This window comes from Heterocephalus glaber, unplaced genomic scaffold (assembly GCF_053883595.1).
Source record: "Heterocephalus glaber isolate CG9 unplaced genomic scaffold, H.glaber_assembly_v1.0 deba00001600, whole genome shotgun sequence".
In the NCBI taxonomy this organism is placed as follows: domain Eukaryota; kingdom Metazoa; phylum Chordata; class Mammalia; order Rodentia; family Bathyergidae; genus Heterocephalus; species Heterocephalus glaber.
Window position 1 is genome coordinate 17498315 of NW_028258372.1, and position 1139434 is coordinate 18637748.

At 41.0% G+C, this 1139434-nt stretch overlaps 5 protein-coding genes, 3 long non-coding RNA genes, 1 other non-coding gene and 3 pseudogenes across 27 annotated transcripts; 6 read left to right on the top strand and 6 right to left on the bottom strand.

The window, feature by feature from the left end:
* Nucleotides 1-618: 618 nt before the first annotated feature.
* Nucleotides 619-134532, bottom strand: LOC106010086 (uncharacterized). 8 transcript variants are annotated; one of them, XR_015444550.1, is made up of 7 exons: nt 133741-134522; nt 77231-77386; nt 76623-76704; nt 23374-23444; nt 5284-5405; nt 3636-3788; nt 619-3234 (listed from the first exon to the last, which is right to left on the bottom strand). It is a non-coding gene; the product is annotated as an uncharacterized LOC106010086 (long non-coding RNA). The 8 variants fall into 8 exon arrangements; XR_001184036.3 differs by having other exon boundaries at nt 619-3788; nt 133741-134519; XR_015444551.1 differs by lacking the exons at nt 619-3234; nt 3636-3788 and adding an exon at nt 6312-8376 and having other exon boundaries at nt 3795-5405; nt 133741-134532.
* On the top strand, nt 39315-48772 carry LOC147823118 (uncharacterized). The gene is made up of 3 exons (XR_015444557.1): nt 39315-39503; nt 43173-44523; nt 45141-48772. It is a non-coding gene; the product is annotated as an uncharacterized LOC147823118 (long non-coding RNA).
* Nucleotides 134533-165117: 30585 nt separating the features above from the next.
* Znf648 (zinc finger protein 648) lies at nt 165118-166879 on the top strand. Its single transcript, XM_087194222.1, is given in 6 exon segments — nt 165118-165605; nt 165607-165702; nt 165704-166182; nt 166185-166313; nt 166316-166409; nt 166411-166879. Coding segments are annotated over 6 exon segments (1635 nt in total). The 3' UTR covers nt 166760-166879.
* A 102757-nt stretch (nt 166880-269636) lies between these two features.
* On the bottom strand, nt 269637-270251 carry LOC101702217 (splicing factor 3A subunit 1 pseudogene; annotated as a pseudogene).
* Nucleotides 270252-346899: 76648 nt separating this feature from the next.
* Nucleotides 346900-353982, bottom strand: LOC147823119 (uncharacterized). The gene is given in 2 exon segments (XM_087194387.1): nt 346900-348224; nt 348539-353982. Coding segments are annotated over 2 exon segments (4539 nt in total). The 5' UTR covers nt 353060-353982; the 3' UTR covers nt 346900-348206.
* Nucleotides 353983-359621: 5639 nt separating this feature from the next.
* Nucleotides 359622-369527, top strand: LOC110350960 (uncharacterized). Of its 4 annotated transcripts, none has more exons than XM_087194389.1 (5): nt 359622-360233; nt 360627-360865; nt 366873-366923; nt 367775-367917; nt 368386-369527. In XM_087194389.1, exons 2-5 carry the CDS (start codon nt 360728-360730, stop codon nt 368405-368407), a joined length of 354 nt encoding a protein of 117 aa, XP_087050515.1. In that variant the 5' UTR covers nt 359622-360233; nt 360627-360727; the 3' UTR covers nt 368408-369527. The 4 variants fall into 4 exon arrangements, 2 of the variants coding, with proteins under 2 accessions (XP_087050515.1, XP_087050514.1); XM_087194388.1 differs by having other exon boundaries at nt 360648-360865; XR_015444558.1 differs by having other exon boundaries at nt 359623-360233; nt 360648-360882.
* Nucleotides 369528-414760: 45233 nt separating this feature from the next.
* On the bottom strand, nt 414761-900087 carry Cacna1e (calcium voltage-gated channel subunit alpha1 E). 9 transcript variants are annotated; one of them, XM_087194390.1, is made up of 49 exons: nt 899455-900087; nt 786812-787244; nt 723277-723543; nt 697717-697822; nt 696768-696907; nt 633463-633566; nt 632194-632346; nt 630912-631093; nt 560155-560258; nt 503824-503939; nt 499513-499566; nt 498805-498894; nt 497324-497533; nt 496470-496582; nt 494781-494893; nt 494309-494440; nt 493777-493849; nt 492805-492922; nt 490508-490575; nt 488891-488988; nt 484782-484838; nt 482958-483611; nt 482336-482649; nt 480009-480168; nt 478753-478882; nt 477943-478002; nt 477257-477363; nt 464468-464564; nt 461469-461629; nt 460837-460974; nt 459833-460034; nt 458583-458747; nt 457951-458061; nt 454100-454183; nt 453230-453355; nt 450236-450301; nt 445753-445844; nt 444993-445158; nt 440331-440458; nt 435063-435159; nt 432901-433006; nt 431920-432027; nt 431270-431370; nt 430901-431007; nt 425694-425805; nt 422791-422919; nt 421534-421714; nt 419576-419766; nt 414761-418066 (listed from the first exon to the last, which is right to left on the bottom strand). In XM_087194390.1, exons 1-49 carry the CDS (start codon nt 899465-899467, stop codon nt 417524-417526), a joined length of 7380 nt encoding a protein of 2459 aa, XP_087050516.1. In that variant the 5' UTR covers nt 899468-900087; the 3' UTR covers nt 414761-417523. The 9 variants fall into 9 exon arrangements, with proteins under 9 accessions (XP_087050516.1, XP_087050517.1, XP_087050518.1 ...); XM_087194391.1 differs by lacking the exon at nt 435063-435159 and adding an exon at nt 437111-437207; XM_087194392.1 differs by lacking the exon at nt 899455-900087 and adding an exon at nt 898952-899394.
* On the top strand, nt 518800-518917 carry LOC147823120 (U2 spliceosomal RNA; annotated as a pseudogene).
* On the top strand, nt 579206-627742 carry LOC147823121 (uncharacterized). Its single transcript, XR_015444560.1, has 3 exons — nt 579206-579448; nt 612811-612957; nt 618718-627742. It is a non-coding gene; the product is annotated as an uncharacterized LOC147823121 (long non-coding RNA).
* A 33011-nt stretch (nt 900088-933098) lies between the features above and the next one.
* Nucleotides 933099-935687, top strand: LOC101723137 (transcription factor Sp1 pseudogene; annotated as a pseudogene).
* Nucleotides 935688-1097709: 162022 nt separating this feature from the next.
* Nucleotides 1097710-1097834, bottom strand: LOC147823122 (U6atac minor spliceosomal RNA). Its single transcript, XR_015444601.1, has one exon. It is a non-coding gene; the product is annotated as a U6atac minor spliceosomal RNA (small nuclear RNA).
* A 26828-nt stretch (nt 1097835-1124662) lies between these two features.
* Nucleotides 1124663-1126786, bottom strand: Ier5 (immediate early response 5). The gene has a single exon (XM_004853348.3). It carries the CDS (start codon nt 1126557-1126559, stop codon nt 1125639-1125641), a length of 921 nt encoding a protein of 306 aa, XP_004853405.1. The 5' UTR covers nt 1126560-1126786; the 3' UTR covers nt 1124663-1125638.
* Between the last annotated feature and the right edge of the window lie 12648 nt (nt 1126787-1139434).

Consider the following 1139434-nt stretch of genomic DNA (forward strand, 5'->3'; position numbering starts at 1 on the left):
TTTAAAAGTTCTGTAGGAGTACAAAAGACCTAGAAAAGTAAAAAGAAAAAGAAAAAAACCAAAAACACAGTGTTGGAAGACGTTTAGTACCTAATTTTAAGACTTCTTCTAAAGCTACAGTAATCAAGGCAGTGTTGGTGTAAGGAAAGACATATAGATCATTGGAATAAAACAGAGAATCTAGAAATAGAACCACACATATATGGTCCACTGAGTTTTGAAAGATTATTTAACATTAGCATTTTATAGAATATAAACTCAATTCAAGAGCCGAAGAAAAGATAATGTTTTCAGCAAATGGCACTAGAACACCTGGTATCCGTATATAAAAAATTAACCTCAATCCTTTATTTCCATACATGAAAATAACTTGAAAAGATCTATGAACCTAAATAAGAAAGCCTAAAAGCATAAAACTTTAAGAAGAAATTATAAGGGAAAATGTTTATGAATTTAGGGTAGGCAAGAATTTCCTAGGATACAAAAAACATGATGCATAAAAGAAAAAAATTGATACATGAGATTCCATCAAAATTTAGAACTTTAAATGACATCATTAAAATGAAAAGCAGTCCTTAAACAGACCATATTTACAATGCATATCACCTATGACCAAAATATATAAAGAACTCTTACAGCTCATTAATAGACAACCCAATTAAAATGTAGACACAAGAAGCTGATAAATAGCCAGTACAGCACAAGGAAAGGTGTGCAACTCTAGAATCAGAAAAATACTAATCAGTAGAATAACAAGATTGAATTGTACACTCATTAGGGAGATGAAGTTAAAAGTTTTAAAAGCCTTGTCATGACTTTTTCTTTTTGTTGGATTCTCCCCCGTTGTGTTTAATTTGTCACGCCCAATGGATTCATTCTGCTGGGTTTCCTGGGGTTGTGATCCTCATTGTCTTTTCCTAGGATATTGTCTCCTTCTTGCATGGATATGTGAAGGGGGCACAGAGGTAAAAGAAGCAAGGTAATTTCAGATGGTGATAAATTCTACAAAGATGATACGTGGGGAAATGTGATAGACAATATAAGGAACTAAGCTTTGTCAGTATTAGAATTTCTGTAGGCTTCTTTTCCCCAAAAAACTAACTATTTCCACTTCTTCCATAATTTTTTTTTTTCAGTACTGGGGATTGAACTCAGGACCTTGCACTTGTGAGGTAGGCGGTGGCACACCACTCAGCTAAATACCTGGCTTCCATATTTTTTTAATGTGATATGTTTTCTGATTCCAAGATAGAATACTTAGACCTCACTGGGGAGAGTTTCTTTTATTTGTTAAATATCTGAATAATTTGATTGTTCGAAGTAGACACATGACTCCAAATGTGAGTTACAGATACAGTGAGGATATGTTCTTCCTTAATTTGGAAGTCATACACCTGTGACTGCAGTCAAAGTCTGCAGAGACCCTTTGGCAGGCCTTGTACTTGTTGATTCTGTGTTTGTTGTGAGTTAATATCTCTGAGGTCCTTTCCAAGTGAATATTAAAAGTCAAACTTCTCACATCTTGTACTAGTCTAAATGATTTTTGAAAGCAAGAAATTTACAGAGATAATTCATCAAATTTTGTTTCAAGAGTTTTGCCTTGGTAGATACTTCTGCCAGTTGAGTCTGCCATCTAACATATTAGGTACCTCTCCCAGCTTCAGGTCATCTGCGAGTGTGACAACATGAACTCTCAAACCAAATTTCCCTTTCAAGTATTGAAAAGTACAAAAAACGGAGGCGCACACACCTCACCTTCAGAGTAACATCATCCACTTAAGTCACTTGGCCTTGGTTGCTTAGTAAGTTAGGAAATCACCTTTCATTTCTCCATGTTGCCCTTGAGAATATCAGATTCTGGCAAAAAGTTTTGCCAAGATCAAGCCACTACATTACCTGCTTGGTAATTCCATCAAAAAAGCAAATTAGTTTTATGGGACCTGTTCTTAATGCTTTCAAGTTGGCTTCCATCATTTGTACATCGTCTGCCTCAAATAGACATCTTTTTTCTTGTTTCTCCTGCCCTAAACACAACTAAAACAGTAATTATTGTCCTCAGGATTTTTGCATGTCTCAGCTTTTCCTGCAACTGCTATTTTGGGGATCTTTTGTCAAATTTTTTTGTGCTAATTCTTTTAAAACCTAAGTATACTGAAAAACCATGCAGGTAATTTCTCTGTTTTATTTTCTGCGTGTCCACACATACACAAGCTTGGATTGTTTCTGGCTATGGTAATACAAATGTTAATTTTTTATAATCTTTCAAATCCCTTAAGATGCCTTGCTTTTTGGAGTTACTGGTCACAGAATTATTCTTTCTTTTCTTTTTATTTTATAAAATCCTATTTTTTCCTTTCTCTTTCTTCTTTTGTGTGTGTTATGTTAGGGGGTGGGTACTGGGGCCTTGTGCATGCTAGGCAAACATTCTTCCACTGAGTTACATCCCCAGCCCTGAAATCTACTTTTCTAAAGTTTACCATGTGTGCTGATTTTTTTTAGAATTCTCTTTCTGAACTATGTTATAGGACTTTATTTCCTTTCTTTTTGGTACCGGGGATTGAACTCAGGATCTTTTGCTTTAGAGGCAGGTGCCAGAACCACTGAGCTAAATCCTCGGCCTGTTATAGGACTTTAAAACAGCGTGGTTTCCCTTCATTAATCTTAAGACCCTGGGTTAACAAATGGTCTTTGGAGTCAGATAGATGTAGGTTGGGCTTTCAAGTTCTTTATTACTAGCTTTGTACCTTGTACTAGTTAACCTTTGTAACCCTTAGTTTCTTCTGTAAAATGGGAATGAGCTCAGAAGCCTGTGAGAGGATTAAAGCAAGTAATTCCCAGCAGGTAGTCAGCACTCAATAGATGTTAATTTTTGTAATTATTTCAAGTATGTATTATGAGATTAAACATGTTATATGCTCAATAAGTATATGCTATTATCATTTTTATTATCCTTGTACATTCAAATTATTATCTCTGTACATTAGGATTGAATCATGTTTTGTGCAATGAAGGTATCTTTTCCTCAAGCTTCTTCTGTTATCTTTAAGTAGGAAAGAATTTACTAGATTTATTTTCTTTCAGAGTGTCAGTCTTTCTGGTATTCAAAATTTTATTTTGGCTCATGGTTTCAGGTGTCTCAGTACATATTCACTTACTCCATCACATTGGGCCTGTGATGAGGCAGAATATTATGGGAGTTGGTGCATAGTGGAGCAGAGCTGTCAACTCACAGAGCTGGGGAAACAGAAAGAGCAAGGAGAGGCCATTGTCCCAACGTCCGCTTTATGTGAAAGCCGCAGTGACATGACTTCCTCCAGTTAGACCCCTCCTCCTAAACTTTCCCTTGCCACTCAATAGTGCCATCAGCCACAAAGCCTTCAACATAATGAGATTTGGGAGGATATTTAATATTCAAATCACGACACATAGTTAAACCATATCTGAAATCATAGTTTGCCACCAAAACTTTCTCATTTTCTTCTAAGACCAGCTGGGGATATTCACCATCATTATTCTTTTTAACACCTGATGTTTTCCATCACAATATCATACCTAGTTATTGTTTTGTCTGAATCATTTGCTCTCTCATCAAATGGTAATGTAAAGTGCTTTTAATCAGTTAATGAATCTCTTACCGCATTGTTCTTTTCCTGTTCTGCCTTTTGCCAAGAGCCTGTTGCTCTTTATTATTGTAAGCCCCAGTCCAGGAAAATCAAATGTGTTTTTCACAGGAAGCTAACATTTCCTTTCCAGCATCTCCTTTTCATTTCCAAGGTCATTACTTTAAACTGGAATATGAGATAAAATGAATCTTCAGTGTGTGGTCATTGGTACTATGTTCATGATTTCACAGCCCTCTGAGGAGCACACCCCAGATTGCTGCGAGTGGCTTTGTCCCTCTCCACGAAGCTCAGTAGCAGTGGGTAGTGTTACCAGCCTTAAGAACTCTTGGCAGACTCTTACATTTCAAGTACGTAGTTAAAAAACTAACAAATCAAATTGATTACAACAATTGTGAACATTGTTTTGTCCAATCTTTAAAAACTAGATATAGTTGAATGTGTGTTTTTACATCACGAAACATGTTTGAAGTGATACTGGATATAGAATTTGGAATATTGCTTAATACTATAGAAAAGGTGTTTTCCCCCTTTTTTTTTTGATGGCCTGCATGTTCTGAGAATAATATTATCCTGCTTTTTTGCTCTTAGTAAGGAAGAACCTAACCAAACTGTAACTAAATCCTAACCACTAACTACTCTCCTAAACTAGGACTTCTTCCTCTTGGGTCTTGGGATGATGTGAGATGGCATTAAAGCTTCATTTTGTTTCATCCTCTAGGAAACTTCTTCAAGATCAAATTTTTAATGGTTCTATTATACTTCACCACTTAGATTGCAATTTGCTACTCCCATTTCCTTAATAATACCTTATAATTTTATTCTAGGTAGCCCTTTATTATATCAGAAGGAAGATTGTTGAATTATACATAACAAACATTTTTAAGGCTTTGTTGTTTATTGCTGTCCTTCTTTTCAAAAGATTATATAGATCATATAGATTTATACTTCTATGATCAGTGTATGAGACTGTTTCCCCTCACATTTTACAAGCTGCACATTTCCCTTCTAAGATACTTTTTTTCTAAGTAATCTTTGTTACAAATCATGTCAACTAGAAATTAGATTGTTTGTCCCAGTCCTGACCTTTATCACCTTATGTATACAGTACACACTTCACCTAACAAGAAGGCTCATACACAGCAGTAGAAACAAGAAAAGTTCATTTGTTTGATTTTCAAAATAAAAATGCTGAGGTGTATAATTAATGCAATGGTAATTTTATTCAAATTTATTAGATTATCCTAGAGAAAGAAAACCAAGACAAAATTCTATCTGAAGCAGTTATCACATTGGTAAATTTTAGCATTCAATATACAGATTTACTTGTACAATATGTGATTCTTTGTAAAAGGGACACAGCTGATATTTTACATCTTTTAAATAATCGAAGATTCTGAGGGCAGGAATGATTCTTCTGTGCCTTTTATAGGCAGAGAACCACAGAGCATTAGAGCTGAAAGCAGCCTCAATATTTCCCTAGTTCAGCACTCTTTTTCTGCAGATGAGGAAATGGAGTCCTGGAATTATGGAAGGACTTGCCCAAGGATAACAGCTAACTAAGGGCCAGTAGATATTACACCCCATCTACCCTTCTCCTCTTTCAGTGCTCCTACCAGTGCCTGCCCTCAAAGGTCAATCTAGTAAGAAAAGAGAGTACCACCTGTCTTATTTAGTGCAGGTTCATTTGAAATGGCTCTCCAAAGCACATATGATCAGACTTCTCATCCCAACTTTCCATTGGCTGGTTTATTTTTACAGCCCATCATCCAAAGCAGATACACACTATGAGATATAAGAAAAGTATATTTAGTTTAATTTGTTTGTATTGTCTTTATTTCTAATAAATTTATATGAAATATAAAACATTCAGGTTAACAAATAAGGATTTAAATATGGACATAAAATTAAAAAAGAGAAACCCAGTTTCCATGTACCATCAGAGTTAGAGCAATGGCTGGGATTGAATGTAAAATTTGGTCATGACTTTATGCAGCCTGAGGTGAGGGATAAGGAAGGGAAAAGTAGAAAGAAGAAAGGAAAAGAGGGAGAAAGAGAAGGATATGGGATAATTCTTATTAGCTAACAGGATGTTCTTTCCTTATCTGCAGTCTGCTTTCTGTAGTTTCAGTTACACTTGGTCAACTGAGGTCCAAAAATAATAAGTGGGAATTGCAGAAATAATTCATAAGTTTTGGGGGCTGTCTGAGTATGTTGTCATTCTGTCACTGAATACCATGAGTCATCCTTTGTCCAGAGTATCCATACTGTTTAGGCTATATGCCTATGTTACTTAGTAGTTGTCTAGGTTACTGGATATGCTGTGTTAAAGGTTCAAGTAATCATTATTTTTAATTCATAATGGCCCCTTTAGGACAAGAGCAGTGATGCTGGCAACTCAAATGTGCCAAAGAGAAGTTGTAAAGTGCTTTCTTTAAGTGAAAATATGAAAATTCTTGACTTAATAAGGAAAGAAAAGTTATGCCAAAATTTCTAAATTCTAGGACAGAACAAATCTATCCTTGAAATGGAGAAGGAAACAGACATTTGTGGTAGTTTTGCTGTTGCACTTCAAGCTGTAAGATTTCCTGCCATAGTGTGGGATGAGTACTTAGTTAAGATGGGAAAGGTTTTATATTTATGAGTATAAGTATAAGAAATAACACATTACTGTATAGATGTTGGTACTACCTGTAGTTTAGGACATCCATTGAGGGTCTTGGGACATATTCTCTGTGGATAAGGGGGAATTATTGTATTAAGTGATATAAGGTTCTTAATACCCATCTCATTGTGAATAATGAATTGGAATTTATAAAGCTTATTCTTGTGACATTTTTTGACAAAATAGAACAAAGATAAAGTAGCATAAAAATATTTTCTTGGGATGATAAGATAATGAGGTTCAAGTTCATAGAGTTTTGGTGGTCCAGGCTAAGATGGGAATAAAAACGATAATATTTACAGATATCATGTCTCTCAGACTCTCTTAACTGAATGCTTAATAAATACAATAACTCTTAGCTGGATTTTTAATAGTTGTTGATAGTTGAGATCAGATTTTCAAGAGGGTGTTCTGTTCTGCTAATTAAAGACAGATGTATATATTTTGCAAACCAGATGAATGGGTGAAAGGTCAACATTTGTTATAGTAATAGAGAAGTCTATTAATAATCTTACGTGAAAGGAAGGCAGGTCTCTGCCAAGCATGGAAGATCCCTTAGAATTTGTACATAATGGATATTTCACAATTCCCTGGGATGGAATGGCATGAATATTTCAAATTGAACCATCACAGCCAGAGAAAAACCTCTGTTAGATCTGAGAGTCATATCTACTTCTCAGTAGCATGTCTTCCTTGTGGGTCACTGGAATAAATTAGCCACAAAAAAAGCATTCAGGAAACTATATGATTTAACCACCACAAGGAGTTATAGGACATTAGCAAATTCAGTCGTGGAGTCTGTCACACATAAGGACATTTGTTTTTGTTTTGTTGTAGTCAGTGTTCATTGCCTTTTCCTGGTCAGTCTAATAAAATCATTCTGTCTACATATACACTAGGGCTGTTTCGTGATTGTGACTGATATATCTAGAAACTATTTGTGTCTTGCTAATTTTAGCAGTGGAGTTAGAATGCAGATTTCTCAGCTTTATCCAAGGATCTACATGGAATTCTTCTACAGCTTAGTGAATGAGAGGGATTTACTCTTCCTATTAACTACACTAATAACATATTTTAAAGGATGTTTTTGATTGCCTGATTGCCTGATGGTGTTATTGGATGGCTTCTTGTTAGAAACACATGGTCCTGAGGGATGGTTTGTAACATAAAAGATCAGTATGAATCACAAAAGGTCAATATTCAATCAAAAGTTTTTCACGTATTCCCATAACTCAGATGAAACCTGAAGTCCTCAACATGGTCCCTTAGTCATGTGTAACCTACCTTCACCTTCAACTCAAGGCATCATCTTAGCCCTCTATACTCTCTCTTCATCTTTCCCATCAAAGGACTTTCACCACTGCTATTCTTGCTGCCCAGAATGCTTGATATCTGGCTTATTCTTTCTTGTCTTCAAGGTCTCAGGGCATATGTACCTTTATAATCCTTTCTCATCCCAAATTAGATTCCCTAGTTACACTCTCTCATGCTGTCCTATACTTTCCTTTGTAGCCTTTACCACAGTTTTGAATTATTGCATTTATTTGAGTAACTATAGGTTACAAGTGGATGATAAGTTCCAGAAGGCTCCATACCTGTTTGTTTTGCTCAGATATGAATGCTCAGGTCACAGGAATGGATGGAAATTTATAGCTTCCATGATTGTAGTTCCATTTGGCATTGAGCTTTGAATATTCATTTTTTATAGAGTTCTTATCACTTAAAATGAAAAGATAAGCATACATTCTTTCCTTCCTAGCATTCCCTTTATCATGTGGTGCAGGCTGGTTATAAGGAAATTTCTTCTATGGACAGTGGGAGAAAGAGGTGCTCATTCTCTGAGGAGGGAGCTGATGAAAGCCCAGTGTGGAAACCATGCAGCCTCCTAGCTGTATTCCTAGCTCAGTAGAAAGGCTTGGGTACCTTGAAAGATGAGGGAGGATGTTGGTGCCCAACTAGTAGGGACTATCTTCATTCAGGTGTCACCTAGACTGGAGGAGTTCACAGCAGCCCAGTGTTCACCCCTCAAGATAGCAGCCAAGGTGTGCCTAGATCCTAGATCCTCTAGGCCACCCTCAGGAGAAGTGCACGCTGAAGGGAAGAAATGACTAAATGGCACAGAAGCTTGGTAACATAGAATATAATCAATTATTTCTCTAAAAAGAGAAAAATAAGCTTCATTTTAAGCTATAATTTTCCTGTTTCTTTGTCTATCAAGTATGGATTTCTCAAAAAGTAAATTTTATTTTCTTAGGGATATAAACTGACTTAGAAGGAAAGAGAACCCAAAGTAATATATCCTGGTGGAGAGATGTTGCATGCCAAGAAGGGCTTGGTTAATTTAGAGCCACTGGGTGGAATCCTAAAATCACAGGGCCAAGAGTCGGGAGACTGGGTTTGCATCCTTGTCTCAGCCCTGCTCAGCTCATCACTTCCTTTTATGGAGTTCCTCAGTTTCCCCACTATGAAATGGAGGGCTTGGTTGAGATTATAACTAAGATCACAGGTGTTTTCATGCAATATGATTCTAAATGAGAAGAGAAAAGCAAGGGAGAGAGGAAAAAAGGAAGAAAGATTGGTTAACTTTTAATATTGGACCTACGGTAGTTGAGTAGAATCAGTTCAACTCTTAATGACAGAAAACTGAAAATAATAGTGACTTAAACAAGTCTGAGGGGTATTTTTTTCTCAAGTAAAAGTCTAGATATTGGGTATCTATGACTAGAATGGAGAGTCAGGGGCCCAGGTTCCTTCCATCTTGTCCTATGCCAAGGTCATATTATGATCCAGGCTGGCAGCCAGTCATTGCCTACACTCCACTGATGAGAGCTTAATCTTATGGCCATATCTACCTGCAAGGGGATCCTATCGTATGCACCTTGAGACCATAATGTTAAGTGAAGTACATCAGGCACACAAACTTAAATATCACATGGTTTCTCTTATATGAGAAACCCAAAGTACAAATAAAGAGGAAAATAAAAGATAGATAATAGGAAATAGGGAGATCGATCCTTCTCAGAGAGGAAGGGGATCGAGAGATGGAAGGAGGGCAGAAGAGAGGAGAGGAAGGGGATTAAAAATAATTAAGATGTTATGTAAGTGTATCAACTCCCTATGAAGAATGTAATTATTATGTACTGCAAACATGTACTAATAAAAAATAAAAGTTAAAACAGGGATATATCATATATAGTTTTATTCTGGATGGCCCTGAAGACTACTGCTGCTGAGGAGTACCATAAGAGAAGAACAGATATTACAGGATAAGTAACAGGTTCTGCTAGAGCAGGATTCCCAAGAAAGGTTAATTAGGAAGAGATACAAAAATTGTAGAACAGACTGTTAGTATTGAAAATGGAACCCAGATTATTAAGTCTGCTTATTTTGTAATTTGGCAAAAATACAATAGAGCAATCGGCTTTTAGCTTCTCAGGAAAGGCAGAAACTTTGGTTTGGTATGAAAATGCAAAGCCACGATCAACAAAGGAAGAGAAAACAGACTTTTGGGACCATGTGTAGACTTAGGAAGTAGGACAAGATAGAAGAATATGCTAGGAAAACAGTGAACTCTAGCCACATGTTAGGGAGAATTCAGAGCCAAGAAAATTTAAACAAGACAGAGGGGAAATCAAAGTTGTCAAAATTAGCACTCCAGCGAAGTTAAATGTCTATAATTTGCTTTCTTGTTTGTAGCTTATACCCTGAGATTTCTCATATTATCATTTCTGTGTGAGATTGCCAGTGAATCATAAAAGGTAAGAGAGATGGAAGAGGATAGAAAATCAAGGCCTTTACTTTCATATTTGTAGCCCAAAGAAGGTATCCAGATCTTTCTTCACCTTCCATAAACTATGGAGAGGGCAGAAGAGCCGGTATCCCTAGAAAGCTAGGAGATGAAAAGTGAAATTTGCTGCAAGGCATAGAAGGACCGAGACTTATTCAGTTGCTCATCTGTTACAAAGCTTTGAACCTGGCCACCCTACCCATACCTTTGCCTTAGGAATGAGGACACTCTAGGCGAACATCTCAGGTAAAAGAAAGAGATGAAATTAATTTAAGAGAGGGTTTTCACTTGCCCAACAATCTCTTTACACTATGCTCACATTCTCATCCCCTTCTTGTGAGTCCTTTATCACCCCAGAGATTGAAGAGTAGAGAAAGAAAAAAGAGAGTAAGACATTAGTAGGGAAACTCATTAGCTAAGATATGTGAGTTGCCGTAACAACTTAACATAGTAAAAATTTGTTTCTATTTCATCTGATAGGCTAACAATTGAGAGGGATAGGGTGGGGAGTCAGGGAGCCATGGACCCTGTCATCATCAGTTTATGGCTGCCAGCATTGCCCTGAACATCAACCTCCAGCATGCAGATGGGGAGACAGAGTGGGAGACTGAAAAAGGGAGGCTTTTATTGCATTCCTGGAAGCAGCAAATGTCACTTCTGCTCATATTCCATTGATTATGATTCAGGCTGTGTCTGCATTTAACTCACAAGAAACTGACAATGTAGACTCTATGTTTGTCCAAGAAGGAAAAGGAATGGGGTTGTGATAAGTCAGCACCTGGGCCATGGTGGACATGAGAAGCCATTCTGCAATGGTCTGAACCATTATGGTAGTGAGAGCACAAAGCTAATATTGCCCAGAAAAGGATTTTACACTACAGACTAGGAGATTAAAGAAAAGGTTAGCATGATTAATCTTCCTGCTGGAGCAACTCTTTGATTTGTTTCTTTTAGTCCTACTATATTATGACTCAATGTTCCAATCGGATCTACTCATCTCAGGGAGTTATTACATACTACATGCCCACAGGATTAGGCTTGCTAGAACCCTACATCAGTCACATTTAAAAGATTCTTCAAAACCTTTATATAGTTCCACCCAACTGCTTGAATATCTTCTATGCTGGGGAACTTTTAATCTTAGAAATAGCCCAAGTCATTAACTTATTAATTAAATATAGTTTGAATACATTCCCTCTTCTAATCACTAGAATACAAGGTGCCAAAAATATAGGCCCAATTCTTAAGAATTTCATAGCTTTTAGCATAGTTTGTGTTTGTGACATTGGGCCACATACTTTGTGTCTGTTGATAATATTTGCCATTCCTCTCCCTCATATAGGTTGTCCAGGCATCTGGGTAAGTTGAAAGTATAATACTGTCATCCTCTCTCAGAGTCTGCTGGGATGTGAATGATTTTTGCCACCTGCAAATTACATGTGGTGAAAATCTAATCCCAATGGCAACAGTGTGGGTGACAGTATGAGGTTATGAGGGCTCAGGCCTCATGAATGGACTAATGCCACTGTAAAACAGGCTTGTAGGAGTGGGTTCTCTCTCTTCTGCTCTTCTGACATATAAGGGACAATGCTCCTAGACTATGGAGGATGTAGAATTCAAGATGCCATCTTGGAAGCAGAGATTGGGTCACTCCAAACACCAAACCTGCCAGCACTTTGATCTTGGACTTCTTAGCCTCCAAAACAGTGAGAAATAAATGTCTATTCTTTATAAATTATTTAGTCAGCTCCACTGGGCTAAGACAAACCCTAATCAATCTCATCCTAATTAGCTCTAAAAATGTCAATCCTAACTCGCACAGGACATTTGGAAGCTGCCCACACATTTTCAAAACTCTATTTTACCCAGAGGACACTTGGGAGTTAGTCACTTGTCCAGTTGCAAAATTGCTTTTCCTCTGCCTTTCCATTTTAGGTTTCTAAATTCTGCCCCTGGGTCCATTTCAAGCCCATAATTGGATCATTCAGGGGCTGAGCTGACTGTGCCCTTATCCGTATTCATCTTGGGAAAAAACAGAAACCATAGCTCACTTTTCATTGCAAAACTTGCCTATGCTCTTTATTTCAAAACCACTGCATGTGTTGCATCTGAAAAATGGTCACCCATATCAAAGTTACCTCACCCCTTGTGTTGCCAATTCAAAATATAATTTGTGATTTATCCCACTATAAATTTATACACACATATATAAACTATTCTATTATCTATCTATCTATCTATCTATCTATCTATCTATCTTTGTGCTTACAAAGTAGGGTGCTTTCAAAACTGTGTTGGAAATTCATTCTAGAAGGTCATTTAAAAATCCTCCAGATCATATTCCCTGACTGCTCTTCTCCTCCCTCTACACACACATCAACTCTCTCACTTCAGAGAGTTCTAATTCAGCCTGCAGATAATCTTCCCAATCTTTGCTGTTGGTCCTGCCGGTCAAAATTCTTCCATGATCCAAAGCTGGCATTTGGGGGTTGGTAAACAAAGTTATTCCTAAATGTCCTTATTTCATCATCTATGAAAAGCTCATTATGTTTTAAAGCTCTGCTCATTTCCTCCTACTGGGCTTTCCCTGTTCTAACCAGCCCTGGAATGTCTTAATGATGTGAGGAAACCAGCAGGAGCCCCAAGTCACGGGGGCTCCCTGGGGACCTGATGCACATTATCCTATTTATTCCTCTCCACCACTGTTCCCATCTGCTTCTATTATCCCAATGTTGCACATGAGGAAATGAAGCAGAACCAGGTCAGCCACTTGCCTCAGATCCCGAAGGTGGCAGGTGGAATTCAAATTCACATAGATCTAACTTCAAAGACAAAGCTTTCTACTGCTCCAACAAATTAATATCCTTATTGAAGTTTGGAACTAGTAAAGCCTTGAACAGCCTATTAACCTGCTTTGAATGTTGGGTTCCTTATCAAATGAAAAAGAAGGGCTAGGTAAGCACCAAGATTTTCTAGCTATAATATTCTTTCTGTTCTTATTGCTCTTGGGCAGAGGAGGAATGTGCAACAGCAACAGGCCTGAGGTCAACAACACTCATTCATCAAGTGCCTGCTCCAATAAGAGATGGATTATAACTTTATTCATTTTAATCACTCTAATAAGTCTACGAAGGTGTGATTATTATCCCCTTTTTAAAAGATGAGGAGACTGAGGCTCAGAGAAGTTCAGAAATATACCCTAACTCACACAGCTAAAAAGAAGCAAACCTAGAAGTACCTTATTTCTAAGTCTATGCCCATGTGTCCATCATGTTACATTTCTGGGGAAAGAAGAGGAGTGGGTGGAGGTGGATATTGTAAGAAATGGCCATGTAGGGTCATATCAAAAGTCATATGGCACCCCATTACTAGGTACAATTTTCATGTTTTTATGTATCGGTTAAAATAAATTTAATTAATAGTATAAGTGAATAAAATCAGAGCAAAAAAAGAGAAAGAAATGGTCATTTAGGGGCAGATAAATCTGTACATATGTCAGAATGGGCAGAGGTTAGGCAATTGGGATAAGAAAGGGTGCTGGGAAGGAACAGGTAATTAATTATAAGCCCCGTCTTAGTGTCCCCAACTTCATTCCTTACTCCAGGCAGATGTGGTACTTGTTTCCACACGTGGTGTCCTGCCCTGGAAGGACCTTTGCCTGGAAGAGCTTGGCTAGGCAACCAGTCTTATTTATGGAAACTCCTTTGACCTCAGGTCATTTATATCCCCCATCTCATCATCAGGTCCATACTTCCAGATACTTTTCTGACTTCTCTAAACTTTAGCCTGGATGGTTTACAGAAACTGCCAAACTCCCAGCCCAAGTTTTATTATGCCCAGTGCTTTTCTGGGGCTACCCAAGTCTTGGTGTATAGTAGAGAAGGCTTGGTGGAGTATGAACTTATCAATAGCTATGATGGGGCCCATGCTCTACCGAGGTCCTGAGTCGCAGAGAACACGCCGAATCAGCCTGCTGCAGACAAGCAGGTCTGTGCACGCCCTGCCGAGGTCCTGAGTCGCGCAGAAGACACCGAATCACCCCGTTGCAGACAGGCAGCCACCTGGTTCCACATTACAAAGATGCAGAGGACACCAGACCACCAGACCAAGGTACTGAGTCCCGCTGTTCCCGGCCCAGAAGTAGGGGCTTCTGAGCCGTGGTCCCACTGCTCCCAGCTCAGAGGAAAGGGCTTTTGGGCCACCTTCTGTCCCACTGCTCCTGGCCCAGAGGAAGGGGCTTCCAGGCCACCATCCCTTCCACCGCTCCTGGCCCAGAGGAAGGGGCTTCCCAGCCACCATCCCTCCCGCTGCTCCCAGCCCACAGGAAAGGGCTTTTGGGTCACCATGCCTACCACTGCTCGCGGCCTCTGGCCCACCTCACCCAGCTCAGAGGAGGTAATCTGTGCAGGCGCTAATAGCTCCCTGCCCCAGTCGAAATGAGAAAACACGTAAATAAGTCTCAAAACCAGACTTCCAGATCACCTACAGCAACCACAAAGGGAAATGAGTTGGAACACTCTGATCCTCAACCACCTGGACCCACTGAACTGGCAACAAAAGGGGATCTGGAAAAAATGAAATCAGAAATAATTTCTCAGATAACAGGAGAAATTGTGCCCCTAGTGCAAGACATCATTAATAAATCTAGAGAGGAGCTCAGGAACATGATGGAATCCCAACATAAGAAACAAATGGAATCCATAAAACAGATGCAAATAGATTTCCAGGACATGAAAAACTCCATTGAAAGTCTACACAGCAGAATGAGCCAATGTGAGGACAGAATTTCAGATATAGAAGATAAGATTGCAATTAATGACCAGAAAAAGAAAAATTGCTTCAAAATTATAAGGGAACATGAGAAATCAATCCAGCAGCTGCTAGATGATGCAAAGAAGAATAACATAAGACTGATTGGGCTCAATGAAGAAACAGGAGAGAGTGCAGATGACATAAAAAACCTCTTCACAGAAATAATGGCAGAAAACTTCCCAAGCAGGGGAAAAGAGCTTGATATACAGATAAGTGAGGCATATAGGACTCCAAATAGCCTTGATCAAAAAAAAATCTACACATAGGCATATAATTGTTAAGATTCCAGAAATACAACAGAAGAACAAAGTTCTCCAAGCAGTCAGAGAAAAGAAACAAATCACATACAAAGGAAAGCCCATCAGAATCACAGCAGACTTCTCAACACAAACCATCAAGGCAAGAAGAGCTCGGAGTGACATATTCCAACCCCTAAAAGAAAACAGCCTCCAATCCAGATTGATGTACCCTGCAAAACTATCTTTCAAAATGGATGGAGAAATAAGATACTTTCATGACAAAGAGCACCTTAGGAACTTTGTGAATACCAAACCAGCACTCCAAAGAATTTTACACAATATCCTAGGAACAGACATTGAGGATCACAACCCAGGAAGCAAAGCAGAATGAACCTATCTGGCATGACAAGAAATTAAATGTAAAGGGGGAGAACACAACAAAAAGAAAAAGACATGGCAATGACAAGTCAATACATTTCAGTTATAACAATAGCTATGATGGAAAAGGACAATCAATGAGAGAGAATAAGCAGGAGTCTAGCATGGGTTACTGTGAGTTCAAGTAGATGTGAGTTTGGATAATACTTGGCTTCTGACTTCAACTATAGCCTTCTCCCTTTTCTGACTTCAACTTACAGCTTCAGTTGGTAAAATGGGAATGACTGGAACATTGTATGGTGGCTATAAACACTAGGGAAAAATATGTATGGTGCCTTAAGCACACTGGAGAGACAGGAGGCAGGTCCTGTTATCATTATTATTGAGGAAATAGCATGAGACCTTTTCTTGCCATGATTATTCAAGCAAGCAGCACCATTTCCATGCTGGTTTTTTTCCACGGTGTTTTGATTGTCCAAAAACTGGGGTGTGACAATTGGTGAGTCAAAGCTGACAATACTCACTGGAAACTAATGTTCAGAATGAAGCAACTCTGGAGTTGAAAACCAGCTCCCAAAGCTGCCAGAGTACACCACTCAGAGCCTTAATGGAAGACTTATACAGCTTCTTACAGGGGAAGTTTTCTAAATCTGCCTTTTCCTACTTTGAAATAGATATGAAATTATTGCCCATATTTGACTGATACACAAGAAAATGAAGGAAAAATAACCCAACATTAGTAAAGGGAAAAAGCAAACCGGTAGTAGCGAAAATAAAGTCATCTGTGAAGCAGGGCAGACTGTGGAAGGTGGGCATGACACTCAGTATGATAAAGGGGCCCACTGGTCATGCAGGTGGCCCTGTGATCTGGTTAATGGCTTTATTTATGAACTTTTGTTAGTGTCTTTGCAGTGATCAGAGATAGCCCGGTGTGAATAAAAAAAACTTAGTCATACGGAATATAGAATGTCACTCACATTTATATGGGGGTGGGCAAGATATGCTATTTGAGCTTCAGAGCCCTCAATAATTCTACACAGAGGGACTCTTTTAGGAAGGAACTTCCCAAACTTTGCTCTTTGAACCTGTACACTTTTCCTCATATTCTTACTAAGCCCCTTTGATTATTTTTTAGGCTTATCTGCCAGCTAATGCAATGAAAGAGGAGTTGAAGAAGGAAATAGGAGAGTGCAGGCATGAGGCAGGGCGGTAGGGTAAGCCTGAAGAATCATAGAATCTTCAGTTGGTGATGTGATGCCATGAAATCAAGTGCGGATGTGGATTGAATAACTGTGCTTGTACGCTGCAGCTCTGTGTCTTTCTGGAAGGCCAAAGTATTGTGTAGAAACCGGATACCATTAGTCAGTGGCCTGGGTTGGCCTGAGTCAGTGTCTCCTTGCTTTACTTTTTGCATATTCTCATGTTCTGGGCTTCCTGGAAGGGATCCTAAGGAGGTCAGTTTCAGGCCTTTGTGAGGCTGGAACATTGAGTGTTTGGTGTCTATCCAAGACCCACTGGAAGTGAGTGATTGTGTGTGTGTGTGTGTGTGTGTGTGTGCACGCATCTGACCCAGGATATGCACAAAAGCAGCCTCCTTCACAGCCCCACCCTCCCTGCAGGCCCCCTGTGGCTGTTTCAGAGCTCCAGGGTAGCTTGATCTGAGGTCTGTCCATCTGTCCCCTCCTTGTTTACCGGAACATTGGGTCACTGAGTGCAGCTGGAATGCAAGCTCTGGGCAGTTCAGTGAGGATGAGGCGGGCCCTGCAAGACATTTTGTCATTGCAGTGTTTTTCCTTCCCTCCCACTGACTTTCTTGCAGTTCTGAGCCAGGCTCAGTGTGTATCTCCAGCAATGCATTCCAGATTCCTAGCTGCTTGTAACACAGCAAGTCTCATGCCTCTCCCTTTAAAATCCAGGTGCCCTGAAAGTTAGAGATGAAAACACTTGCACATAGGCAGAGATGGTGTGAAGTACAGCATAATCCCAGGAATGGGGCATCCAAGGTTCTTGTGGTTTGTGGCTTCCTACTGTCTCATGAAGTTCAGCCATTGTTTCACCTCTTAAAAAGCAAAGAGGAAAACAATCCTTGTGATGCCTTTGTGACACAGTTAAAAAGAAGCAAGAGCAAATTTGCATCTAGCTAGTGAATCAGGAAACTGAAGGTGGCCATGTTACTTGTTTTCTCCCTGAGCACAGGTCTGCATGATGCTCTACCACCTTGAGCTCTGGGGATCTTGCTCACTTCTACTCCTCTCTCTCTCTCTCTGAAATGAACCCAGGCCCTTACTAGGCAAGTGTTCTACCACTGAGCTACATCCCAAGCCCTACTCCTACTTTCTTTCCAGTCTTCCTGTTCCCTTATTTTTTCCCTTCAGTTTTTTCTGTCTTCATCATGATTACTTCATTCCTTCCCTGAACTAGATGAAATATTGAGGTGTCAAGGAGAAAGGGCCAAACATATCAACTATTTAAAACTCTTACTTATCTCATGAAGAGTGAAAAAGATGCCTGTGCCTTTTCTTAGATTTGTTCTTGCTATTGAATAATTTATGGATAATTTAGGGATGTGTCTTGGTTCTCAAAGTGTGGTCCTCTGACCTTTAGCATCAGCATGCTTGGAACTTGTTAGAAATGCACATTCTCTCCCAACTACCCCCTCCAGATCTATCAAATCAAAAACACTTGGGGCACAACCACCTGAATTTTAACAAGCCATACAGGTGATTCTGATACATGCAAAATTTGAGAGGCCTTAGGGTGGAGGGTTCTCTGTGGGACTGGAGTGAAAGGAGATGTTCAGATTTTTTTGTGCCCTCTAGATAGGATGACAGAGTGTGTGCTACTCTGGTGATGTCTGGCACACACACCTTGCCTTTCAAGCTGGGGCAAGGGTGAGTGTGAACAGAGCAACTGGGAGGTGATGGCGGCCCTTGCAAAGTTCTTAATGGGCTGACTTCACAGACCACCCTCTGGTCAGGGGTCTAGAGTTTTCTGATCTTCACATTGTGCCCAGCGCCATTCTAAGAGCAGGAGGCTCGTGGTACATGTTATGTAATTATGTAGAATTCATCACTCTGTTTCTCTTTTGCCATAGGCAACTAAGCTTACTACTAGTCGTAGATGCAAATGGTGTAGTCTATTCCTTTTATTGTTTTCCTTTCTTGGATTAAATCAAGCAGATAACTAAAAACGTACTCATCATCTTGGAAATACTTTTCTTTCCATTGTTTGAAAGGCTCACAAAAAGAGGCCCCCAAATTATTGAGAGAGTTGGGATATAATAATTTAGATTTGTCATATTTAACTTGGTAACTACTAGTCACATGTGGCTATTGAGCAACTACAATGCAGGCATCAGAACTGAAACTGTAGTGTAAAGTATATACAAGATTGTAAAGGCTTAGTTAAAAAAGAAATTATGTCATTAATAATTTTGTATAGATTTCATGTTGAAATGATAACCCTGGGTTAGGTTAAATATACAGTAGTACCTCGGTTCACTAATTTAATTCGTTCTGCGATTCTGGAAAAGATGGCCATAGTTGTGTTTGTCACCCAATGCAGAGTTTGCAAATAAAAATCAAATTTTGCCAACTACTTCTGTTTGTGAACTAAATTATTCCCAAACAAAAGCATTTGTGAACCAAGGTATCACTGTATTACTAAAATTAATTTCATCATTTGTTTTTACCTTTAAAAATGTGGCCCCTGAAAAATGAAAAATATAAATGTGCCTCACATTATATTTCCGTTAGACAGTGCTGGTCTGCTTAATCTGGGGCTCTAGTCAAACCCTGGAAATCCCAGGATTTGGGAAGAGACTAGTAATTGTGTCAGAAACAAATTCAAGGGAGCAGGTATAAACAATACATCATGAGCCTTTAGCTGAGGGTACATAGCACAAACCATGGTAGTTAATCTTCTGGCCTTTGGAGCTAGACGTACTAGGGTTGAATCTGGATGCTACCACTAATTTGGGCAAGTAACTTAACCTTTCTCAACTTCAATTTGTAAAATGGGGTTGTCTTAGTTTCAAACTCAAAGAGTTTTCATGATTATCATTAAGAGAATGAATATAAAAAACTTACTACTATTCCTGGCTGATATTATGTACCCAATAAATACCAACTCTCCACAAGTAAGAAGATGTTATTAGGTACTGACTGTGAAATATTTATTTCTCAGGGTCATTCCTTTCTGATGGATGCTCCTCTACTTGATTTGTATGCCATCCTTCCCCAAAGTATTAGATGCTTACAATAGCTTTTCAATGCTTCTTCAGCTGGAAATCCACAGCTGGCTATGGGCCCTTCCATGGCACCACATAGCATGTCCAGAAGATCTTCACATACTTCCATTTTCTTACCTAGTATGCAGTGTAAAATCCTTCTCTCAGCAAAATTAATCTTCCACCCTTACTACCCCATGGATATGGACTACTGTAGAGGTACTCTGTTGGACTTTTATGTCCAACATGGCCCATGCCACTGGCTGATTCCAAGCCAATGGGCTTCTTCCTAGGGGTACAGAGAGTACACATCTTCAGGTGCCTGTGAGTTAAATGTAGTAACAGCCTGAATTTTTGTTTTCAAAGTAGGAAAAATTTATTGAGAGGAAGAAAGCTTCTGTCTAAGAGAGACAGAAGGGGGACCTGAAAGTGGGTTGCCCACTCACCTAACTTCTCAAAGGTGTTTTATGGGATAAAGCCATGAGATGAGGTGGGTTCAAGGTGGGACAAAACTGTAGTCAACTAGAAACACTACAAGTACAGTCACTTAGGTAATATTGATCCAATGAGAAATCACAAGGTGGACAAAACTATGAACAACCAATAAGATTATGACAAGTATAGTTGCTTAGGTAATATTGATTAAATGGGGATCCAATGGGGAAACAAGTCACATAGCAAGTGTACAAAGAATGAGCAAGTATTTTCGGTGGTAAGGGGTGGGTCAGGGATCTTTCCTGGTAGATCTTGGTCCCCCACCCAGGTGATTGATACCTATTTAGAATATCAGTCACTGCTATTTATCCTACATGGGTATGGTGTTTCTCTTCTTTTACAATGCTGGCTTTTAGTGAATGTGTCTTGATTGTCCTCCATGTTGGCTCATTATGGGCTGGCCTTGTCTAACTGCCTATAAGATATCTAATTAACTTACTTATCTGTAATATTTCCCCCTCTGAAGAACTACTCCTAACTGCTGTGAGGGAGCAAAGGGCAAAGACTGTTCTGGCTACTTCCAGATGAAGGGGGTTGTAGTTGTGATCAGCAGTCAGAGTTACTCTACAGAGGGTCTATCTAAAGGCCTTCAATAGATGCCAGACATTGTCATCTTGGTAGCTATATAGCTTTCAGTCTGGAGGAAACAAAGCCAAAGAAACAGTTAAGAATACATTGGCCAGGGGCCAGGGATTTAGCTCAATGGTTCCACTGCCTGCCTCGCAAGCGCAAGGATCCAAGTTCGATCCCTGGTACCAAAAAAAAAAAAAAAAAAGTAAAAGAATACATTGGCCAAATTATAAGGTCAGCAGGATTGCTATGAATATAGCCAACAAGCACTTTGCAGCCTGAATTTTAACCAATAGAATATGAGAAGAATGGCATGCACTACTTCCAGTCTCATAGTAATGATACGGAAAAGTTTTAGATACCTTAATAGGTTGAATATTAAGTTAGTTGTAGAAGCAAAATAAGTAATGTGTTATTTTAAGATTTGCTTTTCCCGTAACTCCTTGTTTAAGATGAGGATTATCTGACTAACCAGTAACTTCATTAACCTAACAAAGTTAGCAAGCCAGGGTGAATTTACAATGTATATGGCCTACCTTGTGTCTGTGACTTATAAATAGGAACTGGAATTGTATTTACATATCAAAGACCACTAGGGGTGAGATAATGGCTAAAAAGGATATAAAAAGGGAAATGCTGAACAAAGGGGGGCGGATACTGACCAGACTGGTTTCTGGCTTTCCTGCCCACTCAGGAGAAGAAATTTTATTATTTTATCCAAATTCTCTGTCTCTGTGTATTTCTTTCTGAGATTTCTGCAACAGTAACAGTCTCCTGCTTGTAGTTTTCCAGCTCTGTCTCAGTCTGCATCCTGGAGGCCAGTGCTCAGGGCACAGCTAGCAGCTATAAATTATAGATTGCAGACCTTGTAGCTTCCTGGCTCCTCCTGTCTCTCCCACTTTATGCCTGGCTCCATTTTGAAGGATGTTGAGTGTAGTGTCCAAATAGCATATCTCCATTTGTGATGTTTCTGATGTCCTAAAATGCTGATACCATGATACAACTTTAACAGTTTATTAACCACTGCCAAAAAAATTCTGTTTTCCTCTATGGCTACTGCTTAAAACAACTACAGGAATGAAGAAGCAGAGATTATGTAAAGGATTTCTAATCAAGATTGGGTGTTGCAAGTATTGGTTCTGGGCAGTATTCAGCACTGAGTAAAGAATAAGCAAAGTATAGAGATGACATAGTTGGCCGAGGAAGGGATTAAAGATTCTTGGTCTTTCTCAGAATTGTAGCACTTAATTAATCATCAGCATTGTCATCATGATCATCATTATCATCATCAAAACAGATACTTTTATTCAGTACTTCCTACATGCCAGAAACTTTGCTAAGTGTTTTTCATGGTTGATCTCATTTAATTCTCTTGACAGCTATGAGGTAAGTGCTATTATTACACCATTTTTACAGATGAAGAAACTGAAGCATAGCAATATTAAATAACTTGTTCAAAGTTAACACCCTTGCTGATGACTTTGCTGAAACTTTCATGCTCGGACATAAATTGAGACTGCCTTATTAAAGATCATAAAGGGAATCCCTAGATCAGAAGTTATTAACCCTATGTCAACTCAAAGGTCTCTTTTTGCAAGCAATATTTCACAACACCACATTTATTATCCTGAAATGAAATTCACAGATTATATAATCTATCTAAACATAGGGTTTGACAGGGATTTAGCTCAGTGGTTCTGGCACCTGCCTCGCAAGCGCAAAGTCCCAAGTTTGATCCGCAGTACCAAAAAAAAAAAAAAAAGATTACAGGCAAATGCCACCTGTAAACATAGGGTTTGAAAATCATTATTTTGGTATAAAAACATGAAGTTGATATATTTTATAAGGATTATATATTTTAATGAGTAAACATTCAAGCATAACAAGATCATCAGATACTTGCGAATTGCCATGAAAATCACATTTACAAATGCTTACTACAAAAATACTTTAAGTTGTGGTGACAGCTATGATGTGGCTATTTGAAAAGGAAGGCAATTCTTAGTGAAGTTTTAAACAGAACAAAATATGATTTTCATATATTTATTACATATTTTATTTCATATATTTATTATATATTAATATATTTTCATATAATTATTTCATATATTTATTCTGAGAAAATTCAGTGTATAGTAACTAAAATCATGCCAAAATAATTTGTGTTTATATGTAAGGTAGAAAGAACTTCCAGAACACATAAGTTCCTCAAGTATATCAGTATCCAATAAGACCTTCAAAAATAAGACAATTTTTTGTGTGACAGAAGTGTCCCAAGCATAAGACAGCATTATAACAACATCTTCCTCAAATCTCTGTCCCCTCAAATGCCAATAATATATCTATATCAATAATTGGGATATCAGCAATATTTAGCAAATTTGCCAAAAATTTTAGGACAAAAGTCCTCACACTTGGTTACATATTAAAATGATCTGAGAAACTTTATTAACTCAAGTAGTAATTGTTGCTATCTGCAAAGGCTTTGATGTAATTGGTTAGTGCTACTGCTTGGTCATCAGCTGCTCTGTGGAGTCTGTTCAGTAGCCCTAACTGAATCAGAACATCAAACCACTGACCTGGTAAGCTTGCTTGCTTTCTCCATCATGGACTTGTTTCTTGGTCAGAAAGAGTCCAGGGTCTCCTTAACCTAAGGAATAACATCTCAGATGTCAAAATCCATTTTTTAAAAATCCCATGAGTTCAGGATTAATACTTTACTTCCAGACCAGACCAACTTAGTTGGGGGAGCAGAGGTGTGGACCAGAGCAGCGTGGCTGTAAGCAGATCCCAGCCAGAGCTCTGCCCCGACCCCAGAGGCTGGGGCACACCAGCCCAAGCCAAGGGCCTGCCTGGAAAAGAGCTGCACAGGCACACAAGCAATAGCCAGAGGTTTGCCCCAATACCATCATTAAGTGGACAAGACCCTAGCCAGACACTTGCTCACACAACAGGAACTGGGGTGCACAGCCCCCAGCTAAAGACCCTCCCAGACAACATCTACATAGGGGCTCTAGCCAGTGGCACACCTAGATATCCCAAGTGTGCACAGGCCCCAGCCAGAAGCCCACCCAGGCAACAGGCAGTTGAGGGATCCAGAAGGCCACCTTTCTGAACCCAGCAATTAGTGTACTGGTGATCAGCAGAGGAAAGACCTCTTCATGACTTGCTGAGAATTGAAGACCACTGGGTGAGCAAAAAGTTGCCTCAACAAAGGCACAGCAAGTTGCATTTGTTGAAATGAGAAGACATGTAAACAAGCCTCAAAACAAGACTTCCAGATCACCTAAGGCAACCCTAAAGGGAAATAAGATGGAACAATCTGATACTCAATCAACCACCTGGACTCCCTGAACTGGCAACAAAAGAGGATCTGGAAAAAAATGAAATCAGAAAGAATTTCTCAGATAACAGCAGAGATTGTGCTAGTAGTGTAAGACATGATTAATAAATCTAGAGGGAAACACAGATAAAAAATAGAGGAGATGAGGAACATGATGGAATCCCAACATAGGAAACAAATGGAATCCATAAAACAAATGCAAACAGATTTCCAGGAGATTAAAAACTCCACTGAAAGTTTATGCAGCAGAATGAGCCAATGTGAGGACAGAATTGCAGATATAGAAGATAAGATTGCTACTAGTGACCAGGAAAAGAAAAATTTCTTTAAAATAGTAAGGGACCATGAGAAATCAATCCAGCAGCTACTAGACAATGCAAAGAAGAATAACATAAGAATGATCAGAGTCAATGAAGACACAGGAGAGACTGCAGATGACATTAAAAAACTGTTCACAGAAGTGATGGCAGAAAACTTCCCCAGCAGGGGAAAAGAACTTGACATACAGATAAGGGAGGCACACAGGACTCCAAATAGCCTTGATCAAAAAAAAAAATCTACACATATGCATATAATTGTTAAGATTCCAGAAATCCAACAGAAGAACAAAATTCTACAAGTAGTGAGAGAAAAGAAACAAATCACATACAAAGGAAAGCCCATCAGAATCACAGCAGACTTCTCAGTGCAAACCCTCAAGGCAAGAAGAGCTTGGTGTGATGTATTCCAAGGCCTAAAGGAAAACAGCCTCCAATTGAGATTGATATACCCTGCAAAACTATCTTTCAAAATTGATGGAGAAATAAGATACTTTCATGACAAAGAGCACCTTAGGAACTTCATGAATACCAAACCAGCACTCCAAAAAATTTTAGACAATGTCCTAGGAAAAGACAATGAGGATCACAACCCCAGGAAGCCAAGCAGAATAAATCCATCAGGCACAACAACAAATTAAACACAAAGGGGGAGAATCTAACAGAAAGAAAGTCATGACAATGATAAGTCAATACGTATCAGTTATAACCATCAAAGTTAATGGTCTCAATTCACCAATCAAAAGAAATAAACTGGCAGAATGGGTCAAGAAGCAAGATCCAATAATATGCTGCATACAAGAAACACACTTAATTTAAAAAGAAACTCATAAATAGGACACACATGTGTAAATACCAAATAGTTTCTCTAGTGTGAGAAACTGAAAGTGTAAATAAGGATTAAAATTATTAAAATGAGGGCCGGGGATTTAGCTCAGTGGTTCTGCTGCCTGCCTCACAAATACAAGGACCCAAGTTTGATCCCTGGTACCAAAAAAAAAAAAAAAAAAAAAGATTAAAATGAATAATTGACAATTTGAAATAGGAAAAGGTCCAAAGGTGTAGGGGTGGTAGGAGGGGAAGGGGAAAGGAAAGAAGGGAAAGGAAAAATTATGAGAAAAGAAAAAAAGTGGAAATGAAATCTATGTAAATAGGGAAGGGTGGAAGGGGTGAAGGGTGCACAAGTAATGGGGAAAAAAATAAGAACCAAGATACATCATGTACAGGTACAAGCACCTAATGACAAATGCAAGTGTATTGTATACCTAAAATGTACCAATAAAAGAATTAAAAAAAAAACCTCATAGGCTGAAAGTTAAAGGGTGGAAAACAATACTGCATGCAACAGGAACCTGAAAAAAAAGCAGGAGTAGCTATCTTCTTTGCAGATCCAGTGGATTTCAACCCAAAATCTGAAACACTCTGGTCCCAAGAATTTCAGATAAGGGACAGTCAACCTGTATGTACAAATCTATTGTGAACATGTGTTTTCATTTCTCTTCAGTAAACATTTAACAGAACCATTGGTTCTTAACTGTAATACAAGAAATTTCTATATATTTTTCCAAAATGGTTTTATCATTTTACATTCACATTAGCAGTATTAGAAAGTTATAACTGGGTCACACCTCAGCTGACATTTGTTCTTTTAAAAACTTTAACTTAATCTCCCTAATGAGCATATAATACGATCTTGTTATTGTACTGATTAGTATTTTTCTGATTCTAGTGTAGCACATCTTTCCTTGTGCTGTACTGGCTATTTATCCTCTTCTCATGTCTACTTTTTAATTGGGTTGTCTATTAATGAGCTGTAAGAGTTCTTTACATATTCTGGTCATAGGTTATATGTATTATAAATATGTCTGGTTAAGGACTACTTTTCATTTTCTTAATGATGTCTTTTAAAGTTCTAAATTTTGATAGGATCTCATTTATCAATTTTTTTATACATTACGTTTTTTGTATCCTAGGAAATTCTTGTCTACCCTAAGTTCATGAACATTTTCCCTTATAATTTCTTCTTAAATTTTATAGATTTAGTCTTTCATGGACAGATGAAGAGTAGGCATATCTGCCCTTGTTCCTCACCTTAGGGAGAAAGCATTGTATCTTTTCCGTTCATATAAGGTGTTTTTGCTGGAACTATGCAGTACATGTCTTTTATCTGTTGTGAAGTTTCTGTTCTACTTCTAGTCTCTTGATAGCTTTTACAGTGAACAACTGTAGAATTTAGTCCAATACTTTTTCTGCAACTAATGACAGGATCATATGGCTTTTTCCTTTCTTCTGTTAAAATGATGAGTTATGGGCGTGGGTCTTCCAATGCTGAACCAACACTGCAATCCCTAAAATAAAACCACTTGATAAATACTGCCAGATCTGACTTCTAATAGTTTGTTTTGTTAAACAAATTTTTATTTATGTTCATACTTTTCTCTTCTATTATCTATCAAGTTTTAGTATTAGCACAATGTTGATTTCCTAAAATGAAGGGAGCCATGTTCCTTCTTTTTTCTGCTTTAAATGTTTGATATAATTCATCAGTTAAAATGTATATGAGCCTGTTGTTGTCATATAGGTAGGTTTTCAAGCTAGGAATATACTTTCTTTAATAGGTGCTATTCAAATTTTATATTTCTTCCAGAATCAGTTTCATTAATTTGTCTTCCAAGGTACTTCATAGAAGTTGTCAAATTTATTTCAAAACAAGATTTTTGTAATATGCTTTCTATACCCTTTTAAATTCTGTAAACCCTGTGGTAATGTCCTCTAAATCTTGATAGTGTAATTTAAAAAAATGTATAATTGCTATTGTGTAATAGAAAGAAAAGGTCTAAAGGAGTGGGGGAAGTGGGAGGGGTAGGGGAAAGAAAGAAAGGAAAAGAAAAAATACAAGAAAAGAAAAAAAATGGAAACAAAGTTTTTGTAAATAGGGAAAAGTGGACGGGGTGAAGGGAGGGCAGGGGAATGGTCAGAGGGGAAAGAACCAAGATAAGTCATGTAAAGGTACAAGATCCCAATGATATATGTAACTGTATTTTATACTTAAAATATATCAATAAACTTAATGAAAAAAATACTTTACTTCCAAATATAGAACAAATAGAAGAACTGTGTTACAATTTTTTTAAAAAAATCAACTAGTGACTGATTATTTAGGAAACAAACATGTACTATGGCCTGGCTAAGCCCCTTCTAAAACCCCTAGTGAACTGTCCTTAGGCTGGATTTTAGCCTTTAGTCTTGCAGGAAAAATAAACCTACACTCACTCTTCTGGTTTGGAGGGGATGTGCACTGAATTCTTAAGTCAGGAACTCAGATGCATTTTTATTTCCAGTGCCAAACTTAATAGACCAGATGTGACTGTATGAAGAGAGATTCAAAGCCCAGTCCAGGGTAACTGAAGAGTGCTAAGGTACAGTAAGTTGGTTAGTGATACCAGTAATAAGCACCCAATAGTGGGAAGGCAGAGAAATACCCCTATTTCACTCTTATACTTCCCATTCCTCCCTGAGACTTTAAGATTATTATGGGAGCTGGAGCCTATAATCCCAGCCCTCGGGGGGCAGAGGCAGGAAGATCACCACCAGTTTGAGGCCAGCCTGGGGCTACCTAGTGGGTTCAAGGCCAGCCTGAACTTCATAATGAGACTATCCAACAACAACAAAAGAAAGATTATTATGGGGAAGGAGGCATATTTCTCAAAAATAACAAGCTAGCTGTCTAGTCCTGAAATCTGGAAACTGATTGAATTTTATCATCATCATTTTCATCATCATTATCATCCAGTGATAGTTTCCATTTATTGATATCCAGTTATGTGCCTTGCACTTTACATTTATTAGCTCATTATTCTTTACAATAACTTTATAAGGTAGAAAATTTCATTAGAGTCTGAGATCCCACAGCTGATGGAAGGAGTCAGTTTTTAAATCTGGGCCTGCTTGACTCTGCAGTCCCATAGTACAATAATATGGAGTGAAATGTGGTCTCTGACCATTCTCCAAAGCACTAATATTCTTTGTCCTTTATCCAAACTCTTGGATTCTTGCTCAAATGGCATGAGATTGAAAAGAGACCAAATGAAAGACTTATTGGATACATTTTTTTCCCCTGTGGTACTGGAGATTAAACCAGGACCTTCCAACTGAGTTACATCCTCTTTTATTTTGAGACAGGAGCTCATGAAGTTGCTAAATTGTCCAGGTTGGTCTTGAACCTGTGCTCCTCCTGCCTCATCCTAACAGAGTGTGGGGATTATAGGCATGCACCATCACACCTAACTGTGCACATTGTTATTGCTCAGTATTTCCTATTATTTTCTGGTATTGGGTCCTGTCTATAAGTTTAAATGGAAAAAAATATAATAGAGATAGTCTAATTAATATAATTTTCTATGCTTTATGTTATTCCTTATGGTAAATCTTTCTAAAATGTTCATTTTCTTGTCTTAATCCATTATAATAAAAGGAATCTAATTTGTTGCCATAATGCAGGACCTAGACGGATGCTGGAACATCATAGGTTAACATAATAAGTAAACAATAAGTTTATCAATATAATTGACATTTTAAAGGAGTAGTTTTCAATTTTGATGAAGTCCAGTTGATTAATTTTGCCTTTTATGATCTTTTTGTGTTGAATAAAAGAAATCTTGGGCTAATTCAAGGTCACAAAGATTTTCTTATATATTTTCTTCTACGAGTTTTATAGTGTAGTATTGACTCTTAGATTTAGATCTATGATATATTTAATTACCATTATTTTTTATTAGGATACTTGTAGATCTTAAGGTTTGCTTTCTAAAGACACTTCATCTGCTTTACAGATCCATGTATAGATACAATTATTCTTAGTTTGAAATATGGTCTAAAAGTTGTTTTTCCAGAAAAAAATCTCTCATGAGATTGACTCTCATGAGGAAAGCATGCCTTTCTTTTTGTTTTCCCAACTCTGTCTCTCTTTTAAAATCTCAAGAAACAGAAAACTCTAGTCTGGCTAATGTTATTGTCTGACATGTTTCTTTTTTGATTATTTTTATTAGTACATTTTTCATAATGATTACATAATGATTACAATCATCATAGGGAGTTGATACATGTATATACTGCATCTTAATTCTTTCTATTTTTCCCCTCCCCTCCCTATACTGAACATTTTATTGTTTTATTAGTACCCGTTTGCAGTACATAATGTTTACATTCCTTATGGAGAGTACATAACAAACCTTAATTCCTTTTTTCTTCCCCTGCCCCTCCTCTCCTTCTCCCCTCCTTCCATCTCTCTGTCTCTTTTTTTTTTCCAGAACCAGGAATCAAACTCAAGACCTTGCGTTTGCCAGGCAGGTGTGGCACCACTGAGCTAAATTCCTGGCCCCCTCCCTCCATTTCTCGATGCCCTTCCAATTGAGAAAGATTAATCTCCCTACTTCCTGTTATTTATCTTTTATTTTGGTCTTTATATTTTCAGATTCTCATATAAGAGAAACCATGCAATATTTAAGCTTATATATCTGATTTATTTCACATAACATTATGGTCTCAAGGAGCATCCACTTTCCTACAAATCACTCAAGTTTATCTTTCTGTATGGCAGAGTAGTACTCCAGTGACTATAAATACATTTTCTTTATCCATTTATCTGTTGATAAACATAACAGCTGGCTTACAATATTAGGTATTATGAGTTGGGCTGCTATAAACATGGATATGCATATATCACTGTGGTATGATGCTTTTAACTTTTAAAAAAATTTTTAAATTAATTTTATTGGTATATTTTAGGTGTACAATATAATGAGATTCATCATTGGGAATTTGCACCTTTACATACACTACCTTGGTGATGTTTTTAACTCTTTCAGAAAGATACCTAGAAGGGGAATAGTGGGGTCAAATGGAATTTCTAGCTTTAGTTTTTGAGGAATCTCCATACTGATTTCCATAGTGGTTGTACATTCCCACCAACAATGTAGAAGTATTTTTTCTTGGTACTGGGGATCAAACTCAGATTTCGAGGCATGTGGCAGGACCATTGAGCTAAATCCCTGGCCCTAGAAGGGTTTCTTTTTCTCCCACAGCCTCACCAGCATTTGTTATTCTTTTGGTACTGAGGATTGAACTCAGGACCTTGTTCTTGCCAGGCAGGTGCTATGCCACTGAGCTAAATCCTTTTGGCCCTATTATTTGATTTCTTGATGATGGTTATTCCTTCTGGTATAAGATGGAATCTCAGAATAAAAGACCCATCAAAAAATGAGCAACAGAAATGAATAGACATTTTACAGAAGAAGTGCAAATGACAATAAATACATGAAAAAATCCTCAACATCGATGATATATTTCTATTTCAGAATAATTTTGTCCAAAAAAGGAGGCATTGCTCAATACTTTCTACTTTCTACCCACAGATTACAGCCCTGAGCACCATTCTCAAAAGTAATCCCAATATCGTCTGTAAAATAATCTTCAACCAGGGCTGAAAGAGGGCTATGGGTAGGAGCTGTAATTCAGAGGCCAAGGACTATTCTGGTTAGAGTCTAGTTACTCCCGTATATGCTGTGAATACTTCCTGAGAAAGACCTTGTGTTGAGGAACTTTTTTTAGGAAGTTGGGGGAGAAAGATGTGATTGGAAGAATTTGTCTGAATTCATACAGTTCTGGAGAGACTTGATTTCAGAGCTAGAATTAAAACCAAAGTTTCTGTCTGCTCACAATTCCAATTGAAAATTTATAACATTATGTCTGATTTTTTGACACTCTGGGAAGGACAGAGGCAAATCAAATGACCTTTGTTCAATTTTCACCTCCACAGCTGGACTTGTGTCCTTTAACTGTTGGCTTCACATACTCTTGCTCACAATCATTCTTCCAGCAGGTAGGACCACCCCCTACCCCTTCAAGTACTGCCTCCTCACTGACAAGAACCAACCCAGGTATTTCTCCGTTAATTTGATGACTCAGACATTTTCAGCGATTTCTTTTTCCTTGTCTAAAAACAACAACAAAAAATCACTGATATACTCGAAAGAGCAGGAGCTAGGTGAGATGTTGCAGAATATAGAAGAATAAAACACAATCCACACCTGCTAGAGAGCTTCCAGTTTGATAACGGGATCAGATGCACCAATAACTTATTATAACCAGGGCTGTGATAAGAGATGCACATTGAGCACAATGTGACCTTGAAAGCTGGACGTGTAATACAGATCAATCTAGGCTGGGGAATACTGTGGAATCAGGTAAGATTTTATAGAGGAAGGGATTGCTTTTGTTGAGTTTTGAGATTAGCTTGTTACAGAATACCAGTGGGGTGGTCCCAGGAAAACGTGTAAAACACACAGAGGCATGAGGGAGCATGAGTGATCCAGGGGGGCATGACCAGCCCACTGTGAGCTGTCTCATAATTAGGTGTTCCTTTTAACTGATTTCGTTTAGAGGAGAAGCTAGGTGTTGCAGTGGTACATAGGAGGGCTCTCTGATGACAGCAGGCAGTGGTTCTCAGTTTTCCCAAGGAGGGCAATTCCATGGGGCAGTCAGACAATGTTCTGCAGTTAGGTTGACCCACTCTCCTTACAAAGAGTTCAGGAATGATTTGCTGTCACTCAAGCATGTCCACAAGGGCATCACTTTTTACCCTTAGCAGTTTATTACAGGATCACACCTCAGGTCCTCTCCCTGAGGAGTTTGGACACTTCCATCCTGTTCCTTGCTAGGTTTTGAGTGATGTGAAGGAACACCTTAGAGACTGGCTCCCTGGATGATGTATCCTTTAGTCAGGTCCTAGAATGCTTGAAACATGGAATATAAGAGAGAAATAGTAAGAGATGTGACTAAGCAGGCTCTGGATGTGCAAGTGGATTGCAAAGATCTTTGAAAGTCAAATTAGGGAGCATTGGCTCACTTCTGTGGGCAGAGGAATCCAAAAGAATGTTGCACTCTTGACATTTAGACTGAGCTACACAGATGAAGACTTATCACTGATTGTTTTCAGGTGCAGATTGGTCTCTGGCACTGAATTATACATACAAATTCTATTGAAAAAAATCCTACTTCTGAATTATACATAATTTTTTTTTTTTGAGACAGAGTCTTACTATTGGCCTTGCACTCACTATATAGCCCAGGCTGGCCTAGAATTTGTGGCAATCCTCCTGCCTCAGCCTCCTAAGTGCTGGTATTACAGGCATGGGCCACCACTCCCAGATATACATATGTATTTTGAGGGACAAAACCTCCCTAATATTTCCTTGGCATCCTCTGTGATTCCGGAGCATGTAAAAAATGATAACATATTTTGGCTGGTAAGTTTGAATGGACTATCAAAGGGAGGCTGTATAGATCTTTAGAAAGAGATCTTATATGTTTCTGTATAAAGTCAGATCCTTAAAAAGCAGGGAAGAGTAAAGTCTGTATTTTAATCTAGTGACCAAGATCCTCTCCAATTGTTCCAACTTCTAAATGGTTATTTCTCTCAATTTTCCTATCTTTTCCACTAGGAGGCAGCATCATTCATTCCCTTTGCCTTCCAGGACAGTTACCTTAAGTAAACAAATACATAATGTACACATAAATATGTATCACCACAATATGAACAAGTGTTTTAAGAGCTCTGTCTGTAATTGATTAGGAAAATCTTGCCCAAAGTTTTTACTAATCAACTTAAAGCTCAAGACAGAGGGTTCTAGATCATACGATTCTCTGACCAACTATCCTAAAGGAGCTGCCCCATTTACCAATAAAAACTACTTACTGTGAAGTATCTTTATAGTAGATTGATTTTGCAAGTAGTAACTGGCAATTTCAAAGATTACAGAACCCTGTAGTGAGGAAAGGGTGTTTAGAGGGTGTTATGTTTTCTTTTCCTGTTGAATTTTATGCAACCTTGGGCCCCTAGGGAGTTTCCACAGAAAGTCAGTTCAGGGTGTACTGGTGGTAGCTTGCTGTTTATTCCACAGGGTTTGCAGCATGTTGTCTTAAGCAAACAGCTTTAAGCCTAGTTCAAAGCCTAAAGCCTCTCGCTGCACTAGAAATGCACTGCCAACACAAGTGGCCACTATTTTCCTCAGGGATTCAGTTTTCCATATTACTTCTACCAATGTGACAGGAAAACCCAAGAGAAGCTATTTAATTTAATCATTGTCAATGTGCTTATTGTACACTGTTTGGACATTTTAGGCTGTCTTGGGAGAGATCTGTCAATCAGTTGGGTAGATTTCCTAATGCTTGTCATGTCAGAGGAGTTCAGGTTGTTTCTGAATCACAAGAAGGAACAGTTAAGGGCAATATGGTTAGCCTCACTTAGACATACGTCTTCTGTCAAAATAACACCTTGGGCTGGCCTCCTGCTTATGCCTTTTAAAGAAAGACTTGCTTTGATGGGTGACTGAGGTTGAGTGGAAGATTAGAAGCTACTACATGTGTGGACAGGGCAGAGACCATGCAATACCTTAGGAGTGGTCAGAGTTCATTTTTTCTTCAACAAACCTCTTTGATTCTAATCCCTAAATCAGGGACTCTGGAATAAGCTTTTTTTTTTTTTTAATGATGTTTGAGTTTCAAAAAGGGATCAAACTATTCTTAAAAGTGCAAAATGAGACAATGGTTCAGGATGAAGACAGACAGCTCACTGTCTTTACAGGATTTTCTGGCCCTTTCCTAAATATACTCTCCCTTCCTACAGCTTTCTGCTTTTGTTCATGGATTCCCCTTTCTTGGAATGTTTGCTCAACTTTCTCTTTCAAGTTTAGCTCAATTCCATTGCTTCCCAAAAGCCTTTTATTTCCAAAAAATGACTTATTTTCTTTCTCTACAATTCCATGTATTCTTTCATAATACATTCTACATTTGTAACTGACCCCTGTTCAACCCCACCCAAGCCTCACACACATACATGCACACACAGAATTGTAGCTTCTTGAAATGGGGCTGTAACTCAGCAGTACAGTGCTTGTCTAGTATGCACAAGGCCCTGAGTTCAGTCCTCAGTACTGAAAAAAATGTAGCTTCTAGGAGACAGTTATTATTCTTTACTGATGTCCCAACTGCAATATGTGCTGAGTACAGTAAAAGTTCATGCATTTGCAGATTTTAGTAAAACCATTGTTCTTTCTCCAGATAGGACTATTTGATGCTTTATAAACTATCATATAAACAGAGAAAATAACTCTATAATATAACTGTTTTTCACCAATTCATTCAAAACATTTTGAAATTTCTCCTGTAACCCAGGCACTGTTATAAACATAGAGACACTGTGTACCCTGTGTAACTATCACAGGTCACCAAATAGGACAGTGCAAGCCACCTAACAGAGTGTCCCTACTAAGTGCCAGGCCCAGTGTAGATGACTCACATGCTCTGAGAATCAAGCCAAGGCTCAGCTTTCCAGAGCTTGTTCCTTTTCAGGGAAGTGTAGCTGCTCAACATCTGGGGAGCCAGAGCACTCACACGGTCATGTTTGTTCACTCACAAGGACTGTTAGGAACAGGCTGTTTGTGTTTCTTTGGCTTGGATCTGGATCTCTATGTTCCCATACTATTATTCATGATGTAACTTAGAATCTATTTTATAGAACTGAATTCAATTCAGTTTTGAAATTGTGTAAACTATCTACATCACCCATTTTCTTTCCATTAAAAAGCAAGAGAGGTGTGTGGGAACAATTATTAAGGGTCCCTGGTGTGAATCACAGCCCAGTTTTTCACCATTTCCTTACAACTTACTGAGAAGAGTGGGGGAGAATAGGAAAGGGGAGGCTTGTCCTTTCCTGCCTGATTGGTCAACTCACAGGGATCTCCCATCTCAAGAGAACCATTCTCCTCCCACAAGGGGAGCAACATTCAGTCAGCCCAGGACCAGTTCTGGCTGTCAGGCTGTGATGAACATCCAGATTGGGTGGTGGAATTTGGCCAACAACAGGGAAGGCATGACAGGGAAAGAGGTAACAATTGTTAGAACATGATACTTTGAGAATAGGATTTAATACATCCCCAGCACCAAAACAGTGACTTGCCTTAGTAACTTCTCTGTAATGTTTAAATAAATATGAAATGAATAAGCAGATGAATTAGTGGATGTCGTATTCTTGTTTTCTTCTCCAAGAACTATTTATAAGAACATCTCATTGTATGTTTCCTATGTAAATCAGGAGTTGGAATTTGGTGAAGCTTTCAGTCCATCATCCCAGGGTTCTCAGGTAAGAAAAGTCCACATTAGTGAGAGGACAGTAAAATAGGGTCTTTCTGAAACCTTGCAAATAGGCTAGAACCTCATTTCTCTGTATGATTAGTTTCAGGCCTCTGTTCACAATCAGAGATGAGCAGTATGTAGCAGGAATATGCACTATATAACAATGATTTAATGAGTTCTAAGGGATACAATCCTGGGTTCTACAGCTATGGGGAAATCAAATAACTATCCTAACATAGAAATATCAAGTTCCATCTTTTGAAGAACCATCATCCTTCAGTAGTCTCAAAAAGCCCATAGTCACGAACACCCTTAGTCTGGCGGTCATCAGAAATGAGATGTTTTTCAGTTTTGCATCTTTTGCCTGTACACAAGTGGCCCTCTCTGCAGTTTCCATTTCTCTTTTTAGGTGCCATCTGTGTCACCAAGATAAATGTCACTAGGCTGGGTCTGAGGGTCCCCAAGCTGAAATAAGGAACTTAACCCACTCTCTTTAAATCAGTTTGCTGGTTCACTGACTCCTGTCATAGAGAAAGAATTTCCAAGATGTGTCCATAAAAGAGACATGAGAAGGATTTCTTAGAGGGAGACAGGATACACTCAAGAGAGGAGTGTGGATGCTCAGAGAAATTAGGTGCCATAGAATGTACTTATACATGGTGGTATAGGTCAGTAACTTGACATGGCCTCTTGATGCAACGAGGAGATATGAGACACATGAGATGCATGTAGCTGCTGCTGAGAAAAGGTAACATACCATTTTACAGTAAACTTGAAAAAGTAAGTTAGAAGGAGTACACTCAAGTAATGGTAGAAGTATAGTATAGTAAATAGATAAACCAGTAACATAGTTCTTTATTATCAAGTTACATGTACTATAAACAATTATTTGTGCTGTATTATTACACAACTGGCAGCACAATAGGTCTTTTCACACCAACATCACCATAAGCACACGAGTAATGCATTGTGCTATGACAGATGGACAGCTACAAGTTCAGGAGTGATAGCATTTTTCACTTCTATGATAATCTTATGGCACCATCATTGTATTTGCCATCCCGTGTTGATAGAAACATCATTATATAGTGTATGTGCATGCATGTGTGTGTTTGTGTATGTGTATGTATAATTTCTTACAGGAATTGAGCTTAGATGATCATGGAAGCTGAGAAGTCATCTGCAGTCTGGAAAACCAATAAAGCCAGTATGATTTAATTCACAGCCAAAGGGCTGAGAAAGGGAGGACATAAGGGCATAGGATCAGTCTCTGCCCAACAAATCAGGTTAGAAGACTTAAGAGCCAGAAGCACTGATGTCCGGGGGCAGGTGACAACAGCTGTTCCAGCTCAAACAGAAAGGGAGCATTCCCCCTTCCTCTACTTTTTAGTACTATTTGGGCCCTCAGCAGAGTGGGTGATACCTGCCCACACTGGGAGACTTTATTCAGTCTCCCAATTTAAACATTAATCTCTTCTGAAAACACCCTCAGGCAAACCTAGAAATAATATTTGATCACTTCTCTAAGTATCACTTCTCCCAGTCAGCTCTACACATAAAATCAACAATCACAACACTTTTACTAACAGATGGTAACTGTGGCAGGCAGTGTAATAGCCCTCAAAGATGTCCCTCTGAATCTGTGAATATATTCCCTTATGTGGTAGATGGGCCTTTGTAGATATGGTTAAGGATCTTGAGATGGGAAGATTGTCCTGAATTATCCAATTGGGCCAAAACAATCATAAGACTCTTTAAAAGATGGACGATGAATGTAGAAGGGTTAGAGGAAGAGATAGGAAGATGAAAACAGGCTGTGTGAAGCAGCCCCCAGCTAAGGAATGAGGACAGCCTTTAAAAAACTAGGAAAGTCAAGCATAGGCTCTCCCTTTAAAGCCTGCAAAAGGAATGTAACTCTGCAGACACCTTGATTTTAGCCTATAAACCCCATTTCAGACTTCTGATGTCAAGAACTATAGGATAATAGGTTTGTGTTGTTTTAAGCCACTACGTTTGTGATAATTTGTTGTAGCAACAAGAGGAAACTAACACATTTATTTTTAAAATTTTAGTCATCAAAGAATATATCACATACAAATGACTTTAATTTATACTGATTTACCTAGTAATATTAAGCATCTTTTAAAAGCCATTCATCTATTTCTATTTGTGAGATGTAAATAGTAAAGCATTTTAATTTTATTATTTTATTATTTTTTATTTTTAGTTTTTTGAAACAAGATCTTCCTTTTAGTCTAGGCCTTGAACTCACTAGGTAGCCCAGTCTGGCCTCGAACTCACAGTGATCCTCCTGTCTCAGCCTCCTGAGTGCTGGGATTATAGGCATGTGCCACCACGCCTGGCCATTTTTATTCATTTTTAATTATATTGTCTCATCATTTATTTGCAAGGGTTCTTTATATCTTTTGGATACAAGTCCTTTGTTAATATGCGAATTGAGGTTATTTTACCCAAGTTTTGCTTGCCTTTTCATTTTCTCGATGTCTTTCAAAGGGCAGAAATTTTTTATTTTTGTGAAAACCAATTTTTCAAAAAGTTTTTATTTTTATGCTTCATGAGTTGTGAATCATCTAAGAAAATTTTGCCTATCCAAAAATGGCAAGAATTTGGCCATATGTTTTATTTTACAAGTTCTACAGTTTCATTCTTTTTTTTTTCTTTTTTGAGATGCTAGGAATCAAACCCAGAGTCTCATTTATAGTGAGCAAGTGTTCTATCACTGAGCTACATGTCTAGCCCTTCTTGATCTTTTGTTTTGTTTATTTTCCTTCTTTTTTGTTTCACATCTTTTAAAAAAAAAAACTGGTGCATATTTGTTATACAGATTAATAGGTTTCATTTTGGCAGACTTGTATGTGTTCATAACATACTTTGATCATTCTCACCACCACCCCCCCATTCACCCTCCCTTGGCCTCTTTGAGCCTTTTAACATGTGTTAAGATGCTCTGTGCAAAGCAAGAGGCTTTGTTGATATTCAGAGAATCTTTCCAGGCAGTCTTAGAACTTCATTTATCTCTACCTCTAGGTAACAGATGCAAAAGCCATTATTCCAATGATTGAGAGAGAAAAAGGCTCAAGAGAAAATATCTCTTCTTGTCTATTTGTCTCCTTGATTACATGCTAAGAGGAAACAAATTGGAACATAAACTAGAACTTACTGCATTGTAATGCCCTGCCTGACACTCTTGTATACTCAGTCTGTTACAAAGATGAAGAAGTTGTGATTCATGGAGTTTAATTGCCCACTCTAATCACACAAGTATAGTCAGTCCTGAAATTTAAGTTCCTGCCTCATAGATATGTTTTTGAATTTTCCCATCTGATGGTATGGCTTCTCATTCTTTTAATGCACTGCTCTTTTTCTTCATGGGAAATATTGTTTCTCACTAAAGCCAAAATACATTAACCATACAGAATTAGGGCTTTTTCTTCTCAAGCTCCTGTCAGACTATGAAAAGAGTAATATTATGGTTCACTTGTCTCCCATTGAAGCCAGAGATTTGGGGCACTATTTGCATCTCCATTGTCCCGTGTCACTTTTGGGAAGAACAAAGGCAATTGATGGATAAATAGAGCAAAATACAAAAGAATGTATGGAGGCTTCCTTGGAAGTTGTCAGCTTCAGACAATCTAGGGGTGAATGATCAGAGACTGATTTTATCTGCTGTGTTTCTGAAAAGCAAGTGCGCGCGCGCACACACACACACACACACACACGCACACGACTCTAGGGAATAGAGACCATTGCACCAAGCCACTGAGGGCTATGCTCACTGGAGGAAGGATGGCTGAAGATTCTGACGGTGACCTTCTGGGAGCTTCAGGAGTTGTAGGTCAGTTCCCTAATGGTGATTGCTCTTACCAGGTGGTGTTCTGCTTCTTAGCAACCAACTGTAATTTTCAGGCTAACTTCTTAATTCTCAGTACCTCAATTTTCTATTATAATAGCAAACAATGTTGTTGGGTACTAAACCAAGAGTTTCCAAATTGCTACTCCAACATCTGCTACCTCTACGCTTTTGGTCAAGTTGTTTAATTCCTTTGTATTTAATTTTTTACCTATAAAACAGGGCAATTAAAGTAGGAAGAATATGTTTTAATTATAGAAAAGAATATTAAATAACAATTAGAAGCTTTCCTCAAAAATGCTTTCCATTTCATTGCCCAGTGTTATAGTGTTAAGTCTCCAAGATATTACACAAGACCTTTTTCTTTTCCTGTCCAGATCTGATTATTATAGGTTAAGGCGGGGAGGAATGAATAATAATTGGGAGGTGTGGGAGGAGAGCTAAGATCTTTGGTTACCTTGCCTAACACACTTGGGTTATCATACTTGTCAGTGGTTGAGCTGAGCCTTTAAGTCAAGTTTGCCTGATTTGTGCATACACGTTCAGCTGCTTAGACTTCGCAGTGCCACATGCTGTCAGGGACCCTCTCTTAACTGTGAGATAATTGTGAGTTTACAGAATATGGAAGGATGTGGAATTCTGGCAGAGGGGTCAGGGGCCACCTACCTGCATAGTTACCATTTAGTCGTATGGATGTTATTCATCTGGCCAACCTATTCCTTCTGTGTCACTGAAGAAACTCTTCAGCCTGGTATAGTTGCTTTTTTTTTTTTGGTACCGGGGATCGAACTCGGGTCCTTGCGCTTGCACAGCAGGTGGCGAAACCACTGAGCTAAATACCCAGCCCTCAGCCTGGTATATTCTACCAGAGAAAACCTTGGTTGTCTCCTAAGGAAGCTGATCACAGAGTCCAGTTTGTCTGGTGTTGCTCAACTTTGCACCTGTTTTCCCCTTGTAATTGCTAATAGTGCTTCCTTTCATTCTCCAAAGTGCTCTAGTTTGGACAATAAAGGATAAGCCCTCCTCTCTGCCTTAATCAAACAAAACTTCATGGAAGATTGAATTCTGCAGGCAGATAATAATTGTCAATATCACTATTATTTTAAAATAAGCAAAATTTCTATTTTAACCAAAGCAATCTATTTAGTGTGTTTAAAAAGGCAAATAGAATTATAAGACTTGTAACAAAAAATCAGTTTCCCTGCCTGTTTTCTGTACTTTTTGTTATCTGCTCTTTGCCATCTCTTCTGCCTCTTAGCTATTTTTCCTATATTTACCAACATTTTACTGAATAATATGTTATTTCTTAATTTTACCAATTTTATCTTCTATTGATTTCTATTGTGCACTGAATTATGTTCCTTAAAATTTATATGTAGAAGCCTCAGCTTCCAATGTGACTATATTTGGAGGTAGGGTCTTGGAAAAAAGCAATTAAGGTTAAATGAGGCTGCCAGGCTAGGGCTCTAATCAGATAGATGTGGCACCTTTATAAGAAGAGGAAGCCACCCAGGGAACTCTCAGAGAGCACTGAGGAAAGTCCACATGAGGACACAGTGAGAAGGCAGCCATCTGAGAGCAGGAAGTGAGCCCTCACCAGGAACCCAATTGGCCACCACCTTGATCTGGGGCTTCCATCAACCAGAACTGTGAGAAGTACATTTCTATTGGTTAAGTCACAGTGTGTGGTATTTTATTATGATAGCTGAGCTGACTAATACATTTCTCTGCTGTGAAGAGACCTTAGCTCTTTCCTACACACACACACACACACGCACACACACATACACACACGCATGCACACACACACACACTCACACACCCCTCATTTCCTTCTTTTCCCGATTACAATGTTTGTTACCCAGTGATGCCTCCTGTCTCATTTTATCATCCTTGGAGTTTATGTGTAATTATGCATTTATTGTAAAATCTTTTCCTGGACTTATTGGTGGCATTCGAAATAGTGACCATGTGTTCCACTCCACCACACTTAGCTCCTGCTGTGTATCACATCTGCCCTGTCACTCCCTCACACCCACTCCATGCTCCTTCACTGAGAAACGGCCCTGGGGACATGCTTGTGCCACTACCTTCCCTCTGTGAAAGGCTTGATGATCATCACCTGGCTGCTTTGGTCATGATATTTTCAGGACTTGAACTTTGGCCAATTTTTTTGTCTGTTTAGATTTTCCTTCAGGACCCCAAAGGTCAATTGTTATAAATAAAATATCTTTATCAGTAGGGTTCACTCCCCTTTTACTCCAACAATACTTTTAGAGAGGTATGTGAGAGTGAGTTGTAAAATTGTGTGGGCTCTGTTCAAAGAAAAAATTATCATTGTTATCAATGCAGCAAAATAGAAAATGCAAACACTTTAACATTATATCATACTACTCACCACCTTTATTCTTTCTTTCTTTCTTTCTTTCTTTCTTTCTTTCTTTCTTTCTTTCTTTCTTTCTTTCTTTCTTTCTTTCTTTCTTTCTTTCTTTCTTTCTTTCTTTCTTTTTTCTTTTTTCTTTGTACCAGGGATCAAATTCAGGTCCTTGCACTTGTGAGGCAGGCGGCAGAACCACTGAGCTAAATCCCTGGCCCTCACCACCTTTTTTCATTGGACTTCAGACTGTATTTCCAACACTATACAGCATGGTTTTGGTTTCCAGGATACAATCCAGAGCCGATTTATTCCAGGCTTTAAATGAATCAGCAAAGCCACTTAAGGCCCCTGACTCCTAGTAGCCTACCTTTCTCAAGGTGGAGTGGCCAAAAACAATTATGAATGGTAACAGGTTTTACATACACACACACACACACACACACACACACACACACACACACACACACAGAGGCTGCCAAAATATTGTATATGCACTTTAGTAGTTTGCCATACTAATTTCTGGAAGCTAATGGCCACCATTTTGAGTACCTCTTGTAGTTAGAGGCCACAGGTAACTTGTATTAATTTCATGATGACTCAATAAATTTATTTATTTATTTATTTATTTATTTATTTATTATTTATTTATTTTTTTTGAGACAAGGTCTCTCCATGTAGTTTAGGCTGGGCTTGAACTCACTATGTAGCCCAGGCTGACCTCCAAATCACAGCGATCCTCCTGCCTTAGCCTCCCAAGTGCTAGGATTACAGGTATGCACCACAGCACCCAGCCTCAATAAATTTAGCTTGAAAATATTTATACAAGTTTTTCTTTTCTTGGTGTATACCTTTTTTGGTGGAGTCTGCTTGTATGTATGTAGACACATGTGTATATGGATACACACACACACATATATATATATGTATAATCTCCTTATATTTCAGTGGGGACATCAGGCTTCTTTTCAAATGAAGAAGTGGAATGTTTCACAAATTTAGAATAATCCCACCTTGAGAAATTTTCAGCAGGAGTGGCATTGCAGAATACTATTTTGCTAAACTGTATCAGTGCTACATGGGTCAAAAGACTTTTCTATTAAATTCACTATTCAGAAAATTTTATTCACTACCTCCTACATTCCAGACATAAGATAAGTGGATGAAAGTAATAATTAACATTTATAGACTTCTTATTGTATTCTTTATATTTTTATAAATTAACTCATTTAATTCTCATAATGATTATGACAGCTATTATTATAATTCCCATTTTACAGATGAGAAACCGAGGCACAGAGATAAATAACCTCGTTAGTCTATGCCAGCAGCTTTTCAACCAGGGAACATTTGAGGATGTCTGGAGAAATTTTTAGTTTATATGACTGGTGATAGTGGTGTGTTATAAAGCCTAGGAATGCTGCCAAACATTCTGCAATGCACAGAACAGCCCCTACAACAAAAAATAATCCAGTCCAGATGATCGATGCTGCTGCTATTGATACCAAACAACTCAGAATTCTTCTGACAACTGTTACTGGGCCTGGGATGGGCTTTTGACTTACTCTGATTCAATCATACTAAACAAGAGGGCTTTGGGGTGGTCATTTTCATTCATTCTTTTCTATTAGCTATGGACAAGAAAAATGCCACCGGATATCCAATGGCAGCTGTCTTGAGACTCAGAGAACCAGTCTGCTCATGGTGTTAATGCTGAGGACAGCAGAACACAAGGACCAAAATAACCTATGTCCTTGATGACATTACTGAATAGCACTGAACCACATCTTTCCTGGAACCCAAGAGGTTTCTGGACTTCACTTATGTAAGACAATACATTGATATTATTGAAGGCTGTTTGAGGCAGGGGTTCTGTTTTCAGACAACTGAAAGTATCACACTGATCACGCCTTGTTCAACACAGGAGATTGCTTGGAAAATTCAGCAAAGTCTCTCACATTATCAGATTCCTCTTCAGAAATTTACTTTATCCTTCTGGATGAACTTGTCTTATGAGGATATTAGAAGATACCTTCCTCAGCTTTGTTCTCCTGTGTGAAGTAGACTTTGTACTCAGTCAACAGGGGAGGAGAGTACAATTCTATGTGCCAGAGAATCAGGAAGGAAGGCCAAAGAAGGAAGTTGCAACATATACAGAGATGTGGAATATTATCCACATGGAAAAAACAGAGAAATGAACCACTGGACTCTGTAGTAAGGACATTGTTTATTGGAATGAAGAAAATGGAAAGTGTGAGTTACTTGAGGACTTATTTGGAGAAGATGAGCTTGGAAGTGAAGGCCATTCCCAGGTATCTCATATGACTTGGGATATGTTGAGAGAATTGAAAAAGGTAATCTTTAAAATTGCTCCAGCCTAACACCCTACCATTCAAAACAAAAGGAGATGGTGACTTGAATGCTTTGGCATCCTTGTGATACCCTTTGGACCCCAGTGGTGGCAATTTCCATTATTTATTCTGGAAGCCACAATCCTGTTTTCCTCGGTGACTGCCTGAGGTAGAACAGAGGGGCCCACCCCCTTCTATGTCATTAGGCACATCTGTGAAAGGTGAGAAGAGAACACCGATAGAAGCTTGCCTTAAGCAGCTAGAGAATGTCTTAAACAAGGTATGTTGGTCGCATGACTTTCATCATCATCCGTATTACATTAAGGGAGTGTTCTGGAGCCTTCACAGATGGGAATCATTTTGTTTTGAAACTGAATTTTTAGTTTGGTTTCTGAGCACTGGAAAATGTAATCATTTTGACAAGATCTGCCAGAAATAATAGGTGTTTTTATGGTGCCTGGTACTTGTCATGTGTGCTTTCCTGCATGATCTCAGATTGTCCGTTCATCTCAGCATGGGTTTGGCCACTAGCAGGGTGAGCACACACTCCCCTGGGGGCTGTCTTCCTTCAGACTTCTCTGATGTGAACAGAAAAAGAAATCCCAGAGAAATCAGACAAAAATTTTTAATGGTCTGTTTCCCAGTTCCCTAGATAACATAGCAAGAAAAGTGGACTTTGAGGCAGGATGGGTAATGGGGTGTGGGGAGGCTCTGGAAAGTACAGGTAACACCACTTGTACTTGCAACCATTTCCTAACTTAATTTCTCTCTGTGAAACTGTCACAAAGTTTAATGGACTCCTCTCCTTATTGAAATGTTTAGTAAGACCCCAGAGTTACCTGTTTTTGCCTTTTCTCTGGTCACTCAAATTAGATTTCACTTTATAATTCTTTACAGTGGCATTCAAGAAGGGTGAATTTTGCTGACATCCATACTCAACATTCCTGATGAAGCACAGACAGATGATCTACACCTCTCCTACTGAGCCTTGCCCAGGGCTGGCAGCTCATATATACTGTTTTGTGATCCATCCCTGTGTGGCCACATCAGCCTTTTTCTTTGACACTGAAGAGAAACTGACTTGCCTGAGGATTTTTCTCACTTGCAGGAACCTCACCTGTGATTAGTCCTCTAGAACTTGCAATTTGGTCTTAACCAATGGCCAGGGCAGCAGGCACACTGCAATATTTTTCAAACATATTATAGGTTCTTGAAACAAATTTAGTGGATTACAACCAGAATTTCAAAGTGAAATAGAGTAGAACAGAACTGAGGAGAGAAAGAATTAAAATATCACAGGGGCTTGCTTGTAATAGGGGCAAATATTATTTGGTAAAACTTCAGCATTTGCTTCAGTTACATGAATTTATCAATAGAAATGCACACATTATTATTATATCATGATGTCAAATCTAGTTCTTACTATGAGTTATAATCAAAATAATTTGAAACCTACTGAATTGGTAAATTGGAATTTTCTATTATCTTTCAAACTGTTGTTGGAAAGTGCATTTAATTACTTACTGCATAAACTCATTGTATTATTCCACTTTCCCACTGCTGGAACAAAATACCTGCCACATACCACCCACAGCTTAAAGAAGCGAAGATTTATTTTGGCTCACAGTTTCAGAAGATTTTTACTGGCTCCAGGGTAGAAACATCATTGTGGAAGGGCATGGTGAAACAAAACTACTCAATGCATGTCAGCCAAGAAATGGAGCATAAAAGAGTGTCAGAGGGGCTCAGGGATTAGATATGGTCTCCAAGGTCAAGCTCCCATAATCCATCTCCAGCAAGGCCCCACCTCCTACTAGCCTATTCAGCTATGAACTCATCAATGAGTTCACCCATTGATAACATTAGTGCTTTCACTCTCCAACTTCTGCAGGAGTCCCTTAATCCAGTCAAGTTGGCAATCATGATTAACCAACACAATGAAATCAATCAATAACAAATTCTGGTGGGGCTGTGGGGAAAGTGGAACACTGCTCCACTGCTGGTGGGAGTGTAGACTGGTGCAACCACTATGGAAATCAGTATGGAGATACCTCAAAGAACTAGGACTGGAAGTCTCATTTGACCCAGCTATTCCCCTGCTGGGTATCTTCCTCAAAGAATTAAAAGAATCATACCACAGTGATACATGTGCACCCGTGTTCATAGCAGCACAATTTGTAATAGCTAAAACTTGGAAGCAGCCCAATTGCCCATCAACTGGAAACTGGATAAAGAAAATGTGGCTTTTTTATAAAATGGAGTACTACTCAGCCATAAAAAATGAGAAATTAGAGACATTTATAGCTAAGTGGATGCACATTGAGGTGATACTCTAAAGTGAAATAAATAGGACACACATGTATAAATACCGAATAGTGTCTCTGGTGTGAGAAATTGAAAGTGTAAATAAGGACTAAATGTATAATAGGTAATGTGAAATAGGAAGAAAAGGGGCAAAGGGGAAGGAAGTGGGAGGGCTAGGGGAAAGGATAGTGGAATAGCGGGGTCAAATGGGACTTACAGTCCTAGTTCTTTGAGGTATCTCCATACTGATTGCCACAGTGCTTGCACCAGACTACACTCCCACCAGCAGTGGAGCAGGGTTCCTCTTTCCCCACAGCCCCGCCAGCATTTGTTATTGGTTGATTTCATGATAGCAGCCATTCTTTCTGGAGTGAAGTGGAATCTCAGCATTGTTTTCATTTGCATCTCTTGAATGACCAGTGATGTTGAACATTTTTTTCATGTATTTATTTGCTATTTCTACTTCTTTGTCTGAGAAATGTCTGTTCATTTCAGATGCCCATTTTCAGATTGGGTGTTTAAATTTGGGAGGTCTGATCTTTTTAAGTTCTTTATAGATTCGAGATAGTAGACCTTTGTCTGAGGAAGAGCAGGTGAAGATTTTTTCCCACATTGTGGGTTATCTCTTCACACTGCTGGTGGTTTCTCTTGCTGTGCAGAAGCCTTTTAATAAGAAGAGATCCTACTTGTTGATTGTTTGTGCTAGTTCACGGGCAACGGAGGTTTTGTTCATAAAATCTTTTCCTACACCGATGTCTTCAAGGGTTCTACCTAACCTCTGTTCCAACTGGTTCAGAGTTTCTATTTTAATATTTAGATCTTTAATCCATTTTGATTTCAGTTTAGTGCATGGTGAGAGATATAGGTCTAGTTTTAATCTTTGGCAAGTTGAAGCCCAACTTTTCCAGCACCATTTATTAAAGAGGCTATTTTTCCGCCAGTGAGGGTGTTTGGCTCCTTTATTGAAGACGAGATGGCTGAGTGTGTCTGACATTGTTTCTGCCTCTTCTAATCTGTTCCACTGGTCCTCAAGTCTGTTTCTTTGCCAGTACCATGCTGTTTTTATCACAGTAGGTTTGTAGCATAGTTGCAGATTGGGGATTGTGATACCCCCTGCCATGTCTCTGTTACCTAGAATTGCTTTTGCTATTCTGGGTCTCTTCTTCTTCCAAATGAATTTTTGGATTGTTTTCTCAAGGTCCATGAAGTATGCTGCTGGGATTTCAATTGGAATTGCATTAAATCTATACAGCAGTTTTGGAAGTATGGCCATTTTCACTATATTAATCCTTCCTACCCAGGAGCAGGGGATGTCTGTCCATTTTCTGATATCATCTTCAATGTCTCTTTTCAGAGTGCCATAGTTTTCAGAGAAGAGGTCTTTGATTTCTTCCGTTAGGTTGATTTTTTTTGGATGCTATTGTGAAAGGAATTATTTGCCCTATTTCTCTCTCAGTGAGTCTGTCATTGGTGTAGAGGAAAGCTATTGATTTTGGTGTGTTGACCTTGTAACTAGCTACTTGACTGAATTTGGTTATTAAGTCTAGAAGACTTTTGGTGGAGTTCTTGGGGTCTTCTATATAGAGTATCATGTCATCTGCAAATAATGACAATTTGACTTCTTCATTTCCTATCTTTATTCCTTTTATTTCTTTCTCTTGTCTAATTGCCATGGCTAATGTTTCCAGAACTATATTGAACAAGAGTGGTGATAGTGGACATCCTTATCTTGTTCCTGATTTTAGTGTGAAGGATCTGTTTTTGACCATTTAGTATGATATTGGCTGTTGGTTTTTCATAGATGGCTTCTATCAGTTTGAGGTAGAGACCATCTATTCCAATATTTTGTAGGGTTTTTCCATAAATGCATGTTGAATTTTGTCAAATGCTTTTTCTGCATCTATGGAGATAATCATATGGTTTTTGTCCTTGGCTCTATTGATATAGTGTATTACATTGATTGATTTGCATATATTGAACCATCCTTGCATCCCTGGGATGAATCCCACTTGATCAGGGTGTATGATCATCTTGATGATCTTTTGCATTCTATTTGGCATTATCTTATTAAGGATTTTTGCATCTATGTTCATTAGTGAGATTGGCCTATAGTTCTCTTTTTCAGTTGGGTCTTTCTCTGCTTTGGGGATCAAGGTGATGCTTGCTTCCAGGAATGAATTTGGGAGTATTGCTTCCCTTTCAATTTCATTGAAGAGTTTAAACAGTAGTGGCAGTAGTTCCTCTCTAAATGTCTTGTAGAATTCAGCAGTGAAGCCATCAGGGCCCGGGCTTTTCTTAGTTGATAAGTTTTTAATTACATTTTCAATTTCATTGGTTGATATTGGGTTGTTCAGAATTTTTAGGTCTTCTTCGTTCAACTTTGGTAATTCATATGTATCTAGGCATCTGTCCATTTCTTCTGTGTTGTCCATCTTATTGGCATATAGGTTCTGGAAGTAGGTATTGATGATCCTCTGGATTTCTGCTGGGTCTGTTGTCATTTCACCCTTTTCATTCCTAATTGCATGGATTTGGGCCTTTTCTTTCCTTTTTCTGATAAGGTTCACTAAGGTTTTGTCAATTTTGTTGATTCTTTCGAAGAACCAACTCTTGGCTTCATTGATTTTTTTGTATCATTCTCTTAGTCTCCATTGCATTGATTTCTTCTCTGATCTTTATAATTTCCTCCCTTGTATGAGCTTTGGGGTTGTCCTGTTCTTTTTTTTCTAGAAGCTTGAGGTTCAGCATCAGGTTGTTTAATTGGGCTCGTTCTGTTTTCCTAATATGCGTATTCACTGCTATGAATTTCCCTCGTAAGACTGCTTTCATTGTGTCCCACAGATTCCGATATGTTGTATTGTCATTGTCATTTAATTGAAGGAACTGTCTGATTTCTTCTTTAATTTCCTCTGTGACCCATTGGTTATTCAGAAGTGTGTTGTTCAATTTCCAAGTGTTTATGAAATTTTTTGAGTTTCTTTTGCTATGGATCTTCAATTTCATTGCACTATGGTCTGGTAATATACAGGGGATAAGTTCAATTCCTTTGCACTTACTTAAACATGTTCTATGTGTGAGTATGTGGTCTATTTTTGAGAATGACCCATGTGCAGCTGAGAAGAATGTTATTCTGATTTTGTGGGGTGGAAGACTCTGCAAATATCTGTTAATTTCATTTGTTCAAGAGTTTGATTGAGTTCTAGTATTTCATTACTTATTTTTTTGTCTAGTTGATCTATCTATTTGTGACAGTGGGGTGTTGAGGTCCCCCACCACAATTGTATTAGTGCATATATGACTTTTCATGTCTGTTAGTATTTGTTTTATATAGTTGGGTGCACTAGTGTTTGGTGGATAGATATTTATGATTGTCATCTCTTCCTCTTGGATTGTTCCCTTTACAAGGATGTAGTGTCCTTCTTCGTCTCTCTTAATCAGTGTTGGTTTGAAATCTACTTGATCTGCCAAGAGGATAGCTACTCCTGCTTTTTTTCGGGTTCCTGTCACATGGAGTATTGTTTTCCACCCTTTAACTTTCAGTCTATGAGTTTCCTTTTGAATTAAGTGTGTTTCTTGTATTCAGCATATTGTTGGATTTGGCTTGTTGACCCATTCTGCCAGTTTATTTCTTTTGATTGGTGAATTGAGACCATTAACATTGATGGTTATAACTGAAACGTATTGACTTGTCATTGCCATGACTTTTTCTTTTTGTTAGTTTCTCCCCCTTTACATTTAATTTCTTGTCATGCCAGATGGGTTCATTCTGCTTTGCTTCCTGGGGCTGTGATCCTCAATATCTGTTCCTAAGATATTGTGTAAAATTCTTTGGAGTGCTGGTTTGGTATTCATGAAGTCCCTAAGGTGCTCTTTGTCATGAAAGTATCTTATTTCTCCATCAATTTTGCAAGATAATTTTGCAGCGTACATCAATCTGGGTTGGAGGCTGTTTTCTTTTAAGGGTTGGAATATGTCACTCCAAGCTCTTCTTGCCTTGATGGTTTGTGTTGAGAAGTCTGCTGTGATTCTGATGGGCTTTCCTTTGTATGCGATTTGTTTCTTTTCTCTCACTGCTTGTAGAACTTTGTTCTTTTGTTGAGTTTCTGGAATCTTAACAATTATATCCCTAGGTGCAGATTTTTTTTTGATCAAGGCTATTTGGAGTCCTATATGCCTCACTTATCTGTATATCAAGCTCTTTTCCCCTGCTTGGGAAGTTTTCTGTGAAGAGATTTTTTATGTCACCTGCACTCTCTCCTGTGTCTTCATTGACTCCAATCAGTCTTATGTTATTCCTCTTTGCATCACCTAGCAGCTGCTGGATTGATTTCTCATGTTCCCTTATAATTTTGAAGCAATTTTTCTTTTCCTGGTCACTAATTGCAATCTTATCTTCTATATCTGAAATTCTGTCCTCACATTAGCTTATTCTGCTGTGTAGACTTTCAATGGAGTTTTTCATGTCCTGGAAATCTATTTGCATCTGTTTTATGGATTCCATTTGTTTCTTATGTTGGGATTCCATCATGTTCCTGAGCTCCTCTCTAGATCTGTTAATGATGTCTTGCACTAGGGGCACAATTTCTCCTGTTATCTGAGAAATTATTTCTGATTTCATTTTTTCCAGATCCCCTTTTGTTGCCAGTTCAGTGGGTCCAAGTGGTTGAGTATCAGAGTGTTCCATCTCATTTCCCTTTGGGGTTGCTGTAGGTGGTCTGGAAGTCTGGTTTTGAGACTTACGTGTTTTCTCATTTCGACTGGGGGGCAGGGGGCGGAGCTGCCTGCATGGATTACCTCCTCTGAGCTGGGAGAGGTGGGACAGGGGCCAGGAGCAGCAGTACGGATGATGGCCCAAAAGCCCTTTCCTCTGGCCTGGGAGCAGCGGGAGGGATGGTGGCTGGGAAGCCCCTTCCTGTGGTTCAGGAGCAGTGGGATGGCGGCTCGGAAGCCCCTACCTCTGGGCCTGGAGCCGCAGGACTCAGTACTGTGGTCTGGTGGTCCGGTGTCCTCTGCATTTTTGTAGTGTGGAACCAGGTGGCTGTACAGAGGAGCAGGGGAAGGGGGTCCAGTGGTTTGTTGTCGCGGCACGGGCTGATTCGGCGTGTTCCATACCACTCGGGACCTTGGTAGGCCATGTGCAGACCTGCCTGTCTGCAGCGGGCTGATTAGGCCGTGTTCTGTGCAACTCGGGACCTTGGTAGGGTTTCCGCAGACCTGCCTGTCTGCAGCAGGTTGATTTGGCATGTTCCATGTGACTCGGGACCTTGGTAGGGCATGGGCAGACCTGCCTGTCTGCAGCGGGCTGATTTGGCATGTTCCAGGTGACTCAGGACCTCGGTAGGGCATCGAGGCCATACTCTTAAGTGAAATGAATAGGACACACATGTGTAAATACCAAATAGTTTCTCTAGTGTGACAAACTGAAAGTGTAAATAAGGACTAAAAGGTATAACAGATAATGTGAAATAGGAAGAAAAGGGGCAAAGGGGAAGGGGAAGTGGGAGGGGTAGGGGAAAGGAAAGAAGGGAATGGAATTAAGATGAGAAAAAGAAAAACTGGAAACAAAGTCTTTGTAAATAGTGAAGGATGGAGGGATTGAAGGGAGGGCAGGGGAATGGGGGAAAAATAAGAACCAAGGAAGATTATGTAAAGGTGCAAATTTCCAATGATGATTGTCATTGTACTGTATAGCTAAAATGTACCAATAAAATTAATTTTAAAAAAGATTAACCAATAGATGTCTTTGAGAACCCATAGATCACTAAGGATGTCAGCTCTGTATGCTTTCCAGGAAAATGTGCTATATTTGAGCCATTTCCTTGTCCTTTATTTCTCTCTATCTCACTGTGGGACCCTCAAATGGAGCAGGCATTGAGTCACTGAGACTCATGAAGCAAATGAAAAATCAGTAAGTAGATTCCATATTCCTATGCTGAAATTCTCTGAGAAACATTTACTTCATATTCTGTCTATAGGTTGAAAAGGGCAACCATCAAACAATACAACTAGACCAGAGCAGCTTGTTCAAAGAGGGATCAGAAAATTCACTGCTTGGATATTCTTTTTCTTGACACTTTAGATATTTTTTAATCACACATAACACAAACTTTACCATTTTAACTATTTTTATCAGTTGTGAGCAGTTTAATTTCACAACAAAAGGTACACAAACCCCAGTATATTGTTTATTCCAAACACTCACAAACTTCTATTACTTCACCACCATAATGACTATTCTGAAAATTATGTCAATGTGTAGGTAAAGGAGAGATACAGGTGAACGGTAAAATTTCTATTCACAAAAACATAGACTACTCTAAAACACTTTTTTTTAATGTGTGGAAAGGAAAAACTATTGCCATATTAACCAGTTTAATATCCACACTGCTGAGCAACCATCAACATCATCAATATCTAGGACTTCTTTATCTTCTCCAACGCAAACTGAACTCATTGAAAAATAGGTCCATTTCCCTTCTCCCAGTTCCTGGCATCTTTTCATTTTCTGTTTCTGAGAGTTTGACCCTGCTAGTACTTCATATAAATTGAATCAAACAGTATTTGTCTTTTTGAGACCGGGTTATTTACTCAGTGTAGTGGTGTTAAGATTTATCCATGCTGTAGCACATGTCAGAAGGTCATTCCATTTTTAGGCTAAATAATATTCCCTGTAAATGTATAATACTAATTTTGGACCAACAGAAGAAGGAAGAATGTTAAGAACCTACTATTTCCCCCAAAACGTGGAAGCAATGGATCAAAGATCCCACAGCCAAAGCAATCTGTAGGCTAGCTTCTCTGACTCTTTTACTGATTCTGGAAGTTTTAAAAGGAAGTTTTAGTCTTGAAATGAGAAGATTGTTTTTCTTGTCAGGATTCCAAATCCCAGCAAATAAAATCTGCTGGGATCTTTAGTCTTCACCCCTGAAGTGGCACCTAGCATACCTCTGAAAGCAAACTGACACTCTTGAAAGTGTAAATAAGGATTAAAATGATGAAAATAATAATTGATAATTTGAAATAGGAAGAAAAGGTCCGAAAGGGTAGGTGAAGTGGGAGGGGAAAGGAAAAGGAAAGAAGGGAAAAGGAAAGAAGGGAAAAGAAAAATTATGAGAAAAGAAAAAAATGGAAAGAAAGTCTATGCGGATAGGGAAAGGTGGAGGGGGTGAAGGGCGCACAGGGAATGGGGAAAAAATAAGAACCAAGATACATCATGTACAGGTACAAGCACCCAATGATAAATGTAAACATATTGTATACCTAAAATGTACCAATAAAAGAATTTAAGAAAAAAAAAAACTGACACTCTCTCAGGGCTGTATTTCAGCATCTGTTGGTGGGAAAGAGAAAAGAGTGTGCCTGTTTTGGTGCCTTTGTTTCTCTCATTCGAACTGTTCTACACACGAGTTTTCTGTATTGTAAATTCACTATGAGTTCTAGGAAAGCTATTTTGGTATGTGCTGTTCTTCTCTTTCCCTTACTACTTTGGTTCTAGACAACTGTAGTGCTTGGTAAGAAATGAGGTAGACATTGGTACAGAGTGGAATTGTTAGAAACAAGACTTGAATATCCAAAGATTCACAGAAAATCTCAGGTATAGAAAGCCACATAGGTAGATGACATAGACATGGTCCACATTCCCAGAGGTAGAGCCCTATCTGAGTGTATCTATAGGGCTATGAGCCATTATGGTCACTATTTAATAATGTAATCATAGTCACATTTTTGGGCAATACTATTTCTTAAGTGCTTCATGTGCATTCCTTTATTTAGTTCTCACAATAACCCTATGAAAGCTTGTATTGTGATCCCCATTTTATAGATTAGAACAGGGCGAATAATTTCTATGAAGTCACACAGCTAATAAAAAATAGAGCTGGGATTCCAGCTCATGTGGTGGGGGTCTGGAACTTGCTCTTCAGCACTCTTCCATCTGGTCTTGCTTAATTCTCGAACTCAGAAGCTGGAAGCTGAAGAAAGCCAACCAGTGACCCACCTCATCTTGAAGATACCTCTAGAGGATCTTATATGGCCAGTCTCTCTGGGGAGTTATCAAAGTGGCAATCACATGGGGATACTCTGAGGAAACAATACAGGTCTCTTTTTCATCTCACCCCAGGGACAATATCTGGTAAACTGAGCCTGAAGAGCGCATTGAGGGATTAAAACTATCAAAATTCTGGGGCCGGGGATTTAGCTCAGTGGTTTTGCTGCATGCTGCGCAACCACAAGGACCCGAGTTCGATCCCCAGTACCACACACGCACAAAAATAATAAAATAAAATAAAAAATAAATAAAACTATCAAAATTCCTTTTTAAAAATCAATCACCACTTAACATTAACTGAATACCTAAATGTCCAGCACCATGCTGGAAATTATGACAGAAAATAAGAAATATGACATGATTCTTCCTTCTCTAAAACCAGCCCCTCTGAACCTATACAGAGTCATATGAAAGTAAGTGTTTGGTTTTTGAACACACGGGCCTTGAGCAGTGGCTGGTGATCCATTCAGAGGATCTCTGCGCTAACTCTGATATGTGAAGGCTGCGCATTTTGTCCAGAAATCATCATTCAACATTGTCTCTAGCACAGAGATCCAGTCACTTCCCATGTCCTCCTCAATGTGTGCTGCTGCTCAATTCCTTTAAGGATTAAAATAGTCCTTTACAACTTCCTTACTTTCTTTGCCTATTATAGGGTAGCCAAGATCAGTTGAAGTTGAAAGAGAAAAACATTCACTGCACATAAAATTAACCCCACTTAAAACTAACCAATACCAAGGGGGAGACCAATGTCAAACACAAACATTTCCTCTGTGTCCAAGATGAGAAACATTTCTCCCAGCTTTTTGGTCATGCTCATTACTGTTAATTTTCTGGTTCATTTCATGAGACTTTCCCTGGGTCTTATTTGGGTTGCTAGAATCAGAAACGACAACTGGTGAACCTACTGTAAGTCAAGCATTGTGTGAACTCTGTTGTTCCTAGTCATCCTGGAGCCACCCTGGAGGAAGGAATGTAGCACACACTTCACCAGGAAGAAAACTAGAACCTCCTTTTGAAAAGTTTTGGTATCAGCTGAAAGATATTGAAAGGGACTTAGCAGGTTCAAAGGTCTGAAGAATAACACACCCTTGGCTTTTCCAAGCCAAGGACACAGAAGGACATTTTCTCCAATGTATCCGTCACCCAGCCCTCACCTGGCAGCATCCTTAGAAATCATTTGTCCTGTGGCCTTAGCTATATTCTAGCTTAGGTGGTACCCAGTATTTTATTAGTGTGTTCAACATCCAGCTGAACCTGCATAAACTAGGGTTCTTATGAAAAAATGCATGTTTTATAACTCCACTTAAGGCTTAATAGCTTCAAGTCTTGGAGAATGGGGCCCAGGAACAATGTTCTTTAACATTCCCAGGGTGTCTTTCCCTTACTCTTAGTCTGTCAACCCTTGAAAGGGCAGAGGGACTTCAGCCAGTGTGGATTTGGGTGAGGGGCTATTAATCCACTTGGGAATAGTAGGCTGGCAGAACATGTCTTCAGCAGAGGAGAATGATGACCAGGGGAGAGCCAGGAGGGAGAAGTGACCAGGAGCCTTTGGCTCTGAAAGAACTTTGGGGAAATTCCAGAACTGTAAGGAACCGTAGGCTTAAAAAACAAAACAAAACAAAACAAAACAGACCTCCCTCAACCTGATTTTATATTTGCCTAAGGATCAACCAACTTTTAATCTCAGACATGAAAAACAGATTTCTTGTTCCTATTTCTCAATATCCCCTTCAATACCTCAATACCCGCTTCAATCTCTTTCCAAGTACCTCTTGCCCAACCTGTACTTTATCCAAAATGTAGGTTGGATCCAAATGGAAAGTTTATTAGCAGAAAAGAAGAGGATGTGAAGCTGCTGGGGATCTATTGGTTGCTATGGGAACCTTGCTGCTACAGGGTTTGAATGGCTTTCTGTTCTCTGACGTCCAGTTTTTTAGGACAAGCCCTGGCATTGGCAGGGACTGGCACCATATCCTCTGTGTCTCCTACTTCCGGCATCCGGCCCAGTGGCACACACCCCAACAGATCTTCTGGTAGCAGGCAGGGTGTCCGGGATTGAATGCTTCCTCCTGACCTCTTGCTCTGCTGCTGCTGCCCTCCCCAGCTGGGAAATGAAGGGAAGCAGAGGGTGTTTCCCAACTGATTGAAGAGAAAGTCCTTGTTTTCCTCTTCATTTTAGTATCTCTTTCCTTGTCATCCAAACATGAATTGTTGGCCATTTGCCTGCCTCCTGCTGGCCAGCTGACCTTGCTGTTCTCAATTCTGAATTTCTATTTACATTGTAGGAACTGCATGATTTGTTTTCACTCAGCTCAGTACACTGGGTGAGTTGCTGTCTCCAGGGTGTCCTTTTACATTTTGCTTCTGAAGCTTTTTAGAATGTGGAAATGACCACCATCCAAATGACTAGTGCCACAATAGATAAGAGTTAGCCTACTTGCAAGATCCCCATGCTGGGGATGGGGAAGGTTCCCAGGGAGCTAGCTCATGCTGTGTATGGACTACATACCACTACATTGGAGGTCACCATCTCATCTACCAATTCCTCCAGCTGCCAAAGCCTTGCTATTTTCGCAGGTCTGGACCTTTACAAGTCTATTCTCCTGCTTGAAAAGTCCTTGCCACCCATTTTTACTTTTGCCCATCAGGGCTGGAATGCACTGGACCTTGCTTTTCTCTCTAACAGCATAGCATACCCTCTCCTTTTCTTACTCACCTGGCTCTAGACACACACAACTCTTTTGGAGTTCTTAAAACAGGCCTAAAGCAGCAATTTTCTGCTTTAGCATCTTTTCACATCCAGATTCCCATATCTGAAACACTCTGCTGTTGTTTAGCTGTAGTTTGGGTATTGGTCAAAGGCCCATGTGTTGAAGGCTTGGTCCCTGAGTGGTGGTACCGGAAAGTAGCAGAACCTTTAAGAGGTGGGACCTAGTGTAGGTTCTTAGGTCACTGAGGGTATGAGATAGTTTGCACCTGACCCCTTGAGTTCTTGCAACAGAATTGCTATGAAAGGAGCAAGTTGGCCCCTCTCACTCTCCCTGCCTGTAGCTCAGTTCAGAGATCCTACTACCGCAAGCATGCCTGGCATTGCTATCTGCCAGGAGGTGATGCAGCCTAAGTGAGCCCTTGCCACAGAGCCTGTGCTGTGCCTTTTGGACTTTGAGCCTCCCAAACCCCTTCCTTATAAAGTTAGCCTGTCTCAGGTATTTCCTTATGGTAATGAAAAGCTGACAAATATACCCTCTTACCCAGCTTTACACATGGTTGGCTCTCTCTTACCCTTCACATCATGTCGAACAACAGTACCTCAGCAAGGCCTTTCTTGATCATTTTAGTTTATGTGCTGCTGAAGCGAGCACTCTTGATCATTTCAATAGGTGCCCTCATTGTTATCTATCTCAGTATCCTTCCTGTTTCTTTTTTCCTTTTCTTTTTCTTTTTCTTTTTGGTATCAGGGATCAAACTCAGGACCTTGCGCTTGTGAGGCAGGTGGTGGCACCACTGAGCTAAATCCCAGCCACCTCTTTTTTTCTTTTTCCTTTTTTTTCCCTTCCTGTTTCTTTCTAGCCTTTTACACTTCATAAATGTTTGTGTACCTGTTTATTGTCTGGTTCACTTGAACTATAATGGTCAATGAATGAATCAGGGAATTTTTCTCTTTCCCTCAATTCTGTGCTTAGAACACTTTATCACAGTGATTAGTGCATAGGGTACTCATTAAATATTTATTGAATAAATGAAAGAGTGTAATTTCTATTCATCTTTTCCAGTTTCATCCTGTTGCTTACTTGAGTAAATCTTTCCTGACTACCTTTCCAATAAACTCACCATTGATGTCTAGATTGTATGTACCCTCTGGATTCTTGCTTGGACCCTAGGTATACCTCCCCATGCCTTTTCTCAAGGCAGATAATGGTAAGCTCTGTAAAGGCAGGGTTTCAACTTTCATTTCCATATCCCAGGATCTAGAAAAATACCTCACATATAGAAGTTACTTGACTTGACTAATGTTGGTTAAATGAATGAGTGAATGACTGTCAAATGATATTTCAGAGATGCACAGAGAAGTGTACAGCTACTATTTCATTCAAAAAGAGTCAGAATAAGTTTTAGGTTCTCAAGTTTCCCAGTCCTTTGTTTTCTCTGATGACATTTTGGTAGTATAGATAAGCAAGGATCTGGTAGAGGACTTAAAGATAAATTAAACCAAGGAAAACCAACTCCTTTACAAGCAAAATGATCCCATCATTACAAGGTTTTATAATATCCATTTTTCAAACTTGAAACACTTAGATGTAAGTTGTTTTAGATACTTCTTTGGGCTTTAGTTCTCTCATAAGTAATGAGAAGGATAAGATCATTTCTAAAGTAAGTCCTAGTGCTATCATTTTATGAATTTTAAAAAATCAAGGTAATTAACATTGACCTTTGAATGCCTTGAAAAATTCTCAGTGGCTTTAATGCTCACTAGGGACAATCCAGGACAGAAGGGAATCCTGTCTGGGAACCTAACCTTTGAGCATCTCAAAGGTTTTATGCTCTTCCTTGAGTTTTCTGGTCTTCCACATGAAATGGACCTATGCTTAAAAGATTATGGGGAAAAAAGAGAATTGAGATCAAACTGATGAAGAGGGGAAGAGAGATTCACAAGACATGACTGTGACTCTATTGTTCTAGCAAGTAGCAATAGTGACGGGGCCAGAGGCAAGCATGGCTGTTCAGACAGCCCATGAGTATGGCTGAGAGGTAAAGAGAGAGCTGAAGGGTGGAGGAAAGTGAACCAAGCAGAATAAATATTGAGGTGGATAAAGGATGAAGAAGATAAGAATAATACACAATCAATAAATACAGTGGAAAGGTGACAAGTCTAGCAATCAGATGACTTTGTATTTAGCTCAGGTTGGCCACTAGCTCTGGTGAAATACTAGAGGTTATTGACTTACAAAGAAAAAATTTTTATTTTGCCTCATGATTCTGGAGGCTCTAGTCCAAGATCAGGTGGTTCCATTTCTTTTGAGCCTCTGGAATGGCAGAACATAATAGTGAGAGTGTTTGGTGCAGCAGTTTATAACTTGATCCAGAAAGCAGGGAGGACTGAAAGACTAGAGTTCCACAGTCCCCTTCAAGAGCATGCTCCTAGTGACCTGAGGACCTGAGGACCTCCTAATGTGTCCCCTCTAGAAGGTTCCACCATCTTTCTATTTTGGAGGGGTGGGTTTTTTTCCACCATCTTTCAATAGTGGCACCACAAGGACCAAGTCTTTAATACACAGACCTTTGTGAGACACTGTTCATACTCAAATCACAGCATTTACAATAACATCTAAGAATAAAATACACCTGTAATCCCAGTACTCAAATGGATAAGGTACGAAGATCACTGTGAGTTTAAGGCCAGTCTGGGCTATATAATGAGTTTGACGCCAGTCTGAACTACATAGCAAGACCTCTTTTCAAAAAAATACAAACAAATATACAAAAAAGAAAAGAAGAAACTACTTAAGGATTAATGTAACCAAAGTGGTAAACTTATACATTAAAACTATAAACATTTCTTAAAAAAATAAAGAAGACATAGGTAAATGAAACACAGCTCATGTTCATGTATAAGAAAGCTTCATTGTATTTTATACCTAAAATGTACCAATAAACTTAATGGAAAAAAAAGAAGGCTTCATATTGTTTAGATGTCAATACTACCCAAAGCAACTACAGACTCAGTGTAATTCTTATCCAGATTCCAAAGATGTTTCTGCAGAAATAGACAAGCTCATCCTAAGTTTGTAAGGAATCTCAGAGGACCCTCAATAGCCAAAACAGAAAAAGAAGGATAGGGTTGGGGATTTAGCTCAGTGGTACTGTCACCTGCCTCGCAAGTGCAAGTTCCCAAGTTCGATCCCTGGTACCAAAAACAAAAAATAAAATAAAAAGAGAGAGAGAGAAAGAAATAGTTTGGTACAAACACCCAATGATAAATGTAAATGAATTGTATACCTAAAATGTACCAATAAAAGAACTTAGAAAAAAAAAGAAGGATAAATCTGGAGGACTCACATTTCCTTATTTCAAAACTATACTAATCAAAACAGTGTGGCACTGGCATAAAGACAGACATATAGACTAATTAGAGAACCCAAAAATACATGGTCAAATGATTGATGACAAGAGTAACAAAACCACTCAATGGAAAAGGACAATATTTCAACCTGTGCTATTGGGGAAGCAATATCCACATGCAAAAGATGAAGTTGACTCTTACCTAACACCATATGCTAAAATTAACTTATAATGGATCAAATACCTAAATGCAAGACTTGAGTCTATAAAACTTTTATAAGAAAACATAGGCCAAAACTTCATAACATTACATTTGTCAGTCATTTCTTGGATATGATGCCAAAGGTACAGGCAATAAAAGAAAAAATGGACAAATTGAACTTAATGAAAATTTAAGTTTTGTGCATCAGAAGATTCTATTAGTAGAATAAAAGGGCAACCCATAGAATGGGAGCTAATAGTCACAAATCATGTATCTGATAAGGATTGATATCCGGAATATATAGAGAACTCCTAAAAGACAATACCAACATTGAACAACTTGATTTAAAAATTGGCAAAATACTTAAATAGAAATTACTCTAAAGAAGAGATACAAACAGTCAATAAGTACCTGAAAAGCTACTCACCATCACTAATCTCTAGAGAAACATAACTCAAACTACAATGAGATACCACCTCACACCCTTTAGCATGACTACTATCAAGAAAACAGAGAAAGTATTAAGTATCGGCAAGGATGTGGAGAAATGTAAATCCTTGTACACTGTTGGTGGGAATGTGAAAAGGTAAAACTGTTGTGAAAAACAGTACAGCAATGCCTCAAAACATCAAAAATCGAACTAATATATGATGCACCAATTCCATTTTGAGGTGTATACCCCCTAAAATTAATAGCAAGATTTGAAAGAGGTATTTTCCCATTTTCATAGCAGTAATATTCACAATAGCTAAAAAAGGGAAGCAACCCAAGTGCCCAGTAACAGATGACAGGATAAGCAACACACACACACACACACACACACACACACACACATACACAAACACACAATGGCATATTATCCAGTTTTTAAAAAGAAGTAGAATTCTGACATATGCAACAACATGGATGAAACTTGAAAGCATTATGCTAAATGAAACAAGTCAGTTACATTTTTCTTTTTGGTACCAGGGATCTAACTCGGGTCCTTGCTCTTGCGCAGCAGGCGGAGAAACCACTGAGCTCTATCCCTGGCCCAAGTCAGTTACTTTTAAAAGACTATATATTACTCTACTTATATTAATTCAGTGGGTTAACTCCATTTATTGAGAGTAGTCAGGATCACGTACACAGAAAGTAGCAATAGAATGGTGGTTCTCAGGGATTAAATTTAGGGGGTTTAGGGAATTATTGGATACAGATTCAGGGTTTTTTTTTTGCCATATTGAATCAATATTTATTTCAGGACATGCCATGTCAAAATAAAACAAAAGAGTCAATCCTTGCTTTTAACAATAATATTGAAATTTTTTCTTTTTCTTTTTCTTTTTTTCTTTTTTTTTTTGTTCTGGGGATCGAATTCAGGACCTTGCACTTGCTAGGTAGGCGGTGGAACCACTGAGCTAAATCCCTGGCCCTACAGTTTCAATTTTACAAGACAAAGAGTTATGAAGGTGGACAGCAGTGATGCTTGTACATTACAAATGTATTTAATAGTACTCAACTACAGTGTATAGTTAAGATGATTAAACATACATTTTTGCTATATATACTTTACCACAGTAAAAATAATTTTTAAAAATTACTATGCTACAGAATTGGTCAATAAACTTGCAAAAAAAATTACCTAAGGGGGAAAAACAATTTTCAAGACCTCTCAAGTGTTTTAGAAAGGCACCCTTGGGTTTTGACAGTGGAGTCACTAATTAATGTTCACTGTGAGAATTTAAAATAATCATTCTTCTAGGACTGGAAGTCCCATTTGACCCAGCTATTCCCCTGCTGGGTATCTTCCCCAAAGAATTAAAAGAATCATACCATAGTGATATATGTGCACCCATGTTCATAGCAGCACAATTTGTAATAGCTAAAACTTGGAAGCAGCCCAAATGCCCATCAACTGGAAACTGGATAAAGAAAATGTGGGGTTTTAAAAAATAAAATGGAGTACTACTCAGCCATAAAAAATGAGAAATTAAAGACATTTATAGCTAAATGAATGCACATTGAGGAGATACTCTTAAGTGAAATAAATAGGACACACATGTGTAAATACCAAAAAGTTTCTCTAGTGTGAGAAACTGAAAGTGTAACTATGTACTAAAAGGTATAATAGGTAATGTGAAATAGGAAGAAAAGGGGCAAAGGGGAAGGGGAAGTAGGAGGGGTAGGGGAAAGGAAAGAAGGGAATGGAATTAATATGAGAAAAAGAAAAACTGAAAACAAAGTCTTTGTATATAGGGAGGGATGGAGGGGTTGAAGGGAGGGCAGGGGGAGGGGGAAAAATAAGAACCAAGAGAGACTATGTAAAGGTGCAAATTTCCAATGATGAATGTCATTGTATTGTATATCTAAAATGTACCAATAAAATAACATTTTAAAAAATAAAATAAAATAATCAAATCATATACTGGAACAGAAAACTAAAATCTGAATAAAATAAAAGTTTAGTTAATAGTAATGTACCTATGCTGGCTTCTTAGTTTCAGCAAATAAACCATATGATATGATGGTAACTTTGAAAAAATCTTAGTGAAAGGTTAAAAAAATGAATGAAATAGGGCTCAGAGCAGAAAGACAAATGGAATAATACAGCAAAAGAAAATGCTGTCACATTAAAGAAATACTACCAGGAATTTATGGCTCACAAGGAAATAGGTCAAAGAGATCAGGAAAAAAATTTTTTGTAGTCATGTTTTCCCAATTGTTTAAAAGAAAAAATTAATAAATGTTATCTAAATGTTATCTTTATTTTGCCCAAAGGTAACTTATGGGATCTGGAAGGGTTTGGCCAGGATAATGGGTTGATGGATGAAAATATGCCTTTGATGGAATTAAATCCTAGTTAATTAAAGTCCTGGAAAGATTCACTGCACCCAGGGGCATAGGCTAGCCTATCCTTCAACCACTCACATACTCAGCCTGAACGACAGAAAAAACAACCATACAATTCAGAATCTGGAGTTTAAGATAGCAGATGATTAGGTGGAGGGCCATGATGTCAATGAATGGACTTTGAAAGAGATTAATAAAGCTCATCACCATGTAAAAACAGATATTTAAAGACAAAATAATGACAAATAAGAGCAAGTAGCTGCTGTCACTTTTATTCACTATAGTTAAGGCTCAGATCCAAACTCCTTACACAAGTAAATGTGCCAGACTTTTAAGTTAACCAAGCACTTCCTTAGGGCCCCTTCTCCCATAGGTTGCCATCTTCAACCTGGGTCCTTCTTTACTCTCCTGTCATGTAGGATGTCCTTGTGTGGCATTAAACTGTGGTGTTGGAATTGCCTGCCTTGCCCTTTTGCTGTGGCATCTCCATCAGTATTCCATGTCACTGCTGAGCCCTCAACCTCTACTCTATAGACCTCTGCCTCTTTCAGTTGAGGTTATCCACATAGCCATACAGTAGCCAAGCCTTGCTTATATGCTCATGATAGAGAGCCAGAGGGAACCAGCCCTCCAGGGTCACCTCTTAGTCTTCTCTGTGGACCTCTAGAGCAGGTGTCTAGTGACTATGGACTTTTTCTCTTAACAAACCAGATAATAAATACAATATTTGAATTATATACATACATATGTATATATATGTATGTATATATGATGCTGTTGTGCAAAAGCAGTCATAGACAATATCTAACAGAATAGCATGGGTGTATTCCAATGAAACTTTATTTAATGAACATGAAGTTTAAATTTCTTATAATTATCATATCAGAATAATATTTTAATATTATCCTTTTAATCCTTTCCCAGTAATATAAAAAGGTAAAAACTGTACCAATGGAACATACAAAAACAGATCAGATTTGGTTCATGGGCCAGTTTACAGATCCACACTCCATTTCAGCACTGTCTAGTACAGTAGCCATTAGTCGAAGGTGACGACAGAGCACTTGAGAGGTGGATTGTCTGGATCAAGATGTGTTGAAAGTATAAAGTAGACTCCATATTTCCACTAGGTAGTACTAAAATATTAATGAATTTTATGTTGGTCACATGCTGAAATGATAGTATTTCGAATATATTGGGTTCAGATATGTCATTAATTCTAATCATTTTCTTTTAGTTTTTGAAATGTGACTACTAGAAATATGTGGCTGCCATTCTGTTCCTGTTGGACAGTGATGCCCTAAAGACAGTGCCTCAGTTTTTGTGGAATGAATTCATGGGCTGATAGCACACCCTTGCAGATCAGCAGACCTAGCTCAAGAAATGAAGTTTGGTCCCCAAATCTCACAACTGCTTGGACAACAACACTGATGTGCTTATGCTATCAGACTGTGCCACTTCCATCCCAATGCTTTGGTCCAAGTATGGGGGTGTGGCAGTGGGCAAAGGGGAGGTCAAGTCCTGAACTGACTCCACGCCTCCCAGAAGGTAAACATCACTCTGTCCTGGCAGACCTGGATGTTGGGATTACTCCTCACAATCTTTCTTTTTTACCATTTCAATTTTTTCCCCTCAAAATCTAGACCCAGAGCCACTGATCAGAATATAGATGGACTTGTTAAAAAAATACTATAGATCATCAACCTCACTCCCAAAGACAGTGAATCAGGGGCTGGCTTGAGTCTGCATCTGGACAAGAAGCCTGTGAGGCAATGATGTCCAACCTGTGGCACGCACGCTGGCTGCATTAGGCTGTTTGTATCATTAAGAACTCTAAAAGGTTTGCTATCACTCCCCAAGGTGTATCATTTGTACATTCATCTTTGACTTCTGCTGCTTCTGGGATGGTTTTGGAATCCTGATCTATATGGTACTGAGCCAATTTCTTTAATATGGTGGGAAAATAAAGATCATAATAGGTGGAAAGCCTTTATTCTGTGAAGAATTCAAATAGATAACATAATATGATTGCAGCAGTAACTATTGGGTAATCATGATTTATCTTCCTTCTTTATATATCCTCAGACTCTCTATAAAAGAGCAGTGTTAGATTTGAGAGTAGCTCTTAGGTCTTTGAATTTCTTGCAGATTGTGTCATTCGTATTTGGTACAACACCAGCTGCATGTGGGGGCACAATATACTTTAAATAATGTTAGTCAAAATATTCCTAGTGTGTGTGCAAGGAATGAAGGTTTAGCCAATACTCTTCACAAATGATGCCATGGTTTGTGGCTCTGCATTGTAACATGGACCAGAAGTCTGGGTCAACTCATGGTCAGACTTTAAACACTGGGGAAATAAATTAAAAGCTGTTTCTTTTGCCACGTTTGAGATTTTGCTGGTAGTAATGATACATGAAACAAATGACATCTCTCTAAGATACATAACTTCAAAGAATGCCCAGTACAATCTTTATACTGAGCATAAGAATATTTTTGGTTAAAGTTAAGCAAAGTAATACAATTATGAGAGAAGCAGTAATATTCTGCTTCAAGATGACAAATACAGAGTCCCAAGTTATGATCTAGGGAAGGGTTCCACCTTTCCAAGAAGACCTCAATGTGCTACTGCAATTTTGAGCAGAGAATTAATTAAATGTCAGAGAGACATTTAAATCCACAAAGATTTTCATATGCAAACTATAAAATAGTGCCTAGTCTTGAATTACTTCACAGTGATCTATCACTTGGAATGTTTCTAGCAAGTAGTTATTTCACTTTGGTGAAGAAATGGAAATACTCCAGGAAAGAAGGCAAGCATGACTATTTACTTATACATTCCTTTCATCAATATGTGAGAAACTAATGTGAGCCACTAGGAAATATATATAGACTATGCTCTCAAGTAGCCATAATCTAGGCAAAATAAGAAATATTTAGTGTAACCAAAATCCAACAGAGAAAGTGATGCTCCCCATTTGAAGGCTAAAGTGATAATCTCCATTTGAGTGTAGTCTCCTGGTATTGTTTCACATGAGGGTCATCAAAAAAGACTTCAAGGAATGGATGAGCTTTGAGCCAGTCACGTGGTGCAGAATTGGGCTGTGAGGATATGAGGAACTGGTGGAGGAAAGGAAAGGGCATTTCTCTGTGAAGGTTGGTGGGAAACTGAAAGTTTATACAGGGAACATTCTGAACCTGTTGGTGCCCCTGGGGCTTTGGGTCAGAAAGGGAGGTGTGAAACAATTGCCTCATAAAAACAATGCTTTTGTGGGTGGAGGGGATGAAGGGAGGGCAGGGGAATGGGGAAAAAAATAAGGACCAAGATAGATTACATAAAGGTGCAAATTCCCAATGATGAATGTCACTATATCGTATACCTAAAATGTACCAATAAAATTAATTTTTAAAAAAACAATGCCTTTGATCACGACATAACAAGTCTAAACAGAAGGAAAAGTTTATCTTAGGGGAAATTAGAATTTACTAATCTTGCAGTACTAAAACTAAGGACTACACTTTAATGATTGAAGACAGGAGCAATAGCTCAAATAAGGAGAAGCATAGAGTACTTACTAATCTAATGGAAACCATTTACTTAATGTATTAGAATTTAATTATTTTAAAGATAACAAGCCTGTTAGGTTTTAAAGAGAACTAAACAGTGTTTTGGGAAGCCTAATCCCAATCTCAGTGATCAGGTCTTTGCAGAGAGCATGATTTTCTCTGAAAATGCCTTATTCTCAGAGTGTTATCCACTTAAAGCTTGGGTTCAGGCTTCAGGCAGATCTGGGTTCAAGTCCTGTTCTGTAGTATGTAAGATATGTGACATTGGGCAAGTTATTTTATCTAAGTTCCAAATTGATCTGTAAAATGGTGATTATGACCTTTATCCCATAGGACTGTTTTGAGAAAATGCTGGAGAAGTGCTTAGCAGATGACCAGGGCTGTGTTGGTTGTTGCTGCTTGAGTTGAATGGACTATAGGCCCCATTGGTGGTGACATTTCCTTTGGTCTTAATTTAGGGTTTCAAAGGAATAAATAAATATGGTAGAGCTTGCCTGCACAAGGGACCTAACAAGTGTGTGTGTTGCCTGTAACATCCTCAGCAGTGTACTCAAAGGCTACGACTTTGTGCACTTGTAGTACTGAGCGTCCTGGTTACAAGAGAATTTTAAGTATCTAAAGTCTTCACTTATAAATTTCAAAAATGTATGTAAGACTAATTCTGTCTTGTCCCCAGGGCTGAACTGAGGGTTTTGTGGGTGAGAGCTACCTTTAGGCTAGGAGAGAACATGGCCTTGGTGTGATGTTGAACTGGGACTGAAGAAACAGAACCATGGCTGGTCTGAGAAAAAAGACCATGGAAATCTCTTATTGGAGAAAAAAACCCACCAAAATTTACAGGTTTTAGAAGTCAAGGAAACAAGGAGAGTAATGGTCCATTTCTAGAGACATGGCTCAATCCCAAGGCCACAATAATCCTATCTAGGAAAGGTTGAATTCTATAATCATTTATTCCAAGTGGGGCTATGAGGACCAGTCCTAAGAATCTGAAAGAAATGCAGAGGGCAGACAGTGAGGCTGTTAACTCAGGTGACTCAGTAGGGCTTGCATAAGGTTCCCTTTCCCTTCTCAGAATGCTTTACCATGGGTTAGATGTCCTCTCAGGAAGTCCACTGTAGTGGAGCAACAAGATCTCCATGACATTGTGAAGTTGGGACTTTGCAGGACTCTACCAGGCACTCCATGAGCTCATTTCTCAGGGCCACTCCCTCTTTCCTGGTGAGGTTTCTCATGAGACTTTCTGTCACCCATCCTTTGGGAGCACCTCTTGAGATGCTCCCATCAAAGAGAGCTCTCCTCTTCTCTAAAACCTCATTCAAAGCCTGTTCCACTGGCTTCCTCCTGAAGCTTCCCCTGAGCTTACATATTTCAACTATTTTGAAAAGAAACACCAACAGTCAAAAACAGTCAAGCCTTAATTCAGAGTCAGCAAGAACTGTGACCTTGGATAGAGACAACAATAACCAAAACCTTCAATAATTTCAAATATTAAATCTTGGGCCTCTAGAGCCCTCACCAAAGCCACAGCACCATGACATGGGTCTTACTGTCCATCCCAGCAACCCAGCAGTATAAGAGGAGATGTGCAAGAATTTTCTAACTTTTGTGTTTCTTTACTGCATCCTTAATTTTTCTTCCACCCTTGCTTCTTGTCTCTGTGCATCTCCCTACAACCAGCTCTCCACCTTCAGAGCTTTCCCTAGTAACCAGAGAATGTCCAGAATGAAGTAGGAAAAGAAAGGGGTGAGATGAGATAAGAAGATCTTCCCAGAGCTGGAATATCCTAGGTGTTCAATAAAATAAATTCTGAGTTTGGAAAACTTCAAAAAAAAAAAAAAGTGCTTTGGATCACTGGCACTAAAAATAAAATCCCAAACCATTCCTTTTCTTTAGCATTTCTACTGCTCCTCTGTGTCAAACATTTGATGACTGATTCTGGGTCAGCAACTATAATGTGCTGGGCACTATTCTAAATTCTAGTGAGATAGAGGTAAGTCAGATAAAATCCTTGCTTAAAGAACTTACAGCCAAAGAAACTTCTAGTTATTTTTAACATTTATTTATGGGTGTCTTACACACCAATTATGTGCTCATTTCGGGGTTCTCAAACAGTGTAGAGGCGTAACAGAGATGGCTTTGCTGGTAGAAGGAGGCAAGAAAGGCTGCAGCTGAAGGGCAATACCATTAATGAGATGAGGGACAGAAGGAAGGAAGGAAGGAAGGAAGGAAGGAAGGAAGGAAGGAAGGAAGGAAGGAAGGGAGTGGGGCAGGGATCAGTTCCAGGCGGTGGGGGGCAAGGGGGGGCTGTGGCTGCTTTCTGGGCCGTGGGGGCATTCATAGCCCCTGCATGTACCGTCAAAAACACCCATGCCTAGGCTCCTTTGGTCACTATCTGGGTTTTCAGGTAAGGCTGGGCCCGCAGGAATCTATAAGGGGCAGAGCATCCCACCCTGGTCCCCTGCTCTAAGGCCAAGGCTCTTGGGCAGTCTGGAACCTCACATTATATTGTAGCTCCCACTGAGGCAGAGAAGCTTGGAAGGCAGGCCTTAGGCATTGAGAACACACCTGAATTTCAGTCTCAAGAATTAATGATACAATCTTTTTTTCCCCTTAAATTCTTTTATTGGTATAGTTTAGGTATACAATATATTTACATTTATCATTGGGATATGATGTATCTTGGTTCTTATTTTTTCCCCATTCCCTGTCCTCCCTTCACCCCCTCCACCCTTCCCTATTACAAAGACTTTGGTATAATCTTAAGTCACTGGCTCACTCTGAACCTCAGTTTTTCTCAGCTGTGCAATGAGTGCCTAAGCCATGTGGTTATTATGAGAATTGAACAATTAAATCCTGCATAGCTCATAGCTCATGCTCAGCAAGGGGTGGCTGGCATCTTCCCCAGGGACTTGCGATGTGTCTTCAGTAACCCAAGATTTAACCAAACTCTGGTATTGAAAGATACTGTCATTATCAGATTACATGGTCCCAAACTCATCTGAATAACTTGTTAAAAAAATGATTTTTAAAAATGTAGCGATTCCTCACTAACTGGGATCTCATCTTATTAAAAAGCTTCTACACAGAAAGAGAAACCACCAACAGTGTGAAGAGACAGCCTATAATGTGGGAAAAAAATTTTACCAGCTGTTCCTCTGACAAAGGTCTACTATCTAGACTATATAAAGAACTTAAAAAAATTAGACCTTCCAAATTTAAAGACCCAATCCAAAAATGGGCACTGGAAATGAACAGACATTTCTCACACAAGGAAGTATAAATAGCAAATAAACATATGAAAAAATGTTCAACATCATTGGTCATTCCAGAGATGAAAATGAAAACAATGCTGAGATTCCACCTCACACCAGAAAGAATGGCTGCTATCAAGAAATCAACCAATAACAAATGCTGGCAGGGCTGTGGGGAGAGAGGAACCCTGCTCCACTGCTGGTGGGAGTGTAGACTGGTGCAACCACTGTGGAAATCAGTGTGGAGATTCCTTAAAGAACTAGAATTAGAGGTCCCATTTGACCCAGCTACTCCCCTGCTGGGTAGCTCCTCAAAAGATTTAAAAGCATCACACCACAATGATATATGCGCACCCATGTTTATAGTGGCACAGATTGTAATAGCTAAATCTTGGAAATAATCCAAATGCCCAGCAACTGGTGACTGGATAAAGAAAAATTTTTTTTTAAAAAATACAAAATAGAGTACTATTTAGCCATAAATAATGATAAACTAGAGGTATTTATAGCTAAATGGATGCACATTGAGGTGATACTATTAAGTGAAATAAATAGGACACACATATGTAAATACCAAATAGTTTCTCTGGTGTGAGAAACTGAAAGAGTAAACGAGGACCAAAATGTATAATAAATAATGTAAAATAGGAATGAAAGGTACAAAAGAGAAGGGGAAGTAGGAAGGGATGTGGGGGAAAGGAAAGAAGGGAAGGAAAAAATATGAGGAAAAAAAACAGAAACAAAGTTTTTGTAAATAGGGAGGGTTGGAGGGGTAGAAGGGAAGGAAGGGGAATTAGGAAAAACAAGAACCTAGATATATCATGTACAGGTACAAATTCCCAATCAAGAATGTGATTGGGAATAATAACATATACCTAAAATGTACCAATGAATGTAATGGAATAAAAAATGGTGTAGATACAAAAAAATATACAGTGATTCTTGAATAATGAAATGTAATGTCTTTTTTTTTTTAAACCAGCATGCAGCTGTCAGTTGATGAGGCACCTGTTTTCCTTTACTTTCCAAACATTACCAGCACACTCACACATTCCAGGACTAGATGCTAGAGATGACTTATTAAAAAAGGAGTCTTTTGGCAAAAGCTGCTTTCATCATTTAGGTTACGAATTAACTCTCAATAACCAGTCTCACTGAGAAAAACAGTTCTTAAATTTTTTATTACCACGTGTTTGTAGTAAATAATGTTTACTTTCCTTGTGTAAAATTGATAATACATCTTACTCTTTTTTACATCCCCTTTCTCCTTTCTCCCTTCTCTCCATCCATCCTTTAATGCCCTTCCTTTATTTCACACAGGTTTGCAGTACATGATGTTTACATCCCAAATCTGACTCTATATTCTAGTGAGTAGGAATTTTAAATCTATGAATGTTATTAATTATAATGCTACGACTGCAAATTACTATTATGGCTAACACTGGAAGCTTACTAAGTGCCGGGTACTGTCATGTTTTGCATGTAATAGCTCATTTTTCATCAGAGACAAGTCTGTGATTAGTGCTATTATTAGCTAGCTCTATTTTACAAACAAGGAGCTAAGGCATACAGATATTGAGAAACTGACCCATGGCCACACAGCTGCTGAGCAGGAAGCTTGTATTCAGACACGGGCCGTGTGGCTCCTGTGAGTAACTGACCCTCATAGACATAGCTCCTTACTGTCCTCTTAATCTTAGTACACTGAGCCATGTCTTTCTTTTTTGTCATGGAAAGGTGATAAAATTTCATCTTTCTCATCGAAGAATTTATTCATAATTTTAAAAGATTTATTGTAAGGTATTAATGATCTGTTTTATGACTTCTTGTATTTATTTCATTATTTTTATACAGTATTTACTTTTTACTTACTAAAATGATAGCAATTTTTTACTAAAATGAAGCTATAACATTTACTTCTGAAGTATACTGATTTAAATTAAAAAATACGCTTGAAGGAAAGTGATGAAATACTAAATATGACCAAGAGTTCACATAGGTGTCGTCAAAATGGCAAGTGGCTATGATCCGGGGCATGCTGATCACTGCAGAGCCAAACCACTATCTCTGGTCGGTCAGCTGGTGTTTGCCTGGAAGACTAAGCAGCAGATGACTCAAAGGTCATTGGCCAAACTGGCAGAAAGTCTAAATGATAGAAAAAATGGAAGATTGGAGGATCAGGGGCAACAAAGAGAAGGTATATAGAAAAGAAGGAAGTTTGGCAGTGTTTTACCACCCTATACATAGCTGTGTGCTCTCAGACTTCCTCCGCCCTTACCTAGGCCAGTCCCACTTCAAAATGGTAATTATACCAGTGGAGTGGGGTTTTTTTTGTTTTTTCATTTCAGAAAACTCGATTTTCAGACTGACCTTGCAGAAATCCCATGTCTTTTATTTGACACATTATTAATTCTCTGCTGTGCCTTGCAGCCAGTGGTTTCTTAGAATACAGAAAACACAGCTTTAGATACAAAAGTGGATGCACTAGAATGAATGGTTTTGAATGTGGTGATGAACATACAAATGATTGACTCAACCATTGCCTTAAAATCCTGACCTATAAAAAAATGAGCTCTTTCTTTCAACCCTGATTTGCTTTTGGTCAGACACTAGTATAGAGTCAAGCAGGAACCAGACTCAGCTCTTCTGATTCCAGGTTCAAAAAACTTTCCCTACTTCCTCCAAATTTATCTCAGAGGACTGCAAAGAGTATGATAATGACTTCCCTAGCATACTGGGGCAAGGAGTCTAAGATCAAAGGTGTAGGCCAAAGGCAAAACAAGTATTAGAAACCGAAGGAGTCTACTGCATGGCAGATGCAGTGTGTGCTATTCAGCCAAAGAGACTCCAGAGGGACCGAGGGCTGCCTCCTGTCCCTGACATGGAGACTGCTTGGCCCACCTGGGAGAAGAGCAGGCACCATAGTAATCCCAACAGTTCTGCTGTCCTTCCTCTTCCTGTCTCTTCACTCTGAATTCTTAGGATAGTTCCCACGACACACTCCAAGTGAGCTCTGCCAGATGCAGGTCCCGGGCAAGAGCTTTATGCAGATTCCCACATCTGGCAGAGGGCCCACTTGGGTTATCCTGAGCAACAGTTGGTCACACAGAACAGGCCTTTCTTCTATCAGTAGCAATGGAACCCTCTAGCAGGACCCAAGGAAAAGGTTCCTTTCCAAGATCTGCTATGGAAACTTAAATGAGATACATCATCTCTCAGGCTTTGGTTTCCCCATCTACCAAATGAGGCTGCTATTAGGTCATTTCAAAGTCCACTTTGTGACTACTGTGATTTTTTTTTCCTTGAGTAACACAAAATATGAATAGCTGGTTTCAGGCCCTTTCCTGAAGGCAAGTTTTAATACTAGAGAAGATGAAAGGGATGCAGGTCCTGAAAGGAAGAGGTAAAGTCACCACTGTGAGGTGAAGAGAGAGGTGACAATTCAATATATAGCAGCAAAGCAAGAATAAAACATTTAAAGAGATCTGGCCAGAACCAGTCTGCACAAATTTCCCATTTGGACTTCTTCCTCCACTCTGCCTGGCTCCCAGGCATGGCCCCTACGCAGCAGTACCCTGTGCCCTGCAGCAAACATGCCTGCAGCCCACTCTGCTGCAAGAGGCACTGCAGGCCCTGTGCCTCCACCGGCTCTGCTCTCAGCCCTGCATACTGAAGCCAGAGCACATGTGGTTCAAGGAAGGGCGGGGAGGGAGAGGAAGACAGCTCAGCTGGCTGGCTCAGCTCCTGAAGAAAACAAGCTGAAGCAGGGCAGAAAACATACTGTTCCCTGCAATCTGATCACCTCTGTGCAAGCCGCTGGGCTGCACACCCCGGGACGCCAGCCTGCCAAGGCCCAGAGGCCAAGCTGATTAGAGCAGTCAGGAAAGCAGAACTGGGGATGGTTCCCGGGCAGATTAGAAACACATTGTGAGACAGGGGGGCATGCAAGGGTATGCTTGGCAGCAAAGCTACAGGCTGGGCATGGGGCTGGAGCTGCTTCAAGAGGGAGAGAAGAACTGTGCGTGTTGCTGTTTGTGCTTTGAGATTCCAGCTCCCGGGGTGGCCCCTGGCAGCTGTTGAGGCCTCCCAGTGAGAAATCTGGGACATCAAAAGCAGTGGGACAAAAAGGTCTCTGGCCAGAGGGGTGTCTGCCGGCTTGAGGGCCAAGAGCTTCACCTCTGATGGGCACAAGGAGCAGCTATGGGGCTGAGAGGAAGGAAGTTTACTGAGGAAGAGAACTGATGTAGACTAGGCACTTGCTGGGGGTCAGGCACTATGCTAGGTTCTTAAATACTTCATCAGGTTTGGGGTGCCAGTATGACATTCTTACTGAATTGGAAAATGAGAAGCAAATAGCCCCCATCCCCCTCCGTAGGTCAGTGACACCCAGAGTTGCCCAATATCACACCAGTACCATTTGTTTGAAAAGTTAACCAGAGGCCAGCAGGGAATTTTGTCACCAGCAAAAACGTAGAGCATGCACTTTAGCTTCTAGCCCAGACAAGGACGTTCAGGGGTGGGAGGACCAAAGTACTCTTTATGCTTTGGGCCACCACCAATACACCTGGGGGACCCTCTGCCCTTTCAAACGCTCTCCCTGGTGGGCTCCTGGTGGCCTCTACTTTAGCACCACCTGGTGGTCCTGGCTGCTAATTCATGCTGACTTGGCTGGAAATCTCTGGGTTGACCCCAGCTAGTCAAATCACCCCACCTAGCATTCTGAAGGCCACCTGTGCCTTTGCTAACACTGACCTCCACATCACCATCACTCTTTCCATGTTTCCACAATCTTGGTTAGTTCTAGGCTGCTTCAGCTCACTAATTCACCTCCCGTGTTATTTTTAACCCCTTCCCCCATCTTCCTTTGCTTCTTATAGTGCTTTCAGTGCTTCTTCCAGGGAGAAGAAGGTCCTTCTCCCTTCATCCTCCAAGGATTTGGGACATATTTCCGAGGACTTGGTTTGACTCTTTGTGAGTGTCACAATGTTGTACTGTACCCCATTGGAATTTGTGCCTCCTTCCAATACTCAGTGTCCATGTCCAAGGACTGGCTCTGGGCATACCAGCTCAGTCCAGTTACAAGACAAGTTGATTGCCCACCTGCAAGCCCTCCCTGAGAACAAAGCTGCTATGGTTTTCATTAGGATGCTCAGTCCTGGTATCTTATTCTCACCCATGGGACCTTACCAAGGATGGACAGAAAGTTGGCCTTAGGCCCAATGGAGATGGAGGCCAAGTTTGTTTGTTTGTTTTGAGATGGTCTCACTGCACAGTTCAGGCTGGCCTTGAACTCACTGTGTAGCTAAATCTAGCCTTGAACTCACAGTGATCCTCTGGCTCAGCCTTCTGAGTTCTAGGATCACAGACGTGCACCACCATGCCTGGCTTAATGGCCAAGTTTGAGTGAGAAGAGAATTTGCTCATAATGTAAGCTGCAAATGCATTCAGATGAATAAATGTTCATTGCAAAGCAGGAGGAGCCACAATGGGAATTAAGAGGCAGGGTCAGGCCAAGGACATGGGGGAGAACAAGAGGGCAGAAAAAGGAGAAGAGATCTTGTCTTAGAGGTTAATAATAGCTGGTTAATTAAATGCTTTTGATCACTTTCCACTGTAGAGTTTCTGTCAGAATCCTGATGCACAAGGTAGAGAGGCAAACGGAAGTGGACTCAGCAAACATCAGCCACAGCAATGATTCTATGTACCAAAAGTGTACCTAAGTCAAAAAGCACATAGCACTTTTATTGTCATGAAACGTAGCCATAAATTCAACATACACAAGGTAGATTTTCCTCTGTTCAGAATAATTAAAGTAGGTGTCAGTTTGGATGAAAAATACAGCAATCCAAGAAGACAGAACCTGTGGGATTTCTTATTCAGTAAGACCATCTTGAGTTCCGGGTATCTGTGTCTTTTAGATAGAGATGCTGATAAAGAACTGGACAAGATAATTCTCAAAGGCCTCTTTAGTTCTGTTTTGTCTAGGAAGGATGGGTCAAATTAATTCAAACCATGGCTCAAAGTGAAAAGTAATGGTACCGAGGAGGGGGAAATTAGCAAGAAATTAAGAACACACATACACACACACACACACACACACACAAAGAACTCACAAAAGTGACTTGAATTCTGATCCTGGGCCCATCTAAGCAGTCCAGTCACAGAGTCCTCCTTAGTCAGCTCCCAGCTGCTGTCCTTATTAAAAAAAATAAGGAGAAGTAGGTGTTTATTTGATTTCTAATTTTTCAGTCCAGTATACATGGAATTGATCTAGGTAAGTCAGCAATGCAGCAAAATCAACAACATAGGCCAACACAGTAAGAGGAAATCTTCCAGTCTCTTTGGCTGATCTCCAAAATTCTACTCCAGGCTTTCAAAAGCCAAACTTTTTGTTTGAAGGTGAGCCAGCACAAGGATAACCACACACTAATTCCTTGAGCTCAAGCTGGTAAACAGCTAGGTCCAGACCATGCCACGTGGTGATCTCACCCAGCCCTACGTCACAGGTGTCTGGTGAACAGCAGCTGCAGGTAGCATTTCTACCTTGGAGGATTTTTCCAGGCCCCACTTCCTGAGATCTGCTATGATCCATTTCCTCTGTGTGCTGTTTTCCCCCATTCTCATTGCTAGAATCTCCTTGCCCAATCCTCTGCTTTGATGTAGACTCTTTGGAAATTTCTCCTGAATTTAACCTTTTTTCCCCCTGGAGCTCCTCTCTCACCTCCATGTACTGCAGCCCACGTTAGCTGGTTTCTTGGACACAGTGCCCAGTCTGTTTGCAGCTCCCAGGGCTCCTGCTCATTTAGAAAGGAGGCTAAGGGTTGGATTCCACAGTCTGAACAAGAACTTGATGTTTCCATCCACAGCAGCATAGGACCTGAGAGCCAAAGAAGAAAGACCAAATTACAAGTTAGGAGTAGATGAGAAAGGAAATGCATCCTGGGAGTAGATGAGAAAGGAAATGCATCCTGGGTGATAGTAGCCTTTACCAGTTGGAGTATTCAGCTTCTCTCCCCTGACCAGTAGGCCTGAATGTCTTCAACTAAGTTAAAGGGCTATAAAACAAGGAAGATTAATGGTTCTCAATGCTGGTTAAACATCGGAATCACCAGAAGAACTTTTAAAGAAAAACACCAGTGCTCCAACTCCATCACAGGGCAATTAAGTCAGTTTCTCCTGTGCTGGCCCCAATATCTTTTTAAAACATTCTCAGAGACTCTAATCCCGGACAGATTTGAATCCACTGAGATAATGAGAGAATCAGATCCCTTTCTTGGGTCTTCAGTGTCTGTTGCCTCCGTCTTTCTCAGCTGCAGGTGGCCAGATTCTTCTAGAAACAATTTGACAGGTAGAGACAGCTAAGGTTTTTGAGCCATATATGAGTTTGGATCTTGGCCATATCACTTAGAAATTGTGATCTTGGGTCAGTCTTAATGTCTCTGAAGGTATCTGGAGAATGCAAGAGATGGGGTATTTAAGCACCATGCATCTGACAAATTTAGAACATATGTCTGTTCTCTTTCCCGTCACCACTCCAAAAGGGGCCTATTTCTTGATCAGCTCTTCCTAGGAGCCAGTGTCCCAGGATCTGGATGCCTAAGCTACTTTTAAATTATTTTAACTTCCCTTGGCCTCCCTGTACTCCCACATATTGTCCCAGTTTTCATGCTTGGGTTTTGACCTGAGATAATTGCTGAATTTGCTCTAGTCATCGCTTTCTCTAGGGAGACCAATCTTGAGCATCTAACCTGGTACCTCACTTAACCTCTGCCATTATTCCTCCCCAAGACCAGCATCTGGTGTTCACATTTCAGCCATGGTTGTTTCTAGCCTATTGGCAGAGCTTCCAGTACCAACTTCTGCCTACCCAACCCCCTCAGTTCCTGGATTTGACTTACACCTGTACTTACCCTGTTCCTGGATCACTCAGCTGCCCTACCCAGGACTGGATCCAAAGCTGCATGGGTCATTCCAGCTTTTCCCTTACTTCAAAGGGACCCCTCCTCTTTCCCCACCTTGAACTCACCATTTTCCATTCTGAATTATTTCTAGCCACACTGTTCATGAATTGTAAATACTTAGTGACAAACTGTGTTTGCCATAGAGTTTGGAGATAAAAGGAACAACAGTTGCTCTAAGATGGAACAATCTGCCCAGAAGAGCTCCTCATCATTCTTTGTACAGAATGATGAAGTGTCTTTAATGTGTTATAGGAAATACCTACTAATACACTCATCTAATATTTCCTGAAATCCAGATCAACTCTAATTCTTCAACCATGCCTCTAGCTTCTGCATTAATTAAATCAATCCATATATGTGGATGGTGTAGCACAGGGGCATAGCATCATTCTGCAATTTTCTCCTCAAAGTCATTCATTATAGTCATTCAGTATAGACATTAAATTCATACTGACAGCTTTTATGGGTGGTTTGAATGACTTCTGTAGTTTTTCCACACCAACAAAATGACCAATGTGGGTCAGCTTGGGAAAGTAGGCTAGAAGTAGTCTTCTAATATACAAAGTCCAAGTAAAGATGCTAGAATACAACCTATGGTGGCAAGTCAGCGTGCACATTACTTATGTTGAATCAGAAACCAAGGCTGCAGCTGAGATGACTTCACTAGGGTATAACATTGCAAGGACAGCAATTAGTCTCGTTTCATGACCAATTCTAATCAACCTACAGTAGCTTCTTAGAGCACTGTACTAAAAGAATTTGGGGGGCCCAGCCCAGGTTGCATGAATGAGAGTGTATTGACCAGTAATGACATCTGCTCTGGGTCTGACAGCTCAGTAGCCAAGAGCATGGATGCTGTAGTCGGATGAAAGTTCAAGTCTTCTTTCTACTACTTAGTAGCACAGTGATATTGAGCAAGGTGCTAACCAATTTCAGGCTTGTTTTTCAGCAGTAAACTGCAGGCAGATCACAGCACCCCAGAATTACTGTGAGGATTAATCAAGATATTTCATGTCAAGTGCTTAGCATTGTATCTGGCACAGACTGCTCAATAAATATTAGCTATTACTATCATAAAGAGTAACACCTGGGCCCAGATGTAAGGCAGCTTGTGGTCAGCATACCTGCCATTTCAGGTGCAGGCTTATGAGTCTTTGAAGAGATTTGTGATTAGGACTCCTTTCAAAGGCACTGGTAGAGATAGTTGAAATTTCCTACTTTCTAGGATATTAGCAAAATATTTTCAGTTGGTACTGTTAAGTTTTATTCTATAGACATGTTTATTTCCTTCATGAAAAGCAAATACTATCTCAGGGTCATCTAGCACCACAGACCTTCATTATAGGTAAATTCAGATCTTATTTGACCTTATAAATGGATCCTAATTGTTTATAGAACAAAAATAAATTCCCTGGCCTCCTCCGCCTTACTTTCTAGCCTCATCTTCTGACCTTCCTATATAGCTCCTAAGCCCCAGTTGTACTGCACAATTCATTCCTCCAAATCACTGTACTCTTTTCTACCTTTGTGTCCCTACACATGCTGTTTCTGCCTAGGATACCTTTCCCTCACAGTGCCTGTTTATACATTATATCTAGATAGTTTGTGTAAGATTGAAGTTATTTATCCCTTGACTATTTGGCTGAACTTTCCAGTGAAGCAATCTTTGACTAGGATTTTCTTTGTAGAAAGGTTTTTTAATTACAGACTTAATTTATTTATTGGTTAAAGATTGCTCAGATTTTATATATACTCTTGAAGCTTCAATGTATAAATTATAGTTTTATTTTCTTTTTACAAAATGAATCATCAACCTTGCCATTTGTCATGATCACAATATTTGTGAAAGTTTTTAATAAGTTATAAAATTATATATATAATAAAAACATGCACTTAATTTAGAAACCTCCAGAAAAATGATAATTATTTAAGTATCTAACTATATAATTTTAAGTGCCACACATTGACTAGTTCAGGAAATCTCAAGATTTGTAAAAAAATTCAGCTTGTTGAGATTCTGTACTTGGAAGACTATTTTTTCCCATCAATAATAGAAATGGGATTTTAACAGAACAATTTTTCATCTAGCAGAAGACTACTTGTCTTGCCCTTAGAGGAATTATTTGGGTGTGCACCTCCTCATAAACTTTTCCTTTTCACTGACTGAGAGACTGTGAAAAATGCATAACTTTCTTTGGATCCTATGACAGGACCCACATGTTGAAACATCTCAGAGCCATCCTCTGATCCTAGACTACTTAGTTCAGGATGAATACATAGAAAAAAAAGTTATCATTATCTTATTTAAGCCATTGCACTGTTGAAACGCATTTTGCTACAACTGAATCTATCCCTAGCTAATGCACTTAATAATGGGTAGACTGCAAATAATACTTTAGTGCTGATCTCTTATATCCACTAGGATTTAGGTCTAACTCAACTGAGATAGGTCAAAGGGCAATTGTATCTGGTAGAATTTTTTTTATTGTATAAAGCTTAGTTTTATCTTTTTTTCCTTAGAATAGAAGGTACATTTTTATTTTTCAAGAAAATTAATGTGGCAGGCCCTGTGGCACATACATGTAATCTTAGGTACTCAGGAGCATGAGGCAGAAGGACTCAAATTCAAGGCTAGTCTGGGAAACTTAGCAAGACTCTACCTCAAAATTGAAAAAAAAAACCCTTTTAAAAGAGAGAATTAAGGTGATGGCTGCATAGTTACCTATTTTAAGATAGGAAGCCACTACATTTTTATTCTAGGAAACACTTAGTTCTGTTTTCCTGTGGTTTCTCCATCTGTGGAGACATTGGCATGCCTTTTCTTAAGGGGGAAGTTCAGATACAACCTAGAACAGTGCTTTTCAGATTATCTGTAGTTAAGGACAATTAAAAAAATTATAATGCACTATTTTATAGAATACAATAAAAGCATGAAATGAATTATTAGAAACAAATACATTTAAACCAGACATTTATAATGGAGGAAAATTTTTTTATTAAGTTGAAGACACAAAAATTAGTCTGTCAAAGGTCCATAAAAGTTTCTAACCACTCTCAAGTCCTGCACTTAATTGTTTCAGACAGTAACAAACAGTTCAGGGACAGGAACCCATGCCTGAGTAGATGTGGCAGGGAGTAATTACTGAGTTTTCAGTTTCAAGTTAGGTGCCTTGGGTCCATGGAAAGAAATTTACCTTAGCCAGGATTTATTGAGAGATTAAGGGTTTTCTAAATTCCCCCAAATTTTCTTTCATTTGTCAAAAATACAGCTCAGGAGTACAACACCAGAGAGTTACTCTAAGGCATGGTATTTTGGCAAGCAAGATATGACTTGGGATTCCTATCCCTAAAAAGGAAGAAAATTTCTCCTTGTTATTGAAGAGTAGGACAGAGAAAACATAGTAGAGGTTCTGATATGAAGGATTTTTTTTTGTCCTGTAGTTTAAATCCTCTTGGATTTAAGGAAATATATATTTGAGGAACCCAAGAATTCTTGCCTCGGGTCTAGCTTGGAAAAGTTAGGTTTCTGGAATCACAACATCATGCTCTAAAACGGCACAGAAACAGAAGCCTATCATGCTGGAGAGAGTGTCTTGAAAAATAGTTCCAGCTGATCAATCCCAGATTCCAGGCTTGTACACATGGCATCAGCAGGCCCAGGAGGTCTGATTCATTGCTGTGGGGGTACATGGAAGTAGAGGGTTTTGTTGGATGGAAAGAGGCCCAGAGTCTGAGGGAGAAGAGGGTCCCAGGCCTTAATTTGTAGCAGAGTCTACACCACCTTGAGAGGAAGGTTGCATTCAGTTTTATTATCAATAAGAATTATCTGAAAATAGACTCATTGCTTGTGAAAGTCTAGTTCCAATTGATTTATTATTTTTTTTATATATATATATTTTAGATATTTATTTTGGATATTGGGATATATATTGCAAATATTTTCTCCCATTCTGGCGATGTTCTTTTCACATTTTGTTGGTGATGTCATTTGAAGCATAAAAGTTTTAATTTTGATGAAGTCCAAATCATGTTTTTCTTTTGTCATTTATGCATTTGGTTTCATATCTAAGAAAGCATTGCATAATCTGAGCAAATAGCTCACACTTATGCTTTCTTCTGCATTTGGTTCTTACATGTGCATCTATAATGTGTTTTAATTTTTGCATATGATGTCAGTTAGGGGCCCAACTTCATTCTTTTGCCTGTCGCTGTCCAGTTGTCCCAGGACCACTTGTGGAATAGACTGTACAATCAGTGAAGGGTTTTATGTCTGGACTCTCAGTTCCATTCCAGAGATCCATAGGTATAGCCTCTTGCCAGAACCACACTGTCTTGATTACAGTAGCTTTGCAGTAAGTTTTTAAGTCAATGAGTGTAAATCATCTTATTTGTTTCCTCTATTTTAAGATTGTTTTGTTTATTCTGGGGCCCATATATTTCCATAAGAACTTGAGGATTGGCTTGTCAATTTACTTATGATCTCCAGCAAGCACAAACAGGGCCACAACTCAGCTCCAGTCCAGCGACTCATGCCCCTGATTTATTATTTTTTAGTAAAGAAAAATACCTTATCCAATAAACAAGCCCCTTGTTATGTCAGAGGAATCAGTCAAGGGCTGTCCATTGATTGACAGTACCTTCCTGAGGCCCAAACACTCTTCTAGCCATTTCCCCAAGCCCAAGTTTACTATTCCTGAGTTATTACCATAGAAACTCCTGGCCTGTAACTGCATTGCTCCAAATCACCCACTGTCAGCCTAGACTGTAGGTCAGTGAATCTTCATTAGGAATGGACCTGATATGTTTGAAATTAAGGTGCCTCAAATGTCAGTCCTTATTTAGGAATTATCATGTAGAGGGCTGGGGATTTACCTCAGTGGACCCTGCACCTGCCTCACAGATGCAAGGTCCTGAGTTCAAAATTGAGTTCAACTTCAAGCTAAACTATTGAAAAGAAATGAGTACACAAATAAGAAAAGTGAAGTATCACCACTCCCAGTGCAGAGGAAGGGGCTTCTGGGCCACTGAACCACCATTCCCAGCCCAGAGGAGGTGAGCTGCGCAGGCACCAACAGCAACCCCCCTGCCGTCGAAATGAGAAGACACATAAACAAGTCTCAAAACCAGACTTCCAGATCACCTACAGCAACCCCAAAGGGAAATGTGATGAAACACTGATACTTAACCACCTAGACTCCCTGAAATGGCAACAAAAGAGGATCTGGAAAAAATGAAATCAGAAATAATTTCACAGATAACAGCAGAGATTGTGCTAGTAGTGTAAGACGTGATTAATTAATCTAGAGAGGAACTGAGGAACATGATGGAATCCCAACATAGGAAACAAATGGAATCCACAAAACAGATACAAACAGATTTCCAAGGATTAAAAACTCCATTGAAAGTCTACACACCAGAATGAGCCAATGTGAGGACAGAATTTCAGATATAGAAGATAAGATTGCAATTAGTGACCAGGAAAAGAAAAATTGCCTCAAAATTGTAAGGGACCATGAGAAATCAATCCAGCAGCTGCTAGACAGTGCAGAGAATAACATAAGACTGATCGGAGTCAACAAAGAAATAGGAGAGAGTGCAGATGGCATAAAAAATCTGTTCACAGAAGTAATGGCAGAAAACTTCACAAGCAGAGAAAAAGAACTTGACATACAGATAAGTGAGGCATATAGGACTCTAACTAGCCTTGATCAAAAAAAATCTACACATAGGCATATAATTGTTAAGATTCCAGAAACCCAGGCCAGGGATTTAGCTCAGTGGTTTTGATGCCTGCTGCACAAGTGCAAGGACCCGAGTTCGATCCCCAGTACCAAACAAAAACAAAAACAAAAAAAACCAAACAAACAAGATTCCAGAAACCCAACAGAAGAACAAAGTTCTATAAGCAGTGAGAGAAAAGGAACAAATCACATACAAAGGAAAGCCCATCAGAATCACAACAGACTTCTCAACACAAACCATCAAGGCAAGAAGAGCTTGTAGTGACATATTCCAAGCCCTAAAGGAAAACAGCCTCCAACCCAGATTGATGTACCCTGCAAAACTATCTTTCAAAATGGATGGAGAAATAAGATACGTTCATAACAAACAGCACCTTAGGAACTTCATGAATACCAAAGCAGCACTACAAAAAATTTTAGACAATGTCCTAGGAAAAGATAATGAGGAACACAATCCCAATAAGCACACACAGCAGAATGAATCCATTGGGAGCAACAAGAAATTAAAAGTAAAGGGGGAGAATCCAACAAAAAGAAAAAGTCATGACATTGAAAAGTCAATACATATCAGTTATAACCATAAATGGTAAAGGTCTCAACTCACCAATCAAAAGAAACAGACTGGCAGAATGGGTCAAGAAGCAAAATACAACAATATGCTGCACACAAGAAACACATTTAATTCAAAAAGAAACTAATAGACTGAAAGTTAAAGGGTGGAAAACAATACTCCATGTGACAGGAACCTGAAAAAAAGCAACAGTAGCTATCCTCTTTGAAGACCAAGTGGATTTCACACCAAAACTGATTAAGAGAGAAAGACACTACATCCTTGTAAAGGGAACAATCCAACAGAAAGAGATGACAATCATAAATATCTATGCACCATACACTACTGTGCCCAACTATATAAAAAAATATTAGCAGACATGAAAAGTTGTATATGCACTAATACAATAGTAGTGGGGGACCTCAATACCCCCCTGGCACAAATGGATAGATCAACTAGAAAAAAAAAGTAATGAAATACTAGAACTCAATCAAACTCTTGAACAAATGAACTTAACAGATGTTTACAGAGTGTTCCAGCCCACAAAATCAGAATAAACATTCGTTTCAGCTGCACATGGGTTGTTCTCCAAAATAGACCACATACTCACTCATAGAACATGTTTAAGTAAGGGCAAACGAATTGAAGTTATCCCCTGTATATTATCAGACCATAGTGCGATGAAATTGGAGATCATTAGCAAAAGGAATTGCAAAAATTTCACAAACACATGGAAATTGAACAACACACTACTGAATAACCAATGGGTCACAGATGAAATCCAAGAAGAAATCAGATAGTTTCTTCAATTAAATGACAATGACAATACAACATGTCGGAATCTATGGGACACAATGGATGCAGTCTTATGAGGGAAATTCATAGCAGTGAGTACGCATATTAGGAAAAGAGAGCGAGCCCAATTAAACAACCTGATGCTGAACCTCAAGCTTCTAGAAAAAGAAGAGCAGGACAACCCCAAAGCTCATAAAAGGGAGGAAATTATAAAGATCAGAGCAGAAATCAATGCAATGGAGACAAAGAGAATGATACAAAATATCAATGAAGCCGAGAGTTTGTTCTTTGAAAAAATAAATAAAATTAACAAACTTTTAGCTAAACTTATCGGAAAAAGGAAAGAAAAGGCTCAAATCCATGCAATTAGGAATGAAAAGGGCGAAATTACAACAGACCCAGCAGAAATACAGAGGATTGTCAATACCTACTTCAAGAACCTAAATGCAAATAAGATGGAAAACACAGAAGAAACAGGCAGATTCCTAGATACATAAGAATTACCAAAGTTGAATGAACAAGACATAAAAATTCTAAATAACCCAATATCAATGAAATTGAAAACATAATTAAAAACTTACCACCTAAGAAAAGCCCAGGTCCTGATGGTTTCACTGCTGAATTCTATAAGACATTTAGAGGGAAACTACTGCCACTACTGTTTAAACTCTTCAATGAAATTGAAAGGGAAGTAATACTCCCGAATTTATTCCTGCAAGCAAGCATCACCTTGATCCCCAAAGCAGAGAAAGACCCAACTGAAAAAGAGAACTATAGGCCAATCTCACTAGTGAACATAGATGCAAAAATCCTTAATAATATAATGGCAAATAGAATGCAAAAGATCATCAAGAAGATCATACACCCTGATCAAGTGGGATTCATCCCAGGGATGCAGGGATGGTTCAACATATGAAAATCAATCAATGTAATACACTATATCAATAGAGCCAAGGACAAAAATCATATGATTATCTCCATAGATGCAGAAAAAGCATTTGACAAAATTCAACATGGATTTATGGAAAAACCCTACAAAATATTGGAATAGATGGTCTCTACCTCAAACTGATAGAAGCCATCTATGAAAAACCAACAGCCAATATCATACTAAATGGTCAAAAAAAAATCCTTCACACTAAAATCAGGAACAAGACAAGGATGTCCACTATCACCACTCTTGTTCAATATAGTTCTGGAAACATTAGCCATGGCAATTAGACAAGAGAAAGAAATAAAAGGAATAAAGATAGGAAATGAAGAAGTCAAACTGTCATTATTTGCAGATGACATGATACCCTGTATAGAAAACCCTAAGAACCCCACCAAAAGTCTTCTAGACTAAATAACCAAATTCAGTAAAGTAGCTGGATACAAGGTCAACACACAAAAATCAATAGCCTTCCTCTACATGAACAACAGACTCACTGAGAGAGAAATAGGGCAAACAATTTCCTTCACAATAGCATCCAAAAAACTGAAATACCTAGGAATCAACCTAATGAAAAAAATCAAAGACCTCTTCTCTGAAAACTATAGCACTCTAAAAAGACACTATGAAGATGATATCAGAAAATGGACAGACATCCCCTGCTCCTGGGTAGGAAGGATTAATATAGTGAAAATGGCCATACTTCCAAAATTGCTATATAGATTCAATGCAATCCCAATTGAAATCCCAGCAGCATACTTCATGGGCCTGGAGAAAACAATCCAAAAATTCTTTTGAAACAAGAAGAGACCCTGAATAACAAAAGCAATTCTAGGTAACAGAGACAAGGCAAGGGGTATCACAACCCCCAACTTGAAACTATACTGCAAGGCCACTGTGATAAAAACAGCATGGTACTGGCATAGAAACAGACTTGAGGACCAGTGGAACAGATTAGAAGATGCAGAAACAACGCCAGACACACTCACCCACCTCATCTTTGATAATGAAGCCAAACACCCTCACTGGCGGAAAGATAGCGTCTTTAATAAATGGTGCTGGAAAAATTGGGCTTCAACTTGCCAAAGATTAAAACTAGACCTATATCTCTCACCATGCACTAAACTGAAATCAAAATGGATTAAAGATCTAAATATTAAAATAGAAACACTGAATCGGCTGAAACAGAGGTAAGGTAGAACTCTTGAAGACATTGGTGTAGGAAAACATTTTATGAACAAAACCTCAGCTGCCTGTGAACTAGCACAATCAACAAGTGGGATCTCTTCTTATTAAAAGGCTTCTGCATAGCAAGAGAAACCACCAGCAGTGTGAAGAGACCGCCCACAATGTGGGAAAAAATCTTCACCTGCTCTTCTTCAGACAAAGTTCTACTATCTAGAATCTATAAAGAACTTAAAAAAATCAGACCTCAGAAATTTAAAGATCCAATCCAAAAATGGGCAGCTGAAATGAACAGACATTTCTCACACAAAGAAGTAGAAATGGCAAAAAAAAATATGAAAAAATGTTCAACATCACTGATCATTCAAGAGATGCAAATGAAAACAACACTGAGATTCCACCTCACCCTAGAAAGAATGGCTGCTATCATGAAATCAACCAACAACAAATGCTGGCTGGGCTGTGGGGAATGAGGAACCCTGCTCCACTGCTGGTGGGAGTGTAGACTGGTGCAACCACTATGGAAATCAGTATGGAGATACCTCAAAGAACTAGGACTGGAAGTCCCATTTGACCCAGCTATTCCCCTGCTGGGTATCTTCTCCAAAGAATTAAGAGAATCATACCACAGTGATATATGTGCACCCATGTTCATAGCAACACAATTTGTAATAGCTAAAACTTGGGAGCAGCCCAAATGCCCATCAATTTGAGACTGGATCAAGAAAATGTGTTTTTTTTAAAAATAAAATGGAGTACTACTCAGCCATAAAAAATGAGAAATTAGAGACATTTATTGCAAAATGGATGCACATTGAGGTGATACTCTTAAGTGAAATAAATAGGACACATGTGTAAATACCGAATAGTTTCTCTGGTGTGAGAAACTAAAAGTGTAAATAAGGATTAAAAGGTATAATAGATAATGTGAAATAGGAAGAAAAGGGGCAAGGGGGAGGGGAAGTAGGAGAGGTCGGGGAAAGGAAAGAAGGAAATGTAATTAATATGGTAAAATGAAAAAGTGGAAACAAAGTCTTTGTAAATAGGGAGGGATGGAAGGGTTGAAGGGAGGGCAGGGGAAGGGAGATAAATAAGAACCAAGAGAGATTATGTAAAGGTGCAGATTTCCAATGATGAATGTCATTATATTGTATACCTAAAATGTACTGATAAAATAAAATTTAAAAAAAAAGAAAAGTGAGTAAATCAATTGCTAAGTTTTATAGGAAGTAGGCAACAGTTTGGAAACATGATACCATGGCTAAGTATGGGGATAACATCAGGCCTCTCCCTGGGTTACCAGGAAAGCCGTTGTTTTTTTTCTTGCCAGATGGGAGAGCCATAACAGAGGACAGAAGATTGGCAGCGTTCTGAAGCAGACTGAGTAGGCTAAGTCTTTCTCTAAGAGCTCTCCATGTTTCCTTGTAACTTAGTGTGAAATCACCCGGGTATGGCAACACTAAAATTTCAATACTAAAACCAACCTCAGAGATCCTTAGAGCTCATGTGCTGTTACCAGACAGAATAATTAAGGTTTACAGAAGGGTTTTGACCAAAGGCAGACAGCTATTGAATTGCAGGTCTAGGAAAGCCTAGAACAGCTGTCCACTCTCAGTTAATGTGTTTTTTTCTAGTACACAGTTTGATTCCTAATACTGTATGTGGCTTCTTGAAATTCCTATTTTCTAATGGCACCATTTTTGCTGTGTACTTTTGTAACAAATCCCATTTATAGTTAATAGCAGTGGTGTTAACAGTCCTTCTGGTTGTAAGAACTGTCTTACCAGTTTTTAATTTTCTTACTGGATACTGACCACAGGAGATTAAAATATACATACCTTTTCATTTCCTGTTTAGTAAAAAAAATATTCCTAATGTAGTCCTGCATTCTGAAGCCACCGCTGGAGTAGAAAGGTAACATTCAGGATATTTATTAAATGTCAACAAGAAAATAGCTTTCTTGTACTGAAAAGGCATTAATTACTAGCCCAGGAGTAAAAATTGGCCCAAGCAGAAGCAGTGACTCTATGAGACAGGGTAGAGTTGTGAGGTAAAATGATCAGCTCTGTGAAGTTCCTGGAGAACAGACTGGTGAGAGCTGAAGGTGACCAGGGAAGGCTTCATGTGGGAGGCGGTACGTGTGTTACTCTTTACATCTGATGAATGGGAACCCTATGCCAAGGGAAGGAAGCAAGCAGAGTGAGGCCAGAGATGTGGTGATGAGCAGAACATCTTCATAAAGGGATTGTTAAACTGCAATAGAAGAGAGTAGGGCAGAAAGGGAATAGTGCTGGATGATATAATTCTTGATAATTCAGAGAGAGAATTACAAAGGACACACCATAAGAAATAGGAGCCACAGAGATTTTAGGCAAAGAAGTGATATGAAAGTAGTTGTAAAGGATGATGGATTTGTTTTGGCATGTAGGATATATAGACTAGAATCCTGTGAACCAGGAATTTCATTTGTATTGCAAGATAAGGCATAAATCATCAAAGGCCTAACCAAGGTGCCCCAATATAAAGAAAATACTATATGTGCCATATGTTCATGTTGTCCTAAAATACCTTTGTTCATTCTTCTAACTCCACATGATGAAACACCAAATAGTTTCATTTATGGAATATTGTGTAATACATCCCCCCCAACCACATATATATTTCTTGATTTTCCAAATGTTTAATTTAGATGACATTTGCAATTTTGGATGCCTTTTGTAGAGTGGAATTACCATTTACAGCTTTCTAATGCCATTTCAAATACTTTTGAAATCTTTGATTGCTCTGAATTTCTCAACAAGTATTATATTAATCAGGCTCTGTTGGGCTACAAGAGCGAGCCACACCCAGATTATGCTAAGTGGTGGAGGCTGATTGCTGGAATTCACAGGGAAGTAAGGTGATGGACCAAGTGCTCAGCAGTTTCATGCACTCTGGGTTCCACATCCGAGTCTGGGGTTTTCAGAGTGGGTTGAAAGGAAGCTTAGGTTGGCCCTAGGAAGCAATGGACTCTTTTGACACGGTTCAGGTTACTACAAAGCCTTCTGTGACCCTCCTTCTTTGGGAGCACCTTGCATGCTCCTGGCAGAGATGTGATTGCATTGTCACAGTCCCACATGGAGGATTACACCTACAGAAAGTTTTTCCCAAGGCAACACAGAAGGCAGTGTACTCTACACTCATCCTATTTTCAATTGCCTTGACTGGGCTTAATTTCTGTTGTAATTTGTTGTGCCAGTGTTGATGATATAAACTAGCAATTCAGACAGAAAGAAAAGTCTGGGGCCACTTTTTTTAGTAGGAGTGTATGGCAGACCCTCCAAGCTTCTGGTTTAGTTTAGCTGATAAACACTGGTAGAGATGTGTATACAGAGACAGGATGAAAAATTATCATTACTATACAGAAGCATGCAATAACTTCCTGAGTGTCAACCTTAGGAGAACAATTGGGTCAAGAAAGTAAATATTCCTGTATAATTTGAGATTCTCACCAGCTTCTATTTACACCAAAAATTAAAATTTTCTTTCTTCTTTTCCATTGATGAGATAGGAAATGTAGTCACCTAGGGAATGTGACAAACTGTTGTTTTACTGTGGTTGTTATTGGAGAATAGATGCAAAAGAAGGTCAGTTGCCCTTTTTTTCTCCTCATCATCAAGGATTTGTCTAAACTAACTTGCCTGAGGTTACAACCAACAACTGGCCAATGAAGATTTAGTGAACTATTTCCTCTAGTCATAAGATCCAAGGTGACATTTCCTATACTTGCTCTGACATACTGAAGTGGGTCCTCTTATGTTTTGGTTTGAGAAGTGGACTAAAGAGAAAAAAAATGCTTACATTTATTAGTGACATCTTCATGAGTACAGGAGAAAGGAAGCATACCATGCACATGGTCCTTGTCAATCTTATGCTAACTTTATACCCCTTAAATAATTGTCAATAGGAACATTCTTCCTCACCCCCAGCCCAAAACATTAGAACTAGGACTTGGAGATTTTTTAAAAATTAATTTTATTGATTCATTTTAGGTATACAATATAATGACATTCATCATTGGAAATTTGCACCTTTACATAATCTCTCTTGGTTCTTATTTTTTCCCCATTCCCCTGCCCTCTCTTTAATCCCTCCATCCCTCCCTATTTACAAAGACTTTGTTTCCATTTTTTCATATTAATTCCATTCCCCTTTCCTTTCTCCTCCGCCTCCCCCTTCCTCTTCCCCTTTGCCCCTTTTCTTCCTATTTCACATTATCTATTATACCTTTTAGTCCTTAGACTTTGTTTCTCACACTAGAGAAACTATTTGGTATTTACACATGTGTGTGCTATTTATTTCACTTAAGAGTATCACCTCAATGTGCATGCATTTTTCAATAAATGTCTCTAATTTCTCATTTTTTATGGCTAAGTAGTACTTCATTTTATTAAAAAAAACACATTTTCTTTATCCAGTTTCCAATTGATGGTCAGTTGGGCTGCTTCCAAGTTTTAGCTATTACAAATTGTGCTGCTATGAAGATGGGTGCATGTATATCACTGTGGTATGATTCTTTTAACTCTTTGGGGAAGATCCCCAGCAGTGCAATAGTGGGGTCAAATGCGACTTCCAGTCCTAGTTCTTTGAGGTATCTCCATACTGATTTCCACAGTGGTTGTACCAGTCTACACTCCTACCAGCAGTGGAGCCCAGCCCAGCCAGCATTTGTTGTTGGTTGATTCCATGATTGCAGCCATTCTTTCTGGGGTGAGGTAGAATCTCAGCATTGTTTTCATTTCCATCTCTGGAATGACCAGTGATAGTGAACATTTTTTCATATGTTTCTTTGCTATTTCTACTTCTTTGTCTGAGAAATGTCTGTTCATTTCAGCTGCCCATTTTTGGATTGGGTCTTTAAATTTGGGAGGTTTGATTTTTTAAAATTCTTTATAGATTCCAGATAGTAGACCTTTATCTGAGGAACAACAGGTGAAGATTTTTTCCCACATTGTGGGTTGTCTCTTCACACTGTTGGTGGTTTCTTTTGCTGTGCAGAAGCTTTATTATTTTTATTATTATTTTTATTTTTAGAAGCTTTTTAATAAGAAGAGATCCCACTTGTTGATTGTTTGTGTTAGTTCATGAGCAACTGAGGTTTTGTTCATAAAATCTTTTCCTACACCAATGTCTTCCAGAGTTCTACCTAACCTCTATTCTAGCTGGTTGAGTGTTTCTGTTTTTTTTTTTTTTGGTACCGGGGATCGAACTCAGATCCTTCTGCTTGCAAGGCAGGCGGTGGAACCACTGAGCTAAATCCCCTGCCCCGAGTGTTTCTGTTTTAATATTTAAATCTTTAATCCACTTTGATTTTAGTTTAGTGCATGGTGAGAGATATAGATCTAGTTTTAATCTTTGGCAAGTTGAAACACAATGTGCCTGATGGATTCATTCTGCTGGACTTCCTGGGGTTGTGATCCTCATTGTCTTTTCCTAGGATATTGTCTAAAATTTTTTGGAGTGCTGGTTTGGTAATCATATCTTGCACTATGGGCACAATCTCTGCTGTTATATGAGAAATTATTTCTGATTTCATTTTTTCCAGATCCTTTTGTTGCCAGTTCAGGGAGTCCAAGTGGTTGAGTATCAGATTGTTCCATCTCCTTGTTTCCCTTTGGAGTTGTTTTAGGTGATCTGGAAGTCTGGTTTTGAGACTTGTTTATGTGTCTTCTCATTTCAACGGGGTTGGGGGGGTGGGGGGGTGCGTGGTGTGCTTTTTGAAATCTATCTCCCTTTCCATTCCTCTACACTAAGCCTGGTTGAAGCCAAACCTTACACTATCAAAGAAGATGTTGTCATTTAAAAGTAATGTAGTCTCAGGGAAGTTAATTGGATGCCCAGAAACAGTCTTACAAATTAACAGATCTTTGGGAATCTCATCATATTGAGTTTTGGTCCTCTCAGTGCCCCAAATTGGACTCAGAGGGAAATGTTCATATGAATCAAAATCATAAGAGACTGATGTATAAAATATTATAGTTTAAAAATGTACAATATTCCTTTGTTTATATGCTCCTGAACAGCACTGGAACTGCTTCATTCAGTTCTAAGTAGTGGCCTGTTACTATTGAATGTTGATTTGATTAGCTGAACCCACTCTTCTGCCTGTGTGGTCCATAGACTAGCTGTTTGGTTAGCCTTACCACTTCCAGATTTCACTAATTTATTTACCTAAAATTTCATTAATTTATTTACCTAAAATTTCATTAATTTATTTCCTCACATTTGATAGGCCTCTAGTGTACAAAGCCCTTCCTAGACAGCATCTCATGAAGTGTCCCAGTGGGTTTGGGATCTAGTAAAGCATGTATCATTACCCCCATTTTATATCCTTCAAGGGAGCTAAAGCTCAGAACTTTATCCAAGCTCCTGTAGTGAGGCTGCTCCTTGCCTCCTGACTTGGCAGTTCATGTTTTCTCTACTATCTTCTCCCTTCCCGTTCCCTTTTCTTCACTAAAAATGCTGATAAAAGTTCCCAATCTCTTCCCAGAGTAAAGTGAACTTCATAATGACAGGTCTTCAGGCTGTCACCCAGAATTTTTATTCTGCTCAGTCATGCAGAGTCTGTTCCCATTCCCACTTGCCTCACTCTTCAGTCCCTGCTTTGGCAGAGAATGCACAGAGAGAAAATAAGTTCAGAATGTGCTTCTGGATCCTATTTGAGTGCCTTTCCCCAATCAACACAGGGTATCAGTTTGGCAGGTCACCTTCTGTTGGCACTGGGCTCAAGGACCTTGAGATGCAAGGGGAGGAGGAAGGACAATTGACTGAGGACTGAGCATTTTCAATGCATGTTCAATTCTCATTTCTATTCAGAGCTCCTCATTAGGCACAGATGCACTGGCCTGTTTCTCCTCTTGAGTTGGCAGAGCCCAAAGCCCCATTAGCAGCAGTGTGCATCAGGGAACTCTGGGGAGAGGAAAAAGGCTGAAAGGATTGGAGTTTCTGGTCCAGTTTTTAAAGAAAAGAAGAGAATGAAAGGCCTGTAAAATTCAGAAAACCTTCCCTTGCTCATTCACATGGAAATGCAAGCCTGATGACCATGGACAAGGAAGTGATAGCCCCAGGGTGACCTCTAGCTACTCAGCTCCAGCCCCAGCGCCAGCCCCAGAAGGGCTCACTCCCTGGGCCACCAGCACCAAATTACAAGGATTTACTGTCCTGTCTTTGGACACTTGGCAGAAAGAGCCACACGTGATCCAAATATTGAAATAATAAGCACTTAAGACCCAGAAGAGTCTTTCCCAGCCCATGTACGTATAAGTCTTGGGTGCTGGGAAAATTTCCCATCAAGCACAAGAAACCACTTGATTGTTGTATTCACATATGGAGCAGAACAAGTGCAGCAGGAACATTGTCAGTGGCTGTGGAGATTCTTCTGGGGGCTGTGTATGTGCCAGGTAGGGTGAGCCCAAGGCCTGGTGGGTGCCAGGGTCAATGCTGAAGAAGGAAGCTGTAGGGCTGGTTTCTTGAAACTTGAAGCAAGTACTGAAATGAGATCCTTGCCTTGCAACCTGGTTTCTTGATGATAGATATAGAGACAGCAGCACCACCTTTGATATGATCACTCTGCTTGTTACCTGACATGTGAACACATTGACCCAAACAAAGCATTACAGACGGTGGATAGAGACATGTTAACCTGGTTCTGGTGGCACAATTTTGGCCTTCAACTGCTGGATCCTCAGCTCATCCTCACTGCCACCCAAGCAGGCAGGTCTAGTGTTATTAACCTTCCCATCTTACAAATGAGTTTCTGCACTTAAGTAATGTGCCAATTACTACCAAAGTTGACTGTGAAATCCACATTTATGACCAACTGGCATCTTCTTCCCAAGATTTTACCTTCTAGAAAGATCTCAACCTAACCAATATGTTAAGATTGAGAAGGGACATCAAATTTACAACTATGAGTAACTCTTGAAATGCAGACAAGTTTTGGACACCTGGGCTTGCCAAAGAACCACTAATTACCAGGCCCCTTTTTTTCCTCAATGCTGGGAATTGAATCCTTGACTTTTATACTGAGCTACATCCCAAGCCCTTTTCTTTATTATTTATTTTGAGACAGGTCACAAAGTTCCTGAGGCTGGGCTTGAATTTTCAGACCTCCTACCTTAGCCTCTCGGAGTGCTGGGATTACAGGTGGGTGCCACCATGCCTAATTTATCAGACTTTTTTTTTTTTTTCACAAGACCTAAACTGAGGCTCTCATTTTAAGAGACAGCCTGATATCATTATCATCAAAACAGAGATACTGTATCTTCCAGATTATGAAGTTGACTTCCCAGACATGGCTTGGTGTTCTCCTTTCCAGTGGCATCTGAACTTCACATTGCCCCTTGTCACTTCTCTGTTTCTCCTTCTACATGTGCTGATCTTTTTCTTTTCTTTCCCTTTTTACTGTGATTCTCACTGCCTTCTGCACCATACTATTCAGGGAAATTTGTTGATGGAAGTCAGAAATTTTTATTTTGGCATCTGTGTGCAATGGGGGAAAGAAAACTATTCAATGGAAAGCTATTCAATGAAAAGCTGCAAACATGATGGCTTCCTACAAACACCAGAGCCCTCATCACCACTCGCCATGTAATTGGTTGTCCTTATGCATCAGTGGGGGTAGTGCTGTAGAATGGTACCAACTGGTGTATGACCTCAGGCTCCTAGAGCTCTCTGCCTGGGGAATGGATGGGTTTGGAAGACAGAGACACTCTCCTTTGACAAGTGGGAAGTGATTTCCCCAAAGTTACATAGCTAGTCAATGGCAAAACAGAGGCTCATTTCTTTATGTGTGAGCCCCATTTTTCCTATAATTTGAACATTTTAAGGTCTGAGAGAAATATACAGCACCTTTTTAGATGGGAAAATAAATCATTCAGGTATTCGTTACTAAAGGAATAGGGAGAGAGTGTGGAATTGCAAGAGGAAATTGCCCTGCTATGACTGGTGTGAGAAAACAACAGCACATAGAGCATGCAATTGACACCATTGGTTTCCCTGAACTCCCTAAGTTGCCCTTCCTGCATTTATTTTTCCCTTCTATGTTGATCTTCACTAGAGAACAGAAATTATAGATGGGTCAGGAATTCCATGTGATTTGTCCTGAGTTCCCTGACCCATGGCCCCCACCCCTGGGTCTTCAAGGCTGGCTGAGATATGGATTAATAAACAAAGGAAGGGAGGGGTGACAAAACATGAGAGAGATATGACCATAGTCCTTGGGAATTGGCATGGGTATAAGTGACTAGAGTACATTCCCTTTGTTAAGATTAAATAAATATCATTGGTTTCTTCACCATTCCTTGGCTATCAAGCTTATGAGCATAATGACTTCCTGAAATGACATGGGTTATATTCCATATTCCTCAAAGCTTTTTTGTTTTGTTTTTTCCCCAACATGTTCAACAATGGCAGTTTACTACTAGTGCCTAAATCACAGGCAGTTACAATGTTTGTTTGGTCTTTTAATATTCCAAAATTTCTGATACTAAGTGTCTAACTAGACAATAAACCAAACCAAACAAAAAAATTAATCAATTTTATCATCCTAATCTAAGTGAATTGAATCTATGAAAAATGGTCATTTTCATATTAGTTTCTTGGGGCTACTTTTAGCAGTTTTGGTTTCGTACTACAGCTCCTTTCTTCCACAAAGGAGTCTTGCTAAAGGACTCTGCCTTCAGTCACTCAATTTGGCTACTGGTGAGAACTACCACTGGATGCAGCCAACCCTCCACCTGTTCTACGGCAGAGCCGGACAGCAGCCTTCTCCACTTGCCTCTTCCAAACTGGAGTTATATTACATTTCCATCATAGGGCTTGCCCCAGGGAGGGGGCTTCTTTCCAGAACATTCTTTCCTATAGTCCTGGATGTCTTTGTGACTTGTGCACCACTCTCTTTGCCAAGAATCTTCTTATCACTAGCCTAGGCAAATACTGTTGGAATGTTTCAAAGTACCACTAATCAAATTGCAAGGCAGTCCAAATCACCTTCAGGGTTTAAACACTCCTCCAGTCCTGGCATTGACAAGCCCTTGAAGGAGGTCAACAATTTCAGCAAGAATAAACGTCAGACAAGGTAGAAAGTTTTGTCTCCTTTGTTCTCTAATATATTCCCTAGATATATCTGAAATGCTATTATAACAGTATCCAAATGGGTGTCAAGGATGTATAGGTACTCAATAAATGATTTTTAATTTTTTTGCAGTTTATTGCATATATTTAAAGTTTTTGGGCTGGGGATTTAGCTCAGTGGCACCATGCCTGACTCTCAAGCACAGGGTCCTGAGTTCAATCCCTGGTATCAAAAAAAAGAAAGAAATATATTTAAAGTTTTTGTGTATTTCTTTGTGGTGTTGGGGATCAATCCCAGGGCCTCATACATAGAAGGCAAGTGCTCTACCACTGACCACAGCCCCCACCTCAACATCATGATTTGATATACATAGTGAAATGGTTACTACAGTCAAGTAAATTAACATACCCATCATCTCACATAACTACCCAGTTTTTTTGTGTGTGGCAAGAGCATTTAAAATCAACTCTTTTAGTAAAACTCTTAAATACAATATTATTAACTATAGTCTTCATGTATGTTAGATCTCTAGACTTATTAATCCTATGTATCTGATACTTTACATCCTTTGCCCTACATTTTCCCATTTTTCCTCCCTTCCCCCATCCTGGTCCTGGAAACCATTGTTTTATTCTCTATCTTTGTGTATTTGACTATTTTTTATTAGATTGTACATATGAGATTATGTGGTATTTTTCTTTCTGGGTCTGTCTTATTTCACTTGGTATAATGTCCTCCAGGTTCAACCGAATCATTGCAAGTGGCAGGTCTTCTTCATTAAGGTTGAGTAATATTTGTGTGTGTGCATGCACATATCATGATTTCTTTACCTCTTTGTTCATTGATGGGTCTTTATGTGTAGGTTGTTTCCATATTTTAGTTACTGTGATAATACTACAAAGGATATAAAAGTGAAGATATCTTTATAAGGTAGTGATTTGATTTCATTTGGGTGTAAACCTGTAAGAGAGATTGTTGTATCACATGGTAGTTCTATTTTTAATTTTTTAAGGAACCTCTGTATTTATATTCCCACAATGGCTGCTTCTCATCAACACTGTGCAAGAGTTCCCTTTCCTAGATATGCTTTCCAACACTTGTTATTACTTATCTTTTTGATAATAAGCATCCTAACAGGCCTGTGATAATATCTCATTGTAGTTGTAATTTATTAGTCATCATAGATGATTAGTGATATTGAGCACCTTTTTCATATATCTACTGGGCATTTTGATGTCTTCTCTGGAGAAATATCTATTCAAGTCCTTTGCTATTTTACTTTCATTGAATTGTGTGAGTTCTTTACATATATTAGATATTAACCCCTTATCAGATATATTGTTCACAAATATATTTTCCCGACATGTAGAGAAAAGTTCATTTTAAATTTGTTGTTTGTTTTCTTTTTGTCGGTACCAGGAATCAAACTCAGGACCTTGTGCTTACAAGACAGGCGCAGTGCCACTGAGCTAAATCCCCGGCCCTGTTTGTTTTCTTTGTTGGGAAGATTTTACACTTGATGTAGTTTTGTTTATGTGTTCTTGCTGTTACAGCCTTAACTTTTGATGTTATATACAAAAAACTTAAGGGCCAGTGGTATAGCTCAGTGCCAGTGGACCTGTCTGACAAGCACAAGGTCCTGAATTCAATCCACAGTACCCGCCCCACCAAAAAAATTAAAGACCAACGTCAAGGAGCTTTTCCGCCAATATTTTCTTCCAGGAGTCTGATGGTTTCAGTTCTTATTGTTTAGATCTTTTGTCCATTTTGAATTATCATTTTTATTTTTTGTGTGTGGCCTAAGGGTCCAATTTCAATCTTATGCATGTGAAACCCAATTTTCCTAACACCATTAATTGAAGAGATTGCCTTTTCCCCATTGCATCTTTTTGGTGTTTTTGTTGAAAATTAGTTGCCCATATAAGATTAGGTTTACTTCTCAGATCTCTATTCTTTTTTATTGGTTTATGTCCCTGATTTTATGACAACGTCATGGTGTTTTTTATTATTATAACTTTATAATATTTTAAATAAGTAGTCTGATGCCTCTGGCTTTGTTTTTTCTTTTTCAGAATTGTCTTGGCTATTTGGAGTCTTCCATGGTTCTGTATGAATTTTAGAATTGTTTTTTACTCTTTCTGTGAAGAATTCCATTGGAATCTTGATAGGAACATAAGTTCCTCTGACATAATCTGAGAGGAAAATTCTGAAATATAAAATCTAAGAAATGGCAAAAAATCACACAAAAGTAAGCACCTAAATTTTTCCAGTCCTAATATTGTTTGTCTCTAGAATCCCATGGAAGTATATCTGGGCTGCTCTGCAGTAAAACCTATCCATAATTTCCACCTAGTGAACAGATGGTATTGTTTTCACATGAGAGCAGATGAAGTTTATGTATCAAACACTGGAAGCTTAAGAAACACATAGAGCTTGCATAGTAATTATAATGGGGAAATGGCATGATATGTCAACAGAGAGCCCAACTATATACAAAGCCAGAATCCAATGGGAGCTCTGTCCAGTTATCTGGACTCTGGAATGGAATCCCAGTTACCTGGGATGTGGAAAAGTGGTTGTAGGGAGATGATACACTGATGTGGTCCTGACACAGGTGCTGGGCTCAGCCTGGGTTTCATTGACAAGCACAACCAAATTGTTCTCACTAGATGTGCTTGGCCCCAAGAATACAGAGATGAAAAGCCCAGTTCCTGCCTCAGGGGGTTGCAGCATGGTGGCAGAGACTGACTCGACTTGTAAGAGTTCCACAAGGAAATAAGAACAGAGAGTGGGGGCTCCTAACCCAGCCTGGAGGGACCGGAGGAGGCTTCTGAGAAGGTAATCTCTGGTCTTGTGAGGTGCTAAGAGCTGGACAAGAGAGGGGAGGGAATGAAGCAAAGTAACAGATAAGGTTAAGGGCACTCCAGACTGGAGGGGCAGTGCAAGCAAGGCCACAGTGAAGTAAATGCAGGACAGTCATACAAGCAGTTCAGCATAGCTGCATAGGGCAGGAGGAGCAAAAAACTGAGGCCAGAGATGCAGGCTGAGGATTAGAAAATATCTGCACATAGAGGAATGTTTGAGCACAACATTACACAAGTTCACACATGCCACTTACAAAACAAGGTGTATCCTATCACTAAACCTGTTCATAGAGCTACAAGAATGGGCATATTTAGCAACAGAAACACACTGCCAAGATCAACAGTTTACATGCAGTAAGAATTTTGTTGATTTAATTTAAATTCATATAGAGAGTAAGCACTGAGTGCTAGGCACTGGAAGCCCCTTGGTGAGCACAATAGTGTTCCAGGTGAACCCTCTGTAGTTAACTGTTGAATGAACAAGTAAATGATCAATTTGAGCTCCTGTTGAAGGAGCGTATAGTCTAGTGAGAAACTCAGAGAGTAGGTGGGTTATTATAATCTTGAATGGTTATCATTAGGATGAAAAAGAGAATTCATTCTAAAAATGCCTGCAAGAGCCAGGAAAGTGGAATAAATACATGAAGACATCTTCAGGTGTAAGACAATCAGAGTCGTAGAGACTACAACAAGTGTATCCATTCTAAGGGAAGGAACAACTGCTAGTCAACTGTAAGCAAATCAGGCTCAAAAAAGAAGCTGGAAATGTGTACTTTGCATGAAGTAAAAATGTCACTGTCTAAATGCATTGCTGTCATATCCCCAAGACTTCAGCATGCATGATCAGCCTGGCACCAACACAGAAGGCATGGCATAGAGGGTACATTTTTTGCTAAACCACAAGGCCTGAAAAGCTTCCTTTTAGAGTGAACACGGCATGGGACTCAGTGACCTCTATAATCAAAGGGGACAGCACAGCCCTCCTAGATAAGAAGGCAAACAGTATCAGGTGCTGCCAGCAGCCAGAACCCTACCTCCCAGCAGCAGGCCTCTGTCCACCTTTAGGCTAATTTCTGGCCCTTTTAGGTCTGGATCAGGCTCCAGGGCAGCTCCTCCCTCAGACTGCCACGACCTGACCTGTGTGGCTGTTGCTAATTCCCTGGCCACAGGAATCTGTTGAGGGCTGTTTGTCCTGCAGAAGGAAACAGAAGGCTGCAGTGTGTTGGAATCCCACCCCTCCTCCCGCACCGGTACCTCCCCCACTGAATGAAAGCTGCTGAGCAAACAGAGAAATCAAAGATGATTATGTACGGCTGGCAGCCCGCGTGCTTCCGCCTGGCCACGGCTCCCTGCCAAACTGTTATGTAAGCCATAGCCCCATCAGGACCAGGCCCAAACAGAGATGCCATTGACAGCCTTTCTGCAACCTGCTCATTACCTGCAGCTTTCCTGAAACTCTGCCTCACCTGGAACAGACCTGCTGTGGAGGGCTGCATGCAGCCAACAGCTGCTTTTCCATTAGTTGTGGGATTTCTCTCTCTCCATTCCTTTTCAGCAGAGATATGGGTGGGTCAGTACCAGGAGTTTACTTTGGTTGGATTCCAAGTGACTTAGGCATTTAATGCTGAAAAACTCCATTTGACAATCCAGGGGAGATAGTTGTTTTTCACCCTAAGTGAATAATTCACTTCAGCTGTTTAGATACCAGAGCTGAACAAGTAATTCCTGGAGCCCCAGGTGACCTCCTGGCCAGGAAGGGCCTTCCCATACTGCTCTATTAACCAATACTTATTTCTGTTTAGGATTCTGGGCATGTCCCTTAGCTCTAAAACTATCTCAGACTTATAAGTGCTTTTCTTCTGGTGTGTTAGGGATTTGGGTAAATGAGCTGGATTCTGAGGGCTTTAGTTTTTCTTTTGGCATCACAGGGGTAGGAATGCACAGTGGCTCCTACAACAGGTGCCCTAGAGGGTTCAGATTTTAATACCATCATTTTGCCACTCTTAGGACTACATTTGAGGTGAGGTCTGGGCTTTCTAGTGTTGACAATGCTCAGAAGTTTACGTGTGCACATATAATCAACACTGGGTTTCCAATACTCCTTTTGCAGTCTTCACTGGGGATACTCTTGTTGAGGGTCTCAGATTTCAAGTGGCAGTGGCCTGAATCTAGCAGTCAGATGAAACCTGAATTGTAACTATAGCTTATACACCATGTGATCTTGTGCAGTAGGAACCTTGCAAAGTCCTTGAAACCTCCTGATCTTCCTACATCACTTTAGATATATAAAAAAAGCCTTGAGAATGTCTGGCCATCTCCACCTTTCTTTTGTTCCATCTTGGAAAGTGTGAGCATGAAACCCTTCCCTGGTTGGTAAGATTGCCCAGGAATGAGGAGTTTAATTTAAATCTCAGAACTCATGCCCTCCCCTGATCTTTACTTTTTCCCATTAACAAAGGAGAGGGGTCCTCACAAGCCAAGACATTTGGGCGGTTGTTGAATTTTTTTCTCACTTTTTGTTTTTTGATACTGGGGATCGAACTCAGGACCTTGTACTTTCAAGGCACGCAGCAGTGCCACTGAGCTAAATCTCTGGCCCCTTTTTCGCATTCTTGAGGACCAAAGTGCCAAAACTTGTAACTGATGCAGACACATTCGCCTGGATAGATGTCTGCAAGTTCACATTCTTTGTACAGGCATTATGAAAAAGCAAAAAGGGAAGTGCCTCTTCTAGATTCTAATATATGGAATAACTGACCAAGAGGCCCCTACATCAAGATAAGAAAAGCAACATGGCAGAGAAAGAGAACAAACTCTCCATACCCTGTGAACTATTTTTACTGAGTGCTGTATGCACTGTAACCACTTCATAGAAGCAAGAGATTGCCCTCCATGGTCTGCATCTAGCCTGGAGAACTACCCTCAAGCCCCAACCCCCTTCTGTTTCAAGGAAAGTTTGCTTCCCATTATGCTTCAAAGTGACCTTTGGCTGGGAAACAAAATGTAGAGCTGAATTCGGTAAAACTTGGGTTCTTTGATTCTTCCTAGCACTCCGGGTATAGAGGGATAAAAATTCCAGCTCCTGGATTTCAGTAGCCTCTGTGAGGAAGCTCAACTAGCTCCTGCTAGCTTTCTGGATAATAATACCACTCGTGGACCGGGGATTTAGCTCAGTGGTTCTGCTGTCTGCCTCACAAGGGCAACGTCCCAAGTTTGATCCCTGATAACAACAACAACAACAACAATAATAATAACAATAATACCACTCATACTGATCAGCCTTTCTACACTGGTATCTAAAAAAGAGGAATGATTGGGATGGGACCCTGGAAATCAAATCTTTTTGAGCATGTTTCCCCTCTGCCTTTTAAGGGTCTCTGGCCTCCTGCCTGGCTATACAGCCTCAGACATGGGTCTCCCTTCTTGGGTCTCAGGCCTCCTGGAGAAAGCAGATGAGAGTAAAATGAAGTTGAGTAATTTTAATTAAAGGAAGTGGATCCTTCATGAAGCATGTTCCCATTAATCTGGGTGGTGGAGGGCAAGTTGGAGCAGGCAGATAACAGGAAAAAGTAGCCCAGTTAAAATACAGAGGCTACACTGACTCCCAGTATAGGACATAACTAGAATGGGAAGTTTCACATCAGAAAACACTTTCACATGCCTGAGAATGAAGGAGAAAAGGACTGGCCACCTATCAGCCTGAATTCATGACATCACCCTTTTTCAACTCCAGGCATTACTGCAATTCAACAACTCTTTAGAGGGACAGAGGACACAAAATTTTTGTCAATTATGCATTATGTGTAAAATTTAAAAATAAGCATACTGAGTTATGTGTCTATATCTGTATATCTTAATATTCAGAGATAGTCAAACATTCCAGCATACAGCTTTGGAACCTCTATACTAGCTTTAATCATTAGTACAAGTTGTATCTCGGTGATCCACTGCTTTGAAACTCGTCCGATTTCTTACCTGATGCATTGTGATGCAAAAATTTGTCCTGGTACTCATTGTTTTTGGTAGTCATCCCACCTCTCAGAACCAATTAATGACAAATTCTGAGCTACCACTGCAATTACTGCTCAATTTAACCTAGATTATCATCATATGCATACTAAATGGTTTCTGGAAGTCTTTAAAAATAAATTCTCGAGTATGTTTGTGGCTTTGTAGAATGAATTTTAAAAATAAAACTTACTTTTTATAAGAGCTTTAGATTTATGGAAACATCGCAAAGACTATATAGAGCTCCATTTATCAATCATGTCTTGCACTAGGAGCACAATCTCTCCTGTTATCTGAGAAATTATTTCTGATTTCATTTTTTCCAGATCCCCTTTTGTTGCCAGTTCAGTGGGTCCAGGTGGTTGAGTATCAGAGTGTTCCATCTCATTTCCCTTTGGGGTTGCTGTAGGTGATCTGGAAGTCTGGTTTTGAGACTTATTAACGTGTTTTCTCATTTCGACTGGGGGGGTGGGGGGGTGCTGTTGGCGCCCTCGAGGATCACCTCCTCTGAGCTGAGAGAGGTGGGACAGGGGCTGGGAGCGGCGGTGGGGATGATGGCCCAGAAGCCCCTTCCTCTGGGCCGGGGGCGGCGGGACAGAAGGCTGCCCAAAAGCCCTTTTCTCTGGGCTGGGGGCAGTGGGAGGGATGGTGGCCAGGAAGCCCCTTCCTCTGGACTAGGAGCAGTAGGATGGCGATAGAGCTCCATTTATCTCCTGCTTGATTTTCCTATCTGTAACATCTTGGATGAGTATAGTTGCATTTCTTACAATTAACAAATCATTTTTGATGGTTTATGATTAACTTAAATCCATACCTTAGTTAATGGGGATCTTACAGAAAAAAATGACATTAAAATTCCTTGGAGATATCTGAATTCATGCTCTCATGTGGCAGAGGCCTTTGCTGTCTCTAGATCTCCTTTGGAACACTCCCTAGATGCTGTTCTCCTGGGCTGCTTCTGACCTAAAATCTTGCTTGTCCATTGTGAAGCAGCTCCCATTACACTATACACATCTTTACTGAAAAAGCAGTGCAGTGAACTGCCTAGGAATAAAGATTTTGGAGTCAAATAGAATCCCAGTTCTGCTTATAAACTGTTACTTCTGGGCCCCATTTTGTCATCTGTAAGATGGAAATAATAATAATAGGAATAAGAATACCTTCCTCACCAATTTGCTGTGAGGATTGAAAAATAGTTTCAAAAAGCACTTAGCACAGTTCTGGCATATAATTGTTCGATAATGGTAGCTATCATTCAGCTTAAGTGCTGAGGCTCTTGTGAGAAGCAGTCATGCTCAACAGGCTAGTCAATGAGTATCTAGATCAATTTGGTGAGAAAATAGCTTTTTCAACAAATATCAGTTTCAAAGGTCAGAATGGAGAGAATACTTGTATAAGCATAAACTTAATTGCCTGAAGTATTCTCTTCAAATTAGAAAAACAAGGCAATTATAGAGACTACTGATGTGAAAACCTTAAAGGAATCACTCGCAGGCTATTCCTACTTTACCATTCTACATAAAGGATTAAAATCCCAGTGAATGAGCAGCAGCTATCTCCACTGAAGGCTTTGTTGAGGAAGAAGTGATGTAGAAAGGCTAATTGGGAATATTATGGAGATCTGCCCTATGATCTGCCTTTTTTGCACCTCCCATCTCATTACATCTTCCAATACTGCAGGCATGAGGACCTACTATAGTGTGTCAGACATGCAAGATTGTTTGGATGGAGGAAGCTCCCCGCCTCCATCCCAGGCTCCTAGAGCAGAGAAGGTGAGCCAGTCCCAGCATCTGGAAGGAAGCTCCCCTGCCACCATCCCAAGCTCCTAGGGCAGAGAAGCTGAGCTGGTCCCAGATCCTGGAAGGAAGCTCCTCCACTGCCATCCCAACTCTTAGGGCAGAGAAGGTGAGCCGCATGGGTGCCAGAAGCAGCCCCCCCCCCCCCCGTGGAAATGAGAAAACATATAAACAAGCCTCAAAAACAGAGTTCCAGTTCACCTACAGCAACCACAAAGGGAAACGAGATGGAACAATCTGATACTCAACCACCTGGACTCTCTGAACTGGCAACAAAAGAGGATCTGGGAAAAATGAAATCAGAAATAATTACTCAGATAACCGCAAAGATTTTGCTCAAGGTGCAAGACATGATTAATAAATCTAGAGAGGACAGAGATTTAAAAAAATAGAGGATCTGAGGAACATGATGGAATCCCAACATAGGAAACAAATGGAATCCATAAAACAGATAAAACAGATTTGCAAGAGATTAAAAACTCCATCAAAAGTCTGCACAGCAGAATGAACCAATGTGAGGATAGAATTTTACATATAGAAGATAAGATTGCAATTAGTGGCCAGGAAAAGAAAAATTGCTTTAAAATTGTAAGGGAATGTGAGAAATCAATTCAGCAGCTGCTAGATGATGCAAAGAAGAATAACATAAGACTGATTGGAGTCAATGAAGGAAGAGGAGAGAGTACAGATGACATAAAAAAACTGTTCACAGAAGTGATGGCAGAAAACTTCCCAAGCAGAGGAAAAGAACTTGACATACAGATAAGTGAGGCATATAGGACTCCAGCTAGCCTTGATCAAAAAAAATCTACACATAGGCATTTAATAGTTAGGATTCCAGAAATCCAACAGAAGAACAAAATTCTACAAGCAGTGAGAGAAAAGAAACAAATCACATACAAAGGTAAGCCCATCAGAATCACAGCAGACTTCTCAATGCAAACCCTCAAGGCAAGAAGAGCTTGGAGTGATGTATTTCAAGCCCTAAAGGAAAACAGCCTCCAACCCAGATTGAGGTACCCTGCAAAACTATCTTTCAAAATTGATGGAGAAATAAGATACTTTCATGATAAAGAGCACCTCAGAAACTTAATGAATACCAAACCGGCACTCCAAAAAATTTTAGACAATACCCTAGGAAAAGACAATGAGGATCACAACCCCAGAAAACTCAGCAGAATGAATCCACTGGGCGTGACAAATTAAATGCAAAGGAGGAGAATCCAACAAAAAGAAAAAGTCATGACAAGGCTTTTAAAACTTTTAACTTCATCTCCCTAATGAGTCTATAATTCAATCTTATTATTGTACTGGTTAGTATTTTTCTGATTCTAGAGTTGCACACCATTCCTTGTGCTATACTGGCTATTTATCATCTTCTTATGTCTACATTTTAATTGGGTTGTCTATTAATGAGCTCTAAGAATTCTTTATATATTCTACTCATAGGTTATATGCATTGTAAATATGGTCTGTTTAAGGACTACTTTTCATTTTAAAGATTGTTTGGATGGCCATGCCCTCTCACGTGCCACCCCTGCCTGGGTGCACTCCTGCACCTTCAACCGGCTGACACAGTCCCCAAGATAGAGTTCAGGCATAACCACCTCTGGAAAACCCTTTCCATCGCTGCTATTCCAGTATTCATCCTCGTAGCATAAACCCACTTTATCACCTCTCTCCTTCATTGTGTTTTGAGTACTATTGGTTCACAGGTCTAGCATGGGCCCCAGAACTTGAGTATACAAAAAATGTTAGTGCCAATTCTCTGATCATCCATAAGCCCTAAGGATGTGTACCCTAAAACAGAAGTACACAGATTTAGTGAAAGCTGCATATCTATACCTAAAGCATAAAGGAGAAAATTTTAAAGAATTTAAATAAAGCCAGTGTTTGATTAAAAAGTAACAAATTATTTGGGGCAGTGCATTGAAACAATGTTTTTCAGTTGTGAAGTTTTTACAAGTCAATGAGAATTCTTTTTTAAAATGTGCTACTTGTCCCATGAATATGCTTTATGCTGTGAGCATAGTCCCCAGGCTGAGAATGGTCTCAGAGGGTGGTTCCCTGCAGCCTGCTGCCTTCAACTCACCTAGGACAGATCCCCTATCTGCTCTTCCTAAAAATTGAGGCTATTCTGATTAGTACAGATAAGGAAACACAAGTAAAGCACTTTCTTTGAGTTACACAGCTACTCTGTTTTGAAGGTAGGAACAAGGCCATCTATCTGATTCTAGAGTATCTAACCACTACATTTTTCAGAAACTGGCACCTATTCATGTTGTAGTCTTGGTGCTGGGAAGGATGGAATCTTCTGGTATGAGGCTAAGCAAGCAATTCAGGTCTATTTTATAGGTACACATATCCAAGCCTGGAGCTCATCAGTGCCCTGTTATAACTCAGAAAGTAGTTTATATTATCTTATTGTTTTCCCTCTTTATCCTCTGAATCTTTCTGATGCTGGGTAGGAAGACAGAATTCCAGGGTCTATAAAGAAGGATCTTTATACCTTATCATAGTATAATTTACCCCATAGCAGGACCCATTCTGTATGGAGGATTACAGTAGAATTCCCAGTGGTAGGAATAGTGCCACAGGTACTATAATTCTACAATGGACTTCAAAATCTCTTCAAATAGATAAGTTGGACAAGAGCTTTGTATCTCTTTAAGTAGATAAGTAGGTCATTTCTGGTGTTTGAAAGTTATTTTTAATACATAAGGTTATTTGGTATAATTTTGTTGTTTTCCTGGTATGAAATATAGTCTTGTAGAAAACATTCACTATAGGACACTTACAACTAAGAATGCTCTAGGCATAGTTCTACACCCAGCCCTGGGCAGTGGTTTCCTGCCCCTGGCAACAGCTAAGCCATCTGGCTGCAATGAGAAAGGTGCTCCAGGATTCTCCTGAGCATCTGCACTAGGGAAGACATTATTTTTCTCACAGTAATCATCTTGACTGACAACATTCTTTCCCTTCAAAGTGGTGCACCAGCACTGAAGTCAAATATGAGCTGATTCACAAATAAAAGCCCATCCAGCAGAGATGGAAATAGAAGCAGAAGGCAGATCTATGCATATCCCCACCCCTCACCCCCGTCTTCTACAGTTTTCACCCCAGAGCAAGTATAGCTTTGCCATTCCCTCCTAGGGAGATTTTTCTGTGGCTTTGGCACAAGACAACAACCTAGGAGGGAGAGCAAAGTCTTATGGATATGGTTGCCTTTTCTCCTCTAAGCCAACTAGTGCCTTGTTTTTCTGTGAGCTGCCACTGTGGGAAAATTGCGGGAGTGTAAAGTTTCCCTCTTTGTCCCCGGCGCACTTCATTTACCAGCAAGCCAAGCTGGGAACAGAGCCGGCTCTCATACAGCTCGTGAATGACTCCATTTTCTCAGGGCAGCTCTGCCTGCCATTGTTTGATTGTCATGGCCTCTTGTGTAGGTGTTCCCTGCAGCCCTGGCTGTTATGTAACGCCTGGGCAGGGAACATTGCGTGAGAGCAAGAGAGATCAGAGAGAGGAAAAACCCAGAGGGTAACCAAGACCCAGAAGTCTTCCTGGAGAAGAGAAAAAATGCTCGCCATTTGTCAGCTCTTTCCCCCTCGCTGCTTTGCCTGAGTGATACACTTTGATTGCTGGCATGCAAAGACCTGAGGCTGCCTTAAGTGAACACTTCTGTTTACATCCTTCAGATAGGACATGCTGTACCCTCCTGTCAGTGCAGCTGCCTTCAGGTCCTCCCTAAAGACTTACAAGAAATCCTCTCCTCGCCTAAGGCTTAGGTAGAAAGGACCATCCCCCTCCTTCATCCCCACTCCCTCTTCCTCTCTCCTGCTACCTCATGGGCTCAGTGAGTCTCTCAATCCTGCTTAGAACAGTATACTCATCCCTTGGGCTAGCCTATGGCAATTTCCAGGTTGCCTTGACTCTCCTTCGAGTTCATGGTTGAGAGGTATTGATGAATGGAAGCACTGTGCTACACACCTGTTTCTCCTGGATGCTGTGTTCTGAGGTTAAGTGTTTCCCATCATCTCCTTTGGTCACATTGCCAATATTGTGAAATGAAGGGAAGTGAGGTGATACCTATTGTCTGTCTCTGCCCCAGTGTTTCTCCCAAAACTTTTCTGCAGAGTGCTAGCCCTGGTGCCATACAATGAAACTTTATGATAAGTAAAACAGTATTCCGTGGCCAGATATTTGGGGAGAATGCTGTATACTGTACTCTACTCTTAAAAAGTCATCAGGCATGTCACACGATGAAACTCTGAAATGTCTGCAGTAAAGAAAGCAGTATCACTTTTGTGTGACACTTCTCGACTTACTTGATGGTTGCTCCTCAAGCTTCATGAAAACAATTTGCCTGCATTTTTCATGATTTAATTTGCCATTCACAGCCCTATTTGGGTGGTCAATAAATATGTTAGATTAAATTGAAGTGAATTTAATTGACTCTTCTTTCTAAATCATACGTATTAAACCTGCAGAACTAACATTCCCCAGAACGTACTTTGGCAAAAGCTGGTTTGTACCAATCATTAATTCTATCAATGAAAAGAGAGGAACATTAGCACAAGGAGATCTTAGGATCTTAGAAGACTTTCTAATCCTTACATAAAAACAGAATGTAGGAACTGGCTCAGACTCAGCCCAATAAATGTGTCCAAGCCCACTCATCAGCCATCCACAGGAAAGATGGTATTTGACTATCCCTGGGACTCACACAGACCACTTTTGACCATGCCCCACCCACTCTGCTTTGCTCACCTGATTCTTTGATTACTTGGCTTTGGGCTGTTTCCTAATAGTTTCTTCTGACACTCCTTGCTATAAAAATTTCTTTTGAAAAGCCCAAACAAATAAAGCAATACAAAAAAAATCTTATGACTAGGGATAAGGTATCTGAAAAACTGGTTTGGATCCAAATTCTGCTATTTTCTGACTGTGAGATTTTTAGAAATTTCTTATACCTATCAGAACCTCGTGTTCTACTCTGCAAAATGAGGATGGTAACGCTTGCGTTATAGAGTCACTGTGGGAATCTAATGAGTGTGTAAAGCCTTATTTAGCACAGTGTCTGGTGTTTGGCCGATGCCTGGTATGTGGCTGCTGTCATTACAGTTGCCTCTCTCCCTTGGGCTCTCAGCCTCGGGCATGATGTTGGTTGGGGCACCTGCCCACTTCTAGGTGAGCTTCTTTTCTCCCTCTACTGCATCAGCCCCATGAGACATTTCCTCTGCCTCTGGGACCTTCTCTCCTCTTTTCACCTGTGCTCTCTTTGCAGCACCTTCAGCAGCCCCTTGAGTTCACCTCTTCACCACTTCATATGTCTCCTTGGGGCCCCACAAAAGAGAGTAACCCTTCATCATAGAATGCTTTGTAGTTTACATAGTTTTTTCTAATATATCATTTATTTTAATTCTTACGACAAGGCTCTGAAAAGTGAGTTATCTTTCTAATGATAGGCTGTGAGGGGGTCACCTTGTGACTAGTTTGATGTAGCACAATCAAGGTCCAGGGCTGGATTTGAACTCAGGTCTGGCTCCAGATGCAGCACTCTCCTCACCACAGCTGCCAACTAGGTAACTGTGAAGGAAATGGGGGGAAGAAATCTATCTTCTGGGCCTCTTGGGTCCTGCCATTGCCATTCTTTTCTATCTCAACTTATGATTCTACACAGCAATAAGAGGTCTAGAGAGAAAGAGCATAGGGGAAACCAGGAGATGGAGTAAGAAAGAGGAAGGAAGACCCACACATCCTCCAGCTGCATGTCTCAGACTCTTGTCCTACTTCCTGACTCAAGGGTTCCCAGAGCCTCCCTTCCAGGACAGTGGATGATGGAAAGTCTCTGTCTATGTCCAGTAACCGCAAACAAAGATGTCAATGAAACATGCAGAAGAAAATTTTGATGGGCTGGGTATTTAGCTCAGTGGCACCCTGCCTGCCTCACAAGTGCAAGGTCCTGAATTTGATCCCTGGCACCAAAAAAAGAAAAGTTTGATTATCATACTTGAAAATATAGTGTAAGAAATATGCTACATTTTCAGTGCCTCCAAACCCTTAAAGAAGGCTTGTTGAGTCCTTGTTCTATTAGGAATGAACACATAGCCACACACTCACACACACGAAACAGATATACCACACACCGATACACACACAGGTATCCCTTTGGCACTGAAGTAAAGAAGTAACCAATGGTGGTCTTCCTTTCTAGAACATTTCTTTATATCACATCCTACAACACATGTATGAAAACCAGTGACAAATTCTAAATCATATAAGGATCAAGGATGTTTTTGTCTTTCTAAATCACAGAGGTTATAGATGTGAGTTACTGTGAAGGAATAAAACATGGACCAGAGCAGGAGGTATTCAAAAAGCACAGTAATCCTAGGGCAGTACCATGGACAGTCACCTACTTGTCTCCTGATGGCTCAGGCCTACTCTTTCTCCGTGGAAAGAATCATGCACTATGAAAAGTTTTCACTTTCTTCTGTTGGGTAATGAACATATTTTTTTGGATAATCAGTAATAGTAACCCCTTGTGCTCTTGTATAGTGGTACCAGTCATAGCTTGTCATATGCTTCTCTTGCTTTTGGTGACCTTATTCTTCATTTTTTTCTTTTTCTAGGCTCCCAAGAGACCTGAAAAAGTATATTTCCTGTGTTATTTTCACACAAGAGCCTTACTACAGGTTGAAATTCCCCAAACTTGCCATTTTACTCTGCCATCCAAAGGCACATCTAGAATCTCAAATTTCCTTTTTTATTTTTATTTTTCCATTTTCAGAAAAGGTCTCAGCAGGTGTCATCAGCTGGAGCTGCCCTGAAGCTACATGACAGGTATAACAGTGAAAGAGTCTTCAGAGGATTTGAGTTCCCAGCCTTTGTCTGTTAGTTGGGTGGCAAAATGAAAAATTAGGGATGGAAATCTCCACATGGCCTTTCCAGCATGCAGCTTCAGGGTAGATGAACTTCTTACAGAAGAGCTCAGTGTTTGCAAAGTGTGGATTGCCTCTTACAAACTCTCAGAGCTACTCTTGTCATTTCCATCACATTATACCCACCTAGGCAGTCACAAGGCTAACTCAAGTTTAAGGGCAGGGGCAATGGACTTTACTTCTTGTGGAGGTGTGATAAGGTTCTAGAACAACATATGAGATTACAAACATAGCTATAGAGATTCTCTGAACATTTAATCTGCCACAAGCAATAAATCAATGGAGAAGATTCAGTGTGTCTGGCTACTAGTTTCTGATCACTCAGACACTGGGCTTTTCTGCTGCCTTTTGAGGGTTATAAATTGTAAGAGAATAAGGCAAGAAAAACAAATAGAGGCCAGATCAATTGTAAAAATCATTCACTCCCTTCTTTCCTATGTTGATTCTTCAAACTACTGGTGACATACTGAAACAGGCACTGCCATTTTTGCCAGTCAGAAAGCCAAAGGAAGGTTGAAGTTCTAGATCAAAGGTAAGAAAGTTGAAAATGATCTTGAAGATTGATAAGAAGATCCTGACTTTCTATTGTTCCAACAACTACAAGATCTAAATTTTTCATTTCTGCTGTGGGAAGTTTTACTCTGAGGAACCAAGGGCATAGTTCATAGTTCCATGAATCTGTAGGAATTCATTAGCTTGTTTGATAATAGAAAGCATAAAACTATATAGGCTCCAATTTCAATAGCAAGGAAGGGAATGCATTATTAAAGGTAACATATTGATATATGGAGCACTGTGATATGGGGCACAGTAAAGAAATAGAAGTCTCTTTAGACTGAATGAGAAGATTAAAAAAACATTAAAATATGTGAGGTCTCTAAAAAGTGAAAACAAGAGCTGAATGTCAATATGTCTCTCTGGTTGTATTAAAAATCAGCATTTATTAAGGACTAAAAGGTATAATAGATAATGTGAAATAGGAAGAAAAGGAACAAAGGGGAAGGGGAAGTGAGGGGTAGGGGAAAAGAAAGAAGGGAAGGGAATTAATATGAGAAAATGAAAAAATGGAAACAAAGTCTTTGCAAATAGGGAGGAATGGAGGGGTTGAAGGGAGGGCAGGGGAATGGGGAAAAAAATAAGAAACAAGAGAGATTATGTAAAGGTGCAAATTTCCAATGCTGAATGTCATTATATTGTATGCCTAAAATATACCAATAAATTAATTTTAAATCAGCATTTATTTATTTATTTATTTATTTATTTATTTATTTATTTATTTATACAGGATCTAGCTATGTAGTCCAGGCTGGCCTCAAACTCACTGAGATCCTCCTGCTCCAGCCTCCTGAGTGCTGAGATTACAGCATGCTTCACCAGGCCCAGCAAAATCAGCTTTTAAAATAATATGATAAACATATTTATAAGTTGGAAAATATAAAAACTCTTAAAACACAATATTCATAGATATAGATTTTACTAAGAATTGAGACAAACATAAAACTCAAGTATCAGGAGCAATGCTACATAATTTTAGGGAAAAATCATTTGGTTAGCCTAGTTCTCCTGCCTACAGCCCAGCTATGGAATTCCGAGACATAGTTTCATTTTGGCCTCCGGTCACAACTGAGACCTCAGTGATCCCTTGATGCTGTGATGCACTAGGGCAAGACCACATCTGTGGGAGACACCCTGGGAGGAACCAAATCTTCATCTGCATAGTTCCTCATTGTTCTTAGATTTCCACGCCCCCACCCCAGTCTTTTGTTACACCTTGTTTATCCCAATGTGAAGTACTGAACTCTGCATTTCACTTGTTACATCTGTTTCCCCATGTACTGATTAAAGATGCTGCAAGATAGGGGATCTTTGTCTTTGCTGCCCAGAGCAGCACTGATCAGACTCAAAGCTCAGCTTCTTCTCAAAGTCTCATTTTTCTACCTTTCCTGTAATTCTCCGTGTGCTGCCGTGGCTTGCAGGAGACTAAGACTTACTGCAGAGGTTCTAGTAATGTCCCCTTTCCCTGTTCCCTACACTCAAGGAGCAACAAAACAAATTGAAATGACCAAGACACCTAGATAATATATATTGTAATTTTGATTCATTTTACAAATTACTATTCAATTCAGTTTTGCAACTATTATTGAGAGCTTATTAAATGCTGCCACTAAACTGGAGTGCTTTCAATGAAGATGACAGACATAAAAGCATCATTTCAATATGATGATGAAGTATGTGTTTTGACTGAGCTTTGCTATGGAAGAACATTGAGGGATCAAATGGACCAGACTGAGGAGCTGGGGAAGATGATTCTTGGAAAGTAAATAAGTTAAACAAGTGAAGAACTGAGGCCTGAAAGAGTCATGCAGAGGTAGAACAAGAATGCTTGGAAATATAATATGTTTGGTATTTTAGACCATAAAACTCACAAAAGAGAACAGTGGGAAATGAGGTTTAAGGGGTAGGTAAGGACCAGATTATGGAGAGTTTTACAAATTGACAAATAGCCCCGCCTGTCAATGGGTGATAGGAAAACACTAAAGGGCTTTAAACAATGCTGTGTCAATGTTTGTTCACTTCATGGAGAATGTTTAGAGAGAAGGGAGATGAGACCAGTTAGGAGGCCAGCACTGAACTCTAGGTTCCTGGAGATTAGAGACCATTAGAACTGACAGAGTGGAGGCAGAGACAAACATGAGAAATATTTAGTAGGCAGAATCCTCAAAGTCGGTAATTTGGGGTAGGGCACAATAAAAAATGACCCCTAGGATTCTGGTATAGGCAAGTAGGGGACGTAGTGGCATCAAATGAGGCAGAAAACCCAGAGAAGGGAAGAAACTTATTAAGGAAAGGGGAGATGCTGGCTCCAGTTTGAAGCATGTTGAAGCTAGATTGACTGTAAGCAGATCCATGTAGTATTTTGTTTCAGACCACCACCTGACAGTTTTCCATAGCCCTAGAGAATCCTAGAAAGAAACTAGACCTGTTTTGAACTTGTGAATCTCTTATGATATTTGGGAGAGGAAAGCTAAGCCTGAAGGCCCTAGTTTATTAATATGTTCCACTCGTACCATTAAAAAAATTGTATCTTGTAAAGGACATTTGAACAGGGAAGATACTCTGTAATATATTAGATGGGAACTTTTTAGGTGGAGAAATGTAATCCATAAGAAATTTTCTTCATTGGAATTTGTGTATTTCATCCTTCTACCTATTCTTTGTTTCACTTAACAAATACTATCTAAACAATTACTGTGCGAGGTACTCAGGATATAAAGGTGAATGAGACAAGGATAATATCCTTAAGGAACTCAAAATTCAAATATTAAATTACTTTGACTTTGGTAGTAGCTAACGATGGAAAACTGGTTCAACTTTAAAAGACCATTTTTTTTCAATTAGGGGAAAAGACATTTTACTGTGAAATAAAAGAGAATATGTTTATCTGAGTTATTCTAGATGTTTTCATAGGTTAATTAGTTGACTATCATTCATGTTTGAAAAAAAGCAAACTAGGTAATTCAAAACAATTTTCTTATTTCAGATAACTAGATAATTAGGAATGCTATTCTTTTAAATGCTAGATAATAAGATAGTGAAGCATTACTGACCTGGTTTGGAGGCTCAAAGAAGTAAACTGGAAGGTAAGACTTCTTTACTCTGGGTTCATTTGGGAGTTCATGAGGGGTTGAAAGAAGTTAAGAGGTTGAATTAAAGGAATGGACTGTAGTCCAGGGCCTTCCAAGGTAAAGAAGATTATTTGTAAATCCTCCCATTTTGAGTTGAAATGCTGAAGAAATAATAATATACTAGAACTAGATAAGGCCTCCCAGAACTAGAACAATCGCAACTATTTGGCAAGAGAAAACATAAATCCTGTATAAATAAAGAATACATTTCCAAAAACAAATTTGCCCATATAATTATTAACACATAATTCAAAAACAGTCACATGAAACAAGAAATTATAAACAACAGTAGACTGAAAAGACAGTAGAAATAGATCCATATCTAACTATTCAAATGATCAAAAATATTCTCTAATATAAACATATCAGTCAGGTTTCCAACCAGAAACAGATGGCACCACCAAATTATTATAACATGGGGGAGAATTTATAAACGAATAATTTACAAAAGTGTGAGTAGTAAAAGGGGAGAATGACCCAGAACTTTGGAGCTACCAACAAGAAGGAGCCTTTGCAAACTCTGGGGCCTGAAAAGTCCAGGGGAGGATGGAGATCAGAAGTATCAGAACACAGAGGCACAGAGTCTCCATAAGGGAATATGCCCAGCCCACAGTGCCCCACACTCAGAGAGAGAACAGGTAAATCAGCACCAAATCTCATTCTCTGGTCCTGTTGGCCAAATACCTACCATTAGTCAAACACAGCTAGAAGCCGGAGGATAGGAAAGTCCATTGACATAGTCCATGCAAAGCAGAGCAGAGTCCTGGGTAAAAAGTAGGATAGAGGAGAGTGAAGATACATCTAGAGAGGCAAACAGAAGGCATATAATGTATGCAGTTATATTTTCATTGAAATAAAAGAAATAACTGAGGGCTTAGGCAGAGAACTGGAAACTGCATGAGATACAAAAAGAAATTCTAGAATTATAAAAAAAGCAATCAAAATTAAGATCGCAATAAATAACTTCACCAACTTTGAGATCCAACTGAAGACAAAATTTGTAAAGTGGAATATAGGTCACAAAACAATATATAAAATGAAGTATGGAAAGAATAGAAAATACCCAAGAACTATAAGGAGACATAGAAGATACAGTAAAAAATCCTAACATACTTATATTTAGAATATCAGAAAGAGAATAAAAAGAAGTGAGAAAAGAAGTGATATCTGAAGAACTCATGGCTGAAAATTTTGTAGACCCACTGAAAGACAGCCAGAGAATAACAGTATCCTCAAAAGAGCAATAGCAAGACTTATAGCATACTTATAACAAAAACAGGGGAAGCCAGGGAACAGTGGAATGACATCTTTAAGAAGCTGAAAGAAAACAATTGTTCATCTGGAATACTATGTACAGAAAAAAATTTAATCAGAAACAAAGGTTTAAAAAAAAGAAATTTTCAGAAAAACTAAATACAAACAAAAAACAAGAGAATTGTTACCAGCAGGCTCCCAATTGAAGGAAATATTAAAAAGTGTTCATCAGACAAAATGAGTAGGATTTCATATGGAAAGTGGAAGGACCAGGAAAGAACAAAAAGCTAAAGAATAAATATATTATTGAATCTAAATAAATATCAGTCATATAAAACAATAGCAAAGTGTAAGGTATTTCAAATATGCAGAAAATTAAAATTCCCAACAACATTGTAGGAATCAATAAAATTAACATTTAAAAGAATTAGTAAAAACATGTAATTTCCAACTGAATAATTAGAGAATTATCATAAAGCTACAGTAATAAACATTATGAAATTGGTTCAATTGCTTCTCAGCCTTTTGGCTAAGATCAAATGTAGTATGAAACTGGACCAAAGATAGACAAACAAATCAGTGACATAGGAGGAAAAGCCAATACGGACACCTCATTTATTATGAAGGTGACAGTACTGAATAGTGAGAAAGGATGACCTTTTGAACAAATGTACTAAGACATTTCTATGTTGAAAAAAAAGAAAAGAAAGCAATTTAACCTTTACCTCACACCATCATAAAAATTAATTTCTGGTATAAGTTGGATCTGACTGTCAAAGGTAAAACAGCAAATCTTCTAAAACATAATTACAGGAGAACACCACTATGAACTTGGAATAAAGAAAATACTTTTTAAATAGGACACAAATAACTGTAATCACAAAAGAAAACATGATAAATTGAACCACATTAAAATTAATAACTTCTGTTCACTAAAAAACATTATTAAGCGTGAAAAGTCACAAAATATAAGATATTTGTAGTATATATAACTGATCATCTGTTTGTAACCAACACAACAAATTACCATAAATCAGAAAAAATCCAACCTAATGTAAAAGTGGGACAGTCACATCACGGAATTATACAAAGGGCAAGTAAACATTAAAATTCCATTACACATCCACAGAGTGGACAAAATTTAAAAGATTGAGAATATTAAATATTGATGAGAATGTGGAGAAACAGAAACCCATCATGGTTGATAGGATTATAACTACATAAGAACATTGTTTGGCATTATCTACTGAAGTATCTCATGATCTAGGAATTCCACTCCTGGGTACAAACCCGCAGAAATGTGGACACATGGACACAAAAAGACATGTATAAAAATATTCATTATAGAATTGTTTATAAGAACTCCAAACTGGAAATGACTTGAAAATCCACAGAAAATAGAATGTATTAAAAATAGATTCTATTTATATGACGAAGTACCACAAAGAAATGTACTACTATACCCACAAATCATAACATGAATAAAATATATGAACATAATTTTAAGCAATACACAAAAAAAACACACATCCTATGTAATTCCACCTATAATGTTTATTTAAAGATAAAACTAAACAGTAGTATTTAGGGATTAATGTATAAATGGTAGAGCTTCAAAGAAAAGAAAGTAAGTGTTTTCTACGAAGTTAGAACAATTTTTCCTTTGAAGGAAAAGGAGGAGAAAATAATTAAAAAGGGATCATAAGGTCCTTTCTGGGATTCTGGCAATGTCTGTTTTTTTATTTTACATGGACATTTGCTTTGTAATAAATAAGTGAGCTGAATTTTTTGTTTGTGCACACTTCAGTAGGTGAGTTACAGTTCACAATATAAAAAGGTTTTATACACATTCATTTTACATAAGACATATATTAAGCATCCATCCTCATGCCTGCCACACAATAGGTGCTTAAAGAACATGAGATTGTTCCGCCCCCCCCAATTCTTTCTTTCTTTCAAGCAGAGAGGAAAGAGAAAGAATATTCATAAACATCTCACTTTCCAAGTACAGGCATGATCTTTTTCACTGTCTCACAGTGCTCTCATTGCCATGACAACTGAGATCAAAGGTAGAGCCTGTGGAGAGAAGGAGGGAGGTGGGTATGACTGCCTGAACTTGATTACCTCCTTACCTAAGGAAAGCCTCACTAATAACTGAGCAAGCCTAAAATGCCCATTAACAGATAACATATTAGTTTTATATTTTATTTTCCCTTCCATAAAAACAAAGCAACGCCTTTGTTTAAAGTCTTCCTTTTGCTGTAGGTTGCAGTTAATCCTATAATCACTGGGTGAATATTTACCAAGCCAGACATTCTTTGTGCATCACAGAAGCGAGAAGCTGGCAGTGGAGGCATTGTCCTGTAAACCATGGCACTGAGAGGACGATGGGGCTGGGTGGCGGGGCAGAGTGGGCTGTGGGATGCAGGAGCTGCCCCTCTGCTCCAGCAGCCGTGTTCTGGCCTGCACCCTGGCCCTGGTGTCTGTATGGACTCTCATGCTTCAGCTCCTTATACCCAGCCACTGGACATGTTTAGAACTGGGAGAAAAGCTAATGCTACTTGTGGAAAATAGTTCAACTCTTTCAGATGAGAAATCAAAGATGTCTAAGAATACAGTGCCAAAGACCACTTCAAAATATCTCTCCCAAATAAGAACCAAGATATATCATGTATACATATTTTCTTTTAAAATATATCATATAAAATATATATATCATGTATTTTTTTTCTTTGAAGTTTTACCATTTCCCAATAATGAATGTCATCATATTGTAGACCTAAAATGTACCAATAAACTTAATGAATAAAAAAAATATATCTCCCAGCACACTCATCCCTCACAACCTTCAACCCCCACATAACCAATTTACCTAAGAAATATCAACCTGGGAAAGAGATGAAAAATAGAGATTTCTAGGACTGCAAATGAATAACAAGTCCAAAAGGCCAAAAACTGACATCACAAAGGATCTCAGGGGCTGAGCTTTTAGCTGATGTTGAAATTCCTCCTGTGACCACAAAGGAAATTCCTCCTTTAGCAGAAAATTTGTTCAGCAAGAGGTTTGAGACTAGGATTTTTATGGTCTGGCAAGGAGGTGGGAAAGGGAATGGGAGTCAGGAAGTGACATCAGAACCCCACTTTCTTGAACCTGTAGAATTAAGCAAGAAACATTCTGCTGGTTTGGTAGAAATGGGAATCTCTACAACCTAGATTGTTCACTGAATAGCTCAGCACAGAATGGTTGAGGACCTACAGTACATATGCTTTCTTAGATGCAGGAGTTAGGAAAAGCAGAGAAGTTATGCCCCTCCTCCAACAAAGCCTAAGGACAGAGGGCAATGGGACACAAAGCATGCTCCGACTGGGCCAGAGAAATGCAGACCAGGACATCTCCAGAGTCTCCATTTCTAGTGCAGAAATACGACAGGAGGGGCAGAAGGTGGAAAAACAGGGGAAAAGGTTGCCACAGAACCCCTCTATCTACACAGATTCTACCTGTATATGGTCAAAATGGGCAAGGGAAAAGAGGAAACTAGAAATAGAGTTGGAAATATTGGTCACCTACAAAAAAGAAAATATCTCAAGAACATGGGAGATTACCTAAATGCTAGAGGAAAGCTTTGTAAAACTGAAATTGTTAGAGTAACACCACATACAACTATCTGAGCATCTTCTTCCAGAAAGTACAGAACTAGAAGGAGCAGAAAATCAGATGCTTGGCTAATGACCCAGAGGGTACCAAAGAAAGGCCTACACTGCCAGTCTGCGCATGGGTGGAGACCTGAAGGCATGAGGCCACCATCCATCTGGGGCAGGAATGAGCCTTGCCTGCTGATCAGGTCACAGTAGGATTTCCAGAATGGACTGATGTGAAGGCAGCAGAGAGACAGCACTCTGTAGTTCTGATTCTGCATGCCCCTCAGTGGGTTTCTTTAATCAACAATCTCCTCATTTGCAAAAAATTGCAGCAATTCCAGTTTTGTTTCCTTCCTCATGCTCACTGCCAAAATCAAATATAACATCAATGCGTCCTCTGGAATTTTCCTATAGAATATCATCTCAAGTGTTTATAAAGTATTTTCCAGATACAGCATTGACACAGGAAGAACTGTACTTTAACATCAAGAAGAAGCAAGACGTGGCCATTTCCTTTCATGAGTCAAAGTCATGGCCCCTGCATAGGTTCTTACAGATGGCCCAAGGGCGCCTTGGGCAGGATCCCAGCCAGCTTGGAGAGCCTAGCAAAGTGAGTTTTTCTTACCACTCATTCCTGGAAAGACTAGTATACAGATGTGCCCTGCTGAGCAGTGAGATAATACATAAGTCTTTTCTCCACCCTGGATTGTAGGATCATCAAGGACAGCATCTTATCATTATTCCTCTTTATTTCTCCCTTGGTACCTAGAACTAATGCCGGCTGTTTGTAAAATTCTTGTCCATTAAACAACATACCCAACAGACATCCACCAAGTGTCTACTAGATGGTTCTTACAGGATAGGCTAAAATAAACAGATGTTGTTTTTAAAGGTCCAGGAACTTTCCAAATAGGTACTATTACAACATTGTTGTCAACTGCTTTTAAAAAATGGCCCAATTTGATCAATGTTTATGCCTGAATAGTTGGCAGTCTTGAAGTGACAAGGCAGGGAGCATCCTTTTCTGCCTTCATACAGGCCAGCTCCAGCCCAATGAGGAATGCAGGCTGGGCTAGTCTTTGTCCAAGTGATCTGTGATCTGCTGCTAAGCTGGACAGCCCAGAAGGAAGTTCCTGTTAAAAGATGTATGGACCAGAAGGGCCCCAACATCACTACATCACTCAAAAGACAGACCCCATTTCCACAAATTACTGTGAATTGAATTGCTTTCTGGAATTCTGATAATGGAAATCTAAGAGAAAAAGTGCACTGGAGATAGGGATGTTAGGAAAACAGGTACGGATTGTAAAGCAAAGGGAGTACTTCAAAGTGACAATGCAACCATGTCAAGTGTCTTCTTGCCTGGTTGCAAAAGTGAGAGCAGCATTTACAAACATCAATCTTTGATAAAATGGAACCGAAAATCTGAGTGCTCTTATCTTATCAAGTCTATCCTTAGGAAACAAGCCTAGAATTACTCCATGATGACCAGCCTGATTCTTGCTCTTCAGCCAAAGTGCAGACCCAGCCAGGTGTAATGCAGGCAGAACAGTCTTCTGTACTTTCTTCCCAGGAAACCAGGAATGCAGGGACAGAACAGAGTGTCCTCTGAACCTTCATCAACATTCTGTAAAGCTGAGGCCAGTCCGGGTTCTTAACATACAGACTCACACATTTCACTGAAAAGTGTTGTCCTGCCTGCAGGATGCCTGCAGCACAGTGCTGGGACTAGTTCCCCTCTAGCCTCCTAGTTCTCTCTTTTTATCTATATCCCAGGGTAGAGTGGCCATAAAGTTGAAAGTTATGAGACATTCATTATTTGCTATTACCCTTTTTTGCCCAGCCTGCCAATCTGCTGTCAGACTTCCGTGAGAATTCAGACCTGCTATGAAGCAGAATGAGTTGTGGCCTTGGCACTAAGTGGAATCTCTATGGTCCAAAGGCAAGAAGACAAAGGTCTTATGGGATAGTGTCCATGGATCCTTGAATTAGAATAGCTCTAGAGAGATCCAGGACCAAAGACCCTGCCAGGGAAGGATGTGAAGAGGCATCCCCATCCCAGCCCCTGTGAAGAGGTACAGCCAGGGATAACTTCTTACCCAATGGATAGAGGAGAGATTAGAAGATTCTTCCTTGACCTCTCTGATGCCTAAGAAGGTGACCATCTTATCTTTAGTCATAATCTACATGTAGCAAAGGGGGCCATACTTATTCTCAGGCATTTCCTAGGGCTATTTACCTTAAAAAAGACTGCTCCTAGATACAAGTTAGCCCTGTAACATCAAGGATGAGGAAACATCATTTATTCCCTTCTGAGTAAAAGAATCATGTTTCTCTGTTCTCTGGGTCACACATTCTCAGATACACTAATCAATCTTCATAAGACATGACACCCAACATGCTATGTGGTCGGCCAGGGTCTGGCTATACAAAGATGACTCAGACAAAATAATCTCATAGAGAAATGAATACAGTACCCTGGGTGCTCTACAGAGCCATGTGCCAAGTGCTGTGGTAAAGGCACAGTCTGCAGCAGTAAGAGGATTCTCTGGGTCCTGACGTCGAAGTTGGGTGCTGAAAGAGACAAATGAAGTGCACTGGGAAGACAAACAGGATGTGGGGCATTCTAGGCAAGGAGCTAGTTCAGGTTCATTTATTACCTCATTCATTCAGCTAATATTTATTGGGTATCTGTCTCGTGGTAAAATATGTTCTAAATAGGAAATATGTCCATGGTGTGGAGCCATTGCCAGGAGTGGCTTTCCAGCAGGATCTATACTTTCCAGTATCACTTAGGACTGTGGAGTCTCATCGTTGAGTTCAGGAGTAACCAAAAAAGCCTTCCTGATCATACCTCATCTCCATTTGTGGCCACATGACTACAGTCCAGCTGATTTTGGAAGGGCTATTGAATGTGGTAGTGTGTCGGCCAGCCAGGATGCCTCAGGGATACTTTCCCGAGTTGCATTTTGCAAGAGTAAGAAGTAAACTTCTGCTGAATCATGCAGAAGATGCCTAATCACCCCACTGCAGACAGGCAGGTCTGCCCATGCCCTACAGAGGTCCTGAGTCTCACAGAACACGCCGAATCAGCCCACTGCAGACAGGCAGGTCTGCCCACACCCTACCGAGGTCCCCAGTCGCACTGAACACATGTGAATCAGCCCGCTGCAGACAGGCAGGTCTGTGCACGCCCTACCGAGGTCCTGGGTCGTGCAGAAGACACCGAATCACCCCGCTGCAGACAGGCAGCCACCTGATTCCACAATAAAAAGATGCAGAGGACACCAGACCACCAGACCAAGGTATTGAGTCCCACTGTTCCCGGCCCAGACTTAGGGGCTTCTGAGCCGTCATCCCACTGCTACCGATCCAGAGGAAGGGGCTTCAAAGTCACCATCCCTCCCGCTGCTCCCAGCCCAGAGGAAAGGGCTTTTGGGCCACCTTCTGTCCCACTGCTCCCGGCCCAGAGGAAGGGGCTTCTGAGCCACCATCCCACTGCTCCTGGTCCAGAGGAAGGGGTTTCCCGGCCACCATCCTTCCGGCTGCTCCCAGCCCACAGGAAAGGGTTTTTGTGTCACCATCCCTACCGCTGCTTGCGGCCCCTGTCCCACCTCACCCAACTCAGAGGAGGTAATCCGTGCAGGCGCTAACAGACCCCCACCCCAGTCGAAATGAGAAAACACATAAATAAGCCTCAAAACCAGACCTCCAGATCACTTACAGCAACCCCAAAGGGAAATAAGATGGAACACTCTGATACTCAACCACCTGGACCCACTGAACTGGCAACAAAAGGGGATCTGGAAAAAATGAAATCAGAAATAATTTCTCAGATAACAGGAGAAATTGTGCCCCTAGTGCAAGACATCATTAATAAATCTAGAGAGGAGCTGAGGAACATGATGGAATCCCAACATAAGAAACAAATGGAATCCATAAAACAGATGCAAATAGATTTCCAGGACATGAAAAACTCCATTGAAAGTCTACACAGCAGAATGAGCCAATGTGAGGACAGAATTTCAGATATAGAAGATAAGATTGCAATTAGTGACCAGGAAAAGAAAAATTGCTTCAAAATTATAAGGGAACATGAGAAATCAATCCAGCAGCTGCTAGATGATGCAAAGAAGAATAACATAAGACTGATTGGGCTCAATGAAGAAACAGGAGAGAGTGCAGATGACATAAAAAACCTCTTCACAGAAATAATGGCAGAAAACTTCCCAGGCAGGGGAAAAGAGCTTGATATACAGATAAGTATGAGGCATATAGGACTCCAAATAGCCTTGATCAAAAAAAATCTACACATAGGCATATAATTGTTAAGATTCCAGAAATACAACAGAAGAACAAAGTTCTCCAAGCAGTCAGAGAAAAGAAACAAATCACATACAAAGGAAAGCCCATCAGAATCACAGCAGACTTCTCAACACAAACCATCAAGGCAAGAAGAGCTTGGAGTGACATATTCCAACCCCTAAAAGAAAACAGCCTCCAACCCAGATTGATGTACCCTGCAAAACTATCTTTCAAAATGGATGGAGAAATAAGATACTTTCATGACAAAGAGCACCTCAGGAACTTTGTGAATACCAAACCAGCACTCCAAAGAATTTTACACAATATCCTAGGAACAGACATTGAGGATCACAACCCCAGGAAGCAAAGCAGAAGGTACCCATCTGGCATGACAAGAAATTAAATGTAAAGGGGGAGGACCCAACAAAAAGAAAAAGTCATGGCAATGACAAGTCAATACGTTTCAGTTATAACCATCAATGTTAATGGTCTCAATTCACCAATCAAAAGAAATAGACTGGCAGAATGGGTCAACAAGCCAAATTTAACAATATGCTGCATACAAGAAACACACTTCATTCAAAAGGAAACTCATAGACTGAAAGTTAAAGGGTGGAAAACAATACTCCATGCAACAGGAACCCGAAAAAAAGCAGGAGTAGCTATCCTCTTGGCAGATCAAGTAGATTTCAAACCAACACTGATTAAGAGAGACGAAGAAGGACATTACATCCTTGTAAAGGGAACAATCCAAGAGGAAGAGATGACAATCATAAATATCTATGCACCAAACACTAGTGCACACTACTATATAAAACAAATACTAACAGACATGAAAAGTCATATATACACTAACACAATTGTAGTGGGGGACCTCAACACCCCACTGTCACAAATAGATAGATCAACTAGACTAAAAATAAGTAATGAAATACTAGAACTCAATTGAACTCTTGAACAAATGAACTTAACAGATGTTTACAGAGTCTTCCACCCCACAAAATCAGAATACACATTCTTCTCAGCTGCACATGGGTCATTCTCCAAAATAGACCACATACTCACACATAGAACATGTTTAAGTAAGTGCAAAGGAATTGAAGTTATGCCCTGTACATTATCAGACCATAGTGCAATGAAATTGGAGATCCATAGCAAAAGAAAGTCAAAAAATTTCATAAAGATGTGGAAATTGAACAACACACTTCTGAATAACCAATGGGTCACAGAGGAAATTAAAGAAGAAATCAGACAGTTCCTTCAATTAAATGACAATGACAATACAACATATCGGAATCTATGGAACACAATGAAAGCTGTCTTACGAGGGAAATTTATAGCAGTGAATATGCATATTAGGAAAACAGAACGATCCCAATTAAACAACCTGATGCTGAACCTCAAGCTTCTAGAAAAAGAAGAGCAGGACAACCCCAAAGCTCATACAAGGGAGGAAATTATAAGGATCAGAGCAGAAATCAATGCAATGGAGACTAAGAGAATGATACAAAAAAGTCAATGAAGCCAAGAGTTGGTTCTTCTAAAGAATCAACAAAATTGACAAACCTTTAGCCAACCTTCTCAGAAAAAGGAAAGAAAAGGCCCAAATCTATGCAATTAGGAATGAAAAGGGTGAAATGACAACAGACCCAGCAGAAATCCAGAGGATCATCAATACCTACTTCCAGAACCTATACGCCAATAAGATGGACAACACAGAAGAAATGGACAGATTCCTAGATACATATGAATTACCAAAGTTGAACGAAGAAGACCTAAAAATTCTGAACAACCCAATATCAACAAATGAAATTGAAAATGTAATTAAAAACTTATCAACGAAGAAAAGCCCGGGTCCTGAAGGCTTCACTGCTGAATTCTACAAGACATTTAGAGAGGAACTGCTGCCACTACTGTTTAAACTCTTCAATGAAATTGAAAGGGAAGCAATACTCCCAAATTCATTCCTGGAAGCAAGCATCACCTTGATCCCCAAAGCAGAGAAAGACCCAACTGAAAAAGAGAACTATAGGCCAATCTCACTAATGAACATAGATGCAAAAATCCTTAATAAGACACTGACAAATAGAATGCAGAAGATCGTCAAGAAGATCATACACCCTGATCAAGTGGGATTCACCCCAGGGATGCAGGGATGGTTCAATATATGAAAATCAGTTAATGTAATACACTATATCAGTAGAGCCAAGGACAAAAACCATATGATTATCTCCATAGAGGCAGAAAAAGCATTTGACAAAATCCAACATGCATTTATGATAAAAACCCTACAAAAAATTGGAATAGATGGTCTCTACCTCAAACTGATAGAAGCCATCTATGAAAAACCAACAGCCAATATCATACTAAATGGTCAAAAACTGAAATCCTTCACACTAAAATAAGGAACAAGACAAGGATGTCCACTATCACCACTCCTGTTCAATATAGTTCTGGAAACATTAGCCATGGCAATTAGACAAGAGAAAGAAATAAAAGGAATAAAGATAGGAAATGAAGAAGTCAAATTGTCATTATTTGCAGATGACATGATACTCTATATAGGAGACCCCAGGAACTCCACCAAAAGTCTTCTAGACTTAATAACCAAATTCAGTCAAGTAGCTGGTTACAAGGTTAGCACACAAAAATCAATAGCATTCCTCTACACCAATGACAGACTCACTGAGAGAGAAATAAGGCAAATAATTCCTTTCACAATAGCATCCAAAAAACTGAAATACCTAGGAATCATCCTAATGAAAGAAATCAAAGACCTCTTCTCTGAAAACTATGGCATTCTGAAAAGAGAGATTGAAGATGATATCAGAAAATAGACATCCCCTGCTCCTGGGTAGGAAGGATTAATATAGTGAAAATGGCCATACTTCCAAAACTGCTGTATAGATTTAATGGAATTCCAATGGAGATCCCAGTAGCATACTTCATAGACCTCAAGAAAACAATCCAAAAATTCATTTGGAGCAAGAAGAGACCCAGAATAGCAAAAGCAATTCTAGGTAACAGAGACATGGCAGGGGGTATCACAATCCCCAACCTGCAACTATACTACAAAGCTACTGTGATAAAAACAGCATGGTACTGGCAAAGAAATAGACTTGAGGACCAGTGGAACAGATTAGAAGAGGCAGAAACAATGCCAGACACACTCAGCCATCTCATCTTCGACAAAGGAGCCAAACACCCTCACTGTAGGAAAGATAGCCTCTTTAGTAAATGGTGCTGGAAAAATTGGGCTTCAACTTGCCAAAGATTAAAACTAGACCTATATCTCTCACCATGCACTAAACTGAAATCAAAATGGATTAAAGATCTAAATATTAAAATAAAAACTCTGAACCAGTTGGAACAGAGGTTAGGTAGAACCCTTGAAGACATCGGTGTAGGAAAAGATTTTATGAACAAAACCTCCGTTGCCCGTGAACTAGCACAAACAATCAACAAATGGGATCTTTTCTTATTTAAAAGCTTCTGCACAGCAAGAGAAACCACCAGCACTGTGAAGAGATAACCCACAATGTGGGAAAAAATCTTCACCTGCTCTTCCTCAGACAAAGGTTTACTATCTTGAATCTATAAAGAACTTAAAAAGATCAGACCTCCCAAATTTAAAGACCCAGTCCAAAAATGGGCATCTGAAATGAACAGACATTTCTCACACAAACAAGTAGAAATAGCAAATAAATATATGAAAAAATGTTCAACATCACTGGTCATTCGAGAGATGCAAATGAAAACAATGCTGAGATTCCACTTCACTCCAGAAAGAATGGCTGCTATCATGAAATCAACCAACAACCAATGCTGGCTGGGCTGTGGGGAAAGAGGAACCCTGCTCCACTGCTGGTGCGAGTGTAGACTGGTGCAACAACTGTGGAAATCAGTATGGAGATACCTCAAAGAACTAGGACTGGAAGTCCCATTTGACCCTGCTAGTCCACTGCTGGGGATCTTCTCCAAAGCATTAAAAGAATCATACCACAGTGATATGTGTGCACCCATTTTCATAGCAGCACAGTTTGTAATAGCTAAAATTTGGAAACAGCCCAAATACCCATCAACTGGAGACTGGATAAAGAAAATGTGGTTTTTTTATAAAATGGAGTACTACTCAGCCATAATAAATGAGAAATTAGAGACATTTATAGCTAAGTGGATGCACATTGAGGCGATACTCTTAAGTGAAATAAATAGGACACACATGTGTAAATACTGAATAGTGTCTCTGGTGTGAGGAACTGATAGTGTAAATAAGGACTAAATGTATAATAGGTAATGTGAAATAGGAAGAAAAGGGGCAAAGGGGAAGGAAGTGGGAGGGCTAGGGGAAAGGATAGAAGGGAATGGGATTAATATGAGAAAATGGAAAAATAGGAACAAAATCTTTGTAAATAGGGAGGAATGGAGGGGTTGAAGGGAGGGCTTGGCAAGGGTGAAAAAATAAGAACCAAGAGAGACTATGTAAAGGTGCAAATTTCCAATGATGAATGTCATTATATTGTATACCTAAAATGTACCAATGATTAGAATGAATAATCAATAATGTAAAATAGGAAGAAAAGGTCCAAAGGGGTAGGGGTAGTGGGAGGGGCAGGGGAAAGGAAAGAAGGGAAAGGAAAAATGCTGAGAAATGGAACAAATGGAAATAAAGTCTTTGTAAATAGGGAAGGGTGGAGGGCGTGAAGGGAGGGCTAGGCATGGGGAAAAAATAAGAACCAAGATGCATTATGTAAAGGTACAATTCCCAATGAGAAATGTAATTGTGTTGTATACCTACAATGTACCAATAAAAGAATTTAATACAAAAAAAAAAGAAGTAAACTTCTATTGTGTGAAGCCATTGAGAATTGAGAATTTGCTTATTACAATAGCCAGGATAACCTAACTAATACAAACCACATGTAACTTCTTCCATGACCCTATTGAACTCTTCTCTCTGGAGAAGTGCATTCAGCAAAGCTTTCTCCTTCAACCATCATGAGCTGTCAGGAAAGGGGCACATTTTCCCAATAGCCTCACTGTTCCCACATCATAAGCAATTTTTGATCCAATGAGATCCACCTTACAGTTTTCCTCATCATACTTTCTGCCTTTGAAGGTGAGGAGATTACTAGCAAACAAAGAAGAAAGGTAGAGGCAGCTCTCTATGGAGCTGGGCTGGTAAAGGAGCCAACTGGATCCTGTTAGGAGGGACAGGAAAGTCAGGCAGAAGGGCTGAGGGAGGGGACTAGTGTTTGGCTTCCTGTGGGAAAACCTGGAACAGGCACAAGGCTGTGTGAGAAACTTTTCATTCTCCCCTCAGAGCCAAGCCAAGAAGCAGGTGCTGGTCCATTTTGCATCTGAGGCAGCAAGGAGGTCTGGCTACCGGGCCAGTGAATTGCACTTTGTGTACCTTTATGCCACAGTGACACATGTCACTGTGGACAGATGGGCAAATAAAGGCAGATCCTGATGGGAGGCTGGAAGTAAAAACTGGCTGGCTGGACTCCTCAGTCATAGAAACTGCTCCTGAGAAGGCCCAGTTTGGGTGTGCTGCACCTTTCCAGCAGAAGGAAATCACAGCTAGGTGCTTCCTAGGCCGGGTGGTGTGGCCTGGGGCCCTGCAGAAGCCCAGAGAACCTATTGGTGGCTTGGCATTGTTTTTCTTTTCTGCATAACTTGAGAACTAAGCAATCAGTTTGCCTCATTTGGAAATAATACTAAATATAAAAAATAACTGATATTAACAACAATAATAAATACTTAAGGAGCATTTATGGCCAGCAACTATTCTATGTGCTTTACACAAATTAACTCAGTTAATTCCAAACTCTCTGAGGTGGCCATTCTTCTAATTCCATTTCACAAATGAGGAAAACTGAGTTCCACAGAGGTTACATTTCTTGTCTGAAATCACACAGGTAGTCTGTGGCAGTGCATAGGATTTAAACCCAACTGACTTCTGAGTCCATGTTTTTAGCCATTAGGCTGCCAGAGATTAGTGGCTGGTTAGTGCTTGCCAAGCTGGTCACCAGGAGGGACAACATATAGTAGGCTCCTGCACCTTGCTCTTCTCCTCTGCTTGGCCCCCCATGGGGACTCAAAGAAGTTAAAGAGCACTCTTTCAGGTTTGGAAGGAGGCAGGCTTTGTGTGGTGGCAAAACACTGAGTTAAGAATGTATGTCTTAGTTATCTTTGTGATCTTGGGCAAGTGGCTCAGCTTTCATTCCTGCACTTTTATAAAAATGCACCCCTCTGCAGATGAGAGCAGCTCTGGGTCTCCACCTCACCCCAGAGGGAATGACTGCTATCGGGAAATCAACCAATAATAAATGTTGGCGGGGCTGTGGGGAGAAGGGGACCCTTCTCCATTGTTGGTGGGGGTGCGGACTGGTGCAACCACTGTGGAAGTCAATGTGGAGATACCTCAAAGAACTAGAATTGGAGGTCCCATTTGACCCAGCTGTCCCTCTGCTGGGGATCTTTCTGAAAGAATTGGGAGAATCGTACTGCAGTGATGTATGCGCACCCATGTTTATGGCGGCACAGTTTGTGATAGCTGGAACTTGGAGGCATCCCAAATGCCTGTCAACTGGAGACTGCATACAGAGGATGTGGTTTTATTTGTAAAATGGAGCACTACTCAGCCATAAAGAATGAGAAGCTGGCAATGTTTATAGCTGTATGGATGCACATTGAGGCCATACTCTTGAGTGGGATAGATGGGATACACATGTGTAAATACCAAATAGTTTCTCTGATGTGAAAGACTGAAAGTGTAAATAAGGTTCAAATGGTATAATTGATAATGGGAAATAGGAAGTAAAGGTCTAAAGGAGTGGGGGAAGTGGGAAGGGTAGGGGAAAGGAAAGAAAGGAAAAGAAAAAAATATGAGAAAAGGAAAAAAGGTCTCTGTAACTAAGGAAGGGTGGTGGAGGTGAAGGAAGAGCAGGGAAATGGGGAAAAAATAAGAACTAAGATATACCATGTAAAGGTACAAGATCCCAGGCCGGGGATCTAGCTCAGTGGTTCTGCCGCCTGACTCGAAAATGCAAGGACCCAAGTTCGATCCCCAATACCCAAAAAAAAAAGGTACAAGATCCCAATGAGGTATGTAATTGTATTTTATACCTAAAATGTACCAATAAACTACGTAAAAAAAAATGCACCCCTGGTCAGGCAGTAATGAGGCATACCCAAGGAGATCTATTCCCACTCCTATCACCTAGGGACACTTTGGTGAGTAAGGAGGGTGTGAAACTGGCCCAGGATTCAATTCCAGTGGATAAGGCACTGTGGAACACACACTGTGCTAATGTTGATTTCAGTGTCGGATCCACACAGGCCAGTGTGCTTCATCTCCAGTCCAGAGAAATAAAACTTTTACCATTTCTGAGCAGCTGCAAGCAAGGCCATAAAAATAATCAGTGGGGTACAGACTCACCAAATAGAACCAGTCCTCACCTTCTCAACTGGGGGCTCAGGACAAGCCTGTTCCTCAGAAGGTGATTCTGAATCTGCAGGGACTTCCTCAAGTGCACATAGTTGAGTCAGTGAGTAATTATTGCCACATGACTGAACCTAGCCCTCAAGCTGCTCTTCCTACCCTGGCTACTCCCCAGGGTCCAGAGTCAAATGCCTAATTTAGAGCTGAATCACTTTCTCTCTCTCTCTCTCTCTCTCTCTCTCTCTCTCTCTCTCTCTCTCTCACTGAGGATTAAACCCAGGGCCTTCTCATTGAGTTATATCTCCAGATCTTTTAAAACATTTTTTATTTTGAGACAGGGTTTCACTAAGTTGCTAAATTGCCCAGGCTGGGCTCAAACTTGCAATCTTTCTTCCTCCTCCTCCCAAAGTGCTGAAGTGCACCAATAGGCCTAGCTTTTTCTTCTTCTTTTTCCTTTTTTTTTTTTCTGCAATTGGCAATACTTCTGTTATTTGCTACGAGGAACTGGACCACAGGCCCTGGCCTGGACCTCTGGAGACAGAAGTCTAGTTAATCACGGGGCCTCTATGTGGAGTTTCCTCAGAGTCCATGCTCACATGTCTGTTCAGTGTCTAAGGGTGACTTGTCCCTAGTCCTACCAACATCCACCCCACCTCAGGGTCCTTACTCTCTGCCCATAGTTCATGCTCTGCAGGGCCCTGCTCCCTGCTCTCTGGTTCATCTGTGCTGCAGTTTACACCAAGGGTAGCAAAGATCTCAGGGCTTTGAGGAGGAGCCATGTCCTTGGCAAGTGTGGAGTCTGTGACAAATGTAGATGTTTCAGTCAATTTAACCAGTGCTCATTTACATAAACACCAGGAGCAGATGGAGCAGTGTGTTAATTTTTGGCTACCTGAGGTAGGCTACTTGGGAAGAAGAAAGTTTATTTAGCTCACAGTATGGAAGGCCAAGGTCATGGTGCATGCACAGCTCTGGTGAGGGCCCTCTTGGCTGTGTCCCATCATGGTGTACAGCAATGGCAGGAGCAAAAGATTACATCTTGATATCAGAAGCCAGAGAGCTGCGTGGGGTTGGGCTTGCTCTCTTTATAGAAACCTTCTCTCCAGCACTAACTCAGAATCCCACTTGAATCACTCTAAGCCCTGCCACAACAACCTAAGGATCTCTTAAACCATGAAAGCATGAAACCATGAGCCCCTGTGGTTGATGTGAACACTTCCTCCTTCCCTCCTTCCCTCCTTCCTTTCTTCCTTCCTTCCTTCCTCCTTCCTTCCTTCCTTTCCTGAGGATCAAACCCACGTATATTCATACCACTGACCTATATCCCCAATCCCCAGCCCTTTTTTATTTTTTTATTTGAGCAGGATCATTTTAAGTTGCCCACTCTGGCCTTAAATTTGTGATTCTTTTACCTCACCCTGAGTATCTAAGATTACAGGTTTGCCCAGTTTAATTTTTTTCCATGCTGGGGATTGAACCCAGAAACTTGCACATGCTATTCAAATGCTCCACCACTAAGCTACATTCTAAGCCTGATTTCCTCTTTCTTTCCATGGGTCTGTCCTTGAGTCAGTGGTGGTTCCTGCTGCTTCAGCTGGATTATAAGATGCAAGTTCAGAATTTAGAATGTGCTGAGCCAGCGCCTTCTCTGAGAGAGGGGAGGAAGGAAGAAGAGGCATTTATCTTACATATGACCTGAGATGGTGCTGGTCTAGCTAGGTGGCTTGGTGAAAGAAAGTTAGGGAGAGGACAGTAGGATAATATTCCAGGCACTGTAGGGATTGAATATGAGAAGCCAGCTCATTTGTTTTTTCCTAAGAATTTCTCAAGCCTTCTAAAAAATAGAAATTCCCTTTTCTCCACCCATCAGAACATCTTACAAATTTTGTATCTGTGCTAAAAGCTTGCCGTGCTGAAGGAAACCAGGGAACCATCCCAGGCTCTTGGGTAGATGTTGGGAGGGAGTGAGGAGGAGGATCCATCCTAGGGGCTCCTGTCCCAGGGATGTGTAGGAAAGTTGCCGGTCAGCACACTGCACAAGCAGCTGCTTCACAGCAAATCTGGATAGCAATGGGACATAGACCGAGGCACAGGCACTCCATCTAACAGACATTTTCTGGGTACCTCGGATAAAATTCAAAGCTAAATAAGACCTGGACTTGCTATTGTGGAGGCACAAGTCAGAGGAGGAAGCAGGTACCTAAGTAGATGTGAAGACATTGACTTGTTCACCCCACCCGGCAGGCAGGACGCATGCCTGGGGAAGGGCTGTTATTCTTTTTAAGGTCAACAGCTCAGCAGAGGCCACCTTCTGCTACCATGATCACAGTGTCTTTGTCTTCAATAGGCCACATAAGTCTCCAAATGAAGTCTGTAGCTGCTCTACGCTCCCACAACACTGTAATTCTTTTGGAGACCGTTCATTCATTCATTCATTCAAATTCACTCACTCAAATGATGTTCACGGAGTGCCCACCAGATGGCAGGCAGCACACTGCATGTCAGAGCTGGGGACTGCAAGTCTCCAAGGTGGGGAGAACAGTCCCATAAACAAACTTCATGCCTTAAAAGAAAGAACCAAATCAGTGATGTGTATTCAGAGGCAGAGCAGAACACTGCTGGGTTGTGCACATGTGTGACGAGCCAGGAGAGAAGAGCTGTGGGTTGTTTACCAAAAAGGACTGATGGGTTCAACATCTTCCTTGGGAATTCACCAGCACCATTCTGACCACAAGGGCATCAGAAGGTGCTGACGTCAGGAATGGGGAGTAGGCTGTAGCTAAGCTTCCTGATGCCCCTCCCGATGTTCCTGCCGCAGCTTCCTCCTGCTACCCTGGGACAGGTCTGGCTTTGGTGGACCTCAAGTAGTGTCCCAGCTATGCCCTGGGCTGGAGCCACCACCTGGAACAACAAAGCTGGTTGTTCCCCTGTGATTGCCCTCTGATTACCTGAGTGACTCACAGGAGGTAGTAGACAGCCTTGGGCTCTGATTCAGGGCTACTCCAGATGTTCAGATCCTGCTAGTGCAAGGAGGGAGGAGCTGCTCCCACAGTGTTAGGACTGTTCTGTTTATCTGACAAAGGCCACAGAAAGGCCATCAAGGAGGAGGAAAGGAAAAGCAGGAGAGATACATATTTTTGGGCAGGTCTCCATTAGATAGTTGATAAAGAGCACATTCTCCTTGGGGAAAGCAAGGTACATTCTCTCCTTAAGGTGCCATTTTTCCCAGACAGCAGGGGGAGCCCAGATAAACATGGAGGGCTGAACACAGGCTATGTGATGAGCCTGCCACCCCTACCATGTCCCCATGCACATATGCCCATGCTCAAGGGGTCAACAAGAATGGCCAAGAGGGGAATCCTGATTGAACTTTTCCTTGACTTTGGCAAATTCAGAAGTGTGGGGAGTGGGGAGTGCACTCAGGGAGGGGTTGGAAAAGGTAGGCACAAGGTTTTTATGCCCCCTGTGACCCCCTTTTTGTTCTGCACTACCTGGTAACTTCTCCCACTGCCCTTACCCCCTCCTTGAAAAAGATCTAAAGTTTTTTCTGTGAAGGCTTGTTATAACCCTAGCGTCCAGAGATAACATTAATCTCAAGGGCAGGGGAGGAGAAAGGAGGGAAGTTCACAAGAGTGCAAAGTTTTCAAACTCCCACCCAGGGGTCCCACCTGTCAGGTGGTCCCTTGTTGATGTGAGGGGGTCACTTTCCTGTGCTGGTGTGGGGCATCAACGCCAGAGCAACACTGCCTCAGGCACAAGCATTAACTTGGGGTTCTGTGTCCTTTCTGAAAGGATTTCTGCCTCTAGCCCTCTGCCTTTGTGTTTTGTGGCCCTTTTTGCTGTGAACCAGGCCTGGACAAAAGCACAGGCCTTGCTACCTATGTCCTCCCCACCACCTAGGAGTTCCACACACACCAGGAAGTTGTCTTGGGATTTACCAGGAGCATCAGCAAGATTGACTATGGATGACAGTTGGCCTGCCACACTCATGGATCCTTTCAGTCCACCCAGAAAACCCCAGAACCACTTACAGCACTTCTTGCTTGAGAAGTTCTTACTAACACATCATTGACTTTCCCCCTAATCGTGGAATCCATCCTTCAGGGCGCAGATCAATTCCTCCCTCCATAATGAAACCTTCTCTGTTAACCCCCACTTACCATCATCTTCTCCCTCCCCCAATATGTTCACAGTAGTTAATGAACCTTGTCTGTGACTTCCTGCATGCCCCTCATCATGCTCTCACCAGAGGCTGGCAGTGGGGAGCATAACACAGCACCTTCTATCCCTCAGAGTTGCCTCTAGTGCAGTCGAGAAGACCTACGTATATACACAAATGGATTCACATATGGTTCCCTGAGAGACTAAAAATAAGTAGTCGGGGCTGGAGGAGAAAACACTGCATTTACCCTAAGGGGGTCATAGGGAAAGCCCTAGATGGCATCCTGAAAATGACTTCCTTAAATGCACAAAAATTGGATGGTGGGGGGTTAGGAGGCCGCTGTAGAAAACGACTGGCATGGAGATGGAAATGGTGGATGGATGTGCAGAGAACTCCAGGAGCTGGCACCACCAGGGCGTGTCCCCTGTGTGGGACACAACTTTGAGTTGGTGCTATGGACACCTGCGCTTCCCTGCTCCCAGCTCTTCTGGCTTTGGCAGCTGTCCGCCCAGGGCCATCTGTAGATGATAGCCTGGGGAGGGCACAAGACGTAGATGCGGAGATGTAATCACCCGTTACTAAGCCAAAAGTCAGCCACCCTAGATTTCCCATGCACAGGTGGCCCTGTCACCTTGTGCCCAGCTCAACACCAAGATGTCTTGTGTGAACCTTAGTCTCACGAGGAACTCCTGGAAATACTGTCTGCCTGACAGGTGACAGAGCTGTTTTCCTCTGCAAACTCATCAAAGAGGTGGGTGAAAGCTCAGCCTAGAGAAAAACATCAGGAGGTGGAGTTGCATGTCAGGGATGCCACCCAGCAAGGCTGAAAAGAAGATAAAAGAAGAGAGAGGGGAGTGTCTCCTGGGACCTTGGGTGGTGCCCAAGAAGGCTCTATTGATCTTTTCAGCCAGCACCTCTCCTGCTACACTCCAAGAGAGCCTACTCAGCCTCCCAGAAGAGGGCTGTGGCTTGTGCTTGGGTTTCCTATGAATACACAATGTGGTTTAGGGATTGCAAGGTAGGGCCTTCGAACACTTATCACACAGAGGAGTTTTGCCTGCCTTTTGGGATTCCCATGATGATTCTGATTCAGGGGTTCCAGGTTAAGAACTGTGAATTTGCTTTTTTCCTCTTTCCTCTCCCTTATCTTCTTCCTTCAAGAAGCATAAAACACCCCTAAAAGGTTTGAAGTAAGAAAAACATTGGAACCATAAACGGTTATATTCCAGTTATATTGGTTATTTCCCTATATTCTGTGCCAGGCAGCTGGCATCCTGGACTAGTCTGGGCCTCACATCACACTGAGACTGGCTTGGAGAAGGCCTCCTGTTGGCTGCCTCCCAGGGCAGGAAAGGTCTCCAATGCTTCTTCCTGCCTAAGGGAGTCCCTCATCCAGAGGCCAATGCTGCCACCTGCTGATTAGTCTTAGAAACATCCCAGGTTCTTTCAACACGTGTTAGAAATAGAGGTCTGGAGTTAGGAGGCCTGTCTCTGCCTTTTCCCTTCCTCCCCTCTCCTGCTCTTTCCTCTTATGTCTTCCCCTAATCTTCCCTGGTCTCTCCTTCCTACTCTTCTTCTTCCTCCATCTTCTTTTTCAACACTGGGGATTGAGGCTAGGGGCTTCACACTGAACTACATCCTCAGTCCTTTTTTATTTTTTATTTTGAGACAGGGCTTCACTGTCACTAAATAGCTCAGGCTGGGCTCAAACTTGCAACTCCTACCTCAGCTCCCAAGAGTGCTGGGATTACATGTGTGCACCACCATGCCTCTCTTGCTCTGCCTTTGAATGTCCTATTCTGAGTGATACAGTGTCTCCTTAATCACGGGCCTCTTTTGCCACCTCTCACTGGAGCCTGTATTTCTTGGGCAGCCACCAGTCAACAGGTAGATCTTGCTTACCCATCACCTTGGCTTGAACTTGGTTCAGTTCAGCATGCATCTGTAGAGCACCTGATAGGAAGTAGCAAGGGCTGCTGATACAATAATGCAAGGCCCTACTTCTGCAGAAGAGAGTGAGACAAGAGAATGATTCATGAATATGGATAATTTCTATCTGAGGTGTTGTCCGAGCTGAGTCCTACAGGGTAATCCAGAGTCAGCCAGCTGATTAATGAGAAAGAAGATGCAAGGTAAAAGATCTAGTCTCATAAGGTTCTGGCTGTTGGTTTTAAACTTCATTGCTTTATTTATAATCCACTCCTTAGATGCCCCCAAAGGATGTAATACAAATGTTTCTTCTCAATTTCTGGGCAGACAAAAAGATTAAGAGAAAGGGAAACACATTTTTCTATTGCTTTAGGTTCTGAATTTTAGGGGTCTTGCAGTTCTACTGTGAAAAAGCCAGAAGGATGTCTGGGTCGAGGGGAGAAGCAGTGTGATTTGGGGAATCAAGAGGAAGAGAAGGCCTGCCCCCAGTAGAGAGTTCTGTGGAGCCATTATAGGGAGAATATTCTAGGCCACTGCCACCACACTACTCCCTGTGGCACTCCAGAGAAGTATCAGGGTCCCCAAAGAAGTGGCTGCATAATGCCAGGATGCTCTGGAGACCCAGCCTGACAATGAATTTCCAGGTCCCAAAGATGGCAGAGATATCCTGGGGCCAACAGACCTGCCAACCACTGTGCCAAGAGAGCCCAGATATCACCCAACCACCTCATATGGACAGATGCCCAAGGACAAGATGCCTTGGCTCTATGAAGAATTCAGGAACCTTGGCTTATCCCCAGAAGTAGAGGAATTCAAGTTCAAATCATGACAACAAAATATAGGAACTCAATGTCCTTGCACATGAGGATTTGAAGTACATTTGTGTAGTTCATGGATATAAAGGTCAAGGCAGGGCCCCTGTTCTTGAGACAATTCCAGTGAGAGCAATAAGTTCCTGAGGTGACCTGGGTGAATCACTTGCCTTCTGGACTTCAGTCTAGTCTTGGTGATAGGATGATGAAGGTGAGCTGTATAATCTGTAAGTCAGTAGGAATACAGACAAGTGCTATAGGAGTCCTAAGAGAGACACCTGGGGCTATTGGAGTGAACAGAAAAACCTTCTGGAGAGTGATTTTCAAATGTAGAAAAAAAGCAAAGGAGTGATATGATAAAGGCAAAAGATTTTCGGTGGCAGGAATAGTGCAGCAGGGTTCTAGGGTAGAGGTGGGCAAGGTATGCCTAGAACACAGAGCAGACCTGCCTGGCTAGGCCAGGCCCAGGATAGAGGAACAGCAGGGGCAAGGCAGGTGGGTGGTGCAGGCAGAGCTCCATTTTTATGGAGGAAAAAGGTAACAGCAGAGTTCCCGGGGAAGGGAATAGGAAAGATTGCCCCTGAGAGTCACAAGTGTGTTTCCAGGGAGTATCACCTCGAGTCACACACACTCCCCACAGGTCCTCTTAAACAACGCTTCAATGCAAGTGTTTCCAGTGCTGAATGGCAGGGACATGTAACATGTGATAAGTGTGTTTTCAGTGACAGTATGTGCATATGCCCCCAGGAAAGCAAAGGAAGGGACTCATAGCTATGTGGTACTATGTGCTGTGGGTTGTGAAGCCTTTGCTAGTGGACAAAAAAACATTTCCTCAGACCTCAGCTGACCAGGCCAATGGAAGCCAAAGGTAGGCAGCTAGCCATCTGCATCCCACCACCTGCAGAGCTTTGCTCCAGAGGCCCCTGGTCTGGTCAGGAACAAGTGTCCTAGCAGTGAAACTCTGCGGTCAGTGGTGTGTCCTATGTGAAATACACTTCACATCTTCCCAATTTGAACCTGACTCAATCTAACTCTGACAACTCAGACAGTACCACACTTAGAGATGGTAAAAGTATTGGTTAGACCATGGGCTTTGGAATCAGTTGACATGGGTTCCACTTTCTGCTCTGCCACTTATTAGCTTTGTGGCAAAGGGAAATTACTTAATTTTCTGTGCCTGTTTCCTCTTGTATGAAATGGAGATGAAAGCTAGGACCTCTTTGTACTGCAATGCAAGTCTAGCACTTGGAAAGCACCCAATAAATGTAAGTAACATTCACCTGGAAAAGCCTAAAAGTACTATTCTGTGGGGTAAAATCAGAGAGGAAATACGAAAGCCCATTGTCTGGGACAGGACTGAGAAAGTGTTGTAATAATTCCAGTCAGTTATTTTCTTGTTAGTTGACTCTTCGGCACTAGAATAAAAGCGGAGGTGTACCAATTGCAAAGCTGTTTAATGACACTGACCTGGTGGTGGGTGGGAAGCCAGTGGTCCAGGACATTCTGTAGCTCTGCTTGTTCCAGGATCCCGGCCAAAGTCCCAACCTCCATGCCACACCAGACAGCATTAGGCCTTGTTTTGTGCCCCAGAAGGCTGTGGGCATCAGGGGCCAAACCTAAAATGGGAGAAATTTAAATAATGTTCTGCTTCTGTTCATAAATCTTCAGCAGAGTTATGCACTTTCTACAAATGGGAAACCATTCTTCAAGGGCTCCTACAGTCCTCAGGACAGAGCCCAAATCCCTTAGTGTGTCCCATAAATCCTGCCTTAGCACTGCCAATAGAGCATCATCCCCTGGGTCCCCCACTTTCCAACCTCCCAGAGGGGCTTGTGGCTCCCTGCCTGCTCCTGCACCTCAACCACCATCACGGCTCTTTTATGAGTTTCTCCTGTGCACTCCCACATGCTCTGGCTGTTTTTCCACAAGGCCCTTAGCACACTCTCAAACTACCTGCTTACCTCTTCATTTGCTTACCAGACTGTGAGATACTTGAGGGCAGATAGTTTGTGCAGATTACTATTGCTGCTGTTAGCACCACACATAGCACTCTGATTTAAGGAGGTGTTTAGCAAGAGGAAACAACACTCAGAAGACCAAAAGGATAGGTTTAGGGAAGAGGTGCAATTACAAGAAAGGAAAGAACGTGGCAACATACACAAAGGTCCTGGGGTTGGAAAGAACTTGGCATTTCCAAGGAATATGCTAAGGAACATGTTGCTGGAATATAGAAAGGTGGCAAGCAGGTGGCATAGATTTGGTTTGATGGTTCAAAGCATGGTGGGAAGTAATTGAAACATGTTCAGCTGGACAGAAACATCCTATATGTTCCACATAGTTTCTTTCCCTTTTTTTCTTTCATTGATCTTGGCTTTCTTCTATAGCCTTCTCAAGTGGTGACTTCCTTTTCTCTTCCACATCCTTCCTCCCATTATCAGGGCAGGTGTCTTCCTCACCCCTCCATGCTGTTTCAGACTATTCTTCCTCTTCCCTAAACTGCCCAGATTTGAATATCAAGTTATCGGCTGGCAGCACCCACCACCCCTCAGTGTAGCCTCCCACAAACCCCAGATTACTTCCCTTCATTCCTTACATGGATTTCAGCATCTGGATCACCACCTGCTATTTATGGAACAATTGTCCCCCAAAAGCCCATGTGCTCAAGGATTGGGGTGGTGGGGAGCCTTAAGAGCTGGGTCCCACTGGGACAAAGTTAGGTCATTGGGACTGTGCTACTGAAAGGGATATTGGTGCCCCAGCCCCTTCCTCTCTCTTTTTTGCTTCCTGGCTGTCATGAAGTGAGTAGGCTCCTTTGCCATGTGCTCCCTACCATGATGTGCTGGCTCACCATAGGCCCAAAGCAATGCACCAAATAGCCAAGGACTAAAACTTTCAAAACTGTGAGCCAAAAATAAACCTTCCTTCTAAGTTATCTCCAGCTTCTATCACAGTGATACAAAGCTAATACACCACCACTCTTACCAGCCCCACCTTGCCACCATGCTTGGAATGGCAACTGCATACAGCTGGCTTCTCAGCACCTCTCCTCCAATGATCTTGTCTACCACACATCAAATACTCAATTGGCCGAAGTATAAAGGCTGTTTCCATAACAACTGCATCCCCTCCCTAATCTCAGTTTCCATCTCTTTCTTTAACCAGTACCTCCTAACTACCCCTCACTGCCTCTGAAGTCCCACCACTACCACTCCTTCAGCCCAGGAGTATCCCTTACTCTCCTCCTTTTAACTCATTCTATTCCCCACATGTTTTCTCTCCTTATCAGAGTGGGCCTATATTCTGTGGTTTATCACTTTAATCACTTCTTTCTCATACACCATCATCTTCAGCATTATTCTTTAGCTTCCTTGTGTTTGTTTGGCAAAACTCTGTCCCTGGTCAATCCAGTTCTGTGTGTCCTCCATGCTTGTGCCCACACACCAATGCTAGAGTGGCTGGAGGCAAGAGTGTGCTATTCCAAGCTTCTCCATCCTTAACTTATCCCTAACCTCCAGTGGGCCTTTAAGCTGCCTGGCAGTTTGGGGCCCATTTACTCTCCTACATGAAATTTCACATCTTTTTTCTCTTCAGACCTCCCACACCTCCTCCCACACCCTCCATCTCAGATGGTGACCTCAGCAGCCCTAGCAAGAGAACTTCCTCAAGCTCTCTCTCTACTGTTGCCTACACACTTACACCTGTGTGCATGTCCTTGCATTGTCTTCTGTTGCTGTGGGTGGACTGCTTCACAGCAGCCACCACGTTGCTCAGGTTGGATCCCACCCTATCTAACTTCCTCAAGGACACCATCTCATTTCTGTTTGTCTTTACAGTAAAACTCCTTGAGTCATTTGTTTATATGCATTGCCTACAATTTCTCTTCTCCCTTAATTAAATCTGCTCCAATTGGGCTTTGATCCCCATGTGGCCTAATCAAATGGTCAATTCTTAATCTTCATTAGCAAAACTCTCCACAGGATTTAACATGATGGTCCACTCCCTTCTCCCTGAACCATTTTCTTCCATTCCTTGATCTCCCCAACACCATGTCTTTCTCAGACCCTTTTTCCTCCATTAATTTTATTGGTACATTTTAGGTATACAATACAGTTACATTCATCATTGGGATCTTATGCCTTTACATGACTATCTTGATTCTTATTTTTTCCCCATTTGCTTGCCCTCCCTACAACCCCTCCATCCCTCTCTATTTACAAAGACTTTGTTTCCATTTTTTTCCTTTTCTCATAATTTTTCTTTTTCCTTCTTTCCTTTCCTCTATCCCTCCCATTGCCCCTACCCCTTTAGAACTTTTCTTCCTATTTCACAATATCAATTATACATTTTGATCCTTATTTACATTTTTAGTTTTTCACCCCAGAGAAACTATTCATTATTTACACATGTGTGTCCTATTTATTTCATTTAAGAGTATATCCTCAATGTGCATCCACTTAACTATAAATGTCGCCAGTTTCTCATTCTTTATGGCTGAGTAGTACTCCATTTTATAAAAAACCACATCTTCTTTATCCAGTCTCCAGCTGATGGGCAATTGGGCTGCTTCCCAGTTTTAGCTATTACAAACTGTGCTGCTATAAACATGGGTGCACATATATTGCTGTGGTATGATTCTTTTAATTCTTTTGGGAAGCTACCCAGCAGAGGAATACCTGGGTCAAATGGGACTTCTAATCCTAGCTTTTTTGAGGTATCTCCATATTGACTTCCACAGTGGTGGAAGTCTGCACTCCCATCAACAATGGGGAAGGGTTCCTTTCTCCCCACAACCCCACCAGCATTTGTTGTTGGTTGATTTCTTGATAGCAACCACTCTTTCTGGGGTGAGGTAGAATCTCAGTGTTGTTTTCATCTTCATCTCTCGAATGACCAGTGATGTTGAACATTTTTTCTGTTTATTTGCTGCTTTTACTTCTTTGTCTGAGAAATGTCTGTTCATTTCAGATGCCCATTTTTGAATTGGGTCTTTATATTTGGGGGTATGATGTTTTGAGTTCTTTATATATTTTAGATAGTAGACCTTTGTCTGAGGAACAGCAGGTAAAATTTTTTTCCCACATTGTAGGTTGTATCTTAGCTCTGTTGGTGGTTTCTCTTGCAGTGCAGAAGCTTTTTAATAAGATGAAATACCAGTTGTTGATTCTTTCTGCTACTTCCCATGCTACTGAGTATTTGTTCATAAAGTCTTTTCCTATGCCAATGTCTTTGAGAGTTCTACCTAACTTATCTTCCAGCAAGTTTAGTGTTTCTGTTTTAATATTTAGATATTTAATTCACTTTGATTTTAGTTTAGTGCACGGTGAAAGATAGGGGTCTAGTTTTACTCTTTGTCAAATGGAAATTCAGTTTTTCCAACACCATTTATTAAAGAAGCTATCTTTTCTCCAATGAGGATGGTTGGCTCCTTTGTTGAAGATGAGATGGCTGAGTGTGTCTGGAATTGTTTCTGCATCTTCTAATCTATTCCACTGATCCTCAGGTCTGTTTCTTTGCCAGTACCATGCTGTTTTTATCACAGTGGCTTTGTAGTATAGTTTCAAGTAGGGGATTGTGATACCCCCTACCATGTCTCTATTGCCTAGAATTGCTTTTGTTATTCTAGGTCTCTTCTCTCAGACCCTTTTGAACTCGTTTGTTTACTTCTTTTCACCACTTTTCCTGGCCATTTCTCATCTGCACTAACATGATGAGAGAGTCAGAGACTCATTTTTCAGTTGGGTGCGTGGAAGAAAGGTGACATCAACTAAATAAAAAACTAAAACATAAAGGAGGTGACAGTGACCAGCTTGGCCAGGCAGGTGAACAGGTCCCTGGCCACCTGGAGCCCTGCTCCATCAAACCCGCACCATCCCTACCAGTGACCAGCTGGATGGTAAGGACCCCTTGCCATGCCCACAGCAACCAGCTTAGCCATTCGAGTGCCTGCAGCACTCCCCCCCTCCCCCACCTCTGGCCTCCTGGCTGTGCTGCTACGTGGTTCCACACTACAAAGACACAGGGGGCCATAAAGGCCATTGTCCTGATCTCCAAAAGATAGAGCAAAAGTGAACAACAGATAGAGGGCCTCAATCAGGCTCCTTGATGAAAACTGAAGCCCACTGGAAAAGTGAAGAGAATTTCTGCAATAAAGGCACAACAGACCACTGTACTTGTTAAGTTGGAGGGGTCATCACCTCCCATCAGGACCTGGACTATCTTCAGGGGAAGGGCAGCTGGAACCTGCAGTAGAGCCTTGTAGAGTTCAACCCTATAGGAGGCCAGGGAGCTCAACTTGGCAATTGCAAGCCTCTGCTTGCTTCATGGGTTAATTTCTCCAGCTTTTGGGGTGACCTTATATTGGGGTGGTCTTCAAGGCTCTGCTTTTGCTGGAATCTGAGGTAACTGCAGGCTTAGGACAATGATTGGAGGCCTCTAGATATCGCTCCAGGGGGTCAGGAATTGCACATTGTACAGGCTGGCAGGTGGGCATCCCTGCAAATCCTGAAAATTAGTTATTCTAATCTTGATGTCTCCAGTCTTGAAGGAGAATGAGATACAATAGATAAATTTATGGCTAATAAACCTAGTATAATAGATACTCCTTAAATGACTAACACATCTACATGCAGAACAGAGCAAGGGATCTGACACAAAGATTGAAGGTAATAAATGAGATATATACAAAAAATTGAAGTCAGAGATGTCAAGCTTTATCCTGTTTTTAATTACTCACTGGGCATCCACAGGTGCAGTCTTTAGGTCCCCAACACAGAACAAATATATTGTATGTTAACATCTTTAAAAATAGAGGAACTATATTAGATAATTTTTAAGATTTCCTTATTTAAATTCTGAGATCTGATCTTCCCCTTTTATTCAATTTCCTACAGTTTCAGCACGCCTCAGGGCTCTGGTAATCTTCAGTTAAAGGAATTCCTACTGATACAGGACAACAAGAGGGTTCTGTTTCAATTTGTTCATTAATTTAAAAATATACAGCATCTGGTGGTAGTAGAAGATACTAGAGGGATATGATATTTGTGTGACAATCTTCATGTGACCCTGAAGATTGACCCTGTGGAGGAGAAGAATTTCTGGGAAGAGTGTATCCAGAGGTAACAATTACGATAGGAACCTTCTATTTAGGAGCAATATGAAGGTCAAGGTGCTGCACTGGTAGAATGTTGGGAATGGGATAGGTAAATTCACTTCTTAGAGACCTTGTAGGACAAACAAGAAATCTTGATTTAACCTTTATAGGAAAGAGCTGGAGGAGATTTTGAAGTATTAGAAGACATTGTCACATTGCTCTTTTATGAGGATCGCTGTACAATGTATAGAATATAGGAGAATGTACTCATGATGGGCCAAGAATGAGATGGCTTTAGGAAGGAAAAAAGTGCCAATTTCCTGGATTAAAGCAAGTACTAAAAAAGAGGAGGAGAAGAAAAGCTACGAAAGACTTTCCTATGATTTATTATATGTGAACCAGAGTAGAAATTCCTAGATTTCTAATTCAGACAAATGGATGAATGTTCCTTGTAATTGTTAATTGCTAAATGTCAAAGTTCTGGGTGTGAATGGTTGATATGAGACCCAAAATTGAGGAGGGAAGACCCATCTTGGATGTAGGTGGCAACACCAACAGGCTTGTATCCTGGATGGAATAAAAAAGAAAAGTGTTTCTCTTTCTTTGGAGGGGCTGCCTCTTGGACACTGCCTTTGAATGTTAGTCTCTAGTTCCCTCAGGCTTCCAGCTCAGACTCTTCAGCCTTCCAGCATAGACCTTTCAGCTACCAATGGGACTCTTCAGTGAGCTCCAGGTCTTCTACCTTTGACTGGATCATTTGGCTCTCCAATGCCCAGACAGCCCTATTGCACTCTTCCATACCTGATCCTGCAGGTGGCCACTGTAAACCTACCTTGTATATTGTATGTATACAAGGTTAAATAACTCATCTACTGTCAGGGAGCAACAAGTGGAAGAAACAAGATCAACCCAGTTGCCCGATTCCACAAGAGTGATCACATGAGTGATCATGCTGCTGTGTAGCCTTCACCAGGGGCATGGACTATTGAGTTAGTGAAAGAAAGACCTTCCACCCGGCAATGTTCTGCATGAGGTGCAGAAAGTACTGACATGTGGAGTTGTCACATGTCCTGCAATCATGTATAGAGCATGAAGGCTCCCATCCCTGTCATTTATTGCCACCTATCCCAAGTGTAGCACACTATGAAGAGCTCAGGTTTATGACATCACTGCTCTGGAAACATTACTAGCCATTGGTTGGAATGTTTGGTGCAAGGAGAGAAGAATCAGTACCAGAGGAATGGCATCCTTCTGGAAGTAGAGTCATGAAGAGGAAGCATTCTGGAGGAGCAGGGAAGAGGTAAAGACATCAGCAAGCTCACACTAGCTCTAGGATAGAAAAGTATAAATTCTGACTTATTGAAAAACCACTACAAGCTAACACTAAGCTAAGTGCTTTAAAATATGGCTTCAGGCTCTGAAACCTGCCATGAAAGCATTCTTATTCCTGTTTTACAGCTGGGGAAACTAGGGCTCAGAGAAATTAAGTAAACTGAACAAGACCAAGATAAAAGAAGAACTAGGATTTACAGCTAGATTTAACTCAAAATTGTGTAAGACCTATTCCACTTACCATTTTGCCATATACTCTTACTCAACAAAGTTAAATGTCTGAGAGAAACACATGATTTAGAGTCTCCACTATGAGTGAGCCGCTGAAGTGAATCATCCACAAGGATGATGAAGGGCCAAGCAAACAGCAGATGATATGGTACCTTTCCAAATGTTTCCGAGTTTTGAAAGCAGCTCAGTCAGGACCCTGTTCTGACTGCTGGTAGCAGAGAAGGGCAGGTGGGATTCCTGGCCTCAGAGTCTTACTGACAAAACTCAGAAACTTCTTAAGTTCCCTCAGAATCCAAATCCAACCCAATGTTCAGATATAATCATGGTTCACTCAGCAAGGAGCCCAAGGCATCCATCAGGACGGAGTGCCAGTGTGGCCCATTTTCTACCATGTCACTCAGATCTACCCATCCAGCCTCTGTGGTTGACCCGCACCACTGGGCTCTAGGACTTTGCCTAACAGGAGGTCAATCCCACCACTCCTGCCTTGTGCTTCTCCATCAATATCTCCCCCTTCCCCTTACCAGATAGGCAGACCTTTGTTTTCATCACTGCCATCCAGGTTAGAGGAAATGACAGTTTTCAAAGGCAGACATGGATATAATGAATAAACTAAAGCAAAACCTCCCTTGTTTCCATACCTAAGGGATGGAACCAAAGGATTCAGACTTCAAAAGTTCTTTAAAGAAGGAAAAAGATGTGGCATAGGAAAAGGCCCTTGAGCTCTCCATGTTGGTGGTCTTTACAGTGACTGATGCAAATATTAAATGAGACTGTGAATATGCATGTGTTGTCAAAAGTGAAAAGGACCCAGAAAATGAAAGAGATTCCAAGATTTAGTTCTAAGACCCTCTGTGTGCAACTCATTAGCATGGTGAAGAATTATTGCAAGAAAAGGAGTCCTAAGAGCCATGTCATCTTTCAAAATGGTATTTTAATGATGGTTCTGGGAGGCATACTCAGGGAGGGGCTCATAGTACTTCTCCATGTAGGCTGCATCCAGGCCATTCCAGATCCCATTCACCACAAGGTGGCCTATCCCACACCAGTGTAATACTAACAACAGCATGTCTGGAAAACCAAGCTGGAGTCATGTCAACAGTTTAACATGGAGGCCCCATAGCATATGGTAATTAGTCAGTGGTTACAGTTTCCAGAAAACAAAAAGGATGCTGAACAAATGGTTGTCAAGGCTAATGAGAATGGACAGGATTTTTGAGAACTATCTCTTGGGCAGCTGAGCTGAGGAACAAGAATGTCTTCCAGGATAGTGCCTGCCAGGACCACATATGAACAGTCACTTAGCCTTGGGTGGAGGGATTAAGGATTTCCATGAAGGAATGAGGGTAGAATGAGGCAAAAGCCAAACCTCCAGGCTCCAAAGGGACAGTGTTTAGGAATCTTGACAATTGTGATTAAGAGTACAGACTCTGATATCTTAGATTTGAGTCATATTTCCTCTCCATAGTAATTCTATGTTTGTGACCTTGGATAAGGTGCTTGAGTGGTCTAGGCCTCAGTATCCTCCACTAAAATGGGGGCTAATACTGGTAGTGGCCACTCCATCAGAATGGAGTAATAATTGAGACATTGCGGGGGTGTATTAGCATAGTATTGGCGCTAGTTAGTGCTTGATAAATGTAAACCATTGCTGAAGCTGCAGTGCAGAGGAATACACACACACACACACACACACACACACACTCATTAGCTACAGCTTTCACCTTCAAAAGCCCCTTTACCAATCAGCAAGAAATTAGGTATATTTTCGATAAAGGCGTATGAAGCCCAAAGCTTCTATGATATGGCCACGTGAAGCATTTTGAAACAGTGTTAGGATATGGGTTGGCAACAACCCCATACATTGCTATAGGGGATATTTTAATTATGTACCTACTTTCTTCATCTCACATCTTACCCCAATGTCAGTAGTTCTTAACCCTTTTTTTTGGATCATGCATGCTAAAGATCCCAAACAGTACAAATCTACCTATCTACTGTGTTCTGCACTTTACTTCAGGGATTTTGTGAACATCATGATTTGAATCCTATTCCTGATATCTAGACCTAGTTGAGATCTAGTAGCATGTCTGCTACATGCCTTCTCCCTCTGTCATATCTGCAAAAATACTAAGGGGCAGAGCAAATCTGTTTCTCTGGATCACACCTGGAGAACTGCTGTTCAAAACAATGTGTTGGAGGTCAGTATTCTTATTAGAGTTGTGGCCCTAACAAGTCCATGGGGATATAAAAGGAGCCATGTTATCCACCCCCCCCCAAAAAAAACCCCCTGAGCATAATAATAGCAATGAAGCCAGCTATCTTTTTCTGGACACTATATTCTAGGCACTGTGCTAAGTTCTTTATATGCAGCATCTTATTTAATTTTCCCAAGACCTCCAACATGGTGATATTACACCAATCTGCATTTTGAAGACGAGGACCTAAGGCACACACAGGTTAAGTAACTTGCTCAAAGTTACACAGCTAGTAAGTGGTTGAGATCCAAATCCAGACCCAGAACTGTGCTGTCAATCACTATATCTTTAGTCACCTAATAACATAACAGGTAACTATCTCCTATGTTAACATCCCAAGTATTACCCCTAAGAAATACATATTATATTTGAGTGGGCATAAATTTTAAACATTTTGAGTATCTTGTGTCAACCCTTCTCTTCCAAATGAACTTGTATGAAAACAGTGCTGAGAGGAGGCTTCCGGGCCAATGTACCATTGCTCCCAGTGCAGAGGAGGAGGCTTCTGGGTTGATGTGCTATAGCTCCCAGTGCAGAGGAGGAGGCTTCGGGGTAGAAGTGCCACCATTTCCAGAGCAGAGGAGGAAGCTTCTGGGTTGATGTGCCACTGTTCCCAGCGCAGAGGAAGAGGCTTCCAGGTCATTGTGCTAGCACTCCAGCACAGAGGAGGAGGCTTCCAGGCCAATGTACCACCACTCCCAGCACAGAGGAGGTGAGCCGTGTGGGTGTCAGTGGCAGGCCACCAACCAGTCAAAGTGAGAAAACATGTAAACAAGCCTCAAAACCAGACTTCCAGATCACTTACAGCAACCCCAAAGGTAAATAAGATGGAACACTCTGATACTGAATCACCTAGACTCCCTGAACTAGCAACGAAAGAGAATCTGGAAAAAATGAAATCACAAATAATTTCTCAGATAACAGCAGAGATTGTGCCCATAGTGCAAGACATGATTAATAAATCTAGAGAGGATACACATAAAAAAATAGAGGATCTGAGGAACATGATGGAATCCCAACATAGGAAACAAATGGAATCCATAAAACAGATGCAAACAGAATTCCAGGAGATTAAAAACTCCACTGAAAGTCTACACATCAGAATGAGCCAATGTGAGGAAAGAATTTCAGAAATAGAAGATAAGATTGCAATTAGTGGCCGGTCCCAGCACCCGGAAGGAAGCTCCCTGCCTCCATCCCAGGCTCCTAGGGCAGTGAAGCTCAGCTGGTCCCAGCACCTGGAAGGAAGCTCCTCCGCTGCCATCCCAGGCTCCTAGAGCCAAGAAGGTGAGCTGGTCCCAGCACCTGGAAGGAAGCGCCCCGCCTCCATCCCAGGCTCCTAGGGCAGTGAAGCTCAGCCAGTCCCAGCCCCTGGAAGGAAGCTCCTCTGCTGCCATCCCAGGCTCCTAGAGCCAAGAATGTGAGCTGGTCCCAGCACCTGGAAGGAAGCACCCCACCTCCATCCCAGGCTCCTAGGGCAGTGAAGCTCAGCGGGTCCCAGCACCTGGAAGGAAGCTCCCCGCCTCCATCCCAGGCTCCTAGGGCAGTGAATCTCAGCCAGTCCCAGCACCCAGAAGGAAGCTCCCCCGCTGCCATCCCAGGCTCCTAGGGCCAAGAAGGTGAGCCAGTCCCAGCACCTGGAAGGAAGCTCCCCTGTCTCCATCCCAGGCTCCTGGGGCAGTGAAGCTCAGCCAGTCCCAGCACCTGGAAGGAAGCACCCCGCCTCCATCCCAGGCTCCTAGGACAGTGAAGCTCAGCCAGTCCCAGCACCCAGAAGGAAGCTCCCCTGCTGCCATCCTAAGCTCCTAGGGCACAGAAGGTGACCCGCATGGGTGCCAGAAGCACAACCCACCCCCCCGTGGAAATGAGAAGACACATAAACAAGCCTCAAAAACAGACTTCCAGATCACCTACAGCAACCACAAAGGGAAATGAGATGGAACACTCTGATACTCAACCACCTGGACTCTCTGAACTGGCAACAAAGGAGGATCTAGGAAAAATGAAATCAGAAATAACTACTCCGATAACCGCAAAGATTTTGCTCAAGGTGCAAGACATGATTAATAAATCTAGAGAGGACACAGATAAAAAAATAGAGGATCTGAGGAGCATGATGGAATCCCAACATAGGAAACAAATGGAATCCATAAAACAGATACAAACAGATTTCCAAGAGATTAAAAACTCCATCGAAAGTCTGCACAGCAGAATGAACCAATGTGAGGATAGAATTTCACATATAGAAGATAAGATTGCAATTAGTGAGGAGGAAAAGAAAAAGTGCTTTAAAATTGTAAGGGAACATGAGAAATCAATTCAGCAGCTGCTAGACGATGCAAAGAATAACATAAGACTGATGGGAGTCAATGAAGAAAGAGGAGAGACTGCAGATGACATAAAAAAATCTCTTCACAGGAGTGATGGCAGAAAACTTCCCAAGCAGAGGAAAAGAACTTGACATACAGAGAAGTGAGGCATATAGGACTCCAGCTAACCTTAATCAAAAAAACCCTACACATAGGCATTTAATAGTTAGGATTCCAGAAATCCAACAGAAGAGTAAAATTCTACAAGCAGTGAGAGAAAAGAAACAAATCACATACAAAGGAAAGCCCATCAGAATCACAGCAGACTTCTCAATGCAAACCCTCAAGGCAAGAAGAGCTTGGAGTGATGTATTTCAAGCCCTAAAGGAAAACAGCCTCCAACTCAGATTGATGTACCCTGCAAAACTATCTTTCAAACTTGATGGAGAAATAAGATGCTTTCCTGATAAAGAGCACCTCAGGAACTTCATGAATACCAAATCTGCACTCCAAAAAATTTTAGACAATACCCTAGGAAAAGACAATGAGGATCACAACCCAAGGAAACCCAGCAGAATGAATCCATTGGGCGTGACAAATTAAACGCAAAGGGGGAGAATCCAACAAAAAGAAAAAGTCATCACAAGGCTTTTAAAATTTTTAACTTCATCTCCCTAATGAGGGTATAATTCAATCTTATTATTGTACTGATTAGTATTTTTCTGATTCTAGAGTTGCACACCTTTCCTTGTGCTCTACTGGCTATTTATCATCTTCTTATGTCTACATTTTAATTGGGTTGTCTATTAATGAGCTCTAAGAATTCTTTATATATTCTGCTCATAGGTTATATGCATTGTAAATATGATCTGTTTAAGGAATACTTTTCATTTTAATGATGTCATTTAAAGTTCTAAATTTTGATGGAATCTCATCAATTATTTTTCTTTTATACATCATGGTTTTTGTATCCTAGGTAGTTCTTGCCTACCCTGAATTCATAAATATTTTCCCTTATAATTTCTTCTTAAAGTTTTATACTTTTAGGCTTTCTTATTTAGGTTCATAGATCCCTTCAAGTTATTTTCATGTATGGAAATAAAGGGTTGAGGTTAATTTTTTATATATGGATACCAGGTGTCCTAGTGCCGTTTGCTGAAGACACTATCTTGTCCTCGGCTCTTGAATCGAGTTTATATTCTATAAAATGCTAATGTTAAATGATCTTTCAAAACTCAATGGATCATATATGTGTGGTTCTATTTCTAGATTCTCTGTTTTATTCCAATGATCTATATGTCTTTCCTTACACCAACACTGCCTTGATTACTGTAGCTTTAGAAGAAGTCTTAAAATTGGGTGCTAAACGTCTTCCAACACTATTTTTGTTTTTGTTTTTGGCTTTTCTGGGTCCTTTGTACTCCTACGTAACTTTAAAATTTCAATATCTAGTTCTTCATTTATAGCAAGTATACACAGACCTGAATTTTTATATATACCTTGTGTTTTCTAATCCTGCTAAATTCAAGTACAAGTTGTAGGGGCTCCTAGAGATTTCTTAGTATTTTCTCTGTAGATGATCATTTCATCTACATATAAAGATTTTGTTTCTGCCATGCCAATCCTATCCTAGTTGTGTCATTTTATTGCCAGACTATTTTGGTTTAGACCTGTGTTCCAAAGTCTAAAGGACAGATGAAGAGTAGGCATATCTGCCCTTGTTCCCTACTTTAGGGGGAAAGCATTGTATCGTCTCCATTCATAGAAGGAGTTTTTGTTGGAAGTATGGAGTACATGTCTTTGATCTGTTGAGAAGTTTCTGTTCTATTCCTAGTCTCCTGATAGCTTTTACCATGAACAGCTGTAGAATTTAGTCCAATACTCTTTCTCCAACTAGTGACAGGATCATAAGGCTTTCTTCTTTCCTCAGTTAAAATGATGACTTTTGGGGGTGGATCTTCCAATGCTGAACCAACACTGCCATCCCTATAACAAAACCACTTTCACTGCCAGATCTGACTTCTAAGAGTTTGTTTTGTCAAACAAATTTCTATGTTCATACTTTTTTCTTCTATTATCTTTATCCAGTTTTAGGATTAGCACAATATTGATTTCATAAAATGAGAGGAGAAGTGTTCCTTCTTTTTTCTGCTTTAAATGTTTGATATAATTTATCAGTTAAAATGTTTATGAGCCTGCTGTTGTCATATAGGTAGGTTTTCAAGCTAGGAATATACTTTCTTTAATAGGTGCTATTCAAATTTTATATTTCCTCCAGAGTTAGTTTCATTAATTTGTCTTCTAAGTTACTTCTTAGAAGTTGTCAAATTTATTTCAAAACAGATTTTTGAAATATGCTTTCTATATCCTTTTAAATTCTGTAAAATCTGTGGTAATGTCTCCTAGATCTTAATATTGTAATTTAAAAAATGTATAACTGATATTGTGTAACAGGAAGAAAAGGTCTAAAAGAGCAGGGGAATTGGGAGGGGTAGGGGAAGGGAAAAAAGGGAAAGGAAAAAATATGAGAAGAGGAAAAAAATGGAAACAAGGTCTTTGCAAATAGGGAAGGGTGGAGGGGGTGGAGGGAGGGCAAGGGAAGGGGAAAAAATACGAGAACCAAGAGACTCATGTAATGGTACAAGATCCCAATGATGAATGTAACTGTATTGTATACCTAAAATGTACCAATAAAGTTATGGGGGGGGGAAGATTGCAATTAGTGACCAGGAAAAGAAAAATTGCTTTAAAATTGTAAGGGAATGTGAGAAATCAATTCAGCAGCTGCTAGATGATGCAAAGAAGAATAACATAAGACTGATTGGAGTCAATGAAGGAAGAGGAGAGAGTACAGATGACATAAAAAAACTGTTCACAGAAGTGATGGCAGAAAACTTCCCAAGCAGGGGAAAAGAACTTGACATACAGATAAGTGAGGCATATAGGACTCCAGCTAGCCTTGATCAAAAAAAATCTACACATAGGCATTTAATAGTTAGGATTCCAGAAATCCAACAGAAGAACAAAATTCTACTAGCAGTGAGAGAAAAGAAACAAATCACATACAAAGGAAAGCCCATCAGAATCACAGCAGACTTCTCAATGCAAACCCTCAAGGCAAGAAGAGCTTTGAGTGACTCCTTCCAAGCCCTAAAGGAAAACAGCCTCCAACCCAGATTGATGTACCTTGAAAAGCTATCTAACAAAATTGATGATGAAACAAGATACTTTCATTGACAAAGAGCACCTTAGGAACTTCATGAAAACCAAACCAGCACTCCAAAAATTTTAGACAATATCCTAGGAAAAGACAATGAGGATCACAACCCCAGGAAGCCCAGCAGAATGAATTCATCAGGCACAACAAGAAATTAAACACAAAGGGGGAGAATCCAACAGAAAGAAAAACTCATGACAATGATAACTATTGACTTATAACCATCAATGTTAACAGTCTCAATTCATCAATCAAAAGAAATAGACTGGCAGAATGGGTCAAGAAGCAAGATCCAACAATATGCTGCATATGAGAAACACACTTAATTCAAAATGAAACTCAGACTGAAAGATAAAGGGTGGAAAACAATACTCCATGTGACAGGAACCCCCCAAAAAAGCAGGAGTAGCTATCCTCTTTATAGATCAAGTGGATTTCACACCAACACTGATTAAGAGAGACAAAGAAGGACACTACTGCCTTGGAAAGCGAACAATCCAAGAGGAAGAGATGACAATCATAAATATATATCCACCAAACACTATGCGCCCAACTATATAAAACAAATACTAATGGATATGAAAAAATCAAATAAGCACTAACACAATAGTAATGAGGGACCTCAATACCCCATTGTCACAAATAGATAGATCAACTAGATGAAAAACAAAAAAACACAATACTAGAACTCAATCAAATTCTTGAACAAATGACCTTAACAGATGTTTACAGAGTGATCCACCCCATAAAATCAAAATAAACATTCTTTTCAGATATATATGGGTCGTTCTCCAAAATAGACCACATACTCACTCATAGAACATATTTAAGTAAGTGCAAAGGAACTGAGGTTCTCCCCTGTATATTATCAGACCATAGTGCAATGAAATTGGAAATAATTAGCAAAAGGAACTGCAAAAATTTCATAAACACATGGAAATTGAATAATACACTTCTGAATAACCAATGGGTCACAGAGGAAATTAAAGAAGAAATCAGACAGTTCTTTCAATTAAATGACAATGACAATAGAACATATCAGAATCTATGGGACACAATGAAGGCAGTCTTACAAGGGAAATTCATAGTGGTAAATAGCAGTAAATGTTAGAAAAACAGAGTGAGTCCTATTAAACGACCTGATGCTGAACCTCAAGCTTCTAGAAAAAGAAGAGCAGGATAAACCCAAAGCTCATACAGGGGAGGAAATTATGAAGATCAGAGCAGAAATCAATGCAATGGAGACTAAAAGAATGATACAAAAAAATCAATGAAGCAAAGAGTTGGTTGTTTGAAAGAATAAAAGAAATATACAAATCTTTAGCCAACCTTTTCAGAAAAAGGAAAGAAAAGGTCCAAATCCATGCAATTAGGAATGACAAGGATGAAACTGCAACAGACCCAGCAGAAATCCAGAGGATCATCAATACGTACTTTGAGAAACTTTACACCAAAAAGATGGAAAACACAGAAGATATGGACAGATTCCTAGACACATATGAATTACCAAAGTTGAATGAAGAAGACCTAAAAGTTCTAAACAATCCAATATCAATCAATGAAATTGAAAACATAATTAAAAACTTACCTGCTAAGGAAAGCCTGGGTCCTAATGGCCTCACCGCTGAATTCTACAAGACATTTAGAAAGGAACTACTGCCACTACTGTTTAAACTCTTCAGTGAAATTGAAAGGGAAGCAATATTCCTGAATTCATTCCTGCAGGCAAGCATCACCTTGATCCCCAAAGCAGAGAAAGACCCAATCAAAAAAGAGGACTATAGGCCAATCTCACTAATGAACATAGATACAAAAATCCTTAATAAGATAATGGCAAACAGAATGCAGAAGATCATTAAGAATATCATACACCCTAACCAAGTGGGATTCATCCCAGAGATGCAGGGATGGTTCAGCATACACAAATCAATCAATGTAATACACTATATCAATAGAACCAAGGACAAAAACCATATGATCATCTCCATAGATGCAGAAAAAGCATTTGACAAAATCCATTTATGATAAAAACCCTACAAAAAATTTGAATAGATGGTCTCTAAGTCAATCTGATAAAAGCCATCTATGAAAAACCAACAGCCAATATCATATTAAGTGGTCAAAAACTGAAATCCTTCACACTAAAATCAGAAAAAAGATAAGGATATCCACTATCACCACTCCTGTTCAATATAGTTTTGGAAACATTAGCCGCAGCAATTACACAAGAGAGAAAGAAATAAAAAGAATAAAGACAGGAAATGAAGAAGTCAATTTGTCATTATTTGCACATGACATGATACTCTATATAGAAGACTCCAAAAATGCCACCAAAAGTCTTCTAGCCTTAATAACCAAATTCAGTAGAGTAGCTGGATACAAGGTCAACACACAAAAATCATTCGCCTTCCTCTACATGAACAACAGACTCCCTGAGAGAGAAATAGGGAAAACAATTCCTTTCACAATAGCATCCCCAAAACTGAAATACCTAGGAATCAACCTAACAAAAGAAATCAAAGACCTCTTCTCTGAAAACTATAGCACTCTGAAAAGACACATTGAAGATGATATCAGAAAATGGAAAGACATCCCTTGTTCCTAGGTAGGAAGGATCAACATAGTGAAAATGACCATACTTCCAAAACTGCTATATAGATTCAATGGAATCCCAATTAAAATCCCAGCAGCATACTTCACAGACCTTGAGAAAACAATCCAAAAATTCATTTGGAACATTCTAGAAGAGAGCCAGAATAGCAAAAGCAATTCTAGGCAACAGAGACATGGTAGGGGGTATCACAACCCCAAACTTGAAACTATACTACAAAGCTACTGTGATAAAAACAGCATGGTACTGGCAAAGAAACAGACTTGAGGACCAGTGGAACAGATTAGAATATGCAGAAACAACTCCAGACACACTCAGCTACCTCATCTTGGACAAAGGAGCCAAACACCTTCACCAGAGAAATGATAGCCTCTTTAATAAATGGTGCTGGAAAAATTGGGCTTCAACTTGCCAAAGATTAAAACTAGACCTATATCTCTCACCATGCAGTAAACTAAAATCAGAATGGATTAAAGATCTAAAAACAGAAATGCTGAACTGGCTGGAACAGAGGTTAGGTAGCACTCTTGAAGACATTGGTGTAGGAAAAGATTTTATGAACAAAACCTCAGTTGTCTGTGAACTAGCACAAACATTCAACTAGTAGGATCTCATCTTACTAAAAAGCTTCTGCACAGCAAGAGAAATCACCAGCAGTGTGAAGAGACAACCCACAATGTGGGAAAAAATTTTCACCTGCTTTTCCTCAGACAAAGTTCTACTATCTAGAATCTATGAAGAACTTTAAAAAATTAGACCTCAGAAATTTAAAGACCCAATCCAAAAATGGGCATCTGAAATGAACAGACATTTCTCACACAAACAAGTAGAAATAGCAAATGAACATATGAAAAAATGTTCAACATCACTGGTCATTTGAGAGATGCAAATGAAAACCACACTGAGATTCCACCTCAACCCAGAAAGAATGGCTGCTTTCATGAAATCAACCAACAACAAATGCTGGTGGGGCTGTGGGGAAAGAGGAACCCTGCTCCACTGCTGGTGGGAGTGTAAACTGGTGCAACCACTGTGGAAATCAGTATAGAGATACCTCAAAGAACTAGGACTGGAAGTCCCATTTGACCCAGTTACTCCCCTACTGGGTATCTTCCCCAACGAAATAAAAGATTCATACCACAGTGATATATGCACCCATGTTCATAGTAGTACAGTTCATAATAGCTAAAACTTGGAAACAGCCCAAGTGCCCATCAACTGGAGACTGGGTAAAGAAAATGTGTTTTTTAAAATATAAAATGGAGTACTACTCAGCCATAAAAAATGAGAAATTAGAGACATTTATAGCTAAATGGACACACATTGAGGCCATACTCTTAAATGAAATAAATAGTACACACATGTGTAAATACTGGTTTCTCTAGTGTGAGAAACTGAAAGTGCAAATAAGGACTAAAAGGTATAACAGATGATGTGAAATAGGAAGAAAAGGGGCAAAGGGGAAGGGGAAGTGGAAGGAGTATGGGAAAGAAAAGAAGGAAAGGGAATTAATATGAGATAATGAAAAACGCAAACAAAGTCTTTGTAAATAGGGAGGGATGGAGGGGTTCAAGGGAGGACAGGGGAATGGGGAAAAGTTGAACCAAGAGAGATTATGTAAAGGTGCAAATTTCCAATGATGGATGTCATTATATTATATACCTAAAATGTACCAATAAAATAAAATTGAAAAAAAAAAGAAAATAGTGCTGAAAGAGAGAGTGGTCCCAGATAGGCCACTGTATACAAATATCTATACTAGGGCTGGGGATTTAGCTCAGTGGTTCCACCACCTACCTCACAAGGGCAAGGTTCCCAGTTCAATCCCTGGCCAAAAAAAAAAAAAAACCAACTATATGAGTAAGGGACAGAAAATGATCTCCCTGTATACCAGCCACAGCCACCTGGCCATGGGGTTATTCCTGAACTGCTGCAAAGAATTTTGGGATTCCCCCACTCCTGCCCACCCCACAGCACTGCAGAAGGTGGGTTCTAGGTCAGGAAGGTAGGATTTTGACCCCCAATACCCTGTTCTGACACCCAGGGAGGGAAAAGTATGCTCCCCAGGAAGCTGATATGTGAGGAGTGGCCCAGCAGGACACCAGGGTGGGAGTTAAGGATGTCGCTTGTTCTGTGGGAGGAATGAGTGAAAGTGAACAGGAAGCATAGAGCCCCCTGTAGGAGGACTGGCCAACCTCTGAGGGAGGGAGGAGGAAGGAGGAAAGCCAGCTGTGGCTGAGAGGAAGACGGGGGCAGGTAGTGAGAGGACAGTCCCCCTCTATTTCCCAGGCTGCTCTCTGGGATGCAGGCAGGAAGCTCGAGTGAATTACACTGGCCACACCTCCCAAGGCCCTCTCTGCAGCTGCTGGACTGGAAACCAAACCGTGAGAGACAGAGTCACTGTCTTTACTAATCTGCACCTCACTCTGATTCCCCTTACTGAGAGGCCACATGTGACAAAAGCCAGGGCAAGGAGCTCCATGCTGCTGTCTGCATTTTCCAGGTAAGCAACTGCTTGCTCCCTTCACCTCCAAGGCAGAAGTAAAGGTCAAGGCCTGAAGGCAGTGGACAGAAGAAAGGGTGGGAGGTGGTGATCCTGGGGTGGACTTAGCACAGTCTGGATGAATGAAGAGTGCCAGGGGTCAGGAGTTGGAACATTTTGCAGAAGGACAGTGTTCACATATGAAGTGGAGGAGCTGGAGGCTGCGCTGGGTCCACTGCTGGCTGGCAAATGTGGGCAAAGTTCCAGCAAAGCGCTGTGCTTCAGTGGTGTGGGGCAACACATCTGGAGAGCAGTGGAACAGGCACACCATGACCAGGTATATTTGTACAGACTTTGCCAGAAAATCCCACTCTGCCCTCCTCCGGGTCTTCTTGATGGTTGAGAGAGAGCCTTTGGCAGCTACAGAGGGAGAAAGCAGGACAGATATCCCTTGGGATATGGCTTCAGTCAGAGCAACCCTTATCTGAAAGGCAGTCTCCTGAGAAGGCCTCAGCTAGCAGGAGGCTGTATGCTGCCCCGAGGAGGCTCACCTGTGGCCCAGGCAGGGAACAAGAGACAGGCTGAAGAGAAGGGTGCATGTGCTGAATGCGGAGTGGGGAGAGGGTGAAATAAGCCATCTGGAGAACAGTTCTACAACAATATGCACAATGTCTTGTCACAGAAAAAGGAAGAGACCTCAAATCTGTTTCATATAAATCTAGCATCCTATTGCTGTGGTCAGTGGGGACCACAGCCCTGATCAAGCATAAGTTCTGAGTAAGTACTGACATGTGCAGTAAGTCAGGAAATTTGTCAGTTGTGGGCCCCCCGCCCAACACCCAGACAGACACATATCTGCTCTGACTGGAAATGTGTCAACCTTGATTTCCTGTTGGAAGGAATGCCAGCTACACTCTGACATGTCACAGGGATGAAGCATCAAGTAAAAGGAGTGGTCCTTCAGCTTCAGGACTCAAAGGAACATGAGATGCTAAACCCAGTCAGGACTGCAACATGTCCTCCTTCCATCTACAGCTTCTGTAGCCAGAGTAGAAAATGAGGGCTCCTTCCCACTGCCCCTCCCTCCACACACACGGTAACTGGGTGATGAACCTGTGGGGGGCGGCCAGTGTGATGAGATGGGGATGCTAACAGGACATACCAAGTACAAAGAGGCACTTCTTATCCCCGCAGAAACAGCAGTGGAAAGTGTTGAAGACAGAGAGAGGGAGCTTGCAGAAGGGAACTATTACTCAGTGACTCATACTCCTGACCATTCGGGTAGCAGTGTCTGTAGCATGTGTCCTGGCTCTGACAGTTGGCCCTGGGCTCTTTCTCACCAAGGACAATCTGGGTCAATGACAGCAGGGAGGAGCCCAGTGGTAAGGTTCCTTGGTACAGAAAACATAAGGGGCTTTGATGCCTGCAGAGAGCAGTGGCTCTTCCCCCCAGAATGCTGTGTCTGCTCTTGGCCCAAGCCCAGGGCAGGCCTCAGTCTGGAGGCCAGAGCTGGAAGGTAGTATGTAGGGCTGGGCTCAGGAGCTTTGAAATTAGATATCCTAGGGCTGTGAGAGCTGTGTGGCCTTGGGCAGGCAAGTAACCTCTTTAGGCTTCAGTGTTCTAATCTATGAAATGGAAAGAATAATATAATAATAGTAGCTTCTATTGTAAAGGTTGCTGGAAGGAATAAATCAAAGTATATTTGTGATGTGTTGACCATAATGCCTGGTTTACAATATGTGCCTAGAAAGATAGGAACTATTAAGATCCCCTCTGGATTCTCAGATGGTTCCCTCCAGAACACAGCCAACTCTGCCCTGAGAGGCTCTCAGCAGTCTGCCTCTCAGTACAGCAACTCCTATAAAATGTGTCACTCACACAAACAATCCCTATTATCAAATTTCTGTAGGCTCTCTGTGTCTTCAAGCCTAAATAAAATCAGCTTGAAAATAAACCCCGGGTTGGTCCTGTGTCTTGTGCCTTGCTACAAAACCTCAAGTCTGTGCTCCTCAAGTTAGGGAAGATGCCCCGCTGTGGACATGTGGGGGTATGCCAGGAGTACATGATGCCAGGGGGTACACAGGGCACACTTAGGGCAAAGATGAAATATTTCAAACAAAAGTAACTTACCCTATATTTTTACTCAAACAAACATAGTGTGGATGATAAATTCTTGTGGATGTTTAACATGAAGCTTTATTTCAAAGGCAACTCAAACGCCCAGTGGGCATCCCCTTCTCTGGGGTGCCTGTGTGCACCCTCCCTGGCAGTTATGGGCCCTTCCCTGCCAAGACCTGAGAAGCCCTGCATAGGCAGTGAGAGGCAGCTGGGATCTTCTTGAGAACCCACCAAGTGTCTTCCTCACTCACCCCCATACTCCCAGGGGCTCTCTTTGTCTTTGGAAGAAGGGGCCTACACTGCCTGGGAGGCAGGCCCAGCTGATGTCACTATGGCACTCACTCTGTGGGCACAGAAGCCTGTTTCCAGCTTTCTGACCAGAGGACACAGTGAGAGTGCCTAGGCAGACCAGAGCTTGCTGCCTGCTGTCTCCTCTAGTCTCCTGCATGCTAACAGAAGACCTCTCTGGAAAGCATTTGGGGTGTGAGCACCCTAGACAGGGCAGGGAACAGCTGGCACTCAGAAAAGTCCCTCATTCCCGGCTATCCTAGACAGCATGGTCTTCTGGGGCTTCTGCCAAATGGGATCTTCAAAGGAAATAAGGATAACTGTGGAATTTTCAGCCAGGCCCAGCTCCTTCTCCCCATGAGGCTCAACAGTATACCTGGCACAGATACCAGTTTTGGAAACAAGGCTGTAGTGAGAACTGGTTTCTCTGATAATTTAAGTGATGAAGTACATCCTTTGTGATTTCCTCCTCACACCTCCCCTTTTGCAGGTATCCTGAGCCAAGGCCAAAGTTCTTCCTAAAACAATACCAGGCAACAGAAAGGCCTGCACATCATGGCATAAGTGAACTTCCACAACAGGCAGGGCAAAGTGCCTCTCGGCAGCTTGACTCAGGACACCCAGATGTTGAGCAGGGATTTAGAGAGAGAGGATGAGGATGGTGGGGAAGCAAGGAATAAAGGGGACACTGGGGAGCTGTGCCACTCACCAGGAACTCATAACAATCCTGACTTGCAGGGGCAGCCTCCGTCCTGTAAGAAGGAAGAGAAATTCTCTGACTGCTTTACCGCTCAAGGCGTGGGGCAGAAACCTATGGAGATGTCTGGGAAGAAGCCCAGCTGAGAGAGGGAGGACTGTGATATCACTCGGGCTCAGGACTCCCTGGAAGCAGGCATGGCTCTGGATATCTTTCCAGGCGGCCTCTCACACAAGTTGGTAGATTACACACAATCTCCTAGGAACTCACTACCTGCAGGTGATGATGGAGACGCCAAAGCAAACCAGGACACAGCCTTGAATGCCCCATGGGGCTTCCTGGGCCCTAGAGTGTCTCTGCATGCAGAAAGGTGCAGCCACATCTCCAGACAGCTCCTCCCTGGAGTGCTTCCCCAAGTCAGGGCGCAGTTGGGACCTCCCCACGTGGGACACACACGCTGGCTCAGGATTCGGCCGCCCCAGCCAGTCTGGCAGCAGCTGTTTTTACAAAAACGCTTAACAGCGGAAAAAGGGGAGAGCCTGGCCGGTGCCCGAAACGGGGAGCAGACCAAGGCGTGCATACAGGTGCCTGCGGGGCGGGGCGGGGCGGGGCGGGGCGGGGGGGGGGGCTTCTAAAAGGCCGGCAGGCTGCTGGGCCCTGCGGAGAGCGGGTTGCCAAGCCCTACGCTTGCGAGCTGTGCCGGAAGGCCTACTCCCACCGCGGCACGCTGCAACAGCATCGGCACCTGCACACGGGCGAGCGGCTCCACCCGTGCCCCTTCTAAGACAAGGCCTATACCTGGTCCTCTGATCACCGAAAGCACATCCACACCCACACCGGCCAGAAGGCCTAACTCGTGCGATCCTCCGACCTGCACAAACACCAGAGCAACATGCGTAGCAGCGACAAACCCTTCCCGTGCGCCACTGCGGCCTGATCTTCAACAAGCCGCTGTCGCTGCTGCGCCACCAGCGCACACATCTAGGCGCGAATCCCTTTCACTGCCCGGCCTGGGACTGCGAGTTCTCAGTGGCTAGTTGCACGGTGGAGCACCAGCGCACTCAGGCGAGCGGCCTTTCCCCTGCTCCACCTGCTGCAAATGCTTCACCAAATCCTCTAACCTGTACGAGCACCAGATGCTGCACACAGGCCGACTGCGGAGTGACCTTCGCGCTGCCCTCGCGCCTCGTGCGCCACCAATGTATCCACATGGGTGAGGGGCCCTTTCCTTGCACACAGTGTGGCCAGGCCTTTGCCCGCTCCTCCGCCCTGAAGCGGCACCAATAGATCCACTCAGGAGAGAAGGGCTTCCTCTGTGCCGAGTGTGGCAGGGCATTCCACATTGCCTCCGAGCTGACCCAACACATCCGGATATACAACGGGGAGAGACCCTACCAGAGCGAGGACTGCGGGCAGGCCGTCACCAGGTCCAGTCACCTCTAGCGACACCGCGCCAAGCACGACGCCTTTAAGCAGCTCTTCCCTTCCTCCTCTGACTAGTGAGGGCCTGGTCGGCGGACTCCTAGGGGAGAAAGACACCCTCAACCTCATTGGTTGGATCCCCGCCCACGGACCCACTTGCGTGCTGTTGCCAGCCAGCCTCTCTGATTAGCCACTCCTTCCAGCGATTCCCTCCATAGGGTAGTCCATCTGCTTTACATATTTGATCTGTTGTTAACAGAAACAAGCACAAGGATAGTACTCAGGTGCGTGATTTCAGCCCAGTCAGCTGTAACTCCTGGTCGTATGCAATTGGAAAAGAGTAAGATAAAGGAGTAGGAGTTTGTGGATAGTTGAGTTTCTTGGGTCAGGGTACCCTAATCAACCAGAAATTATTTATAAAATTATATTCTGGTTCTAGGGGTCCTGTGGGGGAAAGGCTGTCCTGTTCTGCCTTCAAAGCCATGTGCAAATACTGAGAAGATATTAGAGAAAGGTGTTTGGTTTTTACATAAAGGAATTTCCAGAAATGGTCCCTGGGATGGGCTCCTCCAAAGAACAAAGTCTACCCGGGGGTAAATCCAACCCAGCGAAACACATCACCATCATTTCACTTGCATGCTGAAGTGATTTCTTGCCCTTGGATTTAATGCCCTTGGAGAACTGTCTCTATGAGGCTTGGGTTTGAAGTTGAGAAGGCCTTCACCTTAAAGAAAGGAGGAGGGGGCATTTGTCCTATATTTAGAAACCAGCTATTTCAGAAGTTCAAAACAGCCTCAGCATCTGAAAAAGAGGCCCAGTGGAACTTGGTAACTGTATCTCAGCTTAAGCGCAGGACCAACGACCTCTGTTTGGAACAGAAGAATCCTCTGCAATTGTTGATGAACTGCATTTTAAGAGTGGGTGGTTATAAATACAAGAGCTGGTAAAAGCTGTAACAGTGTGGCAGAAATCAGGGTATAATCAGAGGGAAAGATCCTGCAAGTTACTTAAGAATGAGTCGAGGTGGAGAACCAGAGTTGGCAGCTATTAATCATTCATTCCTGGGTAGACCTATTAATAAACTGGCCAGCAAGAAGGGATTGGAGCCAAAGGAGTTGATTGTTCCTTGAAGGCCCATCATTTTTTTCACTTGTTGGCTGAAGAAGTATTCTGTGCCCCTGCTGTCCACAAATACATCAGCAATGAATCTTGGAACCAAACATTTACACACATAATCTCAGTACATGCACATTGAAATGCTCTATTACCCTGAACAAAATTGATCACCAAGGAGTTCCAACTAGACCTTATAAAAACCTTGCTTATATGGGAATTTTGTGTAAAGCATCAGTTTAATTGCAAGAATGCTCAACTCCATATCATTGCTAAACTCAGAATGAGAATATGAATTACAAATTTAATGATCCATGAAAATGTTGCCAAAGATGCAGTGACTCACTGTGTCATCAGACCAGGAAAGGGGCCTGTTTGAAGGTGACAGGGAAGATTATTTTTAACATTTTAAAAATTTTAATTAATTTTATTGGTACATTTTAGGTATACAGTATAATGACATTCATCATTGGAAATTTGCAGCTTTACATAATCTCTCTTGGTTCTTATTTTTTCCCCCTTCCCCTGCCCTCCCTTCAACCCCTTCAACCCTCTCTATTTACAAAGACTTTGTTTCCATTTTCTCATATTAATTCCATTCCCTTCTTTCCTTTCCCCCTCCCTTCCCACTTCCCCTTCCCCTTTGCCCCTTTTCTCTCTATTTCACAATATCTGTTATAACTTTTAGACCTTATTTACACTTTCAATTTCTCACAATACAGAAACTGGTATTTGCACATGTGTCCTATTTATTTCACTTAAGAATATGGCCTCAGTGTGAGTCCATTTAGCTACAAATGTCTCTAGTTTCTCATTTTTTATGGTCGAGTAGTATTTCATTTTATTAAAAAACCACATTTTCTTTATCCAGTCTCCAGGTTTTTTTTTTGCATGTGTGTCCTATTTATTTCACTTAATAGTATCACCTTTTAGTCCTTATTTACACTTTTAGCTTCTCACACTAGAGAAACTATTCGGTATTTACACATATGTGTCCTATTTATTTCACTTAAGAGTATCACCTCAATGTGCATCCATTTAGCTATAAAAGTCTCTAATTTCTCATTTTTATGGCTGAGTAGTACTCCATTTTATAAAAAATAAAACCACATTTTCTTTATCCAGTCTCCAGTTGATGGGCAATTGGGCTGTTTCCAAGTTTTAGCTATTACAAACTGTGCTGCTATGAACATGGGTGCACATATATTACTGTGGTAAGATTCTTTTAATTCTTTTGGGAAGATACCCAGCAGGGGAATAGCGGGTCAAATGGGACTTCCAGTCCTAGTTCTTTGAGGTATCTCCATACTGATTTCCATAGTCATTGCACCAGTCAACACTCCCACCAGCAGTGGGGCAGGGTTCCTCTTTCCCCACAGCCCCGCCAGCATTTGTTATTGGTTGATTTTATGATAGCAACATCACTGGTTGTTCAAGAGATGCAGATGAAAACAACACTGAAATTGCACCTCACCCCAGAAAGAATGGCTACTACCAAGAAATCAACAAATAACAAATGCTGGCGGGGTTGTAGGGAGAAAGGAACCCTTCTCCATTGTTGGTGGGAGCGCAGACTGGTGCAACCACTCTGGAAGTCAGTATGGAGATACCTCAAAGAACTAGGACTAGAGGTCCCATTTGACCCAGCTATTCCCCTGCTGGGGATCTTCCCAAAAGAATTAAAAGAATCATATCACAGTGATATATGTGCACCCATGTTCATAGCAGCACAGTTTGTAATAGCTAAAGCTTGGAAGCAGCCCAAGTGCCCATCAACAGGAAATTGGATAAAGAAAATGTGGTTTTTTTTATAAAATGGAGTACTGCTCAGCCATAAAGAACGAAAAACTAGAGTCATTTATACTAAATGGATGCATATCGAGGCCATACTCTAAAGTGAAATAAATAGGACACACATGTGTAAATACCGAATAGTTTCTCTAGTGTGAGAAACTGGTAGTGTAAACAAGGGTTAAAATGATTAAAATGAATAATTGATAATTTGAAATAGGAAAAAAGGTCCAAAGATGAAGGAGTGAAGGGAGGAGAAGGGGAAAGGAAAAGAGGGAAAGGAAAAACTATGAGAAAAGAAAAAAATAAAATGGAAATGAAATCTATGTAAATAGGGAAGGGCTGAGAGGGTGAAGGGTGCACAGGTAATGGGGGGGAAAAAAGAACCAAGATACATCATGTACAGGTACAAGCACCCAATGATAAATGTAAATGAATTTCATACCTAAAATGTACCAATAAAAGAACTAAAAAAAAAAAATTTAGAGGTAAGACTAAAGCAATTTGGTGAAAACTCAAATAAATCTCCCAAGTATTCTAAAAAAAAAAAAAAGAAATTCAAATGTCCTTAAAGATATACATATATATTATATATGGATATCATTCACAAAAATTTGCAAACAATCTAAATGTGTATCAATAAAAGAATAAGTTGTGTTTTATTTATATGATGAGATACTAAACACCACTTAAAAATAAATGAAATAGAGCCATCAGTATCTACATGGCTAGATTTAGAAAATGTTGAGTAAAAAAACCAAGTGCAGAACAATTAACATGTTCACATACATTATTTCTGTCAGTTCAGCCTTCTCTAAAAAAGTACCATAGCCTGGGTGGCTTATAAGCAAACGGAAGTCATGTTTCAAAGTTCAAAATCAGGGTACCAGCATGTTCAGGTTCTGGTGAGGGCTCACATCCAGGCTGTGGCCTGCTGACTCACACTCTCACATGACAGAGACAGCAAGAAAGTTATTCTATGGCCTCTTCTTATAAAAGCCACTAATCTCAATCTCAAGGATTTCACTTTCATGATGTAATTACTTCCCATAGGTCCCACCAACAAACATATCAGGATTAGGGTTTCGACATACAAATTTCAGGATCAATACATTCAGTCCATTTCATAAATTTCCGCTTGGAGAGAAACATGCACAGAGGGAACACAATGTGAAGAGATACATAGAGGAGACAACCATCTGCAAGCCAAGGAAAGAAGCCTCAAACAGATTTTGTACATCTATCAGAATGAAGCAACCCTGGTAACACCTGGATCTCAGACTTCTGGCCTCCAGAAACAACTTCAAGACAATAAATTGTTGAAGTCATTAGTTGTAGTTCATATGGCACCCCTGATACAATACTTATAATTTGAAAGACAACTCTGTTATTTTTTAAAAGGTATGTTTTCAACAAAGAAAAAGAAAAACTTTGCTCAAAAATGTAAGCCAAGAAGCTGATATGCTATTTAATAGGATGTCCTTTCTTATCTTAACAGTACGGTTTAATTTTTTGACCTGGCACTAAGAGACTTTTGTTTAATAAACCTAGTAGGTCAGTCTTACTGAGCAAAGGAAAACAATTCCCATGTCCTCAGAATTGTGTTCTATGACTTCCTAATTAAGGCTGAGAAAGAGAATCCCCAAATTTCCTTCAGAGAAGATAAACATAATTAACTCTAAGATGTTTAATAATAAATCACCAGATCTCATGGGCATAATAAGTATAACTAGGGAATTATTTTAATACAGACTCAGTGAATAAACACAAATTCAACTCCAGAGCTGGATGAATTGCAAATATACTACAGATACATTAAATTTTTTAAAATTAATTTTATTGGTACATTTAAGGTATACAATATAATGACATTCATCATTGGAAATTTGCACCTTTACATAATCCATGTTGGTTCTTATGAGAAGTCAAATTTTAAAGTTTAATTTCTTAGCATAGATCTCGGAGCATGCTAAGTTTAAGGTCATTTGTTATTGGAAAGATAGGGGCACAATAATATATAATTTTAGCTGTTTTAAGATCATGTCAGTAAGGATAATGATGCTTTGCTATAAATTCTTTATGATACCTTGCTAAAGAAAAATATAAAGTTGAATAAAGCATAGAATATGAATGTGTCCCAAGAAAGAACTTCTTTAAGACCACCTGTATAATTCTGCAATTACATACGTAGGTTTTCTTGTTAGCAAAAGGCTGTTCCTTTGTAACCTTCTCTGAGATTGTGAGCATTTTGAAGCTCTTGTTTTAAATGTACAAAGTGGTGCCTGGGATATGATTAACTGATAAATGAGACAAGTTGCTGTGAGTCCACCTTTATTGGATCTCATAAATCCAGAGCAAGCTTATTGGCAGTTAGAAGCACATCTATCAATTATGAATTCTTGATTCTGACATCCAATCTGATATAATGGATGTATATACAACTGGCTGGATAAATGAAAATCTGAATTAAAGTAGTCAGGTTTAAATATCTCCAAGTCAAAACTTTGGTAAAAGGTCACTTAATTCTTTGTTAGGCCACATATTCTTAAAATTAGATGAAAAAACTTGGAAATCATCTTCTCCAATCATAAACTGGATGTGAGAAACACATACAGATGGCCACCTAACCTGTTCCTTTATACCTGAAGCGATTTGATCAAAGTCTCATGTACTCATTAGGCATTCTATTACACCATCTTACTGCTCTAGTTATTAAAAATGCTTTCCCTAAAGTTAGTGTCAATCTGTCCTGTAGGTGCATCTATTTATAAGTCTCAACTTGTCTTTAGGAAATATCAGAAAGAAATTCATCTTAGAAATGACAGCTCTTCAGTACCTAAAGAAAAATATCTCCAACTGAATTTACTTATTTCTAATCACAAAATAAACATATTTTTATAGTTCAATAAATGCCAGGGATATTGTTAATTTACAATCACAGAGATGAAAATAAATAGAGGTTGGGGCAATGATTTAATTATCAAGCAAGTTCTATAAAAGGATTTTTGACCCTTCACTGAAGGCCTGTGATAACTTGTCTACTAACTTGTGTCTGAACTAATTTTTGCATATAGCAAGACCAAGGAATATCACTACAGGAAGCCAAGAAAGTACTGTACCCAGAGAAGAAGAGGCAAACCAATTATGGTGAAAGGAACTGTTACGGTTTAGATCTGGACTATCCCTCAAAGGTCCACATATTAAAGGGTTGGTCTCCAGCCCATGGCACTGTTGGAAGGTGGTAGAAACTTTCAAGAGGTGGGTGTAGTTAGAAGTCTTTTAGTCATAGGCAGGTGTGCCTTTGAAGGGTACATTGGGATCTTTGCTCCTCCTCTTTCTGTTTGCTTCCTGGATGCCAGCCGGTGAGCACCTGCTTTTACAATATCCTCTCACCTTGATGTACTGCTTTACCACAGGCCCAAACGCAATGGGGTCGACAGACTATGGAATAAAACCTCTGAAACTATGAGTCAAAATAAGCACTTTCTCTTATTAAGATGTTCTACCAAGTTGATTCATTTTAGGTACTTGCCGTAGTAATGTAAAGCTGACTAAAACAGGAAACTTAAGAGAACATATAGAAAGCTCTTCAATGATTTTACAGATTGTTTAGAACCATTCTTGATTCTTATTCCGCAGAAGGGAGATCAGGCTGAAACATTAGTAAAGCCACAATGAAGTGAGATACTTTAATTCAATCATATTTCCTTCACTGTAAAATAAGCAAGATTTATACATTACCCAGCAATTCTAATCTACTCATACTTGTTTTCATTGAAGCTTCCTGGGAAAATAGTATGCATATGAGTTTTCATTATTTGCTAATTCTATAAATTCTGATCTCAATTTTTACAGTTTTTCTGTTCAAATCTTGAAAAATAAATGTCACAAGACTAGACTGGTATTTGAAGGTGAATTTAATAGGTAGGTAATAGGTAATCATTTTTCACTGTTCTAATTTCCAAAAATAGCAATCTCTTCCTATATACACACAATATGATTCAATCTTAAGTCTCCATGTTTTAGGTATGAAAATTTTACATTCATATTATAAACTAAAGATATAAACAGAATGCTATTCTGTACATTTCTTTTTTTCACAGCATGGGTACATATTATCTTTGATTGCTAGAGGCCATATTCCAGGAGACATTTATCTTTAAATATGTCCATATTTATTCCTTTATATACTCACTGGCCCAGCTCATCTACTGATGCTGTTTCTGCTAATTTCTCCAGTCTGTCACATGTGTATAGCTACAAAGAATACATCACACTTTCTTCTATTTGCAGTTATCTTATTTTACTTTTCAGTCTCAACCAGTCTAAACCAACATAATTGTGTTGTAATTACCATCATAAAAATATATCCCAATATAATCAATGTCCTTTTAGTACATGAAATTGCCAGGGTTACAATTATGTGGCAACAATGATGATACTGCTTGATATGGTAGAGATATTCATTCTAATGGAGGGTTACTACAGAAACAAAATTATTCAAATGCCTAGGGCAAATAAAGAAAAATAAAAGCCTATAAAATCTTAAATTATCAGATGGTAAAATGTTTTAGATTTAAAAACCAATCCCTGATAAATTGTATCATTCCTAAAGCCTAAAGAGTCTAAACATGGCATATCAAGGTGAGTTCTAAGTACTTACATCTCTTTTTATATCATAAAGTTCATATACTTCAGAGTAAAGCTACATGCAACATTTAGAAGCACATAAATTTATGGGTTGAAAATAGTAAACACTTTATGGGGTGATTATTATGCTCTGTATATTGCTAGAGATTTGGGTTGTAAAAGATTAGGTGTTCAGCAAAACTTACTGAATGGTACACATAAGATATATGCATGATGTATAATTTTAACCTCAAAAGGAAATATTGCCAGTAAATATTTAACTCTAGTTAATGATGTGCATGCTGAAGAGTATATATTTTGGGTATAAATTGTGCTGATGTCTGCAATGTGTACTATTCAGGATTATAGCACTCTGTAAGACTGAGGGCCTTACCAAACGCTCCGAGGAGCTGACTACAGCGACGATCACCCGGGAAGGAACACACCGGACAAGTTGGAAAGTAAAACAGACCTTTATTAGTCTGGCCAGATGGCACTCCCAAAGCAAAGTAGCTAAGAGAGGCAACTGGCTCAGAGTCCGAGGCTGTTTTTATAGGGGGTTGAGGGGGAGGTTAACATGGAGATTTACGGAAAAAAAAGGAACAAAGGTTGGTGGTCGACTGTCACGTACTAACGGTCAGCAGACACACAGTAATGGTCACGACCATATGGTCACGACCGTCACGTACTGATGATCAGCAGACACAGTGATGGATTGTTCTACTGATAGTGGGTCCGGGAATTTTCGTTCTCCGGACAAACAAGGGGTTGAATGATTTACTTAGGAACTTTGCTTTGTTACAGATTTTATCTACTACTTCAAGACTAACAAGCACATTCTAACCATTAAATTTTAAAACATAACAGAGGCTAGGGGAATAAATGAATTTTGAATCATACAGTCCCACAACTCCAAGACATATTCTTCTCATAGGAATGATAAAAGCCTTAAAAAAAGCTAAATTATGAAGACTTAATGTCTGCATTTATGACATTATTGCAGATAGGTAACTTAATTAGATATCTTGTAGGCAGTCAGACAGGGCCAGCTCAAGAGGAACCAATGTGGACAGTCAAGGAGACAACATGGAGAACAATCAAGACACATTCATTGAAGGCCAGAATTGTAAAAGCAGAAAAACTACCTACCCTTGTGCTTCCCCTGGGGATAAATAGCAGTGATTGATATTCCAAACAGGTATCAATCACCTGGGTGGGGGGCCAATGTCTTAACCTAGCCTCTCCAGGAAATATCCCTGACCCACTCTTACTGAAAATCCTTGAATGCTTGCTATGTGACTTGCTCCCCCATTTGACCCCCATTTAATCAGTATTACCTTGGTGACTGTACTTATAATCTTATTGGTTGGTCATGGTTTTGTCCCACCTCATGCCCACCTTGTAAATTTCCATTGGGTCTTAGAGTTTTGTCCCACTTTGTACCTGCCTCACCACATGGCTTTTCTGTATAAAACATCTTTGAAAAGTGGGGTGGGCAGGCAACCTACTTTCCGGCCCCCTTTCTATCTCTCTTAGGCAGAAGCTTTCTTTCTCCCAATAAATTTTACCTACTCTTAACCTCCATTGTTCCTAGAATTCATTCTTCAATTTTAGAGAACACGAACTTGTGTTTTGTATATCTAACAGGTTTGGGAGTTACATCTTTTCCCCCTATATCAACATGACCATCTACAATCCATGGGCCAGGAAATATAGGGCCAAGACCAAAGTCAATAAATAAGTCACAGATGAATACTCTCCTTATTGTACTGGCAGAAACTGTAAATGCATTTTGCAGAGAGAAGAAGAAAAGGAGTAAGAAATTGGGAACAATAATCCAATATACTATACTGGCCTGTGTAACTATAAGGATATCATATAGTTTCTTTAAATTTCTGTGTTTTTTAATGTGCAAAATGAGAAGAATTTCAAGTAACCTTGGAAAATTATTATGAAAATCAAATGAGATTGTGTACGCACAAGATTTACATGTTTTATAGGGCCAGGGATTTAGCTTAGTGGTACTGCTGCCTACCTCGCAAGTGGAAGGACTGGCGTTTGATCCCCGGTTTCCCCCCCAAAAAAAGATTTACATGTTTTATAAAACTCTATACATTTCCTAATTTCAAAAGTTTTATCCTCCATCAATCTCTTTGAGCTCATATCAAAATTATCTCGTGTTTCCCATCCAGAATTATCACTTAGACTCGCTCTTCAAACAAATTTCATTCCTATTCACTCCCCAACTCAACTTCCACACAAATAAGCAGAAAGCCATTAGCCTGAGGCTTTCTTGTTAGAGTTCCCATGGAACAAACTGCAACCTAACATAGTACATAAGCAAACCAACACCTAACTTAGGATATATATTTGTAACAAATGGCTGCCTTCAGCAATCACAAAAAGCCAAGCTTCAGGGAATTCCAGATAGTGAACTCATTAGACCAGGCCCAAATAAAGCAAATGCCTCACTGTACCAGTCAGGTGAATTCTCTACTCTGTTTCCATGTTCAGCCTTTGAAAGTTCACTGCTCACAATACTGCATCATCTAGCAGCTGCTGGATTGATTTCTCATGGTCCCTTATAATTTTAAAGTAATTTTTCTTTTCCTGTTCACTAATTGCAATCTTATCTTCTATACCTGAAATTCTGTCCTCACATTGGCTCATTCTGCTGTGTAGACTTTCAGTGGAGTTTTTAATGTCCTGGAAGTCTGTTTGCATCTGTTTTATGGATTCCATTTGTTTCTTATGTTGGGATTCCATCATGTTCCTGAGCTTCTCTCTAGATTTATTAATCATGTCTTGCACTATGAGCACAATCTCTGCTGTTATCTCAGAAATTATTTGTGATTTCATTTTTTCCAGATCCTCTTTTGCTGCCAATTCAGGGAGTCCAGGTGGTTGAGCACCAGAGTGTTCCATCTTGTTTCCCTTTGGGGTTGCTGTAGGTGACCTGGAAGTCTGGTTTTGAGACTTGTTTACATGTCTTCTCATTTTGATGGGTGCATGTGTGTGTGTGTGTGTGTGCGTGCGTGCGTGCGCACGCTGCTGGTGCCCACGCAGCTTGCCTCCTCTGCACTGGGAGTGGTGGTACTGCAGCCTGAAGGCCTCCTCTGCACTGGGAGCTGTGGTATGGTGGCCCAGAAGCCTCTTCTGCACTGGGAGCAGTCTGCTCACAATACTGCACAGAACTCTGAACTTCATCTGGTTTTGAGTGCTGCCTGATTAATAATTGTCTTTTGCTCAAATAAACTCTGCCAAGTTTACTTCGTCTGAAGTTATTCTTTTAACACATGTAAGGCATTATTACAGAAGATTTGTTACTATTAAGGTGGTTGTTTTCTGTGCATAAGCACAGAAGTCTGTTAGTTTAGTTGATGACAACATTTTAGACAACTTTCAAGAAAAATCACATGGATGAGAATTTCTTTATAGTGTTTACTATAATTATTAACTTTTAAAATAATATTTCCACTATGTAGGGAACAGGGAAAGGGAATGTTAGTAGAACCTCTGCAGTAAGTCCTAGTCTCCTGCGAGCCATGACGGTACAAGGGGAATTAACTTATTATATAGGAAAGATTGAAAAAATGAGATTTAGAGAAGAAGGTGAGCTTCTGGGCCTGATCAATGCTGCTCTGGGCGGCAAAGACAAAAGCCCCCAAGCTTGTCACATCTCTATTCAGTACAACAGGAGAAACAAATGTAACAGATGACTCAGGGCAGAGAGTTCAGTACACCCGGAGGGTAACAAATGTAAAGGTCACTCAGAGGACAGCAGTAGCAGTGGAAGCCCCTATGAAAATCCTAGAACAATGAGGAACTATGCAGATGAATATTTTGTTCCTCCCAGGATATCTTCAGCTGGTATAATCTTGTCCTGGAGCATCACAGCATCACTGGACCATTGAGGTCTTAGCTGTGACCGGAGGCCAAAATGGAGTTAAGTCTCCACTTGTTGGAGGCCTGTAGGGAGGAGAACTAGGCCTAATCAAAGGATTTTTCCCCAAAATTATGTAAACTTGCTGCTGACACCACTAGAGATTAAGAAATAAATGGAGACTAAGAGGGAAACATTAGCATTTTGCATCTTAAATATGAACAATATCAAACCAACATTATCTTCTCCTTGCAAAGTGGCATTTATTAACATTAGTACAGGTTTTGTCCATATTTTTCCAAAAGAAAACCACTTCCAAATATCCCTCATCCCTTTCCATCACCTTCCGTGAGCTCATATCAAGATTTTTTCCCAACATGCATCTTCATTAAGATGCACTCATCAAATAAACTTTATTTCCATTACTCACTTTTCCAACCTTGAGTCCAAACATCCATCTATTAATATGCCCTCCCACTTATATGTCTCTCTTTCTAGTTATCTCCTTAACCACATGTTTATTCATCCATCATCTATCCACACAGCCAACATTTACAGAATATGTATTGGTACTGAACTAGAAATAAGAGCACTGAGATAAAGACACTACACCAATTCTTGGTACAGAAACAAGTAAACCCCCCAAAAATGTATTAATATTGAAAGTGCTACCAAAGTTAAACAACACAGAGCACTGTGGTAGTACAAGGGAAAGACCTATACTTGGAAAAAAGATTTAGTTTTGAAGGAAAAATATAAGGTATAGGAATAGCAGACACAAGACAAACAGATATAAAAAAGCAAAATGTGTCTGGAGAAACTGTAACTTAACCTGATTAGAAGGTAGAATGAATAATCAGATCATTCTGAAGAGGTGAACAAAGACGAGGTGACAGATGGTTTTTCCTATAGTTCTGGTTTCAACTCCTATGAAGAGGGCCACTCAATTTCTATTCACTTACATACTTTAAATTATTCTAGTTACATGTACTTTTCTCAAAGTATGCTCTATTCCTTCTGCTTTCTCCAACTTTCAACTGTGGATGTGATGACTTCTCAGATTTATTTTGAGGATTTAAAATAATTTTTAAAAGCTTCCTAAGTAGGGCTGCAGGTTTAGCTCAGTGGCGCCAGCGCCTGCCTGGCAAGCGCAAGGTCCTGCGTTTGATCCCCGGTTCTGCAACAACAACAACAAAAAAAGCTTCCTAAGTAAAATATTCAAGGCAAAAAGAGGCAGGGATCGTTAGTTACTTCAAAGAAAAAAGAATACTAGGTAAATTGTCAGGTACATATCCAAATCTTTCTCCAGCTTTTGCTCTTACATACTATGAATTTAGTAGTAACTATTCGTGCCTCTGCAAAGGGGAAAAAGTCTCTAGTTCGAACTCTTCGTGAGGAAATTAGAAGCTCAGCTGTGGTCTATCATTCTCTGGCACTAGTAGAAGGCTTCTAAGTTGTTTAGGAGGCTACTATCATTTGAGTAAGTCAAGACAGTGAGAGCTGCAGCTGAGGTGGAAGGAGGGAAAAGATAAGTAAAATTACCAATAAACAATGAGAAAAAAAAAAAGTTAAGGGCAAACATGGCGCCTTGGCTTCTGAAAGGATTTATTCTCCCCGCTTATGTACCCTTCCTCCTATCCCTGCACTGACTCCACTAAGTTTGCTACTCAAGGAGCATCCTACCTGGTCCCTGCCTGAAAATGCCTGCAACACCGCTAGGTCAAGTAGGGAACATAATGTAACCTAAAAATCCAGGGCAGAAGCAGGCTGCGCTTTGTGATCTGTGTGGAATATTCTGACCACCTTCCGGATCTTGCCAGGAATGATCTCGCGCCTGGCTTTCTCAGGGCGGTGTCCCACTCTCTTCCAGGGCTGCCTGCGGATACCCACGGCGACGCCTGAGCCACCAGCGGAGAGCGCTACCTGCTCATGCTTCAGAGGCAGCGCAGGCTTCCACCCAGCAGCGCAGTCTCAGAGGCTTTGCAGCGATGCCTAGCAACCGTCTTATTCTGCCCACCCCCTCACGGAAAGCAGGGACACCACACACACACACACACACACACACACACACACACCCTCCCCGTCCTGACAGATCAGCTTCCCGGCCAACCAGGAAAGGAGGGAACACACACACACACACACACACACACACACACACACACACACACACACACACACACACACACACACACACACACACACACACACACACACACACACACACACACACACACACACACACACACACACACACACACACACACACACACACACACACACACACACACACACACACACACGCGCCCCCTCTCCTCGTCCTGACAGATCAGCTTCCCGGCCAACCAGACTTCGAACCTTCCTTACATCTTGCTCTCTAGCCCCTCCCCTGCATTGATACTCAATGCATTCCAGGTGCCTCCTCTAACCCTTTTCAAAGGAAAGTGAGCTAGTTCCAGGAGCTTAAACTAACTGCACGTTCTTCGTCCTTCTTACACCGAATGCCTGTTGATGTCTAGCACTAGGAGTCAAACCGTGAGCACAAGCATAAAGACAAACTGGTCCCTGCGATTCCCAATTTCAGTTCAGCAACAGAGAATAAGTAAACTAGGGTGTGTGTTACATAAGGAAAAGTACTCTTACTGAAGGCCCTACTTATAGTACGGAGCAAGCAATCTAACTTGACTAGCAGATCTGCAGATGTTTCATGGAGGAACTTGACGCCAGAAAAATGAGGAAATTAGCTGGGTGGGGTGGGTGCTGAGGGTAGGATGTGGAGTTCCAATAAGAGACACTAGTATAGTTGAAGGGGCGGGGAGAGGTTCACACTTAAGGTTTTAAAAGGAGGAAAGTGGCATAATCAGATCTAAATTTTATAGAGATCACTCTGAAGTCATTTCAGAGTACATTGAATGAAAGCAAAACAGGAGTTAGAAAATTTACTATTTTGCCATTAGTGATTCTCATTTGTGTGAAGACTTTATCGCCATTCCAGATTATAGGTTATTTGAAGATAAGGAAAATATCGTCAGGCTTTGTCTTGCTTACTTTGTGCCACAGATTATTTCACCCTCTGTTGGATGATCAAATGAACAGCAACCCCAAAGTTTGGAGCCTAAAAATGAGAAAAAATCAAAATTGTCAGAGAGTGCCTAATCTATAGGTATAGTTGATATAGGGCACCAAGTAATCAAAATAATGAAAAATAATTCAAACAAAGGAAATATTATATCTCCCAACATGCTAGAAATCCAAAATGCAAGTTCTGTTCTCTAAAATTGAAGAATGAATTCTAGGAACAATGGAGGATTAGAATGAGGAGTATTTATTAAAGGAAAGACAGCTCTTGCCTGATAGGGACAGGAGGGTACACCCTGAAAGTGGGTTGCCTGGGCCCCTGTTTTCCAGGGGATTTTTATGGACCAAAGCCAGGAGGTGAGGCAGGTACAAAGTGGGACAAAACTATAGCCAACTAATAAGATCCAATGGGAAATCACAAGGTGGGCATAAGTACAGTCACCCAGGTAATATTTATTAAATGGGGATCAAATGGGAAAACCAGTCACATAGCAAGCAATGAACAAGGAATTTCTGGAAAAAAAAATGGACTAGGGAGAGTGATAGCTATTTAGACTATGAATCACTGCTATTTATCCCCAGGGGAGGTATGTGACAGTAGTACTTTTTCTTTTTATAATGCTACTTTAAGTGAATGTGTCTCTGTTGTCTTTCACTTTGGCTCCTGGAGGGTTAATCCTGTCTTACAGCCCACAAGATATCTAATTAATTTAGCTGTCTACAATACAATGTACTTAAAATTCTGACAATCAGTGGGCTTGTGCCTAAGAAAAGCATTAGTCAATGTCTGTACTTTGAGAATCATCACATTGGGCTAGTTCAGTCACACTAAAACTTCCTCAAAGTAGTTCACTTTGTGGACTTCAAAAATGTGGGTTGGAGACAAATATGAAGAGTCAACAAATGCCAAACCAAAGTAGTAAAGGAAGTTTTGGAAGAAAATAGCAATATCTGAGATAGTGGTCAATGGCTTCAAAAAGAAAATGTGTTTAGTGAACTTTTTCTGCAACACACCAGATAGTACATATTTACTGGCCATATGGTCTCTGTTATAACTATTTAATTCTGTCATGGTAATGCAAAATTAGTTATAGACAAGATATAAACAAATAAGCATGATTATCTTTCCAAAAAACTTACTTTACAAACAGAGATAGTGGGTCAGAATTGGTCCATTGGTCATAGTTTTCTATGATTTCTAGATTTGCGTGGTACTTGGGATGGGAGGAGGTTGGTCTTGGAGTATAGACTATCTCAGAAACTGAGGAAGTGGCTTTACACCCATCTATACCTCTGTAATGCCAAGATCTAATAAGGGTTAAGTAAATATTGAATCAAGGTCATCCATGAATAAAACATTAAACATCCCAGTAAGACCTCTCCACCAAAAGTTCTTGACATAATTCACAGGGAATCAAATAATGATGACCAAAATATCATTTTGTTTGACTGACTTTTATTCCTTTTCATTTTCGTCATTTCCTTGTGTCAATATTGTGCTAGTCGTTTTTGCAGAAGCCCTGCAAGAAAGATGCTTTTATTCTCACCTAAAGGATGAAGATATTGAATGCTGTAGGTTGAACTGTATCCCACCAAAAATGATATGTTGAAGTCATAACCCTCAGTACCTCAAAATGTGACCTTACTTGGAAACAGGGTTATTGTAGATGTAGTTATTTAAAATAAGATGAAGTCCTTCTGGAGTAGGGTGGACTCCAATATGACTGGTGTTTTTAATCACAAGACAGCCATGTGAAGACACAGACATAGGAAGAATGCCATATAAAAATAGAGCCACCTGGGGCTACCAGAAGTTAGGAGAAAGCCATGGAAACAGGTCTACCCAAGAGTGTTCAGGAGAGCTTTCCATTGACATCATCTTGATTTTGGATTCTGGCCTCCAGAATTGTGAAACCACAAATTTCTGTTATTTTAAGTGACTGAGTTTTTGACACTTCATTATGGCAACTCTAGGAAATGAATATACTGGGACTCAAGGAATTTGTTACTTGTCCAAGACCACCCAACTACTTTGAGACAGAGCTAGTATTTCAACCCAGGACTGTGGGACTGTGTGATTCAAAAGTTAATTACTCCCCTAGGTTCTGTTGTAAATTTGATGGTTGGAGTGTGTTTGCCTCGGGACAATGGACAATCAGTAATAGGGCGAGATTACTCAGCCATCTGTTTGCCCTAAATCCAAATGTCCTGGGGGGCCCAGTATCTATAGGACAATCTGTAAACAGGGTGGTCATAACTGTCAATCAGGATGTCTGCTGACCATCAGCATGTGACAGTGAGCCACTAACCTTTGTTCTTTTTTTTCCGTGAATCCACATGTTAAACCCCCCCTTAACCCCCTATAAAACAACCTCCGACTCTGAGCCAGGTGCCTCTCTGAGCTATTTTGCTTCGGGAGTGCCGTCTGGCCAGACTAATAAAGGTCTGTTTTCCCAACATGGCCGGTGTGTTCCTTCCCGGGTGGTCCTCGCTGTAGTCAGCTCCTCGGAGCGTTTGGTAAGGCCTTGGTCTTACATTCTGAAGGCACCGCTGGGATCCCTGGGTGTGCTTCACTATAGTCAGCTCCTTGGAGCATTTGGTAAGGCCCTCGGTCTTACAGACCACCTGGGTCCCAGATCCACGCTCTTTAGATAATGCTGGTGTGAATCAGTCTTTCATTCTACTTTACTGTGAGAAAGTGATGTAAAAACAAACTGACTCACATGAGAAAAGTGATTCTCCCTTTTCTTTTCTCACTCTGCAATATTTTCCCTGTGAACATTTTTCTCCTTCTTTAGAAGAACTCTTTACTGATACAGTGTTCAAAGATATTTCTAATGTTTTCTCATGCTGTCTTATATAGTCATAGGCTGTAAGTTCTTTTTACTCCTTCTTGAGAAATCTTATTTTATTCATTATTTTTTACTGTTTTTTTAAGTAAAGGAAACAATCTATATACATGGCACACTTCTTTCACAAATTCCTCTTAATACACAATTTAATGAAGATCTCTTCGGTATAATCAATAAATGCCTCTAGGTGATATTTCCTGGAAGTGAGAGAAGGTATGGTAAAAAAAAATTGCGTTTTACGCTGTATAAAGTAGGTTATCTCCAATACTCACCCTCAACCCAGTGATGCAAGCAATATTTGCCCTATTTTTAGAAGAAACTCAGGTTCAGAAAAGGTTAAGCAACCTGCTTGAGATCCACCCTTGTATGTGGATTCCAAATATCCTCCTCTCCCAGGTTTATGTGGCTCGAAAGACTACTTTCCTCAGTTTGCCTTAATTATACTGTTACTTTCTCTTCTGTAACCTTCTTCATGGTATTATTACCAAATTAACACTACCTTTTTCTGTTTCCTTCCCAAGTAATCAGTTGGAATTGTCATTTTCATATTCACATGTATCACTAAATCTTTATATCTCTGTATCAGTTAAAGTTTACTAGAGGAACAGATTTAATATAGAAAAAAATATATATACTATATAAAGGATTTACTAAAAAGGCTTACAATAGGCACGTGTGCATTCAAAGGTAGAAGAATGCAAAATGGTTGTTTACACTCCAGAGAGTTGGAGGATCTAGTTGAAAGTCAAAGGACTGAAGCTAACTATAGAGCCCTGAGTCCTTGCTGGAAAGCCAAAAAGTCTGTGTTGGAAGGCTGAAGAGTGTGCTGGAAGCCGGAAGGAACTGGAGATGACTGTCCAAAGGCAATGGTAAAGACTAAAGCGCCTCTGAAGATTTCCTTCTTATTTCCTTTTCCATCCAGGCTGCAACCCTATTGGTTGGTGCCACCCACATCCAGGATGGACCTTCCCTCCTCAGTTTTTGGCTTACCTGTCAATCATCCAAACCCAGAACTGTTCTCTTCTAATTTACTAGGCATTTCTTAATCTATTCAAGTTGATCTCAGGATTAACTGTTCCAGTTCTTTCCCAAAATTGGCTACATGTAAAATTATGAAATATATAGAAATCCTCTCAGACATGCTTTTATTTTTGATCATTTGGCAAATTTTAACAAGGCCTTTTGCAATCCCTTGGACACTGACAATCATACCTAACCTGTCTCTTCCTACATTCTTAAAGGTTGAGATGTCCCTCGTATACGAGATCTATCTACCCTTTCCTTTCATCTGGGCCCTTGCATCCCATCCTTGCCAGTCTCTTTGGAGACCTTTCTCTGTTTTAGATCTGTAATCTTTCATCCTTTCTGCCTCCTCCGTTGCCTCCTCTCTGCTTTTTAAAATTTATTTTAAAAAATTCTTTAATCTACTCCTCATGTCACTACCCATTGACCTTCTTTCCATCTTTTTGCCTCTGAGCTGTGGAGAGGAATGTCACCAAAGAATTATTATTTGTCACCAAATACACTGCAGTCAGATTTTGCCCTCATTTTTCACTGAAACTGCTCTAAGATTATACAAATGGTACTTAGATAAAAATCATTGTTAGTTAGAATGTGAAATCAGATGACATCAAAGCCAATGCTGCCTTTGAAGTCAACATTCTACTCCATTGCTCTGCTACATTTGACAGTTTATATGATTATATTCTGCTTAACAGTCTCTCTTTCCTTTGGCTTCTGGAGGATTCTATTTATGCTTCTCTTTTTCTTCCCTCTGCTTTCCAGTGTGGCCCACTGCTTGTTTCTTACTTTATGCTGTCCTGAGAATTCTTCTACTAGCTTTAACCAGTACATTTATGCATATCTGTGTACCTATACCACATGTGTATACCTAGTCTTCCCGGCACCTTTCTCCAATATGTATTTTGGGGACATTTGTCATTGGCTGTAGATGTGTGGGTTTGTATCTGAGTTCTTTATTCTGTTCCATTGGTCTTTGTGGTTCTTTTTTTTCATGCCAATACCATATTGTTTTGGTTACTGTGACTCTGCCCTATGTTTTGAAATCAAGTATTGTGATGTTTTTTACATTGCTCCTTTTGCTCAAGACTGCATTGGGTATTCTTAAGAATTTTAGGATATTCTTTTCTAGTTCTATTAAGAATGTCACAGGCATTTTAATGAGCAATGCATTGAATATGTAGTTGCTTTGGGTTGTATGGACAATTTAACAATAATAATTCTTTAAGCCCCTGGATATGGAAGCTTTTTCTTCTTTTTAGTATCTTTATTTTTTTCATCAGTGTTTTTTAATATTCATTGTTGAGGTCTTTCAGTTAAGTTTATTTCTATGTCTTTCTTTTGTAGCTATTGTGAATAAGATTGTTTTCACAATTTCTTTCTCAGCAAATCATTATTGGTTTATAGAAAAGCTATTGGTTTTTGTATATTGATTTCATATCCTGCTACTTTATTGATTTTCTTTATCAGTTTAGTCTTTTGATGGAGTCTTTAGGTTCTTCTCTACATAGAAACCTATCATCTGTGAACAGGGATAATTTGACGTTGGGTCCTTTCTTATTTGTGAGCTTTATATTCCTTTCTCTTGCCTAATTGTTCTGGCTAAAGTTTCTACTGCATACTGTATGGAATAAGACAGAAGAGAGCAGACACTCTCATCTTGTTCCTGTTCTTAGAAGAAATGCTTTCAGTTTCTCCACACTCAGTGTAATAGGGTGTGAGATCTTCATATGTAGCCTTTGTTATGTTGGAGTATGATCAGTCCATGCCTAATTTATTCAGGGGTTTACTCATGAAGAGAATGTTGAATTTTATCCAGTGCTTTCTCTGCATCTATTGAAATGATCATGATATGATTTTTTGTCTTTGATTTTGTCATGTGATTCATTCTGTTTATTGACTTGAATATGTTGACCCACTCTTATATTCCTTGATTGTGGCACATGATCTTGTTGATGTGATGTTGAATTTGATTTGTTACCTTTTCTATTTTTTTCTAATTTTTAAAAAAATTTATTAAGTTTATTGGTAGATTTTAGGTATACAATATGATGACATTCATCACTGGGAATTTGTCCCTGTACACGATATATCTTGGTTCTTATTTTTACCTCATTCCCCTGCCCTCCCTTTCTTTGCCCCTCCCCATTTACAAAGACTGTTTTCATTTTTTGATTGGCTACCTTTCTTCAGGATTTTTGTGTCCACATTTATCAGGAATATATTCTTATGTCTGTCAAATTTTGGTAACAGGTTAATGCTGGCCTCACGCACTGAGTTTGGAAGAGTTCTCTCAATTCTGTGCAGTAGTCTGAGAAGAATTGTCATAAGTTCTTGTTTAAAATTTGGTAAAATTCAGTACAGAAGCCATCTGATCCTGGGCTTTTATTTGCTGGGAGATTTTTATTACTGATTCAATCACAACACTTGTTATTGGTCTATTCAGGTGTTTCATTTCCTTGTAGTTCAATTTTGGCATATCATAGTGCTCAGAAATTTGTCCATTCTAGATTTTTCAGGATGTTAGCATATCATTTTTTCAAAATAATCCCTATTAACCTTGTGTCATTTTCTCTGATGTCAGTTGTAACATCTCCTTTTTCAACTCTTAATTTTGTTTATTTGGGTATTCTTTCCCTTTTATTTATAATTAGACTAGGTAAATATTTAGCAGTTTTATTTATCTTTGTTTTACTGATTTTTATACCCTATTTCATTTATTTTTGCTCTGATCTTTGTTATTTCTTCCCTTATATTAATTTTTGGTTTGGATTTTTTTAAATTGTTTCCCCTTCGACTAATTGTGGGTAGTTTTGTCCTTGAGGTGCATCACTGATTGTTTATTTGAAATCCTTTTTTTTCATGTAGGTACACCTTGCTATAATATTACCTCTTAGTACTGTTTTTGCTGTATCTCATAAGTTTTTAGTATATTGTTTCAGCAATTTCATTTCTTTCAAGAAATTCAAAAAATTCTGAGTTTCTCAATGTCTCACTCTTCACAATGTTCACAGCAGATTTTTTTTTAGTCTCTATGGATTTGTGTGTTTGTGTGTGTGTGTGTGTTTAATACTGGAGTTTGATTTCAAGGTCTTTGTACTGGGCTACATCTCCATCCCTCTGACTACTTGTTTTCATTTTTTAATATAAGGTCTCACTATGTAGTTTAGGCTGGCCTTGAGCTGACTATGTAGTCTAGGGTGGCCCCGAACTCACTCAATCTTCCTGCCTTAGCCTCCCAAGTGCTGGGATTAAAGACGTGCACTACTGCATCCAGCTACTACATTTTATTTTGAGACAGAATCTTGCTAAGTCATCAGATTGCCCAAGCTGGTCTTGAACTTGGAGTTCTCCTGTCTTAGCCACCCATAATGCTGGGATTACAGGCATGCAGCAACATACTCAGCTATATAATTTCTAAAGCTTTTCTTGCTATTGATAATTAATTCCATTCCATTGTGGGCAGAAAAAATACAGGAAATGGTTTCAATATTTTGAATTTGTTAAGATATGTTTTCTGACTTAAGATGATCTAAAGAAAATTCCTTGTGCTTATGAAAAGATTGTATACTTGCAGCTCTTACATGAAATGTTCGGTGAAAGTCTAAGTTCATTTGATCTATAGTGTAATTTAAATCTCATGTTTCTGTGTTAATTTTTTTGTCTGTATGATTAATGCATTGGTGAAAGTGGAGTATTGAAATTCCCCACTATTAATTTTTTGGAGCCTATACCTCACATTAGGTTTAATAGTGTTTGTTTTATAAAATTGAATGCTTGAAATGGAATATTCTATAAAATTAGTATGCACAATAAAATATACAGATTGAAAAAAGATTCCTGATTAATCAAATATTCAGATTTTATTACTTTTATGGTTTTTTTCATATTAAATTCTTTTATTGGTACATTGTAGGTATACAACACAATTACATTTCTCATTGGGAATTGTACCTTTACATAATGCATCTTGGTTCTTAATTTTTTCCTCATTCCTAGCCCTCCCTGCATGCCCTCCATGCTTCCCTATTTACAAAGACTTTATTTCCATTTTTTCCATTTCTCATCATTTTTCCTTTCCCTTCTTTCCTTTCGCCCACCCCTCCCACTACCCCTACCCCTTTGGACCTTTTCTTCCTATTTTACATTATTGATTATTCATTCTAATCATTGGTACATTTTAGGTATACAATGTAATGACATTCATCATTGGAAATTTGCACCTTTACATAGTCTCTCTTGGTTCTTATTTTTCACCCTTGCCCAGCCCTCCCTTCAACCCCTCCATTCCTCCCTATTTACAAAGATTTTGTTCCTATTATTCCATTTTCTCATATTAATCCCATTCTCTTCTATCTTTTCCTCTAGTCCTCCTACTTCCTTCCCCTTTGCCCCTTTTCTTCCTATTTCACATTACCTATTATACATTTAGTCCTTATTTACACTTTCAGTTTCTCACTCCAGAGAAACTATTCGGAATTTATTCATGTGTGTCCTATTTATTTCACTTAAGAATATTGCCTCAATGTGCATCCACTTAGATATAAATGTCTTTAATCTCTCATTTTTTATGGCTGAGTAGTACTCCATTTTATTTAAAAAAAAACACATTTTCTTTATCCAGTCTCCAGTTGATGGGCATTTGGGGTGTTTCCAAGTTTTAGCTATCACAAACTGTCCTGCTATGAACATGGGTGCACATATATCACTGTGGTATGATTCTTTTAATTCTTTGCGGAAGATCCCCAGCAGTGGAATAGTGGGGTCAAATGGGACTTCCAGTCCTAGTTCTTTGAGATATCTCCATACTGATTTCCACAGTGGTTGCACCAATCTACACTCCCACCAACAATGGAGCAGGGTTCCTCTTTTCCCACAGCCCTGCAAGCATTTGTTATTGGTTGATTTCATGATAGCAGCCATTCTTTCTGGAGTGAAGTGGAATCTCAGCATTGTTTTCATTTGCATCTCTCGAATGACCAGTGATGTTGAACATTTTTTCATGTATTTATTTGTTATTTCTGCTTCTTTGTCTGAGAAATGTCTGTTCATTTCAGATGCCCATTTTCGGATTGGGTCTTAAAATTTGGGAGGTATGATCTTTTTAAGTTCTTTATAGATTCGAGATAGTAGACCTTTGTCTGAGGAAGAGCAGGTGAAGATTTTTTCCGACATTGTGGGCTGTCTCTTCACACTGCTGGTGGTTTCTCTTGCTGTGCAGAAGCCTTTTAATAAGAAGAGATCCTACTTGTTGATTGTTTGTGCTAGTTCACGGGCAACTGAGGTTTTGTTCATAAAATCTTTTCCTATACCAATGTCTTCAAGGGGCCTACCTAACCTCTGTTCCAACTGGTTCAGAGTTTCTATTTTAATATTTAGATCTTTAATACATTTTGATTTTAGTTTAGTGTATGGTGAGAGATACAGGTCTAATTTTAACCTTTGGCAAGTTGAAGCCCAGTATTTCCAGCACCATTTATTAAAGAGGCTATCTTTCCTACAGTGAGGGTGTTTGGCTCCTTTATCAAAGATATGATGGCTGAGTGTGTCTGGTGTTGTTTCTGCATCTTCTAATCTGTTCCACTGGTCCTCAAGTCTATTTCTTTGCCAGTACCATGCTGTTTTTATCACAGTAGCTTTGTAGTATAGTTGCAGGTTGGGGATTGTGATACCCCCTGCCATGTCTCTGTTACCTAGAATTGCTTTTGCTATTCTGGCTCTCTTCTAGAATATTACAAATGAATTTTTGGATTGTTTTCTCAAGGTCTATGAAGTATGCTGCTGGGATCTCCATTGGAATTCCATTAAATCTATATAGCAGTTTTGGAAGTATGGCCATTTTCACTATATTAATCTTTCCTACACAGGAGCAGGGATGTCTGTCCATTTTCTGATATCATCTTCAATCTCTCTTTTCAGAATGCCATAGTTTTCAGAGAAGAGGTCTTTGATTTCTTTCATTAGGTTGATTCCTAGGTATTTCAGTTTTTTGGATGCTATTGTGAAAGGAATTATTTGCCTTATTTCTCTCTCAGTGAGTCTGTCATTGGTGTAGAGGAATGCTATTGATTTTTGTGTGCTAACCTTGTAACCAGCTACTTGACTGAATTTGGTTATTAAGTCTAGAAGACTTTTGGTGGAGTTCTTGGGGTCTTCTATATAGAGTATCATGTCATCTGCAAATAATGACAATTTGACTTCTTCATTACCTATCTTTATTCCTTTTATTTCTTTCTCTTGTCTAATTGCCGTGGCTAATGTTTCCAGAACTATATTGAACAAGAGTGGTGATAGTGGACATCCTTGTCTTGTTCCTGATTTTAGTGTGAAGGATTTCAGGTTTTGGTCATTTAGTCTGATATTGGCTGTTGGTTTTTCATAGATGGCTTCTATCAGTTTGAGGTAGAGACCATCTATTCCAATTTTTTGTAGGGTTTTTATCATAAATGCATGTTGAATTTTGTCAAATGCTTTTTCTGCCTCTATGGAGATAATCATATGGTTTTTGTCCTTGGCTCTATTGATATAGTGTATTACATTGATTGATTTGTGTATATTGAACCATCCCTGCATCCCTGGGATGAATCCCACTTGATCAAGGTGTATGATCTTCTTGATGATCTTCTGCATTCCATTTGCCAGTATCTTATTAAGGATTTTTGCATCTATGTTCATTATTGAGATTGGCCTGTAGTTCTCCTTTTTGGTTTAGTCTTTCTCTGATTTGGGGATCAAGGTGATGCTTGCTTCCAGGAATGAATTTGGGAGTATTGCTTCCCTTTCAATTTCGCTGAAGAGTTTAAACAGTAGTGGCAGCAGTTTCTCTCTAAATGTCTTGTAGAATTCAGCAGTGAATCCATCAGGGCCCGGGCTTTTCTTAGTTGATAAGTTTTTAATTACATTTTCAATTTCATTGGTTGATATTGGGTTGTTCAGAATTTTTAGGTCTTCTTCATTCAACTTTGGTAATTCCTATGTATCTAGGAATCTGTCCATTTCTTCTGTGTTGTGCATCTTACTGGCGTATAGGTTCTGGAAGTAGGTATTGATGATCCTCTGGATTTCTGCTGGGTCTGTTGTCATTTCACCCTTTTCATTCCTAATTGCATGGATTTGGGCCTTTTCTTTCCTTTTTCTGAGAAGGTTGGCTAAAGGTTTGTCAATTTTGTTGATTCTTTTGAAGAACCAACTCTTGGCTTCATTGATTTTTTTGTATCATTCTCTTAGTCTCCATTGCATTGATTTCTCCTCTGATCTTTATAATTTCCTCCCTTGTATGAGCTTTGGGGTTGTTCTGCTCTTCTTTTTCTAGAAGCTTGAGGTTCAGCATCAGGTTGTTTAATTGGGCTCGTTCTGTTTTCCTAATATGCGTATTCACTGCTATGAATTTCCCTCGTAAGACTGCTTTCATTGTGTCCCACAGATTCCGATATGTTGTATTGTCATTGTCATTTAATTGAAGGAACTGTCTGATTTCTTCTTTAATTTCCTCTGTGACCCATTGGTTATTCAGAAGTGTGTTGTTCAATTTCCACATGTTTATGAAATTTTTTGAGTTTCTTTTGCTATGGATCTCCAATTTCATCACACTATGGTCTGATAATATACAGGGGATAAGTTCAATTCCTTTGCACTTACTTAAACATGTTCTATGTGTGAGTATGTGGTCTATTTTGGAGAATGACCCATGTGCAGCTGAGAAGAATGTGTATTCTGATTTTGTGGCGTGGAAGACTCTGTAAACATTTGTGAAGTTCATTTGTTCAAGAGTTTGATTGAGTTCTAGTATTTCATTACTTATTTTTTGTCTAGTTGATCTATCTATTTGTGACAGTGGTGTGTTGAGGTCCCCCACTACAATTGTATTAGTACATATATGACTTTTCATGTCTCTTAGTATTTGTTTTATGTAGTTGGGTGCACTAGTGTTTGGTGCATAGATATTTATGATTGTCATCTCTTCCTCTTGGATTCTTCCCTTTACAAGGATGTAGTGTCCTTCTTCGTCTCTCTTAATCAGTGTTGGTTTGAAATCTACTTGATCTGCCAAGAGGATAGCTACTCCTGCTTTTTTTCAGGTTCCTGTCGCATGGAGTACTGTTTTCCACCCTTTAACTTTCAGTCTATGGGTTTCCTTTTGAATGAAGTGTGTTTCTTGTATGCAGCATATTGTTGGATTTGGCTTGTTGACCCATTCTGCCAGTCTATTTCTTTTGATTGGTGAATTGAGACCATTAACATTGATGGTTATAACTGAAACGTATTGACTTGTCATTGCCATGACTTTTTCTTTTTGTTGGGTCCTCCCCCTTTACATTTAATTTCTTGTCATGCCAAATGGGTTCATTTTGCTTTGCTTCCTGGGGTTGTGATCCTCAATGTCTGTTCCTAGGATATTGTGTAAAATTCTTTGGAGTGCTGGTTTGGTATTCACGAAGTTCCTAAGGTGCTCTTTGTCATGAAAGTATCTTATTTCTCCATCCATTTTGAAAGATAGTTTTGCAGGGTACATCAATCTGGGTTGGAGGCTGTTTTCTCTTAGGGCTTGGAATATGTCACTCCAAGCTCTTCTTGCCTTGATGGTTTGTGTTGAGAAGTCTGCTGTGATTCTGATGGGCTTTCCTTTTTATGTGATTTGTTTCTTTTCTCTGACTGCTTGGAGAACTTTGTTCTTCTGTTGTATTTCTGGAATTTTAACAATTATATGCCTATGTGTAGATTTTTTTTGATCAAGGCTATTTGGAGTCCTATATGCCTCATAGTTATCTGTATGTCAAGCTCTTTTCCCCTGCTTGGGAAGTTTTCTGCCATTATTTCTGTGAAGAAATTTTTTATGTCATCTGCACTCTCTCCTGTTTCTTCATTGAGCCCAATCAGTCTTATGTTATTCTTCTTTGCATCATCTAGCAGCTGCTGGATTGATTTCTCATGTTCCCTTATAATTTTGAAGCAATTTTTCTTTTCCTGGTCACTAATTGCAATCTTATCTTCTATATCTGAAATTCTGTCCTCACATTGGCTCATTCTGCTGTGTAGACTTTCAATGGAGTTTTTCATGTCCTGGAAATCTATTTGCATCTGTTTTATGGATTCCATTTGTTTCTTATGTTGGGATTCCATCATGTTCCTCAGCTCCTCTCTAGATTTATTAATGATGTCTTGCACTAGGGGCACAATTTCTCCTGTTATCTGAGAAATTATTTCTGATTTCATTCTTTCCAGATCCCCTTTTGTTGCCAGTTCAGTGGGTCTAGGTGGTTGAGTATCAGAGTTTTCCATCTCGTTTCCCTTTGGGGTTGCTGTAGGTGATCTGGAAGTCTGGTTTGGAGACTTATTTATGTGTTTTCTCATTTCAACTGGGGCGGGGGGCTGTTAGCGCCTGCACAGATTACCTCCTCTGAGCTGGGAGAGTTGGGACAGGGGCCGGGAGCAGCAGTAGGGATGGTGACCCAAAAGCCCTTTCCTGTGGGCTGGGAGCAGCGAGATGGATGGTGGCCAGGAAGCCCCTTCCTCTGGACCAGGAGCAGTGGGATGGCAGCTCAGAAGCCCCTACCTCTGGGCCGGGAGCGGTGGGAGAGATGGTGGCCCGGAAGCCACTTCCTCTGGGCCAGGAGCAGCGGGACAGAAGGTGGCCCAAAAAGCCTTTTCCTCTGGGCTGGGAGCAGCGGGAGGGATGGTGACCGAGAAGCCCCTTCCTCTGGACCAGGAGCAGTGGGATGGCAGCTCAGAAGCCCCTGCCTCTGGGCCGGGAGCAGCGGGACTCAGTACCTTGATCTGGTGGTCTGGTGACCTCTGCGTCTCTGTAGTGTGGAACCAGGTGGCTGCCTGTCTGCAGCGGGGTGATTCGACGTCTTCCGCGCAACCTACTTTTATGTTTTTAGAAAACATACATCAGTACGCATTCTAAAACATCCCAAGCATTCTAAAATTTGTGCTCATTTCTTGACTTGCTCTTCAAGTGTAGTTGAAATATTAATTTTCACTTCAATGTTCTAAAAATTTCAGAAATATTGACTAGGCCCAGCCACATTGCCTTCGTGAAGTTAGTGAAGAGTTTAAACAGAGGGAAGAAAGTAATGCAAAAAGGTTAGTGTTAGTTGTTTTTTTTAAGCACCCCACTTTTCTGCTAAGTGCATCCAGTACTTCTTGGGAACTATTTTGTTTCCCTTACTAACTCTGCCATGGTGGGTAAATTATGTAAATTAAATCATTCAGGACACTTGGAGAATTTTCAAATAGAAATTTAGAAAAGAGATTCTCTCTTCTCTAGAATTGAAGCCAAAAGATGTTACTGCCCATGATTCCTGCCTTATGAGGCATGCTTGTTTGAGAGAAAGAAGGGTAGGGAAAGCAAAGGCAAAAGAGCCCAGAAAGCAAATTAATCCAGTTTTAGTCAATCCAAAGAGTAGGTATATTCCTGCCTTTTCCTTAGCTTTATTATATAAGCCAATAAATCTCTCCCCTTTGCCACCCCATTAATGTAGTTTCCACTGGATTTTCTCACTTCCATCTGATAGTCCTGATTAAATAGTCATATATCTTTAGTGCAGTGCCCTGGTAAACCTCAGTAGTTACATGCAGCTTAATCTACAGATCATTTCGTATCTGTTTTTAGGATGGTGCCACTTTTCATTCAGTGGCATGTCATTGGGGACCAAGCCAAGGTTTTGTTTCAGTGGATGGATGAGGAAGCCAGAAGTAGTGTAAGATGGTAGGGAATATTTTGAAAGGGAAAGTTCTAATCTAAATCAACAGCCCACTTAGGTAAAAAGGGGAAGATATGGAAGAGACAGAACAAAGTGTCCAGCTAACTGTGGGGAAACAGTTCCTTGGCTGTAAAGAAACAGGAAACAGAAGAGAAAGAGAGTAGACTCCAGGCCTGACCCATGGAGACAGATTGTCTTCAGTTTTCTCACCCATCTATACGGCATGGAGATGTAGAAGCAACAACCATTAGGAAATGTGGTCCAGTCAGTGATCTGTAACCCACCTGGATTAGCAATTCCTAGTCCTTTGAGAAAAGGAGAAGTGGTGGTAGAGAGGAGAGGAGAATATAGATTGAAGCAAAAATTGCATTCCTTCTAGCCACATGCGGTTGAAAAATTGCTAAATAACAGCAATTGCTTGCTTTGTGACTCTGTATGATACATATTTTAAAATATTTGTGCTCAGTTTTCAGAAGCAGACTGTCTGAAAAGTGTTATGGGTACATTTACTTTTCTTCAGCATACATGTGCGAATGCATATGAATCACTGCTGGTTTATGGAACTGTTGAAAGATGTAAGAAACAATAAATTTAATGATCTTATGTTTTCTGCCATGAATGTTGGCTGAGTAATAGAAGAGTTATACAAAGATTTACTATACTTTCAACTCCAATATTTTTAAACAAAAAGAATGTTTGCCAAATATTCATTCATCAAAGAAAAAATGACCATGTGTTGTCTATGATTTCTCAAAGATAACACACCTTATTACATAGATAACTAAATTTGAAGCTCTAAAGAAAAGAGAAACTTGCATAACACTTAGCTAGTCAGGTATTTCTGTTGAAATTGATGCTTCTCATAATAAAAATAATGACGATTTCTACACTTTTCCCTACATGAATCAAGATGCGAAATTGTATGTGATTGGCAGTGTTATATAAATTAACTGCCCTGTTATATAAATTATCTGCAAATGCTACTGGAAAAATTTTGAAAACAGTTTGTTAATATTTATAAATTTGGAGTTAATCTTTATAAAATGCCCTTTAAATGGGATGCAAATATACAAGAGTTAGTGAATTTACTAAACTTGATAAACATCATTCTGAATATGAAATGCATTTACTTCAAAGTGAAAGCAATTTTTTTAAGAAACATATGGAAAAAGGCATATTTTATTATTATATAATGAGCTCTTAGAAATCAATAAAGACAAATGGTAAAAAGGCCACTAGCAAAAAACAATGGGTCAGCTGCCTTTATATAGAAAAGTATATGCAAGTGTGTATTTGTGAATCATACACTTGCACTTGTATGTGGATAGACTTCTGAAATGATAGGTGAAAGTTAATCAAGGTTATCTATGGGAACTGGAAACAATGATCAGACAAATTTTACTTTTTATACTGCCTTTTTCCATGTTGTTTCTTTTAAAAATCAAGAGTATGCATTGCTTTTATAATTCAAAAGTAAAACCTAACACAAACACAATTCTGAAGGAACACACCAGTAATATGCTGTTTGGACCCATGCGTGTTCATTTCTGTGGTTTCTTCTCATCTCTCTGACAGTATTACATTTGAATTCTCTTACAAAGATACTGCTTTTCTACCCACAGCAGTTTTTCTTCCAGGAAAATGGACTCCCCCGCCCCGCCCCAAAATGGTTGACATCCTCTGTGGCCATCTGCCAAGGTGGTCATTCTCTGTGTTTGATGAAATTACAGGAGTGTGAGGGTTCTGTGGACTGATGAAGAAAAGTATTCTGTGGTCCTGGTTTCTGGTATGTATTTACTTGGCCCTTGAGTGTCTAATTTCTAAAGATCTTGTCTGTAAACCACAAAGCCTTCAATATATCCTTCACACATGTAGAAATTGTGGTTTCCAATGTTCATCTTTGCTGCTTCCCATTTTTGAGTGCCTTTCCTGGAGTGTGCATGCCCTTCTCTGATGGGAGCCTGGTTGGCTGAAGTCAGGAGGAGCTGGAAGCAATTCTTCTAAAAGAATGAACCAGTTTAGTTAATGTGTGTGCAAATTTTAAAAGAATATATTTTATCCATTATTGGAAAATTTCAAGTATGTTTGGGACAATTTGGGTATGTAAATTATTTTTTCAATTGTAAATTTTATTAATTTAACTACTAATCAAGTATATGTAGTGAAAATTTAGTATCTGCATTGTGGTATACTACAAGTATATAGCACACACCAGATTTCAAAGACAGTGTAACAAAGGGAATGAAAATATTGCCTTAATTTTTATATTGATGACATAATAATAGCATTTCAACTTGACAGCACTGGTCTAGAATGTAAGGCATGTGAATGACTGACTCACTGATGGACTGCCAGCTCTTGAGGATCGAGACCACGTCTTGCTTAGTTTTGCTTTTCCTTCAGCACTTACTTAGTTTTTATGCCAGTAATTAGCCAATAAATGTTTGCTAAATTAATTTTATTTGAAACATTACTTTCTGTCATAAGAAACTATTCTCATCTTACAGATTTTAAACTATTACCACCAATGACTATTAAACATTTTATTTTTCAACCACAGGGATATAATATACTTCCCACTCCTCTATCATCTCTTAGATGCCATTTGGGGGAACATTTTTATTTCCTTCTGAGTTTACCATAGTGCCAAATATTTGAGGGCACTAAATAATTGAGTTATTTCTATACTGATTACTACTGTCAGAACTGAGATAGAAATGCAAAGCTAAAATATCAAGATGAATCCTGAGGGAAAAGAGAAGTGGGATGGTAAGCAGAGAAGAGATATCTTAAAAATAGAAGTAGATGAAAATCTAGTTTGTGAAGCAGGAAATGAAACTGAGAGTCTAGACATAAATACAAGGTATTTTAAAGAAGAAAAACTTCCAACAGAACAAGGTAAATACAAAGTGATTGCAAAGATCAATCACTGCTTCAGTAATGAATAAGAGGGCTGGAGGCATAGCTCAGCCATAGAGCTCTTGTCTAGCCTGTGAGAGGGCCTGGACTCTATGCAGAATGACCAAGTTGAAGGGAAGCAGGTTGTATATATTTCTGAAGACCTGGATTGAGAATGTACCAGGAATTTTTTTCCACCCTGAATGAGCCTAGGATAGAACACTGTTTCTGAATTATTCAAGTTCTTTTGAATTCTGCTTGATGGAAGACGGTATATCAGAGTTGTAACAAGTCTTACACAATCTTCTATCACTTTACTCAAGGAAGCACAATGAACAAAATAGAGTTACCAGTAGGTGATTCCTTCTCCTGACTGATTCTGGTTCATTGACAGAAAGAAAAGAGTTAGGATGAACTTTTAGTTACTTTCTTTATTGCTGAGACACAATACCTGACACTTATAACATAGGGAAGTAGAGTTTTAATTTGGCTCACAAGTTTTAGAAGTTTCAGTCCATAGTAGGCTGGCTCAGAGGCAAGACAGCATGGCAGAGGAGAAAGAGCTCATGGAATGGTGGCAAGGAAAGAGAGATCAAGGGATGAGGTGAGGGGTGGAGAGACACCCTTCTAGGCCACACCCCTAGTGACCCACCTCCTCCAACCAGGTTTCACCTCCCAGTATCACATTTAGTTATAAACTTATCCGTGGACAAATCCACTGATGAATATCACACATCCACAATCAAATCATCTCCCCAAATCAAAAGCCATTCCCAATCAAATCCCCACCTAGGAGTGCATGAGGCTTTAGGGGGACATCTAGATATAAACCATAACAGATGGGTTCCTGTGAGTCTTTCAGAATTTGAAGAATGTGTGAAATATGTTTCACTGCAATGTGGGACAGTGAATACCAACACCTAGAAAGCTATCGCAGTCAAAATGAAAACATCTTGCTTATAGGCGTTCACAATGTGTAACTGTAATCATCCGTTTATCTTTTTGCTTCTTTAGATGATAAAGTTTCTGTCTATTGGGTAAAATATATGAAATTTATAGCTTTATGATATCAGGAGATTCCTTGTTTTATTTAATGTTCTGGGAAATTTTGGTCCGATGGTCTTAGATAAGAGAAAAGGAGTACATCAAGTGTTATTAGAACTATCACTGTAAGCAAAGATGTCCCTGAGTGCTTGTGGAAGATCTTAACTGAATCAAGACCAGTGTTAGCATATGTCACCCTCCCTTCAGAAGGCTAAAGGAAGAACAGGAGGAAGAGTATATGCCAGGTATTTTACCCATGTTATCTTATTGAATCCTCACAACAACCTATGAAGTAGGCATTGCCATCTTCATTTTACAGATTTAGTAGTCAAAGCTCAAAAAGCAAGAGGTATAGCTAAAATATTGCAGAGCTGGGAGTCTAATCTAGTATCTTTCTCCATCGCACATTCCCTACACTGTTCTATCTTAGCACAAGATCTAAGAAGGAAGTTTGTGGAGGGGCAACTCTCAGCTGACAGTTTTGCTTTCTTCCATATTAAACTGTGCGGCATTTTTCAAAGCCTCTTTTGGAAATTGTCAGTAAGCATCTACTGGAACCCAAATGGCTAACATAGAAGATGATTGTGTAGTAATGTATAGAAAAAACATTCTACTAGTCAGAAAGATGTACATGGAAACAGTGATGAGATTTTAAATACTCTCCTGGACCTTCAAGTCAACTGTGCATACTCTAGTTGATAAGGATGAGCCATTGATTCCACCCTGAGTTCAAGGGAATTACCTAGGGGTTCACAGCCCCATTTTTCCTGACCTTCTGGTACTCTAATTCAGGTTCAACTCTCTAGTTAGTGACTTTAACCTCAATTTTGTCTCTGAGGTCCTGGAAGTATATATGCTACAGTACTTGAAAATTTGGTCCTAGTTTGACTATTTGAACCTCCTCTAATTTATATCTTTGGCTCCCAACTTCCTCCTATGATGCCCATAAAAGCTTCCCACCCTAGGCTCAGTCAAGAAGAATTGAATATGGCCACAGCCATTCAGTTGACTATATTGGCAGTCAGAAGTTGGGGTGAGAAGGCCAGCAGGTTTAAAATCTATAGCTGTGAAGGGACTCTGCCAGCTCTTATGGTAAAATGAATTTATCCACTGGCATACCCCACTTACAGTTTATGGAAAGTGGGATCATGTGGATGTACAAATCAGGGCTCTTCAGAGAAAGAGAACCAGTGGGAGATATAGCCCACTGATACAGCTAGGCTAGAGAGCTCTATCTCTATATCTCTGAGATTAATTAGAAGGAATTAGCTCACATGATTATGGCAGTAAGAAGTCCCAATATTTGCAGTTGGAAAGCTGGAGATAGGAGAGCCAATGGAGTAAGTTCCAGTTTGAAAATCAACAGGCTTCAGACTCAAGGGGAGCTGAGTTTTCAGTTCCAATCTAACAGAAGGAAAGACTGATATAACAACTCACAGACAGGAGGACTTCCCTCACCTTTTTGTTATATTCAGGTTTTTGATTGATTAGATGAGACCCACCCACATTAAAGAGGGGACAGGGAGGACAATCTGTTTTACTCATTCTACCATTAAGATGTTAATCTCAACCAGAAACACCCCTAGAGACATATCCAGAGAATATTTGGTCAAATTGTCTGTACATCATGGTCCACTCAAGTTGACACCTAAAATTAGCCATCAAAATGAGAAAGCATAGTGCTCCATAAATAGCTTCCCATGCCAATGGTTCAATTACCAAAGGTTAATATTATTAACCAAAAGTGTTAATATTGACTAGAGGTTTATGAAGTCTTTGCTTGGCCTGCCACTTTCCCTCTCTGGTATATCAAACGAGTGTGCCACTTCCCAGGAAATTATTTTGATCTGGAAAATGGAAGATTGGCCTCACAGACCAAAAATATGACAGAGCTACTGACTTGATGCCAAGAGCCTTTGCCACCCTCAAAAAAAAAAAGCCCATTTACTTTCTGAAGCTGTGGCTATTCCCTTCACAACCATACCACATGAATTTCCAAGAGATTTACTAGGTCTACAGCCTTCCTCTGAGAAATTAAAGTATCTTCATCCTAAGAGTGAATGTGACCAAAGATAAGGGACTTAGCTTCCCTGTGCCATAGTTTTTACATCAGTAAAATGAGGATATTAATAGTGTTTACTTTTCAGGGCTGTGAGACTTTGCATATACTTTGGAATGTACCTGGCACATTGTAAGCCCTTAGCCTACTCCTGCAGGAATAAACAGTAAAGGTCCTTTGCCTATTAACATTTCTCAACAGGATGATCCTGTAAAGTCAGTTTCTGCTCTTGTTTTTCCATGTAGTTTATTCTAATGAGCCATGAAACATGGTATATTCACATTCTCATTGTAGTTTTTTAGTAATCTTTATAAAGATACTGATGTTTGGTAAAATTGTATGTCAGTGAACCCAAAGTGGATTCCCCCCAAAGAAAGAAACTAGGTTTTTGCCTACTGATCAGAGACATATGCATGCTTCCAGGAAAACTGCATGCTTGCAGAGAGAGGAGGTTAGCATGTTATGATTATAAAATCTGCTGGGTAGCTCAAGATATGTAGTGTCTTATAGGAAAAAGAAACCTACTGGCAGGCTTTAGACATAATTCTGCCCTAAGATACAAAAAAATAACCTTTTCTATGCTTTTAAAAGTAATTTTTCCAATTTAGACATTAAATAGTTGAACTTCAAAGTCTTTCAGGTCTAACATCCTGAATTATGTAATTCATGAGTCACAAGGATTTAGAAAAACATAAAAAAATAGTTGTCTCTTCTTATGGGGTCCAGATTCATAATTCCTGAACAATATTATTAAACAGAAAAAATATAACAGGCCATAAGGTTTTTAGCAGAACTTCATGAGACATTTTGTTAAGTGACCTTACTGTAGTTCTGTAACTTTAAGTTCAAGAAAGTTCTCTGATCAAGTTGTGTTACACTTGGAGAAGGTGTGCGGTGGTTGGAAGAGAAAAGTGAACACTGTGTACTCATCTCTGAAGTCACATTGTACCTTGTTGGGGCCAGAGATTGATGAGATGCTCCTGACTCAGATGAGGACATTCTCAGCGAACATCTTGATTAGCCCATGAATAGAGTTGCTGAAGGGGGTTAATTAAGCTTTTCATGTGACCTTCTTACACTAGGTCTTAGTAGCATCTGTGCATCCCCCAGATAAGTATGGAGGCAGGAGTGTCGAGAAGCTTGGCCTGAGTTCGTTTGTTCTTTCTTTCTTTCTTTCTTCCTTCCTTCCTTTCTTTCTTCCTTTCTTTCTTTCCTTTTTTTTTTTGGTACCAGGGATCGAACTCAGGTCCTTGTGCTTGTGAGGCAGGCGGCAGAACCACTGAGCTAAATCCCCTGCCCAATGTGTTCTTTCTTTTGAACACTTTAGATAATTAAACCTTGTGTGAAAAACCCAATGAAGTCTGTGTTATATCTTTCCAACAATCTGAAACTTGAATTGAATTGAATGAAGTCAGTCAAATAATCTATTCTGGGACTAGTACAGAAACAAAGCAAATATCAAAGCAACCAAAACTTGGACAGCAAATGAAGTATTGGAATTTCCTGTGAGAATCCATACCAAATGGTATTGAACTTGGTCTCTAGATATTTACCTTAAGCACATCAAGAAATAATTAACAGTAGAGCCCACATCCTCAGAAGAGGGATGGAGGCAAATCTACTTGTCTAAGGAAAATATTTATCCTACACTAGATCTGCTATTGTATTTCTTTACGAAATTAATCTACTTTATGGGTCTTTCTACTTTGCACTCATTTTTGAAGCACATTGTCACTGCATATAATATTTTACAAGCAAAGTTTTTTTTTAAACCAGGTTTTTAAAAATTATTTTATTTTAATTTTTTTTTGGTACCGGGGATTGAACTTGGGTCCTTGCGCTTGCACAGCAGGCAACGAAACCACTGAGCTAAATCCCCCGCCGATAAGCAAAGTTTTGTATGAATCTTTTCCAGCACTTTACACGTTATTCCCTTATGGACAGCCTTCACTATTTCTGATGAGAGTTATCATTCTTATTGTTTCCTTTTATGCATTGTGACCATATTTTTCATGATTCCTATAAAAGATGTTCTGTTGTTCGCTTTAAAAAAAATTGACCTTTAATCGTTTCTTAAGGTTAAAATTCTTGAACCTTGAATTGATTTTGTTTTCAGTGATTTAGAAAATTTTTACTGTTATTCCTTCAAATTTGCCTTTCTATCCCATTCTATTTCTTCTCTTTTATCTTCTTCAACTATGTGTACATATTGCTTTATATTTTCCCATTTCTCTGTTTATTTTATTGATATTTTTTCTCTCTGTAATTTAGTTTGTATAGTTTCCATTTACCTGTTTCAATAACTGATTCTTTCATTTGTGGTGTCCAATCTGTTATAAGCCTTTCAAGTACATTTTTCCATTCAGACAAGGTACTTTTAATTCTATAATTTCCATTTGTTTCTTTATATTTTTTCCATTCTCTGTTAAGATTTCCCCATCTGTGCACTCATTATGTCTATGGTTTTCTTGAAATCCTTGGGTATAATAGTTGCCTTAAAATCTTTATCTGCTAACTTAAACATCTATGTGATCTGTGGATCTATTTTTAGTGTATTGTGGGGGGGGCATTTTTTTTTTCTCTCCTCATGTCTAGTAATTTTTTAAAAATTAGATGTAGCAAATTCTGTATTGAAGAAAGTTATTCTACTATCTCTTTTTAAAGGTGTTGAATTTTATTCTAATAAGCAGCTAATGTACTACTACATCACCATCTTACCTTAATGTTGTGGAGACTTGGTTTCAGGCTTTATAAGAGCAGTTCTCACTTCATTTGGAAAGTGTGGCCTTTCTGGTGTTCACTTGAAGGTGTTCAGTGAAGTTTTTGCTCTTCAGCCTGCAGGAATTCCAACATTTTCTGGTATCATGCAAATTTTTACATTTTCATTCAGCTTGCAGACTCCCTAAGCCATTCTGTGCCATGCCCATGTAGAATTTTTTCCCACATACATGAAACTTAGTTTTCACCCTCAAAGAACAAGGAGACCTCTGCATGTGCTTCTTGGACTTCTTGTCTACATAGTACCTGCTTCGCTAATACCGTAAATTCCAACTAACCCATCCTCCCAACCTCTAATCCTTGTTTTATTTCATCCAGCATAGCCATTACCTTTTATATATGTGCCTCCTTTTCTGTGTAGCTTCCAGGCAGAGTATAGAGTGAATATTGAGCTTATCTCATGTGTTTTCTCTTTTTCAAGAGTCATAGCTTTATGAACCACTTCTAAAACTTGTTGCTTCATGAAACATGTATATTTTTAGAGTTAGTTATGAGAGAAAAATAAATCCAAAGTTCATTTTATATCATGGCTATAATCATATTATTAGTCTTTCTATATCTAAATCATTTATGCTTTTTTCTTCTCTCCTAAAGCACTTAGCTTTGATACTAGACTTAGTCCTAATAAAAAACTGTCCTCACTATATAGAAGCCTGGAAAAAATTTCTTTTTCTCCTTTCATCTCTGATTCTTACTTCTAATTTTTGTTTACATATAAATATATAAAGTAATCACATTTTTACTTTCACATATTTTAAATGTGAAATTCATTATGCTGATTCTCAATGACTTCACCAAAGGTTTTGTGTTGCTTTGCTTTGCTTGTTTTGTCTTGGAACTTTATATGAGGATGTTACTGAAATAAATAAATCATGACCAAGGACTTGAAAAACATTTTTCCAGGCTGTTCCACTGCTCCCAGGCCAGAGGTAGGGGGTTCTGGGCCGCCTTTCCACTGCTCTGAGCTCAGAGGAGGTGAGCCGCAGGGGCGCCAACAGCACTCCCTCCTCTCGAAATGAGAAGACATGTAAAAAAGTCTCAAAACCAAACTTCCAGTTTACCTACAGCAACCCGAAAGGGAAATGAGATGGAACACTCTGACATTCAACCACCTGGACTCCCTGAACTGGCAACAAAAGAGGATCTGGAAAAAATGAAATTAGAAATAATTTCTCACATAACAGCAGAGATTGTACTAGTAGTGCAAGACATGATTAATAAATCTAGAGAGGACCTGAGGAACATGATGGAATCCCAACATAGGAAACAAATGGAATCCATAAAACACATGCAAACAGATTTCTAGGAGATCACAAACTCCATTGAAAGTCTACAGCAGAATGAGCCAATGTGAGGACAGAATTTCAAATATAAAAGATAAGATTGCAATTAGTGACCAGGGAAAGAAAAATTGCTTCAAAATTGTAAGGGACCACAAGAAATCAATCAGGTGGCTGCTAGACAATGCAAAGAAGGATAACATAAGACTGATTGGAGTCAACAAAGAAACAGGAGAGAGTGCAGATGACACAAAAAACTGTTCACAGAAGTGATGGCAGAAAACTTCCCAAGCAGGGGAAAAGAACTTGACATACAGATAAGCGAGCCATACAGGATGCCAACTAGACTTGATTAAAAAAAGAAAAAGATCTACATATAAGCATGTAATAGTTACCACAGTTTGTGATAGCTAAAACTTGGAAACAGCCCAAATGCCCATCAACTGGAAACTGGATAAAGAAAATGTGGTTTTTTTTAAATAAAATGGAGTACTACTCAGCCATAAAAAATGAGAAATTAGAGACATTTATAGCTAAGTGGATGCACATCGAGGTGATACTCTTAAGTGAAATAAATAGGATGCACATGTATAAATACCGAATAGTTTCTCTGGTGTGAGAAACTGAAAGTGTAAATAAGGACTAAAATGTATAATAGGTAATGTGAAATAGGAAGAAAAGGGGCAAAGGGGAAGGAAGTGAGAGGGCTAGGGGAAAGGATAGAAGGGAATGGGATTAATATGAGAAAATGGAAAAATAGGAACAAAATCTTTGTAAATAGGGAGGACTGGAGTGGTTGAAGGGAGGGCTGGGCAAGGGTGAAAAATAAGAACCAAGAGAGATTATATAAAGGTGCAAATTTCCAATGATGACTGTCAGTATATTGTATGCCTAAAATGTACCAATGATTAAAATGAATAATTGATAATGCAAAATGGGAAGTAAAGGTTCAAAGGGGTAGGGGAAGTGGGAGGGGTAGGGGAAAGGAAAGAAGGGAAAAGAAAAATTATGAGAAATGGCAAAAATGGAAACAAAGTCTTTGTAAACAGGGAAGAGTGGAGTGGGTGAAGGGAGGGCTGGGAATGGGGAAAAAATAATAACCGAGATACATCATGTAAAGGTACAAGTTCCCAATGAGAAATGTAAATATAGTGTATACCTAAAATGTACCAATAAAAGAATTTAAGGGAAAAAAAAGAAAAACATTTTGCTAGTGTTCAATAGAATGAAAATTGATCTGGAGTATTTTAAAAATTATTGTATTTGCCACCTGAATTAACATTTTAATTTTCAATCCTCACTGTATGTAATTTTCAAAAAAGAAAACTTTCTTTCCTGGAGCCAAACAAAATGTGAGAAAAAACTTCATAGGTTCAAAATTATGACTCAAAGTACAATTCAATGAACTGTTAAAATGACTTACAAAATTTTACTTACACCTAATGTAAAAAGATCTTCAAGAAAGTTGAGATTTAAATCACCAAGGCATAACACAGGAGTAATGGCCCTAAACCACAAAAAATTACACAGTTTTAACCCAATAGCAAAATGCATGAGAAACTTGAACAGGCACTTCACAGAAGTGAATACTAAATATCCAGTAAACATATGAAAAGGGGCTCTAAATCACTCACCAGAAAATGAAAATCACAATAAGATACCACTGTACATCTATCAAAATGAGTATAATGGAATGCAATAGGGAGAATATGGACCATCTGAAATTTTGATACCCTGTGTTTGGGAGTATAACTACTTAGAAAACAAACAATGTTTATTAAAATTAAATGAGACATACTCTGTGCCTAGCAACTCCACTCCTATGTATAGCCAACAGAAATGTGCACATATGTTGATAAAACAGCATGAAAATGTTCATAGCACATTGTTCATTATAGTTCCAAATTGGAAACAATACAAATTCCTATCAACAACAGCGTGAGTAATCAAATGAATGGTATATTCATATGACTCAATGTTATCAAGCAGTGACAGAACAATCTACTGCCATATGCAATAATATGAATCAATGCTACAAACATGATATTGGTCAAAAGAAGTTACAAAAGCATGCATACTGTGATTCCATTCCTATGAAATCTTAAAAATGCAAAAGCTAGTCTATGATATCATGCATCAGTATAGTAGTTATCTTTGGAAAAGGAGGTAAAGATTAGTAGGGGGTTTGAGGGAGGCTTTTTTCAGAACAATAATACCTTTAAAGAATTCAAAATAGTCTATGTTTTGAACTGTGAGGTAGTTACATGGATATGAGCACTTTGAAAGAATTCATCAAATTGTGCACTTAAAATAGGTAGGTTTGATAACACATTAAGGAACATATTGAAGTTGGAGTTTCATCATAGCAAATGATAAGATACATTGAAGAAATGGAATGCTTACAATTGCCCATAAATGTTCCTAAAATTCGATTTGCAAAAGATTTTTACATTCTCTGAAACTAAAGTAATAGAAAAGATTTGTTCAGAATTCAGAGAGACCAGTGCAAGTAGAAGAGTATGAAAAAAGCATACAAGTCATGTTCAGTGACTAGTGAGAGGTAGAGTAGCATGGGAAAGGTGTCCGTGAAGAGAATTAGGGTCCACACTATGGAAAGTTTTGAATACTAGACAGGATTTGTTCTTAATCTGAAAGGCTATTGAAAGCCAATAAGAGGTTTGAACAGAGTAGTAGTATTCCCTTCCCCAGTTCTTTCTACTTCTAATAGGGTCAGGTACTGTGTATGTAATATTTCTATTCTCCACAGCACTTGAAAGGGGTAGTTATTATTATTTCACAAATGAGGAAATTTGTATTTAGAATGTCTAAGTAACTTGTCCAAGGAAAACACAATTGGCTTCTCCAACAGTGGGGCAGTTTTGTTTCCCTTTAAAGCACAAAAAGATTCAATAAATGATTTATTCATTTAGAGGTGGAAGGAGATGAGTAGGGAGAGAATGCAAAGAAAACCCAGCAGCATTCTAGGGCAGTCACCATCCAAGCCAAATGGCTGGCATGGTTTCCATGGCAGTATTTACCCACCACTGCCACAAAATATCCTCTTCCTTTATGCCAGAAAATGTGACTTGATGATCTTTTCCAAGCGGTGGACTCAGAGCCACTTAATTCTGTGTCAGCTCAGGGCACTGCCTCTAGAAAAATACTTTTTATTTCAGCAAGTCATAATTAATGATTCTTCCTTTTTGTCTCAGAAATATTCTCCTGCTCAGTGATGCACTGAGTGAATGAGTATTTTTTGAAATTTTCTGCCTTCTTCATAACCTTCAGGTTTGGCTCATATGAAAGAGAATTGCGAAAGTGGAAAATTTCTGTATCACCATTTGAGATTCTGCACCACCCATTGTCCCTATATATGTGAGTATAAGACATATCCCTTCTTCATTAATGTCTAATCATACTTTTGATGTCAGATGGAAGTTTTGGTTCAATCCCTGACCATTGCTTCCTATTTCTGTGATTTGAGCCAAATTAATAAGCCTTCTGGATTCTTGGTTTTCTTATCTTTATTATGGGGTGAGGCTAGGACTTGCTTCATAATGAGGAAATGTTTGTCAAGTGCATCACATATTCAAAAGCTAAATAAATGATTGAGGCTGTTTTTTTGCCCTTCTCACTACTCGATGGAGAATTTCTTAGTGATTTTTAATACAAATTGTCCAAAAGAGTTGGGTAACATGGTGCTTCAATTAATTGAATATTACCTACCAGTAACTGAGTTGATACATACTGCTCACACATGAACCAATCCATGAGATCAACACATTCAGGGAATAAGATTCACAAATATAATTTGAAAGACAATATTATTGTAAAACACTTAAAGCTCAGGTTTTAAATTCAGTTTGAATCCAATTCAGATTCCCTACTTTAAGCCTCCAAAGATGTAAACAGAAATAGATTCTGCACGCACCCATTTTATAAATATTATACATAAGCTGTTATTCCTTTTTGTCAACAAGTTTATTATACCTGCAAACATGAAACTTCATTGTGTAACCATGAGAAAATAATTCAAATGGTTAATTTTCCTTGTTTATAAGACAGAGATAATCATTATTCCTCCACAATGAGGTTTAAATGAGATCATCAGTACAAAAGAGCTTAGCATGTAATATGCCCTTAATAAATGTAAGTGTAATGGGATCCTTTTTACAAGCCACTGTGCACCCACCCCTGGCTGATGTTTCTGTTGGAAGATAACAATTCACAGCTGCCTCTCTACCAAAAACTAGCTCTCCACCAAACAGAAGCCTGTTTGCTTGAGAAGTAATGACCTCACCTCCAGAGGCAGATCTCAGCCAATGGCAAAGGAATTAATAGTCCAAAAGGCTGGGCCATTGCTTTCAGGTGGGGTTGTAGGTACATTTTAGGCATACAATACAGTTACATTCATCATTGGGAACTTGTACTTTTACATGATGTATCTTGTTTTTTATTTTTGCCCCATTCTCCTGCCCTCCCTTCAACCCCTCCATCCCTCCTTATTTACAGAGGCTTTGTTTCCATTTTTTCCTTTTCTCATATTTTTCCTTTCCTTTCTTGCCTTTTCCATACCCCTCCCACTTCCCCTTCCCCTTTGCCCCTTTTCTTCTTATTTCACATTATCAATTATACATTTTGATCCTTATTTACACTTTAGTTTCTCACACCAGAGAAGCCATTCAGCATTTACACATGTGTCCTATTTATTTCATTTATGAGTATGACCTCAATGTGCATCCATGTAGCTATAAATATCTCTAGTTTCTCATACTTTATGGCTGAGTAGTACTCCATTTTATTAAAAACCCCACATCTTCTTTATCCAGTCTCCAGTGGATGGGGAATTGGGCTGTTTCCAAGCTTCAGCTATTACAAACTACCCACTATAAACATGGGTTCACATATATCACTGTAGTATTATTCTTTTAATTCTTTTGGGAAGATACCCAGCAGAGGAATAGCTGGGTCAAATGGGACTTCTAATCCTATTTTTTTGAGGTATCTCCATATTGATTTCCACAGTGGTTGCACCAGTCTACACTCTCACCAACAATGGAAAAGGGTTCCTTTCTCCTCACAACCCCACTCGCATTTGTTATTGGTTGATTTCTTGATAGCAGCCATTCTTTCTGGGGTGAAGTGGAATCTCAGTGTTGTTTTCATCTGGATCTCTCCAATGACCAGTGATGTTGAACATTTTTTCTATGTTTATTTGCTGTTTTTACTTCTTTGTCTGAGAAATGTCTGTTCATTTCAGATGCCCATGTTTGAATTGGTTCTTTATATATGGAGGGTCTGATATTTTTAAGTTCTTTATAGATTCTAGATAGTAGACCTTTGTCTGAGGAACAGCTCATAAAATTTATTCCCATGTTATGGATTGTCTCTTCACACTGTTGGTGGTTTCTCTTGCAGTGCAGAAGCTTTTTAATAAGATGAGATGCCAGTTGTTGATTGTTTCTGCTAGTTCCCATGCTACTGAGGATTTGTTCATAAACTCTTTTCCTATGCCAATGTCTTGAAGAGTTCTACCTAACTGGCCATACCACTGCTCTGAGCCCAGAGGAGGATGATTCTGGGCCAGCATACCACCACTCCCAGTACAGAGCAGGTGAGCTGCACAGGTGCCAGCAGCACACTGCCCACCCCGCCACCCTCTAGTCGAAATGAGAAGACATGTAAACAAGTCTCAAAAACCAGACTTCCAGATCACCTAAAGTGATCCCAAAGGAAAATGAGATGGAACACTCCCATACTCAACCACTTGGGCTCCCTGAACTGGCAACAAAAGAGATTCTGGAAAAAATGAAATCAGAAATAATTTCTCAGATAACAGCAGAGATTGTGCTAGTAGTGCAAGACATGATCAATAAATCTAGAGAGAAGCTGAAGAACATGATGGAATCCCAACATAGGAAAAAAATGGAATCCATAAAACACATGCAAACAGATTTCTAGGAGATCAAAAATTCCATTGAAAGTCTACACAGAAGAATGAGCCAATGTGAGGACAGAATTTTCAGAGATAGAAGATAAGATTGCAATTAGTGACCAGGAAAATAAAAATTGCTTCAAAATTTAAGGGACCACGAGAAATCAATCCAACAGCTGCTAGACGATGCAAAGAAGAATAACATAAGACTGATTGGAGTCAAAGAAGAAGCAGGAGAGAGTGCAGATGACATAAAAAAACTGTTCACAGAAGTGATGGCAGAAAACTTCCCAAGCAGGGGAAAAGAACTTGACATACAGATAAGTGAGGCATATAGGACTCCAACTAGCCTTAATCAAAAAAAAAATCTACACATAGGCATATAATTGTTAAGATTCCATAAACCCAACAGAAAGACAAAGTTCTACAAGCAGTTAGTGAAAAGAAACAAATCACATACAAAGGAAAACCCATCAGAATCACAGCAGACTTTTCAATGCAAACCCTCAAGGCAAGAAGAGCTTGGAGTGATGTATTTCAAGCCCTAAAGGAAAACAGCCTTCAACCCAGATTGATGTACCCTGCAAAACTATCTTTCAAAATTGATGGACAAATAAGATACTTTCATGACAAAGAGCACCTTAGGAACTTCATGAATATCAACCCAGCACTCCAAAAAATTTTAGACAAAATCCTAGGAACAGACAATGAGGACCACAACCCCAGCAAGCCCAGCAGAGTGAATCCATCAGGTGTGACAAGAAATTAAATGCAAAGGGGGAGAATCCAACAAAAAGAAAAAGTCATGAGAATGATAAGTCAATATGTATCAGTTATAACCATCAATGTTAATAGTCTCAACTCACCAATCAAAAGAAATAGACTGGCAGAATGGGTCAAGAAGCAAGATCCAACAATATGCTGCATACAAGAAACACATTTTTTTCAAAAAGAAACTCATAGTAGACTGAAAGTGAAAGTGTGAAAAACAATACTCCATGCGACAGGAACCCCCAAAAAAGCAGGAGTAGCTGACCTCTTTGAAGATCAAGTAAATTTCAAATCAACATTGATTAAGAGAGACAAAGAAGGACACTATATCCTTGTAAAGGGAACAATCCAAGAGGAAGAGATGACAATCATAAATATCTATCCACTAAACACTAGTGAACACAACTATATAAAAAAAATACTAACGGACATGAGAAGTCATATATGCACTAATACAATAGTAGTGGGGGACCTGAATACCCCATTGTCACAAATAGATAGATCAACTAGACAAAAAATAAGTAATGAAATACTAGAACTCAATCAAACTCTTGAACAAATGAATTGAACAGATGTTTACAGTGTGCCACCCCACAAAATCAAAATACATATTCTTTTCAGCTGCACACAGGTCGTTCTCCAAAATAGACCATATACTTGCTCATAGAACATGTTTAAGTGAGTGCAAAGGAATTGAAGTTATTCTCTGTACATTATCAGACCATAATGTGATGAAATTGGAGATCAATAGCAGAGGAAACCACAAGAACTTCATAAACACATGGAAATTGAACAACACACTTCTGAATAACCAATGGGTCACAGAGGAAATTAAAGAAGAAACCAGACAGTTCCTTCAATTAAATGACAATGACAATACAACATATCAGAATCTATGGGACACAATGGATGCAAGCTTACGAGGGAAATTCACAGCAGTGAATACTCATATTAGGAAAACAGAGCAAGCCCAATTAAACAATCTGATGCCGAACCTCAAGCTTCTAGAAAAAGAAGAGCAAGACAAACCCAAAGTTCATACAAGGGAGGAAATTATAAAGATCAGAGGAGAAATCAATGCAATGGAGACTAAGAAAACAATACAAAAAATCAATGAAGTCAAGAGTTGGTTCTTCAAAAGAAAAAACAAAGTTGACAAACCCTTAGTTACCTTTATCAGAAAAATGAAAGAAAAGGCCCAAATCCATGCAATTAGGAATGAAAAGGGTGAAATTACAATGGACTCAGCAGAAATCTAGAGGATCATCAATACCTACTTCAAGAACCTATACACCAATAAGATGGAAAACAACAGAAGAAATAGATTCCTAGGCATGTAAGAATAACCAAAGTTGAATGAACAAGACATAAAAATTCTAAACAACACAATATCAATCAATGAAAGTGAAAATGTAATTAAAAACTTACCAACTAAGAAAAGCCCAGGTCTTGATGGCTTCATTGCTGAATTCTACAAGACATTTAGAGAGGAACTATTGCCACTACTGTTTAAACTTTTCAATGAAATTGAAAGGGAAGCAATACTCCCAAATTCATTCCTGGAAGCAAGCATCACCTTGATCCCCAAAGCAGAGAAAGACCCAACCGTAAAAGAGAACTAGAGGCCAATCTCACAGATGAACATAGATGAAAAATCCTTAATAAGACACTGACAAATAGAATGCAGAAGATCATCAAGAAGATCATATAACCTGACCAAGTGGGATTCATCCCAGGGATGCAGGGATGGTTTAACATAAGCAAATCAATCAATGTAATACACTATATCAATAGAGCCAAGGACAAAACCCATATGGTCATTTCAATAGATGCAGAAAAAGCATTTGACAGAATCCAACATGCATTTATGATAAAAACCTTACAAAAAATTGGAATAGATGGTCTCTACCTCAAACTGATAGAAGGCATCTATGAAAAACCAACAGCCAATATCATACTAAATGGTCAAAAACTGAAATCCTTCACACTAAAATCAGGAACAAGACAAGGATGTTCACTGTCACCAATCCTGTTGAATATAGTTTTGGAAACATTAGCCACAGCAATTAGACAAGAAAAAGCAATAAAAGGAATAAAGATTGGAAATGAAGAAGTCAAATTGTCGTTATTTGCAGGTGACATGATACTTCTATATAGAAGACCCCAAAAATGCCACTAAAAGTCTTCTAGCCTTAATAACCAAATTCAGTAGAGTAGCTGGAGGTAAACACACAAAAATCAATAGCTTAGAAATAGGGCAAATAATTCCTTTCACAATAGCATCCAAAAAACTGAAATACCTAGGAATCAACCTAACAAAAGAAATCAAAGACCTCTTCTCTGAAAGCTATAGCATTCTGAAAAGAGAGATTGAAAATGGAAAGACATCCCCTGCTGCTGGGTAGGAAAGATCAACGTAGTGATAATGACCATAATTCCAAAACTGCTATATAGATTCGATGCAATCCCAATTGAAATCTCAGCGGCATACTTCACAGACCTGGAGATGACAAACCAAAAATTCATTTGGAACAACAATAGATACAGAATAGCAAAAGCAATTCTAGTTAACAGAGACATGGCAGGGAGTATAACCACCCCAACTTGAAACTATACTACAAAGCCACTGTGATGAAAACAGCATGGTACTGGCAAAGAAACAGACCTGAGGACCAGTGGAACAGATTAGAAGACGCAGAAACAACTCCAGACACACTTAGCCATCTCATCTTAGACAAAGGATCCAAACACCCTCACTGGAGGAAAGATAGCCTCTTTAATAAATGGTGCTGGAAAAATTGGGTTTCAACTTGCCAAAGATTAAAACTAGACCTATATCTCTCACCATGCACTAAACTAAAATCAGAATGGATTAAAGATCTAAAAACAGAAATGCTGAACTGGCTGGAACAGAGGTTAGGTAGCACTCTTGAAGACATTGGTGTAGGAAAAGATTTTATGAACAAAACCTCAGTTGCCATTGAACTAGCACAAACAATCAACAAGTGGGATCTCTTCTTGTTAAAAAGCTTCTGCATATCAAGAGAAACCATCAGCAGTGTGAAGAGACAATCCACAATGTCGGAAAAAATTTTCACCTGCTGTTCCTCAGATGAAGGTCTACTATTTAGAATGTCTAAAGAACTTGAAAAAATCAGACCTCACAAATTTAAAGACCCAATCCAGAAATGGGCATCTGAAATGAACAGACATTTTTCAGACAAAAAAATAGAAATAGCAAATAAACACATAAAAAATGTTCAACATCACTGGTCATTTGAGTAATGCAAATGAAAACAACACTGAGATTCCACCTCACTCCAGAAAGAATGGCTGCTATCATGAAATCAACCAATAACAAATGCTGGAGGGGCTGTGGGCAAAGAGGAATCCTGCTCCACTGCTGGTGGGATTGTAGACTGGTGCAATCACTGTGGAAATCAGTATAGAGTTACCTCAAAGAACTAGGACTGGAAGTCCCATTTGACCCAGCTATTCCCCTACTGGGTATCTTCCCCAAAGAATTAAGGGGATCATACCACAGTGATATATGTGCACCCATGTTCATAGCAGCACAATTTGTAATAGCTAAAACTTGGAAACAGCCCAAATGCCCATCAACTGGAGACTGAATAAAGAAAATGTGGTTTTTAAATAAAATTTAGTACTACTCAGCCATGAAAAATGAGAAATTAGAGACATTTATAGCTAAATGGATGCACATTGAGGTGATACTCTTAAGTGAAATAAATAGGACACACGTGTAAATACTGAATAGTTTCTCTAGTGTGAGAAATTAAAAGTGTAAATAAGGACTAAAAGGTATAATAGATAATGTGAACTAGGAAGAAAAGGGGCAAAGGGAAAGGGGAAGTGTGAGGGGTAGGGGAAAGTAAAGAAGGGAATGGAATTAATATGAGAAGAATAAAAAATGGAAACAAAGTCTTTGTAAATAGGGAGGGATGGAGGGGTTGACGGGTTGGCAGGGGAAGGGGAAAAAAATAAGAACCAAGAGAGATTGCATAAAGGTGCAAATTTCCAATGATGAATGTCATTATATTGTATGCCTAAAATGTACCAATAAAATAAAATTTTTTTAAAAAAAGAGTTCTACCTCTGTTATCTTCCAGCTAGTTTAGTGTCTCTGTTGTAATATTTAGATTTTAAATCCACTTTGATTTTAGTTTCTTGCATGGTGAATGATAGGGGCTTAGTTTAAATTTGGCAGGTTGAAAGGCAGTTTTTCCAACATCAGGTGGGGTTAATTTGTGAAACAAATGAAAATTAGTCTTCATCAGTGACCATGGTCTTTTTTAAGCTTTTTACTCCTATTTTGATTTCTTCATTCTTCTTATCCTAGGAGCACTTCCCTGAATACAAGAACCTTCATCTTGGTCCTCATTGCTCAGGAACTCAACTTATAACAACTAGCATTGAAGATGGTCCTAGGAAACTGATCCTTAGGGAAGGATTCAAATTGGTTCAATGTCTGGACCAGTGACAATGAGTACTCCACTGGCGGCAGTAGATGGAGAATTGATAATATCTAGTATGCTATAAATATGATCCTTAGGATTTCCATCTGTAATAAGCTAAAGTGGGACTCAGGTGAAAGTTGAGTCACTAGCTAGTACAAAACCTCAGGCATTTGAAAGATGATGGAAAATAATAATTATAAGTCTCTGGAATTGGATGAGTAGTTGAAGAATGAAAATTACAGACTCAAATCAATCATTCAAAAATTTAAAGCAAAACATGAGAGTCAGAAGACTTCAACTTCTGTAACTAGGATGGGAGGATGGTGAAAACAGCTGAAGATCAAACCAAGAACTTAATTGCAAAGCTCTGAGAAGTCAGAGTTCTCAATCAAGTCTCATAGCCAAAGTCAGGGCCCTATTTGGGAAAGAGTATGATAATATAACTAGAGATGTTTCTGTATAAATGCTCTTTAATTCCTCCTGAACTCTCTGATCCTGAGGAATTGGCCTATTCCTCAGTGAGGAAGATAGCGTCCCTGTCCTTGAAGGCTTATAAGTGATGTCAGTCAAGACTTTAGAAGGCAACGAAGGGTCCTTTTCAGGACATGCTCCCATTTCTCCTCCTGGACACTCGACCTATAACTAGAATAAAATCTCAGGCTAACACAATAAGAAAAGCACTAGGCCTCCTGAGGGGGGAGATAGTAGTGTATGTGGAAGGAGTTCAAGACCCAGAGAAATTCTTCTGGCAAAAGCTGGGAATATGAGTCTAAGAGAGGACACTAAGAATGCTTTTGAATGAGCTAGTGAAGAAGAAACTTATGGATACAGTGGACCATCGAGTTATGACCACCCCGACATGCAAACAACTTGGATTATAATTGGAATTTTAGTTTTAACTTGTTAGCCAAGTCTTGAGTTACAACCCAAACACTGGGCATTTGTGCTTCCAGGTGGTCTCAAATACAGATTTAACCCTTAAAGAGTTCTGGAAGGAACATTACAACATCCTTTTCTGTGTGGGGTTAATTGAGAAGTTCAAGACCAATGTCTCTCTAAGGACACTGAGATCTGCCTGTATACAGGAGAGAGACTTTGAAGGCTGTGTAGAGGAGTCTGAGCCTTAAATCAACCAATTTGAGTTATAATCAGCCCTCATGAACAAGGCCCCACTGTATGTGGATATACTCCACCACCATAAGTTAATGCCTTAGTAGTGTCTAGCAGATGAATTGAAACTTTGTGGAAAAGCTTTTGCAAAATTAAAAAAGCAATATTCTATACAAAGTGAAGTAAAAATCACAAAAACTATCTTAGTAAATGATGAAAGAAAGTTGAGAGAAGTGGGTATGCTGGATGAGATACGCTGTATAAGACAAGGAAAGCTTGTCTCTTGAAGGTCAGAGATCAACCCACTAAGCAAGGTGATAATAAATGTACTGGTGAGGCCCTCTTCAGTATTTACTGAGTTACTTGGAAATGTGCTAGTTTTTAGTGAGGCCCAGAACAAGAAGATACTCTGTAACAGGTCCAGGCTGCTTTGGCACTTGAGCCATATGAACCCACAGATCCAATGATACTTGAGATGTTAGTGGCAGATAAGGAATGATGTTTGGAGTCTCTGGCAGGCCCCTATATATGAATTACAGCAGAGGCCCTTAGGATTTTGGAGCAAGGCTCTGACATCCCCTGCAGACAACTATTTTCCCCTTGAGAAACAGCTCCTGGACCACACCAGGGCCTTCGTGGAAACTGAATATTTGACCCAGTGACACTATATGACCCGAGCTGCCCATCATGAACTCAGTGCTATCTGACCCACCAAGTCATAAAGTTGGACATACATACCCAAAGTCCAACCTCAAATAGAAGTGTATATATGTGTTTGGGCCTAATCAGGTCCTGAAGGTCCAAGTAAGTCACATGAAGAAGTGGCCCAAATGCCCATGGGTTCTAATCCTGCAATAATGCCTTCTGTCCTCTGGTATGCACCTATGACCACAACAGGTGTACCATATGATCAGCTGACAGATGACTTGGTTTATTGATGGTTCCACACATGATGCAGGCCACATCCAAAAGTGGACAGCTATAGCATTATAGCCCCTTTCCAGGACATCCCCAAGGGACAGTGGTAAAGAGAAATCATAGTGGACAGAACTTCAGGCAGTGCACCTGGTTGTATATTTTCCTTGGAAGAAAAAAATGGCCAGATATATGATTACATACCAGTTCATGGGCTGTAGTCAATGGTCTGGTTGGATGGTCATGACTGGAAAATTGGTGACACAGATATGCTGGTTTGGAGACTATGAATTTTGAGAACTGCTCTTTGTCATGGAAATATCTTATGTCTCTATCAATTTTTTTTTTTTTGGTACCAGGGATTGAACTCGGGTCCTTGCGCTTGCACAGCAGGTGGCAAAACCACTGAGCTAAATCCCCAGCCCTGTCTCTTATCAATTTTGAAGAAAAGTTTTGCAGGATATATAAGTTGGGTTTGGAAGTTGTTATCTTTTTGGGCTGGAGACACTTCACCCCAAATCTTCCTGGCCTTAAGGTTTGTGTTGAGAAGTCTGCTGTAATTCTAGTAAGTTTACCTTCATAAGTGATTCATTGTCTTTCAATAACAGCTTTTAAGATTTTTTTTCCCCCATGACAGACTTCTGGTACTCTGAGTATAATGTGGTACACAGAGGTTCTCTTTTGATCTCACTCAGTCACTGTGGGAACCTAACACTGGGAGCCCTAAAGCAAAGCCAAGTGGCTTCTCTGCATCCCGGGTTCAATCAGCCCTTCCCCAGAATGGCATCTGACCAAGCACTCTCTCCAGGAATATGGTGGGTGTTTGGACTGGAGTCACTCACCACCTGTTCCTGTTGAAGGAGTCCCATTGGCCCAGAATCCCATGCTGTCCCAGCAAATCACAGGAACTGCTGATTCATTCCACTGCCACATTTCTCCCTGAGGCCCCATGAGGTCGCCAGCATTCACTTTGTCCCTGTAAGTGAGGACTCCTTTTCCCATAAGCCTCAAGCCTGGACCCAAGCAGAAAGTGCAGACTGTCTCTTCCCTTCTCCTCATTGTGTTCTGTTTCTGCAATTTTTAGATTTTCTTTTTTTTTTTTTGGTACGGGGGACTGAACTCAGGTCCTTGCGCTTGTGAGGCAGGCAGTGGAACCACTGAGCTAAATCCCCGGCAACTGTTTGTTCAATTTTTTGTAGCTATTAATTCTTCTGTCAGATTCCCTCTGATTCTTGGAGATCTATTCCTCTCTTTTTTTCTTTCCAAAATTATTATTTTCCATTGTCTGGATTCTGAATTTTGGTGAGGCTGAGTTGTCACTCACTACTCCACCTGGTTTTTTTTTTTTCCAGATTCTAATTCTTCCATTTTTGGACTGGTAGATGGCCACTGGGACTCTTCTGATTCTGATTCTGTAAACCTACTTCATAAATCCTTTGTAAAATCGTACATATATTTTATATTGAATATGTTCTTAAAGAGAACCCTAAGTAATACAGGCAACAAAATCAAAATGGTAGCCAGAAAAGCCTAACCTTGAGGTATAATATAGCAAATGAAATAGCTAGAGTAGGAATTCCTAGGGATAAGATAGAGGGACAGTCAAGAGTACTGCTTATATATAATAAACAGAGAAGAGGAATGGTTGGGCAGAAGCCTAAAGTCAGCTACTCCTATAAAGGGACACACATAATCTCTTGTTCAGTTCTTGGCTCTCTAGTTCAGAACTCATTGACTAAAGGCGATACCAGGTCTCCACGAAAAAAGACACTGCAACACCACACCAAGAGTATACAGCAGGTCCAGGGATTCAGCTCAGTGGTGCCGTGCCTGCCTCATAAGTGCAAGGTCTTGAGTTTGATCCCCAGTATCAAAAAAAAAAAAAAGAGTATATAGCAGTTATTTCCCCAGTCCTTCCTCAGAGACGTTTGGCCATTTACTCATCTGTTGCATAACCTGTTAGATACATGATTTCATGATTTGAGTTGGTGCCAATGCCCAGCAGTGCAAAGAACTACATGGCATCCCTGCTTGGGCCAGGCAACAAGTAGAATCTTGGCCCAGATCAATTTCCTAGCAGATCCAGTGAGCCCACAGTCCCACACTACATTCTTTTCCCTGCTTCTCAACTTTATAATTAGAAAAGATGCATTTGGAATCTGACAGAACCCTCTTGTTCATTTTTTGACCTGTGGTGTTAGAAGTTCCAGGATAAAAAGATTAAGTGGAAGCATCTGAAACATCACTCCATCTGATCCATTTCTGCTCACACTTATGTTGAAAAGTTTTACCCTAGGAGAATGGCAAAGATTATAACCACTGTGAGCTCAAAAGGATGCAGATGTGGTGGTCTCTTTTCCATTCCCATTTGATTTACCAGTCCAGTCCCTGACAATCAAATGAATCATGGCCAATCACATTAGATTATTAAATACGAAACCAAATAGTAATCCTCACTGCATGCACTATGCTGGATATTATTCCTTATGATAAACTTTTGATAAGACTCACTTGCAAGTAAGATTTATGTCTCTCATGAATTCATGAAGTTGGAGATTTTTAAATAGACAAATTAGTCAATTCCTTAAAATGGGTTTGGTTTTGAATTGCATTTGTGGCTATGGAGTAGAGTGAAAACATACATAACTACTGAATGACTAAATTTCTACTACTAGTGGTGCTTTCAAATATGACAAATTTACACATTTTGATAAGCACTTATAAAACATTGTTTTTAGATGCCTTAAAATAGATATCTGAAAAACAATAACTCACATTTTGGAATAAAAACAGATTTAAATATCATAGAAGGATATGGGGGAAATAACAAACTCCCCGAACCTTCCTGGGAAGTGCAATATCTCTTCCTTCTGTAAACCTATTCCCTAACTGGCTCCTCATGAATCCAAGTTTAAAGGAGGTCAAAACCTCTGCATAAAAAGGGGAAAAATCTAATGTAAATCTTGCAGAATCTCTCTTTTGCCACCACCCACACACTGATCCTTAAATTCACCCAAAACTTCCAGGGTTTCTCACCAGGAGGAAAGAAATGGGCCAGGGTGGTAGCTCCACTGCTGAGTGGATTCCTTCTCTCCAAACAGCCCTTGAAGCCAATGGCCTAAGAACAGGAGCCATTGGAAGAAGGCTGGGCTCAGCTAGTCTCTCTATCTTCACTTCTTTATCTCTGAGCTCTTCTTTCCTAAGACTAAATGTAGTGGAAAGAGTCTTACCCTTCCAGCCACCTGACTCCTTGCAATCTCCAAAGGCAAAAACACACAACCCTTTGTTTAAAAGGTTGTAATACTCTTTACTACAAGCTCAGGGCCTGGAAGAAGCTAGAAACTGTATGAAGTGCTTGTCCTAATTCCTCTTCCACTGCTCCTTACTTTCCTTCTTAGATTGCAGAGGACTGTAATAGGCAGTCTGTAAAGAATTAACCCCACAATTGGCTTGTTTATAGAAGTGAGTCTGGCTGAAGCCTACATGCCAAGGTCAGAGTAACTCGCACCCGGATTCTGTTCCCACAACTAAAACCTTCAGACTAGAAGGGCAATGTTCTAATTACAATCATATATTTTGCCTTTTCTACTCTTAGTTTGAGGATGCTTTGTCTTGTCCTTCATGAGCCTTGTTTACATTAATTTCCATAGAAACCATGCATCACCTTTACCCCAATTGATTGCCAATAAAAGTCAGTGTCTGGGACTGGCCAATGCCTTTGTCAGTTGCACCAGCATTGGTCATCCTGGCACCCTGCCTTCTCTCTTAGTTCTGTCTCTTAGTGTATTTATTTTTTTCTCAGGACTGTGCCCTGCATCATATACTGGGCAAGTGGGTACTGGAACCTGACTACAGGGGTCTCCGGCATTAGATGACAGGAGAAACCTCCCCTGCTCTTTGGCAGCCCTCACTTTTTTCAGAGGACTAATGTAAAAGAGCCCTATTTCCTCGTATTTCAGTCTTCCTTGGGCCTTACAGATCTTTCTTCATCAGTTTCTTCATTCCTGGACAAGTGTGTTATATCGTTGGCGCTAATTCTTTGCCATTCTCTGCATTCATATCCTTGACTTGGCCTCATGTGAGTGGGGTTTGACTTTGGGCTTAGTTCTGCCATTTGCTTTGTGTTTGCACTTGCTCTCTTACACTTCTGCCATTTGCCAGGAGAAGGACATGTCCACAGCAGGGAGAATGAGATTCATGCAGTGCAAAGTTGCCTCCATCACTCAAAATATCACTGGCAGACACTGCCACCCTCACATCCTATAAAACACACATGCTTTACAAATACTAAATAAGTATGAAACAAAAATGAAATCAAATAATTTAGCAAAGCAGTCTAAAACTATTAAAAAGATATAAAAATTTGTTTTAAACAGCCAATTGGTTTGTTAAACACTGCAAAGACACAAGTTTTGCTTTTATTTTTGCCTGTTCCTAAGTTGGCTTTTTTTGTCTTTTATTCTTTTATCATTGAACTTCTTATATACAATACCAGGACAGTGCTAAACATTGTTAAACAGCCCGAACTTTACTAAGTATTCTACAAATTTTAAACTGTAAACCTTATCAATGTACATGTAAAAACTCCCTTATTTCAAGTTTCAACATCCAAATGTCACAACTTCAACTATTTTCTACCTTCTTGACAATAATCAAGTTCCCACAAAAATTGCAATATGTTGGGGATTACTTGGACAAAATGATTTTAAATTGTATTTTTAAAAAGAGACACATTTAGAAATAGGGTGAAATTTGAATCCAGATTTTAAAATATAAGCTATGATAATTAGAACTGTATAGTTCTGATATGAGTGAAAATAGCTACAAAAATAGAAAATGTATACATACGAGAATTTGTGACATGAGACAACAATGAGAAAAAAAGCATTCTGCCTAGCGGTGGTACTGAGGTGAACAACTTATAGGGGACTATAACAATTTGTTTTGTTTTGTTTTGTTTTGTTTGTGGTACTGGGATACCAGGGCTACATTTCCATGAGTTACATTTCCTGGCTTATTTTTATTTTTTATTTTCATTTTTATTTTTTTTTTGCAGAACCGGGGATCTAACTCAGTACCTTGCACTTGCCAGGGAGGCACTGGCCCCACTGAGCTAAATCTCCGGCTGTTTTATTTTTTATTTTAAGCAGTGTCTTACTAAGTTGCCATGTTGCCCAGGCTGGGCTCAAACTTCTAATTCTCCCACTTAAGCCTCCCAAAGTGCTCTGATTAAGGTATGCACCCCCCACCCCCAGCTAACAATTTGTTCTGTAAAATACTAGCAGGCAGGACCTCTTCTGTTCGTCTGTTACCTCCAGTGCCAGAAACATAGGAGGCACTCATTTAAAAAAATTGAATTTATTTTACTGATGATTTATGTATAAAAATTTAATCATGTAAAGCAAAAAGAAATTAAGTGGTTATCAAATTTGCTGAAAAACATCTACTTGAAAGTAACAAATCACTACACAAATAATCAACAGATTTAATTACATAAGGATTTTAAAGATGTAGTTATATTAAAAACTAAACTAAAAGGCAAATAAGTAACTAACAAATGAATAATATAGCAATAAGAAAACCATGATAAATAAGCAAAGTTTAGTACATGAAAGATATAAAATGAAAAAAAAGAAAGATATAAAATGTGCAAGGTAATCAAAGTGAAATTGTTATAAACAAAAATAAGAAAAATAAAAAGCCATTCCCTCCTGAGTTAGCAAAGAATTTCCTTAATGAAAACATCCAGTTCTTGTGAGTATATGGCCTGTCAGCCTGATTGCTTCAGGAATTGGTTCAATAACTATGGAAGCAAATTTTTATAAAATCTACCAAGAATAATGGAAATATAGGATATCCATCCTAAAAAAAATAATCTTGAGGGGCTGAGGATTTAGCTCAGTGGCACTGCAAGTGCCAAGCACAAGGTCCCTGAACTCTATCCCCAGTACCAAAAAACAAAACAAAACAAAACAAAAAAATCAAAATAGTAATAATCCGAACTTTAAAAGTAAAATTTGGACATTAAGATATTCCCAACAGTTTACTTAGAACAGCAAAACATTGAAAACATTAGAGTCTTATTGTAGTGGAAGGGTTAAGTAAAATATGATGAATCTATTCTATGGAATATTTGCCTCCATTAAATGTAATATTTAGGGAGAGAATCAAGTTCCCTTATATAAAATGACAATTACTATATAATGTTAATTAATAATATAAGATCCAGCACTGTATCCTAAATTGAACAGGCTCCATTAAGCAATGACCAGTCAGTCATACTGCTCCTTCCACTAAATCCAGAGCCATACCTCTAAGGGCTTGGTTTTTGTTTTTGTTTTTTTTGGCACTAGGGATCAAACTTGGGTTCGCCTGCAAGGCAGCCGGTGGAACCGCTGAGCTAAATCCCCAGCCCAGTTTTTGTGTTTTTAAGCACAATTTGTTGGGCATTATTTCACACAGTTCCTTGCCATTACATTTTGTGCAAAGAGTTGAGCACCTGAGTCATTGGACTCTTAAAGACTCGTGGTTTTTGTTTTGTGAATGATTTCTGGTATTACTTTATAGAAAATTTCCTTCCATTCTTTGTGGCCGTCTTCTTCATAGGGTTCTTAATAATCTGATAGATTGTCACCCTTTAAAAATTTCAATTGGTCTTTTAAAAGTATATTTCCTGATGGATTCTCTCAACTTATCTTCTAAATTTTCTATAGAATCCTTCATTTCAGCTATTTTTGTTAATTTCCAAGAGTTCTTTCTTGTTCTCTGATAGCTCTTGTTGTGGAGATAAGAGTCTCGACAAATAATAAGTCCATATGCTTCTCTATATTTCCCCACCTCAATTAAACTAAGGCTATGTGATTAGTTCTGGCCAATGGTCTGTTAGCAGAAATGACGTATGTCACTTTATGTCATGAAAAATTGTATCTAAGTCCATCCTTTTACTTCTGCTAGGGTCTCTATAAGCCACATGCAAAGATGCTGGCCTCATAAAAAGAAGGGAGCCTGCACCTATCAGTCCCAGATAAAGAAGAGCAACTTTTGATTGCTTTTCACTGGTGTTAGTGAGAAATAAACTTTAGTTGTCCTAAGTCACTGAAAATTGAGCGTATTACTACAGCATAAGCTGTTATATGTTAACTAATAACATTCCTTTTTTGTCATAGTATTCTGTTTTGTTTCAGGAATGCAATATTTTCTCCTCTCTCAAAGTTGTAATTATTCTTTTCTTTTATAGTCATTTTTTCCTTCTGATTCCTTTTTCCAATTTATTGTTCTGCTTCTTCATGTTAGAGGCTCTGCTTAGATGTCTTATGATTTTTAACTATTCAAATTTAAAATATGGTTCTAAAATTTTGATATAAGCATGATGGATCTTGTAGACTGTTGGATTTTACAATAGGATGTTCAGAGGTTAGCTCTTCATTGGGAGAACTATATATGTCAGTATATGAAAATCCTTCTTTTGGGGGTATTCAACTTGCAAATAAAATAATCTTTATGTAACATCTTGTCTGGGAGGTGGGATGGCACATCTGTGTTGTGGAAACAAGGTATGGAAAGGATCTCATTGTTTAAAGTGCAAATTTTCACGAAATTCCTCTGTTTTCAATGTCTGAGGTCCCCACATCTGAAATTCTTCTTAGTCAGTTCTACTGGAGAATCAACTTCTGCCCCTTTGCATGAATTGGTTATCTAAATGCGTAGTTTGAGGAAGGTAATCTGGCAGAATCTAACTTATCCTTATATAGATTTTAACCAAGCTCCTTATCTTCAGTCAATCACTTATTATTATCTTTGATAGTACCTGACACTTAGTGCTTCTGGGAATGTAGCAGGCAAGCTACCATTTTCATTGTAGCCATGTGGGCCAGTGCTTACTCCATTTTAAGTCAGTCATTGGTCATACATGTGGTACAAGGACTTGGTATAGATAAGATTTTTTCATAACTGTGAAGTTTTTCTTATCTGTAGCTTCCTTATATGTTCTTTTGTTTCTGTGGATTTATATATTTTTATTTCTTCATGAAGACTTTATTGTATTTAGGGGCAGAGAATGATTTCTTAAAAAGTAAATGATAAATCACCATGCTTAACTGGAGATACGTGGTATGACAGAAAAATACAGTAAATGTTTAAATTTTTAAAATATTTATTCTAGTAAAAACCCTCTGCAATTAATCCCCGTCAAAACACTCCCATTTTCTTCAAATGCACTTATTTAATTATTCTTAACACTTTCTGAAGCAGTTCAAAAGTCTTCTTTTGTGAGTGTCATTAGTTGTGTTGTTGTGGCTGCCTCGATGACATGAATCAATTCAAAATATTTACTATTCATTGTCATTTTTACTTTAGGCAAGAGCCAGAAGTCATACTGTGCCAGATTTGGAGAATAAGATACATGAGCACACATTGTAATGTTTTTACAAGCCTAACTTTCCATTGGACGACACTCAGCATCAGTATTCACTGTATTTTTTTAATCACACAGATCTGCTTCAGAAAGTGGCAAGAACAATGGGATAAGTGTATTCATAGCAAGGGGAAATAAATTGAGAGGGACTAATGGCAATGTGTCTTTTATGGAAATTTTTAAAAAATTTAAACATTCACCATATATTTTGATTGGACCTTGTATATTGCTTTTGCAATGAAAAAATTCTAAGCAAATACTACTGAGAAATACCAGCATTTTTCACTGTGCATAACTGAAATCCATGCAATTACACCAAAAAGGTAGCCAATATATAAGATTTATTTGACCTTTTGTCCACTATTCTTCTTCCAAGGTCAGCAAAGTTTTCAGATATATATAGAGGTTTATGAATAGCAAAAGGTTTCCTAATTCTATTTCACAAATACTTATTGATGAAAAAATAATGTAATTAAAAGCTTTTTCAGAATTGTTTTCTGTGAATTGAATTTTACAAAAGGTAAAATCAAAAATTAATATTTTAGTTTTTTTATGGCATTGTTCTTTTATTTTTCCTCAGAGCAAAACTGTAAACATGAAAAGGATACATATTTCCTGAATGTTATTTATGTTTTTATTGTATTTAAGTTTTATTAAAGTTCAGATATTGCTTATTCTCCTATTCTCCTACTCCCTACCCAACCAACAATATTATTATGAAAATAAAGTTTGTCTTCATTATTATATATTTTGGAAATCTGTTTTAAGGAAAACTCCAAAATATTTAGGCATTAAGATATGACCACTAGCTTCTCTCAGTGGGTCAGCCAAGCAGCCTGAGGCTCCTCAGCTGTGTTCCAGTTCCTGCCCACGGCACGATGAGGTCCCGGGAGTGGCTTGGAGCCCCGCCTTTATCCAGTGCTCCGCTTAGCCGTGGGGGGACCTGCAAGGCCCAATTCCATCCACCACCACCACCACCACCCCCTGCCTTCCGGCTCTTCTGCTACCTGATCCCACACTACAGAGGCACAGGGGATTATACTTCACATAGTTAAATGTGATAGATTAATAACTACCACAAATTGTTATTTTCTAAACTGTGCTTGATGCTATGGTATTGCTGGTTGTAACATTTGGCCTAACATGTTGTGATGGATCTAATCAGTTTTCCTTCCTGGTATAAGGAAAATAAAATAGCCTCAGAGTCATTAGAGCCTCAAAACCTAAAAACAAGCCATATCTGGAAGACACCTCTGAAAAGCAATCATTCCACAAGGATTTTAAACACAAGCAATAAAGATATTTGCATTAAGCAATTTTGAAATATCAACCCAGGGATTAAACCAAGGACAGTACCAAAAACAAAAATGAGAAGGCATTTAAGCAAGGCACAAATGCAGGCTTCCACACCACAAAAAGGAGATTCTGGGGGAAATGAGGTGGAAAAGTCGGATAATCAACCACCTGGACACCCTGAACTGATAGCAGAGGAAGTAACAAAGCAGATACATGAGGCTCTAGAAAAATTCAAAGCAGAAATAATCTCCTAGATAAATACAGAGATGGTGAGTAGAGTGAAAGACATGATTAGAGGCTCTACAGCAGAAACCGAAAAGAAAATAGATGTGATCAGAAACATGCTAGAAGCCGTGAATGCCCAGCATAAGAAAGAAATGGAAACCATGATTGCCCTACATAAGAAAGAAATGGAATCCATGAAACAGAGTCAAACAGATATTCAGGAAATTAAAAACTCCATTGAAAGCATGAAGAGCAGACTAAGAGAATCTGAAGACAGAATATCAGATATAGAAGACAGGATTGCAGTTAAGGACCATGAAAACAGAGATTTCTTAAAGATAGTAAGGAACCATGAGAAATCAGTCCAACAGCTGCTAGATGATGCAAAGAAGAATAACATAAGACTGATAGGAGTCCACGAAAAAACAGGAGAAGGTACAATTGACATACAAAAACTGTTCACAGAAGTAATAGAAAACTTCCCAGACAGAAGTGGAGAATTGGACACACAGATAAGGGAGGCATATAGAATTCCACCCAGCCATGATCAAAAAAAATCTACACCGAGACATATAATAGTCAAGATCCCAGAAACCCAACAGAAGAACAAAATTCTACAGGCACTTAGAGAAAAGAAACTAATCACCTACAAAGGAAAGCCCATCAGAATCACGGCAGATTTCTCAACACAAACCCTCAAATCAAGGAGGGCCTGGAGTGAAGTATTTCAGGCCCTAAAAGAAAATAACTTCCAACCTAGACTGTTGTATCCAGAAAAATTATCTTTCCAAATCGACGGGGAAATTAGATACTTTCACGACAAAGAACACCTGAGAAATTTCATGAACACCAAACCAGCTCTCCAAACAATTTTATGCAATATTCTAGAAAAAGACAATGAAGGTCACAACTCCATGAGAGCCAACAGAGAGAAGACACCACACAAGGTAAGGCACTAAAGGGAAAGGGGGAAAAATCAGAAAAGAGCCAACAACAATATAACATCATGGCAAGAATGAATCAATATCTCTCAATTACAGCTATCAATGTTAATGGCCTCAATTCACCAATCAAAAGAAACAGACTGACAGAATGGATTCAGAAGCAAAACCTAGCAATATGCTGTATACAAGAAACACACCTAACTCAGAAGGAAATTCATGGACTGACAGTAAAAGGATGGAAAACAGTTCTCCATGTGACAGAATCCCAGAAAAAAGCAGGAGTAGCAATCTTATTTGCAGACAAAGTAGATTTCAAACCAAAACTAATTAAGAGAGACAAAGATGGTCACTACATCCTTATGAAGGGAACAATCCAAGAGGAAGAGAAGACAATCCTAAATATTTATGCACCAAATACGAATGCCTCCAACTATACACAACAAATATTAATGGACATGAAAAACCAAATAAACAATAACACAATTGTAGTGGAGGACTTCAACACCTCTCTATCACAATTAGACAGATCATCTAGGAAAAAAATTAAAAACGAAATTCTAGACCTGAACCAAGCTATTGAACAAATGGACTTAATAGATGTTTATAGATTGTTCCACCCCACAAAATCAGAATACACATTCTTTTCAGCTGCACATGGGTCATTCTCCAAAATAGATCACATGCTAGCTCATAAGGCAAATCTAAGTAAATGTAAAAGAATTCAAGTTATCCCCTGTATATTATCAGACCATAGTGCAATAAAATTGGAGATCAATAACATAAGAAACCACAAAACACCCACAAACACATGGAAAATGAATAACACTCTCCTGAACAACCAATGGGTGACAGAGGAAATTAAAGGAGAAATTAGACAGTTTCTACAAGTAAATGATAATGCCAGTACAACATACAGGAATCTGTGGGACACAATGAAAGCAGTTCTATGCAGGAAATTCATAACAGTGAATGCCCATATTAGGACAACTGAGAGAACTCAGTTAAATAACCTAATGCAGAACCTCAAGCTCCTAGAAAAAGAAGAGCATAACAAACCCAAAGCTCATACAAGAAATGAAATTATAAAGATCTGAGCAGAAATCAATGCAATGGAGACTAAGAGAACAATACAAAAAATCAATGAATCAAAGAGCCGTTTTTTTGAAAGAATAAATAAAATTGATAAACCTTTAGCCAACCTTACCAAAGAAAGAAAAGAAAAGGCTCAAATCCATGAAATTAAGAATGAAAAGGATGAAGCCACAACAGATCCAGCAGAAATTCAGAGGATTATCAATACCTACTTCAAGAACCTATACTCTAATAAAATGGAAAACACAGAAGAAATGGACAGATTCCTAGATACATACAAATTGCCAAAGTTAAATGAAGAAGATATAGAAATTCTAAACGCCCCCACCCCAATAACAATGAGTCAAATTGAAAATGTAATAAAAAATTTACCAACAAAGAACAGCCCAGGTCCTGATGGGTTCACTGGTGAATTCTGTAAGACATTTAAAGAATTATCACCATTACTCTTTAAACTCATCAAGGAAATTGAACGGGAAGCAAGGCTTCCAAATTCTTTCCTGGAAGCAAGTGTTACTTTAATTCCAAAAACCAGGGAAAGACCCAACCGAAAAAGAGAACTACAGACCAATCTCCCTAATGAACATAGTTGCAAAAATCCTCAACAAGATACTGGCAAACAGAATACAGAGGGTCATCAAGAAGATCATACAGCCTGACCAAGTCAGATTTATCCCAGGGGTGCAAGGATGGTTCAACATTCATAAATCAATAAATGTAATACACTATATTAACAGAGTCAAGGACAAAAACCAAATGATCATCTCGATAGATGCGGAAAAGGTATTTGACAAAATCCAGCACCCACTCATGATAAAAATGCTACAGAAAACTGGAATAGAAGGTCTTTATATCAACCTGATTAAGGCTATCTATGAAAACCCAACAGCCAACATCATACTAAATGGTCAAAAACTGAAAACTTTCACGCTAAAATCAGCAACAAGACAAGGATGCCCACTATCACCACTACTGTTCAATATTGTTCTGGAAACATTAGCCACAGCAATTAGACAAGAGAAAGAAGTAAAATGAATAAAGATGGGAAAGGAAGAAGTGAAACTGTCATTACTGCTGATGATATGATACTTTACATAGAAAACCCAAAAAACTTTGTCAAAATCCTTCTAGACCTAATTGACAGATTCAGTAGAGTAGCTGGATATAAGTTCAACACCCAAAAAACCATAGCCTTCTTATAAGCAAATAGCAGACCCACTGAGAGAGAAATTTGGGAAATAATTCCTTTTACAATAGCATCTAAAAAAATGAAATATCTAGGAATCAACCTAACAAAGGAAGCAAAAGACCTCTACACTGAAAACTACAGCACTTGGAAGAAGGAGATCGAAGAGGATATAAGAAAATGGAAAGATATCCTTTGTTCCTGGGTAGGAAGAATCAATATAGTGAAAATGGCCATACTTCCAAAACTGCTATATAGATTTAATGCAATGGTGATTGAAATTCCAACAATATACTTCCCAGAACTAGAGAAAACAATCCAAAAATTCATTTGGAAGCAGAAGAAACATAGAATAACAAAAGCAATTCTGGCCAATAGAGACATCTTTGGGGGTATCACAATCCCCAACTTGAAACTATACTTCAAAGCTACTGTGATAAAAACAGCATGGTACTGGCAAAGAAACAGATCCAAAGATCAGTGGAATCGCTTAGAAGATGCAGAAACAACTCCAGACATACTCAGCCACCTCATCTTTGACAAAGGAGTCAATCACCCTCATTGGAGAAAAGATAGCCTATTTAATAAATGGTGTTGGAAAAACTGGATTTCAACCTGCCAAAGATTAAAACTAGACCCATACCTATTACTGTGCACTAAACTAAGATCGAAGTGGATTAAAGAGCTAAATATCACAACAGAAACAATAAACTTGCTGAAAGATAAGTTAAGTAGAACTCTCAATGACATTGGCATAGGGAAAGACTTTATGAAAAAAGCCTCAGTAGCACAGGAACTAGCACAAAGAATCAACAACTGGGATCTCATCTTATTAAAAAGCTTCTGCACTGCAAGAGAAACTACCAACAGAGCTAAGAGACAACCTACAATATGGGAAGAAATTTTTAGCAGCTGTACCTCAGACAAAGGTCTACTATCTAGAATATATAAAGAATTGAAAAAAATCAGACCCCCCAAATTCAAAGGCCCAATTCAAAAATGGGCATCTGAAATGAACAGACATTTCTCAGACAAAGAAGTAAAAACAGCAAATAAATATATGAAAAAATGTTCAATATCGCTGGTCATTCGAGAGATGAAAAGATGAAAACAACACTGAGATTTCACCTCAACCCAGAAAGAGTGGCTGCTATCAAGAATTCAACCAATAACAAATGCTGGCTGGGGTGTGGAGACAAAGGAACCCGTCTCCACTGTTGGTGGGAGTGCAGACTGGTGCAACCACTGTGGAAATTAGTATGGAGGATACCTCAAAGAACTAGGACTAGAGGTCCCATTTGACCCAGCTATTCCCCTGCTGGGTATCTTCCCCAAAGAATTAAAAGTATCATACCACAGTGATATATGTGCACCTTTGTTTATAGCACCACAGTTTGTAATAGCTAAGGTTTGGAAACAGCCCAGGTGCCCATCAACTGGAAACTGGATAAAGAAGATGTGGTGTTTTTTTTTAAATGGAGTACTACTCAGCCATAAAGAACGAGAAACTAGAGTCATTTATAGCTAAATGGATGCATATTGAGGCCATCCTCTTAAGTGAAATAAGTAGGATACACATGTGTAAATACAGAATAGTTTCTCTAGTGTGAGAAACGGAAAGTGTAAATAAGCATGAAAACGATTAAAATGAGTAATTGATAATTTGAAATAGGAAAAGGTCCAAAGGTGGAGGGGTGGTGGGAGGGGAAGGGGAAAGTGAGGAAGGAAAAGGAAAAATTATGAGAAAGAAAATAAAATGGAAACAAAGTCTATGTAAATAGGGAAGGGAGGAGGGGGTAAAGGGTGCATAGGTAATGGGGAAAAAAATAAGAACTAAGATACATCATGTACAGGTACAAATACCCAATGATAAATGTAAATGAATTGTATACCTAAAATGTACCAATTAATATATATATGTATAAAAACTCTACATCAGCTGTTAAAAGTACCCACTTTATGAACAAGTAGATGAATTAAATTGTTTAATAACAAGAACAGAATCACCAAAATTCACTTTGCAAATAAAGCAACTGTGGGGTGTAATAAACAGAAAAAAAAAAAGATATGACCACTAGTTATAACAGTAAGAAATCTCCCCCCATCTCTGTCTCCCTCCTTTTCACTCTCTTATTTTCATTCTCTCTGACACATACAGGCATACACTTTTCAACTTACCCCACCAGGGGTCCTTAATTACGCAAGAGAATAATCAGCATTAGAGAGGAGAAAGAGTTCATCGTAAGTAACTGGAAGAATGCAGAATTTATAGATGCAGATGGTTGGAGGTGGGTAGATGAGGTAGTGGGAGTTTGTGGAAGTTCTCTTCTGATTGCTCCAATTTTGCCAGGAAAGTAAGAAGTGAAGTTGTCTGCTGAGAGTGAGATTGGGGGCAGAGGTGTTGGATGTGTGAGGAGAAAGAAGAAGGTGGGAAATAATCATCTCACAGAGCAGGAAGGAGCATGTGTATGAGGAAATATTGCATGATTGCCGGACAGCATTAGGGGGCCCCTTGAGGTTAGGGGCATGAATTCAAAGCAAGACAAATCAGTATTTGTGCATGTTCTCAGCCATTTCTAACTGTTCAGAGAGCAGAGGCCAAAGCAGCAGCAACATGGTCATATTTGGCGGTTAGGCAAGTATACCGAATGAAACAAGTCTCTGGCAATGAGGGGACAGGCACAAAAGTTACTAATGACTGACAATGGAATGTACGCTAGCTAAGGAGGGAAGAGGAGAGGACACAGAGAAGGTGGGGACAGCAAAAAGCAGCTGGATGCATGGATTAGAGGTCCCATAGGGTCAGGGGATTTTTCAAACCTGGGGCTGTAGAATAAGACAGCTGGAATTAGAGAACAAACTGGAACAGTTCCAGTGATTTGTTATGACAAATTCCAGGATAGTCTCCATGGAAATGGGAGCTTTAGGTAGACAGGGCAGAGGATAAGATCATCAGCATATGGGTATTTAAAGAAATGAATGAGTAGCCATGGCACATGAAGTTTCATCTTCTAGTAAATTGAAAGTACCAAAAATCAAGACAGTAATGTTGGAGAATGAGCCCCTGAGCTAAATGCCAGTAAGTTGTAGCCACAATGAAGAGTGGTAGGTGATATAGTCTGATGACATATGATTAAAAGCAGGGGCACTGTAGGAGGAGGGAGAGTGATGAGCAGCAAGGAGGATCTCATCTGCCTTCAAGACCAGAAATCTGGGGTTGTGGGCGGAAAAGCAGCCCCTGCTCTACTGGTGGCAGTGTCCTCGGGGGAGAGCCAAGTTTTCATTAGAGCAAGAAACTGAAAGGAATGTTCCAAGAAGAGGCTGGAGACATAAGGGAATTTTGTTAATGATGGATTCAAGAGGGCACAGTAGTAGGTTTTGGGATCAGGGGAGGGGTTGGATATGGAAATAGGCTTGAGATTGTGCAGAGCCAGAATACAGGGACAAAAAGATGAGTGGTGACCTGGGCAGGTCTCTTACTGACAAGGAAGGATACAGGCCACATTGAGATTGGGTCAGGTGGACTCATGTTGGTGGAAGACTTCGTGCAGCTACTCTGAGAGTTTGGGATGGAGGTGGGGGTGTCTAGGCCTTTCATTTGATCTCTTCCTTTAGAACACCCAAAGTTTTAGTGTTGGTATAGAGCTTGATGCCTCTTAGTGAGGGACCGAGGTGTTGCTTTCATATACATTATATCATTTTAACCTAACAACACTGATAGAGTTTTATTTATTCCCTATTTTATGGATGAGAAAGTTGACCTTGGCTCAGAGAAGTTAAATAACTTGCTCAGAGTCACATAGCTCATCGGGTTGTAAAGTTTGCAAAGCTAAGTCTGACACCTAGGTTTGTTCTTTTTCTGTCAAATGAGACACCTCTTCTTTGATGAAGGAGCCTGAAGTAAGAAAGTTATGACTGGAAATATACCTGTAGAATGGGAACAAAGTTGAAGAAATTTACATTTGAAGACCTGCTTCCTGTATTTTTCTTTCCCCTCTGTTTAATCCAAATAGCTATTTCCTGGAATCCTTTTATACCCTCTAAATTGAGATGAGATTGACTAAACATTATTTTAAACTCCAGATTCCCACAGATTTTCCAGGTTTGCCTTTGCATAGGCTTCTCTGGATCTCAATCATGGCTGTCACTGAGTTAGATCAATTGAGAGATCCTTGCTTATCTTTTGGACACACTGATATCTGTGCCACATTGCTTCAGATAGAGCATTGCTTCTCCTCTAATTCTACAATATAAGATACTCACAAAACACTTGTATGTGTGGTAGACTTCATAGCGGCTTTTGATGAGGGGTAAAAAGTGATATTTATCCTAGCAACACAGCAGTATCCCATTTAACATAACTCTCTTTTGGTCTTGAGAGTCATTTAGGTTTTCTACCCAGGATCTTTTACTGGCTTCTTCACCTAGTCTTCTATGGCCAACTTGCTCTTTTTCTGCCCTATCTCCCCTCTTTACCCTATCCTTCCTTTGTTATCCCTAGGAGTACTAAATTTTTCCATTCTATTATGACAAACAATTATCGCAAGTCCTTAATAATCTCCTTTGCTAGACTAAGCCTTTCTTTCCAAATGCAAGTTCATTAAGGGTCTGTTGATTAAAAGGGCCTTCAGTGTCAAGCGTAGCGGCACATTGTAATTCTAGCACTCTGGCAGGCAGTATGAAGGCCTAGGGTTCAATCCCCAGTACTGTAATAAATTTTTAAAAATATCATTCATATAAGAAGATCCAGCTGCCTGGATTCAGTTTTATATTGTCCTGTGTGTAGACAGAAGCAGAGCCATCTGCTAAGATGGAAACTATGTGGGAAAGGGCAGGAATAGGAAAGGGCAGGAATAGGAAAGGGCTTGGGAAGGTGGAGGAAATGCCAGTCATCTTCTGTAGGAACGTGAGACAGTACCAATGAAGAGCAATGTCAAGGGGCTCACAGCAAGTAGCCATGATTGGAGTTTTCTCCAGCAATCAGCCATGCAAGCAGGAAAAAGTGAAAAAGAAAAAAAAGTTCGGTGATTTTTGGGGTTAGAAGTCTCCAGAGTGATTGCAGAGTAAAAACAAGACACAAAGTGGCTTGACATATTGACAAGATAATCGAGATGAGATAGACTGTGGACCCCAGCGTGGCAGTGAGAAAGTGGCCACAAGAGGGAGGAGACATCTCAGCAAGATTAGAAAAGGGCTGTAAGAGGAGGGGCAAGGCAGGAAGGAGACAGTAATCAGAAAGGGGGTTCAGAAGCCAGGTGTGGCGGTATATGCTTATAATCCCAGTTTCTTAGGAGGCTGAGATGGAAGGATCACAGGTTCAAAGCCAGCCCGGGCAACTTATCGACCCAGTGAAAACCTGTTTCAAAATAAAAATTAAAAAGGGTTCGGGATGGGGATGTAACTCTATGGCAGAGTGCTTGCCTGCTGTGTACAAGTGAGGTCCTGAGTGAGATTCCCCAGCACTGCAAAAAAAAAAAAAAAGTTTCAGGGAGGGGAGGTTCAAAAAGGAATTAAGATTCAGTAGCTGCTTGGCTCCCTGGGTAGTCTGGGACCTAATGCCCAGTGTGCCCAGGACCAGGCTGGCGCTGCCTCCTGGCTCTCCCACCATTTTATCCCTAAAGACCATGGGCTGTCAAAGCTTTACTGACTACAGCAGCCCACCCCGCCCACTTCACAGAAGTTGGAGATGCAAAAGATGAGTTTGGCACTTAAACATCCCTCTCCAGGTGGGTTCAGTGTGGCTCCCTGCAGCACATGTTTTCGAGTGGTCACCTCCTTAGGAAAACGCAAAGTAGCATAATAGCTGCGATTTATGTCTCCACCACTTCTCTCCCTAACATCCCACTCTCTTTTTAGGGAACAATGTTCTCTCTCGCCTGCTGCTATGCATATGGGGGGGTGGGGGAAGGGGGCATTTGATTTCCCTAGACTTGAAATTGAATCCATCTCTACTCCTGAAATTCTCTTTAATTTACATTTGTTCGGTTTCATCATCTTGTGATCTTATTGCTCATCAGTTGCCTTCCTTGCCTTCTTCCCATCCCACAGTCTCCCCACAGCTTTGTTTCACTTTTTGCATTTCCATTTACTGCTCTTCCAATCAAATGTCATCCTGTTAACACTCTCTGGGAAGAAGAGCAGAGATGGCCTGTCTGAGTGCTCATTAAAGGTGAGCTGTAGTTTAGGAGCTCATCCACATTCCATAGGTGATCCATCTGTCACCAGTGCATCCCGAAACAGTGTCTTTCCTGCCAGCTTTTTCTTTTTGTAGCCCCAGCCCTTAAGCCATATCTCTGGTTGCTTGGTATCATATACTATTGTGCCTATAGCACAGTTAGGGGCCACTTTAAAGTTGTAACAAATGTTCTTAGTCACAGGGCCATATGGAGACTCAGTGGGTGGTACCATTAGCTGTAAAGCTGCAGGCAAATTTGCAATTGCCTTGCCCAGAAGGGAGAATCCCAAATCAGAGAACTGTTTTGATAAAATATCCTAGAACAAATTTTAAGTTGCTCTTGCATCAAACAAGAGACTTCCTGTTCTCAAAGCAATTTCATTTCCCCCAAATGATTTCAGACATGTCAATGATAGGTAGAAGCTCCTGACACTTATCTGAAGAATCCTCCACATCCATTGTCTTATCCTATAATAGCCCACTTGATTATAAACATCCTATAACCAGAGCAGAGAAACCTCAGCTCAGTATATAGGTGATTTGTTGGGAAAACAACAAATTGAAGCTACTCTTCAATATTTCATCAGGGAATCACAACATTATTTATGAATTATCAAGTAAAGCACTAAGGATATAGGATAAACTCTTTAGTAGCCAATGAAGTGGAAACAATCTTTTTTCTCTTGGGACATCTTGCTCAGCCTTCAAAGCAATGTCATCAGCCAAGTAGACAACCTCCTTTTCTGTCAGAGAGACCAGAGTAGACTATGACTGTCTTTTCTCATTGTACCAAGACACATTTGACAGGAAGTAGGCTCTCCTGGCAGAACTGAGCTGAATCTGGAGCTAGCAGAAGCCCACAAGGTCACTCACAAAGTTATCTAGTTCTGGATTTCCAAAAATGAATTCCAGAGAACATTAGTGCCCAATGAGATAGAGGTTAAAAGGTTATCAGGGCAAAGAGAGAGGTGCAAAGCTTGTTTCATGGCCAATTTAGTTTGGAAAGCAACGTGATCAACAAATTTTTGCTGTTGTTTTTAACAACAGAACATACCACGCCTTTAAAATGCTCATGGGCTTTAAAGTGCTTCTGAAAGACCAGAAAAGATCAAATTGTGCATTGTATTTTTTCACTAGAGTTCTTGGAATCAGTTGGAAACAGCTAGGTCAGTCCAACTTCCTCCTTTTATATAAGAGGAAACTGAGGCCAGAAAGAGAAAATGAAGTGTTCACGGGCATTTGTCCTATTAGTAGACCCTCTGGGATTAGAGCCTACATCTCTTATGCTTTTCCACATAGTGCTGTCATACAGCTCTCTGCACCCAGGCAGTAAGGAAAGGACCAAATGAATAAGCCAATAGCATGAATCTGATGTCAAGTGCTTGTTTTCAGCTTGACATTTCAAAGATTGATGTCCTTTGACTGCCAAGAAGAATTACCCCTAAACTTCCCAGGTCCTCAAAATATATTTTCCCTTATGAACCATGAGGTCCCCAAATTTCTGATCCATGTGAGGCATTGTCACACACTGCTTTATATTTTATTCATGCTAGTCCAAGCCATCACTTCACCTAAAAAAGGGCAAATGGATCCCAACAGCAAGAACCTTTACAGACAGATGCAAAACCCTTGCTGAAACTAGAAAAAAATGTAAAATGCCAAGAAAAACAGTTAAACGTGCTTGAAGCACTAGCTAGAGAGGTGTGCATGTGATGGAGAGGGGGTGTCTTATGAATCATTTCCCTAAATTTAGCAATGTTTTTTTTTAAAAAAATAAGCCTTTAAGAGCTTCTTCCCAGAAATCCTGTTATTCCTCTGCATATATCTTATGTAAGTCTTTCCCACAGGCTTGCAGAATAGCCAAATGGCAAGGGCACAGCCCTATCCTACAAGAACCATCCAGAAAATTCAAAAAATCTGAGAAAATAAGAAACACAAGAAAATCCAACTTTGCCTTTTCTGTCCATTTAACTATGCTGTCTGTGAGTGGTACTGTCTGTTGGAGATGATGTCTATTAAGTGCTTCCCACCTGGATGTTGTGAGGTGGTTCTAATATTTATTCATTTCTCTCTACAGACTAGAACTGTCACTGTTGTTAATTACTTCTGAAAGCCTTATCATTATTCTTATTGAACTTCCAAAGGAGTTCTCTCTTCTATGAAGTCTCATTCTACTCCCATTTTCTTTTCTCTAACTTCACTTCATGAATGCTTCCAGAAAGAGTCAAGTGTTCAGAGTTGTTAGAAATCCACTTCTCCAGCCTCCTCTTTTACCTTATATCTAGTAATTACTTATATATCTTCTCTGAATTTCCTGTTAGCAAGTAGTACAGTGTGACAGGAATCCTGATGGTCAATGGCATGAGTTTGGATACTACACAGTTGACATTACTGAAAGAGGGTCACATTTAAGTTGGACAAATGCCCTGATGTTTCCAGCTCCACTGGACTGCCACTACAAATGCCCATGCCTAGGGTCAGCTTTGAGCACTGTAGTGAAGAAAGTGAAAGTTGTTGTGATGGCAAGCAATAAGCCCCTTCTCAAGACATTTTCCTGTGTGCATCCTCACTCTGGCAGTTTCTAAGACCTGAACTTCTTTTTCTACCTACTCATTAACAAAACGTTTTTTCCCAAACTGCCATCCTACTTAATCCTTTTGTTTCCCACTGAGCTGCTAGAGATAATCATGAATGCCTGCTAGCTAGAGCCCTGGAAAGAAACTGATAACCAATTTCACAATCTATTAATATCTGGTAATGAATTCATATGTTACTCACCTGGGATATTTAATATTTTAATAGGCAAGATCTCATTAACTCACTAAACTACTGAAATGCCTACAGTGTGTTAATCCTCAGCATAAAATCATAGTCTCTCTTACATCCAAGTGTCACATGACAAGCAAGTAAACAAGACCATATGTGATTATAGTAAGTTGTATGAAGAAACAAAAGCCAGGTGTTGTCATAATTGGGTGAGCTAAGATGGGTAGGGAAGGCTTCATTGAGGAGGTGACATTTGAGCTGTCAACTGAATGAAGAAAAGGAGCAAGATCATGGGGAAGGCTGTTCTAGTCAGAGGAAAAACAAATACAGAGTTCCTGAGGCAGAAACAACTCTGGCACGTGCATATAGGGAACAGGGAAGGGCACGTTGCCAGAACCCCTGCAGTGGGTCCTGGTCTCCTGTGAACTACTACAGCACAAGGTGGAAAAATAAAGACAGAAAATGGGACTTAGAGAGAAGCTGTGTCTTGGGACTGATCAGTGCTGATCTAGGCAACAAAGACAAAGGCCCTCAAGTGCATCCAGTATTCATTTAGTACAACTGTGGGAAGGAATAGGGAGCTGGGTATGCTTTGAAGGCATCTAGTGAGATATTGCTGAACACCTGGCATGAGAGCACCAGGCAGCACTGTTAGGGAGTAAGCACAGCTTATCTTGCTTGGAAAGAACAAACAGGTACTGGGACCCAGTGCAATTAACAAGTAACCCACAAGGTCAGTGAGAAGCCACAATTCAAGGGAAAGGATTTAATTAATTAATTTATTTTTGTATATCCTTTTATTGGTACATTCTAGGTGTACAATATAATGACATTCATCATTGGAAATTTGCACCTTTACATACACTCTTGGTTCTTATTTTTTCCCCCTTCCTCTGCCCTCCCTTCAACCCCTCCATCCCTCCCTATTTACAAAGACTTTCTTTCCTTTTTTTCATTTTCTCATATTAATTCCATTCCCTTCTTTAGGGGAAAGGATTTTAATTGGGGTAACATAGCAGAGCCCCCCACTTCGCAGACCAGGACTTAGGTTTCCATGGCAGCCACTGGGGGAGGGGCTATACTTGCCCAGTCCACCATCTGACATACCTGTTTGAGTCATGTAGAACTTCGGTCTGACTCCTGATATAAAACAATATAGCCAAATTATGGAAAGCAAGAAGCAGGTGCCACTCATATCTGGCTAGTACTGGGCAGGGATGTCTGCTACACATGCAGCTGTAATGTGATGAGTTAAAGGAGAGAATAGAGGAGGTGAGTCCAGACAGGTAGGCTGTGGTCAAGTCAAGTAGCACGTTGTAACCCAGGCTAAGAAATTTAGATTTTTATGACATTGCAATGGGAAGCCTTTGGAGGGTTTTAGAAAATGATTAGCATCTAATTTAAGAATTTAAAAAGACTAGATTCTTATGTCATGGAATGTCCTTGAACCTGTAGAGGAAGAACTGAGACAAGACACTGAGAAGTGGCTTCTGGACTTCCTGGACTACAATTCTAACGTCAGCCAGAATGAATGACCAAGCCAATGTAACTTATTACATTATATTGTCCACACAAAAAATGATGAGTTAGATCCCTTGTTCTCCCAATCCTTTTCACATCCAAGGACACAAAAAATGTATTTATGCAGCACACCTATAAATCTGAGGCTTCTCAAAGCTGTTCCAAGGACTGAGGCACACTCACAACACATAGGGAGCAAGTCTAGATTACCTGACAAGTAAAATCCTTGTTGGTTCCGTTAGATTTAGACTTTCTAAAATTTCTTCATGATGGTCCTCAATCTGTACTACACAGGCAGCTGAATAAATTCTAAATGGAGTATGAACAAGACTGGCCTAGGTAGTAATGATTAGTGTGGCCTCCTTCACATTCCCCAGCATCAAACACCCTAAAGTAGTCAAGCACTGTCATCCTGTGCTCTCCAACCATAGAAACAACTCTAAATCTGAAAATCTTTCTTCTGTGCCACTCCAGTGGTCAATTCCTTACTGAAGTGGCTTTCCCAGCTTCAGACTCTTTAGCAAATTTAGATTTCAATCCAAGTGGCAAGATAGTTAACCACTATGATTTATTGAGATGAAGGGGTTTTTTTGTAATCATTCCCTTTGTCCTTTTTCATAGCCTGAAAGAAATTTCTTCTAAAAATCTAGAGCTATAAACAGTTTTATAACAAAGCAAGTGTACTTAATGCCACTTAACTATATACTTCAAGATTGTTAAAATGGTATGTTTTATGTTAGGCATATATTACCAAAATTAAAATTGTAAAGAAAAATTTAAAAATGTAGAGCTATAGTTTGATATACTAGATAAAACATGAAGTCTGGAGGTATCTCTGCCTCAGATGATCGAAGGTCGCTCTACTACAGTAAAAGGTAGATGTATATAAATAGCAAGATTTGCCCTCTTCCCACAGGACTTGTCCTTGGACTCAGTAGTGCAGATGCATCTGAACACATCCACCTCCATTTTTCTGTGTCTTTTGCAACCTGGCCTAACATGTATAAACTAATTGAGTTCTCTGTCACTCACATTTGTTTTACCTCCAGAATGAAAACACTCTTCCCAATCTTTTTATGATTTACTACTTCTCCCATCCTGCCCTATCATGAATTCTGTTCTTTGACTTCCCTAACTGCACCAGCTCATGCACTCCCAAACTCTCCTCTCACTAGATTTTCTAATTTACACTGTGTTCACTGTGATCCCATGTGATCTTGACCTTCTACTTTACCACTTCTTAACTTAGTAGTCTTCTGATCCTTCCAGCATTACCAAAGAGCTGCATTACTCAGATAATGGGGAATTGATTGTAAAAGGGCCAACTGGCGGCCTTCTCTAGTTAGCATTTGGCCCTCCTTAATTGATTTCAGACTCCTCCAAGCTATCCATGATTTTTCTTTTTGTTACATTGAAGAAGTTTTTAATGTTGAGTGGCAATGATTTCCTTTGCATTAGGAAAATGTTTTCTTCAGTCTTTACCGAAAGGGAAAACACATGAAAGTCTAGACATCTACCCTAAAAGTGGGTCCCTGAAGCTTTATCCCCAGATCTAATCCACACTCACTCTCAGCACTTGTCAGTTACCTTAAATGTTCCTATCTGGCTCTAGCAGATAAAGGTGCAATTCTCTGTGTTCACCTATCTCTCCAGTTTTGGGAGTAGCAATTTACCTGTGACCTTAATTCTATAATGACTCTAAAAAGAGTGGATTTTTTATGGCTTTTCCCACAGTTTGTTTCTTGTTGTGAGGGCAGGAGTAACAACTTCCAGGCTTCTCACATGACAGACTGGTAACTATAGTTCCAATGCAAATAGCTTCTATTATTTCTCTTCAGTGTTAGCCAAATCTAAGACTTACCCATTTGATTCTTTAGAGTTTTAAACCAACTAAGGATACTGAGAAAGCCTTCAAAGAATGTTAATAAAAATATGCTGCTCCTCTGCTGGAAAAAAAAGCACACTCTTCAACCCTCTAGTTAAAGACAGAAAGGTCAAAGTTGGGAGGGAATACTGTTTACAGGTACAACAAAAATGCTACCTCCCTCAAGGAGTCCTGTTGTTGGGAAGAGTCACCAGTTTATGACCCTGTGACTGATTGAAAAAGTAACCCCTTATGCTGCTGTTTTTGCTTCCTGCCTGGCCCTCTTACAAACTCTGGGTGGGGTAAGTCAAGTAAGAGAGTTATAGAACTACTTGCATTGCTGAAACCAGATATTAGCATTATATGCCCTATTGGCTTTATTATTATATATATTAGTATTATATACTTTAGGCTTCTACCTGATTTGAGTTTTCAAAGTTTCACGAATATCCACATCTGAATTGCAATGATTTAGATTTGGGAACTCTTTACAGAAATGAAGAAAAATGAGAGAATAGGCAGATGTATAAGAAAAAGCAAAATATGAGCAAAGAGAATCATGACACTGCAGGGTAGTAAAGGAAACTTACAGGTCATTTAGAGTCTCTGCTCTCCAAGAGATAAGAGAGTCTAACAAGTTCTCATGAATTTGTGGGGCTCTAAAATCTCACTCTGTATGAAATGTGACAACGAATAGCTCCTGACTTTCAGAGCAATTAATCCCTCCCACAAGATGAGTGTCTGACACCCCAGGAACAATTTTTACCTTTCATTATCTTATAAGCCATCTTACTACTGCTTCAGAAAAAAACCCCCAAAAACTGTGGACAAATCTAACACCTGCCAACTAGTTAAAAGAACATTTCTATCAGAAAGAAGAAATTTGTGGAGATTTCTGATATGACATTCACTTTATAACCCAAAATATTTTTATCTTTCTTCTTCCATCAAAACAGAATTTGTTTCTTAAATTCCTACCTATAAAGTTCTCTATATTACTTCCAAAATCTTTCCCATTTCCACTATATTTTCCGTTTCACTATAGACTTGGGACAGACAGACCTTCTATGATGCAACCTAGTTTTGTAGAACTGCAATTGTTATTTAGCCCATCTAAAAATCCCATTTCTTTTTTTTTCAAATGGAAACAATTATTGTTGCTTCATAGTTTTTGCAAGGTTAAATCAGGAGATATAGGCAAGACCTGTAACTCAGTATCCACCATATAAGAACATGGTAATTGATAGTTGTATTTAGCCATTGTTGTCATTGTTATTATTTTCATCTTTTATTCATTCATGTTCCTTTTCTCCCTATTGCCTTTCATTATTTGGACATTAGGAAGGCATTTATGGACTATTTTTTGTTTATTTAAGGAAGTCTCCTTCGTTCATGTGTCAAAATGTTTCCAGTCCATATTTAGAAGTGTCTGTGAAGAAGATGCAGATGCTATAATGTTTATTCTGGCAATGAGGACCTGGAACTTTCTTTCAACTGCTTCTAGTACACTATCTGCACTTAGCAGTTTCCATTGAAAACTGTTACCTGAAGAACGAACAGAGAAGCATCTTATTACCTTCTTCTAGCCCAGTCTCAAGGAGATTTGACTCCAGCTATAACAATGTTATTAGTTGGCAAAGGTAATCTCAAAGAGGGCCTGAAGAACAGAATCCACTTCCCTCCACCTGGTTATCTCGTGCTTCATCCTATCCTGTAGTCTCCTGGGGCATAACCAACCTGGTTTCTGAGGCTGTACCCAGAAAGGATCAAGGAGGGCTTGGAAGCATTCTTGCCAGGCAAGGCTCTCGGATGGCCCTCTAGGGTGCCTTTTGAAATATGTATAATTCTAGTCACTTAGAAATACATCTAATTAAATGAGATATTTTTTAAAGAATGCGAAATAATTTATAAACGTAAAAATAACTCATCCTTGCCACAAAAGTGCAAAAATAAATCCTGTACCTTCTCTGCCTGATTCAGGGAAGGAGGGAAGGGAGAATGAGAGACAGAATAACAGAATATATTCTGGCTAAAGCAAAGTAAGAATAGAAACTTGACCAACTAGCAGTGGTACCCTGAGACTCAGGGATCCTGGAGAAGAGAGGGAGGGAATTGAATTTTTAAAGACTCTATTCCTTAGTTCTGGGCGCAAGTCATCCCCACCACGGTGCTTTGTTCCTAGACAGTGGTATACCTCAGAGGTACAAAATTCATCCAGTCCTAGTTCCTCCTCCTTCCCACAACTTTTTTTTTTTTCTTTTTGGTTTTTTTTGCAGTACCGGGGATGGAACTCAGGACCTTGTGCTTGCAAGGCAGGCTCGATGCCACTGAGCTAAATCCCCGGCCCTCCACCAACTTTTAATTAGAGGGCTCTGAAAGCAAAAAATAATCAGGAATTCTCAGAAGGCCATTGCTTAAGATGCTTTTAAAATATGCCCAACTGTGTCCTCACTGCCTAGAACTCCTCACCTCGCTCACCATCCCCAGCTTTGTTTCTTAGAAACAGTAGCCACATGCCTGCGTCAGGGCCCTGGACTGGCTGATCCTCTGCCCTCCAGGGGGCTCTTCCCTCATTTCCTTCAAGCTTCTGCTGAAATGCCACCTCCACAGAGGGCCCACTAACCAGTGTCTCAACTCTGGCCAACACAGCCCGTGTCTGTTTCTCCTCATAGCACCCCCTCTTCAAACATAACACATATTTATTTTATTCCTCATCTTTTCCAGTGGGGACAAGGATTTTTATATGTTTTGCTCATAGATAGATCCCTGGTTCCTACAACAGTGCCCATCATGTAGTCTGATGAATGAAGAATTTATCAAATTCTCAATCACATGGGGAATGGTGAACGGTATTCTCTCAAAAGGATTTGATGAATGACAGAGTCTTCTCTACTTCCAGCCATAACTTACAGTGTCACTATTTAGTGAGGGGTATTGGGAAATGAGAGAAGGGACCTCGGGTGAGGTTACTAAGAGCTGCCCAGACAAACTTTGGTAGTATCTGTAACTGCTTATAAGATTTGTTCTGCTCAGATTAAACACTAATAGGAGCCACATGTGTAGTTTTAGAAACTAGAATCAGGAACAGATATAGAATAGGGTGTATTTTTTCCTCTGCTCTTTCCTATCCTCTATCTGGAGCATAGCCATATCCAGGGCAAGAATACAGGAAGTGGAGATATCTTCTGCATGCACTGAATAAAACCCCATTATTTTTCAGTCCTTGCACTCTGAGCTCTTAATGTATCAAGTTAGTAATTGTGAGTAATTATAGTAATGCATAGTTCTAAGCAATTGGTACATGGTTATAAATACATTTTTAATTTGTAACCAATTACTGTGAGGCAGCCTGTCCAAAGCTCAGGTGTGCTTGATCAGATTGCCTTCCTGCTTCCCCTAATCAGCTAAAGACTTGAGATGCTTCATAATGTAGGAAAGTAGAAATCATCCCTTGAAAACTGAGAAGCACATGAGGAACTCAAGTTTTCTGTGAAAGAGGACCAAGACAAAGCAGGCATATTGCACTCTCTAGATCCAGCATCCAGAGATGGGGCTCGAACTCCAGTTCCTTCACCTGCAAGTGCTGTGTGTTCAGGAAAGTACTTGAATATAATGAGGTTTCATTTCCATCATCCATGAAATAAGGCAACCTTACTACTGTGTCTACTCCATAGAAATGTGTGTGTGTGTGCGTGTGTGTGTGTGTGTGTTGGTGTACTGGGGAACCAGGATCACTCTACCACTGGCTATATCCCAAACTCCTTTTAAAAATATGTTTTTAAAAAAGTCTTGAGATAGGTATTCATTAAGTTACCCAGACTGGCCTTGAACTTGTGATCCTCTTGCTTCAGATTCCCAAATTGCTGGGATTACAGCCATGTGCCACCACACTGAGCATTCCAAAGGATTTTAATGATAATAAGGAAAATGGGTAACATTTACTGAGTAGTTACTGTGTAGCAGAACTGTTAAAAGTGACGTCATGCCCCTTCCCAATCAATAACCTTCAAAGGTAACTGTTGTTTGATCTCTATTACAATAGATATATATTCTTGACCTTTAAGTGGAAATGTGCTGGGCCTAGGGGCACAGCCCTGTAATCCCAGTACTTGGATCGGCTGAGGTAGGAGGATAGTGGTGAGTTTGAGGCCAGCCTGGAATATATATTGAGACCCTGTCTCAAAAAGCCAAATAAAATAAAAAAATAAAAAATAAATGGAAACATACCAGATGCATCTGGATTTTTTTCTGAATCTTTTCATGAAACGTATTTGGGAGGTTATCCATGTTGTGTATAATGGTACTTTCTTCTCATTTTCCTGTGTATTATTTCATTATATGAATATACTTAAATTATTTATCAGACCTGTTATTAAATTTAAGGACATTTGGGTTATTTTTACATTTTGTTATTATGTATAAAGCTGCTGTGAACATTCTAGAGCAAGTCTTTTGGTGAACATGTTTTCATTTCTTTTTGGTGTATAATCAGGGTAAATGGAAGGTACATGATCTAGAATTTATATAATTTTACTTTTAAAATCAACTTCCAAGTGGCTTTCCAGCATGACTCTACCTATTTGCACCAGCAGTAAGAGCAATAATACATGAGAGTTCAAGTTGCTTTCTATCTCGTTGCCACTTGGTACTGAAAGTTTTTAAAATTTTCGTCATTCTAGTAAGGATATTTTGTTGTGGCTTAAGTATACATTTTTATGATGACTTATAATGTTGATCAACTTTTTATATGTTTAAAGGCCAACTAGATAGCTTGTTTTTGAAGTTCAGGTCTTTTGCCTTTTCAGTTTTGTTGCTTATATCTTATTGATTTGTTAGAGGTCTTTATTTTAGGTATGAGTCTATTGTCAGTTGTATATTTTGCCAATATCTTTTCCTGTCTGCATCTTGACTATTCACCCTTAGTAAATTTTAATGAAGTGCAATTAATTTACCCTTCCTTTTCTGGTTATTGAGTTTTGTGTCCTAAGAATTTTTGCCTAGTCCAAAGCTTCTGAAGTTGTCCATCTATGCTTTACGTTTAAGTCTAAGGTCTATCTAAAGCCTTTTTTTTTTGGTATGGAGGATTGAACTCAGGACCTTGCGCTTGTGAGTCAGCCATGGTGCCACTGAGCTAAATCCCTGGCCCTTTAACCCATTTTTTAATGTGTGTTGCAACGTAGAGGGAGTCAGTTTCATTTTTTTCCCTGTCAGTGTTGAATTAATCCACTATTATTTATTAAAAGAATTACTATTACTGTTAAAAGCGTTTACCACCATTAGCATTAAAAGTAATACAATTTATTTCTTTAATGATTTGTAATGGCATCTTTTCCCCAAGTCATGTGATAAAAGTCAATTCCTATACTCTGTTAAAATTTGTAATTCTAATTAACTACTCTTTCACCAATACCACATAATATTTATATGAGTATAGTTTGAACTAGGTCCATGAATTTTTCTCTTCAAGATATTTTAAACTAGTTGGAGGTGGTAGGGCATGCCTCTATAATCCCAGCACTTGAGAGGCTGAGGCAGGATGATTGCTGTGAGTTTGAGCCTAGCCTAGTGAGTTCAAGGCCAGCCTGGACTACATAGTGAGACCCTGTCTTTGTCTTAAAAAAAAAGATATTTTAGACTATTCTAGGTCCTTTGAATTTTCATACAAATTATACAATTAACTTACCAATTTCTTTTTTATTTTATTTTATTGGCACATTTTAGGTATACAATATGATGATGTTCATCATTGGAAATTTGCACCTTCACAAAATCCATCTTAATTATTTTCCCCCTTCCCCTGCCCTCCCTTCAACCCCTCCATCTCTCCCTATTTACAAAAACTTTGTTTCCATTTTTTCATTTTCTCATATTAATTCCCTTTCCTTCTTTCCCCTATTCCTCCCACTTCCCCTTCCCCTTTGTCCCTTTTCTTCCTATTTCATATTATTTATTATGCCTCCTGGTCCTTATTTATACTTTCAGTTTCTCACACTAGAGGAACTATTTGGTATTTACACATGTGTGTCCTAATTATTCCATTTAACAGTATCACCTCAATGTGCATCCATTTAGCTATAAATGTCTCTAATTTCTCATTTTTAATGGCTGAGTAGTACTCCATTTTGTAAAAAAAAACCACACACACACATTTTCTTTATCCAGTCTCCAGTTGATGGGCAATTTGGCTGCTTCCAAGTTTTAGCTATTACAAACTGTGCAGCTATGAATATGGGTGCACATATATCACTGTGGTATGATACTTTTAATTCTTTGGGGAAGATACCCAGCAGTGGAATAGCGGGGTCAAATGGGACTACAGATCCTAGTTCTTTGAGGTATCTCTATACTGATTTCCACAGTGGTTGCACCAATCTACACTCCCACTAGCAGTGGAGGAGGGTTTCTCTTTCCCCACAGCCCCTCCAGCATTTGCTGTTGGTTGACTTCATGATAGAAGCCATTCATTCTGGGGTGAGGTGGAATCTCAGTGTTGTTTTCATTAGCATCTCTTGAATGACCAGTGATGTTGAACATTTTTTCATATGTTTCTTTGCTACTTCTACTTCTTTGTCTGAGAAATGTCTGTTCATTTTATTTTATTTATTTTATTCTTTTTTTCCCATTAAGTTTATTGGTAGATTTTTGGTATAAAATACAGTTACATTCATCATTGGGATCTTGTACCATTACATGAGTATCTTGGTTCTTAATTTTTTCCCCCTTCCCTTTCCCTCCCTTCACTCCCTCCACCCTTCCCTATTTGTAAAGACTTTGTTTCCATTTTTTCCTTTTCTCATATTTTTTCTTTTCCCTTTTTTCCTTTCCCCTACCCCTCCCACTTCCCCTGCACCTTTAGACCTTTTCTTCCTGTTACACAATATCAATTATACAGTTTTTAAATTACAATATCAAGATCTAGGAGACATTACCACAGATTTTACAGAATTTAAAAGGATATAGAAAGCATATTACAAAAATCTTTTTTGAAATAAATTTGACAACTTCTAAGAAGTACAAATTAATGAAACTAACTCTGGAGGAAATATAAAATTTGAATAGCACCTATTAAGAAAGTATATTCCTAGCTTGAAAACCTACCTATATGAAAACAGCAGGCTCATATACATTTTAACTGATAAATTATATCAAACAATTAAAGCAGAAAAAAGAAGGAACACTTCTCCCCTCATTTTAGGAAATCAACATTGTGCTAATCCTAAAACTGGATAAAGATAATAGAAGAAAAAAGTATGAACATCTATAGAGGTTTGTTTAACAAAACAAGCTATTAGAAGTCAGATCTGGTTGTATGTAGAAAGTGGTTTTGTAATAGGGATGGCAGTGTTGGTTCAGCATTGGAAGATCCACCCCCAAAAGTCATCATTTTAACAGAGGAAAGGAAAAAGCCATATGATCCTGTCACTAGTTGAAGAAAAAGTATTGGACTAAATTCTACAGCTGTTCATGATAAAAGCTATCAGGAGACTAGAAGTAGAACAGAACCTTCTCAACAGATTAAAGACATGTACTCCATACTTCCAACAAAAACTCCTTCTATGAATGGAGTCAATACAATGCTTTCTCCTTAAGGTGGGGAACAAGGGCAGATATGCTTACTCTTTATCTGTCCATTAAACTTTGAAACCTAGTCCCCACCAAAATAGTCTGGCAATAAAATGACACAACTAGGATAGGATTGGCATGGCAGAAGCAAAATCTTTATATGTAGATGAAATGATCATCTACAGAGAAAATACTAAGAAATCTCTAGGAGCCCCTAGAACTTATATTTGAATTTAACAGGATTAGAAAACACAAGGTATATATAAAAATTCAGGTCTGTGTATACTTGCTATAAATGAAGAATTGGATATTGAAATTTAAAAGTTATGTAGGAGTACAAAGGACCTAGAAAAGTTAAAAAAAAAAAAACAGTGTTGGAAGACGTTTAGTACCTAATTTTAAGACTTCTTCTAAAGCTACAGTAATCAAGGCAGTGTTGGTGTAAGGAAAGACATATAGATCATTGGAATAAAACAGAGAATCTAGAAATAGAACCACACATAATGGTCCACTGTATTTTGAAAGATTATTTAACATTAACATTTTATAGAATATAAACTCAATTCAAGAGCCAAGGAAGAGATAGTGTTTCCAGCAAAAGGCACTAGAACACGTGATATCTGTATATAAAAAATTAACCTCAACCTTTTTTTTCCATACATAAAAATAGCTTGAAGGGATCTATGAATCTAAATCTGAAAGCCTAAAAGTATAAAACCTTAAGAAGAACTTATAAGGGAAAATATTTATGAATTCAGGGTAGGCAAGAACTACCTAGTATACAAAAGAGATGATGTACAAAAGAAAAAAACTGATAAATGAGATTCTATCAAAATTTAGAACTTTAAATGTCATCATTAAAATGAAAAGTAGTCCTTAAACAGACCATATTTACAATGTGTATAACCTATGACCAGAATATATAAAGAATTCTTAGAAAGATTTTATGAACAAAACCTCAGTTGCCCGTGAACTAGCACAAACAATCAACAAGTGGGATCTCTTCTTTTTAAAAGGCTTCTGCACAGCAAGAGAAACCACCAGCAGTGTGAAGAGACAACCCACAATGTCGGAAAAAATCTTCACCTGCTCTTACTCAAACAAAGGTCTACTATCTTGAATCTATAAAGAACTTAAAAAGATCAGACCTCCCAAATTTAAAGACCCAATCCAAAAATGGGCATCTGAAATGAACAGACATTTCTCAGACAAAGAAGTAGAAATAGCAAATAAATACATGAAAAAATGTTCAACATCACTGGTCATTCAAGAGATGCAAATGAAAACAATGCTGAGATTCCACTTCACTCCAGAAAGAATGGCTGCTATCATGAAATCAACCAATAACAAATGCTGGCGGGGCTGTGGGAAAAGAGGAACCCTGCTCCATTGTTGGTGGGAGTGTCGACTGGTGCAAGCACTGTGGAAATCAGTATGGAGATACCTCAAAGAACTAGGACTGGAAGTCCCATTTGACTCCGCTATCCACTGCTGGGGATCTTGCCAAAGAATTAAAAGAATCATACCACAGTGATATATGTGCACCCATGTTCATAGCAGCACAATTTGTAATAGCTAAAACTTGGAAACAGCCCAAATGCCCAAACAGCCCAACTGGAGACTGGATAAAGAAAATGTGGGTTTTTTTATAAAATGGAGTACTACTCAGCCATAAAAAATGAGAAATTAGAGACATTTATAGCTAAGTGGATGCACATTGAGGCAATACTCTTAAGTGAAATAAATAGAACACACATGTATAAATACCAAATAGTTTCTCTGGTGTGAGAAACTGACAGTGTAAATAAGGACTAAATGTATAATAGGTAATATGAAATAGGAAGAAAAAGGGCAAAGGGGAAGGAAGTGGGAGGGCTAGGGGAAATGATAGAAGGGAATGGGATTAATATGAAAAAATGGAATAATAGGAACAAAATTTTTGTAAATAGGGAGGAATGGAGGGGTTGAAGGGAGTGCTGGCCAAGGGTGAAAAATAAGAACCAAGAGAGACTATGTAAAGGTGCAAATTTCCAATGATGAATGTCATTATATTGTATACCTAAAATGTACCAATGATTAGAATGAATAATCGATAATGTAAAATAGGAAGAAAAGGTCCAAAGGGGTAGGAGTAGTGGGAGGCACAGGGGAAAGGAAAGAAGGGAAAGGAAAAATGCTGAGAAATGGAAAAAATGGAAATAAAGTCTTTGTAAATAGGGGAGGGTGGAGGGGGTGAAGGGAGGGCTAGGAATGGGGAAAAAATAAGAACCAAGATGCATTATGTAAAGGTACAATTCCCAATGAGAAATGTAATTGTGTTGTATACCTACAATGTACCAATAAAAGAATTTTTTTTTAAAAAAGAATTCTTAGAGCTCATTAATAGACAACCCAATTAAAATGTAGACATAAGATGATAAATAGCCAGTACAGCACAAGGAAAGGTGTGCAACACTAGAATCAGAAAAATACTAATCAGTACAATAACAAGATTGAATTATACACTCATTAGGGAGATGAAGTTAAAAGTTTGAAAAGCCTTGTCATGACTTTTTCTTTTTGTTGGATTCTCCCCCTTTGCGTTTAATTTGTCATGCCCAATGGATTCATTCTGCTGGGTTTCCTGGGGTTGTGATCCTCATTGTCTTTTCCTAGGGTATTGTCTAAGATTTTTTGGAGTGCTGGTTTCATATTCATGAAGTTCCTGAGGTGCTCTTTATCATGAAAGTATCTTATTTCTCCACCAATTTTGAAAGTTAGTTTTGCAGGGTACATCAATCTGGGTTGGAGGCTGTTTTCCTTTAGGGCTTGAAATCCATCACTCCAAGCTCTTCTTGCCTTGAGGGTTTGCATTGAGAAGTCTGCTGTGATTCTGATGGGCTTTCCTTTGTATGTGATTTGTTTCTTTTCTCTCACTGCTTGTAGAATTTTATTCTTCTGTTGGATTTCTGGTATCCTAACTATTATATGCCTGTGTGTAGATTTTTTTGATGAAGGCTAGCTGGAGTCCTATATGCCTTGCTTATCTGTATGTCAAGTTCTTATCTCCTGCTTGGGAAGTTTTCTGCCATCACTTCTGTGAACAGTTTTTTATGTCATCTGCACTCTCTCCTCTTTCTTCATTGACTCCAATCAGTCTTATGTTATTCTTCTTTGCATCATCTAGCAGCTGCTGGATTGATTTCTCGTGTTCCTTTACAATTTTAAAGCAATTTTTCTTTTCCTGGTCACTAACTGCAATCTTTTCTTCTATATCTGAAATTCTATCCTCACATTGGTTCATTCTGCTGTGCAGACTTTCGATGGAGTTTTTAATCTCTTGGAAATCTGTTTGTATCTGTTTTATGGATTCCATTTGTTTCCTATGTTGGGATTCCATCATGTTCCTCAGCTCCTCTATTGTTTTATCTGTGTCCTCTCTAGATTTATTCATGATGTCTTGCACCATGAGCAAAATCTTTGCTGTTATCTGAGTAATTATTTCCGATTTCATTTTTCCTAGATCCTCTTTTGTTGCCAGTTCAGAGTCCAGGTGGTTGAGTATCAAGATTCTTCCATCTTGTTTCCCTGTGGGATTGCTGTAGGTGATCCAGAAGTCTGTTTTTGAGGCTTGTTTACATATCTTCTAATTTTGACAGGGGGGTGGTGCTTCTGGCGCCTGTGTGGCTCACCTTCTCTGCCCTAGGAGCTTGGGATGGAGGTAGGGGAGCATCCTTCTGGGTTCTGGGACTGGCTCAGCTTCTCTGCCCTAGGAGCTTGGGATGGCAGTGGGGGAGCTTCCTTCCGGATGCTGGGACCTGCTCAGCTTCTCTGCCCTAGGAGCTTGGGATGGTGGCAGGGGAGCTTCCTTCCAGGTGCTGGGACTGGCTCACCTTCTCTGCTCTAGGAGCTTGGGATGGCAGCAGGGGAGCTTCCTTCCAAGTGCTGGGACTGGCTCAGCTTCTCTGCCCTAGGAGCTTGGGATGGCGGTCAATTTTTTCCCGCATTGTGGGTTGCCTCTTCATACTGTTGGAGGTTTCTCTTGTTGTGCAGAAGCTTCTTAATAAGAAGAGATCCCACTTGTTGATTGTTTGTGCTAGTTCACAGGCAACTGTGATTTTGTTCAAAAGATCTTTTCCTACACGAATGTCTTCAAGAGTTCTGTTTCAGCTGGTTCAGTGCTTCTGTTTTAATGTTTAGATCTTTAATCCATTTGGATTTTAGTTTAGTGCATGGTGAGAAATATAGGTCTAGTTTTAATCTTTGGCAAGTTGAAACCCAATTTTTCCAGCACTTATTAAAGAGGCTATCTTTCCTCCAGTGAGGGTGTTTGGCTCCTTTGTCCAAGATCAGATGGCTGAGGGTGTCTGGAGTTGTTTCTGCATCTTCTAATCTGTTCTACTGGTCCTTGGGTCTGTTTCTTTCCCAGTGCCATGGTGTTTTTATCACAATAGCTTTGTAGTATAGTTTCAAATTGGGGATTGTGATACCCCCTGCCTTGTCTTTATTGCCTAGTATTGCTTTTGTTATTCTGGGTCTCCTCTAGAATGTTCCAAGTGAATTTTTAGATTGTTTTCTCCCAGTCTGTGAAGTATGCTGCTGGGATTTCAATTGGGATTGCATTGAATCTATATAGCAGTTTTGGAAGTATGGCCATTTTCACAATGTTGATTCTTCCTACCCAGGAGCAAGGGATGTCTTTCCATTTTCTGATATTGTCTTCAATCTCTCTTTTCAGAGTGCTATAGTTTTCAGAGTAGAGGTCTTTGATTTCTTTTGTTGGGTTGATTCCTAAGTATTTCAATTTTTTGGATGCTATTGTGAAAGGAACTGTTTGCCCTGTTTCTCTCTCAGTGAGTCTGTTGTTCATGTAGAGGAAAGCTATTGATTTTTGTGTGTTGACCTTGTATCCAGCTACTTTACTGAATTTGGTTATTAAGTCTAGAAGATTTTTGGTGGCATTTTTGAGGTCTTCTATACAGAGTATCATATCAGCAAATAATGACAATTGGACTTCTTCATTTCCTATCTTTATTCCTTTTATTTCTTTCTCTTTTCTAATTGCTGTGGCTAATGTTTCCAAAACTATACTGAACAGGAGTGGTGGTAGTTGACATCCTTGTCTTGTTCCTGATTTTAGTGTGAAGGATTTCAGTTTTTGACCATTTAGTATGATATTGGCTGTTGGTTTTTCATAGATGGCTTTTAGCAAATTGGGGTAGAATCCATCTATTCCAATTTTTTGTAGAGTTTTTATCATAAACACATGTTGGATTCTGTCAGATGCTTTTTCTGCATCTATTGAGATGATCATATGGTTTTTGTCCTTGGTTCTATTGATATAGTGTATTACATTGATTGATTTGCATATGTTGAACCATCCCTGCATCCCTGGGATGAATCCCCTTGGTCAGGGTGTGTGATCTTCTTGATGATCTTCTGGATTCTATTTGCCAGTATCTTATTAAGGATTTTTGTATCTATGTTCATTAGTGAGATTGGCCTATATTTCTCTTTTTCGGTTGGGTCTTTCTCTGCTTTGGGGATCAAGGTGATGCTTGCTTCCAGGAATGAATTTGGGAATACTGCTTCCCTTTCCATTTCATTGGAGAGTTTAAACAGTAGTGGCAGTAGTTCCTCTCTAAATGTCTTGTAGAATTCAGTGGTGAAGACATCAGGACCTGGGCTTTTCTTACTTGGTAAGTTTTCAAATACATTTTCAATTTCATTGGTTGATATTGGGTTGTTCAGAATTTTTAGGTCTTCTTCATTCAACTTTGATAATTCATACATATCTAGGAATCTGTCCATTTCTTCTGTATTTTCCATCTTATTGGCCTATAGGTTCTTGAAGTAGGTAGTGATGATCCTCTGGATTTCTGCTGGGTCCATTATAATTTTACCCTTTTCATTCCTAATTGCATGGATTTGGGCCTTTTCTTTCCTTTTTTTTTTTTTTTTTTTTTTGAAAAGTTTGGCTAAGGGTTTGTCAATTTTGTTGATTCTTTTGCAGAACCAACTCTTGGCTTCATTGATTTTTTTGTATCATTCCCTTAGTCTGCATTGAATTGATTTCTGCTCTGAGCTTTATAATTTTGTCCCTTGTATGAGCTTGGGGTTTGTCCTGCTCTTCTTTTTCTAGAAGCTTGAGGTTCAGCATCAGGTTGTATAATTGGGCTCACTCTGTTTTCCTAATATGAGTATTCACTGCTATGAATTTCTCTCATAAGACTGCTTTCATTGTGTCCCATAGATTCCGATATGTTGTATTGTCATTGTCTTTTAATTGAAGGAACTGTCTGGTTTCTTCTTTAATTTCCTCTGTGACCCTTTGGTTATTCAGAAGTGTGTTGTTCAATTTCCATGTGTTTATAAAGTTCTTGTGGTTTGTTTTGCTGTTGATCTCCAATTTTATCGCACTATGGTCTGATGATATACAGGGGATAACTTCAATTCCTTTACCCTTACTTAAACATGTTCTATGAGCAAGTACATGGTCTATTTTGGCAAACGACCCATGTGCAGCTGAAAAGAATGGGTATTCTGATTTTGTGGGGTAGTACACTCTGTAAACATCTGTTCAGTTCATTTGTTCAAGAGTTTGATTGAGTTCTAGTATTTTGTTGTTTATTATTTGTCTAGTTGATCTCTTTATGACAGTGGGGTATTGAGGTAGTCCACTACTACTGTATTAGTGCTTATTTGCTTTTTCATGTCCGTTAGTATTTGTTTCATATAGTTGGATGCACTAGTGTTTGGTGCATATATGTTTATGATTGTCATCTCTTCCTTTTGGATTGTTCCCTTTACAAGGATGTAGTGTCCTTCTTTGTCTCTCTTAATCAGTATTGGTTTGAAATCCACTTGATGTGCAAAGAAGATAGCTACTCCTGCTTTTTGGGGGGTTCCTGTCACATGGAGTATTGTTTTCCACCCTTTCACTTTCAGCCTATGAGTTTCTTTTTGAAAAAAGTGTGTTTCTTGTATGCAGCATATTGTTGTGTCTTGCTTATTGACCCATTCTGCTATTCTGTTTCTTTGGATTGGTGAATTGAGGCCATTCACATTGGTGGTTATAACTGATCCGTATTAATTTAGCATTGTTATGACTTTCTTTTTGTTGGATTCTCCCCCTTTGTATTTAATTTTTTGTTGTGCCTGAAATATTCATTCTTCTGAGCTTCCTGTGGTTGTGATCCTCATTGTCTTTTCTTAGGATATTGTCTAAAATTTTTGGGGGGTGCTGGTTTGGTATTCATGAAGTCCCTGAGGTGCTCTTTGTCATGAAAATATCTTATTTCTCCATCAATTTTGAAAGATAGTTTTGCCAGGATACGTCAATCTGAGTTGGAAGTTGTTTTCCTTTAGGCCTTGAAATATGTCACTCCATGCTCTTCTTGCCTTGTAGGTTTGCATTGAGATGTCTGCTGTGAGTTTGATGTGCTTTCCTTTGTATGTGATTTGTTTCTTTTCTCTAACTGCTTGTAGAATTTTGTTCTTCTGTTGGGTTTCTGGAATCTTAACTATTTTATGCCTATGTGTAGATTTTTTTTTTTATCAAGGCTAGTTGGAGTTCTATATGCCTCACTTATCTGTAAGGCAAGTTCTTCTCTTCTATTTGGGAAAGTTTTTTTGCCATCAATTCTGTGAACAATCTTTTTAGGTCATCTTCACCCTCTCCTGTTTCTTTATTGACTCCAATCAGTCTTATGTTGTTCTTCTTTGCATCATCTAGCAACTGCTGGATTGATTTCTCATGGTTCCTTACTATTTTAAAGAAATTTTTCTTTGCCTGGTCACTAATTGCAATCTTATCTTCTATGTCTGAAATTCTGTCCTCACATTGGCTCATTCTGCTGCATAAACTTTCAATCTCCTGGAAATGTTTTATGGATTCCATTTGTTTCCTATGTTGAGATTCCATCATATTCTTCAGTTCCTCCATTTTTTAAAATCTGTGTTCTCTCTAGATTTATTAATCATGTCTTGCACTATGGGCACAATCTCTGCTTTTATTTGAGAAATAATTTCTGATTTCATATTTTCCAGACACTCTTTTTTTGCCGGTTCAGAAAGTCCAGGTTCTTGAGTATCAGATTTTTCCATGTTGTTTCCCTTTTGGGTTGTTTTAGGTGATCTGGAAGTCTGGTTTTGAGACTTGTTTACATGTTTTCTTATTTGAATGGGGTTGGGGGTGGGTGCTGCTGGTGCCTGTGGAGCTCACCCCCTTGGCACTGGAGTTTGGGTTCTGTTCCTCTGCACTGGGGTCAGTGGTATGGTGTCCTGAAAGGCTCAGCTCCTCAGTGCTGGTGGGACTCTGCTCCTTGGCACTGGTGGCAGTGGTATGGTGGCCCTAAAGGGTCAGCTCCTCAGTAATTTACCCATCTCTATTCCCCTCAAAATGTAACTTAATTAGATAGATCACCCAAGGGCAATTTTCTCATTTTAACAATGATTTCCTAGTCTAATCCATGAATATGGTATATCACTGTATTTTTTAATATTCTTTGATTTCTCTCAGCAATGTCTTATAGTTTTCATTGAGGGTATTTTAAATGCTACACTTATTTAACCACCCAGACAATCTTAAGAGATAGAAACTATTCTTCCCATTCTTACAAGAAAACAAAGGCTCATGGGGAATAAATTATTTTCCCAGAATCATGTAGATGAAAGGTAGAACTGCACAAATGAAGTATAACAATGCCAAGACATGTATTTGATAGATTGTGAAGCATTGTGCAAATGTTAAAATTATGACTATATTTTCCTGAGCAGATGGACCTCAGTGCTGCTATGTAAATATTCAGAGCCTTGACTCTCTTGCAAATTTGTAACATCTTGGGATTGGTTGATTGTATTCTAGACTTTACCTTGAATCACTTCTTCTGAATAAAATTTGATATTCTTCAAAAAACACATTAGTTGTAAAGATCATGTTTTTCTTATTTCTTTGGTTTCCTCCTGCTTGTTAATGAGGCCTGATCTCTAGTATGAGCAGTTAAATATTAGCTGAAATTATGGTCCAGGCATGATAGTGAATTTCATTGGCATTCATTATGCCTTCTTAAAATAGTTTCTTTTTCAGCATGGCTTGCTAGAAATTTAGGGATCAATAGTTTAAATCCAAAAGGCAAACTAAACTGTCTACCCAAATTTGAGAAAGGAATAAATGCAAAGTATAAGGGCAAATGAGGAAGCCTCTTCTCCTTGAAGATGCATATTCACAGGCATATTGTTTGTGTTACTGCTACCCTGTTTCTTGTTTTATCAGTTCCATTTAATCAGTATGTATGCAATTAAGTGAACACTAGGTCACAGATCAATAAAAATTTTATTTCAGGTCTTTGAACTAAAGATTATTTTCTATTTTAAAATGTCCAAAACATGCAATTATGGAAGACAATTTGCTTCAGAAAATGAGCCATAAAATTCAGTGCTCATGGCTCATGGGAAGGATTCTTTGTGTATTTTTTTCAAGAGAGGTAGAGGGGTCAAGTCTGAAATTAAAATTAAAAATTTTTTCTAATTTCCATTACTATAGAGTTGAAAGTGCAAAGTTCATGTCATAAGATCATTTGCTATCCCATCAACTCTGTCATCTAAGCTAGGGAAAATGCATAACAGCTGTCATAGTGATTTTCTTTGCTCTTTACATGTGGATTGACATCACAAACTTAAGGAAGGAAACCTCTAAAATTTTAAGGGATTAAGTCATATCATCACTATGAGTGTGTGTGTGTGTGAGTGTATTTCTAAGTCTGCATATTACCAGGATTGCCAATACAATGAACTGTAATTACTGCATATATTCTCAGTGGCAGTCTTGGGCATTAATGGATGCTAAATCAGCCAAAATAATATTTAATGATGGGGATAGCACAGAAATCAAAAGGAAATAGAAAAAAACAAAAATACAAAAACAAAAGCAAGGCAAAATATATAAACAAAAATAAGCAAGTCCTTTTATCTTGTGATAAAACTTTGTTGTTTTTTGAAGTATCAAATATCAGTTTTTAATATGTTTATTTTTGTATAAATGTTTTCTGAAGATGCATCAATCCTAATAAATTCCTCCCCGTGAATTTTTTTCACCAGCACTCTGAAATTATAGATTATTGACCCAGAGGAGCCCAGTAGAACAATTACTGCAAAAATAATGGAATTGATAATCCAGTTTGAATTTATCCAAGGACTATCATATTAAATGCACAGTGTTCCTCATATATTTTCACATTAATACTCATATAAATTCAGGCAATTTAGAAGCTGAAACAATTATTTGCTTTACCCATGGGATTACGTTCAAATAAATCAACTGACTTCATATTGTATGTAGTGTCTATAGGTGAAATAGGACAGATAATTCCCAATGTTTTCATCAAGCCCCTTTCAAATAGAGCACACTTTTCTTCATCAGTATACTAACACAATTTTCTCTATTAATATACTCTTCTCTTTTTTCCCTTAATATGAATGAAAATTCATAATTTTTGCTGATAACATTGTCTTTTTGGTGAAGAAGCAACAGAAATGAAAGTGTGCTTCTGTCATTTAAAATAGTTTAAACTATTAAATATATTTAAACAAAAAATGCAACTTTGGGGTCTATTTAATTATTGAAATATCAAGAATGCAATATAATCATTCAGTTGTGCTCTTGTTTTATTAACACCATATTTTCTGACACAAATCTTGTTATTTATAAATTCCAGACCTAAACATATTCACTCCCTGTATATATAAATTATTTTATTTTACTTATTTATTTTATATATATAAATTTTTAAATGATTGCCTTACTTGAAAGATACCAGTAACAAATTATGTCAGTATAATGAAAAAACATGTATAGTATGTAACCAACTCAAAGGATGAGCACCCATGTGAAGATGGTCTGCTTGGGGTTCAGAGGACTCAAGAAGCCAATCATATGTCTTCAGCTGTGAAAAGATATGAACCTCATGAATTAAGAGGAAAAAGTCAAAGTGAAACTAAACTGAGATGAAAATAGAGGAAGAAAAGTTTTAAAGAAAATTGCAACACAAATGTTACAAATGAAAATTTACCTGGACAGCCATAAAATGTTGATGTGAAAATTGTAAAATATTGAATCAGCAGACAAAATTCATAAAACTTCCAGAATTCAGTTTTTAAAATAGAAAGATACTGGCCAGGGCTGGGGATTTAGCTCAGTGGCACCGTGCCTGCCTCGCAAGCACAAGGTCCTGAGTTCAATCCCCAGTACTGAAAAAAAAAAATACTGGCCAAGAATATTTTGTATATGGATTTTGAATATTATCCAGTCTATGAGTAATAGGCATTTTGGATCAAAGACCAGAGTAAATGGAATCAAGCAATAAGAGATAAGAAATGGTCCGAGAAGTAAGAGAAAAACATTTCCATCATCTTGTTGGAAGGAAAGAAGCCTATTTTTGCATACAAGTTTTAGGCAAAATTAATAACTTTGAGGGGGAAATCTGTACCTCGATATGACTTCATCAAATTTCTTTTTTTTTGGTACCGAGGATCGAAGTTGGGATCTTGCATTTGCGAGGCAGGCGGCAACACCACTGAGCTAAATCTCCGGTCCTAGTTTCATCAAATTTTAAAAATGAAAAACTTGGTGTATCAAAGACATACTAAGTGTGAAAAGAAAAAGAAAAGACATCAGTCCGGGGCTTCATTCTTAGCAGTGGTGGACTAAGATCATTCCTCTCTTGCTGGTAACAAGAAAATCTAGAATGCTATTCAAAGGTATTGTAGACCTTATAAGTCAGTGACAATTTATGGAGCCAAGAACCTGGGAAAAAAAGCAAAAGAGGACAAACCCAGCACTTTCTGTATTGCTGCTCCTTAGGGCAGCTGTCAGTTGCAAAATCAGTAGCCGAGAGAATAAAAAGCTGAGTTCCAGACCTTTGGGACTATGGGGTGGTCACATGTGGAGTTAAGAGCTCAACCAAGAAAAAAGGCCCATACTCATAGATAGAGGTCTAAAGGGTCACACCCTAAGCTTAAGCTTGCACTAGGAACAGCTCCCACAGGGATAAAGTGCTGGTTTTAAATCATCTAAGTATCGGATAGCAGTAAGTGATCTGGGATGGATAGTGCTTCTAGCCTAGCAATCCCTGAGACGTAAACTGCTTCTGAAGGAAAACAGTATCATACAGAGCCTCAACTATCTATGTAATTTCTCATTATCAATGTCCAGCACTTAGTCAAATATAACCAGGCATATGAAAACCAAGAGAAAATGAAAGCAGACAGGAGAAAGAGAACCATGGAAAATTTAGGTAAGGGGGTTTTAGGGAAGTCATAACGGACTTTAAAGTAGTTATGACTATTATCCTGTTGAGGCAATTAAGAAACCTAGAGTGGGAACATTGGAAGACAACTAGGAACTATTTAAATATTAAGCCAAACTGCTAGAAATGAAAAACACAACGGTAATTAAAACTATGAATGTATTTATATACAGTTGAACTGAAAACTAGGTGAGATAGGTCAAAAGAAAACAAGGTAAGAATGAAGAAAGACAAAATGGTGAAATCACAGAACAATTAAAAGGTCACATAGGTTATGGTAAAAAGGTCTAATACATGTGTAATTAAAATCTCAAGAAGAAAATAGGGAGAATGGGAGAGAATAGATATTTGATTTTGGGCTTATAATTTTCCAAAACTAACCTTGACCACGTATTGGGGAAGTACGATAAACTTTAATCTAGAAAAATAAAACAAAAGTTACACACAGGAACTTCAAAACAAATTTGCCAAAAGTGAATGACAAAAAAATATATAAAAGGAATAAATGTGGGGAAAAAAATCAAGCTAGATCCTAACAAAAGAAAATGAGGGAAGGAAAGAATTGAGAGATCTTATATCAGGATTGAAAACTTTTGTCATGAAAAGAATGCAAATGAGACTTTAGAAATATATATATAGTTAATATATATGACTCATAAAGTGTTAGTCCAAGGGCCGGGGATTTAGCTCAGTGGTTTTGCCGCCTGCTGTGCAAACGCAAGGACCTGAGTTCAATCCCTGGTACCAAAAATAAAATAAAATAAAATAAATAAAGTGTTAGTCCTCATATATAAAGAAGTATTTTAAATCATATAAATGGAAAGTAGTCAAAGGACTTATAAAAATATTCAAACTTACTAGAAACAAAAAATACAAATTAAAACAGGACTTCATTTTCATCTACTAGATCAATAATAAAAATAATGATAATCAATTTGGGCAAGGATATAGGGAAATATGAATTCTAATTTCTGGCCAAGACTTCAAATTCAAACAAATTTCGAAGGTGAAAATTTAAAAATATTCATAAGCTTTTCTCATCAATCTTTTAAGACTTTTATCTGAAGGAAATATTTAGACAAATATAAAAAGATATATACAAGATCCTAAATGCAACATTTAAAAGAATGACAGCCAAAATTGTAAACGACATTAGTATTCAACTTGGGTTGTTTATAATGTATTTCTTAAATTTTATGATATTTTCATAATTCCAAATTAAATGTATACTACAAATGATATTAAATTAAATGCCATTTACAGTTTCTAGGTAGAATATTATCAATGATAATTAGTGATTATCATTTCTTCTGTATATATAAACTTTACTACACACTGTAGCTTTACATTTTAATTTAGTTATTTGTATTGTTATAACACTATTCATTGAATTTTAACTTATTGGATATCTCTGTTGCCTAAAATGTCCCCAAAAGTTGTCTGTATGATGATAGCATTTCTGTTGCCTAAAATGTCCCCACAAGCTGTCTGTATGATGACAGCATTGAACCTATTCATAAAAGTTTTTTTATAAATAGAAAATCACATATCATATGCTAGACAATGCAGTAAGAGATAGCAGGTATTGCCAGATCTCTTGTACTAAATAGAATTTTCAAAACTAAAGTTAGGATTGGCCAACCCATGAGTCTGGAAGAACAGCTATCACTTAGGCTCTATTATATATTATGATTCAGAAAATAAATATTTCCAAGTAAGAAATGGACAAAACCCTAGCATTTCATGATGTGTTTGAAAGTATACTATTAATTCAAAAAGACATTCATAAAGGTCAAAATTATAAACAAAAGTTATAAAAGCATAAAATTATATTATGTATGATAAGACAGTCAAAATGTTTTGTAATAATTTTAAATTTTTAGATGAAAAGATGACAGATTAAAACTTTAATTTTAATATTAAAATAAAATATAATTATTTAGAGAAATGTATTTTACTCTCTCCCAGTAAAAATAAACAAATGAAAACAAACAACTCTTATTTCCTTTGGTGTGGCATTTCTTTTTGCCCCTTTCCCCAAAAAGCTGCTACTAAATTAACTACGATCAAGCATGCCATGATCAATCTTATCTTGAAAATAGGAAATAATATTATAGGGATAAATAATCTGAAATTCTTAAAATTATAACAACAAAGTGTTATATTTATTGCTGGAAAGCATTTACATTATTTTCCTTTGCTTAATGAAACATGGTGGTTGAATAATTTCCTTTTGTAAGAATAATTTCCAGAAAATGAGAAAATACAATGTAGAAACTTTTGTAACTTAAGAATTTTAAACAAAGCTAAGCTTTCTTTTCTTATGTGTCAGCAATACAAAGATAGTCTCAAGTATTAGAGACTCAGAAAATGTCCTGCTAATGAATATTTCTTTCCAAAAACTACTTTAAGATTTGCTCCACATGTATTCTTAATTGGGAAAAATGAAAAGCTCAAGGTCAGGGAAGTCAGGACATACATGAAGGAGCAGTGACTACAAGCCAATTAAAATATAGCTGTCTAATACAGTACATAAGAATTGCTGTACATAAGAACATAGAGTGTTATGAAAATATTCAAATGGTTATCAGAAGACAATATAAAGAATATAGACTAACAGCATCCTAATAGCAAATGAATAGAAAAACTTGAATAATTGTAACAAAGACTTAGAAGTTGTTGATTGAGGGATAGAATGGAGAAAAATGCTATCAGATGAGAGGGATTCAAAAATATTGTTGGATTTTTCACTCTAATTTTGAGGAAGTATAAGTTAACACAATGCTTTTGAAAAACTTTTAGGAATCCAGTGATATAATCAGGAACACTTTGATTAGGTACACTTTGAAAACCATAAATCACAGCATAAGATAATCTATAAAGGGATAGAACAAATGGTAAACTATTTTCTAAATGTACAGAATGTCACAAAAGGACTGACTAAATACAAAATTTATCCAAGTAAATGTAAATTACAGTAATTCTTCCATTAAAAGAAGACATTTCATTGAGTTTACAAAAAAAGCCAACCTACATGCTATTTATTCATTTAAAGAAAAGTAGCAATAAGCAAATATGACAAAGATATTTTATGCAAACACAACTACAATAAAACAGGGAAAATATAGATATTAGACAAAAATAAAATTTTAAAAATTTTTACAATAAGAGAACCATTTTATTAACAGGGATGTAATTCTTAACAATGTTGAAACTGTTATAAACCTTTATGTGCCAAATAACATTGCCTTGGTTTAAGTGTTAGAAATGTAAGAAGAAACAGAAATACAATGATAATAAAAGATTTTGACATTATTTTTGAGTTTTTAACACACAGCCAAATAATATGAAAGGATATAATTGAATCATATATTTTTCTTTCTAAAAATTTTTATTGATGAGTTTCATTTTGGCAGATTCATAACATAAACTTTCATCATTTTCACACCCTCAAAGCCCCCCTTGCCTACCTTCTTCCCTCATAAAATATATTTTGATCATAAGATTCCTCATTCCCCACTAACCATCACATTTTACAAAAGAACAAAGATGATCTCTTCTGTACCACATAGTTAATGAATTACATATTAAGCTACAAAAAAGAATCACAAATTCTGAAATTTGGCTACAATGTCTGACAAAAAATGCAATAAACTCAGCATCATTAGTCATTAGGAAAATGTTTTTCCCAGCTATAATAAAGACATCTATCCTTTCACACTCACTTGGATGACTTAAAAGAAAAAACAAACAAACAAATAAGTATTGGCCAGGAGGATGTGGAGAAATTATTGGCTGTACTGTAAAATGAAGTAGCCATTGGAACACAGTTTGGCAGTTTTCTCATAATGTTAAACAGAACTACCATGTAACAACAATTCTAGGTATATGCCAAAGAATAAAACAATGCATATCCACAGAAAAACTTTTATACAGAGGTTCATAGCATTATTCATAATACCAAAAGTGAAAACAATTCAAATGTCCATCAGCTAATGAATAAATAAATATGGCAAGTCCATATAATGCAATATTACTCTGGCTATAAAAAGAAATAAAGGACAGACTGGCTAGTGAATACAGGACTTCTTCTTTTCTTTTTTTATTTTGGTTTTTTTGAGAGAGTGTCTCACTATGTAGTTCAGGCTAGCCTTGAACTCACTATGTAGTCCAGGCTGGCCTCGGACTCGTGGTGATCCTCTTGCCTCGGCCTCCCAAAGGATTTCTTTTTTGAGGTGACAAAAATGTTCCAAAATTATATAATGATGACTGTTTTAAAACTCTGCATGGGGCCAGGGATTTAGCTCAGTGGTTTCGCTGTCTGCTGCACAAGCGCAAGGACCTGAGTTTGACCCCCGGTACCAGAAACAAACAAACAAAACCTCTGGATACATTAACAGTCACCAAATTACATACTTTAAAATAGTGAATTTTATGCTTTCTGAATTATGCAAATAAAGCTGTTATAAAAATGCAGTGGAGCTAAAAATTAATAATGAAGTTTTTAAAAAAAAAAGAATAAGAAAAATTTAAAAGCTCTTTCTCAATTTTTGGATGATAGAAAAATATCTAAAACTCCAATCATGGTTTAGTTTTCTAAAATTAGAATAATACATATAAAAATGTAAGGAATATAGCCAAACCTGTACCTAAAAGGAAAATTCATATATTAAATAATTTATTATTAAATAGGTAATGAATTTTTAAAAATCATCCAAGCAAAACAAAAATTAAGGAATCAAGAAACAAAAAATAAAAGCAATAGACCTGATAAATAAATCTGATTACCTGGTCTTCAAAATATCAATAAAATAGACATTTTTAAAAAGTGAGATTTCAGAATAGTCTTCTTTGGTTACACAAGAGTCTAAACTCACATTTTTCATATGAATTGGTGAAGAAGTGACCTACTGTAGGTGATTTTATGAACAAGTCATGGCATGAGTCACTTTAAACAACTGTGTCTTTTTTTTTTCACAAGAATGGTCCAAGAGTTTATTAGACACACCATTGCAAGATGTAAAATGATGACTAACGGTAACAATAGTAGTCTATCAGCCAAGTGCTACGTGGCACTGTGAGACTATTCTGCAGGCCATCCTTGTACTCTCAGCTGCTAATAGGCTGCTGGAAGAAGAGAAGGCCCTCAAATCAAGACTCTAACACAAAGGCATCCCAGACACTGGCTCAGAAAGCCTTGGTGCTCTTATCAATGTGAGGGAGGGTGGGGCAAACTTCTGCAGGACAATTGAGTAGGAGGGGAATAAACGCACAGGAGATGCCTGATGTCTCAGGTAATCTCTTGGGTCAGAGGCAGGGCATGGAGAACAGGAGAGGATAAACAACAGGGACTCGATAGCAGATCTCTCTTCTACTTCTTTCTGCCACCTCTCTCCTTGGGGGCCAGGTAGATGACAGCACCATTGGCCATGCTGTAGTGCGCCAGAGAGTTGGAATCCTTGATGAAGATGCCCTCATACTGTAGTTGCTGTTTCCCTGCAGGGATGCCTGTGGCTTCATGAATCTTTACCTTGATGACAGAGACCTGGTCTGTGAGCGGGAGGATGAAGACCTGCACTTGCCCATTCAGCTTCCACTCTGTCTTGTCCTGCATGTTGGGCACCTGTACTTTGATAGATACAGGACCCTTGTTCTTGTGTAGGAGCTCCTCCTCAGGCATGAGGCTGTCCTCTGTCTTCAGCTTCTTGGAAGCAGGCTCATCCTCCATGGGAGGTGGAGGGTGCACAAAGGGCATTGGAGCCAGAGCTGGGGTGGGAGCCACAGGTGGGGGAGGCACAAAAGCTATCGGTACAATCATGGGGGTGGTTGGGGTGCCATGATTGGAGGTGCGGAGGGAGGCATGGGCACCACGTTGATCCTGGGTGCATAGATGGCAGGTGGCATGGGGGTGACCACTGAACCCGGGGGCAACGGGACCACAGATGCCATTGGTGGGCGAGGCATGACAGACAGACACAACTTAGACAACTGTGTCATTATGAAAAATAAAAATGGGGGGTTATCTGATTTCTCTATAGTTATGACAAAAGAGAATCATTGCAATGATCTTTTACTGTACTGCTTCCTCTCTTAATGCACAGACAGGTTAGGTGACTTACGTCAGTCACGTGGTAGTGTCAGATATGGGATGAGACTGAGGTAGCACCAAGGGTGTCATGTCCAATTTTAAGAGGTTCCTAACCTTTATGGGAATGTATGACACCTCAAGTATCGTTGGAAACCGGATGAACACGAAGAGCCTCTTTCTGAGAAAAAAGCTACCTCCACCCTTTGTGTACAACATCAGTGAGGTTGGGCTTCCCCTGTGTGCCATTCACTATAGAAAGGATGGGAGGTAACACAGTTTGACATTTCAACTTAGCCAGTGGTTCTTAATTTTTAAACTTTCAGTTACCTTTATAAAACTCTTAAAATTTGGAGGATCCCAAATAACTTTGGTTAAGGTGGGTGGGTAGTATTTCTCAATATTTCTATTCAAAATTAAAATAGAAATCTAAAACTATTCATTTAAAAGAACAAGCCCATTACATATTAGTACAAGTAACATGCTGTTCATAAAAATAACTATTTTCCTAGACAAAAATAGGTAACTTCAAAAAATTTTGTATATCTTTTATTAGAATGCAACTTGATCCTTATAGCTATTTGCCTCTGCCTATCCGCTGCTGCATCACAGGTCATGTAGCTCTTGGAAAACTCCAGTGCACACTCATGAGAAAATAAGAATAAAAAGGCAAATAATACCTTGATACAAAAATAATCCTAGCTTTGTAAAACCATTGGAAGTGTCCTAGGAACCCCTCTAAGAGCTTCCTGAACCACACTTTGAGAACTGCTAGAATATTCCCTAGATATTAAGCCTTGAAATGGTTAATAGACATTAAACGGGAAAGAAAAAGCAGCATATTCAAAGACTTTGGGAAAACAAGTCTCTACAAGACTTCTAAGACTTTCAAGAGTGACAGGAAAAACTCCTATGAAGGAAGATGGAGGAGCTGCTGCAGTTACAAGAGGTGGCCATTGGATGGCACTGCGGTTCCACTTCAGGAGTCCTAAGCCTCTGCGTCAAGAGGTGGCCCCTAGCTGTGACCCCCACACCCCCTGGAAAGTTGGAGGGCTTGTAGAGCTTTCTCTTCGTTTTTATTTTTAAAGTATGATTATAGCCCATCCTAGATGGAAATATAAACTTATGTCTTCTCAATCCAACAGGCACCTTCCATTTCACCCCAAACTGCGGGCTTTCAGGTTACCAATAGCGAGGCTTTGAGAACATTTTCCAAGTTCATGACTCTGGCTGGGAATCTGAGGGGTCTGGAATATAGAGATTACAGGCTCCCTGACCTCAAAGAGCTTCCTTAAAATGCAAGTAAGAGTGAGAGAAACAAAGATGTTCTCAGCTAATAACCCCAATTCTGGCTAATGCTGATTCAGTTTTACAGGAGTCCAAAGTTAACTGGACTAACTAGGTACATGGTCACTGAGGAGAGGTGGGGACATGTTATCAAAGCTGTCTTCAGAAACTAACAGTTCCAAGGAGTGAAGGGTCCCTTCCAGTACTAAAAGCTTTGCAAGAGGCTATTACCATGAGAAAGGAGCTTGATGGCAGTGTCCGGTGAAATGCATTCCAGGACACTGGGAAGTGTTCCCATGGTGAGCCTCACCCAGCCCCTCTCAGTTCTGCTATCTCCTCCAAGCTGCCTAGCCATGGAGATGGCTTTCAGAGGGAACAGAATATCCCATGCAACAGTCTGCAGGAACTCTGCGGCTGAGAAATTTTGGGTACCAAAAGTACTCTGCAGGACAAGAGTATAAAATCTGAGGAATGCTGAGGAAAGTGTAGGCTGGTGAGGTAGGCCAGAGCCAGGACTCAAGGAACTCAGGCAGGTTGAGGAATTGGGGCTTTAGGGATGGTAGAAAGGCACTGAGGTGTTTTAAGCAAATGCCTTTATAATTGCAATATATTAAAAATGTAAGTGTTGCAATATGGATATGCCAACAATGAGATGGTCAGCAGTTTGTATAAAAACAATAGTTAAGGTTTGTCCTTAATATCAGCTCATTTAATCCTTTTACCTTTCCTATGAGATAGGAAAGATTTCCCCCTTCTCTACAGATGAGGCACAGAGCAGTTGAGGAACTTCCCCAACATCACGCAGCCTATAAGTGGCATATTCAGGATTTGAACCCAGTTAGTCTGTTTCCAGCAGTTATTTAACTATTTCATTATACTCCCTCACTAATAAAAGAAAAAAAAAAGATCCTAAAGCAATTTAGCTATCTGGATGTACATTAACTGGGTCCTGTGAGAACCTAAAGAAGAGCATGTTAAATTCTAATGGGGGCCAGGGATTTAGCTCAGTGGTTCTGCCTCCTGCCTCACAAACACAAGGTCCTGAGTTCAATCCTTGATACCAAAAAAAAAAAAATTCTAATGGGGGGTGGGGAGAGAAAGAGAGAGGAGAGAAGAGAGAATGAATGTTCTGAGAAGAAAATTCAGAGGACTTGAACTGAAGCCGACAGTTGAGTTTGTGCCCAGTGAGCATATAGAAATGGGGGAGCAAAGAATGGAAGGACACTTCAAACAGAAGCAGCAAACCTGTTTGCATGTCTGCAGAGTCTGGAGGAGGCCAGTCTAGAGTTTAAGGAACTGGTGGCTGCAAGTAAAGCTGGATAGGTAGCCAGTGGCCATGTGATGATGGAGTCATATGCTCCATACAGAGGAATTTACACTTGTTCCTACTGAGCTTCAATTATTAGATTCAACCTATTTCTTCATACATACTATAGTCATTTAAGATCTATGCCAAATATTAGCCAAACATCTCAGGTTCTGCCATGTGGGAATTTGATTAAAGCATCATCATCCACCTTATGGTTTAATTCAGGACAGAAGTCAGACTGAATTCTTGAGCAAATGACATATACCATTGTTTGTAGCTCATCAGTCAGATCTGTAGTCACCTCCCTATCCTATTACCTAACCCACATGTCTTCATCTTGTTCACAGGGACAACAAGTACTTAAATGAGAGACTCCATGTGCACAGCTTTCTTTGATCAATCTCATAACCATTCTAGATAAGGGAAAGAGATGATTCTGGTGTGACTGCCTCATAACCATAAACCTGTGTTAATTTCTTGTGATTATCTCTTTTTTTCATGAAAGTCATTCATTTTAAAGTCCATTGTAGAACTTAACCTGACCAATGAGCCAATATTCCATGGCACCAACTACTTTTGGTTGCTTTTTTAAGGCATTTACCTCCACATTGCTAAATAACATGTTTCTACTACCAGCCTCTTGATTTTCCAATTTATCTATTAAATTCTCACTATGAAAGGTGAAGATTTAGCTCTCTTTAGCACTTCCCTCACCCACCTCCACAATTTTCCTCTCCCTAACCTCCCAGTAGACTTATATCATCGTTTTTTGTTAGATCTGTATTCAGTATTTACATAATTATGACTGTATTCACAGCATGCCCATGTAGTAAAGCATGATTACATTTCCTTTCTTGTACAACTTTTAATTTTCCCTAGAGTTAATAATTGTCTTGATTCTTCATTTGTGTATGTAGTTTTTCTCTTCCCCTACCATTAATTTCTGCCTATACATTCTTCCATAGATGTAAATTTCCTCTTGACATATTTATGCACATCAAATAGCCTGTCAGTTTAATCTTCTTGGAAGCTTTCTTATTGCCCTGATGCCCTCTCTCTTTCCTCTCCAATCTGTGCTACCTGTGCTCTGGGGCTGCTGAACAGATGTCTTTCTGAGTTTTCTCATCATCATCCTAGAATTCTTTCTACCTGTGCCAAATGTCTTATTTCTTGGTTCTAATGTCTTCTCATTTTTAATTAATCCCTATCTTTTCTAGGCTACATCCTGCAGAACCATATACAGGAGGTAAATTTTCTCTAAAATTTGCAAGCCTGAACACATACTTATTCCACTCTAACATCTGATTGACAGTTTGCCCATGTACACAGTCTTAGATTGGAAATTATCTTCCCCCCATAATCAAAAGCATTTTTCTATGTCTTCTAGCTTCCAGTGCTATTGACCATGGATTAGCGGTAAGTGAAGAAAAGAAAACTAAGCAAGTCTGAAGCCATTTTATTTCATGATTTTTTTTGTATGTCACTTCCCTGAAAACATTTAGTGCTTCTCTCTGTCTCTGGTGTTAGGAGATCTTACTATTCTATGTTTTGCTGTGAGTTTGGGTTTTTTGTGGTACTGGGTACTTTGCATACATTTATAATCTAGAAGTTAATATCCTTCACTTATGGAAAATTTTCTTGAACTATTTAACTTCTGGTTTTGCCATTCTCCCTTTTGGGAAGCCATTAGTATTCCTTGACTGTTTAATTTCATATGCTTCCTCTCCTATTTTCCATCTCTTTGCATTCTTTTTTTTTATGAGAGATTTCTTCCAGATATCTTCCAAATATGTATTAAGTTTTCATGTTTTTTTTTAATTTCAGAAGGATCTTTAATTTGTGGTCCTCCGAATGTCCCCCTTTTTTGTAGAACATATTGCTTTTGTGTCATCAATAAAATTCTTCTAAGGATATTAACAGTATATAATTTATAGTTTTTTCCCCTGAATTGTCTTGGTCTTCTAAATCCTTTTATTCTTGGGTATGTTTTAAAAACACAGAAAAGAGGCCTTTGTGGAGGGGCCTTTGATATGAGTCTTTTTTCAAACACCTGGAAGTTCTGAGCTATCCCTTCAAACTGAAGAGCAGGGCACCAAAGAGCTTCATGCTGGTAAATGCAGTCTATTGGCTAGAGACAGCTTCATTGTGAGGTGACCTGGCTGAGCTATTCCACCATGGAACTCATTATATCTCTTGTATCACAGTTTGGTGAAAACAAGGCAAAAGCTTTCACTCCTGTCCTTGAGGGGATGAGCCTGGTGCTAATATTCTTGTTGCAGAGTGTAGAAGGCTCTTAAAATTCTGCATGCAGGTTTTTCATTGAGTCCTCATTGTTAGGACAGCACCTCTTCCCTCACTGCACCTGATGACCTGAATCCAGTATCCCTCTAGCCCACCCTCTCTAATCCTCTGCTATGGTAAGAGAAAGGAAGTCTTGTGCATATGCAGAAGGAAGAAAGGGGTGTTGAGAAGAAGATATCTAGGGGTCTTATTGCTTCTTAAATAAACTCTAGCCAGTTTTTCTGCTTTTAGCTGCATTTTCACCTTCATTGTTATAGCTATCTTTTTCCTTTCTGGGTTCTGCAGTACAGTCACTTCTACTGCCAGCTAGGATTTCAGCCTTCTCAGTCCTTCTCCACCTGCTTTTGTACTGCAAAATAGTGTGTTTAGCACTGTTTCCTTTCTTGTTATCTTTGTCCTTAAAGATGTATTCTGTTTTAGAAAGATTCCTATGTTGTTTTTGGTAAAACTTTAGAAGATAGTGAAGATGCTGTGTTCAGTCCTTCAGCTTGAATGGGAAGCAGATGACTATTTTTCAAGTCCTGGTATCACACGATCTGTTAGGACCTTCTCAGGATGCACCTACACCTACGAGATCAGCAGCTTCCTTCTTTATGGTGCTTCTGTATCTGAACCTAGTACAAACTCCTTGTTCTTGCATACATAACATGATTACATAAGAAGTTTGGATCTTCTTGCTAGATAATAAAGTGCTTGAGTGAAGGATCCCTGTTATCTTTTTAACATCCTCAAGCTCTTGCACATGATCGGGCACCTAAATGCCCAGTGAATGCATGTGGAATTGAGCAGAACTGGATGCTGTTTTATGTGAGTGAACTGAACTGCAAGCAGATGAATGGCCCAATTGTCCCACTAGCAGGAAGCCTCTAAATGAGAGCATTTTACTAGATCCTATCTCACTATTCCTGGGATGTGAACAATGGGACTGCAGATCTAATTTTTCCTAAGGAATATCCTGCAAACCTGAGATAGACAGTGCACAGTCATGTCCTTTCAAGGATCTAGCAGCACAGTCTAGAACTAAAAGTGGCCTTGGGATAGGGGATAAATTGGATTAGTTTTCTAAGGGACTCAATCAGGATAAGCATGGTGCCCTGGCTCTGGTTATTTATGATAACCATCTGTCATGCATGGGGAATGGGGTGTGATCAAGAGTGAGTGTTTCATCTTCTCAAGCCTCCTTTAGTATTCATTGGCCCTAGAACACACTTACCTAGCTCATCCTATTTAAGGCTATATTTCCACAGGAAAGGCCAACGAAGCACAAAAGCCATACCAGCTAGGGTGGGTTGAACAACTTCCAGACGCTTGCAGGGCCTGTAATTACATTGACAAGAATCTTCAGTTCAGGTCTCTTGGTGGGGAATCTAGCTAACTGTGAGAGTGTGGGATATCCACTAAGTCAATGTCTCTGTCCCTTCCTCAAAGGCAAGTAATAAATACAACTCACACTGGTAACCAAGACGCATCTAGCAGCTGCATTAAAATTTGCACCTTCGGCTTCCACATGGAGAATGTAGGTTGTGGAAAGTTAGCCTGGGGTACTAGATTGAATCTCTAGAAGGCAAAAACTATGAAGATCTTTGGAAGCAAGCAAGAAAGTCTGGGAAAGGCAGGCTTCCCAGACAGGCTTCCCAGGCAGGATGATGAGCAGGCCCAGGCAAGCTATGGTACAGAATTAGATAAGCTACACCAAAAGCATACCTGCAGACTGACTATGCACATCTAATCTGGTGAGATGAAGATGGAATGACGTGGCTTAAAGGAGCCAAACACCTGAGCCTCAGCACTGTTCTCCTTGCTTAGCTATTCAGGCATCTAAAATGTTGTTTCTTAAGATCTCAGTCTCCCATTTGTAGCTAATGCCCCCCCGCAGTATGACACTTCACTTCAGATAACAGCTCATCATTCACTATGGTAACAATGTTTAGTCAGGACCTGTCCAGAGTGGGAGAAAGAATGTAAAGGAAAATAAGTGAAGGAAAAAAGATGCCATTTTTAGGAACAGGTAGGGTTATACATCTGTCTGGGGAAATAAACATGTCAGGAATCTGTTCACCTGCTTGGGTCATTGATGTGATGTTGAATTCAGACACAGAATCCAGGCAGCCCATGAGCCTGGATGATTGACTGTTTTGACATCATCTGATATGTACACGCTGGAAGGAGCTAGACTCCCACGGCCAGAACAGCAGCATCAGGAAGAAAAATTGCAGCTCTGGAATAGACAGGCACAAATCCACCTCCTCCTTCTCATCCTTGCTTATTTTTCTTCTTCTTATAACAGGTTTAAACAATAAATGAAATTTGGACATGCATCTGGATGTTACTGAATTGTAAATACATGTGTTGCCCTTAGGAGACTCAAAGAATCTGGGAGAAAAAGGTCAAACAAGGCCAGTAATTTTCCAAGCAGGCTGTGAAACAATCTAAGCTCTTCGCCTCCTTCATATGGCTCTTCAACTTTGAGATCATGGAGAAGAACAGAGACCCAGAAGCCAATAACACCTCACTCTGACTCTTACTAGTTGTGACCCTGGGCTGGAAAATTAACTTCCCAAGGCCTCAGCTTCCAAACTTATAAAATAGGAAAAACAGAATCATCTACCTTGTGAGCTGGTTCCGAATATCATTAAGAATATGTGAATGGTGAGTATCACACAAAATTTGGCCCCTAAGTATCCAGCACATGCTATGAAGATAATGTTGATGTCATTATGACTCTCCAGGCATGCAGGCAGCAGTGGCTCCCTGTTGTGACCCTCTACTTCGTGTCAGGCAGAAAGGCCCTCCCTTCATCACTCTGAGGAGATTATCTGAATTTAGCCAATGAAATAATTCTTCCAAAGAGAGTGAAGGAATAGAAACCCCATCAAAACATCATGAGCATCCAAAGGAGAAAGAGCCATGAAAACATTTCATAAATGCTAAAGTTAGTTGTCAATAATATTTTCTGAGAAGCAGTACAATGTCAAACACAAGACAGGCTGAAACAAACATGAGTTCCAGTTCCAGCTCTGCCTGTAAACAGCTTCACTCTGGACAAGTTGTTTAACTCTTTGAGTGACTACAAAGTCTCCATCTCTTAAAATGTTACCATCGATGATATCCTGACAGATTGTTACTAGGATTAAAGGAAGGAAAATATATAAAAATATCTTACACAACACTTTGTGCATAAAAGGCATTTGTGATGAATATTGGCTTCTTTCTTTCCCATGGCTCTTCTTTTATTCCCTACACACAAATCTCTGATGCATAATTCAGAATCCAGATGTCAGAGCAGATAAAAACATTTAGAGATGACAGAATAAAGATTAAATAATATCCTAATAGCTTAGAACACTGAGGCTGAAAAAATGTGAGGCGAAATGTTATAAGGCCATGCATGAAAACTGGCATTTTGTTTCAGTACCCAGTTTGTGCTCAAGTGTATGATGGATTTGTGAGTGTGGGTGTGTGTGAACATAGCTCATACCTCAGGCTTCAGCAAGAGAAGCACCAAACATCAGTTACTGGAATTCATGGATCTGTTGTGCTCAACACAGGTCAGACCATCCTCAGAACATGGTGTCACATCTGAGAGCCATGGTTTTTAAAAAGGAACACTGATACACCAGAGCCTCTCTTGGGATGTGGCCAATGTGGTGACTTTCTTGAGGAATAATTGAAGGTACTGAAAAATGTTATTGTAAGAAATAGGAAACTAAGGAGAAAATACGTTATTTCTTTAAGGATTTTTTTTATAAAAGGGAATAGATAGACAATGTGTCATATTAGGAAGCAACATGATATTGGAGGCTTCATAAAAATTTTGATTCTCAAACACTTTTATTCACTTATACATTCATTCACACACCTAACAAATATTGCTGGAAATGAGTGTGTACTTGGTGTTAGACTCAGTGCTCAGTGGGTATTGGTACACTCATAAGTGTTTAACAACCAGCTGAGAGGAGGTGGTCATGATTTATAACATTTGGCACCCTCTGTAATGTAAGTACTCCCTCTGTGGCTGATTATAAGCTACCAGTGTAAGTATGAAACTGGGGAGAGACATGCCCAGTTAACTCTCCCAAGCTAGAGCAAGCTGGCTTCGGTATACTCCTGCTTATGGGCATGGGAATGCAGAGCTCAGAGGCATAGATCTAGTATTTAAGACCTACAATTTAGTAGTGAAGCTGTTCCAGTCCAGCTGTGACAGAGGAGTGCACTTAGTTCTGAGGGAGGGCCCAGTCCTGACTGGGAAGATGTGACTAGTGGATGTTGACTAAGGATAAAAGCTCGGGGTGTGTGTGTGTGTGGGGGGGGGTCATTCCAGGCAGAAGGAGCAATAGCTACAAATGTGTGAAACTATGAGGGGAGATGGTAAGCATGAAGTAATGCAAATGTCTGCTTCGATGCAGCTGATTCAGGAAGGGTGACTCTGGAGATACATATTAACCACAATACGATGATGGCTTGGAGCCTAATTTCAAAGGCAGCTAGGTAGGTTGTGGAGGTAGTGTCAGTGACATTGATCTTGTTAGCAAACAGTTCTTATAAAAACTAACTTGTAGACCTTTGTTGAAAACGCTAATTCTTAGGCTCCAACCCTAGAAATTGATTTTAGAGTATAGATCTGGACCTTTGAGTGTGCATTTAAAAAATAGCCCTATGGAATCTGTTGCATAATTCTGAGACCATGCTTTCATTCAGCAAATATTTACCATGTTCCAGGCATATGCTAGAGATATGCTAGCACATTCTCTATGCTACAGATGTGGTAGTGAAAGAGACAAACTCCCTGCCACTATAGATCCTTAAGTGGAAGAGGCAGAAAATAAACCAAAAAATACAACAATGTTTAAACTGTGATATATCCTATGAAGAAAACACAAGAAAGGGGATGGCAATCGGTGGACAGTGGGATAGCCTTACCATTTGAGATAAGATAGTTGAAGAACCAAAAGGTGATAATTTACCTGGAACATAAAAATGAGTGAAGAACTTTTGAGTTATAAAACACAGAATTCAAGTATATACTGTGAAAATAGCAGGGATAAAAGGGTGATGAGTTTGGTTTTTGAGATGAGTTTAAGCTGTTAGATATCTGAGACCTAGTAAGCCATTGAATGTATACCAGTGAAGAGATCATAAAACAGATCTGGGCTGAAAATATATTTGGGGAGCTAGTGAGATATGGACAGTGATTGAAACCATGAGAAAGTTGGGGAATAGGAACTGAGAATGGATCCCAGGAAGAATCCCTTTTTGAGGCAGGGGAAGGAAGGACCTTGGTGAAGGAAGTGAGAAGCAGCAGCAGAGGCAGGAAGAGAAGCAGTGGGTTGTGTTGGCAGCACAAAAGACAATGTCAAGGAAGGAGATGTAAGTAGATTCAAAAGCTGCCAAGGAGCCAAGTGAGATGGGGAGATAAAGTGTTGATGGTATTTAGCAATTGGAGATAATTTTCTATCTTGTTGAGGACACTTTGGGAATGGGGGCAGGTTTAGGACTGAAGACATAAAGGCATCAATAGAAGATGAAAAGTGGAGATATAGTTGAGATAAAACCGCTCATTCAAGAAGTTGAAGGGGAGAAAAGTCCTAGAGTGGTGTAAGAAAGGCATAGGATTGAGGGAGAATATTTAAGCAGAGACTTGGAAAAGTGTGTATGATAGGGGAAAACCGCCAGCATAGGAAGGGTGATGGAGAGAACAGGAGATGATTAAGACACTGATAAAGGAGAAGGACTGAGGTGTCTTCCTGAGACCAAAAGGAAGGGCAGATACTCATGAACATGGTTCTAGGTAGGTTAGAAAGATAATGGATTTCCAACCTGAAGACCTTTGTTTCACTGTGAAGTGAAAGTTAAAGCTGTGTGCAAAGACTGGGGTAGACAGGTCATGTATCTGACCTGTAGAGAAGGGAAAAAGTATGAAAATTGTCCTTTGAAATAGATGAGGTGATCAGGACCATAGTACCATGGTCAGACGTTGGCTCTGCTATGGTAGAGGTCCTGCTTTTGAGGGCCACCCATCTGCCCAAGTGTGTGTTTATTCAACAAAACTCAGTGTTCCAGGAACTGGGTTGAAAAAGGTGGGGAATTGGATCAATGTGATGTTGAGATTTTGATCCATGAATTTGGAGAGAAAAGTGAGATAATTAGCACTATGAAAAGAGGCTACCAGTGTTTCTGGAAGGGATGCGTCTGATGGCAGAATGGCCAATTGCTCCAGCTCTCCCTCCAGGGATGTTGGAGCTCGTCTGAGGACTACTTGCTTCCGAATCATCTGAAACAGCAGTAAGAAGTCTCTGATGGGCAGAGCTTATAGGTTTACATTTGCACAAGCTTTCTGGAGGATTCTAATTTACACAAAAGTTTAAAAGTGGCTGCTTTCTGAGGCCTAAAATCCCTGGTTAGTATCTTAATTTATCTCTAATCTCATCAAAATTCTCCTAAATAGCACAATTGTTGCCTAGGAGAATTAGTGATGCTCCTGTCTGGAAACTCCAGAAGTCCTCCTCAACCGCCATGCCCACTGTCAACCTCAGTCTAAGACTCAGAGCAGTGCCTAGCTCTCTTCCAGAGTGTGGCAGCATCTATATCTAACCGGTCCCATAGGGGCAACCCTCTTGGCTGGCATCCTCCCTGCAGGAGCCTCTGGCCTTCTGCCTTGTTCCCACCTCCACAACAATTTCCCTGGGTAGCTGAGGGTTCCCATTCCCTGATGTACTATTTTCTACTTTCTTACTGGCTCCAAAAAACCATCACCTGGAGTTCCTGGTGCATCTCATTCCCCAAAGACCTCAGGCCACCACTTTACTGACTGAAGAGCAGAAATTTAAGAGCCAGAATTAATTAGGCAAATGTCAGGTGGCATGAATCACCACAGCCTTGAATATTTTAGTCCATTACAAATAGGAGCCCTCACAGCAAGGAGAACTCTCCCTAGCATCCTTGGATGATGCCTTTGCATCCACCTGCAGGCTCCAGCCCAGACTCTGCAGGTGTTAGTAGAGGGTATGGGACTCTCATCTCTGGGGAAATCCTTATTAGAGTCTGTTCTGATAATTGGGTGTTGAAATAAGTAACCAGGCTAAACTGGAGATTTTTACAGACTATAAAATTGAGAGCATTCTCCTTGACTAGGAGCAAAGCTGATGAGACTCATATTTGAGTCTTTAATGGAACCAACAACCTGCCCATCCAGAATGTCTTTTTCAATTTTTTCCCCAGATTCAATAGGCTAGATTCTCACCCTATTATCCACTGAGCTGAAGGTGAGCTGTGCAGAGAATGAGAGAAATGGCTGCTATATTCTCACAGGAAGTTCTGGCTTGCAAGAATGGTTAGGTCCTTTCCTACAAGAAATCTGCTCTCTGCCCCCAATCCATCCCTACTCCTGAAAAGTTATCCCACAGACCAGGCAATTATTGTCAAACAAGCATAAAAACTAGGTGGAATCTTCCAGATCAATCTTCCCACCTAAGTTTCTCCCCCTTATTCATTCAGCAGGATTATTGAATATATAGCAGTATACTCCCCACTCTTGGTGAGTCTGCCATAAACCCCACTCTTGATAGTTTTTTTTTTTTTTTTTTTTCCGGTACCCAGGATCCAGGGCCTTGTGCTTGCAAGGCAGGTGGTGGCGCCACTGAGCTAAATCCCCGGCCATCTTGATAGTTTTAGTCTCTGACAAACAACAGAACATGCTCATCATGAATTATGTGTAAGGTAGCCAGCCAATGATGAAAGTATGAGATATGGGCAGGGACCAGGGGGTGACTGGACAGGTAACTATCCAAAGTCAAAGGACTGACCTTGATTTAATTGGTCAAAGAATACAAAGCCTCAGTTATAAGATGTCTAAGTTTTGAAGGCCTAATGTACATTATTGCGATTATTGTTGTTAATAATGTACACTTGAAACTAAGAAAGTAGACTTCAAGCATTCTCATCACACACAAATAACATTAACTGTGAGGTGATGGACATATTAATTTGCTTGTTTTTGCAAATCATTTCCCAATATATACATGTATCAAAGTATCACAGCATGTTGCATACCCTAAATATGCATAATTTTAAATTTTCCAATATCTCGATAAAGCTGGAAAAAACATTGGGAGGTTCAAAGGGAAGGTGTCCAGGAGGAGGTGATATTGGGAGCATTTGGGCTTGCAAGCATAGCTTCCCAGAGAGGCTGGACCCATTTTCTGAAGTCACAATTAGCAGAGCAGGACAAAGGTAGAGTTCAGCTCTCCAGAATCTCACTCTGGTGATATTGGGCCATTACATGGTAAATTTTCCTCCATCAGCCAATTCAACCTAGGAAAATGTATAAAATTCTTATGACAGTACTGAGCTGGGTCTGATGAGGCATCTTTCTTCAACGAACTAATAACAGAAACAATGAGACCAGAGCAGACAGAACTTCTTAGTATTTACTATACAAAAGGTACTGCTTCTCCCCAGCCAGGCCTTCAATAGTCACTTGAGACTTATCCTTTCCTCTTCACTTCCCACATCTAATTGATCACCAGTTCTTGTTGGTTCTGCCTCATTAAAAATGCAATCAATATGTGTTTATTGAACATCTCTATCAGGTTCTGCAAAACAAGGTGAATAAAGCAAAGTCTGAAGGAGCCTATGATTAATCATGGGAGCACAGTCACAAGCTGAAAATATGTAATACAGGATGTTATGGTAGGAGTGCTGTGGGAGCAAAAGGGGTCATTCACTCAGCATCCAGGGTGGGAACGAACAAATCATTTTCCGTTTGTCCCTCCTTTCCATCTCCGATGACATGTGTCCCATGAGGGTGTAGGCGTCTGACAATGGGGCTATTACAAAAGTCTCTTAAAGTTCTTGTCTCCAAACCCAGCCTCTTCTACCTACACATTCTCCACACTACTGTTGGGGCTTTTAAAAACACAAATCCATCTACATACACTTCACCCTGCTTAAAGCTCAACAGTAGTATAGAATAAAATCTGAAATACTAATTCTTCTCCCAATATGCACACAAATTATGCATATTTAGGGTATATAGCATGCTGTGTTATTTTGATATATGTATATATTGTGAAATGATTAGCTCAGGACTAGCACACAAAGATAGTAGTGATATGGTTCCTGCTTCCTTTTTAACCTTTTAATAAATGCTAACTCTTCTCCAAACATGCACACAAATCTCTATTTGCTTGTAAGTACCTTTTCATATGTCCTTTTCTTGACCTAGAATCTTTTCCCTGCTTCTCTCTTTGAGGAATCACTGTCACTGTGGTCCCCAGACACAATTACTATCTTCATTCTTGGACTTTTCTTGGTACTTCATGCATCCACTATTACCCTCCTGTCTTTGATTTGGACTGCAATGGCATACTGGACACGTTTTCTGTCATCTGACAATGGGCATCTTGTAGACAAAGTCTACGTCTTCTTATCTGTGTTGCCAGAACAGTGTCTGACACATATTAGGCACTTGATAAGTGTTTGTCACATAAAATGTAAGTAAGTAATCTGAGAAGAAGTGTGTTCTCAGGAACTATGGCTCTGAAGAAAATTATCTACAAACTGAGAAGGAAATTTCTATTGAAAACAACTAGGCAACTAAAAGTGTGTTAAGACAATTTGATGCTGACATTGTCCCTTCATTTTTTAGGCCAAGATGTTTCCTTTATCCACAATGAATGGCAAACAACTTGGGATCCCCATTTATTACTATTTATTACATCTCCAGGAATGTGGTGTGCCATGTACCCTGGGTTCTTGTTCTGGCCCTTTCATTAATAACTTTGTGATATGTGTAATTTAACATCTTCTATCTTCTGTTTCCTTAACTGTGGAAGAGAAATGATGTTACCTGTAGTGAATTGAGTAGTGGCTCCCAAAATGTATGTCTACCTGGAACCCCAGAGTGAGACCTTATTTGGATAAGGATCTTTGCAGGTGTAAAGTAAGGCTCTCAGACATGATAGACATAGGGTGATTTCTAGATCCAGGGAGAGATATCCGATAAAAAATAGAAAAGGAGACATGTGCCTGTAAAGAAGGATAAAGGCAAAAATTGGAATGATGATGGCCAGTGGCCACCAGAAGCTGGGAAGAGGGTCTGGAATGGATTCTCCAGAAGAGCCAACTGTACTAATATTTTGATTTTAGATTTCTGACCAGAATTGTAAAGGAATAAATTTCTGTTTTAAGCCACCCAGTTTGTGGTTATTTGTTGTGGCAGCCACAGGAAATTAACACACAGCCCTACCTGGCCCCTGGGATCTTGGGAAGGTCAGATGAGATTGTGTATTTGGAGGTATTTGGCTGTATAGGGTGGAGGAGTTCAGATCCAAGGCGAGTACTGACTGACAATCTGGCTTCTTCTTCCTGGATCTGCAGGCCCCTGTCCTTGGTGTTAGATGCCCCTTCCTCTTCTCACTCCACTTGGGTCATGGGAGAAGCTCAGCCTCTGCTGCTGTTTTAAGAAATCACTCCCTCCCTCTTCAAAGTGCTTTAAAATTCTCAGGCCATAGGTGGCATGAAGACAGAGGTCTGTAGGCTTTAATCTGTGTGGTAACTTCTTGACGGTGTTTCTTACAAAGTCAACTTCAGACTCTAAGGCTTTGGTTAAATTTATTCAGCCTATATCCCCCCCCCCCACCAGCTGCTCAGGTGTGCCCCTTAAGCACTTTGACCTGAGTTGAGAAGAGACCAGCTGCTTCCAAACACGGGGCTGATTGAGTCTTCATTACTATATGTACCATCCCAGGCTCAGAAAGACACAGACGTTCTGTGAATCAGCATGGTTGTTACATTGCCTCTTAGCCCCAGTAGCCTGCCTCAATGTCTGTCTGAACCTGGCTTTGAACAGCAGGCTGGGGAGACCTATGTGCAGGCAACCATTTCCAGTGTAGTTCTGTCAAGATGATTCCACCCCCAACAGTCCCTGGAGAACCTCCTGGCTATTCATTCCCTGAAGGGAAAAGGGGTCTGTATCTGGAGAAAAACCCAAGGATCTGCAGTTAGCTGAATATGAAAACACTACTGCTGAAAAAATTCAGGGGATACATCAGTTTGCTTTCGGAAATCTAGTATTCCTCAAACCTAAGCATGCATAAGAACACCTTTGGTTTTTGTTTTTTTTTTAACCAAGCAGATCAGCTGAGACATCTGTTTCTAAGACATGGAATTCAAACTCTTCTATGTGGATTCCAGAGCCGGTCTTAATTTCCAAGAAGGGGTTTGTGAGGGTGAGGCAGGGCTCAATCTCCACAGGAGGCTCAGTCGGGGGGGGGGGGCAAGATAGCTTCCTGGAACAGGGCCAAGAGGTGGGGCTGAAGCATGAGCCCATTAACCCAAGCTGTGGCATACAGGATGGAGGTTGAAGACAGGGGCAGCATAAACTGGGTGGATGGTAGACAGAAGCCCCATAATTTGAAGAGGACATCTTGGGTGACTAGTAAAGAAGGAACAGCCCAGTAGCTCTGTGGTAAGCACTAATTTTAAGTTATTATTGTCAGATCTGTGGTTTGGAATGCAATGCAGAAGCTCGGTTGTTGTGGTCATAATGGAAGCCATGGCATGAGGTGGAAGCACAGCTTCTTGGCAGCACCAGATGGAGACTATAGGTAGGCATAACAGTGCTTAAGTGGTCAGTTCTTCCATGTGCTGACAATTTCTTTATCCAAATGTTGTTTGCCCTTAGAATGGATTGGTCTGGGAACAAAAGAGCCTACAGGTGAAGATACAAGGAGAGATGTTAAAAGGAAAGTGTGTGGTTAAACCCAAAGATGATGATGATGTAATGTCACAGGAGGGGTCTGGAGACTTAGGGATTTCCTGCGGCATGACATGGGTTCTTTCCCACTCTTTGTTTACCAAGGGGGGGTTCTTGCTTTCACCTTGGCAAGGAATGCAAGGGTGGATCGAGGCTGACTCAAAGCCCAAGATCCCCCAGGTCCTCTGGTGCACAATGAGGAACTCAGAAAACAAAAGTAATGTGAAGCAGAGGATTACCTCTAATATAGCAAAGGTGGGGAAAAAGCTATCAAACAACAAGTTTGGTCTGTAGGGAGAGCTTGAAAGTGAGCTTCTCGGGATGGTGTCAACACTCTGTCCATTTTTATAGTGGTTTTAAGCCAATCATGGTCTTAGCATTTGTTGTTGGAGTGAGCTTGTTGCTAGGGTGGGCTAAGGTTTATGGAGTTTTAGGAGGTTTCCAGTGTATAAAGGTGGGTCTCTAAGAATAAGTGTTCTACACCTGTAAAGCTTTCACAAAGGGCAATTTCCAGTAACCAGGTGGTCATTTTTATAGCCTTCAGCCCTGCAACGTTAGCCATGCCCTACATTTCTACCTATCTCCCCTTCTCACTGTCTCTACATTGCCCCCTCTGTCTTGATCATCTTATTGCCATAGGATGGGGAATAAGTAGGGGTCTTGTCTTTTACCCCTTTTGAGGGTAGACACTTAGTTGATTGGATATTGGGCTTATTGCTAGGGGTTTGGTCTTTTGGGCTAATAGGGGAATTTGGATAGGCATGGCAATCTGCACTAGGAGGGGTGGTGTTGTCTACACAGAGGCAGGTGTCAAAACCACAGGTGGTCCACTCTAAACCACAAAGTTGCTTGAAAATTGCTTGTTGCTCATAGCCACACAGAACCTGCATTTTCTATCCTCTAAAAGGGGTGTGAGCCTTTTAACTTTTCCCAGGGTTCCCTTCTGACCCTACCATGGTTTGAACTATTACATTAAAAGCTCCATAGTCAGCTCTAGGATAGTCTTTGAGGGTGAAGTGGGTGATATTTACCTGAGAATTGGTTATGGAGGCGGGAGCAAGAGAGGCAACAAAGATGACGGCAAGGGGTTTGGCATAAGCACAGGTGTGAATGGTGAGGCTACTGATTGAGACAGGAAAGAGCAAGGTAGAGAAGATTAGCCTCCAGCAAAAGAACTCAAGAGTTGATTTGAAGATGTTAAGTTTGAACTCAAAAAACAATAGCCTTCTTGTACACAAATAACAGACTCACTGAGAGAGAAATTAGGGAAACAATTCCTTTTACAATAGCATCCAAAAAAATGAAATATCTAGGAATCAATCTAATAAAGGAAGCAAAAGACCTCTACACTGAAAACTATAGTACTCTGAAAAAAGAGATCGAAGAGGATACAAGAAAATTGCTCCTGGGTAGGAAGAACCAATATAGTGAAAATGGCCATACTTCCAAAATTACCATATAGATTCAATGCAATGCCGATTGAAATTCCAACAATATACTTCACAGAACTAGAGAAAATAATCCAAAAATTCATTTGGAACCATAAAAGACCTAGAATAGCTAAAGCAACTCTAAGCAACAGAGACATGGCTGGGGGTATCACAATCCCCAACATGAACCTATACTACAAAGCTACTGTGATAAAAACAGCATAATACTGGCAAAAGAACAGACCTGAGGATCAGTGGAATAGATTAGAAGATGCAGAAACAACTCCAGACACACTCAGCCACCTCGTCTTTGACAAAGGAGCCAACCACTATCATTGGAGGAAAGATAGCCTATTTAATACATGGTGTTGGGAAAACTGGACTTCAACCTGCCAAAGATTAAAACTAGACCCATACTTATCACCATGCACTAAACTAAGATCGAAGTGGATTAAAGATCTAAATATTAAAACAGAAACACTAAATTTGCTGGAAGATAAAATAGGTAGAACTCTTGAAGACATTGGCATAGGAAAAGACTTCATGAACAAAACCTCAGCAGCACGGGAACTAGCAGAAAGAATCAACAACTGGGATCTCATCTTGTTAAAAAGCTTCTGCACTGCAAAAGAAACTACCAACAGAGCTAACAGACAACCTACAATATGGGGAAAAAATTTTTAACAGCTGTACCTCAGACAAAGGACTACTATCTAGAATTTATAAAGAACTTAAAAAAATCAGATCCCCCAAATTCAAAGACCCAATTCAAAAATGAGCATCTGAAATGAACAGACATTTCTCAGACAAAGAAGTAAAAGCAGCAAATAAATACATGAAAACATGTTCAACATCACTGGTCATTCGAGAGATGCAGGTGAAAACAACACTGAGATTCCACCTCACCCCAGAAAGAATGGCTATCAAGAAATCAACAAATAACAAATGCTGGCAGGGTTTTGGGGAGAAAGGAACCCTTCTCCATTGCTGGTGGGAGTGCAGACTGGTGCAACCACTGTGGAAGTCAGTATGGAGATACCTCAAAGAACTAGGACTAGAGCTCCCATTTGACCCAGCTATTCCCCTGCTGGGTATCTTCCCAAAAGAATTAAAAGAATCATATCACAGTGATATATGTGCACCCATGTTCATAGCGGCACAGTTTGTAATAGCTAAAGCTTGGAAGCAGCCCAAGTGCCCATCAACTGGAAACTGGATAAAGATGTGGTTTTTTAATAAAATGGAGTACTACTCAGCCATAAAGAATGAAAAACTAGAGTCATTTAAAGCTTAATGGATGCATACCGAGGCCATACTCTTAAGTGAAATAAATAGGACACACATGTGTAAATACCGAATAGTTTCTCTAGTGTGAGAAACTGATAGTGTAAACAAGGGTTAAAATGATGAAAATGAATAATTGATAATTTGAAATAGGAAAAAAGGTCCAAAGATGAAGGGGTGAAGGGAGGGGAAGGGGAAAAGAAAGGAGGGAAAGAAAAAATTATGAGAAAAGAAAAAAAATGGAAATGAAATCTATGTAAATAGGGAAGGGTGGAGGTGGTGAAGGGTGCACAGGTAATAGGGAAAAAAATAAGAACCAAGATATATCATGTACAGGTACAAGCACCCAATGATAAATGTAAACATATTGTATACCCAAAATGTACCAATAAAAGAACTTAAGAATAAAAAACAAGATGTTAAGTTTGAGATGGCTAGCAAACACTAATGTGTAAAGGAATAATAGACACTTAATATGTGGGTCTGGATGAATGGGAGAGGCTGGTGACTGAAATCAAAGGTTGGGAGTCTGTGATATATAGTGGAAATGAATGGCACCATCTAAGAACTCTAAGTGGGGAAGGGACCTAAGGATAGGAGGCTTGTTTACTTAGAGACCTGGAAGAACAAGAGGCTCCAGTAAAAAAGAGTTATTTTATACTTGGTTTCCTACTTTATGCCCCTTGCATGGCCTCTGTAGGCAGAGAGAGCACTAGCTCTGAAGCCAGACACTCCCAAATTAGACACCTAGCTCCATCAGTTTTCAGTGTGGAAAGTTCAGCAAATTATTAACTTCTCTTCAATCTACCCCCACTTTTGGGAGGATAAATTAGGGATAAAAACACTTCCAAACTTAAAGGTGAATGCATATAAAAAATTCAATTTTTAGCACACAGAAAACACTTGTTAAATTTTAGCTATCACAGTTCTGTGGGAAATGCTTTATAAATCATAACATGTGAAGGAATCACAACCGCTATTACCATTTTTATTTAACAGATTCTCAGAACCAATATAATTAACATGACTGACGGGTTCATAGGAGATCTTATATATGAAAATCTGAAGAAGGCCTCTCAGTGATCTTGACAAAACCCATTTAATTAATTCCTGGATACTTCTGCTTCCTCAATAAAGTTACCATTTTAGATGCTTAATGAGGGCGGGAGAAAGTTGGAGTAGGCAGGAAAGGTATGCCATAATCAGTCTCCAAAGGTCTGACAAAGTAAAGTTTCACACTATTTGAGCCATGAAATTTCTGAGGTAGGAGATTCTACATGGAGGTTTACCAAGACACCCTAGGTTCAAGGTATGGATTTCCTTGTAGACTCTCCTCCCCTTCCCTGGGTTTCACAGAAACCTTGAGGATTTCTGAGACAAATCAGTTCATCTTTCTCGTACTTATGGAAATAAGCCACCTACTGCTGACTCAAGGGAATGTTCTGTTGCTACTTTTCTCAATGATTGGACTTCCAGGGGCTGGGCCAGGGATCTGGAAGACTCACAAAGAACAGGCTCCTTCACCCAAGTCAAGCACCTCAACCCCTCCTGGCATGGCACTCATTCATTCCAGAAGCTGGAATGTTACATGACTAGAGGACCTGTTTCCAATCTCACACTAGAATAACAACTGAAAGTGAAGACAGGCTTTGTTTTGTTTTGTTTTTTGGTACAGGGGATAGAACTTGGGACCTTGGGCTTGCGAGGCAGGCAGGTGGCACCACTGAGATAAATCCCTGGCCCAAGACAGGCTTTCTTTATGGTAGGGTAGTAGTCCACTTTGCATAAATACCACATTTTTTTAAATCTATTCATCTGTTGATGGTCATGTAGGCTGTTTTCCAAGATTTAGCTATTTTAAATCATGTTGCTACAAACATGAGTACCTCTGTAATATGATGTCCTTAACTCTTTCAGGAAGATACCTAGAAGAGAAATACCTAGGTAAAATGGAATTTCTATTTTTAGTTCCCATGATTTTTCTTATATGAGAAACCCCCTCTTACATGAGAGAGAGATAAATAGGAAGTAGGGAGATCTTTTTCAAATGAATGAAAGAATAGGAGATGAAGAGAAGAGAAGGGAGAGAAAGGGAATGAAAAAGCATTAAAGGGAAAAATGATAAAAAATATAGCTTTTGCAGTTGGGAAGGGACCAAGAGTTGGAAGGAGCAAGGAGGGATGGGATGTGTTAGGAATGAAAAAGAAAAGAAGAAGAAAGAAAAGAATTAAGATGTATTATGTACATGACCATGTACCAACTCCCCATGATAGTTGTAATTATTATGTACTATAAACACACACTAATAAAAAAAATTCTGATTCAATTGCTCTTCTACAAGGCCCAGACATTGGTATTTTTAAAAAAGCTCCGTAGGTGATTTTAATTTGCATCTGGGGTGAGAACTACTAGTTTAGAAAAGACCCTGTCTTGGCCTATTGTGGCAACTATTAAATGACTGGCTTGATTTGGTTTCTTATGGATTTGGTTGATTTCTCAGCAGTTGGCCCACATTTGGTAGAACAAATCGGCTATTCATATGTGACCTAGTGATCTATAACCCCATTTTCAGCACTTTAGAGAGACATAAAATTCCTTCTTCGAAAGAGGAAATTTTGTTTGATCCAGAGAAACCAGCCTCACATACAAAGATGTGTGAATTCCAAATCCACTGCTGAATTTGGATATTTTAATTTTTAGATACAAATCAGAGAAAAGGGAGTGTTCCCAGGATGAGTCAGAGAAACTCGGTTTGTTAAAAGATGCTTAAGGGGGAGTCTTGAAGAGAAGCACACTTCCTCAGCAGAGAAGACTCAAGCAGCTCTCTTCTGCCATAACCAGGCTTTTCAGTTTCTGTATTTGTTCTGACATTTTGGGCCTCACTGACCCTGTGGGACTGCCACTCCAAGAGTCAACTAGTCCTTACAGATAGTAAGAGGCTTGCCTGCAAACGTATTTTTCATAAGGAAATAAATCAATCCAAAGCCCATCCTCCCAACTTATGAAGTTCTGATAGTTATGGCCACTGCTCCTCTGTCCTAATCTCCCCAGGGCCAGACATCAGACATTAGGAACATTCCTGGAGCCCGCTAAAATTATTCAAATGAGCTCATTCTAAGTCTGCTTACTCAGCCTTACCCATTCATTCCCACGAAAAAATACAAAAAGGCTCCTGTCCACATTACTCCTCAATTTCTCTGCCTCTGGGCTAACATAACACTTCTCCCTGTAGCCTCTCCTTTTGGGATCTGCTACTGCAACAGGTTTCCTTTTCAATAGTAGTTATCTCCTGATCTGCTGTCCTTGCCATAAACAGTAAAACCTATATCCTAAAATACTTTCCTGAGTCTAGAGAAAAAAGAAAAACAGAAGTCAAACCAAAGGCATCTAGGAATGAGCTAAAATACTTGTCTGTGAGACAGGAAACATGTTGAGAATTGCCTTGGAAGGTACATGAGTTTTAAAGTACGAACAGGATTCTAATAGTCAAAATCTGACCTATGGACATTTATTTAACAGAATGTTTCCCATTTTTGCAGAAGCCTTGTTTGCTTCCTTCTAGGTAGAAGACAGAGAATCAATCAGTGGTGCAACCCCACATGTCAAGGAACCAGCAATAAATGTGCTTGAATTATGCTAAAGGGAATGAGCCCAGGACAGGACTCAAATGAGCACAAAACCCCAAGGATAGTAATGTCTTCCATGGGGCAATTATGACACCGGCAGCAAATTGCTCTTGGTGAAATCTGATTTCTCTTACAAAGAAATCTTGGAGGTGTAAAACAGGAGTAAATGTTCTCTAAAAGACTAATATCCAGCTGGCAAGAATTGTGGAAGGAGAGTGATATTACACTACCAGGAATCTTCTGAGGTTCTATTGAGTATCAGGAGTATTTAAAGGTGTCTCAAGTGCAAATTAGATATTGATAAGGAAAAATATAACTCCCAACCTGTTAGGTGTCAAATGTGCTGAGTTTGTACTCTCACAATATTCAGTAATGAAGGTGTAAACTAAAGGAGGAAATTAGAAGAATTTGATTAGAAGTAGGGAGAAGATGAATAGCTCCTGGATTTCCAGGAGGAGTCCCAAGTGGGTGGCCACCAAGGCTGGCAGGGGTAAAATCAAAATGTGAGCATAACATAATGTGGGTCAAACTACGATCAACCTGTAGGATTACCAGTGTAGTTGCTTAGCTAATATTGATCCAATAGGGTACATGAAAAGGTCAAAGAAATTGTTGGAAAGGGAGGAGAGTATGGATCCAGATGTTGGGTCACCCACCTTTGTATCTGATGCCTACCTGGACCCACTGGACCAGGTGGTGCTGACTACAATATAATCTCAAGTTGCTGTTTATCTTGCAGGCCTGGCTATAGCATCTCCATCCTGAGGTCTGGATCTCTTCAAATTTGCCTCCAGTCACAATTCTGATGTCTTTATTTTTTGTGCTGACTTCCTCGAGGGCCCAATTCTTCTCTGACTGTATATTAACTTGTATCTAACTTAGCTTTCTATAATACTATGATACCTCTGCACTTGAGTCAGGTGGAAATCCTTCTCTCTTTTGCTCACTATGTCTCTGGGTAACTAACTACCAGTCCCTGCAATTTTGGGAATCCCTTACACATAAAATTTGAAAAATGAAAGTCTCTGAATGTGGCTTGCAGCGCTGACTCAAATGATGTCCTAGTAGATTTACTACACCAAGAGTGCATTTCTCGAGTCTCTGCTAACTTTACAAATCTGGTGCAAAGTATGACTTAGGTCCACACCATGCCAGTCTGACTTCTCAATGCTTTGTTCCCTTCATATATTAAATGGGAAATACATTTAATTACCTACATATATTCTATTGAATGAGTTTGCATAAGTAAAGATTAAAACCAGTGCCTGGTACTTGGTAGGTCTCCATAAATATTAGTTCTCATTATTCACTAAAAAAACCACAGTGCTAAGATGCTACAAAGTAACTCACTGGATTGTGTGAGAGATAAACTGTCCTTGGGCTCCAGTAAAAGGTGGAAGTGATCAGGATTCTTCGGCCTAGTTTTAGCAATGCTTAGGATCTATGCCAAAGGCCTCAGAAGCTATGGGTTTAGCTGAGGTTGGAGCACACTCTTGGTATCTGATTAGAGCCATTAACCCTCTTTCAGCATCAGCCAGATTCTGGGAGCTCAGAAATCTCTGAGTCTGGTACTCTAGGATCTGGTGGAGAAGGACAGAAATTTCACGGTCAGACAGAGCTAAACTCAAACTTCATTCTGAGATATGGAAGTTCAGGACTCTGGAAAGTTCTTTTTTTCCTGTTTTTGTGACCAATTCTTTTACCTTTCAGAACCCAATTCAAGGTCATTTCCTACGAGAAGCCTTCCACAACTGGTTCAACCAAATTTTCTGTGTTTTCTCTAGTCTTGCCTCCGTTAAAACATTACTCTGCTTCTCAGATTGAATGACACAGTTAAAACATATATTACAAAGTATTGTACAGTAACTTTTCTGTTGACATATCTGTCCCCATGAATTAGGCTGGTTTGATCCTGAGCTCCTCAAAGTCAGAGACTTTATTTCATTCATCTTTGTATCCCTAGTGACAGAATGCTGACATATAAAGGCTGCTCAGTAAATGTTAGGATAAGTAAATGAATCAAGGAAAATCCTCTGAACATTGGTTTAGAAGTGGGAGAAGGAATGCCCTCTTCACAGTATTATCATTTGGTTATGGTCAGTGAAATACTGCCTGTAATTATATACAGGATAGTTGTAGCTCAAATGCAATCTAGTACTCACTGTCTGCCACAAGTTCAATCCTTCTTTTTCCCCAGGCTTCCTTTTTGGAGGTGACTTCATCATGGTTGATAAAGTCAGCAACCTGGCCTAGGCACCTTTCCATAGTCTTTCAAGTATATGAAGACTTGGCTTCCTTGACCTCAGAGAAACTTTCTTAGACTCTGTAGCCACATTTCCCCCAAATGATTATCTGGGACTTTATGTCTCCTGCGAGGCTTCTCTTAGAGCCAATAACAGTATATATTTTAAAAAGCTGAGTACCCCCTCCTCGTCAAGCTCAGCTAAATATTATGGTGGAAACCTCAGAGATTAGGAGGAAATTTATGAAATATACCTTGAACTACATGGCACTTTTAGCACCAAGACTATTTCTAGACAGAAAAGAAGTTCTTTGCTTCCACAACAGAACACTCTGCTATACTGTACCTATTTTTAATCTGTCAGAAATGTGGATTTTATTTCTTCTTTCTCCCACCTTCCTTCCAAATAATTTCTGTCACGCGTTCAACCTGACATACAGTAAGGCAGACATGGCTTCAGCTCCTGGCTGTGGGCGTTTTCTCAATAAGACATTAGCTCTCTACAACAAAGACAATAGGTCTGTGATGGATGTCCATGTAAAAAAATGGACTGTGCTCCTGAGCACATAGTCCCTTTATGGACTGCTGCACAATACTGCTCCTGCCACACTGCAGCCTTTATGGGAATCCCAGGCCTTAACCCTGTAGGCAGACACAGTTGGAGAGCACTCTCTTTCATGCATTTCATGAGCAGTTTCATGCACCATGCTGGCATGCTGCAGATGGTATTGCTGACTTGCAGCTGCACAACAGATAGGAAGCTGTAAAGTACCACAAGATACTGGGAAATATTGAGTGTTTGCGGAGCTTTTAAGTTTGCTTCAGAGCTCCAGAGGCAGCCAGGAACGATTGATTGTAACAGTGAGGCAGTCTGAGCACCTGCTAAACATCTTGAGTGGGGGCTACTGCCGAGTGGTGTCATCAGGAGTCAGACTAAAATACCACCCCATGATCCTGAGATGTGGTGTAGAACATGGCTCACAAGTCCTGCCTTCATTGTCCAGTTTACATGTGGCAACCTAAGCACTAACACCATCTAATTTCTTTGATGGTACAAGGGCCCCCAGCAACCGAACATCCGTTTTCCCACTACTAGAAGTTATTATAACATGTCTTGGCACTACCCAGCATTATTGACATGTGCTTCTCTGCAATTACTTGCAGTCATTGAGCTAGGATTCAAGTTAGCCTCGGCTGAATGCTTTTAGGACTGCCAAAGGGCTATACTTTGAGCATACATGATCTGCTTCCAAACTAGCCCCTTGAATATTTGTATCAAGAGGAAAAATAAAGGGGAGAATAAAAAATAAAGCCCATTGGATATGATAACACTAGCCAGAAATGATGTTTGAAAACATTTTCATCTCTTGTGGAAAGTGCTTTAAGTATGGTGTGTGCACACCACAGAATAAAAGCATTATAATAATCCCTTTAGGACAAGGCTGCTAGCTAAAGCCAAATCACTGGCTTATTGAAGTAAATTCTTTTTCTTTCCTTACCACTTCCTCCTCCCCATTCTCCCCAGTTACTTGCTTTAAGTTACAGATTTCTTTCTTTAAATACATTATGTGTATTAATTGTACACATTAATGAGATTCAGTGTGATATTTGCATGCATGAATAGAGCATGCACTGATCAAATACAATCTCCTTTTTTCACCCTCTCCCCTATCTTTTCTAACGTCAGTAATTATTATTTACTTTCAAGTTGACATTTTTTAGCTTCCACATGTAAGAGAGAATATGCAATACTTGCTTTTCTGTGTCTGGGTTGTTTCATTTAACATGACATCCTCTACTTTCATCTGTGTTGCTGCAAATTACAAGATTTCATTCTTCTTTTGGCTGAGTAATGCTTCATTGTGTATACACACCATATTAGGTATTTTATTTTTTGTAGCTATTGTAAATGGGATTGCTTTTTGATTTCTTTCTTGCCAAAGTCATTGTTGGTATATAGAAGAGTTGCTGATTTTTTCTGTTGGTTTATATCCTGCTACTTTATTGAATTCATTTATCAGTTCTAGGAGTCTTTTGGTAGAGTCTTTAGGTTTTTCTATATAACTAAAATCATACCTACAAACAGGTATGGCTTGACTTCCTCCCTTCCTATGTCCATGTCTCTTATTTCTTTATTTTGTCTAATTGCTCTAGCTAAACCTTTTAGTCTTATATTGAATGAAAGCAGTGAGGGTGGTCACTCTTGTGTTAGCTTTCTATTGCTATGATAAGACACCTGAAGATATTAACTTAAGGAAGGAAAATTTTATTTTGGATCATGTTTTCAGAGACCTTAGTCCATGATTATTGACTCCATTGTTTCTGGGCCTGTGGTATGGCAGAACACCATGGTAATGCAAAGCTGTTCATTGCATGATGGTGAGAAAGCAAAGAGAAAGACTCAGAGAGAGAGAGAAAGGAAGAAAGGAAGAAAGGAAGGAAGGAAGGAAGGAAGGAAGGAAGGAAGAAAGAAAGAAAGAAAGAGAGAAAGAAAGAAAGAAAGAAAGAAAGAAAGAAAGAAAGTGAGAGCCAGGGACAAAAGTTCATTCAGCATGTGAGCCTATTGAGGAACATTCTGGATCTAAAGTATAATTCTTATCTTGTTCCTAATCTTAGAGAATATTTTCAGTCTTTTACTATTCAGTATGATGTTTGTTATGGGCTTGTTTTGTATTGCTTTTATTATGCTGAGATATGACCTTCCTACATCTAATTTGTTTAGAATTTTTTTCAATTCATTGAGTTTACTTCTACATTTTAGGTATACATTATGGTCACGGTCATCATTGGGAATTTGTACCTGTACATAATATATCTTGGTTCTTATTTTTTTTACCATTCCCCTTCCCTCCCTTCAACCCCTCCAATCCTCCCTATTTACAAAAGCTTTATTTCCATTTTTTCCTTCTTTTTTATTTTTTTCTTTCCCTTGCCTCCCCAGTTCCCCTTCCCCTTTGAACATTTTCTTCCTTTTTGTGATATCTATTATACATTTTAGTACTCATTCGTATTGAGGATTTTTATCATGAAACAATGTTTTTTTTTTCCAGTACTGGGGATTGAACTCAGGACCTTGCACTTGTGAGGCAGGCGTGATGCCACTGAGCTAAATCCCCAGCCCTCAAATGCTTTTCTGTAAACACTGAGATCATATAATTTTTGTCTTTTGTTCTATTACATGATGCATTTTGTTTATTGACTTGCATATATCGAACCATCTTTGTATCCCTGAAGTGAAACTAATTTGATCATGGTATATGACCTTTTTTGATGTGCTCTTTATTTGATTTGCTAGTATTTATTTGATTTTTGCATCCATATTTATAAAGGGATATTGGTATATGGTTATTATAGTTATCTTATTTTGTGTGTGTGACTTTATCTGGTTTTGGTAACAGGTAATACCGGCCTCATAGACTAAGTCTGAATTCTTCTTTCAATTTTATGGAATAATTTGAGAAAAATTGACATTATTTCTTCTTTAAAATTTTATTAAAATTCAGCAGAGAAGCTATCTGGTCCTCAGCTTTTCCTTGTTGGGAAAATTTTGTTTTCTTAACTGATTCAATCTTGTAACTTGTTATTGGTCTATTCATTACTTGTTATTGGTCTATTCAGGTTTTTTAACTCCTCATTGTTCAATTTTGGTAGGTCATATGTGCCTAAAAGTTTGTCCATTTCTTGTAAGTGTTCCAAGTCTTTGACATCTATCTTTTTCAAAATAATCCCTAATGATCTATATATCTGTGGTATTTGTTATAATGTCTTCTTTATCACTGCTAATTTCATTTATTTGGTTTCTCTCTTCTTCTTGGTTAGTCTAGCTAAATGTTTGCCTATTTTATTTCTATTTTCAAAAACCCAACTTTGTTTTACTGTTCTTTTGTTTTTGTGTGTGTTTCTTCTTATACCCTGTTTAATTTACTTCTGCCCTGATCTTATTGTCTTTCATTCTACTAAATTTGAGATTTTTTGTTCTTATTCTTGCTTTTCTAAACATTTGAGATACATTATTAGTTTATTTATTTGAAATCTTTCTAGTTTTTGATGTAGGCACTTCTGTAAACTTCCCTCTTAGGATTATTTTTCTTGTATCTCATATCTTTGCAATGTTGTATTCCGTTTTCATTTGTTTCAAGGAATTTTTAAATTTTCCTTTTTGTAGTGATCCATTGTTCATTCAAATTGTGTTGTCCTGCATCAATGTATTTATATAATTTCTAAATTCTTTTTGCTATTTACTTCTACTTTTATTCTGTTTTGATCACAAGAGATAAAGGATTTGATTTTAATTTTTTTGAATTTCTTAAGACTTGCTTTGTGGCCTAATATATGGTCTATTCTAGAAACCATTCCTTGTGCTGATGAAAAGAATGAGTTATTTGGCAGCTGTTGGATGGAATATTTTATATGTTAAATCTATTTTATCTGTAGTGTAGCTTAATTCTGGTGTTTACTTTGTTTGTTTTGCCTGGATGGTCTTTGCATTGATGAAACTGGGATATTGAACCCCCTATTATTGTATTGAACCCTATTGCTCTCTTTAGATACGATAGTTTTAAAAATTTGATTGTGTCCTCCAACATTAGGTACATATAGTATAGAATTAGTGTATCTTCTTATTGAATTTATTCTTTGCTCATTGTATAGTAACTTTTTTGGTCTCTTACTTTTTTTTTCTTAAAGTCTATCTTGTCAGACGTAAGTACAGCTATTCATGATCACTTTAGGTTTCTAATTGCTTGGAATATTGTTTTTTATCCCATTACTGTAGGGAACAGGGGAAGGGGACGTTACCAGAACCTCTGCAGTAAGTCCTAGTCTCCTGCAAGCCATGGCAGCACACGGCGAATTACAGGAAAGGTAGGCAAATGAGACTGAGAAGAAGCAGAGCTTTGGGTGCTGCTCTGGGCGGCAAAGACACCCCCCCCCCCCAGCTTGCAGCACCTTTTATTCAGTACAGGGGGAAACAAACGTAACAAGTGAAATGTAGAGTTCAGTACTTCACATTGGGATAAACAAGGTGTAATAAAAGACTGGGGGACAGTGGAAATCTAAGAACAATGAGGAACTATGCAGATGAAGATTTGGTTCCTCCCTGGCAACTCTGGCAAGTGTGCCCTTGTCCAGGAGATTACAGCATCCGGGGATCACTGAGGTCTCAGTTGTGAACCAAGGCCAAAATGCAATTATGTCTGGAATGTCAATAGCTGGCCTGTAGGCTGGAGAACTAGGCCTACTCAAATGATTTTTCCCTAGAATTATGTAGCATTGCTCCCAACACATTACTTTCAGCCTGTATGTCTTTTCTGGTGTGTTAATCCGCTTTTTGTTGCTGAGACAAAATATCTGACATGCACAGTTTAATTCTTTATTAAAGGTTTATTTTGGCTCACTGTTTCAGAAGCTTCAGACCATAGTAGGCTAGCTCTCAGGCAGAAATATCATGATGGAAGAGCATGGTGAGGAAAGCTGCTTATGACAACCAAGAAACAGAACAAGGTAAGACAGCCAGAGGCAAAAGAGCTAGGGACAAGAATAGATCTTTCTAGGCCAAGCCCCTAGTGACCCACCTCATCCAGTCAGCTCTACTTCTCAATAAACTTATTTGTGAATTTATCAATGGTTTAATCTATTGAAGTTAATGCCTTCATTATTTAATTACCTCTGTAGGTACTACCTCTGAATATTGCTTCATTGGAGATCAAGCCATCCATACATGAGTCTTTGGGGGACACTTCCCATTGAAGCCATAAAAACAGGTGGTGTAAGTTTCTTGTAGACAGCATATTGCTGGGGTTGCTTTGTTTTAATCTGTTCAGGTAATCTATAGGATAATTTAGTCTATTTACATTCACGGTTGTCATTGAAAGGTTGAGCCTCATTCATGCTGTTTTTGTTCATTTTCTTTTAATTTTTTGAATATTCTTTTTTCTTTCTTCCTTTCATTTATCTTTGTGGTTTGACGGTTTACTGTATTCATATTTAATTCTTTTCTACTTCTCTTTTTTGTTTTTGTTTTTTGGTATCAGGGATCAAACTCGGGATCTTGCACTTGTGAGGCAGGCGGTGGAACCACTGAACTAAGTCCCCGGCCCCTCAACTTCTCTTTTGTGTATTACTCTTGGGATGGGATTTATCCTTTAACATACTATCATGATCAGAGCCATGTAATCTCTTTCTTTTCTAGATGGAGGACTTACCTGGGCATCTTTTATAAGACTGGTATGACAGACATTAATTGTTTTAGTTTTTGCTTGTCTTGGACGGACTTCATCTATCCTTCTTTTCTAAAAGAAATATGAATATTAATTAATATGAATATTAACCCATGTTTGCAATTATTTTGTTTCAGGGCTTGGAATACATCTATTCCCTATTGGCCCAGTGGATTCCACTGAGAAATCTGCTATTAGTCTAGTGGGGATAGCCTTAATGTCACTTGGCAACTTCTCAGGCAGATTTTAGATTTTTTTCCTTTGTCTTCTGATTTTGCTTGTTTGATTGAAATATGCCATGATGAAAATCTTTTCAAACATATCAATTGGTGTCATATAAGCTTCCTTAATGTCCATGCCTTTCTGAAAAAGGAAGTTTTCTGCTATTATTTCATTGAATAAGTTTTCTATACCATTGACTTTTTTCTCATCACATTTGGCATTCTGAAAATATGAATATTTATTTATTTAATGGTCCCTTTATGTCTTGAATGCTGTCTTCACTATTTTTTTCTGTCTGAATGTAATAGTTTGAATGCTCTGTCTTTGTGCTCCAATATTCTTCCTTCTTTTTGATCTAGTTTGTTTTTGAGTCTCTCAACTCCAACTGTTTATCTGCATTTTCTTGGAAATCATTGAGCTTTTAAGGAATTGTTCTGTAAAATTATTTATCATGAATTTCATCTGAATTTATTTCTTTGGGTTCTGCTAGAGAATTGTTATGGTTTTCTGGGGGCCTCAAATCTCCTGTTTTTCATATTTGGTGTGTTTCCATGTTAAGATTTATGCATCTGGTAGAACAGACACTTTTAGCATTTTTTATGAGATAGCCTTTTCTGTACATTGTTTTTCCTGAAGTGATGCTTTAGATGCCTGTCATGTGATGCTAGCTTTATTTCCAGTTCAACAAATTGTGGTATGTCCATTCAGTAGACTGCTACTCAGCAATAAAAAGGAGTAAACTATTGATGCACACAAAAATATGGATGAATCTCAATATAACTATACTGAGTGATAGAAGCCAAAAAATTAGACACTATGTGATTTCATTTATATAAGATTTTTGAAAACTCAAACCAATCCATAGTGATGGAAGCAAATCTGAGCTTTCCAGGGGATAAAGTTGGAGAGAAAGGCATGCAAAGAGGGATGAGGAAACTTTGGGGAGTGATACATATGTTCAATATATTAACTGTCATGATAGCTTCACAGGTATTTAAAATGTCAAAATTTGCAAAACTACAGTATACACTCTACATATGTACTCTATTAATTATATCTTAGCAAATTTAAAAACATCTGGGAATGGAATCTTCTAGAATACTTTTTCTGTGTGCAGTTAGCAATGATGATGGTCAGCATGTTGTCCCTGACATGTGGATTTATGGGCACTCTGGATTCATGGGGCATCATGTGGTGACATCTCCAGAAAATTCTGAATCTTCAGCCTTTTGGGGGATAAAAAAGAGTACCCACAGAGTCATCTATTGACAGCTCAGGCTACCATGTGACATACCCAACATAGTTCTGTGTTCAGTGCTCATTGGAGCATGGTTTGAAGCCAAGGAGGATCTAATTCTTAGAGGAATGACATAATAAGGTTATGCTACTTCAAAATATACCAGTTTGGAATAGAGATTATTTTGAACTGAAGGCAAATGAGAATGAACCAGTATAGAAAGAATTCTCAGATCTGCCTTTTGGAAGTTTCCCCCATGTACCAGGAAGACAAGAGGTATTCTTCACCAGAAACAGTCAACACTGAGAAAAGTTTGCATAAACAAACCTTACTAAAATAAACCTTATTAGTTTAGTTCCCTATATATTTTGTAGTCATTTTCACCAAGTTTATCATTTCTCAAATCAATTTACCTTTTCTTTTGTTAAAATGGTATGTAAGCTCCTGAGCCCAACATTTGAGCTTTACTTCTTTCTATGAGCTGTTATGCTATAATTATGAATAAAAATTATGTAAATTTTCTCCTGCTACTATGTCTTTTGTTAGTCTAATTTGCAGTTCCCTGTACTAAAGACCCCTGCAGTTAAGTTCCACTATCCTGCCCAGTATACCATGGAGGCCTAAGGAAAAAAACTAAAAGAGAACTAAGAGAGAAAGCAGGGTGCCAAGATGACCAATGCCAGTGCAACCAACAAAGGCCATGGCCAGCCCAAGCCACTCATTTTTATTCGTAATCAATTGGGGTAAAGGTAAGCTACACGCAAGGGCAGGAATACATGGAGGATGTACAATCATGTGGTTTCTATGGAAACTAATGTAAGCAAGACTAATAAAGGACAAGACAAAGAATTCTCAAATTAGGAACAGGATAGACAAAATATATGCTTGTAATTAGAACATCATCCTTCTAATAACAAAATTTTCATTGTGGGAATGGGATTTGGGTGTGAGTTACTTTGATCTCTGCATGTAGGCTTCAGTTGGACTCATTTCTCAAAACAGGCCAATTGTGGGGTCAACTCTTTACAGCCTGCTTTGGGGCATAATCAATATTGCAGTCTCCTGAATCACTGAATATAGGATAGAGAAAAAGGTTTACCTCCTAATAGGAATTTATGAATCTAGTGAGAAAAACAAGCATATAATGATCCAAAACAAAAATCACATTACAGGCTTAGCTCTTGATTCATTCAATTCTGTGTTCTGATTTGAAGTTACTTCATGATTTGTAAAATAGGATCATAATATTTTTTAAAATTTGTGTGTTGAATTTTATTGCTTATTATATATTTTGTTTTTCCAAACCAGTTTGAAAGTGTAACAAATAGACATAATAAGTCTTTCCCAAAACAACATATATTAGAGTTAGAGATGGAATGACCCTATAATGCAACTAAATTCAACTTCCAATCCTTTTTTAAAAAATATTTTCATTAAGTTTATTGATACATTTTAGGTATAAAATACAGTTACATTCCTCATTGGGATCTTGTACCTTTACATGGTATATCTTAGTTCTTATTTTTCCCCATTTCCCTGCCCACCCTTCCCTATTTACAGTGACTTTGTTTCCATTTTTTCCTTTTCTCATATTTTTTCATTTCCCTTCTTTCCTTTCCCCTACCCTTCCCATTTCCCCTACTCCTTTAGACCTTTACTTCCTATTTCCCATTATCAATTATACCATTTGAACCTTATTTACACTTTTACTTTTTCACACCAGAGAAACTATTCAGTATTTACACATGTATGTCGTATTTATTTCACTTAAGAATATTGCCTCAATGTGCATCCATTTAGCTATAAATGTCTCTAGCTTCTCCTTCTTTATGGCTGAGTAGTACTCCATTTTATTCAAAAAAACCCAAAACACATCTTCTTTATCCAGTCTCCAGTTGATGGGCACTTGGGCTGTTTCCAAGTTTTAGCTATTACAAACTGTGTCGCTATAAACATGGGTGCACATATATCCCTGTGGTATGATACTTTTAATTCTTTTGCAAAGATATCCAGCAGAGGGATAGCTGGCTCAAATGGGACCTCTAATTATAGTTTTTTGAGGTATCTCCATACTGACTTCCACAGTGGTTGCACCAGTCTGCACTCCCACCAACAATGGAGAAGGGTTCTTTTCTCCCCACAGCCCTGCCCACATTTGTTATTTGTTGATTTCTTGATATCAGTCATTCTTTCTGGGGTGAGGTGGAATCTCAGTGTTGTTTTCATCTTCATCTCTTGAATGACCAGTGATGTTGAACATTTTTTCATATATTTATTTGCTGCTTTTACTTCTTTGTCTGAGAAATGTCTGTTCATTTCAGATGCCCACTTTTGAATTGGGTCTTTATATTTGGGGGTCTGATTTTTTTGAGTTTTTTATGTATTCTACCTAGTAGACCTTTATCCAAGGGACAGCTGGTAAAAAATTTTTTCCCACATTGTGGGTCGTCTCTTAGTTCTTTTGGTGGTTTCTCTTGCAGCTTTTTAATAAGATGAAATCCCAGTTGATTCTTTGTGCTAGTTCCTGTGCTTCTGAGGATTTGTTCATAAAATCTTTTCCTATGCCAATGTCTTTGAGAGTTCTACCTAACTTATCTTCCAGCAAATTCACTGTTTCTGGTTTAATATTTAGATCTTTAATCCACTTCTATGTTAGTTTAGTGCATGGTGATAAGTATGGGTCTAGTTTTAATCTTTGGCAGGTTGAAATCCAGTTTTTCCAACACCATTTATTAAAGAGGCTATCTTTCCTCCAGTGAGGATGGTTGACTCCTTTGTCAAAGGTGAGGTAGCTGAGTATGTCTGGAGTTGTTTCTGTATCTTCTAATCTATTCCACTGGTAGGATGATAATATTTATCTTGCCCCTAGTGGCACTGCTATAAGCATCAAATTAATTGGATAATTGTTAGAAAGTTTTTCATTACTCTAATGTTAGGTGTTACTGCAAAAAAGAAAAAAAAAACAGAAGGTGAAGTCTATATGCCTAACATTCAATGGGCTTATAAGGTAGAACCTCTTAGAGGAAGAGGAAAGGGTTGATGGAAGGAGGAAAGGGTTTTGACAGGAAATTAGCTTGAGAATTACACTAGCTGAGATTAGTAAACCTAGATCTTACTTAGCATAATAAGTTGAGATTTCATAAGTGGTAGGTACTTATTTCTTGACTACCCAGAGGCCATGTTCTCTCTCTAAAAGCAACCTGTGTCTCCTGTAGGAGCACGATTTCCCTGATGGCAAATAATCTTGGGGAGAGAAGTCAATTTCCTCTGTCCTGCACCAGACCCTGAAAGACTGAGATGTTGGCCACTGTGTCTGTCCAATACTGATTTCTTCTCATAGGACCAGCATCTCCCCTTCCCCTTGGATCTGTTTCTTCTTCTAGGAATTCTAGGGATTTTCTCAATGTTCATGACCTACCATCATTGTCTCCTGTGATTAGTTTTAAAAGAGGATGTTCGCTAAAGCCAAATGTAACAAGATCCTTGCCTGGCACTCTTTAAACTAGGATTAAAATCACAGATGTACTCTTTCTCTGAAGGAAAGAGCTAAGAAAGATGAGGATTGGACATTATGGTATCTGACTGTAGTAGTGGAAGGTGAGCTGAAGAAAAAGAGAAATACAGAGAGGAGAATGAGAGAGATTCCTGATAGTGGTGCAGGCACTGCTTCCTGTCAGACACAGCCTGCCCCTCCTGTAGTTCAGTTATTCAACTCTTCTTTTGGTTACACAATTTATATTTTCATTATTCAAAAAAGACACCTTCTTTCCCAACAACTGTGAGTTGGGTTCATATCACTTGCAACAAAATATTTTTATTTAATAAAATCAGAGGGGAAATTTTGCAAAAAAAAATCCTATTTAGTTAACTATTGAATTTTCACTATTTACCTATTTGGATTGTCATGATAAATCAATCTTAAATTGAAAATACATTGAATAAACCTAACCTACTGAACATTATAATTCAGACTAGCCTACCTTAAATGTCCTCAGAATATTTCTATTAGCCTACAGATGGGCAAAAACAGCCAGCACAAAGCTTTTTTGGTAATGAAGTATTGAGTATCTCATGCACACAGACAGATGGGAATTTTATCTACTTGATGGGATGTGAAAACACTATGTCCCCAAAATACTGGCAATACAGTGTACAGTAGAATATGGGTTATTTCCTCTCATGATTACATGGCTAACTAGGAGCTGTAGCTCACTGCTGCTGCCCAATGTTGCAAGAGAGGTTCATAGCACATATCATAGCTCAGGAAATGCTCAAAATTCAGAAGTTCAGAGCACAGTTCCTACTGACCATTTGAACCATTGAAAACTTGAAAAACTGTCAGTTAAACCATCATAAGTCAGAAACTGTCTTCTTATACTGGTGCTGTTAGTTCTCATATTTTCTTTCCATTAAGTTTATTAGTACATTTTAGGTATAAAATACAGTTACATTCATCACTGGGATCTTGTACCATTACATGAGTATCTTACTTCTTATTTTTTTCCCCATTCCCCTGCCCTTCCTTCACCCCCTCCACCCTTCCCTATTTGCAAAGACTTTGTTTCCATTTTTTCCCTTTTCTCATATTTTTTCTTTTCTCTTTTTTCCTTTCCCCTACCCCTCCCACTTCTCCTCTTCTTTAGACCTTTTCTTCCTGTTACACAATATCAATTATACAGTTTTTAAATTACAATATCAAGATCTAGGAGACATTACCACAGATTTTACAGAATTTAAAAGGATATAGAAAGCATATTACAAAAATCGTTTTTGAAATAAATTTGACAACTTCTAAGAAGTACAAATTAATGAAACTAACTCTGGAGGAAATATAAAATTTGAATAGCACCTATTAAAGAAAGTATATTCCTAGCTTGAAAGCCTACCTATATGACAACAGCAGGCTCATATACATTTTAACTGATAAATTATATCAAACAATTAAAGCAGAAAAAAGAAGGAACACTTCTCCTCTCATTTTAGGAAATCAACATTGTGCTAATCCTAAAACTGGATAAAGATAATAGAAGAAAAATGTATGAACATAGATAGAGATTTGTTTAACAAAACAAACTATTAGAAGTCAGATCTGGCAGTATGTAGAAAGTGGTTTTGTAATAGGGATGGCAGTGTTGGTTCAGCATTGGAAGATCCACCCCCAAAAGTCATCATTTTAACAGAGGAAAGGAAAAAGCCATATGATCTAGTTGAAGAAAAAGTACTGGACTAAATTCTACAGCTGTTCATGGTAAAAGCTATCAGGAGACTAGAAGTAGAACAGAAACTTCTCAACAGATTAAAGACTTGTACTCCATACTTCCAGTGAGAACGGCTTATATGAATGAAGAAGATACAATGCTTTCTCTTTAAGGTGGGGAACAAGGGCAGATATGCTTACTCTTCATCTGTCCATTAAATTTTGAAACCTAGTCCCCACCAAAATAGTCTGGCAATAAAATGACACAATTAGCATAGGATTGGCAAGGTAGAAGTAAAATCTTTATATGTAGATGAAATGATCATCTACAGAGAAAATACTAAGAAATCTCTAGGAGCCCCTAGAACTTGTATTGGAACTTAGCAGGATTAGAAAACACAAGGTACATAGAAAAATTCAGGTCTGTGTATACTTGCTATAAATGAAGAATTGGATATTGAAATTTAAAAGTTATGTAGGAGTACAAAGGACCTAGAAAAGTTAAAAAAAGAAAAAAAACAGTGTTGGAAGACATTTAGTACCTAATTTTAAGACTTCTTCTAAAGCTACAGTAATGAAGGCAGTATTGATATGAGAAAAGACATATAGATCATTGGAATAAAACAGAGAATCTAGAAATAGAACCACACATATATGGTCTGCTGAGCTTTGAAAGATTATTTAACATTAGCATTTTATAGAATATAAACTCAATTCAAAAGCTGAGGAAGAGATAGTGTTTTCAGCAAATGGCATTAGAACACCTGGCATCCGTATATAAAAAATTAACCTCAACCCTTTATTTCCATACATGAAAATAACTTGAAGGGATCTGTGAACCTAAATCTGAAAGCCTAAAAGTATAAAACTTTAAGAAGAAATTATAAGGGAAAATATTTCTGAATTTAGGGTGGGCAAGAACTACCAAGGATACAAAAAACATGATTTGTAAAAGAAAAAAACGGATAAATGTGATTCCGTCAAAATTTAGAACTTTAAATGACATCATTAAAGTGAAAAGTAGTCCTTAAGAAGACCATATTTACAATGCATATAACCTATGACCAGAATATATAAAGAACTCTTACAGCTCATTAATAGACAACCCAATTAAAATGTAGACATAAGAAGATGATAAATAGCCAGTATAGCACAAGGAAAGGTGTGTAACTCTAGAATCAGAAAAATACTAAGAAGTACAATAACAAGATTGAATTATACCCTCATTAGGGAGATGAAGTTAAAAGTTTTAAAAGCCTTGTCATGACTTTTTCTTTTTGTTGGATTCTCCCCCTTTGCATTTAATTTGTCACACCCAATGGATTCATTCTGCTGGGTTTCCTGGGGTTGTGATCCTCACTGTCTTTGCCTAGGGTATTGTCTAACATTTTTTGGAGTGCTGGTTTCATATTCATGAAGTTCCTGAGGTGTTCTTTATCATGAAAGTATCTTATTTCTCCATCAGTTTTGAAAGATAGTTTTGCAGGGTACATCAATCTGTGTTGGAGGCTGTTTTCCTTTAGGGCTTGAAACACATCACTCCAAGCCCTTCTTGCCTTGAGGGTTTGCATTGAGAAGTCTGCTGTGATTCTGATGGCTTTTCTTTGTATGTGATTCATTTCTTTTCTCTCACTGCTTGTAGAATTTTATTCTTCTGTTGGATTTCTGGTATCCTAACTATTATATGCCTGTGTAGATTTTTTTTGATCAAGGCTAGCTGGAGTCCTATATGCCTCACTTATCTGTATGTCAAGTTCTTTTCCCCTGCTTGGGAAGTTTTCTGCCATCACTTCTGTGAACAGTTTTTTATGTCATCTGCATTCTCTCCTGTTTCTTCGTTGACTCCGATCAGTCTTATGTTATTCTTCTTTGCATCATCTAGCAGCTGCTGGATTGATTTCTTGTGTTCCCTTACAATTTTAAAGCAATTTTTCTTTTCCTGGTCACTAATTGCAATCTTATCTTCTATATGTGAAATTCTATCCTCACATTGGTTCATTCTGCTGCACAGACTTTCGATGGAGTTTTTAATCTTCTGGAAATCTGTTTGTATCTGTTTTATGGATTTCATTTGTTTCCTATGTTGGGATTCCACCATGTTCCTCAGATCCTCTATTTTTTTAAATCTGTGTCCTCTCTAGATTTATTAATCATGTCTTGTACCATGAGCAAAATCTTTGCTGTTATCTGAGTAATTATTTCTGATTTCATTTTTCCCAGATCCTCTTTTGTTGTCAGTTCAGAGAGTCCAGGTGTTTGAGCATCAGACGGTTCCATCTTATTTGCCCCTGGGGTTGCCACAGGTGATCCAGAAGTCTGCCCTAGGAGCGTGGGATGGCGGCGGGGGGCCTCCTTCCCAGTGCTGGGACCAGCTCAGCTTCTCTGCCCCAGCAGTGTGGGATGGTGGTGGGGGAGCCCCCCCACCCCCGGGCACTGGGACTGGCCCAGCCTCTCCACCCCAGGAGCGTGGGATGGAGGCAGGGGAGCTTCCCTCCGGGTGCTGGGCTGGCCCAGCCTCTCTCACCATGAAGTCTTCTTCTATTTACCCTATTTCTCATATTTAAAAGACAAGGAAGCTAAAATTGACAATAAGCAATACAGTCTCTAACAGTAGTAGAGCGAATAACAATGAGAATCAGGACTCAAATCAAGACTATCAATTTTATATTCATCTATATTTTTGCCACTTTACATATTACCCACCTGTGAACAGGGCTCTTCTAGAACCAAATCTCAAATACTTTGGTATTTTTAGTAGCTTGCAAGTTTATCACCTTCTTGACATCTTATATGTTAAATAAATAAAATGTTAAATTTAATTAGAATTGTTCTGAACTTAAAGAAACTCAAGCAAAATTTGGTAGTCTCTGAAAACAGATATTTTACATGATTTGATTTATTTATCCAAATGAGTCTAAAATTAAGTTTCTCTGAACATAGCAATATACAGAGAAGAACTTGCTTCCTAAACCAATTTCTATAAACAATAATTATACCTCATTTTAACTTCAGAATAAATCTAGAGTGTTCCCATAATAGATTCTTTTAAAGCAGGAGTTGCAAGGAAGTACCCTCTGGACAAAATTTGGACTTTGGATACATTTTGTTTAAAAATTAAAATAATTGCCAACATTTAAAGGCAGGCATTTTTACATAAAACTCTGGAGTTTTGGGTTTGGTTTTTGTTGTTTGAAGGGATAATGTGGTGACACTAGGTGAAATATGAGCTTGTGGCAACAATCAGCTGAATGAAGGACAAAGGACTGACAGCCACCTTTGGTCAGAGAGAGCCATGGTCCCACCTGATTCCTTATCTAGTTACACCCTGGATGTATTCTCATGAGCAACTCCTGCTTCCCAATGTATTGTATCTCTCAAAGTCACTTAGTGAGGAAGACTCTATTTCATGGTCTTCCTAAGGAAACCCCAAATTAGGGGTCTGTCTGGCAGAAGTATTAAAATACCTATGTTTTCCTGACTACCCAGAAATCTGTGTTTGGTAAGTACTAGTCAGTCACTTCACACACTGATTCACTTGGTAAATAGTACAATTGGTTTTCTTACTGGCAAGTGTACCAGCAGTAGACTCATCCCCTAAAATCCTTTCCAGGAATCTTCTTTAATGGCATTGAAATGCAAATCAGACTGAATGCAAAATCAAGAGTTAGGAACCCTGGCAATTAATTAGCAAAACTCATCTGTTGACCTAGCAAAGGAAAAAATGCTGATGTAGAAAAGAAAAATTACTTCGTCACTTTTATGGTTTTGAACTTTTCTTTTGTTTCATTATTTTGGTTTTGGTTTCATGTGATGTAACCATGATGGAGTTGGCAAAAAAGATAAGAGTTAAGATTCATTTTAATTCCCTTCTTCCCCTTCATGAATTACTTCCTTTGGACCCTGTACCATATTTACACATGATATACTGCAAAACAGATGTTATGCATGTGAGCCAAAATAACCAAAACATCACACTTAGTAGAATATGGTCTTATTCATGAACACCTTCTTGACAGTTTTGACTCTAATGTCTCAGCCAAAGTTAAACATGTAAACTCTGGTATCAGACTACCTGGGTGTATTACTTATTGTTTGTATGTTCTTGGGTAAGTAATTCACTACTCTGAATCTCAGTTTTCTCAATGTTCATATGATAATAATGACTATAATATCTATCTCAGAAGATCATTGAGCACAGAGAAGATGAGCCAGCGAACAGGAGGAGGCTTCTAAGTCACCGTACCACCCCCAACAGCACAGAGGAGGTGAGCCACATGGGCACCAGAAGCAACCACCCACCCCTTGTTGAAATGAGAAGACACATAAACAAGTTTCAAAACCGGACTTCCAGATCACCTACAGCAACCCAAAAGGGAAATGAGAGGGAACACTGTGATACTCAACCACCTGGACTCCCTGAACTGGCAACAGATAGGACCTGGAAAAAGTGAAATCAGAAATAATTTTTCACCTAACAGCAGAGATTGTGCCCATAGTGCAAAACATGATTAATAAATCTAGAGAGGACACAGATAAAAAAAATAGGGGAGCTGAGAAACATGATGGAATCCCAACATAAGGAACAGATGGAATCCATAAAACATATATAAACAGATTTCCAGATTAAAAACTCCATTGAAAGGGCCAGGGATTTAGCTCAGTGGTTCCACTGCCTTCTCCGCAAGTGCAAGGACCCGAGTTCAATCCCTGGTACCAAAAAACAAAACAACTGCATTGAAAGTCTACACAGTGGAATGAGCCAATGTGAGGACAGAATTTCAGATATAGAAGATAAGATTGCAATTAGTAACCAGGAAAAGAAGAATTCTTTAAAAATGGTAAGGGACCATGAGAAATCAATCCAGCAGCTGCTAGATGATGCGAAGAAGAATAACATAAGACTGATCGGAGTCAATGAAGAAACAGGAGAGAGTTCAGATGACATTAAAAAAAAAAACTGTTCACAGAAGTGATGGCAGAAAATTTCCAAAGCAGAGGAAAAGAACTTGACATACAGATAAATGAGGCATATAGGACTTCAAGTAGCATGATACTTGATAAAAAAAATCTACTCATAGGCATATAATAGTTAAGATTCCAGAAACACAACAGAAGAACAAAATTCTACAAGCAGTTAGAGAAAAGAAACACATCACATACAAAGGAAAGCCCATCAGAATCACAGCAGACTTCTCAATGCAAATCCACAAGGCAAGAAGGGCTTGGAGTGATGTGTTTCAACCCCTAAAGGAAAACAGCCTCCAACCCAGATTGATGTACCCTGAAAAATTATCTTTCAAAATTTATGGAGAAACAAGATACTTTCATGAGAAAGAGCACCTTAGGAACTTCATGAATACCAAACAAGCACTCCAAAAAATGTTAGACAATATCCTAGGAGAAGACAATGAGGATCACAACTCCAGGAAGCTCAGCAGAATGAATCCATCGGCTGTGACAAGAAATTAAATGCAAAGGGGAAGAATTCAACAAACAGAAAAAGTCATGACAATGATAAGTCAATATGTATAAGTTATAACCATCAATGTTAATAGTCTCAATTCACCAATCAAAAGAAATAGACTGGCAGAATGGGTCAAGAAGCAAGATCCAACAATATGCTTCATACAAGAAACACACTTAATTCAAAAAGAAACTCATAGACTGAAAGTTAAAGGGTGGAAAACAATATTCCATGCCACAGGAACCTGAAAAAAAAAAAACAGGAGTACTTATCCTCTTTGCAGATCAAGTGGATTTCAAATGAAAATCTGAAGCACTCTGGTCCCAAGAATTTCAGATAAGGGAAAGTCAAATTGTATGTACAAATCTATTGTGAACATGTGTTTTCATTCCTCTCAAGTGAAAACTTAAGAACAGAACTGTTGGTTCTTAACAGTAATACAAGAAATTTCTATATTGTTTTCCAAAATGGTTTTATCATTTTACATTCACATTAGCAGTATTAGTAAGTTCTAACTGGTTCACACCTAAGCTATTTGTTCTTTTAAAACATTTAACTTCAGCTCCCTAATGAGTGTATAATTCAATCTTGTTATTGTACTGATTAGTACAATAACTAATCTGATTCTAGTGTTGCATACCTTTCCTTGTGCTGTACTGGCTATTTATCATCTTCTTGTGTCTACTTTTTAATTGGGTTGTCCATTAATCAGCTGTAAGTTCTTTATATATTCTGGTCATCGGTTATATGCATTACAAATATGGTCTGTTTAAGGACTACTTTTCATTTTCTTAAAGATGTCATTTAAAGTTCCAAATTTTGATGGAATCTCATTTATCAATTTTTTTCTTTTATACATCATGTTTTTTATATCCTAGGAAATTCTTACCTACCCTAAATTCATAAACATTTTCCCTTATATTTTATTCTTAAAGTTCCATAGTTTTAGTCTTTCATATTTAAGTTCATAGATCCTTTCAGGTTATTTTCATGTATGGAAATAAAGGGTTGAGCCTAATTTTTTTACGTATAGATACCAGGTGTTCTAGTGCTATTTGCTGAAAACACTATCTTGTCCTCGGCTCTTGAATTGAGTTTATGTTCTATAAAATGTTAATGTTAAATAATCTTTCAAAACTCAGTGGATAATATAGGTGTGGTTCTATTTCTAGATTCTCTGTTTTATTCCAATGATCTATATGTCTTTCCTTATACCAACACTGCTCTTGATTACTGTAGCTTTAGAGGAAGTCTTAAAATTAGGTACTAAATGTCTTCCAACACTGTCTTTTTTTCTTTTTACTTTTCTAGGTTCTTTGTACTCCTACATAACTTTTAAATTTCAATATCCAATTCTTCATTTATAGCAATTATACATAGACCTGAACTTTTCTATATACCTTGTGTTTTCTAATCCTGCTAAATTCCAATACAAGTTCTAGGGGCTCCTAGAGATTTCTTAGTATTTTCTCTGTAGATGATCATTTCATCTCCATATAAAGATTCTACTTCTACCTTGCCAACCCTATCCTAATTGTGTCATTTTATTGCCAGACTATTTTGGTTTTGCCCTATGTTTCAAAGTTTAATGGACAGATGAAGAGTAAGCATATCTGCCCTTGTTCCCCAACTTAGGGAGAAAGCATTGTGTCTTCTCCATTCATGTAAGGCATTTTTGCTTGAAGTATGGAGTACATGGTTAATCTGTTGAGAAGGTTCTGTTCTACTTCTAGTCTCCTGATAGCTTTTACCATGAACAGTTGTAGAATTTAGTCCAATACTATTTCTCCAGCTAGTGACAGGATCATATGGCTTTTTCCTTTCCTCTGTTAAAATGATGCTTTTTGGGGATGGATCTTCCAATGCTGAACCAACACTACCACCCCTATAATAAAACCACTTTCTACATCCTGCCAGATCTGACTTCTAATAGTTTGTTTTGTTAAACAAATCTCTTATCTATGTTCATACATTTTTCTTCTATTATCTTTATCCAGTTTTAGGATTAGCACAATGTTGATTTCCTAAAATGAGAGGAGAAGTGTTCCTTCTTTTTTCTGCTTTAATTGTTTGATATAATTTATCAGTTAAAATGTATATGAGCCTGCTGTCGTCATATAGGTAGGTTTTGAAGCTAGGAATATACTTTCTTTAATAGGTGCTATTCAAATTTTATATTTCCTCCAGAGTTAGTTTCATTAATTTGTCTTCCAAGGTACTTCTTAGAAGTTGTCAAATTTATTTCAAAAACGATTTTTGTAATATGCTTTCTATATCCTTTTAAATTCTGTAAAATCTGTGGTAATGTCTCCTAGATCTTGATATTGTAATTTAAAAACTGTATAATTGATATTGTGTAACAGGAAGAAAAGGTCTAAAGGAGCAGGGGAAGTGAGAGGGGTAGGGGAAAGGAAAGAAGGGAAAAGAAAAAAATGAGAAAAGGAAAAAAAATGGAAACAAAGTCTTTGCAAATAGGGAAGGGTGGAGGTGGTAAAGGGAGGGCATGGGAAGGGGAAAAAAATAAGAAGTAAGATACTCATGTAATGGTACAAGATCCCAATGATGAATGTAACTGTATTTTATACCTAAAATGTACCAATAAACTTAATGGAAAAAAAAGATCATTGTATAACCAAACTATAATTTTCAAAAAGTTACATACATAGTTCTTGTGCAAATACATGGTAAGGATTGTAACAAAGATTTGTCTCATTCATGATGGCACTGGGAGGACAACAAATCAGATGTAATGGAGGATGCAAAAAATTGGGGAGGCAGAAAGAAATGGAATAAAATTGTAACTTTTGGGCTGGGGGTTTAGTTCTGCTGCTTACCTTGCAAGTGGAAGGTCCTGAGTTTGATCCCCATACCAAAAAATACCATTGTAACTTTTAATATAAAACCAGCTAAGGTCTTATAAAAACTATGATATGTAGGCTTATTTTTTTTATGAAACAAAAATAACTGGCAAAAATCATAAATGACATATCAATTTTCTGAAAGTTAAAAACATTACAAAAAACTATATTACATTATCTGATCAATAATAGTACATGATAAATCAAAGTTATCTCACCAGAGAATCCTATGTCCCCTATGATGTTTCATCAGATATTGTTCTCTAAATCTTTTAAAGGTCATGGTGTAATATTTTTGCTTTATTTACCAATTTTAGATAATTTTACTTAAAGGATTAAATGAGGTAATTCTCAGAATACCTTTAGAATACTACCTATGTTCAGAGAATATTAAGTGTTTTCATCATTATTTATATGGGGACAATTCAGGTTTTTAATCCCATATGGGTGCTATAATAAATTAAACAACCAATTACACTGAGCACCATGCCTAGCACACAGTAAGCACTCAGTAAATGTCAGCTGCCTTTGTTGGTTGTGAAAATGTCACAAGCTATTTCATCTTGGGTATAACCACAACAGAAACTTTGTACATGATTACAAATTCTGTGAATTTTGCCCTTGTTAACTTTTAAAGAATGTGCTACATTCAAATAATTTCAATGCCAATGCTATATTTTCTTATCAAGTGGCTGTCATTTTGTTATAAGTTACATGACAAATACTTGAACCCCTCAGAAAAAAGGCTCTTTTCAGAATAATCATTCTGTCAATCAGAGGTACACAAAGTTACACAATCTAACTCTGTGTTCTTATTTCATGAAATAAATTTTCACAAGAAGCAATTATATACTTTCTTACAAATAATGTTGAGAAAAGATGTCTATTTCCAAGTTTACTGTGCTTTTGAAATGGATTGCTTGTCTCAAAATACCTCATGAATGTGATCCATGAACTTTACTATCACTGCACCTATTTTTTTTTTTTAATCTTTTTCCAGGACCCAGATGGTTGGGAAAAGAGAGAGAGCCCAGATTGAAGAATGACAACAAATAACTTTTTTTTTTCACTGTCTGTATTGGTTTCATTAGCAATGTCTATACTTCATTAAAAGTAGCCAACATTTAGAGCTAATCCTCAGTAATGCAATCTGCAGGCATGTTAGTTCTTTTTCATTAACATTCATCTATAAATGAGCACTTACGCAATAGCACCACATCTAGTCTCCCATTTAATTTACCCTGAGAGCAGAGATCATGTATTGGGTGGACTGTTTCACAGTACAGCTATAGGATTGAGTCTACTCATTGTGCATGTAAATGTTGCATTGTAGAGGCATTTGGAAAACTTCAGAAAGAAAAGAAGGAAGAAATAGGCCATAGGACCTACTCTGAGCAGCTTTACATAAGCTAGTTACAGCTAGCTATCAAGGATCATAAAGCTTGGAATCTTATACCTACTTAGAAAGTCTAGAAGATAATTAAACACCCTTGAACCTTTCAAAATGAAAGCAAAGTAACCAATTTACTCAATGTGGCAAATGGTCCTTAGTGTTCCTCCATAGGATTCCAAGGAATTGAGAAAAATTAAGAAATCAGTACTTGATTATATCCACATTATATTATCTTAATAGGGATAAAAAATTACTCAGCTTTTTAAGGAAGTAGTGTTAATCAATTGCTCTAGTCTCTGATCAATCAATAAATATATTTGAGGCCTGTTGGTTTCTATCACTCTCTTAGATACTCTGCATTTTGAATTGAAAGGAATTGTCTTTAAAGGCAGTGCTCACTTCTTTGCTGAGCTCTGCATTTCACAGGTGTAAAGGAAGAAAGAATTCTCCTCTGGCCTCTTAGGTTCTGTGCCTGGAGTCAGTGAATAGAACGGACAAAGGAAAGATTAACAGAAAAAGCATACACTTTTAACTTTATGTTAGCATTATTGTATGGTATGGTTGGGAGAGAGGCGTACTTCACAGAATTGAAAATCCAAAATAAAATCCTGTATCTAGACACCATGTGTATTATTTTTAAAAAGAGTAATTATGTGTGAGACCATGACAAGACAAAGGAAAAATGGATTTGGGCTGGAGAAAATACATTGTCAGAAAGTGACTAGGAAATACATGGGGGAAAGTACTGTAAGATTAGGGTTGTTTTCATGAGGTTTATTTGTATAGATTCATCTCACATTGACTTCTTGTCTCCAGTGATAAGACTGATTTCCTCCTCTTGGCACAGGTAGAGTACCATTCTCACTAGAAATTTATGCTCAGCTTTTAAAGTAAAAGTGGGGAGGGCCAAAAGCCTGTTCTGCATCTGCTGTTTGTCAGCTGCCTTCAGCTCAAAATAATCACTGTGGCAAAGTGGCATATTTTGGGTAGAATGTATTGATTGCCTTCAAAGGGCTTCAAGTTCCAGTATCTTTCTAGTCACATTTTTCTGACTGTAAGTTGTCTTTGTTACACCCAAGCCATGTATCAGGTAGTGACCACAGTGTACTAGATGTGTTATAACCAACACAGAACATAGAAAAGCCACTACTTCTTTCTTTCAAATATCATAGCTCATATCAGTATTACCAAAGGTGAATTAATTCTTTGGTGGATGCCACAGCTCAGAGTACTGAGTCATCCTCAGCTTCTTGTCATACAATTCCCAAAGTCTCTGTCACATGTGCTGTTGCTAAGCTCCTTCTCCTCCACTTTTGCTTACTTTTTTTGAAACAAAGAGCCAACACTGGCACTTTAACGAGTGTTCTTAGGTGTGATCTCTTTATTAACTTGTTCATTCAAACAATTTTTATAATCTCCTGCTATTGTGGTAGGACCCTTCCCCAGAGAAGTGTTTTCAGGGCCCTCTGAAGGAATGCAGTGGAGGGAGGGAGCCTTCTAAGAACCAAAAATAGATAACATGGCTCTATGTGTAGTTCTAGTACTGCTCTGTAGCACAGTTAGTATCCAATCAGGCTGTACTATGTTAATGTGTCCATTTATGGGAGATAAAGACAAAAAAATTGCATAAAAGGCAAAACTCTGCAATGTTCAGGGCTCAGCCTTTTGGATTTTAGCCCACTAAGCGTGTGATAGCACAAATAAAGTTGCTTCCTGGACAATAAGCCTCAGTGTCCCGTCTCTTTGTGTGAGAATCCTGCTCCATTATTATCTCCTGGGAATATAACTGATGAATTCAGTAGACTCAGTCTTTGGGCCCATGAATCTTACAGTCCAATATGAAAGAAGAATTAGCCCAAGAGATATAAGGAAATGTAATATGTTCTAACAGAAAGTACAGGACAATATAGAGAATTCTCTACTCTAAGTTTGGGGAGCCACAAAAGGCTTAAAGGATGAAACTATTTTAGCTAAGTAGCGATGGATTTGTAGATATTCATCAGATAAAAAGAGAAAGATTCATCTCCCCAAAGAGAAGCTGGATGGGCATTCTGCGGCATTGTATCAGGTTAGTATGTGGGGTTGCAGAGAAGAGTGGGCAGCAAAGAAGTATAGAGATAAGCTCTAGTTTGGAGATTAAACTTCATCCCAAAAGAAACAGAGGGCTACCAATTACCATAAAGAAAGACATGGCATGAAACCTTCACTCTAGAAATGTCACTTTGTCTACAAAGTAAAAAATGGGCAGAATGATAATGTTCAGGGAAGAGAGGCTAGTTAGGCTATTGCAGTATTCCAGATGAGAGACTACAGTATTCTGAACCAGGGTAACATAGTGGGTATGGAGAGAACATAATAAAGATAGAAAGTATCAGACTAGTTGAATGAGTATACCAACTTTAATTCCTGCCTGTATATACCAAGGAATTGGTATAGCTGGGTTATATGGTATTTTTAGTTTTCTGAGGAATCTTTCTAATGGTGCCCATAGCAGCTGAACTAATTTACGTTCCCACTAGCAGTATAGAAGGGTCCTTTACTCCTGCATCCTTACCAGTATTTATTGTTTTTCGTGTTCTTGATAGCCTTTTTGACTGGGGTGAGAAGGAATCTCAATGTAGTTTTGATTTACATTTCTTTGATGGCTAAAGGTTTTGAAATTGTTTTCATGTACTTATTGACCATTTGTACTCACTGTGATAAGTGTCTGTTGGATTCATTTTCCCATTTATTTATTGGGTTATCTGAGTTTTGGTGATAAAATTTTTAAGTTCTTTATATATTCTAGATATTAACCTATGTCAGAAGGGTTAGCTGGCAAAGATTTTTTACCATTCTGTAGGCTGTCTTGTCACTCTGTTGGTTGTTTCCCTTTCTGCGCAGACTTTCTACTTTGATGTAGTCCAATCTGTTAATTCTTGCTATTACTTCCCATATCAAAGTTCTACTCAGGAAGTCTTTGCTTGTGTCTATGGCTTCAAGTACTTTCCCTATGTTTTCTTCTAGCAGTTTCTAAGTTTCAGGTCCTATACCTAGGTTTTTGATCAATTATTGAACTGATTTTTGTACTGATTTTTGTATAAGGTGAGAGATAGTGATCTAGTTTCAATTTTTACATATAGACATCCAATTTTTCTACATTTGTCGAAGAAGTTGTCATTTCTCCAGTGTGTATCTTGGGACTTTGTGGAGCAATAGTTGGCTGTAGATTCATAAGTTTATTTCTGGTAATTCTATTCTGTTCCATTGTTATATCTGTTTTTTTACATCACACCGTTTTGGTTATTATGGCTCTGCAACATGTCTTGAAATCAGATATTATGATTTCTCCAACTTTATTGCTTTTTCTCAAGATCATTTTGCCTATTTGGGGGTCTTCTGTGCTTCCATGTGAATTTTAGGATTGTACTTCCTAACTCTGAAAAGAATGTCATTAGTATTTTGAGGGGACTGTATTGAATTTATAGATCACTTTGCTTAATATCAACATGATAGCAAAATTAATTCTTCCAACTTGTGAAATAGTAGAATGTTCATATATTTATCTTCTTCAATTTCTCCCATCAGTGTTTTAGATTTTCATAGCAGAGATATTTTACTTTTTCAGTTGAATTAATGCCTATTTTATATTTTGAAACTATTGTAAATGGAATTGGTATGATTTCTTTCTCAACAAATGGATTATTGATGTACAGAAAAACCAATGGATTTTTTATATTAGTTTTCTATCCTGCTACTTTACTAAATTCATTTATCAGTTCTCATAGACTTTGTGGAGCCTTTGGGTTCATCAGTGTATAGAATAATATCTGCAAACCGGGACAGTTCAACTTCCTTCCTTCCCATTTGTATGCCATTTATTTCTGTCTCTTGCCTGATTGCTATGGCTAAAATTTCTAGTACTATATTGGTTCAAAAAAATGAGAGCAGACACTGGTCTTGTCTTCTTGATCTTAGAGGAAATGCTTTCAATTTCTCTTTATTCAGTGTGATCTTGACTATAGACCTGTCTATATATAGCCTTTATGATGCTGAAGTATGATCTTTCTGTAACTAATTTGTCTAAGGCTTTTATCATGAAGAAATGTCAACTTGTTTGAATCTATTGAAATGAACATGTGATTTTAAAAAATCATTTATTATGTTGATGTGGCATGTGATGATTATTGATTTGAGTATGTTGATCCATCCTTTCATCCCTGGATAATAAATCAAAATGATTGTGGTTATATGATCTTTTTGGATGTGCTAGCATTTCATTAAGAATTTTTGCATCTATGCTTATCAAAGATATTGGAGTATAGTTTTCTTTTTCTGTTGTACTCTTGTCAGGCTTAGGAAACAGGGTAATGCTAACTTTATAGACTGAGCATAAAAGGGATTCTTCCCTTTGAATTCTATGGAATAGTTTGAGAAGCATTGTTGTTAGAAGTTCTTTAATAGGTTAATAAAATTCAACAGTGAAGTCATCCAATCTTGGTTTGTTTGTTTGTTTCCTGTGGGAACAACTTTTGTTACTGATTAAATCTCATTACTTGTTATTGGTTAATTCAAGGTTTTTAAAAAATATATCTACTTGGTTGGTACAATTTTGGTCATACGTTTCCAGGAGTCTGTCCAATTTTTAAAGATTTTATGTTTAGTTAGACTGTATTTTTAAAAAATAATCCCTATTGACCCTTTGTATTTCTATGGTATTGGTTGTAATGTCTCTTTTTTCAATTCTAATATTTTTATTTGAGCCTTCTTTCTTTTCCTCTCTCCCTATATTTCTCCACCTCTCTGTCTCCGTCTCTCTTGTTAGTCTAACTAAAGGTTTGTCAGTTGGTTTATATTTTCAAAGAACCCATTCTTTGTGTGGTTGATCTGTGTATTGTTGTTTTAGGCTCTGTTTCACTTATTTCTTTCCTCCCATTAAATTTTGGGTTTGGTTTGTTATTGCTTTTCTAAGTCCCTGCGATGCATCAAAAATCTTTCTATTTTTTATATCCTTTCATTGGTACATTTTAAGTATACAATATAATGACATTCATCATTGGAAATTTGCACCTTTACATATTCTCTTGGTTTTTATTTTTTCCCCCTTCCCCTGCCCTCTCTTCAACCCCTCTATCCCTCCCTATTTTCAGAGACTTTGTTTTCTTTTTTTCATTTTCTCATATTAATTCCATTCCCTTCTTTCCTTTCCCCTACCCCTTCCCATTTGCCCCTTTTCTTCCTATTTCACATTATCTATTATACCTTTTAATCCTTATTTACACTTTCAGTTTCTCACACTAGGGAAACTATTAAGTATTTACACATGTGTGTCCTATTTATTTCATTTAAGAGTATGGCCTCAATGTGCATCCATTTAGCAATAAATGTCTCTAATTTCTTGTTTTTTATGGCTGAGTAATACTACATTTTATTTTTTTTTTTTAAAAACACACATTTTCTTTATCCAGTCTCCAGTTGATGGGCATTTGGACTGTTTCCAAGTTTTAGCTGTTACAAACTGTGCTTCTATGAACACAGGTGCACATATATCACTGTGGTATGATTCTTTTAATTCTTTGGGGAAGATCCCCAGCAGTGGAATAGCAGGGTCAAATGGGACTTCCAGTCCTACTTCTTTGAGGTATCTCCATTACTGATTTCCACAGGGGTTGCACTAGTCTACACTCCCATCAGCAGTGGAGCAGGGTTCCTCTTTCCCCACAGCCGCACCAGCATTTGTTATTGGTTGATTTCTTGATAGCAGCCTTTCTTTCTGGGGTGAGATGGAATCTCAGTGTTGTTTTCATTTGCATCTCTCGGATGAGCAGTGATGTTGAACATTTTTTCATATGTTTATTTGCCATTTCTACTTCTTTGTGTGAGAAATGTCTGTTTATTTCAGGTGCCCATTTTTGGATTCGGTCTTTAAATTTGGGAGCTCTGATCTTTTTAAGTTCTTTATAGATTTGAGATAGTAGACCTTTGTATGAGGAACAATAGGTGAAAATTTTTTCCCACATTGTGGTTGTCTCCTCACACTGCTGGTGGTTTCTCTAGCTGTGCAGAAGCTTTTTAATAAGAAGAGATCCCACTTGTTTATTGTTTGTGCTAGTTTACATGCAACTGAGGTTTTGTTCATAAAGTCTTTTCCTACACCAAAGTCTTCAAGAGTTCTACATAACCTCTGTTCCAGCTGGTTCAGCACTTCTGTTTTAATATTTAGATCTTTAATTCATTTCAATTTTAGTTTAGTGCATGGTGAGAGATATAGGTCTAATTTTAGTCTTTGGCAAGTTGGAACCCAATTTCTCCAGCACCATTTATTAAAGAGGCTATCTTTCCTCCAGTGAAGGTGTTTGGCTCTTTTGTCAAAGATGAGGTGGCAGAGTGTGTCTGGAGTTGTTTCTGGATCTTCTAATCTTTTCCACCTGTCCTCAAGTCTGTTTCTTTGCCAGTATCATGCTGTTTTTATCACAGTAGCTTGGTAGTATAGTTTCAAGTTGGGGGTTGTAATACCTCCTGCCATGACTCTGTTACCTAGAATTGCTTTTGCTATTCTGGGTCTCTTCTTGTTCCAAATGAATTTTGGGATTGTTTTCTCAAGATCCATGAAGTATGCTGCTGGGATTTCAATTGGGATTGCATTGAATCTATATAGCAGTTTTGAAAGTATGGCCATTTTCACTATGTTGGTCCTTCATACCCAGGAGCATGGAATGTCTTTCCATTTTCTGATGTCATCTTCCATCTCTCTTTTCACAGTGCTATAGTTTTCAGAGAAGAGGTCTTTGATTTCTTTTGTTAGGTTGATACCTAGGTATTTCATTTTTTTGGATGCTATTGTGAAAGGAATTGTATGCCCCATTTCTCTCTCAGTGAGTCTGTTGTTCATGTAGAGGAAAGCTATTGATTTTTGTGTGTTGACCTTGTATTCAGCTACATTACTGAATTTGATTATTAAGTCTAGAAGACTTTTGGTGGAGTTCTTGGGGTCTTCTATAAAGAGTATCATGTCATCTGCAAATAATGACAATTTGACTTCTTCATTTCCTATTTTTATTCCTTTTATTTTTTTTCTCTTGTCTAATTGCTGTGGCTAATGTTTCCAAAATTATATTCAACAGGATTGGTGATAGTGGATATGCTTGTCTTGTTCCTGATTTTAATGTGAAGGATTTCAGTTTTTGACCATTTAGTATGATACTGGCTGTTAGTTTTTCATAGATGGCTTTTATCAGATTGAGGTAGAGACTGTCTCTTCCAATTTTTTGTAGGATTTTTATTGTAAATGCATGTTGGATTTTGTCAAATGCTTTTTCTGCATCTATTGAGATGATCATATGGTTTTGGTTCTTGGCTCTATTGATGTAGTGTATTACATTGATTGATTTGCATATGTTGAACCATCCCTGCATTCCTGGGATGAATCCCTCTTGGTCAGGGTATATGATCTTCTTGATGATCTTCTGTATTTTATTTCCCCATATCTTATTAAGGATTTTTGCATCTATGTTCATTAGTGAGATTGGCCTATAGTTCTCTTTTTCAGTTGGGTCTTTCTCTGCTTTGGGGATCAAGGGGATTTCTCTGCTTGCTTCTAAGAATGAATTTGGGAATACTGCTTCGCTTTCAATTTCATCGAAGAGTTTAACAGTAGTGGCAGTAGTTCCTCTGTAAATGTCTTGTAAAATTCAGCAGTGAAGCCATCAAGACCTGGGCTTTTCTTAGTTGGTAAGTTTTCAAGAACCTTTTTAATTTCATTGATTGATATTGGGTCATTTAGAATTTTTAGGTCTTCTTCATTCAACTTTGGTAATTCATACATATCTAGGAATCTGTCCATTTCTTCTGTGTTTTGCATCTTATTGGTGTATAGGTTCTCAAAGCAGGTATTGATGATCCTCTGGATTTCTGCTGGGTCCATTTTAATTTCATCCTTTTCATTCCTAATTGCATCGATTTGAGCCTTTTCTTTCCTTTTTCTAATAAGATTGGCTAAGGGTGTGTCAATTTTGTTTAGTCTTTTGAAGAAGCAACTCTTGGCTTCATTGATATTTTTATTGTACTCTTAGTCTCCATTGCATTGATTTCTGCCCTGATCTTTATAATGTTCTCCTTACTATGGGCTTTGGGTTTGTCCTGGTCTTCTTTTTCTAGAAGCTTGACTTTCAGCATCTGGTTGTTTAATTGGGCTTGCTCTGTTTTCCTAATATGAGTATGCAATGCTATGAATTTCCCTCATAAGACTGCTTTCATTGTGTCCCATAGATTCCAATATGTTCTATTGTCATTGTTTTTTAATTGAAGGAATTGTCTGATTTCTTCTTTAATTTTCTCTGTGGCCCATTGGTTATTCAGAAGTGTGTTGTTCAATTTCCATGTTTTTATGAAGATTTTGTGGTTTGTTTTGCTAGTGATCTCCAATTTCATTGCACTATGGCCTGAGAATATACAGAGGATAACTTCAATTCTTTGCACTTACCTAAATATGTTCTATGAGTGAGTATGTGGTCTATTTTGGAGAATGACCCATGTGCAGCTAAAAAGAATGTGTATTCTGATTTTGTGGGGTGGAACACTCAGTAAACATCTGTTCAGTTCATTTGCTCAAGAGTTTGATTGAGTTCTAGTATTTTGTTGCTTGTTTTTTGTCTAGTTGATTTATCTATTTGTGACAACGGGGTATTGAGGTTCCCCACTACTATTGTATTAGTGCTTATATGATTTTTCATGTCCCTTAGTATTTGTTTTATATAGTTGACTGCATTAGTGTTTGGTGCATATCTCTTCCCCTTGGATTTTTCCATTTACAAGGATGTAGTGTCCTTCTTTGTCTCTCTTAATTAGTGTGGGTTTGAAATCCACTTGGTCTGCAAAGAGGAAAGCTCCTCCTGCTTTTTTTCAGGTTCCTGTCACATGGAGTATTGTTTTCCACCCCTTAACTTTCAGTTTATGAGTTTATTTTTGAATTAAGTGTGTTTCTTGTATGCAGCATATTGTTGGATCTTGCTTCTTGACCCATTCTGCCAGTCTATTTCTTTTGATTGGTGAGTTGAGGCCATTGACATTGATGGTTATAACTGATACGTATTGACTTTTTCTTTTTGTTTGATTCTCCCCCTTTGCTTTTAATTTCTTGTTGTGCCAGATGGATTAATTTTGCTGGGCTTCCTGGGATTGTGATTCTCGTTGCCTTTTCCTAGGATTTTGTCTAAAATTTTTTAGAGTACTGGTTTGGTATTCATGAAGTTCTCAAGGTGCTCTTTCTCATGAAAGTATCTTATTTCTCCATCAATTTTGAAAGAGAGTTTTGCAGGGTACATCAATCTGGGTTGGAGGCTGTTTTCCTTAGGGCTTAAAACACATCACTCCAAGCTCTTCTTGCCTTGAGGGTTTGCATTGAGAAGTCTGCTGTGATTCTGATGGGCTTTCCTTTGTATGTGATTTGTTTCTTTTCTCTAACTGCTTATAGAACTTCTTTCTTCTGTTGGGTTTCTAGAATCTTAAGAATTACATGCCTATGTGTACATTTCTTTTGATCAAGGCTATTTGGAGTCCTATGTGCCTCCCTTATCTGTATGTCAAGTTCTTTTTCCCTGCTTGGGAAGTTTTCTGCCATCACTTCTGTGGACAATATTTTAATGTCATCTGCACTCTCTCCTGTTTCCTTATTGACTCCAATCAGTCTTATGTTGTTCTTCTTTGCACTTTCTAGCAGCTGCTGGATTGATTTCTCATGGTCCTTTACAATTTTAAAGAAATTTTTCTTTTCCTGTTCACTAATTGCAATCTTATCTTCTATATCTGAAATTCTGTCCTCACATTGGCTCATTCTGGTGTGTAGACTTCCAGTGGAGTTTTTAACCTCCAGAAAATTTATTTGCATCTGTTTTATGGATTCCATTTGTTTCCTGTGTTGGGATTCCATCATGATCCTCAGCTCCTCTATTTTTTTTATCTGTGTCTTCTCTAGATGTATTAATCATGTCTTGCACCATGAGCACAATCTCTGCTGTTATGTGAGAAATTATTTTATTTCATTTTTTCCAGATCCTCTTTCATTGCTAGTTCAGGGAGTCCAGGTGGGTGAGTATCAGAGTATTCCATCTTGTTGCCCCTTGTGGTTGCTGTAGGTGATCTGGAAGTCTGGTTCTGAGACTTGTTTGCATGTCTTCTCATTTTGACAGGAGGTGGGGGGTCCTGCTGGCGCCTGCATGGTTCACCTCCTCTGTGCTGGAAGTGATGGTAGGTTGGCCTCAAAGCCTCCTACTGTGCACTGGAAGCTGTAGCATGTTGACCTGAATCCTTCCCTGTGCTGGGAGCTGTGGCACGCTGACCCAGAAGCCTCCTCTATACTTGGAGCCGTGGCACATTGACCTGGAAGCCTCCTCTGCACTGGGAGCTGTGGCATGTTGACCGGGAAGCCTCCTCTGTGCTGACAGCTGTCAAAAATCTTTCTATTTTTGATATAGCACTCATTGCTATAACTTTCCTATTGGTATTGTTTTTGCTGCATCCCCTAAGTTTTCTTACATTTTATTCCCATTTTCATTTGTTTAAAGAAATTTTTAATTCTCCTGACTTTATTAATGACTATTCATTCAAAAGTGTGGGGTTCAGTCTCCATGTATTTGTACAATTTCTAAATCATCTCTTTCTACTGACTTCTAGTTTCATTCTATTGTGATCAGAAAACAAAGAGAGTATATAATTTCAATTTATCTGAACTTAAAGTTTGTTTTGTGGTCTAATATATGGTCTACTCCAGAGAAAGTTTTACATGCTGATTAAAAGAATGTGCATTCTGCAGCTGTTGAGTGGAATGTTCTATAAATGTATGCTAAGTCCATTTGATCTGTAGTGTAGATTATCTCTGTTGTTTATTTATTTTTTTGTCTAAATGATCTATGAATTTGATAGTGAGGTTATGAAATAGTTTTTCCTTAGCATATTGGATCTTATCTCTCCATTTAGGTTTAATAATGTCTATTTTGTAATATTGAGTGCTCCAACATTAGATACATAAAGATTATAATCCTTCTATCTTCTTGATGAATTGATCCCTTAATCATTATGTAGTGACATTCAAGTATAAGTATTTCATTTGCTTGGACTATTATTTTCCATCCTTTCATTTTCAATATGTATCTACCTTTACTGGTGAAGTGAGTTTCTTTTATGTTGTATAGCGTTGGGTCTTGTTTTTTAATGCATTTGACCAATGTATATCTCTTAATTGCAGAATTGAGTCCATTTACATTCAGAGTTTTAATTGAAAAGTATAGACTTAGTGTCTCATTTTGCTGATTTTCTTGTAGTTGTTTTTAATATTCTTGGATTGTTTTTTCCTCTGTTATTCCTCTTTGTGTTTTTTTATCCATTAACTTTATTGGTACATTTTGGGTATACAATACAGTTATATTCATCAATAGGATATTGTACCTTTACATGATGTATTTTGGTTCCTATTTTTTCCCTATTCCCCTGTCCTCCCTTCACCCCCTCCACCTTTCCCTATTTACAAAGACTTTGTTTCCATTTTTTCCCTTTTTAATGGTTTATTTATTGATAAAATGTATTTTTTTATTTCTCTTTTTTTGTATCTAGTCTTCTAGTAGAACTTATACATTCATGTGTTGTCATGATAGCAGTTATCTTTCTTTCACTTCTAAATTTAGGACTCCCTTAAACATCTTTTGTAAGGCTGGTCTGGTCATGACTTTCCCCAGTTTGGCTTATCTTGCTAGGTCTTTATTTTTCTTTCATCTATGAAGGACATCATTATCGGGATTTGTAATCTTTAATAGCAGTTATTTTCTTTCAGGTCTTGAAATAGTATATTGTTCATTGCCACACCTATAGGGCATCTACTGAGAAATCTATTGGTATAAAAGGGCTGCCTTAAAATGTGACTTGGTTCTTTTCTCTGGTATATTTTTAAATTCTTTCTTTTTCCTGTACTTTTGACAATTTTGCTATGATAAAATGTATCATTATGAGGATCCTTTCTTGTCATTAGTATTTGGATTGCTATTAGTCTTTTATACATGGATATCTATGTCTTCTCCAAGATTAGAAAAGTTTTCTGCTATTATTTCATTGAATAGATTTTTTATGCCCTTAACCTTTATTTCCTCCCACTTGGATTTTCCACTGATATGGATGTTTGATTGGTTTGATGTCATAAAGATACTGACTTCTCTCTTTCTTATTTTTGTATCTTCTTTGATTCTGTCTGTTTCTGACAAAATATTTTGAAAGACCAGTCGCTGAGCTCTGACATTCTTTCTTCCAGTTGATCTAGTCTGTTGTTGAATCTTTCTGCTGAATTGTTTTTTGTTTTTGTTTTTTGCTTAAATTCTTTTATTGGTATATTTTAGGTATACAATACATTTACATTTATCGTTGGGTGCTGGTACCTGTACATGATGTATCTTGGTTCTTATTTTTTCCCCATTCCCTATGATCCCTTCACCCCTTCTTGTTTTTTTTGTTTTTGTTTTTGGTACTAGGGATCGAAGTTGGGAACTTGCACTTGCGAGGCAGGTGACACCACTGAGCTAACTCCTCGGCCCTCTGCTCAATTGTTATCTGACTTGTTTAGCTTTTATTCTCAAGCTTTCTGTTTGGTTTATTTTCAAATTTTCTATCTCTTTGCTGACTGTCTTTTTCATATCCTTGTTGTCTTCCATTTTCATGTAACTGTTTCTTTATTCTCTTGTGATGGGATGAATATTCTCTCATGTAACTGTTTCTTTATTCACATGTGATGGAATGAATATCTCTTTTCCTTGAAGATATGTCTTTGGATATTGGTACATTATGTAATGTTTCATTTATTTCCTATTGGAGCACCATAATGTATTCTCTCCATAGCTTCTTTGGCTGTGATTAGTGAGTCTGGGCATAGTTCACGCCTATGGCACTGGAGAGACCTACTGCCTTTCTGGGTCATGCAAGAATGGTGATACTCTAGCATTTCGGGCAGGTAAAGCTTAGACAGCAGCTGCATAGGATGGACCATGTGTTGCTACATGTATCTCAGGAATAGTGGCCCCTATGAAGTTTCCTCCAGCATGCTAATATTGGCTTTTACTTGTAAAGGTCTTGAGCACTGGACACATTAATAGTGATGAGGGGTTTGAAGCACTTGTCCTCTGTCTTGATAGTAGTACAGGCCTGATGGTGGGTGACAGGCTGTAGCTACCCTTGTAGGTGTAGTGGCAACATGTGTTGTGGTATTTTTCTCTGCTAGTACTCTGAGAGTGCCTGGCTATGAATAGGACCTCAGATCCTCTCTCAGCCCTGCAGACCTTGAAATGGGGAAATGGCTGGGGGGGGGGGTCCTGATTCTTTCACCTGAAGTACCTATCAGAAATCAAGCAGGAGTATGTTGCAGCTAGATCAAGGCAAATTTTTTCTCAGCTCAAGTGACTAGAGCAATGTGTAATAACAAAATGTAGCGGGAATCAGCCAAAGTTTTGCTCCAGACCTTAGGGTATACCCCCCAGAGATAGAAGGGCAGCTGAAGCCACAGCATTATTCAAGACTGTCCCAGCCTACCACTGTGAGTGGGGGAGCAGTGGAACCATGGAGTTCTTTCCTCGCTGTTTAGTGACAGGTGCCTATGTACAATGCTACAGGGAGGATTGGCAGAAACCACGTGAGTGACTGCCTTCAGTCTTGGGGGCAATGTAAAATCACACTGTTGGCCATGCCTCTAGGCTTCCTGATCCCCCAGTTTTTGAAGGAAGACACCTCCTTCCTATCACAATATCTCTTACCCACAGTGCAGCACCCTCAGTGAGTATGTGTCAGAGTCACTCTACTGAGCTAAATTTGGCTCATGAGTACTTCAGTGGATTATCTGTGGTACCCCAGAGATGGGAATATGCAGGGGTTTCTAACTCCTAGTGCTGTACAAATTCAGATCCCAAGTCCCTTCAAGAACCATCTTCATGAGATGGTTCTTGGCTATAGCACCCTAAGTGTTTACAAGAATATGATGTGAATTCATTTTCCAAAGCTAGACTTCTGTGCAGATTTCAGTTTACTTATCTAGATAGGATGCAAGCCTATGAGGGCTGTGAAACTTCCAATACCCAGGATTGTCAGTATGAATGCTGATAGAAATTGCAGCAAGTCTTTCTTTTATCTTTACCTTTGAAAGGGGGAGACTTCTCTTGCCCTGGCTGTGGAGCTAGGGTAACAGGTATTGGGGCACTTTGAGATCTAACAAGGCTTCCATTTTTCTCCTCTTGATTTCCAGTGTTCTTCCATGGGACTCACTTTAATATGTAGCTATACACTTGTTGCTTTGTTAATAAATAACATTTCTTTGTTTATATTAAATAATATCTATTATAGTGCTGTCAAAAATGTCTTTCCAAGGCCAGGGATTTAGCTCAGTGATTCCGCCACCTGCCTCATAAGCACAAGCTCCCAAGTTCGATCCCTGGTACCAAAATAAGAGAAGTCTTTCCATTCTTTAAATGTGAAGAAGTATTTTGTCTGCATTTTTAGTTTGAAAGATATTTTCACTGGGTATAAAATTCTAGACTGACAGTTGTATTAAGTACTTTATGACTCCACTATTTTCTCACTTGCATTTTTTCCAAGGAAATAAATGCCTTCTTTATCTTCATTTTTCTGCAAAAGATATCTTCAAATCCTCTGACTAGTTTTATGGTTAGTTATTTATCATTGGTTTTTAACAGTGTTATCATGTGCCTTGGTGTGGTTTTCTTCACATTTCTTATGAAGAGTTTTAAAATTTTTGAATACTTAACATTCAAGAAACATGGGAACATTACAGTCAGTAGCTTTCTAAGATTTTTTTCTGACACCCTCCGCCCCCCCCCACACTGGTTACTCCAGTTAAACATATTAGGCTGTTAGAGGGTATCTCATGACTAACTGCTCTTTTGTCCATTTATTTTTATATTCTCTTTTCTTTGTAGTTCATTTTAAATGATTTCTATTATATGTCTTCATAGTTTTCTAATATTTTCTTTTTTCATACCTAATCTGCTATTATTTCCAACTAGTGACTTTTTTAAAACATCAGATATTGGCATTTTCATCTCTAGAAATTTGCTTTTGGTCTTATTCATATCTTCTTTGTCTCTGTCACACTTAAATTATGTAGAATATAGCTATAATAATTGGTCCAATATCTTTGTCTGCTAATTCTAGCATCTGTATCTGTGTTGGTTCTGGATCATTTTCAATTATTTGACTTATCTCCTCATTTGTGGGTTGTATTTTCTTCCTTCTTTTCATGCCTAGTAATTTCTTTCTTTCTCTTATTTTGGATGTCAAACATTTTGAATTTTACCTTGTTGAGTGTTGAATATTTTTGTACTCCTATAAATACTCTTGGGCTTAGTTCTGGAATGTAGTTAAGTTACTTGGAAACAGTTTAATTCTTCCTGCTTGCTTTCAAGATGTTTTAGGCAAGACTGAAACAGCTGTCAGTATAGGGATAATTATTCCCCTCCACTGAAGCAAAAACGTATCTAAATTACCCATTGATTCTTGAATCTCGAGGTTTCTTATTTTGGGTGTTGAGAATAGGCACTATTCTTAGCCCTGTGTGATTGCTGGATACTATTACCCCTAATAATTTCAGATAGTTCCCCTTCTCCCTTGTCTTAAGTGGCCTTATATACATTGATTGATTGATAATCAACTAAAAGTATTCAAAGGGTTTCTCTACAAATATTCAAAGCTTGCTCATATCCTTGTCACCCACACCCCTCTGGTGTGTTCTCAGTCTCTGGTACTGTCTTGTGAATTTTACCAATTTAATCTTTTCAGGCTCTCAGCTTTCTTGTTCCAGCTCAGGTAGTCCACTGGGCTCCTCACTATGTGAGAACCTGGGAAAGTTTTCAGTCAGTCAGGTGAAATAATCATAATGTTTACCTCTTCTCTTTTTCATATTACAAAGATCAGTCCTTTGCTCTTTTGTGTCCAGTGTCTTGTAAACCAATGATTCATATATTCTGCCCACTGTTGGTTATTTTAAGTGGGAGCTTAAACATGGTCCCTGTTGCTCCATTTTAGCCAGAAGCCATATCCTCCCAAAGTAAGTATAGGATTGAGCAGATAACTTTGAGAAGTAACCAAGCTTGACAGCCCCTGATCTAGGCTGAAGAATCTCCCCACAAAATGCTATTATGATTCATAGTCAAACAAGCTGTACAATGTAACGAAGTTGTCTTTTTCTTCCCTCATAATCCAAAATTAGATATAATTTCCTTCCTGCTCTTACGGCCCTTTGTCTAGCCGAAAGCATAGTCAGTCTTTGTAATGTTTTATTTCCCCCTCCTTATCTTCCTCACAAAAAGTTACTGTTAAAGTTCATAATTTTTGAGGAAGATAGGTATTGATTACAGTAAATGCTACTATGTTTTTCAGGCTCAACTATTGAGGTCCTAACACTAGCTAGAGTCAGATATACAGGGAAATTTCTGATTTTCCTAGGGATCTCATCAATTATAACAGAGGAAGAAACCCAGTCCTTGGCGGCAGGGGCAGAATATGACCCAGTATAGCCAAACTGCAGCTTGTGACCTGAAAACTGATGTCCCTTGTAATTTTGTCCAGGCAAGTGCTGCTGCTAAAGTTATGCTTATCCTCAGGGCTCTAATTTGAGATGAAAACATGGCAGTTTGTCTATCTAGCTCACTACTGTAGCTGTCAATTCTCCATCTGGAACTCTAGTTAGAGGTGGGGTTTTGTCACCTTGTAGATAAAGAAAATACCAAAAACCATGTCAGAATCTCTTTATTGTTTCCTATCTCCAAAATCAGGGGAATCTGCTGGAGAAGGTTCAATCCTTTAGGATCCTAAATCAAGTATAAAAGGTATATTAGACTCCTTTTTATGAATGAGGAGACTGAGACTCTGTTGAAGCATATGCTGAGAGCCTGTTCAAAAATAGCTGTATATTAAGCAGAAATAAGTGCCTAGAACCTTGAAGATGAAAACTTGAGTCTCTGGCTTCATATTAGACTACCACAAAAGGTAAAGTAAAAGCACCTCTAACTGAGCATTTCATGCACTATCCTGTAAGACTGTTAGAGTACTTATAGAACTCTGACCCCTTATATGAGCAATTCTGACCTACTGGCAGTTAGAGCTGTTGGAGCACCATCAAGTTTAGCCAAATAGAACTCAGCAATGCTTGGAGTAATTGCCAGTCAGAGAAGTTGCTTTCAAACCACCAGAGTTTGATAACTAATGTGAATCTAGTTATTTTATATATGTAAGTGTATATAATCAAGAAAAGTGAAATAGCTATAAGGTAAAACTTAATTTACAAAAGCCTATGTTCATCACAAATACATCTACACATGCAAAGGAATGTGTAAAGGGAAGAAAGTTTAAATCAAGATACATAAAAAGACAAAAGAGGAAAGGTCCTTAGAAGGTGATTTTGCCTCTTGCACATTTCTTGCTTGAGGCTTAACAACCTCGTTACTTCTAATTATATGTCTAGAAAGTCTAGAGCCAGAATTATCAAGGTTCTTGGTTATTCTCTGTGTGGCTACATTGAATTAAAGGAAGAAAGGAATGGATTCCACCACCTGCCACCCCATCCCCTTTGTCTCCTCACCTGCTTTCCTCATTTTTCTCTATCCTCTTGCTTCCTCAAATTTCTTGTTCTGTCTGAATAATGACCCACTCATTTTTGCCTGCGGTTTCACAAGCAGTTTCCTTTGGCCAATCTTTCCCCAGATCTCAAGTGGTGAGCTTCTTCCTTCTTACCTTTCCTGGATCTTTAATCTTAAATGGCTCTTTAATCACTGCATCACCTCATCTTCCTTATTTTCAACTTAGTGTTACCACCACTTAGTAGTATAATGTATTTGTTTTCACTCATCTTCACTGAAGTACAAGCTTTAAAATTACATTCATACAGATGTTCTGCCTTTTGCCCTTTCTAAATACTGTCCATATAATAATGTGTTTAATCTTAACCATATGAGATTAGTTTATTGTTAATACACTTACAGGTGATTAGACTGGGGCAGTCTCTACTGAAATTGAGACAATGGAGATGAAATAACATGTGAGTAAGTGATTACGTATGGCTGTTGACTCCAGAACCTCAGCTCTCAACCACTTCTTATGCCACCTTCTATGAGGATTTGGGGGGACGGTTAGGGCCTTTTAAAAGTACATACTGAGACAAGATTAGACATATAAGAAATTTGTTTGAGGAAACACCAGTAAGAAAGCATGGAAAAGAAACCAGAGAAAGCTGGAAGAAAAGTTAAAGCATGATGTAGTTCTGACCCTTGTGAAAGAAAGATGGAAGGAAAGGAAGAAAAAAGTGAGATAGGGAGACAAAGAGGAAAGGAAAGAAGAAAGAAAAGAGGAAGAACATGGAATGTAGTGTAGTTTTTTGTTGTTGTTGGTTTTTGTTGTGTTTTTTGTTTTTGTTTTTGTGTGTTTGTTTCAGGAAAGCAAGGAATCTCTAAGCCAAAGTCATCCATTAAAGAATCCCACAACTCCTAGGACCTGCTTTTCTATTTCTACCATGTTCAATCATTGGCTGGGACAGCCTTTGGGAGATGTGACCTGGGCATGAATACTATTATGAAAGATCTCAGAGCACAGCAACTGAGGCTGTCAGTTAATTACATTCACTGCAGCAGGAGATTTCAGAGGGGCATCTTCTTTGTGGCCCCGTAGATGGGTTGTATTCACTGAAATATGTCTCAGTGTCTAACATGTGGAAGACACTTGTTAAAAATTTGTAACTAAGCAAATTATCTCTTGAAATGTGCAATTCAATAATTGTCAAGTATGAATAAATGAATATGTAAAGCAAGTAAAAACACACCTCCAACTCCTTTGCAATTTTTTTCACTGTTGCTTCTCTGGTGAAACGCAAGAGTAGGGAAACTGAGACTAGGATCACAAGGCACAAAGTTTATCTGCTTTACTCTTTACTCCTGATAATGTTCCACTGGGGCAGCCATTTTAAAAGATGGGCATATTCCACCAAGAATGAGAGTTGGCTGTTGTTTGAGCAGGTACATTTATAGGGACTTCAGACCCGCACATTTCAAGCACCGAATCCACTTAAAATAATGATTGTTTGCTCTCCTGAATCCACTCCAAACCAGCAAAATACATTGCTTGGGTATAGTGTATCACAGAAACTTCAGTCAGGACCTCTAAGGCATATGATTTTCTTTTTCATTCCTTTTAATTTATATTTTGCCTTAAAACCACAAAAATTTATTCCCTCACAGTTCTGAAGACTAGACATCTGAAATCAAGGTGTCAGCAGGGCCAAGCTCCTCCTCAGGGCTCCAGAAGAGAATTCTTCTTTGCCTTACCTAGCTTCTGGTAGCTGCTTGTGATCTTTCTTATAGATTGACTTTCAGCTACATGACTCCAAATAACTTCCTCTGTTTGAAATATGACATTCTCCCTAAGTGTCTATTGTCTCTATATTCAAATTTCCTTCTTTTTAAAAAGCTTTAGTTTTAATTGTGTTAAAATATGCATAGCATAAAATTTACCATTTCAACCACTTTAAAGTATACAGTGTAGTGGAACTAAGTATATTTACATTGTTGTATAACCAAAACCACCATCCTTCTCCAACATTTTCATCTTGCAGAACTGAAATTCTGTTCCCATTAAAAATTACTCCCTATTCTCTCCTCCCCCTACCATAGGAAGCCACCATTCTATTCATTGTCTCTATGAATTTGTCTATTTTAGGTAACCGTATGAGTGGAATAATAGTCATTGCCTTTGTGGTTGATTTATTTCACTTAGCATAGTGTCCTAAAGGCTTATCTAAGTTGTAGAACATTATCAGAATTTCTTTCTTTTTTTGAGGAAATCACTTTGTTAGAATTGCCATAGCAAAATACCACAAATGAGGAGCCTTAAACAACAAAAATTTATTTCCTCACAGTTCTGGAGATGGGAAGTTCAAAATCAGCATGTTGGCTAATTTATCTTCTTCTGAGGTCTGCCTCCTTGGTTTGCAGATGACCATCTTCTCACTGTGTCCTCACATGTTATCCATCAGTCTGTGTTGTCAGTGTCTTTATCTCATCTATTTATGAGGAGTCATGTTGAATTAGGGCCCACATATATGATCTTATTTTACTTGAACTACCTCTTTTAAATGGTCACATTTTGAGGTGCATACAAAATTTTGGGAGTATACAATTCAAACTGTCACTATGGTGCAATTATCAAAGTCATAAAATTAACATCAGTATAATTCTTTTATGTATTCAACAGACATTGTGCAAATTTTGCCAATTGTCCCATGTCATTTTTTTTCTGATTGGGGATCTAAACCAAGATCACATATTGCATTTAGTAGCTTTGTCTCTTTAAGTCTCCTTTAATCTAGAATTGTTAATCTTTCATTGTTTTCTGTGTTCTTAACATTTTGAAGAGCACTGTTTAGTTATTTTACAATGTCCCTCAACTCGCATGTCAATTTCTCATGATTAAATTTAGGTTATACATCCTTTCAGCAGGACACAGAAGTTATCTGTGTCCTGATGAATTGTAAATGTATAACAAGATAATTACAATATGAATATAAGCAAGGCAAAATATTCATGTCTTGTTTCTCCCTTCATATTCCTATAATTCTGAAAAATCTTTTAAAATGTCAGAGCTTTGATTTACATTTACATTGGTTAAAATCACTTATAAAACACTCCCTTTAATTTTAGAAATATTCAAATAAAGTTTCATTGAGATAGTGGACATTTAGGCATCTCAATTTTCTAAAATGATGTTATCAATTAATTTTATTTCATTTAAATAAAAAGCAATAGAAGCATGTAAGTTAGCAGCAAACTAGCACCCCAGTTTTCATTAGAGTATTGGAAACTATATGTCTCCCACCTAAATATAATGGAAAAATTGTAAAAATTAGAAATGTAAGATATCAGAGAAATGTGTAAGCAATAAGAAGTGGATACATCAAAGTTCTAGAGAAAAGAATACCTCTTCCTTCGATATGAGTTGATACTAACCAGGCATTTTCTTTCTTGGGATCATTTTCCAAAACAAGAAAAGGGCTAAGTATCAAGATTGACCCAGTCAGCAACCAGTTACCAGGAAAAAAAATTAAATGAGGAGAGGATTTGTAATCAAAAGGGCACTTACAAGCTGGGCTGGAAAAAAAGAGAGGCCTCAAACACAGGTCAATTTTCCCCACCACATGTCTGCTTCTATAGAGAACTGAATGCAGAAAGCTGATAGGAAAAGCAGAAAGAAATCTTTCACAGTTTTACGGTACTCAAGAGCCAAAGTCCTACAAAAGAAAAGCGACTATCATGAACACAGTTCTCTCATTTTTCAGATTCTGAAGTGGAATAGGGCAAGAATAGAAGTTCCTGAAATCTTTTAGTGTTGACATATATCCTCTCTAGACTATCAAGAGTCTGGGAGGTCTAATTCTTGATTATAAGAACAACCCAAAATTAAATGGAGTCATTCTAAAACTTCAAACGGCAATATCTAGCTAAAATTCTGACAAAATTGAGGTTATTAACTATACTTTATGTACTTAACAGAGAAAAATAAGAACAAATGCAGTTAGAATTTACCATCTGGTAACTGTATGGTCCATTTACAAACATTATTCTTCTTGGAGTTAAAATTACTAAAAATGTACCTGGATGTGGTGATATACACTTATGATCCTGGCTTTTGGAAGGGTGAGGCAGAATGTTTACAAATTCAAGGCTAGCTTGAACTACATAGCAAGGTCAGGTCAGCCTGAACTTTACAGTGAGACTATCTCAAAGCAAAAACCAGAGCAAAACAAAAAATTTAAACAGATAAGAAACTGTGACCTGTAAGAGGGAGAAGGAGAAGAAAAAGAATATGTAAAAGAAGTTCCACAAATGATCCAAATATTCATGTTAACATAATAAGAATTTAAAATAACAATGATTTATGCTAAATATCACAGAGGTAAAAAGAACCAATCAACAAAACATGAAACATTTCATCAGAGAACTGAAATCCATCAAAAGTATTAGGTAGATAAATTATAAGTAAAAAATACAAACAAAAAATAAGTTGAAATTTAAATGTTGTAATAGTTCCAACAGTAGACTAAACAAAAGATAAAATTAATGAACTTAAGAACAAGAGATAATATTTAAGTTGAAATTGAAGCAGAGCAATTAAAAAAGCAGATTTTTTTTGAAGAAGAAGAAGGAGGGGGAGGAGGAAGAGATGGAGAAGGAGAGAAATACAGAACATGGTTTGGAACTTTTTTTTTTTTTTAAGTCTAGCATTGTGTGAAAGTTCCAGAAGTAGAAAAGAGAGGAAAATTTAGGACACAAGTGATAATAGAAGAGCAAATGGATGAGAAATATTCAAAGGTATTAGACTTCAGGGATCAAAACATTCAGCACATCCCAAAGAAGATAAATACTAACAAAACCAAAAATGTACATATAATCAATCTTCCAAAAACTATAAACAGAGATAGTAACATTAAATACAGCTAGAGAGAGACAGACTAAATGGGGAGCAGGAGACATCACTTCTAATTATCAAGACAAATGGCTGACTCTTCAGCTGAAACTGTTGAAGTCAGAGATGATAGAATGACATTTCTTAAAAGCTTCCAGTGAATAGTGGACCCTTGAGTTATGACCAGCCTGACATATGAATAACTTTTATGGCCATAAGTTAGTTTTAAAGTTAGACCAAAGTCTTGAGTTACAACCTGAAAGCCAACCACTTGTGCTTCCAGATGGTCTCAGATACAGAATTAACCCTTAAAGAGTTCTGGAAGGAACATTATAACATCCTTTCCCATGTGGGGTTAATTGAGAAATTCAGGCCAATGTCTCTCTAAGGACACTGAGATCTGCCTGGAATAAAGTGTGGGCTAAAATTATACAGAAGAGAAACTTTGAAGGGTTCAAGGATTCAAGGTGGGACAAACTGTAGTCTATTAGCAAGGTTAGAAGTACAGTCACTTAAGTAATATTGATCCAATGAGAAATCACAAGGTGGACTGCAGGGAACAGGGGAAGGGGACGTTACCAGAACCTCTGCAGTAAATCCTAGTCTCCTGCGAGCCATGGCAGCACACTGCAAATTACAGGAAAGGTGGACAAATGAGAAGAAGCTGAGCTTTGGGTCTGATCAGTGCTGCTCTGGACAGCAAAGACAAAAACCCCCTAGCTTGCAGCACTTTTTATTCAGTACATGGAGAAACAGATGTAACAAGTGAAAATGCAGAGTTCAGTACTTTACATTGGGATAAACAAGGTGTAACAAAAGACTGGGGGGTAGTGGAAATCTAAGAACAATGGGGAACTATGCAGATGAAGATTTGGTTCCTCCCTGGCATCTCCCAAGTGTGGTCTTGTCCTGGAGCATTACAGCATCCGGGGATCACTGAGGTCTCAGTTGTGACCAGAGGCCAAAATGGAATTATGTCTGGAATGTCGTAGCTGGCCTGTAGGCAGGAGAACTAGGCCTACTCAAATGATTTTTACCTAGAATTATGTAGCATTGCTCCCAACAGTGGACAAAACTATGAACAGCCAATAAGATTATTACAAGTATAGTTGCTTAGGTAATATTGATTAAATGGGGATCCAATGGGGAAACAAGTCAGGTAGCAAGGGTACAAAGAATGAGCAAGGATTTTTGGTGGACGGGGGGGTGGGGTGGGGGTGGGGGGGGTGGGGGGGTGTCAGGGATCTTTCTTGGAAGATCGTTGTCCCCCACCCAGCTGATTTATACCTATTTGGAATATCAATCACTGCTGTTCATCCTACATGGGTGTGATAGTTTCATCTCCTTTTATAATTCTGGGCTTCAATGAATGTGTCTTGATTGTCCTCCATGTTGGCTCCTCCTGGGCTGGCTCTGTCCAACTGCCTACAAGATATCTAATTAACTTATCTATCTGCAATATTCCCCCCTAACTGCTGTGAGGGACCAAAGGGTGAAGACTGTTCTGGCTACTTCTGGCTGAAGAGGGTTGTAGCTGTGATCAGCAGTCAGAGTTACTCTACTGAGGGTCTATCTAAAAGACCTTGATAAGTGCCAGGCACTGTCATCTTGGGTAGGCTTACAGCTTGGAGTCTGGAGGAGACAAAGCCAAAGAAACAGTTAAGAATACATGGGCCAAATTAATAAGGTCAGCAGGATTGCGATGAATATAGCCAACAAGTATTTCCTCTGGGAAGAACTAATAATAGCCTCCCACAAAGAGAAGGAGAAGGTTCAGGGTACTTCAGAATCCAACATAGAAGTTGTAGTTTAGCAGCTATGGGCTGTTTACAAGGTTTATCTGGTGAATTATAATAGCCCTTTTATAATTTTTAGGCTTATAACTATAAAAAAGACTAGTCAGAACTTTTGTAGGTCAATTAACAGAGATCCCTTATAATAAGAAGCAAAAGGAATAAAAACCTTTTATACCTGTGAAAGCAAAAAGGGTTTTAAAATGGGCCCTAATCTGACAGTTTATCTGACTATAATACCCAGCTACACAGGTTTCTCATGGTTGCTTTTATAATCACAATTGTTTGACAGCCACATGTAATTGTTTCCCCTAAAGGGACAGACTGTTAAAGGTAATTTTAACTATCTCCAAGGGTGTACACTCAGGCCAGATTTGGTTGTAGAAAGAGACTAGGTAACACTCTTTGGAGCTAAGTATGAATTTCAAACAGTGAGGGAAGAAGGCCTGCCAAGGCTCCAACCTGCTGTGCTGTAGATATCTACCTATGACAGGTTTTTTTTTTTTTTCATTTTGAAAAGAAACAAAGAAAAGAAGGCATCCTGTGTATCCCTCTTGTTCTGTGCCCAATCTAAGGCATCCCTTAGCCTGTTTTAATATTTAGATCTTTGATCCACTTTGAGTTTAGTTTAGTGCATGGTGAAAGTTTTAATTTTTGGCAGGTTGAAATCCAATTTTTCCAGCACCATTTATTAAAGAGGCTATTTTTCCTCCAGTGAAGGTGTTTGGCTCCTTCATCAAAGATGAGGACCTAAATCAGAAATGGGCATCTGAAATGAATAGACATTTCTCAGCTGAAAAAGTAGAAGCAGCAAATAAACATATGAAAAAATGTTCAAGATCACTGGTCATTTGAGAGACACAAATGAAAACAACGCTGAGATTCCACCTCACCCCAGAAAGAATGGCTGCTATCAAGAAATCAACCAATAACAAATGCTGGTGGGGCTGCAGGGAGGAAGGAGCCCTTCTCCACTGTTGGTGGGCGTGTAGGCTGGTATAACCACTGTGGAAATCAGTGTGTAGATTCCTCAAAAACTAGAATTAGAGTTCTCAGCTAACCTTGGTATTCCCCTGCTGGGTATGTTCCCCAAATAATGAACAGCATACCACAGCAATATATGCAAATCCATGTTTATAGCAGCAGTTTGTAATAGCCAAATCTTGGAAACAGACCAAAAGCTCATCAACTGGTGAGTGGATAAAGAAGATTTGTGTGTGTGTGTGTGTGTGTGTGTTTTATAAAATGGAGTACTATTCAGCCATAAAGAAAGATAAACTTGACTTGTTGGTTCCCTTGCTTGCTTTGCTACAGTCTGCCCATCCAGAACTGTTTTTCCTCTGTGATGCCTGTCTTCCATGCCACACTGCCTGGGAGCCAGCCAATTACGGATTGAAACCTCTATGAACTTGAAGCTCAGCCGGTCCCAGCACCCAGAAGGAAGCTCCCCCACTGCCGTCCCAGGCTCCGAGGGCCAAGAAGGTGAGCTGGTCCCAGCACCCGGAAGGAAGCTTCCCAACTCCATCCCAAGCTCCTAGGACAGTGAAGCTCAGCTGGTCCCAGCACCCGGAAGGAAGCTCCCCTGCTGCCATCCCAAGCTCCTAGGGCACAGAAGATGAGCCGAGTGGATGCCAGAAGCACCCCCCATCCTGCCCCGTGGAAATGAGAAGACACATAAACAAGCCTCAAAAACAGACTTCCAGATCACCTACAGCAACCCCAAAGGGAAACGAGATGGAACTCTCTGATACTCAACCACCTGGACTTTCTGAACTGGCAACAAAAGAGGATCTGGGAAAAATGAAATCAGAAATAATTACTCAGATAACAGCAAAGATTTTGCTCATGGTGCAAGACATGTTTAATAAATCTAGAGAGGACACAGATAAAAAAATAGAGCTGAGGAACATGATGGAATCCCAACATAGGAAACAAATGGAATATATAAAACATACAAACAGATTTCCAAGAGATTAAAAACTCCATTGAAAGTCTGCAGAGCAGAATGAACCAATGTGAGGATAGAATTTCACATATAGAAGATAAGATTGCAATTAGTGAGGAGGAAAAGAAAAAGTGCTTTAAAATTGTAAGGGAACATGAGAAATCAATCCAGCAGCTGCTAGACAATGCAAAGAAGAATAACATAAGACTGATTGGAGTCAATGAAGAAACAGGAGAGAGTGCAGGTGACATAAAAAAACTCTTCACAGAAGTGATGGCAGAAAACTTCCCAAGCAGAGGAAAAGAACTTGACATACAGATAAGTGAGGCATATAGGACTCCAGCTAACCTTAATCAAAAAAAATCTACACATAGGCAGATAATAGTTAAGATTCCAGAAATCCAACAGAAGAAGAAAATTCTACAAGCAGTGAGAGAAAAGAAACGAATCACATACAAAGGAAAGCCCATCAGAATCACAGCAGACTTCTCAATGAAAACCCTCAAGGCAAGAAGAGCTTGGAGTGATGGATTTCAAGCCCTAAAGGAAAACAGCCTCCAACTCAGATTGATGTACCCTGCAAAACTATCTTTCAAAACTGATGGAGAAATAAGATGCTTTCATGATAAAGAGCACCTCAAGAAGTTCATGAATAGCAAACTAGCACTCCAAAAAATTTTAGACAATACCCTAGGAAAAGACAATGAGGATCACAACCCCAGGAAACCCAGCAGAATGAATCCATTGGTTGTGACAAATTAAATGCAAAGGGGGAGAATCCAACAAAAAGAAAAAGTCGTGACAAGGCTTTTCAAACTTTTGACTTCATCTCCTTTATGAGGGTATAATTCAATCTTATTATTGTACTGATTAGTATTTTTCTGATTCTAGAATTGCACGCCATTCCTTGTGTTATACTGGCTATTTATCATCTTATGTCTACATTTTAATTGGGCTGTCTATTAATGAGCTCTAAGAATTATTTATATATTCTGGTCATAGGTTATATGCATTGTAAATATGATCTGTTTAAGGAATACTTTTCATTTTAATGATGTCATTTAAAGTTCTAAATTTTGATGGAATCTCATCAATTTTTTTCTTTGATACATCATGGTTTTTGTATCCTAGGTAGTACTTGCCTACCCTGCATTCATAAATATTTTCCCTTATAATTTATTCTTAAAGCTTTATACTTTTAGGCTTTCTTATTTAGGTTCATAGATCCCTTCAAGTTATTTTCATGTATGAAACAAAAGGGTTGAGGTTAATTTTTTATATACGGATACCAGGTGTTCTAGTGCTGTTTGCTGAATACACTATCTCTTCCTCGGCTCTTGAATTGAGTTTATATTCTATAAAATGCTAATGATAAATAATCTTTCAAAACTCAGTGGACCATATATGTGTGGTTCTATTTCTAGATTCTCTGTTTTATTCCAATGATCTATATGTCTTTCCTTACACCAACACTGCCTTGATTACTGTAGCTTTAGAAGAAGTCTTAAAATTAGGCACTAAACATCTTCCAACACTGTTTTTGTTTTTATTTTTAACTTTTCTAGGTCCTTTGTACTCCTACATCACTTTAAAATTTCAATATCTAGTTCTTCATTTATAGCAAGTATACACAGACCTGAATTTTTATATATACCTTGTGTTTTCTAATCCTGCTAAATTCAAGTACAAGTTGTAGGGGCTCCTAGAGATTTCTTAGTATTTTCTCTGTAGCTGATCATTACATCTACATATAAAGATTTTGCTTCTGCCATGCCAATCCTATCCTAGTTGTATCATTTTATTGCCAGACTATTTTGGTGGGGACTAGGTTTCAAAGTTGAATGGACAGATAAAGAGTAAACATATCTGCCCTTGTTCCCTACCTTAAGGAGAAAGCATTGTATCTTCTCCATTTATATAAGGCGTTCTCACTGGAAGTATGGAGTACATGTCTTTAATCTGTTGAGAAGTTTCTGTTCCACTTCTAGTCTCCTGATAGATTTTACCATGAACAGTTGTAGAATTTAGTCCAGTACTTTTTCTTCAACTAGTGACAGGATCATATGGCTTTTTCCTTTCCTCTGCTTAAATGATGACTTTTGGGGGTGGATCTTCCAATGCTGAACCAACACTGCCATCCCTATAACAAAACTGTTGTGCCCAGATTGTGAAGTCCCAGAGACCACCAGGAGGCCATTTCCGATGTAAGCACACAAGGGTCGTTTATTCAAGCTTAAGCAGGGACTCTCAACTGTCACCGACACAGCGGATCGAGATTGAGAGCCCTGAGTCCCTAACTAGCAGGGTTTTTATTGAGAATACAACAAGCTTTGGTTATTAGCAGCCAGGTGATTGGTTAATACTCAATACATATGAAGTGTAGGGTTTTGGTTGGCTAGGCTTTGGGGGTCGAAGGGGATTACGTATTGGTTTTTGTGAGGGAGAAAAGGGGCAAAGATTAACGGCCGGTTGTTACATACTGATCGTTAGCAGACCCACTAATGGCCGCATCTATCTTGTGTGGACAGTCAGCTCATTAACTGCTTATCCTACAGATAGTGTGCCTGGAACGCTCTCTCCCCGGGTACACAGGTGGTTGGGTAATAAACTCAGGAATTTCAAGTGGTGAATTCCTAGTTTAAGCACAAATTTGAGAGAACAAAGGAGACGGCTCCAAAATGGAGTCATTTTGGTCCCACATTCCCCCCTTCTCATGATGCTATAGAGGGCCAATCATGGGCCTCTGGGGGTTAATTTTATCAAGTCGGTAGGAATTGGCTGGTATTGGGACCTGAGCACCATTAACTGAACAGCGTTAATTCGTTTTTTGATGAACGAAACTAGTCTATTGAGTATACAAGGTCTAAAGGTCAACAGTAGTAACACGATAAGCAAGGGGCCTAGCAGGGTAGAGATTAGGGTAGTTAGCCAAGGGGAAGAATTAAACCAAGATTCGAACCAGTTTTGAGATAGTTCTCTTTCTCGCTTACGTTTGGCGATGCCCTCCCTAACTTTAGCCATGGACTCTTTGACCACTCCTGAATGATCTACATAGAAGCAACATTTTTTACCTAAGGCAACGCAGAGTCCTCCCTGTAGAAGGGGGTGTCTCGTAATATTGCCCTGCGAATTACATGGTTGTAACCCGGTGTTTGTGAATCGACTGGGGGGAGGGTACACCCCTTTTTTGTTTCCCCACATTCAGGCCTTCCCCGTGACTCTAGGCTCCAGTGTCCGATATCCCAGCTACCAGTGGCTAGCCGACAGAGATCAAACTCTAGAGCAGGCCACCAGGTTAATGGTGGGCTCACTTTGGACGAGCTGTTAATAATGTCACCTGTGGTGGTATTGATGATCATCCAGGTTAAATTTAGGGGAGCATGTGGGTTCTGTCCTCCTAAAATCGGTGTCAAAAGTACAGTTACCACAATCATGACTGTCGACGACGCAGCTTGAGTTTGAGGGGATTGTCTTGGTCTTTGGACACCTGCCATGATGGAACGAAGTCCTCTAGGACAGCGTGAGGATCTGCAAGGCGAACGTGGGTGTAGTGCACCCACGAGGCAATCCCGTCGACCTTGAGAGCGGTGGGCGTGGTCAGGACTGTGACGTAGGGTCCTTTTCAACGGGGCTCAAGGTCCTTTTGTCGGTGTCTCCGGACGAAGACTCAGTCTCCTGGTCGATAGCGATGGGGCTCGGGAGGCGGTCCAGTTTGATATAAGGCTTCTAATTTAGGCCAGATATCCTCATGCACACTTTGGAGGCTTTTTAAAGAAAGTAACAACTTTTGGTCATCAAATTTAACAAGCACATTTGATTGAAGGTTGGGAATAATGGGAGGGGGAATTCCAAACATGATTTCAAAGGGAGTTAATCCCATCTTATAGGGTGAATTGTGTACCCTATAGAGGGCGAAGGGAAGGAGAGTCACCCAGTCACCGCCAGTCTCTAAGGTTAATTTAGTTAAGGTCTCTTTTAATGTTCTATTTATCCTCTCTACCTGTCCTGAACTTTGGGGTCTGTATGCACAATGTAATTTTCAATCCGTCCCCAATATCTGTGCTAGGGTTTGACTCACCTTGGAAATAAAGGCGGGTCCATTATCTGATCCTAGCATTACTGGAAAACCATACCTTGGCAGGATGTCTTCTAGCAGTTTCTTAGTCACACTTCGCGCTGTTTCATGTTTGGTAGGAAACGCTTCTGTCCATCCTGAAAAAGTGTCTACAAAAACTAACAAGTATTTATAACCATACCTTTCAGGTTTTACCTCGGTGAAGTCCAATTCCCAATAGGCTCCAGGTCGGCTTTTCCTCAGCCTATTTCCTGGGTTGGCCCTATTGTGGGTGGCATTTGTCAATTGACAGGCTTTGCAGGTAGCAACAATATGTTCAATTTTAGAATTAGCATCACGGATCTTAATTTCAGCATGTCTCAGGAGATCTTGCATTTTTTGAGTGCCCATGTGGGTGGTCCGGTGCATCTTGGAGAGAACTTGTTCTCCCAGCGCTTTAGGCAAGATGACTTTATAATCAGAAGATTTCTACCACCCGTTGAGGCACTGAGGCATAGGTAATTGTTTTATCCAATTTAAATCTTCTTCAGTGTACTGGGGTTTTTTTGGTAGGGCTGCACTTCCCGGATCGGGCAGCTGAGTGGCCAGTGTCAGATTAATCTTTAAGGCTATTTCTCGGGCTGTCTGGTCAGCCAAATTATTTCCTCTGGCAATTGGAGTGTCGCCTTTTTGGTGTCCTGGGCAATGGATAATGGCTAATTTTTTAGGTAGCCAGAGGGCTGTTAAGAGGGCAAGGATCTCCTCTTTGTTTTTAATAGTCTTTTCTTCAGCTGTCAGGAGTCCCCTTTCTTTGTAGATGGCCCCATGGACGTGTGCAGTGGCAAAGGCATACCGGCTATCTGTGTATATATTTAACTTTTGGCCCCATCCTAGAGTCAATGCCTTGGTCAGAGCTATGAGCTCCGCCCATTGTGCTGAGGTCCCGGTGGGCAATGGTTCTGCCCAAATGACCTCAGTCTCTGTCACCACTGCTGCTCCTGCATACCTGCGGCCATCACGAACAAAGCTGCTCCCATCAGTGTACCAGGTATCATCTGTATCTGGCCATGGTTGGTCACTCAGATCTGCTCGAATTCCATGTACCTGGGCTAGGATGTCTGTGCAGTCGTGAAGCGGAGCCTCCAAGTTCGGGTCTGGCAACAGTGTGGCTGGGTTCAAAGCAGCCGGGGCCTGAAAGACAACTTGGGTTGGATTTAGGAGTAAGCTCTGGTAGTGGGTCAGGCGAGCATTACTGAGCCATTGATCCGGAGGCTGTTTTAGGACTCCCTCAATAGTGTGAGGGGTGGTCACGCACAGTTCTTGGCCTAATGTCAACTTGTCAGCATCTTTGACCATTAGAGCCACTGCTGCAATCATTCTTAGACACGGGGGCCATCCTGATGCAACTGGATCAAGTCTTTTTGATAGGTACGCCACTGGGCGGCGCCATGGCCCTAGATGCTGGACCAGGACGCCCTTAGCGACTCCTTTGTTTTCATCAATGTAAAGGTGGAATGGCTTAGTAATATCGGGCAAGCCCAAGGCTGGTGCCGTCAGCAAGGCTGTTTTAATTTGATCGAAAGATTTTTGTAGCTTTTCTGTCCATTGAAAAGCCTGATTGTCTTTGGTTGCCTCGTAAAGGGGCCTTGCGAGCTCTGCGAACCCCGGTATCCATAGGTGGCAGAAGCCCGCCGATCCCAAGAACTCTCTGACTTTTCGAGGAGAATCTGGTGTGGGTATCTTAAGAACTGTCTCTTTTCTAGCATCTGACAGCCATCTCTGTCCTTCCCTAAGCATGTACCCCAAGTAGCTTACCTCGGGTTTGCAGATCTGGGCCTTTTTGGCGGACGCCCGGTACCCCAGTTCTCTTATGACTATCAAGAGTCTCTTGGTTCCACTTAGGCAGTCTTCCCGCGTTTCAGCTGCTATGAGGAGGTCATCTACATATTGTAACAGAGTTAGTTGGGGGTTCTGGAGGCGAAACTCACCCAGGTCTTCATGTAGGGCCTCATCGAAGATGGTGGGAGAGTTTTTGAATCTTTGGGGTAATCGGGTCCATGTCAGCTGTCCGTTGAGGCCTTGTTCTGGGTCACTCCATTCAAATGCAAAGATGTGTTGGCTTTTGGGTGCTAGCGGAAGGCTAAAAAAAGCATCTTTGAGATCCAAGACTGTGTACCATCGATGGCTCGGGGGAAGTGAACTCAAAAGGATGTATGGATTAGGCACTGTGGGGTGGATGTCCATAACCCTCTTGTTCACTTCCCGGAGATCCTGCACTGGCTGATAGTCATTAGAATGAGGTTTTCGCACTGGCAACAAGGGGGTGTTCCAGGCTGATTGACAAGGCCTAAGAATCCCCTGAGCAAGTAACCTCCTGATGTGTGGAGTTATTCCCTTCTGGGCCTCTAGGGGCATAGGATATTGGCGAACTTGTACAGGATCTGTCCCAGGTTTTATTTCCATAAACACTGGTGCTCTGTTTGCAGCTAACCCCATGCCTCCAGTCTCCACCCATGCTTGTGGGAACATGGTGAGCCATTGTTCCATGTCAGGATCAGGAGGGGCCCTCTTCTGATGTAGCAGATATTCATCTTCTAGGTTTATGGTTAGTACCTGAATGGGCCTTCTCTCTTGATTAAGGACTTTTGTACCCCCGGGTTGGAAATGAATTTGAGCCCCTAATTTAGTAAGTAAGTCTCTTCCCAATAAGGGGTAGGGGCAGTCTGGTATAATCATAAATGAGTGGGTTACTTGGCCCACTCCCAAGTCTACTGTTCTTTGGGTTGTCCATGAATACTTTTTCATGCCTGTAGCTCCTTGAACCCAGGAGGTCTTATCAGAAACATGGCCACATGGTTTAAGTAGGACTGAATGTTGAGCCCCTGTATCCACTAGGAACTCGATAGGTCTCCCCTCCACTTTTAGGGTTACCCTGGGCTCGGGGAGGGGTGCCGAACCCCGTCCCCCCTAATCATTTAATTTATCCATAGCCAGGATAGGGGCCTTGGGGCGTCCCTCCTGTTGTTTCTTTTTGGGACAGTCTCTGGCCCAGTGTCCATACTCTTTGCAATGAGCACATTGATTTTTCCCCAACTGGGGGCGCTCTCTGCGTCTCTCTTTGTTTTCTCCTTCCACCTCAATCTTTCTTAGTCTACGTTCACGTTCCTTCTGTTCTCCCGCAGTGGCAGCCAAAAGGATCCGAGCTAAGTTCCGGGTCTGGCGGTCATCAGCTTTTTCTCGTTTCTCCTCTGCGGTTTCTCTATTGTTATACACTTTCTCTGCCACTGTCACTAAGTCCTGAATACTCTTTTCTCTTAACCTATCTACTTTCTGTAACTTTCTCTTAATGTCTGGCGCCGCCTGGTTGACAAAATGTATTATTATAGCTGCCTTTGTCTCAATTGCTTCTGGGTCCATAGGAGTGTACCTACGAAAAGCTTCCTGAATTCTTTTTAGGAAAGCAGCAGGGCTTTCATCTAACTTTTGTTGTACATCCCCTACCTTAGCCAAATTTGTAGGCTTCCTCGCTGCTGCTTTCAGACCTTTTAATAGAGCCTGGCGATAGACCCGAAGCCTCTCCTTACCTTCCGCCGTGTTGAAGTCCCAGTTGGGTCGGGACAGAGGAAAAGAAGTGTTGATAGTGTCAGCATTGGTGGTGGGTTGACCATTGTCACCAGGAACCAATTTCCTGGCCTCATTCTGGATCCTCTCTCGTTCCTCAGTGGTGAACAGGACCTGCAGAAGCTGTTGACAGTCATCCCAAGTGGGCTGATGGGTAAACAAAACAGTTTCTAACAGGTTAATCAAATCTCTAGGGTTATCAGAGAAATTGGCATGTTGTCGGCGCCAATTATAAAGATCACTTGTAGCAAAGGGCCAGTAATGGTGAGGCTGGTTCCCATGTTCATCAGGGGGCCCTATCGCTCGCAGCGGACAAACAGTAGAGTCTGCTGGTCCTGCCGGCGAGGCGGCGCGCCGGTGACGAGTATTTTGGGCGGGACCATTACAGTTGCCAGCACCCGGGGCGGGCTCTTTCTCCCTAGCCCCGGCTGGGACTGGGTCATTTCTTTCAGCCTGCTGTTGCGGAAGAGAGGGGAGAGAGTAAGGGGGAGGGAAAATAAGATCTTCTTCGGTCCCTCCCTGGAGGACAGGGTAGAGTGGCGCGGTCAGCTTGGTTTCGGTCTGCTCCTCGTCATCGCGCCCTCTAGGAGTCTTCTTACTGGCTGTCAGGATTAACTCTGGCTGCTGTTGCTGTGAAGGCAAAAAAGGCTTAACCCATGGGGGTGGGTTAGAGATCAGAAATTTCCAAATGGCAATGTAGGGTACCTGGTCGGGATGAAGGATGGCTTTACGAACTCTGCGTATAATTTGCAAATCAAAAGTTCCCTCGGGGGGCCATCCTACCCCAAGGGTGGGCCACTCCGAGCTACAGAGGGTGATGAACCTAGCCTTTTTAATTTTTAAACTTAGGTTACGAGCGCTCTCCCTAACTTCCTTGAAATGATCTTTCATGAGGGAAAGAGGGGTAGTCACAGTCTGTCCCATCGTCTCAGTCCAAGTCAGTACAACACACAGACAAACACAACAGAAAAAAACACACGAGACAAAACCGCCCTCCGCCTGATCGGAGGCAATGCAAATGGGACGACGGCCTCCTGCCGTGCCGCGGGAGCGACCCGCACCATCCCTCCAGGAGTCTCACTGACTCGTACTCTTGGGGCACTCCGTCCCCACCAGCGGAATCCGGAACGTCTTCCAGGATCCCGGGTCGGCGGCCCTTGCAGCGCGTCCGCCTAGACCGTCTGCCGACCTTCCCAGAAAATAGGCCCAGACTTTACAAACACAAAAAACACTCACCAGCCGGCATTGACCCTCCGGTACGGGAGTCCTGAAGGTCTTGGGATCCCGGACGAGCCCCCAAATGTTGTGCCCAGATTGTGAAGTCCCAGAGACCACCAGGAGGCCGTTTCCGATGTAAGCACACAAGGGTCGTTTATTCAAGCTTAAGCAGGGACTCTCAACTGTCACCGACACAGCGGATCGAGATTGAGAGCCCTGAGTCCCTAACTAGCAGGGTTTTTATTGAGAATACAACAAGCTTTGGTTATTAGCAGCCAGGTGATTGGTTAATACTCAATACATATGAAGTGTAGGGTTTTGGTTGGCTAGGCTTTGGGGGTCGAAGGGGATTACGTATTGGTTTTTGTGAGGGAGAAAAGGGGCAAAGATTAACGGCCGGTTGTTACATACTGATCGTTAGCAGACCCACTAATGGCCGCATCTATCTTGTGTGGACAGTCAGCTCATTAACTGCTTATCCTACAGATAGTGTGCCTGGAACGCTCTCTCCCCGGGTACACAGGTGGTTGGGTAATAAACTCAGGAATTTCAAGTGGTGAATTCCTAGTTTAAGCACAAATTTGAGAGAACAAAGGAGACGGCTCCAAAATGGAGTCATTTTGGTCCCACAAAAACCACTTTCTACATACTGCCAGATCTGACTTCTAAGAGTTTGTTTTGTTAAACAAATTTCTATCTATGTTCATACATTTTTCTTCTATTATCTTTATCCAGTTTTAGGATTAGCACAATGTTGATTTCCTAAAATGAGGGGAGAAGTGTTCTTTCTTTTTTCTGCTTTAAATGTTTGATATAATTTATCAGTTAAAATGTTTATGAGCCTACTGTTGTCATATAGGTAGGTTTTCAAGCTAGAAATATACTTTCTTTAATACGTGCTATTCAAATTTTATATTTCCTCCAGAGTTAGTTTCATTAATTTGTCTTCCAAGGTACTTCTTAGAAGTTGTCAAATTTATTTCAAAAAAGATTTTTGTAATATGCTTTCTATATCCTTTTAAATTCTGTAAAATCTGTGGTAATGTCTCCTAGATCTTAATATTGTAATTTAAAAAATGTATAACTGATATTGTGTAACAGGAAGAAAAGGTCTAAAGGAGCAGGGGAATTGGGAGGGGTAGGGGAAGGGAAAAAAGGGAAAGAAAAAAATATGAGAAGAGGAAAAAAATGGAAACAAGGTCTTTGCAAATAGGGAAGGGTAGAGGGGGTGAAGGGAGGGCAAGGGAAGGGGAAAAAAATAAGAACTTAAAGACTCATGTAATGGTACAAGATCCCAATGATGAATGTAACTGTATTGTATACCTAAAATGTACCAATAAAGTTAATGGGGGGGGGAAGAAAGATAAACTTGAGACATTTATAGCTAAATGGATGAATCCTTGAGGCCATACTCATAAGTGAAATAAATAAGACACACATATGTAAATACTGAATCATTTCTCTGGTGTGAGAAACTGAAGGTGTAAACGAAGACCAAAATGTGTAATAGATATTGTGAAATAGGAATAAAATGTTTAGGGGCAGGGATTTAGCTCAGTGATGCCGCCACCTGCCTCACAAGCATAAGGTCCTAAGTTCTATCTCTGGTACCAAAAAAAGAGAAAATGTTTAAAGGGAAATGGGAACTAGGGGCAGGGGCAGGGGAAAGGAAAGGAGGGAAAGAAAAAAATTAAAAGTAAGAAGAAAAAATTGGAAACAAAACTTATCTATATGTGGGCATGGAGGGATTGAAGGGAGGGCAGGGGAATGGGAAAAAACAAGAATCAAGAAACATCATGTACAGATACAAATTCTCAATGATGAATGTGGTGATAGGGTATACCTAAGTGTACCAATAAACTCAATAAAAATTTTTAAAAAACACTATAGTTAGGACAGCTTCCTAAAAGTAAATAAGGTATGTAGGTTAGATAGTAATATTGCATCAATGTTAATTTCCTGGTTTTGATTATTGTGCAGACTATTCCCTTAGTTATTTTTCTCTCATTACTGAGACAAAATACCTGACACTCAAAGTTAAAGGAGGAAAGATTTATTTAGCTAACATTTTAGCTGCCAGTCCATAATCAGCTGTCTCTAAGGCAGGGTGGCTTAGCAAAGGATAACAGTTCATAGTGGGAAGAGGGTAGCAAAAGCAATAAGGGCCCTTAACAGCATTTTCCTGCCCCTTGTATGTTATCCAGAATACTTAGGGCAGGTAGCACTCACACACTTAATCCTATTGTCCTTGAGCCTAGCATCATACCATGAATCAATCTCACACTCTAGATTCAGCCACCTCTGAAAAAGCTCCCATGTATGACTGCATGAGATTTGGGGGTGGGGGGACATCTAGACACAAGCCATGACAACTATGTAAGAGAATGTGACTGTGTTTTTAAGGAAATACACTTTGAAATATTTAAGGTTAAAGGTACATTATTGATTCAATTGAAACTCAAGGGTTCAGAAAAAATTCAGAGAGGGAAGGAGGAGGAATGATTAAAGCAAATGTATAAAAATGTTATTTAGGGAATGTAGGTGAAGAATTCTTTGTATCGTACTTTCAACATGTACTTTTTCTAAAAAAATATATTTTGCCCCTGAAATTGTTTCAAAATAGTAAATGAGAACCAAAATGTACAACAGATAATGTGAAATAGGAAGCAAAGATTCAAAGAAGGGGAAGTGGTCGGGGGCGGGGTGGGGGGGGAGACGGGAAAAATATGAGAAAAGGAGGAAAAAACGGAAACAAAGTTTTGTAAATAGGGAGGGGTGGAGGGGTGGAAGGGAGGGAAGAATGGGAAAAAACAAGAACTAAGATATATCATGTACAGGTACAAATTCCCAATGATGAATGTGACCATAATGCATATCTAAAAATGTACCAATAAAGTTTAAAAAAAGTTTAGGTAACTTTTTACCACATAGGACATTGTAAAATAAAACAGACAAAAACAGATTTTATTGCAAGTGAGTCAGCACTGAAGAAACACTAGAGAAAATTGTTCAAGCTGAAGAAAAATGATCTGACTGGAATAATGAAATTATATTAAATATAGAAGAGGGTAAATGTAAAAGTAATATTTAAAATGATGATTATGATGGATTAATACTTTGAAAATTTCCTCATGCATGTAACTAAAATATGTTATAATAGTACAAATGACAAAAGATTGAAGCTAAATAAAGTTAATCTTTGGATAAATATAAAATTACTAACAAGATCAATTCTAATAAGTAGTATATGAATATTGATATTCACAAGGTAGCCACTAGATGTTTGTTATAGATTTTTTTTCATATGTGTACTTTTTTTAGAGTAAGTGCCTGTGTATTTTTAATTTTATGAGAGATTTTGTCAAGAATGGGTTTTGTCATGTGTTTTTTTCTGTGTAAAATGAGATAATTACATGGTTTTATTTTATAATTTATTAATGTGACTAATCACATTGAATTTTTCTCTATTTCTATTGTGAAAATATACACAATATCAATAACTATTCTAAGTATACAGGTCAATGGCATTAAATGTATTTATATTGTTGTCACCATAACAACTTCTATTTCAGAGCTCTTTTCATCTTGCAAAACGACCTCCATTGAATTAAATAATTATTTCCTATTACCCTATCTCTGTACCACCTGCCAACTACCATTCCACTCTCTGCTTCTATGAGTCTGATTCCTCTAAATACCTCATATGGGTGAAATCACTGCAAACATTTTATCTTTTTGTGATTGTATTATTTTCCTTATAATAATATCCTCATGATCTACCTATGTTATAGTATATATCACATTTTCTTCTTGTTAAGGCTAAATAATGTCCTGTTGTTTCATACATGTCTATTAATGGATTTTTGGGTGTCTTACAATTTTTAGCTGTTATAAATAATGCTGCTCTTAACATGGTATATAAATATATCTTCATAACCCTCCTTTCAATTCTTTTGGATATATATCCAAAAGGGGAATTTTTGGAACATCTGATGGTTTTATTTTTCATAGTGGCTCTACCATTTTACATTTCCACAACAGAACATATGGATTTTCATTTTTCCACATGCTCACCAATATTTTTTCTTTGATGGTGGCCATTTTAATGGATGTGAAATGATGTATAATTTGAATTTTATTTGTATTTCTCTAATCATTAGTGAATTTCACCTCCTTTTTTGGTGCTTATTGGTTGTTTGTACCAGTACATCTTTTTAGAAGGGATGTATATTCATTTTAATCTATTGATGGATTAATTAATGGTCAACTTGAGTGGGAATGCCCAGCTGAATAGAGTTAGCATGGTTCTGGGAATGGAAGACACATTAGAGTATTGATGTCAGAGTGGCATAAAAGGAGAATGGGAGGGGAAGATTTCATGCTGCTGATTTTCCTGGAGATGCTTTCTTGTGGCTAGTTTACTTGATACAAACTCTCTCTGCTGTTACTCTTAAAGAAGCTCAGTTCTTGCTGTCACTAGAGAGAGCTGCTGTTCTCTTCTGGGGAGCCCTGGCCTTCACTTTCATCTTGAGTGTCACTTCCTGGCTCCAGTGCAGATCCCTCAGCCTTCTGACACAGATCCTTCAGCCTTTTGGTGCAGAGTCTCTAGCCTCTAGCACCAGCCCTTGGGCTTTCTAGCACAGACTCTTCAGTCTCCCACTGAGGATTCCTCACCCTTCTGATAGGAACTTGCACAGGACATTGCCATGGGCTCTAGGCCTTTGGCAGGACTCCTGCAGGACATTGTTATGTGGCACATTGTTATGGGATCCAGGCCATAGGCTGGATTCTTCGGATCTTTAGCAGGTAAACAGATCTCTTACACTCTTCTACATTTGACTTTGTGGGTGAATATTGTAAGATAATCTCAAATGTATGTGTCCTGTATTTAATCTATTTTCTTGCAATCACTGACTAATACACCATTTTGTCACTTTTCCATCAAGTTGTTTGATTTTTGTTGTTATCTATATATTCTGAATATTAGCCCCTTATTAGATATATGCTTTTCAAATATTTTCTCCCATTCTGTAGATTTTTTTTATTAACTCTCAATTTATTATTTAAAAAAATTTAAATTAATTTTATTGGTACATTTTAGGTATACAATATAATGACATTCATCATTGGAAATTTGTGCCTTTACATAATATATCTTGGTTCTCATTTTCTCCCCATTCCCCTGCCCTCCCTTCAACCCCTCCATCCCTCCCTATTTACAAAGACTTTGTTTCCATTTTTTCCCTTTTTCATATAAATTCTATCCCCTTCTTTCCTTTTCCCAACCCCTCCCAATTCCCCCTCCCCTTTGGACATTTTCTTCCTATTTCACATTATCTATTATGCCTTCTGATCTTTATTTACACTTTCAGTTTCTCACACCAGAGAAACTATTCAGTATTTATACATATGTGTCCTATTTATTTCACTTAAGAGTATTCCCTCAATGTGCATCCACTTAGCTATAAATGTCTCTGATTTCTCATTCTTTATGGCTGAGTAGTACTCCATTTTATAAAAAAAATACTACATTTTCTTTATCCAGTCTCCAGTTGATGGGCAATTGGGCTCTTTCCAAGTTTTCGCTATTACAAATTGTGCTGCTATGAACATGGGTGCACATATATCACTGTGGTAGGATTCTTTTAATTCTTCTGGGAAGATGCCCAGTAAGGGAAAAACCTCAGTTGGATGTGAACTAGCACAAAGAATCAACAAATGGGATCTCTTCTTATTAAAAATCTTCTGCACGGGAAGAGAAACCACCAACAGCATGAAGAGACAACCCACAATGTGGGAAAAAATTTTTACCTGCTCTTCTTCAGACAAAAGTCTACTATCTAGAAAATACAAAGAACAAAAATATCAGACCTCCCAAATTTAAAGACTGAATCTAAAAATGGGCATCTGAAATGAACAGACATTTCTCAGACAAAGAAGTAGAAATAGCAAATAAACATGAAAAAATGTTCAACATCACTGGTCATTTGAGAGATCCAAATGAAAACAATGCTGAGATCCACCTCACCCCAGAAAGAATGGCTGCTACCGTGAAATCAACCAATAACAAATGCTGGAGGGGCTGTGGGGGAAAAAGAAGCCCTGCTCCACTTTTGGTGGGAGTGCAGACTGGTGCAACCACTGTTGGGAGCAATGTTACATGGTTCTAGGGAAAAGTTATTTGGTTGGCCTGGTTCTCTTGCCTACAGCCCAGCTACAGAATGACTCCGGTTTGACCTCCGGTCGCAGCTGAGACTTCGGTGGTCCAGTGATGCTGTGATTCTCCAGGGCAAGAAACATCCTGGGAGAACAAACATCTGCTCAGTTCCTCATTGTTCTTGGACTGTTAACATCTTGTTTACCCAAGATGTACTGAACTCTCTACAAGCTTTTTGTTACAACTTGTTCATCCCAATGTGAACTATTGAACTCTCTGTAAGTCATTTGTTGCATTTGTTTCTCCAGATGTACTGAATTCTCTGCAAATCATTTAAGTCATTTGTTGCATTTGTTTCTCCAGATGTACTGAATTCTCTGCAAATCATTTGTTACAAGGTAATGAATAAAAGGTGTGGTGGGCTGGGGGCTTTGGTCTTTGCTGCCCAGAGCAGCACTGATCAGACCCAAAGCTCAGCTTCTTCTCAGTCTCATTAGTCTACCTTTCCTGTAATTCGCCGTGTGCTGCCGTGGCTCGCAGGAGACCAGAACTCACTGCAGAAGTTCTGGTAACGTCCCCTTCCCCTGTTCCCTACATTTGGCGCCCAACGTGGATGTGAATTAGATCCACGGGTGAACTCGCCTGTGAGACAAACTCGGAGTAAAAGAGACAGCACACGGATCTCCCAGGACGATTTCCGGATTTGGACGAGGGACACTGTTGGTAAGAGTGTCCAGCTGGGGGTAATTTTCTGTCTTTGCTGAGTTATAACTATGGGTCAGTCTTTGTCAACAGAACAGCGTAACTTTGCCAAATTACTTAAATCGCTGTTAAAGCAAGCTATGTACCCACTACTTAAGGGTGCTGTGATAGATTTGTTAAAAGACATGCAAACGTATGTCCCATCTTTTCCCCAGGAAGGAACAACTAATTTAATAGCATGGGAATGTGTAGGTACCGTTCTCCGTGAGGCTCAGCGAAGGGATGATCGTCTCTCCCCCTGAACGCTCTCCACTTGGGCCTTAGTCCACTCTGCTCTCAAATTCTTTCAGTCAGTTCAGGAAACCTCGGCTACCCCTCCCCCCACCAACCCTTCTGTAATAACTTGGGGGAGAGGTTTCGCCTGTGTTCTAACAGATAATGAGAAAACCTTGTGGCTGCCCTCCTGGAACGTGAGACCGTGGGTCACGCTGGTGGAACCGCCAACATCTCGCAGAATGAGTGATAGCACCCTGGCTGAAAGCGATGAGCCAGCTGCACCTCAGGGACCCACCTCACCAGCGACAACCAACAAATCCATGGCAGGGTCCAGGACTGAGATGATGCCCCAGAGGAATGATAATTATAGATTTATGGTAAAAAATTTATAAAGGTGGGGGACAACTTCAAAATGCTCTTTTTATATTTACAGATATAAAAGCGCTTTCATTTCTTCTGATTCTAATCTCGAGATCTCTGTTAATTGACTATTCCAAAGTTTTTGACCAGTCATACAATTATAAATCTAATAATCATAAAAAGGATATTACAATTCAATTTGGCCAAATATATTTGAGTGCACTCTAATTTTATAAATTGTTTTATATGTTTGTCTGTTTGTACAGTTGAGCTCAATTTTTTTTTTTCCTTTTTACCTTTTGAAAAAAAAAAATTCACCTATTGTTAAATTGGCTTACAGATAAATGTTGTTAAATTAAAGGCATGCCCTCCTGCCCAGATTGCTAATTGGTCAAAGTTTCACGGAGATTTATTTTATATAATCAAATTGCAATAAACAGTTGTAAAATATTCGTTGTTTGTCAAAATAAATAGAGACTGTGGGTACTCCCTTTGGTGAATAAAGAAGTGGCCACCCAGAAAATAATTATCCTGGTCTTAATTCACTAAAGGGACCCCCTAGTGATTTTTATAATCTTATGAGAGACACACCACAACAAATATTGTCTCAAAATGTTATTATAAATCAATTACATTGGTTATCATTGATGTTTAAATACTAAATGTGTAGGGGACAGGGGAAGGGGACGTTACCAGAACCTCTGCAGTAAGTCCTGGCCTCCTGCGAGCCACGGCAGCACACGGCGAATTACAGGAAAGGTAGACAAATGAGACTGAGAAGAAGCTGAGCTTTGGGTGTGATCAGTGCTGCTCTGGGCAGCAAAGACAAAAGCCCCCCGCTTACCACACCTTTTATTCAGTACATCGGGAGAAATAAATGTAACAAATGACTTGCAGAGAGTTCAATAGTTCACATTGGGATAAACAAGGTGTAACGGAAGGCTTGCAGAGAGTTCAGTACATCTCCGGCAAACAAGATGTTAATCAGTCCAAGAACAATGAGGAACTGAGCAGATGTTTGTTCTCCCAGGATGTTTCTTGTCCTGGAGAATCACAGCATCACTGGATCACTGAAGTCTCAGTTGTGACCGGAGGCCAAACTGGTGTTATTCTGTAGCTTGGCTGTAGGCAAGAGAACTAGGCTAACCAAATGATTTTTCCCTAGAATTATGTAGCATTGCTCCCAACATAAATGTGTTATTGTAAAATGTTTACATTGGTTGAGTTCTGAATATGTTATTGTAATATGTCCACATGGTTATCTTTAGGGGCTTAATTTCTGTGGCATAAATAAGAGAGTGTTAGATGATTTTGGTACCAAACTACAGTGAAGAACATAAGGTTTTATGTAATTGTGATATTTATCACTGCTCCTTTTCTGGTGTACAGAATGTATTCATGCCCTTTAATTGTATGGGTCTTCTAACATTGTTTATGGTAATAATCTTTTGATTCGGATGTTTGCCCTTCTCTTACGCTCCAGCCACCTATGATGATAGGCACACTTGTATGCTGATATAATTTCCTTAGATGACTTCCTATAAAAGCTACTCAGGGATTCTACCACAAGAACAACTATCATTGGCAATAATAACAGTTTAACTATATTTTTATTCCAAAATGCTTATATCTAGGTAAACTTATAATAATAGAGTTCACTACTCCTCTTATAATGCTAATGTTAATTGATCTTCTCTTCTGAGTGTTCAATAACCAAAGTTTAGAGACCAAAACTGAAGAGATATTTGGGCTAAGAAGGTAGCCAATATTTTGGCCCTGGCCCTCCAAGGTCAACAAGAATAACAAAAAGATCCAGGACATGAGGGAACCATCTCCAAGATCCTGCATTTTTGGTGAGTCACCCAACCTTCTGAGCAGGGAGGTTGCTGAACACCAAAACAATAAAGTTCCAACAAAAAGTGTGCCAAAGGAATGTCACCTGGAGGAAAAAATCTCGCATGCTTTCGCAGGAAGCAACATAGTCAAGCAAGGCCGTGACATATCCTGATGGCTGACACTGACAGAGGGGCTAAGAGGCTTTATGCATGGTTCCGAGACAGTGCTTGTGGAGACTTAATTGACCTTGTTAGATAACAAAGAGGTTGACTTTATTTAAAAATAGATCTCACTGTAATTTGGTCTTGAACATCCAGTAGAAAAGTGTATCTAAAGGCAATAGTTACTTGAGTTCAACAAAAGTTTTAAGTTTTTAAATTCAATGTTTAAAAACAAATTGTTAGATTTTTAATCCTTTTACAGCCCCAATTAAAAATTATGCTTATTATGGACAGCTAGGCCAGTCAAACACACTATAGATCCTCACACTACATAGGGACAAGCCATTGTTGGCTGTGCTTGCTTTTCATAAAACCCCTTCACATAAAACAAAAAGAAAGGGAGATATGTTGGGAGCAATGTTTACATGGTTCTAGGGAAAAGTTATTTGGTTGGCCTGGTTCTCTTGCCTACAGCCCAGCTACAGAATGACTCCGGTTTGGCCTCCGGTCGCAGCTGAGACTTCGGTGGTCCAGTGGTGCTGTGATTCTCCAGGGCAAGAAACATCCTGGGAGAACAAACATCTGCTCAGTTCCTCATTGTTCTTGGACTGTTAACATCTTGTTTACCCAAGATGTACTGAACTCTCTGCAAGCTTTTTGTTACACCTTGTTTATCCCAATGTGAACTATTGAACTCTCTGTAAGTCATTTGTTGCATTTGTTTCTCCAGATGTACTGAATTCTCTGCAAATCATTTGTTACGAGGTAATGAATAAAAGGTGTGGTGGGCTGGGGGCTTTGGTCTTTGCTGCCCAGAGCAGCACTGATCAGACCCAAAGCTCAGCTTCTTCTCAGTCTCATTTGTCTACCTTTCCTGTAATTCGCCGTATGCTGCCGTGGCTCGCAGGAGACCAGAACTCACTGCAGAAGTTCTGGTAACATCCCCTTCCCCTGTTCCCTACAAACCACTGTGGAAATCAGTACGATTAGAGGTCCCATTTGACCCAGCTATTCCCCTACTGTAGATTGGTTTTTTACTCTATTGATAGTGTCTTTTTTTGAATCAAAACATTTACTGGTACATTTTAGATATATAAGACGATAACATTCATCACAACGAATTTTGATAGACAAAATTTTTAAATTTTCAATAAGACCAATATGTAGACATTTTCTTTTATTCTGTTCCCCTTTGGTGTCATAGCCAAGAATTAATTGGCAAAAGTAATGTCATGGAAGTTTTGTCCTGTGTTTTCTTCTAAGGTTTTACAATTTTTGCTGTTCAGGTCTTTCACAAATTTTTAGTTAATTTTGGTATGTGGTGTTAAATAAGGGGTTGCTTTTATTCTTTTACATGAGGATATCCAATTTTTCCAGCACTATTTATTGAAAAGTCTTTTCTTCATTGAATGCTCTTGGTAGCTTTGTCAAAAATCATTTGACTAGGTGAAGTTTATTTCTGGTCCACATGACTATATCTTACTTTTTTGATTATATGTGTTTGTATGAAAGTACCACATTGGTTTGATTCTTACGAACTTAGCAAGTTTTGAAATCAAAAACTGTGAGTCCTTTGGCTTTATTCTTTTTTTTTTCCAGAATTACTTTGGCTAGTTGGGGTCCTTTGAGATTCCATATCAATTTAGGGTAGGTTTTTCTATTTCTGTAAAAAAAAAAAAATATCATTAGGTTCATGATAGCAACTGCATTAAATTTATATATCACTTTGGATAGTATTGATAGTTTAACAATAATACATCTTTCATTCCATAAATGTGGAATGTCTTTCAATTTATTTATTTTCTTTAATTTTTTTCAGAAGTATTTTGTCATTTTTATCGTATAAATTTTTCATCTTAATTCCCAAGTATTTTGTTCTTTAGGATGTTAATATAGATTGAGTTGTTTTATTCACTCTATTTTCTGTGTGTTCATTGTTAATGTACATACAGATTACAGATTTTTGTGTTTTGATTTTGTTTCTTGCTACTTTGCTAAATTTATTATTTTTTGGTGAAATTTTTAATTTCATATAACATCATATCATTTGTCAACATATACAACTTTACTTCTTCCTTTCTGATTTGGATGCCTTTTATTTCTTTTTCTTGTCTAATTGCTCTGGCTAATTCTTCCAGAACTGTTCCTAAAAACATGGTAAAAACAGGCATCTTTGCTGTTATCTTCATCTTAGGGAAAAAACGTTCAGTCTTTTATCATTGAGAATGATATTCATTGGGGTCTTTCATACTTTGATGATGAGGATGATGATGATGAAGAAGATGATGATGTTTGGGTGATTTACTCTGATTGGTTTGAGAGTTTTCAGCATGAAACTGTTCTGTTTCATCAGATGGCTTTTCTGTATTGAGATTATTATGTGGTTTTGTTCATTCTGTTAATATGACATATTAAATTGATCAGTGTTTATATATGGAACCATCCTTAACATTTTAAACATAAATCTTACATAATTTTAGTCAGTAAGCCTTTCAATGTGCTTTAGAATTATATTTGCTAATATTTTGTTGAAGTATTTTATATTAATAATCATAAGAATGTTATGTAGTTTTCTCATGGGCTTTGGCTTTAGTCTCAGAGCAATTCTGCTTCACATAATCAATTAAGGAATATCATTTCCTCTTCAATTTTTTAATAAATTGGGAAGGGTTGTTGCTAATTTTTCTTTAAATACTTCATATGTTTACCAATGAGGTCATAACATCTGGATTTTTGCTGTTATTGTTATAAGATTTTTGTTTACTGACTCAATCTCTCTATAAGTGTCTCTTCAGAGTTTGTTTCTTCATAGTTTAATTTGTGTAGGTTTTATGTTTCTAGGAATGTATCTGTTTTGGTAGGTTTGCTGGTATACAGCTGCTCATATTACTCTCAAAATGTTTTATTTCCAGAGAATCAGAAATATCCTCATTTTTATTTCCAATTTTAGTAACTTGAGTCTTTTCTCTTTTTCTTTTTTTGGTACCAGAGATTGAACTCAGGACCTTGCACTTCCAAGGCTGGCACGATGCCACTGAGCTAAATCCCCAGCCTTTTCTCTCTTTTTCTTAATCCATCTGGCTAAAGGTTTTTTAAATTTTATTTTGTGGATCATTTTTTAAAAATTCACTTTTAATTTTGTTAATTTTATCTATTTTCTTTTCTCAATTTCATTTGGATCTGCTGTAGTCTTTTATTATTTTCTTCTGTTATCTTTGTGTCTAGTTCGTTCTTTTTCTACTTCATTAGATTTTAAAGTGAGGATGTTGAGTCAAGCTTTCATGTTTTTCTTGCTTTTACGGCTAAAGTCTCTCAGCATAGATTTTTTCTGCCTCCCATAAACCGAGTATGTTGTGGTTTCATTTTCATTCATCCCTACAAGTTTTTCAACTTGCCTTGTGAATTATTCTTTGATTCATTAGTTGCCTAAGAGTTTTTTTATTTTTTATTTTTTGGTACTGGGGGTCGAACTGGGGACCTTGCGCTTTTAAGGCAGGCAGCAGAACCACTGAGCTAAATCCCCAGCCCCTTAAGGGTGTGTTATTTAATTTCCATAAATTACTGAGTTTACCTCGTATTACTGATTTCTAGCTTCATCTAGTTGTGAGCATAAAAGGCACTTTGTAATATGTCAATCTTTTCATATCTATTGAGTCTTAATTTGTGGCTTAACATAATCTGTCCTGGAAAATATCTCAAGTATTTGAGAAAGATATATATGCTATTGTTGTTAAGTGGAGTGCTGTGTATATGTATATTAAAGCTGATCAGTTTCTTGTGTTATTCAAGTTCACTGTTGTCTTACTTCTGTTCTGTTTTTTTAAATGAAGTTTTACTATATCCACCCATTATTGTAGAGCTATTTCTCCCTTTAATACTACAAAGTTTTGCTTCACAGATTTTTATGTTGTTACATACATAATTACTAGGTTTATAATGATTTTATCTTTTTGGTGCATTAATCTTTCATTAACTTTTAAGATCCTTTCTTGTGTTTCATATACTATTTTTTTTTTTTTGGTACCAGGGATTGATCTTGGGACCTTGTGCTTGTGAGGCAGGCAGTGGAACCACTGAGGTAAATCCCCGGCCCTCATATACCTTTTATTTAAATTCTATTTTGTTTATTAGTATATCCCCCCACTCTGCTGTGGTTACTATTTTGATGGTATTTCATTTTTCAGCCTTCCACTTTCTTTTTTTTCTTTTCTTTTTATAGACAACAGGTTTATTGAAAACCGACATGGAGACAATGAGTAGCTGTAACAGCAAGGCAGCTTCTGGATATACAGTTGGATTATTTTTTAAAATCTATTCTGCCAAGCTCTGTCTTTTTATTGTGCAATTTAGCCCATTTATATTTAAATAATAACTGATAAGGAGGGTCTTCTGTAAATTTACCCCCTTTTTGGTACATCTTAAAGCAGCTTTTGTCCTTACTGTCTTCTTTTGTGGTTATATGATTTTTTTGTAGTGAAATATCTGAATCCTTTTCTCATTTCCCTCTTGTGTATTATTTAGCTATTTGTGGTTAACAGGAGGATTACACTGAACATACTGAACTGATAACATTTTATTTTAAAATTATATGAGTTTATCTTTAATTGCATACAAAAAATGCCCTTTTAACAGTTCTATTTTCACCTCATTCAGTTGTTGATGCTACAAAATTTTCTTTATATAATGTGCCTAAAAATAAAAATTTAAAAAAGTATTAGTCTCATAAGAAAATAGAATGTTTTGATATATTAGCCTTTCAAATCATGTAGAAAACGCAGAATTACAGAGCATTGGTACAATAATACTGGCTTTTACAATTGCTCATATTTTTACCTCTACAGAGAGGTTTATTTCTTCATACTTCATTACTATTTAGTGTCCTTTCATTTCAATGTTCATTTCATGATGAGTTTCTAATTTTCTCCATAGATGTGCTTGTTTTTGAATGCTCTCGTCTTCAATGTCTGGCTCCTAATAATGAAGAAATGTGATGAAGGAAGACCAAAGGATTGGGTCATTAAATACCCTGAAAATCACTTCAGCCAGAGAAGATCTTTCAACAGTGTGGGAAGGTATAGCAACATTGACTGCTACCTCTTTGTCTGCATGTTTAAGATTAGAAATAGCAATCAAAGATTGGAGCACACTCACTTGCCCACCTTGGCTGGCAGTGTGCTAAGAGATGAAATTGATTAAAATTAATTGTACTTTGCCATCCAAGCCTTCCTCTAGAAGTTTCGATCCTTAAATTGAATCCAGAGTTCCAAAATAATTACATCAGGTAGATTCTGGCAGTGCAATAATTGTCTGGGAGAGGAGACAGATTTCTGGTCATTCTAACTCTGTCACCTTCCCAGAATACGCCTGTTTTGATTGAATTTTGTATATTAAACTAACTTGAATTCCTAAAAACTCCATCTGGCCATGATATATTATCATTTTTGTATTTGGTGAATATAATTCATTAAGATTTTTAGAAGTTTTAACATATTTATGAAGGATATTTATTGTTAACTCTCTTAATTTTTATCTGTTCTTAGTATCATCTTAATGCTGACCTGATACTGTGACTTGGGAAATAGTCCCTCCTTTCCAATGTTCTGGAAGATTTTTGTATAAAATTTCTGTTAATTTTTCTAAATATTTAGTATAATTAACTAGGGAACCCATCTGCCCCTTGGTTTTTTGTGGGAAGTCTTATCCAAGTTGTCAATTTTATTGGGATAAATTTATTTATAATATTTCCTTCTTAGCCTTTTAATACAATATCTCTAAAATCTGTAGTAATATCATTTATCTGATTCCTGATTCTAGTTGTCTGTATTTTTCTCTTCTTTTCTTGCTCATTCACACTAGCCACTTATCACTTCTCTCAAAGAGGCAGTTTTTGCTTTTTAAAATTTTTTTATCCATTTTCATGTTTCCTATTTCATTGATTCCTTTTTTACATTTATTGTTTTCTTTTTACTACATTCTTTGAATTTAATTTGTGCTGTTTTCTCTAGTTGCCTAATGTGGAAATAGATGTCATTAATTTTAGCTGTTTCTTCTCTTCTAATATTGGTATTGGTGCTGTAAAAGTGTGGCATTTTATACTTTTTCATTTTCATTAAGTTGAAAATACTTTTAAATTTACCTTTCAATTTTTTGCCTCATGTTGTTTGCAAATGTAGTATTTACTTTCTAAATATTTAGATTACTTAAAAAAAATCTATCCCTTACTGGCTGGTTTTAATTTAATTATATTGTAATTAGAGAAGAAACTTTATAATATTTGAATATTTTGTAATTTTTGAAAGTTTTTCATGGCCTGTAGTGTGGCTTATTTTTGTTAATATTTCTTGTTCATCAGTTCTGGGGATTTAGCTCAGTGGCATGGTGCCTGCCTTGCAAGTACAAGGTCCTAAGTTTGATCCCTGGTACCAAAAAAAAATTCTTGTTCATCTAAAATTAACATGTCTTCTGTTATGTAGTGTTTTATGCTCCTCAACTAGGTAAAATTAAATGATGGGATTATGCAAGTCTGTTATAACATTATTGATTTTTTTGTTTACTTGGTTATTAACTGTGAGGGAATATTGAAAACTTCAATAATAATTGTGAATATGTTTATTCTTACAGTTCTATCAGCTTTTGTTTCATGTGTTTTGGAATTATGTGATGTGGTACAAAAACTTCTATGATTGTTATTTCTACTGGATGCAATGACTGATTTATCATTATAAAATAAATTTTTTAACCCTAGTAATATTCTGTACAACTACTTTGTTTAATGTTAGAAAGCCACTTCTAGGGTTCATAAATTTGAAATTGGTCTCAGTGGGCTAAAATCAGAATAATAAGAGGACAATATTACTTTCTGGAGACTGTAGGGAAGAATGCATTTCCTTGCTTTTTCTTTTCTTTTTTTTTTTTTTTTTTGGTACCGGGGATCGAACTTGGGTCCTTGCACTTGTGCAGCAGGCGGCGAAACCACTGAGCTAAATTCCCAGCCTTGCTTTTTCTATTTCATATAAGCCACCTCCTTTCTTTGGCTTGTAGTCTTCTCTTTTCAAAGTCAATATCAGGCCAAGTTCTTAACGCATTGCCATTGCACAGGTTGTCTCTTCTACCTCCTTCTTCTACTTTTAAGAACACTTGTGGTTTTACTAACCACACTTAGATAATCCAAGATAATCCCTATACCTCATGGTAAGATAAGCAAACTTAATTCTATATTCTTCCTTAATTATTTTGCACTGCAACATATATATTTTTAAGTTGATTTTTTAAAATTTTATTGGTATACTTTAGATATATATATAATTATAACATTCATCACAGAGAATTTGTACCTCTACATGATATATCATGCTTCTTTTTTTTCCATTAACTCTCCTCCATTTGACCCCTCTTCCCCTTTTTATTTACAAAACTTTGTTTTCATCTTTTTCCTTCTATTCTCATTTCTTCTTATCCCTTCTTTCCTTTCCCTCTCCTCTGTCCCTTGTTCCCCTTCCCATTTGAACATTTCCTTTCCATTTCCCAATATCTATTATACATTTTGGTCCTTATGTACACTTTTAGTTTCTCATCAGAAAGGCAATGCAGTATTTCAACATGTGTGTCTGATTTATTTCACTTAAAAGTATGGCCCCAAGGTGCATCCATTTAGCTAGAAATATCTCATGCTTATCCTTATTTATGTCAGAGTAGTACTCCATTGTTTAAAGAAACCATATCTTTATCCATTAATTGGTTGATGGGCATTTGGGCTGTTTCTAAGACTTAGCTATTACAAATTATGTTGCTATAAACATGGGTGTGCATATAGCTATGGGATGATGCTTTTAATTCTTTCAGGAAGATATTAGAAAGGGGAATAGCTGGGTCAAAGAGAACATCTAGTTTTAGTTTTCTGAAGAATCTCCACAGTGGTTTCACCAGTCAAAACTTCCATCAAAGTGGTGAAGGTTTCCTTTTCCCCTCAGCCCCACCAGCATTTGTTATTGCTTGATTTCTTGATAATAGTCATTCTTTCTGGAGTGAGATGGGATCTCAGGATTGTTTTAATTTTTATCTCTCAAATGACCAGTGATGCTGAACATTTTTTTCATGTATTTATTTGCCATTTCTACTTCATCTGAGAAGCGTTTATTCATTTCAGATGCCCATTTCTGGATTAGGTCTTTAAATTTGGGGGAGGTCTGATTTTTTTTTTTAGTTCTTCATATATTCTAGATACTAGTCCTTTGTCTGAGGAACAGCTGGCAAAAATTTTATCCCACACTGTGGGTTGTCTCTTCATTCTGTTGGTGGTTTCTTTTGCTGTGCAAAAGTTTTTAATAAGATTTGATCCCAGTGGTTGATTCTTTGTGATATTTCCTGTGTGGCTGTTGGCTCGTCATAGATGGCTTTTATCAGATTGAGATAAAGGCCATCTATTCCAATTTTCTGTAGAGTTTTTATCATGAGTATGTGTTGGACTTTGTCAAATGCTTTTTCTACATCTATTAAGGTGATCATGTTTTTTGTCATTGATTCTGTTAATATGGTGTATTACATTTATTGATTTCCATATGTTGAACTGTCCTGCATTTCTGGAATAAATCCTACTTAATCATGATGTATAATCTTCTTGATGATTAGGTAAATTCTGATTGCCAGTATATTAATGAAGATTTTTTCATCTATGTTCATTAGGGAGATTGATCTGTAGTTCTCTTATTTGGTTGGATCTTTCTCTGGTTTTGGTATCAGGGTAACGCTTGCTTTTAGGAATGAATTTGGGAGTATTTCTTTCTTTTTAATTTCATGAAGCAGTTTGAGAAGAAGGGGCATTATGTCCTCTCCAAATTTCTTTTAGAATTCAGCAGTGAATTCATCAGGACATAAGCTTTTCTTTGTTGGTAGGTTTTTAATTACATCTTTAATTTCATTGACTGATATTGGTTTATTTAAAATTTTTATATCCTCTTCATTGAGCTTTGGTAATTCATATGTATCTAGGAATCTGTCCATTTCTTCTGTGTTTGCCATCTTGTTAGAACATAGGTTTTTTTGTTTTGTTTTGTTTTTTGGTACCAGGGATCGAACTTGGTTCCTTGCACTTGCACAGCAGGCAGAGAAACCACTGAGCTAAATCCCTGGCCCTAGAACATAGGTTTTTGAATTAACTATTGATGATTTTCTGGATTTCTGTAGGATCTGTTGTGATTTCACCTTTTTCATTCCTAATTACATGGATTTGAGTCTTCTCTTTCCTCTTTTTGATAAAGTTGGCTAAGGTTTTGTCAATTTTATATACTCTTTCAGAGAATGAACTCTTTGATTCATTAATTCTTTGTATTCTTTTCTTAGTCTCAGTTGCATTAACTCCTGCTTTGACATGCCCTTTGTTTTCTAGAAGCTTGGGATTCAACATTTGACTGTTTATTTGAGCTTGCTCTGTTTTCTGATATAGGAATTCACTGCTATAAATTTCCCTCACAGGCCTGCTTTCATTGTGTCCCAAAAGTTCTGGTATGTTGTATTGGCACTACTGTTTAATTGTAGAAACTGTTTAATTTCTTCTTTAATTTCATCTGTAATCCATTAGTTGTTCAGGAGGGTGTTATTTAAATTCCATGCATTTATGAAGTTTTTGTGGTTTCTTTTGCCATTGATTTCCAATTTTATTACACTATGGTCTGATAATATGCATGGGATAATTTCAATTCCTTTGCATTTACTTAAGCATGTTCTATGAGCTAGTATGTGGTCTGTTTCACAGAATGTCCAATATGCATCTGAGAAGAATGTGTATTCTGATATTGTGGGGTGGAACACTCTGTAGACATCTACTAAGTCTATTTGTTCAAAGGTTTGATTCAATTCTGATATTTCTTTGTTGATCTTTCACCTCGTTGATCTGTCTATTTGTGACTGTAAGGTATTGAGGTCTCCCATTACAATTTTATTAAGGCTTATTTGATTTTTTGTGTCTGTTAATATTTGTTTTATATAGTTGAATATGCTAGCATTTGGTGCATATGTATTTATGATTACTATCCCTTCCTCTTGGATTGTTCCCCTTATAAGGATGCAATAACCTTCTTTGTCTTGGCTTGAAATTCACTTTGTCTGCAAATAGAATAGCTATCTGTGGTGGATTAACTAATGGTCAACTTGTAATACCCAGCTGACCTGAATCAGCATGTTTCTGGCCATGGGATACCCATCTGAAGATTGTTACTAATGGCATAAAAAGAGAACTGGAGAGGAAATTTGTTTGCTATTGATTTTCTTGGAGAAGCTTGTTGAGGCTAGTTTTTCTGATGTGAACTTGGCTGTTCTCCTTGGAGGAAGAGCTCGTGTTCTTGCTGCCACTGGGAATGGCTGTTTTTCTCATCAGGGGAGCTCTGATCTTTGCCTTCAGCATTGCTTCCTGGCTCCAGTGTAGATTCCTCAGCCTGGTGGCACAATTCCTTTAGTGGTGTGAGCTTTCTAGATTCCACCACTGGCCTTTGGGTTTTCCCAATGCAGATCCTTAATACAGACTTACATGAGACTTTGCCAGGCCTCTCCTGGACTCATGCAGGACATTGCTTTGGGCTCTAGGCCTTTAGCTGAACTTGTGGGACATTGCCATGGGATCCACACCCTTGGCTGGATTCTTTGGGTCCCTAGTGTATGCACAGATCTTTTGTACTCTTCTGCATTTGACTTTTTGGGTGAATATCATAAAATAAGCCTATAAATTATGTGTCATTTATTAAATTTATTCCCTTGCAAATGCTGACTACAACATTATCCCTACTTTTTTCTGGAGTCTCATGGAGTGTTGTTTTATATTCTTTGACTTTCAGTCTATAAATTTCTTTTTGAAATAAATGTGTTTCTTGAATGCAGTATATTGTTGGATCTTGCTTCTTGATCTATTCTGCCAGTCTGTCTCTTTTGATTGGTGAATTGAGACCATTTACATTGATAGTTATAAGTGATATGTATTGACTTATCCTGTCATGTTATTTTCCTGTGGTTGGTTTCCCCTCTCCCCTGTTTAATTACTTGTCTTGCTTTGTGGATTCATTCTTTTGGGGTTCATGGAATTGTAGTCCTCATTATCTCTTTCTAGAATGTTCTCCAGAACATTTTAGAGTGCTGGTTTGGTAGTCATGAATTTCTTCAGGTATCTTTGTCATGGAGGTATCTTATTTCTCCATTAATTTTAAAAGATAGGTTTGAAAGGTTCATCAATCTTGACTGGAGGTTTTCTTTTAGGGCTTGAAATATTTCCACTCCAAGGTTTCCTTGACTTGAGAGTTTTTGTTGAGAAGTCTGCTTTGATTCTGATGGGTGTTTCTTTATAGGTGATCTTTTTTTTTCTCTAACATCTTTTAATATTCTGTTCTTGTGTTAAATTTCTGGAATCTTGACTCTTATGTACTTTGGTGTAGATTTTTTTTTTATTATGACTAATTAGAGTTCTATACACCTCATTTATCTGTATGTCAAGTTCTTTTTCCATGCTTGGGAAGTTTTCTGCCATTGCATCTGTGAACAGGTTTTTTAAGTCATTTGTGCTATGTCCTGTTTTTTCATTGAGTGTGATCAATCTTATGTTATTCTTCTTTACATCATTTAGCAACAGTTAGATTGATTGTCATGGTCCCTTGCTATTTTTAAGGTACTGTTCTTTTCATGATCACTAACCACAATCCTGTCTTCTATATCTGATAGTTTGGCCTCACGTTGGCTCATTCTACTGCATATAATTTTCAATGGAATTTTAAGTCTCCTGGATATCTGTTTGAATCTATTTTACAGATTCCATTTCTTTCCTATGTTGGGCATTCATGGTTTCCTAAGCTCCTCTATTTTTTTTTGTTTGTTTATTTTTAGTATTGGGGATTGAACTCTGGACCTTGCACTTGGGCACCAGGTGCTGGAACCACTGAGCTAAATTCCCAGCCCTCTTCTATTTTTTTTTTTTTAAATCTGTATCTGCTCTAGAGTCACTAACCATATCTTTCATCATGGTTACCATCTCTGTAATTATCTGAGAAATTATTTCTGATTTAATTTTTTCTAGAGCCTCATTCATCTTTGTTACTTCCACTGTTACCCCTTTAGAGAGTCCAGGTGGGTAGCTTTTGAATTGTTCCACCTCATTGTCCTCTGAGTTTACCTTTGGCAGGGTGGAAGTCTGGGTTTGCATCTTGTTTCCATGTCTTCTCATTTTCTCTCTTCTTTTTAGGTTAATTCTTGTGTTGATGCTTGTATATTGCTTGTGGTCGGTATTTATTGCTAGTATTGTGAATCCTTAGGAAATGACTACTTCTCAGAGTTGTCTTTCAATTTTAGCTGGATTTTGGGTTTTGAGTCTGTTCAAGATTCTATCTCTTCAGTTTATTATAAATGAGAAGTTGCTGTGTATTGGCCTAGCTCCCTTGTTCTTTGGCCCTGGCCTACAGTATTGTTTATGACCCTTAGGCAATCTGTTTGGCATACTAGGAAAAACAACTGATTAGAACAATATATCACCTTGGCTAAAGTAGTAAAATCAGCAGTAACAATAGCATCAAACACAGCCTAGAAAATGACAAACTGTGGTAACTGTTAATTTACCACCTTTGACCATATGAACTATATTTGTGGTTATATAACAAAATCTAAAATAAACCAGAAATTGTATACAGTAAATGTGCCTTCAGTATGCCAATTTTACCCTCAGGGAAGAAAATGTAAAAAGGTTAGGGGAAAAAATAGAAAAATAGAAGAAAAGGAAGAGATTAGAATCAATGCTGGAAGACAAAGGAAGATTAATGAACTTTGGGAAACTGGTAAAGAAGACAAGAGGAAAAGAAAACAAATAAAAACAAGAATAGAACAGAGAAACAACAAAACTAGAAACAATGTTCACAATTATATAAAAACAAGTACAAACAAGACAAAAATGGGAAAAAAACAAAAAAGAAAAAAAAGAAAAAGATAACAGAAGTAGAAAACAAAATTTTTAAAAAATGTCCACTTTAGGACATGTCTCTGCTGTCATTGGTAGACAGAGTGGGAAGACAGAGCCCAGGTCCATGTTGATAAGTCCCAGTAAGCCAGCCATAGATTTACAATGGTATAGTGCGTATTCTCAGACAATTTGCACCTTTAGTTCCACTGAAATTCAGGCTGGATTCTGGCTATGAGGCTGGAACCCAATTTGTTCAGGTTGCAACACTCTGTGTGCTTCTGACCAGCTTGAACTCAGCTCCTTGTCCTCCTGCCAACTTGAACTCATTTCTACTTCACCCTGACCCTAGGAGCTGCTAGATGGAGCTAGCCAGCATCTGCTCTGTATTGCGAGCTCAGTTGGCTCCTCTCCAAGATGATTACCAGGTAATTAACCTCTCCTGGGGGGATATTTGAACCTGAATAACTCACCCACCACTTCAGTCTGCTTCATTCCACTGTTTTGTTTCTCCATGTAGGCCTCTGTGGTTGCCAGTAGTAATCATGTATCTGCAGGTTTGAGCTGCCCCTCCCATGCAGCAAGCCAGGGCTCAGGGAGAAAGCGCTACTTGTCATCTTCTTCTGCATTAAAATCTGTCTTTGCTGTCTTTGTGGGCTTCAATTCTTGCTTCAGATCCTTGTTGGGTCCCAGGGACCCACTTCCCTCTTCCTTCTCTTTCTTTTGTTGATATATTCCAATGTGTGGACATCAAATCCCGGAGAGGCTGTTTCCCTGCTATTTACTACTCTACCATCTGGCAGAGGCCAAACACCATAACAAAGGTTGTACCCAATCAAGATTGATTGGATCTGTGCATTCCAATCAGCTGGACCGCCACTGCACACCCTGCAGGAAAGCAAGGTTCTCTAGGCCTCTGGATAGGCTGCCATCCTTTCCCCCAACACCCAGCTAATATATTTATGCAAGGATTGTAACATACGCAGTTGAGAAAAAAATTATTCTCTCTTCCACATTCCATGTTATTATGTCCCTTTATTCCCCTTTGAATTCTTTTAAGATTTGATTACTGATTTGGAACAGTTGTAATGATAGGCCTCTTTGTTGCTTTATTCTTGCTTCTGATTGTGATTGATTTAGCTTTTTGAGTGTTTATACTTTTTATAAAGTTTGGAAAATTTTTAACTATCATTGTTGAAATATTTTCAACACTTCATCTTCTTCAAGGGCTTCAAATTATGTTATTTTATTATTAGTCAATTTTAATTAATTAATTAATTAATTTAGTACTGGAGTTGAAACCAGGGGCAGTCTACCACTGAGCTAAATCTCTAGGCTTTATTTTGAGGCAAGGTCTCTCTAAGTTACCCAGGTTGGCTGTGAATTTGCAATCCTCCTGCATCAGCCACCTGAGTAGCTGAGATTACAGGCATGTGCCACCACACCTAGCTTATTTCCATTTTTATTGACTCATATTACTTACACATATTAATGGTATTTACTGATAATTCCATACATGCACATATTGTGCATTGATTGTATCAAACCACCCTTCTTCTATCCACGCCCTAAATACCACTCCATCTTAATAACCAGTATTCTTAGTATTCTACCTCTTAGTATTCTAGTTGCACATTGACATTTTTTATCTTCTACATATCAAGATAGAACATATTAAACTTGACTTTCTGCATATAATTTATTTCACTTTAATATCTTCTATTTTCATTCATTTGCTACATATAATAGGGTTTTACTCAACTTTATTGCTGAATAATACCCCACTACTGAGAACAGTGCCACAATAAATATATGTGTCCAGCGTGGGTAACATCTCCTTGGTACGCTGGTTTTATTTCTTTTTGATATAGCACCAGTAGTGTTAATGCTGAATGATATGGTAACTCTATGTATAGTTTTTTGAAGGCTCTGAATTGTATATTTCATTGCAGTTGTACTAATTTTATTCTCACCCACAGTATATAAATGTTCCTTTTTCTCCACGTGGTGGTGGTGAATATTTTTCTTTTTTTGTTTTTTTCATAATAGCCATTCTAAGCGGGATGAAATAATATCCTATTAGAGTTTTGACTTTCATTTCCCTGATAGCTAATGAGGTTGAGTATTTTTCATATATTTGTTGGGTATTTATATTTCTTCTTTTGTGAAGTGTCTACTTAGAGTTTCTTTGTCCATTTTTAACAAGATTGCTTGGTTTTTGTTTTGTTTAATAACTCTTCTGCGTTCTTTATACATTCTGAACATTAGCCCTTTATCACATTAACAGAAGAAAAATATTTCCTCCCATTCTGAAGGTTATCTCTTCATTTTGTGGATTCTATTATTTTGCAAAAAACTTTTTAGTTTTACATACCCCATTTGTCAATTTTTAATTTTATTTCCTCTGCTTTTGGGGGGTTCTGTCTGGAAATTCATTTTAACTAATGTTCTTCTTTAAATGTTCTTCTTTATTTATTCTAGTAATTTCAGAATTTCAGGTCTCATATTTAGGTTTTCAAGTGCCATTTATTGATGAGGCTATACTTTCTTCAATGTATGTTTTCAGCATGTTGATTGAGAATCATTTAGCTGTGGATTTCTTGGTTTGTTTCTGTGGTCTTGGTGCTTATCATTGTCTATATGTCTGTTTTTGTGTGATTACCATGCTTTTTGAGTTATTATAGTTCTATAGTATATCATGAAATAGTGTATTGTGATGATTCCAGCTTTGATCCATTTGTTCAAGCTTGCTGTGATAACTTGGGTCTTTTGTGCTTCCATAAAAATTTAGGATCCCACAAAGTTTTAGGATTGCTCTTTCTAATTCTGCAATGAATGTCATTGATATTTTGATGGCAATGAAATTGAATCTGTAGATTGTTTAGGGCTACATGAAATTTTAATAATATTAATTCTTCTTTTGGAGTTGTGGTTGATTTGCTTTTGGATCAGGCCACAGAACTGGTGGAGCAAACATCTAAGTGTGTCCAGGTGAGTTATGGAGGCATGGCCTCACCTTGTGGGTCTATATCTGGGCTCACACCCCTTCCTCTCTGGCATTGTTCACCTGCTTTGCTTCCCAGCCACCATGAACTAAGCATCTTTATTCTGTCATAGCCCTTTATCATGAGGTTCTTGCCAAGAAATGCATCCCTTGAAACCATGAGCTAATTCAACCTCCTATCCTTTAATTTGTGGGTGTTGGGTATTGTGTCTAGCAATGAGAAAGCCAACTAATACATTTTCTAATCCATGATAATGAAGTCTTTCCTCTTTAGGTGCCATTTTTAATTTCTTTCTTCTTTTTTCTCATTTTTTAAATTAGTACATGTTTGGAGAACATAATAATTACATTCCTTGTGGGAAGTTGGTACATGCACGTAACACACCTTAATTCTTTTTTCATCCCTTTCCCTTTCCACTCCTCATCTCTTGGTCACCCTTCCCATTTGCAAAAGATATATCTCCCTATTTCCTGTTATCTTTTTTATAGCAAAACACTTACTAGTACATTTTAGGCATACATAGTGATAGCACCCATCTTAGGGAATTTGCACCTGTACATGATACATCCTGCCTCTTGTTTCCCATTCCCCCTTCCCCTCAAGTCCCCTCCCCTACCTAAGTACAAAAGCTTTGTTTCCATTTTTCCTTCTATTTTCACTTTTTTCTTGTCACTTCCTTCTTTTATCCTTCCCCCCTCCCTTGTTCCCCTTCTTGTTTTAACATTTTCTTACCATTTCCCAATATGTATTATACATTTTAGTTCCTATTTCCACTTTTGGTTTGTCACACCAGAGAAACAATGCAGTATTTAACCATATGTGTCTGATTTATATCATTTAAGAGTATGGTCTCAAGGTGCATCCATTTAGCTATAAATGTCTGAAGCTCTTTCTTTGTGTCAGAGTAGTACTACACTGTATAAAACAACCCCACAACTTCTTTATCCATTTGTCGGTTGATGGGATGAAATTCAAGAAGAAATCAGACAGTTTCTACAATTAAACAATAATGCCAGTACAACATACTGGAACTTATGGGACACAATAAAAGCAGTCCTATGAGGGAAATTTATAGCAATGAATACCCATTTCAGGAAAACAGTGGGCTCAAATAAACAATCTAATGTTGAATCTCAAGCTTCTAGAAAAAGAAGATCAAGTCAAGCCTAAAGCTCATATGAGGGAGGAAATTATAAAAATTAGAATAGAAATTAATGCAATAGAGACTAAGAGAACAATACAAAGAATCAATGAATTGAAGAGTTGGTTCTTTCAAAGATTATTTCCTATTATCTAACTTTTATTTTGCTCTTTATTTATATTTTGTGTTCCTCATATAAGAGAAATCATGCAATATTTAAGATTGTATATCTGATTTATTTCACTTAACATTATGGCCTCAAGTTGCATCCATTTTACTACAAATGACTCAAGTTTATCCTTCTTTATGGCAGAGTAGTACTCTATTGTGTATAAATATTATACTTTTTTTTGGTACCAGGGAATGAACTCGGGCCCTTGGGCTTAAGCAGCAGGCGGCGTAAATATCATACTTTTGTTATTCATATATCCATTGATGGACATGTAAGCCACTTCCAAGTTTTAATTATTATCAGTTGTACTACTATAAACATAAATATGCATATCTCCCTATAATATAATGTCTAACTTGGAAAGATACCTATAAGGGAAATAGCTGGGTCAAAAATGAAATTTATATTTTTAGTTTTTTGAGAAATCTTCATACTGATTTCCATAATGGTTATACTAGTTTATATTTCCATCAACAATGTAGAAGTAGTCCTTTTTCCCCATAGCCTCTTCTGCATTTGTTGTTTGATTTGTTGATGAGAGCCATTGTTTCTAGACTAAGATGGAATCTCAGTGTTTTAATTTGCACCTCTCTAATGGCCAAAGATGTTGGATATTTTTTCCTGTGTTTATTGGCCATTTATACTTCTTTTTCTGAGAATTGTATATGAATTTTAGTTGCCAATTTTCTGTTGGGCCTTTTATTTTAGAAGGTATAATTTGTGGGGTTCTTTATGTATTCTAAATATTAGTCTTCTGTCTGAGAAATAGCTGGCAAATTCTTTCCGCATTCTGTAGCCTGTCTCTTCACACTATTGGCTCTTTTCTTTGCTATGCAGCAGTTTTTAATTTGATATAATCCCATTTTTAACAAGATTGCTTGGTTTTTGTTTTATTTGACATGTTTTTTGGATTCTTCACACATTCTGAACATTAGCCCTGATTTTGTTGATTCTTTTGCAAATGGGGTTATATTTTGCCTACACGTATATCTTCTAGAGTTTTTACCCACTTTATCTTCCAGTAGATTGTTTTTGTTTTAACATTTAAATCTTTGATCTATTTTGATTTTAGTTTTGTACATAGTGAGAGATATGGGTCCAGATTCAACCTTTGGTATGTGCTTACACAGCTTTCCCAACATCGTTTGTTAAAGAGGCTTTCTTCAAGCAAAAGGATTTAGCGTCTCTGTCAAAGATAACATAGCTGACTGTGCCTGCAGTTGTTTCTGCACCCTCTATTCTGTTCTGTAGATCCATACATCTGTTTTTGTGCTTTGTATCTCTGTAGCTTTGTAATTTAACTTGAAGTCCAGAATTGTGAGGCCTTCTGCTTTGCTCTTGGTACTCAGAATTGCTATTACAATTCTGGGTCCCTTCTGGTTCCATATAAATTTTATAATTGTTTTCTCTAGTTCTGTGAGGTATGCTAGTGGTAGTCTGATTGGAATTGCATTAAATGTGTATATCAGTTTTGGAAGTATGGCCCTTTTGACAATATTAGTTCTGCCTATCCACAAACAGAAGATATCCTTCTATTTTCTGATGTTCTCATTGATCTCTTTCTTCAGAGTATGATAGTTTTTGTTATATAGGTCTTTCTTTCACTTCTTAGGTTAGGTTAATTCCTAAGTATTTAATTTTTCTTGAGGCTGTGAAGAATTGGGTTGTTTTCCTGACTTCTTTGTTAGTGATTTCATTATTGCTGTAACAGAACACTATGGATTTTTGTGTATTGATTTTGTACTCTACAATGCTACTGAATTTAGTTATTAATTCCAAGAGTCTTTTGGTGGAATTTTGTGGATCTTCTATGAAGAGGATAAGGTCATCTGCAAATCATAATTTGATTTCTTTTCCTCTGTATAACTCTTTTATTGCTTTCTCTCACGTGATTTATCTGGCTCATATTTCAAGTACTATATTGAACAGGAGTGGTAATAGTGGACATCCTTGTCTTGTTCCTGATTTTAGAAGGAAAGATTTCAGCTTTTTTTCATTTAATATGATGTTAGCATCAGGTATATCATAAATGGCTTTTCTCAAATTTAGACAAAGTCTGCCAGGGATTTAGCTCAGTAGTTCTGCTGCCTGACTTGCAAGTGCAGTGTCCTGAGTTCAATCCGTGGTACCAAAAAAAAAAATTTAGATAAAGTCTTTCTATACCTTTTTTTTGTATTTGTACCATAAATAGATGTTGGACTTTGTCAAAGGCTTTTTTGTATCTATTTAGATGATCACATGATATTTGTCAATACTTCTGTTAATGTGATGTATTACATTTAATGATATGTGTGTGTTGAGCCATCCCTGAATCAGTATGATGAAGCCTACTTGATCATGATGTATGATCTTTTTATTGTTTGTTGTATTTTGTGTACCAGTGTATCTTGTGGAAGATTTTTGCACCTATGTTCATTAGAGATTGGCCCTCTTTTTTGGTTGGGTTCTTGTCTGATTTTGAAATGAGGGTAATGTTAGCTTCTAGGAATGACCTTGGGAGTACTCTATTCCCTTCATTTAAAAAATGTTTTTGAGGAGATTGCTATTAGATCTTCCCTGAAGCTCTTATACTGTAGAATTGATCTTTGAATCTCCATTGGTTCCTGTATTTTTTTTGCATTAAAAGATGCATGTGAGTCTTTTGGGGCTACAGGTGGAATGTTATAGTTTATATTTGGATGTCCCCTCAAAACCTCATATGCTTAGGCAGGCTTTTGAAAGGTGACTATTATGAGGGCGTTATAGCTGACTTGATTTTAGGAGGTATTGTCTGATTTCGGGAAGGGCCTGGATTGTGTATCTCCCTTCCTGGCTCCTCCCTTCACTCTGTCTGCTTCATGACTGCCATGAAGTGAACAGCTTTCCTCTGAAGGTTCTCCATGGTTTCTATGACTTGGAGGTGGCTGATTATGGACTAAAACTCTACAAACTGTGAGACAAAATAAACCTCTTCTCATTTAAGTTGTGGGTGTCAGGTATTTTTTCCCAACAATGAGAAAGTGACTAAGGTATATCCCATGGTGAAGATTTTTTTTAAAACCGGGGATCAAACTCAGGACCTTGAGGAAGAGAGGCAGGCGGGGTGCCACTGAACTAAATCCCTGACCCTGAAGATATTTTTTGTTCATGCCTTTTTGGGTTTTTATAAGTTTCCTGAACATGTATGTCAACTTCTTTCCCAAGATAGGGAAGTTTATTGTTACTATTTCATTGAATATATTTTCTATGCCCTTAAATTTTATTTTTTGTCTTCAGATATTCTAATGATATGAATATCTGTTATTTTAATGGTGTCCCAGAGATCTTGAGTGTTCTCTTTAGTCTTTCGTTTTTCTGTCTGAATGGGATATTTTAAAATAGGAGCTTATTTATTTCACTTAAGAGTATTGTCTCAAGGTGCACCCATTTAGCTATAAATGTCTTAAGCCCATCTTTCTTTATGGCAGAGTAGTACTCCATTGTATAAAAAAACACATCTTTATCCATCGAACATATGTTTACATACTGCATTGTTTCTCTGGTGTGAAAAACTGAAAGTGGAAAGAAGGACTAGAAGGTATGGTAGACATTGGGAAATGGGAAGAAAATGTTCAAAAGAGAAGGGGAACAAGGAGGGGGGAGAAGGGACAAGAAAAAAGGAGAAAACAGAAGAAAAATGGAAACAAAGCTTTTGTATATAAGGAAGGGAAGAGGGATTGAAGGAGGAAATGGGTAAAAAAGAAGCAAAATATATCATGTAGAGGTATGAATTCCCTATGATGAATGTTATCATTATATATACCTAAAATGTACCAATAAATGTTTTACAATAAATAAATAAATAAATAAAAATAGTAGCTTAAATATTCTATCTTCCATTTATTTTGTCTGTTGCTGATGCTGTTAGATTTGTCTTTTATTTTATTTATTGAGCTTTTTATTTCCAAGATTGCTGTTGGCTTTTTTCTTTTCAAACATCTCTCTTTGCTGAGTATTTCACTCGTATTCTGCGTTATCTACCTATTTTCTTATAACTGTATGTATTTTCTTAGATGTCATTGAACTTTTAAAGTATCATTCTCTTCGAATGCTTAATCAAGCTACTCATCCCTCTGTTGCACTCAGACCAATTTTGACAATAGCACACGGTCAGATAATGTGCAAGGTAGACAACAATGGGAACCATGTAGGTGTGGTGGCAAGTGGAACAGTGGTGTATTTCTCTGCTATTATTATTATAGTGCTTTCCTAGAAGTTGGGCATCATTCTCCCACTAGCTATGTGAGCTCAGGGATGGGAAAATTGCCTGGGCTTTTCTTCCTCTGTCTTGTTCAGTTACTGTGCTTGCCAAGGAGTGAATCAGAGTAGAATATGGCAAGAGCCAGACAAAATTTATCCCCCAAGTGTCTTTGGTGGTGTGGACCAGGGGCAAGACAATATCCAGGGTCATAGTGATGTGAAAGCCACCTCAGCATGCTGGTAGAGGCCAGGCAGCAGTAAAACTGCAGTGTTCCTCCCTCACTTTGTTAATAATAGGTACTAGTGTGTGGCTTGGGGAAGGAGGTGTGGTAGGGATCATGTGGGTATTTGCCTACAGACCTGGCACTGATGTGAACTTACATGTGACCAGCCATGCTCATTTCTTCAAAGAACAAGCTACCTGATCTCCTACTTCTTGACAGTATCATCTTTTATTCTTTATGTCACCACACCCATGCCCTTTAATATAGGGTGCTCAGAGAGTTTGAATAAGAGTCTATTTACTAGACTAACTTTCATTTATAAGAAAGCTACCAGTTCAGAATAATTTTTGTAGGGTTCCAGAGATAAGAATGTGTAGGGTTTTCTGATGCCTAGAACAATCCAAATTCAGACAATAGTTTCATTCTCAAGATGGTTCCCAGCTACAGCACCCTGGAGCTTCATTTGGAAATGATATAAAATCCATTCCCAAAGCAAGGCTATTGTGCAGGTTTTACCTTACTTATCTAAGTGGTCTGTAGACTGATGAAGCTTGTGAAACTTTCCCATAGCTAGGATTGTCAGCATCATTACTAACAGGAGTTTACTGGGATTCTGTCTTTTCCTTTTTCTTAGTTACTTTCTCATTGCTGAGACAAAATACTCAACACTCAAAGTTAAAGAAGGAAAGGTTTATTTAGGTCAGAGTTTGTAGAGGCTTTAGTCCATAGTCGGATGGTTCCAAGACAGAACAGCATAGCAGAAGGGCAGCAAAGAAACAGTCCATGGTGTGGCAGGCAGGAGGCAAAAAGCAGCATGCTTCTATTTTTTATCCCTTTTGCCTTCAGTAAATACCGAGACCCTCAGCTACCTTTTGGGGGGAAAGATAAGGAATAAAAAGAAAGAGACAGAGATAATTTTCAAGATATAAAGGGAGGACCAGAAGGAGACCTGCCTCCGGCAGACAGACTCAAATAAAATTCTGTGGTTGGCCCACTTTTCTTAGCCAGTTAGACGTGCAGGGAGAAGGGTAGCACACGTTCCATGGAACAGCAACTATAAAGAATGGGTGCATAAGGATTAAATTAATGAGGAACCAGATTTTCTGTACACCCAAGTGCCTATATATTAACAACTGTCCTTAGCAGATGCTGTCTTGCTTCAGGAGTGGAAGGTTATCAGCATTCTGCCCATAGCCAGGGAGCCTGTGGTCTTCTGCATACTTCCCTGTTTCCAAGGCAAGATAACACCAATCTGAGTTATGTAGCCTCATCGCTAATAGTTTCTCCTTTTTGTGTTTACTTTCCTCTAGTACATTCAGTGTCAGATACTTACTTGGCTTATTTTACTAGCAGACCCTTTAGTGTCCAGATTAAATTCTTGATCTGCCTTTGTATAATGTTGTAACTTTCTGGGAATTATGCTTTCTGAATAGGTATTAGATTCAGAGCCAAGTAAGCCTAATATTGATAACTAATGAAATAATACTATAGTATTTCACTGTAAAATGACTTCCTGAAAGTCATTTTAGAAAATTCATTCAAAAATATGTTTTTCTGATATATCTCAACTACACAGGCTTGAAGCATAGATTACAAGTGTATTCGCTTTTCCATCACTGGGACAAAATAGCCAACACCTACAACTTAAAGGAAGAAAGGTTTTATTTTAGCTCATGGTTTCAGTGGACTCAGTCCTTAGTTGACTGGATCCAAGAGAGAAATGACATGACAAAGGAAAGCTATTCAGCACATGACAACCAGGAAATAGAGAAAGGTGGAGCCATTAACAAGAATATAGCTTTCCAAATCATACCCACAGTGATCACCACTCCTGACTAGGCCCCAACTCCAAAAGTGAGACTTTTAAGTGCCATTTTATATCTAAATCCTAACAATAGATAAGAATTTTTATTCATACTTTTATACTGTCTTTGTGGTCTGCTCAGTAATATTTATTCAATGATATTATTTTAAGGAGTATGGTTAGAGAAATTTGTTCATCATTCACTAAACATTTATTGAGAGCCTACTATATGCCTGGCATTAGCTAAAACTAATTCTCCCAGGTTCTAAATATGTACCTTTCATCACTTTATACCTTAATATTCTTTATTGGGTCCAAGAATTATGTATGTGAATGTCAGCATCCTCATCTAATTTGTGAGCGTGTTTCAGTCAGAGTCCCTTCATTATTTGACATGTACATATCTCCTATAGCCCTTATCACAGTCCTAGAATTTAGAATGACCTTAATAAATGATTGTCATTGAAAATGAACTTTTAAATATATAATGCATTTGTGTTTTTAATTCATAGGTATTATCTGTGTTACATGTCTGTGCATTCTTTACTGCCTTGTAGCTTTTATACAGAAAACATTTTTCTGGAACAAATATACTTCCTTCTAGAAGTTAGTTCTTCTCAATAGTTAGCCACTGTTGCTCTGCAAGTTTTTCAAAGGAAGGTAAGTGGCCCCCAAGAGGCCTCTTTTATATTTAGAAAAAAAGGGTTTTAATTCTTTTTTGTGTGTGTGGTACTGGGGATTGAACCTAGAACCTTCACACTAAGCTACATCCCCAGCCATTTTTATGTTTTTGTTTTAAGACAGGGTCTCATTAAGTTGCCCAGGCTTGGTTCCAACCTGTGATCCTCCTGCCTCAACCTCACAGATAGCTAAATTATGGGCATGCACCATCATACCTGGCTTTATTTCTTATTACTATGAATACTTATCAGAGTAATATGCTGGGAATGACGGTGCTCATCATTTAAAGTTATAGGATTTCATTATTCCTGTGAATGCACTGTGGCTTTAGGCCCAAAGGCAGCAAGATGAGTCTAGACATGTGCAAATATTACCTGTTTTCCCCAATAGCTTTCAGCTCAGACAAAATAATAACAAATAAGGGCTTTTAAAGAAAAGTTTTCAGCAGAGGTTACTTTCAGTTTTATTTAGGCCCTATTGGTTTCTCCACTTACTTATTTTATAAATGTTACCAGGGCTGGGAATTGACTTTTGATCTCTGTCTTTATCTTCTCCACACATTCAGGGAGGTATCAGTGGATCTTTCTTGTCCTAATCTTGCAAATGCACAAGGAGAGCTAATCAGTCTCCAGGATGAAAGGACTCTGGGGAACATCAGGATGGCTTTATTTATCACAACTAATTCTAAATCTGCGGAGTTACAGGTGCATACCAAACCCTTCCTTAAGACATGAGACCTTTTTGCTTACTAGTTCTAATTAATTTCAGAGTCTTCAATATTTATCTAGAAGTTAATGAAAAGATGTTCTTGTTAGAATGTCTAAATATTTCCTTCTGAAACTTTCAAAACAATAGTAAAGATAAACAATCTTAGATTTGGGTTAAAGGATGAGGCTGAAACTCACATTTTTCAGACTCCTATCACCCCTCACATGTCTTTGGTTATTATTTCTTCTGTATTTACATCTGTATGATCTTTCCATTTAAGTGAGACAAGATGAATATTTTAGTGTACATATAGAAATGGATTAAATTATTTCTGGCTGGGCTTTTGCTTAAAGCCATAATGAGGTAACTAGGACTACAGAAAATTTCCCCACCATAAACAACTGAAAAACTTAATGATATATTTGAAAATGACTGTATCCAGACATTGTATAACAGGTTTCACAGGACTGTGATCCCTAAATATCTAAATAGAGAGAAGCAAGTAAGGTTGGCCCTCTAATCAACCTTGATTCCTACCTGGAGTCAACTTTTGGACACTATTTCTGAAGGGTGGGAGTTCAACCCAAGCTGGGCCCAGTGACCTCGATGAATTCAAGAGACAGACACAATAAAATTAGAGTTCTAGACAGCCAAGGTTGTTGGATATTATTATGGAGAGTTTTAGAAAAATGTGATCTGAGGAGAAAATAACTCCAGAAAATTGAAAAAGAATCCTTAAAATACTGAGTACCAGGCTACCTGTTCATGGAAGAAAACTGTACAAAGCCAGGCATAGAATACCTAGAGAATTGTAATCAGAATAATTTCTAGCACCGAGGTTGATAAAATTGTCAAACAGTGAGGCATTCAAACTATGATCAACCAGATTGGGGAACAATTGGTGGTGTTCCTGGGGCATTCACTGGAGACCCATAACTTATTAGTGGAACTATGCTTTATTTTTAAAAAAAGGCTGCTTTATGCCTGCCCTACTGAAATTTAAAGCTAGGCCTCAGAGGGATCAAACTTATCTGCAAATAACTGCCTGTCTAATGCTCTTTAAAGAAAGAAAGACAACATAACCCAGATGTTCAACAACATAATATTCACAAACTATCCAATAAAAATTACTATATCTTCCTAGAAACAGAAAAATAAAATTCATAATTATAGAAAAAAATCAGTCCAGAAGAACAGGTGCAGAAAAAAATAAAGATAATTAGGAAACAAGGATAATAAAATAGGTTGTATAGCTGTGTTCAAATACTTAAAGGAAATGCACATAATGAGGGGATTAATGGGAGATATAAAATAATCAAATGGGTCTCCCAGAAATGATACATATATTTGAAATGTAAATCACATTGGATGAGATCGGCAGAAGAGTAGACACCACAGAAGAAAATATCAGCAATCTCAGAGATGCAGCATATTTCTAAACTAAAATGGAGAAGGGGAAATGGCCAAGAATCATAAGACTAGAGGCTCATTGAAGTAAGGGTAATATTAAGTATATGTATAAATGAAAGAAGGGTAAAAGAGGGATAGAAAAAAATTTGAAGAAATGGTGGATGAATACTCTGAATTTGATGAAAAGTATAAAATCACAGATTAAAAAATATAAACACTTTTATCACTAGGATAACATAAGCACACATAGTTATTCATACATATGTTGATTTGTACGCACCATACTGAGGAACACTATAAAAAAAAATTTCTGGAAACCAGTGATGAAAAGAAAAGCAGACAAGAGACGAGACAAAGGAAAAGAAGATAAATCATTCAGGGGAAACAGATTTCTATAGTTTGCTTATTGGAAACTATACAATTTAAAAAACAGTAAAATAACAATTTAAGGGCCGGGATTTAGCTCAGCAGTTCCGCCACCTGCCTCGCAAGTGCAAGGTCCTGAGTTCAATCCCCAGTACAAAATAAATAAATAAATAAAATAATAATAATTAAAAAATAATAATTTAAAGGAAAAACACTAAAAATCTAGAATTACATATCAAGCAGAGATACCTTTCAAAAATGAAAAAGCCATTTGAATCTTTTCAGATTAACTGAAGTTGAGAGAATTTGCTAGCAGACGTGTACTATAGGAATCACTATAGGCAGAAGGAAGATAACAAATTGGTGACATAGGTATAAACAAAAGAAAGAGTCCACTAAGAGTAATCATGTACGTAAATATGAAATTCTTTGCTTCTTAAACTTCAACAGTCTGTAAAAGATAACCTAATGTTTAGAAAGAATTACTTTTTGTTTTATTTACAGCATGTAGAAGTAGATATGTGATAAACATAGCATAAGAATGGGAACATGAAAGACTTATGCTATTGCATGGGTCTTGTATGTGAAAATAGTATAATTGAAAGATGGGTAGTGAATTGTTCAAAATGCATTTTGTAAACCTTAGAGCAACAACTAAAATTTAAAACAAGTAAAGCTGATTTGTTGTTAGTTCCCCCAAAGCCTCAAGTGTTCAAAGGTGAGACTTTTGGAAGATAATTAGATTATGGGGTGGGTGCTACAGCTGACTTACTTTTAGGAGGTGGGGTGTGGTAGGAGGTGAGTCACTGTCGGTACCTGGAGGATATCTCACATAAAACAGCCCATGTGTGTATACTCTGGCCAGTTGCTGATTAACCCAATATCAGATGTTCATAAATTAGGTTAATCAGATTTTCTTTTTTTCCTTGAACCTTTGAGCTTTGAGAGTCAGAGTTCAGTAGAAAGAGAAGAAAAAAAAATTTGAAAAGATCCATAGGTAATCAGTTACAGGGGAAGTAGTTCATTCATTCTAATGACTGGGGTATTGGGGACACTAGAGTTACCAGGAATGGATACCCACTTCTGAGCAGTTACTAGACTGTCAAGTCACCAGAATTCTGTAGTATCACAAGGCACTGGAGCTCTTTAGTCTCAGTGATGCCTGGACAAGTACTCAAGATTTTTTTTTTTATTAAATTCTTTTTATTGGTACATTGTAGGTATACAACACAATTATATTACTCATTGGGAATTGTACCTTTACATAATGCATCTTGGTTCTTATTTTTTCCCCATTCCTAGCCCTCCCTTCACCCCCCCCCACCCTTCCCTATATACAAAGACTTTATTTCCATTTTTTCCATTTCTCATCATTTTTCCTTTCCCCTCCCCCTCCCACTACCCCAACCCCTTTGGACCTTTTCTTCCTATTTTACATTATCGATTATTCATTCTAATCATTGGTACATTTTAGGTATACAATATAATGACATTCATCATTGGAAATTTGCACCTTTACAGAGTCTCTCTTGGTTCTTATTTTTCACCCTTTCCCAGCCCTCCCTTCAACCCCTCCATTCCTCAATATTTACAAAGATTTTGTTCCTATTTTTCCATTTTCTCATATTAATCCCATTCCCTTCTATCCTTTCCTCTAGCCCTCCCACTTCCTTCCCCTTTGCCCCTTTTCTTCCTATTTCACATTACCTATTATACATTTAATCCTTATTTACACTTTCAGTTTCTCATACCAGAGAAACTATTCGGTATTTATTCATGTGTGTCCTATTTATTTCACTTGAGAGTATCGCCTCAATGTGCATCCACTTAGCTATAAATGTCTCTAATTTCTCATTTTTTATGGCTGAGTAGTACTCCATTTTATTTAAAAAACCACATTTTCTTTATCCAGTCTCCAGTTGATGGGCATTTGGGCTGTTTCCAAGTTTTAGCTATTACAAACTGTGCTGGTATGAACATGGGTGCACATATATCACTGTGATATGATTCTTTTAATTCTTTGGGGATGATTCCCAGCAGTGGAATAGTGGGGTCAAATGGGACTTCCAGTCCTAGTTCTTTGAGGTATCTCCATACTGATTTCCAAAGTGGTTGCATCATTCTACACTCCCACCAGCAGTGGAGCAAGGTTCCTCCTTCCCCACAGCCCTGACAGCATTTGTTATTGGTTGATTTCATGATAGCAGCCATTCTTTCTGGAGTGAAGTGGAATCTCAGCATTGTTTTCATTTGCATCTCTCCAATGACCAGTGATGTTGAACATTTTTTCATGTATTGCTATTTCTATTTCTTTGTCTGAGAAATGTCTGTTCATTTCAGATGCCCATTTTTAGATTGGGTCTTTAAATTTGGGAGGTCTGATCTTTTTAAGTTCTTTATAGATTCAAGATAGTAGACCTTTGTCTGAGGAAGAGCAGGTGAAGATTTTTTCCGACATTGTGGGCTGTCTCTTCACACTGCTGGTGGTTTCTCTTGCTGTGCAGAAGCCTTTTAATAAGAGATCCCACTTGTTGATTGTTTGTGCTAGTTCACGGGCAACTGAGGTTTTGTTCATAAAATCTTTTCCTACACCAATGTCTTCAAGGGTTCTACCTAACCTCTGTTCCAACTGGTTCAGAGTTTCTATTTTAATATTTAGATCTTCAATCCATTTTGATTTTAGTTTAGTGCATGGCAAGAAATATAGGTCTAGTTTCAATCTTTGGCAAGTTGAAGCCCAATATTTCCAGCACCATTTATTAAAGAGGCTATCTTTCCTCCAGTGAGGGTGTTTGGCTCCTTTATCAAAGATGAGATGGCTGAGTCTGCCTGGCGTTGTTTCTGCATCTTCTAAGCTGTTCACTGGTCCTCACGTCTGTTTCTTTGACAGTACCATTCTGTCTTTATCACAGTAGCTTTGTAGTATAGTTGCAGGTTGGGGATTGTGATACCCCCTGCCATGTCTCTGTTACCTAGAATTGCTTTTGCTATTCTGGGTCTCTTCTTGTTCCAAATGAATTTTTGGATTGTTTTCTCAAGGTCCATGAAGTATGCTGCTGGGATCTCAATTGGAATTGCATTAAATTTATATAGCAGTTTTGGAAGTATGGCCATTTTCACTATATTAATCCTTCCTACCCAGGAGCAGGGGATTTCTGTCCATTTTCTGACATCATCTTCAATCTCTCTTTTCAGAGTGCCATAGTTTTCAGAGAAGAGGTCTTTGATTTCTTTCATTAGGTTGATTTCTAGGTATTTCAGTTTTTTGGATGCTGTTGTGAAAGGAATTATTTGCCCTATTTCTCTCTCAGTGAGTCTGTCATTTATGTAGAGGAAAGCTATTGATTTTTGTGTGTTGACCTTGTAACCAGCTACTTGACTGAATTTGGTTATTAAGTCTAGAAGACTTTTGGTGGAGTTCTTGGGGTCTTCTATATAAAGTATCATGTCATCTGCAAATAATGACAATTTGACTTCTTCATTTCCTATCTTTATTTCTTTTATTTCTTTCTCTTATGTAATTGCTGTGGCTAATGTTTCCAAAACTATATTGAACAAGAGTGGTGATGGTGGACATCCTTATCTTGTTCCTGATTTTAGTGTGAAAGATTTCAGTTTTTGACCATTTAGTATGATATTGGCTGTTGGTTTTTCCTAGATGGCTTCTATCAGTTTGAGGTAGAGACCATCTATTCCAATTTTTTGTAGGGTTTTTACTATAAATGCATGTTGGATTTTGTCAAATGCTTTTTCTGCGTCTATGGAGATAATCATATGGTTTTTATCCTTGGCTCTATTGATATAGTGTATTACATTGATTGATTTGTGTATATTGAACCATCCCTGCATCCCTGGGATGAATCCCACTTGATCAGGGTGTATGATCTTCTTGATGATCTTCTGCATTCCATTTGCCATTATCTTATTAAGGATTTTTGCATCTATGTTCATTAGTGAGATTGGCCTATAGTTCTCCTTTTCGGTTTGGTCTTTCTCTGCTTTGGGGATCAAGGTGATGCTTGCTTCGAGGAATGAATTTGGGAGTATTGCTTCCCTTTCAATTTCACTGAAGAGTTTAAACAGTAGTGGCAGCAGTTCCTTTCTAAATGTCTTGTAGAATTCAGCAGTGAAGCCATCAGGGCCCGGGCTTTTCTTTTTTTTAATTACATTTTCTTTTGTGTGTGTGTGTGTCAAGTGGTTGATTTTATTTTATTTTTGTCCCCATTAACTTTATTGGTATATTTTAGTTATAAAATACAGTTACATTCATCATTGGGATCTTGTACCATTACATGAGTCTCTTGGTTCTTATTTTTCTTTCCCTTCACTTGCCCTCCCTTCACCCCCTCTACCCTTCCCTATTTGCAAAGACCTTGTTTCCATTTTTTTCCTCTTCTCATATTTTTCCTTTCCCTTTTTTCCCTTCCCCTACCCCTCCCAATTCCCCTGCTCTTTTAGACCTTTTCTTCCTGTTACACAATATCAGTTATACATTTTTTAAATTACAATATTAAGATCTAGGAGACATTACCACAGATTTTACAGAATTTAAAAGGATATAGAAAGCATATTACAAAAATCTTTTTTGAAATAAATTTGACAACTTCTAAGAAGTACCTTGGAAGACAAATTAATGAAACTAACTCTGGAGGAAATATAAAATTTGAATAGCACCTATTAAAGTATATTCCTAGCTTGAAAACCTACCTATATGACAACAGCAGACTCATAAACATTTTAACTGATAAATTATATCAAACATTTCAAGCAGAAAAAAGGAACACTTCTCCCCTCATTTTAGGAAATCAACATTGTGCTAATCCTAAAACTGGATAAAGATAATAGAAGAAAAAAGTATGAATATAGATAGAGATTTGTTTAACAAAACAAACTATTGGAAGTCAGATCTGGCAGTATGTAGAAAGTGGTTTTGTTATAGGGATGGCAGTGTTGGTTCAGCATTGGAAGATCCACCCCCAAAAGTCATCATTTTAACAGAGGAAAGGACAAAGCCATATGATCCTGTCACTAGTTGAAGAAAAAGTATTGGACTAAATTCTACAACTGTTCATGGTAAAATCTATCAGGAGACTAGAAGTAGAACAGAAACTTCTCAACAGATAAGCCATGTACTCCATACTTCCAGCGAGAACGACTTATATGAATGGAGAAGATACAATGCTTTCTCCTTAAGGTGGGGAACAAGGGCAGATATGCTTACTCTTTATCTGTTCATTAAACTATGAAACCTAGTCCCCACCAAAATAGTCTGGCAATAAAATGATACAACTAGGATAGGATTGGCATGGCAGAAGCAAAATCTTTATATGTAGATGTAATGATCAGCTACAGAGAAAATACTAAGAAATCTCTAGGAGCCCCTACAACTTGTACTTGAATTTAGCAGGATTAGAAAACACAAGGTATATATAAAAATTCAGGTCTGTGTATACTTGCTATAAATGAAGAACTGGATATTGAAATTTAAAAGTGATGTAGGAGTACAAAGGACGCAGAGAAGCCAAAAACAAAAACAAAACAAAAACAGTGCTGGAAGATGTTCAGTACCCAATTTTAAGACTTCCTCTAAAGCTACAGTAATCAAGGCAGTGTTGGTGTAAGAAAAGACATATAGATCATTGGAATAAAACAGAGAATCTAGAAATAGAACCACACATATATGATCCACTGAGGTTTGAAAGATTATTTAACATTAGCATTTTATTCAAGAGCCGAGGAAGAGAAAGTGTCTTCAGCAAATGGCACTAAAACACCTGGTATCCGTATATAAAAAATTAACCTCAACCCTTTTGTTTCATACATGAAAATAACTTGAAGGGATCTATGAACCTAAATAAGAAAGCCTAAAAGTATAAATCTTTAAGAAGAAATTATAAGGGAAAATATTTATGAATTCAGTGTAGGCAAGAACTACCAAGGATACACAAAACATGTATAAAAGAAAAAGTTGATAAATGAGATTCCATCAAAATTTAGAACTTTAAATGACATCATTAAAATGAAAAGTAGTCCTTAAACAGACCATATTTACAATGCATATAACCTATGAGCAGAATATATAAAGAATTCTTAGAGCTCATTAATAGACAGCCCAATTAAAATGTAGACATAAGATGATAAATACCCAGTATAGCGCAAGGAAAGGTGTGCAACTCTAGAATCAGAAAAATACTAATCAGTACAATAATAAGATTGAATTATACACTCATTAGGGAGATGAAGTTAAAAGTTTTAAAAGCCTTGTCATGACTTTTTCTTTTTGTTGGATTCTCCCCCTTTGTGTTTAATTTGTCATGCCCAATGGATTCATTCTGCTGTGTTTCCTGGGGTTGTGGTCCTCATTGTCTTTTCCTAGGGTATTGTCTAAAATTTTTTGGAGTGCCGCTTTGGTATTCATGAAGTTCCTGAGGTGCTCTTTATCATGAAAGTATCTTATTTCTCCATCAATTTTGAAAGATAGTTTTGCAGGGTACGTCAATCTGTGTTGGAGGCTGTTTTCCTTTAGGGTTTGAAATACATCACTCCAAGCTCTTCTTGCCTTGAGGGTTTGCATTGAGAAGTCTGCTGTGATTCTGATGGGCTTTCCTTTGTATGTGATTTGTTTCTTTTCTCTCACTGCTTGTAGAATTTTATTCTTCTGTTGGATTTCTGGAATCCTATTATATGCCTATGTGTAGATTTTTTTTTGATGAAGGCTAGCTGGAGTCCTATATGCCTCACTTATCTGTATGTCAAGTTCTTTTCCTCTGCTTGGGAAGTTTTCTGCCATCACTTCTGTGAAGAGTTTTTTTTATGTCACCTGCACTCTCTCCTCTTTCTTCATTGACTCCAATCAGTCTTATGTTATTCTTCTTTATATTGTCTAGCTGCTGCTGGATTGATTTCTCATGTTCCCTTACAATTTTAAAGCAATTTTTCTTTTCCTGGTCACTAATTGCAATCTTATCTTCTATATGTGAAATTCTATCCTCACATTGGTTCATTCTGTTGTGCAGACTTTTGGTGGAGTTTTTAATCTCTTGGAAATCTGTTTGTATCTGTTTTATGGATTCCATTTGTTTCCTATGTTGGGATTCCATTGTGTTCCTCAGATCCTCTATTTTTTTATCTGTGTCCTCTCTAAATTTATTCATCATGTCTTGCACCATGAGCAAAATCTTTGCTGTTATCTAAGTAATTATTTCTGGTTTCATTTTTCCCAGATCCTCTTTTGTTGCCAGTTCAGAGAGTCCAGATGGTTGAGTATCAGATTGTTCCATCTTGTTTCCCTTTGGGGTTGCTGTAGGTGATCTGGAAGTCTGTTTTTGAGGCTTGTTTATGTGTCTTCTCATTTCCAGTGGTGGTGGTAGGGTGCTTCTGGCACTCCCGTGGCTCACCTTCTCTGCCCTAGGAGCTTGGGATGGCGGCGGGGGAGCTTCCTTCTAGGTGGTGGGACCGGCTGAGCTTCTCTGCCCTAGGAGCCTGGTATGGAGGTGGGGAGCTTCCTTCCGGATGCTGGGACTGGTTCACCTTCTCTGCCCTAGGAGCCTGGGATGGCAACGGGGGAGCTTCCTTCTGGGTGCTGGGACCAGCTGAGCTTCTCTGCCCTAGGAACCTGCACCTTCTGGGAACTGTAGCTACAGTTTAGGATTCCCCAAACCTGCAAAACCCCAACGTTTTCAATTTCATTGGTTGATATTGGGTTGTTCAGAATTTTTAGGTCTTCTTTGTTCAACTTTGGTAATACATATGTATCTAGGAATCTGTCCATTTCTTCTGTGTTGTCCATCTTATTGGCATATAGGTTCTGGAAGTAGGTATTGATGATCCTCTGGATTTCTGCTGGGTCTGTTGTAATTTCACCCTTTCATTCCTGATTGCATGGATTTGGGCCTTTTCTTTCCTTTTTCTGACAAGGTTGGCTAAGGGTCTGTCAATTTTGTTGATTCTTTCGAAGAACCAACTCTTGGCTTCATTGATTTTTTGTGTTGTTCTCTTAGTCTCCATTGCATTGATTTCTTCTCTGATCTTTATAATTTCCTCCCTTGTATGAGCTTTGGGGTTGTCCTGCTCTTCTTTTTCTAGAAGCTTGAGGTTCAGATCAGCTTGTTTAATTGGGCTCGTTCTGCTTTCCTAATATGCGTATTCACTGCTGTGAATTTCCCTCGTAAGACTGCTTTCATTGTGTCCCATAGATTCTGATATGTTGTATTGTCATTGTCATTTAATTGAAGGAACTGTCTGATTTCTTCTTTAATTTCCTCTGTGACCCATTGGTTATTCAGAAGTGTGTTGTTCAATTTCCACTTGTTTATGAAATTTTTCAAGTTTCTTTGGCTATGGATCTCCAATTTCATCGCACTATGGTCTGATAATATACAGGGGATAACTTCAATTCCTTTGCACTTACTTAAACATGTTCTATGTGTGAGTATGTGGTCTATTTTTGAGAATGACCCATGTGCAGCTGAGAAGAATGTGTATTCTGAGTTTGTGGGGTGGAAGACTCTGTAAACATCTGTTAAATTCATTTGTTCAACAGTTCGATTGAGTTCTAGTATTTCATTACTTATTTTTAGTGTAGTTGATCTATCTATTTGTAACAGTGGGGTGTTATGGTCCCCCACTACAATTGTGTTAGTGTATATATGACTTTTCATGTCCGTTAGTATTTGTTTTATATAGTTGGGTGCACTAGTGTTTGGGGTATAGATATTTATGATTGTCATCTCTTCCTCTTGGATTTTTCCCTTTACAAGGATGTAGTGTCCTTCTTCATCTCTCTTAATCAGTGTTGGTTTGAAATCTACTTGATCCTGTTGGTAAATTTTTAATTATGTTTTCAATTTCACTGATTGCAATTGGAGTGCTTAGAATTTTTATATCTTCTTCATTTTTTAAATTCTTTTGTTGGTACATGTTAGGTATACAATACATTTACATTTATCATTGGGTGCTTGTACATGATGTTTCTTAGTTCTTATTTTTTTCCTGATTATTTGTGCATCCTTCACCCCCTATATCTTCTTCATTTAATTTTGGCAATTTGTATGTATCTAGGAATCTGTCCATTTCTTCTTTGTTTTCCATTTTATTAGAGTACAGGTTTTTGAAGTTGGTATTGATGATCTTCTGGATTTCTGCTGGATCTGTTGTGGTTTTTGTTCTTAATTGCATGAATTTGAGCCTTTTCTTTCCTTTTTTTGATAAGGTTGGCTAAGGTTTTATCGATTTTATTTATTCTTTCAAAAAAACCAACTCTTTGATTCATTGATTTTTTTTGTATTGTTCTCTTAGTTTCCATTGCATTGATTTCTGCTCTGATCTTTATAATTTCCTCCCATGTATGAGCTCTGGGTTTGTCCTGCTCTTCTTTTCCTAGGAGCTTGAGGTTCAGCATTAGCTTGTTTATTTGCTCTCTCTCTCTTTTCCTAATATGAGCATTCACTGCTATGAATTTCCCTCATAGAACTTCTTTCATTGTGTCCCATAGATTCCTGTATGTTGTACTGGCATTATCATTTACTTGTAGAAACTAATTTCTTCTTTAATTTCCTCTGTAACCCATTGGTTTTTCAGGAGAGTGTTATTCAATTTCCATGTGTTTGTGGGGGGTTTGCAGTTTCTCATGCTGTTGATCTCCAATTTTATTGCACTATGGTCTGATAACATACAGGAAGTAACTTCAATTGTTTTGCATTCACTTAAACATGCCCTATGAGCTAGCATGTGGTCTATTTTGGAGAATAACCCATATGCAGCCGAAAAGAATGTATATTCTGATTTTGTGGGGTGGAACACTCTGTAGACATCTATTAAGTCTATTTGTTCAAAAGCTTGGTTCAGTTCTAGGATTTTGTTGTTGATTTTTTTGCCTCGATGATCTGTCTGTTTGTGATAGTGGGGTATTGAGGTCCCCCACTACAATTGCATTAGTGCTTATTTGGTTTGTCATGTCCATTAATATTTGTTTTGTATAGCTGGAGGCATCCATATTTGGTGCATATGTATTTATGATTGTCATCTCTTCCTCTTGGATTGTTCCCTTCACAAGGATGTAGTGACCATCTTTGTCTCTCTTAATTAGTTTTGGTTTGAAATCTATTTTGTCTGCAAATAGGATTGCTACCCCTGCTTTTTTCCAGGTTCCTGTGGCATGGAGAACTGTTTTCCATCCTTTCACTTTCAGTGTATGCATGTCTTTTTCAATTAGGTGTGTTTCTTATATACAGCATAATGTTTAATTTTGCTTCTTAATCCATTCTGCTAGTCTATTTCTTTTGATTTGTGAATTGAGGCCATTAACATTGATGGTTATAATTGATAAATATTGACTCATCCTTGTCATGATGTTTTACTGTTGTTGGCTCTTTTATTTTTTATTTTTCCCCCTTTCTCTTTAGTTTCTTGCCTTGCCTGGTGGCTTCACTCTGTTGGGCCTCATTTAGTTATGCCCTTCATTGTCTTTTTCTAGGATATTGTTTAGAATTTTTTGGAGTGCTGGTTTGGTGTTCATGAAATTTCTCGGTGTTCTTTGTCATGGAATTATCTAATTTACCCATCGAATTTGAAAGATAATTTTGCAGGATCCAGGAGTCTAGGTTGGAAGTTATTTTCTTTTAGGACTTGAAATATTTCACTCCAGGCTCTCCTTAACTTGAGGGTTTGTATTGAGAAGTCTGGTCTCCAGCAGGGGGCTGCAGGCTGCTGGCATCCGCGCCACCTGGCAGTCTCCAGTGGTTGGCCACCAGGATCTATTTTAAGTATTTTACATGTGAATCTGTTTATAAGAACCACATGAATTAGGAGCAGTTATTATCTTGTTCCTAAGACAATAGGTCATGCATCCTTGCATGTATTGTTGCATGAAGTGAAGGTCTTGTAAATGAGTGACAGTAATTAGAAAACAGATTAGAATAATGTTTAAAGTTTGATTATGGTTTTGGGATAATGAAAATGATCTAAGGCTGTGATGATAGTTGCACAATTCTGCAAATATAATAAAATCTTTAAAGTGGGTGCACTATGATCTATTAATTGTATCTAAATAAAATTGTTAAAAGACAAAACATTAAACCATAATTCATGAATGCAAACTGTTTTATTGAAAAAATATGTCTTTGAATTTTAGTTATCCAGTCTTTTGGAAATATGGTTCAAGAAGTTGGTTATAGTCAGTTCATGGTGCTATAAAAATTACCATAGACTGGGTAGCTCAAATAACATTTATTTCCCACAGTCCTGGAAATGGGAAATCCAAGATCAACACACTTGGCAAATCTAGTGTGTAGAGAAAGCCTGCTTCCTGGTGTCCAGATGGCTATCTGCTTGTTGTGTCCTTGTATGGTGGGAAGAGAGCTAGCTGTATCTATGGTGTCTTCATACAAGGGTGCTGCTATGGTTTGATTGATGTTGTCCCTCCAAAATTCATGTTGATGTTTAATCCACAGGGGACAACAGCAAAAGTTATGGCCTCTGGGAGGTGATTGTCAAAAAGGGTCTACCTTCATGAATGACATTATCTCTCTCATAAAAATTCTTGGGTTTGACAGGAATGTGCTTTTGCCCTTCTGCCTTCTGCCACATGAAGACAAAGCAACAAGGCACCATCTTGGAAGTAGAGAGAAGCCCTCACCAACACCAGTGCAGTGCTTTGATCTTAGACTGCGAGTCACTAGAACTGTTACAAATAAATTTCCATTTTTAATAAACCACCCAGTCTAAGTTATTATGTTATAGGCAGCACAATCTGACTAAGACTGGTGATAATCTCATTCATGAGGGCTCTACTTTCAAGATCTAATTACCTCCTTTTGGCCTTACCTCTACATTCCATCACATTGGGATTAGTGTTTCAATATATGAATTTGGGAGAGAGGAACACAAACATTGTCCATTGTATCACTGCTTTGACCAGATTATTTCTACATCTCCCTTCAACTTTAATGCATTGTTGCCACTGCTAAATCAATCCCTAGTCCATACGTGGAAGGTGGAGGGCATGGATGCTTTCACTCTCCTTTCCTTGGATGGAGCCCTTTTCATGGACTTTTCTTAGTCTCTCAAATCTTTAGGCTTTCAAGTGAAACAACAGTCTCCTCCCTTACCTTTCTCACCTAGTTCTAATGATGGGTGCCTGGGGAGAGGGAAGGAACTAGAGATGAAGAACTGGATTCATTTCTGGATGGCACACTGGAAAAAGACAGCAATGTGCTTGATCATTATTGGAGAAGAGAGAAGTTTGGGAGGGAATTTAACACCTGAATAACCTAGAGATGTGTAGCCTTGGTAAGTCTTTATCACTATCTTCAAATAATTGAAGAACAATCTTCTGGAAGAAGAATTAGATTTAGGTAGCTCCAGAAGACAAGTTTACATGTATTAGATTGAATTCAATGCAATGGAAGATTTCTGAAGATTAGAAATATGCCTTGGGATATACAAACAAAATACAAACTGCATGAGAAACAAAAAATAGTATGAAAAGGGGCCCATTTCAGATTGCCACCTTTTCAGACAGAGCTAACTTAGAATACTACTTTCAAAAACTCATCCTTTGCCTTGAAATTTAAACACTTGTTCTAAATAGTATGGACAAACCAGAGTTGAAGCACATTGACGTACAATACCCTGGATACAATTAATGAAGTGAAAATTTCAGAGCTGCTATGGTTTATATCTAGATATCCCCTCAAAGACTCAGCACTCATAGGTGAGGCTTTTGAAAGGTGATTGAGTGGGGGCACTATAGCAAAATGTGCTGTTAGTAGGTGGGATCTGATGAGAGCCAGGTCACTTGGGGCATGATCTGGAAGGGCAGGCATATTTCCCTCCCTGGCTTCTTCCTTCACTCTCTGCTTGCTGGCTGTCAAGACCTGAACACTATAGGCCAAAATAAACATATCCTTCTTTAATTTTTTGGTATCAAGCATTGAGTTCCTGCAACAAGAAAGTGACTAGGATAGGATTCTTGATTGTTTTTTGTATGTTTAATCCCGAGAACCTCTACTAACATCCCCTACCTTGGCAGAGTCAGTGTGAAGCTCAGAACCTTGTATAAAAGAGCAAACCAGCTCAAGGTAGCTGGTGCTTAGAAGAACTGCTCAAAAATGAAAACAAAAATATGTTACCTCTTTCTATTTCTCTGACTCTAAGTCAGCTACTCACAGAAAAGAAATGTCAATCCTTATCAATATGGATACCTGAGTCTCAGTTTTCCTTTTATGCAAAATATTTTCCTAGCAGATGATATTTTCTAGGATAGTGTGATAAGAGCTTTGCAAAATGGAGGAACCATGTAACTTTCAAATGGTGTAAAAAGAAATACATTTGAACTAGGAATGGTGTCATGGTTTATATCTAGATGTTCTTCCAAAGCCTCTTGCGCTCATAGGTGGGACCTTAGGAAGATGATTGGATTATGGGGGCTTTCAGGGGACTTGCTGTTAGGAGGTGTGGTCTGTTTGGAAGAGGTGGATCACTGGGGGGACAGCCTGCAACTCTCTTTTCCCTACTTCTCCCCTGACCTGTCTCTCTCTCTCTTTCCCCCTGCCTGCCATGGACTGTTTCTCCTCTGCCATGCTGCCCTGACTTGCAGCCATACAACTATGGATTGAAACCTCTACAAACTGTGAATCAAAATGAACCTTTCCTTCTTTAAATGGTGGGTGTTCAGTATTGTGTCTCGGTGACAAGAAATTAACTGAGGCAAGGGGAGTGTGTATTTGAGGTTTTATTTTAGAGCAAGTTGGAATTAGCATATTGTGCACCTCGGGAACATAAATTTCTTATCAATAAAAGGAGAGCCTGTAAATACATCATTGTTTCTCAAAAATGGGTTCCTGGACTAAGTAGAATCACACGGAATGCTTAGAAAACTATAAAATTTGGGACCCCACCCAAGACTGAATCAGAATTTTTGGAAGTAGAAGCCAGGAACCTCCATTTTCAATAAGCAGCCCAAGTAAAGTTTGAAAAGAGGCTTAACATGACCAGTGACTGTTTGGTCCAGGCTGCGGGGTTTCCCAGAATGCAGGACTTCCAGTTTCAAAACCAGGACAGTCCTGGTAGACTGTACAACGATCCAGCCCTAGTGGTTCATTCCACTTCTCAAAGGCACCAGCAGCTCCTCTGCTCCAGGTGCACATTCGAAACTAGTTGAGAGTGATCTTCCCCTGATGCTCTCTGTTCAGCAGAAACTAAGGTGGCTTTTGTGTCCCTGACATTAGCAGAAGCTCAAAAACCACCATTTCCCACTCTGTGGCCCCTTTGCACATTAGGGTCTTCAGGCTCAGGGGAGTTGTTGAGCAGACTTCATCAGTTGCTCTCAGCCATCTGTGCAGTGAGTGTGAGACCAGCACACATGAGTCACCGCTGTTGCCACCTTGAGTGCAAACCGCCCAGGGGGGATTGGACTTCCTCCTATTTCTAGAGAGGCATTTAACGAAGACTGACCTAATTCAAGCAAAAATAGGTCTTGATTAGTGTATGACTAACCTGCTTGTTTTTCTAATTAAAAGAGCCTCTCTTTCATGCTAAGCAACTAGATTGCAATGCTTGATAAAGGTAAAGTTGTATTTACTATTCTGTTTTTCCTCCTTCTTCTTCCTCTCCTATACCTCCTTTAATTCTCCTTTTCTTGAGAAAATTTATACTGGTGGCCAATAAGCTGCTTGAAAACCTTTATTAGTGTCAGGTAAAAAAGCCAAAAACCAAGACTAGACCAGGCCACAACAAGCCTTTATTGTAGGAATAATATGCCAGATTGTCTCTGAACAAAGGAGAGACAAAAGCAATATGGCTAGGATGGGGAGCACTTCTTATAGGAGCTGGGGTGGGGTAAAGTGAGGTAGTGGCTAGGGACTGGAGGAGCCTGTGACGTCACTAGTTGCTAGGAGGAGAGCAAGTATTAGGTTACTCTTTTGGTGGAACTAGGGGCATGTTGGAAAAAAGGTAGCTATTATATACAGTAGCCACCCTAAATTGGAGGGAAATCTATCATTTAGTTCCTCCATTTGCCAGAGCAATTGTGGTTTAGAATTCTGGTTATTGCCCAAGTAGAAGTCACCACTTTTCAGCTCAGATCAGAGCAGTAGGTGCTTTTGCCCCACAGAGCACAGCTCAGGCTACAAAGGCCACACCATAAGGTACTTCAGTTGGAAGCGAAGTGTCCACCTAGTGCCTGAAATTCTTGCTAGCTCACCCATTCCCTTTAGTACCTGCTGAGGGAGTATTACCAGTCCCCCATGAAACATTAATTGCCATACAAGATGGCTTATTTTGAATTGGTTCTGAGAAGCAAAAAATTGTTTAAATTTCACTGGAAGTGTTCACATTTACTATTTGCCCTTTGCTTCTCTCTATGAAGACTGGTCCCTCCAGTTTTACTATAGCCTTCAGAGTTAGAAAAATAAAAGTAAAAAAGGAAAAACAGTTCCCAAATACGCAGAGAATAAGAAAGGTGATCTGATAGGTCTGGGGCAGAAATATAACAAGAAAATGCAAACTCCTAGTCACAGGTCAAGTGGGGTTTCAAGTAGAATCGCTTAACCATTTGTACCTCAGCAGCTACTTTACTTCTCCTGAGACACATATATAACGTGACTTTATGCTTAAGATGTGCTTATGGGAATTGTTTAGGAATCAATTTATTGTAAACATAAGCATGTTTTTAAACACAGAAAAGGAACATTAATGTGCTTTAATGAAGCAATAAATGCCTTAATGATATAAATCAGGTTTCGATAATGTATCTTGACCACTAGTTATGATTCTGTTACAGGGTCTTAGAAAATGAGGCTCTGGTCTGACCTCACTCTATGAGAAATATCCAGAAGAAACTGGATATTTGAGTGACAGAACTGTACATACCATTAAAGTACATGTGAAAGTTACCTTAGAGAGGGTCCATTGGGTCTCAGAGCCACAGAGAATAGGCAGGAAACACCAGGAGGCTTGCATGCTTAGCAATGACACTGGTTCTGCTAAAGTCCCCTTACCTTCTCCTGGTGGCTACAGGCACATGGACATGTGGTTGCTCAAATACCTAATGGGGACCTCTGTGGATGGCTGTGAAGTGACCCACCAAGATATTCATCCTAATCCCCAGAACCTATACATGTCATTTTACATTGCGAAAGAGACTGCAGGTGTGGTTGAGGATTTGGCAGTGGAGAGATGGTCCTGTCTGATTTGATTGGACTGCAGATGTAATAATAGCATTCCACATAAGAGGGATGAAGGAGAAGACAGACAAGCAGGAAATATGATGCTGGAATTGGAGGTTGGAGTGATGTGCCTTGAAATAGAGGAAGTGATGATAAGCCAGGGGATACACTGAAGGTGAAAAAGCAAGGAAACAAATCCTTTCTCCAAGACTCCAGAAGTATAGATTGCAAACACATTGACTTTAGCTCAGGGAAACTAAATTTGGACTTCTGACCTCCAGAACTTTAAGAGAATAAATGTGTTCTTTTATGCCACTGGATTGTGTGATTTGTTACAGAAGAAGCAGGAAACAAACACAATATGTCAACTAACTTGCTTGTTGGAAACCAGGGATTCATGTGTCTGTGTGACATACCAAGCAATCTTCAAATCCTGAATGCCTTCTCAATTCTGTCTGCTTCTTTCCATCCATTGTCACTATCCTAATCCTGGGCACCTAATACCTGTTCACCAGGTTGCTCGCTCTTTGAATTTCTTTCTCTTCTGTCACCCAGAATGCTTTTTTTTTTTTTTTCTAATAAGACTATCTCACTCCTCTGCATCAGACTGCCCTGTGGATGCTCATTGTCCTCAGGATAAAGCCTGGGGATAAACAGAAACTTGTTCTCCTGAGAGCACTTGTTCAGTTCTGCACCTCAGACCTCAGAGGTTGACTTGGCTGCGGAGGGGTGGGGCTGATAAATGAGCCATGTGCTTCAGCCTAAGGGTGTGTCTCTGCACAAGCCAAGGCACTGCAGTAGCCTGGCGTGACTTCAGGATTAAGGAGGTGCGGCTGTTGACATTCCTTGGCACTTCTCCAAATTAACCTACATCAAGAACTGCTTTGGTGGGCCGGGGCTATGGCTCAGTGGTGAAGCACCTGCCTGACAAGCCACAGGCCCTGAGTTCAATTCCCAGTACAAAAAGAAAGAACGGTTGTGTGTTCATAAGCGGAACCTGGAGGAAACAGGTCTCCAGAGGGTCACTACAATTGTCATAGGTAGCCATGTATCTTCTCATACAGAATTTAGTGGCCAGAAACACTGATATATGTGTCTTGGAGAAGAGTTATTTTCCTGACAATCCTGACTTTATCCTTTACCGTTTAAGTAAACCTGACTTGATTTATCCATATCTGCATCTAGTTTCCTCAGTCTTAGTCATGTATCAGTGTGTGATGGTAAAGGCTAAACTCCTGAACATGATTTATAAGCCTTCCCTAAACTCTCCAGTCTTAACCCTTAACATGTGCTCTCAAAGCTCTGTTCTTGAACCAGAGCAAGGTACTTTCTCCTGCACTTCTTCTTGGTTCCCTCTTCCCCATGCTTATTGCCAGCTAACTTCTGTCATTCTTTAGGCCTTCTCTCAGCTATTCATTCCACCAGGAAGTCATTTCTGACACCCTAAGGCACTCTTAGGGGCTTCCATCACACCCTGAAATTCTCCACCCTGAAAAGGATCATACTATGGTGCAGTGTTTTGTTTTCTTATCTGTAGCTTCTATTAGGCTGTGGGCAAGGAGTGGATACTAGTTCATCTGGCTGATTCGTTTTTGAAACTAGTGCTTGGCACCATAGTAAGTAGTTAGTAAGTGTGATTTAATGAATGAGTAGATAGACATAATAATGTCATGTTTCACTGAATGTCTATGATTGGCACCATGCTAGATGCTGTGTGTGTGTATGTGTATGTGTGTGTGATCTCTCATCCTAACTACAAGCATGCAGGATTAGTTATTTATTCTAACATACAGTTGAGAAAATCATGAGTTGGAGGCTAATAACATGTCTGGTGTCACTATGAAATGCATAGCTGGAATTTATACTCAGGTTTACCTGCAGTAATACCGTGTGTCAGCAATCCCTTTCTCCTCCCTGTCCACCTTCCAGCCATTCACAGTGTGATCTCATCCATGTCAAGACATCTGATCTGGGTGCAGAGAAAGTGATGCCTCCAAAATGCCAAGAGATTAGTCTGAATTCTCTTTTCTGTTACCAGGTCTGTATAGTTGGATCTAACTATCTCAGCTCTTCTTTTGGATCCCTTTGGTGCAAGTTAGCTTTGCTCTATACCTGATGTTTTCCTAATATCTCCTGGAACTATTGCAGGGGTTACAGCCTCTAGGGTGGAGCTGGGCTGAGATTTTTCTTTTGAAGGTCCATAGCTTCCATGACAGTCACAAAGACATCTAGGCATATTGGTAGAAGGTCCTCCTCAGGTGTTTCTTGGTCTCGTTCCATTCTTCTTTGGATGGTTGTGCTAGGTTTGCCGCAGCATCTCAAGAGGAGATCTTCTTGATCTCTGGAAAACTTATTTGGGAATTTTTCTAATCTCTCACATATGAAATAGACTGGACCAGAATTGATACCTAAATTCCTTCCCAATTGAACATTCTGAGTTCTATGCTTCCTATGTGATATAGAATTATTTAGGTCAGCAAATGAAGGCTATGGCTGTTGTTATTTCTGTGCACATAATTGGTATGGCATGTAGAAACAGGTGACAGAGGTATGGAAGTCCTCTTCCTGGAGGGACTCACAGTTGTTGGCTTCAGCCTCACATTGTTTTATCTCATGGCACCCTGAATAGTCCCCTGGAAATCTCCTGTAAAAGGTTCTACAATTTATATATGTCCAGAGCTGATGCCTTAGAAACCAGTCATTCTTTATGGACCATCTAGATGGTATATAAAAAGGATTTTTTCTTTTTATTAATAGAAAAAAATCAGGGCATTGACCCTAAATTCATTGTTGGTTTACATGTTCTGTGAACTTGTGACTTGTTTGATATTTAAAATTACCTTGAACATTGCTGTTTGTATGTGTACAGTATTTTTAATGTTGCCATTAACTGTATTGCTACTTTTTACAATTACTATTTTCCACTAATGTTTCTCCCATCTTGTTATTAAATGAATATGGAAATTAGAAGTAAAGAGTAAGCAAATTAGGGCTTGTTTCTGAGATAAGAATGGAGGCATTATTCTAAAAGTTATGTAATTATGATTTGCTTGCTTATTAAAGCTATTTTATTCCCTTTCTTAGAAACCCTTTTGAGGATCAAATTGTCCTCTGTGTTTCATGAACAGAAGGGGAACACTCATTCAGAACCCTCTTCTGGCTAGAATGTGGCCCTGAAAGTTTCAGTTTCTCAGTGGGCTAGGGGAAAGTACTTTTATGTGACAATGATAATAACAATGGTGGTATCTTCCATTTATGGAATGGGATTATATTATGAGATAGACACTGGCTGTTCTGTTCATATGCAATCACTTGTTCGTTCTCCCTAACAACCCCTCGGGGTAGTTACTATCATTTGTTCCCATTTGAAACATGCAGAAAATGAGTCAAGTGGCTTGTGTAAGGGCACACAGTAAATGAATGGTGGTGTAGTGGGCTAAAACACCTGCACTCACAACCTGTATTATTCTTTTTCTTGCCTTTGTTCCTTCTTATGTTTAGGGTATTCTAGAGCCATGGGCATCTGTGACTAGTCCCAATATTTTTGTGCTTGAATATTTAAGAAACTGAAATGTTGACCCTTACTTTGGAAAATTTCCAAGATCATTAGTAAAAGAATGTCATATACAAATAAAGATAAGTTTGTAATATTCCAGAGGCAAAATATAAGGTTTAAGTATATATTGTGTAAAGGTAACCAATAGATACTCAGGTTATAATACAGGATCTTGAGGGAAATTCAGGATACTGTCTTTTTCTCTAAGACCAAGGACATTTCTAACAAAAAGGAAATCTTTCAGGACCAAGATGCCCTTAGAACTTAAAGAACATCTGGAATTTCTTATAACCAACTCCTCAATGAACTGCAACTGCAGAGCCTGCTGCCCCACTTACCTTGAGTCATTGGCTGGGCTTTGTTCCCATGATCTCCTTTTTTGGTAGGATTGAGAACACAAGTAAAGTGAGGGGAATCAGGCCGATTAATTCTTTACAACAAGGTTTTATTTATTCTTTTCTTTGACCCCCTCCCCAAAAAACATTAAACTTGTTCATCTTTCTTTTATTTGTAATGGTTTTCCTTTTGGATCCCAACGAGCATTTATATTACATGATATCCACCTGATTGACATGCAGTGCTGAACTCTGGCTTTAGAAGTGGTGCACAGATACTTGGGTGGGCAGTAAGGCTGCCATTCAACCACCAGTGCTGCAGGAGTCTCAGGGTGGCACATCAGTGCATCAGCCCATAAGGATGTGTCTCCTAGGGTTTGACTCTCACATGTCTTACAATGCAGGTGGCAGCATTTGAACAGCCTGAGACAGAGCACCCAATTTCCCTCTTGATCCCATCTTAAATACTTATCCTCTAAGAGCAAATCAAGGAGGGAATGACTTGGCCTGGGTCCTACAGGACAGAGGTTATAGATTGGACACCCTGTCATTACCTCCTTTCAATGTTGTCTCTCGAAGTTAGTTCCGGTGTACCATGCGGTTTGAAATATTCCTGATAAAATTCATTCCCTGTCCCATTCTCCCCTCTCATGGTGCTTATACAACTCAGGGCTAATGTAATCTCTCCATTACTGACTTCACTATATTGAAGAGTCACTGAAATCATCGATTGTCTTTGAGCTGATTTAAAGCAAGAACCTCCTCTCTCTCTGTCTTTCAGGTGTGGAGATTTTCAGGAATCTCCCAATCCTCTTAAGACTCAAGTCCACTACTCAAGGTGAGTTTAATGGAAAGAACCTCTCTGAATTAGGTATCATGCTAGAGAGTTTACCCATAATTTAAGTATAGGGAGAATCCAAGGTTATAAATCTCTAAGCCTTTTTCTGGGACTCGCCAATTTCTTCCACCTCAATCTTGTCTTTGTTCTACAGCTTATCTTCCTACCCTGCCCAGCTGTCTTAACTATGAAATACCAAGCATACTTGGTCCATTAAATGTTTCTCTTTCATTTGTTTTTCTGGGTGAGTTCCAAATCCTGGACTCAGTTTGAGTGGACTTGGACTGTTCTAATATCACCAAGAGGGAAATTTCTCTGCAATTACAGACTTAGGGTGGCTTTTGTTTAAATTTTGGCTTGTTCACAAAATCCTAGGATACAAAAACAGACTGAAGTTCAGCCAGCAAGCTAAGTGTATACCCCCATTGGTAGCCATTAACACTCAATACCTACATTTTTACTAAATCCACTGGGATCAGCTTAACATTAAATAACTCTATATCATATATAACTAAGACCAGAACTACTGTATACTTTAGTTGGCAGTTAGATTACATTGTTTAGCCCTAATTTCATGTTACCTTTATTTTAGAAAGTCAATTAATGGCATTTTGAAACTTTGGAATGTGTTTTTCTTGCTCAATCCTTATACATATTTTTAATAGACTTGCTTTAAGTTTTAATTCCTGTGTAGTATAGGTTATTGCCACAAGAAATCAGAATGCTGGAAAGGAATCAATTAAGTCATCAAATAAGGCCAAATTCAGACATGGAAGATATGACTGATTTAGTATTTTTAGTTTTGGAGCCATATGCTGAGTAAACTGAAGAGGAGGGCTACAGTAACTGGTACAAGTTCAAATACATGCTTCCAGAACATAGAGAACAATCCATTCTTATCCCTGATAAAATTTCAGAACAAAAAGAAGGAAAAGTTCACTCGGATTTTCATTTCTGGGTTGGAGAAGATGTTTGGGTGGGGATTTATAGTGTTTATGGTTATTTGATCCATGGCTGAGTTAAGTGTCCACAAAGAGAAGATGATACTGGGAAGCTTGTAGCATGAAAATTCAGTTTCCTTCTTGGATTAAAGAAAAAAGTCTGAGGTGTTTTTAAATTAGAGAGCTAACAAGAAAAGAAGAGTAAATGGGGAGAATAGAATGTGAAATTAAAGGAGATCTTACATTCAGGTTCCACTAAACATGAAGTTTCTTCAAAAAAAATTAAATTCTTATAGCAATGAGATATAAGAAGTGAAGATTATTCTAGATCGATTTCTAGAGATTAAGTGTTTTAACTTGTGCATCACTAACTTACAAACACTTAACATACCTACAAACTTGCCCAAGTATTAGTATTTCAGTTTTCCTAACAAAGGAAATAAAATAGATGTAATAACCTTGCTGAAGGCACAAATTAATACAGAAGGCTGGAATATAATTTATTAGTTTTGACTTCCTATAATTTTCATTTATCAAATTACTACACTGTTAAAAAAATTACCTTCTTATCAAGATATAAAGTTTTTGTTTGTTGGTTAAAGATGTCCCCCCCCCACAAATTCTGTATCTAGTCTATTATTTCCTTTGCTTTCATTGATGTTTTGGGACAGTTTTTATTAATCTAGGTTATATTTTAGGTCCCTAGGAAGAGAGACATGCACAGAGACAGAGTCAAAGGTCTACTTAGCGAGACAGAAAAGGAAGAGGAGACCAGAGGAAAGGACAGATTTGATACTGTAACCTCAGAGTTTTGACTGAACTATGTTAACATTAACTTGACAGAAATTAATCCCTAAAAAGAAGCATATTTAGAACACTGTAGGCACAAATTTGGCCTTCTTTGTTGTCCTAGAGCTGGTCTGTTACAAAAAGCTCAGACAGCCCAACGTACAAAAATCCCAAGGTAACAATAAACGTAAATTCCTGCACCTCTTTCTACCTGATGTAGTCAACTGTCTTATCTCAAGAAAGAGGAATTCAAACCTCAAGAATGTATTTACATAGTAGCATGGCTTATTATAAAGTCTCTTTTTGCATTCAGAAAGTCAAGATATGATTGCTCCTACTTATAGAATGGCAAGAAGATATGGGTGGAATGAAGAAAAAGTATAAAAATAGAAGGGCAGTTGGGGCCCCCAGCCTCACCAGCCATCCCATTAGACTTTTCTGTGAGCCTCATTCATACTTGAATTAGCTTTGCTCTTATTCAGAGGATGATTTCTGGGCCCTCCAGGATAGGTTGGGACAATTTCTGAATCTATTCTTTTTGACTTGGTGTGAGCTCAATGGCATGTGTAAGCCCTCAGAAGCTCAAAGAAAAAAAAAAAAAGATTGAAAGAAAGGAATAAAATGGCTTTAGAAACCAAAGATAGTTCTGTCTTTTCTTAGTGCTTTGTTCTGTTACATAGTACATCTCTGTACTCTGGGTGAGTTACAGCACATGGCAGCTGACAAAACACCCAAGTGGTCTGTGTCCAGGAATAAGTCTTCTCTTTGTGGCCCCCGGGGTCAAGAGAGGGTAAAAGTCATTGACTGCTGCTCTGTTAGATGCAGACCTAGGTATGATGTACTGGGTGGTTCAGAGAGGAAAAAAACAGAACAAGCTGCTAATACCAGCAGTATGTCAAATGTAGGGTCTCCTTTGATCACCTTCATGGAAAAGTTGGGTCATAACCCTTAAGTTAAAATAACATCTCAGTGTGGAGTTATTTAAAGATAAATTGTCCAAACTTGGCCCTGGTTTCTTAGGGCTTCTTGTTTGGATTTAATCCATCATGCTATGACTGGCCATGTACAAGGGGTCCCAACTGCCCAACTACCTCCTTCTTTCCTGTATCATAAAGTTCTCTCCTGCTTCTCTGGGACAGTGATCAATGAATGCTCTGGGATCTGCAGAGGAAGGATTGACGGACTGGATGAGACATCTGGTGGGGAAGAATCCCCCAAGGACTCTCTTCACCAGGATTCTTGGAACACACTAGCCTCAAGCCTTTAAGGGTCTCAAAACATAACAGGTGAGACACTGATTAACAAAAGTAGCAGCAAACTTTCCTTAACCTTCCATTTTCACAAAATCTATGCAAGGTAGGAGACTATCTGCTTCTCTTCTGCTCTATGTTCACTCTTTCTTCACATACAACCTTGTGATATCCAGCCTAAGAAATGAGTCAACTTGTCCTTAGTCCCACCCACTGAAGAAATACTGTGTCCAAAAATGAAATGGATGTAATGAAAAAAATAGAATTCTTTTCAAAAAATCAAAATTATTTCTCCTATGCCAAGGAAGACCTAATTTCTCTGTAGGCAGTTGTTATAGAGAATGTGGACAGTAGTGCACACCTTAGAACTTTTTGCAGATCATCTTGTGAAGATGATCTGGTGAGTCCTAGGCCATATTTCATTAGAATGCAGCATTTACTAATAATAAATGGGCAGGGTAGTCAGGCCAGCAAATAAGCTTCAATTAGATTTAACCATCTAGGGGAGTTGGGGCTGTGCTAACATGCAGCAAAACAAAAGCTGGGATAGGAGATTTGAGGATACTCCAGCTCATCTCATAAGCTATAGGTGAGAGTTGGGGGTGGATGTGTGCAGGGTAGGGAGACACTGACTAAGGGGTGGAATAGAAGATCTTCTTTTTGTGGTCCCAAAGGCAAAGGAGGGCAAAATCCAGAACATTTGGAATCAGCTTCCAGCCAATGTTTTGGTGCCCTCAGCAGTCTATGGGACACTGAACGGTATGAAACCTAGAATAGAAATAGATTCCTCAGCTAGAAGAAAGGCATAGCCTACCTTTATACAAGTGTCTTTATGGCTCACGTGATGCCAGAGGCTCCACTGACCCTGGGTCCCAGAGTGCACTGGCTAGACCCCTCCTCCCGTGTGTGCTGGTATACTCTTCCTGAAAATGAAGAAAGCCACCCGTGATCTGTCTGGAGTCTGGGATGAAGGGAGGGCTAGCCAAACAAAAACTAGCCATGACATCTCCCTGTGTTGGCATCTCTACCTCCAGTGTCTTTTCTTTCTTCTTGCATTTACTTTCCACTCTCTTTCACTCTCCCTTGTTTTGAGGAGAGGAAGACTCATGTTGGCAAGGGAGACTGGACATCTGATTAAAGAATCTTCGGAAACAACCTGTATTCCTCAAGTTTATCAGGTGTATATCACAAGATGCAGCTGTAATTCTTAATGCAAAGAGAAGAATGGATTTTGAGATCTAAAGAAGGGCCTCTTTTCAAGGGAAAGAGAAGAGATAGAACCTTATACCTATGAAGGGAAGTCCTGGTTGGCTTCAAAGGGGGAAAGTTGGTGTTCATGTTTATTCCAAGGCAGTAGGAAACCAAAGATGATTAAGATAAATTTGTGACTTAACAGAAAATTCTTTTATTTTCTTAATAGAAAGTTAAGTGCAAGCTAAGAGAAAAGAAACTCATTTTCTTAATCAAGGGAAGGTGAATAGAAATAGGCTTATAATTTCATTAACACTAGAAAAACCAGGTGGTTGGGCAGGTGGCCACATCTGAAACATGTTACAATGCTTTATTCAGGACTCAAGTGTTTGTGTGTTCAAGGAGTTCAGGTATGCAGGAAGGTTTCTTGGCACAGTATTTCATGTTTAGACAGTGGTTATAGGCAAATTCCTAATTTGTTAATGGTTCTGCCAGCCCACATTTCTCCTATTGTTGAAAGGGCATGAAATATCACTGCAATTCACTTTCTCCAAATACCATCCAAAAGCCTCACTGGCTCAGCATAGTCACCATGTTGTGGGCCTTTCCCTAAGGAAAGCTCTGTGTCCAAGGTGGAGGAAAGCAACTCTGTGCACACAAAGGAGGCTATAGCAGCACTTTGGCATGAAGTCAGACTGAGCAGAAAAAAAAACCCTTTAAAACAATACCAGGCCCAGCATTGGAATCTTATGTAATGATCATGCCTGTAAGGATCATTCCTAGCTGACCCCAAGCACACATGTGCTATGTGGGAGAGGAAAATGAAGATAGAAGAGGGTCTGAGAGAAGGAGACCTGTATCTGCCTCTTTGGCCTCCTGTCCTGGGATTACTTTGGTTTGGGACTGACCACAGGTCATGAAACTCTATCAACATCTAGAAGAGAAGGCAGGCCATGACGAATGGTTCTCTAGCCACATGGCTGAATTAGGCTTTTCAGAGCTTAGGCGGCTAGGCCATATTTCTATTTCAATGGTGGGTTGGGGAATGACCAAAAAAGAAAACCAACTTTGTTAGAAAACAGAAGCTCCTTCTAAGAAAAAGGACTGCTCCTACCCAAGAGTTCCAGAGGACTCTGAGCTGGAGGAGGATTAAAAAGAGCATCTATCTTCTGAGCTCTCAGTGTAGGGTCCTCAGTTCATCCCCCCGCCAAAGGGGTCTTGTACAGCAGGCTGGGAAAGGAGGGTCCTGCCTGACACCCCTCTCCAGGATATCCATTCATGTACTGTGATGATACTAGGGAGAGGCTAAGGGCCATCTGCATCGCCACCAGACACAGATGGTGATGTGTTCCACAGAATGGAACCATCTACTGTATAGTGAAGGAGCACTCACTTGCCAAGAAAGGACTCTCTGTTTCTTAGCGCTGCTCTGCTTGGGGACTTAAGATTGACACAGTGGCCTAAGGCTGTCTTCTGCACAGCTTTTACCCTGGGGAGTGGTGAAGCCCAGTCCTGGCCAGGGAACGTTCAGGACAAGCCCCATCAGAGCCTGCTTTGCTAGAAGGAGAAGCCCAGGCTGAGGTATGTTTACTGATCATCTTAAAGCATCCAGATCAACTGATCCTCAACCCTGAACCAGCTGAAGACACTGCAGACCCTTGGGTCCCCGTCATGGGAAGTCCTTAGTCAACTCAGACTCACCCTCACTGAAGTGTCTCTTTATCAGCTTTTCCCATATTTATGGAAGTCTGGCCAGTGAGGGTGGCCCTCTAAGATGCATGTGTTCTGTCTTCTCAGGGAGTGGCAGGAAAGGCTGAGCCTCTGGCATGTGGCCTCACTGAGCTGAGCTCAGTACTAGCTTGGCTGCTGCACAGGGGGCCCTCTGCCTCCAGCCCAGAGTGTGGCTGATCTCAGCCAGAATGTGCTGGTATTAACACAGTACTGTTACCAATACTGAGTTACTTCTATGCTGGGTGGAAAGTGGATTCTACCTTGAGTTCCTTAGATTACCCCTACTCTGAGGGTTCCCCCATGACCAGCATTTAAAGGGCCAATTCTGGGAACAGCACAGGCCTCCCACACTGACTGAGTTCTATGTGGGTTGGTGCCCTGGTCAGAGGTGTTGATTGATCTTTCTTGAGCCACAGGCACCCCTGTGGGCCCTGGGGACTTCCTTTACTCATCATAACTACTGCAGGATCTGGGACTAACCTACTGTAGGGGTGCAGGATCTGGGACTGTACCCACCAGCACCTCGTGTTCTGTTTCTTTGGCCCTCACACTCCATGGTACGGCTGCTGGGCTATGGCTTTTCTCACCCAGACCAGCCCTTGCTGCTGTGGCCACAGCACCTGACTCCTTCCGCTTCAGCCCTTTCCTCCCTGCTTGCCTCCCACTCTTGGTACCCCACACTCCTGACTTAGCTTGTGCTTCTGTGGGGGGCAGCAAGCCACAAGATAACATATGAGATGCTACTGCATTTGCTCAGGTGGCAGTGATGCCGGCTGAGCTTGGGGAGGAGACTGCTCTCCTATAGTCAGTCTCCACTGCTCCCCAGGTAAAAGCCAGAATGTCTTCCAGGCTGCTCAAGGCAATGAGTACAGACACAGGCCAGCCAGATCCCTCCACAGGTTATAGAAAAGTGGCAAGGAGCAAGGGAAGGCAAGCTACCCTCCTGTCCCTTCTCCCATGGGAAAATAACCCTTCAGATTCCTGTGTTTTCTTTCCCCAGCAAAGAGGCAGAACTATGGCAGTGCCTGTCTTGCAGAGGGAAATACAGCAATTTGGTGGGTTTGATGGGTTTTCCATTTGTCCTTTGCTTCCTCTTCTCTGATAATATATGGAGTCTTTCCATCCTCCTCCTCCTCCCTCTTCCTCCCCCCCGGGCCACACTGGCTTCCCAATTCGGTCTTGGTTTTCTCCCTGTGAAAGAAGAGCATGCATCGGAGGGGGCAGCAGCCTCTAGCATTTGTCGTCTTCTTCTGTGTCACTCAGGAGGTCACTGACAGCTCCACACATCGTGCCGGGCCCAGGCCCCCCACGCCTCCGTCGCCGATAATGCCCATTGGGCATCTGCCAGCTGTGCCGCAGGGGTGGGGCTGAGCCAATGGTGTTGGACCGACCCAGGCTTGTAGCCACAGCCGCTTCAAAGGTGAGTGTCTCCTCCTCACCACAGTCTGAGGCATGGGAGTCTTCATGCAGGGCCAGGTAGGGCTCAGAGATGTAGCGCTGGGGGGAAAAGTGCTGGCCCTGCTGGGGGTGTGGGGAGTTGGAAGACTCGGTCAGGCAAGCATTGTTGCTCTCCAGTGCTTGGGAGGTCAGAGGAGATCCACCCTCGCTTCCATCAGCTGGTGGAGAGATGCTGCCAGCATGTCGCATCAGGGAACTGTAGGAAAGGAGGGGCCGAGGCTTTGGTGGGACAGGTGGGAGCTGCCGACGACTTCGTCTTGGGGTGCTGGTGTCAGAAACGGAAGGGATGGAGCTTTCACTCAGGGAACCTGTTCCCTGCACAGCAGGAAAAACATGGAGTGTGAGACTGGTCTTGCATGAGCCCCACTTGGGGCTTTTTAAAATACCAGACCCCTTCTACAGAGAACCCCCGAAGTCCTGGAGAAGGAAGCCTGAGAGGGAGTCCCAAGTACTAGTCACATCCCTCTGGGACACAGGGGTCAAAGGAGCCTGAGGAGTTGTACCATCCAAAGCAGGACACCTCAACTTTCCATGTGCAGATACACCTCTGCGGCTGATGCAGGTCTGGAGGAAGCCCTGAGGTTCCACGTCTCTCATGAGCTACTAGCTGTTGCTTTGGTTCCTTGGGACAAACAGTTTGGAAGCTCTATGTCCATAACAAGTGGGACACAGAAACAAAGACCTTAAACTTTTGAGAAAGACAAGTCCATGAAAGGTGGACTATCATTAATGCTCTGGAGTTGCTCTGTCTGGGAAACTTTTATGGGAAGTGGGTTCTAAGGGAACTGCAAGATCCTTCCTTCACCTTTACTGTTGCTTCTGTCTTCAGTGGCTTGTTGACTGCAACACTTATTTGTTGGGTCAGGCTTCATTTGACCTCAACTCAACATTGACCACAACTGCAAGGGTACCTGAGGTCAGGTGTTGGTAAATGGACTCGAGGACAGCATTTCTCAGGGTGTGTGTGACCTGTGAACTACTTGCTCAGAACTTCCTGGGTGGGATCCTTTCAAATGTAGATTTGTGGGTCTCACTTTCAACTAGAATCCTTGAGGGTTTGGGAATGTAGTGACAGAAAGCTCCATAGGCGAGTCTGTTCTGCAGTAATGGCTGGCCCAGAATGTAAACTTCTCCACCACCTTCTTCTCTAAAAATCTGTCTTAGCAACCTCTCCTTTTCCCAGATGACCATTTTTGCTGAGTGGGTCTTCCATCTGAGCCAGGGCCCTGAGTAGGGCTAGAAGTGAATGGTAACCCTGGGCTAAGGAACACTTTCATAGGGCTGATATTTCTTAGGCATTGGCTGGGGTTTCAGCAAAAGGCTGGAAGGAGAGTTGGATACGATGGCACATGCCTGTAATCCCAGCTACTCAGGAGGCTAAAGCAGGAGGATCACAGGAGAGGCATGATGCTTCTCTTGGCATGGATGGAAAGCAAGTGAATCAAGTAGAATTGCTCTGACTTGCTCTCACCATTCCCACTAATACTAAGGATCACAAGAGCCAAATCTTTCTGGCTACAGGACCATCCTTTCCTAGCATCTCTGGCTGGATTTATACCCCTGGATTCTGAGGACTGGAATGGAATGACCTCAGGACACTATCACTTTTCTTTTAGGAAAATCTGCGTTTCTATGAATTCACACCACTTCTGAATTTGCAAGCATGGAGCAGCTAACCTCTATACACACTGGGTGTACGTTCTTGTGGAATTTGGATCTCTGTGGGTATTGAAATAAGGCTGCAGGATACCCATGTTCTGCTGCCGATGTTGCAGTCCTCCCTTCCCTGCCCCGCAGGAGCCTCAACTTCCTCTTCATGCTCACCTGTCTGTTGGGCGTCTGCGACCTGCCCTCACTGGGTGACCTGGACTGATGGCGCTCTGGGGAGTCCCAGTCAGCCTGAGTCCCTCGCTCCTCAGAATTGCAACGGGAGACATCAGGAGAGAGAAGATGCTTTCGCTCTTTGGATCGTCCCCGCTCCCTGCCCCCTGAGCGATGGGTGTCAGACTTGTGGCCTATGAGAGATGACAAAAACAACTGGTTATAACTCAGCTACCTCTGGCTGCTGAACTCATCAGGTATGGCATCCCAGCCTGGGATTAGGCCCTCTTATGAACTGCATGCATATGTTCTGCAAAATTCAGTGTGGAATCCTAATTCCCATTCATATGGTGTTAAGATTGAGGCCTCTGGGATATGACATCATGAGGGTGGAGCCCTTCTGATGAGAAAGATGCCCAAACACAAGAGCTGGCTTCATCTCTGCTCTCCACCATGTGGGAACATTCTGAGAAGATGGCTATCTGCAAACAAGGAAGAGGGACCTCACCAGACACCAGGTCTGTTGTCACCTTGATCTTCGATTTCCCAGCCTCCAGAACTGTGACAAATAAATGTTATTTAAGCCACCTAGTGTGTGGCAATTTTTTTTTTTTTTTTTTTTTGTAGCAGCCTGAACTAAGACAGGTCGCTAAAGAATCCTGACTTCTCCAGACATGTCAGTGAATAATCTGGAAGGGAAGTCAGAGAGAAAAGCTAGAAAATTACCTTTTTGTGAGCAGGTAAGTCTACAAGTTGCCACTAGAAAGATATGTATGTCAAAGAATGTGATTTGTTCTCTTCCATTTATGTTAGACACAATAAAGTTAGACTCCTTCCAAGAATATGGCTCGGTATTCTCTGTGCTATGCATGGGTGTGTAGGTTTGAGGAGGGAAATGACACCAATCAGAAAGGAATTAAGAAAGTTCTATATAAAATAATGGCACACCTAATATAATGCCATGGTGAGACCTCCAGCACTGAAGTTAAAGGATTTCATTCTAGTCCCAACTCTGTCATTTACTGGCCCTGTGATATGGGGCAACTCACTGATTTTTAACTTTGATTCCTTCATCTAGTAAAATAGGTTGAAACAGACTAATGACTTTCTAACTTTTAAAAAAATTTAAATCACTATGACCCTTTTTCTTAGAAAAGAAAGCTTAAAAGAAACCCAAATATATAGTACAATTCCAGGGAAAATACTACTTGGGTTGAAGTGTAGATGGTGGTGGAAGCTCAGTACCCCCTCCCAAGGGACCGCTAAAACATTCCTAAGAAATCTCAATGATTTTGCAGAAGGCTACTGGACAACCTCAATTCTATTGCTTGTATCAGTTCTGTACTCCAGAGGAAGGAATTGTGTCAGTATTTGTGATGAATAAAGGTTCTTGACCTTATATAGGATATTGGTCAAATATGCAAAATCTGTACGATAAAATGCATTAAATAAGAATCAAGAGAGATTATGTAAAGGTGCAAATTTCCAATGATGAATGTCATTATAGTATACCTAAAATGTACCAATGATTAAAATGAATAATTGATAAAGTGAAATAGGAAGAAAAGGTCCGAAGGGGTAGGGGAAGAGGGAAGGGTAGGGGAAAGGAAAGAAGGGAAAGTAAAAATTATGAGAAATGGGAAAAATGGAAACAAAGTCTTTGTAAATAGGGAAGGGTGGAGGGGGTGAAGGGAGGGCTAGGAATGGAGAAAAAATAAGAACCAAGATCCATTATGTAAAGGTACAAGTTCCCAATGAGAAACGTAAATGTGTTGTATACCTAAAATGTACCAATAAAAGAATTTTTAAAAAATGCATTCTTAGCTCACTTTTTAAACCCTTGTCTTTATCTATTTTCTGTTCCAGTCATCTTCAGTCCTTGCCAGAGTAAGTCTACCGGGGCAGGAGTCCAGTGCCCAGCCAGCTGCCTGCAATGAGGTAGACCCTAAAGATGACCTCACCTGAATCTGAGTTTAGGCGGTGGGCTGACAGCCGCAGGGAAGAGTGGTAACTCCGGCGACGAGACTTGTAGGTATTTTCACTGCTTCGCTCCATGGAGAATTCCTCCAACCATGAGGAATTTGAACGCTTATCCCGAATGGTAGAAAATGAACGTCTCATGGAGCTAGGGTCTGTCACCACCTGGAAATATGAGCCCCCAAAGGAATACAAGTTCCCAATTAATTATTTCTAAAAGTGCTGAGCTGGGACTCAGACTGTTGAGAACTACAAATTGGAGCCCTGGGAAGTGGTGTGCTCAGACCTTCGCTAGAGACACTGATCTAGAAAGTGTCCTCGTATTATGTTAACATAGTTACTGAAACTGTTCGAGGACCTTCTCTTTGTGCTCAAGAATGCAAAGAGCTGACTGTACTAGGGCAAAGCCAAGCAGAATGCAAAGAGCTGACTGTACTAGGGCAAAGCCAAGCAGAATGCAAGCAGGCATTGTGCAAATGTCTCACAGAGCCATCTACCATAGGGGTTCTGTCAGGACCTGCTGCAAATACTGAGCCACTTGGAAATAATTGAGGGAAATTGTGAAAAAGGCTACACTTTGAAAGAAGCCTGGCTTTGCCTTTGATGTTTTTCTCCCTCACCTATGAAGGCCCTGCCCACCAATGCTATAGCCCAGAAGAGCTTGCAGTTTAACAACTACTGACTGCATTGCTCTCCTTTACCATCAATCCTACCCTACTCCACCTTAAGCTCTGGCATTTGGGTTTGCCACAGATATTAAAACAGATTGACAAAAACTTCTTGTCTCTGTCAAAACCTGATGTAAGACAGACAGACAAAAAAAGAAGCCAGGAAAACAAACAAAGAAATGAGGTGTGGCCTGCACTGGTTACAACAGTCTTAACATAGAGCTGTGTGTATGCATAAGTGCATAAATGCTAGAGGAGCCAGAAAAAGAGAAAAGGATGGAAAAATATGCAGAAAGTCCTGAAAAATATTATTTGCTTGGCTGGTTCAGTCTTGAAAATGTTTAGGCCATCAAGAGGGAGTTAGGGCATGTTGTTGACTTAGCCTTCTGAGGTCAAGGATTCACTGAAAACATACTGTGGAGGAATGTGCTCTATCACAGAAGGCCCCCAAACTAGGTTTTGTTTATAGGGAAAGAGTGAGAGCAAGTCCGGGCTCAACCAAAAATATTGAGTAACCCACCTAAAAAAGCCCAGGATGCCACTGCATAAAGTAGGTGGTGATTGCTTTTTTACCTGGGGATCCATAGTCAGACGTGGCATAGAGGATGCCCTCCCAGATCCCGCATGCTCCTGGGTGTCCGAAGGAAGGTAGATGCCATAATTAGAGGACTGCACGCTTTTTAATTCACTAACCTCTGGCTCCTGGAAATAAACACACAGCCAAGCTTGTGGAACTTGGTTCCATCTCATTGTTTCTCACCTCCAGTGGAGGATTCTGCCTCCTCAAGAATGGCTCTCAGAAGGGGAGCTGGCATTTTCAAGGTCTCAGGTGTGTGTGTGTGTATATGTGTATGTTTTTGAGTACATAGGTGTTATGCCAGATGACCAAACAAAAAGCTCTATGTGGGATTGAGTGATGAAGGGCACCTTTTCTGGTTGCATACCTCTTTTATTAATGTCATATTTATAATGTCTAAGCTATGCTTCAGACATTATGGCTTTATGAAACAATCATTGTTGGTAATAGCACCTTCTAGATATGAGGTTTACTTTCTGAGCAATCTTAGTGTGATCTTCATGTTAGGTTTGTTCTTTTAATCTGAAGAAGCCTTTTATCAATTAAATAGGAACCAGAATTATAAGGGAAGTCACTAATTATCTGATACCAAATGTATCTTCTCAAACTTTAAGACGCTTAGTTTTATTAGGTAAGAGGGTTTTTTAAAATAACTGAAATCATCCAAAAATGTGGTGGGTGGCCATCTGTCAGGGATACTCCAGACTGGCACAGTCCAATAGAAATATAATACAAACCACTTACATAATTTTAAATTCCTAGTAGCCGTATTTTAGTAACATATTTTACTTATCACATCAACATGTGATAGATGTAAAAATCAGTAAGAATTTGAACTCAATCATCTCAAGTGGTAAAAGGCCACTAATGTCTATACTGGGTGGTGTCCCTGTTAGAAGGTTGCATGGGGAACTAAATTTCCACCAAACTCTTTTGTTATTTTTCTTGTTAAAGAATGTCAGTTTGGAAGTTGTACCTACTCTACGAAGATAACTAGTGCCAGTACATAAATAGGGGAACTGACATGGGCCACCCAACACAGAAATTTAAGAACATCTTGGGTATCTAGAGATTGTACTAGAAAATAGCTATTTTGTATTTAGGAAATGATACCCTAAAAATGATTGCAACTTGGACAGCCCACTCAGCCTTCATGACCCATTAGCTGTGCAGCTGTAATGTGTATGAGAGGAGAGACTTCTCAGGACGTGATGTGTGTGCTTGAAGGAGTTGTAGCACTTGCAGTCAATGCTTTATATGGTACACAGTTCTGACTCCAAACAGACGAAGTAACAACACTGCAGTCTACAGGCGTCAAAGGTGGTGTGAGACACACTCCATATGCACATACACAGATCATGGCCACGCCTCAGGATGTGGAGCAGAGACCCTGAGGGGCCTGGAGAAGTACACAGTGGTGAGTGTGTAGCATGGCTGACACCTGAAGTAAGTTACAGACACCAGCACTGACAACAAGATGAACACATATCCAAAAAGTCCTGGCACTACAGCTCATCCCTGGAGAAACTGCAGAAATGATGAGGTAATAAAAAGTCTCCCTGGGGGAAAAAAGGACATATTATTGAGATTTTTTTTCTCACCAGACACATCACCAGGCAAACAAGCTGTAAAATTCAGAGAAGCCCTTTTAAGAATCAAACTATCTGTAGCTATTAGTCTCTAGGCATTGGTGCTAAGTTCCTCAGATGGGAAGGCAGGGAATTACTCCAAGAAATCCTACCTACCTCACCAAGAACATTCTCAGGCAATTGCTTATGTTCCAGTAGTGTCTGGCTTAGTTTTCTCCCCAACACAACCATATATGCTTCTCTGCCTCAGCAATTACGGGAGACGCAGATACCCATTTGAGCTACTGAAGTGTTTTCCCTCTCTTACGGGTACCCATTCCATCACACATAGCCTATCAAAGCAGGTCACACACACTCTATAATATTGCCCATTTGGGATGTCTCTGAGGTATATAGTAGCAGTGGGAGGGACCAGAAGGGAAATGAAGGGGACAGAAAAACCACAGGTAAATCAAAGTGATATGGAACTCACTCAGTCCTAGCTATCTATACAGACTTTTGCTAAGGTTGAGTTTGGTCTTTTCCTCTCCAGTTCAATTAAGTTTGAGAGGGAACTTGAGCTCAGGGCTCCTGAACTATGACTTATGATAAAGTGGATTAGCTTTAGAAATCAGATTTTTAGCTCTGTATTAGCAAAACCAAAAGTTCAATCTTCCCTCTTTTTTCCAAGCTTTAACTTATCTTAATAGACCTCTCAGAAATTTCACCATTTATGCTAATAAAGAAACTCATTTAGGGCTCAGGAAAATAACTTTAAGGGCCTGTTAGAATGTATCTGTTCTTGCAGATCTTTGCCTGAATTAATACAGAGCAGAGGTAGTAGTCTCTTGTACTTGCTAGCAGCCAGCTAGTGACTGTAACAGATGCTTCCACTGAGTACTAGAGGAGCCAGGCTTCACTAAGGGAAGGCAGGGGGCATTCTGCATTCCTACAAGCAGCCCCTGGTATACTATGTTGCATGGCTGATGCCACTCATTCTACAAAGATTTATCTTAAAGCTTCCTGTCAAAGGAAAGGTTTTATATGTGACTTCTACATTTGATGTTCAAGGAATATAAAGGGCTTGGCCTGAAGGAGTGTAAGTAATTGCAGAAGGGAAGCAGTTCTTGGTCTGTAAAACCTTAAGGGTAAACATGCTCAGAGAACATGAGAAACTGGATTTTGAAAGGGAACGAAGCCAGAAAATTTCTAGGGTAAATGGTATAAAAGGTTTTCCTGACCAATGATGGCTATGAAATAAAATTTGAAAATATGAGAGGGATCAGGAAACCAAAGCAGTATTTTCAAGGTCATATAACTCATTCATTCACCAGAGATTGTTGTTCCTGGAATTGTCCATCATCAGCTGGGTCCATACAAGCCAACTGGAATATTTCCTGAGGGGAGAGTGGACTCATGGAAGGGTATCCACTCCGGCCACTCCTGAAAAACAATGTTAAATTCAGAGGTAAAGAGATTCACAGAAAGAAACAGTCATGTCAAACTGTCACTAATAATTCCCATCCCAAGCAAGGGCAGTACCCTCTACCCTCAGTTGGCATGGTTACTTACAGGTGGATGACCCTAAATAGAAGCTTTAAAAATAAGTATTGAAAAAAAATAAGTATTGAGAAACTGGCGTTTTCAACTTGTACTTGTAGTCATTCATCATTATACTGGTGACTAGCACATCTGTGACAAACGACATTTGTCACACTCATACACAGGGAAGACCAATGGAGGATTGTAAACCCATTTCTATTGAGTTTCCCCACTGGGCAGAAAAATGCCACAGTTTAAACAATGAACAGCTTGTTTCACTATTAAGCAGCCTTGGTCTTTAAATTTTTTTTCCCACTCTCAGTAAAATGATATTGTGCCAACATCCCTGGCCAAACTAAACTCAACACAATTCAATTCCATGAATATTTACTGTAGGGTTACTCTGTGCTAGACATTGTATCTATTGGTTTATACCTGGGGAATGATTTCAGTGGTGATGTTGAGGAGGTATAAACCTCTGTGTTGATGACTATGTAGGAGGAAATTTAAAATGGTGATGAGGTAATAGGACCAGCACAAAGTCTGTTGAATGTTTAGAGGGTTCGAAATGAACGTATGGAGAGCTGTCACAGTATGATATTATTAAACCATTGTTTGGTAGTTCCAGATACTCTTAGACAATCAGATCCACTGGGCTGGTCAGAAGAAAAAGAGGCCTGACCTTTCCTGAGAATTTGGCTCCTGTAGGGATTACTGCCATCAGTATGGTAACATCTACCATGTATTTGATCCAGAATGCAGAGTGAGATCCTGGATCATGGGAAGATAATTTAGAAACATTTATAGCTAAATGGATGCACATTGAGGCGATACTCTTAAGTGAAATAAATAGGACACACGTGTAAATACCAAATAGTTTCTCTAGTGTGAGAAACTGAAAGTGTAAATAAGGACTAAAAGGTATAATAGATAATGTGAAATAGGAAGAAAAGGAACAAAGGGGAAGTGGGAGGGGTAGGGGAAAAGAAAGAAGGGAATGGAATTAATATGAGAAAATGGAAAAATGGAAACAAAGCCTTTGTAAATAGGGAGGAATGGAGGGGTTGAAGGAGGGCAGGGGAAGGGGGAAAAAATAAGAAACAAGAGAGTATGTAAAGGTGCAAATTTCCAAGATGAATGTCATTATATTGTGTACCTAAAATGTACCAATGATTAAAATGAATAATTGATAATGCAAAATAGGAAGAAAAGGTCCAAAGGAGTAGGGGAAGTGGGAGGGGTAGGGGAAAGGAAAAATTATGAGAAATGGAAAAAAATGGAAACAAAGTCTTTGTAAATAGGGAAGGGTGGGTGAAGGGAGTGCAGGGAATGAGGAAAAAATAAGAACCAAGATACATCATGTAAAGGTACAAGTTCCCAATGATAAATGTTATTTTATTTATTTATTTATTTTTCCCCATTAAGTTTATTGGTACATTTTAGGTATACAATACATTTACATTTATCATTGTGAAAATGTATTGTATACCTAAAATGTACCAATAAAAGAATTAAAAAAAAAAAGAGGGGCAGACTAAGGTCTAGGAAGTAGCTCTATCAGAGGTAGTATGCCTGCGAGGAGATGTAACACAATCTCTCCCTGTGTCAGCCTAGAGCAAGCCATTTCATGGTGGAGTCTGCTGAATATGATTCTATATCCAGTAGAAAATTGGGGACATGAACAAGGATTGCTGGTTTCTTAAAAAATAATCCATACGTACAGTCTTATTAGATTAATGTCACAGGTGAAGATGCAAATAGCAGACAATCACCCAGTCTGTCTCCTTGCCACCTGTGAGGGCTTAAACTGAATTTCCACAACTACTGTAGAGCCATCTGATACTTAAATAAAGTTTTCACTGTCAGTCCCTCCTTGATGTGGCCTCTCCTAAAACTAACTGGGAATGAGCTGAGTGCTGCAAGCACAGTATAAGATGTGGGTCCCCTTTTCTCCTATGGAGAATAACTGTAGAATCTTCAATAGGTGGAAAAAACTTACTATGGTTTGAATGTTTTCCCTAAAAATTTCATATGTTGGAAATCATTTCTAAGGTTATAATGTTAATGGGATTTGGAGGTGGGGCCTTTATGATTTGTTGAGGTCCTGAGAGTGAGGCTCCCATAATGGCAGTGATGGCTTTATAAGAAGAGGGAGAGAGAGACCCGAGTTAGCAAGCTTGCTGTCTCACTGAACAGTGCCCTCTACCACAATATGATCCAGCAAGAAGTTCCTTCCAGAAGCAGGCACCATGCTCTTGGACTGCACAGCCTCCAGAAATGAGAGTCAAATAAAATTCTATTTTGTATAAACTATCCAGTCTCAGATATTTTGTTATAACATCAGAAAACATACTGATAAGATTCTTAGAATCACTGAACAACTTCAAAGTGTTGAAATAATTAGAACCAAGAGTGATATCCTGCTTTAAAAACCCTGCCAGGCTTTTGTTGTTTTTAGGATAAAGTCCAGAATCCAGCACTTGGGCTCTCTCATCATCTGGTCCCTGTCTTACCAGTTACTCAGGTATCACTTTAGCTTTTACTCCCAGAATTTCACATACTAGCCTTGTTTACTTTGTTAAATATGCCAGGCTTTTTCTTTGTGGTCAAAAGTTCAATACAGGCTGTTCCCAGAGTGTAGGATGCTTCTCTCCACATCCCCTGCCCTCTATAAACTCTTTTCATGTGATTTAAAATTTCTTATCAAAAGCCACTTTCTTTGGAAATCTTCTCTTACTCCCATTTATTTTTTTCTAGAACTTAACATAATTAATTAAATCATTGACAATGACATATTGTCTTTTTTCCTGTAGTTCTTCTGTTTAATGTCTGGCTTTGCCTAAGGTAGGTGCATGCTCACTGAGAATGGGGATCTGCCTACCCTGCTCACTATGGCAACCTCAGAGCAATCTCTTTGTGAACAATGCATGGTTCTAAATACACAGATAGTCCTGACACACCAGCCTGCTGGTCCACCAGTATCCACCCCTGTTATGGTTTGTGTCTAGATGTCCTCTCAAAGCCTCATGCAGTCATAGGTGGGGCTTTATTCAGAGGTGGCTGGATCTAGAATGTCTGACCATGGGGTTGATTCATGGTGCAATGCGAGGATCGAGGGCACTAGGATTAAGGGTGTGAATGCTACCCACCCTAAGTGGCCTGGATAAGATACAAGGGATAGAAAGAGCTGTGATTGTCTCTTGCTTGCTTTGCTACCTTCTGCTCGCCATGAACTGTTTCTCCTCTGCAATGCCTGTCTGCCATCTACCCTGCTTTGGAGCCAGCTGATTATGGCATAAAACCCCTACAAATTGTGAGCTAAATAAACCTTTCCACCTTTAACTTTGGGTGTTGGGTATTTTGTCTCAGTGACAAGAAAAAAGTAACTAAGACAACCCCTAAATTCAAGGTATGACATGAGGCAACTAATCACCAGATCCAATTCATATCTTTTCTGCCTGTCTCTTCCCATTTCTATCCTGTTAGTCCAATCCACTATTATTGATCATTTACACAATTGCAGTGACATAGTAAACAGTCTTCTTGTCCCTAGAATTGCTCTTCCACAATCCATTAAGTCTAAACAGAATTCATGAATGAATTTTGTTTGTTTTGGGCATCAGAGACTGAACTCACCTTGCACCTGCAAGACAGATGCGGTACCACTGAGCTAAATCCCCCGCCCCATGAATGAATTTTGAAAAGCACAAATCTGATACATTACTCTGAAACATGAAACCTAAGATAAAAATCTAACTGCTTTATCTTGCTTACAGCACCAGTCTAAGTCCAGGCCCACGTAGCTCTCCAGCCCATCTCCTGAACTCTCTCGCTACAAATATCCTACAAATTTTTAGTTTCCTTAAACTTACCATACTCTGTCACCTCTCTTTAAGAGATTGCCTTCAAGTCTCACTTGCATATTATTTTCTTGGAGACCCTCCCCAAACCCTCAAATTAGGTGAGCGGCTTCCATTACATGCATCACCGTAGTTTACCCTTTCACATTTTAACCTATGGTCCTCTTGCAATTTCTATGTCCAGATTTGCCTCAATGGGGACTGTCTATAATCATGTTTACTGGTATCCGCAGTGCTCAAGCCAGCGCTTAGGCTATATTGGGCCATCCTGGTAAAATCAATGAATAAATGAATTGGGTAAACATGGAAGAGAAGCTCCTCGAGTGACCCCTAGTGTGAGTTGATTTAGATGGAAAAATTCCAGTTCTGCTTCCTACTGGCTATCCGGCTTTGGGCAACTTATTTAATCTCTCAGTTTCTATTTCTTTATTTGTTAAAATGGTGATATTTATATACCTACAGGGTATAGTGGCCTCTGTAATGAGAATCATGTGAGATAAGATAAATGGTATCTCTAGAAGTATAAACCTCAGGGAAAGAATTCAGTAACAGTATCTCTTTCCCCATGTGCACTCAGCAATTGTGACACCCATGAAGGAGTTTATGTCTTCTAGCAGAACACTAGATCTATTGGGATCTACTGGGATAACCAAGAATTTGAGAGATGATTATTCTTCACGATAAAACTATAGCTAAGATGCTAATACATTAAAACAAAAGTCAAAACTCCATTTTTCTACTGCCGTTTCACAGTGATCCCTTCTCGAAAGCTGGCTGAGCTGGGCAGGGTGGTGCAGACCTGTAATCCCAGTACTCCAGAGGCTGAGGTAGGAGGATTGTCACAAGTCTGAGGCCAGCCTGGGCTACATAGTGAGTTCAAGGCTACCCTCAATTACAGAACAAGACCCTGTCTTGAAGAAAAAAAAAAAAAGCGGGCCAAAACACTAAACATACTTAGTTTGCTTTTCTCTTACCCATGCTGAATAACCATTCTGAGATACTCAACCTCAAGATAAAAATCATTCAGCTCAGAGTATGATTTCTTGGGCAATTTTAGGCAATGTGTTCCCGGCTTGCACAGTGGCATGGGTGGCAGAATGAAGCAAGAGGTCCATGGACGCTTTGGTTGTACTCACAGGCCTGAAACAGGGTCCTGCTGGAGATAAGGCAGGGCTTTGGCATTAGCAATGATCTCCTGAGGCAGAGACGAGGGCTCCATACGCTGGAACATGGGTGCATTTTTCTGTATAAAAAGAAAGAATTGCCATGACTTTGTGGGGCCTGCTATGGGGAAAATACAACTTACTTGATTTTAAACATGAATAATACCTTGTTTGACTAGTTTAGCCTTTGATCTACTTGGTTTCTATTCCATATCACTAGAAAGTTCTTGGGACCCTCCACCCTCTACCACACTTGCAGAACACTGTACTTCAGGGATGTACCCTTGGGAGTCCGCATGACTCCTTGTGGTCAACCCACCCACAGCATGCATGGAGTTTTACCTGTTCCTCTAGTTGTTGCCTCTGCTTCTTTACTTTACTCTGTTTGTAGTAGTCCATGATCATCATTGCTGCATAGATTTTGCCCACAGTCAGGTCAGAGGCTAAAAACACAAATGTGGCTTGGTGGTGAGCAAGGAGAAGACAGGTGGGAGACAGTAGGGACCCCTCACAAACTATGTTACCCGTTCTCTGAAGCAGGTGTGTACCCTCGGTCACCCATGCATCCGATGCTTATTGAGATTCTGAAGATACCAAATGAACAGGCCCTAAATCCATCCTCAAGGAGTTTCCATATCCACTCAATGATGGTGATGATAACAATACTGACAGTAAGCAACACATACTCCTTACCATTCTAGATGTCTATATCTAAGTAACAATAAACTTTTTCCTAACTGCATGAGGGTTTGCTAAACAGTATTTTGTAGAAGAAAGGAGCTATGCACCTAGAAAGTTTTACTCACAACCACAATGACCCATCTTAAGAAACTGTTTTCAGTTAATTTTAGAGACTTACGAAGTGGAGAATTTAGTTCCCTAAAGATAAAAGAGCAACCTTCCTTTATCTCCTTGATTAGCCTGAGTTCTCCAAAAGATGTAGCTTTGGCATGCTGGGTTAGTGACAGGACACTCAGGAGGAGACCCCACACCTTTGGGCATGGGCACAAGCAGATCCAGCATCTTCTGGGACAAGTGTGGCCAGATGGCCAGGGTCTCCTTTTGTAGCTCCGAGTCTAGCTGCTGCCTGTCTGCACCACCTAGAATAAGATACATTATTAATAAACGAATTGGAAGAGAGACAGAAATAACATGGACTGAGGGAGTAGGTGGGGGCAGGAGCTGAATCAGCATGGCACCTCATATTCTGAGAGGAAATCCTGGCATTTAGTGACAGTGGATCTTGCAATACTGGGTCTTTCTGCTGAGAAAGCAGAACACATTTTGGCTCTCATTTTCAGTGACTAAGGCATATCCTGCCACAGAGATCTGAGGGCCTGAGACCAAGATCAACTTCCTCACTGATTCTAAAAGCCTCTGTGGTGCTCAATATATCCGAGGTGAAAATGAGAAGTGCCGCAAGTAAGCCTTCCCTGTCCTGTTATAATACACATATCATTCCTTCCTGCCACCCTAACTCTATAGTCTGAGTAACCTGATTTTAAAAAGGACTTGACCATGTAAGAGAGGGCAAGCTGAAGGTCTGTCTAGGAGTAAACCTTTTATCTCCTAGATCACTGAATTAGCAATCAAGATGAGCAACATACTGCCAGTTTTCCCTATGATGCTTTCCTTTCATATAGGAAAAAAAGATAATACTACATAAATATTCAATAAACAAATATTTTAGCAAGCCAACTACATGCCAGGTGCTGGACTCATCTACTGTTAAAACTGGAAAGAGCCTCAGAGATGATCAGGCCATTTCTTTGTCCGGAGGAAAATGTCAAGTATTACTGTTAGTAGGCCTGAGAGGTTATACCAGGACCCTGATATTTGATTTCCAGGTCACTGTATTGTTGCTTTCCTGAGTGGGTGCATAACTGTCCAAACAGCTCTGTCCTCTACCATCCCGCACAAGTTGTTCCAAGAGGCCTCCCTCTCCCTTTCCTTTTTCCCCTTCCTAAGCTGACCTTTGGCGATTTTAATGTCCAGAGCTGTCCGGATCAGAGCCATTAGTGTAGAGGTGAAGTGGACAGTCATATCCTCAGCTACTGGCATGTTCATCAGGACCAACCTCTGTGTGAAAGAGAAAAAAGAAACAGCAGGCAAAAAAAAAAAAAGAAAAAAGAAAAAAAATCAAAAGATATCTTGTGAGAAAGGAAGAAAAGTGCAGAGGTCAAATGCACAGACAAAAAAGAAGGGCAAGGATTCCCCATCCCCTGCCCCAATCCTATTCCCCTCCTTCTCACTGAAGGCTCATTTGCTTCTTTTATTTCCCTAGGGAATGATGCCAAATTCCAAGAGAAAGGGGCTCCCTAATCATTCTGTAGAACTCCCTCATGGGGAATCCCAAGAATATCTTTGTTAGGGATGGGAAGTGATTTCTAAAAGAAGTGGCTCAGGGAAAGGAGTCAGCTCTGGGAGGTGGCTTCATTCCCTGTTTCAAGGCTACATGGTTTGACTTGTCCCACGAACAGCCCAAACTTGATGGGAAGACAGTATGGGGCGGGGATTTTGCTTTGCTTATCTGACTTGAAAGATGCATCCTAGTGCCCCCTTTTTGAGTCTTTAAAAGATGAAATTTGCCAGCACATGGTTGACATGCATGATTCCAACTTATCCAAAGGCTGAGGTGGAGCAGGATGGACAGGGAGAGAGTGCAAACAGGCTCGAGGAGGAGGAGGAGGAGGACAAGGAGAGTGGGGAAGAGAGAGTGAAAAAAGAGGGCGCAGGCAGGAGCAGAGTGGGCAGGCCCTGTTCCCCTCACCCAGAGAAAGGGATCCAACTGAAATGGCCCAATCCACTTTCCAGAGAGTATCTTGCTTTTGAAATTCTTTAACTTTCTTCCCAATCCCCCATCCAGTTCTCCCACCAAGCTTTACTCCAGAAATTCAAACAATTGAGGGTCATATTCTACTATATGGTGCTTTTAGATGTGGCCATCACGAGCAAAAAGGGTACCAGTCCCTAAGCTGTACGTGAGAAGCCATGCACTAGGATGGGATAAAAGTCCCTAAATGTCCACAGTCCAAGGACATGCTCTCTGGAGTGGTACAATTTGGAGGAAGCAGGTGAATGGCCTCTGGAAGAACCACCAGCCTGGCAGGGAGGAAGTATGGTATCTCTTTGCAAGGCAAGGTCTCTGATATCATTTGGAACATCTTGCCTACAGTGACTCCATGGGCGTGATATCTTAGGTGTAAAGGCAGTTTCTTGTTTGGATCTGAGTTCCATTTCTCCCATTTTCTAAACTCCCAAAGAAGTGGCAATATTATGATGATGTATTCCTAGGCAAATGAAAGTGCTCTAGAGTTCTGGACCATCTAAACACCAGAAGGGAATCATCAGTGACTATTAATAATGGGTGAGGAAAAATTGAGGCCCTAAAACTATGAGCAACTGAATAACAGGTGACTCCTAATGTACAATACTTCTGTGAGGCACAGGAATCCACCCACAACTCTGTCATGCTGGAGGGACAGCTAATGATGACACAATTTGTGCCAATCAGCGCCCTTTCTCTTGAGAGTATTTCCAAGAGAACTGGATAGCTGGGCAAGTAGGGAAGAAAGCTGCATTCCTCAACTTATTGAGAAATTCAGGACACATTCCTCTCTCGTCCTTGTTCCTTTTTATGCCATGGGGAAAGAAATTTGTTAAGAGTTTTTCTCTCTCCTAAAAATTTCTTCTGGAACCATGTTTAAAGGAATTTGTGCATTATTTCCCTATTTATATAAGTGAAGATGTTTCTTTTTAAATAATCTCCAAAAGCTATTTTGTTGTTGGCTTCCTTTCCCCCCACATATCCTAAACCCTTGGCCACCACTCTGCCTCCTCTAGAAGGAAACACACCATTAAAGTGCCTTTCCACTGACCCACTCACAAGAAGCCACAAGCTTACAGAAACACAGAGTAACACATAAAAAGCCCCGCGGTGAACAGTACTGCAAACCATTCCTGTGACCTTCTGTGACTTGTGTGAACCTTCCTGACCTCTGGTCTCATCATTTCTTTTTTCCTTACATCCCTCCTCCACCTCCCAACCCAGCTTCCTCCCATGTCCTAGCCTCCCCATGACTGGATCCCATTTCCTGTTGGCTTCTAGCCCAGAACAAAGGAAGGGGTGGTCTACCTTATATGCCACTTTGGAGGGACATCTCTTGCCGAGGCCTAGCGGTGGTGACATGAGAGTCAGCATTTCATACATCTCAGTGTAATGGATGCGGCCACTGCTCATGGGGGGAGTGGTAAGTCAGGATAGGGGCAGGGTAGGAGGGGTGGCAGGGAAAGGAGAAGGAAATTGGGGGAAGGATGCAGACAGGTAGGAAAGGAAAACAGGCATTCCCAGAAAGCCAAAACAAATTAAATAATACAGAAAATAGGAGAAGAAAAACAAAACAAAATGGACAAACAGGAAAAGAATAGGAAACCTGTTAATCAAGGCAAATCATACATGTGACTCCATCCTGGTATGGATTTATATCACGCCCCACACAGACCCGGGAACGCTGGTTGCAATCTCTGGTCCCTCTGACAGTATCAGAGGGCACTGATGGGGAACTCCATCTCTCCTTCTTGGTTAGCATTATCCTCACTTTCCTGCTTCCTTCATCTAACCCCAGTATAACACAAGCTTGTTCTCAATTCCCAGGGCTGTGCATGAGCGGTATAAACCAGATAGACGGTGCTCCAGTCGTGGGTAGGAATTTCTGGCCCCGGCTGGGACTGGGACACTGGCCTGGAAGTCAGACCTCACTCCTCCCCTAAACCCACAGGTAGAACATCGTGTATCCCCCCTCTGGTGTGTGTGTGTAGCAGAAGGCAGCGGGAGCTGGCTTTGAAAGTGGTGGGCTGAGGTTGCTTGTCAGAGAGTCGGCCCGTTGCTTCCACCTGGCTCTGTGGACAACAGTGCTCTTTATTCCCCAGCATGCACCAGGTTGATGGCATGCTGGGGACAGAAGATACTAAACCAGGAGGAGGAAGAGCATCTTACATGCCATGCTACCCTCCCCAGCTCTCCCACATGCGGCTGCAGGTTTCACCAGGGCGGAGTTTAAAGAGTCTCAACAGAGAGAGGCAGCTGTTCAGCCTCTTGAGTATGGAATCACTGTGTGACCACCCAAGCCAGCTCTGTCCATCGCCCAGGCAGGCATCTTTCCTGAGCCTATGTCTTCTTCCAGCCACCTGGGCATTGCTATGCTGCAAGGAGCCCATGGTTCCCTCCTGTAGAACCAGGAGAGGGCTCTTTGTCTGGCAGGCATGACCTTAGATGGGGGCTTGGTAGAGCCATTCAATATAGAAGGTTCCTACAATATGGCAGAGTTGGAAAAGGAATTCCTGTGTGCCCCTGAATATTGTCTTTGGTCTAACCAACAAAAAGTGACTTGGCAATTATGATTGCTTCCTCTTGACCATAATGGCAAGACCCTAAGGCAAGGCATCTGCTCGGTAGTCCTTTGTCCTCTACTGATACCATCCCAGAGTCAGAGCTCCCAGCACATCCCCCAAACTATGGCTCTTTTACTTACTCTCACCTGTTACCCTAATGTTTCACCTCTTCTCTGTCCTACCCCTCTTAAGTCACTTCTGGCCAAACTACCAGGGCCTGGGAGGCTGGGCAGAGGTGGAGATTACTTGAATCATACTCTGATTCATTATACACAGGATGATGATGCCAATAACTAAAATGGAGCTTCTCTGTCACCGATGATGGGAAAGCAGAATTCTGCTGGATTAAAAAGATTATTGCAGGGCTGGGGACTTAGCTCAGTGGTGCTGCTGCCTGCCTTGCAAGCGCCAGGTCCTGAGTTTGGTCCTTAGCACCAAAAAAAAAAAAAAAAGATTATTGCATTCTCTGGAGGAGGGAGAGGATCTTCTGATTGAATGTACAGACTAAGGTGGAGAAGATTATGTGTGTAAATACACATATATGTGAAGAAAAGTGAAAGATATCAAATTGGCTTTTATATTAAGTCTTTAACTCTTTTCTGCTTCCTGACAAAATGTGCCCTGCTTCCTATTAACAGCTGCTGGTTCTGGGAGGGTCTGGACCTCTTTAAACTCAAAGGAAAGCAACATGAAGGTCCCCTCATGTGGCACAGTGGTGGTGGAGCAGAGGACAGAGAGGAGGGGTAGATGTTGCATCCCCCCGAGGGCATGGCTGGGGACTGGGAGGCAAACCTTGCAAGCCACCCTGTAGGGGCAGTTCTCTCCCAGGCCCAGAGGAGGCGAGATCACCCGCACTAATTTGTACATATCCTTATACGGGATCCTGCCGCTGTAAAGGAAGCAGAGGTGGGTTAATAGGATATTCAGAGAAGGATGGGAAAGAAATGAGAGCTTTTCCCTAAAGGGGCTGGCCTGGAAAGGTAAGAGCAGCTTCTTTCCTCGGGCCTAGCAAAGCCAGACCAGAAAACAACAGGTACCAGAGAATGATCATCTTGCCAAACTCTACTGCCCCAATTTTTTCAGGAAGCCAGAGTCCATTCAATGCCAAAAGGCACTGCTAGATGCTGAGAAGCACCCCGTGATACCTATTTGGCACATACCTGGCTAGAAGCAACCACATCCCTGGCTTTAGCTAGGCTTCTAAGAACAAAGATTGCCAGTGTGCCTGTGTCCACTGTCCAGTGCTGTACTGGCCTGCCGTGGAGTGGACAATGGAACTGTTTGCTCTTCACAGACACTGATACAATCAGTTACTCAGACTGCCTATCAGGGGCAATGGGAAGTCAATGTGTTTCTCCAGACTGTGAGAGACAAATTTCCAATTAGGCTAATTGCAAGGAGCACAGCTGGCATGAGAAGTCACAAAAGGCCTTAATTCCCTCATTAACAAACTTTCCTGAGTTCAGCTTGGGCAAGCTCTTCCCCACTCAGGGTGAGCCTGCTTGGATCCTTGTCCAGAAAGCAGCCTGGGGCCCCAGGCACACTCTCCTACCTCCATTCCTTCCACTCAATATCCAAGTTGGACCCTGTCAGAATTCCAGAAAAAATGTGACCTATCTTACCAACCCCTTGTCCCCTGAGCCTGCTAGAGGTTCCTAGCCTCTTGTGGAAAAGACAGAATTAAAATTTGATTAATTTTCAGTGGCCAAAGCAATTTCACTGTCAGGGTTCAGACCAAAGAAACCATGGCCAGGAATCTGCAGGTCTGGATACACGCTGGAACACATCACATTTCCACTGAAAATTATAAATAAGGTGTCTCCACTCCTGAGCGTCCAGTCCTCACTGGCAGCTGCATCAAGGTGAGTGCCCTCCTCCATTTTTACTCTTTCTAGCCTTCTCTTGATTTGGGTGCTGATTCCTCTTGTTCTCCAAGATAGCAGCTCATCAGTACTACCATGGCTCTCAGTGCTTCGGCGGAGGTAACTTATCCATGTGTTCTTCTAGTTTGATTCTTAATGAGATTAGGAAGTAGGTGAATTGTTAGTGGATATGCAGTGATGTTCTTTGCAACCTGTGTCAGTCCTTGTTTAGAAGACACTGGCTCACTGTACTTGTAAGTCCCCTTCCCACATTCCTTTTTCCATTGAGAAAGCCAACAAAACTCTAGGCAGCAGTTACACTGTGACTTTCAAAGCAGACAGAAGAGTTTCTCCTTTGCCTTTTGCTCTTTTTGCTTAGTTTGCATGTTTGAGTCTCATGATTAGTCCTCGTAGAACTGTTTCTTCACCACAGCTGGAATGAGTGCGGAGCAGCATGTTTAGGATCCATGGCATTTGGATCCTAAGGTAATGCAAAACCACAAGTGGCTAAGGTTTGTTTCTGAGAGCCAAGGATAGCTGAGTGAGTCTAGGTTAACAATGACTGCCTTTGCTCCCAGATGGTTTCTCTTCCATCAGGTAAGTCACCAGGCTCCCAACCCATGGCCATCCATACTTTACAGATGCTGATTTGCCTTACTTCCAAGTTGCATTTTCATGTAGTTATTATTAGTTGCAATAATAATAGCACACAAGATGTAATAGCATCCTCACAACCATCCTTCAAGGTAGGAAAGTATCATTATCATTGCTCCACAGATGTGGAAGCTCAGAGGAGTGACTGTCCAAAGTCACAAATTGATAAAATGTAGCCTGGCTGCATTCTCCTATGACATATTGCCTGCCACTTCCTAATAGCTATCTACTAAAAAGTGAGTCCAGAATGTAAAAAGCTGTTGCTTAGCCATTGTAATAGGAGTGGATTTAGATAACTGAGCTGTCAGTCATAAACAATTAGAGAGGGGTAGAGGAATTCTGGTTCACCCTTTCAGCCCAAAATTCAACTAGAGGATAGATTTTGGGAAGTGTCTCAGATTATAAAGGGGGTTCCAGGTGGAAGCAACGTGGTCCATTCCTGTGAAGGATGACATTTCTTGTACCATTTTCAGAGGGGGATCAGAATGAATAGAATGGTGAGTTAAGACCCCAAAGCTAAGATGGTTCAGAATTGTTTCTCTGGAGGAAGTATTCATACAATTCTTACTCTGTCCTCAACCATAAAGACCAAAACTCTGCCTTTGTTCTGAAGCAGAGGTCAGCAAACTTTTTCAACAGTAAAACCTGTGACAATAAAATATTTCAATAATAAGGATCTTCGAATTTGAGGATTTGAACCATCTTTCTTACAACTACTCAACTCTCCCTTGAAGTATGAAAGAGCCATATATAATACATAAATGAATGATTTTAGCTATATTCTAATAAAACTTTATTTGCAAAACCAGCCAGTGGATCAAATTTGGCTCATGGGCAGTAGTTTGCTAACCCCTGCTCTAAACACCAGAAAGACACATCACTTCAGACCTTCTGGATGTAAAAGAGATAGTAAAGATGTTATCCCTGCCAATTCCTGCTGTTTAATTCAGTTCCACATAACAAAAATCTGCAAGTGTTTAGGGAACAGTTGCAAGAATAATTTGCTTAGTTTTTAAAATACAATCTCAAGTTATATCCAAATTGTTGAGAGAGATGAAGAAGATAAAAAAAATTAATATTACTCATCATGGTGGCCAGGTGTCCACTGGCCCAGAAAACCCTTATCAAACTCCCTGGTGACTCAAGGGAATCCACTAACACTGGCAGGAAAATAAGAGAGATTACTGGAAGCTGCTGTGGAAGTGAACCCAAATACTCCAAGGTAAAGACTGTGTGATGAGATTGGTAAAGAAAGGGTATTGCTTCTCGGCCTTTAGGCTAAGATCAAGTGTGGTAAAGAAAGGGTAAAGCCTGTCACAGAAGGAAAGAGAGGGTGAGGGAAGCAAAAGAAGTAAGACTTTGATGACTGGCTTGATACCAGAGACTCTTCCACAGACATACTCCTTCTGTAACAGGCAAGCATTTGGGTGGCTCCAATTCCACCCCCAAGAACTCCAAAGTTATTTGATCTCTAGGTATCCGAGAGTCTTACGCACCATGCTGCTCTGTCATATTCTGCCCACACTCGGACAAACTCGTCCAAATGGTGAGGTCCCAGGATGGAGGAGTCCCGAGTCAGGTACTCAAAGTTGTCCATGATGACAGCCACAAACAGGTTGAGCATCTAAAGGACAGAGGGGAGAAGAGTAGTTAGGGGGACAGCCTAAAGCAGAGCTCAGGGAGCAGAACAACAGGCATCAGGCAAATAAGGGACTTCAAAAATCTACAAGGCTGAAGTTTCTAGCGAAAGCTCCACTAATTGATACCATACTTTTCATTATGTGAGCATTGTGATTTCATTTTTCTATGCCACTTCACATTTTCAAAACATTCTCCCTGTATTATCTGTTCAATTTATTTAAGTTTTTATGGTAGCAGAGAAAGCAGCAACAGCTTTAACATTCTCAAAGTCTAGAGAAAGTCAAGCCCAGATAGCACTTCCCACCACTCTCCTTCCTTCACCTTTGCTCCACAAAAGGGGCCCAAAAGGGAGCTCATGAGGCAACTCAGAGTGAGGGCACAGCTGACTGCTGAGGACTACAGGCTATTTACAGATCTGAAGGCGTTTCTAGACCTTGTTTTCCCCTGTGTTTTTTCATCCAACCTTTACTGCACACCTAGTATGTCCCAAACAGAGACTCCGGTGCTGGAGTGTGAGATAAAAGCTTGCCGAGAGATACATTCCCATGCCTGGCTCAGTGATTAAAGTACAGAAGGCCTTCACTACATATTGTCACTTGGACATTCTCAATACCTTACGTAGTTTTAAAAAGAGATTGTGATTCTAAAAGCCATGAAGTCAGGTGACAGTGGGGACAGAAAGAAGCATTAAGGCAATTTCTCCTGGCTGAAGAAAAACTATAGAAGAAGGTTGATTCTTGAACTGAGTCCTGATAGACAAGGACCTATTTAGCAGACAGCATAAATGTAAAGGAGGACAGAAGAGAGAGCATGGATGAGAGAAGGAGCACAGAAGGACGCAGGGCCAAAGTTCATCAGGGGATCTGTAGAGAGGGTAGAGCCACTGGGGCCAAGTGGGAGATCACAAAAGCATCTTCTCAACCACACCAGAGTCTAGACCAGGATCAGCAACCTGGGCAGGTAACGTATATTGTGAACCTTGTGGGTTGTACTGTCTCTGTTCAGCTCTGCTGTTGTAGGGCTCAGCAGCCACAGACAGACAACACATATACAAATGAGCATGGCAATGTTCCAAGAAAGCTTTGTTTATGGACACTGAAATTTGAATTTTATATAATTTCCACATGTCATGAAATATTATTAATCTTTGTTTTTTCCCCTCAACTATTTAAGAATGTAAAAACCATTGTTAGCTCACAGGCCATACAAAATCAGTGGCAAATTAGATTTGGTCCATGGGCTGTAGTTTGCTAATCTCTGGTCTAGGCTATTCTGTAGGCAACAGGAACCATTCAAAGGGTTTAAACAGAAGACACCAAGGAGCATTTGCATTTGGAAAGAACCCTTGGTAACAGTACAGCGGGTGGACAGGACACTGGTAGGGGAGATGTTGCTCCTCGACCAAGCCAGAGGCAATAAAAGCAGGATTAGAGAGCTAATGAAGTTGGGATGGACATAACTTGATCAACAGCACCGTTATTTTGTTTCATAGGCACTCAGCACGTACTGACTATATTTCTGGTGCAGGTTTATTTACAGTCAGTGTGGCTCAGTGGGACACCATCCTATGACCCAGGACCCCAGGAAGTCATCAGATCCCACTTTCCTGGGTAACAGCGATTAGTGATCCAATCAGAACCAATAAAAGGGTTCTGGACAAATGACCTGCTCCTCCCTGTTATTCTTGACTGTGTGAGGATGTGAGGTGTAGAGCTCCTATGACCATCTAGGAGCCATGGGGTAGGGTAATTGAAAAATAAGCTCACATAGAGAAACATGAAGGGAGAGATCTATGAATAGAGAGATAAATCTGATCTTAATGATATCATCTGAGCCCCTTGCCTAAGCCTGCCCTGCCCTGGGCTGCCTCACTGACATGAGCCTATAAAATCCCATAGTGCTTACACTGGATCTAGCTTGGCTTTCAGTCACTTGCAGTTTGGAATCTTGCCTGATAGACACCAACTGGCTGGAGGGATGAGAGAACAGCAGTCTCTGTTGTGGATCCCAGGTTAAAGGCCTAGATGCCTGGAGGAACCAGCGATGCAGACAAGGATATAAGATAAGGAGCAAGTCTGAAGGAAGAGCAAAGTTGGACTCTTCTCCACATGGAGAGATTGTCGGGTACATTCTCACAGCCGGTGCCCTTCCTTCCTCTCTCTCCCTGCCTCTGCCTAGAATACAAATGAATTGCTGGAGGTCTACTTGTATTTTATTACTATGATGATGAAGAACACATCCTAGAGATGATGCAGGAATGACTCAAGGGTCCTAAAAGCTCCGTGGAGTTACCACAAACCTGACAACCTTCCTCCGGATTTTGCTACATGAGAGGGAAATCATCACCCCTCTTGGTTAAGATGATGTTATTTGGAGATTTCTGTTTCATGCTGTTGAACCTATTCCCAACATGGGCCTTTTTTTCTGTCACTGAGATAGGAGCCGCTGTGAATTTATTTAACCTCTACCTGGGTATAACAAGTTTTCCATGTATCCACACATTCCTTTTACACTCTTTTCAGGGTATCTATTATTAATGTTAACACAAACTATTAGCATTGTTATTGCTTCACATTTGTAGTCTTTAACAGTGTGCTGCATGCATTCACACCTATTATTTGTTTTTATGCTCACTCTAATGTGAGGCAGGTTTAATTACCATCTGCCCTTTAAGGAAACAACTGCTTCTGATTCACTTTTGTACTTTTAGTTCCCAGCACATAGCCTGGCATATCATAGGGCATCAGTAAATTTCTGCAGAGCAGTTGGTCTGAAATAAGAAGCTGTGTGACTTGCCCAAGGTCACAAAGTCAGTCTCATGGAGAATAAAGGTTTGAAGGCAGATCATCTCATACTGAATATAGCCTCATTAAAAATAACGTTAATGTGAATTATGCAGCACCCTTCATCTCAAAGTTCTAAAAGTACCTTTATAGTCCCTAATTAATTTTGCAGTTATAACTTTCATTTCTTTTAAATATTTATTATTAAATATTTAAACTTTGTAAGACAAAAACTGAAATGTCTATGCTGTTCCTTCTGCTCTATTCTACTCTTACAAGTGCTGATACACTATAAGTCAGTAACTTTGTTGACCGTTCTACTACAATGCCTAGCTCAGGGCCAGTCTTTTAAGTGCTACTCCATAAAAATGTGCTGAAGATGTGAATGAATAACCTTAAAACACCAATTAATATCTTCATGTAAGTTTTCTTTCAGTTCTTTTCAGTGATTGTATACTTCCAGATATGCAAACACAAGACTGTTTAGTGTTCTTTTTCCATCAAAAAGTGTTTCCCACCCATGAGAAGTGGATTGAAACACGTGCAGGCTCACTGTGCATACAATATGCTTGTCATCAAGTCATTTTCTCTCCCATTTTAAGGAAGCTACAAAAGAGAACATATCTTGCCCAAGGCTCATACAGAAAAATAGCCAAGACTACAGAGGGGTTCCCCTAGTCTCCCTGCATCATCAACCTAGGCACCAGACCTGTCTATCTGCACACCTATCCCCCACACTGGAGAGCAAGACTGAGAAGTTTCCATCTCCTTGAGATTACTTTAAAGAGGCAGAAGTGCCTGGACATGAGACAGTTAACCTACTTCTTTGATGCACAGCCATGAAATCTACCACTTTTCAGCGGCAATACTGTTTTGATTTAGGTTTTATAGAGCCAGTGGCCAGCAGCTGAGCTGAGGGATGTCAGCATGCACAGAAATACCACAATGACCTTTTATTGATCTGGTAGCACCTCACCCATTTATTCTGTTTACCACTGTTTGCCTGATGTACGGGGTAGAAATTTCTGGGTGCTGGTGTGCTGATTCATGCTTTCTCCGAAAGAAAGAACTAAAAAGGGTTTCTCACTCTTTCATAAGTGGAAATGCACCATATATATTTACTAATACTCAGAGCAATCATATCCTTTCTCACAATCAAGGTGGTCAGCTGTCATCAAGTGTAACGGTACTACAAATCAGGAGAAAACCACATCTGTTATATAGTATTATCATTCTACACTTACTAACCCTATCGTCTCGTGTTTTCAAGGCATTTTTTCTCAAACAGATCAAAAATGTCCAAAAGAGAGGTAGATGTTCCTATCTCTAGCTATAAGACAAAATGCCTGAGGTACAAAAATGCAGGGCTTCCTCTGGGTTACCAAGAGTCAACATGAAGCTCAGTGGTCTCTCCACTGAACTACAGTGAACGCCTCATCTCTTCTCACAACAGTTCTTCCCTAGAAGCAGTAAACACTTTTTTCAACCAGTGGAAGTCATCCACACAGGAGTCTGAGGAGCATCCTGGCCTTCCAAAGTTTCCTAAAGGAGGCCTAGAGATGGTCCTTCTGCTTTGCATGGGTTGGAGCATGAGAAGGGGAGGGTGTAGGAGAGGGAAGGAATAGACCATGAACACACACAGAAGGAACTTTCTCTTGTCTACTTCTCAGTGGGGCTAGTATAGGGTTGGGGTGACACCAGCCATATCTCCAGCAAGAGCATAATGTTTCTTACCAGGAAGGAGCAGAAGAAGATGAAAGAGACAAAGTAAACATAGGCCAGGTCAGTGCCACAGCGCTCATTCTCATTCTGCCCAGACGGTGCAGTGGTGTCAGGCTCGCAGCCTTTCTCCCCAAGGCACGACAGCATAATCTCCTGCCAGGCTTCACCTGTGGCACTCCTAAACCCAAAAGACACTTTGGTTAGAAGGAGCAGGTCTGCATGTCCTACCTCATCCTCAGGCCTCTTTCCCAATTCACTCATCCTTTTTATTATCATACACCCTACTGGCTCCCTTCTTACCCAGTTGGCTCTTCTAGTGCTTTCCATGCAGAGATGGAGAATGCCAGTGAGGTTTCTCATGGGTTCTGCCACCCACCCACTGCTTCTCCATCTATTGGGGATCTCTGCTGACAACAATAGAGAAAGTGGTGGGACTTAAAAACTCCACATAAACCTATCTATTCAAGGTTTCAGGTCTTAAGTGGAATTTGGCCTACAAGAAATTGTCTTCAATACTCCTTCCAGATTTCTAGAGCATGCGTAGAAGTTGAAATGTGAAAATTAACTACTGTGTTAAAGACATTGATGAAACTTTCTCATTATCAAATGGGAAGTTAGACAAAAATTGCCCCATTCCCTCTTCTACTACCTATTCTGGTAGGAGCAGAAGAAGCAGGACAAAGAGATGAAGAGAAATGGGGAGAAGAAGCTGAACAAGTTTTTCTCCCTCTATTAACAGGACTCCAGATAGGACAGTTTTACATCCAAGTACCTGAAGAGTAACATGAGGGACCCAAAGAAACTCCGGAAATTGTTGTGCCGGTTGATATGACTCTCCTCATCTAATTTTATGTTTCCAAATACCTTGGGGAGAAAAACAAGAGAAAGCAATGAGCATTACTGAGTTGTGTGTTGTGTCCAGCCCATACCCATTAGATGCACAGACAGGGCTAACAAAGCTACATGAATGATTTCCTGATGGTCTATCCCTGGAGCAGACAACTCATACCCAGAGAGCTGGTAAACACTATGCTGCTGGCCTGATAAGGAGGACTAATTATCTTCCCCAGTGTACCAGTGCAGCAATAGAGATTAGTGCTAGTAAGGTCTAGGTATAGCATAGATTGCAAGATATTTTAATGTCCTTCTGCTTATATATAGATTCTCCTACACCTAATTTAGTCTTTTTTATTTCCATGGTACCTGTCACCATGGTACTCAAGCATTTGTAAAACATTGCCCCTAACAGGAATGCACAGAAGGACTCACCCTTCTCTCCCCGTCTCTGGTGGTCATGATGGGAGCAATTTTATTTGCTGAAGATGTCATTTATAGTTTGGGCAAATGCTGCCCTGGAATTTGCAAGCAGTTTAGATCAGATTGGATAGAGCATCTCTATCTTCCTTAGACATCTTTCTATTCAGAATGTCAATCTGAGAAGGTTGATTTGTCAATAATCTAGAGCCCATGAAAATGAACAAGCAGGGGCCGAGGATTTAGCTCAGTGGTGCCATCATCTGCCTCACAAGTGCAAGGTCCTGAGTTCAATCCTCAGTACCAGAAAAAAAAAAAAGAAAATGGATAAGCACATATCTGTATGCATACATGTGCCCATCCCAAAGTGACGAAATCTCATCTGAAAGTGGCCATTCATGTGGAAGCTAAATAAGTCCACACAACAGGACACAGAAAGTCAGGATAAGTGGATATTTGGAAAAGGATAAAATGGGCAGATCTAGCCACAGAGAGAAGTATTCTAAGCTGCTGTTGGACTATGGTTATTATGCAAATCCATGTAAAAAAAAAACCTCAAAAAAATTTATCCATAGTAAATAGAGATGAACTTTCAGAGACAAGTTTCAAATTAAAAAATGCATACTTATTGAGAAGGTGGTCTTTAAATTTTATTTTTATTTCTTTTCCCAATACAGCCTGGAGTCAAGATCACTCCTGAGTCCCCTCAATGACAAGAGCTTTTACATATACACTCTTCTCCCCCATTCATGTTCCTTATATCAGGATCCATTCTCACAAGCTAGTATTGGTACAGCTGAGGGTTTCCTGGGTCACTTCTGCAGCCATTTGAGATCATTTTCAGCCTACACTTAGCATACCCACTTTATCCAAAGCATGCTAAAGGGAACACATTTCCCCCTAACAGTTTTTAGAATGTGCAATTGAGGAACCATCTCTGCCCCCAGCTATTTTGCTCAAGTAACTCCCACTGACACCTGCTTTGGTAATTTGTTCTCAAAACTGTTTTTCAATACCCAAATAGTATTCATCTCTGAGGGAGCATGGAAGTGGCAGCAGAGAGAAGAATGGAAAGAGGATAAAAAGGTAGAAGACCCCCAAGAAACAAATATAGTAATTGCATTCAAAATATTCCACCCAAGCAATAAATTCCAGTTCTGGGTATTGCATGAGAACATCATATATATTTGTCCTGTTCAAATTTCATTTTCTCTTCTTTCTTTTCACTTTGTTGGTTAAGAATTCATGACTTATCCCTGATCCATCACATACACAACTTACACTACATTTTCTCCCTATGATGTTCATACAACTATAATTAGTTTTTGTGATTATGATTTTCTGAAACACCCCACAAAAGTAGATGAAGGGTACATTGCGATATTCACTATGGTATATGTGCAATAGGCAAAGAAACCACAGCTATTTTGATTATTTCCTAAGATAATTTTCAAGTAAAAAAATGCATGTTTGTTGAGAAGGTGGTCTTTAAAATTTCTTTTTACTTCTTTTCAGCTTTTCACTGCATCTTTGTCACTAACCCAAATCTGCTACCTCAAAAGGGTGTGGAAGAGAGAGGAGTGTTTCAGAAAAGTTCATGAAAATAACCTTAAATCCATTTCCCCTTGGAATAACAGAACTTTTGAACTAGAAAGGACCTGTGATGGTATGTAACCAACTCCTCCACTGTACTGGAGGGAGATAAGGCCCAGGGAGATTCAGTGACTTAAGTTCACACAGCGGGTCAGTGCCACCGCTGAGGCTGAAAACCTTACTTCTAACAACTGTAACCACATATTTTTTCCCATATGTAGCAAGTTACTCCTTTCTTCCATCTTCAGAGTTTTCTGCAAAGGTCTCTTCTTCCAAGAAGCCTTTGAAAATCCAGAACAATAGTTCTTCTCATAGATACATTCACTTGCTACTTATGGCTTTCCAAAACTTGACCTTTTGTATTTCTATTTGTATAGATCTCTCTGTTTGTGGTGACTATATTGGGCACATTCTCTTTAGTAACAAGCACAAGCTTGTGCATGGTGTTGGGTCTATGTCATGGACCAGTTTGGGGATTGTCAACTAAAGTTAAGTCACAGTGGAAATGGCATTCATGTCTCTGTGGGATGAAAAGTGTGCTTTTACACCTTGGAAAGATATGTAAGGACTATTGAGAAGATGATTTCATTATTGAACAGCTTCTACCTCCCACTGGAGGATCAAAAAAGCACTTGCATTGGCCTTTCTGATGGTATGAGAGATGGTATACAGCTAAGAACATGGACTGTGGAACAGACAGAATTGAGTTCAAATCTCAGCTCTTCTACATAGTCTGAGAATTTGAGCCTATTTACTGAGCATATTTACTGAACCATATTAAGCATCACATCATTCCTGAGTACATTAGCTGCATGTTTTACATTCATGCTTTTTTTTGTATTCCTGTCTGTCTGTCTGCTTACCTGCTTGGCTATCTATCTATCTATCTATCTATCTATCTATCTATCTATCTATTGATCTATCCATACATCCACATAAATGCGTATGTGCATGCATTTAGCACACCAAGGAATTCAAGTAATAGTAAATAGCATTATCATCATTATCAGTATTATCAGTAGTAGGTTAGAATTGAGATGTGTTATTCTAGTTTACTTTGCTTGAAGATGAAAAGGGATAAGATGAAAAGGGATATTTTGAGCATGGGCAAACAGAACTTAATTTAATCAAGTTTGCATTTGGCTGTTGAAGAATGTTTCAACTCTGAGATCAAATTTGGGGGAGTAAAGAGAGACTTAACAGAAGTTATCAAGCCAGTCTAAACTTCACCAGGAATTCAACACTGCTGACATCATCATCAATCTCTAATAAAATATCTCCCATGAAGGAGAATGCACTGCTTCTCAATCAAGCCTCACATATTTTACATCTGACATTCTGATATTTTTGGAGAACAAAACTTTCCAGTAATGGAGTGAGAAGAACAAAACTAAAAAATGCAGGCAAGAAGAGAGAGGGGCAAAAAGACTGGCATTTTGGAAATGCTCTGGAAAGGGCTGATGAGGCAACAAGCTTGGGAGATGGAGCAGTGACTCCAGGTGGCAGACACCACTGAGAAGATAGCTGGCAGTCTAAAGGCAGCCAGACTGCCTGGCTGTGGAAGACTGTCCGCTGAAGTTCTTTGCTGAGGTTTAGTCATGATATCTGCAAGCCAGAAAGAGAGCCCTCTAAGATGAGCAGAAAGCCCATGTATCCAGTAAAACAGGTTCACAGGATGTGGTGCTGCTTATTTACAGTGGAAGTTCACCCACCATAAATGGCCATCGCCCTTGAAAGAGGTTTTGGCCTCTTCTGGCTCAACAGGCCTCTAGCTACCTGAATAAATATCCATGTAGGAATCTAATCTGATTCTCAAGTCCGAGAGAAATGGGAGAGGATGTAGAGAACCACAGTACATGGCCCTTTATGAGAAGAATCAGTTGAAATGTGGCCCCTGGGTCTCCTTAGGATAGGCAGGCTGCCAGGAACTCTCTGAGTTGTTTACAGTGCTGAGTCTTCAGGCATAAATCTCAGTCAAAACTTAATCCAGATGCATTTGGTACCACCACATTCATGAGACTAAACATTGAATCTTCTTCTATGTCAAGTCCAAATACCAGAGATCTTGCTGGTAAATGGATCATACTCCCCACCCCATCTCCTTGGAGATTCCTCTAGGTAAGAACAATTGTGTCATCTTTGCTTTAGTTCTCATGTTGTGTCCACTTAGAAGCACAGATTCTTATAAGACAGCACCATGATCTGACAACCTTAGGCTAGACCACCCTGAAAACCTGGAGAACCATTGCATATATGAAATAATCAAGGTCACACTACAACAAGACCTTGGGAGAGTACCCGTAAGCAAGAAGAAGTTCAAAGCAATCTCAATCTTGCATGCCCAGGTTGCTAAGCCAGAAATGATCTGGGTAAGAGCTGTCCCCACCAGGCCCAATGTACCAGCTCACCTGCATCCCAATGATGGCATAAATGAAGAAAAGCATGGCAATCAAAAGGCAGACATAGGGGAGGGCCTGGAAGGAAAGCAGAGAGGATCATTAATCAAAAGGAGGCAGCTTCTATGGTCAACAACCTGTGATCCCTGGCAGGATCTCGTGCCCTTAGGCTAATTCACACAGAGGACTGGGACTCTGCTCCTTGAGGCTGTTGTTTTGGGTGTAGTACTTTTTCAGATGTCCACCTCCTTTGACAGATATGTAAAAGCTGGCCACAGAGAGGTTTGTAACTCACTTTTCATGAAGAATATTCACTCATTCAGAAATGTAGCCCACATCTCCAAGAAAAGCTTGGAAAACTTTCTGGGCTCAGGATATATCTCACTTGGCATGCAGAAGATTAATAATCTGAGCAATTGTAATGCAAATTACACAACCAAGAATCCAGTTTTGGCTTCCAAATCCTTGTATTTCTCTTTCCTACTCCCACACCCAGTGTGGAGCCCATCATGCAGAATATGGAAGCAAAATGAAATGACTGGGGTCTCACTTGTTTGTCTATTCCTAGAAGGTTCTTTCATCTTGCGATGAAACATTTTTCAATGCTTAAACCTCCTTCCCTGCAATGTTTCATTATGTTGCATGGAAAAATCTCAAAATCCTCTAAGCGTAAGCCACAACAAAACTTTGCCATAAAGCCATGTGGCATAAAATTCTACATTGTGCATATATGGTTACTGTAACTTTTGGATGACAGCATATCAATACAGGATGGGGGCAAGTTAAGGAGATACAAGGGAGGGAGCTGCCCTGGCTGGCTGGGGAAGGGTGTAGATACAAGGAAGTCTAGATCTTTAATTTACTACAGACCACTGTACTTTTGGAGTGCTCTCAGTAATCTCTCTGGCTACCGTGAGTCTCCACTCTGTCATGAGTGTGTACACCATGAGTCCCAGGACACCAAATGAAAGCTTTCAGACTGCCTGAGCAGGGCAGAGCTAACGAAATAAAAAGCCTTGTGAGACTATTTACAACTTGAATAAAGGATAAAATTAAAATGTAACTGAAAGCCAGTAGGAGAATCCCCTCTTCCAATAAAGTGCTGACTTCCAAGATTTAAGGAAAGGAATGGCTATGTTTTCACAGAGGGACTCCACTGCTGAAGCCTGGCAGTAAGGAGGCAGGGATTCTCACCACCTGGAATGCTGCTGCCTTTCATCCTTCCTTCCTGTCCTTGGTTTACCTTCTCCACTTCAGAGTCTCCAGTTCTGTTCATCTTTTCCAACCCCCAGCTTTAGTGAGAATACCAAAGATTCCATCTGTTCTCCTTTCTTGTCATGCCATGAATTCTAACACAAAGTGAGGGAAAAGAGGATAGAACATCCAAACAGGGCTTGGAGGGGGAAAAGTGGATAATGTTCAGGACTGGGTGAGGGTATGGACAGGCAATAGCACAAAGCTGTTTATATGGTGTTGCTTTCTGCTTTTATTTGCAGAAGTAGCCTTTGTTAATCAGACTTTAAGAAATCACCTTCTATACTCTGTCCCAGAACTGTTCTGAAAAGAAAACACCTATGTATAACATAATGTCCCCTGAAGGAGACTTACCTGTTTTGCTGTTTTCTGTTGTATTCACCAGAATAAACCAATCATTTGGCCATCAATTTCTGACATCTTATCCTTTAACCTCAATGATACATAGCTTCCCAGAGACTTGGTAATTGTGATAAAATGACAGGATGATACATCTCTTAACAGACTTACTAACAACTAATGCTTTTGGGTAGTCCTCTTAAAATAATAAAGCATCTTGTCTTTCCCATTCTCAATTCAAATATGCCTGGGACTCAGATGGTAACTTCTTGCTGAGGTTTTAGCTTTTCCTTCTGTCCTCAAACTTTGGAAAAATAGTTGTCATTGAAGTGAGGCCTCTGTGGGAGTTATCATACCAAATAGGATAGGAGCAAAATGTCAAGGTTGCATGTGGGAGCCTGAACATTCTTATATTGGTCTCACATCTCAAACTCTGAAGAAATCAATATGGATGATGGTAGGTGAACTCCCTTCCCAAAGGATGACAAACCATGAATTCACTGGCTTATGCTCTTCAGTTTCATATAAATAAAACTTGGTGAATTCATGATTTCTCATCTTTGAAGCATTTAATGTCACCAAATTTATTTTTGAACACATTCATTGAAAAACTTTTTCAATGAAGAGAGGAAGGGGCATTTAAAAATAACTTAGGCATTCAAAACATTATAAAAAACTAATTTATGATAATTGCCAGAGCCCAGAGATATTTAAATATGTTTGAGAAACTTCTTTTACTAGAAATCTCTGCCACTGAGTCTCAGGTACTGATTTCAATTTGTATTTATTACACACACACCTCTCTGTATGGCCCCATGACTGTTTAAAAGAAACTCACTATATTAGCTTGCCTAGACATTCCTATTTGTAGGACACAGAGGTGACCATTAGCATATCACACAATCAATGGCTTGAGAAATAGACACTGATGAAGACACAGGGGGACTGAATATGAATCATCTTGCTATGAAACACAACTGAAAGAGTCCTCTGAAAAACTGTTACATGAAATAAAATCACTAACAAGTCCTTGCAAATGTAGAGGACATCTGACTGCAGGTGGCTGCCTCTTTGCACGGGTAGGACTGCTCAGGGCAATCTGGAATACCCAATCAGGAAACATACTTCCCAAAGCATGTACCTTGCCTCCTGGCCTGAGATACAAAGTCAAGGTGCTTTTTTAGAAGAAGATTCTATTCAGTAGACATGAGCCAATTGCTGTCCAGCAAAGCTGGGCTATAATTAAGTGTTACTGCATTCATTGACTGCTTCCAAAAAACCCATTTTACCAGCTTCACTTTCCCAGAGGTGAAGGGATGGAAGCATTGATGATGTTACGCAGTGCTGCCTGTCAAGCTGTTTGATACAACAGAGCCATCTCAGCCCTCAGAGAATATTGTCTGGTCTTCTTACCTTGAAGGACTGCACAAAGGTCCAAAGTAAAATACGTATGGTGTAGCCCTGACGCAGAAGCTTTATGAGACGGGCAGCTCGGAAGAGCTTCAGAAAGCTCATATTGAAACCACTGGTGTTCACCAGCTGGTGGATCAAAAGGAAACATATAATTAGTGACATTATGGTCATTTAGAAAAATCTAAGCACCAGTTATTTGTAGATTTATTCCTCATTCAGATCACAAAATAGAACACAGTCTCTGTCTTTCTTTGTTAACCCCAACTCCAGCAGATGGGCCAGCCAGCATGTGCTTCTTAGCCTTCTCATGCCTACCTCCTATTCCCAGCAAACGACAAGGGAAGTATGCCCGCACACATGAGACAAAGCTGGCCTCCCTTGTCTCTACTGCATAGTCTAAAATCTACACTTACATACTAAAAGGGCAGATCTAGTGGTCCCTCTAACACATCATGGCCATCCAAAATTCAAAGAGAATTACAAAGAGCTTGCCAAGTGTTCTTTAGGATAAGCTAATTTAGGGAAACAATTCAGCCTAAGAACTCTGAAGGTAAAGATACTGTATCTCTTGAGACTCTAGCAGAATACTGCGTATAGCAGCTTTCCTCTAAAACCCTACACTACTCTACTTATCCCAAGAGATGTCTGGTATTCAAGTCTTACAAATGAAACAAAGCCTTCCATGTGATCCAGGCGTGTTCCAGTTCACATTCTCTGGCTAATGCTTGGGAGTGAGGAAATGAACTCCCAACACTTGAAGGGGGACATATTTGATTTGATAGGATAAAAATGAACCTATTGGGTAGAGGATTTTTAAAAAATGCTACTCCAGAGCCAACCTTAAAGACAAGGACCTTATGAGCCATTCACCTTGCTGTCTGTCAGGATAATTTCTGTGATACTGCCAATCACGGTGATGAAGTCAAAGATATTCCAGGTATCTCGGAAATAGTTCTGCCAAGTGAATTCAGTCATAGGAACATTAGGAAAAGGATAAGAAAAATAATGCAAAGAAAGAAAAGAAAAGACATCTTTTATTACATAACTTTGTCATTTGGAATTAAAACTTGTCAATTCATGCACAAGTTCATTCTAACTTTGGCTTTAGTTTCCTATTTCTAAACAGAAATTCTATTTTTCCTTTACTAATTTGAGAATTTCTCATTTAGAAAGTGGTTCCGTCACTACTTGAAGACTTTGTTTTTGAAACTGTCACTGAAAAGCTCATAAGTTTTTATAAATTTCTATTTTTTAGAAATATTTATCCTGAGGTACTATTCATAAATAAAAAGCTATAGATATTCAATGTATACATCTTGGTGAGTTTAGGGACAAGTAGACACCTATGAAACCATCACTATCATCACACAACTTTTAAATTAGGCATCAGGTGACCTTATAAAACTATAGTTCTGATTTTCAGCCAAAAACAAAATTCAGACAAACTGGCCAAAAGACTCCTTCTAACTCCACTGAACCTTTTCAAATCAACAACTGATAAATATACTTCATTTTTTTCCCTTTCTGATGTTACACCTTTTGAAAAGCTAAAACTAGGTAAAAAACAACAACAACAAGGAAACAGTAATGAAATAAGTGGGATGAAGGAGAAGGAGGGGATATAAAGGACCTGGAAAATCCACCGAGCAGATAACACTCCACTTAATCAGAGTAGACTATGTGTCCATCTCTAGGCTCAGGTGAACATAGACCTTGGGCTTGGTACCTTAAAACAGGACATTTAAGTTCTTTTAATCTTTATTTTCTGTGTGAGAAAATTGAGACTTAGAGAAATCTAATTCCAAAGCCATATACACCTCCAGAGCATGCAGAGAAACTGATGCACTCTGCTTCATCAGGAAGCTTGCTTTGCATTATGATACTGAATGCATTGGTGATAGAGTAAATTCCTCAATTCTCAGGGCTCTCCTATTCCCCAATCTGAGGTAAATATCCTAATTATTGGCTCACAGGTCTAGTTATCAAACGACTAGAAGCTTTGAGTTTCAGTTGAGGATGCTTTACAGAATAGCATATTGGAATAATGAATACATAGTGTAGAACATTACAGTTCCCTTTTAAATGTGATTTTACTTTCCATAAATTCAGTTACCTGCAGTTCAAAAATATTAAATGGAAAATTCCAGAAGTAAATAATTTGCAAGTTTTAAATTGCATAGATTTCTGAGTAGCATGATGAATTTTCACAACATCCCACCCAGGACCTGAATCATTCTCCTTTTGTCCAGTGTATCCATGCTATATATGCTATCCACCCATTAGTCACATATTTGCTCTCTTGGGTATTAGATCAATTGCTGTGTATCATAGTGTTTGCATTCAGTAACCCTTATTTTATTTAATGCCCCAAACACAAGAGCATTGGCATTGTCAATTCAGCTATGCCAAAGAGAAACTGTAAATTGCTTCCTTGGTGTGAAAAGGAGAAAATCTCAAATTAATAGGAAAAACCAGGCCGGGAATTTAGCTCAGTGGTTCTGCCACCTATCTCACAACTGCAAGGTCCTGAGTTTGATCCCCAGTACCAAAAAAAAAAAAGGAAAAACCACAGTCACGTACCACATAATGACATTTCTACCAACAACAGATTAATATATAATGGTAGTCTCACGCAATTATATTGTCTAGTGCTGTCACAGTCTTAGTTTGTATATGTACACTCTATGATATTTATATAATGGCAGATCACTTAACAATTTATCTCTCAGAATTTACTTTCATTTAGTGATGTGTGGCTGTATGCATAAAGAGTTCTGTAACATCTGCAATTTCAGGCATCACTGGGGATTTTAGAATGTACTCCTGGCAGATGAGGGGGGAAATACTGTGTACACCAGGAGGTTATTGTGAGCTTTGAAGTCAGAGAGACCAAGATTTGAATCCTGGCTCTGCTTTTTACTAACCTTGTGTAAAGTTTTCATTTTTTTCTGAGCTCCAGCTCTTCCATAAAAGAAGAAAGTAACAATACCTCTCTAGTGTAATTGTCATGAAGATAAAATGAATATATAAAGCATTTGAAACTTAGTAGGCTATATGATTTACATTACTTCTTTCAGTCTTCTTGTTTGCTTCCCTTTTTATTCCCACCTTGCTTTCTAATTCTACCACCTTTTATCGTGTAACCTTTAAAAAGTTATACAATTTTTTCTGACATTCGATTACCTCATTTAAGAACAACAATAATAATGGCAATAATGATAATGATATTGGCCATGTTGATTTCAGAGCCAGTGAGAAGACATAGCACATAACTGGGGTATTCTGAACATCTAGAAAACTGTATCATGTATAGGGGACTAGTGATGCCTTTTATAGTGTGAATGCCTCTAAACTGAAAATGAAAACTGTTGTGAGGGTGGGAAGAAGGCAGGCCTCACGCCCAAACCCTTTGGTTAAGCCTGTAGGTATGTATTTAACATTCACCATAATTAGACTTGTAATTGGGGGCTAAGTCACAGACAATGTCAGTACTACATGCAAGCCATCAAGATACATAGAGAAACTTCCCTGTTGTGACTCTGGCGTCTCACTCTTTTTCAATTCACCCTACTCAGGGCTGGATTGTTTTATAAAAGCATCTTTGTTGGGGGTAGTTTCTTTTTACCTTGTCTCAAAACACTCAAAAGGGAATCAAGTAAACCACAATGCAGCCCCCCTGCAAAGGGTTCCCTTCAACTCTCCACCCCAAACAATCAAATGAATGGTGTTTCAAAGAACCAGAAGGAGATCGAAAGCAACCTCCACAATCAACACTGACAATTATCAAACCCAGCCCAGAGTCCTCTTAAATTTGCTAGCAAACACACACTTATCCAGATCAGCAGCAAAGTTTTTCTTCTTCCAGGGAAAGCCATACACACATATAATTTGAAATGGTAGCTCATAACCGAAATAAGTGTGAAGCAGTTGTCAAGTGGGCTTATCAGCATCCTACTGAACTCTCAGCACACACTGAAGCAAGAGAGGGGAGGGAGCAGAGGGGATTTTTTTTTACAGGACACTGAAACAAAGGACCAGGTTTTCTTAACACTCTTGAGAGGAGATGCAAAGAATTCACCAAACAATTATAATTAGTAATAGAGGAGAAGTAAAAGGAGAGCTTATGTTGGAAAAACTCATCACCATCCCTCCCAAACCCAATCCCAGAACCCTCCTCCCACCCACATACCCCTTAAAGGTCACCGGCCTTTGTAAGAAGTAGTAATAAACATTTATTTCCATTGGTAGAAATTATTCTTCATGCTATTCATGGGAGGAACACTTATAGGTAAAATCTATTATTTACTACAGTTGAAGCTAGAGGGACAGATATTTTTCATCTGAGTCATAAAACTATTATACCTTTACCAGTAAATAGCCACTCAAGGTTTATTAGCGCAGTCTTTGTTTTGCTCCTTTACACATAAATTGCAGCTGTAAAAAAGCCCACTGATGGCCATCCCTTAGCTGCAGACAGGATTTGACAAGATCAGGTGGATAGTCAGATAAGCATGGAACCAGGGAGCTGGCTTCTCTCACCCTTTCTCTTATCTCCCTCACACATTGTCCTATCTCTGTGGCAGTTCATTGAGCTCACAGTTAGGTGGGTAGATGTGTGAACTATTTCTGGAATAGCGGTAGCCACTCCTCCCAACAAAGTCTGGGAATGTACCCCCTAAAAAGAAGGCAAGCCTAATGCTGGGATAGATTTAGTGACATACCAAGAAGCCAAAAGCGATGACCTTCAGGACACATTCCAGGGAAAACACCATGGTGAAGGCGATATTCAGGTACTTTAGGGCCAGCTCATAGGTACAGGGAGCAGAGTAATACTGCCAGGACAAGAAGAGAGAGTCAGCGCCTTAGGGTGGGTGGGTAATACATGTCACCAAGGATAGCCACCTCTCAATCTGAGCTTGTGAGGAACTTTGGTATGTGGTACAGGAGGAGATGGATATTGAGTGCTGGAGTGGAAAATTACACATTCTGTGTGGCAAAACAAAGCAAAACACAGATCCATGCCTCACCCATCTAGACTACTTAATAGCAAAACAGTCAGTCTGCCTAGAGATGGAGGTGGGCAAGGCAGAAACATTTTGTAGAGGGTATTTTATCATTTAGTGTTAAATAAGACACTCCTTGAGACCCTAAGTTCTCTAAGGACATTTTCCACCCTTGTTGGAAGCTCCTGGACTGCTACTACATGCTTTACTGGATTTGGCTCACTGGGCCCCTGGGTCCAATGGAAAAGTGACAGGCAATATCCTGGCATTTTAGAAGGCTTTCCTAGTGTTTCTGAGCACATACAGTTGCTCAGGGAAGAAACAGTTACTGGAGTTCACTTTTCTCTTACCTTCATCATCAGCACCACTGTGTTCAAGGCAATCATGGCCATGATGGTGTACTCAAAGGACGGAGACACCACAAAGTGCCACACACGGTACTGGAAGGTGTGCCTGTTCTGTGGCATGTAGCGGGTGAGCGGTTTGGCGCTGATGGCAAAGTCAATGCAAGCCCGCTGCAGAGAAGTCACAGTTATTAGTCCTGGCTCAGACTCCTACACCTTGCACATGGTGGGCTCTCTGTTACAGGTTAGAAGGAGAGGGTGGCATAGGGACAACAGAGTAGAGCTATATAAACATAGAAATGGCAAGGATCATCTGGGCAAAACTACGGGCAAGATGTCACTGTAAATAGGAACATGGAACTGGAGGTATTCCATCATATGGGCTAAGGACTTGGTGGTTATTAATAAAGCCTTTTCACATAGTCTGTAGCTGTGAAACCTAGATAGGAAGCCTTCTCTGATGCCTTTAGCCAGAACAACAGATCTACAGGTTGAGAATTCTTTATGTGAAATGCATAGAACTAGAAGCATTTGGGATTTCAGATTTTTTTCCAAGTTTGGAATATGTGCATGTACATAAGATATCTTGGAATACAGAAAGATAATGGTCATATTTCATGCAGCCTAAAAATAAGTTTATATAACATTTTTAATAATTTTATACATGAAATAAAGTTTCATGATGTTGAATTTTCCACGTGTAGTGTCATATTGCTCAAAAAGTTTTGCATTTTGGAACTTTTTTGGATTTTTGGATTAGAGATACTGAACCTGTATCTGTCTATGGAGTCCTCTTATAGTCCCTAACATTTTCTAGTTTAGTTCTATTGTTCAACAACAAGAAAATCATCTAAGAAATCTACAATTTACCAAAACTATGAATGTTCCTGGAAAAGCAGCCATAAGGCATAGTCCCTACCCTTAGAAAAAATATGCATGTCCTGAAGACCACAGCAAGGAAGCTAAATGTTTTAACGTTATCTTTGAGGCATATATATTTTCCTTCTAGACTCTCACATTTAAGGTAGAGACTGCACCATAAATACTTCATGTTCCACCTTCTAGTTCTCTGTGGCTCCCACTTGGGCCTTAAACAGAGAAAGTGCTCAGAAAATGTGTTTAATGGTATTAATTTCTCAATCTTGTCTCTATAACCCCATAATGAATTCAGGAAAATGTAGTTGTTTTCCTTAACCACAGGTTCCAGGGTCCTTTCTGAAGCTCCCAGTCCCTCATCATAGACCACCTGTTGTTACCTCATTCTTCTCCAGGCTACACTCCTCCATCATCTTGTCTCCTTGCTCCTGGAAGGTGATGATGATGAGAGCCACGAAGATATTGACAAAGAAGAAAGGAAAGACCACAAAGTAGACCACGTAAAAGATGGACATTTCCATGCGGTTGCTGCGGCTTGGGCCTCGGTCCTCCTCTGTCACATCTACAGAATGCTGCAGAACCCTGTGGGGGCAAGACGAGGGGGCATAGACAGTGGATGACAGAATTAGGAGCCATACCACTTATTATAGCTCTTTAGCAGATTTCTTTGACTTTACAGGTCCTCCATTAATGTTTTGGGGAGTCCATAACCAAGTTGGCAAAGGCCCATTGACACCTCAAATTCCTGCTGTTTCTAGCCCCCTTTCCATCTGTAATCAAATCCAACGCAACAGAGTCACAACACTACATAGTTGACTCTTGTATTACTATTTGACATTTTTATGCCAAGTAGAGTATGCTGTCTCCATAAAGTGATACCTTAGTCATGGCTGTTTCTCGAGAATTAGCCTTCAGCTACGGGCAGCATAGGAACTTGCATTCTGATGTCTTCTCCATAAGAGGTATGACATGTCTGTGGGTTTTAGCAGCTCATCCTTAGCCCTCCATCCTCAGGCTTTTAGGTACAGAGCCAACTTGGAGAATAAATCTGTCTAAAATAGCTTCCAGGGATTCTCCCAAGAGATGGAGAGCTGTTGGAAATTCATTTGTTCTATAGGGGTTAGATGGCTCCACTTGATTCCTTAATAATCAGCTAAAACAGTAAGGTTTCAAATATTTCCCTTTGTCTTCCCCCTCTCCATCTTTACCTGAAGGCTTTTCATTTTTCCTGTCTTCTGCCTGTCTCACCCACTCATAAGTGCTTACTTTCCTGAGTACAATAACAAAGGGTTAGCTTTGTTCCTCTTGAATTAGCTTCTCAAGACACCCACATGGTCCTAGCCCAGCTCACAGATAAGTGTACCAACTACAACCCAGCACTCACTGAGGCCATCCTTCCCCTGTGGAAACTGTGAAGAGGGTCAGCAGGGCCCAGATGATGTTGTCATAATGGAATTCATGGCGCTTCCATTCCCGGCCCTTCACCTCCATCTTGTTTTTTTCATGGTCTACATAGTTGCCTCTAAAATCAGAGTAAAAATGAAAAAGGGCCTCTTTACTACAACTCATGGAAGAGTCAGAAAATTCCATAGATTTCAAGACTATGGGGTAACAATGATGACCACCACACAAATGCAAGGGAGAAGAAAATCATGGAATAAAAGTGGAATTGATGTTCAATCGATGTGGGATTAAATCTCAACCCTTTCATTAGTTACTGTGTCACCATCAGCAATTTAAATTTCTCATCTAAGTTTCCACATCCGTTATATACAAATAAAACCCATCTCAATAGTTATAAGAATTTAAATAAAAAACTGAGTGCAAAATATCTTTTACCACATTGGACCCAAAAGGTGTTCTCAATACAATTTACCAAGTTCCTATTTTATGTTTCTATTGAAAGAAGAATGGAGATAGAGAGAAAGGAGACAGAGTCACCCTGTGGAGGATGGAGAAGGACTCATCAGAACATGTCGCAGCAAAAAATGTGTGGGAGATGCAGGTGGCACTTACATGCACTCCTTCTCTGTGTCCTTGGAACTGTCTGTACAATAAAAGAACTTTCCCTTGAAGAGTTGAACTGCGATGACAGCAAAGATGAACATGAAGAGCTTGTAGACAATGAGTATGTTGAAGACATTCTTCAAGGAGGTCACCACACAGTCGAACACAGCCTGTGGACAGCAGCAAAGGGCTCTGGTGTGTGAGACCTGTGACAACCTCTGCACCTGCCCAGAGCTGAGGTGGGGCCACACCACCATCCAGCAGCACTGAGAAAGTGCCTCAGGAGATATCAACCCACTAAGGCAGAGATGACATTCATGGGACTAAGCTGCCTTCCAAGGTGGTCACGATGGCAAGGACTTGCCCCTTGGAAGGCAGCACACTCTGACTGAAAGGAAACCCAAGGCAGTAAACCCAAACCTCACATAAAGCAACACAGGGGGTTCTTTGTGGGATTCCAGTAGGGTACTCAGTGTGAAGCACAGAAGTTTAATGCTGGAAGGGATCTTTGAGATCACTTAGTCCATTTTAACCATTAAACAGCTTGTCCCTGACCTATTGGGTGACAGTCACAAGTTTATTTTTGTGCTGTCTGTGTTTCTCTTTATCCTTCCTAAATGGATCAGGGAGTGACAATACATTACAGTCTTTGTTTATTTTAATGAGATTTTGTCATATGTCCATACATTTGTTCTGATTATATTCAATCCCTCAAGTAAATGTCCTTTAGTTTAAAGCCAGCATGAAAATAACAGAGGCGATGTGAGAAGGACTGAGACTTGCCTGGCTTAAGAGATGAGGATGAGAATGGATGGAACCAGGCATTTACCCTTCAGTTAAAAGATGATGGGTCTCCATAGACCTCCATTCTAAGCTGTAAGGAGTTACACGAAAGTGCGACACATTTCAAGCCATTTCTAAGTTATTTTCTAGGTTTTTAGGTTTAGCTCACTGGAGGGAAGAGTCTAGCCCCATGGTAGCCTCCATTTGTGCAGCTGCTTCTCCACAGCACTGGGTGAAGTATCGCTGGTTTAATTAATTCAACACTGCAGGGAATGTGAGTGACACACAGCCGTGTGGAATCATCAGAGCCACCCACATCTCCCTCAGGTTATCACACTATGGAGAGAGGAACCAGCACTCTAATTTAACAGAATTAACCAAGGTCAAGGTCAGCTTCTCCAGCCCGTTAACTAATCTCATCAAGCTGCCTTCAGGGTTTCTAGGATCCACAGATGCCTGCACTGCAGCGGACAACCATGGCTGGGGCCCCAGGAAAGGAGCACAAAGGGAGAGTATTGCCAGGTACAGGCCAGGCCAGTTGCTGGGCTGGTGGAAGGTTTCATTTCAGGGGGGAAGGCAGGAAGCCCCTTTGTTAGAAGCACAAGTGTTTCCTGCTGGGAGTCCATACAGAGTGCCAGGGCCTTGGTTCTGAAAAGAAGCCATGTCTTAGCCAGTTTGGGCCTTTCAGAAATGACTTTCCTTCTGTCTTCTGCCATTAATAAATCTAGTTTGTTTTGGCTCCTCTCTGTAGATCATGAAGAGAAAGGACAGCAGAGCTCTGAGACCAGCAGAGGTTTAGGGCAGGAATGAAGTTGGTAGGGAGCATCAGCGGTTACAAGAACCCAATAGGAAATGAGAAAGGGGATGCAGGAAAGTGTCAAGCTCATAGCTTTCTGTTCCCTGTGGCAGGCACAGGAGAGAGGAGGCCCACACATGCTAGCAGAATTGCTGAGTTCTCTTGAAGGGACCACTCAAATCAGCTCATCTGTCCACATCACAAATGTGTGTTAGAAAGTTTTCAAGTTGAAAGTCTAGGAATAAGTAATTGGCCATAGGTCATATAGCTCCTACATCCAAGAGCTGAGCCTAGGACTAGCAAGGGCTCTTTTCCATGGTGACAAGGATTCTCAAACAGGGCTATGTTTAGAAGGCAGGTTCCAAGCTTCTCCCCCAGATAGTCTGGTTTTATTGCACTGGCGTGGTGCAGGAACATGCATTTGAAGAAGTATCTAACTGATCCTGGTGCAGGTAGCCTATAACCCACACTTTGAGGCCCTGCACTATTCTCTGTGACTCTGTAGGCAGGTAATTAAATCTGCTTCTGTGAAAGCATCCTGATGCAGCCCTTAAAGACAGGTTCAGCCCTTGTGCTAAGGCTTGCTTTTCTGGCCGTGTGGCCCTGGCAGCAGCAGCAGGACTGAAAGGCTAGGAACTGGAAGCTGAGAAGTCGCAGAAATTCAGAAAGAACTTCTCTCCTATGGAGCTGTAGCTTCCAGTAACAGCAACATGTTGGTAGGGGAGAAGGCAGGATGAAGGTGAGTCCAACACACTAGCAATCTGAAATGGGAAAGCATAACCCAAGAAGGAGGAAGATCTTGAAAGGTTGGAACCCAGGGAGTACGAGCAAGGAAGGTAGTGGACAAGGAGGAATCTGGTTAAGGCCCACGTCCTGCCAATAGGAAGAATTTGATTTGGGGTAACTCAAACCCATTTATCCATTTATCTGCTGCTTGTGCCAAAAACGGATTATGTATCCTTGGAGAAGTTACTGACCTATCTGTGCCCTTCCCAAATACAAGAGATTAGAGCTAGAGGATCCCTTCTTCCTCTACATTCATAAATTTAAAAAAAATCCTAAGTTACCCAGCTTACCCTAGTACATAGTCTGCAAAAACACTCAAAGGGTTCCCATGGCTTCCATTTTAGTGTTCTGGGTACACTTTAGTGACATAAGAAGTTCCAGGACAAAAACACACAGGCTTCTTCCTAGATGACATGGCACTAGAGAGTACAAGATATTACCCAGGTCTGGACTCCAGAGGCAAAACCCCTCATACGGATTTTCTTGGAGGCTGGGTATTTTCCTTTGGAAATGAAAAGAACCTTAGTTCCCATATGAGAAAAATAAATTTCCAAGATGAGTTCTCCAATTCTCCAATTCACATTAGCCATGGCTAGAAGGCAAGTGAAGGGGATATGATGAGAGCAAACTCCGAAAACATTACCTTGAGCTTGGGCAAGCGCTTGATTGTTTTCAGGGGCCTCAGAACTCGGAGCACCCGAAGAGACTTGATGGTCTTGATGTCACGCCCCTTGTTGGTTCTGTGCGGGAGACAGGGGAGACACCACCAGGGAGTCATTTTAAACAGGGGGAGAAATAAAAGCAACAGTCACACTTTCGCATTACTAACAACAGGGTAAAAGGATGAGATGTTGGTAAAAGGCCAGCAATTGGACCAGTGTAGACACCTTTAGGGACACTCTACAAAAAACATGCTACAGGAATATTCTCCAGTCACGCCCCAGTGTGCATGCATGTGCACACATACCCACATATGCATACCCATGTGCACAGACAGTCCCTGACTCACTACGGTTCAATTTACAATTTTTCTACTTGATGCTGCAAAAGTGGTATGCATTCAGTAGAAACAGTACTTCAAATTGTGATCTTTTCCTGGGCTAAAGTTATGCAGTACAACATTCTCTTCCAGTGCTGGGCAGCCTCTGTTTTAGTCAGCCAGGAGATCATGAGGGTAAATAATACTCTATTGTGTTGCTAAGTCATGATGCTTCATAGGTAGATGTATTAAATGCATTTTCAACTGTTGGTGGGTTTACTGGGACATAACTCTATCATAAGTTAAGGAGCATCTGTGTACAGACACTGAGAAACACACAGGTACACTTGCATGCCTGCACACATGCACACACACATACACATACACAGAGTGGCATGCATTTACATATGTTAATAATTCTTCTCCCTAACAGCCAGCCTAATGCTGCTCATCACCACACTGACAAATAAAATGAAACACATGTCAATTAGGGAACACAACCAGTGGCCCAGTTTGGATCCCCACTGTACCTAGTCCAGTGCTTTTCCAGTAGCAGGTTCTCAAATGATAATCACTGATTTGAATGGGACTCCATGGGCAACCTATCAGGGCACTTGACTTAGCCTAGGTGTGTTACCTCTACATAGCTCATCAGGGTGGCAAGAACAAGGCGAGGAGGGCTGGTGAGGAACATGACATCCTTGTGGGAGCCACCCCATCCAGAGAAAGCATGTAGTACCAAATTCTTGCCAAGACCTTGGCTCACACCCCAGCATCTCTGGGTGGCTTGATCTTGTCATGGTCCCTTCCATTTCAGATACTCGGAACCTAGCACAAGCTTCACAGAGCCACTCAGGTGGAGCAGTCAGGCCCTGTCCAACTTTATTCTACACCACAGATAATGACTGTTCTTATTCAACCTCTTAAAATGTTTGCTCCTAATAGACAAAATACATTTCTCCTTTTATTGCCAGGAATAAAATGAATAAATCAACTTGCATTTCTCTTTCCTCCCTGTACATCCCCTGAGATCTTTACATTCAATTCAAATAATTGCAATTTGTAAAACATGCAGGTAGTGGAAAACAAGACTAAATAGTGAGGTTGGGCTCTGGTTCCTTCCTCATGTTAGCCTAGATTACTACTATCCCAACAGGGTGAGGAAAGGTGCTCTAGAACATTGTGAGGAAACCACAAGGGATTCTGCCTGAAGTTTGTCTTGCCATTACCCCCCACCCCTGCCCCGCCCCCCGATATGAAGGTATCAGTCTCTCTGCTCCTTCACATAAGGTAAGGCAGGAAGACATTTAATCCAACCCCAGCCATGCTGACTTTGCCCAAAAATTAATTTTAAGACTGTTTTAATGGTCATAGGCCATAACTTACAAGTCATTTTTATTTATCTCTAGATCTGAATATAAAGAATCTAAAAGCATCAAATTGATACAGATTTTTGCACCCAGAGCCTTTGGTATATTTTGTAAACTATTACATATCCCAAAGATGCAGCTATTAAGTCAAATATTACCCAAACTATTTCTCAGGAAGGCTTGGTAGCTCCTAATTGTTAATCTTTTAGATATCAATGGAACCACACCACTCCTTTATCACTGAGTCAGCTCCTCCCCTCCCAACCATAGTTTCTTCCTCCTCCAACCCACTCCTTCCATCTTTTACTTAAAAAAACAAAAACCAAACATATTTACCCCAAAGCGTTCCTATGGAGGATCCAGTCAGAAAGCAGTAATAAAAAGGGGTGGGGGTGGAGAGAAAGACAACATTCAGAAAACTCCAAGAACAGAGGCCATTATAGTGACAGCACCTGCCCACAGCCTTGGCACTTGTTGAGTCCACAGGGTTTGTGAAAGGAAGGGCCAAGCACCACAAGCTCCTGCCCCCAACCATGGGGAGAAAGTTCCTTTGCAGGCACTAGTGAAACTGCCTCTAGATCAGTGGCACTCCAAGTCTTGTAGTATGGCCATTGGAGCCGAGCTTAATTGAAATTTTCTAAGTGTAGACTTTTCATTTTCTGAGTAGTTTTCAGACAAAAACTCTGTTTCTAATGGATATATAAGAAATCAGGCTAAAGGAATTATACCTCTGCGTAATTCCTGTTCTCAGGAAAAGGCATTTCAAGTCACAAGAGCATAGCCGTACTTAAGCAGGGCTTCATCTGAAGAACCACTCTGACAGGACTACTTTGGTGCTTAGATGACCAATATCACTAAACCACTTGGAAATAAGGAGGTTATAGAAAAAGCTACCTTTTGATAAATTAAGTGACCAAGTATTTGTTGTGAGTTATTTACTGTGCAGATGAAGAAAAATCATCACTGCTCTAGTGGTGAGTCACACTAAGTCAAAGCATAAATGTCTCTCAGATAGAAATAATTTATAACTTTTTGAATAATTATTTCTTCCTCTGTGCTACACACTTTAGTGAAAATCTTTCTTTGATATTCCTAGTAACCTTAGGACATAGGTTTTACTCTTTGTTTCACAGCTGAGGTTCAGAGAGGTTAAGTTCCCCAGTGTCAGCTGTAAGAACTGAGACTTAAATGCAAGTATGGATGATGCTTGGAGCTATTATTCTGAACTACATATCCTGTGCACCAGCAGCTTTTGGTTCAAGGTTCTGTTAAAAAGGCTGCTCACCAAATTTTAGAGCTGGAAAAGATCTCTGAAATCCACTTATTTGCAAAGGACACTGAGGCACCAGGAAGAAATGCCACATATAAGATGAGTCCACAGGGAAGCCCAGGGCTCTTTTGTCCCAGTACCTGGACCAGTGCCTGGCATAAGTTAAGGACATCACAGATATTTGTTGTATGACAGATAAAAGTACAGTTAACTGACTAACTAATGCCTGGTCTCATATGTGAGAAGATTCGGTTACAACTCAAGGGAAGTTACTTCTGTCCTCTGAACATTGGGAGACTATCACATTAAGAATTTAAAGGTCTAAGGCCTTGGGTTTAATTCCCACTTTCAATTGGCATTCACAGCAAAAACTAACATAATGTTGAAAATTGGATTTGTTTACTGAGTAAAATAGGCATTAAAAGTTTTTGTTTGTGACATATGGTAGGTAGTATAACATAGTTTTTTGTTGCATGAAAAAAAGTTAGGGCCGAAAGAGGTGGCTAATCTTCTGGAACTTGCCTAGTCTAGTAGGGAAGACAGACCTCAAGGAGATAAGCACATAAATAAAACTATAATCCCAAACTGCCTTGCAAGAGATTGAATCATTTGATTGAAAATTTACCAAAATAACAACATAAATCACTCTTCTTTCCCCAAGGCTACATTTATTTTTTTGCAAGGCTGCATTTATTTTGAGGAGAAACTAAAGGAGAGCCCCACCCCCATATCCCTAAGATGTATGTGGGAACAGGTTGGGGGATCAACATACAAGCAGATGGTCTAGGATTACACACCCTGGGCTTTGCTTTCTGCTTAGCTCTGGTCCTTCTCTCAGACCTTTACATCTAGGAGCAGCTGAAGGGGTTCTCAGAGGGTACACAAGAGACAACTGTAAACAAGATGGCCTAATGTTTCTTGCTTTTCTGACACACTGGGATAAAGAACAGAATTTGCTTTCACAATTAATTTTCCTCCTGGATCATAGTAAAATATGGTATGGAACATAAGGGATTTATAATCATTGTATGCATATTCTTTGTTTTAGAAACTGAGGTTCCCAGGGGCAACCCACTTTCCGGTCCCCCTTCCATCTCTCTTAGACAGAAGCTTTCTCTCAATAAATTTTTCCTACTTTAAAAAAAAAATTAAAAAGAAAGAAATTGAGGTTCCTTAGAAATTGAACTCCTTCAGATCTGACAAGGGATAGTAATCCTATGCAGGCTGAAAGGGAAATAAGGACTAGTTATTACTTTTACACCTTTCAAACAGGTCTCTTCCTGCAGAGGAGACACTGAAAAGCTATGATTTTATAGCATGCACGAGGCTTAGCATTGAAAATAAAAAGCTATGATTTTGAATAGATACAGAAAAATATGTTTGCATCCTATGTTTTAATATAGGGTCAGCACTGATTTGAAAATTACCACTTGAAATGAAAAGAATACTGGATAGCAAAGCCACAGAGTCAGGAAAAGCCTCAACAATTTAGCCCTGACTAATTAAAATACATCATAATTTAGACAAGATTGAGGCCAAAGTGTCTCCCATATCCATTATCAAAGCCAACGAGATTTCAAGGGAGATGTTTTACCAAACTAAGAGTGCAATGTCTTAGTCGAGGCACATTATTTTGAAAATAATTCATGTGCTTTTCACAAATCATCTAAATAAATTATCTAATAATACTGTTAGTCTTTGCTACTAAATGTATAATTAGATTTCTTTGCATTCCTCAGCTAGTTAGAACTTCAATGGATTTAAAAGTTGACTGTAATATAAAAATCTGAGGGTAATTCCACACACTAAGACACACTGGTCCCACTGTAATTGGGACTCAGTGAGGCATCTATTTTACCATTCGTTTTCTATTTATCTGTAAGTTCTTGGCTGTTCTCCAGGAAAAAAAAAAAAAAGCTGTTTCTCTTGTGTCTCGTCAGTAAAAGACGAGAATTTCCCAGCTCAGTTGTCAAGTTGCCCTCCAGATGTGGTCTCCAGCTACTAGGTCCCTTTTTCTCAGAGGACACACTCAAGGTGATTTCTGCTAAGAACTCGTTCTCCTTCCATGGCAGCAGAGAAGAAACATCAAGTTCTGAAGAGTGCTTCATTCTTTTTCCTTTTTTTACAGTGGTGGGGATTAAATTCAGTGCATTATGCACACTAGGCAAGTGCCTTACTACTGGAGCTACATCCAGTAGCCCAAGCCCATTATTCTTTTAGTGTCATGGTCTTTTGCCCTCCTTCAAGAGCCCAGCAGGCAACATTGTGGGGGCCTGAAGGCATCTCTTGCCTTGGGGGAATGGCTAGGCTTGCAGAAGTGTAAGATAGGAAGAGAAGTCATGCTGGGAGGAATTTTGAGTGCTTTGCTAAAGGGTCTGGATAATTACTTGGTAGGCAATAATTACTACCACTTATTATATAACTTAAGTGCTTGACACTATATTGAACACTAAATATATTTTACCTTATTTAATCTCACAGGACCAAAATACATTTATTTTAAATTTCCACTTAACAGATGAAGAAGCAGAAATTCAGTGAGTTAGGGCAGCTACTAATTAATACTGCTAGGATTTAGACCTAAAGAAGCCAACTCTGAAACCTAAGCTCTTATGTGTCATTTACAATACCTCTCAAATGGGAACCACTGAAAGATTTTAATCGAAAAAAGGAATAGTGAAAGAAGCAATTTCTGAGCTCAAATATTAAGGCAATTTATTTTACTCCCTATAGTCAGTCTGGGCCTGTTCATGAGAAGGAAAAGTTACAGGTGAAACATCAAGATGGATAAGCCCAGGGATGCCCTTACCATCTGCCCTATAGGTCCTGTCTATCTCCAAGCAGAGAGAGAAGGATCTGTAGGCTGAGGAGAGGTCCATGGAAAGCTACTGGTCTGAGTTTACCAGGATTGATGGCTTGAACTAATCTGAACCTTACAGCAGAAGACTTTAATAAACTGGAGAAAATACTGAACTTGAAATCAGCACACCAAGGTTGCTCAAGAACTGACTTTGCTCTTTACTCATCACATAAGTCAAACTACTCAAAACTCAGGCAATTCATTTCCAAACTATAAAGTAGTAGATGAAATAAAAAGTGTGCATGGAAATCAAAAGGAAGTTTCCCCTTTTGCACTAACAATGCTGGCCTAAATTGTCTACTTATGTAAAAATCTAAACGTAGCACTTTGACCTTGTCATTGCTCAGCTGCTGCCATACGGGGATTATTTTTCCTCCTGTCCATGCCTCAGTATCTCTTGGGTTGATCTATATGCTTTAAATCCATTGTTACTCTATTGTCTTTGTTCTATAACCATAGAACTAGTTAGTGCTTGATGCCTAATTCTTTCCTTCCTGCACATGCACCTCTCAACAAGCTTCTCGTATATATGACACTCTTTTGCAAACTTTCACCTTTGCTTTGCACATCGCTATTCTCCAACTGGAAGGTATTTTTGTCCAAGCACTAGGTAGCATCAAGAGGCACCAAAGCATCTATCTTCTAGTAGTTTTGTTTTCAGTCTGGTGAACAGTGACCTGATTTGTATTTCTTCTTGGTCTTCATATTCTAAACATACCCAAAAATCATCTGCCGATCTTTTGAGGAAGGCCTTGCCTGAAGTCCAGCCAATACATCCTCCCAGCTGGAGACTAATTTGTAATTCTAGGCTGTGCCCCTGTAAGTGTGGATTAAGCAGATGGCTGGCAGGTCACATGACCTGAGCTGATACTTCTCAAGACTCATCGTGAAGACTCTGTCCCAGAGTACTCTAAAACCTACTTTTAGAGTGATAGGTTTCCATCAGCTCTGCAAGACTAGGCTCTTCTCATGGCTGTGAAGCTTTGCCTCCTATAGAGTTCTTTTTGTATCTGGGTCTGGTTAGGCTAGTTGTTGGTTACCACATGGAAGGAGCTGTTTCCTCATTGAACCATTTCATTTTGCCTAGTTTTGAGGCCACAGTCCAGGTCTTACTTATAATCAATCATCTGCCAAATGTGCTGTGGATAAAGAAATACTTGGGTATGCATACCATAAGACAAAGATCTGCAAATGCCAGTTTTCCAGAGGGCTCCTCCACAGCACCAATGTCATATGCAATAGATAATACATTTTCCAGTGTTCACCAAGCATTGTGGCTTAATGCCAAGAGCAGATAGATCGGAAATTTATCTCCTTCTTTCAGACACTCCCTCCACACAGCTCCATTCTGTACCTCTCAAGCTCCACTTTCAAGGCAGCTAGGGTATAATACAGCAGTGGGCACTTCAAGACTCCAGAGGCATTGATCAACTTTAGTGTCCCTGCCTGGGTACAAAGTCAGATGAAGTCACTCAAGTTGACTCTTAACACTGGAGTCTTGAGGAACAATAACCTTCTATCTGCTCACTGCTGAAAATTTCCAACTCCTTTTCAGCCAGCATCCTAAATCCATAGTTAATGGGCTAATTGATGGCTAACTTCAGTTTTAAACATTCACTCTCTTCCAGAGTGAGAGAATTGGATGGTCTATCTGACTCAGTGGTAAATGGATCTTCTTGTCATGAAGTAGGAGTTTGTCCACTTTTCTCCCTTCAGGATGAATGTGTAGTTACAGCTTCCTTTGGGAGACTCTCCTTTCAGTTCTAAAAGAGAGGGGGTGCAGAAGAGACACTATAGGCAAAGCTTGAGCTTTGAAGGAACCACCTTAGATAGAGGCAGTAGTAAAGAACAAGGGGAAGACAGCCAGATATAGGTAAAATGTCTGTTCTATTGTTTCTATGCTCTGCTGAGTGTGAACATGTACTAGCATTTAGGTTCTCAAAAGTCCCTCCTTTCCTATGTGTGTACACCTTAACTCTAGAAATATAAAATGCCACAAACAACACCAGACCAGAGGAGAATATCCTGTAGCTTCACAGGGCCCTTCCAAATCTTGACACTCCCGGTGCCTGTTTCACTGAACAAATTTGGAACAAGCTCTACCACTATGGCTAGTTCCAAATGGAACTGAGAGACCTTAACGCATCTTAGCAACGACAGAGTGTCAAGTGTCAGGAAAGTAACACACTTGAATGAAAAGAATGTAATAAAAGCTAATGTGGGAACTCTGGTTCCTTCTGGCAACAAGAAGCAGACTGACTCATGTTTTCGTTTTTGGCTAAGAACTGAATAATGAAAGGACAAGCGTGGCTGTGGGCCAGATCCTCTTGCGTGCCAGGGAGTCCTGACCTCACCTCATGCCCTGCTACAACAGCAAATGGCAACAGGAAGCTTTGACATGAGCTGCCAGAAAGCCTGTGTGACCCTGTGTGTTGATGGACGCACACCCAGAGTAAGTCTGCCCGTGGGGGAGGAGAAGGGATCAGGACGGCTGATGCTTTTTCTATTAAAACGCTTGTGCTGACAAACCAACATGTGCTATGCTTTACTACTGAGAATGTAACCCAAGAAAGTCACCTTCCTGGACGAGGTGAGCTGTTCAAGTAACTTGAAGAAAAGTGAAAATGGAGAGGGCAGGGCTCCCGGGTGGAGTGCTAGTATCACACATACACCCTCTGGGCCTCCCTCTGAGATGCCGTCCCTCCTCTCTGCTATATAGGCCAAAAAGTCCCTGTATAAACTGGAAGGAGTGAAGCTTGAGGGAACAGACATCATCATTTTCACCTTGCAAGATTCTGTGAGATTCACAAATGCAAGCTGCATAGTGGTCACGTGGCTTCCCTACAGGCAGCTGACTCTGAGGGTCCCCTGGCAGTGAGACAATGTGTCTGATATGCAGGTACCCAGAAATGCCAAGGCCATCTCTACTTCCTGTCCAGCAGGTCAGGAAGCAGAAGCAATGGCAATAGGGTGTAAGAAAACTGAGAAAAGGACCAGTTTCTCGTCCTTAAAATAGGAAAGAACTATCACATAGAAGAATTTCCCTTTTGCAAAAAGAAAAAGATAAAAGACAAAGGTTTCATAGATCTAGTCATTCACCAGAATCTTCTTGAAACCTCAGAAGAAAAGGCACAGCTCAGGACATTCATAGTTGGCAAACACTCTGTGTCTCCATATGGCCCAGAAAGTGGGATGTTTTGAGGGCAGTGTAATCAACCCCAGCCAAAACCCTGCTCACCTCCCTACAGAGATGCTGGGCATAGGAGACCTGGGTGTTCTTATAAATGCTTAGAATGTAAAAGTGGATAAGAAAGAATAGAAAAATTGCAGCATATCCTTCCATTGATTTTCTTATCCCCTGGTATGCCCACACTGATAACATAATCCCCTTTCCCAACTCTTCAAAATCAATCAAATTCTCAAATGGAATTTGTCCGGTTTACATTATAAATAATCCCTTTCCTTGATGCATGCAGCCAAAGAGAACAGAGATTTCTCCACAGCCACTATATACTCAACATATACACTTGTAGGAAACATGCAAGATGGCAGGCACAGATCTCTGCAGTAGCAGAACTAGGAAACAGTTCAGCTTTCTTGAAGAATTCAGCCAGAGACCTTTCTTTCCCTGTGGTGACGGGCAATGCCCTTGTGAGTTGGGTTGGGTTCTGAGAAGGTCCTGGTTGCTAGTGGTGGAGGGGATGCCAAGTCACCTCTGATTTCTGAGGAGCCACATAATGATACTATTATGCCAACCATCATCAGCTGCTCAAATCCACTGAGCAATGGCCTTTGCAGAAACCTCAGTGGGATGAGGTTCAATTCCAAGGAGGAGAGAAAGAGAATAGGGCAGGAGTAAGGTTATCTGAATGGTGGACCATCAGAAGGACTAATCTACAGAATGACAATGAACGTTAAACCCAAAGGAGAAAGACACCGGAGAAGCCTGCAGACAAACCAACATTTGGTTTCCTGCTGGCCTGAGCCTCTGACCAAGGGGGACCTGGGCTCAGTGGCTATTTCATTTTCTTCCCAGACCATGGCCTCGCTGTGCTGGCAGGTGGGACTTCTGCTAACCCCACTAACATGTTAGGAGAGCTGAATCCCCTGATACCCTGATGAGGAAAGCGAAAGAGCAGAGTTAGGAATGGGAGAAAGCATCACCATACCTCAGCAAATGTGACAAAGACCAGAGGAGGGAATACTGGGTGCCTGCTCTATGAGTAGAGAAGGGAAAATGAATGGGCATGGCAAGCTTGGAAAGACAATGACAAAAGACAGTGTATGGAGAAGGATGAGCGAGTACCATTTACATTTCAGAGAGAGAGGAAGAGAGTTTAAGTGGTGACATCATTAATAGCAAGTGATGGATCATAACTCTTAATCCATCACGAAAGCATGGAGCCCCAAGCCAGGGGATTTCTGGAGGTACCCTGCACTGTACCTGGTTTGAGGATCAACAGAGAGACTTTTGCTTCAGGGCTGTTAAGGCTTCCCCCACCACCAGCACCAAGGCCACTACTACCATGTTTCAAAGAGCACAAAGAAAGAACAAGACAGATGACAACCCTACAGCACATCGTTGCTACTGAGTCTGAGGAAAGACAGCTGGACTGTGGACACAGGGCAGGCAAGAGGAGGCTTCCTCTAGATGCACCACCTGCCCATACCAGCACCAACATACCTGCCTGGACACTGCCCACACAAGTATGGGTAGAGGGTGGGTATGTGGAAAACAGCCAAGTCTTGGACAAGCCTGCAGTCGTTTTCAATTATTTGCATACATTATGCACCAATACATACTTTACTCTAAGCTTCACATTTCGTGAGATGGTATGGGAAAATTAGAAGAATTATGCAAGGAATTAATATTCATCAATCACTCACACTGCCAGGCCCTGTACTAAGCATTTTATATGCTTTCTTTTGTCTTCATTTTAGAGATAAGAAACTGAGGTTAGAAGGATTAATACTTGGCTATAAGGCTCAAGGACACAAAGCTGGAACAGATAGAGGCTGGGGTTCAAACTATTCTCTGCCTGGTCTCATGCCCATACCTTTCCTGTCATCTGTCCTATTACCACAGTGAGATCTATTCTTCCTAAAGATCTGGTGAGTCCTTTCCTAGATGCTGTTCTCTTTTCATTCACCAAAGACAAACTATCTTGCTGAGTCAAAATAAGAGAGAACAATATGGTAAATAATGTATACAAATGAACTGATAGAATGAGAAGGAAACTTGACCTTTTAAAAACCCAAGGGTTATAATTTATCTCTCACCAAAAAAAGGTGGGCTTCCTTAGGACAAAGGCAGGGTTTAACATGGTCATGACAGGGCTGTAATTTGTATGTCTCATTGCTGGGCGGCTTGAACCACTGTGGTACATGCATGACTGTCCCATTGGGCAGTTTTTAAAACTAATTTTATTAATAAAAAGACCAATAAAAGTGATTAGGCCCATTTGTACCAATGGTACAAGCAGCCCATTGGGACAGTCAATGCATATACCACTGGTGGTTCAAGCTGGCAGAAACATGTTAAGGCAACTTCCCCAAGGAGGAGGAGGAGCTGGAAGTCTTTTTGGTAGGTCCAGAATTTCTGTCATGGTGAGAACCCATACAGAATCTGGGTATATGAGTAACACGTGTGCTTTTGTGAAATTTCTTTGGGAACAGTTTAGTGATGTCTGATAGAAAGTTTCCAAGTTTGTTGAGGGCAAAGGTGGTTGCATATGATTTTAATGAGATTAAGGGGCTAGTCCACATGGGAATGAGGCACACTAGAGCTATTTTGATTGCCACCTATTTCAGAGGCACAGTCACCCCAGTGGGATCTCTTCAGAGTTTCTCATGGCTATGGCAGCAATGGACACAATCCGCTTCCAGGGAGATCTTGGACTCAGCATAACTGGAGAACTCTCACTTCTCCTATGGGCAGAGCAACCTTGCCCTGGGCCACTGAAGAAGCATTTCTTTTTAGCTCTTACCCCACCTCTTTTTCCGCTAGGATACACAGAGCTGCCCTCAGTGAAATCGGTGTCCAGGTGTTTTCTTTCACTTCATCAGAAGGAAAGTGTAGCCGGTCCTGCCTAGTTGGCAAGGCCCCTCACTTGTACTCAAAGAGGCTGGAAGGAAGGCTCAGGCTATTCCATAGTGCCACTCGGAAGAGACGGCAGCTGCTCTGGGTAGAGACAGAGCCCAGAAGGCTGTCATGCATCCTGCCTTACTGGGTTAGCAAAGAGGCTCTAATAGCACCTCTATATCCTCCCCAGGGCTAGGAGAGCCCCTTACCTTGGCCTAGTTCCACAGGGAACATCAAACTATGGCTTCATCAAAAACTGGCTTCAGCTAGATCAGTGCATAGGGAAAAAAATTCTCCCAAATATAATAAATGTGGTTGAGTGGCCTAAATGATTTAAGACCATTTTCTTAAGTGTGTTGTCAGGAAAGGTCTGGAAAGTTGGCTTTTATGACCCTAGACTAGTTCTCAATCACCCCTGCCTATAAGCAGAGAACCTCTCCATGCTCGGGATTCTGGGATCCCCAACTTTGCCCTACTCTCCACATGCTTCTTTCCTTTAAACTGTTCATTTGACAGACTCAAGAAATGAAAGGGCGCCTCAGATGTCCCTGAGTCTTGTCCCTGGGTGCATGTAGGTACTGCCTATACCCTGAGCACCTGCCATGTTTACCCATCTCCAGGAAAGATCTCCCAAGGCCTCTAACTTCTTCCTGCTATTACTCCCTTCTTCTGCTTCCTCATCCCATCATTTAAGGCACATGGATTGAAGCTGAAAAGCCCTGAGGAGCTCTGCTGAGGGCAACTGGCAAGCAGATCCCCAGGGCAGTCTTCTTCAGCCCCACTCCAAGTGTTTCATTTCCTTTTATGGAGGCCTCAGATCAGCCAGCGTCTCCAGGGAAAGGGGAGGAAAAAACAGAAAAGAGCTACTTACGCTAGAGCAAAGGCGACCAATGCACCAACCACCACCACAAAGTCCAAGATGTTCCAGAGGTCTCGGAAGTAGGACCCATCCTGCAGGATCAAGCCTTGGTCTATCATCTGTAGGCCGAGGGTGTGAACAGACATGGATGAGCCAAGAAGGCACAGACAACACCTGCCCAGAGCTCTGGTTCACTGTGGCAATGCCTCCACTACCCCCTTCTCCACCACCATCCCTACCCTGGGCCTGAGAGCAAAGGGAGATCCAACAAGGTCTCACCAGACAATGTGAGGCTTGAGGCCTCTTCTCAAAGCCACTAGATTTCTTGGCCATCATAGAACCCTGCCATAGTCCTCCTTTCTTTAGTGGCCCAGAGCTCCAGACCTTGTCACATAGGCAAGATGGGTAAAACCTCAGATGGATGTGACCGGGAGCAATATAGACCTGAGGGGCATTCGGGTGGCTGGAGGGGAGAGTCGTGGTTGAGACTAGATGGGGTCCAGAAAGATTCACCTCTACCTAATTCTTGCTTTGCCATGCACCCAGACTCAAGCCAGGAAGTGCACTGGGCAGCAGATCTTCCTGAGGTTCTGTCATGAGCTAGTAGATGACAGCATTGAGGGAGGGGCCTAAACCAAAGAAGCAGACAGGTAACCCATCCAAAACCCAGAGCCCAGGTTTTCTCTGGAAGCTTTTACCTTTATAACCATCTCAAAGGTGAACACGCCTGTGAAAACATAGTCGAAATATCTCAGGACCTGCAAGATACATGCAGCAGAGGGGAAGAGACCCAGGTGAGGCCACCAGGCCACATGTACACTTCTGTCCACAAACACATGTAGTCCTGCACAACCACCCCTCTCCCTCCCGATTTCACCTCAGAATGAAAGCATGGGGTTGCAGCCACCCTCTGGACTCAGAGGTGGATGCATGGAGAAGAGGCACATGGCTCAGTGACTCAGTGTCCGCTGGGGCACACGGCTCAGTGGCCAGTCTTTGACCAGAACTTAATTTCTTGGGCCCAAATGGCCCCACAAAACTCTCACTCCAGTTCTGGCCCGGGACCTGGAATCTCTGTCAGTTCTTTCCTTCTCATAGCCATCATATCTCCCTACATACACCACGGGGACACCCAGAGATGTCCCAGCAGATGGCTCAGCTCCCTGTGGTAGAGCTGTAGCTCCACAGTTTCACACACATTACCCACAACCCTGTGTCAAATCCTGCGTCCTGCGGTCTCTGCAGAGCCCTCAAAGTCCTAGCTGGTTCAGTGCAAGGCTCACAGCAGCAGCAGAAAGGCACAAGCTGTGGTTGGGGGATATGGGACCTACTCTGGAAATGGTCCGTACTTCTCTGTGAGGAATAGGAAAACCAATTTCTCCATCCTTCTTCATTCCCCAACAACCTTTCCACCATGTTGGTTCATCTCTAATGCTGGAGGGGAGGGGTAGGCACAGGGTAGGTCCCAGGGTACTTCAGAGATTGAAAAATGGCTCCTGTGCACCCACTTTGTTGCGCTCCGAGTTGGTCAGGACTGGGTCCTCTGCTGCCAGGGCAATGCTGCTGGCTGCGATCACCAGAAGAATGCACATCTCAAAGTAGCGCAGGTTTACAATGTAGTGGCAGGCCCTCCGGATCCTGTGTGTGGGAGGGTGGAACCCTGAGAAGCTGGGCCCATGCACTACTCATGCTCATCACTCCAACTCCCAGCCCCCACACTTCAGCCTGTTTTAGACAGCCAGGCCTTCGCCAAAGAAAGCCACCAGGGAGAGCAGTTTAATTTCTTAGGCACCACCCATGATTTCCAGCCCCAGTGGGGGAAGGTAATCAAATTGGCTAAAGGCTGCAGCACGCAAGCCAAGATACGTTATTTGTAAGCATGATCCAGCCATGGGAGCAGCCAGCCTCAGACTGCACAAGCTCAGGTGCTACATGGTGCTTTCCCCTGCTGGAAGGAAACTGAGACCTGCTTAGCAAATTATAAAGAACCAAGAAACAGGCTTTGATTCTAAGTCTCCCGATGAGAACAGCAATGGGTTTTCATGCCCTGCCCCCAGGCTGTTCTGGTGGAAGCGCCTATATTCTATATTCCTTGTTTCAGCCTCAGATGAACTGACAACTTTAACCCGAGTTCTACCCCAGCCCAGAGCTCTATGTGAACCTACCCACATGTCCACCAAAGGCCTTCTTGTCCTCCTAGCCTCAGAGCCTGGTCTACATGTCACTCCCAGAACAGAAGGCAGTTTTTCTTTCCAAATCTCATCTTTCCTGAACCTAACCTTCTAGACTTATCTCTGACATGTCCACCTCATGCCCCCACCTCTGTTCTGGGGAGCATGCTCACTTCAAAACCTATAAGCAGAACAGAATTTAAACCCAAACCATTAAAACTCCTGTGCAGGGCCCACAGTCTCAGCTTTGTCCCCTTCTGAAATGTCTGGTGACATCCTCAAGTAGACTTCCCTCCTCTCTGATGCTACCTACTGACCAAACAATGGGTGAAGGGCCCTTTCCTCACATTTCTCATATATTCTGTCTTCAGTTTCACTCTAGAGTGGGCATAGCATTCAGAAGTTCTTTAATTTAATGGCCCATCTTACCTGTTGGGCCCCAGATGCTTCCATGTCTGGCATCTTCTGCCAGTACGGGGAAGGCTCAGGAAGAGGACTAGGCTCCCATTCTTCCTCCTCCCATGACCCAATCCTAGCTCAAACCCTGGTTGACTCCCCTAGCACCACAAAGGAGTGACAGGAGGGTGTCTTACGGGTTGGTGGTGCTGAAGATGAACATGGAGCTGTGAGGCACCATGGCTTTGCCTGTCTCTCGCTTCTCCTTTTTCTGCTTCTTCTTCTCTACTTCGTTCTCCTCCTCTTTGATCTCTGCCTCCTTCAAGGGACTGGCTTCTCCATCAGTCTTATTGCTAACTGCAGAAGGAACAAGTTCAAATCTTCAGCAACGTGGCTACATGCATGATACTCTTCATTTATAGTTGATTATAGCACAGAGAGGAGGTGAAAGGACCACAGGGATGCTCTTTAGAACCATGCAAGCACTGAGGGTATTTTATACATTACAGTAAATTAAGCCCTGATCCTTACCCTTGCCCACATTTTGTGTGGCATAGCCTTTTATGCCACATAAATGAAATCATCTGTTCCCCTTCTCTGGCTGAACATTTACAGTCTGGCAAATAGTATGACCGTTTCTGTTGCAAAATTTACAAAGGTTAGGGAGTATATATAAATTCTTGTTCCTTATTGAATTGTCACACCAGTACACCTTGAATGGCATATATTATTATTCCTATTATACAGATGGAAAAACTGAGTTCAGGGAATCTAAGTACCTTTCCTAAGGTCACACAGCTAGTATGGACTCCCAATTTGAAATCTTATATGCTTGCAATGAAATACCATTGCAGTGGAAGATTTCAAGAAACCATTATTCTGTTTGCAGCTACCGTTTTGGCAGTGCCCTTTCTAGCCATGATGGATGTAGATATGAAAATGTAATATTCATATGAATGTGGGCCCGTGACTGCACTCCCAGACTGGGAGGACAAAGGAGTCAGACTCAGAGGACAAAGGAGCCAAGGGTGAGCTGGGGCACTCAGCCTGCTGCTGTCTGTTTCCACAAGCAGGTCACAGTGTGGGTTACATTGGCAGGAGGCTCAGGCTATCAGAAAGCGGGGAGGGACCCGGTCGACTCCTCCTGCTCTCTGCTTAGGGAATACCTCTGCCTTACAGCCAGATGTAGAAGCATCTGTGGTCCAGGCTCACACAGGGCATCTAAAAGGTAAATCATACGAAGTATCTAAAAGTCTTCCTATCCCACATTTGCACCCATGACCAAGGCTAGACTAGCTTTGGGAACAGGGGGATGGTCAAGGCGTATTACGTTGTTTTTCATAAAAGAGGTTCCAAAACATTTCTTATTTATTAAAGTATAAAGTCAAACAGACACCAAAAGAAGCTGTGAGTCTGGGAACCTGAGACACACCCAAGTCAACTCCAGTAAGCACTGGACATGGGCGATTTCATTTTCTAAAACAGAAATGGCATTTTTGACTGTGGAGAATGTGAAGGAAGGAAAATAGGGCAGTGGAAGTAAGGGCAACTAGGAGAGAGGGCTGTCATGTGAAAGAAAATGCAGAAAAAGTGGAAAGAAAACAAGCAAAAAAGGAACCCTATGGTCACAATTCAGTGCAACAATCCTTAATTCAATTAAGGGCAACAGATGAGGTGAATTCAGGGACAGGGAGCAGGGGCAGGGACAGATTGGTTATTAATGCTGGGAGAAAGTGTAGGCTGAGGGCAGCGATGGGACATAGGACTAAGGCAGCCACAGGGTGTGGGACCAATGCAGGCATGGGGTGTGGGAATAATACAGGCATGGGGGATGGTCAGGGCAGGGAAGGGATTTGGATTAATGCAGGAATGGGTACTGGGGCAGGTTGGGGTAGTATAAATGTTCTTCTTTGTTTTTTCCCTTTAAAGTTTCATAGATTAACATTGGTTGCCTGAGGAAACTCTGATGGAGAGAAAATGTGGCTAAAAAGCTCCTAGGAGAAAAAGAGTTGATAAGAGTAATAGAATAATAAAATGTTAGTACAGAGAAAGGCCTCAGGGATGCTCTAGTTCGACTCTCTCACTTTGGAAATGACAAACTGAGGCCTTGAGAGATGCAGAGGTTTTGCAGAGGCCACTGACCGAGCAGAGCCAGGCCCAGGAAGACCCTCCTGCTGAGGTCCTCCCCAGCAAGGGTCCCTTACTTGCTGGGACAGCAGAGCACTAGGAGGTCACAGAGAAGTCAAATAGCTGAATGCACACCTGGGTACAAAGTCACATGTGGTCACTCTGTAGACTCTAGAGTGATCACAGGACCACAGCTTAAGGAAACTGTCTAGGCAAAATCTACGATTGAGAAAACGCTAGCTTATTTTTGCAGGTGAAAACTGCCATTGTTTTACTAGTCGACAGTTCTGTAGAGCTGCCAATAGGAAGTTCCCTGTGGATTTACTGGAAGGACCTGAGCCGCCTGTCCCCAGCTCCACGCAGGATGAATTGGTGAGGGGACAGGGACTGCGCTCACTGTGCACCACTGTCGAATCCACCAAGGGGCCCACTTCAGGGATGGCGACGGTGACGCTGGTGCTCTCCGTGGCGGCTTTGTCGGTGCTGGCCGTGATGCAGGACAGGTCGGGCTCACTCTGACTGATGCCTCGGCCCACATCCAGCTGTACATCCCCCAGGAGGGCTTGCTCACTGCTGCCCTCTGGCTCCTGCTCTGCCAGCACTGTGTCCTTCCCCACTTCCAGCTCAGGCTGGGGCAGGACCAGGGGTGTGTCTGGCTCATCAAGGGCTCCTGCAAGCCCAGAGCCTCTGGGCTCCATCAGACTATTGGTCCTGAGAAGAGAGAGGAGGACACAGTCAGGGCTCAGAGGCGGAGAGGTGCTGGGACCTGTGGGCCATGTCCACAGCTTTATTCCCATCTATGCACCCTCGCCCCACTTCCAACAGAGATGTTTTTGAAGACAGAACCTCATTTTCAGGGGGACAAATCCCACTGTTACATTTATTCATACAATTTAAAGGATGTTTTAGCATCATCTTTATTTTATAAAAGGGGAAAATGAGATTGTGGGAGCTTCCTGAAGAATTCCTAACACCGGCCTGTGCTATGTGCCTCCAGGACACCCCTGAGACTTATTTACCTCCTCAAGTCCTGGGATTGTTCTTCTTCATGGATCGTTGGCTCCTTGCCACCATGGCTGCCCCGGAACTCATGGTCCTTCTCCCCTTCAGGGGCCCCCACTTCATCCAGACTCCTCTCCTGGCTGGCAGACCTGCTCCGGGAGGCCGACGCAGACTCTTTGCCTTCGGTCCTGACGCGACGGTGCCGGCTGCGCCTCTGGCTCTGCCTGTGCCTGGCCCGATCCTCAAAGGTCACCACAGTCTCTCCTCCCCCAGCCTCCTGCTGGGTGGGGTCACAGTTCCCATGACAAGGCCTGGCCAGCCACGGTGGCTCTCGTTTGCCTAGGGACAAGGGGCTCCTCTGGTTGTCCAGGGCACCGGTCAGGTCCCCTCCGTCCCCTTTGAGGGATCCCCCCCGACTGATGCGTTCTTCCTCACACTTTTCCAGGCCCAAGCCTAGGGCCAGGCCCTCAATGGGCCTGGACCTCCGGTAGAGGCTGGGGTGGGCATTGAGTGGGTTGAGGGGGCTCAGAGGGTTGAGGGGGTTGAGGGGGTTCATCGGTGGGGCCTCCTCTTTGTTGAGGGCCTCCTGGCTGGACATCTGCATGTGCCTCCTCAGCTGGCTGGTGCGCTGCTCCCACACTGACATGTGGTGCCGGCGCCTCCGCTCCCTCCTGGCAAAGGTGAAAGGGTGAGGCCCTGTTAGCACCAACAGCCACAGGCCAGGGAGGGCAGCCATAGGGTGCACGAGTCGGGTGGGGGGACATGGTGGGGGAGGAAATGGGAGAACCCGGGATTTGAGACAGGAAGCACAGAAAGATGCAGGGAGCAGAGTGGTCACGCATGAGTCAGTTGATGGACCAGTGCCTCCCTGGCCAGTCCAGGGTACTTTTCACTCCAATCCTTGCTCTCCAGTGGCCAAGAGTTTGGGTAGAGATGAGCCCTAGGACTGAGTCCCATGTCCCCAGGGGCTGTGAGAGCAGGTGTACAAAGACTTACCAGGCTTTCGTTTCCCTGTACTCCTTTGATTCAGGGCACCAGCCAGAGCCCACTCTGTTCCCACCAATGACCCTGATTCAAGGCGCACCCCTAACCACTACCATATTACTCTCTTTTTGCTCTAAGATTGTAGCCTGGGATTGCAAGGGCTGTGTCATTCCATGATTTGATATCAATAAGGGTGAGAACAGTGGCAAACACTCATGTGTTAAAAATTTTGGCATTATCCCCCCAAAGTAAGGGGGTCATGGGTCTCTTCTTCAATAGCTAACAAAACCCACAGAAGACAATATTGCGTTGACCACTATTAGCTCATATCCAAAACCACTGCTGAGCACTGAGGCCCAGGGGCCTAGATTAGTATTCATGGCAGCAGGAATACAGGAACATGACAGGTACAGAGGAGCAAAGGAGTGGGCCCACCAGGCCGGAGGGCAGACACCACTCCTTCCCTCATGTGCCTGTGGGTCCACACTACCAGCTGTCAAGGGGACACTCACATATACCCACACACAGCCTCAAAAGGCCCACACAGAGCTGTACACAGCCACCTACATGAAAAAAACACTCACCAACACTAATCACCAATACCAACACATGCCACTCACAGGCCAAACAGAAGAGGGAGCAACACACATGGTAACGTACCTTAGACACGCACTGATATAAGCACATGTTGGAAGAGGCACGTTCACGGACCATGTGTGTGAAACACACACACACACACACCAAGGCACACGCTGGCATCACACCCAGTGCCACTTTGTCCATATCAAGGACAAAGACACATTGTCCCCAAGCCCAGACAGAGCCACTCACAAACACGCAAACCGGTACACACATACAGGTGGCTGCTGCGTGGCTCCCACATCGACATGTGGTGTCTTCTCCTTCTGTCTCTTCTGGGAAAGAAAAACGAACAGGTTCAGTTCACCCCAGTCTCTAGGAACCTCGAGCCCCCAAATCACCAGCAGATTTCCAGAGGGAGAACAGAGTCCTCTGCATGGCCACAGGTTCTCCAAGTGCCTGTTTGCCCTCTGTAGACTCCCACCTTTCACCTCTCCAGTGGAGATGGGAATTCTGAGACCTTGGCAACGCAAATACATGGATCTTGTTTTTGAAGCACACATGCAGACACACAAAGGATATACCATTCTATACAGGATACAACTTCAGATGCTCAGACACTAGGCCCTACTGGCACTCACACTGCCACCTCATCTTCCTTCACAGACCTATTCTGAAAACTGATAAAAAGTGGCTCTCTCCTTCCTCAATCATTTCTAGGGTTACAAAGGACATTCACATAGATGTGACACCCCAAATTGTCACTCCTATGGCAGATCCCAACTCAGTCTCAGAAAGCATGCAGGGACTAAATGCTGTGCCATGCATATCAGTGAGACTACTAAACAGCCCACGGCCAAAGGCAGGGTGGCTATCCATGTTGTCTAGGATGTGAGCAGTCCCCCTTGCATTTGCGCCACATAATACCCGGATCAGAAGTTTTAAAGATTCATCCTTTTCAACTGGAGAAAGCACACTATTGACTTTCTCAGCCTTGCACAGAGAATTAATTCTTCCCCACACTGCATCCTTTTAAACACAGTTTAATGGAAATTTAGAGTGATCAGGGCAGGCATCACTTGTGAAAGTGGACAGGGCATGTGGCAGAGTGCGACTATGAGCACAGTGCCAACCCTAAGGTAGAGGACAATGCCCCTAGGTACTCTCAGAGTGTACCTGCTCTAGTCTCTGGGCTGGGGGATTCAGTCTACCCCAGTGGGCCTTGATATACCTACGAGCAGGCAAATGCTGCCCCTTCCCTGAGAAAACTGACACCCACTAATGCAAAGTGTGCTGGGCAAACTAACACAGCCCAACGCCACATCTTGCACATCTAGAGAGAAGTCTGGTAGAGGAGTAGGGCTGAAGGAGCAGAATCAGCTGGCCTAGATGTTTCTCTCTCTGGGTATCTAGGAGAGGCACTACCACAGGTGTGCACATAAGTGCCCAATGATGCAGACATCATTTTGGAGGTAGTGTGCAGAAATGAAAGCATGTGCTCTAGACAAGCAGCATGCATATCCACAAGGAAAACTACATCAAACCATCTAGATTCTCAACAAGGCAAATATCAGCTTTCCAGAAACTCATCTGTAAGAATATAACTACGTGGAAAAATTCTCTCCCCCACACACACACAAATATGGGTACACACACACACACACACACACACACACACACACACAAGGCAAAGGAGAAGCCAACCTCTAACTCACATAGACCAGGCTCCCCTTTACCTCTTTACTCACATATGGAAAGATCCAAATTCACATTCATACCCAAAGTCACACAAAAGTATTCACTTACTCCAAGCTATGTGAATGTGACTTCATGTACACCCCACCATAGCCTTGGAGCAAAAGAAAGGGCAAGTAGCATCCTTCCCATTACAATGATGGGGAAGCCAAAGTTCTGAGATCCTGACTGGTTCTCTCCAAGGCCACAGAGTATGTTACCAACAGAACTAGGGTTAACACTCAGGCACTTTATTATGGTGCTCTTCTCTGTTTCTCCATGGCAGCCACATTTGCACTTTGTGGCACTGCAGTCCAATGGTCTGGTGGGCACACCTGGCACAGCACCGCCCCCCCCCCCAGGTCACTCTCAGGAGCTGTAACACTTCAGGACACGTGACAACCAGAGCCTGGGTCTCAGCTCATGGTGGATGTTCGCAGCACCTTCCTCCACCTTGCTGTGCCCTGATGCACACTGTGTGATTCCCACAGCCTGTGCCTGCCCACATTTCATTCATTCTTTCATTGCATAAAGAGTGAGTTTCTACTCTGGGCCAAGCATCATCCCAAATCACGTCTCTCCAAAAACCTGCTTCTCCCCCAGGCTTCCTCATCTCAGTAAATAGAACCACCCACTCCTAAGCAGCAGCCAGTCCGCTCCATCCACATTTTTGGATACCTGTGTGTATGTGTTTTTAGCTCAAATTCATGAGTTCAAGGAAGGTGGGGTAGAAACTACTCAAGACCTAGAGACTACTCTGAAGAAGGAGCTGTCTGGCACTTCCCCATCATCTTTAATGACTGCTTTCCTCTCATACACAGAAGAGGGACCCAGATACCAGGCCTCCACAGACTTGGAAGGTGAAAATAAGGTAATAGCCATTTGGGGGAGAGAGGGGACAGAGAGAAAGAACTTGGAAGTGCTTTCACAACCCCTTGCATGAGCACTGGGCCACCATGCATGCCTTCCTTACCAGCTTCAAGTAACAGGTGACAGGGTCTGGTGTTGGGATGGAGTTCTACCTCCAAGGGGGCTTCCCCATAGGTTTCCCAGCGTCGCTCACATGAGCCTTCTGCAGGCCCAGAGCAATAAGGAGAATTCCATGTCTTTAGCCCCTCCTCCAGACCTCTGCCTTCTCACTGCACAGAGGCCAGACCCACCCAGGGCCCATGCTGACTGCCCCTGGTCCTACCATTGACCACACATCCAGGCTACTTCCTTGGAAGAATGTGCACCAGCTGCTCCACACTATCACCTCCATTTCTCTCCCTAATCCATTCTACCTGGATTCCCTTCTCACCCAGATACTTGTATGGTCACTGACAGCTTTTGTTTGGCCAAATCCAATAGTCCCTTTTCTAATCCCATCATGAGTGATCTTTCAATAACGTGTAGGACCACTGCACTCTTCTCTGTTCTGCAAGGTTTTCCTCTGCAGGTTTCCAGGGTGTCATGGTTCTCTGTTCTTCTCCTGCCTGCTGGTTATACCCACTCAGTTTCCTTTGCTGGCTTCTCCTCTGCCAGACCTTAAGCAGAGGCACACACTCATCCTCTGTCCTTAGCTCCTCTCTTCCTCATCCTTACTCTTACTGGGTCATTGCACCCACGCTGATGGCTTAGATACCATCTAAATGCAAATGACTTCCTCCAAACCTTTATTTTAATCCTGACTTCTCTTCTAAGCTCCAGACTCAAGTAACCAATAGCCTATTCAAACACTTGGATGCCTTAGAAATATATCAGATTTAATGTGGCCAAAATAAACTTTGGATTTCTAACATCTCCAGGCTATCGGTAAATACCATCACCTTCTATCTAGGCCTCAAAACCTTAAAACCCAGGAGCAATTTTTAGTTCTTCTTTTCTTCCCATCCTCACACCTACTGCATTTAGTCAGAGCTCATCCTATTGGCTCTCATTCCAAAATATAGACTGAATGGAATTACTTCTCATCTTCTCCAATGCTACCACTCTGGTCCAAATCACCATCACCTACTGTACTCTAAGAACCAACTCTCTGGCTCCCTGCCTCCACTCTGGGAAGGGCCCCTACAATCCAATCTCCAAACAGGAAAGCGACTTTTTAAAGGAGAAATCATACCATATCTCTGCTTCCACTTTTAGTCTTCCCATGGTTGTCATTCGAATAAAAGCTTAAATCTTTCACTTGAGAATCAGGGCCCCTGAGCTGGGTCCTGCCCACTTCCCTGGCCTTGCTGTCTTCAGTCCCCCTTATTTGCTAAACATCAGCCATTCTGGACCTTGGTGGGGGTGGAACACTTCCTCCAAAATGTCAGACAACTGTCTTATACAAGCACACATCTCTACTTATATATTGCCTCTTTGAAGAACCCCTCCTGTACTGCCCTGAGGTGCTCCCGTTCTTGTTCCTCTCTACTGGATAACCCTGTTCTATTTACTTCATAGCACTTATTGCTATCTGAAACAATGTGCATATTTATCTATCTCCCTCACTGAAATAAAAACTCAATGAGAAAAGAGCCCTTTCTTTTGCTCACTGCTGTAATCTAAGGAACAGTTCCTGGCATGAATGAGGTACACTCCTACAATCAATCATTTTAGGAGTTGAGGAATTTAATTTAGCACAGCCCAGGGGTTGTGAAGGGGCACAGCAAAGGGGCAGCCAACTCACTCGATAGAAGGCATGTTGGGTGCAGACATCGGGCTGACCTCCTTGGCCTTCTGAAGTGCATGTTTCTGATTGAAGGCCTCCTCTTCCTCCTGCTCATCCTAGACATAAAGCAGAGATGACTTTGCCTGGGATCCCCACAAAGGAGAGGAGCTTCCTTTGGCTCTCTCCAGGAATTTGGAAGAACAGTAAAATTTGGCAAGCAGACAAAGAGGTTAACAAGGCAGCATGAGATTAAATTGGCTTAGAGTCCTCCAAAGTCAGAGGCCAGGCCCCCTGGGAGACAGCAGCCTCACAGCTCCCACAAGGCCAGGAATTATTGTCTCTACCCTGCCCTACACAGGCTGCTCAGGACAGCCAGTGGATGTCTACCTATCCCCGGCATTCCACGCAACTGCTAATCACTGTCGATGAAGGCAACAGCAAGAACCCATGGCACGCAAATGCTCTGCAGTATCTGGACCTGATGGAGCAGGTTGCTTCCAGGCACAGCCCCATGAAGTAAGCGCTAAGTCTGGGCACCCATCACAGTGTCTCACTTACATAGCTAAGTGCCCCCACCCTGAGTTCTTAGGCAGAGACCTCATTCCCTCACTTGCATTCCTCCATGTAAGTCTGACACTAAGGAAAATCAGTTCAGGTAAAGTGACTAGAGCTGTTAAGAATACATACATCTTCCCAGCATGCTCTGGTTTTCACAGACATCATTTCACTGGTAATTCTCTCCCAGTAATTCTATGAGGTATGTACCTTCCCATCTTACATGAGGGAAACGGATATTAATGAAGATCAGGAGTCTAGCCAAAGCTAAAACAGCTAGTAAAGGGTAGATGTGGGATTCAAACCCAATGTTTAGATAGTAAACCTAGCATTTCCCCTACCATATCATACAGATAAGAAGTTCTCCAAGGAATGTAGAGAAGAGCAGGCAACACACGAGAAAATACATGCAAAAGCTTGGAAACATTACCAGGGTGCTATGTGACTCTGCCTAAAACCAAATTTGTGTTGTGTGGGGAAAGGAGCTTTTCCTCATCTCCACAGACCATACAACTACAATTAGTATTGGTTCCTCCCCTGCAGAATCAAAGGAAAGAAAGGAACAAACTGACAAACTGAAACTTCCCCAGAATAGCCATGGCCACCAAAATACCCCAACATCCATAGTCCAGGAACTACAGTGCTCCTGGCCCCTCACAACCAGACCCTCAAAGGTCAGGTCACCTGGTTGGGATTACACTGCCACAGGAAACAATAGCAAAGGAGAAGTCTAAAATCCAGGAATTTAGTGTTTTCCTTGACTCTGTATGTCATAATCCTAGAAAGGACTCCTCTGAAGGCTCATAGAGATGAGCTGTTATTTTCCATATGATGAGGGAAACCAGGGCTGGTGTGAGGCTCAGCAAGTTCAGCGAAAGTGAACTAGGTTTCATGCATGAATGTGTGGCTCTCTAACCATCCAGAACCTCCTAGAAGAAGCCTCTCTGGTAGCCTTAGATAAATGGCACATAAAAGCTCTGGCAGAGTTAGATAAATGCAGGCATCCTGAGAGAGCTCCCAAGGGCAGTGGATACCCAACGAGACTGAAGAACCACCTGGTCCCCAGAGAGCAATGCTTACCTTGGTCAGTTCCTGGGCATTGGCCAGATTGTCCACAGCAATGGCTAAGAAGACATTCAGTAGTGTATCTGTGGGTTATGATTTAAGGATGGACAAGCAAGAAAATCAAAAGGTTTCGGCAATTCTGAAAAGGCACCTCCATGACTTTTCTGATACTGACAGAAGCAGCAACAAACTATGGGAGGCAGAAGGGAATGCTGTGCAACTCTGTTGGAAGGAGAAAAAGGATACATTTCCCTCCTTCCACATGATCTTTCCTTTCACACAGAACAAAAAAATGCCTGAATCAAATCATCCAGGAGGCCAGAAGGGGAAAGAGGCCTTCCGACAGCTATGGCCTCAACCCATAGCAATAACCAATAAGAGAATCATTGAACAGTAAGATGTGTAAGGAGCTCCTTGACATCTCTCCTTCCTGGAGGTGGAGCTGAATCCCACCTGGATCAATGAGCATCATACTATTCTGTCCTTAGAGATAAAAATAAATGAAATCCTACAACTTCTGTTACTAACTCTCAACAATGGTTCACTATCTTGTTTCTCTTATTCTTCTTTTTAGGTTTCCAGAATACTTCCATGATTCATTTAACAAAATGTCACAGCGAGCAGGCCTGATTCATTATGAAATCCACCTCTATTCCATACTCTCACACCTGAAGTCCCAATTTTCTGACTGCCTTTGACTCCAGGCAATGGTATAACATAAAACAGGTTCTAGCATAGAACGCCAGTTCTGGTTATCCTCAGAATAAGAGGAAAATCGAAGTGCCATTGTGATGGACTGGCCTTCCATTTCTGAGATTCACTGTATAACTTTCTTTTTATAAATTTTCCCATGTTTATAGTCTTTTCTGACGCTCAGAATCTTTCCACAGAAAACTTAATAGAGTCTCTTCTCTGTGAGACTGGAAAAATGCAAACAGAGCTGTATCATGACTCTTTCTTTTTCTATTATTCCCAACTTGAGGCAAGTCCCAGTTCTTCAAATTTCTAATGACTGTATAGAGATTGTATAAAGTTTACAGTTCATAAGGGGCATTACAATAATTATTTTGTTTAATATTTACAATTAGCATAGGAGATATTATTATCCTCCTCTGAGATGTGAAAAAACAAACTCAGAGAAATTAAGAGACTTTTCCAAGGTCACACCACTGGTAAACAGAGTTGCTGCGATGCAAACCTAAATCTTCCTGATATAGGTCTTTTGCCTACAAATAGGCTTTGGAGTTCAAGGATTTGGTTTGAAGTCTACCTTTACAATTTAGAAGTTGTCTGACTTAATGAAATTATTTCTCCCCTCTTAATAAGCTAAGGGTTAGGTGAAATATTGTCTGTAAAGTACTTGGTGGAGGGTCTCACATGTAGCACAAATACAATAAACGTTAACTATTGTGATGGTTAATCTTGACTGTCAACTTGGTTGGCTTGACAAGCCAAGGAGATTAGTAAAGCACACTAATGTTGCATGTGTCCAGGTGGGTCATGAGAGCATGATGAGACCATATCTTGTCACCAGCACCTTCTGCTTGGCTTTCTCCATCTCTCTGCTTCCTGGCTACCACAGTGTGAACAGTTTTCCTCTACCATGCGTTTCTACCATGATGTTTCTGCCCTGGAACTAGCCAACTGTGGATTGAAACCTTGGGTATTGTATTTGGCCTTCCTCCCCTTCCCCTTTGGAACTGTCCCCTGCTCTGCTTTCCAGGTGCTGTGAATAAAACATTTTTGCTCTACCATCCCCTTTCACTATGATGTTTCTGCCTCAAAGTCAGCTAACCATGTACTGAAACCTCTAAAATCATGACCCCAAAATTTTATATGGCAAGTATTCTGCCCCAGCAATGGAAATGTGACTACTATAGCTAAGCATAATCGTATTACCATTAATCTAATAATAATATTTTTGAGATCTTACTATGTGACAGGCTCTGTTCTATATTAATATGTAATCAACTCATTAATATTATACTCTGTCTACTATTTCACCTACAGTGATATCTGTCCTCTTACTTTTTACCCAGCTTGTAGCACTTCCAACCATTTGAAATAACAGCCTTGTATGTCATTATATATTTGTATATTATAGATTTGGATAATACTCTGTTTATGTTTGTATTCTTTACAGAACTAATGTACAAGTGTTTTTCAGATCATAGTTCCTTTAGTACACCAAGCAATGTCCACAGCCCATCTCCTTACTTCTCCAGCTCTATTACCATCACTACTACCACCTCCTCCTCAAATGCTGGTCCAGGAAGGTGACCAGCATAAAGAAGAGCACTTTATAAGGATACAGTTTCCAAACAAGGTGAGCACAATGAAGTAGATGGCTGACCACATGCCTGAGCTGACTCCACCCTGGGAACGGATCCCATTGTACATCACCTCATTCCAGTCCTCCCCTGTCAGGATCTACACATAGCAAATAACAGGTATATCAGAACTCTGAGGAAGCAGGGAAGATTGGGCCAATGCAAAGGGCAAATTCTATAGTTGGCTCTTTCCAATCTTCTTCCTTGCATGGATCTCCTGCCAAGGCGTGAGGTGAAGTCATTCCCTTGAATAGTTCTAAAGGGTTTTGTTTTGTTTTGTTTTGTTTTTTATAAGGAAGAGAACTTTAGGGATTGAAAATGGAAGGAGAACATCATGAAAAAAGGCTGTAATCCTGACTACAGAGTTCCTGCCACCTCCAGCTTGGCCAGGTGGTCTCATCACTACCTAACTGTCCCCAGAGCTGGTAACATGTAGCTCCCAAGACAGTAGTGCTATTGGAAAAATCTCCATATGCTTCAGGTGAGAAAATGGGGGTTCTGGTTCAGTCTCAGATTCTAACTAATGTTTTTTCTTTGTCTGTTAGACTGTATACACTACTGGATGTTGAGTTTTCTTTGTGAATTAAAAAGCTGGTTTCTTTGGCAGAAGCATAGAAAAGATACCTCATTAAATGGATACATGGATTAGAAAATGCTCTGAATTTCAGAAAACCCTAAACATTATTTGTGACTGAATGTCTCAGATTCAAAATCTCACCTCACAGGTGTTGGAGGAAGGAAAATGAGGTGATATTAATAGAGTTCTTTTGTTAGTGGTAAGATGATAGCCCCAGAAGTCTGAGGATTGTGGTAATGATTACTCAAAAAAGGAAAAGTATTCTGTTAACTGGGAGGAGCCTAGACAGGAAAAACAGGAGTCTTGACACTGTCATCCTCTAGTGTGTGGTCCGAGGACCTCATATAGCATTTCTAGACTGTCAGTTAGCCTCGTACCTGGAACACAGTCATAATAGCTGCAGGGAAGGTATCAAAATTTGCTGAAGGAGTTCCATCATTAAAGTTAAACCTGAAAAGGAAATTCAGAGAAAAAAATGGAATGTAAATCTCACATACTAAATTTCCCCTTTCCAAAACAACAATTTTCATCCCTTCTTTTCCCTTTGTCCAAGCTCCTCTTTCCTTACTTCCCCAAGTTAGGAAGATGGTAGCAGTGACCACTACTGGTGAACTATGCACTCTGAAAGGTTCAGGCAATGACACAGGGTTTGGGCTGATCATCAGTTACAAGGCTCTATGTTGTACATTTCAGAGACAGTTCCAAATGGCTAGGTTTCCAGAACAAAAACCCTGTATGGTGTAAAGGATTAAAAATAAAGACAGTTGTTCCACATATGTACTTGCGGTCTCTTCAGGCTCTGGATGAGAGCAAACAAGATGGCAACAGGGAGATTAAATCAATGATCCTGGTGCTGACAGACCTGAGGCTTCAGAACTTCCTTCTAGTGGAAAGTGTTCTGGAACTTACCTGCCACCAAACAGCTGCATGCCTAGTAGAGCAAAAACAACGATGAAGAGGAAGAGGAGGAAGAGCAAACTGATGATGGACTTCATGGAGCTCATCAAGGAGACCACCAAATTCCGAAGAGATGCCCAATACCTATGAAACCAGATGCAGTTATGACTATGGACACTGAATATCATGTCACCCACAAGTTGAGCTCAGCATCTTCCTGGTAGTCTGTGAAATAAGCTGCATTTATAGAACCGTAAGAAGAAAAGACTGCTTCCCTTAGCAATGTGGCCTTGGATCTTGTACCATAGATATTTTTCTAATTCAGTACTTGGAGGAGAAGGAGCTGAAGAATGGAATGGGTATGGGGCAGGGAAGGGAAAGGTGTGGTAAAGTAATCAAGGAAGGGGAAGAAGAAAATACAATAAAGTAGAGAGAGGTTCCACCCCCAAAGATATTGGAAAGAGTCCAAGTACTCATCACTTACTTGGTTATTTTAAATATCCTTAGAAGCCGGAGAGCTCTCAAAACACTGATTCCAAAAGATGTACCAGGTCTGAAGATTGCCCAGACTACTTCAAAGATGCTGCCCACTGTGACCTAAAAAGCAACTCACCACAGTGAGACAAGGGAAGAGGAGAAGACAAGCATCCTGGATTCAGCACACAGTCATCAGCTGTCCTTGGGCTATGGTGCAATTAAAATTCTCCCATCCCCACCCAGTCCCATCTCTACCAGGGCTACTTACGTGTGAATAAGAAAAACAAGACTGCCACCCCTCTTCTATTGCCTTCCATTTCCCTTCCTAACTTTATCCCTTCACCCTCTGTATTGGCTTGCTTACACCTGTCCTTGGTGATGCCTACAAGAGCCACTCACTACTTCCATGCAAACTTGGTAGCCATAGCTGTTTTTGCCTCATATTACCTTGAACAAACAAAGAAGAGAGACGCAAAGCATAGAAACCAATTTGAATTAGTACAGGTTGTGTTCCAACACAGAAATCACAGAGGCCCTACATTCTCTGATCATCCTAAAGTTTAGCGCTAATAAGAATATTTTGCTTCTCAATTCATTAAGTATCTTTTGCTCAGTGAAGTCCCACACCTCTCAATATGACAATCTTTGTTGACCCAGGGCCTTGCTATAGGAAGCAGCAATTTTAAATTAGCATTTCAAGTATTTTTTTGGTTTAATTATATATTTATTGAATGTGTATTATGTTCTAGATATTGTGTTGGGAGAAATAACAAAAATTAATTCTCACAGTGATGTTAACAAGAATGTACATGAGGACCCCAAGTTTAGAATGATCTCTCACTAGCTGTTATGCCTGAAAATTGCTTGTACTCAGAACCATATGTTCCAAGTGAAAATGCAAATTGGCACGTGTTCAAAATCTTTAGCACCTAACTGAAGCTTTGGCAGAAAAGAGGCGGGTTTGGCAGAAAGAGAAGTGGTTCAGGAACCCCAAGTTCTGTGGCTTCATTCTGCTGCTGCCTGGTTCCATGAACCTCAACATGATGGTCTCTATTTACCTATGTATAAAGGGTGAGCTATCTCTCAATACCTCAAATACAGCACATACCTTCTGTGAGCAGCACAGGAAAAGAACATGCATGGATGCACCTTTGCAACTACTAGCATCACACATCTGGATTTTACATAAGAAGTAAACAGCTGGATGAAATCTTGTACATGGTGACTTGCTAATATAGGACATACATGTTTGCATGAAGGTTTATCTAGATAATTGTGCTAATTTTAAACTGAAGTAGGAAAAAAGCCCCAAATGCATAACCTCTTTTGGAAACACCTCTAAAATTAAGTCCTTTGTCCCTCTCTCCCAGACTTCCCCCAAGATAATAAGTGGTTCAAAACTCTGGCTAGGGTAGCTTTGTAAAATCTCATTGAGCTATACACTTAAGTGTGTACTCTTTAGTGTATGTGTTCTACATCAATAAAAGTACTAAAAATCAAAGCACTGAAAAAAAAAACAAGCCCTAGATTGGCAAGAATTTATTCACTTCTAAACGCCCTTTAGCTCACCTTACCCATTCTCCTTTTACAAATTCTGACTCCAGTGGTTTCTGCTGAGTGATAGAGCAAGCTGCTTATCTGAAACCATGACATATCAACATGAAGTGGCAGGACAGGGAGGCTTCCAAGGACTTACCCCAAAATCAAAGCAGTTGAATGAAGAGTGAAAATAAAGGCGAGGCCCCATGCCATACATCTTCAGGGACATCTCCAAGAGGAAGAGTCCCAGAAACAAAAATTCTGCATAGTCTGAAAGTATTAAAGGTACAGTGTTTATTCCACAGATACTGAGAGGTCCTGCACTCAGCAACTGATCCACCCACCTACAGAGGAACCCACGAGAAGACACTGTGAGGACACTCGGTGGCCATGTCAGGTCAGGGCCAGGCAAAGCCAGAATGAATTCCAGGCTCACTCAAAAGGTCAGCTTTGCTCTCTTTCAACAGGTCAGTTTATCATGAGCCTTTACATGGAGGGTGGCACTCAGAAGAGAAAGAAAGGACTTTAGCATGGCTTTGATGGAAGAGCTGGAGTCCACCCTCCACACGTCCACCCATAAACATCTCCTCATCCTCACTCACACTCAATGGCAATCTTATCCAGAGCTGCCCTATAAGTTTCCTTTTTGGTCCATTTGAGGAATCCTTTCCCTTAAGAACTCTCTCCCCAGGACTTTAGTAGCCCAAATTCCTACACACTGAACCTTCTTAAGAACCCCAGTGAAGGCCTTCTAGCATCCAAGTGTAACATTATCTTGTTAATGCATCAGCCAGGATTTGTTTACCTGATTCAATCGTGAAGGAAGGCTGGGAGCAGTGAGGAACAAGCCACACCCCTTGCAGATAGCTCTGGCCTGTCTCACAGTGGAGCAGGCAGAACTTTAGGCTAGGACAACCGCACTGCCAGGCTGACCCTTCTTTGCCCTCTTACATTCACTTACATACCAATAAAGCTGTCCCCAGGAGGGACCCACAGTCACCCTTCACTTACAGAGGAGGTGAGTGAGCCACTGGGGCTGGTTGTGATGTACGATGGCTACGCAGGCAGTGTTGAGAGCCACAAGGCTCAGGACGATCCAGTAAAACACCTGGGATTTAACCATGTGGCGAATAGAGATGCGTAGAAGCCTTTCCTTGTGCCGGAAATAGGAAGCTCCATCTACCTTTGTGCTCTTGATACTGGCTCGGGCAAGTGGTGTGCCTAGGAGGGGGGAAATGAGGAGGAAGAATGAGGCTGCAAAATATCCTGGGATGATGCTCTGTGGCCAGGTGGCATCCAAAGGACATGGTGGGCAGCTTGAGCCTCAGGGCAAGGTGACTGCTACACTGTAAGCCTGAGCAAGTCCTATTTTGTGGAGTAAGTAATTTTCACCAGCAAAAACCCTGTTTTCCTCTCCAGGCACTCACAGTCCTAGCAAATCAAAAGATTCCCAGGCAGGACACCAGCCAAACACCCAGCATCTTGAATCCTGACAGGATCGTGTTTATGTTTGGAACAGATTGGGCTCCTTTCTGCCCTTCCCTTTTAAATATGCTTCAGGCACTGGAATCCTTCTGCTGCATTTGTGATATTTCTGCCACTGGCAACATAAAGCAACAATGAGCATTGTAAGTCTCTTCTGCTCTTAAGGATAGAGTGATAGCCTGCCATTTTAGTGGGGAAGAAAAACCTGTCTTCAGTCAGAAACTGCAAGAGAACCTGGGATTGAACTTCAGTCACATCAAAGGGTTGTCAAGAGGAATTAGTTTAAATTTCACACGATGGAAGTAGGTGTGTTCTACTATGGTTAAGAAATGACTTCAAGTTCTCACATCTAGGTCACTGGAAGCAATCAGTCTTCAGGATCCTTTGAATCATACAAGTTGAAGATCTTATCTAAAACACTTGGAACCAGAGGCATTTCAGATTTTTTTTTCAGGTACTGGAATGTTTGCTACGCATTATGATATACCTTGAGGATGGGACCCAAGTTTAAATACGAAATTCATTTATGTTTCATATACATACATAGCCGGAAGGTAATTTTACACAATATTCTTAATTTTGTGCAAGGAAAAAAATTCCATGGTATGGAATTTTCCACTTGTAGCACCATATCATTGCTCAAGAAGTTTCTGATTTTGGAACAATTCAGATTTCAGATTTTTGGATTAGGGATGCTCAACCTGTATCCCAAAGTACATTCTCAGTATCACACCCAGGAAAGAGAGGATATATCTGCAAATGAGAAACATCTCCCATACTTGGAGAACCCCATATCCCACATTTCATGTAAACAGCAACCCCTGGTCCTTTTTTTCTCCTGTAAATCATTGTCAGATAGATTAGATTCCCATTCCTTCCCTTAATTACAATCCTAAATTCTGGATCCTTTGGGTTCTTTTTCTCCTTGTGGTTCTTCTCAAAAGACAGAATCTTCGTTTTCATGGGAGATCCAGAGAAGTAAAAGAAGATCTAACTGGATCACTCACCCACAGAAGAGATATCAACGCAGTGCTCATCGCTGGAGTCTCGGGTCATGGCCTCCGTCCGGCTCCTTTTGATGGTGGCCCTTCGAAGCACTACGCCAGGGAAGGGGAAGGCCAGTGAGAGGCCACAAGTACACCCAGACCATCCTGGACAAAACTTTGAGGACTGTGGGCCAGAGGCCTTGTGCAAGGACTCTGACACAGGTGTCTGATTTTAATATTGCGCTGAGATTGAGACTGTACAGAACCATGAGTTCTGTGCTCACCAGCACCTGCTGAACCCAAGGGCTCTGGAATCCTTGCTAGAACTTATCTAAATGCAGTGAGTACACAAACGCTTCATATCTATTTGTTCTGGCTCTTCATAAATGTGCCACTTCCTGGTAATGAAAGTGGTCTCAAGATGATCCCTACACATTGTACAAGAAGATCCTGTTATATACCATTGGTTGGATGATGGCCTTTTCATTGCACAGTATCAATCACAGGCCCTGGAACAAAGCAACTCTCGGCTTTCATTTTCATCACTTTAAAGGGCATTTAAATCTGTGACTCAAATCTCTTCACTTTAAAGCATGTGGGATTTTATTGCAGAGAGATTTGTGTTTCAAATCCCAGAGCGTCCCTCTTTTCTTTTTTTCTCTTCCTCTTTTGATCAAGAGAGATTACCATGGCAAGAGAGGGGCAAATACACTGTAGCTCGTTCCTTACCTTCTAAGGCTGATGTCCCAGCATTTTTATTTTCTTCAGCAAGCATGACTTCCTCTATAGAGAAACAAATGGCCTAGTAAATTACCTGTAAATGCCAAATTATTGTGCAAAATGACAATCCCTCAGGGACAGCTCTGGCTCAGGGCAGCAGACAGTGAGCAAAAGGTTCAGAGCCTGTCACAGGTCCCAGCATAGAAAGAAACCAAGCATCACCAGGATGCACAGAGTACTAGGAAGGAAGGTCACAGGGCAGGAGTACTTGTGGTACAGCTGGTAAATTCAGGTCTACATGTGATGCTTTTGCTCCCCCCGTTGGAGGGGGGAGTCTTTCTAACTAAGACCCCATAGATTGATAGGAATGAAAAAGTTCCATTTCTGGTTCTACTTCCACTCAGGGGTCTTTCTCTCCTAACCCTCTAGATTTTTGTAGCAAGGGAATTTTCTAATTTCTCTTGTCTGTGCCCCCTTAGGCCATAATTCCTACTTCCTTATTCAGGAGATAAACCATGTTTTGGGCACCATCCTGTCCATGTCTTTGAGGAGGGGACAGAGGAAGAAATGTAAAGGTTCTCAGAGAGAAGCAAGGCTGGGGTCTGTTTCCTCCTATCTATCCTGCCTCAGTGAAGCAGAGCTTGGGTCCATCATGATTTGTCCCTGTGGCATAATAAAAAATAAATATTTGGTTTTTGTCTGTGGTTCCTGGCAGAGCTCTTTTGCAATGAGATGACTCCTGGAGAAGAGAGGGGCCCTGGCTAGCTTAAAGGATGGCAGCTAAACCAATCACATGATCAGAGAGCTAGAATTTTTAGAACCCTCCTCATCCCCACCTCTGGGGAGGAGAGAGAGGCTAGATTGAGTCCAATTACCAATGACCAATGATTTAATCAAGCATGCCCAAGGAATAAAATCTCCATAAATCCCTCTAATCCGTAGAGTTTGGAAGTTTCTGGGTTGGTGCACACCTCCATCTGCTGGGAAGGCATACCTTGCCCTGTGTGTCTCTTTTATCACCTGTTCCCGAGTTGTATCCTTTATAATAAACCAATCAGTATTGTTTTTCCTGAATTACATAACTCATCCTAGCAAATTATGGAATCTTCAGGCAGTGGAGGGGTGGGTGGGTGCAGGGATTGTACGATCCCACAGAGTTGTAGTCAGCCGGGGAAAAATGCAGGTCAGTCACCTGGGGACCCCACTTTCTGGTGTCTGAAGTGGAGGCACTTTTGTGAGACTGAGGCTTTAATCCATAGGATCTGTGCTTACTTTGGGTAGTGTTACGTCTTAGACATGGATTGAATTGTTAGCCACCCAGGCGGTGCTGCAAAAATGAAGGACTTGTTGGTGTTTAAACAAGATTAATTTGTTTTTTCATGTTTGGGAGAACATCATACTATCTCTAAATTTAAAGGGTCCTCTACTCCAGAGAGATAATCTTAGGGGCACTATTTTCTACAAATTCCTGTTGTAATAAACCTCACTAGCATCCATCTAAAGGGACCAACAAATAGCCCTTCTACCCCAAATCTGATGGGTTCTGGAGTGACCTACTGGGAGTGATGCGAGTAGATTTTGATTCTCACCCACTCTCAACAGATAGGCCTGGGAACCGGTGGCCTTAATCACTCCTGAAGAACCCAGATGCTGGAGAAAAGCCTGTCATGGTGCAATTAAACAATAGTTTAATTTAAGCACTTGTAACAAGTAAAAGGACAAGTAGAAAAGGGTAAAGTCATTACCATAATTTTATCTGCATATAAACTGAGAGTATGTAATGTATTTCCCAGGGAGGGGAACATTTTGAGGCTTGGACATTACTATGCAGGATGGCCATTATACCAAGTCATAAATGTTTAGCTCTTTAAAGTACAGCCTCTGGTAGAACACTGAATGAACAGGTTAAGTGTTATTGGTAGGATGTTTCTTCATGCAGACAGACAGAGTTTTAAAGGCGTTTCATAGCACAAGTTGTTTGGAGGCCATTATTGTAAAATTAGGTCCTTGGTAAAATACCTGGTAGCAGCATTAATTACCTTGGCCAGAGAGTCACTTTTGCTGCAGTGTCTGGCTTTGGATTGGGCAGATCTGAGAACCCCCAAGGCAGATGGAAGGTGTATGGTACAGCTGAGGATCTCTGGGAAAAGCTGAGGCTCTGAATGTACGGAAACCACCCCTCCCCCACCAATGCCTTTTGCCAAGTTTGCTTTCGAACTTCAGTGTCTTTCCAGGGAAATGTAACCCATATGTCTCTGATTCACTCACACTCCATTTGTAAAAGGAAGGGCCAGGAAGCACAATTTGACGTTGCAGTGTGTCTCTTTTCTTAGAAAGAGATTGTTGGCTTTGCCAACTAGAAGAAAGGGAAGCACTGGAATTTTCCAAGTGTCTGAAAAGCACACCACAAAAAAGCAGCGTACCCGGTCACCTGACCCTGTGTGGGGTCACAGCCAGGGCTGGGAAGATTCTTTTCTGGTTCTGCTGCCAGCTCACTCCACAGTCTGTTGAATGGCTCCTCCACTGAGGACACCAAGGACAGTTGGGAACAGCAAGCTGCCTGCCTGGCCTGGAGGTAAATCAGCTCACCCTCCTATGGTAACACTGAGTTATTCTGGGAAGAGGTAAGGAGATTTATTTTCATGTACCCCTACACAACTGCCTTGAAGGAGTAAGGGCGAAATGGACACTCAGTCAACAGGCATTGCTTATGCTTCTGGAGGCCACAAAAACGGTACCAATAAACTTAATGGAAAAAAAAAAGTAGCTATCCCAGATCAGGGGTGTTTCTCTGCCTTTCAACGATACGTGCATTCTCTCAGCCCTTACAGATAATCAGAGGCTGAGTCCAGAACTTTACGACCTTTTTATGTGTTGGTGGTCAGAAAGCAGGGCATAATGTCATTCTAAAGCTCCTACAGAAGCAGAGGCTCAGGCAACCAAGCATCAAATCATGCTCCAAAATTTTCCTGTGTGACCTCACATTCATGCTAGGCTTTCTACTAGGAATAAAAAAGGATGCTGCCTGTCATGTGTATTTTTATTTTATTTTAGAAAATCACTTTTCTCTGGAAGAAAATGAAGATATATATACTTATATATCTGAAGATATGAAGATATATATATAATATATATCTCTCTCACGGCAATGCAACCCAACCTTTAAAAGAATGATGCAAGCAAATGCATCCTTTTTATTGACAGATAAGGGGTGATTGATGCCCCTCATAAGCACCTGAGCCAGAGTCAAACTTGAATATGGTGGCCCTGTGATGTAATGAAATCATGATGGCATGGACTCATCCTTAGTGTTGGGCCTGAACTGATTCTGGTGCTGGGCCATGGGGTGAGAAGTGAGGATATTCTGGGCCTTAGGAAAATACGTGTTCTTGCCATCATCTCTGTCTGATGGCTGCCTTGGCCTCACATTAGTCTCCCTGCCTGTGGCCTACTCTCTCATGTTCTACTCTCAGAGAAGCAATCAGATGCTCCTTTCAAATCTTAAATCAGAGCATGTCCGTCCTTTGCTTACCTTCAATAAAGCCCAAAACTCTTACAGCAATCTGTAAAGTCACACATGACTACTGCTCACTCCCAGACCACTCTCATTTTATCTTTTGCCTCTCTCCCCTTGTTTACTTCCCTTCTGCTCCTGGCTCACACCTGGCCCCTCCTCTATTAGGGACTTGATTCGAAATGCTCTTTTCCCAGATCTTCCTGTGTTCACACCCTCATCTCCTTTAAGTTTTCAGACAAACAGGCCTGTCCCAACCCCTCTACTTAAAATTGCAGCACATCCCACACCTTATAATGCTACCTTCGTCTTTTTTCCCATTGTGCTTATCCTCTTTCTGTAAGTTATTTATTATTTTGTTTATTGCTTCCTTCCCTATCTAGAAAAGAATGAGCTCCCCAAGACAAAAGCTTGAAGGAGTTTGTGTGTTTGACTCATGGCTGTAACCCAAGTGCCTAGGACAGGGCCTGGCACAAAGTAGGTGTACACTGTTTGCTAAATGTATGGATTGTCAGTAATAGGAGGAAGAATACAAAACTCAATAGGCCAACCTCAACTCTAGGATTACATTTTCCTCCGTTCACCCTGCTAACATGCTTGCCTTGTGAAAGGTGTCTGGTATAAGAACTGAGAAAGTCAGACTCCAGAGAAAGGAAGTGGGGCCAGCAGGAAACGAAAGAGCTCACAAGGCAGCCAGAGCTGCTCTCTGCTCTCTTCTAGGCCTCTCTTGAATAGAAATATTGGCAGGGCACGGGCTCTGATGCCTATGCATCCCACATCCCAGCTCTTCCAGCCCACAGCCTCACCGGCTTTGTCAATCCAGGCCCGGTAGCCATTCAGCTCACGCTCTATCTGCTGCTGGCGTCGCAGTTTCATGAATGCTCTCCTGTTCTCCACTCTCTCTCTCTCTTTGGCAAATTCCCTGCAGACAAGAAGGGTAAGAGTCATTGGGTTGAGATAGTACCATGACAAAGAAAAAGGGTGATACAAGTAAAAGAGTGTTTGAGCAGGTCCTTCTGTACACTCTACCTCCACATTTTCTTGCCCTAGGCTACAATGCAGCTTCTCACTAAAGGCCTGGCCAGACCCTCTGCATGCCAATCAGGCCCAATACCCTTTGCTTGCTCTGTTGTGTTTTTGGTGGTGGGGATTGAACCCACAGAGCACTGAACTATATCCTGAGCCCATTTTGAACAATTTTTATTTTGAGAGGGTCTCACTAAGTTGCTGAGACTTGGTTCCAACCTGTGATCCTCTTGGCTGCTTCATGAGTAGCTGGGATGACAGGCATGTGCCAGCATGCCCAGATGCTTGCTCTATTTCAGAAGGGATGTTTTAACCGTGCAACAACTGAGTTTTCAAAATGCCATATTTAATCCCCTCTGCTACAATGGAAACCCTTAACTTTCTCACGGCCAGAGCTATTCTTTATGCTTTTGATAACAACAGTGACTAATATGTATTGACCAAGTGTTATGTGCCAGTCCTGTGTGAAGCTCTTCATATTAAGTCATTTAACACTCATGGACATCCTATAAATTGAGCACTGTTAAAATCTCCACTTAACAGATGGGGGAACCAAGGCTCGGATACATGAAGTAATATGCTGGGACATGAACTCTAATTCTACTTTCACCATCACCTCCTATCTGGATGGCTCTAATGGCCTCACATTAGTCTCCCTGCTTTTGACCTTGTGTACAGGGCCTGTTTACCATGGTCTCTGGTACACTGTGATGCTCAATAGAGGGTGACACTGAAGACCACTGATTACACTGATGACTTGAAGGGCTGATATGCTGTTGAAGACAGCTGGTGTTGGTTAAATAATTAAGAAAGGGACACAGGGTAGGTACCCAGTAGAAGGACAGTGGGAAGGTGGAGTGAGGTAGAGAGAGATAACAAGACAGAGGGAAAGTCAAGAGTTCACTGGAAGATACAGAGGAACAAAGCCACCCTCTGGTACAAGAAAATGAGAAGACTAAAGCTCCATGGGGGCTGGAGGGAGAAGAACAGAGGATTAAAAGGCCCTTGATGGAAAGAAAGGATCAAATTCAGTGGGTGAACAAATGGGGATAAACAAACAGTCATTTGGTAATTGTCTTTTCCAGTAACTACCCTTTGGCAGCTTTCCTCACCACCAAACAGGCTTGTAGGCTGGAATTCCCCCATTGGTACTGCAGTCTCGCCCACCATGGCTCAAGTGTTCTCCACCTGCCCTGGCAGATGCTCCACTTATTCAAGGTGATCGCCATAAATAAAGAGCTGTAGCCTGAAGATGAGAGAATCCAGCATCCACTTTGGATCATGCCAGCTCCACCTTTGTGTTCAGGGAAGGAGAAATGAGCCAAGGTCTGAGAGACATGCCCCAGCAACAGTGCGGAAGGGAAAGGGAGAGGCTGGTCTACCATGATAAGGAGAGAGGCTTATTTGTGTCTCACCTGGCCCTCCTACCAAAATAGAGCTGGCTTCTTCAGAGACAGGAACTGTGGTTATTATGGTTACAGTCAAGCTGAGGGTATGGGGGCAAGGTTCCCCACATTGTCCTCTGCTTGCCAGCAGCTTCAGTAGCTTCTATTAAAGGTACTGTGGTGAGAGGGAAGGAGAATTAAAATGAAGAACAACCAGGGCCAGTGAGGGTCAAGGGAACAGAAGTCAAGCACTGGGATGGCTTCTATCCTCACCTTCTTCCCTACATTTCAGAAATTAGAAAGTAACAAGGGCTGGGTGGTTCATAGTGTCACCATCCACTAAAGTTCTTACCATTAGCTCTTTGCTTATTTCCATCCCTCAAATCCAATTAGTGCCATTGTTCCATTGGTTCTATCTTCAAAGGGGCTCGTGAATCCACCCTCCTCCATCTTTATTGCCTGGCTCAGGACCTCATCCTTCTTTGACTGGACTATTGCAGTAGCATGGACTGAGTCTCTCAACCACCTTTCTCTTTTCCCTTAATTTCACATATCTCATAGGTATTCCAGTTACCTTTTAAAAACACCACTGGATCTTATCACTTCCAAATTTCATAGAAAATACCATTTGTAAAACACTTTCTAACTTATCAAGCTGCTTCACATATGCTGCTCATTTAATCTTTGCAGGCATTCTGAAGAGAAAGCAGGATGGGTATTTTCATTCTCAATTTAAAAATAAAACAATTTGATAGAGTTTAAATAAGAAATGGAGCCTGGATTAGAACCCAGGCCCCAGTATTTTCTTATGCTACATTCTTTATATTTTCATATGCATCTATCTTGATCTTTCACCTAAGATCTGAGGGAATTAAGAAAGGTTTAAGAGGAGGTATTATTTTGAGTAAGACCTTGAAAAGGGGGACTATCAGCAGGATACAACCACAATAATCCTTGAGCATGGAGGACAAGCACTATTATGAATATCTCCACTCAAGTGCTCAGAAAACTGAATCTAAAGGGAAGCAAGTGGTCCTTTGTGAAGGCAAGTGTCCAACCAAGGACAGAGATCTTTGGAGAGGAACCACTACTCTCAGATCCTTTACATTCCACCCTCTTTCAACTTATCACCTCCTCCTTTTCAGCCTCCTTTACTTTCTTCTGAATGAAGCAAAAATATGGCCTTCAAAATCTTTTGCAGTTTGAGCCACACCTTTGTCTTCAAATCCTATCTCTCACCATTCCTGCCCATCTTTGCCTGCCTGCAGTCCTCCATGGCCATTCCTCAGCCATGGCCCATTTCCCAAAAGGAGGCATGTGCATGCAAGGCTAGTTTATACCCCCTTTCTGCATGGAATCCCTTCATATTCAGCTGAGGCTGTCAAAATTCAAGGCCAACTTGAAATGCCGTCTCTTCTGTTTAGCATTCCCTTCTCTGAGTCTTCTGGTTTCCACTCCAACACTCCTCTGTCTCTTTAGAGCTCATCTTACAGTCAGACCTTACTGTGATCAGTTGCATGGGTGACTGTCTCTTCCTCTACAGGAGATTTTTGTGAAAACATCCTGTGACTTACTTGACTTTCTATCTTCTTGGACTAAAATAAGCCAGTACATAGTATACCTTCAATAGATTTATCATAATTACTACTAAAAATATGCAGGCTGACTAGGTGTGCACAGTGGTAGCTCTGTCCTGGTGCCCAAAGGCTTCAGTGGTGAAACACTACATCCCTGCACTGACCCAAGGGAGCCAGAGAATTAGCACTAACTCTAACTTCTTAACGTGTCCCGTAGAAGCTATGAAGCATGCAATGTGTCTCCTCCATCTGCCCCTAGAATGACAGGATAGCTTGATTTTCAGTGGGTTAGGCAAACAGTATCCCAGTCTCACCTTCCTGTGCATTTGGAAGTTTTCTAGACCCTAGGTCTCTCCAGCTGGCTTTCCTGTTCATTTACATTTGCAAAACCTGGGACATTCAGAAAAGTTACTTGCCCAAGATCACCCAGTTAGCAGGGGGTAGAGCTGAAATTCAAACTAATGTCTTCCAATTCCAGGGTAAGTGTGGTTCTAACAATGCCTTAGCTGTCTTCCCTGCTATCTGGAAGTCACAAAAGGGATTTTGTTTCAGCCCAAGGTTGAGGAAAATAAGGGTATAAAACCAAGGAGTTTTTTTCTTTTCTTTTCTCTTTATTTTTCTTCTTCCTTAAAGGGGCCTTTCATTGAGACAGCAGTATGTGATCCTCTGTGCTATGGGTGAGTTAATAAAGACCTAAAATAAAATTCATAGCATTAGTCAAGCTAGTGATACACTGCTTGATTTTGTGTCCTTATCATAGTCACCATTTATTCATACACATACACAATCTGGAGGGAACAGGGCCAAACAGGATTGAATTTTCTAATCTTAGATTAGAAGTGAATTTTCTAATCTTAGATTTACACACCCACCAGGGTCCTAAGTATATAAGTGGCCAGACCTGTGTAAGGGCAGTATGTTCCTCCCATTACTCCCTTTTCTCTGGGGATCTAAGTGCTCTTCTTTGCAGGATCCTGGGGGTTACTCAGATAGTGATGCTTTTACGAAGATTAAGTATACAACCTTGACCTTACTTAGTCAAACAGATAACCACTGACATGAATTTGGAAGTCTCAAGGAGAGGCTCTCTTCATATCTCAATGTATCCAGTTCCCTTGGATGAAGTCATAGGAAGTATAGAAAGGGAACTCTAGATTATAGTGGAAGAGTGCTTACATCCCCAAAGGCCTCCTGGCACTTGCCTGGGGCTTATGGTAAGAGAATGTGCAACCAGCCGCTTGTTATTTGCTCCATCCAATGTTTCCACACCCATCGATATAACAGAGCTCAGGATGGGGTGCGTTTACACTTCACAATTCCAAACATGAAAAACGAAATTAAATCCCATGTGTTACTGCAGAAATAGTGCCAGATCTTTTCTCAGAGCAAGGTATCCAGGCATCCTTTGCTGCTAAGAAACTGGGTGGAACCTCTCAGTCACAGCTGACATGAGATAGAGACATAAAAACCCTCTGTTCCTCACCAGAGGCAGAAACAACTCTGCTCTAGGAATCCTGGCTAGATTCCTATAAGAGATGGTATAATGAGGAAAATCCAAATTGTGTTTCATTGTAGACACCACTCACTACCCAATTCTGTTATCTACAATTTTAGACCCCACTCTGGCCCCCTGGAAATAGAACTGGCAGCTCCCCACAAGATGCAACTCTCACAAACATGAAAGGAAGGTGAGCTGGGGTTAGGTCTGTGTGAGTCTCTATTCTGGTCGCCTTCATGCAAAGTTTAGGTTTCTAAATTGCACTTATGGAATCTATAGGAAGGTTGATCTCCTTGCAGTGCATGATGAATTTGCTTTCTTTTTTCATCCTTGTTACTGAATCTATGTTTGTGACTACTTTTGTTTTCCAGCAGTTTACACAAAACTCATAAATTGTAAAAATCAACTTTTTATACACAACCAATTCTATATTATTCACAATAGGATGAGGTGGAAGAAATACAAGGATAATCTCAGACAGGGCACAATTCCCCAAACATTTATCATATATGTCTACAGGGGTGAAGGAGAGAAATCCGAGTTCTCTGTCAAATCATGTTTATATTAACATTAAAATTGATTTCTATTTTGTGAATCTATGGACCTATAAAGGAACCACTGCCACAGATAATTTGCAAAATGGCTAATCTGAATACAAATAAATTAAAGTGACTGGTTTTAGTTCACAGGGCAACAGTGAAATAGGTTTTGGTCATCTACATTTCTAGAATTTATCATGATGTGCCTAACTCTTAGGAAAGGGATATGAGGTTCACTCATACTTATCTCCAGCCTGAAATTCCTGCTTATGCTATCTTATCTCAGTATCACTGAGCTCCTGGATTGGCATCTCTACATTTATCTAGTGAGGAAGATGTTTCTGGAAGGTCTGCTGCAGCAAGAAACCCTCTGGTGGATAACTGCCTGGCTCCTGTTTTAGTCTCTAGCTCCAGAGCACTCCTGACTCAGTGTGTGCAGGAAGCTTTGTTTACTAATGCAGAGGGCCTTGATGTTGTCATGGCAACCAAAGGGAAGGCAAAGCCCGCCAGGATGCACTGGCCTATGTGACTCAAAGATCTGTTTACCCACACTCCTGTACACGCTTGCATGCTTCATCACACACATTGGCACTGATTCACATGCTCACACCGGCACCCCGAAGCATATGTAGACAGATTTTGCCAAGCACACAAATGGCCACATGGTCACATTCCTATTAATCTTCGGACTCCATATTTTCAGAGGGTTTTGCTACCCACAAGGAAACCTTGCCAATGTTCTTGTAAGATCTTTGCTTCAGGAAGGAGGAATTTGAGTGTGATATCAAGAAAAATAAAACCTCTTCAATCTTAAACGTTCTGAAACTAACAGAGAAATTGGGTAAGTCAAGTTGGTAATTGTGTGCTGGCAATGGTTTAATTTCAGTCTCACTGGAAAATGAGCTGGGGGTAGACAGTGAGACTGTTCAGTGTTATGTTTTCAGTGGTCTTATGAACTCAAGGAACTTTTTCTCCCATTTTTCAGAAATGCAAACATAGCCCCACAGAAAGTATACACCTTACTGAAGGTCACACAGTTCAGCAATATGGTTATTTATGCCTTATCCCTTGACTTGTTCCATTAAAGGATTTAAAGAGACTTAGACTGTCAATAAATAAAGGCCAAAACAGAACCTAGCCTTCTAAATTCCAGTCCATGTTGACTCTAATAATCAGGGTGAGTGTTCAGGTAGGTGAAAGGTTCAAATACTCAGGCACTACATCACCCTATGTCACCTTTTCTTAGCATCACGAGCTTTGGGGGACCTCCTCTTATGAGTAGAACCCTTTCCCTAAAATGGTTAAAGCACATAAACAGTATTACACAAAGTGCTGTATCCCACCCCAATCCTCCACCCTGAATCCACAGAAGGGAAAGAAAGGCCATGTGTCTCAGAGATCAGGGTATCTATCAGTTGTGTGTGTGTGGGGGGAACTTGATAGATACTTGTCCAAGCCCAGCCTTTTACACTCAGGAAGACTATGGCACAGAGGGGTCAACTAACTTGCTGGGCCAAGATCTATAGCAGGTGGGAGCTGCTCTGCAAGATCACTTAGGTTGCCCAGATCCAGAACCAGTGCTCTACTACATCTTCATGATATTTCAGGTATGGAAACTCAAAGAAGTAGATTCTTGTAGGAACTTGGAATGAACAGTCTTTTATTCTTTCTCTTCCAATATCGGTAGCTCATCTATCAGTCTGAGTAGAGACAGGAAAAGAAGATCTGGCAATTATCATAAAGGAGATAATGAAGGAAATGAAGTATGTTTCCTGTTGCTTTTTAAGCCTGAAGCTGGTGTAATCTATAGTGTTAAAGCATTATGATGAAAAGCTCTGAAGTTGGACAGACCTGCCTGGGTTTAGATGCTAGCTTCACCATGGTGTGATCTAAGGCAAGTTCTTAACCTAAGTTTCAGTTTGTAAAATCATAATAAATATCATACCTACCTGAAACAGTTGCTGTAATGATTGAATAATAGATGGGAAGTGCAAAGTACAGTATCTGGCACAGAGCAGATATTCCTAGTGGCTGTCATTTCTGACACATATCAAATACAGACAGCCTATTATCAAATATACATATATTATATATATTTATTCCACCTCAAAATATAATTTATGATTGAGTTCCAGAGAGTAGGCATTATTTTAGAATACGGGGAAACAGCAGCAGGTATAAGAGCAAAATCTCTAACCCATACAACTTGCATTACCACGTGGGAGAAGGGCAATAAGAAAATAAGTACAGTATACAGTGTACTATAACTTGACAAGCACTAAGGGAAAAATGAAACTGAAGTAGTACAATAAATAAGTATGGGGGAGGGATTTTAGGTTGAGTCACCAAGGAAGGTCTCGAGAAGACTTGAGAAATGACACAAGAGATGTGAGAGGGAGCTATCCAGATAAGGGGGAGAAGCACTCCAGTCAGAGGTGACAGCCAAGACAAAGCTTTGGAACATTCTGGGGCTTTTGAAGAACAGAAAGGAACCATGTGTCTAAAGTGGACTGAATAAATGGAGGATGAATGATATGAGGTCAGAATAGGTCACCAACCGGGTGAAAGACTAATCACACAGTGCCCTAGAGGTCCTTTAAAGATTTGACTTTTACTTGGAATGGCTGAGAAACCATCAGTGGAGGTGTAGTAGAGAAGTCATGTGACATCGTTGAAGTTTTCAGACTTTCTCTGGCTAGCCTGATGAGAACAGATTGAAAAGCAGGGACTTCTTCCTTTGAAGAAGCAGAGAGAATTCCCAGGTTATGTCCAGATGATGGTGGCCTTGGACAGAGCAATAGGAGTAGGGCTGTTGAGAAATATTGAGGTTCTGAATATATTGTGAAGGTAGAGCTAGGAGGATGTACTAACACATTAAATATGGAATGTAAGAGAAGGATGAGTCTAAGATGACCCCAGGGTTTTAGCTACCCCAACTAGAATGATGGAGTTAAAGTAACTGAGATGGAAAAGACACTGGAGAGAGCAGGTTTTGATTAGGAGGTCGGCTGTGCATGTAAGCAAGCTGGATATTCTAAGAACACTTGTACTAAAAAACGAATGGGTCTAACAGCATCAGTTCTCTGTAATCCACCCAAGACATGCCAGGCGTGGCAAAGATGATCTTCTGTGAACGAAGTAGAGTCAGCCTAGGTTCTCTACCATCCTTTCTTCTCTCCTATTGGCACATGCTGCAGAGATGTTAGTGATTTCTTTTAGTATAACATAATCAAGAAATTGTTGTTGCTATCACTACAAATAAAATTCAAAACAAAACCCACAAATATTCTCAAATGCTGCACGATTCGTTCCAACTATTTCACTGTTCTCTTCCATTAGTAGATGATCAAAGAATAGCATGTACTATGAATGCTGACAAATGACAAGTTTTCACATGGTCGTCTTTAAAATCTTTTAAGAGGAGAACTAAGGGACCACACTTTTATCCCTACTTTGCAGACCAGAAAAATAACGGCATAGGGAGCAAGGAAAGACAGAGTTACGAAGCAGGATTAGATCTCCTGACTCTGTTTAATTACCCACCAGTCGGTGCCACCTCAGTTTGGCACACAGATACTATCAAGGCATAAATTCAAAGGCACACATGTCACTTTCTCTCTCTCTATACACATATAATAGTGTGTGTTTCAGTCACAATATTTCAGCAGGTTCAAAGCCCTGTGGTGCAGGAAGAATGAGCCTTGGGGAAGCAAGAGCTTTTTGTATTCTTCTTTCTCCCTCATGCACACCCCCCACAGCACTCTAATTACAGTATGAAAGAGGCATCTTGACAGAGAACAAATGGCTGAGTTCTTTTAAGAGACACATTTCACCCTCCTCTGAGAAGCCACAGCAAGCAGCTCCCTCCCCAAAAGCTTTGGAGATGCCCGAGGAGCCAGTGTGGCTGCATTCAAGGGAGGGACTGAGAGCTTATTATCTGGTTGGCCATTATAAACTTACCACTCCGCGCGCTCGCGCGCGTGTGTGTGTGTGTGTGTGTGTGTGTATTCCCTTTATAAAAAGAATTGAATTTCCCAGAATCCTTTGTTCAACATCCCCAGATAATTTAAACATTAATGATTCCTCTTAGAAGATAAAATATCATGGCTCATCATCAAAAGATTCTTCTCTATGAAAACCAGCCTTTCCTTTTAGGATGGATAAGTAAAATTCAAGAGAAGGCCCAGAGCTAATAAAAGAGGATAGAGAAAGAGAGGAGGCCTGAGGAGGGAAAACAAGTATAGAAACGTGGTATAAGTGAACACATAGCATGTGAGCTCACCACACAGGAAGGCTGACCTTGCCTTCCTACTATCTTATCAAAAATAGGACTGAAACAGGACAGAATGTACAGCAATGTTCATTCACACATCCATTATTCACATCTTCAGGATATAACAGAAAGTCACTCAAACTTAGGTCCATTTTTCAGACAGGAAATCGAGGTCTAGATCAACACCTAGACTTGCCCAAATCAGACAGTACTAGAGCTGCTGTACCTCAACTATTTCCACTCCTGTGCTTGTCCACTTCCTCATTGGTGACCTTATTATGATGTGAACTCTGAAGAGTAGAGACTGGGTAGGTCACTCTTGTTCCATGTTACACCGACAGTCTCAGCACAGACTGGCTATTCCATGTTTACTGAGTGAAAAAATGCACAGTACCCTATAGGCAACTGCCAGACACAGAGCAGTACTAGAGTTTGGAACATGAGTAGGAGGTAGTTCCAGTGGAGTAATCCACATCCTCTATCCTTGGCCTCCCAAAACTACCAAGCTTAGCCTCATGACAAGTTGGTCCTAAAGATGCACAGGTCCAAGGTGCACAGAATCAACAGGAATGGGGCTGTAGCTTATTTTGACTCTAGTTTATTCTTAAGCTTCTCTTCTTAGGCTTTCACAACACCTCTGGTTTACTTCTCCTTAAGGTTCTCTGTCCCTCTAAACACTAGAGTGCCTCAGAACAGGCCTAGGGCCACTCTTCCAGCCTCCTCTTACTAGGTGATCTCACCCGAGCACAAGGAGTCCACGTCATATCTATGCTGAAGAACCCCATATTTATATTTCTTGCACAAATTAACCACTAAGCTCCAAACCCATCTATGAAAACTACCTACTTGATATCAACTATTTGGATGTCAAATAGGCATCTGAAACCTGAATGGCCAAAACAGAATTTTTATTTTTCCCAATTTGTTCTTCATCTGTTTATCCCTCTGTAGAAGATAATATCATCCAAGCTAGAGTCACTTTCAATTCTTGCCCTTTTTTTTGTCATCCCAGCACCAACTTAATCCATAAGCAATTCCTATCAGTTCTACCAGCTGCTCTCCAACACCACTATTACCCTAGTCCAGGACACTGTGGTCTCTTGCCTTGATGCTTCCTACCTTGAAACTTCCTAGCTCACTTCTTTTTTCCAACCTTGTTTTAATCCCCATTTCCCTGATAGCTGAAAAGCAGGGGGTGACCTTTTAATACAGAATAAGTCATATAATCCCACTGTTAAGATTCTTCCCTGGCTTCTCATTGTTAAAATCCAAACCCTTTCCTGTGGTCTACAAAACACCCTGCATATCTGATCCTTGACTTCAGGCGGGCTTCCCTGATCACCAAAGCAGAATTAATAATCCAATTGGCCATCATAGTTTACTCTCCACCAACTTTTTTTACTTGATTAATATTTGTCAATATAAAATGCTTAGTTCAACTACTGCTACTTGGTTTTCTGCCTTTCCACAAGAATGCAAGCTGCCTAGTTCTTACAAAGAGCTCCATCAGAATTTGTTGAATGAATGAACGAAAGGAACAACATTAAAAGCTACATTGTCTTTTCTCTGGATGTTGCCTCTATGAGTTGTGCCCACTGTAGGTCATATTGACCAGTAATATGGACCATCAACAACCTCGAAGAATTAATTCTAAACCAAGCAAATCTGAAATCAAGCTGTGTATCTTTTCTTACACACTTTAAGTGACCTTTCAAAATCATTCAAGAGTCATAAAGCATCACCATGGCAGAAAATTCTTTACTAAGCCTAAATATTTTGTTTCAATTGAACCTTTACTTTTAGCCATTGTCTCACTAAAGTGGATAGTTATTGTGATAGTCAGCTTTTTGTCACTGTGACAAAATACTTGAAAACAATTTAAAGCAGGAAAGATTTATATTCATTCATGATTCCAGAGGTTTCAGTCCATAGCCAACTGGCTCCATTGTTTTTGGGCCTGGGGTGAGGCAGAAACATCATGGCAGAAGGGCATGGTGGAAGAAAGTTGCTCACCTTTATAAAGGTGAGCACTCACTACTCAGCTGCAAGGGTAGGTAGGACCTGAGGTTATAAAAGTCCTTGAAACACATGCTGGGCATCTCATCTTCACTCTGCTTTAGGAAGCTGAGGGATGAAGCTAAAGAAGCACTGAATTTACGTTCTCATCATGTGTAGGAAGTAGGAAATTAATATTGCCCTTATATTATCAAACAGTGGTTACTATCAATGGATTCCCATTTAAAGTATAAATTTTCAGTAGTATAAATAATAGCTGTATTCTTCACAGTAAACATGCTCTGCTAATGAATGCTCTGCTACTGATCATGGTTTTTAGATATTTTGAATCAAACAGTATAATGAACTCTAAGTTTAAGTTAAAGTAGGACTTCGTGTTTATGTGAAGATATACCTGTTCTGCAGATATTTTTAGTACACACATGCGGCTGTCTGAAGTTATGAACATACCCATGCACACATATAGACATATACTGTACACACACATGCATAGCCAGAGCCCCGATAACATTTGGGGTGATTTACAATACCAACATATTTTCCAAAGGTTTACTTGTTGCTTTACTTTAGAGATTTAACCACTCCTTTCCAATAGTTCATTGTTTCATTTAGCAGTGACTCCTTACCTTAGTAAGTACACACTTTACATCTGAAGGAAAAGGTACATAGGATTTGGCTACATAATTCTAGTTAATTGTGAAGTGAGGTAGTACCTACAATACTGTAACTACATTTTTGTCTAATGCTTCTCAGAAAATGGTTGTATTTTACAGAGAAGGCAAATCAGAAAATTCAAAGACCCAACTTCTACTTCTGGCTGATTCATTAGTATTTTTGAAATGCCTGTCACACAAAACATCCAGGTACTGATAAATTATAAAAAGTATACTAATTAATGAATTCCCAAGGCTACAGAAAAGTGATAGAAATATCTAAGTTAAAAAATACAAAAACTAGATATATATTACATAAATATTTTCTCCTAGTCTGTGTCTTATCTGTATTCATTTTCTTTTATTTTTTTTGGTACTGGGGATTGAACTCGGGTCCTTGCACCTGCATAGCAGGTGGCGAAACCACTGAGCTAAATCCTCGGCTGTATTCATTTTCTTAAAAGTATTTTTATAAGCAGATTTCTTTATTATGACAAAGTCCAAGTTATCTGTTGTCTTGGTCTCATTATCTGTGCTTCTGAATTTTTTCCAATAAATATTTTTTTATTCTGAGTTTTTCAAAGATATTCTCAAATTAACTTTTATCTACAGAGAGAAATAAGAGTCTAGATTTCTTTTTCTCCCCCTCATATGAAGATACACGAGATCTAGGAAAATTTTTTAACAAAGACTTTCTTTTCCTCATTGGTTTTGCACTTCTGTCAAAAATCAAATATGAGAGGTCTCTGTTCTACTCCTTGTATCTATTTATCTATCCTTACATTGGTACCACAGCACCTGGATTATAGAAACGTTACAGTAAATATTTTTTTAAAAGTTATACAAATCTTATGACTTTGCACTGGTTCTTCAAGATTATTCTGGCTTCTCTAAATCCTTGAACTTTTACATCAATTTTATAATCATCTTGTGTATTTCTTCTAAATAGCTGGCTAGAATTTTAGGGACAATGAATGTCTTAACAGTATTATGTCTTTCAGTCCACAAAAGTGGCATGTCCCTTCAGTTTTAGGACTTATTTCAGCAATATTCTGGTAGTTTTCAGTATAATGGTCTTAAAATCTTTTGTCACATTTATTCCTAGATATTTCATTTTTTCTGTTACGTTTAAAATTTACTTTTAGTCCATTTAAATTGAAATTCCACTTGATCACTGCAAGTATATAAGTATATAACACAAATAATGATTTTTGTATGTTGACCTTATATCCAATGACCTTGTTGAATTCACTTACTAAGATTCAGTTTACAGAGTTCTCTGTTAGATTTTCAAAATAATACGGATTAAAATGATTAAAATGAATAATTGATAATTTGAAATAGGAAGAAAAGGTCCAAAGGCATAGGGGTGGTGGGAGGGGAAGAGGAAAGAAAAGAAGGCAAAGGAAAAATTATGAGAAAAGAAAAAAAAAATGGAAATGAAGTCTATGTAAATAGGGAAATGTGGAGGGGGTGAAGGGTGCACAGGTAATGAGGAAAAAATAAGAACCAAGATACATCATGTACAGGTATAAGCACCCAATGATAAATGTAAATGTATTGTATACCTAAAATGTACCAACCGAAGAATTTTAAAAAGTTAAATGATAGAAAAAATATATATACAATCATATTAACTATGAAAAATTGTGTTTTTGTTTCTTCCTTTCCAATTTATATGTCTTTTATCTCTTTTCCTTGCTTTATTAAAATGGCTCAGATTTATATAACAATATTAAAAAGAAATGGTAAGTTCTTGATCATATCTAGATTATAGGGGAAAAGGAATTAATATTTTATAACCTTTCATTATTAAGTATGATGCTGGCTATAGGGTTTTTTTAATAGATGCCCTTTTGTAAAACTGGAAAAGCTCCCTTCTATTATTAATTTACTGAGTCTTTTCTATGCAGAACTATTGAATTTTGTTAAATTCTTTTTCTGCATATGTTGAGATGTTAAAAGCTTTTTTCCTTATATTCCACTAATGCAGCATATTACACTGATTGGTTTTCAAATGTTAAACCAACCTTGTATTCATGGATTAAATATCACTTGGTAAAAATGTATTATCTTTTACATTCTGCCAGATTTGGTCGACAATATTTTGTCATGGAAGTTTGCATCTAGAGCATGATGGGTATTATTATGTGGTTTTCTTTTCTTATGGCATATTTGTCAACTTTAAGTATTGAGGTTATGCTGGCCACATCAAATGAGTTGGGAAGTATTCCACCCCTCTTTACATCTTAAAGAAGTTTTTGAAAGATCTTTATTACTTCTTGCTTAATGTTTGGTAAAATTGATGAGTAAAATAATGTGCCTTGGAGTTTTCTTTGTGGAAAAGCTTTAGATTAGGAAATTAATTTGTTTAATAGATATGAGTTTATTTAGATTTTGAATTTCTTGTGTGAGTTTTGGCAGTTTTCAAGGAACTTGCTGTTTTTTTTAAGCCATTAAATTTATTGGCACAAAATTATAAATGATATACCCCTATTTTACACACACTTACACACACAGTGAAAATCCAAAAGAACTAACCAAAGAATTCCTGGAATTAATAACCAATCATAGAAAGGTTATAAAATACAAGTTAATACATAAGTCAATTGTTTTCCTATATACCATCAATGAACAAATGAAAGTTTGCACCATCTAAGTTAGCATCTTAAAAAATAAAATACTTAGCTAAAAATCTAACAAAATATATACAAAGCCTGTACAAAGAAAACTACAAAACTAATGAATAAAATAAAAGAACTAAATAAATGGATAGATATTCCATGTTCATAGATAGGAAGATTCAATATTGACAACTACTTCCTGGTCTTTTGGCTAAGATCAAGTGTAGTATCTGTTCTTATCAGTTTAATATTGTCAAGATGTCATTTCTTTGAAACTTGATACATAGATTCAATATAATCACAACCAAAATTATAGCAAGTAAATTGTGGCTATTGGCAAAACTAATTCTAAATGTTGTATAGTAAAGCACAAGATCCAGAATAGCTAATTCAGTATTAAAGAAGAACAGAGTTAGAGAACCAACTACAAGATTTAATGTGAATCTATAGTAATAAAAACACAGTGGTGTTATTACAGGCAGACAGATTAAGGCAATAGAGTAGAGAGCCCAGAAATAGATCACATAAATATAGGCAACTGATATTTGACAAGGAACAAAGATAACACAACAGAGCAAGGAAGGTATTTTCAACAAATGGTATGAAAACTGGACTTCTGCCTATGAAAAAATTAGTCTAGACATGGACCTTACAACCTTCATACAAATTAACTCAAAATAGAACATAGATGCTATGGTTAGATGTGAGTATACCTTTCAAAATTCACCTTGAAACTTAATCCCCAGTGCAAAAGAGTAAGAAGCAGGGCCATTAGGAGGTGATTGGGCCCTTAGTGCTCCATTCTCATGAACAGGATTAGAAACCTCCTAGTAGATCCTGAGGGAATTAGCTGGGGCCCTATCCTTCTTCCACTTCTTCTGCCGTGTAAGAACAGCATTCATACCTCTTGGCCTTTTTTGCCCTTCTGTCTTGTGAGGATGCTGCAACAAGACATCATCTTGGAAGCAGAGATCCCTCACCAGACACCAAATCTGTTGGCACTTTGAACTTGGAGCTCTACTCCTCCAGGACTGAGAAATAAACTTATACTATTTAAAAGTTACCTAGTCTGTGGTATTTTGTCATAGCAGCAAAAATGAGATAAGGTAACAAACTTCAATATAAAAATCCTAGAAGACCAGACGAATTGAGATGGCCTTGGGTGTAGAGATGGCTTTTTAGATACAACACCAAAAACATGATACACACACAAAATTGATAAGATGGACTTTATTATAATTAAAAATTGCTCTGCAAAAGATAATGTCAAGGGAATGAGAAGGCAAGCCACCAATTAAGAGAAAATATTTGCAAAACATATATCTGATAAAGGACTGATACCCAAAATATGAAAAGATTCTTCACATCATTTATCATGAGGAAACAAATTAAAACAACAATGCGTGTCTCTTGGAATGGCCAAAATCTGGAGGACTGACCAAACTAAATTGTGATGAGAATGTGGAGTAATATGATCTCTCATCCATTGCTGGTGGGAATACAAAATGGTACAACTGTTTTAGAAGGCAGTAAGGCAGTTTCTTATACACTAAATATTTTTATCATATGACGCAGCAATTATATTCTTTGGCATTTACCCAAAGAAGTTGAAAACTCATTTCTACATAAAAACATGCACATGGATGTTTATAACAGCTTTACTCATAAGTGCTAAAACTTGGGAGCAACCAAGATGTCCTTCAGTAGGTGAATAGATTAAAAAACAAAAAAACCTGAGGCACATCCAGACCACTGCAGTAAAAATAAATGAGCTATTATTCAGCACTAAAAATAAATGAGCTATTAAGCCATGAAAAGACATGGAGGAATCATAAATGCATATTACTAAGTGAAAGAAGCCAATTTGTAAAGGCAGTGTGAGTGTCGTGTTCTTCTGAAACTCATATTGAAGTCTGACTGTCATTGTGGTGGGACTGGTAGAAGTATTTAAGAGGTGATTAGATAAGTAAGAGGGATTAATGCCTTTCTTGAAGGACTAGGTTAATTCTTGTGGTGGTGACTGAATCCTCAGTTTCTCAGGACTGGATTAGTTATTGCAAGAACAGGTTGGTATAAAGCTATGTCACCGCTCCTGTGGTTTGACTCTTTTGTATATGCTTGCTTGCCCTTCTTTCAGCTACATTCTGACAAGAATAAGACTTTGCATCTTTGTAAATAGGGAAGTGTGGAGGGGCTTAAGGGAGGGCAGGGGAATGGGGAAAAATTAAGAACCAAGGTACATCATGTAATGATGTTTTCATCATTACATGTTGAATGTAACTGTATTGCATACCTAAAATGTACCAATAAGCTTAATGAAAAAAAAAGAATAAGACTTTGCCCAGGTAAGCAGCCACCTGATTTAGGACTTCCAAGTTCCAGAACTATGGGATAAATAAACTTCTTTCCTCTATAAATTACGGTATCCAGTCCCAGATGTTCTGTTAGACAGCAGTGGTGAACCTATGGCATGTATGCCACAGCAGGCACACACAGCCCTATCTGTCAGCATGTGAGCCAAGTACATAAGTTGTCTCTTCTAAACTAAAACCTTAGTATTCTGGTTTAACTGCAGCGTTGGCACTTTGCGATAGATAAGTGAGTTTTTGGTTGCAGTATGTGTACTCAGTGTCTAGATTTGCCATCACTGTGTTAGAGCAACAGACAATGAACTAAGGCAGCTACCTACTGGACGATTTCAACTGCGTGACATTTTGAAATAAACAAAATCATGGAGATAGTAAAATGATCAGTAGTCGCCTGTGGTTGAAGAGAGGGAGTAATGAATAGGCAAAAAACAGAGAATGTGAGAGAGCAGTGAAAATACCCCATATAATACTAGAATCCTGAATTCAACAGCATGTTAAAAGGATCCTTCACCATGATCAAGTGAGATTTATTCCTGGGATTTAAGGGTGGTTTAACACATACAAATTAATAAATGTGATACACTACATTAGCAGAATGAAGGGTAAAAATCATATGAGCATCTTAACAGATAAAGAAGTAGTATTAGACAAAATTCAATATCCTCTAATGATAAAAGCTTCTAACAAATTAGGTATGAAAGGAATATACTTCAATATAATAAAATCTACATACGAGGAGTCCATAGCTAGCATTACACTCAAAAGTGAGAGGCTGAAAGCTTTCCCTTGCAAATCAGGAACAAGACAAATATACCTACTCTTGCCATTTCCATTCATTATAGTACTAGAGTGATTAGATAAGATAAAGAAACAAATTTATCCAATTGGAAAGTAAGGAATACAATTGTTTTCATTTGTAGAAGACATGATTGTATACACAGAAAACTCCAAACCTCACAATAAAAACTAAATACTAAAATTTAGTAATGTTGCAGGTTAAAATCAATATACAAAAATAATAGCTTTTTTTATACACATCTGAAAAAGAAATCAAGAAAAATATTCCATTTACAGTAACAGCAAAACATAGAAACAAATTTGCTGAATACTATAAAACATTGATGAAAAAACCGGAGAGACAAATACATAGAAAGATATTCTGTGTTCATGGATTCGGAGAGTTAATACTATTAAAATGTCCCTACTGCCCAAACCAATCTAAAGATTCAATACAATCCCCATCAAAATTCTAATAACATTTCTCACAGAAATAGTAAAAATAATCCTAACCACAAAAGACCTTGAGTAAAATAAATCTTGAGGGAAAAAAAGGCATCATATTGTCTGCACTCAAATTTGCATTATAGTAATCTAAATAGCATGGTAGTTGGGCACAGTGGCACATGCCTGCAATGTCAGCTATTCTAAAGACTGAGGCAGGAAAGATCACAAGTTTAACGTCAGCCTGGGCAACTTAGCAAGACCCTCATTCAAAATCAAGAATTTAAAGGGGGGAAGCTGGGGATGTAGTTCAGTGCAAGGACCTGAGTTCAATCCCCACTACCACAATTAATTAATTAATTAAACAGCATGGTACTAACATAAAAACAGATATATATATAGAAGTCAGGACAATGGAAGAGAATACAGAGCCCAGAAATAAAACTGCACATTTATGGTCAATTGATCCTCAACAACTGGCTTCAAGAAGAACTGGCCAAAACACACAATAGAGAAAAAGTAGTCTCCTCATTAAGTAGTGCTGGGAGAACTGGCTACTCATGTGCAAAAGAATGAAGCTGGACCCACTTCTCATACTGCATGCAAATACCAACTTCAAATGTATTAAGTATATGAATCTAAGATTGGCAACTGTAAAACTACTAAAAGAAAATAGGAGAAAAGTTTCTTAACATTATTAGTCTAGGCTAGTGATGGTGAACATTTGAGAGACCAACTGCCCAAATAGCAACCCAAAACCCACTTATTCATCACAAAGTGCCAATACCGCCATTAAACCTGAATACTGAGGTTTCAGTTTAGAAAACCAACATGGGGGGCCGGGTATTTAGCTCAGTGGTTTCGCCACCTGCTGCGCAAGCGCCAGGATCCGAGTTCGATCCCCGGTACCAAAAAAAGAAAAGAAAACCAACATGGTGACTTGGCTTGTGTGCATTGTGCGTCCACTGTGGCACATGTGCCATAGGTTGGCCACCACTGGCCTAGGCAATGATTGTTTTTGACTATGACCCCAAAAGTACCAACAGTAAAAGCAAAAACATACAAATTTAGTGAATCAAACTAAAAAGCTTCCACACAGCAAAGAAATCAATCACCTGAGTGAAGAGATGATCTACAGAATAGGAAAAAAATGCAAATTATATATCTCATAAGGGGTTAATATTCAAAATATGTAAGTACTCAAATAATTCAATAGCAAGAAAACAACTAAATTGACAAAATATTGGACAAATAATCAGGATAGACATTTCTCAAAAGAAGACATATAGCCGGGGATTTAGCTCAGTGGCACCACGCAGGCCTTGCAAACGCAAGGTCCTAAGTTTGATCTCCAGTACAGAAAATAAAAAGAAGAAAGAAAAAAAAGAAGACACATAAATGGCAAACGAGTATATGAAAAACTGTTCAACCTCACTAATCATCAGGGAAATGCAAATTAAAATCATAATGAGACATCCCATCATACCTGTTAGGACAATTATTATCAAAAAGACCAAAGATAAGTGTTGGCAAAAATTTGAAGGTAATCCCTATATACTGTTGGTGAGAACACAAATTAGTCATTACAAAAAACACTATCAAGGGCCAGGGATTTAGCTCAGTGGTTTCGTCGCCTGCTGTGCAAGCGCAAGGACCTGAGTTCGATCCCTGGTACCAAAAACAAACAAACAAAAAAACGAAAACACTATCAAGGTTCCTCAAAAAATTAAAAATAGAATTACTAGATGATCCAGCAATCCCACCATTAAGTATGTATCCAAAGGAAATGAGGTTAATATATCAAAAAGACATCTGTACTACCATGTTTATTGCAGCATTATACATAATAACCAAGACATGGAATCAACCTAAGAGTCCATTAGTGGAAAAATGGATAAGTAAAATGTGGTATATATAAAACAAAATAATATTCAGCCTCTCAAAAGAATAAAATTCTGTCATCTGTGACAACATGAATGAACCCGGAGGATATTAAGCTACATAAAAATAAGCTAAAACAGAAAAAAATAACTACTGTATGATCTCAGTGATAAGTTCTTTTGCAGAGATGCAATACTTCAAACAAAGGGTTTTGGTATTTTTTTTTTGTAAGTCAGTGAACCATAATTATGAAACACAATGCTTCATGGTTGTGAAATACACTAACTAATAAGAGAAAAAGCAAAAGATCAAAAGAATAACTGGCTTCAGGAACCAATCTGGGTATATTCTAGTAGGTGATTCTTCATAAGTCATCAATAAGCTTCTGTTCCTTACTTTTTAAAAAATGAGGAAATAATTTTTCTTGAAGTTATAGAAGAGATAAAAGAATAAAATATATATGAAGGTACTCTGGTACTATAACAAACTATATACTATCATAGGAGAATATGAAAACACAAACAAGATATAATTTTTCTTGCAGTACAAGAAATTATGTCTGTCAGCTGCATCGTTTTACACCTGCCTCAATGTCCCTTCTTTCAAAAACCCTAGGTGCAATCACAAGCCATCTTTATTTCCCCCTTACCACATGCAGATGTGGGGCTCTCAGATTCATTGGCCTTGTATCCACTTAAATAAAACCTCAGGCATGCCCTCCTCCTGAGTTGTGCTTATAAACATCCTCTCAAAGAGTCATGCCCTAGCCAGCTGAGGAGTGGGCTTCACATCCCCCAAGGCATATGGTGACAATCCCCCTACCCCACAGTTATTTAAATAAGTAAATACAATCTTGACTTTCTGACGGGGCTATAATTCTTACCCTAAGTGACTTTGTGGAGCATGAAGAGTCATAGATTCCATAGTTCATTAAAAGAACATTAAAGGGCAAGACAGGTAGCAGGAAAATCCCAATAGAAGACCGACAAGGTTGGTGGGAGAGAACCACCTGTTTTTGTCCTTGCCTGAGCCCTTGCTGCCCCATTGACTCCAGGGTCTCAGCTCCCACTTGGCCACTAGAGGGGAAGAGGTATACTCCCCCCGTCAAAGAAAGCCACTTCTCTTAAAATCTGTGAATTATGAGGAGAGCTTGATGAACTTGCCCTCTATCCCATGTTGCCAATCATGCCAATTGGATTTTTCTTGTCGAGAAGACAATAAAACTCCTACATATAATACCAGTAGGTATAACAATAAAAATTAGCAACACACATGTCACCTAGGATCTCCATCTCTCTTTGAGGTGAGCCATAAAAAAGTCCAGATGTTTGATGTAGTCTTATTAGGACTCTCTTTACCTCTCTTTACTCACAAGCCTGCTTCCAGAAACCACCATTCTGGGCAAATCTCTTGGCCTGGCCTCTGAACACATATCCTCACTAGATTAGGAGGGTTTTATAATTCCTATTATCAGTGATCCAAACTGCACATCTGCATATTACTGCAGATTTTAAAATCCCCCGCATCTTGCATGAGAGCCTGAAATACAAACACCCTGAAACCTTAGAAGCCTGGCTGATATTGGCCTCTGTAATTGGATATAATGAGGGATGGAGAACATGGTCCTGTCATCAAATGAAGAGAAAGGGCCAAAAGGATGAAAATAAAAATTAGAAAGTTCATTTGACCAGGACAGATAGACAAAGAGCACTGTCTTGTCACAGTGACTTGACTAGCCAATTGCCATTGCGGGACCCTGGTCAAATTTCCCTTGAGGGACAAGGTAGCCTTATTTCAATTGCAAAATGCTACTTAAGGGCCTTTCTAACCTAAGCACTCTATGGGTCCAGCTAAAATGAAACCCATTGTTAGACACATTTGACTGCTCCCAGGAAGTTGAATTTAAAGAACTGGTATGCAAAGGGTGAAGAATATGTAAGAGAGGGTCATGTTATATGTGACAGCATTTGAATAACCTGAAAGAAGCTAGGGATAAAGGAACAATGGGATATTGGTGAATTATACCCAAAAGTCTCCTAAACAAAGTTTGGGAGGGACACTTAAAAGTAGCTCTATTTATCCTTTTCCCACCAAACTTACACAGTACTTGGCATATAATAGAAAGTTTATATTTATAGAATAAATGAGGCCAGGACTGAGAATATCTGCTAGAGAGGGGTTTACTGATATGACTTTCACAACTGGAACCATCTATTCAAAACATGGCAATCTGAGTACAAGAAAAATCTGGGACCCTTCCAGAAGTAAAAAACAGGCACCCAAGAGGGTCTGAGATTGGTCGTGGGGGTTGGGAGTAAGGTACTGACCAAGGAAGATGGAACAATGGGCCTGTTGCTAATAAGAGGCAGAATGCACTCAGTAGTTACCCACAGCCCCTATCTATCTGTCTGCCTATCTATCCATCAGCACTAGAGATTGAACACTAGCCTTCACACTGAGCTGCATTCCTAGACCTTTAAAAATTGTTTTAGAGACAGAGACTCACTAAGTCACTAAATTGCCCAGCAGGGCTCAAACTTGTCCTCCTGCTTCAACCTACCAGAGGTTACAGGTACCTACACTCCTAACATAGCACTCATTAGCATGGTATATAAAATCTGTGACTGCAAAACAGCTTATGAGGAAATAATAAATAATATTATAATATAATAATAAATAATATTTTTACATCTATCAAATAATAATAGATGTAAAAAAAATCATGCAAAAAATTAAAAGTGGACTGTGTGCTACCTAGAAAGGCACAAGTACATGTTTCTAGGAGGGGAAGGGACTCTTCATTTGTTCATCTTCTTATTTAGCACCCACTACACACCAACCTAGTTCTCATTACACATAGTACTTGAAAGTTGCTTTACAGTTTGCAAAATATTTTCATCCAGAGCATCTCAAGAGTAATTCAGTCTTTGTAATACATTAAGCTCCCAAAGCCATTTAGAACCCTTTAATTCAAAAGCTGTCAAATTGCAAACTAGAATTAACCTATTTATTTTCTGTAGCATTTACACTAAAAAGGCAAAAAATTAGATTAAAAAATACTTTATTTAAAAATATCCATCTTGAAGGCCAGGGATTTAGCTCAGTGGTTCCACTGCCTGCCTCACAAGGTCAAGGTCCTGAGTTCGATTCCCAGTACCAAAAAATATATATATATATATCCATCTTGAATAAGAATGTGATACTCGTACCAAATGAGAAACAGACAAAGCTAGTTGGCAAACCTAATGAAGACCAGTGGAGGAAAATCTGATAAGAAACAATCTCTTAAGGACAAGATTAAGGGCATGGAATACAATCTTGCAAGAGACTGGAAAACTGCAAACTGAATAAAATGCAGTAGAAAATGATTAGAACAAAAACTACTACTAGTCAGGCATAGTAGTCCATGCCTATTGTGTAGGTTACTCTGAAGAGTGAGACAGGAGGGTCACTTTAATCCAGGAGTTTAAAGTCAGCCTGGGTAACAGAGTGAGAGCCTATTTCAAAAAACATATCAGAAGATCTGGGTTTGAGTATGAACTTTGCCACTGCCTGTTTGTGTGGCTGTAGGAATTCGTTGAGTCCAGTCATCCAAACACAGATTCATTCAGTGCCACTAAATCACCTGCTAGATGGAAAATACAAGATGCAGAAGATGTCATTGCTATATTCAAGTATATCTAATCTTCCAAGGAGACAGAGAAGTAATCCAGTAAAAAATAGCATATGCTGTAAATGAGACATGGATGAATGGGGAGAAGAGTGCCTCTAATTCTAAGGAATGAATTAGGGAAGGTGTTACATCTTGAAGGGTACATAGAGAATGAATGGAGATACAAATGCCTGAGAAAATACAGGATGGATGGTGGGATTTTCTGGGAGGAATCATGAGAGTTCAAGAGTGGCCATGCTGAGGCCAAGATGCCAAAGCAGCAAGGTGGGTATGTCACATCCTTCTAGGTCCCTCAGCTTCCTCACCTGCGATGAGTATAGTTGGTTTGTATGCCTTCTAGTTAGAGCATCTTGGAGTATCCATTCTTGTCTTGAGGTCTGTGGGAGACTGCAATATTGATTATGACCAAAGCACACTGCAAGCAGTGCAGGCTGTGAAGAGTTACCCCAAAATTGGTTTGCTCCGAGAAGTGAGTCCAGCTGAAGCCTATGTGCTGACGTCAGAGTAACTTGCACCCAAATTCCATTCCCACACTAAAACTTTCTTAACTAGAAGGACAATGCTCTAATTACAACCATATATTTTGTCTATTCTGTTCCTAATTTGAGAATGCTTTGTCTTTTTCCTTTACAAGCCTTGTCTCCATTAATTTCCATAGAAACTGCATGACTGTGCATTTTCTCACATAGCTTTGCCATTGCACATAGCTTGCCTTTACCCCAATTGATTACTAATAAAAATCTGTAGCTTGGACTGGCCAGTGCCTTTATTGGTTGCACTGGCATTGGATGTTCTGGCTCCCTGCTTTCTGTCTCTCCTAGTTCTGTCTTTTAGGGTTTTTTTCCTCAGGCTTGCATTGTACACTGAGCAGGAGACTGGAGCCTACTGCAGAGGTTTCTGGTGACATTTCAGGGGTTTTCAGTAATTGGTGCCCATCCTTGAACCACACAATCACTTGCTCAGTAAGACCACTCAGAGTGAAAGGGAAATATAGACAACACAGAGCCCCTTGCTTCAAGGTGAAGGATGTCTGACAGGTAGGCTAACTCAGAAGAAGAGGCAGGTGCTTCGTACATAAGAAGGTAGTCAGCTGGGACTAAAACACATGGTAATCACTTTAGGCCCACACTCATGGTGCTAGGCCACAGTGTTGAAAGAAATGCTGCAAGAGATAGTTAAATATAATCTTCAGTTTTTACAAATAAGAACTTCAGATATTGGAGCCTTGTGTGCTCTGTTTTGTGGCCCATAAAACTGAGTCTGGGATCTGCTCAAGCTTCTGGTCCACAGCAATCAGGTGCTGGTGATAACTGCTTTGGTTTTAGAAAAATTTCTTGCCATATCTGCTGTCTCTCATATGGCGGACTCACCTCTCTCAGAAAATGTGACATCGTTACAGGCAAACCTCAATCCTCCTCCTTTTGAGGAGGTCAAGCTGCCGCCCTCTCTGCTTGAGTTGCTAAGACCACAGAGGAGGTGGGGGCAAAAGCATGAGGAGAACTGCTTGGCTTTCAGGGGTTTCCAGTAGAGGTCATTGATGTTCTTAAAATTATTGTATGCCACACCCTCTTTTGAAGAAAGCTAAAAAAACCCCAAAAACCTGATGAGGTTGATTGAACCATGGTCTTTTGAAGTCCAAGTATCAGAGTTTTACTGAGCACAGGTGATCCCAAGGGCAAGAATATGAGTATCTGCCACAACATAACAGGACAGTCATTAATGCTATGCCCACAATAGTTTTGACTCTTTGCCTCTTGGGTTTAATATTGGAAGAGACTATATGACCAGCTGAGGTAAATATGTTTAAGGTCAAATACTTCATTGATAGGGAAAGAATCTCTATAGTTCTCTTTAGCCCCTGCCACAGTGACAGAAAGTGTGTCTGCAGTGGAGTAGGTAAGGAGGAGAGCACGTGGTGGTGATGAGTCAGAGGGTGGCCAGCCCACTGGCCAAGATTCTAGAGCAAATGTGAGAATGACTTGCCCAGAGTCTCAGCTGACCAGAGGGCAGACATGTGACAGGTTCAAAATATAAAGCAACCCTGTGAGGCAGGTATTATTTTCCCATCACTAATTGGAAAACCAAGAGTCAATGAAGTTTTGATGAACAGGTACAGATCTTGTCTCATTCTATTCAAATACAGTCCCATTTTCTCAGAATTTGATGTGATTTACTTTATTCTGGGGGTTGCAGGAAATCCTCAAAAAGTTTTACATAAGGGAGTAACATGATTAGATCTATTTTTGAGAAATTAGCTATATTTGTGCCAAAAATTACAGATGAGAAGAAGACACCATTTGGTAGGCTACGGCAGGAACCTGGGTGTGATACAATCAAGGACACTGAAAATAGACAGAAGGATGGGAAGATCAACAGATATGTACAGAATAAGATGCCATTCACAGACTACATAAGAGCCAGGAACTCCAAAGCCCCCCAAGATGGCGAGATGGGTGAGTCAGTAGAGAGAAGAGGTGGAGGTTTTGGTATAGGAAATTTGGATTATGGTATGGTAAGCTTGAAGTAAATCATTCAGATCAAATATGGAGAGGCAAGGCTTGGAGCTGTAAAGCCAAAGCTCACAAGGACACAGAAGGCTTACAGCTGTGGTGGTAAATGAGACTTCATGTGAAGAGTAGGGCGATAATGCTCAGAATGGCTCCCTGTGGGGAAACAATGCTCCTATAGAACTTACAGGAAAAGATCATATCCTGTTCTCCTCAGCTGTTTTTTCCCACCCCACCCTTTGATGTTAGGCACGGCCATGTGACCTGTCCCAGCTCATGAACTATGGGAGAATGGGGAGAATATAATGCAGCGCAGCAGCCTTGATGCACTTAGGGTCACTTTCTCTCTCTCTCTCTCTCTCTCTCTCTCTCTCTCTCTCTCTCTCTGCTTTTTCTTCCCCCCTGGGCAACCATGGACATGCTTGCTCAGGTGGGGGTTTCACAGGACAGTGGAGTCTCCGTAGGATAGTGGAGTCTCTATTGAGTGGCCTCTGGAAAGTTACTAGGACCCTGCAGCTTCAGTGACTGCTGAATGTATGTGTCCCTCCAAAATTTCTATGTTAAAATCCAAACCCTCAAGATAGTAGCAGTAGGAGGTAGGGCCTTTGAGAGGTGATTAGGGCAGAAGAGTAGAGTCATCAACAATGGAATTAGTGCCCATATGACCCCTAATATTCATTCACCCGCTCTGTCTTGTCTTCACAAGCAAAAAGATAGTCATCCATGAACCAGGTGCCTATTCTGCCACTGCCTTGATCTCAGATTTCCAGCCTCCAGAACTAGGAGAAACAGATATCTATTGCTTATCAGGCACCCAGTCTACGGAGTCCTGTTACAGAGCCCAAATGGTCTCCCACAGCATTATGGCCTAAGCTGTTGGCTAAGGCTTGGAACAATGGTGGTGGTGAACCTATGGCAGGTGTGCCACAGTGGGCTGTTTGTATCAATGAAAGCTCTAAAAGGTTTGCCATCACTGGTTAGGAACATAGAAAGGAGGTCACTGAAGTCAACATTTTCAAGTGCTTCAAAGAGGCGACAGAGCTTCCTAACTGAAAGAGCCCACTGACTGGGCAATGCAGATTCACTAAAGGTGACAGGGGACAGGCACAGGGAGTGGTGAAGTTTTTGGATCAGTGATCCTGTGCCTAGCAAAGTGTAAACACCACTCTCAGAAAGCTTTTCCTTTGTGGAGGCACAAGCATCAGGAGCAGGGTCGGCTGGGTGGGGCTTTGTATGAAGTTGAGAACAGGCGCTGGCAGAACACACAGTTCTTGCCTCTCCTGGCCCTGGTGGTTAGCAGCCCACACATTCCTCCCTGAGGCAGTTTTCACTCACTCAGCCCATGTGGTTGTCACATCCTTAGCTTGTGCTCTCACCCCAAGTGACATCTTTCCCCCTGATGGCTGGAAGATGCATATCAGACCTGGATCCTTAAAAATGTCCATTCCACTGTCACAAGGACACAGGGACCACATTAAAAGTCAGTTCTCTGCTCAAGGAATACTTCCAGGACCATCTTCTGAATCCCCATTTTGAATCTTCCTTCTCCTGCCAGTATAACAAGTATTGCTCTTTGTCTAACTCCTGAAACTGTTGACTCAACTTCAGAACATCGGTATGGTGCTCACTTTGATTCCTGCTTGGATATGCATCTGTTAATTCTACACTCTTTGGTGGCCAATAACAGGTGGTCCTGCCTTCCCTAAGCTCACCAGTCCACTCTTTTCTTTGATAGTGAGGGAACTGAGGAGCCCCTCACGGAACCCCAATCCCTATAGCACTGTCCTGATGGACACGCACCTTGAGAGTATGGGCAGGGGCTTAGTTTCCTTGCTTGTCCCCTGCTCCAGCCCTAGACCAAGCCAGCCCTAAAGGGACTGGAAATAAAGGTCTGCAAGATATTTTTTTCCCTCCACTTCCCTGTTTAACATGTTTATACTGGGCTCCCTGGCTGGCACCCATGGTCTTGTCCTGTGGTCCCCTGAGCTTGGCACCTTCCAACGGGCATTGGTGCTCTGTGCATTTCCAGGAGGGCAGCTGTGTGTCAGACAAAGCACACAGGCTTTGAATCAAGAGGAACCTTAGTTAAAATTCTGACCTTCCACTTTCTTATCCGTATCCCTGGGCAAGCACCTAAGCTCCTGCTGTCCATACCTCCCCATCAGTACTTCAGGGGGGAGCACAGTCTATCTTACTTACTAAGTTGTTGTGAAGATTAAGCAGAAAATATCCAAATTTTTTCTCAACATACCATGGTTATTCAATACATTTTCCTAATATTCCTCAATTTTTCCCAGATCTCTCCACTTTTTACAGCTTTATTTTTGCTTTGGTACCAAGGATCGAACTTGGGACCTTGCTCTTGTGAGGCAGGTGGCAAAACCAGCTAAATCCCTGGCCCCCTACAGCTTTATTTTTGAGCTATTAAAATTATTCTATCCTGCCAAGATAACCCTCTTGGGGGCTCTGTCATTGGTAGGTGTTGATAAATGAGTTGTTCAAAGGTATTAAAAAGCATGAGGGAAAAATTGTGCAACATTCAGTATATATAATATCTGTACTTATTTAGAGTCTCTTACAAAGCCTTAAGTCCAAGATAAAGTGGCTAAGAGAAAATTCAAATTTTACAGGAGACTAGTTTAAGAGGTCCTTAATAATACAAGTTTTATGTTATCGAGTATCTATTATGGACCAGGCACTGTGCTAAGTTCTTTGTTTTTATTCTCTAATTTAACAATAAAAACCTCTAAAATCTTATCATTCCTATTTTACAGACTCAGAGGCCGAGGCTCAGAAAGTCTGGAAAATTTGCCCATGGTGATGTACCTAGTTAAATGAAGAGTTAGGATTCAGCTTGAACCTTTGAATCCAAAATCACTAAGCTAGATTACCTCTCCCTCTTGCGGTGATGGAGTCTTCTAAAACCTTCAAATCAGAGTTGCCTCTGTATGTTTGTTTTTGCCCCTGGTCTTTTCAAATCCCATTATCTATTCAGTATGTTCATCTTAGTAGATACATACATGTTAGAGATGTAGCAACACAGTAAGAAAAGTCTTGACAGTAAGCAATTCATAAACAGTGCCTGTCATTATTGTTATTACATGTAGCTTTTTGCTATGACTTACGGGTGAATGGTGACTTTATTGTTTCTGATGTTTTTCATGTACCAGAGAAAAGCCCTTTCTCCTGAAATCTGCATACTGATATGCAATCTCTGAGCCATAGTTTGAGTGGAATAAATGTTCTCTCAGTCTTCTCTTAAAGGCAGCCTAACTTAACCACTGTGCCAGGCATGTCTGCTCCAGCCCCAAGTAGTTGACAGACGGGCACAGTATGGTCTTCATACTAGGCCAGCTCAGAGCTCCCACATTAGGGCTGGGGAAGCAGCAGCAGATCTAGACAGGCAGGTGTCCTTGCCTATAAAACATGGCTGCAACATAATCTGCCTAAAATGCCATGCCTCACACGGTCATCCTGCTTCTTTGGTCCAGCACCCACAGAAACTACCATCTGCAGGATAAACACAAATCCCCTGTTTTGTGGCCCTCCGCAAGTAAGCTAGATCAAGCCAAGTCAACCTTGTTTCCATCTCTCTCAACTGCTATCCCACAAGTAAATTAAGGCCTGCCTTAATTTGGTGCTTATGCTGCTCTATCTAAAATACTTCTGGGGCCAGGGATTTAGCTCAGTGGTTCTGCTGCCTGCCTTGTAAGCAGAAGGACCCGAGTTAGATCCCGAGTACCAAAAAAAAAAAAAAAAAAAAAAAAAAATTCCTCTGACACAACTCCACTCTATTCCTTGACTTAGCTAAGTTCTAGCCACCTTTCAAAGTCTAGTTTAAATTCCACCTCTTTCACAAAGCTGCTCTCACAATAGATACCACAATGACATCTGCCATCCCAGGATATCCATAGCAGGGATGCCCAATGTGAATGTGGCACATTTGCTTCCTGGGAAGGACACAAATCCGGAAGAGAAAAAATCAGGTTTCTAATTTTGTTGAATATTCTTATATTTGGTGATCAGAAGGTCACATATTAGCTATGTGTGCTATAATGATAATTTTTATTTCTTTGCATTATAAAAATCTCAGGTGTCTATACCGGAATTTCTGGATTCCTTGGATGTGACAAAAACCGTATCTGAGACTGCATTATATCATCTAAAATGGTAGGTTTAAAGGAAAAGACAACTTTCTAATCAAGCATAACAGTACAGTGTGGCTCCATATATAATTTTCTTTTGATTCTCCTCCTGATGGACCAACTAAAAAACAGGATATACAGGAGAGAGATAAATAAATATAAAAATATCAGTTTTATTTCTGATAAAGCTTGTTGAACACCATGGCATTAGTAATGCTTACCCCACAGTTTTGAACCACCCTGTCATTGGCACAACCACGCAAGCCCAGGCCTGCTGTTACATGGAGCTATCCCTGAGGCTAAGAGCAAAAAGGAGGACAGGACCTCTGCACCTGGAAGCCAGGTCATTTCAGAGAAGGAGAAAGAGGCAGAGGGGAGCACAAGTCAGCCCTCACCATCTGTGGACCCCTGTGCATACCAAACTCCACAATTGCTCAAGCCCCCTGGACAAAGTAGCACAGTATTTGCATTTAACCAACACACATCCTTCTGCATACTTTAAATCATCTCTAGATTATTATAATACCTAATATACTGTAAATACTATGAAAACTGTTGCTATACTATATTATTTAAGAATTAATGACAAGAAAAATAGCCTGTATCTATTCAACATAGGTGCCCAAATATTTTCCATCAGAGATTGGCTGAATCCTCAGATTTAGAATTTGTAGGTACAGAGGACCAACTGTACCCAGTCCTCTAATTTCACCTAGTGGGAGTGAGAAGGAATGAAAGGAAGGTGGGGACATAGGTTTGGAAGCATTTCCTGAGGAAGTTTCTTTACATGGAAACATGAAGGCAGGGAAAAGGAAATTTTCTACTAATAAATGGTTCTAAGGTATAGGACTCATTATGTAAGTATTAACCATTTAACATATATCTAAAAGAAGCTAGAAAATTAATAGATCTAATCTTTGCTGCCAAAAAGAACTAATTCAATGATTTGGTGATTTAGAGAGAGTTGCTGGATGTCAGTTCACACATACATTATCTATGGAACTTGATATGGATTATTGCCAAAGAACCATTTGTTAGAGTGAAGCCAGAGCACACATAAGGTGGGCCTGACACTTCTGCAGGCATGAAACACTCACTCATTCATTCAACAAAAATAGATTAATTGCTGTGTGCCAGACACTGTGCTTGGTAGGAGAGATATTAGTATACAAAACACAAATTAGTGGGTACCAATATCGAGCAAGCACAAGGTGGCAGTAAGATCCCCAAATTCAACCATTTCTAAGAACAAGTGTGTTAACCCGATGGATTGGTTCAAAATGTTATATAAACACTGATTATGTTATGGCGGGATGTAGTATAGTGGTGTCCATGGCCATTCTGAAAGGAAAAATGAACACTATTTGTAAAGGCACAAGGGAGTATCAAAGGATATCTTTGTTAAATGCATGTTTTAGGAGCAAAGGATTCTAATCTGCTTTGGGTGTGGCTTTCAATTTGTATGATAAAGCAACATTACCTACAAATCCTTCTCAGCTTTCACATTTTACACTTCCAAATGCTTCTTTCTTTTACACTGGCCCCATAAAGCTCTGGGATAACTCACTGAAGAGAAAGGCTTTAGATTGTAAGAGCACCCACAACAGGAACTCCATGTCCTAAACTGTTATGGGAAGAGAGACAGCACACACAGTCACCAGGGCTGTAGAGCAACTTACTGAAGGGAGCACAGCTGAAAAGAAGAAAAGGCAGTGGTAGACAGAAAAGGAGAAACAGAGCAGGAAGAAATCCTGGCCTCCAGAGAGCTCTCCAGCATAATGTGCTTCGTACAATGCACAGGGTCTCTTTGTCAGATTTCCTTAGCTGCGCATTGTCCAGAGCCCTGGAGGCTGTAAAAAGCATTTCAGCCTGACAACAGCAAGCAGCTCTGACAGGCCAGGTCCCCAGACAGTGGCAAGAAGTGCTAACAGCCTCTCCAGATGTGTCTTTTGTTTCACAATCACTGTTTTATTATTTTTATTATTTTAATGCTTTTCCTTCTGGGCTCCCCTGCCTTCCCATGCAAAACTGGTTCAGAGATGCCACTTTTGGAGCTCATTATGTTGTCATGGCAACCAGAATTTTCAAAGTTTATTTTTCCTCCTCTTTTCCCTTTCATGAACTCTCTTCCATCCCATCTCTGACTCCATATGTGTTTTGCATATGAAACAGAATGTACAAGACAATAAAACCAGTATCTCCAACAGGTACATTTTTCAGGCATACTCTACATTCCAGCACAGCATGCCCCTACTTGAGTATGTGAAATTACACCCATCATCCTCACTGTCTCCGATTAATCTGTCTAGACACCCAGTAGCCCATGATGTTCAGGAGCAAGGGCTTAGGAAGCAGCCATCAACAGTGCTTCTTTCTCCTCCTGCAGAGAAAAGCAGATACAGTCCTCCCTGCTTATATAAGCTATGAACATGCGGTGGCTTCTTTATCAATTGTTAGTGTTGAAAACAATATTTAAGACTACAACTGTAGGTGAGGGGAAGTGAAAACACTTCAGATGTACTTCTCAGGGGCTTTCTCTTGAGACCAGAGAACCTACCATTGCCAAAACTGATGGAGAGAAAATCCCCAAAGAAAATTTGCTAAAGTAATTGCTTAATTATAACATTAACTTTTACTATCAAAAACCAGGCAAGACAGAGAGGGAAAAGGACCCAAAGCAGGAAGAGCAAGCCTGCACTTTCCACTGAACACAAGCCCTGTGAGGAAGGCTGTGGCTCATGTCCCACCTGCTCCCACACCCAGGTGGGAGAGTCTGGCATGCAAAGCAGGTGCCTGGAGGTGAAACACTTGCTTGGTCCATACAGGAGCTGTGGCACTCTAAGGACCTCAGCTCTGGATCTCTGTTCTGGAATCTAGATAATCCGAAAGAGGCTGCCGTCAGAACAAGCACACTCACTGTGGCCTGTGGCAGAGGCCTCCTTCCTTCTGAAAGCCCCATGACCCCACTGCACTGTCTATCAGGCCAAGGTAGTATGACCGGGCCAAAAAACAGGAATTGTAGGCTAAACTGATATGAAACTGACAAATAGGGCCTCATCTAGATTAGGGCAGAAGCCTGTGGACAGTGAGAACCCTTGCAGCCATTCTTTAGTGTCTGTGGGAGATGGCTGTAGGATTTCCCTCAGATAACAAAAGCTATGTACACTAGATGCTGAGGTCCCTTAAATAAAATATCATAGTACTGTTTAGGGGAAAACGACAAGAAATATCTGTACATGTTTAATACAGATATAATTTTTCCTCAAATATTTTAAACCTTGGGCTGGTTAAATTCATGGGTGAGGAACCCTTGGACACAGACTGTATTTTTAATTTATAGACCTACTGAGTTTAAGATCAGACTTTGTGCTTTCAAACATGATTGATGAGTATTTTAACTGAGATTCTGCTTACTTATTATATCATTCATCATTGGTAATATAAGGCAATCCTCAAATGCAGAAGTCATAAAAGAGAGTCCTAAAATTGGCCCTGAACAGGATGAACTGTGTAGCTGGGGAACTAAACAGTGATAAGAAGAATGCTGTACATTACAGTGGGGAAAAGGGTGAAAGCTGGGAGGCCGGCAAGACACACGCACATTGGGATACAATGAAATGGGAGGTTTGTAAAGGAGAAGAAAAAGCAGAAGGGGAATGAGCAAGGATTCAGAGCTTGCAGGGCAAGTATGGGTGCAGGCTGCTAGGAGGCTATGAGGAGGAAACAAAGTTGCAAGAGAGAGATGACCTCACGTTGACTGAAACTGTCAGGACTCTAGCTGGTCTTGTGCAATGTGAAAGAAACATCTTGCTCATGGCTGCTACACAGCACCTTAATCCCCAGCATGTATTCCCTGGCCCTGTGAGGCGTGTTTTCATTCTGGGCAGTAGACCACTTGCCATCTCAGCTCACTTTCTTCACAATTTGGTTCTCACCCTGCCTTAAAAAAAAATCATCTAGATATTATCAGCCTGAGGAGGACTGTTCCTTGTACATAGTAAGTATGCAACAAATGTTGAAAATGTTGAATGAATGAACTATTCCTGTAATGAACAGCAAGCAGTGGATGCTCTGGATATCCACAGTCACACACACACCATAACCTCTCAGATCACCTCTGAGTTTTGAAGCTGTGGTGGACAGGTCTTGTGCACTCTGACACGTATAACAGTGCCTATCTCATGTGCTCATATCTCACTGCTTATCTGCTTGAGGGATTTCTTCAGTCCTCTAGGATCGTGCTCAGCTCACAAGCATATCCACCTCCTGATCAGTTTCCCAGTCCCTTGGTGAAGCATTTCTAAGGTACATTCTACATAGTTTCCTGGAGGGTTCCCAGTAGTTTAAACCTCAGCAGTCTGCACTGGTAACTCCCTCAGTTAATACATATTCTGGCTTATTCCCTTTCTCTGTCTCAGTTTCCCCACTCATTCCCTTTTGGAGTCAAGGATCATAGCCCTAAATAAATTACCTACATCTAGTCCTTTTCTAAGAGTCTTTTGATGGACCCAGGCTGAAACACTATATGTGAGCTAGTTAGTCCATCATATAATTTTCTCCCCAGAAGCAAAGCAGAGAAGAGGAAAGAGGAATATTCAACCAGGGCAGAATAAAGGTACATGATCACCAATACAAATGCCACCTATCTGTCTAATTTTTCTGGGAGAAAAATTTATGATACTTTTGCTCAGTTATTTTTCTCTTTAGCCCACCTGGTTGGGAAATCATGTTTTTAGACTGACAGCATCCATTGGAGGAATGTGCAAATCACTTCTCCTGTGGGAACAGTGAGGGACCGGGTGCACCAGCATGACACTGCATCCACAGAATCCATAGAGGTCACATCAGCACAGACCATAGGGCTTGGGAAGCAATTCTCTCAAGTATGATTTTAGTTTTCTTCCTAAGAATCAAGGGTACTATATAAAGCCTGTTTATTTTCTTCTTACATTTAGTGTTATTTATTTACTTGACTTGCTTCTTCTCTTCCTTAGCCATTAGAATATAAAGTTGAGGAGGGACATCATCTTGTTCACTGTCAAGCCCAGAATGTCAGACACATGTGTGTTTAAGACATGTTTGCTGAATAAATACTTTAACAAATGATCTCTTTCTTATCTCCATCTACTAAAAAAATTATTTTGTGCCTTCTTCTTCCAGTTCTTGCTCACTAAGGTGTTAATAAGATCATCTCTCCCTCATATTGTGTTTGAACACTGAGTACCTAGATGTAAATGGAGAGTACAGTGTCAAATCACAAAGGCAAGGGGAGCCAGGGATTTAGCTCAGTGGTTCCGCCACCTGCCTCACAAGCGCAAGGTCCTGAGTTCGATCCCCAGTACCAAAAAAACAAAACAAAGGCAAGGGGAAACAGGATATCCTTCTGTGTGTATGGCATAGAAGGTCATGGGGGATGGGGAAGGAAAAATTCCATCCCATTTTAATGCTACTCCAGTCAGATTTGACAAAAGTTGATAGCCTCCTCTGATCCAGTCATCTTTAGCCTATGGACTTGTCAGCTGTTCAACAAATTAGTTATCCTGCTGATTCTAACATAGGTGAGAGCCATGTGGTCCCTTTAAAAGGCTCTGGGGGAGTCCCTCCTTGCTCCCCCAAATGCTCTTATAGGCTGTTCATTTCCCTGGTTCTTTGTGAAACATAGCCTTTCAGTGCTCTCCTGCATATCAGAGCTTGCTTCTTCAACACGAAAGAGTAATTTCAATATTTTTGCTAAATGAGGAATATTTTGGGACACAATGATAATTAAGTGTTGAGAATATAGTGATGCACTTGACACCAGGGGGAAAATAAAGAACTTTAATTCAACTACGACTTTAGCAACATCTGAACTTAACAGCTAGAAATGCCAAGCACCCAGTATATAACCAAGTTGTAAAGACTGTGATTATCAACTGGGGAAATTGAGAGGTATTATTTCAGTCACCTCAGTGTGCACGTGTCTGCAAGTGCACAGAAAACATGTCTAATTATAGGGCCTTGACTACGGGCTATAAGCTCAGAATGAAGTGGGGCTCTTACACAATTACAAATTTTCTCATGGTGAAGCCAATTACTATGAGGTCTATAGACCAGAAAGACAGATATAAATTCAAGTTTTTAAAAAAAATTCTAATCTTGAATGGCCCATGATTTTTGGCATTAAAGCCACAGTGAAGTAAGTATATGGAATAAATTATGACAGCAAAAGAGCCATTAAAAAGATCTTCAAAACAGCTTTGATTCAATTACACTGGGGTCCAGTTCATCATACCAATAATGACAAATGCTTCTTCTTTCTTCATGCAATGAAGAGGACTATGGCATTGTTTTCACACTTGTCTCATGATGCCAGCAAAATAATTGGGTTCTACTACAGTACTCTGTGCCCAGTTGTTCAACTAATATTAAACCTAGCTTTCAGAGTAATTATACCCACTAAAAACAATGGCTAAGTCTCAGGAAATTTTCTGATGAATATAGACATCCCACAAACAGGAAGTTGGCTTTTGATTCATTCACTGGAGGACATTTACTGGAGCCTACCCACATGCTTGTTAGTTAAGCTCTCTAAGTGCTGGGGAAAGGAAAATGAACTCACCATGGTGCCTGCCTTCATATTGCTGTGAAAGAAGCAAAATCCTCCACAAATATCTAAGGTAACAAGTGCTCTAATGGAGGAGTATATATAATGCAATGAGAACTCAGAAGAGGAGACTTGACCTTGAAGGATGAGTCAGAGCCCCCTAGACAAGTAAAGCAGCTGGTCCAAGTGGTTGTGGAAGGTTGCATATTTCTAAGCAAAGAAATGATTACCTGGGAAATCTAGGAACAATAAGCTGGGACACAGGAGAGGAAACATAGCATGAAGTATGAGAAAGTAGATTGGGGCTAAGTTTTGTGAAGTCAAGTAACATTAATATGGACTCTTTCTTTAATGGATTGGTGGTGAGAGAAGCTGGCAGTTGAGGCTGTGTTTGTGATTAATCTGTTTGTTTTCAAGTCCTTAATGGCTAAAATTAACTAAAATTAAAGTTAATTCTATTCATCTTTTCTTCCTATCCAATGTTGTGGTTGTTTGTTTTTCTGTTTGTGAGAATCTACTGGTCCATAATAATAAATGAGTGATTTAATAATCACTGGTTTACATTACTGATATTGTCTTATAATTTCCACATAAATTTGTGATATTTATTAATGTTCATTGTTGGTTATTTAATTTCAGCCAGCAGGCAAATGTGCAAAAAACAGAAGTCTCATACATTACTACCAACAATGCAAAAGGATTTATATCCTCTGGATGACAGATAGGCAGTTTCTTATAAAACTAACCATGCACTTTCCGAATGGCCCAGCAATTGCATCTCTGGCCATTTATTCCAGAAAAAAGAAGGGAATGTACAGAAATGCTCACAAAAATCTTGTAAATAAATGTTCAGAGAAGCCTTATTAACAGTGGCCCTAAACTGAGAACAACCCAAATGTCCAAGGAGGCCCCTGTTAAGCAAACTGTGGTGCATCCACAGCATGGAATACTACCCAGTAAAGGAAAGAAATGAACACTCGCATAAGAAACAACCTGGGGGCGGGGGGAGTGGAAATCAAACAAAAAGAAAAAGTCATGACAATAAGTCAATACATATCAGTTATAACCAACAATGTTAATCGTCTCAAATCACCAATCAAAAGAAATAGACTGGCAGAATGGGTCAACAAGCCAAATCCAACAATATGCTGCATACAAGAAACACAGTTCATTCAAAAAGAAACTCATAGACTGAGAGGTAAAGGGTGGAAAACAATACTCCATGTAACAGGAACCTGAAAAAAGCAGGAGTAGCTATCCTCTTTGCACATCAAGTTGATTTCAAACCAACACTGATTAAGAGAGACAAAGAAGGACACTACATCCTTGTAAAAGGAACAATCCAAGAGAAAGAGATGACAGTCATAAATATCTATGCACCAAACACTGGTGCACCCAACTATATAAAACAAATACTAATGGACATGAAAAATCATATAAGCACTAATACGATATTAGTGGGGGACCTCAATACCCCATTGTCACAAATAGATAGATCAACTAGACAAAAAACAAGCAATGAAATACTAGAACTCAATCAAACTCTTGAACAAATGAACTGAACAGATGTTTACAGAGTGTTTCACCCCACAAAATCAGAATACACATTCTTTTCAGCTGCACATAGGTTATTTTCTGAAAATAGACCACATACTCACTCATACAACATATTTAGGTAAATGCAAAGGAATTGAAGTTATCCCCTGTATGTTTTCAGACCATACTGGGATGAAATTGGAGATCAATAGCAAAAGAAACCACAAAAACTTCATAAACACATGGAAATTAAACAACACACCTCTGAATAACCAATGGGCCACAGAGAAAATTAAAGAAGAAATCAGACAGTTCCTTCAATTAAATGACAATGACAATACAACATATTGGAATCTATGGGACACAATGAAAGCAGTCTTATGAGGGAAATCCGTGGAAGTGAATACTCATATTAGGAAAACAGAGCAAGGTCAATTAAAAACCTGATGCTGAACCTCAAGCTTCTAGAAAAAGAAGAGCAGGACAAACCCACAGCCCATAGAAAGGAGGAAATTATAAAGATCAGGGCAGAAATCAATGCAATAGACGCTAAGAGAACAACAGAAAAAATCAATGAAGCTAAGAGTTGGTTCTTCAAAAGAATAAACAAAATTGACAAACCCTTAGCCAAATTTATCAGAAAAAGGAAAGAAAAGGCCCAAATCCATGCAATTAGGAATAAAAAGGATAAAATTACAACGGACCCAGCAGAAATCCAGAGGACCATTAATACCTTCTTTGAGAACCTATATGCCAATAATATGGAAAACACAGAATGGACAGATTCCTAGATTTGTATGAATTACCAAAGTTGAACAAAGAAGACCTAAAAAGTCTCAACAACCCAGTATCAATCAATGAAATTGAAAACGTCATTAAAAACTTATCAACTAAGAAAAGCCTGGGTCCTGATGGCTTCACTGCTGAATTCTACAAGACATTCAGAGAGGAACTACGGTCACTACTGTTTAAACTCTTCAATGAAATGGAAAGGGAAGTAATACTCCCAAATTCATTCCTGGAAGCAAGCATCACCTTGATGCCAAAACAGAGAAAGACCCAACCGAAAAAGAGAACTATAGGCCAATCTCACTAATGAACATGGATGCAAAAATGCTTAATAAGATACTGGCAAATAGAATGAAGATCATCAAGAAGATCATACACCTGACTAAGTGGGATTCATCCCAGGGATGCAGGGATGGTGTAACATATGCCAATCAATCAATGTAATACACTATATCAATAGAGCCAAGGACGAAAACCATATGATCATCTCAATAGATGCAGAAAAAGCATTTGACAAAATCCAACACACATTTATGATAAAAACCCTACACAAAATTGGAATGGATGGTCTCCACCTCAATCTGATAAAAGCCATCTATGAAAAACCAATATCATACTAAATGGTCAAAATGGAGCAGCCAATATCATACTGAATGGTCAAAAACTGAAATCCTTCACACTAAAATCAGGAACAAGACAAGGATGTCCACTATCACCACTCCTGTTCAATATGGTTTTGGAAACATTAGCCATAGCAATTAGACAAGAGAAAGAAATAAAAGGAATAAAGATAGGAAATGAAGAAGTCAAATTGTCATTATTTGCAGATGACATGATACTCTATATAGAAGACCCCAAGAACTCCAGCAAAAGTCTTCTAGACTTAATAATCAAATTCAGTAAAGTACCTGGATACAAGGTCAACACACAACAATCAATAGCTTTCCTTTACACGAACAACAGACTCACTGAGAGAGAAATAGGGCAAACAATTCCTTTCACATTAGCATTCAAAAAACTGAAATACTTAGGAATCAACCTAACAAAAGAAATCAAAGACCTCTTCTCTGAAAACTATAGCACTTTAAAAAAAGAGATTGAAGAGGATATCAGAAAATGGAAAGACATCCCCTGCTCCTGGGTAAGAAGGATCAACATAGTGAAAATGGCCATACTTCCAAAACTGCTATATAGATTCAATGCAATCCCAATTGAAATCCCAGCAGCATACTTCACAGACCTTGAGAAAACAATCCAAAAATTCACTTGGAACAAGAAGAGACCCAGAACAGCAATTCTAGGTAACAGAGACATGGCAGGGGGTATTACAACCCCCAATTTGAAACTATATTACAAAGCTACTGTGATAAAAACAGCATGGTACTGGCAAAGAAACAGACCTGAGGACCAGTGGAACAGATTAGCAGAAACAACTCTAGACACACTCAGCCACTTCATCTTTGACAAAGGAGCCAAACACCCTCACTGGAGGAAAGATAGCCTCTTTAATAAATGGTGCTGGAAAAACCGAGTTTCAACTTGCCAAAGACTAAAACTAGACCTGTATCTCTCACCAGGCACTAAACTAAAATAGAAATGGATTAAAGATCTAAATATTAAAACAGAAATGCTGAATCGGCTGGAACAGTGGTTAGGAAGAACTCTTGAAGGCATTGGTGTAGGAAAAGACTTTATGAACAAAACCTCAGTTGCCTGTGAAGTAGCACAAACAATCAACAAGTGGGATCTCTTCTTATTAAAAAGCTTCTGTGGGGCTGGGGATTTAGCTCAGTGGTTCCACTGCCTGCCTTGCAAGTGCAAGGACCCGAGTTCAATCCCCAGTATCAAATAAAAAACCAAAGATTGTTATTAGCCAGGGATTTAGCTCAGTGGTTTTGCTGCCTGCTGCGCAAGCGCAAGGACCGGAGTTCAATCCCCCGTACCAAAAACAAAACAAAACAAACAAAAAGCTTCTGCATAGCAAGAGAAACCACCAGCAGTGTGAAGAGAAAACCCACAAAGTGGGAAAAAATTTTCACCAGCAGTCCCTCTGACAAAGGTCTATTATCTCAAATCTATAAAGAACTTTGGGGCCAGGGATTTAGCTCAGTGGTTTCACCGCCTGCTACCCAAGTGCAAAGACCTGAGTTCGATCCCTGGTACCAAAAAAAAAAAAAGAATTAAAAAAAATCAGACCTCCCAAATTTAAAGACCCAATCCAAAAATGGGCATCTGAAATGAACAGATATTTCTCACACAAAGAAGTAGAAATAGCAAATAAACATATGAAAAACTGTTCAACATCCCTGGTCATTCAAGAGATGCAAATGAAAACAACACTGAGATTCCACCTCACCCCAGAAAGAATGGCTGCTATCATGAAATCAACCAATAACAAATGCTGGTGGGGCTGTGGGGAATGAGGAACCCTGCTCCACTGCTGGTGGGAGTGTAGACTGGTGCAAGCACTGTGGAAATCAGTACGGAGATACCTCAAAGAACTAGGACTGGAAGTCCCATTTGACCCAGCTATTCCCCTGCTGGGTATCTTCTCCAAAGAATTAAGAGAATCATACCACAGTGATATATGTGCACCCATGTTCATAGCAGCACAGTTTGTAATAGCTAAAACTTGGACACAGCCCAAATGCCCATCAACTGGAGACTGGATCAAGAAAATGTGATTTTTTAATAAAATGGAGTACTTCTCACCCATCAAAAATGAGTAATTAGTGACATTTATTGCTAAATGGATGCACATTGAGGTGATACTCTTAAATGAAATAAATATGACACACATGTGTAAATACCGAATAGTTTCTCTAGTGTGAAAACCTAAAAGTATAAATAAGGACTAAAAGGCTTAATAGATAATGTGAAATAGGAAGAAAAGGGCCAAAGGGGAAGGGGAATTGTGATGGGTAGGGAAAAAGAAAGAAGGGAATGGAACTAATATGAGAAAATGAAAAAATGGAAACAAAGTCTTTGTAAACAGGGAGGGATGGAGGGGTTGAAGGGAGGGCAGGGGGAGGGGGAAGAAATAAGAACCAAGAGAGTATGTAAAGGTGCGTATTTCCAATGATGAATGTCATTATACTGTATACCTAAAATGTACCAATAAAAGGATATACAGTTAAAAACAACAACAACAACAACAACCTGGGTTAGGGCCGGGGATTTAGCTCAGTGGTTCCACTGCCTGCCTCACAAACACAAGGTCCCGAGTTCGATCCAAGGTACCCCCCCCCCAAAAAAGAAAGAAACAACCTGGATGGATTTCAAGGAAGTTACACTAAGTAAAAAAAGCCAAATTAAAAAAGTTACATACAATATTCTATTTCTATAACATGTCTTAAATGACAAAATTAGAAAAATGGAAAACAATTAGTGATTGCTAGGGGTTCAGATGTTGGTGGTGGACAGTGAGTGGCACCATAAAGGGAAAACAGAAGTCTTATAATAAAACAGCTCCATGCTTTAATTGTTGTGATTAGTCACACAAATCTACACATAATGTAGTTGCATAAAGCTATATGCACAGAAAAATGAATGCATATAAAACTGACGAAAGCTAAATATGCTCTACAGATCATACCAACATAATTTTTGGTTCTACGCTATAGTTATAGTGTGTTACAATTGGATGAAACAGAAGCCACAAGAACTCCCTATACATTTTCAACTGTGTGTGATTGTGTAATTATTTCCAAAGAAGAAAAAGGTCAGAAATAAAGAAAGAAAGCCAGACAGATGCTCCACGTTGGTTACTTCAATAGCTCTTCTTTTGTTAATATTGTTTTGGGTCTCTATGATTCATTCAGCCTTTGGGGGTCTTGTCCCCTTCTGAAACTGTATTTTTTGTCCCCTATGATGTGATGAGTTCGAGATATCCTTTGGACCAATCCTGATATTCTAACTCTTAAAGAGTATTTCTAGAATCTCTTTCCCTGGCTGTTTTTCCTTTTTGCATGGCCTCCATCTAGGTACCCAGATCTGTTTGTTCCATTTTCTTGGTCATGTCTCATGGTGTCACATCTTTTCTCCTTCTGGTCTCAAAACACAGATATCGGCTGACCCTATCTACTTCTTCATTTTCATAAACCTCAAATCCTTGTCTGAAATTGAACACGTCCTCCTCCTAGAACAAGAGGTTTTTTTCCCCTTCCCAATCTTACTCATTTCAGCAAATGGAACCAAGTTTTCTAAGACATTCGCAACTGACTCCTGTGGTCATGTTCCAAAGGACCTTCCTTTAGCCACTACAGCCAGTCATCACTCACCACATCCTGTTTACCACCTACACTGTCACCACTGTTTTTCTCTTTACATCTCAGCCATCAGGGTGTGGGGGACTTATTTTCTGTCCAAAACTAGAAATTCATTACACTCTCCCTACTTATCAATCACCTTTCATTATTTTACCACCATTCCTAGTCTTCTACATCATCAGTCGAAAATCCAAAACTAATTTAAGCTTTGTCTTTTGGTCTTATTTTAAAACTTAATTGTATCTTTATACAAGTGCAAATTTATTTATTTCTTTTAATGGCTTACTGAGTTGTATCATACTTAGAAAGGCTTTTCCCTTTGAAAATTATTTAATTGTGCATTATATCTTTGAGCATTTTTATAATTTAATTTTTTTTAAAAAAATGTATGTAACTAGCTCTAGCTGCAATTCATTTTATTGTAAGACATAAGATGTGAATTCAATTCAATTTTAGAGCATTTATAGAGGCAGTTGCTATAATCCAGAACACAGTTCACAAAACCTTTCCAAGTGGAATCCGGAGGCCTTGAGGAGCAATCAGGTAAGAATAAGTTAGGAGAAAGTATCGAGATTAACAAAGGCTTCCATCTGGGAATGACTATGATAAAAGATAACAGCGAAATTCAACTGTGGAACAGTAGTATGTGGGCTTACTGGAAGAACAGGAGAATGATATAATAAATTCTGTTTGAGGTATCCCATGTTTGAGATGCCTAAGGACTAGATCAGTAAAGACTGGAGCTTAGTAACAGACAGGGAAATTAAATTCAGGATTGTTTCAGCAAAACCATCTTCTTAAACATTCTTTTATGTTATATTATTGTACGAGTAAAAATTAGCTTCTTCTCTGAGAAGCAGGTAAGAAAATGTGACTTTAAAATGGAAACACTCTTGAAATATTCTCAGAATAGTTCAGGAAGCTGCTGGGCTCCTTACTGGAATACATACTTTAGAGTTAGCACATTCATGCAAAACATGTACATATGTGAGAATAGCATACATGAAGATGTCAGAGCATTGAATCTACACTAAGTTGGAAAATGACTAAGGAGATATCAGGATTGTTTGAGCAATTCAAGAGACCAGGACTGTTTCTTATCTTGATTAAACAAAAGTTCCATGTATGAAAAACTCTCCAATTGAAATTGAAAACATTTTTATATTTGGCTGTTGACTTCATCATCAAAAGGCACCTGATGATACCTCAACTTAATTTCCAAGTTTCTCAATAAAAATAATAAATTCTTATAAAACTCTACCTTACTTTGATTATTTATCTTGATTATTCCAGTCACTGATTTCTCTATTCCTTTCCCTCCACACTTTGATCCTGCCTCTCAGATTTGATCTTTTTAGATTGATTGCTGGCTGCTGCCTCACATGACCTCACCTCTCCCCATCACCATGCATCTTCAGCAAGTGGTCCTCCTACCCTGGTCAAGCCCTCACAACAAACATATCCTGGACCTACCTCTGGTCCCCTGAATAGACAAATGAAAAATTAGACCCTGAGTTTTTGAGGAGGTATAAAAGAGAACTAGAGCCCTCACTCACCCACCCACCCAAAGCAACTGTATTATATTTCACATTCACAGTCTCACCCAAGTATCATCAACACAGGGGAATTCCGAGGTGTTGGCACTGATTATACTTCCTAACATACTGAGTCCTAAAGTGAGCAGTAATGCCATCTAAAATTTACGTTTATGTGCACCACAAACAACATAAGCTCCTTGGAGGTGGAGATTTTGTTGTTGTTGTTGTTACTGAGGATCGAACTCAGGACCTTTCGCTTTCGAGGCAGGTGGCGGAACCACTGAGCTAAATCCCTGTCCCCAGGGTGGGGATATTTTTAATCCTCAGCAACTAGAACAGTGTTTGGTACCTAGTAGCTGCTCAGTAAATATTTGTTGAATTAATAAATTCAAAAAAGCACTTTGTTGTTGTGCAGGAGCAGGTGTGGAAAACACATCTCTGTTTTGAGTACAAGCCAAGCATTTCTAGGGCCAAACAGTTTTTTGTGCATTAAGGGATACTGGACTGAGTCAGGAACCACATTTTTAGATTTAAGATAAAGGGCAAGCCTAGTTCATTTTGAGATGCAATCTTATTATTTATAAAATAACAATAATATACTTCTTAGGATCAGTGTGAAGATCAAATGAATATCATAAAACTAAATGAAAGGCTCTAAGCAGTGGTGATGAATTTATTGCACATGTGCTGCAGCTGGCTATTTGTAATTACTGAGGGGCCCGGGATTTAGCTCAGTGGTTCTGGCACCTGCCTTGCAAGTGCAAGGTCCTGAGTTCAATCCCCAGTACCAAAAAAAAAATGTAATTACTGAAAGCTCTAAAATGTTTGCTATCACTGCCCTAATATAATAAACAATAACTGTTTCAACTTTTTTGACTTCCAATAGCTTTGGATACCTACAATTCCCAATAGGATGCCAGTTTCAATTATCCTTTAAAATTATTATTATTAAAATATTTGCCAAATATGACATAAAAGGGTTAATATCCTTACCATGGTATATGAAAAAATAAATATGGTACTAGGAAAAGAGTCAAAAAGCATGAGATGAGCAGTAACTTCTAAGAAAAAAAATTTGTGATAGCCACGTATAGAAATGTTCAACCTGTGACAATTACTTCTTGTCTGTAATGCCCATAGGCTGTAACCAGGGACCTCCCTCCATGGAGAATTTCCTGTACCAGTGAGTGAGTGTCCTCCTGACTCAGGACACCAGCCTCTTTCTTGGTTCCCTGCAGTCCTGTTCTCCAGGACGTCATGAGGGGTACGGTACAAAAATAGGCCATTAGGATGTTAGGGTAGACACAATGATATGGAAAGGTATCCCAACAGGAGAAACAAAACCCATGAGGTGCCAGAGACATTCTTAACTCCAATTCAAGGAAGACGATGCACCCTGGAGCAGGCAGAAGAGCTCTGCTCCTCACTAACTCTACAGTCTTAAACTCTTTCAGCTTCCATTTCCTCATTTATAAAAATGGGGTTAGCAACAGCACCTGACTCTTGAGGCTATTATAAAAATTAATTGAAATACTATCTATAAAGTATTTAGCATAGTATCAGGTAGATGACAAGCTTTCAATAAATGTTAGCTCCTGTCTTTAGTATTATTATTAAATTCTATAACATAATTGCATAATGTTACTAGGGGTAATTGATTCAATAACAGACAGATACATAGTGCTACAGGAGCATATAGAGAAAGATTTGAATCCTAATTGCAAAATGTGAGTGGGGTACGGACCTGGAAAGATGTCATGAAAGAAATCAAGGTTGAAACAGGCTGTGAGAAATGAGCAGGGATTTAACAAAGAGAACTAAACAAGGAAAGAAAGCTCACTCCAGACCACATGAGCAGAGCCCAGAAAGGGAAGGGCATTTCTGAGGAACTTCAAATGGTGTACTGTCTAAACTGATGGCCCTGTGTGGGGCACAGGGGGATAGAGCATCTTTACTGTTTCTTGTAGGTTGCCATGGATGGTCAGCCCAACCAGGAGTATGAGAAAACATCTGAGATCATGCTAGTTGACCCAATGGAAGTACTCAGTAGGTAAGAGTAGCTCTTTGCCAGCTGCTAACATTAAATATTTCTTATCTCCTTGATACTTAACGATTAGCACTCATGGTATGATTTTATTTCCCCAATAATTCTAAATGGTATATACCAGCATCCTAAATCACAGTGGATAATTGAAAGTATAGAAAATGGAGTGACTTGCCTTATAAGCAGCTAGCAAGTGATGGAAGTAGGATTAAAACCTAGAACACTGTCTATAGAGTCTGTATTTTACTGCTATGTTATACTTGTCTCACACACACACACACACACACACACACACACCTGGAAAAGGGAGTCAGGGGACCAGGTTTTAACCAAGATCTGAACTAAGTAACTGAGAATTTAACTGAATAAGGCATTTCACCCTCTATTTGAGCATCCTCATTTGGAACTACAAAGCAATTACAAAGAGCCTCTTCTTCCTCAAAGAATTCTTATCACATTCCAACACACGGTTTTGATAACTGATACACTGAGCAGTGTCTTGAGGAAAGGCACATCTTTTAACTAACTCCCATAAGCTTCACAGGAGAGCCCTTGGTCACACAATTCACCCAACAATGCACCTTTCTAGTCAAAGTAGGAGCCAAGAACATTCCATCGTAGTCATTATAACCAGCTGTAACATGAAATCTCCTGTCTGCAGGACTGTCTTGGTTGTCACTAAAGGCCCCTTCACTTTCACCAAATTTTTCCATGCTAGATAGCAGACAATTTCCTTCCACAAAGGACATGTAAACTATATTAAGAATGTAGGTGTTTAGGACTGGTAGACCTCATTATAAACTCTGCACCTGCTGCTTAATAGTTTTGTTTGCTTAGACAAATTATCAAACCTTGCTGTCAGTTACTCTGTTTATCAAAGAAGACAGTAATTCCTTATAGGGTCATTGTGAGGATTAGATGTGGGTTATTGTGAGGAGATGATGTGTGTCATAGAATTTGGCACAATATTCAGTACATAGCATAGACTCAATAAATCACAGATTTAAAAAAATCAACCTGAAGCAAACTCTACTCTATTGCTGTGAACTAGCCCAAAGGCAGAAGGTAAGTAATGTTATCTTAAACTCAATAGGTCTACCACCTAACTTCTTTCCCCCCAAAAAACTGCTCTTCATTCTGTAATATTTCTCATCCACCTGGTGGCTCAATTCAGAAATCCAGAGGAGACCAATGGACTTTCCTCTTATTTTTACCCCAGTGCACACTCAGACCACAAGTCCTGCAGGTTCTATTCCACCAGAACCTTGCAGATCCATCCTATCCTCCCTTACCCCATCCTATTGGATTCACTGCTTCTCTGCTCTCATCTGAACAGTTGCTCCTAATATGCTCCCTGCTTCTAGTACTGCTTCTCTGTAGACTATGCCCTAGTGTGATCACTTTTAAGTGAAATCTAGATATCTCTGTAGCTCACAATTTTAGAACCTCCCATGAGTTTCTGGGATCAAGTTTAAACTCATTAGTTTGGCCCCAAAGCATTTGATGACAAGCCTTTGCCTCTAGCTTCACCCCATTTGGCTCTCCCACATAATTCGTTAGAGGTGTTCACAATTCTAGGACTTCTATCCCTCCTGATTCCCAACCTGCTGGAATGTCCTCCACCTTTCTTACAGCTAACCAATACTCATTCTCCAAAACTATACACAAACGTTGCCTTCGTCAGTTGGCCTTATCTGATCCTTCTAGTTTTTAAATGTCAACCCCATTGCTGTCTCTTTACCTAGGCTAGCAGCTCCTTGAGGATGGCAGCTCTCTGTCCTTATATGATGTGGTATCCCCAGCCCCTGACAGCAGGTGACACACAAGTGCTTAGTAACTACTGTCTGAGTAAATGACTGAAATTCTCTTGGTTGACTCCAGCGTTAGAATCTCAGCAGGACAATTACTATGATTCATTCACACTTATTTTAGCCAATCCGCTTGCACATCAACCTGTCTTGGGAGAATAAGACACATGTCAAACTAACAGCCGTCAACAACCTCAGAGATCTCAGCTGGACCACTGATCTGGGCAAAAATTATTTTCTTCTTAAGACCTGCAGCCATTCCTGCCTCAAGCCAGCCCCAGGATATACTCATGTACCACCTCCTAATGTGCAATGACAAGTAAAACTTTTCCCCAAATCTGTATGGTCAAGATGATATTCTTGGTGACACACAGCCTTTTTCTCATTGTGCCACCTTTGGTGCTAGTATCCCTGAGGGAGACCCCCCTGGTACACTAAAATAAGCATCAAACCAGGGGGTGAGAAATTATAACCTCTGGTCTCTCTTCTGTCATTAACTAGTAGGAAATTGTCTTCTTCCAACCTTCCTCTGCCCATCTCTAAATAAAATGCTCTATACCAAGTGCACAGAGTTGTCACGAGGAATAAATAAGATCTTGGAAATGAAGGTGCTTTGAAAACCACTGCATGCTTTACTTACATGAGACTACACATTGCTCCCCATGTTCATATGTAAGTCCTTGTCCTGACTGCCACAGTCCCCATTTGGAGACAGCTCACCTGCTTACCTAAGCCTACCTCTCTTCTGCCAGAAGCCCTGGGAACAGTGGGTGGAGACACTGGAATAGCTCAGGGTCATTTTCTGTTTGTGTGAGTCTCCTGCCCTGTAGCCCCTGACAGCACTTCAGGATGTGCTTATGCAGCCCTGGTTTGTTTCCATGGAGACAGGAAGCTCTGCTTCTCTTCAAGCCTAAACTAATGGTTTTCATCAAATCCTATTTCCTCTGAGACAAGTAAAAAACGCTACAATGCTTCCACATCCATAGCTCGTCTTTAAATATGAAGCAGGCAAGCACACCTCACAGCCTTCCACCAATGCCTGGGGCCCTGGTACAGGTGCTCCCGTCATTTTGACACTTTGTCCTCAGAGGGTCATGAGCACCTGCCCCTCCTACCCAGACTCTTGCCCTCGACTGCCCAATGGTAGGGGCCAGGTACGTACTCCCCTCCCCCATTTCTACTGCTGTCTCTCTGTTCTTAGAATAATCTCGCACACAACATTTAAATTGTTTGTAGGTCACAAGAAACCTGTTCCTTGGGCATAAAACTTTTAGAGCTATTTCCCCAGCAGACTCAAAGTACAAAACCCAACCAAAACCTCACTCCAAGAAGTAAGCTTACATCCTCTGCAGATGCATAAGAAAGCTGACCAGGCAGCAAAGAGAGCCCACAGCCCCTCTTGTACACAGGACCAGCTGCTGCTGAGCCCTCTGCAGACACCAGTGCAAATCCCCCAAATGCTAGAAGGAGGTGTGGAGTATCAGGACGTGAAAAATAAACCAGGACAGAAATATTTTGGTCCCAGCCTGTAAGGCCCCAACTGATAACACTCCTTTAAATGTCAAAATTTATTCACACCAGCTGTTCCCAGCTGCTATTGCTATTTCCTGGGCTTCTCCAAAAGTGCTAAGGAGGCATCTGCCATACCATTTTCCTGGCTCCTCTTACTCTGATGAGGCTGTGTCCACGTAGAGGAGCTGATGGCCTCACTGCTGGCTCAAGCCAAACATCCACAGACTGCTATGCAGATGACAGCCACCTGGACTACCTGGTAGAAGACGTGTATGTCACTATTATTAAAGGGCATAGACAGCTTAAGAGAGCTAAAGGCTACTCTATGCCAGGCCCAGGGCTAAGCTTTTACCTGCAGATACAAAAACAAAGAAGGAAGCTCTGAGTAACCTCTCTAAATGCACAATGCAAATAAGTGGCTGCTCATTAATAAGAGGGTTAACTTCTCATCCATGGATGTCAGGCTAAAGACCTTATTTCTTCCAATGCACCACCCTTTCTCATCTGGAAAAGGATGTAGGAAAATGAAATGATGCAACTCCAAACCAGAGAGCATCCACGTGGTCAGACACACAGCACTGTCTGGTGGAGCTGTGCTCTGTCCCATTTCTAGCTTGGTTAAGACATGCCTTGAACCCAAATTGGAGTCTTATCTAAAACACCAATAACTTTTTGCTGGCACTGCATCTATTTTTCTCTCTCCTTAAATAGTAAGAATCTGTCTTGAATTTTCTACACTAAAATATGGACACACTTAGGAAATAAGTAAGGATAAAGAACATCAGACTAAGATCACACATACTAGAGAGAATGCCCTCGGTAGACGTACAAGAAGAAAGAGGACTCTGGTCAGGCCTCTCCTGTGGGCAGGCACTAAGGAAGTATGTTTGAGTTGTAGGTACAGTCCGGGTGGAAAGTTATCTGGTGCAGTACTTGGGCATAACAAAGGATGTTAACAAATGCTTACAGAGTAAGCACACACAGAAGAAATCCCATTGTGTCTTAAGACCCTCCACTCAAGATATGCACTACTAAGAACTCCTTCACAATGTCTCCCATTTCTCCTTTATAACCATTTCACAAATTATCACCACAGGCTCTTAGAGCCAATGGTTGGACTAATATGGTTGTTGATCCTCATGAATCTGGTCTCTCCTAGTGGCAACCCCTCCCCCCACTGACACCAGATGAATGTTCTTAAATACTCCTCCATCTTATACTTTGTGCGTATAATATTTCTACTTAAAGATTTTAATTTCTATTTTTCTCAAAGTAATAGATATAGAGTTTTAAAAGTCAAATAATTTTGAAAGACATATAATGAAAAAAACATACCAGCCTTCTGCTCACCTTTCACAACCCTTGAATCTCACACCCCAGAGGTAACCCTTATACCCTTTTATTTGGTATTCATTTCCAAATCTCTAAATATTATGGTGAAAACACTCTTGCTTTATATTTCAATTTTAGATGCTGTTTAAACACTTTCTTACTATGGAATCTAAGATTTTTGGCTTTAACACCCATGTCTCTCCCCATATTCAGTCTCCCCTCTCCTATCAAGGTAATTGCAGGACCCTAAGTACCCTAAGAAGGATAGCTTAAACTTCAGCATTGACAATGGAAACCTGCCTGATAGCTTAGCCACACAGAGGACATGCTATGCTTGTTCTTTTTTTAATGGTAACATTTCTATATTTTTTGGAAACGAATGCTTAGGGAAGGTGTGTACAAATACTTGTATGCGTCATATATATAGTTTTAACAAAATCATAAAACTTTTATGAATACAACACATCAGGGAATATAACGGTTTCACTTTTTTTCTTAAAGACAGCAGTTTTAGAGCCCTCTATGATCCTATTCAAATCTGATCTCCATACCTTGTAGGGCACTGACTTCCCTTCACCATTATCCTCGGAATCATTTGCTTTGCCTGTCTTCTCTATTGAATTTCTTCTTTCCCTGAGTATCATGTCTTTCTTTCTTAATTACTGCCTTATTTTTAGTGACTTACATTCTCCAGTAACTTCTTCAGAAACGGTATCTGAAAATATTGCTATTCTATTCCCATGAATATTGGTACTTTGACTGGATATATAATTTGATCATGAAAATTATTATCCTGCAGAAGGTTTTAGGAAGTTCTATATGGGTTTATAACTTTCAGTGTTGCCATTGATGCCATCCTGATTATGGGTAGGTAAACTTTACCACCTTCCCAACTGCTAGAAGCTTTCAGACTAGTCTCTACTCTGATGTTCTAAATTTCATGATAATGTGCTTTGGTGTGGTCTCTAGTTGTGCTGAGTGCTCTGTGGGTATTTTCTTTTCTCTTTTCTTTTTTCTGAAGTACTGGAGATTACATCAAGGGTCTTTGCACTGAGCTACATGTCCAGCCCCTCTTTATTTTGAGACAGAGTCTCACTACATTGCCCAGGCTGAGCTCAAACATGTGATCCTCACACTTTAGCCTCCCAAGGTGCTGGGATTACAGCGGTACATCACCATGCCTGACATCAGTGGGCATTGTTATGATTAATCTACTAATTCACCTTCTATCAACCTACTACACAAACTGTCCTTACAATATATTCAATGTATACTTTTTATTTGAATGTAGTTTTATCAACTACTTGTGTTCTGTGCCCATGTATTTTTATTTATGTAAATCACATTGTATCACATTATTTCTTTGTTTTCACTAAATTCTGTTCTTAAAATATCCTGTGTTTTATGTGTACATGATATCTGTTGCTGTTAACTCCTACATCGTACGCCATGGTGTGCATGCAGCATTTTACCTGTCTAGATCTCCCTGTTATGGGCACACAGGTTGCCTCCAGCTCCCTACTGCCAAGAAACAATGCTGCAAAGAACACCCTTGCACATGTCTCAACAGATCTCTTCATCTGGCAACCTGAGTCCTTTGGTTCTGGGAACATTTCTTACATTTTTCTTTGTTAATTTCTTCTTTCCCATTTTACTGTTCTGTTTCTGGAACTCCCATCATATTTAAATGTTGCATCAATCCTATTCTTTTTGTTTCGACTTTTTAAGTTATTTTCTCAGCTTTACTTTTGGCCATTTACTATTTTTACTGTTATCACATTTTTATTTCAATTCACTTTTTTATTAATTTGTAAATAATTTTAATTAAAAAAATAATTTATTGTAATTTAAAAAATAATTACATTTATATTAATTTCCAACAGCTCTTAACTTCAAAATATATAGTAACCCATTATTTTATATACTAAATTATTTCTCTTCTGTTAATATCAAATACAGTTTGTAAAAGTTGTCTTTTACTCTCTGCATAGTTTTATATTCCCTTAAGTTCCTTTTTTCTATTTTTATCGTTTTTGCCTTTTCTTTTCAATATTCCCCTCAACTGCTGACTATCACTAGGTGTGTGTTAAGATTTAAAAGCAAGACATAAAAAGCTTAATAGAAATTCTGTATGCATGATTGGGGCTTGTGCAGTAGTGAGTTTAGTGACTGCCCCCCCAAAAGAATGTTCATGTCTCATTTTCCAGAACTCCTAAATGTTATTTTATTTGGAAAAAGGTCTTTGCAAGACAACTAAGTTAAAATTATTCAGATGAAGAGATCATCCTGGTTTATGCAATGATCCTAAATCCAATAACAAATGTCCTTATAAGAGTGAGGCAGAGGGAGACTTCACAGACACAGGAGAGGAAGAAGTAATGTGACCATAGAAGGCAGAGATTGGAATAACGTAGCTATAAGCCAAGGAATGCCTGAGGTGCCCAGGAACTGGAAGAGAAAAATGAATAAATTCTCCCGTTGAGTCCATGTAAGGAGCACAGGCCTGCCGCATTTTGGACCTGTAGTCTCCAGAACTGTGAAAGATTAAAATTCCACTGTTTGAGGGGTTTTTTTGGGTACCAGGGATTGAACTCGGAACCTTGTGTTTACAAGTCAGGTGGCAGACTCACAGAGCTAAATCGCGGGTCCAAAATTCCATTGTTTTTAAATTGCTTACTTTGCACCAATTTGTTGCAGCAGACATAGGAAACTAACACATTGAACCTTGCAGGAGGTAATGGGGTTGTTTCTCTGTTTTCTCAGACCTGTTTCTCTGGTTTCCCCCAAATAACAGCACTGATAGATCTATTCTCAAGACATTTTCCTCACAGAAGAATCCTCTAAACTCCTACTGGATTGCTGCATTTGTAAGAAAGCAGAAGTGGGATGCAGTATTAACAGTTTGTGGACTGTCATTAAACCCTCCCATTTCCATTATAACCTGTCAACCTCACCCTAAATGAACCTAATGTGACCATTCCAAACTTCCCTGATTCAATCATCTGCAGAGAGTAGGTCTCCTAACTGGTAAGGAGTTGAATGGGGCAGAAAATTGTCACCATTGTCTGGAGATTGAGACGTAAGGCAAAGCAGGGTATAAGGACTTTCAGCTAATGTTATTTGTAGCACCATGCATACTCATTCCTGCTCTCAGGGGTCCTTAAATTCTCTCATTTTTGAGTCTTTCTCATGCTCTGTAGGGCAATCAGCTTGCTTTCTAAACTGGCATTCCTTGTAATTGTCATTCACTATAGGCAGTTCAACCTCAGCTTTCCAGCTACTATATCAACCACTATTTGCTTTCAATCTTCAAAAATTTGTTCACATCTCTCATCTGTTGTCATTCTTCTTGTTCTCTTGCCCTTGTGTCCTTCTTAAAATTTTTTTCCTGTATTAAGCAGATTTTCAAGAAATGACCAACTGGAGTCAGTCTGCCATGCTTATACATAAAGTATCACCTTGTAACTTGTCATTTGAAGAACTTATGCCATTCTGACAAACTATTAAGTTCAGTTTTGCTTAGTAAAATGTAAGATCCTTTAAAATATTTTCTGGTTTTAGCCATCCTAAGATGCTCCATTATAGTCTCTTCATATTCTATAACATGTCCCATTCCTTCATCTTTGTTTATGGTAGAGTATTACCATTCCTGGAATGTTCATTCCTATGTATTCTCTTTTACCCTAATGCACAGTTTATATCTTGAGCAAAATCCCAATCTTTCATAAAACCAAACCTGATGACTTCAGACTATATAGATTTGTCCCTTCCCCTAAATAAATTACTATATCTGATATTTCTAGGTTTAAAAATTTCCAATTCCTGTTTCAAGTACATCGTCTTTTTGACAAAATACATTTCTTAAGGGGAGCATGGACCATACCTTTAAGTTTGTGTGTTCTTTACAAGCACCATGATACTGGCCAATGAGTACTTAAAATTGATGTAATAAAATTCAAGTCACAAATATGGGATTTGATGTCCAATACACTATAGAGTAAGACTCTTTTGAGAATAAAACCTGGATCCTATTCAAGTTTATATTCTTAACAAGCAGCATAGTGTTGACAGAAAGTTACTGAGTGGCAAGATGGATGGATAAGTGAACTCTTGGGTTCCACGTTCAGTATTGAGCCTGATGCAAAGATTTTTTTAACTCCTTAGAATTATTAAGATGATTAAAGCAATAGTTCACTATCACCTTTCTAGCATCTATAACAGCATTGGCACAAGGGGACTGCTCAGTAAGTATCTTCTAAACAAAGGTTAAATGAGTGCATCTGTCTTGAGTTGGGAGGCATTAATTTCCAGCTGGTAAAAAAGAGAAACATCTGGCTTACCCAGAAAGCACTCCGAGGACTAGGTTCAAAACAAAGAAGGATCCAATGATGATCAAGGGGATGAAGTACAGCCAATTCCAGGTGGCTCCTAAGGCATCATTGGTCTGAAAGAAAGAAAAATGGTTCCTTAGTACTTAAAAAGCCATATATTTCTTCACACACAGGATGTAACAGATACAGTGAAATACAGTTACTGCATTACATTACTGCACCCCATCCCAACTTGCTTTTACTGTGGGTTAACTCATATTCTGCTATGAGCACAGTGAAGACATTGCATCAGTTTCTCCATAATATCTTGAGTGGAAAAAATCTAATACTCTCACTTAATGGATGAGAAAACTTGAGGCAGAAAAGTCAAACACTTTTCCAAGACCATGCAAACACTAATCAGTTTTATAATAGTGCTTGGTGATGTGGATTCTACGCCTTGGGACACTAAATTGGACAAATTCTCAAAAGTACAAAGGCAGACTGTGCCCATGACACTATCTTGAGGATACTAGCAAGGCCCATGATAAGGAGGGCTGCTTGGAAAATATTAAAGTTATCCACACCTTTTGCAGTTCGTGACCTGAGGTCTGAGTTTCTTTCTTCCATCACCATACAAAGCTGGCTCAGGCCTGGCCCAGCAAGGGTCTGGACAGAATAAGGAATAAATCTGCATTTGAAAAGTGATCACTTGATCTGTCTCTCTCTAATGTTAACACATAGTGAAGTGAAAAGTGGATAGAAAGCATATTCTGGTTCCTGGTACTTCAAGATGGGTGCAAAGATTGAATCACTGGAGACTGAGGAAAGATTATACTATACAACTTGCCTGAAGCAGAAACCCTTGGCAAGATGTCTTATTAGATCCTCAAAAGAGAGCATGGGAGCATGATGAAAGTTCTAACACATGTGCCTTTCAACTAAGGGTTCTTTTCAAGCTCTGCCTTGATTCTCTCTCCCTAAGACTTTTCAAATGGTTTTCCTGAACTGAAATCACTCCCAACTCCACCCCATCCTTCACACACAAACTTTAATAGCCACTTGAAACTTAAAACAAATATTTCAGCCCCAATTCAGCAGAGAATCAAGGCCATGAAGGTCAGATGTCATGCCTAAAACTCACATGATGGCTTAGTACAAGTAAGGCCAGAACTCAGAATTGCTATGGTAAAATGTTTCTCCGTTTCTTCAGTTTATCTTTTTGTCCCACTTGTTACTAAGCTTTGAAAAAATATTTTGATTCATGTCCTCATGCTTCCTGGACTTCTACGATACTTTTTTTTCTTCCAAATTATCTCATTTTCTCTCTGCTTCTCATTTAAATATGTCAGTTCACGGAATACAGTTACCCATTGATCATGACAGCTATCACTGAACAGTAGAGTTTTCTATGCAGAATAGCTTGTCAGGTAAGCTTTCAGCAAATTTGTGTTTTTTGTCTTGCCCCTGTACTTCTCAGAGAGAGAGGATTACAACTGATGCAGATTCAAAATTAAAAATAAACAAATGATAAAACATTTTCTGGCCTGGATGGGACAAAGGCAAAGCCCTACCAATTTCAGTGTCCATGATACAGCTCTCTGGTTCTATCAGGCCTGGACAGTTAAATGCAAACTGGGAAGACATGAGCAAGACCTCAAAGACAACAATTCTTGATTATGAGAAGGAAGATGTGGAAGAATTGGGTGTGAAGAGGCACATGTGGCTATAATGGACATAGGACATTCTAATAGTGGGGACATGGGCTTGGACATAGAGGCAAACTGAATGATCCCTATGTAGCTATTTTAATCTTTATTCATGACAACAAATCAAGCATTCTGCAAAGATGGGTTAGCTCCAAAGGTTCACCAGTGGGTTTCAAATTAACAAGTGTCATCAATTTTCTGGCCTGGCTGATCCTCTTATTCTTTGGCAGCAAAGACTGTGTCCACTTCTTATACTAGGCTGAGATTCAGTTGCCCGTAAACATGAAATCATATCGGCAATGGCAATGGTGCAATGATGACCTCTAAAGTATCTCTGGTCTCACAAATAACTGAGCTGTTACGGTTTGAGGATAGCTCAGAGCAATATCACATGGATGGCTCTGCAAGGGATTTTGTAAAGTGAATATGTTCAGAATTATGTTCTTTTCCTTTCTATGACCTATAAGATATGAGTATGTTGTGTGGAAAAATGGGCTTCAATAACTGGAAGAACATGAAAAATATACCAATGTGCTTCTCAAGCCTGTGAGAAAACGTGTGTTTGGGGAGGCATTTTTTACTTTGTTTATGTCATTTCTTAAATATCCTAATTGAGGAATCCTCTTTTTCAAAGAAAGTCCATTAATACATCAGGGAATACATCCTGTGAAACAGAAATAAAAGGGTTCCCATCATTGACTAGAAGGCTGGAATGTATTTCCCAACTCTTTTATACATACTGATCTGAACAGTCTTTTTTAGTCCATGTTTTATGAGAATATTTTGTGTTTGCTTTAACTTATATTAAGAATGGAACCTTAACTGTCTGCTTCCTTTTATTTATGCAGTCAAATGCTCTAATCCTGAGCTCTACCCTCTATTTACGGCACCTGACAATGGATTTGGCACACAGAGATGCTTAATCAATAAATGGTCACATTTTTAACAAGATGATTCCCTTGTTAATAATAAACCAGTACACATTTATCCTCTCCACATGCAAAACTTTCTCTAAATTGCTACAAATATCATCCACCACACTACCAGGTCCTCCTGGATGAAAAAAAAAAAAAAAAAAGAGGAAGAGAAAAAGAAAAAAACAGGTAGGAAGTCACCAGCTTCAGCAGCGCCATGCCCTAGGGGTTATTAAAGATGACTGACAGCTTAAAAGGTTCCTCTGGAGAATGCAGCTTGACAGATCCCCGGGATTATTCACCAGCCTTTTAATAGACTTGCCGCACCCTCTTCACACCTAGCACCCTCTCTCCACTTTTCTTTCAGCACTTCTCCTATCCTTATGAACCAGGTGGCTTCCTCTCCCCTTCATGTGCTTGTCCACAGGTCAGTGATGCCTCCGACAGGACAAGGGGACATCCCTGAGCAAGAAGTGGGCAAACAAAGGACTTCAGGCTTCTCTCATTCAAAATGGTACGGTCCTTTCTGATCATACTTAAGAGTTCCCTTCCCTTCTGATTCATCATTATTAAAACATTAAAATTGTCCAGTGTAGGAGCAACAGCTACTAAAGTGTCTTCTGAGATTAAAAAAACAAGCAATCAACAACTCTGAATGCAGCAAGCATACTGACACCATGCAAAGTGGAAGTTAGGACAGTGCTGCCAGGGCAGCCACAGAGTTGTGGCTGTTTTCCCTGGTGGGGTGCACGTGTCTCCCTCACAGCAGGAGGAAGACGGGAGGGCACTACGGTGACTGAAGAATCTCTTTCTTTCATCCTCTCTCCACTGTGTCCATGACAGAGTCATAAAGCTCACAAGCCACTTCCATGTTGGATGACACACTTTACTTTCCACAGTAAGATCTTGGGACAGGAGACTGCAGCTTCCAAATATGTTCTAGTGATTCTCGCCCCAGGAGAGTATCACAGGGGACCTTTACCACCCAACCTCTACTGTGGAGCAACTAAGTGTAAACCAGGCCCCTTCCAGCAAAGAAAGCTGCCCAGGGTATGGCAGCCTCTTCCTTCCTCCCCATCCCCTGAATGCTTACTGCTCTGGGTGTCAACTTTGAATTGAGGGGTACCTAGGCGGCTGGTGAAGGAGTCTCTGGTTGTGTTTGTGACCATTTCCAGAGAAGACTGGCCTGTGATTGGGACTTAGTGAGAAAGACCTTCCCTCAAATACCTTCCAATTGGCTAGGACAATGAAAAAGTGAAGTAAGGAGACTTTTGTACTTATGTGCATTCTCATACTCTCCTCCTACACCCCCCCCCCACCAGTAGGACACTGTTCTCCCCTTGCCCTTGGATATCAGAACTGCAGGTTTAAACTGAACTTAAACTCTGGGACTTGCATTGGTAGCCTAACAGAGGACTCCTGGGACTTGGCTTGGACCAGGGAGTACACCATCAGCTCCCCTAGTTCTGTGGCTCTGCTCTTAGATTGAGCCAAACTACTGTTTTCCCTGGTTCTCCAGCTTACCAACAGTCTGCTGTGATACTTCTCAGCCTCTGTGATCACATGTCCCAGTTCCTCTAATAACTCCCCTCTCCTATGTCTTATTGGTTCTGTCTCTCTGTCACACCCTGACTAGTAATAGCTACCATGTGTCAGATATTACAGAGAAGTGCTTTCTTTGGGTCAATGTCTTCATATTCAGGGTGCTGATGGCCCTGGCATCTACAACACCTTCCTTTAGACTGGCAGTCTGGCTGTTCTCCCTCCTTCTCACCTGTCGCTTTCCTGAGTGACACACACATGCACATGTGCACACAGCAAGAGAGATGACAGACAGAGAAAGCAGTCTGGGGGTGGCAGCCCACCTGCACAGGAGTGCTCAGTGGGTACCAGGCCTGACATTGTGGGAACACGTTTCTTTGGGAACCTGCCTGATTGGGGGTGGTGAGCTCACCCACTCCCTATGTAAACAGGCACACATGGCAATTATCACATTAATCTTCGGGGGTGGGGTGGGAGAGAAGATGCTGAAAGGTGGGGTGAGAGGAGCAAGATCAGAGAGAAAGATGGAGATCTATAGAGCAAGAGGAAGGAGGTACCCTGGTTCTTTTGGGCTGAGGCTGTGAAGACAGCCCTAACTTTGGAAATAGGTCTCTACCAGTGTTCAGTGGGGCTCTGTAAAAAACACTCCAAAGGCCCCCTTGTACAAGGACCCCCTTCACAGAGCATCTCTAATCAGGTAGGCTGAGTGTGTGAGGGCTGGAAAGAAGGAAAACACAGATTCCAGGGTCTGTTCAGAAACAAAGGGTCTCTGAGGCACATCTGTCTTCCATGCTAGGGGTGGTAGAAGCTACAAAGCCCAACTTATAGCAGGGTTTTCTTAATCATGGCATGACTGCCATTTTGGGCCAGATAATTCTTTGTCATGAGGCTTCCCTGTGCTGTGCATTAGCAGCATCCGTGACCTCTACCCAGTTCATCTCAGGAGGACTCTTCCAGTTGTGACAATCAAAAATGTCTTCAGGGGCCGGGGATTTAGCTCAGTGGTTCCGCCACCTGCCTCACAAGCGCAAGGTCCCGAATTTGATCCCTGGTACCCCCTTCCCCCCAAAAATGTCTCCAGAATTTCCAAATGTCCTGAGGGAAAGAGGCAACGGATGGACATGGGAATAGCTTCTGCTTACAGCTGACCCTAAATCTCCGTTTCAAGGAGAGAATGGGCTTCACTAATTAACAGAGAGCTCAGCCTCCCGGAGTGGATACTCTGGGCTACCAAAAAGGCCAGGGCATTTGTTTCAGCGAAAGCACCTGCCGCAGTTTCCACTGTCCACTCCCAGAAGCAAGGACATTCAGAGAGCGCTGAAGGAGGAAGGAGAGGGCAGAGGCCAGGACAGATCCGACTCCTCCACACCTTTCCTCATGGCCACGCGACAGGCGTCCTGTACCTCACAAGCTGACTTGCCCACTCTTGGGCCCCACTTCCTTCCAGCCCCAAGCAGGACAGATCCCTTCCCATCCCAAGTGACGGATTATGCATCTCAGCTGAAATGCCATTACTTTGTCCCATAAATTTGTGGACTACCTACTGTGGGACAGATTCTCTTCAAGGGGTTAAGGGTAAGTAGTGGGCAAAAATAGGCTCGGTCCTGGTCCCTGTGAAACTTACAATGTCATGAGGGAGACCCACATGAAACAACCGAGCATGTATGTAGGTGCACGCGTGCACACACACACACACACACACACACACACACACAGAGTAAGCTGTGATCAGTGCTAATAAGGGACCACAGGGCACTAGGGAAAGTAGGTCTGCTCTGGGCCAGAAGGGAAGAGGAGGATTTGTTAAGCCTTATTTCAGAGAAAAGAATACACTGGCTGAGAAAACAGAGGCCAGAAAGGCATCAAAAATGTTTACTAAGAATAAAGAGGGGCAGAATAAAGAGGGGCAGAAGAAGGTTAAGGTTAAAAAGTGCCAAGAAGCAGGGAACATGCCAGAAGGAACAAGAAGGGCCCTCTCGACACAAACTGCTACTGCCTCACAACGGCAGTTCTGCAGAAACCTGGGCAGATGCTACTTGGAACCATATGCAAACTGCAAAGGCATTCTTTGACAGATTTTTCTCAAGGTGTACATACCTGTGTCATCAGCATCAAGAAAATCTTTGGGGGCCAGGGATTTAGCTCAGTGGTACCATGCCTGCCTCACAAGCACAAGGTCCTCAGTTAGATCCCAGGTACCAAAAGAAAAAGAAACCCTCTGACCCTCCCTTGGCCCCCTTTCTAGCACCATCTTCCCCTCCACAAATGTAACTGCATCTTGACTCCTGTCACCATCAGTCAGATGGGCCTAATGGGGAAATCCCATCTGAACACTTCCTCTTGTATGTTGAGCCATTCACAGGAAATCAGCCACTCTCCCGTCCTCCTTGCCCAGCTCTCACCAGTGTGGATGTGGTAGATTCTCAGAGAAATTCATCCCCCAGCTGCTATGTGTATGGACTGCTAATGGCTATGCCTACATTCTTCTCAGAAGAGCCTGCCCCTTGCAGACAGACCAGCCCTACCTGGGGTTTTATGCTTGCTCATGGTGGTGGTGAGGGGGCTAGTGCTGGTGGATCAGCGGGCCAGCCTTTTTCACTCTGGATGGAAGAACCTCTATGATCCAGTTCATACTTTGGAACTGCCTATGGGATCAGGCTGATGCTAAAACTTCTGAAATCACATCTTTGCCTAGCTTTTCCACTGACCTATCTGCTTTCCTCACATCCTTATAGGTATTTCCTAAGTACCCTGTTATGGTTTGTGTCTAGAAGTCCCCCCAAAGTCTCATGGGGTCAGGCTATTTTGGAGGTTGCTGAATCTAGAGTACATGGTTGATTCACAGTGGAGTTAGGCCCCAGGGCACTAGGATTAAGGTGTGGGTGATACCCACCCTAAGTAGTCTGAATAAATAAAAGAAACAGAAAGACACTGTTAAGGTCTCTTGTTGCCTTTGCTACCTTGTGAGGTCCATGTTGTTTCTCTCCTCTGAGATGCCTATTTACCATCCCTGCCTTGGAGCCAGCTGATTATGGACTGGAACCTCTACTAACTGTGAGCTAAATAACACCCTTCCCCTCTAACTTTGGGTGTCAAGTATTTTGTCTCAGCAACAAGAGACAAGTAACTAACACACAGCCCCTCATTCTATCACTACCACAAGAATCTCCAACCCAATATAAGTTTATAAGAAATCTGACTTCATGTATTCTATCCCTCTCATCAGAGTTGTGACCAACTTTATCAGGCTGTCAGCACTCTGTCCCTAAGTCACACCAGTTGGATGGTGTTTTAAGGAGAGAGCCACTGTACTCCTCTGGTCAGGACCACCTTTTAGGAAAAGGACACAAGATACAGTATACCCTACAAGCTGTTGAGAGTGCTGAATTCCAATCCATGCATCATCCAACCTGGTCACCTGCATACCAGCAATTGTTGTCATACTCTTAAAAGAGCATTATGAGAAGCTATCGTCCAACCTATCATTTGATAGAAGAGGAAACAGGCTAGAGAAGCAAAGTACTTCCTTCAGGATACAGGCAAATTATGGGCAGACCTGGAGCCATAATCTAGAAACACAGTGGGCCAACTTCTTATGGATCCTTGACTCTCCATATGTCCTTTAGTCCCAGGACTCTTAAAAGCATTCTCACCATATTATTTCCACCTTCAATAGGAGAACAAAAGACAAATAGGAAAACCACCACTAGAGTCTTACAGATGGAAAAGAACAGCTATCTTCCCAGACCCCATAAAGATAGAGGGCTGGGTGAGCAGGTGGCAAGAGTGAAGACTGAGAACTCCAAGGGAAGCAGAAGCACTTGCTGCCACCCAGCCAGAAGGCTCAGTCTGCCAGGCCCAGTAGACCAGGCATTATTATATTTCAGATCCCTGAGCATATTTAATAACCATGCTAAGTCTCCCCACACAAGCAAGTGCCAAGGCAGCATCTGGCTTAGCCAGGGGCCCTTGAAAGGAATGGTTGTTCAGTCTGGTTGTTCCAGGTCCCTTAGATTTGCTGAAGTCACTTCCTCCCGAAGGGGTCAGGGGTTGTCTCTGAAGTTGCAGCAGTGCCTTAGTCCAGATCCTAAAGGACCTGGAGGAGAAACTTACTATTTTGACACTTATTCTTCCTTTACTCTTCCTTTCCCTTCTTTCTTCAGTGAGAAAGTTAAGCCAAACCAGCTTGGCAAAGAGGAAGAGCAGAGAAAGACAGTACTCCCCACCCTATGTACAAGTGGTGAGATGATGCTAAGGGTTCCAGAGTCAGGGGCTCCTGGCCAGGGAGTCAGGCTCCACTTCATAGACAACATAGTCTCCATGCCATGTGTGGGTGGCCATTGCTATGAGTGCTGGGCAGACAGGTACAGATGTGTCAATGAAAATCCATCCACATCCTTGGAAAGGCAACTCGAGAGTAACTATCAACCAAAGCAGGGCACACAGGGCCATGCAGGACCAGGAAGGCTATCATGCTCAAGTCCATTCAAGTGACAGCCACAAAATCCATGGGGCCTTGGGCTCTCGTCTACTTACATCTATTTTTGGTTATGTTCGAATAATTCTAATACTGATGTCATGTGATGTTTATCCTGTCCTCTTTTTCTGAATTCTGGTCTATAAGCCCAAGAGGAATGAGCTTTCAACAGATCCTTTAAAGAAGGTCTTCTACTAACTTTTGAAGTTGGATTTAGATGACAATAGGGCTCAATATTCTATTGTCTCTTCATTTGTGCATATTTGAAAATCTCCACTAAAAGGACTATTTTTTTTCTAAAATGAATTTAAATAGTCCTGTGTAGATATTAAAAAATCTATTTTTGTCATAATAGTAAAAATAGTTAACGATGATAGTGGGAGAGGGGCAGTTAATGTGAATTTTTTTTAAAAACCTTATAATTTTCTATACTTTACAATTTTTATATAGTAACTAAATATCATTTATAGTTTTATTAAAAAACAAAGATTATTGGGGAAAATTTAAAAGAAGCTCCTCTGCAAAGACACTTTTCTGAAGGTTAAGACCACTGAAGTTGGGCTTGCGTATGCAGCCTCCACAGGGCTCTGGGGAGCAGACGTTTGCAAGGCGTCTGCATGGCCAACAGAGGCAGCTGGCCTGTGGTGAGCCATCCAGGCTGGGATGCTGTTTTGCTCTGGGAAAAAGCAAGTGTATTGCTTCTCAGTGCAGTGTGTTGTTCTGATATCACCCACCATCATCACTCTATGTGGAATGACCAAAGCAGGTAAATTCAAGTGGGAGAGTTAACAGAGAATACATCTGCAGTGAACAGCAAAAGCACCTCAATCCCTTCCATAAGGCAAGCTGATGAAAGACCCGCTGCGCTCTTTAAACAGCCTTAGGCACCACAAAGACTCAGAATGAGTGGGAAGGCAAGTCTTAGAAAGGGCAAAAGGTATATGGACTTGATATCCCCTCTACTGTGGAGCATGCTAAATGATACCAGGTGGGAGGTCTTCAACCAGTCCCTTGCTGGTTCTCATCCATGTCCTAAGGTCATCAGGGATCAATTTTCCTGTTTACCCTCACTTATCACTTTGCCAGTGGTTCTCATACCCTCCTGATAGTCACAATTTCCATTCAATCCGATATAAGCACTCTAACTCATTTTGTAGAGTTGGGCAGAATCATAGCATCTTACATTGAACATTTTATGGATGAAGAACAAGCATTCAAATCTAAGTGGCCAAAAGGTACCCCACTAACTGGTTACATTAGAACTATAATGCAGGACTTCTGACTTCCAACCACTAGGCAAAATCCTTCTGGTCTACCTATTCTGTTTGGCATTTAATTATATATAGCTCTGTTGTCTCTAATTATTTTGTGTGTAATTAGTCTTGCCTCATGATTTCATTTGGAAGCTACCTCAAGTTTAAGACCATGTTTAAGTTTAGGACACTTTGTCTGAAGGTTAAGACCACTGAAGGCATGCCTGTGAATACTGTAATTTAAAGAAAGAAGGAATGAAGGTAGGGATGTCATGTAAGCCTTGCTGGGAATGTACTTTCACCTGCCACTGAAGTATAAGTATGTTGATTGGCCAATCAACAGAGGAAAACATTCCAAGGAGACAAAAACAGGTAGGAATAATAACACTTTACAGGACCACACATATTCATTCATCCCCTTTGAAGGTGTATTTTGCACAAGATTAATGAGAAAAGCAAATAGTCATAAAGGGCTTCGATATCCATAAGAAAGCTAAGTTATGAGTACAAATTCTTATAATAGAAAACAGAACCTTAAAGGCTGCACTTAGGCACTTATATACAGACCTTTATATGTGTTCTGTTTCTTTTACATATTGGCCCTCCCTTCTCATTAGGGTTAAATGTTTCTCAAAGACAGAACTGCGTCTTTTTTTTCTGTTTACTCTACCAATGCCTCAGATATTATTCTACAAACAGGAGATTCTCAATGCTGTTGACTAATGGAAGATTACAAATCTGCTGGCATTCTTTTTTTTCTTTTTTGGGGGGGGGGTTACTGGGGATTGAACTTGGGACCTCGCGCTTTTGAGGCAGGCGCCAGAACCACTGAGTTAAATCCCTGACCTCTGCTGGCATTTTTATTCTTCATAGGCTTATGAGTTTCTTTCTTTGGAAATAAATACTTCACCTGTAAAATGGCATCTCTGTTGACATACAGCAAGTGCACTTAGCTAATTCAAATATTCAGCATAGCATATGAGAACAGACACTCAAAAAAGGCTTCAGATACTCATTTTTCTTGGCTTCCATTCTTCCCTACTCAACAGATTCTGAGCAGAAGGTGAATTAATTTATCATTGAACATCTCTGTTTTAATTAATGATTGTGTCTCAGACATTATGCAACTGGTTAGCCCAGTTGGTTTCCTGAAGAAGCCCCAGGACAATCAGTTTCATATATTTTGTGGACACAGGAAGCCCTCCTGCTCAATAATAGCTTGAAAGCAAGGATCCATGGCTTGCAACTGTTTCTTTCTCCAGAGCCCAAAACAGCATCTTTGGAAACCATTATCAGTAAATTTCATTGATATTGATGTGGACATAATGAAATGTCCAGTCCTAATGCCTATTTATCACCTTAAGCATGAAAGGACGTGGGTGAGGTTCTCCAAGGTGGCCCTCCTGAACCAGTTTCCTACAATACAGAGCTATAGGTGTACATAAGATATCACTCTCTTCATCTCTCAGGGCCACTAGCAGAATTTAGGAGCAGTCAGAGCCCTCAGAGGCTGGCCACTTCTTTTTGTGGGAGCCCAATCCACCTTCCCCAGTCCCATACAATTATTGTTTATAGGAATCCCTTGCCAGGTGATGATTTGTCAGGAATACTGGGGAGGGGGGTTCTCCTTTGAGTATCAGACAAAAGATGTGGAGGCCCCTTCCATTCCAACTCCTTTGCTTCTTCCTTCTCTCTTGGACTCTCTTGGGTTTCAATTCTACCAATTCCCAATCCCCTTCTCTTTTCTCATCCTTTGACTGACACTGTCTTGCTCACTCTGCTGCTCCCTCCCAGAGATTCTTCTTGGTTATTTTCATCCCCCAACAAACACAAAGCTCATTCCAACTGAGCATTCCCATTGGTTTGAGGCACAATTAGGTTGAAACAGACTACAGATAATAAAATAATATTGCTCATTATTTTAGTTACTTTTCTTGTTGCTGAGACAAAATATCCAATGCCCAAAGTTAAGGGAGAAAAAGTTTATTTAGCTCACAGTTTGTAGAGGTTTCAGCCCATATTTGGCTGGCTCCAAGGCAGGATGGCATAACAGATAAGGATCTCAGAGAAGAAACAGTTCATGGTGGGCAGAAGGTAGCAAAGCAAGCAAGAGGCCTTAGCAGCTTCTTTCTGTCCCTTTTATACTCTATATTGGCTACTAAGATTAGGGCAGTGCCAAACCAATCAGTGTACTGATTTAGTAATCACACAACCTTAATCCCAGCATCACACACTCTAGATTCAGCCACCTCTGAAAAAGCCCCATCTAAGACTGCATGAGGCTTTAGAGGGACATCTAGACACAAACCATAAGACTCATTGTGCCCCTAATCTGGAAAAGAGTTCCTTTTTACTTTTACCAGTTTTTGCACAGCTTTCTGTTCTGATCATGCAAGTAGAATGTGCTAAGATCAGTCATGATGGGTAAGTAATATAAAGACACGTGTAAGCTGTGGACTGCAGATTCAACGGAGACCCAGTCAGACCTCATTCTGGAAATAATAAGACTCAATTAAAACATCTTTACCTAAATATTTTATTATAATTTAGACTCCTTTGATGTCTAAACCTTAACTTTGTAGTTTCTTTTCTTCCCCAGATGTCTGATAAGGTTGGAAGCCTCTCACAACTGGCTCCCTGGCTAGTTGTACAACAGCCATTCTGTTGCCAGGGAGATCTTGTAAAGTGGGACGAGAGATTCCCAATCACAGTTGGCTTTAGTCCTCAGAACAGGGGAGAGTTGTCATTTCTAACCAGCACATTTTGCCCTGTTCCTTTTTGGCTTATCACCCTGTAACAGCCCGAGCCAAATCCCCTAGTGTGATAGACCCCAGTCTAACTAGCCTGGTTTGTCTCTTTCACACACATGCTGCACAAAATACAGAGTCACATGACCATAACCTGCTAGTTGTAATTTCCTACTATGCCATCTTCCCTGTCTCTGAGCTTTTTCCCCTATCTCTGAGCTCCTAGAATGCCTTCCTCACTTTTCCTACCTGAAAGCCACAGCTTACTTCTACATTGGTCAACCTTTTTGTCTCTGTGACCAAATACCTGAAGAAACCAACTTAAAGAAGGAAAAATTTATCTTAGCTCACAGTTTCAATCCATGGTCAGCTGGCTCCATTGTTTTTAGGCCTATGGTAAGGTAGAAGCATGATGAAAGGGCATGATAGAAGAAAAAGCTTCTCACCTTATGACAGCCAGGAAGCAGACAAAAAGGACCTGGGAATACAATTTAGTACCCAAGATCATGCCCGCATGAGCCACTTCTTTCAACTACACCCCACCTTTTAAAAGCCCATTCAATCGCTTCTTGCCCTTTTGGCTAAGATCAAATGTAAAAGCCCATTCAGCTAATGAACTCATAGATGAGCAATCTATTGACAAGATCAGCACCCTCATGATCTAATCACTGTCTAAAAGCTCGTCAAACTTTTTGCCGGACATTCTAGATTCTAACTATAATATTTTCATTAGGGAATCTTCCCAGAGGTCATCACACCTGGCTCCCTGCATTTAATCCCACCATTTAACTCTGCACCATCATCACTGAGGGATAACATGTGAGTCCCTTCTACAAGCCTGAACACTCCTCTAAGACAAGGAACAGGTCTGATTATTTGTGTTACTGCCCCAGACCTCAACTTAGCACTCAGTAGTTGCTCACCACGTGTTTGTTAGGAGGATTAATAAGTTAATAAATTGAATATATAGCTCTGATTAAATCTGAGGCAGGGAAAAGGAAAGGAAAAAAAGAAAAGGTGATGAAAAAGATTTCTCAAAGAGTTAATTAAATTCCTAGATTTCTCAAAGAGTTAATTAAATTCCTAGAAGTTTCCCTGTCCCCGGCCCATCTAAGAGCAAGTAGATGACTAGAGGGGGTTTATCACAGATTATCATTTAATGAGCTCTGCACAGGTATATCTTGCCACAAAGAGTGACTTCTAATACTCTCTGGAAGAGAAAGTTTCTATTACTCATCTCTGATGAACTCAGGAGAGGATTAAAACAATACTGCAGACTCTGGTTTTTCTTACAGCTACAGTAGCAGCTGCTGTGAAGTTGGGTCCCAGAGGGGGAAAAGACAGAGTTGGCCCAACATGATTGACCATGAGCTGCAGGTCCTGCAGGGTCCCAGGCAAGGACCAGGGGAACTCTCCCAAATTTCTGAATAACAGGCACTTCTCAGGAATACAGGTGAGGCTATCAAAGTGAGGCGAGGGGCAGCCCCTTGGAGAAGCAGCAGAAAACACAGTCTCTACACCTGAAGGCATTGCTAGGAAACAGGAGTACCCCTATGGTACTTGGACCCAAAGGTGATGGGTGGGGCAGAGAGCATCCTTCAGGGAAGGTGACCCTGATTCTCTAGACTGCCAGGCCGGGCAAGTCTAAGTTTGACACTCTCATGTCCCAGTTGGAGTACTCAGTCCTGTTTAGTGGGGTTAGCCAGAGGTGCTCCTTTTTCTGGAATGTTTTTCAGTGTCAATCCTAACAACTCACCCACCCCACCCCTGATTATTGACTGTAAAAATTCCAGCCACCCTCCATGGCCTTGATTATATTCCATCTCAGTGTCCAGCAGGAGCTACTTCCTTTGATTGGCAATCCAGAAGCTTTCCAGGCCCATTTTGGGGTCCTCTAACCAACACATTCAAACCCTCTCTCATCATCTTGGCTAAATCTAGAGATTTACTTAGTCTAGATGTTATAAATTTCTTGAGGCCAGTTCTGTGATATCTAGCATCAGGCCAAAATATATTGGTAGCAAGAGTCAACCTTTTTTGGAGCAATTACTGGGTATATTTTGCCTACATTAGCAAAGTTTTATTGTAATCTCAACAACCCTTAGAAAGCATATACTACTGCTATTATAACCTTCTTTTCTGATAAGCAAACTGAGGCACAGATTAGTTGAGTTATTAGGCTGAGGTTGCCTAGACTATAACAGGGCAGGACTACATCCTAGCCCATCTGACATTAGCACTCTTAACCAACACATTCTCTACTCAGTATATTATCTGAAACACAGTAAATGCTCCACAATAGGTTGAGCTCAGTTCTCTGCAGTCCACACTTGGCAAAGAAAAACAGTCAATGAATGAATCACCATTAATTACATTCAACTCACTTAAATACTTGCTATGAATAGGGATACTGTTGCCTATTTCTTAAACTCTTTTATTATTTCCAGATTGTAATTTTTATCACAGCATATAATATATATTTACTGTCTATCTTCTATACAAACCTGTGAACTCCTGGAGGACAGGGTGTTATGTTTCCCTGGATAGCAAGTACCAGAGTTTGACACTGAATAGGTATTCACTAAACATCTGCCATATACATGGATGAATCCAACCATTTGCAAATCAAAATGTAAAAGAATATGCCAGCCAACACTAAGCAACACAGCCTGGAACACAGGTTCTCAGATCATGGCTCCTAGGCCTGGAGCAGGAGCTTGGGTCCCCAAACGGCCTCCAGATCAGAACTCCAGGTGAAACTCAGCAATCTGCATTTTAACAAGACTGCTATGATCTGCATGTGTCCTCCAAAATTCTGGCATTGGAAATTTAATCCCAGTGCAACAGTTGTGGGAGATGTGGCCTTCTGGGAGGTGTTCAGATCATAAGGGCAGAGCCTCATTGATCAACATTATTAAGGGCTTTATGGAGAGATTCCATTCCACCACTCCACCCTGTATCTTCATCACACCACAACACAGCATACTTCCCTTCTGGAAGATACAGCATTCAAAGTGATATCTCAGTAACACAGACTGGACTCTCCTCACATGCCAGCATCCTGATCTTGGACTTCCCAGACTCCAGAACTGTGAGAAATAAATTTCCGTTCTTTACAAATTACACATTCTGTGATAGCAGTGCAAATTAACAAAGAAAAAGCCATTCAAAGGAGGCCTGCTAAAGTTCCTATTGATCTAAAAGGGGTGGTTTTGGCTACCATGAGTAGCCTCAGTTGCTATACAGATGTATCCAAGAGTAAAAATAAAGAAAAGTCAAAGAAAGTGATCTGAGAACTGAGAAAGCCTGAAGTTGAGTAGGGAGGAGGAAAGATGACAGAAGGCTGTGGAGAGGGAGGAAAAGGGAGGAGAAAAAGAGTGGGTGAAGAGATTGATTCACCTCACAATTGCCTACGAATGAAATGGGTTCAGGATCTCAGCTGGGTGCTGTCTTAGAAACAGGTACAGCCCCTCCCACTGCTCCTCTCTAGGATGACCAGGCATCAGGTTCCTATGCTGAGACCTGAGCCAAGCAGAGGATTTAAGCTTTGGTGAGTTGAAAGCTTCGGGGAGGATATTCCCACCTGGACACCTCTGACTGGGCTCCTAGAAAGGCTGCTGCTTCACGTGAGATGAGCAGACAGCTGTTCAGCCTGACAGACAAAAATGATACACCTGGCTGACAGCCAGTGTAGATGCACTGAAATCTGTCCACTGTACCTTGGTCACATGCTAACAGTCCAGCTAGGGTGGCATGGTTGCCCTTGGGACTTATTGCTGAAAAGAATGACTAGCTTAAGAGGAAAGAGGGAGCCCACTTGGACTTGAGGGTTAGAAGCAGCAGGAGGTTACACAAGGCAGACAGGGTTCAGTGACCAAGGAAGGGTAGCCTAGTGTGGAGAAGTACATGGGAAGGGGCATGAGAGGCAGAACTCATACAGACTGAGGGCCACAGACTCATGGAAGAACAGAGGCTCCCACCTCCATGGGTAATGAGGAACAGAAGGCTTAGAAGATTGTTACCACTTATTGCTGGAAATGGCTGGAGTATCCAGTACACCCACCAGGCAAACACACATCTAATTGGCTTCCTAATAAATACAAGATATGGCTGAGGAGGAGGACATTGAGATAAGCTAAATGCTCAATGCTCCATACGTTCAATGAAAAAAAAAAAAACTTAGTAAAAGTGAGTTCACAGCCAATTAGACAGTGAAAGTAAGATAAAATTCCTGTCGGTATGTTTGTTTCTAAGAAGAATTGTGTTATTATTAAACTAGCGGGCTGGTATAAGAATTCTGAACAAACTGCACAGAAGACTTTGAGAGGAGGAAGAAAATGAAGAAAAGCCAAATCAATAAACCATGGCTATGTTCAGAGTACCCAACTTCAGAAGATCTTCATGGGACCTCGGATCTTTTTGCGGGTGGAAGGACAGCAGGGAGAGTGGCCTGAGAGATTTCTTATACCTGATTTCTTTTAATCCAAGTATTGACCCAAGGAAGTCATCATTATCCCCATTTCACAGATGAGGAAACTGAGCTCCCAGCCAAGTAGCACACAAATGGCAAAATGTGCAGGTAGAATTCAAGCCCATGTCTACCTGACTGCAAAGACTATGTTCATTAACTCACAACAGTGGACATAATTCTGTCCACAATATGGAAAGGAGGGAAGTGGTAGGCTACAAATTACCCAAGGCCTGTGAAGCCTCATCCAACCAGAACAGAGTGTCTCTCACTGGGAAGATAATCTCTGCCAGACACTACAGTCTAATACGAAAACCCTGGCCTCACCTTTTCTTAGTTCTGTGACTTTGGGCAAATCATTTAATCCCTCAAGACTTCAGTTTCTCAGTTTGTACAATGGGAAGGATAAATCCAGCATGAGGCAGTTTTGTGAAGATTACCACCCTAGGCCTACCATGTAATAGTGTGTGATCTTAGGTAAATTACTTAATTTTTCTGCTGCTTAATTGCTTTATTTTAAAAATGTATGAATCAGAAACTATGCACCGGAATTACTCAGCTCAAGGTACAGTGAACAGAAAACATTCAGTAAGTGTCAGCTATGGCGATGAGGAGGAGCTGAGTACCTGGAAAGGTTACCACAGCATTCCTCTTCAGGGCAGACACACACATCTCCCAGCTGCCTATTGCCTCTCTTTGAGACTCCTCTGAAGGGAGATCCACCTACAGTGGCATAGCCCAGCCTCCTCTCTGTTTAACTTCAGTTTTCTTACAGCCTTGAGCATCTCTCTCAAAAGCACACTCTGATATCCATTCTCCATGCATTCTCTGGTTCCAAGCTGACTTCCGTGGAACCAGATCCAAGACAGAACCTACATCCTAGAGGGTGCTCAATAAAGGGTAATTGAAAAGAGTAATAATAATAGTCTTCAAACTCAAAAGACTGTGATATTGTGTATGTGACTCCTGGAAGCCTCATAAAATTGTTGGCTGGACTGTATAGTTTTAGAAGAAAGAGACTGCATCTTGATTGTCTTTATATTTCCTCCGAGCACCCTGCGGACAGCAGATACACTAGAAACATATTTGATGTGTACAGGCTATATTTCTATTCATCCCAGAATCAAATCAATCTGCATGGGTCCAGGGGGTACAAATTTCATTTCCACAATGTTGACACACATGGCCCATAACTGGAGCACACAGAGGCTCAGCAGTGAGAAACTTAATAAATGAAACCCCTCCAGCAGAATCACTTTGTAAATTTGGGCCATGCACATCATATGAGGAAGTAGGCTATATAAAGGCTATTATTACTAATCATTTTACATTTAAGTATTAAACAAAGCTTACATCTGTAAAGATAGCTGATGCTGATCTGATCTCCCAGCATTGCTGTGAGGGAGGCAAGAGCCCCTTGGGGGACAGCCAATCCCTGGCAGACTTCTCCTTCCACACCCCTTCCCTCACTGCCAAAGTGACACAGAAAAGCAGTGACAGTGCTTAGAATAGAAGTTCGCTCCCTTATTCCCAAACATGTATCCTTGGATTATACTGCAGCCTCTATAACATGCTCCTCTGGAAACCAGCATACAAGTAAAGAGCAACTGTGCAAACATTGTTTTCATTACAAAGGAGAAGGTTAGGTCTTGCTTCTTACTATCCCTTCATGACACCAACATGTAGACTACAAGGTGCAGAGTCATGAAAAGATACTTCTTGAAGAATGTGCAGCTGCCAATCCTGCATCATTCAATTCAAGGGGAATCTGGTTTATTCCAAAGTCTTTAAGGCTCCAACATCAGACCGGATTCAGCAGCATACAGCCTGGACTGCAGGACATGTATAATCTCCTAATTAACCAAGGATCATGCACCTGTCTGGCAGCTCTGCTGCCCTGGGCACAGAGCCCAAGACTGAAAGTTATTATGCAGTATCAGGCTAGGTTTGTTTGTTCTTGGAGAGGAGGCCTCCAAAGAAGTCTGTCCCACTTAGGGTAACAAACCAGGGATCCAGTTAGTCAGGCCTCCCAGCTGCAGCTGCCTGTGGGAATTCCAGAAGGTGCTGGCCCACCAGCCCTTGAAGGAATTGTCAGAGCTGGAAAAAAAAGACAACACATGGAAGGTGTTTCCATCTGGCTTTGAGCCAGTACACATGGAAAACCTGGCACATAGCAGACAATGGATAACTTTTTCTTTGAAGATCATAACCAAGGTAAGAAATGAATGATTAGATCCTAAAAGGGAGGGAGATATCCAGGTATGGGGACTAATGTTAATTACACTGCTTTGTCCGATGTCTGATGGCAGAGCTCTGGGAGGAGATCTCACTAGGCATTGTGTAACTGCCTCCCAGATGGATCAAACATTATGGGCAGAAAGTAGCAGAAAAAAGTGTTCTAATCATCTCTTAACTTTTAAGTACTTATTTTATTTGTAAACTTTTAGATTGCAAAAAGAATACATCTTAGGAATATGGAATAGTGAAACAATACAGAGATATATATTTTTTAAATGCTTACTTTCCCCTACTTTCCCTCCATTCCCATTCTGCTGTGATGAGCTTTTATGGCCAGATGTGTCTGTTTCCCACCTACTTCCATGCACATTTGAGCTACACAAATCCATAGCTAGCATTAGGCCATTTGTTTATTCATTAAAGTAGGATCATAACATACACATTATTCTGAAACTTCCTTTTCTTATTTAAAAATCCATTACAAATAATCCTCCAGGACAAACACAAGATCATATTTATTAAAATACACACAGCCGGGCGTGGTGGTGCACACCTATAATCCCAGCACTAGAGAGGTTGAGGCAGGAGGATCACAGTGAGTTTGAGGCCAACCTGAACTGACCCTGTCTCAAAAAACCAAAACAAAAAACAAAACACACACACACACACACACACACACACACACACATACACACACACAGAACCACAGCTATGCAGCATTCCACTGATGTCTCTATTGTCATTGGCCAATCTGATAGGTGAAAAATGTGTCCTATTTATTGCTTTAATTTGCATTTTTCTGTTGTAACACCATTATTTCTTTTCTCTAAACTGCTTACTCACATCTTTTGTTCATTTTACTATAGGGTCAATTTGTCTTTTTCTTATAAAATTATATAGGCTTCTTGTACATTATTTGTATCAAAACTTTGTTGTATGTGTCATTTTTCTCAGCCTTTCAACTGTCTTTTGTTGTTACTTATGATAAAAAATGTAATTTCTATATTATCATTATTTAAAACAGCTAGTCAAATATTAGAGCTCCCACTAGAAATGATAATATGTTCTTTTCCCTTTTGGTCTTATTTGGATATGGCATGTTTTATGAATATTAATATTTTGATCTTATAGATTGAACTTGCATTTTAAAGTAAGACAATTCATACTACAGAAAGCCCACAAGTGTAGTTGACAGAAAAATGAATGAAGTAACTAACCCTCCCTCACTTCCCTTACTGCTTTGTCCTATGCCTGATGGCAGAGCTGTGGGAGGAGATCTCACCTGGCATCATGGAATTATAGAGAAGTAAGGGCTGCAAAAAGGGCTGGGGATTTAGCTCAGTGGTTTCACCACCTGCTGTGCAAGTGCAAGGACCCAAGTTCAATCCCTGGTACCAAAAAACAAAAAAATAATAAAGGCTGCAAAAACTTTTTGCCACTCTTCATTCCATGTAGAAGACAAAGCAAAGACATTCAACTGCTTGACTTCTTGTGCTACCACTGAAAATACTCAGCATTAAAGTCCTTCTAGGCAATGAGCCATCATCTTTGGGTGGGCAGCCCCCAAGAAAGCTCTTCCTCATATCCCCATATCTTTGAGCACTTAACTCAAGTGAGGCTGGCCAGCAACTCTCCCCTCACAGCCCAGAAAGAAGGGCTCAGTGCTATCACAACCACTCCCAGGATTTGTACCTACTGTCCCCTCTGGTGATTATTTACCTGTCATTACTCTTTACATTCCCAACACCTATCACTGTACCTGAAACACGTATTTCCACCAGAAGCAGTTGAGAGAAAGAGAGAAAAAACATTGAGAAAGAAGCAATAAAATCCACAGTTGAATGTTAGCAGTTAACTGCCAACTCAAGATCAATCAAGAATGAATGTTAAACTTTTCTAGAATTGCAGGGTAAGTTAATGAAGGGGGAAAAAAAGACTTCATTTACAAAAAGCAGATCGACACACAAGATTTCAAAAACATGCCTGGCTCATAAAGAAAGCCCCGCCTACACCTCAGAGTGCCTGGGCTGCCATTCTACAAGGACCATATTTCACTCTGGGACAAATGATTTCTGGGCCAGGATAAAGTCTCAATATTCATTTTTCAGACTCTGGATGAGTTTTGGAATGATCACTATCATTTAGGCCTAACTGCAGCCAATTTTCTCTGAGTTAATCTTGACATCAACACCCCACCTAAAAGACTTTTCTATGATAAAAAACAAAGGATTCCGGTGACTATATTCACACTTTAAGCTCACATCTTCCAGGGACAACATATTTTTGAATTGATTATAAAACTACAAAGAAGGCCATTGGCAATGAGCTCCTGCGTGAAAGGATTTCATTGTTTTGAAGAGCAGAATGATAAACCGGTTCTACTGAGTTCTCATTTAGAAATAGAGCCACTGCTTCCACCCTGTAAATCCTATGGACATTTACACTCCCACTTGTCTGCCAATTTCCTTGGGTGTGAGTTGTTCCACTACCCTGGGATTTGCTAAAGAATTTTTAAATCAAAGTTTCTGGGACTCCTCTCATTGCTATCGTAGCTCAAGAGCTGGACACAGGGATATGCAATAAGACACTTGAGATTTTCACTGAGGACATGTTTCAAAGGTTCCTGACATGAACCAGTCACATGAAGGACACAGATCCCATCCCAATACCTCATCACCTCCAATAATTTCGTGATTTCACTTTAAGAAGTGTGACTTAACCCCATTTTTTTTTTTTTTGGTACCAGGGACTGAACTCAGGACCTTGTGCTTGCAAGGCAGGCAACAGACCCACTGAGCTAAATCCCCAGCCCTTAATCCCATTATTAAAAACTCTGGCTTACAGCATTACAAAAAAAATCTCTAAGGACCTCAAATATGAATTTCACAATTCAGATATAATTTTACACTAAAATGAATATGAGCTAAATGCCAATATCATGGAGTGGGAGAAGATTAGACGGAGAAAGCAAAGGTGGGTGGAGAAGACATGACAATAAAGCAACAAAAGTATTATATCACGATTCCAAAGAGTTTAGCAACCCCTAGCCTCACCCACTAGAAAACACATCAGTTACACAACTTCAAACTCACTCTCCCTCACCTATCATAATTAGAAGCACTGGGGAGAAACCTGGTAAGCATGAAGGTGTCCACTATCTTAAAAGGCCTTTTGTTCAAAAACCTAGATAACATTCTGGCATCCTGAACCACTGTGCTGGCCTGATGAGTCCTCTCCTCTGGCACCTGCTGCAGTGACTGTCAGTCTTGCCGACACACTGCTTTTATCACTGCCTTCCTTTTTTGGGGATCCTGCAGTACTCCTGCAATGTGTTGCCCACCAATCAGAAGTCGTGAGCACAATGACCTGGGCACAGTCTGCCCATTGAGCTTAATCTCCACCATTCCTTAACAGAGTCCCTCATATACCTTAACCTGACCATACAGCCCCTTGATAGCACATTATTTCTTCTAGAACAGGTATCATTCGCTCTGCCTGAGATGCCTGCCTTTCATACGCTATCAATTGCTACTTCAATAGTGTTCTCTTCTGTGAAACATCTTGCCCTGTGAACAGCTCTCCATCTCAAATCACAGTTACCCATAACCCCTCACAGCACCTACAACATGGTAAATACTTCTTAAAGTGATATGGATAAATGTTTTTTGAAATGAACTGAAATTAAGTTTTGAAAAATTTTATTCTTTCACTCTGGCAGGGTGCTCATCATTCTTTTTTATAGGACTTATTTCTTCTAATTATAAAAGTAGTACAAGAACATTTGAAAAGTACAGAAAAATATAAACAGGAAAATAAAAACTATCCACAATCATCACCTAGAGGCAACCACTCTCATTACTCTCTTAATTGCACATTTTACATCAAGGCAATTAAACAAATTTATGTGTGAAAGTCCTACTCCCTGGGCATGTTTTCCTGAATTTAGATCAAGTCACATACTATGTACTCATCCAGCATTTGGTTGACCAGAATTCTCTGCTAATGAGCCCTCCTACTTACCCACAGCACAATTCAAGCAAATGTTCTTGGTGATGACTATGGAGGTCCAGAAGTGTCTGAAGGGCTTTCTCTGAATCATAAATTCATAGAGTTTTGTTGCTTAGAGTGACCTCAGAGAACATCTCTACCACATAAAACCTGTCCTTTCTCTTGATCAATTGTTTACATGACTTATTATTTTAGATACTCTTAAATGGGTTTGGGTTTCAGAATCATTGTCCAGACAACCATATCTACTGAATACAAGGTGAGAAGTCACTATCACCACGATTCCATCCTCTCATTCTACATATGGTGAAAGATCCTGTGAGGCTCGGTAACTTCCTAAGACCCAAAAGGCCTTGAGGGCAAAGCAGGAAGCAAAACTGGGTTCTTTTGTTTTCTATCACAAATCCAAGACAGATGAGATAAGTTCTATGGTCTTCAAATTTGAAATATATAACAGTTTGATTTTTTCAAAATTCATCATACACAAAATCATATACTAGTCTATTAAGGACTTTATTTGATTAAACAGAAGTTTCTAAATGTATGGATCCAAAGAAATACCACTGCTTCAGATAAATCTCTTTATCACTTAATCATTTAGCAAACATATGAGAACCTACTCTCTGCCTACTCTCTGCTAACCTCCAGCAGACAAAAATGAGGTAAGGTGTAGGCCTTGTCCTTGAGGAACTTATTAGGTATATGTGTACCTAAAAGCAGATTCCAAGTACAACATAACATATGTCAATTAAGTACTGCAGATGTCAACTAGTGACCCTTTTTCAAAAGGAGATGTCACTGTGGCCAAGTTAGTTATGGAAAGCTTGGGGATGGTGATTTTAGCTCAGGAGTTGAGTAATAAGAAAGTGGGAATAGGGTAGGGAAATGCTGCTCTAAAGGACTTTTTCATCACAGCTGATGGCTAGTAATCATTGTGCCCCAGTTGGAGTATCTGATTTGAGAAAAGAGGGTGTTCTTTTCTCCTAATTAGCTTAATAAAAGAAATTGGATATTTTCTTCACCACAGGAGGTCCCAATTGTGAGGGGGTTGGTTGCTGCTGCGAAGCACCTAGGAAAAGGCTCTTAATCATGAATGGGTTATCAAGGTCTTCATAAGCAACCACTTCAGATCCCAGCCATCTACCCTCTGGGTCCAGCCCGAATGAGGCCATTAGAGTGAGTCCTAATTTCATTCTGACTAGTGTCCTTATAGGTGGAAATCTGGACATACAAAGGGACCCCAGGGATGCACAGGCACAAAAGAAAGACCATATGAGTACACAGTAAGAAGGCAGCCATCTGTAACCCAAGGAGAGAAGCCTCAGAAGAGGCCTGTGACACCTTAGTGTAGGACTTATAGTTTCTAGAACTACGTGAAAATCAATTTCTATTATTTAGGCCACCCAGTCTGTGTTCTTGATTACTGCTGATAGAGCATACTAATATACCCACCACCTCCTCTAATGTCACCTCCTTATTCAAGGAAGCCATAGTCCTAAAAAGACCCTGACTCACTAGCACTTCACTTTAGCAGAGAACACCTCTCTGGTAAACTGAGCTGGCTTCTCTGAGTTCCAAGTGACTGGGGAAGACTCTTGGTGGTGAGCAGGGCAAAACAGAGGATCTAGCCCTGAATATGCATGCCAATACTTCCTACAGCACAGCCCAGGTATGGTGACAGGCACAAGGCAGCACTAATGAGCCAGAGCCAAGGGAGCTGGTGGAGTCCCTCTAGACCTAACCGACCCAGGACCACAGTGTGGACCCTGCTACTTCTGTCACTCAAAGACCCTGTAATTATGGCCAGGGCATTCTGGGCATCAAGAGAAGCTTGTGCCAGGCATTCTCAGCTTGGCAGGGTCTTACATGCCCCCTAAGGAGGAGATGCATTCATAGCTGGGCCCAGCCTGATCCTCCCCACAGCCCCCAAAGCTGGCTCTGTAAGTAGATGCCCCCACCTATGCACATGGAAAACCTGGGCATGGCCCAGAAAAGGCTTAAGCAAAGGTCAGAATCCATCTCTTGAGAAAGCAAGTACTGGAGAAAGGCTCCCTCCCCTCTATACCCACATACTGTCTTTCTTACACTTGCTGCAGGGTCTCTTCTGTCACAGAGGAGATACACAAAAGGTAGCATAAGATACCGTGGTAGCAGACAAAGCATCATCTCTTTCGTCAACAGCCAAAAGCTTGAGATATGCCCTGCCACTTCCAGGCTGGGTCACACAACTGGTCATTTGGCCTCTCAGCATCTTTGCTTCCCTTAATATGAGATAGGAATCATTTCATAAGGTGATAGTGAAAAATCACATTTGACAATATGTTGTTATGCTGTAAGCCACTAATCAGCTCAATCAATGCTAGCTGTCTTGGCAACTGTTAAGTTTACTCACCATAGCTCTCTGTGCTTATGTAAGTTCTGACCTCACTTGTTGGCAGGCTGAGTTGCAAAGGGGACATACATTCTATATTCACCATCAGACTTAGGCAACTGAGAGAGTGTGTGTGTGCCACGCGTTCACATTTTCCTGCCTCCCTTTTCCAAGTATTAAAGAAGTATGGATGCAGTAAGCACTTACCAAGCACCTACTTAGCTAATGTGCAGTCACCTCTGTAGGTCTACGTTTGGGGATGATTAGACTTCTACTACTACACCCCCAGTCCCCACTATAATGGTGCAGCATAGTCCAGCTGACACACTCTGAAAGGGAATGCCTCCAGCAAGTTGAGAGCAGCTCTGTTCTCCATTTTCATGGGCAGTTGAGTGTTGACTAAGCACACCTTGGTCTGTTATCTCTAGCTCATTTGTCATCCCTACCTATAATTCTCATGCTGAGATGAATGAACACTGACAAAAACAAGAATTGAATTCAGCTGCACATGTCAGCTCATGTCTCAACATGTGGATGACAATGTCAGCCTGGTGAGGTGACGTTATACAGGTGAGCTTCTATGCACATCTATAGTAACAATCAGAAGTCCTCACCTCCACAAAAAGAATGATGGTGTGGCTGACTCAACACAAGAGTGAAGCTGGCTTATGCTAATCCATTCTCCTTTCCTCCCTATGCTCACCGGTAGAGTTGATGTATACTATATGGCTGCCTTGGGTTAGTGCCTGTGAAACTAATTAATAGTCTCTAAAATAGGAAAATTCATTTGGCCATATATGCCATAGACTTTGTTCTCATCTAATTTTTATGGTCTTAAAAAATATCTATGTGTAGGGCCGGGGATTTAGCTCAATGGTTCTGGTGCCTGCCTCACAAGCCCAAGGTCCCAAGTTAGATCTCCAGTACCCAGAAATATGCTTTTACTCCCCAGAACAAACCTCTCCTCTGAACTTCAGAATCATGTATGTAATTGCCTACTAAATATCCTCTGTGGGGCTGGGGATTTAGCTCCGTGGTTACGCCGCCTGCCTCGCAAGCACAAGGACCCAAGTTCGATCCCCAGTACCAAAAAAAAAAGATTTAAATATCCTCTGTGGATGTCCATTAACCGTCTTAAACTCAGTGCATCTAAAACTGAGTTCCTGACATTCCCCCTCACAAGCCTGCTCCTCCCACCTTTCTCCCCAGGTTAAGTACAACATCATTCTACCAGTTGCTCAAACCAAACATCTTCAAAATCACCCCGGCCCTTCCCTGTCCCTTGTTTCTTATAGCCCAATTCTGGTCCACCAATAAATCTCTCGACTTTTCCTTCCAAATCCATCCAGAATTTTACTCCTTGCCACCCACCACTCACACTGCTACCACCCTGATCTAAGTCACCATCACCTCTGACTGAAGTTATTACAGTAGCCTCCCAGATGTCTTCTTGCTTCCACCTTTTCCCTCTTTCGGTTTATTATCCCCCCTCCAGCCAGGGTGACCCTAGTACAGTGCAAGCTGAATCATGCCATTGCCTTTGTGGAACTTCTCCAAAGGCTTCCTATCTCACCTCAAGTAAAAGGTAAAGTTTCTTCATGACTTACAGGACTATACCAGTCCTGGCTTCCCTTGTCAAGAAGCTCTATCCACACTGCCCTACTGGCTTTTCCTTGTCCACTGCTGGATACACTCCTTCCCTAGAGCCTTCACACCTGCTGTCCTCTCTCAGAATGCTTCTTCCCTAGATATCCATATGGCTCAATTCCTAACTTTCTTCAAGTCTTTATTCAAAAGTCAACTTTTCTGTGAGGTCTTTCCTAATTCCCATATAACAAATTATACCACGAGGCCTTCTCACCAAAACTGACCATGCCCCTTAGAGTTTATTACCTTCTAGCACTATGCATATTACTTATCTATTTTGATGTTTACATTGTTTATAACAGGTTCCATGAAGGCAGGGATTTTGATTGTGTTGCTGCCTGATGTTACTCAGTACCCAGACTAGTATCTGGGTGTATAACATGCTCAGTGAAAATCTGTTATATGAATAAATCCTAATTTAATAGCTCAGAGACTCTTACTTTATTTGTTATAATTTATCTATGAATCAAAAAGAAATCAGTATTCTTTGAAGTAAGTAAGAACTTCAGGGTCAGATTAGTCAAATACCCTGAAGAATATCTTAGCTAGGAATGTCAGTAATCCCAGTGCTCTTGGAGGCTGATGCAGGAGGATCACAAGTTCCAGCCCAGGTTGAGTAACTTAATGAGGTAGAAAGTAAAAATTAGAAAAGAGCTGGGGATGTAGCTCAGTGCCAAGGCCCTGGGTTCAATTCCCAGGACTGCGCCCCCAAAAAATCTTAAATGAATTTTTGCTAGCACCAGGTAAATATTCGGTATTCATTCAACAAATATTTATTGAGCACCCATCATGTTAAAGGCACTGAATTAGGTCCTGGAAATACCACAGCAATCCAGAAAACACAGTTTTTAGCCTTTGAAATTCACAGGACAGCAAAATCATATTCAAACTTCTTCTCCAAGTAAAATGAAACATCTCTGGATCTTGATTGGTTGTCTTTAAGATATGGATGAGGATACTTTACCTACCTAAAGACAAGGGACTCAATGAGATAATCTCTTGAAGTCTCTCCTAGCATTTGGAATCATATTTGTCATGCCCACTGTCATCTCTCCCTTGGTGCCTTCCTACTCTTGCCAGGAATATTTCTCTCTGGCTCTCCTAGTCCCCCATCTCACATATCCACAGGATCAGACACACAGCCAATTCACACTTGCTTCATCTGTAAAATTCAAATTAAGTACCATGCTGGGACTCACTGTCTGGAGCTTTGCACCTTTTGAGCAAGGTGGAGTTGGGGCAACCATATCAAATTTGGAATCTTACACACACACACACACACACACACACACACACAGCCATACAGATCCAAAAACCTTTCTTCCCACACTGAAAATAAACTCCCTCAGATCTGAGGCTCACCCAGCTAAATGTGGACAAAGCAGCAGTCACCCAAATGACATGAAAAGCTCTAATGGCACACCCAATGGAGTCATTGTGCTAATCCCACATCATTCTGTCATTGTCACAACGGTGTACCCCTTAAAAGACCCAGAGGCATTTGGGCTCTTTTGTGAGGGAGAGAGATGTGGGAGGCAATCTTTCCTTGGGAGAACACTGAAAAGGAGGGGCTGTCAGGAATGCTAGCATAGAACATGCTATGTACTGAAGCCTGTCGCACCTCTAGCTGCTATAATTTTGAGTGATGGGAACGAGGAAGAAGAAAACAGGCATCCTTGATAGGGAGACTGGCATGAAACAGATAAACAGGAAGACTGGCTAAATCATAGTCTAAGAGGTAAATGGAGAGCAAAGACCTCCCAACTGAGTTGCACCATTCCACTTGTTTTAGGACAAACTCAGATCCTTGATGATCCCTGTCCCATCTCCTGCTCTTGACCAAGACTGAGTGCTCATTTACTCTCTCATTACTTCCTGATGAGACACTTAGGATGTCTAAGGAACTACTACAGGTACAACATACCATGATGAACACAACAGACAAAGAAGATGTCAATAAAAGAAAAATGTGCTAATAAGAAATACACGTTCAGGCTGGGGATGTAACTCAGTGGGAGAGCATTTGCATACTGTGTGTGAGGCTTGGGTTCCATCTTCAGCACTACACACACATACACACACACATACACACACACATACAAAGAAAAGATAAGAAAAGAAAAAGGAAAAGATAGAAATATACCTTCAACACAAGATGTACAGAAAGGTTTAGAAGGGATAGCATGCTAAAACCAAACATTTGGAAGGATTATAAAGAACAGAAATTAAAAATAAACTTACAATCCAGAAAAAAATCAACCAAACCAAAGTTGGAGGGTTTTGTTGTTGTTGTTGTTGCTGTTTTGTTTTCCATACTGGACAATGAACTCAAGACCTTTGCACTGAGCTACATCCCCAGTCCTTTTCATGATTTTGAGATGTTGTCTGACTAAGTTACTAAGTTGCCCAGGCTGGGCTCAATCTTGTGGTTCTGCTACCTCAGCCTCCAAGAGTTCCAGGATTATAGACATGAGTTAGGAAAAAAATCTTTCTTTGAGAGGACTAATAAAGTTAATAAACTTCCAGCAAGACTAATAAATGTAGATAAAATAAGACAGCAGAGATCATCAATACTAGCAATAAAAAAACCAAGAAATCATAAACAATGCTATAGCTATTTAAAAATACATAACAAGGGGCTGGGGATTTAGCTCAGTGGTTTCACTGCCTGCTGCACAAGCACAAGGACCCGAATTTGATCACCGGTACCTAAAAAAAAAAAGATAAAAATACATAACAAGATTTTATGAATAACTTTATGCAACTAAATTTAAAATTTAAGATATAATGGTCCCAGTGCAGAGGAGGAGCCATCTGGGTCACCACAGCACTGCTCCCAGAGCAGAGGAGGAGGCTTCTGGGCCACCATACCACTGCTCCCAGCATAGAGGAGGTGAGCCACGTGGATGCCAGCAGCACAGCCAACCCCACCACTGAATTGAGAAGACACAGAAACAAGCCTTCCAGATCAGCAACTGCAAAGGGAAACAAGATGAAACATTCTGATACTCAACCGCCTGGACTTCCTGAACTGGCCACAAAAGAGGATCTGGAAAAAATGAAATCACAAATAATTTCTCACATAACAGCAGAGATTGTGCCCATAGTGCAAGACATGATTAATAAATCTAGAGAGGACAGAGACAAAAAAAAAATTGAGGAGCTGAGGAACATGATGGAATCCCAACATAGGAAACAAATAGAATCCATAAAACAGATGGAAACACATTTTCAGGAGATTAAAAACTTCACTGAAAGTCTACACAGCAGAATGAGCCAATGTGAGGACAGAATTTCAGATATAGAAGATAAGATTGCAATTAGTGACCAGGAAAAGAAAAATTTCTATAAAATAGTAAAGGACCACAAGAAATCAACCCAGCAGCTGCTAGATGATGCAAAGAAGAATAACACAAGACTGATCAGAGTCAAGGAAGAAACAGAAGAGAGTGCAAATGACATAAAAAACTGTTCACAGAAGTCATGGCAGAAAACTTCCCAAGCAGCGGAAAAGAACTTGGCATGCAGATAAGGGTGGCACATAGGACTCCAACTAGCCTTGATCAAAAAAAATCTACACATAGGCATACAATTATTAAGATTCCAGAAACCCAACAGAAGAACAAAATTCTACAAGCAGTTAGAGAAAAGAATCAATCACATACAAAGGAAAGTCCATCAGAAAAGCAGCAGACTTTTCAATGCACACCCTCAAGGTAAGAAGAGCTTGGAGTGATGTATTCCAAGACCTAAAGGAAAACAGCTTCCAACCCAGTTTGATGTACTCTGCAAAACTGTCTTTCAAAATTGATGGAGAAATAAGATACTTTCATGACAAAGAGCACCTTGAGAAATTCATGAATACCAAACCAGCATTCCAAAAAATTTTAAACAATATCTAGGAAAAGACAGTGAGAATCACAACCCCATGAAGCCCAGCAGAATGAATCCATCAGGCATGACAAGAAATTAAACATGAAGGGATAGAATCCAACAAAAAGAAAAAGTCATGACAATGATAACTCAATAAGTGTCAGTTATAACCATCAATGTTAATGGTCTCAATTCACCAATCAAAAGAAATAGACTGGCAGAGTGGGTCAAGAAGCAAGATTCAACAATATGCTGCATACAAGAAACACACTTCATTCAAAAAGAAACTCATAGACTGAAAGTTAAAGGGTGGAAAATAATACTCCAGTGACAGGACCCTGAAAAAAAGCAGGAGTAGCTATCCTCTTTACAGATCAAGTAGATTTCAAACCAACACTGATTAAGAGAGACAAAGAAGGACACTACATCCTTGTAAAGGGAACAATCCAAGAGGAAGAGATGAAAATCATTAAAATATATGCACCAAATATTAGTGCACTCAACTATATAAAACAAATACTAATGGACATGAAAAATCATATAAGCACTAATATGATAGTAGTGGGGGACCTCAATACCACATTGTCAAAAATAGATAGATCAACTAGTCAAAAAACAAGCAATGAAATACTAGAACTCAATCAAACTCTTGAACAAATGAACAGGTGTTTACAGAGTGTTCCACTCCACAAAATCAGAATACACATTCTTTTCACCTGCTCCTGGGTCACTCTCCAAGTAGATCACATACTTGCTCATAGAACATGTTTAAGTAAATGCAAAGGAACTGAATTTATCCCTTGCATATTATCAGACCATAGTGGGATGAAATTGGAAATCAATAGCAAAAGAAACCTCAAGAATTTCATAAACACATAGAAATTGAACAACACATTTCTGAATAACCAACGGGTCACAGAGGAAATCAAAGAAGAAATCAGACAGTTCCTTCAATTAAGTGACAATGCCAGTACAACATATTGGAATCTATGGGACACAATGAAAGCAGTCTTAGGAGGGAAATTAATAGAAGTGAATATGCATGTTAGGAACACAGACCGAGCCCAATTAAAAAACCTGATCCTGAACCTCAAGCTTCTAGAAAAAGAAGCACTAGATAAACCCAAAGCCCATAGAAAGGAGGAAATTATAAAGATTAGAGCAGAAATCAATTCAATGAAGACAGAGAGAACGACACAAAAAATTAATAAAGTCAAGAGGTGGTTCTTCAAAAGAATAAACAAAATTGACAAACCCTTAGCCAACCTTACCAGTAAAAGGAAAGAAAAGGCCCAAATCCATGCAATTAGGAATGAAAAGGGTGAAATGACAACAGACCCAGCAGAAATCCAGAGGATCATCAATACATACTTCAAGAATCTATACGCCAATAAGATGGACAACACAGAAGAAATGGACACATTCTTAGATACGTATGAATTACCGAAGTTGAACAAAGAAGACCTAAAAAGTCTCAACAACCCAATATCAATCAATGAAATTGAAAACGTCATTAAAAACTTATCAACTAAGAAAAGCCTGGGTCCTGATGGCTTCACTGCTGAATTCTACAAGACATTCAGAGAGGAACTACGGCCACTACTGCTTAAACTCTTCAATGAAATGGAAATGGAAGTAATACTCCCAAATTCATTCCTGGAAGCAAGCATCACCTTGATCCCCAAAGTAGAGAAAGACCCAACCAAAAAGGAGAACTATAGCCAATCTCACTAATGAACATAGATGCAAAACTCCTTAATACGATAATGGCAAATAGAATGCAGATGATCTCATCAAGAAGATCATACACCCTGATCAAGTGGGATTCATCCCAGGGATGCAGGGGTGGTTCAACATATGCAAATCAATCAATGTAATACACTATATCAATAGAGCCAAGGGCAAAAACCATATGATCGTCTCAATAGATGCAGAAAAAGCATTTGACAAAATCCAACACACATTTATGATAAAAACCCTACAAAAAATTGGAATAGATGGTCTCCACCTCAATCTGATAAAAGCCATCTATGAAAAACCAACAACCAGTATCATACTAAATGGTCAAAAACTGAAATCCTTCACATTAAAATCAGGAACAAGACAAGGATGTCCACTATCACCACTCCTGTTCAATATAGTTTTGGAAACATTAGCCATAGCAATTAGACAAGAGAAAGAAATAAAAGGAATAAAGATAGGAAATGAAGAAGTCAAATTGTCATTATTTGCAGATGACATGACACTCTACATAGAAGATCCCACGAACTCCACCAAATGTCTTCTAGACTTAATAATCAAATTCAGTAAAGTACCTGGATACAAGGTCAACACACAACAATCAATAGCTTTCCTCTCCATGAACAACAGACTCACCGAGAAATAGGGCAAATAATTCCTTTCACAATAGCATCCAAAACACGGAAATACTTAGGAATCAACCTAACAAAAGAAATCAAAGACTTCTTCTCTCAAAACTATAGCACTTTGAAAAAAGAGATTGAAGAGGATATCAGAAAATAGAAAAATATCCCTTGCTCCTGGGTAGGAAGGATCAACATAGTGAAAATGGTCATACTTCCAAAACTGCTATATAGATTCAATGCAATCCCAATTGAAATCCCAGCAGCATACTTCATGGACCTGGAGAAAACAACCCCAAAATTCATTTGGAACAAGAAGAGACCCAGAATAGCAAAAGTAATTCTAGGTAACAGAGTCATGGCAGGGGGTGCCACAATCCCCAACTTGAAACTGTACTACAAAGCTACTGTGATAAAAAACAGCATGGTACCTGAGGACCAGTGGAACAGATTAGAAGATGCCAAAACAACTCAAGACACACTCAGCTACCTCATGTTCGACAAAAGGAGCCAAACACCCTCACTGGAGGAAAGATAGCCTCTTTAATAAATTGTGCTTGAAAAATTGGGTTTAAACCTGCCAAAGATTAAAACTAGACCTATACCTCTCACTATGCACTAAACTAAAATAGAAATGGATTAAAGATCTAAATATTAAAATAGAAACGTTGAACCTGCTGCAAAAGAGGTTAGGTAGAACTCTTAAAGACATTGGTGTAGGAAAAGATTTTATGATCAAAACCTCATTTGCCTGTGAACTAGCACAAACAATCAACAAGTTGGATCTCTTCTTACTGAAAAGCTTCTGCACAGCAAGAGAAACCACCAACAGAGCTAAGAGACAACCTACAATGTGAAAAAATTTTTAGAAGCAGTACCTCAGACAAAGGACTACTATCTAGAATATACAAATAACTTAAAAAATCAGGACCCCCCCCTCAATTTAAAGACTCAATTCAAAAATGGGCATCTGAAATGAAGAGACATTTCTCAGACAAAGAAGTAAAAACAGGAAATAAACATATGAAGAAATGTTCAACATCAGTGATCATTCGATAGATGCAGATGAAAACAACACTGAGATTCCACCGCACCCGAGAAAGAATGGCTGCTATCATGAAATCAACCACTAACAAATGCTGGCGGGGCTGTGGGGAAAGAGGAACCCTGCTCCACTGCTGGTGGGAGTGTAGACTGGTGCAAGCACTGTGGAAATCAGTATGGAGATACCTCAAAGAACTAGGACTGGAAGTCCCATTTGACCCCGCTATTCCACTGCTGGGGATCTTCCCCAAAGAATTAAAAGAATCATACCACAGTGATATATGTGTGCCCATGTTCATAGCAGCACAGTTTGTGATAGCTAAAACTTGGAAGCAGCCCAAATGCCCATCAACTGGAGACTGGATAAAGAAAATGTGGGGGTTTTTTCTTATAAAATGGAGTACTACTCAGCCATAAAAAATGAGAAATTAGAGATATTTACAGCTAAATGTATGCACATTGAGGCGATACTCTTAAGTGAAATAAATAGGACACACATGTGTAAATACCAAATGGTTTCTCTTGTGTGAGAAACTGAAAGTGTACATAAGACTAAAAGGTATAAGCAATAATGTGAAATAGGAAGAAAAGGGGCAAAGGGGAAGGGAAAGTGGGAGGGGTAGGGGAAAGGAAAGAAGGAAATGGAATTAATATGAGAAAATGAAAAAAATGGAAACAAAGTCTTTGTAAATAGGGAGGGATGGAGGTGTTGAAGGGGGGGCAGGGGAATGGGGAAAAAATAAGAACCAAGAGTTTAAAGGTGCAAATTTCCAATGATGAATGTCATTATATTGTATAGCTAGAATGTACCAATAAAATTAAATTTTTTTAAAAAAGATTTAATGGGTAAAACTACTTTAAAAACACAACTTATAATAATTGACACAAGAAATAGGAAAGCTCAATAGCCCTATATTAGAGGAATTAAATCTGTAATTTTTGAAAAGATAAAATAAAACAAAACTTGAACCTCATTGAATTCTTTTTCTGCATTGATTCCATTAGTACATCATTTCTCCTTTATTCTTTTAAAGTGGAAAATTGCACCAATTGATTCTCCACCATGTTGAACAACTGACAAATTAATATAAAGCCATGAATAAAAAAAACTTAAAACAAAAATAAAACACAAAGCTCCAAGCCCAGATGGCTCCATGAATGAATTCTAGGGAAGAAAAATGCTTCAATCTTATAAAGAGCAGAAAAAGAGGGAACTTACCAAACTTGTTTCATGAGAGAAACCTAACCTTAATATTGAAAATTGAGGAGAGCATTGTAAAATTAAACTAGCCTTACTCACATTATATGACAACATATATAGAAAACTCAAAAGGATCTTCAGATAGACTATAAAATTAATAAGTGAACTTATCAAGATAGCTGAGTATAACTGCAATATACAAAATTAATTTGCATTTGCATATACTAAGAAAAAATTAGAAAATATGGCTTTAAAAATAATGCCAATTAGAACAGCATTAAACAGTTTTTTAAATAAAAGATGCATCAGACTTCTACACAGGATGCTAGAATACATTAATGAAAAAAATTAAAGTGATATAATAGAGGGATATATTGTATTCATTGGTGGGAAAGTTTTAGATCTCTCTGTGCATGGATTCACACTCTGGGAAGGCATCCACAGTATCTGCTACTAGAGAGGATACAGAAGGCTGAGGGCCAGTAGATTAGAAGAGGGACAGTGTCAAAGGCTATGGCTTGGGTGCCAGACAGGATTCTGCCAGGACTCTAGTGACAGAGTTCCCTGAGTCAACTCCATACACTCTAGGATCTGGCTCTGAGCCAGTTTGCTCACAAACCTGATTCATCAGGCCTGATAGGTGGTTCATTTCTCAGGTCAGACTCACATGCCTAAGCCTGCAAATGACAAAATCATGTGTGACCAGAGCCTGCATACGTTCAGGCTAACACATCAACAGCCCACAGGCAAGCCACCTGGGAAGCCAACTTGCAATTAAAAGACTGCTCATACCAAGGAGAGTGAATCACATGATTGAAATGGTCAGCGGCATTAGGCTATCATCACAGAGGTCAGCTAGCTGTGTTCTAAGGGGACCTGAAAGTTCAGCCTTTGGGCAAAGGATCCTCTTCCCTACAGATAATGGAATGGATCCTACCCACGTTTTTTTCCCTGAGGTTCTTCTTACTCTTGCTTTCACAGCAGTAGTTAGCAGCCCTCTGAGATCCACACATTAGACATGTAAGTCAGTCTCCTCACAGTGCTGTGTTCTCTCCTACAAGGTGACTTAGCAGTCTCTTTTAGCTTGGTGTGCTGGTTTCACAGGGAGATCTTTCTCTTATTTTTGGATTTTTAGAGGACCCTTCATTTTGCCTCCTATATGCAACAAGGGAAATTTTTATTCTCAGCCAACATTTCACTCACAGTGATCAGAGTTGATTATTAGAATGATCAGATGTAAGAGGTCCTCACTTAAAAATTATAACACAAGCCAGCTGTCTAAGGAGAAATCTGCTAACCACAGGATCCCTCCATATGGTGGTTCTTGGTGCAACAAAATAAATATGTCAGTAGACACACCCCTATTTGTTCCTCCCAGCTAACAAGCAGGGATGGGGTAGGGGCTGAGAGTAGATTTCTATGGGAGGAAGTACGCTGTCCCTTTGAATCTACAAGTTGTCAAGTTGGGTAAGACCTCTGATGGTGGATCCAAATTATGCATGGAATCACCCCTGCGTACCTCAGATCTATTTTATCCTTGAGGATAGAAGGCAGCTGTCTTGTTTGACAACAGAGGTACACCTGCCCAAAATACCTTGCCATCTGTCTGATGTTTTATGTTCTTTTGCTAATTGACAAAGTCTTCTATTTTCTGCTTAGAGATAAGTCCTTAGAACAAATTGCTTCCAACAGAACACACTGACTTGAAATCAAGCAAAAGTGTAAGTAACTAAAATTAAAACTTTTTCCTAGGGGACCGGGGATTTAGCTCAGTGGTTCCAGCGCCTGTCTTGCAAGCTCAAGGTCCCAAGTTTGATCCCCAGTACCAAAAAAAAAAAAAAAGAAGAGAAAACTTTTTCTTAGGGCAAGACTCACAGTGATGCCTGCTACATAGCAAGTAGGAAATAATCAGTTAATGAAATGAATGAATAGGGAAGAGAATGTACTATGGAAAGAGCTAAGAGGTGGAAATGTGTTGGTGGTGATAGGAAATTTTACAAAAGGTTGTAGGGGAAAGGAAGGCTGCACCAGAGGACACATGGCACCAGCTCAATTTTTCAGAGGCCTGGCTCTAATGATCATGAATGCTGAGGAGGATCAGCACTTAAACTATGCCCTGTGGAATCAGAAGAAGGAAGAAGGTCTTTCAGAACTGGGTAGAGATTGAGCTAAGGTGTGACCTTGGCAAGTTATAACTTCTGTTTCTTCAACTAAAAAATAGTGATATTACATTGCAAAGGGGTTTTTTCGGTTGTTGTTGTTTTTGGGGTTTGTTTTTTTTTTGGTACCGGGATTCGAACTCAGGACTTTGCACTTGTGAGGCAGGCAGCAGAACCACTGAGCTAAATCCCCGGCCTACATTGCAAAGTTTTTTAAAGAGCTGGAAATAAATAATGGACTTAAAGCCCTCAACATAGCACTAAGCATATAGCAAAAGTTCAATGAAATAGCTACTTTGTGGATTTTTGATGTATATCAGAGGAAAGCTGAATGCTGTTGTACATGGGCTGAGTTGGCTAGGGAAGGGCCTCGCCAGAAGAAGCCAGATATCTTGCCAAGATGACCAAATTTACCACAACATGAGCAAGGGTTTCTTAAGCCTTACAATGCCAGTCTTGACATGGCTACTTGGATATATGCTCAAGTTCACAAGGCCTGATTTCAACTTTCCAGTGGATTTATTAAGTATGACACAATATTTGGATCTGAACTTTTTGCTCTATTGCAAGGAATGATTAAGAATATTCAGCATGTCAGCTGGTCATGGTGGCACATATCTGTAATCCTAGCACTCTGGAGCTAAGGTAGGAGGATCACAGGTTTAAGTCTAGCCCGGGCAACTTAGTGAGACCTTGTCTCAAAATTTAAAAATAGGGCCGGGGATTTAGCTCAGTGGTTTCACCGCCTGCTGCACAAGCGCAAGGACCCAAGTTCAATCCCTGATACCAAAAAAAAAAAAAAATTAAAAATAAGAAAAAATATTCATCATGTTAAACTTAAAAACCAAAGGTGAAGGCTTGCAGTCTTTTATAGACCAGCCAAGGTACAAAGTGCAATTTTAAAAATCTAGCATGTAGCTATCTCTGAAGAACTCCTCATATAATCCTGTAGATCCCTCAATTACCTAGAGATGCATTTGTAAAGCAATGGCTCAACCTTAGTTCATTTGGGTCACTGATCTATTAATGGGATGGAATGAAAGAAATGTCTGGGAAGATCACCTACTTGGCATTTATGTGCAGAAATTATGTACAGGCTGGGCTGGCTCAGTGAGGCCCCATCCCTTGTATATCATGGGGCACAAACTGTCATGGCTTTATAGTGAGAGGACAGGACATGCCCTGGTTCAGGAAAATGCTTTCTGTACACTAAACTGGCAGAGCTTTCCCAGCCTTCCTCACCATCCATGTGTCTGTGCCTCTAGGCACAGTGCTGGGTAATGAACAAGTGAGCAGGTGGGTGAGAGCCAGAGCTGCAGGTAGAGATGTACTCTGTGCTGGCAACTCTTCTCCAGCTCCATCTGATTAGGAGTTCTTGCCTAACAGCGAAGGCTTTCAATGATCCTGGTTTTGCCCACTTGAGTTTCATCCAGCTTTGTGATCATAAGCAAATTATACATTCTCAGACTCCAATTTGTCAACTATAAACTGAAACTAATTGGTGATGACTGTAGAGTTCTATCTCATAGAACTGTTGTAAGAATTAAATAAGATGATGCATAAAGGGGCAAAACATAGTACTTAATGGCATAATGAATAAATGATTATGATTTGTGTTGGTTCATCAGCAATTTTCTCAGAACTTGCATCCAAGTACTCTGGCAGAGGCATCACAACTCCCCATCCTGTTTTTGAGATCCAATGACAACACTGAACCCAGTATGGCCCTGCTCACATGTCCACTGTGTTCTTTTCCTTCTTTTCCATTGGCCACATTCACTGCCATTATTCCAAACCCTTGACCATCATACCTGGCTGTTTTTCTGTTCCTCAAAATTCATTCTTTTCTAAACAGATTGTCTTCATTCTTACACTACTGACCAAAACAAAAACACAACCCTCTCTCAAAAGAAAAGGCCTTGAAAGAAGCCAGGGAGGAGGAGGGGGCCAGAAAGCCAGAAAGGGAGCCCTCATCTCTGGGCTTCTGCTTATGATCTTGCCTCATTCAGGCCTCAACCCAGAGGAGCACCACCAGCATCCCACTTGTTTCTACATGGCCCTGATGCATCTTTTGTGCTTGGCAAATGTTAAGTAAGAACTGGCATTACAATAAAGGAATGGCAGGAGGTAACCCTACTGGGTAAAGCATTCAGGTGCTAAGGGAAAAGCCAAGGAAGAAAAAAGTTCATTCTCCAATTCTTCTACCCAAGCTTTTCCCTTTGTTGACACTGTCACCCACCGCCGGGCAAGGCCTTCTCCTCTGATGCTAAAACTGCCCACCAGGTCCAGGCCATGGCACAAGGGCTGAGACATAGTCGAGACATTCCTGCCCCATCCCACGAGGCTGAGAAATCTCTATTCATCATTCTTGTCTGCAATAGTAATATGCAATCAGTACCAGGAAAGAGGAAGACTCCTCTAGAAATAAGGAAGATAGTGGCAGTGGCACGGATGCCCCCAAGGAAGAGGAAAACTCCCTAGAAACAAAGTCTCTGGCCTTGGACTAGGGCAGAGGAGAGGGAGACAAAGGGATCCTGCTCAGAAATGACAGGCTGCAGGTCTCTCTAGGCTTCAGGTCACCTGTGAATGCATCTGGTAACTGGCAAATTCTACTTTGAAGTCTTACCTGTTCCCAGTGGTCTTCACATTCATCCCACATCCATTCTCACTTGGTGTCATTCCTGTCCAGGCTTTGATCGGGCCCCATGACAACAGCATCTCCTCCCAGTGGAGACCCTTGTTGGCTGTATTCACAGCAATCCTGCTGTCCTTATGATTTGGCCCATGTATTAACTGTTTCTTTGGCTTTGTCTCCTCCAGACTCAAAGCTATGTGGCTGCCAAGATGACAGTGCCTGGCACCTATCAAGGGCCTTTATATAGACTCTGTAGAGTAACTAACTGCTGATCACAACTATGACCCTCTCCAGCTGGAAGTAGCCAGAACTGTCTTTGCCCCTTGCTCCCTCACAGAAGTTAGGGGTACTTTTTCAGAGGGGAGAATATTATAGACAGGTAAGTTAATTAGATATCTTGTTGGCAGGTAGACAGGGCCTCCCTTAAGGTGCCAGCCCTCCAGGAGCCAACACAGCAAGGAACCAACATGGAGAATAATTGAAGCAAATTCACTGGTTAGCATTATAAAAAGGAAAAGAAGTACTGCTTCCCCTAGAGGTAGATAGCAGTGATTGATATTCTAAATGGGAAACCTCTTGTATGTGACTTGTCTTCCCATTTGATCCCCATTTAATCAGTATTACCTGGGTGACTGTACTTGTAATCTTATTGGTTGGTCATGGTTTTGTCCCACCTCATGCCCACCTTGTAAATTTCCATTGGGTCTTAGAGTTTTGTCCCACTTTGTACCCTCCTCACCACATGGCTTTAAAAAGTAGGGTGGGCGGGGAACCCACTTTCTGGTCCCTCTTTTGTGTCTCTTAGACAGAAGCTTTCTTTCTCTCAATAAATTTTTCCTCCTCTTAAAAATCTCAGTCACTCCTTGCATCCTTCCCTCAAAAAATTGCCCCAAATGCTCCTCCAGACAGTGTTTGACTGGGTTTTCTCAGCTCAGACATTGGCCATAGCTCCCCTTATCTGCAGGATAAAGCCAACCTCCTAGCCTAACAATCAACAACCTCCACGGCTTTATCATCACTGTTTCTAAAATCCCATTTCCCACTTGCTTCAATGGGTCCCTGAAGAGTTTTTAGTCCTCTGCTTTTTCTCATACCATTCTCTTCACTTGCATGTCTTCCCCACTCTTTGTTCCTTCCTGTTTTCCACGTTACTCTCAGTGTGTTACCCTTCCCCTACCTACTCTGCGCCCTTCTCTGAAGAAAGGTGAGGCCCACACATGTATCCCCTGGCTCCTTGGCTTTTTTCTTTCTAGAGGCAGGCTCTAGCAGTAGGAAAATGAAGTAGGCCCTTCCCTGCTGCTCCTTTCCTTCCTGCATCAATTGTGGCTAGGCTTATTCCCTCCCTTCACAATCTGGAAGTCCCTTCCTACTTTCAACTCTCCCTGGGCTCTGGTAACCCCAACTCCTCATCTTGCTCCTTCAGGCACAGGAGTGGAAATGTAGAAATGACATCCACTGGAACTAGTCCCTGGGGTCTAATCAGTGCTTGCTGATCTTATATTCCTGTCCACAACTCTGAAATACTGCTGTTTTGGGGGAGTTTTTTTGGTAACGGGGATCGAACTCGGGTCCTTGCACTTGTGCAGCAGGCGGCAAAACCACTGAGCTAAATCCCCAGCCCTGAAATACTGCTGTTTTTAAATCCTCTTTTAAACCCAAACTGAAGTTGCCTTCTGTTTTGTCGGGAACCTGCTTGAGACCCCAACTTTCTGATCACGTTCTAATCCCTATCTCCTCCAGGAAACTTTCTTTTCCACTGTAGCTAAAAGTGATCGCTCAGCTCTCGTCACTCCCCACCATCCTTCCTTCATTCCAACATACTTATGAAGTCTTATGGTTTTCGAAGTATTTGACATAAATGAACTCATCTTTTCATCACAACAACCCTGAAAGACAGACAAGGTATTACTATCATTGATAATCTCATCGGCCTTTTGCAAAGAGCTGAAGCTTCTACAGAATAAGAGCCATGGCCAATAACATGCAGCAATTTGATTGTCATACCTCCAGCAGTTTGGGCCACAGGGCATGCTGGGATCTCAAGGATACAGGCCAGTGAAGAAAGAAGAAGATTTATCTGGCAAGACAGGGACTGGGAAGTATGTACATAGACCAATAATCTAAGAACATGAAACCCAGGGGATGTGATAAAATTTAAGACACATTCCTCAAGAAGCACATAACCTCAAAAATCCATATAGCTGCACATAGCTGCTAATAATAACAAAACAGAATAGGACCAAGTAGGAGGGGAACTTAAGGATAAGAGCTTTTTATTATACTCTTTTGAAATCCTGCCACACTCCCCCTCTGCATTGTTTGAATCAAAGCCCCAGGCACAGAGGTGTTCCAGACAGATTCATTCATTTATTCAGCTTCTACAATGGGCCAGGCATGGTGTCACATCCTGGAAACATCACAGTGAACAGGACAGGCATAGCCTGGCTCTCATGGGACTTCCATTTAGTAGGGAAAATAGCATTAAGTAAAGTATTACACAAACACCTAGAATATCACAATGGTTGTAAATGCGCCAAAGAAATTGAGTATCATGTGTGTGATTCCTGGAGAGAGCTAACTTTGTTTGGGGTCCATGTTCAAGTTGACTTTCCTTCCAATATGTGCTTTAAACTGAGATTTAAAAGATGAGTAAGAGTTAACCAGAAAGGGAGAGTACCACCAAGGGAAGACATTCTCATGTGTGCAGCACAGCATGTCCCCAGGTTCTGGGGTGGATGGAGTTGGCTGGGGTTCACAAGGGTGGGGTGAGGTTGGATTCCAAGAGAAACCAGTATGGCTAGAATACAAAAGTAGTGGCAGGGAGTTAGAAAGGCTAGGCGCCTAGAAAAGCTAGATGTCACATGTCTTGTGGATCACGTTAAAGATTTTGGTCTATATTTTAAATGTAACAGGAACCTAATAAAGAGTTTTATAAAAGGGAAGTGACACCGGAGATGTTCATTGTTTAAAAATCACTCTGGCTACAGAATAGAGAATGGATTGAGAAAAATAAGACAGAAAGCTCGGAAGATAGTTACAAGGTTGCTGCAGAAACACAGGGGATAGAAGACAGTAGCCAGAACAGGTACATGCAGTGGAGGTGGAGAACTCTGGAGAGGTTGGGATAGATCTTGTCGGTGCCATCCATGAGAGTTAGTGTTTGATGAGAGACAAGACGCCAAGGGAATGAAGGGAGTTAGGAAAGGATGTCACAGAGACTCTTGGCTTGTGAAACTCAGTAGGTGGTGGGATATGTGCGGAGATGGGATAGCCCAGAAAGATAGTGGGAATGGATGGAGACATCAGCTAAAGATTTATTAGTTTGAAGTTTTTAGATATAGTGCTGTCTTCGTCCATTTTCTGTTGCTATAATTGAATACCACAACCTGGATCACTTATATAAAACTGAGGCTTATTTAGCTCAATGCTCTGGAGGATAGGACATCCAAAATACTTCTCAGCATCTGGTGAGGGCACACCTGCTGGGTCACGGTATGGCAGAAGGCAGCACATGGCAAGACAGAACAAGCTTGCCAGACAGAACTCACTTTTATAATAAAGCCACTGAGACAACCCATGAATCCATTCATCTATTTATTAGAACAAAGCCCTTATGACCCAATCACCTCCCAAAGGTCCTACCTCCAAACATCATTAACCTATGACTCTGGTATTAAATTTCCAACACATGAATTCTATTAGTGGGTGGTAACAGTGGGTAATTAAAGATATGAATATGGAGCTCAGTGTTCTGGACTAGAAATATAAACTTGAGTCATTAAGTGTATAGTCAAGGGACTCTCACTAAGATCCCCTAGGGAGAAAGCATGAGAAGAAATGAGGGCCCCAAAGGAGAGAAAGCAACAAGAAAGACACAAGGAAATAGGACCATGTGATGACACTGTAGCTGTGAGCTCCAGGGAGAGAGGAGGGTGAAATGGTATCGAACGCCACAGAGAGGTAATACAGAGCAAACTGATCACATACTGAAGGTAACATGGCTGAGTTTTCTTCCTTCCAGCCTTCCTTCATTTTTTTTTTTTTTGTAATGCTGAGAATTGAACCAAAGGCCTCATACATGCTAGGCAAGCACTTTATCATGAACTATATGCCCAGGTCACATAACTAAGTTTCAAATTCTTAAATTACCTCAAGGTTTTACTCAGCATTATCCAAGATTCTACTCAGCATATCAGGGTAGATGTCTACACTAAAATCTCCATCTGGATAAATGTTTCCCAGGTAAAGCACAAAACCCCTACATGATGAAAAGCTCTCCAAGAAGATCCTACTCAACCTGGTCCTGGACTGGCTCTAAAGTTCCCCACCTCACCAGGCAGTCCAGGACGCTAGAGCCAGGGCCTGTCTCCCAGACCCTGGGTAGTGACCTTGGCTGCTCTGAGTGCTGCTGGGAGGTGACAGAAATAGCCACATAAATAATAAGATCTGCGCTGCTCCCGAACTGGCTCAGAACACTGGGTGTTGATTAAATTTTCATACCTCCACCACAGATTTTTCCTCTTTCTCTTTTTCTCAAGTTTTTATTTTTTCATTGTTATCATTTCTGTTTCAAAAGCATAAAGAAAAGAAGACACTAGGGTATTGTGTATGTACTCTGGCTTGAGGTTTTGGGGCTGGGCTGAGCCAGACCCTGACATGGGGCAGCACCCAGGACACAGCAGGCAGGACTTCCAGGCCCCACCTGCTTCTCCCCTCTTTTCATCCATCTCCATGTTGTTATTTCCTCCTCTCAGGTAGCCTTCCATCCTTCCTTTTGTCCGGTTACTCTCCTCCCTGACTCAGCACTTTCCTTGATTGCTCTCATTTCTTTCTCTCTGCTGCCTTGTCACTTGCCTCCAAAGTTAAACACTTGAATGTCTGGGTGTGCAGACACATACTTGAAATTTCTTTCTTTTCTCTCCCTTTCCTCCCTCACTGCATCTCTGGACAGCTCTTATTTCCATTCTCAGAGAGGCACTATCAACTAGAGAGCATGGGTTTCTGGGAGGAGACATCCCTTCCTCCATGCTCCCAATGGCAAGTTTGGCCTTTCTCATCCCTCCCACACCCAGAGGATTTAGGGTCACTGGCCTCTGATTGTTCTACACATTAGACTAAGAAAGGAGTAGGATTCACTCCGACCTTCACTAAGAAACTTAGTCCCAGGCTGAGGCCACCATCTCTGTGCCAGGGTCCCTCCCTGTAGGGATGAGAAGGGCTCTGGATGGCCCCCTCCTCCCTTCCCTCCTCCCCAAGTTGGGACAGATCCAGTAGGAGGTTAAAGTAGGGCAAGGTGTGTAGTAAGCACAGTTCTCTCTCAGTCCCACAGGAATTGTGACAGATGACCCAATTTCATCTCAAGTGGCTTGGCAGCAGCTCACTCTTATCAATAGAAAGTGGCATTCAAAACCTAGTTACATGCAGTTTGAGGACTGGCACTGTGTTCTGTGGAGAGAGCCTGGGGCCCTGGTGTTGATATTGCCTAAAGAGGCTGGTCCAACCGCACCATCTTCTCCCACTTTCCACTTTCTGGCTTATCCCAAGAAAACCATAGCCAACCCCAGTTCCCATTCCCCCACATCTCTACAGCTGAGCCTTTTCTGGAACAACAGGATCTCAAACCTGCTTGGAAGCAGGGTGGGAAGTTCTCTGTGTTATGTTGAACTTAGGATCTGGGAGTGGGGTCTGAAAGTCCTAATTACCTCCTCACCAGAAGGAAGGCTGACAGAGGCAGGAAAGAGTCTCTAAAACCCCACGCTCTGGCAAAGAATGGGACCCAGCCCCAGACAGTCACGGTGAAACTACTGACTGGGCACAGGCCCCAGAGGGGACTTTCTTTTCAAATCTGGACAAGCTCAGCCAACACAAGAAGCTTGGCCGTTGTCTTCAAACCAATGCTTGCAGAATGAGAAGATCCAGGCCTGACCAGCTCTGTTAGCCATGGGAGGGCAGTAGGTCTGAGGGCAATTTTCAACCTTCATTTTAGCCCAATGTCACCTGTCTTCTACCAAGTCCATCCACCTCAGCTGCCTTCATAGGCCCACAAACCTGATCTCCTCTTCCCCCCGATACCTAATGATGAACCAGAGAAATCACCAGAAACAGGAGACAGGTGGGCAAAGGCAAGAACAGAGGTAACAAGAAAATGACTCCTCTATGAACTACAGATAATTCCTGGGCAATCAAGAATTCTTCAGTACAGAGGATCAAAGGTGAGAATTGTTTAATAGCACCTGACCAGTCTTCATGTGCCCCAAACTCTCAAGGGCTTTCATCAAAAAGACAGCCCTACTTTAACTTAACATTCCCTCTTCTAGGGGAAAAAAAGTGTTGTGAGCAAAGCCCCCAGCTAGGCATAGTGGTGGTGGTAGGGGGTGCTTTTCTCTCTTAAAAATACTAATTACAAGGTTCATACATGCATGGCTCCTAAAACGTTAGTTTTCACACACAGCTACTCCCCACAAAATAGCACAAATCAAAATGTAATACATAACCATCTCAACACTTCTCTGTTCCTCCTAAAGCCCCTTTAATACCACTCATTTTGAGATAATTTTAGCACAATAATAAAAAATGCAGACTTAGAAAACAAATTGCCTTGGTTTTCTTGACTATAGAATGGGGATATAATCATCCTACAAGAACTATTGGGGAAGTTGGGTGGGTTTAAGTCTGTGGTGTGCTTAGAACAGTGTCTGGCACTTATTACGTGCTATGTAAGTGTTTGCAATTATTCCTCTCTGATCTTTCACCACAATAATTATCCCCAAAGATAAAAGTAAGAAGTCTTCCAATTCTGAAAGCCAGTAGTTTTTCCTTCGTGGTTTTAATGGACACTTACTTCTGATTTGTTCAGATTCAAACTCTACCTACTGGTGTTTAAGGCCTGGTTGTGACACCAGCTCTGATCCTCAGTGAAGGTCTCATGAGATTTCCCCTGAAACGTCTGTTCCTCTTATCCACCCAAGCTACCAAACTGGCAGTTAATTTCATTAATAAATATGGATCGTGAGGCTCTTCAAAGAATGGCTGTTGTTTTGGTTAATATGACCTCGATAATCCCCTTTGTGGATTCATCTAACCCCAAACCTGGGGTGGTCAGTTTGCCTAGTAATTCTAAGGACATCCTGGTGGATACCTCATCTCTGCTGAGACCAGCTGGCTTCTCAAATTGGAATGCTATTCTGAGAGCAGATCTTAGGCCCCCAATGGCATCTGAACATCTCATAAATTTAGCCCACTGGTCACCAGAGGGCTTAGTACAAAGGTCAGGTGAGTGGCAATAAGTGTAACAGATACAGGGCATTATCTAGCTCCACCCATTCCATGACCTCATGTTCTGTCATTTATTCATTCAGCTAATGTTTATCAAATATTTGTCTTGTGATATTGATCTAACCATCAACTGTTTGCAGCAGTATATAACAAAAAAGTTCTCCCCTTGTTCTCCTTATATTTCAAAGGAATAGCTTAGCTCTCAGGCCAAAAAAAAGTGGATAAAATATATATTGTCATAGGTTGTGGTAATTTTTCTGGAGAGAAATAAAGCAGAAAGGAAGTTAGAGAGGACTGAGAAGGAAGAGGTTTAATTTTTTTTTTTGAGACAGGGTCTCACTTTGTAGTTCAGGCTGGCCCTGAACTCACTATGTAGCTCAGGGTGGCCTCGAACTTGAGGCAATCCTCCTGCCTCTGCCTCCTGACTGCTGGGATTACAGGCATGAGCCACCACGCCCGGCTGAGAATTAATTTTTAATAGGATATGATAAGGAAAGGACTGAGTAAAGAGGTGCGCAGGGGAAAGAGTGAGCCTACCCTGATAACTGGGGAGAAACAGCCCCACAAGATGCATAGCAGCAGTGCTCCGAGGCAGGAGCATGCCTCACAAGTCTGTGGCAAAAAGGACACTGTGGCTAGAACAGATAACAGGATCAGGCAAAGCCAGATACGACAGCATACACTTATAATCCCACTACTCAGGGAGGTTGAGACAGGAGGACCATGAATTCAAGCCCAGCCTGGACAACATAGGAGAACTTGTCTCAAAATATAAAAAAAACTTGGGATGTAGCTCAGTGCTAAGATCCTGAGTTCAATCCCTAGTACCACAAAGGAAGGAAAAGAGGGAAGGAGGGAATGGAAGGAAGAGGAGTGGGGTGGGGGGTGGGGGAATGAAAGCCAACAGATCTTATAGGGCCCTGTGCACCTTTGTGAGTTTTGGCTTTACCCAGTAAGAAAGAAGTCAACACCAGAGGATTCTGAGATGAAAAGTGACATGGTTTGATTTATATTTGCCAAGGTCCTAAGACTGTCTTAAGTGGGGTAATGGTACAGTGAAGGAGGAACTCCACTAACTCAGGAAAGAACTAGTGCTTGCTTGGAACAGAATACAGCAAAAGTCGGGACTGATGGCCAGATTCTGGATAAATATTAAAGGGAGAGCCAAGAGGAATTCTTGCTTAATTAAGTGTGGGGTGTAAGACAGAGAAGCCCAGAATGGTTTCAAAACTAAGTAGCTACAGTGTCTAACAATGGTATATCAGGTATGGGCGGTGATGTACAGGTGTTTGATGTCATAGATGTAAATAAGTTGAGGACCAGGTAGGAAGAGTCAGTGATTCTGAAAGCAATAAAAGAATTATGAAGTGGGGCCATGTGTTTGAAAAGGAAGCATTCTAGCACTCAGCCTGGTGTCTAGCACATAGAAGGCTCTCAATAAATGTTTCGTGAATGAAAATAAATACACTTACAAAAATAAAAATCAAGTTTTAAAAATATAAGCTTGAAGGAAAATATATTTTTACAGGCAAGGAAGATAGATAAAAAGATCAAAAGACTTGGTCATCTCCCTTCACACTGACTCTCTTTGTCCTGTACCTCCACCTGGTTCACTGCCCAGCAGCATCTTTCACAACAAAGCAGTCCTGGTCACATTTTTTTAAACACTGGTCCTAGAGCATGTTATTATCCTGCTAACTTCCTAAGAGGCACAGTAATGTTATTTTTGGGTTTAATTCCTGAAAAAATAGTTTCAAGAGAAAATCCCTAAGTTCTCAGGCATCTGCAATAGGTCTCAGTAATAATTCTTTAGAGCTCAGTCACTGATCCTCTTCTGCATCTGCACCTTCTCTCTAAAGGGATGGCAGCCAATTCCATGATTCAAAATGCCATTAATAAACTGACGAGTCTTGAATGTCTATCTGCTGCCTTGATTCAGCTCCAGACTTACATATCCATCCACCCATTCATCATGACATCTCTACCTTGGATATCTGATAGATGGCAATGAGCATCTCCAACTTAACTTGTCCCCAAATGACCTCGTGACCTTACCCAGCCACCCTGCCCCTTCTCTCAGTTCCCCTATCTCACTAAATGTCACCATGGCTACTACATTAAAGTAGCTGAAGAGCCACTAATTCCTCTCTCCTTTTGTATCTCACATTCAACTCATGAGAACGTTCTGCCAGCTCCACCTTCCAGACACAACTCCCTCTACCCACTGCTCAGCAAAACCCGCACACCATCCCACACTTCATCACCACTGCCTGCTGTCCGCTTCCACTTTTGCTTTGCCATGGCCAGTTCTCCAAGTAGCAGACAAAGTCAATTTTCAAAATAACAAGTTTTATAATTCATCTGTTCAAAGCCTTCCCATCACACTCATGACAAAATCCAAACTCATAACTATGGTCCATGAGGCCCAACATGATCTAACCCCAAATCAGTCTCTGTCTCTGTCTGTCTGTCTGTCTGTCTCCTTGCCTCTAGCCTCTCTGGCCTTCTTGCTACTTCCTGAGCAGGCAAGTGACCATTCTGGGTCACAGCACTTCTGAAACAGTCCCACTCCAGATTTCCCAGGGCCTATCTCCCTCTTTCTGCTCACCTCCTTCCCAGACCACCCTCTCTGAACCTTAATTAATATATTAGCTGCCTCCTTCCAAATGCTTGGTCCCTTACTTCCCTTTGTCTTCATAGGACTTATTATTACTTGATATTACTTATGTTTTAAATTGTTTAGTATGAGGATACATTACAGGAATGCCAGAAGAGTTGAGATATAGCTTCAATTCCTAGCTGAGCCATAGTAGATTCCCAACAAATAATTGCTGAATAAAAAATGTAATTGCAAAATGTGCCCCATTTAACATAGGCTTTATGTTCTCACAGAGCATGACAAAGCTCCTTGCTGATAGTTTGATTCGGTATCATTCATTAATTTATTACTCCATTTATCCAATAATTACTAGATGGTTACTGAGCATCTACTATGTACTAGACATTCTGCAAGCTTCTGATGATAGTCATGAAGTAATAGACATCTCTTTCTCTACAATGTCTACGTTCCCTAGACATTTCTTTTTAGTGCAGTTAATAGCAGAAACGTGAATAATCACACAGACACACATACAAGGCGATACATGCCATGATGGAAAAGATAAGGATATGATAAGGAATTATTCCAAGGGTACCATTTTAGATTGAGGATTAGGAGATATTATTCTAAAGAAGTAAAAATTTGGGCCAGGGATTTAGCTCAGTGGTTTCGCCACCTGCTGCACAAGAGCAAGGACCTGAGTTCGATCCCTGGTACCCCCCTCCCCCAAAAAAGAAGTACAAATTAACCTGAAACTTGATGGATTAGTAGGAATTGGCAAGATAAAGAATATGGAGAGACCGATGGGATCGCAGGCCAGAAGTGGAGAGTACAGAAGGTAAGAGGTCATGGTGGAAGGTGCAGAGGGAATGAGGGGCAGGCATGAAATAAGAGAAAGCAGGCAGGGCACAGATGCCCAAGGCTTTGTAGGCTACATTGAAAGATCACAAGAAGCTTATAAGAGATGAACTCAGGTTCATTGGGCCAATCCCCCATCTGAGCACCACAAGGATCTGAACAAGGCCAGGGTCAGACACAAGGAAAGTACAGATGAGCCATTGATAATTTCAAATAATGAAACCATTTTCCCAATGGAAGAAACTCAGGGCATTAATGGATATTCCAAGTGCTTTATCATTTACCTCCAATCTTTTCCCCAGGCATCTTCTATTCCACTTCTTTTATTGTGGCCACTTCCTGAACATGTTGTAAAAGTTTACATCTCCAACCATGCTTCTGCTTAGGCCTTCCTTTTCCCACTTGCTGAAATTCTATCTCTTTGAAGCTACTATGAAACCTTTTTGAGCCCCCTCCCCAGAGAGAGTGCTTGGTGCATAAGCCTTAAAGGGATCATAGCACTTTATCAAGGCATCCCCTGAGCACAGACTGTCTTCTCTCCCAGAGGACAGGAATAAAACCTCCTCTACCTTTGATGCCTAGCACAGTCCCTGTGATTAGTAGGCAGGTACTCTGATGTTTGGTGTATAAATTAGGGTGACGTAATTTGCCCAAATCATCTACTTCTCCTCTGCCATTCTGCTCTAATCTGCTCTAATCAAAAGGGGGTAGCGGAGAGCCAAGACTTTCCTAAATCATCAAGGCTGGGTTCCAATTATGTTTTCTACCTTAATAGCTGTATGGCCTTGGGTGGGTCACATAACATCTGTATGCCTCAAATGTCTGATTTGCAAAATAAGTCTAATCAGTCTCCTTCAAAGCTACTGTAAGTGAAAGCCGCCCATGTAAAGTATCTAGCACAGTGCCTGGCACCCAGTAGGTAGGTAGGTATAAGACAAATAGTAGCTGGTAAGTTATTCATGTTTCCTGTCTCATATCTCTGTTTATGGCATTACCTAATACTCATAGAGATCCCAACAAAATGTGTTTTTTCTAGAGAGGGGAGATGTAACACAATAAGAAAGGTATGTAGTGTGATAAAAAATACAGTTAAGGCTACTGCTGCGTGCCACAGCAGAGATCTTCAATACATGAAGCCATATGTCAAACCTGTGTGACAGGTTCAACTTGTTCATTGCAGTTGGTCAGTCATAGAGAAGGTATGTTTAAAACTGTACTGTAAATCATGGATCATGAACAAAGCATTAACTGAAACTCTGTCAATGTCATTGAACAATTGGACCCAATTGTGTTGTGTCCCTTCAGATTCCAACTTTTTAAGAAACATCATCTCAGGAGATGGAACTTGGGTCTATGATTACGATCTTGAGACCAAGGTTCAGAGTTCTCAATGGAAATCAACCAGTTTTCTTCATGAGACAAAAAGCACATCAATCAAGATCCAGTATCAAGGTGAGCCAATTGCGTTTTTTGAGCTTTGTGGAATTATGCAAGCTGAGCTTGTGCCCAAGAATACTACAGCAAACTTTGAAAATCATAAGGGCATATTAGATCATTTAAGAAATGATGTGTGTATAAAATGGCCTGAGATAGACAGATGCATTCATTCTCCATTATGACAATCTCCTCATCACATATCACTCTGGTACAGCAATTTCTATCAAATAAAAGCATTGTGGCATGTCTTTATCTACCTTACTCACTGAATCTGGCACTGTGCAACTTCTGGCCCTTCCCCAAAGTCAAAATGACCATGAAAGGTAAACATTTTGAATCAATTCAGGACATAGAGGCACTCACAAAAGAGGACTTCCAGAACTGCTGTAGAAAGTGTCAAGAATGAAGGAGCAAGTGTGTTAAAAATGAGGAGGGGGTTATGATGGGGATTAACAGCAATGTGTCGTTTACTGAATACATTTTAATTTTCAAAATATTCAGCATAGTTTTTTATTACACCACATATAGAGATGCATAGGCATGAAGAAAACCTTCCCTCCCAAATGGTAGAGATGTTAGTGACAAGTGAGGTCATGAGACATAGGATGACTGGCAAAATATTCCCTTTCTCCTCTCAAACCAACCTCTGCTCACAACTAAATTGACCCTGAGTACAAAAGCCACCAAGAGGGCCGGGGATTTAGCTCAGTGGTTCCAGCGCCTGCTTTGCAAGCGCAAGGTCCCGAGTTCTATCTCTGGTACCCCCCCCCCAAAAGCCACCAAGGGTCCTTTCAAGTCCCATGGGGTCATAAGTTCTTCTTGGTGTAAGGTGGGTTTCATAAAAGAGATTGGTTATCAGAGCAGTAGAGGATATGCAAGCTCTTCCAAATTAGAACAGGAATTTAATTAAACCAGAACAGGAATGAAAGATGGGGAGATGATTAAGGCCCCAGGATATTTCCTTCCTTTGGAGGGGAAGGGCGGAGGCAGAGCAGAGTTAACATTCACCCCACTCACAATCTGCCCCATCCTCCCTAGCCCTCAACCCCACCCTCTCACACCCCTACTTAAGACTCTTCTCCAGTATCTTGCTGCCTCCCTCTTTGGCCACCGGGCCCCTACCCCAAAGGACTCATGCAAAGCTCTCCCTCAGGACATATGCGCCGCTGACTCATTCTCCCTGCTTGTAACAAAGCTGGAAACTTTTAATTCCCTAGTTATTATCTTTTCTCGCTCTTTATACTTCATCTTGCATTACATTATGAATTATGAACAGTACTTCTGATACTCAAGAAAGACCCTTTATCAAATCTGTACAAAAGAGAATTCATGGGTGATTTGATTAACTGAGAATCTCTTGAAATGACAAAGAGCTCCCCAGACCTGCAGGGTTTTGAGCTTAAATATGCACATACACATGGATGTGGGGGGGGAGGGGTAGCGATTACTCTGTGGAGAGTAGACCCCCCTGAAACTTCATTTGGATAGAAAAGAGACAATAGGGCAATCTTTTTTTTTTTTTTTGGTACCGGAGATCGAACTCGGGTCCTTGTGCTTGCGCAGCAGACGATGAAACCACTGAGCTAAATCCCCGGCCCAAAGGGCATTCTTTCTTCCTTGTCTACTCTCTGTTGGGCTTCACAAGGTCAGGGAACATAGGAGAGGCCTGTGACCATAATGAACAAGAAAAGAAGTGGGGAGTCACCCTTCCAAAGGGCACCATCCTGCAGGTTCTGGGTCATCTGCAGGGCTAGGCATGCCTTAGGATCTTTTAATTTATAAATTACAAGCTAACAAGATGTATCCAGAGGAAGCTGCTTCCCACATGTGTGAAACAGAATCTTCAAGACCCTCCTGCAAAAGGGCTCCATGTCTGCAAGCCGCAGCACATCTATGTTTTACACTACTAAAAGGACGAAAGGCACATTGGGTTCCTTTATCCCCTCTCTCTGAATCTCCTCAGACCCATCCCCCATTTTTCTTTCTCCTCACCACCCACTCTTTCACGTGCTAATGGCACCTGAGATCCGGCTTAAATAACCTACTTTGCAGTTTACTTAGCTCTAAATGGAAGTCGTTAAGACAAATGCCATAAATAACCTGGGCACAAAAGAGAGGCATGTACCCTTTCTCACACTGTCACACACAGGCACACAGACTGGCAACCTCTGGCAGGCACAGCAAACTTGCAGTTACAGCTGTGAGGAGTAGTGGAGATGACAGGCAAGGGTCATATTCTCAGATAGACTGAGGTCCTAGAGGGTAGGCCAAGACTGCTGCCAGAGTGAAGCCATGGAATTCATAATGCAAAGGGCCACAGACACCCTTCTCTTTGAGGAACCTTGTGCTGGTGTCTTGGCTGGCTACAAGTGCCTCTACTATCCTGCCTAACTTGGGCTGGTGGTATGCTCCCCAAAAGACTGTCATACTACTCTAATGTCATCTGCCAAGGAAAAGGAACCCAATGTAAATAGGGAAGGGTGGAGGGGCTGAAGGGTGCACCGGTAATGGGGAAAAAAATAAAAACCAAGATACACCATGTACAGGTACAAGCACCCAGTGACAAATATGAACATATTGTATACCTAAAATGTACCAATAAAAGAATTGAAGGGGGAAAAAAGAAAAGAAAAGGAATCCATTGCCAAGAAAAGAGAGCAGGAGACTTGGGGAAGGGAGGACAGTGGAGAGACAGAGGCCTGACTAGAAGCTGCTGACAGCTGACAGATGTGCAGCCTGGCTAACTCTTGCGAGTCTCACCTGTGTCGGGGACATGTGCTGCTCAGAACATGAATGTGTGCAGGAAGGAAGTTTGATTATCTGATTGTGCAAGTGCTTGCTGTCCTTTGGGCCCTGTCTTTTCTTCCAAACTGTTAAGGTATGAGTGGTATCTGTGAGGGATGCTCTCAAAGGCAAGTAGGCAACACACCATAATCATCAGACAAGGATGGAGTCCCCTGGAAAAGGACTCAAGCTCCCACCCTCCCTTTTCTTCTCTGCTTCACCTAAAAATCTACTGATTTTATACAAACTACTCTGACAGGAGTGGCTTTGTTTTACTTCATCATGGAAACAGTTGAAAAAGGTCATGTTTTGTTCACAAAGGAAAGAGAAAAATCCCAATAATATTTTGATAAATATTCTACCTTTCTTCCAAGGATCCCATTGACCATATCTGTCAAAACATATTTAAAGATGATAGGAGAAAACTCTATATTGCAAATCTCAATAATAGAAATCCTCCTAATATAACTGCTCATAACTTTAAGGTATTTTAGTAATGCCTTAAAATTATAAAGCATTATCCTGGTGCATAAAGCACTCTTACACACATATTCCTATTTAATTCTTACATCCCCAGAGTAAACTACATTCTGAACTGGTATTTCAAATTAACAGAAAAGGAAAATGAGCCTCATGAGCCCACATGACTTGCCCAAAATCATTGCAGAGGTAGAAGGAATGGATAAGAAACAAAACCTGGGGTTAGACCCACGTCCTTTGAGTGTAATCCAGTGTCCAATGCCACCTTACTCTTAATCACACTAACTGGTTTTCTAAGATACTCACTTAGTAACAAGTCACATAAATGACTACCAATTCCCCTGAAAATTAATGTAAAAATCTCAGTGTCACTAAAATCTCAGGCATCAAGCTACTAATAGCAATATTCTACATTTACAAGTAAATTATTTAGATCAACATGAGCCGCTCCCAGTCCCAAGGAGGTGAGCCACATGGGTACCACCAGCACACATACCCCTCCATTCCCCCACCCCTGTTGAAATGAGAAGACACATAAACAAGTCTCAAAAGTAGACTTCCAGATCACCTACAGCAACCCCAAAAGGAAACAAGATGAAACATTCTGATACTCAACCACCTGGACTCCCTGAACTGGTCAAAAAAGAGGATCTGGAAAAAATGAAATCACAAATAATTTCTCACATAACAGCAAAGATTGTGCCCATAGTGCAAGACATGATGAATAAATCTAGAGAGGACATAGATTAAAAAATTGAGGTACTTAGGAACAAGATGGAATCCCAACATAGGAAACAAATGGAATCCATAAAACAGATACAAACAGATTTCCAGGAGATTAAAAACTCCACTGAAAGTCTGCACAGCAGAATGAGCCAATGTGAGGACAGAATTTCAGATATAGAAGATAAGATTGCTATTAGTGAACAGGAAAAGAAAAATTACTTTAAAATAGTAAGGGATCACAAGAAATCAATCCAGCAGCTGCTAGATGATGCAAAGAAGAATAACCTAAGACTGACTGGAGTCAAAGAAGAAACAGGAGAGAGTGCAGATGACATAAAAAACTGTTCACAGAAGTGATGGCAGAAAACTTCCCAAGCAGGGGAAAAGAACTTGACATACAGATAACCGAGTCATATAGGTCTCCAACTAGCCTTGATTATTTAGATCAACATAATTATATTAATAGATTATATTGATCTGTCATAAAGATAAAATCTTTATTAGCATAGATTTATTTTTGTCTTTCAAATACCACAGAATTTTCATGAAAGAAAAGTAAAAGAATTTAGTCTTACAAGAGTGTTGTTAACTTTTTATTTTGCCAAGAAAGGACATTAGCATTTTAAATTTTAAAATTCAATTTGAAGTTGAACAAATTTAATCTTATGAAAAAACATAGTGCCATTATTTTCTCATTATGCCAGACTGATAAAGACTTCACCACAGGTTCAGTCACTTCAGGAACACTACTTTAAGTACATGCAGGTCTGCCTCAACACCTCCAAAGGGTAAAGGTCCTAAAGTAGGCTGGCATCTGGCAGCAGCTGCAGCATCAGCATCTCATCAGTTATTCAAATGTTATGCAAATTATCAAGAACTGGTAGGAGGACTGCAGATTTGAAAGCCATTTTTGCACCAAACATGGGTAGATTTTCAATACCAAGACAATATAAACAATTATACATTTAAGCATGAACCCATGGCATGAGAGCACTCAGTGTACAGAACAGAAACAGAGCAGAGATACTAAAGAACAAAAAACATGCTGTCAGAAGTTGCCTTACATGGCCCTGAAGCTACCAGACACCCTCTTTGTATAAGAAAAACAAACAAACGAACAAAAAAAAGAAACTGCTCACTTAGCAAAACTGAATTTGTAAGTGCACAGCTCATACAATAACAAAAAGCCATAAGAACAGTATTCACATAATGAGAGATGAGTGTGTTTTTCAAAGCACATTCATATGGTTTACCTCTGATAATTGCTACAAGACTCCTTTGAGGAAGAATACTAGATAGTTTTACCTTCATATTACTGATAAAAATGCTAAGCACCTTTATTTATTCATTTATTTAATACCCAAAGAGAGGGTGAGTATATTGCCTGCAATCATGAGGCTCTTGGCAGGAAGGCACCCCGTAGTCACTGCTCTAGTCCCAGGGCAAGTATCAAAGCTCAAGCTGCTGTAAACTTGGGTAAAAACTGGACCTTATGAAAGGTTTAAGTCCAAGGAAGATTCACCAATAGAGATCAAAAAAAAAAACCTGTGTGTGTGTGTGTGTGCGCGCGCGTGCGTGTGTGAGAGAGAGAGAGAGAGAAAGAGAGAGAAACCATCTCTCTGATTGCCTAGGTATGGTTCTCTTTAATGGTATTATAGGGCCAGGTTCCAAGCCACGTAGGCCAACTATGTCACAGAAATAAACTGCTAATTACATGTAAACAATGAAAGAAATTACCTTTCCCCTATTCTCACTAGCCATAACTTTCTTCTCTATCTGCCACAGGAGGAAGTTGCTGAGCTGGTATGAAGTGGAAAAGCAAGGACTGCAGTGGTGGTGGTGACTGCTGCCTATCAAGCTGCATGGCTCTCTCTATAGCAGCTCACCCATCTGGAGACAACTCTGGCTTCCTGGGCAGCCTGGAAACCAGGGCACCTTTGGAGGCTCACAAAGCTACTCTGAAATCAATCACCACAGGGCACTTACTGAACATTTACTCTGCTGAGGATACCCTGGAAGACACAGCAACACTTAGATGGGAAAAGGGACAAAGAGACCAAAAAGACAACTAATAAACAAACAGAATCTAGCAGAAGTGTCAGATCCATGCCACTGACCTTTAATCTGAGGGAGAACTCAAGGGATCTGCTCTCATCTGACCTCCTGAGGAGCAGCCAAAGAAAGCTCCGTGGAGGAGGCAGCATCCAAACTTTTCATTGAAAACTGAACTCAGATAATGGCAAGACCATGGATTCAAGGTAGGCAAAGACCCAAACAAAAGGCACAAAGCAGTAAGACTGAGAAATGGGAAGGGACCAGCCTAGAGGACCAGGAGATTTGGATAGTGGGCCATGGAAAAAGATGCTTTACTCATCTACTGTAGTTGAGTGACTTTTTTAAAGTGTTCAAAAATATTTTACACCATGGTACTATGTATCAGGTACATGGGAAAGGCTTTATTCACATTACCTCACTTAATTCTCACTACAACTCTATCAAGTTGGTACCATAATACCCATAAGGAAACAAAAGCATAGAGTTAAATAAGTTGCCTGAGTCCCATAGATACTAATGGTGAGACCAAGATTTCATTTTTTTCAAACAAGTTCATCATCAGAACACTAACACATATATCATACAATAGGGGGCATCTTTTGGCATAAATATAATTTGTATTTAATATAACTGTATTTGTGTTGCATAACATTTAATATCACTCAAAAACTGAGGCTGTTTTAAGAGGATAATATGAAGCCAGGTTTATCAATATCAACTATTGCTGTATTGAATCAGCTTTGGCATCCAGTTTATTTCTGTATTTTACTTTAGTTTCACAGTAATGAGAAAACCTTGAACCATTCAGAAAAGTAATACCATGCTCACTTACATCACTTTATGTAGGCAAAGAAGCTCAAGCCTGAATTAAAAAAAAAAAGACTAACATAGAATTACAAGCTTTTAAATCAATGACACATTTATTCAAAGTTCAAGTGACTACAGAGATGGCAGGGAACAGGGGACCTTTATTCCAAGGTCTCCACAAAAAATACATTTAGCCAGTAGATCACAGGTAGTCTCCAGGTATGAAAATTTGGTCTATACCATACTGATAATGTGTGGCTTTTTAAATTACTTTTTCCTTAATTTTATATTTCCTTAATCCTACAGGATCTTTCCTCATAGTTGAAGATTTTAGAACTCAGAATATATGCATACATACCATATAGAATGTAGTGGGGGTTTCCTGCTATGAAGCTAGTTTTAAATTTTTGCTAAATTGTGTAATTTTGAATTCAAGGATTATACAATTTAGCAAAAATTTGAATACTAGCATTGTAGGGAAGTGGGATGGTTAAAACATGGTTTTGCTAAAAAAATAAAATTTGAAACAAATTTTATAGATGCTACCAAAGATTATTCAGGATCTTGGCTGGTAAGTCCCTGACCTAAGGGAAGGCCTAGCAACTGTGAATGGGGAAAGGGGGAAGAGGGGATCAGGGAGGGAAGGGCTGGAAGATGGAAATGCAGTGGTCCCCTCTGACCATTAGAAGGTGCTGTGACTGGGATGTACCCCACAGGGGACGGAAGGGCCCTGCCTTGGCCTGCTTCAGGCTGCCCTTCACAGGCAGAGGGAAACAAGGAATAGCTGAAAGGGACAGAATTTAGAAGGCATCTCTCATCCTCAGAGGCTGGTCTCAGCCTATGGTTTATTTTCTTTTGAGGGCTGTGATTTCCTGTAATACCCAACATATTCCTATGCAGATGACCAGCCAAAACTATACTCACCACTCTTTTTCATAAAATCCTCTCCTTGTGATTAACTCCACTGCTCTGCCTCCTCAGGAATATAAGGAAAACCCATCTCCTCTTGTGGCCAGGCAACGGGCAACAGAAGGCTAAGGCAAGGGGTAGGAGACAGTGGGGAAGGGCTCTCCAGAGCCATTTTATTTTATTTTATTTTATTTTATTTATTTATTTTATTTTTTTGGTACCAGGGATCAAACTTGGGTCCTTATGCTTGCCCAGCAGGCAGCAAAACCACTGAGCTAAATCCCAGGCCCTCCAGAGCCATTTTAAAAGAGCTCTCCAGAAGAAAAGTAGGGCTCCTTGTACCAAGCACCCAAGGAATGAGCTACTGTCCTCCCACTTTGGGGGACAGACTGAAGTGTAGCTGAAGGCATCAGGGTAGCTTAAAGGAAGCATCAGATGGAAGTTCCAACCCTAGAAAAAGGCAGTATCTATATGTTACATGTAAAACTTGAAGAAGGCCAAAATAGGTAATCTCTGCATATTATTTTCAATAGGTACGGAATGAGAAAGGATCATGAAGAAAGTAGTTTAGAGGAGGTTCACTCTCCCAGTCCTTTCCCCCACCAATCTTTTAAAGTCAGTTTCTGAGCCTTGTCTCTTAACAAAGTAAAAATGGCTAAGCATAGTGGAGCATGCATATAATTTAAGCACTCTGGAAGGCCAGGCCAAGAAGATGGCAAGTTCAAGTTCAACCTGGGTAACTTAGCAACTTAGGTAGATTCTGTCTCAAAATAAAAAATTAAATTAAAAAAAAAAAGACTAGGAACAACCTCAGTGCAAAGGACCTAGGTTCAATCCCCAGTACCACACACAGGCACATTCACATACACAAAGTAAAAATGTAAAAATAGCATCTCAGCATCCACTAGGCAAATTATACCCTCCTCCCATTGACTGTCAAGAATTCTGATGTCTTGCTTGTCCAATAGGCAGTAATTTACTGTCACCTGCTAACCTTGAGCCCCTTGCCCTTCACTTTACACAGGGCCAGAGTGTGTGTATAAGCTGTCTGGACATTCACTTTGAGGGGGCCGGGTACCAAGAATCAAACTTGGGTCCTTGCACTTGCGAGGCAGGCAGCGGAGCCACTGAGCTAAATCCCTAGTCCTGGACATTCACTTTTAATACCACCCCCTCTTTAGTCCTCCCAGAGATCCCTGCATACATATCTTCCAGCCATTCACTATCCTTCTTTGGCCCTATGGCTTATAAGAATACGTGTGTGTCAAATGCACATGGCTTATCACCCTTCTAGACTCAAGTCGGCAAATTAACTACTTCCTGAGAGCCCACTGGGTGTCAATCACTGAGACAAATAATGAATAAACCATGAACTCATGGAAATCCACCTTGTGGGAGGCCCAGGTTAGGCAGAGCGTGCCTTTCTCTTCATCACTCTCCCACTTCACGGGCCACCTCACCCTCCCCATGAAAGCAATTACAGCCCTGTGGAACCACAACTCTCAAGCTTCAGAACCATGGGAGTGTATTAAAAAATACCTGTTCTTTCATCCTACCTCTGGAGATGCTGATGCATTAGATCTGGGACAGGGCCCAGGAATCTGCAATGGTATTAATTGCTCCCAGATGATTCTAAAAGGGACCATTCTGAGGGCACTGAAAGCAATTGTCCAATAAATCTTTTCCAGTGAATGATCAATTGAAGAAAATTTGAGACCCCTTGGCTTTCCCACTGTGCCAGAGACTGGCACCATGCCATCCATCCCAGACTGGCTGAGATTTCATAAGCATCTGTGCTCCAGAGTGATCCAGTGAAAAGTAACTGAAACAGCTGTTGAGTCACCGTCCACCTTCAGCCAAGGGATAGAACACCTAAGGCCTGGCATTGCCTCAGAGCAGAAAGCTCATAGCCTAAAGCTGTGTGACACATCAGGCATCTGAGGCAATTGGCCATGGATTAGAAATTAAACTGTCTATTAGTGTGGGCTAGAAGAAAGAAAGGAACCCTGGGCCAGCCTAATGGCTCTGTACAGACAAAAGACTGGGAGACTGGCCTGATGTATAGTGCAAAATTCAGGCACCAGATCAGGAAGTAAACTTAGCATATTTGGAAAAAATCCCAAACATGATGGCATCTCTGGTTGGATAAATTATTAAGAAACTAAGACAGATATAGAGTAGGAATAATTTCAATGTGGAGACAGCTACAGATGGGAACATAATGAGTGTGAAAAAGAAAGAAAACTCCAGTTTCTTCACACGGAGGAAGCCAGGGAGTGGAGTGATGCAGACCGTGAGTTCCTGGCCAGGTTGCAAAGTGCAAGAGAAAGGCTCTGTAGGGCTCCCAGAGAGAGAGAGTAGTTAACGTGGAGAGCAGGGTGCCAGGCAGCAGCAGATGCTGCAAACGTAAATGCATTTTTTAAGAAGAGTAAGGCAGTTTCTCTGAGGAGGAAAACAAGATTTGAGAGTACAATGCTACTGAAGGAGCTTGGTGGGTCTAGGGAGTTTGAAATGTTCTACAAGGCAGCATTTGAAACTGAGCTGAAGAAAGGCCAGATGCTCAGGAGTGAAGTACTCAAGGGCTCAGAAGGTATGCTGATGGCCGAAGTCACAGACTACTCTGCACATATGCAACACGTATACATGCACATACACATGCACACACACATATGCACATACAGATGCAACATACATGCTCCTTCCACTAGGGGCAGTGAGGACACGCAATTAAAACTCAGAATATCTGATTTCCTTGCTACTTCTATGCAACAAGACACATTTCTCAACTTGCTCTATTAACTGAATTTGTCCAGGAAATTCAAGAATCACATTTCAAAAAGGACCTATAAACCATTCATTCTAACATTTCAGTCTTTCCCTACCTGTCCCTCCTTACATAGCCCAAATTTCATTGCCATTCTACAGGCACCTCCCCTGGCACCCTCTCATGTACTGCCTTCCCATGTAAGCCAACACTCCACTACCTTCCCACCTGGGGAGTGGCTGACTGAGGCCAGCGGAAAGCACCCTATGTAGAAAGGCCTCACCTGAACTCATCACCACTGACGGAAAGTGGGTTCTTGACTAAGTGGATTCTTGATGTGGCTCAGAACTCAGGCACATTTCCCTACTCCATTCACTCCCTTACTAGAAAACTATTTTGTACCATCTAAAACTTCCAACATTTTCTTCCTCTCACCCTCAGCTGATGACCCTACTTCCTATTTCATTGAGAAACTCAAAACAATTGGAAGAGAATTTCTACAAGCTTCCAAAACTAAATCTACCCACATACCAGCCTCTGCAACCATTTTCTTCTCAGCGCTGATGAAAGATCAGCACTCCTGTGGAAGTGAAGCTGGTGATCTAAAAACACACACACACACACACACACACACACCTACCTGCTTAAAGAAGTGGCTCTATCAATTCTTCCTCCCTATCCTTCATGAGCATTTTTTTTAATCTCAAATGGATCACTCCCATTGGCATGTGAATAGTATTCCATCTGCCCTATGTTCTTTTCTTCCTTTCCAAACAAAACTCAACACTAGGGTCTCTTAAGCCTTCTCCACTTGACTCAAAGTGCTCCTGGCTTTCAGTGATGAGTTCCTAGCCCTCATTTTATATGACCAATCAACAGCACTTGACTCGAATGAGAAGAGTTTTTCAAGGAGTAAATATGAATACAAATTAAAAAGGACTTGTGGATATAATTTGCATAAATTTCCAAGAAATTACTAGTAAGGTACCATAGTGAAAACGTACTTTAAAATTGAATACGGACATGATATGGAAAATACTTTTATAGGAAACCAACTTGATCATCCTTCTCCTTGAAGCACATTCTTCCCTTTACCCCAAGATACCACACTTTCTGATTTTCATCTTCCCTCCCTACTCCTCTTTCTCAGTCTTTCTTGCTGATAACTCATTATCTCCTTAACATCTTCACATTGGAACTCAATCCTAGAATTGCTTCTCTTCTCCATATTCACTTCCAACAGGAAATCCCAGGAGCTCAACTTTAACAAACCCACCTTTCATCCTTTCTGCTGCTACTTCGCTGGTGCCAGACTCATCTTGATGTCTTAGGTCATAGTACTAATCTCCTTACTTGTCTCCTTGCTTCCAGCTTTGCTCCTTGTCTGTTCTAGGCAAAGCAGCTGGAGTGTTCTTTGGAATAAACTCAGATGGTATCATTTCTGTCCTCTGAACCCTCCAATTGCCTCTCATCTCACTCCGAGTAAAATCCAGAGTCTGCAATGAACTAGAATACTTTACCTGATCTGGCTGCCCACTCCACCACCACCTCGGACTTCCCTCCCCCTGCTTTACCCCTTACTCACTGCACTCCCAACATGCTGGTCTGTGCTGTTCTGCAAATATACCTGCCACATACCCATGTCAAGATCTTCACATTTTTTGTTCCACTACCAAGGACATTTGCCCCATATAGCCACTTGGCTCATTCCCTCACTGGCTTCAAGTCTTTATTCAAATACCATCTTCTCAATGTGCACTCCTCCATAGCTCCATTTAAAATGCGGCCAGCTTCTCCCTTCTTGCACTTTTTCTGCATAACACCTATCCTATCTGATATACCTCATTTTTAGGTATTTAATCTTCATGTATTTTTCCACTAGAATAGAAGCATCCTACGGGCAGGAGCTTTTCTGTATCTTATTCTCTGCTGAATCACCAATATCTAGAACAGAACCTGGTATATAAATAGGCACTAAATAAACATTTGCTAAATAAATAATGAGTTATTAAGTGAATCTGTAATTACTTATGAAGGCAAACAGAAGAGAAGCCTTTACTGTCAGTTCTAGAAATAGTTTTTCCATCTGTCTATTACCCTCCCTCCCTACTTGAAAAGCCTGGCAAACAAGATGTACTGCCCACCACTTGGGAGGAATTAGGAGGAAGTTATCTTAGGTCTTTATGTGCACACACTTCGTCTCTCAACCTTCAAAGGAAAGGGAGCAGATTAACTTCCAGCATCCACTTATCACTCCCATGGATCATATAAGTCATGGGTAAATAGACATAGGTATCATATTTCAAGTGCTATCTGTATTGTAGGGTCTGAGACACCTGTAAGGAGAAGTTCAGAAGGGAATATGGGGGAAAACCAGCCTATTCCAGAGCATGGCTGATCCTGGATATAAGCATCTATAAATTTTACCAATTGCATACCTGATCCTAGGGCAGCTGATGTGCCTCATCATTCTATCACCAAAAAATTCTCATAGGTTCCTGCCACCTATTTGTCTAGTGAGTTCTGAGTATACTATAGTATGTATAGTATATATACCATGTGAGGTATAATTACTGTACACTACAACCAGGGCAAGTGGAGGAGGTGAGGAGAGAGGACTGAAGCAAAGGCGAACAGACACATTACCTAGTCCCATCGACCTCAGAACCCAAAGCATCTGCTATAGATATCACAAAATCAGGGGCACTTCAAGAAGAGTGGTACTCTTTCATGACATCTGGAATATGGCATTATTCTTTTTAAATGCTGATGTGTAACACATATAAGTTTTCAGTGAGGCAAGTCAACAGATGTTAACCATTTAACAATGTATAGCTGGAAGAAGGCTACTTAAAAGAGCCATAGGCATTGTTACAGACCAAAGCATTTCTGCGGAGTGAGAATTTCAGAAAGCATTCTAACTATAAGTTGCTTCTTGCCAACAGATAGAGAGGCCTTTTAAAGACCCTACTACCCTGGCAGCTCAGAATGGCCTAGGTAATCACAACAGATATGCAGACAAACCTGCATAGCTGGAGAAACAGCTCAGCTCCAGGGATTTCTGTATCAGCAAATGAGAAGAGAAATAGTTCCAGCTGTAGAAATGCAAATGAAAAACACTAGCCTTTAAGAGCAGATGTTTGAGTAACAGACAGGCACTGGGAACCTTTGTGATTTGTATTGGTCCTGATGTAAGAAAACAGTTAACTCAATCAGCAGACAACATAAAGCTGGAATGGCAAGGAAGAAAAAGAAAAGACTCTGATTAGAACCAGGAAAAAAGTCCATTTTCTTGGCCACATCCAGGACAAGAAGAGGGTTAGAAATTAAAGCCCAAGCCACAGTAATATTTGCTGAGTGAACAGCATTGATCAGAGAGAGAACACATTGTGCTAGAGAAGGAACACACATTAGGTTGACGAGATATAAAATCAATTAAATTAGTAAATACAGAGGTGAGTTTGAGAGTTGAAAAGACCTTTGAGAGGGACAATGAAAGCAGGTAGAAGCAGCCAGCGGAACGGTAGGATGCTTTGCATCCTTTCACCACAGGAGGGCAAGAAGCCAGGAATACAGTTGGAGTTTGACCAAAGAGAATTTTTGATAGTGACTAAATTGAGCATGGGTGACTCCATGTTGCCCTGACAATGAGAACCTTCCTCCCTTTTACAATAAAACATTACAATAAGAAAAGTTATATACAAATGAAATTAATAGTAAGCAATGGTCCAGCAATACAAAGTCACAGAGAGGCATTTAGGAAGAGTCTGTGCAGTACAAAAAGGATGCAAACATGAGGGAAACATTTATATTGAACATTAAAAGATTAACCTGAGTTGCATATTTGAGAGAGCTTCTTCACACTGTGCAAACCAGAAGGTTGTCTCATTGATTTGGGTATAATTGGCACTAATTTTACATATTTGCTGTCACCATCAAACAGAACTGGGAAATAAGATCCCCCCTTCTCCTGGTGCTCTGCATAAGGAAATACAGCTGCTGGGTGAATCAGACCTTCCTAACATGAGCAGGGAAATCCATATAGCTATGTCTACATCTTATTGGTGGTGGCAATGGTAAAGGATCAGACAGTAATTTTTCTATACAGTATGCAGAAACATACATATTTGTATATTTGTATTTATAATCTAAATTAACTGCTTGTTCATAGTTCAATATGTGTTTGTGTGCATGTGTATATATATAATTTTGTCATTCAAAAGTCTGAGTTAAAATAAAAAAGGAAAAAATACTCATGTATTATACTTATGGGTTATCTGCTATCAAGAATCTGCAAATTTTCAGCCAAGAACTAGGCATTTCATAGGGCCGGGGATTTAGCTCAGTGGTTCCACCACCTGCCTCAAAAGCACAAGTTCCTGAGTTCAATCCCCGATACCAGAAAAAAAAAAGAACTAGGCATTTCTTACCTTTTACCTTCAATGGGTATAAGAACACTGAAAGGAATGGCAGGTAGATTCTTCTGTGCTGTTTAAGTTATTTTCTTCCCTTTCCCCAACACCCTTTCTTTGCCAAGTTGAATTTAGCTAAATAAAAATGAGTACGATAAGACTCAACCGTATATTGCAAGCCCTATGCTCAACTGTGTGAAGAATCTGCCTCCCTGAAGCTGCTCCTCCACTGGTAGAGGACCCTGTCTACAAGGCATGGCCAGGTCATGTAACACAGCCCCGCCCAAGTCATACTTTGGGCTCAGGGTCCTGCTCAACTAAAACCCAGCCTTGGCTGGCTCCTCTTCCTAAGGAAATCACACTTCATCTTCATTCCACTGGCTGAAAATTGGGTGCCTTTTTCATCCAACTTCTCCTGAATCAAAAGGTAGCTATCCACCAAAATATTACTATCCCCTGCCTGGGATTCTTGGTTCCATGCCTGCCTTGTCCTGAGCTCCAGTCCTTTGGAAAGTGATAACCTTTCACAGCATGTGTGAATTCATTGTGCCCATGAGCAGTTACTTTTTGGAAACCAATCCTACAGCTCAACTAGCTCCTCATCCCTGAATCCAGCCATGGTGATAGCAGTAGGGCCTCAGTACACTGAAATTCAATAACTGACAGGCTGGATGTCAGAGGGAGTGTGAGTCTGCACCCCAAGAAGCTGAAGCAATGAAAGATTTTGGAGCATTTCTCACTGCTTCCTTGGTGGAGCAAAACTAGAAAGGAGATCAAGTGCTTAACAAATAGTAGATGCTTAATTAACATATGGAGAGAGAGAGAGAGAAAGAAGGGGAGGGGAGGGAAGGGAAAGGAAGGGAGAGGAGAGGAGAGGAGAGGAGAGGAAAAGATGGCCTTTTGTTTCACTCCTGCATGTCTCTACCATCTGAGCCTTGGCTAAAGTGCATCAACAGATCACGCCTATATCCTCAAGTGCAACACTTCTCCTTTCAGGCTTTCAATGCATTTATCACATCACTTAGGTGAGCCTACACGTATAACTGAAGTACATCATTCCCAGAGCCCCACAAGTGACAACAGACACTGCAAGGCCAGTGCTACAATTTCTTGAGGTGCCTAGCTAATCTGAGTGACATGGCCTCAGGACAACCTTCATATCTCAGATGAAGAGTGACTGCTCCTCAACAGCTGATGAGATCCTTTAGGAGTTTGTGGGTACAGCTAACCCCTAGGCATCTTGAGAAGTAGCTGGTGCTTGAGACTTCACTACCCTTTGGGAGCTTTAGTATAATAGCCTATGACTCTTTTCTGCAAAGATTCTCAGTTCTGCCTTGCTTATCCTGTATGGGAAAGGATCTGAGTTAGTACTATCATCCCTTGGTATCCACAGAAGATTGGTCCAACACTCCTAACCCACCCATGTATACCAAAATATGTGAGTGCTCTATTTCCTTATATAAAATGGCATAGTCTTTGAATATAACCTACATATACATATCCTCCCCTATAGTTTAAATCATCTCTATATTACCTAACATACCTGATATGGTATATGTAAATAGTTGTTAAACTTTATTATTTAGAGAACAATGCCAAGAACAAAAGTCTATACATATTTAATGCAGGCACAACTATCACATACTAACTACACAGTATCTGTCAGTAACAACATAACAATTTTTTAGAATATTTTCCATCCACAGTTATTTGAATCTATACATATGAAACCTATGGATAGAGGGTTGATCCTAATGAACATTTATTAGCTATTTGCACTCACACACCTCACACAATCCTTGCTCTGTGGACATTACAATCTGTCTCTCCTAAAATGTAGTATTTTCTTTTCCCTCCAATGTAAATTATATCCCGAGCTCCTTGTAAAGGCTGTTTCGTATAAGCCACTCTGTGTCCATCTAATAAGTTTTAAACAGGTAAAATCAGATTACAAAGACTAAGAAAGAACTGAAAGAAACTCATGCACCTTAAAGTAAAGCAAGGCTGAGGGAGTGTATGTGGAAAGAGAGATCCTTCTAAAGGCATCTGCCTTCAGGGGGACTCACTGAATGCAGAGAGGGGTACAGCCCTTTGTGAGCAGCTACCCAAACTGCTCTTCTTAAACTCTATGTGCAACAAACCCCACAGCTCCTTTGCCTCTCAATTTTGAATTTAGACTCGGCATCATTCCTTGAATACTTACTAAAATCATACTTGGGAAGGCAGAAGAGACTTCATGGTCACCTTGTCTACCTTCCATCTCCCTACAGGAATCCCTAATATGCCTGACAGGCAGCTAGATGGCCTTATTTTATAATCCAACTCAGAACCTTCCAAACATGTCTGAGCACATGAATCACCAAGGGCACTACAAAACATAGCTCTCGAACTATACAAAGCTGAAATCAGAATCTAAAGAGAGGGGGCTTGGGGATCTGGATTTTCAACAAGCATACCTGGTGAGCCTTACAATTAACCATGTTTCCTACGTGCATGCTGTGGCAGCTCTTGACATTGACTGTATATTTGAATCAGTTAGGAAGCTTTAAAAATATGTCAGTGACAGGCCTTCAACCCTAGATATTCTTACCTAATTGGTCAGATTCCCAGGCATTATAGTTTTATAAAGCTCCCAGTGGATACTAATAGACAGCCATAGTTGGGAACTACTATAACAGCAAATAGTAGATAACAGATTCTCAAACTGGAAAGACTTCTTTGAGAACAGTAACCATCACTATACCCTTCCACCATGTTGACCCAACATACTTAAAACTGCTAGAGCAATCTGATTTAACCAGTTTGTTCACATATCCAGTAGACAAAACAATCTCCCAATTGTATTAAGAAGTTTATGTACTTTTACTTAGCAAGAAGCCAGACTAAGGAGGGATACAAACTGCTAAGACTTCTCACAGCTTAGACACATTCCCAAAATATCCCCAGCCCTTTCAGACTAACCAGCCCAAACAAGCCCAGAATCTTCTCTATAGGCTTCTGCCCACCCCTTCCCTCCTCGCCAGTCTACTTACATTGTACAGCACGGTGGTCCATCCTTCCATGGTGATGCACTGGAAGACAGTCAGCACAGCAAAAAGGATGTTATCAAACTGTGTGATCCCATCATTGGGGCCGATCCAGTCCTTGCATTCATAACCAGCTGGGCACCCTTGCACACCACATGGGTGTGGGGGATCAAATCCTTCTAGAATACCTGCAGACACATTTGGAAGAGGCGGGGGTAAACCAATAGTCTTTGCATAAGGTGGAAATAACCTTAGAAAACCACAAGCAAGCAATTTTACTGCCACAGACAGAAGCCTGCCCTTCTTGTCTCAAGCGCCCCTTTTCTCTCTAGCCTCTCTGCACCTCCAAACATGTGTTCAACCCAAGGCTTCCCAATCTCTTCTGAAAATGAGGTCTCACCTCCATGTGGCCACCCACTTTCTGCAGGCCCTAAATTCTACCCTAACCTCCAGTAAATTTACAGAACCGAATCACATAAAAAACTCTGAAGTAAAGGCAGAACCTCGCTGATTTTCTAACTTAAGATTCCAGGATAAACCCTTAGTTCCCCCTGGGATTCCTGGGGACAGTTATTAGCTAGTGGGTCTTAACTCCTCATTTTTCTGATATAGATTTCTAGTTTTTAATAAAAGGTAAACAACTAAAAATCCCTTGAAGATTCTTTTCATAAAAACATGGTGCCTAATTGGGATTTTTCACCCTGTCCCCCACTCCCTTTCCTCCTAAGAAAGAACAAATAAGATTAAAAGATGAGAATTTGTGGTTTGTGCACTATATTGATCTCCCAAGAACACTTGCTAAGCCAAGCTCAGAGCTCCCTCAGCTCTTCCATACCGTGTGTGAGTCAAAATAGACCGCAAAGGAGATGGGCCATGGAGGGAAAATGTCTCCATACATCCAATGGGACCCAAGTCTAACTCTGGTCTCCTGGGTTTCCCTGGCCTGTGGGCCAAAGATGCCATTTTCTAAAGGGTATTTATTCAAATAGATGGCTTCTGACATTCATTCTGATAGCCCTTTACCATAGGATGGTGGAGCTGAGACCACCTATTTGAAATTTTCCAAATACAAACCTGAAAGGTTATCTGCTTTGCAATATCAGGGTCAAGTAGGGATCTTTGAGCTGGTTGTGCCTCAAAAGGCTGCTGACTAGGAAGTTCTTGATTCTAATTCTAGGGTTGGGATGGAACATACTTTCCAACCAGGCTTCAAAATGCCCCCAAATTACCCCCGTGACCAGAGGAGAGAGGAAGGAAAAATGCAGAAGACAGAAAATAGTGACTTTACCTGAATTATTCATGAAGCATGCTCGATGTAATTTCCCACTGTAGAATTCCAAGCCAATGATTGCAAACATAAGGATGGCAAAGAAGAGCAGAAGGCCAATCTGCAGAAGTGGCACCATGGCCTTCATGATGGACTTCAACACAATCTGCAGGCCTAGAGGGAGGAAAGAGAATGATATGGAATCTCCACTCAGCACCACATGACAGGGCACACTCTGTTCATCCTGTCATAGGCAGAGGGAAAAAAAACAAAACACTAGTCCTGAGATAATCAGGACAAATCAAGCCAAAGATTGCCATTATCTCTCCTCCGTCTTCCCCTTTCCTTAATCCTTACCAGTCTCTGACCAGTTACATGCTTTTTACCATTCCTCCATTTCATCCACGCTGTCTTCTGGATTCCTCTTAGAGATTAAATTTAGAATGTGCTCTTTTCTTAAAGGAAATTAGGCCTACTCTTGCTCAGCTATAAATCCTATGAGAGTAGGGACACAGTCAATATTTCCTATCAGAATCTCAGACCCAATTCTCCTATCCACTGTGGAAGGAAAACAGTTGGTACAACCACTGTTCAGAAAATGACATGGCTTTTGACCCAGACATTGTACTTCTAGACTTCTAGGTTAGGAAAAGGATCAGAGATTATTAATAAAGATTTAAGTAAAAGATATTTGTTGCAGTACTCTTTGTAGTTTAAAAAAATTGGAAATAACATTTTTATTTTTTATGTTGTCCAGTCATATAGATATCGTTAAGTAAATCATGACACATACAAGAATATTTAAAACCAAGAAAATAAAAAGCTTATTTCATCATACAAAACTAGATAGAAATAATAATTCCAACTATTAAAATACACAGGATAAGGAATAAAAAGATATACCAAAATGTTAATGAAAGTTATTTTTACATGATAGGACAGAGTGATTTTCAATTTCTTTTTGCTGTTTACTTTCCAAATTTTTTATAAAGATTTTTCATTATCTTTTAAATATGAAAAAAGTTAAATTTTAAAGTGAAATGCTATGCTTAATTGCTGTATCTCCACTAATTACCACTGGGGCTTCCTCTCAGGAGGAATTGTTTTGTTTTTGTCATTGTTGTTTTGTTTTATTTTTCTGTACTAGGCCTCAAATACATGGCCTTGTGCATGCTAAGAAAGTGCTCTGCCACTGAGCTACACCCAGCCTTGTTTGTCCTAAATTGTGGATCTGCTGAAGCACATCAGTAAAGTTGCTAGCAGAGCAGAAAGAAGAAAGCAAGTGCTTACTAGGAATCCCTGACACAAGCTTCAAGGGCCTTAGCACACGCACAGCCCGGAGGGTCCTCAGGTCCACGTGAGTGTTGAAGTGGGTTCCCGCAGTGGCCAGGATGCTGCAGATGAAGACACAGAAGAGCAAAGGTTACCACTGTCTGGATGCCTCGGGGAGCGGGGCTGCGGCAGGCTTGGCCTGGAAAACACACCAAGCCTATGCCAGCTGTACGTGGGTGCACCTGAGCCAGTGTGAATCACCAGTGGTGATGAGTGGAGTTAAATTTAGCCCCTGGGTTTCACTTTGCAAGGAAGGAAATCTTATCGTCATACCAGAATCCTAGTCCCAACTCGTGCACAGAACTCAAGCTTTCCAGAATCTATCTCATTCCTTATCCCTGACCTCGGCCCTTGCCAAACTCCTTCCCTTCTTTCCAGTCTACTAGGTCCTCCCATTTTTTTATATCATAGTTTTCTCAGATTCTTCTATTTCCTGTCTCCTTCAGGGAATTCTTCTGAATTAACTACAGTAAAAGAGTAATTAATTCACTCTTGTCCACCTGGATACTTACAGTTGTTACTAAACAAATCAATCACACTGATAATCATGATTGGGAATACCTCAGTGGTGACAAGTATTTTCATATTTGCCACCAACAACTTCTTGACCTGAACTGGGTTTCTTCGCTTCTGTTTTCCCACCTTCCATAGCCATATCCAGAAACACACACACACGAAGAAATGAAAATCTATTAGAATCCTATTAGATTATATATGCCAAGTACTTTGTCTTTAGGAGACTATTTATTGCACATAATCTCATGCAGATACTTTGGGGAGGCAAAGACACATACATACTTTTGAATGACATAACAGAAAACTTGTAAGAGTAAGAACCGGGTTTAGGTCATAACTCAACTTGAGGGCTGGGCAACTTGACACAAGTCACTCAACCTCTAGAAGCCTCTTTCTTCATCTACAAAAGGAAGGATAAGCTAGGTGTAATGAGGTACATCTATAATCTCAGAAATCAGGAGGCTGAGGCAGGAAGATCACCACAAATTCAAGGCCAGCCTGGCTGTAGACAGTAAGTTCAAGGCCAGCCTTAACCACAAAGTGAGACCCTGTCTCGAAAATACAAAAACAAACAAAAGAGACAGGAGTACAGTGCCCTAGTTATAGAAATAAAATGACCTAGTATTGAATATTAAGAGAATTGTACAGATTATAATGTGCACAATTCATATTGTTTCTGGCACAAAGATTTCTAATATTAATTTAATAAAATATTAATTTAAAATTTACTAGCTCTGTCTTCATTCTGTGAGACAATACTTTTTATCTCTCATAACCTCTCCAGGACTAGCTTAGCTATCCAGATCCACTGGGAAATGAGTCATTAATAAAACTGGCTTTTCTATTATACTCAAGGGTGGCAAGAATGGTTTATTTCACTTAAATGTTTTTGGTGGAACCACAGTGAACTATTATAAGTATAAAAGAAGATACTTGAAGCACCTTCAATATCTGACACGTCATCAATACTGGAAGGAGAACTGTATGACAGATTTATGCACTGTGACTCTAGGTAGCAGATGCAGGACCAACAGGTACCAATAATGCAGATGCAGAACAAGATAATCTAACAATGACTGGGAACAAGCAGTGTGACCACCAACATAGCAATATGCAAAAATAGGCTACAGAGTCATCATTAGGAAGTAAAGAAGGGGCCCACATTGGATTAAAAATTATTTCAATAGCCAGTGGAGATATTTTTTCAACTTTAAGACTCTATAATTCTATGTACATACTACTTCAAAATAAGAAACAAAAACCAACCAAACAAACAAATACCTTGCACTCATAAAGAACTTCTGGAGCTGCACAAGCTTTCCAAGTCTTTTCCACCTCTCCAGCCCTAAACTCTCACATCATCATCTGAAAGGAATGACTTAGAGGCTCAGATCTGTGGCACTGCTTTGTCTCCATCTTCCAAGATCAAAGAAAGAAGTTGAGTTGAGAGGTAAAAATTTCTAATAAGCATGAAAAAACTAAAAGAGAAACAAGGAAGAAAAACATAGAAATAGAACTTAAAAATAGAACAAAAGTTTTATGTTTTTTAAATAAAGGAAACAGAAGAGAGTTCAAAGAAGACAAAACTCAAGGATAGGGGTAGTGGTAAAGAACCACTGGAAAATGGGGTCATTGTTCTGCTTCCTCACCTAGTGAAGACAAGATTCCCAGCACTGAATCTTCTCTGCTGCCCAGGTGCAAGACTTTCCTTTCACTGTGTCTTAAAACACAGCATGCAGAATCTGCCCTGAACAGAAACTAGAGTTCTGTTTCCTAGGATACCCAGACACACACGAGATGTTCTTTTCTATTATACAAAGAGCTGTTGGAAATGAAAATTTCCTCTCCAACCTTGAGTTTAACAGCTATGTTTCAGAACATGGAGGTAGAGGCAGAAGGATGGAATTAAAAGGCAAAGAAGACTCAAAGGTAGGGATAAAGAAAAACAAGGTAGCAGAAAAAGAGAATAAGATGATAGGAGAGGGGGCAGTAAAAATGCAGAGATGCAGACAAGAAAGGAAATAAGAAGAAATAAAACTGGTGTGGAAGTAAATGTCACAGAAATGGGAATGTTCCCATGGGAAAGAGGAAAAACATCAAGCTAATTTCAAAGAGAGAAGCAAAAATACCATATGTGTGGCAGCAGCCTCATATAGCCAGCTGTGACAAGTGTCCACGCTCCTGCCACCAGGTGAAGCCCTCGTCTTAACCTACCTGCCCCTCAAACTCTCCCAAGATCAATCCAACTGCAACCAGGATTATGCATCCTGTGGCCTTGTACTTTCTCCTCCTTTAGAATTTTATTTTCTGTAGTGCAGGAGAGCTATGCTCTGGGCCTTTGATAGATGCCTATCAACCATTAGCTGCTTCCTGACTCCCACTGTTCATAAAGTCCTTGAGGGCAATGGACTTGCAGAGGAACAATGGGACTCTCAGATGAAGAAGATAATGCAATTAAGGAAGAGCCCACTGCTGGGTGCTTCTGTAAATTCTGTGCCCATCTCCATAATTGGCTTTACTGTGTCCTACAGAAGTTTTGCTTTCTCATCTGTTTCTCTCACTAGATCCGAAACACCTCACATGGAAACCTGTCTGTTACTTTTCCATCACAATGACAAAATATCTGAGGTAATCAACTTATAAGAAAGAAAGATTTATTTTGGGTCACTGTTTCAGAGATTTCAGTCCAGGGTCACTTGGCTACCATTGTTTTTGAGCTTGGGATAAGGCAGAACATCATGGTAGAAGTGTGTGGCAGAGGACATGGCTAACCTCATGGTGCCTGGGAAGCAAAAAGAGAGAGAGGAGTTGGGATCCAAATATCCCCTTCAAGGTCACATCCCAGTGACTTAACTTCCTTCCATCAGATCCTACCTCCCAAACGTTTTACCACATTCCAACAGCACTACAGACTGGCAACCAAGCATTTAACCAAGCCTTTGGGAAACATTTAAGATCCAAACCATAATACTGTCATATTCATCTTTATATTCTCCAAACCCAGCTCCATGTCTGGCAAGTAAGAGATGCTTAATAAATAGTTGAGGGATTGAACTTGAACCGTACTGATAAAATTAATAAATGATTGGGCCAGGGATTTAGCTCAGAGGTGCCTGTGCCTGCCTTGCAAGTGCAAGGTCCCAAGTTCAATCCCCAGTACAAATAAATAAATAAATAAATAAATAAATAAAAGCAGAGATCCAAAGGAGAGAGACTCCACAGAAATCCTAACTTACTACTGAGAATAAGGTAGCAAAGCTGGGATGCTAATCACACCTACATATGTGCTATAGCTTGTGTTTAGATGTTCCCCCAAAGCCTCATGGAAATGACATGGGACTATTTTGGAGCTGGCTGAATCTAGAATGCATGATTGATTCATGGTGGGGCTAGGCCTGAGGGTACTAGGATTAAGGCCATGAGTGTTACCCACCCTAAGTAGTCTGAATGAGATAAAAGGGGCAGAAAGACACTCTTAAGGTCCCTTGTTGGCTTTTGCTACATTGTGGGTGCCATGAACTGTTTCTCCTCTGCAATATCCTTCTTGCTTCTGGTTTTTTTTTTTTGGTACCAGGGATTGAACTTGGGACCTTGTGCTTGCGAGGCAGGCACCAGAGCCACTGAGCTAATTCCCCGGCCCTTTCTTGATTCTTTTGTTGCTTTTGCTGCTTCTGCTGCCATGAACTGTGCCCCTCTGCCATCCTGTCTTGGACCCAGCCAATTATGGACTGAAATATCTACAAACTGTGAGCTAAATAAACCCTTTCCCCTCTAACTCTGGCTGTCGGGTTTTTTGTCAGGAATAAGAAAAGTAACTAACACAACATGTTTATAGAGCATATAGAAACATATGGAGAATCGATCCGCATTTATAATCTAATAAGGATCTTCTACTACACTTGTAAGACTTCTGCTCCCAACCAAATCCCACAGGACAAGATCTGCCCAATCCTCAGTAGGATTCTTAGAGAAAGAAGGAGAGAAAGGACCAAAATTCAAAAGTTAAGAGATTTAACTTCCAGTTAAACCTAAATATTAAAGTATAGACAACTCACCAAAACTATACCAGGCCCAAAGCAGCCTCCTAGGGGATAAGTGAACAATAGGAAATAGCCCTTGACAATCTAATGGAAATAGACATATAAAATAAATAATTACAATACATCATGAAGCATCATAACAGAAGTACTGAGCTGCTTTTCCCCCAAAGCAGAGGACAGCTGGAAACCAAATTCACTCTGACCACACCCACACAGACAGCAAGTCAACCACACAGTCAAGCTCCATAACCATTTCCTGATGACTGTCATGGCTCAGCCCTATCTCTAATGTTTTTGCATTCAGTCATCAGCAGGTAAGAAGATGACACAATTTCGATGATGTGGCACAAGCCCTTTCAGTCGTGACCACCACTGCCACGGCACAACAGAACAGAGGATGGGAGTGATGTGCTAAACAATTGAAGCCCAATCATCTTTCTTTAAGTCCGCTACTCAAGAGATTCTCCAGTGCTGCATTCCTTTTGATATCGGCTGCTTTCATACCTCTTGTCCATCCGTGTCTCAGGGTCTTGTCACAGGTGTGATCCACTGTTTACTTCCATGCCCCAAAATGCCTTGAGGGAGTGGGCTTAGGTTTAGGATTGCCAGATAAAATACGGCTTTTCCAGTTAAAATTGAATTTCAGATAAATAACAATGTTGAGAGCCATTCTATATAATTTTGGGGGAAAATCATTTCATAGTTAAACGATGATTATGACTGTCTAAGGCCCAGTGTCTTCTTGCCCATGAGCTGGCTATGGCATGCAGAAAGAGAATTCCATTTTGCCTCCAGTCACAAGTTGAGGTCTCAATGGTCCCATGATACTGTGATACTGTGACACTCAAGGGCAAGATTACATCAGCTGAAGACGTTTTACATGAGAACCAAGTAGTAATAAAAAAGAGAGCAAGAGAAAGATTTCACTTGGAGGAAGGACAGATTCCTTATTAGCCTGCTAGCTCGTCCTACATATTATTGTAAGACTGATTTGCTCATCTCCCCATCCTCATCAACATAAGACTCTCATCAACATAAGATCCTCATCAACCTAAGATCCTCATCAACATAGGATTACTGCTGCCCTCCAAGTCACCCATACTCCCTCCGATTATTGTGTGCACCCAATAAATAGTGGCAAGCTTAGAGTGTCTTTGTCTTTGCCCACTCTGAGGCACTGACCTCCCAGTCCCTCATGTACTATGAAATTATATCTCTATTGTATTTCTTTCTTTTGTTCTCACTGCCCCTCTTTCTAGGCAGATCTGAGGATTGATTGGCCTCCAACACAACAAATAATTTTTTAGTGCAATGTTTATATAATGCGTGGTATTTTTACCATTTGTGCAAAATCTGAAATTCAAATTCTACTGGGCCTCTTGTATTTTTATTTGCTAAGTGTGGCAGCTATGCTAAAGTGGTACTGTATTATGGATTCATATATCCCCAGAAGCCCAAGTGTTAAAAGTGTGATCCCCACCTTATGGCACTACTGGGAGGTGGTAAAATCTTCAAGAGATGAAGCCTAGTAGGAGGTCTTAGGTCATTAGGGGTGATCTCTTAAAGGGGTTGTGAGACCTTGGTTTCTATTCTCTTTTTTTCACTTTTCATACACCATGAGGTGAGCAGCTTGCTTTACCACATGGTCCCACCATGATATACTTCCTTGCCACAGGTCCAATAGCAATAGGACCAACTGACCATATACTGAAACTTCCAAAACTGTGAGTAAAAATAAACCTTTCCTTTTGTAAAAGTTGATTATGTCAGCTATCTTGTAACAGAAAGCTGACTAACACAAATGGTGATCAGAAATTACCACAAAAAAGCTGCTTCTTATTTTATGCTCTGGGCTGTAAACAAATTTGCAAATATTCTTCTGAGAAAAGACACAAGCCAGAGGTCTTTTAGTACTAGCCTTGGATTGCCTCCTGAGCTCCAGAAATTACCTGTTTACCTCCACCCATATAAATACCCAGGGAGAACTGCATTAGCTTTTGGAAGGCAAGCTGTTCATTAGCATCTGTGAGAAAAGGCTGATTAACACTAGTAAAGGGTGTTAGGTGTTTAACCAGCCCATATATAATGAGGAGACCAGGAGGAGGCAGGAAGGGATCTAATTCAAATTAGATTCCTAGCAGAGTTCAGTCAGAATGTCACTCTCATGGGTAGCCCATATACTGAGTAGCGATGTTCACACATAAGCATTCTACCTATGACCATTCCCTCCATTTCTCTTATCACTTTACCTCTAGTGAGACACCAGTGTCTGTCATGCCTTCCTCTAATGTCTCTTGGATTCACCTCTTGCTTTCTAGCCTCCCTCCTGCCTGAACCACCTTGCCTTTTCTACCCTGCCTAAACAAGATGATTCAGACTCGGGGGCACAGATGAAATTCTACCTCCATGTTGGCAAGTCTACAATTCAAAGATATTTGAATTAAGGTCCTGAGAAAAGGGGTAAAGTACATGCTCTTCTAAGAAACTGACTAGTTTCAAATTCCAGTTCCATCACTGTACTAGTTGCCAGGCTTATGCAACTTGTTAGGTATTTCGCAGCTCCCACAAAAGCAAGCTCCCCCCTCCCTCTTCCCACTGCTGTCCTCCCATAACGGTGAACAGGGAACTTTGCATAACTAAGACGTGACCCCTCCTAGTCTGCCTGGTTAGGGACTTTCTGCCCCACCAGTTTCGTGACCAGATGCTCCCGTAAGATAGGGACTTCTTGAAACTTGTTGCTACATACCCCCACCAACAGACTACATGCTCTCCCACCTGCAAAACCCCACATAAGCCTCCAGCTCAGCTCATGCTGCTGCCGGTCTCCATCTTGTGAGTCAGCCCGGCAGGCTGCAGACTGCCGCCCCAATAAAGCTTGCTGCTTGAACATTCGTGTGCTCCTCCTTTTGGCGACCCTTTCACAACTGTCACTCTAAGCTACAGTTTTCTTATCTGTAAAATGGAGTTCGTGCCTTCCTAAAAAGGATTGGTGTAAGGATTAAAAAGGACAATGCATATAAAATTCATCACATAGTGCCGATTTACCACATAGATTTCTGGTCATAAGCAACAGAAACTTAACAGTTTCTCTACAGTTAAGCTCCCTTAAACTGTGAACTACCTCTTCCCCTACAAAAAAAGGTACAAAGTATACTGACAAGATATCAGGAGCTCACAGAATTGAAGTGATATTGAAATACTAGGATGGGAAAAGGAGAAAGCAGGAACCTTGGTGTGGCAGGAACAGCCAGGTGCTAATACTGGTACCTATGACTCTAGCAAACAGAACTTCACACATGAGAATAGGAACTTAAGATGGAGACATTATTCTGACTTACACAGGTAGGCTCTAAATACAATCATAAATGTCCTTATAAGAGAAGACAGGAAGATTTAATTAGAGAAAAGACCACAATGTGAGGACTGAAACAAGATACTACCCATGATGTTGGTTCTGAAGATGAAGAAAGGGTCCAAGAGCCAAAGAAGACAAGAAATGTAGCTGCAGACCCTGAGAAAGATGAAGAAATGAATTCTCTCCTTAAGTCACAAGTCCTGTTGAACTCAAGCTGACTGCACTGGGACAGCTCCCCACCACCTCCAAGCAAGATCCTCTACCAAGAGCACACACAAAGGAGACACCAGGGGTCATCCAGTTTCCTGGGTGAGGAAGAGCTCAAAACAAAAACAATGTCTACTACAGTCTGGCTTAAAAAAAACACTTGATACATAGATGCTGCAGAGGAAGAAGAGAAAGAATATACCAGTTTCTCATCTATGAAACGATGAAGCTGGTTCTAAGACTGTGAGCCAAAGCCAGCCCAGGTAGTGTCACAGTCCTGCAGCTCGTACCCCTCTCTCCTTCCTCTTAACATCCAGAGAGCTTCTCAATGCAACAGCCATATGTGGTTTTCATATCTTAAAGTAGAAGTCAGATAATTAATGATAGTTAGGTCTTCATAACTCCTCAATGGCAGGAATTGCCTTCACATTTCCATCAGGCAAGAGCAATGCCCCCAAACGCTCTCATTTCAGGATAAATAGATGCTCCCATTGGAGTACTACCATTGGAGCAGATTGTCTGTTTATCCATAAATGCATCTGTGGAGCTTGAATGGGCCCATGGCACCTATATGGTGGGAGACTAACCAAGGGTGCTTTAACCACATGTGTAAATCACTAAAATGTATCCAACATCCACTGAATTACATATAATGTTTTACTGTCTATTTTCTGAAAATATTATTATTATTTTTTAAATTCTTTTATTGGTACATTGTAGGCATACAACACAATTACATTTCTCATCGGGAATTGTACCTTTACATAATGCATCTTGGCTCTTATTTTTTCCCCATTCCTAGCCCTCCCTTCATGCCCTCCACCCTTCTCTATTTACAAAGACTTTATTTCCATTTTTTCCATTTCTCATCATTTTTCCTTTCCCTTCTTTCCTTTCCCCTGCCCCTCCCACTACCCCTACCCCTTTGGACCTTTTCTTCCTATTTTACATTATCGATTATTCATTCCAATCATTGGTACATTTTAGGTATACAATATAATGACATTCATCATTGGAAATTTGCACCTTTACATAGTCTCTCTTGGTTCTTATTTTTCACCCTTGCCCAGCCCTCCCTTCAACCCCTCCAATCTTCGCTATTACAAAGATTTTGTTCCTAGTTTTCCATTTTCTCATATTAATCCCATTCCTTTCTATCCTTTCCTCTAGCCCTCCCACTTCCTTCCCCTTTGCCCCTTTTCTTCCTATTTCACATTACCTATTATACATTTAGTTCTTATTTACACTTTCAGTTTTCACACCAGAGAAACTATTCAGTATTTATACATGTGCGTCCTATTTATTTCAGTTAAGAGTATCGCCTCAATGTGCATCCATTTAGTAATAAATGTCTCTAATTTCTCATTTATTATGGCTGAGTAGTACTCCATTTTATAAAAAAAACACATTTTCTTTATCCAGTCTCCAGTTGATGGGCATTTGGGCTGTTTCCAAGTTTTAGCTATTACAAACTGTGCTGGTATGAACATGGGTGCACATATATCACTGTGGTATGATTCTTTTAATTCTTTGGGGAAGATCCCTAGCAGTGGAATAGGGGGGTCAAATGGGACTTCCAGTCCTAGTTCTTTGAGGTATCTCCATACTGATTTCCACAGTGGTTGCACCAGTCTACACTCCCACCAGCAGTGGAGCAGGGTTCCTCTTTCCCCACAGCCCTGCCAGCATTGGTTATTGGTTGATTTCATGACAGCAGCCATTCTTTCTGAAGTGAGGTGGAATCTCAGCTTTGTTTTCATTTGCATCTCTCAAATGACCAGTGATGTTGAACATTTTTTCATGTATTTATTTGCTATTTCTACTTCTTTGTGTGAGAAATATCTGTTCATTTCAGATGCCCATTTTTGGATTGGGTCTTTAAATTTGGGAGGTCTGATCTTTTTAAGTTCTTTATAGACTCGAGATAGTAGACTTTTGTCTGAGGAAGAGCAGGTGAAGATTTTTTCCCACATTGTGGGTTGTCTCTTCACACTGCTGGTGGTTTCTCTTGCTGTGCAGAAGCTTTTCAATAAGAAGAGATCCCATTTATTGATTGTTTGTGCTAGTTCACGGACAACTGAGGTTTTGTTCATAAAATCTTGAAAATATTATTTTAAAAATAATTTTAAAATTAATAAATTTTTTAAATTAAAATAATTTAAAAATAATTTTTAAAAATATCGAAAGTATCATTTGATCTGGGAATCACTTTCTGGAGACTTTACTTCATTTTCCAAAAAACACAGCTTGACCCAAAGGCCAGAATGTATTTGAGGAGGTGAATAAGACTGGGAAAGGGAAAAGCAGATATCAGTCCAGCCTAATTTCCACTCTCTGTAAGCAGTTCCTCTTCCTCCTCACCACTTATTCTTGGGCTTTCAGTGCCTTCAGTTCAGCTCCACACCAGAGCCCAGGACCCACTCTAAAACTGCTGAATATTTCTGAAGAGTATGCACTGGTGTTACAACAGAGAACAAGATGAAGAGAGCTGTTGTCCTCATAAAACTTGATGCAGGAGATAGATATTAAATAGATCACAGTTACAGTCTGGGAAGGAAGAGTCAAAGGTAAGCGTTGAGTAGGCCAGGGGAAAAGATGGGAAAACCATCCCTGTGCAGGAAGAAGTGTGCACAGAAGGCTCAGTGGCAGAGAGGAAACCAGCATGCTGGAAAATCTGGTGCAGCTGGAAACTTGTAAGCCTGGGGAATGGAGAGTGAAGAGTCTAGAGAACTGGGAAAATATCCCAAGGAAGACTTTATAGAAAACATTAGTTAACCACACTGCTACTCTGAGCTCAAAAGAATTTCTTTGATTGAACCACTGGTCTCTCACCTCTCCAACTCCAATCCCAATTGCTACACCATGTGTTGATCTTTGTCTCTGTACTTGATTAATGTCATGTTCTACCCCCATGGGCCCTCTGGGGACTGATGCTTCTGCCTGCCTCTTCTAAATGATGTTGCCAGATAAGAGAGCCATCCTGGGGTCATGCATGCTTCAGAGGTCAGTCTCTCTACACACCAATGTAAGTCTAAGCAAATCACCCAGTGTGCTAAGTAGTGACTGATGTAGGAATGGGCAGATGATGGAACTCAACATTTATGTGTCTCAGTTAATTTATGGCCAAACTGGAGCACAGATTTTCTTCCTTCTTCTATTTCTTTGTCTGTTCCAGAGACAAAAAAAATGACAGTCAGGAAGCCCTAATATTTCTTGGGAGGATTTGAATAGCAAGTAGGGTCAATTTGCCCTTTCCAGTTAGGAAGAGCTGTGCCACTTCTGGGAGGAAACAAGAGCCTCTGTAACAAAACTAAGGCAACCACTTCAGGAATTTACCATGGGGGTCCCAATTAAATTTCAGAGGAATCTTAATAAGTAGTCTCAAAATAGGACTTTTGAGGAGAAGAAAAATTGTGGCCTAAAGTCTTCCCTTTTCTTTCCCACCAAAAGAGATTCCCATCAAATAATGTAAAATCAAGGAGAAGTTGTACCAACATTTGGGGACAAATAATTCTTAGTTGTGGGGAGCTGTCTTATGCATGGTAGTATATTTAGCAGCATCCCTGGCCTCTAACCACAAGATGCCAATAACAACCCCCTCCTTCCACCACTCTCCTACCAGCTGCAACAAAATGTCTCCAGACATTGTCCGATATCCTCTGCACGGCAAAAAATCACCCCTCATAGAGAGTGGCTATGGAGGCCCTCCATAACTTCTCAAATAGTGTCTCCTTCACACTGAACAATGCTAAATAGTTGAGGAAAGGACTGGCATGTATTTTACAATTAGTTCCTACCCACACTGGGAGAAGATATGCATGCACAGTCCCTCACAGGCAAAAACAAGAGGCTGCCAACATGACCCCAGACACAGGTCATAATTCTGAGGGTGTTATGGCTTGTGTTTGGCTGTCCCCTCAGAGCCCATGTGGATGAGGTGAGGCTTTCTTTTTCAGAGGTGGCTGAATCTGGAATGTGTGATGCTGGGATTAAGGGCGTGTGATTACTAAACCACTACCTGTGAGTAATTGGTTTGGCACCGCCCTAATCCCTGTAGTCTTTTTGGGATAAAAGGGGCAGAAAGCCAATGTTTAAATCCCTTGTTGTCCGCCATGAACTGTTGCTACTCTGCCACCCTGCCTTGGAGCCAACAGATTATGGACTGAAACCTCTACAAACTGTGAGCCAAATAAACTCTTTCCCCTTTTACTTTGGGTGTTGGGTATTTTGTCTTAGCAATGAAAGAAAAGTAACTAACACAGAGGAACGGCGGACATTAACACAAATGTCCTACTAGTATAGGGCACATCAAGCTAGACCCCAACATGTCTCCCAGGGAAGCCTTAATCCAAATAACAGCTCCCCCAAATTATGCCAGATGAAGAACACAGGAATGAACAAAGAAAGGTTTTATTTCCTTAACCTCAGCATAACAGAAAGGGGTAAAGTTCCTAGCAATGGTCCTGGGTTCTTTCTCTTTTCTGCCCAAGTGCTAAATTTATTCCCTCAGATGTAGCAAGGAGAAATCCCAAGCGATGGGGAGAAACCCTGTTCTTGTCATTCAAACCCAGGTGATGACAACAAAGAGAGGAAAAAAACTACCTTGTAGTTTCACAGTTACATAGCCCTGTCACATACAGGTAGCACTATCCTCACTGTATAGGTTTTAGAATTAAGGCTCAGAGAGAGAAACCGGCTAGCTCAAGGTCACTGAAAGAGTAAATGGCCAAACTGAGACTCAAACCCAGAAATTTAGATTCCAACATTGAAGTGCTTCTGGTAGCTACAAAAGATAATGGCTAATAGTCAGAAATATATCCCAAAGGCACATATACTTGACAAATGCTCTCCAGGATGACCACAGAGCTGCCCCTCTGCAGAGCCTTATGGTCCTATGATTGCAGTGATCATATGAATGTTACCAAAACTGTGCTTCTGAGAGTTGGCACAGAAGGAGAATTGCTGGAGAGGGAAATCCTGCATTATAAGAACTCGCTAACATAAATACATGTTCTTTGAGTTGTTTTTCTAGTAGTGGTGAGGGATTTTTGTTGATCCTCTGCCCACACACTTTTTCTTACCAGGTCCCCCTCAGGACCAAGAACAAGTAGTTGTGAGATGGCTTGCCAGGAATAGAGCAGAATCTAGCTAATAATCCACATGGGAGCTGAGTCCCCAACACTGGTCTTGCTAGGAGAATGTGCCAATAGGCTTCAGTGTCACACTCCAGAGAGTGGCTATGAAACCCACCCTGCCCGTGCAGAGTGGCCACCTACTGCTCCTATTGCCACTACCCCCATATCTGCCAGCAGCACTACATCTCTGTGGACCTTGCCCCAACTGCAATGTTCTCAGGTGGTTCTGCTGGCTACAGTAAACAGGTTCCAGGCAGGAAGTCCTTTTCTCTATCTGTTTGAGTTAAGGAATTAGTGTTTGGAGTTAATCTCTTCTAAAGCAGCGAAGCCATAGATAAAAGCACTGTTGTTATCCATGTTCTCTCTCACAGAAGTGGGCAGGCTGTAGTGAAAAAGAACACAACTGACCCTCAGATAGGTGAGAGGGTTTGAGAGTGGGGAGGAATTCTGTTGGAGCTGGAGCTGCAGCCCTGTTCCTCCTGTTCTTGAGGCTCAATATTTCCTGATCTTGCAGTGCACTGGTTCTGTGAGATATCCCCTCCTGGAAAAAAGCCTTGGCTGTTTAAACTAGAACAAGTTAGGTTTCTGTCACTCATAAAACTACCTCTTCTGTCCAAATAATATCATCTGGAAAAGAAACCAAAGTGGAAGTAGATATAACTGGCTTAGCCAGACCAACAAGAGCCAAGAGAGCTGCAAGGTAAAGAAGGAAACCCCAGAACACTGACCCTGGTGTAGAGCCAGTATACCAATTAGAGAACGTAAAAGCTTGTCTTCATGATGTCCCCTTAGCAAGTGACTTAATTGAGTTACTGAAACAATGCTCCCTTCTAACTTCTTCAAGACTAAAAAATTAGAAGATAAATCTATAATTGTAGGTTTGATGAAGAGGCAGCCATAAAGTTGTTATAAAATATCAAATATCTGTAGAGCCCCTAAATGAACTAGAGCTATTTGTCAGAGAAAACAAAATTATGTCTACTTTTTAAAGTTATTAAACCAAAATTCACTCTAGTACTTCTGAGTCATACCACATCCCATACCACCTATTTGAAGTATAATAGAAATCAAACAATTTTAATAAAGAATTATATGTTCATATATATAGGAACAGTTTGTTACCTTAATCTATTTGATAGTGATATGCAATCATAAAATAAGTGGTTTTAATTATACCTTCATTGTGTGTAAATAAAATCCTGCATTTCTTGGAGGAACCAAGCAATCACTCCCACAACAGGAGAACTAAGTGGCCTGGCCATTTTCTCAGAGAGGACTTTTTAAAAAGCACCTTTGTATTTATGAGGAATGATACAATACATTTATTAATAATGGAGTCTAGATGAAGAGATTGCTGCCCCTTACAGAAGTGCTCACACCCAGTCTCCAACTTTAACTGAATAGCAGTGATCTTTCATTTCAGTTCTGAAGTTATTTTTACCTTGCTCACTATGCAAATTAGCCCATGGCCTCTGATCATGAAAGAAGCCAGGCTGGGACCAAGTTAATATTTTATGAAAATACTGTGAACAGCCAATCCTATTACTGAACTTCACATACTCTGTAACTGATCCTCTATAGACACAGCCATGGAATCAGTGATTCTGGAAATATACCAGAGAGAAACTATAAAGTACTTCCTCCTTTAAGTAAATAAAATATTTTAAGATAGAGGGAGAGATATTGCAGTATAATGTTGTAGTTGTTCTATATCACTTTTAGTTATTGTTGTTCATTTGTTATTATGCCTAATTTATGAATTAAACTTCATCATTGGTATGTATATATAGGAAAAAACATAGTATATAACAAGTTTCATATTCTGTGGTTTCAAACAGCCACTAAAGGTCTTGGAATATATTCCCCATAGATAAGGGAGGGCTACTGTATTTCTTTATGTTTATCTGTATTTTCCATTAAAATATATTCTATTGTCAGAATAACTACACTTTTTGAAAGCAAGGTTGTTTGCAGTATCTTCCTAACTTTGTGCAGTTGGTGACCTGAATAGCAACTCATTGCTCTTCCCAAAGGCCAATCTGCATAGCCTGTGAGGATTTTCCATCTGTAACAAGAGCCACACTACATGTTCTCAGTGCTAAATTTCAAATATGACTAAAAGTCAACAAGCACACAAAAAAGTCTCTAATAATCACTGGCCCTTACTTAAAACAATTAAAATCTTCTAGTACCAAGGTGGACTGAAGGCTCCTCAAAGCAGCAGATAGCATCTTTCCCTGTGTGGCAGAGGATCCTTCGTCTGCTGTTTGGATCCCATCCCCTCCACAGTTCAGTGCTGAGCACCACCCTCCCCGTCTGTCTGTTTCTTCAACTCCATTGTATCTATTGATACAGCTCTTCCCTGCATCTCAAAGTGTCTGTTTCCACCATCTTCACTGCACAGCACTGACCAGCCTCTGGACCTGGTACCTACTTGCACCCTCTGCCTCCTCAGCCTCCTGCCCTCTGGCTTCTGTTCTTACCCCTCTATGAAAATGACTCTCATTAAAGGTCATCAGTGGCCTCAAGGTCTGAAAATCCAACATGCACTTGTTGGTATTAATATTGAAATACAGGCAGAGGATCCCTAATCTGAAAATCTGAAATCCAAAATGCTTGAAAAATCTGAAAATTTTGAACACCAACATGAGGTCTAGAAGCGGAAAATTCTACACTTGATCTTGTGTAATCAGTGACAGTCAAAATACAGGCACACTAAAACAACTGTATAAAATTATCTTCAGGCTATACGCATAAGGTATATATATGAAAGATAAAAGAACTCCATCTTATCCCCAAGATAACCTGTAATGTATATATGCAAATATTCTAATATCTGGGGAAAAAAATCTAAAACTCCTCTAGTTCCAAGCAGAAGTCTGACCAGGACTGAGTTTAAAAGTGGGTCTGCCTAATACAGCTTCGTGACTCTGACTATGGCCACAGCAAGCCCAGAGGATGTGTCCTACTGGAACCCTTCTCACCCCTTTAATGTATCCTGAGTCCTTTGTCCACAAAGTGCGCCTGAGCCAGCTGTGCCCTCTCCTGGAGCGTGGGGGGCCACAGAGAGTAACATGAGCAAAGCTATGCTTTAGGAAGGTCGCCGGCAGTGGTTCTGAGGTGGACAGGAAGGAGAGACACATGGCCAAGGGACCAAAGCCAGGAGGAGATCCTCCCCTAAGGGGGCAAGGTCTGAACTTGGACAGCAAGCTGTGCCTTCCAGAAGCTGGCACCCAGGGGCTCAGGGAGAGCAGTGGGAATACTGAGCCCACCACTCCCTGAGATGACACCCAAACACCCTGTCAAGCCTTACCTAAGCCCCTTCTCTTGGTGCCAAGGGAGTCACAGCTCTACTTCTGTTCTTACTCCATGTGGCGTGATGTTTGTGCCTCCTGATCTCACCTTCCCTGACATATTTAAAAGAAAAGAAATGGGAAATTGTGCTAAAAATTCTGTATGAACTCTAAGTCTGTGAAGTAGCAAATTATCCCTAGTTCTCCCTCCAAACCTGTGTTTTACACTTCTTTGTAGCAACAGCCGCTGCCACTGTGCCAAACATGCTTTGGTCTTCACTCTAGTTATTAGCCACCTGAGCCCTGCAGAACTGGAAACTTTAGTATTTCATTACCTCAACACGACCATAGTGCCCCTGCCCCAACTTCTTCTCATGAGCCCTAACACGTGGCCTGAGCCAGACACTTTCCAAGCAAATGCAATATAGGAAGCAGATCCTCAGTTTAGGGTGAGCCTTGTTGCGGGGAAGCAGGTCCTAACTGTGGGAAAGAGGGCAACCACAGATGGTGCCCAGAAGTGTTCTCTAGGGGTGAGCTGTCCAGAGATATGAACTAGCCTATACCAACTGCTCCCTGCCACCTTTACCCACAGGGGCCCTCTCACCCCTTCTATCAGTTAAGAGCTACTGAGATGGTGAAGGGAACCTCAAGTTTTGGTTCCTTGTTTATATTCTTGCTTTAGAGGAGGCTGTTGTGGAGACATAGAAGTCAAGGGTATCTTCCAGGGGCACCACAGGATGAAAATGTATAAGAATCCACTGTCCTGGGGTCAGAACCCCACATCAAGGTGCAGTGTACCCCCTCTACCTCAGAAGAACAAAGGTGTCAATGCCATGCTGCAAGACATCCAGTAAGAAGATATCCTGGACTACTCTAGCATATAACCATGAATGTACCAGAAAACTCATGCTGCGACACTACCACTGCAGTGACCTTCACTTTGCCCATATCCTGGGGAGTGAAGGAGGATACACAGTCACCATCACTGGCACAACAAAGCTGGGAGAACTAAGCACACCTATGCCACTGGCTGGACTGGGGCACGTTTCCGTCAGTCTCAGGACATTCATTCCTTTGGACAGAGTTTAAAGAGTAAAGACTGGAGGAACTTTTTAATGACTTCTTTCCTCTTCACTGCAGAAGGAGTACATGCTGTTCAGACTGACAGGAGCCACAGTTCCAGTGGAAAAGAATTCTCACTTTCACTTATTCATTCGGGCAGGCACATATGCTTCTGTTATATTAAGGTAAAAATATTCTATTTCCTGTCTCTTTTGAGTTTACAATCTAACAGACTACATCTTCAAAAAGCCAAGGCCAAGGATAGAAGAAGATAGCTCCAAGTCTTGGCTCATTAGTTAGTGCCTCAGTTTCCCTAATGAAGGAGTGAAGCTGAAGATGACTCAAGGAAAACAGCTGGTTGTACTCTGCATCAAACCAGAGAAGAGAAATCACACGCGAAACACGGAGATGGGATCAGAGTGGCTGAGTGAGGCAGGAGGCAGTTGGGGGGATGAAGGAAAAAAGAAGAAAATGAAAATTAATGTATGTGTACACCACCTCCAGTCAAGTTGTATTGATCTTTCATAAAGGACTCCTGCAGGAAGCTACACCCCTGTGAAAGAATTTCCAAAAGACACTCCTTTCCCCCCGTCTTTCTCCCCAAAACAATGCAGTGAAGCAGACAGCTGGTCCCTTGTGGGTCTAGTGACCAATATCCAGTTGTTTCTCTGAGTATCTTATAAAAATAAAAAATAAAGGGTAAGACAAAGTATTTTAAGAAAGAGATAGTGTAAGGAAAAGTACCTAACCCTTTTAAATAATAATGGTGGCTCTAAGAGGTCTGGAACTTTGAAGTCCAAGAAGCATTTTGCCATAAACATTCTCCTCTATTAGCATCTCACCATCCCCTCCAAATATTTTGCAGAGGGATATGTGTGCCTGTGGAAAGGAGGATGAAACTGAAGCCCACAGTTGAATGATCTGCAGTCGGTCTCATAGATAAAAGCTGTAGCAGAATCACACTTGAACCTAGGCTCCTGCTTCCAACTCAATGACCATTTAGACCCAACACTGACAGAATATCCAAACCAGCTGCTTGTGAGAAATGGGACAAGAACAAAGGCCTTGGAAAACTGAGCAAATGTCTTGATTTCCAGAAAAAAAAAAAAAAAAAAAAAAAACGCTTTAGAATGACAATCATTGAACTCACTGTCAATCCCATAATTGGGCAATACATTGGCACCAAGTTTGGGAGCAATGAGAAAACAAAGACAATCAAATAATGTATACAATATAATGACATTCATCATTGGAAATTTGCACCTTTACATAATGTCTCTTGGTTCTTATTTTTTCCCCCTTCCCCTGCCCTCCCTATGGACAAAGACTTTGTTTCCATTTTTTCATTACCTCATATTAATTCCATTTCCTTCTTTCCTTTCCCCTACTCCTCCCACTTTCCTTTCCCCTTTGCCCCTTTCCTTCCTATTTCAAGTTATATATTATACCTTTTAGTCCTTATTTACACTTTCAGTTTCTCACACTAGAGAAACTGTTCGGTATTTACACGTGTGTCCTATTTATTTCACTTAAGAGTATCGCCTCAATGTGCATCCATGTAGCTGTAAATGTCTCTAATTTCTCCTTTTTTATGGCTAAGTAGTACTCCATTTTATTAAAAAAAAACACATTTTCTTTATCCAGTCTCCAGTTGATGGGCAATCAGGCTGCTTCCAGGTTACAGCTCTTACAAATTGTGCTGCTATGAACATGGGTCCAGATATATCACTGTGGTATGATTCTTTCAATTCTTTAGGGAAGATACCCAGCAGGGGAATAGCTGGGACAAATGGGACTTCCAGTCCTACTTCTTTGAGGTATCTCCATACTGATTTCCACAGTGGTTGCACCAGTCTACACTCCCACCAGCAGTGGAGCAGGGTTCCTCTTTCCCTACAGCCCCACCAGCATTTGTTATTGGTTGATTTCTTCATAGCAGCCATTCTTTCTGGAGTGAAGTGGAATCTCAGCATTGTTTTCATTTGCATCACTCGAATGACCAATGATGTTGAGCATTTTTTCACATGTTTATTTCCTGTTTCTACTTCTTTGTCTGAGAAATGTCTGATCATTTCAGATGCCCATTTTTGGATTGGGTCTTTAAATTTGGGAGGTCTTGGGCCGGGGATTTAGCCCAGTGGTTTTACCGCCTGCTGCACAAGCGCAAGGACCCGAGTTCGATCCCCAGTACCAAAAAAAAAAGAGTATAAATTTGAGAGGTCTGATTTTTTTTTAAGTTCTCTATGGATTCGAGATAGTAGGCCTTTGTCTGAGGAACAGCAGTAGATGATTTTTTTCCCTCATTGTGGGTTGTCTCTTCACACTGCTGGTGGTTTCTCTTGCTGTGCAGAAGTTTTTTAATAAGAAGAGATCCCACTTGTTGATTGTTTGTGCTCATTCATGGGCAACTGAAGTTTTATTCACAAAATCGTTTCCTACACAATGTTTTCAAGAGTTCTACCTAATCTCTGTTCCAGCCGATTCAGTGTTTCTATTTTAATATTTAGATCTTTAATCCATTTCTACTTTAGTTTAGTGCATGGTAAGAGATACAGGTTGAGTTTTAATCTTTGACAAGTTGAAACCCAATTTTTCTAGCACCATTTATTAAAGAGGCTATCTTTCCTCCAGTGAGGGTGTTTGGCTCCTTTATCGAAGAGGAGATGGCTGAGTGTGTCTTGAGTTGTTTTGGCATCTTCTAATCTGTTCCACTGGTCCTCAGGTACCATGCTGTTTTTTATCACAGTAGCTTTGTAGTATAGTTTCAAGTTGGGGATAGTGATACCCCCTGCCATGACTCTGTTACCTAGAATTACTTTTGCTATTCTGGGTCTCTTCTTGTTTCAAATGAATTTTTGGATTGTTTTCTCCAGGTCCATGAAGGATGCTGCTGGGATTTCAATGGGGATTGCATTGAATCTATATAGCAGTTTTGGAAGTATGGCCATTTTCACTATGTTGATCCATCCTACCCAGGAGCAAGGGATGTTTTTCCATTTTCTGATATCCTCTTCAATCTCTTTTTTCAAAGTGCTATAGTTTTGAGAGAAGAGGTCTCTATTTCTTTGGTTAGGTTGATTCCTAAGTATTTCAATTTTTTGGATGCTATTGTGAAAGGAATTGTGTGCCCTATTTCTCTCTCAGTGAGTCTGTCATTGGTGTAGAGGAAAGCTATTGATTGTTGTGTGTTGACCTTGTATCCAGGTACTTTACTGAATTTGATTATTAACACTAGAAGACTTTTGGTGGAATTCTTGGGGTCTTCTATATAGAGTATCATGTCATCTGCAAATAATGACCATTTGACTTCTTCATTTCCTATCTTTATTCCTTTTATTTCTTTCTCTTGTCTAATTGCTATGGCTAATGTTTCCAAAACTATATTGAACAGGAGTGGTGATAAGTGGACATCCTTGTCTTGTTCCTGATTTTAGTGTGAAGGATTTCAGTTTTTGACCATTTAGTATGATATTGGCTGCTGCATTTTGACCATTTAGTATGATATTGGTTTTTCATAGATGGCTTTTATCAGATTGAGGTGGAGACCACCTATTCCAATTTTGTGTAGTGTTTTTATCATAAATGTGTGTTGGATTTTGTCAAATGCTTTTTCTGCATCTATTGAGATGATCATACGGTTTTTGTCCTTGGCTCTATTGATATAGTGTATTACACTGATTGATTTGCATATGTTGAACTATCCCTGCATCCCTGGGATGAATCCCACTTGATCAGGGTGTATGATCTTCTTGATGATCTTCTGCTTTCTATTTGTCAGTATCTTAGTAAGGATTTTTTGCATCTATGTTCATTAGTGAGATTGGCCTATAGTTTTCTTTTTCAGTTGGGTCTTTCTCTGCTTTGGGGATCAAGGTGATGCTTGCTTCCAGGAAGGAATTTGGGAGTATTGCTTCCCTTTCCATTTCATTGAAGAGTTTAAACAGTAGCAGCAGCAGTTCTTCTCTAAATGTTTTGTAGAATTCAGCAGTGCAGCCATCAGGGCCCGGGCTTTGCTTTGTTGATAAGTTTTTAGTTACGTTTTCAATTTCATTGATTGATATTAGGTCATTTAGAATTTTTAGGTCTTCTTCATTCAACTTTGGTAATTCATACGTATCTAGGAATCTGTCCATTTCTTCTGTGTTTTCCATCTTATTGGTGTATAGGTTCTGGAAGTAGGTATTGATGATCCTCTGGATTTCTGCTGGGTCAGTTGTAATTTCACCCTTTTCATTCCTAATTGCATGGATTCGGGCCTTTTCTTTCCTTTTACTGGCAAGGTTGGCTAAGGGTTTGTCAATTTTGTTGATTCTTTTGAAGAACCAACTCTTGGCTTCATTGATTTTTTGTATTGCTCTCTTAGCCTCCATTGCATTGATTTCTGCCCTGATCTTTACAATTTCCTCCTTTCTATGGGCTTTGGGTTTGTCCTGTTCTTCTTCTTCTAGAAGCTTGAGATTCAGCATCAGGTTGTTTAATTGGGCTCGCTCTGTTTTCCTAGTATGAGTATTCACTGCTATGAATTTTCCTTGTAAGACTGCTTTCATTGTGTCCCATAGATTCCGATATGCTGTAGACAATCAAATAATGTATAAATAATTCATAGGATGAGTTTAGCTAAGTGCCTGGGACAGTGCAGGCTCATCAGCATGAGTACTGTTGCTATCACTATTGTCACTTCTTTTGATGACCAGGAATGCACGGCATTTCTGGGAATAAACTGATCCAAGCCAACTTTGTTTCTTTTCAAATATAATTATTGGACAAATCCATTGGAAAAATGCTAAAGATTTGGTATGTCTGGATTTCATCAAGGCCCCTAGTAAAAAAAAAAACAAAAAACAAAAAAAAAAATTTATGCTCTTATGCTACACTGTCACAACGGTAGTGAGCACCATTTGATGAGTTTACAACATTGGAAAAGTCTTTCCTAAATCTTACTGATTAGTGAATAAAAGAATGAATTTAAATACTGATTTTGCTAGTTAAGAGCCTGTGTGACCTTTACTAACTTAGCTAACCTCTCTGTGATTCAATTTCCTCATCAGTTCAATAATGACAATAACTCATAATAGCTAAATTTTGGAAGCAGCCTATATGTTCATCAACAGATGAATGGATAAAGAAAACGTGCTATTTATACACAGTGAAGTACTGCTCTGCTACAAAGAATGATAAATTTGAGGGCCGGGGATTTAGCTCAGTGGCACCACGCTTGCCTCACAAGTGCAAGTTCCTGAGTTAGATCCCCAGTACCAAAAAAAAAGATAAATTTGCGACATTTTTAGGAAAATAGATGCACCTTGAAAACATAAATGTGAAGTGAAATCAATTAAATACATAAACCTCATATGGGAAATCCAAAGTATAAATAAAGAGCACAATAAAAGAGACATAAAAGAAACGGAAATAGATCTAGTTCAAGTGGGAAAGGAACCAGGAGATGGAGGGAGAGAGAAAGGACAGGAGGAGAAGGGGACATAAAAAGGAATTAAGATGTGGCGTGGTCATGTACTAAATAGCCACACTGAAAGTAGTCATTGTGTATTGTAAACATGTTTAATAAATATTTTTTAAATGATGATAGCAACCATCTAAAAAAACCAGTGATTAATTATTAGATGATTGACTAGTAAGCAACAAGCTTCAGGTATTAATATTATTATGTTATAATTTCAGCCTATAGGGAGGCTTCTAGAGTTATTCCACTGAGTTCGGTTATTATTTCTGTTAATTTCAAAATATTTATCAACAACTTAAATGACAATAGCAAAAAAGTGCAAAGGTAGAGAACAGTGTCAGCTATTCACATGTTAAAGTTCTGCTTATGACAGACAATCACAAATTTCATATTAGCTAGTGATGTGATCAGGGCACTACAGAGTAACTCCTACTGATCACAAACATGCGGTGACATCTGTCCTAAAGTATTCTGCACTGGTCAGCCAGTTAGAGAACTATGTTCCACCTTGGGTGTCATTTTTTTTGTTTGTTTTGGTTTTTGAGACAGGGTCTCGCTATGTAGTCCAAGCTGGCTTTAAACTCACCTGCTTCAGCCTCTCGAGTGCTGGGATTGTTAAGGGTGTGCTACTATAACCAGCTGGGTATCATATTTTAAGAACAATACTGAGAAACCTGGGGCATGAAGGCATCTCGAGGTATGTTGCAATGACATCAGATGAGAAATAGTTGAGAAACGGGTGAATGTTCTGTTTGGTGGCAAATGGACAAAAGCCTATTATTTCTAGGCTCGTTGCATAATTTGAGCAGTGGATCAAATCAAAAGGGGCCAGATTTTACCAAAAGGAGGGTGTAAAACCTAGGACCTACCCAACATTGGAATGATGTGCTTTGCCCTGTGATGGGCTCCCCATCATATGGAGAGTCCCAGCCATGGCTTGGTGCCTAGAAGTCAGGAATATTGATGTGCTAGATAATCTTAAAGGCTATCTCCAAACCTTAGCCTACTATCTCAGCCCCTCTTCCCTGTGCACACGCCTTCCCCCATGGAAGCTGCTGTGCAGCTCCTAATTCCATAAACACCTTCCAGAATTTGGCCTGTGATATATTTGGCCTTCAACAATTAAGGATTCAGCTGGCTGGTCTGCCTGGCCAGTTTGAAGATTTCAGCACTCTCTAGAATCCTAAAAGAATGCCAAGAGCATCAGGGGCCCAGACTTCAGGCAGCCTGCATTGGGGACCTCAGTCACACAGGCCAAATGCTGCATCACTACCTCCCCCAACCACCCATCATCACCATAGCAACCACTGGGCCTGCCTGCCTAGGCAAGGCTCTGGAATTTAAGCAGGGGGAGGCCCAGTTTTTCCTGCAATTTCCAAAGTAGTGGGCCCTAAGGGGCTGCAGGTAGGAGGACAGGAGCAGGCCAGTTTATTCTGTCCTTCCCCCACAGAATGCCCCGAGGCCACCTCAAGACCTGGCCAGGCCTGTCTCCATAATTTGACTTTGGCATCCCTCTTACTCTGACCAAAAGAACAGGAGAAGGAGCCACGGGGGAATCTCATTTTTAGAACCACAATCACTTAGCAACCTAAATATCCCATTCTTCCCCACCCCTCCAAAACCCCAGAGAAATAAATACACAGTATTGAGGACGCCAGTGTTTGGCTCAGATACAGCATGAAGATGTAATAATAATAATAATAATAATAATAATAATAATAATAATACTTTCTATTTTTGTAGAAATAAAGCATACCTTCTAAGGAGCGCTAAGAGCCTTGCTAAAATTAAGGCACTGATCCTCACACTGGTCCCCTCTTCCCTCTCCTTCTCAGTGCAAAGTAACCAGGGACTGTTTCCTTGCCATTTGATAAACGCCTAGAACCAGAAGGGATCTTATGCATGGACGCTATGACACGGGGCAATGGTGATTCCATCCCTGTATGTGACTGCACGATACAAAAAAGGGCGCTTATTTCTAGCAAGGAAACAGAAAAAGGTCAAGATTTCTCAGACAAATGTCAGCAGAGCCTTTCTTCCTCACATTTCACCCTGGTAAACATTCCCTTCTTCTGGAAACTCTTTCTCCTTTCATTTCCTGGCTAACGACCACCCCCATCTCCTCACTCTGTGGACTTCCGGTCAGCCTCCATCCCAGGTCACCCGTGTCTTCCATACCCTATTTAATTCAGATGTCCCCTGAAACCTGTGCTTGCCCTCATCTCTCTCTGCCACTTTCCTGTGACAATCTGAGCCCTGTTTATGGCTCAACTACCACTATACAGTGGTAAAATCCAAAACTTCATGCAGATCCCTGTCCTGAGCCCCAGCCTTCCTATCAGAGTGTTGCCCAGGGGCCCAAAGGGTGTGCTGAACTCACAAAGCCACAACCATCCTCATCCCTTGCCCACCACAGATTGTGGTTCACCCAGAGGGTTATCATCTCACAATGCAGAGAGCCACCAACCTCCCTCAACCTAATCCTAGGTCTCAGCTTAGATCCTTCTTCCCTATCCCTTAAGTTTAAAAACCCGGAAATATCTCTCTTTTGTCCCCTCCTCTCTGGTACCCCTGACTTGGATCCTCTTTTTTTCCTGTTCAATAAAACCTGAAGGAGAAGGCTCCTAACAGGTTCTGCTAACTCCAGCCTCACCCGTCCCTCCCTAATGACACTCCCCACACTCACATTCACCAGGGCCAGAATTCAAGCCCCCCGGGGGGGTATATTTCCAAAGATTTATTCACAATTATTCATATTTATATTCTCTCTCTCCCTCTCTCTCTCCCTCCCTCTCCTCAGTGATCCCCTATTGCCTTCATAAGAAAGCCCAACCACGATATCACAGCACACAGGACCCTCATGTTTCTGCTGGCTTTCTCAGCTACATCTGGAACCACATCTCCTCCTGATCCTTATAGTCCAGTCCCTGCAAACTATATGCCTGCCGTTCTGCAAATATGGCACATGTGCCTCTGACTGCACCCACTCTGTGGCTTTCTTTCCCAGCTCCACACATGGCACACAAACCTCTTCTAAGGAAGTCTGACAATACTATGGCGAGCCCAGTAGGAGCCTAAGGGCGACTCTCCCGCTTCTATCCTCCTCCTTTCACCAACTCACTTTCTAAAAGTTTCCAGTAAGTTCTAAAGACTTGAGGCAATATCATTATAAGGGAAAGAGTTAAAAAATTAGAAAGCAGCCTGGAGGTGAGCAGCTGAATCTATACCTACCCACCCCTGCTGACTTAAACCATGATTTTGGCCTTCTTTATTCTCTTAGCCTTTTCTTTGCCCAAAGTGGGGAAGTAACCAGAATCAGAAGCAAATAGCGCTCATCCCTCTCTCTTCAGCCCTTCTTCTCTTTATCTCTCCAGCCCCTTGGTGATTCCTTTCATTTTCCACCTGATCCATCCACTTCTGTTTCTCAAAGCACTGCTGGACAACCTGGTTGTGTGACGTTTCCCCTAAGAGCCGAATGGAGCTGTGATGTGAGGGAAAGCTATACCAGAGCTCATGCTGCTCATCCTCACTCTTTTACCACCCCTGTGACTTTGGCTGTTTTCCTTTTAGGGACTTTGCTTTCTTTATTTATAAAATAAAGTTAAACCTTTCAGCTCTCAGAAGCTTGGAATCGATACAGAGTCTTTATGTCTGGATTTCCTTTCTGTTGTTCCCGGACATACCTATCCTTTCCACACTATTTCATTCTGGGTGCTTAGAAAATGCTACTATGCCCTGCTACCTGGGTCATCCTTTATTCTGTGTGCCACAGAGTAAATGACAAAATGTCATTTCTTTATTATCTGGGCTGATGGAAGAAGAGGCTTAGCCAACTAAATATGACGGATAAGACCAAATTTATTGTATATTCAGCTTGGAAATAGGTTAGAGACATGCTCAGAGACACACGACTATCTCTGCCCATTTGGAAATCATGCCAAATCCTCCCAGCCTGGCCTTAGTCCCAGTCTTGGGATTGGCCACAGTATGGAAGGCGGCCCTGAGTTTTGCAGATAGACCACATGGATAAGACATTGTTAACTATGTCGTTATTCATAATACTCAATTCAACAGTCAGGTATGGAGCCCAACCACATGCAAGACACTATGTGGCCAAAGAAATCTATGAGCTATGCAAAGAAAGATTTCTTACTGTCCCCAGAAACTGAAAATCCAGGAGGATGCAAGAGCCTTTCATAATTATCCACATGATACAAGTGAAAAAACAAAGATATAATAAAGTATTATGAGAGCAGAGGGGAAAGTATACCTAATTCTAAACAGGTGGCTTTGGAAGGCCTCAGCTCAAGAATTAAGGTAAAGTCAACAATGGTGTGAGTGGGCAGGTCTCCATCATAACCAATAGCTTAAATGTGAGTCTTACCTGGAATTGTCCTTAAAACTCATTGAATTAACATTGAATAGACAGTTCTATTCCATGCCTGGAACTGTGCTATGGGCTACAAAAGAGATTTAAAACAGTTTTGACTTCCACAGCGTCAAGTAATTAGTAAACAAGACACTGTTATATTCTGATGTGATAAAGGCCTTGATGTGTGGAACTGACAATAAGAATGAGGGCAGGCCACAATAAAGTGCTAATTGACTGGCAAGGGTGATGAATACAAAACCCTCCACAAATATTGTTCTTTACTGCCACTGCCTCTCTAATGACAACATTCTGGTCATCTGTGGACAAAAACATTTCCCCTCATCTCTAGGTAGCATGTGGTGATAGAAGTGGCACTAGACTAGGGATAAGAGGCCTGGTACCAGAATGATTTCCTGGGTTGTCACAGGAAAGTCATTTCCTCTGTTGGAGTCCCTGGAGAGGAGCTGGACTCAAGGATCTCCAATATCTCTTCCAATTCCTACAAATGGCAGCTCTGAATGCAGAAGGACCAGTTGACATCCCAATGAAAGGAGGGGGAGAGACTGGAAGGGTTCACAGGAAGTAAGGGGGAGGAGAGAAGGGGAGGAGAGAAGGAGAGGAGAGCAGCTCACAAGTGAGGAGTGTGACAGTCAGAGCACTGAGTGGGTATTTAAGGGAGCAGAAAGGAGCAGGTGGCCACAGGATCCAGGGTGGGTGTGTGAACAGCTAGAGTAAGGGCAGCATCACAACTGAAGATGAGTTGGGGCTGTCACTCAGTGATAGAGCACTTGCTTAACATGCACAATGTCCTGGGTTCAATCCCAGCTGAAGATGCCATAGGCCATGCAGAAGTGGGTAGGTCCAAGGCCACAGGAAGGGGGAAACCATCTTAGGTTCCCACTCAGGGTTGTATCTCACTGTAGGAAGAGCTGCAGAGAAACTCTCTTCATAGTCAGCAGACTGACAGAAATTAAGGAGAAAGGAAAGGCAAGAGGCCAGCCAGTGAGCCATAAAATCACACAAGTCATGAGGTGCTAAGGACATGTGCTGGTGGCCAGAAGGATGGCACTGAAGGGAAAGAACAGAACACTCATCTCAAAGACAGTTAGGATTTGTGAAATTGTCAGGTATGAAGGATACAGATAAGAGAGGGGGCCCACTCCCCAGGTCTAACACTCAACCCCCAAATCCCTAGGGCAGGAAATGGTTCGGCACTCATGCCCAGAACATCTCATGTTCTGAGTGACAGACAGTTGTCATGAAGAGGTAGATTGGGAACTGACAGGTGTGCACTGCTGTCTCCAGAGGCTCCCTGAGGAGCTGTAGAGGGTGGATGTCATAGTGAACCACCCACAGCAGCAAGACCGTGCTGCACAGACTGGTCAGTAGCTGTCTACCGAGAGGCCCCCTCTTCCTCCAGTCTCCAATAGTCCCACATGTAACTGCAGAAACTTTAAAAGCTTTCAAAAATATCAGAGAGCAGGTCTGTAAAAGAAAAGGGGACAAGGTGAGAGAGAAAACAAAAGGCTCGGGCCTAGGGGGCTATGTGGGGAATCAAGGGCAGCAGGAAAAGTGGGGTAAAGGAAGAGAACTTGTGGGGCTGCAGCCTTGAGCAGTCTCCCGCATGCTCCTACACATTCCCATTATGGCTGAGGGGTCATTGGAGGGCGCTGCCCACTCTCAGACAAGAGGGCAGAAGTCCAGGGAAGGAAGAAGCTGGCAAGAGGCCTGGGCATCTAACTCAAGCCAGAGCGTTCCTGCCAGATTCTCTCTCCCTCAGGGAAGGCACATACTGGCAGGCTGCCCAGTGGCCCAAGACTGCTTTCAAACTTGAATACTTGGCATTTGCCCTCTTCCAAACCAAGCCTGTCTGCTGGCTGTGTGCTCTCCATTTACAAAGCTTTCGGGACCAGCTGCTTCCCCATCACCTGTCCCCTTCACACCGAGCCACAGCTTCCCCCTCAAGGCAGACTGGCCATCACAGCACCCTGCAGCCCCCCAACATTCTCCACACCCCAGGATGGCCATGCAAGGTTTGAACCCTTTGGTTTGTCCCCAGGTCCTGACGCAGCACTTGATGTCCTCATTTGCCCATCAAGGGACAGTCAGGTAGCAGAACAAGAAAAGGACACACCTGGAGGAATAGCAAAGACAGTGGTTGCACTGTAGGCCCTCATGGCAGCCCTGGACCAAGAAAGAGAAATCCCCCTCTCCTGGAGACTGCAAGACAAGGTCAGGGAGCTTGAAGGCTGAGGGGGACAGGAAGGCAGGTGACAATTAGTGTAGTCCAAAACTCCCTGAGCAGCACAGGAGCCACAGGCTGTGGTTTCCTGCTCCTCCTCTTCGCTGTTCTCTCAAGAGAAATTCTACCCCTGGGCTTCCAGGGTGCCTGTGTCCTGCCCCGATGGGCAGCCTATGGGGAGCAGGGAATAGTTGAGGTCAGACCCTCATGGGCAGAAGGCCTGTGGGAGGGGAGAGGCAGGGCTGGGCCCAACCAGGGCTTCCAAGTTGACAGCACCACCATCACCCAAGCCTAACAGGAAACACAGGGTCAGCAGCTGAGTGCTCAATTCTCCACCTTGGTTTGTCCTCAACATGGCCCTAACATCTAAAATCCCAAAGGTTACAAAATACTTCTCACAATGAAACGGTTCAAATATCCAAAAATAATAATATAAGATACAATAGATACAGTGTTATATTGAACATGAGCTAACATTTCCGATTTGTTTCAAACCACATGTGAAAATTCATGAATGTATCAGAGACACCAAAGGCTCCATCCCAGCCCCAATTTCATCCCCTCCTTGGTTAGGTCAGCCCCATGCACATTTATAAACTTTTCCAACACAGCTGGATGTTTTTCTAGCACAAGTATTTTCAATGTGGTCCAAGAACTACCTGCCCCAGAATTATATGAGTGCTTGCTTTAACGACAGCCTCCTGACCATCAGGGATTAAGGCCAACAGTCCTCACCTCAAACAAGAACCCCAGATGATTTTGATGCACACAAGGCTTCCAGAGTCACTGTGCTAGCTTAGGCAGTCAGCTTTCCTAAAATGCAGAGCAACCACAATGACCAAAACAAAGAAACAAACCCTGGGAAGGGTGGCCTTTTAAATTGCTCTCTGCCATCTGCTGCCCCGTATAAATGATAGAGCTGAGGCAGGGTTTGTACTCTCTCCTATTACCAAACTATCTCGAGTCAGCCTGAGGCTGCCCCATCACTTGCACAACTCTGAACCACAATAAAACAACAAATACATATTATCTTCACAGGAGGAAAGGAGGATGGAAAGAGAGCTAAAGGCCATCTATATCTAACTGTTCAGTTTGCACCAGCCCACCTCTGCCACCAGTTAAAATAGGCATCTGGCACTTTGTAGATTAAAATAGAGTTCCAATGAATGTATACTGTAATTGGATATTTGTATTTTTGTGGCTGTCCTAATTTAGAAGCTATATGTATTCTTTTTTTCACAGCAGCTTTACTGAATTATACAACCACAAAATTCATTCCCCTAACATGTCCAATTCAGTGTATTGTTTTCAGTATGTTCAGAGAGTTGTGCAACCATCACCACTATCTAATTTTAGGACATTTTCATCACTCCAAAAAGAAACCTACAAACCCATCACTAGGGTCTTCCTACCCTACATCCCCCAGCTTTTGCTATGTATTATTGGATTCCTATGGCTTTGCCTATTCTGAACTTTTCTATATAAATAGGATCATACAAATTGTGGCCTGATAGGAAGGACTTTTTAAAAATCTTAACATAATGTATTTTCAAGGTTCACCCATGTTACAGAAATTCCTTTCCATTTTTCAACAGTATCCATCATATGATAGACCAAATTTTGTTTATCCATTCATCAGCTGATGGACACTTGCGTGTTTTATTATGAATAATGCACTCTGGGCACTAGCATACACATTTTTATATGGACATAACTTTTTATTTCTCCCAAGATTGGTTAGGAGTGAAATAATTGGGTCGCAGGGCAACTCTATGTTTAACATTTTGAGATACTAACAAGCTATTTTCAAAAAGGGCTACACCATTTTACATTCCCAGCAACAATGTTTGAGGGTCCTGATTTTCCCACATTTCTACACATCACTTGTTATCATAGTTTTTATAATTCATCCTAATGAGTGTGGGATAGTATCTCACTGTGGTTTTTATTTGCATTTCCCAAGTAGCTAAAAAAGGTTGTCTTAGTCAATTCTGACTGCCATACAAATGCTACAGGCTATGTGGCTTAAAGGACAGAAATTCAACTCTGCAAGATGGGGAGTCCAAAATCAAGGTGTTGGCCAATTAATTAGTTTCCTAGTTAGGCCCCTCTTCCTAGTTCACAGAGAACCATCTCCTTGGGGTGTCCTCACATAGTGGAAAGGGGAGCAGGGAAGGAAGCTCTCTCCTGTCTCTTCTTATAAAGGCACTAATCATGGTATGAGGGGTGCCATCCTCATGACCTAATTACCTCACAAAGATCTCATGTCTAAATACTATCAGACTGAAATTTTAACATATGAATTTGTGGAGGATGGTGACAGAAACATTCAATCCATACAGGTGCTCAGAATCTTTTTGTGTGCTCATTGGCCATTTACATGCTCATTCTTTAAAGTTTTTACCAAGAAGCCTGGAACTTTTATGAACACTGGTTCTCAAAGTGTAAGCCTCACATCCATTAGCAACAACATCACTATTGATCTTACTAGAAATGCAAGACCTCAAGTCCTCCTCCAGATCACCTGAATCAGAAATTGTGGGAGTGGGGTTTAACAAGCTCTCCAGATGATTCTGAATTAGGCCTAAGTCTGAGAAGAATCACTGCTATGGAACAATGTTTTCTAACAGGGTGTTCTTAGTATTTTTCTGAGTACTATTTCATAAAGAAACGCCTTGGTGATATATGTTTCGAAAACACTGGACTAATAAACAAAAATCCTTTCCTCAACACTTCTCAGATCCTTTTAAATTTTTTTAAAATCTTTTTTTCCAGATTCTTTAATATACTTACAAGCAATATCAATCTCGCAGAAGGGAGAATCCCTTGTTTATGTAGCATCTTATAGGACTAAGGTTTTATAGAAGTTATTTTGGTTCTGTTCATCAAGAGACCAAATCAAGACATCAAAAGGATACACCTCTACTTTCTTTATCAAGTTGAATCTGTTGTTAACAATATCTTTTAAAATATTTCCTTATGAGTCAGGTGTGGTGGCACAGGCTTACAATCCCAGCACTCAGGAAGCTGAGGCAGGAGGATTGCTGTGAGTTTGAGGCCAGCCTGGGCTACATAGTGAGTTCAAGACCAGCTGAACCACATAGCAAGACAAGATCTTGTCTCAAAAAACAAAAACAAAAAACATATATATATATATATATTCCCTTATGAAAGTTATTTGTTGCAGAGCAAAACTTAGTGGCTTAAAACAATAAGCATTTATCATCTCGCACAGTGAGTCAGGAATCTGAGAGTGGCTTCCTTGGTGGTTTCTGCTCAGGATCTCCTAAGGACACCATCAAGGAGTGAACTCAGACAGCAAGGATCTGAAGGCTTGAGTATTCTAGGTTGCCAAGATGCTTACCATGTGGCTTCAGCAGGTGCCCCCCAATTCTTCGTCATCATATGACCTTCCACAGGCCTCCTTGAGCAGCCTCATAACATGGTGGCTAGCTTCTCCGAGAACAAGAGATCTAAGACAATGAAGCAGAGGTGGCAATGTCTTTGATGACAAATCCTCAAAAGTCACACCCTCATTTCTGTGATGTTCTCTTCGTCACACGGACCAAACCCTCAGTACACTTCCTGAGGGCAAGAGCCTACTCCAGGGCAAAGATCCCTCTGCTAGCAAGTGACAGAGCTGCAGTTTCAGCCCAGATAGTCTGGCTCCAGAGTCCAAGCCACTGTGCCCTACTGCCTCTCTTCCGTATTGACTAGAGAAGCTGTGGGAAGTTCCTTTCAGAATGTGTATCACAAAAAGACCAACCTTTACAGGTCAGAACTTAGCATGTGTTCCTCTGCTTGTAGTTAGCATATCCACACACTCTGCAGCTGCTGCTAAGCACTGCAGCTTGCCCAGAAACAGCTTTTCAGAACACAGGACTAGAACTGTTTATTAGCTAATTAGGCTGTTCTTAACTAATCTGGGAGATGAGCATCAGTTTGCTTCTGGTTGTGCTCTCAACAATCCTGCTACTACTAAACTAGAAATCATGCCCTTCCCTTTTATTTCTTTGTGCACCTATCTAATTGAAGAGTTATGAAGAGAATCATAACTTGTAGAACCTATAAACTCCAATTCCTTAGAAATTCCTGCCATAGGGCCAGGGATTTAGCTCAGTGGTTCCAGCGCCTGCCTCGCAAGTGCAGGGTCCCAAGTTCAATCCCTGGTACCAAAAAAAAAAAAAAAAAGAAAGAAAGAAATTCCTTCCCTCTTTTTTCTAGGCATATCTTTAACTGCTGCTATTATGGCAAAGAATGTTGAGGATTTCACAGTGAAAAGTACTATATTTTTGCCTAAAAAGCTGTTAGGATTCTTAAGACCTTAAGAACATCTTTGAAGGGCCAGGGATTTAGCTCAGTGGTTTCCCTGCCTGCTGCGCAAGCTCAAGGACCCGAGTTCAATCCCTGGTACCGGGAAAAAAAAAAAAAAAAAAGAAAGAAAAGAGGCATGAAATAGCACAAATACAAGAACTGCAAGGAGTCTCGTACAGTTGGATGGCAGGCCGCATATGGTCTGATCAGGAAAGCTCTCATACTCTGCTGAAGAAAATATTGAGCCCCTGAAAGGCTGTGGATAAAGAATTGTGGAATCATATAGCATTTTTAAATCCATGATTATTATCCTCTGCAAAACAGTTTTAAAAATTCAATGGAAGCCCTTTTATTATCACTATACAGTTTCTCACTTTGTAGATTCCCAAGACTTTGCTACTCAGTTTGCTAGGTATTGAGTGGTATCCTCCACTTTTCCATGCCCTTCTTCACATTCTCCTTGGCAGCACCTACCCATCTTCAACACTTAGCTGAATCAACATCACCTCTCCTGTGACTTTTATCCCCCAAACACTGTCACCTTCTCCTTCCTGCATGCTACCAGCATATATCTCCAGGGCATTACTGTTGCTGTATTACAGTTACTTCTTATAAGTATCTCCATTCCGTTAGACTCTGGGTCCTAGGAAGGCAGATGGCATTCTAATTTACAGAAGATGCACATTTACATATAACACAGGAAAGATTCCATTTTCTTTTTTTCTTTTTCTTTTTTGGTACCAGGGATCGAACTCAGGTCCTTGCACTTGCAAGGCTGGCTGCGAAAACCACTGAGCTAAATCCCTAGCCCTAGATTCCATTTTCTTAACAGTACTTTATCAAATATTTGCTCATGCCCGACATTGTGCTGGACACTGGTATTCAATATAGTACTACCACAGGAAGAATGTTTTCTCCATACACTATATAGAAATGTACATATAATGCGTATGTACATTCATCCCTCGGTTTTCATGGAGAACTAGCTCCAGGATGCCTCCATGGACACCAAATTCTTCAGAGGCTCAAGTACCATTAACACATAACCTGTACACATCCTCCTGCACACTTCAATTCATCTCTAAATTTCTTATGATGTAAATTCTATGTAAATAGTTGTTGAACCGTATTGTTCAAGGAATAATGACATGAAAAAAGTCTACACGTTCAGTACAGATACTATTTTTTAAATATCTTCTTTCTAAGTTGATTGAATCCATTGATCTGGAACCCTTGGAGACACAGAGTGCCAACAGTATATAGAAATGAAATTTAGTTCCCTTAGAGTAGAAAGTAACATCATTTTTCAGCATCCTGAACATGAGGGATGAAAAAAAATCCCAGATTTTAAAAATATATATAAACTAATGTATTTGCAATTTTACCAAATGACAAAGCAGAAGTTTAAAGTGTATCAAATACCAAGAATTAAATATATAAAATCTAAAATGGTGAATTGGTAGTGTGGGAATATAAGGATGAATGTCCTGAAACCCATGGATTTTTTTTTACACTAGCACAGAATTCCTGTCCAACTATTTCTACAAGATGTTCCATAGACCAAGTGGAATGTGACTTTTGGTGATGTTTCATTCATTCTAGATATATTTGTTAGTACCTGTTATCAGTCAGCTGTGTTGTCGGTTCTCAGAAAAATGATATCTTCCATCTTTTGTGGCTTTATTATGTTTCAGACACCACGGTAAGTACTTTACATCATGTTAGCTCAATAATCTTCAAACTAATCCTATGAAGTACTGGCACTTATCTTGATAAATTACTTAACCTCCCTGTGCTTCATTTTCTTCATTTCTAAAGTGGCAATAATAATAGAATATGCTTCATAGGGTTGGTGAGGAATTAGATAAGTTCACAGATGTAAAGTATTTAAAATAACGCCTAAAAGATACTATACTTTCAAACATCCACTGTCACATCACTCCCAATTCCATCATCACCATCATCTTCATCTTCATTTAATTTTGACCCTAAGAAGGTAGAGGTTAAGTAAAGTTAAACATTGCCTCAACTGCTCTCTCAGACAGGCAGGCTGAGCAACACTATGACCTCTTCCTCCATTTCCCAAGTACCCAGAAAACATTTTATTTATATATACAACAACTACACCAGAAAACAAGAAAGGAAACAAACCCTCAGTAAACTAGACACTGTGAAGAGTCCCCTCAGGACAGAAAGTATTACAACCTGATTTTTAAGAAGAAACCATAGGCCCCAGCCACCAGTGAAGAGTGTGAAACCTCGAGGTTTCTTAACTTAATAAAAACTTTGTTTATATGACAATGCCACTATCCATCAAAATTGTATGCATTTTATCACTCTAAAAGAAAATAAGTTTATTTCTTAATGTTGAGCTTTTAAACTGAATTTTCAATAATATTCAAATTTCAATGTTTACTCTTCTAAGCATAAACATCTAAAACCTTGAGTTTATGAATTAAATGAAAGTATTGAGCTATCATTGAAACTCATTTAGCTGTTATTCTTTATTTCCTTTATAAAATGTATTTACTGAAATACTATAAGGAACATCTGTCTTAATGGCAAAGTTTAAATAAGAAAAAGACAACCTCTATTGCTGTCATTATTCAATATCTTTGGAGAAGTTCTGTCATACAATAAAATAAGAAAAATACATTGTAGGTGAGTAAGATAGAAATAAAAATAAAATTTATTTGCAGGAGATACAATTTTTACACCAACAATTTAAGAAAACATATAAACAAATGATTTTAATTAGTGGAAGGGTTCTACATGATTGCTGGATATAACATCAACAAATTTTTTAAAAATAACATTCCCACACACTATTATCATTTGATTGGAAATGCAAAAAACAAAAACAAAACAAATAACAAAAACAAACTCATGCAGCAAAGCAATAAAACTGTAAGATACATAGGAAAACTATAAACATGGGTATTTAAGTATTAAAGGAGAAATTTCTAAAACTATTATATTGTAGAAAATAGTTTATTTAGTTAGCTTATGAGTAAGGCAGCTATAGTGGAAGGGCCTGAGATAGAATGGGGGGGTGACCAGCCATACTGATAAAAAGTGAGAATAGACAATGAATTAGGATTTTGGATAAAGAATCAATTTCCTCAGGCAGCATGGAATGCAGTCCACCCTCAGTAAGGTACTCCCACTCCCTACTAATTTCCTGAATGTTGAGGAAATTATAATGCAAATGAACCAGTTTCTTCTGAGATCCCAGTTTCCTATAAACCCTACTTGAAGAATTGGGTTAAAAGCCTGAGTCTCAATTGTTTATTTTAAATACACAAAGCCACCTGTGATAGGTGACCCCTAAACAACTGTGCTCTGTTTATCTATAATTAGCTCTAGATCAGGGAGCCATACAGCCACCCCATTAGAGACTCCTCCTAGAAATCCAGGGGCTATTCTCCTTCTCCTTATTTCCAATAAAAACTCTTCTAGGGCCAGGGATTTAGCTCAGTGGTTCCACTGCCTGCCTTGTAAGCAGAAGGTCCCAAGTTCGATCCCCAGTACCAAAAAAGAAAAAAAAACAAAAACTCTTCTAACTTTCTTCTTTGGTTCATGACTTCATTCCTTGGCTTTTGCAGAATCATGAGTCTAGTACACATGGTATCAATATGACAAAAATAAATCCCAGGGCCGGGCATTTAGCTCCGTAGTTCTGGCACCTGCCTCACAAGCGCAAGGTCCCAAGTTCAATCCCTGGTACCAAAAAAATAATAATAATACATATATATATCCCAGGGCCGGGGATTTAGCTCAGTGGTTCCACTGCCTGCCTCAGAAGTGCAAGGTCCCAAGTTCGATCGTCGGTACAAAAAAATAATACATATATATATATATATATATATATATATATATATATCCCAAATAAATAGAGAGACACTGGGAAGATTCAACATTGTAAAAATGTCAGTTCCTCCCAAATTGGTCAGTAAATCTATTGCATTTCCAAACAAAATCTTAGATTTTGACAATTTAATCTTAAATTCATATAAAATTAAAATACTCAAGATGAGCCAATTTTAAACAAAAATGAGAGTCATCAAAAAGCAAAAAAATATAGTCATTAATAACAGCCAGTGGTATAGAACAGAGAACCTAAAAACATTAGAGTACACATATGTGGGAAATTGGTATATAAACAGAAGTCTTATTCACTGAATGTAGTTGGCAAACTATAGAAAAACATAACTATAGTCATACTTCATACAATATATGCAAATAAATTCCATACTTATTAAGGACCTAAATGTAACAAATATAACTTTAAAATTATACTAGCGAACATAGGGAAATATTTTCATGATCTTCCTGGAAAAAAAAAAAACGATCAACAATAATACTAGCATATCTTCATCAGATTCTTGGATTTTACTCATATACTGTCTCAGTCTCAACTCTGGATTTAAAAAACAGACTTATTTCTCCTGAGTTGGCTTCTAAAGTTCAGGACACATTCAGGAGTCTCAACTTTTCCCCATAAAATGAATAAAACACTATGGGTTTGTAGATAGGGAAGGTCACTCTTCAATCCCATGGCATCAATCCCATGGTCTCGTGCACATAAGTATGTAATAACATTCTTCTAAGACAAGGGAACTTTATAAGTGAATAATAATTGGTGTTTTCCATCTCCAGTGAAGGAGCTACATAAGGTGACAGAATTAGTGTAGTAGCAGGGAGTATCTAGGCTAAGATCTGAAGAAAAAATGTCCCCTGTCTGGGAAAGTTTGAAACACTATAATGCAAAGGAAAATAAGATGTCTCTTTTCCTCAAATGTTTTGAAAAAATGGAACCATCTGTGTGAATACCTGACACCCAAAGTTAAAAAGGGGGAAAGGTTTATTTGGCTTACAGTTCGTAGAGATTTCAGTCCATAATCGACTGGCTCCAAGCAGCGTGGCAGAGGGGCAACAGTTCACAGTGATGGAAGCAGCAAAAGCAAAAAGAAATCTTAACAGCATCTTTCTCCCCCTATTATCTTGTCAGACTACCAGAATTAGGGTGGTGCCAAAGCAATCACTCTCATGTAGTAACCACATGCCCTTAATCCCAGCATCATACACTCTAGATTCAGCCACCTCCAAAATAGCCCCACTTCATTCCCAAGAGGCTCGGGCGGGGGGGGGGGGGGCATCTAAACACAAGCCATAACACCAGCCGTCAATCTTGGAGAAAGTGGATAAGCTGGCTCAGAAATGATAAATTCCAATGCACGGACAAATTTAACCAAAGCAGTCTAGAAGAACTGAAATATGAACACTGCTTCTTTCTAGAGAGAGAACATTGCTTTCCTGAAGAAGCTCTGATATTTTATAAATATAGTGTCCCTTAAAGACTCTTGTATTGAAGGCTTGATTCCTAATGCAGCAATGTTCATTGAGGCTTAGAAAGGCTTAGGCTTCACTGGGACTTAGAGAGGTGATTGGATCATGAGAACACTGGCCTCATCAATGATGAATTCACAGCTGAATGGGCTATTAGGAAGTGGGGTCCAGTTGGAAGAAGTAGGTCACAGGCCATGCCTTCAAAAGGTCTATCTGGCCCCTGGGCCCTTCCTATTTGGCTCTTCCTTGCTATCTCTGCTTCTAGCTGCCATGAGATAAGCAGCTATCTTCCACCATGCCCTTCCACCATGATGTTTCTGCCTTAGAACCAGCTTACAGATGGAAACCTCTGAAACTGTGAGCCAAAATAAACCTTTCTTTTTCAAAATTGATTTTTCTCAGGTATTTGTTCCAGCAACAAAAACCTGACTATACAAGTGCCAACCCTTTCCCTTGGAGAGAATACTAGAGAAAGATCAAGTGCAATCAGCACTGCCTCTGGGGATGGTCTGCATAGTCCAATCTATTGAACCAAGGAGAGGCCTATGACCTTTGGTATGACATGCTGCTGTCACACACATACACACGCACATCCCACTTCCTGTTGCTCCAGCATATGGGCCATGAATCATTCACAAAGCTTCTGAATCAATTATTCATCCAAACCAAAGACCAAACACTTTGCTAATTGTGTGTGGGGGGATGAAAAAAAAGAAATCCCTGCACCGCAAACAACTGACAGTATTAATACTTCACTTACCTTAAACAAAATAACAATAGCAAAAGTATGGGGAAAGAAATACGCTCCTCTAAGTTAACATAAGATGCCTCTGAAACAGGAAGGGAGAAACTCACTGGCCTTCCCAGCAGTCCTGGTTCAAGGACCTCACTCCCTGTCACCCCAATCTGCACCCTCATCCTCAGGGACTATGAGCTCAGCACCCACACATTCACTGCCACAGGGTCTAGGGCTTAGTCGTGAATTTCATTTCTCTAGGTGGGCTTAAGGGTGGGAAGTATACCCAGAGCAGAATGTGAATGAATCTGAATTGTAAGGTGTTAAGTCCTCCCTCTCAGCTCCTTGGCCAGGTGTGCACAAGACCCTCCTTTTTATTCCTGCATTTACTTTGCATTTATTAGGCTCCTATTATGGGTCTGAGACTACCCAAGTCACCTTAGAGAGCAGGGAAAGGAGAACAGGACCCTACCTCAATCTTAATGAAGAAACAAGAATTATACAGGAGGGAACAAAACTACCGGTTTATGGAAGGAAGGTCAGGAAAGTGCTAAGGGGTGGGGGGGGGGGGTTGTCCATAGTAGGGGAGCTGTCTACCTAAGGAGCCAACTCTTGAGCTGGTTCCCATAAAACACTCCATAGGTAAAAGGCAAGAGAGATACAAACAGGACAGGATGGCAGCAGGTATGGAAACAGAGGAAGACTACTTGAGATGAGAGCCATCATGAAGTCCACCTTGCTAGGATAAAGGAGCCCTGGGTGACAACACTGAGACAAGCAGGCCAAAGGGCCTCTGGACAGGAAGAGGAAGAGATTCAGCTGAGCCAAGTCTTGGATGCCTCATGCCACAGGGCTTCTCTTGCCTATCAAAGAGGAAAGAAAAGTTTGTCAAAAGGTCCTTAACAATAGAGATGAGAAAAGAAGCTTTTTTTTTGGTATCAGGGATCGAACTTGGGACTTTGCGCTTGCGAGGCAGGCAGAGGAACCACTGAGCTAAATCCCCCGCCTGAAAGAAGCTTTTTTAATTGACCATGTGATGACTAACCAGAGCAGGGATGTCTTAAATACTTTTGTCCTTGCTGAGACAAAATACCTGACACTCAAAGTAAGGGGAAAGGTTTATTTAGTTCACAGTTTGTAGAGTTTTCAGTCTATAAATGGCTGGCTCCAAGGCAGGGTGGCACACAGTAGAGGGGCAACAATTCATGGCAGGGGAAGACAGCAAAAGCAATAAGGAAACCATAACAGTGTCTTTCTGCCCCTGTTATCTTATCCAGACTATCGGGGATTAGGGCATGCCAAACCAATCAGTGTACTGGTTTAGTAATTACATGCCCTTAATCCCAGCATCACATACTCTAGATTCAGCCACCTCTGAAAAAGTCACCTATGACCACATGAGGCTGGGGGGTGGGCATCTAGACACAACGTATAGCAAGGGACAAAACTGAGTTAAGATATGATGCTCTTGCAGGGAATGGATCTATTGATGATCCCAACAAGGGGCCGTATGATAGAAATAAGCAGAAAGAAAAATAAGATCTTGTGACCAACTATAGTTGACCATTGATAAAGATGTCAAACAGCACAAAAATGTAGTGACAGGAACCAATAAAATTCAAATAAATTCTCAAACTCAGAAGTTCTTTAGAGATCATTTAACAGAACGGTCCTAAAATGTGGATCATGGGCTCATTGGATAAAAGCTATGGGCCTTTTCCCTGAGGGAAAACGCTCCTATATAGAAGCTTTTAATGCCATGTCAAGCAGTTCCAACTCTCTAAAGTCCATCCATCCAAAGCTTGCTGGCTACGCATAAATGAAATGGCTGGGGTTGTAAACAGCTTGTCCAGCCCCCTCACCGGGGACTGGCTGGATCTAGACCAGATCCTGCCATTGCTGACATGCTTTAAGATCTTTTCTTTACAAACCAAACAGACTACTGACTCCACAGATAGAAATGATGATGTTGGAAAGGGTGTCATTTTGTAGGAAAAAAAATTTCTGTTCACAGACAAAACGTCAGAGGTAGGAAAAAACTTTAGGAAAAGTTGTACTGTGAGAAGTTACCCTCTATAGACAGTCTCTTTGTGCTTACTAAAAACAAACTAAAAAAATTTTTTTCTAATCCCTTGATTTTTTTATTTTTGTTTTTACTACATAATAAATTTAAAAGAAGAACTGCCTTTCAAAAATCATTAAAGGGCCGGGGATTTAGCTCAGTGTTTCCGCCGCCTGCTTCGAAAGCTCAAGGACCCGAGTTCAATCCCTCGTACCAAAAAAAAAAAAAAGAAAATCATTAAAGAGACTTCCTTTCCTTCTTCCCTTCACATAAATACAGAGAAGACAGTCTTCAGTTTGCCTTATGGGAAAGTAAGTCTGCTCCCAAACAACAGAACAGAAAGAATCATTGGTAAAATAAGGGCTAAGTCACTGTGCTCCCTCTCGCAAATTATTTTCAAACATCCACCCAGAACAAGGCATTGCCTGCCAGATCAATGAACTGGGGAAATTTACCCCCAGTAAACTCTCAGGATCATGCCAGCAAAGAAAAAGCCAAATTGGTGGCGGTGGTGGTGAAGGTGTAGGGATGCTAATGGAGGAGGGGGATAATGTTGGAGCAGCTTACAGAAAGATAATGGAATCCAACCCTGGAGCATTTTATAGAAACAAGTTATAGTCAAAGGAGGGAAAAGCCCTTTAAATCCTTTTAACAAAATCACTAACAAAGAAAAACACTGCTAGGAGAACACAACTATGCTGCTTACATTCAAGACTTCTCCTCTAGGTAATGTACAGCACAAAGGATATAGATGAAATCTAGATGCAGTTATAGTTTGATGCAACCTCAAGTAGGAATAGGTATGATCCACAGACAGCCACACTGAAGGACAGATTGTAAGCCTTAACCCTCACCTATCTTCTTCAACAGCTGCAAAATTTCTTATTGTTCTCACTTCTTATTTTTTCTCTTCTCTTCCATCTCATCCCTCTAGCCCAGCAGCTCCTGGGAGCACCATCAAACTTCAGTGGGCTCCTTTCTCTGCAGCACCGGGGTTTGAACACAGATAATTGCCTACGATACCTCCACAACTCTTCTACTGCTGTGAGGAATGGACGGAAGGAAGGTGGACAAGGAAAGGTACCAGTAGCAACAAAGGTATCAAACACTTTTACAAATGTCCTTCTAACTTCCTCAACACTTCTGTAAGCTAGGATTGGCATCTTGTTTTAAAGTAAGACTCGAGAAGGTTACTAGGCTACCAATAAGGACCACTATCACTTGGACTGGGTGAGTTTTTTACTGTATCACACTGTTTCTCACTGGAATTGACTGGGTTTGACTGTCAAACTATCAGATATACATAACTATAAATTCAGCATAAAAAAAAATTCACCATAAAAGTTAGTGCTGTATGCTTAGGCATGCAAAGCAGTAGGAATGGAAAACAAAATTTTAAAAAAGATAAAAAGTAGGGTCACCATCAGAGAATTTAATAATCTGCTTGATAAAAATTACAGGAAGCTAATTTAGGAGATTATAATCAATACAGAAAATGAAAAAGAAACATAAAAAATAGTAATAATGTCTAATGAATGACAAAATAAATGAAGAAAAGCAAATGAACCATTATAATAAATATCAATGTGACATGTTCTCTCAAAAGTGGAAGGCTCAGATAACTAATCAAAAAGCAACACAAAAAACATAAACCATCATAGGATTTTGATTATGTAAATGTGAAGGTATGGAAAGTAAACAAGGAGTTAGAAAATAAATAAAACTGATTGATTTCTTGGAATGGGTATATTTAAAACAAGAAGTGGAATGAGAATTCAAAAAAAAGGAGAAAATGAAGCCTATGTATACCAGAGTGGCATTATTATTCTCCTAGTTAATTGATATCAAGAAAATATAGTTTTCTGTACTTTGAAACCTGTATCTTGGGTAAAGTAAGAGCTGTGAAGACAGAACCAAGAAGTGATTCCAGGACACTAAAGTCTGCAGTATAGACTAAATGCCTGTGTAACCAAAAATCCATATATTGAAACCCGGTCACCAGTGTGATGGTACTTGGAGGTGGGGTCTTTGGGAGAGAGTTACTTAATCCTCGGAAGATTCTGCTTTTTTAGGGAATTAGTGCCCTTATAAAGGAACCCCAGAGAACTCCTTTACCTCTTCTGTCATGTGAGGAGAGATGGCTTCCTGAAAACCAAGAAAAGAGCCTTTCAAGATACTGAGACTGCTTTGATCATGGACTTCCTGGTCTTTAGAACTTTGAGAAACAAATTTATGTTGTTTATAAGATACCCAGTCTATGATATTTTTGTTGCAGCAGCCCCAATAGACTAAGACACTTCATCAATATTTAGTACATTATGGAAGCTAGTATGATCCAATACAAATAACAGTAGCCTAAAAATATTAACTTTAGTAGCCTAAAGTTAATCTCAGCTACAACAATGATTTCTGAGAATCTTAGGGTAACTCAGAGAATATATTTGCTCAGTCTGTACCACCTTTCCCTCATCAATAAACTAGGAAAAGGGCCGGGGATTTAGCTCAGTGGTTCCGGCTCCTGCCTCGCAAGAGCAAGGTCCCGAGTTCAATCCCCGGTACCCAAAAAAAAAGATACTAGGAAATAGTAATAGATACTATTTCTTTAAAACATACTGTATGCATTGAGCCGGGGCTTTAGCTCAGTTGTTTTGCTGCCTGCTGCGCAAGTCCAAGGACCCGAGTTCGATCCCCGGTACCAAAAAAAAAAAAAAAAAATACTGTATGCAAAGTGCTCTCCATATATCATGTCAGTTGATTCTCATGAAATACTCACAAATGCCTGAATTCTTAGTTTCCCAATGAGAAAATTGAGACTCAGAGGTTAAATAACTTGTTCTGGATCACAGAGCCAGATTCAGACTTCAAATGTAGAGCTACATAATTTTGGAACTTTTCTCCTTCCAGCCTGCCAAGTAATCCTATGTTGTAACACAAACCTGTTTTGTTTTGTTTTTTGGTACCAGGGATTGAACTCCAGTCCTTGCACTTGCAAGGCAGGCGGCGGAACCACTGAGCTAAATCCCTGGCCCAGCACTAACTTGTTTTAAAAGGCTAAGTGAATAACATGATTCAAGTTTTTAAGGTCAAAATTATGCAATCCCAGCAATTGGGAGGCGGAGGCAGGCTGATCAGAGTATGCAGCCAGCCTGGAATACTTAGCAAGACTCTATCTAAAAAAAAAGTGATATTTAAAAATTCAATAATCTGTTATCTTTTTCATCTTTTTAAATAAAAGACATTTTCCCAGTTACTAAGACAAGAGTCTTTCATAATTCCCCTGGGTGAATTTTGACATATCAACAGAAATATCCTTTCACCTTTCTTAGTTAAAATGCATCATGAATTTAAAAAAAAAAATCCAAAGCAGGCAACCACCAGGGTATAAAAATCAGGATGGCAATGTAGCATCATGGTTAGCATATGGGCTCTAGGGCCAGACACCTCAACTGAATCCAGTCTCCACTAACTGCTAGCAATGTGATATGGGGAAAATTACTGAACCAGCTAAACCTCATGTGTTAGTTCTTTGCTATAACAAATTATCTGAGTCCAGGTACTTTATAATGAAAAGAAGTTTAGTTAGCCCACAGTTCCAGCCAACATTTATTTAGCTCTGATGAGGGCTCCCTGGGCTAGATCATAATAAGGCAAAATACTGGAAAGGGAAATGGCTGGAAGCAGAAGACAACAAGGATGTAAGGTAGAAATTCTTTCTTTACCACAACCCACTCTTGCAAGGCCTTGGATTTGATCCAAAAACAAAAACAAAACAAAACACAAAACCTCTTGTGAGAACTAACCAAGGTGCTGCAGCCTCCAAAAAACTACATTAACACATTCAGAGGGCAGCACCCCCAGTGATCTAACACCTCCCACTACGCCCTATGTCATAAAAGATCCATCATCACTCAACATCACCACACTGGGACCAAACTTCCACTATATGAACCCTTGGGGACACACTCAAACTATGTCTAGCCATAGCACCCTAGATTCCTCATCTAGTGGTCATAAGAATATTTACCTTTCAAGATTACTTTGAAAATTAAATGGAAAAAAAAATGGCTTAGCGCAGTTATAAGCACTGGCTATCAGCTGTTAAATCAGCAGTCCTGATTAACCAGTGAATCCCAGCTCTCTTGTGCATTCTTTCCCTCTCTGCCTCCTGACCAGACTCACCACATAAGGCCCTTTGTTGGATTAATGAGCCCCTTTCCAGAGTCATACAGAGGGAAAATCAAGGATAATTTGAGAAACTACTTTCTGAAACTCCTTTCCTTAGGCCGACAAATGCGGGACCAAACTGGCTTCTTGTTTTGCAAGAGGAAAAAGGACAGCTTTCTAGAATTACAGAATCCTATATAGAAAGCAGGCCAAAAGCTCCAGCAAGGAGCAACATAACTGACACCTCCAAGGACCACTCCAATACTATAGCCACAATAATACAGTAATTCCTTCTCCGAAGACCCACGACAATCATTTTTTTTGCTTCCGACTCTAATCTACTTATTGTAGCTGCACAGAGTTCATAACTAAACTTCTGACTCCCCAACCTTTTTGGTACAAGTAAAGGGTAGAAAAGACATTGTTCAATGGAAAAGCCAGTTTTCTTTCTAAAACTGGCCTCTAGTCCTCTGTCCCATTGGGCCACAGGGTTTGCAATTTAACCAGCACTGATATCCATATTAACCTGGACATTTTATAAATAGTCTCAGCTAGCTACCTACCTTTAAGCTTTGCTATCTGGAAGACAGAGAAAAAACAAACACACAAATATGAAACAAATTGATAATTTCTCATACTTTAAAACTTATTTGAAAGAAGTGGCAAAAGGGTTCAATGGCTACTTACCCTAGCATCAAGCATCAAGTATAAATAGTTGCTATATTAGAGCAAAAGGAAACTACTTCCCAATGATCTTTCACCTTCCTCATTGAACTGTAGTGCTTCGCCTCTTACTGCTCATCACTAGGCCTTCCACGTGGCAAGGACTCAGTAAGTGGGAAGGATGGACAAACAGAAACCCAAGCAGACAAAGTGGAACAAATTTATTTCCACAGTCTTTTCTCCCATCAAATGGTATTGAGCCTAAATATGTAAAATCTTTGTAGCTGACTGAAAGCTCTTTAAAGGTGTCCTATTTTTTTTTCTTTTTAGTTCTATTACCTAGTAAATGTTTTGTATACGTAAATATTTCTTGAATCAATAAATATTATTGATAATTAAAACATTTATTATATCTTCATGTTTGGCAATTTACATACACTTTCTTATTCAACCCCTATAGTGATGATGAGGAAATCACTATTTCTTCTCCAGAACGGACTCTCTCCTTTCCACAGTATAAAGGTTGCTGATGCTGGAAAGCAGCTGCCAAAAAGGAATGAGATCTCCCAGTTTCATCTGCAACTAGCTTGAGCCATGCAAATTCTCCTTGTCAATGGAGTGTGGATAGAAATTATGTACATCTCTTGTATACCAAGAAATGTATAAAATATTTCTTCTTTATTCCCTCTCTTTCTACCTATATTTAAGGAATGTAAATCCTGAAATCTAGACAATGGCAGAATCACAGATAGCCTGAGTCTTTAAATTACCAACTGGAGAAAAGCCAAAAACACTATTAAGAACACATCAGTCTGTTTAATGAGCATGAGATAAACCTATTATATTAATTCCCTGAAACCTGGGAGATTATTTGTTAGAGCATCTATCCTTGCTTAGTTCAGAACATCAATCTTGCGAGAGGTATTTTTATATTTTATATAAGTGAGACTCAACAAAGTTAAATAACTTGCCCAAAGTGACTTCTGAATGGTAAGGCTAAAGTTCAAGCTCAGGTCTGCCCAACACCAAACTCTTCAGTTTTCCCGTTGAATGCAATTTGTACTGGTGATAGTGCTCACTTCAGCAGCACATATACTAAAATTTGTACTGGTGATAGATGGGCACACGTTCATGAAACCACTACATCTTCACACAACCAAGTGTAGTCCAGGCAATATCAGACACAACTTTCTAATTCCTCCCTAACCTGATTAAATGGTAAGCTCCATATGGACAGGGACCATAACAATTTGTATTGATTACTGGTGTATTCTGAATCCAATATAGTATCTGTCACTGACTGGGCACTTTAACATATGATGGTTTGTTGGATGGATGGATGGATGGATGGATGAAGGGGAAAAGACGTATTACCAAGAGAAGTTTGATGAAAGACAACCAACCATCTCTTCTCACCCACATCCCACATCTTCCTGCAGCAAGGACAGGGTGGTAAGATCATCACAGATGTTGAATTATACTTTTCCCAGTTCAGTTTGCCTTGCAAAGTCTTAGCTTGCTAAAACTGTATACATTTCCATAGGTGAGATTCCGAGTACAGAGATATATCCTTATAGATCTAACATTGCTCTCCTCTCTCAAGCAGTAATCAAATCAAGAAACGTTCTTTTAGGATAGTAAAACAAGGCATATACACATGCCTTGGACTGAACACAGGGCCTTTGCATCCACCACCATGCTTCCTTCTTAATGTCACCCCACCCTCTAGATAAGTTTTTTTTCAATTAATAGAGTGCATAACAGCTTTTCAAAATCCCCCTAACCCCCTTCTTAATGCAGACATTGGAGCTTACAGAAGCTAGGGTATTTGTCCCTCACCAGAACTAATAAACAGAAGAACAAAGCTGTAAATTCAGGTTTGTTTGTCTACAAAGCCCAAATTGCTATTTCTTTCTTTCTTTTTTTTGGTACTGGGGATCGAACTCGAGTCCTTGTGCTTGCACAGCAGGCAGTGAAACCACTGAGCTAAATCCCCGGCCCTCAAATTGTTAATCACTGTGCTTTGCTGACTCATGAAAGAAAAGAAAAAAAATCACTACTTATTCTACAATGCTTTCAAATGTATTTATATTTATAAATCATAACAACATTTTCAGAAAAATTATACTGTGATAAATATCTGTAGAAAACATTATTTGGGAACAGCTAGTGCTGGGTGTGGCAGATTGGTTTATTCACTACAATAATTCCAAGAGTTTCCAGAGTCCACAGCCCACAGGTTAAAAATCACTGCAGTGGTGATTCTTGAGATCTGTTCCTGCTTTAACTTTCCATAAGTCTATGATTCTAAAAATTTGAATTTCTGGGTAACTCCTTGGTGCTTAACTTGAGTTTGCCTTCAGATCAGTCAGAACAGTGGGTGAGGGGTGCTGAGGGCAGGTAATTTAAATAAAGCTCCTCCCCTTTGCTTGCAGTTACTACCTAGCTAAACTTCAAATTTTGGATGAGACTCCCTCCCCTCCTCTCTCACTGCAATCTTGATTAAAAGGATGCATCTAGGTAACCTGTTTCTAGAACAAAATAACACTAAGAGAACTGGGAGGCCTCTATTTCCCTTTCCAAAGAGAGTTGGGGAAAGGTAAATTACAGAGCACTTTAAGCTCCCCACAAGAAGAAGCCCCTAAATCACAAATATTACATTTATGGTGGTAAATAGCCAGAGTCCAATTCGATTCCAGATTCAGCATCATGATGTGTCATGTGCTTAAGAAACAGGGAAAAGAGAAACATCCCATAAACAACCATGTGGGTTGTTGGCTTCAGCTTTTGACTATTGTTCTATTTGGAAAATAAAAATCATAATAATCATATAGCAATGTTCTCAGCAAGGCATTTTTAAAATAATTTCTCTGCTGAACATCGAAAATAAAAACCCACACACTCATCAATTCTTACCCATTATTTGAATCGGTAGGAGATGCTCAGAGTGTATTCTCAGAGGGTAGGAGCTATGTCTCCACTCTGGGCCGATTAACAAATCTTTAGAATGTAATGGGCTAGATTATATAGTCTCTAGACTGGGTTTTGGTACAGCTTCAATAGGTTAAGCAAAATTACAGTTGAGGCCCAATGTTGGAAGGAGGAGGCAAGAGGGAAGACAGGGACTCTTTGAGGATGCTGATTCTAAGCCCCAAATTCTGAGCAGACAGTCATTCAAAGAAGTTGTTCTTTCTTTCCAGCAAGCAATCCCCTCCCTTGCAAATCTGTTCACTGTCTTGTTTGGAACCACTCAGTGGCCTCCCACTGAACACCACAGAGATGCCAAGGAGGCCCTGAAGGATGTGGTCCAGCCTCCCCTTCCATCCTCCTTTAGTTTACTGTCACCATGGGCCCCACTAGCCTTCCCTTTGTTTTCCAGACCTGCCAGGGCCTCTCCCACCTCCAGCCCTGCACACCTGTCCTTTGTCTAACACTCTTCTTTCCTTATCCTAGCTAAATGTATCTTAGTCGTGGTCTCCATTCCTTAATGGTTTTTTGTGCATCCTCCTCTCAGACTAGGTTAGGATTCCAATTGAAAGTTCTCCTAGCACCCTAACACTTCTTTGTAACAGACGATACACCATCAAATCAAAATTTAATTTTATGTCTGTCTTCTCTGCTAGACAGCAAGCTCTAAAACAACAGAAATGATATCTCTGTCCACTGCTATTTCCTTAGCAATCAGCGTATTTGAAAACAGGGTGTGCTCAATAATATTGGCTGCTTCTATCCATCCTTCCCTCTCGTCTTCTCCAGACTCCTCCCACATCTGACCTCACCACAAAGTCCAAAGGTCTATACTAGGTGTCAGAGATGCATTGTTCTCTGGCTGTTGCCCTTCACCCAGAGTTTTAACTAAGCCTCAAGAGCAAGGATACCGAAAACCAGTTCAGATTCAGATCAGTTTCAGTTTCAGTCTCCCCACTGCCAATCAAATGGACTTAGGAATGACCCCCACAAAGGCCAGCTGGGCTCTGGAGGGATGGTGGGGGAGGAGGTGAGATGCGGGCACCTCCTATGGTGACATAAATCATTGCAAATGCATCGCAGATGCCACCTAAAGTATAAGGCAGCCACACCTGTCACTCTGTCTCCCAGTCACTGTCCCAGAGTTGGAGGTCTGGGAGAAAAGGCACGGCCTTGAGCCCTTTTCCTAGCCATCCTGTCACACAGGTCCAGGCCCCTGACAAAAGAGTGGCAGCCAAGAAAGAAGGAAATGATGGGAATGAGGGGGAGGAAGTCAAAGCTCAGCCCTGCTCTGCACACAACCTCTCAGACTGGACCTCCTGAGGAAGGAAGCGGCCTCTCTTCAGCCTTCCTCTGTCAGATCCAGATGTGGGAGAGAAGGGCAGGCCCTCTGGCCTTCTGTGTGCTTTAGTAGAAGTGGGGAGATCAACGGGGGAACAGAAGACAAAGACAAGGAAAGGGCAGACAAAAAACAGAAGTCTTGAAGACATAATATTTTATTATTAATAAAGTTAAAAATGAAGGCCTTCATTTCTACCTTTACTCTTCAAATTTCTTTGTTGTTCTTGTTAATAATTAAACTGTTTAAGATTTTAGCAGTGTTGATAAAATCAGTTATACTACTAAGAGGAAATAGATATACCCATTGTTCGATTTGGAATAAACGTCTGTCTTGATACAAAAGGATAACCAGTGGAAAATTGAAAATTAGTCATAGTTTTAGAATTTGCAATAAGTTTTAGTGAAATTCATTTCTCTAGTTACCAAGTGTTACAGAGATAACAGGCTCTTCTGAGAGAGGTCCACAGAACCACAGTGTTTTGCATACTCCCAATTTTTATGCACATTTAAAAATGGTACCCAGGGTGCTTTACGTGCATTTTAACATTATCTTCACAATATCATTGTCCTAAGGGGGAAAGAGATTGCTGTTCATTGATTTTGGTGTTTTTACTTCATTGTTTTGTAAAACATTTGCAGAGGAAGCTTGCTGTACAGTTGACATAGCACGGGCTTTAGAATTGTCGGTAACAGAATTAAAATGCCAGTGCTGGGCCGGGGATTTAGCTCAGTGGTTCTGGCACCTGCCTCGCAAGCGCAAGGTCCCAAGTTCGATCCCCATTACCAAAAAAAAAAAAAAAAAAAAAAAGCCAATGCTGGCTGGGTATGGTAGTGCAAGCCTGTAATCTCAACACTCAAGAGGCTGAAGCAGGAGGATCACATAGTTCAAGGCTAGCCTGAACTCAGCAAGGCCTTGTCTCAAAAAACCAAAAAAATACAATGCCAATGCCACCCCTTACTTGGAAGTTGGCTAGCCTTCAGCCAGTGACTCAGGCTTTTTGAGTTTTGGTTTCCTCATATGGGAAATGGAGATAATGTCTGTCTTATGTTTCTACATTTATAGTAATACACTACATAACAATATTCAGTCAACAATGGACTACATTAATGACAATGGCTCCATAATATTATATGGCCTAGGGATACCATAGTATTTCTTAGGTTGCATAAGCATACTCTGTGATGTTTACATAGAAGCAAATTACCTAATGACTCATTTCTCAAAATTTACCCCCACCATTAAGTGATACATGACTGTATGTGCAAGTATTGATTTGCTGTATGAAAGCTTCTGCATTTAAAATAGTAAAATAAGACACAAGCTCCTGGCAAAATGGGAGTGGTCACCATTCTATTTGTTTGTCACAAGCCTTGATGAGGTAGCTAGGGCAAGTGTTACCTTCTTCCCATAAATGAAGCTTCATAAAAGAAACTGAAGCAGAGATGGTTTACTGTCACTAGATCTCAGATGGAATGCACATGGGGCCAGGACCAGAGCCCAGAACCTTGACTCACTCAACCCACTAGGATTAAACTCTGTGTTTCTATGTAAAGTGTGTGTGTGTGTTCCAGCCAAATAATCACCTCATTTCTCAACACCACCAGCTAGATGGCCTGAATACAACAACCAAGAAGCAGCCAGGGGTAGGATAAGACTGCAACCAGATCCTGCTCTTGTAGCTATGCAAACCATGTTCTAAGCCCAAGCTTATGCATCCCATCTACATGATCCCAGACAAGGTGTTTAGCCACTTGAGTTTACATTTTCTCTTCTAAGAAAAAAATAAGGGAAACATGGGCAAATTTATTATTCTCCTAGATCTAAATCCCAGCAATGAGCTTTAGTAAACTCAGACTTGCCCTCACATCTCTTTTAGACCAGTATACTCTCTTTTCCTCTCAACAGCTGTACAGCCCCACCTCACTTCTTCCCTTTGAAAACCACTCTGAACTCAACATATCTATTTCTTTTTTTAATTTTAAAGAATAGCACTTTATTGAATATGTTTCATTCATTGAAAAAGAAGCTTTAATCTACAACAAATGCCAGATTAGACAGCAGAAATCAATTTTCTCAGTTTTTCATATCGATGGAATGAGTCCTACTAAATGAACTAAAAGCCATAAAATTATATTCATAAATATAGGACTCTGTCTCAAAACATTTCACATGATTATTCACAATACTAATAAAATGATATAATAATCAGACATTGTCAGGTCAAATTGTGTCACAGTAATGAAAAACACAAAATCTTAACAGAAATTATATTGAAGTCTGCTATAGCAAACAAAAAATGCAAATTTGTTACTAAGTATAGACAATATGGTAAAATATACTTATAAAGTAATTTTTTAATTTATTCTTTTGAAACAGGGTCTCGCTTTGTAGTACAGGCTGTCCTTGAACTCACTACGTAGTTCAGGCTGACCTCGAACTTCCATATCTGGAAACATATCTATTTCTTTTTTTTTTTAACATATTTATTTCTTGACTTGCATGATACATACATTAAATAGCCCCAATACATTCTCACATTTTACACTGACTCACTTATAGTTAACTGTGGGCTATATTTACAACATATGCATAATGCTCAAATCTCTACCCAAGTGAGGAGATACAGTTTATCCACAGAATGGAAATATAAACACTCTTTTAATCCTCAATTCTATCTTGGAAGCTTACAGAATGAACACTTAGACTGCTGTGCCAACAGGCCTTGGAATTTTCACAGCCCCTCCCTCCTTCTTCCACAAACACAAATGCATTTTACTACCTTAAAATGGGAATTCCAGGCCCCTGGAGAGTGGTCTGCCTTGGAAAGCACCTTGCCATAATTCCTCTCCCTAAATAACCCAGAGTGAATGTAAACCAAGAAAAAAAATCCTGAACCGAGCTGAGGTACCATAGAAGAAATAAGGATCAGTAGAAAGGAGATAAGAAACATAATGATTTTTAAATTAGATTTTTAAGAAAAACTACAGCTTCAGGACACAAAAGTTACAATTCCTTTTTCCCTCCCAAGACACTCATTTCAAAAAAAAAATTTCATGAAAGTCTTATAGATACAGTAAGCCTATAAAACTAGGGCGGTGCTTTTCACCTGCAAATTGCTCTTGTTCAAACAGACCTCCATCCTCGAGGAACCAGCACTATTAAGGGGGCAGCAGATCTCTAAACTCCAAACCCACACAAATGGCTTGCATTCTAACCTGGCCCACCAAAAGGGCAGCCTGACAGACTTAGGAATGCACACCCTCGATCACTCATCTTGAAGACATCACCAAGACCACACAGAAACCCTAGCACCAGACCATAATGCACATCCCCCTTGATGGCCTGCACTCCATTCTGAGTACGTAGTTTTTCATTCTGCCTAATAAGCTCTTTATTCCTCTCACTGACACATTTTGAAAACTCTTTTTCTATGATGGAAGTCAGTGAATCTACAACCTACCCCATGGGTGGTTAAGTTGGGGTCCCCATCTTCTCTTTGGGAGGGAACTCCTTGGACCCTGTCCTGTGACAAAACCACACAGAGATTTTGAAGTTTCTTTCACTCCCTCTGGCTCTTTCTTTTCTTTACAGATACCAAAGCCAATTCAGGTCCCAGTCTCTTCCTTCTAGATTGAGCTCCTACCAGCAAGGGTGGCAAATAGACTTTCAGGAAAGAGAAATCATCAAACACCAATGTCTTATCTTAAGGTGCTTAATAACTATCTGTTCAGTGAACTAATGTGCATCTAAATGTGTGTGGAGGGGAGATCAGGTTAATATATGAGGAAAAAAACTACTACCCAAGGAATAGCCTCAACTCAACTGCCCATTAACTACTAACTGCCACTCTCATTGGAAGCCTCCCTGAAATAGCTGGGATTGTCACCAACACAGAGCTACAAAGAACTTTTTTTTTTTGGTACCAGGAATCAAACTCAGGTCCTTGCACTTGCAAGGCAGGCAGTGGAACCACTGAGCTAAATCCCCAGCCCTACAAAGAACTCTTTAAGCTTCATATTTTGCCTTTTGTCTACCTCTTCCCCTGAACTGCAATTCTGCATTCTAAGAAGAAAGAATAAAAACAAACAAAATTCTGCATCTTAACCTTATCTTTTTCATCATCCACCTATCTCCCTGGAACACCATTGGAACTGAAACAACATTCTGATAAAAAGAAAGGTGGCCAGTAGCGGTTGTGCTCCACCAGTGAGGAGCTAGAAATGAACAAAGAGGCGAGGAGGAGGTGGAGGTCTGTCAGAACAGCTACCCACTCTGCTGGGAGAAAGGCTCTGAGAAGCAGCAAAGCCCGAGGACTCCAAGGACTCCCCACTATCTGGATCAAGGCGCTGGATCCCTAGCCTCCCACCTCAGTACAGCTGGGTAGAATGTGTCTTCATTCAACCTCAGTTTCCCCGTCTCCAAAATGACAAGCTCCCATGCCTCCTCTGTCTACTCATCCTTTCTTTGCTCCCCACCCTCCCGCCTCACCCACTGAGAACAGGAGGGGTGAGTCAAAAATAGGCCTGTAAAATCCTGCTGGGCTCCCTGGCATGGAGATGCTATATAATACCCCAGGCTATCACACTGTTCCTCCAGGGATTTGAATTGGGCAGGGGGCCCCCCGGGACTGCATTTGCAACACCTCCCCCACATTCTCAGCACCAGAGAGACAGTGCTCCCAGAGGAAAATTGTTCTTTCCTCGATCTTTAGCTGCTAGGGAAATTCATATGTTAGGGCAGCCTCCTTACAGAAAACCCTCTAAAAATACCTATTGATATATTTTTAGCTCCAGATATCGTCCTCCTACCAACAGGCTGCAGGCTGAACCACTCTGCATGTGCTACTGGCGACAAGCTGGGGGTGCAACTGGCAGCTCCCAGCTCTACTGCAGCAGTCCCTTGGCTTTTCTCATCCTCTTTCCTGTTTTTCTTTGTCTTCCCTCTCTGCTTGGCTATGCAAATTCCCCCACACTGCAGCTAGGGACATGGAGATTGCTCCCTTCTCTTTTTTATGCCTTTTCTAGAGTGATTCCAGGGTTAAAAAAAAAAAAAAGTATGCAGCATCCAAAACACAGTGAGAACTAGGATTTCATTCCCCTTCCACCCCTTGCTTAAAGCTTTGAGAAGTTCCGTGCTGCTCCCTGGTTCAAGTACACACTTTCAGCTAGACCCAGGCTGTCCCTGCCACCCCTGTGACCTCTCCAGGCATACTTCTCACTATTCTGCTTGCCAGGTTCCCAAAGATGTCCTGCTGTCTGTCTCTCCCCATGCTCCCCACCTCCTTCTCCCAGCAAAGCTCCTCTCCCTCCTTTTCCAGCAAAGTACCCCTGTTTAAGCCTCGCTTTCCATTTAAGGTTATTTCCTTCAAAAAGCCTTCCCTGAGAAGTGCCTCTGAGCTAAGTAGGATGCCCTTTGCCTAAGTGTCCATGGCACATGCCATCACTGTCCCCGGTGAAGGACACTAAAACCTACCTCACCCATAACTAGCACTGGGCCTGACACACTGGGTGTACCCAACAAATTCTCCAGTAACTGCCTGGGTTAAGGGTGACAACCTGGCCAAGGAAAGAGTTTCAGACACTCCCCAGAGCTTGCACTACATCCTCAGTTAAAGAATAACTAAAACAGGTCATCTCCTACTGCAAAGCTGGCAAAAACTGATGGCAGAGCGTGCTATGAGCTGATTTTCATTTTTTGATGGGAAAATAGATGACATCACCATCCACGAGTAGCTTTGAATTCAAGAGAAGACATGTATCTCCACCAGCACTTCAACATACAACTGAAAAAAAGATTTCTTAAATGGAAAAGGACAGCACACATCTCAATACTGTTCCAGAGCCTAAGGATACACAAGAGAAATAAGGAGAGACTACATTTCTCCAGCAGCATAGAAACAGCTAGTGTCTGAGCTGGGGTGGGCAGTGTGACTTGGACTGGGAGGCCAGACACTGAAAGCAAGCAAGAGCTCATTCAAACTCTGGCTTTATCACATACAACCCCCTGCCCCAACCCCATTATCTGCAGACCCTTGTTCCATGACTCCCAGTGGATGCCTAAAACCGCTGAGTCCCGAACCCTGTATATATTGCTTTTTCCTATGCATACATACCTATGATAAAATTCAGTTTGTAAATTGGACACAGTAAGAAAATAACAACAATAATAATCATATACAGCAATTATAATAATATGCTCTAGTAAAACTGCCAATATCACTACTCTTGCAATTGAGTAAATAAAGGTTACCTAAACATAAGCACTATGATTCCACAGAGGTGGATCTGACCACAGAGAGGATACTAGGCATTTATTTATGGACAGTATATACAATGTGGATACACAGGACAAAAGAATGATTCATATCCCAGGAGAGATGGAGCAGGATGGCTTGAGATCTCATCATGCTACCCAGGACAGCATGCAATTTAAAACTTATGAATTGTTTATTTCTGAAATTTTCTACTTAATATTTTCAAACCACAGTTGAATACAGGTAACTAAAACTATGGAAGACAAAGTTGTGGATAAGGGTAGACTCCTTAGCTTCTTCACCTCTAAAATAGGCCTGGGTAATAATCAAGCCTAAAAAATTTTAACTTGTGGTACTATGTTTTAGGGTTATACATAGTATTTATAAAACATAGTCTCTGGCATATACTTCAATACATGGCAACATTTATTATATGATCAATGCAGGTGATATAATACTGACTGCTGCTTTCTTCTCTCTCTGCCCACCTCCCACAGCCACTTCTCAAAGGTTAACTCTTCAAACTTCAACCTTCACCTCAGCCCCGTCATCTGGGAAGCAATGCCCAAGAGGTAACACTGAGAACATGGTAAACGGCCTCTGAGGACTAAAATCCCAATATCTCCTATTGGCCTAGGGCGTGAGGTCCCAGCTTTCATTTCCTTAAAACATATTGATCAGAATGGGAGCAAGCCAGGCAGATGCAGCTACAAATACAGATCCCAGGAAGACCAAAAGGAAGGTGTAGGAACAGACAAACCCTCTGTAGCCCAGCCCAGGCGTCCCTCAGCACCCATCTTTGTCAACATGATTCTCTTTGACAAGATAATCTGGGGATGGAGCAAGTGATTCAACCCAATTAACATTTATTAAGTACTCACTAGATGCTAGACATTGGACAGACAGGAATGAAAAGCTGTCCTACCATCGCTTAGGAGTCCCATTGACTTCCTCTCATCCTCCCCCAACAGGAGCCATATATTTCCGATTCTGTAGCTTATTATTAAGATTAATGTATAATGGTGATTTCAAATAATTTGGAATACTCCAAATTACCTGAGAAGTGTTTAAAAATGGCATCTCCTGAATTTTTACCAACACAGGAGAGATCTCAAGTTCTCTAAGATAAAAGTTTGTTAAGAAATGGCAAGTTCTACTATCAACAGAATGAGAATACATTAATTTGGATTTTTCTTAGTCCAAGCATTTCCTTCTGCATTTAACAATTCTAGTTTTGCTGAATAAATAAACAAATGTATGGATAAATGAGTAAATAAATGGGCCAATTAATAAAGAAATCAGCTGGATCTTCTGATCTAGTTTTTATGCATTATACCACATTATGCTGAGAACTATGTAACATGTCTTCTTTGCCACAGAGCAGGGAGTTTTATTCTAGGCCCACAGAGAGAAATCTTAGGAAGGACACATGGGCTCTTAGTCTCTTCAAATCACATGCACAGCCCCAGCTTCAAGCTGGAATTATTTGCCTGATTATGCCCTTCCCTGCCTCCCTGCCACATACACCTGCTTCTCAGAAATCCAAAGAATGTGAACTCATAGAGCTTTAGGACTACAGAGAACTTGGGGTTGTGAGGTGACTGACCGTGTGAGAATGATGAATGTCAGGAACTTGGAGCCAGAAGTCTGGGCTCAAGTCCTGGATCAAGTGCCTCCTAGCAAGCTGTATACCCTTGATGAACCTCAGTTGCTTTATCTGTAAAGTAAGGATAATAACATCCTTTCTATGGTTTGAATGGCCCTCCAAATCTCATGTTGAATATGTATATGCATTAATTTCCCAAGATGAGTGTAATTATTATATATGATAAACATATACTAATAAAAAACTTTATGTTGAAATTTAATTGCCATTGTAGCAGTATTTAGAGATGGGACCTTTAAGAGGTCACTGGGCCATGAAGGCACGAACCTTGTAAACAGATTAAGGCCATTATCACGAGAGTGGGTTAGTTATGGTACTGCTAAAAGGAAGCATTTGGCCAATTTCTGCCCTTTGTGTGTTTATTTCCTCACTATGTGATGTCCTTCATCATGTCATAATGCACCAGATACAAGCACCATGCCTTTGGACTTCCCAGCCTTCAGAAGAGTAAGAAATAACTCCCATTCTTTATAAGTTACCCAATCCCAAGTATTCTGTTATAACAGCAGAAAATGTGCTAAAACAATCCTTTTTATAGGATTATAAAGATTAGATGAATACGCATAAATGTACTCCCTAAACCATGAACACCCTCAACCTATGGAAACTAAGACTACTAAATGCGAGAATGTCAAAGGTGGCAGGCCCCGGCTCCCCCTCAATTGTCTCTCAGCAAAGCTCCGTGACGAAAGGTCTGCGCGGAGCCAGCTGTCTGACACTGCAGCACCCACCTCCCTCTCCCCTCTCCCCCATCCCACCCTACTGCCCACCCACCACTCACTCAGAGAGTTGAGATGTTGTGCAGCCCCAGCCTTGAGGCACTGTGTCATGCTCCAGCACCTGTCATTCCTCCTGTGCACAGGAGTAAAATGTGAGGTGACACCTGGAGATGAAGTGGGAAGGAAGAGCTGTCAGCAGGGACTACTGTGGGTGCAGGTGTCAGGAAGGTGAAAAGTGAACACTGCGCAGCCTGGAGAGGAGGCTCCCTGGAAAAGGAATAAATTTCAGCCCTGAATCAAAGGATACAATTTGACCTCCAGGATCTCCCACCAAGAAGCAGGTGATCTTGGGCAAATGACTTAACCTCTCTGAGTCCTAGATGACTCATTTCTGAAGTCTGCTCTGCCTGATTCACTAGGCTGGTATTATAACATATTCCATTGATTCTAAGAACCCAGTAACTATAAAGTATCCCATAATTTAATGTATCACTAGGAAAAAACAATAAAACATGCCATCAGTTAAATTCTGCCATGACAGTATTGTAAAACATAGGCTGATTTCAGAGACGGTTCACACTTTAGAAGTGATGCAATGCAGTAGATGAACACACAGTGTGAATTTAAGACCAAATATGCTTATTCATTCCAGTGGGTTAAAACCACAAGCCTCAGCCCTCAGCAGGGAGCTGGGTGTCACCTTTTTGCTGCACCTATTCCCTTATGAATTAAGGAAAAAGCTATCCATAGGTGCTTGGTAAAAGGCTAAGCAGTCAGCCTAGAGAGGACAAGATAAAAGTCCCTTTGGTTCACATGGAAAGTACAGGACTGCACGGCTATCCATGGAGACAGCAAAGTCTGAAGAAGAGCCTCTAAGAAAGGGAGATGAGAGGGCTGGGCAGACATCACAGACAGAACCAATGACCTGGTCCCATTCAGCATCTGCACCTAGTCTAGGCACCCCTGAACATGCAGGTGATGAATGGAGGAGGACCAATTCTTGGCTGTGCCAACAAACGTCCCCCATTTATCCCCTCAAACCTTCAACAGCATTAGCAACACTTCTTACAGCTCCCATGGTCCTCCCTTGTCCAGTGAAATGGTCCTGTTCCTCCACCTCCTCCCACCCATCATAGTTCCAAGTTCCCACACTAGAATAACCAAATTCCCCTATAAAGTAAAATTGTCCCATGGTTTCTACAGGAGACCTGTTCCAAGACCCTTGTGGATACCAAAGTCCATGTATGCTCAGATACACTATATAAAATGGCATAGTATTTGCTCACAATCTGTGCATATCCTCCCTTTCACATGCTTTAAATCATCTCTAGATTACTTAAAATACTCACTACAATATAAGTGTACAAGTAACTACTGGTACTCTTTAGGGATAATGACAAAGAAAAACCTCTGTAAATGTGCAATACTGACACGATTTTTCTCCCAAATATTTTCTATCCACACTTGGTTGAACCCATTACATAGAATCCATGGATACAGAGGGCTTGACTGGCTTCAACCTGTCAAAATATCTGGTAACATGTGACTTCTAAAAGATGTATGCTGGAGAATCTTTAGTAGTTATTTATCATTGCAAAAGACAGAAAGCAATCTAAGTGCCAAATAATCACAAAAATAAGAAGCAAGCTGTGTACATCTCTTTAACAAACTGCTGATCAGTCATTACAGAATGTTTATCAAAGTATGGAATAAATAACATGTGATAAGCACATACTATATTGAGAAAGGCAACAAAATGACAGGCATTTAAAGAAAGATAGGTTTAGCACAAAAGGGCTGGGAAGAAATACCACAAAATAATCAAGAATTTTTCTTAACCAGTGAATTAGTTTTTCCTTCTTTTGATTTTTATGTATTTTTATATTTTCTTTAATGAACATATAATTGTTTAGCATAAAAATAAATGGATTGGACAAGAAATTTCAAATGGTCTGTGACACATACAGTCTGAACAGGACCAACCTTGACAAATAATACCATCCACAACAGCACTTTTCTTCTAGACAGAATCATAGTGTTTCTAAGTGACTCAGATTCCCCATTTAGGTCTTTTCTTATACAGTACATATTATTTATTTTAGAGACATTTAAAACATCACCCAGGCGTGCTGCATTTCCTATGGCAATGGACTTCTATAATGCTGTGTATAAAATGTACCTTCATATACTAAATCATACTTTCGCTCAATCACAATTAGTCTAAAGGTTAAGGATGAGTGTTGTGGGCTGGGGATTTAGCTCAATGGCACCACAACTGCCTCGCAAGTGCAAGGACCTGAGTTCAATCCCCAGTACCAAAAAAAAAAAAGATGAGTGTTGTGTCTACCCCACAAGACAATGAACAAACGCAATGGTTCCCAAACCCTTACCCTTTACAGACTTAGCTACTTCTATCTCACCCAATTAACCCAATTATTCTTTGGAAAAATGACCTCTTTTCTCATCTCTCCTTTGGCCAGTCAGAAGGTGGTGACATACTCCCCCCTCTTCAGCTTTGCACACTGACCAGGCAGAAAGGAACTTCCAGACCATACCCATAACTCCCATGTCCACATACTCCTGACCCCTCCTCTGTAGGCACCAAGAGCCCCCTGATGCAAAGACCCACGAAGCCCCAGAAATTCAGGGTCACATGCCCATCACCACCATGCCAAGGCGCATATCTGCTGTGGAAGTGGTGGCTCAACCCATTGTCCTTCACTATATTCATATTCAAAAGAATACTTTATCAAATATTTAATAAATGTACCACCATTATATATGCCCCTGTGACACCAGGTCAGCCCCACCATAGTATTACTACTATATTAATTTCCAAGAAATGATTTATCAAATGTTTTAATGTGATTCAATTTTATGCTATTAATAAATCTGTAAAGCATTCAAAAATTCTGTTATCAAAACATGAGTCTAAATTATCAGTTCAGAAAATAGGGTCAGGGTCTTCACAAACTGTACTCACCTGTATCTGCTGGCTCATCTCTTGAGGGTGCCTCTCAGACTAGAACAATTGCTTGCTAAAATGAAAAGCCTTCCTCCCCAGGAATGTGGGGGTTCAGTAATCTAGCCAAGCACAGAATGGGAAGCCAGATGTGCCCAAAAGTTCCACAGCCTCCATCTAATGCCACAAACACACAGACAGGGCACTCCCACTCCTCTTGAGGTGGGTCCTCTATGGTCCAGCACTGGAAGGAGTCTTATCCTCAACCATTTTCTTCGGTGTGTACTCCACAGTCTGCAGTGGAGTCTTCCCTGGGGTACCTGCACTGGCCACTATAGGACCTTACACATACCCAGTGAGGGAGAGCAAGAAAGAGAACTCACCCACTGAGGACCACAATGAAGTCCATGACATTCCAGCCATTGCGGAGGTATGAACCCTTATGGAAGATGAACCCTAGGGCGACGATTTTGATGCCAGCTTCGAAGCAGAAGATCCCAATGAAATATGGTTCTGTCTTCTCCTGTGGGGATAAGGAGTAGAAGCACCAGTAAGAGAATTATTCCTTATCAGACTCAAGCAAAGGCATACCCTGACCACTTCCTGTGTGCTTGTGCTGGGCCAGCCCCACTTGCAGGTAGAAAGTGAGGGTAATGAGGGACCAAAGGAAACCCGGGGCTACACAGAAACCTGGGGTTTCTGTGATTCATGGGGTACACAGAGCAAGGGGAACAACTACAGACACAGATATGTGTGGAATCATATCAAGGCTACACTTTCCACTACAGGTCCCTGTCCCTGATGGCTTTGCCCTGAAGGAGCTTTCCTCTCCATTGCTGGTCTTCACATCAGTGAGAAATCCAGAGTTCTCATGGCCAGGTAATCAGACTAGAAGCACTCACCCACACATTTGGATTTCAAGCAATTTGTTTGCTCTCTTCAGGGAGAATACATTAGACATGTGAATCATTTCTTTAGTGCGAATATGGACGTCAGCATTTAGCAAGTTTGTAACCACCAACCCAAAAAGCTTTGAGCTTCCTTGGTTCTCTCTCCATTGTCCTTTTTCACTTGGGAAATCCCTTGGGAAAGAGGAATAAAGCAAATGGGTTTGTGCCTGCCCTTTTTCTTGCCTGGTTACCATATGGTACACACCCAAGTGTCTGCAGGGCCCTCTTTTCCTCATGAGTCCCAGTGGGGTTTGCTGTCACGTTGGAAGCTTCTCACAGATAGGGAAGGGAGTAAAGGGGAAGAGAAGATCATAAAGCCAAGTAGAAGGGAAGCAAGGAAGAGAAAGAAGGGGGTTAAGGTGGAAGGGAGAGAAGCACATACCAGTCTTCGGGACATCGGGGTCTTGTCATCCTCGGGAAGATGCTGCTCCAGGGCCAAGACGATGCAGTTGGCAATGATGGTGGCCAAGATCATATACTCAAATGGCGTGGGAAAGGAGAAGTTAAGGAACAAATTCACCTAAGAGAGAGGGACACAGCCTCCCAGAAGGCTGTGCACACAAATACACAAACTACCAAACCCCACTGTGCTGATAATTTGCATGATTTATATTAGCAAGCAAGCAGGCAGAACAGTGTATGGTCTTTAGCATATGAAACACAACCATGTGGGACAGCCCTGTGAAGAAGCATCTTCTTCAAGAGAAAGGAGCCAGTAAGTGTCAGAGTTAGGCATCCAGCAGGTACTCCAGATACTGAGGGAACCAAAGGCAGGCTCAGAAACTAACAAGAGCTGCAAGTGGATGGGGAAAGAAGGAAGGAAGAAATATGATTAATGCTCTAGCAGGTACTCTGTTCTTCTAATGCTTTAAGCTTCTGGACTGTGAAATAATACTTTAGCAAAGACCCAGCTGTGCCTCTCTGTTGCCTTGTGGGAATCTCATCTGTAGTCTCTTCCTCTAAAACCTCTTATCAATGAGAGAAGAACTCCTAAAAAATAAACTATTCTTCCCATGTGAACCTCCTTCTATTTTAATACCCAACTCAGAAGAATCCTTTATGGGGCCAGTAGAAGCTTGCTTTGCCCCACCTTATTTTCTACTAAGCTTCTACATCTACAGGAAACAGAAAGATGTAGCATCCTGGGATGGCAAAGTCCAGGCCTTTAGTAACCAAACTGTGAGTCAAATGAATGAATGCAGGCTTTTTTCTGCTATATTTTTCAGAAGGTAGGTGAGGGGCTCCCTGTTTCTTTTTGAATAACAGTATTATGACTCAAATGCAGCCTCCTGAATCTAGCAGAGAGGTTTTGCTGAAAGCTCAAGGGGAGGAAGGGGGATTGTCAGAAAAGAAAGGGAATCACCACTCTCTCCCAGAGCCTAGTCATCCTGCCTACTCTGATTTCATTCTGTAACCATTGTTATGACAAACACAAGCCAGCTGTTGTCACTGGTCTTGCAGAGAAACCTGCTCTAGCAGATTCCAGAATCTAGGCTAGAGAGAAGCACAGTAGATCTGGTGAAGGGGAGGAAAGGACAAGGGCCATTCTCCTGTCTCCCCACAGAGCCAAGCCGGCTGTGTAGCACACAGGGCCTAAAGCCCTCGCTTTCCAGTACAGAGGGAGAGCAAATCATAAATACGCCCCGCCCCCCATCATCCTAGCCCATCCTCACTGCCATGTCTCTGTCAATGGCAATGCTGAATGAGTGTTCAAGGCATATCTGGGGAGAAGTGAGAAGAAGATCACAGGGAATTCTGCAGGCAGACTGAGTGTGCACGGACATGTGAGTGGCCCACCAGTTGCTAGGGGCCTGCTGCTAGCATGGGAGACTGCAAAGGGGAAGTGAGTGTCTGCATGTGAACCTCCAGTCCTCTTACTTCCCATTTGGCGGTGCCATCTCCTCCCCATCACCAAGCATCCCTGAGTCACACTCATTCTCCAGCAGCTGGCCAGTCTTCCTTCCCACACACTTCCAGTACCATACAGCACCCCTATCCCAGAGACAGCTCTGCTGGCCTCTGCTTCCCTGCCACCTGCCACCAAACCTAGGAACTGGGTCGGCTCAGAGGACCTGGAGCCAGACTCCTGCCTCCACATCCCTCTGTGCTTGCTTGAGTGTTCCCAGCCAGAGAGGAGCCTCATCAACTAAAACCCCATCAGCACCCCTGGCCATCCCTCATTCTTCAAACTCTCTGGATACCAATCTCAGCCTCTGAGGGCTAAGAATATCACAGGCACACATCTAGCTCACATGTTTACTGTCTCAGGTCAACCCCATCAACACACCCAGTCAAGGACACCAGAGTCCACTGATCACAGCAGGAGAATTCCTCCTTCCCATGACCAGCTGTAATGCAGAGCTCTAACAAATACAGGGTGACAAGGGACCATCCCAAGGCAAGGAGCAAGGACAGGACACAAGACCCCTGCCAAACCTAGGGTATCCTGGGGCTGATGCAGACACTCCAGACCTCCAGACCCATCTGATATAATGAAGATGAAAACATGGCAGAAGTGGTAGCTGAGGGATTCATGCCCTTTCCTGAAAACAGGCTAGGAGATGGGTCCAGAAAAAGACTGATAATATGCCTGCAAGTCAGTAATGAATGACAACAGAAGTCGAGGGCATTTAGAGCATAGTTCCTACATGTAGGCCATGAAATACTAGTGCTATAGGAACTAACAATCAAATAAATGAGGGAAATCCTGGGTTAAATAAAGTGAAGCATGTTTCTTCCCAGAAACACCTCTTGCAGCTTTCCATACTACTATATACAGCATGCACTCCCCTCCTCCCCAGTTTACACACATACACAAAAGGAATTGGCAACAGGACAGAGATATCCACACGGTTTAACCTTATGACCCTTTTTTTCAGAGCACCTCTCTTGGGAATGCACAGGAACATACTTGGGAAACCCTAATACAGGGATAAGTCCCCCTGCCAGGCCTCCAGACTAGCAGGAAGAAGACTGGTGAGTCTGGCTGGAGTAAAACTAGTGCCTCTTCCATGTCGTGCCCTGTCTTTTCTCTTAACAAGACTGTTTACAAAGGTATGGGGTGCACCTGGTCATTTTCCATGGGTAAAAGCATCAAGCTACAAGCTCAGAAACCTGCTCAGCACATCCAAGGAAGCTGGGGCCTGACCTGGGAAGTGGGACTGGAAACAAACAACTTCTCATCCAAGCTACAGACGTCACAAGCTCTCAAGAGTCTGCTTGAGTCTGACTCCTTTTCGGGGTTGAGTCTTCTTTGCATGAAAGTAATAACCACAGGTCTAAAAGTAGATGAGCGGGCAAGACAGGTTCTGGCAGCTGTGTACCTCTGAGACCATTCTCCACAGCAACCCCCACTCAGACCACTGTGGCCTTTGCAGTCCCCACCCCTTGCTCCTTGTCCCACACCAGCATCTTTCTAACCAGATCATCTCAAACTATATCTTGCTGCTAGGACCTTTAAGCTCCAATCGTCCAGAAAGTCCAAATGCAGATGTGTGAAGCTTGTTGGAGACCCAAGGCTAGCCCTGGAAAGTCATGGCTATCACCACTGCAGGATGCTCAGGGCAGGAGAAGGGCTCTTGGATGCAGGAGCTGAAAAGTCAGATTTCCTAGGACTGGCCAGGTATCTGGTTGCTGAAAAGTCATAAGGTCTCAAAAGATTGTGCTGCCCAAGGCCCCAGAGAATAGAATCAGAAAGTGAAAATTTGACAATTCCTAAGTTCTAAAAATACCTTATTTCCAATCCCTCCTCCAGCCAAATCCTCTGCCTACTGTCTGATGTCTAAGGATTCATTCAAAGCTTCAATCTTTTATCTTACCATTTTGAAAACTGCTTAAATGCATACATCCTTGACAGGGATGTCCCTTTAGCACATCTTGAACACAGGATGAACTCACATTGGGGCAGTGAGATTGTGGTGTAGAAGCCAAGGTGAGACTATGGAGATCCCGTGTGTCTGTGAGTTTGAGGAAAAGAGGATTGGAACCAGGAATTCTTCTCCTTTTTTTTTTTTTTTGGTACCGGGGATAGAACTTGGGACCTTGTGCTTTCGAGGCAGGTGGCAGAACCACTGAGCTAAATCCCTGGCCTGGAACCAGGAATTCTTAGAGGAGGTGAGCAAAGCAAGTATCCTGTGCTGCCTGGGCCCCAGTGACTCTCACAGCCCTTTCCTTTAACCTCTTTTCTACTTCCCATTCTGAAGAATTTGTAAAGGACTCACTTTGACATCTTGGTGCTTTTGCTGTCACTTGAAGTAGCTTTGTCCTCCTTTCTGCTCATATGTCAAGTCCAAGCCAAAATGTCACTTTGCGGGATTTTTCCTTGTGCCTTGTTTCTCTTTGCATTGCATTGTTCAGTATTTCTTTTATTTTTATTTTTTACTTTTTTCTTCTATCTCCCCCAAGAAACTACACCTTTAAAGCAGGTGTTTCATTTCTCTCCCCACTGGCAGTGCTTAGCAGAGGCCCTGATGCGCAGCAGGAGCTGTTAAGTAGAGGAATGAATGAAGGTGAGGAATTCCACTGAGTAGTCACTCTGGCTCTGGTAGACTCAGGCGCATTCCTCTGCCGGTTGACTCCCTTTCTTCTGGCCAGCTGAACTTCAAACCCAATAGCACAGGCCCTGCTACACTTCCAAAGGGAAGAAAAGCCTGGAGTACAAATAATGGCCCACGGGTCAAGCTAGTGCACATTTCAGGTGACACAAAGATGTGACTTGGAAAGCTCAAAAGAAGCTTCCAGTTGTCATGGCCTCCAGGAGGATTATCTCTTCAAACCCGTCACCGCAATCACAGTCAGGGGCATGAAGAAAGCCTGCACAGGACTCATTCTTTCTGCTCAGGAATTCAGCAACTCCCCGCATAGCCTGTGCCTGACATGAAGCACCTTTGGCATAAGTGTGTCCATCCCTGGTGCCCAGCTTGTTCGTGTTTTGAGATCCAGAACAGACGGAGCTACTGAGACAGTGAGGACCAGGAGCCTAAGGCCAGAGGCTTTGCTTGCCTTCTTCACCTTCGTGTCCCTGTGTTTGTACGTAGTGGGCATCCAATAACTTATTGAATTAATAAATTAATAATCAATTATAAGTGCATAACATAGGGAAATGAGGCCTGAGGTATCTCTCCTTATAAAAGACTCTCTACACTCTATACCCATTTGAATTTTTTGTTCAGTATATTGTGGGCACACATTATCTATTAAAAAACGAACAAGGAAAGAAAAGAAACCAGCATGCATAGAAGATCCTTTAATGTTAAAAGAGAACGAGAAAGGGGGAAATTCTGTCTTGCTAGAAGGATAATGAGTTTTTTGGGGAAGCAGGGTTATTTTCACTTTCCTCTTTACTCCTTTATCCATTGCCCAAGTGTTATAATGAGCATGTATTAATTTATAATCACGAAATCAATTAAAACTGTAGTGCTTCTGAAAAACAAAACACAATAAAAAACCTATCCCAAGGTGAGGGTAAAGAGGAAGTTTATAGTCATGGAAATCAGAACAAGATTTCTTAGAGGATAAAAACCAGAGAACAAAGCGGTAGAGCAGAGCAAATGAGGAAATGACCATGAAAAGTGCTTTGAAACCTGCCAAGAGGCTCCCCCTCCTGTCTCCCTGTCTGCTCACTAGGGACCTCATTTCATAAACTTTCCAAGCAGTCTCCCCAAACACCACCCAACTCCTCTCTCCTTCAGAGCCCACTAGTGAGGACTTGGGTCGCTCCGGCTCCCCTTTCTCCTTCCCTGTCTAGCAGCTTCAAGACAATCATTAGGGAAATGATAAAAATAGGTTCACTTATTGATTTATCTCCTTTACCCAATGCTCCTTCCTTCAACCAGTTGACTTGTTTCCTTAGCAACACAGCTAATTTGAGCAGTGTGGCTGGCCCGCACACCTGCCATTTGTTCAATCCCTTCTGAAGCACCAAAAGCTGGGGCCAAGGGAGAGGGCTGACCTAAGGTTGCAGTACTGGCTCTGCTTGCCAACAGAGCCATGGGGCCTGGCCTGGGGCTGAGCCTATCCACTGCCTGGCCCTATCACTGCTTCCCAGCTTTAGATGGGCAGGTCCAGAACTAGGAAGGACTTAGGAGACAGACAGCAAATGCAGGATTCCCAGAGGAAACCATGCACCTCTGTGACCACCATGGTGTTGCCTGGACGCCTCTGCTCCCAGCTGTCTCCTCCCAGAGGTTCTGACATCACAGCATAAGGAGACTGAATTCCTTGAAAGGGTGAAGGGGCCCCAGAGACAGGCAGGCAGACCATGCTGTGCTCTCCCAACTCCAGACCTAATGTAGAACATGAGTCTTCGGGGAGCAGCCTGTGGCCACTCCAGCACTTCCCAGAACTCCTGGGGATGCCTGAAACAGCCCACAGTCTCTAAGGAGGTATGTCTCAGCATGCCTTTGGCATTATCTTTAACCATAACTTTCTCTCCCTTACCCACCTCCACAGGCCCAGAACAATCCCCCACAAGAAAGTCTGTCTCCTTTCCCCCTCCATCACCCTCCTTCTTGAGAAGGCTAACTCTAAGAGATTTCATAGTTTCAGAGGATGGTCAACACAGCTTTGTGTATGTCTTTCCACTCCTTCCACACCTGCACATAAATATTCTCACGTGTGCTTACTGGGAAAGGGATCATCTATTCTGTGGTACCTCAAAAAGGACATGTTAAATATGAATGATAACAAAATACAGTTACTCAAAGCTTCCAGGCTATATTGCTTTTTTATGTGAGAAAAATCAGGATCTTCCTCAAGACCTGAAATACAATGGAGAAAATGTAACTCCACAATGGGAACACAACACAGGGTTCTGGAAAAACTGTTCCAACACAGTGCTCGTGAGTCAGGGGAAGGCCACCACCATCCATTCCAACAAAGGAAGAAACACAAAAGGATCAGTGGCTAAAATGCAACATGAATATGAAAGCCCTCTGAAACTGTAAGGTGCTACACAAATGCACCAGTCACTTTTATTATCCTACTGAATCAATCTTCAAGCATCTGCTGTGACTCAAAGCTTTGGGGAAAGCATCTGTTAGTGGTCACAGCCTCCAGGAGAGGACTTGCTGGCTGCAGCCACAGGCTGACATTGAAGAGACCCACCCTGATAAAGGATTTAAAAGAAAATTATGGTAATGGGCCTCCGGGAAGAAAAGACATTTGGCCCAGAACCTCCTGGGAATATGGAAAGCACATCCAAACACCAGTCCCCAGTGGAGGATTTATGAAGCTGATAGCTCTGATGCAATCTTTCCCAGTGATTAGAAGAGACATTAATCACACCCAAGGCCAGAGCTAAGAACAGAAGGGGTTGAACCACCAAAGAAGTCCGGCTCCAGCTCCTACAGACCCTGATGGAAATGCAGTGAGATCATGCTGGTGAGATCATATCCTCCTCGCCTGAGACCACTGAGAAAGACACATCTGTCCCGGACAGACAAGTATTATCCAAGAAACAGGACCTCACGTCAAAACCCAGACAGAGCCATCACTACGGCCATTGCTCCAGCAGAGTGTGTCTGCACCCCCAACAACCTTCCTCACCCCTCCTACAGTAGACAGGAATCTCCACCTCCTAACCTGTGTACACAGGACAGGAGTGCAATTCTTCAGCCCTTCAGTCTGAAGGAAAAATTCAAACCAGCCCTGTTAAAGTAGGCCTGGGGTAGCTCCCTTCATTAGGGGATGTTTTACCACCTTCTCTTCTGATCATTGTAGAAAGTGTAAGTGTGAAATAAAGATGGAGCTCCAAGAAGATTTCCTAAAGCCTCTCAGCAAACCATCCTCACCCTCTAGGGTAAGAGGGCATAGGAGAAGAGGTAATCGTAGTGCAAGGTACCCATGTCTAGAGGTGAATGGGCTCCTGGATGGGCTCCATCTAGCCTTCTGAGCATTCATTCCTATGGCTGACTGGCATGGCAGGGCATTCCAAAGGAGGCAACCCCAGAAAGGGGGAATGCAGAGAGGCTGCATTGCTTGGAGTTCTGAAGGGCTACAGATGAACTTCTCAATTTCCTAAAAATAAATGTTAATTCTCTAAATTTATCAATGTATGGACACTCCCATATTTGAACATTAGTCTCTCAACTCCATTTCCATTTTCTTCCTTAATCCTCACTTTTAGATTCCCAGTCTCTGTCCTGGGCTGCTGAACAGAGGGTGGACCACATATCACTTTCCAAAGGCAGGAAGGCAAAACCTGAACTTCTCTCCATGGGACAGTTATCAGTGCACAGCTTGGCTACAAAACTGGAAAACTACACCGTGTCTCCTGCTCATCCACCCATGGCAGGAGAAATGCACTATGAATAAGCAGAAAAAGGATGGCCCTGCATACCCCATGCTGTCCCCCTTAATTATCTTGTTCCTTTCCTTACCGCAATTTTCTCACCACCCAATCTCATCTTTAAAAAAATTCAGATTGAAAAACCAAACCCCTTTTCTTTTTTTTGAAACAAAACAAAACAAAAATGCATCATGTGACTTCCAGTCTTAACATCAGTTTTTAAACTTTGGTTTCCATGGTGGTGGGATGCAACCTGCCATTGCCATGACAACAGCTGCCTCTGTTCAAATCCACCATCTGACAGGCAATCCTTAACACAGAGGCACACCTCTTTCTCTGGCTGTCAGGAAGATGGAAATGCCATTACACCTACTTCTAAAGACTTAAAACTTAATGAATGAAAGACAAAGAAAGCAATATTGGGAACTTAACAAAGAGGAAGAGAACCCCTCAAAGGGCTTTCTGTTTTCCAGAACATTTCTCTCTCATGGAGGTCAATGGGCTCAGTTACTCAAAACAAAAGATCCTTTGTATTACCCTTCTAGTTATCAGATGTGAAGCCATGTCCCAAATCTCATTTCTGTTAGATCAAAGGACTCTACCCTACTCCTATGACCTTGTCCTATACATAAAACCACTGAAAGGAAGGTCACATTATTGCTACTTTAGTGGACTAGGTCTGAGATTAGCTCCAGACTATTCCTACCCTATTCATAAAGGAGAAGTGTAACTCTGGCTTCTTCCTTCTTTTTGCTGCTGGTGCCCCTTTCAGTTACTGTCAGCTGGAGAAGTTTTAACAAATCATTGGTTATGTGTCTGGCTGGATCCTGGATTCAGAATGCTGTCATTTGACGCACAGTTTTGGTGATCAGGAGACAAATGATTGAGTGCAATAGAAAAGGGAAGAATAGAAAGGGGAACATTAAAAGCCTCTGAAAGAAAACAAGACAGCAGTGGAGAAATTACTTGTTTCAGAAACCAGAATTTGTGTTTTGATGATACTCTGACAAATTGAGCCCATCAAGTCCTCTGGCAGGAATGTGCACTTTAGGGAAAGATCGTGTACTGCAGTCAGCAGCCACACCCAAGACTGTATCCTGCTTCATATCAAACATTTGTACCACCAGGTATCAGAGGGACTTGGAATATATAAAGAAAATGCAAAGCCATTTGTGATTGGGCATGATGGTGCATACCTGTAATCCCAGCACTCTGGAAGGTTGAGGCAGGAGGGTCACAAGTTCAAACCCAGCCTGGGCAACTTAGCAACTTGGTGAGACCCTGTATCAAGATGATAATCATAATAACAACAACAACAATAACAATAAGGGGCTAGGGATGTAGCTCAGTCCAATCCCCATTACTTGGAGGGAGGGCTTTTGTGAAAGAATCCATAGATCATCTCTGGGAGAATTCTTGTTTTCTTTGAAAACTCTACAACTGTACCTCAGTGTTCAAAGACACCTACTGAGCCTGTAAGAAAATTAAGGATACTCAGCTTGGAAAGAGAAGACTTAAGATATCATAGCTGTTTTGTTGTTGTTGTTGTTGTTGTTTTTGTTGTTTTGCAGTACTGGAGATCGAACTCAGGACCTTGCACTTGTGAGGCAGGCACTGCACCATAGAGCTAAATCCCCAGCCCTAGAATAGTTGTTTTCAAATGTCCAGAGAGCTATCTTGTAACAGGGGGCTTAGACTTTTCCTTAAGTTATTCCAGAAAGTAAAGAGAAGAACTTCTACAACTCCACAAGTGAATGGGTTACTTTGTTAAGGAACAAATGAAGTGTGGTGCTAATAATTGAATATTTAACATGAAGGAGAAAAGTGCTCATGTGCAGCATTTGCCAATCTGTAGGGCATAAATATTCTGACCATAGTCAATTTCAAACTATCAACTCACATCACTTAACACAGAATCTGGAGAGATACATATACAGGACACTGAAGAGCCAGGGCAAGCCAGTTTCAGCACCTACTTACTAAAGCTCCCTGTTTCTGGGAAATTCAGGGTCAAGTATATTGGGGAGAAAATTCCTATATTTGATGGTGGTCATGCAAGGTCAATCCTCCCATCCAAAGGGGTTAATTATTCGGGTAGGAAACAGGGCCAGTGAGTCTTCAGTCACCTAACAGCCTTCTAGTTGACATGACTCATTCTGTCCCTTAGCCTCCAATTGTCCCTTACTTTGACTTACATTCAGGAAGTCTAAGCATTGCCCTCATCACAGAAGGCTGTTACCTGGGCAGCTGAAGGTGTGCCTGAAGCAGTCACAGGTGAATGGTTTTGCCAATATAGGACAACATAAGAATTAATCATCCTATTTTCTCAGGCTGAATCCAGGGATACCCAGGGGTCTCCCACTATTTCACTACAGCCTGCAATAGAACTGAGAGAAATCATCTGGTGCATGTAATCAGATCACAATCAAAAGAAACAGAAACAAATAAGGTATGGTTTGCCTCTCTCCAGAAGATCAGTGGATATTAGCCTTGGGTGAACTGCAGAATCAACCAGGAAAGCTTTTAAAATTAAGGACAGCGTATACACCTCCAGAAATTCAGATGTGTTTTGGCTGCAGTCTGGGCATCAGCATTTCTAGAAGCTCCCAGGCTGATTATAATGTACAGCCAAGGGGGAAAGTCCTGTTTTCGATGTTGGGGGCCAAGAAAGCTACCAGTGGCCTCAAATCACATGCAGCAACAATTGCAGAAACTCAAATCCCCGAGGTGCCGGGGGAAAAATAAAAGGCACCTTAGAGTTCTAGTAACACTTTCAGGATATTCATTTTACAGATGTAGATATGGAGAGTTGAGGGAGAATGAGAGTTTTTTCCCAGGGTCTCTCCAGCTCTCAGCTCCATACATTGAAAATCTTGGAAAACTATCATTAGAATAATCAAATAAAAGTCCCTGGTTTCCAAAAGAAATGGATATTTTTATTTGAGCTCACATCCTTCCCAGGACTACTCAATGGTCCTCAAAAGGCCAATCTACTAAGGTCGGGTCTGGATAGTTCACCACTGAACAGCCCAGCAAACATCTGAGATGGATGCTTGCTAAGCTTCATTCTCCCATCTGCTGAGACTTAGACTTGGTTTTTACACTGAGTAGAAGGGTCCATTGCCAATGGAGTCATATAATTTCACATGGTTTTGTGGCCACATTTTGGGGAAAGGAAAAATGAATCATTGTCCTGAATCAAAGCTTCCCATCTTCAATGGATTTATGCCAGGAAGTATCACCTCTAAGAAGTATCCATTTCTTGTCTCTTTTTATTTTTCTTATTTAAGTCTTTTCTTATTGATTTTTTTTTTTTTTTTTTTTTTTTTTTTTTTGTTACCAGGGATCAAACTCGGGACCTTGTGCTTGCAAGGCAGGCAGTGGAACCACTGAGCTAAATCCCCGGCCCTTAAGTCTTTTCTTATTAATGATGATCCTTATATACAATCTTGTATGTTCCAAGAGAAACTCCACAAACACATAGTTGCTAACTAACAAAAGGACAAATTAGTCCCAGAAGAAGAAGGTAGAAGGAATTGACTGAACAAAGAGGGTATGCAGAAAAGAGAAGGAAAAAATGTGCAGTTAGTTAGAAACCCCGGATTCCAACCTCTGCTTTCATTTACTGAGAGACGTGTAGCAAGACTCTTAATATTGCTGGTCCTAGCTTTCTTACAAATAAATGAGGGTCTGATTAGAGTTGCTTTTAGGTCCTGGTAATATTCTGTGATACTAACAGGGAACATGATTAAAAAAGAAGTGGGGAAGAGAAAGACCATCCATTATTACAGTTGAAAGAAATCACTTTTGGTGAAGCTACCAGTGAGGAAATCCAAAAATGACATTCAAAATGGAAATCCTGGCACACCTATGAACACCAAGCAAGTGTTCATAAAAGTACTTCTAAATTTTCCAGGAGAGAAGCTCCATGACCCACTGGATTGGCTAGAAACTCCCCTACTAGATAGTCAATGAAAAGTAAAAATCCTCATAGTGCTGGCCTGGGAATAAACATAAGGCTGCTTTTCCATAAACCTACTGTAAGCCTTTCCTACACTCTACTGGGATATGAGTCTTTTCTGCAGCCTCCCTACCACCCCAACCCCAATCCTTAAAAAGTTGCAAAAACAGAAGCATGCAATAAGTTAAAGTTCAAGAAAAAGTCAGGAAAACTGCCACCTCCACACTGCAACTCACACTATGGCACCCTGGAGCCCAAAGAGGACTGAGGGGAGGCTTCTTTGAGGACGGGGGCAGGGTGGGATTAACATGCTCACATGGAAAGGAAAATTGACATTTTCAAATCAAAGATCATCTGAACAATGATGAAGACAGTGTGGCAGTGGAGCTTTGGGGGAAAAAGCAAGATAAAAGAGCAAAGGCTCTAACCCAAGCTCACCTTCTGATGACAGAAAGCAAGGTATCTCAGGTTCACTTCATGATGACCTTGATGACTAAAGGAGTTCTGCTCCTCTCCCATCTACTGACCTTTCACACTTCCATGGCTTTAGCCTCATATCCTGTGGGTGTCACAGATACAGAGTAGTTTGTAGTATCATCCTAAAAAGATACTCTGTAAGGGAAGAGTACTGCCAGTCTTCTGGTCTGATTGTGGCAGCATGGTACAAAAGAAAGACTTGCGAACTGAGTTGATCCAGACCATAGCTACATATGCCCTAGATTAATCATCTGTAAACTGAGTACAATGATATCTACTCCACATAGGGTTGGATTAAATTATATATGCTACTAAAATGCACCACAGACTACTTCTCATTCAGTGAACATTCATTAAAGGTTAGTTTCCTCCATCAACCTGCAGGGGCACATTCTGAGGAACCAACAGCTCTTTCACCCTGGATGATCATCTCTACAGAATGTTGCCCAGATTATATAATAAAAATAAATGAAGATAAGAGAAAAAGAGATGACAAAACTTGTGATTGTGCAGGGCTTTTCTGAACCTAGCCTTTTTTGAGTAGAAGTGTGGAAAGTGCCAGACAGTTTTAATATCCTAGAATCTATTCCTTTATTTTGTTGTCTTGAATCTGTCTACTGATAGTTATGATGAAAACAAGCTCAGTCATTCTGCACCTGTAAATTCAGAGTGGACATTTTTTATGCTTTAATCATTACCAGGGAATGAGGTTACCTAGGGATGTAACATCCCTATCCACAGAACTGCAGGAGTGGGGGATGTGTGTGATCTAAAACATGAATAAATACATACATAAATAACTCTCTATGAGAAGGGAGGGTGAACTTGTCAAAATGCTCAGATCCTCTGAATTTACATGGGCCCATACTCCCCAAAGGTGCCCTCATGTTACCACACCCACCCACTCACCCCACCTCCAGACAAGCCCATGTCCTTCAGTGCCCTCATATCACCAAAACACATGCATCCTTGTGTGCCCATATGGCTCAGCAATTGCACAAATACAAGTTTCCATGCAAATACAATCCAAAATTAGCAGGAAGGAGAGATGCTCCTTTAACTTTTTTAGGCTCACTCTAATTTCTTTTGAGACTTCAGTCTGATTTCCAGAATCCAAGTTGTTCAGCCTAATTCTCCATTCTCATATACACCAGTATCCAGTTCCTAGAGGTAAAATGCCCTCCATTTGTCAAGTCAGATGCCCTTCATGAAGCTCATTAGGCAAATTCCAAAGGCTCAAAGCATAGATGTTCCATCCCCACACACATTACTCTAACTCTTTTAAGTTTCTTTCACAGTTCTTCCCCAGAGATCTTGCATCTAAGAAACCTGAATGACAGGAAAATAGTTAGTTGGAAGGCTGGCAACCTCTGAGAAGAAAACCCACTCAGAGGCCAAGTTGAGACTCTCAGAGGGTTCCTTCCATATGTCATCAATTGGACCATCTGAAATGTTTGGCTACTGTTTTTATACACACAAAAATAAAATCAAGTGGGTTTGTTTAAGGATGTTCATGATTTTGAGCATCAGATCTACTGGTTGGGAAAATTCTGTCCTATTATTGCTCCTGAAAATATTTTTTCTGGATTATAAATCCAATTGTGTCCTCAAGGACAATGTTGGCATAAAATCAGCATTAGAAATATACAAAGGAAAATGTGATGTCCATATTTAAAATTTTTTAACAATATAAACATAGGGCTGGGGATTTAGCTCAGTGGTTTCACCGCCTGCTGCGTAAGCACAAGGACCAGAGTTCGATCCCTGGTACCGAAAAATATATATATATATAAACATAATATCTTTGAGAAGGAATAAAAGGTTCATGTAAAGAGTACCTAGGTGCAGAGACTAAGAACACCCACCCTAATTAGGCCTTCACCCCTCATTCATCTCCGATCTTGGACAAATAAGTCATGTTCTCCATGCCTTATTCCCCATAAATGCCAAATGCAAAAAATAAGAATGTGTATTTCCACAAGACTGTCATGAGGAATAAGTGCAATAATCCACAGAAGTACGTGGTGTCATATCTGTCACACAGTAACCACTTGATAAACATTAGATATTTTTACAGTCTATCAACATTAACACTAGTGTTAATGCCTAATATGTTTATGAAGAGCTTCCATACACAACTTCTGATAACAGCCTCACAAAAGTCTTAGAAGTTTAGCAGAGCAGGGACAGAGAGCTCTAGCTCTACCACCCACCTGAAGATTCTGAGGCTCAGGGAGGTAATGAAGGCAAGGTTGCAGGAACAGTGTCTGGCAATACTCAGGATCAAAAACTGCTCCAAATCAAGAGGAAGTTAAGGCAGTATTGTTAGAAGGAGAAAACTTGGCTGCAGATGTTTAACACTGAATCATCCAGAATTAACCAGAAACTAATAACTAAGAATTATTCTATTTACCATGTTCCAAACACTATTCTACACACTTTACATGTATTATCTCACCTGATCACACAAGATGAAATTACTATTTTCATTTTGCATTTGAGAAATCTGAAGCACAGCAAGGTTAAGCAGGCTGCCTAGCTGAGATAGTGGTAGTGCTGAGATTTGAATCCCGAGACTATGTTTTTAACAATGACACTCTAATGCTTCCAAAACCCCAAACTCTAAAGCATTCATCAATTGCTCATTAGACTAGATAAAGTCTAATATTTCTTCAACTCCTGAGATTCTTTTGTTGTCTAGCAAAGAAAAAAAATATTGTCTGAGTCTCTGAAAATGATAGCTAAAGTGGACTTTGGAGAAAGCAAGATGCTACATCCTAAAATAGACATGAAATAGTCATGGAAGTATGTATTGATTTCAGTAAAGTGTGTGACAAGGATATCTCTTGCAATATTTTTGCAGACAAATAGAGAAATGTCAGTTGGCTAAAGCACAGTTCAGAAGATTTGAGAAAAGCTGAAGAGTCAATGAGCACTGAGTAATGCAGTGATGATAAGCAGAAAGAGGGAGTCCTGACTCTAATCACGTTCTCATCAGTTATTTGAATGGAAGCATAAAGCATAAATCCCTATCAAATTTGCAGATGACATAAAGCTCAGTGTGGGGAACTCACCATTGAACATCCAAGTCCAGAGATAACATATGATAAAAATCACTGACACCACATTAGAATCTGGCCACCTGGATTCAAGTTCACTGGTAGTGACCTTGACCAAGTGACTTAGACTTCTTTAGCCTCAGTTTCCTCATATTTAAAATATAGATAATAACACTTGCTGACTTGTTTAAATGTAAAAATTCTGAAATTTGGTGGATACTCAAAGAATATTAGTTTCTCATGCCCATTTGAAAAAGATCTTTACAGAATGGTCTATTGAATTAAAAGCAAGAAGATAAAAATTAACTGAAATAAATCCAGAGTCCTGAAACTACATACAAAAATTAAACAGAATGAGCACAGTGTGAGGACAAACAACAGTGTTACCAATTCATATTAAAAGAACCCAACACTTTTAGCTGACTAAAACCTGAAGTCAAGTCAGAAATACAATAGAATATCATTTCTTAGAAAAAAAAAACAAACTAAGCCGGGGATTTAGCTCAGTGGTTCCACCGCCTCCCTCGAGAGCACAAGGTCCTGAGTTCAATCCCCAGTACCAACCCCCCCCAAAAAAACAACTAAACTCAAAAAAGTATTTTAATTGAAACAAATGTGTTAAATGCCAATGTTAATGAGCACTGTTCTGTATTCTGGTAATTAAAAAAACACTAATAGATAATGTCTCCTCCCCTTGCAGGGATTTTAAACCAATACTAAAGTTACGTGGTAAATGTTACAATAAAGTAATATAGAAAGTGCCCAATGGGAACCCAGAGGAGGGAGTTGGTCTTACTATGCCTAGAGAAATCAAGCAAGGCTTCACAGAGAAAAGAACCTCGGAGCACTGTGTACTGTAAAGCCAGAGTCACTTAGGAAAAAGGAGCAGGAAATACAAAGGTATGGAGGGCCCAGAAGTGGAGGTACTCTTTGGGATTCCTGGACCAGCTGGAATAGCTGGTGAAATGTTGATTATGGTCGCTGAGGTAGGCAGAAGCAGTAGGATTGCTATGAGTTCAAGGCCAGCCTGGGCTACACAGTGAGTACAAGGGCAGCCTGTATTACAAAGTGAGACCCTATTTCAAAAAAAAAAAAGAGTATCACCCCTCAATTAAGCAGTTTTAGAGTCCAGCATTCTCTGACCTAGATCAAGAAGCAGGGAGATGGGAGTGTAAAAGAACATAGAAATAAGCTGAAGACACAAAAGTTGAATAATTCAGAATCGAGTTAGGGAAAATATCACTTGACAAGGTCATGCTGAGATGCCTGACTGATGACTCTCTTGAAAATCTTGGAGGCTCATTTTTAATGTTAGCCGACAGCAACACACCCAGTTAGATATAATACCAGTTTACCAGCCAGGGAGCTCAGCCTGCTGAGCTATCAATCCATTTGTGCCACCCACCACCTGCTGATGTGACAACTGCACCCAGATTCATCTCTGATTCTATAGCATTTCTAGACCGAAAAGTACTGATTTCTAGAACAATGCAACAAATCCTGTTACCTGGAATATGTACCTGGAGAAGAAAACTTTGGTTAATTTAACAACTGTGATGAAAAGTTACTTTATACATCAATATAGATTATAATTCATGAAAGTTCAGAACACAGTACAATAAAAAGCACATACCAAACTATGTTGAACATAATGCAATGAATGCTTTATTGGCAATATTCAGAAAGCACTACAGGCTGGGCGTGATGGCACATACCTGCAATCCCAGTAACCTAGGAGGCTGAGGCAGGGAGATCACAAATTTGAGCCCAGACTCAGCAACTCAGTAACCCTGTCTCTAGATTAAAAAATAAAATAAAAAGGGCTGGGGATGAAGCTCAGTGCAAAGGCCTTGGGTTTAATCCCAAGTACTGCAAAAATGGGGTGGGGGAAAGAAAAGGAGGAAGGAAAGCAGGGAGGAAAGAAGGGAGAAAGGAACGCAGGAAGGAGAAAAGAGAAAGAAAAAGTATTGAGCACTACAGAATTCTGTGTGTCTGCGTGCATGGGGGCCATCCTCACAAATCTGAATTGTCATTATACTATAGATCTCTGGGTCCCAAGTAATAGAGCTCTTTATAACAAAAAAGCTAAATAATAACTACTCTACATTTTTAATAGTGAGGATGTCCACCCTGGGTAACAGAAACTGGAACAATTATGAGCAAAACTGAGTAACAGGGTAAGGCTTGTCGTTTACAACTTCCCAACGCCCATGTGATGATCCTTCTCCCACTCCCAGCATTCAGTGTCCTCACGCTACGACCAGTCCATGCCTGGTCCTACAGCCAGGTCAGAGTAGCAAGGGCACATAGTAGGCACTTCACTGATGCTTGTTACACCCAGAGTAACTGATTTAATTAAAAATCATTCAACAAAGGTGTCAGCACTGGGAGAGGTGCTGGAATCAAAAGGGGCATGGCCATTCCCAGAAGAGCCTGCTCTCAGTTTTAAGGCCAGAAAGAACAAGGTGAACTAACTTGAGGTTGACAGCATCATATATTAGCTTAATGTGTTTCGATGCCCAAGATCATCTGCATTTTATAGAAAAGTCTTAAAGCTTCACTGAGAGCAGAGAGTAAGCTTACGTTAACAATAGCGCCTCAGGCTAGTATATGAGACAGAGATTTAGAATGGGGAATCTCCTCAGCAACATACAAGACTGATTTCTCGGAAGGCGTTGCCAGGCAGAAACAAAACTGTATTGCGCTGCACTTCTCAAATTATGGCTCTGAGAACAGCAGCATCAGTGTCCCTTGGGAACTTGTGATGAATGAAAATTCTCAGGCCCTACTTCAGACCTACTAGGCAAGGAACTGGCCGTGGGGGTCCAGTGATCTGTATTCTTATAAGGCCCCCAGGTGATTCTGAGACACACTGAAACAGTGAGGAGTTTAGGTGAAACAGGCAGAGTGCGTATGTCTGGCTTCAACTTCAACCACAAAGGAAGTCAGTGAGGAATTAGTCTTGATGCCGATGGAAATCACCTGCTAGAAGGAATGGTGGGTAATGGAATGGCAGTAAGATAGTTCCCACCAGCACACAGCTGGAAATTGCCAGGACGTTCACAAGTGACTGTTGAAAATTCATTTCATGTCTTTTTGACCCTGACCAGCCCCTTGAGAATAATAGTGTGGAAACTGGGAAAGAGGCACAGAAAGTTTGAAAACTTTCAACCTACAGTTAAGCTGAAGGCTGGAAAAGATTTGTGAGGACTCATTCTTCTCCCCCGCCTAGTTGTGGGCATCCTTTCCAGTCCAGGAGGCCACTCATGCACCTCATGTTGGCTATCAGAATGCTACCAACACAGCTTCATTCATCACACTGACCAGAACATTACTTCTTTTCCACTCTGACCCATTACCTACCACACTGCTGCATTCTTATCTCACCCCTGGAGAGGGAGAGGAAATAAAGAGGCTTTCCAAATTCTTCTGAAATGCAGTCTAAATACAGCAAAAAATGCATTAAAACCGCATGAAGCAAAAACTATAGCCTCAAAATTATGCAAAGTTAGAACAGTGATTCAGACCAACTCCCACAGGCCAAACGTCCACTCTCTCTGAAGCCTTTCATGACATGGCTGGATCACAGGAGCCTTGCTGGGTGCCATATTCCCAAGGCCTGCCCTCATGTTTCTGGAATGAACTATTACTTTTAAAATGGGTCTGCTAAGCAAGATGTGGTACCACATGCTTGTAATCTCAGCATTGAAGAGGCTCAGGCAAAAGGATGGCAATTTTGATCCTAGCCTAGACAACTTGACAAGACCCCGTCTCAAAGATGGGGGCGGGGGTGTGGCGGGGGATGTATCCTCATTACTGCAAAACAAAACTACTTCAAGCCCCATCTCCCTTTTAAGCATAAGGGGACTAAGAGTAGAATTTATTTATGGAGCTCAAGTTACAGTAAGAGAACTAGGGATGTAACTCATTGCTACAGCACTTGCCTAGCATGTACTAGGCCCTGGGTTCAATCCCCAGCACCAAAAAAAAAAATCTATTAGAAGCTCCTAAGAAGTGACCCCTGCTCTGCTAGGGATGTTTAGATAAGTGACACTTTTGAAAGTCATCCATTGCTTTTCTCCTTAATCTGCCCCATCTTCACATTTTAAGGACACACCTTTAATTCGTCTTTGCTTTCCAGAGATAGGGACACAGGGCTCATCAGGGTTTGTAGCCAAAGATGGTTAAAGATGCAAGGAATAGGAAATTTATGAAACATATTTGTTGTACTCCTCAGTGAGCAAAAATACACCACAGATATCTCCCTGAAATAGGCTTAACATTCAAGAGACCACTAGGCTGGAGGAGCTTAGAAACTTTGTGCCATACTCTCTGCCTTTAAGTAAAACTGATGCTGGAAACATCACTGGTAAACCAGTCATGAGTCCTACATGTGGAGCTTTAGGAGATGGAAACAGAAATGATCCAAGTCTCTGACATTCCTATCTCTCTTCCAGAAGGACTGCTTTAGAAGTCACTTGGTGCTAACGGTGGTGGGTACCTCCTCTCCACAACACCCCACCTATGTGGATTCACGCTGTAAACAAATGTTTACAGAAGCCTGCTCTTAGCTCAGTAGTTTTGCATTTATCAGCTAGAAAATTTGAACTGATGAGAGGACTCAAGTGGGACAAGTACTCGGGGACATAAACACTTTCTAGTGAACCATGTCTCTAAGTAAAGGAGGGAAGACTGTTTATGGGACACTTCAATGCCACATAGCTGGATAGAGGGAAGTCATAAAAACAGCAAGGAAAGGCATGTTAAAAGACAACCTTCCACATAAGCTACCTTTTCCTGTGTTATAGTCCCACCACAAAAGACAGAATCTAGAGAAAAAGTTGATTTCTGAAGCTGGCCCTTTGAAGAGATCTTGGTCACATCCAAGAGGAAGACAATCTTCCTCTTCTAAAAATCCTAAAAAGCCACACATACAATGAATTAGTCACAAAAGCTGAACCTATAAATGAGAATGGAGAAATACAGAAGCATGAAAAGATGGGTGGAAGACTGAACCAAAACAGAAAGTAAAGACCTGGGCTCTGTCTCCATGAATAAAAGGGTATTAATTACAGTTCCATTTAGGTTCTGTCTTTTATGTCTTTGTGGTCAGTGATAAACAAAATAAGATCAGCAGCTTGGCCTCTAAAGGACTAGATTGCACAGCGGGGCTTTGGTGTCTGGTGAGGTGCAGCTTCCCAGGCAGCCTACACAGGGCACAAGGGAGGCTACTGATCTGGTGATCAAACACACAAAGTCAAAAGGTTTGCCAGAGTTCTAATAGCTTAGCAAATCTTGACTCAATTCTGTTTTAACTGAGAGTCTAAAGATTGCAAGAAACCAGATGTTCCCATAAAGAGAGGGGGAAAGCAACAGAGTTTGAGGAGGAAAAAACACCTACATGTTGTACAGCAACAGCTAAAAAGAGATAAGTAATTTTGGATGGAACTAATAATTCCAGAGTTTGGATCTCTTAGGAGGAAAGAAAAAGAAGGCCTGTTCTCATTTATTTTCCTCCTCCTCCTTAAATTTGTAGTGTGCACTTTGCCTATTGCAGGGAAGGAAACTGCAGGGAAGTGGGGAAATAATGACATGCAAACCAACAGACAAAACTATCACATTCAAGATATTTTTGTCTCCATCCTCAAGTCATTTCACTCTGTCAAATTCCATCACTCCAGCTCACTTTCCAGGCTGCATCCCAATTTCAAATGGTCCCCAAACCAGTCTTGGCCTGGCTTCCAGAGGAAATATTACTCACACCTCAGATCAGGAGCAGAGCTAACAGGCAATTCAGAGATTGTTCCAGGAACCTCAGAAAAGAAAAGTGTAAACAAAGCAAAGTATCCTGCAGCGTCAATGCCAGCTACTGTCACTACCTGTCTCGCTGTCTGCATCTGTGCACAGGTGTGTGGAAAATGCCTTTCTCTATTAACTGATTAGAGGATATTACTACAGACTGCATCCTTGTTAGTTCCCAGCCTCAGCCCTAACCAAGGCACCCTGATTCATAATCTGTTAGTTACATCAAACCTGAAATTCTTTCCAGAACTATCATTTACTATCCTGCAAGACTGTACATTTGTAGGTAATCAGAATAGGAGGAAAAATATATGCCAGAACAGGAGATTTAGGAACCAAAACTTTCAGTAAATCTCACTAAAATCCTGCAAAATAAATTTAAATTTAATGAATGGGAAATTCATCATAATAAAACATCTGTTCTCTGACCCATACCCAGAGTGCTTAGGGGGAGACAGTGACAATCTCCACAAGAAATCGGGGATGAATAGCCACAGGTTCATTATGAGTTTCATCATCTCAGTGGCTACAAGCACGTTTGATAGTCCCACTTTAAACCATGTTCATTTCCACATAAAACGTGCTCCCCTGCTGAGATGACCAAGTGGGTAGAAAAAAAAAATCTATGATGCACGGAGCCTCCAAGTCAGATATAACATTTCTTCCCTTCTTCTTGACCTGAAAAAGTGTAAAGAAGTGTAGGGTACATCACAACCCATGCAAGAGATCCTGTGTGCCCATCCACAAGGTAACTTGGTCCTGAGCACAGACCATTTGAAGCTAGTTAAGTACACGGCACAGTGACCATGGGATGGCATTCAGAACAGCCACTGCCTGAGAAGAGGCATTCTTTTTAGATGTATTAGATGAGCAAGAAAGAGAAGGAAAAATCCTATAAAACATAATATCCATTTTCAATCAGATTAGCATTTTCAAAAAGCCTATAGTATACACTATAGACTGTCAAAATTTTAAAATTATCTCCCTATGCAGATGTAGCTTCCAAGAAAAGTAAAACACACGCAGAGTAGGCTGCTGACTTGCCACCATATCTCATGCCAAATCTGGGTCATCTCAGGCATTTCTTCAAAGAATCAGACCTCCACTATTAACAGCTGGATATACTCTCCCCAAATTAGAGGGTCCTACAAGAAGTTAAATCATTCCTTTTACTTAACTCATCCTTTCAGACTAATACACACAGCACACAGGGAGGACGCAGTACCCTAGTCCCACAGTGACTTCCTACAGTCAGTACAAGTGTAAGTTTCACAAGGTGTCACAGAGCACAAGCAATCAAAATCCTCAAGTATGCTGAATGTAAATACATCAGTACCAAATATTAAAGCAAGTCTTGACATGTTTCCTGAACGACTTTCTTTCTTTTCTTTTTTAAAACTGGCCCATACAAAGAGCAGAGAAGTACATCTCAAACTAGTCACCAACACAGGGAATATACACGCACACTAATCACTTGGGTGTCTTGTTATAATGCAGATTCAGCCTCAGCAGTCTGAAGTGGGGCCCAGGATTCTGAATTCTTAAGCTATCCTGACACGGATGCAGCTTCTTGCTCTTTGACATATAAGAATCTAAACAATGAACTGAGACCCCTCTCTTCAGACATGCTAAAATTCCCAAATAGGTAATGTTTATTGGGTAACTACTTAAAGTTCTAGCCACTTGATATATATTAACTTATTTCTCCCAGTAACTTATTATCATCTTCACTTTACAGATATGGAAACTGAGTCACACAGCAATGGAGTAAGTTTTCAAGGTCAGAGCTTTTGAAGGAAATGGGATTTGAACTCAGGTAGCCTAACTTCAAAGCTTTTGGGGTAGCCACTACTTGCACTGACTTCCAGTAAGAAAAAGCAAAATATTTCAGGCAGATGGATATTGTGAAAGCGAGGGAAGGGGAGACTAGGAACTTAGATGCGGATTTGGAGAAAACACAAAAGCGCAATGTTTCCGTGGTCACCACCACAGGGAATGATCAGTCAATTATATTGTACAGCTAGGAAAAAAACCAAACCGTATATTTTAAATTTTCCAACAAGGCTCCACTAAACACCTTAGCAGATGTTCTCTGAATACTTACAACAGCCTGAACACTGTAGAACCACTGTAAAATTCCCAACTACAGGGGGAAAAGACCACTGGGCCCAGGCTTGTAGCCAAGACACTGAGCATGATGCTGAAGTTGACTTCCTGGGGCACCTCTCCTCTGACTCTCTTTGGTCCATTTTGGCCAGAGACAAGGAAAGGGAGGAGTAAGACCTACAGCCCGGTGGAAAGGCGGTGTCTTTGCGGCGGAGGAGAAAGCGTCTAAGGGGGCAACCGCATGGTGTAGGAAACATGCTGCATTTTCCAACCAGGGAGCCAGGGCCCAGCCGGAAGTACTCGAGGTCCCGAACCTCAGCGACTGGGGAACCCAGGGCCGCCAGAGGAGTTTAGATGGTGCTGTCCAAGGTGCCAACGGTGTCAGCTGGCACACTTTGCCACCTGCAGGGCGGCTGAGCGGCTTTGTCTATCTACGGAAAGGAAATGGGAGAGCGCCTGTCTGAATAAACATGCCCTAGGAGAGGGGCACAGCAAAGCGGCATCTGGTGGGTGGGAACATTTAGAGACTTGTACAAGGCGGGTGAGGTGGGGGGCCCAGCTGGAAATCCTAGAGACCTCCCTAGAGGAGTTATTTGCAGCCGCAGCGCGCAACACAATGAGATCTGTCAGCTTTGTGCAGCTCACCGGCATCCGAGACAGCAGGGGCAGGACCCCTCCCCCACCTTGAGCCCCCACCTAGAAACGTTCAACTCCGGTACTGTACGGGCCGGTATCTCTCTGTGAGGGTGAGAGAGGGAGGGGAGAATGAAGCGAAGAGGTGAGAAGGAGAAGCCCAGTCAGGGGTGGTTGTGGAAGGATGTGAACAGCGGCAGGAAGAATATCTGCTTAGAGATACTCCTTCGTTTCTAATGAGGGGTGCTGCCTAGAAGCACCAGGCGCCAGCCAATCGCGGAGCTGCTGAAGCAGGGAACTAGGGAGGAGAAACCAAGGCCAGAGATTGAAGTAGGGGTAGCAGACAGATGCCCAGGTCCGGGGGAAACCAAGCCCCGAGCCTGGCTGGTACTAGAGTCCCCCGCAGCTCAACTATCTCATTGCTGCTCACCTGGAGGGTGGGGGTAGGGAGGAGGGAGTACAAAGGAGGAGCTTCTTTTGCAGGTGCATCTTTCTCAAGAAACATCCCTCCACAAGCATCAGAGCCTCCAAGCCCACCCCCATATTTAACACTACATCAATAGCTTGGCCCCTCTAATCCCCCTCACCACCCGCAATTCCTAATGGCCTTGCCAGGTATCAAAATTCTTAGTGAAGAACAAGGCAGTGAGATGCCTCATCAGCAGCGTGCATTTGGTGTGCTGGATCAAACCTGCAAAGACATGCCTGTTCACCCTGACACCACCATCATCAGAGATGCCCCACCAGCTCCTAGTGAACAGCAATCCCTTTGGAACTAGAAACAGACTGCTTACACACCTCTGGCTCTCAGCTGACAAACTCAGGCCCAACAGATTTGTCTGATCCCCGATACTCAGAGAGCAACCAGCTGAGTTCAGAAACATGAGTACTCAACCCAGGACCATGAAAAGGATGGGCCCAAATGAGCTCCTGGTCTTTGGCTGGGAAGAGAACTCCAACTTTGATGGTGGTAACAGAGATTGCCTCCACTAACACATACTCCACTTTCAGAGGAATTTAAACTTAAGTCTCCAGCCAAAGACTCCTTTTATTTGTTAATTTTCCTATGTGTATACATGGTTTTGGTTCAGTGCTCTGGGAGCTTCTGAACTGATAAATCCCCTCCCAGAGCCTCCACTTGCCTAGCGGCAGACTGCAGGTGTCTCCCCAGCTGGTAGAAATGGGGACAGAGGGGTTGGCATAAAGGGTGGAAATGGGAGATTGATTACAAAAGAAAGCCCCTAGATAAGGGGCAACCCAAGTCTATGTAGAGTGCAGCTTGTGGAAGGATTGGGGGTGACTGGGCCTTCAGACAAAGCCCAGCCCAGAAAGGGGCAGACACTGCAATACCACACACCCAGGGATGCTAGAGATTTCCACACATAGGAAAATTCAAAAACCAAAAGTCTTACCTTGACAAGCACTAGTGCCCAAAGAGGTCTCCAAGGCACCAAGCTTGCCCCTTAGATGTAACAGAGTACATCTAAGAGTGCACTTCAGCAAAGGGGCAAATTGGCACCAGGAAGGAGGGGTAGGGAAAAATTCTATGCCAGATTCCCCCCTCACCAGCAGAAATGCAAAGGGTGAGAAGGGAGTTATGGTGGCAAGAAAGGATATGGCCAATCGATGAGCTTCTTGGCGTATTTCCTGACAATGTTATCTTCTCCGAAGATGAACAGGGATCTGTTGACGGTGAAACAGTTCTGCCGGACGGGAATGGGGTTGTACAAAGCCATAGTCCGCGCCCTCTGCGCTTTCGACTGCTTGTAGGCGGCCGCCGGCCCCGAGGCCGGCACCGGGGTTCCTTGCCGGTTCCTGCTCTGGTCCGAGTCTCCATCTCCCGACCCCGGCCTGCCGACCACCGCCTCCCCGAAGCGAGCCATCCTGAAGTTTAAACAGACAGAAGACACACAAAGGTGATCGCCGAACACCCGCACACAGCAACAAGCAGAGACACGGAGACTCAGAGCCGCATCTAGACCGGCGCAGGACCACCGCCTCTGGGGAGCCCCGCGAGCTCTTGGGAGAGGTGGCAGCAAGCAGCCCCGCCGCTCCGAACTCTTGAATCTAAATACAACCTCCGCGAAGCTCCATTCCTCAAGAAGGAAAAAAGATGGGGTAGGGCTTGGGGGTGCTCAGTTTCTGAAGGCAATTTTTTCCCTCTCAAAATGCCAGTGTGTGGTGGTGGTGAGGGACCAGAGAGGAGACGGGTGGAGTAGGCTGCTCTTCAAACATAGCTCCTCTTCTGGCAGACGCACCACCTAGTTCGGGGAGAGAGGCAGGCACGGCCCGCTAGGTAACAGTTTGGTGATTTATTGGTTGGGGGGAGGGGTAGGAGGGAGGGGGAAAATGAAAACAAAAGAACTTTGAAAAAAAGGAAGAAAAAAAAAGACAAGGACCCGTCACGATGGCATGCTTTATAACGCCAGCTCCTACAAATCCACCCAAGAAATTCCACAGCCAAGACTTGGGTCTTTCAATCTACCAGCGCAGTCGCATCCAAAGGTTGGAGAGAGAGGGAGGGAGGGGGGAGAGCAGTATTGAGGTTCCTGCGTAAACCGCAACGCCCAAAATATCAAAATAAGAAGTCGATCCAGCCAGAGAGGGACAAATGACTTCACAGCTCCTGCGTTTGGGGTAGAAGTTGAGCAGCATCCAGAGAGCAGCGAAGCCCGAGTGCCAGCATCCGCCCGGAGCGCTGGCCGCCGCCGCCTCTCCAGATCAGCATGCAACAGCGATCCGCGGCTGCGCCGGGAGAGGGCGGGAGCGCGAGAGGGCGGGCGCTGGGGTGAGGGAGGAACAGGTTGCAGCCAGCCTAGCGGTAGCCCGGCACACGACTCGTCCAAGGACCGAACTTCCTCACTAAGGAAGAGGTCTTCCCCTTCCACTCAGCTGCACCAAGCAGAGAAGACACGGAAGGAGAGTGGGGAGGCGCGCAGAGCGAGCACTAATGTAGCGCAGAGGCTCAGCGAAGGGGCACCCGAGCGCAGGAGACGCGGGGGAGGGGCGGGATGGAGCCGGAGGGCTGGAGGGTCCGGGGCAAGAGGCTCGTTTGCCTCGTTTGACCGAAGGGTACCGGGCCATCTCTGCAAAGGGCCAAGGAAAAGTCACCTTTCCCCCAGTGGTGCCGAGAGGGAAGCGCAGCGGCATGGCAGTCTCAGCAAGAGAGCGGGGGCCCGGCATGGAGCGCACACGCACGCGCGCCTCCTGTCCCCACAGAGAGGGGTCCCTAGTGCCGTGCAGTTGAGCTACTTCCCTGGTGCTGAGGCCGCCACCGCGTCCGGGCCTTAGCGCCCTGTGCGCTGCTCACCAGGACCGCGTCGCTGCTGCCCCGGACCTCCCAGGCTCCACGCACAGCCCCAGGGATTTCCACGGACAAGACAGCACCCTGTCTCCATCTCCCCACTTAGCACCGAGGAGGCCTGGTGGGAAGACTACGGCTTCTCGGGGTTCCGCTCTAGAGGGAGCCTCTGTCCTCCTGATGGTACCATCTAGGGCAGCCTCCTGGGTTCAACTCCAGCTGCGCCCAGTGCCTCACCTGCTAGAAGGGTACCCACATATTCTGGTGGTAGATGGTGAGGGCTGAGCTGAAACTTCCCTTCTCACATCCCTAACAAAGGGTCCCTCCCACTCCCATTTTTACTCCCAAATAAGCTCCACTGACTTTCTTAAAACTACTGTGTGTGTATATATATATATATATATAAAGGCGGAAGTAGGATCTGAGCTACAGAGGTAGGAAAGGTGGACTACAAGCCTGAAACAAAGAATCCCCGCGTTTAGCAACCAAGCCTCCTGCAGGTGATTAAGTGATTTGAACTGAGGACAGGGACTAGCTGTACCCTCCTATGTCCACACTAGCTGGAGAACTTTTCCTTTTCTTTTTCCTGCACTGGCCTGAACATGTAGTTGTACCCAAATCCTCCCTAGCTAAGCAATGGAAGGGATAGGGCAAGGAGTGGCTGAGGAGGGAAACAGGATAACAGAAGTCCCGAAGTTGGAAATTATGGGTGAGTGTGGCCTTGTGTGTGTGAAAGGCAGTATCTGTGTGTGAGATTAATTGGTGAGAGGCGAGGTGACTCCTGAGTTCGTGTGTGTTCCTATGTGTCTATGTGTGAGCAAAGCCATGTGAGCACTGACACATCTATTGTGTGAGAATGTGTGTGCATGTGTGCATATGGGTGTGTGTGTGTTTATGTGTGATTGTGCACATTTGAAGGGAAATGCTTTGAGTGCTGGAAACCCAAAGGGCTCAGCCTGCCCACCCCCAGCCAGCCCTGCTGCCCTTGAGGACAGGGTGTTGACCTTTTGATTCAAGGAAATCCATTTCAGGCCAAGCTACTATTCAAGGTAAATCAACACTAATTGTTATTTTGATTTCATTTTACTGCCTTTCTCTGTCCTTTCTCCTCCCTTAAGTGGGGGGTCCTCTTCTTTCTGAATACATAGTCAAAAGTGAAAGGGGTAAGGGGTTGTGCTGTGACCATGAAGTCCCATCAGCCAGACAGTAATTTAGAACCAGTCACAAATGCTTGTCTCCGTACAATGTAAACTACATAGGACTAGAAAGGGCTTTCTGAAATTATCAAGTACATGTCCATGCTTTCCAGGAGGACCATAGTTCATAGCAAAAAAAATCCACTCAAATCGTTCATTTGACAAATATTTTCAGGGCCCTTTCTGTGCCAGGCACTGTTTAGACACTGAGGATTTGATAATGAGCAAAATGGAGAGTGCCATAAATAATGTGTCTTCTTAGCATACATCAAATTGTGTAGCCTCACTGGCTAGAATGCTTCACGGACCTCACTCTCATGCTGAGATTTCATCGTTTTCCCTTCTTCACAGTCACATCTTGATGCCTGTTTGCTAACACCCAGCGTAAGCAGGGCTCACTAGCCTTTTACCTCCCAGAAGTGGTTGTTGGAAGATAAGGGCCCGGACTTGTCTCCTCAATGCCACCCATGGAGCAAAGATTCAGTGCTAATTCCCTTTCTTGTCTCTACCATGTCCTGTGTTCTCTGTGGTTGCTGTAGTTATTTAGAGACCTGAAATACTCATGACAGGGAGCACCTGTGCAGGGGAGTTAAAAGGAAGATTCTGTGAAGGTGCAGTGCAAGACCAGTGCAAATATGGTAGCGTCAGTGGCCTTGGGAAGGGACTTGGCCTACAGGCAGCCATGCTAAGAAGGCATATTCTCTTCTTTACTCCTCACCTGGCTGTTATAGCTTTTGAGAGCTATGAATTTGTGTACTGGTTTCTGGCTCTCCAATCCCCCACTCTCCTAGCCACCAGATGGCTATAATTTTATTGGTTAAATATTTTAAAGGTACTTAATTATTGGTTTACATACACCCTACAACTAGCCCTCACTGAAAACCTCTGAGGTCAGCTTGGAAACACATATATTATGATTTGACATACAAGCAGCAGAGTTTCAGAACTGTGAAGTTTGCACAGGTCTGATAAGAGGCAGAATATGGACTTCTAACCAATCTGACTGCCAGTTTCTAGTATCCATGCTGTGTAATTCCAAATTGTTCATCACCAAGAGAAGAAATGCTACAGTGACACTATGCCTATGGAAATTCTGTGCCTACTATCCTCAAATTGAATTTGATGAGTGGCCAAATGCTCTTGGCACCATGCTGGGATGGCACTTAATGGGAACACGGCCACTGCCCTTAGGAGACACCACTGCCATAATGCCTCTACAGGAGAATCTGGCAGGCATTTGTCTTCTAGTCCCCCTAAAGACCCATAAGAGGAAATATAGAAAATCAGCAACGGAGCTCTGACTGGAAACCACTTTGAAAATCCCTTTCCAGCCTCAGAATGACAGTAGCTGTTATTTTCATGTTGTTAGAGCACCATCTACTGGTCATTTGTGAGACATCACTGTGAGCACAGGCACTTGGCAGCCCAACACCCAAGCACCACACACACCTGCCTCAGACGCCAGACCTTCCTAACAGCTGATCTCTGGCCACCAGTCCTCTACTCCTTTATGGGACTTTATGGGTTTCAAGCTCTAAATTTCACAATAGTGCAACCGGCCCATCTTACAGTCCCTAGAAAGTGCAGCTCCACACACTAGGCATAGGTCACTACCACACACCATACACAGAAGGTAAGACAGCAGCCAAAGGCTTTCCAGATTTTTTGCAACCGGTGACCTGCACACTAGAAGCCCAACAGGAGCAAAAGAACTGAGCCAACAACTTTCTCAGATTATTGACCCTGTGCAAATTATTAAATGTCAAAGCCTTTATCCTATTGTTTTGCTACTGAGGGAACCACTCGAGAAGCTAGCAAGAGCAGGGCTGGGGATTTAGCTCAGTGATGCCGCACCTGCCTGGCAAATGCAAGGTCCTGAATTCAATGCCCAGTACCAAAAAAGAAGAAAACCAAGCAAGAGTATTAGACATTAGTGGGCAGTCCCTTCAACCTCCTCTCCAAAGGAAGGGGACAAGGTGGTCACAAGGTCCCCAGACCAGGCATGCCACAGGAGCTCGTAGAGTACTAAGAAGACAGATGTGCTTGGCAATATTGGAGAAGCATCTATTCCCCAATTCATAAAGCTTGCCAGATATGGCACTCCCTGTCCATTTTCATGTGGGACTTTAGCCCATCACTAAGGAATCTGCAAATCTGGGCCTCATCCAAAAGGCATGTACCCACCACCACTCCTGCTTGCTCATCTGCCCTTACCCTGCCAGTTACACTCAGATAGCTTATGCTTAACTATCAGAACCCCTTTTGTTCTATTTTCCCCGTTGAGCTTTTCCAAGAAATAGACTCTTATGCAAAGCAGTGCTCTAAGGAACATAATGCAGAGAGGATTTGGGAGTGGGTTCTTAAAAAAAAAGTTGGCAAGAAACCATGTGCAAATGCAGAGCAGAGCAGAGGAGCAGGATGGCAATGCAGACATCTTAGGAGTCTTCTGCCTTTTACAACATCACACAGCCCTTACTTAGGTGAAAATGTAACTTCACATCTTTATGTAATGTCCAGCTCTAGAATCACCATCTCTCAAACCTGTGCCTGAGGAACCCCACAGCTTCAACACCCTATCAGCTAACGAGATTCACAAATCGTGCAAAAAGATATTTTGAAACCATTCATTGATGGCAACTCCACATCTCCTGGGTGCCAGTCATGATAATGTTATCTCATTGCATCTTTGCTGCAGGACTGTGAAGCACATTCTTTTATCTGAGGCCCAGGGGGATCAGGGACTTGTCTAAGTGCTCAGAGCTAGGAAATAGCAGAGCCAGATCCCCTGAACATAAGCCAGGATCTATACACAGTATATAGCCACTATTATACAATGTATGTCAAAATAGTGTTTTCCTTGTTTAAGAGTCAGGTCATAGGCATGATCTTGAATCTTGCAGAGGTTAGACATGACCTTGACCCAGGGTTTCTCAGAGGGTTAAATATGTAAGAAGACACATTATTCTTCTCTGTTGGACTACTATGAAATATTTTTAGTTAATATGTGTAAAGTTCTTACTATAGTACCTGGCATAAATGAGAATTGCATAGGTGTTTGCTATATACAATTCAGCTATGGTAGCTATAACAGGGTGATAAACAGCATATCTGGTGGCCTTCTGTCTCTGAAAGCACAGAAGCACAGCCCTGGAAAGGCCTTGGTATGTGTGTGGGGCAGATGGAGGAGCAGACACATGTAACTGTTTGAGACAGGGTCAAAAAGAGAAATGGGGGGAAGGAGGGTGAAATATTATAGACTAGTGCCCGGGGACACCAAAGACTATGGTACCTAAGAGAGCTATACATTTGTTTACTGGTTGGTGAATTCATAAACCCACTTACTGAATACTCATTAAGCCCTTTTCATGTGCTGGGCATTGTTCTCAGAGAATCTGAGGCCCAAAGATAAATTAAACATAGTCACAGCCTCTAAGAGCATGTAGTTTAAAACAGGAGAAAGGAAAACATACCCAGAAGGATTCTAATACATCAGAATATAGAGTGCACCAGAAGATAGCACTTGGGAAGAGCCAAGAAGAGAAACACCTCTTTTGGCTGGAGCCAACCAGAAAAGGCAGAATCCATGAGATCCCTTTGAAAGAGATGGCACTGGAGGCATGAAGCAATAGTCTGGGAACATATGCCCCCATAACAGAATCTGGTAGGCATTTGTCTTCCAGTTCCCATAAAGATTCATAAGTGGAAATGTGGAAAATCAGCAGCCAAACTCTGACTGGAAACCACTTTGAATCTTTGGGATGTGGACTTTAGCAAGATATTCGAAGTTGACTAAGCAATGAACATTTTAAATTTCTTTCATCATAGACAGAGATCATAGCATTATCACTTCAGTCTTCTTTTCCATAAGATGAGGTCACTTTTCAACCTAGAAAAAAGCCAACTTCATTTAACCTAATAGATATTAACTATTGGGAAAGTTCAGTATTTAGGCCCTTCCCCATCACTTCTCAGCTTTCCTCCTACTCTGGGATCCAACCTTGCTGTCCCACTGAAGCAAAATGCAGCAGGGAACTTGGCAGAGCTCCAGCCCCAACTGATGAGGGCGAGAACAAGCAGCAGCAGCACGCCCCTCCGTCCACCCCCGTGGCCTCTCACTCAGAAAACACAACACAGCCTACACACTGCAAAGCTTACTCAGCCTGGGTGGGCCTAGGCTGATTCATTCATTCAGCAGACATACAGTGAGCACCTTTCATGTGTCAGGCATCATGGCAGGTGCTGGAGGCAGTGCCTAGGAAGAGAAGGGCAGGACAGATGCTGCACAAGCTTGCTTTGTCTTCATCCACTCCCTGAATATCTCTCTTGAAGATAATGCCCCAACAGCAGAGAAAGCAGCTCATGTCTGAAGCAGAGCTTAGAGGAACCTGAAAGCCCAGAGAAGAGAACCAGATTCCACCACACCCACCACTCTTGCCTCTCCCAGGCCCTTTGGGTGGGAATCATCTGCAGATTAAGCTGCGACTTGTCCATCACCACACCCTCCCTCTCCCACTCTCTCCTACAAAGAGCAGCTGGTTACACCCACCTGCTATAAAATAATCAAAGTGAATAAAGTATTTCTGTATGATGGGGACTCAAGACCCGTTTTTAAGTATATACCCAGGCAGGACATTTGCTGGCTCTGTCCCTTCCACTCCCAGAAACTGTACTAAGACCTCCTCTGGCCCTCCAAGTGTCCCTGTTTTACCTTCCTTTTCTTTGACCATTTTGTAACTTTTGGTGCTACCAACCTCCTTCTCAGATATCCCCATGTTAGCATCCCAGTTTCCGCATCTTTTTGTTTCTCTTGCTCTTGTTATTGCTCTTATTTCATCGTGGGAGTGCCTCATGGGTCTTCAATTCCCAATCTTCCTTCTCTGACTGCTCTCCCTTTGAGGTTAAATCCTTACCCAGTTGCAACCAGCCCTTGTATTCTCATCTGTAATCCCTAGTACTCACTTTTCACCTCACTTCCAGATCCAAATGTCCACTGAAGTATCACCTCGTCACCTCAAACTCAATGTGTTTAAAAGTGAATTCATGGTAATTCCTTCAAAATAAGCTATCTTGCCCTAAAATTCCAATTTTTATCCATGTGACATTGTCTTCCCCATCAATTACTTAACTTCATTGGCTCCCCATTTCCTATAAAGAGCCAAACTCTTCAGCCTGCCAATTTAAGACAACCCGAATTCAATATACCTTTCCAACAGCATCTCTTCATGTACCATAGCAACAACACAGTTATAATTCAAGCCCACTCCTACCTGAAAGTGCTTGCTTACAACACCTACTTTACACTAATCCAGGAACATCCTTCCTCTTTTCTGTTTATCCAATTCCTCGGCATCCCTAAAGACAGGATCCAGTTCAATTTTACCTCCAACACAAAGCCTCCTAAGGTCTCCAGTTCGCTATCATTCATATAGTACCTTATTTACTGGCTGTTATCACTGTCATGAATATAACTTCACCATTACTTTCCTATTTAACTTCTTAGTTTTGTCCCCTCAACTATCATGTAAGATTTTTAACAGTGGAGGGTCTATCTTCTCCTTCATCTTATTACTGAGAGTGCTTGTATTACATTATCCTCACAGCAGGCCTTTACTAAGTACATAGTCAAGTGAATGAGTGAATCTCCTGCAACTCCTTAGTGAAAAAGATGGATGCTTGATTATTCAGAATCAATCAAGTATTTTGGTCTCTGTGTGGTGAGCTGCCCTTCCCCTAATACTCTTTGGCTCTGACTCTAAGTCTGTATATCATTGCCACATGTTTCCACCTGTTCCTTTAGGTGGAGTGGTCATCTTCCCTTTTACATCAAGAAAGATGCTTACCTTTTATGCAGGAGATTGGGTGACTCTAACTCAGTGAGGAGCTTTTCTAGCACCACAATAGCCTCATATGCATAATATCAGTCATAAAGTTATAGGTCCATTTCCTAGGAGAAGCATCTCCTACTCTTAGAACATGGTTGAAATAAGATTTGGAGAATCAGTTATTAAAAGAAAACATTGAGATACCCACATAAAGAATATTTTCAGATCTCTTTCCACAGAAAATGAAATGGAGAATAAAGTTCTGCTTCCAAAAAAATCAATGACAGCCTTAATTGGTTCTATCTTTTCTCCCTACCAAAATCAAAATGGCAAATGTCATCATCACAGCTCTTTCCCTTATGAAGAAACATATGAGAAACACACACACGCTCTCGCGCGCACACACACTTGCCTATACAGAGACACACACACTAAATTCAAATATGATTTCAAGTCTGCCAACCAATCTCTCTATGCTGCTGAGAGCTTTCAGACAGACTTAACACAGTACATTCAGATGTGAAGAATTACAAACTCTTTTGAAGACTTGCAAATATTCCCAAAGTGCCATTTAAAATGGGAAAGGTGGGAAAATAATTCTCAATCAAAAGATCTTTCCCAGGAGATTTACTTATTCTAAGATCCTTCCCAGGCCAATCCTTAGGATACACGGATACACACACACACACACACACACACACACACACACACACACACACAGTCAAACTCACAATACAGCTCTTTTCCTTAGAAACTTGTTTTATTTTCACATGACTACTTTGTCACTTGGTCACATTTTTCAAGATAGTTCTTCCAGATATAGTCAAGTATAAATAAAATAATTCAATACTTCCTATTATGCTATATTTCTTTTGCTTAAATAATCTCTATTCTCTGATAAGCCACAATTTCATTTTGAAATTCCAAGACTATAAAAAAGAGAAAAATGGGCACGCATCAACAAATAGAGAATAATTATAAAGTACAGACATTGAGATTTATAATATTAATTGGGATAAATATTAAATACTGATGTGCAAGGTATTGTACTAAGCACCATACTTTCCTTATTTCTTAGAATAATCCTATGTGATAGGTACTATTATAATCCCCATTATACACATAAGTAAAGAAGGACCAAAGAAGACTAATTTCCCTTCAACTTAGATAGGTGGTTTGAGACACAGTAGAAAGTCAATTCTAGGACTCCCTGACTCTACAATCCACTACTTATCCCCTGTAAAGCTTCTTACTGATATCATCAATAGAAATTCAAGCTAGCAACTTTATTTCATGATAATCCTACAATTCCACTAGACTTGAATATGTCCAGGCTGTCAAGGTAGTGGCAATAGGCCTAAGAATAAACAAGCCATTGGGGTACACATGACATGTACCTCAGTCCTGGGTAGGTTCACAACCACGATGCAAAATTGGCAACATAGATATCTACCCTCTGAATTGGGGTGGAGGAGTGCTATTAATAGAATAATAGAATAAATGAATAAACATGACAAGAAATTCTCAAAGACACTATTCCAGTGCATACTGACATTACTAGATGACCTGCTGCTGAAGTCTCAGTTACATCCCAGAGCAACAAGAGACCTGCCAAGGAAACCTGAGCCCTACTCTTCAAAATGCTGGAAGATCTAAAATCTAAAATCTATTTCCCATAATTTACTCTGGATAAGCACAGTTTTAAATACTACTTGATAAATTTTCAATGAATGGCCCAATCTATCCTAAATGTCTCAACTCCTGAGCTCCCTAGAAGATCAGCTTCAGTTACCTATCTAGAAAAACCACCAGCCAAACTCTGTAGGGAGGGAAGACAAGGAGAGAGAAGGGATCATTGTTCAGTAACAGAAAATTAGGGTCTGGGCACAATAGACCCAAATATTATCCAGTTCTCTGTGTTCAACAAACCCAAGGGTAGAACTGGTCCTACCACTGAGGAACATAGATCCTGATCATTAGGTATGGCTTTAAATTTTTTCATGAATACTTCTGCTGCCAACACGTGCCACAAAAGGATTCAGCAAATTTAAACCCTCCTGCCTCTCAACTTGTTGTTTTCCTGCCTGCACTCCAGCAGGTAAAACACCCACAGACTCACAGTACTCTGGGCTATAGAATTCACAGGAGTCTATAATGTTCGCGTTATTTTTAAACTTTCAGGCCACTCTCCCTCCCCATGAACAGCAGGACTGCCATTTAGAACAGTGTTTAACCCACACCCCACCTGCTTTGAAACTTTAGCTTTTTGTGTTAAAAGAAAAGAAGCAATCCTTCAAGCACACACACACACACACACACACACACATCTAAAAGCTGAAGACAGTCACAAGCTCACTGAAGGTGAAAGACCTAGCTCACAGAACGATGAGGGATTGTGATACTATTTACATGAAAACACTTTGTAAATTCATAGATTCACACCTCTGTAGGTGGTATTATTGCATCTATGGGGACAGACTCCAGATATTATAGGAGATGTCAAAAGGCAACTTTCTGCTCCCAAAGGGGAATCATAGCAGTACAGTCAAAGCATTTAAGGTCCTAAATTTTCCCAGGGCACCAGACAGGAGTGTCTAAAAAGTGTTCAGATACAATTTTCATAAAATTACTAATCTTTTTTTCTTAAGTGAAAAACATTGGAGAAAGGAAATTCTGAAAGCAATTCAACAAGAAAAGAATTAAGTAAAATTAAGAAAAATCTTCAAAGTAGCAGTAATAATTAACATTTGTAGAAGACAGAATGTACTTGCTTTATCTGTTTTTTCCTGTGAGGCAAGTATAGTTAGCATCACCCACTCCTCAATGAAACTAAGTATCTAACTAATATCACACAGAGCTAAACTTGAAGCCTGGACCTGTCTGATGCCATAGGCCACAGCTTACCGTTGTACCTTTACTATGGCTTGAATGTCTGTGCCCTCTCCAAAATTCATGTTGAAACTTAATCCTCAAAGCAATAGTATTAGGAAGCGGAGCCATCGGGATATGATTAGGCCACAAAATCATCATCTCTTAGCTAATCTCATGGCTAGGATTAATGCCTTATAAAAGGGCGGGAGGAAATGAGCTATCCCCCTCTTGCCATTCACCTTCTGCCATATGAGCATGGAGTATTCATCTCCTTCAGAGGAAAGAGTATTCAAAATGTGATCTTGGAAGCAGAGACTGGGTCCTTACCAGACACTGGACCTGCCAGGACCTTGATATTGAACTCCCCAGCCTCCATGTCTGTGAGAAATCCATTTATGCTATTTATAAATTGCCCAGTCCAAAGTATTTTTTTATGGCAGCAGGAATGGACTAAGACAACCTTACTAAAAGACAAACCAAACAAGCAAATGTGGCCTGAATCCTAAAGCTGGATGAGAATGGTTTCAAGACCCCAGAGAAGAAGAACTTGGAGTCAGTGAGGCCCAAGCAATAGACACCAAGCCTCCTCCAAGACATAACCAAAAGAGGAAAGATAAAAAGTCTCTTTACTTGGAAACCACAGGTTGTGCATGAGCTACCGATCCTTACACAGTCATTCAACCATCCAGACTATGAGACCAAGAAAGCACAGACAAAATCACTTGCAGACTGTCCTCAGTGTCTCCCACATGGTGGTATACAAGGACTGATAAAGAACTGCAGTGTGCTTATATTTTAAAAATTCAAAAGACACATTGCCATTAATCCCTTTCAAACTATTCCCCTGCACTTTGAACACACTTAGCCCATCATTCTTGCCTCTTTCTGAAGCAGTTCTCAAAGTCCTCTTTTATGACTGTCTTTATGAGGTATGATCAAAAATACAACGAATATTGCTGTGAAGGCCATCCAACAGAAAGGGAGGCTTATAAAAATATATATATATTATATGCTGCTATATATATATTATTATGTATATATTATCCTCATCCACCTTATTCACCAGACCTGGTATGATACAACTTCTGCCTTTTCCTCAAAGTCAAAATGACCATGAAAGGTGAATGTTTTGCATCAATTTGAGTCATTAAGGCAGCCACAACAGTGCAACTAAATACACTCACAAAAAAGGATTTCTAGAACTGTTTCAGAAAGTAGAAAAAATGATGGGATAAATGTTTCCAAAATGAGGGGAGTATTTTAAGGGTATAATTTATGCCAATATTTCTTTTATTGTAATACATTTTTTAAATTTAATGCATTCACTGTATTTTTCAATCACAGTTCATACCTCTAGGGCAAAGGTTATACCTTCTGTGGTCCTTTTGTTGCCACAGTGCTTCAGGAAGCTGCTATAAAATAAGCCAATGGCTTCTTACTCAGCAATCCTGCTAACCAAAACTCCTAGCATACAGGAGGGATATTTCACTGGGGAGCCTCCTCTCCCTTCTCGCCCTCCAGTTGAGACATTAAGAAGTAAGAAAATGATAAGTCAGGTATGCTCAACACTTTTTTTATTTTTTTGGTACCGGAGATCGAACTCGGGACCTTCCACTTGCAAGGCAGGCGGTGGCACCACTGAGCTAAATTCCCGGCCCAGCACTTTTACAGCTAAATACACTCAAGGATTTTTTTAAACCAAAGTCTGTCTCCCTTAAGCCTATGAAGAACTGGCTTCCCTAACCTTCCTGCTTCCCTCAGCAGCATTTCCAAACTACTCTCTCCTTCCACCTCTCTAACTGCCCCCTTCATTTTCTTTACCTCTTCTTTCACCTCATAAATGTGCATCTCCCTCAGATCCTGCCTCCTCCCCTTTTCACCATGCGCGGGCGCACACGCACGCACACGCACACGCACACGGTGATCTCATCCATTCCAATGGCTTCAACTAAGCGAGTATCTGGAAGACTCTCAAAGCTTTATCTTTGGCCCTGTTCTTTTTGCAGTCTTCTACCATTTATAATTGCTCAAATAGGCTCCTCCCACTGGATGGACTGACAGCATCATTCATCAACCGGTTTAAAAACAAATCCATCCTTCCCTCCAAACCAATTTCCTCCCAAGTCTCTAATTCACAATAGCAGCACAATCTTCCCCTAACTAGGCCACATAACTTCGGATGCATCTTTGACCCCACTTGCCACACCAGCCATGCCCCAATTCTGTCACATTTTTTTTCCATTCTATGTTCATAATCTTCCTTTCATATTTCCATTTGTACCATTATCCTCAAGGCAGAAATTTATATCTTCCACTCAGGAGACAGGAAGAATGCCCTAGCCCATCTTCCATTCCCAGGTTCTACCACAGCAACTCATCACTTGGATCAACTCTGGCCCCATCTTCACTGTCAGTACAAGAGAATTCAAGAGCTTGTTCAATATTGTATTCCCTAGCCTAGAACAATGTCTGGTAAAAAATCATTAAACAAATTTATTTTTGTGTTGCGTTTTCTAGTGCCTATCAAATATAACTGCAGAATCATTACAATTTCAGGGTTGAAAGCAAACCCTGAAATGGCATCCAATCCAACTCCTTATTCCAGGCCCATTGTACTCCCAGCACTATCCCTTATTACTGCTTCATTGAAGCAGAACTGTTCATCGTTTTCCAAATAAACCTTGAAATTTCCCTCTTAATATATTTCACTCTCTCTTCCCCCAACTCCCATAGCCATCAGTCAAATACTTATTTATATTTAAAAGCCCAGTTTAAATACTTCCTCTATGGACCATTTTGGGACCATATGAAAAAGTAAGTATTTCTGGCACTTTACGTCACCCTGCCCCAGAGCCTTTGATATACACATCTCTTCTCCCCCACATACTGCAAGAGGCTTGACTTATTATTCATCCTTGCATTTTCTGCAGAGGCTAATATACTGCCTCATGTATTGTGCATGTTTACATGTATATTGAATGCATGGGTAAGTGCATGAATAAATGAATGGCAACTACAAACAAACAAAGTCAAGTGGACGCAAGCAGGATGTGGATTCCATAGTATCCGTGCCATCCTAGGAAGGTGTTATGGGAGAAGCTGAAAGTACTAAACCTTACATGGAGACAAACAGCCCAATTCATAGGAAGATCATCCACCCTCAACACTCACCTCACAGGTACAAGTGTAAACATACAAAACAGGAGGAATGGCCCAGTATGTGAAGGCAGATACAATGGTCACTGAACATGCAAAGCTCACAGCACCTTGAGAACAGGATTTTGTTCTTTGGTAGAAAAGGTGGAGATATTGTCAACTCACTTATTTCATAAATATAATGTGGGTTAATGTGGTCTCTCATTTGAATATAGAGCCTACTAAATTTAGCCATATATATCAATCTCCTCTTCAAATCCCTCCATTTTATAGATGAGAAAAGACATGTAGAGCAAGGTTTCTCCACCTTAGCACTATCAAATTTTTGAGTCAGATAATTCTTTGTCACATGGACTGTCCTGTGCATTGTAGGATGTTTAGCTGCATACAGACTTCTAATCACTAGATGCCAGTTGTGATGATCAGAAATGTTTCCAAACATTGCCAAAATCAGCACCAGCTGAGCCCACTGGTGTAGAATAGTGAAATGAATTTCTCAAGATCACTGACTGGCATCATAAGCAGGGCTGCAGTGCAAAACACCTGCTACACCATGCTCACCTCTCATTTCCTCTACAGTCTTGGAGTTATAGTGAACTTCAAGCATTTTCTGATGGCCACATACCCTCACAGGGAGTCCACACTTCAGGATAAAAGGAGCATATTCTCAGCAGACCCTGAAAGGAGAACCCAGGCTGAAGAGAAAGGAATGGCCACAATCCAACATCTTTAGTTTATGGCTGAGTGACTGGGTCTCAGGTAAGCAGATTTCTCCTGACACTCTGAGTACTTACAAATATTGTCCCAAGAATAGGTTTCCTCCTTACATTGGCTTTGTCTGCAGTGAAAAGTCCTACACTCATGTCTTCACCTCTACTCAGTATACCCTCATGCCCACTTGTCCTACTATTTGCTTTCTTCTTATTTTTAAAGCTAGGAACACTTCAGCCTCTCCTTTCACCCAACACAAAGCTCCCACTTTGCTTCTAGAATATGTCTATAATAAAACTTGAGAAACTCTCCCTGCTTCCTGACTCTGATCTTTTGTTTCTTAAAAAGACTCAATACTTCAGGAAAGATACTTTGGACAGCTGTTGTAAGAACTTACCAGTGATCACTTTTCTTAAACAAATTCCCATTAGCTAAGTATTCATGCACCATCTGAAGGGCAGAGGGTGCCTGCCCTTCACTTGTGCACTGCTATTTCTCCCCCATTCCCTTCCCCAATGCTCTGCCCAGCACTCTTATTACCCTTTCTGTTAGGAATCACAGTTGTTTTTTTGTTGGTTTTTTTTTTTTTTTTTTTTTTTTGGTACCGGGATAGAACTCCAATCCTTGACCTTGCGGGGCAGGTGGCAGCACCATTAAGCTAAATCCCTGGCCCAGGAATCAAAGTTTCTAGCCTTAGAGGTCTCTCATGCTCTCTCTCTCTCTCTCTCTCTCTCTCTCTCTCTCTCTCTCTCTCTCTCTCTCTCTCAGTACTTATGTTTTTCTATTTTAAAATATTTTCTTTGTAATGGTCATTTAAGGATCCAAGAAAAATCTCTTTCTATAAATTTCTAGAAAAATTAGATAAATTGCAGGAATATATTTTCAAATATATTTTAAAAGACATATTGTTAAGCTTGCAAGATGTGAAGGAAAACTCCTAGGTAGAAAAGAAAAATAAGAGTAAGCCTGTGCATTAAAACAGCAGCTGTCTCATGGGCAGTCGTCAGTCCTAGTAACAAGAAAGATTTAATGGATGGATCGTAATTCGCACTCAAGAGCAAACAGTAGGCATAAGGGCATGTGTATAAGAAGTTGAACCTAAGACTGTTCACTAAGACGGGTCACTTAAAGAGCTAGCTATGCCTTAATTTAAATAATAAACTGTATAAATACCAACCCTAAAGATAAAGGAGATGAGTAAGGAAAACTTCTGCCTCTGAGTTAAAAAAGCAAAATCTGAAAAATCAAAACCCAAGATTGTATGTTACCTGGATTTATGGGCTGAATTTACATTACACATTCAGGAGTGTTCAGAAACCCTTAGAACAAAAAACAAACAAAAAACACTCCCAGGTCAAGTAAGAAAACCAAACAAACTCATTCTATGAAGCTGTTCTCATAGCCCACTTTATACTGTTTTACTACAGGAAAAACAAGCACTGCTAGACATGCACTTACAATTGAAACTCTAAAATCACACACAAAAATAGTCTAGATAAGGAAAAGCTCACAATCAACATGAGGAGCAGAGCCCCAGAACTTAAAGTAATAGAACAGGTATATAAAGAAAGAAAATAACAGAATATAATGAAAAAATTATAAATTTGAAAAAGTGGTAAATAAAATTTCTTGTAATGAAACATATAATCATTGAAATTAAAGCCAGTAGATGGATTAACTTTAAGATTAGACGTGGCTAGAAAGATTGCCAATAAACAGGAAGACACAAATGTAGAAATGCCCCAGTATACAGCCCAGAGAGATAAATAGAAATACGTGATTAAAATTCGGAGGCATGAAATACAAATTGAAAAGATCCAAAACATCACTAATGGGGATTCTATAAAAGAGACAATGGACAGAATGGAGACAGAGTATTTGAAGAGTGACAATGCTAATGAAAAATATGAATCTTCAGATTTAAGAATTTCAATGAGTTCTAAACAAGATGAATAAAAATAAATCCAACATATTCACATTCTAGTAAAATATCAAAAGAATGAAGAGAAAATCTTAAAAGCAACCTGAGAGAAAAGATAGATTATCTATAAGGAATAGCAACTAGATAATCAGTTGTAATAATACTCAATTTTTTTTTTTTTTTTGGTACTGGGGATCGAACTCAGGTCCTTGCGCTTGCGCAGCAGGCAGCGAAACCACTGAGCTAAATCCCCAGCCCAGTTGTAATAATAGAAGCAAAAAGTAATTGGATAATATCTTCAAAAGTGTTGAAAATTATTCAAGTACACTATGACTCAAAATTGGGGCTGAAATACTTTTTTAGAAAAATAAAGAACTGAGCCAGGGGTTTAGCTCAGTGGTTCTGCCGCCTGCGTCGAAAGCACAAGGTCTGGAGTTCGATGCTCGGTACCAAAAAAGAGAGAAGGAAATGTAAAGAATGGCATGCAAGAAAATGGCATGATGAGCAAAAATTACTGGTTAGAATGAGGACAATTATATATTTATATATAATATTTAATTTTCGAATACACACATAATATCAGACTAAATTACTGGAGAACAATGCCACAAAGGTCAGAGGTAAGATTTTCTTCGGACACAGACTTGAAGTCAAAACATATCTTTGAAATGAGGTATCAGACTGGAACTACCATTAAAACTGTTTCTATTCAATATTGAATTTAAAATACTAGTCAGCATAGTAAGGGAAGAAAAAGAAAGAAAAGGCATGTGTATTAAGAAATAAACAAAGATGTCATTATTCACAGCTAATCCTGGGTACAAACAAAATAAAAGAGAGCTTACAAAAAAGTCATTTAACATAATAAGAAAGTTCTATAATGATGTTGTATATAAAATCAGCATACAAAATATAAATTCTTATATATCTACAACAAAAAATCAAAAATGACACTTATAAAAAGATACCATGCAATGGCAACAAAATCATACAACACTGAAAACCAAATCTCACAAAATTATATGACAGAGGATGTAGAAAAGTTTTTTAAACCTTCTTGAGAGACTTTTAAGAAAGAACTAAGCATAAGAAGAACTATATCACACATACTCTGGGATTGAAAAACTAAATAGCTTAGAGATCCTCCCCTAAATTAATCTACAAATTCATTCAATTTCAATCAAATTCCCATCTTTCTTAATAATACGTGAAATGTGAAATCCTAAAAGTCATACAAATAAATTAAAGCCTAATAGCCAAGATCTTTTGTCAAGGGTATGAAGAGAATTTACACTAACATATAAAAACTACAAAGTTATAAGAACTAAATTAGTAAGGCACAGGTAAAGAGAATATACAAATAAACCTGTGGAATAAAGTAAGATGCTCACAGGCAGTGGAACAGAATTGCCTCACTGCTAAATAATGTTGGATCAAAGCTAACCACGGGGGAAAAAGAGCCTATCTCATACTAGTCACAAAAATTAAATCTAGTTAAGATAAAGATAAAAAAGACAAATGTGATAAGCAAAACTGTAAAAACTTTTAGTTAAAAATGTAAATGATTTCTTTTTAATCTCAATATGTGGAAAGAATGTTTAAATGAGACAAGCTTAACAAAAATCATAAAGCAAAAGCAGATAAGTTTTACTACACTAAAATTAACAACTGTGTAACAAAAAAGTACCATAAATAAGTTAAAAAGACAAGTCATGTGGGGAAGGAGACATTTACAACCCACAAATCATATCTAGAACAGGCACAAGAATTCTCACAAATCATAAGAAAAACATAAATTACTCAACAGAAATACAAGCAATGAATATGAACCTACAATTCACATAAGAAGAATCCAAATGGCAAAAAAATAGATTAAATGCCTAATTTCATCCATAATTAGAGAAAATTGTAATTAATGTAATAATTGATTTCAATTTCACACCATTATATTGGCAAACTTTAATAATTATAATAATCTGAAGTGTTGAAGATATAAAGGATTGGGAGCTCTGCATATGGTGGAAGTGTAAATGGAAGTCACTCTGGGAAGCAATATGGTAACAAAGTTAGAAATGTGCATTCCACAACTCAGCAGCTCCACTGTAAAGTGTCTATCTTAGAGAAAATCTCACACGTGCTCAACGAGATGTGGACAGGTTTGATCAATCTAACATTACCTGCAATAACAACCAAAAAATAAAGCAATCTAACTTCCCCTCAGAACGGAAGTGAATTAAAAACCTACGATTTATTCATATAATAGAGTTCTATGCAGACAGTGAAATAATGAACCATGTGCACGTAATAAATACTGTACTAATCTTTAAAATCAATGTTCATTTTGCAGCAAAAAGACACATTTCATGTATCATTTATATAAAAATTTAAAACTTACAAAACTTCATATACATATATTATTAATACATCCATGTGTAGTGAAATTACAAAAATGTACATGGTACTGAAATACCAACTTCAGAGAAGTGGTGAATCTGGAGTTAGGAACTAGGAATGGAGATGTAAAATCCATCTGTAACAGTTTACTTCTCTAAAAATGGGAAAGAGATGAGGCAAGCATGGCAAATATCATTATCTATTTAATCTTAGTAGTTGGTATGTGAGTGTCTCTTAATTGTTTTCTATATTAAATGTTTAAAAGTATAGCATAATTAAGATAAGTGTTTAGGAGAAGTTCAGGAAATAGTCTCACTGATTGAAAGACCCAGAGTTGTCAAAAATGTAGAAACTTCATCCACTACTGGCAGAGGTATAATTAGTATAAACTCACCTGAGAAAGATTGAACAATGTTTTTTGAGTCATAAATGCATGTATGGCCTATGCTTTAAAAATTTCAATTCTAGCTGGGCATAATGGCACATGCCAGTAACCCCAGTACTCAGGAGGCTGAGGCAGGAGGATTACCATGCATTCAAGTCCAGCCTGGGATAAATAGTGAGTTCAAGGCCAGCCTGAACTATAGTCAGTGAGACTGTCTCAAAAAAAAAATTCCAATTCTACAAATTTGTCCTTATGAGATTAACTTATGAGATTTTTCCTCAAGACACTTGCACACAATGATGCATTTATAAAATTAGCTGTTGAACTGTTAATTTAAATATTAAAAATATATAACCAGTTTACATATTATAATAGGATCAAATAATGGAATTTTTGCAATTACTTAATAGTAAAATGATATTTAATAATATAGGACACTACTCACAATATGCTATTGATTGGTAAATCAGGTTATAAAAGCAAGATAGGCACACTATAATGTCACACTATAATAAACTGTGTGTAGGTACTTGTTTGTGAGTGTACACATGTATGTTTAGGTAGGGGACTACAAAAATATCTACATAATGCTAACAATTAATTGTACATGGTAGGATTATGGATAATTTCTATTTTCTTCTATATAATTTTCCATATTTTTTATAACAAACATAAAATACTTTTGTAATTTGAAAAGCACATTATTAAATCTAATATAGCTATCAGGTTCATATAAATGGTTCACATCAGGGACCCACAGAAATTGATGCTTTATTCTGCAAAAGCTGATATTACTTTCAGTTGAACATGTGAAGAAGATAACATCAAGGAGGAAATGGCCTAGAGTTTGACTGTAAAGTGGAAGACACAACTGCCTGAAGTATCAGAATCTTCCATCTATAAAACTGATTGAACAACACTTGGCTCAAGCTATGTCGTCACAGGGCCACCATCATAGATGGATGCTGTTGTGAGACCTCAAAAGAAAGCCTCCAGAATGACTCCAGAGGAATGTTTCATGATGATCTATTACCTCTCTCAATGACACAAACTCTAGAATCCCCAGGCTTAATCCTGGAAGGAAGTCAGCCAGGTGAGAACCAAGGTTGGAAACACCTCAGTCAGTCCCTGTTGAACTTCACTTTCCTGCAGGATTTACTTATTACGGGTGAAGTAAGGGGCCAGAAGAGCACGCATCAGCACTTTTCACACAGAACTCATTTTATTCTCACAACCCCAGGCAGCTCATGTTATTAGACATTGCACTACAGATGAGAAACTTAGCCCAAGGCCACATATAAGATATGATCAGAAAATATGGTGAATGCTGCTGCTGAGTGCCATCCAGTGGAAAGGCAGGAATCTTCAACATGAGATGCAGTGAGTTGAACCTTAGTAATTAATGATATGTGACAAGTTTCAACTTGTTTGGTGCAGTCAGTCAGTTGTGAGCTATGGTTGAGAGAAGGCATATTTTAGAGTATGCCATAAATCACGGATTGCAAACAATGCATTAACAAGAAATTTTGTCAATTCCATTGGAGTTTTGAGATCTTGGCAGCTTTTTAAAAATGTCATCTCAAAAGGTGAAGCTTGGATCTATGGTTTTGCACCTGAGACCAAGGTTCAGAGTTCTCACTGGAAATCACCCAGTTCTCATGTAGGGGGGAAAAGCATGTCAATCAAGACCAACGGCAAGATTATATTGATTGTGTTTTTTGACCTTGGTGGAATTGTGCTACCTAAGTTTGTACCAAGCAACACTCCAGTGAACTCTGTATATATATATGAGCTTCTTAGAGCATTCGAGAAAAAATATGCATAGGACACAACCCAAAAGTTGGGTGAATGGCTTCATCCTCCATTGTGACAACACTGTGTCACACAATGCTGTGTCACACATTGCTTCCAGTATGGCAATTTCCAAAAATAAAACCATTACGGTGTGTCCTCATCTACCTTAATGAATCTGACATCCTGTACTTCTGGCTCTTCCCCAAATTCAAAATGACCGTGAAAGGTAAAACTTTGAATCAACTCAGAGTTGATTCAAATCAGTGAAGCTACCACAATAGCACAATTAAAGATACTCATAAAGAAGACTTTCAAAACTGTTTCAGAAAGTGGCAAGAACAATGGGATGTGTGTTCAAAGCAAGGAGGGTATTTTGAGAGGAATTAATGACACTGTTTCTTGGGGGGTTTTTTTTGGTATCGGGGATCGAACTTGGGTCCTTCCACTTACGAGGCAGGCTGCAGAACCACTGAGCTAAATCCCCAGCCCCTAATGACACTGTTTTTAATGTAATAAATTTAAACAGTCACTATATATATATATATATATATATATATATATATATATTTTTTTTTTTTTTTTTTTTTTTTTTTTTAAATCACACCATGTACCTAAGAACTGGTCAAGCTGGCATTGAAACCCAGGGCCATTGGCATCCAAGTCCCAGTCTTGTCTTCTTAAGCGAAATTCCTTTTCATTAATTGAAACAGTATTTCCTTATATGTTAGTCATGGGTCACTTTCTTCAAATGAAATACTACTTTAATTATAAATGAATTAAACAGATGAAGGCAGAAGGCTACTAAAAGTGGGAACCCAGGCTTCTTCCTCCAGGGTTTTAACTGGATCTTGCTGAACCACATATGAATTTCAAATCTAAGGACTGCTTGCTCTGCAGAGGTGAGCCAGACTGAGAGCAGCCTAGCTCTCTGCTCAGAGCCCACCTTAGTGCAGCCTTGTCTTACAGATGTCCTCACCATATGCACATGCTCGTGACTTCCAGGGCTCCTTCTTTCTGGGGCTGTCTGTCATCCCTCTCTTGCCGCAACTTCGGAAAACCCTTCTCAATAGACTGCTTCCCTTCAATCCATTCTTCTGCTGGAGGCGAAATCATAAAACTTACATCAGAGCATGTCATTGTCTGCATCAGTACTCCCTGATGACCAGAATGAGATGTAAACTGATATTCTACAAGACCCTACATTACCTGGTGTGTGCCTCTCTGTCTTAGGCTGGGACCCTCAGAAAGCAGACCCTGAGGCAAAAGTTTAGATGTCTTTATCAAGGAATGCCATCACATGGAAACAGGAGAGAGAGAAAAGTGAAGTAAGATAGGGAAGAAAAGCCAGCCAAGATGAGAGCATATTACCAGCTGACCCTGCCAGAAGATAACTGAATCTCAGGACAGTTCATCAGCGGACAGAAAAGAATTCGTCTGCCGTATCTCCCATCGATCAAAAATTCATTATTCAGAAAGTTAATCTCTCTAGCTCCCACTCACCCAAGATAATCCTGAATATCTCATGGTTCAGTTGTCAATAGGAGAACTCTGGGGTAAGAAATAATTATCTTTTTTTTTCCCCCTGTACTGGGGATCAAACTCAGGACCTTGCACTTGCAAGGCAGGCATGGCGCCACTGAGCTAAATTCCTACCCCAGAAATAATTATCTTTTGAATATGTGTTGAATGAATGGATGGCAAATGGATGAATAATGTATTTAAATGCAAAATCAAAGTGAAAGCTGAAAAGGCCAATATGCAGTAATGCAAGGCACTGAAAACGCAGGAACCCCAAATGTGATGCCCAGATCCCATACGGAAATCTGTTTCTTGGACTTAGAGATCCCCAGCTAGCAGGTGGTTAGTTCTCAGATATCAAAGACCTACCACATCCCTCAAGGTCTTCCTATTTCTTAGATGTGGCTTTTCACAGACAAATCTTGGTTCCCTCTTCTTTATTTTCTTTTCCTAGTTATAGATGGACAATGAACTCGTCATGTGCCCTGGTAGTTTGTCCCCCAAACAATGATCCCATGAGAGCTCTTGCAAAACTTTACCCTAAAAGAGGCAGTTCATGCCTTGTCAGGCTTTTTCTGAGATGACCAGAACAAAAGGAAAATGTTATTCTCATCATCTCCTTTTGATGGGCATAGGAGGTTGTGAGAACTGTAGAGACGAGGAGCTAGGGGGACTGGGATGGGGTTGCAGCAACAGGAATTCTAGAAGCACCAGCCTGGGACCACCTGTTTCTTCTCCAGTCTCCACAGCTGGCCAGCAGGACACCCCTGGCCATTTGGAAACCCCTAGCTGGGTAGCATGGCAATGAGAGGACAAATTAAGACAAGAGAAAATCATGACACACACTGAAAAGAGCAATTTGAAGAAAGGAACAGATTTTCTGGGAAGTTGCTGGCAAGGCAGGAAAAGGCAGCTAGAGGAATGAAGGAGGAGAGGCCTCTGCCCACCACGGGGAGCTGCTCACAGGCACAGTTGGATGAGCCACACTGTGTCCAGAATCCACATGGGCTAACATCCCCACCCATTCCTAACTTTGAGATTCTTATTCTCATTCCTTCCTATTTCCCCTACATGTCCCTTCCTCCAGCATCCCTAGGGAGAGGATGGTCCTGTCCCACTGTAGGAATATAGCAAGGTCTTAGAACATTAGTTATTCCTCTTTTTGTCATTCACAGACCATGGGTGGAGACATTTCTCCTATTCCTGGCCTCAGACATTCATTCAGTTTTGTACATACACTCAACTCCTACTCAGTGAGCAGATGAATGCTCAAGCTGAACCAGCCACAGGCAGTGGGCTTTGAGGGGACTCGTGTTTATGCATATTCCCAGTGGATAGGGAACAGCACTGGCCCCAGGCTTGCCCACTGTACCTAGGAATATTTAACCTGCTAGGCTTCCTTATAGAATTGCCTGTGCGGACCAGTACTTAGTGAAAGCAGCCACTCAATGCCTCAGATTGTCATCCATGTCCTCTAGGCCCCAACACCAGTCTTTCAACTTGTAAGAACAACATGCCTGAGCTGGCAGCTTCTTGCCTTCCCAGACTACCCAGGGCTGGTCCTATCCCTACAACATCTCCTCCAAGTCACTTGCCCACCAATCTCATTTTTCTTCCTTATTGCTATGTTTATGAACAGCCCTCAAATTCCTACGTTAAAATCCTAATCCCTGAATTAATGTTATTAGGAGGTGGGGGATTTGGGGAGTGATAAGGTCATGAGAGTAGAGCCCCTGTGAATGAGATTGGGATTTGTACCCTTATAAAATGTTTTCTCCAAAGAGATTGTCTGTCCTTTCTGTTATGTAAGGACACAGTGAAAAGAAAGTCCAGACATGGAATCTGCTGGAATCTTCCTTGATCTTGGACTTCCAACCAGCAGAACTCTGAAGAATAAACATCTGTTGCTTCAAAGCCACTGACTTTACAGTATTTTATTATAGCAGTCTGAATGGACTAAGACACTTGTATTTTAGTAGAGAAACTAAAACAAGACCCCTTGATTCTTCCTCAAAACCTCTGAAATCTCAGCCAGGCAGTCTTGAAGATTACAATTACAAGTTTTCTCTTTCTCAGTCCCTCTAGGGAAAGATGGGTGGAGGAGGAAGCAAGAAGAAAGTCATCTCCACAGCTGTCACATCCTATGGTCCCACAGCTAAAGCTGCAGGTAAATATTATGTCCCATTGGAGCTGACGCATCAGAGAGAGAGAGAGAGAGAGAGAGAGAGAGAGAGAGAGAATATAAATTTCTCCTGCTTAGCACCTTCCTGGTAGCGTGGGAAGCTGGTTGAATAAGCAAAACATGAGCTCTCAACTCCAAGCACATAAATAAGCTCAAATAGATCTGCTGCTCTCAGCAACGCATGAGGGAGGCCTAAATCAAGTTGGCTCCCTTGGTCCCTACCCTCTCCATGTTACCTCACTCCTGGAGGCATGGATTACCTTCTCCTGAGGAGGAGGAGGAGAAGGCAGGGAAAGATATGAAGATGCTCTGCAAAGGAGTTGAAGTTTGCATATGATCCAAGGCACATTTCAGATCACACAGAAGCAAACAGGACAAGCAAGCTTCTTTTCTTCATGCTGTTCACTCATAGTGAGACACAACTGCTAGCCCAGAAAGCAAGAGTGCCCTCCCCTCACCCAAATATGTGATCTCTAGGCTAGTAGATTCTCACCTCTCCAGCCTTCTGCTCACCTAACCAGCTCTTCCTGAACTAATATCCAGCATTTGATGAGGATGAACTCTTCAGTTTCTTCCTTGTTCACTTGGGTCTTGCAGCAATGATGTGGTCTGTCTCCAGAAGTCACTGATCATGAGTCCCTGGTGACTGAAAATGGACCTGATCCTTCTCCACCAGCCTGAGTTTATTTCCCTCCCATTCCACACCACCCTCCCTCCCCCATTCCCGGGCTCATCATCTTTCCAACCAAATTCTTCCATTCTCCAAACAGGTTCTCTTCCCATCAGTCAATGGTGACATCTCAGGCTCGGCTTCCCAGGCTTGGGCTACAGTTCATGTCTTTCATGTTGACCCAGTCAACATGTGCTGTTGAGCTTTCTTCCATCCAAATCCCCTCTTAATGCACTTTGCATACTGCGGCTTACTCCTCAGACAACTAAAACCACCCCACTGTGGGTGCTAGCCCAGGGTACAGATCCCAAGATCAAGAGGATAAGCAATGTCAGGCTACCTCAAGAACAAGTCTCAATTATGGTCAAGGACAGAAGCAAGAGGTCAGAACTGGAGATGAGTCACTGCACACTTGTTCTGAGAGGTGAGCTAAGGTATGAATAGGCACATGAGGTGAAGATTGGAATTGCAGTATAAGATGGAGGGTCATTGATTCAGGGGCTGTAGCAAGCAGCTCAGAACAATGACTTGGTTAATGCAGGGAAGCCAGAGGTCAGTTTTTATTGTAGTAATTGCTAGGTGATTATTTTTATTGCAGAGTCGGTAACAAGACTTCCAAATATTTCTCCCTATAATCCTATGCAAAACCTACAATCTTGTTCCAATGCTTTTCTCACATTCTTCCCTCAAGTGGAAGCTACCCAAGTGTGCCCAGTTTATCTAATTCTTCCAGTTTTATACCAATGTTTGTTCCTGTGCCTGGAGCTTTTCTGGAACACTCTGTCTAATAATTGCTCCTCCCCTTGATTCCAGACATTAGAGCCCATAAGTGGTTCTTTTAGTTTTACATTTCAAGGATGAACAAAATTTCAAAATAACTAGTACAATGTAGTCAACTTTTAATTTTTCTAAATATAGGTTTTCATAAATAACCACCACTATTTATACCTCATCATTTCATAAAAGAAAGAATATTTAGTACTAAAATATTGAAAGGATAAAGCCTCAGAAAATCCTATAAAACAAAAAAAGTTTCATTTTATGAGATAATCACTTACTTGCCCTAGTTTTTTTATTTCACAGCAAACAGATGAAAATGTTTCATCAACAGGCACAACTCCATAAAATAGCATTTGGGAATCACAGATACACATTTCTCATTTGACATTTAATTATATAGTGCTTTGCATCTTTGCTTAGTTTTGTTTCCTCTTATGTTTTTTCAACTTTACATATCTTTTCCACATACTAGATAAGAATATTCCTTAGGTCAAGTTCTGTCATATTTCTTCATATCCCCTATACTACACAAAGGCTTGTACACGTGAAATAAATTCCAAGGGAGTGAATGTCGGGTTGAAGCAGAAAAATACATTAAAAAATACATAAAGAACCAAAATGGAGGAAGTAGCAGGAAGGAGCTGACAAAGAGAAAATTTCCACTCCTATTTGCTACTTTTATGCTAGGAGCCCTTGAGTGATGCCGATGAAAACACATTCATCTGTGATAGAAGAGGTCCAAGAGTACCTCAGATGCATTAACTCATAGACTTTCCCAAACCCTCAACTGGTCCCTATTTTTGGAGAAACTATGTGGAGAAGGAGCGTTATACTACAAGTCAAGATGGGGCTAGATCCCCTCCTTTGCTTTTGGTGTCATTCAATCTCTTCTAGACCTCAGCTCTCTCTTTGCTAAATACCTTTATTTTAAATTGTATTGGAAGGTCTCCTCCCACTCAGAGTGATGTAATTTTCCATTCCCTTTTTTTATCAGTACATGAACAAATATAATGCTTTCCCTGGACACCCCATTACTTAATACTTGCTGCTCCCATAGACTCTGGACATCAGTGCCCAACAGTAGTTCTCTTAGCTTTGGATTTCAAATATAAGCAAAATTTCAAAAAGTTAAGAGTATCGACCAAGATTCCTTGAAGGCTCTGGAGAGCAACCTGACCTCTAGACCCTCACTCACCTACAGACCATGGATTTCCTGACCACATGTGAGAGAAACATGTGCTATTTTCGCTGCAGCACTACAACCTAGGTTCCTTGAACCCCTTAGATTATAATAAAAGTAATAAGGCACTATTTAATGAATGCCCACTGTACGTCAGGTACTTTCCCTGCACTGTTTCCCATCCTCTCAAAAACCCTGAAAGGGAGACATTATTTCCCCCTTTCCACAGTGTGGCAATTGAGGCAAAAGGAACTGAGTGACCAACATAGTAGAATGGGAAAGGCCTTGAACCCAGCCTCTGGTTACAAAGCCTGCATTCTCCAGGGGCGAGAGGGGGCATCTGGTAGGCGAGCTGTGCCAGGATTTTACCTCTCACAGTTCCCACCTGTCAGGGGCAAAGGGATCAAGAACTTAATGGTGATTAGCAGATTTTCCAACACACAATTGAAATATTTTCATTTGTCCTAGCCCCACAATTCCCAGGAGTCCAGAACTCTCCACCCTGAACCACACCAGCAACTGGGACTTGATTGAACACTGCCAGCTCTCCCTTCACCCAGTCAACTTCCTGCCCTCTGTCCCCAGCAGGATTCTCTCATCAACCCCCACACTTCCGGAATAGAATACAAAAGGGTCACCTGTTAATGGCATCAGTGTTCTCATTTGGAAACTTGAAATAGATGAATTACTTCAGTCCATCCTCAGTACTTTCTCTGTCCTTCTCCTTATATTATTTAAATACATGCTGGGACCAAACAATCCATTGAGGGCAGGAACTCTTCTTAAACTCTTTGCATCTTTTACAAGATCTAGACGTGAGCTTTGCAACTATGCTCTAGGTACTCACTAAATATTTGAGAAAAAGGAAAAGGCTTAGGCCTGTGTTTCACAAATTGTGAGTCAGAATTTGCCACTAAATTCTTGGCAGTTCTCAGAAATGGAAACCGCTAAAACATTAATTCTTAATTTTACTATGTAATTAGGAATTAAAATGATTTCCTCTTGGCCCTTTCTCTTTATGCTATAACTCATACCTACTGTATGTACATCAAGGAGAACCATAGCCTTTTAAAAAATAATTTAATGGAAAAAGGATTGTTTTAACAAAGATACAATTTCTGAAGACAAAGGCATTGTTATTCAAATGCTTGAAATGCACTAGTTTCAGGGAAATATTGCCACAGAATATCCAAATACAAGTCCGTCAAGACTTTAAGACACTAAAACTGCCTTCCTGATGATGACGGGGGTAGCAACAATATATGTCTGGGAAAGAATCCAAGGCAGTAAATTTTTATATTCACTCTCATAGTGTCTGGAATTCCAGGAATCCAGGGGAATGGGGAAGTAGCCAGAAAGCAAACAGACACCATATTAAGAAGAACCTCAGGGCACATGTCCAGAGGCCAGAGGCTGGAGTCAAAAAGTCAGTTAGAAAAGAGGAAATGTCTTGCTACATCTTGTACATGGTTAACCAAAGGAATCCACACCAACCTTGCAAGATGGTTTAGGGGCAGGCTCACCTAAAATCTCCCTAAAGGTAGTATAGTATAAGTTCACCACATTGGGAAATATTTTCTTGGGAAGAAGCTTCCAAACAAGGCTGCCAGACAACTGGCAAATGCTTTCCAGCACTGGCTGAGGTAGGCTGGGAGCTAAAGCCCCTTTCCTGAATCCTTCCTGGACGCTTTCCATCCCCTCCTGTTTATCACCTGCAATCCCAAGGCCTCCCTGAAAAGCTCCAAGGAACACGGTTTGCAAACCACTGAGAAGTGTGAAAAAGCTTGGTCTAAAGACCCAGATTTGAAGATTTGCTCCAAAATTCATTAGTCAACTTCTAAATCTTCTGGGTCTTAGTACCTTATCTCTTCGATATCCTCTAACACACCCGCTGAAGGGCTGAAATGACTTAATACACATCAAAGGGTCCTGTGAACTACAAAGTGCCATACCAAAATATTTAATTTTACTGAAACCCTGCTTACTTATTTGGGAGTCTACGTTTTGAAAAGGAATTAAAAAGTCACTTACTTGTCTTCTTATCCAAGGAGCAGTCTCTTCCATGGAGGATTCCATGAAGGCAAACGATTTAACTAAGGCCTCAGCTGGCCCTAACCACCAGGTTGAAGATGAGCCTTTCTCCATGGGGCTCCTGGCTATGCTGTGGAAAACAATCAGCCCCCTTTCTCTCTGTGCTATCTGCCAATTGTTCATCACACCTGGGGAGCCAATTTCTTTCCAAGAAACAGTATTTATCTTCCTGCTCCAATCAGGTGGTAAGTTGCAGGTGGGCAACAATCTTGTCAGACTTTTTTGCCCCTCTCATTTTTATGCTGTCACTCATTGCCTCATGCCCCTGCTTAAAATACTTTTGTCTCCTCATGTCCTGCAGAGTAAAGTCCAAATTGCTTAGCTTTAGGCCATTTCTTCTTACTCTGCACATTCTTCTGGAAGATCCTCATCTACTCCAAGGCCTCAGCTCAGATAGGATATTTCTGAGCTCTTGAATTTCTGTAACCAATTGTTCTTGGAACACCAACTGTCTTCGAGGGGAGAAGTTAAAAACACTCAACTGGTATGGCAGGGGCAGCCAAAATAGACCTTTTTGCTGTGCCACCCATTAACCATTTAGTTTCTAGGTCTTGGGAGGTCCTATGCACTCAGTCAGGACAGACAAGGTGATGGAAGGGAACATGAAGGAGTGGGGGCAGATGCTACTTATCAACAACACAAAAGTATTTCAATATTTTAAAAACCTTCCTAGTCCCAATTGTGATGCCATCTAAAACTCAATCTTTAGGTATCCTACATGCCCCTCAAATTCAACATATCCATACTGTATCCCATCTTCTTACATCTGCTGTGTCTTCTATGTCCTCATAGCAATAAATGGCTTAACTATCATCCATCCAGGTGCCTAAGCCAGGAGTCTGGTTTGCAATCTCCTTTCCATCAATCCTCTTCACTCATTAAGTCCTATCCTTTGCAATTCCTACATATCTCTCAAATCTATCCACTTTCTCTACACTAGAACTTAACTTAGGCTGTTGCTTTTATCACTTAAGGCTACTGCCATGGGTCTCTCTGACTCTGGTGCTGTCTCCTCCAAGCCATTCTTTACAACTCAACTAACAAAGTCTTCTTTAAAGCCAAATTAGTTCATGAAATTACGATTTTTCGGTAGTTCCACATTTCCCTGAGGTGAAAGCACAAATTTACTTAGTCTATAAATTATTATCTAGTTTTTCTTACTGTTAATCTGATATCACCATCAACATTACTTCTTACTAAGTCTCACCTATAATGTCTTCTCTCATTTGCTAAAGTCTGTCCAGCCTCTGGCTGTTTGTCCATGCCATCCATTCTGCATAGAATTCCCCTTCATTTCTTCTTGTGCTTCCTCCACATTCATTTGTATGTCGATGGCGTAAAGAAACCTTTCCTGCCCATCCACTGCTGAGACTGGCTGAAGTACCCTTCTATGTACTCTCTTAATACCTTCTACTCCCCTGCCTCTTATAGCAATGATAACACTATTGTGTTTGTCTTTTTTTTTTGGTACCGGGGATCGAACTTGGATCCTCCCTCTTGCAAGGCGGGCGGCGGAAGCACTGAGCTGTGTTTGTCTTTTTACTTGAGAAAGTTGTTTGACATTTTTGTGTTTCAATACTTAAAGCATATGTTTAATCAATACTTTCTGAAATGAAACAAAGAAGCCTGCAGCCCAGAACCTTCACATAGGGTGGTTTGTGGGTAGGAACTGAGCATGCAACAGAAAGAGCCCCCAGGTGTCTGCTTACCCAGGCTCTTACCAGAGCCTCCCAGGCTCTTCTTTCTGCAAACAGAAAGAAGTCAACACCTCTTCATTGAACACTTCTGACTCTCAATACAGAAGCAGTGAAAAGAGATGAGGACAGACACTATAAATCCTCAACAACCAGCACCTGACAGCAAGTTAACAACTTGTAATCCTGATATGTCAGAGCCAATTTAATCAAGGTACAAAGAAAATCATGGTCCACTGCCAGCCTACAGAGCAGTACCAAAATGGAAGAAAAATCCAGAAAATTGAACCAAGATATAAGGTGATCACATTATTTAAAAGTGTGTGTGTGATTGCACACACATATATGCACAAGACTGAAACAGCAGTAGCCTCCCTGAGTTAGTACTATGGCAGGCCTCTTAGGGAGGAAACTGCATGTCTCTCAGGATTCTCCTAATTAAGGCACAAATCAAACATCTCAGGTGTGGAAATGTGAGCTCCCAAAGTGCCACAGCTGCAATAGTCTACCCAGACCCAAACGAGCTGCAGCAGCAAGAAATTAACACACCACTAGGGTATTTGTAGAACTGGAGGCCTCTAGATATGGCCCTGCCAACAGCCACACCAAACCTGGCACTTCATCCTGCCCTACCCTGTCTCCTTTCACCTGCTGTTCCTGGGAGGTTTTCCTCTGCAGAACTCTTCCAGCTCTGACCAAGGTGCCACAGCTGCTCCAGGTCTTCAGGTTCCAGTCAACTGTGATAGGAGGAGATGTCTGCTCAAGGACACCCTGCCTGCAGGGTGCCAGGCAATGGAGATGAGCAGAAAAGAGGAGGGGCTCATACTAGTTTTTCTTTTGTTAGGGCCTCTGCCCATTATGCCCAGAGTAGGACATAATAGGGATAATGCTATAGTTTGAATCTTGAATGACCCCAATGACCTATATGTGAAAACCTTGGTCACTAGTTTGGCACTCCTAGAAGGTGGTGGAATCTCAAAAGGTGGGATCTTATGAGAGCAAGTTAGGTCATTGGGGGTGTGCCCTCAGATCATATGCTCCTGCTATGATGTATTCTCCATAGCAACAGGGCCAACCAATCAGACTAAAATATCCAAAACCATGTGCCAAAATAATCCCACACATACCTCTTTCTGGAAAGTATTGGGGACGGAATTTAGAGCCTCTGTTTTGAGCTACATACCCAGCACCTTTTTTATTTATTTTGAAACAGGGTCTCACTGTGTTGCTAAGTTACACAGGCTGGGCTTGAATTTGTAATCCTCCCACCTCAGTCTCCCAGAGTGCTGGGATTATAGGCATTCACCACCATGCTCAGCTAAACCATCCCTCTCTTTCTGTTTTTGTTTTGCAGTACCGGGCATTGAACTCAGGACCTTGCACTTACGAGGCAGGCACGGTGCCACTGAGCTAAATCCCCAGCTAAACCATCTCTCTTTATAAATTGATTAATTGATAAATTGGTATTTGTTATAGTAATGGAAAGCTGACTAACACAGGTAAGATTCCTGGCTCCTCTTTAAGCCACTTTTAGTTGACATAGAGATCAGCCTAACCAACAGCCCTGACACAATGAGTTTCCTTGCTTTATAAATGTGTCTGTCTGTCCTGGATAGTGGCAATGTAAAATTGGTTCTGCTGCTTATCAGAGATTGGAGAAGGGGGAAATAGGTAAAACACACTCTGCCTCAAGCTTAGACTGCAAACAGACTACAGTAACTTAGAGGAAACATGTATCTTCAAACAAGCCTTTAATTCTGAGGTTCTTGGTTGAGATCTCAGGAGAAATAATACATGAGGTAATGAAAAGAGAAATACGTAGACTTTGAAGTTTTACCCTCCTAGTCTCAAATGCTGCCTCTGTTTTCCTAGCTTTTAGACCTTAAGAAAATTACTTAATTCCTCTAAAGCACAGGTAATTCACCAGTAAACAATTCATCAACTTACTAAGATGTTAGAATGAGATAATGCATGTGCAGTTCTAACACGAGACTTAGCATACAGTAGGTGTTCAACAGATGTTAGTTTCCCTTTTCTCCCTTGTAACTTCTAGAATTTAAATGCATTGTAGATTTGTGAAGAAACTAAATGGCACAGGCAAAACAATGCCCCTGCCAAAGATGGTTACATCCAAATTCCCAGAACCTGTAAACTAAGAGAATTAAGGTGGCAAATGGAATTAAGTCTGCTACTCAGCTGACCTTAAAGAGAGATTATCCTGTGTTATCATAATCTCATATCTCTAATTACATGATCTAGTCACATGAACCCTTAAAATCAGGAGACAGGGAATGAGTTAGAGGACATGGCATGAGAAAGGTTAAATCTGTTACTGCTGGCTCTGCAAATGGAGGCAGGAGATGGGAGGACAAGTCAAGTACTGTAGCAGCCTCTAGAAGCAGGAAATAATACCTAGTTATGACAGCAAGAAAGTACAGAGCTCACCTTACAATTGCAGAGAAATGAATTCTGCCAACAACTAGAGTGAACAAGAAACAGATTCCCCCGGAGACTCCAGGAAAGTGTGATCTGCCAACATTTGATTTTAGTCCAGTGAGGCCCAGATCAGACTTCAGCCATAAAGAACTATGAAGATAATAAATTTGTGAGTTTTTGACCCACTAAATTTCTGGTAATTTGTAATGGCAGCCTTAGTAACACAAAGATACTATATTGCTTAAATATAGATTTAACTTTTAGGTACAGTTCTGTTTCTATAGGGGGAAAATCCCCAAACTGATTTTTTTTAAACTCAGTTAAGCACTCCTAAAAGAAACCTAAATATTCTGGACCCTGAAGCTCTCTCTAATCCAGGCACCTTTCCCTCCTGGTGGCACGTGGTGAAATGAGGTGCAACATTTGGGAAAAACTTAAGAACTTTGAGAGTATAGTCTTATCAAATCACCCAACTATGCGGGAAAACATCGCAAACTTTAAAGACAATGGTCCAGGCTATGCTTAGGTTTAGAAAAGATCTAAAATGTGCAGTTACAAAGAACAACCCTTCTAAGAATGGTGTTGGTGTGATTTGAAGACTGGAAATAAACTAGGTGCCATTTATACTAGTGTGAATATCTGGAAAAGATCCAGGAGGTGTCCTAGTCCCAGAGGCACAAAAGGAGCTTTCTGAGTGACACCAGTGGCACATTTCATGACATCTTCCATCATGTCAGAATCTGCTCTGCAATCAGACAACAGGGTACAAGAGTCTGCATTGACATGTGGTCCAAGGGAATAATGGGTTGAGCAGAAAACAATGAGGCCATGACAAATTCTTAGTTTTCAGACCTGCACCCTCCTAGATTTAGAGAGCTCAAGTCAAGAAGCTGTAAACATTAATTCAATGTGGCATTTGACTATCTTTTTAAATGCCTCTGAATCTTCCAGCAGTGCATTAGCCACTCCAGCACCAGGAACAAGAAGGAGCTGACAGCAGTAATTCTAAGTGATGTGTGCTGATGGGGGCTCAGAATCTCTATAATAAAACATATGGTCTGCTGTATTAGTTAGATAATCTATAATAGCTTTATCCATTAGGCCGCTGTATTCTGATGTGCTCAGAATGCCACACTTGGCATTAAGCAAGCCAGGGCCCGTTGGCAGAGATTCACTTCATCCTCCATTACAGGCAGAAGTAAAATCTCAGTTGATCTATGAGGACAGGAGAATACCTCTCTGGTACCTCATAGAAATTAGGAAATTCCAGACCCATGTACCCTGACATATCTCTCTTATCCTGGAAATCACATTTGAATAAGGAAAGGAAGATGGCCCCAAACATCTGAAGTCATCCCTGCTGGTAAACATATAACGAAGCAGCTTTAGAAAATAATGCTATTTTACATTGATAACAAGCTATAATGTGGACTCCAAGATGATATAATAATCACTTGCTAACAGGAGAAAGTGCATCCATCCTGATTTTCCTCTTCTTTCCATACATGCTGGAAGTGCCCAGTGTAGTGGTCTGTATGAGCAATCACCTCCCAACATTTGGGTTGCTGAGGATTCTTTTAAACCACTGGAAATTCTGGCGCCATATGCAAAGATGACTTCCCTACACATATCCTCCCTTTTAAGGGACCTGAATGATCTGGAATAAATCACTAATTTACCAGGCAAGATGAGGCTAGGATGAGATTTGTCAAATGCTACAATTTTTAACTCTCTACCTTTGAAGAATGTTCTCCAAAGGCTGCCTGTATGTCAGGTAGATCCCTCCAGATTCTTAAGGGTGGGACCACTGTGTGTTATATCACTGTTGTGCCTCACACTCCTGGTGTAATGCCAAGCATAGGCCAGGTGTGCAGTAAAGACAAGTGGGTAGGCTGGCAGGAACTCACCCACTACTCAGTCAGCTCCATGAGGGACTTGCTTCGGGCCAGGGAATCATCACCATCCCTCATCTGCCCCAGTCCTGAAGCCCAGTGTTTTGACCAGGGAAAATTGTTTCAACACTCTGGGTCTTTTGGTGTGTTCGTAGTTTCCTGGTATTTGATTAAATTCATGCTAAACACAGAAGCTGCATTCAGGAATAATGCTGTTGACTTGAATTTAAAGGAAAGAACAAATCTTGAGTTGGAAAATTACATATTACATTTTATCTTTTGTTTTTTCATTTACAAAAGAAGTAACCATACAATTTCTTACATACTAAGTTCCTCTGTGCATGTAAAAGAAGAATCAGTTAGTGCTTAGGGACAAAGGATGAATAAGCTAATTGTCCTGCCATTAAAGAAATTCAAAGCCATGAAGAGGAATGAGAGGGAAAAATAAGGAAATGTAGAAGAGGTGATCAAGAGAGCAGACTCAGAGCAAGTCTCTCTTCTTTTCCCTCCATTTTATCATTTTGTTTAAGAATATATCTAGAATTAGGGCAGTAAACAAGAATGTCATCAGTGAGCCAGAGATGTGAGAAATTTCTAAAATATCAAAAGCTAGTGGGTACAAACTTAGAGAGAGGAGACAAAGGAACCACACACAGGTGGACAAAATGAAGTGGGACCCCAAGGTGGGAGCGTGTCAGAATGCTCCAAGTAGAGTCAATGGGCCAAGGAGTACTTGTTGTGATGTGGCCTGGGAACTGCATCCTGAGCTCTTGAGCTGCTTGGCTGCTTCCATCTTCATCAGGAATGCTGGGCTACATCAGCAGATGACTGAAGGGTAGAGCAAGGACTGCATCTTCTGGGGTCAGACAGGAGGGCCAGTGTCCCAAGCGGACAGCAAAGAAGCCCTACATTCAGAAAATAAGCTTTCTTTCCTAAAATTACTCCTCTTCTTACCCCAGCTCAGATCTGTTTCTCTTCCAGAATCTTCCACCTCACTGTACCTTGTAGCTACAGCCTAACTAGAAGCCATACTTTCTCTGTCCTCTGTCTCTCCAGACAATCCCCAAGTCCTGTAATTCTGTCTTTCAATGTCCCCCTTCTCTTTCTTGAGCTGTTCCTACAGCTTTAGCATTCTCTTCTAACTCTTCTTTTCCATTCTCTCCAACATGAGCAATCACACAATCCTCCTTAGCCTTGGAGGACACTTGCTCTGTTGACTGACCACTTTCATAAGCCACTGGGAACATGCTAGAATAACTGCAGGTGCTCACCTCATTCCCATCAAAGGAAGGCAGCTCAAATATCTGCTGAGATTTTTCCCTGGCTGCCCTGTGTTTATGAGCTGGGAGAGGGGGAATGAATTTCTTGGAACAATGGAGAAAGTCTCAAGGGGCCAAAGGAAAACAAGGAGAAAAAAAAACAGAGAACAAACCCTGGAAGTAGAGCTGAGAGAAAAGCACTAGGAAGAAGAGCTGAGATATTAAAAAGGAATTCAAGGAAGTCTGTTTTGATGATGTACAATGCAAAATGTCTTCCTCATGTGGCTCCAGATTCTCCAATAAAAGCTCCATTTCTTATCAGTGTGCTGTGAATCTAGATTATCATGAGGACTCATCAAAGCACTGTGTCCTGCTTTGCAGTGGGTACAGGATGAGAGCTATCATATCTAGACTGCATGCATAACAAATACATTGTGGTGCAGAGGGAAGAACATAGATTCAGGAGTGTGAATCAAGTCCTGGCTTGACCATTACAACTACAGTGACCTCTCTGCTACCAAGTCTCACTGTTATCTGTAAATCAGGTGTCAGGTTCCCTGCCTCCCAAGGTTGCTGCAGGATATCCCAACCCAGAGCTGTGTATCTTCATGAATTTGGGAGGAATGATAAGATGGTTCCTGCCTGCAACAGACTGGCTGTCTCTTTTTAAATCTACAATGCCCCTCATACTTTTTCTCAGCAGCTAATTTTGTTTTAAAGTACTGAGACTACACCCATGACATTGTCTTAACTACTTTTAATATTTAGCATTCTAGAGAGCACATCTTCCTGTTTTCATATCTATGGGGGAAATCCAGGGAAAAGACAAAGGAACAATGAGGTGTGCAGTAGAGATTAGAACAACTATCAGAACCAATGTGGATGTCTACTTGTGGCAGAGGGGTAGACCTGGAGCTCTCACTGAGAAGGCTAAGACTGTACAGTTAGGTCTAATCCCATATTTTCACCTGGTACTTAATACTTTACCTAGGGCTTTTGTATATTTTGTATATTAGTTCTATGTGGTAGAGAAAGTAGAAACTCTACATTTTTCAGAGGAAGGAGCTCAGCTTTCAGAAATGATGTGACTTGTGCAAACTTACACAGCTTAAAAAGTCAGAGTCAGAACTCAAGCTCAAGTTTCCAGTGATTCCTATTAAATTCTGCAGCCCCTTTGCACTTGGTCTATCATCTCCATTTGTGCTTCTCCTCTCCTTGGTATATAAGCATTCGGCTCTGCCCCTGCTGCACTAAGGGAAAGGAGGAAAGTCCCAATGAGCCTGAGAGGCCAGGAGACCCCTGCCAAGGGAGGAGCTGGCACATGGGACAGCTTAGGCCAGGGCACTGAGACACTGTTCTTTACATGGGGAGGAAGATCACCATTTGAGCTCCCTGGCATATCACATCATCACCTCAGGGAGGTGAAAGAAAAGGAAGAGACAAGAGGGTCTGTGGGCTTTTGGGGTTATCTGAATACTGAGGACATCATATCCTTAAGCTCCTGCTGCAGTCTTACAGAACAAGGGAATTTTGATGCTGGAAGAGGCTTTGTGAGCCTCTGCTGTGAGTAACAGGCCTGGCTGACCTGCACCCTAAGGATGAAGTTGGAGGGGGCCTTGGAAAGCTCTTTTGCAGCAGCTGGAAGAAGGCGCAAAAGCACAATGAGGGCACAGCAGAAGCCTTGACACGTACCTACATCGTGTCCCAGTACCTCCCTGATGCCGGAAGCAGAGCTGCAGCTTCCTGTGGCCAGTGACATGACTTGCCTGAATCCAAGGTTCACACAGCCTCCAAAATGCTTTGGCTGCCCTGACAACAAAGTCTGTGAATGAGTGGACATGACAACTTCTGTATCTGAGCTGATACATGAGATGAATTCAGGCTTCCCTGACTCTGGGTTCCCCTCCTTTCTTCCACTGCCTTTTCTGAGCTGCTTCACATTCCCAAAACAGAGCTTTCCTACTACCAACTGTTTCCTCTGGCCCTTTTCCTACCGTGCTGTGTAAAATCAGGCAAAGAACAAACAAGAGTGTGCCACCAGTTCAAAGATACTTGCAGCTGCCCACAATTCCCAGCTCCCGTGCAAGCCCAGTGAGGCAGGCAGTGAAAGCAGAGTTGGTGCTGCATCAATTCGCTGAGGCTCTGTTGTCAGTGACAGGCCTGTCCTCCACACCCTGTGCCATGCCTCATAAGTCTGAGCCCCCAAACACGCAGTGTTTCACACTAGCCAGATGCTACAACAGAGCAAACCTGGCACTTCTAAGTTGAGCAGGAAAGGGAAAGAATGACCGATGTCATTGTGTTTTTAAAGCTAGCACCTATCCAACAGCACTTTCTTCATGTTAGCAAGCAAATGTTAAAAGCACTGAATCTTGACAGCCAATTTTAATAATCATGGTAATAATCATGGCCTCGCCACCCACTTTGGAACATAGATTTGACAATAGCCCTGGGGGCCAGGAAATCTGCTTTCTCAGACTCTAGGAAGAGCTGGGCATTTTCACAGCACCAGCCACAGAAGAGCACCTTCTGTTGAGAATAAGGAATCATCTCTAATTCAACTAGGTATTTCAACTTTTCCAGTCACGAACACCACCCCCTTTTGTGTCTGCCTGCCCTGCAGGTATGAACACAGACCAATCAATCCTACAAATTTGGGGGAGTTTCAGCTCCCTATTGTTCTGTGGCTGACTGACAGCTTCTTTGATACACATACAACTTCCAGTCCACCTCCCATGGTCCACCCCTGCCCAGAAGCATTGTGCTGTGCAGCATATCGGTATATTTTAAAAATTGAAGTGAATTACAATTAATTTCCTTTGAAGAATTTCAAGACACCCCTGGGGGAATCAATAAGCAGGGCTGGGAATCACTGATGTAAGGTTTCACTTCCTGAGATGGGAAACTTTTCAGTCTTGGCTCCTTCATCTCCTTCTATAGAAGCATACAACAATCACCTTTTTCCCCCACACACTCACACAACCTAAAAAAATAGGTAGTCCAATGCTGGAAACCATTTTTCAAAGAAAACATCTACCTGATCACAGGTACTGCAGGAGATTGTGGTCACCAAGCCATGCTGAGATAATTGACATGAAAGTATTTTTGAAAGGAATAAAGCATTCTATAAATGTAAGTCCTTATTATTTCCTATTATTGCATAAAGAATTGTACTTGATGTACCACACTCAATATAGTATACACTATAGCATACAACAATTTATATAAAATTTATATTGTGTTAGGTACTTGATGTACCACACTCAATATAGTATACAACAATTTATATAATGTAGTACACAACAATTTATATAAAATGTATATTGTGTTAGGTAAAATAATCTAGAAATTAATTACATTATATGAGAGTATATGATAGGTTATATGCAAATACTACACCCACATAAGGGACTTAAGCATCCACATATATTGGTATCCCCTGGAGGTCCTGAAATAAATCCTCCACAGATACTAAGACACAACCCATCTCTCATAGCTTCCTGGCCATCTTGTTGGAGTTACTTTCTAGGCTGCTGTCCCCTAGCACTTAGTAGGCATTCAATATATTTTTGAAGTTGGATTAACTAGAACAGTGCTCCACAAAGGTATTTCTGAAAAAGAAAAGATGCTGCTTCTAAGAGGGGTGTATTTGGCCATGGCCATTTTTATATTTTTATACCTATGACCATCTGGGTTCAGTGGACATGGCTGTAATCCCAGCACTTTGGGAGGCTGAGACAGGAGAATTGAGAATTCAAGTCTCACCTGGAAAACTTAGCGAAATCCTGCCTCAAAATAAAAGGGGATGGGATATGGTAGAGTGCCCCTGGATTCAATCTCCAGTATCACACAAAAAAATTAAAAATTAAGAAATTTCCTATCACCTGATAGTATGTTATTCTCTTGGGAGATAATACTATACTTTCATTTTGAGAAAGAGACCTGATTATTTTAGGGAAAATATCCTAGATAAACCTCTTGCCAGGGCAAGCATAACCCCAAGAAGACTGCCAACAAAGTGATGCAATTAAAGTACTGATGACAAGTTCTTACTGAGTACTATTCACTGTCAACCACTGTTCTGGGTGCTGGGAATACTGAGATGAATGGAATGCAGTCCCTGTCCTTCCCTGGACAACAAGGAGATTGGCTGACCACAGTGGTTTCATGCCTTCTGCAGCTCAGAGCAGTTATGGAGCAGAAGAGAGAGTGCAGCCCTAACTGGCACAAAGGCTTAACCCACTCAAGCCACTCTTGAACCTAGGGTTCAAAGGCAGTTCTTAAAAAGAAAACTCCATAGATTTGGGGGATATAAATCTACTCTTCTGACACTCTTAGGAAAAATAATTCAAATATTATAGATGTTATTATTCCATATATCTGAAATGACTTCAAATGTAAGGAGGCTTTTCCCCCTCCATTCCACTTTCAAGCCACATTACCCAGCATGGGCATCTTCTCTGCAACATTTGACATGAAATATTAACTATTCATATATCTATAAGAACTGGGAAATGTTTGGTGAGTATGTTTTTGTTATGGCTGCATCTAGATGTCTCCCGAAAGCCACATGGGGTCATAGGTGGGGCTTTTTCAGAGGTAGCTGGATCTATAGTATGTGACACTGGGATTGATTCATGGTGCAATGCTAGGCTCAAGGGCACTAGGATTAAAAGTGTGAGTTCCACCTGCCCTCAGTAGTCTGGATAAGATATAAGGATTGAAAGAGTTGTGGTGGCCCCTTGTTGCTTTTGCTACCTTCTGCGACTTACGAACTGTTTCTCCTCTGTGATGCCTGTCAGCCATCCACCCTGCCTTGGAGCTAACCAATTATGGACTGAAACCTCTACAAAATATGAGCTAAATAAATCTTTCCTCTTTTAACTTTGAGTGTCAGGTATTTTGTCTCAACAAAGAGAGACAGTTTTAAAGTTAATTAAGTTATAACATGTCATGAATCTCATTCACTTCCATTTTTTTCACCCAACACTTATGAAAAGCTATACATGAAAAGCTATATATGTAGCTATAAGTATATTTAGCCTTCTCCAGTACATATCCCGTAGGTATGTCCACCATAGTCTATTTGTCTATCCTCTTTGTAATGGGCACCTGGGTTGCCTCTAACACCTTGCTATCACAAGCAGTATGATAATGACATCTTTGTACATGTCTTTCCAGACCTATGCAAAGAATTATCTGGGACATAACCATGGTACCTTGGTTGATGAACTTAATTTGGTCCATGATTTTGAAAAAGATGGCCATGTTTGTGTTTGTGTGGGAAAGATGACCATGGTCATGTTTGTCACCCAATTCAGAGTTTGCAAACAAAAACAAAATTTTGCCAAATGCTTCTGTTCATGAAACAAATTGTTCATAAATAAAAGCATTCATGACTGGAGATGCCGCTGTATATACTCAAGAGTGGCACTACTGGATCATAGATCAGATATACATTGTGTTTCACAAATTTTTCTGGACTAGTTGTAGTGGTTATGTCCCTCCAGGATTATCTGAAAGTTTCCATCTCCCATCTCAGTGCCAACAGGGATACTATCCACCTTTTTAAATTTTGCTAGTCTGATGGGTATAAGGAAATTTCTATTCATCTGCATTTGCATTTCTCTGGGGATTTCCAGTTTAAAATATCATCTGAGAACAGTCTTTGATTTAGACTCTCCCATTCCCCACCAAAATACCCATAATAATAAAAAAGAAAAAGGCAAATGGCATTTTAAAAATGAGAATAGTAATGTACCAGAACAAATCCACTAGCCTAAAAGAATTTCCATAAATGCACCATCCCTTATCCATAATTCCAGCTCCACACAATAGCAACATAGTTGTACTGGCCAAAAAACCAGAAAGCCAAACTTCTCTGCCATAAGCATAACCTTTGAAGTAGACAGATTACTACTGCCTACTCTGTCCTTCAATGCCTCCGATTCCAGAGCCATTATGAGCCCCCAAACTCTTCAGAATAAAAGGAACAGGAATCAGGAGAGGTGGGGAGAATTGGCCGTACACGTTGTGTCCTGAGACATACACAGTAAACCCTCTGCATCCTCAACCACCTTCAAATGAAAATGTTTTGAAAAAAGAAATTGCAAGCCAGGGATGGTGGCACACAGATGTAATTCCAGCACTCTGAAGGCAGGAGGATTCCAAGTTCAACCCCAACCTGGGAAAATTAGTGACTTAGTGAAACCCTGTCTCAAAATAAAAAATTTAAAAAGGGTTGCAGATGTTGTCCAATGTGAAGGCCCTGGGTTCAATCGCCAGCACAGGAAGAAAGAAAAGTATATACTGAACATGAACACACTTTTTTCTTGTCATTATTCCCTAAACAATATAGTATACAACAATTTATATAAAATTTGCACTGTATTAGATATTATATACAATCTAGAGGTTACTTACATTATATGGGAGTGTATGATAGGTCACACACAAATACTACACCCATATAAGGGACTTGAGCATCCACATATATTGGTATCCCCTGGAGGTCCTGAAATAAATTCCCCACAGATACTGAGACACAAGTGCACTACTAAATGTAGAGGGTCACACTGGAGACAGGACTTGTCCTGGCAACAGGCCCTTTGGAGCACGTAGCTATTGTTCCCACTACACTCTTCCTTGACTCTTTGGAATAGGCTGGTATTGGAGCCACACAAATGGTGGTTTCACCCATAGGGAAGAGAATACATCAAGGAGAAAGAGATTGGAGAATGGCTTGAGTAAAAAATTCTTCTTTGGACACATTGAAGATGCCCATTAGATACCTGATTCAAGATGTTAAGAAAGCAGCTGAATTTAAGCCTTAATAGCTCAGAGGACCTATGAAGGCTGCATCTATAACTGTAGGAGTCATCTGCATAAGGATGTATGTAAACCCATAAAAATGGATGAACTCCTAGAGATGAGCAAGACAAGAGAGGAGGGTTTGGAACTCAGTCATGGAGCACAGGAAGAAGAACTAGCAACAGACTAAAGAGGAAACAGCATAAATAAATAAACAAACAAACAAACAAACAAATAAATGGAGGCCTAGAAAAGCCTTCTACCACCAAAACCAAGAGAAGTGAATGTTTCGAGAATGAGAGAATAGTCAACTGTATCAAGGACTCTGAAAAATCAAATAAAATACAGACAGAGAAGGAATCATGAGACTTGAAGCAGGGATATCACTAAGAACCTTAAAATGAGCAGTTTGAGGAAACAGAACCCTATGGGGATGGATGAGGAGGGGATGAAGTGATTAGTGGAGCATACTTCTGAGTATGTCTGGGTGGGTCATGGAGATATGACCTTGTGTACTATATCTCATTCCTGGACCCTTCCTCTCTGGCACTCTTTCCACTGTACTTCCTGGCCACCATGAAGTGATTAACTTTGTTATGCCATACTCTTCTGCCATTATGTTTCTGCCTTGCAGCCAGCTGACCATGGACTGAATCCTCTGAAACTGTGAGTAAAATTAAACCTCTCTTCCTTTAGGTTGTGGCTGTTATTGATTGTGTTCCAGAAATGAAAACCTGACTAATACATAAAATTGGTATCAGAGAAATGGGATCATTGCTGTGATTACACCTAACCATGTGGTTCAGAAGCCTTTAGAACTAGTTTGGAGGAGGTATTTGGAAAGGTTTGGAGATGTAAGCTAGAGACAGCCTTGAATGCTGTAAGAATAGCTTGATGGGTGATTCTGGTTTGAGCTCAGAAGACCAGAATGCTGATAGAAATGCAGACAGGACAGGCCAGGCCAGGTTTTAGTTGGGACTGAGCAATCTATTGGAAATTGAACTAAAGGCCATGCATGTCACACTTGGGCAAAAAAATGTCTACATTTTTCCTATGTCTTGAGATTTTGTTTGAGGCTAAGTTTAAGGGCAGTGAACTAATTGATCTGGCAGAGGAAAGTTTAAGGCAGCCTAACATTCAGGCTGTGATATTAGTACTTCTGGCTACATTTAGATAGATTTATAGTGAGAATTAGGTGCAAAAACCAGAGCAGAAAAATTTGAACAACTTAAATTTTGACCCAAAAGGAATCACTTGTAAAGTTGGGGGCCAAAGGAGATATAGTTGCTGAAGATATTGGTGCCATTAAAAAGAAACAAAGTATCCAGGTATGGTGGTACATACCTATAATACTAGTACTGTGGGGGCTGAGGCAAGAGGATCATAAGTTCAAGCCTAGTCTGGGCAACTAGTAAGACTCTGTTTCAAAATAAAAAATATAAAGGGCTGGGGATGTAGCTCACAAGAAGGCCCTGGGTTAAATTTCCAGAAAGGAAGGAAGGAAGGAAGGAAGGAAGGAAGGAAGAAAGAAAGAAAGAAAGAAAGAAAGAAAGAAAGAAAGAAAGAAAGAAAGAAAGAAAGAAAATCAAATCCAAGTACTTTAAATGGGTAGAAAAAGAAAGATTCTTTGAGGGACTCTCAGGAATCAGATTGTGGTAGGCCCAAGGGTGCAAAAGTATAAAACTTCCATCGGAGAAGAGAGACCTTGGGCCTGGAGAAGGGCTACCTAGGGAACACATCCACGGTCCATTGGTACCTAGCTACTACTTGAGCAAGTGATAGACCTTATACACATAATACTAATTTTTTTCAGGCATGCAGAGTACAAGGGTTCTGGGGTTCTGGAGGATTCCATCCAGATTTCCTCCCAGGAACCCCTGGGAGGCCAAGCAATGGGTCCTTGAGAAGAAAGTGTGAGAAGCTGTGGGAATAAAGCTAAAAGTTACTGGAGACCTTGGAAATTCAGAGATGCTAGGAATGCTAAGCATGTGGCCAGAAAGCTGCAGGCAGCAAATGGAGCCAGCCCAAGAGCGAGGCCATGTGGGCTGCAACCAGCAAAGCCACAGGGGTGGGGCCACCCATGCACTTTGAAATTCATATATTACCATCATGTACCTCACAGACCAGATATGGAGCTACAGAACTTGAGATTTGCCTTATTGGATTTCAGTCTTGCTTTGGTCTGATTCTTTTCCATCTTCCTATTTCTCCTTTGGGAATGGGAATATTTACCCAGTGCCATTGTATATTGAAATTATGTAACTTGCTTTTGTATCTTACAGGGGTTCACAGCCAAGAGTTTGCCTTGAGCACCTCAGAAAACTTTGGACTTGGATTTTTCAGCAATGCTGGAATTATTGACTTTGGGGAAGGGATTATTACATTTTCAGTTATACACAGGATTGTGTTAGGCAGAGTTATGACCTTATATTTATTTGGAAATTAAGTATTGTCTAAGGAAATGTGTGTGAGGACAAGTTGTTAAGGGGCGGAAGGTGATGGTTAAGCTGGGTTGTCAACTTGATTGTCTTGTGGGCAGCCTAAGGGATCAATAGAGTACACTTTTAGCTGTGTCTAGGTGGATCAGGGAGCATAACCTTGGATACTATATCTGGTCCCCGGACCCTTCCTCTGTGACACTCTTTCTAATCCACTCTCCTTTCCAGACACTATGACGTGAGCAGCTTTGCTCTACCATGACCTTCCACCATTATGTTCCTGCCTCAGAGCCAGCTGTCCAGGGATCAAATCAACTGAAATTGTGAATCAAATCAAGCTTTTCTTTTAAGTTGTAGGTGTCAGGTATTGTGTTTCAGCTATGAAAAGCTAATACAAGGTAAAATGAGAAAGTGGAGACAACACTGACACCTCTTTCAACATGTGCTGTAAATAGAGTAGAGAAATGGGATAGAGGATAAAGAGGGTTATGAGGACAAGGGAAAGAGGTTTTAGGTTTGTCTGTCTGTTCTTCTTTTCCTAAGGTTGGGTAGCATTGTGTATATACATCACAATTTTCTTTATCCATCTATCCATTGATGGACACTTAGCTTGATTCCATATCTTAGCCATTATGAATAGTGCTGCTATAAAATGTGGCAGTGTCACTTTGACATACTGATTTAATTTCCTTTGGAATTATACACAAAAGTAGCACTGCTACTTCTACCATTATCATATGGTAATTCTAGTTTTAGTTTTTGATGAACTACTATTATGGTTTTCCATTATGGCTACATTAATTTATATTCCCACAAACAGTGTACAAGTGTTCCCTTTTCTTTATATCCTTACCCATACTTACCTTTTGTCTTTTTTTTTTTTGTACCAGGGATCAAACCCGGGACCTTGCGCTTGTGAGGCAGGCGCCAGAACCACTGAGCTAAATCCCCGGCCCCCTTTTGTCTTTTTTATAACAGCCATTCTACCAGGTGCGAGGTGACCTGTGGTTTTAACTTGCATTTCCTAATAGTTACCAATGTTTAGCATGGTTTATAAATCTGTTGATCATTTATGATCTTCTTTTAAGAAATGTCTATTTTGGTAGAGTTATTTGGTTTTTTGTTATTGAATTGTTTGTTTGAGTTCCTCATCAGATATAAGATTTGTAAATATTTTTCCCCAACCACAAGCTATCACTTCACTTGGGTAACACACGTTTTGAAGTCACATTTTATTACATAACATTTTGTTTTGTTTTGTTTTTTGATACCGGAAATCAACTCAGGACCTTGCACTTGCGAGGCAGGCAGCAGAACCACTGAGCTAAATTCCCGGCCCATCATTTTGTAATAATACTATGCTATTGTACAATATTTGGTTATCAATCACTGAACTCTTTTTTGGACTTCAGATACCTTAACCCCAGAAATATCATTAAGCTGCAATAAGCTAACATTAAACATTCCAATTAAAAGGACTCCTTTGACCATAATACAATCAATTGAGAATTCAAATGAGATACATAATAACATTTGTTAAGAGACAACAATGTGAACTGTCCTAGGCATAAATAAGTACCTATGGTTCAAGAAAGTGATTTCACATTAATAGAACAGTCAGGAAAGTCATCTATGAGTAGAGAAGATGTGAGTCCAGACCTGAAGAGCAAAAAGAAGTCAGCTACATAGTAAATAGAATGTAAAATTCTAGACAGAAGGGACAGAGTACACAAAGTGCTACAACAGGAGGGGAGAGTTTGGGAGCAGTGAGAGAAAGCCGCCCGTGCCCAGCTGAGATGTTAGTTTCTAGAGAGGTCAGATCAAATGTGGACGGTGAAGCTGGAGGAGCAAGGTAACGCCAGCTTGGGTAGAACTTTACAGACCCTTGGAGTTTAGCTCTCAATAGGATACCAAGACAAATGTTGAACATGGTGTACAAAAAAAAAAAAATACGCTGCCTATATGCCAGCAATAGCAATAAAGTCAGAAAAAGTATCTTGTTCATAATAAAAAATACTATGTCTAGAAAAAAACCTTAACAGGAAACATGTAATCAAATGAGATATCATTTTTCTTCTAACAAAGTTATTTTTTCCTTTGGGAAGAGGAAGCTAATGCTAGGTGTTATCAAGAGTACAGGGGAATGATATTTTGCTATCAGTGGAAAAATTGGTGAAATTTTTCAGTAGGGGGAGCAATTAGACAAGTTTATGCAGTAATCTCATTTCCAGTAATTTATCTTACAGAAATTCTCAAAATGCACATCAACTCTCCATAACTCATTCTCTACAGAGATAAAGCGATGTTTTTAAAACCCAGATCAGTTTGTTCCAGTGGTGTGCTGACAAATGTTGAACAACTGGCTCTCTGAGAGAAGAAAGCCCTGATTCATAACATCTGCTATGAATCTCTGTGGTATAAATAGTCTCACCACAGTTGATTTCAAATTACCAAGGTGATGTCAATGAATGCAGTTGGAAAGAGATGTACCCACTGAAAACTCTGTAGTAGAACAACTCCAAACACCACAGATGTAGTGCTCCTCCCTGTGCAGGACCCTCCAGTGCATGTCATGACACCTTACAATAGTTTCCACACTCCTCACCCTGACCTCCAAAGCTCTCCATGAGCAGATGAACCTCCCCACTTCCCATCCCTTCTCCCTCACACTCACTGCTTCTGGATTCTGACCCAATTTCCCAAGTTCATTCCCACCTCAGGGTCTTTCATTTGTTTTTCAAGTTCTTCCCCTTTCATTCAAGTGTCTGCTCAAATGCAGATGACATAGATATTCAGAGAAGTCCTCCCTGGTCACTCTCCCTGAAGTTGCCGGCCTTGGTTCAGTATGTAGCCTTGTTGTATTGGATTTATAGCCAATGTCACTATCTGAACTTACTTGGTTGTTTATCATGTCTCCCCTACCAAATTTAAACTCCATATACTCAGACACCAGTTTAGTCCTGGTTATCGATGTCATTCCCAGTATTCAGAAAATGATTTAGCACATTCTAAGCACTCAAAAAATATTTGGGGATTAGTAAATAAGTTTATAATAATGAAATATGTAAACCCACATAAATGTTCAACAATAGGAGAATGATCAAACTAACATCTATGGATCGTTTATTATCTTCCAGAAACTATGATAAACATTTTATCTGTTTATCTTATTTAATCTGCACAACAACCCTATGAGCATTATTATCATCCCCATTTCACACATAAAGAAATATCAAGAGAGGGTAAGTAATTTGCCAAAGCCACAGTACCAAGTAGGTTAGTCAAGTCCAAGTCTGTCCCACAGACTAGCTCTTCTTAGAGTCCCCAGGGATGGGGATAAGGAAGTCTCACTCAGACCAAAGAGCAGGGAAATGTGGACATGTGCTGGTCCCAGGTGCTGCTGGGCTGTTATTAATGAGGTAGTTCCTCAGCTCATATTTGGCTGCTGCTCTTCATGTTTGCTCAGGAGTGGTTTGGCAAAGGATAAGAAATACCGTAGGAAATGCATTTTTCTGAGTTCCTAGCTTAACAGCAGCATAATAGCATCAAAATCTGTCCATAAACTTCAACCATTAGGCATTATAAATCAGGTTTTCAAACCATACCTAATATTGTAAAGTGAAGAAAGCAGAATAGGACACTATATATTGTGTAAGAGCTCAAGAAAAAGAAATTTAAAAAGCACATTTGTATGTATATACAGTGCTTAGAAAAAGACCAAAGACAAACACACCAAAATGTTATCAGTGGTTAGAGTGGATTATGACTTTTATATTTTTTATACTCAACTATGTTTTCCAACTGTCTCCCAATGAACATACCTTTTGCAATGTGAGAGAAAAATCAACATTATTATATTTTTAAGTGGCTGAACATTTGTAAAGGCAATGAGATACAAAACAGAGGGAACATTAAACAGCCAGAACAGAGAGAGCTGCACATAAGCTTTCTTCAGGGGCCAGACAATGACCAGACACACTGGAAGAGGCCTCACCTAGGAAAGCAGCAGGGTACGTAGTTCCAGATAAGGAAAACGCAGGCAGGAGAGAGCCTGAAGGTGGAGAAAGAGATAATGGGTGGGTTGCACTTCAAGGACCCCTCACTCACCCCTGCAGGGTGGTAAGCTCTAGGTTAGGGTGGATGGCACCCCCTAGATGGAGGCTCGAGAGCTGCACAGCTGTCAGAGAAGAAAGTTAGTACCTGTGTTGAGAAGACCCGAAGGTCAGAACTGGAAGAAATCTTGGCGCTCAAGGGGCACTTCTCATGTTTGCTTCTAGGACGTTTAAACGTACATTTATTTTCCTTTCAAAAACTCAAAGATGCTGTTATCTGATATTCTGTAAACTTGGAACAACTAAAATTTTTTTCCAATGTCCTTTCTGTTACTTTGAAAGCTGTCTTATTTTTGTTTTTTTGTTTTTGTTTTTGGTACTGGGGATCGAACTTGGGACCCAGTGCTTGCGAGGCAGGTGGCAGAACCACTGAGCTAAATCCCCAGCCTGAAAGCTGTCTTTTTAAATGTTTTCATTTATGTATTGTTTCAACATAAGCATGGGGGGGGGGAGTTCTATAGATCATCAGGTATGGCCCAGTCACAACCATCACCATGGAACGATATCTAGAAGTTTCCCACTGATAAAAATGATAACTCCTGCTGTTTCATCTAGAGACATATTCTCTATACTATATCTGGCTAAGGTGGAAAATTACACGGGGCCTAAGCATACCTGTTTTGGTTTCACTTTCATTGTAAAACATAAAGAAACAATGCTATACTATGTCTTGCTTTTAACAAGGTTCAATTTGCTCTTCAGGTACTCAAAAGTTAAACATAACTTTTGATACAGGAGCCTGCAAATGTATTCTCATATCTGTCCATCTCATGGTATGAAATGGTTATAAGAGAAAACTCTATTTTAAAATACAGGAACTTTCTCAAACCTTAGATTTGGACCTGGGCAAAAACCTTGCCCCAAAGAATCAGGCCCAATGCAGCTTCTGAGACCTCCTGGAAGCCATGTGCCCTGAAAACGGCTGAGTTGCCTTGTAGCTCAGAGCACAGAGGGGAAAAGTAGAAAAGATCTCTTTGTCAGGCAACGGTCAAGCAGCCAGGGCCATTAGTATGTCTCTTAATGTCCTGGGGTTAGTTATCAAGGACTTAAGAGCTACTCTGTTTTTCTTCAGCTGTTAACTATATGAAACCCCCAAGCTTAGCTATTCAGTCGATCCCTGGTTTTCATTGGCTTATAATATTCCAATGCCATCTCAAAAGAATTCCTGGGAACCCTGCAAAATTTTGAGAGCTATGAATATCTTTTAAAATGATGAAATTACTCACCCGACTTTGAGGGTAAGCACTGTCAACAAAAACAGGTTGAAAGCAATTGCATCATAAAGATGGCATACACACAGCCACATAAAAATTCCTAATTTCAACTCCTTAGTTAAGGAAAACAACAATAATCTCCTGAAATTTGCTTTTTATTTTTTTTAATGTTTTTCTTGCTTTATATATATATTTTTTGGTATATCCTTTTATTGGTACATTTTAGGTGTACAATATAATGACATTCATCATTGGAGATATGCACCTTTACATACTCTCTTGGTTCTTGAAATTTGCTTTTTAGAAGGGCTTAATTTACTTTTGTTTTTTATTTGCATAATTTGAATTAAAATTTTTTGTTTTAAATTTATTTATCTATCTATGCATTTATTTTTTGCAATGCTGAGGATTGAAGCTAAAGATTTGTGAATGGTCAGCAAGTATTCTACCACTGGGCTATATCCCCAGCCCCTGAAGTTTTTAACTGTTAAAAAATAATGGCCCTGAGTTTGAGTCCCTGTACTATACAATAGTAATAATAAATAAAATTTAAATTTTGAGCAAGGGGCATAATTCTTTGGAATATCATTTTTCTATTTCATATACATGAAATAAATCAATAAAATAAATTATAAGAAAAATTGTTCATGGGTGTGTGTGTGTGTGTGTGTATGTTCCTGGCAGTGATTCTTATTGGAGTCTAAAGCCATGAAAAGGCCACCACACACCAGGTCCAACTAACAACTGCCAAAGCCATGGAAAGATAAATATAAGTAGCCTTGTTTCTGTGTAACGGTGTTTTGGCCCTTGTGCTTCCTGGGTGTTTCGTTACTTATAGTCATATGGAAAGGCACAGTCTACCTTCAGCAAAGTTTGTAAGGTAAATGGAAATGTGAATCTGACCCTAGCTACAGCTATGTAATTTGGGACAAGATACTTAATCTCCCCGAGTCTTTTCTGCTACTCACAACAACTAGCCAGGGTGAGTATGCTTTGTCAATTAATATTATAGAACTGTGATGTTCTTATTGTAAGGCACCTATTGTCCTATAGATGGTGAAAATGGGGTACAGGAGGGGCAAGTAACTTATCAAAGATCAGACAGCTGAGAACTATTGAATTCAAAGTGAATTCAAATCCAGATAAGTCTCCCCTAGACCATCACCCCAAGACTCAGCCTAACAAACACAAATTATGATCTGGTGAGCCCTACACACGTACAGATATCCAGAATGACCCAGAAAAGCAGCCGACCCCCAGATGAGAAGATGTGGAGGTGATGAGGAGACAGTCTCAAATGATCTGCTGCGTCCCAGGAGAGATGACGGAGGACTCTGCCACAGCTGGCACAGCTGGATAGGACTCTGCAAGTACCTGGTGCCTGCCTATTATAAAGTGCTAGACCAATGCTTCTCAAATAATCACTTAAAGAGCTTTGGATGGACAGATGGATAGATAGACAGGAAGATGACAGATAGATAGATCTTGTACCAAAACTCCACATAGATTAACTAATTATGAACCTTTCAGGGGTTAAGGTCTAAACACCCATGTTCATTAATACAAGTTGGGAATGGGGGAAGGCAAGGTCACTGGGCAGCTCACTGTAGAGGGTTGTTCTTCCTCTAAAGCCACAGCCTGAGGAAAAACAGGAAAGAGGCTCATGGGAAGCACTAGAAATAATGATATTAAGGACTTCTTACATCGGTGTCCTTGGCCCCAGAAGGACCGAGAGTTGTGTCCAGGCTCTGAAGCAGAGACCCAGGCACACTAATTCTAATGGCTTCTCAGCTACCACTGACACTGCTGTCTGAAATATCTCAAGAGGATCCTTGAGATGGCAGAGCTGGGCAGACAGTCCCTGCTGGCCAAAGTGGGAGAAGACTCAGACCCTCCACTGAGAGGCTCCAGGGCAGAGCTGCAGCACCCAAAATAGGGACCAAGTCACAGGTAATGTTCCCAAGGGTTCCTATGCCCCAGTGTGGAGCAGCAGCAGCTGCAGAGACCCCTCTAGCAGGGACAAGGCTGGGCTGAGGGGCTGCTGGGATGCCACCCACCTGGCCAGCAGCACCAAAGGCCATGCAGTGGATGCTGCAATGTGTCCCCCATCTCCCCTCAAGGCTGAGATGTCCTAGTCCCCAACTGCTGGGAATGCCGTGTGCACACAGACCACAGCTGCCAACCCTCCTCCAGGAGCTGAAGCTGGCCGCCTATACCAGGGTCAGAACACCTTCCTGGGGGAGTCTGCCTTTAGTGGCTGGTCAATGAGGAACCATGAAATCCTGGCTTCTTTGCCCTAGTTGGGGACCATTTGAGCTTCAGTGCCCCATCCTGCCATAAGGTCTCCTGAGCCCTTTATTGGGACAGCATCACAGTCTAGTCCTGCTCCTTCTCCTTCTGTTCCCTTCGCCCAAGAAGATCCCAGGAGCAGCCCTCATAAACCTGCACATTAGTCTCATCTCAGTCTGCTTCCCGGAAGCCCACCTGCAGCAGTAGCCTCACCACCCCTACAACAGTGCAGGACCAGAGCCTGGAGCAAAGTGTCTGGGGAGGAAAGTAGAGAGGATGGGCTGACAAAGCCATGCCAGGGCCAGCAGAAAAGCCAGACCTTCTGTATCAGAACCAAGATGACGTGGCTCTTGGGTCTTGTGACCCCAAAATAGCTTCTTGGAAAGAAGGGGAAGAAGGGGAAGTAAGAAAGGAAGTGAAAAGAGTTAGAAGAGTGGAGTTGGGAAAGAGATGTGTGTCACAGCCAGCAGACTACAAGATTTCATCTGGAGTCCATCTGTCAAGTGGTTTACAATGTAGGGACAATGACTTCATCAGACTGGTGTTCACCTTGGTATCAAACTATGGTTAGCACACTGCAATTAAGGGATAAGGGAAGAGAGGTCCAGAGAGAGGAAGTGGCTTAGCCAAAGCTATCCAGCTTGTAGGTGGCAGAGCCAGGACTAAAACAGGCCCTACAATTTGTGCCCTTAATGATTAGGCCATGCTGCATCAGATCAAGAAATGGGGGCTCCCTCTAATCTATATTAAAAGCAGACCCAGAGAGGTAAAGAAGCTTGGTAAAGGTCACACAGCTTCTTGGTGGCAGCTTCCCTTACAGAAACAATTCTTAAGCAACTTTGTATGAGCCTGGCACTGCACAGTGCTAGATTAATGTTATCCTCCAGGAGTGTATGTGTTATGACAAAGGACTCTAGGGACAGAATAATATTTGTAGAGGCATTCTTCCAGGCCATCACCTATTTGGAGAGCCTGTGCTTCGAAGGCAGAGCACCTTCCCGAGATAACTACACCTAGCAGCCTGGCAAGTGTCCCTCACCTACAGCAGAACCAGAAGCACAAACCCTCCTCCTAGGCCCAAGAATTGCACCCAGCAATCAGCACCATCTGGACACTAACACCCCCATTCCCCCATTACTGCCCCAGACCTGGGCCACTTCTGCTCCCTCCCCCAAGAGGCACACAGAGCTTCCTGGAGGAACTTCTGAATTCAGCAAACCCACCCCCACCCACCCAGGAAGGCGCAGGGCTCCACACTCTGTGCTGTGCCGGATGCCACAAGCTGAGCCACAAGCATCCCCAGAGTCTCACTCTGGCTCTGGATAAAACCGAAGCTGTCAGCATGCTAATTAACGGCCAGGAGAGCCAAGGCACACTGACTGACAATTAATGCCTCGAGCTCTCTGTTTCCTGCTGGTGTATTATTAATTCATTCAGCCGCTCCAGCAGGGCCAGGGAGATAACACAGACTTCGAAAGTTCACATTTCAGTTTGAGGCTGAGATACAGAGCGGGGGTGTGGGGAAGAAGCATCAGTCCTCAGAGGGAGTGAGGGCACAGAGTGGCAAAGTCCCCTGCACAGACCCGCTCCTAGGACTCCATCCACAGAACCACATGTCACAGCAGCACACACCAAAGGTCTTCCATGGTGATTGCAAAGTGACCAGAAACTCCCTCTGACAGGGGCTGCTGGCAGTTCAGCCATGCTCAGAACACTATGCTGCCTTAAAGAGACATGAGGGACACCTTTCTAGAAACTGTCAAAGAAAGATGGCCACCATGTACTGTTATTTTTTAAGTAAAAGAATAAAAGCAAAATGCTGACCTCTACGCGTGGTATAATCACATTTTCTTGACAGAAAGAGAAAAAGGGAGGAAAGGAGGAAGGGATAAGCTTTTCCCAGCTTAAGGATAGACACGGGGAAAAGCGCCACCATGGTGTATGGCAGCCTAGGAGGGGCCGAGATCAGACCCAAGGGAAGGAGGGAAGTTGGACCTGATCCCCACAAGCCCAAGCCAGGTAGCCGGGGAGGGAAGGGTGGAAGCGAACATGGGAAGAGGGGTTCCCAGCCTCACTCACCCTCAACCTTGCAGCCTTCTTGGCTTTGGGCTTTGGAGAGAAGAGAAAAAGAAAGGTGGTGAAAGAAGCCAAAAGAGGAAGAGAAAAGGAGGAAGCCGGTGGAGGTGGGGAGGGACCAGGCTGAGGGGGAATCTGCAGAATGGGCGCTCTGCACTGAGAGGGGGCGCTGCCACTCCGGGGCAAAAGGGTCACAACAGGTGGCCACATGCTAGGCCTCAGTTGTCTCACCTGAACATTATCAGAGGAATCCTGTGAGATGACATTATTACAGGTTGTGTTTATCACAGTGCCTGAAATACTGTAGGTGACAACCTTATTGTGTGTGTGTGTTATGTGTTTTCATTAATTTCTTTTTTCGGCCAAAAGACCAAAGCAAATTCCTTTGTGTTCACTTCCTTTCTTTTTCTACAGGTGTCTTCGTCCATCCCTTCGCATCCAAAGAAACACGACCTCGTCTCGTCTCTGGACTCCATCCAGGCACGCCCCATGTGGGCTCTTTCGGGAGATGAAGTTGGGGACAAGCCCTGGGCTGAGGTGGGGATCCCGGAGCTGGGCACTCTTCCTGCTCTGCCAAGGTTTTTCCTCCTCCTGCTTTTGCGTTCTGGCCTGTGATTTGATGTGCCGCCCCTCCTAGCAGGACAACAGAATTCTGAGAAAGCTTCGGAGACTGTGGCTGCTATACATACAAACAACCACCGAGGGGCACCATGAAAGAACAAAACGAATCTCTCAAGAAAAAGAGGGAAAATGTGACCAAACGCGCAGCTGTCACTAGAGGGCGCCACTTCCCCCCTTTCTTCCCCCTCAAAAAGGTTGGAGAGGGGCAGGGTTTTGACCTGTTCAGAAGGCTGAAGAGTCTTCTTTTTGGCAAGGCCCATAAAAACAGAGCAGAAACAGCCTGGGGTTAGGGGGACACGGGTTCACCTCCCCCTCAAAACGGGGCAAGACTCTGACGGTGCCAGGAAAGTAAGCACAGACATGGTCGGGGCACCTGGGACACCTGGGACACCTGGGATAGTCCGGACCATCACAGGCTGCAGATTCACAGACTCTCCCTCTGTCCATTCTTCAGGCTTGGCCTCTGAAGGTAAGAACTGGGCAGCAGACCCCTCTGAGCCCTAGCTCCTGGCATGTGCTCTGGAAAAGGTGGCAATACTTCTGTTTCCCCCCGGGGCCTTCGCATTGAGTCACATCTCCAGACCCTTTTTATTTTTCATTTTGAGATAAGGTTGCTAACTTGCTAAATTGCCCAGGCTGGGCTTGAACTTGGGATCCTCCTGTCTCAGCCTCCCAGTGTGTATGTTTCTTGAGAGATGAGTCATCAAGCCCAAAATATGGGCCAGTCACCCTACAGAGGAGCCCTCCTTCTGCATGTTGAGTAACCTCACCGTGAGCCTAGAAATCCACACTGCTCAGACACAACACCATGTTAGTTCCCCTAGCCTGCTGTCTAGGGGCAGTTTCTAGAGCAGTGAAGTTTCATGGCTGATAAGGGATGTAGGGAAAGAAATGTCACTAGAGATCAGTCCTAGAAAGGAGCCATGGTCTTGAATCCTCCAAGGACAAGTAAAGAAAATTCAAGAGTATGTGACTAAGTTTCCCCAGAGAGCGCATTTTAAAAGCAAATCTCTAGGAGTCCTTGGAATCGTGTCAGTTCCCAGGGAGCCCATTTCTCCAGAGTCTGTAAGCCTCTGGTTCTGTTAAGAATTCCCGGAACACAGGGCATATGCTACAGGTCCCTTCTTGGCTGGTGGTTTTCAAATGTGTTGCTGGCTAGTACTACCACGGCATGTTGAAGGCTCATGATTTCTGTGTCCCCTTGGCATGTGTCCAGCTTCTGCAAGCCTATTCTACTACTGTTCTGAAAGCCCAGGGTGCCTCATCTTTGAGCAAGAGGCTTGCACTTGGCTGGGTTGCAAATTGAAGAAGGGCCTCTGGGCCAACCTGCTGTTCCAACAAGACAGAAGGGAGTGGAGGGAATTGGGGTGACCAGGAGACCTCTTCCCTCATCCCAAGCATACACATTTAAACGGAATTTGAAAACGAAATTATTCAAGGAAGTATTTCTATTCAACTGAAAAATTTCTCCCGGGCACCGTTCCAGTAGTGCATTTCCACAGATTTTAGCATTCTAAGAAGTAAACCAAGTGACGCTTGACTTTGCCAGCAGGTGGCAACACGTGGAACGATGTCTCCACTGTTCTGCATGGGGTTGGCTACCTTTCAAGAGGACCATGAGAATTGGTCCAATGGCCTTTAAAATTCAGCTAGAAAGCCCCAGGGTTGAGATACTTGTTTCCTTGAAGAATTTGTGGCAATCCTAAGTACAATGTGAATGCTGGTGAGAATGTTGGTTGGGTGTTTGAGTTATCATCCCTCGGAATCTGGCTGCCCCCTCCCTGCTCCCAGATCCAGCATCAGGACAAAGGAGACAGATGTGGGGTGGGAGTTACAGACTGGTGTAGCCCAAGCCTGGGCCACCAGTCCATGACCTTGCAAACAGAAGAATGGTTCAGGTAAATCACCAGCACTCAGCCGACTTCTCTGGACCCCAGCTCCCTTATCTGTGAGGTACTGGTCTACATGATAATAATTGCTGATAGCTGTGGAATCAGTGTGTGTGGGGGGGGGGGCTGTGAATTTCCACATTTAACCTCCTGTAGGCTGCCACTGCCCACTGGTATATGCAGCACACCCCAGCCCTAACCACAGCCTCTGCACCATGGCTTCAGCATTCCTCAGATCCCTGCTGTAGGTGGTGATAGCTCCTAAAGGTGAGGAACCAGACATTAGGGGAGGAGCAGCTGAACAATTGACTCTTTTCACATGTTGCTTATCCTTCCTGACAATTCAAAAGGGTTGCTGTACTCATCTGTGACCTACCAGAGGAAGAAAATAAAGCTCAGAAAGGTTGAATATTTTTTGACCAAAGTCAAATAAGACAGGATTTCATGGTCATCATACAAAAGCAAGCATGACGATGCCCACACAATTATGTAGAATATTTAACTTGGACAGTTAGATAAATGGTGGTACCATTTCCTGAGATAGGAAAAAATGAGGAGCCCAGATCAGATCGAAAGATGAGGAGTTCGATTCTAGCCATGTTAAGTTTTAGATGCTGGACAATAGTGCTGCAATGCCAGGTAAGACTTTAGAACAAGAGTTCCTGGGAAATGTGCATTTGGGAGTCTCCTGTAAATATGCGGGCCTAGTTGACACCACCCAGGGAAACTGTATGCAAAGCAGAAGCCCAGAATAACCCCGGAACTCACCAATACTTGGAGGAACCCCAACTACTCTCTGTGGTCTAATAAATGTGGTTGAAAGTTACAGTGTGGGTGTCAAATCCCAGCTCCACTTTAAAGATGCAGAGAGGAGACAACCTGCCCAAGTTTACAAGTAGCACTGCAAGAATTTGGGTATGAAATGGAATCCTATTATTTGCCTAGTGCTGTGTTGGTCACTAGAGGGGACATGAAAGCAGATCAGTGCCTTGCACATAGTGCGAATCCTCACTGGCTCTGTGATACCAGGCAAATAACTTAACTGCTTTAACCCTTAGTTTCCTAGTGTGTAAAATAACATTGTTGTCATTGTTGCTTTCATTTTGCAAATTAAATGTCTATTATGTGCCATAAACTATGCGAAGTGACAGAGAACAGAGAGATTTCTCTACTGACAGTCTAGTGGCAGATACAGACATGTAAACAGGCAATTACAATACAGTGTGATAAGTACTATGATTATGGCAATACCTCTTCCCTCTGTGTAGAGTAAGTCTTACCAACCTACGCAGATTTTAAAGTTACACATAATTTTCTTTCTTCCAAGCCTATATGTAATAATAGTCCCTTATGAAATGTTTCTGTTCTTTATAATAATACCCATTATTTCCATAGTATAAATAATATATGCAAAACACCTAGCGCATAGCCAGTGCTCAATCAGTGATAGCAGTCATTATTAGGATAGGTTTTGATCTATCACCGTTTCTAACTGTGGAGTTCATTTTCCTCTTCTGTAAGTTAGGAATAATAATAGCTAGTTCACAGGGTTGTCATGGGGGCCAGATAAAAGAGTATATAGGAAAACATTTCATAAGCAGGAGGGAATTTTATTAAGGTTCTTCATTAGTGAAGTGTGGTTTTATGCCCACTTGCTAAAGTTACAAACCTTATACACAAGAAGCGCTTGGAATTAACCAAAAGGTGCTCATAACCCACACACCACGCCTGAGGAAACCTTTTAATAGGTGCTTGGGGAAATAATATTCTGCACAAGAAAATTGCTTCGTTTGATAGCAGATGAAGCAGTCATCTTTAGAAAGCACCTAGCCCCTTTCCGTAGGAAAACAAAGACCATTCGCTGGGGCTTTTACCCTCCCTCTTCGCTCTTGCCTGCCCACATTTGGCTCATGCAGCCAAAGGCAACAAAATACAGAAAAACTCTTCAGTTGGCTTCTTTTCTGCTTCATGCATGACCAGAGTCCTGACTTGGTGCCTAGAAGGCAGGGTTTGCAAAGCTGGGGGTATGTGCGGTGGATTTTCAGCTGCACGGGCAGTGGACAGGGCCGTGGTGGGGGGCTGACAGAGAAGTCTTTCTGACGTCCTTCTGTGGCCAGTCTATGCCCTGAGAAAGGACCAGAGGACCCTATCTACAGAACCTAAGTCAGAAGAACTTCTGTTTTCCAGAAGTTAATACTCCGGTGTAATATGTGTGTAAGTGAGTGAATGAGTGTGTGTGCCTGTGTGTACGTGTGTTACAGAAACAATATGAGGTATGATTAAAAAATAAAGCAAATGCAAAGGGAAAGACAGTGACAATGGGGAAATATTATTTTATATAGGATGATCAAGAAGGGCTCTCCAAGCAGAAGCACAGATGTAGTGAGGGGGAAGCCACACAGGAAAATCAGCCTAGGCAGAGGGAACCATAAAGGTGGAAGGTAGGGGGTGGAAGTAGTCTGAGAATCTGCAAGAAAGGACAAGGGGCCAGCATAGCTGAAGCAGAATGAGTGGGAGGAAAGATGGAAAGATGAAGTCAGAGGTGCCTCTGGATGGTCAGCAGGCAAGAAGTAGGAAAGGGAGATCCGAGGCAAGGCGTTTAAACTCTCTGTGTCCCAACTGTAAAAGTAGAGATAATAATGGTACCAGCCTCATTCAATTGCTACGAGGATAAATGAATTAATATTTTGAAAGTATCTAGATAAGTGCTGAGCATCTACTAAAGACCATGTAAGTGTTTATGGGATAAAAATAAAAATAAAAGGTGTCTTGGACCAGGGAACTAGTGTAAGAAGTGGTAAAATGTGATCAGATGAAGATAAACTTTGAAAGGGGAGCCAATGGGGATTGGCAAGCATTGGGTGTCAGTGTGAAAAATAAGGATGCTTCCAATAGTTCTGGCTCCAGCAAGAGAAAGAATGTACATGCTATTTACTGAGATAGAAGAGACTGCAGGAGAAGCAGGTTTGGGCAAATCAATATTTTGGTGTTGACAAGGCAAGTTTGAGATGCCTATGGGCATACAAGTGAAGGTGCTAAATAAGTGAGGGCATCTAAAATTCAAGGGAGAAGTCTTTTCTGAGTATGAAGAAAAACCATCAGAGCCACATAGTATGCAAATGGCCATCTCCTTCCTCTTGTTCATTTTTCAAAAACATGATGAAGTGACTTACTCAAGGCCATACCACTGCTTAGGTCACCTTAGGAATTAGTCTCATGTCTCTCAATCCCCACACCAGTGCTCTTGTCATAACATCTTAGGGTTGTCGAGATAAGAAATGCTACGGAAATCAGATTAAAAGACCATGTGTTCTTGTGGCTGGATTCAGTAGGACCAGACTGTCAGGGTTCAAATCATTAATCAACATCAAGTCAGAATTATAATGCAGTTATCATCAATTGACCATGAAAAAGTCACTTAACTTCTCTGTGCAGCATTGTTTAAATGTAAATAACAATCGTACCTACCTGCTAGTTGTGGTGAGGACTAATGTGAGCTGATACATGTAAGGTGCCTCGAACATCATTAAACTGCACATAAAGAGAGCTTTATGTAAAGTTTTAAATACTAATTCTAATGACACCTAGAGATGAACAACAGAGAGGTTTATTGACGCTGGCTGTACTCAATTCCTTTTTGAGTATCAGAAGAACACCACACATTAGGGCTCACTGAATGAATGAATGAATGAATGAACACTAACATCCACATGAAACAGAGCAGCTAACTCACCCCCAATTAACACCATCAGAAATGTCCACAGAAACCAAGCAGGTAAATTCCACCATGACTACTACTATTAAAATAAATAAATAAATAATTTTTAAAATCCCTGTTACTAGTTTCTGCAACTGATGACACCTAACAACTCAATAATCTAAGGCAAGAGGAGACAAAGACACAGACCACGGGACATGTAAACATGGACAATAAATTATCATACGGACCATAAAGCGGGAGCAACTGAGAATTAAGTGAAATACCATCTTCCTTTAATGTGTGACTCCTAGGAATTTTTATTAAATTTTCAAGGGGCATGAATTAAGTTGTCCTAAGATAAAACATTAGCTTTTGCCCTCCACAAAAAGAGCCAAGATAAAGCCATGAGTGGCCACATCTTGGTCAATCTCTTTCATCCATGGGTGGCTTGCCCCAAAATGTGATCATTCCTTCAAGGGCGGCACCAGAGAGTAGGGCTAGCTGTAATTCCTGAAGGAGAGGAGGTGACGATGCACAGGGTGATGGCATCTCTGTGGTTGGCAGAAATCCTCAGAGTATGAAACAGGCCCCAGTTCCCTCTCCCTGGGGTCTTAGTAAAACATCTGGGCTGGGGGGCAAGCTCAGTTCACCCCCACTCGATCTGCCCCTGGTTCATCGAGGCAGAGACAAGTGCACCCCGCTCCTCCTGGGCGGGGGTCCCGGCTTCCCACCCACCCCTGCCGTACTCACTCCCACTCCTTGCGCCGGGCCTGCGGGGTGCTGTGCATCTTGTGCGCCTCGTGCGCCTTGATCACGTCCCGCTGCTCGATGAGGCCGCCGCGCCGCCGCTTCATGACCTCGGGGCTCACCGGGAGGAAGGGGGTCGATCCGCCTTCCCAGCCCGGGCCTTCGCCCTCCTGCACCGGGAAGAAGTTGTCGAAGCCGGCGACGGTGCCGCGCGGGGAGGCCGGCAGCATGCCCACCTCGTCCGAGGCATCGGCCTCGAGCAGGGCGCACTGCTGGGGTCGCCATGCCTCGTCCTCGGGCAGGGCCAGGATGTGGCGGCGGCGGCCGGCGGCCCCGGGCTCAGGGCTCCCGCCTGCAGCCGGGCACAAGGCGGGCTCGGGCAGCCTTCGACCTGGGCTCAGTCCACGCATCTCGGGCACCATCACAGAACATTGCTCTGCCAGGGGAAGGGCGGGCAGAGACAAGGGGTGGGGAGGAGAAGGCGGGGGAGGGGTAACGGGCACAGGGAAATAGAGAGGAGAAAGCGGTTAATGGCCTTGATGTCTTAGGTGAGGCTTCTGGCTTGCCCAGTGCTATGTCCTAACCCTGAACAAGAAACTATCACAGTAGCACCTCAATAAATGATACTGAGATCAGGAGCATCCACTATGGATTGAGCTGGGTACCAGGTATCAGGTACCAGAGTTAAAGCAAAGTAGATTTGATTCTTACCATGAGCTTCACAGTCTAATGCAGAAGGCAGAGGCTAAAACAGCATACGATGTGATCAAAATAGATGATGGGTATTTAAATTTTAAAAATGTATTTATTACAGTAAAAGATGCATTGTCATTAATCTCTCTCAAAATCCTCCCCCTCACTTTGAACACATATCCCATTGTTCTTGCCACTTTTTGAAGAAGTTCTGTCTTCACAGAGTATGATCAAAAATACGATAAATGCTGCTGCACAGTGCCATCCAATGGAAAGGCAGGCTCATAATAACATGAGGGTGTGTCCTCATCCACCTTATTCACTGGACATAGTGGGACTTCTGGTTCTTCCCCAAAGTCAAAATGACCATGAAAGACAAATGAATCAACTCAGAACATTGAGGCAGCCACAACAGCACAACTAAAATAAACGAAAGAGAACTTCTAGAACTGCTGCAGAAAGCAGCAAGAAAGATGGGATGTGTTTTCAAAGCAAGGGGGAGTATTTTGAAGGGGATTAGTGGCAGTGTGTCTTTTACTGTAGAAAATTTTTACAAACGTAAACATTAAGAGTATTTTTTTGTCACACCTGTATATAATTACAGATGTTTTCTGACTTGTGATGGGGCCACATCCAAATAAACCCAACATAAATTGAAAACATCATAAGTCAAAAATGTATTTAACACACCTAAGCTACAGAACATCATAGCTCAGCAGCAGTACACTACAGAGCATCCAGTTTCCCCCGTGATCACTCAGCTGACTGGGAGCTTTGGGTCACTGCTGCTACCCAGAATCATGAGAGGGCTGCACAGAATCTCAGTAGCCCAAGAAAAGATCAAAATTCAAAATTTTAAGTACAGTTTCTACAGGCTGTATACAGGTTTTGCACCATCATAAAGCTGAAAATCGTAAGTCAAATCGTAACTGGGGACCGTCTACATGATATATAATGGTGATAAGTGTTTTAAGAGTACTTTTGTAGAAAGGCGACCCCTACAGGCTGAACTTCTCAGGGGAAAGGGATCTGTCTGCTCTCTCCCAATCTGAATGAAAGAATCTTTCTCCCCCTCTTCCCAATGCCGCAACTCTTCAGGGGAAGTCCCACCCACCACTTGCTGCCTGGCTGCCTGCTGCTCGCTCTCTCCTCCAGAGCCAGCCACTTGGTGCTCTGTGTGGGGTCTTTCCTCCTTTCCTAATGCAAGCAACCAACTCTGGATCCAGGGAGCACATGTAGACTCAGTTTCCCCCACCGACTCCTCTCAGCCTCCTTCTTTTCCATTCCAAGGAGGACTTGGCCAGGTTCACTTCTGAAGAGCTTCTCATCCAATCAACATTGACTGATCCAGACACAGTGCCACACACCAGGCACCCAAGATGAGCTGGATTTAAGCCACATTGTTCTCAAAGAAAGGACAGGGAAAAGGTTCATTCTAATCATATAGCATGATGTGCCAGAATTGAAGTAGTTCTGATGGCTATAAAAGCTCCAAGGAGGTCCCCTTGCCGGGCACAGGAGGTCCTCAGGAGGGCACAGTGGAGAAAACCGCCCTTAAATAGGTTTAAATAGAGGTTTCTGGGTAGGGGTGGGAGAAGATTCTAGGCAAAAGGAAAACCCTGCACATGGAGGATGATTTAGGGAACCCAGAGGCTCTCCAAAGAGTTTATATGGCAAGCATGAGTTCCTCAGGACTTCACCTTTCACCTCTTCAGGATATCTGCCTACTGCTTTCCTCCCAGCCAGGAGCCCAACTCCTGAATTCCCAAGCCCCTCACCCTCACACTGCCCAACTGCACTCCTAGTGACCAGGAGTGTCATACACATGTCTCCTTGGTTCTAAGAAGTGCCATGTGCTCTGTGTGCTCAGAGGAGCCCTGGCATTCAAACCACTCAACCACAGTTTGGTTCCCCCGCTACACGCTGGGGACTGTGCCAGGCCCCAGGGAGTTATCCTTGAAAAACACAGCCCTTCACACCCACGCCCCCCCCCCAATCTGGACAACAAGTCAAACTGCAGATCTCAAAAACGAAGAATAGTAAATGGTTAGGAATCTTACTGATCTAGCCACATCATCGTACACATAAAGCAGATGTCCAAAGAGGTGGACAGACTTGCCCAGTGTCACACTGCCAATAAAAGTCAGGGCTAGGAGAGAACTCAGGCTTCCAGTCCCAGCTCATAGTTTTTCCCACTGTATTGATCACTGTCCCTCCACGACATGAAGGAGAAACCATAGATTACTCTCACTACACCAAGGTAGCTAATATAAAAGAAAAGGCTGGGCCAGGGATTTAGCTCAGTGTTTCCGGCACCTGCCTTGCAGGCACAAGGTCCTGAGTTTGATCCCAGGTACCCAAAAATAATAAATAAATATATAAACAAATAAAGAAATAAATAAAAGGCTGATGATAAGATGATTTTTTTAATGGTATTGCGGATCAAACACAGGAGCACTTTACCACCGAACTGCATTCCAAACTCCCTTTCAATTGTTTTAAATTTTGAGACAGAGTCTAAGTTCTCAAGAAATGAAACTTGCCATCCTCCTGCCTCAGCCTCCCAAGTGCTAGGATTTCAGGTGGGCTCCACCACATCAGACTTGATAGGATGATTTTAATGCATACGTGGTAAAATCGAATGTGAACATTAAATAGATCTGAGCTTCACTGGAGAGCATCTTCACAGGTCTCCTCCTTTTCTAGCATCTGGAGTAGTCTTCTCAGCTCTGCCAACAGCATGCCCAAGGCCTCAGTGGGGCTGAGCAGGAGGCTCCCACACATGCTGGTAGCACTAGCCCCCAAGTTTGAGTTAGCCGAGCAGGTGGAGGAAGGGAAAGGTTCAAGCTGAGCTTGGTAGAGAGAAAAAAGAAAAACATATATTCCAAATCCTGCCAACAGTTGGGTGGGGCCCTAGAAAGAGTGATTCATGTTCCTCATGTTGTCATTCTGTCTCAACTCCACTTGATGGGTTTTAAATTTATCCCTCATTCCTACAATGTTTAAATGTCTCTCCCCTACCACACACACGCACACACCCCTCCCTTGGCTGTTCCCACTCCCTCCAGGCGTCAGCACCAGCAACTCCAAGGATTCTTGGACTCAGTGGTTGGCAGCCTCCTCCCCTTGTTTCCCTCCAGCAAAGGCTCTTGTGCCACCAGGTCTCACCAGGCCACTAGGATCTGGCTCCTCACCTCTGTTTTCTGGCCCATCCCACCCACTCTCCCTCCTTACTGGATTTCCCTTCTCAGGCACTGCCAATTTGAATCACATCATTGCCAAAATTACAGCACCAATAATATGTACTGCAGAGATCTGATTTCAACAGAATCAATTTTACAAATATCAAAACATGAAATTATCTCATCTTTCCTTTAAAAATGCCTCTTTAAAAAAAAGCACTATTATTGATATAAATGTTCATCAGGGGAATCTGTCACCTCCACTGCTTGCCAAGATGGTCAGTCCCTAGGTGTAGCTCTCACCAAGCTGAGAAAGCATCTTCAGACAGGACAGTCCACAGCTTCTAGGGAATCCACCCATACTCAGCCCTCCTACTCCTACTTTAAAAAAAAATTTTTTTTTCTTTTTTTGCCTGTGGGTGACCTTTATTGTGTCATTCTGAGGTGGGCGCCGACCCAGCTTGGGAGATTTACTGTGGGAACATCTGCCCCGGCCCCTTCTCTCCTCCAGACTGGCCGGCCTTCTCTGCTCCCCATCTGGGCCATGTGTAGCCCTTTAAGGAGCCCCATGGAGCCCTGGCTGGGCCCAGAGAGGTCGGGGTCTCAGCAGGAGTGGGCACCACATCGCTAGGACCTCCACGCGCGACCTCGCTTCTCGCTGCACACTTCGATGAGTTACTGGGAATGCATTTTGAAGGAGGTCCGGTTCACCACATCGTCATCTGGTATTCCTTGAGTTTCTTGAGATCAAATATTCTGTCTTGCTGATCTATCTATATCCAGCACCTAGTACTGAGCACCCTAGTATACTAGCACATAGTAGGTGTTTTGGTGGTTATTAGTGCTGTTTTCCAAATATTCTGGTTACCCCCTTGTACACTCGGTACCCAGTAGGATGCACTTCCTGGCCTCTGGTGATTAGGTGGGGCCGTGTGTGCTGGCTCTGCCCGTGATTTGTGAGTGGAAGTGATGTGTCATTTTAAGGCTAAGCATTTAACTGCCAATTCATGTCCTAGCACAGAGACTGGCAAACTCTTCCCATAAAGGCCCAGAGAGTAAATATTTGAGACCTTAGAGGCCATATAGTCATCAACTATTCAAACTCTGCTAGCGTAATGAGAAGGCAGTCCAGTAATATATAAATGAACAGGCATGACTGTGTTCTGATAAAACTTTATCCATAAAGTTTTGTACACTTTGGTCTTTCAACTGCATCTCTTAGACTCCATCGTCATTCAGTCTGAGTGCATGGAAACAGGTCCTATGGAGCAGCAGGCAAATACAGAGACTAGAGATCCACAGAACAAAATCTGGGGTGGATCTACCACATGAGAATCTTTCTGAGAGCCAAATGGGTGTGCTGTGGCCCTCATACTGTTCTCCATTGGAAGAAGAACAGCTTCCTGCTCTGAGATGAAGCTAATGAATGCCCCAAGGTCACCCATCTAACTCCCCTACCCTTGCTTTCACCTTCCTCCCTTCTTCCTCCTTACTGGTATGTTTCATTAGTGAGCATAAATTATGGAGATCCTGAGGAGGAAGAGGACTTATTGCAACCCAGAAGCCCCCAAAAGTTTCTTCCCTTGCTTTTGAGACCACAATAGGATGGCAAAGTAAGGGTTCTCCTTCTCCACCGCAAAAAAATATTCTGCACCATGAAACCATTTGAACCAGTGGCTGCAGTCTTGCCTGGCCTGAAATTGTCTCCTCTCTCACCTTCCATAACGAAGTCAAGATTTTCATTCACAAAGAAATATTATGTCCTTTGCACCATCTTTCTCTTTCTATCCTATCAAGAGTTTTCATTTTTATTCACTGATTTGTGATTGCTTTAGAGCAGTGATGGTGAACCTTTTAGAGCTTTCAATGACCCAAACAGCCCACTGCAGCATGTGTGCCGTAGGTTTGCCACCACTGCTTCAGAGATAATGGCCCATGTATCTCCTTGGCTTGTCTGTGCCTCTCAGGCCCTGTCCCACATTGAGGACATTCATCCACCTCTCCCTGGGCTCAGGCCCACACACCATTCCCACTCTTCTACTACTCACATTCTGATTTATCTAGAAATCTCCATCCTCCAACTACCTTGTGAGAAATGAACGCACCAGGAGTCAGGAACCTTACACGCTTGTAAATTATTGTCCTCAGACTCTGAAAGTGTTGTGTTCAGCAAGGAGGAGGACATCTCCATTGCATACTCAACCAAGTGCTGTAGGCTACATGACAGTGGACAGAAATGGGACTACAAGGTAAGTGATGAGCTCACAAATGTTCCTAAGCTGACCCTGAGCTATCCTGGCTCTGCTCCCTCTGTATACGCTAAGCAGGAAGAGGACAGAGAGGTATCAATACCCAAGTGTTAGGAATTAAGAATCACAAGAGGAAAGAATTTGAAGATACAGTATGCCACAACTGAGATACCATCCTGAGTTCCTTTATAAACCGATTCTCTAGAGAAGAGAACTAATACGATACATGGGTTTCTTGCCACCGAGGAGAGTGGCAGAGAATGACCCTATCCATTGTCCTCATCCACCTGCTCAAAAAAGACACAGTCCTAATGCAGAAATGAATATTCATCTCAAGAGTTTTCTTATCTGGGCCAGTAGCTACCTGACCAGAAAAGGAGGATTAAAATCCAGACATTATTTTCACTTGCTATGCCTAAGGCCACAGATCAGTCTGTAGTGTACATCAGAACTATCTATATTGCTGGTTTAAATGCAGGTTCCTAATTTTCATGCAGTTAATCTCAGATGGACTCAGGAATCTGCATTTTAAATAATCACCCCTTTCCCCTAGGAACCATGTCTTAAAACACTGTCCTAAAAGTAGTGAGAAGTGATGCCAAATGGGTAAGAGGTGTTGTACTGGATTAATTGGGATGTTTAAGGACCCCAGAACAACATCTCTCTCAACCATTCTCAGCCTGTAGCATGAAATGAATGAACTAAAACACGTTCAGGGGAGGCCCTGACCCACCCCCACTCTCTGCTGAGCTCCATCCTCCCCTGGACTGGCAGCAGCTTCTGCCCAGCCCCCCACCCCCATTCCTCTCCATATGTCTGTCTATGTTGTTATGGTGACTGTTCAAGGATGGGCTAATGTCCAACAGCAATTTGAAAGGCTGGTGCATTTTGAATAAAAACCACCACCCAAGGAAAACACTGTTTCAAATCTAGGGTGTGTGCTAAATCTGCCTGGGTCCCATGGAGTTTAGGCAGTCTGCAGTTTGGGGTTGGAAGCTCTGTCTTCAGCTTACAGATCTGTCACTTGCCGGCCAAGCGACCTTTGGCAATTTGCTTCTCTTCTCCAGCTTGGTTTTCTCACCTGTACAAAGAGGATGATGATCTAACCTGTGCTGCAGAAGTCTGTGCAGCAGAATCAGTATCTGGGGAAGAATTCAGAGACTGTAAGTTAGGAAAATCTAGGGGAAAGAGGACTGCTTAGAATCTTACACTCCGGATCATGGATGTGAATCCCAGGGTAGGAATCCCAGCCTCCCTCTCACCAATACATCCCTGAAAGTCAAAGTCACATTATGTAGCCTTTCATTTGCTCATCTGTAAAATAGTCATTAAGAGTACATAACTTATAACACCATATGGATAAATATTTTCAGTTATGATGTATCAGTTAAAACTTTTTAATTTTTAAAAGAATAGATACTTCATAAGGTTGTTGTAGAATTAAATATTTAAGATATGAGCATGTAAAAGAATATTTGGCACATAAAAAGTCCGATAAATATTTTACTATATAAAATGATTGTTTTTTTATTAAAGTAAATAATGCAAGTAGGTCACCTCAAACTATCTGCGGCTTAAAACAATACAGGTTAATTTCTCTTGAATGTCCCTATCAAATGATGTAAGTTGGCCCGGGAGATGAAGAGAGGCTGCGTTCCACTCAGTCATTCAGCGATGTAGTTTCTTTCAGTGCAGGGCTCTGCCATTCCCTGGGCCAGAGCTTAGCATATTTGTTCCTGAGGAACTAGATAGCGAACATTTTAGGCTCTGCAGGCAATGAGACCTTAGTTGCAACTACTCACTACCTCACAGTATGAAAGTAGCCATGCACAGCACTTAAACAAATGGGTGGGGCAGTGTTTCAGTAACATTTTATTTCCAAAGCATCCAATTGGCCCTGCCAACACCTGAGCCTGTGGCCTCTGAGTCTTCCACTGGATTTTCTTCTTTCTCTCCAGCTAAGAGACCAAGAAAAAGAAAAAGCGCTTGGAGGATCTTTCAAGAGGTTAGAGGCAAGGCTTAGAAGTGAAGTATATCACTTCTCCTACATTCTGTCAGCTAGGACTCTGTTATCTGGTTCTGGTTAACTTCAGGGGCGCAGAAATATGGTCTGTTTGTGCACCAAGAAAGAAGAGAAAACCAATATGGACAAACACTTGCAACTCAATGACACTATTACTGTCTATATTAATATATTACTATTACTGTCTATATTGTGATAGAATCACAAGGGCAAATACAGATGCATATGCTTACAAATGCACCAAATACATTGGATATTGGCCAATCTACTGGGGATGAAGTATTACAAATTGAGTATCACTTATCTGAAATGCTTGACATCAGAAATATTTCAGATTTGAGATTTTGGAACACAATATTTGTGTATACACAATGAGATATCTTGGGGAAAGGACCTACGCATAAACATGAAATTCATTTATATGTCATATGCCCCCTATGCGTATAACTTTAATAATTTAATAATTTTGTGAACAAAACAAAATTTCATTTCACCTGTAATGAAGAGCCTGGCCTTGGGAACTTGAGTTTGAGTTGGAAAAAAGAGGTAGACGAGAAGTAGGATGGACTCCCTTGTAGCATGTGTGTGATGTCCACCTTTTCTGGTACTCTTCTACTTCATATAATGCTATAGTTTCAACCAAGGCAGTCTGTTTACTAACTGTACATTGATTTTTGCAACTAGATGAGATATATTTTATATTTAATTGGAAAATCAGAAAAAGTATTTTCAAACAAGTAATTTTTATTTTTGTATTGAACTAGGGGGTCGGTACAATTTGGGGGGGCTTTGTAGAAGATTAAGGTGAGGAATTGGCAATAGCCCGAGGGTGGTGTAAAGACCCTGACAACTGGGGTACTGGGGTAGGAGGTTGTGTGAGAGAGCCCAGGACCAGAAAAGAAAGCTCCCAAGCCTCTAGGGATCCATTTCTTTCTTGTTTCACCCCAGAGTAGAGCAATCGCTTGACTTTCATCAGGTGGTGGCAAGATGACATGGATGACCTGCCCCTCTTTCTCATATCTCTCTGGACAGTCCCAGAGCTGGCTGTATGGTGAGACCACCTGAAGCTGCCTGGCGAGGGCCAGGACTGCTATGCCAAGAATATACTCTGTCCCTACACAGTGCTGTGCTTAGTTAGAAAGTGCTGATGATGACAGCTTTGTTTCTTTTCATGGGCCTAAACCTAGAGCTAGGCCTGGGGGAGGGAACTGGTAGAATCAGATGTGAACAGAACATGCATGACATTTTTACTCCTACACATATATGTACATGCAGTTGATGAAGCATAAAATTGGTCTTGTATCCAAGGAATAGGACTGCATGCAGTCCTATCCACTTTCAACCCTCAGCTTCCTCAAGCATCACTGGATATGCATCACATATTGAGTCTCAGATTCAGTGTTATCAGCTGTGTGACCTTGGGTGAGTTTCCACGCTCTGTTTTCTTACTGAATGGGAAGGGTAAAAGTACTTATCTTCAGGATGGGTAATAAACAGTTTATCTAGTCCTTAGTAAGTTTTCAAGAAGCAAACATTATTATTATCATTTTTAGAGCCCAGTATGGTACAGGAGATGATAGCATGGCATTTAGGGTCAGTCATGTGTGAATTAGACTCTACCACTTAGCGATTGTGTGACCTTAATCGTAGGGAAATTGCTTAATCCTTTTAGGTCTTGGTTTTCTCATGTGTAAAACTAAGGTAATAATAACAGTTGTTTCATAATATATTTTCAAAAATTAAGTGAAAATTTAAAGAATATATTGCATGAGAGTTATTATATTATCTAATGTAAAACAAAAACTCAATAAATATTAACTACTTTTTTATCAGTGATGATAGTGGTACTGGTGCTGTCCACTATGACATCTAAACCTCTTTTTACTGTACTCTATACAAGTCTTTTTCCAATAACCCAAATGAAATGTTCACTTTTCCACCTAAAACTTACTGCTTGCCCAACTGAGCTGAACTTTATTCAGTTTGAGTTGAGTCACTTTCTCATTATTCCAAGAATTCTTAGAATTATAACCCCAGCCTCAAAATTTTTATAGAAGTGAAATCCTGGTATTAATGTACAGAAATTAGCCACAATCAAGAAATGCATAGATGAGCAAACCAATCACATGGTTCTGTGAACTTGTAAAATATTCAAAATCTTAGATTTGGAAGGATGAATGTGGACGCTCCTTCAATTAATAGGCTTTGATGTGCAAGTAACAGAAAACCTACCTCAAATAGCCTTCAGTCATTAGGAAATGGGAGCTGGCAGTGTGATTTCAAGAGGTGAGGCAAGAAGGCCTCTGCTAGTCGGGTGTAAGAAAGGCTTGCTATAAAAGTGTGGGCCTGCTGCTTCCTCCAACCATGCATTTTCAAGCATCTGCGACTAATTTTTCCTATATAAAAATGAGTGCAACTTTCACTGGGACTAGTAGAATTATAGCTAATATGGGAGATCTGTGGCAAGCAGCCCCCCCTTATCAAATAAATTATAAATATTAACTAGCTCTTTAGGAGACAAGCACCATACTACAGGCTTTACAAGCCTTGCTAGTTGTGTTTCTCAACAATCTTTGCTCTGCCCCCACCCCAGTACCAGAGATTGGAGGTTTAACCCAGAGTCTCCACATTGATTTGTATCCCCAACCCTTTTTAATTTCTTCTTTTAAATTTTGAGACAGGGTCTTGATAACTTGTCCTGGCTGGGTTCTAAGCGTTTTCCACATGAATTGAGTCATTCACTCATTCTTCCAATCATTTACTTTTTCAATACATTTATAATGGATCTCACATGCCAAGCATTGTGCTAGGCACCAGGGCTAATAACAAGCCAGTAACCAGATTCTGCCATAAAATAGTGAATAGTAATTTTGAAGAAAAAAAAGAATAAAGTGCCCTGGGAGTCCCTAGAAGGACTTTGGGAGTTGGGACATTTAAGCAGAGAACTGCGCATTATGTACAACTCAGCCAGGCAGAGAGGGTGGAGTTGGGGTGAGCTGTGATTTAAATAGCATGGTCAGGGTGGACCTCATTGCAAAGTGACATGTTCGCATATTTCGAGACACTGAAGAAGTGAGCAACTTGTACATTTGAAGAGACAGAAAAGGCCCCAGGAGGAATGCCCAATGCATTCTCAGAGCGGTGAGGAGGCCAGTGTGGCTGGAATAGGAGTAGCAGCAAAAGAAGTCAGAGACACAATGGGGGAAGGAGGCAGATCATGGAGGGCCTCTGCCTGGTGCTTGAGTGACTTGATGGTGGGGGGGGGTGTTACACAGCTGTGACATTATCCTGCTTGGCTGCTGTTAAGGATAGACTAGATGGAAGCAAGGGAATAGTCAGGGAGACCAGCTGGCAGTGACTAGAGTACAGCAGTGTTTCTGTTTCCTCTCTAGAACCCCGAGCAGAAATAGTCCTGCAAATAACACTGATCCCCAAGGTACAATGGAGGCCAGGCAGGACTAGGAGGGCAGAGAGAGAGGCAAGAGATAGCTACTCCTCCTTACTCCTAAAGTTCTTGTATCCCCTGAGTACTGCTGGAGAACCTCTGAAGATGGTAGCACACACCCCTGTTCCTAAGGAGGTTCTTGCCAGATGTCCTGAAGGGGCTTTGAGGCTCAGGTAAGGACGAGACAGTACTCATGCACCAAGAAACCAGAGGCCTGGTGAGGTATGCAGATGCCTTAGCAGGTGATACCCTGAGGAATGCTGCCAATGCCCACAACAGGAAGGGTCACGTCCAGTCTGTAGCAGTCACACAGCCAGTCTTTAGCAGTCTATAGCCAGTCTGTAGCAGCCCACCCCAGATGCCCTATCCTGGTTCAGGGCCACATAAGCTCTAGGAAAGCAGGATAGGAGGCAGGATATTAGTTGGCTGTATACCTAATTGAGGGAATGATAAATCATGAGTTAACTAGAAAGTCTCTGGCTGGAACCAAGGAAAAACATGAATTTGAAAAGATCAAATTGTTCTTCCTTAAAGTGGCTGGGAACTCAGAAATCAAACAGTGTTCTAGAAATAAATGAAAGCTAGGGTTTTACAACATGAGTTTTGTGACTATGCAAATTCATACCTACTTCACAATAATGTATCATTTAAAAGAATGTTGAGATATAGCATAGAACTACTGTAGATAAAATTCCATAATATTTATCTGGAACATCTGTACTGTACATTCTGGAACAGTTAGGGATGAAGTTCACAAATGAAGATTTCAAGGGCCTCATGTAATTTTTGCATTCTCAATATAAGACATTATGGCATGGATTACCTTAACTTCATCTAGGCAATGCTATTCAAGAAATCTTGATTTGATGTACTTTTACTATTTTTAATAGTAAACTTCTCACCATTTACAATTATCTAACATACCACTATCTAGGAATCATCTAACAAATCACATTTTGGGAAACATGCCTTGTCTGACATGCAGGATCAACAAAATGGTAATCAGTCATGTAAGTTGTTGCTATGGCTTGAGTGTGACCCCCCCAAAAAATCTGTGTGTCAGAACCTTAATTTCTCAGTGCGGCAGCATTGGGAGGTGAAGCCTAGTGGGAAGTGTTTGGGTCATGGAAGCAGAGCCTTTGTCAATGGATTAGTGGCCTTGAGCTAATTCTCATGGGACTGGATTAGTTACTATGAAAGCAAGTTGTTATAAAGTGAGACAGCTTCTATTTTGTCTCTTTCCCATGTACCTACATGCCCTTCCACTTTCCACAAGTTGATGCAGCACAAGGCCTCCACCAGAAGCCAAGCAGATGTTGGTACCGTGCTCCTGGACTTCCAAGCCTCTGGTGCCATGAGCCAAAATAAACCTCCCTTTCTTCTTTATAAATCATCCAGTCTCAGGCATTCTATTATAGAAACAAACCAGACTAAGATAGGTATGAATCCTGAATGTAAATTATCCTCCTAGTCATTGCCTGAGTCAGCTCTACAGCATTCCCTGTAGAGTCACTCGGTCTTTATTTGAAGACATCCATTGACAAGGACCTCACTGCTCCCCAAGGCAACTATTCCAACTTCAGATAGCTCTATTAGGTTGCTTTTTCTTGTTTGGAACTGAAATCAATGTGTGTCAGCACAGAAATCAATGGACTGTGCGAAAAGCAATTCATTCACCTCTGACCACCACTGACAATCTAGGAAAAGAGGATGTAATCAGCAATTTAAAAAAACAATAAAGAGAAGTCAAAAATCAATGTATCTCCTGTTAGAATAGCTCTTCCCTGAAGTAACTCAGTGTTTTCTCAATTGACTCACAGGACCACAAGATTTTTCAGTTGCTTCTTTTTCTACTGCTTTTTCTATATATAAAAAAATCTCCTTGAGGTTTCTTTGTGATGAAAAGTTAATTGTAACTCTCCTGCAAGCCATCACTTTTTGATTCAGGCTATTTCAGGAAGAGTCAACTCCCACAACTTCAGAGGAAGGGCAGAAAGGTCATAATAAAAGGAGAAATCCTCAAGGGATTTGGGGCTAGGCAGCGTGGGAACTCATTGCAGGATCTATGTTCATATCAGGGACAGGAGATGCTCCCTAATGTTTATATACCCAGAGCATAGATGGGATTTCCAAAGTGACCTGCACTGCAGGACTGCCTGGGAGGGAATAAGAAGCTTTTCCACTTGCCTCACTGCCTTTGCCCTTTGATCAAGCTGAAAAGCTGAGTTTCAAGGATGCAATTACCAATGTCAGACAGAAGTTCTTGTGTTTGCCTGATGAAGTGAACACCTGTGGAAACTACTCTTGGCATGGGTCCAGCTTCTCAGATGTCTTTTCTGAACAGGAGACAGAATAGAGAGATGTCACAGTGAAAGGGGACCCAGGCTAGGTGTATGGAAGACACAGCAGTGCCGGTGTCTGGTGGAGCTGCAGGTCTTCTATGAGACCCACACAGGGACAGCATTTCCTCCTTGGAGACCCCCCTTCTACACACACACACACACACACACACACACACACACACACACAGAGTTCATACTTGCTTTGGATTACCTTCTCTGGCTCTTCACTCAAGCCTTTGCTTTGCCACATACCAGGCTCAAGTCCTTGAGTGAGTCAGCCAGCCTCCCTGGGACTCAGTTTTCTCATCTTCAATATGGAGATAATTGCTCTCTCCTCCAATGGATTTATTATGAGGATTAAATAAGATAAAGTGTGAGAAAGCACATCCTAAGCTACCAAGCTTATAGGGAAAATTGCTATTAGTATTATAATCTAATATAAAGTCTTATACCTCCTTTTCTTCATTTTCATGGAAGAGGGTAGAAAAGAAGAACTGATCCTCACCCATGGAGATTCTGGGAAAAGAAAGAGGAATTAAGCTGCCCCTGACCTCACAAGAGCAGCAGAGCAGAGCCTGTGGTTTCCATGATGTTGAGATAGCAGCAGTTTTATTTTACAACAGACTTCAGAATAGACAGAGGTCAGGGCTCAGTTCACTGCAGGATTCCAGCGGCCTGGAGAGATTCCCACCCCCACCCCCCACCCCACCCCCACTGGAAGCCTGGAGTTGAAACAACAATGGAGAACTGGGCTCCACGGTGGAGAAAGGAAAAAGAGGTAGCTTCCCTGAAGTAGACACTAGCTTGAAAAGGTGACATTAGCACTAGTGACAGGCTGGCTAATTGATTTTTTTTCCAGTTTCAGGGGCATCTGTCTATGTGAGCAAAAGGAAGTGGCCAGCAGTTCTGGTACAGTTGCTAGGAGAGCATTCAGCATCTCCAGGATTACTCCCCTCCCCAACTAATAGGCCAACCATTTATTAAAAGCCAGGAGAAAACTCATGAGACCTGCCTGAAGGACAAGAGGTAGAAGGGCCAGTCTGTGCCCAGGCTGGCATCTGGAGGTCCCAGGGCTGGAGAGCCCCGCATGAAGATATGGATAAACAGAGAGGAGAGGGAAGAACACCAGGTCCTAGAGTTCTAAGCATCACAGATGCAATCTGTTCAAATGCTTTTTCCCAATATCCCCCTTTTCCCTGGAGCCTAAATATCTTCCCAAGACCTGGTGGGAGCATGGGAGGCATAGGCTAGGTCTGATCCTCCAGAGCCTTTCAGAGACACCTGAGAGTTCCTGTAGGGCCCTATTCTTTCCCACTCTACAGGTCTGTTTGGTTGGCCCTAGAATTCCCTCATCTGCAGGTAAAGAGACCGACTAGCTTCAGACCTCTGAACTACACTGAAAAGCACATATTGCAGCTTACAAGTTAGTCCTGGCTGTTTCATTTCCCAGGTTCACTACAGAGGTGTTCATATTAGACACTTTCAGCAAGATGGCCAGTTGCATCATACTCCCCAAATAAAGAGACTCCAATCTTCTCCCAAGACCCAAAGAAATGGTAGTTAACAGAATTTTCTTAATTTTAAGATTTCTCTCCTGGTTTATTTTTCCCTTAAACTCTTGAGATCTGATATTACTAGTCTGGGTTTCAATCTGGACTGTCCCCCAAAGGCCATGTGCTGGGAATTTGGTGGCCAAGAGATGATTGGATCATGAGGGTTTAAACTTCATCAGTGGATTAATTCATTGAGGAAATCATAATTTTATGGCATTATTGGGAGGTGATGAAAACTTATTAGGTGGGGCCAATTTGAAGGGAGTAGGCTATCTCACTCCTGTTCGTTCCTCCTTCTCTCCCTCTTGGCCAGCATGAGGTGAGAAGCTTTCTTCTATCATTCCCTTTTTTTTCCCCCATTAAGTTTATTGGTACATTTTAGGTATACAATATAGTTACATTCATCACTGGGATCTTGTACCGTTACATGAGTATCTTGGTTCTTTTTTTTCCCCCCTTCCCTTGCCCACCCTTCACCACCTCCACCCTTCCCTATTTGCAAAGACTTTGTTTTCATTTTTTCCATTTCTCATATTTTTTCTTTTCTCTTCTTTCCTTTCCCCTACCCCTCCACTTCCCCTGCTCCTTTAGACCTTTTCTTCCTATTACACAATATCAATTACACATTTTTAAAATTACAATATCAAGATCTAGGAGACATTACCACAGATTTTACAGAATTTAAAAGGATATAGAAAGCGCATTACAGAAATCTTTTTTGAAATAAATTTGACAACTTCTAAGAAGTACCTTGGAAGACAAATTAATGAAACTAACTCTGGAGGAAATATAAAATTTGAATAGCACCTATTAAAGAAAGCATATTCCTAGCTTGAAAACCTACCTATATGACAACAACAGGCTCATATACATTTTAACTGATAAATTATATCAAACATTTAAAGCAGAAAAAAGAAGGAACACTTCTCCCCTCATTTTAGGAAATCAACATTGTGCTAATCCTAAAACTGGATAAAGATAATAGAAGAAAAAAGTATGAACATAGATAGAAATTTGTTTAACAAAACAAACTCTTAGAAGTCAGATCTGGCAGGATGTAGAAAGTGGTTTTATTATAGGGATGGCAGTGTTGTTTCAGCATTGGAAGATCCACCCCCAAAAGTCATCATTTTAACAGAGGAAAGGAAAAAGCCATATGATCCTGTCATTAGTTGGAGAAAAAGTATTGGACTAAATTCTACAGCTGTTCAAAGAAAAAAGCTGTCAGGACACTAGAAGTAGAACAGAACCTTCTCAACAGATTAAAGACATGTACTCCATACTTCCACTGAGAATGCCTTATATGAATGGAGAAGATATAATGCTTTCTCCTTCAGGTGGGGAACAAGGGCAGATATGCTTACTCTTTATCTGTCCATTAAACTTTGAAACTTAGGCCCCACCAAAATAGTCTGGCAATAAAATGACACAATTAGGATAGGACTGGCCAGGTAGAAGCAAAATCTTTATATGGAGATGAAATGATCATCTACAGAGAAAATACTAAGAAATCTCTAGGAACCCCTAGAACTTGTATTGGAATTTAGCAGGATTAGAAAACACAAGGTATATATAAAAATTCAGGTCTGTGTACACTTGCTATAAATGAAGATTTGGATATTGAAATTTAAAAGTTCTGTAGGAGTACAAAGGATCTAGAAAAGTTAAAACAAACAAACAGTGTTGGAAGACGTTTAGTACCTAATTTTAAGACTTCTTCTAAAGCTACAGTAATGAAGGCAGTGTTGGTGTAAGGAAAGACATATAGATCATTGGAATAAAACAGAGAATCTAGAAATAGAACCACACATATATGGTCCACTAAGTTTTGAGAGATTATTTAACATTATCATTTTAGAGAATACAAACTCAATTCAAGAGCCGAGGAAGAGATAGTGCTTTCAGCAAATGGCACTAGAACACCTGGTATCCGTATATAAAAAATTAACCTCAACCCTTTATTTCCATACATGAAAATAACTTGAAGGGATCTATGAACCTAAATATGAAATCCTAAAAGTATAAAACTTTAAGAAGAAATTATAAGGGAAAATGTTTATGAATTCAGGGTAGGCAAGAACTACCTAGGATGCAAAAGACATGATGTATAAAAGGAAAAAATTGATAAATGAGATTTCATCAAAATTTAGAACTTTAAATGACATCATTAAAATGAAAAGTAGTCCTTAAACAGACCATATTTACAATGCATATAACCTATGACCAGAATATGTAAAGAATTCTTAGAGCTCATTAATAGACAACCCAATTAAAAAGTAGACATAAGAAGATGATAAATAGCCAGTATAGCACAAGGAAAGGTGTGCAACTCTAGAATCAAAAAAACACTAATCAGTACAATAACAAGACTGAATTATACACTCATTAGGGAGATGAAGTTCAAAGTTTTAAAAGCCTTGTCATGACTTTTTCTTTTTGTTGGATTTTCCCCCTTTGCATTTAATTTGTCATGCCCAATGGATTCATTCTGCTAGGTTTCCTGGGGTTGTGATCCTCATTGTCTTTTCCTACGGTATTGTCTAAAATTTTTTGGAATGCCGGTTTGGTACTCATGAAGTTCCTGAGGTGTTCTTTATCATGAAAGTATCTTATTTCTCCATCAATTTTGAAAGATAGTTTTGCAGGGTACCTCAGTCTGGGTTGGAGGCTGTTTTCCTTTAGGGCTTGAAATACATTACTCCAAGCTTTTCTTGCCTTGAGGGTTTGCATTTAAGTCTGCTGTGATTCTGATGGGGTTTCCTTTGTAGGTGATTTGTTTCTTTTCTCTCACTGCTTGTAGAATTTTCTTCTTCTGTTGGATTTCTGGAATCCTAACTTTTATATGCCTATGTATAGATATTTTTTGATCAAGGCTAGCTGGAGTCTTATATGCCTCACTTATCTGTATGCTGGGGAAGTTTTCTGCCATCACTTCTGTGAAAAGATTTTTTATGTCATCTGCACTCTCTCCTCTTTCTTCATTGACTCCAATCAGTCTTATGTTATTCTTCTTTGAATCATCTAGCAGCTGTTGGATTGATTTCTCGTGTTCCCTTACAATTTTAAAGCAATTGTTCTTTTCCTGGTCACTAATTCCGATCTTATCTTCTATATCTGAAATTCTATCTTCACATTGGTTCATTCTGCTGTGCAGACTTTTGATGGAGTTTTTAATCTCCTGGAAATCTGTTTGTATCTGTTTTATGGATTCCATTTGTTTCCTATGTTGGGATTCCATCATGTTCCTCAGCTCCTCTATTGTTTTATCTGTGTCCTCTCTAGATTTATTAATCATGTCTTGCACTATGAGCACAATCTTTGCTGTTATCTGAGTTATTATTTCTGATTTCATATTTCTCAGGTCCTCTTTTGTTGCCAGTTCAGAGAGTCCAGGTGGTTGAGTATCAGAGTGTTCCATCTCGTTTCCCTTTGGGGTTGCTGTAGGTGATCTGGAAGTCTGTTTTTGAGGCTTATTTACATGTCTTCTCATTTCCACAGGGTAGGGGGTGTGCTTCTGGCTCCCACGCGGCTCACCTTCTCTGCCCTAGGAGCTTGGGATGGCAGTGGGGGAGCTTCCTTCCGGGTGCTGGGACCGGCTCAGCCTCTCTGCCCTAGGAGCATAGGATGGCGGTGGGGGAGCTTCTTCTATCATTCCCTTTTGACATGATGTTTCTGCCTCACCACAGGCCTAAAAGCAATGGAGCCAGCTAACTATGGACTGAAACCTCTGGAACTGTGAACCAAAATAAACCTTTCATATTTTAAGTTGACTCTCTCAGGCATTTCATCACAGTAATGGAAAACTGATTACAACATCTCTTTATAAGAATATTGTAGGTGATTTTATGTTTTAGAATAAAGTATTTATTCTTGATTAAATAGATCTATGCTTTATGTTATTCCATAAAGAATACCATGACTTTGTAGATGCCTTACAACCTGGACAAATATGAAAATAAAAGTTCTAATTTTTTATTAAAAGCAAAAGGTGAAGGTGGGGAAGTTGCCATAACTGAAGCCATAGTTATCCATCATCACCACCATTATCATCAAAATCATCAAAGGTATCAAAGCCACACTTTTAAAAAATATATGCCATCTGCAAAACACAGCAGATAACTTTGCTTTCCATTTCACATAGAAAAATGGAGTGATCAGAAGACAAATCCACACCCTCCCATAATACCTGCCACATAATTTATCTCCTCTACTATTACTATGACGAATCAAGTATGCCTCTACCTAAAATCAACTTTACCTTCTTGACACTAAATTCAATCCCTCTCTTCTACTTAAGGACAGACATCCAGCTATTACCTTTTTCTCTTTTGTGTCATAAATTTTTCATTCTCTATTGGATTATTCTTACAAACATAAAAACATACTGTTATTTCTCTCATCTTAGAAAAACCACCTTCTTCACCAGCTATTACCAGAGTTTCCTTTCGAAGAAAACTCTTCTAAAGAGTTTTCATTGTCTCAATTTTCCCTTTCCTATCCTTTGTTACATCAACAGGGATCAAAGTTTTCTCTCCACCATTGTTAAGATCTTGAATTGTTTCCTCATTGTCAAATCCAATGATCAATTCTTGTCATGCCTGGCCAACTTCCAAAATGGTATTTATACCTCTTTGGGCAATCCCTTTCCACATTGTACCAAGAGTATTCAGAGACCATGACATTTTCAAAATTAGGTCATAAAAGACTGTAACCTCCATCATGGGATGCACCCATCTCTTGGATCACTTGCTCCGGGGGAAGCCAGCTATCATGTAACAAGGCCAGGCACTGTACATGGAAAAGAACTGAGGCCCACCAAGAACTGCAAGAGTAATCTTAGGATAGGATTCTCTAGCCTTAGGTGAGTCTACAGATGGCTACAGCCGTAGCTCACATCTTTACTACAACCTTGTAAGAGATCAGGGATCAGCATTACCCATCTTAGCTGTTCCCAGATTCCTAATCTTCAGAAACGTCATGACATAATAAATGCTTGTTGTTTAAAACTACTATATTTTGGAGTGATCTGTTATACAATAGTACATAACTAAGACACTTGAATTTTCACATTCCTTGACTCAGTTGATCATTTTTCCACCCTTGAAACACTCTCTTAATTTTAACCACACTCTCTTGACTTTCCTTCTATTTCATGGACCATTTCTTCACTCCTTCTGCTGGTCTCCTTCTGCTGGTCTCCTTCTGCTGGATCATCTACTTCTGCCTAACTTCTTCAAGCTGAAGGCCTTAAGATATGGTTTTTGGTTCTTCTCACTTCTTGGTCTACTGTTATTCCCTTGGTGACCTCACATACTCTTGTGACTTTAATTACCATCGATGTGTTGTCAATTCCAAAATTTGTATCTCAGGCCAGATCTTTTCCCCAAACTTCTGGACTTATATATAACCAACTGTCCACATGACTTCTGCACTTGGACACTGATCATGCAGCTCAAATGCAGCATGCTCAAACAGGAACCCTAACTTCTTCAACTCAAACTTGCTTCACATTCTCTCTCTGAGTTGATGGCAGCTCCAGCCTTCTAATTGTACAAACTACCCTTCACTCTTTCTCTTACACCTCACATCAAATCATCGGCGAGGCCTACTGAGCCTACCTATACGATATGTAAAAGGTGCAGTCCCATTCTCAAAGTCTTGACGATGACATAAAGGACAATGAATGGTAATAATACATATAATTATCTTAGGTCCTACAACATGCTAGACACTCTTAAATCCTTTACATACATTATATCTTATTTGGACCTCACAACAACACCGTAAGGAAGCCAGCATTATTAGCCCCATTTTACATATGAGGAGAGCTGAGGCATATAAAATTTACTAACTTTCCTAAAGTCTTATAACTGGTTAACAGTAGAGCCAGACTTTGAACTAGGCAGCCTTCCCCCACAGCCTATGCTTAAGTGATAAGTACACCTCAGTGCGAAAGCACATGGAATATGTCAATACCTGTAGCTGTGTAAACCTTCAGCACTTCACAAAGAAAAGCCATTCATACCCACAGGCAGTGTCTGGACTGGTAAACAGACTGACATTCTAGCTTCCAACATCGATATCTGCATTTAACAATTCACAGACTCCATTCTTACCTCCCTGAAGAACCAGCCCTACATTTTCCACTACATCTATTATTCATTGCTAAATATAACATTTCAAAATTGCCAACATCACACAATATCCCCATGCTAAGCTGTCTCAGCCTCTCACTCCCCTAGCTTCCTGTTAATTAAGGGCAGCCTCCTTTCTCTCTAAGAGCCACAGTGTCACATTTACTTCCAGTGACTGTATTGCTCTGTCTTATCTCTATGCACTTTTTGGCCAGGGGTGGGGGGAGCCACTGAGGCGGGGGGGTGGATTCCTTGATCATTGATCAGGTGTATTTCTAACTGTCTGGCTACTTCTCTTTTTTCCTACTTCTTTTTGTTGTTGTTATTTGTTGTTGTTTTTAAACAATTATAGCTGATTTTAAAGCTGCATAAATTTCTATATAATAAATGTGACTCAGGCATCTACTGTGTTCCTATACACAGAGGTGCATCTCTGGGAAACACAAAGACTTAATTATCATCTGACCAAGTATTCAAGGCAACCTTAAGCCTTTTAGGAGTTCTAAGAAGGAAATAAAGATCCCTGTGGGCTGGAGGAGGTGAGGTTTGGACTGTTCTTGAAGAATGGAAAAGATTTGGATAAAGAAAATCATACCTGCTAAGGAATAGGCGTTGAAGTTAGTTAAGTGTCAGGAAAAGTATAGCAGTTGGAAAAACATGGGAGATAAGATTGGGTGAGATCCTGCTATGATTTGGATATGGTTTGAATATGTCCCCCAAGAGTTCATGTGTTGGAAGTTTGGTCCCCAGCGTGGGAATGTTGGGAGGTGGGGAGACCAGCAGAAGTCTGCTGGTGAGGGGGATGGGAGAACCTGGAAATGACTCACCAGATTCTGGGCTGTGCACTTTCTGATAGAAAGGCTTGGCCACTGAGAGGCATTACTGGTAGACTAGAAGATAGAAAAGGCCAGAGTTCTTGTGCATTTCTCTCTTTGCTCTGGCTGGCATTTTATGGCAATAGTAATGTCCCCTTTGCCATTGCAGCTTCCACCACACAGTCTCTCCTTCACAGGTCCCAGGTGCCACCATGTAGAACTGACTGTAATGAAATAGCTTCTGGATTCTGAAGCTTGGGTCCCTCTAAGCTTGCTGGGTCCCACCACAGAGCTGGTGGTAGCTTCCTGCTCCAGGTTCTGGGCACATCTCTTGTCTCGTTATATAGTTATGAGTCCATCTTATTTATTTCTCTTGGTGCACATATACAACTGAAACTTTGTATTAATATTTCCTGTATGAAATACCTAAAGCTCTTCACTGACTGGACTCTGACTAATACAGGGAGTCACTAATACAGGGGGAGTGACAGGAACTGTTCATTGTTTTTAAAAAGATTACACTGGCTGCCACAAAACTTCTAACAGGAAAGAAAGATGAGAACAATGTTAAACCATCTGGAAGTTCTTCAACGGTCCTAGCAACAGGTGGTCGTGTCCACAACTTTGGTAGTTCAGTGAATGAGGAGTGAAAATGATAGGACTGAATTTTATTTTGGAGATGGACTGTGTACTGGATATGGACGAATGAATAGATTGAATGTGATGGGGGAAATGAATAAAGAATCAGTGATGACTCCTATATATTTTTGGCTGGAGCCCCTGGGTGGGAAATATAGAGATGGGAAGACAAGGAAAGGGCCAGCATGGAGGTCCACTGCATGGCAATCATCTCCTTCTTTTGAAGTTTCCAGTGGCCCTTCTAAGAGGAAGGAACTTCTCCCTTTTTATGTAATCACAGGACACTGGAGACATACTACTGTTATATAGTTACAAGTCCATTTGATTTATTTCCCCTGCTGGAGTGTACTGTGTTGAGCTCACTGTCCCTTGTCCATTTTTGTGACCTCTATAGCACCTAGAGCTTTTGGATGTTGAACCATAGGGCAAAAGCACCAAGCTTGCAGCCCAATGGAATAGAATCATCTTCAGGCAAAAGACTTCAAGTTCCAATCACTTATGATACAAAATCATATGGCCTTAAGCAACCACTTTGAATTTTTACTAACAGTCCATGATACCTTTCCCTGCCTTGTGTATAACCCACTCTGCAGCATGTGGGCAGCTATCCCTCACCTGCTGCTCAGAGGGCTTCTCTTCTCAGCCCCTTACTACATCCACTACAGCAGGAAGGACACACAGAACTCCAAAATGACTACTGAACTGGACTAAATGGACATCACCAAAGAGCATGAACAGCATAGCTTTTATAGGCTCTACCAACTTCTTCCACTTTACTAAGCTCTCATTAAAAATAAAAAGGTCTCTTCTACTGTGATGACCACCAAACTCAGCTGAAGCTATTCCTACAGGATCAAGTCAGCATGGTGATAGTGTAGGCCCATCACTGATCCTGCTCCTGTGGGAAGGTGGCTTATGCTCCTCAGCGCATCTACATAGTGGATGGAACAGCCCTGCCTGGCTCAGGGGCCCATAAAGATCTCTGATGGCTCACATGGAGCAGAAGCCTTACAATCTTTTGGGGGGGGGTACATTTTAGGTATACAATTCGTTTACATTTATCATTGGGTGTTTGTACCTGTACATGATATATCTTGGTTCTTATTTTTTTCCCCATTACCTGTGCACCCTTCACCCCCTCCACCCTTCCCTATTTACATAGATTTCATTTCCATTATTTTTTCTTTTCTCCTAGTTTTTCCTTTCCCTCTTTTCCTTTCCCATTCCCCTCCCTTCACTCCTTTGTCTTTGGACCTTTTTTCCTATTTCAAATTATCAATTATTCATTTTAATCATATTAACCCTTGTTTACACTATCAGTTTCTCACACTAGAGAAACTATTCGGTATTTACACATGTGTATCCTATTTATTTCACTTTAGAGTATGGCCTCGATATGCATCCATTTAGCTATAAATGACTCTAGTTTTTCATTCTTTATGGCTGAGTAGTACTCCATTTTATTAAAAAACCCCACATTTTCTTTATCCAGTTTCCAGGTGATGGGCACTTGGGCTGCTTCCAAGCTTTAGCTATTACAAACTGTGCCGCTATGAACATGGGTGCACATATATCACTGTGGTATGATTCTTTTAATTCTTTTGGGAAGATCCCCAGCAGGGGAATAGCTGGGTCAAATGGGACTTCCAGTCCTAGTTCTTTGAGGTGTCTCCATACTGACTTCCACAGTGGTTGCACCAGTCTGCACTCCCACCAGCAATGGAGAAGGGTTCCTTTCTCCCCACACCCCTGCCAGCATTTGTTATTTGTTGATTTCTTGATAGCAGCTATTCTTTGTGGGGTGAGGTGAAATCTCAGTGTTGTTTTCATCTGCCTCTGTCTAATGATGAGTGATGAAGCCTCACAATCTTAAAAAGGTAGTCCTAGAAAACAAAACCACAACTCCTCAGCACCTCCTTCCCAACTCAGTTGGCCTTGCCTACCATCTACTTCCTGGAACTGCACTACTCAGTTTCCTTCTTCACTTCCTTTTGCTGCCTCTTCTTTTCTTTATTGAATTAACCTAAAGCTCTGATTCCTCATTTTAAGTATCCCTTAGGTTCTGGGCATTTACCCTTGTCTCATTTCATTTTCTCCCTCAGCTCCTTCTGGTCCAAATGAGCACTAAGCCAGCCCAGCAGCACAATGACAGTTACTACCATATTCCCACTCTGGGGGAGACACTGAGCCAGACACAGCTGAGAGAAATGAGAGCCTTTTCCTATTTCAAATTATCAATTACTAGTTTTAATCCAAAGGTGTAAGGGTGGAGGGAAGGGAAGGGGAAAGGAAAGAAGGGAAAGGAAAAATTATGAGATGAGAAAATTTAAAAAAATGGAAACGAAATCTATGTAAATAGGGAAGGGTGGAGGGGGTGAAGGGCGCACAGGTAATGGGGAAAAAAAAATAAGAACCAAGATATATCATGTACAGGTACAAACACCCAATGATAAATGTAAATGTATTGTGCATCTAAAATGTACCAATAAAAGAATTTTTAAAAATTTAAAACAAAATGAGAGGCTTGCCTCCCGAGCTGAAAATCTAAATGAAGACATGGACAGCAGGTAAGATGTGTATAACACAGACATAGGCCACCACCAGGTACCTCCCTTGGGATATACACTTGCATGGAATTTCATATGATTTCTGCCTGTGGCACTCATTCACTCTCCACATCTTTGGAAAGCTGACTTTCCTTGTCCTCTTCCTCTGGGTTCACGACACAATCCATCCTCATTCCCTGAAGACTCCATATTTGCGAATTCACCTATTCATTAAAGTGAATTCGTAACCCCCAAATCATACTCATGGTTCATCTGTGCACACATACACAAGGTGACAAAGAATTTGAGTCATTGCACACACACACTCACACACATATTCCTAGTGGAGGTGAAACAAGGTCGTTCGGTGCCTGTTTATTTTGGGTTTCGGGGTGTTAGCACATGTGCTTTTCATGGTCTATTTTGTGCCCAAAGTTTTGCATTTTGTTTTTTCTGTTGGTGATTTTGCTGTTTAAACAGCCCCCAAGCGTTGTGCTGAAGTGCTGTCTGGTGTTCTAAGCACAGAAGGCTGTGATGTGCCTTATAGAGAAAACACGTGTTCAATCAGCTTTGTTCAGAAGTGAGTTACAGTGCTGTTGCCTGTGAGTTCAATGCTAATGAATCAACACTATGTATTATATAAGGCATCTTTAAAAAAAAACACACATAAAACAAGGTTATATATTGATCTCTTGATGAAAATGTCAACAGAGGCTCACAGGAGCCTAAATTGGCATTTCAGTTTCTAAAGGAGCAGTGGCCCAGCCCTGGCTAATTGCATATCTGCAGTGATCTTGTAGAACATGACTACTGCAAATAATGAGCATTCCCTGTATCAATACTGGGAAGATGTGGAGCATCTAAAATGCTGAGGAGATAATTATGCTCTCCTTGCTTTGCTTAGTTCAACTAAGCAGCTCTGAATGCTCTCCTCTCTGGGGAGATACTGAAGACTGTCACACAAGATGGCACTGGTCTAGAACCCTAGAGCCACTGGTCTAGAAACTGCTGTAGGAACTCTGGAAGCCATTTACAGAAAAAAAGACTCCAATACCATCAAATTCCTGAGGGTGTCCACAGGAAGGAGGGATGATCAGCTCGGTTTACAGGGACCCAAGGGGAAGGTCAAGGGAAGGTGTAAAAGTTACAAAAGGCAGATTTTTAGCTCAGCCCAGGTATGTGTGTTCCAATGGTCAGAAGGCCCTGGGGTCAGGAAGGCAGCACTGTATGCTAATGAGTTCAGGTGACAGAAACCAGTGGGAGACACTGAGGAAATGCAAGTACTGACTAAATATTTGAGAGTCGTTATTCTATAAAAATAAGTTCTCAAAATGGAAACCAGGACTCTGACAGGGCACGATCCCTGTTCCGTCACTAAAATTACCGCATCCCCAGGCTTCATGTATGGTGAAAATGGGGTGATGCCATCTGCCCCAAGCACATGTCACAGGGGCTCCTGCTGCCACACAAGAGAACTATGCTAGGGAGAGGTTCTCTCTCAGGGTGGGGGCTTCTGAATCCCTGGCTTTGATGGTTGAGGGAAGGAGGGGAAGAGGCAGATCCTCAGTTATCCCCAAACTGACTCAGAGCAATGACCATGAGAACATTTCCTTTTATGCCTCAAGCCGAGCTGAAAACATAAGTGGGGAAATCAGGCCTTTTTCCAATCATTTTAAAACTAACTGTAAACCTCAGTGGGAAAGTGGTTTGACTGTCAAGGGAAAATGTAAGAAAGAAAAACAAAAGCACTGTCACCATAAAGTACTCAGAAGAGAAGCCCAAGTGCTCTTTTGGGGTTGACAGATGCCAAAAGGTGACACTTGCTTTCTCATGAGGAAGCAGAGAATCCCTCCACCTCCCTTGGTTTGTAGCACTAAAGGGTCAGAGGGCTGATCAAGCAAGAGGTTCTGGAAGGACAGTCAGAGGCCATGCTGTCCAGCTTCCTGTGCACAGACAGGGTGTGCCCTCGTAGAGGACTAGGGACACTCACGTAACTCCTGGGGATCAGTAAAGCTGGTATCTGCATCTCTGAGTTTGTACATACCCATTAGCCCAAGAATGAAGCCAATGAACCCCAAAAAGCTACTCAGGGAACACAGACAGTGCTTGTGGCCTTCCCTGGGACAAAAACCAGAGCTCAGGAGCAGACCCTACTCTAGGAGTGTGGCGTTTCGAGGTGGGCAAGGAAGACACAGAAAAATTGTTAGACTAGTCAGCCTGTTAGCTGAGAGATGCAACTAGTCTAACAGACCTCCCTAGTGGGGAAGGCCTATGAGTTGCAAAAGGACCCACGAGGGGATGCTATGCAAGAGAAATTTGATTGGATTACAGATGTGATAAGCAAGCTATACCTGTTTGTCCTCTCCATTATAGTAGCTACTCACATGTGGCTATTTAAATTTAAATAAAGTAAAACTAAACTCAGTTTATTAGTCACACTAGTCACAAGTCCAGTGTGCAATAAATATTTCCTGTGACCTGCTGCTACTGTATTGGCCAGAGAATTTCCATCATCACAGAAAATTTTATTGCACAGCTCTGATCTCTACCCCACTCAGCGTCCTTCAAATGCCCTGTGATGAACTTCAGACTTACTACTGTGCCCTTAGCCCTTAGGGATTAGCCCTCGGCTGGCTCTCAAGGCTCATTTTTGCCACTCTCGTATATGACATATACGAAGCAAGTGTTTATCTGTTCTTCTCACAGGCTGTTTCCTCTAGCAGTTAGGAGAAACATTCCCCTTGGTCTCTTTATACAGCCTGTTATGGTTAAAATATGAAATGAAGTGTTCCACAGAGACTTGCGTATTTAGGTCTTGATCCTCAATACAGCCACGTTCAGAGTTGGGAGTTAAAGAGGTGATTGGATCAGGAGAGCAGTGACCTCATCAGCAGATTAATCCGCTGATAAGTTCATTAGCTGACTGGGTCATTAAAAGGTAGGGCCTATGGAGGAACTAGGTCACCAGGGGCCTACCTTTGAACCTTGCATTCTGCTCCTTGATGGCTACACACTTCTGCCATGAAATTTTTGCCTTGAAGGCAGTCAATCATGGTCTAAAACTGTAAGGCAAAGTAAATATTTCCTCCTTTCAGTTGCTTTTCTTAGGTAGTTGGTCACAGCAATGAATAACTAATACACAGCCTTCCGTTTTGTAGTCCTACCACAAAGTGTGCATTTTCCTAATCATAGCCCCATTCTCAGTTTTTCAAACATGACTCAGAAGCACCTAGAACACTGCCTGGCTCATTGTCAGCTCTTCTGAATGATTTGTTGAATGAGCAAATGAATGAATAACACCTTGTCCCAATTTCTTGCATCACTGGTTGTCAACCATTATACTTTGCAAATTATATGAAAGCAGAAAACTAATTTATCTCATTCACCATGTTATCTCCACTCTTCAAGATAGCAGATTAAAATTATGGAGGAATAATGGCAAAATAAAAAGGGAAGGAAGAAGAGAGAGAGGATGGAAGAACAATGAGTAACACAAAAAAAGGAAGAGAAAGGAGGAAAAAGGTAGAATGAAGATGAAAGATGAGGAAGAGAAAAGTAAGGAAAACAAAAAGTTAGGAGGAGGTAGAAGAGGAAATGATGGATCCCAAGCCTCTACCTTAGGAGACAGAAAAACGATGGTATTGTTTAACAGAATAGTTGGTATACTAATGGCACTGAGCTATCAAGCTTTGACTATGCAAGAACAATCTTCTCCCATCATCAACTCAAAGACAGATTCAGAAAACTCCCCTGAGTAGCCCGATCTGTGTCACCCTATTCTCCAACCCAGTGAATTGAGAATAGTCAGAAGTGCAAATTAGGTGCAATTAGCAACCTAACACAAGCATCACCTGTCTTGATGAAATGTGATATTTCATCTGATATGCTCATAATCACAACCCAAAGGAGGAGACTATGAATCAATTCACTGCCTGGTTTTCAGAGGCATTATATGAAATGATTTTTAATCTTTACACTTGCAAGTTGTCCCCAAGGAACTCAAGGCAATTTAGAAACTTAATTCTCATGACACCCTGGGAGTGAAGGAGTGAGAGTCTAGAATTTATAGATGGGAGAGAAGAACCATGCAGCAGGATTAAGCATCTTTCTTTGCCTAAAAAGGACAGACTCATTTGTCCCTAGATCCCACTCTTGAAGTGAAAGGGAGGTCATTATAGTGATAGTCTTAAAAGTCATCTCAGCTGAGAAGTCAGGGTGAAAGCCAGCCTGGAGTGGTGAACGAGGCAGTAGTGAAAGCAGGAATGGGCATAATTGTTGGTAAAAAAAAAAGGCAGTGAAGCAGGAAAGACCGCCAAGGCTGAAGACAGAGGCACAGAATAGATCTGGGGAGGGCCTGCAAGAAGTTTGAGGCAGGAGCATTGGGTGTGAGAACATCCCTTCAAGACGGAGGAGAATCACAAAGGGTGGAAGAGAAGAGCAGACAGCTGAAAGGAGCATTTAGAATAAGAAACAAAGCCAGAAATAACAATCTTATAGGTAAAGATAGCAATAATCAGAAAAATCAATGTGACTTGCCCAAGCTACACAGTGAGTTGTGATGGAGGGGAAACCAGAACCCCAAGCTTGCTCTGTTACCCCATATGGGAAAGGAGATGGGGCTTGCTTTATGGCCTGCATTTCCTTTTCTTCCTATAAAACAGGGTGGGGCAAGATTGGGAAATCCAAGACAGATGAAAGAGGATTAGATTGTTTAAGGTCTGGATTTGATATGAGATAGTAGGCTTGTCTGGCCATGTTGTACCAACTGAAAATAGATACATTATGAATTTTTACTGTAAATGAATCTGCAAGTATTCCTCATTTTATGGAACAGATATTCTCTCTTGGCATCTTAACACACTAAGTATTTATTTTTCATACACTGCAGGTAAGCAGGGGATCTTTATTCCATTCACTCACCCAGGGACCAAACTCCTTCCATCTAAAGCAATGTACAGTGTGGTAGCCGATAGCAACATGGGATGATTTAAATACAATGAAACTTCAGTTTCTCAATCACATAAGCTACATAGTAGCATATCGCTACTACACTGGACAGCAAGGAGACAGAACCTTTCTTTCATCATCACAGAAAATTTTTGGTCGGGGGTAGGTGCTGCTAGACCTCTGGCATTCAGACAGCAGGCAAAGGTGAGAAATAACCTGGATGATGATGCAGAAGGTTTTATAGGCCAGGTCTGGAGGTACCGTGATAACTTTTGCCCACATTTCACAACCAGAGGTTGGTCACATGGCCACTTCTAACTGTAAGAAAGACGGGACAGGAAGGAACATGCAGTCTAGCTGCATGCTCAAGAAGAAAAAGAAGTGTTCAGTGAGCATTTACCATTTTCTGTCACAGATATTTCCAAGCAAATTCCTAAAATAAAATACACATTTCTCAGCTGAGTTTTGTAATAAAGTCAGACTGATGATCCTACAAAGAGACCATCTACCCAAAAAGTATTTTGAATTTTAAACAAGGAAGAATTAAAAAGGTGATCAGGCTTGGGCTCAGTGTCACATCTCTCCAAAGGCATTTTGCCAAATACGTATTTTCTTAATTATACATACTTCCAACTGCCCTCACTTACCCCCTGTACTTCCTTTCTGCCCCATCATTTATACCTGTGCAGAGATACTTGGATCAGCACTCACAGAGGAAACCTTAGATCCCTTATAATTTTTCTGCATACCCACTATGTCTAGAGTATTGAATGGATTCAATTTACTTCAGCAACCTCCAGTGGGAACATGCTTTGTGCACAAACTACCTACCAGGGGCTTCAGGGCACAAACAGGTGAAGGAGACGTGCATCAGAGAAAGTAGGAAAAAATTATAATTATATGGAATAAGATTAATGTCTGAAAAGAGATACAAAGGTAAATGTTCAAAGGAATGAGGGATGACATCAGTGGGGAAAGCAGAAAGACTTCACCAAATAAAGACACTATAACAAGGGCTGTGAACACTGAGTCTGATTTGAACAGAATGGAATGTGAAGAGGGGGTTCCAAGAAGAGAAGGCAGCCACCTGGCTTTGCCCTTCAGACAAGCTGGCTGGTTGGGCACCCAGAGTCAGTCTCTGGAGAGGAGTCACTTCCCTAGCTTGTGTCCTACCAGTTGAGCCTCCTTTCCATCCCCATGACTTCCAGTTTTCCAAGGAAACACCATTCCCTGCACTGGAATACTGAGATATGGCCAAATATGACTTGAACAATGGGGGCCATGTCCTTGAAGGCATCATTGATTTCAAAAACACATAGGAAGATTTGAAAGAGCACACATCTGAGAGAAGCCTATTATTGCTGTCTGCTGAGGTATTTGTATAGAGCAGAGTGGGAAATAAGGTGTTTGGTCAAGAAGTTCTGCCAGATGATCCTACATCACTTCCAACTCTAAAATTTCAAGGTCTAGCAATTTTGTTGTTGACAAGATTCCTGAACACCTTGGATTTGTATCGAGTATTGTTCTTTCAACCTTAAATTCTTTCACTTCACTGCCATTATCCTAGGTCAAGTCACAATTATGCCCCACCTGAACTACTGAAAGAAACTCTTAGCTGATCTTTCTCCTTTCACTCTTGCCTCCTGCACAAGTATTTGTGGCAGTCAGAATGATCTTTCTGAAAATCCAACAATGATTTCTTACTGCCCTGAAAATAAAATCTATATTTGCCGCAATCTACCAGACCAACCAAATCTTGTACTGCATTCTTCCTCCTCACCAACTCTAACCACACTGACTTCTGACACAGTTCCTAGGATACATCAATGCCTTTCCTACCTAAGGCTTCTGAAATTGCTGTTTCTCAGCCTAGAATACTCTTCCTGATTGCCATGTGGCTGGCTCAGCTCAAAGTTATCATTCTTGATGATCTCTAAATGCCCTACCCCACACATTTACTGATGGTGCCCTTCCCTCCTCAGTATTATCATAGAGTTATTGAGGTGTCCCCAGACTTCTTATCCCCTGCTCCATGCCATCCTTCCAGACATCTTATTAAATCCCTTGCTTCAGCTCTCACGTGCACATCTTTCTGGCAAAACTCACCCCTCCACAGCTATAGCTCTACATTCTCAACTAGCGGCCGTGTGTTCTCATCTTGATGTCAGATTTGGAACAACAGAAATCATCATCTTTGGTAAACCAATTCCTGTCCCTTTCATCCTCATCCCTGCTAATCCTTCCAAGTTTCTTGAGTTTATAACCTCACATTCATCTTTAATTAAGACTTTATATATAATTAATAATGACCTTTTATATAGTGTACAGTGTTTAAAGGGCTTTATGTGCCATCTCACTCATCTTATTAATCATTCAGCTTGTCACTATCGTGTAAACAGCTTTATTCAAGTGGATTTGACTATAGCATGAAACCATTACCAAGGTCATATAATAAACAAATCAATTTTCCCAAAAGCTTTCCTCATGTCCCTTGTAATCTCCCCCTCATCATTCCTCACTTCCCCCGTCCTTGCCAAGCAACCAATAATATGTCGTCTATCACTACACATTACTGTGAATTTCCTAGAATTTTACATAGTGGAGTCACACATTATTCATTCATTTTTGTCTGGCTTCACCCAGCATATGTATTTTTAAAACCACTCCATGGTGTAGCTAATATCAATAGTTATTTCTTTATATTGCTAAGATGTATTCTTTCGTATGTATTGATACATCAGTTTGTTTATTCATTCATCTGCTGAAGGATATTTGGATTGTTTCCAGTCTGAGGCTACTTCAAATAAGGCTTTCATGAACATTCATGTACAAGTCTTTATATAGACACATGCCATCACTGCTCTTGGGTAAATAACTCAGAGTGCAATAGCTATATCATTTGTACGTATGTGTTTAAGTTTTTAAAAATCTGCCAACCTGTTTTCCAAGATGATTATGCTGTTTGATACACCCAGCATTTGTATTTGAGCTCCAGCTCTGCCATTTCCTCATCAACATTTCATATCATCAGTCATCTTAATTTTAGCCTTTCTACTAGACATGTAGTGATGCCTCATTTATTTTTCTAATGACTGATGCTATTTAGCATAGTTTTATGTGCTAATTGTCACTTCCTTGACTTCAGTTTGAATTTAGTTCAGATTGTTTTCAGTTATGTCCATGAGGGATATTAGATTATAATTTTCTTTTCTTTCTTCCTTTTAAGATTTTTTTTAATTTTTGAGACAGGGTCTTGCAATGTAGTTTAGGGTGGTCTTGAACTCATTATGTGGCCCAGGCTGGCCTGAAACTCATAGAAATCCTCCTGCCCTCAGCCTCCCAAGTTCTGGGATTATAGATATGTGCCACCACACCTGGATATATCTATATCTATATCTATATCTATATCTATATATATATAGTATCATCCTTTTTTAACAGTAGCAAAGTTTTACAGTTATTATACATAAGAAAAGAAACAGGCTCTGCAGAGCAAATTTGTGCCAACTACAAGTAGGGAAAGAAATACATTTCAAAGAAAAGAGCAGGCTACAGTAAAAGAACACAGTACTAGCCTTTTCTCCTGTCTTTTATTTGATTTTGATATCACTGTCATGCTGGCCTTATCAGTTGTGAACTATCCCTCTTTTACTTCCTAGATGAGTTTGTGTGGAATCAGTTACTTCTTATTTAAATGTTCAATAGACTTCACTATGAAGTTATCTAGGCCTGAAGTTGTCATTGTTTTTAACCAGAAATTATATTCCTTTAATAGATGGCACATATTAAGGTTATTCTTATTCATATTCAGGTTATTCTTTGGTTAGCTTTGGTAGTTTGTGTCTTTTGAGGAATTTTTCAGTTTGATCTAAGTTGTTGAAGTTCCTCATAATATTATCCTGATTATCTTTTTAATATCTGTAGAGTTCACAGTGATGCCACCTTTCTCCTTACTCATATTGGTGGTTTCTATCTTCCCTCATTTTTCCCTGATCATGCTAACTAGAAGTTTATCAATTTACTGACTTTCTCAAAGAACAACCCCTTAATTTCATTGATTTTTTTTCCTACTTTCTTGTTTTTTGTGTGTGTCACTTCTGCTTTGGTCTTATTTTGTTATAATTATTTTAGTTTACTTGGCTCTTATGTGTATGTGTATATGTACATACTCATGCACTAGATCTTCAGCCTTTTTAAAGTTTTGCGGTTTTGTTTGAGACAGAGTCTTAATAGGCCACTACATTGCCCAGGCTGGGCTTGAACTCTCATTCTTCCTGCCTCAGCCTCCCTAAGTCCCGGGATTATAGGAATGCAACACCACTACTGGCTATTATTTCTTCGTTCATAATTTTCTATTATAGGTATTTAGTGCTATCAAATTAGTGTCTTCATATCTGCCGTATGCTTCTTTTCGGTAGGACATGCCTGGGTGTTGCTTTTTTTTAGCCAATCTGACAATGTCCATCTTTCAGTGAAAATATTTATCAATATGGTTGGACTTAAACCTCTTAGCTTGTTTTTCTATTTGCCACATATATGTTTGTTGTTTCTGATTTTCTCGTTCTCTGCTTTCTTTTGGATAAACTGAATATTTTGTATGATTCTATATTATTTCCATTATTGGCTTACTCGCTATAACTCTTTGTTATTTTAATGTTTGTGTTAGGATTTATAGTATATGTATTTACCTTAGGGCAATCCATCCCTTAAGTAATAGCTTACCATTTCTCATACAATACAAATCTTTATTTCTCTTCTCCCAACCTTTGTTCCATTTTTATTATGCTTTTGACTTTTACATATACCATGAACCCCACACTGCATCATTACTATTTTTATTTAAAAAGTAAATTTTCTTTTAAAGAGATTTAAATAAGAAAAATATTATATATTTATCCATAAAATTAACATTTCTGCTATTTTTCATCCCTTTCTGTAGATCCAGAATTCCATTTGGTATCCTATTTCTTCTAGCTGAAGGAGTTCCTCTAATATTAATTGCAATGTGGTGACGAATTCTTTTTGCTTTTGTGTGTCTGGAAAAAAAGTATTTTTCTTTCATTTTTGAAAGATATTTTCTCTGAACATAAAATTCTAGGTTGACAGGGTTTTTTTCTTTTATTATTTTAAAGATGTTGTTCCACTAACTTCTCATTTGCATTCTTTCCAAAAGAAAACTGCCTTATCTTTGTTCCTCTGCACATATGTTTCTTTTTTCCTGCCCACTCTGGATGCCTTTAAGATTTTTCTCTTTATCAGTACGCTACGGGGTGTGTGTTTGTGTCACTCGCCCCTAAGTTCATATGTTGGCACCTCATCACCAGTCTGACGGAATGAGAAGATCGGGAGATGATCACAATGGTAGAGGTCTCATGACTAGGATTAGTCCTCTTAGAAAGGAGATCCCAGAGAGCTAGCTATGCTTTTCTATGATATGAGTACTGAAAGTGACCCCTTACCACACATCAAATATGCCTTAGTCTTGGATTTTCCAACCCTCAAGACTGTGATAAATAAACTTCTCTTGTTATAAACTACTCAGTGTACTGTGTTTTATTATAGTAGCCCACATGATTTTATTTGATTATGATCTGTCTTGGTATAGTTTTCTTCAGGTGTCTCTTGTTCAGGGTTTGTGAGCTTCTTGAATTTGTAAATTTATAGTTCTCATAAAATCTGGAAAATTTTCAGCTATTATTTCCCCCAAAATAATTATTTTTTTCCCTTCTCTTCACTGTAGACTTCAATTACATGTATATTAGACTACTTGAAGTTATGTCACAGCTTGCTAACGCTCTATTCTTTTTAAATATCATCTCTTTTTCTTTCATTTTGGATATTTTTCTACCATTATTAGTTTACATTCACTAAACTCTTCTGCCCATCTAACCTATCATTCATCTCATTCATTGTATTTTGTATCTTACACACTGTGGTTTTCATTTTTAGAAGTTAGTTTAGTTGTCTGTTAATTCTAATATCTGTGCCAGTTCTGATGGGTTTATCTTCACATTATGGGTTTTATGTTCCTGCTTACTTGCATGTTTAATAATTTTTGATTGGATAGTAGACATTGTAAATTTTATCTTATTGGATGTTGACAACTTTTTCCTGTAAATGTTTGTGAGTTTTGTTCTAAGATGAAATTTTCACTTGGAAAGACTCCAATATTTTTGTGTCTCACTTTAAAATTTGTTAGGCAGAATCAGTGCAGTATTTAATCTGGAGATAATTGTTCTCCAGGCTGAAGAAGACCATACTGTGTACTTTACCACATGCCTTTGAATCTTGAAGTTTCCGAGTCTGGCAATTGAGAACAGGCCCTATTTATGGCCTGTGTGAGTGCTGAGCACTGTGACCTTTAGTACTTTCAGGCAGGTATTTCACCAATCTTGGTTTGTTTCATCAAACAGGCACTCATAAGTACTCAGCTGAATACTCAAAGGGGATCCTCTACAAATCTCCAGGGTTTCCTCTTCCTCTCTCTCTCTCTCTCTCTCTCTCTCTCTCTCTCTCTCTCTCTCTCTCTCTCCCTCTCCCTCTCCATCTCTCTCCTCTCTATTCCTCTGTCCTGCAAATTCCATTGGCCTCCCAGGCTTTTAGCTTTGTTGCCTGATTTAAAGAGTCTACTAGAATCTCCCTTGGTTTGCATTACTTGAAATGTGACCTGGAAACTCAAGACAGTACACAATCATAGGGTTCACCTCATGTTTTTCTCATCTCTCAAAGATTACTGTACTTTTTTGTCTTATATCCAAAATCTTGGAAACTGGTGCTTCATACACTGTATGTCAATTTTTGTTATTTCAAGTAGAAAGTTCAATATGGTCCTGTTTACTCCATCTTACCCAAACATCAAGTCTCTGTCATTGCTATTATAGCCATATTACTGTGAGTAACTTGAAGAGTGGCCATTCAATATGCCATACTGGAAGTGGTCTCAAACCTTACAAAAAATGTAGCAACAAGTTCTGTAAATGATTCATTTTTCCTGTTTCTATTGCCGACACCATAGTCCAATATTTAACATTTTTATTTTTATTAATACATGTTTGCAGTATATAGTGATTATATTATGATGAATTAGGAAATGTACATAACATATCTTACTTCTTTTTCTATCTCTTAGTCCCCTCCCATTTTGCAAAAGATCTTTCTGTTTCTTATTACATATTTTTTATTTTGCTCTTGAATTTATTTATACTTTGGGTTTCTCATATAAGGGAAAACATGCAATATTTAAACTTGTGTGTCTGATTTATTTCACTTAACATTATGGTCAAGGTGCATCCAGTCATAGTTCAAGTCTTAATTGTCATGTGAACTACCCAAATAATTGTCTTCAAACTGAGTAACAAAGGAAAAAACTATGTATATTTTATGTATATATGCTGGCAGCTTCAGGCATATTGTTGGAGTTTAATAAATATAGGCATGATATATAGTGTAATGTTAAGAGGATTGAATGCCAAAGTCAGACTGCCTGAGTACAAATCCTGCCTCCACAATTCACTAGCTATATGTCATTGGACGAGTCATTGAACCCTCTTATGCCTTCATTTTCTTAGCCATAGCACATAAACAATCTCAGAAGATTACTATGATGATTGAATGATTAACATATGAGAAATACATAGAACAGTACCTGGCATGCAGTAGAATTCTGTAAGTGTTAAATAATAGTATGCACTCAAATTGATGTGCTCTCCTTGCTTTCAATTTCTCCTTTCTTTAATTTATCCACCAGAAGATGCTTCTTTTAGAAAATATTCCCTAAAATCCAAGTTTCATTTTATTACATTTCTATAAAACTTTGATGGCTCCCTGTGCAACCTCAAAGTGCTGCCACCCTCTAATGCCAGCTCTCATCTCTAAGTTTACCTCCTTCCCTTGCAATTACCACATAAATTCTTTGCTCAATATTAATTCATTTTCCAGATCTCATATATGCCTGTTTTCTGGCCTTTGCTTATAGAATCACTTCCATTTGTAATTAAATGCTACAGCCTCACTCCACCCAAGTCTACTCCCAATCAAAATCCTCTTCATTTTAAAAGCTATCTATGACAAACCAACAGCCAACATACTACTAAACAGTCAAAAATTGAAAACTTTCACACTAAAATCAGGAACATAACAAGGATGCCCAGTATCACCACTTCTACACAAATAGTTCTGGAAACATTACCCTGAACAATTCAAGAAGAAAAAGAAATAAAAGGAATAAAGATAGGAAAGAAAGAAGTTAAATTATCATTATTTGCAGATGACATGAGTCTCTACCTAGAGAACACCAAAAATTCCACCAAAAAACTTATAGATTTAATAACCAAATTCAGTAGTGAAGCCAGATACAAAGTCAGTGCTCAAAAATCAATAGCTTTCCTGTACACAAATAACAAGTTTACTGAGAAAGAAATTAGAGAAACAACACTTTCCACAATAGCATTGAAAAAAATGAAATACTTAGGAATCAATCTAATAAAGGACCTGCACATAGAAAATTACAGTACTCTGAAAAAGGAGATCAAGGAGAATATCAGAAAATGGAAATATATTCCCTGCCCTTAGGTAGGAAGAATCAATATAGTGAAAATGGCCATACCCCCCAAATTATTATACAGATTTAATGCAATCCCAATCAAATTACCATTAGCATACCTCACAGAGCTAGAGAAAACATTCCTAAAATTCTTTTGGAACCAGAAGAGACCTAGAATAGCAAAGGCAATTCTAGGTAACAAAGGCAAGGCAGGGTGCATCACAATCCCGGACTTGAAATTATACTACAGATATACTGTGATAAAAACAGCATGGTACTGACAAAATAAAAAAAGACCTGAGGATCAATGGAACAGAAGAGGCAGAAACAACACCAAACACACTCAGCTACCATTTCTTTGACAAAGGAGCCAGACATGCTCACTGGAGGAAAGATAGCCCCTTTACAAGTGGTGCTGAAAAAACTGACTTTCTACATCCTGAAGATTAAAACTAGACCCATGACTCTCACCATGAACAAAGCTAAAATCAAAATGGATCAAAGATCTAAATATTAAAACAGAAACACTGAATCAGCTGGAAGAGAGAATAGATAGAACTCTCGAGGACACTGGTCAGGCAATGACATCATGAGTAAAACCCAAACTCCATGGGAAATAGTGCAAAGAATCAACAACCAAGATCTCACCCTATTAAAAAGTTTTTGCACCACAAAAGAAATCACTAACAGAGTGAAGAGACAACCCACAGAGTGAGAAAAAATTTTAGCCAATAGTCCCTCAGATAAAAGACTAATATCTAGAACATACAAAAAGTTCAAAAAATCACACTCCCCAGATTTAAAGACCCAATCCAAAAATGGGCATCTGAAATGATAGACACTTCTCAGATGAAGTAGAAATGGCAAATAAATATAGGAAAAAAGTTCAACATCACTGTTCATCCAAGAGATGTAAATTAAAACAATGCTGAGATTCCATCTCACTCCAGAAAGAATGGCTGCTATCAAGAAATCAACCAACAACAAATGCTGGTGGGGCTGTGGGGGAAAAAGGAACCCTTCTCCACTGCTGGTGGGAGCTCAGACTGGTAAAACCATTGTGGAGATCAGGGTGGAAATTCCTCAAAAAATTAGGATTTGAGGTCCCATTTAACTCAGCTATTCACCTGCTGGGTATCTCCCCCAAAGAATTAAAAGCATCATACCACAATGATATATGCACACCCATGTTTATAGAGACACAGTTTGTTATAGCTAAATCTTGGAAACAACCCAAATCTGCATCAACTGATTAATGGATAAAAAGATGCTTTTTTATATATACAATGGAATACTACTCAGCCATAAAGAAAGATAAACTTGAGAAATTTATAGCTAAATGGATGCAACTTGACACTATATTCTTAAGTGAAATAAATCAGATACAAACATGTAAATATCACATTGTCTCTTGGGTGTGAGAAACTAAAAGTGCAAATAAGCCCCAAAATGTAAAATAGATAATAAGAAATAGGAAGAAACTCTTCAAAAGGAAAAGGAGGAACCTGAGGAGACTACAGAAGGCAGACCGCTGTTCTTGGTGTTTTGTCTGTCTCTTTACTTTGCTAGAACTGTCCAGAACCCAGAAGGAAGCTCCCCTGCTGCCATCCCAAGATCCTAGGGCAGAGAAGCTGAGCCAGTCCCAGAACCCAGAAGGAAGTTCCCCCAACACCATCCCAAGCTCCTAGGGAAGAGAAGGTGAGCTGCGTGGGCACCAGAAGCAACCCGCCCCCCATGGAAATGAGAAGACACATAAACAAGCCTCAAAAACAGACTTCTGGATCACCTACAGCAACCCCAAAGGGAAACAAGATGGAACAATCTGATACTCAACCACCTGGACTCTCTGAACTGGCAACAAAAGAGGATCTGGGAAAAATGAAATCAGAAATAATAACTCAAATAACAGCAAAGTTTTTGCTCATGGTGCAAGACAGGATTAGTAAATCTAGAGATAAAAAAATAGAGGATCTGAGGAACATGATGGAATCCCAACATAGGAAACAAATGGAATCCATAAAACAGATACAAACAGATTTCCAGGAGATTAAAAACTCCATCGAAAGTCTGCACAGCAGAAGGAACCAATGTGAGGATAGAATTTCACATATAGACGATAAGATTGCAATTAGTGACCAGGAAAAGAAAAATTGCTTTAAAATTGTAACGGGACACAAGAAATCAATCCAGCAGCTAGACGATGCAAAGAAGAATAACCTAAGACTGATTGGAGTCAATAAAGAAACAGGAGAGAGTACAGATGACATAAAAAACTGTTCACAGAAGTGATGGGAGAAAACTTCCCAAGGAGGGGGAAAGAACTTGACATACAGATAAGTGAGGCATATAGGACTCCAGCTAGCCTTGATCAAAAAAAATCTACACATAGGCATATAAAAATTAGGATTCCAGAAATCCAACAGAAGAAGAAAATTCTACAAGCAGTGAGAGAAAAGAAACAAATCACATACAAAGGAAACCCCATCAGAATCACAGCAGACTTCTCAATGCAAACCCTCAAGGCAAGAAGAGCTTGGAGTGATGTATTTCAAGCCCTAAAGGAAAACAGCCTCCAACCCAGATTGAGGTACCCTGCAAAGCTATCTTTCAAAATTGATGGAGAAATAAGATACTTTCATGATAAAGAGCACCTCAGGAACTTCATGAATATCAAACCGGCATTCCAAAAAATTTTAGACAATACCCTAGGAAAAGACAATGAGGATCACAACCCCAGGAAACCTAGCAGAATGAATCCATTAGGCGTGACAAATTAAATGCCAAGGGGGAGAATCCAACAAAAAGAAAAAGTCATGACAAGGCTTTTAAAACTTTGAACTTCGTCTCCCTAATGAATGTATAATTCAGTCTTGTTATTGTACTGATTAGTATTTTTCTGATTCTGGAGTTGCACACCTCTCCTTGTGCTGTACTGGCTATTTATCATCTTCTTATGTCTACTTTTTAATTGGGTTGTCTATTAATGAGCTCTAAGAATTCTTTACATATTCTGGTCATAGGTTATATGCATTGGAAATATGGTCTGTTTAAGGACTACTTTTCATTTTAATGATGTCATTTAAAGTTCTAAATTTTGATGGAATCTCATTTATCAATTTTTTTCTTTTATACATCATGTCTTTTGCATCCTAGGTAGTTCTTGCCTACCCTGAATTCATAAACATTTTCCCTTACAATTTCTTCTTAAAGTTTTATACTTTTAGGATTTCATATTTAGGTTCATAGATCCCTTCAAGTTATTTTCATGTATGGAAATAAAGGGTTGAGGTTAATTTTTTATATACGGATACCAGGTGTTCTAGTGCCATTTGCTGAAAGCACTATCTCTTCCTCGGCTCTTGAATTGAGTTTATATTCTCTAAAATGCTAATGTTAAATAATCTCTCAAAACTTAGTGGACCATATATGTGTGGTTCTATTTCTAGATTCTCTGTTTTATTCCAATGATCTATATGCCTTTCCTTACACCAACACTGCCTTGATTACTGTAGCTTTAGAAGAAGTCTTAAAATTAGGAACTAAACATCTTCTAACACTGTTTTTGTTTTGTTTTGTTTTTAACTTTTCTAGGTCCTTTATACTCCTACATAACTTTTAAATTTCAACATCCAATTCTTCATTTATAGCAAGTATACACAGACCTGAATTTTTATATATACCTTGTGTTTTCTAATCCTGCTAAACTCCAATACAAGTTCTAGGGGCTCCTAGAGATTTCTTAGTATTTTCTCTGTAGATGATCATTTCATCTCCATATAAAGATTTTGCTTCTACCTTGCCAATCCTATCCTAATTGTGTCATTTTATTGCCAGACTATTTTGGTGGGGCCTAGGTTTCAAAGTTTAATGGACAGATAAAGAGTAAGCATATCTGCCCTTGTTCCCCACCTTAGGGAGAAAGCATTGTATCTTCTCCATTCATATAAGGCATTCTCAGTGGAAGTATGGAGTACATGTCTTTAATCTGTTGAGAACGTTCTGTTCTACTTCTAGTCTCCTGATAGCTTTTACCATGAACAGCTGTAGAATTTGGTCCAATACTTTTTCTCCAACTAGTGACAGGATCACATAGCTTTTTCCTTTCCTCTGTTAAAATGATGACTTTTGGGGGTGGATCTTCCAATGCTGAACCAACACTGCCATCCCTATAACAAAACCGCTTTCTACATCCTGCCAGATCTGACTTCTAAGAGTTTGTTTTGTTAAACAAATTTCTATCTATGTTCATACTTTTTTCTTCTATTATCTTTATCCAGTTTTAGGATTAGCACAATGTTGATTTCCTAAAATGAAGGGAGAAGTGTTCCTTCTTTTTTCTGCTTTAATTGTTTGATATAATTTATCAGTTAAAATGTATATGAGCCTGCTGTTGTCAGATAGGTAGGTTTTCAAGCTAGGAATATACTTTCTTTAATAGGTGCTATTCAAATTTTATATTTCCTCCAGAGTTAGTTTCATTAACTTGTCTTCCAAGGTACTTCTTAGAAGTTGTCAAATTTATTTCAAAACAGAGTTTTGAAATATGCTTTGTGTATCCTTTTAAATTCTGTAAAATCTGTGGTGATGTCTCCTAGATCTTGATATTGTAATTTTAAAAATGTACAATTGATATTGTGTAACAGGAAGAAAAGGTCTAAAGGTGCAGGGGAAGTGGGAGGGGTAGGGGAAAGGGAAAAAGAGAAAAGAAAAAATATGAGAAAAGGAAAAAAATGGAAACAAAGTCTTTGCAAATAGGGAAGGGTGGAGGGTGTGAAGTGAGGGCAAGGGAAGGGGTAAAAAAAAAAGAACCAAGATACTCATGTAATGGTATAAGATCCCAATGATGAATGTAACTGTATTTTATACCAAAAATGTACCAATAAACTTAATGGGGAAAAAAAGGGAAAGGGAAATTATGAAAGGGAAGAGGAGGAAAGGAATGGAAAAGGGGGGGAAATGAGAAAAAGGAACAATGGAAACAAAGCTTTTGTAAAAAAGGGGGGTTTAAGGGAGGAGAGAGGACTGGGAGAAAAAGAGGAATCAAGGTATACAGATACAAATTCCCTTTGATGAATGTTATTGTTATGTATATTTTTTATTTACCAATAAAATTCATTTTAAAAAATTCTCTCCATTTTTAAACATCCAGCTGAAATACTACCTTCCTTATAAAGCCTATTGTGGTCCCTCTAAAAATATTAAATCTCTACGTCCCCTCTACATGGTTCCTTGACAACAACTGCTCTTATTTACCTCCTTTTTTAGTACTTGTTATAGACCTAGGCACCTACAGGGCACCCAATAAACACCTACTCAATAAACAAATAAATGAGTTTGACTCAGAAGACCAGTGGGGACATCTAAGGCCAAGGATCACATAGTAAGTTCTTTCCTGTGACAGTTCTTCCGACGAGAAGCTAAGCTCCTCATCATGCAAATGATAGGAAGAATTGAGCCCCAAGCAGCTTCAGGGGTACAGAAGTAGCAAAGGCCAAGAAGCTCCAGTTGCCAGTTTCTGGGCTCTTGAGACTACCTAATTAACTCAGGCTCACTAAGTCAAATGTGCCAATGAGACCCAGAACATCCCACCAAATATAGACTCAGCTACCACCCTACCCTGGAAATAGAAACTGGGAGAGAGCAGAAGCTTGAGAGGCAAAGGAAGAGTGATGTGATGTCAAAGGACTGGGACCAGTTCCCATCCATGCCAGCCCTGCATTGAGCAAGTGAGGAGCCAGATAGATAGTGGCAACCACTCTTCACCCTCTCTGCCTCAAGGGATAAACCAGGAGCAAGGGAAAATGTGACTCAGCCACCTTCTACCATGAAGTCCTCTGTCTCTGTTTCCTAGGGACTAAGATTGGGGTGGAGGAGAGAGAATTCAGGCATAAACCTTTTCCGACAGATTCTGTGCCAATGTACTGGCTCAGGAAACATGTGGCAGGTCAATGGCATCACTAGGGCTTCTTCCCTTGTTGTCTCTGCTCCAAAAGGTAAAAGGCTTACTTTCCTGGGTGGGTAGTCCTAGTCAGGTTTTACTTTAAAACAAACTGAAAGAGGCATCCATGTATATGGTGTATGCTGTACAAGTTAAATCTCTAAATCCCACTGCCAATCTCCCTCCCAGCCACCTTAGGTCTCTACCATGCAGCCTTCATACAGCCCATGCCCTTTCCTGGATCCATTCACTCAACAATTATTTACTGAGTGCCTTATAGGTACCAAACTCTTGCACTAGAAATAAAGTAGTGAGAAAATACATAATAGTTTTTGCCCAAATGGAGATTATAGTCTATAGGGAGAGACATTAAATAATTTTATTTACATGTAATAAATAATATAAGATGCAATAATTATATATCAAGTTGTAAATAATTTAATAAATTAAATAAATGATATGTACAAATAAATGTGTGATTATACAACATGGTAAATCCTAAGTAGGCCAAGTGCATAGTGCTGTTAGAGGATGCAACTAGAAAGCTCAGCATTATCTGAGGAATCAGGAGAGATCTTGCAGAGGAGACTGGAAGGAAGAGCAGAAATTAATCACCCACAAAACACTGGAAGAGAGAACTCCAGTGCTTGATGTGTCTTATCAGCTAGGTGGTCCAAGGCACACTGCTTAACTTCCCTGTGCCTCTATTTTCCCATAAGCAAGGATCATAATAGTATCTGCTTCACAGAGCTGTTGTGAAAATTAAAATGAATTAACTTAACATTTATTATATGCACAAAATGCTTAGAATAGTTCCTGGCAAAGAAAGCACCAAGTTTCTGCTGCTCTTATTGTGGTTCCTGATCTTCTAGAGACCAGTTCAAGTTTCTCATCTTTGTAGACCCCATCAGACATCCCTAGAGGTCTCCGTGCAAGCATCTGTTATAGCACCCACCATGTTCCCCTTGAACATATTTGCATATGTGTGTTTCCTTCACTGTCATGTGAGGTTCTAGAAGGTCTTGAGTATGTCTGATATTCATCTTTGACTTCATTATCTCCCACAGTCACTACACAATAAGCATTGGAAAGTCATTTAAGGAACTGATGAATGAATGGTATCACAATCTAAGCACCAGATAAGAGTATTAATGAGATAAAACCCAGCCTATACGAATATGACCCTTAATAAAACAATTTTGTCAGAATCTTAAGGTTTACTCCCCCACTTTGCACACACAGACTGGTAAGAAACCACTATATTAAACTCAACTAGACTATGGGTTCCATGTGGCCAGAGCCTGAGTCTTATTGTCTCACCTTGTCTTGGTCTATTTGGGTGAATATAACAAAATCTCATAGACTAGGTGACTTATAAACAACAGAAGTTTATTTCTCATAGTTCTGAGGAGCTGGGAAATCCAATACTACAGCTGAATCCCAAGCTTCCATATCTGGTGAGGGCCCCCTTTCTGGCTCATAGACAGACTTGTCACAGGTAGAAGAGACAGGCAGGCATCTGTTTCCCATTCATGAAGTCTCTGCCCTCATGACAGAATCACTGCTGAATAGCCTCACCTCCTAATACCATCACTTCAAGAGTTACATTGCAACATATAAATTTGGGGAACACATAAACATTCAGTCCAATGCACATCCCCAGACCTGGCATGGTAAGCATAATATGTACATTCTATAAATATGTGTTGAATAAATTAACAAATTCCCATTGTGTTGTTTCCATGGATAATATTTGTGCACTGTGTTACTTAGCATCTTGCAGTTTCTCCAACTTTAGTGTCTGGAAAACTTTTACAGGGCAACCATCTTCCTTTTACATTATAAAAATGTAACACCTGTGACTAATCATGCTTCTCTTTTTATTCTGGCTGCAAAGAAACTTGGAGCCAAATCTGAAGTCCACTTCACAACTGCAAAGGAATTTATGGCACACAATATGCCAGCTTTTTAAAAATCTTAACTATGTTGTATTATTGTTCCTTCTTTCTAGCTATCCTTGTGTATCTTTTATATTTATTGATAGATGTACAAGTGTAAACACAGCTCTGAAGTGTAAAAGTATTTTTGAAATATACTTTTGAGACATTTTGGAACTATACTTTCGAACCCTAAATCCTTCTAGGTGGAGGGGCAAGGGTTAAATTTGCCATTTAAAGTTATTAAGACTCTTAAAATTGTTTTCTTTAGTTTATCTGTTTTTAGGGGCAAAAAATGAATCAATTCAAATCAATTTCTCCTCTCTTCTACTAATCAAATGATAAGTTGAGAAAGCACTTGGACATCTTGGCAGAATTGGAGAAGGAGCTCACAGGTTTTCACGGGGCTTCAGTGCAGTATGGCTGGTATGGCCTAACCCTGGGCAGCTGAGATTACTTCGATGCTTTGATCTGGCACCAGTTGATAAGGAAATGTGTCCAGGTGTGTGGTCCTTACCTTTGAAGCCTATGTATTAAAAATGCCAAATGACTTCCATTCAACAAATTCATGGAGAGAATGTTCTGAGATGTGGTCTTCTGCACTTCACAAATCTCGTAAGCATATAGTGAATTATCTTCCCTTCCAGGGAAACTCTGATTGACAATCAGAGCAAGATTTTTGACACCGCAGGCATCTGTTTTCTCCTCTGGCCCACTCAGACCCAGAAACAGAGACTGAAGAATACTGCCATTAAAAACACTTGGTAGTAAGCCAAGTAATTTCTCTAGTTTTCAACCCCCACACTGAATTTTTTTTCAAGGCTTGAATTCATGGAAATTTCCAAGCTAGAAATACCTTGGAGTCAAGGAGCTTTGAAATGTCGACATGCAACTAACTATTCACTGGTGTACTTGCAGTCTTGAATAATTATGTGAGAAATGTCCCAACCTGAACTAGTGGAGTCACCTAGACAAAAGAATCCCTCTCTTCCACAGCTTGTTCTTTGGCCTTTCTAAATTATGCTTCTTCTAATGAGAAGCCATCATCTTGATTAATCAGCATTAATGCAAATTCCAGCAGTAACTGTAAAAGAACCTACTGTGTGCTAAGTGCTTGTCCTTCTTTAAGAATCTACAAGTGGGGCTGGGGATTTAGCTCAGTGATTCCAGCGCCTGCCTCACAAGTGCAAGGTCCCGAGTTTGATCCCCAGTTCCAAACAAAAGAATCTATAAGGCAGGTCTTCTGATATGCCTTCCAGGAATAAGGAACTGAGTAATCTGATTTCCAAACCCATGCTTATTTACTCAGCTGCCTCTAAAATATTTCATCTCCCCTTTCTTGGAAAGTTGGAAATGAATTCAGTATAAAGGCCAAAAAAAAAAAAATCTCTTTGGTGGGGGAGGAGCTTTCTTTACATATTTTTTAAAAATTGTTTCTATAGCCATTTGTATTTATGCTGATTGTGAGTAAAACCCAGGCATCCTTCAGCTCTGGTCCTGTCCTCCACTTCCATCTGCTTTTCTGTCCTCACAAGACAGAGGGAAAATGTCAGGTGTAATTCTGAAAAGCAGCTCTTCCTAAAACTGGGTGAAGATGTACTGTGTCTGTCACACAACTGAACAACCTCCTCTTGCTTAACCGGATATTCTCATTTCAATTTTTATTTCCAGCTGCTTTTATCATTTCTAATTCCAATGCCTTTAATAACTTTTTAGAAATCTTTCAACAATAAGATTTTTACCACAAGTTCTCTGTAGAAAGAGTTTTCATTTGTCATCTCATTATAAATACCACCTTCTGGTTATTCTGATAGGTCTGTGATGCTTTTTCTTTTGCCAAGTACTTTACAAGGCAATTTATCAAAAGTATTGACAAGGTTATTCTGAAATCTTGTTGAGAAATACAGCATTATTTTCAAGGAAAGCAGAGTTAAGTTACAAATAAATTGATGTATTTCTCATGGTTTTAGAACAGAATTATATTCATTGCATCTGAAAATGATTAAAAGATAGAAGTTAATTTACCACAACTTATCACTTATGAAACAATCTTTTAAGTAATCAATTAGTTACTCCCTGTTATTTTACTGTCTGATTAAAATATAAACATAATTATTAATTCAAATCAAATTCATCAGTACATTTCCAAGATTGGATTGGATTTTCATCCATTTTTCCTACAACAAATTCTACATAGTCCTTTGAGATGACAAACTAGAGTTCCTAAATGGTTTTCAAGGATGCAGTGCACACATAAAAAATAAAAGTCCAGGTGGTCCTGGGACAAAATGATTTTAAAGCAAATTTCCTGTGGCCCAAAATGAGAAAACAAAAAAATTAAAAGGAGAGATGGTGCCAATTCAATTTTTCAAAGAGAGAAAAAAAGAATTTCTTAAGTAGCACTTTGGATCAGGCACCAGGCCAAAGATCTTTGACAAAATCTATATTTTTCTTAGAATTTGCCTTGATCTTGATAAAGGCAATAGGGTTCCTGAATGTCAATTGTCCAGGGATGAGGAAGCCAGGGAAATACAGTTCTGTCCTGGGAACCAAAGAGTCCAGTCTGCACCCACCCCTGTGGTACCCCCCAAAGGAGCTAATAGGACCTGTTGGCAGGGGAATGCCTTCTTCAATAGACGCAGAATCATATGATGGAAAGAGAAACATGTTTTAAGGAATGCAAACCTCAATACCATTTCCTCTTCATTTACAAAACTAAGATAAAAGTACCTTTGGTTGCTGTCATGAGGATTAGAGCTCATATAGGTAAGTGCTGGGCATAAAATGGGGCCTAAAGAAATGCTAGCTACTCTAATTATCAGTGGTTTACCATCTCCTCAGTTACCCAACAAAAAGTATATGCTTTCTCTTTCCTTTTTTAAAAAATCTGTGTGTGTGTGTGTGTGTGTGTGTGTGTGTGTGTGTGTGTGTGTGTGTGTGAATGAAGCCTCAGGTTTAGGGAAGGGAAGCATTTCTTTATAGTCACACAGCAAAGAGGTGGCAGAGCCTGGGTTCACACTGCTGATCATCTCAGTCTTCAGCTCAGCCCACAATATGCCAGGATGCTCTGCCTTCCTAGTGTAGGTCCTGTGAAACCCTGGATCAAATCCCATTCCTATAAGCTTGGACTTGTTCTGATAGGCTCAAATGGGGGGTGGGGGGAGGTTAGGAAAGCAAAAGTAAATGTCTAGATTACAGTGGGAGCCCTCAAAATGCCATAAGTCAAATCAGTCAGTCACCTCTAAGTATAGAGTCCTTATAGTCATAACTAGAGATAACCAGGTCTTGTGCAACCTCCAAACCAAATGCATCCAATCTGCTTCTAGTGCAGTGCATCACCTTGAGCCAGAGTTTAATAAGAGGGATCAGAGGACAACAGAGCCTTCTTTAGTTAAAAAAAAAAATGTTTAAAGGATCCAAGGGAGGATGCAACACAGCAGGGAAGAAGCCCAAGAGATGCTTCAGCACTCTGTTCCAACATTAAAATGGGGAGTCTGAGACGGGAACCCATTCAGGGAGGTCAGTTAGATGAGAGTCAAGTCCCCAGGAGACCCCAATCCCAGGTGCCATTAGACAGCCTTCCTCCAGCTTTCGCCAGCCTGTGGATGTGGCATAAGAGCAATAACAATATGCTCAAGTTCACAGATGCTGTCAGGCCTATCGGCTTCTCCAAGCTCTTTCCAGTTACAGTGGATGGACTCCAAGAGGTATCTCACCAGCATTCACCAGGCAGTGTCCACAGCAGGTCTGGCCTAATCTCCCTCTCCCACTCTGGCCCACTCATCCACTTCTTGTGGGAATGTCTGTGGCTGCCAGGAACACCAGCACCTGCTACAAAAGACTTTTGTTCAGTGTGGTGGCAACAGGCCTTCCATCCAAGAACTCTGGGAGGCTGAGACAAGAGGATCACAAGTTCAAGCCCAGCCTGAGCAACTTAGTGACTTAGCAAGACCCTGTCTTGGGAAGGGAACTCAGTGTGAAGGTCCTGGGATCAATCCCCAGTATAAAAAACCAAAAGACTGTGCCCAGGGGCCACATCCTGGTAAACACAAGGACACCAGAGCAAGATCATAGTCCCCAAACACTGGGAGGAAGCCCTTTCCTACGCACCAAGGTAAATACAACATCTTCATCTCTTCCAGTGTCCAGACAGCATGCCCCTGGCTCCAAGGGAGGAAGGGGGGCCTCACCTGAGGCAGCCCATCCCCGGCTCCCTTTGCTAATTTTTCAGCAGCACAAAAGCCATCATGCCAACAGACTGCAGCTGCCTTACAAGTCCCTTGGACTTACTAGATACTTCTGAACTCCAGGTAGCTCTCCAAAGCCAGGATGGCCATCCCAATAGCAGTTGACCTTGCCTTCCTCACTCTCATGCACACTCACTGTTAACCAGCTCTACCTCCCCAAAGTAGAAGCTCAGTGCTGCTACCAGCCCTTCCAGGGGTGAATGAGACCTCCCAAGCCTGGGTGGGAGTGGGGAGGTTTGGCTAATGAGCATTTGCAAAGCCTTCTGCAGAGGAAAGGCCGGGGAACCAGTCATTATCTCAGCAGCGCTACCAGCAGTCAGGAGTTCTCAGGCAGGAGATCAGGAAAAGCCTCCTGTCTACTCTGTGTGGCACCTGGCTTTCCCCACCGAGGCATCAGACTTGAACCCAAGCAGACCCTAAACCAGCCACTGTCCCTTCCCATGCCCGGTGCCCCCTTCAAAGGGAAATCTGCTCCCTGGAACCTCCCTCTATTGTATACTCTTCCAACATGCTTGACCTAGAATACTGTCCCCTGTGCCACCACACTAATTTCCAGGGCACAGTCACTCACTGATGACACAGTGCCATTCTACCTACCCTTGTTCAACCCCTCAAAATTTTCCTGTCCTCCTTTCACCCAACCCCTATATGGAGCCCAACCATCCCCGTGGCTGTTCATCATCCAGAAGATTTAGTGCATGTCTATGTGTCCCAGGCTCTGCTTATGCACTCAGTATGAACAGGAGAGCAAAACAGACATCCTTGGTCACACGGAGCTCTCCAACTAAGGAAGACTGACAGTTATCAAAAGGCGTAGTAATAAGATGAGTTCTAAAATACAGCAGCAGCTGGTAAGTGCTATAGAAAAACGAAACCATGAGAGCAAGACACAGGGAATTAGGAGTGTGGGAATGCTGGCAAGCACCATGCAGAGCTCAGCAAAGGACTTAGAGGAGGCTTTGATGAGAAAGTGAACTCTTAACAAAAACCTAAAGGAGGTGCAGGAGGTACCCAATCAGATTCCCAGAGGAAGACCAGGTGTCATGGAATAGCCAGTGCAAAGCCCTGGTGGGAAGAGCCTGCCTTGCCTCCCCTGCCTCCAAGCTGTGCCATCTCCAAACTTCTTTGGTTAATCTTTCTATTTTCTTCTTCCCAGTCACCTACTCAGGAATTTACAAAGCTACAGTCAAACAGGTGACCAAGTCCAGACTACTAATTTTGGCAATGAAGACATACTATGCCCTGGACCCACTTCTCCTACCTGCAGTGAATGCCACTGATGCTCTGCCCAGGTCTCCCTCCCTACTTCTGTGCACTGACACCTTATGTTCTATTTTCCTTTTTCTGACACTGGTACCTGCAACCTCATTGAAAACCTAGCCCTTGAACTACTCCCTCCCTTGTCCTCATGCAGAAATCCAGGAGTACCCAGGATTCTATTTCCCCTCCCTGCACTAATCTGTATGTATGTGGGGCTTTAAGAGCTCTAGCAGCTGACACACTCTGCTACATACTTTTGCTCCCAAGCTCTCTGGGGGATCAGGCTGGGACATCAGCTGAGACATGACGTGAAACTCCATCCTTGCTAGGTGTCTTTCTTGCCTTGTCCTGCTCCCCAAACTTTAAGCACTGCTTCTTCTGGAAGCACTGCCTTAATAAATCACTTGCACATCAACCGTTATTTCTCTGCTTCTAGAGAAGTGACCTAAGACAATGTCCACATTTAGTTTCCACCATTTCTGGACATGGCTTCTCTACTTCTTTTCTTAGCCATTCTGGCCAGCACTCTCTCCTCTGAGTTCTTACAACAATAGACAAATCACACATACATTTTGGCAACTACTCTCAAATGGGTTTATTTAGAGTTTTGTTTGTATGACAGTTTTCCCAGATCTATCTCTTATCTTCCAAAGAAGACTGTGAGTACCTTGAGAGTAGCAATGGGTGTTTTAGGCTCCTTGGAAACTTTAGCACCAGATGAGGCACAAAGCCTGTCTTCAAAACTTACTGAAGATTACTGGTCATTCGAGAGATGCAAATGAAAACAACGCTGAGATTCCACTTCACTCCAGACAGAATGGGTGCTATCATGAAATCAACCAATAACAAATGCTGGTGGGGCTGTGGGGAAAGAGGAACCCTGCTCCACTGCTGGTGGGAGTGTAGACTGGTGCAAGCACTGTGGAAATCAGTATGGAGATACCTCAGAGAACTAGGACTGGAAGTCCCATTTGACCCTGCTATTCCACTGCTGGGGATCCTCCCCAAAGAATTAAAAGAATCATACCACAGTGATGTATGTGTGCCCATGTTCATAGCAGCACAGTTTGTAATAGCTAAAACTTGGAAGCAGCCCAAATGCCCATCAACTGGAGACTGGATCAAGAAAATGTGTTTTTTTAATAAAATGGAGTACTACTCAGCCATAAAAAATGAGAAATTAGAGACATTTATAGCTAAGTGGATGCACATTGAGGCGATACTCTTGAGTGAAATAAATAGGACACACATGAATAAATTCCAAATAGTTTCTCTAGTGTGAGAAACTGAAAGTGTAAATAAGGACTAAATGTATAATAGGTCATGTGAAATAGGAAGAAAAGAGGCAAAGGGGAAGGAAGTGGGAGGGCTAGGGGAAAGGATAGAAGGGAATGGGATTAATATGAGAAAATGGAAAAATAGGAACAAACTCTTTGTAAATAGGGAGGAATGGAGGGGTTGAAGGGAGGGCTGGGGGTGAAAAATAAGAACCAAGAGAGACTATGTAAAGGTGCAAATTTCCAATGATGACTGTCATTATATTGTATACCTAAAATGTGCCAATGATTAGAATGAATAATCGATAATGTAAAATAGGAAGAAGAGGTCCAAAGGGGTAGGGGTAGTGGGAGGGGCAGGGGAAAGGAAAGAAGGGAAAGGAAAAATGGTGAGAAATGGAACAAATGGAAATAAAGTCTTTGTAAATAGGGAAGGGTGGAGGGCATGAAGGGAGGGCTAGGAATGGGGAAAAAGAAAGAACCAAGATGCATTATGTAAAGGTACAATTCCCAATGAGAAATGTAATTGTGTTGTATACTTACAATGTAACAATAAAAGAATTTAATATAAAAAAAAAACTTACTGAAGATGACCTGAAGCCATGCAAGTCTGTTTGTCCTGTGCATGGTTCAATGTGGAACACGGCGCTTCAAGAAGGTCATGTGATGTGGCCATCTGCACACATTGACTGAGAAACACACCTGTGATGAGCTCCCATCCCAGGAAAAACTGGGCCCACAGTGACTTTGGTGGGCCACAAGGGGCATGATATCAGACCTGTGATGGGTTATTTAAACCCTCCAGTCTCCTCAATCTTGCCAGTAAACTCAAAATGGGGTCCTGAGGAGGTCCCCAGGGTGAGAGGGACAGCCTAGGGGTAAGGTCAGCCCAAGGCACGTGTATAAAGCCAAAAGAGTCTCTGATTTTTTCTGACTCTTTGTCACTCTCTCCCCAACTCTCCAGTCTCTCCCATCCTGCCTTGCTGTAATCCCTACTGATAGAAGTCTTCTGGAAAGCTGCCTCTGGGAAATGTTTGTATATCAATAAGGGTGCAAAACCAGGGAGTCAGAGAGGGCAGAATAATAATCCCTCACAAAGGTACAGCATTTTACAGTTTCTCATTCATCCTTCCATTAGACCCTTGTATCAATCCTGTAAGATAAGTGAAGCAAATAGGATCATCACCTTTATTCTACAGACAGGGTCGGGAAAAGTTGAGGGCCTCACCCAAGTGCACACACCTACCAAGTGGCAAAGCCAAGGCTGAATGAGGACCATGTCTATGTCAGAACAACAGCTAAGGCAAAGACTTCTTCCCACATTGAGAAAATCTTGCTGTCTTCTGCAGCAGAAAGGAGTACAAGAGAGTCCTCCCATTCCTGCACCTGCTGGGGAAACTCATGAGGCTTGGGCTCTGGGAAGAAAGGCATCAATAAAACAGACCCAGAGTAGCACAGTCATGACTGGGCTTTGTCCTTGTGATCACTGATGAGGAAGGACCGGGAGCCTCTGGAGAAAGCCTGAGAAAAGGTGGATTAAGGTTCCTTCTGGTACCTAGATGCTTCAAAGCAGTCCTATAAAGGATGTAATGTTAGCTTTATTTTGCAGACCAGAAAGCAAGTTCAGAGAGTCAATGATGAGTTCAAGATCACAATCTAGTAATAATAGTCAACAAATAGCCATTTATTGAGCTGACTCAGTAATTTTAGTAATCATTAATTTGTTGAGGGGTTATATGAATTCAATAATCACATCAACATCTACAGATGTGGGAACAGTCTTGTTAGTAATTTGTTCAAAGCCAGTCCACTTGTAAGTAGCAGAGCCATCCACGGGACTTAAAGATTAAGTCTGGTCCCCCTCCTCACTACAGCCTCAGACACAGATGGAGCAGTCACAGTCCCAGGCAGATGCAGGCACCAGGGCAGACCCTGGTTGAAGGCACAGGCTCTTGAAGAAAAGACACTGCAGGAGAGGTGGGAGGAGAGCAAGTAGCTCCCTCCTGGGATGATTTCAGAGGATTAAAAGGCCTTTTTTGTGTTGCTTCTGCCCAAGGCCAGCCTGTAGCAATGACTCCATCTTCTCTTCTAATGATCCCAGAGTAATCCCAAAGAGTGCAGGAAAAAGAGCCCTGCCACCAACTCTCCGGGTCTGAGAAATCGCTGAGACTTTCCCTTCTACATCGGTCCTTGCACCCAGCAAGAGACTGAGCTGCAGGCCGGGGATTTAGCTCAGTGGTTTTGCCACTTGCTGTGCAAGCACAAGGACCCAAGTTTGATCCCTGGTACCAACAAAAAAAAAAAAGAGAGAGAGAGAGACTGAGCTGCATGTGTAAGATAATATTTGTAAATATTAACTGAGGTTTCTGTTATGACTTGTATCTCAATGTCCCTCCAAAGCCTCATGGGCTCATAAGCGCAGCTTTTCCAAGATGGCCGAATCTAGAGTATATGACATTGGGATTAAGGGTGTATGGTACTAAATTAGTTCACTGATTGGAATTACCATAGTTCTGGGTGTGGATAATGGAAGCCACACGTGCTATGGGTGGCACCAATCAATAGGCTTATAACCTGGATGTAATATTAATGGGAGAGAGGGAAACCGAGCTTGCTGTTGCTGCTGCTTGCTGCCTGCTGCCTGTTGCCTTCTGCCTGCTATGCCTTGAACTGTTTCTCCTCTGCAATGTCCCTCTGCCATGCCACCCTGCCTTAGAGCCAGCTGACTATGGACTGAGACTTCTACAGACTCTGAGCTGAAATAAACCTTTCCTCTTTTAACTTGGGTGTCAAATATTTTGTCTCAGCAATGAGAAAAGTAGCTAACAGTTTCCAAGTCCACCTTGGAGTTTCCCTATACTCATTTGCCCTTCTCTCTCGGTCAGCTTCTATAGTACATGGCCTCAAGAAAAGAAGACATAGAAGGATCACAAAAGAGAAGACAGTTCTTAGCTTTGGGTTTTCAAAGCCAAATTCTCAGGAAGAGCAGAGAGGATTCAGTGTCTAGACCAAGACTGAGTAGAACACACGAAGAAGCAGCTCAGAGAAGTCAGGGTGAAACCCTGAGTGCAGAGATGCTGTCAGTCCCTGAGAAAGTGGAGCCCTGTGTGCTGTGCCCTGTCCCTAGAGGGCAGAACCTTCAGCAGGCTCAGGGGATTTGGGGGTCCCTGCCTCCTTTCCCAGGGAGGCAACAGAAAAGAAATGGTTGTGTACAGTGTTCAAAGTGACCGTGGGAATTTTTTTGTTTTTGCGAGTGTGGTGGTAGGTGGTGGGTGGGGTTTTCAATCTTTCAAATTGAGATATAATTTACATATAAAATTCATTATTTTAAAGTGTATACTTCAGTGTATACTTTTTTAGGATATTCGTAAGTTTGTACAGCCATCACCATTAATCCCAGAGCATTTCCATTCTCTCTTCTCCAAAAGAAATCCCACAGGTACTGTACCTACGAGCAGTCACTCCCAGTCCTCTCTCTCTTCCCTAGCCTCTGGAAACCACAAATCTAGTCTGTTTCCATGGATTTGCCTCTCCTAGACATTCCTTAGAAATGGAATAATACAATATAGGATCTTTATGTCTAGCTTCATTGACTTAACATACGGTTTCAAGGTTCATACCCATGGCACAGCATGTAACATTACCCCACTACTTTTTATGACTGAATTATATTCCTTTCTATGGATATACCACATTTTGTTTGTCCGTTCATCAGCTGATGGGCATTGCATTCTTTTCACTTTGAGGCTACTATGTACCATGCAACTAGGAACAAACATACAAGTTTTTGTGTGGAAATATGTTTTCAGTTCTCTTGGATATATATCAAGGAGTGGAGTTTCCAGGTCATATGGTAACCCTATATTTGACTTTCTGAGGAACCATCAAGACTCTTTTATACGAAAGACTGCATCAGAAACAGGGTTTGGATGGTCCCATGGAACTGGCTCTGGCCTAACATGTCATGGAGGCAACAAAACTATTATGTTTCATGTGTTCTAGAAGAGACAGCACCAGACCTGAAGAAGCCTTGCCATTGAGAAAGTGAGAGTCTAAACCACTCAACAGTGAACTGCAAGGCTGGTGACAGTGTAGACACTTCAGCAACTGCCAGTGTGAGTACATGACAGATAGTCCCCCATGTACGCCAAATTTAGTTATAACCCTAAGGAGAGACTCCAAATTCAGTAAAACTAGGTTTTCTTCTCAGGCTAAATGGAAATTTATTGTAGAAATTAAGTGATTTATAGAAAAATAAATAAAATTACATTTCATGCACACCTAAACTTGTGAGTAGAGATCAGTACCCACTATACAACTTTACTGTGGGAAAATGGCAGACAGGAACCCAGGGAAGACAATGAGGAGTTTTATAACTCCTTCACCACCCAGTCTCTCATTATACATTCAAAAGGGCGGAATAAGCAGAGACTCATAGAGTATCAGATGTAGAAGGCCCCCAGTGCCAGCAGAAGTCTCCATCACTGAAAATGGCCATTGCTCCCATCTTAAGTGATTTCCAATTCCTCACCACATCACCTCCCCTTCGGCCCCACAGGACTTCTTGTTGTTTCCCTCATCTATGACACATGTTTAATCTCTGTGCCTCTACACAGGTCTTATGGCAGGACCAAGTACAAACACTACTTCCTTCAGTGAGTTGTTTCCTGAGTTCAAAAAAGAATGAACCCTTCCATCATCTCTGTTACTTCAGCATGTGGTGTGCTTTACATTGTCCTTATGTGTTTATATGTCTCTGTCTCTTGCCCAAATTCTGAGCCACTTCACCCATACAACACTATCTTACTTGACTCCATCCATTTTATTTAGCACATAGCATGTTTCACAAATATTTGCTGAGAGAACTAACCAGGCCAAACCTCTATTATACAAATAGAGGACTAAGGCCAAGCAAAGTGAGGGACTGCTCAAGGATCCCAACAGTCAGCCAAACTGTTGCTCAAACCTAGTAAATCCAGGTTGCTTTCCAAGGAATGACCAGAAGTTGCACCCAAATAAACATTCCACTGCCTCCTAAAACTCCTGCTGGTGCCACAACTGCTTTCTGAGTTTCTGATATAATGATGGAAGTAAGGAAATGTCACAAGTGAGGAACATCTCTGGCATATGCATTAGACTGGTATTTGAGGAAAAGACATATGGAGGAAAATGTTTCAAGGACATTATGTAGCTTGCTGGGAGTACTTCTGAGGGAGGGCGGTTTATAGAAGCCTGCTGTACATCAATATGAAAGAATAATTCATTATGGATAAACCAGGTCTAATACACAGCTCTGTGATGACCAGATTCTCTACTCCCCAACACTCATCCTGCAAAATAGAATATTCACAGCAAGCTTATTACAAAAACCAGCTATCTAGGCTTCCAAATGATCAAAATGGAACATCAAGCCTTAATCGTCCTTAGTTCATTGGAACACCAGCCCACAATAAGGAAGCTTTTTCTAACCTCTACAGAAAATCCTGCAACCTTGTAAACTCTCCTAACTAGACAGTGGGTGAGGATTCATAAAATATGCTTTAAATGTCCCTTTATACATGGAATAGAAATCATTACAAGCATTATCATTGCAACTTTCAGCAAAACAAAGCTGAATGTATGACCATCAGCATGATTTTGCATTCTTCCAAGGTGCTGGCTGTTTCCAGGAACAGTTCCTGACCAAAGAACAGGAGCAGTAGGTGGATCTCAACTGCTCCAAATAGGAGAAAAGCTACTGCCAGCCTGGTCCCCTCAAAAGCTGAGGAGTAAAAGACTACTCAGGCCTCTACCATGAGGAAAACATGGAAGCCCCGCATGGGGAGCCAGCTGGGGATGTGGTCTCGCCTTTTTTGATGGCCAGCATTCTCCTGTTCTCCTGATGGCTGCATCAAGTTCTATCTACTCTCCTTAGTGTCCTTCCTCCTGGCTCCCTTTACACTTGGCACATGACCAGACCTCTGACTTTATAACAGAGAAAACCCATCATGGCAAATGTCACAAAAGACTTTATTCACCCTTTCCTCCACTCACCATGAATGAACAGCAGGAAACTATCCCTCACTTGAGTAGAATCAATCTTCTGTCACCTTCATTCATGACACCTGGAGGCAGAGTCCAGGGACACTGGGCACCCAAGAAGACCATAAGGAGATGGGCATTCATGGCACTGAGATAACAAATGTCATCCAGCTACCTGGAGTTCATTTATATAGTTTTCCTCCATTTTCAAGTCTTTTTTATTAGTAGTACAAGTTTGCAACAGCCAGTGATTATATTCAGCCTGAGTATTTGATCGTTTCGTATTCCCCCTCCTTTTTCAATTATTTTGGGTATATACTTAGGAATGGACTTCTTAAATCATCTGGTAGGCTTTAATAAAAGTTTACGGTTAAATGTACAATACACTTCAAGACAACACTTTATTCTAGCTATAGGTGGCAAAGGATGTTAAGGCAGGGGATCCAGATGTGTAAACAGGAGTGGAATCAAGGGTCACCATTATTTCAGCCATAAGGAACAGCTTTTGCCAGATATCTTAATTCCATCTATGGCCAAGGGCCATTCCCCAAGGTCTTTGCTTTTAGCTCCTCACATTTCCTCTGCGCTTTGTTTTTACATAGCTTTAAAATCCAGGAAAAACAAAATACTCTTTTATTTGCCTCAAGTCGAACAGTGATGGTCTATGGGGGGCTGAATTTCCCCACATAGCAAGAAAAGGGGTGTTCTTCTGATAATATACAAGCAATCCTACCCATGATTTGTCACTATCAACTAACTCTATGTGGGCTTACACAGGGTTCCTGGTAGCATCCTTCATTTCAAAACAAGAAACAAATAAAAATGGAGAACTAAGTACAGTGTCTGTCCTCAAGGTCCAAGGCAATGGCCTAGAACTAGGACAGAGCAGCCATCTCTGCTTTCCAGGTGGCCAAAAAAAAATCAGACTTATGTATCTGCCTCAATTTCCTCATACAGAGATGACAATAGACAGTAATTTGGACACTAAAAAAATCCCCCAGAGTGCTTCACTGAGGACTTCTGAACACAGCAACAGTGATGTCCCATCCATTTCTGGGAGTCTGAACCCAGAAAAGGAGGAGTGGGCATCAGCTTGTCAAAAGGAAGGAAGCTGACAGCCAGGCTTGCAGAGATTTGTCCTAGACCAGCATTCTGCTCAGCAAGTCAGTGGGGTGTTAATCTAAGAACAAGAGTAAAGACTCCTTCCCAGCAGAGGGTGGAGGAAGACACAGCAGGTGGAAAGGAGGAGGGGAACGACTTCAATGGAAGCAATCACATGTGCCGCTGAAAAGAGATGAGGAAGCCTGAGAGAGGGCAGCTCCAATTATTGGTAAAATAATCAGAAATAAACAGTCACTTACCCAAGTACAACTTCTCCATACCCTCTAGCTGAGCCTCTTTGCTGCCCTAGTTATATTTAGAACTGATTTGAGCAACCAGGTTATTTTGTCCACTGGAGCCAAACAATGCTCTAAGAGTTCCTACCAGGGCTTGGGATGGGGGAAGGCCGTGGGGAAGGACAAAGGTGTAGAGAAGCTAACTCCCTATGCCATAATCCCAGGACAGGGAACTCCCAGGGCATAGCAGGAGGCTGCCTTGGTAGGAACAGCAGGAGAGCCTGGAACAGCTTGCACTGTCAAGGCCTTCCCCAGATGGCTGTTGCTCTGAAGACAGTGGCAGAGAGTTTCCACAAGACTGAGGCCTACAGGACCCAAGTGCTCTTTGGAGCAGACCTGGATCAACTCTCCCAGCAGGGCCCGGTGACAGGCTGTGCAAGGGCAATAGCATGTGTGTCTTCTAGGGACAGCCTCTAGGGGACCAAGTCAAACCAAGATTCTAGGCAACCTTGTGTTCTAAGTACCAGGCACAAAATTATATATTAAACTAGATGACCCAGAAACTACCTTTGAAGATCTTACCATCCACTTGGAGACACACACACACACACACACACACACACACACACACACACACACACACACATACAGTGGAAGGCAATAGGCAGGGAATAAGGTAGCTGAAGGAAGAGTCCTGCTATTTTTCTCCTCCTCTGAATCTTCATGCTCTGTTTCCTAAAATTTCAGGGGAAAATCACTCTGTTCCTAACATCTCCAAGTCATCCAGGACAGTCCTGATAAATCTGTCCACAGGAGCCAAGACCAGCCAACATGCCCACTTCCACTGCACCAGGCCCCATAGTGGCCCTGGGAACACAAATGTGCGCACAACTTCTCTGTGCCTACTTTTGTGGGTCTCACAGCCAACAAACTGTGAACTCAGACTGGGGTGAACTCAGAGGCTCTCAGCTCACTTCTCACAAGAAATGCTCTGAAGCCCTCACCACTGTATGCATTACATAATAAGACCCCAGTGCAGGGAGCTGAGGACTCAGTTACTCAATAGCTGTGTTCCTCAGGAGAGATTATTGAATAAGAGCAAGATGCAAAAATGTATATTTACAATGATCTCATTTTTACAAAACAATAACAAAACTATTCCAGACCTATATATCTCTTTTTAAATAACATCATGACAGAGAGAAAGGTACAAACAATGCACAGTAAGTTGTGAATTCAGGGAAGGGGTGGCCCTGTGGTACCAGTAAACATGTAAATTGAGATTGCAAAAAAAAAAAAAAGAAATGGAGAAATTAAACACAACACAACTTGTCATATAATAATATGAAAGTTTCGATGACAAAATAATATGTAAATCAATTGTTTTCCAAATTGGGTCTTCATTCTCAGTTTGTCAAGCAGCTATAGTTATGATCTGTAAACAAGCATTACAAATGAGGTCTTCACAGATTTTTACCTAAATTATTAATAAAATGAACACTTAATCCATGGGAGGCTTTGGGCTAAGCACTTTGTACACATGAAACCTTGACCACCACCCACAAGGTAGGCTCCATCATTTTCCATGTTTTTCAGGTGAGGAAACTGATGCTCATAAGGATAAAGAGTTTAACCAAGATCATCTAGCCAGGGCCCAACAGTACCAAGAGTCGAACCCAGGCAACTAGCTTGGGGCCTCTTCCAACTGAGCCATATTGCTGGACTCTCCCTTACGAACTGTTCCATCTATTTTGTAGCATTGTCGCTTCCTCTGTGGTTTTCTCACAGTGGCCCATCTTGGTGGAGTAGGCTTCAGAAGCTCTGCCTGGGCTTGAGCCCTCATTCAGTTCCTCACATAACTGAACAGAACCAGAACTTCTGCAGGCATTGCTTGGATCCTGACCTTCATGTGTGAGGACCACTCACCAGGCTTATGGTTGGCCATTTTGATTTTCTGGTTTGGTTTCTTCAAAGGCAAAATCCTCTTTTTTACACTCTCTCTTTTCCTCTTCTTTTGTAGAACTTTGTCTCCCTGCCTCTCACATAGCACTGCTACACTCTGCCCTACCCAGAACCTTCTCAGGAAACAGGTTCTACTCTCCTACCCCCTCTTCCTCCATGCAAACCTGCTGTGGGGTGGAATCTTCCCCACTGGGCCATAGCAATGCATGCACCTGAGTGTTCCTCAAAAGAGTATATCTGTTTGCACTGGGGTAAGGCATGAACACCTCAACTGCAAGAAGGACTCACTAATTGAGAACTTTCTGGCCCAGGAAGCTAACAAAAAAACTGTTCATTTTGATGCAATGAACTCCTCAGTTCCCCCTGCCCCATAAACAATTAAGTAACCTTGTTCACTCACTTCTTTGGGTCTTCACTCAACACCATCTTCTCAGCAAGACCTTCCTCAAGCTCCTTATTTAAAAAAATAGCTCTTCCCTGCTACTCCCTGACCTGTCCCAGATTTTCTCCATAGTACTAATCAGTATCTAATGTACTATGGAGACTAGGTATCTATTTTCTTTATGACTATTGTCTCTGTATGCCCAGAATGGGCCAGGCACATGGTGAATGCTCAATTCATATTTGTTTCACTCATTTATTCACTAAGCAACTGTTCACTGCATGCCTATTATGTGACAAGCAGCATTACAATGGGTTTTTTTAAAAGGGCAAGTATATCCTCTTCCCTGATTCAGCTTGATATACAGATAAATGCTAAATGTAAAAAAATAAATGAAGATTTTAATTTGTGTGACCCAGGAGAGGGGCCAAGTCAGCCAAGGTAGTTAGCACCTAGGGGTTGATGAAACTGGTAATTTACCAAATTGGTATGGAAATCTTTTCATCTTTAACAACCTAATGTGGCAATACAGGTATATACCAACTAGGTATTGTGGTAATGAAGCTAACAATCCACTTGATTGAATTGGGACATGCCTAGGGGATTAATAAAGCACATTTCTGTGTATGTCTGTGTGGGTTGTGGAGGCAGGATCTTGGGGTCTATATCTGATCCTTTTCCTCTTCCTCTCTGGCACTGTTCCCCTGCTCTGCTTCCTAGCCACTGTGAACTAAGCAGCTTTGTTCCACCACACTCTTCTACCATGATGCCTCTGCCTTAGAGCCAGCTAGTCATGAACTGAAACCCAGGAGTCAGAGCAGGGCTCACTAGTCCTGCTGAGGGACAACCCACCTCTGAGGAGGGACCACCCTCCTCTCCCTCTGTCTGCTCTGAGCCCTACTCCCCATCCTAGTAAGAAAGGAAGTCTTATTTGAAAGTTTCACCCACCAGAGTCCTGGCACAAAGACAGATCGAAGGGACATTGGCATGGTCTCCCAGAAGATAACAATGAAAGACTCTCACCCTCCAATCATAACCAGCACCTCCACCCACAAGCCAAGCAAGCAATTCAGCTGATATCTACAAATTACACTGCCACTTCTCTGATCTGTTTCTTTTCTCTCAGCACCTTAAAATGATATAGACAAGTGGCAGAGGAGGAGGTGGAGGGAGAGATCAATGCATTAATTATTCAAATTTATTCCTGTTTAACTTCAGAAATAATAAAGAGAAGTTCAATATTTCTGGAAAGACTGTCTAGATAGGAAGCCTTAAAGTTTCTTTGACAGATCTAGGAAATATAATATTCTCTTTATTACTTGATCTTGTCTGCTGTAAGTATTTAAGTATGTATTTTTTTAAATATATACCAATAAATAACTTGGGTCTGAAGTCAGCAAAGAACCCTGTTAATGACAGTGGAGGTACTGTCTCCCCACCCATGCTCACCCCACTCACTTGGACACCACCATGTCCCACTGCTTTGTGCCCTTTCACTTGTTGTCAAAAGGCTTTTTCCTAAGAACACAAAGAGTTGCTGCAACTGAAATTCCCAGGGCTTCTGCCACCCCAAACTTCTCAGCTCTTTTTCCTGCTGGTCAAATCCTCTCCTGGGAGTGACAGAATTAAGATGTTATAAAAAATTAAAGTATCAGAGCTGTCAACATAACCAAGTATAAGCAAGTTACATATAGGTGATTCAGGATTCTCTGATACCAATTTTCAGTGCTCACTGGGGCTCCAACCAGGTGCCAGCCACTATGTACTCCAGGAACTGATATCAGCCCTAGTCCTCACCACTATCTCTTCCTTGTCCTTTTACAATCTTATCTTTGATAACCCAAATAATAGCTTACAAATATGTTCACATTTTAATCTCTAGGAACTGTAAATGTTCCTTCTATGGCAAAAGAGACATTGCAGATGAGATTTAACTACAGATCTAGAAGTGAGGAGATTATCCTGGATTATCTAGATGGGCATAATGTAATCACAAGTGTCCTTATAAGACAAAGACAGAGGAGGAGGCAATGTGAACACGGAGGCAAAGTGTGATGGGTGTGACGTGGCCACATCCCAAGGAATGCTGGTCGCCACGTGGAGCTTGAAGAGGGAAGAATAAATTCTCCCCTAGAGCCTCTGGAAGGTGTCCAGCTTTTTGACACCTTGATTCCAGCCCAGTGATACTGATTTTAGACATCTGACCTCCAAAACTGTCAAAGAACAAATTTCTGTTGCTATAAGATACCAAGTTTGTGGCAACGTGTTACAGGAATTGGATACAAATATCCACACACTTTATAATAGAATCCCAAACTTCTGCCGCTGCAGTGAGCTTGTGATCATGTCCCTCAGCCTTGGAGACTCCAGGCAACGAACACTGTTTCCTGCCATGTTCTATGATTTGCCTGTAGATTCTGTACACTTCTTGTGGGCCCTTCTTATTTCACAATTTTATTTCAACCAGAGAAGCTGGATAGGCTAAAACTCAGGACATTCACCCACACACAGTATGAACCCCCAGCCTGGATGCCACCACTGCTCAGGAGTGAGCAGCCCAGACCTGCCAGGCCCTCCTCAAGACACCCCACTATCTGGAATCCTGCTCTTTTGGCTTCTTCCTCAGGTCTAAACCTAGGAGTTACCTCTGAGAGTCACCTCCTCCTGCTTGTCTCTACCACCTTCTTATTTGCTTGCTTCATAGAACTAATCACCATTTATAATTATTTTTACCTATTTTCTGGTTCCCTTGGTTGTTCTTCTTTCCAGCTGCCTCCCTCTGAAAGTGCATGGACTGTACTTGTCTTGTTCACCTGTATCCTCAGCATCAACATAGCACTTAGCAAAGGGCAAGCACCTCACAAGTATTTGTTCATTAATCAATGAATCCCTTAACTCTATGGGGTGAGAAGGGTGGGCCTTCCCGATCATTTCCAAGTGTGAGTCATGGGCCATGGCTCTGTTGAAAGGGAACTCCACTCTGGGTAGAAACGCCTTGTAGATGGAGCAGGTTGTCCTAGGGTTACTCTGACAGCCAGGGATCAGGGTTGGTGCAAGCATATGGCCAATGGGGGTAGTGGTCCTGCCACAGGACCGTCAGTCTCCACAGTGTCTAACTGCTAGGTGGGCTGAGGTCTATGAGTCCTTGTGAGGTTCCACTGGAGACAGGATGCCAGTGGACATCCCCATGTCACCCCTCCCTTGGTTATGAAGGGAGGGAGGAGGGGAGAGGGAGCCAAGGAGAAGGCCAAGGAGAAAGGAGGAGGGGCGCTCAGAGCCCCAAGGGGCAGGGCTCCACTCTGCTGTTTTGTGTCTCAGGACTCACTGTTCTTAGCGATCAGCCACAGAACCACCCCCTCTCCCAGTGAGAGAGGGCACCAGCCCAGCAGCCATCGCTCACCTCCTCCGCTGGGCACCAGCGGGTGTTTGCGGCCTGAGTGATGATAGATTAAGGGAAGAAGAATATCACATACATGAGTTTTCCAAAATGAAAGTGGGGAATGAGGCCTTGGGGAAGGCTGCCAAATAATTAAAGCATTAATTCAGGCTCCAGTTTGCCTGAAAGTAGCAGGCTTCTGAGAATGCCACTAAATTTCCCCCAATCAACACTAGTGGCTCCAAGGCAGTCTCCTGGGGTCATAAGGGGATCCTCTTCCTCCCAGTTCCTCACCGGACACACTCGGTGGCTTGTGGCAATGAAGCCAGGAACCTGAGGTTCTTGACCTAAAATGTCTCACTTAGAAGTTAGGGCTGGCTGAGGTGTGAAAGGCCAGCTACATACCAGGAAACTGAGGAACAGAGAAGGTCAGCAACTTGCTTGAGCTCACACAGCTGTTAGTAAAGAGGAGGGGAGATCTGAATCCATATTTCCAGTGTTATTCCACTGTACATTTCTTATAGCCTCATCTGTAACACCCCTGTACACATACACACACAAGTACGTGTGTACAAGACTGTGTACACACATCCCTGTGTCCTTTCTACACAGGCCAGAGCCCTCACTGTCCCTCCCCACCTCTATGCTTTGCTCAGCACCCCTGCCACCTCCAATTGCACCCTTGGTGACTCCGTTCCAGACCTCTCTTCCCTTGAATCCTCCAGCACTAGGAGTTTCCACATGGCACATATTTGCCCTGCATGCCAGCCTGTGTCTGCAGTGCAGTGCTGACTCTTCTCACCCTCCCAGCAAGACTGCAGCCCATGAGGCTTCTCTCAGAAGTCTGCTGCCCACCCAAGCCTAGCGCATAGCAAGAGTCTTGTCACTGCTGGCTCCTTGACAGTCAGGGATGCCAGTAGTTCTGTGTCTCTGTCCATCCAAATAAAAGGGTAAATGCCACCAAGGGCCAATTTTATTTCACAAGGTGACACTTCTCAGCATCATCTCTCAGTCTCATAACAGCAGGCACCCTGCCTAAGCCTGCATTCTCCACATGCATCCTCAAACCCCCCTCCAAATTTGCAACTTGCTGAGGAACTTTTGACCACATGTTAACTGTTCTTCTGTACCTGCTCATAAGGAGCATGATGCAGGTAACAGGGAGTTCTGTGCTGGGTCCTGGATTCTAGTCCTGCCTGTGCCACTACCTGGCTTAGGACCTTGCTGCATCCCACTGTCCATTCCCTGTCAGCTCTGCAGCTGTTAAGCAAGGATGCTCCCTAAAGGCTCTACTGTCCTGGACTTTTTAAAGTCTTAAGCAGACACTGATGTATCCATGCAGAGCAGGTGGAAGCAGGATGGGTCCCTAGGTCTGGGGAAAAGAAGAGGAGGAAGAGGAGAACTAGCTCTGTTCTTGGAAAAGTGGCTTGCATTTCCCAGAAGACAGAATACTGGAAGGCAAGAAGCCTGCTGAGGCATCAACACACCCGCCCATCACACATACACTTAATCCCCAGAGTGCAACTCCTCAGGAGCATGGCAATGGTTCGTTAGATCTAGGGCCCAGCAACTTGTGTCAGGTCTCATTGCTAAGAGAGAAACAATTAGAACTGCCATGATGACCCTCCAAGTCAGCTCCTCAGATCATAAATGAGTTTTCCCACAGTGAAATGAGAGATGAGCTAGGTATGGGGAGGTGAAGGGAATGGTGAGACTCAGCCTCATGTCCCTCAGTCTAGAAACTCCAAGGTTAGATTCAACCCAGCTCAAGATCCACTTTCCTCAGGTGCCCACCTCAGAAACCAAAGGACCCTTTATCTACATTAAAAAGCCATCTCCTGTACCCAGGCCCCCCCATCTAACTGCAAGGACAGTTCAGTGCTGAGGATTAAAGTGGCATCAACACACACACACACGCACACACTTACACATACCTTCTTTAGACAGATGATTTCAAGAAATGGGACCAAGTTTATTGTTATGACTATAAACACCAATTACTCACTTTAGGATCCACAGTCTTAGCGGGTGGGTGGGTGGCATCTGGAGAAAGTGGCCCTACCCATCTCCCTCCCACAAGCCAACCCCCCACAAACATACGTATTAAGGACCAGATGGGGGCAACCCAAAGGAATGGCCCAGCAGAAGGTAAACAGTAGCCAGTGTCATCTGTGGCCACCTGAGCAGGTGAGAGAACACAGCTCTTCCCTCTCTTCACCCACCTGGCCCTGGACAGCCCTGCCCCAGATTGCCTTGGGTCCCGCCCGCAGCCCCTGGACAGCACCCTGAGGCAGATGCTGGGTAGCCTCAGTAATTAATGTTCATGCAAAGTGCTTTTTCTGTCTTCAGCTGGGACACTGTCGTTTCTTGATAAGAAAGGAAAATATTTACCATGTTAAAGCACTTTTAACTAGAAACATGACAGAGCGCAATACGCAGAAAAGCCACTGGGGCTTGAGGAGACTGGCCTCAGCTTCATCCTCATCCAGCAGGCTGAGGTCTGCTTGTTGTCACCAGCTGACACCCCAGAGAGCTGACACAGTCACTGAGTTTACAATGCCACAACTGCCACCAGTGACTAGGACAGTAATGTGAATCGAGGCCTTGAGTCACCAGAGACCCAGAATTGCTGCAGGTGGAGGAGCTGTGCAAAGGCAGCTAGTGGTCCTCTTGTGGTCTTTAGTTCGTGGCTGCAGAGAGAGGAAGGGTTTCAGAAGCTCTCTCACCTGGAGCCTTCTAGAGTAGGAATTCTGTCTGTTTTACCATGCTCAAACAAGCATTGCACTGATTCATGGGCAAAAAGCCAAGCAGCTATCTTGAGGATAAAAGGAAAGAAGAAAAGGCTGGGAAGGGAAGACTATTCAGGTATATTTTATTCTTCCATTTTTCATTTTATATCTCCTTCATCTTAGGAAGATAACTAGGACTTTCTGGCTGCATGGACAGTCATGCTGAACAGAAAATTTAAAGGCTCATAAGAGAAATCAGGTTAGGACTAAATAAACCACCCATTGGATCAACCCGTTCAATGCTTCATTTCTGTGATCCTGATGAATGCATAGAAGCTGGTGATCATTTATCAAAATGGGGGCAGAAGGGATCTGAATCCAAAAATTTGGGAGAGTAAAGATTTCCTTGTTATTAACTGTAAAGGAATGTTAGCATGTTCCCATTAAAAGCTGTACCCCTCCCCTTGATTAATGTGACATTCACTCAGTAAGCATTTACTATCTACCTTCCAGGTGTAAGGGTCTGATCTCACCAAGTCTATAAAGGACCATAGTCGTGGGCAGGGCACCAGTCATCAGAGCACACTGCTCAATATTTGCTTCCACACTGACTTCCGTGATGGCCCAGGCCCAAGGAGGAGGAGTCAGCAGCCACTCTCAGGATCTAAGAGGCAGCCAGTGGAAGCTTGGCATCAGCTGCTCCCTGTGCCTGGCCAGGTCACCTAGAATTCCCATTAGAGATGTAGCCCTGTGCATGAAAGAATGAGCACCCAAGAGCCTTGGTTAAAATATAATAAAGGTAAAGATATTAACCTACACCTCAGATTGGCTGACTCCTTTTAGGGAAGGGTTGGAAGGAAAAGAATCCTGCCCAGAGAGTTACAAAGAGGGCTACAGGAAAATCTAAAGTAAATGCATAAATCAGGGAGATCACAGACCTACAGCAGTTGTTCATAAATGCAGGCTGATTTCTTAGGTGGCCCTCCCCTTCTACTGGGGGCCACCCAGTAAGCAACAAATCAGCAAAGATCTCTGACCTTCTACAGCTGACAACCAATGCAGGATATAGACAATATAGAGGAGTTTTCAGAACAGTACAAATAGCATTTTAAACAGCTCTAAGGGCTAAGGAAAAGGAAATAAAACAGAGGGATACACTGGCCTAAAATTTTAGAAAGGATGATCAAGGAGGGCCTTCCAAAGAAAAGGACTTTTGAATAAAGATCTGGAAGGAGTGATGGAATGAACTATGGAGCTATCTGAGGAAGTGCATTCCACATAGAGAAGGGCCAGGGCAGGTGACCATGCATGGCCCCACCACTCATGACATCCCTCTGTCCCTTTCAGCTGTGCAGGGTCTCCATTATACACCCTGCCAGAGAGGATCTATCTTGGGCAATTCCCATCTAAATTATCAAATGGCCTCTCCCTCAGGAACTCCTTGTCCTATGTAACAGAGGTGAGAGAAGGAGATCAGCACTGGTCACAGCTTTCAGAGGCAAAGCTTGCCCTCAGTGCCTGATGCCCTTTGCCCTGAACTCCTCTCCTCTTTCTATCAGAAGACCCCTGGCTGCAAGGTAGATCTAGGCTCTGCTCTGCCAGGGAAACTTGAGCAAGTTCTCTGACCTTCCTGGGCCACAGTTTGTCTGTCTGTAGCATGAAAGTGTTGAGTAGCTCCTAACATCTCTTCCAGCTCTTGGTGAGCCCCACTTTCTGCTGATCAGCCTGTCCTTGCTAGTGTGTGTGTTTGTGACCCTTCCCACCCATTAGTTGACATTCTGACAGTGGCCCTAGAGTTACACAGCCACGTGGTCACAGGAGGATGACAGTACCAGGTCCTGGGGAGTTATGTTAAGGCCACAGCTTCTTCAGGGGCCCACTCATGTTGCAGGCACAGCCCTGGCCCACTCACTCCATGTGTGGTCAAACAAAACAATGAGGAGAAATAAAGATATTCCATCACCCAGTGTTTCCTATTGTGGAGGCAGACACTCACCTTGAGACACTCTAACTCAAGCTTTACTCTAAGTCACCAGCTCTCCAAGGCAATCACCATCAATCAGCACAGCAGGTGACAGCTCACCCTGCTTTACAGTGTGTCTCTGGCTCCACTTCACAAAGAGTGTGAACAGGGACAATTGTGCAAACAAAGCAGGCCTGCTGGCTCAGGTGAGCAACAGGCAACTGGCTGAGACTCTGGAGTTTCTGCCAGCCCCACTCACTATCTTTAATTCCAGCTTCAGGCTGGGCTCACCTTTTTCTGACAGGCTCAGTTTTGGTTTATCAGACCTTAAATATCACCTCCTCAGAAACTTCATGTGCATGGTGGGGAAGAGACATGGCACAATGACAAGAATGATCTCAGATATGGTTAAATTCCATGGCTGACCTGGCTAGTGCAAACCACAGGGGCCATTAGGGCCCTGTCAACACACTTAAAGCTTTAGAGTTCTCAGGAAACATCAGCCCAGAATCCTTACCTAACAAAAGGCATTCTCTACATACTTTGGGCAGCTCCTCTTCTACTCACTGGCTCCTATAGGATTCATATCAAATGGAGCTGGGTGGTAGCCAATTATGCATAGTATAATTTATCTGACCTTGCCAAAGGCATCTCTAGGATCAATAGTATTTCCAATCACTCAGTCCCTGGTTTTCTCTAAGGCCAGTATTGGTTCATTTTGCCCATGAAGGTGGGAGGCATGCTGTTCCACTCTTCCCCCTCACTCTGTCTTCTTCTTAGTGATCTCCCAAGACTTTCGGGCAGAAAAGCACCTGTACTCTCAGAAAACTTCAGGCAAAATCAACAAACTCCCCATACCCTCCCCTTTCCGGGTCTGCCTTGGCTCTCGGCTCTTCATGATTCTTACGAAAGTAGCAATTCCAAGTGTGCCTTACATCTACCTCAGGTCTTTCTACTTGTTCTTTCCTCTGCCTAGAATGCTCTTCCCCTAGATCTTGGCATAGTCGGCTCTCTCTATTGGTTCAAGTTCCAGGTTAAATATCACCTCAGAAACTTCCTTGGTCACTAAGTTTGGAAGAGACACCCATACCTCCCTCTTTGACATGCCCTTGTGTTGTTTTCTTCATGACACTCTTCACAATGGTAAGACATCTAATTTTCTTGTCTAATTACTTGCTTATTGTTTCTTTTCTCCCTCCTTCCTGAGCTCAAGGACTTGTTTTGTTCATCTCTATATCCTCAGCACCTGGCATCATGTCTGACATGGGGTTAACATTCAATAAAAGCTTGTTGGGTGGATGGAGAAATGAATGACTCTCCAGAAAAGATGGCCAGGTAACTAGTCTAGTGGAGAAGGAGGCAGAATAAAGAGTGGCAACTACTTTTAGAACAACAGAGGAAGAATAAAGGAAGGGAGGAAACTAAAGCTCCCCACTGTGCTGTGGACACTACAACTTATTCTTTCTACCTGTGTTTTGGTATCTAATATCCAACATTTCTCTGTCCCATTTCTGCAACTCTTCCCAACCTGTAGTAATCACTATTCTATGTCCAAGTCAAATGATTTTGATGTCCACACATGAGACAAGAGCATGTAGTGTTCGCCTTTCTATGTCTGGCTTACTTCAGTTAACAAAATGTCCTTCAGTTCCATCCATTTTGCTGCAAATGATAGGATTTCATTCTTCTTTATGGGTGGATAGCAGTCCTCTGGGTACATATGCCACATTTTCAACATCCATTCATCTGTCAGTGGGCACCTATGTTCATTCCACACCTTGACTGCTGTGATTAGTGCCACAATAAACATGGAAGTGCAGGTATCTTTTTGATATGCTTTTTTTTTTTTTGGTACAAGGGATCAAACTCGGGACCTTGCAATTGTGAGGCAGGTGCTGGAACCACTGAGCTAAATACCCGGCCCTGATATGCTTATTTCTTTTCCTTTGGATATATACCCAGATGGGATGGGTGGACTAACAAGAAGAGAGGAGCTCAACATAAATAAATGGTAAGGAGTCAGAAATCCTAATTACTTTAATTTGATTGGTATGCACTGTATTCATGTGTTGAAACTTCACACCGTACACCATAAATACAGACAATTATTATGTTATTAAAAATAAATAAATGGAGGGAAGAGAAGGAAGTGGGGACTGAAACTGTGCCCTGTGCCTAGAGCATTTCACTTTTGTCATGTACAAGAGTAGTCTTTCATGTGCTAGAGGGCTGGATGCTCTTTGCAAGCTGGCTGAGCCTGGAGCCGTGGAAAATGTTTCCTGTGAGGAAGAGAATATTGAATCTCCTTCAGAGCACAAGTCAAGCCCTGCTGAAACAGGAAACTAGGTAAGGCTGCCTTGAATCCTTGTCTAGAAGAGAGAGGAAGGCAGAGGAGGTTCATTATTCTCTCTGAGAAATCAAGGCAGCAGTATGAAACAATTTTGGTTGTCAGCCTGTCAATACTGCCTCTGGCAGTGATAAACTTTCCCAAATGCTGCCTCAGTAAACATCTAGCGAACAGTAGAAGCCAGAAGCAGAGCTCCATGTCTTTCAGCTGGACTGTGGGGTGTGCTCCATGCAGTTTGAGGTTCATCCTTGCACAGACCTAGAACTGCAAGTCTGGGACTACGGGGGGAGAAGAATAGAATGGAGAGCAACCCTAAAACAAGAGATAGAAAGGTTCCTCCTGGAGTAGGTGGGAATGTGGACTGCCAGGAGGAAACAGGAAAAATTTTAAGACCTTGGACTAAAGGTGATAAGCTCAGTTCTTTTCCAGTCCATCTTCACCTGCGTGATCTCAAGCAGATGTATTAGGTTGCCTAAGTGACAACTACTTCCTTTCCAAGTGGACACACACATACATACCCATACAAATCTTTGTCAATCTCAAGGTTATTGTATCAAATGAAATCATGTGTATAAAAGATTTTTGTAGGCAAATGTAAAACGATAAAAAAGAGCCTCTAACATTACTCAGAAATAAAAAAACCAGATCATAAATCACCTGCCAAGTCTGACACAAATGGCAGTGTTCAAGGGACTTTTTCTTTAAGAACACTTGTACCACTCCAGGCCAAGAAGTTGGAAAAGCAGCAATGACTCTTTTCTAAAAACAGAAGATTTCTAGTAGTTAAAAGTATGGTCTCATATTATAAGAGATGAAAACAACCCTAAAACCATAAGAATAAATTTAATAATAAATATGCAAGATGTATTAAGAAACTTTTAAAGACACAAAAGAAGAACATGAACAACTGGAAAATCATACTATGTTCATGGATAAAGAACATAGGAAAGCTAATTATAAACTGAATGTATAAAATCACCAATAAATTTTGGGAGGAGGATATGAAAGTTGAATTTAAAGTTTATTTGGAACAATAAATAGGCAATAAAATCCAAGAAAATTCTGAAAAATAAATATACAAAAGATATCTAGCCCTACCACATGTTAAAGGCATATTAGAAAATTGCATTACTTAAAGCATATACTTTGGTGTATGAATGGGAAATTAATAAACAGAAAGGAAAGAAAATTCTGAAATAGACTCTTATATCTCTAAGAAATATAGAATTTCAAGTCGTTGAGGAAAAGATGAATAGTTTAATAAATAGGATTGGGACAACTGAGTAGACATGTGGGAAAAAATAGGATCTTTCCCTCAGGTCTTTTATCAAAACAAATTATCAATGAATAAAAGATCTAAATGTAAAAAGTAAACCTGTGAAAGTGTTAGAAGTAAAAAGAATAAGTATAAATTTTGTAATTGTAAAGGCTTTTGTAAGCATAGTATAAAACCAAAACAGTAATGAAAAGACAGACACATTCAACTACATAAAAATGTAAAAACTGTCATGAAAACATAAACAACTCCAAAAAGCAGTCTGAAAATTTGGGAAAACATTTTCTGCCTTTGTACCAGAAAGGGCTAATTTTCTTAGCATACAAAGATTTTCTACAAATTAATAAGAACATGTATGAAAAATATAAATAATGAATTCACGGGAAAGAAAATATACATGATTCTTAATGCTTGAAATGATGTGCAGTCTCACAAAAAGAGAAATTCACATTAAAATTTCTTAATATCATTTTTCATCCCTTAGTCAAGGGCCAAAAAGTTTTATAATATAATATGTTGGCAAGGATACAAGGAATTGGTACTATGCCAATAGATGAATAAATTGTACAACTTTCATTGAAGGTAATTTGGGACTATGTTGTAAAATTTTAAATTCATTCATTGTTTCTACAGTTTTACTTCCTTCACATTTTTTTCACATATGTACAAATGACATTTGTATGTTTATTAATTGAGGCATTAATATAATAGCAAAATACTTTTGACCACATGTCCATACAAGAGGATCAACTACGGCCTTTAAAAAAACAGAGACAGATACAAGTGCCCTGATTTAAAAGGATCTTCAAGATCACTTCTTAAGTGGAAAAAAATCTGAATGGACAACAGTAAGTTATATAAGTTATTATTTGTTTTTTAAAATCCATACATTATAATTTTATTTACATATCCAGAAATGGAAAATTACAAAGGAAATGTGCTAGTTGTACTATTTTCAGTGATACAAACAGGAGTTAAGTGGCTGGGGGAAATTTTTTAAGCGAATAAAAGGTTTAGAAATAAGATGATAAAAACTACAAAATATTGCTGAAATAAATTAAAAAGATACAAATAAATGGAAACTCATCCCATGCCCATAGGCTGAAAGACTTAATATTTTTACTACTCACAATGATCTACAGATTCAATGCAATCTATATCAAAATTTCAATGGCATTTTTTACACAAACAGAATAATAAATTCTAAAATTCACAGAAAAGCCTAAGGACCCAGACTAGTCAAATAATCTTGGAAAAGAACAACCTTGAGGTCTCACACCTCAAAACCTATTACAATCAAAACAGTGTGATGTTGGCATATAGATCAGTGGAAGAGATGTAGGGTCAAATGATTTTCTATGGTGGGAAAGGATAATCTTTTCAACAAATAATGTTGTGGAAACTGGACTCTCACATGCCAAGATAAAAAAAAAGAACTTAATCCTTACCTATTCCATGTAAAAAAAATTAAAATGGATCAAACACCTAAACATAAGAAGACATAGAAGAGATTACATGAGATTGCATTTGGCATTTCTTGCATATGTGACCAAAGAGGCAAAAAATATAGATGACTTGGACTTCATAAAAATTAGTACTGTTTACCTCAATTGCCCATGGACTAGCACAAAAAATTAACAAGTGGGATGTCTTTTTATTAAAAAGCTTCTGCACAGCAAGAGAAACCACCAACAGTGTGAAGAGACAACCCACAACGTGGGAAAAAATTTTCACCTGCTGTTCCTCAGACAAAGGTCTACTATCTCAAATCTATAAAGAACTTAAAAAGATCAGACCTCCCAAATTTAAAGACCCAATCCAAAAATGGGCATCTGAAAGGAATAGATACTTCTCAGACAAAGAAGTAAAAATAGCAAATAAACATATGAAAAAATGTTCAACATCACTGGTCATTCAAGAGATGCAAATGAAAAAATAAAAAAAAACACTGAGGTTCCACCTCATCCCAGAAAGAATGGCTACTATCATGAAATCAACCAATAACAAATGCTGGCAGGGCTGTGGGTAAAGAGGAACCCTCCTCCACTGCTAGTGGGAGTGTAGACTGGTACAACCACTGTGGAAATCAAAATGGAGATACCTCAAAGAACTAGGACTGGAAGTCCCATTTGACCCTGCTATTCCCCCACTGGGTATCTTCCCAAAAGAATTAAAAGAATCATACCACATGGGCCGGGGATTTAGCTCAGTGGTTACGGCGCCTGCCTTGCAAGCACAAGGTCCTGAGTTCGATCCCCGGTACCAAAAAAAAGAATCATATCACAGCAATATATGTGCACCCATGTTCATAGCAGCACAATTTGTAATAGCTAAAACCTGGAAGCAACCCAATTACCCATCAACTGGAGACTGGATAAAGAAAATGTGGGTTTTTTTATAAAATGGAGTACTACTCAGCCATAAAAATAGAGAAATTGGAGACGTTTATTGCTAAATGGATACACATTGAGGCAGGTGGCAGCACCACTGAGCTAAATCCCCAGCCTCTAGATGGATGCACATTGAGGCAATACTCTTAAGTGAAATAAATAGGACACACATGTGTAAATACCAAATAGTTTCTCTAGTGTGAGAAATTGAAAGTGTAAATAAGGACTAAAAGGTATAATAGATAATGTGAAATAGGAAGAAAAGGTGCAAAGGGGAAGGGGAAGTGGGAGGGGTAGGGGAAAGGAAAGAAGGAAATGGAATTAATATGAGAAAATGAAAAAAGGAAACAAAGTCTTTGTAAATAGGGAGGGATGGAGGGGTTGAAAGGAGGGCAGGGGAAGGGGGAAAAATAAGAACTAAGAGAGGTTATGTAAAGGTGCAAATTTCCAATGATGAATATCATTATATTTTATACCTAAAATGTACCAATAAAATTAATTTTAAAAATTAGTAACTGTTTTACCTCAAAAGACACTATCAACAAAGTGAAAAGAGAATCTAAAAAGTTGGGTAAAATATTTGCAAATCATATATCTGATAAGAAATTAATGTCCCAAATATATAAATAACCCTAACAATTCAACAAAAAAAAATTTAACATTCCAAAGAACTTGAATACATATTCCTGTCATGGCTTATATCAAGATGTACCACCACCCCCAACCAAAGCCTCACGCACTAATAGGTGGAACTTTTCAGAGATGGCTGGATCTATGATACATGCTACTGGGATTAAAGTGTGTGATAAGTAAATCAGTCTAGCATAGTTCTGGGTGTAGATAATGGAAGGTCCACCCTGTATGTAGGTGGCACCAAATAATAGGCTGGTAGCCTTGATGAAATATAAAGGGAAGGATGCAAAGTGGGTGGGTGCTGCTTGCTGCTGTTGCCTCCTTCCTGCCTACCATGGACTGTTTCTCCTCTGCCATCCTGCCCTGACTTAGAGCCAGCTGACTAAGAACTAAAACCTCTACAAACTGTGACCTAAAATAAACCTTTCCTCTTTTAACTTTGGGTGTCAGGTGTTTTGTCCCAGCTATGAGAAAGTGACTCAGACACTTCTTCAAAGATGATATACAAATAGCCAATAAACACATGAAAAATGTTAATCATTAGAGAAATACAAAGCTAACCTAGAATAGGAAACCACTTAATGGTGCCTATTATCTTAAGAAAAAGAAAAGTAAAAACAGAAAATAATAAATCTGGGAGAAAACACAGAGAAAGTGGATCCTTGTGCCTTGCTAGTGGAAATGTAAAATGGTACAGCCACAATGGGAAATGATATTATGATTCCTTAGAATAATTAAATGTAGAATCATCACATGATTAGCAATTCCACTTCTGGGCATATACTGAAAGCAAGTGAAAGCAGAGATTCAAACAGATGTTTGTACACCATGTTCATGGCAGCATTACTCAAAATAGCCAGAAAGTGGAAGAAACTCATACATCCAACAATAGATAAATGAATTTAAAATGTGAATTATAGATAGAGTAGAACAGTATGCATACTCAGAAAGGAAAGAAATCCTGACATATAATACAACATGGATGAAGCTTGAAGACATTATGCTAAATGAATGACATCATCAAAAATAATAAAATATTTGGGCCAGGGATTTAGTTCAGTGGCAAGCACAAGGTCCTGAGTTCAATCCCTGGTACCAAAAATAAATAAATAAAATAAAATATTTAAGAATAAATTTAACCAATCAAGTAAAGGATCTGATATCAAAAACTATAAAACATTGATTAAAAAATTGAAAAAGATACAAATAAATAGAAAGATATCCTGTTTGTGAACTGGAAGAATTCATATTGTTAAAATGTGCATACTACCCAAAGCTATACCCAGATTCAATACAAACCCTATTAAAATTTTTTGTCACAGAAAGAGAAAACAAGTTAAAATTTGTATGAAACCGGGGCTGGAGATTTAGCTCAGTGGTTCCACCGCCTGCCCTGCAAGCACGAAGACCAGAGTTCGATTCCCGGTACCATGAAAAAAAAAAAATTTGTATGGAACCATAAGACCCTGAGTAGTCAAAGCAATATTGAGGGGGAAAAAAAACACAAGATGGAGGTATCATACATCCTGATTTCGAATTACATTACAAAGTTATAGTAATCAAAATAGTATACCTGCATAAAATCAGACACATAGAAAAGCAGAGCAGAATAAACAGCTCAAAAATAAACCTAAGCATACAGTCAGCTAATCTTTGACAAAGGTAATGGGAAAGAGATTATCTCTTCAAATCATAGTGCAAAAAATAAACAAGTGGAACCACATCAAACTATAAAGGCTTGGCACTGCAAAAGAACAATCAACAAAATGAAAAAGCACTCTTTTCACTAGGATAGAATTTTTTCAAATCATGTATCTGATAAAGGGTCAACATCTGAAATGTATAAGGACCTCAGACAACTCAATATTAAAAAAAACCCAATCTAAAAATGGGCATATGATCTCAATAAACACTAATTATCAGAAAAATGGAAATCAAAACTACAAGGAAGTATTTTTATACCTGCTAAGATGGCTATTATCAAAAAGAGGAAAAGTAAGTGCTGCCAAGGCTGTGAAGAAAAGGGGAACTGTTGTACACTGTTGGTGGTAATGTAAATTGGTACAGTTATCATGAGAAACATTATGGGCAGGGTCCTCAAAATTTAAAAATAGAACTACCACATAGCCCAGCAGTCTTTCTAATGGGTATATATCCAAAGGAAAGGAAATCAGTTCCTCATAGAGATATCTGCCCTACCATATTTACGACAGTATTATTTGCTAAAATATGGAAACAACCTAAGTATCTGCCAATGGATAATAAAACTGGTATTCGTATGCAGTAGAATATTATTTGGCCTTTTAGAAGGAGATACTGTTGTTTGAGACAAGATGGATGAATCAGGAAGACATACTAAGAGAAATAATTCAAACACTGACAATGTATGATCTCACTTGTATGTGCAATTCTTACAAAGTTTAATACATAGAAACAAAATATATAACAAGGGTTACTGGGCCAGGAAAGGTGAGGAAATGAGGAGAAGGAGAGTGAGGAAATGAGGAGAAGGAGAGTAAGTAAATGAGGAGAAAAGATCGAAGAGTAAAAACCTGAAACTATGCAGGATGACCATGTCTAGAGATCTTGAGTACAACATGAGGACTATAGTTAATAATTTTGTTTATATACTGAGATTTTGCTGAGAGAAAATTTTAAGAGAAATTGTGTGATGATACACATGTTACTGTGCTTGATTATAGTAACCATTTTATTATGTATATTTATATTAAGATACCATGTTGTTTCCTTTCCCTCCCACCACCCCTACCTACCAATAAAATAATTTAAAAGAAAAAAAGATACCATGTTGTATACCTTAAATATATGTAATAAAACCTTAAGAAAATTAAAATAAAACTTTTAAACATTTCCCACTTCTAAAAATATATGTGAAGTGAAACAAGCCAGATATTAAAGGACACTGCATGGTTTCACTTATAGGAAGTACCCAGAGTGGCCAAATTCATAAAGACAGAAGGTAGAACCATGCTTGGGAGGGGCTGGGAGAAGGAAGAGGGGATGAAGAGTTAGTTTCTAATGGGTAGAGTCACACTTTGAGCAGATGAAAACGTTCTAGAGAAAGACAATTTTAGTTCCACAACACGGTAAGTATATTTAATGTCATTAATATAAATTTTAAGTAATATATAGAGTATGAGTTCTAGAGTCAACCTTCTTGGGTCTGAATCCTTGATAGTGTTTAAAGCTATGTCATCTCAGATGAGATACTTAATATTTCTAAGCCTCAGTTTCCTTATTATTCAAACAGTAACAACAGCATTGCACTCAGTTGTTTTAAAGCACATATAGGGCTTAGAGTAGCCCCCACCACATCATGAGTGCTTGATAAGTCATATTTTATTTATTATCATCTCCAACAAACAGCTATTGAGCACCTACTATGCCAGTGTGCTACGCCAAGGGCTAGGAACACAGAAGTGAAGTGGAGGGATTCATTCCTTTAAGAACCTTACCACTTAGTAAATGTGACCTTAACTATTTCTATCTTCAGTCAAGTCCTCACTTTAGGAGCTAGTGGTGAAACACTTATGACAGAAGTACCCTCAAGAAGACAGAGGGCTGGGTATGTAGCTCAATGGTAGAGCATCTTCATGGCATGTGCAAGTACCTGGGTTTAGTCTCCAGTAGCAGCAGCAGCAGCAGCAGGAGGAGGAAGAAGTAGAAGAGGGGGGGGAAAGGAAGAGGAAGAAGAGGAAAAGAGGAAAGGGAAGAAGGGGAAGAAAAGAAGAAGACAGAAAACAGGAGGAAAAGGAGGAGGAGAGGCAGGAGGACAAGGATGAGGACAAGAAGGATGAGGATGAGGACTAGGAGGACAAAGAGGATGAAAAATGTCAGCAGCATCAAGAAGGAGGAGAAAAAGGAAGAAGGGGGGAGGAGGAAGAATATGAGGAACAACCACAACAGCAACAGGAACAGTAACAAGGGACTCGATTAGATTGAAGGTCTAAAACGTTTTCTAATGATTGGACCTGTGTAAAAAATAGAATGTGAGGTAGTCTGAACAGCTACTGTCAGATATGCTGCAGAGGAGAGTCAGAGAGCTTGACTGTGTGATCTCAAATGGCCTGATATGGCTCACAGAGTCTAAGACTGGAAGGTGAGGGCCAAGGACTGGACCTGAGCAGCCTGCTGGAGAAAGACCCCAGGGTGGCAGCTTTGCAGACGCCTCTGCTTCATGACATCATCCACATTCCCTCAGCAGGGACATATGTGTCCATATGTCAGCTGTGGATTCTAATTCAAAATGACAGATACAATTTTCACATAGATGAATGGAGAAGAACCAAGGCTGGATCATCCCTGGATGACAGGCAGAAAGACAAAAAGGCCCAAGGGGAGACCACCACTATCTTTTTCTGGACCCTTGCAAGTTCCAGGCTCCAGGATATGCAAGTGAAGATCTGGAAGAAAACATCCCCAAGGCCTGCTATGAATAAAGAGGATACCCCCACCCCAGACTCCAGCTAGCCCAGCAACCCTGAGGAGTCTGAGAGTTTATTTTTAAAGGAAATGGAAGACAGGTTTCTTTCTTGGGAGGGGTAAGAATGTACTGCACAGAAACAGAGGGAAAACAGCACTCATTCTTCAGTCTTAAAACCCCATCTCGAGCTGCATGGGCATCCAGGCTCCTGCTGGAGGCCTGCCATTCCATCGGTGAGTGCGTGCAGATCCCAGGGAGCAGCTGTGTGGCCCAGACCACCTAGGGTGCAGGAGGATCCCAGCTGGGGCTCCGCTCCCACCCCAGAGGCTCAGGCACACCCAGAAAGGAGCTGCTCCAGCACACGGGCTTCAGCCAGAGGCTCACCATACCATCTGCTACAGCCAGGGACCTGCCTGGAGAAGAGCTGTACAGGCACACAAGGAATACCCAGAGGCTCAGCCAGATACCATTGATAAGTGCAAGGAGACCCTACCCAGAGCCTGTGCAGAAAACAGAAACTGGGGTGCACAACCCCCAAACAAAGTCCCTCCCAGACAACAGCTGCATAGGGGCCCCGGCGAGAGGCATGCCTAGATACCATCCCAAGTGTGCTCAGGCCCCAGCCAGAAGCCTGCCCAGACAACAGATCAGCTCAGGGATCTAGAAGGCCACCACTCTGAACCAAGGAATTGGTGTACTGGTGAGCAGCAGAGTAAAGGCTGCTCAGTGGCTTGTTGAGAATTCAAGACCACTGGGTGAGCAAAAAGTTGCCTCAACAAAGACACAGCAGGCTACATGTGTTGAAATGAGAAGACACATAAATAAGTCCCAAAACCAGACTTCCAGATCACCTAAGGGAGCCGCAAAGGGCAACCAGATGGAACACTCTGATACTTAACCACCTGGACTCCTGAACTGGCAATGAAAGGGGACCTGGAAAAAAATGAAATCAGAAATGATTTCTCAGATAACAGCAGAGATTGTGCCCATAGTACACAACATGATTAATAAATCTAGAGTGGACACAGATATAAAAAAAAGAGGAGTTGAAGAATATGATGGAATCCCAACATAGGAAACAAATGGAATCCATAAAACAGATGTAAACAGATTTCCAGGAGATTAAAAATTCCACTGAAAGTTGATGCAGCAGAATGAGCAAATGTGAGGACAGAAATTCAGATATAGAAGATAAGATTGCAATTAATGATAAGGAAAACAAAACTTGCTTTAAAATTGTAAGGGACCACAAGAAATCCACCCAGCAGCTGCTAGATGATGCAAAGAAGAATAACATCAGAGTAACTGGAGTCAATGAAGAAAGAGGAGACAGTGAAGATGACATAAAAAACCTATTCACAGAAATAATAGCAGAAAACATCCCAAATAGGGTAAAAACAACTTGACATAGAGATAAGTGAGTCATATAGGACTCCAACTATTCAAAAAAACTATTCCAACTATTCAAACTACTCCAACTATTCAAAAAAAAATCTACTCCAACTATTTAAAAAAAAATCTACACATAGGCATATAATAGTTAAGATTCCAGAAATCCAACAGAAGAACAAAATTCTACAAGCAGTTAGAGAAAAGAAACAAAGGAAACCCCATCAGAATTACAGCAGACTTCTCAACACAAACCCTCAAGGCAAGAAGAGCTTGAAGTAACGTATTCCAAACCCTAAAGAAAAACAGCATCCAACGCAGATTGATGTATCCTGCAAAACTATCTTTCCAAAATTGATGGAGAAATAAGATACTTTCATGACAGAGCACCTTAGGAACTTCATGAATACCAAACCAGCACCCCCAAAAATTTTGGACAATATCCTAGGAACAGACAATGAGGATCACAACCCCAGGAAGCAGAGCAGAATGAACCCATCGGCCACGACAAGAAATTAAATATAAAGGGGGAGAATCCAACAAAAAGAAAAAGTCATGACAATGATAACTCAATATGTATCAGTTATAGCCGTCAATATTAATGGTCTCAATTCACCTATCAAAAGAAACAGGCAAACCCTAGAGAGGTCCCAAGTCGCACGGAAGATGCCGAATCAGCCCGCTGCAGACAGGCAGGTCTGCGCACGCCCTACTGAGGTCCCCAGTTGCCTGGAACATGCAGAGTCAGCATATGCCCTGGCAACAATCCACTGGACCCCCACCCCTGCTCCTCTGTACAGCCACCTGGTTCCACACTAAAAAGCCGCAGAGGACACCGGACCACCAGACCATGGTACTGAGTCCCGCTGCTCCCAGCCCAGAGGTAGGGGCTTCTGAGTCACCATCCCTCTGCTCCTGGTCCAGAGGAAGGGGCTTCCCAGCCACCATCCCACCCGCTGCTCCCAGCCCAGAGGACAGGGCTTTTGGGCCACCTTCTGTCCCACCACTCCTAGCACAGAGGAAGGGGTGTCCAGGCCACCATCCCTCCCACCGCTCCCAGCCCAGAGGTAGGGGCTGCTGAGCCGCCATCCCACTGCTCCTGGACCAGAGGAAGGGGGTTCCCAGCCAATATCCCTCCCACTGCTCCCAGCCCACAGGAAAGGGCTTTTGGACCACCATCCCTACCCCTGCTCCCGGCCCCTGTCCCACTTCTCCCAGCTCAGAGGATGTAATCCATGCAGACGCTAACAGCCCTGACCCCAGTTGAAATGAGAAAACATGTAAATAAGTCTCAAAACCAGACTTCCAGATCACCTACAGCAACCCCAAAGGGAAATGAGATGGAACACTCTGATACTCAACCACCTGGACCCACTCAACTGGCAACAAAGGGGGATCTGGAAAAAATGATATCAGAAATAATTTCTCAGATAACAGGAGAAATTGTGCCCCTAGTGCAAGACATCATTAAAAAATCTAGAGAGGAGCTCAGGAACATGATGGAATCCCAACATAGGAAACAAATGGAATCCATAAAACAGATGCAAATAGATTTCCAGGACATGAAAAACTCCATTGAAAGTCTACACAGCAGAATGAGCCAATGTGAGGACAGAATTTCAGATATAGAAGATAAGACTGCAATTAGTGACCAGGAAAAGAAAAAGTGCTTCAAAATTATAAGGGAACCTGAGAAATCAATCCAGCAGCTGCTAGATGATGCAAAGAAGAATAACATAAGACTGATTGGAGTCAATGAAGAGACAGGAGAGAGTGCAGATGACATAAAAAATCTCTTCACAGAAATAATGCCAGAAAACTTCCCAAGCAGGGGAAAAGAGCTTGACATACAGATAAGTGAGGCATATAGGACTCCAAATAGCCTTGATCAAAAAAATCTACACACAGGCATATAATTGTTAAGATTCCAGAAACTCAACAGAAGAACAAAATTCTACAAGCAGTTAGAGAAAAGAAACAAATCACATACAAAGGAAAGCCCATCAGAATCACAGCAGACTTCTCAACACAAACCATCAAGGCAAGAAGAGCTTGGAGTGACATATTCCAAGGCCTAAAACAAAACAGCCTCCAACCCAGATTGATGTACCCTGCAAAACTATCTTTCAAAATGGATGGAGAAATAAGATACTTTCATGACAAAGAACACCTTCGGAACTTCGTGAATACCAAACCAGCACTCCAAAGAATTTTACACAATATCCTAGGAACAGACATTGAGGATCACAACCCCAGGAAGCAAAGCAGAATGAACCCATCTGGCATGACAAGAAATTAAATGTAAATGGGGAGAACCCAACAAAAAGAAAAAGTCATGGCAATGACAAGTCAATATGTTTCAGTTATAACCATCAAAGTTAATGGTCTCAATTCACCAATCAAAAGAAATAAACTGGCAGAATGGGTCAAGAAGCAAAATCCAACAATATGCTGCGTACAAGAAATACACTTAATTCAAAAGGACATTCATAGACTGAAAGTTAAAGGGTGGAAAGCAATACTCCATGCAACAGGAACCCGAAAAAAAGCAGGAGTAGCTATCCTCTTTGCAGATCTTTGAAATCTCTTTGAAATCTTAATAAGATTTCAAACCAACACTGATTAAAAGAGACGAAGAAGGACACTACATCCTTGTAAAGGGAAGAATCCAAGAGGAAGAGATGACAATCATAAATATCTATGCACCAAACACTAGTGCGCCCAACTATATAAAACAAATACTAATGGACATGAAAAGTCATATATGCACTAATACAATTGTAGTGGGGGACCTCAACACCCCACTGTCACAAATAGATAGATCAACTAGACTAAAAATAAGTAATGAAATACTAGAACTCAATCGAATTCTTGAACAAATGAACTTAACAGATGTTTACAGAGTCTTCCATCCCACAAAATCAGAATACACATTCTTCTCAGCTGCACATGGGTCATTCTCAAAAATAGACCACATACTCACACATAGAACATGTTTAAGTAAGTGCAAAGGAACTGAAGTTATCCCCTGTATATTATCAGACCATAGTGTGATGAAATTGGAGAGTCATAGCAAAAGAAACTCAAAAAATTTCATAAACATGTGGAAATTGAACAGCATACTTCTGAATAACCAACGGGTCACAGAGGAAATTAAAGAAGAAATCAGACAGTTCCTTCAATTAAATGACAATGACAATACAACATATCAGAATCTATGGGACACAATGAAAGCAGTCTTACGAGGGAAATTCATAGCAGTGAATACGCATATTAGGAAAGCAGAACGAGCCCAATTAAACAAGCTGATCTGAACCTCAAGCTTCTAGAAAAAGAAGAGTAGGACAACCCCAAAGCTCATACAAGGGAGGAAATTATAAAGATCAGAGGAGAAATCAATGCAATGGAGACTAAGAGAACAACACAAAAAATCAATGAAGCCAAGAGTTGGTTCTTCGAAAGAATCAACAAAATTGACAAACCTTTAGCCAACCTTGTCAGACAAAGGAAAGAAAAGGCCCAAATCCATGCAATTAGGAATGAAAAGGGTGAAACTACAACAGACCCAGCAGAAATCCACAGGATCATCAATACCTACTTCCAGAACCTATACGCCAATAAGATGGACAACACAGAAGAAATGGACAGATTCCTAGATACATATGAATTACCAAAGTTGAACGAAGAAGACCTAAAAATTCTGAACAACCCAATATCAACCAATGAAATTGAAAATGTAATTAAAAACTTATCAACTAAGAAAAGCCCAGGCCCTGATGGCTTCACTGCTGAATTCTACAAGACATTGAGAGAGGAACTGCTGCCACGACTGTTTAAACTCTTCAATGAAATTGAAAGGGAAGCAATACTCCCAAATTCATTCCTGGAAGCAAGCATCACCTTGATCCCCAAAGAAGAGAAAGACCCAACTGAAAAAGAGAACTATAGGCCAATCTCACTAATGAACATACATGCAAAAATCCTTAATAAGATACTGGCAAACAGAATGCAGAAGATCATCAAGAAGATCATACACCCTGATCAAGTGGGATTCATCCCAGGGATGCAGGGATGGTTCAACATACAAAAACCAATTAATGTAATACACTATATCAATAAAGCCAAGGACAAAAACCATATGATTTTCTCCATAGACACAGAAAAAGCATTTGACAAAATCCAACATGCATTTATGGTAAGAAAACCCTATAAAAATTGGAATAGATGGTCTCTACCTCAAACTGATAAAAGCCATCTATGAAAAACCAACAGCCAATATCATACTAAATGGTCAAAAACTGAAATCCTTCACACCAAAATCAGGAACAAGACAAGGATGTTCACTATCACCACTCTTGTTCAATATAGTTCTGGAAACATTAGCCATGGCAATTAGACAAGAGAAAGAAATCAAAGGAATAAAGATAGGAAATGAAGAAGTCAAATTGTCATTATTTGTAGATGACATGATACTCTATATAGAAGACCCCAAGAACTCCACCAAAAGTCTTCTAGACTTAATCACCAAATTCAGTCAAGTAGCTGGTTACAAGGTCAACACACAAAAATCAATAGCTTGCCTCTACACAAATGACAGACTCACTGAGAGAGAAATAGGGCAAATAATTCCTTTCACAATAGCATCCAAAAAACTGAAATACCTAGGAATCAACCTAACAAAAGAAATCAAAGACTTCTTCTCTGAAAACTATGGCACTCTGGAAAGAGAGATTGAAGGTGATATCAGAAAGTGGACAGACATCCCCTGCTCCCGGGTAGGAAGAGTTAATATAGTGAAAATGGCCATACTTCCAAAACTGCTACATAGATTTAATGCAATTCCAATTGAGATCCCAGCAGCATACTTCATGGACCTGGAGAAAACAATCCAAAAATTCATTTGGAGCAAGAAGAGACCCAGAATAGCAAAAGCAATTCTAGGTAACAGAGACATGGCAGGGGGTATCACAATCCCCAACCTGCAACTATACTACAAAGCTACTGTGATAAAAAAAAAAAACAGCATGGTACTGGCAAAGAAACAGACTTGAGGACCAGTGGAACAGATTAGAAGATGCAGAAACAATGCCAGACACACTCAGCCATCTCATCTTTGATAAAGGAGCCAAACACCCTCACTGGAGGAAAGATAGCGTCTTTAATAAATGGTGCTGGAAACATTGGCCTTCAACTTGCCAACGATTAAAACTAGACCTATATCTCTCACCATGCACTAAACTAAAATCAAAATGGATTAAACACCTAAATATTAAAATAGAAACTCTGAACCAGTTGGAACAGAGGTTAGGTAGAACCCTTGAAGACATCGGTGTAGGAAAAGATTTTATGAACAAAAGATTTAGGAAAAAATATGAGAAGAGGAAAACAATGGAAACAAGGTTTTTGCAAATAGGGAAGGGTGGAGGGGGTGAAGGGAGGGCAAGGGAAGGGGAAAAAAAATAAGAACCAAGAGACTCATGTAATGGTACAAGATCCCAATGATGAATGTAACTGCATTTTATACCTAAAATGTACCAATAAAGTTAATGGGGAAAAAAAATGTTCTTGCTCAGGTTTAGAACTCTGGAAACAAATCTGCTGTTTTTGAAATGCACATTAGATAATAATTTATGGATTTGAAAATTGCTTCCACTTTATAGAATTTTGCATATACCAAATAAACCATAACCTTAAATGATAAATATAAATAGACTTACTAATAAAGATATATATCACATACTTAAAGCACCCACTTAATGTTAAGAGTACTGATTCAAGAATATGGGCTATTAATTTTCTGCTTATGTAAGGAAGCTGCTGAGGGTGACAGGAGGAATGTGCTTGTAAGAGGACATTTAAAGGACCTGTATTAAATGAATCTTCAGAGAAAATAAAAAATTTCATGCCGCAATTGCCAGCAATATGATTTTATCAGTATTATTAGCTATGTATTATATACAGTGCTCTTAAGTGCTGTATTATCAATTTTTCACACATTATTAAGGTACACGGTGCATGGAATTTTCTAAATTGTTATAACACATTTCATAATACTTTAAATGTATTCATCAGCTTTTATTACTATACCTGTTGTTTTTAGTGTACCAGTAATAGAATACTATTCAATATTAAAGAAGTAAAAATAAAGTAAATTTTTGTGATTGTACTTATTAAAGGAAACTGCTCTAAAAAAAAAAAAGATTAGTTGCCCATTAACTAGCACAAACAATCAACAAGTGGGATCTCTTCTTATTAAAAAACTTCTTCACAGCAAGAGAAACCACCAGCAGTGTGAAGAAACAACCCACAATGTGGGAAAAAAATTTTCACCTGCTGTTCCTCAGACAAAAGCCTACTATCTCAAATCTATAAAGAACTTAAAAAGATCAGACCCCCAATTTTAAAGAACCAATCCGAAAATGAGCATCTGAAATGAACAGACATTTCTCAGACAAAGAAGTAGAAATAGCAAATAAATACATGAAAAAATGTTCAACATCACTGGTCATTTGAGAGATGCAAATGAAAACAATGCTGAGATTCCACCTCACTCCAGAAAGAATGGCTGCTATCATGAAATCAACCAATAACAAATGCTGGCGGGGCTGTAGGGGAAGAGGAACCTTGCTCCACTGCTGGTCGGAGTGTAGACTGGTGCAAGCACTGTGGAAATCAGTATGGAGATACCTCAAAGAACTAGGGCTGGAAGTCCCATTTGACCCAGCTATTCCCCTGCTGGGTATCTTCCCAAAAGAGTTAAAAGAATCATACCACAGCGATATATGTGTACCTATGTTTTTAGTGGCACAGTTTGTAATAGCTAAAGCTTGGAAACAGCCCAAGTGCCCACCAACTGGAAACTGGATAAAGAAGATGTGGGGTTTTTTAAATAAAATGGAGTACTGTTCAGCCATAAAAAATGAGAAATTAGAGACATTTATAGCTAAATGGATGCACATTTAGGTGATAATCTTAAGTGAAATAAATAGGACACATATGTGTAAATTCCAAATTGTTTCTCTAGTGTGAGAAACTGAAAGTGTAAATAAGGACTAAAAGGTATAACAGATAAGGTGAAATAGGGAGAAAAGGGTCAAAGGGGAAGGGGAAGTGGGAGGGATAGGGGTAGGGGAAAGGAAAGAAGGGAATGGAATTGATATGAGAAAATGGAAAAAGGAAAACAAAGTCTTTGTAAATAGGGAGGGATGGAGGGGTTGAAGGGAGGGCAGGGGAAGGGTGAAAAATAAGAACCAAGAGATATTATGTAAAGGTGCAAATTTCCAAAGATGAATGTCATTATATTGTATACCTAAAATGTACCAATGATTAGAATGAATAATCGATAATGTAAAATAGGAAGAAAAGGTCCAAAGTGGTAGGGGTAGTGGGAGGGGCAGGGGAAAGGAAAGAAGGGAAAGGAAAAATGATGAGAAATGGAAAAAATGAAAAGAAAGTCTTTGTAAATAGGGAAGGGTGGAGGGGTGAAGGGAGTGCAGGGAATGGGGAAAAAATAAGAACCAAAATGCATTATGTAAAGGTACAATTCCCAATGAGAAATGTAAATGTATCATATACCTAAAATGTACCAGTAAAAGAATTAAAAAAAAAAAAGCAAGATCCAACAATATGCTGCATACAAAAAAGCACACTTAATCCAAAAAGGAACAAATAGACTGAAAGTTAAAGGGTGGAAAACAATACTCCATGCAATAAAGACCTGAAAAAAAGCAGTAGTAGCTATCCTCTTTGCAGATCAAATGGATTTCAAACCAACACTGATTAAGAGATTATAAAGGGACCAATCCAAGAGGAAGAGATGACAATTATAAATGTATATGCACCAAGCACTAGTGAACCTAATTATATAAAACAAATACTGACATGAAAATTCATATAAGCACTAGCACAATAGTAGTGGAGACCTTAATACCCCACTCTCACAAGTAGATACATCAACTAGACAAAAAATAAACAATGAAATATTAGAACTTAATGAAATTCTTGAACAAATGAACTTAACATGTTTACAGAGTGTTCCACCCCACAAAATCAGAACACATGGTCTTTTCAGCTGCACATGAGTCGTTCTCTAAAATGGACCACACACTCACTCACAGAACATATTTAAGTAAGTGCAAAGGACTTGAAGCTAATCCCTGTATATTGTCAGACCACAGTGCCATGAAATTGGACAATAGCAAAAGAAACCACAAAAATTTCATAAACATGTGGAAATTGAACAGCACACTTCTGAATAACCAATGGGTCACAGAGGAAATTAAAGAAGAAATAAGACAGATTCTACAACTAAATGACAAAGCCAATATAACATATGGGAATCTATGGGACACAATGAAAGTAGTCTTAGGAGGGAAATTCATAGCAGTGAATAATCACATTAGGAAAACACAGAGAGCTCAATTACATAACCTGATGCTGAACCTCAAGCTTTTAGAAAAAGAAGAGCTTTTAGAAAAAGAAGAGCAGGACAAACCCAAAGCCCATAGAAGGGAAGAAATTGTACACATCATGGCAGAAATCAATGCAATGGAGACAAGGAGAACAATACAAAAAAATCAATGAAACCAAGAGTTGGTTCTTTGAAAGAATAAACAAAATTGACAAACCCTTAGCCAACCTTATCAAAAAAGAAAAAAAGAAAAGGCCTAAATCCATGCAATTAAGAATGAAAAGGGTGAAATTACAACAGACCCAGCAAAAATCCATAGGATCACCAATACATACTTCCAGAACCTATACCCCAATAAGATGGAAAATACAGAAGAAATGGACAGATTCCTAGATTTGTATGAATTACCAAAGGTGAACAAAGATGACCTAAAAATTCCAAATGACCCAATATCAATCAATGTAATTGAAAATGTAATTAAAAACTTACCAACTAAGAAAAGCCCGGGATCTGATGGCTTCACTGCTGAATTCTACAAGAATTTAGAGAAGAACTACTGCGACTGCCCTTTAAACTCTTCAATGAAATTGAAAGGGAAACAATACTTCCAAATTCATTCCTGGAAGAAAGCATCACCTTGATCCCCAAAGCAGAGAAAGACCCAACTGAAAAAGAGAACTATAGGCCAATCTCACTAATGAACATAGACACAAAAATCCTTAATAAGATACTGGCAAATAGAATGCAGAAGATCATCATGAAGATCATACACCCTGACCAAGTGGGATTAATCCCAGGGATGCAGGGATGGTTCAACATATGCAAATCAATCAGTATAATACACTATATCAATAGAGCCAAGACATATGATCATCTCCATAGATACAGAAAAAGCATTTGACAAAATCCAACATGCATTTATGATAAAAAAAAAAACTACAAAAAATTGGAATAGATGGTCTCTACCTCAATCTGATAAAAGCCATCTATGAAAAATCAACAGCCTCATACTAAAAGGTCAAACACTGAAATCCTTCAAATTAAAATCAGGAACAAGACAAGCATGTCAACTATCACCACACCTGTTCAATACAGTTTTGGAAACATTGGCCATGGTAGTTAGACAAGAGAAAGAAATAAAAGGAAAAAAAATAGGAAATGAAGAGTCAAATTGTCATTATTTGCAGATGGCATGATTCTCTATATAGGGGACCCCAAGAACTCCACCAAAAGTCTTCTAGACTTAATAACCAAATTCAGTAAAGAAGCTGGATACAAGGTCAACACACAAAAATCAATAGCTTTCCTCTAAACAAACAATAGACTCACTGAGAGAGAAATAGGGCAAACAATTCCTTTCACAATAGCATCCAAAAAACTGAAATACCTAGGAATCAACCTAACAAAAGAAATCAAAGATCTCTTCTCTGAAAACTATAGCACTCCAAAAAATGATTGAAGAGGATATCAGAAAATGGAAAGGCATCTCTTGTTCCTGGGTAGGAAGGATCAACATAATGAAAATGGTCATACTTCCAAAACTGCTATATAGATTCAATGCAATCCCAATTGAAATCCCAGCAGCTTACTTCACGGACTTGGAGAACACAATCCAAAAATTCATTTGGAACAAGAGACCCAGAATAGCAAAAGCAATTCTAGGTAACAGAGACATGCCAGGGGGTATTACAACCCCCAACTTGAAACTCTACTACAAAGCTACTGTGATAAAAACAGCATGGTACTGGCAAAGTGGAACAGACTAGAAGTTGAAGAAAAAACTCCAGACACAGTCACCCACCTCATCTTTGACAAAGGACCAAAATACCCTCACTGGAGGAAAGATACCATCCATAATAAATGGCGCTGGAAAAAATAGGTTTCAACTTGCCAAAGATTAAAACTAGACCTATATCTCTCACCATGCACTAAACTAAAATCAAAATGGATTAAAGATCTAAATATTAAAATAGAAACAATGAACTGGCTGGAACAGAGGTTAGGTAGAACTCTTCAAGACATTGGTGTAGGAAAAAATTTTATGAACAAAACCTCAGTTGCCCGTAAACTAGAACAATCAACAAGTGGGATCTCTTCTTATTAAAAAGCTTCTGCACAGCACGAGAAACTGCCAGCAGTGTGAAGAGATGACCCACAATGTGGGAAAAAGTTTTCACCAGCTGTCCCTCAGACAAAGGTCTAGAATATATAAAGAACTTCAAAAAACCAGACCTCCCAAATTTAAAGACCCAATCCAAAAATGGGCTTCTGAAATGAACAGACATTCTCAGACAAAGAAGTAGAAAAAGCAAATAAACATATGAAAAAATGTTCAGCATCACTGGTCATTCCAGAGATGCAAATGAAAACAATGCTGAGATTCCACCTCACTCCAGAAAGAATGGCTGCTATCATGAAATCAACCAATAACAAATGCTGGTGGGCATCATTGGAGGAAAGACAGCCTATTTAATAAATGGTGTTGGAAAAACTGGATTTCAACCTGCCAAATATTAAAACTAGACCCATACCTATCACCATGCACTAAACTAAGATCGAAATGGATTAAAGATCTAAATATTAAAACACAAACACTAAACTTGCTGGAAGATAAGTTAGGTAGAACTCTGGAAGACATTGGCATAGGAAAATACTTCATGAACAAAACCTCAGTAGCATGGGAACTAGCAGAAAGAATCAACAACTGGGATTATTAAAAAGCTTCTGCACTGCAAAAGAAACCACCAACAGAGCCAAAAGACATCATACAATGTGGGGAAAACTTTTTAGCAGCTGTATATCAGACAAAGGACTACTATCTAGAATACACAAAGAATTGAAAAAATTCAGACCCCCCCCAAATTCAAAGACCCAATTAAAAAATGGGCATCTGAAATGAACAGACATTTCTCAGACAAAGAAGTAAAAGCAGCAAATAAATATATGAAAAAATGTTCAACATCACTGGTCATTCGAGAGATGCAGATGAAAACAACACTGAGATTCCACCTCACCCCACAAAGAATGGCTGCTATCAAGAAATCAACAAATAACAAATGCTGACAGAGGTGTGGGGAGAAAGGAACACTTCTCCATTGCTGGTGGGAGTGTAGACTGGTGCAACCACTATGGAAGTCAGTATGGAGATTCCTCAAAGAACTAGGGCTAGAGGTCCCATTTGACCCAGCTATTCCCCTGCTGAGTATCTTCCCAAGAGAATTAAAAGAATCATACCACAGTGATATATGTGCACCCATGTTTATAGTGGCACAGTTTGTAATAGCTAAAGCTTGGAAGCAGCCCAAGTGCCAATCAATTGGAAACTGGATAAAGAAGATGTGTTTTTTTAATAAAATGGAGTACTACTAAGCCATAAAGAATGAGAAACTAGAGTCATTTATAGCTAAATGGATGCATGTTGAGGCGATACTCTTAAGTGAAATAAATAGAACTCGCATGTGTAAATACCGAATAATTTCTCTAGTGTGAGAAACTGATAGTGAAAACAAGGGTTAAAATGATTAAAATGAATATTGGATAACTGGAAATAGGAAAAAAGGTCCAAAGATGAAGGGGTGAAGGAAGGGGAAGGGGAAAGGAAAGGTGCGAAAAGAAAAACTATGAGAAAAGAAAAAAAATGGAAATGATGTCTGTGTAAATAGGGAAGGGTGGAGGGGGTGAAGGGTGCACAGGTAATGGGGAAAAAAATAAGAACCAAGATATATCATGTACAGGTACAAACACCCAATGATAAATGTAAATGAATTGTATACCTAAAATGTACCAATAAAAGAATTTACGGAAAAAAAAAAAATGCTGGTGGGACTGTGGGGAAAGAGGAACCCTGCTCCACTGCTGGTGGGAGTGTAGACTGGCGCAACCACTGTGGAAATCAGTATGGAGATACCTCAAAGAACTAGGACTAGAGGTCCCATTTGACCCAGCTATTCCCCTACTGGGAATCTTCCCCAAAGAATTAAAAGAATCATACCACAGCGATATATGTGCACCTATGTTTATAGCGGCACAGTTTGTAATAGCTAAAGCTTGGAAACAGCCCAAATGCCCATCAACTGGAGACTGGATAAAGAAAACGTGGTGTTTCTAATAAAATGGAGCATTACTCAGCCATAAAGAACAAGAAACTAGAGCATTTATAGCTAAATGGATGCACACTGAGGCGATACTCTTAAGTGAAATAAATAGGACACACATGTGTAAATACCGAACAGTTTCTCTAGTGTGAGAAACTGAAAGTGTAAATAAGGACTAAAAGGTATAATAGATAATGTGAAATAGGAAGAAAAGGGACAAAGGGGAAGGGGAAGTAGGAGGTGTAGGGGGAAAGAAAGAAGGAAATGGAATTAATATGAGAAAAAGAAAAAATGGACACAAAGTCTTTGTAGATAGGGAGGGATGGAGGGGTTGAAGGGAGGGCAGGGCAAGGGTGAAAAATAAAAACCAAGAGAGATTATGTAAAGGTGCAAATATCCAATGAAGAATGTCATTATATTGTACACCTTAAATGTACCAATATAATTAATAAAAAATAAAGTTAATTCAAAAAATAAAAAAATTTTAAAAACCCCATCTCTTCAGCTATAGTGCCCAGTCAGCTCTAAGGACAGTAAAGGGAGGAAAATGGTCCCTGCATGGTCTTCCTTATGTTCTCAGGTTAAAGATAGCCTGGTTTCTCTTTGCTGGAGATCCTGAGGTCTTTGCTAGCATACAGTGATCAAGAAATGGTCATGTGATCAGGAAAGGCCTCCCTGATAGTGACATTTGAGCAAAGGCTTGAAGGTGGTGATTCAGGGACAAACCATGCAGCTGTCTGGGGAAGACCAGGCCAGACAGAAGGAAAAGCAAGGCCAAAGAGTCAGAGACAAAGTGTGTCCAGAATATTTAAAGCACAGCAAGGAGCCTGTGTGATTGCAACAGAGAAATGGGGGGAGTTGTTGGACATAAGTCCAAAAGAAAGGTGACGTTGGTGTAAGTTTCACACCCTGTAGGGCTTTGTGGGCCATTTCAAGGATTTTGACTTTACTCAGTGATATACGGGAGGTCACTCACAGGTCAACAAATGTGTAAGGTGAACTGACTTATATTTTTTAAAGGGTTCCATGGGTTGATGGGCTGAGAACGCACTCCAAATAGGGCAGCATGACCATCTGTTTCAATTAGGCCTAAAGTGTAGCCAACAATTTGAGAGGGGGGTGACGGTAGTTTGACCAGGCTGGTACAGTGGAGGTGGTGAGAGATTGGTATATTTTGAAGACAGAGTCAACCAGATTTGCTAATAGATACATCTGGGAAGAAAAAAAAGAGAGAGATCATGGACACTGCTAAGATTTTTTGACATGAGCTATTATAAAAATGGAGTTGTTATAACTGAGATAGGTAGTTAAGATTGAAGGAGCAGGTTTTACGGGGAAGAACAAGAATTCATGACTGGACATGTGAAATGTGATATGTCTTTCACACACCCACTTAGAAATGTCTCATGGGCAAGTGGATAGACACATGTAGTGGGCAGAGAGAAGGTCAAGTGAGAGATATATGCTTAGAAGTCATCTTTCTGCAGATGGTATTTAAAATCAGGGCCCTAGATGAATGATTGTAGACAAAGAAAAGAAGGCAGAGGATTGAGGCGTGGATTATCCAAAGCTCACAGGCTGGCTGATAAAGAAAAATTGACAGACATCCAAGAACTTACCAATGGGGTAGGAAAAATCCTGGACAGCATGGGATGTTCCAAAAGCCAGATCCAAAAAGCATTTCAGAGAGAACAATCGGGCATGTCAATTACTGATAGATCAAGAATCTCAAGATGAGAACTGAAGTTGACCAATAGATTGAGCAACAGGAATGTCACTGATGATCTTAGGAAGAACAATTGTGGTAGAGTGAGGGTCACATCTTCAAAGAGGGTTCAGAAAGAATGGAAGTAGCTAAATAATACAAGGAAATTTTCTCTTAATAAATGTATTCTGACTAATAAATAAAGAAAGGGTAACTGGATTAAAATAGCTGCATTTTGTAAACCTATAATGAAATAATCTAAAGAGGGGTTCAGCAAACTAAGGACCTTGGACTACATCTGGCCTGCTTGCTTTTATTAATAAAGTTTTATCGAAACTCATCCATACCCAGTCACTTATATGCATTGGCTGTGCTTGCTTCCTAGCTATAGTAACAGCACTGAGTAGTTGAGAGAGAGACCATGTGGCCCACAAACTGAAGTATTTTCTGTCTGACCCTTTACAGAAAAATGTTGTCAACCCTAATCTAGGTAGTGATCCTCAGCAGCTGCTAATATGCCAAGAAGAGAAACAACTAGACACCATGGGCCTATGTTCCACCCTCAAGGAAGTCATCTTGCAAAATAATAAAAATCAAACCTGAATCAGATGGACTTAAGCATCAATTTGTACAGAACAGAAATGTTCTACAACACAGTGGGGATGCAATCAGCAAAATCCAGAATGTAGGAAAATCTGCCAAAAAGGTGATTATGTTTCATAAACAGATAAACTATAAGACCCAAAACAAACTGGGGAAGGGAATCTATAGATTAAGACTTAAACCTTTAAGGCAAATATATATTCCAAAGCTTATTTGAATTTTGATAAAAATCAAATCAACTGCAGAAAAAAATCACATGACTAGGGAAATTTGAACATTAACTAGATATTTAAGGATATTAAGAAATTACTGTTAACTTGAGGGAGTATAATTCTGTTATGTTTTTAATCCATTATGTTAGAAATTGATACTTAAATATTTACAGATGGAATATATGATGGTTGGCATTTGCTTCAAAATAATTCAGTGGAGAAGTAAAGTAGAAGGTTTAGGTAAAAAAATTTGGCCATGCAGTGATAATTACTGAAGCTAAATAGTGAGTATGTGAGGTTCATTACACTATTCTCTCTCCTTTAGTACATGTTTGAAATTTTCTGTACTAAAAAGTGAATTAGAAAAAGCTAACCAAAAGAGACAAGGCAGCACGACAGTGTGCAGCACAAATGAAGTGAGGGTTCCAGAAGACCCTGATTCTGAGAAGTAGTGATGATATGGGCTTGGGGAAATGCCAAATATTTCCTGGAAGAAGAGCAGAGAAGAGGGCAGAGCACTGGGAAAAGAGTATAAACATGAGATACTTGAGGAGAAGGATCTCCCTTTGACAGACTCTCAGAGCATCCGTGGTGGAAGGGACTATGCCATCCACCCTCACCCCATCCTCACTGTCTTACTATAGACTGTTTCCTGTGGGCTTTCTCCACAGAATCTAGGCATAAAACTTCAGAAAGGATTCCCTCTCCTGTGAGGCACAGGAAGCATTCTCAGAGAACCAGTTTGCACCCTGAGGGCAGAAAAATTTCTTCCTGTGTGACTCCTATTCTACCAGATAATTCATCCAGGGCAGGCCAATCCCACTCCTGCTTCTCCACCAGCACTCAGACTGGCTCAGTTTAGTCCTCTCCTGGTGGAATCATGATATACACACTCCATCTGGGGCGATCCACCCAGGCACCAGGTAGGGTGTCTTTTGGTGAATTTTTCGGTTCCTGATGTTAGTGAGGCTTTAGGGTGTGCATTTTACCACTGGGAGTCCTTAGCTTCCCTCACATTGTTTTGGGGGTTTTTTTTTTGGTACCAGGGATCAAACTCAAGACCTTGCGCTTGCGAGGCAGGTGGCAGAACCACTGAGCTAAATCCCTGTCTCCTTTACCCTCAGATTCTTAAAAGTTTCTCTGACTACAAAAATTAAGAACCACTATATTTGGGGTGGGGATTTAGCTCATCGGCACTGCACCTGCCTCACAAGTGCAAGATCGGTCCCTGGTACCAAAAAGAAAAACCACTACACTTGAAGTACAATAATGTTTTGACATATTAGATTTAGGGTAAGTCTGGGGTATAATTATATCTGTTAGAGCCCCTTCAAATGTCAATATGTGTTTCCTACCCCCAAAACTAGATGATTGTTTCTGGATAAGCCAAAACTAGAATTAAAATTCTTCAATGGCAGACTGGTAGCAGTACAAATCTCAAACATCCTCTACCTTTAGAAGCCAAATAAAGCAGTAAACCTATGACGAGCTAGATCCTAAGAAACAACTGGCATTATACACATTTTACAAGCCCTACAGTTTACAAAGTAAATTATTTCATTGGCGCTTCATATTATGACTTGGAGAATTGTGTCATGAAACTTTAAAAAGGAGAGAAAAACAATGAAATGGGAGTGCAACTGGCGTCTTTCTGTCTTGAATGGCCTTTTCAAATTAGCAGCCCCCAAGCCCTCACACTCTAGTCCCACTGCAGCCACACCCAAAGGGGGGCAGGAGCCAGGGCTCTGCACTGTCTGCCTCCCACAAAGTATTGCATATATTCATGCAATCAACTTCTCCTGGGCTAGAGGCTCTGAGATGCCACAGAATGGCAGATTGAGAAGGTTCACCGCAGGCACCACAGCAATGCCCAGCCAGAGCTCCAGCTGCCACTCTGCCTTCTCCCTTCCCACAGGAGCCCTGCACCCACTCCTGTTCTCAGACCAACACTGACCTTCTCTAGCTAACATGGCGAATTGTTTATCCCAATTGAATCGTTACACAAGCTGTAAGAGGCAGACACTGTCCCTGCCCTGAGGCACAGAGAAAATAAGGCACCTAGAGTAGTGGGCCAGCACGCCTTTTGGGGACTGGGTCTTCAGCATGGAGGCACCTGAGTCTGGGGCTGGGGTGTTAAGCAGTGTGCAGAGAGGAGCAGTGCCAAGTCTGGCACCACTGTCTCTCACAGGAGCTCACATTCTCAGGAGGAGATCGGCTTCCATTCCTCCTGAGCCAAGGACTTGGGGCGGGAGGAGTGAGTTCCCGCAAGGCCCAGCCTCCTCCACTCGCCTTCTCTTCCTTGGACCTGTAGTCTTTCAGCCAACAATGACTGGGCCAATGCTATGTGCCAGACACAGTGGTGAACAATACAGAGTCCCAATCTTCAGAGAGAGTTCATCCAGGAAGACTCAGACATTCCACTAACAAGAAAATAAAAACCCGAGGGGAGTGCTATAAACATGTAGGGTGCTAAAAGGGAGGATAATAGGAAGACCTAAACTAGATGGGCTGATGGCAGTTGTCTGTGAAGTAGATGATCTCACTGAAGAAATGATATTCAAATTGAGAACTAACCAGGTGAATGGGGAATTAGAGGTGGGGGGGGCAGCATGTGCAAAGGCCCTGTAATAAGAAAGAGGTTGGCATATTCAGAAAGAGTGCAGAAGAGCTGGCAAGTGGTGGATGATTGAGAGAGAGGAGTAGGTTTAAGGTGGAGGACATTGGGGCTTTAATGCACAGAGCACAAAGGCCAAGGAAAAGATCTTGGATTTCAAGCCGAGGAGTGGCATGATCCTGTTTCACTTCAAGATAATGCAGGCCCCTGTGGAGCATGGGGCTATAAAGGTAACTAGAGAGGAAGCAAAAAGTACAGTTAGGAGGTTTTTGTGGTTGTCCAAGTGAGAGATGATGACTTGGTCTAAGATGGGTGGTCGCAGTGGACATAGAAGAGGACAGGATAGAAATGCTGAAGCATAATGCAGTGGCCCATGCCTACAATCTCAGCTACTTTGAAGGCTGAGGCAGGAGGATCTGAAGTTCAAGGCCAATCTGAGCAACTTAGCAAGGCCCTGTCTCAAAATAAAAAATAAAAACATCCGGCGATATAGCTCAGTGCAAGTCCCTGGGTTCAATCCCCAGTATCACAAAAAGGAGGAGGAAGAATAATAATAAAGCCTAAGGTTGACGGGCCTTCATATTGGATTGCTTAAGTGTATATAGAAGCTTAGTCCTGGACTACTGGCTGGGTGAAGGTGGCATTTACCAACACTAAGAAAGCTAGAAGAGAAGCAGAGCTGGAGGTAAGGCTAAGAATTCAATTTGGATATGTTAAGTTTGAGATGCCTCTGAGAATGCCAAATGGCAACATTTAAAAAGTCATTGGATAGATGGGTTTGCAGCTTAGTAGAGAGGTCTGAGCTGGAAGTAAAAATTTGGGAGTTGGACAAATTTTTTGAGAAATGACCTTGTAGTGACCATGAGAATGTGCCTAGCAGACCTCCAACTATGGCCAAGAGCCCCAGCTGCCTGGCTCTAAAATCCATTACTGTATTTACTCAAGGCAGGGATAGGAAAGCAGGCCCACTTCTGGAGACAGGGAATTCCTCTGCCAGTCATCTTGGCTCAAGGGCTTCCTGACAGCTTTGATGAGCATTGTTAGGTTTCACAGTAGTCTGAGACCTTTGCACCCAGACTATCTTCCCTCTCTGTCATTCAGGATCAGACTTGTATGGAGTCCGAATGGTTCTTCCAGCCTTTCCTGGCTCCCTCTCCATTATCTCTCATTGGTGTTTCCCCTAATAAAATCCTTGTAGAGTGCATCTCATCTTGGAGTCTTCTTCTTCTTGGAGAACCCAAGTCAACCAAGCCCCGGTGTGTTCACATCTTGTATTCATGCCATGGATAGTCTCTTCCCATACGGAGTCTGTGATTGGCCATGTGACTTGCTTTAGGCCATGGAACAAGAGCAAATGTGACACAAGTGGAAGATTAAAAGGGCTTATACATTGGGTCTCTCTCTCTCTCTCTCTCTCTCTCTCTCTCTCTCTCTCTCTCTGTGTGTGTGTGTGTGTGTTATGGTATACATGTTTCCCCTCAATCATATGTTGATATCTAACTATCAATGTGCTAGCATTAAGAGGCAGAATCAATAGGAGGTGATTAACCTATGAGAGTTAAGCCTTCAGAATGGGATTAGGGCTTTAAGAAAGGCCCCAAGTTACTGTCTTGCCCCTTCTGCCATGTAAGCACATATCAAGAAACCAGGAAATGGGCCCTCACCAACATCAATCTGCCAGCACCTTGATATTGGGCTTTCCAGCCTCCAGGAACATGAAAAATAAATTTCTGTTATTTATAAGCTCCCCAGTCTGTGGTATTATATAACAGCAACTCAAACAGATGAAGACATTCTTGCTTCTGGAACCATCTGCAGCCACTCGAGGGAGGCTGGGATCACCTTTATGAAGTGATGAGAAACCATAAAGAGAGGCTCTAACCATCCTAGCTGATGGTGCATAGATAGGAGAAAGGCCAAAAAAGACCATCCAATTTCACCCAAGCCATCCAGGACAGAAAAACCACCCAACCAATCACAGAATGGTGAAAAATACGTTTGTTGTTTTATACTTCTACATTCTCAGGTGATTTATTATGCAGCAAAAGTTATGGAAAGGAATCTGGAGCATAAACACGGTATTCAAAGCTATGTGAAAGAGTTGATCCGATATTAGATGTGAAGTTCCTGTCCTTGCTTGCCTAACCCAAAGCTTTTACTAAGGTTCTTCACATTAACCGGAATTCTTTCTGATAATTTGTTTAGTACTTACTATGTTACAGACAACATACGGAGGGGCCATAGACTTATAGTGATAACTGAAACACAATTTTACCCTAAAGGGAAAAAATGGGGGGATCAGCAAAACAACCCCTTCTTAGTTAAGAAACTAAGGAGTTTTCTTTAAATTAAAAATTGTTGGATACAAAGTTGGCAGGAATTCTTCCACTTCGACTTCATGGTCTCCCCCACTCCTCTTTTCTCTTTCTCTCTCCTTCTCTTCCCCCAACCCCACCCTCAATTATATCACAGCCTCATTCAACTTTATCACTTTCTTGGAGAGGAGTTGATAGGTCCCTACTGTCACTTCACAGTCAGCAAGTTATAAGTACAACTCCCCAGCTGCGGAGAAGATGGTACAACAGAGAAAGGGAGACTCGGAATTTGCCAAAGGTTCTGGAGTGCCTTCTTCACTTGGTTAAACATTCAGTAAACTTGTTAGTCGCCTAGGAAAGCACTGAAGAAATATTGATAAAAGAAAAAATCCCCAATATTAGGATCTCACAATTACAACACCACATCGAGTACAGTACTTACCTCTAGGTAAGCAGCAGAAAGTATGGCAGAGTAAAGAAAAGGAAGCGAGACTGTTTAAAGAGAAATCTTCCCAGAAGAGGTAACTGCATTTAGCCAGGGCCTTGTGGGTAAGGGGTAGGGCAAGTCATGCCGAACTAATATGAATGAAAGGCAGGGAAAATAGGAGGAAGAAGAATCACAAACAACTCCCAGATTTCTGACTTGGACTATGGGATGGACAGTAGCACCACTTGCTGAGAGAGAATAAATGACAGGAGGACAAGATTTGGTCAATGATGATGGGTTCAGTTTTAGACAAGGTGAATTTGAGATACTATAAGGTATTAAAGTGGTAACATCCAGTGTTGATTTGGAGAAAAATTCTGGAACTGAAAAAAGAATCCTGGATTGGAAAACAAATGTATACATCATCAGCATGTGGTGATGGCTGAAGCAAAGAGAAGAGATGAAATCCCCCTTGAAAAGCATGTATCACAAATGAAAAAATCCAGGGTTGGGATCTGGAAGCATCTATATGTATCAGTCACTCAGTTCTCATCTTTGGGAGGAACCCAGAGAACACTAACTGGAGGAAAAATTGCCAAGCACCCATCAGACACCACCAAGGTACCTGCTATCCCCATCCCAGATGTTCTAGCTCTTTTCTCAGCAGTCTATTGTAAACGGCCAGGAAAATAATTCCACTAAGATGTGAATGATTAATAACAGATGTCTCCAGAGGTATTTTCAGTTTAATTAGGGGTCTAAGCTTCCCAATAATTCTGGCTTTAAAGCCAAGACTTGAGGTAAACCTGGACTCCACTACTTAGCAAGTCTCAAATTCTGGAGGCTTTTGTATTCATCTATTAGACAGGAATAACAAATCTTCCCGCTCAAACAGGTATAAGATATATCAAGCTCGGGCACATGGCAGGTGCCCAACAACTTACATCCTTTCTCTATCCTTCTAACCATGGTTTTCACACTTCATGCACATCAAACTCACCTAGATACGATCCACTCCCAGATTCCTAATTCAGAACATTTAGTACGGGACAGAAATGTTCTTGCTGGTGCTGATGTTGCTGCTCCAGGATCAACACTTTGAAAGGAGATGTTCTTCCTGAAGGACTATCGTATGAGTGAATACTCATTCCATGTATCCCAGGAATTGAAGAGACCATGGAGAAGGCTGTGGAATCCAGGATGTAGGTTCTAAGTGCAGGAAGCATGACAAAGAAATGGGGTAGGGAAAGGCAGAGGCAGGGGCTGCACACAACCTTCTGGCTTAGCCACCACCACAGATATCTCAAGGCCTGGAAGTTGAATGATTCACACTCCCGAGTTTGAAAAGCTGTGACTCATGGCCTGGGTGCAGTAGGTGGGCTGCATTGACTCAACCCTCAGGGAGGGTGGCGAGTGAAGAAAACAGGTCTGCAGAGTCACAACCAACAGTCAACTGAATGAACTGAGGTTTCCTCAATACCCCCAGGAGCCTGGAGAGAAGAGAAAGAGATGTGGCCAGCCTGGAGGAACTCAAAGGCTATGGAGACTGTCCCCTGGACAGTGAGGGAGAGGATCCCTCCTCCCCAGTGTACAGGGGGAAGGGAGGCCCATGGGATATCTCCCCAATTTCAGATAGGCTAACCTGGGCTCTGAGATTAAAAGACTGTAGAAAATATTTCATTGAAGTAGATAAAGTTTGAGTTGGATGTATGGTTACTAAGGCATTTTGATCTGTCTTTTTAAATGTTTTTCTTTTTTCCCAAGATGATTTATTTCAATACAATTATCAAGACCACCAGTATTTGACGATGATTTGGATAGGGACTGGGAGTACTTTGTAGGGCAGCAGGAGTCTTACAAATTCTGTATAATATGTTCCTTCATTCAGGCTGCATTTAAACTTTACACTGTGCTGAAGGGATGATCTTTTTACAACCATATTAGACTTGGGTTATTTAGCTCTGTTATTGTCCAGTCTATCAAATAAATGTTTCTTATTATTTCCATTAAAAAGACTATGGAAAGAAAGAACAGCAACCCAGGAGCTCCTCCCAAACTACTCTTCGGTATTGCCTGTCCCTCTCCATCTCTCCGGGCATCACCAGGGCACACTGTGTGTGGGAATCTCCAGGAATGTCTGTTAACAGCAAGAGTGGAAGGAAAATCACTTCTTCTGACGAAGGCCTGTTATAGGCATCACCTTATTTTATATCTTAAAAATCTCCTCTGAACTCTCAATTTAAATTTATAATTTAATTCAAGCCACATGTACTACTACTATGCTAGGTATTGAAATTGCAAATATTGCCACAATGCTCATACTAAAAAAATCTTGCCTAATGAAAAATAAAATGTAGTGCACTTATTTTGTAGTCTGCAGAACACTTTCAATTTAACCTATTCCTCTCAAGTCCTGGAAAACTGATGATATGAATCCTCTTTCATTTTTTTGCCATTCTAATCCTCAGCTTAAATATCACCTCCTCAAACCTTTCTTTTGATATCCCAGAACAGCAAGTTACCTAATCACTATCCTGTTGCCCTGTATTAATTCTCTGAACGACATTCATCATGGTCTCATATTTTACAAATTTGTTTGTCTACTTATTTCTCTTTCCCTGCAATACAATAGCAAAAGTAGGATGTTTAGCTGCCTTGTTCACTAGGTACCAAATCAGTACCTAGCCCAGAACAGGACTCCAAGATATGCTGGTGAGAGGAAAGAAAGAAGGAAAGGAGGGGAGGAAAGAAGTAGGGAGAAGCTAGAATATATTTCCAACAAGTGATGTAACTGAGACACACACTTGGGCCTCCCTCCCCCCAAGCCTTTTCTCTCCACTCACCTCAGGGGTCACTCTGAGCCACCCCTCAGCTTCTGAGTTTGGCACGGTGATACTCCTTGCCTGGAGACAGAGGTAGATGCACCTAGGACTCTCAGACTTCAGTGCTGAGCCGCTCATTAACCTTGAGTCTGACAGCAACAAAAAGAGAAGCTCGAATTTGGATACGTGTTCACCTGTCATGAATCCCTTCACTAAGGAAAGGGTGGAACTTTTGCTGGATTTAGGATCATTACATTCAAGAAAATATCAAACAAGGACTAAATAAGTCAAGAGTAACTTCTTAATTTACTTTTTTTTAAGAAGCAGATCTGTTAAATGTTCTTCATCACTTCTGAAATTAAGAACAAAGAATAAAAATTTCTATTCAGCAAATATAGCAAACAAAAAATTCTATTGTATGAACAGTCAAGGGTAAAAGGGGAGACAAAGTATAAAGAAAGAGAGCGAGAGAGAAGGGAAAGGAGACAAAGTCATTAAACAGTCATTGATGTTAAAATGGAAAGGAACACACAATCACTGGCTCTCAGTCCCCTTCTCTGAAGGCTGGAGCACTGTGCCTGTAAACTGATACCTGGGAGGGTTGAGTGACTTTATTTTGGGCCTAAAGTCAAAGAGGATTAGACCAGATCCACTCCACCATGATCAGAGAACACATAATTTGGTAAAATAAATACCACACTGTACTCAGAGCTGGAAACCAATCACTTAAGAGTAAGAAACATATCCTTTTCATCATTATTTTTCCACTCCTCCTAGCAAAAGTCTGGGTATACATTTGATTCATGATGAAGCAAAGAAAACCTCAAAACAAACATAAGAGAGACACAAACACAGATACCCTCTAGAAGACAGGGACACCAAAAACTACTTTAATATTTTTGCAACTAAGGTGACAGTCCCATCATTAAGAGGTCGGTCCATCACCTTAGCCCTAGACTATGTTATCAGTGTCAGAAATTATATTTTAAAAACCCAGACACAGATGCACTCCCCATCACAAGCTGCATGTCCTCACCAACACTCATTAAGCTGCTGCAGCTATTACTGATCCTACCTCAAGAATCTGGAGTGTTCTCTTTTTACCCTAATCCTAGACTTAGGGCTGGGAATTTAGCTCAGTGGTTTCAACGCCTGCTACGCAAGTGCAAGGACCCGAGTTCGATCCCCGGTACCAAAAAAAAAAGTAATCCTAATCCTAGACTGGTGTTTGTAGGTGAAATTTTTTTTCTAGTGTGGCCAATGTATAAATGCCCTAGAATTTCAGAGAATGAATTTTTCAAAGTAATGCCATATGAACCCAAATGAAGGTGTTTCCTTGGTAGAGACCCAATCTGTTCTACAACCTCAATCACTTCAGTTCCAAGTCCCATCCCTAACTCGGCTGAGTTCTGCTCACAGGAGACCAGAGGCAGCCACTGCCCTCCTAGGATGCCTCTTCCAGGCCCACTCCATATAACTCCTCTCCATCAGCCTATCTAGCCACCATCCTGACTGACAGAGGGGTTAGGGTTAGGGTTAGAAGTGGCTTTGCCTAGGATTTGCAGAGCACAGAAAGCAAAGCTACCCCGAATTATGGGACCTAAGACTGCTGGAACTGGGAAGTACCTGCAGCATCCATCCAACTTTCATTTTGGGGCAGGTTAGATGAGGTCCATGTAGGTGAGTGATTTGTCCAAGGCCAAATGGCTACTTAATGGAGCTGAGTCATGATAGAAATGAAGCCTCCAAGGCCGATGCTCTCTTATCTACTTCACCCAAGGCAAACACCTACATTCTACCCCACCCCCAGGCAGCTCTTCTTGGTCTTGCAAGTTATGGTGCCACGGAGTATAAAAAGAAGGGTGAATAGTTGGAAATAATGTCCAAAGTTTTTCTGCTTAAGGCTTTAGTTTTGCCATGATGACGAAGAGAGAACCTGAGGATCTATCAGCTGGGATGGTCAGGTTTCCTTGCTAATCTACAGAATTATTTCTGGGGAAGCCAATGTGTGAGGAGACCTTTTCTAAGTCTAGGCCTTGGTCAGTCACTGAATCAACTGAAGACAACTTAACTGTAATCCTGAGAGTCAGCTGACTAAGTAGTAGACAGATCCTAAGAATCAGTAGTGGCACACATTCTGCCTTTCCATTAGACAATGCTATCACTCCAGCTAGGGTTCATGAGCACACTGGACAAGGATCCTGTACAGCAATCATTCCAGTGATGGTCCAGTGGCCAAGTAGGTGATGGAGAATACAAACTTCACGCTAAAAGCAAGGATACTGCTGGTGGGAAAGACAGAAGTAACATGAATCAAAATCTAAGCAGGGTGAACAAGCCAACTGCTTGATCCACCTCTCTCAGAAACCAGCCCAGGGCCTTGAGCAGCTAGGACTAAATCTAAGAGCCAAATGCTGACCCCCATCGACTGTAGCACACAGAGGCAGCCTTGTGTGAAGAGGATCAGCTGGCTCTGGATTGAATTCCAGCTCTGCCTCCTAGTATAATGGTGAACTTAAGCAAGGTACTTCACTTTTCTGAGCTTCAGCTTCCTATTTATAAGATGAAGATACCTACTTAATAGAATCAGGCAAGCATTCTTGATGGTAATATCTGGAAATTGCCTGATATAGTATCTGGAAAACACTAAGCACAAACAAATAGTAGCTAAACTTTCTGCAATTCTGCAGGAATTTTTCTGTCTGCCACAGCCTGCCTAGGGGATGAAGGTGTGTGACTGATACAGCCCAAGAAGCCTCGTTGCTCCTTCACACAGCAAGGAAGCAAAAGTGGGGCACTTTCCTGCAAAATGATGCTGATTGAACAGGAATTTCTCAGTTTGAAACCCAGGAAACATGTCAGATTTCTTTCCTCTCCCCTCCCTTCTCTCAAACTCCACAGACACCCCCAGCACTGGAGGTGCTATGACAGCACTGATCCAGTATCTCAACTTTGTGACTATTAAGATCACTGTATATCATGTTGCCATCAACACAGCAGTCATAAATCCTGGCAGAAGGACAGTCTCCTGGGAGCCCCAGGCTCATAAATACTGCAACAGAGCAGGCAGGAACAGCAACAACTCCATGTAAATCACCCCCAATTTGTAAACTGCACATAGCACAAAGTTCCACTTTGGAAATGTGCATTTTGGGAGGACTAGTGCTATCAAGGAAGGAATTCATCAAAAGAAAGAAATTTGTATCCTGAAGCTGGATCTTCAGCAGGAAGTGAAATAAAGTCCTTTTGAAATCAAAGTCAGGAAGAACCGTTCTATGAGGGAAGAAGCAAAATCCAAATGACATAAAAGCAAGGCATGTTGCCTCATGAATTGTCCCTACATCTGACCACATAATCACTTTTAGGGCAATAACTCATTTCCACCTGTAGGAACAGTCTCCACTATTTGTAATTATTACTAATGTATGTCCACTCTGAAAAGTGTCCTAGTTTGGATAATAAATGGTACAGTTACCTTATACTACAGAGTAGTAAAAATGTCTCGCCTGACCCAAGACTTAGCACGTGAGAGAACAGAGAATGGAATCAAACAACAAGAAAAGGTCACTTTCTTCTAGACTGTAGAGATGGCTGCACAATTGTACAAAGCCTACACATTTTCAGGAGAAGAAGTTCTATATTTTCCATTGGTAATTCCTCTTGGAACTGCCAATGGGAAGTTTTTCTCCCATGTGTATTCCAGTTCCCACCTCATAGAGGAAGCCCCCTTTTCCTCTGATTCTAATATTGGTGGAAATATATCAATGCTTTTATTTAAGCATCAGAAGTACTCTTTTCTTTCATGAAAACACTTCTCTGGGTTCAGGTCTCAAAGCCTCCTCGCTGGACTAAGCTATCCTGGCTCCCAGCCTTTCTTCTGGGGATGCTGTCTCTTTGACATAATGCAATCCTTAACCACCACAAATAAGTAAGGATCAGTGTCCCAACACTCTGATCTCCAAAAGGAAGACAGTGAATGAATCATTACAAGCCCCTCATATGGAGGTCACCCACCCACCCATTCAGCCTGAACCACCTGCTCTGCAGGCTTACAGTCATAGCCCGGCAGGAAGAGGACCCCACAAACACACCTTGGTCAAAGGCCCAGACAAACACCCAGGTCCCCATCATGAGGAGGAAGCCTCAATCTCAGCAATCTCAGTGAGAGGGCAGAGTGAGTGGGAAGGATAGCATCTGCCATCATTCTCTCTTGGACACCTGCACAAGCTCCAAGCCACAGCGAACTGGGTATTCCATCCCTACAAAGGACCAGCAACTGCTTTGCATAAGGAGACCCAATCCTGGTCAAAAATCAAGTTATCGAAGTGGCCTGGCCCCTTTTGATACCCTCCCTCTCACCCTGCTCTAAGCCCCAGTTGCCTGTCCTCTCCAGGAAAGGACCCACCTGGCCCCTGACTAGCAGCTCCAGAAACACCCAGGCCACCCGATATGAGACCCTAGCTCCTCCAAGGGCGCACAGAGCTTCCTTCACAAAACTTCTCTAGAAGTGCAGGCCCTGCTCAGCGCGTCCACCCCTCCAGGGGTGCCCCACAAAACTTCCCGGGGCTGGGCACTGGCCGAGCCTCCCGGGAGGTTCAGGAAAACCCGCAAGGCCCCACCTGCTCTGAGCCGGGCTCCGCTCCCAGGGCTGCACACGAGCCTCCCTCGCTGCAGCGTGAGAAATGCACAACCACCAGCCAGATGCCACCCTTGGGAGCCCCGGAATATCCAAACGGCGCTTCCCCCAGCCCAGGCAAGTGCCACCGAAGTTGCAAAGGAAAGGGCAGCGCATGCAGAGGAAGAACCGGCTTAGGAGAAACAGGTCTGGGCCAGCTAGGAATCTCTGAGGTCCATGCACCCCAACAGGTAGCAGCACAGGGGCCGGAGCCCCGGTGTCTTCGGCAGCAAGAACCAGGGACTTACCTTGAATAAATGCAGAGTCCCGCGCTCAGCTGAAGGAGGAGGGTGTGCTAGTATTTCTGAGACATCACTGAATGGTTTTAAAAGAGCAAGGGTGGGGGAAGGGGGTCAGGGGTGGGGGATGGTGAAATCAAAGTGAGGAGAAGGAGGAATCGATAGAAAGAAGGGAAGAGGAAGGCAGACGCAGGTGAGGGAAAGAAACGGAAAACAAAATAAATAAAGGAGAAAGGAGACAGCCGATTGGGGTGGGGGAATCTGTCTGCCCACACAGTGGAAAAGAAATTTCTGGCAATCAGAAAGAGAACTCGTACACATGCCCCCCAGAGCAGGCAGCCTGGGACTAACAAAGGAGAAGGGAAGGCGAGAGCTGTATCCAAACAGAAGCAGGAATCGCTGTCCAGCCACCAGCAGCGCCTGCAAGCGGGCGAGGGAGCCGGCGGAAGGGCGGCGAGAGCGGGGCTGAACGCCCGCGGGAGCGCGCACGGGCAGCCCAAGGCTCGACTTACCCGTGGCGGGCATCTGTGTAGTCGACAGCCAGGGTCCAGAGATTCAGGTCAGGGTTCTCACGGAAAAGTTCAATGACCTCAAACTTCCGCGAGTGATTTCCACTGGAATGCCCGGTCCCCGTTTGTGGGCGGGGGCGGCCCCTTCTCGGGGTCCTCCTGTGGACCTCGCCAGGGTGCTGGCCGCTTGTCCTCAGGGCAGGGGGACCGTGACCGGAAGAGTACTCACGGCTGCTTCTGTCTTAGGAGAAATAAGAGCGGCTTGGGGGGCTTCGGGGATCAAGTTACGGGGGATGGGCGAGGCTGCACGACCAGTCCCCAGGCCAGATGCCGCCAGCGGAAAGGGGACTCCAGCCCGGGGAGGAGCCTCTGTTCCCTCTGAACAGACTCGGAGGGGCCCGCTGAGGACGGGAAAGGAGAGCCGAAGAAGACTACCTGCCTCACAAGGAGTTAAGGAGCACAAAAAGCAAACAGCCCGAAAAACAGGCATTTAATTCCAACGTTCCAAGACCTGACTCCCTCTTGGGTGATCTGTCCCGCAGGTCTCTGGCTGTCTGCATGTCTTCCCCCCAAGAAAACAGAAATGCCTCCCAGAGCACCGCAGGCAAGGCCTTCCTCCCTTCAGCCCATCTCTGCAGGTCTCAGCGCAGCTTTGGCAGGCAGGACCAAGTGACTGCCCCCTCTCCTCTTCCTGGAGAGGAAGCAGCTGGGAAGGAGCCAGAGGCCGGGAAGCCTTCCTTTCTCTCTGCTCTTACTCCTTAAGCTTGACCTGGGCCCAGAGGGGCAAAGTCCTCCGAAGGCTTCATCTGGAGGTTCCCGGAGTTGCAAGAGGAGAGCTGACCTTTTCTTCTTGCCCTGATCGTCCCAAGACAGAGAGCAGGGACTTTCTTTAGCCACTTTTCATTCTCTGCACCCTGCACCCTGCCTGCTTTAGGCCTGGCTCCTGGAAGTCGGGCCACATGAACGGATGGGAAAAAAATAAACCACAAGGCCAATCACAGCTCCTTGAACCTTTTGTTGGAGTTGGGCAGAAAGAGAAGTGACGGTCAAGTGTCATGCAACCTGCTTGGCAAATTCCCACTTTGCCCCCAGAAGGTCTGGTTGGGAGGTTCACCCCAGGAGGGACCAGGACCAGGGTCCCAGGTCAGGTAAATCTTAAGCTTCTCACCAAGCCTGACAAAAAGTTAATTTAGTCTCTGTGAGCCAGACTCCCAGGAAGCTGAGCCTTTAGCCCTTACATTAAACAAGCATAAAAAGCTGCATCTGGGCTTTAGGCAAAAAATCACGGCTACACATCAGTTTTTCAGAGGTTTACAGGTTTCTGGAAACAGTCTTGTAGTTCTGCTTTCCTTTACTAGAAAGTGGGTGTGTATGTGTGTGTGTCTGTATGTGTTCAAGATAAGAAGCCACAGGACTCCTCTTGTGGAAGCGACCTTGCACTCCTGCAGGAGGGGAGGTCAGAAACCTGGGCCTTCAGCATCAGCAGCCCCCCTCTCAAGAGACAAACAGTATAGGGCCAAGGAGGAGAGTGAGAGATCTTCCCACTTCAGGACATTGACCTCAGAATCTGCTGGGGTCTGAAGGAAGGAAAATGACTGCATTAACCCCAAAATATGCTCTTCATGCCCTACCACCACCCTAACATACACATGCATAGACACCATGCAATTACCAGCACCAAGGCCCTTATGCATTCACACTACAATGTTTGGGCTGCTTCTTTCTTCTTTTATGAAAAAGTTTAAAGAACTAGGATACCAGAAGGCTGATGGTTTTCCTGGCTTAGAATCTCCTTAAAAGAAGAGCATCCATGCTCACCCCCTTCCTTTATCAAAACAAACAACAATCGCGCCCACAAACAGGACTCTCCTTGACAGCCCTTTCATACTATTGGGAGAGTGCCATGCCCATCAGCTAGCTGATTCCATGACAGATGCCCTTTACCTGTTCATGGTGGCGATGACATAATCCCAAATAGCCAAGTAGGACCGACCCCTTGGACACACCTGCCGTCTTATTTCTTGCCTCTCCAGCTAAAAATATTTTAACAATATTGGATCCTTTTCAGCATAAGGAAAACATTGGTTTTGGTTTTTCTCCCACTTGAATGAGTGCTGGCAGTGGTCTAGGCAGAGGAGGAGGAGAAGGCTTGGAAGCAGGGATTCATCTCAGCACACAGGGCCTTCTCTCCCAGCTCCAGCAAATGCACCTGACCCCCAGGCCTCCACTACCACAAACACGGAAAAGGGTCCATTGCCCAGACACTGCCTCTTCTTCGTCTTTAGTCAGACAGCACAGAAGCAGCTCTCAACACAGGCTCAGACCTATGCCCCATAGTGCACCTCCTAAAAGGGGACTTCTGTACTGGGGCCATGGCTTCAAAGAAAAGACCCTGGTTTAACAATTCAGCCTGCTTGAATGCCATTTAGTAGCCATGGAAACCAGTTCCCTGACATCTTAGTTGTAGTCAGGATATGGTTAGAAGGGGGAAGAAAGGGAAAGGAGATAGGAAAAGAAAGACACCCAACTCACATTTCAACTAACTTCCCCTGTTCTAACTCCATACCATCATCCTGACAAGCTTGCTGTGGATCTTGGTTCTCAGTGCTTTCCCTGGCTCCCTTCCCTCCATCTCTGACTCAGCTATCTTTTCTCTCTTTCCCTCCCTCCCTCCCTCTCTCTTTCTTCCTCCTCCCCTTCTTCTTCTTTTCTTCTTCTTCTTCTTCTTTCTTCTTCTCCTTCTCCTTCTCCTTCTTCTTCTCCTACAAATAGGGAGATCCAGGTTCTTGACACAGCATTCCAATTCAACAACCTCTGAGACTCTGGCAAATCTGGCAAATTCATTAGCTTTTCCTTGCCTCAGTTGCCTTATCTGCCATAGGAGGGATTTGTAGATATTTGCTATAGTTACCACCAGCTCCAACAATGCATCACTCAGTGGCCCTCTCTCCACCTCTCCAGTCTTTCCCAGCCTTTCTCTGTCCAGCTGTCTGTGTCTGTCTCTCCATCTCTCTGCCTCTTTGTTTGCTTCCTGAGTTTCTCTCCCTCTTGCTCTCTTCTTTCCTCTCTCATTCCTCTTCTCTTTTCTCTCTTCTCTTTCTTCTCCTCTCTCTCTCTCTCTCTCTCTCTCTCTCTCTGTCTTTCTCTCTCTCCCTCACTAGTAGCATTTGCCATCAGGTTTCATGTGTAAAGCAACTATATTTTTATGTTTTTACTAAATACTCCATTCCCTCTTGCTGGAAAGCAATTTGTCATCCCCTGCCCTTACCCCAGCTATCCCCCACCTCACCTACAAACATCACCTCCCCCAAGAAGCCTCCCTGTCTTCCAAGACAGAGCTGGTGCCCATGTAAGCTCCCCTGGCCCTGGGTGAGCTCTGTTGTTCCTTACCTCACTGTCCTGTAATAGCCATCCATTTGTTGTGCCTCTACTGCCATGTGAAAGGTACAAAGGGCAAAAACGGTGCCTTGTGCATTGCTATATCCAGCATCTGCCATCTGATAGGCACTTAAGAAGCAGTTGTTGAAAGAAAGGATAAATAATCTAAACCACAGGTTTCTGAATCACTTGTTAAAGACCTGAGATATACTGGAAAGGAGACAGGGTGGGAAGGAAAAGGGGAGTCAAATGATGTACTATGCAAGATGTATGAAGAGAAGGTCACCTCCCCAGACTGCTATGATGAGGTGGTGGGCCAAGAGCAAGAACTCTTGCAAACATCATGGGTCATCTAGACTGGACCTGGCAAGAACAAGGACAGGCTCCAGCAGAAACAGGGAAAGTGAATGATGCCAGGTGGGTGGTTCCGTTCAGTCCATCTCCAGAGCTGCTCCAGCACCACTTGGGCGAACTCCAAAGGTAACTACACATGCAACAATGGTGGGTACCTCCAAGGTGTCAGCATTTCAGGCAGCATCTACCCTCCAGCCTTCTCACCTGGCTCCTTTCTTTCTAGGAGAGGGCCATGAGGGAAACAGATTGAGGCTAGGGTGGTACAGCCAGAAGTACATGGGCCTTGTGGGCAGTGCTTCAGACTCTGCTGGGAGAGTCCAGTGTGGATTTACATGGCACATACATTTATGTGGTAGTCATTTTCGATGGACAAACAGGACCTGTGCTGTACATTTAAGAACACTGTAAATGTGAATGAAAGGTAAGAATTCAGAAGACATGCCTTTCTTCTTCCCTGCACTCTCTAATGAATACCCTTTCATTCACACATCACACAGGGGATGGACAGCATTGATAAACACACAGACACACAAGCCCTGTGCACAGAACCCCCATGAAATGGAGACAGCCTCATGACGGGGTCCAGGTTTTGCATGGTGTACAGCCTCCATTCATAACCCAGAAACCCAGGCATGCCTGGCTCGGAACTCCAGCCTTCATACAGCTTTTTCCCTCAAATAATCCTCAATCCAGATGGAGCTGCCTACCCTCGAAGATCTGCCAAGTGACACACAATCTTCTTGATATCGTGTACACACTGAGTGACACATCTAATTACAAGACTTCCCCACCATCCCCTCTGCATGTGCAACATTCACATATCCCTCATGCAATAGGCAAACTAATTTCAAGCTCAGAGAAAGGGATGAGGCTTAAAACAGAAAACCAGAAGAAAAAAAAAGACCATCATATACCCCAAAAAGAGACACTGCTTTGTAGAAGTGGCACTCCCAAAGCTGAGTTTATATCCAGCCAGATTGTTTGAGAAGTTCAATATGGGTCCACCCTGAGCTTTCCAATCCCAGGGGAATAATACCTCCCAGCTGGTGAAAAATTCAACTGCACTTCACTTTTGTTCAATAGAAACCTGAAATGGGAAAAAACAAATTGAACACCTTCCTGTATGCTCAAACTATGCCATCATACCACCCTCCACTAAATTGAAAATGCATGAGCTCTCCCACATTCTCTAACCATCTCTGAGTGCAACACCCAAACATTAGGACAAACCTACGCTCGTTCACTACCTCTGAGAACAGAACCGGAAAGCACGTGGCAGCAAACGCCCATACCAATTCCATTTGATATACACACACACACACATACACAGACTGCCAAGGCGTCCCACAAACACACCCCACACACATACACCCCATAACTGAAACATAGGCACATGTACACATATTCACCCAACATACTCTTGCACATGCACATTTGTGTGTGTTTGTGTGTGTGTGTGTGTGTGTGTATAGCTTGGAGACTGGTGATGCTTTGGATTATGAGGTTTCCATGGTTACCTTCTGTAGCAGGAACTGGAGTAATTGAACTCTTGGGGTTCACCATTCGATGCAGATGCCGCTTGCTGATTCCTGCACACTCATTTGCTCACTCACTTGCTTGCTCTCTCTGCTTTTCATCATCAACAGCTTTTAGTGACAGTTTCAAGTCAAGTATACTGTAATAGAGCCCAATCCTTTCCAGGGCTCTGGCTATACTTTGGAAAGAAGTAAAACTCTGAAATTGAAAGCTAACTTCAGTATACAAGTTACTCTGGTAGAGTCTCAGGCTAATTGGATCTAGGACATCCATGGTCATGTATCCTGAATCCCTTCTCCCCTGTGCAAGAAAGACAAGCACCCCAAAATGAGAGCCATATTTCCTAACTCCCAGAAAGTTCTAAGAAAAAACCCAAGGCCCCATGCTAGCACAAACCTCTGGGAATGGGGACAAGAACACAACATATTTATTTCTCTCCTCTTACAACCCTTCCAGCCTTCTGAGTAGTTATTGCCTTAGTCAGTACTGACTGCTATAACCAAATATCACAGACTGAGTGATCCAACAAGAATTTATTTCTCATCAGTCTGGAGGCAAGAAGCTTGAAATCAAGATACCAGGATGGTAGGTTCTGGTGAGAAACCTCTTCTGGGTTTCAGACTGAGTTTTTATTGTACTCTTTTATGACAGAGGAAGACGAACTCCCTTCCTCTTCTTATAAGGTTACATATCCCATCATAAGGGCTTCACCCTTCAGACCTAGTCACTTCCCAGAGACCCCACTACCTAACACCATCCTATGGGGTCAGAATTTCAACGTTAATTGGGGGGGAGCAAGGAGGAAACAAATATTTGGTCCTTAATAGTTACATCAATTTAGAAGGAAACTAATTTCTTGGGATGATGACAGCCTCAGACATGGTCCCATCTATGTGTACAGGGAACTTCTCAAATTGACTGTCAAACAAAATACTTCAACACATCTTATAATAAGACAAACACTCTAGGAACCTATCTGGAAGTAATTGCCAGAACTGTCTTCAGACTTTAATGATTTAAAGGAACAAAAACGAGAAAAAATTTCATTTACAGCAATGTCACAATATGCGAGAGCTCAACTGTGAACAGGAGCGAGGAAACTCACTGCATCCAGTGATATACAGGAGCCTCGGTGTTGGCCTCAGTTTAGCTTTTTGCCAGCCAAGACTTTAATTTCCTGGAGCCTTGAAATCTTGCATTTCTAGGATTCTTGGCTTCTAAGAGTTGCAAACAGGTTCCTCATAGAAGAGGCCCTTTGCTTGGTAGTTCAATATATGACATAGGACAAAAGGGTCTAGCTCAAGTCCCAAGGGGGCACCTGAAAACTTAGATAGAAATTAAAATTATTCTCCAAATATCCATACTTTTCCATTCTTTTATCTCCTCCTTCTCTGCTCTAAATTTTTCCCCAACCCAGAATGAGCACAATAAAACAATAGGAATAAAGAGAAAATTTGGAACATAATACTTTCAGTTTAGATTCAACTACTTACACAGGACAGGAAATGAGATACACTCAGGTAATCCATGGGAAAAAAACAGCGTAGATAATTAACCAACTGAAAAGGAGCCCTGGGAGGCAAACAGTGGATGTGGGACTATTCCTCACACAGAGGAGAACGAGAAGCAATTTAGTCACTATGGATTCAATGAAATACCATTCTCCATTCCTTATGCTATTAGCTGAATTGTGTCTTCTCAAAAATTTCACATATTGATGTCCTAAACCTCAATACCTCAGAATGTGACCTCACTTAGAGACAGGGTTTTTAAAAAGGTAATTCAGGTTCGGCGTTATTGGAGTGGGCTCTTGTCTAGTATAATTTGTGTCCTTATAAGAAGAGGAAACACCCTACTGAGGTCCCAAGTCACGCAGAACCTGCGGAATCAGACCTCACCTGGGCAACAATCCACTGGACCCCGCCTCCCACTCCTCTGTACAGCCACCTGCTTCCACACTACAAAGACATAGAGGACACCGGACCACCAGACCACGGTACTGAGTCCGGCTGCTCCCGGCCCAGAGGTAGGGGCTTCTGAGCTGCCATCCCACTACTCCTGGTCCAGAGGAAGGGGGTTCCTGGCCACCATCCCTCCAGCTGCTCCCAGCCCAGAGGAAAGGGCTTTTGGGCCACCATCCCTAACCCTGCTCCTGGCCGCTAACCCACCTCTCCAAGCTCAGAGGAGGTAATCCGTGCAGGCGCTAACAGCCCCCCGCCCCAGTTGAAATGAGAAAACATGTAAATAGTCTCAAAAACAGACTTGCAGATCACCTACAGCAACCCCAAAGGGAAATGAGATGGAACACTCTGATACTCAACCACCTGGACCCACTCAACTGGCAACAAAAGGGGATCTGGAAAAAATGATATCAGAAATAATTTCTCAGATAACAGGAGAAATTGTGCCCCTAGTGCAAGACATCATTAATAAATCTAGAGAGGAGCTCAGGAACATGATGGAATCCCAACATAGGAAACAAATGGAATCCATAAAACAGATGCAAATAGATTTCCAGGACATGAAAAACTCCATTGAAAGTCAACACAGCAGAATGAGCCAATGTGAGGACAGAATTTCAGATATAGAAGATAAGATTGCAATTAGTGGCCAGGAAAAGAAAAATTGCTTCAAAATTATAAGGGAACATGAGAAATCAATCCAGCAGCTGCTAGATGATGCAAAGAAGAATAACATAAGACTGATTGGAGTCAATGAAGGAAGAAGAGAGACAGCAGATGACATAAAAAAATCTCTTCACAGAAATAATGCCAGAAAACTTCCCAAGCAGGGGAAAAGAGCTTGACATACAGATAAGTGAGGCATATAGGACTCCAAATAGCCTTGATCAAAAAAAATCTACACATAGGCATATAATTGTTAAGATTCCAGAAACTCAACAGAAGAACAAAATTCTACAAGCAGTGAGAGAAAAGAAACAAATCACATACAAAGGAAAGCCCATCAGAATCACAGCAGACTTCTCAACACAAACCATCAAGGCAAGAAGAGCTTGGAGTGACATATTCCAAGCCCTAAAACAAAACAGCCTCCAACCCAGATTGATGTACCCTGCAAAACTATCTTTCAAAATGGATGGGGAAATAAGATACTTTCATGACAAAGAGCACCTTAGGAACTTCGTGAATACCAAACCAGCACTCCAAAGAATTTTACACAATATCCTAGGAACAGACATTGAGGATCACAACCCCAGGAAGCAAAGCAGAATGAACCCATCTGGCATGACAAGAAATTAAATGTAAAGGGGGAGAACCTAACAAAAAGAAAAAGTCATGGCAATGACAAGTCAATACGTTTCAGTTATAACCATCAATGTTAATGGTCTCAATTCACCAATCAAAAGAAATAGACTGGCAGAATGGGTCAAGAAGCAAAATCCAACAATATGCTGCGTACAAGAAACACACTTAATTCAAAAGGAAACTCATAGACTGAAAGTTAAAGGGTGGAAAACAATACTCCATGCAACAGGAACCCGAAAAAAAGCAGGAGTAGCTATCCTCTTGGCAGATCAAGTAGATTTCAAACCAACACTGATTAAAAGAGATGAAGAAGGACACTACATCCTTGTAAAGGGAAGAATCCAAGAGGAAGAGATGACAATCATAAATATCTATGCACCAAACACTAGTGCGCCCAACTATATAAAACAAATACTAATGGACATGAAAAGTCATATATGCACTAATACAATTGTAGTGGGGGACCTCAACACCCCACTGTCACAAATAGATAGATCAACTAGACTAAAAATAAGTAATGAAATACTAGAACTCAATCGAATTCTTGAACAAATGAACTTAACAGATGTTTACAGAGTCTTCCATCCCACAAAATCAGAATACACATTCTTCTCAGCTGCACATGGGTCATTCTCAAAAATAGACCACATACTCACACATAGAACATGTTTAAGTAAGTGCAAAGGAATTGAAGTTATCCCCTGTATATTATCAGACCATAGTGTGATGAAATTGGAGAGTCATAGCAAAAGAAACTCAAAAAATTTCATAAACATGTGGAAATTGAACAGCATACTTCTGAATAACCAACGGGTCACAGAGGAAATTAAAGAAGAAATCAGACAGTTCCTTCAATTAAATGACAATGACAATACAACATATCAGAATCTATGGGACACAATGAAAGCAGTCTTACAAGGGAAATTCACAGCAGTGAATACGCATATTAGGAAAGCAGAACGAGCCCAATTAAACAAGCTGATCTGAACCTCAACCTTCTAGAAAAAGAAGAGCAGGACAACCCCAAAGCTCATACAAGGGAGGAAATTATAAAGATCAGAGGAGAAATCAATGCAATGGAGACTAAGAGAACAACACAAAAAATCAATGAAGCCAAGAGTTGGTTCTTCGAAAGAATCAACAAAATTGACAAACCTTTAGCCAACCTTGTCAGAAAAAGGAAAGAAAAGGCCCAAATCCATGCAGTTAGGAATGAAAAGGGTGAAACTACAACAGACCCAGCAGAAATCCAGAGGATCATCAATACCTACTTCCAGAACCTATACGCCAATAAGATGGACAACACAGAAGAAATGGACAGATTCCTAGATACATATGAATTACCAAAGTTGAATGAACAAGACCTAAAAATTCTGAACAACCCAATATCAACCAATGAAATTGAAAATGTAATTAAAAACTTATCAACTAAGAAAAGCCCAGGCCCTGATGGCTTCACTGCTGAATTCTACAAGACATTGAGAGAGGAACTGCTGCCACTACTGTTTAAACTCTTCAATGAAATTGAAAGGGAAGCAATACTCCCAAATTCATTCCTGGAAGCAAGCATCACCTTGATCCCCAAAGAAGAGAAAGACCCAACTGAAAAAGAGAACTATAGGCCAATCTCACTAATGAACATAGACACAAAAATCCTTAATAAGATAATTGCAAACAGAATGCAGAAGATCATCAAGAAGATCATACACCCTGATCAAGTGGGATTCAGCCCAGGGATGCAGGGATGGTTCAACATATGAAAATCAATCAATGTAATACACTATATCAACAGAGCCAAGGACAGAAACCATATGATTTTCTCCATAGACACAGAAAAAGCATTTGACAAAATCCAACATGCATTTATGGTAAAAACCCTACAAAAAATTGGAATAGATGGTCTCTACCTCAAACTGAAAGAAGCCATCTATGAAAAACCAACAGCCAATATCATACTAAATGGTCAAAAACTGAAATCCTTCACACTCAAATCAGGAACAAGACAAGGATGTTCACTATCACCACTCTTGTTCAATATAGTTCTGGAAACATTAGCCATGGCAATTAGACAAGAGAAAGAAATCAAAGGAATAAAGATAGGTAATGAAGAAGTCAAATTGTCATTATTTGTAGATGACATGATACTCTATATAGAAGACCCCAAGAACTCCACCAAAAGTCTTCTAGACTTAATCACCAAATTCAGTCAAGTAGCTGGTTACAAGGTCAACACACAAAAATCAATAGCTTGCCTCTACACAAATGACAGACTCACTGAGAGAGAAACAGGGCAAATAATTCCTTTCACAATAGCATCCAAAAAACTGAAATACCTAGGAATCATCCTAACCAAAGAAATCAAAGACCTCTTCTCTGAAAACTATGGCACTCTGAAAAGAGAGATTGAAGGTGATATCAGAAAGTGGACAGACATCCCCTGCTCCTGGGTAGGAAGGATTAATATAGTGAAAATGGCCATACTTCCAAAACTGCTATATAGATTTAATACAATTCCAATTGAGATCCCAGCAGCATACTTCATGGACCTGGAGAAAACAATCCAAAAATTCATTTGGAACAAGAAGAGACCCAGAACAGCAAAAGCAATTCTAGGTAACAGACATGGCAGGGGGTATCACAATCCCCAACCTGCAACTATACTACAAAGCTATTGTGAAAAAAACAGCATGGTACTGGCAAAGAAACAGACTTGAGGACCAGTGGAACAGATTAGAAGATGCAGAAACAATGCCAGACACACTCAGCCATCTCATCTTTGATAAAGGAGCCAAACACCCTCACTGGAGGAAAGATAGCGTCTTTAATAAATGGTGCTGGAAAAACTGGGCTTCAACTTGCCAAAGATTAAAACTAGACCTATATCTCTTGCCATGCACTAAACTAAAATCAAAATGGGTTAAAGATCTAAATATTAAAATAGAAACTCTGAACCAGTTGGAACAGAGGTTAGGTAGAACCCTTGAAGACATCGGTGTAGGAAAAGATTTTATGAACAAAACCTCAGTTGCCCATGAACTAGCACAAACAATCAACAAGTGGGATCTCTTCTTATTAAAAGGCTTCTGCACAGCAAGAGAAACCACCAGGAGTGTGAAGAGACAACCCACAATGTGGGAAAAAATCTTCACCTGCTCTTCCTCAGACAAAGGTCTACTATCTCGAATCTATAAAGAACTTAAAAAGATCAGACCTCCCAAATTTAAAGACCCAATCCGAAAATGGGCATCTGAAATGATCAGACATTTCTCAGACAAAGAAGTAGAAATAGCAAAGAAATACATCAAAAAATGTTCATCATCACTGGTCATTTGAGAGATGCAAATGAAAACAACGCTGAGATTCCACTTCACTCCAGAAAGAATGGCTGCTATCATGAAATCAACCAATAACAAATGCTGGTGGGGCTATGGGGAAAGAGGAACCCTGTTCCACTGCTGGTGGGAGTGTAGACTGGTGCAACCACTGTGGCAATCAGTATGGAGATACCTCAAAGAACTAGGACTGGAAGTCCCATTTGACCCCCCTATTCCACTGCTGGGGATCTTCCCCAAAGAATTAAAAGAATTATACCACAGTGATATATGTGCACCCATGTTCATACCAGCACAGTTTGTAATAGCTAAAACTTGGAAATAGCCCAAGTGCCCATCAACTGGAGACTGGATAAAGAAAATGTGGGTTTTTTTATAAAATGGAGTACTACTCAGCCATAAAAAATGAGAATTAGAGGCATTTATAGCTAAGTGGATGCACATTGAGGCAATACTCTTAAGTGAAATAAATAGGACACACATGTGTAAATACCGAATAGTTTCTCTGGTGTGAGAAACTGAAAGTGTAAATAAGGACTAAAATGTACAATAGGTAATGTGAAATAGGAAGAAAAGGGGCAAAGGGGAAGGAAGTAGGACGGCTAGAGGAAAGGATAGAAGGGAATGGAATTAATATGAGAAAATGGAAAACTAGGAACAAAATCTTTGTAAATAGGGAGGAATGGAGGGGTTGAAGGGAGGGCTGGGCAAGGGTGAAAAATAAGAACCAAGAGAGATTATGTAAAGGTGCAAATTTCCAATGATGAATGTCATTATATTGTATACCTAAAATGTACCAATGATTACAATAAATAATCGATAAAGTAAAATAGGAAGAAAAGGTCCAAAGGGGTAGGGGTAGTGGGAGGGGCAGGGGAAAGGAAAGAAGGGAAAGGAAAAATGATGAGAAATGGAAAAAATGGAAATAAAGTCTTTGTAAATAGGGAAGGGTGGAGGGCGTGAAGGCAGGGCTAGGAATGGGGAAAAAATAAGAACCAAGATGCATTATGTAAAGGTACAATTCCCAATGAGAAATGTAATTGTGTTGTATACCTACAATGTACCAATACAAGAATTTAATTTAAAAAAAATGTAAAAAAATGTAAAAAAAAATTAAAAATTAAAAATAAAAACAATTTAAAAAAAAATTAGAAGAGGAAATTTGCATGCACACACACACACACACACACAAACAGAAGAAAGCAATATGAAGACAGGGAGCAAATGACTACATATCCGCAAGCCAAGGAGAGACATCAGAAGAAAAATCCCTTCTAGCACCTTGATCCTCAACTCCTAGCCTTCAGAATTGTGAGACAGTAAATGTCTGCTAAGTCCCTCAATTGTGGTACTGTGTTATGGCAGCCAGAGATCAAACTGTAGAAAGTGCTGCCAAGTGAGACAGTGAGGCAGGGCTTTCAATCAGCAGTCCAGGGTGGGCCCGGCAGTCAGACCACCTGGGCTCGCCGCCAGCTCAGCTACTAACTAAAAAACACATGAATGTCGGCAAGTTATTTAACCTCTCTGGGCCTGTTTTTTCTCGTCTATATAATATGGAGGATACCTTCCTCCTGCGACAACTTCAAGAACTAAAATGATAATGCCTTCAAGAACTTAGAACAGTAGCTGGAATACAGGAAACAATAAATGCTTTTACAGAGACAAAACAAGAAATTTTTTAAGTGAAGTTTTTTTTAAAGGCTGGAATTGAATCGATTGTCTGAGTTAGTCCTCTCTGCAGACAAGGAAATGAGTAAGATAATTTCCTGTGCAACTTCCCAGCTCAGGAATTATACAGAAGTTTACCTTTCTGGGAATGCAGCAAATTGGAATTCATTAAACCCACCTGTTGATTAGAAAAATGTGAAAATAAGCCATGTGGTTTTATCTGTGGTTCTCAAAACCATCACAGCCTGAGACCTGTTCCCCACAGGTGTTCTCAAGCCTCCCCCAGAGCCCACTTGAGTCTTTGCAGTTTTCATTTCTCCATCCCTGATACACACCATCTCTGAAATATCTCTGAAGGAAGCCACCCCCCCCAGGCCTCTTCACTCCAAGGACAATAGATCTGAATCATTATTTATTCTGTCCTTGTGGATGTTTAGAATAAGAGAGAGAAGAGCTAGAGGAGATCATTTAATGGTACCAGTCTAGAAGAATCAGGAATCAGTTTCCACAAATTGGGAAGGGATGGTGGTATAGGGTTCCGGAAAACACAGGCCTCTTGCTGAGCCTCGTGAGTGCCCTCACAACAATGCACCAAATGTCCTTTTATTTTCCGTTATGTGGGACCACAGGCAGCCCATCAGTTAGGCCTTTGATTCAGTTACTGCTGGTTTATCTCTGCAATACTTCTGTTGCTCTGAAAATCTCTTCAACCTCTGCTGCCCTCAGGAACCATGGCAAGACATCCAGACTTACAGTTCTTGAGATTCTGGACATTCTTAGATGTCCACTGTGCTGTAGTCCAAGGAAAAACCCAAGACCAAGGAAACAACATTAAGTTCTACATTTCTAGGGGATGCAGAAAATGGTGATCAGTCCATTCAGAAAGCCTAACAGCATTCAAACTGCCAAGGCCTAGAACTTTTGAACAAAGAGTAAATGAGTCATCAAAGGAGGAATCAAAATAGTCTCATCCCAAATGGAAAAAGATGTGGTCTTTTTATACAGTGTAGTACTACTCTGCCACAAGGAAGGACAAACTTGAGACATTTCTAGGTGAATGAATGCATCTTGAGTGAAATAAATCAGACACACATGTTTAAGTATTGCATTCTCTGGTGTGAGAAAGCAAAAGGGCAAATAAGGACCAAAATGTAGCACAGATACTGGGAAAGGAACAGGGAGACAATGTTCAAATGAGAATGGGAACAAGGGAGGAGGAAGGGAAGGAAGGAAAAGAAAAGGAAAGAAAAAAGAGAATAGAAAAATGGACACAAGAGAGGTTGAAGGGAGGGGAGGGGATTAGGGAAACAAGAAGAATCAAAATATATTGTGTACAGGTACAAATTCCCTATGATGAATGTGATCATTATGTATATCTAAAGCATACCAATAAAATTTACTTTAAAATATCCTCAACCCAAGCCCAGAGGATTCTATGTCCTAGGGCTGGTTTAACAGCAGGTGCAACTAATCAGACACCTCACTGCTTCCCCAGCCTGTGCCTGTGTTGTTACATGGAAAGGTGGCACTTTAGAATCTATGTCTTTCCAAGTCCATAGAGGTAGAGGACAGGAGAGGGAAGGAGAAAAGAGGAAATAATAAATATGTAGAATCTTGGTGCAAAGTTTTAGTCCTGCTCCATGGTCATTGCTGAAGACAAGTGCCTTCTTGCTTCTCTTACCACACTGAGATGGCAGCATCATTGGCATATTTACACAAAAAACACATTTGTGAAGGAAAGAAGACACCAATAGTGCAACCAGTAGGCTTATCTCCTTGTCTACTAGAAGCTGATAGTTTCTGAGACACCTATTAGTTCTTCCTAGCACAGAAGTATTAATAGTACCACATTAGGAAGGCTGGGGCATTTTTCACATCAGAATTCTCCATCTCCCAGACAAGCCCTGCAAGTCTTGTTGCTAAGCATTTACCTTGGCTTCAATGCCACTTCATGGGCTTTATCAGACCCACATCCTGCCCCACGCACCTGTTATGTTATTCATTTAATGAAAGGTGAGAAAAGGGACCATGCTCTCATAAGGCCCAATGCTACCCTAATTTTACTTCCCTGGGTTCTAAATTCTCCCATTTGCCATGACTTCTTATATACAAGATTGATTCTGTTTCTCCAAGTTGACCAAGGGTCTAGTATGACCAAATGAATTTAATTCTGCAAATGCAATATCATAAGGGTATTTAGTCCAAATACAGCAGACCTGCACTTCTGTCTCTTCCCATCTTTAAGACACAGAGGCCTTCCCACCAGGACTAATGTCAGGGCCTCCACATCACCTCGGCAACTTGATGGCCCTGGTCTCTCTGAAAACCTGATGACCAGGCCACATAAACACATTCATTCTCCTCCTCATTGTGGCAAAACATGCGTAACTTAAATTTTACCCTTTTAACCATTTTAAATGTACAATTCAGTGGTATAAGTGTATTCACCTTATTGTGCTATCACTGGTATCCATTTTCAGAACTTTTTATTTAATCTTTCCCAACTGAAACAGGTTCCCATTATAAATAATAACTCCTCACTCTACCCCCAAGCCCTGTTAACCTCTATTCTATTTTCTGTCTCCACGAATTTCACTATTCTAGGTGTCTCATGTAAGTGTATTCACAGAGTATTTGTCATCCCACAGACATCCTTTGTTTCTGGCTTATTTCACTTAGCATAATGCTTTCAAGGTTCTTCCCTGTTACAGCATGTGTCAGAATATCCTTCCTTTATAAGACTGAATATTTCATTGTATATAGATACCATATTTTACTTTTCCATTCATCTCTCACTGGCCATTTGGATTGTTTCCACCTTTTGGCTATTTTGAATAATGCTATTATGAAAAACAGCATTATTAGCATTATCTGGCATGCAAAAATCTGAGTCCCTGCTCTCAACTCTTCTGGGTAGACAGGAGTGGGATTGCTGGATCATATGCTGATTCTTTTTGAGGAGCTGCCAAACTGTCACCAGGTTCTCTTATAAAAGGACTCATCATCAAAGAAAATTTTCCCAAGGACTACAGTTTCCAAGAATTCCAAGTGGGCAATTGGACCTGAGGATTGATTGCCTTAATGTGCTGAGTCCTTCACCTGTCCCTGTAGCCACACGCTTTGTAGTATAAATTGATAGTTCTTCCCAGAAGCAGCAGGAACCTCTCAAGGGCCATCAAAGCTGGGCTCAGCCATGTGACTTGCTTTGGCCAGTGAGATGCTAGAAGACACGCCACAGGCAGAACCTTGACATATGTCCCTCTTGCCTTTCTGCTGCTGCCTTGAAAATAATATGTCCTGCCTGACCCACTAGTACCAGAAGGATCAGGAGAGACATTTGAAGCAGAGCGACTTCAGCCATGACAACCTGAAGCAAAGCCACCCCAACTCATCTGCTGGCCTTTGAAAATAAATGAGTATAGTTTTAAACCTCTGAGCTTTATGGTGGTTTTTGACAATGTATTATTGTGGTAATAGTACATAGCACAGTAATATGTCCACTTACTGTTGTCTTCAATGTAAATGATATTTCTGGAGAATTGGTAAACAGGATAAAAATCTCATTGACTTAGGGATATTTTTAAAATTGGAATCCACTCTATCCTAAATTCAAATCCAGGAAATTTCTTTGTCTCACAGGTATCTGATCTCTTTTAGAGACCTGTTCTGTAGTTCTGGATGTTGGGATCAGGTTTTACTAATACCAAACCCAGTCTATGAAAGTATCTTAATTTGGTATTAAATGGGATGTGCCATAAAGACCATGGAGGAAGTGGCTCTTTGGAAGGCTGTGATTCCTTGGGGCCAGGAAGCCACGACTCAGCCAAGCCTTCATCAGTGAGCAGCTGACCCCAGAGGGCAGTCTTAGAAACTTAGTCCTGTCAGTTCCCTCCACATTGATCAGTTTCGGGGGTAAGTCACATAAAGCAAACTTTCAGAGACTGAGAAACTAGAAAGCCACTCTATTAAATTATATGGGGCAGAGGATGGAGAGTGGGGTCGTAATCCTTTCTAGCACCCAAAATAATAACGCAGTCAGGTTCTCTAACCATCTTACCATTTTGCTATCAGCGTATCTGCAAGACCAGAATGCTGCTTGGTGAGCACAAAATCATAACAAAGGAAGGAGGATGGTGTTGGCATATTTTATCCAGACCATAGAAAATGTTAATAACTATTCCCCTCCAGAAATAGAGCTCCCAATTTAGCCATTCAACAATGTATACATATTTCAAAACATCACACAGTATTTTATAAATATAAACAATTTATATTTGCTGATTTTAAAACCTCTTTTAAAATAGAGCTCAATGCTAGGGACCAGATACTGGAATGGTGTCTACCCACCTTAGTACCAACTCTCTAAACAAATCAGTGCTATCTTGATAAAAGATAATAAATAATTTGAGAAATAAAATATAAAGCATTATATAGAAGTAGTACATTATTTTATTTCCTATTGTTATTGTCCTGTGTTCTAAGTGCATATGGTGCCGTGTAGGTAGAAGCAGACTGAATTGTCAGTGGAGACTCAGATTCTAATCAGCTTTGCTATAAAATTACTGTATGACCTTGAGAAACTGTGGCACTGGCCTGGGTCTTCTCATGTGCAAGAGGAGTGAGGTGAACTAAGTGGGCAGCAAAAATCAGTTCCAGGGAAGTGTGAACAATAAGTACTGGAATTACAGACGATGGAGGAATCAGGCAGGAGTAGTCACACGATGTATCAGGAGAAAAAAACATATGGAATAAAACAATTCAGAGTCCATCGTGTTGGGTCAGGAAACAAATTGATGGAAACAGACTGCCCCAAAACCACTTGTGTTTAGAATAACAATAACTTAACTGTATCTGCAGATCTGGAGGCACTCTGCTGAGAAAACTCCTTAGGCTCACAGTCCTCTGTGGAAAGAAGTCAGGCTGACATTTCATAAACAGGATGAGAATTAAGTACTGCTCTTATCCAGTCCTATGCACTTCCTCCATTGATGTTAGATTTTAATTCCAATTAAAACATCAGTATTATGTCCAGGATTTAATTTGGTTAAGTCTCTGAGCTTTTGAAATGGCTGTTTACTTTCTTGAGAATCCTCACCTTTGCTTTATGCCCCTCTACTTAAGCTGAAATCTTAGGATACACAGGTCAGTTATTTACCTATTCGGCTTAAAGCTTCACTCCTAACATCCTGCATGGCAAATCTCTCAACTGGTAAAATTGCCCTCTGTCTCCTGGTGTGTTCTCGGCCTGGTTCTAAGACCACATGCTGTGAAAGACATTTTCTGCTGAAATCCAGAGCTCTGAGCTGTCAAAATGGGTTCTCAGTTTCAAGCTCAGCCCATCTCTGCTTTGACAGTATGTCTTGTGCTAGGCCCTGCTTAGTAGATAAATTGTTCAAGAAATGGCATTCAGCCCTCAGAATTCTTACAGACTAGTCGAGAAGATGGAATGGGTACATATGAAATTATTAAAGAGCAAGACAGTCCACAGACACTGAGTTCTTGGAGAAACTTGAAAGTAATGAGACTAACAATTAGAAAAGGCTTTATAAAAGAAATGGAATTTGAAAGAAATAAAAATTTAGTATGAAAGTTTCATAAAGGGCAAAAAATAATGTGACCGTATTTCCCAGGAGTCAGGAAATGGAATTCCATCTTTGATCCCTTTTCCTTGTGCATTTGTAGATACAAAATTCCCCTGATGGAAATGAGATGGTCATCTTTCCATCAGACTGAAGGGAATCCTCATGCAAGGAAGATTTACAGAGATTTTGCTTATCTCTACTCTACATCTGCTTTGCAAACTGGAAAACTTGCTGACCACAGCCTCACAAGTGGGAGGCATTAACACTTGACACTGCCAATTCCACCTCGCTCCATGCTTAGCAATGTTCACAGTGAGACAGATGAAAAGTACCTGACTCTCCCATTTTTTTGGCTGGAGCACAACATGGCTTGGCCTTCCAGAAGATTGCCTGGTGTCAGCCTTGCCTCCTCATCGAATCACTGCCATGAAAGCCAAGGCTGTTCTGGAGACTTTCACCAGTCCCGGGCCTATACTTGGACCAATCACAGGCCTGCAGCTGCTGTGTAAGCAGCACTCCCCAAACATTTCTGTGGTTGGTCCAGGAGGACTCCCTCCAGTGTACTGAGCCCCTGCACTCCAGCACAAGCCCTGTTAAAATAAAAACTTGCCTTGGTGGCCCAGTAAACCTGCTTGTGATTTATTTCTTGTGTATGTGGTAAATCTACTCAGGATTATTATCCTGAGTAATGTGGACAGAGTGGTTGTTTCCAAAGAAAGAGCAATAAACACTAAGGGCTGTAAGCACTGAAGTGCTTCAGAAACCAGCAGCCAAGGAGGATCAGCAGCAGAGGTTAGCAATTGGTACAGTCAATTTAAGGTGTCAGGCATAAGCCAACACCAGAAGGCAGTGACCAGCAGCTGGCTGTGTCAACTGTTGTCATCTAGCATGATCCAGTGTCACTGGTGACATCAGGACTGCTAGCAGAGCTGCACTTTGTCAATTCAGTTTCCATCTGAATCAAGCAAAAGAACCCTAGGCTGATGGGCAACAACAGTAAGGCTCAGAACCTAAGTGGCAGGCAATACTCCTTCAGAGATGTGCTTGCTAAACAGAAGGCTTTGTTATAGGAGGAGTTGGGAAATCATTGTTAACAGACTCTTATGACCAAAAATAGTTCCACTAGGGACTGCCACAGGTGGTGGATTCCCTCCTGAGCTTGACACTTTCAAAGGTTTTTAAGGTATTAAAAGACATTCTGTTCCTAGTATAGGGGAATAAACTCTCACCAAACCAAATAACAGCTATAAACTCTTGGGAAATAAATACTACAAGATTACCTAAGAATTCTGAAGGCTGAACAAAGGCAAACATATTCTGGAGGGGGACAAAACTTGGAGCAAGTACCCAGTATGGAGTAGTTTTCTGTTTATTGTGTCTTTGCCCTGGGAGATCAGAGTTGCAGCAATACTGGTATGGGCTAACTTAATACTACTACAAAATCCTCCATCTTCCTAACCAGAGGAACTAAGAATAGAACCAGGACAACAAGGCCATTAGGAGATAAGGGGAAACCCCAGAAAAGAGAGATCAAGAAAAGGAGAACCTCAAATTCAAGTCCAAGTTTCTGTATGATCTATGAATCATGCATGTGTAGAACAAACAGAAAGCAGCTTATAGCCATGGCTTAAAGAACTGATCAGAGATCTGAGCTGCCACCCAAGACAGGCATGACAGTTGCATTCTGAGTCTAAATCAAGTTAACTGAGTGCTAAAACAAAATGTCAATAGTCTTGGAGAAATACAACAGGATGCAGTCTTTATGATATAACGTTCACAATGTCCAGGACACAATCCAAAATTATTCAACAAAAGATGACTTGGGAAGATGTGAGCCATTTTCAAGGGAAAATATAATCAACATATGCCAACCCTGAAATGAGCCAGACGTTAGAATTCTTGGACAACAACTTTAGAGCAACTAAGTATAGTATAACTATGCTCAGTGAGGTAAAGAAAAATATACTTGTAATAAATTAAAAGGACGGAAATACCTGCAATGAAACGGACATGATGGTTTACGTAGAAAGTCCTCAGGAAACTATAAAACAATTACTAGAAATAATAAATAAATTTAGCAAGATTGTAAGATACAAAGTCAATATGCAAAAATTATTCTTGTTTTATACACAAATAGCAAACAATTAGAAAATGACATTTTTAATACTACATGTATATTTATTAGTACATCTCTGACTAAATTATAATACAAGGGAGAGTATATAGGAATATATAAGATAGCATGTTAAAGCTATATGTTCTAACAATTTCCATGAAGTTAGAATACGTGAAAAGTAAAATAAGTTCACCGATTGCCTTATAGAATTAATTGGGAGTAAAAGGATACTACTTCTAGGGCCAGGGATTTAGCTCAGTGGTTCTGTCACCTGCCTTGCAAGCACAAGGTCCAGAGTTCAATTCCCCATAACAACAAAAAAGGGGGATATTACTTCAAAATAGAGTCAATGAAAAAAAAAGAAAAGAAAAGAAGAGGCGCATAGTTAACTTCAAAATTAAACCAAAGGGAAAAAAATGAATCCACTGACAAATATCCTAAAGCCAGAAACTTACTAGATGGGGAAACACGAAGACTATTCTGCAAAATTCAAGAACAAGATAAAGCAAGCATTCTCTTTTCCCCTACTTCGTACTGTGTTGAAAGTGATGCCAGTGCATTAGACAAGGGAAAGGATCTAGAGGAGTAAGAATTAGAGTGAAAGAGGAAAAACTATATCTGCAAATAATATAACCTCAAAAATTAAAAAGAATCAAAGGAAGAATTTTTGGTATGACTTGTCCTAACTACAAATAAGAAAATGTAGTAAAGTCCTAGATGCTAAAAGTATCATATACAAAGGAACTTAGAAGTCTAATGGAAGAGAAAATTCCATTCTACTGCAGCAAAAATAAAATGTCTAACCACAAGCCTAAAAAAAGTCCAAAGTTAATGAGGAAAACTATAATACAATCTCAAAAAAATAAAAGTAGACTTGAAGAAATGAGATGATACTGTTTTTGAATAAGAAGGCTCCACATACTAAAGGTGTCAATTTTTATAAGATATTTATAAATGTAATGCAATCTCAATAAAAATATCATCAGTGAATTTTTTATTTTAAGTTCACTATAAGGTTCATTTGGAAAAATAAATAAGCAAAAATCACCAGGAAATTATCTAATAAAGAAGAGAATAAGAGACAAGTTTTTTCAGCATCCCTCTAGAAGCCTCAATAATTAAAATGTATTGGTACTATCACATAAACAGAAAAGAAAAGCTGGAAAATTATCCCACTGTATATGAACACAGTATATAATAAAAACAGTACCTCAAATCAGTCAAAAAAATATTAACCTTTAGTAAGCGGTATAATTATATAACCATGTGGGAACAAATAACATCAGATTGAATTACACTCCAGATTAAATTCCAAATGGATTAGAGATTTAAATATAAAAGACATGAAACAATATAGATATTCAAAAAGAGCATGAGTAAATTCTTCTATTACTTGGATAAAGGAAACTCATCCTAACCATGACTTAAAACCCACAGTAGGGCCGGGGATTTAGCTCAGTGGTTCCGCCACCCGCCTCACAAGCACAAGGGCCTGAGTTTGATCCTCGTTATCAAAAAAAAAAAATGCAACCACAGTAATATATTAAAATTGATACATTTTACTACATAAAACATCAATTAATATACATGAAGCCCTGGGTTCCAATCCTAGTGCCACCAAAAATAAATAAAAATTTAAATATTTTATAAAGTTTGCATGGCAAAAAAGTATAAAAAAAGATATTGCAAAGTAAGAAAACTATTTGTAAGCAAAAGGTTAATGTTCTTAATATAAAAAGGACTTCTAAAAATAGAAAGGAAAGAAGTCACTGATACATTTTTAAAATGTATTATAAAGATATGAACTGAGAGTTCATAGGAAAAAATGCAAATTTTTCCTAACCACGTTAAAAGATACTTACCCTTACTCATATCTACAGTCTAACATCATATTTTGTTGGCAAAGCTGGCAGAAAGGCAAAATAATATAACCCTATGGATAAGAATTTGTCACTGTCTAACAAAATTCCCCAGAAAAAAGAATTCTATAATTGTTTCAGGTGGACTCAGAAGCCAACTTGAACAGCTATTTGCCATTTATTCATAAAGAAAAGTTGAAATCTTTAATACATACAGGACTTAGAAAAGTAGAAAAATAAAGAAATGGTGGAACTAGGAAATGGTCATAAATGATTTAGGTATAAGGGATGATCATTAAGGACAAATAACATCAGGAGAAGATAACTAGATAACACAACCCCTCTTCCAGAAGGGCACAGACCTACCTATGAAATCTTGTCTCCCCTAAACAAAACCTTAATCTAATCAAACCTCTAAATCAAATTGCTAATTTACAGGGGAGACAGAGAAACATGCCAAGCACTGTCACGGGGATCAATCAACAAGCACCACTGGAAGCTCTGCTATACAAATCACTGGATTTCTTCAAAAGCAAAAGAATTGACAAAAACCAAAACAAATAGAATGTGAACCTACAGACTAAAAGAGATTTTGGAGACATATTTACCAATTGTAATGCATAGGTCTTGTTTTGATCCTGATTCAAAGTGGGAACAAATAAAAAGAAATAAAAAGAAAGGTCACTTACAGTACAATTAGGGAAACATGGACAGATACTGACTGGATGATATTTTATGATACTGAGGATTAATGTTGATATTTTATGTTCAGTGTTAGCATTCTAGTTATGCTTACAAGAGAGAGACTTTCATTGACAGAAAAACTGGAGAAACAACTCCTTTCACAATAGCATCCAAAAAAATGAAATAGCTAGGAATCAATCTAATGAAAGAAATAAAAGACCTCTACTCTGAAAACTACAGCACTCTGAAAAAAGAGATTGAGGAGGATATCAGAAAATGGAAAGACATCACTTGCTTCTGGGTAGGAAGAAAAAATACAGTGAAAATGGCCATACTTCCAAAACTGCTATATAGATTCAATGCAATCCCAATTGAAATTCCAACAGTATACTTCACAGAACTTCAAAAAACAATCCAAAAATTCATTTGGGACAAGAAGAGACCCAGAATAGCAAAACCAATTCTAGGCAACAAAGACAAGGTAGGCGGTATCACAATTCCCAACTTGAAACTATACTACAAAGCTATTGTGATAAAAAACAGTATGGTACTTGCAAAGAAATTGACTGGAGGATCAGTGGAACAGATTAGAAGATACAGCAACAACTCGAGACACATTCAGCCACCTCATCTTTGACAAAGGAGCCAAACACCATCGCTAGAGGAAAATTAGCCTCTTTAATAAATGGTGCTGGAAAAATTGGGTTTCAATTTGCCAAAGATTAAAACTGGACCTATATCTCTCACCATCCACTAACTAAACTCAAAACGGATCAAAGATCTAAATATTAAAACAGAAACACTAAAGCACTGGAAGAGAGGTTAGGTACAACTCTTGAAGACATTGGTGTAGAAAGAGATTTCATGAACAAAACCTAAATTGCCCATGAACTAACACAAACAATCAACAAGTGGGACCTCATCTTATTAAAAAGCTTCTTCACAGCAAGAGGAACCAACAGAGTGAAGAGACAACCCACAATGTGGCAAAAATTTTTTACCAGCTATTCCTCAGACAAAGGTCTACTATCTAGAATATATAAAGTACTTTTAAAAATCAGACCTCCCAATTTAAACACCCAATCCAAAAAGGGGCATCTGAAATAAACAGACATTTCTCAAACAAAAAAAGTAGAAACAGCACATAAACATATGAAAAAATGTTTAATAGCACGGGTCATTTGAGAGATGCAAATGAAAACAACCCTGAGATTCTACCTCACCCCAGAAAGAATGGCTGCTATCATGAAATCAACCAATAACAAATGCTGTTGGGCTGTGGGGAAAGAGGAACACTGCTCCACTGCTGATAGGAATGTAGACTGGTGGAACCACTGTGGAAATCAGCATGGAGACACCTCAAAAAACTAGGACAGAGTTTCCATTTGACCCAGCTATTCTCCTGCTGGGTCAAATTAAAAGAATCATACCACACCAATATATGCGCACCCATGTTTATAGCGGCACAGTCTGTAATAGCTAAAACTTGGAAACAGCCCAATTGCCCATAAACTGGTGACTGGATAAAGAAGATGAGGTTTTTTATAAAATGGAGTACTATTCAGCCATAAAGAATGAGAAACTAGACACATTTATAGCTAAATGGATACACAATGAGGCCATACTCTTAAGTGAAATACATAGGAAACACGTGTAAATTCTGAAGTTTCTCTGGTGTGAGAAACTGAAAATGTAAATAAGGATCAAAATGTAGACTAGATAATGTGAAATAGGAAGATAAGGCCCAAAGGGGAAGGGGAAGTGGGAGGGAGAGAGGAAAGGAAAGGAATAAATATGAGAAAAGGAAAAAGTGGAAACAGTCTTTGTAAATAGAGAAGGGTGGAGGGGTGGAAGGGAAGGAAGGGGAGTGGGGAAAAAAATAAAAACCAAGATATATCATGTAAAGGTACAAATTCCCAATGATGAATGTCATCATATTATATACCTAAAATGTACCAATAAACTTAATGAATTTTTTAAAAAAGAGTGTTTGTCTTTGAGAAATGCATACTGAAATAACCTTAAATTAAGTGACATGATATTTGGAATTTGCTTCTTCAAAAAAAAAATCTTAGCCAGGAACCTGTAATCCCAGCTACATGGAAGACTAAAGGCAGGAGGATCTGAAGTTCAAAGCCAGCATGAGTAACTTAGTGAGAACCGGTCTCAAAAAATAAAAAGAGCTGGAGATGTAGCTCACTGGTAGACCATTTGCCTAGTATGTGCAAACCTCTGGGTTCAATACCCAAAACTAAAGAGGAGGAAAAAAATTTAGGGAAAAAAAGAGGAACAATATAGACAGAGAAAAACTTAGCCATGAAGTTGAAATTGTTGCACCTGAGTAACAGATACATAGTGATTCATTCAGCTTTTTTCCATAAATGTTTTAGATTCTCCATAATTTTATCAAATGACACTAACATACATATATATATATGTATATATGTAATCGAGGTAATAGACTGAACATTTCAGTATAATTGTTAATGTTGGAGAGGAAAATGGGGACCTGGGTAATGAATAAAACTACAAAATAATATAGGAAAATAACTTTACAAAGAATGGTGTTAGAATAATGCTACTCTCTGAACCCAAAATCTCTTCTCCAAATTAAAGAAATAAAATTCATGAATATAATAAAATAATTATTCACTCAAAAAGTAATTTGGGGATTTATATGTCATGTACTCATTAGCACTGTAACTGTAATTAGGTTGCCTGAGAACTTCATGAACACTATTATCATCTATCAGAGAATAGAGTAGGTAAGGGCTCTTCTGCCCCACCAAATCTTCCTCATGCCCTGTAGTATTCCTTTAACCCTGAGGTCTAAGCTTTGGCACATGGATTAAACCATCCTTATAAATGAACTAAATCTTTCTGAAGCTTTCTCTTCTCTAGCAGTAGCTCATACTCTTCTAACAAACCTGCTCAAAAGCAAAAATTTCCAAAAGGCAAAACCCAGAACTCATAAACATGCTAGAATCTGATGCTGTTCTCTGAACTTTACAAAGAACCAGGAAATTAAAGAGGGTAATCCAGTTCCTCTAATGAAAGAGAATCCTATTTTTTCCCTCAAAATGCAAAATTGAAACTCATGGAACCGCAATAGAACGTTAAGCACTAGGAGGAGAAAAGCAAAGAAAAAAGGGAGGCAAGAAAAAGTAAAGCTAAAAATTAGCACAAATCACGGGAAGAAGAGGATTTCAGAAAAAAGGAAAAAGTTCCTCCCTGTTGGGGCTCTGGCAATAGTGCCATACATTCTATCCTCCTCACAGAAAACTTTCTTAAACTGGAGAATGAGCTCATAAATCATTTTCTTATTAAATCTTACCAGTGATCCCTCAGTGACCAGAAGTCAGAGTGGGTTTGGTGGCTTTGTTTAAATATACATATTTAGATCTTTCATTACACTGAGAACAAACAAATCACCTGAATCAAAACACATGCGATTTGACTTCGCTCCTGTGTCTTCATGATCAGACCCTTTAGGAGCAGAGATTGAAGCTGAAGTGATGTCTAGGTCTAGCCCCATATGGTCACAGGCAGTACTTGGAGAAGCTTACTAGCAAGCCTCATTCATGTCTTATGTATAAGAGTCATTCTCATGGCATTAATAGATAGACTTTGCTTGCTTGGAGCTGGGAAGGTCATGAGAGGCTGAAATTTTCCTTGAGTTCATAATGACTCCCTGTAAAGAGTTATTGGAGAGCATGACATGAGCCACCAATTAAACAGATCAATGTGTTGGAAAACTAAAGTTCACTGGGATCTAATTGCAGCCTTCTCTGAGCAATGTGCAACATCTACATGCATTTTCCACTCCCAGCCCCTCTTGGAAACTAGTCAAGTTCTATCATAATCAGCTCCTATGTGCCTTAAGCTTCCCTCTAGAAGTCTCTACATTCATCTCCTACTCAAATGCGTCTTGGTATCTTCACTCCATCTAGGCAAACCTGTATGACAAGTAAAACTGTGCAACATGGCCTGCAAAATAAATGCTGTGTTTTTCTTGCTTATAACAGAACTTAACTCATTTCTTTCTCTGACAAAAATCATAATCTTTCTAATTCATGGCTATTCAGCCTCTTTTCAACTTAAATATGCTTCCTGTGAGATGTACACTCCCCCACCCACACCTCTTCTCTTTCACTTCTCACTGAGGACGCAGGTGTTGCCTCAGCTTCTGGAAAAGATGTCTGATCTCCGACTTGTCCTCTTTCCTGGACAGTTCTGCTGAGGGACACTTCATCTTCTCTGGTCCTTACCGCTCATCACCCTGCTATAGCGTCTCACGAGGAGGTAGACACATTCTGCAACCTCCCTGTAGAATCCAGCCCCAGGTTTCTTAGGACCTATTACTTGTTCCCACTTCTGCAGCCATTCTGGGTGCCATAGCTTATGGTTTAGATCTAAAATGTTTCCCAAAAGTCTCAGGTGTTCAGAGATGGGGCTTCCAAAAAGTGATTGAATTGTAGGGCATTATACTTATCAGTAGATTGATGTGAATGTGCTGGTAGGATGTGGGGAGAAACAAATCACTGTGGGCATGACCTGACTGGGTATCTGCTTCCTAGTTGCTATGCCCTACCAGCATGCTATTTCTGCCTTTGAGATAGCCAACCATGGACTAAACCCTCTGAAACTATGAGCCAAAATAAACCTCTCCTCTATTATATTGTGAGTTTGGGGTATTTTGTCCCAACAGTGGGAAAGCTGACCAATACTTATGAGAACTGTGTGGATGCCTTGTACCACTGCCCTGAAGAGCTCAGAACTTTTATGGGCTTCTATAAGGCTGTCCTCAGTCCTACCAACTAGACTTTGTACAGCCATTGCTGTTCTGTAGCTCAGGTGCTGTGTTGGAGGCAGGCCTCCTTGTTTTGGCCACAGACCAGGAAGAGAGGCACACATGCTTTCTGCTCTTGGGACTCCTTTCAGTCCATTTACAATTCCAGTTGCCCATTCCATCCCTTCTAAAATTCTTCCCAGGATAACAGAGATTCTAATCCCTTTGTGGAAATTCAGCAGCACCCAAGTTCCACTATGTTTCTCCTCCCCCTAGCTAGCCACATTTTTATCTGCTTTTGAGTTGAAAATAAATTATGTCATCCTGCTTTCTAAAATCTCAGCTCTCTAGACTTTAGTTCTTGATATTTAAAGCCAATCTTTTTTAGAATTAAAAAATTTTAAGAGCCTCAGCTTTTAAAATTATTGTTTATGCTAGGCAAGGAAGAAGATTCAATCAGAAATCAAATGGACTTTCTTCTGGCTTTATCTATCTTCCCCCTGAGTACAGTATAATAAAAGCTATCATGAATTCTGAATGTGAGTAAGAAAAGGAAAAGGAAGAGTAGTATGATCACTCATCCTGACATGTCACTTACTTTGGATTAACAAATGCCTAGCAGATTAGTAAACCAAGATCCAGGATGTGTCTGGGTGGGTCATGAAGGCATGGCCTTGGGTATTACATATGGTCCTTTGTCCATTACTGTCTGGGGCTTGCTCCTCTGGTCTGCTCTCTGGCTGCCATGAACTAAGTAGCTTTGTTCCATCATATCCTTCTACCCTGGTGCTCCTGCCTTGGATTGGGCTGACTATGGGTTGAATTCCCCCAAACAGTAAGCTAAATTAAACCTTTCCTCCTTTAAGTTGTGAGTGTCTGGCATTGTGTCCAGCAACAGGAAACCTGGCAAATACATGTAGTAAAAAAAGAAAAGAAAAGTAAGAATTCAAGTTCTAAAGATCTAAGCATTTATACCCGTCATCAGAAGGCCTATTTGGCCTCTCCTTTCTCATTCTCATCTTGCTCAATTCTTCCCCCTCTGAAGTTCTGTCCCTATCCTCCTGTTCCTGGAGCCAAAACACTCACCACCTTCAGAACATTGCTGACAGCCCATCTCCTGCAGGAAATCTTCCCTGACGACACTGTCATCCTGGTCATCCACTCTACATTAGCAGCTCTCACCCCAAGCAAACTGCCCATAGCTGTTGGCACCAGTATTGCGTGTTGCCGTGACAGGGCTTCTCTGCAAAACTATCTAAGGGCCTCTGAGCTGTTAAGGCAGGCCAAAAAGTGGCCTTTGTGCATGGTGGCCCTTAGGCCACCTGAGACGCTAGGGAACAAGGCATTGGGACTAACTGGCTCTCAGAAATTTTCAGGAGACTTAAGAAACAAGGAAGAAGACAGCCAGGCATCTCCAACCTGCAGTGGGGACAAGGAGATGGAAAGGAAGAAAAGGTCTGAGAGATGTAAGGCTAACCTTGGCTTGCTCTCAGAGCACTCCTCCTCCTGTCCAACCTCTCAGATGCTCATAATATTTCTATTTTTATCTATATCTTGTTATTAAAAATGTTTTTAAATACTTCTATCTAACAAATAGAATCATTTTTATGTGCTCTGGATTTTTATAACTCTTTTTGTGTACTTTTGACAGTTCTGTCATTAACTCCAACAATGATAACTCATTGTTCTATTGGGAAGATGGAAGTCAGAGAACAGTGTGTGTGTTTCTTTGTGCCACCTCACACACTCCTCACAGAAGGAGTGCTCAGTAAGTGTTACCAACTTGCTAAATGTCACAAGAGATATTTGGGTTTGACAAAATGAAGAACTTCAAAAGTTGGCTAGCAACTGCAGCATGATTTTGGAATTATTCCTTAGAGAGCTTTTAAAAAAGGAGGGTGTCGCCCCCTCACAAAAGAAAAATCCTTCTCCTCCACTGGCCACTCATTTCCTCAAGCCTAAGATCATCAAGGGCACAGACTACTGCTGCTAAATTTCCCTTAGAGCCAAAGAAAAGAGGTCCCGCTGCTCAATGCACATTTGTCATTTCCAGTAATCCTATAATAGCAACACTATGAGAAACCAGCTGTGCACCTTAGGAAGTATTTGGCTGTTCCCTGGGACTCCACAAATTAGACCCTGAATTATCCACATAGAGCCCAGGAGCCACCCACTGATCTTTCTCAGATAATTCTGGCCACAATTAGGAAAAAAACCTCTGAAGGTCTTTACAGATTGAGTAGAGGGTCCTGAAGTTAGCTATCAGAAGTTAATATTCCAGGCAAGGAGCTCAAGGAAGGGTTGAAAGAGGAGAATAGTGTGGTCAGATATACATGGTTGTGGGTACACATGTGTGTGGGTACACACATGTCCTTTGGAACTTGATATGTGAAAATTCTGTAAAATCTGGGCTTCCAAAAAGAAGATCTGCATTTCTTTCAGACAGGATCCTGGAAAGAAAGCCAACCAAGCAACTCCAGGGCCATTTAAACTACATTTTTGAATTATGATTTTGGGTGTTAGAAAGATGATGTGAGTTCCAACACTATATCATTTGTGGGAAGGTGGGCATGTAGTTAGAAATTCCCAGGAGGTTTGGGTTTTTTTTCTACTCTACTTAGAACCAAGAATGAGAGATGTACTTCCCCCACCCCACCTCCTACCTCCACAAGGTATGTTTAATTTTTTTTCACTAAGAACCTAGCCTTTGAGGGTCCTGGATGCTTTATGGAAGTCTCCAATCTCGTCCACCCTACTTTGATCTAAGATGATTTTGACTGATGTATATTTCACATGAAACGCTAGTTCTCCATCACCAGATATCTACTGATGCCCCCAGTCCACAATACAGTCAACATAAAGGTAGCTTTCCCAAATTGTGTTTCTATTATTTCTGGCCTCTACACATTTACACTACTTTTCTGCCAGTAAGGTATCCATATGTTTAGTATATTTAAAACAAATAGTAACTTTTCAATTGAGATATTTAAGTATAAATAAAACTTTTTAAATATTCACATTAGTAAATCTGAAAATCAGAAGGAGGATGCTCTTACCAGGTCTGATCTTTAATTCATAAACACACACACATATACACAAATACATATACACACAACATGCCGTTAGTGGCAGATTGTGTTTTCGAAAGACAGCCACAACCATATCTCCCATTCTTTCTGCTTCTTACAATGTAACTTTGGCCTTCTTCCCAACAAAAGTTATGCTCTGTGTTTCCTCCCCCTTGACACTTCAGCATGTCTTTGTGGTTACTTCAATCAATAGAATAAGGTAGAAATGATGTTCTGAGACTTGCAAGGCAAAGTCATAAAATGTCATACACTTCTGCTTTGTTCTGTTGGGGCACCTGCTCTTGGTTCCCAGCTGCCATATTGCAAGAAAGTCCAGACTAGCCCACACAGAGGGCTGAGTCTTCAGTCGACAACCAGCATCAGCCACCAGACAAATGGGTACAGATGCCTCTAGATGACTCAAACTCCCGACCATCAAGTCATCCCTTGCCTTTCAGTTTTCTCCCTGAAAGTCCTGCACATCATGGAGCAGAAATAAGATATCTCCACTGTGCCTTGTCTGAATTGATGCTCGACAGAGTCTGTGAGGAGAATAAAATGGCTTTGAGTGATTTTTTTAATATAGTAATAATAACTGGGGCAGGGAAGGGATGTATGGGCTGTGTTTATGCATGTAAGATTAATGGAAAGGAGAACAGAGTTCAACTTACCGTCTTAACAGTTTTACCACAACCAATCATTTAATATACACTTTTGTTTTAACATCTAGTTGCAAAAAATTGTGTTGGTGATAATACTAAAGACAATAACAATAATACTATCACTACTTACTTCACAGTGCCATTAGGTAAGAAAAAAATTTTTGTAACTATAAAACATAAAGATATATAATAGGTACATAATATAATTATATAAATATATATAATAATTCTAATTCCTGGCACCTATTGGAATATTTTTATTGAAATTAATAAGTGTCAAATAAGGGTCATATATTTGTCTTAGTCTGATTGAGTTTCAATAACAAAAGACCACAGACTGGTGCTTAAAGAACAAAAATTTATTTTTCCAAAGTTCTGGAGATTAGTAGTCTTAGACCAAGGCACCAGCACGATTAGTTCTCTTGGGAAGACTCTCCTTATGGATTTCAGATGGTCACTTTCTTATTATGTCCTCACATGGCAGAGAAAGAGAAAAATGAGAGCTCATTGATGTCTGTGTTTGTTCTTATAAGGCCACTAATCCCATCATGAGGGTACCACCTACATGACCTCATCAAAACCAGGTTACCTCCCAAACAACACACCTCCAGATATCATCACATTGGGAATAGGGGTTCTGTACATAAATTGGGAGTGGAGGGGCACAGACAATTCAGTCTATGGCACATAGTCATCAGAAATATATCTCATCACTCAGTGCTGGTATGTAGTCACTCTTCTAAGATGTGATTTAGTACCTAAATGGCAAATGTCTCATTTTCTATTTTCTTAGTGCTATTCACTTTGAGAATTACTGCAGACAACGAGTACACCTTACCTAAAGGATTTTTAGCAGAGAACTGACATGACGACATGGTAATTTAGGAGTTTGAGGTAGAGAGGACTAAGAATGTGAAGGAGACAGGGTCAGCAGTTTATTATTTGTGTGTATGTTATACTTTTTCATTTAATACTATATTGTAAACACCTCAGTGACAATAAAAATAAATACAGGTTGGCATTTTATTTGATTTCATAGTATTACATTCTTTGGATCTATATAATATTTTCCTTCAAAAAAACACAATCTATTTGGTATTTGAGGTGTTTCGATTTCAAAGGTACTCTAAGTGCTCACCCTGGCTAACAATGGTCTGATACACATCTAACTCCATTTTGCCACACTTGTTTGGTCTTCCCTCAGGTTAAACTTTGAAAAGTAGAGTTACTGGGTATACCCCTTCCAAGTCTTTTGATATAGATTGCCAAAATGCCCTCCAGGAATGTTCCAATATATAAATTTCAACCCCCTGTCCAGTCCGCGTTTTTCCTGTACCCGCCCCCCCGGACAGGACCCCCTTGAGTTCGTCCCTCAGCTGCCACCATGAGCGATCATGATCACTCCATGGATGAAATGACAGCAGTAGTGAAGACTGAGAAAGGAGTTGGTGGCAATAATGGGAGCAGTGGTAATGGAGGTGGTGCCTTTTCTCAGACTCGAAGCAGCAGCACAGGCAGTACCAGTAGCAGTGGAGGAGGAGGCCAGGAATCCCAGCCATCCCCTTTGGCTCTGCTGGCAGCAACCTGCAGCAGAATTGAGTCACCCGATGAGAACAGCAACAACTCCCAGGGCCCAAGCCAGTCAGGGGGCACAGGTGAGCTTGACCTCACAGCTACACAACTTTCACAGGGTGCCAATGGCTGCCAAATCATCTCTTCCTCCTCTGGGGCTACCCCTACCTCAAAGGAACAGAGTGGCAGCAGTACAAATGGCAGTAATGGCAGTGAGTCTTCCAAGAATCGCACAGTCTCTGGTGGGCAGTATGTTGTGGCTGACACCCCCAACTTACAGAACCAGCAAGTTCTGACAGGACTATCTGGAGTGATGCCTAACATTCAGTATCAAGTAATCCCACAGTTCCAGACCGTTGATGGGCAGCAGCTGCAATTTGCCGCCACTGGGGGTCAAGTGCAGCAGGATAGTTCTGCTCAAATACAGATCATACCAGGTGCAAACCAACAGATCATTACAAATCGAGGAAGTGGCAGCAACATCACTGCTGCTATGCCAAACCTACTTCAGCAGGCCGTCCCCCTCCAAGGCCTGGCTAATAATGTGCTCTCAGGACAGACTCAGTAGGTGAGCAATGTACCAGTGGCCCTGAATGGGAACATCACCTTGCTACCTGTCAACAGTGTTTCTGCAGCTACCTTGACTCCCAGCTCTCAGGCAGTCATGATTAGCAGCTCTGGGTCCCAAGAGAGCGGCTCACAGCCTGTCACTTCAGGAACTGCCAGTTCTGCCAGCTTGGTATCATCGCAAGCCAGTTCCAGCTCCTTTTTCACCAATGCCAATAGCTACTCAACAACTACTACTACCAGCAACATGGGAATTATGAACTTTACCACCAGCAGATCATCAGGGACCAACTCCCAAGGCCAGACACCCCAGAGAGTCAGTGGGCTGCAGGGGTCTGATGCCCTGAACATCCAGCAGAACCAGACATCCGGAGGCTCACTGCAAGCAAGTCAGCAAAAAGAGGAAGAGCAAAACCAGCAGACACAACAAATTCTTATTCAGCCTCAGCTAGTTCAAGGGGGACAGGCTCTTCAGGCCCTGCAAACAGCACCATTGCCAGGGCAGAGCTTTACAACTCAAGCTATCTCCCAGGAAACCCTCCAGAACCTCCAGCTTCAGACTGTTCCAAACTCTGGCCCCAGCATCATCCAGACAAAAGCAGTAGGGCCTAATGGACAGGTCAGTTGGCAGGCTCTACAGCTGCAAAACCTCCAAGTTCAGAACCCTCAAGCCCAGACAATCACCTTGGCACCAATCCAGGGTGTTTCCTTGGGTCAGACCAGCAGCAGCAACACCACCCTTACACCTATTGCCTCAGCTGCCTCCATCCCTGCTGGCACAGTCACTGTGAATGCTGCTCAACTCTCCTCCGTGCCAGGCCTTCAGACCATTAACCTCAGTACATTGGGTATTCCAGGAATGCAGGTGCACCAGCTTCCAGGCCTCCCATTGGCAGCTATTGTAAATACCCCAGGTGATCATGGAGCTCAGCTTGGCCTCCATGGGGCAGGTGGTGATGGGATGCATGATGATACAGCAGGTGGAGAAGAAGGAGAGAACAGCCCAGATCCACAACCCCAGGCTGGTCGGAGGACCCGGCGGGAAGCATGCACCTGTCCCTACTGTAAAGACAGTAAAGGAAGGGGCTCTGGGGATCCTGGCAAAAAGAAGCAGCACATTTGCCACATCCAAGGCTGTGGCAAATTGTATGGCAAGACCTCACATCTACGGTCACATTTACATTGGCATACAGGCGAGAGGCCGTTCATGTGTACCTGGTCATACTGTGGGAAATGCTTCACACGTTCGGATGAGCTACAGAGACACAAGCGCACACACACAGGTGAGAAGAAGTTTGCCTGTCCTGAGTGTCCTAAGCGCTTCATGAGGAGTGATCACCTGTCAAAACATATCATGACCCACCAGAATAAGAAGGGAGGCCCAGGTGTGGCCCTGAGTGTGGGCACTTTGCCCCTGGACAGTGGGGCAGGTTCAGAAGGCAGTGGCACTGCTACCCCTTCAGCTCTTATTACCACCAATATGGTAGCTACGGAGGCCATCTGTCCAGAGGGTATCGGTCCTCTTGCTAACAGTGGCATCAACGTCATGCAGGTGGCAGATCTGCAGTCCATTAATATCAGTGGCAATGGCGTCTGAGATCAGGCACCAGGGCAAGAGACATATGGGTAATACCCATCAACGTTGGGATGCAAGTTAGCATGGGTCCAAGAGACATGTGGGAAAGTGAGCCATGAGGCATTAAAATACATGGTGGTGAGAATTGGGGAGAGATACAAGAGAAGAGATTGGGTCCTGGAACCCATCTAGATCATCAGCGCCTCCTTGAAGGTGGGAAACATTAGTGAAAATTCTGTTGGTGGCATCCTTTGATGAGCATTTGTTTGATCCCAGTTTCTTATACTTCTTACCCTAGCCTCCCCTTCGTACGTTTCCCCTTCTCAACTCTCCCATGGTGGATCCCCCCTTTCCTAAAGCCATCATGCCTTGATAAATATATATGATCATTGAAATACTTTTTAACAAAAAACAGATTCTATATTATAGATAGATAGATAGATAGATACATAGAGATGCATTCACAGGGGTTGGCTGGGAGAAGGAAGGAGACCATTCTGTGACCAAAATACTTTGGTCATTTTTTTTTATATATATATATAGAGAGAGAGAGAGAGAGAGAGAGAGTGCCTTATTTCCCTATGGCTGAGCCTTGTTGTGACACATCAAGCTTTTCTCCAGATGTTGTCTTGGCTGGTGGAGGGAATGTTCAAAATACTAGTGACACAGGCACCTTGGTGCTGGAGAGTCAAAGACATCTCCCTTCATCAGCTGCTATAAGCATCAAGAGCTAGAAGTCTTTCTGTAGAATTGTATGAAACCCTTTGAAGGAAATAATCTGGGATCTGTATAAATTATCAAAAATGGTCAAATAGGTAAGGGCCTAAAGTAGGAAAAAGATGTGCTCAGAAGAGAAAGTGACTCATAGAAGTTGGGTTCAGGAGTTAGTGGAGTATTTGGACTTTGTTAATGTAGTCTTCCGAGGTAGCCCTGAGCCTTGACAAATGGGCTTCTGAGTTCATACTCTGAAGGGAAGTACACTTCTTCTTTTGAACATCCCCAGCAGTTTCTTTCCCATTGTTAAAGAGCATCAGCCAATGAATGGTTTCCATTCTGCAGAACTCCAGAGCATGTGCTAGTGGCAAGACAGTGGTTCTTAATGATTTTTCCCCCCATAACTCTTCCTAGTATGTACTTGGGTGTTTCCTAAGGGAAAAGGAAGCACATGATCATGGGAATGATAGCACAGAACAAAAAGAAATCTTGTCTTACCACTGTGGTTTATAGGAGAGACTGGGAGAAATCATCCTGCTTTCTCCATGTTCTGATTCCAGAAGAGACTGATCCAAAAATTGTAGCAGCAGGGAACTCTCAATGTATTTCACACTGAGATTTAAATGCAACCAGAATTGTTCTCAAGGCCCAGCCATTAAAAAGCATTGTCTCTCTTGACTTTCTGGTATCTTGTTAGAGAACTTTGCACTGTAAGGAAGTGTGGAAATGGCTGTGTGTATGTGTGTAATCTGTTAGGTTGGGGATAGGTTTTCTGTTAGCTGATATTAAAAAACCTGCAATAAAAAATTACCCTAATCTGACAGAAAAAAGAAATAAATAAAAAAAATAAATTTCAACAGCAGGGCACCTCTCACTAAATATGCTCATTGTTTTACATTTTTTCCTGTCTTATAATCTAAAGGTGGTAAGCGATATCAAATTGCTGCCTTAATTTACATTTCTCTCCTAACTCATGATGAACAAATGTTTATAAATTTATTGATCATCTATATTTCTCTCTTGTGAGTGTATATATATTTCAAACATATATATGGAAATTAATGTGATTTTCTCTTTTGGTGCATACAATAATATATAATAATGAAGTTTGTTTTCATATATTGGTACGTGCATATAACATTTTTTTCATCTGTCTTACCTCCTTTCCTTTTCCTCCTCCTTCTTTTGGCTCCCTTCCCCATCTCTAAAACTTTACCTTCTAGTTTCTTGTCATCCCTCTTTTATTTAGTTAATAAATACATTTGTTTTTAGACTGCTCATATAACAGAAAACAGGCAATATTTAACTTTCCAACACCAGTTTATTTAGCTTAGTATGATGGTCTCCAGTTCCAATCATTTTTCTGCAAATGACATAATTTCACTCTTCTTCATGGTTGAATAATACTCCATTGTGTATTTCACACCACATTTTCTTTATCCATTATCGATTGATGGGCATCTAGGCTATTTCCACAGCTTAGCTATAGTGGATTGTACCACTATAAATTTGGGTATGAATTTATCACTATGGTATTGCTCTCTTTGATTTTTGGGGGGGAATATACCAAAGAATGGTATAGTTGGATCAAATAGTATTTCTATGTTTAACTTTTTCAGGACTCCTCAGACTGATTTCCATAGTGTTTGTACAAGTTTACATCAACAGTGTAGAAGAGTTCCTTTTTCTATGAATTCTCACCAATATTTTTTTTAATTCCTAGTGATAGGCATTCTGACTGAGGTGAGAATCTCAGAGTAGTTCTAATTTGTATTTCTCTGATGGCTACAGATGTTTAACATATTTTAATATATTTTGCCATTTGAACTTCTTTTGAGAAGTAACTATTCATCTCATTTGTCACCTCTTTTATTTGGGTCATTATTTTATGAGGGTTAATTTTTTTAGTTCTTTATATATCCTAGATATTAACCCTATATCAGGACTATAGCTAGAAAAGATCTTCTGCCATTCAATGGATTGGTCTCCACTCTGTTGATTGTTTCCTTTGCTGTGCAGGAGGTTTTTTCACTTGATATAATCCCATTCACTGATTCTTGATATTATTTCCTATGCTCTTAGGATCATATTCAGGATGTTTTTGCCTGTGCCTATGACTTCAAGTGTTTCCCTTATATTTTCTTCCAGCAGTTTCAAAGTTTCTGGCTTTATGTTTAGGTCTTTGATCCATTTTAATTTGATTTTAGTACAGCATGAAAGATAGAGATCTAGTTGCAATCTTCTGTATGTGGATATCTAGTTTTCCCTCCACCATTTGTTTATTAATAATTAATACAGTAACAAATTAATGAGCTCTCTCGTGGTTGAGGGAGAACAGAATTTTTCAAAAGTCATTCACTTAGTGGATTATATGCAATCTTAACATTATATTCACGACCAGAACCTTCAACAGTTCTAACAGTGAAAAAGAATAACAAGCTGAAATATTATTATTCATCCATTCATTCATCCAGCATCTATTTTATTTACCTGTTGTATCTGGCATTTTTAAGAAATACAAAGCAAGTAAAGTCTACTGTTCTTGGCTTCAGAAAGATTATGATCTCTTTGGGAAAGCAAGATAAACATGAGTTTAAGACTAATCATACTAATTTATTACTTAGGTACTTTTTACAGCTTAGAACTGAATTTTCATATCTTTTATGGTAAGAAAAGATGATCAACATACTCTTACAGATTGTCCATATGCTTTATGGAAGAAAAATGATAGTCAATGTGGGTTAGTGTTAGCCAGAGACTTTTCAGACAAGGTTTTTTGACTGTTATTGTCGGGAGCAATGCTATATAATTTTAGGGAAAAATCATTTGGTTAGCCTAGTTCTCCTCCCTACAGCCCAGCTATGGCATTCTGAGACGTAAGTCCATTTTGGCCTCTGGTCACAACTGAGACCTCAATGATCCGGTGATGCTGTGATTCTCCAGGACAAGATTACACCATCGGGAGACACCCTGGGAGGAACCGAATCTTCATCAGCATGGTTCCTCATTGTTCTTGGATTTCCGCCGCCCCCCCCCCGCCCCCAGTCTTTTGTTACACCTTGTTTATCCCAATGTGAGGTACTGAACTCTCTGCATTTCATTTGTTACATTTGTTTCTCCCGAGGTACTGAATAAAGGGTGCCGCAAGCTCGGGGTCTTTGTCTTTGCTGCCCAGTGCACTGAACAGGCCCAAAGGTCAGCTTCTTCTCCAAGTCTCATTTTTCTACCTTTTCTGTATAATAAGTTGATTCGCCTTGTGCTGCCTTGGCTCGCAGGAGACTAGGACTCACTGCAGAGGTTCTAGTAACATCCCCCTTCCCTGTTCTCTGCAGTTGTCTTGAAAGATATGTTGAATAGAAGCTGAAGAAGAGTTGCAAGACACTTTGGGCTACAAGAATCTCTTGGGCAACATCACAAGTGTTCAAGCTGACCAAACCACAGTGGAAGTTGGATTCTGAGATTATGACTAGATGCAGGTGAGGTAAGACCTCTAGTAATAAAAAGGCTTTAAGTCCAGGCAAAAGCATGTAAATTTGATGCAACATTAAAGAGAAAGCAAGGACATTTTTCTGAGCATAGTGATGAAAGTTTTTGCCATATGTTTTAACTATTTCTTTCCTTTTCCTCCACTTTCATATCAATTTTTTTTTTTTTTTGGTACTGGGGATCAAACTTGGGTGCTTGCGCTTGCGCAGCAGGCGGCAAAACCACTGAGCTAAATTCCCAGCCCCCATATCAAATTTTTGACAGCAGTAAGATTTTAAAATCAGCTTTGTTCTTTTTTTTTTTTTTTTAGATAGGGTCTCACTTCTTGCTATGTAGTTCAGGCTGACCTTAAACTCTCAGCAAACCTCCTGGCTCAGCCTCCCAAGTACTAGGATTATAGGTATTTACCACTATGGCCAGAACATTCTATTTTCTTTTTTTTCTTTTTTGGGGGTGGTACTGGGAATCAAACGTGGGTCTTTGTGCTTGTGAGGCAGGTGGTGGAACCACTGAGCTAAATCCTCAGCCCAAACATTCTATTTTCTAACAAGCTATAGAACTAATTCTTACTACAAAAGCCTATAATAAAATATCAGGACCATAGCCAACCAAGTTAATGTATTAAACTAGAAACTGAAAACCTTTTCTCTTTCAGATATAATTCTAGTCACTGAAAGGGATTCAGAGTTGCAGAGTTTGTTCACTCACTCATTCCGTCATTATTTTATGATGCTTAAGAAGGAGATGGTCAGTGTCTTCAGTGTCTTACAGACAGTGATCACACAAGAACTGAAATAAATGACTGGTTGAATACAGTGTCCTCTGTCATGCTTCACTTACCCATCACAGTGTCATTAAACTTAGCTTAGGGACAAAAGGTAGATGCAGAATGAAAACCACGGTCTTCAATCCAAAAATGGGCATCTGAAATGAACAGACATTTCTCAGACAAAGAAGTAGAAATAGCAAATAAACATATGAAAAAATGTCCAACATCACTGGTCATTTGAGAGATGCAGATGAAAACAACGCCGAGATTCCACCTCACCCCAGAAAGAATGGCTGCTATTATGAAATCAACCAATGACAAATGCTGCCAGGGCTGTGGGGAAAGAGGAACCCTGCTCCATTGCTGGAGGGAGTGTAGACTTGTGCGACCACTGTGGAAATCAGTATGGAGATACCTCAAAGAACTAGGACTGAAAGTCCCATTTGACCCCACTATTCCCCAGCTGGGTATCTTCCCCAAAGAATTAAAAGAATCATACCACAGTGATATATGCACACCCATCTTCATAGCAGCGCAATTTGTAATAGCTAAAACTTGGAAGCAGCCCAATTGACAATCAACTGGAGACTGGATAAAGAAAATGTGGGTTTTTTAATAAAATGGAGTACTACTCAGCCATAAAAAATGAGAAATTAGAGACATTTATAGCTAAATGGATGCACATTGAGATGATACTCTTAAGTGAAATAAATAGGACACATCTGTATAAATACCAAATAGTTTCTCTAGTGTGAGAAACTGAAAGTGTAAATAAGGACTAAAAGGTATAACAGACAATGGGAAATAGGAAGAAAAGGGGCAAAGGGGAAGTGGGAGGGGTAGGGGAAAGGAAAGAAGGAAATGGAATTAATATGAGAAAATGAAAAAATGGAAACAAAGTCTTTGTCAATAGGGAGGGATGAAGGGGTTGAAGGGAGGGCAGGGGAAGGGTAAAAAATAAGAACCAAGAGAGATTATGTAAAGGTGCAAATTTCCAATGATGAATGTCATTATACTGTATACCTAAAATGTACCAATAAAATAATATTAAAAAAAAAAAAAAAAAGAAAACCAGGAACTTAACCTGGACACTGGTCCAAGGAGATTCACGGTCAGAAAACAGTGCTTCTTTTTCTAGCTTGTTGAAACAAAATTAGAGTCTATAATTGGGGCTCAAGTAGAAAGGTTGGAGAGCACATGAGAGATGTTACTTTCTTACATAGCTTCTGAATAATGCCCAGCTGTGTGAAGGAGGCATAATAAATAAAAATCAATTACTTCATCAGTAGGAGGGAAACACTTGCATCTCAAGGTTTTTAGTCTACAATAAGACATGTCATGTCATGTGGTCACAACAGAGCTGAATGCAGCCTTAGATGGTATTAATAAAAGCATAGTATGTAAATATCTAAAATAAAGAGGTTCTGTTCTAGTCTACATTAACCCGCTTACGTCTAAAGCATTTATTCATCTTTAAGGATTGGATTTTAAGAGCAATATAGGCAAATTGATATCTTGACTTGTTAGAGATAAAGTGGGAACATGAAATATTTAAAACTTGGTGATAATCTGTAGTGGACATCTCAAGCCTACATTTTGCTTTGTGAAGAGAGGACTCAAAAAGACTTGAACGCTATCTTCAAACCCTATACTGGATCTGGTGGGCCTAGGGATTGGAATTAGGAACAACTGAAGGAAGTGTTGGGGAATCGCAAGTAAGAGAAACTTCTCAGAATTTCTCCAAGATGGAATAGCTTATCTGGGTAGGCAGTAAGTTCCCCATTATGGCATAGCTTTGATGTTCATCTGGGGGAAATAACACAGAAGGATTCCAATACTTGAAAGTCACTGGGACTGTTTGATTCTATATTCAGTATTCTACAGCAAACCTACCCCATCTCAGTGCCCACTGAGGGGTGAGAAGCAGAACTATTAGAAACACAGGGATCACTGGATGAGGGGATAAAGAAAGACCCCAGTGCTGAGTCAGTCTGAGCAACTTTTAGAGACGGGGGCGGTGCGGGGGTGGTTAGTAGGGAAAACACCTTCTGCTGCTCTTTGGCAAACATTTGAAACCCAGAACTACCGGCCCAATGCAGCCCTCCCTACAAGGGGAAGGATAGTCCCTGGTGCATTTGTCTCTCTACTTTCCTGTTCTTCCCAAGACACCCTTTGTTCCACCTCTGGAAGGCACTTGGGCCCTGAAGTGTGGATGAAGTGAGTGGGGTCTGTTTTTAGTAACAGAAGATGGAGCTTCTGCCAGATCTGAAGCTATTTGATATTTCCTGACACCACGATAAAGTCTCTGTTTCTCTTTTTGCCTTTGGCTTTCTTTGGGTGCTTTCTAGATTGGACGGGTCTCATGGGCAGTACACTGCTGCGTATACTTTCACTCACTTGACATTACTGCATTCCTCATTCATGGCCTTGGTGCTTCTCTTTTCATGTGAATTTGCCTTATATCTCCAGTAAATTATAAAATTCCTGTGATGAGGACTGGTTTATATCATTGTGCATCCTTCGTGGCACCTAGCTCAGTGCTGCCATGTAGCATCAACTTATCAAAGTAGATCTTAGACACCTCCTAGGTCACTTCCTTGCTCGCTCTGGGGAAGGCCTGAGGTAAAGGACAGAGAGCTTAGTCTCTTTAAGGAGAGCTGCACAAGGTAATGCCAATCATCATAATTCTGAGGGGGTTTTTTTCCTGAAAGTTCATATGTGGAGAAACCACCTTTCAGAGGCTGTATGTGGGTAAAATAATAAAATCTGAATCCATGCTCTTATATTTTAAAGATAATAGAACTTGGCAGGTAATGGGAGCACACCATGAATTAATTTTGGGGGGTATTAATTTAAAAGAATAAACTGGACTTTCAGATAGAGATTTTTATGACTGTAGGAGTGTTTGAACATTATCTCTGTACACTTGCACGTATGTGTATATATGCAAGTTCACAAAAGCGGAAAAAGAAGAAGAAAAACAATCATAGTAGATTCGTGTCACTGCCCAAATAAACAAAGATTATTATTTACACTAAAGTGTCTGTGGTTCCCCATGGGAGAGTGTCCTGGGTATTGTTCTCATAATGCTCCTACTTTTCACTTTCACTTGTTCATCCCTGTTGCCCAATCATATTTCCTTGTTGTACTCGAACAATTCTCCTGCTTATTATGTAATAACTGTAAAACATGAAACCACTGCCCTAACCTTTTCAGTCATTACTAACAGAGCTGGCTGGGCCCTTTGATCCTGTCTTGGACTGTCCTTGTATTATCTGATCATTGTGGTTACTCTTCCATGGGAAACTTGAAGGATTTTATGGCAAAAGCTAAAATAGCCAGAAAGAAATATCCTGTTGACTCTAAGTTCTGTCTCTTGAAAGTCTGTAGTATCCTTGCATCATTTCTCTTTTTTCTTCCCAGGTGAGAGGGAGTAAAATTGTCGAGTGATGTACCTTACTAGCTATGACCTTAAAAAAGTTATGTCTAGGGTCACAGATTTCTTGTGTCTAAAATGAAAGACCAGACTCAATTTTCTCTAAAGTTTTCCCTGGCTGTACTATCTATGATTCTGCTCCAACTTAGCACTTTCCACCCATGCGCCACATCACAGAGCACCATAGATGTATGACAGAGTAGAAGTGGTTGCATTTCAAGGGTGCGAGAACTGAGCCCAAGTGAGTGAAATGACATTGGCAAAGCCCTGAAGTTGAGCCCTATAATAGAGTAATTGGTTCAATTTTTCCAGTATAATGCCCTGAACATTTTGGAGGAAAGAAATCATCTTAGTCACTTTTTCTTTGCTGGGACAAAATACCTAACATTCACAATTTAAAGGATGAAATGTTTATTTTGGCTCACAGTTTCAGAAGTTTTGGTCTATGATCAGTGAGTTCTAATACAGAACAGGAATGGCATTGTGGAGGGGACTGGACAGAGGAAAGCTGTTCACATCATGTCAGCCAGGAAGCAAAGGAAGAAAGAAGGAGCTGGGAAAAGAACAATTATCAGAGAGGTATAAACCAAGAAATTCTCAGAGTTCACACAGATCTGAAAACCATTTGAGTTCCCATCAGTCAAAGTGGACAATGTTCAAGGCATTCACAAAGTATTCGTTAAAAGCCAGAAGCATCATAGCTAATTATATGCGGAAAGTAAGAATAAACTATTCCCTAACCTAACTTTAAAACAAACTCAAGATCAGTCTAACCTTCAAATAACTTGACTGCATGCCAAAAGTGTTAATCACTCTTTAAAGGAAAATAAAATCAAGCATTCAACAAAGTAAATTCATCATATTCACTTTCTAATAAAAGAAATAATTATTACATTTTCAAAAAGGTATAAAATCATGACCCCAAAACACACAGAAAATCAGTGGAAACATTCAAGCAGTGATCAAAACATGATAAATATTTAAATTTTTTTAAATGTAATTACAGGAAAAAGACACAATGCCAAGAACAATCGGATAAGTGTATTTGAAAAGAGGAGTAATATTCTTTGAGTATTTTTTTTGTTTTGTTTTTTGTTGATTTCTTTTTTGCTTAAATTCTTTAATTGGTACATTTTAGGTATACAATACATTTACATTTATCTTTGGGTGCTTGTACCTGTACATGATGTATCTTGGTTCTTATTTTTCCCCCATTATCTGTGCGCCCTTCCCCTCCTCCACCCTTCCCTGTTTACAGAGACTTTGTTTCCATTTTTTTCTTTTCTCATAATTTTTCCTTTCCCTTCTTTACTTTCCCCTTCCCCTCCTACTTCACTATCCTTTTGGACCTTTTCTTCCTATTTCAAATTACCAATTATTCATTTTAATCCTTATTTACACTTTCAGTTTCTCACACTAAAGAAACTATTCAGTATTTACACGTGTGCTGTTTATTTCACTTAAGAGTATGGCCGCAATATGCATCCATTTAGCTATAAATGTCTCTAGTTTCTCATTCTTTATGGCTGAGTAGTACTCCATTTTATAAAAAAAAAAAAACATATCTTCTTTATCCAGTTTCCAGTTGATGAGCACTTGGGCTGTTTCCAAGCTTTAGCTTTTATGAGCTATCCACCCATGTTTTGAGTATTTTAAAGGGAATTAATGACAGTGTGTCTTTTACTAGAAAAAAATTTTATTTAAACATTCACCATATGGTTTGTTGAGCAAAAGTTTAAAACAATTTCTGTCTAAGCAAAAGTTTACAAAAATTTCTGTCATAAAGAAACTTTACAGCATGTCTTCATCCACCACATTTATAGGAACTGTGCAACTTCTAGCTCTTCCCCAAAGTAAAACAACCATAAAAGGTAAATTTCTGAATGGATTCAGGACATGCAGGCAGCCACAAAAGCACAACTGAAGACACTTCCAAAAGAGGCTTCTAGAACTGCTTCAGAAAGTGGCAAGAATGGTAGGATAAGTGTATAAGAAGCCACGGGAAGTATTTTGAGGGAAATTACCGGCAATCTGTCTTTTAACATAATAAATCTTTTTTAATTTAAACATTCAAATATTTCAATCACATCTTGTATAAATGAAAAATCCATTGGAAATTTGCAGACAACAAAAATGTAAAACAAAATATTATAAGCATTACAACTATGTACAGTAATTCCATGGAGGATACAAAACCCATAAAGGATGCTTGACACAGAACTGAACCTTATATACACTATGTTTTTTCCTATACATACATGCCTTTGATAATGTTTAATTTATAAATTAGACACAGTAAGAGGTAACAACAATAATAAAATGGAGCAATTATAACAATATGCTGTAACAAAATTTATTATAACACTGAGTCACTGATTGTGGCTGACCATGGGTAACTGAAACCACAAAATGTGAAATTATAAATAAGGGGAAAATAATATATAAGTATTTAAAAGAAAATAAGAACATGTGAGGTGAGAAAGAAAGAATATAAAAATAAAAACAACATGGAGCATCTAGAGATAAAAATACCTTATTTGAATTTTAAAACTTCATTTAATATGAGTAAGATTAAATTAAAAAGATCAAAAAATTTGAAAACAAAGCAGTAAAAACTATCTTAATGACACAAAGAGAACTTTTTAAAAGACAAAACACAAAAAACTGGCATTTCTGTAATCAGTAGGATAATACCAAACTATCTAAAATGGGGATATTTGGACCTTCCTAAGAGGTAAGGAGTAACAAACCAAATTTGAAAACATAATAGACAAAAAAAGCAAATTTTACAAAGATTATAAATCCACAGATCAAAGACACTGAACAAAGAGTTTAAGCACATAGTCTAAGCAAAACAAATGCATGGATTTCTCACCAGCACACATCATAGCCAAATTTTTAAAACCAATGACAAAAAGAATATGTTCATAAGAGACAGAAAAAGAATGAGAAGGAAACACACACACACATCTCACAGAGAGGAGCAAAGGTAATATTCACACAGATTTCTTATCAGAAATAATGCAAGACAGAAGACGATGGAATATCATCTTTATGGTGCTTAAAAGGAAATAAAGCACTCAACCTAGAATTTTAAATCTAGTGAAAATTTCAAAATGAACTTTACAAATTAAATTAGGATAAATATTTTCCAGGAAAAGACTGAGACTATTTGTTATCAGAAGATTTTCCTTATTACAAATGTAAACTTACTCATGAGGAAAGAAAATAATACCAGATGGAAACTTGGAACTACACAAAAGACTAAGAACATTGAAACTGACAAATATAAGAATGAATGTAAAACTATTTTCTCATATTCTAAATTTTTAAAAGCTAATAACAATCTACTATGAATCTTACATGTAGAAGTAAAATGTATGGCAAAAATAATACAAAAGTCAAGAGAAGAAAATACAGAAGTATATTGTTTTAAGGTTTTTATGTTACATAAGAAATGGTGGATTATTCAAACATAGACTGTGTTAAGGATGCATATTGTAAATTCTAGGACAAATATCCTGCCTACACACAGAGAAAGATGCTATTAAGCCAATAGTGAAGAGAAAATAAGATATAGGCAGATTATTTCTTGTCCCAAATACTTAGAACCAGAATTGATGCAGATTTCTGATTTTAGGGATTTTGGAATATTTGTACAGATTTCACTGGTTAAGTACTCTAATCCAAAATTCTGAAATCCAAAATCAGATTTTTGGATTAGCGGTGCTCAATCTGTACAAAATACTCAATCAAAAAAAAAGGTAGAAAGGTATGGACAAATCTGAGGCGAAAACAAATATGAATATGGTAGATTTAAGCCCAACTATATCAATAATTACAGTAAATTCAAATGGCCTTAAGTAATCCAATTAAAAGGCAAACATTATCAGACAAATAAAAAAAAATCAGAATCCAAAAGCAAATGCAGTTTTCAAGAAACCAACATTTAAAATGAAGTCAAAAATATGTAAGTGAAAACTGAAAAAAAAAAAATAAAGACGTATCATGAAAACACTAATCAAAAGAAACTTGAGAATGTCTATGTTAATATCAAAACAAGGAATATAATCAAGGATAAAGACACATACAACAGGATCACTTCCTCAAGAAGACAAAATAATCCTCAGGGTGTGTGTACCTAACAACAGAGTGTTAAAATACAGGAAGCAAAAAGATAAAAATACATAGAATTTATAAAATTTATAAATTTATAAAATTTATAGAAATAAAAGGAGAAATAGATAAATCCATAATTGTAGTTGGAGATATCAATACTCCTCTCTCGGCAACTGACATAACAAGTAGACAAAACAACAAAAACACAGAAGACTGGAGCATGACTATCAACCATCTTGAACTCACTGACATTTATACAGTCAACACCACTCAGCAGCATGTGAGTGAATGTATAGTGTTCTCTGACACAGCAGAAAGATGTCAGAAATCAAAACATAAAGTTATTGGGTAAATTTCAAAATGCACTGAAATTAAACAAAATGCCTCTAAACAATCCATAGTTCACATAAAAATAACAAGAAAAAATATTAAATATCTTACATGGAATGACACACTAACTGGATTGTGAGACTAAAGCAGTGCTTACTGAGAAATTCATAGCTTTAAACACAGCTATTAGAAAAGAAAGTTCCATAATAAATTAAGCTCCTACTTTAAAAAGCTAGAAAAAAGAATGAATTAAACCAAAATTATGCAAAAACATAAAACAGTAAAAGCACTGAAGTGGATAAAAAATAGCAAAAAAATCAATTTTAAATGGCAATTTGAAAAGATCATTATCAATACCATCAAAATCATGAAATCTTTAAGGAGAATTTAAACAAACTACACTGAAAAACATAAACCATTATTGGATAACTTAAAATGGACTTAAATAGCTGGAAAGATTCATCATGTTGATGAACTAGAAGATTCAGTATTGTGAAGGTGTTAGTTTTCCCCAAATTGATCTATAAATTCAATGAACTCCAACAGAAAGACCAATAAGCTTTCTCATAGAACTTGACCCTAAAATTAGTATGGAATTTGAAGGAACTTAAACTATTCAAAACAATTTTCAAAAAATAAAATTGGAAAAGTTGCACTACCTGATCAGAAGAATTACTATAAAGAAAAATCAAGAGAGTGTGGTATGGGTTTGAGAACAGACATAGAGACCATTAGGCCTGAACTGAGAATCTAGAAGTAGATCTACATGTGTATGGTCAATTGCCACTTTCCACAAAAATTCCAAGGAAATATAATGGAGGAAAAACAACTGTTTTAACAAATTCTGCTGGCAGCTGGATAGTCATATAGAAAAGAGTGAATTTCAACCCTTCTCCCTCATTAAACAAAGAAGTAACTTGATGCATAGTATGTCACAAATTGAAATGTAAAAGTTTAAACTATAAATTTCCTAGAAGAAAAAGGAGAAAATCTCTGTAACCCTGGGGTAGGTAAAGATTTCTCAGGGAGAATACAAAAAACATGAACCATAAAAGAAACAATTTGGTAAATTGGCCTTCATCAAAAATAACTTATGTTCTTCAAAAGACAGTTATGACACCACTCATGGTAACACATATCTATAATCCCAGCTAGTCAAGAGAATGAAGCAAGAGGGCTGAGGATTTAGCTGAATGGCACTATGCCTGCCTCGCAAGTGCAAAGTCCTGAGTTTGATCCCTGCTACCAAAAAAAAACAGAGAGAGAGAGAGAGACTGAAGCAAAAGGAATATAAGTTCAAGGCCATTCTGGGCAACATGGCAGAACCTTGTCTCTATACTAGTAAAAATAAAAATAGAATCCATTATGAAAATGAAAAAGCAAAACACATCATAAAACATTCATGGTACATATGTGTGACAAAAGTCTGATATCCAGGAAAATAAAACAATGTGTCCAGCCCAATAAAACAATCAACTTTAAAAGTGGCAACATATTTGAGCAAATACTTCACACAATAAGTGATACAAATCTCAAATACATGAAAAAATGTGTATCATCAATCATAAAGAAAACGCAGATTAAAACCACAATGAAATATCACTAGACACCAACTAAAATGGCAAAGTTTTAAAAGATTAATCATATTAATCATCAGGTATGAGAATATGGAGCAACTAGAATTTTCATGCAAGTCTGAGTTTACATAAAATGTTTTAAACACTCTAGCAACAGTTTGGCAGCTTCTTTAAAAGTTAAGCATATTCTTTTCAGTTACCTACAATTCCATTCTTAGGTGTTTATCCAAGAAAAAATGAATACCTATTTCTACAGGAAATGCTACATACAGATGGCCATAGCAGTTTTATTTAAAAATAACTCAAAATTGGAAACAACCTAAACACCTAACTGAACGAATAGCAAATTTTAGCATAGAAATGCAATGGAATATTATGCACTGTTTTTTTAAGATACATACTGCATACAAAATAGATAAATCTCAAAACTCTATTGATTATGGTGGTATTTACTTGGGTATATACATTAGTCAAAGTTAATTAAACTCTTTACTTCATACGGATGCCTTTTACTTCATGCAGTTTGTAACTAAATAAATTCAGTTTTAAACAACATTATGATCTAAAAAACAAACTCAGACTTGCATTCAGAACCTCCACAATTTACCCTATATTTTTCCACCATTGATTTCCACATATTCCAGATTCAAAACAACCCTCAAAGTCAAACACTAGGGCTTGGGGTATAGCTCAGTGGTAAAGCACTTCTCTAACATGTATAAGACCCTGGGTTTGATCCCCCTCTTTTAAAGGACTGGAGATGTGGCTCAGAGCAAAGGCCCTGGGTTCAATCCCCAGCACACACACACACACACACACACACACACACACACACACACAAAGAAAACCTAGCTTACAACCTGTCCTCCTCAAATAAAATGATTCACCCACTCCTACTCTTAGCTTCCTGAGCCTACAAAAACCCTTTTCATTCTGAAGAGACCATATTTATGACTATGCTTTCCACAAATCCTTCCTCTAGCTTGCCCTGACTTTCTATCCTTTGTTATTTGTATCACTTTTACTATTTAAGGTGTTCTTCATTTGTTTGTGTGTGTTCCTCTTATCACTGAGGTCAGCCATCACCTTTTGATATATACGGCCAACTTATGTCATTGTTAGTAGTTATGTTCTATAAAGTTGCTTTGAACCCTGAATTAACAAATACTGAACCATGTTCTAGAGAAAATATAGGGTTAAATTCCTTTGAGCATCTGGCCCCAATATTTTCACCAAGAAATCAATACATAACTTAGTTTTCTGTGCATTTCTCCTTTAAAGATACCTTACTTAATATATGTTGTTGATTCATTGAACTAAGGGCTAACAGCACTGTAATTCATGCTCCTAAATGCACCTTATCTAACACGTGTGTTTTCTCCATAAAACAGCATCACAGCTTGTTTAGGAGCCCTACATAGTGCTTCAGCACTGTAATTTGGGGCTATTTCAAACATAAAATAAGACAAAAACAAAAAGGACAAAAATGTAAAAAAAAATCCACTGTATTAAATAACACCACAAAAAGGACACTTATTTATATACAGTATGGGAGATTAAATAAGAAGGCACAACACTGAGGCAACCTCAGATGAGAACATGGATATTTGAGAACCTGGGTTTTTTGCTATTCTATGTATGTCCATAAGTAATTATAAAAGTGCCTGAAGTATTGATTTGGGGTTACAAATAAATTATGACAAGAGGAATTCATAGATATAAATCTATGAATAATAAAAATCACCTGTACTTGACAACATCTAAGTACAGTGAAAGACACTTAGTAAGCCTTCCATTTGTCCTGATAAGGAAAGGACAAACAGAAGGCATTAACTCATGGCTTCACTTAACTCTCCACCAATCTTGTTGTTTGAAATTCACTCTAGGAGGCAGTTCCAACTAGGAGACAAACTCTCTGATTTAAAATTTAAGATACTTGCAGATAAATTGAAGCTCATTGCTAGGGAGAGTCTGAGGAGAAAAATCTGATATAAATACCTGCAGCATCCATTAAAGAAAGTTTCTTGTTCTTTATTAGCAACCTAAAAGTTACTTACTTCTGACTGGGGAGAAGGGGAAAGAGAAAAAAATGATTCTCATGCGTCTAAAACAAAGAGATATTTACAGTTTTACTTTTTTTTTTTTTTTTTGGTACCGGGGATCGAACTCAGGATCTTGAGTTTGCGAGACAGGAGGCGGAACCACTGAGCTAAATCCCCGGCCCTACAGTTTTACTTCTTGAATTGAAAACAGACCAGGGAGATAAGGTGTATTGTTTAATTAATATGCCCCATAAGAAATTTCTAAGAATAAGCGAGGAAGGGAATAATGAAAGAAAAAGAACACCAAGAAATATTTTGAATTGTAAGGCCCACTGCTGGAAGGCCTTTGGGTAAATGAACACTCATGTATCCTGCTAATGGGAGTATGACTCCATATAAATTTTGGAGAGGGGAATTAGTGAGAGAGAGAGAGGAGAGACAGAGACAGAGAGACAGAGAGAGAGAGAGACAGAGAGAGATGAAGAACCTTAAAAACAGCAGTATTCTTTAGTCTAACAATTCTGCTCCTGAGAGTGGAAAAACTCAAGATGTAGATGACTGATTGCAGTGTCGTATAAAACAGAAATACTATCAAACAAACCAAACATCTAAGGAAGAACATTGAAATAAGTAAATTATGCTAAATCTATCTGTAAGTCAGGGATCAGGCTCTCCTTCCTCCCCATCCTTCACGACCTTTATGTTTGAGACCATTCTCCTCTACTACATGATGGAAGGAGGGTGTGTTTATCATCAAGGTGCTCAGCTCACCATTCCAACTCCACTATGGACCACCATCCATTTCACAGGTTACCTCCACGTAGATACAGCCACCTACAAGGACACTGTGGAGGCTGGATTGGGAGATGGCCATGCTTTCTTTCACAGATCTTTCATTTTATTCTTCATTCCTTATGCCACAGGCTGTGAGTGCTGAAGTTTGGTTTAAATAAATTGTAAGTAGGTCCAAAGAACCTAAAGCTGTATGCTATATGAATTTTCTCCAGTCTATGGAGTAAGCACTCTAAAACTTCAGACCTTCATAGAGAGAAGGAAGGTTCCTTTCACTGATATACCACATTTCCTATCCCTGTTCCCCGTGCCTATCTTTGCCTTCTTTTGAGTTTCCTCTATTGAGGAAACTCTATTGAGTCTCCACACAAGTTTTGGAAAGCTCTCCCTAATCCTTCAGAGTTAGTCTCCCCTTCTCTGGTACTGCATGTCTGCCAGTTTGATTTACCTACTCCAGAATAAGATCCTGGGTTTATTTTGAAGGGAAGCTGAGAAGAGAGGTGACTTTAGCAAAATGGTGAGTGCTATGGTTTATATCTAAATGTCCCCCAAAAACCTGCTAGATGGAGATTTTTTTTAAGGTGATTGCATTCGTAAGGGTGATATAGCTGACTTCCTGTTAGGATATGAGGCCTGGTCAGAAAAGGCAGGTCACTGTGGGTGAAATCATTACATCTCCCTCCCACGTTCCTCTTTTGACTCTGCTTCCTGCCAGCTATGCCAGGAGCAGATTTCTTCTGCCCAGGCTCTTCCACTGTGCCTTCCTACCTTGGAGCCAGCCAACTACGGATAAAAAATGTGAGCCAAAAAAAAAATCACCTCCCTTAAATTGCAGGTGTCATGTATTTTGTCCTAATGACAAGGAAAGTGACTGTGACAGTCAATAAGGCTTTTCCAATGCAGTCAGGAAGGGATGGACACAGGCAGGGTGTTTGTAATCCAAGACCTCCAGAATAGAAGAGGGTAAGTAGGGATATGCAACACCTGGTGGGTTTCTTTTGTGATTCCCTGTTCAGTCAGAGTTAGTAGAGGCATCTCTTTGTACTCCCAATTTTCCAGAAAGAAATTGTTGAGCCAAGAGTACAATCTCCTAAGAATAAACAGTAATTCTCTGAAATAAATATCTAATCCAATGGTTCCCAAACTGATTGCACATTAGAATTACCTGATGTGTTTTGCAAAACTATCAATGCTCAGGTCCTACCTCCAAAGATTCAGATTTAATTGGTCTGGTGCAAATATTCACATCAAGCTCTGAAAATTATGCTACAATTATTGAAAATGTTATTGAATGATATTTTTAGAACTTTTTGCCTATAAAAGACAGCTTCTCTTAAAGACTACTCAAAAAACATTAATTCAATAAGATTTTTAGCAGGCATTACAAACTCAAAAAGAAAGAAAAAATTAAAGATTCTGTGCTTAAATAGATTTTTAAAAATCTAACCTCCTAAACTAAAGAAAATAAATATTTATTTGCAACAGGATTTCTCACAGGTTTTGATATATCAATGTGCTTCATAACTGTCCAGAAGGGGGCTATGTATAATGTATAGCATTTCTGAATATATTTAACCCGAGAAATATATTGTTTTTTGTTTGTCCTTTAGAATGGCTCTAAAAATATCCAAGAAATATGGCCTGAGAAGTATCACATAACACTTATGGTATGCTTTTTGTTGAAAAATTTTAAAAATACTTTTAAAGGAAATTTTTGCAAAAAGCAGATCATCTGCATTATGCTAACTATGCCTTTGGCTTAATCTTTGAAATTAACTTCTCTATATGGAGAATTAACCTCTTGAATGTTAAATAATCAGATAAATTCTCTAATACTCTTCCCATTGGAAACTGATATCTCTATCCCTTTCCCTTGAATATGAGTAAATTTGTGACTCCTTCAATCTAGAGTATAATGGAGGCAGGGTCATAAGGACCATGCAGCTTCTGCCATTTTTGCAGGGACACTTGTACTTGGAGCACTGAGCTACCATGACATAAGAAATCTGACTGCCCTGGGGACATATGCAGGCACTCACATCTGTAAGAGCTCAGTCCTCCAGCTATCCTCACCAAGACACCTCACTTGAATGTGAAGAAGCTACCAAATGATTCAAGACTCTCACTTTTCAAGGTACTCCCTATTATTCAAATCATCCCAGCTGAGAGCCCAGACATTCTGAAACAGAAATAAGTCATCCTCATTGTGCCCTGTCAAATTGCTGATTCACAGAGCTTGCAAGCATAGTAAGTTCTAGGGTAGTTTATTAATGCAGCAAGAGATAACCACAGTACAGTCTAAAATACTTTGCAAAGATATATCTGGCCTCTATCAAAATTTCAACAATGTACACTGATTGAAGGAAGGTGGAAGGGGACATGACAAAAGCAAGTTAGTGCCATAGGTGAATGCAGAGGGCTTAAATAGGCTTCTACTACCCCTAATTTGAGGGAGATGTCCTCAGCTACCTATATGGAGGATAATGCTAGTACTTGGGGAAAAAATGGGCTAGGGCATTTCAAGTTCTGGGTTTATGCCTCATTGATATGCAAACAGTCCCCCATTAGAACCCTGTGATGAGCCAAAATGTCCAGTCAGCCAGCTCCAGGCTCTAGTGGCCCTCCAGCTTGCTCTCTTCTCCACACTGTCTGCCTAGCCTGGCGGGATCAGCCTCCTGGAACACTCCCACCATGATCCCTCTCCATCATTGCAGGGTTCAGCCAGCCAACCTTGATCTCAACCTAAAACAGAAATCTGTGGCTTGATTATTAAAGGGATAAAGGAAAAGCTAGGTAAAGGCCATGGAGACTATTGGAGAATGAGATAACATGGGAAAATACAGGAGCTGTTTCTTTACAAAGGAATCTGTAGTCTTATTTGTGTAGCTAGCTAGTTATTGCCATACTTGTATTTCATTTGGACTCAACATTATTATCATGTTATGAAATATCAGCATATTTATGTTCTGATCTGTATTCTCAAACATTACATTTGCACTCCATACTAGATAAAGTAGTATAGTCTGTTAAAGATGATGGAGGAGGGGGTGAAACTAGAGGTACCAACCATCCCAGTTTTTCCAAACTGAGTTGTTCCAGATGAGGACTTTCAGGGCTAAAAGCTGAAAATTCCTGGGAAAATAAGGATAACTGGTCAAGACTAACATCTCTAGCTCCAGTGGGTATAATTACCCTGCCCATTCTGCACATCCAAGATCAGTAGGTCATAGGTCAGAATAGCCATCCAGAGCAGGATGAAGGGAGGCAAGAGCCATAGTCACTGTCCATATGGACCTGTGTGGGTGCTCAACGCCAGAACAGACTGTGATGGGGATGTCCTGAGTATGGAGCCTATGCCTGTCAGCCCAGCCTCTCAAATAATTTATGAATAAAATCAGTTTTAGAAAATACAGGTTTAGGGGACTTCCAGGAAGATGAGGGAGGGGTAAGTAGCAACAAATCAATCTCTCCGAGATTCAGAATGCAGACACTGAAAAATAATAACTTTGGAAAGAAAGAAGGAGAACAGTAGATCCCTGGGATCAAGGAGGACATAAAGGGAAAATTGGAAAAATGGATGCACATTGAGGCAATACTGTTAAGTGAAATAAATAGGACACACATGTATAAATACCAAATAGTTTCTCTGATGTGAATAACTGAAAGTGTAAATAAGGACTAAAATGTATAATAGGTAATGTGAAATAGGAAGAAAATGGGCAAAGGGGAAGGGGAAGTGGGAGGGGTAGGGGAAAGGAAAGAAGGGAATGGAATTAATATGAGAAAATGGAAAAATAGGAACAAAATCTTTGTAAATAGGGAGGAATGGAGGGGTTGAAGGGAGGGCTGGGCAAGGGTGAAAAATAAGAACCAAGAGAGATTATGTAAAGATGGAAATTTCCAACAATGAATGTCATTATATTGTATACCTAAAATGTACCAATGATTAGGATGAATAATCGATAATGTAAAATAGGAAGAAAATGGCCAAAGGGGTAGAGGTACTGGGAAGGGTAGGGGAAAGGAAAGAAGGGAAAGGAAAAATGATGAGAAATGGAAAAAATGGAAATAAAGTCTTTGTAAATAGGGAAGGGTGGAGGGGGTGAAGGGAGGGCTAGGAATGGGGAAAAAATAAGAACCAAGATGTAAAGGTACAAGTTCCCAATGAGAAATGTAATTGTGTTGTATACCTAAAATGTACCAATAAAAGAATTTTTTTTGAAAAAGGGAAAATTGGAGCCTACAGAGAAATTGAAGCAACAGATCAAAACACAGAAAAAGAAAGGGACAACCTGCACTATCTCCCCAGCTCCTGGCTTATGGTGTGAGAAAGGAAGATCAGATCAATACAGACACAGTGATTTCACCCACATGAGTCCATAGGCCTCCAGGGAGAAATGCACCAATGCAACTGAGCAGTGGATGCTGTGACTACAACAGCTGGTGAGTGGCTCCAGTCAAAGCAACTGCCCTGACCCCTGGAAACATGCTTAGTCAGATGTCATTTTAGGGAAGCGCCAACTGAAGCCAGGACTCAGAGCAGTAACAGATCAGCTTCATCTCAGGGCTCCCAGTGTTAAAATACCAGAGTGACTGGGTAAGGAACAATCACCAGAGTTGTCCATGGTTAGCGAGTTTTGGACAGGCTGGCAAGAGACATCCAGAGTTTTATATGCTAAATGATTCAGGCCCCAAACCCACAATCATGTCAGGTTGAGCCTGAACTTCTATGGATACTAACACCTCTCTAATCCTACTGCCAGCTTGTTGGGATTATCCAGCACAGATATGGATTCTACTGGCTCCTTTGTCTACCAGCAAGAGCAGAGTCAGCCACAAAACTACAGATCCCAGAAGATAACCATAGGCTTGAAATCACAGAAAAACGTCTTTTTCTTTGCTTTGGGGGGAGTTTCTTTTGTTTTGTTTTATTTTTGGTTTTTGTTTCTGTTCATTTGATTTTTTCCTGATTGTTTGTTTCTTTGTGAAGGTAAACATTATTTGTAGTTTGTTTTTTTTTAATTTCCTCCTTGTTTTTGTTTTTTCATTTCTTCCTTCCCTCTGTCTTCTTCATAGCTCCTGAAGCTTGAGTAATTTTCCTCTGTCCTTCAGCCTTGCTTCTAATCTCTTTTTCTTCTTTTATTTTTCTATTTTTTTCTTTTCTCCCTTTAAATTTTTTCCCCTTAGGGTAAAATTGCTGTATTGAGTAGATACTTAATATATATAATTTTATGACTTGTCTTAGAGTTTGTTCCATAACTATAAATCTTGTACATGTGGTTAAAGGAACAAATTATTAGTTATCACAGTTTGTCATTTTTCCAGTTTATGTTTGATGCTATTGTTATTGCTGACTGTCTTAGTTTAGCCAAGGTGAGACAATTGCTTTAATCAACTGATCTTCCTTGTATGCCAATACCTAGCTTGTTTGGAGGACATAAAAAATGGTACAGCTCAATATCAAAGACCCGGGTACTAGGCCAAATAGGTGCAACCTCTCATCCCTCATAATCAAAAGAGGCAAGATCCTGGGACAGACTCAAAGGCCAAGGGCCAACTGCCTAGAAAGCATCTGGCAAAAGTAGTCATCTCCTTAAGAGGTCTTGATACTAGTAATAAAGCTACATACCATAAAGAATTTACAAGCATCAAAGGAGGAGCAAAATAAACAAAAAATAGAAAATGAGAAAACATAGAAACCATATGCAACCCCAGACCTCCAGCTCACCCATGGCAAATCCAGGAGGCCTTGAGAAAGAAGAAACCAAATGCCATCCAGCTAACTTCCTGAAATGGTAACAGTGGAGGTAAAAAGCAGATGAATAAGGCAGAGGAGGCTCTCAGGCTGCCGTACCACTGCTCCCAGTGCAGAGGAGGTAAGCCACATGGGCGACAGCAGCACACACACACACAAGCACACACACACACATACACAGCAGCCCCCACAGTCAAAATGAGAAGACACATAAACAAGTCTCAAAACCAGACTTCCAGATCACCTACATCAACCACCAAGGGAAACAAGATGAAACACTCTGATATTCAACCACCTGGACTCCCTGAACTGGCAACAAAAGAAGATCTGGAAAAAATGAGAAATAATTTCTCAGATTACAGCAGAGATTGTGCTCATAGTGGAAGACATGATTGATAAATCTAGAGAGGAGCTGAGGAAATGATGGAATCCCAACATGGGAAACAAACGGAATCCATAAAACAGATACAAACAGATTTCCAGGAGATTAAAAACTCCATTGAAAGTGTACACAGCAGAATGAGCCACCGTGAGAACGGAATTTCAGATAAAGAACACGAGACTGCAATTACTGACCAGGAAAAGAAAAACTGCTTTAAAATTGGAAGGGACCAAGAGAAATCAATCCAGCTGCTGCTAGATGATGCAAAGAAGAATAACATAAGACTGATTGGAGTCAATGAAGAAAGAGGAGAGAGTGCAGATGACATAAAAAATCTCTTCACAGAAGTGATGGCAGAAAACTTCCCAAGGAGGGGAAAAGAGCTTGACATACAGATAAGTGAGGCATATAGGACTCCAAATAGCCTTGATCAAAAAAAATCTACACATAGGCATATAATTGTTAAGATTCCAGAAACCCAACAGAAGAACAAAGTTCTACAAGCAGTTAGAGAAAAGAAACACATCACCTACAAAGGAAAGCCCATCAAAATCACAGCAGACTTCTCAATGCAAACCCTCAAGGCAAGAAGAGCTTGGAGTGATGTATTTCAAGCCCTAAAGGAACACAGCCTCCAACCCAGATTGATGTACCCTGCAAAACTATCTTTCAAAATGGATGGAGAAATAAGATACTTTCATAACAAAGAGCACCTTAGGAACTTCATGAATACCAAAGCAGCACTCAAAAAATTTTAGACATTATCCTAGGAAAAGACAATGAGGATTACAACCACAGGAAACACAGCAGAATGAATCTGTCTGGTGTAACAAGAAATTAAATGCAAAGGGGGAGAACCCAAAAAAAGTCATGACAAGGATAAGTCAATGTGTATCAGTTATAACCATCAATGTTAATGGTCTCAATTCACCAATCAAAAGAAATACACTGGCAGAATGGTTCAAGAAGCAAGATTCAACAACATGCTACATACAAGAAACACACTTAATTCAAAAGAAACTCATAGACTGAAAGTTAAAGGGTGGAAAACAAGACCTCATGTGACAGGAACCCAAAAAAAATCAGGAGCAGCTATCCTCCTTGCAGATCAAGTGGATTTCAAACCAACACTGATTAAGAGAGACAAAGAAGGACACTACATCCTTGTAAAGGGAAGAATCCAAGAGGAAGAGATGACAATCATAAATATCTATGCACCAAACACTAGTGCACCCAATTATATAAAACAAATACTAACAGACATGAAAAGTCATATATGCACTAATACAGTAATAGTGGGGGACCTCAATACCCCACTGTCACAAATACATAGATCAACTAGACAAAAAATAAGTAATGAAATACTAGAACTCAATCAAACTCTTGAACAAATGAACTTAACAGATGTTTACAGAGTCTTCCACCCCACAAAATCAGAATACACATTCTTCTCAGCTGCACACGGGACAGTCTCAAAAATAGGCCACGTACTCACAGAACATGTTTAAGTGAGTGCAAAGGAATTGAAGTTATCCCCTGTATATTATCAGACCATACTGTGATGAAATTGGAGATCCATACCAAAAGAAACTCAAAAAATTTCATAAACACATGGAAATTGAACAACACACTTCTGAATAACCAAGGAGTCACAGAGGAAATTAAAGAAGAAATCAGACAGTTCCTTCAATTAAATTACAAGGACAATACAACATATCGGAATCTATGGGACACAATGAAAGCAATCTTACGAGGGAAATTCACAGCAGTGAATACTCATATTAGGAAAACAGAACGAGCCCAATTAAACAACCTGATGCTGAACTCAAGCTTCTAGAAAAAGAAGAGCAGGACCCAAAGCTCATACAAGGGAGGAAATTATACAGATCAGAGCAGGAATCAATGCAATGGAGACTAAGAGAACGATACAAAAAATCAATGAAGCCAAGAGTTGGCTCTTTGAAAGAATCAACAAAATTGACAAACCTTTAGCCAACCTTATAAGAAAAAGAAAAGAAAAGGCCCAAATCCATGCAATTAGGAATGAAAAGGGTGAAATTACGACAGACCCAGCAGAAATCCAGAGGATCATTAATGCCTACTTCCAGAACATATACACCAATAAGATAGAAAACACACGAGAAGTGGACAGATTCCTAGATAAGTATGAATTACCAAAGTTGAATGAACAAGACCTAAAAATGCTAACAACCCAATATCAACCAATGAAATTGAAAATGTAATTAAAAACTTATCAACTAAGAAAAGCCCAGGTCCTGATGGTTTTACAGCTGAATTCTACAAGTCATTTAGAGAGGAACTACTGCCACTACTCATTAAACTCTTCAATGAAATTGAAAGGGAAGCAATACTTCCAAATTCATTCCTGGAAGAAAGCATCACCTTGATCCCTAAAGCAGAGAAAGGCCCAACTGAAAAAGAGAACTACAGGCCAATCTCACTAATGAACATAGATGCAAAAATCCTTAATAAGATACTGGCAAATAGAATGCAGAAATCATCAAGAAGATCATACACCCTGAACAAGTGGGATTCATCCTAGGGAATCCAGGGATGGTTCAACATACGCAAATCAATAAATGTAATACACTATATCAATAGAGCCAAGGACAAAAACCATATGATCATCTCAACTGATGCAGAAAAAGCATTCCAACACACATTTATGATAAAAACCCTACAAAAAATTGGAATAGATGGTCTCTACCTCAATCTGATAAAAGCCATCTATGAAAAAACAACAGCCAGTATCATACTAAATGGTAAAAACCTGAAATTCTTCAAACTAAAATCAGGAACAAGACAAGGATGTCCATTATCACCACTCCTGTTCAATATAGTTTTGGAAACATTAGCTACGGAAATTAGACAAGAGAAAGAAATAAAAGGAATAAAGATAGGAAATGAAGTTAAATTGTCATTATTTGCAGATGACATGATACTCTATATAGAAGACCCCAAGAACTCCACCAAAAGTCTTCTAGACTTAATAACCAAATTCAGTCAAGTAGCTGGTTACAAGGTCAACACACAAAAATCAATAGTTTTTCTCTACATGAACAAGACTCACTGAGAGAGAAATAGGGCAAATAATTCCTTTCACAATAGCATCCAAAAAACTGAAATACCTAGGAATCAACCTAACAAAAGAAATCAAAGTCCTCTTCTCTGTAAACTATAATAGCACTCTGAAAAAAGAGATTGAAAGCAATAACAGAAAATGGAAAGACATCCCTTGCTCCTGGGTAGGAAGGATCAACATAGTGAAAATGGCCATACTTCCTAAACTGCTATATAGATTCAATGCAATCCCAATTGAAATCCCAGCAGCATACTTCACAGACCTGGAGAAAACAATCCAAAAATTCATTTGAAACAAGAAGAGACCCAGAATAGCAAAACCAATTCTAGGTAACAGAGACATGGCAGGGGGTATCACAACCCCCAACTTGAAACTGTACTACAAAGCTACTGTGATAAAAATAGCATGGTACTGGCAAAGAAACAGACCTGAGAACCAGTGGAACAGATTAGAAGATGCAGAAACAATGCCAGACACACTCACCCATCTCACCTTTGACAAAGGAGCCAAATGCCCTCACTGGAGGAAAGATAGCCTCTTTAATAAATAGTACCGGAAAAAGTGGGTTTCAACTTGCCAAAGATTAAAACTAGACCTATATCTCTCACCATGCACTAAACTAAAATAGAAATGGATGAAAGATCCAAATATTAAAACAGAAACCCTGAACCGGCTGGAATAGAGGTTAGGTAGAACCCTTGAAGACATTGGTGTAGGAAAAGATTTTATGAACAAAACCTCAGTTACCCGCGAACTAGCACAAATAATCAACAAGTGGGATCTCTTCTTATTAAAAGGCTTCTGCATAGCAAGAGAAACCACCAACACTGTGAAGGGACAACCCATAATGTGGGAAAAAATTTTTCACCTGCTGTTCCTCAGACAAATGTCTACTATCTTGAATCTATAAATTTAAAAAATCAGACCTCCCAAATTTAAAGACTCAATCCAAAAATGGACACCTGAAATGAACAGACATTTCTCAGACAAAGAAGTAGAAATAGCAAATAAACATATGAAAAAATGTTCAACATCACTGGTCATTTGAGAGATGCAAATGAAAACAACGCTGAGATTCCACCTCACTCCAGAAAGAATGGCTGTTATCATGAAATCAACCAATAACAAATGCTGGCAGGGCTGTGGGGAAAGAGGAAACCTGCTCCACTGCTGGTGGGAGTGCAGACTGGTGCAGCCACTATGGAAATCAGTATGGAGATACCTCAAAGAACTAGGACTGGAAGTCCCATTTGACCCCACTATTCCCCAGCTGGGTATCTTCCCCAAAGAATTAAAAGATCATACCACAGTGATATATGTGCACCCATGTTCATAGCAGCACAATTTGTAATAGCTAAAACTTGGAAGCAGCCCAATTGCCAATCAACTGGAGACTGGATAAAGAAAATGTGGGTTTTTATAAAATGGAGTACTACACAGCCATTAAAAATGAGAAATTAGAGACATTTATAGCCAAATGGATGCACATTGAGGCAATACTCTTAAGCGGAATAAATATGACACAGATATGTAAATACCGAATAGTTTCTCTAGTGTGAGAAACTGAAAGTATAAATAAGGACTAAAAGGTATAATAGATAATGGGAAATAGGAAGAAACGGGGCAACTGGGAAGTGTGAGAGGTAGGGGAAAGGAAAGAAGGGAATGGAATTAATGTGGGAAAATGGAAACAATGTCTTTGTAAATAGCTAGGGATGGAGGGGTTGAAGGGAGGGCAGGGGAAGGGTGAGAAATAAGAACCAAGAGTGATTAGGTAAAAGTGCAAATTTCCAATGATGAATGCCATTATATTGTATACCTAAAATGTACCAATAAAGTTAAATTTTTTAAAAAACAGTTAATGAGTCTCTAGAAAAAAATCAGAAGTAATTACACAAATAATTGAAGAAATGATGCCCATAATGAAGGACATGGTTAGTAAACCTAGAATAGATAGAGAATTTTAAAATAGAAGAGCTTAGAAAAGTAATGGAAACCATGGATGCTCAACATAGTAAAGAACTAGGTTCCTATAAAACAGATTCAAACAGATATCCAGGAGATTAAAAATTCTATTTAAAATATACACAGAAGAATCAACTGAGGTCAAGATAGAATATCAGATCTGGAAGACAGGGTTGAAGTTAGTGATCATCAAATGAAAGACTTCTTTTAAAAATACCAAAGGACCATGAAAAATAAACCCAAAATCTGCTAGATGATGCAAAGAAGAATAGCATAAGATTACTTGAAATCAACAAAAATCAGAAGATAGCACAGAGGACATTTTTTTTAAAATTCTTCACAGAAGTAATAGCAGAAAACTTCCCAAGCATGAAAAAAGAATTTGACATACAGACAAGTGAGGTATATAGAACTCCCATTAGCCATGATCTGAAAAAAAACTACATCAAGGTATATAATAGTCAAGATCCAGAAATTCAACACAAGACCAGAATATTAAAGCTGTTAGATAAAAAGAAGCAAATCACCTATAAAGAAACACCTATCAGAATCACAGCAGACTTATCAACACAAATCCTTAGGTCAAGGAGAGCTTGGAGTGAAGTATTTGAAGCCCTAAAAAAAAACAACGTCCCATCCAGACTGATGTACCCTACAAAGCTATCTTTCAAAACTGATGCAGAAATAAGATATTTCCATGATAAAGGACACCGGAAGAAATTCATGACCAACAAACCAGCACTCGAAAATGTTCTCAAGGGTACTCTAGAAAATGACAATGAAGACAACAATTCCAAGAATTTCAGTAGAATGAATCCAGGAGGCAAGGCAAACAATTAAACAGAAGTGAAAGAAAGGGGATCAATGACAGGAAATTAATATGTTGACAAGGAGAAGTCAATACCTATCAGTTATAACCATCAGTGTGAATGGTTTCAATTCATTAATCAAAAGAGACAAATTGGCAGAATGGATCAAGAAACAAGATTCAACAATAGGCTGCATACAAGAAACACATTTAATTAAAAAAGAAACTCATAGACTTAAAGTCAAAGGATGGAAAACAATATATCTGCAATAAGAACCCAGAAAGAAGCAGATGTAGCTATTCTATTTGCATACAAAGTGGATTTCAAGCCAAGATTGATCAGAAGAGACAAAGAAGGTCACTACATACTTGTTAAGGGAACAATCCAAGAGGAAGAGATAACAATCATAAATATATATGCAAGAAATACTAGCACATCCAACTATATCAAACAAATATTAACAGATATGAAAAATCAGATAACCACTAATATCATTGCTATGGGGGACCTCAATACCACACCATTGCAAATAGATCAACTAGACGAAACATCAATAAAAAACTATCAGCGCTAAACCAAACCTTTGAACAAATGGACTTAGTAGATATCCTAAGAATGTTCTACCCCACAACAACAGAATGCACATTCTTCTCAGCAGCACACAGGACTTTCTTCAAAATAGGCCTCACACTAACTCATAGAACATGCTTAAGTAAATGCAAAAGAAATGAAATTATCCCATGCACATTATCAGATCATAGTTGGAAGTTGGAAACCAATGACACAAAAACTACATAAACATTTGAAATTAAATAATATGCTTCAGAACAACCAATCAATCAAGAAAACAGACAGTTTCTAAAATTAAATGATAATCCTAATATGATGTATTGGAACTTATGGGACACAATGAAAGCAGTCCCAGAAGGGAAATATATAGCAATGAATTACCACATCAGAAAAACAGAGCAAGCTCAAATAAATAACAATATCAAACCTCAAGCTTCTAGAAAAAAGAAGATCAAGTTAAACCTAAGGTACACAAGAGGAAAGAAATTATAAAGATCAGAGCAGAAATTAATGCTACTGAGACTAAGAAAACAATACAAAGAATCAAAGAATTGAAAGACTGAAAAAATAGACAAATCCTTAGCCAACCTTATCAAAAGAAGACTCAAATCCATGCAATTAGGAAAGAAAGGGGTGGAATCACAACAGATCCTACAGAAATTCAGATCATTAGTACCTACTTTGAGAACACCTTCTCTAATAAGATAAAAAAATCAGAAGAAATGGACAGAATCTTAGATACATATGAATTAACAAAGATGAATCAAGAAAATATAAAAATTCCAAATAATCCAATATCAGTTAATGAAATTGAAAAAATAATTCTAAAAACTAGCAACAAAGAAAAGCCGAGGTCCTCATGAATTTACTACTGAATTCTATAGGAACTTTAGAGAAGATCTAATGCCATTACTCCTCAAATTCCTTAATGAAATTGAAAAGAAAGCAATACTCCCAAAGTTATTCCTGGAAGCAAGCACTACCTGATAGCAAAATCAGAAAGGGATTCAACCAAAAAAGAGAACTACAGGACAATCTTTTTAATGAACATAGATGAAAAAATTCCTCAATAAGATACTGGCAAACAGATGGCAGCAAATCATCAAAAAAATTATACACCATGACCAAGTAAGATTCAACCCAGGGATGCAGGGATGGTTCAACATATGCAAATCAATAGTGTAACATACCACATTAAGAGAACCAAGGACAAAAACCACATGGTCATCTCAATAGATGCAGAAAAAAACCATTTGACAAAGTCCAACACACATTTATGACAAAAAAAAAAACCTACACAAAATTGGAATAGAAGGCTTTTTATCTCAATCTGATAAAAGCCATCTATATAAACCAATAGCCAATATCATACTAAATGACTAAAAACTGAAAGCTTTCACTCTAAAATCAGGAACAAGACAAGGATACCCATTATCACCACTTCTATTCAATATAGTTCTGAAAATACTAGCCAAAGCAATTAGACAAGAGAAAGAAATAAAAGCAATAAGGATAGGAAAGGAAGAAGCTAAATTATACTTCTTTGTGGATGACATGATACTGTACATAGAAAACTCCAAAAATCCCACCAAACAACTTCTAGAGTTAATAATCAAATTCAGTAACATATCAGGATCAATGTCAACACTGAAAAATCAATAGCATTTCATACACAAATAACAAACTCTCTGAGAGAGAAATTAGGAAAACAACACCTTTCACAATAGCATGAAGAAAAATAAAATACTTAGGAATCAATCTAATGAAAGAAGTGAAAGAGCTTTATATTGAAAACTATAATACTCTGAAAAAGGAGATTGAAGCAGATATCAGAAGACGAAAAGATATCACCTACTCTTGGGTAGGAAGAACCAACATAGTGAAAATAGCCATACTTTCAAAATTGTTATGCAGATTTAATGTAGTCCCAATCAAATTACTATTAGTATGTCTCACAGAACTAGAGAAAACACTCCTAAAATTCATTTGGAACCAGAAAAGACCCCAAATAGCAAAAAGCAATTCCAGGCAAAAAAGGCAATGTAGGGGGCATCACAATCCCAATTTGAAGTTATACTACAAACCTACCATGATAAAAACAGCATGGTACTGGCAAAAAACAGACCTGAGAATCAATGGAACAGAATAGAAGATGCAAAAGCAACTTTAAGCACACTCAGCTACCTTATCTTTGACAGAGGGGCCAAACACCTTCACTGCAAGAAAGATAGCCTCTTTAATACATAATGCTGAGAAAACTAGCTTTCCACATGCTGAAGACTGAACCTAGACTCATGTCTCTTACCATGTACTAAACTAAAATTGAAACATCAAATATCTAAATATAAAAACACAAAAAATCTGCTGGAGGATAGAATGGGTAAAACTCTTGAAGACATAGGTGTAGGCAAAGACTTGATGAACAAAACCTTGATCACACAGGAAATATTATAAAGAATCAACAACTGGGATCACATCAAATTAAAAAGATTTTACATAGCAAAGAAAAACACCCACAGAGTGAAGAGACTATTCACAGAATGGGACAATTTTACCACCTACTCCTCAGAAAAAGGACTAATATTTGGAATATATAAAAAACTCAAAAAAATCTGACCCCTCAAATTCAAAGACTCAATCCAAAAATGGGCATCAGAAATGCATAGATACTTCTCAGGTGAAAATGTACAAACAGCAAGTAAATATATGAAAAAATCTTCAACATCACTAGTCACTTATCTCAGGTAAAAATGTACAAACAGCAAGTAAATATATGAAAAAATCTTCAACATCACTGGTCACTTAAGAGATGAAAATTAAAACAACACTGAGATTCCATCTCATTTCAGAAGGAATGGCTATCATAATATATATATATTATGATACATGTTATATATATAAATATATATAACAAATGGTGGTGAGGCTGTGGGGGGGAAAGGAAACCCTCTCCATTGCTGGTGGGAGTGTAAACTGGAACAATCACCATGGAAATCAGTATGGAGATTCCTCAAAAAAACTAAAACTAGAGGTCCAATTTGACCCAGCTACTTCCCTTCTAGGAATCTTCCCGAAAGAGTTAAAAGCATCATACCACAGTGATATATGTATCCATGTTTATAGCAGCACAATTTATAATAGCCAAATCTTGGAAACAGCCCATATGCCCATCAGTAGGTGAATGGATAAAGAAAATGTTGTATTTATATACAATAGAGTACTACTCTGCCATAAAGAAGGATAAACTTGAGTCACTTGTAGGTAAATGGATGCACCTCAAGACCATAATTTTAAGTGAAATAAATAAGACACACAAGTTTAAATACCACATTATTTCTCTTCTGTGAGAAACCTTAAGGGTAAACAAGGAGCAAAATGGAGGATAGATACTGGGAAGTAGGAAGAACATGTTCAAATGGAAAGGAAAACAAGTGGGGGGAGGGAAGGAAGAAAAAGGGGATTTTAAATACAAAAAAATGGAAGGAAAAAATGGAAACAAACTTCTACAAATGGGGACGTGAAGAAGGGTTGAAGGGAAAGGAGGCGAATGGGGAAACAAAGAAGAAGTAAGATATATATTATATACAGGTACAAATTCCCTATGATGAATATGAGCACTATGTATGGAAAATATGTACTAATAAAAAATGTTTTTAAAATAAAACCAAATATTTTGGGAAAAAAATCATCTTCCATCACTAAAAAGATACAGGTTCAACATAACTAGACAGGTGCTTTTTCTTCAGGACTTCTCAGGATCTGAGGAAAAAGCTCACTGTTTTCACTCCTCTCTCTAGGAACCTGATGAGGTACAGAGGGAGTAATGGCAGCAAAAGGAGATCAAATCATTCATTAGCACCACACCTCCCATGAGCATCACAGTTTTCTTCATCACCTTGACTAAGTCCCTTCCTGGGTACCAGGAAGCACTTCCTGTGTACCATGCACCATCCATGCCTTATAAAGGGGCACTACAAGGGGCATTCAGAAGGTTCTGCTGACTTGCAGCTAGAAGGCCCCCACTCATATGGTTCCCACTCTTGTTTCTAGAGAGTTCTAGCAAAGGGAGGAGGCTCTCTCAAGCCAAGACTTGGGGACAAAGAGAACCACTTTCAAAAAGAGAAAAAAATGTTGGACTTTATGTATCTGACAGTAATTCCACCAGAGAATAACAATCACAGTACTAATAGTCAATGTTTATTGAGTAATTACTGAAGCCAGGCACAGGCGAAATGCTGTATAAACCATCTTCTCTCATGAGAAGTATAGAAACTCTCAGATTGAGTCTCACTGTGGAGCCAGTACTTTACCAGACCACACTGCTCCTGGGCATGTCACTTTCTGTGCCTCAGTTGACTCATTGCAAAGTGAGACGATATTAATTCCTACCTTATGAAATTATTGCAAGGATTCAGTGAACTGTGTGTGGAAAGCACTCGGAATAGTGCCTCTCAAGTAGCAAGTGTCATGCAAACATTTGCTTTTTGTTATTTGGTTTTCAAGAAGAGAGCACATCATCTCAAGAAGCACGGAAACGGGCTCAGGATGAGAGTGAGGGAAGAGTTTCTGGACTTTTGACAGCCTCTGGCCTCAGTGGGATTGTATCTATCCATTTCACACCCCGGTTCCCCGTGAGCTTCCCACAAATGGCTGTTGGATGCTGAATTCCTGCCGATGGTTTCCTTCCCCCCACCCCTCCCAATCTTAGTTACTAGCTCCATGTATGGAAACTGGGTCTTGAAAAGGAAAAATAAATAGCTCATGGTCTGTCCATTGGCAGGAGCCTCACTACTTCCCACTCCCTATTTTGCCTTACCCTGTTCAGCCATATTTTCTGTGGTTAGCCTGCCCCCCTCCCCAGACAGCATGATATTCACCCTCATCAACCCCTGCTGAGTTCTACCATTTCTCACTGTCCCTGCAGACAACTAAGCTGGTGCCTAGGAAATAAACTCTTGCTAGTAACCATTGGCCCAATGATAGAAGTGGTGTTTGGGGGCCTCATATTAAGATCAAGTTGCTAAATAGGCTATGCATATGGTTTTTAATTTTACAGATGAGGAAACTGAGGCTTGGGAGTTTAATTGATCCAATGTTACTTGGGCGATAAGCAGTGATGCCAAGATTTGTATCTCATACTCTCTGATTAGCATCTAGAATTTTTTTCTATCGTACTCTTGTTCCCCTTTTCTGTTTCTGTCCTACTTCATTCCTCTTCATTCAACTACCCATGGGACTGTTTGTCCCCATTACTTCCAGGAACTTGCCCTTCCTGAATAGGGTATAAGCAGCAGCTATCTTCACTAACTTGCATCTGTGGATATCTACCCACCCCATAAATGTCTTCATGTCTCCCCTCCTCTGAAGATGCGATGCACTGCACACACACACACACACACACACACACTTCAATTTTTCTTTGTGTTGTCATTTTTTTTAATCCTATCAAGTGGACTGGGGGTGGGGAAGCCAAATAGTTACTATATTTATACAGTGAATGGATTTGGGTGATAATAAAGGCAGATGTTGCCATAGCAACTAGCATTCTAGGATCCTATACACATCCTTTTGCCTTTGTACAAAGAGTACTGAATTGTAACTAACATCTTCCAGAGCAGCCAGCATTAAGCAGGGCACACTGACCCTTGTGATTAGGTCAGAGGCTGCTCACTCCCATGTGACTTCTCAGCCACCAAGGCATCAGCTGCAGTCCTGACTCCAGATAGACCTGGACATCAGCTCAGCCTCAAGGACAGCCCGTCAGAGGCTGCACTTTCTTCCTCCTGGCTTAACTCTTGCCCATGCTCGCCTTTTCTCTCCCTCTTCTTCGTGCTGATTCTAAATTATGGTAACTAGCTAATGACTTCCTAAGTTATTTTCTGAACACCACCTGATGGTACAAGAATAATGTTCTCAAAAAATAAAAAAAAATTTTAAATAAAAATAAAGAATAAGGTTCTCTGACAATAGCCTGCCTGGATGAGAGAGAGGCAAGCCTTGTGTGCTGTCTAGAAGGAAGTGCCCAGACTAAAAACATGAGGCAAAATAAACCTTCTTGAAGTTGTGAGTGCCAGGTATTTTGTCCCAAAGATGAGAAAAGTGACTAAGGCACAATGCAACAGCTGGCCGCTGCATATCCCTCAGACACCTTCAGGCTACAGCTGTGATGGTCAGTTTTATGTGTGGACTTAACCAGGCTACAGCACCCAGCTATCTAGGCAAACTTCAATGTAGGTGTTATTGTGAAGACATTTTGTAGATGTGGTTAACATCTACAATCAGTTGACTTTAAGGAGATTATCCTCAATAAGGTAGGTGAGCCTGAACCAATCAAGGAAAGGCAAAGAATTGAGCAGAGAAAGAAGAAATTCTGCCTATGGACAGCAGCATCAGAAAGTTTCCAGCCTAACCTTCCTTACAACTGCCCTCTGGCTGTGACCTGCCTACTCAGCCCCACAATTGCCTAACCCAACTCCCTGCAATAAAGCCAACTGGTTCTGTTTCTCCAATCAAACCATAACTGATAAATAAGCCTTCAAAGTCTATCTAGACCCCTGGATGCTGACCAGACCCTTATCTTCAACCTAAAGCTCTTCCAAGGCAGCGCATGTAGGGACTCTCACGTGTTGTCACTTTGCAGTAACTTTGCAATGTCCTCAAGAAGTCGGTGGGTGGTAAGGATCATGACCTCTTTTGCTCCAGGACAACCTTAGTACAGGTGTTTTACAGTTTGTCCAAGATGTCACGGAAGGACTGATCATCAGGTATCCGATCTCCCAGGCCAGGGCTCCCCAGCAGACCAAGTGTGAAGTATCAGTAATTTTGTATTGATTAGAAGGAAAGGATGCTGTGGGTTATTGAACTTGGCCAATTAGCAAGTAAACAAACACTCAATTGCAACCCAGAGTGCTGGCTAACCCAATGTACTCTGCTCATTTAATTTGATATGAGTCGTTTAGTTTTAATTAGGACAATGCTTCATGGCATGTTAGTAGGAGACCTGTAGTATATGTTGTGGAAATAATGAAGGCTTAGCAACAAGACCTGTTTTAGTGCTCTGCTATTAAACCTTCACTGAGAAGGGAGGTGAGGCTGCCAGACTCTTTGTGGAAATGATTGCATTTGGAAATTAGCACTGTTAGAAAGAGCTAGGTGAGACAGAGTCTGGCAACGGCCCCAGACTTGAGCAAACCTAGGAACGCTCAGCTCATAGGCTCAAGGACCAAGCTAAATGCTGAATCTAACACAGCCTCTGCCAGTGGCCAAGGTTAGGCGGACCCTGGGAAGGCAGATAATGAAGGAGATGATCCCAACTCAGATCTTACTTGGTCACACTCAAATTTCATTAACCTAAACATTTTTTTGGAGACTATTCCTAGCAGTAATGGAATCAAGATTCATACCTCACTCTCATACTGGCTGAAAGAAAACTGAAGCTCTCTTCCTTTCTTCTGCTTTTCCAAGTGTGCTCAATAAAGTGACTCCATCATGAAAGGGTTCTGTGCATGGTTTGTGTGCAATGTTTCATCAGTTAATTAGGTGTCTTCACTCCCTCTCACCCATGCAATTTCACCTTGAGCCCCATCTCTTTTGCTTCACCTTTTGCTGGGATAGCTCACCTGCCTTGCTACTCCACTAAGGAATTACCATCACTTTTCCCTTAGCAGAGTAGCAGACCCACCATTGTTCTCTCTATATCATTTGCAATTTTAGTCTTCTCTCACTTGTAGAACAAGAAGGAAGCCTCTTAAAGTAGTTCCAAGTATCACTGAATAAGTAGAAGATATTTGTCTGGGGAGGGAAACAAGTATTCCTTTTCCCAAAGTCATCACCATTTACAGAAAGGGCACTGAACTGGGAAACATAAGAGGCAAGATCTAGATTAGCTTTGCCAAACAACCAACTCTAAACCTTGGGTAAGTCACTCACTTCTGTGGGCCTCAGTTTCCCTTTCATAAAATGAAGGGGTTAAGCCAAACTGAAATGTAAGGGGAAAAAAGCTCATTTCCCTGAAGTTACCTCTCTATATCCCTGCCTGGGTCTCTCTACCCCCTCCCTCCATTGATCCCTCTCCTTTCTCTCTCCACTGCCGCCTCTATCGTTCAGAACTCAATTAGTCACCACCACCACCCCCAAGGCAGATGGTGTATAAATTTGTATCTCCATGATGCTGCAGTCCCATCCCGTGGTACCTAGGTTGCTTGGCCAAAGAAAATAGTCCCAGAAGCCCTCAGTAAAATAAATGGGAAGAACTGGGGGAGGGATATCAGCTACTATAATGAGAATGCTTAAAAAGAGTTCATAAATCTTTAGGACCTTTTAAAATAAAATAAAACAGAAGACCTCAGCTCTTGGGAATAAAATGTGAAGCCATGGACCAATCCCTGCTCAAGGGTAGGGAGAAGATGTGTATATACTCTTGACTGGTTCATGTGTTTTATAAACTAAATCAATTCATTATTCCTGGAATGAGCTCAGGATCATGAAAGATAAAATGCCATCCTCGAGGAGCTTGGTGTCCAGGAGGAAGATGAACAGGACAAAAAATAATTACATCACAGTGAAAGCACAGGAAGGAGCTACTGAGCCTGCTCTGAGAGGTTAGAGCAGTCTTGTTGGGGAAAGGATTGCCTGGCTAGGACATGTGTGTCTCACCTCCCCTCATTCTCCCGGAAGCACTGATGCAGGTGATCATTCCCTCCTCCTTGAATCACTTTCTTCACTTAATTTTCCCTTCATGCAGCATCTCCTTCCTAATCTTTGCTAGTGTCCACTTATCATCCAAATCTTTAAATGTTAGAACATCCCAGCACTTGGTCCTCAGATCTCTTTTTCCCTCTATTGCTCACATGCCCTAGGAAATCTCTTCTTATCTTGGCTTTGAATACTGCCTGCCATTGGAAACCATCATATTTTTACCTCTAGCTCTTCCCTCCAACCACTAACTAACTCAGCAACTCCTCTTCAAGATCTGTGAGGTCTCTTTGATTGAAAATGACCAAAACAGAACATCTGTTTTCTACCCTCACCTCCCCAAAACACTGAGTTCTCTCCAGTCCTCCTCTCTCAGGCCAGAATCCTAGATTTCTCCTCCCAGGCCCCTCCTGGGCCTCCCAGATCCACAGTCATTTTGCAATGCATTGTCTTTTTCCCCTTATGCCAATATCCAGCCAGTGGGCAAAGCTTGTGTGACTCCTATCTTAAATATATAACCACAACTTTGGCCATTTACCATTTTCACTGCTCTTACATTGGTCAAATCACCAGCATCCCTCTCTGAGTCTCCCGCAGTGGACCATAATTGATCTCTTCATCTTTACCTTGCTCTTAAAATCAGAACACCCTTTAAAATTGTTTGCCAGCTCAGGTAACTTACTTGCTCAAAACCTCTCTGTAGTTTCCTGTCACCCAGAAGAATCTCAGTGTAACCTGGGCTCTCATGTCTCACTGACCGCTACAATTTCCTCATCAGCTCACTTATCTTCCATTACACTAGCTTTGTCACTGTTCCTTGAAAATGTGCCAAGCACCACTCTCCTACACCCTAAGATCTTCCCTCTGACTGGGTAATCTTCCCTGAGACGCCTGCTTGACTTTCTCCCTCACTTCAAACATCATGTCCTCATAGGGAGCCTCTGTGACCTAGGGATTTTTATCTATTGCATCCAAGGGGCTTTTCATGAAGGTACTATTCACAGAGAAAACCAAAAAGTGACCTTTTGAGGACCAAAAGGACTAACAACACTGGGAATAAGGGGAGAAGATGATGTTCCCGAACCCTCCCAGGAATCAGAGCTGTGGAAGTAGGAGTGCTTGGTGGGGTTGTGGCTGGGGGAGAGCAGCTGCAGAATTGAGACCACGCAGAGAGCAGATGACCAAATGCCCAGCTCTTTCCTACTGTCAGGCATCCTGCTAGTGCCTCCTTTTGGCCAACTTCAGCTGTGGAACTGGAAGCCAGAACTAGAAGCAAGCTTATTATCGAACAAATGAATGAAAAAGTGAGCTCCTAATGAACAACATATATTATTATGTCCTAGGCACATTCTCACAACTGAGGAAGTGAAAGATTAAACAATTGGCTCACCCAGTTTAAATAGTAGAGCAAGTCACATGGGCATTTGGACTGGGTGCGGAAACTTCAAATATGCCATTCCAGGCACAGCTCAGAGAATGGGGTGACCCAATGCCCTCTATGTTCTGTAATGTGTTACTTCTGGCAGGAAATAAGAGTGAAACTACACTGGGTAACAGGGAACATTGAAAACTTTGTTTGACTATGTAAAAATAATGCTAATTACAGTCATTTATGAGAACTGCTTACCATTATTTCCTAATTATCAAGCAGCACAACAATTAAGTAGATCTTTAACTAATGTCAACCTAACTTTGTTGTAAGTTTTATTTGATTATAACCATAAAGACTAAAACAAGAGCTTGGTCCAACAAAGAATTGGTTGCTCACGGAGACTGGTTCTCTGCCCAGAATTTAAAATTAGAGATCAACTATCTGGTCCTTAGCAGTTCCTGCCTGTATTATTAGTGGCCTTCCAAGTATAAGGGATTTATCTGCATAGGTGCTCCTTGTGGCAGGGTTTATAGCTCCTCCTACTATCCCAAGAACCCAGTTCAGCCCTGGGCAGGGGGACTTCACCAATGTCCACCACTGGTCCTCACCGGTTGTCTGTCCCTGCAGTCAGGAAAAGCCAGTTTTTCCTTCTAGAGTTACATTAGTTAGATGGGCACATCTAGCCCAGATAAAGACATACTCCCTTTGCAATGAGGTGTGGCCAGTAGAATTTCAGAAGTGACAACCTGCAAATTCAAGAATATGTATTTAGAATGAAAGGAGGAACTCCCCTTCTCCTTTTTCCTCCAGTTGGCAAGAGTTAGCCTCTTTAGCCCCAAGGTGAAAGCGAGGTGTTGAGATGCCAGAGCAGCAAGATCAAAAGAACCTGCATGGTCAGAACTGTGGAAGTGCACCATCACATCATCACAAATATCACCACCATGGAAGGAAGGTAATGAAAAAGAGAGAAGGGAAGGGAGGGAAGAGAGAAAGAGATCTCTATGTGCAGCAATATATGCTTATCTGAGCCAGCAGAAAGTTCAGGAAGGACACCCATAAAACAATTATCATGGGTTACCTCGAGAAATGAAATGGAAGAGAGAGTAACTTTTCTGTATATGCATCCATATTACCTGACTTCATGTAGCAAGTATACTTTTACTTTTGCTATTAAAAACACTAAAAATGTGATGTGAAATACTATATACCTATTAAAATGAATAAACTGAGTTATAGTAAAATGAGTAAAATTCAAACAATAATTTTGAGCAAAAGAGAGAATTTAATGATTAGTGTATACGCTCTGAAAACAATTACATGAGGTTTTAAAACAAGTATTATATACTGTTTGCGGATACTTATATACATAGCAATAGTACATAAGACCATGCATGGGAGAATTTAAACCTAAATTCCCATTAAGGGTTACTTTTAGAGAAAAACAGCAATACAATTCAAAGAAACCTGTGTTCTGTCAGTGGATCTACATTTGTGTGCATGTGTGGGTGCATGTATGTGTGGGTATGTGTGTTTTCATTTGAAGCAAGTATGGCAAATACTTGATAAAGTTAGGTGATAGACACACAGATGTTCCTTTTAAAATTCTTAACATTTGTGTGTTTGAAATATTCTATAATGTAAATGATCTTAGCTTTTAAAATTAGGAAATGCACTCACTAAAATGAATTAAATCATAAAGAAAGTGTGCATTATTCATAGCTCCATAGCTTATTGTACTGTCATGGTAGAGTTATATGCCCATATTACATTAGATTGTATGTCCTTGGAAGCTGGGACTATAGTTTTTAATTCATTAATTTCAAGTGCCTGCACTAATATTTCATTTACCATCTCTTGAGCCTGTTATATACTTGATGTTTATCTATCCTTCAAAGATACAAAAACTTCTGATTTTAAGAGATTTAGGACCCAGCCTCTGATTTTAAGAATCTTAAACCTAGCAAGAGACACAGATAAATAACTAACTGGAATCCACTAGGTTTGTTCTGTGATAGACACGTGGACCTGCTGGTGCCTATTCTGCCAATAGTCCGTGGCAAACTGTTGTGGAGAGGAAGTATATCAGAGTTAGGGGGTAGGAAGGTTACAGATTTCTGTTCAACTCCCAGCTCCACCACCTACAGACTCAGGACCTTCAATAATTAATTATACTATTTCTCATCCATAAACTCATTGCAAAACTGTGAGTCTTCAATAAAACCATCTAACCAAAACCACCTGGCACCTCACCGGGACAGTCAGTGCTAAATAATGATTAGAACACCCAGGAAATTGAACATTGAGAAAGGTGAGTGATGCTGGACATGATGGTGCACACCTGTAACCCTTGCACTCAAGAGGCTGAGGTAGGAAAATTTCCAGGAAATCGAGGCTAGCCTGGGCTACATAATGAGTTCAAACCCAGCCTGAACTACATAGCAAGACTGTCTCAAAAGGTGAAAAAAAGTTGACTGATTCATCCAAAATCAAATTATCATGGATGGCAAATCCAGGATTCCAAACCAGATGCGTGCACCCTAAATTGCCTCGAACACAGTATGATTCTTAAGTTTTTCTATACTTAATAAGTGCCTGCTGGATTGAGACTTAATTTCCAATTCTAAATTAGTATTTTAGTCATAGAATCCTATGATTGTAAAGTTAGAAGAAATTTTTAAAAATCATTTTTAGACAGGAGGAAGAGAATAAGGGAAAGCAAGAGGGAAATATAAGGACAAATAATAAGGATATGAACAAAATATATTACTGAAACCCCCCCAAAAAATGTGAAACTAGGGAGGATGGTAAGGTGGATGATGGAGGGTTGAAAATTATCAACGTATGTTATGTGCATGTATGAACCTGCCAAAATAAATACCATTAACCTGTATAACCAACATGCAATAACAAAGGAATGCACTAGTAAAGACAGAAACCAGAAGAATTATTAATTAATTAATTAATGCCCTTCCCTCTGACCCTCATAATAGTTAGTAGCCTTCTCCAAGATCCCAAAGCAGCCTGGCATGGTGGGCCACACCTGTAATCCCAGCACTTAGGAAGTTGAGGCAGGAGGACAACAAGTTCAAGTCTGCCTGGGCAACTTAGCAAGCGCAGTACTTGTCTCAAAATATAAAAAGGGCTGGTGAAGTAGCTCAGTGAAAAGACCCTGGCTTCAATCTCAGTACTGGGGGAAAAAAAAAAAGATCCCAGAGTAAAACCTTCCCAGATCATACCCCAGGTATTTCACTTCCACAGCACTGTAATTCCCAGGTTCAGAGGCCTTTCTGTCCTCCCCTAGACAGCATATCTCCTCTCTCGCTGGCCTGGGACATGGTGACCACTCTTAATCCTCATGCATGAAAATCTACCTTTCCTTGGCTTTGAAGGCAACACTTGGCCCTGGTTTTCCTCCTACTTTAATGCCAGCTCCCTCAAGTCTCTTGCTTGGGCAGCTCCTCTAACTATGTGGCATTGTGTAGCTTTGGGGACCTTTGTGACTTTCTTGTGCCTCTGAATAATGGTGAGACAGACTTGATTAAGATTCTTGCTTCACCATTAAGAAAAGTGAGGAGACTTGTACAAGGTCACGTAGAGATAAGTGGTAGAGCCAGGACTTGAATTCCTGATGCCTAGACTCAACCTCTCCTCCCTGGAGCAGGATGTATGGTATACTCACAGGGTTCTACTCATTCAGCAATGGTGACAGTCCTCAGTCAGACACAAGTCTACAAGATAGGGAAATGAATCTGCACATGTATTGGCCATTTTGCATTAACATTCAAGTTCAAGGCCCACCCACTGGACAGTTTGGCCTGGTCTACTTTCAACCTCTTTCTTGTTTTTACCCAAAAATTGCTCCATCTCCTATTGATGGTATCAAGCTTTTTATTTTCTGGGTATTTTTCTCTCATCTCAAAAACTCTTTGAAAGTCCTAAAGATGGGATTGGAGACCATCAGCCTACAGCCCCATGCTTTCTGGATTTTCACTCTATTCTTGCAAGCAATTTACCCAGTGTGTCACATCCACCAAAACCGTGCTGCTAAAACCCTTCCCAGAGCTGCTTGTATCTTAGGGCCCCATCTCTCTTCTAAAGTCACCACCTTCAACAGGAAGGAGGGGTGAAAATACTTCCTAAGCACTTAAGTCCTATTTCCTCCTCAAAATGTCAGAGACTAGGTTCAAGTTTTTTGTTGTTGTTGATGTTTTGTTTTGTTTTTAATTCCTGACTAGATTATTTTTCTGTGTGAATCAGCAGCACTAGGCAGTCATGGGAGACTTGAAGTAGCAAGCTAAGCCCTCTCACATCCCCAATTAAAAAGGATGATGGAAATTAGAGTGTATCCTACAGGGTAAAGTACTAGTCAGATGTTACATGGTAGCACTTATTTGAGATGAGCCATCCAGGAAGATAATGGCATACATATATCCTTCTTAGTCCTATCTGACCAGACATATCTGATTTCATACCCCAAGTGAAGGGTCCCTGACCCCCACAACCCTCTCCAGAGAGCCCATCAGCATTCCTCTTACTTTCCAGATAGCACCTGTGGACACAAATCTGTTTTTGGAACATCTGTTCAGCTAGGTGGACTAAACTGCTCTTGGATGTACTGATTTGCTACTCTGAGGCCCTTGGGCTTTGGCCATATCATCAAAGATCTGCACCCCGACCCCACTTCTGGCTCAGTGTCCTCAAACTCCCCACAAAAGAGCTTCGCACTTCCTGCTCAGTGTCTCTGCTTTACATGCTTGCAAAATTTAAAATGTAGCTAACACTTATTAAACAATGTACACACCTTATCTCATTTGATCCTTACTACTATATTGTGATATCCTTAGCATGTTATATTTTGGAAAACAGAAGCTAAGAGACATTAAGTAACTTTATTAAAGCCCCATACTCATAAGTAGTAAACTTGAGGTTGAATCTGTGGGTATATAATCCAAAACCCCGTCCTTTAACCCTTTTGTTAGCACCTCCATCCTCCTAATTTAGAAGTAAAGAATACAAGGGTCTACAACTAACTCAAAACCAAGCCCTGGCATTTTATTCCCAGAAGACTAAGAAGACATACTGCTCTACTCACAAATACTTTCTTCACAAACCCCAAATCAGAGCAGCATCCACCCAGCAAACCCCTTCTAGGTGGCTCACACAACATTTGGTATCCTCAGACTTCCAAGTACCAAATGACAAACAGGGTAGGCTTTGCTGATTGTCTCCATTCATCCCTCAACCTCATTTTCCACCCTCTCTGTCCTGTTCTGACTTCAGACCAGCATCTGTGGGCTGCCACACTGGTGAGGTTTTGCCAAAGCAAGACCCAGCACTGGGCAGAAGGCACCGAAAGAGATAGGCAGTGTATCCTTCCATGATTATGACTACAGCCTCAGAAGGGTGACCCCTCTTCGAGTTTCCAGCAATACTGTCTTCTTACTTTGGCTCTGAAGACCTAGAGGTGGCAACAGCCTCCAGCTCTTCTTTGTCCCCAATACTCTGAGGATGCATGTGGGTGCCCTGAACCCTGTCCACATATAAATAGACCATCATTAATGTTTTTCAGCTAACCCATCTGTATTCCACAGGGGCCTGGATGTATGGAAAACCAGTGGAAAGGAAGGATGAGAGGTAAAGATGGCCCAAACTTTCCTGACCACCAGCTGAGATAGAAGCAGGAAAGCAAGTTTGTCTGACATGTGATTTCACACACACACACTACTAGCTATAGGCTTCTCACCTCCCTCATCTCATTTTCTGAAATCTCTCAGGTAGATCTAGAAAATCTTTTGAGAAGTGGTAGATAGCTTCTAAAAGAAAGAAACAAAATCGTAAAATGAAGGGCACAGGACCACACTGATCCACCCCATCAAGATTATCATGGGGGCCTCCTTGCCATCCTCACAGGAGGCTCCTACACAGGCAAACATCATGTTCCCTTCTCTCTCCCCCGACAGCCATAAGCCACTGTAGCTCCTGGTGCGCTGGAACCTCAGTCCTAGGAATGGCAGAGGTGATTATTCAAACTCTGTACAGGCCATACACCTGTTTGCTTTTAGATCCATTCCCTGTCCTTTCCCTGCTCTGTTCTGTACCATAGATATGTATCCTGAGCTCCTTTGCTCTCTGGCAGGTTCAACCAGTGGCTCACTACTGGAATATTGGAAGGTGAGAAGGGAAAAGCTAGGGTATTTCTCTTCATCTCTCTCTGCTTTGAATGGCATATTCCACCCATGGCTCTGTCTTTCCTATGAGTCCTAGGATCCCTTCTCTCCATGGTATCAGCTCACACTGAGTACATCCTCCCACTGGAGAGCCTTCTTTCCCACCTCATCCCTATATCCTTCCAGGCTTAGGAGTGAACAGCAGCTTCCTACTGGGCTGGTCCTTGTATTTCCCTGTCCCTTGTCTGACTCTTCAGCTCTTCCATTGCCTGCATAATTACAGTGGTGACTCGGTTCACGAACTTAATTCTTTCCATGATTCTGGTCACAAACCTAACTGGACAAGAACCAAATCAAAATCAATGATTAGGTTCAATGTTGACCTTATGGGAAAATTTGATTTGGTTCTCATCCAATTCAGTTTGTGACCAAAAATGTGGAAAGAATTAAGTTCATGAACCAAGATACCAATGTAAATGCCCTCTATTGAAAAACCTAGGGTTCATTTCTATTTTCCTGCCTGATACAGTGACTTGTTCAATATCACACAGCTGGTCTGAGAAGGCTCAAACCAGACACAAAGTGGTAGAGCAGATTCAAAGAGCAGGAAGCCCCTGCTCACCCCACCCACACCTCCTGCCATGTTAATGGCTTCAGAGGACTCCAGGCATTGGTATCTCACCAAAGTTACTGCTTTCCATTGGAACCTTTTACCTGGGAGTCAGGGTTTTTGTGCTTGGATTCAAAGGCTTTTATGCTCATTACCTGATTTGCCTGGAGCAGAGCTCAGTCAGGACCTAAATTACCACACCTCAATGGGAGGCCTCTCTTTGCTTTTGTTCACTTGCTTACTTATTTGTGTTCAAGAAAAACTCAACTCAACTTAGGAACCCCTCCCACCACATATATAAATGTGCCTCAAAATCTTCTGGATTGGAAAGAGAACTAACTTACCCATAATTTGCTACATAGGGCAAAGACACTGTCTTGGCCTGTGCACTCTTGGGAACACCAAGACCTGCCATACTCTGCTGTCTCCTGGACTATTATGTAACAGCCTCATGGGCTCACCATAACTGGTTTGGGTGTAGCTGTCTCCCTGATTCTCTTGCTGGGTAGAAATGATGAGAAACACCACATTCCTGGCCTCTCTTATAGCTCAACATGGACCCAAACCTGATGCACACAGCAAAGTGAAATAATGAGATTTCATCTAACAGAGAGGAGGTTATATAACTGGAATCAGCCCATTAGCAATAACAAAACAATCAGAAAGGGACAGAAAGACAGGTCATTCTGAGCTCTCTGCTCAGGTTCTCATGAGGGTTCAAGCAATGGAGAATACCAGCAGACCCACTAGAGATGCAATCCCAGGTTATTCAGCTGGACTGTCCCCAACAGCACTGGTAGGCCAGCAGACCCTGAAGAAGGGATTCTCTGCCTCCGTTTCTCAGGAACTTTCTTGTTTCCCTCATACCATGAAATCCTTGGCTTTCTGCTTCTTCTCTGACTTCCTAGCAAAGTTGTTGTCAATATTGCTGGCCCTTGAATACCTCTACCTGACTCAGAAAAGGATGGAGAAAATGGGGTGGCATTGCCATTACTATATTCCCAAATGTCTACTGCATACATAAGATAAAGAACACCAACAGGGAAGCTCTTCATATCTTGTCAGTGAAATCAATAATGAGCTTTATTCCCCCACCTGACGACGGAATGAGCTTGGATAGCAAAGGACCACATCCAATTCAGGCTTTACAACAGCTCTGCCAGAGAAGGTAGATGGCAAAGGATAACCCCACACTCATACACTCTCTCCCTACAGGCAAAAATTAAAATCAAGCACAAGCAAAAGCAGCAAATCAATGCTCTCAGTGAGTTCCACTTCTATATAACAAAATCTTCCAAGAACCATTTAAAAGCTCAGGTCCTATCCCCAGAATTTGAGATTTCCTAGTCTAGGGTGACACTTGGAGGTCACGTGTAGGCTGGCCTGATACCAGGACAAGCTCAAAGTGATCACTGATAAACCCCTACAGAGGCTTGCAGTGATCCCTCTTTCTGTCCTCCCCACAAAATGCAAGACCCTCAGCCCTTGGCTCCTTGGTTCCATTCATACTCAATATCAAATTATTCCCAGAATTGAGAAAGAATTTTATGAGGAGACATCATTTAAGATCCTGAAGTTTTGACTTCCAGGAAATGGCAGAGTGGTGAACAACAGAGAAACAGCCTCTCCACAGTTTGGTCTCCAGACACTGGAATAAAGCAACATGAGGAAGAGAAAGAGAGAAGTAGGTCCCAGGGACTCAGCAAAGATCTGAAGTGAGAATTGAAGCCCACAGGGATAGTGAAGAGAGAGACCTCAATGCAAAAGCCAGGTGGTAGAGCCACCTGACTTACTGTGTAGGAGGGGCAGCTTGAACCTGCAGATGCATGGTGACTACTGGCAAACTCAGAGACCTCCGTGGAAAAACACACCAGTGGAATATAGCAGGGGATGCTGTGAACTGCAGTGACTGGTGAGTTATTCAGGTTCAGATGCACCCCCCCAGGAGAGGGCAACTGGCTGGTAGCCTTTCTTAGAGAGGGGCCAACTGAGCTCGTAACTCAGAGCAGCTGTGGGCTGGCTCCATCTGCCAGCTCCCAGTGTCAGGGTGAGGCAGAACCAAGTTCAAGTCAGCAGGAGACACATGGAGTGTCCAGCCTCACAGCCAGAAACCAGCCAGAACTTCAGTGGAACTAAAGGTACAGCCTTGCTGGAATTATCCACTACCCCACCATAAATCTAAAGCTGGCTTTCTGGGATTAATCAATACATATCTGGGCTCTGTCTGCCCACTCTATCTATCATTGACAGCAGAGACACACCCTGAAATAGACATTTTTTTCTTTTTCTTTTTTCTTGTTTTGGGTTTTTGTTTTGGTTTGGTTTTTCTTGATTGTTACTGTTTTTATATAAGTGTGAACATTGTTTCTAGTTTTTTGTTGTTGTTCTGTTCTGTTCTTGTTTTTATTTCTTTCTTTTCTCTTTCCTCCTATCTTTTTCACCAGTTTCCCAAAGTTAATGTAACCTTCCCTTGTCCTCCAGGCTTGCTTCTAATCTCTTCTTCTATTTTGTTATTTATTCCCCCCTAAACCCTTTTAAATTTTCTCTCCTGAGGGTAAAATTGCCATATTGAGGGCATATAACTGTATACATTTTATGGTTTGTTTTAGATTTTCTTACATAACCACAAATATAGTTCACATGGTTACAGGTAGCAAATTAATAGATATAACAGTTTGTTGTTTTCTAGGCTGTGTTTGATGCTATTATTATTGCTGATTGTACTACTTTAGCCAAGATGACATAATTGTTCTAATCAGTTGCTCTTCCTGGAATGCCAAGACTGAGATTGCCTAAGGGTAATAAACAATACTTGTGGGCAGAAATTTCTCATTCCCAATAAATTGAAGAGGTAGGATCTTGCAACAGATTTAAAACCCAAAAGCCAGCTACACCTGGAAGATATCTCTGAGAAGTAGTAATATCCTAAAGGTTCTCAATACTAGCAATAAAGCTACCTGCCATAACCAATTTACAAGCATCAACCCAGGAATTAAACTACAAAAAAACTGAAAATGAGAAGACATGGAATTCCACAAGATGCAACCTTACACTTCCAGCTCACCAAGAGCAAACCCAGGTGACAATGAAGTAGCACAATTCAAAAGCCACCTATCTGGGCTTTCTGAAATGGTAACAGTGGAAGTAACAAAGCAATGAAGGAGGTTCTAGAAAAAAATTGAAATCAGAAATAATTTCTCAGATAACTACAGAGATAGTGACCATAGTGAAAGACATGGTTAGTGACCCTAGAGTAGATACAGATTTAAAAAAAAAAAAAGAAGATCTTGGGAAAAGGATGGAAACCATGAATTCCCAAAATAGGAAAGATATAGAATCTATGAAACAAATTCAAACACATATCCAGGAGACTAAATATTCCACTGAATGTATATCCAGCAGAATGACCCAATTGAGGACAGAATATCAGATATAGAAGACAGGATTGTGGCTAGTGATCATGAAAAGAAAGATTTCTTAAAAATAGAAAGGAATCACAAAAAATTAATCCAACAGCTACTAGATGATGCAAAGAAGAATAACATAAGGTGGATCAGAGTCATTGAAAATGCAGGACAAAGTGCAAATGACATAAAAGACCTGTTCTCAGAAGTAATGGCAGAAAAATTCCCAAGCATGGAAAAGAATGTGACGTACTAATAAGTGAAGTGTACAGAACTCCAATTAGCCATGATCAAAAAAAATCTACACTAAGGCATATAATAGTCAAGATTCCAGAAATTCAATACAAGAACAGAATACTAAATGCTGTTAGAGAAAAAAAATCACCTGTAAGGGAAATCCATTAGAATCACAGCAGACTTCTTAATTCAAACCCTCAAATCAAGGACAGTTTGGAGTAAGAAAACAACCCCTCAAAAATATCTTTCAAAATTGATAGAGCAATAAGATACTTCTATGACAAAGAACGCCTAAAGAAATTCATGACCACCAAACTAGTGCTCCATAATGTTCTGAAGGACATTTTACAAAGAGATAATGAGTACTAAAGTTTCATGAAATCCAACAGAATGAATACCAGGCAAGATAAATAATTAAATGTGGGGGGGGACCAACAATAGGAAAATAACATGACAAGGATAAGTCAATGTATAACAGTTATAACCATCAACATAAATGATCTCAATTCACAATCAAAAGAAATTGAGTGGCAGAATGGATCAAGAAGCAAGATCTAAAAAGGTGTTGCATACAAGAGACACATTTAATTCAAAAAGAAATTCACAGACTGAAAGTCAAAGGATAGAAAACAATACTCCATGCACAGGAAACTAGAAGAAAAAAAAAAGCAGGGGTATATATTCTATTTGCAGACAAAGTGGATTGCAAGGCAAGACTGATTAAGAAAGAGAAGGGTGCTACATCCCTGTAAAAGGAACAATCCAAGAAGAAGAGATAGCAATCATAAATATATATATATACACCAAATACCGGTGCACCTAACTATGTAAAACAAATATTAACAAACATGAAAAGTCAAGTAAGCACTAATAGAATTATAATGGGTGACCTCAACACCACACCATCACAGACAGATCAACTAGACAATAAAAAAAAAATCAACAAAGAAAGACCAGAACTGAATGAAACATTGTTCTACCCCACATCAGAATACACATTCTTCTCAGCTATGCAGGGGACATTCTCCAAAATAGACCACATACTAGCTCACAGAGCATGCTTAAGTAAATGCAAAAGAATTAAATTTATCCCATCCATATTTTCAGATCATAGTGCAATGAAATTGTAAATCAATGGCACAAGAAACAACAAAATTACATAAACACCTAGAAATTACATAACATTCCCCTGAACAATCAATGGGTCACAGAAGAAATTAGTTTCTACAATTAAATGATAATGCCAATACAACATGCCAGAACTTATGGGACATAATGAAAGCAATGCTGGAAAGGAAATTTATAGCAGTGAACTCCCTTATCAAAAAAACAGAGTGAGCTCAAATATATAACTTAATATTTAACATCAAGCTTCTAAAAAAAGAAGAGCAAATCAAGCCCAAAGTTTGTACAAGGGAGGAAATGATAAAGATCACAGCAGAATTTAATGCAATTGAGACTAAGAAAACAATACAAAGAATCAAAGAGTTGGTGCTTTGAAAGATTAAATAAAAGTGACAAACCCTTAGCCAACCTTATCGAAAAAAAGGAAAGAAAAGAAGCAACTCCATGCAATTAGGAATGAAAAAGGTGAAATCACAACAGATCCTGCAGAAATCCAGAAAATCATCAATACTTACTTCAAGGGCCTGGGATGTAGCTCAGTGGTGCCATGGCTGCCTGGCAAGCACAAGATCCTAAGTTCGATTCCTGGTACCACAAAAAAAAAAAAAATTACTTCAAGAATCTGTATTCTAATAAGATGGAAACTACAGAAAAAATGAACAGATTCCTAGATACATATGAATTACCAAAGCTGAATCAAGAAGATATAGAAATTCCAAATAAACCATTATCAGTCAATGAAATTGAAGGCGGTGGGGGGGGGCTTCCGAGCCCTTATACTTCCATTCTTCAGGTGCTGGGATCCTGTTCCTTGACAGGAAAGAGGGGGACAGGGTCGCTGAGAAAGGGAGGAATGAGAAGCCTACTCAGAACTTCTCAGGCTCTTGGGGCAATGTCTCCCCCACACCTGGCTGTAACTTCCCCACCCAGGCCACCCCATTTCTTTCTCCTCCTCTCTCCCACTAACCTCCTCTGTGTTTTTAATTGCAGATGAACCCTTTTTCAGGATGAGACAAAGGATCGTGAGAACACTGGGGCCTTGGGGAATCTAGTCACACTTGTCCCTAGCTCAGGATGCTATCAAGTTGAAGTCCAGACTCCTTGCTGGGCTTCCAGAGCTTCCCTGGCCACACAGCAGCGTTTCTCAGCCCTTTTTCATCCTGCTCCCCACCACGGCCTCCTACTGGCCTCCCCATCTCCAACTGGTCTCTCCAGTCTCCCTCAGTGCAGCCCCAGCGTGATCCTGCTCAGGCAGAAGTCAGTCCTCTCCTCCACCTGAAACCCTCTGTGGCCTGCCCTGATGTGGGTGGTGTGAGTTTATCAACTCGCCTCTTTTTGAAAAGGGTAGAGGTCAGGGGCCAGGGAAGTCAGAGAACTGCTAAGTAACAGGTGCCTTCCAAAACCACGACATCGTGGAGAGGCCATGTAGCAGGGAAACAATCAGCTGAGAACAACTCCAGATGGAAAGAAGGGATCAGTGAGGATCTCGGGCCTATGACTTCACGGAGTTCAGTTGTTCTGCCAACAACTGGTGAGCCTAGAAAAGGAACCCAAACTTCAGGGGGGATTGCAACCCTAGCTGACACTGTCTTCAGCCTGGAGAGACCCTGAGGATCAGTTAAAACATGCCAGATGCCTGGCCCTTAGGAATGGCAAGTTAAGTGTGTGTGGATTTAAGCCACTGCATTTGTGATACTCTGTTACACAACAGTAGGAAATTAATGTATGCAACAGTGTTTCACCTTGCACAAAAGAAGAGTTTGAACCTTCTTGGCCCCCATTCACTCCAAGCCAGCCACATAAACCACGTATATGCTTACCTCAGGGCCTTTGCACCTGCCCTTTTTCTGCCTGCATGTTCCCCCCTCAAAGATCTGCATGGTTTCCTACCTCACATCTCAAGGAACCCATCCTTGCTTCACCTCTACACTACCAAACCTCTGTATCATGCTGCTTTATTCTTCTCCAAAGCAATCTACACCTGCCAGTATACAATAAAATCATTACTTTGTTATTGCCAGTCCATTGCCAACAAAAGATAAACTCTATGGCACAGGAATGAATTTTTTGTCTCATCTGTTCACTACTGCATTCCATTTGCCAAGCACAGGGCCAACACATGTAAACCCCCACTACTTATCTGTTAAATGAATAAATCATTCTCTTTGGGTCCCTTTCAAGCCTACATTTTCTCAGCTCTGTAGACATCATGTGCTGCTCAAGGCCAAGACTGAATCCTACCTTTTCCAGAAAACTTGCCCTCCACTCATTTCCTGTATCTTTTACCTCCTGAAACAACATCAGCACCACGGCATTCATTTACCACTTAATTATACACTGAAATTTTTCTGTAGCCTGGTCATTGTTTTCTAGATTTACCTCTTCAGCTATCTTCCTCATTTTCTTCTCCCAGCCCATCTCCGCACTAGACAAACTCCTTCTTGAGAACCAGGTTGTTTCCTTCATTGCTTTTCTGCAATACTGAGGATTGAACCCTGGGCCTTTGCACTGCGTGACATCCTCAGCCCTTTTTTGTTCATTATTTTTTATTTTTTGAGGCAGGTTCTTACTGAGTCACTAAGTTGCTCAGAATAACCTTGATCTTGCATTCCACCTGCCTCTGCCTCCCAGAGTGCTCAGATTACAGGTGTGTGCCAACACACTCAGCTTTATTTTTAACTCATAGAACACCTAGAATGTGCCAGCCTCTAATTTCACTGAGTACGCTTGACTCAATCCATGACTTCATGTAATGAATTGACACAATATTGCACTGAGTTCATTAAAACCAAGATACAGAGCTGAGCAAAGTTGCTCATGAAATATAGACAATCCCCAATTTACCATGTTTCAACATATGATTTTTCAACTTTACAATGGTGAGAAAGCAATACACACTCAGTAGAAACTATAGTTCAAATTTTAAATTTTGGTTCTTTCCTGGACCAGCAATATATGGTAAGATACTCTTTCAAGATGCTGTGCACTGGCAGTGAGTGACAGGTTCTGGTCAGCCACATGACCATGAGGGTAAACAACCAATATTCTACAGTGTCCTGTGTTGCTAAATTGTGATGTTCTGAGGGTTAGGTGGACTAAATACATTTTCCACTTAGGATATTTTCAGTTTGTGATGGGCTTGTTGGGATGTAAGCCCATCGTAAACTGAAGAATGTTGTATTTATTGCTTGGTTGATTGTTTGAAGCTGGGTGGAGTCATGGAGGACAAAAAGAGAGGAGGAGTGGCATTGACAGGAAACACACATGTGTGTTTGTGTAACCCATGCATGTAACTGTGTGTTACATGAAGTTCCAAGAAGCAGCCATAGCCAAGATAATGAGGTGATAATATTTCTCTGTTTCAACTCCTTTTGAAATCCCAACTCATGTCACCAGGGCTTCAGGAAATTGCTTTTGGAAAGTGCTGCTAAATTCCCCAAAGTTCCCATGGACCTCTCTTCCTGGAGAAACATAGAAGAGGAAGGTTAGTGAGAAACATTATAGTTTAAAAGGAAAGCCAATGAGGTGGTTACAATTCCATTGCTGTAGCTGCTCTCAAGGCCTCAGCCTAGAGCCATCATCATCTTCTAGCACTCTCTAGTCTGAATTTCCCTTACCTGAACCTGGCACTTTTGCTGGACTCACACTGTTGATTTAACTCTGACTCTCAGCTCTGATGGTTCCAGCCCTGTTCACCTTGCCCTTCCAGGATAGGGCTGCTGCACTTGTCCAGTTGCAAGTACAGTTGAGGGAGGGAGTACCAAAGCTATCATCCAGGTACCAAATATTCCTCCCTGCCTCCACTGCATGATAGTTGTTCTAGCTCCTCCAAATGTCAGAGTCAATCACTGCAGCCAAAATAGTGAGCCCTTTTGCCTGCTCTTCCCTGGACACAGGAGCCTGAAGTGCCCAGGTGGCAGCTGTAGCTTTCACAGATTCTTGCCAAATTCCCTAGTGGACTTGATCCCTCTTTGAGGAGGAGGACCTTTAACTTTGCACAGCCCCAGAGTTGCAGACACAGAAAGCACAACTTTGTTTGTTTATTGTGTTACCCATTTCAAGTAATGATGAACAGGGCCACTCATACATTCCCCATCTTGGTCCCTGGGACCATGAATTCTTCCAATTTGGAACAAAGTACTACATAAAGCTCTTCAATTCAAAGAGGATATTGCACCCCCAATATGACATCTCATCTTTGGAAGAATTGCCTCTGAGCTGGAGCACTGGCTGTTCCTTCAACAGTTATCCCAAGCTCTACCAACCCAAGTCCTGGATGGTGCAGTATGTGATATAACCAATATATTTCATGGTCATAGGCCTACACTGTAAAGTAGATATAATGGTCTGAAATAATGCTACACAGGTTCATGTGTACATCCTTGGGTGATGGCATTCTCAAAAAGACCAACCCAAACTCAAAATGTATAGCTATTCCCGCCAGAACAAATGGCAGGTCCTTCCAGGGTGGAAGGGACCCAGTGTAGTGAATTTGCTACTTCAAGAAATGGCACTATATTGAGAAGTTCTTTGCTTCTTGCTGACATTTGGTGGCAATATTAGCTAGATAAGCCTTGGCAAATGGGACCCCATACTTTTTTGAGCCCTGTTAGCTTACTGACATCAACTGGCCAAGTCATTTTGTTCACTTGGTTGCTCTTAGCAGCTGAGACTACACATGAAAAAGAAGACAGCTAAAAGCTACTCACTAATGGCTCTCCCAGAAGTAAGTCCAACAAGTCCTCTTTTGAAGCTGGATCTCCATGTCCACTATAGGCCTGTTCTAAGCAGCCCATACTATACTCCAAGGCAAGAGATTATAGGATTTCTCCATAGGGAAAGGGTCATAAAAACATACCTAGAGCTATTGACATTTGGGGACCTACAGTAAAATTGACTTCAGGATGGCTCACCAGTCAACAAACTCTCAGATGTTCCAAATAGACTGAATATCTCTCTCTTAAATATGAACATTTAGTAAAGGATCACCAGACATTTGAAGAATTCCTCAAAGAGAAAAGCCAAAGCAAACAGATGAAACAAACTCAGAGGTAATGAGATAATGCAGAAGAAAACATTTTTAAGCTATAATTTTCTTCTCAGAAGAAGGAGGTAGAAAAAGAAGCTATTACATCCATAAAACAAGAATACAGAAGAAAGGGAGGGAGGATTCTGGGTACAGCCTGCTGCCTTGTCATAGGCAGAAAACTAAGAAACATAGAAAACTAAGAAGAATAAGAATACCACATAAGTTATTACTCCAAGAGATGTCTATGTTAAATAATAAAGAAAATATAAAGCTAAACACTTGTTATGCTTTAGATCTAAAATATCCTCCCAAAAGTCCCATGTATTCAGAGATGGGGCTTTTGAAAGGTGATTGGATCATGGGGATGCTATACTCATCAATGGATCATCCATTGATAAGTTCATGGCTGAATGTACTGTTCTGAGGTGGGGTGCAGTTCCAAGGGGTCACTGGGGGCCTGATGTGGAAGGCTGTATTCTTGGCCCCAGCTCCTTCCCTCTCACTGTTGTGAACAGAGAGAACAGCTTTCCTCCTCCATGCCCTTTCATCATTCTGTTTCTGCCTTAGAGCCAATCAACCATGGACCGAATCATCTGAAAACCTTGAGCCAAGATAAACCTCATCTCCTTTAAGTTGTGGGTGTCAGGTATTCTGTCCAGTGACAGGAAAGCTGACTAATACAACAATGGTCTTTATTTAACTAAAAATTATAAGATAGCTATTGGGAGAAGACAGAGAGAGATTTGGGTGTGTTGAAAGGAACAGAGCCATGGAAAGTCCATAGATAATGCCTAAGATTGGGAAATCAAGAAATAGCTATACCCACATCAGTTAGAAATATGAAGGCTTTAGGGTTTCTGTAGGTGATCTGGAAGTCTGGTTTAGAGACTTATTTATGTGTTTTCTCATTTCGACTGGGGCGGGGGGCTGCTAGCGCCTGAACGGATTACCTCCTCCGAGCTGGCTGAGGTGGGACAGGGGCCGGGAGCAGCGGTAGGGATGGTGACCCAAAAGCCCTTTCCTGTGGGCTGGGAGCAGCCGGAGGGATGGTGGCTGGGAAACCCCTTCCTCTGGACCAGGAGCAGTGGGATGGCGGCTCAGAAGCCCCTTCCTCTGGGCTGGGAGCAGTGGGAGGGATGATGGCCCGGAAGGCCCTTCCTCTGGGCCAGGAGCAGAGGAACAGAAGGTGGCCCAAAAGACCTTTCCTCTGGGCTGGGAGCAGCGGGAGGGATGGTGACCGGGAAGCCCCTTCCTCTGGACCAGGAGCAGTGGGACGAAGGCTCAGAAGCCCCTACCTCTGGGCCGGGAACAGTGGGACTCAGTACCTAGGTCTGGTGGTCTGGTGTCCTCTGCGTCTTTTTATTGTGGAATCAGGTGGCTGCCTGTCTGCAGCGGGGTGATTCGGCGTCTTCCTCGTGCCTCAGGACCTCGGTAGTGCGTGCACAGACCTGCCTGTCTGCAGCGCGCTGATTCGGCGTCTTCCGCGTGACTCAGGACCTCGGTAGGGCCATGAAGGCTTTAAAAAGTAGGATAAATGACCAAAAGAGTTAAACGAAGTTGCCCCTGGGAAATTGAGATAAAAAGAGGTAGATGGGGATTAAATATTTTCATTATAATCTTTGTGGTAACTTTTTAACTTTTAATTTTATGTAATGGATAACTGTGATAGAAATAAAATTTTAAGTTATGATACAGTAGAAATGCCAAGTAGTGGAACAAACAATATTTAAGTTTTTTCCAAATTTTAAAGACTAAAATCAATTTGACTACAATCAGCATTTTCAACTTATCTCAATGATCCCCAAACTCATGTTCCTGAAAACATAATTAGGCAATCATCTGAATTGAAAAACCTGGGAAGCCTGTATTACATACAGATGTCTAAGCACCACTCCTTTAGCAATTCAGCACACTGAAGCTCAAGTACAAGCTCCCTACTTAAAACCTGGGCCCCAGCCAAGCTTGTCTGTGTACGTGCTTTCTGCAAAATCTTTGGCATATTTCTATCTTCAAGCTTTTGCCTCTTCTCTCCAAGAATCCATCTTTCCCCCAACTTCTCCTCCTTGCCTATAAACTTATCCAGCTCAAGTTCCTTTTGAGCTTCACATGACTAGGAAGGAGAAAGCTACGAAGGACACCTGCCCCAATATGCTGAGTCCACCCCATCTTGACCACACTCCATGCTGCCACCCATCCTGCTTCATAGCTGTGATTTTATCTGCTCCCCTGGTTCATACTAGTTGACCCGTTGATTGTTGGATTAAATTCATGAGTGTTAACAGTTGGACCCAGGGTTGGAAGGAACAATGTACCATAAAGAATAACCCTGACTACAGTTCAAAGAGCTACTGATGGTGGATGATGTATTAGTCTCCTGAGGCTGCCGTAATAAATTACCATAGAGGGGCCGGGGATTTAGCTCAGTGGTTTCGCCGCCTGCTGCGCAGGCACAAGGACCCAAGTTCGATCCGGGGTACCAAAAAATAAATAAATAAATAAATAAATAAAATTACCATAGACCACATAATCTAAAAATAAGTTATTATTTCATAATTCTGGGAGCTAGAAGCCAGAAATCAGCTTTGCTGTGCCAAAATCAAGGTGTATGGTTTTAGTGATTCCTAGCATCCCTAAACTTGTGGCCACATCATTCCAATCTTCAAATCTCTCTCTCCTCCATCTTCACACTACATCCTCTTCTGTGTGTGTGTGTGTGTGTGTGTGTGTGCATGCGCGTGCATGTACTCTTCTTTCTCCACTTCCTCTTATATGGTACATGGCATTTCAGGCCCACTTGAATAATCTCCCCATTTTAAGGGTCTTAGCCATATCTTCAAAGACCCTTTTGATAAATAATAGAATTGATTGTTTCCATGGGGCAGGACTAATATCTTTGAGGATCATTATTCAACCTACTATAGCCAGTGCCTGCACTCACCAAACTACCCACCAGTATGTGCTCCAGACATAACCTGGTTAAAGTCCTCACAGATGGCTCTATACATATGCATCTCTGGGAACAGTGGTTCCAACACTAGCTGCATATGCAAATCACTTGGGGAGTTTGATAAGGCCCCCACCCCCAAGGACTCTTGTCCTGTTATCTGAGGTGGGTGCTTTTTTAACCTCCTAGGTGATTCTAATGAATGCAGCCAGTCTGGAGAACCACAGCCCAGAGAACTTTAGGAAACCAAGAGGCAACCCAAAGTTCCCTTCAGCAGCTTAAAGCTCATCCTCCCTATCCTGTCCAGCCAACCACCCAGAACTCCCGGGACCTTCTGTCATCTGGAACTAGAAGAGAGTTCAAGCTGACTTGTGGAGGTAGAGGTATCCAAACTAGATACCTAGAACTCCATACTTGTACCCTCCTCCAATAACTGTTAGCCCAACAGCCTCTAGTTCCTTGTCTCTGAGTTCAAGTCAAACAGAAAAGAACTTTGCTGAGTTGTACAATTCAGAAACATGCATGGTCCCCTAACTGAAAGTTCCGAAGTTCCCTGAGGACATGTTGTTTGTCTTACACTGGGTCTTGTGCTGCCAGGGGAAGGGGATTCCTGAGCGAAGTGGGTGAAGGACAGGCCATGAGGTGGAGCTTATCAAACATTTGCATGCATTTCTATAACTTACATCCCTCTTCTTTTTGGGTGTGGATTTAGTATTACAGTCAGATCAAGGTGGCCATCTGACTTCATTGCCTGGATTTAGTGCTGCTGTGTGCTGTACTGAGCATCCCTTTATTTTACTTCCAAGCAGACGGAGGTCATGGTCAGCATCTCTCTTAGTGTCCTGATGAACCTATATTTATTAAGTTAAGCAAACTGAACCTTCAGTGAGAGGTGGGTGAAATGGAAATTTCGAGATGGTAGCAAATGGGTACTAGGTGTGATGACCTAAGGCTCCTGAGACGCCTCTGTCCCTTCATAACTGTCTATAATCTTGATCCTCCCAGCACAGGTCTAATGAGCACACTTCCAGTAAGAGGTGAGAAGGAAATACAATAAGCAAGACACCCTGGGCAGAAGAATTATTGAAGAGCACGACATGAATTTATTAAATCTATTGTGTTCTTTCCAGGAAGTAAGGAGAACTTCTCAGATCCCTACCTCCTAAAATGGTCCCACACTAGTCTCCTTACACACACACACACACACACACACACACACACACACACACAGGGGTGGGGGGGCATCGGGAGGTCAGGGTTTGACACTTTGGCCCACTAGGGAAGAATAGATGTGCCAGAGGCAAAGCTGGCAGCACAGGAAGACATGAGCCGATTGTGTTACACACAAAAGGATGCATCTCTCCACCTCCAGCAGCAGGGAGTTCCAGGGCCTGGTGTGTAATACAACTGCCTAAATAAGTCTGAGGCCATGTCACAGTTTTCTGGGAACAGGACCAATTTGGCATTACAGAGCTCAAAAAAGACCTCTGGGGCTTGGCAGCAAGTAGCTGCCATTTGGAGCCAAAAGGCACTCATTGAAAAATGGAGGGGTCACTCTGGGGTCCACCTTCCGCTTTAAGGCTATTTATTCAGCCTCGGGCCTTGGAGGGATACATGAAAGAGCCAAGGCACCGCAGGCCAAGGAGGTTAACAACATGTCTATGGAGCACCCCTTGTCCTTAACCTTGACCCACATATGCAGGCCCATTATGCCTATCTGCACTGCATAGGAGACAGCCCAGTTTAAGGCAGGATCCTCAAACAGCCCACAACTGGGAAACCAGAGTCTGTTCTTAAAATGATACTGCTTGAAATAACCGATGTCACCTCCCTGGGACTCAGATTCTTCATCTACAAGATAAGGGGGTGACTCCTGATCCCTAAGTCCTTTCCTGGACTAAAGTTTGGTCAACCCACTCTCTTATTTTTTTTTCTCCTTCTATTTAATGCATTTAATTAGCTTTTCAGATTTCTGGTACTTCATTGATTTTTTATTGATTCTTAACAGATACCTCTAGCACCTGTTAGCTAATATCAGCAGCCTGCTGCTTAAGAGCCCAAAAGCCCAGGGGTATACACAATTAAACAATTATGACTCACATGTCTGTGTAGAGTGGCCAGTGCAGGCTGAGCTGGCTCCAGAATCTGCAGACCTACTGGGCCTCCTTCAGGGCTTCTTGGCACACACCTTCACTGGGGCAGCTCTGCTCCTCCTGCCTCTCCTCTTCCCTTCCCATCAATCAGCAGACTAGCCCCAGCACATTTTCCCAGGGAGACAGCAAGAGGGCAAGCAAAATAGGCAAGGCCCTTGGAGATCCCAGCTGAAAACCTTAGTGTCACTTTCACCCTACTCTTGCCCAAAGCAAGTAACACAACTAATCCCAGATATGAGAAATGAGGAAATAAATTCCACAAACTCACCTGATAAAGGGCATGGATACAGAAAGGGGGAAGAGTAGAGGGTGTTAATACCATCTATCACAGCCTCTCTGAGACAAGAGGAAATACCACCCAAGGCCGAGGAGGCTTCGGTGGAATCTGTCATTTCCTATGAACGTGAAAGTTCTCCTTCCCCTGATGATGCAGCCACTCCAGATGCCATAGCCGTGGGCCTCCTGTGGGGTGAGTCCAGGTTGAGAAGGCCCACCTCATGAGGGGATGGAACAAGCAGCCAAACCTGCAGGGCACAGGTCCTTTGACAGCTCTCAGTACTTGGCTTTGATTTGAACTGAGGAGAAGGATTCTGAAAAGAAGTAGAGAGCTACAAAGCTGACCAAAGCCTCTATCGCTTAGTGGGAAAGGACCAAGGCTTGACCTCAGTGTCAGAAAACCTGACTGCAAGTCATGGTTCTGCCACTACTAGCCAGGAACCTTGGGTAACTTACCCTCTCCAGGGCGATCTGGCAAATGGAGAGAGTAACCTGTTCCTCAGGGGGCTGAAATTAGGTCATTTACATTAATGGGCTTTGCCCAGTACCATTTTGTGTTTTTGAAGTTGAATCTGGGTGACACCAACCACTCTTCAGCCGCAGGCATTGGTTGGGGGACACTTTCTACTTTCCATCCCTCCTCCCCCAGCATGCCAGTTCCGCAGAGTGGTGATCTGAACATCTGCCATCCTCCACCACCACCCCCCAGGGCACTGCCCATCTGGCTTTCAGGCCCAGAACAGCACCATTGTCTGTAGGCCTCCCAGAAGTCCTCTGCACTCACTGGTCTTGTTTCAAACAGGGGACTGCCATTTCCAATTCCCTGCTCGCTGGCTGCTCTACCCTGGGCATTTGCCATCAGTATCTCCTGGCTCAGTTCCTTTGTTCAGTCCCAGCAGGTTGGTCCCACATGCCCACGTTAAAGGTCAGCTCTTGGATGGTACTATGGCTGAGCAGCTGGAAAAGCCTCAGAAGCTGATTTATTTTTCTCTAGCTACTAGACCATTCTTTTATCCATCGACATCCAGGTGAGAACCTGGACCCTAAAATGGACTATTCTCTGTTGTCTTAGACAATGACATCTTTTAAAATTTCATCCGGATTCATCTCCCCAAGAAGACAAAACCCCAAATCTATTTCTTCAGCCTCGATGAATAATAAATGCTCACACTTGGAGGCCTTGGCTATAGACAGCCTGGGTGGGAGAGTAGGGACCCCCACACCTCATTTCCCAGCCAGACAAGCAGTGCCTGGTGCTCACAAGCTCCCTGCCGGCCTTCTCACACCTGATAGGCAAAGAGCAGGATGAAGGGTGGGAATGCCTTGTGACTCAGTGAGTCTCTGGGAAAGGGCTCAGCAGAGAGAGGACCACCGTCCTACTGAGATAGGATGGAAGCAAAGAAGATAGGTAGAAAGGAGGCAAGGACAGTAAGAAATTTAAATTTATACTTTCAATAAAAACTGTGGTTTCAGGGCACAAAATTTACTCCAGCCTTTTCCCTTCCAGGAAACTCAAAAGAAATTCGTAAGGGTCTTCAAGAAAAAAATAAGCCTGTAAAATTGGGCTCTAGATCTATGCTTTTCACCTGTAAATTGTACTTCCTCCCATAGAGCTCCACCCTCAAGGAAGCAGCAATATTAGTGGGCAATACGTGTTAGCGTCAAATACACGTAAATGGTTTGTATTCTAGCAAAGCCCTACCAGACGGGTGACCTGACAGACAGCAGGAATACACATCGTACGTCACCCATCTTGACACCCCCAAGACCCCTTAAATTTTCCCAGCTCTAAGTCATAATGTACCTCTCTCTTGAAGGCCTGCACTCGATTTCTTTCAGTGTGTACTTTTAAACTAAATTTCTGCCTAATAAAACCCTTCCCGTGGCTCTTACCGAGTGTCCTGAAAATTCTTTTTTCACAACAGGAGTCAGCAAACCTGCAACTTAACTCTACAGGTAGGATGGGTCTAGGTTATCTCGTCGGGAAACTCCTCAGACCCTGTCTGGCAACACTATCAGCCAGGCAAGCTGATGGACCTGATCCAGGGATGGGTACCTGTCTATATATAGGTTACCTCTCTGGCCGTGGTCTCACAGACTCAGGTGAGCCTCAAACTCCAAGGGGTAGATCCTGAGCTCTCCTTTACCTCCAGATCAACAGACTAAATATTTATGTCCTCCAGTTGATAAACGTATCACACAGCAGCAAACCACCTACCTCTGCTCCCTCTGCAGACAAGAGAGACAGGCCTCTTTCTGGCCCTCCTTCTCATGAAGGACCACTCTCAGCCCCAGACTCTCTTTGCTCCTCTAATACTACCCACCTCCAAATAACCCCCAGCTTAGGGGAGGGTGGTCATACCTCTGCATGACTTTTTTGTCCTGAAACTTAAAAGTTGTTATCAAATCCCCAGAGCAAGGAGGTCAGAATTCTACATGGAAATACTTGACTACTTTCTTAAAGAGATAGAAAAAAACTCACCTCATTCTATGGAGTGACTCAGGGCAGTCAGAACAAAGCCGGAATTAATAGATGGATTATCTCACCACACAAATGAAATAAATAAAAGCATGTTTTTCTGGCCAGGAAGCCAGTAGCCTATGACTCATGGCCCATTCTTGTTGTCCTTGCGGGTCAGCAGCTTGAAATCATCCCCATCCCAATTCATACACCAAGTCCTACAGGGGATGAAACTACAGTTACTTGTCCAAGGCCAATCAGACCCTCATACAAGCCAGAAGCCATCTTCAATGCGGACAGAATTTGGTATGTGACGCCAGCTCCCATAAACCCAGCAAAAGCTCCTTCCTCCTTTAACAGGTACCCAAAACCTCCCCAGAGGCTCTTAAGGTACAGAGAAAGAAGCAGCAGGACTGCCTCAGCAGCTGCCTCAGACAGGTGCCACATTTACCCCAGAAGACTCTGGTCATTGGAGAGGAGTTCACATCAGCTCAGGGTCTGAGCCCTTCAATCCTAGGCCTGCTGAATAATTGAAAAAGATGGAGGTCTCAGAGGGAGCCTCTCAGGAAAGCACAGAGCTCATCTGGGAGGAGTCAGATTGAAAGGTGTGCAAGACACTCCAGGAATCTGCCAAGCAGAACCTCTCTTGGACAAGCTGTCAGAAATGCCATCAAGAGCTGACAGACATTTACTTGATATGAAACATTGTTCCTAGAGGAGGGGAAGGAAACTGTGTCAAGAGACCCATATAGCCAAGCGTTGGCAGGAGCTGTGGTGTCTGAAAATTACTGGTGGGATGCCTGGAATGCTTAATACAAATGCAGGGAGTCTAGAGGCATCTGGCTAGCCAGTGTGAATTTAAAAGGAAATATACCTTTTGCTTTTGAGAAAACCAAATCATGAGGAAGATTTAATTTGGCAAAAGAGTATTTTTTTTTCTTTCCTTTTTTTTTTTTTTTTGGTACCGGGGATCAAACTCAGGACCTTGCGCTTGCGAGGCAGGCAGCAGAACCACTGAGCTAAATCCCTGGCCCTGGCAAAAGAGTATTAATCAGGATAGTTTATAAAATGCTTTTGTAACAAATAAATCCTGAAATATAGTAAGATTAATCTTCAACTTAAAAGCTTACTACAGCAAAGATTCCATTCTTGTTCATCAGTTTCTTGCCTGTCACGAAAACCTCACCAACTTACAGCTATGTCCTACGGAGCACATGGCCATCAAGGTAAGGGAAGAGGGGATGAAGAAGGCACCCTGCATCTACCTTTGCATGAAAATGGCTCCCATCACTTCCGCTCAGGGTCCATTGGAGAGAGCCACAGCGTATCCTCTGTTCGTGATAGGGTTACGTCCCAGTTAACCCATTGTAACTTGTAAAGATTGTGACTCGAAACTGCATCTAAGATACTCGCCCTACCAAACATCATAGCTTAGCAACAGAGAACACCGTAAAACATTGTGGGTTTCCCCGCCGTGATCGTGTAGCTGACTGGGAGCCACGGCTCTCACCACTGCCCAGAATCACAAGGGTGTTGGGCCACTTATTGCCATCCCAGGAAAAGACAAAAATTCAAACTGTGAAATAATGTTTCTACTGAATACACATGGCTTTCATACCTTTGTACATTTGAAAAAATACTAAGTCCAACCATTGTTGAGTAAGGAGCCCGCTATAATACTAAAGGAAGCCAGCACATGTAGGAACCTCATGGATATCTGATGAGCATTATCTCAGCCACATTAGATTTGAACTCCTAGCTCTTTGCCGAGATATCTGATATATTTGCTGGGTACTGAGATCTGTGATCAAAAGAATTCCATTTGGACTGGGGACGTAGCTCAGTGGTGGCCCTACCTCCTTGTACCAAAGGGGAAAAAAAGACAAAAGAATTCCTTTCATTTCTCTTTTACCCAGAACTATTGTAAAAGCATGTGGCCCTAATGGACTCCTCTCAGCCTGTGTCTCACAAAAGCACTGTCTGGGGCTCTATGAAAGCTAAGTACAGTCTGCTTATTTGAAGCCAGTGACAAACAACATATCCAAAAGACAAGGAAATGGTGAATTGTGATAGTTTATTCACCAAACAAATGTTTATGAAGCGCTCGCTATTTGCCAGGTATTGCACTCTCTGTGGAAACTAAACCAATAACTCAGACAGAGTCACTCTGCTCCCAGGGAACGCAGAGCCTAAGGAGGCAGAAGGCCCTAATCAAATCACTTTGCAAATACCTAACTACAAGCTAGGGTAGCAAAAAGGAGATATGGCAGAATTCAAAAGTGAACCCAGTCTCACCAGTGTGGATCAATGATGATTTCTCTAAAGAAATGCTATTTCAGCTGAACAAGAGAATTTCACAATCCCCAGACCTGTAGCTCACCTGGATAGGTAACCTGAAATCTGCACAATAGCCTTGCTTCAGAAAAAGATCTCACATCATCACCCAGCAAATTCCCAGGTGCTGTAGCCAGGAGCCATCTTGAGAAGCGAGCTATCATCTGAGTTGGGAAGGCTGTAACATGAGAAACCCCGGTATATTCCCATCTCTGAGACTTCACAGACATTCCACTGCTCTGGCTTGGGAGACAGCTCCCTTGCAAACTTGGCCCAGCAGAGTAACTGTGACCTAAGCCCACAGGTGCTCTGCATAGTACAGGACAAGTATTATGACATGGAGGGAAATGGAGGACTCCAGCCTGAAGAATCAGATCAGAGCACTTGCCCTCTGAGACCCAGGGCATGGGCAGCCATCCATGAATCAATGCAAATGCCAGGGCTGAAGGCAGACACCCACACGGTTTCAGCCACCCTACCCCTGCCCTGCGTTCAATAGGCTGGGAGCAAACACCATGGTTCCTGCTGCTGAGGGAGCCTTGAGAAACTCTGACAATCTGGCCGTTGCCCTCTTTTAGGTGCACACTATAGCTAAAGGACTCAGGGGGAGGAAAGGCCCAGCTCCAGCTGTCTGTCTGCACCTGAGCATGCACAGACAGAGGACCAAGAGAAACTGCCTGGCACCAGCCACAGCCCACTCCCAAATGTCACTGCCACCAGCAGAGAGGAACACCAGCCAAGAATATTATATCCAATGAGGCTATCCTCTGGAAACAAAAGAGAAGTCCTCGAAAGATAAGTGAAAACTGAAAGAATTCACAATCAGGCCAGCCTTACAAATGATGCTTAAAATAGACTAAAAAAAAAAAAATACAAAAGATAAATGAAACAAATAGCTGTTATTTTGAAGATATACAAAATAAACAAATTTTTAGCTACACTAACCAGAAAAAGAGAAGATCCAAATAAATAAAATGAAATTATGACCAATACCACAGACATACAAAGAATCATTAGAGATTATTGTGAAAAACTATATGGGAACAAACTGGAAAATCTAGAAGAAACTGACAAACTTCTGGACATATATGACCTACTGAAATTGAACCATGAGAGCACACACACTAAAAAACTTGAATAGACCAATAACAATTCATGAGATTGAATCAATTCTAAAGTTGCTAACAAAGGCCCACAGATGGCTTCACTGCTGAATTTTACCAAACTTTTAAAGAATCAATGCCAAATTTTAAAGTATCCCAAAGGTTAGGCATAGAGCACACACCTGTAACCCCAACTATTCAATATGCTGAGTCAAGAAATCACTGGAACTCAGGAGTATGAGACCAGCCTTGACAACATAGTAATACCTGTGTCAAAAAAGTTTTTTTTAAACTATTCCAAAGCGGGCCGGGGATTTAGCTCAGTAGTTTTGCCGCCTGCCTCGCAAGCTCAAGGACCCGAGTTCTATCCCCTGTACCAAAAACAAAAAACAAAAAACAAAAAACCAAACTATTCCAAAGAATTGAAAAGGAGAGAACCCTTCAAAATTCATTCTATGAGACTAGCAGTGCCCTGTTATTGAAACCAGATAAGAACACAACAAGATAATAAAATATAGACTAATATTTCTGATAAACTTAAATGCAACAATTTTCAACAAAATATTAGCATATAAAATTTAGTGACACATCAAAAAAATTTTACCACGATCAGGTTGGTTTCATCCCCGGGGTACAAGGATGATTCAATATATGTAAATCAGTTAACATAATGCATCACTTCAACAGAATGAATGATAAGAAAATATGATTATCTCAATAGATACAATAAAAGTATTTAATAAAATTCAACATGATAAAAATCCCTGAACAAATTAGGTATAGAAAGATTGTACTTCAAAATAATAAAGGCTATATATGACAAACCCACATCCAACAACATACTAAATGGGGAAAAGATGAAGGCTTTTCCTCTAAGATAAAGAGCAAGACAAGGGTATTCACTCTCACTACTTTTATTCAATAAAGCACTAAATATGTTAGCCAGAGCAATTAGACAAGAAAAACAAATGAAAGGCATATAAGTAAAAAGGGAAGAAGTAAAATGTTTGGAAATGATGTAATTCTATACATTGGAAAAACTTAAAGACTTCTCCAGACGAATGTTATATCTGAAAAACAAATTCAGTAAAGTATCAGGATACAAAATCAACATACAGAATCAGCAAATTTTTTACATACCAATAGTGAATTTGTTGAACAAGAAATCATGAAAATAATCCCATTCATAATAACTACATAAATAAATAACATTGGAATAAACTTAACCAAGAATATGAAAGACCTTTACAATTAAAATTACAGAACACTGAAGAAAGAAACTGAAGAAGACACTAGATGGAAAGACTTCCTATGTTCATGGATTGAAAGAATTAATATCATTAAAATGTCCATATTACTCAAAACAATCTATAGATTCAATGCAATCTACATCAAAATACCAATGATATTCTTCAAAGACCTAGAAAAAATTCTAAAATTCATATGACAGCACAAAAGACCCTGAACAGCCAAAGTAATCAATCTTGAGCTAATAGAACAAAGGAGAGGCATCATGCTACCGATTTCAAGACATTCTACAAGGTCAGAATATCGAAAACAGCATGGTATTGGCACTTTTAAAAAAGACACATAGACCACTGGAACAAAACAGAGATCTCAGAAATAAACCCACACATATACAGTCAACTGAATCTCAACAAAAACATACATCAAATAAAGGACAGCCTTTTCAATACATGATGCTGGGGAAAGTGGATTCAGAAGAATGAAATTTGACTCCTCTCACCTTGTCAACTCAAGATGGATCAAAGATCTAACTCTGAAAGTACTAGAAGAAAACACAGAGAAAACATTTCAAGACATTGGTATAGGCAATAATTTTCTGAAATTAACCCAAAAACACAGTAAACAAAAAAAGCAATAATTGACAAAAGAGATTACATCAAACAAAAAACGCTGTACAGCCAAGGGAACAATCAACAGAGTTAAAAGACAACCTATAGAATGAGGAGAAATAATCTGCCAATTATCCATCTAAAAGAGGGTTAATATTCAGAATATAAAAAGAATTCAATAAACTTACCAACAAAAACAAGTAATCCAATTAAAATAGGCAGATGTTGTGAATAATGTCTTTTCAAAAGAAGAAAAACAAATGGCTAACAAATATATTTAAAATGTTCACTATCATTAGCCATTAGTTAAATGCAAATCAAAATTACAAGTTAGCATCCCGCCCCAATTAGAAAAGTTATTTTTAAAAAATGCATGTGAGGATGTGGAGAATGGGATGTGTTGATGGGAATTAGTACAATTATAGATACCAATATGAGGTTCCTCAAAAAACTAAAAATAGATCTACCATATGATTCAGCAATCCCACTCCTGAGTATGTGGGCATATATCCAAAGGAAATGAAATCAGCATACCAAACAGACACCTGCACACCAATGTTTGTTATGGCACTATTTATAATAGTTAAGATATGGGGAAAACAGATATAGAGCCATCCTAGGTGCCTATCAATTGATGACTGGATAAAGAAAATGTGGTACATTTGCACAATGGAATATGATTCAGCCATAAAGAAAAATAAAACCTTGACACATGCAGCAAAATGGATGGAACTGCAGGACTTACTGTTAAATTAAATAAGCTATACACAGAAAGACAAATACTATATACTTTGCATGCATGAAATCTAAAAAGAATTGACCTGAAAGTAGTATAGTGATTACTAGAGATTTGGGAGAGGGGGTAGAGAAAGGGGGGTTGGATTTGATCAGTGGAAACATACTGAATGCTATTAATATGTACAATACATCTTAATAATACATGTTAATAAAAACATTTTAAAGAAAATGTACCCAAAAAAAGACAACAACTTACTGGGAAAAAAAAGATTGTGAAGTTATGAAACACCTCCTTCAGGCTGTCAAGTACCTTTCATGCCTCAAATCCCATAAAGACCTCTTCAAGAAAAAAGCAGTTAAAAGAAAGAAATTAAGGGTGAATAGTAGTTTATCAAGGAAGACCCAGTGTGTAACATGTTGCAATGGCCCACCAGGCACTTGGGTGTAAACTACGCAGAAATAGGTGAAACATTTGCACTCTGTGAATCCCACCCCACACACACACCCAAGTCTGCCACCAGGCTCCGAGAATCCACAGGTCCGGTAGCCAGGTCTCAAGCCTGCAAGGTTTAATAGGCTATCTCCTGCCTCCAGCTCCCTCTCACCCCACTTCCCTCACTCTCCCAACCCCAGCCTCCTCAGAACTTTCCCAGATTATCAAGTACATTAACTCTCCTCAGAGCTCCTCCTCAGAACCCCTTCCCAGGCTGGGAACATCCTGCCACCTTCCTCCACCTTCCTCTCAGCCCACCTTCCCCTCAGGAAGACCTTTCCTGAGCCTCAGACACTCTGTTCCATTGTACCCTGCTCTTCATCCAGCCTAACACAGTAAGGATCCTGTGCTGTTCTTCCTTTTTCTCTCACAGACTGCATCTCCTCAGAAGCAGCCCCCCCTCCCCAGCTACATGGTCCCCTGCTGCTTTCCCAGTACCCAGCACAGTGCCTGACACCTGGAAGGAACTCAACTACTATTTCCTGAATGGATGAAAAATCAAACTACATGACTAGGATTTAGATTTCTCCAGGCCAAGAATTTGTGTCTGATTTATTAATGGCTACATCCCCAGTACCTAAACAGATACTTGCTTTGCGAAAAGATGAACTTCTGAGCCATAATAGGCAATTGAGAGGCTACTTAGTCTAATGCTCTCATTTTACAGTGAGGAAACTGAGACCCAGAGGAACAAAAACCTTCTCAGAGGTTCATAGCTCACACAACCAGGCTGGACTGCCAAGAGCCAACAAACAAAGCCATCTGTATCACTCTACCTGTCCTTCATTTGGAGGAAAACACGCAGGTATTGGTCTCTTCCAGAAACACCTGCCCAAAGTATTTAGGTAGCTAGGAATGTATTTATTTGTTTATTCCCTGCCCTGCTCTAAAAAAGAACTGGAGGCAGTTTGTCCGCCACAGCTGATGTCAATGCTATATTTTCCAAATTCAAGAACAAAGCATGAATCTAAAGAAAAAAAAAACAATCTGTTCAAGAGAAGGAGGGAAGATGGCACTCATGCAGAACCAGCTTCCTCATCCAAAGCAGCAGAAAAGCTCCAACAGAGAGGGTTTTCTCTAAAACCCAATTACCAAAATTAGTGACTAAGAGGAACAGAGCAGATGTGGAAGATTTCAATTTTGCTGAAGAGTTTGGCACAATGTCTCAAGGAACTGAATTTGCAAATTTCTTGCGTAAGGACAGTGTCACGTGTAATGAAAATCTGTCTGCAAGACTACAGATGGGGGCAATGCCAACAGCTAGACCCACAAAAGTGATGTCATGGTCATTGGCACAAAGCTGATTATCCTCCTACTTATCTAAAAGGGGTAGCAGATGGTTCCTTGAAGACCAGGCAGTCACAATGATAACAATAAACACCTTATATTTATACATAGCACTTAACTTTCTAAAAACCTTTCAGCCACCATCTTATGTGATCCACGCCCCTGAAAGTAGAGACTCAAAAGTTAAGTGATTTCTCAAGTTCATGGAGCACATAAATAGCTGAGCCATCAGCTCTGAGGCTCATGGCTTCCTGAGACTGGTGAAAATACCAGTTATCCCACTTTAAGAAGTGGCTCATCATGGGAAGCACATTTCACTCTTTCAGGACATAAGGGCACAATACTTTGTAAACTCTGTGTGACCTATTATCTTGCTGGATAACTCAGCCTTCTGAATGAGTATTTTTTAAGTGATCATTCCTCATAGTGATATGAATGGACTCATTTAGTAAGGGGGAAAGAATACAAAGTCTTGGCTCTGAATCTAGAGATGCTTCTTTAAAAGAGCTCTACATTTTTCCAGGAAATAGCTGCAGTCATATCCAAAACTGAACTCTCCATGTTCTCCTCCAAAACCTGGTTCCCATCCATTTTCTTTACCATGATAAATGTCTCTAGAAATTTCAAATCATCCTTAATACCTTCCTTTTCCTCATTTCCCAAGTCCAGTCCATTGGCAAGTCCATCTTTTCTCCTAAATACTATTCATTCTCCTCTTTGCCTCATTTCATTGACTTTACCTCAGTCCAATGACTATAACCAAGATAATTCCAATGGCTTCCTACTGGTATCCTCCTTTTCCTCCTTGTTCCCTCCAATCTATCTTCCACACTGCAACTGGAAAAGCTCTTACAAGTGCAAATTTGGACATGTCATTTCCCTACTTAAAATGCTTCTGTGGCCCCCATATACAAAGTATTCAAAACAGCCAACGGGACCTGGCATGGTCTGGCCCCCACCATCCTGTCTGGCTTCCATGGTGCTACCTTCATTCTCCAGACTCATCACACTGTTCCTTCTTCTCTTCTATCTCAAGGTCTCTGAGTCTGATTTCCTCCATTCTCCATCCCCACCAATGAGATTCCAAGTATCTTTGAAAGTGCTACCCAAATGCCATGTTCCAAACCCTCTAGGCTATGTCTGGTCCCACTGACAGACACTCTCCCAGCACTGAGTACTTAGCTTTCACAGCACACATCACTGTTTGAATAAAATAATGCTCCATGACCATAACCACATTCACTCATTCACTTTACTCCAGAACAGGAACCTCGCCTGCCATGTGACAGAGCTCAATAAATGTTTATTGGGGGAAAAATGAGTGAATGAAACATGGACACTGCAGATGAGGAAACTCAGTCTCATTGGGATGAAAGTCCTTGACAAAGGACATGAAGTCTAACTAGGATTGAACAGACCATGAGCAGCATCAAATATGCCTTTCTGAAATTTGGAAATATCACTATTCAAGAGGCTTGAAAACTTGGAGAAGGAAACTTCAAAACACACAGGCAAAGCCCTAATAGTGAGAAGGGCTGGTCAGGGAAGGCTTAGGTCACCATCTCTTCTCAAGTATCTGCCAAATTAAGCCTGAGTAGACCATGCAAAAGTCAGAAGCTGGAGCATTCAAGAAAGTCAAGCAGAAACTTAGCCTATGATATTATGAAGGGGAGGGGAGTGGGGATTGGCCCCACCCTGGCAGTAGAATTAGCAGACTCCCTAAAGCAACATCTACTCCTTAACAATTTAATAAGGGTCTATTATGTTCGTAATTGAAAGTCTGGATGAAAAACAGTCTCAGATCTTGTGGAGCTGCTCAAAGTCTAGAAATAGTTGGCTGCTGCCAGGGATTTAGTTCAGTGGTCCTGGCGCCTGCCTCAAAAGCACAAGGTCCCAAGTTCGATTACCAGTACAAGCAAGCAAGCAAGCAGGCAAGGAAGGAAAGGAAAGGAAAGGAAAGGAAAGGAAAGGAAAGGAAAGGAAAGGAAAGGAAAGGAAAGAAAAAAGAGTTGGTTGCAATTTAGCAGGTAGGTGTTAGAATCAAAGGGCACCCAAGGTGCTGTGGAGTCCCAAGGAGGGCCAAGTGACCTCCAGGATGCTCAGAGCCAGTGGCATGGAGGGCTGCATCTCACCAAGCAAGAAAATACACCTCCTCTGTGCAACCTCTCACCAATGCCAAAGAAGCTTCCATTGTCTAGTGGTGACACTTGGAAACAAAACACCCACAAGAGTGATAACTGTCCCCAAGATGACACTTCAAGTGTCTGAACCAAGACCAGAAGATCATAGTGCCTCCTCTTCACACAGAGAATGATGAAGAAGGGGAAATGCCATCCAGAGAAAGAAAACTGAAGGCAGAAGATGGCACAACAATGAGTCAGAGGACATGAGAGCCGGGAGAGTGTTAAGAACAGCTGGCCCAGGGGCTGCCCACCCACAAGCTACTCTGAGTTCAATAGAGTCCCCCCAGTTCATGTCTACCGGGAATCTCAGAATATAATCCTATTTGGAAAGAAGGTCTTTTTAGACATCATCAAGTTAAAATACAATCATACTAAGTTAGAATGGGTCCCAATCCAATGACGAGGTATCTTTAAAAAGAAACACAGGGCTGAGGCAGGAGGATCATCGTGAGTTCAAGGCCAGCCTGAACTACATAGCAAGACCCTGTCTTGAAAGAAAGAGAGAGAGAGAGAGAGAGAGAGAGAGAAAGAGAGAGAAAAGAAAAGAGATAGAAGAAGATGGTCAAATGACCACAGAGGCAGAAAGTGAAATGACACATGTACAGACCAGGGATTGCAGCAGATGCCAGGAAGAACCAAGGGAGAATTCTCTCTGAGCCCTCAGAGAGGAGCACAGCCCTGCTGATAACAGGATTTCAGACCTCTGACCTCCAGGACTGTGACCAAATCCATTTCTATTGTTCTAAACTATTTTGTTTGTGTAGTTGGTTATGGTGGCCACCAGAGACTAATGCCCATGCTGGGAGCACCTCATAGCTAAGCCACTCAGTAAGCTGGCACCGCACTGGAAATACACTTGGAAGTGGGCAGGGCTCCCCTGGGGAACACAGCCCAGGGGCAGGGCAGCAGTCACTCAGTTCAACCAGTTGCTGCCAGGAGGCAGTGATGTTGCCAAATACGTCCACTTTTCTAAAGAAGGAAGCAATCTGTGCTTTTATATGAAACCTCTGACTTTTAAATGTCAGCTCAAATGGGATTTTTTTTTTGGTACCCGGGATCGAACTCAGGACCTTGTGCTTGTGAGGCAGACAGTGGAACCACTGAGCTAAATCCCTGGCCCATATGGGATTATTTTTGTTGGTGGTGGTTTTGTTTTTTTGAATCAGTGGAAGCCAGACCAAGCTTCCCACGTTGCAGATGAAGAAACTGAGACCCATAAGGTAACATGATCTGTGTCTCTCAACTCTTCCATGAGTTAGGACTGAAGCACACTCTGTAGCCATGCCATCTGCCTCACCACGGAGCCTTTGCTGACCCATGTCCACTCACCCACTCAGGGACACACCCTGATATAAAAGCTCACACCAAAGAATGCCAGCTGCCAGGGTTGGCGATGCTTCTTGCCAGGCTGGGGTCCCAGGAAGAAGCAGCTGTGACACAGCAGAGGATTTCTCAGCCACGCCGAGAGAAAGGGATGGGCAGCTTGCAGAGGTGTGGGGTGGGGATGGCAAGGGCAGGTGATTCCTTGTCAGATTTATGTCATACAGGGTTGGGGCAGGTGGCTAGGTGGGGACAGCCCGACCTCGGCACTGTGGATCCAGCCCCACTGGTGACTGTAGGAGAAAGGGTGTGGTGGCAAAATGGAAATGGCACTGAGGAGACTCTTGAGCAGACAGGTCTGCAAGTGCATCTGAGGTGTGATGCTGGCACTCCCCAAGTGCCCTTCAGGGTAGGAGTCTGCCTTCCTACACTCACGCTAAAGGTTTTTGGAAGTGAGGCAGGGACCTAGTCACCTTTGTGTGGCACCAAAAGTCCCAGGGCTGCAAAGTGCTTCTTGGGAGAAGGAAGATGACCCACCAATGCCAGCCCACACACTCGGAGACCTGCCACCATCTCGGCCCAGCCCCATCTCTGGCTGCGACAGGCAAGCTCTTGGGAGAATAGAAGAGAAATAGCAACCCTGCTAGACTTTCTCCTTCTCTTTTGCAAAGGTGCAAAATTTTTAGCTTTTGCTAAAATTTCTTCATGGAGACTAGAAATGAAACTCACAGCACTGCTTTGGTCTGGCAGGGATGTCACATCACATGGTTCAACAGCCCCTGCCTGCCACTGCATGGCTCTCCATAGAGTTTGGCGGAGCAGGCACAAGACAGAGGTGGGCAGAACCATGAAATGACAGGAGGTTGGCAGGGCTGCCCGCATACCAGAGTGGCTCGGTGAGACCTCCAAGAACACAAGTCTGCCCACAGACACATTGACCACACAGCAGCTATTAAAGATGAAAAACAGGGGCCAGGGATTTAGCTCAGTGGTTCTACCACCTGCCTCGAAAGTGCAAGGTCCGGATTTCAATCCCTGCTACCAGGAAAAAAAAAAAAAAAAGATGAAAAACAGACCAAGCCCCAGAAGACAGACGCTCCTGGGTTAAAATACAAGTGAGATGCAGAGGCATGCCTCTCTGCTAAGCCCAATCCCGCTGGCATCCGTGCCCTACTATTTGCATAAGTAAATGGCAGCTCATTAAGAACACATTAGCCATTCTGTAACCATGTAAGGAAAGCAACCTGGTGAACTCTAAACCACTTGAGAGTTCTCCTATTCAGTTTTCCAGCCCCAGAGGTATGAAGCAAGCACTGTCATCTGCCAACTGTCTGTCCAGCCACAAGGGAAACAATAGACCCTTATGGAAACTCAGAAGACACTTAATAAATATTTGTTGAAGAATGAATGATGGTAGGCAGGTTTGCAAAGGGCAAATCTTGCTAAAAATAGAGCAATGTTTGGAGCAAACCACTTTGGGGAGGCATTTCTCTGGTGTCTAGTCATCCACTGAAGGCCTGAGGGCAGCAAATGCAAATCAAAGTCATGATCAAATCAGCTGTTAGATTTTTGGACCGATCATCATATGATGGCCCTGATTCAGGAGGTCTCATACAGGCCCAGGAATCTGTAGTTTTAAAATTCTTCCCGGAGAGTCTCATTTGTTGCCTTGTTTGAGAACTGTAGTTCTCGAGCCTTCCTACTCAGCAGCTGCCACACAGAAATGTGACATGGATGTCCCCTGAGAGCTTGCTCAAAAGGCAGGATCTCAGGCCCCATCCAGACCTGCTGAATCAGAAACTGTGTTTGAACAAAAGTTCGTGGTGGCTCTTCCACACGTCACATTTGAGGACTACCACCCAAAAGCCCACATAGGGCTGGCTCTGGGCCCTGGGTGGGCCGTCTGACAGCCAAGTGTCTCTGTCACAGCCTCAAGTCCCCACATCTACAGGGCTCAGAGGTTATATTCAGTGGCACTGCAGGTCCTTGTCAGAGAGTCCCAGGACACTACAAGCCCACAAAACCATGAAGTGAATCATCACACATGGCCCAGTCTCTTCCATCTCTCCACACGTAATTAACCCAGAACAAGGGTGGCCTTTAAAAGCATGGGCTGGAGCCTGGCAGCAGCAGGGCTTGAGCTCTGTTCCCTACCTCAGTGAGTGTCCTGCTATATTGAAGAGAAGCAGCAGTAATGAACGGGCCCCCAAAATCCCAGGTTGGCCCGGGGCTCAGGCTCCACTGTCATCAAGGATGGTTTCTTCCACCCTCCCAATGACACTGAGAGGCAGGGGCAGGAAGGCTGGAGACCTTTCTATGCCTATCTCGTGGCCTGGGAGCTGCCAGTGGCCTTCTGATTCTGCCCAGGAGTTACCACAGTAATGCCTTCTGCCAAGGTGAAATAAGGCAGGCCTGCATCTGCCCAAAAAACTGCTGCTCCTCTTCACACCAGCCCTAACACAGGCCTCCACATGCTGGCCATTAAGGTGATTGCCTGTTTTCTGAAGTACCTGCCCTCCTCACCCCTCAGGCAGTGCAAACCCTGCTCAAAAGGATCAGAACCCTGGGTTGCAGTAGTCTCAGAATGTGCTGAGGCACAAGGCGGAGAGGCTCCTGAAGCCATGTGAGTGCCAATTGTGGGGTATTTTTAGCCCCGATTCCTATGGAAAGACAGCTCATGAAATCCTACTCTGTCAGCATCCCTTCCTCCCCTGTCCCGGGAGGAGCAGGGTTGCCTTGGTAACCTGACAGTGTGGATCCTTGGCTTTGGGGGACACCTATAACCCACCATGGGCATCGGGATGGCAGAGGCACCCAGGGGTGTTCTCACCTGAGGGCCCTGGCCTCCTTTCCCTGTGCAGAGCCCCAGGGAACAGGGCCCGGGGGCTCAGAAGTCCAGGAAGCCCAGGCAGATGTCCTAGTGGCCTCCATGGCAGACCTTGAGTCCTTGGGTTTTCAAAGATGTCTAAGCCCCCATGAAAACAACACAATGCGGCTTCGGCGCAGGTTTTTAAATTTTTATGAAATCTCTGCTTCTGGAGATCAGTTCCTCAGCTTGGTGGAGGGTTAATTATTCATATGAAGTGATTCTGCCTGGAAGCACGGTCAGACTGTGTGGGTCCTGCCAGCCCCGCAACCCCACCCCACACACTGGCTTTGAAGGCCTTTCTACCCTTTCCTTGAAAGTTCTGGGGCAGGGCCGGGGATTTAGCTTAGTGGTTTCACTGCCTGCCTCACAAGCACAAGGACCCAAGTTCGATCCCCGGTACCAAAAAATAAAGAAAGTTCTGGGGCAAGAGGTGTACAGAACCTTGCTCCAAAGCCCAGGATTTCTAGGTAGTACCTCTCCTTTATCACTTACTCACTTTTCTCAGGTGCTGGGTGAGATGCAGCCCTGCATCATTATCACTCGAATGTAATAAACTTGGAGTGGTGTAGATGGGCTGTTAGTGAGCTTGGAGCACAGAAGGGGAGCTCTGCAGTCCGCATTTCCCTGAACTGGAACAAAGTGCAAAGGACGCAGCCAACGCGAAACCATGGCAGGGGCCACTGAGTTTAGCTGTTTGATCAACAGGAGAAGAAATCACCACCATCCTCACTCAATTACTTGCATCTTGTTCTTGAGGTTGATTGCGTGACAGCCTGAGAAGATTAAATGTATTAACAGGACAAAATGCAAATTTTCCTTTGCAGTGGTTCTCTTTTATTCTTCCATGATGAAAACAGCACTACTAGATTTTCCCTCTGGTTATGTAAATAATACCTGCTTATTATGAAAAATCATTTTTAAGTAAACAGTATAGATATATTTTAGGGAGAAAGTCAGAATGTCCTGAAAGCTGCCACCCAGAAATAACCACTGCCTGTTTTAATGGCCAGTTTTCACTTCATACAGACACACCTGTGTGACATCGCACACACGGAACTGTATTGGCCATGCTGCGGCTGTCCTAACCCCTTCCTTCCTTCCTTCCTGCCTTCTTTCCTTCCTTCCTTCTCGGCACAAGGTGCCTGTGAGTTTATCTTCCGGCCTCCTCACCACGCTCTCTCCCCAGGTACTCCGCAGCCATGCCTTGCACGCTTCCTCCTGCACATTTCTCTGTGCTCAGAGGCAACCTGAAGGGGTCCTCTCCCATCCCAGCCTCACCCTTCAGAGCCATGTCACCCGCCTGTAGCTGGAAGACAAACACTATTTTAGTCTCTCTTCAGCATCCCAGCAAAGTGATCCTGTAGAACACTTAAGTCACTCTCTCTTAGAAATTGTCTGGTAAAGGCTTTGAAGCAGCCCGTAGGGTCCCGCATGATCTGCCCATTTCTGTATCATCTCCTGCCAGACTTCCTTTTGTACCTTCTCTGACCTTACTGGCTGACCTTACCACAGGACCATTGCACCTGCCATTCTGCCTATTCTACTCTCTCTCTAGATAGCCAGAAGGCTCACTCCTGGGGGAGTTCAGATCTGGTTCAAATCTTCATTTGTCACCTTTTCAGTAAGGCCTTATTGGTCACCCCTTTTAAAATTATACGTTTCTCAGCAGTCCTTTCCTGCCCCTTCTCCAGGTACTTCATCGTATTTGTTTATTTCTTACCCACCATCCACTAGAAGGTAACCCTGATAATGATGGGTTATGATTGTGCCCTTGTCAGGTCTCCAGCACCCAGAACAATGTCTGTCCCAGGTAGGAAGTGCACAGTAAGTGTGTGATGGGTGAGTGAATCCTGGGACCTACCGGGTCAAGCAGGTCCACACGACTTCGCTCCCTGAATGATTGCATGTTCCCTCTAGAGTTGTGCCTTCAAGGTACAGTGGGTGTGGCCTGCTGTGCACAGGAGCAGCCATCCCTTTTCTTACCGGTAGACACACTCTCTGCTCCCAGGCTCCAGCAGCAACCCTCACTCCTCTTCTGCTCAGCTAACAGCCCAGATGCTGGGGCCACTCCAGCCTGAGTCCTTGGAAGGGGCTCCACGTCCATCTCCCTCCTCCCATGGGCCCCAGCTAGGGCTGCTGGCCAGTGGCCCTATATGACAGGCAGCCTGGCCACCTGAGCAGCGCATAGCTCACTGTCCACCCTCCCTGTGTGGGCAGCAATCCAGACACACCAGCTCCTTCCTAGGATGCTGGGGAGGGAACCTCACAGGGAGCCAGAGTCTCTATCTGTTCCTTGTCTTGTGTTTGGGCTCCTTCTGTATTTCACCACTGATGGGGTTTTTTGTTTTGTTTTCTTTTCTTTTTTTGTTTGTTTTTTTGTCTTTTTGAGACAGGATCTCACTACATAGCTAGGCTAGCCTTGAATGCACAGTGATCCTCCTGCCTCAACCTCCTGAGTGCTAGGATTTCAGGCCTGCGCCACCATGCCTGGATTCACTATTGATGATTATTATGAATAAAGGCTGTCTTTTGAAAGTTTCTTACCTGGTATCATAGCTGCAAGACAATAAATGTATGAAAATTCAACTTCTTTTGAAATGTACTCTAGTTCTATATTTGAACCTGTGAAAAGAAGCAGGACTGGGAGATGAAGTTGGGAAGACAACTGATCAAGAACTTCCCTGCCCCTATTTTAGCATTTCTGACAGTGGCCAAGAAATCTGTCTATGACCACAAACACATGCACACACATATAATATACACAGGGATACACACAGACACAGATACACACACACACACACACAGGAACACACATACACAAGGAGCATTCACAACCCAGATGGCAGGAGATGGAGTGCCAAGCTCTCTCTGGCAAAAGATTATCTGCCTCTACCCCCAACCATGCCCAGGATCAGAAACACAGGGGACTAGAAATTTCTAGATGCTGCTTTGAGCTTTGCTGTTGGGACAGTTGCTAGAAGCTGACACATATTCCAGCTGCCACCAGGGCCAGTCCAGCAGGCTCTCCGCAAAGCTGTGCCCGTCCACTTCCTCCCTGGAGGAGGACTTGTCAAGAGTGAGTTCAGGAAGTGAAGGAGACTCGGCTGCCCCACTGTGCTGAATCCCAGCCATCCGACAGGCAGATGGCTCCCTCAGTCACAGGAAGGGGTGCGTGGCCAAGGTGGACATGGATCTGTTGTCAGTTCAACATTTGGCCGGTTATCTTCTCTCAGGGCAGAGCAGGACTGCAAATGAAAGTATCATTTAAAATAAATGTGAAGGGGGGAGAACGAGTGAAATCTTTAGTTCTACAAGTTGTAGAATTTTTTAAATGTAGTTATATCTCCTAGAGTAATATGAACTCAAGACTAGACATTACGGGGAAAACACCTCATTATATAGTTACAATTAGTCTGCCAGGTAAATATTGTAATGTTACTTCATACTGGTGATGAACTGATATGTGGAGAGGTTAGAAGCTAACAGCTGGCAAGTGGCGCTCCTGTAACTATTTACACTGTACTCATCTTATTTGGATGGACAGACGGACAGGTGGATGGACAGACTGATGGGCAGATGAAGAGCAACAGAAAAGGCAATGAACACATAGCCTCCCAGCTGGCTAAACTAAGAAATAGTGGGTCTACTTAATGGAATACATTAGTGGCAATTGGCATTTCAGCACTTAAGAAAGAAGCATCAGGAGAAGGAGAAGGAACCACTATTATTAGAACATGTGCTGGAGGGAGACTGCCTAGGTTCAAACCTCAGCTGCACCATGTACTAGCTGGGTAACCTTAGTCTAGTTATTTAACCTCTCTGTGCTCCAATTTCCTCATCTTCAAAAAGAAGATATTGTACTGATGCGGTTGTTGTGAGAATTGAGTTATGTAAAATCATATATAAAGGACTTAGGACTTTGCCTGACACCTAGCAGCAAGTGCTGTATGAATCCCGCAATTGTTATCCCTGCTGTGTATGAGGAAATGGAAGCCTGGGAACGGACAGGATGCTGGTTCTGCTGGGGTTTTTTGTTGTTGTTGTTGTTGTTTTTTGGTACCGGGGATCGAACTCAGCACCTTGCACTTGTGCAGCAGGCAGCGAAACCACTGAGCTAACCCCCCGGCCCTAACCTTTTAATTATAGCTGATTATATATATATGTGTGTGTGTGTGTGTGTGTGTGTGTGTGTGTGTGTGTATGTGTATATAAATTTTAAAATAACATTTGTAGAGGTAGGATACAATGAGACTCAAGAAAACTGGAGAACTGGAGAAGCCACCCATCTATAGAGAGAACTGAAACACATTAGTTCAGGCAGTTTTTTAAAAAAATATTATACTGATACATTTCAGGTATACAATATAATGACATTCATCATTGGAAATTTGCACCTTTACGTAATCCATCTTGGTTCTTATTTTTTCCCCATTCCCCTGCCCTCCCTTCAACCCCTCCACCCCTCCCTATCTACAAAGACTTTGTTTCCATTTTTTCTTTTTCTCATATTAATTCCATTCCCTTCTTTCATTTTCCCCTACCCCTCCCACTGCCCCTTCCCCTTTGCCCCTTTTCTTCCTATTTCACATTATCTATTATACCTTTTAGTCCTTAGTTACACTTTCGGTTTCTCACACCAGAGAAGCTATTCGGTATTTACACGTGTGTGTCCTATTTCGATAATGTCACTTTTGATACTGACTGTTGGCAATCCTTCTATCCAGTTGCAGTGCCACCAAAAAACACTTGAGTCAACTCTAGTCAAATGATCTAGCGAGCACTGAGATTTTCAGTAAGATTTTTTGACTACTGCTTTTTAGGTAACTTTTAAAAAGTGGTGAAACAAAGGAAGGACTATAGCTTCATCACAGAACAATGAATATATTATTTGCCATTACAGGAGTTCGGAGAAGGCCCACGATGAATGGGAAAGGGTAGATCTACCTTCTGTTTAAACTGTCATAAATATTTGTTGGATGAATGAATGCTACTAATTATCATAGTGTTACGACTTATTTCTAGATGTCTTCCAAAGCCTCATGTGCTCATAGGTTGGGCTTTCAGGCGGTGACCAGATCATGGGTGTGTGATACTGGATTAGTCCACCAATGGGTTTACATCATGTGATGTTGGCAGGTGGAGCCTGGTGGGCAGAGGTGGGTCACTCTGGGGGGATAGATATCCTTCTTCCTCCTTGATGGTGCACCCTGCCTCCTGCCTGCCATGCTGTGAGCAATTCTTCTTTGGAGTGCCTCTCTGCCATGCCACCCTGCCTTAGAGCCAGCCAACTACAGTACAACTACAACTATTTGTAGACTGTACCCTCTACAAACTCTGAACCAAAGTAAACCTCTCCTCCTTTAACTTGTGGGTGTCCAGTATTGTGTCTCAGCAACAAGAAAGTAACTAACACATAGCACTCAAGACCCCTTATTCAAAGACCCTCTCAGAACTCCAAAGTTTATTTTTCTGAAGACCTTCCTAAGACAAATCTGAAATCCCACATCAGAACCCCTTGGAGCAGAAGCTTTTCAGACTTTAGGCAAAACTTGAGTGCATGTCCTGTGTAATCCCCCGGGGGGTCTGGGTCCTTGCCTCCTGGTGAGTGATCCTAGGAATTTCTGCAGAGAATGGGAGGGGAATAAAGACTAGCAACAAGCCTGGTCAGCCAGCTTTCAGGGTATCACCAAATTATTTTCTTACAAACAGTAGAAAACTTCAGACTTCCAGGGCTTGGGGGTGTTCAGAATTGTAGGCAGGTGGACCTGCTGGGATGAGCTGTTTTGTGTCTCCCCCAGGTGTCTGGAGCGCTTACCACCTGGGCACTGTTCTCAGCTTGTCTTTGTGAATTCTCATTTCATTCTCGAAACAACTATACAGTGGGTTGAAGTGAGGCCCAGAGAGGGTAAATCAACAGCCTAAGGTCAGTCAGCAGGGCTGGAGCTGGATTTCACCTGCATGTCTGAGATTGGTGATGAAGGTTTCCCAACCAATGGTCATTTCCATTATTTTTTTCCTTCCTGCTCCATTTTTTGGGAGTTCCTGTCTTTTAATAATAATTTTCAATATTATTTCTCTGTTCTTAATTGAAACTAACCAATAAAAGAGGTTAAATAAGATTTTTTTCAATGATGGACCTTCATCCCATACTTTCCCCACAAGAACCATAAGTCCTTCCTGAAGTCTGGGTACATGGCAGTTGGCTTCCAACAACTTACGTAGGATTTACCATGACAAATTCTAAGTGCGTAAACAGAATCCTACTTGAAGCTTGGGTGAAGGAATCAAAGCAGTAACTCCCAGGACATTAGGCAGTTTGAGAAGGGTAAATTTGGAGACTCAGAGCTCAATTCTGAAAACAAAGGGCCCCTTAGGATTTTCACAATTTATCAGTCTCTTGGGACTCGATCTTGTGTGGGGAGCACCAAGCCTGTGAGAGGCCCAGGGCAGGATGCTTTGGAGCAAGCACCATGAAGAGATGGAGAAGGCAAAGGTGGGTATTCCAGACCAAAGGAATGGCAGGTGGGTTCAGGGCTGCAGAGGGGTCAACAAGGCCAGAGCTGAGCTCCCAGACAGAAGATGGAAAACAAGGGGCTGCAAAAATAGTCAGGGGCTGATAGTGACATGCTCCAAATGCCAGACTGAGGGATGTGTGCCTCACACCAGGGCCCTGGGGATCCCTCAGAGGCAGTGGGACAGAGGTGCCCCAAGGACACTTGAGACCTCTCGGTCTTGATTATAGCCTGGCACATTTGTTGAAAAGAAAGGAAAGAATGAATATGTGAGTAGATTTACACTGGAAAACACACTGGATTACAGAGGATGGGGAAGCACCAGAGACAGGAAGCTGTGTTAGGAATTTGTCAGAGACCAGAGGAGAACTGAAGCCTAATTGGCCTCCTGTGAGCACAAAGGAAAAAGGCTGCACTCAGGGGTGATTGCACATGGCAGGTTCTAAAGAAAACTTTAAAACACCTGAGGCTGAGTTGTTACCTGAGGATGTACTAATGGATATTGGAAAGCAAATGAATCTTGTGTTACTTTGACTGCCACCCATGTTTGGGGGAATAAAGGCAAGATGAGCCAGACACAGGGGGCTCCTCTGCCTCCTAGACTCCGTCTCTCTTTGTCATTCATCCTCGTTCACCCCCAGGTCAGGAAGAACAAAGTAGCAGGTCTAAGTCCAGGAACAAGGCCAGCTGGGTGGATCGGCTTCAGGTGGTGCCCCAACATAGGGCTCGGGACCTGGACTCACCTACAGGAATTCACAGCTGTAGTCCAGAACTGGACGGGAAAGGACACAGTCCGTGAACAATGAGGGTGGACTTGACATGACATGTTGAGCAATGGGATAGAGTGTCCAGAGGGCAAGAGGTATCAACCACCTGGCCAGTATCGGGATAAAGAGAGATAGGGAAAGGGCTCTTCTCAGTGGGCTGCTTAGGAGAAGAAAGCTTTAGGGTCTGGAGATGTGCTGTGTTCCAGCGTTTGCATCCTCTAGTAAGCAGATGTGCACCATCTACAGCAGGAAGCAACAGTAAACAGTGGGGAAAATGACAGCACAGTTATTTCTGGCTCCTGCAGGGATCAGGCAACCTCCCTGCAGCTCTTTGCCCTACTCACAAGGCTGCCCAGCTCCTCACCTCAAGGATGCACCCCCAAAGATGGGAGTAGCTTCAAACAAGAAGGGAAGCAGGGATTTGAGGGAGCTGCATCTCGTGGGCGGCGGTGCGCGGTGCCAAGCTGGGGACTGCTGGCGTCAGCTGAGGTGTCAGGGAACACAGGAGCTTTGGGAGGACCCACTCACATTGGTGGAAACTCACAGGGAGGTTTTCCAATGCACCAGAGCTGGGGCTGGCGGAACTGATGATGGATTTGATGCTCCCTGGGTAGAAGGCCAGCGTGGTTTCTTTTCCCATGTATAGGCATGATTTTTAGGGTTGGTGTGCAGACGTCATTACCTTGGCGTCCCCTCTACCCTGCTCCAGAGGCTTTGAGAGAGATGGGGAGGAGTCAGAGGAGTTCCCCGAAAGGGGTTCCTGTGTCTGTGACCCAGCCGCCACCCACCAGCCCGTACCCAGACATACAGATGTAGGGTCACAGGCCTGAGCAAGGGTGCCAGATGGCCCAAGGGACACACTCAGGCTGCTCCTTCTGACAACCAGCCCTCAAACAACACATGGTCTGCAGCACTTTGAAATGCTGAAACACAACCCAACAGCGCTGGCTCATCGGGAAAAATCCGTGCAAGGGCCACCAGGGTAATCTTCTCAGGCTCACAGGGAAAGTGCAGGCTGAGGAGTAGGTGACTCATCCACAATCACAAAAAGAACCCAAGCAGGCACACAGAGGTGGCCCAAGGAAAGGTCCTCTGTCAGAGTAGCTGTGACTCATAGAACATCCCCACCATGCGATCTGCCTTCACAGCTTTGAGTTTCAAACGGACATGTTCATTAAGTACCTGCTATGTGCCAGGCCCTTTGTGGATACAAAGATGAATCTGAGGTGGTCCCTGCTTTCAAGGAGTTCATGGTACGCTGGGAAAGCAGACATAAACAAGGCCACCTTAAGGATTATGTGAGATAGGTGGGGACATTAAATCATTTCATCTTCACACCAACACTTGAGGAAAGTATAGTTAGCCCATTTTCTAGACGAGGAAACTGAGGTTTTCATGGCCAAATCCGTTCCCACAACTGGTGAGCGACCCTGCCAGTGACATTCTGGAGCAGGCTCACACAAGCTCCTGAGGGGCAATTCTGTGTACCTCTTCCTGTTCAGTGACTTCTCATCAGTGGCTTCGGATCCACCAACAGATGGGTCTGCGCACCAGCAAACACTGCCGATCGAGGGACAATCGAGGGTTTCTATGCAAACCCAAGTTTGAAAGCAAAGACCCTCTTCAGTCTCCCTCAGAATCGCTTGTGAACTGAAGCATCCCCTTCTGTGAAGCTGCCTTCCCGAGAGAACACCAGCTCGCTCGTCCACATAAGAGTGTGGATGTGAGCTGCCATCACAAAGTGCCCGGCCACTAGTCCAGTCACATGTGGCCCCTTAGCTCTGAGCAAACGGATTTGGGCTCAGCTCTGCCAAGGGGGCCTAGAGTGAGAGGGAATGGGGGGTGTCAAGTGCCCTTCATGTAGAACCCTAATCTTGGCACCTGTCATTAGTGCGATTGTTTGATTAATCTCTGTCTCCGCGATGCCCCCACATGGCAGGGACTGGGGCTGGTTTCCCAGTGCATGCCTGGCCAGCAGGAAGCCCCACACTGGCATTTGTGGAATAAATGAGTGACTGAAGGAAAAGGAAGGGCATCCAAGCTGCAGCTCCCGGCTGAATTGCTGTCTGCCTGCTTCCTCAGCTCTCTGTACCCGTCTTTTTCAAGGAGAAGAGGGCCTGAAGCCCTTCCTGGTCCTGAGAGGAGGCAACAGGAAGGTGAGTCCTGCCACTTACTAGCAGCGTGGCCTGTGCCTCAGTGACCTCGACTGTAAAATGGGGTCTGCAGACTTGTGAGAATTACACGAGTCAACGTTTGCAAAGTTTCTGGTGCCCAGAAAGCACTATGCGTCTGTAGATTAGGAAGACTCCCCTCCCCGACTCACTTGTCAGCGTGCAGACCTTTTTCTCCTCTGCTCTTCGAATGCAACTGTCCGGTCCATTGCACCCCGAGGAGGGCTCCCTGGGGGACAGGACGGTTACCCAGTCACGGTTTGGAGCACCTCCTCTTCCCCCACCCCACTGCACCCCATCACACCTCACCCCACCTCCAGCATCCCGAACCCACCCTCTAAGTGACCCAGCTTCTCGCCCATCTCCTCCCGGCCCCTCAGCCACGGAAGCCGCTGCCCAGCCTCCTGAAAGGCGACGACCCCCGTAGTCACTGCGAGCTGGGGGTCGGCGAGGTGGAAGGCAGGATACAGGGCTGCCAAGTCAGCACTCGCGGGCGGCTCTGCCACCCAGTGGCGGCCTGAGGAATCGACGGCGGAGGCGCCCGCAGAACCGGAAAAGGGGGGGGCGGGCTGCTGAGAGAGAAAGCGGAGGAAAAGACTATCCGGGAAGCACTGCTGGGCCACGGTCACTTGATTAAGTAATTCGTTTGGTCCGAGATGCAGTGGCTGCGGAGTCCTTTTCTCCCTGCTGCACCACAGCAGGCTTCCCTTCCCCCTGCTCCTGATATCCCTGGCTTCCCTTCCAACGCAAGGGCATACACCCAACTGGGCTGATGAGACAGACAGGACTCTGCACGCCCTGACACCCAGCAGGCTTGTCTCCCTGGCTGCGGTCTGGGGGATGACACCCAGGCGCCCCAACAGTCTGATCCCAGCTCTCTCCTGCTCCCCAGGTGCCCGGGTCTGTGCCTCAACTCTCCAGTCTGCAGAAAAGGATGATAAAAATAAAATCCTACTCCGTTCCTTCCCAGGATAGTTAGTTGTGAGACTCAAATAAGACCATCCTGATTTTTTTTTAAATTCATTATTCAAAATTTCTGAGCCACATTAACTTTAGCTATCATGACTTGGATCTTAAATGTCTCTAAAAGTCATGTGTTGAAGGCTCAGTTGCCAGCCTCTGGCACAATGCCGAGGTAATAGAGTCTTTAGGAGATGGGGCCCAATGGAAGAAAGTTAAATCAGTGGGCGTGCCCCTTGAAGAGGGCATGGAGACCCCTGGGCCTCTTTCTGACTCCTCCCTGTGAGCCACTTTGCTTCACCAAGCACTCCCTACCATGATGTTCTGCCTCCCACAGGCCCAAAGCCAAGTGGCCGGGGGGACCATGGACTGAAACTATAAGCCAAAATAAATCTTTCCTCCTTACAGGCTGTTTATCGCATGAAAAACTAACATGCATTGAATATAAGCAAATATCAGTACACTTAAAGAGTAGGACCCACAAGTTCTGACTGTTAAAAACGCCTCAAACACGAGATTTTTATTTGGAGGAGAAAAGAAAGGAGCATGGAGCTGAGATCCAAAATTACAAAGTTCCATATGGGAAATTTAAATGATCTTAAGACTTTTACTATATAGAATTTAGAAGGCAGCTTGCTCTTTAGGAAATCAGCGAAATAGATAGTACTAATCCCAAAAATATTTGGAGGGTGAAATAGAAGCCAAAAGACCCTATTTGAGACACCCTACCGAGGTCCCCAGTCGCACGGAACACACCCCGAATCAGCCTGCTGCAGACAGGCAGGTCTGTGCACGCACTACCGAGGTCCTGAGGCACGCAGAAGACACCGAATCACCCCGCTGCAGACAGGCAGCCACCTGATTCCACACTACAAAGACGCAGAGGACACCAGACCACCAGACCAAGGTACTGAGTCCCACTGTTCCCAGCCCAGAGGTAGGGGCTCCTGAGCTGTCGTCCCACTGCTCCTGGTCCAGAGGAAGGGGCTTCCCGGTCACCATCCCTCCCGCTGCTCCCAGCCCAGAGGAAAGGACTTTTGGGCCACCTTCTGTCCCACTGCTCCTGGCCCAGAGGAAGGGGTTTCCCAGCCACCATCCCTCCAGCTGCTCCCAGCCCACAGGAAAGGGCTTTTGGGTCACCATCCCTACCGCTGCTCCTGGCCCCTGTCCCACCTCTCCCAGCTCAGAGGAGGTAACCCATGCAGGCGCTAACAGCCCCCCGCCCCAGTCGAAATGAGAAAACACATAAATAAGTCTGAAAACCAGACCTCCAGATCACTTACAGCAACCCCAAAGGGAAATAAGATGGAACACTCTGATACTCAACCACCTGGACCCACTGAACTGGCAATAAAAGGGGATCTGGAAAAAATGAAATCAGAAATAATTTCTCAGATAACAGGAGAAATTGTGCCCCTAGTGCAAGACATGATTAATAAATCTAGAGAGAAGCTGAGGAACATGATGGAATCCTAACATAAGAAACAAATGGAATCCATAAAACAGATGCAAATAGATTTCCAGAACATGAAAAACTCCATTGAAAGTCTACACAGCAGAATGAGCCAATGTGAGGACAGAATTTCAGATATAGAAAATAAGATTGCAATTAGTGACCAGGAAAAGAAAAATTGCTTCAAAATTATGAGGGAACATGAGAAGTCAATCCAGCAGCTGCTAGATGATGCAAAAAAGAATAACATAAGACTGATTGGGCTCAATGAAGAAACAGGAGAGAGTGCAGATGACATAAAAAATCTCTTCACAGAAATAATGCCAGAAAACTTCCCAAGCAGGGGAAAAGAGCTTGACATACAGATAAGTGAGGCATATAGGACTCCAAATAGCCTTGATCAAAAAAAATCTACACATAGGCATGTAATTGTTAAGATTCCAGAAACACAACAGAAGAACAAAGTTCTCCAAGCAGTTAGAGAAAAGAAACAAATCACATACAAAGGAAAGCCCATCAGAATCACAGCAGACTTCTCAACACAAACCATCAAGGCAAGAAGAGCTTGGAGTGACATATTCCAAGCCCTAAAAGAAAACAGCCTCCAACCCAGATTGATGTACCTTGTAAAACTATCTTTCTAAATGGATGGAGAAATAAGATACTTTCATGACAAAGAACACCTTAGGAACTTCGTGAATGCCAAACCAGCACTCCAAAGAATTTTACACAATATCCTAGGAACAGACATTGAGGATCACAACCCCAGGAAGCTAAGCAGAATGAACCCATCTGGCATGACAAGAAATTAAATGCATAGGGGGAGAACCCAACAAAAAGAAAAAGTCATGGCAATGACAAGTCAATACGTTTCAGTTATAACCATCAACGTTAATGGTCTCAATTCACCAATCAAAAGAAATAGACTGGCAGAATGGGTCAAGAAGCAAAATCCAACAATATGCTGCATACAAGAAACATACTTCATTCAAAAGGAAACTCTTTAGACTGAAAATTAAAGGGTGGAAAACAATACTCTATGCGACAGGAACCTGAAAAAAAGCAGGAGTAGCGATCCTCTTGGCATATCAAGTAGATTTCAAACCAACACTGATTAAGAGAGACGAAGACGGACACTACATCCTTGTAAAGGGAAGAATCCAAGAGGAAGAGATGACAATCATAAATATCTATGCACCAAACACTAGTGCACCCAACTATATAAAACAAATACTAATGGACATGAAAAGTCATATGTGCACTAATACAATTGTAGTGGGGGACCTCAACACCCCACTGTCACAAATAGATAGATCAACTAGACTAAAAATAAGTAATGAAATACTAGAACTCAATCAAACTCTTGAACAAATGAACTTAACAGATGTTTACCGAGTCTTCCACCCCACAAAATCGGAATACACATTCTTCTCAGCTGCACATGGGTCATTCTCAAAAATAGACCACATACTCACACATAGAACATGTTTAAGTAAGTGCAAAGGAATTGAGGTTAGCCCCTGTATATTATCAGACCATAGTGTGATGAAATTGGAGAGTCATAGCAAAAGAAACTCAAAAAATTTCATAAACATGTGGAAATTGAACAACACACTTCTGAATAACCAATGGGTCACAGAGGAAATTAAAGAAGAAATCAGACAGTTCCTTCAATTAATTGACAATGACAATACAACATACTGGAATCTATGGGACACAATGAAAGCAGTCTTACAAGGGAAATTCATAGCAGTGAATACACATATTAGGAAAAAAGAATGAGCCCAAGTAAACAACCTGATGCTGAACCTCAAGCTTCTAGAAAAAGAAGAGCAGGACAACCCCAAAGCTCATACAAGGGAGGAAATTATAAAGATCAGAGGAGAAATCAATGCAATGGAGACTAAGAGAATGATACAAAAAATCAATGAAGCCAAGAGTTGGCTCTTTGAAAGAATCAACAAAATTGACAAACCTTTAGCCAACCTTGTCAGAAAAAGGAAAGAAAAGGCCCAAATCCATGCAATTAGGAATGAAAAGGGTGAAATTACAACAGACCCAGCAGAAATCCAGAGGATCATTAATGCCTACTTCCAGAACATATACACCAATAAAATGGAAAACACATGAGAAGTGGACAGATTCCTAGATAAGTATGAATTACCAAAGTTGAATGAACAAGACCTAAAAATTCTGAACAACCCAATATCAACCAATGAAATTGAAAATGTAATTAAAAACTTATCAACTAAGAAAAGCCCTGGCCCTGATGGCTTCACTGCTGAATTCTACAAGACATTTAGAAAGGAACTGCTGCCACTACTGTTTAAACTCTTCAATGAAATTGAAAGGGAAGCAATACTCCCAAATTCATTCCTGGAAGCAAGCATCACCTTGATCCCCAAAGAAGAGAAAGACCCAACTGAAAAAGAGAACTATAGGCCAATCTCACTAATGAACATAGATGCAAAAATCCTTAATAAGATAATGGCAAACAGAATGCAGAAGATCATCAAGAAGATCATACACCCTGATCAAGTGGGATTCATCCCAGGGATGCAGGGATGGTTCAATATACGAAAATCAATTAATGTAATACACTATATCAATAGAGCCAAGGACAAAAACCATATGATTATCTCCATAGATGCAGAAAAAGCATTTGACAAAATCCAACATGCATTTATGATAAAAACCTTACAAAAAATTGGAATAGATGGTCTCTACCTCAAACTGATAGAAGCCATCTATGAAAAACCAACAGCCAATATCATACTAAATGGTCAAAAACTGAAATCCTTCACACTCAAATCAGGAACAAGACAAGGATGTCTACTATCACCACTCTTGTTCAATATAGTTCTGGAAACATGAGCCACAGCAATTAGACAAGAGAAAGAAATAAAAGGAATAAAGATAGGAAATGAAGAAGTCAAATTGTCATTATTTGCAGATGACATGATACTGTATAGGGAAGACCCCAAGAACTCCACCAAAAGTCTTCTAGACTTAATAACCAAATTCAGTCAAGTAGCTGGTTACAAGGTCAACACACAAAAATCAATAGCTTGCCTCTACACCAATGACAGACTCACTGAGAGAGAAATAGGGCAAATAATTCCTTTCACAATAGCATCCAAAAAACTGAAATACCTAGGAATCAACCTAATGAAAGAAATCAAAGACCTCTTCTCTGAAAACTATGGCACTCTGAAAAGAGAGATTGAAGATGATATCAGAAAATGGACAGACATCCCCTGCTCCTGGGTAGGAAGGATTAATATAGTGAAAATGGCCATACTTCCAAAACTGCTATATAGATTTAATGCAATTCCAATTGAGATCCCAGCAGCATACTTCATAGACCTCAAGAAAACAATCCAAAAATTCATTTGGAGCAAGAAGAGACCCAGAATAGCACAAGCAATTCTAGGTAACAGAGACATGGCAGGGGCTATCACAATCCCCAACCTGCAACTATACTACAAAGCTACTGTGATAAAAACAGCATGGTACTGGCAAAGAAACAGACTTGAGGACCAGTGGAACAGATTAAAAGATGCAGAAACAACGCCAGACACACTCAGCCATCTCATCTTCAACAAAGGAGCCAAACACCCTCACTGGAGGAAAGATAGCATCTTTAATAAATGGTGCTGGAAAAATTGGGCTTCAACTTGCCAAAGATTAAAACTAGACCTATATCTCTCACCATGCACTAAACTAAAGTCAAAATGGATTAAAGATCTAAATATTAAAATAGAAACTCTGAACCAGTTGGAACAGAGGTTAGGTAGAACCCTTGAAGACCTTGGTGTAGGAAAAGATTTTTATGAACAAAACCTCAGTTGCCTGTGAACTAGCACAAACAATCAACAAATGGGATCTCTTCTTATTAAAAAGCTTCTGCACAGCAAGAGAAACCACCAGGAGTGTGAAGAGACAACCCACAATGTGGGAAAAAATCTTCACCTGCTCTTCCTCGGACAAAGGTCTACTATCTAGAATCTATAAAGAATTTAAAAAATCAGACCTCCCAAATTTAAAGACCCAATCCGAAAATGGGCATCTGAAATGAACAGACATTTCTCAGACAAAGAAGTAGAAATAGCAAATAAATACATGAAAAAATGTTCATCATCACTGGTCATTCGAGAGATGCAAATGAAAACAATGCTGAGATTCCACCTCACTCCAGAAAGAATGGCTGCTATCATGAAATCAACCAATAGCAAATGCTGGGGGCTCTGTGGGGAAAGAGGAACCCTGCTCCACTGCTGGTGGGAATGCAGACTGGTGCAAGCACTGTGGAAATCAGTATGGAGATACCTCAAAGAGCTAGGACTGGAAGTCCCATTTGACCCCACTATTCCACTGCTGGGGATCTTCCCCAAAGAATTAAAAGAATCATACCACAGTGATATATGTGCACCCATGTTCATACCAGCACAGTTTGTAATAGCTAAAACTTGGAAACAGCCCAAATGCCCATCAACTGGAAACTGGATCAAGAAAATGTGGGTTTTTTATAAAATGGAGTACTACTCAGCCATAAAAAATGAGAAATTAGAGACATTTATAGCTAAGTGGATGCACATTGAGGCGATACTCTTAAGTGAAATAAATAGGACACACATGTGTAAATACTGAATAGTTTCTCTGGTGTGAGAAACTGAAAGTGTAAATAAGGACTAAAATGTACAATAGGTAATGTGAAATAGGAAGAAAAGGGGCAAAGGGGAAGGAAGTGGGAGGGCTAAGGGAAAGGATAGAAGGGAATGGAATTAATATGAGAAAATGGAAAAATAGGAACAAAATCTTTGTAAATAGGGAGGAATGGAGGATTTGAAGGGAGGGCTGGGCAAGGGTGAAAAATAAGAACCAAGAGAGACTATGTAAAGGTGCAAATTTCCAATGATGAATGTCATTATATTGTATACCTAAAATGTACCAATGATTAGAGTGAATAATTGATAATGTAAAATAGGAAGAAAAGGTCCAAAGGGGTAGGGGTAGTGGGAGGGGCAGGGGAAAGGAAAGAAGGGAAAGGAAAAATGATGAGAAATGGAAAAAATGAAAAGAAAGTCTTTGTAAATAGGGAAGGGTGGAGGGCATGAAGGGAGGGCTAGGAATGGGGAAAAAATAAGAACCAAGATGCATTATGTAAAGGTACAATTCCCGATGAGAAATGTAATTGTATTGTATACCTACAATGTACCAATAAAAGAATTTAATACAAAAAAAAAAAGACCCTATTTGATAGCCAGGCATGGTGGTGCATGCCTGTAATCCCAGCAGCTTGGGAGGCTGAGGCAGGAGGACAGCAAGTTCAAGGGGCCAACCCGAGCAATTTAGTGAGACAGTGTCTCAAAGAAATTTTTTTAAAGCAAAAAGAGCTGGGGATGTAGGTCACCACTCCCTGGTTCAATCCCCAGTAACAAACTAGGCGATGGGGGGAAGGTCCTACTTGTTCCATGTCAAAGGTAGAATCACAGAAGCAGCTAGTAACCTGGGATATCCCTGACAGCCACCAGGATCTACTCTGAGTTTGTGTGAATGCCTCTACTCATCCATCGAGGCAGCAATGCTCCTTGTACGGGAACAAACCCGCCCACTGGACCCATTCTGATCTCCAGAGGCATAACCCAGCCCCAGTCTCCGGCCCAGAATCACGAGAACAAAGATCCACCTCCACCCCACCCCACCCCATCCCAGTTTCAGCGCCCTGGAACCTCAAGACAGAGTAAAAACTGACACCGGAGTGGAGGGTGGCCCTGGCCCCGCCCCTACCTGAAAACAGAGCGGCCGTCAAGACAACCAGCGCTTATTTACTGCCCAAACACCGCGGTGGCAACCACGGGGTGGGCTCTTTAGGAGACAGGACTGGGGCAAGCTCAGAGTGTGGGACCTCAGTTCCTCTGAGTCGCACATCTCCTAAAACTCCCTCTGATGTGCATAGCCTCGGTGGGCCTGTCCTAATGTTCTCCTCTTCCCTTCCCCCTCTCCCTCGAACCAAAGGGCCCCACTCACTATCCCAGCCTGGGGGGTCTCTGCGTCACTGTGGTTTGGTCCACTTCATTCTGATTCTCAGATTCTCCTTTCCCTCAGATCACATCACCTTGCACAATCTATTTCCTCACGATGGTCTTGCAAGGAGCACCAGGACCTCTGGACATGAACCTGGATAGACACCTGAGTCCTCTGTGCACATGCAGTGGTCAGTACTTACTGCGCACTTCTGTGTGTGCCCTCGCATGGAGCCAGGGTTGGGGTGCTTGGCAGCCAAATGGACAGCACTTGGGTCTGTTCTCCAACCCTGTATGGAGCTTCCTTCCAGGCCTTGACTTTGGAAGCAAGCAGCAAACCTGCTCACATGCTGGCAAGATTGGTTTCCAATTAATTCAACAAGTCCCTGGTGCTCCTACTCTGCAGCTGGGAATGGAGGGACTTCAAAGATGGGATGAGGAGCTCTCAGGACTCCCTTCTGGGACACCTCCCCTGCTCCCCAGTCGTTCTGTACCAAGGAGGGAGAGTGCTCCTCTGGTCAGACTGCAGGACACTCATTGACCCATATTTGCAGGTAGAGACATGGCTTCTGTGTAAAAGTGGCCTAGCATGTGGCTGGCCAGTCCTCTGCCCCATCCATACAGCAGGTGTAGTTCCCTAGCACAGGCTCAGAAACACTCCCTTGTCCTCCATGTGGCCAGGCCACAGGAGGAGCAGAGGTTTGGGGAGAATAAGGCCCCCACTCTGAGTTTCTCCAGATGGGGCTTATGCCACAAGCCCAGCTGCCATCAGACATGACCTGCTTTTTTCTCTGCTCTTCTGAGTCTCCCCTGGGGACAATGGCTTGTGGGGGCTGAGGTATAGCTCTGTTTGGATCCCCTGACCACAATACCTATATCGGCCCCGAATACTGCCACTACCTTTGAGAACCCTCCAACATCCTCCCAGAGAATCAGACAGCAGGAAGGTCAGAACATGCTGGCATCTGAGGGAGAAGCTAGACTAAAATGCTATCAGGAAGCTGGGAAAGACCACACAGAGAGACCTAGGTTTAAGACTGATCTTGGAAAATATATGAGTCTCCATAAAAGTTCAGAGATGTAGGGAGCCAGCCAGAAGGAACTCAGGAGCTCTTGGAAAAGAGTAAAGAATTCAGTTTGTCACTGGATGCATGGACATGAACAATAAAAGAAATGTCTAAGTTAGATAGAACCTACAGGTTGGAGCCCCAGGAGCTGAGCTGAGCTGTTTTCACCTAATTTAATAGACATCTGAGAGCCATTGAAAGCAATTGAGCAGGGAGGGCTATGGTCAGAAGCACAGAGTTTAAGCTCCAGAAAAAAAAAAAGTCTGGCAGAAGTGTACAGGCTGGATTTGAGCCAAACAAGAGAAGAGATCAGAGAACCAGTTAGGAGACCAAGACAAAAACCCAGGCAAGAGAACATGAGGGTGGGGCAGGATGGAAAGAGCTCCGCCTCTGGAGGAAATGTCCAGGGAGAAGCTGCAGTGTGGCGGAGCACTGCTGGGCAGCATTGTGCCGGAAGGGTGTCCGGGAGAACTGGTGCACGCCACAGAATCCAGGGGTCAGGAAGGCAGAGCTGGTTTGCAGAAAGGTGAGCCTGGCCACCTGCCCAGGCCTCACCTCCTGCCACTGCTCCATCAGCTAGTGGCTGCCCCTGTGCTGCTATGTCACTGCCTGGACTGTCCTTCCCGCCCACCCCTGCCCTTCTCAGCAGGCTGGCTCCCAGCTCCTCCTTGGCTCTTAGCTCTGGCCTGACCTGCTGGCAGCAGCCCCTGAGCCCTGCCATACCCCCAGGCTCAGGTGGCTGCCCTCCTTTTTCAGTTGATTCTCCCAACTGCTTCCACCTGGAATAACACTGGTGTGGGTGAACTGTAATGGTGGCTTCACATCTGTTTCCCCAGTCATCTGGAAGCCTTCTGAAGAACAGTGTTTTTTATTTATCCAACATAGATACAACAGTGTTTATTGAGCATCTACAATGCTCTAATTCCCAGGTGCTCAGAGCACTCTGTGGAGCAAATGCAGCCCCTTGCCCCCAGGAAATCTTGGCTGACAGGGATAGCTAACAGAAACTGTGCACCAGTGAGGGCCATCTCTTCTTCTTTGACACTTTTTCTCTTGCCCTTAGCAAGACTGGACACAAAGAAAACTCCAAATAAACAGTGGTGGTGCAGAGGACATGGTGACTTTGAAAGGTAGCAGGACATGCAGCAAGCAGCTGGGAGCAGAGGGCTGGAGCTCAGAAGAGATGACCACAGAAGGAAGACCTCTGGAGCTCTGCTGCTCACCTACAGGTTAGAAGGCGTTGCCTTAAGTATCCGCATGTGTACGCAGAAAGTAGGTTGCAGTCCGAGAGCATGGAGGGCACAGGAAGAGCATGAGGATGCCCTCCCACCCCTGGAGTTGGCCCTGCACTCCCAAATCCGCCTAGCTTCACAGAGGACATATCCATGGCACCAGAGGCTCCTCCCGCTCAGAACACATCCTGTTTCAGGAACTAGGACACCAAGTCTGCCTGTGCCCTGTAACCACATATCAGTTGAGCAGCAATCACTCACACCCCAAATGTTCCTGTTCAAGGTAGCACTAGTGTCTGTGGGGAGCAAGGAGGCTGCCTCCGTGCAGTGGCCCAGACAGCAAATCACATCTCTAGGCTCAGACCACCCATGGCTTGGGACTTTTTTCCCCTAATTCTGTGCAAGACTTCAGCTCCATCTGAATGCCTGTGGCACTGAGACTATCAAACATAGATCCCAAAGTGACATTGAAACTGGAAGGAGCCTGTTCTCAGAGTCTGCTTGTCCTAAAAAAGAACCGTCCGCATTTCCCCTCACGGCTCTTCTCTCCTCCTCCCTCTCCCTCGCCCAACCTGAAACACACCTGGTGAGCACTCAGGACAGATTACTGCTACACACAGCTTCTCATTGTCTGAAACACCTGCAAACAAATGAGCCCTCCCCAGTCTCGTATGGCTTGGCTTTGGGGTTTCTGGGCTCCTTCTTCTGAGTCCTTTCCCCACCCCATTCCCAACCCTGTGGTTCCCATGACCTCTGGCTCACCTTCCAGTGGACCATCCATCATCTATGGAAAGCTCCATGAGGGCAAGGACCAGGTCACTTTGTTCACTGTTGCACCCCAGCATCTAGGGCATCACCTGCTAGGTGGTCACCACCTGTTAAGCGGGGTCAGCAAACTCTGGCCAGTCCCTTTCCTGGCTAAGGTAAAAAGCTGTACAGGTGGGCCTCCCACCTGGAAATCCAAGACACCTCCAGGAAGCTCAGTGTCCTCCCCGCCCACCGAGAATCCCCTCTGCAATGGCTGGGCCTGGCCATCCCGAGGCATGGAGGCACTGGGCTCTGCGGAACACATGGCTGGTCCCTGCCTCCTTCCACCTGGGCTGAGTCCCCAGACCCCTCCTCTAAACCTGCCATGCATGTCAGCTGGTCTCTCCCCATCTCAACTTACTTTCCCCTACCCTGCCATCCTCCCAGGTTTTCCTGCTCCCTCCATGAGGTTTCTAGGGTTCCTGGCCCTGATGTCGTCTTCAGAAACATTCAATAGCATAGCTTACTGCTGCCTCTGTTTCAGACACCCAAGGATGACAGCGGAATCTCTCATTCTCACTATAAAGGTACTCGTCCGAATCCCATAGGGGTGGACAGCGGTTAAGAGGCAGGGTTGGGGTTGGGGTAGCCCCCTCTACCTGGTGACGCTGGGGAAAGCTCCTCTCTGTTGGTTCAGTTTCCTCACCTATAAAATGGAGTGATAGTAGCAATTCTCTTTTTGGGACATTAAGAGGATTAAATGAGACAACACTTCTAAAGCACTTAGCAAAGTGAGTGCACAAAAAAATTAACCTTTATTCATTAATTTCAGTTTAGAAAGGGCTGCACAGAGCTGTTTGGCCTGACCCCCCCCCACACACACACACACACACGTACATGTGCACACACACTGGCTCCCTTTCCTCAGTTTATGGTAACATATTACACCCCACTCCTGCCCAGGAGCCTCCTGTCCACCTCCTCAGGGAAACACCCCTGCCGAATCCCACCATCACCCCCCACTACCCTTGAAAATGATCTCATCACGCCCCTCATGCATGCCCTTATTAACCAAAGCAGCCTGTTAAAAGCAGCCCTATGCTCAGTAGCCCAGTAGCTCAACTCAAACAAGGCTGGCTTCTCACTCATAGACCCATACGGGTCCAGGGCAGGGCTGTTCATGTCACAAAGCCATTGGCATCCAGGCTCCATCCCCCTACTGTACCATCTCATGGTCCAGGGAGTTCTGCCCCCTCCCCAGTCGTCTGTGTCCAGCTGGCAGACAGGGAGCACGGAGGATCGCATGGCAGGTCTGTCCTTTAGCCCACTTTCCCAAGGCCAGAAGCTCAGTCCCATGGCCCCACCTTACTGTGGCCAAAGTTCAGAAATTGGCTTTTCCAGGTAGATAAGGGGGAAATAAAATCTGAGTGACAAACATACAGTATTTTTTCTGCTACCTACTCCTGAAGCAGAGGCTTCTCTGGCGGGAATTTGAATTTATACTCCTCTGGGCATTCTCTTAGAAAACAGGCCCAGAGCAATATTCCACAGGTTTTGCTTCAAATCCTGCAGCAGATAATGTCCTGTCTCGCCAGAATGGCAGCTGCAGGAGGAAGAAGGTGGTCTTGGAGCGGGACAGTGCTGGGCCCACCCGTCAGCTTGGCCAGCTGGGCTCCTCTGGGGAGGAGTCTGTTCTGCAAGACAGAAGTGGTTTCGAGGCATGCTTACAAGCTGGAGCTAAGCCAGATAAATGGTGACTGGTGGGGAATTTTTTGCCCCATTTCCCCTTTTCTCTGTCCCCAAACCCACCCCATTGACCCCTCCAGGCCACCAGGCACAGTAAGAGTTAAAGCTGCCAGAGAGAGGAGAGTATCCTCTGGCTGCTGTGGGCGTTCTGGTTTGTTTTTCATCCATCAACACAGCTGTGATTCGGCCATAACAATGGGATGAAGGAGAAAGGTCAGGCTGGTCTGTGAGTGTAATTAAGCAAAGGAAAAATCTGGAGACCGAAATCCCTCTCCACCCCAACCAATGCCAGCTTGATCTTCCCTTTCCTGGACCCCACCCCCAGCCCACTCCCCCACACTTCAGCCTCAGCCGACCCAGATGGTCTGTGGATGCTGGGAGCCAAACAGTATGGGAAAATGGTTGTTTCATAAGCTCCTCCAGACTCTGCCCCTAATGGCAAAACCATTTGGGACATATTCTGAAACAAAACGCTTTTCACTAACCATGAGTTTCTAAACCAACAAACATATTGAAACCAGGACTTGTGCTTTCTCCCTCATTCTCCTGTCACCTGTTTCCTCCTCACCTTGCTGGGGAATGAAAAGCAACGCCCACCTGTGTGCCCCTGGTAATGCTGCCAGAGTCACCTCTCTTGCTGGAAGCAAGAGTCATTGTTCTCCTAGCAACACAACCTGCCCCAGCTGCACAGAACTGGTGCCTGGATCCCAGCAGCCAGCGGCCAGGGGAGGGAGGGCACGTTGCTAGGAGAACCTGAACTGCAGTTTAAATTTGCAACCTTCCTTGCTGCCACAGCTTGCTTTCAGCTGCAAACAGACAGACACTCCTCAGCAGGTTCACAACACTGGGCCCAGTTGGGAAATCCCAGCCTTGGGTGCGCCTACTAACTACCATATTGTGCCTTTTTTTACCTTTTCTTTTTTCCCCTTCTCTCTGGAATTTCAAACCAAGCCAACAACCACCTAAATAAATAAGAATAATAAAGAACTGTCCCTTGGACAATATTGACTGAGCACCTAACCAATGCCGGGAAACTTTCCTGGGCACTGCAGACACAGCTGAGCAGGAAGCAAAGACTGCCCTTGGGCCTTGGGGTAGGGCAGGAGGGTAGTAAATCAACAGATGCCTTAGCACACAGGTGTCTCCAGACCAACACAACCGGCAGGAAGTAGCTAGATATAGAGAGATAAATATCTGTGCACATATTATATTTACGTATAAAAAGATGTATTTCAGGGAACTGCTCACACAGTCATGATGGCCGTCAAGTCCAAAATCCCTAGAGCAGGCTGTTAGGCTGGAAATTCATGCAGGAGGTAAGCAGTCTTGGGGCAGAATTTCTTGTTCAGTTTTGCTCTTAGGGCTTTTCAACTGATGAGATGAGGCCCACCCAAGCCATCTAGGTGATCTCCTCTATTTAAAGTTAACCTGACTGTAGATGTTTACCCTATTGCCAAACAAATACTTTCACAGCAACACTAGGTTAGTGTTTGACTGAATAACTGAGTCTTTTAACCTAGTCAAGTTGACATATAAAATGAACCATGGCAAGTGTGTTGCCTAGCAAATGAGTAAGTACAATCGAGAAATGATCCTCACTGCCAGGTAAAACAAGTATGGAAACAATCTGACTACGGTATTTGAAGGTGCAAACTTTGGGAGGTGATTAAAGTTAAATGAGGCCATAAAGGTGGAGCCCTAACCAATGGGACTGTAGATTTGTGAGAAGCGCTTGGACATTATGACTGGCCCTGTGATGCCCCGTGCCACCCTGGGCCTCTGCAGAGGGTCCCCACCAGCAAAAAAAGGACCTCACTAGAGCTGGCAGCCCACTCTTGAACATATCTGCCTTCAGATCCAGGAGCCCAATAAACCTTCACCTTTATATTATTCATCCTGTGGTACTCAGTTATAGCAACAGAAAATGGACTGGCAGCCAGGGAGCTCCAGGCAGGGGAAGAGCAAGCAACCTAGCCATGTGAAAAAAGAACTGGAATGAGAAATAAATACGTGAACGTGCTATGCACAGTGCTCAGAAAGCATTGCTCAAGTCCTCTCTCCCTTACAGGTCTGATGGGCTGCGGCTGTGCTATGTTGCAGTCAAGGAAGGAGAAAGATGATTGGTTCAACTCAGCTAGTGTTTCTCGACACAGCCAAAGTGAGCACTTACAGACTTCCCTCCCTTTTTCAGAAGGAATCCTGTTGCAGCGGCCTTGTGACCTACAGATCTTTACCTCCCTCCACTCTCTTGCTCCCACGTCTCAGTGGTCCCCTGGTCCCTGGCCTAAAGACCCTCACCAGCCTTGAACCTCATCCCCTGCACTGGCTCCTTAAACTCAGCCACAGCCCCCATTCCCATTCTGAAAATATCACACTCCCAACTTCCCTCAAGTTTCTGCCTCAGGGCCCTTGCCTATCCTGTTTCCTCAGCCCCAGAGAATCTCTTCCCAGCTCTCTGCTGGCTCCCCTTCCCCATCCTGCTCAGAAAGACAACCTTTGGAAGTCCCATTTGTCCCAGCTATTCCCCTGCTCGGTATCTTCCCCAAAGAATTAAAAGAATCATACCACAGTGAGATATGTGCACCCATGTTCATAGGAGCACAGTTTGTGATAGCTAAAGCTTGGAAACAGCCCAAGTGCCCATCAACTGGAGACTGGATAAAGAAAATGTGTTTTTTTAATAAAATGGAGTACTACTCAGCCATAAAAAATGAGAAAGTAGAGACATTTATAGCTAAGTGGATGCACATTGAGGCCATACTCTTAAGTGAAATAAATAGGACACACATGTGTAAATACCAAATAGTTTCCCTGGTATGAGAAACTGAAAGTGTAAATAAGGACTAAAATGTATAATAGGTAATGTGAAATAGGAAGAAAAGGGGCAAAGGGGAAGGAAGTGGGAGGGCTAGGGGAAAGGATAGAAGGGAATGGAAATAATATGAGAAAATGGAAAAATGGGAACAAAGTCTTTGTAAATAGGGAGGGATGGAGGGGTTGAAGGGAGGGCTGGGCAAGGGTGAAAAATAAGAACCAAGAGAGACTATGTAAAGGTGCAAATTTCCAATGATGAATGTCATTATATTGTATACCTAAAATGTACCAATGATTAGAATGAATAATTGATAGTGCGAAATAGGAAGCAAAGATCCAAAGGGGTAGGGGTAGTGGGAGGGGCAGGGGAAAGGAAAGAAGGGAAAGGAAAAATGATGAGAAATGGAAAAAATGGAAACAAAGTCTTTGTAAATAGGGAAGGGTGGAGGGGGTGAAGGAAGGGCAGGGAATGGGGAAAAATAAGAACCAAGATACATCATGTAAAGGTACAAGTTCCCAATGAGAAATGTAAATGGGTTGTATACCTACAATGTACCAATAAAAGAATTTAAGAAAAAAAAAGACAACCTAGGCCACCCATCATAAAGATGGTGTTCTCCATTCTCCTGGCCTATCTTCTATATCTTCATGTTTAGGTTAAATTTCTGTATCTTTGATGATTGTCTCCTCATACCTGTATACAGCAGGCAGACTCTGGTTTGTAGATGTTTTAATTGTGATAAAATAATATAAAATTAACTGTCTTTAAGTGTACAATTCAGCGGCATTTAGTAGTCACAGCATTGTGCAATCATCCCTGCTGCCGAGTTCCAGAACATTTTCATCACCACAAAAGGAGACCCCAATCCCTTTAAACAGGAACTCCCCACTCTGCCCTCTGCTAAGCTCTAGAAATCACCAGCCTTCCTTCTGTCTGCATGGCTGTGCCTGTTTTACATCAAAGGAATCATATACTATGCAGCCTTTTACATCTGTCTTCTTGAACAGACCGCATGTTTCAGAGTCCGTCCATGTTGTAGCAGGTGTCAGAACTTCATTCCTTTCCTGGCTGAAGAGCATGCATTGTGTGGACCTGCCACGTCTGCGTATCCATTCATCAACTGACGGACACTTCCATTGTTCCCACCTTTCACTGCCATGAATAATGCCACTGTCAATGGTTACAGTGTTTGCTTGATGGGGACTCCGTTTTGATCACTCTGTGTCCCAGACCTACACAAAAAAGAGCTCGATAATTAATGGCTGTGGATAGTTTAATCTTCAGGCAAACAAACTGAAGGCAAAGTTTGGCATGTAATTTCCTCCAAGCCCCTGCATCCAGGCCCTCTGCAAGGACAGAGACCCTGTGCACCCTCCCTGACCCCCACATCTCAGTGTCCTTGTGCCAACTGGCACCCTAGCTGGGCTCTTCCCCAGCCCCCACTCTTCAAAGGAACCACATCTAGGCCATGGAGACAAATTGGCCTTCTGAATTCCCATCCAGCCCCGAACACCCCAAAACAAAACACTTTTGCCTTCAGGTAGTCTCACTGGTACACTAACAGAATTCCAGATACTTCCCTGGATGAGATAAAATCTTAAATTCCACAACAGTGACAAACCATAAACACATGATATCTCTGATGTTAGATTTCTAAAACTACCATAACAAAGTTCTGTGAACTGGGTGCCTTGAAACCACAGAAGTGTATCCTCCTACAGTTCTGGAGGGTGGAAGGCTGCAGTCACAGCCCCTGCTCCACTGAAGGCTCTGGGGCGAATCCTTCCTGTCTCTTCCTGCCTCCTGTGAGGTTCCAGCAGCCCTGCCATTCCTGGCTTATGGCTGCCTACTCCAATCTCTGCCTCCCTCTTCTTCTGGCCTTCTTCACAGGCTCTTTTTATAAGGACACAAGTCATATTGGATTAAGGACCCACCCCACCCCTCATCATAACAGATTCACCTGCAATAGGCCTGCTTTCGAATAAGGCCACCTTTGCCGGTTATCAGGGGTTAAGACTTCAACACATCTTTTTGGGAGACTGATTCAACTCATAATTTTCAAAAAGGTAATGAGACATAGATCTTAGATTTCACTAAAATGTAAATGACTGATAAGATATGGGAGTTCTGTGCAAATGAAGAAGAAGACTCTGCATGGGAGGGAGTTCCATTGATGAGGAGGAATGGGGTAAGAAAGAGAATGATGGATTCCTTCGTTCTCTCTGCAATTTAGCTGAAGACTAAAGCTTCCCCCTTTAGCTAGCCCAGCTGCAGAGCAGAACACAGGCACCTCAGGTCTCCTAGGAGGATCTTTTTGATGCTCAGACTCAGTCCTGCTCAGAACCCTCCAGAAGCACCCTGTCAGTCCTGCTAATGCCTGCAAGGTCACATGCCATCTCCCCTGGGCACACCTCACCTCCTATCACTCCCCTGCTGCTCACCATGAGCCAGCTACACAGACTCCTTCCTGTCCTTGTCAGTGCCAGGCACACACCTGCCCCGAGACTTTATGCTGCTGGCCCTCTGCCTGGAATATTCTTCTCTTCCTCAGAGGTCTCTGTGGCTCATAGTGCATCTCATGAGGCTTTTCCTGATCCCATCACCACTCCACCCAGCACTTTCTGGGCCCCTTCCACCACCAATGTTATGCATGGCCTGGTCATTGTCTGTCCCCCTTGTTAGAACAGAAAAAATCAAAGAGCAGGAAATGTGGCACTGTGTCATTCACTGCTTTATTCCTGGTCACCAGAGCAGCCCCTGATGTGCATCAGGCATTCAGTAAACTATCACCTGTTGAAGGAAAAGTCACCAGAACAGCACGCTGGGCTTAAGCACTGCTCCTGCTCAGGCACAGGGAAATCCCTCAGAAGAAGTACTGCTGCTCAGCACCACCTACCTCGGCGGGAGCGGGGAGCAGGCTTGGCACTCTCTTCCCTGGTGCTCCCCTAGCACTAAGCCCCTCCAGCCTGGGTGTGGGAAGCCAGACAGACCGAGCTGTGCATTCCTTTCCTGTGGCTGCTCTAACCAATTACCACCGACTTAGTGCTTTAAAACAACACAAACTTAGCCTCTCACGGTCCAGAGGTCAGAAGTCCAAAGTAAGTCTCACGGAGCTATAATGGAGCCATCAGCAGGGCTGGCTCCTTACGTGGCTTTGGGAGGGAATCCATGTCCTTGTATCTTTCGACTTCTAACCTCGCCTCCCATCTAGCTTGTGGCCTCTCGTCCACCTCAAAGCACATCCCTCCAGCCTCTGCCTCCCTGTCACCTTCTGTCATCTGCCTGTCCTCGGCCCGCTTTGTGGTCACATAGCCTGCCCCCTCCCCCATAATCCAGGATCGCCTCCCATCTCAAGATCTTAACCACATCTCCAAAGTCCCCTTTGACCTTGTGAGTATTCCCAGGCTCTGGGGAGCAGGACCCCACCGACATATTGGGGTTACCATTCAGGAATGAGACAGGCCCTCTTGCTCCCCAGCCACTGTCAGGACTGCCCGGGACTGCTGTGTCTGCAGTGCCAGACCCGTGAGCCACACCCTGTGGCGGGACCTGCCTCGCAGCCCTTTCATCAGTGGCTCCCCTCGCCCACTTTCAGATTCCCCCTTCCCCGGGCTTTCTCGTGGTTCCTGAGCAGCTGCAGCCCCTGGGGCTATTCTTTCTTTTGCAAAGGCAGAACTAGGCCTGTGCAGGCTCAGGAATGAGTGTGCCCAAGGCCAGGGTGGTGGCATCTTCTTTGACTGGGGGTGGGGGGAGCAACAGGCAGATGAGAAAGGCACCAGCGGTGCCCCCAAGCCAATCTTGCCCTTTTTCCTTCCATTCTTTTCCCTCCCATTTCTCCTTCCCAGGATACACACTGACTTTTCTCCCTCTCATTCTCCATCCTTCCCCACTGTAGCTAGTGTCTTGGCTTTCCCATCACTGGGACACTATACCTGACGCTCACAGCTGGAAGGCAGAAAGGTTTATTTTGGCTCAGTTTCAGTCCATGGCTGGCTGGCTCCAAGGCAAGAACAAGACAGCCTGGTGATGGCAGACAAGAAGCAGGGTGACAAGGGAGGAGCCAAGGTCAAGAATACACCCTTCCCCACTTCCAGCCAGGTCCTACCTCCTTAGCAACACACCCCGCCATGAGCTCATCGATGGGTCAGTCAGCTGATGGGTATAGCACCCCCATGATCCAATCATCTTCCACATACACGAGAATTTGGGGGCCATTCTAATCCAAACCATAACAGCTAGTGACACCCAAGAGCGCTGAGCACTTTCCAGGCCAGTGTCTTGAGGAGGGAGCATCCACAGAGCCTATGCTCACTTGGTCCTCCCACCCCAACACAGAGAGAGAGACAGAAAGAGACAGAGACCGAGAAAGAGACAGAGACAGAGAGATGACTTTCTGTACAGTATCCGACGGGAAAAGAGGCCAAGCACAGGAAGGCTGCCTGCCTCAGCCCCGTATGATGAAAAAGCTGCAGAGCCAGCTGGGAGATCTGAGTCTCAATTTTCTCATCTATAGGCTGGACTGGGCTACCCCTATCTGTGGTCTCCAAATTCCTAACATAACTTGATAAAATGTCCATGATGTGGAATCTTTGTAACAACTGGACAACGAAGAAAGAGATCAGATGCAGGAACTTCAGAATGAAGACCGGGTCCCAGCTGTCACGACTGTGTTCTATACAGAACAGTCCCCAGGCCTCTGCCCTACTGTCCTCCACCAGCTTCCAGCCACACACCATGGAAACAGGAGTCTCTAGAGGTCTCGTCTTACTTTGCCACAACACAGGTCAGGGCAGCCTGTCCTTCGGACTCCTCGATGTTCCACATCTGCACAGGCTGCTTCTCACTCAGCCATATAATCCTGTGGGCTCCAGGCCCTCCTTTGGGTAGCTTTGCTCTGAGAAGCCCATGTGGAGATGGGCCAAGCAAGGAAGTGAGGCACAAGAGAATGGGAATCATCCTCTTCACTGTCAGAGGGGATTCTTGGTATAACTCTCTAGCCACTACCTGCCAGTTTGGCTATGGGGGTCACGAGATCACAGAAGGGAAGCAGGTGGGGCCTGGGTAACTACTACTGCCCTTCCCTGCTGCCCTGTGGGGTGGCCTTGCTCAAGTCCCCTTCAGTCTCTTAGGTTGAGTCACTAAAGGATATGGCCACTGGCCCTCCTCCCTCAGGAGAATCAAACACAAGAATGCGCGTGAGGCACCTTTCCTTGTGCTGTACTGGCTATTTATCATCTTCTTGTGTCTACATTTTTTGGGGGGTCCAGGGATTAAACTCGGGTCCTTGCGCTTGCGCAGCAGGCAGCGAAACCACTGAGCTAAATGCCCAGCCCCTGTGTCTACTTTTTAATTGGGTTGTCTATGAGCTGGAAGAGTTCTTTCTATATTCTGGCCATAGGTTATATGTACTATAAATATGGTCTGTTTAAGGACTACTTTTCATTTTCTTAATGATGTCATATAAAGTTCTAAATTGTGATGGAATCTCATTTATCAATTTTTTTCTTTTATGCATCATGTTTTTTGTATCCTAGGAAATTCTTGCCTACCCTAAATTCATGAACATTTTCCATTATAATTTCTTTTTAAAGTTTTATAGTTTTAATCTTTCATATTTAGGTTCATAGATCCTTTCAAGTTATTTTTATGTATGGAAATAAAGGGTTGAGGTTAATTTTTTACATACAGATACCAGGTGTTCTAGTACCATTTGCTGAAAACACTATCTTCCTCTGCTCTTGAGTTGAGTTTATGTTCTATAAAATATTAATGTTAAATAATCTTTCAAAATTCAGTGGACCATATATGTGTGGTTCTATTTCCAGATTTTCTGTTTTATTCCAATGATCTATATGTCTTTCCTTACACCAACCCTGCCTTGATTACTGTAGCTTTAAAGGAAGTCTTAAAATTAGATAATAAGGGCTGGGGATTTAGCTCAGTGGTTCTGCTGCCTGCCTCACAAGTGCAAGGTCCTGAGTTCGATACCCAGTACCAAAAAAAAAAATTAGGTAATAAATGTCTTCGAACACTGTTTTCTTTTTTTCTTTTTTTCTTTTCACTTTTCTAGGTCCTTTGTACTCCTACATAACTTTTGAATTTCAATATCCAATTCTTCATTTATAGGAAGTATACATAGACCTGAATTTTTATATATACCTTGTGTTTTCCAATCCTGCTAAATTCAAATACAAGTTCTAGGGGCTCCTAGAGATTTCTTAGTATTTTCTCTGTAGATGATCACTTCATCTACATACAACGATTTTACTTATACCTTGCCAATCCTATGCTAATTGTTTCTTTTTATTGCCAGACTATTTTGGTTTGGCCTATGTTTCAAAGTTTAATGGACAGTTGAAGAGTACACGTATCTGCCCTTGTTCCCCATTTTAGGGAGAAAACATTGTATCTTTTCCATTCATATAAGGCGTTTTTGCTGAAGTATGGAGTACATGTTTTATCTGTTGAGAAGGTTCTGTTCTACTTCTAGTCTCCTGATAGCTTTTACCATGAACAGCTGTAGAATTTAGTCTAGTACTTTTTCTGCAACTACTGACAGGATCATATGGCTTTTTCCTTTCCTCTGTTAAAATGATGACTTTTGGGGGTGGACCTTTCAATGCTGAACCAACACTGCCATCCCTATAACAAAACCACTTTCTACATACTGCCAGATCTGACTTTTAGTGGTTTGTTTTGTTAAACAAATTTCTATTCTATGTTCATACTTTTTTCTTCTATTATCTTTATCCAATTTTAGGATTAGCACAATGTTGAGTTCCTAAAATGAGGGGAGAAGTGTTCCTTCTTTTTTTCTGCTTTAATTGTTTGATATAATTTATCAGTTAAAATGTTTATGAGCCTGCTGTTGTCATATAGGTAGGTTTTCAAGCTAGGAATATGCTTTCTTTAATAGGTGCTATTCAAATCTTATATTTCCTCCAGAGTCAGTTTCATTAGTTTGTCTTCCAAGGTACTTCTGAGAGGTTGTCAAATTTATTTCAAAAAAGATCTTTGTACTATGCTTTCTATATCCTTTTAAATCTGTAAAATCTGTGGTAATGTCTCCTAGATCTTGATATTGTAATTTAAAAAATGTGTAATTGATATTGTGTAACAGGAAGAAAAGGTCTAAAGGAGCAGAGGAAGTGGGAAGGATAGGGGAAAGGAAAGAAGGGAAAAGAAAAAATGTGAGAAAAGGAAAAAAATGGAAACAAGGTCTTTGCAAATAGAGAAGGGTGGAGGGGGTGAAGGGAGGGCAGGGGAAGGGGAAAAAATAAGAACCAAGATACTCATGTAAAGGTACAAGATCCCAGTGATGAATGTAACTGTATTGTATACCTATAATGTACCAGTAAACTTAATGGAAAAAAAAAGAATGGGTGTGAGGGAGGGACACCTTAAAACAATGCAGCATACCACACAAATGTGTTGAGAACAAACAACAAAGAATAAAGACACAAAACAAGATAATTGTTTAGGCAGTGGACTTGTTTCCTAGGGCTGCCATGGCAAAGCACCACAGATTGGGTGACTTCAAACAACAGAAATGTATTACCTCACGGTTCTGGAGGCCAGAAGCCAGAAATCAAGTTGCCCTCTGAAGGCACTAGAGAAGGAACTATTCAACCTTTCTCCCTGCTCCTGGCAGCATAGGGAGACCCTTGGCTTATGGCTGCATCGCTTCGGTCCTCCACTTTCACATGACAGTTTTCCTGTGTCTTCACAGTGTCCTCCTTCTGTGTTTGTCTGTGCCTAACATCCCCTTCATGAGGACACTAGTCACGCTGGATTAAGGCCTACCCTAAGGGCTTTATATCTTCTCATCAGTACATGTTTGTGGTACATAGTGATGACATCCATTGTGAGACGTTGGTACATATTCATAACACATCTTATTTCTTTTTCATTCTTTCTCCTCCCTTCCCTTCCCCACTCCCTCCCCACTCCTGCTCTCTTGATTCCTTTTTGGAAAAGTTCTATCTCCCTATTTTTTACTGTCTCTTTCATTTGCTCTTTAGTTTACTTATACTTTGGGTTTCTCATATAAAAGAAACTCTGCCACATTTAAGCTTGAGTGTCTAATTTATTTCCCTAAAGAGTACGGGTTTAAAGTACACCATTTTCCTATAAATGGCTTAAATTTATCCCCCTTTATCACAAAGTAGTACTCCATTGTGTATAAATACCACATTTTCTTTATCCATTCATTTTTTTGACGGACATATGAGCTGCTTCCAAGATTTAGCTATTTTGAGTTCTGCTGCTATAAAACTGGATATATAAGTATCACTGTAATACAATGTCTTTAACTCTTTTGGGAAGATACTTAGAAGGGGAATATCGGGGTTGAATGGAATTTCTATTTTTAGTTCTTTGAGGAATCTCCATACTGATTTCCAAAGTGATTCTACAACTTTACATTCTCCAAAATTAGGAGGGTTCCTTTTTCATCACAGCCTCACCAGCATTTTTTATTATTTGATTTCTTGTTGATGGCCATTCTTTCTGGTAAAATAGTATCTCAATGTTGTTGTTGTTTTATTTTGTTTTGTTTTGTTTTGGTTTTTGGTACCAGGAATCCAACTCAGGACCTTCTGCTTGCCAGGTAGACGCAACGCCGCTGAGCTAAATCCCCGGCCCCCTCAGTGTTGTTTTAATTTGCATTTCTCTAATGGCCAGAGAGGTTGAACATTTTTTTCATGTATTTGTTGGCCACTGTACTTCTTCTGAGAAGTGTCTATTCATTTCATTTACCCACATTTTGATTGGGTCTTTTATTTTGGCTGGTCTTACTTTTTTGAGTTCTTTATACATTCTAGCTATTAGTCCTCTGTCCAAGGTATAGCTGGAAAGCTTTCTCCCATTCTGTAGGTTGTCTCTTCACTCTGTTGGCTGTTTCCTTTGCTATACAGAAGCTTTTTAATTTGATACAATTCTGTTTGCTCATTGTGATGTTATTTCTTGTGCAACTGGGGTTCTGTTCAGAAAGTCCTTGCCTACGCCTATGATTTTGAGGGTTTTACCTATTTTATCTTGTAGCAGACTGCTTCTGTTCCAATATTTAGGCCTAATGACCTTATTTTAATTTAATTATCTCTGTAAAAACTCTTTCCAAGTAAGGTCACATTCTGAGATACTGGGGGAACAAACTTCAACAGATACAGAACAGTAACATTTGTTTCTGTAAAGAGCAATGTGGGAACTATTTTAGGCTTGTGAACCATACTTTCTCTGACACTACTCCACAACTCTGCTACTGTAGCACAAAAGCAGCTCCAGACAATGCATAAGTGAAAGAGCATGGTTTGTTCCAATAAAACTTTATTCACAAAAATAGGCAGTGGCCTAATTTGGCTTAGCTGCCTATAATCTACCGATTCCTTGGTTAGAAAACAAATTTTTTAAAATAAGAATGACAAGTTTATGTAGCCTTTCTGGGGAAGGCAACTTAGCTAGAAGGATAAAGGTCAGGGGCATAATTTGAGTCCCCAGAAGTGCTAAAAGGGAGAATCTTTGAGTGTAAGGTCATGGACTCCAAATGAGGGCAAGAGACAGAGTCCAGAGAGATGCGCCACACCACAGACACTGTCCAGCCATAGAAACTAGACACCAACTTACAGATGAGAGTTCCAAGAAACAGAAAGACCAAGTGTGTTGCCAAAAGACCCTCAGCCTTCAAACCAAATAATGTGATTCTGGAGACTGAGCTTGTCGCCACCAGCTACACATATCCCAGGGTGGGGACCGGGTTGCTCTAGGAGACAAGGAATCAGCAGAGAACAAGTCTCTCAGGGGCTGGGTATTGAGAAATGAGTTCTTCAGGTCCTAAGAGATGCAGAAGGCCAAAAAGCCTGGAAAGCAGAGATGAGAGCAGAAATGGGTCACTGGAATCCATGCACTTCCAGTTTGCCACGGGAATATCTTTGCAGAAAAAGCTATGTTAACACCTCTCCCCCCAAAAAACAGTTGAGATGAGGTACTCTTACTCTGAGTCAACACAGGTTTTATGAATTGTGTTAAACATAAATTAATCAGTAAACACTCAGGGAATCAGTTTTACCAAGATTGTGAGGAAATAAAAACAGAAACAGGGTCAGGGTACTAATGACAGGTCACTAACTGTGCCTCTCCCTCTTGGTCTTTCATCTTCACACTTCATTGAAAATCCATTAAAACAATTGCTGGGCCATTAACCCTGACTTTCAGGCAGAAACTTCCCTTGGGCACAGTTCTGTGACTAGGGTCCCTTATTAATACTTAGTGTAATTGTTTGAGAGCTGGATAATCAGGATTACATACCACTACTTACTACAGATAGAAGGGGAACTGGAAGATGGGATCTTTTGTTTGCATCTTTTTTTATTTTTAATATGTGTGGATTTATCCCCCTTGGGCAAGATAATATATTAAAACTTGAATTTTTAAAACAGATAGAGGGCTGATTACTCAATCTACAAAAGTATTCACCATAGGATTTCGTAAATTATCAGCTCCCAGAGCAATCAAAATTATTTCATTTACAAAATTTCCATCTGCTAGCATCCTTTCCATATTATGACTCCAGCATAATATTACATAATATTTGAAAAAGGAAACACTGTGGCTAATTAGTACCCTAGTGACTGCTGAAGACAGACCTGAAGGACTGCATTTAAAAACAGGGTGGCCAGGAAGACTCTTAAGGACACTCTGAATTCAGCCCCCAAGTCTTGAATAGGACTGTGACCTGCTAGGACACACAGAGAAGACAGATGAACCCAGGGGGACCCCAGTTAGAGATGAGGAGACTCTAAAATCAGGCTGCAATTTGGAGCCACCACAAGTGCATGCTCCTTAGAGTATAGAGAGGCAAACTGCAGCTTCCAAAATGGCAGCTGCTCTCCCTCCACAACCCAGCCACACACAGTGAGACAAACTTCCCACACCACTGCAGTGACAGGCCTTTTCCACATACAATGGCTTTCTCTTTTCATATTTCATCAGCTCCTGTCATTCTAAATATAAGGGAAGCAGGTGTAATTGCATTGCCCTCCCCCAACATGTGCGGCAACAAAGGCTGTGTGTTCAGTTGAGGAGTAGTTAATAGTTACTGGATTTTGCAAGCACTTTATTCTTGGTGGTTGTTTTAGAGTAAATTCAGGGTGCTATGTGCTCACTTGTTTGCACTTCCTTATGTTTTTGTAAGGTAAAGAGGAGGATGTGCGATTGACATGCTGAGAATTGCCCAGTAACCCTGCCACACGGGTGTGGGCCCCATTTGTGAGCATCAACTGGCCAGTGAGAGTGGGGGGGTGATTACCTAGCATGGTGGCTCCCAGGATTTAGTACATCACACACCAATGAGCTGTCCAAAGAAAGTTCTGGGTCCTGCAAAGGGTCCCACATGCTACTTCCAAAGTAAGAACCCTTGATTAGTAAGCTATCATCTGCTAGGACCATCATTTCATAGAAGAATGAATGTCTTAATACCGAAAAAGTCAGAAAGACAATCTCCAAGCATTTCCTCCAAAGAGCGGATAATCCTATGGTGACTTTATATATTTAAAATATTGCTCATACTTCTCTCATCTTGGGGCAGATTGGTGACATTTTTCCTTATGGATCTACAAACATCTGTGTAATAATAACAAGGAGGGAGTCTGGAAACCACCTCCACCTTTTCTGTCCAATGCACTAACCTCTAGACCCACCCACATTGCTAGCGAGAACTTGCAATGTGGCTAGACTGAGCAGAAATGTCCTGTGAGTGAAAAATTCACACCAGAGTTCAAAAACTTAGTACCAAAGCAATAATGTATTTTCATATTGATTACATATTAGAATATTCTGATATATTAGGTTAAATAAAATATATCTTTAAAATGAATTCAATGTTTTTTTACTTGTTTATGTGGCTATTAGAGAATGTTAAATTACTATGTGGCTCACATTTCTATTGGACAGTGCCACTTAGGTGGTCAGCATTAATGACCAACATTAACTGGAGACTATGTACCTCTACATGGATATAAATAAATATATAACTCATACATGTGCCATTTACATGTCAAATACACAGGACACAAATGTATGTTTCCACATAGGGTAGGGAGTTTTTATTATGAGAACCTTAATGTTTGCTGCTAATCTTGGTATTCACCTTCCTGACTTACAGCTGACACTCAGTTGGCCACTGGAGGGCAGTGGTGTATATAAAATGTGAGTTCACAGCCGCTGAGAAGACCCCCCCCCTCCTATGCACACCCCCTATAGGGTAGGCGCTAAGTAATTATTAAAGCCCATTCTTTCTCCCTATTATGTACCATATGCTGAAGGACAGAAAGACCACAGAGAACACGATAGAGCCAGAGCTAGCCCTTAAGCTGTGAGGCTCAGAACAGCAAAGTGGCCAATACAACTGCTGGTGTTCAAAGACCCAGGCTGTGGAGTTAAATTTGCCTTCCTGGTTGTGCGCCTAACAAAATGCATGCTGCACAGCAAGTCCCTGGGCCTTAGTGTCTTCTGTGTAGAGCAAGGTACAGCAAAATAAACTTTAACATGTCCCTTCAAAGTCACATCCCATACTTTCAAGAATAACCCCCTGGGGCCGGGGATTTAGCTCAGTAGTGCCGCTGCCTGGCTCAAAAGCACAAGGTCCTGAGTTCAATTCCAGGTACCAAAAAAAAAGAGAATAACCCCCTGGAACCTGGTGTTATAATAGTTTTGATAGATTTGTAGGACTTCCAGGTACAGTCATACTATAAGCTCAGCCTTAAGGAATCCTCAGCTCCAAACACTTAATTACAATAAATAAATAATAATAATTACAATAAACAAAATAATTTAAAAATCAAAGCCTTGCATAAAAATGTCAACATTTCTAAGGGCCAGAGAAAGGCAGAAACACATCGTAGGTTTGCCACACTCTGGGGCAGGCAAAGCTAGCAGGAGCTTGTCTCCTAAGGCACCAGGGGCCACTACTGGAGGAAGGGTCCCCAGAACACAGACTAACATAGATAGAAAATACTGGAGCTGAGGCTTACGCAAATCTTGCCCACAGTGAGGAAAAACATAGCCCAAAGGCTCCCTGGCCCTGCGACAAAGTCAGCAATACTCCCAAATCACGTCAGTATGGATGCCTGGGCTGACACTAGAAAGCCTGGTTCTGAACCGGTGTCTGTGGGGACCAAGAGGAAGCAACTGCAGCACCACCAGGCTAGAGGAGGCTTAGACTAAGATTCAAACTACTACTAACTCCCCAGAGAAAAAGACCCAGAAGGCTGACAAAAACCGAAACTGAAAAACCAAGGGTAGGAACTGAACTCACTTCAGAGGAGGTAAACCCAGTAGGGCAATCTAATACTGACTTTAAGCATTTGCAATGTCCTAGACACTGTTTTAGATGCTAAGGATACGGTAATAAAATAAAGTGATGTCCTCATGGGACCTATATTCTAATAGAAGAGAAGTTTTTAAAATCATACAACATGCCAAATAGTAACAAATGTTATGAAAAAATGTTTAGGGTCCTCAAAAATATAAAAAATGACTAACAATTATTTACAAAAACATAAATTATGAAACAACATAGTGGGAAAATAAAACAAAAATAAGTTATAAACAATGAAGTTTTAAATGTAGGCATTAAAATACATAAACTTGGTGTGTTAGATAAACTCTATGAGGCCATGGTAAAAGAGAACACCATTAATTAGAAGCAGTACTGAAGAAATTGTCCATAATGTAGCACAAAGAGAGAAAATGTGTTTTATAAAAGATGAAATGGGGCTGAGGATTTAGCTCAGTGGTTCCAGCACCTGCCTCATAAGCACAAGGTCCCAAGTTCAATCCCCAGTACCAAAAAAAAAGGATGAAATGATGGTTAAGTAGTAGACTGACAGGCACCAATATACAGCTAACAAAAAATCCTCAAAAAACCCCCCCAAAAATCAAAAAATCCAGGCACAGTGGTTCAATCCCATAATCCCAGCTAAGTGCAAGGCTAATATGGGAAGATCACTTCTGCCAGGAAATTTGAGGCCAGCCTGGGCAACATATGAGAATCTATCTAAAATAAAATTAAATCCAAGAAAAAAGAACAGAAGAAATGAAAGAGAAATGATGTTGACAGAGGTAATAATAAGAAATTTTCCAATACTGCAGTTAGAGTTCACTAAGAACTCTAGATATGGATGCAAAGGAACTTGTATTATCACTATGATATATTTAAGTATCTAGATATCATTGTAAAACATGTAAAGATGGGCCGGGGATTTAGCTCAGAGGTTCTGGCACCTGCCTCTCAAGTGCAAGGTCCTGAGTTCGATCCCCAGTACCAAAAAAAAAACAAAACAGTAAAGAAATACCGTATCAGAGAAAATATGATGGGATGCATCAAAAGAAAGAAAATTCATGGTGGCAACATCATGAGATAGCAGAAAACATGGGAAGAACTCTTGCAAAGTCCTGAGAGGAAGTTACTATCAATGTAGAATTCTATACCCAGCTTAACTATCATTCATTCATTCATGAGTGGGAGGAACACACACACACCCTTTTTTTACCTGTATAATAATTACAAAAACATTATAGCCCTTGAGAAATGGTATGACAGTGGGAATTACAAAAGTTTAGAATTGATCAAGAAAAGTGCTATACATCTGACCAATAACAGTGACTATGATGTGTTGATTCCAGCTACAGGCAAGGCATTGTATTAGGCATTTACCAACCAGTATATTTCTCATTCTTCAAAGTCAAGTTATGAGCTAGATATTGTCAACCTCTTAGTAAGGATGAGAAAACATTTTGTAGAAAAAGTAATTGTGTTCTTGTGAACTAAATGTTTGTTTCCCTCAAAATTCACATGTTGAAGCCCTCACCCCCACTTTGATATCATTATAAGAATAGCCCTTTGGTAGGTAACTAGCATTAAGTTAGCTTTAGAGTCTGGAGCCCCTCATAACGGGATTAGTGACCTTAGAAGAAAACAAAGATGTACCAGAGCTTCCTCTCTCTACCATTCAAGGATACAGCCAAAAGGCAGCTGTCTGTCAGCCAGAAAGAGAGCCTTCACCAGAACCTGACAGGCCTGGCACCATGATCTTAGATTTCCAGTCTCCAGAACTATGAGAAATAAATGTCTGTTGCTTAAGACAACCACTTCATGATATTCTTCTACAGCAGTCTGTGCTAGTTAGATTTTTGTCCCTGTGACAAAATACCTAAGATAACAACTTAATAGGAGGAAAGATTAATTTGGTGTCAAGACTACAGAGGTTTCAGTGTATGATCACTGGATCCATAACCATGGATCCAGAACAATGGTTTCTGGGCCTGTGGTGAGAGGAAATATTGGAGCAAAACTGGTTACTTCATGGAAGCCAGGAAGCAGAGAGACAGAGACAAGGAGACAAGAAAGGAGACAAGGACAGGACATACCCTTCAGAGGCACAGCCACCAGTAACCTACTTCCCCCATCTAGTTCCCACCGCTTAATAGCCCATTCAACTATGCACTCATCAATGATTATTCACCTCTCTTTAGGCTCCATCTCTGAATGGCACTATATTGGGAATTGAGTCCTCAGCCCTCGAGCCTTTGGGGACATTCCAGATCCAAACCATAACATGGTCTGAGCTAGGGTACATGCATAATTGCCTGGATCTGTGCCAGGGCAATGAAGTATAAAGGATATGTGCAGGTGGAATTTCACTGACTCTGGGGAACAAATGAAGGCCCACACTAGGTAGTATATAGCTTTTTGACAGGGAAGAGGGGGACAGCATTCTAACTCAGTATTCCATAGCATTGATTGCTTTTTCCCTATTCACTTTCCCCTTAGCCTGGCTGAGTTTGCCTCATTTTAAATACAGTACATTTTAAATATCAATAACATCTGTCTAGCTTTAAGCCAAGGCTGGATTCAAGTTATAAATAGAAATATTCACAGAAACCACAGACAAGGATCTAAGATTGACAAGCCTGGCCATGCCCTGGAATCTCCTGGACACACATCTCCACTGATTCATTTTCAATTGATCTTGACTGCTACCTGGGCAGTAGGATTATTTAAAATTCCCTGGCTGGGGGTAGGGGTGGTGGGAGGGGAAGTGGAAAAGGAAGAAAGGAAAGGAAAAATTATGAGAAAGAAAAAAAAATGGAAACAAAGTCTGTGTAAATAGGGAAGGGTGGAGGGGGTGAAGAGCGCACAAGTAATGGGAGGAAAAATAAGAACTAAGATACATCATGTTCTGGTACAAGCACCCAATGATAAATGTAAATGTATTTTATACCTAAAATGTACCAATTAATATAAAAAAAATTTTCCATATAAAATTCCCTGGCTGATACTGCTATCACTCACAGTTGGGAACTACTGGCCTAGAACTGGGTAAGACAAAAGGAAAAACATTCTTAGTGCCCTAGTAGACTGAATCTGGGGACAGGGCCCTCTGTGCCCCCCTAGAAACCCAGGTGAGTACTTGCTAACCTCGGAGGCTACTGTTTTGACAGATTTGAGAAGTGGTTCTCCTTTCCTTGGAGAAAAAAATATCACTCCTCTGAAATCCGAAAGAGGAATAGGGTACTTGTCAGCAAAACTAACAGTTCTCCAGGAGTGGAGGAGGGGAGCTTTCCCTTCTCACACTGACGAAGTTAAAGGCCAGCAGCCTAGTATGGTAGATGCCCCCCTGGCCAGGCTTAGAACAGGCTGTAATAGGGAGCTGGCATTTCCCCCCTATAATTGGCTACAATGTCTCAGAGCTGGACAGAAGCTTAAGTGACTCACAGGAGCATGTTGGATGGCACTACAGGCTAGTATAGCTTCTGGACCAAGGGCTGCCACAGAGATCTAAGTCCTAATCTGTGAAGCTGCAGGGCTTCTAGTGATATAATAGCAGCCAAGGACCTTTGGCTCCAAACCACATTCCATTCATAGAGCTACTCTGCCCTTACTTGTTTCAGTAAGCTTACTAGTTAAACCACTGCTAACCTTTGGTCAGTTCTGCCCCTTCTACTAGAATGCCTTACCCTCCCTTTTACAAGCCTTGCCTGTGTCAGCTGATATCATTGGATGCCACATGTATCCCCCTACCCTATTCTTACCCATACCTGTGTAATCAGTAAATATGACAGTCCTGGTCGCTTGGGGTCCTCGCCACACACTCGGTTTCCATGCCACATATTAAGCATGGCCCATTACAGTTCCCCACTTTCTGTTTAAATCTTCTTTCTGTGTCTTTCTTTCGCCTTGCATCATATTGTCTTGCAGGAGATTGAGACTCTCTGCCAGAGCCTTGATAGCCTACAATAGTAGAAGATACTTTACTTCTCACTTCCCCAGCCTTACATGGAAATGAACCCTAAACAGCAGGTTTTCTGTTAGATCCTATCCCCTGGGACATAGAAAGCACTTCTGGGCCATCCTTCCCATCTCTACCACCACCTCTTCATGCTCATTGTCCCCTAAATCCTGGTCACCTCTTTCCCACCCCAACCTCGTCATTACTGCTTCAGCCCAGGTACCCACACCTCTGGCTGATTCTCCTGTGCCCCCTGCCTCCCACACACACCTCATTCCTCAGTCAATTCCTTCCAGGTCTCTGCCACTTCACTGTCCCTACTGCTCACTTCATTGACCCTGCATAGGCTGACACCTGAGTTTGCCACAGGCCCTGCATAGAGGACCCTGCCCCAGCACTTCCTCCCACCTCCCCACGGAAGATGGCAACATCTCCCTGAGCTGCCATGTGTTGGCTGAATCATCTTCCTGTGTTCGTGACTCCCAGTTGCTCGTTACATAAAAACCCCCCTCCTCAGCAGAAACGTCAAGTCTTCTTGTAGCCTTACCTCACCCTTCTCTCCTCCCCATTGCTATGGCCTTGAGCTTGGGCTCCCTGCTCCTCACAGTGTGAGACCACCAGACTTCTCCCTCTTCTGATGACTAGCATCGAAAACTGTGATCCCCCAACCCACCTCCTTTGTGAACCCCTCCCCATACCCTCTCCAGCCCCTACATGGACATGCCTAGAGTTCTCCAAGGGCAGGAACAATCTGTCTTGCCTGCCCTCCTCTCTCTTCGTTCTTCATCCCAATCTGGACCCCTAATATGAAGCAGAAACTAAAAGAACCTTGAGACAACAATGCCAAGTTTGCCACTGGACTTGCCCATTGTGCCCACTACCCACCAGCTCCCTAACAAATTCTGGTGCCCGGCAACCCAAGATAGAAGTGTAACCAAGAGGTACTGAGGGACTGTTCACCTGCTGGGGTCCAGAGGCCTGTCACCCTGCACTACTGGAGTGCCTGAGCAAAGGAGCAAATCCGAGGGAGACAGGGTAGCCATCCCAGGGATCCCAGGGCAATGGGGTGGACAGACAGGTAAACAGCCATGGAGAGATAACAACCACTGTGGAATGGGAGGAAAGGGAAGGGAAGGCACCAGGAGAAAGTAATGATGACCAACGCTGGGCACAGGACAGCTCCGCCCGTGTTTCCCAGCACTGCAGTCTCTCATGAGCTGGTGCTGCGCCTTTGGCTGAGCTGGATGGAAGCAGCCAGCCACAGGCTGTCAGAACAGGACTTGCTAAAAGGACGCATGGACCTCACTTGGGGTTTGATATTCATCAACCATTGCCTGGTGCCACAGGAAGTGAGCCACCACCACCAAAGGAAAGCAAGCCTGCTTGCCATGTCCATTATGCACAAGGGGCCATTTATGCTTAGAGGGCAGCATAAGCATCTCAGGGCCACCATTGGAAAAGAATCAGAAGAAGGATACTGGGCATGGAGGCCTTATGGCCAATTTGACAAGGGATCCTCAAGGAACTACACCTTCTATCAGAGGAGATGGCACTGCCCTGAGCCGAGTTCACCTGAGGAACCCCAGCCCACCCCTTACCACCTGAAGGCATTCAAGCCTAGGAGGCCCTCTCAGGACCCAGGTCCCAAGTGAGAGCAGAGCGCATGTTTGGTAAATGGCAGGTGACACTGAGGTGGCTGCAGGTGATTGCGGTTATGCAGTTGTGTGATTGTTGCTGGTGTCTTGTGCTCCTGTGGTTGCTGCAGTTACTGTAGTCATTTCAGGTGTGGTTGTGTTATCATACGGTGTGGTTGTTGCGGTTGTAGTTGTTGTGGGGATCGTGGTTGTGAGGCAGTGTGGTTGTAGCAGGCATTCTGATTCCTCCGTCACAGACCGAATTGGAGGCCAGCTGCAGGGGCGCTCAGTGGCCTCCTGACACTGGACACCAACTCTTCCCACAGCAGGGCCAGGCTGGGCCCACGCAAACATGAAGCAAGGGAAGACAGGAGAAAGGAGCTGTTGCCAGTGAGCACATGGGGGAAGGAAGCATGTGAGCTCCCAGCCTGTGGCCCTTTCACTCTGGCTGAGGTGACTCCTCAATATGGCTGTGCAGGCTGCTCATTCAGAGTGGAAGCAAAGTCCCCGGGACTTTAAAGCCCCAAAGGTAGCTCTCCACACAGTCCTCTCTCTGGTCCCAAAAGCACTTTCCCATGTAAAAATCCATCATCTAGTAACAAAAGATAGGTTCTGCCCCACTCCCACTTCTGCAAGGTGTGCCAAGCAAGCCCTGTCCGGGGTTGGCAGCCTGGAGTAGAGACAGGATGAGAAGCCAGACCATCCCTCAGGTAACAGCGGAGGCTGTGTGGAGGGTTCAGACTGATGCTTCTCTCCCTGACCTTGGCCCCAGAGACAACGTGAGACAGGCTGGGCTGGGCCAGCCCTCCAGTAGGCTGGGCCTGGGCATCTCCTTTCCACCTTCACCTACCTCTCTTTCAGAAGCCCAGTGAGTAGATTGGAGCTGTGGGAAGACTGCGTGGATCACCCAGCATAGCAAGCAAAGGCCCCCGGCCCTTGATACCCGGGCTGGAATTTTACAGCTGCCTCAGGAACCATCGGTCCTATGCAATATGTCTTCCTCCTCTGAACCCCATTCCTAATCATATATTTATTTTCTTTTAATTTTATTAAAACATGGCCCAATAGTCAAAATGCACAAATGGGAATACAGTGAAATATCTCCCTCCTATTCCTTTCCCTGGGCCAGAGATATTTTGTGAATATACATGCAAATATATATGTGTTTGTATACAAAGGAACATGGCATGGTGATAGCAGTACTAACTGTGGAGCAGACTGCTGAGTGCCACACCCAGCGCTGCCCTTACTAGCTAGTATGTGTCCCTGGACAACCTCCCTATGCCCCAGGTACTCCATTCAGAACAAGATAGACTCACAGTACCTACTTCCCAGGAGTGTGGTAAAGTTTAACATCATACATTTAGTCCTTTTCTTTAAATTTCACAGCTATGGCACACTGTTTTGCACACAGTTCTATGCCACATATTTCTTGTTTTAAAATGTATACTTTTTTAAAAAATTTTTTTCTCATACTGGAGAATCAAACTCTGGACCTTGTATTTGTGAGGCAGATGCTGTGCCACTGCACTAAATCTCCAGCCCCCTTGTTTTAAAATGTATCTGGGAACTCATTACCATTTCAGGACATAAAAAGCTTCTTTAGTCTTTTCAGGGCCGTATAAGATTCCACAGCCTCAGTGCATTGTAATTTATTTAGCCACTCATTTTTTGATGGATATATACGTGGTTTCCAATCTTCTACTCAAAACAATCCTGCAATGAGTAATTTTGTACATACTTCATTTTGTCCAAAAGTGATTAGGATAAATTCCTAAAAGTAGGAAGTTGTTCTGCCACCTGCCTCGCAAGCGTGCAAGGTCCGGAGTTCGATCCCCAGTACCAAAAAAACCCCCAAAAAACAAAAGTTGGTCAATAGGTATATGCATTTATAATTTTCACCATCCATAGGTTGTACAGGTATAATGTCCCATCAGCAACACCAGACTTTCTGTTCCCCATACTTTCACCAACATAGTGTATAAATGCTTCTTGTAAGTTCAGTAAGTGAAAAATGGTAAATTCTTCCTCTCCGTAGTTTTATTTTACAAGCTCACTTACTATAAGTAATGTGAAACAGCTTTTAATATGCTTATAAAACACTTGTGCTCCTGTTTCTGTGAACTCTTGTCCAAACTTTTCCCCATTTTCTTATCACATAGTAGGTCATTTTTCTTATTGGTTGGTAGAAAATATGTATTAGGAATGTTAGCATATCTTCCTCGGTTAACATTATTCTTTTGAATTTGATTTTTTGTTGCTGTTGTTTTCATATGCAATTTGTAATGCAATAAAAGTGATCACTTTTTCCTTTATGGCTTCTGTATCTAGTGTCATATTTTGAAAATTCCTCCTTATTCCAATATACTCATTAGATCATTTTTAAATCTCTCATAGTTTCTTCTAGCATTTTAAAAAATTTTAAATCACTATTTCTTCCTGGTATGCATCCTGCTATAAGAAGTGAGGTATGAATCAAATCTAATTTTTCCCAGATGGCTACCCAGTTGTCTCTCAACACCACTGACTGAATAATGCATCTTTTCCCCCCAGTGATTTGAAATGTCATCATTATCATAAGCAAAATTCCCAATAAGTTTTGTTCTATTTGTGAACTTCCTATTTGTTCTAACTTGTGTAGCTTTATCATATGCATTATATCTTATAGGGCTAATCTCTCCATCTCTGTCTCTCTCTGTCTCTCTCTCTCTCTCTCTCTCTCCTCTTTTTCCATTTGAATAATTACTTCTCTTGGGGTTTCTTTTAATTTGTAGGTTAACTAAGACAAAACTGATATTGAATATGAGAATGAAGATGATATTGAATCAGTTTTTGTGAGTTATATTTTCCCGGAAAAGCATACAACATATCAAATTTTGCGAGGTTACAGGGTTCCCAAGACTATCCTCAGGTTTGATAATTTGGAAGAAGGACTCACAGAACTCATCCAAAGCTGTTATAATTGTGCTCATGGCTTATTACAGTAAAAGGATACAGACTAAAATCAGCCAAGGGAAGAGGCACACAGGGCAGAGACCAGGAAGGTTTCAAGTATGGAGCTTCCAGGTGTCCTCTCCCAGAGAAGCCACAGAAAATTCTCAAGCATCCCCAGCCTGGACAATTAGGAAAGCTCACCTGGGCCTGGGTGTCCAAGGTTTTTGTTGGGGCTCAGTCACAGAGACATGACTGACTCCCCATGTGGCAGGCCTCTCATCCCCAGAACCCTCAGAGGCACAGTGGACATTAATGGTACACTCTTATCATAAATCACAGTGTTAAATTGTCCCCCGTGGCCTGAGGCTCCCAGGTAAACAAGACACTCTTTGCAGGTAGGATACTCCAAGATCCTAGAAATTACCTTCCAGGAACCAGACCTCTCTTTGAATAAGGCTAGTACTTTACTACACGTTATAAAATTTATTTACATGGAGTTGAGCAAAATAGTCTCTAAAGAATCTTTTAATTCCATCTGCAGGTATTTTCTGCTTAACATTTCTCATTTGTACTTTCTTCATCTTTTCTCTGGATAGGATTAGCTGAAATTTTCTAAATATTCTTGTTTTTAAAGAATTAGTTTTTAAATTTATTTACTAGATATTTACTATAATTAATAGAAAGCAATTATAATTGTATATAATTATAACAGCTATTTTCTGGTTTTAAATTTGTTCATTTCTTTAACACATTAATCCCTTCCTTCTGCTTTCTGAGATTTCTTGCTTTTTAAAAAAACTACTTCCACTAGATGTTTGTTTCAGTTTTTCATTCCTGGTTGTTTTTTATGAGTTTATTATAAGGCTACGTACATTAGTCAAGGTCTCCAGAGAAATAGTACCAATAAGATATTTATTAATTTATCATAGTTTGCTCACATAATGGTGGGATCTAATAAAAACTCCAAGATAGGCTTTCAGCAAACTGGAAAATAGAAAGTATACTTCCACTCTAGTCTAAAGGCCTGAGAACCAACAGAGCCAATGGTCTAAGTCTGACCCAAAAGCAGAAGGACACTTATGTTCCTGGACTTCCATTCAAGCCTTCAACAGATTGAAAGAGACCACTCACACTGGGGAAGGCAATTTGCATTATGCAATCTACCAATAGAATGCTGATCTCATCCAGAAACATACTCTTAGAGTCTCCCAGAATAATGTTCAACTGACTATCTAGGCATCACATGATCTAGTCAAGTTGACCCATAAAATTGACCATCACACTATGCATTTTTCTCATTTTTCTGTGCTTTAACTGTACCTCATAAGTTCTGATAAGTAATGCTTTCATTATTGTTATTTTATAATCATTACATCTTGGAAGTATCTTTTGGCTTACAGGAAGAATATTTTGCTACTAAATTTTGACCAATCAACAAGTACAAGGACTTGCCTTTTCATGTAAGGTTGATCTAATTTTCAAGAGGCAAATACCATGACCTCCTCAAGGCCCAGAATTTGCTTGGAAAAGATTCTCTCAGAACTTGTAAGAACTCATTAAAATATCAATGGAAACCAGCACCTACCTGCCTACATGAGGTGTTTTTTTAATGACCAAAGTGAAGAATTTTTCTGATGAATCTTGAAACTAAGAGGAAGAAGACATTACTTCTGTTCCATCCAAATGGTCATAAATATTACTAACAGTAATTATAACAGTTATAGTACCATCAAATGTATCTTTCCAGTACTTTATATATGCCATCTTAATTTTTATATCCATTCTAAGATAGTAACATCACACTCTACATTTTAAAGATGAGAAAATTAAGCCTCAAAGGGTTTACATAACTAGTTTAAGATCACACTTCCTCTTACACGGAGGAGCTAGGACTTCACATGGGCTCTGTCTGATTTAAGATCTGTGCAATTTTTCAGGATGCTACCTTGCCTCTCATCTCCCGCTCACCCAACTTGCGGCAAGAAGATGGTTCTGCCTCCTTTGGCAAAACTTACTTTCCAGGAAAGTGAGTACTTCTGCTATGGTTCACTCTTGGTGAGGTAGAAGTCCAGCCCAGAATTTTGGAATGGAGACAGAGCAGGCCACCAGCCACGTAAGGCCTTTGCCTGTAGAAGCCATATGGATAAAGACTCTGAGCCAAGTGCTAATGAAGAGAAACGGGGAGGGAGATGGGGGTGGGAGTTGAAAGAACAGGGGCTCGGCACAGCTGCTTCAGAAGGGGGACAATGAGGACTGTGATGGTCCATCAGGACTGACCTCGGAGCCTCCGTGTGCCTGACACACCTGTCACCCATGCCAAGCCCATTAAGTTCATCTCAGCTGTCTGGCACCTGTCCTCTAATGAAACAAGCAAACAACTTCCTGTGTTTGAGGTTCAGCCATGGTGTTGGCCAATTTTCAGTGGAAGCCAGAAAAGAAGACCACGTGGGACGGGAAGCCCTGATAATGGCATCCAGAGCAGATCTCAGAACACCTGCCGAGGGAGCAGATTATCAGAGTCCTGCTGCAAAAAGATAAGGAACATTCTGATCCAGCCCAGAGAAGGGCAGGCTTTATATAGCAGCCTGAGTAGGCTGCAAGGGAATGTCTTGGCTGAAGGCCTCTCTCTAGCCAAGCAGAGAGGGGAATAGGTGGGGAGGAAGGAAGGAGCTTTATAAATAACCCCACGTGCGCTGATCTGCTCAGTGAGTGGCCTTGTTTCTGCAAAGCCTTCAATGTAGGGGAGGAGAAGGACATTTATAGATGATTTGTTGTTTTTGTTTTTTTGGTTTTTTGGTACCAGGGATCGAATGTGGGTCCTTAGCTGGCGAGGCAGGCGGTGGAACCACTGGGCTAAATCCCCGGCCCTAGATGATTTGTTTTTGTTATACTCCTCTATATTTTCCACGTTTTCTACAATGAACTTAACTCCTTAACAATTTTTAAGAAAGTAAAAAAAGAGAAGCATAAAATGAATCTCTTTGATTGGGGATTTCAGTGATCATTTCTATCCCGCCTATAGTCCCCAAACTGTGCCCATCCTCTCCTCCTTTCTTTGATCTCTCCCAGAGGAGTCTCAGGGTGCCTGCACCTGCCTATGCTGCAAGATCTGACCAATTTTCTCACCTCCCTCAGGACTCCCACGTTCCCCGTATGTTCCTATGGCCCCAATAACTCAAATGTCACTGTTCTTGGTTTATTGTCTTTAGATAAGGCATCTGTGCCCCTATCTCTGCTGGGGTGCAAAAAGGTCACTAGGGTAAGTCCAGCCTGCCTGCTTCCGGCTCCCCTGACGCGAGTTTAGTAACGAGGGCAGGGGCGGGGCGGGGCGGGGCGGGGCGGGGCGGGGCGGGGGGGGGGGACAAAGTACCCGTAAAGAAAGTGTGTTTTGTGCTCTGTGCCTGGGCTCCTTGTCTGTAAAATGAGAATAACAATAGCTCCCACCTCAAGAGACCATACTGATTAATACAGTGAATGTGCAACTGAATATTTACTGACAATCCACGTGCCACACATCCCTTTCCACACTCAGCCCCACCCCCCAAATGACCACACCCACCAAAACTGGCCAAGATGGCATTCTCTGCTTCCAAAAATAATTCCTTCCAGAAGGTGTGAAAATTCACCACCCCAACTCTGGTGCTGATGCAAATTGGAGTTCCAAAAATGCTTCAAGAGGTGACAGGCTCCTTGGAATCTCGGCCCTCACATTGCATCCTTATAAGGCATCAGTCCTCATTTGGCGATGTGAGTCATGTCAGGGCTTCAGTAAACAGATAAATGGATAAACACGTTGTCCCTTCGTAGTAACAACCTCAAGTAGGCGCAGTTCAACTCACGACTACAGGGCAAGTTTTAGGAGACAAAATTAGGTAAAATAGCAATTGAACCCTGGTTTGTTTGTTGTTGTTTTGTTGTTGTTGTTGCTGTTGTTGTTGTTTTTGAGCAAGTGCTATATGCAAAAAGGCACTGTGCTAAGATTGAAAAATGGAAAATTTTTTAAAAGAGGAAAGGCTCTGTTCTGAAAGAGATTACAGCCCAGTTGGGGAAGTAAAATGCAGATATAGGAATAGAAAGCTCACACAGCAAAGCAAGCTATAATCTACGCAGGCGACAAGTTTGGAAGAGAGTCCCTACTGAGTTCTGGAAGTCACAGTTGCTTGTGGAAAAAATAAATATCAAGAAGCAGGTACCACACCTCATAGTATCCTGATACAATCAGGAGAGAATCTGAGAGAAAGGGTCTCACCTATCAATGTCGACATGATTCGGTGCTAGGTACATACCTAAGTACATCTTTTTTGATCCTGACAATAATATCTGTGGTGTTACTAATCCCATTTTACAAATAATAAACCAGTAGTTCAGAGACACTCAAAGAGACTAAGTTATATCCCCAAGGTCACACAACAGAAGCAGAATTTAAATCAAGTTATACCTAGCTCAGTAGTCCATGTTTTGGCTTTTATGACTTGATACTGCTAAGAGCTCCCTTACATTTGGCTTCTAAAACAGACGACTACTATCTGAGACAAGTAGCTGAGCTCTTATCCCACGCCTGTAGACTTCCAGTAGAGAATATGCTGCACAGTTAAATTCTTTGAAGATGCACTGAACTACACTATTGTGAGATAAGGTACAACATGGTCCAAATCCTAGATCAAAGTAACAATTTTTATTAATTTTTTCATAATGTTTTATACTTAAGCTTCTCTTTCTACTTTGTAGGATTTTCCCCAGTTCAGGAACTCATATCTTTCTTTTTTTTTATTATCCTTTTATTGGTACATTTTAGGTGTACAACACAATAACATTCATCATTGGAGATACGCACCTTTACATACTCTCTTGGTTTTTATTTTTCCCCCTTCCTCTACCCTCCCTTCAACCCCTCCATCCCTCCCTATTTACAAAGACTTTGTTTCCATTTTGTCGTTTTCTCATATTAATTCCATTCCCCTCTTTCCTTTCCCCTACCCCTCACACTTCCCCCTCCCCTTTGCCCCTTTTCTTCCTGTTTCACATTATCTATTATACCTTTTAGTCCTTATTTACACTTTCAGTTTCTCACACTAGAGAAACTATTTGGTATTTACACATGTATGTCCTATTTATTTCACTTAAGAGTATTGCTTCAATGTGTATCCATTTAGCAATAAATCCCTCTAATTTCTCGTTTTTGATGGATGAATAGTACTCCATTTTATTTTTTAAAAAACACATTTTCTTGATCCAGTCTCCAGTTGATGGGCATTTGGGCTGTTTCCAAGTTTTAGCTATTACAAACTGTGCTGCTATGAACATGGGTTCACATATATCACTGTGGTATGATTCTTTTAATTCTTTGGGGAAGATGCCCAGCAGGGGAATAGCTAAGTCAAGTGGGACTTCCAGGCCTAGTTCTTTGAGGTATCTCCATACTGATTTCCACAGTGGTTGCACCAATCTACACTCCCACCAGCAGTGGAGCGGTAGGAACTCATATCTCTTCACCTCTTTTTTTCCCTAGTGCCAGAGATTGACCACAGGGCTTTACACATGCTCAGCTCTGCCACTGGGCTACTCCCCCAGCCAACTCATCCTTCTATCACCCAATGATCCATAGTAAGTGGCACGCACTTATCAGAAATGATATAGGGGCCTGGGATTTAGCTCAGTGGTGCCGCTGCCTGCCTCACAAGCACAGGGTCCCGAGTTTGATCCCCAGTACCTAAAAAAAAAAAAAAGAAATGACATAGACATAAGACAGAAATAATCTTCCAAAAGTAACCTTGCCCCCAGTTTTAAAGAGTACTTGCTGGGTAGCTTTGGAAACATTTCCACATAACATTTGGCTGCAGCCAACATCAGCACCAAAATATTGCCCATGTCCATTGGTGTCATACTCAAAGTCCACCGACATCAATATCACACAAACCCAAAGGTCACGTTCCTGAAAGTATCAGCTAGCATTTACTGAGCACCAGATACATGGTTCTTAAAACCAGATGGAAGTTACAACCCAGTAAGCTTAAACTGAACCCAGCTCAGACTATTAAACATATCCTAATCATGAAGGGAGGCAGGGACACTCTCTAAAAGAACAGCAATTCAGGCCATAAGGGAGCCATAAATCTACTACTCAGGGAACCAAGGCAAGGTAATTAAAGTCATAATGACAAGTTTTTGTAGACCTTTGCTCTTCAACTAGGAGCTCAGTATTGGAGAAAGAAATAAAGAGCATCACTTTTTTTTTCTAGTACTGGAGATCAAAGCCCAGGCCTGGCACATGCTAGGCAAGCACTTTACCACTGAGCTACATTCCCAGCTCAAGCACATCACTCTTTTATGAATTTATTAATAATAAAACCAGGGGCCAGGGATTTAGCTCAGTGGTTCCACCGCCTGCCTCACAAGTGCAAGGTCCCAAGTTTGATCCCCAATACCATAAAAAGATTAATAATAATAATAATAATAGTAATAAAACCAACTCAGAAAATGTGACTTAAGTACACTGCAACAGGGGCTGTGCCAACACTGGGTCCCAGGAGGAGGCAGGGTTACCCTCCCAGACATGAGCACAGCCGAATCACCACAGGTCACTCACTGTAGAACCACCTCAGTAAGCTGAGCACCTTGCTGAAAGGTGATGATAGGCCCAGCTCAGAGGAGGAGGCTTCCAGGCCACCGTAGTTACTGCTCCCAGTGCAGAGGAGGTGAGCCTCATGGGCACCTGCAGCACATACCACCCCCACCACCACCACCTCCATCGAAATGAGAAGACACGTAAACAAGCCTCAAAACAGACTTCCAGATCATCTATAGCAACCCCAAAGGGAAATGAGATAGAACACTCTGATCCTCAACCACCTGGACTCCCTGAACTGACAACAAAAGAGGATCTGGAAAAAAAATTAAATCAGAAATAATTTCTCACATAACACCAGAGATTGTGCCCATAGTGCAAGACATGATTAATAAATCTAGAGAGGACACAGATTAAAAAAAATAGAGGAGCTGAGGAACATGATGGAATCCCAACATACAAAACAAATGGAATACATAAAAAAGATGCAAACAGATTTCCAGGAGATTAAAGACTCCATTGAAAGTCTACGCAGCAGAATGAGCCATTGTGAGGACAGAATTTCAGATATAGAAGACAAGATTGCAATTAGTGACCAGGAAAAGAAAAATTGCTTTAAAATTATAAGGGCCCATGAGAAATCTATCCACAGCTGCTAGATGATGCAAAGAAGAATAACATAAGACTGATCAGAGTCAAAGAAGAAACAGGAGAGAGTGCACATGACATAAAAAAAGGTGTTCACAGAAATGATGGCAGAAAACTTCCCAAGCAGGAGAAAAGAACTTGACATACAGATAAGTGAGGCATATAGGACTCCAACTAGCCTTGATCAAAAAAAAATCTACACATAGGCATAAAATCATTAAAATTCCAGAAACCCAACAGAAGAACAAAGTTCTACAAGCAGTTAGAGAAAAGAAACAAATCACATACAAAGGAAAGCCCATCAGAATCACAGCAGACTTCTCAATGCAAACCCTCAAGGCAAGAAGAGCATGGAGTGACCTATTCCAAGCCCTAAAGGAAAACAACCTCCAACCCAGTCTGATGTACCCTGCAAAACTATCTTTCAAAATGGATGGAGAAATAAGATACTTTCATGACAAAGAGCACCTTAGCAACTTCATGAATACCAAACCAGCATTCCAAAAAATTTTGGACCATATCCTAGGAAAAGACATTGAGGATCACAATCCCAGGAAGCCCAGCAGAATGAATCCATCGGGCATGACAAGAAATTAAACACAAAGGGGGAGAATCCAACAAAAAGAAAGAGCCATGACAATGATAAGTGAATACGTTATAACCAATGTTAATGATCTCAACTCACCAATCAAAGGAAATAGACTGGCAGAATGGGTCAAGAAGCAAGATCCAACAATACACTGCATACAAGAAACACACTTAATTCAAAAAGAAACTCACATGGGCCAGGGATTTAGCTCAGTGATTCTGCCATCTGCCTTACAAGCACAAGAACCCAAGTTCGACCCCTGGTACCAAAAAAAAAAAAAAAGAAACTCATAGACTGAAAGTTAAAGGGTAGAAAACATTTTGCCACCTGCTGCACAGACACAAGGACCGAGTTTGATCTCCAGTACCAAAAAAAAAAGGGTGGAAAACGATACTCCATGGGACAGGAACCCCCCCAAAAAAGCAGAGTAGCTATCCTCTTTACAGATCAAGTGGATTTCAAACCAACACTGATTAAGAGAGACAAAGAAAGACACTACATCCTTGTAAAGGGAACAATCCAAGAGAAAGAGATGACAATCATTAATATATATGCACCAAATACTAGTGCACCCAACTATATAAAACAAATACTGATGGACATGAAAAGTCATATAAGCACTAATACAATAGTAGTGGGGGACCTCAATACCCCACTGTCGCAAATAGATAGATCAACTAGTCAAAAAATAAGAAATGAAATACTAGAACTCAATCAAACTCTTGAACAAATAAACTTAACAGATGTTTACAGAGTGTTCCACCCCACAAAATTAGAATACACATTCTTTTCAGCTGCATATGGGTCATTCTCCAAAATAGACCACATACTTATTCATAGAACATGTTTAAGTAAGTGCAAAGGAATTGAAGTTATCCCCTGTATATTATCAGACCATAGTGCAATGAAATTGGAGATCCATAGCAAAAGGAACTGCAAAAATTTCATAAACACATGGAAATTGAATAACATACTTCTAAATAACCAATGAGTCACAGAGGAAATTAAAGAAGAAACCAGACAGTTCCTTCAATTAAATGACAATGACAATACAACATATCAGAATCTACGGGACACAATGAAAGCAGTCTTACGAGGGAAATTCACAGCAGTGAATACTCATATTAGGCAAACAGAGCGAGCCCAATTAAACAAACTGATGCTGAACTTCGAACTTCTAGATAAAGAAGAGCAGGACGAACCCAAAGCTCATATAAGGGAGGAAATTATAACGATCAAAGCAGAAATCAATGCAATGGAGACTAAGAGAACAATACAAAAAAATCAACGAAGCCAAGAGTTGGTTCTTCAAAAGAATCAACAAAATTGACAAACACTTAGCCAACCTTATCAGGAAAAGGAAAGAAAAGGTCCAAATCCATGCAATTAAGAATGAAAAGGGTGAAATGACAACAGACCCAGCAGAAATCCAGAGGATCATCAATACCTACTTCAAGAACCTATACGTCAATAAGATGGAAAACACAGAAGAAATGGACAAATTCCTAGATACGTATGAATTACCAAAGTTGAATGAAGAAGACTTAAAAATTCTAAACAACCAATCAATCAATGAAATTGAAAACGTAATTAAAAACTTACCAACTAAGAAAAGCCCGGGTCCTGATGGCTTCATCACTGAATTCTACAAGACATTTAGAGAGGAACTACTGCCCATGCTGTTTAAACTCTTCAATGAAATTGAAAGTGAAAGATGATGATAACATGAGCTCTCTGCAGGCAGGCAGACTCTAAGAGCGTATCAGGAAGGGATCCAGCCAGGTCTCTTCAATTCCTTTTCCCAAGCTCACCAAGGAGTTAAATTACTAAAGAAAAGAGAATAAGGGATAGGAGAAGCCAGGAGTGTTATCCTAATCAAACTCCTGCATGTGAAAACAGGAAAAACAGGGAGGAAAGTTCCTCCCCAACACTCACCACAATTCCATTCTAATCACATACAACCCCCTTTTCAAGCCTCTCCATTATAACTGTGGGTTCAAGTTTTCAAATGAGCAACAAAATTCACAACTTGCATAGAAGCTAACTAAACACATAGACATCTACACTCATCAACAATCCTGGGAAACACTCCACACGGAAGGTAAAAATGTCCAGCTGCTGAAGGTGGGTGATGTCGCTCCTGGTCCTGTTTCAGAATGGGAAATAAACATTGATTGAACCTGCCGCTGTCTTGCAGAAGTCTAGGTAGAGTCACCACCTTTGCTGAAACATGAGTCCATTCATTCATTCCTCATTCAACATATTTACTAAATGCTAACTACAAGCATTCTACTCGCATGATTGATCAGGAAACTGGGCAGACTGAGATCATGGCAAACAGCATCCCAAAACAACTTATTTGCCTGGGCTCAATACCAGCCCATCATCCTTGACTCCTCCCTACCTTGAAATTCCTTACTCATAGGCAACCACCATATCCTGACATTTCATCATTAATGTCTTTGAAATCCATCAACTTTTTTCCATCCTCTCTGCTCTCCTTAGCCTAGGTCTCCATGTTCTCTTCCTTGGATTTCTTCAGCAATCATCTGTTTTCCCTGCTTTCTCCAGATCTGCTCTCATCCAATTTAACACCCAAACCACAAGGGTGCAGTAATGAATTTGGCTCACTCAAACAAAGGTCTGACCTTTGTCCCAGCTCCTAGAAAATAACCTGTAAACTCTTGTAAAAATTTCCTGAGTGATAGAAGTACCTTTGTTATTTGTGGTGTGCCCCTCACTCATAATGAGTTGAATATAAGGGTTAGCAGAAAGAACAACTATGTTATTGGAGGGTTGGGGCTTTAGCCCAAAGTGATATCAACCTGACCCCTGGAAGGGGAGAGAACCTGGAAATTGAATTTAACCATATGGATAAAAATTCAATCAGTCATGCCTAGCTCATGAAGCCTCAGTAAAAATGCTGAATGCTGAAGTTTGAGTAAATTTCCCTAGGGATATTGTCACACATCAACCCCAGGGGGCAATGTACCCCAAAGATACTGAAACTTGGTATATGGAACCATCTTGGATTCCACACCATGCTTCTCTTCCATTGACTGGTTTCAATTTGTATCTTTTTCTTATAATAGAACTAATCATAAGTATAGCATTTTCTTGATTTCTGTGAGTTGTTCTAGTGAATTATTGAACCTGAAGGTAGTTGTAGGAACCTCCAAATTTGCAACCAGCTTTTCTAAAGTGCAGGGTGTGGTGGCACAGGGCAATAATCCCAGCATTTGGGAAGCTGATACAGAAGGATCACTGCAAGTTCAAGGCTAGCTTGGGCTACTTGGTGAGTTCAAGCCCAGCCTGAATTACATAGCAAGACCCTGTCTCAAAAAATCAAAAAAAGAAAAAAGATAAGAGAGAAGGCCCCTAAGACCCCTAAATATGGGGCTGGTGTCTGACATGAGGGCATTCTTGGGAGGATCTTGCCTTTCACCTCAGTGTAACCAACTTGCTATACATAGGGAGATTTTCTAAAATGGGATTATGGTCATATTACACATCTTCCTGACATTCTTCAGAGACATCTCATTTTCCCTAGGATGAAGTTCCAGTGTCTAAACATGATTTCAGACCTCTGGTGATCCAGACCCCACTTATCTCTCCTGCTTCACATCCTCATCCTCCCCAAACTTGATATTACAGCTGCATGGAACCATCTGCCACTCGCCGAATGCTCTGTGCTCTCACCTGTCCAGACTTTGGAAGATGTGCCCACTCACCCCTTAGTATTCTCTCCACTTCCTTCTCATAGCTGACTGCCATTAGTCCTTCAGGTATTAGCTTCGATGACATCTTTTCTGGTACATCGTGTGTGTGCATTGTGTGTGTGTGTGTTACTGGGGATTGAACCCAGGGCCTCACCTATGCTAGGCAAATGCTCTACTACTGAGCTACAGCTCCAATTCTTTTTAGTTCTTATTCTGAGACAGCATACCAGTTAGTCTTTACTAGAGAAACAGATTATAATAATATAATAAACAGATTATAGTAAGAGAAACAGATTTACAAGGTAGGCTTACAACGCCTGCCTGGCAGAGTCAGATGTGGAAGAATGAAAAAGGGCTGTTTGCATGCTTGCGATCTGAAGGATCCAGTCAAAGTTGAAAGCCTGGAACTCACTGTAGAGTCCCATCCAAGACTGTATCAGGAAGCAGGCAGGCAGCGCTGGAAGGCTAGAGGGTCTACACTAGAAGCCAGGAAATGTCCAAAACTAAGGTGAAGACGGGAGCTCCTCCAAAGAAACAGAAGAGAGCCTTCCTTCTTCTTTCCCCTTTTTATTCCATTCAGGCTATAAGCCTATTGGTTGGTGCCACTCACAACCAGGATGGGTCATCCAGCTTTAGTAAATCCATTCAGTCACATCCAGAACTATCCTAAGCCAATCAGTTGGGTGTTTCTTACTCAAATTGACACAACAGTTAACTGTCACAAATGAGGTCCCCTTAAATTGCCCAGGTTGACCTCAAACTTGTGATCCTTCTGCCTCAACTCCAAAATAGCTGAGGTTATAGGTGTGTGCCATTATACCCAACGTTTTTCTATGCATCCTCTATTAAGTCAGAGTTAGATGCTTATGTTTTCAATACACTCATCACCCGTATTTAATGGCCCAGTTATTGGTCTTTCTTCCCCCACGGACTATGAACTTTCTGAGTATGAGAACTATATTTTCTTCCTTATGATATCCTCTAATGCTTAGCAAACTGACACACAATCCCAAAGAGAGAAACGGCACAGTACAAGGGGAAGATATGGCAAACATCAACATAAGTAGTGTTCAAAGAATGAATGACTGCAGAGATTTTAGAAGGCTCTTTAATCTCCCTCATGGAGATTTGGATGACACCCAGCTGGGATCCAGCAGCCACATACAAGATATCACTCATGATGGTTCCACCCACACGTGGTTAATCTCACTCACTTGAGGCTGATTTTTGTTGGCTGCAATATCAGAGGATGAACTGTTTTTAACTCTGTCTCAAACTGTTGAGAAGAATCCTGAATCCATCTTCAATTGCCCTTTGCTCATCTCTTATAACTGCTATTTTACACTTCCCAACCTACAACCTCTACAAGGTTTTGTGGCATTTTTGAAGAAGGGAACATCTCAATTTTTTATATTTTAAATGTACATAACTAGATAATTTATCAAATCAACAGCAATACCAATTCACGCATGCATCTAACTATATTTGACTTGCCAGGCATAATGGTACACACCTATAATCCAAGCACTCTGAGAGACTGAGGCAGAAGGATTGTGAGTTCAAGGCAATTTAGCAATTTAGTGAGACCTATCTCAAAATAAAATATAAAGGGCTGGGGCTGTAGCTCAGTGCAAAAGCCCTGTACAATTCCCAGTACAAAAAAAAAAAAAAAAACCTCTGGATACAACAGGTGATTGTATAAGGGAAATGGCATCTCTTTCTTCCTTTTAGCTTTCAGGTAAAAGAGTCTGCACACCCTCTTCCATTCCCATCCGCTTCCCTCCTGACATCGAAGAATCGGTAGCACTGAGCCCCAGGGATACCACAGTGGGAGAGGCTGGCATGTGGAGGTACACTGATGATGAAACTACTAGTGCCCAAGGAAAGAAGGTACTAGGGGTGGAGCGGGGCATTTTTAGAGGTAAAAGACACAGCTGATGTGATTAGGTTGGTCACGTTACACACATGCGTAAACTTATTGAAATAACCACATATATGGAAGATGATAAAAGCCAGCCTTCTCCCTATTAGAAAAGCGAGTTACAAATATGAAGACAGGGAAAACTATAAAGACACTTGAAGATAGACCGCAGTTGAAGGTATAAATATGATCAACTTACTGTTTTGTAAAATACAAACATAAGCAGATATAGAAATAGAATAGATGTGTTTGTGCATATGTGCAGTGAAGGTCCCAGAAGCAACGCTACTCTCAGTAACGAAGAATACATTATGGACCCAGATCTTGGTTTCTAAATAGCATGCTCAGGCCGGGGATTGAGCTCAGTGGTTCCGCTGCCTGCCTCACAAGTGCAAGGACCCGAGTTCAATCCCAGGTACCAAAAAAAAAACCTAAATACCATCCTCATTGAAAGGAAGAAGGGCTCCTTGGAGAAAGAGACAATTCCAGACTGGAGCAGGAAAAGTATGAGGTGAGCCTGGGTCACATCACTGTGCCAGAAAGTACGAAAGGGGCCAGGGGTTTAGCTCAGTGGTTTCGCCGCCTGCTGCGCAAGCTCAAGGACCAGGGTTCAGTCCCCGGTACCAAAAAAAAAGAGCCGAGGATTTAGCTCAGTGGTTCTGCTGCTTGCCTCACAAGCCTAAGGACCAGAGTTTGATCCCGGGTACCAAAAAAAAAAGAAAGAAAGAAAGTAAAAATGTTCTGGGAATGATGGGAATGTGTCAGCAGGATGCAGCAGCCACCCGGAAGGACTCCACTTGCCAAATCTAGACCAATCTAACGTCAAAATAAACAAGGATGGAAATCCTTACTGAGGTAAATACATGCAAAAACACAGAAGATGGGAATGCTCTTTATTTTAGTAGCCTGTCAACTAATAAGAGGTGAAGGAATGACAGACATAGAAAATCATTACTTGGAAACAGCCCAAGTGCCCATCAACTGGAAACTGGATAAAGAAGATGTGGGTTTTTTTATAAAATGAAGTACTACTCAGCCATAAAGAACGAGAAACTAGAGTCATTTGTAGCTAAATGGATGCATATTGAGACCATACTGTTAAGTGAAATAAATAGGACACACATGTGTAAATACCGAATAGTTTCTCTAGTGTGAAAAACTGAGAGTGTAAATAAGGATTAAAAGGATTAATAACTAATAATTGATACTTTGAAATAGGAAAAGGTCCAAAGGGGTATGGGTGGTGGGAGGAGGATGGGGAAAGGAAAGAATAGATAGGAAAAATTATGAGAAAAGAAAAAAAAATGGAAACAAAATATGTAAATAGGGAAGGGTGGAGGGGGGAAGGGTGCACAGGTAATGGAGAAAAAATAAGAACCAAGATACATCATGTACAGGTACCCAATGACAAATGTAAATGTACTGTATACCTAAAATGTACCGATAAAAGAATTTAAGCAAAAAAAAAAAAAATTACTTGACAACTGTCACTGTGGTGGCTGGTTCCAGTAGGAGGCATCAATGTAGGCAGGGACTGGCAGGTAGAAGTTTGATAAAGAATAGAAATCTCTCTCCACAAAATGGCAATCCATTTCAAAGTGAGAAATGGTGGATTTACAGGAGAGATGGCTGCCAAACACCAATGTGACAGGTGATCGTGATAAATAGCACCAGTAGTGGAATGGGTTGATATCATTGTTCCCCCTCCATCCCACCTCTGGGCAAATCACTGAAAAGAGCACAACTTCATGTCTGTGGCATTCTTATGAAGGGAGCATGGTCCAATCTGGTCATCAGAAGACACCAGACATATCCAGGGATGTCCTCCAGAATGAGACATATCCAGGGATGCCCTCCAGAATGAAAGGCTTGTACTTTTGAAAGCAGTTGAGCATGTAAAAGACAGAGAATGACTAAGGAACTGCTCCAGATTAGAGAACACTGAAGAAACATGAGAACAACACATCATGTATTCCTGGAAACAATCTTGAACCAGAATGGAAAGATGGCCATTATTTGGACGGCTTGAAAATTGAATGGGCTCTTGAACAGTAGTAACGCATCCAGTTCATTCCCTATTTGAAGGGTTGTATAGTGGGTGTATAGATTATATAGTTCCAGTTATTTAAAAAAAATTAACACTTGGATGAGGTGCAAGGGACCAGTTTCCTCATTTCACACAACAGAATATATCATGATATGCACATACTCCTTGACTTATGATAGGGTTACATTCCAATAAACCCATCATAAATTAAAAATAGTGTAAGTAGAAAATGCACTTAATACACCTAGCCTACTAAACACCGTAGATTAGTACACAGTATTCTATAGAGTGTTGACTGTTTTCTCTTGTGGCTGTCTGGCAGCTGCAGCTCGCTGCTGCTGTCCAGCATTATAAGAGAATATCGAACCATATATTGCTAGTCCAGGAAACATCAAAATTCAAAGCACAGTTTCCACTGAATGCATACTGCTTCTGAACCACAATAAAGTTGAAAATTGTAAGTCAAAACATTGTGAGGTGGGGAACATCTCTATTTGAAATACCTTCTTCTGTTTATTCTTTCAAACACCGTGTCAGGACTCCAGCATTCTTGTTCTCCTTTTGTCTTTAGGTCAATCTATCACCAAAAATTTATGTTCTTCCTGACTTGCTACTTCCTGTTTTCCTAGCTTCACAGGCTTTTTGTTCATTGGGGATCCAAGGTTCTATTCTGTCTTGAAGCACTCTTTCTTTCCATTAGCTAGGAGATTTTTTGACAAGAAAGGTATGTCTGAGCCCATTTTCTGTAAAACCTGTCACTGTCTAAGTGGTACCCTGCTGCTTGAGTCCTCATTCGTCTCCATGGCAATGTTCTGAAACTAGTCTGCTTGTGTAAGGTGAAGACCCATGAAGTTATTTATCTGAACAGAACCAGAATAATCCACCAGTGCAGACACATTCACATTCAGTGCATCATAGCAACACTGGAAAATACAGCCATGGTTTTGTTTGTATTCATTTTAAGAAGCAACACATCCTTTGAACTGAAGAGCCCACTCATCAGCTGACTTTGTTTACTCATGCATTCTTTCATTCATAAAACCATACCTCCTCACTGGGAGCTGAGGGTGGGAATGAGGGATGGCTTCACTGAAAAGAGGTCATCTGACAACTAAAGGGAAGGCCTTTCCTAGCAAAAACAAAACAGGTCGATGTAAAGGAAGATATCAGATAAAAAAGCAAATGAGTCAGATAATAAGATTGGTGAGCCAGGGATTTAGCTTAGTGGTACCATGCCTGCCTTGAAAGCACAAGGTCCTGAGTTCAATCTCCGGTATTAAAATAAATGAATAAATAAGATTGGAAGAAAGGAGTTGAGGCTGGAGAGAGAGGTAGTAACAATACCAGAACATGAAATACTAAGGAATTTTTACTTTTCTTTCAGGCAATGAGGAGGATTTTAAGAGAAAATGAAGCACTATCAGATTTACATTTTAGAAACTCTCTTTAGCCAGGCATGGTGGTGCATACCTATAATCCCATCACCCTGGGAGGCTGAGGCTGGGAATGCAGCTCAGTCCAAAGGTCCTAGGTTCAATACCCACCATCCCCCCAAAAAAATAAAGGAAAAAGAAAAGAAAAGAAAGGTCTCTTTCATTGCCACCCTGCAGTTTGACTAAATAGTAAAGGGCCAAAGCCGGGAGCATGCTGATGAGAGCCCAAACAGACCAGCAACTGGGAGTGTTTAGGGGAGACTCTGGAGGTAGGTTGGGTAGGACCTCAAGATGCTGGATTAGAGGAGGGAGTGAAGGATCGTTTAGAGACAGGAACAGAATTAAGATTTACAGGTTTAACTTGTGACTCCCCCCATTTAGCCCATCTTATTCCAGTGAAATTCCAAGCGATAAGATGAGCAAGTTGGGGAAACAGTTTTGAGTGAGAAATCGTCCCAGCACCCTTCAAACCACACCACAGAGGCTACAGCTAATGAAGAGAGCTTTCTGTTAAAATTGCACCCTCGTTCCAACACACCCAGTCCCCTAGGAGATAAAGCGACCTTCCTCTCCTACAGGACGGATCTCTTCACAAGACACTGAGAGCTCTCGGGTCTCAGAACTCGAGTCCTGGTTCCACCGTTACTCACTGTATAACCTTGGATAACTAGTTTTTTAACCTTTCTGAAACTTGAGTCCATCATCCACTGAACAGATGCCTCTGCCAGAACCAATCCCTCTCAGCTCAGCAGCCTTGATTTAAAATGAGGTGGGCATTGTAAACTGATTCCTTCTCCCCAAATTGAGACTTGAGTCTTTATCAACCATTCTCATTGCCTCTCCCATTTATCTCAATGTCTTTCAACACCCAATTCACTTAGATAAGCCTAATTTTCTTCCTGTTCATGCGCTATTAGCTGCTCTGACAACTTTGGTGATGAAGAGGCACCATTCCCGGGCACAGGCTGAGCCTGCGAAAATCGGGCGAGGGGCCGACGCCCGCGAGCCACCTGCAGGGGGCAGCATCGGGCAGGGTAAGACAACACCTGGGTTCCCCGTACATCACCGGCAGCTCTGAAGCACTGCAGAGAAGGCGTTAATATTCAGACTCCAGCTGACAAAGAACTCATTTTACTCCACGTGAGTCTGACACGGGGCTCCTAGGCAGTCGGGTCTTTAGTGTGCAAGTGGTTTTCTAAAAACAACCCCAGCCCCAGGAAATCCTTCCAGGTTTTCCTTAAACCTCCACCCCGGACTACAGTTAGCTTTCAACAGAGCGCTGGTCTGTGAGAAGGGAGACATTCTCCCCCTTACCACCCCTTTGCCCCTTGTCGCGGATGCACCCCCTATCCTTGCAGTGAGAGAGCCCTGGAAAGGACAGGAGGAGGAGTTTAACATCTCCCATAAGCGTTTCTAAAGACTCCCGCACACTCAGGTCCACAGGGGCGTCCTGGTGAAAACAAAAGAAAAAAGGGAAGCAGCCCCTGACTCCAAGAAGCTACCAACACTGCTGAAAAGACGTGTCCCGCTAAACCTGGCGAAAGCGGGGCGCACAGAATCCCGATCTCTGTTTTGAATGAAGCTCGATGGCTCCCCATTCCCAAGGCCCCTGGAGACAGGGTCAGGCACAGGGTGCTTTTCCACGACTTGTGAATTGTTTATGGGCGGAAACAAAGGGCAGTGTTATAAAATCGTCAAAACTGCTCTGGAATTCCAGACTGTGGGACCGCGGGAGAGACAGAGGATGAGAGCTGTGGGAATTTCAGGAAAGGAGCTATTAATGAAGGTGGTGTGAAGTGGCCTGCACGAGGCAATGGACACAGGGCCTCCTGAGAGAGCTTTGGGCCTCTGTGCAGCGGAGGAGAGACTCCCCACTCGCTGTCCTGTTGACTTTGTATGGGGAAGGGAACTGCGATGTCAACGTGACGTCACCCACTTCCAGGAATCACTGAGTCAGCTTCAGCCTTGCAGGCCCCAGACAGGACCCACTCACTTCCTCCAGCCAGAAGGCAAGGGGGTGGGGCGTGCTGGACGCAGGGCCTTTCACCGTCCTCAGCCTGTAGAGTCGAGGCCCGACCAGTGTGGGTCAGCCTGGCCACAAGCTACATCCCTGTGGGCCCAGCTGTGCTCAGCTGTGCAGGCTCCCACCCACCCACACCCTCCCACCCCGCCAGAGAGAAGCTCCAACTAAGCCTGCAGCTTGGGCCGGAAATGCAAATACCCCTGGGCGTCCCTGGGGCAGATAGCCCTTTAAGACTCATCAACCTTTTATACATCTTTGTGAACTAGGTGAGCTATTTCTAAGGAAGAGTTGTCAAGGAGGAATTAGGGAGAGATATTAGAGAGAATGGAGCTGGGAAGAACACAGCAGAATGCTGAAGTAAGGAAAACCCATGCCCACTTCACAACCAAAGGTTGACCTAGATCTGGCGTCACTTACGGTCACAAGGATAGGCAGATCTGTCTAGACCCACTTCTTTCCCAAGAGACCATGACCACCTTCGAGGTCCAACTTTTCCCACGGCCAGAACCGCAGGTACAGGACCAGAGGGGTCCATTTGCGGTCTTCAGGGATCTCCTCTTGCTCTCCCCCCACACAGTCTTGGGTGCCTCCATATCAAACCCTTCCCTTCTCTGCTAAGAGGATTCAAGCAGAATCTGTCCACACCACATCAGCATCTGTCTCGTCTTTTCATTAAACTCAGTGTTCCCTTGCTCTGTGAGCTGGTTGGATGAAGAAGAAAATTAACCAGGAGGCAGTGATGCAATTGTATAGCATGGCAAAGATGCTTTACTTGTCCTTCCCCGCTAACACTCACATGCATACATTCTGCCATGTTTTAACTTTTTAATATATTGATTTACTTATTGCCAACATAACCCTAGGTAAATGTCTCCATCTTTTTTTAAAACATTTTTTCCATATTATTTATTTTTATTATTTATTTATTTATTTATTTATTTATTTATTTTTTGGTACTGGGGATTGAACTTTGGGTCCTTGCACTTGTGAGGCAGGTGATAGAACCACTGAGCTAAATCCCCAGCCCTAAATGTCTCCATCTTAACAGTAAGAACATTGAGATTGGGAAAATGCCAGAAGTTGTCCTGGGCATTCAGCTGGTATGTGACAGAGCTGGTCTCAGAAGACAGCTCTAGGGAGCTGGGTCTTTCCATTTGGATACTCTGAGTCAAAATAAGAGCCTCCTCTGCCTCTGAGTCAGAAATGATCCAATTAGAATTTCACTCAGCGAGTCACAAAATCTTATAGTTAGGATAAATTTTGAAGGTTGTCCAGTTCTGTGGCCCAGGGAAACATCGGAACCTCTTGCGTAGTGTCTTGGCTTCTGTTTAGATACACCAAAACCAGGAAGTTTCCTCTTTCAGCACATCCCACTTTAGAATTATTAGTTCTTTTAGGTTAGGAAATAAGATCACTCACCCTACAACATCCACACATTGGATCTGCTTTCAGGAACATAGAGAATCTAACCAGTGGTCACCCCAAACCTTCTTCGCCCGGACTAAGCAGTCTCGGTCCCTTTCAAGTTAGTCTTTGTGGAGGTTTCTTACCACTCTCCCCCACATGGGACCTGGGTTAGCCTTTCAAGCTCCAAGTGAGACCAAAATGAGATGTGATGAGCTTGGATACACCCCAGCAGGAGTACAATCCCCAGAAGTGAGCTGACCAGCTCAGAGAAGAACGGGATCAGGTCCTTTGCAAGTCTTATTATGCTGGTGACTCATTTTGACCTTATCACAAATGAAAACCCTTAAACGCCTTTCACATGTGCTGTCACTAAGCCACATCCTCTCCTGCCTCTTGTCTAGCTGTGTCTGGGATGCCCATGACTTGTTCTCAGCATGTAAGCCCTGGACAGCCCCCTGCCAGGCCCCACCCCCCGTGTGCCCTGGAAACACGGACCCACTAGGGCTCAGTCACATCCTCCATTTGACTCCAGATCTGACTGTCCACTCTAAGACTCTCCCAAGGGGTCCCCCTGGCCCAGTCACCTTTCAGCAGATTCTGGCTTCTAATTCCCAGCCTCCTTATGAATCGCCAGGATTGCTTCAGAGGTTCTGAGCATATCCTCATGCAGGCCACCTGAATGTAAGTGCCATTGTCACCGGCCCTTTCTCTGCTAAACTATAATTTGCCAGTATCTCTGCCATGCCAGGGCTGCTCTATATAGGCATCTACAGGAAATGCTCTTCCCAGAGACCCACATGTGAAGTAAGCATAAGCCCCTCTACTTTTATTTCCTGGCAACCTGTGTGGGCTATTTCCATGCCTTACCACCCCAGTCCTTGGGTGGAGGGTGGAGCTCATGGCACTGTGCCCACCTCCTCATCCCTGTTGAGTCTCCCTCCAGGCTTCACCCAGCACCACGTGGGTTTTTCCTTCCTGGGAACTGGCTCTTTTTTCATGTCAAATCCTCTGCTCTGTACACTATGGCTAAACACATCGCCTTCTGTTCAAATGCCCAAGCTCCTCTCTAGATAGAGACAAAGGATCTTCTTCAAAAGTGAAAAGCCTCTTCCTCTCAACAAGGAGGCTCTTTAGAGTACTGAGCATTTGCTTGCCGTGAGGGGAAACATCTAGTTTGAAATGCAAAGCTGAGCTAGACCTCTTTGTTCTAGAATGACTGGGGCTCCCCTGAAGCCATGAACCCATTGATTCAGTGAATAGGAGTATCTTGATTCCTGAGAGTGAAAACTCATTGTTTCACTATCTCAAAAGTAACCTCATTCCTTTCTTACAAGGAAGACAGACAGCTAAAAGGACTTGCTGCTTTTCCCTCCAACCACTCTTCACACCTCTCTAGTAGATCCTCCACACAACTGAGTTCTGTTTCGCCCAGATCTCTACTTGGCTCTCCACAAACGCACCATAGATTTATCTTTTGAGGTTCTGTTTCATTCATTTAGTTATCTCACCGTGTGGCACAAAGGCCACACCACAAAGGTGATGCGTCATCTGCTCACATCACAATGCTCACAGCATTGGCTATACAACACCAACTGAACTATGATTATTTTCCCCTAAACAATGTTACCCTTGAGCCACTTAATGTGAGTGCAAAAGTGGGGCTTGTTGGTTTTGTTTCAAATACATAACCCAAATTGTTATAAGCATAGATACAACAAGGTCCACACCCATGACTACACTCCCCGGAGAACCTCCTGAGAGCACCCATCCTAGACACTGATCCCGCTTGGTGCTTCCAAACCTCAGCCTCCCCCAACCCAGCAATGCTCTCCAATCACAAAGGCACAGCTCTGCCACTCCCTCCATGTTGAGCCAGTCCCCAGCCAGCAGGATTCTGAGGATACATGCAGTGCCTACCTCCCCAAATCAAATCCCTCTGCACTCTGTCAAGTGTCCCTTTCATGGGAGAATTTTTTTAAATTTTTCATTTAATCTAACTAATGTGCTTTAGATTCATTCATTGAGCAAATGTGTGAAAAGCTTTACTGCCAAGCACTGTTTTAGGCTAGAGTGATTAAGAGTTTGGACAAAGCCAGGCTTCCAAAATTACATTCTGGTGGAAGAAGAGATGCACCTTGCGGAAGGACACCTCTAAATAACCAAGAATACTGCAGGCTGTAATTATGTTCTTTGAAGGAAATAAATAAGATCAGTAAAAGAGGAGTAGGAGGCCACTTTAGAAAGGGAGACCCTGGAAGACTTCCCTGAGAGGGCCTAGGATTTAAACAGACACCTGTCAGATGACAAGAGGCGGCAGAGGAGAAGCACTGCAGTCCCAGGAAGAGGGCAGAGGAGGAGCCCAGAGCTAGGGCTGAGCCCCATGTCTTCAGGCAACCAGGGGCCAGGAGATGGCTGAGAAAATAAAAGGGAGCAAGGAGCAGGAGCTGAGTGCCAAGGCCAGGATAGGAACTGGCTCTCACTCTCCTGCTGGGAGGAGGCAGGAACTGAGGACACATTTCAGAGCTCACTATGGCCACTAAGCAACTACTAAGATGGAACAGGGCAGGAGTAGGAAGTGAAGAAGCCAGTTAGGCTACTGCCTCACCTGGATGAGAAAGGATGATAGGTATTGGTGATGAAGATGGAGGAAAATAAAAGGAGACACGATTTGAGGGAGGTTTATGTGGATAGGACTAACCACTGTTATATTCTCATCAGACTTGAGGAACACACGTGAGGAAGGATCTCACACTAGACGTTGGAGACTGACCTTGCTGAGGAGAGGCCGGGTGTCTGCAGAGGCCCAGAAGCTGTGAGAGGCATAGTCCTGCTGCGTGTGTGTGTGTCTGCATACTCACAAGCACAGGATTCGAGGGAGAGCTGAAAGCTTCCAGAAAAAGCCAGTAGAAGCAGGAATGGAAAGGGGCAGAGGCTGTGCCAAATACTAACAACCTGAAAATTAGAAGAAGCTGTGCTTCTGGCCATGACTTCATCACTCCCCTCCTCAAGTATCCGGTGGACCACTTCCCAGTCATGACAAAAGAATGGTGAAAACTGACTGCACATCACAGCATAATTGCTTTCTCCTATTGTTTTATCATAAACATGAGGTTTTGAGCATAGATGGGTGTTTCTAGGCCAGCTTTACAATGTCGCCTCCATTTCTAACAGGAATTCTGCAAGACAAGGGATTCCAGTCCCTCACAAGTGACCGATAAATAACAGACACAATGAGTCACTCTGCCCTACTCAGCTGGGGAAGGGGTCAGTCACCTTTGGACATCACACTGTCACAGATCCTTTGTCTTACAAATCAGTATCTTGGCCAGTTATCTATGTTTAGCTTGTGGCCAACTCCTCACTCCAGGATTTATTTTCTCCTATAGTTTTTAGCCCAAAGGGTTTAAACTGTCGTTTCTTGTGCCAATTTGTAGTAGAAGGACCCACAGAAGCCACCACAGGAAGCATTTTTTAAGGAGTCTTTTAAAGAAAGCCATACCTACTCAAGAACAAAGGCTAAAGAAATATTATCTTGGAATCCAGGGTGAAAACAATTCCATATTTTAAAAACCTACAAATGTAACCTGAGATTTCCCAGACACTGCCAGTCTGAGAGCAAGAACAGTAGTAACCCATATATGGCTGGTTTTGAGCCTCCCCCACCTCTAGTCCCCTCTGCCAAACCCCACCTGGTATTTCCAGAGGTCCTCACAAGGGCTCTTAAGGTTTCCAGAGAAGGGAATAATCAAGAACAGACAGATGGGAGGTCCACAGATGGCTAGTGCTACAAGTCTCGGTATGCTTGTCTGTAAATTACAATGTATGAAATCTGAAAATCAGGGATACGTCTTACTTCATAGTATTGTTATAGGGATAAAATGACCTAATACATAACAAGGCACAGGGCCAAGAACCTGATAAGTGTTCAATAAATGCTGCCACGCCCACCACTGAGGTCGTTGTCCATGTCCATCCCTGCTCCCCTTCAGGTCTCTCCTGCCCTCACGGACCCAGCCTTCTTGCCAGGCCCAGTTCAGCACACTGCTGAATCCAGTCACCTCTCCGGGATCTTCTCAGTGTTCATGCACATGGGCTCCTGGCCAGCCTCCCCAAGCAGACATGCCCGGGCACATGTCCTCGCCCTCGCCCTCTCCCTCACACTGGACTGCTGTGACTCAGACATGCAGGGACACACAGGCAGAAGCACGCCACTAGCAGTCTGTCCACTCTGTCCCCAGCTGAGCCCTCCCGCAGGGCATATCTCCCCCAGGCCCCCCAGCGGGGAAACCAAGGCTGTCTCAAAGCTTGCTCCTGGCAGACATAACAATGTAGGGCACGAGTCTTCCCAGACTCTCTGAAACTGTCAGGGGGCCCTCAGGAAAGAGTACTGATGGAAGCCAAAGACCCGACACGGAGGACAAAGTCAGGCCACCTACAGAAGATAGCTGCAGTGTGGGGGCCGTAAGGTCTTGGGTGGAAGACTGAGGAAAGCTAGGGGCAACACAGCAGGTGCCCCATTTCCTACACTGGCCCCCATGAAAGTGCCGGGCTGTCTACAGAAAGCCAGAAAAAACACATGCACCGGCATTCTGAAACCTGAGGCGTAAATGCCAACTCTCATTTCCAGGGTGAGTTTGACAGTCTCTCTTCTTCTGGGGAACCCCAATTTCTTCATTTTAAAACGAGGGCTGCAGCCAGGCCACCAGAGTCTACCCTCACCTCTCCTGTCCATGTGTGTCTGTCGCTGCGCAGGCCAGGCCAGGGCCACGGAGGACGATGGGAGCCGAAGCACAGCCCGTGGCCCATGTGAGAGGGCTCCATGAGGGAGATGCCTGAGCTTCTGGAAGAATTACAGGGAGTTCAAGTAGAAAGGGTTGGGGGGGGGGCGTTTTCCAGGAAGGGAAACAAAGATGGAGAGGGCATTACAAGGGAGACAAAGTGGTAAAGCAAGGTGCTGCAGGTGTGCCACTGGAGGCCCAAAGTGCCAGGGTAGGAGTTCCCACCTGAGGAACCCACTGAGCTCGAGAGGTCACACTGGCTCCTCTGCAGAGTCCAGCCTGGTGGCAGGACCCTGGCTAGGGGGACCACTGCTGAAATCCAGACAGGCACAGGGCCCGAAACAAGGTGGTGATAGCAGGAATAGGGAGGTGGAGAAGAGAAGAAATGGAGCAAAGCTGGTTGCAGAGAGGAAGACCATGACCTCAAACCTCACAGGCTAACCTCTAGGCCTCCATTCCCTTCCCCCAGTCCTTGGGGGAAAACAGTCTGTAATTGGTCCCCAGCCCTTGTTGCACATTAGAATCTCTGGAAACCTTTCAAAATGCCAATGCCCAAGCAGTTCTCCAGACCCAGCAAATCAGACGCAGGGCCTGTGGGGCCCAGATGGTGGTGCTTTTATGAAGCTGCCAGGCATTCTAAGACATGATTAGGGTCGGGACCCACTGGACAGACATTTTCGAACTGGTTCTCTTGAGAGAACAGCCTTCTGGTGCCCTGATGGAGGGGAGCATCTTCTCCAGGCCTTTCTCCTGCTGTTCTCCTGGCCTGGAACCTTCTTCCTTCCCTGTTCTCCCACCAGTTTCCCACCAACCTCCTGTGTTAGCTGAGGCCTTGCCTCTGCTGAGAGGATGTTCCAGGTTCTCCAAGTCTGGGTCGTGGCCCTCTCCTGTGTCTATCTACCTGTACCCTGCCCCAAACCTTGGCTCCTCCAGATGGGGATTTTAGCCTAGCTATCATACTTATTAGATGATGAATGCATGAATCTTATTTCTATTATACAAAGACTGATCAAAAAATGTGCTATGTTTAAGTAAAAAAATTATTGCAGTAAAAAATGCATTACCAGGGCTGGGGATTTAGCTCAGTGGTTTCGCCTCCTGCTGTGCAAGTGCAAGGACCCAAAAGTTCAATCCCCAGTACTAAAAAAAACCATTACCATTAATCCCACTCAAAATATATCAATCACACTTATCCCATCATTCTTGCTATTTTCTGAAGCAGTTCTAGAAGTCTTTTGTGAATGTCTCTAGTTGCCCTATGTTGGCTATTTCAATGACCTAAATCAATTCCAAAAGTTTACAGTAATTTCTGTCAAGTAAAAACATTACAATGTGTCCTCAACCACCCTATTCACTGTATCTGGCATCATGCACTTCTGCCTCTTCCTCAAGGTCTAAATGACCTCTTCTCACTAAGAACTGGAATTTACTCAAATCCAAAACTTGGATTCAAAAGGGTTTTTTAGAGGAAAGGACTTGAGAAAGGACTGAGATCTGGTAAATGGAGGGAACCAGAATAATCACTAGCCCAGACAGCAGCTCCTTTCTCAGCAAAAGGACTGGTCTCCTTCCTTCTCCCAGGTGGAGCTTTTGCCATGGCCTCTTGAACTAAAATGTGTGCCCCTCCCATCCCCTGCAGCAATCTCTGTCCTCCTGCCACTCCTTCTCCTCCTCCTGCCCTCCCCTACCCAAAAGCACCACCCTCTATGACTTCCTCTGTCTATAAATAACCCCACCGTCCTCCCCACTGACATTTCAGTCCTTTTTGATGCCTCCAAACTCTCTCACCCACTATCCCCCAGCTGTGCACCCAGTGCCATCCGTGGGGCCTCACACGCCTCTCCATCACCACCCACCCTGCTCACCACAAAGGCCTTCGCCCTTGGCCCTGCCGCTCTCTCTTCCCTTTAGTTCCCCTCTCAGGCCACTGCCAGGACACCCTGGCCCTGTAACTCTTACTGAAGACAATACAACCTCCTCACCTATATTTCCAGCACTCTGGGAGGCTGGGGCAAGAGGATTGCAAGTTTGCCCCTTTTCTTTCTATTTCACATTATCTATTATACCTTTTAGTCCTTATTTACAAAGGGAAGGAGAAATGGGAGGGGAAGGCAAAAGGAAAGAAGGGAATGGAATTAATATGAGAAAAAGAAAAAATGGAAACAAAGTCTTTGTAGATAGGGAGGGATGGCGGGGTTGAAGGGAGGGCAGGGGAAGGGGGAAAAAATAAGAATCAAGAGAGTATGTAAAGGTACAGATTTCCAATGATGAATGTCATTATATTGTATACCTAAAATGTACCAATAAAATTAATTTTTAAAAAAAGAGGATTGCAAGCCTGAGTACGGCCTGGGCAATTTAGCAACTTAGCAAGACCTTGCCTCAAAATAAAGAAATTTTTTAAAGGGTTGGAGATGTAGATTGGTGTGAAAGCCCAGGGTTTAATGTCCAGTACTGGAAAAAGAAAACACCTTCACAAACATGGCTCCAACTTGCTCTGCGGGCCTGACCTGCTGCAGCCGCCACGCCACACCGTGTGCTCCGCACGCAGACCCCCAAATGGGTCCTGTGCTTCTGTGCCTGCTACTTTTCTCCTTTCTTTTGTGGTGGTGGTGCCAGGGGATGAAGCCAGGGGCTTGTGCACACTAGCCAAGCACTCTACCACTGACCTACACTCCCAGCCCCTATTTTCTCCATTTAGAAGAAATGCTGCCTTTCCAAATGTCAAAGTCCTGCACATTCTTTGGTGCCTCCTCTGGCGGCCATTTCAGGCCCCTCTCCAACACCCACAGCCCTCCTTCCATTCTATCCCCATCAGATGGCTGCAGCATGACTCAGGGAGAGCACCTGGCCTCTGCTTCCCCTGGACACTTCAGACAGCGGCTCTGTCCTTCACCAGCTGTGTGACGATGGGAGAGTGCCTCAGCATCTCGGGCACCAGGTCTCCTCGCTCTGTCCAAGGACTCACTGTGATAACATGTAGCAGGATGCCCGGCACATCATAGGTGCTTAACTAATAAGGACTGAGATGTATAATGGATCCTGGGAGATGGGCAAAAAGTGTTCAAATGGGAAGGGGAACGAGAGAGGAGGGAGGGAGGAAGGAAGGGACAAGTAAAAAAGTGAAAATAGGAGGGAAAGTGGAAACAAAGCTTTTATACATAGGGGAGGGGGCTTGAGGGGGGATGGGATAAAATAAAATTTATTTTTAAAAATTAAAAGGAAAATAAATAAAGTCACTTCTAAACTAGGCATGGTATGTTTATGTGTAATCTCAGCACTCTGGGAGGCTGAGGCAGGAAGATCATGAGTCACAAGTTAGAGCCTAGACTGGGCAACTTAGCAACTTTGCAAAAATCTGTCTCAAAATTGTAAAGGGGCTGAAAGTGTATCTCAGTGCAAAGGCCTTACATTTAACCCACGGTACTGCAGGAAAGGAAGGAAGGAAGGAAGGAAGGAAGGAAGGAAGGAAGGAAGGAAGGCAGGCAGGCAGGCAGGCAGGCAGGCAGGCAGACAGCTGCCTTCTTCAGGTAGCTCAGCTGAGCTAGCTGGGAGCTGTTGGACATCTCTTGTTGAACCCTGCTCATTTTCAACTGTCCATGCACTGCATCTGGTGACTCTGGGGATTTTCTGAGCCTCAGCCTGACCTTCCTCGAGGTGAATGAGGCTCTGTGGCAGTGAGCGTTTTCCCCATGGCCTGGCCCCCTCCCCACGGTACCTCACAGAGCCCACCTGAGGCCTGCTCCCTTCCAGAGTCTAGCAGGGCCAGAGCCATAACACCACATCTATCTTGGGGTCAGGATGTGATGCGTCCATCACCACCAGAGCGCCACAGTGCTTCCCAGAGTGGCCAATCCATGCTCTTCCAGTGACTTTAATGGTGGGCGACAAAAATCACAACCCTGGCTGATTTTAAATGCCCTACACCCGTGAAGTCAATCCCACTTAGTTCTATCACCTGCTGCCTGCTGGGCTCAGCTGGTACCTCAGCCATGAATCAGTTTGGTGAAGACTACCTGCTTCGAGGACAGTGACAGTGACTATTCCCACTTTCCAGATGGGACCAGAAGACAGATACTGACGAGACCTCATGTCAATGACAGTGCAGATTCAGGGACAGCAAGACAGCTCCCCACACCTCAGGCCAAGCGTAGCTCTGAGATCTGGAGTACTGCCTAGCAAACCCCGGAGGACAGGCAAGCTTAATTCTGAGCAGGTTCCGGGAAGAGTCATGGAGGAAGGATGCTGCCAGCCAGAGGTCAATTCGTACGATCCTCTCAAGAAGAGAGCCGGTCTGCTCAATGTTCTGTGACTTCACGGAATGCAGAAGGGGAACCCAAATCTGACGGCACCAGACAAACACAGAACCAGCATACCCCCATCACTGTCATTTCCATGTCTGTTACTCACGTCATGATGCTGTAAAATCTCAAATGTGAAGTCCCTTAAGGCCCCTCCCCGAATGCCCACACTTTTATTCCCCAAGTGAACCACATCAAAAGGATGTTGATCACTGTGACTTTTTTTTTTTTGGTACCGGGGATCGAACTCAGGTCTTTGTGCTTGTGAGGCAGGCAGCAGAACCACTGAGCTAAATCCCCGGCCCCCATGATCACTGTGACTTTTTCTCCCCAGCCCAGAGACCATCATATTCCTCGGAAATATCTGCAGCTGGTGCGGGTCTGACTGGGACCTAGAATGACTGCCAGGCAGCTCTGAAGAGAAACGACTGCGGCCTCAGCGCTCCCTTCCTTCACCTAGGCCTGGATAGGGAAGCACCCCAACCCACACACTCACTTCCTCTTTCTGAGAGCAGGAGAGGCGGTGACACACACTGCCTCACACCTTCCGACTCCTCCGCTTCACGCTGTTCTGAGGTATTTCATTCCTGTTCGGCATCACTCACTTTCTTCTCGCCCTAGAGCTCTCTGTTTCTGGCTTCCTCTCTCTGACCCTCTCTTCCCCTTCCAGCTCGCCCACCCAGGCCTCTTCCTCCCCCGCGCCCACACCTCGCCCGCTCTGCCCGGGGTCTCCCTCTATCCTTCCTCCTCCTCATAACAGCCTCACTCTGCTCCTCTCCAGCTCCTCCTTCCTCGATTCAGAAGAAAGCGGGCCTCCACGTCCCTGTCTCCTCCCCCTTTGCTTCTCTGCCTCTCCCCGCAGGCACACAAAAGGGGACAGAGGCACCAGATGGCCGGGTGCTAACAGAGGGGCTCAGGGAGCCTGCCGCCCACAGAGGCCCCCGCTGGGCCTTCTAGCTCATGCAAGCTGCTGCTAGCCCAGCCGCCCAGCTGGCAGAGGAGCAGGGCACAGGGCCAGCCTCCACAGCACGAGGCCACCTCCCCTGCCCAGCCAGGGAGGGGCACGCCTGCCAGCTGAAAAGCAGAGGGTGTCACTGCGTGTCTGAGACTCAAGTGCCAGGGGCAAGGGCCTGATGGCCTGTGGGAACACTGGGCTTTCCCAGGAGGGTGGAGAGGGGTGACAGCACTCGGCTCCTTCTGTGGAACAGGCCTTCCATAAGGCCTGCGCAGGTCAGCAGGAGAGGCCTCAGGAAGGGGTAAGTGGGCCACAGAGGAGATACCAACTCCTCCCGAGACACACACACACACACACACACACACACACACATCGTTCAATCATGCAGGTTACAATGTTAATGGCTACCATTTATCCAGTGAATAGTTGACCCAGGCATTATGATAAGTTGCTTACTGTAATAACCTTCATCCTTCAGTAGTCCTACAGGATAACCGTTTTGATCCCCATCTTACAGACAAGAAACTGAGGCTCAGAGTGGTTAAATGACTTGCCCCAAGCATCATAGCTAGAAAGACAGTTGTTTCTCTCCCAGTTAAGCCTCAATAAGTCTAGCTGGGTTTAATGGTGAAGCCCTGTAATTCCAGCACTTGGGAGGCTGAGGCAGGAGGATCATGAGTTCAAGGCCAGCCTGGGCTACATAGCAAGACCCTGCCTCAAACAAACAAACAAAAACAACAACAAAAAGATTCCATAAATCCTACTAAGGTAATGCCCCAAAGGTGGGGACCTATAAGCACACCCACTAAGGCCTCAGGAAAGTCACCAGTGCAGGGCAGAGGCCTCCAATCCTGGCCACTAACACACAGGCCTGGAGGCCGCTCCCCTGGAGGTTCTGATGCACACAGTTGCTCTGAAGTCACCTGTGCAGGACCTGGAGCCATGGAACTGGGCAAACTCAGTCCCCCGGACCAAACACAGGACATGGGAAAAGATACTTTCTTTCCCCAGAGCTTCAGTTTCCTAGTGTGTCAGGAGCAAGGTGGGTGTTTGTGATATGTGCCACCATACCAGAGCGTCAGCTCCCTCCACTTCCTTCTGACCTCAGATTCCAGAGTCCACACTTCAGAGAATGAAAGAGAATGTGGCTCCTGATCCATTGACCTTTGATCCAGGCCTTCATACAAGCTCAGCCATCCTGCCCCAGGTCAGCCAGCTCCTACAGGGCTGCAGGACAGACTGAAGACAAACTAACAGAGAATGGGGATTTCCAGGGTGGGACTTCTGCTCTCAGAATGGTCTTGGAAAACAGTGGATCTGCTCCACCCACAAAAGGTCAGTATCCAGCCTAACTGAGGATTTCTGGAAACCTATCAGTTTCTCCTACTGTTCCCAGCCTCCCTTCCCTCAGGCACCAACGCACATAGGTCCAAAGCCACCTAGACCAGTTGTCCCTAGGACAGTGACAGGCTCACACCCAGCTCAAGGCCCTCCCGCCCTGTTCAGCCACCATCAGCTCTGGAGTCATTCTTTCCCATCAGCCCTAGGCATCTCCCAGCCCCCACCTCTAACCCATATCCCTGCTCTGAAAGGTAATGAATGGCCTCCAGAGGCACCCTTCCTTCGTTGTTGATCCCAAGTTGGCTTTGAGTTACCTCAAGGATGGGCTCACTCCCAGTAGTCTGGGTAGGAATCGTTCCTTGTCACCTTTCTGATAAAGAGGGTTCCAGGTAATGCCTGCAGTGCTGAGCAACCTCTGCAGAGCACTCAAGTTTACATTCCTTCTCACAAAGCAACAGGTTGGAGGCCCTGTTTCATGGCACCTTGCTGGGCACTTTCACCTTCTTCACCTCACTCTCCTGAACTTGGGGGCAGGTGCCATTATCTTCATTTTACAGGTAAGGAAACTAAATTGTTAAGCCATTCACAGCCAATGAGTGCTGAGCTCAGGACTTAATCCTAGGGCTAACCTTCTGGTTGCCAGGCCAGAGCGTTTTCTCTTCACTGTGACTGTCTCTAAGATGTGTCTCAAAGCTATCTATCTCCCTCCCTCTTTATTGCCCCCATACAAAGGAGCACTACGCAAGCCACCATTGCCATTCACCTGGGAAACTAGAGTGGCACCCTAATGGGTCTTCTTGGTTCCTAACACCTGTTTCCACAACCACCAGGGTGGTCCTTTTCGTGATGTGATCATGTTACTCTCTTACTGCATGAAAGAAAAATCAAGCTATTACTGCACATGATATATAAGACGGCACGAAACCTGCCCCTGCTCCCGCTCCATTTTCACCTGGTACCTCGCTCCCCTCAGCCATCACAGCCTGGCCCCACTGACCTCCTCTCCTTTCCTCTCCTCAAGCTTTTTCCTACCCTGAGATCTTAGCACCTGATGTTTCTTCTGTCCTCTGGTCACTCTGTATATTACCCTATTTTATTTTCTTCAGAGTTCTTAAATCTATTTAAAAGTAGGGCTGGGGATTTAGCTCAGTGGTTCTGCCACCTGCCTCAAAAGCACAAGGTCCCGAGTTCGATCCCCAGTACCAAATAAATAAATAAATAAATAAATAAATAAATAATATATTATTCGTTTGCTTCTTGGGGTGGGGGTTGTTTGTTTTATCTGTTTTCACTGACTATGTCAGCTTCAATGTATTTGTCTGCTTCACATAACAATGTAAGATAATTTGGTCAGGTTCCCCATGGCTACCTCATGCCTGGAACAGCACCTGCCAATACCAGGCACTCGGTGATGATCCTTTGGGTGAATAAAGGCAAACTAAGGCGGCTTCAGAGAACTTGAGCTGAAAGGTATCCAAGAAGGAGAGAAAAGCAGGACAACTTCCCCGGCAGTAGAGAAATGCCCTGCTGAGCTTTGAGGCAGGTATGGGAGAGAGTATCTCAGGCCTGAAATGTAAGGGGGACAGTCAAGGTTTGGCCAAGGAGAAGTAACTCTTTGGAAATTGGGAGAATACAGAAAAAGAGTAGATATGTTAGGTTAGAGGTGGAGGTTATTTTTTAAGACTCCTCAAGGAAGATTCTGCAGTGGCTTGACACGAGCAGACACCAAAACTTCCAGAAAATTGAGGAACTGGAAAAATGGAGAGAACTAAATGTCAGGGGCTGAAAGCAAGAGATTCTCCTAAATTTGATCTGTTGTGTGTGGGCTCACATGACCTTCAGCGAGGCTTTCTCCTGTAGAATATAAAAGAGTAGGAGAAGGACAGAGGGAGGGGAGGAGAAAGAGCAGCACTGAGCCAGGCAGCCCAGTGACTAGAGAGCAGAAGTAGCCATTGGCAAGGATCTTCCCCTTGTGAGGATGGTGAAAGTCTCATGCCAGTATTCATGGCATGCACTTCAGAGACTCAAGTATAAACAGGCTGCAAAGGTAGAGGGTTGAAAGGATCCAGCCCCTGTGAACACACACTCATCCCTCACTGTCCAGCTCCACCAGCCCAGCAGGGCCCTGCTTGCTTGGAACCCTGATCCTGCTGTAGCCCATGAGGGTACTGGGTGCTTTGTGACAAATGTGGCACATCTCCCTAGAGCATCAGTTTTACTTCGTTATTTGGTGGGAGGCATTGTTTCTATTTAACAAACAGGGGTCTTATTTTGCAATAGATGCAAAATGTACATGAATTTTTAAGGTAAAATGTGTCTCTTTCATGAATTTTACAGCTGAAATTGTTGCTATAAACAGCCCAAGGGTTACTCTCTCTGCAGTTCAGAGCTATCTCTAGCAAAAATAGTGTAATGTGGCTGAGTGCATGGGTTCTGCAACAGTTGGACTACTCATCCATTCTGTGCTTCAGTTTCCCTATCTATAAAATTGGGCTGAACTGAGAGCTGAGTTCACTTGTGTAAAGTTCTTAGAACAGTGCCTGGCACCAGGTAAGTGTCAGCTGTACTTTGCTCTGGTGGGCAAGTTGAGAAGTGCCATGAACTATCAGAACCCATGACTCAATTCCATGCCACATTGAACTACCTCCTCTCCCCGATAAAAGCCTAAGTTTCACTGGGACACAGGCACAGTGATATGGCTCTTGGGCAGAGATGATGAGGTTCAGGCAGCCTCCAATAAGAAGGAAAGGGCATGAAGGAGCTATGGGGCTCCATCTTCAGCCCTCTGCCTAAAGCTCTTCTCTTGCTTGGATCATTGTCTTTCCCTTTCCTGCCAGCCCCTACCCATCCTCAGAACCAGAGATAGGCCTGAGGTTAGGTGAGACAGAGGCATTGGACATCAAAGTCACAGAGGCACTTACTCCCAAGGTCATGCAAGGGCTCAGCACTCAGTACACCTGTTACCTCCTCCAGAAGGCGCCCGGTGCCCCTGCCATTAGAGTCTTACCGGACGTCCCTTACTGTTCTATCCCTCCAATACATGCCATCAGAGCTGCCTGTTCCCCTGTCTGGCAGCCCACTGTGTGCAGACACATCCTTGTCCTTTCCTGCCCATGGTGCCTCATACCTGCCAACACAGGGAGGCAAGGATAAATGTTTGATTGATAAATGTTGAATGAATCATTTTCTTGGGGGTACCTCAAGGCCTGGAAAAAATAATATGTTAATCAGCATGTGGGACAAAGAGACTAGAAAAGGGGACTGAGGAAGCCAACAAGGACAAGGCAGAGTGGAGAGAGAACTTGGAGCATCTTATGGTAAAAATGACCCTAACTTGAGGGACAGACAAGGAAGGAAGAGCTAAAACACTTTCTTCTCATGCTTCTTGAAAAATGTAGTATTCTGGAATTCACCCAATAATTCTTTCATTGATGCAACAATCCTGTGCTGAGAAGCAGCTAACACCAGAGCAAGGAGCTAGTACTAGAGCAAAAGGACTGGAAGATGCACAGCCTGAAGAAGGACCCTGTGCATTCTGCTGCATCTCCATGCTGATAATGGTAGCCTGGGCATGAGCCCAACACACCTGACCTTGATACATTAATTCACCATGATCTCAGCCTTCAGGCCACTTTGTGGCAATCCTACTGTAAGGATTGTACTTCAGGAGAGATGCAGTGCATGTGATGAAAACAGACCACACAATTGGGAGGCCAACTTGTAAGGCCTTAGGTATCACTGATCCTCTTGTCCCTATCCCATGTCCCCTTCCATGTGTCAGTCCTAATAGACCCCCAAATTCTGAAAAGATACTCTCCAAACTGGGTAACCTGCCCCTAACTAGGAGAGGCAACAGGAGGCAGTGGACAGAACAGAGCATTAACCAGGATTTGAATCCCAGATGTGGCTGAATGATTGTCGTTGGGCATCTTGTCTCTCCATCAGTCCCATCACAGCTGATGAAATGACATGATACATGTGAATGCCCCAGGACAGGCCATAGTAAGGTTCAACACCTACCAACTCCATGTCTTTGAATAATAAGCTATATCATATATACGCCTAGCCTTAAAAAATTTCTTTTTGTAACTGGGAATGTTGCAGTATCTCCCCCACTTAAAATGCTATTTTCTCAGGCTTCCCAGTTGTCGAGTAACAGCTACAGTTGTCAAGCATCAGACAATTCCACTTCTTGTCAGTAGAGATCCAAGCTCTGTTCTGGGGACAGGTAGCACTGGGGAGGGGCAACACTTCACCTGGGGTATCTGGAAGTGCTAACAGAAGAAAGAGGGTCTGGGTTGGTTCAGAAAATCTACATACAAGTTGGGTGGTGAGGAGAGATGAGTGACAACAAGAGCAATTGAGAAAGAAAGAACAATATGGGTAAAACATGGGTGAAGGAACATGTTGCACACTCAGGAATTACAGGCAAGGCATGAGCTAAGGGACAGAGGTGTGTGTGTGATTTGATAAGACACAACAAATAATCAGGGCCTGGCCCAAAATGGTCCTTTATTGAAAATAATGGATTTGCCTTTATCTGTTTTTAAATTTTTTGTACTGCAAATTGAACCCTGGGATACTGTACTGAGCTACATCTTGTCCCTTTTATTTTCTATTTTGACAGGATCTCATTAGGCTTGAATTTGAAATCCTCTTGCCTTAGCCTCCAAGTAGATGGTTAGATGCCACCAAATTGGTGGGAATGCCTTCACCATATGCATGTTGTCAGGCTCAAGGGCCTCTTCATCCTTGTCAAAGGAACTGCTAACCTTCTCTCCTTTCATACAACACAGCCTCCAAGTAGAGGGGATTACAAGCATGCCCCACTGTATCCAGCTAAGATTTGCCTTTATCTTCAAAGTCACAGAGAGCTGCACTCTCCATCAGCAGGTTGGATGGGAGAGGGTGGGGAAGACTGCAGGCAGGAGACCAGTCTAGACGCTATTGTGATGACCAGACTGATAAATGAGTAGAACCTAAATTAGGTCAGTGACCCAGGAATGGAAATGAGGAACTATAGGCAAGAGATGCTTGGGTGGTAAGAAAAGCAGACACAAAGAATAGAAATGAGAGTAAGAGGCGTCCAGGAAAACTTCCAAACTCCTGGTGGCTGGTTTGATGGCTACTGACTGAGACAGAGAAGCCAGGAGGAATTAAAAGTAGTGAAACTTGTTCAAAAGAAAATGAGTTTGGGCTGGGGATTTAGCTCAGTGGTTCCGGCGCCAGCCTCGAAAGCGCATGGTCTCAAGTTCAATCCCTGGTACCAAAAAAAAGAAAATGAGTTTGAAATATTCGAAGGACACCTAAGTGCCCAACAGAATTTGCAAACAGGACTAAGTTCAAACTTGAATCTGGGGGATGGGTAGTCACTGTTTTTTGTTTTTTGTTTTCTCTAATCCTGGGGATTGAACCTAAGACCTTTGCACTGAGCTACATCCCCTCCACTTTAAAATTTTTTAAACTTTTGAGATAATGTCTTGCTAAATTGCCCAGGTTAGAATTGAATTTACAATCCTCTTACCTTAAGTTCTATCTCTTCATCTGTAATGAGACTGATACCTGCTTCTGGGAATTCTTGAGAAAACATAGCCTGAACAAGAGAGCTATGGGGCAGCACTGAGTTCCATATCTGGCATGTGGTGGGAAGCCCATGAGATCTGTTCAATCTGAAGGTGACCATGATTATTGATTTCTTCAAGTATGGTCATCATGAAAGGGTCCTATTCATCTGTCTGCTCGAGGCAGTATGGCAAGGTAGAGAGGATTGTGGTCAAGACTGCTGGGCAACCAGCTACTTCGTGGGAAGCATTTTGTGTCCACCTCCTTAGCCCCTACACCAGGGACACACCTTACCTCTTCCACTCCCCCACAGCTGCCCTGCCCCAGCAGGATTCCAAAGACAAGGAGGTGCTCCCCAGCCTGACTCAGCCAATCTGAGCTCTGACAAGCAGGGGCCCTTGAGGCAAATCTTGCTCTGGGAAGATGAACTGGTTTATATTACTTCCACCTCAGGCAAAGCCTCAACCTCTGGGTGCTGTGAGAAGCTCATTCCCAGGAAGAATGACCTGTAGTTGCAGTAGTGCATGTGACACCTCCTAGGCTAGAATGTACACTCCCAGAGACCATGAACTGGGTCATGTGGGTCCTCATTTCCCTCCTAGCCTCCAATACCTGCCTATCTGAGTACCTGGTCCAGGAAGGTTAGCTGCATTTTAATGGTTTTGCTTGGTTTCTCTTCTAAACTAGGGTCTCCTACTAGATAAGCAGAGCTGGACTCATTCCTTAAAATTCAACAGGAAAATGTGATGTTAGGCAAAGGTTAACAGGATCCAGAACCCTGCAGCCTCCCTCTCCTCCTCCCTAGCTCTGCACCTGCTCTTGCCTATGATGCAGAGACTGAGTGAGTGTCTCAGGAATGGATTCCTAAATCATGCCTGAGACAGGATAGTAGGCCCTGGAATAGATAGGTTTCAGTTCACCAACCCCCTAAATTACATCAGCTTCCGCAAGAAATCAGGGTAGCTCCAAGATCTTTCTCCTCCCCGATGGTCTCACATATTGGACCATGGAGCTTTGGAGTGGAGTGAAAAACACCAGGGCCTATCCCCTGACACACACACAGGTGCTAGGCACCCAAAACATGCCAACTCACACAAGCCCACCTTCTTCCTCTCTGCATCTTCTCTTCTGCTGAGTTGCCTCTTGGTCCCCTCTGGCCAATACATGGCCTACTTCTCATACCAACCATCTAAGGGGACAATAGGGACTATTGGCCTTGGATCCTGTTAACCGAGGCCCAGCATGTCATTTGCAGCCCATTAGCTAACTAATAGTTATGGAATGTCAGCAAAAGGGCTGTTCCCAGACCAGCCTCCCCTCCCCCATTTTCCCTAGGCCCCTCACTAGTTACTTGTTCAGCCTATCTTTGTATTTGGACCAGCCTCTGACCCTCCCTGGGGAGGACCCATCATCCAAGGTCTCTGCTTGGAGAACAACTGATTTAGACTTCAGAGATTTGGGAGACCTGGGGAGATTTTCCTAAAGGAGATCCCCCCTTCCAGCAGACTCCAGTTGCCTAGCAACTGGAGGAAGTGATCTAGAAGTCTGGAGCTTATATCACAGCCCCCTGTGCTGTGATGAGCTTGGTGTGGCCACCAGCTGATAATTATCGGGGTGACCGCCATAATCCCAGACCTGCTATTATTGTGTTTACAGAGGAGCAATTGCTGCAGAAGCTTACACCACTGGCCTTTCCCAGGCCCTCTCCCTTCCCGCCCTGTGCTGACTAAGGGAGTAGAAAATAGCCTCAGGCTGTTCCCAGAGTAGAAGCTACAGCCTCATAGAGCCCCAGGGTGCTCTGATACCGGTTCTGCCACTTAAGCTGCTCCTCAAAGCTGTGAGTGGCCCCTAAAGAGGAATGAGGATGTGAGTGAGGCTCAGGGCACACACCCTTGGCCTGGGTGGGAGCAGCCGTGTGCAGTGACCAGAACCAGAAGAGATGCTTGGGGAAGCAGGAGAGCTGGTCTTATTAAAAGGATGCTAGTTTTTTGTTGTTGTTCTATGTTTTGGTTTTGTTTTGTTTGTGTTTGTGTTTTTTGTGGTACAGAGGATTATTGAACTCAGGGCCTCTGAACTGAGCTAGATCCCCAGCCCTTTATTTATTCTTTGAGATGGCCCAGCTTTCTTCTTCTTCTTTTCTGAAGCCAGTGTTCTGCTCTCTGCTCTCCTTTTTAAGAGGCCTGCTCAAGGGCAGGCTAAGGAAGAGGGACAAGCATGGAGGTGAAAATGTTAAGCCATCTCCCTTTCGGGTCTCTGTCTCCAGCTGTGTCAGCCATGATGGGCAAGAGAAAAAGGGAACTTGAATCTTCAATGTCATGAGGCCAAGGAGGACAGAAGTCTGTAAAGCTACCTCAATTTTCTTTCTTGGGATCTTTCTTGTTTATAAGCTGCTGGCCTGAACTTTATGGGAGGAAAAAACAGCTAGACTTTCATCAAATTGTTTCTCTGAGAATGATGTGTCATTCTGCTAGACAGGCTTCTAGCTCTGCCTTCTATCGCCATCCTTCCCACCTTGGGTCTTGAATTCTGGATCTAGAAACTATATCTTGTTGTGCCCCTTCTTTGGCTTTTCTCACCTTTCACGAGTCAAAGGCCTGAATATCACAGAACCCATGAATGCTCTGGGAATCAAGACCACAGGTACAAACTAATTGAAGTAATGCAGTCAAAGACTGTTAAATCTTAGTATTATGTTAAACATAACCTAACGTCCTCATTTAACAGATGAGGAAACCAAAGCCCAGAGAGGGAAGCTGGCTGACCCATGACCACATTGCTAGCTACTGGCAAAGCAGAAGGCAGAGCCCAGGCTTCCTGATTTCTGCTCAGTTGTACTTTCCAACATATGAATCTACCCCTTGATTCTGCTTGCACTTTGGGTTTAGACCACAGAAAGAGATTCTTTTTTTCTTAACCTAGCATTGTTAGATAACAAACACTTCCAACTTTCCAAAAAACTTTTACGAGGATCTTATTCTATCCTGAAAGCACTGCTTTCAGATAAATGAAGCTGATAACACTACTTTAGTTGTATAGTTTGGGAAACAGGTTGGGAAGAGTTGCCTCAAGTCACAATAAGATGTGTTAAAAGTGGGAAAAGAGATCATCTTTCCTCACTCCTCAACCAGCATTTCCTCCACTGTACTTAGAAGCACCTGCCTGCCTCGAAAGCACAAGGTCCTGAGTTTAATCCCCGGTACAAAAAAAAAAAAGAAGAAGAAGAAGCACCCAGTTAACCAAATACCATCACAGGTCCCCTTCCAGAGAAGAGGCCTACATACTCAGCCAGGACCTGACCTGCTTCCTTAGGCAAACAGCCTTTGAGGAGAAGCCCTCTTTCCTTGTTCTTTCTTCTCTCTTTCCACTGCTCTCTCTTTGAACTTCTCCCCACCCTTGGAGGAAGAGCATATCTACTTCCATGGATTTCCACTCCCCATGAGGAGAGATGTCAAGGAGAAGTGTCCATTCCACATTCCTGGTGGCCTCTGTTGCAGCTTCTCCAGGCCAGGCCCTTTGCAAGCTGCAGGGTATTCACTAGGAATCTGGCTTGGTCGGCCTCTCTGTTCTAGACAAGGCTTTCTTTGCTCAGACTCCTGCAGCTTTAAGACCCACCATGAAAAGCCAAGCATGGTGGCACACATCTGCAATCCCAGAACTTAGGAGACTGAGGCAGGACAATAGCCATGAGTTTGAGGCTAGCCTGAACTACATAGTGAGACCTTGTCTCAAAAATAAAGAACCAGCCTTTAAAAAAACTCAGCTCTTCTGCTCTGCTGATCATGGAAATGAAGTGTGGAGAGGACAAGTTGGAAAGAAAGATTGGAGCCGGGTAGGAGTTTGACTGAGTTTGTCCAGCCACCTCAACTGACTTCCACACTTTGAAGCAATGTGGGCACAGGTGACTAAATCCACATTCATCTGAATGAGAACAGCAATTTGGGAATTGGGAGCCTAAAGATAAAAGCTCCTAAGGCGATTTAGTTGAGGTCCTCTCACTGCCTGTCTTCTCTATAGTTTTCACTCTCTGCCCTCCATTTTCAAATTTTCCTGCAGAGAAAGTTCCCAGGTTGGCTCCCTCTGCTAGTACTTTCACTGCCAGCAGCTGGCTAGGGATAGGGAAGGGAGCCCCCTTGGGGGCAGCAATGTGAGCAGAGCCCAGGGTCTCTAAGTGAACTCAGAATGTGTGGCTTTTGACAGGTGACAGAGGGGTGAGGGATTTAGCTCAGTGGTGCTGCCACCTGCCTCACAAGTGCAAGGTCCTGAGTTCGATCCCAGGTATCAAAAAAAAAGAAAAAAAGAGGTAGGACTGACAGGTGACAGAGCTCAGGCCTTGGGCCTCTAGCTGCTGCCAAAAATGAAGGTATGGCGTGGGGAAGTGGAGGGGCAGCAGACAAAAAAGCAAGGTCCCAGCTGAGCCTGTTGTCAGCTGTCCTTCAAAGGGCCCAGCTTGAGCTATGTCTGCCAGACTTCCAGGAGGGCAAGAATCTTGTGCCTTTGGGAGGGGCTGGGGATGGGAGCAGTGGTTCTGGAAGAAGGAGGCACCTGATACCTCTGTGGAAGGGAAGCCACCAGCCATTCTCCCTGGCCCCAACCTCCCCTCTCTGTAGTTGTCTTGGGGTGGTGGGGTTGCTGAAGAGAAAGAGAATCCCTTTGCAGATCAGTGAGCATGGCTGTTCCCAGCTAACTGCTGAGAGTGCCAGGGCAGGTGGGAATCAGAGGCCTTACTGCTCCAAGATGTAATGATTAGATGTCAAGAAAGCTGACCCAACCCTCCTGAGTCATTTCCCAAAGAGCTTCCCAGTAACCAATGGGCAAAATGCACCCAGAACCTGCCTTGCCTTGTGGCTGAGAAAGCATACAGTGTATAAGCCAAGGGGGAGCCCAGGAGACCCCTGCCCCTAAATCTCTCTCCCATGCCCTATAGTCATCCAGAAATTGTACTCTTATTTCTCACTGCTTTGGGCCTTTAGCTATTTTGGATGGAGAAGTACAAAGAACTCTGAGATTGTTCTCTGCACCAAAATGAGGCCATCTGGGAGATGCTGTGGGGTTGACAGAAAAGACGTGGGGGCAAAAAGAGAACTCGAGGATTCATGGCCACTCAATCCTTCTCCATGAAGACGCCTCACACAGTATGCCAGAGGAACATTTCAGACATGCCACTGGGGCCCCATGAGGAACATGCTTGGCCTCCTCCCTGCCTCCATGTCCTCCACACCCTTGCTTTTCCCCACCTCCCACCTGCCAGGGATGTCACAAGACTCCATTGACCATTGTTTACAGAATGCTCCAAAGAAGAGTAATCCAGTTGCTAAATCCCTGAGTCATCCGGCCTAGTCACCCTTTGCTCCTCTGGCCTGGCTTTCCCACCAGAGTGAAGATCACACTCAGCAACATTTGTTCAGAAGGCCTCCCCAGCCAGGAGGCCAATAAGGCTTCCTAGACCTGCCTCCACACAAAAACAGGCAGCAAGAAAAAAAAAAAAACAACTTTAGTGAGTGCCCCAGGGACTCACACATATATTACATTATTTAATATTACAAAACGCTATGTAGTGGGCATTATGAGACTCACTGTCCAGTTAAGGATACAGAAGCAGAGAAGTTAAGACAGAACTAGTAAGTGGCAGAGTAAGGAGTAGAACCTGGTTATCTTCACTGGGGTTCCCCAAAAAAGGGCCTGAGACAAAGACTTATGTGCAAGTAGTACATTTGGGAATGTGATCCCAGGAGGCAGACACAGAGAAGAAGAGAGACACCACAGGGATTCACTATGAAGCTGTCCATCACTAAGGGTCAACTAGTTAACCAATCCTGTGGACCATTTGAGAAAACTCTGAAGTATAGCTCGATGATCCACCAGGGGAAGAAGGAAAGCATTCATCCATTGGTTCTGGTTCCCCAAGAGTTGCCACAAGGTACTGACTCCTCTATACTTAGGAGTTGCCCAGGCACAAACTGGAAATGCTGCACAAAACCAATCACAACAGTACAGGCAGGAATAAGATCCCAGCAGGGAAAACTGAAATCCTACATAAGGGGTGTGTCCTAGCCCTAAGTCCCACCACATCATTCTAAGGATGCTGAGGAGCTCACATGAGGTCACTAGGGCACCTAGGGAAAAAGAAAATCTGAATCACAGCCCATGACTTCCATGCACTCATTCAATAAATATTTATTGCAAACTGTGCTGGGGATTAGAGTTTAACATTGAATGAGGAAAGCAAGATCTTTGTTTTCATGGAGCTTAAATTCTAATGGGGGCAGGGGAGAATGAACAATTAGCAACTAAGCAAATAAACAAGTACTGGTTCCATATGAGGCACTGTATTAAAACCACTGGTAAATCCCAGAAGAGATTGTTTCCTTGTTAGGGGAAAAAGGAACACAGTATCACAACTGAAAACTGCTGTGACTGGAGTATGGACCTGCTCCTCTAGGAGAACAGAAAAGGGACATTTTACTCCAGACTGGGGACCTGTAGGCATCAGGAAAAGAATTCTGGAAAAGATGAGACACAGCCTCCTTGGAAGGTCTCATAGGATAAGCCAGGCATCTCTGGATTTGGGCAAGGGAATAATGTTCCAGGGAGAAGGAACAGCATGGGCAAAGACAGAGGCACAAGAGCATGGCACACTCTGGAAAACTACAAATTCAGTACTTCAAGGTGAATAGAGGGTGTTACATATTCTTAGTAGTGGCAAAAAATGAAGGAGGCAAAAAAGCAGGGCAGGGAGGAGGCACAAAGGCTTGAATACTGGCTACAGGAGGATTTGGGCGGAATTATGAAAGTGAATGTGAGCCTCTTAGCCCTCTAAGCCCAACTAGCTCTTGAACATCTCAGCCAAGGATGAAGATAAAGCTCCACAGTCCAACACAGAGGCTGGCAGGTGGGAATGGGAAGTACAGGGATACTCAGAGGGAAGGAACCCCCAACAGCCTTAGAGAATGCACGTGATAATCATTCAGCGCTCAAAGGTTGATGAGGCACCTGGGTAAGAGGGCTCACTCTGGGTCACTCAGCCTAGTGTACCCTGCCTAAGATCAGTTCCTCTCTGGCTGAAGTCCATCTTCTACCCCTTCTCCTCAACTTCTAACTCAGCACCCTGCCACACCCTTAGCCTATACAGATGGAACTCCAAGGGCCACCTCCCAGTATCTGTTGTCTTGGCAATCCTGAGTTCAGGGAGGTGCCTCTGTCCCTCATTTGGTCTGCACACAATACCTGCCAGGGCTTCTAGCTGAACCCTACCAGCAAGTGCTAATACCCGAAAAGCAATTGGCATCTGGCTGCCTTTCTCACACAGGCCTGTCACATTCATCATCCAAGGAAGAGAAGAGCTTCCCGCAGCATCCTGCAATTCCCCTGCAGAGCCCTTGTCAAACTGAGCCTCTGGCTTCTGTTCATTCTTCAAAGTAAAGAATCCTGTGATGATCTGAATGCAAAGAGCAATACTCCCCAAAGCAGCCTTCCTATTCTCAAATTCAAGGCAGACTGAAATTCCACTCCAGCATCCATGGGAGGTTCTCAGATGACCCAGGTCACAGTCCAGGGTCCACAGGATCTACCATTCGAGCACCACTAGCTTGAAGCCAGGACCCAGGGGCAGCTCCATAGTCCTTCGGCTCACCAGGGCTGAAGTGAGGACATTAAGAAGGCTGCCAACCCCGAGGTTTGGATTTGTTTTCTCGCTTGACCTAGCTCCACTTTCTCAACACTCCGTGGTTGGAGGTCCCATTCCTTCATAATCCTGGTCTGTACTTGGGTGGCCTTGTCTGTGACTTTTCTGCCCTCTCTTAGAGCAGATAGTGATCAATGATCCATCATTCCACAGGGACAGCATCTGCAGTGAGCATCTTTCAGTGAGCACCCAAGATTATGCCTCAAAACCAGACCAGTGTCCCCAAAGAAACTCCTGCTAAACCAGGCATGGTGGTATACACCTATAAATCCCAGCACTTGGGAGGCAGAAGCAGAAGAATTGCCATGAGGTGAAGGCCAACCTGGACTACATAGTGAGCTCAAGGCCAGCCTGAACTATATAGTGAGACCTTATCTCAAAAAAGAAAAAGAAGGCCGGGGAAGTAGCTCGGCAGCGCCTGCCTGGCAAGTGCAAAGTCCTGTCTTTGATCCCGGGTACCTACTGGAAACAAAAAAGAAAAAGAGGGGCGGAGGGAGTGGGGAGTGGGGAGTGGGGAGTGGGGAGTGGGGAGTGGGGGTGGGGTGGGGAGAAAGACTTGCTAATAGAAGACACGCTTAGCGGAAAGAAAGCATCCCCCACTCCACACCTTTCAAATCACACCCAGATCCTCCTCCCAACTACTAGGAACAGTCTCTTGAAGAATATTCTGGGCATAAGATTGTGAGAGTAGACAACATTACGGCAGAGGAAAGCACACAAAGACATAAACAAGGTAAGGCTTCCTATCCCTAAGGATGCTGTGGACACTAATACTGACACATCAACAGATACGCTAATCAGAATACTTAAGAGGGACCCATCCATTTCCCCCAAACACTTACTACCCCGCAGCTGGCTCACAAGTTCTAAGAGTCCCTCGGATACTTGGACTTGTCCTGAAGGAGATGCTTACAGGGATGACATAGTGAGCACCAAGCAGAGGAGTTCTTAAGGCTCGTTAGGACTCCTCTTGCCTTATCTGTGTGATTTCAGACTGCCCAAGTGCAAGGTTCTCATCATGTTTCACAGCAGCATGGCAAGCCCCTACCTAATCCATCCCTGGGCTCCTGCTAGGAGCCAACAAAACATATCTATCCTCATAAGTCTAGGCCCTCTAACTCGTCTCATCTTTTAAAAGGACCAAGAGAAGTTAACCCTCCCCGTCTCTTTTGGATCTCAGTGGCAGATTTTTCTGACTCACCTCATTACCTCCTCCTACAGGGGCTCATTCATTTCCACCTCATTTTCCTCCTGGTTTTCATTCCTGTCCCTATCCCAGCATATCCTGGCAGGGTAGATGCTATCCTCACTCACTCAGCATTCAGCCTCATAGATACAAACCTACTCACTCTGCCCTTCTCTCTCAATTAATATAGTTCCCCTCTTTTCTGCCCCACCCCTACAGATCAAAGCCAGACAGTCTCTGCAAATCTTTGGATCCAGAATGTCAGAAGGGTTACTTTTTTTTTTTTTTTGGTACTGGGGATCGAACTCGGGACCTTGTAGTCTCGAGGCAGGTAGTGGCACCACTGAGCTAAATCCGGGGTTTAGAAGAAACAAATTATAGAAAAACGGTGTAATAGGTTGCTGAGCCTCTGGGCTTCTATTGAGCAACAACTGGGGACAGGACCACTCCATTCTGGCCTGGACCCTAGTGTTAATGGCCTTAACCCCCCTCCCATCTCTGAATCTCCATAGTGTCTGGCAGATCTGAGGTAACAAAGAACAAAACAAATATTTGACAAACGGAATCCTTCGTAAAAGCAAGAGCTATTCATCACGTGCTGCCTAGGATCTTTCATGTACTTCAAAATGTCACAATCTTGAAGTTGGAAGAGACTGTGAAGACCATGACTTCAAGTCCCAAACAGCCCAAGAATGTGCACCGAGGACTCTGGACAGGTGACCGTTTAGCCTTGCTCTGCAACCACCTCCATGACTATGATGCCTAAAGGAGGCCCAGCCCTCTCACAGTTGAGCTGTTAATGAGAAAATCCTTCTTTCCTTCTGTTCACAAGAAATCTGCCCTCCCTCCTTCTGTACACACACAATAAACACCTTCTCCCGCCACACAATAACCACAGAGCTCGTGGCTTCTGGGAGACTCTAAGTGCTCAGAGATATCCCAACTCAGTGCTGAGCAAGTGCACAGGACAAACGGGCTTGTGATTTGGTTCACTGATTGACGGTGGTAGAACGTTTTCTCTAGAGAAGTATCATTCCCTGGGGAAGTGAAACAGTAGGAAGGGAAGCCAAGCCTCACATCTCTGCTCACACCTGTCCTAACTCCGAACCACCCGCTGTCCACATGACCTTTCATACCTTCCTCCACCAACAAGACAGAAACTTAAAACCCTAAATAAGACAAAAGGATCCCAGAGCACTGGGATCCCAGAGCACTCCCATTCCAGGCTGTGGAAATGTTGATAACACCCTCTCCCCAGAGGACAAGCACACAAGGATGCACTTTTACACACTCCCTCTGGCCTCTTCTCAGAGTGCTCAGGACACACTCTTAACTAATCCAGGTGGGAAAACAAAAGAGCAGGCTAACTTCCACTAGGTTTTCAGGAAAGGTCTTCCAAAGCACTGGACAATTTTTTTCATTATGGGGCTTTCAAGGAACAAGATGCCACCAATGGAGCCAGAAAATTGGCTGGTAGTTTAGTTCTGTACTCATTTGGGTATTAAATGAATAGAGATGCAAAGATATGCTGTGCAAAAGAAGCCACTCAACAAACCTCTGAGTATACACACCTTTGCTAACGGACCACAGGTTTAGAATGACCAAAGCACTTCCTTACCAGTGTTTCTGGGGCCTGCGTCTGGCCCCAGGCCTAGGCCAGAGGGTTGGAGGGAATACTGGAGAGTAATATTGAGGAATATTTTTCCCTGAAAGGCTGAGTTTTAAAGTTGGGGATGTAGCTCAGTGGTAGAGCATTTTCCTAGTATGCTTGAGGCCCTAGGGTGATCCCCGGGACCAAAAACAAATTAATAGTGTGACCAAAGTAGGAGTGATGAGAATGGATGACATGAAGTTGTGTAAATGGGAACTCTTTATAACGCCTTAGATAAGCATGAAGTAGTACAGAGTGTAAGAGCAGACACACTTATAAAGTCCTCAGAAATGTTAAATACATTTTCCCTACATAAAGTATAGTTCTAATCCTGCGACTTTCCCCCCTTGAGAAAATGCAAGATAAAAGTGTCTCTGTTGGGGGGGGATGCACACCTTAAAAATGTAAGCGCCTACAATTTTCGACTTAGGTTGAATTGTGCCACTCCCCAAACCTCTACCCCATCCAGCTTCAGACAGGCAGACCAGGCTGAGGTTCTGGAGATGGCAGCAGAACCTTGCTTCTGAAATGGCCTTGGCTTTGAATTTCCAGCACTAAAAAAGAAAGATGTTAAAACAATGTAAAGCCCTCCCACCGGATTCCACCTTCTTTGGTTTGGCCACTTCCTTCCTTCCCTCCTTTTTCCTTCCCTTCCTGCAGGAGCTACTCTGCCCCACCTTCCTTCCTGGAGAGGAGGACCTGCCCTTTCCTCCTGCAGAGCTGGTGCGAAAGGGATGAACAATGCTGGGGGGCTGGGGGGCTGGGGGGCTGGAGGGCTGGGGGGGGCGGGGGCGGGGGCGGCGAAGGGTGCCCAGAGGTGGGACCAGGCACATGAAACCAACCAAGGAGTAACCGGCGGAGACGGAGTAGGAGAGATGTCTAGGGCTCGAGTTGCATCTCAAGGGTCTCTGGCCAGTACCCAGTAGCTTACTTTACTTGAATTTCCAAGTCTCCAAGCAGAAAGAATGCTGATGGCAGAAACAACACAACTCCCTTGCCCCACTCACGGTGTCCAACTAATGTGATTTCAGGGTGAGAGAAAAAAGGTGGCGTCAGCGACATACAAAGGGAATGCCATCTAGTTACCCATTTGCAATCTCTCTCCTGCTGTCCCACAGCCCTGAGAGAAGAACACTGCGAAGGCAAGATAGTTTCTGGAAGTCTCTGCAGGGCTGAGGTCAGAAAGAAGGTTCCGACAAGAAGGGAGAGGACAATAGAAGAGGTAACCGGGAGCTGAAAACAACGAAGTGAAGGGAGCAGTCGCCCTAAGACAAAAGTACCCAGCTACCAAAGGAGCCGAGTGGGGGAGGGGTCAGACGGAGGGTTTTTAAAGGCGAAGCTTTGGAGAGGAGGCCAAATTTGAGGTGGCGAGCACAAAAGGCGGCGCTCCAGGAGGCAGCTGAGAGGGGTGGGACGAGTGAGAGACGACGACGGGAGTGGGCCGGAATCAAAGGGCTCAACGCGGGAAGGGGGGCAGGAAACGCGCCCGGGAAGCCCCGCTTTGTCTGGCGAGGGCGGCGGCGGGGGCAGCACGTGCAGCAGGGAGCGCCTCGGGCCGCCGGCTCCCCGCCGCGGAGCGCCCGGGAGGAGGTTCGGCGCGCGGGGGCGGCCCCAGCCCCTCTGATTTGTGGGGCGCTCTTCCCTGCGAGGCCCGCGCTACAGAAGAGGCGCACTGTGACGGCCCGGCCACCGCAGATTGCGGCCTGTCCTGCAATACCCTCGCACCCTGGCACCGCGCCACTGGCACCGCCCGGGGGTTGGAAATAACTGCGCCGTTCCCATGACGACGCGGCAGCGACTCCCGCCCCCGTCCCGCCCGCTGCGCTCCGCCCGCCAGCCCCCGCCGCGCCTGCCTCCCCCCACCGGAGCGCCCCGGTAACCGTGGCAACGCCGGCTGCAGCGCGCGGGCGGCACCTCCGACCGCGGCGGGCCGGTTCCTCCCTCCCGCCTGAGGCGCAGCGCGCTCTGCGCGGCCTGGGCCTGCTCTCGGGCGGGGCGCACCCGGCCCTAGCGGCCGGCGCCGGAAGACTCCCCTCCCCCTCCGCCCGCCCGGCCCGGAAAGGCGGTTGCAGGGGAGGAAGCTCCACGGAGAGCCGGGCGTAAGAGTCTCGTCGCTGGTCCCGTTTTCTGCGGGGAGCCTCCCGGCCTCGTCTGACCTCGGGGCCCCTTTGAATCCTCCCCGGATCTCCCCTCCCTTCCTCCTCGGAAGGGAGGAGACCTCTGCGGGGAGAGAATCCCCCGCCTGCGCGGCCAGATGAAAGAGGGATCCGGGAAATAAAGCCCCCTCCTGCCCGAGAGCCCAGGCCAGGCGGCTGTGGGCTGGAGGGAAGGGATGGAACGGGAACGGCCCTCTGGATCCCGGGCGAGCGTTCCAGTGAACCCCAGACCCCGGCGCCCAGCAGTGCACCCGGTGAACTCATGTCCCTTTTTCTCCCTGCGGGGATCTGCGATGACCCCCACCCTGAGGAAGGGGTTGACTAAATGTGGCCCTCGCGCATTTCTTGTGTTGGTTTAGTGAGGAGTATTGCAGATCCTAGAAAGAGAGTCTCCAGCTCTGGGGTGTCGGTCAGAATTGAGTTGTTCCTGGGGTCGGGGTGGGGGAGCAGACCAGAGAGAATTCCTTTTATAATATCTCTCTGGAGGGATCCAGGCTACTTCCCGACATTTGGAATGTGAGCTCCTGTAGGGCACAGGGAAGATTCTAAACTGATTTAATACCTAGTGAATGAGTACAATTAACAGTCTCATTCATTTGTCCTGGGTGGGCAGGACATCCCAGAGAAATACAGTAAGAAAGTGCGCAGGATGCCTTGAAATTGGTCTGAAAATAAATGAACGTAAAATATTATCACACGTGTAAAGTCCTTGCTACTAAAAATGTTACCTCGCTTTATCTATATTTTTTCTTCTTTAAACTCTATAAAATCCCAGAGCAAGGAGAAAAGATTCATATGGGGACAAATTTAAGTGAAGCTTCTCAGCTATGGTCACAGCCGAGGGACTTAAGTTTGAGTTTAGAATTTGCCAGTTCTTAGAGCCCTATGTTTTCTTTTTTATTCGTACCAGGGATTGAACTCGGGTTCTTGCGCTTTCGAGGCAGGCGGCAGAACCACTGAGGTAAATCCCCAGCCCAGAGCCCTGTGTTTTCTTTGAAGTGGGCATAGCCAGATACCTTGGTATGATGGAAAGAGAGGACCTTGGCATAAGGCTTGGCTGGGTCATTTAGATCCTCAGTTTCCTCATCTGTGAAACAGTGATTATGAAGATAAGGTTAAGTGATGTATGCAATATTCTTCATAAGCCACAGGATATCATACAAACATCGTACTTATTGGGACAGCTGGTGTACAAGTCCAGATTCATACTCAGTAGCATAAAATGGAGCGTGGGGAGGGTTCCACATGTGCAAGGTGAGGGCAGGACTGTAGGGTTCTATGTGCTGATGAAGCTCCTTTAGTATTGCTATAGCTGAGTTGTGTTCCACAAATGCATATGTTGAGGCCTTTACCCCTTATATGACTCCATCTGGAGGTAAGGCCTTTCAGAGATAACTAAGATAAAATGAGGTCATACAGATGATTAGGATGGTGACCTCATAAGGAGAGAGAGATCTACCGCAAGCCCCGAGGAGCCCTCACCGAAACCCAACCACCCTGGCACTCTCATCTCAGACTTCCAGCCTCTAGACCGGTGGTGGCAAACCTATGGCACACGTGCTAGTGTGTTTTTCTTTTTACAACAAGAAATGTTAATGTATGAGTTTTTTTTTTAACTAAAACCTCAATGTTCAGGTTTAATTGCAATGTTGGCTCTTTGCAATGTGTCTTTTGGGGTGCAGTTTGGCCAGTGCTTCTCTAAAAGATTCACCATCACTGCTCTTGACTGAGGAGAAAATTAATTTCTGTTGCTTAAACAACCCAGTCTATGGTATTTCTTTATGGCGGCCTGAGACTTAAGACAACTATGTCTTTGCTTGGAGCTAAGCTCCCCTCCTACCACCTCTACCACCTGGCGTTTTGTTCAGCACTTCCACAGTTGTCTCATTTTTAATTCAAAACTGTGTGAGTTGGAATTGGCAAGATTTATTTTAAAATCAAGAAGCTAAGGCTCAGGAAGATTCAGTGATTTGCTCAAAGTCATGCACATTGTGAAAGCCTGAACTAGGACTTGAGTCCCCCAAGATCTCTAGTTTGTTGCCAATGCCAGCTGAGGGGTAGAATGTGGAGACAGGAAGATGAATGTGATGCAGAGGTGGAGAGGCCACAGCCTGTTTAGGACGTGAAACATGTGAACAAATATTACAGAAGTGTCTGCATGGATTAATTGGCCCAGTAAGTATGTGGGGAGGGCAGCCCAGCCAGAAAATGTATGGGAAAATAGGCGGAGGGAGGGTCTCCTACAAGTACTGCTAAAATTAGGGTACAATAAAGAGAAAGAAGGGACAGAGACGTCCCAGATGCCATCAGAGCTTGGCTCTTCATTCCCCCGCCAAAGACCAATGACCTCTCCCCAGCCCACAGGCAGGCCAAAGGGGAGAACAAATTTAGAGACCAAGGCTAAGGGTCCTTAAGGACCTAATATTCCTAAGGAAAAGCAAATGGTAAACTCTTCGATTAGGTTCATATTGATATTTTGTTTGTAAATTATCTATGTTTGTTGGACCTGGGGTCTCCCAAGGGTTAGTTTGTTTCAGTTCTATCCATTTGTAAGTAAATGATAATGGGCTTTAATTAGAAGATAAGAAATGTACACCTCTGGCTTTTTTTAGCTGGGGCCTAGCCCTAGTCAGTGTTTTCACAGAATCTCTGGTCTCCCGAGGCACAAAGCATTACTTAAAGGACTACATGATCATCTTTCACAATAGGAATGTAGATAAGAACCTTAATTAATGACGGGACTAACATCTGTCCCCTTTTGGGAGCATTAGTGCAAGCTCTTATCAGTTATAGTCAGATAAAGGATTCACTTATCTTCTGCTGTTTTCTTTGTGAGTGCAATTTGCATACTTGTATTTATCAGCTCTTTAATCCACGCTGACTTTCAGGGATTTATTAAATTGTAACACTGGAACGTTCTCACTGGGAGGACTGTAGGTTGGGAGAGAAATGGGCCCAGAAAGGGGCTACTTGCACTTAAGCTCTTGTCCTAGAAACCAGGTTCCATAGGCCTGCCCCCCTCCCAGGAGTCCTCATTCTGAGCACCCAGCCAACAGTCAATTTAAGGGCTGGCTCGGGGATTTCAGATTCTCTGCCCGGGACTGAATAGAGACTATCACCTCTACCTCACTAGAGACCTCATTAGGACTTGAACTCTGCTCTTTGTTTCTTCCCAGCGGGTTCTATACAGGGGAGAAGTGGGCGGAGGAGGGGGTCAGGTAAACCCACAGCTCCCAGAGCAGCAGGAGTCCAACAGCCTCTGAGAACTGCGGAGTGAGTAAACAAGCAATTACCGAAAAGAAAGCCAAGAGCTGGTAACCGGAGAAGCGGCTTCAATAATTTGATTCTTCTCCTTGCCTTGAGAGGCCGTCTGCCTTCCCTCAAGCTCTCCTCCCACCCAGCTTCTCAAGGCTAATTTCACCACCTTCTACCTACTTTCCGAGTGAAATTCCATCTCCAGTGGAAGCAAGGTCCCAGGGGCGAAAGGCAGACGGTTATATTCTGGCTAGGCTCTTGGCTCGGCCATGGGCATTGCTACTCTTTGTCTATACAGTATTGTGAGAGGGAGAAAGAATGAGATGGTGCTGCGACCTTCAGTACCCCAGTACCCTGCGGCTTCCAAATCTTTCTAGGGGTAGAGAGGAGTTTAGGAATAAGAGGTGACTCAGATTTTGCTTCTCAGAAACTGGAGTAGGAACCCAGCGGGGCTGCAGGAAGTGCGGGGTCGGAGAAAAAGAAACCTCACATTCCTTTCTTCTGGCTTGTGAGCTGCCTCCTGCCTACCACTGCTAGGCTAGTCCCCTTTTTATTTTTCACTTTCTCTGGTTCTGCCGACATCAGTACAGATCCTGGCACAGAAGGGCTTCTACATAGATAAGATTAAGGTCCAGCACTTATCTTCAAAGAGTTCACAATTTGGTGGGGGAAGGGAGAGGTAAGAAATTTCAGGAAGTTAAAAAACATGTACACACAGGGCCGGGGATTTAGCTCAGTTGCGCCGCACTTGCCTCTCAAGCGCAAGGCCCGGGGTTCAATCCCCAGTACCAACGTGTACGCAAATAACAGTGCAAGGCAATGTACAGGAAAAGTACTCTTGCTTAGAAGTGCCACTGCTGCTAATGGCCCCAGTAATTCCCACCTGGATTACTAAACTGATCTCTACCACTCTACCCTTTGCCTCCAGGCTTTCCTCTTTTTCCACCCTTCTTAAGGAAGCCTTTTTTTGAACCGGGGATTTAGCTCAGTGGTTCCGCTGCCTGCCTCGGAAGCATAAGGACCTGAGTTCGATCCCTGGTACAGAAAGAAAGAAAGAAAGGAAGGAAGAAAGCAAGCAAGCAAGCCTTTTTTAGGGCATCATTTTTAATTTTTTCAATGATGGGAATCAAATCCAGGGCCTCCAGCATGCTAGGCAAGTACTCTTCCACTGAGCTGTACCTGCAAGGTGTACCCTCAGTCACCCCACATTTTAAAAAATACAACCAAAACCCTAACACAGCATACTTAGCCTTTTGAAGTCTGACTCCTCTTAATCGTCTGGGCCATGCTCCCCTCCACACCCCAGGCTCTGAAGCACTAAAATGAAGAGCTTGTGATATCCAGCTACTACTTTCTTTGGCCTCAGGGCCTTTGCACATGCAGCAACTTGGCTCACTACAACTGTAACTTAGTACAGAAATAACCTCTTCCCAAGAACTCTTCCCTAACACTGGATATTAAGTCTGAATTTTCCATCCCTCTCCTGACATCAAGTTCCTTATTCATCTTTGTACTCGGTCCCTGGCATAGACTACACAATAAATGATGATTGAATGAAAGGCTGAGTGGCAGGCAGAGGATTTCATAGAGAATCTGGCAAGTCATTTGAGGCTTTTGAGTCAGACTGATAACATCACAAAACCATACTGTAAGATGAATTAGGTCATTAGTTATAAGGTAGGGCTTGGGGGAACAGAGTTGAGGCAGAGGAAAGAACAGACAAAGTAATGAATGAGTGTTTGAAGTCAAGAGTGAAAACAATATCAATGGAAATTGCAAAGCAGGAGTGGAAAGGAGGTGCATTGTGAAGGTTATAATAGAAGCTGAAAGACTATTAGGATCTGTTGGCAGGAGAGGTGGTGGAGGGGTCAGGTGAGACCAAGATTTGCACCCTGGTTTCTGAGAAGGAGTGAGAGAGGAACCGACAGAAGTCAGGAAATGGTCCTCAGTGCAGACAGCAATGAGGATAGAGCTGCAAGGACATCCGGGAGAAGAGAAGAGCAGATCTGTTAGTTTTAGAAGTAGCTTCAGCTAATTAGAACAGAAAGCAAACATACTGGGGGAATTTAGAGCTCTGGCCCTGAGTTTTATCTCTGGGTGGCCTAGGCATGCAAAGACTAACAAGTTAGGGCCTCACCTTATCCTTTTAGAAAATTAGGACAAAGGTCCAGTAATTACATTGCTTTGTAAATCAGTGTCACAGTTTTAACATGAAATTATTTTACTACCAAGTGGAATATTAAGCCCACTGCATTTTCTGCCATGGGGTATGTTTTAGCAAACAGACTGCAGTTCTCAGTCCTTTACCTTTCCTACTTCTCACATTCTTTCTGTTTTCTGACTCTGAATTTATTTTAAGTCTTCTGTTTCTGTCTAAATCATCACAGACATCTGTCTCTCTTGCCTTTCCCATCCATCCACCAGCTCTCTCCCACTCTGTTTTCAACCCCTTACCCTCTCTCCAGTTGCCCTATGAGACCGAAAACTGCTTGGCTTCCCTCCCTCTTCTTACAGTATCCGGTGCCTCTTTGTTGTACATGTCTCAACCTGTTTTTAGCCTCAGACTAATCCTCCATAACACTGAAAAAGACAGATGAGGTCAGACTGGTAGGGAGGGAAGGAAGGGAAAATTTCTTACCCGGGAAACCATGATCATTCATAACTGGCTTTCCAAATGAAAACAGATTACGTGTGTGTTTGCATGTGCATGCACATATGCACGCACAGCACATGCCTGTGTTCCAATGTGTTTTAAACTCTTAATATATAAAGGGGATAAAGCATCAGAAATCTCTATCTTGAGATCAGTAGCCAGTGGCACTAGAGTTTCAGGAAGCGATCCTTTTATTCTCCTGGATCCTCCAGCAGTTTGTTACCTTGCCAACTGGTATGTTGGAGTTTAAGCTGCAAGGATCTTCATGGGCTGAGAATGAAGAAGAGAATGCAGGCAGCTGATACTAACAAGGTCCCTGGAGTAATTTATTAGTGTCTCTGGTCTCCTTTTATTTGACAGAAGATGGGACGGAAAGTGTTTATTCCTCCTGATAAGAGACACATATTTAGTAGTTTATATATTCCAACCTGATTCACTCTCATTATAGCTGTTCCTACACCCATTGATTCTGTCTTAAGACATGTGCAGGCCCTTTCAACCAGCCCAAGATCCTTCCTACTTGTTGTCCTTGTTCTCCTTTGCCTTTTTGCCAAGTTTCTTGGGGAAGGAGTTATAGCCAGAGCTTCCACATCCTTCCCTCCAATCCCTTTGTAATTGGATTTCCTCTCCCATCTTCTACCAAGAATGTCTTTAAAAATTCACCCATGACAAGCTTCAGCTCAATGACATTATCTTTGTTCTCATTTTCCTTGACATTTTTCTTACCCATCTCCCTTAGCAGTAGCCTGGGTCTACTCCCACCTCTCCACATACTAGCCCCTTTGCCATCTTTCTACTCCAGCCTCTACATCTAGGGCCTCATCATTAGGGCTTAGCTTTCTGTCCTTCTCTCTTTCCCAGAGTTTCTTTATTCTCACAGCTCTAAGGACCTTCTCGACACTTGACCGCCCCCCGCAACACTGGAAAAGCCCCAGAAGCCTGTAGGAATGTTTCTCAAACTGCAGACAGTGCCACCTGGCAGATTCCAAAGGGAAGGGAAGGAACAGGGAGCTAGGTCTCTAATGATGCAAAGCTGAGAAATTCGCACGATCCTGAGATCGGTGGAAAAATCTGCTTTTTAAATTTTAATGTGCACACCAATCACTTGGGGATCTTGTTAAAGTGCAGGTTCAGTGGGTCTGGAGTGGGCCTGAGATTCTGCATTTTTACTAAGCTCCCAGATGGTAATATACCATACTTTGAGAAGCAAGGGACTCAACCACGCTTACCTACTCCTCTGGACAGATTTGGGGGGATTTTCTGTGTTGCTTTTGCAACTCATGTAGAATGTGATCACCTTGAGGGCCAGGATTCTCTTGTTTGCATCTATGTTTTCCGGATTGATGAGTTTCTTCTGTGTGTCACTGTAAATATTTAACGAATGGAACCCAGAACTGGACTGTTTACAAAATAATTTTTTAGCTTTGCTTTACAAACAGTAATTTATCTTCTAATTACAAATGTGAGGTAAGTGAATACTTTAATTTGAAAAAAAAAAAACTATATATAGAAACCAAGAAAGATGAGTGACTTTCCAAGTAGTGTGTCACATTTTCAGAATCAAGTCCACTGGCCTTGCTCAGAGCGGTCTCAAGGAAACCAGAGGAGGAGTGAATTTGAACACTGTTTTTGCTTGTGTCTTTGCTTTACCATTCAAGATGATGTGCTACTCACCCTCTGGACCTGATTCTTTCCTGCCTTAGTAGGAGATTCTCCCATTTCTGTCTCCATTTCTCCTCAGGGCATTCAGGAGTTCCCAGGAGCTGCAAGCTCCACCTCAGGAGGTCAGATGCCTGATGCTGAGGTGACTGAAAGGTTGGGAAGCAGACAGCTGGGCCAGCCCACATGCCAGAAACACCCACACACATCTTTACAGCTGTGCTCAGCAGTGTGGACTAGAAGCACCTTTTAAAAGTCAGAGTGAGGTAGGGGGAGAAACCCACAGAAATTATAGAGCAGTAAGCACCCTGGCATAGCGTCCTATGTATCTGAACTTCAGCTTTTGAAACAGAATTTTGCGTTTAGTGATTTCTCCCATGGCCATAAAAATAAAAGCCATTCCAGTCTCCAAAGTAGGTCACACAGAGAGGGGGAGAGAGGAAGGGAGGGAGAGAGGCACAAGCTGATAAATGCAGATGCCAAGGCACTTTCACCCTTTTCCAAACCAAAAATAAAACTTGGAAATTGTCTGAAGAATATGAGAACTGTAGCTTAAGGAAAGCCAGGGAGAAAAAAGTGGGTGGAGTGTTCTTGCCCTAAATTCACATGTCCGCAGTTGGCCTTGACTCAGTGATAGTTCCTCCTGATGACTGCTCCCTTCCCCCATCCCCTCACAAGCTTTGAGCTCACTTCCTGCTGGTCATCTCTGTTGCCTGATGCCAAATAACTGTTCCCCTCTTCCACTTCTAGTAACTTACTGTAAGAGTCTCTATTCATCAACCAAAGACTAGAGGGGGGAAACAAGGCAAAAAAAATATTTTTTTGATTTATCCATTCAACTGGTTCTGTGATTCATTAGCACATGCAGGTCTGGCAAAGGAAGGGGAGCAGAAATGCCTTGTAGGCCACATTTGGGGTCCCCTGGCTTTGCCTTTTCTTTCCTGCATCTGGCACAGGCCAATTGGCTTTCAGCTGCTGCTATCTTTTAGTATACATACTCCCCTACCCACCATTGGCTGTTGATGGAATTGGGGGTCTAGTGAGACAGAGAGGAAGACTTCCAGCTACCACAGCTGTGCCTTGATCTCCGGGGCCCAGAGTTTCTAAAGACCAAGTCTCACAGTCAGGGAATCCAGATCTTTTGGTTTCTTCATAGTGGGGTGCACCACTTCCAATCATAGTTCTTTCCTGAGCAGTCAGACTCTTCACCAGGGAAAGTATGAGTGTGAGTATCCTCAGAAGCCAGAGAGGAGACTTAGAAGGACCTGGAAACCCAGACAAACAGACATGGAAGACAAAAGAGCTACAACACTGATAGAAATATCTGTGGCACAAAAGCCAGGATGATACAGTGACTAGCTATAGATACCCAAATAGTGTGAATCAACTTGGAGAAATACTTGTAATGGATGGTATCCTGGATTCAAGAAGGTATTGATCACGGAGTAGCCACGGGAAATCCTATACCTCAGAGATAATTTCACTGCTGTGAGTGGCAGGAACAGTTTTCAGTGTGTACAGATGTTTTTGTTTTCTTGTGCATTGTTTGTTTTTAACCTCAGAGACAAGTACCCAGATGTTGCCCTGCCCCAAGATTTGAGAGATGGAATAGGTCAGAGAATAAAGAGGTGGGAACACATGGCTTTCAGCACACCTTGGAGTTCTAGAAAAACTGGAATGAGCCTTGGTTTGGCATCTGGTGGAAATGACTGGAGCTAGGAAACCTGGCAGCATTCCAGTTTGTAGGAAGAAATCAGAGGGCTAGGGCCAGGGCTAACTTTGTGCTAAATGGGTGGGAAAGGCACAGATGATTCTCACCTTCACCCTGTAAGTCAGAAATATGACTTATTACACAGGCTGAAGGCATCTTATAACCAGATTCCAGATACTTTATTATATAAAATTCTCTATAAGCAAATCTACCAACAAACATCACAGGTCTACTCTATGCCAGACCCCTAAAGGAATCACCTGCTAGAGATGCTTAGTGGCAGTGACAAGGACCAGCCCCTCTTTCTGCAGCTTCTGAAGCTAATTGCCAACACTCTCTCTTACCTACCCATGAGTGGTCAGTATCATGGTGGAGGCTGTTCTTGATCTGCAGAGCAGGGGAGAGGAAGAGGCCTCTACAGGAATGTAGTCCCTGGAGGCTTCCTCCAGGCCTGTAGGATTCCAAAGGTCTGAGGCAAATCCCAGGAAGTAGTCCAGCAAAGAAGCTTTGGGCTGTATTCCCCCGAGAGAGAGAAGTTGCTAGAGAGAGTTTTTATTTTTATAGCTCTCATTCCCACTGCAGGGGTGGGGGTGACAGATATTGAGAAAAACTGTTTAGATCAGGAAGGAAGCATTCAACTAGATGTGTATATTTTATACTTTCTGCTCTTTAATATTCATTCTCTATTGTAGCCTCAAGAAATATTACTAAAAAACTCTTGAGGGCATGAGATAAAAACTGTAGTGATTCCTAACATCAACTCTGCTTCTACTATGTTTTTCCTCCTAAGGCTTTCCACTGGGTGGAATTTTAAATTTGAACAATGGTTCAAAGGCTAAGAGACAAACTGCTCATTACTGGCAAGAGTGCCAAGAATCCTGGGAAGTCGACCTCACTCCCCACTGGAGCACTGCACCTCATAGTAAGGGCTTCTTTCATAGTCACGGGAAGGTTGGATCAGCATTTCTTTTCATTCCCATCTTCTTTCAGGAACTGCTGGGATAAAAGGGAGCCTAGGCGAATAAAAAATTCACAAACAGGACAAGAATAAAATATTTAGCGCAAGAGATCAGAAATCCTTTGGTTACTCAGTGAACTGAACTAACTCTACTAAGAAAAGGTATAAGGAAATAAATGTCCATCAAAGTCCAAGTCACAGCAGGTATTAGCCTTCAGACCCATTCACACAGGTTCTAAGCAAGGTTGTCCTTCATAGTAAGTTGCAGAGACTCATATTAATCCAGTGATAAAATGGAACAGTTTTGTCATTATTGTTGTTGTTTTTTTTTCTGGTACTGGCGATCAAACTCCGGTCCTTGCGCTTGCGCAGCAGGCGGTGAAACCACTGAGCTAAATCCCTGGCCCCAGTTTTATCATTATTGACTTCATTCCCAATATTAACTATGTATTTATTCTGAGATGCATTCCACAAAAGTTGTTAAATGACCTAGTCCCTCAAACGTCTCATCCCAAATTCCTATCAGTGATAGGAGATGGGAGGAATGAAAATGTTCTTAGGTTCCTCAGAGAAGACCCAATCACTTTTGTAGGAGCAGTTCAAGCTTCCCATCATTAATTATTTTTCCCAAATACATGATGGCTTCTGACAGGGAAGGAAGGTTTAAAGCAAAATAGTTGAGTACTGTACTGTACTAAAATCTATCATCTCTATTCCCTATTAATGTATCTTCTTGAGTACTTAGCAAAAACATTTTAATCATCTAGCTTTTCATGGCAATCAAAAGTTTTTTTAAGGCTGGGAATGTAGCTCAGTGGTATGGTGCTTCCCTAGCATAAACAAAGCCTTGGGTTCTATCTTCCACACTGCAAAGACAAATAATCCAGACCCAGTGCTATGGTTAATTTGATCAAGAGAACTCCTTCTAGAGCTATCAAAAAATGGTTAAATACTAAAACCATGGCTTTGTTTCTAATCACACTGCATCTGATTAGTTACGTGATAACCTTATCTTGGCATCAAGCAGGCTTTTGTCCAAGACCTGGTTTAAGAAATATTCTATGCCCAAGCAATTCGGGCTAAAAATAACTCTGTGAGCTATTTTTTCTTTACTCATCCACAGAACACATTTGTATGTCAACAAGAACTTTGCTCCTTGTGAGTTTTCACTCCTGCTTACTCCTTCCCAAAAATAGAATTGTTTGATATAATCCAGGAAAGTCAGAGGGTTGGTGTGAGACATACATAGCAACAAAACTATGTTGGTGGAACAAAGCTTGACTGCTAAGTGTCCAGAGAAAAATAGAATAAAAGAGCCCAGCATTCACAGGTAGGATATCATAAAAATATTCTCCTGTCATACAAATACGTACAATTCTTTTATCACAGTATATAATTTATAGAATGCACCTTTATATTAATTCAGTACTTACTATATTTGTTACTATTCTAAGACCATTAACTCATTAATTTACATAACTCTATGAAGTAGGTATGGTTATTCCAATTTCACGTTTGATAAAACTAAGGCCCAGAGATAGAACAACTTGCCCAAGGTCCCAGAACAAATTGGCAAAGCCAGGATACAAAAATCCAGGCATGCTCTAACCATTACACTATACTGCTCCTGCAATAATTCTGCAATAAAGATGAGTTTTAAAAATTTCCTACACAGCTTTATCCCTCTATCAAATACGCCAATTTACATTCTCTAAATTAAGCAGACACATGGTCCCATGGTTGATCTTAATGTGAAACCAAGGAGCAACAGGAACTTTAGTCTCTTCCAAAACATACAGCTCTCTTTTAACACACCAAATGTTACCCCCTTTTGTATATAAAAAGGCATTGAGATAACTGGTAAGAATACTTTCTAGCAACAGGAAATGTTTGCAGAATTTGGGCCCTGGATACTTTCTTCAATTTAAGCAGTCAGTACTCAATGGATCTTTGGTAGCTCTATCAGCATTTAAGTAGCTAGTCTCTGAAAGAAAAGTCAATTTAACAAGACCCCGATTAGAGAATGTCTTATTCTATATATAATTATGGTGATAGAGCATAAAGTGAAAAAAAGTTTCCTATGCTTAAGAAACCACTAATAGATTTTCAGAAATAAATCAATGTTCTGCTATGCCCAAAGTTCATATAATTGGAAGTTTAGCTAAGGCCAATGCATCATTCATATGCTCCTTTTGCTTAAGGGCCATAACCTTTACTTAAAGCTTTGTCTCAATTTCTCTCATCTCTTAAACACTCTATTCACTCAAACTGGTATTACCTTTTAAAGTACTGGTGACCACCTTTTAAAGCACCACTAACTGGTTGGCTTCTAAAATAGAGATGGAATACTTTCAAGTATTGAACATTTTCCTTTACTCAGGTTTCCTTATAATCAGTTATCTTAGTAAAATGACTTGGCTATCCTCATCTAAATATCACCATGACCAAAACACTAATGTCACCATTTAGGTGACAAAAGCAAATCAGGAAGTTTTGTTAAATGAAATTTATCCAGCCCTCCTTGGCCTCCTGATCTAGTTTGACACAATTTCACTTTCACCAATGCATTTACTTTCTACAGGTGTACCAGTAAAAGAATAAAAATGGAAAATTTCAATCCCGACATCTAGAATGCATCTGGAATGCAGAAGTGGACCTGACCCTTTGGACAAGTCAGTCTCATCAGCTTCTTCCCATGTCCTGCTCCAACAGACTCCTTCTAAGTACGCTACTATCTAAACAATATTTTGTTTCCTCAAATCTAAAAGATAACATGATATATAGCTTAACACGACACAGGAAAGTTTGGTGAAAAACATTTTTGTGGCCAAGAAGGGCTTCAAAAGTTGGTGCTTAAATTATTTAATTTTTAAGAGATCATCAGATTGGGCTGTAGAGAATCAAATTGGCCTAAACTGAGTCTAGTAAAGGCAGTTGGAGTAGCAGGTTTCAAGAAATTTAGCAGTCGCTGGTACTCCCTATGAGGGAGTAAAATCCTACACGTTTGATTTGTAAAGTCAGCAAAGTCCTCAGTCTGTGAATGATATTAAGACCCACACCTTCAATTTTCTAGTCCAGGCTTTAGTTTCCCTCCTCCCCCTTCCCTCCAAACCCAAGCAAGCAGTGATTATAGACAAGGAGGCTGTGAAGTTGCTTCAAAATATTTAATACGTGTTGGACACGTAAAGTTACATTTTTATACAAAAATCAATACAACGAAGGAGAAAATACTGTACAAAAACCTTATCAGCTCCCCCAACCTTTATACAACAAAGACTGGAGTCACCATATCTACAAAACCATAAGGTCTTTCCACTTAGGGCTTGTCTGTAAACTTTGTTTCATTAAACACTTTTTAAAAGCACTGTTTAGTAGTTCTGAGCTAGAGCTTTTAAAAATAAAACTTTTCTCTATAAACTCCATATTTCCAAGCCTGAACTCTTCTGTGAAGTGCATCAAGCTTCTTTCCCCTGTGGGGAAGCGACGGTCCCTTAATACTCCCCTTTCGCAGAGTAATCACAGGGTATAAACGTTTCTTCTGTGCTAGAGAATGATGGAGAGGGAGAGAAATAATACAAGACTATACGGCAGACTAAAACCCCCTAGAGTCTGAGGAAATCCTGGGAGGAAACGCCACTCTAGGCCCGGTGCGGTTCTAGTTTTCGTTTGAGGGGTGTGTGTAAAGTCCCTCCCTCCCCGGAGAACGAACGGGGAACTCCCCGGCCTACAACCTTTCGGCCGCTTCCTCCTCTGCGCGGCCGGCAAAGGAAAGTCCCTGTCTGCCCCCGAAGTCCTTAACCCGGAGAAAAGGTGGTGCATTCCAGAAGGACGAAATAGTCTGAATTCAACAGGACAAACTTACAGAAACAGACATTCACATACACAAAAGTTAACGATCGTCCTCTTTCTATAAGCCCCCAACGCCGGTCTCAAGTGGAGACTCGAGAGCCACAGGGCACAGCGGGGCTGCCCAGCCCGGGAGCAGTGGATGCTGCCCCGCAGCAACCAGTCTCCTCAGCGCGATCGGCGCCAGCGGTCTCTGGGGCGTCCTCGCAGCCGGGAGGGGCCCGGCTCTCACTTCGGGGACGCCCGCTGCTCAACCTCCACCCGCACGGGGCACGGGGCCTCAGAAGGCCACGATGGCTGTGCTCCACGGGTTAATGTCTCTCAGCACCGGCTTATCGCAGCAGATCTGCCCGGGCTCAGCGTCTTCCGGACCACTCTCCTCTCCCTCCTCTTCTTCCCGGCCGCCCCCGGGGCTTTTCCGCAAGAGTCCAGAGAAGCTGGAACCGAAGATGCTGATGAGGTTCGCCACGTTCCCGGTCTCCATCTCCTCCTCGCCGTCCTCCTCTCCTCCGTCCCGGCGGGGCTTCTTCAGCGGGGTCGAGCAGAGCGCTGGGCAGCCCGCGTGGCCACCGCCCGCCCCCGCCGCGCCGCGCTTCCTGGGATACAGGGCGGGTGGCGCGGAGGGCTCAGCCTCGGCGGGCCGTGGCGCGCAGCGGCAGTCGGCGGCGGGGGACGCGCCAGGCTGTTCCTCCCTAGTCGGGGGGCAGCCAACCGAAGCCCCCTCGGGAGACACGTCCGAGACAGCCACGGCCGCCGCAACGCGTGGTCGATCCACGCGGCCCCAGGCAGCTTCCGCCGTGTCCTCCTCTCGACCGCGAAAAGCGTCCCCGGCGCCGGTCACCGCGGCCGCGGGCTCAGGGTCCACCGCCCGCGGCGCGTCGGGGACCGCGGGGCGCTCAGGCTGCGGCTCGGTGTCCGGCCAGGCGGCTCGGGGGGCCGGTGGGGGCGGCTCTCCCCAGCCTGCGGGTGGCTGGGCCGTCGGCTCCCCGGGCTGAGGCGTCGGCGGCGCCGGGGTCCCCGCGGAACCTGCCAGATAGAGGCCGGGACACGGGTCACTCAGGTAGACCTGGCGGGCGCTGCGCAGCACCAGCGAGACCAGGAGGTTCTTGTGCAGCTTGATGCCGCCGCGCTGGACTCGCGAGTTGTAGATCTTGCCGAGGGAGATGCTGACAATGCGGTGAGCCTCCAGCTTGAACTCCATCCTGCCTTCCTTTCGCCGGGCTGGCGCCGGGGTGACGCGAGCGAGCCCCGACTAACGTTCGGAAGCCCCGAAAGGAATGGGTGGCGTAATAAATCCGCTGCCGGGGTGCACCTTCGACTGGAGAGGGCTCCGAGGAGAAACGACTCAGTGACGCGCGCTGTCCTCCAACGCTCTTAATCTCGACCGGTGCCCAGCCCAGAGTCCGGTCGCTAAACTGAGGGCGGTGGGGCCGCCCCGCTCCTTATATAGGCGCCTTGAACGCCAATCACGAAGCGCCGCCAACCGTTCCGGGCTGACCGCCGCGCCCTCGTGCGCCGCGCGCAACCAATCAGAGGTCGAGGAGGGGCGCCCGGACACGTTCGAAAGTTAGTCCCGCGGAGCAGGCTCTTAAAGGGGGCAACGACCAGTGCGGGTCGAGGTTTGGGTTCGAGGGCTGTCTTGGAGAGTTGGGCTCTCAGGGTTGTTTGTATTTCAAGATACTGGCTTGTCTGCTGCCGTGGCAGAACCAAAGCCAACGGAACCATTTGAACTTTTTATTCGCGCATGGTGGTGGACTCTGCTCTGTAATAAAGTCCTGATCCTTGCTTTGGCGAGCGGGCCTCGCCTCCACTTCCAAAGGCGCACACCTGAAACCCCAGACCAAAGCTGGCAGAAGTGGAGATAGTGGCACAGAACAACAGGGGACAGATACCCTGGGAAAACAAATAGTATTTCTACAAGATATTTGGCAGATATTAATTTTGGGTGGGCCCCTTGCCCTCTATAACCACACACATTCTTAGCATTTGTGACAATTCGTGCCACAAAGGAAAGGAAGGTTCTGGATATTGTTTCTGGCTTCTGGAATTGTGTCTGTGTACAGTTATTGATTTTCACTTTGTTCTCTAGATTCTAGAACAAACCCAATTGCCAAGCAGATTAAATGGAACCTGTTACATCTGACTACTCTTGGGAAAATCCAGAGCGTTCTAAAAATACAAATAAGAGAAGTCCTGAGTTCCCATAATGATGTCACCGTTTTCTTTTTTGTGTGAAGGTAAAATGTAGGGGAAGGTTGCTCTGTAATTTTTCTGGTCAGTCAACAATGAGGTTCTTCTGAAGATCATTATCAGTACATTTCCTAAGGGTGGACTCACCACCGGGGCAGACAGAGTTCTGAACTGGGAGGATGGAGAATCGGTTCTAGTTAGTCCCTCCTCTGCTCCACCACAGACCTGCCTAATGATTCTGTGTAAATAACCTCCAGACATTTTAGTTTCTTTGACTCTAAAAGGAAGACGTCACCTACACATGTATCTATTTCATTATGCAGAAGATAAATGACACTCTCAAACACAGTCTGAGTAATAAAACTAAGCATAGCTTTCTTGGAGCCCTATGGAATAGCTGGCCTGCAACAGTTGACCCTGCAACAAGCAATACATTTACTTAGAAGAAATACTAATGAAAGGTAGGCTTGGTCATGGCTAGTTCACAGGATGTCTCCAGAGAATGTGGTGGCTCCGTAATGTTACCTTTGTCAACAACTTGTTGCTGGTAACTGAGGTACAGGCTATAAGACCTAGAGTTCTTCCTCTCTAGGAATTTTCAGCCCACATAGAAAAGGAGATAAAATAATTACAAGAATAATTACAAAACCTAGCGTCATATGTTGAGTAATAACATGAGAAGTTTTTCTTCTGTTTTCTCTTTCTTTGAGAGCTTTAGGTCACTATAAAACACTGGTAAAGAACATATCTTCCTGAGTTGGAATCCTAGCTCCACATCTTACTTGTGATGTGCCTTTTTCATCTGAATACAGAAATAATAATAGCGCCTACCTCTTAGAGTTTTTTGTGAGGTTAGACATGCCAAACTCTTAGAACAGCACCTGGCATATAGTAAGCTATCAGTATCAGTTAGTTATTAGAGCACATTACTCTTCACATGATCTTGGGGAGAGACAAGAGGCTGGAGAAAGAAGGGATATAAATGGGAGAAAGTTTTACCAAAAAAGTGTATTTGAGGAGAGTGTTGAAAACTCCTGAGGTAGGACCCACAAGTTCTAAGCAGCAGAATAAGCTGGGAGTATACCCAAAGTCAGTGGGAAATGTTGGAAAATTAGGCTGGGGCTACGTGATTGTAGGTGGGGCTGGGAACATAGCTCAATGTGAAGGCCCCAGTACCAAATGGCTCAATGAGGAGATAGGGCCACAGGGACCTACTAAAGCTTGTGTAAAAAACCCCACAGAATGGATACTAGAACAACTGGTGCACTGAAGATCACTTAATTATAAAGCTGTCGTGAGCAGTTAGGCAAAGGGTCATGAAGGACTGAACTAGGTGGAGGTAGCAAGAGTGAAAATACGGAGAGAACAAAAAGAACTTTAGTGGTGATCAGGGATGCCCTTACTCACTCACCTGCACAGGTTGATAGCATCAGCCTCTTTGCTCTCATGAAGCTTTCTGATCCACCCGAGCTGAGCTGTTCCACCACCTACCATTGTACACATTGTACTTCATCACTGCCTTCATTGCTTTTTCCTATCGTGCCCAGTGTCCTTTTCAGACTGTGCCTTCATTGAAAGCAGGAGTTTATCTCATATCTATAGCCAGAATATAGGAAAAAAAATGTAACCACCAGTGAGACACAGGCACTAACCATCAAAGTAGAGCACTGGAGGCCCTTAGAGTCCCAGGGGTTATGAAGGGCTCCTGCAAGAGCACGTGGATGGCAGGAAGTGGGGTGCTCAAGGAGCTGAGGAAAGTTCCTTCAACTGGCATGGAAGCATCTCAATGTCTTGACAACTAGAGTGGCCATACCAGTGCTAACAGTGGTGCACTTGGATGAGTAGATCCCTAATAATGACATCTACTGAGCACTGGGTTGGTTACTTTACATGCTTTAGCAACCTTGTAAAGCCATGAGGATAGATGTTATTATCTTCACTATAGATGAGGAAACTGAGACTTTGAAAGGTTAAATTAATTTCTCAATGTCATACAACTGTAGGAGGCAAGAACTCAGAGTTTATTTAAAGCTTGAGTGAGTGAGGAGCTCTGAGCTAGACTGCCTGGCTCTACCTCTTACTTTCTGTGTGACTTTGGAAAGTTATTCACCTCTAGGTGAAATGGAAACATTGTGTCCTAGTTTTGTGATGTGGCCAAATTGTATAATCTCTCCATGCCTCCATTTACTGTGTAAAATGGGAATGTTAAAAATACTTTAAAAACTGAGAGGCTGAGGCAGGAAGATTACAAGTTTGAACCCAACCTTGGCAACTTAGTGAGATCCTGTCTCAAAAGCTAAAAAATTTTAAAAAGGGCTGGGAACATGGCTCAGTGTGAAGGCCCTGGATTCAATCTCTAGTACTGAAAATAAATAAATAAATAACTTAGTACAGTGTGCAGTATTATACATGCACTTATTCAGTCTTACTTATTGTTGTTATGGTTATTACTGCACCAGGTCCTAGAATAGTGTAAGACGCTACATAATGGGTACTATATAATTGTCTGCTGGCTTGAAATTGCACATTATCACAATTATCATCAGGATTTCCTCTAATCTTGAGTTTGCAAAAGGGAATCTTTAGAATTCATCTCTGGAGGGCCTGGACACTTATGATCAGGAAAATTTACCTCCACTACCAAAAGAGAAATAAAGAACATATTCTTCTAAGCTTTAGCAAGCAGATAACTCAGAATTTGCTGTCATCAATGTTTGAGATTTTCTGTTTAAAAAATGAAAACCCCTCGCCGCCTGCTGCTCAAGCGCAAGGACCTGAGTTTGATGCCTGGTACCAAAAAAAAAAAAAAAAAGAAAACCTTGGTAGAAGATCAGAAACACAGGGGCACCAGAAGGACAGAGGAAGCAACTGCTCAGGAAGCAGTGGCCACCACACTTCCATCAGGCCTGTCCTAGCCTTCTGCCACATCTCCACTGGTTAGCATTCCCTGTACTAACCTGCTTGTTCCACAGCTGTCAGAGGCCACTTGGGCAGTGTCTAGATTTGGGCCTAAGGAGGCTCTCAGCACAGGACTGTCTGCCCACTGCCATTGACTTTACCACCCTCAAGGCCACCCTCATTTGAATGATTGATCGAGGTTAAGTATTATTATCAGATGATTAAAGAATTGATATTGCCTCAAATTCAGTCTAGCCTATATGAGAGCGATGTGAACCCAAACCCACCAGGCATGATGTCCACAATGGCTATGTGAGAAGTGACAATTAGAAAGGAGAGGATGGTGAAAGAAGAAGAACACATTGCCTATGCTGTCCCTACCTTTTTTTTTTTTTTTTTGGTATCGGGGATCAAACTCGGGTCCTTGCGCTTGCTGGACAGGCGTGGAACCACTGAGCTAAATCCCCAGCTGTCCCTACCTTTTGATATGAAGACATTTAGAAAATGTTTGGCCAAAGTTGCTTGTACAGTTGATAGTCATTTGTATTACAGCCTGAATTCTTTGTAAGACTATGTAAAATACTCTATAAAATACTATTTATTGCTATAAATATACATTATTAGCACTTTAAGCAATAATCTTTTCTGAGAAGAAAAAAAATCTACTTTTGAGTTCATCATCTCCTTCTCTCTCACTGTTTTGGATATTCTGTACCTTTTCCCCCCTTTGGCTGCTTGATTTCTGCAGAATTTCTTTATATTCAAATAGTGTTGGGCTAGGGATGGATACTAAAACTTTCCCCCCTTCCTCATTTTCCTATCAGCTTTTTTTCCTTAAATTTTATATCTTTTTTCAGAGAGTGTTACTTTTTTCTCATCATCTTTTCATAGCCTGCTTCCTTTAAGACTCCCAAAGGAAATGAATTCCTCAATAAGCTGAATAGTCAAACTCATTACAACAAGCATAGTGTCCTCTCAAGCTGCAGAATGAGAAATCACTACCACATGAAACCCTAGACCCATACTGTTCAGTAGTGGCCACCAGCTATTGAGTACATGAACTGTGGCCAGTGAACTTAGCCAAGGAACTAAATTAAATTTTTAAAATTTTAATTTAAAAATTGAAGCAAGATAAATGTTTCTCCTAAGACCCAACTTTATTGTGTCAAACTTGTCAAACTTTTGAAGTTTGAAAATCTAGCATGTCCAACTGATGTGTGCTTTAAGTGTAAAATACACACAGCACATTTCAAAGACTTAGTATCAAAAAGAGAATGTAAAATATCTCATATTTTTATAACTTACATATTGAAATGATACAAGTTTGGATGTATTGGATTAAATAAGGTATATAATTAAAATTAATTTGTCTGGTTTCTTTGTATATGTGTGGCTTGAGTTTTGCTTCTATTGGACAACACTACCCTAGGGACAGGGATAAGGGAAATGTGGATATATAAGTATACATAAGCATATTGTGGGCAATTAACAAATGTCCTTGACTGGAGAAAAGGAAAAAGACAGAAAAAAAAATAAAAGGAAGTGAACAGTTGTAGAGGTAAGAAGAAAAATCAAATAAAAATATTGAAAACAGCTAACTTGCCAGAATAAAGTTCTTTCTAGAACTGAGAAGCCACAAAAGCTAGAGAAGCAAAAGTTCTTCTTAGCTGGATACAATGACAAATTAATATTATATTTTAATTCAAAATACAAATATGGAAACAATTCAGAGAGAGAGAGAGAGAAACTCAAATAACATTATTCTCCTGGGTTGTTAGCATGCATTTATTCTTCTCAATTCTGATGTCTACAGCTGCAGGATCATTTGTTTTTTGGGTTTGTTTTTCTTTTGGTACTGGGGATCGAACTCAGGTCCTTGCACTTTCAAGGCAGGCAGCGGAACCACTGAGCTAAATCCCCAGCCCCAGAGTATTTGTTTTTAATGTGCCATTTTCTTGTGCAAATGTGTTGCGCGTGCATACACACACACAAATCTTCAGTGGCTTCCCATGACCTTTATGGCAAAAATTCAATTCTCTGGCCTGGTCTCCAGAGTACTACACAATACATTGTTAAAGACAAACTGCTGAGGGCTGGGGATTTAGCTCAGTGGTTCTGGCGCCTGCCTCACAAGCCCAAGGTCCTGAGTTCAATGTCTGGTACCAAAAAACAAAATAAAACAAAAAAAAACAAACTGCTGAGAACTGAACAGAGCTGGAGCTCAGCTGGGTGTCCTGGCAGTTCTCACATAGCTGTGTATGGACAAATTGAGGCTTTCCTTCACTTGCAAAAGTGGGAAGTTGGAATTAATCATAGTCCTCAAACCATGGCTACACATTAGAATCACCAAGGGAGACTTTAAACATCCAGATGGCCACACCACATCAGATCACTTCCAGTCTCTGGGTGAGACCCAAGCATTAGAATTTTTTAAAGCCCCATAGGTGGTTACATTGTGCAGCCAAGCTTGAGAACTAGTGGCCTCGATCATAGTTTAGGATCATTTCAAATCTAAAATTCTAATCTAGGTAAACCTTTAAAACCTTTTTACCACCCTGAGGAACATAAATGTCTCACCTCTTTCCCAGTAGACAGATGTAGTCAAAAGTATATCCCTTAGGGTCCCTTAAGTGTATCCCTTAGGATGGGGATATAGCTCAGTGGTAGATGTTCAGCATGTTCAGGGCCATGGATATTGTTTCCTACCACATAGCGCATGTGCGCTCGCGCGCAAACACACACACACAGAGAGTATATATCTCATCTCCTATTTCCTCAACAAAATACCCTCTCACTTCCTGTCCCAATTCTGCACAACACTTTTAGGAAGACTTCATGCCTGCTGGTGTTTATAGTCTGCTCACTTGTATACAGATACTCTTATAACCAAGCAGTTATTTGTGATACTACCTTATATTTTTGTTTTCTTTTTGGGGGGTTTTTTTTTGGTACTGGGGTATTTCTGTTTTCTATGTCATTTACTCATATATTATTCATATAACTTTTTTGTGGATATATTTCTTATTTCCCTGTAACATTATAAAGGGCTGGGAGATGCTATGATGCCCTGTTTTGCATCCTGCCTCCACTACACTTGGCACCCTGAATATTGCTATGAGTGTATTGGGATAAATAACTATTGATAAACAAATTAATTAATGTATCCCCCAAATTTGAAACTAAAATATGCAAACACAACCAAGTAGAGGATATAAAAGAGTACACCATGGAGCCAGGCATTGCAGTGTGGTGCTGTAATCCCAGCACTCTGGGAGGCTGAGGCAGGAGGATTGCAATTTTGAGCCCAATCTAGGAAATTTAGCAATATAGTGAGACCCTGTCTCATAATATAAAAGCAAATAGGGCTGGGTCAAAGGGCGTGGATTCAATTCATCACCATTAATACATTTTATTTTACACTACCTCTTAATTATTCATGACTATGCTATATCATTTCTCTATTAAAAGCTATTTTTCATGTAAAAACAAGTTGATTTTACACAGATAGTTTGCTTTTTCTGCCATGCCATTTACAAATGTGTAATTTATTACTGAGAAAGTGGTGGCTTGCTTACTCTGTTCTATTAAACATGGACCCGTAGGGTTAGTGGTGTGCTGAACACCCTAATGGGTATCAGCACCTTGTGTAAGGGCAACCAGCACATCCCTCAGCCACTAAGAATATCTAGCTCCCTATTCCAACTGCTGTAGCTAATAGTACATGTTCTAATTCATCAGTCAGGTCCATTTTAAATCAACCCAGCTGATCTCAATTCTAAAAGGAATGCTCATTCAGTTCCAAAAATTCCTCATCACTAACCCATCTTTGCTCATTTTGTGTAAGCAAATTCTGAGTAAGTATTTATACACTTCTCCCAGTATAAAAGGAAGTTTTGGATCTGCAGTCAAACAGGAGTGAGTGTGTGGATTAGTAGACTTATGTTTATAAGACAATCTGAGCTCTTTTGGGGAAAAATGACTATAAAGTAGAGCACTCATATCCTTCCCTTTACCATGATCACTTAGAAAGTTCTCAGTTCAACTCTTTTACTAATAAGAGATCATTCTTTTTAGTGTTTCCTGAAGATATGAAAGATTATTGTTACAAAAACAGTGTCCTTTAAAAACAAGTAAGAAGAGACATTCATCCACACAAGAGTTGGTCAAGGAAGAAAGAACTAGCTAGCTATGATCGGAGGCATTGCCCTTTTAAGAAACAGAAGATTTCGGTTCCAGTTCCCAGCCATCCCCTCTCCCCTTCATAAGCTGACCCAAAGCTCAGAAATTTTCGGAGTCACCAGGGGCTGCTGAGGTCTGAGTCCCACGTGGCTTTTTCTCAGACTGGGTCATTTTCTGTTTGACTGTGAGTGTGCCCTTGAGTGCGTGTCACCATGAATGTTCTGACTGGTATACCTGGGTAGGATTGTTTTCACGCGTATCAGTGGGGCATTGGCGGGTCCGGGTCGGCTCAGTCAGTGTTTGAGTAAATGCTGTGGTCAGAATGGGTGTCAGAGCCTCTAGTGTCTCTTTTCAGTTATGACTGGAAATTTTGTTTGCTCGTCTTTGTTTTGCTTTTGAGGCCTATAAGTGATTTTTAAACTATTTTGATTAGCTACTGAGCCAATATTATGTTTGCTTATGTGGTTCTGATTGGGTAGAATTAGGTTTATTATTTTAAAATACGAGTGTGTGTGCCTGAGGGGGAAAGGAACCCTTTTCCTCCTCCCTTCTCACAGATGGGAGGATAAAATAGAGTGAAGGAAAGTCTATGGCTTTGCTCTCTTATTTTATTTTTTCCTTTTTTCCATGAGATCTAACTGCACTGGAAGGGTTTGACAAACAATTAACAACTCTCCCTACTCAGCGGCTGTTTCCAAAAATAGCATCTCCTCTGCTGCCAGGGTAGATGGGGGCCTTCAGGGGAGGAAGACAAAAGGGTGCCCTCTTTATGAAGCCTGAATGTCTGTGAGCTCTTGAAGGCAGAGGGGAAGCCCAGGGGATTAAATTAGCAGGCAGCCCTGGCTCCACCTGGAAGGGAAATAGATAATAGGTTTTAAAGACAGGAAACAGCTTGTGCTCCAAAATAATAATTTTCAAAAGCAACACATGATAGATGCTGGGAGGGTTTTCTCCCCCCATCACACTCCCAGTTCATCACTTGGAAGTCACCCTTTAAGATGTGACTCCTTGAGTGAGCCAGGTCATCTGGTATTCCTGCAAGTCTGCTCCACCTCACTCCTGCATTGAGAAGGCCTGTCACAGCCAGCCCTTTCATAAACCTGACTCCCTGTTCCAGAAATTGCTTAGCATCAGGTCTCCTAGAGACCCGATCATGGCAGGAGTTGCTTTTCCTTCTTCTGCATTCTCTGCCTTGTCCTCTTTCCCTCTTTTTTTCCTGCTCCCATGCCTGCCATTTTTACCTCTTCCTCTTCATTTTCTCTGAAAGACTGCCTCTCACACTCCCACATGTCAATGTGTTCTGCCAGCCCAGGCTCTCTGGGGTCCTGAAATGTCTCCTGTCATGAGTGGAGATGTGGATTGGAAGGGAAAGCACTCAGGGAGCTGAACAAAAGGAGCAGACCACAGCTTGCCTTTGAAAAGGTCAGAAGCCTGAAGGTAAAGGAAGAAGGTGGAGAAATGTAAAGACCAGAATATGCCTCCAAAGGATTAAAAGATTATATGTATCAAATTGGATTCTGGATTTTGCTGTTTTTAACTTTCCTTGAAAATATACCCAAGGGAAATTAAAGCCACTATCAAAAAACAGAAACCTGTTCCATAAATTAACTTAGGATCAGCCTCAGCTGCTGGAAAATGTGGGCTTGATTCTTTTGCACTGTGCATATGCTCCCACTCTGCAGCAACGTTCTAGTTCATAGTCTGATCTGATGGCCTCACTCCTCTGCAGTGGGACTTCCCTGAATGGCAGAGGGCAGGTCTTGCCCTGTATGTAACCTCAGTGGCTAGGGCAGCACTTAGCACAAGGAGGTTTTCAAATGTTGGGGGGGCTCTTCAAGTGTTGGAGTGAGTGGATGGATGGATGGATGGATGAATGGATAGATAGTAGAAGGCATCTAAAATATTCATAAATCATCTCCTTTTCTCCCAATAATCTAGAAAAGCAAATATAAAATTGACAAACTTTCTTCCAACAGGCAAAATGGAGAGATGATACAATTAACTTTGATGTTCCAACAGGACTTGCACCTCATATGTCTTCTTCAGCCCTTAATGCTGTAGCTGGTACACACAGTGTTATACTTGGCACATGTTTGTTGAATTAATGACTTATAGAAGGAAAAATAGGTATTATTTTTTGAGGAAGAGGTTTCTGGGGGAAAGAATGGAGAAGCATTACATAATGATGCAAATATAAGGAATATTATGATCTTATCTTTTCCAGCCTTGTTCTGTGAAACGTCTTCACTTGATCTTAGCCAAAAGGCTAAGAAGCAGTGTCAGTGAAACATCTTAAAGAAGAGAAAACCTCATGAGAAAGAGGGATATTTTGGAGACCTTGGAAGGACTCAACATAAGGAGAGAGGGATGGAAGAATATATGTGGTGTGATATTTCCAAAAGCTCCTCCTTTGAGGCATCTGTGGCTGACTCAACTGTTAAATGTTTAGATCCAGAGAGGCTTATATTCTTTTTACTTTGAAAAGGACTCTGTATGATAGAGGAGTATTAATTAGAGAGGAAAGTCAGCACCAGAATAGTAGGAAAAATAGGATTCTTGCAGCCCAGAGAGCATGACTTCTGCTGTTGCCCCAGTGGAGCATGAATCTGTGAAGGACTGGGATGGTATTAAGCAAGTGCATGTACGATTGTGCAGGTGTATAACCAATATTTAGTCTAATGACAAGATAGCTCAATCTGGGATTTGCCACTCAACTAGCTTTAAGGCCATTCTTTTTTTCTTTTTTTTTGGTACCAGGATCGAACTCGGGTCCTTGCGCTTGCGCAGCAGGCAGTGAAACTGCTAAGCTAAATCCCCGCCCTAAGGCCATTCTTTCATTCAACTCTTCCCCACTCTTCAAGCTCAGCAGTAAACAAACAAACAAACAACAAAAAGTACAGAAGAGCTGAGATTTGCATAGACCCCAGATTTACCAAATTCTGAACACAGAAAACGCCTGGGAGATATTAGAAAGGGCAGTTAATCGGTTGGCTCCTAAATGTGTTAATCCTGAGCAAAGCTGTGTTAGTACCTCATTAGCACATTAATTCTACAGGCTATTCTCTGCAGACCTGTGTCACTTAATATCCTGAGCATTTCTGGAGGTTGTTTTACAAAATCAAGTCGTATTGACTCGAATTGCAGACTAAGATTCTTAGCTCAAAAATTCTTGTTCAGGAACATTTTAGATTAAGAAAAGATTGGGCCGGGGATTTAGCTCAGTGGTTTCACCACCTGCTGCGCAAGCGCAAGGACCTAAGTTCGATCCCTGGTACCAAAAAATAAAAAATAAAAAAAAAAATAAAGTTGTAAATACGTGTCTGAAACACTGAGAGTGGTTCTTCTCTGCTCAAAAAAACTGCAGTTGGTCTGGGCATTGTCATGGTTCTTTGCCTCTCCTGTAAACAAACAACCAGAAGTGAGCAGCCAGTATTCCATTCCCACCAACTGCACTGGAAATGAGAAGGGGGATACTCACTGTTAAGATATTATCTTTGCTCTAAAGTTATGTGCCAATTCTTCAAGTTGGAGCTCATCACCTCATGGACTCTGTGTGTGTGTGTGTGTGTGTGTGTGTGTGTTTGTATACGTGTGTTTCAGGGCATCAAACCTAGGCCCTTGTACATGCTAAGCTAGCACTATACCACTGAGTCACATCCCAAACTCACCTCATGGATTTTTCATGCTCTATATTTTTTGCATATATTTCCCACAAGCTTCTGCATGCGTGTTTTTCTTCCTCACTAGGTCATAAAATGGTTCAAGGTAGGAATCTGTTTTTGACCCCTACCTCCCCAGTGGAATAACTTACCATTATATCTAATAGGCACGTCATAAATATTTGTTGTTTTGGACATTTGAGAAATGGTAGGAAATAATGGAAAGAACACCAAGTAAAGAATCAGATTCTCATGTGGGATTCTGCTACTAGCCAGAGGTGTTACCCTGTGCAAGCCATGGTACTACATGGTCCTCAGGTTCCTAACTGTGGAATGCGGAGGTTTACCTAAGATCCCTCCCAGCCCAACACACTAGAAAAGGGGGAAAGAAAACTATTTTGAGTAGCCCAACTTTATTTGCAAAATTAGTGGCAGTAGAGGAATATTTTAAGGAAAAAAGAATCGAAATGTTTCCTACGTGTTTCTGATGTTTATTACAATCTCTGTAGTTCAGATTCTAAACCAAGAAAATAAAAGACCCATCACAATACTTTAGTTAATTAACTTACAAATTATTTGACTTCATACAATAAAGACTCATTGATTGTCTGCCATGTTCCAGGCACTACACCAGTCCCTGGGAACACCAAGAGAAGTATGACCCCATCCACTGGTATCTACATGAAGTTCGTCTCATACCAGTAACAGACAAGTGAGAATATAACAGAAATGCTTTGTGATCAGTCCTACAACGGGACTATGTGTATAGATGAAGGCGAGATTTCTTTTAAAGGGGGAAAAATAACTCTTCTGTGATGCAGGCCAAGGGGCAAGAGGAGAGCTGAGGGCCAAAGCTCATGGTATCCAAGGTAGAGGCTTGAGCTATTTTTAATTCCAGTTGCAGAAGAGGACAATTTACAGAAAGATGGGAGTTGTAGGGAGAGGTCAAGGCTACTTAATGAAGTAGCCTCTGTCCCCAGAATATGTTCAGGGGACTGTATCTGTCTGTACTATTCACTAAGGTATCTCTAGTACTAAGGACAGTGGCTGACACATAGTAGTCTTCAAAAATATTTGTAATACAAATAATACATAACCCTGTTTTTAATTCTGAAATGCCTCTTTGACCAGTTAAGAATGCTACACAGGG

Bases quoted from the DNA above. Each gene is read 5' to 3' on its own strand.
- Cacna1e (XM_087194390.1), bottom strand. The intron at 460,035-460,836 runs GTGAGTGCTGGG...TTGCCCCCACAG, and splicing joins ACAGGGGAAGGATGGCCTCA to GGTTCTGCAGCATTCTGTAG. The intron at 433,007-435,062 runs GTAGACCACCCC...TCTTTCACACAG, and splicing joins CCTCCAAAGTGGCATATAAG to AGGTTGGTCCTGATGAACAT.
- Ier5 (XM_004853348.3), bottom strand. From the start codon at position 1,126,559: ATGGAGTTCAAGCTGGAGGCTCACCGCATTGTCAGCATCTCCCTCGGC.
- LOC110350960 (XM_087194389.1), top strand. From the start codon at position 360,728: ATGAGTGATAGCACCCTGGCTGAAAGCGATGAGCCAGCTGCACCTCAG. The intron at 360,866-366,872 runs GTAAAAAATTTA...TTTTGGTACCAG, and splicing joins ATGATAATTATAGATTTATG to GGATTGATCTTGGGACCTTG. The intron at 367,918-368,385 runs GTATAGCAACAT...ATCTGTTCTTAG, and splicing joins TCTTTCAACAGTGTGGGAAG to TATCATCTTAATGCTGACCT.